Source organism: Scyliorhinus canicula, chromosome 16, assembly GCF_902713615.1.
Source record: "Scyliorhinus canicula chromosome 16, sScyCan1.1, whole genome shotgun sequence".
Lineage (NCBI taxonomy): Eukaryota > Metazoa > Chordata > Chondrichthyes > Carcharhiniformes > Scyliorhinidae > Scyliorhinus > Scyliorhinus canicula.
Genome location: NC_052161.1, coordinates 76,846,262 through 77,999,694, shown reverse-complemented (window position 1 = coordinate 77,999,694; position 1,153,433 = coordinate 76,846,262). Strand labels below are relative to the sequence as shown.

Genomic DNA, 1,153,433 nt, shown 5'->3' with positions numbered 1-1,153,433 from the left:
TGCGTATGTGTGTTTGTAGCGCCCTGTTGTAAAGTGTGCGAGTGATTCAATTTAAAAATATCCAGTGGCAAAGCTTCAGTCATGTTTGTTTATTACAGAACTACTGTACATTTCTTAAGTAAAAGTAATAAAGTTACTAACTAAATACATATAAATATTCAATGCAGATAAGGATAAAAGATACTTAGAACAATTTAAATTCAGTTTGGTCCTTAAGATATAATTGTAGGCCCATAAAGTGTTGGCAGACTGGAGTGAAGAGTTGAAGTTGAAAAGATGTGTACAGCAGCTTAAATGGATTCTGTAGTGCAATACTTGGTGGTTGCCTTTGTAAGTGGACACACTAGGTCAGCAGGTTTTTGGGAGAGAGAGAAGGTTTCTTGTTCCTCACTCACTCTGCAGTTACTAGACTTGCAGATTGCCTGGACTCTTTTGACAAAACAGCAGGTGATTCCAGAATATCTTCCTCTTAGCCCTCCCTTGGCCAAGAACTCTCTCAGATGGTCTCTCTGAATTCTCCCTGGGGTTCTTAACAAAATGGTGTCTTCAGCTAGACTTTGTACAGTTCAAGACTCAAAATGGTTGTTATACCCTGTAGTAATCCACGGGAGGCAGGAGTTCCGTCACCACACCAATATTTATTTACAATAACGATATTACAGGAGCAGCTACAAACAGTGCTGCTAGCAGTCCAGTCAACTTAAGACTGCTCACAAAGCCTACACAGGTGATTATATGGGCCCCCTCAATGAGCTATCATTGAGGGAGCTCATACTCCAATTGGCCAAACAATAAAGCCAATTGGAGTTCATTACACCCCTCCCCTCCAAGGTCCGAGGAATTCCTGCCAGCTGGCATTCCTCTGAGCTTCCTGCTCCTCATGTCCGGGTCTGTCACCTCTGTGTCATCTGCCGGGTCGTTCTCCGACGTGGGCGGGGTGTACCTTATAGGTGCCTGTCTTTTCCTTGACGACCTCCTTGGAAGTTGTTCTTCCTCCTCCTCGGGGAGAGGTGTCGCGGCGGCCTCGTCGAGTGTGTCCATCTCCGACTCTGATGGCTGGACGACGGGGTCTGGAGAAATTGCTCGGGGCTGGGGTGTGGGTATCCTTTCCATCAGGGCTTTCCCAGCTTGAGGCGGTTCTGCTTCGCCTGCCTCCAGGTGTGGTTCCGCTGCCCTTATTTGGTCCAGGTGTTTCTTCAGCACCTTACCTCCTATTGAAACCTCATAGGATATGGGTCCTGTTTGGGACTCTACCGTGCCTTTGACCCACGTTCGTCCATTCCCATAATTCTTGACCCAAACCGGTGCCCCCACCTGGAAATGTCTCTGCTGCCGACTATTATCATGCCCCCTGCGTTGGGCCTCCTGTTGTTTCTCCACTTTCCCAGTTAAATTTGGGAAAAGGAGACTCAGCCTCGTTTGCAGCCGCCTTCCCATTAAGAGTTCAGCTGCCGGTATGCCCGTTGTGGAATGCGGTGTGGTCCTGTAATCAAACAGCCAGCGGGAGAGCTTTGTGTCTATTGACGCTGCCGGCTGCTTCTTGAGTCCCGCTTTAAGTGTCTGGACCGCTCTCTCTGCCAGGCCGTTGGTCGCTGGATGGTAAGGGGCCGTTTTGATGTGACGGACTCCGTTTTCCTTCAGGAATTTTCCAAATTCCCCACTTGTGAATGCCGTTGTCCAACACCAATACCTCCGGAAGTCCATGTGTTGCAAACGAGGCCCTGAGCTTTTCAATTGTTGATGCTGTGCTTGCCGTGTTTACCCGGTGGATGTCCAACCATTTGGAGTGGGCGTCCACTATCACCAAAAACATTGTGCCCATGAAAGGGCCGGCGTGGTCAATATGCAGGCGGGTCCACGGTCTGCCTGGCCTTTCCCACGGGTGCAATGGCGCCGCTGGTGGCACTCTTTGCCCCTGTTGGCACTCCTGGCACCGACGTACCAAGGCTGCTATGTCTGTGTCCAAACCTGGCCACCAAACGTAGCTTCGAGCTAGCATCTTCATTTTAGACACCCCTGGGTGTCCGTGATGTAACTCAGTTAAGATTGCTTGACGGCCCTGAGCTGGGACGATTACCCGGGCTCTCCATAATAGGATACCGTCTTCTACGGTTATTTGGTCCCTTCTGCTCCAGTATGGGTGCATCTGGGGCTCCACTGGTCTTTCCAGTTCCCATGTTAGCAGTAAATGCTTCATCTCGGCTAAAACTGGGTCTTTTTGCATCCACAACCGAATATGTTGTGCGTCTACTGGTAGGGTGTCCAAAAAATTTAGAGTCATTACTGTCTCCTCTACTTTCGGTATTAGTGGCAGGGTGTCCGGGAGGGGAAGTCTGCTCAAAGCATCTGCATGTGATACTCGTGTTCCCGGTCTGTGCTCCAGAACGTACCTATATGCCGCCAGTAGTAACGGCCAGCGTTGGATTCTAGCTGATGCAATCGGGGGTATTGACTTGTCTTCTTTTAATAACCCTAATAACGGCTTATGATCCGTCACTATGGTGAATTTCCGCCCGTACAGATACTGGTGAAATTTTTTTACTGCGAATATCACCGCCAGTCCTTCCTTCTCGATTTGGGCGTACTTCCTCTCAGCCATCGCCAAGGTCCTCGAAGCATAGGCTATTGGCCGTTCTTCCCCATTCCTTCCTCTATGGCCTAAGACGTTTCCTATCCCATAGGGGGATGCATCACAAGTGACCACCAACTCCTTCCTTAGGTCATAATGCTCTAGGACATTTTCGGATGACAGCTGTTCCTTAATGTCCCTAAATGCTCGGTTTTGGCGGGTGGGCCATTTCTCATTCTTGCCCCTTTTTTAGTAGCTGGTGGAGGGGTTCTAGGATGGATGCCCTATTTTCAATAAATTTTCCATAATAGGTTACCAACCCTAGAAATGATCGTAACTCCTGGACTGTGGTGGGAGCTGGGGCTTCTTTTATTGCCCTTCCTCTGTCTTCTAATGGATGTAAGCCTGACTCGTCTACTTTATATCCCAGGTACGTCATTTGTGGGGCCAGAAAAACACATTTTTCCCTTTTTAGCCGTACGCCTGCCTTTGCGAAACGCCTGAGCACTTCCTCCAGGTTCCTTAAGTGTTCCCTGTTTGTCCTACCCGTGATTAGACATCGTCCAAATAAATCGCCACCTGCGGTAGTCCCTGCAGAATATTTTCCATCGTACGCTGGAATATAGCGCAGGTTGATGACACTCCAAAAGGTAGCCTAGTATCTTTGATTTTTCTAAATGCTGCCACTCCCATTACTGATACGGCTGCACCCATGTCTATTTCCATTATTGTCGGCCGCCCGTTCACCCGTGGGGTAATCCTAATGGGTTCTGCTTTCTTCGTTGTAATATTATATAATTGTTCCCCTTCGGAGGAGGGTGGGGCGTCTAGGTTGTGTACTTCCCTGCGTCCCCACCTGCTATTCCTCTTTTGCCACCTCCTTCTAGGGTTTCTGTCGTTGTTACCCCACTCTGTCTGGTGCCAGAAACGGTCCTTCTCTGTTGGGGGAGCCTCAGCCGGTACTTCCCCCTGTCTCCAGTTAGTCCTGGCAGACTTGGGGGCAGTTCTGGGGTTTTCCTTTTTCCCTCTATTCCTCAGGTTTTTCCTGAGAGCGGCTATTTGGTAGCAGGATCCGTTGTGGTAGTCCCTCTCACAGGTATCTACCTCCATTGGCGTGCCCTGTAGTTCCTACGCCCCACTTGCTGCCTTTTCTAGGGACAGTGCGAGCTGTAACGCCTGCCTGCAGTCTAGCTCCGTTTCTGCCAACAGGCGTTTGTGTATTGTGAGGTCGTTTATACCACACACTAACCGGTCCCGAAGCATTTCATTTAGCGTCGGGCCGAACTCACATTTTTCCGCCAGCCTTCTCAGGCGGGTCAAGAAATTCGTGACTGGCTCCCTGTCTTCCCGCTTCGCTGTGTAGAATCTGTACCTATGCAAAATGAGGGGTGGTTTTGGGTCGTAGTGCTCTTTCACCAATTCCGTTACTTCTTGGAAAGTTTTCGTGTCCGGCGCATCGGGATAAGTCAGACTACGTATAATGGCGAAAGCTGAGGGTCCGCACGCCGACAGCAGGATAAACCGTCTCCTTTCATCCGTCAGTATATCATTTGCCCGGAAGAAGTAACACATTCTCTCCACATACTGGGACCAGTCCTCAATAGCCGGGTCGAATGCCTGTAACCTCCCAGAAAACAGCGTTTTTAAAATGGCAAGGCTTACCCTCCGAGTGCGGCAGCCGGTCTCCGCAAAATTCGTAGTTTACCTCGTTACCACTGTAGTAATCCACGGGAGGCAGGAGTTCCGTCACCAGACCAATATTTAATTACAATAACGATACTGTATTACAGGAGCAGCTACAAACAGTGCTGCTAGCAGTCCAGTCAACTTAAGACTGCTCACAAAGCCTACACAGGTGATTATATGGGCCCCCTCAATGAGCTATCATTGAGGGAGCTCATACTCCAATTGGCCAACCAATAAAGCCAATTGGAGTTCATTACATACCCCAAACTGTCGAATCACACTGCCATATTAAGTTTAGGGTAAACTCAGATCCAGGCATAGTTTGTCTTTTAGCTGAGTTAACTCACGTTTTAAATGTTTTATCTACTAAATCTTCCAAATCTTCCACATTTGGTGATATATGAAAGAGCTATTCACATCTCCAGGGAGTTCATCATCAATGTTTCTGTTTACCCTTGTGCAAACTTGCATTAAATTTCAAATGTCTTTGCGTGTTTGGGTATGTCTATTTGCAATCTATTTGGGGCCTTTGAGAAGCTTGGCAAGCATTGCAGTTGCATAGGGACAGGTGATGTGACAGCCTGAAGGCTCCTTGTGACCTTTCAAAAGAAAGTTTAGCTTTTTTACGAAATCTGGAATACCACAACTACATATTTGTGTCAAATAACATGTAGCAGTATTTATATTTTAATTAAGAATAGCACGACGTTACATACTTCCAATATTTTATTTAATCCAGGTATACAAAGAAAGCATAAGAAATAAGGACAGGATATCAAGCCCCTTGAACCTGTGCGGAGTAAAATCACAGAATTTACAGTGCAGAAGGAGGCCATTCGGCCCAACGAGTCTGCACCGGCCCCTGGAAAGAGCACCCCACTTAAGTCCACATCTCCACCCTATCTCCGTAACCCAGTAACCCCACCCAACCATTTTGGACACTGTGACGCTAACAATTATAGTCAAAGACGAGAGACAAGTTCAATCGAGGCTTTATTGCTGTGTGATGCTATTCCTCCGGCTGCAACTAAAGACTAGAGTCTGAGTGATTCACACGCATATTTATACACAAGCTCCCTGTGGGCGGAACTAGCCGGCAGGGGCTTACCGGAGGAACCTGTATTACAGGTACAGCCATGCATCCCCTGACTGCAAGTATGCATATCTACAGTGGTTATCACCACATTCACCCCCTGTAAAAAATGAGTCCGGCGGGGGTGATGTTTAACTATGATACAAAGGATGAAATATTTACAACAGGGTCCAAACAAAGAAAACCAAAAGTCCATCCCGTCAGCAGGTTACAGGTTGAGCCGAACCGGTGGTCGAATGTTCCGCTGTGATCGGCGTAGCTGTGGTGGCGACGTCGGTGCTGGCTGCTGGCGGGATGACTCCGAGAGCGAGCCAAAATCTTCCGTGTCCTCCAGTGTAGGCAGGGGGACGAGGGATGGACCTGATGGGGACGAATAGGGGGGCGCCGGGGAAAAGTAGGGTGGCGTGGGGGGAAAAAGGGACGTGGGCATGGGATCGGCACCTGAGGGAGCCAGGTCCCGGAGCGAGACTGTGTCCTGGCGGCCGTCGGGGAACTCCACGTAGGCATACTGAGGGTTGGCGTGGAGAAGGCGTACTTTGTCCACCAGAGGTTCCGCCTTATGGTGCCGGACATGCCTACGGAGAAGGACTGGGCCCGGAGTCGTGAGCCACGTCGGGAGCGACTTCCTAGGGAAGGCAAAAACACGTTCATGGGTGTACTGTTAGTTGCGGTGCACGGTAGTGACCGAATGGAATGGAGCGCGTCAGGGAGGACCTGATGCCAGCGAGCGGCTGGGAGGTTCCTGGACCGTAGAGCCAGCTGGACGGCCCTCCGTACCGTCCCGTTCTCCCTCTCTACCTGCCCGTTTCCCCGGGGGTTGTAGCTGGTCGTCCTGCTGGAGGCGATACCCCTGCTGAGCAGGAAATGACGCAGCTCATCACTCATGAACGAGGATCCCCTGTCACTGAATGTAGTCGGTGAAATCAAACAGGGCGAAAGTGGAATCCAGGGCCTTGATGACGGTGGCAGACGTCATATCCAGGTATGGGATGGCGAAGGGGAACCTAGAAAATTCATCGACCACACTAAGGATGTAGGTGTTGCGGTCGGTGGAGGGGAGGGGCCCTTTGAAGTCCACGCTGAGGCATTCAAAGGGGCGGGACGCTTTCACCAGGCGCGCGCGATCTGACCGGTAGAAGTGCGGCTTGCACTCGGCACAGACCTGGCAGTCTCTGGTGACTGTCCGTACTTCCTCGACGGAGTAGGGCAGATTGCGGGCTTTGATTAGATGGTACAAGCGAGTGACCCCCGGATGGCAAAGGCTCTCGTGCAAGGCACGGAGCTGGTTCACTTGTGCGCTGGCACATGTACCTCGGGAGAGGGCATCTGGGGGCTCGTTGAGCTTGCCGGGGCGATACAAGATCTTGTAGTTAAAGGTGGAGAGCTCGATTCTCCATCCCAAGATTTTGTCATTCTGGATCTTGCCCCGCTGCGTGTTGTTGAACATGAAGGCTACCGACCGTTGGTCAGTGAGGAGAGTGAATCTCCTGCTGGCCAGGTAATGCCTCCAGTGACGCACTGCTTCAACGATTGCCTGGGCCTCCTTTTCAACAGAGGAATGTCGAATTTCGGAGGCATGGAGGGTGCGTGAAAAGAATGCCACGGGTCTGCCTGCCTGATTCAGCGTGGCGGCAAGTGCGACATCTGAAGCGTCGCTTTCAACTTGGAAAGGCAGTGTCTCGTCTCCTGCGTGCATCCCGGCCTTGGCTATGTCAGATCGAATGCGGGCGAAGGCCTGTTGTGCTTCGGCCGAGAGGGGAAAATGTGTGGACTGGTTAAGTGGGCGGGCCTTGTCCGCGTATTGTGGGACCCACTGGGCGTAATAAGAAAATAACCCAAGGCAGCGTTTGAGGGCCTTGGGGCAGTGGGGGAGTGGAAGCTCCATGAGGGGGCACATGCGGTTGGGGTCGGGCCCCAGTAGTCCGTTTTGGACTACGTAGCCGAGGATGGCTAAGCGGTCTGTTCGGAACACGCACTTCTCCTTGTTGTACGTGAGATTAAGGAGAGATGCGGTGTGGAGGAATTTAGAAAGGTTGGCGTCATGGTCCTGCTGGTCATGGCTGCAGATGGTGACATTGTCGAGGTACGGGAAGGTGGCCTGCAGTCCGTACCAGTCAACCATTCGGTCCATTTCTCGTTGAAATACCGAGACACCATTCGTGACGCCGAAGGAGACCCTAAGAAATTGGTACAGACGACCGTCTGCCTCGAAGGCAGTGTAGGGACGGTCCGATTTTACGGATGGGGAGCTGGTGGTAGGCGGATTTCAGGTCAATAGTAGAGAAGATCCGGTACTGTGCAATCTGATTGACCATATCAGAAATGCGGGGGAGGGTGTACGCGTTGAGCTGCGTGTACCGGTTGATGGTCTGGCTGTAGTCCACGACCATCCTGTGCTTCTCTCCGATCTTAACCACTACCACCTGGGCTCTCCAAGGGCTGTTGCTGGCCTCGATGATACCTTCCCGAAGCAGCGGCTGGACTTCGGACCTGATGAAGGCCTTGTCCTGGATGCTGTACCGTCTGCTCGTGGTGGCGATGGGGTTGCAATCTGCGGTCAGATTTGCAAAGAGTGAGGGAGGCTCAACCTTGAGGGTCGTGAGGCCGCAAACGGTGAGGGGAGGTATGGGTCCGCCGAATTTGAGGGTGAGGCTCCGGAGATTGCACTGGAAATCTATGCCTAGTGAGAGTGACGAGCAGAGGTTGGGGAGAATGTACAGACGGAAACGGTCGAATTCCACGCCCTGTACAGTACGTTTAACCAGGCAGAAACCCTGGATCGGGACAGAGTGGGAACCGGAGGCGAGAAAGATCTGCCGGTTGGCGGGATGGACCGCAAGGGAATAGCGCCCTACCATGTCCAGGTGGACGAAGCTCTCGGTGCTCCCGGAGTCGATGAGGCAGGAGATCACGTGGCCGTTGACCAGCACCGATGTGGAAGAGGGTGCCACGTTGCAAGGACGCGACTGGTCGAGCGTAACGGAGGCGAGTAGCAGGCGATCAGCAGTAGAGTCTGATGAGCCCGCGAGTAACGGTAGCGACCCGTGGCCCCGTCCCGGGGAGGACAAAATGGCGGCGTCTGGAGTACCTGTGTGGGAGAAGATGGCGGCGGACAAAATGGCGGCGCCCATGGAACGCACACGGCGATGGGGGATGAAGATGGCGGTATCCATGGAGCGCACGTGGCGGGGGTGGCAAAAGATGGCGGCACCCACCGATCGCACGTGGGGTCGGGGGAAGCGGACGGCAGGGCCCATTATGCGATCGGCTGAGGCGAGGGGAACAGGGGCGCGATAGCGGCAACCGTCCGGGACTGACATACCGCTGCAAAGTGGCCTTTCTTGCCACAAGCTTTGCAGGTCACGGTGCGGGCCGGGCAGCGTTGGCGGGGGTGCTTCTGCTGACCGCAGAAGTAACATCGGGGTCCCCCAGGGAGAGTGGTGCGGCGAGTAGCGCAGGCTTAGTGGGGGCGGCTGCTTGGGGGGCTGTTTGCCGGGTCCACGAGGGGTAGGACGGGTGAGCCTGGGGGCCGTTTGCGGGGTCCACAAGGGGTAGGACGGGTGGGCCGAGCGGCAAGCAGAATAAGTTTGTGCACTACGGGAGGCGGCTGTCATGGAAAGCGCCAGAGTCTTTGTGGCCACGAGGTCGAGGGCCACCCCTTCCAGCAGTCGTTGCCGGATGGGGTCCGATGCAATGCCTGTAACAAAGGCATCGTCCATGAGTAAGTCAGAGTGTTCCTTGGCTGTGAGGCCCGGCAATCGCAGTCTCGTACCAGAGGTATAAGGGCCCTCCAGAAGTCCTCAATCGACTCACCCGGCTGCTGGACGCAAGTACATAGAACATAGAATGATACAGCGCAGTACAGGCCCTTCGGCCCACGATGTTGCACCGACATGGGAAGTCAAAAACTAAAGGCCATCTAACCTACACTATGCCATTATCATCCATCTGCTTATCCAATAAACTTTTCAATGCCCTCAATGTTGGCGAGTTCACTACTGTTGCAGGTAGGGCATTCCACGGCCTCACCACTCTTTGCGTAAAAAACCTACCTCTGACGTCTGTCCTATATCTATTACCCCTCAATTTAAGGCTATGTCCCCTCATGCTAGCCACCTCCATCCGCGGGGGAAGGCTCTCACTATCCACCCTATCTAACCCTCTGATCATTTTGTATGCCTCTATTAAGTCACCTCTTAACCTTCTTCTCTCTAACGAAAACAACCTCAAGTCCATCAGCCTTTCCTCATAAGATTTTCCCTCCATACCAGGCAACATGCTGGTAAATCTCCTCTGCACCCGTTCCAAAGCTTCCACGTCCTTCCTATAATGAGGCGACCAGAACTGTACGCAACACTCCAAATGCGGCCGTAACAGAGTTTTGTACAGCTGCAACATGACCTCATGGCTCCGGAACTCAATCCCTCTACCAATAAAGGCCAACACACCATAGGCCTTCTTCACAACCCTATCAACCTGGGTGGCAACTTTCAGGGATCTATGTACATGGACACCGAGATCCCTCTGCTCATCCACACTGCTAAGAATTTTACCATTAGCCAAATATTCTGCATTCCTGTTATTCTTTCCAAAGTGAATCACCTCACACTTCTCTACATTAAGCTCCATTTGCCACCTCTCAGCCCAGCTCTGCAGCTTATCTATGTCCCTCTGTAACCTGCAACATCCTTCCACACTGTCTACAACTCCACCGACTTTAGTGTCATCTGCAAATTTACTCACCCAACCTTCTGTGCCCTCCTCTAGGTCATTTATAAAAATGACAAACAGCAACGGCCCCAGAACAGATCCTTGTGGTACGCCACTCGTAACTGAACTCCATTCTGAACATTTGCCATCAACCACCACCCTCTGACTTCTTTCAACTAGCCAATTTCTGATCCACATCTCTAAATCACCCTCAATCCCCAGCCTCCGTATTTTCTGCAATAGACGACCGTGGGGAACCTTATCAAACGCTTTACTGAAATCCATATACACCACATCAACTGCTCTACCCTCGTCTACCTGTTCAGTCACCTTCTCAAAGAACTCGATAAGGTTTGTGAGGCATGACCTACCCTTCACAAAACCTTCATAAATCGTATCTCTTATAATCCTCTCCAAGACTTTACCCACAACAGACGTGAGGCTCACCGGCCTATAGTTACCGGGGTTATCTCTACTCCCCTTCTTGAACAAAGGGACCACATTTGCGATCCTCCAGTCCTCTGGCACTATTCCTGTAGCCAATTATGACATAAAAATCAAAGCCAAAGGCTCAGCAATCTATTCCCTGGCTTCCCAGAGAATCCTAGGATAAATCCCATCAGGCCCCGGGGACTTATCTATTTTCACCTTGTCCAGAATTGCCAACACTTCTTCCCTACGCACCTCAATGCCATCTATTCTAATAGCCTGGGTCTCAGCATTCTCCTCCACAACATTATCTTTTTCCTGAGTGAATACTGACGAAAAGTATTCATTTAGTATCTCGCTTATCTCCTCAGCCTCCACACACAACTTCCCACCACTGTCCTTGACTGGCTCTACCCTTACCCTAGTCATTCTTTTATTCCTGACATACCTATAGAAAGCTTTTGGGTTTTCCTTGATCCTACCTGCCAAAGACTTCTCATGTCCCCTCTTTACTCGTCTTAGCTCTCTCTTTAGATCCTTCCTCGCTTCTTTGTAACTATCAAGCGCCCCAACTGAAACTTCATGCCTCATCTTCACATAGGCCTCCTTCTTCCTCTTAACAAGAGATTCCACTTCTTTGGTAAACCACGGTTCCCTCGCTCGACCCCTTCCTCCCTGCCTGACTGGTACGTACTTATCAAGAACATGCAATAGCTGTTCCTTGAACAAGCTCCACATATCCAGTGTGCCCAACCCTTGCAGCCTACTTCTCCAACCTACACATCCTAAGTCATGTCTAATGGCATCATAATTGCCCTTCCCTCAGCTATAACTCTTGCCCTGCGGGGTATACTTATCCCTTTCCATCACTAACGTAAAGGTCACCGAATTGTGGTCACTGTTTCCAAAGTGCTCACCTACCTCCAGATCTAACTCCTGGCCTGGTTCATTACCCAAAACCAAATCCAATGTGGCCTCGCCTCTTGTTGGCCTGTCAACATATTGTGTCAGGAAACCCTCCTGCACACATTGTACAAAGAACGACCCATCTAATGTACTCGAACTATATCTTTTCCAGTCAATATTTGGAAAGTTAAAGTCTCCCATAACAACTACCCTGTTACTTTCGCTCTTTTCCAGAATCATCTTCGCCATCCTTTCCTCTACATTGGGGGCAGCAGGGTAGCATGGTGGTTAGCATAAATGCTTCACAGCTCCAGGGTCCCAGGTTCGATTCCCGGCTGGGTCACTGTCTGTGTGGAGTCTGCACGTCCTCCCCCTGTGTGCGTGGGTTTCCTCCGGGTGCTCCGGTTTCCTCCCACAGTCCAAAGATGTGCGGGTTAGGTGGATTGGCCATGCTAAATTGCCCGTAGTGTCCTAAAAAAAAGTAAGGTTAATGGGGGGGGTTGTTGGGTTAAGGGTATAGGGTGGATACGTGGGTTTGAGTAGGGTGATCATGGCTCGGCACAACATTGAGGGCCGAAGGGCCTGTTCTGTGCTGTACTGTTCTATGTTCTATCCCTAGAACTATTAGGTGGCCTATAGAAAACTCCCAACAGGGTGACCTCTCCTTTCCTGTTTCTAACCTCAGCCCATACTACCTCGGAAGAAGAGTCCCCATCTAGCATCCTTTCCGCCACCGTAATACTGTCCTTGACTAGCAGCGCCACACCTCCCCCTCTTTTGCCCCCTTTTCTGAGCTTACTAAAACACCTAGACCCCGGAACAACCATTCCTGTCCCAAGTAGAGAGTTGATGCCTCGCAAACAGGGTGTTCGTTGACTGTGCATAGTTCTCCTTGAGCAGTTCCATAGCTCTGGTGTAGTCAGTTGCATCTCAAATTAGCAGAATGACACTGGAGCTAAGTCTAGAGTACAGGAGTTTTTCTGAGCCTCCGTCGGGGGAGGATCCGCTGAAGAGATGTAGGCCTCGAAAACAAGCCAGTGAACGAAGTCTTTCCTGTCGTGAGGCGACTGCGGATCCAGCTGCAGATGATCAGGCTTAATTCTGATGTCCATGGTGTACGGAAAATCACACAACAATAAATTGTGGCTCTAACAATTATAGTCAAAGACGAGAGACAAGTTCAATCGAGGCTTTATTGCTGTGTGATGCTATTCCTCCGGCTGCAACTGAAGACTAGAGTCTGAGTGACTCACACGCATATTTATACACAAGCTCCCCGTGGACGGAGCTAGCCGGCAGGGGCTTACCGGAGGAACCTGTATTACAGGCACAGCCATACATCCCCCTACTGCAAGTATGCATATCTACAGTGGTTATCACCACAGACACTAAGGGTAATTTATCATGGCCTGTCCACCTAACCTGTACGTCTTTGGACTGTGGAAGGAACCAGAGCACCCGGAGGAAACCCCCGCACACACGGGGAGAACATGCAGACTCTGCACAGACAGTGACCCAAGTCGGGAATAGAACCTGGGCCCCCTGGAGCTGTGAAGCAACTGTGCTAACTACTGTGCTACCGTGTTGTCCCACGTGTATGAACCTCAACCCCATTTCTCTCTCTAATCCCCATTTCCCTTGATCACATTAAAGTCCAAATGTCTACTGATTGCAACTTTGAATATACTCAATCACTGAGATATCTGGGGGTAGAACTTTCTAAACACTTTCAACCCTCAGAAATTCTTTGTGAATGCCTACCAGGGTCCCTTCCAATATCCAGCCTTCATTGATAGGTTCAGCACATCAGCCCAACCGCCCTATTTGACTTGATTTATTACTGTCACATGTATTAGTATACAGTGAAAAGTGTTGTTTCTTGCATGCGATACAGACAATGCATACCGTACATAGGGAAGGAAGGAGAGACTGCAGAATGTAATGTTACAGTCATAGCTAGGGTGTCGAGAAAAGATCAACTTAATCCGAGGTAGGTCCATTCAAAGATCTGGGGTGGGCTTCTCCGACCCCTAGCCGGGTCGGAGAATCGCCCGGGGCCGGCGTCAATCCTGCCCCCGCCGTGCCCCGACTTCTCTGCCCCCCGAGATTCGGCGGGGGCGGGAATCGCGCCGCACCGGTCGGTGGGCCCCCCGCGGCGCTCGGCGGGCTACCCATGGTGATTCTCCGGCCCGCGATGAGGGCTTGGCCCCTAAAGGTGCGGAGACATCCGCACTTTTGGGGCGGCTCGACGCCAGAGTGGTTCACGCCACTCCAACACGCCGGGACCCCCCGTCCCGCCAGGTAGGGGAGAATCTGGGCCCTGATGGCAGCAGGGAAGAAGCTGTTCTCGAGTCGGTTGGTCCGTGTCCTCAAACTTTTGTATCTTTTTCCTGACGGAAGAAAATAGAAGAGAGTATGTCCGGGGTGCATGGTGTCCTTAATTATGCTGGCTGCCTTTCTCGGGCAGTGGGAATTATAGATAGAGTCAATGGATGGGAGGCTGATTTGCGTGATGGATTGGGTGACATTCACGACCATTGGTAGTTTCCTGCGGTCTTGGGCAGAGTCGGATCCATATCATGCTGTGATACAACCAAAAAGAATACTTTCTATGATGCATCTGTAACCGTTGGTGAGAGTCGTAGCTGACATGACAAATTTCCTAGTCTTCTGAGAAAGTAGAGTCGTTGGTGGGCTTTCTTAACTATAGTGTCGGCATGGGGGACCAGGACATGTTGTTGGTGATTTGGATACCGTAAACTTGAAGCTCTCGACCCTTTCACTTAATTTCCATTGATGTAGACAGGGGCATGTTCCTCACTACGCTTCCTGAAATCAATGACAGTTTCCTTTGTTTTGCTGACATTGAGGAAAGATTATTGTCGTTGCACCAGTTCACCAGATTCTCTATCTCATTCCTATACTCTGTCTCGTCATTGTTTGAGATCCGACCCACGACGGTGGTGTCATCAGCAAATTTGAAAATCGAGTTGGAGGGGAATTTGGCTGCACAATCATCGGTGTATAAAAAGTATAGTAGGGGGCTGATGACACAGCCTTGTGAGGCACCTGTGTTGAGGATGATTGTGGAGGAGGTATTGTTGCCTATCCTTAATGATTGTGGCTTTTTGCGTTAGGAAGTTCAGGATCCAGTCGCAGAGGGAGCCGAGGTCCGGGTCACGGAGTTTGGACATGAGTTTTGTAGGAATAATGGTGTTGAAGGCTGAACTGTAGTCAATCAATAGGAGTCTGACATAGGTGTCTTTGTTATCTAGGTGTTCCAGGGTTGAGTGCACGGCCAAGGAGATGCCGTCTGCTGTGGACCTGTTGCAGCGGTAGGCGAATTGTAGTGGATCAAGGCAATCCGGGAGGCTGGAGTTGATTATTGTCATGACTAACCTTTCTAAGCACTTCATAATGATGGATGTCAGAGCCACTGGATGATAGTCATTAATGCTGCTTAGCTTTTCTTTGGTACAGGGATGATGGTCGCCTTCTTGAAGCAGATAGGGACCTCAGTTTTTGTAAAGAGAGATTGAAGATGTCTGCGAATACCCCCGCCAGCTGATCCGCTCAAGCTCTGGTTGGTTGGGCAGTATGAAAGTGGGATGCCAATGTTTATAATAATAATAATAATCTTTATTAGTATCACATGTAGGCTTACATAAACACTGCAATGAAGTTACTGTGAAAATCCCCTAGTCGCTACACTCTGGCGCTTGTTCAGGTACACTGAGGGAGAATTCAGAATGTCCAAATCACTTAACAAGCACGTCTTTCGACACTTGTGTGAGGAAACCCACGCAGACACGAGGGAGAACATGCAGACTCTGCACAGACAGTGACCTAAGCCGGGAATTGAACCTGTGACCCTGGCTCTGTGAAGCAACAGTGCTAACCACTGTGCTACCATGCCGCCCACAATGTCGTGTTTGAGTTGAACAGCCACGGCAAAGCCTTCTCAACCACCAATCGAGTTCCTGATTTGTGACTGATACTGCCATTTTGGCAGGGATTATGGATTGATAATTTCGCCCAGTGCGGTTCCTCCTTCACAATGGTGGCCTGGCTGCTGGGGCCATTTTTAATATTTGAAACTTTGAAAACTTGCAGAAGACACCTCGAGATGGAGACGCTTCTCTACTACTCTTAGCAATTGCGAGCTTCTTTTAATCTAATGCTATTGTTACATAAAGAGGGAGTTTAATTTAAACAGTCCTGATTTCTCCTCTTACCATCCATTGTAAACATCATTTGATTTGCTTCCCCCTTTATAACTGATGCCGTGTTTCTCAACCACTCGGTTTTGGTGTGATCCAATTCCTATTACTACCCCACAGCAAACGTGAGGTAGGATAAACACAAAAGGGGTTTATTTGCACACATTAAATGCGGGAGGAGCATCACAGTGTTGACTCCTCTTCACTCATGCAGGTGGCGCTGCCAGGGTGCCAGGCTGGCACTGCCAGGGTGCCCACATGGCACCAGCAGTGCCAGGGCACCACCCTGCCCAAAGGACATGCAGCTCGGGGTCTCCGACCCCGTTGGAGACCCCCACTAGTGCTCTTCCATCTGGTCCCCATTTGTGTGGACCAGTACGAAACAACACTTGCCCGAGGTCCCTGAGACAAAGGCACTTTGGGATATGCACATTAGAGTAAGACTTACTGCCTCACTCTAAGATGCAGATTTGCCAAAAACTGTGGGCAGGATTCCCCTTGCAACGTCTCGCGAGATTGCTTGGAATCTCACGAGGCGTTGCGAGCTCGGTAGATCCCGGGAACGGGGTCTCCCGGCTTTCACCAGCCATGCTGCACTGCATGAGAGCTGCTTTTCCAGCGTGGTATAGCCGGAAGATTGCCCCCTAAGTGTCATTTCAGGCAGGTTTGGCTAAGCGTTTCTTCCCAGCTCTATTGGCATGTTCCCCACTGCTATCTAACCACACTTAGTCACTTTTTCAGAACATGGGGAGTTTATCCCCAGGCCAACCCACTTAGGGCGCGATCCAACTGAATTTGTTCTAAGTGTGATGTGGAGATGCCGGCGTTGGACTGGGGTGAGCACAGTAAGAAGTCTTACAACACCAGGTTAAAGTCCAACAGGTTTGTTTCAAACACGAGCTTTCGGAGCACGGCTCCTTCTTCAGGTGAATGGAAAGGCTTGTTCCAGAAATGTTTATATAGACACAGTCAGGGATGCCCGGAATGCGAGCACCTGCAGGCAATCAAATCATCAAAGATGCAGAGAGAGAGGTAACTCCAGGTTAAAGAGGTGTGAATTGTCCCAAGCCAGTTCAGTCGGTAGGCCTCTGCAAGTCCAGGCTTGTTGGTGGGGGCCGAATGTAATGCGACATGAATCCCAGATCCCGGTTGAGTCCGCATTCATGCGTGCGGAACTTAGCTATAAGTTTTTGCTCAGCAATTTTGCGTTGTCGCGTCTCCTGAAGGCCTCCTTGTAGAATGCTGACCCGGAGATCAGAGGCTGAATGTCCTTGACTGCTGAAGTGTTCCCCAACTGGAAGGGAACAGTCCTGCCTGTTGATAGTCGCACGATGCCCGTTCATTCGTTGTCGCAGTGTCTGCATGGTCTCGCCAATGTACCACGCTTCGGGACATCCTTTCCTGCAGCGTATGAGGTAGACTACATTGGTCGAGTCGCACGAGTATGCGCCGCGTACCTGGTGGGTGGTGTTTCCACGTGTAATGGTGGTGTCCATGTCGATGATCTGGCATGTCTTGCAGAGATTACCCTGGCAGGGTTTTGTGGTGTTGTGGTTGCTGTTCTGAAGGCTGGGTAATTTGCTGCAAACAATGGTTTGTTTGAGGTTGCGCGGTTGTTTGAAGGCCAGTAGTGGGGGTGTGGGGATGACCTTGGCAAGATGTCCATCCTCGCTGATGATGTGTTGGAGGCTGCGAAGAAGATGTCGTAGTTTCTCCGCCCCAGGAAAGTACTGGACGACGAAGGGTACTCTGTCAGTGGTGTCCCGTGTTTGTCTTCTGAGGAGGTCGGTGCGGTTTTTTGCTGTGGCGCGGTGGAACTGTCGATCAATGAGTCGAGCGCCATATCCCGTTCGTACGAGGGCATCTTTCAGCATCTGTAGGTGTCTGTTGCGCTCCTCCTTGTCTGAGCAGATCCTGTGTATACGGAGGGCTTGTCCATAGGGGATGGCTTCTTTAATGTGTTTCGGGTGAAAGCTGGAGAAGTGGAGCATCGTGAGATTATCTGTGGGCTTGCGGTAAAGCGAGGTGCTGAGGTGACCGTCCTTGATGGAGACGAGTGTGTCCAAGAATGGAACTGAATTTGGAGAATAGTCCATGGTGAGTTTGATGGTGGGATGGAACTTATTGATGTCATCGTGTAGTCGTTTCAGTGATGTCTCGCCGTGGGTCCAAAGGAAAAAAATGTCATCGATGTATCTGGTGTATAGCATCGGTTGAAAGTCCTGTGTGGTGAGGAAGTCCTGTTCAAACTTGTGCATGAAGATGTTGGCATATTGAGGTGCAAATTTGGTCCCCATGGCTGTTCCGTGCGTCTGGATGAAGAATTTGTTGTCGAAGGTGAAGACGTTGTGGTCTAGAATGAAACGGATGAGTTGCAGAATTGCGTCTGGAGATTGGCAGTTGTCGGTGTTGAGGACTGAGGCTGTTGCAGCAATGCCATCGTCATGGGGGATGCTGGTGTAGAGTGCCGAGACATCCATTGTGACGAGGAATGTTCCTGGTTCAACTGGTCCATGGGTGCTGAGTTTCTGTAGGAAGTCCGTCGTGTCGCGACAGAAGCTGGGTGTACCTTGTACGATGGGTTTCAAGATGCCCTCGATGTGGCCAGAGAGGTTCTCACACAGGGTCCCATTGCCTGAAACGATAGGACGGCCTGGTGTGTTGGCCTTGTGTATTTTCGGGAGGCAGTAGAGATCTCCAATGCGGGGATTACGTGGGATGAGAGCACGTAGGGTGTTCTGAAGGTCTGGATCTAAGGTCTTGATCAGTCTGCTGAGTTGGCGGATGTGTTCCTTGGTTGGATCTGCGGGTAACTGCCTGTAGTGTTCCTGGTTGTCGAGTTGTCGGTATACTTCTTTGCAGTAGTCTGTTCTGTTCAGTATGACGGTGGCCCCTCCTTTGTCTGCTGGTTTGATGACGATGTTGCGGTTGGTCTTGAGAGTGCGGATGGCGTTGCGTTGTGCTTGGGTGACGTTTGAGGCTGCCTTGTGATTGCGAGTGATGAATCTGGCATTGACACGACTTCTGACGGCTTGAGCATACATGTCGAGTCTAGGGCAGCGGCCTTCCGGAGGGGTCCAATTTGACTCTTTCCTTTTCGGTTGCTGCACTGCAGATCTCGCGGTCTGCTGTTCCGGTTCATTGGTCGTGTCCCTGGGTTCGCTGTCGGCCTCTTGGGGTCTGTGGAAGAATTCCCGGAGCCTCATTCGCCTGATGAATTCCTCCGTATCTGCCGCGAGACTGATGGGGTCCATTTTGGTGGTGGTGCAGAAATTGAGCCCTCTGCTGAGGACTTCGATTTCGTCTGGTTGAAGGGTGTAGTCTGACAAGTTGACAATGGATTTCCCTGTATTGTTTTCGACTGTTGTACCGGGAGAAGCTTGATTGCTGCTGGTGGTGATGCCAAGTTTCTCAAGCTTCCTGTTCTTGGTGTGCATGTAGGTGGCATAGTATTGCTGTCTCATCTGTTTGGCGGTGTTCCGCAGCTGGTCTACTGTGTCCTGAGCGCAAGTTGAGAATATGGCCTCTCTCTTGGTTTCCAGGTTGCGTCGACTGCTGTAGAGTTGGTGTACGAGGTGTTTGAGGAGTGTGACAGAGGTGCGGTGGCAGAGTCTTTCAGCGTAGTCTGTGTTGTAAGTCGACTTGAGTGGGTTTTTGATCTGTAGTCCTTTCGGGATCTTGTCTGCTTTTTTGCATCTTTGTAGAAACTGAATGTCAGTGTTTATATGCGCGATCTTCCTGGAGATCCTCTCCACTTTGAGCCGGCAGTTTGCGGTGTCAATGGTAGCCATGATGTGGAGATGCCGGCGTTGGACTGGGGTGAGCACAGTAAGAAGTCTTACAACACCAGGTTAAAGTCCAACAGGTTTGTTTCAAACACGAGCTTTCGGAGCACGGCTCCTTCTTCAGGTGAATGGAAAGGCTTGTTCCAGAAATGTTTATATAGACACAGTCAGGGATGCCCGGAATGCGAGCACCTGCAGGCAATCAAATCATCAAAGATGCAGAGAGAGAGGTAACTCCAGGTTAAAGAGGTGTGAATTGTCCCAAGCCAGTTCAGTCGGTAGGCCTCTGCAAGTCCAGGCTTGTTGGTGGGGGCCGAATGTAATGCGACATGAATCCCAGATCCCGGTTGAGTCCGTATTCATGCGTGCGGAACTTAGCTATAAGTTTTTGCTCAGCAATTTTGCGTTGTCGCGTCTCCTGAAGGCCTCCTTGTAGAATGCTGACCCGGAGATCAGAGGCTGAATGTCCTTGACTGCTGAAGTGTTCCCCAACTGGAAGGGAACAGTCCTGCCTGTTGATAGTCGCACGATGCCCGTTCATTCGTTGTCGCAGTGTCTGCATGGTCTCGCCAATGTACCACGCTTCGGGACATCCTTTCCTGCAGCGTATGAGGTAGACTACATTGGTCGAGTCGCACGAGTATGCGCCGCGTACCTGGTGGGTGGTGTTTCCACGTGTAATGGTGGTGTCCATGTCGATGATCTGGCATGTCTTGCAGAGATTACCCTGGCAGGGTTTTGTGGTGTTGTGGTTGCTGTTCTGAAGGCTGGGTAATTTGCTGCAAACAATGGTTTGCAGCCAGGGTAATCTCTGCAAGACATGCCAGATCATCGACATGGACACCACCATTACACGTGGAAACACCACCCACCAGGTACGCGGCGCATACTCGTGCGACTCGACCAATGTAGTCTACCTCATACGCTGCAGGAAAGGATGTCCCGAAGCGTGGTACATTGGCGAGACCATGCAGACACTGCGACAACGAATGAACGGGCATCGTGCGACTATCAACAGGCAGGACTGTTCCCTTCCAGTTGGGGAACACTTCAGCAGTCAAGGACATTCAGCCTCTGATCTCCGGGTCAGCATTCTACAAGGAGGCCTTCAGGAGACGCGACAACGCAAAATTGCTGAGCAAAAACTTATAGCTAAGTTCCGCACGCATGAATGCGGACCCAACCGGGATCTGGGATTCATGTCGCATTACATTCGGCCCCCACCAACAAGCCTGGACTTGCAGAGGCCTACCGACTGAACTGGCTTGGGACAATTCACACCTCTTTAACCTGGAGTTACCTCTCTCTCTGCATCTTTGATGATTTGATTGCCTGCAGGTGCTCGCATTCCGGGCATCCCTGACTGTGTCTATATAAACATTTCTGGAACAAGCCTTTCCATTCACCTGAAGAAGGAGCCGTGCTCCGAAAGCTCGTGTTTGAAACAAACCTGTTGGACTTTAACCTGGTGTTGTAAGACTTCTTACTGTGTTCTAAGTGTGGTAGCGAACGGGATTCGCCGGATGTTTCCCGACTGCCAACCCGGTGAGGTTGTCACCGGTATCTAACTTTAATTAGGGCACAATGATGCCCACGAGCTTCAGGCTGCAAATAACTACCCTGTTGGCTACTTCGCCGAGACTGCGGCCGGCAGCTCCCCACTAACGAGGGGGTGCAGCATTTAAACCGATCCCACAGCGCAAACCCCAGACAGCACGCAGCCATGTCACCGTACAGACCAGCTTCACGATTCAGAGATGCTAATCTGGCCAGATTGATGGATGTCATCGAGTCCAGACGTCATACCCTGTTCCCCAAGGGTGTCGGAGGGCGAATTGGCATCGGCCCCCTGGCACCAGTCCCGCTTGCTATCCTCCCCGACGTCCCTGTGCCTGGCACCGCCCACCCAGCACAATACTGCAACATACCTCAGCATAGCCTTTCTCCCAGCACCACACCCCACTCATGCCCAGCAGTGCCGTACTTGCCAGTCCCCCGCCATGCTCCCCCCACCCCAATGGCTGAAGCGGGCGGTTCACAATGCCCCTGTCCTCGCACGAGAAGTCGCCCCACAACAGATGGACAAGGGTGCAGACAGGCACCGCGTGGCTGTCAGACCTCAGGGTCCTCAACCCCTACAAGGAACGGCCCCAGAGGACGCGGGTGTGGCCAAAGATGGAGCAGTCACCAACATCGAGATGAGGATGGGTGACCAGGTCCTCAAAGTGTGGGCGGGTCCCTGCGCATGGACTCCTGATATGGGTGTACACAATCCCCGGGGGAGGGAGCCTGTTGGACCCGCAGGCACTGAGCCTCTCGACCCCCAGCCCAGGGGCACTCCCATTCCCCCCACAGATGCTGCCCACCCTCTAGATCAGACCTTTCCCCATCCCCCCAAGCAGCTCCAGAGACCCTTGGCTGAATGCCCGATTTCGATGAAGGCCACCTGCGATCCCTTCAGCAGCCTTTGCGCTAGCTTTACGTTTTTAAATAGGTGTGCTCGATGGGAGCCAGTTAGATCACATGAGGTCGTTAGGGGGTCCATACAGTTATTGATATGGAGTGGCCTTAATTGGTGGTTCTCACCACGTCTAGGTGGGATCCAGAACCCACCAACTGGAGTGGGCCAGTTAGATCAGGAGAGCTTGGAGGGGGCATGAGAAGTCCTTGGCGGGTCAGATCAAGGAAAACTCCAAGGCTTTTTACTCTTATGTGAGAAATAAAAGAATGACCAGGGTGAGGTTAGGGCCGGTCAAGGACAGTAGTGGGAACTTGTGCATGGAGTCAGAAGAAATAGGAGAGGCTTTGAATGAATACTTTTCTTCAGTGTTCACCAAGTTTTTGAGGATGAGAGTGTGATACAGGCGGGTAGGCTGGAGGAGGTAGATGTTCTGAGGAAGGATGTATTCGCAATTTTGAAAAACCTTAGGGTTGACAAGTCCCCGGGGCCAGATGGGATATATCCTAGGATTCTTTGGAAAGCAAGGGATGAGATTGCCGAGCCTTTGGTTTTGATCTTTGGGTCCTCACTGTCCATGGGGATAGAGCCAGAGGACTGGAGAGTGGCGAATGTTGTTCTTCTATTCAAGAAAAGGAATAGGAATGACCCTGGTAATTATAGGCCGGTTAGTCTTACTTCGGTGGTCGGTAAGTTAAAGGAAAAGGTCCTGAAGGACAGGATTTAGACCATTTGGAAAGATGCAGCTTAATCCGGGATAGTCAACACGGATTCGTGAAGGGTAAGTCTTGCCTCACAAATTTGATTGAATTCTTTGAGGAGGTAACTAAGTGTGTAGATGAAAGTAGAGCAGTTGATGTCGGATACATGGATTTTAGTAAGGCGTTTGATAAGGCTCCCCATGGTCGGCTCATGAAGAAAGTAAGGAGGTGTGGGATAGAGGGAAATTGGCCAATTGGATAAGTAACTGGCTATCACATAGAAGACAGAGGGTGGTTGTGGATCGACAATTTTCAGACTGGAGACCAGTTACCAGCGGTATACCACAGGGATCAGTGCTGGATCCTCTGCTATTTGTGATTTTTATTAATGACTTGGTGGAGGGGGCTGAAGGGTGGGTCAGTAAATTTGCTGATGACACCAAGATTGGTGGAGTAGTGGATGAGGTGGAGGGCTGTTGTAGGCTGCAAAGATACATTGATAGGATGCAGAGCTGGGCCGGAAAATGGCAGATGGAGTTCAATCCTGATAAGTGCGAGGTGATTCATTTTGGGAGAAGAAATTTGAATGCGGATTACAGGGTCAACGGCAGGGTTCTGGGGAATCTGGAGGAACAGAGAGATCTTGGGGTTCATGTCCACAGATCTCTGAAGGTTGCCACTCAAGTGGATAGAGCCGTGAAGAGGCCTATAGTGTGTTCGCGTTTATTAACACGGGGCTTAAGTTGTTCCAAGAGCTGTTCGTGCCAGCAACCAATAAGCAAAGGGGAGGGGGGTTGAAGAGGAGAACAGAACAGACAACGGAAGAAAGAGGAAGAGAAGGGGGGATGGGTTAGGAAGGTGGGTGTGGAGGGGGGAAACAGAATGCGAAGGGAGAAACACAAGGAAGGGGAACTGGAAGGGAAAAAGGGCAATGAGCACAAGCAGGAGCAACCACAGCGGCGATACCAAACGGCACCAGGCCAGCATTGAACTAGCCCCCCGACTCCCCTCGCCCTCTCTGGCATGGTTTTGTGTCGGGGACAATGAGGACAGGGGGCAAAGCTAGGCAGTGGGGGGGGGGAAGCCAGTTATCGGGAGAATGCAAACAGGGGCCCCACACCTGCACACAGGTTCTATCATTGCACAGTTTTCCCCTCCCGACATTTATGAAGGAAAACACCATTGGACTTTGATTTGAAACTCTGGATACACGTGAAGTATTAGGGGCACGATTTACCTGCTGCGTCCTACCAAAACCGGAGAGTGGGGCGACTGGTAGATCCTGGGAGAGGCCTTCACCGTGATTCCCAATGGTCATTATGCCTCGCGATCAGGAGCCTGCCACAATGAGCGGGACCCAGTCTCGCACGGGTATGGGAGGTGGTGGCTTAGTGGTATTGTCACTGGACTAGTAAACCAGAGACCCAGAGTAATGCCCTGGGGTCCCAGGTTCAAATCCCGGCATTACAGATGGTGAAATTCGAATTCCATAAATATCTGGAATTAAAAGTCTGATTATAACCACGATTATCGTAAAAACCCATCTGGTTCACTAGTGTCCTTTAGGGAAGGAAATCTATCGTCCTTACCCAGCCTGGCCTACATGTGACTCCAGGCCCACAGCAATGTGGGCAATTAGAGATGGGCAATAAATGCTGGCACAGCCTGTGACGCCACATCCCATGAGCGAATAAAAAACAGAGTTTAAGAACCCACTTCTGTGCTGTGCTGACGCCGAATCTAACTGGCTCCCAGCATCTTTTGGCCTCTCCAAGGAGACCCCACATTAACTGGACCAGGCAGAATGGCATCTTGGAGGTCTCCCAGGCCATTGGAGGCCCCTGGGCGGTCAGGCAAAGAGTGGCACCCTGGCTATCCCCCTGGCACATGAGCACCTTAGTACTACCAGGCTGGGCATGGCACTGTCAAGGTGTTTGGGTGGCATTGCCAGGCTGGCAGGAGCACTGCTGGGGTGCCACAGCCAGTGTGCTCAGGTGACACTGCCAAGGGCCAGGACCTGAGGAAGATCATGCCCAAGAAATTAAGGATGAGGGGTGTGTGAAGGGCAGGGGTGGAAACGGGCTAGTATGAAGGGCCTCCAGAAGGTTAGGAGAGTAAAGGATGGGGTCTTGAAAGGGGAGGGGGCCTGAAAGGGTGCATGTGTGTGGGATGTGACATTGTCCATGGGTGGAGGATTTGAGGTACCCTCAATTAGAGGTTGTGATACTCTTTCAAACTGGTGACCCCATCACTGAGAAGCTGGTCTGGCCTGTCAGTTCAGCTCCCCAGTGATGGAAAAAGTTCTAAGGGTGAGATTTAGCAGCCACATCGTGCTAGTGTCATGGGAATGTCACTTTAACAAATATTTGTCTTCTGAAGTGGCTGCAGTGATGTCATGGTGTGGGTGGAGCTGGGCTCTGGCCCTGCTTTTTACTTTCGTTTTGAGCCGGAAGCTGTTTTTGGCTCTGAGTTTCGGTTTTCAGTTGGGGAGCTGCATCCAAACCAAGAAGGTGTATTTTGAGCTCTCTCTCTGCGTGCTAAAGAATGTCTCCAGATCACTTGATAATTTCAAAGTAATACCCGTTTCCGTAAGGAATGCAAACTTACTGTTTTTGTAGAAAAAAAGGGTGTTTGTCTTATGGATGTTGTTAGGAAAGATACTGAGGGTTACCTATAGAGTACTGTATCTTTGGGGAGGTATCTATGTTGGTAGTTGATAAGATGTTTACTGTGTGTTTACAAAATGTTAACTGGATTCATAGAATAAACATTGTTTTGTTTAAAAATACTTTAGATCTCTGTTGCTTCACACCTGGAAAGTGGGCCCATGTGCTCCTCATAACCAAAATTTATTAAACGTTGTGGGTCAGGTATACTCCATGATATACTTTGGTGTTTTCTAAACCCTGGCCCATAACACTAGGCACAAAAACGAATGGGCTGGTTAGATCGCTGGAGAAGCCAAAATCGTGAAACACACGAGGTCACATGGGTGCTTCCTATTCAGTACACCTATTTAAAACGTGAAGCTAGCGAAATGGCCGCAGTGTGGATCCGAGGAGGTGAGTAGCCATCTTCGGAATCAGGCATTCAGTCCAGAGCCACTGGAGTACTGCCAGTGCTCGGGGATGGGAGTGGGGGAGCATGCTTGGTTGCGGGATGGGCTGCCATCGTGGGGGTCTTGCCCCTGGTTGGTGGGCTAGGGGATGCAGCACCCATGGGTGTGCCATGCCACCCCCCGGATCATGTATACTCATAATGGGAGACTGCTCCAGCTGCTGCCTGCCTGTCGCACTGAATACCCCTGTGACAGAGCACCAACCGTGGTAATAGTATGGTGATGGTCACTTTAACTCCCACTGACCATGCGGCCGCTGGCGGCACAGCGAAAGGCTATTACTAATGGGGATTGGCAATTCTAGTAATGCGAGCACTTCACAGCTCCCAAGTGGGTGCACACACTGGAATGATACGAGTATTTTGCTGGAAGCAAACTGTTGAGGAGTTTAATAGACAGCAGACTGTTTATTGTCTACTGTGTATTTGTGTTTCTTTGCACAACTGCACTGTTGGAGCTTTGTGTTTATACCAATGGTTAAAACTGGTTAATGGTTACTGTGATGCAAGTGATTTGGCTTGATCCCTTTGTGTGCTATTGACTGTTTAATAAACAGTCTCCCCGAACAGGCACCGGAATGTGGCGACTAGGGGCTTTTCACAGTAACTTCATTGAAGCCTACTTGTGACAATAAGCGATTTTCATTTTCATTTCATTTCAAAATATTCCCAAGTGGGTGCACATGCCATGAAGCAGGGGGTTGGTTGTTACTGTCTAGCAGCCCAATCAGGCTGTGAGGCCTGGACATTTGACTGAACTGAAGAGGCATCAACACCACAGAGGCAGCAGCCAACATTAGAACACCCAAGAGCTGGCCTCAGCACTGGGGACACCCCCGTGGACCAAAGAGGCAGCCAACGCACGGTCCAGGTAACGTTTCCAGTTGGTGTCTGGCGTACAGGGTCTGTGGTATGGTGCCCAGGAGAGCGTGTGCAGGGCGTATGGATAGCACCCTGAGGTATGGCAGTGAATGTGAGGACGGGGAACGTTTGGGAGATCTGAGGGTACCGGGGAGCAAGCCATACCTGATTGTCAGTCTCACACCCTTTCCAATTCATAGAATCATTGAATTTACAGTGTAAAAGGAGACCATTCGACCCATTAAGTCTGCAAAATGGCCATTTGGCCCTTACAAAGAGCACCCTACTCAAACCCATCTATGTACCCTATCCCCGTAATCTAGTAACCCCCACTTAATCTTTTTTTTGGACACTAAGGGCAATTTAGCGTGGCCAATCCACCTAATCCGCACATCTTTGGACAATGGGAGGAAACAGGAGCACCCGAAGGAAACCCACGCAGACACAGGGAGAACGGGCAGACTATGCACTGACAGTGACCCAGCTGGGAATTGAACCTACGACCCTGGAGCTGTGAAGCAATTCTGCTAACCACTATGCTACCATGCTGCCCAATTCCTTACAGATATTACACTATGGATGATATAAAATCCCTGCAGTCCAGAATGAGGCTATTTGTCTCATCAAGTCTGCACTGACCTTCTGAAGGACCACCCTGCCTAGGCCCAATCCCCCACCCTATCCTATAACACTACCTAGGGGCAATTTAGCATAGCCAAGCCACCTAACCTGCACATCCTCATTTAGGAGGAAACCGGAGCATCCGGAACGAACCCATGCAGACACGGGTAGAATGAAAACTCCACGCAGATAGTCACCCGAAATCGGAATCGAAACCAGGTCTCTGGCGTTCTGAGGCAACAGTGGTAATCACGGTGTCACCATGCAACCCTTGTACCCTGCGGAAGCCGCCCCAGTGGTAATGTTGGCAAGCCAACCGCCAGGGAAGGTGGGGGTAGCAGCGTCGACAGAGGTTCGAGGCAGAGGGCCCATGTGTAGGGCCCGCCCCACACCCTGAGGACATTACCACCCATCAGGCCAGGGAGGGACCCAGAGTGGGAGGCCGGCGACAGCCCATGGTGTGCAGGCGTTGCTGGTCCTTCGAACAGATGAAGGACAGCATGTGACGCAGGAGGTGCCACCTCAACGAGTAGATGGTGCAGCACCACACTTGACACCATGCAGAAGAGGAGAATATGTCAAGGTCACTACAGCCCTGAACTTTTATGCCTCAGGATTATTCCAGGGTTTGAGTGGGGACTTGTGTGGCGTTTCCTAACCTACAGCCCAGAAATGCATCTGTGAAGTCAAGGATTCCCTGTTTTCCCACGCAGCTGACTATATAAATTTTGACCAGGACTAAGGCCATTAAGATACCCTGGCAGCAGAATTCTCCGCCATCACCGGGATCCCCAGGTCCAGGGGGCAGCACGGTAGTACACGGGGTAACACTGTTGCTTCACAGCTCCACGGTCCCAGGTTCGATTCCCGGCTTGGGTCACTGTCTATGTGGAATCTGCATGTTCTCCCCGTGTCTGCGTGGGTTTCCTCCGGGTGCTCCGATTTCATCCCACAAGTCCCTAAAGATGTGCTGTTAGGTAATTTGGACATTCTGAATTCTCCCTCTGTGTACCCGAACAGGTGCCGGAATGTGGCGACTCGGGAATTTTCCCAGTAATTTCATTGCAGTGTAAATGTAAGCCTACTTGTGACAATAAAGATTATTATATTTATGATAATAAATAGCACACGTGTGTGTGCATTACAGCCACATCCTGGGGCAATCGGAGATCCCTGGTGTCTTCGAGGAACACGCCAGGGTGACGGGTTGGCACGTGGGCAATAAGCGGTACCCGCTGAGGTCCTGGCTAATGACACCAGTACGGAGGCCAGAGACGGATGCGGAGCCCGATATAATAAGGCCCATGTGCATTCAACTGCTCAAAATGTGGCTCCGATGCCTCGACTGCTCTGGTAGTGCACACAGTACACTCCCTGGATGGTTACCCATTTTGTGGTCGCTTACTGGTCCTCCACAGCAGTGGAGTGATGTGCTGGCGGTGGAGGAGGCGGTACATTCGGCCCCGTCGGAGGAGGGCGAGGAGGGTCCGGACCATGATGGTTCCAGGAGGACCCGCTGGAGCAGACGGTGGAAGTGAGGGTCCGGCATGCCCGGAGAAGCAGAAAGGCCCTCATCCTCACCCGCTTCTCATAGGACGAGGCTTCGTCCGTCATCTCCCCCCTTCTCACCTACTCCCCCATGCACTCCTTTCCCCCCTCCCAAGCCGCAACCCCAACCTCCCGACTATTACACCACCCGCTCACCCATTCTACTCCTCTAGTTCTTCCCCCCCCCCCCCCCCCCTCCCCCCAATCACCCTGTTTCAACCCCCACAGGGCCTGAGTAACATCAGGGCGGTGGGCCTGTGTCGGCACTGTCAGCGCGTCAAAATACAAGGCAGGAGGGTGATGTTAACCCTCTGTGAGGTAAGCCCTGGTGCTCCTTAATCTATGCCATAGTCTGAATCCTGTCTTTCTGCTGACAGCGCTCTCACATCCATCACCTCCACCTGATATGCCAAGGGGGGCCCCAGCTCTTAGACCTCTTAGGAGGCTGGGGGCGGGGGAGAGTAGAGGGCACCAGGGATGGGGGTGCAGACCAGCCTGTGGTACGGAATAAGGTGTCAGAGGCTTCAGATGCCTTGGGTGTAACATGGCGACACGGTAGCATAGTGGTTAGCACTGTTGCTTCACAGCACCAGGGTTCCAGGTTTGATTCCAGGCTTGAGTCACTGATAGATTGATTTATTGTTACATGTACCAAAATCCAGTGAAAAGTATTTTTCTGCGGCCAACGGATCGTACACAGTACGTACCTAGTAGATAAAAAGATTAATCGACAGAGTACATTGACAAATAGTGATTGGTTACAGTGCGGAACAAGGGCCAAATAAGCAACACATGAGCAAGAGCAGCATAGGACATTGTGAATAGTGTTCTTATAGGGAACAGATCAGTCTGAGGGAGAGTCGTTGAGGCATCTAGTAGCTGTGGGGTGTGGCGCTAACAATTATACTCAAAGACGAGAGACAAGTACAATAGAGGCTTTATTGCTGTGTGATGCTATTCCTCCGGCTGCAACTGAAGACTAGAGTCTGAGTGACTCACACGCATATTTATACACAAGCTTCCTGTGGGCGGAACTAGCCAGCACGGGCTTACCGGAGGAACCTGTATTACAGGTACAGCCATACATCCTGCGACTGCAAGTATGCATATCTACAGTGGTTATCACCACATTCACCCCCTGTAAAAATGAGCCCGGCGGGGGTGATGTGTAACTATGATACAAGGTAGAAATATTTACAACATGGTCCATAGGGGCTGGTTTAGCTCACAAGGCTAAATCGCTGGCTATTAAAACAGACCAAGCAGGCCAGCAGCACGGTTCGATTCCCGTACCAGCCTCCCCGAACAGGCGCCGGAATGTGGCGACTAGGGGCTTTTCACAGTAACTTAATTGAAGCCTACTCGTGACAATAAGCGATTTTCAGTTTCATTCAAACAAAGAAAACCAAGAGTCCATCCGGTCAGCACGTCACAGGTTGAGCCGAACCGGCGGTCGAATGTTCCGCTGTGATTGGCGTAGCTGTGGTGGCGACGTCGGTGCAGGTGCTGGCGGTGTTGGTGCTGGCTGCTGCCGGGATGACTCCGAGAGAGAGCCAAAATCTTCCGAGACCGAGCCAAAATCTTCCATGTCCTGCAGTGTGGGCAGGGGGACGAGGGATGGGCCTGGTGGGGACGAATAGGGGGGCGCCGGGGAAAAGGAGGGTGGCGCGGGGGGAAAAAGGGGCGTGGGCATGGGATTGGCACCTGACGGAGCCAGGTCCCGGAGCGAGACTGTGTCCTGGCGGCCGTCGGGGAACTCCACGTAGGCATACTGAGGGTTGGCGTGGAGAAGGCATACTTTGTCCACCAGGGGTTCCGCCTTGTGGTGCCGGGCATGCCTACGGAGAAGGACTGGGCCCGGAGTCGTGAGCCACGTCGGGAGCGACACCCTGGATGTAGACTTCCTAGGGAAGGCAAAAACATGTTCATGGGGTGTACTGTTAGTTGCGGTGCACAGTAGTGACCGAATGGAATGGAGTGCGTCAGGGAGGACCTGCTGCCAGCGGGCAGCTGGGAGGTTCCTGGTCTGTAGGGCCAGCTGGACGGCCCTCCATACCGTCCCGTTCTCCCTCTCTACCTGCCCGTTTCCCCGGGGGTTGTAGCTGGTCGTCCTGCTGGAGACGATACCTCTGCTCAGCAGGAAATGACGCAGCTCATCGCTCATGAACGAGGATCCCCTGTCACTGTGGATGTAGTCGGGAAAACCGAACAGGGCGAAAATGGAATCCAGGGCCTTGATGACGGTGGCAGACATCATATCCGGGCATGGGATGGCGAAGGGGAACCTAGAAAATTCATCGACCACACTAAGGATGTAGGTGTTGCGGTCGGTGGAGGGGAGGGGCCCTTTGATGTCCACGCTGAGGCGTTCAAAGGGGCGGGACGCTTTCACCAGGTGCGTGCGGTCTGGCCGGTAGAAGTGCGGCTTGCACTCGGCACAGATCTGGCAGTCTCTGGTGACTGTCCGTACTTCCTCGACAGAGTAGGGCAGATTGCGGGCTTTGATTAGATGGTATAAGCGAGTGAACCCCAGATGGCAAAGGCTCTCGTGCAAGGCACGGAGCTGGTTCACTTGTGCGCTGGCACATGTACCTCGGGAGAGGGCATCTGGGGGCTCGTTGAGCTTGCCGGGGCGATACAAGATCTTGTAGTTAAAGGTGGAGAGCTCGATTCTCCACCCCAAGATTTTGTCTTTCTTGGTCTTGTCCCGCTGCGTGTTGTTGAACATGAAGGCTACCGACCGTTGGTCAGTGAGGAGAGTGAATCTCCTACCAGCCAGGTAATGCCTCCAGTGCTGCACCGCTTCAACGATTGCCTGGGCCTCCTTTTCAACAGAGGAATGCCTAATTTCGGAGGCGTGGAGGGTGCGTGAAAAGAATGCCACGGGTCTGCCTGCCTGATTCAGCGTGGCGGCAAGTGCGACATCAGAAGCGTCGCTTTCAACTTGGAAAGGCAGTGTCTCGTCTACTGCATGCATCCCGGCCCTGGCTATGTCAGATCGAATGCGGGCGAAGGCCTATTGTGCCTCGGCCGAGTGGAGAAAATGTGTGGACTGGATAAGTGGGCGGGCCTTGTGGGAACCACTGGGCGTAATAAGAAAAGAACCCAAGGCAGCGTTTGAGGCCCTTGGGGCAGTGGGGGAGTGGAAGCTCCATGAGGCTGCGCATGCGGTTGGGGTCGGGCCCCAGTAGTCCGTTTTGGACTACGTAGCCGAGGATGGCTAAGCGGTCTGTGCGGAACACGCACTTCTCTTGTACGTGAGATTAAGGAGAGATGCGGTGTGGAGGAATTTAGAAAGGTTGGCATCATGGTCCTGCTGGTCATGGCCGCAGATGCTGACATTGTCGAGGTACGGGAAGGTGGCCTGCAGTCCGTACCGGTCAACATTCGGTCCATTTCTCGTTGAAATACCAAGACTCCATTCGTGGCGCCGTAGGGAACCCTAAGAAATTGGTACAGACGACCATCTGCCTCGAAGGCAGTGTAGGGACGGTCCGATTTACGGATGGGGAGCTGGTGGTTGGCGGATTTCAGGTCAATAGTAGAGAAGACCCGGTACTGTGCAATCTGATTGACCATATCAGAAATGCGGGGGAGGGGGTACGTGTCGAGCTGCGTGTACCGGTTGATGGTCTGGCTGTAGTCCACGACCATCCTGTGCTTCTCCCCGGTCTTAACCACTACCACCTGGGCTCTCCAAGGGCTGTTGCTGGCCTCGATGATACCCTCCTGAAGCAGCCGCTGGACTGCGGACCTGATGAAGGCCTTGTCCTGGATGCTGTACCGTCTGCTCGTGGTGGCGATGGGGTTGCAATCTGCGGTCAGTTTGGCAAAGAGTGAGGGAGGCTCGACCTTGAGGGTCGCGAGCCGCAAACGGTGAGGGGAGGTAGGGGTCTGCCGTATTTGAGGGTGAGGATCTGGAGATTGCACTGGAAATCCTGGCCTAGTAAGAGTGACGCGCAGAGGTTGGGGAGAATGTACAGACGGAAACGGTCGAATTCCACGCCCTGTACAGTAAGTTTAACCAGGCAGAAACCCCGGATCGGGACAGAGTGGGATCCGGAGGCGAGAGAGATCTGCCGGTTGGCGGAATGGACCTCAATAGCGCCTTACCGTGTCCAGGTGGACGAAGCTCTCGGTGAACCCGGAGTCGATGAGGCAGGCGGTCACGTGGCCATTGACCAGCACCGATGTGGAAGAGGGTGCCAGGTTGCGAGGACGCTACTGGTCAAGCGTAACGGAGGCGAGTAGCGGGCGATCGGCGGTCGAGTCAGATGAGTCCGACGAGGAGCGGTAGCGACCCGTGTCCCGTGGCCCCGTAGGGGTAGGACAAAATGGCGGCGTCTGGAGTACCTGTGGATAAAATGGCGGCGCCCATAGAGTGCACGCTATGGGGTCGGGACAAAATGGCGGCGCCCATGGAACGCACATGGCGGTGGTGGATGAAGATGGCGGCGCCCATGGAGTGCACATGGCGGGGGCGGCGAAAGATGGCGGCGCCCACTGATCGCACGTGGGGCCGGGGGAAGCGGATAGCGGCAACCGTCCGGGACTGACACACCGCTGCAAAGTGGCCTTTCTTGCCACAAGCTTTGCAGGTCGCTGTGCGGGCCGGACAGCGCTGGCGGGGGTGCTTCTGCTGACCGCAGAAGTAACAGTGGGGACCCCCAGGGAGCGCGGTGCGGTGAGCAGCGCAGGCGTAGTGCGCGGGGGCGGCTGCTGGGGGGGCCGTTTGCGGGGTCCACGAGGGGTAGGACGGGTGGGCCTGGGGAGCTGTTTGCGGGGTCCACGAGGGGTAGGACGGGTGGGCTGAGCGGCTAGCAGAGTAAGATCGCGCACTACGGGAGGCTGCCGTCATGGATAGTGCCAGAGCCTTTGCGGCCGTGAGGTCGGGGGCGGCCCCTTCCAGCAGTCGTTGCCGGATGGTGTCCGATGCAATGCCTGTTACAAAGGCATCGCGCATGAGTAAGCCAGAGTGTTCCTTGGCTGTGAGAGCCCGTCAGGCACAATCTCGTACCAGAGGTATAAGGGCCCTCCAGAAGTCCTCAATCGACTCACCCGGCTGCTGGACGCGAGTAGAGAGTTGATGCCTCGCAAATAGGGTGTTCGCCGACTGTGCATAGTTCTCCTTGAGCAGTTCCATAGCTGTGGTGTAGTCAGTCACATCTCGAATGAGCGGAAAGACGCTGGAGCTAAGTCTGGAGTACAGGAGTTGCTTTTTCTGAGCCTCCGTCGGGGGAGGGTCCGCTGAAGAGATGTCCGCCTCGAAGACTGCAAGACAGTGAACAAAGTCTATTCTGGCGTGAGGCGACTGCGGATCCAGCTGCAGACAGTCAGGCTTGATTCTGATGTCCATGGTGAACGGAAAATCACACAGCAATAAATTGTGGCGCTAACAATTATAGTCAAAGATGAGAGACAAATACAATAGAGGCTTTATTGCTGTGTGATGCTATTCCTCCGGCTGCAACTGAAGACTAGAGTCTAAGTGACTCACACGCATATTTATACACAAGCTCCCTGTGGGCGGAGCTAGCCGGCAGGGGCTTACCGGAGGAACCTGTATTACAGGTACAGCCATACATCCCCCTACTGCAAGTATGCATATCTACAGTGGTTATCACCACATGGGGAAAATCCAATGTCTGGATGTGTGGGTGTTCAGACTTCTGTATCTTCTGCCTGATGGAAAGGTCTGGAAGAAGGCAAAGCCTGGGTGTGAGGGGTCTGTGACAATGCTGTCTGCCTTCCTGAGGCAGCGGGAGTTGTAGACAGAATCAATGTGAGGGTGGCAAGCTTATGTGATGCGTTGGCTGAATTCACCACACTCTGCAGTTTCTTGCAATCTTGGGCCGAGAAGGGCCGCTGTGAACCGGAGTCTGCACGTTCTCCCTGTGTCTGTCTGGGTTTCCTCCGGGTGCTCCGGTTTCCCAGTAACTTCATTGCAGTGTTAATTTAAGCCTACTTGTGACAATAAAGATTTTTATATTATTATTATAATGGTGTTCAATGAAAGCCCTAACTATTAATGGGGCCGTCCCCTCCCCTCACCCTCGGTACCCTTCAGCGATCCTCTATCTTCTTGGCCCTCCGTGCTCTGCCATCTAGGCATGTCCCCAGGATGCACATCAGAGCTGGAGGCAGCCTGCTGCTTTCTGTGCCATGTGGTCTTTGATGCTTTTAGCATGCAATCTCTGGAAGGTCTGGGGCAGGAAGGCCCCATCCAACTGATCTGTGGCACATGCCCTGCTGTGCCAACCTGTTCTGCCCGCTGACCTCGAGACTCTTTGGGATAAGGAGGGGGGACTTGGGAGAGCTGGAGCCTGCCGCTGCCTCCCTGTTGGAAGTCTCTGGGTCGACCTCTGCCATTCTTTCCTCCTGGACGGTGCCCTTGGTGTCCTGGGATCCATCATAGGGATGGAGGGGTAGATGAAGTGAGCTCCAGAGGTCCCTGCATCATCTCAGCGATGCTCCTCCATGACTGGGCCACACTCTGGAGTGCTCGGCAATGTGCATTTGCGTTGGAGTCAGGGTCCTCAGCGACTGCGACATGCTCTGGACTGCCTCAGCAATGCCTACCTGAGACTTGGACACATCCCCAGAGCCTGGCTTATGCTGTCGAGGCATTCAGCCATGGCCATCACAGACTGAGCCATGCCTTGGACACTACTATCCATGATGCTGACCTCATGCTGCAGGCTCTCCACTGCAGTCGCCACCCGAGCAGTGATGACCTTAGTGCCACGCATTGCCAGCAGCATCTCCCGCACCTGTAACCTTTCGGACTCCTGTAGTGTTGCCTGACATCCCCTCCTGAATCTCATGACTGCACCCTCGCATCAGTTCTGGGATAAATAAATTGGTCCAGAGGCTTGGCATCTGACTTGAACCCAGCTGGGATTTGGGTTTCAGCAGACCTCTGACTACTGTCCCCCCTGGACTTTGCTGCCTCCACCTGATATGCTACTGCAAACGTGTAGTGCTCACCGGAATGTGCCCCAGAAGCCTGTCTACTAATTTCACCCACTGAGGTGTGTGGATGATAGCTGTGATGCATCTATGGTGGACCCGCTGGCTCTCCTCCGAATTGTACCCTTGGTAGGCAGGACACACACGCCCCAGATGGGCCAGCATCATCAGTTGGGGATCCTGCGGGAGAATGGATATGTGGTTAGTGAGAGAGAAGGATCTCTTTCTGTCCACGGTCACCCCTGCGACCTTCAGGCCCCATTCCTCATACAGGATGAGGACTCTGATGTCCAGCATCCTGCCGCCAGCTGCCAACCGGCAGCTCATTGTCGGAGGGGGGAGGTCTGGAGGTGGCAGGTAGGACTGGTGTCAGGGCGCCGAGCAACCTCACTCATGCGGCCGTCGTTGAGTTTCCTACGGAACTGGATGGTGGTCCTCCTTGTAACACTCCCCAAGTTGATGGCCACTACGACTCCCTCCCAGGCGGCAGCTGCTGACCTGTTGCTGACTCTCCAATGCCCTTGGGGAAGAGGGATGGGGATTCTCCGAACCGGCTAAAAGAGCGCGGCCTGGAGAATCGCCAGAGGTGGCCCGACCTGCGATTCTTTGGGGCCCCTAGCGATACTGCAGTCCGGATGGGCTGAAGGGCCGGCGGCATGACTGGTCACGCCGGCGTTGTTCTAACATGCATTGAAAAGACGTCAACCAGCCGTGGTCGCTGACGCTACGGCCGGAAGAGGTAGGGGTCGGCGTGGGGGGAATCCCAGGACAGCGAAACGGCACATCTGTGGCTGCGGGGGGTATGGAGGGAGGCCCCCCAGGATCGGGGAGGGGGTGGGTTGTGCCGAGGGGTTGGGGCAGACAGCCGCGGCTGCGGGGCTGGTTGCTGGGCGACAGGAATTACCTGTTGCGGTCGTGGCTGATGATGCCTATATGGAGGCCACAGACCGACGTGGCGCACCGCTACAATGATGCCCATTGTGCGACCAGGGATGTGGTCAAGAGGTGCTTTGGGCTGCTGAAGATGCGCTTCAGGGGAGGGGAAGGGGGGGAATGGGAGGGGGAGAGGGGAATGGAAAGGGGATGGGGGAATAGGAGAGAGAGGGAAGAAGGAGGGGAGGGGTGAGAAGGGGGGAGAGAGGGGGGAAGGGGGAGAGATGGGGGGAGGGGGCAGAGGGGATGGTGAGGATGATGACGAAGGGCATTCCTCTCCAGATGAGGGGGATGGGGAGAGGAGAGGCAATGTACGGGACATGGGGGCTGGTCAGGGATGTGAGGCTGCCCAACGCCACCGGCTGGCCAGTGAGCACGGGAGGAGTTGATAGCCGCACGTTTCACCGACTAGGGGGTGGGGGGGGGGGGTTGCTGAGCATGGGCATGGACAACACAGTACGGCACCACCGACCACCCTCACCTCCCCCACCACCGACCATACTCACCTCCCCCACCACCGACCATACTCACCACACCCACCACTGCATCACCCACATGCACACTACCCCTCCATTACACATCCCCCTGTGGCACAACGGGCTGGGCTCACACGGTTGCATGGCATGGAGGATGATGACAGCCCGCTCTGCAATGAGCTCTGAGCTCCACATCGTTACACAATGTCTGCCACAGTAACACCCTCCACCTGGGTGGTCCCTGTATGCGGGCTGGACACTGCATCACATGGCCCTGTCGTCTCGCTGGGGGCCGGGTGGCATGGGCGACCTTGAGTGGGGGGGGGGGTCGCACGTCACACTCACTGGAGCTCAACGTTCCATCGCCCGTCACCCACGCTGGCACTCAGTTCCCGCCCACCTCGCACGCATCGGACAGCTCAGAGGCAGCTTTCATAGATGTAACAGTGTGTTTAATGAGAGAACATCTGTACATGTGCCCTAGCCCCAATAACTAATCTGTGCCCTGCACCCAGGCCAACTTACTGAGTGTCGACCTTTCTGGCCTTGCAGGCCTTATGACTACATCTAGGTGTTCCCCAGACGGTACAGCAGAAGTGGAGGCGGACTGCTGTGACTCCTGCCCTGTGACTAGGGTCCCCTTTGTCCGTCGTTTCCTGGGGCAACCCAGCCTGGATGGGCCAGTCTGCTCTCCTCGGGTGACTGGGATGGCATGCTACCTCCCTGTTTTGCACTGCCCACCAGAAAGAGCAGGGGTGGTGGTGGTGGTGGGGGGTCCGAGGTGCTGCGGTGTTCTGGGACCTCCCCTGCAGGAGGACCCAGAACGGGCCCCAGCACCTCCTCCTCCCCGGCCTTCTCCATGGGACGGGGTGCGATGGGATCCAGCACCCGAGGTACCCCCCGGCATCTGCCGCTTACAGTCCTGGAGACCCGCTCTGGTATCGACCAAGGTCTGCAAGTTTGCAGCCATAGAGCTCAGGGAGTTGGCCACCCCTGTCTTGGTCTGTGCGATGCTGGCGAGCACCTGGGCAATGGCACCGATGCTGTCATCGATGGCCTGCTGAGACTGGGCCACGTTGCTGAGCGCCGCTGCGATGTGCAGGTGGGTCTGGATCATGGCTGCCTGTGAGAGGGCAGCGTTGTCCTGGAAGCCACGTGCACAGAAAGCCCCAGGCCTTGCAAGCTACGACCCAATTGCCTCCACCGTGGACGCCACAAGTGCGGTGTCGGCCTGGGTGGCACTCATGACCGGTACCATGTCCTGCTCCTGCACGCGAATGCACTCCTCCACCTGCGTGTGCAAGTGCTGGAAACCGGCTGTCATCCCCATCTCTTGTCCCTGGGTCACTGACTGCATCGGATCACTGGGTGGCTGTGGAAATTCCAAGAACCCGGGACCCATCTGGGCAGCAGCTGGTTCCTGGGGCCAGTCTGCCCTCCCACCGTCCGGTCCCTCAGCTGCTCCTACCTCCACCTGTTGTACCAGAGCGGCTGTGTGCTGCTCAGCAGTGAGTGAGTATACCAGAAGCCTCATCGCTAAAGTGCCCAAACGAGGTGATAGTCTCTGTGATGGTGGAGGGTATAGGAGATAGCAATGACAGAAAGTCAGTGTCGTCATTGGACCCGAAGTCCAGGGTCCCCTGGGTTGCTGTATCATGTCTGTCTGTCCCCTGTGTGCTGGTCTCCTGTGTTGTGGTGTCATGTCTGTCTGTCACCTCAGTGTTGGTTTCCTGTGTTGTGGTGTCATGTCTGTCTGTCTCCTCAGTGTTGGTCCCTGGGTTGTGCCACGTCTGCCTGTCCCCTGTGTCTCTGTCCCCTGGGTCGTGGTGTTGTGGCTCGACAGGGCCGGAGGGCTGTTTTTGCAGCTGCCCTCCCCGTCGCTGCATGAGTCTCTGGGGTGTGGCTGCCCTGGCACTGGCTGGGGGCAGGGTCCGCCTGATGGGCCGGGTCGATCGCCGGGTGGTTCTGCCAAGACACAATACAGCAAACATAGTTAGACAGGCAGACAGAGGTGAGGGGGTGGGGTGAGGAGTGGGGCCAGACAGGGGGGGTCTCACTTGGTGGCGCGCCCCCGATCACGGCATGGGCAATCTCCTAGTCCTCGGGTCCGTCAGGTACATCCAGTGCCCTCTGTTCATGCACAGTGAAGGGGTACGATTCAGGTGCACCCCCTCCATTTTTCTCCTGCTCTCGGCGGTTATGGGACCATCGGGACCACCAACAGCATTGGTTCCACGTCACAGTTCACAAAGTGATGTGGGACTAACGGGCACAGCTGATTGATCAGTAAGATCTGGTGGGTATTTTTCAAACTATTATATTGTACATCATTGTTTTAGTTAAGGTAGGGATATAGTTGCTTTATATTTCTTTAAATATAAAAGCCTTTGAAATTTTTTAATTTAAAAGGTTTAGTCATGGCAAGAGTGTTCAAAGCCATGGTATGGGGGCTGATGAGGGCAGTGGTTCTTCCAGGGAGTGCAGATAGAGTAAAGCTCCTGGCATCATAAGCAGCCTGTCTGAGTGGAAAGAGAGGAAAAACAATAGTAATAGGGTTTCTATAGTCAGGAAAACAGATAGGTGCTACTGTGGCTATCAATGTGACTCCAGGATGGTGTGTTATCTCCCTGGTGCCAGGGCCTGGGATATCACTAAATGGCTGCAAGGCATCCTGAACGGGGATGGTGATAAGGCAGAGGCCATGGTACATGTTAGTACCAGTGACATAGGTAGAAAGAGGGATGAGATTTTGCATCAAGAATTCAGGTAGGCAGTAGACTAAAAAGCAGGACTTCTCGTGTTGTAATGGTTTACTCAACAGTGCCGCATGCTGGTGAGTACAAAATTAGGAGAATAGCACAGATTAATGCGTGGCTTCAGAGTTGGTTCAGGAGGGAGGGTTTTAGATTCCTGAATCACTGGGACTGTTTCTGGGGAAGGTGGAACCTGTACAAGCGGGACGGTCTCTGAACCAGAGCAGGACTAACACCCTTGCAGGCTGGTTTGCTAGTGCTATTGGTAGGAGTTTAAACTAATTCGACAAGCCATGATGTGGAGATGCCAGCGTTGGACTGGGGTGAGCACAATAAGAAGTCTTACAACACCAGATTAAAGTCCAACAGGTTTGTTTCAAACATGAGCTTTCAGAGCACTGCTCCTTCCTCAGGTGAATGGAGAGGTATGTGGTGAATGGAGATACCTCTCCATTCACCTGAAGAAGGAGCAGTGCTCCGAAAGCTCGTGTTTGAAACAAACCTGTTGGACTTTAACCTGGTGTTGTAAGACTTCTTACTGTAATTCGACAAGGAGAGGGGACTCAGACTATTAGCAGAATAGTGTCACAGCATAATACAGTAAAGTAATCAAGTCAGAGAGAATACAGTGGTAGTAAGTTTCAATGGAGTAAGGAAAGACTGGATGGCCTCTACTTTAATGCCAGCAGTATTGCATAAGTTAATGACGTAATTTGATAAGGGGGTTTCAAAATTGGCTTAACTGTAGGAGGTAGAGGGTGATATCAGAAGAGTGCTTTAGTGACTGAAACAGTAGCGTATCACACAGATCTGTGATGGGCCCCTATTATTTTTCATTTATATAAAGAACAAAGATGACGACGTGGGGAGGTGGGGGTGGGGGTGGGGGGGGGGGGGGGGGGCGGTAGGATCAGTTTGTGGATGATACAAGGATCGGGCGGGTGGTTAACAGTGAGGTTGAATGTCTTGGGTTACAGGAAGATATAGACGGGGCGGTCAAATGGGCAGATAAGTGGCAGATGGGATTTAACCCTGAAAAGTTTTGTAAGGAATATTTTGACATATTCATGCTCAGTGGGCAGCATGGTAGCATTGTGGTTAGCACTGTGGCTTCACAGTGCCAGGGTCCCAGGTTCGATTCCCTGTTGGGTCACTGTCTGTGCAGAGTCTGCACATTCTCCCCGTGTCTGCGTGGGTTTCCTCCGGGTGCTCCGGTTTCCTCCCACAGTCCAAAGACGTGCAGGTTAGGTGGATTGGATATGTGCAGGTTAGGTGTATTGGCCATGCTAAATTGGCCTTAGTGTCCAAAAAGATTAGGAGGGGTTATTGGGTTAAGGAGATAGGGTTGAAGTGAGGGCTTAAATGTGTCGGTGGAGACTCGATGGGCTGAATGGCCTCCTTCTGCACTGTATGTTCTATGTTCAATATTCAATGAGCAGCCTGACACTGGGGAGTACCAATGAACAAAGGAACTGTAATGACCTCCAATTAGCATTATTGGTTGGCCAATTGGAGTATGAGCTCCTCAATGATAGCTCATTGAGGGGGCCCGTATAAGCACCTGTGTAGGCTTTGTGACTTAAGTTGACTGGAATGCTCGCAGCACTGTTTGGAGCTGCTCTTGTATCTAGTTATTGGAAATAAATATTGGTGTGGTGACGGGACTCCTGCCTCCTGTGGATTATTACAGTGGCGACGAGGTAAACAACGAACTTTGTGGAGACCAGCTGCCGCACTCGGAGGGTAAGCCTTGCTATTTCAAAAATGCCGTTTTTTGGGAGGTTAGATGCATTCGACCTGACTAGTGAGGACTGGTCCCAGTATGTGGAGAGAATGTGTTACTTCTTCCGGGCCAATGATATAATTAGGGACGAAAGGAGACGGCTTATCCTGCTGTCGGCGTGCGGACCCTCAGCTTTTTCCATTATACGTAGTCTAACGTATCCCGATGTGCCGGACACGTATTCTTTCCAAGAATTAACGGAATTGGGGAAAGAGCACTACGACCCAAAACCACCCCTCATTTTGCGTAGGTACAGATTCTACACAGCGAAGCGGGAAGACAGGGAGTCAGTCACGAATTTCTTGACCCGCCTGAGAAGGCTAGCGGAAAAATGTGAGTTCGGCCCGACGCTAAATGAAATGCTTCGGGACCGGTTAGTGTGTGGCATAAACGACCTCACAATACAGAAGTGCCTGTTGGCGGAAACGCAGCTAGACTGCAGGCAGGCGTTACAGCTCGCACTGTCCCTAGAAAAGGCAGCAAGTGGGGCGCAGGAACTACAGGGCACGCCAATGGAGGTAGATACCTGTGAAAGGGACTACCACAACGGGTCCAGCTACCAGATAGCCACTCTCAGGAAAAGCCTGAGAAATAGAGGGCCAAAGGAAAACCCCAGAACCGCCCCCAAGTCTGCTAGGACAAACTGGAGACAGAGGGGAGTACCGGCTGAGGCTCCCCCAACAGAGAAGGACCGTTTTTGGCACCAGACAGAGTAGGGTAACAGCGACAGAAACCCTAGAAGGAGGTGGCAAAAGAGGAATAGCAGGTGGGGACACAGGGAAGTATACAACCTAGACACCCCATCCTCCTCCGAAGGGGAACAATTATATAATATTGCGATGAAGAAAGCAGAACCTATTAAGCACTGTTTGGAGCTGCTCTTGTATCTAGTTATTGGAAATAAATAACTATAAATAAAACTATAAATAAAAATAAATAAATAACGGGTGAACGGTCGGCCGACAATAATGGAAATAGACACGGGTGCGGCCGTATCAGTAATGGGAGTGGTAGCATTCAAAAAAATCAAAGATGGACTCCAGCCACTAACCCTAACAAAAACATCGACGATACTTAAAACCTACACGGGGGAACCCCTGGAGGTTCTAGGCACGACTTATGTACCCATGGAATATGAGAAACAATTGCTCAGATTACCATTGACGATAGTAGAGGGCTCCGGACCGAGCTTAATTGGACGGAACTGGCTGAAAGACCTAAAATTAGATTGGATGAAAATTTTCCAGAGTTGAAGCGGGCAGTTGAGTGGAGTACTCCAAAAATACCCGGAGGTCTTCCAAGAAGGTTTGGGGGAAATCCTAGGCGCCAAAGCAACTTTGCACATGGACCCAGAAGCCCTTCCGAAATTTTATAAGGCCAGGGCGGTACCTTTCACGTTAAGGAAGAAAGTAGAGGTCAAAATAGAAAGGTTACAGCGCGACGGCATTATCAGACCAGTACAGTTCTCGGAATGGGCAGCGCCGGTGGTCCCAATTTTGAAGCCAGACGGCTCTGCACGTTTCTGTGGAGATTTCAAACAGACGGTAAACAAATATACACTGCTGGACAAATACCCGATCCCGAAAATAGACAACCTATATGCCAAATTGGCAGGTGGGCTTTTGTTCACGAAACTGGACATGAGCCACGCCTACCTGCAGTTAAAACTGGACAAGGACTCCCAGAAGTTCGCTACGATCAACACCCTGAAGGGCCTTTTTCGTTATACTAGGCTACCTTTCGGAGTGTCATCAGCCTGCGCTATATTCAAGCATACGATGGAAAATATTCTGCAGGGACTACCGCATGTGGTGATTTATTTGGACGATATCTTAATCATGGGTAGGACGAACAGGGAACACTTAGGAACCTGGGGGAAGTGCTCAGGCGTTTCGCAAAGGCAGGCGTATGGCTTAAAAGAGTAAAATGTGTTTTTCTGGCCCCACAAGTGACGTACCTGGGATATAAAGTAGACAAGTCAGGCTTACACCCATTGGAAGACAGAGTAAGGGTAATAAAAGAAGCCCCAGCTCCCACCACGGTCCAGGAGCTACGATCATTTCTAGGGTTGGTAACCTATTGTGGCAAATTTATTGAAAATAGGGCGTCCATCCTAGAACCCCTCCACCAGGTACTAAAAAAGGGGCAAGAATGGAAATGGTCCACCCGCCAAAACTGAGCATTTAGGGACATTAAGGAACAGCTGTCATCCGAAAATGTCCTAGAGCATTATGACCTAAGGAAGGAGTTGGTGGTCACTTGTGACGCATTTCCTTACGGGGTAGGAGCCGTCTTAGCCCATAGAGGAAGGAATGGGGAAGAACGGCCAATAGCCTATGCTTCGAGGACCTTGGCGATGGCTGAGAGGAAGTACGCCCAAATCGAGAAGGAAGGACTGGCGGTGATATTTGCAGTAAAAAAATTTCACCAGTATCTGTACGGGCGGAAATTCACCATAGTGACGGACCATAAGCCGTTATTAGGGTTATTAAAAGAAGGCGAGTCAATACCCCCGATCGCATCAGCTAGAATCCAACGCTGGGCTTTGCTACTGGCGGCGTATAGACCGGGAACGCGAGTATCACATGCAGATGCTTTGAGCAGACTTCCCCTCCCGGACACCCTGCCACTAATACCGTAAGTAGAGGAGACAGTAATGACTCTAAATTTTTTGGACACCCTACCAGTGGACGCACAACATATTCGGTTGTGGACGCAAAAAGACCCAGTTTTAGCCAAGATGAAGCATTTACTGCTAACAGGGGAACTGGAAAGATCAGTGGAGCCCCAGATGCACCCATACTGGAGCAGAAGGGACCAAATAACCGTTGAAGACGGTATCCTATTATGGGGAGCCCGGGTAATAGTCCCAGCTCAGGGCCGTCAGGCAATCTTAACCGAGTTACATCACGGACACCCAGGGGTGTCTAAAATGAAGATGCTAGCTCGAAGCTACGCTTGGTGGCCAGGATTGAACACAGACATAGCAGCCTTGGTACGTCGGTGCCAGGAGTGCCAACAGGGGCAAAGAGTGCCACCAGCTGCGCCATTGCACCCGTGGGAATGGCCAGGCAGACCGTGGACCCGCCTGCATATTGACTACGCCGGCCCTTTCATGGTTGGAAGTCCACCGAGTAAACACGGCAAGCACAGCATCGACAATCGGAAAACTCAGGGCCTTGTTTGCAACACATGGACTGCCGGAGATATTGGTGTCGGACAACGGAACGGCATTCACAAGTGGGGAATTTGGAAAATTCCTAAAAGAAAACCGTCCGCCACATCAAGACGGCCCCTTACAATCCAGCGTCCAACGGCCTGGCAGAGAGAGCGGTCCAGACACTAAAAGCGGGACTCAAGAAGCAGCCGGCAGCATCAATGGACACAAAGCTCTCCTGTTGGCTGTTTGATTACAGGACCACACCGCATTCCACAACGGGCATACCGCCAGCTGAACTCTTAATGGGAAGGCGGCTGCAAATGAGGCTGAGTCTCCTTTTTCCAAATTTAACGGGGAAAGTGGAGAAACAACAGGAGGCCCAATGCAGGGAGCATGATAACAGTCGGCAGCAGAGACATTTCCAGGTGGGGGCACCGGTTTGGGTCAAGAATTATGGGAATGGACCAACGTGGGTCAAAAGCACGGTAGAGTCCCAAACAGGGCCCATATCCTTTGAAGTTTTGATAGGAGGTAAGGTGCTGAAGAAACACCTAGACCAAATAAGGGCAGCGGAACCACCCTTGGAGGCAGGCGAAGCAGGACCGCCTCAAGCTGGGATAGCCCAGACGGAAAAGATACCCAGCCCCGAGCAACTTCTCCAGACCCAGTCGTCAGAGTCGGAGATGGACACGTTCGACGAGGCCGCCGCGACACCTCTCCCCGAGGAGGAGGAAGAACAACTTCCAAGGAGGTCGTCAAGGAAAAGACGGGCACCTATAAGGTACACCCCGCCCACGTCGGAGAACGACCCGGCAGACGACACAGAGGTGACAGACCCGGACATGAGGAGCAGGAAGAAGCTCAGAGGAATGCCAGCTGGCAGGAATTCCTCGGAACCTTGGCGGGGGGGGGGTGTAATGACCTCCAATTAGCATTATTGGTTGGCCAATTGGAGTATGAGCTCCCTCAATGATAGCTCATTGAGGGGGCCCATATAAGCACCTGTGTAGGCTTTGTGAGCCAGTCTTAAGTTGACTGGAATGCTAGCAGCACTGTTTGGAGCTGCTCTTGTATCTAGTTATTGGAAATAAATATTGGTGTGGTGACGGGACTCCTGCCTCCTGTGGATTTTTACAGGAACCTTGCTGTGTTTGTCCACAAATCTCTGAAAGCTGGAGGGCAGGTTAATAGGCTGGTGAAAAAGGCATATGGGACACTTGTCTATATCAATCGAGGCATAGATTACAAAAGCAGGGAGGTCATGTTGAAGTTGTAGTAAACTTTGGTGAGACCACAGCTGGAATATTGTGTGTATTTCTGGCATTATAGGAAGGATGTGATTATGCTGGGGTGGGGTGGGTGGGTGGGTGGGGGGGGGGGGGGGGGGGGGGGGGGGGGTTGGGGGTGCTGCAGAGGAGATTCTACCAGGGTGCTGTCTGGGATGGAACATTTAATTTATGAAGAGAGGTTGGATAAGCTTGGGTTATTTTCATTGAAGCAGAAAATACTAAGGGGTGACCTGATTGAGGTGTACAAAATTATGAGGTGCATGGACAGAGTGTATAAGGAGCAGCTGCTTCCCCTTAGTTGAAGGGTCAGTCATGAGGGAAATGCAAGTTCACGGAGGGGCAAGAGGTTTAGTGGATGTGAAAAAAATATTTTTTACCCAGAGGGCGGAGACTGGAATGCACTGCCTGGGAGGGTGGTAGAGGTGGGTTGCCTCACATCATTTAAAAAGTACCTGGATGATCACTTGGCATGTTATAACATTCAAGGCTATGGGCCAAGTGCTGGAAAACGAGATTAGGTATGTAGGTCACATGTTTTTCATGTGTCGGTACTGATTCAACAGGCCGAAGGGCATCTTCTGCACTGTATCCTCTGTGATTCTGTGAATATTTTTCTCTCAGTGGGTCATTAATCTGTGAATATCCTTTCCCAGAGGCTAGGTCTTTGATTATATCCAAAACTGAATCAGATAATTTTTTGACTGACATGGGAGTTAAGGTTACAGGGAAAAGACAGGAAACCTGATCTTATTGAATAGCAGAGCAGACTTGAGGAATCCAAATTGGCTTTTCACAGTAACTTCATTGCAGTGTTAACGTAAGCCTACTTGTGACAGTAAATATTATTATTATTATTATGTCCTTTTCCTATTCCTAGTTCTTGTGTTCACCTCTCCAGTTAGTCACAGATTTTAGCTGCCTCTTTCCCTGGGGAGTTCTTACATTTACAAAAGAATTCAGTAACGCTCCTCCATGACCTTTAGGACTTTGCTGAAAATAGACTCCTCTCTCAAACTCAAGCAATTAAGAATCACAACCTACTCCTTAATCTAAATCCTCATTAAATAGCAACTGACCTTTACAGTGGATGTAAGTCAAGATGATGGCCTGTCACATAACAAAGGAAACTGATATAACCACTCCACTACGCATTTCACAGAAAATAAGATTCAGTTATACTTGTTAAACAGTGTGGACCCAATTTTCTTTATAGTATCATAACAGTAATGATTGTTATGGGCCAGGGTTTAGAGAACCCCATAGTGTATCATGGAGTTCACCTGACCCACAACTTTTAATAGAGTGCAGTATGGAGAGCACACGGCCCACTCTACAGGTGCGGTACAGCAGAAATGGAAAAGTATTTTTTAAAAGCAAAACAATGTTTATTCTATGAACTCAAGTTAACCTTTTAAAAACATACAGTGAACATCTTAGCAACCATTAATTCAGATACAAACCCCAAAGAATACAACACTAGGTAATCCTTTAAGCTTTCCTTTTAACATCCATAAGGCTTAAAACACCTTTTACCAGAAGCACATCAGGTTAAAGTCACTACTGGTATTAGTTTTAAATCACCAGGATCGATTTACAGTCTTTACATTACAGAGAGAGACTCATACACCTTCTGACTGTGACTGCAGCTATCCAGCTTTGAAAACGAATCTAAAACACACCCTACAGCAAACAGCCTAAACTGAAAGTAAAAAGCTGACAGACAGCCCAGCTCCACCCACTCTCTGACATCACTGCGGTAATAAACATCCATTTCTTAAAGGTACTCTCCCTATAGATATTTATATACACACCTATTTATAAACACCCATTTCTTAAAGGTACACTCACATGACATGATGCAGTGGATTTCTTTCAATTTCATTGATCAACAACTGGCTATTACCAAGGAAAGAAACCTTTGGTAATGTAATTGTCAAAATATTTTAATACAGCAGCCCCAATAATCTAACAAATCTTTAATACTATTAGCATTAATGGTGCAAATTAGCATTTACAATGCTGAGTTTCACATAATGGAAACACATAGTGGAAATTCCGGTCTTCACCCGACAAAAAAAATCAAACTTGCCAAATTTACAAAGCTCAGAAACTAAAATAATCTAAATTGTGATTTCTGCTGGAGTTATTCATTTGGGTAAATAAGTTAATAAAAAAATAATAAAGTTTAAGATTATATTTGTTAAATGAAGGTATGTTTAAGCAGCCTGGTGTTTTAGGTTGGCACAGAATTGATTCGTGGTGTGTCTGGTGGGGAAAGGAAAAGAACAAATATTGGCATGGAGCTCATAACGGATCCTCCCGTTTTGTTTCTGGACGAACCCACAACAGGTTTAGATTCCAGCACTGCAAAATCTGTTCTGATGATATTAAAAGGTATGAGTTTTACTATAATACACTCATCCTACCTTTGAATGAAAGACTTTTATAGCACAAGAAATCATTACCCCAAGTTTGTAGACTTCTGTTGAAATATTTAATTAGATAGGAAAATTGAATGTTGAAGTACACTGAACACTGTTCAAAAGTTGGTAGCACTGCAAATCAGGCATGCTATCTCTTGCACCCTGTTATGTGTCAAGTGTTTATGTGATCTTTACTGTGTGGTGCTGAAACTGCTACTTTCTTAGTATGAGTTGAACCTATAAATAACTGTGCTGATGTGGCTCTCCTAGCATCTACAATTTCTGCCGTCATTGTAAAAACATATAATTGCAAACATTATGGACGGCAATGTCCATTCTGTGCACTATGTGCTGTAGCAGGCGTGTTAAAAGATGGGTTCCCTTCCAGCTGCAATGGTGGGTTTTCATGCCACATTGTACACTTTCGAGCTAATTGAATATGCCTCAGGGGAAACACGGCGGATCGCTGGTGGAGGGCCTTGGATTTGCTTGCCTTGTCATGACCTCACCCAGGTGCCATTTTAAAGTGCACCTGCGCACACCTGTATCACTTCATGCAGCCCAGAACAACTGTTCAGCAACCTAACCACCTACTGGACCCACTTGAGATTTGCCACATTGTCCTCCATTCTAACCACAGATCCACCAACCCCGCCACTCTGGTCAAAAAGTAAGGAAACCAAAGTCAGGGTTCCATACTTACAAGAGAAATAGAGAACATGATAAATCAAAATAAGGGAGAAAATGACACATGTCAGTTAAATTTTTCAGGCAAGAACCAGGCCTAATACAATAAGTTGAGAGGAGAAATGAAATGAAAAGGAAAAGTAAAACTGCCAAGGAGAGAATTTGAGAATAGAATCTCATAAAAGGGAATCCAAAAATCTTCAACCCGCACATAAATAGTGTATAGGTAGTGTTATGATCTGCATGAAACCAAGAAACCCAAATAACCAAATTTATAGAATGAACCTACTAGAAAAACAATAGAAAAGATTTCATTTATTATAACTTGCTTCCAACAATCAAACCAATATCAACATAATTTAAACAGGCAAATTGCAGTCAATATAATCTACAATTTACATATTAACTAACAGATATACCAAAGATAGATCCTCAGCATATACGCCACTGATTTCAGCCAGAGTCCTTCAAAGCTCTGGACCTTCGCAGGTAGAATTCCAGCTTTCTCTTTGAGGATTTAGTTACCAATTCTCATCGATAGCAGTTCCCAATTAATCCAAATCCGGGGTACAGTCTTCATCATAATGGCATACTTTGCCATATCTTCCTCAGCTCTGATCATGACAAAATTATGGCATGGATTCACCACCTTCATCTGAACCCTCAAGAGTCTGGGCAATCTGTTAGGATACAGGAACAGCTGCAACAAGCCCTTGTTTGTCTATTGCCGGTATCTGAATCCAGTTTTTGTTAGCTTTAGCCTGCCTGCATTACATCACTGGTGTCTGAGCTCAGATGGTTCTCTGACATTTTCATCTGGTTTCAACCTGCTTAAATTTTCCAACCAACCTGAATTTTTTGCTTCAGTTTCATCGAACTATAGAATGTTTACCGCAAAGAAAGCAGCCATTCAGCTAATTATTTCTGTCAGCCAATAGAGAGAGAAAAAAATAAACTAGCTGCTTGTTTTAATCCTACTTTCCAACACCTGGTCTGTAGCCTTGCAGGCACAGATCCAGTTACCCCCCCCCCCCCCCCCCCCCGGTGAAAAGTTTTTTCTTTCTACCAATCACCTTAAATCCCCTTGTCCTCACTTTTCACCCTATCAGCCTCCGCATTCAAAGAATCATCCTCCGCCAGTTCTGCCAACTCCAGTATGATACCACCACCAAACACATTCCCTTCACTCGCCCTGTCAACCCTTAGCAGGGACCATTCCCTCTGGGATACCCTGGTCCTCTCCTACATCACTCCAACACCTCATCCTCTTCCTACACCACCTTCCCATGCAATCGCAGAAGGTGTAACACCTGCCCTTTTACCTCTTCCCTTCTCAACATCCCAGTGCCTAAACACTTCAAGTGAGGCAGGGCTTCACGTGCACCTCCTTCAATCTGGTCTATTGCATTTGCTGCTCTCAATAGAACATAGAACATAGAACAGTACAGCACAGAACAGGCCCTTCGGCCCTCAATGTTGTGCCGAGCCATGATCACCCTACTCAAACCCACGTATCCACCCTATACCAATAACCCAACAATCCCCCCCCTTAACCTTACTTTTATTAGGACACTACGGGCAATTTAGCATGGCCAATCCACCTAACCCGCACATCTTTGGACTGTGGGAGGAAACCGGAGCACCCGGAGGAAACCCACGCAAACAGGGGGAGGACGTGCAGACTCCACACAGACAGTGACCCAGCCGGGAATCGAACCTGGGACCCTGGAGCTGTGAAGCATTTATGCTAACCACCATGCTACCCTGCTGCCCAGGGTAGCTTACTCTACATTATGTGGTTTACTCTACATTAGAAAGACTAAAAGCAGACCGGGTGACCACTTCGTAGAATACTTTTGATCTGTCCGCAAGCAGGACCCAGGCCTTTCTGTTGCTCGCCATTTCAACTCAATGTCCAGCTCTCACATCCACATGTCCGTCCTTAGCCTTCTGCAATGTTCCAGTGAAGCCTGGCACAAAGTGGAGGAACAACACCTCATCTTCAGATTAGGCACATTACAGCCTTCCAGACTTAACATTGAGTTCAACAACTTCAGACTGCAAACTCTCTCCTTCACCTTCACCCCATTTTAATTTCTATCAATTTAGCTTCATTTCTTCCATCAAAATGTTTGTCCCCCCCCCGTTTCCAGTTGTCCTTTGACACTGTGGAGTCCACGCGTAATGTAATTGCAGTGTTAATGTAAGCCTACGTGTGACATTAATAAAGATTATAACTTAACCTGCACACCCCTGGACATGAAGGGGAAATTTAGCATGGCCAATCCACCTAACCCGCACATCTTTAGATTCTGGGAGGAAACCGGAGTACCCAGATGAAACCCACACAGACACGGGGAGAACGTATAAACTCTACACAGACAGTCACCCAATGCTGGAATTGAACCCGGGTCATTGGTGCTGTGAGGTAGCGGTGCTAACCACTGTGCCACCATGCGGCCCAGCTTTATTGTAATGGTAACACCTAGACCTACGATTCTCATCTTCATCCTCAATACTATCCTTCCTTGTCTGAGAAGGAGATATCAAAGAAGAACCAGGCAATGTGCCTCAATGACTACTACCAAAGAAGAACCAGGCAAAGTGCCTCAATGACTACCGCCCGGTGGCCCTGACGTCAGTTGTAATGAAGTGCTTCGAGAGGCTGATCATGAAGCGCATCACCTCCATACTCCCGGAACGCCTTGACCCACTTCAATTCGCATACCGTCGCAACCGGTCCACATCAGACGCCATTTCCCTGGCCCTACACTCATCCCTAGAGCATCTCGAAAACAAGGACTCCTACATCAGACTCCTATTTATTGACTACAGCTCCGCCTTCAACACCATAATCCCAGCCAAGCTCATATCAAAGCTCCAAAACCTAGGACTTGGCTCTCCACTCTGCAACTGGATCCTTGACTTTCTGAACAACAGACCACAGTCAGTAAGAATGAACACCAACACCTCCTCCACAATAGTCCTCAATACCGGTGCCCCGCAAGGCTGCGTACTTAGCCCCCTACTCTACTCCCTGTACACACACGACTGCATGGCAAAAACTTGGTTCCAACTCCATCTACAAGTTTGCTGACGATACGACCATAGTGGGCCGGATCTCGAATAACGACGAGTCCGAATACAGGAGGGAGATAGAGAACCTAGTGGAGTGGTGCAACGACAACAATCTCTCCCTTAATGCCAGCAAAACTAAAGAGCTGGTCATCGACTTCAGGAAGCAAAGTACTGTACACACCCCTGTCAGCATCAACGGAGCCGAGGTGGAGATGGTGAGCAGTTTCAAATTCCTAGGGGTGCACATCACCAAAAATCTATCCTGGTCCACTCATGTCGACGCTATCACCAAGAAAGCACAACAGCGCCTTTACTTCCTCAGGAAACTAAGGAAATTTGGCATGTCCACATTAACCCTTACCAACTTTTACAGATGCACTATAGAGAGCATCCTCTCGTGCTGCATCACAGCCTGGTATGGCAATTGCTCGGCCCAGGACCGCAAGGAACTTCAGAGAGTCGTGAATACCGCCCAGTCCATCACACGAACCTGCCTCCCATCCATTGATTCCATCTACACCTCCCACTGCCGGGGGAAAGCAGGCAGCATAATCAAGGATCCCTCCCACCCGGCTTACTCACTTTTCCAACTTCTTCCATCGGGCAGGAGATTCAGAAGTCTGAGAACACGCACGAACAGACTCAAAAACAGCTTCTTCCCCACTGTCACCAGACTCCTAAATGACCCTCTTATGGACTGTCCTCATTAACACTACACCCATGTCTGCTTCATCCGATGCCAATGCTTATGTAGTACATTGTATATATTGTGTTGCCCTATTATGTATTCTCATGTATTTTCTTGAATTCTGTTCAATTCCCTTTTCTTCCCATGTACTGAATGATCTGTTGAGCTGCTTGCAGAAAAATACTTTTCACTGTACCTCGGTACATCCAATATCAGAGTCTTCCCAGCTATCCATTCCTTACTTTTGCTACATGCCTTCCTTTCACACTCCCACTTCCTATCCTTTTCAAAATTATGGGGGTCTCGGAACAAAGGTTTAAATTTATCGATCAGCTCATAAACATTAGCCAATAGTGCTGCTTGTCTTGTGGTCATAGCCCTTTGTTCTTCCACATGTGTTCTTATCACAGAAGATGGTGAATCTTAAATTATTCTGAGAGAATGCCTTCTCTCAGAGCCTCGGACGTAATTTCAGCTCCAATGAAATGAAAATGAAAATCGCTTATTGTCACAAGTAGGCTTCAAACGAAGTTACTGTGAAAAGCCCCTAGTCGCCACATTCTGGCGCCTGTTCGGGGAGGCTGGTAGGGGAATAAAGTTACTGTGAAAAACCCCTAGTCGCCACATTCCGGCGCCTGTTCGGGGAGGCTGGTACGGGAATGCCCCTATCCACCAATTAAAATCGTTCTGCTTAACCCTTTAAAATTCAGCAGAAGTCAGTCCTGACTGTTTCCTTAAATTTCTGAACTTTTGCTATATGCCTTTGGGCCTAATTCATATTCATCTAGAAGAGCCTTTTTTTTTTTTACCTCATCGTAATCCTGAGACATTCTCTGACAGATAAGTGTAAACTTCCTGTGCCGGCCCTGTCAATTTAATTTGCATGGATGATATTCACTTTTCTTTCATTGCTATTTCCTCAAATGCCATGAAAAATGCATCTACTTATTTTCTCAAATTTTGGTATGGCCTATATATTTTTAAGCATTTCCCCACTGGGTTCTGTATCAAGGTTAAGCTCCCCTCTAGCTCCTGGCACCTCCCTTTTAATTTCCAGTGCTTCAAGCTGGAACACTCTCTCTTTTCTATTCCAACTTTCTCATTTCAGTTTCCATTTTAAAAACTATCACTTTCTTTTTGCTGTACTTCTAGTTGTTTCATTTGTAACTGGATCTTAGCTAGTTCCACTGATTTCTGCCATGGCTCAGGCTGTGTTTCTGGCATCTCTTTCAAATTTCAAATGCTGAACGATCGCTTCAATTATCTCTACCTTCCGAGCTTTAGCCGGAACCTCTATTTTTAATTAACTTGCCAATTCAATAAGCTTGCCTTTTTGAAGCCCTTATAAATAAACCAAAGGTATGTCCAACACCTGATGAAAAGCCTTAGCAGCTTCCAGAGCTATACTATTACAAACCTGGTGTCTCTTTTTAATAAATAATGTACCCCAAATTGCCACTGTCCACCGTTCCAAAGATCCCCAAATGATGCCCCCAAACTATGTCATGACACCCTGGGCTGGTACACGGTCAATCCCAGCCCCACTTGAACCGGAGTTTCAACACAGTTACAATTAAATCTTATTTTAAAATACCCAAGGTCTTCGGCTGACCAATAACTACAAACACCAAGGGCGCGATTCTCCGATATCCGGCGGGCGGGCCGTACCGGTGCCAAAGAGCGGCGTGAACCACTCCGGCATCGGGCCGCCCGGAAGTGACGGAATGATTGGCGCAGTGCCACCTGGCGCCGAAGGGCCTCCGCCGGCTGGCGCAAGTTGTCGCATGCGCGGGAACGGCAGCGTGTTCCCAGAACCGCTGCCGTGATTCCTGCGCATGCGCAGTGGGTTCTTCTCCACGCCGGCCATGGCGAAGCTTTACAGCGGCCGGCGCGGAGGGAAAAGGTGCCCACACGGCACAGGCCAGCCTGCAGATCGGTAGGCCCCGATCGCGGGCCAGGCCACCGTGCGCCCTGAGGACTTCGCAGGCCGCCTGCAGAGCCAGGTCCCGCCGGTACAAACCTTGTTCAATTTACGCCGGCGGGACAGCCTGAAAACGGGCGGCCTCTCGGCCCATCGCGTAGCAGAGAATCGCCGGAGGGGTGGCGCTGCCAACGTCCCCCGACCGGCGCGACGCGATTCCTTCCTCCGCCAAAAAAACGGCAGCGGAGAATTCAGCAGCCAGCGGCGTGGCAGGATTCACACCCCCCCCCCCCCCCCCCCCCCCCCCCCCCCCCCCCCCCCCCCCCGGCGATTCTCCGGCCCGGCGGGGGAGGTCGGAAAATCCCGCCATAGGTTTGTAAATTTAAACAATTAACTTTATTATTAACAGTAACTATAATTACAGAGGCAACAAATATAACTGGTTAACTATCTAATTTCTAAACTCCACCTTTAAACTCTCCCACAGACACACATACAGAGGGGAAGCAGCATTGTAAAATGACAATGAAAGTAAAAGAGTCTTTGTTTCAGATGGATGTCTTCCAGTTAGTTTCTTCTTCAGCCTCGGCTTTCAGGTGGATGTTATCTTTTCTTTCAGCTTGTAATGGTTTCAATGTAGACTCACAGAAATATCACGCAGCTAGCATTCAGGAGAGAGAGGGAGAGGCAGCTTATTTTTTCAGGGTCTGGAAGCGTCTGCATCAGACAGTAGGCAGAAGAGCAGAGAGATGGGCAGAGCTGGCATGCACACTACCAGAGTGCTAGAGTGCTCTTGCGATTGGGCAGGGCCATGACCTGTTCCCTGCTGTTGCTTCTGGCCAGAAGATTCCACACAGCTTAATGTATCTCAATTTAAAAGGTGGCAACAGCCACAATTCTCGATGTAAAAGACGGAGGTTGAGAGGGGACCTGATTGAGGTCTACAAAATTATGAGAGGTATGGACAGGGTGGATGTGGTGAATGTAACTCTGTAATTCACACTGTGATATATATATGAGACCGTACGATTGTAAGCGCAGTTGCGTTGCCCAACCACTAGGGGGAGTATCTCTGAGAATGCTTAGGAGTTTGTACAGGGTTCCACCCTTTGCTCCACCCACGGCTCCTCCCCCTGGACTGCTGTATAAATATCGATGCCCAGAGCCAGCCGACCAGTTAATCGAGAGTTCAACGTGTAACAGGCTGGCTCTGTAGTAAGTAGATTAAAACCACTGTTCATATCTCAAAGCACGTGTCTAGTGAATTGATGGCCTCATCAATTTAATCTACTTAAGAAACAGTCAGGATCAATCATGGAATCAGCCCTCAAGCCTGAACGACTGGAACTCGACCCACAGGATGCAGAGGCAAAATAAATTTTTTCTCATTGGCTCCAGTGTTTTAAAGCCTACCTGGCGGAAGCAAGCACAGCCGAAACAGCGAAGGAGCAGAAACTGAGCCTACTGCACGGGAGGGTGAGCCACAGAATCTCTACTCAACTAAACTGGCCGGTTCGTATACTGAAGCCCTAGCGCTACTCGACAAAATGTATGTGAGGCCTTTTAATGAAGTCTATGCACGACACATGTTCACTACTCGCCGCCAGCGGCCTACGGAATCGCTCGCAGAATTCCTGAGAGAACTTAAAACTTTATCTAGTGACTGTAATTACCAGGCGGTTACCGCGGCAGAACATAGAGAACTTGCTGTACGCGATGCCTTTGTTGCGGGCCTTAGGTCAAATTACGTGCACCAGCGAATGCTGGAAAAGGGGGCCCTAAATCTTGAAGCGACTGTTGAAGTTGCTACCACTATGGAGGTCTCCTTCCGCAGCCTCACCTCGTTCCCCGCAGACCCTGCGACCCCGTCATGGGCCCCCGACCAGCGACTCACCCAGGCCTGCGCCGCGCGGCCATCCAGCCACAATGCTGCCCCAGCCTGCCACTTTTGCGGCCAGAATCAGCACTCGTGGCAGAACTGCCCGGCCCGCAACGTGACCTGCAGCAGCTGCGGGCGAAAAGGACACTATGCCAGAGTGTGTCTGCCGAAGAAAGCCCCAGCCTCTAACCCTCCCATGGCTCAAAGCACTCGTTCCGCCCCAGCCACTAATCCTCCCACGGCTCAAAGCACTCGTTCCCTGAATTCACAGGCCTGCAGGCCCCGAAATGCTGCAGCCTGTATGTCGACTCCGCCCCCACCCGACATGTGCAACTCATGGGGGCGGCCATCTTGGCAATCCTCCTCCATGCGGCCGGCCATATGCGACTCATGGGGGCAGCCATCTTGACAATCCTCCATGTGGCCGGCCATGTGCGACTCATGGGGGTGGCCATCTTGGGATCCATCCCCTTCAAACTCTGAAACTCACCTCGACGACTACAAACTCAGAGGGCAGTCATCACGGGGCCACTCCAGCACAGCTGATCGAGCCGCCGACTACCCGCAACTCAGCACAGTCACTCTGGACCCATCGCGCCCGAAGCATCTGCGATACTCGATGGCGACGGTCCAAATTAATGGGTACAGCACGCCGGGCCTTTTCGACTCCGGGAGCACTGAGAGCTTCGTACACCCAGATCTGGTAAGACGCTGTTCGCTTCCCGTTTTCCCCGCGCGGCAAACTATCTCCCTCGCTTCGGGCTCCCACTCTGTCCAGATCCAAGGGCGCACCCCCGCGACGCTCACAATCCAAAACGCTAGCTATGCCAAATTCCAGCTCTACGTCTTGCCCGAACTCTGCGCACCACTCTTATTGGGCCTAGATTTTCAGTGTAACCTCAAGAGTCTCACCCTCAGTTTCAGCGGGCCCCTACTCCCACTCACTATCTGCAGCCTAGCCACGCTGCGAATCTCGCCCCCTCCTCTCTTTGCCAATCTCACCCAGGACTGTAAACCCGTAGCCACTCGCAGCAGGCGGTACAGCCTGCAGGATAGGGTGTTCATCAGATCAGAGGTCCGAAGGCAACAGCCCCTGGAGAGCTCAGGTGGTGGTCGTCAAGACCGGGGAAAAATTCCGCATGGTCGTAGACTATAGTCAGACCATTAATAGGTTTATGCTCCTCGACGCGTACCCACTCCCCAGGATTGCAGACATGGTAAATCAGATCGCCCAGTGTCGGCTCTTTTCCACGGTGGATCTGAAGTCTGCATACCACCAGCTCCCAATCCGCCCGGAGGACCGCCACTACACGGCATTCGAGGCCGATGGCCGCCTCTTCCATTTCCTCCGGGTTCCCTTCGGCGTCACTAATGGGGTTTCGGTGTTCCAATGAGCAATGGACCGAATGGTGGACCAGTACGGGCTGTGGGCCACGTTCCCGTACTTGGATAACGTTACCATCTGTGGCTATGACCAGCAGGACCACGACGCCAACCTCTACCGTTTTCTCCAGACGGCTCAGAAACTAAACCTCACCTATAACAAGGACAAATGCGTTTTCCGCACGACCAGACTAGCCATCCTCGGCTATGTCGTGGAAAACGGAGTCCTGGGTCCCGACCCGGACCGTATGCAGAACTCCCTCTCCCTCATTGTCCCAAGGCCCTCAAACAGTGCTTGGGATTTTTTTCTGCATCAAGGAGGACATCGCCAAAGCGGCCATGCGGGCGGTGGATGAATCCACCCCCTTTCAGGTTGAGAGCGACGCCTCAGGGGTAGGTCTTGCAGCCACTTTAAATCAGGCAGGGAGACCAGTCGCATTCTTCTCCCGTACCCTCTCCGCTTCGGAACTCCGACACTTGGCAGTCGAAAAAGAAGCACGAGCCATTGTGGAGGCTATTCGTCACTGGAGGCACTACCTCGCAGGTAGGAGGTTCACCCTCATCACAGACCAAAGATCGGTTGCCTTCATGTTTGACAACTCGCAAAGGGGCAAAATTAGAAACGATAAAATTCTGCGGTGGAGGATCAAACTCTCCACCTATAGCTACGATATTAAGTATCGACCGGGGAAGCTTAACGAGCCCCCAGATGCCCTATCCCGCGGGACGTGCGCCAGCGCGCAGAATGACCGCCTGAAAGTCATCCACAACGACCTCTGTCACCCGGCTCGCCCACTACATCAAAGCCCGAAATCTGCCTTTCTCCACTGAGGAGGTAAAAGCTGTCACCAGAGACTGCCCGATCTGCGCGAGTGCAAACCGCACTTCTATAGACCAGACAGGGCCCACCTGGTCAAGGCTTCTAGGCCCTTTGAACGCCTCGCGATCAATTTCAAAGGGACGCTCCCCTCATCTAACAGGAACGTTTACTTCCTAAACGTCATAGATGAGTTCTCCCGTTTCCCTTTTGCTATCCCGTGCCCCGATATGACCTCCCACACAGTCATTAGAATCTTCACCCTGTTTGGTTTCCCCAGCTACGTACACAGCGACCGGGGTTCGTCCTTCATGAGCGACGAGCTGCGTCAGTACCTGCTCGACAAAGGCATCGCCTCGAGCAGGCCTACCAGCTACAACCCCAGGGGGAACGGGCAGGTGGAGAGGGAGAATGCGACGGTCTGGAAGACCGTCCTACTGAGCCTCCGGTCCAGGAATCTCCCAATCTCCCATTGGCAGGATGTCCTCCCAGACGTGCTCCACGCTATTAGGTCACTCTTGTGCACCGCGACCAACCAGACCCCTCATGAGAGGCTCTTTATCTTTTCCAGGGGCACTACCACGGGGGTCTCAGTCCCAGCCTGGCTGAAGACACCGGGCCCTGTACTCCTGAGGAAGCACGTCAGGACGCACAAAACTGACCCCCTTGTAGAGAAGGTGCGCCTGCTTCACTCAAACCCTCAGTACGCCTTCGTAGAGTTCCCTGATGGCCGTCAGGACATCGTATCCCTCCGGGACCTAGCACCCGCTGGATCCAGTATCCCTACTATCACTGCAGAGGTACCCCTCACTCTACACCCCACCCAGCTGCCCCCTCGCGCTCCTGAGCCCACTAGCTCACTACATTTGTTTCGCGCACCCACACCGGTAACCCCCAGCGCCCCCAGTCGAACCAGACGGGTATGGAACTCGGACGGAATCACCCCCGGAGTCCGCCATCGTACCCCAACCCACAACACCCATCCAGCCACCACAAGAGGCTGCAACCCCGATGCTCCGCAGATCACGGCGGACGACTCGACCACTGGACAGACTCAATTTACGAACCACCACCCCCGCCGCACTTGATTTTTTTGTAGGGGGTAAATGTGGTGAATGTAACTTTGTAATTCACACTGTGATATATATATGAGACCGTACGATTGTAAGCGCAGTTGCGTTGCCCGACCACTAGGGGGAGTAGCTCTGGGAAAGCTTAGGAGTTTGTACAGGGCTCCACCCTTGGCTCCGCCCACGGCTCCTCCCCCAGACTGCTGTATAAATATCGATGCCCAGAGCCAGCCGACCAGTTCATCGAGAGTTCAACGTGTAACAGGCTGGCTCTGTAGTAAGTAGATTAAAACCACTGTTCATATCTCAAAGCACGTGTCTAGTGAATTGATGGTCTCATCAGTGGATAGCAACAAGCTTTTTCCAAGAGTGGGGTGTCAATTACAAGGGGTCACGATTTCAAGGTGAGAGTGGGAAAGTTTAAGGGAGATGTGCGTGGAAAGTTTTCACGCAGAGGTTGGTGGGTACCTGGAACGCTTTGCCAGCGGAGGTGGTAGAGGCGGGCACGATAGCATCATTTAAGATGCATCTTGACAGATATATGAACGGGCGGGGAACAGAGGGAAGTAGATCCTTGGAAAATAGGTGACAGGTTTAGATAAAGGATCTGGATCGGCCAGAGGGCTGGGAGGGCTGAAGGACCTGTTCCTGTGCTGTAATTTTCTTTGTTCTTTGTTGGTTGCAGCTGAATGCTTCTCCCATGATCGCGACCATTGTGTGAATGGCAGGACTGATCACTTTGCAGCCCTCCCAATACCCACCCACGACCATGGATTTGAAAAATCCTGCCCTAAAGTCTGAGTTCTTCTGCCCAAAATACAAAACTTTACAACACAGTGAACTATTTTGACACTTTGATTTCCTTACTCTCCTCGACTTAAAGGTATGTATCCATTAATAAACCATGGACCAAAAATGATAAAAGTCAAAATAAGAGAAATAGGAACAAAGAGAATAAACAGAAAGGCACTTACACACCTTGTCCACCTGTTCTGTTACCTCTAGTGACCTGTGGATATGCACTTCAAGGTCTCTCACTTCCTCTACTCCTCTGAAGATCCTCCTGTTCACTGTCTATTCACTAGCTTTGTCTGCTCCCCAAATACAGTACCTCACAGTTGGGTGTATTGCATTCCATTTGCCACCCTTTCGTCCGCTCAGTCGAACCATTGAGATCATTCTGGAAACAACAGCTATTCTCTTCACTGTCAACTGCATGACCAATTTTTGAGTCAACTGCAAATATCCCATTCATGCTCCCCACGTTTAAGTCCAAATCATTAATTTATACAACAAACAGCAAGGTACAAGCACAGCCTGCTAGAATGCCACTGGAAACTGATTTCTATTTGGAAAAACATCCATTCACATTTGCTTCCTATTGCTGGTCCCATTTTGGTCCAACTCACCACTGTCCCCTGTATTGTACAAGTTTCACTTTTCTGACCAGTTTGCCATATGGGACCTTTTCAAATGCTTTATTGAAATCCATGCAGGCAACATCCACTACACTACCCTCATCAATCCTCCTTATTACTTTCTCGAAAAATTATATTGGTAAGGCACGATATTCACCTAACAAAACCATGCTGAGTATCCCTGATCAGTTCATGCCTTTCTAAGTGACAGTTTATCCCGGCTTTCAGAATTGATTCCAATAGCATTACCATCACCGAAGTCAGACTGACCGGCCTGAAATTTTCTGGCCTATCCCTCTCACCTTTTTAAATAATGATACAATGTTCACAGACCTCCAATACTCTGATACCTCACCTGTATCAAGTGAGAATTGGAACATGATCTACAGAGCATCTGCTATTTCCTGTTTGGCTTCATTCCATTTGTCCATGGTGATTTATCCGCTTTCAAGGATGTCAGTCACTATGCTTATTGCATCTAATATTTCACACTCCTCCTAACTTGAATGTCTGATTATACCCGTCTTTGGTGAAGACAGAGACAAAGTACACATTGAGAACCCTGGCCAAATCTGCTGTGTCAGCGCATAAAAATGACCATGTACATCTTTGATAGGCACTACCGTTCCCTAAATTTTTTCTTGTTCTGATAAAACATCTTTGGTTTTTTTTGACTTTACCTGCCAATAATTTTTTGTCTTCTCTCTGCTTTCCTCTTTTCCATTTTTTCTTCCGTCCTGTACTTCCTATGCATTTCTAGACTTTCTACAGTATCAAGCTTGTTGTGATTGTCATAAGCTTTATCTTAACCTGTGAGATTCTGGATGACCAGGGACTCAAGATTTGGTAGTATCAGCCTTTTTCTTTGTGGCTGGCAGTGCCAAGGTGCCCGGGTGGCATTTTTCCCATGCTGGGGATTGAGCCTGGGGGTTTCCTGCCCTTATGAAGTGGGGTGCGGGGGGCTTGATGACCCCCTTGTAGGTGAGGTGAGACATTGGGTGGGATTCCGGAGGTGCGGTGCGGGGGTCTAGAAATCGGGGAACAATTTAAAAATTCCGCCCGATCTCTTCCTGCACTGGTGAGCAGAGCTCGTTAGTGCAAGAAATGGAACTAAGTGCAGCCTTGGCGGAACGTTCTTTACCGAGGCCCAAAATGAAGCAGTGTCCCATTTGACAGCGAGGTCATTTTCGGAAACACCTGGCTAAACGCGCTGAACACGGGATTCTGTTTCATTTTCATTAAATCGCGCCCAAGATCTTGCTCTTGCACCCTCTTCTAGCATAAACAGGACAGCATTGCTTCCACCACTCCAATTGTATAATGCTGTGCAGGAAGCTGTGCATCTCATGCTTCTATGATGGACGTATATCTGCATTAACACATTAGAAGCATAGTGGACACTTCAAATTCTGACCCTAAACGCCTCTTCTCTGTTTTCTATTTTTAGATTGAAAATGCACTCACTGGGATGTTAAATATGTTCATTTTAACCAAAGTACCTAATTTTCTTGTAAATATTCATATTGCTTGCAATGAATCATGTACCTGAACTCTGTTAGAAATAGATATATAAATAGAACAGTACAGCACAGAACAGGCCCTTCGGCCCTCGATGTTGTGCCGAGCAATGATCACCCTACTCAAACCCACGTATCCACACTATACCCTTAACCCAACAACACCCCCCTTAACCTTCCTTTTTAGGACACTACGGGCAATTTAGCATGGCCAATCCACCTAACCCGCACATCTTTGGACTGTGGGAGGAAACCGGAGCACCCGGAGGAAACCCACGCACACACGGGGAGGACGTGCAGACTCCACACAGATAGTGACCCAGCCGGGAATCGAACCTGGGACCCTGGAGGGTTTAACCTACTTGATGAAAGTGCTCCTACTGCCTGAGTGCCTGTGGGTGGGTTGGGGGACAAAACTGCCCTCACTTGCCACCACCCCAATGTCTTCCTTCCTGAGGATTTGAGTTGGCAGCCCAACTGGCTGAATCACTCTCCTGCAACTAGCGATCTGCGTCTGCGATTGGCATCTGTAGCACACCGGTACAAAAATGAGGGCAACAGTTCAGTAGCTGTGATCCTGCCATCTAACGTTATTAGAAACAAGATTCAATCATGCTCCAAATTCCATGTATTTATATATTCTGATAATTTAAAGCTCTGAACAATGGATTTTGTATGTCATGGCCATTTTTGATTTGTCAGATTTCTTTGAGTTGTGCCAGCTTTTTGAAGTTGTTGACCAACTTTTTCCAGATTTCCATGTCGGCCTGGATGCATTATAGTCAATGATTTCAGAACATCCATTCAGATGAAATTGACACACCACAGAGTCAAGATAGGGGATCTCATTTTCCTTACTACACAAGTACAAACAGAGAAAAGGGTCAGACAGTGTTACCCCCTGTTGCATTGCCTTGGGATTTCCTGGAATGTCCTAAGATGGTGAGAAGCATAATCTCCTACAGCAGATGAAAGTGTGTTTACTAAATGGGAGAAATGCATTTATGCCTCATAGTTCATTTCCCTTCTCAATGCTGGGTGAGCAGCCATGTGTCCAGAAAAAAATTACCTTACACAATTCATATTGGGAAATCTGAGAGGAGGGGTGGCAAGGCCATGAAGGCTGAAACAGGTAGCGAAGGGAAAACCATTTTCCCTTGGTCATGGAAAGATTTTCAGGGATGTTTTCGGACAGCTGCCTCAAAGGTCCCAGAGCTGGCAGGCATTAGCACTGGGGTCTCAGTCAGTTACCACTTCCATTTCTGGCACAGGCCCTGCCAAGCAAATGACCAAAGTAATGATCTGAACCAATAGCATGTTCAGATCATTTAAGTGGCACTACCTGATGTGCACTTAGGTGGGACGAGAAAAGCAAATAATTGGCTCTATGCTTAACCTTACCAATTGAAGAAAAAAATGGGTAGAATGTCTCCTCCACTTAATGCCCAGTCTATTGCTTCCTTGTTTTTTTCTAATGTTAATCCAGATGTTCCCAGTACACAGTGATAATGAGATAATGAGAATGAGTGATAATGAGAAACATTGCCCCGGAAACAGTATATATACCTGTGATCTTAACAATAGGTGCTGTCATGATATGCAAACATGCAGCTAATGAACACATAGAATAGGACACAACCAATGAGCAGTCAGGACACTCAGGAGTGATATCTCACTATAAAAGGGATGAGGCACTCACACCCCGCCTCTTTCCAACATCTGCAGAGTATATCCTCAGCATCACACACCAGCACATGGCTAAGAGCAAGGCTGGTTCAGTTAGACTGAGTTACTACATTTAGATTAGCAGAGAGTGGAACTCATTGAGAACTGTGCTAATAGTTTAATAAAACACATTGAACTCACTTCAAAGTCTGGAGCATCTTTTACTCAAAACTGCATCAAGTGGCAGCTTGTGTTATTCCAAATTACATAACACAATAGGTGCTGATGATGGGTGAAATTCCTTGTCACTTTTGAATATTAAGAAAGTATTTTCTGTGCCTGAGTGGATTCTATAACTCAAATTTACTTTGTGCTCGTAAAATGTTAACTGCCAGGAATTCCCTGTGAATTTCTCTTCAATAATTGCCTAAATTTGAGTTGAAAATTGGTGAGAACTATGGGCAGATGTGTAAATAGATTTTTTGGTTATCTTCAACTAAAGTTATAGTTGTCAATTAGGAGACCTTGCAGAAATCCCTGGCAAAGATCTGAAGTACATTCTCAATATACTTTATGAATTCTTGTTTTTCTCATCCTAGACTTTCAAGATCTGGTAGAACAATTATATTCTCAATACACCAGCCTCAATACTTCATATTTAAGCTTTTCGACAGCCTGACACTCCTGGTGAATGGAAGAATAGTTTATCATGGTCCAGCCAAAACTGCGTTACACTACTTTTCATCTATTGGTGAGAAACATTTTCGTAGATGTTTTAATTGTATAAATTGAGGTTAAATATATACAAGTGGGGCACAATCATTAGATGATTACTTGTCGATATAAAGGGATATTATAAAGGGACATTTGGTACTGGTGAAAGGTTGCAGAGTTAGGAGTTACACATTTGTAATGTCTCTTTTTGTGAACACATCTAAAGCAGTGTAAATATTGACTTCTGGGCTGGATTCTCTGATTCTGGGGCTCTGTCCCTCACTTAGAAAAGTGAGAGGTTGGTAGGTATTGAAGCACACAAAGGAGGAAGAAATACCAAATGGGATCAGGAAGTGGCATGATCTGTTTTGGTGTTGAGTATCACACTGACAACGGCAGCGGTTTGAGTGGTGCCTGCGATGAAAAGAAAGGTGTGGAAGCTTCAGAATTGGGTGCGATAGCTTCAACCACATTAATCATAGAATTTACAGTGCAGAAGGAGGCCATTCGGCCCATCGAGTCTGCACCGGCCCTTGGATAGGGCACCCTACCTAAGCCCACTCCTCCACCCTATCCCCGTAACCCAGTAACTCTATCTACCCTTTGTCGACACTAAGGGCAATTTATCATGACCAATCCACCAAACCTGCACATCTTTGGACTGTGGGAGGAAACCGGAGCATCCGGAGGAAACCCACGCAGACACTGGGAGAACGTGCAGACTCTGCATAGACAGCGACCCAAACCGGGAATCGAACCTGGACCCTGGAGCTGTGAAGCAATTGTGCTAACCACTATGGTACCGTGCCACCCTAAAGGAAAGAATCTGACAGGGTGTATAGCAGGTGACTGTTCCAGAACCATCAGTGTTAGATGACCATCAAAATGGAATATTCCACATAATATATCAATGTGTAATATTCACAATAAAGCAATGGATGACCGGGGTCTTGTCCATGAATGAATAGATATTCTACACGCGAATTTAGAGACAGGCAAGTAGCTGGGGCGGGATTCTCCCCTACCTGGCGGGGCGGGGGGTCCCGACGGGACGGAGTCGCATGAACCACTCAGGCGTCAGGCAGCCCCAAAGGTGCAGAATCCTCCACACCTTTAGGGGCCAAGCCCACACCTTCAAGGGCTAGGCCTGCGGCGGAGTGGTTGGCGCCCCGCCGGCCGGCGAGAAAGGTCTTTGGCGCCACGCCAGCCGGGGCCAAAGGGGCTCCGCCGGCCGGAAGAAGTCCGCGCATGCGCAGGAGCGTCAGCGACTGCTGATGTCATCCCTGCGCATGCGCGGGGGGGGGTCACCTCCGCGTCGGCCATCGCGGAGGCGTACACGGCCGGCGCGGAGGGGAAAGAGTGCCCCCACAGCACAGGCCCGCCCGCAAATCGGTGGGCCCCGATCTCGGGCCAGGACATCGTGGGGGGCACCCCCCGGGGCCAGATCGCCCTGCACCCCCCCCCCCGCCCCCCCCAGGACCCCGAAGCCCGCCCATGTCGCCAGGTCCCGCAGGTAAGGGAGGTGCATTAATTCACGGCGGCGGGACCGGCATTACAGCAGCAGGACTTCGGCCCATCGTGGGCCGGCTGACGGGCGCGGCGCGATTCCCGTCCCTGCCGAATCTCCAGTGCCGGAGAATTCGGCAGCCGGCGGGGGCGGGATTCACGCCGCCCCCCGACGATTCTCCGACCCGGCGGGGTTTCGGAGAATCTCGCACCTGTTATCTGTTTGGAAGATCCAAGGCAATGATAGATGAGGTGTACTGAACTGGTGGGAGATTAAGCAGCTTACACCACATCAGACGTGCTGGTCTATGGTCCTTGAGGGAGGATGAGTATTTGAAATGACTGCTCCTAAGTGGATATGTAGCAAGTTGTCTCCTTGGACCATTTAAATAATACCAAGAGAGGCATAAGGGGTAATAGAGGGTGCATTCAAAGAAGATTCAAGTTGGAGAAAATAGCAAGAGTATAAGAAGGCATAGAAATATTGATGATTGGGATTGGAGAGAGAAAAGGATACCCAGGAGGGTAGAAATACAATGTGGCAGGAAGAGTAGGAAACAGGAGATTAAAGTCTTGAGAGGAGTAATAGGTTCTCAAACGGGATGTGAATTTGTGGAATTTGCTACCCCAGAGTGCGGTGGATGCAGAGATAGTGAGTAAATTTAAGGAGGAGTTTGACAGATTTTTAATTGGCAATGGTTTGAAGGGTTATGGAGAACGGGCAGGACAATGGTGTTTAGGCTCGGGAGGCGAATTTGCCAACTCCTGCTCCCAAGTCATGTGTTCTAGGGAGGAGATGCTCTGGCTGATTTTGCAATCCAGCTTTTGGTCTGTAGCATTGTAGGTAACAGATGAGGAACATATCAGCCATGACAGAATGGCGGAGCAGACTTGATGGGTCAAATGGCCTAATTCTGCTCCTATACCTTATGAACTTGTGAAAAAGTAATGAATCTGGTTCAGATTCAAATGTACTTGACAATGTAATGAAAATCCAGACGATAAATATTGACATTTGTGCCCTTTGTTTTAGGCTATGAGTGTGAGATCTTCAACAACCCAGCAGATTTCTTTTTAGATGTGATTACTGGAGACTCGACTCCAGTTGTCAGTAATAATAAAGGAAATAAACAGCATGAAGTAGATTTGAACAATGAAATCTCAGGTATGTAAATATTTCAGACATGTAAATTAATTATTCCTCCTGAAACAAAGGTTTTTCAATGACAGAGAAGTACAAATTGTTAGTCTGTGACTTCTGAACTCTGGGCCACTCTCTGGGCGATGCACCAGAGATGCGCTGGGGAATCCATCTCGGCTGCACCCCGCCCCCTCTGCACATACACACACACAATTACAGAACCCCATCTAACATACCCCAAACCAACGGCATACACCCTGAGACTACTCAACCACCACCCTCTGAACACCTAGTTCTAGTCTCCCATACAACAGGAAACATCTTCCTGGTATCCACCCAATCAAGTTCCCTCAAGAATATATATGTTACAATAAGATTGCTTATCAGTCTTCTAAACTTCACTGGGCATAGGTCCAACCTGTTCAGTCTTCATTCATAAAATAAGTTGCTCTGCCTACATACTAACTTTATTTATTTTATTTTGTTTTATAAATATATAGTACCCAATTCATTTTTTCCAATTAAGGGGAAATTTAGCGTGTTCAATCCACCTACCTTGCACATCTTTGGGTTGTGGGGGTGAAACCCACGCAAACACGGCGTGAATGTGCAAACTCCACACGGACAGTGACCCAGAGCCGGGATCGAACCTGGGACCTCGGCGCCGTGAGACTGCAGTGCTACTATTGCGCCACCGTGCTGCTCCCTACAAACTAACTTTATGTGATTCATGTGCCTGGACATCCAGATCCCTCTATACCTCCAAGTTCTGCAATCTCTCTCCATTAAATAATGTAGTGCCTTTATATTCTTCCTGCGAAAGTGGATAAGTTCACATTTTCCCACACTATACTCCATTTCCCCTCACTTAACCTATCTTGATCCTTTTGCAGACTGTCTACCTCCTCTTGTCAACTTGCACTCAGTGCATAAATCATAAAAGACCAAGGCCGGGATTCTCCGCCTGTGTGATTCTCCGTTATACCGGCGCCTGGGGGTTTTCTGACGGCGTGGGGCTGCCCCACAATGGAAAACCCCATTGACCGGCTGGCGTAATAGAGAAGCAGGGGCAGACATGTGGCGCGATGAGGCAGAGAATCCCGCCCTATGGGTGAAATTTACTGGCTGTTCACACCGGCGGGATATTCTGGTCCCAACACACATGGGTTTCTAAAAGTAGAGATGTTGGGTTGGATTTCCTCTTTCAGAGACTAAGTGCTGACGCCGGACTGAATCGGTGGTGTTCTACAGCCACAAAAGCGGCAACGGTCCATGAGCAAATCAGGATCCGTGAATGGGCTAGCACCAGCGCCACGTGGAACTGGAGCAATTCCAATGAAAAATGATGCCCAATTCGCACTTGAGAGGCTGACAAGCTGCAGCCGCATATGAGTATTCAACTCCCCACATACATTGATTGATGCGAGCTCAAGATCCTGCTGTTCGCCATGGAGGAGAGGGGTGGGAAGGCAAATGCAATGTTGGCATTCATGTGAAGAAAGCTAGAATACAAGACCAGGGATGTACTTCTGAGGCTGTATAAGGCTCTGGTCAGACCCCATTTGGAATATTGTGAGCAGTTTTGGGCCCCATATCTAAGGGAAGATGTGCTGGCCTTAGAAAGGGTCCAGAGGAGGTTGACAAGAATGATCTCTGGAATGAAGAGCTTTTCGTATGAGGAACGGCTGAGGACTCTGGGTCCTCATTGGAGTTTAGAAGGATGAGGGGGAATCTTATTGAAACTTACAGGATACGGCGAGGCCTGGATAGACTGGACGTGGAGAGGATGTTTCCACTTGTAGGAAAAAATAACAGAGGATGCAATCTCAGACTAAAGGGACGATCCTTTAAAACAGAGATGAGGAGGAATTTATTCAGCCAGAGGTTGGTGAATCTGTGGAAGTCATTGCCGCAGAAGGCTGAGGAGGCCAAATCACTGAGTGTCTTTAAGACAGAGATAGATAGGTTCTTGATTAATAAGGGGACCAGGGGCTATGGGGAGAAGGCAGGAGAATGGGGATGAGAAAAATATCAGCCATGATTGAATGGTGGAGCAGACTCGATGAGCCTCGATAGGGCAGCACGGTAGCATAGTGGTTAGCACAGTTTCTTCACAGCTCCAGGGTGCCAGGTTCGATTCCCAGCTGGGTCACTGTCTGTGCAGAGTCTGCACGGTCTCCCCGTGTCTGCGTGGGTTTCCTCCGGGTACTCCGGTTTCCTCCCACAGTCCAAAGATGTGCGGGTTAGGTGGATTGGCCATGCTAAATTGCCCTTAGTGTCCAAAAATGTTAAGTGGGGGTTACGGGGACAGAGTAGATATGTGGGCTTGGGTAGGGTGCTCTTTGCAAGGGCCGGTGCAGACTCAATGGGCCGAATGGCCTCCTTCTGCACTATAAATTCTATGATTTCCTGAGCCGAGTGGCCGAATTCTGCTTCTATGTCTTATGGACATGCCTGCAAGGAGAGGGAACCGAATAGCGACACGAGCCCCCAAATGTGAGCCCACGACACCCAGGGATGACACCGGCTTTCCGTCACAGCTATCTCCAACACCCACTAGCAGCCCAGCAACTCAGTTGAGCACTTCAGTGCAGAGGCTTTTGGGGCGCTATCTGGTGCGCACCACACACCAGCGTGTCATCAGGTGTAAATAGGAACTCTCGAGGGGGCAGACGGTCGGAGAGCGGACCATCTCCAAGGGCTAGCTGCCATCCAAACTGGTCTCGGGCTTCTGGAGAAGCAGACGCAGAGTCGGGGACTGCATGAGGGGTTGTCAGCAACCATCCAGTGCCTATAGGTGTAGATGGAGGCATCCAACCGCCTGCAGGAGCAGGAGGTGGTGCTGGCCAAGCGTGCACCCAGGACAACACCGTACGGTTGGCATCTGTGGTCAATGTTTTGTGGACAAAGGTCAGGATGTCCAAGGTCTGGGGCACTGTGTGGGCTGTGGCTGAGGCACAGAACAAGGCTGCCCTGTCTTAGGCAATGTGCTAGATGCCCTCCACCCCACCCCACATCTCCAGCCCAGCCCACCCCCCATCTCCAGCCAGCCCACCCTAGCCCATCTTTGACACCCTTCTGACAGAGCACTGAGGCAGGTTGAAACATTTGTGAACATTTATTATGAACAGGTGAACATGTATCGAAAGATTTGTGCCCTAGAATCATAGAACTTATAGTTTATGTAACAGGATCACCTGGACATTGCGGCAGTGCTCCAGAGCTTGGCCCACTCATAAGAGATCATATCTACGGGCGTCGACAACATTGCCTGGGCACTGGCTGACCTGAACCAGTCACTGAGGGACCTGGCACAGTCACAAAGGGTGGTGGCCTAGTCACTGTGCTCCAGTCCCTAGGCTGCGAGCAGTGAAACCCTGGTCAAGATGAGAGTGGGCCTCCAGGACTGTTAGCACCATGTGGCGGGTAGCACCAGAGCTCGTTCTGGCCATACCCCCAACTCGAGGAGTATCCTGGGGGCCATCGAGCACTCAGAGGGAGGCGGATGTGATGGGGCCCGTGCCGGTGGCCCACGCAGGGGAGGTACCAGAACAGCACAGTACCTCAGGTTTCCCCCACAAACCCCCCCCCCCCCCCCCCCCCCCCCCTCCTTGTCCCTGGCACATCCGATGGAGAGTAGGCAGAGAAAGACAGCATCTTGCCACCTGGAACGCCCGAGAGACTGCCGTGCCTGTCCAGGCTGCTAAAGGGGACCCGGGTGAAAAGATGGGAATCGCAGCAGGCCGCCTCCACCCTGATGATCGCCTGGGGCTTCGCCTAGATCTTGCATGAGGCCAGAAGGTTGGACACCAGTTAAATTGGTATGGGTGTAGCACAGGATTGTGTGAGGCACTAGGGCACAAACCTTTCGATACATGTTCCCTGCTCATAATAAATGTTCACAAATGTTTCAACCTGCCTCGGTGCTCTGTCAGAAGGGTGTGAGAGATGCCCTAGGCTGGGCTGGGCTGGAGATGTGGGGGTGGGGTGGAGGGCATCTAGCACCCGGCGCTAGCCTTGATTTGCGGCTGACGCACAATTCTCTGTCCAATTGTGTTTCCCGATTGCTGCGTCGGCCGATGGATAATCCCCCCCTATATGCTTCAGTTGCACAGAGCATAAGAACATAAGAACTAGGAGCAGGAGTAGGCCATCTGGCCCCTCGAGCCTGTTTTGTGGACTCAGCTCCACTTTCCGGCCCGAACACCATAACCCTTAATCCCTTTATTCTTCAAAAAACTATCTATCTTTACCTTAAAAACATGCAATGAAGGAGCCTCAACTGCTTCACTGGGCAAGGAATTTCATAGATTCACAACCCTTTGGGTGAAGAAGTTCCTCCTAAACTCAGTCCTAAATCTACTTCCCCTTATTTTGAGGCTATGTCCCCTAGTTCTGCTGTCACCCGCCAGTGGAAACAACCTGCCTGCATCTATCCTATCTATTCCCTTCATAATTTTAAATGTTTCTATAAGATGCCCCCTCATCCTTCTAAATTCCAACGAGTACAGTCCCAGTCTACTCAACCTCTCCTCATAATCCAACCCCTTCAGATCTGGGATTAACCTAGTCTGGAGTATGTGGGATTGAGGCTACAATCAAATCAGCCATAATCTTATTGAATGACGGAACAGGCTCGAGGAGCTGAGTCATCTCCTCCTGCTCCTGATTTGTATGTTCGCATATATGTTCGTACTTTTGTACATTTTCCTACCTATCCACCATACATTTGGTTCCTTCATCCAAATCATTGATGTAGATTGCAAATGGTTGTGGCCCAGCACTAATTCCTGTGGCACTCTACTCGTTCCAGATTAACAACCTGAACAACACCCATATATCCATATCGTCTGCTTCCTGCTAACCAACTCATCCTTTATCTATGCTGGCATGTTACTTTCTACACCTAGTGCTCCTATCTTGTGTAATAACATTTGACATGGCATCTTATTAAATACCTATTGGAAATCAAGGTTTTCCACATCTCCAGGTTCTCCTTTATCCAATTTGCTGGTTACTTCCACAAAGAACTTGAATTGAATACGATTTGCTTCACAGCCCAGGGATCCGGGTTCAATTCCCAGCTTGGTCACTGTTTGTGTGGAGTCTACATTTTCTCCCGTGTCTGCATGGGTTTCCTCCGGTTTCATCCCACAGTTCAAAGATGTGCAGGTTAGGTGGATTGGCCACACTAAATTGCCCCATAGTGTCCAAATGTTAGGTGGGGCTGCTGGGTTACAGGGATGGGATGGAGGTGTGGGCTTGGGTGCTCTTTCAGGGGCTGGCGTAGACTTGATGGGCTGAATGGCCTTCTCCTGCACTGTAAATTCTATGATTCTATGATTTCCTGTTCATAAATCCCTGTTGACTCTGCCTGATCACAGAATGAATTTCTATTTATCCTGAAATAACCTCCTAAATAATAGAATGTAGCAAGTTCCCTATGGCAGATGTTAGGCTAACTGGCCTATATTTCCTGCTTTCTGTCTTATCCTTTCTTGAATAAAGGTGTTACATTTGTTATTTTCTAATCTGTTCCAGAATCTAAGGATTTTGGAAGATTATAACCATTGCCTCCAGTATCTTTGCAGCAACTTCTTTTAAGACCCTAATTTAATAAGGAGTCCTCACTAAGTAAAATTAAAAAATGTAGTTTTATTTACAACACGGTATACACATCTCCAATAGATCCCGACCGGGTTCCTGTTCTGGTCAGTTCCTTACTGGCCAACCTTTTATACAGTGGTTAATAGAAATCTGGGTGGGGGAGCTTGTACTCCACAAGGACCACAAGGAAGATAATCATTCCCACGTGGGTTATTACACCTAAGATGCAGGCCATCTGATCCTAGGGATTTGTCAATCTTTAGGTCACAGAGGTCTACAGCACAGACCCATTGTCTCTGTGCCAGTTAAAAATCACCACCTAAGTATTCTAATCCCATTTTCCAGCACTTGGCCCATAGCCTTAGAACATAGAACAGTACAGCACAGAACAGGCCCTTCGGCCCTCGATGTTGTGCCGAACAATGATCACCCCACTTAAACCCACGTAACCCGTATACCCGTAACCCAACAATCCCCCCATTAACCTTACACTACGGGCAATTTAGCATGGCCAATCCACCTAACCCGCACATCTTTGGACTGTGGGAGGAAACCGGAGCACCCGGAGGAAACCCACGCACACACGGGGAGGACGTGCAGACTCCACACAGACAGTGACCCAGCCGGGAATCGAACCTGGGACCCTGGAGCTGTGAAGCATTGATGCTAACCACCATGCTACCGTGAGGCCTTGTATCCTCCTTGTATGCCTTAGCTTTGCAAGTGCCCATTTAAATCTTACATGCTATCAGGATATCTGCCTCCATTACCCTTTCAGGCAGTGAGTTCCAGACTCCCACTACCTTCTGGGTGAAAATGTTTTTCCTCACATCTCCTCTAAACCTGCCCCTTACCTTAAACCTATGCCTCCATTCATTGATCCCTCCACCAAGGGGAAAAGTTTATTCCTGTCTACTCTATGCCCCTCATAATGTTATATATCAAAATTATGTCTCCTTAGTCTCCTCTACTCCAAGGCAAACAATCCCAGTCTATTTAATCTCTCTTCATAGTTATAACTCTCCAGCCCAAGCAGTCTCCTCTGCACCCTTTCCAGTGCTATCACATTCCTCCTATAATGTGGATTCCAGAACTGCACGCAATATTCTACCTGTGACCTAACCAATGTTATATAGTTCCTTGCTACCTTAAGGAACCACTGTACATGCACATCAATGTACACCCTCTGATCCTTGGTGCTTGCCAGTGTCCTGCTGTTTATCATGTATTCCCTTGCCCTGTTTGTCCTGCCCAGGTGCATCACCTCACATTTATCTGGATTGAATTCCATTTGCCACTGATCAGCCCGCCTATATCCTCCTGTAATCAAGGCTAACCACCTCACTATTTATCACACCACCAATTTTCATATCATCTGTGATCTTACTGATCAACCCTCCTACATTAATGTCTGAATCATTTATTTTCCAAATTTCCTTAGATCCCATGGGCTCTTCGCTGTCAATCTCCCATATGAGACTTTATCAAAAGCCTTGCTGAAGCCCAAGTAGATTGCTTCAAATGCATTGCCCTCATCTACACACCTGGTCACCTCTTCGAAAAATTCAATCCAGTTGGTCAGAAATTACCTTCCCTTAACAAAACCATGCTGACTGTTCTTGATTAATGCCTGCCTCTCCAAATGCAGATTAATTCTGTCTCTCAGAATTGCTTCCAATAGTTTCCCCACACTGAGGTTAGACTCAATTGTCTCTAGTTTCCTGATTTATCCCTTCCTCCTTTCTTGAATACTGATACCACATTGGTCATCCTCAAGTCCTCCGGCATTTCTCCTGTGGCCAGAGAGGGTTGAAAATTATTGCCAGTGCCCCTGCTATTTCCTCCCTTACAGCACTCAAGCGTGGGATACATTTCAACTGGCCATGTGATTTGTCTACTTTTAAGCACGACAGACCACTCAGAACCTCCTCTCTATCGATGTTGATTTCTTTAGTTTTATCACAGTCCTTCTCCCTGATTTCTATACCCACACTGGCCCATTCACTAGTGAACACCGACAGAAAATGTTTACAAATACACACAAATTACTACTGTCATAGAATTTACAGTGCTGAAGGAGGCCATTCGGCCCATCAAGTCTGCACCGACTCTTGGAAAGAGCACCCGACCCAAGCCCTAACCTCCACCCTATCCCAGTAACCCCACTTAACTTTTTTGGACACTAAGGGCAATTTAGCATAGCCAATCCACCTAAACTGCACGGGCGGTATTAGAACTTAGAACTTAGAACAGTACAGCACAGAACAGGCCCTTCGGCCCTCGATGTTGTGCCGAGCAATGATCACCCTACTCAAGCCAACGTTTCCACCCTATACCAGTAACCCAACAACCCCCCCATTAACCTTATTTTTTAGGACACTAAGGGCAATTTCGCATGGCCAATCCACCTAACCCGCACATCTTTGGACTGTGGGAGGAAACCGGAGCACCCGGAGGAAACCCACGCACACATGGGGAGGATGTGCAGACTCCGCACAGACAGTGACCCAGCCGGGAATCGAACCTGGGACCCTGGAGCTGTGAAGCATTTATGCTAACCACCATGCTACCGTGCTGCCCCGAATTCTCCGCTCCCGATTAAAATCGGGAGGGCCGTCGTGAAATCGGCCGATTTCACGACGGCCCGATACAGCCCCGCTCCCGTCAAATTACGCGAAAAGGCTGCGACACACAAATGACGCCACAATGACGCCGCTCCGCGTATTAAAAACGCGGCCAGAAGATCAGAGGAAGCGACGAGGATGGTCAAGCCACGGAGGTCAGCCCCGCGATTCGAGGAGGCAGACATGGAGACCCTCCTCGATGAGGTTGAACACAGGAGGAGCATCATCTGCCCCAGAAGAGGGCATCACCACCCTGACACTGTTGTGCGGCGGGCCTGGCGCGAGGTGGGCACGGCAGTGAGTGCTGTGGGCCACACCCCTCGGTCTGGGGAGCAATGCAGAAAAAAGCTGCACGACGTCATCAGGGCTGCCAGGGTAAGTGCCAAGAGAGTGCCCCCGGGTCACAACAATCCCCCCTGCCCAAGTCCCTCATCACCCACCTCCCCACCGGGCTCAAGGGGGAGGGGGGGGCGAGAGTGAGTGGAGGGTGGTTTACAAAGTTGGCACAGAACCACATGAGTGCTGCGACCCCCCTGGAGAGATGCAACGGTTTTGTTACAACTTTACCCCCCAACTTTTGGCAACATGTGAATGCCCTGATGATACCTGCCAAATTGATGATCTTTCTATGCCCCCCCCCCCCCCCCCCCCCCCCCCAAACAGGACAAGACTGCTCTTGGACCGGCGAGGGTTCGCCCATATACCACCCTCTACCACGTTTGAACAGAGGGCACTGGACCTTGCTGGGGGGTCTTCCACCCGGGAGGTCGCGCAATGTGAGGTTGGAGGTGCAGAACCAAGTGAGACAACCCTGCATGACAACCCCCCCATCCTCTGTCCCTTCACACTCTGCACACAACCGCCATCCTCTGTCCCTTCACACTCTGCACACTCCCCCCCCCCCATCATCATCTGTCCCTTTACACTCTGCACACTCCCCCCCTCCATCATCATCTGTCCCTTCACACTCTGCACACCCCCACCCCCATCCTATGTCCCTTCACACTCTGCACACTCCCCCAACTCCCCCCCCCCCTCCCAATCATCATCTGTCCCTTCACACTGCACACTGGACCGCCCTACGCCCGGCCGAGCGTTTCTAAATAACCCCGTTTCATTCTGTTCCCTAGGACGTGCAGCCGAACGACCAGCGCCGTCTACATCAAGGCAGAGACCAGCATCTGCCACCACCAGCACCACCGCACCCAGGGCCGCACGCCAGAGGGTGCCAGGAGGACACACAGGAGTTGGATCCTCCCAAACCGAATCTGTGGAACAGGAGGCGTAGAGGACGCTGACACAGGGAGAGGGAGACATGGCCCGACAACACCCTGTGGCCGCTCATCATTGGAGCGATGACCTCGTCAATATGTCTCCAGACGAGGACCTACAGCTTGCGTCACCGCTCTCTCCAACACAATCCACCATCCCAGAGACACTCACTTCGGTTGGCCAATGTAGTGATGAGGCTCCTGGGTCACGGTCTGGTGTGCACAACACAGCTGAGCAGATACAGCAGGTGGAGGTCGGAACAGCCGAGGGCCCGGACTATCGGAGGGCAGGCCAGGCCCAGCATTCAGCTGGATCCAAGACGTTTTCCGGGTTCCTGGATGTACTTGACCCACCCGAACAGCCGATGCATTTGCAAACCCAGGGACACAATGACGGGATGGGGGCTGTCTTTCAGCAGCTGCAGACGCAGTTAGAGGAGTCGAACCGCGTTCAGGAGCAGAGAGTGGTGCCGCTCATGGCAGCCACCCACGCCGACACCGGACAGGTGGCATCCGCGGTCGAGGCAGTGGGTTAAACGGTTTCGGCCATGGGTCAGGTTCTGCAAGACGTTGGGCTTAATGTGCACGGGTAATCCATGGCCCTGGACAGGGTTGCCCTCTCACAGGCAGCAATGCGCCAGAGCCAACATGATATTGCCGGCGCGCTGCGGGCCCTGGCCGAGTCTCACCGGGTCATGGCCCAGTCGTAGCAGTCCATCGCACAGTCCCAGCAGTCAGTCGCGGAGAGCATCGACCGCCTGACACACGTGCTGGATGACATCGCACACTCACAGGTTGAGGTCGCACAGTCCCTGGCGGGAATGTCTCACTCCCTGGACTCCGTCTCTGCGAACTTTCGGACCCTGGTGGAGACCGTTGCAGGCCTCCAGGACTGGCAGTGCCAGGTGTCGTTGGGGAGACGGGGCACCTCCCCACTCGCACCTCCGTCCCACAGTGAGGCCCAGGGGCCACCGGGCTCCCCGAGGGAGGAGGAGGTTCTGGGGGTCGTCCCATTAACTCCATCACGGGACGTCCCGGAACGCTCGGCCTCCCCCCGTCCCATCCCTGGTGCATCCGGTGGGCAGCGGGCAGAGCAGGGTGGCACCACGCAATCCGAGGCGCCCGCAGAGCAGCCTGGCCCATCAAGGCCGGGTCGCCCCAGGAAACGAGTGCCGACGGGGAGACATGTCGAAGGGGGCGATTCGCAGCAGTCCGCCTCCACTCCTGCTGTATCATCTGGGGAATCACTTAGGCGTAGTGGTAGGGTCCGTAAGGCAACAAAGAGGGACACATAGTAAGTTGTCACGGGTGAAGGGCACAGATTAGTTGTAGGGGCTAGGGCATCTGTAAATAATGTTAACCATTAAACTCACTGTTGCACCTAACTTGTAACACTGTGATTTTTCCGCAGCCACAGGGATCGTGATGGTGACTGAGTGTCGCTGGTTGACGAGCGGTGAAACTTCGGTGCCGGGTGTGTAGTCCCTTCCCCCCCCCACCCCCTCCCACAGCTACCCCACGCGGGCACGTGATGGAGTGTCCCTGACTAACTCAGCGACCAGCGAGATTGATGGTTCAGCTATTGCCATGAGTCAGACTTTGTCTGACGATTCTGAGCTCACAGCTCATCGCAGATCGGGCTGTCATCATTCAACATGGCACTGATCACACCCGCTGACACAGCCATCAATGTCGTGCCATACCGTCTGGCCCCAGTGGTAAGGGTGATGTAGAACTGGAGCAGTGTACGCGGGGGGGGGGGGTGGCAGTTGTGTGTTGACCCTCTGCGCGACTGGCGATGCAGGTGTTAGTGTTGGTCTTCAGCGGTGCCGTCGCGCGTGACGTGTGAATCATGCTGCCACCAACACGTCACGTGCCCTCCGTCCTCGCCGGGTCTGCCATGCAGCTTCCTGGGCATCACCAGCAGCCGGCTCCTGTCTGCGTGCTGCGCCCGCAACTCCACCGACCTCCTCACCCTCCTCCTCCACCTCCCCCTCCTCCTCCTCCTCCTCCTCCTCTGTGCTGGCACCACTGCCACTGGCTTCTCCCTCCGCCTCCTCCACCAGGGCATCTCCCCTCTGCATCGCGATGTTGTGCACCGCACAGCAGACCACGACAATGCGAGCCACCCTGTCGGCCTGGTACTGCAGGGCCCCGCCGGAGCGGTCCAGGCACCTGAATCTCATTTTCAGAAGACTAAAGCAGCGCTCCACCACACCCCTGGTTGCTGCATGGGCCTCATTGTATCGGGTTTCCGCGTTGGTCTGAGGCTTCCGTATAGGCGTCATCAGCCAAGACCTCAGTGGATAACCCCTGTCGCCCAGCAACCAGCCCCTCAGCTGGGGGGGCCGTCCCTCAAACAGAGCAGGTATGTACGACTGAGCCAGAATGTAGGCATCATGCACACTCCCAGGGAACCTTGCGCACATGTTCATGATCCTCATGTGGGGGTCGCATACCACCTGGACATTCATGGAGTATGTCCCCCTCCTGTTCGTGAAGACCTCCCTGTCCCCTGCAGGCGGATGCATGGCGATGTGAACACAATCGATTGCCCCCTGCACCATCGGTATCCCGGCCACGCTGGCAAATCCACGAGCTCGTGAATCTTGACTTGCTCGGTCCTCGGGAAAGGTGATGTAGCGCTCGGCGATGGCATACAGGGCGTCAGTCACATCCTGGATGCACCTGTGCACTGATGCCTGGGAAATCCCAGAGAAGTCCCCACTCGGAGACTGGAAGGAGCCGGTTGCATAAAAGTTCAGTGCAACCGTCACCTTAACAGCAACCGGGATCGCATGTCCTCCTCCCGTTCCATGTGGGGCAAGGTGGGCCACGAGGTGACAGATTAGGGGCCTCACGGTAGCATGGTGGTTAGCATCAATGCTTCACAGCTCCAGGGTCCCAGGTTCGATTCCCGGCTGGGTCACCTGTGTGGAGTCTGCACGTCCTCCCCGTGTGTGCGTGGGTTTCCTCCGGGTGCTCCGGTTTCCTCCCACAGTCCAAAGATGTGCGGGTTAGGTGGATTGGCCATGCTAAATTGCCCGTAGTGTAAGGTTAATGGGGGGATTGTTGGGTTATGGGTATACGGGTTACGTGGGTTTAAGTAGGGTGATCATTGCTCGGCACAACATCGAGGGCCGAACGGCCTGTTCTGTGCTGTACTGTTCTATGTTCTATGTTCTAGATGTGTGTCACCGTCTCCCTGCTCAACCGGAGTCTCCTCCTGCAGGTGATGTCCGGCATTGTGTGGAAAGAGATCCGGGCACGGTACACCCTAGGCCTCGGTCGTCGCCTCTGGTGCCCTGGCTGCACCCTCACTCTCTCCTCCTCCTCCTCTTCCACCTCATGCTGCTCGCCGACGGGCAACTCCGCGGCCATTCCCTCAGCTTCTGCAGCTGGCCCCACAGCCATTCCTTCAGCTCCTGCAGCTGGCCCCGCAGCCAGTCCCTCAGCTCCTGCAGCTGGCCCCGCGGCCACTGTGGGATGTGGCTGTGGACGCTGCTGCATCTCCAACTGCAGTGCAGCGGCCCCGACCACTGCGCTGAACATAGCCGTTCTGTTTGCATACATTTTGCTAACCTACAGAAGGGTGGTGGGGGGCAGAGAAACGGCATGTTAGACAGAGGCTATTCGACAGCTCGGCAGCCGCGTGCCAAGGAACAGCTACTGCGTGTCCTTGATAAGTATGTACCTGTCAGGCAGGGAGGAAGTTGTCGAGCAAGTGAACCGTAGTTTACTAAGGAAGTTGAAGCACTTGTCAAGAGGAAGAAGAAGGCTTATGTTAGGATGAGACATGAAGGCTCAGTTAGGGCACTTGAGAGTTACAAGTTAGCCAGGAAGGACCTAAAGGGAGAGTTAAGAAGAGCGAGGAGAGGACACGAAAAGTCGTTGGCGGATAGGATCAAGGAAAACCCTAAGGCTTTCTATAGGTATATCAGGAACAAAAGAATGACTCGAGTAAGATTAGGGCCAATCAAGGATAGTAGTGGAAAGTTGTGTGTGGAATCAGAGGAGATAGGGGAAGCGTTAAATGGATATTTTTCGTCAGTGTTTACACTGGAGAAAGACAATGTTGTCGAGGAGAACACTCAGGTTCAGTCGACCAGGCGAGATGGAATTGAGGTTCAAAAGGAGGAGGTGTTAGCAATTTTGGAAAATGTCAAAATAGATAAGTCCCCTGGGCCAGATGGGATTTATCCTAGGATTCTCTGGGAAGCCAGGGAGGAGATTGCAGAGCCTTTGTCCTTGATCTTTATGTCGTCTTTGTCGACAGGAATAGTGCCGGAAGACTGGAGGATAGCAAATGTTGTCCCCTTGTTCAAGAAGGGGAGTACAGACAACCCGGGTAATTATAGACCTGTGAGCCTTACTTCGGTTGTGGGTAAAATGTTGGAAAAGGTTATAAGAGATAGGGTTTATAATCATCTTGAAAAGAACAAGTTGATTAGCGATAGTCAACAGGGTTTTGTGAAGGCTAGGTCATGCCTCACAAACCTTATTGAGTTTTTTGAGAAGGTGACCAAACAGGTGGATCAGGGTAAAGCTGTTGATGTGGTGTATATGGATTTCAGTAAGGCGTTTGATAAGGTTCCCCACGGTAGGCTATTGCAGAAAATAAGGAAGTATGGAATTGAAGGTGATTTAGCGGTTTGGATCAGTAATTGGCTAGCTGAAAGAAGACAGAGAGTGGTGGTTGATGGCAAATGTTCATCCTGGAGTTCAGTTACTAGTGGTGTACCGCAAGGATCTGTTTTGGGGCCACTGCTGTTTGTCATTTTTATAAATGACCTGGAAGAGGGTGTAGAAGGTTGGGTTAGTAAATTTGCAGATGACACGAAGGTCGGTGGAGTTGTGGATAGTGCTGAAGGTTGTTATAGGATACAGAGGGACATAGATAAGCTGCAGAGCTGGGCTGAGAGGTGGCAGATGGAGTTTAATGCGGAAAAGTGTGAGGTGGTTCACTTTGGAAGGAGTAACAGGAATGCAGAGTACTGGGCTAATGGCATGATTCTTGGTAGTGTAGATGAACAGAGAGATCTCGGCATCCAGGTACATAAATCCCTGAAAGTTGCCACCCAGGTTAATAGGGCTGTTAAGAAGGCATATGGTGTGCTAGCCTTTATAAGCAGGGGGATTGAGTTTCAGAACCACAAGGTCATGCTGCAGCTGTACATAACTCTGGTGCGGCCGCACCTGGAGTACTGCGTGCAGTTCTGGTCACCACATTATAGGAAGGATGTGGAAGCTTTGGAAAGGGTTCAGAGGAGATTTACTAGGATGTTGCCTGGTATGGAGGGAAGGTCTTACGAGGAAAGGCTCAGGGAATTGAGGTTGTTTTCGTTAGAGAGGAGAAGGCTGAGAGGTGACTTAATAGAGACATATAAGATAGTCAGAGGGTTAGATAGGGTGGACAGTGAGAGTCTTTTTTCCTCGGATGGTGATGACCAACACGAGGGGACATAGCTTTAAATTGAGGGGTGGTAGATATAGGACAGATATCAGAGGCAGTTTCTTTACTCAGAGAGTAGTAGGAGTGTGGAACGCCCTGCCTGCAACAGTAGTAGACTCGCCAACTTTAAGGGCATTTAAGTGGTCACTGGATAGACATATGGATGAAAATGGAATAGTGTAGGTCAGATAGGCTTCAGATGGTTTCACAGGTCGGCGCAACATCGAGGGCCGAAGGGCCCGTACTATGCTGTAATGTTCTATGTTCTATGTTCTATGATACCTGTGTGTCCCGATGGCGTGGTCGCGCTGCTGACACGCGGCCAGCCTAAGCCCTGGTCAATTTCTGCATCCAACAGGCAGTTAACTACGTCCTCCTCACCGGTGCGTCAGTGTCCTGTGGCCGTAAGCCACAGGACAACCAGCGGCCGTGTCCTCGTGCCCGTCATGCCATGGAAGGGCGGCTGACATTTCGTAACCGAGGCTGGACGAGTCACTCCCTCCCTCCCTCTCTCCCTCCCTCTCCCTCCCTCCCTCTCTCCCTCCCTCCCTCTCTCCCTCCCTCCCTCTCTCCCCCTCTGAGGTGAATGTAATATATGAATGTATATATACTAATTCACACTGTTATTGTAAGCGCAGTAGAGCCATCCTACCACTAGGGGGAGTAGCACTGGGAGCACTTAGGAACTTGTACTGGGCTCCACCCTTGGTTCCGCCCACAACTCCTCCCCCTAGTGTAGCTGTATAACTATCCGTGTCCAGAGTCAGCCTGGTTCACTACGAGTTCTTCGACAGGTAATAGGCTGGCTCTGAAGTAAGTCGATTAAAGCCTAGATTCACATCGGAAACACGTGTCTGGTGAATTGATGGTTCCATCAATTTAATCAACTTAAGAGCAGTAAGATCGATTATGGAATCGGCACTCAAGCCTGGATGCTTGGAACTCAACCCGCAGGATGCAGAGGCTAAAGAAATCTTCTCCCATTGGATCCGGTGCTTCAAGGCCTACCTGGCCTAAGCAAGCACAGCCGAAACTACAGAGGATCAGAAGCTGAGTCTACTGCATGTGAGGGTGAGCCATAGAATCTCAACGCAACTGAACTCGGCCAGTTCATATACTGCGGCGCTAGCAGTTCTCGAAAAAATGTATGTAAGGCCAATTAATGAAGTTTACGCTCGCCATGTGTTTACGACTCGCCGTCAGCAGCCTACGGAATCACTCGCCGAATTCCGAAGAGAACTTAACAATTTGTCCAATGACTGTAATTACCAAGCGGTTATCGCAGCTGAACACAGGAAATTGGCGGTACGCGATGTTTTTGTAGCGGGCCTCAGGTCTAACTATGTGCGCCAAAGATTGCTGAAAAAAGGGGCCCAGGACTTAGAAACGACTGTGGAAGCTGCGACCACAATGGAGGTCTCCTTCCGCAGCCTTAACTCGGACCCCGCGACCTCATCATGGGCCCCTGACCAGCGACTCCCCCAGGCCTGTGCTACGCGGCCGCCCAGCCACTATGCTGCCCCAGCCAGCCACTATGCTGCTCCAGCCTGCCATTTCTGCGGCCAGAACCAGCACCCGCGGCAGCACTGCCCGGCCCGCAACGCGACCTGCAGCAGCTGCGGGCGAAAAGGGCATTACGCTAGAGTGTACCTCGCAAAAAGGGCCCCAGCTTCCAACTCCCCAGCGACTCGCAGTAACCGCTCCCCGCACTCTCACCCCGCGGGGCCCGAAACGCTGTGGCCTATGCCCCGACTCCGCCCCCTCCAGCCACGTGCGATTCATGGGGGCTGCCATCTTGGGAAACCTCCACCACGCGGCCGGCCATGTGCGACTCATGGGGGCCGCCATCTTGGACGCCATCTTCCTCGCCGCCCGCCACGTGCGATTCATGGGGGCCGCCATCTTGGACGCCATCTTCCTCGCCGCCCACCACGTGCGATCCACGGGCCCGACCGGCATCTCCGCGCTCGGACCACTCAGCGGAGGAATTCGAACAAGACTACGAACTCAGAGGCCAGTCATCACGGGGCCACTCCAGCACAGCTGATCGAGCCGCCAACTACCCGCAACTCAGCGCGGTCATCCTAGACCAATCCCGACCAAAGAATCTACGAAACTCGAATGCAAAGGTCCATATCAACGGGTACAAAACGCATGCCTCTTCGACTCCGGGAGCACAGAGAGCTTCATACACCCAGACCTGGTAAGACGCTGTTCGCTCCCCGTTTTCCCCGCGCACGCAGCAAACTATCGCGCTCGCTTCAGTCTCCCACTCGGTCCAGATCCAGCGGCGCACCGCCACGACAGTCACAATCTGAGGCACTAGTTACTCGACTTTTAAACTCTACGTTTTGCCCGAACTCTGCGCGCCACTCTTATTAGGCCTAGACTTCCAATGTAACCTCAAGAGCCTCACCCTCAGCTTCGGAGGGCCCCTGCCCCCACTCACGATCTGCAGCCTCGCTACGCTGTGAATCCCTCCCCTCCTCTCTTTGCCAATCTCACGAAGGACTGTAAACCCGTAGCCACTCGTAGCAGGCGGTATAGCCTGCAGGATAGGGTATTTATCAGAGCAAAGGTCCGAAGGCTCAGTGAGGGGGTTATAGAGGCCAGCAATAGTCCCTGGAGAGCTCAGGTAGTGGTCGTTAAGACCGGGGAACAATTCCGTATGGTGGTCGACTACAGTCAGACTATAAATAGATTTACGCTACTCGACGCGTATCCCCTCCCCAGGATTGCAGACATCGTAAACCAGATCGCCCAGTACCGGCTCTTTTCCACGGTGGATCTGAAGTCTGCATACCACCAGCTCCCAATCCGCCCGGAGGACCGCCACTACACGGCATTCGAGGCCGATGGCCGCCTCTTCCATTTCCTCCGGGTCCCTTTCGGCATCACTAATGGGGTCTCGGTGTTCCAACGAGCAATGGACCGAATGGTGGACCAGTACGGGCTGCGGGCCACGTTTCCGTACTTGGACAATGTCACCATCTGCGGCTATGACCAGCAGGACCACGACGCCAACCTCCAACGTTTTCTCCAGACGGCACAGAAACTGAACCTCACGTACAACAAGGAGAAATGCGTTTTCCGCACATCCAGACTAGCCATCCTCGGCTATGTCGTGGAAAATGGAGTCCTGGGCCCAGACCCGGACTCTTAGAACTCCCTCCCCCTCATTGTCCCAAGGCCCTCAAACGGTGCTTGGGATTTTTTTCTTACTACGCCCAGTGGGTCCCTCAATATGTGGACAAAGCCCACCCACTCTTTAGGACCACACAATTTCCCCTGTCAGCCGAGGCACGCCAGGACTTCGACGGCATCAAGGAGGACATCGCCAAAGCGGCCATGCGGGCGGTGGATGAATCCACCCAATTTCAGGTAGAGAGCGACGCCTCAGTGGTAGCTCTTGCAGCCACGTTAAATCAGGCAGGGAGACCCGTTGCATTTTTCTCCCGAATCCTCTCCGTTTCAGAACTCCGACACTCCTCAGTCGAGAAAGAAGCACAATCCATTGTGGAGGCTATCTGTCACTGGAGGCACTACCTCGCAGGTAGGAAGTTCACCCTCATCACCGACCAAAGATCGGTTGCCTTCATGTTCGACAACTCGCAAAGGGGCAAAATAAAAAACGATAAAATTCTGAGGTGGAGGATCGAACTCTCCACCTACAATTACGATATCAAATATCGACCCGGGAAGCTCAACGAGCCTCCGGATGCCCTATCCCGTGGGACATGCGCCGGCGCGCAGATTGACCGATTAAAAAGTATCCACAATGACCTCTGCCACCCGGGGGTCACCCGGCTCGCCCACTACATCAGGGCCCGAAACCTACCTTTCTCCAACGAGGAGGTAAAAGCGGTCACCAGGGACTGCCCGATCTGTGCGGAGTGCAAACCGCACTTCTATAGGCCAGACAGGGCCCACCTGGTCAAGGCTTCTAGGCCCTTTGAACGCCTCGCGATTGATTTCAAAGGGCCACTCCCCTCAACTAACAAGAATATCTACTTCTTGAACGTCGTAGACGAGTTATCCCGCTTTCCATTCGCTATCCCGTGCCCCGACATGACCTCCCACACAGTCATTAGGACCCTGCATAGCATCTTCACCCTGTTTGGTTTCCCCAGCTACGTACACAGCGACCGGGGTTTGTCCTTCATGAGCGACGAGCTGCGTCAGTACCTGCTCGAAAAGGGCATTGCCTCGAGCAGGACTACCAGCTACAACCCCAGGGGGAACGGGCAGGTGGAAAGGGAGAACGCGACGGTCTGGAAGACAGCCCTACTGACCCTCCGGTCTAGAAAGCTCCAAGTCCCCCAGTGGCAGGAAGTCCTCCCAGACGCACTCCACGCTTTTAGGTCCCTCTTGTGTACGGCGACCAACCTGACCCCTCACGAGAGGCTCTTCATATTTTCCAGGGGCACTACCACGGGGGTCTCACTTCCGGCGTGGCTGAGGACGCCGGGCCCCGTACTCCTGAGGAAACACGTCAGGGGGCACAAAACTGACCCCCTTGTTGAGAAGGTGCGCCTGCTCCACTCCAACCCCCAGTACACATTCGTCGAATTCCCTGATGTCAGGACACTGTATCCCTCCGGGATCTGGCACCCGCCCCAACAGAAGGATCTCTCACCCTACACCCCATGCTGCCGCCCCCTTGCGCTCCCGAGCCCACGAGCTCGCTCCACCAGTCCCGCGCCGGCCAGCCCCCAGCGCCCACAGTCCCCGGTCGAACCAGGAGAGTATGAAGCTCGAATACAACCCTCCCTGGAGTCCGCCATCATACCCCAACACACTACACCCGTCCAGCCACCGCAAGAGGCTGCAACCCCGGTGCTCCGCAGGTCTCAGCGGACAATCCGACCGCCGGACAGACCGACGTTATAGACTAGACCACCACCCCAGCCGAACTTGATTTTTTTGCAGGGTGTGAATGTGGTGAATGTAATATATGAATGTATATATACTAATTTCACACTGTTATTGTAAGCGCAGTAGCACCATCCTACCACTAGGGGGAGTAGCGCTGGGAGCACTTAGGAACTTGTACTGGGCTCCACCCTTGGTTCCGCCTACGACTCCTCCCCCTAGTGCAGCTGTATAAGTATCCGTGTCCAGTGTCAGCCTGGGTCACTACGAGTTCATCGACAGGTAATAGGCTGGCTCTGAAGTAAGTCGATTAAAGCCTAGATTCAGATCGGAAACACGTGTCTGGTGAATTGATGGTTCCATCACTCTCTCCCTCCCTCCGTCTCTCCCTCCCTCTCTTCCTCTCTCTCTCCCTCTCTCCCTCCCTCCCCCTCCCTCCCTCCCCTTCTCCTTCCCTCCCTCTCTCCCGCCCTCCCTCTCTCCCTCCCTCCCTCTCTCCCTCTCTCTCTCCCTCCCTCCCTCCCTCTCTCCCTTCCTCCCTCCCTCCCTCCCTCCCTCCCTCCCTCTCTCCCTCTCTCCCTTCGTCCCTCTCTCCCTCCCTCCCCCCCCAACCCTTCCTCCCTCCCTCCCTCTTTCCCTCCCTCCCCCCCCCAACCCTTCCCCCGCACCCCGCTCCACTGTTCGCTGCCTTCTCCAGGATGCCAGCCCCGTTGTGCTCACAGTCCGGCGGTTCGCTCACCTCCTCGTCAGCCAGCCCGACTGGCTGACTAATTTGAAAAGCAGGTGTGTCAGCCGCAGTACTCAACGTACGTGCCGACGTCGGGACTTCGGCCCATCCGGACCAGAGAATAGCGGGAGGCCGGTTTTGGCCGTTTCGGGCAAATAGACGGATTTTTTCGCGGGAAAGGAGGTCGCAAAATTTTGTGAGTTGGGGAGAATAGCGGGAGTGTGTCAGACCGGCGTCGCGGGAAAAAAACAGCACGTCCCGCTATTCTCCGCACCGGTGTGGGGGTCGGAGAATTCCGCCCCACATCTTTGGACTGTTGGAGAAAGCCGGAGCACCCGGACAAAATCCATGCAGACATGGGGAGAACATGCAGACTCCGCACAGACAGTGACCCAAGCCGGGTTTCGAACCTGGAATCCTGGAGCTGTGAAGCAACTGTGCTAACTACTTTGCTGCCATGCTGCCCTTCTGTGGTCCTTAATTGGCCCTATTTTATCCTAGTTACCCTATTATCTTTACGTCTAATACTTTTCCCCAGCGATGGTAATTGTTTTAATTTTCTCCCTCCTTTTCACCTCTTGATTTTGGGAAGTTTTCTCAGTGCAGATAGACACAAAGGCCAAAATTCCCCGCCAACCGCCAACGGCAGGTTTTCCCACGACATAGGTATAAGCTGTTGATCTTCTGGTCCCGCCAAAGTTAATGGAAATTTGCACGGCTCGCCAGCCCCGCTACTGGGCAACCCACATGGGGAGTAAACTTTGGAAGGAGCAGCAGATCCCACCAGTGGGAAGGGTTGGAAAATCCTATCCAAAATATCTGTTCCACGTCATCGCCATTTCCTTGCGCATCATTATCAATTCCCTAGACTCAATCTCTAGAGTAATAGTTTTAGTTACTCTTTTTCTATTTGAATATTTGTAGAAACTATTACCATCTGTTTATATGTTACTTGTGAACTTTCTCTCATAATCGATTTTCTCTCTCTTTATTGAGCCATAACTTCTGCGATCCCCATCTTCTGATTTGGGGTGCTATCCCAAAGATGGGCTTGGAATCCCTCTCGGAACTTCCCACGTTAGCATTTGTATGTAATTATCCAGAAGTGCTAACTTAACCTGCACAGTTGGGCTGTGCTGGAAACCATCGACAAAGTGATTTAAATCACTAACTTTGGATAATTTGCCAGGGTTACGCTACTAGTTGCTCAGGAAAATTTAGATAAAATAAAACTCTTCTAACTCCTGCATAACTATTTTAAAGACCCAGACCGATTTCCGCACAGGACTCCTCTGACCCACCAGGGATTCCCCTAATTGAACACTGCCGCCGCTCCAACAATATTCCCCTCCCCTTGAATCCCCACCTACATGGTGCTCTTCCCACCCCTCGATCTAACATCTCCGACACGGCTGGACCTGAACATCAAACCCCCTTGCTACTTCCCTTATGTCTGACCGAACTCTGCCGATGTCTGATCCACCCCTGATATCTGACCCCACCCCCTGATGCCTGCCACATCAATGTCTGACTTCTGACCTCCCACCTCGACCTCTGGCTTGCCAACTTCTAACCCCCTCACCCCTGACAACCGAAATCCCTTCCACGTAGGGCAGCACGGTAGCATAGTGGTAAGCACAATGGCTTCACAGCACCAGGGTCCCAAGTTCGATTCCGGCTTGGGTCACTCTCTGTGCAGAGTCTGCACGTTCTCCCCGTGTCTGCGTGGGTTTCCTCTGGGTGCTCCGGTTTCCTCCCAGAGTCCAAAGATGTGCAGGACTAGGTGGATTGGCTATGCTAAATTGCCCTTAGTGTCCAAAATAGATGGGGTTACAGGGATAGGGTGAAAGTGTGGGGTTAGGTGGGGTGCTCTTTCCAAGGGCCAGTGCAGACTTAATGGGCTGAATGGCCTTCTGCACTGTAAATGCTGTGATTCTGTACTTTTGATAATTGCCTTCTCCCTGGCATGTCAATTTCACTGGGCCTTTAAACCTGCCTGTTTTATGGCAGCAAGTGGAGTAAAAAGGAGGCTTGGCCTCCTTGAATCCAATACTGCTGGACTGCACCGTGACCTACAGGCATTATTTAGATGCAGCCCCCAAGCAGCTCTGACCATTGGAGGTTTCAGTGCAGTTTTCAAGAGCAGGTAAGTGAGCTTTAAAGTCTTGTAATTGCAGCGGGTTATCGCTTTCTAATGCTAGCAAGTTGTGGCCCATTATATTTTAGTCATTATTTGCTCGGTCTTAAAATCTAACTAATCTTCTGACCTACATCTAACCTGTGCATAATTGTGCTGCATTTATTTCATTTGATACTAACCTTAACTTTCTTATTTAGCCATGGATCATGCATCCATGGGAGACCCCAGCAGGGTGCCGTTTAGTGCTGGTCCCCACAAACAGAGACCAGGTGGAACGGCACTCGGGGGTTCACACAGGCAATCGGAGACCCGCGAGTGATAGGCCTCTGGGCATGGTGGCACCGTTGCACTGCTGTTGTCACCTGGGTAACTTGGCACTGCCAGCATTTTGCCCGCTCCAGGAATCGGGCCTGGGGTTGTCCTGCCTGTATGAGATGGGCTGCAAGAGGGCCCAAGCACCCCCTTATAGGTGAGTGGAGCGGGGCCCGGCAGTCATGTTGAGAGGTCTAGAGATTAGACACCTTTTAAAAATAATCGTTGGAGCTCTTCAGTGCAGGAAATTACACTAAATGCAGCCACCACAGGGCATTCCCACTGGGGCATGCAAACAAAACCAACAGAGTGGACTGTGTTTTATTTTGGTTAGATTGCACCAGAGCCTTTAACTCTTGCCATTTTACCATTTTTGCAATCTTTGGCCTTATCGGCTGGTGCGCTTTTAAATTTGTATGTCCTGTTCCTTCCAGCCACAATCTAAAATCTTGCTTTGGTACCTTGTTTCTGTTAAATTACCCACATCTCCTCACATGATTCCTCACCCCCACTATTTAAAACTCTCCTTATAACCCCAGTTATACCACTAACTAGAACATTGGTCCCAGCATGGTTCAGGTGAAGATTGTCCCAACATTGCTGCTCCCACTTTCCCCAGTATGGGTGTAATTTCCCATGAATTGAAAACCATTTCTCCCACACTAGTGTTTGGGTCACAAATTCACCTCTCTAATCTTATTTACCCTACACCTTATGGCTCAGGTAATAATCCAAAGAGTGTTGACTTTATGGTTCTGCTTTCTAAATTAGCCCAGCTACCCCTTTTTCCTAGTCCTATCTATGTTATCAGTACCTACATGGTCACATAACTGGATGCTTTGCCTCCCACTACAAATTCCTCTCCAGTCTCAGTAATGCAGACAATACCACTACCATCAATTGTCATCAGTTTCACTACCTGACCTGGCCGACATGTGACTCCAGACCCACAGCAATATAGTTGACTAGCCTTCCTAGAAATCTCCAAACCGTTGAAACCTGTTTTAATTCAATTTCACAGTCCAGTACTTTTGACTACCCTTTGATTGGCATCTTAATGGTTTTACACAGCAGGCAGCTTTGTTTATTTATCTTTCCCATCACGATTGAATACATCTGGGCAATATTTATAAACACCCAAACACTGTGATTAGAAAAAGAGGAACTGAAAGCACTTAACTGCTTTGAAGTTACCTGCAGCTCACAATCAGAACAAGGATGTTTATAAATATTGCAGTTTCGGAAAGCTCAGAAACTTGGGAAAAAATGCGGTGTTAAAAGGTAGGGGCCAAGTGAGCAGTTGTAGAGAAAGGGAAAGTACTTGAGGCTTCCTGACTTGTATCAACAATGAATTGTTTGATCTGCTCTGCAAATCGGGCTTCAAATCGACTACTGATATGTAAACATGGGTTTTGCGCTCTGGCCGGGAACTCTGTTATGGTCGGCGGGGTGGGCCCGGAGATTCCCAGTAGGTCTTAACTCGGTGCAAATTCTGATTTTGGCCCAGCACGCTCTTCTCCACTTGATCATGAATAACAGTTCTAGCGAGTGGAGCCAGAGAATCCTGGCCAAAGTGTCTAGGTAGCTACACCCCTCCATGATGGACCACAGTATCTATAGCTCGGCCTTCAGATAGTTAACTTGGAGCTGAAGCTCCTCAAGCTGCAGCCTCTTACTGCAATGTGGCAACCATAGATCACGTTAATATCCATCCATTCCCACATACTACATCCGCAACACGTCACCTGCCCTGCCATTTTTTTCTGATGCAACGGTTCATGTGACTGTATTGTTAGAATGGGGAGTTTGAAAGACGGTTATGGACCCAGGGGGACGGTAAGTGGGGCCCTCGATGCGGCACCGGTAGTAATAGTCAACGTGTATGTGCCCAACTGGGACGACACGAGTTTCATCAAAAAGACCATGGCAAAAATCCCCAACATAGCGACGCACCGACTAATAATGGCGGGGTGGGGGGTGGGTGCACTTCAACTGTGTACAGGATCCAGCGACTGACAGATCAAGCTCCAAAACGGGGAAAACCTCAAACATGGCAAAGGAAATCGGTCACTTTATGGAAAAGATGGGAGCGGTGGATCCCTGGAGGTTCACCCACCCAGGGGAGAAGGAGTTCTCCTTCTTCTCCCCAGTACACAACGTATACACCAGAATTGACTTCTTTGTGGTGGGGAAAACGGTGCTTCCGGGGATAGACAAAGTGGAATACTCCGCAATTGTGATATCTGACCACGCTCCACACTACATGGATGTGAGGCCGGAGACGGGCAGAGCCCAAAGCCCACATGGAGGTTGGACATTGCCCTACTCACTTACAAGGCCTGCAACGAAAAGATATTGCAGGCCATAGCAGAGTACACGGAGAACAACGAAAACGGGTAGGTCTCACCCTCCACATTCTGGGAAGCGCTAAAGACCATAGTAAGAGGGGAAATTATCGCTTTCAAAACGCGAAAAGATAGGGAGGAAAGGGCAGCTAGGCAGCAGATGGTCGACTCCATACTGAAGGTGGACCGTAAATACTCCGAGGCCCCGACCCCCCGAGCTCCTGGCAGAGAGGAAAGAGCTACAAAAGAACTTTGATCTGGTCTCCACCAGGAAAGCAGTGCACCAACTCCGCCATGCTAACATGGAGACAAAGCCAGCCGCCTGTTTGCACATCAGCTGAGAAAGCAGGCAGCCACCAGAGAAATTGCACAAATCAAGGATGCCAGAGGCACATTAGAAACAGAACCAGAAAAGATCAACAAAACCTTCAAGGCCTTCTACCAAGGGCTGTGCACCTCAGAGCCCCCAACGATGGTGTCCGGGATGAAACGGTTCCTTGATGGACTGAACTTACCAGTCGAGGGGGAGGGCAGAAAACGGGGCGTGGAAGCACCACTAGCACTGGGAGAGGTCATGGCACCACTAGCACTGGGAGAGATCATGGCATCACTAGCACTGGGAGAGATCATGGACAGCGTTAGCTCCATGCAGGCGGGGACGGCGCCGGGACCAGACGGGTTCCCGGCGGATTTCTACAAAAATTTGCAACAGCACTGGCCCCACATCTGTGGGAGAAGTTCACAGACTCGTTAGAACATAGAACGATACAGCGCAGTACAGGCCCTTCGGCCCTCGGTGTTGCACCGACATGGAAAAAAAACCTAAAGGCCATCTAACCTACACTATGCCCTTATCATCCATATGCTTGTCCAATAAATTTTTTAATGCCCTCAATGTTGGCGAGTTCACTACTGTTGCAGGTAGGGCATTCCACGGCCTCACCACTCTTTGCGTAAAAAACCCACCTCTGACCTCTGTCCTATATCTATTACCCCTCAATTTAAGGCTATGTCCCCTCGTGCTAGCCACCTCCATCCGCGGGAGAAGGCTCTCGCTGTCCACCCTATCTAACCCTCTGATCATTTTGTATGCCTCTATTAAGTCACCTCTTAACCTTCTTCTCTCTAACGAAAACAACCTCAAGTCCATCAGCCTTTCCTAATAAGATTTTCCCTCCATACCAGGCAACATCCTGGTAAATCTCCTCTGCACCCGTTCCAAAGCTTCCACGTCCTTCCTATAATGAGGCGACCAGAACTGTACGCAATACTCCAAATGCGGCCGTACTAGAGTTTTGTACAACTGCAACATGACCTCATGGCTCCGGAACTCAATCCCTCTACCAATAAAGGCCAACACACCATAGGCCTTCTTCACAACCCTATCAACCTGGGTGGCAACTTTCAGGGATCTATGTACATGGACACCGAGATCCCTCTGCTCATCCACACTACCAAGAATTTTACCATTAGCCAAATATTCCTCATTCCTGTTATTCTTTCCAAAGTGAATCACCTCACACTTCTCCACATTAAACTCCATTTGCCACCTCTCAGCCCAGGTCTGCAGCTTATCTATGTCCCTCTGTAACCTGCAACATCCTTCCGCACTGTCTACAACTCCACCGACTTTAGTGTCGTCTGCAAATTTACTCACCCATCCTTCTGCGCCCTCCTCTAGGTCATTTATAAAAATGACAAACAGCAACGGCCCCAGAACAGATCCTTGTGGTACGCCACTCGTAACTGAACTCCATTCTGAACATTTCCCATCAACTACCACTCTCTGTCTTCTTTCAACTAGCCAATTTCTGATCCACATCTCTAAATCACCCTCAATCCCCAGCCTCCGTATTTTCTGCAATAGCCGACCGTGGGGAACCTTATCAAACGCTTTACTGAAATCCATATACACCACATCAACTGCTCTATCCTCGTCTACCTGTTCAGTCACCTTCTCAAAGAACTCGATAAGGTTTGTGAGGCATGACCTACCCTTCACAAAACCATGCTGACTATCCCTAATCATATTATTCCTATCTAGATGATTATAAATCGTATCTTTTATAATCCTCTCCAAGACCTTACCCACCACAGATGTTAGGCTCACCGGCCTATAGTTACCGGGGTTATCTCTACTCCCCTTCTTGAACAAAGGGACCACATTTGCTATCCTCCAGTCCTCTGGCACTATTCCTGTAGCCAATGATGACATAAAAATCAAAGCCAAAGGCTCAGCAATCTCTTCCCTGGCTTCCCAGAGAATCGTAGGATAAATCCCATCCGGCCCCGGGGACTTATCTATTTTCACCTTGTCCAGAATTGCCAACACTTCTTCCCTACGCACCTCAATGCCATCTATTCTAATAGCCTGGGTCTCAGCATGCTCCTCCACAATATTATCTTTTTCTTGAGTGAATACTGACGAAAAGTATTCATTTAGTATCTCGCTTATCTCCTCAGCCTCCACACACAACTTCCCACCACTGTCCTTGACTGGCCCTACTCTTACCCTAGTCAGTCTTTTATTCCTGACATACCTATAGAAAGCTTTTGGGTTTTCCTTGATCCTACCTGCCAAAGACTTCTCATGTCCCCTCCTTGCTCGTCTCAGCTCTCTCTTTAGATCCTTCCTCGCTTCCTTGTAACTATCAAGCGCCCCAATTGAAACTTCATGCCTCATCTTCACATAGGCCTCCTTCTTCCTCTTAACAAGAGATTCCACTTCTTTGGTAAACCACGGTTCCCTCGCTCGACCCCTTCCTCCCTGCCTGACTGGTACGTACTTATCAAGAACATGCAATAGCTGTTCCTTGAACAAGCTCCACATATCCAGTGTGCCCAACCCTTGCAGCCTACTTCTCCAACCAACACATCCTAAGTCATGTCTAATGGCATCATAATTGCCCTTCCCCCAGCTATAACTCTTGCCCTGCGGGGTATACTTATCCCTTTCCATCACTAACGTAAAGGTCACTGTTTCCAAAGTGCTCACCTACCTAGGGGCCTCACGGTAGCATGGTGGTTAGCATCAATGCTTCACAGCTCCAGGGTCCCAGGTTCGATTCCCGGCTGGGTCACTGTCTGTGTGGAGTCTGCACGTCCTCCCTGTGTGTGCGTGGGTTTCCTCCGGGTGCTCCGGTTTCCTCCCACAGTCCAAAGATGTGCGGGTTAGGTGGATTGGCCATGCTAAATTGCCCGTAGTGTAAGGTTAATGGGGGGATTGTTGGTATACGGGTTACGTGGGTTTAAGTAGGGTGATCATTGCTCGGCACAACATCGAGGGCCGAAGGGCCTGTTCTGTGCTGTACTGTTCTATGTTCTATGTTCTATGTACCTCCAGATCTAACACCTGGCCTGGTTCATTACCCAAAACCAAATCCAATGTGGCCTCGCCTCTTGTTGGCCTGTCAACATATTGTGTCAGGAAACCCTCCTGCACACATTGTACAAAGAACGACCCATCTAATGTACTCGAACTATATCTTTTCCAGTCAATATTTGGAAAGTTAAAGTCTCCCATAACAACTACCCTGTTACTTTCGCTCTTTTCCAGAATCATCTTCGCCATCCTTTCCTCTACATCCCTAGAACTATTAGGTGGCCTATAGAAAACTCCCAACAGGGTGACCTCTCCTTTCCTGTTTCTAACCTCAGCCCATACTACCTCAGAAGAAGAGTCCCCATCTAGCATCCTTTCCGCCACCGTAATACTGTCCTTGACTAGCAGCGCCATACCTCCCCCTCTTTTGCCCCCTTCTCTGAGCTTACTAAAACACCTAAACCCCGGAACCTGCAACAACCATTCCTGTCCCTGCTCTATCCATGTCTCTGAAATGGCCACAACGTCGAAGTCCCAGGTACCAACCCATGCTGCCAGTTCCCCTACCTTATTTCGTATACTCCTGGCATTGAAGTAGACACACTTCAAACCACCTACCTGAACACTGGCACCCTCCTGCGAAGTCAAATCTGTGCTCCTGACCTCTATACTCTCAATCTCCCGTACCCCAAAACTACAATCCAGGTTCCCATGCCCCTGCTGAATTAGTTTAAACCCCCCCAAAGAGCACTAACAAATCTCCCCCCCAGGATATTGGTGCCCCTCAGGTTCAGATGTAGACCATCCTGTCTATAGAGGTCCCACCTTCCCCAGAAAGAGCCCCAGTTATCCAGAAATCTGAATCCCTCCCGCCTGCACCATCCCTGTAGCCACGTGTTTAATTGCTCTCTCTCCCTATTCCTCATCTCACTATCACGTGGCACGGGCAACAACCCAGAGATAACAACTCTGTTTGTTCTCGCTCTGAGCTTCCATCCTAGCTCCCTAAAGGCCTGCCTGACATCCTTGTCCCCTTTCCTACCTATGTCGTTAGTGCCAATGTGGACTACGACTTGGGGCTGCTCCCCCTCCCCCTTAAGGACCCGGAAAACACGATCCGAGACATCACTTACCCTTGCACCTGGGAGGCAACATACCAAACGTGAGTCTCTCTCGCTCCCACAAAATCTCCTATCTGTGCCCCTGACTATTGAGTCCCCAATTACTAATGTTCTACTCCTTTCCCCCCTTCCCTTCTGAGCAACAGGGACAGACTCCGTGCCAGAGGCACGTACCCCATGGCTTACCCCTGGTAAGTTGTCCCCCCCACAAGTATCCAAAACGGTATACTTGTTACTCAGGGGAACGACCGCAGGGGGTCCCTGTACTGACTGCTTCTTCCCAGTCCCTCTTACAGTTACCCATCTATCTCCAGTCTTTGGTGTAACTACTTCCCTGAAGCTCCTATCTATGACCCCCTCTGCCTCCCGAATGATCCGAAGTTCATCCAGCTCAAGCTCCAGGTCCCTAACACGGTTTTTGAGGAGCTGGAGTTGGGTGCACTTCCCACAGATGAAATCAGCAGGGACACTGACGGCGTCCCTCACCTCAAACATTCTGCAGGAGGAGCATTGTACTACCTTCCCTGACATCACCTCTAGATTAAAAAAAAAACAAGAAAAAGAAAAAGAAAGGAAGAGCTTACCTGATATTACCTCAAACCCTGCTCCCGCTGAAAGTTAAGCAAATTTAAAAGCACTCACTCACCTTCACGACAGGCCCCTGCTCCCGCTTCCCAACCACCGTGGGGTGGGGGGGTTGGTTAGAGGAGGAGGTAGGGTGGGAAACACTCACAAAGTGTTTCGGGTTTAACTGTCACTTGCCAACAGCCCCTCCACAAACCACCTTCAACTTAGGCTGACCACACTGCACGTATGCAAATTCCCCCAGAACAGCTGATCAGTAGCTCTGCTCTGCTGCCCTCTGCTGGAGGTTAGCTAGGGGCAGACTGCCACCTACGTTAGCACAGGCCTCAATCTTGCTGATAAAAGCTAACGGCCAAAGAACGGCCAAACGGAATGCGAGTCATACAGACCCATCTCACTGCTGAACGCAGATACCAAAATATTGGCCAAAATCCTAGCCAAAAGGCTAGAAGACTGCGTACCAGAGGTGGTCGCAGAGGACCAGACGGGCTTTGTCCAAGGTAGACAGCTAACCTCGAACATCAGACGTCTGCTGAACGTGATAATGACCCCTTCCGGGGAGAGAATACCGGAGGTGATTGTCTCCCTGCATGCAGAAAAGGCCTTTGACAGGGTTGAATGGAAGTACCTCATAGAGGTACTGGAGCGGTTCAGGCTTGGAACAGGGTTCAACTCCTGGGTAAGGCTCCCATACAACGTTCCCGTGGTGAGCGTACGGACCAACACAACCAACTCCCGATACTTCCAGCTGCACAAGGACACCAGACAAGGATACCCACTGTCCCCACTGCTGTTGGCTCTAGCGATCGGGCCATATGCAATTGCTCTCAAAGCAGCAAAATGCTGGAGGGGGTGGCAGAGAGCACAGAGTCTCACTCTTTGCAGATGACCTGCTCCTCTACATTTTGGACCCACAAAGCAGCAAGGAAGGAATCATCGCCTTGTAGCCTTCTTGGGCTACAAACTCAACATGAGCAAAAGTGAGATTTTCCCGGTACACCCACAAGTAGGGGGGCAGCACTAAAGGGACTGCCATTTAAACAAGCCCAACACAAATTCCGCTACCCGAGGATCCAAATAGCCCATGACTGGAAACGAATCCACAAATGGAACCTCACCAGTCTGACAGAGGAAGTAAAAAAGGACCTGCAAAGATGGAACACACTCCCACTCTCCCTTGTGGGGAGAGTCCAGAGGATCACAATAAACGTACTGCCCTGGTACCTCATCCTACTTAGATCTATCCCGATCTGCATTCCCAAAGGCCTTTTTCAAATCACTAGACAAACTAATCTTGGCGTTCGTATGCGGAGGGGGGAAGAACGCTAGGATCCCAAAGAAGGTCTTACAAGAAACAAAATCCAGGGGGGTGCTAGACCGCCCAAACCTACAATTCTAACACTGGGCGGCGATAGCCGAGCGAATAAGGGGATGGATCAAGGAGCCAGAAGCCGAGTGGGTACGCGCGGAGGAGGCCTCCTGCAAGAGGACCTCCCTCCAGGCCCTCACCACGGCAGCATTCCCAACCCCACCCAAAAAACACTCCAGTAGCCCGGTGGTGATAGCCACCCTCCAGTCCTGGAATCAACTACGGCAGCATTTTGGCTTGACCAAAATTTCGGACAAAGCTCCCATCTGCAAACACCAGCACTGACTGACACCACCTTCAAAAAGTGGGGATAGGTGGGCAGCACGGTAGCACAGTGGGTTAGCACAGCGCCGAGGTCCCAGGTTCGATCCCAGCTCTGGGTCACTGTCCGTGTGGAGTTTGCACATTCACCCCGTGTTTGTGTGGGTTTCGCCCCCACAACCCAAAGATGTGCAAGGATTGGCCACGCTAAATTGCCCCTTAATTGGAAAAAATGAATTGGGTACTCTAAATTTTTTTTAAAAGTGGGGACAGGACGGAAGGACACTGACAGTTAGGGACCTATATACGGACGGCAGGATTGCAATACTGACAGAGAAATTCCAGCTAGCCAGGGGAACGAGCTAAGGTACCTGCAACTCAAAAACTTCCTGCAAAAGGAGACAAGGATGTACTCACAACCACCATTACTGGAAGAGTTACTGGACGCAAGCATCCCAGATAAAGGGAACTGTAGCGACATGTATAAGTGACTGGTAGAAAGGGCCGACACTGTACTGGACGCAACAAGAAAGAAATGGGAGGAAGACCTGGGGATTGAATAGGGTGGGGACTCTGGAGCGAAGCACTGCAAAGGGTCAACTCCACCTCCACGTGTGCAAGGCTCAACCTGATGCAACTAAAAGTAGTACATAGCGCCCACTTAACAAGAACCCAAATGAGTAGATTCTTCCCGGAGGTGGAGGATAGGTGTGAATGGTGCCAAGGAGGCCTGGCCAACCACACCCACATGTTCTGGTCTTGCCCCAGACTTGCTGGGTACTGGACAGCCTTCTTTGAGACAATGTCCAAAGTGGTGGGAATGAGCCATGCCCGAAAGTGGCGGTCTTCGGGGTATCAGACCATCAGATCTATTCCTGGGGAGGAGGGCGGACGCCCTTGCCTTTGCCTCCCTGATCGCCCGTCGGAGAATCCTATTTGGCTGGCGGTCGGCAGCACACCCAAATCTGCAGACTGGCTGTCCGACCTCTCAGTATCTCTCCAAATGGAGAAAATCAAATTCGTCATCCGAGGGTCAGACGACGGCTTCCACAGAACGTGGGAGCCATTCACCCAACTGTTCCGAGATCTGTTTGTGGCCAACGACCAAGCAGAATAATAGCCAGGTAGCCAAGAATCAAGGTAAAGTAGCCAAGGTGTGAGAGGGAGGGATAGACCGAGGGTTGGGGGGGAGGGGGAGGGGGGGGGGGGACAGTTAAACCTAAAAGAAAAGAAAGGTGAACCACAGGAGAAGGGGAGGGGGGAAGGGTGGGGGGGGGGGGAAGAGGGAGGAGACAGGGAACAATAGAGGGAAACCAGAGAGGGGGGGAGACAAGGGCAATTTTCATAGCCGGAAGGAGAGCACGGGAAACGATAAAAAACTTGGCAAGCACAGGAACAGAGAGCACGGACAATACGGGTGAAAGACGGGACGCACGGCCAAAGCGGAGTTGAACGCGAGACGACAACGGCAGCGAAAATCGTCCGGAAGAAGCAAGTAACAACACCAGATCCATTCCCGTATTGCCCTCTCTGTATTGGAAATAACCAATGTAATTCTTTCTCCGGCACCCAAATGTATATATACCTCCTCAGTTCCCCCCCCCCCCCACCCCCCACCCCGACAAACAGGTGCTTACTTGCGTGTTAAAAATAATATTGTTAATTGTACAGAGTTGCTGTTGAGCTAGTACACAATATCGTACCAGTTTTTTTTCTTTCCTTCTATTTATATAAATTTTATTCTGTGTACATAAGTGTAAATATACTTTGTTCAAAAACCCGATAAAAAACATTTATTAAAAAAGAAGGATGGGGAGTTCAGCTGAACAGGCCACCATGCCCAATTTGATATTCACAACATTTCAATAGCATGTACGCTGATCCCTGTTCAAATTACCAGTGCACATTGTCGCTGCACAGAACTGCCAGGAGCACAAACTTGTAAAGTTTACCCTTATGATCTCAGTTGAATAAATAAAAATGGATACTCTCAAATAACATTATTTTTCCTAAAAAAAAAGGAATCTCAGAAATTTTCTTTCAGCATTATTTTATACCAACTTTTTAAAATGGACAATAGGAAAAAATATTCCAGAGGCATATGGAGCAGGGCAGTAAATGGGAACAGAGAGGTAGACTCATTTAAAAAAAATGTGGTTAGGCAAACACCTGATACCCTGAGAAAATGAATCCCTGCAGAGCTATATAAATAAATAATCTGAACCTCCCTTTTGAAACTGCCTTGACCTATCAATCAAAAAGCTTTCAGCAGGCAATGGGGTGTGAAATTGAACATAGACAATCCAGTTCAAAGCTGGAGTTCTGTGCTTGGAAGGGCACAGAAATTGACTGTGTAGAAACATTGTCAAATGTTTCCACCACTTTAAAGGGATTACTTTAACCTTCATCTCACAGTCCTTTAAACTTGGCATACCTTTTAAAGGATTTTATAACAATCTTTATTCGTGTCACAAGTAGGCTTACATTAACACTGCAATGAAGTTACTGTTAAAATCCCTAGTCGCCATACTCTGGCGCCTGTTCGGGTACACTGAAGGAGAATTCAGAATGTCCAATTCACCTAATAAAGAAACCAGAGCACCTGGAGGAAACCCACGCAGATACAAGGAGAACGTGCAGACTCTGCTCAGACAGTGACCCAAGCCGAGAATCAAACCTTGGACCCTGCCGCTGTGAAGCAACATCTTAAAACCAGTTAAGTTCCAGGTCTCTCCACAGATGCTTCCTGAGTATTTTCAGCATTTTCTATCATTACTACTAATCCATACTAGGCTTGTACTAATAAGAATACAGCCCTGGAATATGCTTATATGTTTGTGGAGATGCTCATTCTTTCAATTGCAGAAAGCCTAACCACAGAAGACATGGAAGTGAAACAAGATAAAACCTTGGCACAGAAGCTGGCTGAATCCTATGTGAAATCAAGCCAATATAAAGAGACAGTGGAAATGCTTAAGAAGATAAAAAGAAACGGGGGTGTTAGGGAAATGAAAGAAATAAAAATGCAGTCAGTTACATATACAACAGGCTTCTTTCATCAACTTTTCTGGGTTAGTAACCGGATATTTAAGAATTTTATCCGAAACCCCCAGTCATCTATTGCTGAGGTAAGAGGAATTGAAAAACTAATTAATCCTAATTTAAATATATATGTGATTTTTGTACAGATCTCTGCTGAAATTATTTTACATTCTTCCTGTCATCTCAATGCAGGTTTTTCTTAATAGTTTTCTGGGATTGTTTCTTGGTGCAATCTATTTTGGAGTAAAACTTAATTCAAGTGGAATACAAAACAGGTACATAGGTAAAGTCATTGTGAAAAGGAAATTATTAACTTCCTGCAGTTAATTCTTTTGTTTGTCTATTGAGAATGCCTAGGGTGGCAAAGATCTCAAGGCTATGGCAAAGGGAATTTCCAGTCCTGCCAGTAGCGGGCAAAGTTGCAGGTGGGACTGGAAAATTTGAAGGGCGTCCAAAAGACTTGACTTCTTTCCAACTTTTGCATTCCTGCCCACGATGATGCCGCTGCTGGTGAGGCTGGCAAATCCCACTTTATGATCCCAAGATTTGCAGGCTTAATTTGCACAGGACCAATGGATGTCTGTGCAACTATAAAATATGGCATCTGGCCACCGTTTGCATGGGTGGCCGCACAGGCCCCATTACTTGCACCCTTGCATCCAGAATTTTTCTTTTAATTATTAATCTTTATTAGCCTAGGCTTCTATCGCCTGGATTTCTGCAATGGAATTTGGTACATTCTCCCTCAGTATATCAGTTTTCTGTCATAATCTTGGTACTTACAGAGAGAGGGAACCAAAATATACTAGCACAGGGAATCCTTTTCACTGGGAACTGATGTCATGAGCTTTGTCTGAGCAGGATCTTACAATTGTAAAATCCAAGAATTGCCATGTACCCAGTGTAACCTGCTCCCTACTGCTTTTGAATGGATTTAGCCAACTTCCCGCTGGTGTTATGGCAGGAATTTAGTAGAATCTTCAGGAGGAAGAAGTAATATGGTTTCATTCATCCATGCATTCAATATCTCTATCCATTTATAATATATGAAAAATCTTTAATCTACATGCACTTCCCGCTGGCTGTGAGGATTATATATTCCAGTGTCCATATTTATAATGGAAACCAGCTTTGTAAACATTTCACAGCCTTCTGCTGATAACGGCTTTGCAACACTACCACAGATGGGCAAGTGTAATTGCAGTGTATCTTTTGTTTGGCAGTTTACAATGAAAATACAAATAGATTGATGGAACCATCAATTCAGCGACCACGTGTAGTTGGATCTGAACAGAGGCTTTAATACACTTACAACAGAGCCAGCCTATTCGTCGTTGAACTCCAGATAAACTGCAGGCTGGCTCTAAGGCCTATCTTTATACATCTTTATACATCGGTCCCAGGGGGAGGAGTCCAGGGAGGAGCCCAGTACAAACTCTCGCGTACTCCCAGAGCGACTCCCCCTGGTGGTCGGATAGTGCAACTGCACTTACAATGGTGGACAGTGAACATATATACACGGAGTTATATTGGCAACTATATACAGCATTGATCTTACAACGGGTAGATAACGAACATATATACATGGAGTGATATTGGCAACTATATATAGTGTGAATCACATTCACCACATAGATTATTTATAACTTGTCACCCTACTTCATCAGAATTTGAGTATTGCGATTTTGAAGGAATGCAGGGCTGGAGGCTGTTACAAAATAGGGAGGCATGAGGCTGCAGAGGGATTTGAAGACGAGGATGAGGTTTTGAATCAAGGTTTTGCTAGAACAGGAGTGAATGTAGGTAATTAAACAGAGGGTTGATCTGTAAAAAAGGATTGGTGAAAGTTAGGATATGGGCCGTAACAGTTTGGATGAGTCCAAATTTATGCAGGTGGGAGCTGGGAGGCCATCTCGGAGATAATTGAAATGGTCATGTCTGGAGGTAACGACGGCATGTTCAAGGGTTTCAGCAGCGGATCTATTGAGGTAAGGGTGCGTTGAATCTTGCGAGAGGCCTCTCGTGAGATCCGTGATGCTCATGACGCCTCGTGAAATATAACAGACGTCGCGATTTGGATTTCGTCCTCGCTGGATGGACGTCTAGATGTACATATTTAAATAGATCTGTGCAGTATTCTCCTGGGGCCTGGAAACTAACAATCTCGCCTGGGATACCTCGCCATAGCGCCATTTAATATTGGTCCATGCAAAAATGGATCAGGTGTAACGGCACTTGGGGGAGTCTCACATGCCATTGGAGACCCCTGGGCAATGGGACTCTGGGCTGGGTGGTACTCACATACTCCCACTGATACCTGGGCACTGCCAACCTGGCACCTTGACACTGCTATCTTGACACTGCCAAAGTGGCAGTGCCCAGGTGCCCATGGCAGGGATGTGGGCCCAGGGGTGCCTTGCTATTAAGAAGTGGGGTGAGGGTGGGCTCGAACACTCCGTAAGAAGGACGTTGAGTGTAGTGATGGAGTCCGGAGGCTGCGATCGGGTGGCTGAGGGGGATCGAAAGTTCAAGGTGGCATTTAAAAATAGCACCTCGATCCTCGAATACTCTTCCTGCATTGGCGAGCTGAAGCCCAATGTTGCCGAAGTAGAAACTTGGCCGATGAAATATAGTTTAGGACAATGTGAAGTTATGCACTTTGGTAGGAGGATTTGGATTTGATTTATTGTCATGTAAACTAAGGTACTGTGAAAAGTATTGTTCTCCATACAGTCCAGACAGATCATTACATACATGAACAAAAAACATAGGCCATACATAAATACACAATGTAAAAACACAATGTAAAGGCACAGGCGAGCATACGGAATGTAGTACTACTCAGTACAGAAGATGTGTGAAGAGATTAGTTCAGCCCATAAGAGGATAATTCAGGAGTCTGGTAACAGTGGGGATGAGGCTGTTTTTGAACCTGTTAATGCGTTTTCTCAGACTTTTGTATCTCCTGCCCGAAGGAAGAAGTTGGAAGAGTGAATAATCCGAATAGGAGGGGTCTTTGATTATGCTGCCTGCTTTCCCTGTAGTTTCTTATGGCCTTGGGCCGAGTAGTTGCCATACAGGCTGTGATGCAGCCAAATAGGATGCTTTCTAATAAGAACATAAGAACTAGGAGCAGGAGTAGGCCATCTGGCCCCTCGAGCCTGCTCCGCCATTCAATTAGATCATGGCTGATCTTTTGTGGACTCAGCTCCACTTTCCGGCCCGATGTGCACCTGTAAAATTGATAAGAGTCAATGTGGACATGCAGAATTTCCTTAGTTTACTGAAGAAGTATACACACTGTTGTGCTTTCTTTGTCGTAGCATTGACATGAGTGGACAGATTGTTGGTGATGTGCACACCTAGGAATGTGAGCCTGCTATTAACCCTTCATTCCCGCATCTGAAAGTTGAGGAGACATTTGTATCACCTTTTCTTATGTAATGTCCAGTTAACAGGAATGTTTCAAGATATTTGCTAAGACAAATGTAAATGTTATAAAGTGGAGTGGAGAATATTTCACAAAAAATATTCTCAGTAGAAAACATGCATTTGTAATATTTATTTAAAATGTTCAATGACGGTGACTGATTATTGTATTTCTTATATTGTAGGGTGGGTTCTTACCATTTCATTTCTTCCTATGTGTGCTTTAGCAGTGTGTCTGCTGTGGCATTGTTCATCCAAGACAGGAAAATCTTCATGTAAGTACGCAGCTCTTGTTCATTAAACATAAATAGCTATTTGGTATGACATTTTTAATTTCTGATGACAGAAATCGTAGAATAATCTTTATGTGTCAAGGTTTGTTTTCATATGCATTGGAAAATACACTTGAAACTTGTTAGTACTGTTTCAATTCACATTAAATCTTCTGGTACAGTAATTTCCAAAACCTTTTCAGGTTTTCAAACATCTTAAACACTGCTGGGCTTAGGCTGAGGTTTTAAAATATTTTTTGGGGGCCCACCACCATCTTAGCTCCTTTTGGATGATGGTACTGATAACTTTTTTAAAAAAAGTCATCAAAAGCTATATTGTTATCCTTTCTTCTATCTCTTGGATGAAATGTTAATCTGAGAATTCCTCTGTCTTTTCATGTTGACATCACAAAGTGCCAAGGAACCGAGAGGAAGGAAGGTCTCTCACTATCATGGCCAACATGTCTCCTTCAACCACCAGCACCAAATACAGAATAATTGGCCATTCATCTTACTTGCTGTGTGGAATCAGAACCTTATTCTGTGCAAGTCAGTTACCACATTTGCCAACATAAGCATACAGGGATAGTGACCACAGTTTAACGAAATGATTATGTTTAACATGATATATATTTTTAAAATTAGGGGATGTAAGCTTGCTAGCTGGACCAGCATTTATTGTCCATTCCTCACATCCCTTGAGAAGGTGGTGATTGGCTGCCTTCTTACCCGCTGCAGTCCCCATGGTGTAGATATACCCACAGTGCTGTTCGGGAGGACATTTCAGAATGTAGACCCTGAGCCAGTGAAAGGACAATATAGTTGAACGTCAGGATGCTGTGTAGCTTACAGGAGAATTTGTAGGTGGTAATGTGTTAAGTCATTGTTCATATATTGAATAGAGGATGATTCTGGTGCCAATCTTTCCCGTAACTCAGGTTTATTCACGAGAGCTCAGGCACCCTTTATACTCCTCTTTTCCTCCCCTACACTGTGTAAGGATCCTTTCTGTTTATTCCCTTACTTCCCCTTTCCTTTATTTTTGGCGTTATATTTTTGATCCATGGATGATTAATGGACATGTATCTTTAAGGCAAGCAGCCTGTATCCTTAATTCAAGCAGAAGTCTGTGCTGGTTTAAACTGGAGTTGCAGACTGGTCGGCACCAGTAAGAGATGGGTTGGGATTCGGTTTGATTGATTAGTTGGTGGTCAATGAATTGGTCCAAAAGCCTGTACTCTGCCTGGTAACAGGTACTGATTGGATCCTATCCCACTGGGAAGCTTTTCAGAGTTCCAAGGTTTCAGTTTTGGTTCTAGTAGCACAAGAGGCTGAGCCAACCAACTCACTCTCCAGAAAGGTAGAGGCCTGAATACAAACCACAAACTGAAAGCAAAGTTTGAACAGAAGTAAGGTGCCTGTCCAAGACCAAAGAACAATACAGCACAGGAACAGGCCCTTCGGCCCTCCAAGCCTGTACCGGTTATGATACCACTCTTGGCCAAAAACCCTCAGCACTTCCTAGTGCAGTTATGCCTCTATACCCATCCTATCCATGTATTCATCGAGATGCTTTTTGAATGCTGTTAATGTATCTGTTTCCACGTCCGACCCTAGCAGCGCTTTGCCCTACCTTGCCCCACTGACTTTAAACCTATGCCTCCTAGTGACTGATCCCTGCACCCTGGGAAACAGTGCCTGCCCATCCACTCTATCCATGCTCTCATAGTCTTGTAGATCTCTATCAGGTCACCCCTCAACCTCCATTATTTTAATGAAAACAGTCCTAGTCCATCCAGCCTCTCCACATAGCTAACAGCCTCCAGACCAGGTAACATCCTTCTTCTGCAACCTTTCCAAAGCCTCCATGTTATTCTGGTAGTGTGGCGACCAGAATTGTGGGGAAGATGCCATGTGCGGTCTTATCAAGTTTCTAAAACAGTAGCATGACTTGCCAGTTTCTATACACGATGCCCCGTCCAATAAAGGCAGGCATTCCATATGATTTCTTGACTTCCTTGTCCACTTGAGTTGCCACTTTCAAAGTTCTGTGCACCTGCACACCCAGATCTCTCTGACTTTCTATATTCCGAAGAGTTTTGCCATTCACAGTATATTCCCCCTCTATGTTAGACCTACCAAAATACATCACCTCACATTTGTCCAGACTAAACTCCATTTGCCATTTCTCTGCCCAAGTCTCCAACCTATCTATGTCCTGCTGTATCTTCTGACAATCCTCAACACTATCTGCCATTCCACCAACCTTGGTGTCATCCATAAACTTGCTAATCAGACCAGCTACAGTTTCCTCCAAATCATTTATGTTTACTACAAACAACAGATACCCAAGCACAGAGCCCTGTAGAACACCACTAGTCACAACCCTCCATTCAGAAAAACACCCTCTGCTACCCTCTACCTTCTCTGGGAGGTGCAGAAGGCAGTGTTAAAGAGGGAGTTTATCTTGATCCTGGCACACAGAGAGAGGGTGGAGTGGGCTGAGAGGTTGAGGTTGGTGCAGGCCATTGTGAGGGTGGACCGGTGGTACTCAGCAACACCTGAGGAGGCGCTGTTGAAGGAGCGGCAGAAGCTCCAGATGGAATTTGGACTTGTGTCCATGGGAAAGGTGGTGAGGAAATTGTGCAGGGCCAGGGGAGCATTTATGAATATGGGGAGAAAGCCAGCAGGATGCTTGCGCATCAGCTGAGGAGGCAAGCGGCAGTAAGGGATATTGGGTGACTTAGAGATGACAGGGGTGTGGTGGTGACCAATCCGGAGGAGGTGAATGGGGTGTTTGAGGCTTTTTACCGGATATTCTATAGGCCAGAGCCTCCATTGGGGAATGAGGCCATAAGGTGGTTCTTGGATGGGCTGGAGTTCCCGAGTCAAAGGTGCAGGAATTGAGGGCTCCGATTGGAATGAGGGAGGTAATGGATTGCGTGGGGTTGATGCAGATGGGAAAGGCCCCGGGTCCAGATGGGTTCCAAGCTGAGTTCTACATGATGTTTGGGTCATAGAATTTATAGAATTTACAGTGCAGAAGGAGGCCATTTGAGTCGAGTCTGCACCCGCCCTTACAAAGGACACCGTACTCAAGCCCACGTATCTACCCTATACCCGTAACCCAGTAACCCCCACTTACACTTTTTGGACACTAAGGGCAATTTAGCATGGCCAATCCACCTGACCCACACATCTTTGGACTGTGGGAGGAAACCGGAGCACCCGGAGGAAACCCACGCAGACATGGGGAGAACGTGCAAACTCCACACAGGTCGGAGCTGGCACCCCTGTCAGTCAAAATGTATAATAAGTTGATGGAGAGGGGGGAGCTCCTCCCACTCAGTCTCAGGCCTCCATATCGCTTATTTTAAAGAAAGACAAGGACCCGGAGCAACATGGTCGTACTGCCCGATTTCGCTGTTGAATGTAAGTGCAAAGCTGTTGGTAAGGTGTTGCCGATTGTGTGCTGGGGGTGATAGGTGAGGACCAGATGGGATTTGTGAAGGGACAGCAGTTGTCAACAAATGTCTGGAGGTTACTGAATGTAATTATGATCCCTTGTAGGACCATGAAGTGGAAGTGGCTGTGGTAATGGGCACAGAGAAAGCTTTCGATCGAGTGGAGTGGGCATATTTCTTCGAGGGGTTGGGTGGTTTTGTTTTGAGCAGGGGTTCGTGGACTAGATTTGGCTGTTGTATAGGTGCCTAAGGCATGTGTTCGGACTAATAGGGTCAGCTCAGAGTACTTTGGGTTGCACCAGGGGAATCTCCAGGTTTCTTTGTATGTGGATAATCCCCTGCTACATATTTCAGACCCGGTTGGGAATTTTGGCAGGATAATGGGGATTTTGGTCTCTTTTTGGTGAGATATGTCAAATTAATGCCCGGGGACAGGGGGGAGGGGGCGCTGCTGGCTGGTGGGGGCGAGTTGTCGTTACCCTGGGATACAAGAGGCACGGAGTTGGGCCCAGCTGCGTAAGTTGAATTTGGCATGGTGGTGGAGGGAATGAAGGCTGACCTTAAGAGGTGGGATGTGCTGCCATTGTAGTTGGCTGGTTAGGTCCAGATGACGGTGTTGCCAAAGTTCTTGTTTGTGTTTCACAACCTTCCAGCACTTTGTGCCCAAGTCCATTTTTAGGAAAGTTAATGGGATGATTTTGAGGGTCGTATGAGTGGGTAAGGCTCTACTGGCGGCAAGGTGGCACAGCGGTTAGTACTGCTGCCTCGCCCCGAAAACCCAAAGATGTGCAAGGTAGGTGTATTGGCCATGCTAAATTTGTCCCTTAATTCGAAAACAAATAATTGTGTACCTAACTTTAAAACAAGAAGGGTGTTCTTGGAGAGGGATCGGTGGGGGTTAGCTTTGCCAAACTTGCAAAACTATTATTGGCAGCAAACATTAAAATGGTTAGGAAATGGGCAGTGGGGGAGCGGTCAGTGTGGGGGCATATCGAGGCGGCCTCGTGTAAAGAGACCAGTTTGAGGGCACTATTGCTGATGCCCCTTCCGTCCTTGCCAACCTGGTACTCCATGAGCCCAGTGATGGCATCAACACTGATGGTGTGGAACCAGTGCCCAAGCATTTTAGACTGGAAGGCATGTCTCTGTTGGCGCCGAATTGCGACAATCATAGGTTTGCCTTGGCGGGGTCGGATGCAAGCTTCTGGGGTGGCAGCAGGTGGGGATAGAATACTTTAGGGATTTATTTGTTGGAGGGAAGTTTGCAGACCTGTAGGAACTGGAGTGGACATATCAGGTGCCAAATGGGAATGGGTTCAGGGACCTCATGATGAAAGAGGTGCCTTTGTTTCCGACGATGCCACCCCCAGTGTTGCAGGAAAAACTCCTGTCCGAGGAGGAGATACGAGACGGCAAGGTCTCAGATATATATCTGGGGCTGTTTAGCACAGGGCTAAATCACTGGCTTTGAAAGCAGACCAAGCAGGCCAGCAGCACGGTTCGATTCCTGTAACAGCCTCCCCGAACAGGTGCCGGAATGTGGCGACTAGGGGCTTTTCACAGTAACTTAATTGAAGCCTACTCGTGACAATAAGCGATTTTCATTTAATTTCATTCATATAGGGAGCTGTTGAAGAGAGAGAATGTCCCTATGGAGGAGTTTAGACATAAATGGGAGGAGGAGCTGTAGTATGGAGTGAGGCTTTGCGAGAGTAATGCGTCCTCGTCGTGTGCAAGGCTAAGCCTCATCCAGTTTAAAGTGGTATACAGGGCAAACCTGACTGTCCAGGATGAGTCTGTTCTCTCCAGGGGTGGAAGTTAGGTGTAGGCGCTTTGTGCCAGGGAGGCCTGCAAACGATGTTGATATGTTTTGGGCATGCCCGAGGCTGCGGAGATTTTGGACGGGATTTGCAGATAAATAATAGCTAAGATTTTGAGGGTAACGGTAGCTCTGAGTCTGAAGGTGGCAATAATTGGATGTCGGAGGATCTGGGACTGCAGGTGGGGAGAGGGGCCGATGTGTTGGCCTTTGCCTCCCTGATAGCCCGGAAACAGATTTTGTGGTGCTGGTGGGACTCGGAGCCGCCAAGTGTGAGGGTATGGTTGAGCAATTTAGTAGAGCTCCTGCACTTAGAGACAATCAAGTTCGTCATCAGGGGGTGCAAAGGAGGGGTTCACATTGAGGTGGAAGTTGTTAATTCTTTAAGGAGTGTCGAGTCGTCAGTGAGTGGGGGAAGTTCTTTTTTCTGTTTAAGCTGGGTTAAAAGTTAAAAACGATGGGCAGACACACAGATTGGTGAGGATTTCTGTGGTGTGTGTAAGGATGGTTTGGTTGATTGCTGTTGCCGTGGTTGTTTTTTGTGTTTCTCTTCTTTGTTTTGTATATATTTGAAAATGCCTACAATAAAATGTTTTTAAATGGACCAACAGAGCAGGTGGTTCAAACTTTTAAACTCGGTTTGAAGAAGCAGACCTCTAAACTAATTTGGCTGGGGAATGGGAACCGGATTGTTCAAACTAATTTGGCTGGGGAATAGGAACCAGATTTGTAGTCCAGCAACTAAAGGAAGCTGATATTCAGGACGCCAAAGCGTGTAGTGACGCAGTGGGGAAGGTAACACTGACAAAGGAGAGTACTTGCAGGCAAGGAGATGGGTTGAAGTGCAAGACAAGACTTGTCACTTATCACTATCACTTACTTCAACGCAAGAAGCATCAGAAATAAGGTGGGTGAACTTAAGGCATGGATCGGTACTTGGGACTACGATGTGGTGGCCATCACGGAAACTTGGATAGAAGAGGGGCAGAAATGGTTGTTGGAGGTCCCTGGTTATAGATGTTTCAACAAGATTAGGGAGGATGGTAAAAGAGGTGGGGGGGGGGGGGGGTGGCATTGTTAATTAGAGATAGTATAACAGCTGCAGAAAGACAGATCGAGGAGGATCTGCCTACAGAGCTAGTATGGGTTGAAGTCAGAAATAGGAAAGGAGCAGTCACCTTGTTGGGAGTTTTCTATAGGCCCCCCAATAGCAGCAGAGATGTGGAGGAACAGATTGGGAAACAGATTTTGGAAAGGTGCCGAAGTCACAGGGTAGTAGTCATGGATGACTTCAACGTTCCAAACATTGAGTGGAAACTCTTTAGATCAAATAGTTTGGATGGGGTGGTGTTTGTGCAGTGTGTCCAGGAAGCTTTTCTAACACAGTATGTAGATTGTCCGACCAGAGGGGAGGCCATATTGGATTTGGTACTTGGTAACGAACTAGGGGAGGTGATAGATTTGTTAGTGGGAGAGCATTTTGGAGGTAGTGACCACAATTCTGTGACTTTCACTTTCGTAATGGAGAGGGATAGGTGCGTACAACAGGGCAAGGTTTACAATTGGGGGAAGGGTAAATACAATGCTGTCAGACAGGAATTGAAGTGCATAAGTTGGGAACATAGGCTGTCAGGGAAGGACACAAGTGAAATGTGGAACTTGTTCAAGGAACAGGTACTGCGTGTCTTTGATATATATGGCCCTGTCAGGCAGGGAAGAGATGGTCAAGTGAGGGAACCATGGTTGACAAGAGAGGTTAAATGTTGTGTTAAGATGAAGAAGGAGACTTATGTAAGGCTGAGGAAACAAGGTTCAGACAGGGCGCTGGAGGGATACAAGATAGCCAGGAGGGAACTGAAGAAAGGGATTAGGAGAGCTAAGAGAGGGCATGAAAAATCTTTGGCAGGTAGGATCAAAGAAAACCCCAAGGCCTTTTACACATATGTGAGAAATATGAGAATGACTAGAGCGAGGGTAGGTCCGATCAAGGACAGTAGTGGGAGATTGTGTATTGAGTCTGAAGAGATAGGAGAGGTCTTGAACGAGTACTTTTTTTCAGTATTTACAAACGAGAGGGGCCATATTGTTGGAGAGGACAGTGTGAAACAAACTGGTAAGCTCGAGGAGATACTTATTAGGAAGGAAGATGTGTTGGGCGTTTTGAAAAACTTGAGGATAGACAAGTCCCCCGGACCTGACAGGATATATCCAAGGATTCTATGGGAAGCAAGAAATGAAATTGCAGAGCCGTTGACAATGATCTTTTGTCCTCCTTGTCAACAGGGGTGGTACCAGGGGATTGGAGAGTGGTGAATGTTGTGTTACTGTTCAAAAAAGGGAATAGGGATAACCCTGGGAATTACAGACCAGTAAGTCTTACCTCGGTGGTAGGCAAAGTAATGGAAAGGGTACTGAGGGATAGGATTTCTGAGCATCTGGAAAGACACCGCTTGATTAAGGACAGTCAGCACGGATTTGTGAGGGGTAGGTCTTGCCTTACAAGTCTTATTGACTTCTTTGAGGAGGTGACCAAGCATGTGGATGAAGGTAAAGCAGTGGATGTAGTGTACATGGATTTTAGTAAGGCATTTGATAAGGTTCCCCATGGTAGGCTTATGCAGAAAGTAAGGAGGCATGGGATAGTGGGAAATTTGGGCAGTTGGATAACGAACTGGCTATCCGATAGAAGTCAGAGAGTGGTGGTGGATTGCAAATATTCAGCCTGAAGCCCAGTTACCAGTGGCATACCACAGGGATCAGTTCTGGGTCCTCTGCTGTTTGTGATTTTCATTAATGACTTGGATGAGGGAGTTGAAGGGTGGGTCAGTAAATTTGCAGATGATACGAAGATTGGTGGAGTTCTGGATAGTGAGGAGGGCTGTTGTCGGCTGCACAGAGAGATAGATAGGATGCAGAGCTGGGCTGAGAAGTGGCAGATGGAGTTTAACCCTGACAAGTGTGAGGTTGTCCATTTTGGAAGGACAAATATGAATGCGGAATACAGGGTTAACGGTAGGGTTCTTGGCAATGTGGAGGAGCAGAGAGATCTTGGGGTCTATGTTCATAGATCTTTGAAAGTTGCCACTCAAGTGGATAGAGCTGTGAAGAAGGCCTATGGAATGTTAGCGTTCATTAGCAGAGGGATTGAATTTAAGAGCCGTGAGGTGATGATGCAGCTGTACAAAACCTTGGTAAGGCCAAATTTGGAGTACTGTGTGCAGTTCTGGTCATCTCATTTTAGGAAGGATATGGAAGCTTTGGAAAAGGTGCAAAGGAGATTTGCCAGGATGTTGCCTGGAATGAAGAGTAGGTCTTATGTTGAAAGGTTGAGGGTGCTAGGCCTTTTCTCATTAGAACGGAGAAGGATGAGGGGCGACTTGATAGAGGTTTATAAGATGATCAGGGGAATAGATAGAGTAGACACTAAAGAGACTTTTTCCCCGGGTGGAACAAACCATTACAAGGGGACATAAATTTAAGGTGAATGGTGGAAGATATAGGGGGGATGTCAGAGGTAGGTTCTTTACCCAGAGCGTAGTGGGGGCATGGAATGCACTGCATGTGGAAGTAGTTGAGTCGGAAACATTAGGGACTTTCAAGCGGCTATTGGATAGGTATATGGATTATGGTAGAATAATGGAGTGTAGATTAATTTGTTCTTAAGGGCAGCACGGTAGCATTGTGAATAGCACAATTGCTTCACAGCTCCAGTGTCCCAGGTTCAATTCCGGCTTGGGTCACTGTCTGTGTGGAGTCTGCACATCCTCCCCGTGTGTGCATGGGTTTCCTCCGAGTGCTCCGGTTTGCATGCTGGCGTTTGCCGTTACTCACATTCGTCCCTGGTGGCACGTCCTGAATTTCTGCAAAGGAACCGCATGGATCATGGCCGTCGTGTTATCACATACTAGACCTACTTCGTACAGGGTGCTGGCACAGGGCTGAGTCCAATCGGCGCATGGGCCATCTCTGCTGCTGCATTGCCAACGTGCTGGACCCAGTTCCAGAAGCCCCGATCCAGAACCCTCTACCGTCTTTATTGCCACCACTGTTGCCGCTTCCACTGCTGGCCCCGGTTGTGTTGGCCCTCGAGAAACCGAACACCGAGGTCAAGGACGCTGGGATGCCATATGAGGTCCCACCTGGCTCTGATTCAGAATCGGACATGGATATTTTGCCCCTGCCAGAGACAACGTACCAGGTCCCACAACCGAGCCTCCCCCGCTAGTGCTCCCCAGTCAGATATATGCCTCCAGGTACCACACGATGAAATCAAGACAATCTGATTCCCTGTGACCGCCACAGAATATCAACTTCCCCCGAACGGGTGTGGGACTTGCCCTTTACAAGCAGAGCCCTCACTAGTATAAAAACCATGACCTGGGTGCAGGTCGAGGAGGGAGACTCTTCGGGGAGTGGAGAGTTTGATTGTATTACCAATAATCCTTGTTCATCACTTTCTACCTGCTGTTTCATAGAACATAGAACATAGAACGATACAGCGCAGTACAGGCCCTTCGGCCCACGATGTTGCACCGACATGGGAAGTCAAAAACTAAAGGCCATCTAACCTACACTATGCCATTATCATCCATATGCTTATCCAATAAACTTTTAAATGCCCTCAATGTTGGCGAGTTCACTACTGTTGCAGGTAGGGCATTCCACGGCCTCACCACTCTTTGCGTAAAAAACCTACCTCTGACGTCTGTCCTATATCTATTACCCCTCAATTTAAGGCTATGTCCCCTCGTGCTAGCCACCTCCATCCGCGGGAGAAGGCTCTCACTGTCCACCCTATCTAACCCTCTGATCATTTTGTATGCCTCTATTAAGTCACCTCTTAACCTTCTCTCTAACGAGAACAACCTCAAGTCCATCAGCCTTTCCTCATAAGATTTTCCCTCCATACCAGGCAACATCCTGGTAAATCTCCTCTGCGCCCGTTCCAAAGCTTCCACGTCCTTCCTATAATGAAGCGACCAGAACTGTACGCAATACTCCAAATGTGGCCGTACCAGAGTTTTGTACAGCTGCAACATGCCCTCATGGCTCCGGAACTCAATCCCTCTACCAATAAAGGCCAACACACCATAGGCCTTCTTCACAACCCTATCAACCTGGGTGGCAACTTTCAGGGATCTATGTACATGTACACCGAGATCCCTCTGCTCATCCACACTGCCAAGAATGTTACCATTAGCCAAATATTCCGCATTCCTGTTTTTCTTTCCAAAGTGAATCATCTCACACTTCTCTACATTAAACTCCATTTGCCACCTCTCAGCCCAGCTCTGCAGCTTATCTATGTCCCTCTGTAACCTGCAACATCCTTCCACACTGTCTACAACTCCACCGACTTTAGTGTCGTCTGCAAATTTACTCACCCAACCTTCTGTGCCCTCCTCTAGGTCATTTATAAAAATGACAAACAGCAACGGCCTCAGAACAGATCCTTGTGGTATGCCACTCGTAACTGAACTCCATTCTGAACATTTGCCATCAACCACCACCCTCTGTCTTCTTTCAACTAGCCAATTTCTGATCCACATCTCTAAATCACCCTCAATCCCCAGCCTCCGTATTTTCTGCAATAGCCGACCGTGTGCTGTTTTGGAGGATTCAACAATAATCTTGATGCAGTGGTAAGAAGCTGTTTGGTTAATCTTGCGTGGGTCACCTGAGGGGCTGATTTAGCTCATTGGGTTAAACCGCTGGCTTTTAAAGCAGACCAAGCAGGCCAGCAGCACGGTTCGATTCCCGTACCAGCCTCCCCGGACAGGCGCCGGAATGTGGCGACTAGGGGCTTTTCACAGTAACTTCATTGAAGCCTACTCGTGACAATAAGCGATTTTCATTTCATTCATGTGCTTTGAAAGGATCCAGCTTCAAGAAATTTTAAGATGGTGATCACATAAACTGGCACAAATACTACTGTTCTTATTATCTTCAGTCAGCAGTTTACGTTTTTTTCCAATTGCTTCACGAGAAATCACATGTCAGGAAGAGGATACTGAATTTTAATATAAAGGAGTGTGGAGGATAATATTTAGACGCACCAGCAAAGATGTTATAATGTCTTGATGCTGGCTACAATATACTGAATTGGGGGCTGAATTTTCAGGTCTCAAAAATATTAACACTTGGCGGCATATCAGTTATAGAACGCTGATTCTGATGCTGACATTGTTGACCAGGGCAGGGAGGATGTTGGGATCAGGAAAACTGCTCTCTTCTTAAGTGAGGCCAGCTAAAGCCTGTTAAAAGCTCCTTCACAGCTTGAGAAGGCTGAATGTAGAAATTGCTGACAGGACACACAAGTTGCCTGCACATTCAGAAACAGAATAGCTAAATGTGCAGGTAAAGAGTGGGGAGCAAGTCATGGTTGCCCCAGGGCCTCAGCCCGGCCTGGTATGGTGCAACGGGCGACTTGGCACTTGATACTGAGCATGTGGCAGGCAGAGTGGGCATTCAGTGACTGGCTTTGAATGAGGTCAGTACCCTCCTGGTAATGCAGGGGGAGAAGAGCAATGCAGAGGGAGGCGAGCAGGAAGCAAGAATGCCAAGGACAATTGGGTGGTCACCTACTAAGAAGGAAAGTTGTAACTGGTAATGGGAGCATGACTGTCTGATGTTGCTCCATGGTGATGAGGGGTAATTCCCTCCTCAGGATGAGGGGAATGGCGAGCAGCAGGATGCAGGAGAGGAAAGTGGGCAGGAATACTCCATCTTCCAAACCAACAGAGGCACAGAATCTACCAATACAGACGAATTGCTGGGAGACTCTGACTCTCCAGGCAGACATCACAGACATCTATGAATTCATTGCTGTGGACCTCATACCTCACAGCGCTGGTTGACATGCCCTGCCAGTAGCTGTCAGTCATTTTGGCCTTAAAATTCTTTGCTTCTGGCTCATGGAATGCAACGACCTATCTGGGGAGGAGCTGGAGCAGGAGGTTAGAGAAGAGGTGAACATACAGGCGTAGGAGAATAATGCTGAACAGAGAGGTGCCCCTGCTGTACGACGATATGGCCTCTTTCTGCCACGCTCGCAAAAAGGGCCTCGCTCCTCTTCCTCACTGTCTCCACCATTAGATCCACATTGGAATTGATGAAGAGAGGGGCACCATGCCCAGAATGCCAGGCCTGTGGCTCTTTTGTGACTGAGCGGTTCCCTACAATGCTATGAAAAGCAGATTTCTCCTTTAGGGCAACAAGCAGCCTTAGTGATGACTGCTGTTAAAATAAGACATAGGAGCAGAATTAGGCCACTTGGCCCATCGAGTCTGCTCCGCCGTTCAATCATGGCTGAATGAGTCCCACAGTCCCATACTTCATCTGATGCACCTCCTGTGAAACTTGTCTCCTTTCCACTTAAGGCCCTACTCACATGAAAATCTTAAATTAATCAGTTTACTACTAGATAACGTTTCTGACCTGATAACAAACTCAGCTCCTATTTCCTATCTCATGGCAAAATTTCAGCCCCAGGTTTCATAGATTATCATAGGTTTAACTCCCGCTGCCTCGGGAAAGCGGGCAGCATAATCAAAGATCCCTCCCACCTGGCTCACTCACTGTTCCAACTTCTCCCATTGGGCAGGAGATACATAAGTCTGACAATTCACATGAATAGATTCAAAAACAGCTCTTTCCCCACTGTGACCAGACTCCTAAACAACCCTCTATTGTCTGATCTGACTAACACTACACTCCCGTATGCTTCACCTGATGCCTGTGTCTATGTATTTACACTGTGAACCTTGTGTTGTCTTATTACGTTGTTTTTTTTCACGTATTAAATGATCTGTTTGAGCTGCACGCAGAAAGATACTTTTTCACTGTACCTCAGTACACGTGACAATAAACAAATTCAATTCAATCCAATCCAAACTCTGGCGAGAGGAGGTAAATGCCTGTCCATCCCTGATCTGGCTGTTGAGGTGTACTTGACTGATAATGTACTTGAGCGTCTAAAGGAACAGAATATGTGACGCATCCTATGTCGAAGCAGCAGTTTGAGCAAAGCTCAGTAAAAGTGGCAACAAAATTCCTAACTCAACCCACAAAACTTTACGGCCTCAATTTGTCACCCCCAGGCATGGGCACGCAGCAGTCCAGAAGCGGATGTGAAATGCTTTCCGTCTGTAATCGGACCCAGAGCGCAATTTTATTCTGGCTGGCCAATCAATGGCCATCCAGCATGAAACGTGCAACGTGCTCTGTGCAAGGCTGAGCGCTGCCCGGGAGAGTGGGAAGAGAGCGGGCGCTGAGAGGAGGGAGCATGTGAGCTGTCGCTAACAATGTGCTCCCTCAGATGGTCAGCTCCTGCGGAGGAGTCTCATGAAGCTGCTGACCGGTGAAAAATAAATATTGATGTTAGAACTATGCCACAAGTGTCTAGGCAGCACAGTCATGCCCAGACCTCACCTCCCATATACATTTGTTAATTTAATTTGAGCTCCGACCTTCCACCCCATCCTAGATTGAGGTTGTAGCTTAAACGTAAAGGCGAAATTGCCAATCTGCCTGCCGCCAACCGTAAAGGCAGACAGGCAAAGTAAAATCCCAGTCATTGCTGTTTAATTAAGTTAACTTGGCCTCTTGATCGTTGGCTTGCATGTGTGTCTGCCAATCGAAATGTAAAGGCACCATGACATTGGTGGCATGCGTGGGTTTCCTCCGGGTGCTCCGGTTTCCTCCCACAGGTTAGGTGGATTGGCCATGATAAATTGCCCTTAGTGACCAAAAAAGGTTAGGATGGGTTATTGAGTTACGGGGATGGGGGGAGATGAGGGCTTAAGTGGGTCGGTGCAGACCCGATGGGCCGAATGGCCTCCTTCTGCACTGTATGTTCTATGTTATATGACATTGGAAGCATACCCGATGTCATCTTGCATGAATTTTCACACTTCCAGGTCAGGCTTTAAATAGATTGTGCGGGACACATCAACTTTCAGTATGCCTAGACGAAACAACCTGCTCCCCTGAAAGGATCACTGCAAGAGTTCTTCAGGGTTGTGTTCTCGGCCCAAACATCTTCAGCGGCTTCATCAATAACCTTCATTCCACAATAAGGTCAGAACTATCTCTGAATCCCCCCACCATCAAAATACTGGGAATTACCATTGACCAGAAACTGAACTGGACTGTTTCAATACTGTGGCTACAACATTAGGGCCGGGATTCTACCCTACCCGGCGGGGCGGGGGGTCCCGGCGTAGCGGAGTGGCGCCAACCACTCCGGCGTCGGGCCTCCCAAAGGTGCAGAATTCTCCGCACCTTTAGGGGCTAGGCCCGCGCCGGAGTGGTTGGCGCCACGCTGACTGGCGGCAAAACTGGCGCCAACGGCCTTTGATGCCCGGCGTCAGGGCTGGCCGAAAGGCCTTCGCTGGTTCGCGCATGCGCTGGTGCGTCAGCGGCCGCTGACGTCACTATCGGCGCATGCGCGGTAGTGGGGGTCTCTTCCACCTCCGCCATGATGGAGGTCGTGGCGGCGGCGGACAAAAATGAGTGCCCCCACGGCACAGGTCCGCCCGCCGATCGGTGGGTCCCGATCGCGGGCCAGGCCACCATGGGGGAACCCCCCGGGGTCCGATTGCCCCCCCCCAGGACCATCACCCCCCATTGGCTCATGCCGCCAATCCCGCCGCCACCAGAGGTGGTTGAAACCACATCGGCAGGAGAGGCCTGTCAGCGGCGGGTCTTTGGCCCGTCGCGGGCCGGAGAATCGCCGCAGGGGGCCCGCCGATCGGCGCGGCGCAATTCCCGCCCCCGCCAGTTCCCGGGTGGCGGAGAATTCCGGCCACAGCGGGGCTGGGATTTACGCCGGCCCCGGGCGATTCTCCGACCCTGCGGGGGGTCGGAAAATTTCGCACCAGGTCAGAGACTGGGGATTTTGTGGCAATTAACTGACCTCCTGACTTCCCAAATTCCCTCTACAAGCCGTAAGTCACAGGTTTGATGGAATACTTGCCATTTATCTGCTTCAGCGTAGCTCCAACAGCACTCGAGAAGCTTGACACCATCCAGGACAACATATCCTGCTTGATTGCACCCCATTGATCACCCTCAACATTCACTCCCTGCCATCCACCACCAAAACACAGTGGCAGCAATGTGTACAAGATGCACTGCAACAACTCACCTAAGCTTCTTCGAGAGCACCTTCCAAACCCATGACACCTACCACTTAGAGGACAAGGGCAGATACCTGGGAACACCATCTGCAAGATCCCCTCCAATTCGCTCACCATCCTGACTGGGAAATATATCGGCCGTTACTTCACCATCACTGGGTCAAAATCCTGGAACTCCCTCCCTAACAACACTGTGGGTGTAACTATACCACATGGACTGCAGTGTTTCAAGAAGTTGGTTCACCACCTTCTCAAGGGTAATTAGGGATGGGCAATAAATGTTAACCTAACCAGCTATGCCCACTTCCATTGAATGAATTAAAAAAAATATCCTGCCACCCTTCCAGTCTGTAAATGGGATGGGTTAATTCTTTCTTCAGCAGCAGGCCACAAATGATAAAGATATTCTTCCTGTTCCTGAATTTGGCTCTTTCTGTTCATGGCCAATATATGCAGTAAAGATTGAAACGGCATATTTCTGTAATTTATATAATGACTCCTTGTTTCTATAAATTGGTGCAAGTGTATTGAGAGCACCGATTCGGACAAGACATTGAACAGGTGCGGTCACTAAAGGTTATACGAAGATAACTTTCAATAGTGAACCAGATATGTTAACCATTTAGTTTTAGGACACATGATTAATAATTAATGGTAAAAGAAATGATAGACTTCACAATCTCATTAAATAATAGTTTTTTTATTTTACTAATAGAATTCTTTCATTTCCTAGTCATGAATACATCAGTGGATATTACAGGATTTCAGCATACTTCTTAGCAACAATAATAGGGGATCTATTACCCATACGAACTCTGCCTGCCATTGTATTTTCATGCATAACTTATTGGATGGTTGGTAAATATAAAATATACAAATGTCTTTTAAGTAGTTAACATGCAGGTAAAATTATCATCTGTGCAGTGATGTTTTTCCAAATCTGAATACAGGAGTATGTTCAGTGATGTTACACTCCTGGTAAAGGGCCTCGTATGAATTAAGTATCAATCAGAGAGTCACATAGAGGTCAGAACAATTTGATGCATCCACTTTTCTTTTTTTTTAATAATTCTTATTCAAATTTTTCAACAACAAATTTTCTCCCAACAATAAAGTAAACAAGATGTAGAAATAAACAGAAAGAGAAATCTCCCCCAATACAAAGCAATAAATTAATAACTTAATGACAATACAAAAAAGAAGAAAATAGCAAACCACCGTCGCAAAAACAAACCCCCTTAACAGACCCCAAACCCACTCCCCCTTACCCCCCCCCCCCCCCCCCTCTCCCCCCGGGTTGCTGCTGAGATTGACCACCCTCTAACCCTCCGCCAGAAAATCAAGAAAGGGCTGCCACCGCCGGTAGAACCCTTGTACCGACCCCCTCAGGGCAAACTTAACCTTCTCCAGCCTGATGAATCCGGCCATGTCATTGATCCAGGCCTCTGGGCTTGGGGGCTTCACGTCCCTCCACTGTAAGAGAATCCTACGCCTGGCTACTAGAGATGCAAAGGCCAGGATACCGGCCTCTTTCGCCTCCTGCACTCCCGGCTCCGATGCTACCCCAAAGATTGCGAGCCCCCAGCCCGGCTCCACCCTGGAACCGACCACCTTGGTCAAAGTCCCTGCCACCCCCTTCCAAAACCCCTCCAACGACGGACATGCCCAGAACATGTGGGTGTGGTTCGCCGGGCCTCCCGAACACCTCCCACACCTGTCCTCTCCCCCAAAGAACCGGCTCATCCTGGCCCCAGTCATGTGCGCCCTATGCAGCACCTTCAGCTGAATTAAGCTGAACCGTGCGCAAGAAGAGGACAAGTTCACCCTCCCCAAGGCGTCTGCCCACGTCCCATTGTCAATCTCTTCCCCTAGCTCCACCTCCCACTTCGTTTTCAGCTCTTCCACTGAGGCCTCCTCCTCTTCCTGCATCATATGATAAATTGCCGAAATCCTACTCTCACTGACCCACATCCCCGAGAGCACCCTATCCTGCACCCGCCTAGGCGGCAGTAGCGGGAACTCCGCCACCTGCCGCTTAACAAATGCCCTAATCTGCATATACCTGAAAGCATTCCCAGGGGGGAGGCCCCACTTCCCCTCCAACTCCTCTAAAGTCGCAAACTTCCCATCGAGGAAAAGGTCCCCCATCCGCCTGATGCCTGCCCTATGCCAAATCAAAAACCTACCATCTATTCTCCCTGCTGCAAACCGGTGATTGCCCCGTATCGGGGCCCACACTGAGGCTTTCACTTCCCCCCTATGCCGCCTCCACTGCCCCAAATACTGAGGGACGTCACCACTACCAGACTCATAGAGTACCTTGCCAGGGGGGAGTGGGAGCGGGGCCGTCACCAATGCCTCCAAACTCGTACCCACACAGGACGCCACCTCCAACCTCTTCCATGTGGCACCCTCCCCCTCCATCACCCACCTATGAATCATTGCCACGTTCGCAGCCCAGTCATACCCACACAAGTTGGGCAACGCCAAGCCGCCTACCTCCCTTCCTCGCTCCAGGAATACCCTCCTCACTCTCGGGGTCTTCCGCGCCCACACGAACCCCAGAATACTCTTATTAACCCTCTTAAAAAAAGCCTTCGGAATCAATATGGGGAGGCACTGGAAAAGAAACAAAAACCTCGGGAGCACCGTCATCTTAACTGACTCGACCCTACCCGGCAAAGAGAGTGGCAGCGCGTACCACCTCCTGAACTCCTCCTCCATCTGTTCCACCAGCCTCGAAAAGTTTAGCCTGTGCAGGGCCCCCCAGCTACTAGCTATCTGAACCCCAAGATATCTAAAGCTCCTCTCCGCCCTCTTCAACGGGAGATCTCCTATCTCCCTCTCCTGGTCCCCCAGGTGCAGCACAAACAGCTCACTCTTCCCCAGGTTGAGCTTATAGCCTGAAAAATCCCCAAACTCCCCAAATATCTTCAACACCTCTGGCATCCCCCCCACCGGATCCGCGATGTACAACAGTAAATCATCTGCGTACAGCGACAACCGGTGCTCCCCCCCCCCCGCACAATCCCCCTCCAGTTCTTTGATCCCTCAGCGCCATGGGCAAGGGCTCAATCGCTAACGCGAAGAGCAGGGGAGACAAGGGGCACCCCTGCCTCATCCCCCGGGAAAACCGAAAGTCCTCTGACCTCCTCCCATTCGTCACCACACTCGCTACCGGGGAGCTAGACAGCAACCTCACCCAGCTGATGAATCCCTCACCAAACCCAAACCTCCTCAGCACTTCCCACAGGTAACTCCACTTCACCCTGTCAAAAGCTTTCTCCGCATCCATCGATGCTACTATTTCCACCTCCCCAGCCGCCGACGCCATCATCATAACATTAAGAAGTCGCCGTTCATTGACATTCAGCTGCCTCCCCTTCACAAACCCCGTTTGGTCCTCATGGATAACCATCGGGACCAGATCTTCAACCCTCCTGGACAGTACCTGAGCCAACAACTTTGCATCCACGTTGAGCAGCGAAATCGGCCTGTGAGACCCACACTGGAGGGGGTCCTTATCCCGCTTCAGGATCAGTGAGATTATTGCTCTAGGCATCTTAGGGGGCAGAGCCCCCCCTCCCTCGCCTCATTCAGGGTCCTCACAAGCAGTGGGCCCAGCAGATCTGAAAACTTCTTATAGAACTCCACCGGGAACCCATCAGGTCCCGGTGCTTTCCCTGTCTGCATGCTTACCAGCGCCTCCATCAGCTCCTCCAACTCGATTGGGGCCCCCAGACCCTCCACCCGCTCATCCTCTACTCTTGGGAACTCCAGCTTATCCAGAAAGCGGTCCATCCAGCCCACCTCCCTAGGGGGCACCGCCCGGTACAGCCCCTCGTAAAAGAATCTGAACACCCCATTAATGTCCCTGCCACTCCGCACCAAGTTCCCTCCCGCATCTGCGACTCCCCCTATTTCTCTCGCTGTCTCCCGCTTCCAGAGCTGGTGGTCCAGCATCCGACATGCCTTCTCCCCATACTCATATACTGCCCCCCTCCACTGCGCCTCCGCCTTCTGGGTGGTCAGTATATCAAACTTCACTTGGAGACTGCGACACTTCCTCAAAAGCCCCTCCTCCGGGACATCCGCATACCTCCTGTCCACCCTTACCATTTCTTCCACCAGCCTCTCCCTCACAACCCTCTCCCCCCCTCTCCCTGTGCGCCCGAATGAATATCAGCTCCCCCCTAACTACTGCCTTCAGCGCTTCCCAAACCACCCCAACTTGCACCTCCCCGTTGTAGTTGGCTTCCAAATACCCCTCAATACCCCTACGGACCCGCCCACATACTTCCTCCTCTGCCAGAAGCCCCACATCTAACCTCCACAGCGGGCGCTGATCCTTCCCCTCCCCCAGCTCCAGGTCCACCGAATGCGGAGCATGGTCAGATATGGCTATCGCCGAACACTCCGCCCCACCACTCGGGATTAGCGCCCTGCTGAGAACAAAAAAGTCAATCCGGGAATAAGCCTTGTGGACATGGGAGGAAAAGGAGAACTCCCTACCCCCCCGGCTTCAAAACCTCCAAGGGTCTACCCCTCCCATCTGATCCATGAACCCCCTCAGCACCAAGGCCGCCGCCGGCCTCTTGCCCATCCTAGACTTCGAACGATCCAGAGCTGGATCCAACACAGTACTAAAGTCCCCTCCAAAGATCAAACCCCCCGTCTCCTGGTCCGGGATCCGGCTCAACATTCGCCGCATGAAGCCCGCATCGTCCCAGTTGGGGGCGTACACATTGACCAGAACCACCCACTCCCCTTGAAGTCTACCGCTCACCATTACGTATCTACCTGCACTGTCCGCCACCACACTTGACGCAACAAACGACAAGCTCTTGCCAACTCAGATCGCCGCCCCTCGATTCTTCGCATCTAGCCCCGAGTGAAACACCTGCCCCACCCAGCCTCTTCTCAGCCTCACCTAATCCGCCACCTTAAGGTGCGTCTCCTGGAACATAGCCATGTCTGCTCCCAGCCCTTTCAGGTGCGCCAAGACCCGGGACCGCTTCACCGGTCCATTCAGCCCCCTCACGTTCCATGTGACCAGCCGAATCGGGGGGGGTCTTCCCCCTCCCTCAGCACCGGTCAGCCATAGCTTCCCCTCGGCTCACCACGTGCCCGCAGAACCCCCCAGGCCCTTTCCCCATGGTGGCAGACTCCCCCTCACCAGCCGTTCCCCTACGGCCCCTGCATCAGCAACCCGGTTATCCCCCCCTACTCCCCCCCCCACCCCCCCAACTAGGGCCCCCCCTAGCTGCGTAACCCCTTCCATTGTATGTCCATAAGTCAGCCGACGCCTGCTGGCCCCGGCTGCTCCCGCCATCCCGACGACCCCCCCCCCCCCCCCCCCCCCCCCCCCCCCCCGATGCAACACAACCACCATTCCCCCTTCCCATTGCCGGCCCCGCCCACCACTTTTCTGGTCATTAATTGTAGAAACTGGGAATGGTATGTGCATCTGACTGTCAAATCTGTGTGTGCATCAAGTGAACTTTCAGGCTGTTTTTTAACTTTGTGGTGTGCTGGAAGCATGTAGAGGGATCTAGAAATGCGAGAAACTTGGAAGTAATTACAATATTTTTGTCAGTGGATTTTTAACTGCGTCAATATATTACTTTCAGGTTTACCAACCATGCACCTGGATTCATTACCGGAAGTGGTTTAATCTAATAGAATCCCTACAGTGCAGAAGGAAGCCATTCAGCCCATCGAGTCTGCACCGACCCTCCGAAAGAGCACCCCACCGAGCCCCACTCTCCTGCCCGCCCAGCCGTATCCTCCGTGACCTGACCTAACCGAACCTAACCCTCTCTGGCACCGCAACACCATGGCACTGCCAGGCTACCAGCATTGTCAGGGTGCCTGGGTGGCATTGTCAGACTGGCAGACTGGCAATGACAGGGTGACTAGATGTCAGGGATCGGACCCGAAGGGCCTTACCAGTTGGGGGGAGGAGAGAGGTTTCCCCAAGGTTGTGAGGGGGTGGCGGTGTCAAAAACTGTTGGGGGCGACGGGGGGGGGAACCTGAAAAGGAGTGGTCAAATCGGGACAGCCTTCAAACTCGCCAGGAGGAAATCACTCTTAAGTGCGACCTCGGCAGCGAGAATCTCCCCTGGGCCAATAAAAACGACAAAGTGCCGCAGCTGCTGCCGAGAAACACCCCGGTAAACACGCCATTACGGGGATATAGTCTGCTGAATCGTGCCCTCTGTCTGTAGCAGGGCATTGCAGAGTAACCTGAGTCAGCAAACAAGGCTTAAGCTGGGGGTAGCATGGTAGCATAGTGGTTAGCACAATTGCTTCACAGCTCCAGGGTCCCAGGTTCGATTCCCGGCTTGGGTCACTGTCTGTGTGGAGTCTGCACGTTCTACCCGTGTCTGCGTGGGTTTCCTCCGGGTGCTCCGGTTTCCTCCCATAGTTCAAAGATGTGCAGGTTAGGTGGGTTGGCCATGCTAAATTGCCCTTAGTGACCAAAATTGCCCTTAGTGTTGGTTGAGTGGGGTTACTGGATTATGGGGATAGGGTGGTGTGGACTTGGGTAGGGTGCTCTTTCCAAGAGCCGGTGCAGACTCGATGGGCCGAATGGCCTCCTTCTGCACTGTAAATTCAATGAAGGTGGGTTGGAGAAAAAAGGAGGCAGGAGGGACCCCACTTTGGTCTTATCCCTGAGTTCCTTGTCCTCAGTTCTGCTGAGAAAATATGTTTAAAACATACAAGGGGTTGACTTATCATGTGATCTCCATTCTCCAACCACGGGGGCATTTAAAAAAAAAACATTGTCCGTGTATCCCAAAAATGACCTGATATCTGGAAGTTATCCTGAGTCTCATTGCCCAAGAAATTAATCCATGAGTAATTATTAATTCTGGAGTTGATTATCAGGCTCCACAGCCTCACACACACTCCCCAATAGACTTCCAAAGCCCCTCATCCCACCAAACTCTCCCTGTCCTTCCATTCCCTCTTGGCCGCTGCCTACCCATCCAGTATCCACCATAAACAGAACTTGTAAACCCTACAATAACATTGCTATGTTGTTAAGAAGCTCATAAATTTGTTGAAATAAACACAAATTACCTAGTTATTCATTTAAAAACATATTCCTCTTAACAGTTCACATCTGTCAAAATAACCATGCTCACATTCTCCTTGGCAGCTGTGTCAATAACCCCTCCTGAGGAGAAGAATCCGGAGGTCAACCCAAAATTCTGATGAGATTCCACTGGACAACCATAACAACAACCCCTGCTGAGCTGAATCCATTATTGGGTTCAGAACTCAGCCAAGTATTCATAATTAGATATTCATTCAACATCTATGCCAACAAACACTACTGAGGTTTTTAATTCATTTACAGGATGTGGGCGTCACTGGCTAGACCATCATTTGCTAATTGCCCTTGAACTCAGTGGCTTGCTGGATCATTTCAGAGTGCATTTAAGAGTCAAGCACATTGCTGTGGGTCTGAAGTTGCAATTAACTTCAGATCAGATGAGGATAGCAGGTTTCCTTCTCCAAAGGGCATTAGTGAACCAGATGAGTTTTTACGACAATCGACAATAATTTTACTTAGACTTACATTAGACTTATTAATTCCAGATTTTTTATTGAATTCAAATGGCATCATCTTCTGTGGTGGGATTCAACGCCCAGAGCATTACCCAGGGCACATGTATTAATAGTCTGGTGACAATACTATAATGCCACTGCCTCCCTTCTGACTACATTCAAGCCTTTGGTGACAACCAAAAGCCCAGCTGTCTTCAAGACTTTGAAACATCCAAACATATGGCTGAGCTAAACTTCAAGGATAGTGAAAGCTCAGTCAACTTCCAAAGCTTTGAAACAAATAAAAAAATGGGTGAGCTGAACTCAAGGAAAACATGGAAACAATGTAGATGTTTCACACAATAAAATCCACATTTCACTATTGTTTAATGCAGAATAGCAACTTTTCCTGTGATGAATGTATGCCAATGCATCTGAAGACTTTCCCATTTTCACAATGCTGTTCAGAAGTGAAAATCTGGCAACCACATTACTGAATGGTCACTTACTCCATGGACTCCCTACCATCCAGAAGAAGGCCATTTGACCCATTGAGTCTGTACCAGCCCTCCGAAAGAGCACTCTACCTAGGCCCACTCCCCCATCCTATCCCCGTAACCCTGCGCATTGATCATGGCCAATTCACCTAACCTGCACTCTTTGGGCTGTGGGAAGAAACCTACGCATACTGGAGCAGAACATGCAAACTCCACACAGTCACCCAAGGTTGCAATCGAACCCGGATCACTGGTGCTGTGAGGAAGCAGTACTACGCACTGCAAAATAAAACCCTATCATCACCCACTTTGTTAAGAACATGTAATATATGATACAGTATTTCATTAGGAGATGTGAAGATTCAGTATCTTTTGAACTCACCTTTCATGTCGGTCCCAACGCCAAACCATGGTTTCCCCATGATTTACCATGGGCGCGATTCTCCAACCTCATTAGCTCTCGCTCAAGCGAAACGAGGCCGGTGAATAGCAGAAGAGGCCAAAAGCGAGAACCACGGCAGACGCCAAACAGCTTTCAATGCAACCGGCCCGCTTCCATAGGTGAAATCAGGATCTTGCCTTAACATGGTGAAAAATTATCACCACTTAAGCCCTATTTCCATGCAATTAACAGGAGCCACCCCATATCCATGACCTCCCGTCATTCAGCGGCCTCCCCAGCAACTAGTACTCCTTTTGAAAAACGTGAGGTAGCCACCACTAGCAGTATTATATGTATTACGGCAAGACACATATACTAGAGGTACATGGGTAAATCCCTGCCTGCTGGCTCCGCCCAGTAGGCGGTGTATAAATGTGTGTGCTCACCGGTGCTGCAGCCATTCTGGTAGCAGCTACAGGAGGCACAACATCTTTGCTCAATAAAGCCTTGATTATTCCACTATGCTCGTCATTGTGGTAATTGATAGTGCATCAACCTGGTGGAAGAGCTTCTATGGGAAGCCAAGGAGGTGAGTAGCCATCTTTAGTCACAGGCAAAAAGCCCGGGAGCGCTGGGCTTGCTGTCCCTGTGCTCGGTGGGGGGTGAGTGACCCTCGGCTGGTGGTGGGGGACCATCCGCAGGGGTGGGCTATCATGCTCGGGTGGGAGGAGGTGCTGGGGTGGTGGGGGAGGGGAGAACCACTCAGGGTACCACTACGCCAACCCTTGGAACGTGTGTAACCGTTCTGAGACAACTCTTGTCCCCGCCCGTCTGCCCCGCCAACCACCCATAACCCCTGCCGAGGCCTCTGGCCTTGCGGCTGAAGGCTATTGCTAATAGTGGGTGGGTGCCACGAGCAGGGGAGATGCCTGGAGGTCAGCCCGCATTGCGGAGGAAAGTGACAGGCATCCTAAAGGTGTTCAATGTTTATTACAATTCCCCACTCTCCCAATAGTGTTGCCCACCCTCGTAATCACCCCCCCCCCATACACCCCCGACCTAACCCGTTACCCCCTCCCCCTGGTGTCCTCAGTGATCCTTGATGTGCTTGGCCTTCCTAGCTCTACCATTATGTTTAGGTGTTTCCCCAGGATGCACGTCACAGGTGGAGGCAGCCAGCTGCTTACCTCGTCCCGTAGCCTTCGATGCCCCTGATGGGTGCCCTTTGGGAGCTCTTAGGCTGGAGGGCTCCAGTGCTACTGTTGGCGGCACGTGCAGAGATGTGCCGCCCTATCCCGTGTGTTGACTGTGAGACGTGTCCTCATCAGAGAGGTGGAACTAGGGGAGCATGTGGCCACCATTGCCACTCCATGAGGTCCAGGTTGGCATCCAGCACCCCATCCTCCTGGGGTTCACCATGGGACTGAGGGGCAGCTGGTTTGAGCCACAGCTGCCCCAGAATCATCTGGCTCTGCGATGCTCTTTAGTGACTGGGACATGCGCTGCAGTGCCTCGGCAATGCCCACCTGCGACTGGGACAAGCTTCTCAGCATCTCAGCCATTCCCATCTGAGAGCAGGACTTGTCCCATAGAACCTCATCAAGCACAGCCTGATACTGGGTGACACCCCCAGCGAGGTGGACATTCTGTCGAGACCCTCAGCCATGATCGTCATCGACTTTGCGATGCTTTGGACACCTTCACGAATGGTGCCAACGTCATGCACCAGTCTCTCCACTGCTTTGCCACCCTAGCAGTGTTGGCCTCGGTGTCACGCATTACCAGTGTCATCTCCTGCGCCCGTAGCCTCTGGGATGCCTCTAAGCGGCTATTGATCTGCTGGAGTGAAGCTGACATTTCCCTCTGAATGTCATAGCTGCTCCCTATCATCCTCAGCTCCAGGTGACCCTGTTCCACTGGCTCAGCATCAGGCTGGGACCCAGCTGCGTCCTGGGATCTAGCAGCACTCCGACTAGTGTTTTGCCTGGGGGTGCCTGCCTCCACCTGATGTACATAAGCAGCAGTGTGGTGCTCACTAGATGGTGCCTCCAAAGCCTGACCACAATCATTTCCCACCAAGGTGTGTGTATCTGCGCTGGTGGAGAGTGGGGATGACAGCTGTGCCACGGTGATTACAGTAGTATTCTCGGAGCTCTTTCCCAAGGTGGTTCTCCTGGGAGGCTGGAGAGGGTACCATCCTGAATGTGCTGGCGCCATTGGCTGGAGGACCTTTGGGGGAATGGACATGTTGTCAGTGGGATGGATGGGTCAGTTAGTAAAGCATTAACAACTCACGTTAGACAAGTCCCCCTAGTGGAGCCTGGTGGTTGTCACCTCTGCGACATCTGCCAGCTACCGCGTGGATGACCGCTCTGTCCTCGGTCATCTCCAGGGCACGCTCCTCGAAGGTGGTGAGGATTCTTAGATCTGGCACACCACCGCCAGTCTGGGCTCTCTCCCAACGATTATGGGAGAGCTTTTCCTGAGGAGACACAGAGAGGGCATTGTAAGCCACACGCGTGGTTCACAGTGGTGGGAGGGGGGCGTGTGAAGGGAGTATTTGAGGGGGGTGGTTGAGTGGGGAGGGTGCTGGAGGGAGGGTTGGGAGTCGTATGGGGAGGTGGGTGGATGCTCCTGTGGGGGGGGGGGGGGGGGGGGGGGGGGGTGACAGGTCCCGGGGTGTGTTGGTGTCTACTCACTTGTGCTGCCCGGTGTAGGTTGTTGACCTTTTTTCAGCACTGGAGGCCAGTCCTCCTGGTCACACTCCTGGCACTCACAGCCGCCATCACCTCATCCCAGGCAGCACTGGCGGCCCTATGGCCAACCCTCCGGGACCCTCAAGGGAACAGGACATTGCACCTGGCTCCATGGCGTCTAGGAGCCTCCCTAGGTCAGCGTCCTCGAATCGTGGTCTCCTCCATTGTTGCGAGCTGGCTGGGGTTGGCCAAGCAAGTGCAGTTTAAATGCTGCTCGACCTTGTTAGCGCGGTGCTGGCGAGCCTTTATGTGCAGCGAGAAGCTTGTGAGGCATCGTTAAGTGGACCAATTAACGTTGAATAGTGTTGGCGGCATCACTGAGCCGAGTGCCGGGAAACTCGCGGCAATTCCCACTCGCTAAAACACTTCGGAATTTTTCCAGAGAATCACGCCCTATACCTCAATGCAGGTGTGAATTGCCTTCCAAAACTGGCCCAACTCCATGAAAATTGTAGAAGGTCTGACATGTCCTCTTCTGCAAATATAACAGCAATGTCAGGACAGTTGATTGAGGACTTGAAAGCTGCGCCCTTTCCGGCACCAATTAAAATTGCTAGGGTTGGGTTACGGCAATGGGAATCCTGGATTTGGGTCACCCAATGCAATTCAACCTCAGGACAAGAAAATCTGGCCCTGTTCCTGCGCTGTTTTTGTGTTTGAAACCTTTAAGCCCACCTCAGTGGTCCATAAAAAGTGATATCAAAATCATTAAGTTTTAAAATCTCCTGTATAAATGTCATGCTATTAATATCTCCTATAATGAATAATTCCAAAAAGACCTGAATAATCAATTATTTTGTAACAATTGATGTCCATTATTCACTACTCTCAGATTAATTTCCCTAATTTTTATCCCTTTTACAGCTTGATGATGTTCTGCACTATGGACCTTAGTCTTTCACTTTGGTTTCTCAAAGACTCAAATTTCTTGGGCAGAATATACAAAAAAAAATGAAAACAAGAGAAGTGAGAAAAACGTGAGCTTAATTGCCTACCAACTCATTTTTTTCTTTCTTTAGGTTATCAAAGGATTCTTGCCAATTTCTTCTTCTTCATGCTTATTCTGTTACTGACATCATATTCCGCTACATCCCTGGCCATGGCCGTTGGTGCTGGATTAGATACAATGACGACTGCAAGCGTGATAATCAATGGCATTTTTGTTTTTGCAATGGTAAATACTGATGCTTTATGACTTGAAGGAATTACTTACTCATTGGTAGCGAATTTTCTTTGTGTATGTTGTCCCTCTCACTGTTGTGGCTAAGTCACTGTCTACACACAATTTCACAAATGCATAACCCTCTACTGTTGCCAATCGGCACTGGAGATGCCAATAATGTTGCTCTTTTTAATGAGTGGAATACTATCCCACCAGTCTCACCAATAATGTTGCCAAATTAACTAGATATGGCAGTTATTAATGCTAATATTGCTTTTCAGAGTCGCCAGGTATCAAATGATGCCACCACAAGGCTTTACCGGATATCGATCAAAGACCAAAGAACCAGTTAGTCAGTTCAAGTTCATAGATAGTTTATTCACACACAAGGATTACTTCGACATGCAACATAAAACACTACAAGTTAAACTACACCTAACAACTACAATAACCTATACTTAACTTCAGGACAACCGGCTCTTTGCAGATGAACAAACCTTTGTTCGGCTGGGTAGAAGAAGTGGCTTCGTTTCTGCTGGGCTGATCCATCAGGTAGCGATCGTTGGTCTTGAACTTGTCTTCTGGTCGTAATGCTAAACTTGGTTTTAGGCGTAAGCCGGGGCCAAGAGAGACCGATCACATGGCTGTGTCTCTTTTTATCTCCCTGGGATTTCACGCTCTTTGGAGCGATCCAATAATTCGACAGGCTTCGATCACTGCCTTCAATTTTGGCCAATAAAGGGGCGGATGCCTTGATGGCTGGGCATATCTTGATCGGTCATTGACCTTTACTTCTTGGGCTTTCTTAGCAAAGGGAGTGGTGCCGGTGAGTCTGCATCTGTATCGGTTCCCTGAGTACAGTCCTTTTGTGCTGGGGAAATGGGCCATTAGAATGCAAACGAGCGGGGGTTTCGATTGCGTGTAGCTATCTGGGTTGCAAATACACACACAAGTTCTGAGTGTGTCTGAGTCCTGGGTTGGCCATAATTTCCATGTCCTTTGCAGGTGGCCATCTGAGATGGCTACATTACATGCTATCTTTGTTACTACCAGAAATAGCTCTCTATATGCTTGAATTCACACTACCATTTAGGCGAGTGTGGAAACACATAAGCTTGCACATATTGTCACCAACCATGATAACTAACAATTAATGGTAGCCATTCTCCCTTGTTAGGCCTGTATGCCTCTTGGCTCAGCAATCTTGCCATAACTTCATCAGTAATTACATTGGGTGAGTTCTCCCAGTGAGCCAGAGAAGATACAGCCAGAGTGAGGCACAGCGAAGAGTGAGTTTTGGAAATTTTTTTTTTTATAAATTTAGATTAGCCAATTATTTTTTCTAATTAAGGGGCAATTTAGTGTGGCCAATCCACCTACTCTGCACATTTTTGGGTTGTGGGGGCGAAACCCACGCAGACACGGGGAGAATGTGCAAACTCCACACGGACAGTGACCCAGAGCCGGGATCGAACCTGGGACCTCAGCGCCGTGAGGCGGTTGTGCTAACCACTAGGCCACCGTGCTGCCCCGAGTTTGGGAATTTGAAGCTAGTTAGGAATTCGAAGCTGGGTTGGGAGGAGGTGTTTTTTTATCCTTGGTAAATGACTGGTAAGTAGTTTTTCTTTTCATTTGTCTATTTTATTTTTTTTTATTTTGTTTTTTGGAATTGTAGTTGTATAAGTTAACCTAAGGTTTAAGACATTAGCCAATTATTTTTTTTTTCCAATTATGGGGCAATTTAGCGTGGCCAATCCACCTACTCTGCACATTTTTGGGTTGTGGGGGCGAAACCCACGCAGACACGGGGAGAACGTGCAAACTCCACACGGACAGTGACCCAGAGCTGGGATCGAACCTGGGACCTCAGCGCCGTGAGGCGGTTGTGCTAACCACTAGGCCACCGTGCTGCCCTAAGGTTTAAGACATGGCAGGAGATCCCAGACCTGTGTCATGCTCCTCGTGTGCGATGTGGGAGCTCAGTGACACGTCCACTGTCCCTGGCTCCTTCACGTGCAAGAAGTGTGTCCACCTGCAGCTCCTGTTAGGCCGCTTCACGGCTCTGGCACTGCGGATGGACTCACTTTGGAGCATCCGCGATGCTGAGGACATCGTTAATAGCACATTTAGTGAGTTGGTCACACCGCAAGTGAACGTTACTGAGGGAGATAGAAAATAGGTGACCGAAAGACAGAGCAAGAGTAGGAAGGGAGTGCAAGTGTCCCCTGCGGTCATCTCCCTGAAAAACAGATATGCCGCTTTGGATACTGTTGAGGGAGATGGCTCACCAGGGAAAAGCAGTAGCAGCCAGGTTCATGGCACCGTGGCCGGCTCTGCTGCGTATGAGGGCAGGAAGAAGAAGGGCAGGGCTATAGTGATAGGGGACTCAAGCTGAAGGGGAATAGACAAGCGGTTCTGCAGACGCAATCGAGACTCCAGGATGGTATGTTGCCTCCCTAGTGCAAGGGTCAAGGATGTCTCGGAGCGGCTGCAGGACATTCTGGGAAGGGGGGGCAGAGGGTGAACAGCCAGCTGTCGTGGTGCACATAGGCACCAATGATACAGGTAAAAAAAACAGGATGAGGTCCTACAAGCTGAATTCAGGGAGTTACGAGTTAAACTAAAAAGTAGGACCTCAAAGGTACTAATCTCAGGATTGCTACCAGTGGCAAGAGCTAGTCAGAGTAGGAATGTCAGGATAGAACATTAGATAGGATGAATGCTTGGCTCGAGAGATGGTGCAAGAGGGAGGGATTCAAATTCCTGGGGCATTGGAACCAGTTATGGGGGAGGTGAGGACAGTACAAACCAGAAGATCTGCACCTGGGCAGGACTGGAACCGATGTCCTGGGGTGGGGGGGAGGGGGTGTTTGCTGGAGCTGTTGGGGAGGGTTTATACTAATGTGGCAGGGGAATGGGATCCGATGTAGGAAGCTGGGGGAAGTAAAACGGTGCCAGAAACAAAAAGTAGTAAGGGGGAAAGTGTAAGGCAGGTAAGCCACAGTCAAAAAGGGCCACAATACAGTGTATAGTGACTAAGAAGAGTGTGAAAAGGGAGGTGGCCAATGCAGGATTGAGGGTGTTGTACCTAAATGCGCACAGTATACGGAACAAGGTAAATGAGCTGTTGCGCACATTGAAATTGGCCGGTACGATGTTGTGGGCATCACAGAGACGTGGCTGCAAGGGGATCAGGGTTGGGATCTAAATATCCAAGGATATATGTCCTATCAAAAGGACAGGCACTTGGGCAAAGGGGGAGGGGTTGCATTGTTAGTTAAATCGATAGCAAGGAGCGATATAGGATCGGAATCTCTGTGGGTAGAGTTGAGGAATCGCAAAGGTAAAAAGACCCTGATGGGAGTTATGCACAGGCCCTCTAGCAGTAGTCAGGATGTGGGGCAGAAAATAAATCAGGAGATAGAAAAGGCATGTAAAAGAGGCAATATTACAATAATCATGAGGGACTTCAATATGCAGGTGGACTGGGAAAATCAGGTTGGTAGTGGATCCCAAGAAATTGAATTTGTGGAATGTCTAAGAGATGTTTTTTTGGAGCAGCTTATAACAGAGCCTCCTAGGCAACAGGCAATTCTGGATTTGATAATGTGTAATGAGGTAGACTGGATTAGGGAATTTACGGTGAAGGAACCCTGAGGGAGCAGTGACCATAATATGATAGAATTTACCCTGCAGTTTGAGAGGGAGAAGCTGCAATCAGATGTAACGGTATTACAATTAAATGCAGATAACTACAAAGACATGAGGGAGGAGCTGGCCAGAGTTGATTGGAGAAGGAGCCTAGCAGGGAAGACAGTGGAACAGCAATGGCAGGAGTTTTAGGGGGTTATTAGGGAGTCATAACAGAAATTCACCCCAAGAAGGAGGAAACATGCTCAGGGAAGGACAAGGCATCCATGGTTGACGAGAGATGTCAAGGACAGCATAAAGGCTAAAGAAAAAGCATACAAAGTGGTGAGGATTAGTGGGAAACCAGAGGATTGGGAAACCTTTAAAAGCGAGCAGAGGACAATTAAAAAAGCAATAAGGGGGGGGGAAGAAGATGATGTACGAGTGCAAGCTAGCTAATAATATAAAGGAAGATAGGAAGAGATTTTTTGAATAAATAAAAGGTAAAAGCGAGGGAAAAATAGACATTGGATCAATAGAAAATGTGGCTGGGCAAGTAATAATAGGAAACAAAGAAATGGCAGACAAACTGAATAGTTACTTTGCATCAGTCTTCACGGTGGAAGACACCAGTGGGATGCCAGAGCTCCATGAGAACCAGGGGGTAGAGGTGAGTGCAGTTACCATTACTTTTTTTAAAAAATAATTTTTATTCAGATTTTTCAACAACAAATTTTAAGGGCAGTACGGTAGCATTGTGGATAGCACAATTGCTTCACAGCTCCAGGGTCCCAAGTTCGATTTCGACTTGGGTCACTGCCTGTGTGGAGTCTGCACATCCTCCCCGTGTGTACGTAGGTTTCCTCCGGGTACTCCGGTTTCCTCCCACAGTCCAAAGATGTGCAGGTTGGGTGGATTGGTCATGATAAATTGCCCTTAGTGTCCAAAATTCTATGATTAACCGAGGACAAAAGTTCGGCACAATATCGTGGGCCGAAGGGCCTGTTCTGTGCTGTATTTCTCTATCTATCTAAATTTTGTCCCAACCAAGAAAACAAAAAGAAAAAACAGAAACCCCTCCCGCCGGGAACAGATCGAAGACGGGACATGGGCTGATGCCCTGGAGAGGGTAAATTCTTCCTCCTCGTGTGCGCGGCTTAGCCTCATCCAATTCAAGGTGCTGCATAGGGCCCACATCACTGGGACGAGGATGAGTAGGTTCTTTGGGTGTGAAGATAGGTGTGTCAGGTGCTCGGGGAGTCCAGCGAACCATGCCCATATGTTCTGGGCATGCCCGGCATTGGAGGAGTTCTGGAAGGGGGTGGCAAGGACGGTGTCAAGGGTGGTGGGATCCAGGGTCAAGCCAGGATGGGGACTCGCGATCTTTGGGGTTGGGGTAGAGCCGGGAGTGCAGGAGGCGAAAGAGGCCGGTGTGCTGGCCTTTGCGTCCCTAGTAGCCCGGCGAAGGATTTTGCTACAGTGGAAGGACGCGAGGCCCCCAAGCGTGGAGACCTGGATCAATGACATGGCGGGCTTCATTAAGCTTGAGAAGGTTAAATTTGCCCTGAGAGGATCGGTGCAAGGGTTCTTTAAACGGTGGCAACCTTTCCTCGACTTTCTGGCTCAACGATAGGGTACTGGGACAGTAGCAGCAGCAACCCGGGGCGGGTGGGGGGGGGGGGAGTTGATTATGTTTGCTTATTTTATTTAAATTTGATTTATTTAATTTTATTTATGGTTAAGTTCTCTTGTTGGGGGGGGGGGGGGGTGGGGGGAGTGTGATACATGTGATGTTACGGTACGGGGGAATTGTGGGTGTTATGGGGCTGTTAGTTGCATATTACTGCTTGTTGCTATACTTGTTATATTTTTATATTTTCTGTAAAAAATTCCAATAAAAATTATTTTAAAAAAAAGAAACACCTCCCGCCCCCAATACAAAGCAATAAATTAACAACAAAAAGAGTAATAAACATAGAGCCGTAAGAACAAACCCCCATAACCGAGCCAAAGTCCCGTCCCCCACCCACCCGGGTTTCTGCTGAAATTGACCACCCTCTAACACTCCGCCAGGAAATCAAGAAAGGGCTGCCACCGCCGAAAGATTAATACCCACACAGGTTGGGCAACGGCAGCCCACCCACCTCCCTGCCTCGCTCCAAGAATACCCTCCTCACTCTCGGGGCCTTCCGCCCTCACACAAACCCCAAAATGCTCCTATTAACCCTCCTAAAGAAAGCCTTCAGAATCATGATGGGTAGACACTGGAAAAGAAACAAAAACCTCGGGAGCACCGTCATCTTAATCGACTAGACCCTGCCCGCTAGGGAGAGTGGCAACACATCCCACCTCCTAAACTCCTCCTCCATCTGTTCCACCAGCTTCGTAAAGTTTAATCTATGCAGGGCTCACCAGCTCCTGGCTATCTGGACTCCCAAATACCTGAAGCTCCTCTCTGCCCTCTTCAACGGAAGATCTCCTATCTCTCTCTCCTGGTCCCCCATGTGCACCACAAACAATTCACTCTTCCCCACGTTGAGCTTATAGCCAGAGAAGTCACCAAACTCCCCCAGGATCCTCATCACCTCTGGCATCCCCCCCGCCGGATCTTCAATGTACAGCAGTAAATCGTCCGCGTACAACAACAGCCAGTGCTTTTCCAACAACCCCCCCCCCAGCACAATCCCCCTCCAGTTCCTCGATTCTCTCAGTGCAATGGCCAGAGGTTCAATCTCTAGCGCGAAAAGCAGGGGAGACAAGGGTAAGCTGGTCCCCCGGGACAGCCGAAAGTCCTCCGACCTCCTCCCATTCATCACCACGCTCACCACCGGAGCACTGTACAGTAGCCTCACCCAACTAATGAACCCCTCCCCAAACCCAAATCTCCTCAACACCTCCCACAGGTAACTCCACTCCACTCTATCAAAAGCTTTCTCCGCATCCATCGATGCCACTATTTCCGCCTCCCTGTCCGTCGCCTACATCATTATAACATTAAGAAGCCGCCACACATTGACATTTAGCTGCCTCCCCTTCACAAACCCCGTCTGGTCCTCATGGATAACCAGCGGGACCACATCTTCCACCTTCCTGGACAGTATCTTAGCCGACAACTTTGCGTCCATGTTGAGGAGCGAGATCGGCCTGTAAGACCCACACTGGAGGGGGTCCTTATCCCACTTCAGAATCAGTGAAATTATTGCCCTGGACATCGTCGGGGGCAAAGCCCTCGCCTTATTCAGGGTCCTCACTAACAACGGGCCGAGCAGGTCCGAGAACGGCTTGTAAAACTCCACCGGGAACCCATCAGGCCCCGGTGCCTTCCCTGACTGCATGCTCCCCAATGCCTCGATCAGCTCCTCCAACTCGATTGGGGCCCCCAGATCCTCCACCCGCTCCTTCCCCACTCTCAGGAACGCCAGCTTATCCAGAAAGCGCTCCATCTTGCCCTCCTCCCCAGGGGGCACCGACCGGTACAGCTCCTCATTAAAGGACCTGAACACCCCATTGATGTCCCTTGCACTTTGCACCAGATTCCCTCCTACATCTCTAACTCACCCTATCTCTCGCTGCCTCGCCCTTCCGGAGCTGGTGGGCCAGCATCCAACTTGGCTTCTCCCCGTACTCATATACCGTCCCCCGTGCCATCCTCCACTGCGCCTCCGCCTTCCGGGTGGTCAGTATATCAAACTCTACTTGGACACTATAACGCTTCCTCAAAAGCCTCTCTTCTGGGACATCCGCGTACCTCCTGTCTACCTTTACCATTTCTTCCACCAACCTCTCCCTCTCAACCTTCTCCCCCTCTCCCTGTGTGCCCTAATAGATATCGGTTCCCCTCTAACCACCGCCTTCAACGCCTCCCAGACCACCCCTACTTGCACCTCCCCATTGTCATTAGCTTCCAAATACCCCTCTACGGACCCGCCCACATACTTCCTCCTCCGACAGAAGCCCCACATCTAACCTCCATAGCGGGCGTTGATCCTTCCCCTCCCCCAGCTCCAGGTCCACCGAATGCGGAGGGTGGTCTGATATGACTATCGCCGAGTACTCCGCCCCTACCACCCTCGGGATTAGCGCCCTGCTGAGGTCAAAAGAATCGATCCGGGAATAAGCCTTGTGGACATGGGAGAAAAACGAGAACTCCCTACCTTCCGGCCTCAGAAACCTCCAAGGGTCGACCCCTCCCATCTGGTCCATGAACCCCCTGGGCACTGTGGACACCACCGGCCTCCTGCCCGTCTTGGACCTCGAACGATCCAGAGTCGGGTCCGGCACAGCATTAAAATCTCCTCCCAATATCAAGCCCCCTGTCTCCAGGTCTGTCTGCATCGTCCCAGTTGGTGGCGTACACATTGACCAGTACCACCCGCTCCCCTTGAGCCTACCACTCACCATTACGTATCTGCCACCACACTCGACGCCACAAACGACAAGCTCTTTCCAACCAAAATCGCCAACCCCCAGTTCCTCGCATCTAGCCCCGAATGGAACAATTGTCCAACCCACCCTCTTCTCAGCCTCACCTGATCCGCCACCTTAAGGTGCATCTCCTGGAGCATAGCCGCGTCCGCCCCCAGCCCCTTCAAGTGCGCCAACACCCGGGCCCGCTTCACCGGTCCATTCAGCCCCCTCACATTCAGTTACCATTACTAAGGAGAAGGTTCTGGGGAAACTGAAAGGTCTGAAGGTGGATAAGTCACCTGGACCGGATGGACTACACCCCAGAGTCCTAAAAGAGATAGCTGAGGAAATTGTGGAGGCATTAGTATTAATAGTAGTATTAATAGAACAGTACAGCACAGAAAAGGCTCTCCAGCCCTCGATGTTGTACTGAGCATTGTCCGTAAACAAGATCAAGCTATCCCACTCCCTGTCATTCTGGTGTACTCCATGTGCCTATCCAAAAACCACTTGAAAGTTCCTAAAGTGTCCGATCCCACTATCACAGCAGGCAGTCCATTCCACACCCTAATCACTCTCTTGAGTAAAGAAGCTACCTCGTACATCCCTCCTACATCTCCCATCCTGAATCTTATAGTTATGCCCCCTTGTAGCAGCTACATCCAACCGAGGAAATAGTCTCTGAACGTCCACTCTATCTATCCCCCTCATCATCTTATAAACCTCGATTAAGTCGCCTCTCATCCTCCTCCGCTCCAAAGAGAAAAGCCCTAGCTCCCTCAACCTTTCCTCATAAGACCTATCCTGCAAACCAGGCAGCATCCTGGTAAATCTCCTTTGCACCCTTTCGAATGCTTCCACATCCTTCCTACAATGAGGTGACCAGAACTGCACACAATACTCCAAATGTGGTCTCACCAGGGTCATGTATAGTTGCAGCATAACCCCGTGGCTCTTAAACTCAAGCCCCTGTTAATAAACGCTGACACACTATAAGCCTTCTTCACATCTCTATCCACTTGAGTGGCAACCTTCAGAGATCTGTGGACATGAACCCCAAGATCTCTCTGTTCCTCCACATTCCTCAGAACCCTGCCGTTGACCCTGTAATCTGCATTCAAATTTTTTCTACCAAAATGAATCACCTCGCACTAATCAGGGTTAAACTCCATCTGTCATTTTTCGGCCCAGCTCTGCATCCTATCAATGTCTCTTTCTGCCTACAACAGCCCTCCACCTCATCCACTACGCAACCAATCTTGGTGTCATCAGCAAATTTACTGACCCACCCTTCAGCCCCCTCCTCCAAGTCATTGATAAAAATCACAAGTAGCAGAGGACCCAGCACTGATCCCTGTGGTACATCGCTGGTAACTGGTCTCCAGTCTGAAAATTTTCCATCCACCACCACCTTCTGTCTTCTATGTGATAGCCAGTTACTTATCCAATTGGCCAAGTTTCCCTCTATCCCACAGCTCCTTACTTTCTTCATGAGCCGACCATGGGGAACCTTATCAAACGCCTTAATAAAATCCATGTATACGACATCAACTGCTCGACCTTCATCTACACACTTGGTTACCTCCTCAAAGAGTTCAATCAAATTTGTGAGGCAAGACTTACCCTTCACGAATCCGTGTTGACCTCCCGGATTAAGCTGCATCTTTCCAACTGGTCATAAATCTTATCCTTCAGGACCTTTTCCAATAACTTACTGACCACCAAAGTAAGATTAACTGGCCTATAATTACCAGGATCATTCCTATTCCCTTTCTTGAACAGAGGAACCACATTTGCCACTCTCCGGTCCTCTGCCACTATTCCCATGGACAGTGAGGACCCAAAGATCAAAGCCAAAGGCTCCACAATCTCATCCCTTGCCTCCCAAAGAATCCTTGGATATATCCCATCTGGCCCAGGGGACTTGTCGACCCTCAGGTTTTTCAAAACTGCTAATACGTCCTTCCTCAGAACATCTACCTCCTCTAGCCTACTCGCCTGTATCACACTCTCATCCTCAAAAACATGGCTCCTCTCCTTGGTGAACACTGAAGAAAAGTATTCATTCAACGCCTCGCCTATTTCTTCTTGCTCCATGCACAAGTTCCCACTACTGTCCTTGACCGGCCCTACCCTCACTCTGGTCATTCTTTTATTTCTCACATACGAGTAAAAAGCCTTGGGGTTTTCCTTGATCCGATCCGCCAAGGACTTCTCATGCCCCCTCCTAGCTCACCTAAGCCCTTTTTCTTAGCTCATTCCTTGCTACCAACTACTCAAGCGACCCAACTGAACCTTGTTTTCTCATCTTTACATACTCTTGACAAGACATTCAACCTCTTTTGTGAACCATGGTTCCCTCACACGGCCATTTCCTCCCTGCCTGACAGGGACATACCTATCAAGGACACGCAGTATTTGCTCCTTGAACAAGCTCCACTTTTCATTTGTGCCTTTCCCTGACAGTTTCTGTTCCCATCTTATGACCCCTAATTCTTGCCGAATCGCATCATAATTAGTATTTGCTCCTTGAACAAGCTCCACTTTTCATTTGTGCCTTTCCCTGACAGTTTCTGTTCCCATCTTATGACCCCTAATTCTTGCCGAATCGCATCATAATTACCCCTCCCCCAATTATAAACCTGTATGGCCCTAGCCCTCTCCATTGCAATAGTGAAAGACACCAAATTGCGGTCACTATCTCCAAACTGCTCTCCCACAAACAAATCTAACACTTGGCCCGGTTCATTACCCAGTACCAAATCCAATGTGGCCCCCACTCTTGTCGACCTATCCACATATTGTGTCAGGCAACCTTCCTGCACACACTGTGCAAAAACTGCCCCACCCAAACTGTTTGACCTATAGAGGTTTCAATCAATATTTGGTAAGTTAAAGTCACCCATGACAACTACCCTGAGACCTCCACACCTATCCATAATCTGTTTTGCAATTTCTTCCTCCACATCTCTATTACTATTTGGGGGCCTATAGAAAACTCCTAACAATGTGACCGCTCCTTTCCTATTTCTAACTTCGGCCCATATTACCACAGTAGGCAGATCCCCTTTCAACTGCCTTTCTGCAGCCGTTAAACTATCCTTGATTAACAATGCAACCCCTTCACCTCTTTTACCTCTATTACACCTTCCCTACTCTTACTGAAACATCTATACCCCGGAACTTCCAACAGCCATTCCTGTCCCTGTTCTAACTATGCCTCCGTATGGCCACAATATCGTAGTCCCAAGTACCAATCCACGCTCCAAGTTCACCTACCTTATTCCGGATGCTCCTTGCATTGAAGTAGACACACTTCAACCCACCTTTCTGTCTTCCGGTACACTCCTGCGACCTTGATACCCTCTTCAGTACCTCACTACTCTCAACACTGGCTTCTGGACTACAGCTCGTTTTCCCACCCCCTGACAAGTTAGTTTAAACCCCCCCCCCCCCCCCCCCCCCCCCCCCGAAGAGCCGTAGCAAATTTCCCTCCCAGGATATTGGTGCCCCTCTGGTTCAGGTGCAAACCGTCCTGTCTGTACAGGTCCCACCTACCCCAGAATGTGCTCCAATTATCCACGTACCTGTGATGATTTTTCCGGAATCTCTGGAGGCAGGAAGGGTCCCACAGGACTGGAAGGTGGCGAATGTAACACCACTGCTTAAAAAGTGAGGGAGGCAGAAGACGGGAAATTATAGGCCGGTTAGCCTGACTTCGGTCATTGGTAAGATTTTAGAGTCTGTTATTAAAGATGAGATCGCGAAGAACTTGGAAGTGCATGGTAAAATAGGACTGAGTCAGCACGGCTTTGTCAAAGGGAGGTCATGTCTGACAAATCTGTTAGAGTTCTTTGAGGAGGTAACAGGCAAGTTAGACAAAGGAGAACCAGTGGACGTGATTTATTTAGATTTCCAGAAGGCCTTTGACAAGGTGCCGTCTGGGAGACTGTTCAATAAGTTAAGAGCTCATGGTGTTCAAGATAAGATCCTGGCATGGTAGAGGATTGGCTGACTGGTAGAAGGCAAAGAGCGGGGATAAAGGGGTCTTTTTCAGGATGGCAGCCGGTGACTAATGGTGTGCCTCAGGGGTCTGTGCTGGGACCACAACTTTTTACAATATACATTAATGATCTGGAAGAAGGTACTGAAGGCACTGTTGCTAAGTTTTCAGATGATACAAAGATCTGTGGAGGGACAGGTAGTATTGAGGAAGCAAGGGGGCTGCAGAAGGACTTGGACGAAATTGGAGAGTGGGCAGTGAAGTGGCAAATGAAATACAATGTGGAAAAGTGAGGTTATGCACTTTGGAAGGAGGAACCTAGGCATAGACTATTTTTTAAATGGGGAAATGCTTCAGAAAGCAGAAGCACAAAGGGACTTGGGAGTCCTTGTTCACGATTCTCTTAAGGTTAATGTGCAGGTTCAGTTGGCAGTTAAGGCAAATGCAATGTTAGCATTCATGTCAAGAGGGCTAGAATACAAGACTAGGGATGTGCTTCTGAGGCTGTGTAAGGCTCTGGTCAGACCCCATTTGGAGTATTGTGAGCAGTTTTGGGCCCCGTATCTGAGGAAAGATGTGCTGGCTTTGGAAAGGGTCCAGAGGAGGTTCATAAGAATGATCCCTGGAATGAAGAACTTGTCGTATGAGGAACCTTTGAGGGCTCTGGGTCTGTGTTCATTGGATGAGAGGGGATCTTATTGAAACATACAAGGTACTGCGAGGTCCTGATAGAGTGGACATGGAGAGGATGTTTCCACTTGTGAGAAAAATTAGAACCAGAGGGCACCATCTCAGATTAAAGGGATGATCCTTTAAAACAGAGATGACGAGGAATTTCTTCAGCCAGAGGGTGGTGAATCTGTGGAACTCTTTGCCACAGAAGGCTGTGGAGGCCGATTCACTGAGTGTCTTTAAGACAGAGATAGATAGGTTCTTGATTAATAAGGAGATCAGGGGTTATGAGGAGAAGGCAAGAGAATGGGGATGAGAAAATATCAGCCATGATTGAATGACGGAGCAGATTCGATGGGCCAAGTGGCCTAATTCTGCTCCTAGTCTTATGGTCTCATGGGTGCATATCAAAGGAAAATAAATCTATGCCTGGTTTTGGCTGCAATTGCCGGGGTGTTTCTCAGCAGCTGCAGTGTCGAGAAACACCCCGCTGTTCAATGACACTCTGCCGATATTTTGGCCTTGGAGAGCTTCTCTCCGCCGAGACCACACTTTTTTTTCATAAATTTAGAGTACCCAATTTTTATTTCCAATTAAGGGGCAATCCACCTAACCTGTACATCTTTGGGTTGTGGGGGTGAAACCCATGCAGACACGGGGAGAATGTGCAAACTCCACACGGATGTGACCCAGAGCCGGGATTCGAACCCGGGTCCTCAGTGCCGTTGTCCCAGTGCTGACCATTTTGTCTGGCTGGCCCGATCCTCCCCCCCCCCCCCCCCCCCCCCCCCTCAGCTCCCGCCTGATTTTTGACCCCTATAACCCCCCCCCCCCTCCCGCACCAACCTCGGGAAGGCCCCCGGGAACACCCCCTCACCCCCCTCTAACTGGTAAGGCCCCCCTGGCCCGGTTCTTGGCAGTACCAACCTGGCACTCAGGAACCCTGACATTGAGAGCCTCGCACCCTAGCAGTGACCCTGCCAACCTAGCAGTGTCAACGTGCCCAGTTGTCAGACGAACCGCCAGGGTGCTTCCCTGCTGTGCCTCTGACCAACCTGGGGTCTCTAATGGCCTGACAGACCCCCCAGATGCTATTATGACTGGTCCACGTTTATGGAAGCTAGTACTAAACGGCATGTGGCAAGGTCTCCCAGGCGCAGCCATTAGTTCCTGGGCGCCGGAAGAACATAAGAACAAGGAGCAGGAGTAGGCCATCTGGCCCCTCGAGCCTGCTTCGCCATATTATTGCCTTATTATTGTTTGTAACCTGGACTCCTATTGGTCGCACACCCAACTAAACCGACCAATGAGACAGCCCCACTCATCCACCCCACTACGCGCGTTTTTATCGTTGACTCGGCTAGGCTGTGCTTCTGTCAGTGTTAAGGATCAGCGCAAGCAACTTGAAACCTGATTTCAACAAACTGGTAAATGACTGCAGTCAGATGCATCATTCTCATTGACATTGTTCTGTTACTTACTGAGTTACTTTGTTTATAAAATAAATGGGTTTTTTGTTCTTTAAAGACCTTTTATTTTGGCTATTTAAAATATTAATTATTTTACTTAATATACTATGCGGCCCTTTAAAATTGTGAATTTCTGAATGTGGCCCTTGCACGGAAATGTTTGCCCACCCCTGGTATAAACCTTTTCTGAGCACTGTGAAAAATCGTTTGGAAGGTTCTCCACTGTTCCTCAACTGTTACACCATAAAGTCTTTGCTGCCAGTCTACCTCAGCTAGCTCTTCTCTCATCCCATTGTAATCCCCTTTGTTTAAGCACAAAACACTAGTGTTTGATTTTACCTTCCCACCCTCCATCTGTGTTTTAAATTCCACCATATTGTGATCGCTCCTTCCGAGAGGATCCCTAACTATGAGATCATTAATCAATCCTGTCTCATTACACAGGACCAGATCTAGGGCCACTTGTTCCCTTGTAGGTTCCATTACATACTGTTCAAGGAAACTATCGCGGATACATTCTATAAACTCCTCCTCAAGGCTGCCTTGACCGACCTGGTTAAACCAATCGACATGTAGATTAAAATCCCCCATGATAACTGCCGTACCATTTCTACATGCAGCTGTTATTTCTTTGTTTATTGCCTGCCCCACCATAATGTTACTATTTGGTGGCCTATAGACTACTCCTATCAGTGACTTTTTCGCCTTACTATTCCTGATCTTCACCCAAATGGATTCAACCTGATCCTCTATAGCACCGCTGTCATCCCTTACTATTGCCTGGATGTCATCCTTAAATAACAGAGCTACACTACCTCCCTTACCATCCACTCTGTCCTTTCGAATCGTTTGATACCCTTGGATATTTAACTCCCAGTCATGACCATCCTTTAACATGTTTCCGTAATGGCCAGTAAATCATAGTCATTCACGATGATTTGCGGCATCAACTAATTTACCTTTTTCCGAATACTACAAGCATTCAGGTAAAGTACACTTATGATGACTTTTATACCTCTGTTTTGAATCTTAACACCTTGATCTGTAACCTCTCATAAGTTATTTTTCCTCTTAACCTTTCTCCTAAATTTCCTTGTCGTTGAACCCATATCTTCATATAACAGCCTGCCGCGTCGCTTTTGATTTTTGTATTTACTTCCCATTTTATTCCTTTTCGTATTGCTGGACCTATTCACTGAGCTCCCTTCAGTCACTGTACCTTGTACTGTTGCCCTTTTTGATTTTTAACTATGGCTTCTCTGCCTTACACTTTCCCCCTTCCTGCCTTTTGTTTCTGTCCCTGTTTTACTATCTTCCAACGTCCTGCATCGGTTCCCATCCCCCTGCCACATTAGTTTAAACACTCCCCAACTGCTCTAGCAAATATGCTAGGGCATAAGTTCCAGTCCTGCCCAAGTGTAACCCGTCCAGTTTGTACAGGTCCCACCTCCCCCAGAACTGGTCCCAATGCCCCAGGAATCTGAAACCCTCCCCCTGACACCATCCCTTCAGCGATGTATTCATCCTGTATACCCTGTCATTTCTACTCTCTCTAGCATGTGGCACCGGTAGTAATCCTGAGATCACTACCTTCGAGGACCAATTTCTTAACTTCCTTCCTAGTTCCCTGTGTTCTGCTTTTAGGCCTCATCCCTTTTTTTACCTATGTCGTTTGTGCTGATGTGTGCCGTGACCACTGGCTGTTCACCCTCCCCCTCCAGAAGAAACCAATGAATGCATATTTAATTGAGTCTCATGGTTCATTTAAATACACAGATCTGGATCACGCTCAGTGAGGGCAAGATCCAGATCGCAACGTCCCACAAGATTCAACGGCCTCATCTGACACTGGTGTGAGGAGGCCGCTGAATCGTGCCCATTCTCCCCAATTCAAATGATGTGTTGATGAAACCTCCACTTGTTTCTTTCTTCCTGTTGTTGGCATTGTTACCCACTCTAATGTATTTGGAATATCTTTGCCTCTGATTTCCACACATTCAGTTTCCTGGCTGCACAAGAATCAGATTCAGACTTGTACTCATGCACTCAGCCGTCCCAGATCCTAACACATTTTTCTGAATCAGGGTGGTTATTTTTGAAGGACAGGGTATAGGTAGTATTCCCACCAGAGAGAGCCTGCCAGGATCAAAGTAAAAAGATGGAGAAGGACACTCAAAGTGGTGGGATCCAGTTAAAGGGATAGAAGTGCCTTGAATAGATGAGGAAGAATTTTAGTCTAAGTCTCAGACTGAGCCAAAACCCAAACAAGGTATTATTTTGGTGCCAGAGGAGAGTGATGATGCCAGGCCTTCTACTCCTAAAGAGGCTTCACAAGGCTTTCTGTAACTACCCATGGATATCACCACTATCCTAGTAATATCTGGAGTTAATTTAGCAGTGGTGGGCAGAATGGAGATCAGCGAGGTTGCCTAAACATTGTCATTTATTTGTAGTTTTGGGGAGGATGGTCTACTTCCTTCTAGCAGAAAAAGCAGGAAGTTGAGTTTGACCATGATCGGGCACCCATCAAAAATTGTTGCTTTTTTAAACCACTATATCGCTGGGTGGTAGAATGGAGGAATTTTCTGCTCCTAATGTCTGATGTGACCAATGGGGCGATGTGATGTGTCCAGTGTGCGGGTGAAGAAAGTTAGAATGCTTCCTGCTTTTGTGTGTTAGTTTGCTTCTCAACTTCATCCTAAAATGCTGACTAGAAGCAATGTGAGAAACAGAGAAAAATGTAAGGCTCTCTTTGTCAAATACACAGCCCCTCCAGAGGCAAGCCCTCTTCTTGATTACACACAGAAACTTTGTCTCTCACAGCCATAAGCTAAGGCTTCAGAGGAACTTGGAGATGGTTTGGCCTCGAATCATGCAGTGTGCAGGGCTAGTGCCATGTGAACACACCGTGGCACTCATTAACCAAGCCCACGCTGTAGGAGAATAGATCCACTGCCTCGTAAATACCTAGGGAGAGCTGAAAGCCAAGGGAGCAAACTGGCCAAAAAAATCTGGAGTGGAGCTCAGAGGCAGAATGATGTCTAAATATGTCAACTTAAGAATAACTCTTGTAACCAAGCCGGTGCCAAACCTAGCGTTTTGCATTTCTTTGAACATAACTGGAGCAATTGAAAGGGGCAGCCTGACACTTGGACAGCCTCGGGTCCATATAATATTTGGCAAGGCCTGCGCCCTGAGAGGGCATTCTCGTTTTGTTGAAGAGTGTTAACACAACACAGAAGCCAACAGTCAAGAGTAATAAGCCCAAATTCATTGGCATAGTGAAAAAATGCTATGGGCTGTTTTGATGGTGGGAGGGACCACTGTGTCGCACTGGTCAGCAATCACCCACACCAGGTCGAGCAGCCGCCCACTAGTGAGATGATGACCAACTATGGTCCATCTGGAGGCTAGACCAGGTAAAGAAGGCAGATTTCCTTTCGTAAAATATATTAGTGAACCAGACGTTTTTCATGGTCATTATTAGTCTTTTATAGTCATCATTAGACTTTTATTGCCAGATTGTCATTGAATTCAAATTTCACTATCTGCCATGGTGGGTTTTGAACCAGAATCCCCAGAGCATTACACTGGATCTCTGAATTACTGGTCCAGTGGCAATACCACTATGCTACTGCCTCTCTCTTACTGAAGTCAGGGCCGGCTCAAGGTACCGGCAACTCGGGCAGTCGCCCGGGGCGCCATGTGCTAGGGGGCGCAATTTGAAATTTGCTGGCACCGCCTCTTCCGCGAGTGCATTCTAAAGTCAGAAATCCCTGCATGGAAAGCATTCTCAGCACACCCTCCCTCCAACCACGCTGCTCCCTGCCAACCCCAAGTATCAATCCGCCCCTCTCCTCTCTCTGTCTACTTCAACATTCTTACCTGGGTTTCTGTGAGACACAATCTGTTTGCGAGTTGATTTCTCTCGGCTCCCACCACGTAGTGATTTTTCTCAAAGGCTCGCTCTAATCGCAGGAGCTGGGACGGGGAGAAGGCCGTTCGAATCCGCTTGGGTTTTCTGGTGAAGGGGCCGTGGGGAAGCAAGCCCTCGGCTTGTAAGGGCGCCGAAGTTCAGCTTGCCCGGGGCGCCAGCAACCCTAGGGCCGTTCCTGACTGAAGTGCACCTAACTGAAGGCCACCTTCTGTGGGCTTGGGTCTTGCCAATTGTTGACCTTTCTGGGTGCCAAGAAATTAGGTTCTCCTCCTTCAGGCTGCAGACAATGAGAATTTAAATTTTACTTTGTTGAAGCTCTAGCCGGATGTTTTTGTGAGACACAATGTTACAGTAACTAACTTTCTGCTAGTGCAGCAAACTGAATCCATCCACCCCTCCCATGCCTGCTGGATGGTCTCCATACAGAGAGTACTCAAAGAACTGTGGTCTGCCATGATTGTCCAATTAGTTCCAGTTAGGTAGAATGGACTCTGCAGCATGAGCAGGTAGGTCTGAACCCAGATCTAGGGGTAGGGGGCAGGGTGAGAAAGGGTTCCAGTCCTCGATCTCTGAGTTTGGTATTTGGGGAACACTCCTCTTCCTCCTGGTCCATGAGGAGTGCTGTAAAGGCACTAAGCCTCTCCCAAAAGCTGACCCTACCTCCCTTCAGGTTTTCTGAGTTTCCCAAGGCCTGTAAAAACAACATTGAAATGTGCAAATCAACTTAAATCAGAGACTGTCAGCCTCATCAAAATATTTGAAATGCCGACCTACCTCCTAGGATCCTAGGAGTGGGTTAGCTTCCAGTCCCTTGTGCTTCCTCCAATAAGCCCAGAAGTGGGCAGGTTGGAACTTTTTTGAGATCAAGTTTGAAATCTATTCAAATGTTTAACACCTGATCCAACTCCAACCCACCCATATTTGGGGGTTAACATTCACCCAAATTACTTTGTTCAGAAGTTGAAGATTTGTGACAGTAGTTGACATATTTAGTTTTGCCTTGTATGGAGACTGCATGCCACCAAACCTCTCTTATAGATATTATTACTTTTATATTATTAATTAACAAGCAACATATGGCACTTCCCATTTCTAATTATGTAATTACTTTTTACGGGCAGACCTTTTCTGGCCTTCTTGTGAACTTGCCAAGTATTTCAAATGGGCTGAGTTGGCTTCAATACTTAAGTATCCCGAGGTACAGCTTTGCGGTAAGTTATTGATTATTTTCATGTTACGTTAATAAACTAGAACAGTTTGTGTTTTATTTTCACAATGCAAGTTTAAACAAAAAGACATTCCACAAGCCAACATCTTTTAATTTACATTGGGATAGTGGGAAAACTGTTTGTAGGGAGGTGGCAGAACATGGGTAGCATTTGTACACCTGTTAGACCTGCAGCTGAACATGTAGGCATAATTTTGTGTTGTGCTTTGTTAAACATGTGCTTGGGATAGAAAATTGAGCATTATAACCGTATATCTGACTCGTGTTCTTGTCCATCAATGCTCCAACTAGAAATTCAGCCTCCTAAAATGACTCATCACAAATACTGCTTTCCACCAAAGATCACTTCACTGTAACACTTTCAATTCATCAATAACAAATAGTATATGTCCTGCATATTTTAATAAGCAGCAAATAAAGCAAAAGTTGCAATATGCATTTGGAAATCACCATTAATGTAATAATGCAGTTCAAGATGCTTCACAGGAAAATAACCTTAAATTACATTGAGCCAAAGAAGGAGACCTTAATTAGGCTTGGCCTGAAAGATAGAATTTTGGAAGCATTTTCAAGGCGGTTGAGAGGTTTATTGGGGGAATTGGATCACTTGAAGCTGAGATGAAGGCACAGCTACCAATAGTGGAAAAACTAGAGAATGCACAAGAGTCTAGAGTTAGAGGAATGCAGAATGCTCAGAGGGGTTTAGGGAGAAGAAGCCATGGATAGATTTGAACACAACTTGAGAAGTTTAAAATTGAGTTATTGGTGGACCAGTGTAAGTCGGTGAGCACAGAGTGATGAGTGCATGACACAAGAGCTATAGATGAGATTAGTTTATGAATGGTGGAAGCTGGCCGAAAGACTATTTGAAGTAGGCGATCTTTGTGATGAAGAGTATGAGATTAGAAGTTCAGCTGAGGGTCATGCAGGGCACTGACACTGTTAAATATCTGGTTCAGTCTGAAACAGTCGCCAAGGAGGGATGGATAGGGAACTAAGAATTTAGTGGGGGACTGAAGACAAGGCTGTCTTTCCTGTGTCTAATGGTTAAAAATTGTAACACATGTCAGATAAGCAATCCAACAACATAGATTTAGGCTTCATCAGCATTTACATGGAATCAGACATGCCTCTTGATGATAAGTTTAAGTAACTCTTCATTTTTTTAAGGCACTGCAGGTGAATGAATTCAGAAATCTGTACTTCTGTGATGACAAACAAAGGAATGACACAACATTATCACAAATAGTAGCCAATTGCTCAGGGGGCATGTTACCAAGTAAAGGAATGTAAGTTTCATTAGTCATGTGTCTAAAATAGAATGTTTAAAATTATTATCAGTGCTAGAAATGGCTGATTATCTTTAAAAAAAAAGTTACAAGTGTCGCTTCAACATTCTTTGAGCTTTTGGTTTTCTTAAGATCCTATAAAACTTCATATATAAATGGGCATTTCAATAGGAAGATTGAAAAACATGCAATTTTCCCACATCTTAACCATAACATTTATGTATGGTATGGCTTCAGACACTGCTTTATCCAAACCTTTCAAAACAATTGTCGATTACACTAATATTAAGGCAATGATTCAACGGCCTTGTTGGTGTTGCAACGAGGTCATTGATTCTCGAGAGAGAGAAAAGGCGGCATGGTGGCGCAGTAGTTAGCACTTCTGCCTCACAACGTCGTTGATCTAGCCCCGGGTCACTGTCCGTGTGGAGTTTACACATTCTCACGGTGTCTGCGTGGGTCTCACCCCAACCACACAAAGATGTGCAGGATAGGTGGACCCTTAATTGGGAACATTTTTTTAACAAAGACACTGTCAGTGTCCCTGCTGATTTCACCTGTGGGCAGTGCACCCATCGCCAGCTTCTCAAAAACCGCGTTAGGGAACTGGAGCTGAATGATCTTCGGATCATTCGGGAGGTAGAGGTGGTCATAGATAGAAGCTTCAGGAATGTAATTACTCCGAAGAATGAAGATAGATGGGTGACGGTGAGAGGGGCTGGGAGGAAGCAGTCAGTACAGGGATCCCCTGTGGTCGCTCCTCTTAGTAACAAGTATACCACTTTGGATACTGGTGGGGGGAGGGGGGAACTTGCCGCGGTAAGCCATGAGGTACAGGTCTCTGCACAGAGTCTGTCCCTGTTGCTCAGAAGGGAAGGGGGGAGAGGAGTAGAGCATTAGTCATTGGAGACTCCATAGTTAGGGGGACAGATAGCAGATTCTGTGGGAATGATAGAGACTCGCGGTTGGTGTGTTGCCTCCCAGATGCCAGGGTCCGTGATGTCTCAGATCGTGTTTCGGGATTCTTAAAGAGGAGGGGGAGCAACCTCAAGTCGTGGTCCACACAAGCACCAGCGACATAAGTAGGAAAAGGGATGGGGATGTAAGGCAGGTATTCAGGGTGCTAGGGTGGAATCTAATAGCTAGAACAAACAGAGTTATTATCGCTGGGTTGTTACCCATGCCATGTGCTAGCGAGATGAGGAATAGGGAGAGAGAACAGTTGAACACATGGCTACAGGGATGGTGCAGGAGGGAGGAATTCAGATACCTGGATAATTGGGGCTCATTCTGGGGTAGGTGGGACCTCTACAAACGGGATGGTCAACACCTGAACCAGAGGGGTACCAATATCCTGGGGGGAAATTTGCTAATGCTCTTCGGGAGGGTTTAAACTAATTCAGCAGGGGGATGGGAACCTAAATTGTAGTCCCAGTGTACAGGAGGTTGAGAGTAGTGAGCTCATGAGTAAGGTTTCAAGGTCACAGGAGTGTACCGGCAGGCAGGAAGGTGGTTTGAAGTGTGTCTACTTCAACACCAGGAGCATCCGAATAAGGTGGGTGAACTTGCTGCATGGGTTCGTACCTGGGACTTCGATGTTATGACCGTTTCGGAGACATAGATAGAGCAGGGACAGGAATGGTTGTTACAGGTTCCAGTAAGCTCAGGGAAGGTCGTAAAAGAGGGGGAGGTGTGGCATTGTTAGCCAAGGACAGTATTACGGTGGCAGAAAGGACGTTTGATAAGGACTCGTCTACGGAGGTAGTATGGGCTGAGGTTAGAAACAGGAAAGGGAAGGTCACCCTGTTGGGAGTTTTCTATAGGCCTCCGAAAAGTTCCAGAGATATAGAGGAGAGGATTGCAAAGATTATTCTGGGTAGAAGCGAAAGTAACAGGGTAGTTGTTATGGGGGACTTTAACTTTCCAAATATTGACTGGAAACGCTACAGTTCGAGTACTTAAGATGCGTCAGTTTTTGTCCAATGTGTGCAGGAGTGTTTCCTGACACAGTATGTAGATAGGCCAACAAGAGTCGAGGCCACATTGGATTTGGTACTGGGTAATGAACCAGGCCAGGTGTTAGATTTGGAGGTAGGTGAGCACTTTGGTGATAGTGACCACATTTCGGTTACGTTTACTATAGCGATGGAAAGGGATAGGTATATACCGCGGGGCAAGAGTTATAGCTGGGGGAAAGGCAATTATGATGCGATTAGGCAAGACTTGGGATGCATAGGATGGGAAAGGAAACTGCAGGGATGGGCACAATTGAAATGTGGAGCTTGCTCAAGGAACAACTACTGCGTGTCCTTGATAAGTATGTACCTGTCAGGCAGGGAGGAAGTGGTCGAGCGAGGGAACCGTGGTTTACTAAAGTAGTTGAATCACTTGTCAAGAGGAAGGAGACTTATGTAAAGATGAGATGCAAAGGTTCAGTAAGGATGCTTGAGAGTTACAAGTTAGCCAGGAAGGACCTAAAGGGAGAGCTAAGAAGAGCTAGGTGGGGACATGAGAAGTCCTTGGCAGGTAGGATCAAGGAAAACCCTAAAGCTTTCTATAGGTATGTCAGGAATAAAAGAATGACTAGGGTAAGAGTAGGGCCAGTAAAGGACAGTAGTGGGAAGTTGTGAGTGGAGTCTGAGAAGATAGGAGAGGCGCTAAATGAATATTTTCCGTCAGTATTCACACAGGAAAAAGACAAAGTTGTCGAGGAGAATACTGAGATACAGGCTACTAGACTAGAAGGGCTTGAGGTTCATAAGGAGGAGGTGTTAGCAATTCTGGAAAGTGTGAAAATAGATAAGTCCCCTGGGCAGGGTGGGATTTAGCCTAGGATTCTCTGTGAAGCTAGGGAGGAGATTGCAGAGCCTTTGGCTTTGATCTTTATGTTGTCATTGTCTACAGGAATAGTGCCAGAAGACTGGATGATAGCTAATGTTGTCCCCTTGTTCAAGAAGGGGAGTAGAGACAGCCCTGGTAACTATAGACCAGTGAGCTTTACTTCTGTTGTGGGCAAAGTCTTGGAAAGGATTATAAGAGATAGGATTTATAATCATCTAGAAAGGAATAATTTGATTAGGGATAGTCAACACAGTTTTGTGAAGGGTAGGTCGTGCCTCACAAACCTTATTGAGTTCTTTGAGAAAGTGACCAAACAGGTGGATGAGGGTAAAGAAGTTGATGTGGTGTATATGGATTTCAGTAAAGCATTTGATAAGGTTCCCCACGGTAGGCTATTGCAGAAAATATGGAGGCATGGGATTGAGGGTGATTTAGTGGTTTGGATCAGAAAATTGGCTAGCTGTAAGAAGACAGAGGGTGGTGGTTGATGGGAAATGTTGAGCCTGGAGTTCAGTTACTAGTGGTGTACCACAAGGATCTGTTTTGGGGCCACTGCTGTTTGTTATTTTTATAAATGACGTGGAGAAGGGTGTAGAAGGACGGTTGAGTAAATTTGCGGATGACACTAAAGTCGGTGGAGTTGTGGACAGTGCGGAAGTTGCAGAGCTGGACTGAGAAGTGGAAAATGGAGTTTAGTGCAGAAAGGTGTGAGGTGATTCATTTTGGAAGGAGTAACAGGAATGCAGAGTACTGGGCTAATGGTAAGATTCTTGGTAGTGTGGATGAGCAGAGAGAACTCGGTGTCCATGTACATAGATCTCTGAAAGTTGCCACTCAGGTTGATATGGTTGTTAAGAAGGCGTGTTAGCTTTTATTGGTAGAGGGATTGGGTTTCGGAGCCATGAGGTCATGTTGCATGTGTACAAAACTCTGGTGCGGCCGCATTTGGAGTATTCTGTGCAGCCCTGGTCGCCGCATTGTAGGAAGAATGTGGAAGCATTGGAAAGAGTGCAGAGGAGATTTACCAGGATGTTGCCTGGTATGGAGGGAAGATCTGATCTGGAAAGGCGGCGGGACTTGAGGCTGTTTCGTTGGAGAGAAGAAGGTTAATAGGTGACTTAATAGAGGCATACAAGATGATCAGAGGATTAGATAGGGTGGACAGTGAGAGCCTTTTTCCTCGGATGGAGATGTCTAGCACGAGGGGCCATAGCTTTAAATTGAGGGGAGATAATATAGGACAGATGTCAGAGGTAAGTTCTTTACTCAGAGAATAGTTAGGGCGTGGAATGCCCTGCCTGCAACAGTAGTGGACTTGCCAACGTTAGGGGCATTTAAATGGTCATTGGAGAAACGTATGGATTATAATGGAATAGTGTAGATGGGCTTTAGATTGGTTTCACAGGTCGGCGCAGCATCAAGGGCCTGCACTGCGCTGTAACGATCTATTGTTCTATTCTATCGAGAGAGAGGCTTCTCACGAGATTCGCAATGCTCAAAACGTCACACGAGATTTAACGTAATCTCGTGAGACATCGCAATCTAGTTCTTGCTCTCACTGGACCTAAAGAATCATTTAAATATGCATTCGCCAGATTGAACTGGGACCTCGGATTCACCATTTGCTGCTGGGAGACCTCACCAGAGTACCATCTAGCACTGGTTGTAATGGCACCTCATGTCAGACGTTTAGCTGCTGTTGTATAAAGAGTCAAAGGTTCTGCTTCTTTTCACAAAGACCTTTATTTTACTTTAACAGACTCTGCACAAAACTCTGTCATCACATCACCTGACACAAAGGGCACCTGAAGCCCCTTTATATATCAGTGCCAATTATAGAATACTTAACATAAATGAGACAACCAATGGGAATGTCTCTTAACCCATTACTTAACAGTCTTCCCTTCCTTGGAGAAAAAAATAATTAGGTGAAAATAAAATTACAAGAAACCCAAAAACACACGCATTTTTCCCCCTTCTTTTTTTTCATTTTTGGAAAAAAAACAGTCACAGAAACAGGCGCCCTTCATTAATAATATCCAAAAGTTTCTGTGAACTAGCCCCTCTTTCTGTAAAACAGTCTGACAATTGATAACTGCTGTCAACCCATTTAATTTTTGCTATTTCCCCTCTGTACAACATCTGCTTCAAACTTGCGATGTCGATCCTGAACCGCTTTTCATTGACACATTTTGTAGAGTGCACATTTTCCCACAGGGATTTATTGTCAATGTGACATTCAATAGGTATATTACCTAAATCCCCTAATCCCAAAATTTCTGTCAATATCTGAGATATATAAAAGACCATGTCCACTGCCTATACAAGGCTTAACGTCTCAGCAGCCAAAGTGCTTTTGACCACTCTCCTTATTTTCTTTGGTTCCCACACAAGAGGGCAACATTTACCATTGTTCCCCAAAAGGAAAATTATAAAACCTCCTGTGCTTGAAACCCCAATCACATAGATTTGCATAGGACGCATCACTATAAACTATGATTTTCAAGTCCCTACGGTCACCTAAAACCGGGAACCTCAAAACACACTCCTGCATTTGTAGTTTGACCAGCACTTTATTTGCTCTTATTATGTCTTCCACTTTGGGATCATTCATTTTTGTACTCAACTCTAAGACATCAAAACTCACATCCGGTCTAGTCTGTTGACCTAACCAATTCAGTTGCCCAATTAAACTTCGCAGTTGCTCTTTTTCCATCTTTGAAACCATTGCATCTTTTTGTGAAAATCCGGCCACAACTAATTGCTATTGGACTGGTGCTTTCCAAATAAGATTGCTGACGTAAAGTTGCCCCTAACCTAGTCTGCCCGATTTCCAGTCCAATATATTTAAATGCACCGGAAGCCTGACTTCCAACCCTGAATTCTTTCCTCAAACCAGAGATTCCAATAGATTTGAAATAATTCGTCCCACCCCACAAAAAATCATCAACATGCATCATAAAGATGCCAGAAAGATTTTCTTTAAAACAGTAACACATTACCGGATCTGCTTTTAACTGGCTTCAGCCTAATTTTAACAAAACTGACCTTACCGAAAAATACCAGATCCTAGATGTATCATTCAATCCATATACACATTTGTTCAACTTCCACAGTACCCCTTCTCTGTTAGCTGCCTCTTTAGGAGGACAGAGAAAAATATCTCTCTGAAGCTGATGCCCCTGCAAAAAAGGAGCTTTTGTATCTATAGATTTGCATTCCCATGCCTTTGTGGCTAATAGAGCCAAGAAGATCTTTAAAATAACCTTTCCTGCCATAGGCGAATCTACCCTTAAATCATGATCTTCTAAGTTTTCTTCAAATCCCCTTGCCTCAAGCCTATCCTTTGCCTTATAAATTCCATCCGGGAGAACCTTTTCCATGCAAATTCATCTGTGGGATAGAGCTCTTTGTCCCCTATCCGGTACTTCCGTGTATACTCCAAATTCATTACAACAGGGCTGGTTTAGCACAGTGGGCTAAACTGCTGACTTGTAATGCAGAACAATGCCAGAAACGCGGGTTGAATCCCCGTATCGGCCTCCCTGAACAGGCGGTGGAATGTGGCGATTCGGGGCTTTTCACAGTAACTTAATTGAAGCCTACTTGTGACAATAAGCGATTATTATTATTATTATTATTAACTATGCAGTTCTTCCTGTTTGGCATCTTTGATAATTTTTTCATCTAATTTATTGGAAACCACCAAAATCTCATGTGCATGTGTGCTTCTATTCCCATTAGTATTCGTAGTCTTACTAATGTTCCGAGACCTTGATAAACTACGTCCCCTCTCCCATCTGGTATCTCGTTCTGTGCTGCTACTGCTTGATCTTTCCCTTCTGCTATGGGATGTCCTTTCAATAGTTCTCGACCTTTTCCTGCGGACCTGTTCACTATCTGATGTACTATCTGAACTGGCACTACGTTTCTGTGCCCTCCATTTTTGAACTACGTGTTCCCAATCCATTGTCTTCACTCCCTCCCCTGAATGCTGTGCATTCAACCAATGTTTATACTTTCCAGTGGCCTTGACTGCTCTACTAATAACAGTTGCATCCTTCCATTGACTAGACCCTTCAGGCAAGTATCTCACTTTTGTACCAACTTTTAGCAGTTGTCCTTTCGGAAAAATGGCCTGTTCTAATTCATCAGAAGTGTTGTGTTCCCCTACAGAAACCCTATCTGTATCAGTTAACTTGTCCTCACAGATCTGTAACACATGCATACCAGATGACCCTGGTTCTTCATCATGTCTGCTCTGTCTAAATTTGAAAATTTGTAATCTGTATCCATTATCCTTGATGAATGTACCCTAACAGTTTGATTTCCATGTTGCAAAATAATTGTTTTGCCATCTATGCCTATGATCTTCCCTGGGCCTTTCCATTCATTAAAATTGTCTCTCTTATAGTATACTACGCCTCCTTGCTGAAAAACGGTATTTGATGGCCGTACATTATGCCTTAAAGCTCTGCGAATTCTTTCAGAGACTTCTGCTTCCAAAAAAGCTTTTCTACTGCTATGTAATGCATTTAAATGCTGAGCAAATGCAAAGCTAATTGTAGTCTCTTCTCAAGCTGGAGGCAGATCATCCAAAATGGACGGAATTTTAGGATTTCTACCAAACACTAACTGATAGGGACTATAGCCCCGCACCATCTGCAATGAATTATTTGCATGTACCGCCCGTGCTAAAGCTGAATTTAGCTTGCAGTTTGGTCTATCTGCCAACATTTTCCCGAGCATGGTTTGTATCACTCACACCATTACTAAATGGGCTTTTTGCAGCCATATTCATAACTGTGATATTCACATTTTCACACAGATCCCTAAACTCATCATTTGCAAATTCTACCCCATTGTCTGTAAGGAATTTTGCCGGTAGGCCCATTCCTGTCCCTATCCATTTTCCACGATTTGATCCAGAATTACTCTCTTTTCTGAGGGGGAAATGCCCATGAAAATGGGGGAGTAGGAGGGTATGAAGCGGCCTCATAAAGGGTGATGAGGGGTGAAGGCGAGTGTTCTGAAAGGAGGGTCCAAAGAAACTCTCCCAGCATGTCAAAATGAAAGATCGGTGAAATTAAGATAAAAGTCTTTCCTTTAATGTGGTGGAAACATTTGAAGTATTTTTTTTCACAGTCAATTTTATTTCTGTTTAACTTATTCAAACCTCTCTGCAAATCTTGAAGATTAAAAGCTTTGAAGTGGAATTTAATCCTGAAAAGTGTGAGGTGTACGCATTGGAAGGAGAAATTTGACAAGAAGTATTCAGTGAAAGGCATGACACTGGGAAGCCCCAAGTAACAAAGGAACCTTGGCATGTTAATCCAAATATCTCTGAAGGCAGGAGGGCAGATTAATAGGATGGTGAAAAAGGCATTTGGGACACTTCCCTTTATCAATCGAGGCATAGATTACAAAAACAGGGAGGTCATGTTGGAGTTGTATAGAACTTTGGTAAGGCCACAACTGGAGTCTGCGTGCAATTCTGGTCGCCACACATGTGATTGCACTGAAGGGGGTGCTGAGGAGATTCACCAGGATATTGCCTGGGATGGAACATTTAAGTTATGAAGAGAGGTTGGATAGGCTTAGATTGTTTACGCTGGAGCAGAGAAGACTGAGGGACAACCTGATAGAGGTGTACAAAATTATGGTATACACATGGTGATAAGGAGCAGCTGTTCCCTTCGCTGAAGAGTCAGTTACGAGGAGACACAAGTTCAAGGTGAGGGGCAGGCGTTTTAGGGGGGATATGAGGAAAAGCTTTTTTACCCAAAGGATGGTGATAGTCTAGAATGCACTGCCTGGGAGGATGGTAGTGCTGAGTTGCCTCACATCTTTTAAAAAAACCTGGATGAGCATTTGGCACGTCATGATATTCAAGGCTATGAGCCAAATGCTGGCAATGGGATTAGGTAGGTAGGTCGGGTGTTTTTCATGTGTCGTTGCAAACTCGAAAATACAGTGCCTCTTCTGCTCTGTATTTTCTGTGATCACCCACCAACCCGGAGCATTTGTATTTGTTTCTTGAAAGGGTCAATTTTACAAGGCTGTCTTCAGAGGTGAATGCCTTACTCAATGGTCACATGGTTTAGAGAATCATCTGTGGAGTTGGGGGACACCTCATTTATGATTCATTTTGATTTTGCAGTAATTACATTTCAGCTTTGCAAAATTTACTGTTACTTGTTCACTGTTTAAGATATGATTTGTACTTTTACAGTGCATCTTAAACTGAATTTTGTTTTTCTTTTAGATGTTATGGTGAAGAATACTTGTGTGGGCAAGGAAGCGGATTTGGTTTGTGGGCTATCTGGGAGAATATTATTGTACTTGCTTGCATGACAATAACCTTTCTGACCATAGCATATGGCAGTCTTAGGTTTATGAGGAAATTTACATAATGCTTCCAAAAATGAGAATGACCATATGTTATGCTTGAGATCTACAAGAGCTATTCAATGCATATTATAATTGGGACAAGGTGTCAGGCTTGGTTCACGAGAGACATCCTCATTTGTGAGTCTGAAGAATAAAGACCCTCTCCAGAGACGTCAGCTCATTAACTAGGATGATAATTCAGAACTGAGGGAGTGCTTCACTGTCAGGAGGTGTTGCCTTTCAGATTAAATACTTGATCGATGTCCTAATTTCTCTCTTGAGTGGATGTGAAAGACCCCATGGCACTATTTGAAGAAGAACAAAGAGTTGGCCTAATCAACATTTATCTTTCGCCAATACAACTGAAAGAAATTATCTAGTCATTTATTTCATTGCTGTTTGTGGGTTCTTGTTGTGCACAATTTGGCTGCTGTGTTTTCCTATGTTACATCAGTGACAACATCTGAAAAGTACTTAACTGACTGTATAGCACTTTGTGATGTCATGAAGATGCTGTATTGATCCAAGTTTTATTTCTGATTTATCTTTCTGAAAGTGAAGAAAAATATCAAAGATTCTGGAGTTTTTGTCTATTAAATTTTTATAACTGTGATGGAAGGTTGTGTGCAAGATTGTATTAGAAATATTAAATTTAGAAGAAACAGTTGGAGGCTTTTTCCAGGGAAGAAATTACAATTACAAGGGGGCACAAGTTCAAGGTTCCGTGGAGATGTGCGGGGAATTTCCTTTTACACAGACGGTAGTGGTAGCCTGGAATACACTGCCAAGTGAGGTTGTTGAGGCAGATACGTTAGCGACCTTTAAGACTTATCTGAATAGACACATGAACAGATGGGGTATAGAAGGATACAGGCAGTTGGCCGAGACAAGACACGTGACCGGCGCAGGCTTGGAGGGCCGAAGGGCCTGTTCCTGTGTTGTACTGATCTTTGTTCTTTGTATTCTGTACCTTATAATGAATGCTGTGTTGCATGAGCACTTTAATGGTTAGCTTTGTTCATCAATTAAAAATGCAGAGCTTAAACAGATTTAAGAATGTTTTGGTATGCACTAGATATAATTTCTGAGGTATACTCCCAGGAATGACATTGTTTGTGTGGCGCACATTAAAAAAATGTATGTGGCTGCCAGCCATATTTTCCTGAGCAAGTCTCTCCTCTAGAATATAGAACATACAGTGCAGAAGGAGGCCATTCGGCCCATCAGGTCTGCACCGACCCACTTAACCCTCACTTCCACCCTATCCCCGTAACCCAGTAATCCCTCCTAACCTTTTTGGACACTAAGGACAATTTACCATGGCCAAGCCACCTAACCGGCACGTCTTTGGACTGTGGGAGGAAACAGGAGCACCCGGAAGAAACCCACGCAGACACGCGGAGAACGTGCTGGAACCGATGTCCTGGGGGGGGGGGTGTTTGCTTGAGCTGTTGGGGAGGGTTTAAACTAATGTGGCAGGGGGATGGGAACCAATGCAGAAAGTCGGAAGGTAGTAAAACAGGGACAGAAACAAAAGGCAGTAAGGGGGAAAGTGTAAGGCAGAGGAGCCATAGTCAAAAATCAAAAAGGGTGACAGTACTAGGTACAGTGACTGAGGGGAGCTCAGTGAATAGGCCCAGTAATACTAAAATAATAAAACAGGAAGTAAAAACATAAATGGTAAGCGAGGCGGCAGGTTGTTACATGAAGATATGGGTTCAATGACAAGGAAAATTAGGAGAAAAGTTAAGAGGAAATATAACTTAGAAGAGGTTACTGATCGAGGTGTTAAGATTCAAAACAGAGGTATAAAAGCCAACATAAATGTACTTTACCTGAATGCTCGTAGTATTCGGAATAAGGTAAATGAGTTGATGGCGCAAATCATTGTGAATGACTATGATTTACTGGCCATTACTGAAACATGGTTAAAGGATGGTCACGACTGGGAGTTAAATATCCAAGGGTATCAAACTACTCACAAGGACAGAGTGGATGGTAAGGGAAGTGATGTAGCTCTGTTATTTAAGGATGACATCCGGGCAATAGTAAGGGATGACATCGATGCTATGGAGGATAAGGTTGAATCCATTTGGGTGGAAATCAGGAATAGTAAGGCGAAAAAGTCACTGATAGGAGTAGTCTATAGGCCACCAAATAGTAACATTATGGTGCGGCAGGCAATAAAAAGAGAAATAACTGATGCGTGTAGAAATGGTACAGCAGTTATCATGGGGGATTTTAATCTACATGTCGATTGGTTTAACCAGGTCGGTCAAGGCAGCCTTGAGGAGGAGTTTATAGAATGTATCCGCGATAGTTTCCTAGAACAGTATGTAATGGAACCTACAAGGAAATAAGCGGTCATAGATCTGGTCCTGCGTAATGAGACAGGATTGATTAATGATCTCATAGTTTGGGATCCTCTCGGAAGGAGCAATCACAGTATGGTGGAATTTAAAATACAGATGGAGGGTGAGAAGGTAAAATCAAACACTAGTGTTTTGTGCTGAAACAAAGGAGATTACAATGGAATGAGAGAAGAGCAAGCTAAGGTAGACTGCGAGCAAAGACTTTATGGTGAAACAGTTGAACAGTGGAGAACCTTCCAAGCGATTTTTCACTGCTCAGCAAAGGTTTATACCAACAAAAATGAAGGACGGTAGAAAGAGAGAAAATCGACCGTGGATATCTAAGGAAATAAGGGAGAGTAACAAATTGAAGGAAAAAGTAGCAAATATTAGTGGGAGACTAGAGGACTGGGAAATCTTTAGGGGGCAACAGAAAGCTACTAAAAAAGCTATAAAGAAGAGTAAGATAGATTATGAGAGTAAACTTGCTCAGAATATAAAAACATAGTAAAAGTTTCTACAAATATATAAAACAAAAAGAGTGGGCTAAGGTAAATATTGGCCCTTTAGAGGATGAGGAGGGAGATTTAATAATGGGAGATGAGGAAATGGCTGAGGAACACAAATAACATGCCAGTGACTGATAGAAATGAGGCTATGACAGATGAGGACCCTGCGATTATTATCACCTAAGGAGGTAGTGATGGGCAAGCTAATGGGGCTAAAGGTAGACAAGTCTCCTGGAGCTGATGGAATGCATCCCAGAGTGCTAAAAGAGATGGCGAGGGAAATTGCAAATGCGCTAGTGATAATTGACCAAAATTCACTCAACTCTGGGGTGGTCCCGGCGGATTGGAAATGAGCAAACGTGACACCACTGTTTAAAAAAGGAGGTAGACAGAAAGCGGGTAATTATAGGCCAGTGAGCTTAATTTCGGTAGTAGGGAAGATGCTGGAATCTATCATCAAAGAAGAAATAGCGAGGCATCTGGATGGAAATTGTCCCATTGGGCAAACGCAGCATGGGTTCATAAAGGGCAGGTCGTGCCGAACTAATTTAGTGGAATTTCTTGAGGACATTATCAGAGCAGTAGATAACGGGGAGCCAATGGATGTGGTATATCTGTATTTCCAGAAAGCCTTTGACAATGGGCCACACAAAAGGTTGCTGCATAAGATAAAGATGCATGGCATTAAGGGTAAAGTAGTAGCATGGATAGAGGATTGGTTAATTAATAGAAAGCAAAGAGTGGGGATTAATGGGTGTTTCTCTGGTTGGCAATCAGTAGATAGTGGTGTCCCTCAGGGATCAGTGTTGGGCCCACAATTGTTCACAATTTACAGATGATTTGGAGTTGGGGACCAAGGGCAATGTGTCCAAGTTTGCAGATGACACTAAGATGAGTGGTAAAGCAAAAAGTGCAGAGGATACCGGAAGTCTGCAGAGGGATTTGGATAGGTTAAGTGAATGGGCTAGGGTCTGGCAGATGGAATACAATGTTGACAAATGTGAGGTTATCCGTTTTGGTAGGAATAACAGCAAAAGGGATTATTAATTAAATGATAAAATATTAAAACATGCTGCTGTGCAAAGAGACCTGGGTGTGCGAGTGCATGAATCGCAAAAAGTTGGTTTACAGGTGCAACAGGTGATTAAGAAAGCAAATGGAATTTTTTCCTTCATTGCCAGAGAGATGGAGTTCAAGACTAGGGAGGTTATGCTGCAATTGTATAAGATGTTAGTGAGGCCACACCTGGAGTATTGTGTTCAGTTTTGGTCTCCTTACCTGAGAAAGGAAGTACTGGCGCTGGAGGGTGTGCAGAGGAGATTCACTAGATTAATCCCGAGCTGAAGGGGTTGGATTACGAGGAGAGGTTGAGTAGACTGGGACTGTACTCGGAATTTAGAAGGATGAGGGGGGATCTTATAGAAACATATAAAATTATGAAGGGAATAGATAGGATAGACGCGGGCAGGTTGTTTCCACTGGCGGGTGAAAGCAGAACTAGGGGGCATAGCCTCACAATAAGGGGAAGTAGATTTAGGACTGAGTTTCGGAGGAACTTCTTCTCCCTAAAGGTTGTGAATCTATGGAATTCCTTGCCAAGTGAGGCTGCTTCATTGAATGTTTTTAAGATAAAGATCGATAGTTTTTTGAAGAATAAAGGAATTAAGGGTTATGGTGTTCGGGCCGGAAAGTGGAGCTGAGTCCACAAAATATCAGCCATGATCTCATTGAATGGCGGAGCAGGCTCGAGGGGCCATATGGCCTACTCCTGCTCCTAGTTCTTATGTTCTTATGTAGCACAAGTGGATAGATCTGTGAAGCCACAGTGCTATTCACTTGTGCTACCGTGCTGCCTCAAATGCACGTTTGTAAAATTGGTTTAATAGGAACATAGGGATTAAGGGCAGAAATCGGCAATTCAGCCCTTCAAGCCTGCTCTGCCATTCAATCAGATGATGGCTGATCTCTTTCTGGTCTCAAGTCCAACTCCATGCCTGTTCCCCATATCCCTTTAACCCATTTTTGAAATCAGAAATATATCTATCTCCTTCCTGAAACTATTTAATGATTCAGACTCCACCACACTTTGGGAAGTGAGTTCCAAAAATTCACCATCCTCTGGGAGAAGTAGTTCCTCCTTTCCTCAGTTTTAAATATACCTCCTCTCAACCTATATTTGTGACCTCTTGTTCTAGATTGCCCCACAAGGAGGAACATTTGGTCTACGTTTACTTTATCAATCCATCTTAGTAGTTTATATATCTCGATTAGATCCCCTCTCATTCTTCTAAACATGATGTGGAGATGCTGGCGTTGGACTGGGGTGAGCACAGTAAGAAGTCTTACAGCACCAGGTTAAAGTCCAACAGGTTTGTTTCGATTACTAGCTTTCGGAGCACTGACCCTTCCTCAGGTAAAATGACAGTAAGACTTCTTACTATTCTTCTAAAGTCCGGTGAGTATAAGCCCAAAATGCTCAATTATTCCTCATACATCAACCCTTTCATCCCCAAAATCAATCTGGTGAACCTCCTGCCAATTGCCTCCAATGCCACCACATTCTTCCTCAAATAAAGAGACCAAATCTGGACATAATACTCAGATGTCGTCTCACTAACACTATGCAATTGCAACAACACTTCTCTACTTTTATACTCCAGTCCTTTTGCAATAAACGCTAAAATTGCATTTGCCTGCCTCAAGGTGCTGAGGACCCGGGTTCGATCCCGGCCACGGGTCACTGTCTGTGTGGAGTTTGCACATTCTCTTTGTGTTTGTGTGGGTCTCACCCCCACAATCAAAGATGTGCAGGGTAGATGGATTGGCCATGCTAAAATTGCCCCTTAATTGGAAACAAAAAAAAAATTGGGTACTCTAAATATTTTTTAAAAATGTATTTGTCTTTTTTATTTCAAGTTGTACCTGCATACCACCTTTGTGCAATTCATGAACAAAGACACGCAGATCCTTCTGCCCAGACGCATTTTGAATCTGCTTTCCATTTAGATAATAATTTTCTTTTCTATTTTTTTGGCTAAAGTGGATAACCTCACACTTATCCATATTAAATTCCATCTGCCAAATCTTTGCCCATTCTCCTAGTCTATCTATATCCGCCTGTAAACTCTATCTCCTCTTCACTGACTGCTTTCCCTATATAGATTGTAAACAGTTGAGGTCCGAGGACTGAGCCCTGTGGCACCCCGCTAGTTACAGTTCGCCAGCCAGAGAAGGACCCATTTATCCCCACCCTCTGCTTTCTATCAATCAGCCAATTCTCAATGCAATCTAGTACACTACCCCAATATCATGCAATCCCACCTTCTGGATCAGCCTTTTTTCATGTGACACCTTGTCAAACGCCTTCTGGAAGTCTAGATATACCACATCCACAGGTTCCCCATTATCCAACTTGCTGTTTGTATCTTCAAAGAACTCTGATGTGTTATCTGTGTTGGTCTACCATCGACTGCAACTGGATGCAGTAAAACGAGAAACAGGCTTCTGACACAGGAGATGGTCCAACACTGTTTTGTTGAACCTGTTGATCGCTGTACATAATCTGCTGTGGGTTGACACTCTATTAACCAAACTGATAACCTCCTACTGGCTTGACAAGACTAGCTCTCTACCACATGGTGATGATGTTAATTGGCCTGTGCACTGCGACAATTTCCCTGGCCGTGTCCTGTGAGACAGGGAGAGTCTTAATGCCCTGTGGGCTTTATACTGGTGGTGTCCTGTCTGGTGATTAGTTGTTCTGTGTCATGTGTGTTCACTGGTTATCCTGTGTGTCAATCACTGCCTGTCTGCATCTCATGATATACATGAGTGGATATTATGACATCTCCCACTTTTAAAATAAATTTTGGATTGTGGCTGTATATGCATTCATAACGATGTTCAAGTAGGGAATTAATTAACATATGTACATTGGAAGGTGTCTATCGTGCAGATACAGAGCAAACTGAACAAAATTTACAAGATTTAAGTCTATAGATCCAGTCTTTGTGGTGGGCGCCGCATTCTCGTCGATCACGCAGAGGTGGAGGGGGGAACGCCGGCACCTGGACAGGTGGGATGGCTGCCATCTCGGCGGCCTTGTGGACAGGTGGGATCTCTGCCAGATTAGTGGCCTCGTGGTGCAAGACGTCCGGAGGAGGCATGATAACATGTCCCTTCATCCTGTAGAAGAGAGTGTGTAGTTCTGGATGGATGTCTGAGATGAGAGATAGTGTGCTGCAGTTCACACACTGACCCTAATGGAGGAGGCAATACTGGAGATCACAGGATTCCCATTACGTCAAGCCATAGATGATAGTGAAATGAGAAGTCATCAACTTTAGGGTCACTTTCCAGCTCAATCAACAGGTGAAAGGCATGGAGGTCACTCCTGACCAGTATGCTCTGTGGCTACACATGGGTTGATTTTGTTGAGGCACCTGCTGAGTAGCCCAAGTTCTCATCACCATCTTTGTATTTATCACAGGGCCAGTTACGTAGGAGGAGCAGAATGTACCGTACCAGCCGTCGTCAGCCTTCTTGGTGGGGAGAGATGTTCCAAACACTGCACCAACACATCATTCCTCCACACCTTCTACCAATGCAAAGACACTCATCTTGGTTGGGCCTCAATACAGCTTAGAACAAAGAACACTAGATGAACTGCACCTCATGAGGGCACAGAAGGAGGAGGAAGATGAGGCAGCTGTGCGAATTTACCCTCGCGGGATGGAGGACATGCACAACATGCTTAGCAGGGTGAACATGCGGTACCTCAGGTGTCACAAGGGATGAGAAGTTTCCTTCAGCATCAAAAGCAGATGAGTTTTTGAATGCTAGACTAGACATTCCTGAGGCATTGTGGATCCATAGGCAAATGGAGGTTTCCACAGACTAGATTTGTTCCATACGACCCTGGGGTTTTAAGCGCATAAGCTCCTCCATTGAAAGAACGGCCAACCTCTTTGAGAGCCGTATGCAGCACCACTCTTGAGTATGCACAGTAGCAGTGCACTGACTCGCACAGAAACAGAGTCCCTGTATCATTAACTGTTCAGTGTCACTAGTGGTACAGAAAGGAGTGGATGGCAGCTGCAAGGGAACAATGAAAGTACTGAGGCAGTGAATGTGGCTGATGAGGGGTCACTGACTGGCATCATCCCTCTCTTCATCATCCCTCAGCCCTCATTACTCAGGAAGCAATCATGCAGTGAGAGCCTATGAGACCTCTGCAGGTGCTGCAGCCTATAGAGGAGTCCCCACTGGCACATCCATGATGAGGATGGAAGCCACGGACATCGCAGTCGCATGCAGAAACAAGAGAGCAGGCTGCTTCCACCTCATCCACAGTCACAGGGTGTGCACCCACAGAGGTGAACAGGAGGGCAAAGTGCCCCATTATTAGATATATTATAGATCTTTTGGGTGATATTTTCTCAGTCGGTATAGTCATTAACTTATCCTATATTAATTATTGATTATGCTGAAAATCAGACTTGTGTGCTATCATTGCTTGATGTCAGGAGGGACCCAGAGTGAAGGGCTTGTGTTGAGGGAGGCTGTTTGCAGTGAAGAACACATTTTCAATATGATGGAACCATCAATTCATCAGACACGTGTTTCCGATATGAATCTAGGCTTTAATCGACTTACTACAGAGCTAGCCTGTTACCCGTTGATGAACTCTCAGTGAACTGCAGGCTGACTCTGTACAAGGGTATTTATACAGCAGCACTAGGGGGAGGAGTCGTGGGCGGAGTCAAGGGTGGAGCCCTGTACAAGCTCCTGAGCATTCCCAGAGCTACTCCCACTAGTGGTTGGATAACGCTATTGTGCTTACAAAGACATAGTGTGAATTATCATGTTACATTCACCACATTTACCCCCTGCAAAAAAATCAAGTCCAGCGGGGGTGGTGGTCTACAACGTCAGTCTGTCCAGTGGTCGAATTGTCTGCTGTGATCTGCGGAGCACCGGGGTTGCAGCCTCTTGCGGTGGCTGGATGGGTGTTGTGTGCTGGGGTATGATGGCGGACTCCAGGGTGGGTTGTATCCGAGCTTCATACTCTCCTGGTTCGACCAGGGACTGGGGGCTGGCCGGCGCGGATGCGCGGAACTGGTGGAGCGAGCTTGCGGGCTCGGGAGCGCGAGGGGGCGGCAGCATGGGGTGTAGGGTGAGAGGTCCTTCTGTGGGGGTAGAGCTGGATCCGGCGGGTGCCAGATCCCAGAGGGATACCGTGTCCTGACGGCCGTCAGGGAACTCGACGAATGTGTACTGGGGGTTGGAGTGGAGCAGGCGCACCTTTTCAACAAGGGGGTCGGTTTTGTGCGCCCTGACGTGTTTCCTCAGAAGTACGGGGCCCGGTGTCCTCAGCCATGCCGGAAGTGAGACCACCGTGGTAGTGCCCCTGGAAAAAATGAAGAGCCTCTCGTAAGGGGTCTGATTGGTCGCTGTGCACAAAAGGAACCTAATAGCGTGAAGCGCGTCTGGGAGGACTTCCTGCCACTGGGAGACTTGGAGCTTTCTAGACCGGAGGGTCAGTAGGATGGTCTTCTAGACCGTCGCGTTCTCCCTCTCCACCTGCCCGTTCTCCCTGGGGTTGTAGCTGGTAGCCCTGCTCGAGGCAATGCCCTTGTCGAGCAGGTACTGACGCAGCTCGTCGCTCATGAAGGACGAACCCCTGTCGCTGCGTACGTAGCTGGGGAAACCAAACAGGGTGAAGATGCTATGCAGGGCCCTAATGACGGTGTGGGAGGTCACGTCGGGGCATGGGATAGCAAATGGGAAACGGGAGAACTCGTCTACGACGTTTAAAAAGTAAACGTTCTTGTTAGTTGAGGGGAGTGGCCCTTCGAAATCAATCACGAGGCGTTCAAAGGGCCTAGAAGCCTTGACCAGGTGGGCCCTGTCTGGTCTTTAGAAGTGCGGTTTGCACTCCGCACAGATCGGGCAGTCCCTGGTGACCGCTTTTACTTCCTCGTTGGAGAAAGGCAGGTTTTGGGCCCTGATGTAGTGGGCGAGCCGGGTGACGCTCGGGTGGCAGAGGTCATTGTGGATGACTTTCAATCAGTTAATCTGCGCGCTGGCGCATGTCCCACGGGATAGGGCATACGGAGGCTCGTTGAGCTTCCCGGGTCGATACTTAATGTTGTAATTGTAGGTGGAGAGTTCGATCCTCCACCTCAGAACTTTGTCGTTTTTAATTTAGCCCCTTTGCGAGTTGTCGAACATGAAGGCAACTGATCTTTGGTCAGTGATGAGGGTGAACCTCCTACCTGCGAGGTAGTGCCTCCAGTAACGAATAGCCTCCACAGTGGCTTGTGCTTCTTTCTCGACTGAGGAGTGTCGGAGTTCTGACGCGGAGAGGGTTCGGGAGAAAAATGCGACTGGTCTCCCTGCCTGATTTAAAATGGCTGCAAGAGCTACCTCTGAGGCGTCGCTCTCTACCTGAAATGGAGTGGATTCATCCACCGCCCGCATGACCGCTTTGGCGATGTCCTCCTTGATGCCATTGAAGGCCTGGCGTGCCTCAGCTGACAGGGGAAATCGTGTGGCCCTAAAGAGTGGGTGGGCTTTGTCCGCATAGTGAGGGACCCACTGGGCGTAGTAGGAAAAGAAACCCAAGCACCGTTTGAGGGCCTTGGGGCAATAGGGGAGGGGGAGTTCTAAGAGGGGGCGCATACGGTCCGGGTCTGGGCCCAGGACTCCGTTTTCCACGACATAGCCGAGGATGGCCGGTCTGTTTGTGCGGAAAACGCATTTCTCCTTGTTATAAGTGAGATTCAGTTTCTGTGCCGTCTGGAGAAAACAGTGGAGGTTGGCGTTGTGGTCCTGCTGGTCATAGCCGCAGATGGTGACATTGTCCAAGTACGGAAACGTGGCCCGCAGCCCGTACTGGTCCACCATTCAGTCCATTGCTTGTTGGAACACCGAGACCCCATTAGTGACCCGGAGGAAATGGAAGAGGCGGCCATCGGCTTCGAATGCCGTGTAGTGGCGGTCCTCCGGGCGGATTGGGAGCTGGTAGTATGCAGACTTCAGATCCACCGTGGAAAAGAGCCGGTACTGGGCGATCTGGTTTACCATGTCTGCAATCCAGGGGAGGGGATACGCGTCGAGGAGCGTAAATCTATTGATGGTCTGACTATAGTCTACAACATAGAACATAGAACATAGAACAGTACAGCACAGAACAGGCCCTTCGGCCCTCAATGTTGTGCCGAACCATGATCACCCTACTCAAACCCACGTATCCACCCTATACCCGTAACCCAACAACCAGCCCCCTTAACCTTACTTTAATTAGGACACTACGGGCAATTTAGCATGGCCAATCCACCTAACCCGCACATCTTTGGACTGTGGGAGGAAACCGGAGCACCCGGAGGAAACCCACGCACACAGGGGGAGGACGTGCAGACTCCACACAGACAGTGACCCAGCCGGGAATCGAACCTGGGACCCTGGAGCTGTGAAGCATTTATGCTAACCACCATGCTACCCTGCTGCCCTTGCTACCCTGCTGCCCTGCTAACCATGCGGAATTTTCCCCCGGTCTAAACGACCACCACCTGAGCTCTCCAGGGACTAGGCCTCTATAACAACCTCACTGAGAAGCCTTCGGACCTCTGCTCTGATAAATACCCTATCCTGCAGGCTATACCGCCTGCTACGAGTGGCTACGGGTTTACAGTCCTTTGTGAGATTGGCGAAGAGAGGAGGGGGGGGGGGAATTCGCAGCGTACCGAGGCTGCAGATAGTGAGTGGGGGCAGGGGCCCGCCGAAGCTGAGGGTGAGGCTCTTGAGGTTACATAGAACATTACAGCACAGTACGGGCCCTTCGGCCCTTGATGTTGCGCCGACCTGTGAAACCATCTGAAGCCTATCTGACCTACACTATTCCATTTTCATCCATATGTCTATCCAGTGACCACTTAAATGCCCTTAAAGTTGGCGAGTCTACTACTGTTGCAGGCAGGGCGTTCCACACCCGTAGTACTCTCTTAGTAAAGAAACTGCCTCTGACATCTGTCCTATATCTATTACCCCTCAATTTAAAGCTATGTCCCCTCGTGTTGGTCATCACCATCCGAGGAAAGAGACTTTCACTGTCCACCCTATCTAACCCTCTGACTATCTTATATGTCTCTATTAAGTCACCTCTCAGCCTTCTCCTCTCTAACGAAAACAGCCTCAAGTCCCTGAGCCTTTCCTCGTAAGCCCTTCCTTCCATACCAGGCAACATCCTAGTAAATCTCCTCTGAACCCTTTCCAAATCTTCCATATCCTTCCTATAATGTGGTGACCAGAACTGCACGCAGCACTCCAGGAGCGGCCACACCAGAGTTATGTACAGCTGCAGCATGACCTTGTGGCTCCGAAACTCAATCCCCCTACTGATAAAGGCTAGCACACCATATGCCTTCTTAACAGCCCGATTAACCTGGGTGGCAACTTTCAGGGATTTATGTACCTGGATGCCGAGATCTCTCTGTTCATCTACACTACCAAGAATCTTGCCATTAGCCCAGTACTCTGCATTTCTGTTACTCCTTCCAAAGTGAACCACCTCACACTTTTCCGCATTAAACTCCATCTGCCACCTCTCCGCCCAGCTCTGCAGCTTATCTATGTCCCTCTGTATCCTATAACATCTTTCAGCACTATCCACAACGCCACCGACCTTAGTGTCATCTGCAAATTTACTAACCCATCCTTCTACACCCTCTTCCAGGTCATTTATAAAAATGACAAACAGCAGTGGCCCAAAAGCAGATCCTTGCGGTACACCACTAGTAACTGAACTCCAGGATGAACATTTGCCATCAACCATCACCCTCTGTCTTCTTTCAGCTAGCCAATTACTGATCCAAACCGCTAAATCACCTTCAATCACCTTCAACCAAATATTGGTCCTTTAGAGGATGAGAAGGGAGTTTTAATAATGGGAAATGAGGAAATGGCTGAGGAACTGAACAGGTTTTTTGGGTCGGTCTTCACAGTGGAAGACACAAATAACATGCCAGCGACTGATAGAAATGAGGCTATGACAGGTGAGGACCTTGAGAGGATTGTTATCACTAAGGAGGGAGTGATGGGCAAGCTAATGGGGCTAAAGGTAGACAAGTCTCCTGGCCCTGATGGAATGCATCCCAGAGTGCTAAAAGAGATGGCTAGGGAAATTGCAGATGCACTAGTGATAATTTACCGAAATTCACTAGACTCTGGGGTGGTCCCGGTGGATTGGAAATTAGCAAACGTGACGCCACTGTTTAAAAAAGGAGGTAGGCAGAAAGCAGGAAATTATAGGCCAGTGAGCTTAACTTCGGTAATAGGGAAGATGCTGGAATCTATCATCAAGGAAGAAATTGCGAGGCATCTGGATAGAAATTGTCCCATTGGGCAGACGAAGCATGGGTTCGTAAAAGGCAGGTCATGCCTAACTAATTTAGTGGAATTTTTTGAGGACATTACCAGTGCAGTAGATAACGGGGAGCCGATGGATGTGGTATATCTGGATTTCCAGAAAGCCTTTGACAATGGGCCACACAAAAGGTTGCTGCATAAGATAAAGATGCATGGCATTAAGGGTAAAGTAGTAGCATGGATAGAGGATTGGTTAATTAATAGAAAGCAAAGAGTTGGGATAAATGGGTGTTTCTCTGGTTGGCAATCAGTAGCTAGTGGTGTCCCTCATTGATCCGTGTTGGGCCCACAATTGTTCACAATTTACATAGATGATTTGGAGTTGGGGACCAAGGGCAATGTGTCCAAGTTTGCAGATGACACTAAGATGAGTGGTAAAGCGAAAAGTGCAGAGGATACTGGAAGTCTGCAGAGGGATTTGGATAGGTTAAGTGAATGGGCTCGGGTCTGGCAGATGGAATACAATGTTGACAAATGTGAGGTTATCCATTTTGGTAGGAATTACAGCAAACGGGATTATTATTTAAACAATAAAATATTAAAGCATGCCGCTGTTCAGAGAGACTTGGGTGTGCTAATGCATGAGTCACAGAAGGTTGGTTTACAAGTGCAACAGGTGATTAAGAAGGCAAATGGAATTTTGTCCTTCATTGCTAGAGGGATGGAGTTTAAGACTAGGGAGGTTATGTTGCAATTGTATAAGGTGTTAGTGCGGCTACACCTGGAGTATTGTGTTCAGTTTTGGTCTCCGTACTTGAGAAAGGACGTACTGGCGCTGGAGGGTGTGCAGAGGAGATTCACTAGGTTAATCCCAGAGCTGAAGGGGCTGGATTATGAGAAGAGGTTGAGTAGACTGGGACTGTACTCGTTGGAATTTAGAAGGATGAGTGGGGATCTTATAGAAACATTTAAAATTATGAAGGGAATAGATAGGATAGATGCGGGCAGGTTGTTTCCACTGGCGGGTGACAGCAGAACTAGGGGACATAGCCTCAAAATAAGGGGAAGTAGATTTAGGACTGAGTTTAGGAGGAACTTCTTCACCCAAAGGGTTGTGAATCTATGGAATTCCTTGCCCAGTGAAGCAGTTGAGGCTCCTTCATTACATGTTTTTAAGGTAAAGATAGATAGTTTTTTGAAGAATAAAGGGATTAAGGGTTATGGTGTTCGGGCCGGAAAGTGGAGCTGAGTCCACAAAAGATCAGCCATGATCTAATTGAATGGCGGAGCAGGCTCGAGGGGCCAGATGGCCTACTCCTGCTCCTAGTTCTTATGTTCTTATGTTCTTATGTTCTAATCGCATACTTCCTTATTTTCTGCAATAGCCTACTGTGGGGAACCTTATCAAACGCCTTACTGAAATCCATATACACCACATCAACCACTTTACCCTCATCCACCTGTTTGGTCACCTTCTCAAAAAACTCAATAAGGTTTGTGAGGCATGACCTACCCTTCACAAAACCGTGTTGACTATCGCTAATCAACTTGTTCTTTTCAAGATGATTATAAACCCTATCTCTTATAATCTTTTCCAACATTTTACCCACAACCGAAGTAAGGCTCACAGGTCTATAATTACCAGGGTTGTCTCTACTCCCCTTCTTGAACAAGGGGGCAACATTTGCTATCCTCCAGTCTTCCGGCACTATTCCTGTCGATAAAGACGACATAAAGATCAAGGACAAAGGCTCTGCAATCTCCACCCTGCCTTCCCAGAGAATCCTAGGATAAATCCCATCTGGCCCAGGGGACTTATCTATTTTTACGTTTTCCAAAATTGCTAACACCTCCTCCTTCTGAACCTCAATCCCATCTAGCCTGGTCGACTGTACCTGAGTATTCTTCTCGACAACATTGGGCGCGATTCTCCCAAAACGGGAGAAATCGTAAGGCTGGCGTCAAACCCGGGCGGGTTTGACGCCAGCGCGCCCCTTCCCGACAAGGAACCGATTCTGGTCCCCGGTCGGGGCTAGCAGCCCGACGCCGCAAGCTCCGGCATCACGGGCTTAACGAATTTCGTTAAGCCCGCTTGCCGGAGTTAGCGCCGGCTGACGCGTCATATGACGTCAGCCGCGCATGCGCAGATTGGAAGACTCCAACCCGCGCATGCGCGGATGACGTCATCGCGTATTTCCGTGAAACCCGCGCATGCGCGGGCCGGGATGCCCCTCAGTCGCCCCGCGAATGGATACTGCGGGGCAGCGGAAGGACAAATAGTGCGCGGGCATCGGGCCCGCTGCCCGCGATCGGTGCCCACCGATCGCGGGCCCATGGCACCCTTGGCACGGCCGTGGTACTGCCGTGCCAATCGGTGCCATGGGCATAAAAAGCGAGTTGTTCCCGCCGTTTTTACGAACGGCCAGACCAGGTCTGTTTGCCGTTCGTAAAAACAGCGTAAAGGGCTGGGACTTCGGCCCATCGAACAGCTGTGAATCGCTGCCGGTCGTAAAAAAACGGCGGCAGCGATTCGTGTCGGGATTTGGGCGGGGGGGGGGGGGGGGGGGGAGAATAGCGGGAGGGCGGGAAAAATGTCGGGAAGGCCGTCCCGCTATTCTCCGACCCGTCGTGGGGGTAGGAGAATTTCGCCCACTGTCTTTCTCCAGTGTAAACACTGACAAAAAATATCCATTTAACGCTTCCCCTATCTCCTCTGATTCCACACACAACCTTCCACTACTATCCTTGATTGGCCCTAATCTTACTCTAGTCATTCTTTTGTTCCTGATATACCTATAGAAAGCCTTAGGGTTTTCCTTGATCCTATCCGCCAATGACTTTTCGTGTCCTCTCCTCGCTCTTCTTAACTCTCCCTTTAGGTCCTTCCTGGCTAACTCTGAAGTGCCCTAACTGAGCCTTCATGTCTCATCCTAACATAAGCCTTCTTCTTCCTCTTGACAAGTGCTTCAACTTCCTCAGTAAACCATAGTTCCCTTGCTCGACAACTTCCTCCCTGCCTGACAGGTACATACTTATCAAGGACATGCAGTAGCTGTTCCTGGAAAAGCTCCACATTTCGATTGTACCCATCCCCTGCAGTTTTCTTCCCCATCCTATACATCCTAAATCTTGCCGAATAGCATCATAATTGCCTTTCCCCCAGCAATAATTCTTGCCTTGCAGTATATACCTATCCCTGCCCATTGCTAAAGTTAACATAACCGAATTGTGATCACTATCACCAAAGTGCTCACCTACATCTAAATCTAACACCTGGCCGGGTTCATTACCCAGTACCAAATCCAATGTGGCCTTGCCCCTTGTTGGCCTGTCTACATACTGTGTCAGAAAACCCTCCTGCACACACTGCACAAAAACTGACCCATCTATGTTTCTCGAACTATAGTATTTCCAGTCAATAGTTGGAAAGTTAAAGTCCCCCGTAACAACTACCCTGTTACTCTCGCTCCTGTCGAGAATCATCTTTGCAATCCTTTCCTCTACATCTCTGGAACTATTTGGAGGCCTATAGACAACTCCCAACAGGGTGACCTCTCCTCTCCTGTTCCTAACCTCGGCCCTTACTACCTCAGTAGATGAGTCCTCAAACGTCCTTTCTACCGCCGTAATACTTTCCTTGATTAACAATGCCACACCCCCCACACCCCCCCCCCCCCCCCCCCTTTTACCATCTTCTCTGTTCTTACAGAACCATCTAAATCCTGGAACCTACAACAACCATTCCTGTCCCTGCTCTACCCATGTCTCCGAAATCACCACAACATCGAGATCCCAGGTACCAACCCATGCTGCAAGCTCACCCACTTTATTCCGGATGCTCATGGCGATGAAGTAGACACAGTTCAAACCAGCGTCTTGCTTGCCGGTGCCCTCTTTCGAACTTTTAACCCTATCCCTGACCTCACTACTCTCAACATCCTGTACACTGGGACTACAATTTAGGTTCCCATCCCCCTGCTGAATTAGTTTAAACCCCCCCGAAGAGCACTAGCAAATCTTCCCCCCTGGATATTGGTACCCCTCTGGTTCAGGTGAAGACCATCCTGTTTGTAGAGGTCCCACCTACCCCAGAATGAGCCCCAATTATCAAGGAAACCAAAACCCTCCCTCCTGCACCATCCCTGTAGCCACGTGTTCAACTCCTCTCTCTCCTTATTTCTTACATTGAAAGTCTAGGCCTAGTAAGAGTTAGGGCAAAACGTAGAGTTTGAATTTTGAGTAGCTAGCGCTTCGGATTGTGAGTGTCGCGGCGGTGCGCCCCTGGATCTGGATGGAATGGGAGCCTGAAACGAGCGCGATAGTTTGCTGCACGGGGAAAACGGGGAGCGAACAGCGTCTTACCAGGTCTGGATGTATGAAACTCTCAGTGCTCCCGGAGTCGAAGAGGCATGGCGTTTTGTACCCGCTGATATGGACCTCTGCCATCGGATTTCGCAGATGCTTCGGGCGTGATTGGTCCAGAGTGACTGCGCTGAGTTGCGGGTAGTCGGCAGCTCAATCAGCTGTGCTGGAGTGGCCCCTCTGGACTGCAATCTGAGTTCATAGTCGTATTCGTCCGATGAGTTGTCCGAGCGCGGAGATGCAGTTCGAGCCCATGGATTGCACGTGGCGGGCCGCGAGGAAGATGGCATCCAAGATGGCGGCCCCCATGAGTTGCACGTGGCCGGCCGCGTGGCGGAGGTTTGCCAAGATGGCGGCCCCCATGGATCGCACGTGGCTGGAGGGGGCGGAGTCGGGGCACAGGCCGCAGCATTTCGGGCCCCGCGGGCCTGCGGGTGTGGGGAGCGATTACTTCGTGCCGCTGGGGAGTTGGAAGCTGGGGCTCTTTTTGCGAGAAACACTCTTGCGTAATGGCCTTCCCGCCCGCAGCTGCTGCAGGTCGCGTTGCGGGCCGGGCAGTGCTGCCGCGGGTGCTGGTTCTGGCCGCAGAAATGGTAGGCTGGAGCAGCATAGTGGCAGGCTGGGGCAGCACGGTGGCTGGGCGGCCGCGTAGCACAGGCCTGGGGGAGTCGCTGGTCGGGGGCTCATGATTGGGTCGCGGGGTCCGCGGGGAACGAGTTAAGGCTGCGGAAGGAGACCTCCATCGTGGTAGCAGCTTCCACAGTCGTTTCTAAGTCTTGGGCCCCCTTTTCCAGCAATCGTTGGCGCACATGATTAGTCCTGAGGCCCGCTACAAAAACATCGCGTACAGAAAGTTCTGTGTTCAGCCGCGGTAACCACTTGATAATTACAGTCATTGGACAAATTATTGAGTTCACTTAGAAATTCGGCGAGTGATTCTGTAGGCCACTGGCGGCGAGTCATGAACACATGGCATGCGTAAACTTCATTAATGGGCCTCACATATCACTTATCGAGTACTGCAGTATATGAACCGGCCGGGTTTAGTTGTGTTGAGATTCTGTGGCTCACCCTCGCGTGCAGTAGACTCAACTTCTGTTCCTCTGTCGTTTCGGCTGTGCTCGCTTCTGCCAGGTAGGCCTTGAAGCACCGCAGCCAGTAGGAGAAGATTTCTTTAGCCTCTGCATCCTGCGGGTCGAGTTCCAGGCGTCCAGGCTTGAGGGCTGATTCCATGATCGATCTTGACTGTTCTTAAGTCGATTAAATTGATGGAACCATCAATTCACCAGACACGTGTTTCCGATATGAATCTAGGCTTTAATTGACTTACTACAGAGCCAGCCTGTTACCAGCTAATGAACTCTCAGTGAACTGCAGGCTAACTCTGGACAAGGGTATTTATACAGCAGCACTAGGGGGAGGAGTCATGGGCGGAGCCAAGGGTGAAGCCCTGTACAAGCTCCTGAGCATCCCCAGAGCTACTCCGCCTAGTAGTCGGATAACGCTACTGCGCTTACAAAGACATAGTGTGAATTATCATATTACATTCACCACACAATATATTTTGGTGGCAATGGGATTATCTACATATAGAGAAATACAGCACAGAACAGGCCCTTCGGCCCACGATGTTGCGCCGAACTTTTGTCCTAGGTTAATCATAGAATTTTGGACAATTTTTCATGGCCAATCCACCCAACCTGCACATCTTTGGACTGTGGGAGGAAACCGGAGTACCCGGAGGAAACCCACGCAGTCACGGGGAGGATGTGCAGACTCCACACAGACAGTGACCCAAGTCGAAATCGAACTTGGGACCCTGGAGCTGTGAAGCAATTGTGCTATCCACAATGCTACCGTGCTGCCCATGTATATGATTCCTGGGTAATTTCTCTCCCTGATGGAACAACCTTTGCTAAGGCTAAAATGATATCTTATGAACAAACAGGATGAAGGAAAAGAGATCTGCAAATACGGGCAAATGTCTGCAGGACAGAGCAATTACAACCCAGCATTTGATTTCCTCTTTGATGGTAGCTGAACTTGAGACAGTGCAGCAATTCCTTATGTAACCGCACAGCATTATCCCATCATTCAGCACTGAGCCATGTCAGCAAAAAGGTGTAGCCAGGTTGCAGAGCAGGGTCCCTATGTGCAATTTCATACAGCATGGTAAATTAGAGTTCCTGTTTGTCTGCAGGCACCACCCTGCATGGTAACTATTCATATCCATGAGTAGAGTGCAAGCTAAGCATTTTCCCCTCCGCAGATAAACCAGGTAACCAGTCATTCCCAGGTGTGTGTGTGTGCCAGGTCCTGCAGAAATGGTTGGTGATGCCTTGGCAGACATGGTCAAATAATCTGCCATGCTATCTTTCAGACAATCCCATCAAATCCATAGAATGCATATAGTGCAGAAGGAGGCTATTTGGCCCATCAAATCTGCACGACCCTCCGAAAGAGCACCCTTCCTAGACGCACTCCCCTGGCCTATCCCCATAACCCTGCACATTAACCATGGCCAAACCACCTAACTTGCATATCTTTGGGACTGTGGGATGAAACGGGGGCACCCTGAAGAAACCACACAGAGACAGGGAGAACGTGCAAACTCCACACAGTCACACAAGGCCAGAATTGAACCCTGGTCCCTGACTCTGAGGCATGTTGTGATTGCAAGGCTTCTTAATAACCTTCCAGGTATTCACATCAACTGTGAAATCACCAAGAGCTCTGTTGGGGCCCAAAAACATGGTCTGCCAAAGTGAACTGTAGTGTTTCTCTCTGCAGACCTGGGTGTGAGATGGTTTGATCTGCTTACTCCTCATCGTTTTCTTTTCCTTCATACATCTCGGGAGCAAGGCCTCGCGAGATTTAACGTCACCTTGCCAGACGTTGCAATGTGAATCCCGCCCATTGTGGCAGGATCACCTTTTGACAAACCTACATATTAGAGTACCAGTAAGAAGTTTTACAACACCAGGTTAAAATCCAACAGGTTTTCTTCAAATCACTAGCTTTCGGAGCACTGCTCCTTCCTCGGGTGAAAACATCTCCACATATTAGAGTAAGACAGCTAGTCTCACTTCAATATGCAGTTTGCTGACACACCTGAGGCGTTGGGATCTATCCCCTTCACCTCAAAGACCTCGGGCAAGCACCTCTCAGTACTGGTCTCCACAAACAGGGGCCAGATGGAACAGCACTCGTGGGCTCTCCAGTGGATCAGAGGCTCCCATGTGGTTGCCCTCTGGGCAGGATGGTAGCCAGGTGGCACTGCAAGTTGCCGGGGCAGTGCCAGGGTAGCAGGTTGGCACTACCAAGATGCAAAGCTGGCATTTTTCACACGGCAGTGATGGGGCTGCTTGGGTGTTGTGCGGGATTGGGGGGAGGCCCGGGGACCCCTTCAGTGTGAGTTGGGGGTGGGCGGGTCAGGGGTTGGGTTGGGGGCTGCAAAGATTGGAATGCCATTTGTAAATGGTTGTCCGATCTCTCATTACACTGAGGAGTTCGGTGAGTAAGGCAACTGAGTGCAGTAAACGGGGCTATATCTGGCCTTGGCCGCACATTCCCCACTGAGGCCCTCTATCTAACATGCCCCATGTTAAACAGCACTGTGTTTCCTGATGCTGCGAGCGCCAGGAAACACACTGCTAAACGTACTCGCTATGGGACTTTGTTCCCATTTAGTTAAATCGCGCCCAGAAGTCCATGTGTTAAACCCTCAGACCAATAAAGACAGCTCAGGGTAAATTAAATAAACAATTACATATAAGACCGTTACAAATCTTTACAGATGGGGAGCTTGTGCAGAAAGACTTGGAAACTTTGGAGGCAGAAAATAATTTCCATCAACTAGATATAAAATAGTTCTACCGTTTTAAATTACTTACTGAGTTCATATTACTCATAAGTTCCCCGTCCACTATCTGTAACATTTGTAGAGTCATGTGTGCTTTGATGCAGTGGTACTATTATTAGATGCAGCAATGGATGGAAATTTACCAGTCATCTTTTCCTATATAAAACTGTCCAGTGTAATACTTCTCTAAAAATCTTAGTAGATGTTAAACAAGATTTGCAGATGAATTGGATATTCTAAATTCTCCCTCAGTGTACCCGAGCAGGCGTCGGAATGTGGCGACTAGGGGTTTTTCACAGTAACTTCATTGCAGTGTTAATGTAACCCTACTTGTGACAATAAATATTATTATTATAAGATACGCACAACAGAATAAAATGCATGTTTAAACAGTCTTCTATTCTTTAAAGTTACCTTTTCAACCATCTTCCTTTGTGCTAGGTATGAGAGAGTTCCCCCTGATTCCCATTGACTCCAGTTTAGCTCCTTGATGCCATACTCAGGCAAACGCTGCCTTGATGTCAAGGGAGTCACTCTCACCTCTGTAATTCAGCTGTTTTTTCCATGTTTGGACCAAGGCTGAAATAAGCTCAGGATCTGAGTGACCCTGGCAGAACCCAAACTGCACATCGTCGACCCCTGCCTGAAAAGGTTCAAGCTTACCAATAGATGGCATGTCAGCAGATGGATTTGTGGCCTCCCTAGGCCTAGACGAAGTGGCTCCAGTGCGTAGTATCTAGCGTCAGCTGCAGCTCCACTTTATTCTTGTCACCAGTGTAGAATCTGCTAAAGTAGCACGCATTGGCCAGGCAGGTAGAAAATAAAGTTTATGAGCTGGATTCTCCGGTTGCCGTCGCCAAAATCGCATTCGACGATCGGCCGGAGAATCAAAATTCCCGACCAAATCAGAGGTGGTGCCGCTTTTGCAATGACCAAAGGTGCTTATCGACGGCCTCAGGACATTGCCTGAGGCCCGCCCCCCGATGCTCCTGCCCCGATCAGCTGAGTTCCCAACGGCATGGGTCTCATGGTCTCATCCATCGGGAACTCGGCGTGGCAGCTGCGGACTCAGTCCAGCGCCACCACAGTTGGGGGAGGAACAATCTGTGGGCAAGGGGGACTTTACCAGGGGCTGGGAGCACTGTGTGGGGGGGGGGGGGGGGGGGGGGGTGGTCCAGGATGCGCGAGCCGGCCAAAGAGGGGTGCACTATTTTGCAGGCCGGGTCTGCGAGCGGCCGGCGCCATGTTGCATGACGCGGCAGCTGCAGGCCGTTGACGTGCGCATGCACAGCCACAGACCCAGCAATTCTCTGGGCTGTATTGGCAGCTAGAGCTGGGTGCTCTACACTGCATTCCTGCTAGCCCCCAGCCAAACGGAGGATCGATGGCCATTTCAGTCTTTTTGTCTGTCATAAAACACCACCATTCTCACGCCAGGGTGGGACATAGCCTCAAAATCGGTCATGTTGCAGCTGTACAAAACTCTGGTACGGCCGCATTTGGAGTATTGCGTACAGTTCTGGTCGCCTCATTATAGGAAGGACGTGGAAGCTTTGGAACGGGTGCAGAGGAGATTTACCAGGATGTTACCTGGTATGGAGGGAAAATCTTATGAGGAAAGACTGATGGACTTGAGGTTGTTTTCGTTCGAGAGAAGAAGGTTAAGAGGTGACTTAATAGAGGCATACAAAATGATCAGAGGGTTAGATAGGGTGGACAGTGAGAGCCTTCTCCCGCGGATGGAGGTGGCTGGCACGAGGGGACATAGCCTTAAATTGAGGGGGTAATAGATATAGGACAGAGGTCAGAGGTAGGTTTTTTACGCAAAGAGTGGTGAGGCCGTGGAATGCCTTACCTGCAACAGTAGTGCACTCGCCAACATTGAGGGCATTTAAAAGTTTATTGGATAAGCATATGGATGATAATGGCATAGTGTAGGTTAGATGGCCTTTAGTTTTTGACTTCCCATGTCGGTGCAACATCGTGGGCCGAAGGGCCTGTACTGCGCTGTATCGTTCTATGTTCTATATTTACTTACGATATTACACTCTCCACTTTCCTAAGGGGCTGTCTTCGCAACCTGCTCCCAGGTAGGATCTTTTATACTAGAGCTCTGATTTCCCCTAGATAAGAGGGAAACCTCTCTCCCTCGTTATTGGGGGAACTCATATTCAGAGGTTGTCACCTGGAATCTAACTGTCCTGATATCATTGAAATCAGCCTTTTCACTCTCAATATTTTAGCAATGGAGTGTGAAGTCCAGGAACTCAGAAGATCCCAGGATGGTGAGGATAAAAGCAAATTATTGCGATTGCTGGAATCTGAAACAAAAACAGAAAATACTGGACAAACTCAGCATCTGTGGAGAGAGAAGGGAGCTAACGTTTTGAGTCAAGGTGACTCTTTGTCAAAGCTGGAGTGAACTGGAATTGCGTTCAGATTTATACTATATTTTGGGGAGGGGTGGAGCGGTGGGGCTGGATAGTGAGCCAACGATTGTTGGAGATTGACAAAGATGTCAAGGACAGAAGATAAAAGGAATAAACAGAGGTCAGAGGTGGGTTTTTTACGCAAAGAGTGGTGAGGCCGTGGAATGCCCTACCTGCAACAGTAGTGAACTCGCCAACATTGAGGGCATTTAAAAATTTATTGGATAAGCATATGGATGATAAGGGCATAGTGTAGGTTAGATGGCCTTTAGTTTTTTTTCCATGTCGGTGCAACATCGAGGGCTGAAGGGCCTGTACTGCGCTGTATCGTTCTATGTTCTATGTTCTATGAATGTAAATGGTGGTGATTAAGGCTAAGAAGGGTGCTGATGGTGGCACATAAAGAGATTAGAATCGGGCAGCACGATGGCGCAGTGAGTAGCACTGCTGCCTCACGGCACTGAGGTCCCAGGTTCGATCCCGGCTCTGGGTCACTGTCCGTGTGGAGTTTGCACATTCTCTGTGTTTGCGTGGGTTTCACCCCCACAACCCAAAGATGTGCAGTGTAGGTGGATTGACCACGCTAAATTGCTCCTTAATTGGAAAAAATGAATTGGATAATCTAAATTTATTTTTAAAAAGAGATTAGAATCTGTGAATAGCAGAACAAAGGTGAGCGGTGTGTCAAAGGCAACTGGGAACAGAAACAGATGGCCCAAGTTGACTGGGGGGAGGGAGAACGATGGTTAGGGAAAACCAGATTAATGGATGAAATGAAAATAAATTGATTGAAATAAAATGTGATGATGGAGGAGAGAGTTCATAGTCTGAAGTTGTTGAAAGCTGCAACATGCCTATTCTGAAGATGAGGTGCTGTTCCTCCAGTTTGCGCTGAGCTTCACTACAACATTGCAGCAGGCCAAGGGCGGACATGTGGAGGTGAAGACATGATGGTGAGTTGAAATGGCGAGCAATAGAAAGGTCTGGATCCTGCTTGTGGACAGACTGAAGGTGTTCTGTGAAGCGGTCACACAGTCTGCATTCAGTCTCCAATATAGAGTAGACCACAATGGTAGCAGTGAATGCAATCAACCAGATTGAAGGAGGTGCACATGAAACACTGTCTCATGTGAAAAGAGTGTGTAGGGCCTGAGATGGTGAGCAGGGAGGAAGTAAAGAGGTAGGTGTTACTCCTGCGATTTCATGGCAAGGTGCTGGGGGAAGAGGGTATGATGTTGAGGGTTGTGGACCAGGGTATCCCAGATGGAGCGGTTCCTCTGAAATGCTGACAGGAGGAGTGAGGGGAAGATGGAGTTGGCGGAACTGGTGGAGGATGATTCTTTGAATGTGGAGGCTGGTGGGGTGAAAAGGGTGTAGTGATAGCATGGTTGTGCTGTAATTCACCGACTGACCACTAGGAGTCTCATTAGTATATAAGTGAATGTTAGAGTCAGGTGACCTCAGACTGATTAGGGAGCTGGGAGAGAGGTAGTGGTTTGTGCATATTCATACTGTTATTCATCTGTTTTGTATATATTTGACCCATAGTTAATGTTAATAAATTGTTTATAGCTTTAGCTACAAGTTTTCTTGTAATATAAATCAGGCCACCCAACAAGAACATTACAAAAGGGGACCCTGTACTGGTTTTGGAAGGGAGGGGAATGGGTGACAGCAGAGGTGTGGGAGATGGGGCGGACACGTTTGAGAGCACTGCCAACCACAGTGGGTGGGAAATCACGATTAAGGAAGAATGAAGACATGTCAGCAGCACCGTTTTGGAAAGTGGCATCATCAGAACAAATGCGATGGAGGTGAAGGAACTGGGAGAATGGGATGGAGTCCATACAGGATGTGGAGAGCTGTAGTCGAGGTAGCTGTGGGAGTCAGTGGGTTTGTAATGGATATTAGTGGACAGTCTGGCCCCAGATATTGAAATAGAAAGGTCAAGGAAGGGGAGTGAAGTGTCAGAGACGGACCATGTGAAGGTGATAGAGGGGTGGAAATTGGAAGTGTAATTAATACATTTTTATAGGTCCGGGTGGGAACATGAAGTGGTGCTGAAACAGTTGTCGATCTACCAATAAAAGAGTTGTGAGCCGGAGTAAGGCTGGAACAAGGAATAAACCACATACCCCATGAAGAGACAGACAAAACTGGGACCCATGCGGGTACCCATAGCCAAACGTTTGGTTTGGAAGAAATGAGACATGTTAAAGGAGAAATTGTTCAGCAAGTGGACAAGTTACGACAGACGGAGGAGAGTGGTTGTTGATGGGGATTGCTCAGGCCTCTGTCCGAGGAAGAAGCAGAGAGCCCTCAGACCATCCTGGTGTGGTATGGAGGGATTGGACATCCATGGTAAAGAGGAGGCGGTTTGGGCTGAAGACGTGGAAGCTGTTGATATGATGTCGGCCATCGAAGGAATCACGAATGTAGGTTGGAAGAAACTGGACTAGAGAAGAGAGTATGGAATAAAGATAGGAAGAAATGAGTTTAGTGGGGCAGGAACAGGCTGTCATTATGGCCCTACCAGAACAGTTTTGTTTGTGGATTTTGTGGAGGAGGTAGAAGAGGGCTGCCCAGGATCGGGAGATAATGAGGTGGGATACTGTGGAGGGAAGATCTCCAGAGGAGATGAGGTCAGTGACAGTCCTGGAAATAATGGCTTGATGCTTGGTGGTGGGGTCATGCTCCAGGGGCAGGTCGGAAGAAGTGTCTGACAGTTGGTGTTTAGCCTCTGCGAGGTAGAGGTCAGTACTCCAGACAAAAACAGCCCCACCCTTGTCGGTGAGTTTGATGACAAAGTCAGGGTTGGACCTGAGAGTTCAGAAGGCAACAGGTTAGAGTGGGTGAGAGGAGCAGAGAAATTCAGACAGTCAATGTCACATTGACAGTTCTGAATGAAAAGATCAAGAGCAGGTAAGCAGCCAGAGAAAGGGGTCCAGCTGGAGGGAGAACGCTGGAGGAGAATGCCAGGGAGGAGAGAGTTAAGTGGGTCACTCAGAATAACATTTATGGAGGATATGTTTCCGTTTCTGCATTTTCCACTTTGCAGCTGAATATTGTCGTGTAGCCTGGAGGCAGGAACTCATTGGAGAATGGAACAAAGAACAAAGAAAAGTACAGCACAGGAACAGGCCCTTCGGCCCTCCAAGCCTGTGCTGACCATGCTGCCCGTCTAAACTAAAATCTTCTGCACTTCCGGAGTCCATATCCCTCTATTCCCATCCTATTCATGTATTTGTCAAGATGCCCCTTAAACGTCACTATCGTCCCTGCTTCCACCACCTCCTCCAGCAGCGAGTTCCAGGCACCCACTACCGTCTGTGTAAAAAAACTTGCCTCGTACATCTCCTCTAAATCTTGCCCCTCGCACCTTAAACCTATGCCCACAAGTAATTGACCCCTCTACACTGGGAAAAAGCCTCTGACCATCCAGAACAGTTTCCTTAAGTCACTCAGCAACCAACAGGAAGTAATCTGAGGTCAGTGGGAATGGATCAGAATGAAGGAATACCACAGGTTGGATAACCAGAAGCTGACTCCTGAGTCATGGAAACATAGGGTGCGATCTTCCCAAAAGGAGACAAAGTCCCCAAGCGAGCGCATTTAGCCTCATGTTCCCTGGCACTCACAGTGCCGAGAATCATGTGGCTATTCAACGCGACTCGCTTTGAATAAAGGGCCTGAATGAGGAACGCACAGAGGCCGCACAGAGCCCCGTTTTTTATAATGGGGAGCTCCGCTCACAAGGAACCCCCGTTGTCGTGAAATATTGTGACGCCAGAAAGAATCCCCGACCCCCCCCAGCCCAAATACAATATGGGAGGGTCCGTGGGAATTGAACCTAATCAATTTCACATTTGTCGCTCGCATGTTCCATAACCCTGGTGTTTGTCAATTTCAGCTATTCAGACGAAAAGCACAAAATTATATGTGGCAGGTGCGAATATACATATAATTATGATGTGTAATGGGCATAAGTAAGGACAAGCTTTTTTCTACAAAGCACCGTGAATATTTCGCCAAACCTTGCAGTGTGACAGAAATCTTTATTAAATTCTACCTCTCAAACCAGAAATTTCTCATTGTATCTGATTTGTATTGGAGTGTCTGTCTCAGCCGACCAGTGGTAAAATGCAGTTTAGATGCATTTTTCCGTCCGTCTCTGGTTAAATACAATCGTTTTTATATTGGGCACTTTTTAAATAGAGTCAATTTACTGAAAAATATGTTAAAATGTCCTTTGTTTTCTATAGGTTTAAATTGTTTAAATAGATTCCATTCACTCCAGAGCGCTGTTAAGAAGTCTGTTGTCTGTACTGTTTTTATTGGGCTGGCGATGAGTTGGGCTGGTGATGAGTTGGCTGGCGAGTTGGCTGGCGATGAGTTGGGCTGGCGATGAGTCGGCGGCGATGAGTCGGCGGCGATGAGTCGGCGGCGATGAGTTGTCCTAGAACCCTGGACCCTTTCCAAGGTCAGCACATCCTTCCTTCGATACGGAGCCCACAACTGCTCACAATACTCCAAATGGGGTCTGACCAGAGCCTTATACAGCCTCAGAAGTACATTCCTGGTATACTAGCCCTCTTGACATGAATGCTAACATTGCATTTGCCTTCTTAACTGCTGACTGAACCTGCATGTTAACCTTAAGAGAATCGTGAACTAGGTCTCCCAAGTCCCTTTGTGCTTCTGATTTCCTAAGCATCTCCCCATTTAGAAAATAGTCTGTGCCTCCATTTCTCCTTCCAAAGTGCATAACCTCACACTTTTCCATATTGTATTCCATCTGCCACTTCTTTGCCCACTCGCCTAGCCTGTCCAAGTCCTTCTGCAGCCCACCTGCTTCCTCAATACTATCTGCCCCTGTATAGATCTTTGTATCATCTGCAAACTTAGCCACAGTGCCTTCAGTTCATTCTTCCAAATCATTAATGTATATTGTGAAAAGTTGTGGGGCGCGATTCTCCGCACCCGCGACGGCCTGACACGGCCCCGGTCCCGACGTGTTCACGTCCGGGAAATGGGCTAGGAACGGGGCCGCGTCAATCACGTGCACGATGACGCCGGAACGCGACGACGACACGAACACGCCCATGTGAGGCTCCCCGACGCCGTAAAAAGGTGCGGGCGAACACAGAAACTGTAGGCAACGTTGCTAAGTTGCTGAGTTGTAACTCGGAGCAAAGGAGAGCAGCCCCGCGATTCTTGGAGGCTGACGCCGAGACGCTGCTCGAATCAATCGAGCAGAGGAGGGGCATCATCTGCCCGCATAGAGGGCATTGCCACCCTGCCAGCGCGGTGCGCCAGGCCTGGCGTGAGGTGGCTGCTGCCATCAGTGCTGTGGGGCAGACCCCTCGCTCTGCAGAGCAATGTCGGAAGAAGATGCACAACCTCACCAGGGCTGCCAGGGTAAGTGCCAAGAGGGTGCCCCCGGGTCACAACCATCCCTCCCCCCTTTACTTAATCACCCACCTCCCCCCCCCCCCCCCCCCCCGGGCACGGGGGGTGGAGGGGGATTGGGGCAGAGTGAGTTGAGGGTGGTTCACAAAGTAGTCACAGACCCAGCGCTCTGGCCCCCGTGGAGAGATGCAATGGTCTTATTACAACTTGACCCCCAAACTGTACCAGTATCTGAACGGACTGCTGATACCTGCCGTATTGTAATAATCTACCTATGCCCCCTCCCCCAACAGGACAACACCGCTCACAACACTCGTGAGCGGAACAAGACTGGAGGGGGTTCGCCCATCCTCCACCCCCTCACCACGTTTGAGCAGAGGGCACTAGACCTTGTTGGAGGATCTGCCACCCGGGAGATCGCGCAATGCGAGGTTGGCGGAGCTGCAACAAGTGAGACAACCCTGCATGACAAACACCCCCCTCCCCCATCCTCTGTCCCTTCACACTCTGCCCACTGGAACACCTACCCCATCCTCTGTCCCTTCAACCCTGCCCACTTGGACACCTCCCCCATCCTCTGTCCCTTCACACACCCTGCCCACTTGGACACCTCCCCCATCCTCTGTCCCTTCACACACCCTGCCCACTGGGACCGTCCAGCGCCCGGCCGAGCGTCTCTAAATAACCCGTTTCATTCTCTTCCCTAGGACGTGATGCCGAACGACTAGGGCCGTCTGCCTCCAGGCGGACACAGGCATCTGCCCCCACCGCACCCAGGGCCGCATGACAGAGGGTGCCTGATCAGCGGGGAGTCCCATCCTCCCCAACCGAATCTGTGGAGCAGGACGCCCAAAGGGCAGCGAGAGAGGAAGAGAGAGAAATGGCCCGCGAACGCCCTGCGGCCTCTCAGCGGGCCGATGACATCGAGGAGGCGTCCACCCAAGACGACCTCGTGATTGCGGCACAGCTATCTCCCACACCATCCACCATCCCAGAGACACTCTGTTGGCCTATTTAGTGTCACATGTGCTGGATGGCATCGTGCACTCACAGGTTGAGTTCGCGCAGCCCTGGCGGGAATGTCTAACTCCCTGGACTCCGTCTCTGCAAACCTTCGGATCCTGGTGGATTCCGTTGCAGGCCTCCAGGACTGGCAGCGCCAGGTGACGGTGGCACGACGGGGCACCTACCCGCTCGCACCTCTGTCCCAAAGTGAGGCCCGGGGGCCACCGGGCTCCCCGAGGGAGGAGGAGGTTTCAGGGCCCGTCCCATTAACTCCATCACGGGACGTCCCGGAATTCTCGGCCTCCCCCCCCGTCCCATCCCTGGTGCATCGGGTGGGCAGCAGGCAGAGCAGGGTACACAACGTCACCCGAGACGCCCGCAGAGCAGCCTGGCCCATCAAGGCCAGGTCGCCCCAGGAAACGCTTGCCGAAGGAGAAACGAGTCGAAGGGGGCGATTCGCAGCAGTCCTCCTCCACTCCTGCTGTATCATCAGGGGAATCACTTAGACGGAGTGGTAGGGCCCTAAGGCAACAAAGAGAGACACTGAGTAAGTTGGCACGGGTGAAGGGCACAGTTTAGTTGTAGGGGCGAGGGCACCTGTAAATTATTGTTAACATTAAACGCACTGTTCCACCTTACTTGTAATACCGTGTGATTGTTCCACAGCCACAGGAATCGTGATGGTGACCGAGTGTCGCTGGGGTTGACGAGCGGTGAAATTTCGGTGCCGGGTATGCAGTCCCTGCCCCTCCCCCCACCCCCTCCCACAGCTAGCCCACGCGGGCACGTGATGGAGTGTCCGTGACGAACTCAGCGGCCACCAAGGTGGATGGTTCAGCTATTGCCATGGGTCAGACTCTCTCTAACGATTCTGAGCTCACAGCTCTTCGCAGAGCGGGCTGTCATCATTCCACATGGCACTGATCACACCCGCTGACACAGCCATCAATGTTGTGCCATACCGTCTGGTCCCAGTGGTAAGGGTGATGTCGAAGTGGAGCAGTGTACACTGAGAGGAGGTGGGGGGGGGGGGGGGGGGGGGGTTGTGGTGGTGGCAGTTGTGTGTTGACCCTCTGCACGACTAGCAATGCAGGTGGTGGTTTGGTGTTCAGCAGGGACGTCGCATGCGGCGCGTGAACCGTGCTGCCACCAAGGCGTCGTGTGCCCGCCGTCCTCGCCGGGTCCGTCGGTCCGCCTCCTGGACATCACCAGCACCTGGGTCGTGTCTGCGTGCTGCGCCCGCCACTCCACCAGCCTCCTCCTCCTCCTCCTCCTCCTCCTCCCCCCTCTCCTCCTCCCTCTCCTCCTCCTCCTCCCTCTCCTCCTCCTCCTCCTCCTCCTCCTCCTCCTCCCTCTCCTCCTCCCTCTCCTCCTCCTCCTCCTCCCTCTACTCCTCCTCCTCTGTGCTGGCACCACTGCCACTGGCTTCTCCCTCCGCCTCCTGCAGCAGGTCATCTCCCCTCTGCATCGCGATGTTGTGCAGCGCACAGCAGACCACTACAATGTGAGCGACCCTGTCGGGCTGGTATTGCAGGGCCCCTCCGGAGCGGTCCAGGCACCTGAATCTCATCTTCAGGAGGCCAAGGCAGCGCTCCACCACACCCCTGGTTGCTGCATGGGCCTCGTTGTATCGGGTTTCCTCATTGGTCTGAGGCCTCCGAGTAGGCGTCATCAACCAAGACTTCAGCGGATAACCCCTGTCGCCCAGCAACCAGCCCCTCAGCTGGGGGGGACGTCCCTCAAACATCGCAGGGATGTACGACTGCGCCAGCATGTAGGAGTCATGCACACTCCCTGGGAACCTTGCACAGACGTTCATGAACGTCATGTGGGGGTCGCATACCACCTGGATATTCATGGAGTATGTCCCCCTCCTGTTTGTGAACACCTCCCTGTCCCCTGCAGGCGGGCGCATGGGGACGTGAACACAATTGATTGCCCCCTGCACCATCGGTATCCCGGCCACGCTGGCAAATCCACGAGCTCATGAGTCTTGAGTTGCTCGGTCCTCGGGAAAGGTGATGTAGCGGTCCGCGATGGCATAGAGGGCGTCGGTCACATCCCGGATGCACCTGTGGTCCGATGACTGGGAGTTCCCGGAGAGGTCCCCGTTCAGAGACTGGAAGGAGCCGGTCGCATAGAAGTTAAGAGCGATCGTCACCTTGATGACAACCGGGATCGCGTGTCCTCCCCCCGTTCCACGTGGGGCGAGGTGTGCCACGAGGTGACAGATATGTATCACCGTCCGCCTACTCAGCCATCATTGTTAGGAAAGAGATCTGGACACGGTACACCCTCGGCCTTGGTCGTCGCCTCTGGTGCCGTGGCTGCACCCTCACTCTCTCCTCCTCCCCCTCCTCCTCCTCCCCCCCATGCTGCTCGACGACTGGCAACTCCTCGCCCCTTCCCTCTGCTGCTGCAGCTGGCCCTGCATCCACTTCGGGTTGTGGCTGTGGATGCTGCTCCATCTCCAAATGCAGTGCAGCGGCCCCAACCACTGCGTAGAACATAGCCGTTCTGTTCACAGACATTGTGCTAACCTACAGAAGGGTGGTGGGGGGCAGAGAAACGGGACATGTTAGACGGAGGTTAGTCTACACCTCGGCAGCCGCCTGCCACGGGATACCTGTGTGTCCCGGTGGCCTGGTCGCACTGCTGACACGCGGGCAGCCTAACCCCTGGTCACTTTCTGTATCCAACGGGCAGTTAACTACGTCCTCTTCACCGGTGCGTCAGTGGCCTGTTTCCGTAAGCCACAGGGCAACCTGCGGCCGTGTCCTCGTGACTGGCACGCCATGGCATGGTGGCAGACATTTTGTAACCGGGGTTGGACGAGTCACTCGCTCACTCTCTCCCTACCCCCCCCCACTCCCACTCCCCCCCATCTCCCCCACTCCCCCTCCGTCTCCCCCACACCCCCCTCAGTCTCCCCCACTCCCCCCTCAGTCTCCCCCACTCCCCCCTCAGTCTCCCCCACTCCTCCTCCATCTTCCCCACTCCCCCCTCAGTCTCCCCCACTCCCCTCTCCGTCTCCTCCCCCACTCCCCCCTCAGTCTCCCCCACTCCCCCCGTACCGTCTCCCCCACTCCCACTCCCTCCGTCTCCCCCACTCCCCCCTCAGTCTCCCCCACTCCCCCCTCCGTCTCCCCCACTCCCCCCTCAGTCTCCCCCACTCCCCCCTCAGTCTCTCCCACTTCCCCCTCCGTTTCCCCCACTCCCCCCCGCTCTGGACCCCCTCCCGTTCTCGGGGATGCCTTCCCCGTTGTGGCCAGACTCCAGCAGTGCGCTGAGCGGTGCGCTGAGTGGTGCGCTCACCTCCTCGAAGCTCTCGTCAGCCAGCACGACTGGTTGACGAACTTCAAAAGCAGGTGTGTTGGCCGGCGTGAAAACATGGCGTGATGATGTCGGGACTTCGGCCCATCCGGGCCGGAGAATAGCGGGGGGCCAATAAGTCGGGATTCTGGCCGTGTTGGGGGGTCTTTCGAGGCCTTTACCGGGAATGCCGACGTGTAGTTTGTGCGGGGTTCGGAGAATAGCGGGAGGGCGTCGGACCAGCGTCGCCGTGAAAATATGCGCGGCCCGCTATTCTCCGAACCGGCGTGAGAGCGGAGAATCGCGCCCGTGGTCCCAGCACCGACCCCTGAGGCACACCACTCGTCACCGGCTGCCATCCTGAAAAAGACCCCTTTATTTCCACTCTCTGCCTTCTGCCAGTCAGCCAATCCTCTATCAATGCCAGGATCTTACCCTTAACACCATGGGCTCTTAACTTATTTAACATTCTCCTATGCGGCACATTGTCAAATTCTGGAAATCTAAATAAATCACGTCCACTGGTTCTCCTTTGTCTAACTTCCTTGTTACTTTCTCAAAGAACTCTAACAGGTTTGTCAGACATGATCTCCCTTTGACAAAGCTGTGCTGACTCAGTCCTATTTTATCATGCACTTCCAAGTACTCCGTGATCTCATCTTTAATAATGGACTCTAAAATCTTACCAATGACCGAAGTCAGGCTAACTGGCCTATAATTTCCTGTCTTCTGCCTCCCAACCTTCTAAACAGCGGTGTTACATTAGCCACTTTCCAGTTCTCTGGGACCCTTCCTGCCTCCAGTGATTCCTGAAATATCACCACCAATGCCTCCACAATCTCCTCAGCTTTCTCTTTTAGACCCATGGGGTGTAGTCCATCCAGTCCAGGTGATTAATTCACCTTCAGACCTTTCTGTTTCCCCAGAACCTTCTCCTTTGTAATGGTCACTGCACTCACCTCTGCCCCCTGGTTTTCCTGGAGCTCTGGCTTCCCACTGGTGTCTTCCACCGTGAATGCAAAGTAATTATTCTGCCATTTCTTTGTTTCCTATTATTACTTCTCCAGGACTTTTCTAGTGGTCCAATGTCTATTTTTGCCCCTCTCTTACCTTTTATATCTTGAAAAAATCTCTTCCTATCTTCCTTAATATTATTAGATAGCTTGCACTCGTACTTCATCTTCTCCCCCCTTATTGCTTTTTTAGTTGTCCTCTGTTTGCTTTTAAAGGCTTCCCAATCCTCTGGCTTCCCACTAATCCTCACCACTTTGTATGCTTTTTCTTTAGCTTTCATACTGTCCTTGACTTCGCTCGTCAGCCATGGATGCCTTGTCCTCCCCTTAGCATGTTTCCTCCTCCTTGGGATGAATTTCTGTTGTGCCTCCCGAATAACCCTAAAAAACTCCTGGCATTGCTGCTCCACTGTCTTCCCTGCTCGGCTCCTTTTCCAGTCAACTCTGGCCAGCTCCTTCCTCATGTGTTTGTCGTTACCCTTATTTAATTGTAATACTGTTACATCTGATTGCAGCTTCTCCCTCAAACTGCAGGGTAAATTCCCTTAGGGTTCCTTCACCTTAAGTTCCCTAATCAAGTCTACCTCATTACATACACGTCACCAAATCCAGAATTGCCTGTTCCCTAAGTAGGCTCTGTCACAAGCTGCTCCGAAAAACTATCTCTTAGACACTCAATATGCAGGTGGACTGGAAAAAGGAATTTGTGAAGTCCCCCATGATTATTGTAATATTGCCTTTTTTACATGCCTTTTCTATCTCATGATTTATTTTCTGTCCCACTACTCCGAGGGGGCCTGTAGATAACTCCCATTAGGGTCTTTTACCTTTGCGATTCCCCAACTCTGCCCACAGAGATTCTATGCCTTCTGATCCTATATCGCTCCTTGCTATCGATTTAACTTCATTCCTTACTGACAATGCAACCCCACTCCCTTTGCCATTCTGCCTGTCCTTTCGAGAGGACACATATCGTTGGGTATTTAGATCCCAGCCCTGATCACCTTGCAGCCACGTCTCTGTGATGCCCACAACATCGTATCGGCCAATTTTAATGTGCGCAACAAGCTCATTTACCTTGATCTGTACACTACGCACATTTAGGTACAACACCTTCACCCTGCATTGGCCACCTCCCTTTTCACATTTGTCACCTTTTTTGCTCTGCCTGAGGGTGATGTTCTTTTATTTTGGTTCACTATTTCCCCTTCAGTTATTACACCTTCTAAGCTCACATTTTGGTTCCCATTCCCCTGCCATACTAATTTAAATCCTCCCGAGTGTATCTAGCAAATCTCCCAGCCAGGATATCGGTGCCCCTCCAGCCCACTGGATGAAGATCTAATTATCCTGATTGGACATTTTACACATTGGACCTACACATTTTATGCTGGCTCTCTGATTGGACTGGCAGATCTGTTAGACATGCCACCATCTTCAGTTGGACATCAGTCCTTGCAGCAGCCTTTTAATTGATTCACTTCAGGATTGTGGCAGCAGAGAACTTCCTCTCTGGTGGAAATTAAGCCTATTATCAATATAAATTCACCTAAACCAACATTAGAAAGTCACTGGATTTATCCCTCATTCCTTAAATATTTGCAACCCCCAGACTTTTGACATCTGTTTGATATCTTACAGAGCTACAGGTTAATAATCAAACTTCCTTTTACCTTAGAGCAACAGGCTTTGCAAGATAAACAGGATGGCTTCAGGAGAAAACATGTCCTGTTTATTGCTCCAAATATTGTTCAAGTATTATCTCCAAGACATACTTTTGCAGGAAAATAAATAATTGGACCAGCAGCAACTTTGAGTGATTAACATATAACCTCAGTGACTAGTGTAAAAAACATAAGCAGAAAGATCAATGACTTCTAGTATGAAATACATTTTTAGGTAGGATAAGATGTTAATAAAACTATTGCTCAACGGATTCAAAAAATATAACTCGGGAAGTCGTGTTTGAGGAAAATATCTTTGAAGTAAACAACTCCAACATTTGTGTAAATCAACAGTTTTCAGAGGATGAAGGCACATCATGGGGTCTTATCTCTGATGTGTGCCTTTGATGTAGAAAAACTGAGGTGTATGAAGGAGCAAGGTTTTCGTGTTATTTGGTGGGTTCAAAAGATAGAGAAACTGAAAGGCTACTCTCTGTTTACAGTTCGATTGATCACCCAAGCTGTATATCAATAACATCTATAAATGCCCCCATCAAATGTACTTGAAATATATCGTTGGGAAGCATTGAGGTGGGATGAAGACAAGTTCATGCTAACAAGACTACCTGGAGGCAGATGTAAAGTATTCAGTATCCTAATCACATCCTCTGACGCTATAAGGAGTACTCCCTTCTAGTCTTCAATCGGCCTCAACCCTGATGTAACCATAGTTTTACCCTTTATACATTTGCAAAAGATTTTAGTGTTGCCTGTTGTGATACCCAGTAATCTATTCTTATACACTCCTTGCCCCTTTTATTTCTATTTTCGGTGCTCCGCGCTTCCTCTATTCTGCTTGATTCTCTACTGTTGTGCTTCTGACATTTATCATAAGCCTCCTTTTCCAGTTCCATTTTAATCCTGATTTGTTTAGTCATCTGGGAGTTTCAGTTTTGGATGTCCTTCCGAGCCCACCCTTGGGAATGTGTCTAGTCTGTATTCAAACTATCCAATTCCTGAAGATCTCCCATTGCTCAGTTACTGTACCTCCCAACAATGTTTTCTTCCAATCCAATTACACTATATTCCCTTTCAACCCACTGAAACTAACCCATCTCCAATTGAATATTTTTCCATTTATTTTTTCCTTCTCCTTTTCCATAACTACTTTAAACATAACGATAAAAAAAGAAATGACTGGGAATACTTTGCAGGTCAGGCTGCATCTGTGGACAAAAACAGTTAACGTTTCACACCAATGGCCAAACTAATTGAATGGCAAAGCCATAGAGAGAACACCCAATATCTGGATACAACACTGAACATCCTGGCCGGGATTCTCAATCAGCCAACGGCGGAATTGGGAAACGAGATTGGGCAGAGAATCGGTTTCATAGAACATAGAACATAGAACAGTACAGCACAGAACAGGCCCTTCGGCCCTCGATGTTGTGCCGAGCAATGATCACCCTACTAAAACCCACATATCCACCCTATACCCGTAACCCAACAATCCCCCCATTAACCTTACACTACGGGCAATTTAGCATGGCCAATCCACCTAACCCGCACATCTTTGGACTGTGGGAGGAAACCGGAGCACCCGGAGGAAACCGACGCACACACGGGGAGGACGTGCAGACTCCACACAGACAGTGACCCAGCCGGGAATTGAACCTGGGACCCTGGAGCTGTGAAGCATTTATGCTAACCACCATGCTACCGTGCTGCCCATGTTTCGACATGGAAATCACGGTGGGTGCTCATTTCACACCAAATCGCAACGCTCCGTCGCCTCGACAGCGGGGTCAGTGTGTTCAAGAACGCACGTACAGTAAACACCATTGACATATTATTGCAGGCCCGACCCAGTATTCTCCGGGGTTCCGCGATTCTCTGCCTCTGATGGGCCGAATTCCTGACAGCAAGGTTAATTTGTGCTCTTAAAAATCGTGAAACAGGTGCCGTGGCTGCTGAGGGGGGAAGTGGGGGTACAGAAACTGTCCAACATTGCCAGAGTTCGCTGACTGTTGTGGCGCTGACCGGGGGGAGTAGCGGGGGGGTTGCCAGGTGGTGGGCTGTGGCGTTGAGGTGGATGGGCACGGAACACCATTGTCGCAGCCGGCAAGGCAGTCATGCAGCTGCTCACACGGCTGACTGCCCACTGTGAACTTAGGGCCATGGGTCATATGGGTGTCCCCAGGCCACCTTCCCCTAGGTTCCCTCTGGCCCCAGCTGACCCATCAGCCATATGGATGCGCTCCAGCGCAACCTGTACCATCTCGTTGTGTGGGGCCTAAAGGATGTATATGTAGCTGCAGCTTGTTGGCCTCTTGCGTGTCAATCGCAAATCCAGCAAATCCGGTACTGTTTCTCATTGGAATTGGTTGTGTTCCACGTGGCGCCGGTGCTAGCCCCTTACCAGTCGCTGAATTGGTCCAGGTGTGGCATCAGTTTTGATGGCATGGAAGTCCACAAATCCTGCCCCGGCGTCAACACTTAGTCTCAGGGACGGGGAATCCAGCTGCCCATCTCCAGAGATGAAATGAAATGAAAATCGCTTATTGTCACAAGTAGGCTTCAAATTAAGTTACTGTGAAAAGCCCCTAGTTGCCACATTCCGGCACCTTTTCGGGGAGGCTGGTACGGGAATTGAACCATGCTGCTGGCCTGCCTTGGTCTGCTTTAAATGCCAGCTATTTAGCCCTGTGCTAAACCAGCCCCAGATGGAAAGGAAGTGAGAGGTTGTTTCCACAAGGGTCCAGGGTCCTTCGATGCACACACTGCAACAAAACAGAAAAGGACGCAGAGAACTCTATTTGAGTAACACAATTTCCTAGCTGCAGTACAGTAAGAAATCCAATAATCTTACAGGGTTGGAGAAGCTCACTGAATGCATCTTTAAATTCAATATCCTGTCCACTGCATTGCCAAGCTCACACACTGCTCAACGCACAACAGTCCCATCACCTACCTATGAAGGCGAAGGCACTGTGAAGCCCTGTCTCCAGGGTGCGCATTAGGACTATTACTGTCATCTCCTCTGGAATTCTTACAGCATATGGTAGACCCGAGAAGGGAAATTAACAGGGCAGGATGGCAAGGGGCCCGGACTCTATTCCATGCTGACATTTGCATTAGGTCGATGTGAAGAAGTGGCCAGTGAGAGCCCTGGTATCGAGAGTGGAGGAAAATACAATTACGCCTTGCTACCCAAATTTAACATCACTCTGCTACCCACTGACTTTGATTGGGATCATGGAGGAGAATCCCCAGGGTCTTAATAAATGATTCTGCCCGGGGGTGGGACTGTGTCAGTCTGTGGGGCCTGTTCATCCCAGGAGGGGGACAGTCTCACTCCGCAGGATGGGCCTGTTCACCTCGGGGATGAGATTGTGTCACTCTGTGGGACAAGCTTGGTCACCAGGGGCAGGGCTATATCACTCCGCGTGGCAGGACTGTCCACCAGGGGTGGGATTGTATTACTCCATCGGGTGGAACTATACACCAGTGGGCGGATCCGTATCACTCCGCAAGATGCCTGGTCACCAGGGGGCAGGACTGTATCATTCCGTGTGGTGGGACTGTTCACCAGGGGTGGGACTGTATCATTTTGCGGGATGGGACTGTTCACCCTGGGGTTGAGAGAGTATCATTCTGCAGTGCGGGACTGTTCACCAGGGGGCGAGACTATATAATTCCACGGAGTTGCACTGTTCACCCCGGGGGTGGGACTGTGTCACTACAGGATGGAACTGCTCACCAGGGTATGGACTATTCACCAAGGGACAGGACTGTATCACTCCGTGGGCGGGACTGTTCACCAGGGGGCGGGTAGTATCGCTCCACAGGCAGGACTGTAACACTCCATGAGGTGAGACAGTTTGCCAGGGGGCGTGTGGCATCCATCCGCAGGGCAGGACTGTATCACTCCGCGGAGCGGGACTTTCCACTAGGGGTGACCTAGAACAGTATAGCACAGTCCAGGCCCTTCGGCCCCCGATGTTGTGCCAACCATTTATCCTAATCTCAGATCAACCTAACCTACACCCCTTCAATTTACTGCTGTCCATGTGCTTGTCCAAGAGTTGCTTAAATGCCCTTAATGACTCTGACCACCACATCCGCTGGTAGTGCATTCCACGTACCCACCACTCTCTGTGTAAAGAACCGACCTCTGACATCTCCCCTATACCTTCCTCCAATCATCTTAAAATGATGTCCCCTTGTGACAGCCATTTCCACCCTGGGGAAAAGTCTCTGGCTATCCACTCTATCCATGCCTCTCATCACCTTGTACACCTCTATCAAGTCACCTCTCTTCCTTCTTCCCTCCAGTGAAAAAAGCCATAGCTCCCTCAACCTTTCTTCATAAGACATGCCCTCCAGTCCAGGCAGCATCGTGGTAAGTCTCCGCTGTACCCTCTCCAAAGCATCCACATCCTTCCTATAATGAGGCGACCAGAATTGGGCACAATATTCCAAGTGTGGTCGAACCAAGGTTTAATAAAGCTGCAGCAAAACCTCATGGCTCTTAAGCTCAATTCCCACACCATACGCCTTCTTAACAACCCTATCAACCTGGGTGGCAACTTTGAGGGATCTATGTACATGGATCCCAAGATCACTCTGTTCCTCCACACTTCCAAGAATCCTGCCTTTAACCCTGTATTCAGCATTCAAACTCGGTCTTCCAAAAAAAATCACTTCACATTTATCAAGGTTGAACTCCATCTGCTACTTCTCAGCCCAGCACTGCATCCTGTCAATGTCCTGTTGTAACCTGCAACAGCCCTCAATAGTATCTACAATTCCACCAACTTTCGTGTCATCGGGAAACTACTAACCCACCCTGCCACTTCCTCATCCAAGTCATTTATAAAAACCACAAAGAGCAGAGGTCCCAGAACAGATCCCTATGGGACACCTCTGGTCACTGACCTCCAGGCGGAATACTTTCCATCCACTACCACTCGCTGTCTTCTTTCGGTCAGCCAATTCTGTATCCAGACAGCCAAATTTCCGTGTATCTCATGCCCCCGACTGAATGAGCCTACCATGGGGAACCTTATCAAATGCCTCACTGAAATCCATATACACCGCATCCACTGCACGACCTTCATTAATGTGTCTCATCACATCCTCAAAGAATTCAATGAGGCTTGTGAGGCATGACCTGCCCCTAACAAAACCATGCTATCTTTAATCAAACAGTTGGGCAGTATCACTCTGTGGGGCGAGACGTTTCATCAGGGAAAGGGAGCTATCACTCTGCAGGGCGGGACTTTTCACCAGGGGCGGACGGTATCACTCCGTGGGACAGGACTGTGTCACTCCACAGGGTGGGACTTTACACTTGGGGTTGGGCTTTATCACACCATCAGGCGGGACTGTATCACTCCGTGGGGCAGGACTGTTCGCCGGGGGGTGGGCATATCACTCTGCGAACAGGACAGTTTCACTCCATGGGGAGGACTATATCACTCGGCGGGGAGAGTCTGTTTACCTGGGGGTGGGTAGTATCGCTCCGCAAGGAGTGACTTGATCACTCTGTGGGGCAAGACTGTATCACTCCGCGGGGAGAGTCTGTTCACCTGGGGGTGGGACTGTATCACTCCAGGGGTAGGACTGTTCACCTGGGGGTGGGACTGTATTACTCCAGGGGTAGGACTGTTCACCAGAGGGTGGGCGGTACCACTCCGGCGGCAGGACTGTTCACCAGGGGGCGGGACTGTATCGCTCCACGGGGCAGGACTGTTCACCAGGGGGCGGGACTGTATCACTCCGCGGGGCAGGGCTGTTCACCAGGGGGCAGGACTGTATCACTCCACGGGGCAGGAATGTTCACGAGGGGGGGGGGTGGGACTGTATCACTCCGCGGGGCAGGGCTGTTCACCAGAGGGTGGGCGGTACCACCCCGGGGGCAGGACTGTTCACCGTGGGGCGGGGCTGTATCACTCCGCGGGGCAGGACTGTTCACCAGGGGGCAGGCGGTATCGCTCCGCTCTATATATATAAGCCGCAGTTTTCCGCGCTTGGCCGTGTCGGGCTCGGCTCCGCCGCTTGTAGTTTGTGATGTGTCGCTGCTGGTTAAGCTAATAAAATAAATCGCAACCTCCGGATGAGCTCGGGGCTTTCTGCAGATTAGAATAAAACTTCATCCCGGAGTCTCCGCTTAAATTGTAAGTGAGTGAAATATAGAAACAGTGAGAGGGTTGGCGAGGGGGAGGTTTGTGTCTCCATGGGGACGGGGCGGTCAGCGCTGTCGGAGTATGCCCGGGGGTGGTGGGGATCACACACAACTATCTGACTCGATTCTTGACTGGCCTGGTTATGAAAGATTTAATATTATTTTTAATGGAGCTTCAGTGGCATTGGGTTGCTGGAGTTTGGTTGTGTTTAACCTCAGCACGTCTATTTTTAAATGATGTGCTCCGTTACTGAGGAAACCTGGATGATAAATAATTATATTCGGAGGGCAATGTCATACATAGCGATAGTAAATCTTATACATGTCTGACTTCCTGTATGTGTTTCTGTCTTGGATCGCAATGATTCTTCATTTTAATCCACTGAAAGCGTAATTTGTGCTCCTGTTTGAGACCTCCTTGCTGTGCCTCCAAGGCACATTCTCCATGGTCCAGCAGCTTGGAAGATCAAATTGTAGTCTGATGCTACCTCTCTGATAACCTTGCAGCTGTTGGGATTTAACTGAGGCTCATTGATTCCTGTCAACACATAATGCTCAGAATGCTGAAGAAGTTGTATCTGGTTTCAAAAGAGCCATGGATATGAGGGGCAGGGGCCGGTGGGGAGGTTTCTTGGGACTGTGACTTTAGGTTGAATTGTGTTGGGGAGAATTTGTTGGGCAAGGGAAACCTGAATGGTTCAGAAAGAATACACCATTGAATTTACAGTGCAGAAGGAGGCCATTCGGCCCATTGAGTCTGCACCTGCTCTTGGAAAGAGCACCCTACCCAAGGTCAACACCTGATATGAAATGAAAATCGCTTATTGTCATGAGTAGACTTCAATGAAGTTACCGTGAAAAGCCCCTAGTCGCCACATTCCGGCGCCTGTCCGGGGAGGCTGGTCTGCTTTAAAAGCCAGCGATTTAGCCCAGTGAGCTAAACCACCTCCATCCTATCCCCGTAACCCCACCCAACACTAAGGGCAATTTTGGACACTAAGGGCAATTTATCATGGCCAATCCACCTAACCTGCACATCTTTGGACTGTAGGAAGAAACCGGAGCCCCCGGAGGAAACCCACGCACACACTGGGAGGATGTGCAGACTTCACACAGACAGTGACCCAAGCCATAATTGAACCTGGGACCCTGGAGCTGTGAAGCAGTTGTGCTATCCACAATGCTACCCTGCTGCCCACAAAACAACAGCACCCTGAGCCTCACAGATTTCCCTTCTTCTTCTCACCCTTTTGCCTCTCCCTCTAATCCTTCCCTCCTCCTCACTGGAGGTCGTGTCTCCATCTAATAATAATCACTTTTTGTCACAAGTAGGCTTCAAATGAAGTTACTGTGAAAAGCCTCTAACCGCCACATTCTGCCGCCTGTTCAGGGAGGCTGGTATGGGAATTGAACCCGCGCTGCTGGCATTGTTCTGCATTACATGCCAGCTGTTTAGCTCACTGGGCTAAACCTGCCCCTAAAGGGGCTGAAAAGGGTTCCCCAACTTTTGCATAATTGAAACCAAGTAAGTGTATTGTTTTAAAATGCAGATATTCCCAAGTCAATTATTTTTATATGAACAAGGTTCGATAGACATGGTGTGCCATGAACTGAAGTATGCAGGAGTTAGTACAGATCACTGTGATCCTGGACAGCCATACTGTGGGCACAATTTAACGGGGGGGGAAACAAAAGTCAATTTTTGGGCACTTGAGCACTGAGAATGACCCCACAATCAAATGGAGCTAAAACAAATTTTGGCAAGCAACTCCCTGCCAAGGCTGCACTTGCCTTCATTACTAAATTATTGCCTCCCTGATCTCTTGACCCCCACTGTGGCCTCTGGACCCCCCCTAACTTGCTTGATGTGGAGTCTTGGTGCCAGAAGGGCAGGGCACATCAGTGTCTAATCCTTGGCAGTGCCACCTGGGCACCTTGGCCTTTGCAGTGCCATCCAAGTTGCTGGGATAGCAGTGCAGGAGTACCAGGTGCCACTCTGCCCCTACCAGAGGGCCTCCGATGGCCTCAAGATCCCCCCCCCCCCCCCCTCCCCCCCCGCCAGATTTAACAGCCTCGTATCACCCGAGCCAGGTGTGCAGAGGTCATTCGATTGGGCCCTGCTGAGTGTTGCTTCACTGACCTTGATTCAGTTGTTGACTTGTGCTGTGCTGTGGGATGTGGTGTTAGGTGGACTGGGAGGGGGTTACCTTGGCACCATATTATAATTGAATCAGCAAAGCTACCTCCTAATATTCCAGTTATTACAGGCAATGCATTAATTCCACCACCTTTATTGGATAACAGAAAATTAGATTATTTAATTGGTTCCCTCTTTGCTACTTCCTGACTGTTTTTTTTTTGGTTTTTGTGCCCTTTTTTATAATATGAATGATAAAGAATTAATTGTGACTTGGTGATCTATGGCACAGATATTCTGTTTGTGGTACAGGTACAACTGTAAACTGTTTTGCTGATTGATCCCTGAGATATGATGGATATGGGTCCGTGTGTGGACATCTTGGCCATAAGAGAATAGTTAGAAGTTTGAATCAGAATTTCATGCTTTGGAAGCCTGCAGTGTATCCTTGCATGTCGCTGCTGATGTATTATTTTTGTTCTGTATGTTTAAGGTTCATGTACCATTGGACTGTGTATTTTTGGATTAAGTTACTCATAATCACATTCCAGGTAATCCATTTTAATCCTGATGTTGAATCCACAGTAATGAATCCTGATGTTGAATCCATAATTTATACTAAATGAGTAGTGCAGCAGCGTTCACTGTACAGGTCAGATTATGAAGTTCAAATGTAAATGAATTAACATTGCATCTTGTTTGTTTCTCTAGGTTTCTGTGAAGATTTCTGTCATTGTCCTTTGTTATGGCTACGCTTGCGGTCTCTCTTGTTTACCGACATGGCAGGCTTATGGCTGGTAAAAGAGCAAAGTTCACCTCGTGTCTCCAGCAGAAGCTTTGTCGCTCTTGTCAATTTTCCACCATTAGCACTAAAATGAACTGGGCAGCCATTGAAAGAAGTATGCCATTGTCAGCTTGGGAAAGCTTTGGGATTTGGCTAGACGACCCGGTAGTTTTGCCACCTAGAATATCGGCTCTTCAGTGTAAAGAGAAGATTGCCAATATCGGCTGTGTAAGTCAGATTGGAAAAAGAAGGGAGAATGAAGATCGTTTTAGTATAGCTGAGCTATCTGCTGGATTATTCTGCTTTGCTGTTTTTGATGGGCACGGAGGGACTGATGCTGCTGAGGTTTGCTCCCGATATATTGGACACTATATTCAGTAAGTGTTTGATTATTTCCTAACAATATTTAAATTCTCAAAGTTACCAGTTGCACTCTAATGGGTTTATTCCTATCTCTAGGCAAAACCTACAAAGGGAAACCGATTTGGAAAAAATTTTGTTAAATTCTTTTCTACAAATAGATCGTGACTTTATACAAAATGTTTATGGTTTGAAGGAAGGTAAGTTGCAATGGTCTCACTTAAAACCTGGAATGTGACATATGGTGCAATAGATATCATTTGTACTTTTGTGATATGCTCATTTAGAAGGTTGTTAAATTTCAAACACCATCATTTCTTTGGGGTTTTCCAAAGCGAACTTTTTAAAAAATTGGCTCCCAATTTGTGAATTTAATTCTTAACAGTGTTGGAGTGATGCTCAACAGGGCAGATCACTCACTGTCAAAAAGGAAACTCTCCAATATAACAGTCTAATTCCCTCTTGAATGCTTCCATTGAACTAGGAGTCTTAAATTGGGGCTTGAGGTGCTTTTGTAGTTACAATGGAGGAAGTGAAACTGCTTAGCTGCTTTGCTGTGGTGAGGAACTGTCAATCATAACAATGATATTATCACTTTTTATAAAGGGGGAAGTGGTACTTCAGATGCATTCAAGTAAGAAGGAAAAGATGAATAAAGAAACCTTCTGGCAGCTGCGTAGAAACCATTTACGCTGTCAATCAAAAGCTACTTAAAGGTGCTGATTGAAATTGAATGAATGCTCACTATTTCAAAGGATCTGGAGAGGGGAGATTTCAGGATTGAAGTGCTCTGGGCTTTCTAGTGTCTGTCACTTTACAAGCATTGGGCTGAGGGAGCAGATGTGAGGAAAGGGATGTCCTCTTGACTGGAATAGTCAATGAACTGTCTGATCTCCACCAAGCAGTTCAGAATGAGAAGGCCACTTCAGAGTTTACACCATTCAGACCAGGATGGAAGAATTTGAACAGAAGGCTGCCTGAGATCACCATGCCAAGAGTGCTCTTCAGGTTGCCAGGGCAAGAAGGGACAGTCCAGACACTGGACCCCCATCCTGGGACGAGGCTCCAGGGATCCACCAATTACAACCTGAGCCCATGCGAAACCCAAGGCCCTTGGGGGACCCTTCCTCTACAACCTTCCAGCAACAGAGGGCACATGAGAAGTGGGCTCATTCCTTGATTTTTGCTTCCCCCCCCCACAGCCTCTGGGCCCATTGCTGTGAGGGGTAGAGGTAAATGTGGGGTGGGGAGGAAGAGACATTTGGGTATCCTGACTATTAATATTGAAATTGATGCAAAGCAGTTTGCATGTTGCAGCCAGATTTAGGCGGGAAGTCTGCTATGGCTGGCAGGGCAGGTGTGGGGACTGGTCTGTTGCCTGGCACTGATCCCACTTTTTTGGCTGATGCAGGAATCCTGATGTCAGCAGGAGGGTAACTGAGAACCCCAGCTTTTATTTTTGTGCTGCTCTGTTTTAATAATCTTTTTATACTTCATTGGTTTTATGTCCAGTTAACGCTAACTGCTTTCTGACATGCATCAGCTTTTCCTGATCCTAAATCCAAACTGTCCTTTTTTGCTATTCTTTGGGACCAATTCCAGTCTCTTCTTGGATGTTGACAAGGCTGCAATGCATTTGCATTTTTGTGTTGCTGATAATGTAACCTCGGCTAATATGGGGAATTTTCAATACAACAACCCTAATTAAAAGGGCAAAATCATTGGTTTCACTATTTCTGAAAAGAAATGCGTCAATTTCCGCCATTCAAACAGTTGCGATGTTGGTATTTCCTTCTGACCACAATCTATTCTCAGATTTGTAAAAATAACTCTAGCAAATTCAATGCTCTGCACTTTTAAAATCGGGATTATTTTATGTTTATTAACTACTGATAACGCTTGGTTTGAAATGTGCCAACTACAAAATTGTTCCTACCTATATCCACTTTCAAAAGAAACAAACTGCTCTATAACAGAAACAGCATGGAACATCGAGCAGATGGATGGTTTGTTAAATTTGTTGCATTTTTAAAAAAAGTTGAGCTGTGCCTGGCTTTTGTTTGTTACTACTTTTATATTTTAACCTAGGTGAAGGAGTCTAGCCGTTCCTTGTCTGGGCTGCTGAAGACTGCGAATGTTTATAAACATTACAATGTAAACTCTTTGTGAGTTTATCCTTCTTTCTATGTTGAGCACTTTTTGTTATTGCCTTGTATTGACACTTGCATTTTACTAAATTTATTTCCATTGAATTCCAAACATTTACTGTTGGCTTACACACACATGAATGGGATAGTTGTTTGAAGCAGTTAATGGGGCACTAGAAAAAGATCTCTACAATTGAACTGCATACAGAACATAGCACAGTACAGGCCCTTCGGCCCACAATGTTGTGCCAACCATTTATCCTAATCCATGATCAACCTAACGTACACCCCTTCAATTTACTGCTGTCCATGAGTCGCTTAAATGTCCCGAATGACTTTGACTCCACCGCCTCTGCTGGCAGTGCATTCCACACACCCACCACTCTGTGTAAAGAACCTACCTCTGACATTTCCCCATAACTTCCTCCAATCACCTTAAAATTGTGTCCCCTTGTGATGGGGGAAAGTCTCTGGCTATCCACTCTATCCATGCATCACACCACCTTGTCCATCTCTATCAAGTCACTGCTCTTCCTTCTTCACTCCAGGGAGAAAAGCCCTAGCTCTCAATCTTTCTTCATAAGACATGCCCTCCAGTCCAGGAAACAGCCTGGTAAATCTCCTCTGTACCCTCTCCACATCCTTCCTATAATGAGACAACCAGAACTGGACACAATATTCCAAGTGTGGTCTAACTAGGGTTTTATAAAGCAAAACGTTGCGGCTCTTAAACTTCATCCCCCTGTTAATGAACGGCGACACACCACACGGCTTCTTAACAACCCTATCAATCTGGGTGGCAACTTTGAGGGATCTATGTACGTGGACGCCAAGATCCCTCTGTTTCTCCACACTTCCAAGACACTTCCTTTAACCCTGTATTCAGCACTCCAATTCTGCCTTCCAACATGAATCACTTCACATTTATCTAGGTTGAACTCCATGTGCCACTTCTCAGCCCAGCTCTGCATCCTGTCAATGTCCTGTTGTAGCCTGCAACAGCCCTCAACACTATCTACAACTCCACCAACCTTTGTGTCATCGGCAAACTTACTAACCCACCCTTCCACTTCCTCATCCAAGTCATTTATAAAAACCACAAAGAACAGAGATCCCAGAACAGATCCTTGCGGGACACCACTGGTCACCGACCTCCAGGTGGAATACTTTCCATCCACTACCACTCGCTGTCTTATTTCGGCCAGCCAATTCTGCATCCAGACAGCCAAATTTCCCTGTATCCCATGCCCCCTAACTTTCTGAATGAGCCTACCATGGAGAACCTTATCAAATGCCCTGAAATCCATATACACCGCATCCACTGCCCAACCTTCATCAATGTGTCTCATCACATCCTCAAGGTTTTCCAATATTTTGCTCACCTCACTGAGTCTGCAATTCCCAAGGATTTCCCTATTCCCTTTCTTGAACAGGGGAACAACATTCGCCTCCCTCCAATCATCTGGTACTACTCCAGTGGAGAGTGAGGATGCCAAGATCATCACCAATGGCGCAGCAATCTCCTCCCTCGCTTCCCGTAGTAATCCTGGTATATCCCGTCAGGCCCAGGGGACTTGTTTATTGTTGCCCATCAGCACGGGAGTAAGGTTGCCAATTTAACTAGATATGGTAATTATTAATGATATTGCTTGTCAGAGTCGCCAGGTATGAAATGATACCACCACAAGGTTCAACCGGATGTCGATCAAAGACCAAACAGCCAGTTAGTCAGTTCAAGTCCAAAGATAGTTTATTTACACACAAGGATTACTTAGACATGCAACATAAAACACTACAAGTTTTTAAACTACACCTAACAACTACAATAACATATACTTGGCTTCAGGGCAACCAGTTCTCTGCAGATGAACAAGGCCTTTGTTCGGATCTTCCGTAGCTGGGTAGAAGAAGTGGCTTTGTTTCTGCTGGGCTCATCCGTCTGGTAGCGATCCTTGGTCTTTAACTTGTCTTCTGGTCGTAATGCTACACTTGGTTTGAGGTGTAGGCCGGGGCCAAGAGAGACCGAACACATGGCTGTGTCTCTTTTTATCCCTCTGGGATTTTGCGCTCTTTGGGGCGGTCCTTGGCTTTGGACCCAATAATTCGACAGGCTTCGATCACTGCCTTCGATTTTGGCCAATAAAGGGGCGGATGCCTTGATGGCCGAGCATGTCCTGACAGTCATTGACCTTGGCTGTTTGGGCTTTCTTAGCAAAGGGAGTGGCGCCAGTGAGTCTGCATCTGTATTGGTTACCTGCGTGCAGTCCTTTTATGCTGGGGAAATGGGCCATTAGAATGCAAGCAAGCAGTAGTTTCGATCACTTCTAGCTATCTGGGTTGCAAATACACACAAGCTCTGAGTGTGTCTGAGTCCTGGGTTGGCCATAATTCCCATTATCCTTTGCAGGTGGCCATCTGAGATGGCTACGCTATCCTGATGCTTTTCAAAATTTCTAGCATATCAACCTGTTTGAATCAATTAACCTGGTTCACACTTTCTCATGAGGAACAAGGGGCGAAATTCTCCGACATCCAGCAGGGTCGGAGAATCGCCTGGGGCCGCCGGAAATCCGGCCCCTGCTGTGGCAGAGATTCTCTGCCACCCAGGAAGTGGCGGCGGCGGAATCCCGCCACTCCGATCGGCGAGGTCCCTGCGGTGATTCTCTGGCCCGGATGGGCCGAAGTCCCGCCGCTGGGAGGCCTCTCCCGCCACCGAGGTTTGAACCACCTCTAACGGCGGGATCAGCGGCGTGAGCGGGCCCCCGGTGTCCTGGCGGGGGCGATTGGACCCCGGGGGGTGCCCCCACGGTGGCCAGGCCCGCAATCGGGGCCCCCCGCTCAGACTCCGGGCCAGTGCCCTGGGTGCACTATTTCTCGTCCACGGCCTCCGCCATGGTGGAAGCGGAAGAGAAACCCACATCGCGCATGCGCCGGTGGTGGCGGCAGCTGGCCGCTGATGTCACCGCCGGCGCATGCGCTGACCGGCAAAAGCCTTTCGGCCAGCCCCGCTGCTGGGGGCGCCGGTTTTTTTGCGCCTGTCTTCTGGTGCCAACCGGTCCGGAGCGGGGCTGGCCCCCAAAGATGGGGAGAAATCCCCACCTTTGGGGAGGCCTGACCCCTGAGTGGTTGGCGCCACTCCCCTACGCCGGGACCCTCCGTCACGAGTAGGGGAGAATCCAGCCCAAGGTCCCTCTCTCTAGTGAATACTGAAGCAAAATATTCATTTTAGGGCCTCCCCCATCTCTTCAGACTCGATGCACAAGTTCCCTCCACTATCCCTGATCGGCCCTACTCTCACTCTCTGATAATCCTCTTATTTCTCAGGTGTAGAACACCTTGGGGGTTTTCCCTAATCCTTCCTGGCAGGGCTTTTTCATGCCTCCTTCTAGGTCTCCTCAGTCCATTTGAGTTCCTTCCAAGCTACCTTGTAACCCTCTAGAGCCGAGTCAGATCCTTGCTTCCTTCTTCTTGACTAGAAGCTCTACTTCTCTTGTCATCCAAGGCTCCTTCACATTACCATTCCTTCCTCGTCTCAGTGGGACAAACCAATCCAGCACTCGCAGCAAATGCTCCTTAAACAACCCCACATTACTGTTGTGCATTTCCCAAGAACAATTGTTCCCACTTTATGCACCTCAGCTCCTGTCTAATAGCAGTATAATTCCCCCCCACCCCAAAAAAAAGATAGTAAAAGTTTCTACAAAATATATGAAACAAAAAGAGTGGCTAAGTTAAATGTTGGTCCTCTAGAAGATGAGAAGGGAGATTTAAGAATGGGAGGTGAGGAAATGGCTGAAGAACTGAACAGGTTTTTTTGGGTCAGTCTTCACAGTGGAAGACACAAATAACATGCCAGTGACTGATAGAAATGAGGCTATGACAGGTGAGGACCTTGAGATGATTGTTATCACTAAGGAGGGAGTGATGGCCAAGCTAATGAGACTAAAGGTAGACCAATCTCCTGGCCCTGATGGAATGCATCCCAGAGTGCTAAAAGAGATGGCTAGAGAAATTGCAAATGCACGAGTGATAATTTACCAAAGTTCACTAGACTCTGGGGTGGTCCCGGTGGATTGGAAATTAGCAAAAGTGACACCACTGTTTAAAAAAGGAGGTAGGCAGAAAGTGGGTAATTATAGGCCAGTGAGCTTCACTTCGGTAGTAGGGAAGATGCTGGAATCTATCATCAAGGAAGAAATAGCGAGGCATCTGGATGGAAATTGTCCCATTGGGCAGACGCAGCATGGGTTCATAAAGGGCAGGTCATGCTGAACTAATTTAGTGGAATTTTTTGAGGACATTACCAGTGCGGTAGATAACGGTATGGATGTGGTATATCTGGATTTCCAAAAAGCCTTTGACAAGGTGCCACACAAAAGGTTGCTGCATAAGATAAAGATGCATGGCATTGAGGGTAAAGTAGTAGCATGGATAGAGGATTGGTTAATTAATAGAAAGCAAAGAGCGGGGATTAATGGGTGTTTCTCTGGTTGGCAAGTGGGGATTAATGGGTGTTTCTACGGTTGGCAATCAGTAGCTAGTGGTGTCTCTCTGGGATCAGTGTTGGTCCCACAATTGTTCACAATTTACATAGATGATTTGGAGTTGGGGACTGGGCAATATGTCCAAGTTTGCAGACTACACAAAGATGCATGGTAAAGCAAAAAGTGCCGAGGATACTGGAACTCTGCAGAGGGATTATGATGGGTTAAGTGAATGGGCCAGGGACTGTCAGATGGAATATAATGTTGCCAAATGTGAGGTTATCCATTTTGATGGGAATAACAGCAAAAGGGATTATTATTTAAATGATAAAATATTAAAACATGCTGCTGTGCAGAGAGACCTGGGTGTGCGAGTGCATGAATTGCAAAAAGTTGGTTTACAGGTGCAACAGGTGATTAAGAAAGCGAATGGAATTTTTTCCTTCGTTGCCAGAGGGATGGAGTTCAAGACTAGGGAGGTTATGCTGCAATTGTATAAGGTGTTAGTGAGGCCACACCTGGAGTATTGTGTTCAGTTTTGGTCTCCTTACCTGAGAAAGGACGTACTGGCGCTGGAGGGTGTGCAGAGGAGATTCACTAGGTTAATCCCAGAGTTGAGGGTGTTGAATTGCGAGGAAAGGTTGAGTAGACTGAGACTGTACACGTTGGAATTTAGAAGGATGCGGGGGGGGGGGGGGGGGGGGGGATCTTGTAGAAATAAAATTTGTGAAGGGAATAGATAGGATAGATGCAGGCAGGTTGTTTACACTGGCAGGTGAAAGCAGAACTAGGGGGCATACCCTCAAAATAAGGGGAAGTAGATTTAGGACTGAGTTTAGGAGGAACCTCTTCACCTAAAGGGTTGTGAATCCATGGAATTCCTTGCCCAGTGAAGCAGTTGAGGCTCCTTCATTAAATATATTTAAAGATAAAGATAGTTTTTTGAAGAATAAAGGGATTAAGAGTTATGGTGTTCGGGCTGGAAAGTGGAGCTGAGTCCACAAAAGATCAGCCATGATCTCATTGAATGGTGGAGCAGGCTCGAGGGGCCAGATCGCCTACTCCTCCTAGTTCTTGTATACTCTTGTATAAATACCTTTCCATACTGTGTTCCTGTCACTCCCCATGACTCTGGTAAAGGTCAAGGAGTTGAGATCACTGTCACTGAAATGCTCTCTCACCAAGACATGTGATGCCTGGGCTGGTTCGTTGCCGAGCACCAAGTCCAATATGGCCTCCCCCTAGTCGGTCTATCTACATATTGAGTCAGGAATCCTTCATTTGCACACCTGACAAAATCTGTTCCACCCAAACCATTTGCAGTAAGGAAGTTCCAGTCAGTATTAGGGAAGTTGAAGTTTCCCATGACAACAACTCTGTTACTTCTGCACTTTTCCAAGATCTACCACCCAATCTTTTCCTCTATCTCTCTGCTGCTATTGGGGGTTTATAGAAAACTCCCAATAAAATGACTGCTCCTTTCTTGTTTCCAACTTCCACCCCTACTGACTCAGTAGACAAACCCTCCTCAACTACCTCCTTTTCTGCAGCTGTGGTGCACTCCCTAATCTCCCTTATTCCTGACACTCCTTGCTTTGAAACAGACACACTTTAACCCATTCCACTGAGTGCAAATTTGCCCCATTAACTGTCTATCCTTCCTCACAGACTCACTGCATACTATTTCTGCCTGTTCAACAGCTACCTTATCCTCTGATCCATAGCTCTGGTTCCCACCCCCCTGCCAAACCCTTCCAAAGAGCTCGAGCAAACCTCCCACCCAGGATATTGGTGCCCCTCCTGTTTGGGTGTGATCCGTCCTTCATGTGCACCCACCTTCCCCAGAAGATATTCCAATGATCCACGTATCTGAAGCCTTCCCTCCGGCACCAGCCCTGTAGCCATGTGTTCAGCTGCACTCGCTATAATTATCATGGTAGCGCAGTGGTTAGCACTGCTGCCTCATGGCACCGAGGATCTGGATTCGATCCTGGGTCACTATCCATGTGGGGTTTACGCATTCTTTCAGTGTCTGTGTGGGTCTCGCTCCCACAACCCAAAGATGTGCAGAGTAAATGAATGGGCCAAGTGAAATTGCATTTTGATTGGGGAAAAACAAATTGGCGACTTTTATAATCATTTAAAAAAAACTCAACATTAGCACAGTTCTGGGAAGTAAAATGGAAATAAGGGCTAATCTCTGAGCAGTGAAACTAATTATACATGGTAATTGTACCTATAAATGTTGTGTACAATCTCCTACTACAAATGTTGGTTTCTCAAGTTGCATACCTTCCTGGCCTGAATGCAGTACAATTCTAACTGCGGCATGAAGCTAATAGAGATTAATTATTCATTATGAATATTGTAAGCTGCCTGTAATAGTTCCTTGAATGCAAGAGAACCCCTTCTGCAGTAAAGGTGATATAAAGCAGAGGGGTTTAGCATTAATGTTTACCAATAGAAATGTTTTTCTAAATTAGTTTTGTACTTGGTCGAGGTGGGAGTAATTAGTCTAAAAACAGAATATTTAATCAGCTTATTACTTCTCCAATCGTAGTTTTGAATTTTGATAGCTTCAATTTATTGTGCTCCTCTAAATCCATTCTAAATTTGATCCCCAAGTAATAGGAATTGCGTGAGGAGTTTTAATTGTGGTATTTAACATTGTTGGACAGCCGTTAACTCGTCTTTTAGTTCAGATCTTTGTTCTAAAACCCTTCCAGGTGCTTTGCTAACATCAGGGACAACTGCAACGGTGGCATTGCTGAATGAAACTCTGCTGATAGTCGCAAGTGTTGGTGATAGTCCAGCTATTCTTTGTCGTGAAGGAAAGGCAAAACAATTAACAGATGATCACACCCCAAGACGGAGAGATGAACAGAAAAGGTGATTATACCTGAACACGCCTTCAAAATACAAACCTAATCTCACTGAGTGACAGATTTATACAAAGACAACTGTGGTGTGAGTTGTAGATTTCACCAGCACAATACTAAGTTTTTTCGATAGTAGAAATGTATAAGATAGTCTACACTAGTTTTCGATGCTGGCATTTATTGCACATCCCCCAATTGGTCTTAAGAATTGCAATCACTGGGGAGTGTAATAAGACCATAAGACATAGGAGCGGAAGTAAGGCCATTCGGCCCATCGAGTCCACTCCACCATTCAATCATGGTTGATTTCAACTCCATTTACCCGCTCTCTCCCATTAGCCCTTAATTCCTCGAGAAATCAAGAATTTATCAATTTCTGTCTTAAAGACACTCAATGTCCCGGCCTCCACCGCCCTCTGTGGCAATGAATTCCACAGACCTACCACTCTCTGGCTGAAGAAATTTCTCCTCATCTCTGCTCTAAAGTGACTCCCTTTTATTCTAAGGCTGTGCCCCCGCGTCCTAGTCTCCCCTGCTAATGGAAACAACTTCCCTACGTCCATCCTATCCAAGCCATTCATTATCTTGTAAGTTTCTATTAGATCTCCCCTCAACCTCCTAAACTCCAATGAATATAATCCCACGATCCTCAGACGTTCATCGTATGTTAGGCCTACCGTTCCTGGGATCATCCGTGTGAATCTCCGCTGGACCCGCTCCAGTGCCAGTATGTCCTTCCTGAGGTGTGGGGCCCAAAATTGCTCACAGTATTCTAAATGGGGCCTAACTAGTGCTTTATAAAGCCTCAGAAGTACATCCCTGCTTTTATATTCCAAGCCTCTTGAGATAAATGACAACATTACATTTGCTTTCTTAATTACGGACTCAACCTGCAAGTTTACCTTTAGAGAATCCTGGACTAGGACTCCCAAGTCCCTTTGCACTTTAGCATTATGAATTTTGTCACCGTTTAGAAAATAGTCCATGCCTCTATTCTTTTTTCCAAAGTGCAAGACCTCGCACTTGCCCACGTTGAATTTCATCAGCCACTTCTTGGACCATTCTCCTAAACTGTCTAAATCTTTCTGCAGCCTCCCCACCTCCTCAATACTACCTGCCCCTCCACCTATCTTTGTATCATCGGCAAACTTGGCCAGAATGCCCCCAGTCCCGTCATCTAGATCGTTAATATATAAAGAGAACAGCTGTGGCCCCAACACTGAACCCTGCGGGACACCACTTGTCACCGGTTGCCATTCCGAAAAAGAACCTTTTATCCCAACTCTCTGCCTTCTGTCTGACAGCCAATCGTCAATCCATGTTAGTACCTTTCCTCGAATACCATGGGCCCTTATTTTACTCAGCAGTCTCCCGTGAGGCACCTTGTCAAAGGCCTTTTGGAAGTCAAGATAGATAACATCCATTGGCTCTCCTTGGTCTAACCTATTTGTTATCTCTTCAAAGAACTTTAACAGGTTTGTCAGGCACGACCTCCCCTTACTAAATCCATGCTGACTTGTCCTAATCCGACCCTGCACTTCCAAGAATTTAGAAATCTCATCCTTAACGATGGATTCTAGAATTTTGCCAACAACCGAGGTTAGGCTAATTTGCCTATAATTTTCCATCTTTTTTCTTGTTCCCTTCTTGAACAGGGGGCTTACAACAGCGATTTTCCAATCCTCTGGGACTTTCCCTGATTCCAGTGACTTTTGAAAGATCATAACTAACGCCTCCACTATTTCTTCAGCTATCTCCTTTAGAACTCTAGGATGTAGCCCATCTGGGCCCGGAGATTTATCAATTTTCAGACCTTTTAGTTTCTCTAGCACCTTCTCCTTTGTGATGGCAACCATATTCAACTCTGCCCCCTGACTTTCCTGAATTGTTGGGATATTACTCATGTCTTCTACTGTGAAGACTGACGCAAAGTACTTATTAAGTTCCTCAGCTATTTCCTTGTCTCCCATCACTAGATTACCAGTGTCATTTTGGAGCGGCCCAATGTCTACTTTTGCCTCCCGTTTGTTTTTAATGTATTTAAAGAAACTTTTACTATCATTCCTAATGTTACTGGCTAGCCTACCTTCATATTTGATCCTCTCCTTCCTTATTTCTCTCTTTGTTATCCTCTGTTTGTTTTTGTAGCCTTCCCAATCTTCTGACTTCCCACTACTCTTTGCCACATTATAGGTTCTCTCTTTTGCCTTGATGCATTCCCTGACTTCCTTTGTCAGCCATGGCTGCCTAATCCTCCCTCTGATAACCTTTCTTTTCTTTGGGATGAACCTCTGCACTGTGTCCTCAATTACTCCCAGAAACTCCTGCCATTGCTGTTCTACTGTCTTTCCCACTAGGCTCTGCTTCCAGTCGATTTTCGTCAGTTTCTCCCTCATGCGCCTGTAATTACCTTTATTTAACTGTAAAACCTTTACATCTGATTCTACCTTCCTTCTTTCAAATTGCAGACTGAATTCTACCATATTATGATCACTGCTTCCTAAGTGTTCCCTTACTTTAAGATCTTTTATCAATTCTGGCTCATTACATAACACTAAGTCCAGAATAGCCTGTTCCCTCGTGGGCTCCATCACAAGCTGTTCCAAAAAGCCATCCTGTAAACATTCAATGAATTCCCTTTCTTTGGGTCCACTGGCAACATTATTTACCCAGTCCACCTGCATATTGAAGTCCCCCATGATCACTGTGACCTTGCCTTTCTGACGTGCCCTTTCTATTTCGTGGTGCATTTTGTGCCCCTGGTCCTGACCACTGTCAGGAGGCCTGTACATAACTCCCATTATGGTTTTTTTGCCTTTGTGGTTCCTCAACTCTACCCACACAGACTCCACATCGTCTGACCCTATGTCGTTTAGTGCTATTGATTTAATTTCATTTCTAATTAACAAGGCAACCCCGCCCCCTCTACCCACCTCTCTGTCTTTTCAATAGGTTGTAAATCCCTGGATGTTTAACTGCCAATCCTGAACCCCCTGCAACCATGTCTCTGTGATGCCTACCACATCATACCTGCCAGTCACAATCTAGGCCACAAGCTCATCTACCTTGTTCCGTACACTGCGGGCATTTAAATATAGCACCTTTAATTCCCTATTGACTGTCCCTTTTTGTTTTCTTAGTGTGGTGGACCTTGGTTTACTGAGCCTTTCCATACACTGTCATATTTTGTGAGATGGGGACTATCGTAACCTCTCCTGAGCTCTGTCTTTTCGTGATTTTTTGTAATCCTAAGCAGCTACGCTTCGCACTGATTCCTTCACCTCTTGGTTCCCTGACTTTCCCTTCCCCCCCCCCCCCCCCCCCCCCCCAATCTCTAGTTTAAAGTCCTATTGACCACCCTATTTACTCTTTTCGCCAGAACACTGGTCCCAGCTCGGTTCAGGTGGAGACCATCCCAACGGTATAGGTCCCCCCTGTCCCAAAACTGATGCCAGTGTCCCATGAAAAGGAACCCCTCTTTCCCACACCACTCTTTCAGCCACGTGTTAACTTCCCTTATTCTTGCCTCCCTATGCCAATTTGCACGTGGCTCGGGCAGTAATCCGGAGATTATGACCCTTGAGGACCTGTTTTTTAATTTGAATCCTAACTCTTTATAATCTCTAAACAGGTCCTCTTTCCTAGACTTGCCTAAGTTGTTGGTACCGACATGGACCACAACAACTGGATCCTCCCCCTCCCTCTCCAATATCCTTTCAAGCCGGTCAGAGATGTCCCGCACCCTAGCACCGGGCAGGCAACATACCATGCGGGACCCTCTATCCTGCTCACAAAGGATACTATCTATCCCTCTGATAATAGAATCCCCTACAACTACAACTTGCCTATTTACTTCCTCCCCTTGAATGGCCTGCTGAACCATGGTGCCTTGGTCAGCTGACTCATCCTTCCTGCAGCCCTGTTCGCCATCCACACAGGGAGCAAGTGCCTCGTACCTGTTGGACAGGGTCAAGGGCTGAGGCTCCTGAGTTCCTGACTGCTGGTTCCCTTTACCTGCCTGACTTGCAGTCACACCCTGCTGTCCCTGGCCACTGGCAGGATTTAAACTATTTACTCTGACAGGTGTGACTGCCTCCTGAAACAAAGTGTCCAGGTAAGCCTCCCCCTCCCGGATGTGCCTCAGTGTGTGAAGCTCAGACTCCAGCTCATCAACTCTGAGCCGGAGTTCTACGAGCAGCCAACACTTACTGCAGATGTGGTCGCTGCAGCTCGCAATGGGATCTGCCAGCTCCCACATCAAGCAGCTTAAGCACGTCACCTGACCAGCCATCTCTAATTAATTAATTTGTTTAATTTAAGTTTACGAGTTTTAAATTTGGGGCAGATTGGTTATCAACCAATCAGATCACAGCTTCCCTCTGATGTCACTTTTGAAAAAAAAGTGGAAAACAGGAAGTTACCGTTAGGTCTGTATACTCACCCAGAGACTGCTCCTCCTCCTCTGAACGGCTCCCAAAACTAGGCCTCGATCCCCGGGTTAAAGTGAGTTTTTATACTCACCCAGAGACTGCTCCTCCTCCTCTGAACGGCTCCCGAAACTAGGCCTCGATCCCCGGGTTAAAGTGAGTTTTTATACTCACTCAGAGACTGCTCCTCCTCCTCTGAACGGCTCCCGAAACTAGGCCTCGATCCCCGGGTTAAAGTGAGTTTTTATACTCACCCAGAGACTGCTCCTCCTCCTCTGAACGGCTGAAACTAGGCCAACGGACAGAACTTTTTTTTTGGTTAGAGGAGGAGGATGGGTGGGAGACACTACGTCTCCCTGTAATGACAGTGAAGGAACGGCGATTATAGTTCCAAGTCAGAATGGTGGGTGGCTTGGAGGGGAACTTCCTAGTGGTGGTGTTCCCATGTATCTGATGCTCTTGTCCTTCAAGATGGTAGTTGTTGGGGTTTGGAACATGCTATCAAAGGAACTTTGGTGAGTTGCTTCAGTGCAACTTGTAGATGGTGCACACTTCCAGTTAATGTGTGTCAGTAGAGGGAGTAGATGGGGTGCCAATCAAATGTAAGGGTGGGCTGGGCTTGCTGCTTTACCATGGATTGTTGTTGGGAACTCCACTCATCCAGGCATGTGGGGAGTTATCCATCACCACGCACTTGTGCTGGTGGAGAGGCTTTAGGGAGTCTGGATGTAAGTTATTCTCTAAAGAACTCGTAAGCTCTCTCCTGCTCTTGTAACCCCAGTATTTATATGGCTAGTCCAATTGAGTTTCTGGTCAATGGTAACCCCCAGGATGTTGAGTGGGCATTCAACAATGGTTGAATGTCAAGGTGGCATATTTGGATTCTTATTCGAGATGGTCATTGCCTGGCAAATGTGTGGTGCAAATGTCACTTACTAGCTCATGCCTGAATGTTGTCCAGGTTGTTCTGCATATGGACTCAGACTGCTTTAGTACCCGAGGAGAAACAAATCCATGAGTAAATATCCCCACTTTTGGAGCTGTGTTGGAGGGATGGTCATTGATAAAGCAACTGAAGGTGGTTGGGTGTATACTACACTGAGGAACTCCTGTAGTCCAATTTGGGAATGAAATGATTGACCTCCAACAATCTTTTTTGTGCTATTTGTGACTCTAACCATGCGAGAGTTTCCCTCGGATTCTCATTTGACTCTGGTTTTGCTGGGACACCTTGATGCTATACTGTGTCAAATGCTGCCTTGATGTCCAGGGCAGTCACTCTCTCCTCCCACTTGAGTTCATTGCCCATGCTTGGGCAGGACAAAATAAGGTCTGGAGCTAAAGAGCCCTACCAGATCCCAAAATGAGTGCTGGTGAGCAGACTTTTTGCTAAGTTAGTATACATTTAATAGCACAGTTGCAAACACCTTCCATCACTTTGCCGGTAGATTAGTGGAGCAGTAATTGACTGGTTTGGATTTTTCCTTTTTTTTTTATTGTAAAGGATATACCAGGAGAATTTTCCAGATTGCTGACTAAATGCCATGTTGTAGCTGTACTGGACTTTGGCCATTTGCACAATATATCTTGAGCACAAGTCTTTAGTAATATTGTCAGTGCCCTAACCTTCGAGTATACAGTGCCTTCAGCTACATCTTGATATTGTGTAGAGTGAATTAAGTTGATTTAAAAAAAAAAAAATTTAGATTACCCAATTATTTTTCCAATTAAGGGTCAATTTAATGTGGCCAATCCACCTACTCTGCACTTTTTTGGGTTGTGGGGGCGAAACCCACACAGATGCGGGGAGAATGTGCAAACTCCAGGGCCGAAGGGCCTGTGCTGTACTGTTCTATGGTAAGAAGTCTTACAACACCAGGTTAAAGTCCAACAGGTTTGTTTCAAACACGAGCTTTCGGAGCACGGCTCCTTCTTCACCTGAAGAAGGAGCCGTGCTCCGAAAGCTCGTGTTTGAAACAAACCTGTTGGACTTTAACCTGGTGTTGTAAGACTTCTTACTGTGCTCACCCCAGTCCAACGCCGGCATCTCCACATCAAGTACTGTTCTATGTTATATGTTCCACACGGACCGTGACCCAGAGCTGGGATCGAACCTGGGACCTCGGTGCTGTGAGGCAGCTGTGCTAGCCACTAGGCCACCGTGCTGCCCTGTGAATTAAGTTGATTGAAGATTGACATCTGTATCGTGGGTCCTCCAGAGGAGGCAGAGATGGATCGTCACTTGACACTTCTGGCTGAAGATGGTTGTGAATGCTTTAGCCTTGTCTTTTTTCAAATTCATGTGCTGGGTCCCCATCATTGATGGGGATATTTGTGGATAGTTACTGCTCCTGAAGTGGTGTACTGCACTTTTCATTGAACCAGGGTTGATCCTCTGGCTTGGTGGTAATGGGAGATCTGGACCATGAGGTTGTAGTTGAGTACAATTCTGCTGCTGTTCCTGATGGCTCACAGCACCTCATGAATGCCAGATTTTGAGTTGCTCTACCAGTTTGAAATCTATCCTTTTAGCATGGTGGCAGTGCCATACCAAATGGAGGAAGATGGGCCTGTCTCCAAAGGTCGTTCAGTGCTCACACCTACCAATGCTGTCATGCACAGATGCACCCGACAGGTAGATTAGTGTGATAAAGATCAAGTTGAGTTTTTTTTTTTTCCCTTCCCACCTGCTGCAGCTGCCAGTTTGGTCTGAGGTGATGCTACTGAGCTTTGTGTACATTTCTGTGCCCATGCCACTCTTGGTGCTTCTCCTCAAATGGTGTTCAACATGGAGGAGTACTGATTCACCAGCTGAGAGGAAACATTGGGTTTTCTTGCCCATGTTTGACCTGATGCTATGAGACTTTGAAATTAAATTAAATGAAAATTGCTTATTGTCACAAGTCAGCTTCAAATGAAGTTACTGTGAAAAGCCTCTAGTCGCCACATTCCGGTGCCTGTTCAGGGAGGCTGGAATGGGAATTGAACCGTGCTGCTGGCCTGCTTTAAAAACCAGCTATTTAGCCCTGTGCTAAACCAGCCCCTTTAGGGACTGGAGTAGGTGTTCACGACTCCCAGGGTTAACCTGCCTGTATACTGCTGAGTCTATCCTGCCAGTGGGACAGGGTGATGATGATGCATGTCAGGTTGTTGCCTGGCTAGTCTGAGACTTTGCAGGATTGATGGGGCTGGGCCTCTGTTGCCTTCTCCAGTCGATGTTGGATGGTCTTTCCTGTTTCATTCCTTTTGAGGCTTTGTTGTTGTGGTTTGGTATAACTGAGGGGCTAACTCAACCACTTGAGGGCCAACTACATTACTGTGGATATGGACTCGCATGTAGGACAGCAAATTCCATTCTCGAAAGAGGATTGGTGAACCAGATGGGTTTTTGCCAACAATCATGGTCACTACTATTGAGATTTATTATTAATTGCATTTCAATTCCACTAGCTACTATGGTGAGATTTGAACCATGTCCCCAGAACATTAGTCTGGGTTTCTGGATTCCAAGTTCAATGACATTACCACTACGCCATCACCTTCAGTGGAGCAGAAAAAGCCAAGGAGATTTCAAAGATGTTTTTGGGAAAATGTTTTTTGATGTGCTGAGGCCGCTGAGTTTTATGATTGGTCAATTTAAAATATTGCTGACGGGAAGGACAGGTTGGGAGATGTTCTGCTGTTGGAGTGGGAACTATTCCAGTCCTTTATTGTTGTTGCATATTTGAAGCTGGAGGTGCTGCAGATCAATGGGGAATAAGCAGAACAATGGAGCTAGTCTTCATTGTGTCTGCACAGGCTGTTCAATTATAACATGGTGAGAAGTCTGACAACACCAGGTTAAAGTCCAACAGGTTTGTTTCAAACACGAGCTTTCGGAGCACTGCTCCTTCCTCTCCATTCACCTGAGGAAGGAGCAGTGCTCCGAAAGCTCGTGTTTGGAACAAACCTGTTGGACTTTAACCTGGTGTTGTAAGACTTCTTACTGTGCTTACCCCAGTCCAACGCCGGCATCTCCACATCACAATTATAACATGGGATAACTGACCCCTAATGTTATAAACCTCTAAGTGTTCAAAATCGGGCAATAGTTGTAAATGTCACTTGCAGGACAGCACGGTGTGCAGTGGTTAGCACAACTGCATCACTGCACTGAGGACCCAGGATCGATCCCAGCCCGGGCCATTGTCCGTCTGGAGTTTGCACATTGTGTCGGTGTGGGTCTCACCCCCACAATCCAAAGATGTGCAGGGTAGCTGGATTAGCAGTGCTAAAATTGCCCCTTAATTAGAAATAAATAAATGTCCCTTGCAGATGTAGAAGAATCATAGAATCCCTACAGTGCAGAAGGAGGCCATTGAGTCTGTGCTGACCCTTTGAAAGAGTACTCTACATAGACTCACAACCCACCCTATCCCCATAACCCCACCTTACCTTTGGAAACCAAGGGGCAAGTTAGCATCGCCAATCTACTTAACCTGCCCATCTTTGGACTACGGGAGGAAACCCATGCAGATGCTGGGAGAACGTACAAACTCCACCCAGCCCCCTGGTTCTGAGGCAGCAGTGCTAACCACTGTGCCCCCCAGGGGTGGGGGAAATTGCATGACCAACCTGTTCTTGAAGTTTGTTTTTACAAAATTGTCTCGTGTTCATAAAATTGAACTGTAAAAATTGCATAAACCTCTTTTTTGAATTAAGTTGGTTGGAAATTGTATAATTTGAATTTTGAGACGCTGCTTTGTTTTTGTATCATTTAAATTTTTAAGATTGAGATTTGCTTTTTTTCATACATTCAGGATTAAGGATTGTGGCGGTTTCATAGATTGGAACAGTGCTGGAGATCCATATGTGAACGGCCGATTGGCCATGACCCGTAGCATTGGGGATGTGGATCTCAAACCTTTTGGAGTAACTGCTCGACCAGAAGTTAACACCATGGAGGTAAAATATCTGAGCTTTACATATGGCCCCTTCATATTTCTTGTCCAAAGTATTTTGAGTCTGTGTTCTTAAATGTTTTTACTAGCTGGATCATGCAAAAGACTGTTTCCTGATCCTGACGACTGATGGAGTTAGTGGAATTATAGAAGCACAAGAGGTGTGTGATATTGTGAAAAAATGCCAGGATCCATCCGAAGCTGCTGCAGTTGTAAATGAACAGGTAAGAAAATACGATTGTAATCGTCTTTATTACCTTTCTTCCTGTTCTAGTACTGTCAACTTTTAACATTATAAAACCTTTTGTAAGCTTATCACAATTTGGAATTGGAAACTAGTTTTGCTGGTGCAGTACAGTTTAATATTCTGTACACTTCAGTGGACAATATTTTAAATGTTAATAAAATAATGTAACTTTTCAGGCATTGCAGTATGGAACACAAGACAATGTAACGACCATGGTCGTTCCATTTGGTGCGTGGGGAAAACACAGGACTTCACTTGCTCATACAAGTTTTGGACGAATGATGGTTGCAAGCTCTAGATGGAGCTGATATGATGTCTGATCTAGATATCAGCTGTCTAGTTGGATTTATTTATTGATTTACTTCTTTATAACTGTTGTGGTTTCAGATTTTGTAAACTTGTTGCTGTTAACTATAAGTTTACGATCCAATTGGAGCTATAATTCATCTGGACTGCTTTTCAATTTGTAAATGCCAGTAGTAATGATCAGCATTTGTCATTTTTCTTTTAGTTATATCGGAATCTCCTATTTTTCCCCCTCTGCCTTATTTAACTTAAAGGCACCTATGCAATTTGTTGCAACCAGTCCACATTCGTGCCATTGTCTGGGTAAAGAAGTTTCTTCTGAATTCTTTGATTTCTTGGTGACTATCTTGTATTGGTGACCTCTAGTTTACTAAGAGGAAACATTGATTCAGGGGACAAGAGAGTGAAAACCTAAGTCTCCTCAACTTTCTCTCTCCAGGCTCAGCTGGTTCATCCTCTGCTGACTGGTATACCTGAGCATTTCTGCTATAAATCTTTTTTGTGCCCTCTCCAATGGCTCTATAGTCTCCTTTTTTTAATGTGGCCTTAATTGTACACTGCTCCAGGTGGCCTAATCCAGGTTTATTAAAAAGTTGAGTCTAGCTACTTAATTTGTGTCTCTATTCTTTTTGGTGATTTATTTATTTTATATCCCTTTTCAATTCCGGTGGCGGGTGTTCGCTTGTATCATCAAGATTTTTTTTTAAAAATTCAATTTACCTCTTTAAATACATTATCTCATTCTTGATCATCTCATCAATGACCTGTTTCCCTTGTAGATACTGGAACGCAAAGTTTGCTTAATATGTCTGCTGCTACTCGAGTGTTTCCTCCTGGTATGATCGGTGTCCATCATTAGAGACTTTTTTTTTTAAACCATCACATTTGCTTGTATTTTGTGTTCCTTGATAATTTTAATTTCATAGTCCCTCTCTCCCCTCATTGTTTTTGCTTTAATAATCTCTGTCTCTCTCTCTCTCTCTCTCTCTCTCTCTCTATGTCTCTCTATGTTTCTCTGTCTCTCTCTCTGTCTCTGTCTCTCTCTCTCTATGCCCTCAATGTTTTCCTTGAGGGGGGGGGGGTCTGTGTTTGGCTTGTTCTTGTTTTTAGCAGAATATATTTTTGCTTCGACTCTGACCACCATTTTAAATGTTTCCCATGATTATTCTATATAATTGTTTCCCAATATTGTTGTCCGTTTCATTTTCCAATTTTTTGCCCCTGAAAAAAAAATCTTTTTTTTTCAATTAATTTTCCTAGTCGTCATAATTGCCTAGATGTTCCATTTACTTTTACTACTACTGTCCCCATGACTAGATCCAATAGTTAATCCTCCTTTCACTGGATGGCATTGGGGTAGATAATGGTATGATGGTAACTGGACTAGTAATCCAGAGGCCCAGGTTAATGCTATGGGGACATGAGTTAAAAATTCCATCAATAAATCTGGAATATAAAGCTAGTTTCCATTTCACGGCCACCACGATTACTGTCACCGACTGTTGTCTGGTTCACCTAATGGCCTTTGCTAGCACAAGGCTGAAGAGTTGGCTTTTAAAGCAGGCCAGCAGCACGGTTCAATTCCCGTACCAGCCTTCCTGAACAGGTGCCAGAATGTGGCAACTAGGGGCTTTTCACAGTAACTTCATTTGAAGCCTACTTGTGACAATAAGCAATTTTCTTTTCTTTTCATTTAATGCCATTCGCACTTGGTTTGGTCTACTGTAACTCCAGACCCACAGCAATGTGCTTGACTCTTAACTGCCCTCTGAAATGGCCCAGCAAACCAGTTTAAGGGATAATAAATGCTGGCCCAGCCAGTGACACCCACATCCCATTTACAAGTCCAGTACATTGTTGGAATTCCATTCCCTTCACATCTATCTACCTCCTTATGGCCAATTAATATTGGGTAATTGTATACCCCATGATTATCCTCTTTTTTTTTCCTTATTAAATCCATTTCCCTAATTTGTTGCATATTTCTTCCTCCACCTCCTACCTCCTTGAGTGATCTGGTGCTGGCATCAAAACGGACATGCAGCAAACAATCCAGTTACATTGGTGTGCTCTGCTGGCCCCACTTGACCTGGTGTCACAACACAATTGAATTAACCAATAATAAAATTGCCCAAAGCCCTTGGTTGCCCAATAATTACAGCCATCAGGTTTACAAATTGAAACGCCATTCCTTTTTTATTCATAACAAGAACTGTAATGAAATATCCACCGAGTGTGTGTCCATGAAACTTTGAGTTGCTTGGATCTCTGAAAATCATTCCACTCAAGCAGGCCGGATCCACCTGTTATTGGGCAACATTCATTGACCACCAGTTAATCAATTGAACAGAGTCTGACCCCAGCTATGGATGCTGAGAAGCCTGGGTTCTGCTAGCAGCACCATCTACTATGCTGCAATTTCTTGAATTCCTCATTTTCACTGTTTGACTTGAAGTTCACGTTACATGTCTGTTAAGCACCCATGGATCAAACATAAAGATGTTCTTATTTCTCCAACAGGATGGTGAACAATGCGCATTCTGCTTTACTGCAAAATAGTTTTGACTTAAAACTGTTATAGGCTGTAACCTATGCACTCGTGTATAAAAATATCTTGTGAACGGAAGCAGAATTTGTTTTACATTTTGTCCAGCATAATGATACACTTACTGTAAATACTAACCAGTCACCTCATCGGACTAAACCATATTTAAATTGTTCAGTCATTTCTTAAAATGAGCTTAAAACGTTCTTTAAATTTCACCTGGTGACATTTATTGGTAAAATTTGCACAATCTTATAGCAGTATTTTTGTATGTTTTAAAAGCCAATTCTTTTGGCTGCAGGCCTCAATTTTTGGAGCTTTTTAATCACTTGTTTTTTGTACTTTCAAGTTTTGTGGCAATTATTCACAAAGATAATTGCAGATGAGGAATGGGGTCTCTTCATTGCAATATCCAATTGATTCTTGAAGGATTCCATCCTTGTTCTACTCCACAGCCTATTCTGTGCACTGATCCCATAGGGGTAGCACAGTTGCTTCACAGGGTCCCAGGTTCGATTCCTAGCTTGGGTCACTGTCTCTATGGAGTCTGCACATTCTCCCAATGTATGGGTGGGTTTCTTCCGGATACTCCAGTTTCCTCCAACAGTGCAAAGATGTGCAGATTAGGTGGATTGGCCATGAGAAATTGTCCTTCGTGTCCAAAAATGTTAGGTGGGGTTACTCGGTTACGGGATAGTATGGAGGTGGAGGCTTGTGTGCTCTTTCCAAGAGCTTGTGAGACTCGATGGGCCGAATGGCCTCCTGCACTGTAAATTCTATGAGCAGTTCCACAATGTCATCTGAAATTTGTTTTCTACCCTCATTAAATGCTTTCCTTTGCTAAGTGGAGAATATACTCCAAATGTGGTTGATCTATAACATGCTATTGAAAACTGCAGGGAAAAACTACAAACCTAATGTTGAAAATCTAAACTGAGCAGGAAATGGAGGAAATATCAGTCAATTAGTATTTGTGGAGAATACAGATTAGTGAATGCTTTACATGTAGACCCTTCATTGGTGTTCCAGAGGGTAAAATTGGAAATTAAATGAAAATCACTCATTGTCACAATTAGGCTTCAAATGAAGTTACTGTGAAAAGCCCCTAGTCGCCACATTCCGGCGCCTGTTTGGGGAGGCTGTTATGGGAATGGAACACACCAGAACCTGCATAGTATTTGTCACTCATTTATGCACCTGAGCGATTTATTAATTTCTATTGAAATCAACAAATATAAGGAGTGTTATCTAACAGGCACCTGGTCCATATCCCATGTTACCCAGTAACGTTCAATCATGTCTTTTCTGGCTGCTATTCCCTTTTTGCTAGATTCCACATTCTATGCCTTTGTTAATATTCTCCATCGATTTGAGTTTGTATGGGTTATTTAGAGTGTTTTGTGCAGCACTTTGGTTCTGTATTAAAGTTCATCTGTCAATATTTTGTCTATTTATTTAGTGCACTTTATTATGAATTGAGTTACTTCCTTTAAACATTGGTATGATTTACATTGGCTTTGAGTCCAAGACGTGTGTATGACTGATCTGTATTGGTACTTATCCTCCCTCCTTCTCTCCCTTCATTTTTTTTTAAATACCGAAGGTACTAGGTGTGTGGGAACACCATCACCCTTCAAGTTCCCATCTAAATGGCACCAGATCCTGCTTTAGACGCATGTTTCTGTTCCTCTTGTCACTGGGGCAAAAGCATGGATCTCCACACTACGGCTGTAGGCTGTGCGGTGAAAGTAAATCTCTATATCTTCTAAATGGCAGTGGTGACCAAGGGGAAAGAGTTTTTTATATTTTAGGGACACAACATCAAACAATATTTGTGAATGACTGGCATAAATGACTGGCATTTTTTAATATGCTTTTTTAAAAATGTGGGTATTGCTAGCTAGGACAGCGTTTATTGTTCATCCCCAGTTTCCCTTGAGGAGGTGGTGGTGAGCTGCCTTCTTGAACCACTGCAGTCCCTGTCAGGTACACCCACTATGCTGTGAGGGAGGGAGTTCCTTTATTTTGACACAGTGAAGAAACAGCAATCTAAAGTCACGTTGGTGTACAAATTGGAGGGCAACCACCAGGTGGAAGTGTTCCCAGGTATCTGCTGCCCTTGGCCTTCTAGATCAGGGTTTTTCAAAGTGTCGTTGTTTTACCTCTTTCTTTCTCTCTCCTCTCTTTCACCCCCACCACAAGTGTTCAGTCATGATGTTCTGGTGTGGTCCTCATCAAGGGAGAAGTGCCCAACAGCCGTTACTGGCATTTGAAATGAAAATCGCTTATTGTCACAAGTAGGCTTCAAATGAAGTTACTGTGAAAAGCCCCTAGTCACCACATTCCGCCGCCTGTTTGGGGAGGCTGTTACGGGAATCGAACCGTGCTGCTGGCATGCTTTCAAAGCCAGCGATTTAGCCCTGTGCTAAACAGCCCCATTTAAATTGAGTGTGGTGACGGCTGCCACCTTTTAAACAAAATAAATGGAAATGAGAGTAGCTGGAGTCTCCAGACCCAAAATAGTAGCAAAGAGTTGGTCATGCACCAGCACTTACACTTGACCCCCCCCCCCCCCCCCCCCCATGCATGTACTTTTGGTGCTGAAACAGAGGAGAGCTGCTTCCATTTTTTTCGCTGCTGGAAAGAGGACTGTGAAGATGGATCATTTTTGTTAAAATTAGGAGACAGTCAGAGACTCTCATAGGCAGTGTACCTATTGGACAGGATCTTAGAACAGCATCTGCTGGAGACGCTGCACCAGAGAGTCTAGGGCAGAACAATCCTAGTGTTAACCCAGGGCCTCCTGGTTAATAGCTTACAAAGAAGACACTTGACTTGGGACCAAAGCAATATAAAGATGATTTTTGAGGTATGGTTTTGTCAATTGTGTCAATGTAAATAAATTGTAAAGCCTCTGGATGGGATTCTCAAGTCCGCCAGCTGCATTTGCCTGCACGGCGCATATCACCGGCAGCGGGATCCTTCGTTCCGGCAACCGGCCAATGGGATTTGCCATCCCCATGTCGTTGGAAATCCACGAGCATGGGTGCGATGCCGGCAGGGCATAGGATCCCACCGATGGAGAATTCCATCCATGTGTGTTTTACTGCCATCGATGGGAATCAGGGGAGGGGGGAATCTCCACTGTTTGGAATCATACTTGGCACAAAGAAAGATGGTTGTGGTGGTTGGAGGTCAGTCATCTCAGTCCCAGTGCTGCCTCAGGATAGTGTCCTAGGCCCAAACATCTTCAGCTGCTTCATCAATGATCTTCCTTACAACGTACTTCCTTACAATGTGTAGATGTTCACTGCAGAGATTGCATAAGTTCAGTGCCATTTGTGACTCCTCAGACACTGAAGCACTCTGTGTGAAAATGCAGCAAGACCTGGACAATATCCAGGCTGGGGCTGACAAATGAGAAGTAACATTTGCGCCACACAACAGCCAAGCAATGACCATCTCCAATATGAGATAATCAAACAATTGCCCCTGAACATTCAGGTGGCATTACAAGAGCAGGTCAGAGGCTAGAAATCCTGTGGCAAGTAAGTCACCTCCTGCCCCCTCCGAGCCTGTCCACCATCTACAAGGCATAAGTTGGGAATGTGATGGAATACTCCCCATTTGTCTGGATGAGTGCAGCTCTAATAACACTCAAAAAGCTCGATACCATCCAGGACAAAGCAGCCCGCTTAGTTGGCACCCCTTCAACAAGCATTCACTGCCTCCACTACTGACACACAGTAGCAGCCGTGTGTACCATCTACAAGATGTACTACAGGAATTCGCCAATGCTCCTTGGGCAGTGCCTCCCAAATTCATGACCACTACCATCTGGAAGGACAAGGGCAGCAGATACATGGGAACCACCACCTGGAAGTTCCTTGCCAAGTCATGCACACTCCTGACTTGGAAATATATCGCTGTTCCTTCTCTTGTCACTGAGTTCAAATCCTTGAACTCCCTCCCTAACAGCACATTAGGTGTACCTACATCACATGGACTGTCGCGGTTCCAAGAAGGCAGCTCGCCACCACCTTCTCAAGGGCAATTAGGGATGGACACCAAAAGCTGGCCTAGCCAGCGAAGCCCATGTTCTATTAAAAAAAAAAATTTGAAAAAAAGGTTTCAGATTGTGAAAGAGAAGTGGTTGGTGAAAAATCCCTTTTGAGGTTGAGACCCCAGAGTCAGTTATTAACTTAGAGCTGACTCCAAATTACAAGGATTTGGAAGGTGCTTCTGAGGAGCCTTGGTGAGTCCCTGCAGTGCATCTTGTAGGTGATACACGCTGCTGCCACTGTTCATCAGTGGTGGAGAGAGGGCTGGGATCATCATTGGCAGACGCTGGTAGCTGATTTCCCCCAACTAGCGAAGAATGGAGCTTCGGCCGAAAAACACGGCCGAGATTCATGATATTGTAATTGCCGATCAGGCGAAGAATCCCTTCCGACGCCCAAAGCAGCCTCGCGCCCAATGGACCGAGTTCCCAATTGCGCTGGGAAGCATGGCCTCAGCACTCGGGAACCCAGCGTGGCGGCTGTGCACGTGTTCAGTGCTGCCACAATCTGCCGGGAGCCATGCTGCTGGTCGGGGGGGGGGGGCTTCCGCAAGGGCTGGGGGGACTGGTAGGGGGGGGGCAGTATTTGGCAAATCGGGTCTGCGCAAGGCCGACGCCATGCGCGGCCACGAACCCGGCTATTCACTAGCCGTTTTTGTCATGGGAACTGGGAGTTTTACCCAGTGCACCTGCTAACCCCTCACCAGTCACAGGATTGGTGATGGTTTGGTGCCGATTTTGCATTGTAAAATGCCACAGTTTCCTCACTGGTGTTGGCACCTAGCCTTAAAATCGGGGAATAGAGCCCCAGGTTCAGCATCAATTACGTTCCGATGCTTCAATCCCCCGCCATGGCAGCAACGAGCTACACTCACTGCATCATGGAGGCATCATGCTAATCAGTGTTTTGCACCCATTTGGATCTGGTTAACAGGCTGGAAGCCCAATTTTCCAGCCCCACCCCCTATGATTCTCCAGCCCTCTCAGCCAGGGGTTACGTAGGTGTGAATTGGTACAAGTATTTACAAGCAAGGCCATGTCCATTGAGGAGGAGCAAGGAGGTAAGAACATAGAACATTACAGCGCAGTACGGGCCCTTCGGCCCTCGATGTTGCGCCGACCTGTGAAACCATCTGAAGCCTATCTGACCTACACTATTCCATTTTCATCCATGTGTCTATCCAGTGACCACTTAAATGCCCTTAAAGTTGGCGAGTCTACTACTGTTGCAGGCAGGGCGTTCCACACCCCTACTACTACTCTGAGTAAAGAAACTGCCTCTGACATCTGTCCTATATCTACCACCCCTCAATTTAAAGCTATGTCCCCTCGTGTTGGTCATCACCATCCGAGGAAAAAGACTCTCACTGTCCACCCTATCTAACCCTCTGACTATCTTATATGTCTCTATTAAGTCACCTCTCAGCCTTCTCCTCTCTAACGAAAACAACCTCAAGTCCCTGAGCCTTTCCTCGTAAGACCTTCCCTCCATACCAGGCAACATCCTAGTGCTCTTCGGGGGGGTTTAAACTAATTCAGCAGGGGGGGTGGGAACCTAAATTGTAGTCCCAGTGTACAGGATGTTGAGAGTAGTGAGGTCAGGGATAGGGTTAAAAGTTCGAAAGAGGGCACCGGCAAGCAGGACGCTGGTTTGAAGTGTGTCTACTTCAACGCCAGGAGCATCCTGAATAAGGTGGGTGAGCTTGCAGCATGGGTTGGCACCTGGGATCTCGATGTTGTGGCGATTTCGGAGACATGGGTAGAGCAGGGACAGGAGTGGTTGTTGCAGGTTCCAGGATTTAGATGTTTCTGTAAGAACAGAGAAGATGGTAAAAGAGGGGGGGTGTAATCAAGGAAAGTATTACGGCGGTAGAAAGGACGCTTGAGGACTCGTCTACTGAGGTAGTATGGGCCGAGGTTAGGAACAGCAGAGGAGAGGTCACCCTGTTGGGAGTTGTCTATAGACCTCCGAATAGTTACAGAGATGTAGAGGAAAGGATTGCAACGATGATTCTCGATAGGAGCGAGAGTAACATGGTAGTTGTTATGGGGGACTTTAACTTTCCAAATATTGACTGGAAATACTATAGTTCGAGTACTATAGATGGGTCAGTTTTTGTGCAGTGTGTGCAGGAGGGTTTTCTGACACAGTATGTAGACAGGCCAACAAGGGGCGAGGCCACATTGGATTTGGTACTGGGTAATGAACCCGGCCAGGTGTTAGATTTAGATGTAGGTGAGCACTTTGGTGATAGTGATCACAACTCGGTTATGTTTACTTTAGTAATGGGCAGGGATAGGTATATACCGCAAGGCAAGAATTATAGGTGGGGGAAAGGCAATTATGATGCTATTCGGCAAGATTTAGGATGTATAGGATGGGGAAGGAAACTGCAGGGGATGGGTACAATCGAAATGTGGAGCTTTTTCAAGGAACAGCTACTGCGTGTCCTTGATAAGTATGTACCTGCCAGGCAGGGAGGACGTTGTCGAGCAAGGGAACCGTGGTTTACTAAGGAAGTTGAAGCACTTGTCAAGAGGAAGAAGAAGGCTTATGTTAGGATGAGACATGAAGGCTCAGTTAGGGCACTTGAGAGTTACAAGTTAGCCAGGAAGGACCTAAAGGGAGAGTTAAGAAGAGCGAGGAGAGGACACGAAAAGTCATTGGCGGATAGGATCAAGGAAAACCCTAAGGCTTTCTATAGGTATATCAGGAACAAAAGAATGACTAGAGTAAGATTAGGGCCAATCAAGGATAGTAGTGGAAAGTTGTGTGTGGAATCAGAGGAGATAGGGGAAGCGTTAAATGGATATTTTTCGTCAGTGTTTACACTGGAGAAAGACAATGTTGTCGAGGAGAACACTCAGGTTCAGTCGACCAGGCTAGATGGAATTGAGGTTCAAAAGGAGGAGGTGTTAGCAATTTTGGAAAATGTCAAAATAGATAAGTCCCCTGGGCCAGATGGGATTTATCCTAGGATTCTCTGGGAAGCCAGGGAGGAGATTGCAGAGCCTTTGTCCTTGATCTTTATGTCGTCTTTGTCGACAGGAATAGTGCCGGAAGACTGGAGGATAGCAAATGTTGTCCCCTTGTTCAAGAAGGGGAGTAGAGACAACCCTGGTAATTATAGACCTGTGAGCCTTACTTCGGTTGTGGGTAAAATGTTGGAAAAGCTTATAAGAGATAGGGTTTCTAATCATCTTGAAAAGAACAAGTTGATTAGCGATAGTCAACACGGTTTTGTGAAGGGTAGGTCATGCCTCACAAACCTTATTGAGTTTTTTGAGAAGGTGACCAAACAGGTGGATCAGGGTAAAGCTGTTGATGTGGTGTATATGGATTTCAGTAAGGCGTTTGATAAGGTTCCCCACGGTAGGCTATTGCAGAAAATAAGGAAGTATGGAATTGAAGGTGATTTAGCGGTTTGGATCAGTAATTGGCTAGCTGAAAGAAGACAGAGGGTGGTGGTTGATGGCAAATGTTCATTCTGGAGTTCAGTTACTAGTGGTGTACCGCAAGGATCTGTTTTGGGGCCACTGCTGTTTGTCATTTTTATAAATGACCTGGAAGAAGGAACGCCCTGCCTGCAACAGTAGTAGACTCGCCAACTTTAAGGGCATTTAAGTGGTCACTGGATAGACATATGGATGAAAATAGAATAGTGTAGGTCAGATAGGCTTCAGAGGTCGGCGCAACATCGAGGGCCGAAGGGCCCGTACTGCGCTGTAGTGTTCTATGTTCTATGTTCTAAATCTCCTCTGAACCTTTTCCAAAGCTTCCACATCCTTCCTATAATGTGGTGACCAGAACTGCACGCAGTACTCCAGGAGCGGCCACACCAGAGTTATGTACAGCTGCAGCTCCTTGTGGCTCCGAAACTCAATCCCCCTACATATTTCAGACCTTTCAGGCTTACTGTGGGGTGTATGCCTGTATATCAGGGAGTAGTGGGGAACCACTTGGTGGCAAGTGAGTGAACATGGGGTGTTCCCCTCGGGATTGAAGTGCCCTGACTGATCCTCCCCATTGCTGCAAAAATTCATTTAAACCCACCCTTAACTGCAACTTACAGGCTCCTAGCTGTTTTGCTTGCAGTATCCTGTATATGCTCTGAGGGCTTCTGGTCATGTGGAAATCCACCCAGTCTGCCCATCTGGAAACCCTCATATCCCAGCAGTATGATCAAGGGGATGGGCATGGCCATGCTCAATAACTGGCCCACTAGGTGTAGGCACTCTTCAGAAGCACAATCCAATAGAGGAAGCAGGGTATTAGCAGAGCTCACCCTAAACAAAGGAACATGCATCCTGGCTGCATCCTGGCTGCTGGAACCCACACGTGCACACAGCCCCTCTCAGAGTAAAGTGTCACAGGTGAGGTTTATTAGTTAGAGCAGGGTTTTTCAAAATGACCCATGGGTGGGTCGCAGGAGGGTCACGGAGCGATCGGTCGTGGCATTCCCGATCACGGGAGAAGCGCCCAACACCCACGACCGGCCGCGACTAGTGGTCTTGAGAATGCCGGCCGTGACCAGTCTTAAAATGCGAATGATGCAGTCTTCCTACCAGAGGTAGTGGCGTAGATCAGGTGATGCACCCGGCATGTATACTGACATCACATCCTGTACGTCTGTGCTTTTGACGTGAAATCACGGAGGGGCGATTCCTCTATTTTCTAGCTGCGTGTAAGCAAGTGACAGGACTATGAAGAACTTTAGATGGATCATTTTGATACAAGGAAGAGAGGGCCAGAGACACAATCTCACGACTGAATCTGCCAGGATCTCACGACTGAATTTGCTGGAGAGAGCTGCCACAGGAGAGTCTACGGCAGGACAAAGCAGTGCTCTTGTGAGCTGATAAGGAGAGTCCACGACAGGACAAAGCAGTGCTGGTGTGAGCTGTATGCAGAACTCCCAGGCATCTGGTGAACAGCCTACTAGGAAACTGAACTTGGGATCAAAGCAATATAAAGATGATTTCTTGAGCTATGGCTTTGTTAATAGTGCCAATGCAAAGCCCATTTGTGTTATATGCAGGGAAGTAATGATAGATGAGGGTTGGATGTTAATATGCCTTGCCTTGCAGCCACCTTTTCAATCCTAAACGCATTGAACCTCAAAGTGAAAGGGAAAAATCCTTTTGAGTTTGAGACCCCCGAGTCAATTATTAACTTACAGCTGATTCCCATTGAAGAGACTCAACTTCTGCACCTCACCTGTGAAAGCACATTGCAAAAACGGCACAAGTCCAAGAGGCTGTCAACATTCCGGAGTAGGATCTCCCAGGAGTATCCAGTACTGAGTAAAACAAGCATTTTGTTGCTATCGCCCTTCATGACGACCTACATGTGAGGTGTATTATTTTCCATCCTCACAAATATGAAAACGGCACAAAGGAACCAGCTGAACTCTGCACCTGATATGCACATATCCCTCTCCTCCAATGAGCCTGATTGGAGTGAGTTCGTGAGGACCAAGCAGTCTAATCTGACACATTAAAGGTAAGTGAAAATGGTTTGTTGCAAAGGTTGGCCGGTGTGGGTCGCAAAGGTTGGCCGGCGTGGGTCCCAAAGGTTGGCCAGTTGGTATGAGTGGGTCCCGGGAAAAAAGGTTTGAATAACACTGGGTTCAATCACCCCTGAGGTTCACAAGATGTCTTGTGAACAGGGGCTGTTTAGCTCACAGGGCTAATCGCTGGCTTTGAAAGCAGACCAAGGCAAGCCAGCAGCACGGTTCGATTCCCGTAACAGCCTCCCCGAACAGGCGCCGGAATGTGGCGACTAGGGGCTTTTCACAGTAACTTCATTTGAAGCCTACTCGTGACAATAAGCGATTTTCATTTCAAGACCTGCCTATCCGTCATGCCCATGGCCAGGAAACCTGACCAGCTCCTTGTCACAATCTGTTACATCCAAGCTCCACATAACATAGAAAAGTTAATAAAGTACAGCACAGGAACAGGCCCTACGGCCCTCCAAGCAGCTAAGGTCCCAGCAAATACACACATCCCTCACTCACCATCACCTGTAGGACCTGCCCGCACACCAGGCTCTTGGCATGGAGATGAGTGGCTGCACAGTATGAATGTCTCCACCACGCAACCAGTTGCCACCCTGCTTGCGGATAGCACAAAGCTCACATAGTGAGGCAATCCATACTAGACCCCACTGGGCGAAACAGGACAGGGGGTCACAGAGCCTATTGCTAACACACTGGTAACCCTGTTGGCAGGGATGGGTGGTGAGGATAGAAGCTCATCACATCACAGACTGGGTTCCAGTCACTGATGAGGACAGGGGTGCAGTGTGGATGACATCATCTTGAAGGGGATGGGAGGGGGGTGGGGGGGGGGGGGTTATAAGTCATAAAAGCTTTTAACAAGTATGTAAAGAGGAGAGTTACAAAATTAAAATTTAAGACAGAGAAAGGAGAAATTACCATGGGAATGAGGAAATGGAAGAACTACCGATCGAAAAAAGTAGTTGTGTCTGTCATTGTGGTGGAAGATACAAATTACAAGCTATAAAAGAGGATAACCAAAGGACTAATGAGATTGGGGAACTTATGGCAATTAATATCGCAGGGACAAAAAATAAAGAAGAAACTCAAAAGGTCCAAAATCAGACAAACCCCCAGAATCCTGATAGCCCAGATCCTCGAGTTCCAAACGAGTTGCTGCAGAGATAATGGATTTTGCTGGGTATGATTTTCCATAATTCTCTAGATTTGAGAACAGTCCCAATAGATTAGAAGTTAGGAAATGAGGGCAGCACGGTGGCACAGTGGTTAGCACTGCTGACTCACGGCGCCGGCGTCCCAGGTTCGATCCCGGCTCTGGGTCACTGTCCATGTGGAGTTTGCACATTTTCCCCGTGTTTGTGTGGGTTTCACCCCCACAACCCAAAAAGATGTGCTGGGTAGGTGGATTGGCCACACTAAATTGCCCCTTAATTAGAAAAAGTGAATTGGGTACTCTAAATTTTTTTTTAAAGTTAGGATACGCTATTCCAGAACGGGAGGGGAAAAATGTTTCTACTATATTTTTGTCTCTGCAATATTAATTGCCTTAAGTTCCCTCATCTCATTAGCCCCTCAAGGTGTAACTAACTAGGAGGGGAGATTATTAAAAAATGGGTTTCCAAAAGGCATTTGATATGGTGTCATACAAAGGTTAATACATATGATAGGGGCTCTGGACTTGGGGGTAATATAGTTTGGATAGATGATTACTTAATATACAGGAAGCAAAGAATAGTGATAAATGCAGCAGAAGGCTGTTGTGGTCAAATCACTGAGTGTCTTTAAGACAGAGATAGATAGGTTTTTGATTAATAAGGGGATCAGGGGTTATGGGGAGAAGGCAGGAGAATGGGGATGAGAAAAATATCAGCCATGATTGAATGGAGGAGCAGACTTGATGGGCCGAGTGGCCTAATTCTGCTCCTATGTCTTATGGTCTTATGGAATGGCCGAACAGGCTCGAGGAGCTCCTATATCTTATGCTTCTATCTATGATTATTTTCCCATCAGTTCTCAGGATTCCACCCAACACCTTCAGTCCTGCCATCTACCTGTCACCAATCACTTAACTGTGGGTTTTGCTGCACCCTCAGCGGCCTCAACCTCCCTCAGTTACTTACTTAGTCTCCCTAATAAAAGAATGAACTCTGAGGCTCAATATGAAGTAGCTCACGACAAACTGAGTTTTGATGTGCAGAATTGAAATTCAAATCAATGTTAACTATCTTTGTTCATAGTCCAACCAAGAACATCAGTACATAAAGATTGCTGTTTGTATGATTATGATTAAAACAATGTTAATTGTGCTAATTTTCTAGTGCTAATCGTGCTAAACAATCGTGCAATGTTAATGCACGGTAGCATGGTGGTTAGCATAACATTCCTGGCTGGGTCACTGTCTGTGTGGAGTCTGCACGTCCTCCCCGTGTGTGCGTGGGTTTCCTCTGGGTGCTCCGGTTTCCTCCCACAGTCCAAAGATGTGCGGGTTAGGTGGATTGGCCGTGCAAAATTGCCCGTAGTGTCCTAAAAAGTAAGGTTAAGGGGGGGGTTGTTGGGTTACGGGTATAGGGTGGATACGTGGGTTTGAGTAGGGTGATCATTGCTCGGCACAACATCGAGGGCCGAAGGGCCTGTTCTGTGCTGTACTGTTCTATGTTCTATGTTCTAATGTGCAGTTTGTTAAAAAAAACAAATCAACAAAATATTGCTTGTGTACATTTATTAAAAGCATTTAAATATCAATACACTCAATAGAATTCACACCAAATCTATCACAAGCATAATAAAGGACATTGGGATTTTCCTCAGTATGCAAAATGCTTTCTACTTTATAGTCCCCACAAAGCACAATTCATTAGGAGTGTTACCAGGGCAGCTAATTAAGACAATGCATTTAAACATATGGACCACAGAGAAAGAAGAGCAGGATTGTGAGGAAACACCTTCAACCTAATGTACTTCCCACTCTTTATTAATTTGAATTACACACAGCTGGACCTCCCTTGTTCTGGTCTCCTGTTCTGCTCTGTCTGCACTTCAGAAAGAAAGTACACTGGATATACTTGCCAGGAATGTCAGACCGGAGAGAGAAATATCATTGCTCTTGCCTTATATTTTTGTCAAACATGCACAGAGGATCTATACCCAAATAAGTTAGTCTTTACTCCTTCCTGAATTTGCTGTGTTGTTGCAGCATTTTCTGTTTTTCTCTCAGCAAGTGATTATTTTTACTTTTTCTTTAACTGCTCGGAGTGTGAATTGGACTGGGCCGTAGGAATGCTGGGCCTTTGGAATTCATGGCGGCAGGAATGCCAGACAATGGAGGAAATGGAGCCGTGGCAATCCAGGGCCATTGAAATTAAGGACCTTTGGGATATCAGGCCACCCAGAAAGAACAGCAAATTACTACAGATATTGGAAATCCAAAATAAAAGCTGGGGAAACTCATCAAGTCCAGTAGAGAGAGAAAAAAACTTCATGTTTTGATTCCAATATGACTTTTCTTCGGAACCAGAAACAAGTGCCATCAGAATAGTAAGCAGCCTGAGTTCAGAGGAGAATCCAAGGCCACCAGCTGGATTCCCTCTAAACTGCGTGAGTGCACAGCCACACAGCAATCAAGAATGTGCTCCATGGATGTACAAACAGCAATGCAAACAGCAGTCTTTTTCAGATATACACCTGTGATGCCAATCTTAAATGAACTGCATGGAAATATTGCCTGCCAGTGTCCAGGGGAATCCAGCTCTACCAGAATTTGGAACAATGGAAAACTATGACCATGGAACACCTGGAATAAGCACAACCAGAACCAAAGGAATCCAGGGTCATCCAAATACAAGTGGATGAGATTCCAGGACTATTCCCTGCCAGGGTCATGGAGCGCCAAGACCGAACAAAAGAACTTGCATCAATATTGCAGTTTTCATAATCTCAGGATTCGCTAAACATTTCAGTCAGTGAAGCCCTCCTGAAGTGCAGTCACTCCTGTCATGTCGGACAAGGTTAAACACACCCATGGAGGCGATTAAACCTGCCTCAACAGAACAGATGAACTACCATGAGTCAACTGAGTGAGTCTTTTTCAGTATACTGGGAGTGGGAAGGAATACACTCCATCAAACATATTCCTCACACAATTGTTCTTCTTTATACACATATCACAATAGAAAATGAAAAACTAAATGACAAGAATTATATAAACAGCCACATTCCTCAGTCAACGTCCTGAAAGACATGCTTGTTAGGTGAATTCTCCCTCAGTGTACCCGAACAGGCGCCAGAGTGTGGCCACTGGGGCATTTTCACAGTAACTTCATTGCAGTGTTAATATAAGCCTACTTCTGACACTAAAAAATATTATTGTTAAAATTGATTTCAGCAATGCGACAGATTCAATTACAACAGAATTAGTGGATTACATGAACAAACCTACAGCACATAAGCAGTTCCAGGTGATGTATTGTTAATTCTGTTTCTAACTGTCACAACATCAACACAATGCATTCACATATACAGTACCAGAATATAACTGTACACCCGTTTGGTATAATTATCTTTAGATTTCATGTTTTTTCTATTTTAAATCTGAGTATTTTGCCATCAGTTAAGATCACAATCTACAAAAACATTACGAAGAGGATTATTAAGAAATGACCATTACGACATGATTTCAAAGGCAACATTCAGATAGATTTCTGTGTTAGAAACAGCACGTTTGGATTTAGTTGTCTTTTCGCAGAACCTTTCACATCCCCAGGATGTCCCAGTATGCTTCGCAGCCTATAAATTGTGTTTAAAGTGTAGTTATGTAGAAAAATAATGTTGCATATTAAGTCACGTAAACATCTAATGGTACAAGTCATCAGTTAATCTGTTGTGATGATACTAGCTGTTGCCCCAGGACATGGGAGAAGTCCCTGCTCTTTGAATGCTGTAATGCCCTAGGATCATTTAAGCCAATTGAACAGGAAACTGTACCTTGACTTAATGTTTTATTCAAACCACAGGACCACCAATGGTGCACCCCTTCTGCTAAAGTATCAGCCTAGATTTAGGTTTATGAAATATCGGACTGGAGTTTGAACTCACAGCTGGAATGAGATGTAAGATCAGAGGCTGACAGGCTGGGAGGGCACAGAATAGGCTGAAAATCTTACAGATTAAAGGGGGCACAGGTTAAGATAAGGAATCATTCCTGGAGCAAGCTGGAAATCTCCTGTTTTTACATATTGCCAGTGTCCCCTTGGATAAGAGTGTTATCAACTGTACGTACAGTGCTCTGAATGCAAATCTCTGCATGACAAAAATATATTAGGAATTTGGATGGAGAGAATAGCATTTGCAATCCCTGCAGGATTTTCCATCTATAATGGACCCCCACAGTTTACTCTCCAGCTGTACAAAACTCAGCATGGGCGGCTCTGACCCAAATGTACTTAATGTGTTCAGGAGCTGGAACCAAACTGCAGATTTAGCTAACTGTTAAAAATCATGGATGAATTATTACTATTTCACAGTAACTTCATTGCAGTGTTAATGTAAGCCTACTTGTGACACTAATAAAGATTATTATTATTATTATTATTATTGCCAGGTGGTGGGGTATCTATAACTTATTTTACAACTTACACAATACTCAGCTTTAAGCAAAGTGAGACTTGTACCATGTGTAAACCTGTTAATGTTCAACTTAAGTAGTGACACAAAAACAGAAAATGCTGGACCATTTCAACAAGCTTTTCCCAAGAGTGGAGGTGTCAGTTACAAGGGGTCACGATTTCAAAGTGAGAGGGGGAAAGTTTAAGGGAGATGTGCGTGGAAAGTTTTTTACGCAGAGGGTGGTGGGTGCCTGGAATGCTTTACCAGCGGAGGTGGTAGAGGCGGGCACGATAGCATCATTTAAGAAACATCTAGACAGGTATATGAACGGGCGGCAACAGAGGGAAGTAGACCTTGGAAAATAGGAGACAGGTTTAGATAAAGGATCTGGATCGGCGCAGGCTGGGAGGGCCAAAGGGCCTGTTCCTGTGCTGTAATTTTCTTTGTTCTTTTGTTCTATTTCAGCAGGTCTGACGGCATTTGTGGAGAGAGAAGGGAGCAAACGTTTTGCGTTTGGATGGCTCTTTCTCAAAGCTTTGACCAGATATTAAAGAAAGCAAATGGAAATGAAGATAAAGGAATTGAGTATTAAGGTAAGGAAGTGTTGTTGCAACTGTCCGAGGCATTGGTGAGTTTGGAAGGATGAGGAGTGATCAAATTCAGGTATACAGGATGATAAAAGGTATGGAAAAAGTAGACATGGAGCGGATGCTTCCTCTTATGGGGCATTCTAGAACAAAAGGATAAGAGGTAGCAAATTTAAAACAGATTTGGGGAGAAACTACTTCTCCCAAAGGATTGTGAATCTGTGGAATTTGCTGCCCCAGAGTGTCGTGAATGCTGGGATAGTGAGTAAATTTAAGGAGGAATTAGACAGACTTTTAATTGGTAATGGGATGAAGGGTTATAGAGAACAGGCAGGACAGTGGAGTTAAGGTTAGGATCAGATCAGCCATGATCGAAAGGCGGAGCAGACTCAATGGGCAAAATGACCTAATTCTGCTCCTATATCTTATGAACTTATAAATTTATAATGGAATGTTACTATGTTCCTTCATCAACAGATCAGGCTAGGTCACATAAAGCATTATTACGTCGTGCTCTCATTTTCTAAAGCTACTCACTATTTGAGTGTCACCCTAGTTTCTTTGCTGCAAACCATTCTCCTAATTCCCTCTCCCTCTACTTGTACCTCTAACAAAAGTGTGGATTCTTTGTCACTAAGGTTGAAAACCATCCAATAAGCTTCTTCTGTCACTTCCCTCCTTTCTCAAGTCTCACCAGGCCAAACTTGATCTCAGATTCCCGGCCCTGCAGTGATCTTGTTCTCTACTTCCTCTCCTATCTCAGCCCATGCACTCTCTGAGTCCCTCTTGTTAACGGGACCCTACCTTATGGTCCTTCAAAGCTATTCCTCAAAAACTGATGGGCACCTAAATTCCCTTCCTGGTCCCCAGCTTAGCTGATATTGCAAAGTGCCTTATGGAACATCACTGCAGGAGTTCCTCAGGGTAGTGTCCTAGATCCAACCATCTTCAGCTGCTTTATCAATGATCTTCCTTCCATCATAAGGTCAGATGTGGGTTTGTTTGATGATGACTGCACAATGTGCAGCACCATTTGCGACTCCTCAGACACTGAAGCAATCCATATACAAATGTTGCAAAACTTGGACAATACTCAGGCTAGGGCTGATAAGTGGCAAGTAACAGACGTGCCACACAAGTGGCAGGTAACGACCATCTCCAACAAGGGTGAATCTAACCATCTCCGCTTGACATTCAATGGTATTGCCATCACTGAATTCCCCACTGTCAATATCCTGGGAATAATCATTGACCAGAAACTGAACTGTACTAGTCTTTTGATACTGTGGATACAAGAACAGATGAAAGGCTGTGAATTGTGCTTCGGGAAACTCACCTCCTGACTCTCCAAAGCCTGTCCACAATTTACAAGGCACAAGTCAGGAATGTGATGGAATACTCTCCACTTGCCTGGATGAGTGCAGCTCCAACAGCACTCAAGAAACTCGACATCATTAAGGGCAAAGCAGCCCACTTGAATGGCACCCCAACCACCAGCTTCAGCATTCATGTCTTCCACAGTGACAACAATGTGTACCATCTACAAGATTCACTGCAGCACAGAATTTGCATAAGAGGGACATTTTCAGGATGGCAACCGTAAATATTGGAGTGCCACAGGGATCAGTGCTGGTGCCACAAGTACTTACGACATAGATTAATAATGAGGGAAGTGAATGCACTATTGCCAAGTTTGCAGATGACACAAAAATAGGTGAGAATGAACAGCCTGAGGATGACACAGAGTTTGCAGTGACGTGGAAAAAATGTGGTAAATGGAATATAATTTGAGAAAATGTGAAGTTATGCACTTTGGTAAGAAGAATAAAGGAGCTGAATATTATTTAAATAGAGAAAGACTGCAGAACTGCAGCACTGAGGGATTTGGGGGTCCTCATGCATAAACCACAAAAAGCCAGCATGCAAGTTCAGCAGGTAATAGGGAAGGCAAATGTTTGTTTGCCTTCATTTCAAAGGGAATGGAGTATAAAAACAGGGAAGTCTTGCTAAAACTATACAAGGCACTAATTAGACCAGACCCGGAATACTGTGAATAGTTTTGATCCCCTTATCTAATGAAAGATATATTAGCATTGGAGGCAGTCCAGAGAAGGTTTACTCATCTGATCCTGGGTATGCAGAAATATTCTTATGAGGGGAGGTTGGGTAGATTGGGTCAGTACTTAATGGAGTTTAGAGGAATGAGAGGCGACCTTATTGAGACATGCAGAATTCTTAGGAAGCTTGACAGGGTAGATGCTGAGAAGTTGTTTCCCTTATGAGAGAGTCTAGGACCAGAGGGCATAATCTCAGAGTAAGAGGTTAAGACAGAGATGAAGAGGAATTTATTTTCTCAGAGGATAGCGAATCCGCAGAGAGCTGTGGAAACTGGGTTGTTAAGTACGTTCAAGGCTGAGATAGACAGATTTTTAATCAGTGAGGGAATGAAGGGTTATGGGAATAAGCCGGGAAAGTGGAGTTGAGGATTATATCAGATCAGGCATAACCTGCATGGCGGTGCAGATTTGATGGGCCGAATGCTCTACTTCTGTACCTACATCTTATGGTCTGATAGAAGCAATTCCAATCCCCCTTCATCAGCACCCTCCAACCTCATGACATTACCATCCAGAAAGAAAAGGGAAACAGGAACCTGGGAGCATTGCTACTTGCAATTTCCCCTCCAAGCTACTGACCATCCTGACTTGGAAATATATTGCCGTTCCTTCACTGTCACTGGATTAAACTGCTGGAACCCCTTCCTCAACAGCGTTGTGGGTTTCCTACACCATAGGTACTGCAGCAGATCAAGAAGGCAGCTCACCACCACCTTCTCAAGGATGAATTAGGGATGTGCAACAGATGCTGCTTTTCCAACAAAACCCACACCATAAGGGTAAATAATAATGCTTGCATAGCATTTGCACTTTTTGAATTTGGGCTTTCTAAACATTCCTGATGTTTAAATAATTGCTTTATCATTGGTGGCCATCTCTTTAACCTTCAAGGTCCTAGACTCTGAGTTTCCTCCCTAAACCTCTTGGCCTTTCAATCGCTGCTTTCTCCTTAAAAGCCACCTCCTACACACTTTTCTTCAACTGTCTTAATATTTCTTTTTGTGTCTCGGTGTCAAGCATTGCTCTTGTGAAGCACCCACCTTGGAATATTTGATTGCATTAAATATGTTGTATAAATACAAGTTATTGTTGTTCTATGGATTAGTAGGGCAGGCGTCAGCCTCGTGGTATTATCACTGGGTTAATAATCCAGAGACCTAGTATAACACTCTGGGGTCCCAGGTTCAAATTCCAAAGCTGCAGATGGAATTTGAATTCTGTTTTTTAAAAATCTAGAATCAAATGTCCAATGATGACCATGAAACCACTGTTAATTTAGAAAATCTGCTGTCCTCAACTGGTCTGGCCTACACGTGGTTGACTCTTAACTGCTCTCTGGAATGGCTGAGTGAGGCACTCAGTTCAAGGGCAATTAGGAATGTGTAACAAATGTTGGCCCAACTGGTGAAGCCTACATCCCATCAAAGGGGAGATCCCAATGTCATTACAAAAAAGCCACTCATTGATAGGCTCTCTATTTATTCAGTTGTGTAGTGTTGGTATTTTTTGAGTTTGATATGAAATGGTTGTTTTCAAAGTTTATTCAATTTTGTAGCTTAGTCTGAATATGCTGAGTACAAAGGTTGATAAAAAAGCAGGTGACTTTACACTATTGGATTGTCTTGTAAATTAATTAAATCAAATACATATCAAATCAGTAATGCAAGAAATTGGCAATAGGTAAAGCTGCTTTTGGTTTCCGCTGTTATCAGTACAAGTGGCTGTGAGCACAAACATTACATTTGTGGAATAATGGATTGGACTGAACTGGAAGCAACGCTGAACAAGCTTTTCTCTCCTTTACTTGGGCATCAAGTTGGATTTACTTACTCCAGATTTAAACTGCACCCTGGAAAGGTGGCACGGTGGCACAGTGGTTAGCACTGCTGCCTCACATTGCTGAGAACCCGGGTTCGATCCCAGCCCCGAGTCACTATCCGTGTGGAGTTTGCACATTCTCCCCATATTTGCGTGGGTTTCACCCACGCTAAATGGCCCCTTAACTGGAAAAAAAAGAATCGAGTACTCTAAATTTACATAAAAAGATAAACTGCACCCTGGAGTAAACTTTACAATTTAAAATTGTGGGTACAGAATCTCGCTCAGCGGAAGCACATTTTGGCGATTCACCCCATCCATGACCTGCATAATTTCCTGTCCATTAAATAGAATTATCTCCTGACCCAACTTTCAACTCTGTCTTCAGCAACATGAAGCTCTGTGCTGAGGGCACTAACTCATAAGGATTACATAGGATTACATAGGCTAAATGGTGCAGTTAGCCCGGCCATACAGGCAGGATTAGGGTTACGCGAGAATGCTTTGCATGAACACCATTGTCATAATGCAATGATTTTCTAAGATAATTTTATCTATTGGGCGATGCTAACCTGACACGTGAGACAGGTAAGACGGAATACTGAAAGGAGCAAATGTGCAGATTGAGCAGGAGACCATCTGAAGCGAATATTGTAGTTAATTGTCTGGAGTTGGAACAGGTTTATGAAAAATGTAATAAATGTGAGTAATTTGTGGCAAAATTGATGTCTGGAAATATTTTATTATTTAGAACTTGTGTGCATCTTTGTGCACACTCATTGCAGTGTGAAACATTCAGAGACACCGGACTAGGTGTGGTGTCATGCACACAGTTTATTGGAAGGTTGCGGGTGCAGTGTCTGTCACTTTATACCCATGGAATTCAATCAACAGAAAATTGTATGCACTGCACCTGTGATTTTCCAATAAATCTTCTACAAATCCAGCCTTGCCTGCATTGCTCATTGTTTATGAATGGGAAATTATCCATATTCATAGAGGATTGTCCAAGGAAAGAGTGGATAATAATATCTAACTGATCTCCACCTAGGCATCTTCGCCAATATTCAGTGCTTGCCCTTGCGCCCACTGCAATATTATTCTAATCACACGGGAATGTGCTAATATCTTACAGTAATCAATAATAATTCATTTTTGCCTTTGCTTATTTTGATTGTTATAACTACACAAATAACAGGTTATGGAGATCAAACAACCACAGCCTGGCTTCGGTAATTTATGACGCCGATAGCCTGCACTTCAGATCGTTATAAGAACCCAACTGAATCATGAGGGAGGTTTCCATCTGCAAAGATGTTTGTTGGAAAGGGATCTGCTGCTTGTTATTCTTTGAGGTGAAGAATTCAGAGCAGGGCTTGGACGGATTAGGCTGGTGTCTGGGAAAGTCTTCTCAATGATTGAACCTTGATGTCAGCACTGATCCAACTTTACTGCTTTTCCTGAACATTACAGGTGCTCAGTCAGATCTCGTCTCTCGCCCTTGAAAAAACAATTGAAAGCAAAGTGTTACACTGAATTAGCAAAGCTGGTAAACTCAGGCAGGTTTAGGATAAGTATTTGAAAGAAAATGGCTCTGAAATCAGAATGTTCACATATTCCTGCAAAGAGCTGGAATCCATACCATAACTGTGACCTCCCAAGCAATCTGACGCCATCATGGAGCCACATTGATAGGAAAAGGGGCTGAGATGAGAGGAAGTACCTTCAGAGGTTTGAGAATCTTGTCAATTCTCTACCCCATATGCTCCGTTGTTAAATATATTTACGACTGGGATAAACAGGTCTTCCGTCCCTCGGGAAATCAGGAGATATGAGGAGCAGGCAGGAAAGTGGAGTCCAGGCAGAAAATTAGCCATGATCTTATTGAGTGAGGAAGCAGGTCCGAGGGGCAGATGGTCTACTCCTGCTCCTATCGCTTATGCTTTCCGGAACCTTCTTCATCCCATCACTACATTATTTTTCCTGAAGGAATTGATATCTGCTGCTTTTGGGGGTTTCCGTGTGGTTTCCCAGCCTTCTTATATGAGACATTTAAGTACCAAGAAGAACATTGTGGCCAAGCTGAATTCTATTGTCACCCAATCTCCATGTACACAGTCACATTTGAACAGAGATCACTGCATTTCAATAAAGAACAGGAAACCTCTCTGATTCTTCTTCTCTGCACCCAAATGTTTAAAGCTATGATCTTAAAACCTTTATAACCTGACATTGCGACCGGCAATCTGAGATTAAAAGCTAGTCTTAGTAACAGCGAACATGAAACTATCATCAATTGTCATAAAAACACATTAAAATACCCTTTAGGGAAGGAAATCTGCCATCCTTACCTGGTCTGACCTACATGTGACTTCAGATCCACACCAATGGGGTTGACTCTTCACTGCCTTCTGAAATGGCCTTTCAAACCACTCAGTTCAAGGGTAGTTCAGGATGGGCAACAAATCCTGGCCTTGCCAACAACACCCACATTCCACGAAAGAGATAAAATAACTGGGCCAACTGCTTTCGCAGGCTCTGGGTAGAAGCTGTTTGTTCCCTGAGGCAAAAGTCTATCATCGAGTTGATAAAATAGCACAACATAATTCAATCCTTCCATTAAAGTATGTTGAGAAAGTGCTAACCAGTAATTACTGCCCAATTTACAGCTTTTTTTCTGTATATGCTTGTTAGCAGCAAAAACCACAACCGAAAGGTTTAAGAATTGGATTGAATGAGGTACTTAATCCGATATTAAATTTCAGATGCAGGAATAAGAGGCTTTGTCACATTGAAACGTCTAGTCTCAATCTCCTTTTAACTTCTGGTGTTAACAGCTATTGGGAAGTGTGTTGCCTGTCGACCAGGAGAGATTTCAGATTGCACCACTTGCATCCAAATTGTCAGATGTTTCAGAAAATATCTCTTTTAAATTAGTTCACAGAATGTGGGTGTTGTTGGTAAGGCCAGCATTTATTACCAGTCTCTAATAACCCAAAACTGAATGTCTTGCTTGGCCATTTCAGAGGACAGTTAAAGATCAACAACATTCATTCTGCTGTCAGATGTAGGTTAGACCAGGTACGGTTTGCAGATTTCCTTTCTTAAAGTATGGGCTGCATTCTTCCAACCTGGCGCCGCAAGAATGCCAAGGACGATGGAGAAGTCCAGTGACCTCGGGTGGGATTCTCTGGTCGCCGGGCGAACGGGCCTGGAAAATCCCACCCTATGTTAGTGAACTAGACTATTTACAATGATTGGGCAGGTACATGATCTCTCTGACTGACTCTTTTTATTCCAGTTTGATTTATTAACTTAATCTAAAGCCTCCAAATGCAATCATTAGGTTTGAACTCATGTTTCTGAGTCATTACTCCAGGCAGAATGGAACCATGATGCTACCATTCCCTCTCAATATTATAACAAGGCAGAAGAAGTTTGGCCTCATACCATCCATGTGAGGGCTGCACAAAATGCCTAGAAGGTGATGTGCAATGGTTGTCCCCTGAGGGTCACCCAGGGCTGTTTGGTCCAAAACAGAAAAGCTTTAAGATCCTAATCAACATAGACTGTTTAACAGAAGAGTATGTTCAATGTTTCTATGCATCCAGTGAAGATCGCACTCAAGTCTGTGCGGGTAAAACCATCAGTGTAAGCTTCACTCACAGTCCTTTCCCATGTGGCCTTTCTTCTGGGGGCCCTGGATTTACCATTAGATGTACAAAGTATATTTGGTACGTTTGAATTTCCTCTCACAACTTTCCAGAACTTTGAATGATTACTATGCATGCATATTACGCATCGGGGACAATCAGAACTAACAATTAATACTATGAACACATGAAGCTCTCTTTCAGCTTTTTATAAGGGCAATGGAACATAAAAGTAGAGAAGTTTTACACAGCTGTACAGGGCCTTGGTGAGACCACATCTGGACTAGTGTGTACAGTGTTGGTCTGCTTATTTGAAAAAGGATATAATTACATTTGAAGTAGATGAGGAAAGGTTCAATTGACTTATTCCATTGGAATTTAGAAGAATGAGATGTGGTTTTATTGAAACATAATAAGAAGCTGAGGATACTCGATAGGGTGGATACTGGGAGAGTCTTTCTCTTGTAGGAGGAGACTAAAACTACACAGATCTCCCTTTTCAAACAATGATGAGGAGAATTTTGTTTCCTCTCAGAGGGTTGTTGGATGAGCAATTCTCAGAAAACAGTGCGTGGCTCACTGAATTTACACAAGACAAAATTAGAATATTTTTGACAAATTAGGGGGTTGTGGGCTATGGGGAAAGACAGGAAAATGGAGTTAAGACCACAATCTCATCAGCCATGATCTTATTAAATAGCATCGCAGGCTCAAAGGGCCAATTGGCCTACTCCTACTCGTATGCCTTTTAAGACTATCTAAAATGTCCAGTAAAAGAGAATCTCAGCAACTAAACTTTGTATAATTTTGCAAACTGTATAATTCTTTTCTGAAAACCGGACCGTCATCTGGGTGATTTAAATGACTGATTTGTCCTTGCAAAGGAATGATGTAATTATATCCTTTTTCAAATAAGCAGACCAAAACTGTACACACTAGTCCAGATGTGGTCTCACCAAGGCCCTGTACAGCTGTGTAAAACTTCTCTACTTTTATGTTCCATTGCCCTTATAAAAAGCTGAAAGAGAGCTTCAGGTGTTCATAGTATTAATTGTTAGTTCTGATTGTCCCGTGATGCATAATATGCATGCACAGTAATCATTCCTTTGCAAGGCCAAATCAATCATTTAAATCACCCAGATGACAGTCCGGTTTCTAAGTTAAACGAAGAGAGTAAAATGATAGAGACGTCAGTTTTACCTTTTGAAAAATGTTGAGCAACTTTTCCAGAGCGTCTTTATTTTTTTCCATTATCTCAAGTCTAACAGTGATTCCATCAATTTTGGATGCAATGTTGCTAATTGAACATTCCAGCTGTACAACGCGATGCCCCAACCTGAAATAAGATGATGAAAAAATAACACCAGTTCATAAAATATTGCCGTTAGAAGGAGCGAGTTTTCTACGAAAGTATTTCACTCACATTTTGCCGTAATATTTCTTTAAGGGATAGGAGCTTGAGCACACACATACACACAGCTCTGTCTTCAGGTTTTCCACATGATTCCATGTGCCTCTTCTAAATAAGTTAACAGACAACGTGTTTATCCAAATCCTAATGAGTGATTTTTCCTTTATAGCAGTATAACAGTGTGGGCGGCATGGTGGCACAGTGGTTAGCACTGCTGCCTCACAGTGCTAGGGACCCGGCTTCAATTCTGCTCTTGGGTGACTGTGTGGAATTTGCATGTTCTCTCCGTGGCAGCATGGGCACCTCCAGGTGCTCCGGTTTCCTCCCACAGTTCAAAAATGTGCAGGTTAGCCAGATTGGCCATGCTAAATTGTTGCTTAGTGTCCAAGGGGCTGTTTAGCACAGGGTTAAATTGCTGGCTTTCAAAGCAGGCCAAGCAGGTCAGCAGCACGGTTTGATTCTCGTAACAGCCTCCCCGAACAGGCGCCGGAATGTGGCGACTAGGGGCTTTTCACAGTAACTTCATTTGAAGCCTACTCGTGACAATAAGCGATTTTCACTTTTCACTTTCAAAGGTTAGGTGGGGTTACAGGGATAGGGTGGGGGATTGGACCTAGGTAGGGTGCTCTTTCAAAGGGTTGTTGCAAACTCGATGGGCCGAACTTTCTCCTTCCGCACTGTAGGGATTCTATGATACATTGATGTGGTGTATGTGGGCTTCCAAAAACATTTTGATAAATTGAAAATGAAAATCGCTTATTGTCAAGAGTAGGCTTCAACGAAGTTACTGTGAAAAGCCCCTAGTCGCCACATTCCGGCGCCTGTTCGGGGAGGCTGGTACGGGAATCGAACACGTGCTGCTGGCCTGCCTTGCTCTGCTTTAAAAGCCAATGATTTAGCCCAGTGTGCTAAACCAGCTCCCACATAACATTGCCACGTAACAAACTTGAAATGAAATGAAAATCGCTTATTGTCACGAGTAGGCTTCAATTAAGTTACTGTGAAAAGCCCCTAGTTGCCAAATTCCAGCGCCTGTTCGGGGAGCTGGTACAGGGGAATTGAACTGTGCTGCTGACCTGCCTTGGTCTGCTTTCAAAGCCAGATTTAGCCCTGTGCTAAACCAGCCCCTGAACCAACCAAACTTGTCAGCAAGGCTGAGGTGCATGTGTCATGGTCAGGTTCTATGCCCTTAAAACATAGCAGGAAGATGGATACTTTGGCCTAGATTTTCATCCGCGAGTAAGATGTTCAAAGTTAGGAGAATTCCCGGCTTTGCAAATCTGACTTTTAAAAATGGCTTTCCATCAGATTTTCAATCTGGACTCCTGGGTCTTATAACAATAAAAGTTTCATTTCACTCCACAATTCCTTATAACAACAATCATTGGATTTCATAGCCCCACCTCAAAAAGTTTATCACCACTTATAACTGTCAATGAAACTGTGAAATGGCAGGAATCCAATGTGACAATGTATGGTTGCGGAATCAGTTATGCAGCAGCCAATGGCAATCATTTTTTAAAAAACACACCAGACTATCTTTTTCAACAATTTAAATCTTTCAATGGCCAAATGAGGACTGATTAGCAATGCCTTTTTTATTAAACTTAAAGTAACCCGGTGCTTGCTGTGTTTTAAAACTCAGCTTTCCTCATGCGCGCATGTATTTGGTGTAAATGAGGTGTGTGTATTTGTTGCATTTCTATTTTGGGTGTTGTGAAAAATAATTGCTTATTCTTCCTTTTGATTTAGACTTCAAGGAAGCCTTGTTTCAAGAGGACATAGACAGGCTGGGGGACTGGCCTTGCTCCACATCACAACCCAGCTGTCCAGCCAACTGAGCTAACCGACTCACCAATGCAAAGTGATGTCAATAGCGCGGGTTCCATTCCCGTACCGGCTGAGGTTATTCATGAAGGCCCCGCCTTCTCAACCTTGCCTCGCGCCTGAGGTGTGGTGACTCTCAAGTTAAATCATTGCCAGTCAGCTCTCCCCTCACAGGGAAAAGCAGCCTATGGTCATCTGGGACAATGGCAACACTTACAAAGGAACATGGAGTGCAGAAACTTATGATGGAAAACCTGGTTTGGACTCAACTGGAGTATTGTGTCCAATTCTGGACCAACAGTGACATGAGGAGAAACCTTTGAGCACAGTGAATAGTTATGATCTGGAATGTGGGTGGATTCAATACCCTGAAGGGACTGGGACTGTCAAATTGTTCTTGCAAAGAGCAGATGGGCGGCACGCTAGCACTGTGGTTAGCACTGCTGCCTCACAGCACCAGGGACCCGGGTTCATTTCCGATCGTGCAGAGCATACACAAACTCAACGGACTGAATAACCTGCTTCTGTACTGTGATACTGTGATTCACTGGCAAGGTCAGCATTCATCACCCATCTCTAATTTCCCTTGAGAAGATAGTGGTGAGTCTGGCTCTTAATCATTTGTTGTAAGTGGCTTGCAAAGCCATTTCAGAGAGCAGTCAAACGTCAGCCACATAGCTGTGATAAAACAAAACCAAAATGCTGGAAATCGAAAATGAAAAAATATTGCATGTACTCAGCACGTCAGGCAGCATCTGTGGAGGGCAACAGAGATCAGTTTAGATAAAGTTTAGATCAGTTTAGATAATGGGGCAGCACGGTAGCATGGTGGTTAGCATAAATGCTTCACAGCTCCAGGGTCCCAGGTTCGGTTCCCGGCTGGGTCACTGTCTGTGCGAAGTCTGCACGTCCTCCCCGTGTGTGCGTGGGTTTCCTCCGGGTGCTCCGGTTTCCTCCCACAGTCCAAAGATGTGCGGGTTAGGTGGATTGGCCATGCTAAATTGCCCGTAGTGTCCTTAAAAGTAAGGTTAAGGGGGGGTTGTTGGGTTACGGGTATAGGGTGGATACGTGGGTTTGAGTAGGGTGATCTTTGCTCGGCACAACATCGAGGGCCGAAGGGCCTGTTCTGTGCTGTACTGTTCTATGTTCTAACGGTCATCTTGATCTGTTTCTTTCCACATTGCAGTGGGTCTGGGGCCACATGTAGGCCAGACCAGGTGACATTGGCGGATTTCCTTCCCTAAAGGACATTATTGAAGCAGATGGGTGTTAATGAGAATCTGTAAGTTACATGGTCACGATCACCGATATCAAACTTTCACTGATATTAATCACTGATTTTTATTCCAGGTATTTTTTTATTTTGTTAACTGACTTTAAGTTCCCAGGCCGCAATGGTAAAAGTTGAATTCATGTCTCTGAGAGAATAGTCCACACCTTTGGATTGTCAGTCTACTAACACAACCATTATTATTCACCTTCCATTCTAACAATTTAGCAGCCCCAAAACATGATACATACGTCTGGAATTCCTCATGCGTTACACTGTTGTTTAATGTTTTCTTGCTGTTGTTTTTCACACAATCAAAAGTCTGTGAGCTGTCTGGACACCTAAAATTCCTTCCCAAGTTCTCTATTTCCGCATTTAGAGCAATCTGTAAAACAAGGATAACTATTAAAGTGAGCCTTTGAAATTAAGATAATAGATTGATCTGATCGAAACAGAAATCTCACATTGCAGGTGGACAGAGCATAGAATAAGTCCAGGAAGTGTTGCAAAGTCCACGGCTGGATTCTCCGATTGTGAGGCTATGTCCTCAAGCCAGCCGGAGAATGGTGGCGTTTTATGCCCAACAATTCAGCGGAAAACGGCCACCAATCCTCCAAGTAGTGGTTGTCGGGAACTTGGCTGGTCGGGGCGGAGCCTCGGCGGCGGTCCTCAGGCAAAGTCCTGAGGCCGTCGATACATTGCTTTGGAGGGGGCGGAGCATTGTGAAAGCGACACCACTCCTGATTTGGTCGGGAACTTTGATTTTCCGGCCTATTGGCGAATGCGATTTCAGCATCGGTGACCGGAGAATCTAGCCCCACACATCCATCATTGCAGATCTTGGCCGGAGTTCTCCAGCTGTTGAGATTCTTTTTTCCCGCTGGCAGTGCAGCCCTGCCCTTGGGTTTCCCGGTGGTATGGGGTGATTAACAAGTGGCAGGAAGGGAGAATTCCACTGTCAGCGAACCGTGCGTCACTAAGAAACACACAGCTGGGGGACCAGGGAATCCCGCTCCTTACCTCTAAAATGCTGGCAACACAGTAGGCATCAAGTGACAGCCTCCAGACCCAGGTCAGCTATTCATTTCCACAAACTATCCTTCTACCAGTGAGAAAGCCAAGACTGCAGCAATTAGTTTTCAGATTAGTAAAGGGATTCTGCTGACCCACATCAGCTGTACCTGTGGTATTATCATAACTGTAAGAACAGCAAGGGTTAATGAAATGAAAGGGTTAATGAAATGTCTGGAGTAGCCACTAGAGGGAGCTACAGATACAAGTATGGAAGGCATTGATGCTCAGCCTTGTGGGGAGAAGTAGTGCAGGGGTTAGCTCGAGACAGACAGAAGTAAAGATAGTGTGAGTAAGAGCAGATCATAGTTTATAATGATTTAGAGATTAGTTGTAGATGAGTGTAGTTTATATGTTAATAATTAACTGTGCATTATTTAGGAGTATGTGTCGAATCCAAATAAGTAGTGTTAATAAATCTGTAGCTTTGTCCAAGTTCAAGCTATTTTGTGGCCTTTGTGAACACTACGCCAAACATCCTGAATTTAACAACACAAAGAACACACAGTACCTTGATATGAATTTGACAATCCAAATTGTCCATCAAGCATGATGATTTCAAGTTATACTTGAACTAGTCATTAGCCAAGTCAAACAACTTGTGCTCCCAAAACCCAAAACATAGGCCAAAATGTTCAAGCTATTTCCCCCACCGGCCAATGGCGGGCCATTGGAAAATACACCAAGGTGTGGGAGGTCCAGAAAATCCCACTATTGTGTCCAGCATTAGCTTTGATTGCACAATTGGACAGCACTTGCCAAACAACCCTGATTGTGCTAAGAATTACACTAAAAAACAATTTAAGATTATCAGTTGTGCTCACAGTATGGCTCACTTATGCGTGATAGCAGCTACATACATTCACCTAGGACCCTATTCTTGAAAAACAGGAAGAACACACCCACGCATTGTGCCTTTTTCAAAAAGCTTGGTGGACAGTCATTCCCTCGTTCATTCGCCATGTTAATGCCTTGACCAATCAGACTCAACCTGCCTGGTTTTCATTTGAAACAAAAACTTGGCAGTCAGCAGTTAATTGTTCTCTGCTGCACTCTCCATGGCAGCACCTCCACCAATCAGAGCTCACTTCCCAATCAATCAGCACTCTCTTCTCATACAATATAAATTGTTGTTCCTTTTACGATTGGCTTATCTTGTGAATTGCCCTGATGAGTGCAAGATGAAAAGCTTCAACAGCATGTCTCTTTTTTCAGAAATACTCAAGTTCTATACCAACAAACAACTATTTTCTTCATCTTTTATTTCCAAATACTGCCTCTTAATTTGATTATTTTTATCAAACACATAGGTCCACACATCCTCTTCTTCAATTTTAGTTATCCATGAAGTCTCTCCCTTTGTGGATTCTATATTGTTACTTTATAACATCCTTCTCATTGCTGACTCAAAAACCCAAATGCTAATTTCTCTTTCTAGTTTATCTCAGTTACTTCACATCTAGGCAGGATTCCCCATCGCGCTGCTGGATTCAGGAGACACGATTGGGTGGAGAATCGGTTCTGTCGGCGAAATCGCGGTGGCGCCGATTTCACGCCAAATCACAATTTCCCATCACCTCAAAAGCAGCGTCAATGCGTTCCAGAACACATACAGAAAATGCCGTGGGCATATCATTAGCGGGACCGACTTGGTATTCTCCGCCATCAATGGGCCAAATCCCCGACGGCGAGGTTAACCTGTACTTTTAAAATTTGTGAATACAGGGGGCACCATGGTGGTGCAGTGGTTAGCACTGCTGCCTCATGCTGCCGAGGTCTCAGGTTCGATCCCGGCTCTGGGTCACTGTCCGTGTGGAGTTTGCACATTCTCACTGTGTTTGCGTGGGTTTCGCCCCCACAACCCAAAGATGTGCAGGGTAGGTGGATTGGCCAGGCTAAATTGCACCTTAATTGGAAAAAATGAATTGGGTACTCTAAAATTTATTAAAAAAAGAAAAAAAAATTTGTGAAACCGACATCGTGGCTGGTGAGGGAGAGAGAGGAGGTAGGAGATGGAGAGGCGCGGTCATGGGCTGACGGCCCTAACACTGGCCGGGCTGGCTGGGGTGGATGGGTGGGGCCCTGCCAGGGCCGGGGAGGGCGGTGGTTATGGGGGGAAGGGCTGTGGGGCCTGGGTGAGCCCCCATGGGACTGAAGCTATGTCCAGGCAGCCATCTTGCAGCGCACCCCACTGGCCACCCACCTTGGCCTTGGTTCTGCAGAGTAGTACCAGCCAAATGGGTGCCCCTACCCCCGCACCCCACCCTCTGCCATATACCCCCTCTCCCCGGGGACCACCCTAAGGTAGGGCACCAGGCGGCCTACCCGAGGACAATGTCCATTGTAGCCCCTACGGGGGCGCCGGAATACTGCCCCCTGCAGAGATTGGATATTTGAATACAACCAGCAATGGTGGCCTTCCTCCTAGTCACTCTAGCCCTGGGGGATGCCCTGAGGCTGTACGAGTTGGAGCAGCTCGAGGAGGAGGACGCTGCAGCAGTGGAGGGTGCAGCAGAGGAACAGGAGACAGCTGGTGAGGATGGAGCTGGCCGCCCAACAGGCTGAGGAGGAGGAGGTAGTAAGGACGCGCTGCCTGTCGTTCGAGGACCTGCTGGACCGTGCATGCCATTGAAGATTCCAGCTGAGCATGGAGACAGTGTGACATATCTGCCAGATGGTGGCACACCTGGCACTGCACGGGTATGGGGTGAACACCCGCTCCTGGTGGCCATCAAGGTGGTGGTCACTCTGAACTTTTACGCTACAGAGTCTTTCCAGGCGCAGAGTGGGGATCTGCCCGGGATCTCACAGAAATCGGTGCACAGGTTCTTCCGTGCCGTCACGGAGGCCCTATATAGTCGGCACAATACATCCACTTTAATGTGGACCAAGCCCACCAGGATGCCCGCGCAATGGGGTTCACTGCCATCGATAGGATGCCAGGGGGTGATCGACGGGATGCATGTCCCCCTACGAGCGCCTGCAGATGACAGGCCGCTCTACCCAAACAGAAAGGCGTTCCACTCGATGAACGTGCTGCTGATATGTGACCATCAGCTGCCCATCATACACGTCAGCGCCCAATACCCGGGCAGTGTGCACGACTCTTTAAACCTGGCACACTCGACGATACCTGGTCGGAGGCACGGACGCTGCTGTGACTGGGCCATGCTGAGATGTGCCGCCGCCATCCGCCATGTCGAGGTGGCTCTGGCGCATGGCTGCCTGTGAGATGGCAACCCTGTCCTGGGCCTCGGCCAGTATCTGCACAGAATGCCCCAGGTCTTGGACATGCTGATCCATAGCCAAAAACATCACACCCAATGGTTCCACCGCGGACGCCGCCCGTCGGTGTTGGGCTGGGTGGCACACATGGTCGGCACCACCTCCTGCTGCTGCACGCGATTGGACTCCTCGAACTGAACCTGGAGGTGCTGGATGCTCGCCGACAACCCCTCATGTAGTCTCTGGGTATCTGACTGCATCTCCACAATCAATGGGACTGTCCATTCCAGAAGCCTGAAACCTGAATGAATATACACACTGGCCAGGGTTTTCGTCGAGTCAGGTAGCGCAATTTGAGAAATTTGCCCGCTCGCAACCGCCTCGGGTAAAGTTTCCCAAATGGTGGGATCTTCATTCCCCGGGGTTTGGAGATGGGATAGAGATGGGCCTGTCAATCCCAGATGCAGATGGGAAGCAGACAACTTCCATATGCCAAGGAGGACTGCTTTACATGTTGTCCTCAGTTTTCTGGGACTCTGTCCCGGTTGTTTTTTTCAAATATCAGACCTTTGTGAGGGGTAAATAAACAGTATAGGTAAAGATTTTAGTATAGTTTAAGAGTTAGGTTTGAGTATTAATAAAAAACAGAAAAGGGGATGCAGATTGTTACAATACTTCTGATTGACCTTTGTAAAACCTGCGCACAAGTCATCATAATTTTCAGCAAGGACAGCAAGCTTCAATAACAAGGAAAAGACAGTAACAACTGTATCAGTAACAGAGGGACAATAGACAAATACCAAGATAAGGTAGGTAAGCGTGCGTGTTTAGATGCAATACCAGACTTAAGTAATGACTGTGCATGTGTTAAAGGATACATCTTCACTTCTGGCTTTGAGGGAAGGAAATCTGTCGCCCATAGCTAGTCTGGCCTACATGTGACTCCAGATCCACAGCAATGTGGTTGACTCTTAAATGCCCTCAGAGATGGGCAATGAATGCTGGCCCAGCCAGCGATGCCCATATCCCGTGAACAAATAAAGAAAATAATTGACAATATGAATTGTGTTTGTTAAATTTACCAGGTGCATTTCAGTTTTGAGGCATCAATTTTACTTATAAATTCAGCTGCATGTTAGCATTAACATGGTTAAGTGAGGGCAGACTTGACTCTCACTTCACCATTAGCATGTCACCAGTACACTCAGGCCGTAGCTGACTTCAACATAGATACTACAGTATCTCAAATCCATTTACCTGAAATAGGATCTGTTTTTTTTAAAAAGCGCGCCTGCAAGAATTGTAAGCCCTGTTAAATGTGTGCTCCATTTCCTGGGTGTCATTGAAGGTGGCGGGACAGCTTGAGAGCGTGGTTAACAAAACATACGGTATCCTAGGCTTGAGTGGGGGCAGAAATGAGGAAAGCAAAGGGGCTGTGATAGTGGAGGCGGACACTTTCGGAACTTTCAAGCGGTTATTGGATAGGCACATGGAGCACACCAGAATGACAGGGAGTGGGATAGCTTGATCTTGGTTTCGGACAATGCTCGGCACAACATCGAGGACCGAAGGACCTGTTCTGTGCCTTACTGTTCTATGTTCTATATATATAAATATATATATATATATATACCACTCTGGGTTGATTCAGCGAGCTTGCATTTGAGCTATCTCTCTCTGCATATGCCTGAATAAATGATTGTGAACCTGCCCTGAGGCTCCTGTGAATCATTTGTTCATCAAAGTTAGCGATAACCAATTGAGAGGCGATAACACCTCTAACCCTCACCTTCCCCAACCCCACTGCACACATGCCAACTATGACAATCCTTGCTCCCCACCCACAGTCCCTTATAGCTCCTATAGCAACTAATTCCTGCCCCTCCCACCACTCTTTGCCCTTCCGCCCTACACGTCGACTCACCCAGTATCCACCATAGGCAGACTACAGGAGCCTGTCAAGAAACAGATATTGATACTGCCAGAACAGATTTTTTTCAACTCCCACAGGCAGACTGTTTTTCTTTTAACCTGGCTGGTGCGGCTAGTGAATACTGGCAGCTGGGAGGCTATGACCTGAAAGGGGCTGCATTTACGTAAACGAGCCTAATGACTCATTTCAATATGATTACCTGGATCATGCCCAGCAAGGGTGTGATCCAGATCATGTCAGGCGTAGTGGGTCAGGTGCATTGCATGCATGCGGCACCCAGTGAGCAACCCATTTATGGCCTCTCCTGCAATGCACCCGATGTAACGGGATCGGTGCCAGGCACAACGCAGTGGCAAACTAAGGCCCAATATCTTTCAGTTTTAAACTATTGATCAAATACTAACACCTTCTTCTGTTTTCCCTTTTTGTAAATAGGGAATGAATTTTGTACAATTCAGTCGAAGCTCCACAGCTGGTCAGTCCAAACAAATCCTTAAATGGTTATGACAATGATTGGTTAGATTGGTCATTTCTCACTCCTCGTCAATATGTATCCTTACAGCTAATTTCCTTACCTTCTTTTCCTCTAATTCATTCCTCATCCTCATCTGTTCTTCCTCATCCAATATCTTATCGTCATCAGAGTCAAATCTTGAGAAGGTATCTTTGATCTCTTGGTCAGAGTGACCCAAGCTGAAAAACAATTGATTCTTTTTCACAAAACCTTCAAATAACTGATAGCTGTAAAACCGGAAAAGCAGATTCTCTGACCAGACCGTCAGCGGACAGCATGTTTCAGCAAATCTCGTGTACAGACCTGATTGTCAGCGGACAGCATGTTTCAGCAAATCACGTGTACAGACCTGTCAGCGGACAGGATGTTTCAGCAAATCACGTGTACAGACCTGACTGTCAGCGGACAGCATGTTTCAGCAAATCACGTGTACAGACCTGTCAGCGGACAGGATGTTTCAGCAAATCACGTGTACAGACCTGATTGTCAGCGGATAGCATGTTTCAGCAAATCACGTGTACAGACCTGTCAGCGGACAGGATGTTTCAGCAAATCACGTGTACAGACCTGATTGTCAGCGGATAGCATGTTTCAGCAAATCTCGTGTACAGACCTGACTGTCAGCGGACAGCATATTTCAGCAAATCACGTTGTGGTGATATAACCACTGTAGATATGCATACTTGCAGTAGGGGGATGTATGGCTGTACCTGTAATACAGGTTCCTCCGGTAAGCCCCTGCCGGCTAGCTCCGCCCACAGGGAGCTTGCGTATAAATATGCGTGTGAGTCACTGAGATCCTATTCTACAGCTGCCGCCGGAGGAATAGCATCACACAGCAATAAAGCCTCGATTGTACATGTCTCGAGTCTGCGCGTCACTCTTACTAGGCCTGGATTTCCAATGTAATCTCCAGAGCCTCATCCTCAAATTCGGCGGACCCCTACCTCCCCTCACCGTTTGCGGCCTCACGACCCTCAAGGCCGAGCCTCCCTCCCTCTTTGCCAATCTGACTGCAGATTGCAAGCCAATCGCCACCAGGAGCAGACGGTACAGCACCCAGGACAAGGCCTTCATCAGGTCTGAAGTCCAGCGGCTGCTTCGGGAGGGTATTATCGAGGCCAGCAACAGTCCTTGGAGAGCCCAGGTGGTAGTGGTTAAGACCGGGGAGAAGCACAGGATGGTCGTGGACTACAGCCAGACCATCAACCGGTACACGCAGCTCGACGCGTACCCTCTCCCCCGCATATCTGATATGGTCAATCAGATTGCACAGTACCGGGTCTTCTCTACTATTGACCTGAAATCCGCCTACCACCAGCTCCCCATCCGTAAATCGGACCGTCCCTACACTGCCTTCGAGGCAGACGGTCGTCTGTACCAATTTCTTAGGGTTCCCTTCGGTGTCACGAATGGAGTCTCGGTATTTCAACGAGAAATGGACCGAATGGTTGACCGGTACGGATTGCAGGCCACCTTCCCGTACCTCGACAATGTCACCATCTGCGGCCAGGACCAGCAGGACCATGACGCCAACCTTTCTAAATTCCTCCACTCCGCATCTCTCCTTAATCTCACGTACAACAAGGAGAAGTGCGTGTTCCACACAGACCGCTTAGCCATCCTCGGCTATGTAGTCCAAAATGGACTACTGGGGCCCGACCCCAACCGCATGCGCCCCCTCATGGAGCTCCCCCACCCCCACTGCCCCAAGGCCCTCAAACTATGCCTGGGGTTCTTTTCTTATTATGCCCAGTGGGTCCCACAATACGCGGACAAGGCCTGCCCACTTATCCAGTCCACACATTTTCCCTCACGGCCGAGGCACAACAGGCCTTTGCCCGCATTTGATCTGACATAGCCAAGGCCGGGATGCACGCAAGAGACGAGACACTGCCTTTTCAAGTTGAAAGCGACGCTTCAGATGTCGCCATTGCCGCCACGCTGAATCAGGCAGGCAGACCCGTGGCATTCTTTTCGCGCACCCTCCACGCCTCTGAAATTCGACATTCCTCTGTTGAAAAGGAGACCCAGGCAATCGTTGAAGCGGTGCGGCACTGGAGGCATTACCTGGCCGGCAGGAGATTCACTTTCCTCACTGACCAACGGTCAGTAGCCTTCATGTTTAACAACACGCAGCGGGGCAAGGTCAAGAATGACAAAATCTTGCGGTGGAGAATTGAGCTCTCCACCTTTAACTACGAGATCTTGTATCGCCCGGCAAGCTCAACGAGCCCCGAGACGCCCTCTCCCGAGGTACATGTGCCAGCGCATAAGTGAACCAGCTCCGTGCCTTGCACGAGAGCCTTTGCCATCCGGGGGTCACTCGCTTGTACCATCTAATCGAAGCCCGCAATCTGCCCTACTCCGTCGAGGAAGTACGGACAGTCACCAGAGACTGTCAAGTCTGTGCCGAGTGCAAGCCGCACTTCTACCGGCCAGATCGCGCGCGCCTGGTGAAAGCATCCCGCCCCTTTGAACGCCTCAGCGTGGATTTCAAAGAGCCCCTCCCCTCCACCGACCGCAACACCTACATCCTTAGTGTGGTGAATGAATTTTCTAGGTTCCCCTTCGCCATCCCATACCTGGATATGACGTCTGCCACCGTCATCAAGGCCCTGGATTCCATTTTCGCTCTGTTCGGTTTCCCCGACTACATCCACAGTGACAGGGGATCCGCGTTCATGATTGATGAGCTGCATCAGTTCCTGCTCAGCAGAGGTATCGCCTCCAGCAGGACGACCAGCTACAACCCCCAGGGAAACGGGAAGGTAGAGAGGGAGAACGGGACGGTATGGAGGGCCGTCCAGCTGGCCCTACGGTCCAGGAACCGCTCGCGGTCCAGCCGCTCGCTGGCAGCAGGTCCTCCCTGACGCGCTCCATTCCATTCGGTCACTACTGTGCACCGCAACTAACAGTACACCCCATGAACGTGTTTTTGCCTTCCCTAGGAAGTCTACATCCGGGGTGTCGCTCCCGACTTGGCTCACGAGTCCGGGCCCAGTCCTTCTCCGTAGGCATGTCCGGCACCACAAGGCGGAACCCCTGGTGGACAAAGTACGCCCACTCCACGCCAACCCTCAGTATGCCTACGTGGAGTTCCCCGATGGCCGCCAGGACACAGTCTCGCTCTGGGACCTGGCTCCCTCAGGTGCCGATCCCATGCCCACGTCCCTTTCCCCCCCCGCGCCACCCTCCTTTTCCCCGGCACCCCCGTATTCGTCTCCACCAGGTCCATCCCTCATCCCCCTGCCCACCCTGGAGGACACGGAAGATTTCGGCTCGCTCTCGGAGTCATCCCGCCAGCAGCCAGCACCAACACCGCCAGCACCTGCACCATCGTTGCCATCACCGCCTGTGCCGACGTCGCCACCACAGCTACGCCGATCACAGCGGAACGTTCGACCGCCGATTCAGCTCAACCTGTAACCTGCTAACCAAATGGACTCTTGGTTTTCTTTGTTTGAACCCTTTTGTAAATAGATCATCCTTTGTATTATAGTTACACGTCACCCCCGCCGGACTCATTTTTTACAGGGGGTGAATGTGGTGATATAACGGGCAGCACGGTAGCATTGTGGATAGCACAAATGCTTCACAGCTCCAGGGTCCCAGGTTCGATTCCGGCTTGGGTCACTGTCTGTGCGGAGTCTGCACATCCTCCCCGCGTGTGCGTGGGTTCCTCTGGGTGCTCCGGTTTCCTCCCACAGTCCAAAGATGTGCAGGTTAGGTGGATTGGCCATGATAAATTGCCCTTAGTGTCCAAAATTGTCCTTAGTGTTGGGTGGGGTTACTGGGTTATGGGGATAGGGTGGAGGTGTTGACCTTGGGTAGGGTGCTCTTTCCAAGAGCTGGTGCAGACTCGATGGGCCGAATGGCCTCCTTCTGCACTGTAAATTGTGTGTGTGTGTGTATGAGCTTGACAAAGATTCAGCACTTCTCGCGTTAACCACTGTAGATATGTGTACTTGCAGTAGGGGGATGTATGGTTGTACCTGTAATACAGGTTCCTCCGGTAAGCCCCTGCCGGCTAGCTCCGCCCACTTGGAGCTTGTGTATAAATATGCGTGTGAGTCACTGAGATCCTATTCTACAGCTGCCGCCGGAGGAATAGCATTTCACAGCAATAAAGCCTCGATTGTACATGTCTCGAGTCTTTGTGTGCAATTGTTAGCGCCACACACGTGTACAGACCTGACTGTCAGCGGACAGCATGTTTCAGTAAATCACGTGTACAGACCTGTCTGTCAGCGGACAACATGTTTCAGCAAATCACGTGTACAGACCTGACTGTCAGAATCACACAAGACATTCAATGATCCTAAATAGAGAGATCGCAACAACTATTTTTTTCCAGGGAAATTATTTTGATCTATTGAGATAACTGCATGCTATTAGCACTCCCACCACTGAAACAGGACGAATATCATCAAGGAGTGAGTGTGTGGGAGAGGGATGGGAGGGTGGGGAAGGGGTGAGTGTGTGGGACAGGGATGGGAGTAATGGGAAGGGGTGAGTGTGTGGGACAGGGATGGGAGGAATGAGAAGGGGTGAGTTTGTGGGAGAGGGATGGGAGGGTGGGGAAGGGGTGAGTGTGTGGGACAGGGTTGGGAGGAATGTGAAGGGGTGAGTGTGTGGGAATGGGATGGGAGGAACGCCACTAGTCATAGCCCTCCAATCAGAAAATCACCCTTCCATTGCTGCTACTCTGCCTTCTATGACCTAGCCAATTCTGTATCCACCTTGCCAGCTCACCTCTGATCCCGTGTGACTTCACCTTTTGTACCAGTGCTGGGATCTTTGCTGTTCGTAGTATATATAAATGATTTGGAGGAAAATGTAACTGGTCTGATTAGTAAGTTTGCAGACGACACAAAGGTTGGTGGAATTGCGGATAGCGATGAGGACTGTCAGAGGATACAGAAGGATTTAGATTGTTTGGAGACTTGGGCGGAGAGGCGGCAGATAGAGTTTAATCCAGACAAATGTGAGGTAATGTAGAAGGTCTAATACAGGTAGAGAATATACTGTGAATGGTAGAACCCTCAAGAGTATTGACAGTCCGAGAGATCTAGGTTTACAGGTCCACAGTGATGTGTTGGGTAAGCTGGGTCTGCGAGCACTGCATTTACCATAGCAATGAGAGAGACAGGCTTCCAACACTTGAAGAAATGCAACTCAATTTTATTGAACTCTTAACTATCATACATACTTTAACTGTGGGTTGACACTATGCTGAGTTGACTGGAGACCTGAGGCTAACCTGACCAGACTATCTTACTACCACATGGTGTTTGTTCTAGTTGCTGCTCACGAGCTCTGACTGTTTCAGAGGCTGGATCCCAAGAGAGCAGGAAAACTAGTGCCCACTGGCTTTATAGTGGTTGTGTCCTGTCTGGTGATTGACTGCCGTGTTCTGTGTGTTCACTGGTCATCCTGTGTGTCAATCACTGCCTGTCTGTGCACCATCATATACCTGTGTGTATATCATGACACAGAGGTCACTGAAAGAGGCAACACAGGTGGAGAAGGCAGTCAAGAAGGCATACGGCATGCTAACCTTCATAGGTCGGGGCATTGAGTATAAAAATTGGCAAGTCATGTTGCAGCTGTATAGATCCTTAGTTATGCCACACTTATAGGCCACACGTATAGCGTTCAATTCTGGTCGCCACACTACCAGAAGGATGTGGAGGCTTTAGAGAGGGTGCAGAAGAGATTTACTAGGATATTGCCTGGTATGGAGGACATTAGCTATGAGGAGAGGTTGAATAAACTCAGTTTGTTCTCACTGGAACAAAGGAGGTTGAGGGGCGACCTTTTCATAGAATTTACAGTGCAGAAGGAGGCCATTCAGCCCATCGAGTCTGCACCGGCTCTTGGAAAGAGCACCCTACCCAAGGTCAACAACTCCACCCTATCCCCATAACCCAGTAACCCCACCCAACACTAAGGGCAATTTTGGACACTAAATTTAACATGGCCAATCCACCTAACCTGATAGAGGTCTACAAAATTATGAGGGGCAAAGTCAGAGTGGATAGTCAGAGACTTTTTCCCAGGGTAGAGGGGTCAATTACTGGGAGGCATAAGTTTAAGGTGTGAGGGGCAAGGTTTAAAGGAGAGGTACAAGGCAAGTTTTTTGCACAGAGGACAGTGGGTGCCAGGAACTCGCTGCCGGAGGAGGTGTTGGAAGCAGGGACGATAGTGACGTTTAAGGGGTATCTTGGTAAATACATGAATAGGATGGGAATAGAGGGACATGGACCCCAGAAGTGTAGAAGATTTTAGTTTAGACGGGCAGCATGGTCGGCGCAGGCCTGGAGGACCGAAGGGCCTGTTCCTGTGCTGTATTTTTCTTTGTTCTTTTGAATGGGAAGGGGTGAATGTGTGGGAGAAGGTTGGGAGGAATGGGAAAGGGTGAGTGTGAGGGACAGGGATGGGAGGGTGGAAGGGGCGAGTGTGAGGGACAGTGATGGGAGGAATGGGAAGGGGTGAGTGTGTGGGAATGGGATGGGTGGGAGGGGAAGCGGTGAGTGTGTGTGAGAAGGATGGGAGGGAGGGGAAAGGGTGAGTGTGTGGGACAGGGATGGGAGGAATGGGAAGGGGTGAGTGTGTGGGAGAGGGATGGGTGGGAGGGGAAGGGGTGAGTGTGTGGGAGAAGGATGGGAGGGAGGGGAAGGGGTGAGTGTATGGGAGAGGGATGGGAGGGAGGGGAAGGGGTGAGTGTGTGGGACAGGGATGGGAGGAATGGGAAGGGGTGAGTGTGTGGGACAGGGATGGGAGGAATGGGAAGGGGTGAGTGTGTGGGAGAAGGATGGAGGAATGGGAAGGGGTGAGTGTGTGGGAATGGGATGGGAGGGAGGGGAAGGGGTGAGTGTGTGAGAGAGGGATGGGTGGGAGGGGAAGGGGTGAGTGTGTGAGAGAGGGATGGGAGGGTGGGAAGGGGTGAGTGTGTGGGAATGGGATGGGAGGAATGGGAAGGGGTGAGTGTGTGGGAGAGGGATGGGAGGAATGGGAAGGGATGAGTGTGTGGGAATGGGATGGGAGGGAGGGGAAGGGGTGAGTGTGTGGAACAGGGATGGGAGGGTGGGAAGGGGTGAGTGTGTGGGAATGGGATGGGAGGAATGGGAAAGGGGTGAGTCTGTGAGAGAGGGATGGGTGGGAGAGGAAGGGGTGTGTGTGGGATAGAGATGGAGGAATGTGAAGGGGTGAGTGTGAGGGACAGGGATGGGAGGGTGGGAAGGGGTGAGTGTGTGAGAGAGGGATGGGTGGGAGAGGAAGGGGTGAGTGTGTGGGATAGAGATGGAGGAATGTGAAGGGGTGAGTGTGTGGGACAGGGATGGGAGGGAAGGGAAGGGGTGAGTGTGTGGGAATAGGATGGGAGGGAGGGGAAGGGGTGAGTTTGGGATAGAGATGGAGGTATGTGAAGGGGTGAGTGTGTGGGACAGGGATGGGAGGAATGGGAAGGGGTGAGTGTGTGGGAATGAGATGGGAGTAATGGGGTGGGATGAGTGTGTGGGAATGGGATGGGAGGAATGGGAAGGGGTGAGTGTGTGGGAGAAGGATGGGAGGGAGGGGAAGGGGTGAGTGTGTGGGAGAGGGATGGGAGTAATGGGGTGGGATGAGTATGTGTGAGAGGGATGGGAGGGAGGGGAAGGGGTGAGTGTGTGGGAATGGGATGGGAGGAATGGGAAGGGGTGAGTGTGTGGGAGAGGGATGGGAGGAATGGGAAGGGGTGAGTGTGTGGGACAGGGATGGGAGGGAGGGGAAGGGGTGAGTGTGTGGGAATGGGATGGGAGAGGGATGGAAGGGAGGGAAGGGGTGAGTGTGTGGGAATGAGATGGGAGGGATGTGAAATGGTGACCATGTTGAACAGGGATCAAACACTGTGGAGAGTCCTGTCAACTACACTGAGGGGGAAATCCCCGGCTGAGGAAAGGGGTCGGTCCCTTCTAGAATCTTCAACAAACACATTTTCCTGACTTTGTGGCTTTTATATACTTAAAGACCCTGCTGTATTTTAGGGATCAGTTTCTTTCTATTTCAGATTTCTCATGTCTGTAATTTTGTTTCTTGTTCTGAGCTAGTTTCATGAAATTCTCTCCCATTGGCTGTGCAGACGGGGAATGCAGCTATGATGTGTATATCCTCATCCAGCCAGACACTGGACTATTCTGACATAAACGCTTGTTCATGATATTTTAGCCACCCTATGTTAAAAGCTATATCACAATTAAATACATACTCCTTAAGATTGCTTCTGAAATCCTCAAAACCCAGCTTTCTGGATCCATTCTGGAGAGTTCTCTGCACGTCAGAAATTCGCTCCTTTTTCAGCTTCATTTTCATCAAAGCCTTATTATAACCCTATAAATACAAAAGGATGAGTGAATGGTAATGGGTTATGGAGACATATACACCGAACACTTAATGTTAAGGAATGCATCTCACATGTAATATTTCTGTCTTTTATTTACCCACCGTTATCTAAAGATATTAAAGCACTGAGAATTATTATCTATTGATAATAATAGTAATAATAATCGTTATTGTCACAAGTAGGCTTACATTGCAATGAAGCTACTGTGAAAAGCCCCTAGTCGCCACATTGCAGTGCCTGTTCGGGAGAGTTCAGAATGCACAAATTACCTAACAGGGCCTCACGGTAGCATGGTGGTTAGCATCAATGCTTCACAGCTCCAGGGTCCCAGGTTCGATTCCCGGCTGGGTCACTGTCTGTGTGGAGTCTGCACGTCCTCCCTGTGTGTGCGTGGGTTTCCTCCGGGTGCTCCGGTTTCCTCCCACAGTCCAAAGATGTGCGGGTTAGGTGGATTGGCCATGCTAAATTGCCCGTAGTGTAAGGTTAATGGGGGGATTGTTGGGTTACGGGTATACAGGTTACGTGGGTTTAAGTAGGGTGATCATTGCTCGGCACAACATCGAGGGCCGAAGGGCCTGTTCTGTGCTGTACTGTTCTATGTTCTAGGACGTCTTTCGGAACTAGTGGGTGGAAACCGGAGCACCCGGAGGAAACCCACGCAGACACGGGGAGTACGTGATATTAACCTTTGAAACACAAACACGAATTTCTATGCCCTTGTGACAATTCAGCATAAATACTCAAAAAGCTACCTGTAAAGAATATTGTTTCAGAATTTTCTTTTCATATAGCTGTAGCCGATAATTCGTAGCTAATCCACGCAGACACGGGGAGAATGTGCAGACTCTGCACAGACAGTGACCCAGCGGGGAATCAAACCTGGGACCCTGGCACTGTGAAGCCACAGTGCTATCCACTTGTGCTACCGTGCTGCCCAAGAATAGTTTGTACCTTACAAAGTAGCATATTCACAGAAACATAAGTATAAACCTACCTAGAGTTCTGGTTTATTTTGAAGAGATGCTGAACAAGAGGCAGATTTTAGTCAGAATTATATAGTGAATAGTTCGCTATGGTGAGAACTATAGCAACCTAGCAAAATGAGTCCTTTAGAGACTCTGCCGATAACCTCTGCTCTCCCTCTGCTGGGAGGCCCAGTGACTCATGACTCGCACATTAGATTTACACAGAAACCACAAATGGAGCTTGGGTTTTTTGTTTTATTTTTCCATGTCGGGGTGGCGAGTCTCTTGGAGGGGAACTCCAGTTGAATGAAACATGAATGAAAATCGCTTATTGTCACAAGTAGGCTTCAAGTGAAGTTAGTGTGAAAAGCCCCTAGTCGCCACATTCCTGTTCGTGGAGACTGATATGGGAATTGAACCTGCGCTGCTGGCCTTGTTCTGCTTTACAAGCCAGCTGTTTAGCCCATTGTGCTAAACCAGCCAAATTTTGGTGGGGTTCCCAGGTATCTACTTCCCTTGTCTTTCTAGATGGTAGCGGTAGTGGGTTTGGTAGGTGCTGCCTAAGGAACCTTGGTGAGTTCCTGCAGTGCATCCTGTAGTTGATGCACATGGCTACCACTGTTCATTGGTGGTGTAAGGATTGAATGTTTCTGGGTCGGATGCCAGTAAAGTGTGTTGCTTTGTCCTGGGCAGTGTTGAGCTTCTTGACTGCTGCTTGAGCAGCATTCTTCCAGGCCAAGGGAGATTAGTTTCCTGATTTGTGCCTTGTAGATGGTGGACAGGCTTTGGGGAGTCAAGAGGTGAATTATTCACCACGGAATTCCCGGCCTCTGACCTGCTCTCATAGCTACAGTATTTATATGGCTGGTTCAGTTCAGTTTCTGGTCAATCGTAACCCCAGGATGTTGATAGTGGGGTGTTGGATTCGGTGATGGTAATGCCCTTAACATGGTTAGATCCTCCCTTGTTGGAGATGGTCTTCAATCTGATGATGTCTGGTCTGAAGGCCCCCTCAGACTTGGTGCATCCTCCTTTCTTGGATCTTGCAGCTTTGGGCCTTTACCCTCAACGTTGAGTTTGCCCTCCTCCCAATCCCCCAGGCCATCCCTAGTCTTTCAGCCCTGGCACAATAGGGAATTACCTTTTCAAAGGTCTTGAACTTAGTTCCAAGCAGAGCACTGGAGCATTGTGCCTATCCGAGTTGGAGAGCTGTCAGCAAATCTGATTGGCCAACAGCTGTTATAGTCAAAGCTTCCTACTAAGGGAGGATGGATGACCCGTCCACAGCCAATAAATGCTGAAGTGAGTTTAATGGCAGTGGGAGTTTGAGAGTCGGTGTTGGTAACACAACACATTATGCACCGACTCTTGGGATGGCGGGCACCATGTTTAACATTCTACCCTTTTCCTTGTGGCACAGGCTTTACTAACAGGAAACTGTAGGAATTTTAAAAGGCACACCTGCTGTTAATCTCAGCAGGACATCATCTGGGAACTCTGACTGAAATCCTCTCCCAGCTCTCCTCATGAATAAACATTGGAGCCTTGATTTCTCCAGGATTTAATTGCAGTATATTAGACTTTACAAATACAGGACAAGGAACGGATCAAAATAAGTGAGTGAATATAAACTGGAATGTTATTATAATTTTATCGTTCTTTAGTCACGGTCATCTCCATCCTCTTAAATTATGGTATCTTTGGCCGAAATTCTTCGACCGTTGGGATTCCTTGTTCCTGCTGGCTCACTCCTTCCAGTGGGTCTTCCAGCAGTATGGGGTGGCTTCATTGGGAAATCCCATTGAGGAGCAGCGGGAGCAAAGAATCCTGCCGCCAGCTGACGGAGCGCCTCCGAGGAACACGCGGCTGGGGGACTGGAGAATCCAGCCCTGCTGAGTGTGGGGGCCTAGTGATAATTGCACCACAAGATGGTGGATGAGTAGGAGTTCAAATCCAACCACATCCATTATGAAATGTGTAATGTTCTTGTCGGATGGCCTGATTTATATTACAAGAAAACTTGTAGCTAAAGCTATAAACAATTTATTAACATTAACTATAAACAATTTATTAACATTAACTGTGGGTCAAATATATACAAAACAATAATGAATAACAGTATTAACATGCACAAGCAACCTCTGTCTTCTGGTACTTCAGTCAGTCTGAGTTCACCTGACTCTAACATTCACTTATATACTAATGAGACTCCGAGTGGTCAGTCGGTGATTTACAACGCAGCCATGATATCACTAAACAATGGACTCAATTTAATCTGATAAATTGTGGATTCATGACAAAAAGAAAAAAAGCCTTGGCAAGCTGCTGGATTGTTAGCAAGTCCCGACTGGTTCATTATTGTCCTTCAGGAAAGGGGCTGTAACTGGTCTGGGCTACATGCGACTGCAGTGATTGGATCTCAAGGCAATTATTATTGCCGAGATCATTGTCCATCCATCATAATACTGACCACTGCCTTATCAATATCACTCACATTCAATAACAAATAATCACTAAATTACTGCCTACTTGTCATAAAAAACAGCGAAACAGATTTGATATGTGAAATAGCCAACATAAATCCACCTGAAATGTGCTAATCTCTAACCAATAGACCTAATTTTATTTGTGTAATATTACATAGGATAATGGTATTGTCACACATAAATACACCTGTTTAATGAAGTCTGTAATCTGGAGTTCACTTTTCTGAACCGAGAGATCTGCTTTCACCTCCGAGTATGTATCATTTATAATCGCCAGGAACATATTCTGAAAGAGGAAATAGTTTTAAAAAACAGTTAGCATAAGTGAATGGCCATCAAACTAGATCTCAACTTTCTGGTTGTAAATAATGGATTGGATTGGATTTGTTTATTGCCACGTGTACCGAGGTACAGTGCAAAATATTTTTCTGCAAGCAGCTCAACAGATCTAAGTACATGGGAAGAAAAGGGAATAAAAGAAAATACACAATAGGGCAACACAAGATATACATATTAATGGGTTTATTTATAGAATTTACAACAGAATGAGTTTACTATAATAACTCATAAGGCAGCTGTTGGTAACGAAGATGAATTTATTTACATATTTACAATTACAGGCTTAGTACAGCTTCTCACTTCTCACTTACTGGGAGGATAGATCTGATCAGGAAATACTGGAAACAATCAGTGTTTATCTACTCTGTCCCATTCTTTCCTCATTTTAGACACACCATAATCTGTGTTGTTCTATTGGTACAGTTCAGTTTCTCAAATCTTTCTTTGCATTTGTATTTCCCAGTATATAGGAATATAGGACATATGAAGATAGGAGTTAGGAGCAGAAGTCAGCAATTCAGCCCTTCGAGCCTGCTCTGTCATTTAATCAGATCATGGCTGATCTCTTCCTGGTCTCAAATCCACCTCCCACCTGTTCCCCACTTTAACCTGTTTTTTAATATCAGGAATATATCTATCTCTTTCTTGAAACCACCGCACTATGGGGCAGTGAGTTCCACAAATTCACCACCCTCTGCGAGAAGTAGTTCCTCCTCGTCTCAGTTCTAAATCCTCTACCTCTCAACCTATATCTGTGACCTCTCATTCTACTGGACAATGGATCTGTGCAGTACCTTCTCTAATCCCAGTAGAGGGGGATGGTAGTGTAGTAGTAATGTCACTGAACTAATAACCCAGGCTATTGGTCTGGGGATAGGGGTTCAAATCCCACCACAGCAGCTGGTGGAATTTAAATCCACTGAATAAAATCTGGATAATAAAACTAGTCTCAGTAATGGTGACCACAAAACCATTGTTGATTGTCATGAAAAGCCATCCGGTTCGCTACAGAATTTACAGTGCAGAATAAGGCCATTCGGTCCATTGAATTTGCTCCGGCCCTTGGAAAGAGCCCACGTCTCCACCCTATCCCAATAACCCCACCTAACCTATGGACATGAAGGGGCAATTTAGCATGGCCAAACCACCTAACCATCACATCTTTGGACTGTGGGAGGAAACCAGAGCACCCGGAGGAAATTCAGGCAGACACTGGGAGAACGTGCAAACTCCATAGAGACAGTGATCCGAGGCTGGATGTGAACCTGAAGCCCTGGAGCTGTGAGGCAGCAGTGCTAACCACTGTGCCACCGTGCCGCCCAACAACGCCCTTTAGGAAAGAAAATCTGCCGTCCTTACCCGGTCTGGCCTACATGTGACTCCAGATCCACAGCAATGTGGTTGACTCTTAACTGTCCTATGAAGTGGCTGAGCAAGCCACTCAGTCTGGAGGGAATTATGGATGGACAAATGCTGGCCTAGTCAGCAATGCCATGGAAGAGTAAATATAGTTTAAATATCAGTGCTCTACGGAAGCTTTTATATGGGCTTTCCATTATCTTTTTGCTTTTATATACTATATCTCATATTAAAAAAAAAGAAAGGTGCTGCCTTTAACATCTTGATATCCAGTAAAATGTAAATGTTGCCATAGTCCCAGAGGACCATAGGCTGCTCTGCCCTTTGAGAGCTGACTTATGGTAATTTAATCTGAGGGTCGCCACACCCCAGGTGTGGGCAAGGTTGAGAAGGCTTCAATGATAACCTCAGCTGGCACGGGAATTGAACCCATGCTGTTGGTGCCGCTCGGAGGGCTCGGTTAGCTCAGTTGGATGGATGGCTGCTTCATGTGAACCTGTAGCCCAAGACTGATATTCCTTTATCTTAAAACACATCCCTTCACAACTAATGGATAGTGAATTTCAGCTGGCATTTTTTAGCCCAGACCCCTTTACTGCTGTGGCTTCATAATTCTGCCTGCGTCACTCAGAAATCCAATAGGGGGCGGGATTCTCCGAAATCCCGGCCAAGAGTTGATGCTGTCATCAAAACCGGCGCGAGTGACGCCGACATCAATGGGCCTCCAGGCCCAGGCATTCACCCCTTCCTGGGGGCTAGAATGCCGCCGGAGTGCTGTGTGCTGCTCCTGCGCCGAAAGCCAGCCCGCCATGACCGGCGTAGGTCCGCGCATGCGCGCGCTACGGCCGTCTCCATGCCGGCCCGCGGGCAACATGGCGGAGCCCTACATGGGCCTGGTGCGGAGGAACATAGCCCCCCCCCCAAATGAGCCCGCCCACCGATCATTTGCCCTCCCGATCGCGGGCCTGGCCACTGTGGAGGCCCCCTCACCCCACCCCGGAGTCGGCTCCCCCCGCCACCAACCAGGACAACTCCCGCAGCCAGAATGCAGAGGTCCTGCCTGGTAGGACCATGCGTAAACAATGCCGGCGGAACTCAGCGGGCACTCGGCCTGTCGAGCGCAGAGAATCGGCGGGAGGGGGAGGGGCTTTCAGCAGCCCCCGACCGGCGCCGCGGCGACCGCGCGGGCGCGATTGCCGCCGATTCACCAGCGGCGGACAATCGGTGGCCCAGCGTCGAAGTAGCGTGGCAGGATTCGCGCGCCCCCCCCCACCCCCGCCGATTCCGCGACCCGGTGCAGAATCAGAGAATCCTGGCTAGGGAATTTGGAAGAAACATCTTTAAGTAGAGAGTGGGGAAAACATGGAGCTGCTCCCAAAGGGAATCGTTGAGATGGGTAGCATAAATGTGTTTAAGGGGAAACTGAATGGACTGTTTTGTTCGGTATGCTCAATGTAATTCGGAGGAAAGAATTAACTATACTTTGTGATATCCACTGCAATGTCTGAGACAGCTGGGCCATATGGAGGGAGTGCACAAAACAGGACAGCATTCCCATTTCCAAGTATTTTAAAAATCTCCTCTTCACTTCCACTCGCTTCTTTCTCCCTTTTAATCAATGTGTCGTTCAATTTTCCATCTCCCTAATTCTTTACCTCTCAATCTCATTGAGTAACCTTATTTGTGGTACCTTGTCAAAGACCTTCCTAAAGTTCATAAATATGCATTATATTCACAGTATTTTCCCTATTGCCATGTCTGTTATTTCCTCACAGAATCCCAAGGTTCGCCAACCATGACTTACAAACCCGTGCCGACTACTTCCTGTGATTTTCTCTTTCGCTAGATATTTGTCAATTTCATTCTAAATTAAAGACTGGAAACATTCCCTACTGCAGATGTTAACTTGTCTGTAAGTACATTGATTTTAACAGGAATGCTGCACATGAGCTCCATAGTCAGAGGCCCAGCCATTAAAATGTGTCTCCTGCTTGCTGACTTCCTGATTTAAGCAGCAGGGATTGAGTAAAACTATACCAGTTGGAGGCTGCCTCTGGGAACCGGAGGCAACCGTCCCCAGGAGACAGCTGGTTTCAGAGATGATTACAACTGGGAGGGAGGAGGAGGGTGGTAGAGATGGGGGAGTGGGGGAGGGATGTTAATCCCAAGGATTCCTTGCAGACCTCAGAAGAACACTCCTAATCCTCTTGATCCTCAGGGAAACCCGTTAAAAATGCAAAACCTACAAATAACAAAGAACAGTTTAGCACAGGAACAGGCCCTTTGGTCCTCCAAGCCTGCACCGACCATGATGCCCATCTAAAATAAAATCTTCTGCACTTCCGGGGTCCGTATCCCCCTATTCATGTATTTGTCAAGATGCCTCTTAAATGTTGCTATCATATCTGCTTCCAACACCTCCCCCGGCAGCGCATTCCAGGCACTCACCACCTTCTGTGTAAAAAACTTCCCTCGCACATCTCCTCTAAACTTTGCCCCTCGAATCTTAAACCTATGTCCCCTAGTAATTGACTCTTCCACCCTGGGAAAAAGCATCTGACTATCTACTCTGTCCATGTGCCTCATTTTGTCGACTTTTATCAGGTCGCCCCTCAACCTTCGTCGTTCCAGCGAAAACAATCCAAATTTATCCAACCTCTCCTCATTGATACCTTCCTGAGTGAGTTATAGTCTTTTGTTCCTGACAGATTTTGCTTGGTGGGGAAGTGACCATCTCACCCTCTCTCAAGCCTCCCGGCAGATTCCATCGCCACCACTGATGCCCAGCCTGTGTAAAGGCGTTTGTAAGCGGGGGTGGGGGGGGGGTGGGGGGGGGGGGGGGGGGGGGGGGGGTGGGGGGGGGGGGGGTGGGGGGGGGGGTGGGGGGGGCAGGGGGATGGGTGCCATTGTCATCTACATTTTAGCACCTGCCTTTCAGTCAGGATGTGAAGTCCCTCTTTCTATTTTAACGCAGAATCATTCCCAGCCTGTGAGACCAAAGTCTCTGCAGTTTCCTTTCCCTCTCCTGGGTCCTAGAATATATCTCATAGACCTGGGTACCTGTCTTCCGTTCTAGAATATCTGGGAAAAATCATTTTTATTATCCAAATGTCACTCATCGCACTTTTTTCATAGCCATTTTTGGGATTCCCCCATTCTCTGCTATTCCTTTGTTTCGTAAAGTGTTGAGCCACTTTTTGACCATCATTGGAAATGGACAATGTTCTCCTCTCTGGGCCTCTGGTTCATTTATAATAAGTTCAATACACAATGCAACTTACAAGCAGAACGAAGAAGACGAAGAATACATAGGTGACAAAATAAATTGGACCCAAGATTCTGTTGGCATTGTCTATTTCATCGTAGTTGAAGTCACCAAGGATGATTCGAAACTGAGTGAAGCTGGAAAGAAATGAAAGCAGAGTTAGCTCTTAAAAAAGCGAATTAACTTTCTCTAAGTAGGCAATGTGTGGCATAACCGGTGGCATCATGCAGCTCACAACATTCCAAAGTCTGCCCCCAGTGAGTGCTGTGACATTATCGTAAATGTAAAGAACTGTAAGGGTTAATGTTATGTCCAAATCACCACTAGAGGGTGCTAGATGTAGAACTACATAAGGCATTGATGCTAAGCCATGTGGGTGAAAGGTTCAGGAGAAAGCTAGAAGACAGGCTGTGGAAAAGATAGTGTGAGTGAGAGCAGATCATAGTTAATGTATTAGTGCAGAGATTAGTAGTAGATGAGTGTAAATTGTATGTTTATTATCTCGGAGTAAGCGTGAATCATAGAATCATAGATTTTACAGTGCAGAAGGAGGCCATTTGGCGCATCGTGCCTCCACCGGCCCTTGGAAAGAGCACCCTACATCCTCATAACCCAGTAACCCCACCTATCCTTTTTGGACACTAAGGGCAATTTTAGCATGGCCAATCCACCTAACCTGCACATCTTTGGACTGTGGGAGGAAACCGGAGCACCTGGAGGAAACCCACGCAGACACAGGGAGAATGTGTAAACTCCACACAGACAGTGGCCCAAGCTGGGAATCAAACTTGGGACCCTGGAGCTGTGAAGCAACTGCACTAACCACTGTGCTACCATGCCCCCCCCCCCCCCCAATTAAGTAGTGTAAATAAATCTTTACCGTTGTTCAATTTAAAAGCTATTTGTGGTCTTTGTGAACACTAAACCAACCATCTAGGATTAGGACCACAAAGAACACCACAAGTGCAATCCCTGAACCAATATTTTGATGTAGACCTAAGGGCCGGCAGCATGGTGGCGCAGTGGTTAGCACTGCTCCCTCATGGCGCCGAGAATCCAGGTTCAATTCCATCCCGTGCCTGCTAGGGTTTCACCCCCACAACCCAAAGATGTGCAGGGTAGGTGGATTGGCCACACAAAATTGCCCCTTAATTGGAAAAAAAAGAACCAAGGGCCGAATTCTCCAGCCATTGAGATTCTCTGTACCCACTGACAGCGCACCCTCACCCATGGGATTCCTGGGGGCATGGGATGTTTTCCATGAGAAACCCCATTGACAAGCTGTGGGAGTAGAGAATCCCGCTGCCAACGAACGCGAGCATTTTCCCTCTGACTGATCTCAGACTAACAGGCCGGCAGTTCCCTGTTTTATTCCTCCCTCATTTCTTAAGCAGGTTACACTTGTCACCTTCCAAGGGAGAGGTGGCAGAAAGTGCAGCAAGAGCAGAACTAATAAATTGACTGAAGTGATTTCTAATTTATACAACTATCGTTGTGTAATTTTACACAAAAATGTACTCACATGCATTTGAGAAAAGTGCTAAAGTTTGCCACTTGGGTTCCAAACAGAAGATACCCCAGCTGAGCATAGGCAAAGAAAACAATGAAGAACATTACTGCAAACCCTAATATGTCTTTAGCACATCGTGCCAGGGTTGAGGATAACTGAGTCATCGTCTTATTGAAACTAATGTATTTGAAGATCTGAATAAAAAAAAGAGAAATATTACCAGAGTAAACATCATGAAAAGATGGACAAAGCCATAACAACGCAATTACAAACGTTATCTTGTAAAAAACCTGTAAACATTTGTGATCAGTGAATGCACACTGCTGGAAGAACTAAAACTTGGACTACACCAGCATGGAGAACATCCTAAGATTCCAACGTGGAGGTAAGACGGGGGAATGTGAGGAGGACCTATTTTACCCAGCAAGTAGCGATGAGTTGGAACCCGCCGGCCAGGAAGATGTTGGAAGGTGAAGCAATCGATCATTTAAACAAGGAATGGGATGGCCACTTGGATGGTATCAACTCTAGAGCAAGGGAGTGGGACTGACTGGATTGCTCCACAGAGAGCTGGCACGGATTCAATGGGCTGAAAGGCCTTGTGTTATAAATTACATCATGGCTCTCTGAATTATAAGTTGAACTTTAATTAGTGCTACCTTTTCATAAACTTTGAACTCAGAAGTGGCTTTGTACTACAAACAATATAAATGGTCGTTTGGTAGATCAGACCTTGAGTACTGCTGAAAAAAGACCCAGGTTGTTGAAACTTTTCACCTTGCAGGACAATTCGCAAGAATACCAAATATAAAGGGAACAAAAATATATATTTCATGAAAAGAGAGCGACAGCCAATCAGCACTCTTCTTATGTAGCAATGCTAGGCACAATGGGACTCTCATAAACAGAGAAGGAAATGAACAATATTCACAGCAGTCAGCTGGCTAATGATGTTACAGCAAAGGTTAGGGAGGCTGTTATTAGCACAGTGAATGGAATGCTCTACGTGGCCAATAAAATTACTGTAAAGATACAAGAGCAAATCTGGCATTTATTGGCTATGTCAGCTGTCAGGAATCAAGGATGATTTGCGGAACACAAAAAAACTTGCAGGAGGTTTCTGGTCAGAGGAAGAATATCATCTCAAGTGTCGAAGGTGGCTGCATGGTGGCACAGTGGTTGGCACTGCCACCTCACAGCGCCAGGGACATGGATTCAATCCCGGCTGTCCACACTGTCTCTGTGGGGTTTGCACTTCCTCCCCATGTCTGTGTGGGTTTCCTCTGGGTGCTCCGGTTTCATCCCACAGTCCAAAGATGTGCAGGTTAGGTGGATTGTTCATATGATTTGCCCCTTAGTGTTAAGGAGGGGGGAGTGGGGCTAGGAAGAGTGCTCTTTCAGGGAGTCGGTGCAGACTCCAAGGGCCTAATGGCCTCATTCTGTACTGTAGGGATTCTACGATTTAGCATGCAAGTGTTTCCCCTGAGGCTGAATGAGATGCGTCGGCTTTGGCCAATCCTTGGACTGGTGCTAGGATCTGTACATGAATTTCAAAATGCAAAGCAACCAATTTGCAGAGAAAACCAGACAGGATCTTTGTGCTAGTGATGGTGGTGTGGTTCTGAGAAGCAAACAGAAACAACCATACCACTAGAAGTGTGAAGCCACGTAAGACGAGCATAAATGATAAACACTTTATTAAAAAAATTGCTTAATCTCCATTGAAAAAGCTATAAAGGTGAGTAACATTTGCTGAAAAGAGACACGCTCTTGAAGCTTTTCATCCTGCACTCATCACACAGCTACACAAGATAAACTAACAGTTTATACCGCATGAGATGAGAGAGCTGCTTGGTTGGTTGACTTTGATCAGTAGAGGCGTTGCCATGGAGAACTCAACAGGAATCAATTAGCTGTTAACAGCCAAGCTTTCATTTCAAATTCAAATGAGGCAGGCTGATTCTGATTGGTCAAGGTGATGGGGAATGAATCAGGGAATGGTTACCATCAAGTTTCTGTTTAGTTGAAAGAGATGCACTGTATCAACATGCTCCTTCTGTATGCAGACAGGTGTAACATAAAGGTATTTCTAGGGGCTGGTTTAGCACAGTGGGCTGAGACAGCTGGCTTGTAATGCAGAACAAGACCAGCAGCGCGGGTTCAATTCCCATTCCAGCCTCCCAGAACAGGCGCTGGAATGTGGCGACTCGGGGCTTTCACAGTAACTTCATTGAAGCCTACTCGTGACAATAAGTGATTATTATTATTATTTGTGACAGCTTGATTACTGGTACATTGCAGCTTGACTGAGGCCAGGCCAAACATTTCCCTGGAGCATGTGGTTCAGTACATGATGAATTAAGACAGCTTTGAATTCCTCTAAACAATGATATTTTGTAAAGAATATTACAAGGCAATTCATCTTGTGTGCTGAGGGTCTGGAGGCTTATTGGCCATTATTTATAGTAATATAATGGTTAAAGAACTTAAGTGGACCATATAACCATGGTGATGGAAACACAGGAAGAGATTGATTAATGTGAGCATATTTTGGCTCCATATATCTGAAATCTTCTTTGTGTGTCTTTTAATGCAATTTAGGGCTAGCATTCATGGAATTTAGCAAGTGAACAATAATTGATATAACTGTTTTGAACTTTTTGCTGCGCCGCAGTTGGAATTGTAAAGCATGGTACCTGAGTGCTTATAGTGAATTTTAAACTCAATAATCGAGAGTAAATATTTATATGGAATTGCATTGTATGATTTGACTAAGTATTTATGGTAGATTATCTAGCATGAGCTTATTAAAGTCAAAGATCTGATTCAATGGTTGTTATAACTAATGCTTATGTTTAAAGTAAAACAAATAAATTTAGAACAGGGAAGGGTTTAATGATCAAAGGGCCCTGTAGATAAGAAGTTTATAGATGTGTGCCGGGATTCTCCGAAATCCCGGCCACGTGTTGACGCTGGTGTCAAAACCAGCACGAGTGGCGCTGGGGTCAACGGGCCTCCAGGCCCAGTCATTCTCCCCTTCCTCAGGGGCTAGCACGGCGCTGGGGTGCTGTGCGCTGCTCCGGCCCCAAAAGCTGGCCCCACAAGGCCGGCATGGGTCCGCGCATGCACGCCGCGGCCGGCGTGGGTCCGCGCATGTGTGCCAAGGCTATCTCCACCCCAGCCCGCCGGGCAACATGGCGGAGTACTACCGGAGCCCGGCACGGAGGAACAAAGGCCCCCCCGGAATGAGCGCATCCGCCGATCGGTTGCCCCCGATCGCGGCCCTGGCCACCGTGGAGGCCACCCCCCAGAGTCGGCTTCCTCGTCCCCCCCCGCACCAGGATGGACCTGCAGCCAGAACGCCGAGGATCCGCCGGGTAGGACCATACGCGAACAACGCCGGCGGCACTTGGCCTATTGAGTGAGGAGAATTGTTGCAGGGGCCGGCGTCGGAACGGCGTGGCGGGATTCGCGCCACCCACCCGGCGATCGGAGAATCCCACCCGTTTTTACTTTAAATGCTATTGAAACTGTAACTGTTATATTTCTCTGCAGATCCTATTTTAGTAAGTGGTATAAGTCCTGGAGAGCCTTCTGAGATAGTCTGATCGGTCAGTCACAAAGGGTGGGATGCTCCGTCCCGCAGCAGATTTCTGGTGCAGTGCGCCCTCGGGATTCTCCGTCTCGCCAGCCCACCATGGGGCTTCCCATTGTGGGCAGCCCCATGCCGTCAGGAAATTCCCAGGCTGCCAGCGAAATGGAGAACCTCAACAGCGGAGAATCCAGGCCAGTGTTCCAGATTATATTACCAGCCTTCCTAACTTACTTACTAACATAGAACATAGAACAGTACAGCACAGAACAGGCCCTTCGGCCCTCAATGTTGTGCCGAGCAATGATCACCCTACTCAAACCCACGTATCCACCCTATACCCGTAACCCAACAACTCCCCCCCCCCCCTTAACCTTACTTTTTAGGACACTACGGGCAATTTAGCATGGCCAATCCACCTAACCCGCACATCTTTGGACTGTGGGAGGAAACCGGAGCACCCGGAGGAAACCCACGCACACACGGGGAGGATGTGCAGACTCCACACAGACAGTGACCCAGCCGGGAATCGAACCTGGGACCCTGGAGCTGTGAAGCATTTATGCTAACCACCATGCTACCGTGCTGCCCTCCATGCTACCGTGTGCCCTAATGAATTAGTTATTATTTAACTGTCTGACATGTAGGGCTGTCTACGTAACTAATCTGGCTGCTTTCCAAAAATGCAGGTGTGTTTTTTTTGTCAATTTAGCACAAAATGCTCAAATAACATTTGAATCCAAACTACAAAATAATAGTCGCACGCTAATACAGAGAACTGTCCCTCCACCAATAGTCTGCTTTCCCTGTTTCCCAAATATTTAATTAAGACTGATGCTTATTGCTCCTGTCCTGGTGGCCGGGCCTACAAGAGGAACAAGACCAGCAAGGACAAGATTGAAGTGACGTGTTGCCAAGGTCTCCACGGCATTTCCAACAACAATCTACACAATTCGCTGCAACACAGTTAATGTACTGAACAATAATGTATCAGTCCACCAGCCACCTGAAGATCTGGTTGGCACCCTGCACCAGGAGGAGGTTGCAAAATTGGTAATTTCAACCCATTTGCATCTTATTAATGGGCCGGACACCAGATTCCCCATGCCTTGGTATACATTATTGTTCAGGTACAATTAGGTGGATTGGCCATGATAAATTGCCCTTAGTGACCAAAAAGGTTAGGAGGGGTTATTGGGTTTCAGGGATAGGGTGGAAGTGAGAGCTTAAGTGGGTCGGTGCAGACTCGATGGGCTGAATGGCCTCCTTCTGCACTGTATATTCTATGTTCTAGATTTGCACAGTGCTCAATTTTAACTCTGTAAGTGAATGGATTTTGAACAAGTTAAAATCTCACCCAGAGTATCAACTTTTATACAGAGATAAACTTGGAATAAATGTGACCGCTTTTGAATTTAATCAGATTTCTTCTTGACTCACATTTCACGAACAGTTAAGAAGGAGAACAGAACTTCTGCTGGAACATAATATTATTTTGCGCACTCGGAGGGAAACCAGTTTAGCGATTTCAATACAGGATAAATGAATCAATCCAAATCTCACAGACAGCACAGTGTTACAGCACCATTCTTTTGATTGTTTCTCAAAGTGAAGTTTGAACATAACCATCCAACTTCGAGACAAGAATGCTACCAACTCAAGCAAATCAACTGCTTTGCAAAACTGCACATTCGCTATTATTAAGTGTCTCGGTCAGAAGGTTGTGGGTTCAAGCCCACTTCAGGACCCGAGCCGTAATTTCAGGCTGACACTACTGACAGGGTGCTGCTTTGCTGAAGGCACTGTCTTTCAATTGAGATGTTAAATCAAGGTCTTACCAGCCTGATAAAATACTATGTGAAAGCTAACAAGGTACTATTTGAAGAAGAGCATTGAGTCCTCCTATGCTCCATTCTCCAACGAAAATGAAGGAATTAGAATTATAGAATTTACAATGCAGAAGGAGGCCATTCGGTCCATTGAATACGCACTGGCCATTGGAAAGAGCACTTTACTTAAGCCCACACCACCGTCCTATCCCCATAACCCCACCTAATGTTTTGGACATTAAGGAGAAATTTAGCATGGCCAATCCACCTAACCTGCTCGTCTTTGGACTGTGGGAAGAAACCAGAGCAGCTGGAGGAAACCCATGCAGACACGAGGAGAAAGTGCAGACTCCACCCAGACAGTCACCCGAGGCTGGAATTGAACCCAGATTCCTGGAGCTGTGAGGTAGCAGTGTTAACCACTGTGCCACCGTGTCGCTCTTAGCTATAGCTCTTGGGGCTAAAAGGATCAAGGGATATGGGGGAAGGCGAGATCAGGGTATTGAACTTGATGATCATCTGTGATCGCAATGAATGGCGGAGCAAGCTCTATGTTTTTATGAACCACACGGTTATTCATTGGATTGGATTTATTTATTGTCACGTGTACCGAGGTACAGTGAAAAGTATTTTTCTGCGTGCAGCTCAAACAGGTGACTTAGTACAAGAATAGAAAATACGTAGTTTTAGGAGATTGTATGGTTAAAGGGGAGGATCTGTGTGAGAGAGCTCGCAGACAGTCGCCACGCTCTGGCACCACCTTGCAGATGACTAGACTGCAAAAGAAATCCATTGAATGTAAAATCCTTTATGAATTCCAGATGAAAAATGAAAGATGCTACTATTCCTTATTAATTTCTTATTAATTGTGGCCAAGAGCTGTTTACCTTGATCCAAGCAAAAAACAAGTTGACAGCATTCATATTATTGTATTGCGTCTGCCAAAAAGCTAAGAACTCGAAGTCAGCGTAGGATTCAGGATCTGTCAGCAGTGCTCCCATCAAGATGTTCACTTTAATTGTGCGGAAAATGTGGAAGCCTATAGAAAGCAAGGAGAGCTGCAAAAGAAACCAGAAAATTGGCTTTAGAACCACGTAATCATAGAATCCCCACAGTGCAGAAGGAGGCCATTCAGCCCATCGAGTCCGCACCAACTCTCTGAAAGAGCACCCTACCTAGGCCCACACCCCCACTCTATCGCCATACTTCATAACCCCACCAAACCTGAACATTTCTGGATATTCTGGGCAATTATGGAAGCGGCGGCAGAATGGTATTGTCATTGGACTAGTAATCCAGAGACCCAAGGTGATGCTCAGGGGTCGTGGGTTCGAATCCCACCATGGCAGATGGTGAATTTTGAATTCAATAAAAAGCTGGAATTAAAAGTCTAACGATACCATGAAACCATTGTCGATTGTTGTAAAAACCCATGTGGCTCACTACTGCTCTTCAGGGAAGGAAATCTGCCATCCTTACCTGGTCTGGCCTACATGTGATTCCAGAACCACACAGCAATGCGGTTGACTCTTATCTTCATTCCCCCCCCATCAACCCCCAAAATGGCCCAGAAAGCTATTCAATTCAAGGGCATTAGGATGGGCAACAAATGCTGGCCCAGCCATCGACGCCCACATCCCAAGAATGAATAAAACAATTTAGCATGGCCAATCCACCCAACCTAATCTTTGGACTGTGGCAGGAAACCGAAGCACCCAGAGGAAGCCCACTCAGACACAGGGGGAATGTGCAAACTCCATACAGACAGTGACCAAGGGCAGAATTGAACCCGGGTCCCTGGCACTGTGATGCTCACCCCCTCAACAATGGCATACTCAAGGAGTACGCCACATGTCAGGATGTCCTCAAGCCAATTGGAAATGCAATGAAAACCACAAACTTACCAAAATTACTACAAGGTCCAAGCAATTCCAGATACATTTGATGTATTGTAGTTTATGAATTCTGAGTTCTAATATCTCTTCCACAATGTAGTAAAGGATAAAGACACAAAAGATTACTTCGCAACCTATGATAAAGTAATCCCAGTTGTTGACATAACGGATGAGTTTGACTGTGCGGAATTGGGAGGAAGGTATTGCACCACCAGTTGCAGGGAATTCGACCACAAGCCTTTAAAACAAATCAAATATTAAACCCTGGAAGACTATAGTTAGCTGTTAATCTTCAGCAGTCCCTCTGCAGGGTATATCAGAAAATACAGCAGACAAAACATCACATTGGTACACTGAAGGTGAACAGTTATCTCTGCACTGTGATTATATTGTTAAATATTTACACACTCCAAAACTAGTATGCGCTGACAACATGCAAGCATTTGCATTTTGACATATTTACACAAAAGCAATAATGATTCAGGCACAAAATGTACATTACTACATAGGTTAGAAATCTGAAATAAAAACTGAAAATGCTGGAAACACTCCACAGGTCTGACAGCATCTCTGGAGAGAAAAACAGAGATAATGCTTCAGGTTGATGACCTTTCATCCGAGCCATCTCATAGGCTGTTCTGTCAATGAAATCAATGATTCGCTGATAAGACCACAGTTAAATACCTCAAGTAACTACCTAATATGGGCAAGAATGTTGTGGTGCCTTATGCCTACTCGGCATTTAATAAAATCATGACTGATATTTACGCCAGCTCCATCTCCTCATATCCTTGATTGCGTATTCTTGGCTGAGAGTCCAGACAGCTATCAGGATATGAGAACATCTGGTCCTCTGAGGAAACATTGCTTGAATGACAGCTTAGCCTCTCTGATCTTTGTGATCAATTTCACAATGTTTGTTTGCACAAGTTAAGTGGTTTCAAGGGTTCATGTTTGTGGTTCTTGAAACTTCAAAGGGCCTCGATGATTGTCACTTTTATAAGCTTGTACTTCAGACTTCCTATAATAGCAGAAATGTCTTAATGAATGACATTTTTTCAATTTCTTGTGGAGGAATAGGATGTGCTTAATTCTGCAATGGAACCCTTTAGGTTGGAAAGTGCTGGATGTGAGCACTTGACCTAAACAAGCCCTTTAAATCTTGAAATCAATGAACTAACCATTTAAAGGTAGTTCAAATAAATATCTGGAAATAAAAGTCTAATGATGAACATGAAACCATTGTCGGTTGTTGTTCTTGACCCCTCCTCCCACAGCCAGAGGAAATAACATCCAGTCTGCCCAGCTGTCAGAATTTTACACATCCCAATGAGATCCCTTCTCATTCTTCCAAATTCCAGTGAATACAGGCCCAGTCAACCCAATCTCACTTCATAAAACAATCCTGCCACCCCAGCCAGGAATCAGTCTGGTCAACCTTTGCTGCACTCCCTCTATGCCAAATATATCCTTTCTTAGTTAAAGAGACCAAAACTACTCACTATGCACCAGGTGTATCTCACAAAGGCCCTGTACATCTGCAGTAAGATACCCTTGTTCCTGTACTCAATCCTCTTTGAATGAAGGTCAATGCACCATTTGCCTTCCTAACTGCTTGCTGTACCTATATACTTGTTTTCAGAGATTGGTGCACAAGGAAACCCTTAGTACGTCAACATTTCCCAATCTATCACCATTTAAATAATACTCTGCCATTCTGTTTTTCTATCTGAAGTGGATAACTTTATATTTATTCACGTTATGCTGCACTTGCCATATATTTGCCCACTCACTCAACTTCCCTAAATCACCTTGAAGCCTCTTAACATCCTCCTCTGCACTCACATTCCCGCCAATCTGTGTCATCACTCAGGTGGCAGAGCCGTTGTCTACCCCAGAGGGTTGTAGGCACTCAATTCCAAAATTTAAGTCCAAAATTGTTAGATTTTTGACCTCCCAGGGAATCAAGGAATATGGACAGTGGGCAGGAAAGTAGGGCAGAAGAGAAGCCATGATCTCATTGAATGGCGGATCCAGCTCGAGGGGGTGAATGTTCCGATTTCTTATGCTCTTACTTGTTGTTCGCTCATTTCACTGGTCTAAATTCTTTTACAGCATATTTATATCTTCTTCACAGCTTACTTTATCACCTTGCCTTATATGGCCGGCACAGTGGTTTAACACTGCTGCCTCACAGCGCCAGGGACCCGGGTTTGGTTCCATCCTTGGGGGACTGACTGCCTGTGTGGAGTTTGCATGCTCTCCCCGTGTCTCTGTGGGTTTCCTCCAGGTTCTGTGATTTCTTCCCATAGTCCAAATGTGTGAAGGTTAGGTGGGGTTGCGGGAATAGGGCTGTGGATTGGGCCTGGATATACGACTCTTTCGGAGGACTCGGTGGACCGAATGGCATCTTCTGCACTGTAGGGCTCCCATGTGTCCTATTCTGTTCTATTTCATTACCTCTACCCTTAACCAGGCAGGCAGGCCCGTAGCCTTTTTTTCCTGTCCCCACAATGCCTCCGAGATTGGACACTCCTTATTCGAAAAAGAAGCTCAAGCCATTGTGGAAGCTGTGCGGCATTGGAGGCACTACCTGGCTGGTCGGAGGTTCACCCTCGTCACCGACCAACGGTCAGTAGCCTTCATGTTCAACAATACACAGCGGGGCAAGATCACGAATGATAAAATCTTGAGGTGGAGGATCGAACTCTCCACATATAACTACGATATTATACATCGTCCAGGGAAGCTCACCAAGCCCCCAGATGCCCTGTCCCGCGGCACGTGCGCCAGCGCGCAAGATGACCGACTCCGGGCCATTCACAATGACCTCTGTCTCCCAGGGGTCACCTGGCTTCTCCACTTCATCAAGGCCTGCAACCTGCCCTACTCCACCGAGGATGTCAGAGCTATGACCAGGGACTGCCAAATCTGCACGGAGTGAAATTCACATTTCTTTCAACCAGATAAGGCCCACCTGGTGAAGGCATCCCGGCCCTTTGAGCGCCTCAGCATCAATTTCAAAGGGCACCTCCCCTCCACTGACCGCAACACGTATTTCCTTAACATTGTTGAAGAGTACTCCCGCTTCCCCTTTGCAATCCCCTGCCCCGACATGACCGCTGCCACTGTCATTAAGGCCCTGCATAGTATCTTCACCCTGTCCTGTTTCCCCTCCTACGTCCACAGTGACCGGGGCTCCTCGTTTATGAGCGACGAGCTGCGTCAGTACCTGCTCAGCAAAGGTATTGCTTAGAACATAGAACATAGAACATTACAGCGCAGTACAGGCCCTTCGGCCCACGATGTTCCGCCGTCCTGTGAAACCCCTCTAAATTCCCTCTACACTATTCCCTTATCGTCCATATGCCTATCCAATGACCATTTGAATGCGTTTAGTGTTGGCGAGTCCACTACTGTTGCAGGCAAGGCATTCCACGCCCTTACTACTCTCTGAGTAAAGAACCTACCTCTGACATCTGTCCTATATCTATCTCCCCTCAATTTAAAGCTATGTCCCCTCGTGCTGGACATCACCATCCAAGGAAAAAGGCTCTCACTGTCCACCCTATCTAATCCTCTGATCATCTTGTATGCCTCAATTAAGTCGCCTCTTAACCTTCTTCTCTCTAACAAAAACAGCCTCAAGTCCTTCAGCCTTTCCTCATATGATCTTCCCTCAATACCAGGCAACATTCTTGTAAATCTCCTCTGTACCCTTTCCAATGCTTCCACATCCTTCCTATAATGTGGCGACCAGAACTGCACACAATACTCCAAATGCGGCCGCACCAGAGTTTTGTACAACTGCAACATGACCTCATGGCTCCGAAACTCAATTCCTCTACCAATAAAAGCTAACACACCGTACGCCTTCTTAACTACCAGCTACAACCCCCGGGGAAACGGACAGGTGGCAAGAGAGAACGCGACGGTATGGAAGGCCGTCCTTATGGCCCTACAGTCTAGGAGTCTCCCAGTTTCCCGCTGGCAGGAGGTCCTCCCCGACGTGCTCCACTCCATCAGGTCCCTCCTTTGCACAGCCACGAATGAGACCCCTCATGACCGCCTATTTGTTTTCTCCAGGAAATCTACCTCCGGGGTCTCGCTTCCATCCTGGCTGATGACACCGGGGCCTATCCTCCTCCGAAAGCACGTGAGGAGCCATAAGTCTGACCCCCTGGTCGAGAGGGTCCAGCTCCTTCACACCAACTGCCAGTACGCCTACATGGCGCACCACAACGGCCGCCAAGATATGGTCTCCCTCCGGGACTTGGCACCTGCCGGTTCCCCTGCGACCATCAGCTACCCCCCCCCCAACCCTACACCGAACATCGCCCCCACCCCTACATGGCCTACACCCCCCTTCCCCCCATCGCCGACCTACAGGGGTGAAGCTCCAGAAGACACGCTCCCGGAATCAACACCCGTGCCTGCAGCGAAACCAGAGCTCAGGCGATCGCAGCGAACGATCAAGGCGCCGGACAGTCTGGATCTGTGAGCCTACTTCACCTCTGCTGGACTTCAATTTTTTTAACAGGGCGTGAATGTGGTGAATGTATTAATGGTACCATTCACCATTGTATTACATTATATTGTATCATGTTGATGCCCTTGTGGGCTCCGCCCCCTCAGGGGAGGTATATAGATCTGCAGCCTGTAGGCGGCACTCAGTACAGAGCAGTCGCAGGCAGGCACAATTCTAGCTGATTAAAACCACTGTTCACTTCAACACTCCGTCTCGTGTGAATTGATGGTCGCGTCAATGATCCAGTAACAAAACTCCTTTCTGGTTTTCCATTCTGCAGCCCCCTTTCAATCTGTCCTGCTCTTCCAATATCCAGATTTAATACACTTCAATGGAGGAAGACAAGGGAAAGGACGAGAAGACAAGGGAAAGAACGAGAAGACAAGTGAAAGGAAAAGAAGACAAGGGAAAGAACGAGAAGACAAGTGAAAGGAAAAGAAGACAAGGGAAAGGACGAGAAGACAAGGGAAAGAACGAGAAGACAAGTGAAAGGAAAAGAAGACAAGGGAAAGAACGAGAAGACAAGTGAAAGGAAAAGAAGACAAGGGAAAGGAAGAGAAGACAAGGGAAAGAATGAGAAGACAAGGGAAAGGAAGAGAAGACAAGGGAAAGAATGAGAAGACAAGGGAAAGAATGAGAAGACAAGGGAAAGGAAGAGAAGACAAGGGAAAGGAAGAGAAGACAAGGGAAAGAACGGGAAGACAAGGGAAAGAATGAGAAGACAAGGGAAAGGAAGAGAAGACAAGGGAAAGAACGAGAAGACAAGGGAAGAATGAGAAGACAAGGGAAAGGAAGAGAAGACAAGGGAAAGGAAGAGAAGACAAGGGAAAGAATGGGAAGACAAGGGAAAGAATGAGAAGACAAGGGAAAGGAAGAGAAGACAAGGGAAAGGAAGAGAAGACAAGGGAAAGAACGAGAAGACAAGGGAAAGAACGGGAAGACAAGGGAAAGAACGGGAAGACAAGGGAAAGAATGAGAAGACAAGGGAAAGAATGAGAAGACAAGGGAAAGGAAGAGAAGACAAGGGAAAGAATGAGAAGACAAGGGAAAGAACGGGAAGACAAGGGAAAGAACGAGAAGACAAGGGAAAGAACGAGAAGACAAGGGAAAGAACGGGAAGACAAGGGAAAGAACGAGAAGACAAGGGAAAGAACGGGAAGACAAGGGAAAGAACGAAAAGACAAGGGAAAGAACGAGAAGACAAGGGAAAGAACGGGAAGACAAGGGAAAGAACGGGAAGACAAGGGAAAGAATGAGAAGACAAGGGAAAGAATGAGAAGACAAGGGAAAGAATGAGAAGACAAGGGAAAGGAAGAGAAGACAAGGGAAAGAACGAGAAGACAAGGGAAAGAACGAGAAGACAAGGGAAAGAACGAGAAGACAAGGGAAAGAACGGGAAGACAAGGGAAAGAATGAGAAGACAAGGGAAAGGAAGAGAAGACAAGGGAAAGGAAGAGAAGACGAGGATGGGAAGGTTGGAAGGATGGGAAGGAGTGAAGGAAGGAAGGAAGGAAGGAAGGAAGGAAGGGAGGGAGGAAGGAAGGACTGTGTACTTGTGTGACAGCCACATGGAAATAATGTGAATATAAGTTATTGGCTTGCAAATCATGGTGTCTTGTCATCATTCACGTTTGACCTCGAAGGGACAGATGAATTGAAATAAACTTCACGCTGTTCAATATATTTAAATCCCAATTGAGACTGCAGTGTAAGATTTCCGTTCTCTGGGGGAATTTGTTTCGGTGTAACCTACCTTATAACACAGAAGAGATTAATGTTGGCATTGTACACTGAGAAATCAATGAAAACTGCACGAGTGCCTCTGTCCAGCCACAGACTGTCCTTCAGATCCTGTAGAATTACAGCACTTTCCTCCATTTTTGTCTTGAGATCTTGATAATAACCAGCTCCACTGTAGACAGTTAGTTTACCCCAGTGCGAGGAACCTCCAAGTTCTGACTCAGAATAATAAATCCACCTAGACAAAGATCACATTCAAGATGAACAACACCTGACTTGGGGGTTAGATAACGCATTAAACACAGAAATAGACAAATAGGAAAGTTATGTGAAATGAAACAATGACTACTTGAATCAGTCGACATTCAGACATGTCTTCAGGCGGGCCAAAAGTTGAAATGGGAGGAGATTAGGAAGGGATTTCGAAAGTGTAGGAACTATGCACAAACATAGAAGCTTCCAGCACAAAAGAAGGCCATTTAGCTAAACATGGCTGGACATAGTTTCTGTGCTAACAAACCAAACTGTTTCTCTTGCCTTCTCTCCCTGAGCTTCCCATCGGTCCTCCCCGCCAACTCTAGGGTCCTGTACGCTCTCTGTTTCAAAGAATTATCCAGCTCTTCCTCACAAAATACGATGGTTTTTGCCACAACCACTCCGCGTGACAAAATATTCTAATAGTACTTGTACAAATAAATGTTGCGTCTTTCCTCACTTGCATGTTGCCAATTTTAAATCAATGACCCCCTTATCATTACATTCCCAACTGAGGTAATAGTATTTCCCGAAGGTCTTTGTGATCAAAATCTTACATGATTTTTCAAAACATTGATTAAATCTCATCAGCCTTCTCTGCTCAAGTGTAAATAGTTTGAAAATCTCAAATCCCTCATTACAACAAGACCCTGGCATTGTCAAGCAAATCTATACTGCAGTGATCTAAATGTAGCTGCTGACCTTATAGATATTTACCCTTCTACGAAGGCTCTCTTGATAAAATCTAAATCATGATTAGCCTTTTGTGGATTATCTGCCTGCATTTTCGGAGAATTACATATTTGACTCTATGGGCGCGATTCTCCGCAAATGCGGCGAGTCGTAAAGGCTGCCGTGAAACTGGCCGTGTTTCACGGCAGCCTCCACGCCCCCTCCCGGGACCCGATTCTCCCCCCCGGGCGGGACTAGCAGCACGGCCCCGTGAAGCACGGCATCGCGGGCTTAGCGACTGTTGCTAAACCCGCGCGCCAAGCGTCACGGCGGCTGACGCGCACGATGACGTCAGCCGTGCATGCGCAGGTTGGACGGCTCCAACCCGTGCATGCGCGGATGACGCTATCACGCATATGCGTCAAACCCGCGCATGCGCGGGCCGTCATGCCCCTCAGCCGCCCCACGGACTGATCCTGCGGGGCGGCGGAGGAACAAATAGTGCTCGGGTATCGGACCCGCTGCCCGCGATCGGTGCCCACCGATCGCAGGCCCATGCCACCCTTGGCACGGCCGTGGTGCGGCCGTGCCAATCAGTGCCATGGTTGTCCGGGACGGCACTTTGCGGCCGTTTTCATGAATGGTGAGAGCAGGTGTGTTTGCGTTCTTGAAAACGGCCGTAAAGGCCTGGGAACTCGGCCCATCGGCCTGGGGAGACACGCTGTTCACCGTAAAAAACGGCGAGCAGCGATTCGTGTCGTGGAGCGGCCGTGGGGGGGGGGGGGGGGGGGGGGGGGAGAATAGCGGGAGGTCGGGAAAAATGTTGGGACGGCCCTCCCACTATTCTCCGACCCGTCATGGGCAGCGGAGAATCGCGCCCTACGTTTTTCTGTTCATCCACTGATTTCCATTGGACTGTGGGAGGAAACCGGAGCATACAGAAAAAACACACGCGGACAAGGGGAGAATGTACAAACTCGACACAGTCACCCAAGGCCGGAATCAAACCTGGGACCCTGGTGCTGTGAGACCGCTGTGCTAACCACTATGCCACAGTGATGCCTGGAAACATCTCGATTTGAACCCTGAACTGTTTTGACCAAGCTGATCTCACCTGGAATGACAGTACAAGCATTTCAACTTATCTTCGTGTCGTGGTTAAGAGAGGGAAAGACAAGCCAGAGTTCCAGCTTTGATCAAGATCCAGCAAGTTCAGGCGGCACGGTGGTGAAGTGGTTAACACTGCTGCCTCACAGCGCCGAGGACCCCGGTTCGATTCCGGCCCCAGGCCACTGTCCGTGTGGAGTTTGCACATTCTCCCCGCATATGCGTGGGTCTCACCCGGACAACCCAAAGAAGGTGCAGGATAGGTGGATTGGCCACGCTAAATTGCCCCTTAATTGGGAAAATTAAAAAAAAAGATCCAGCAATCTCTCCTGCAATTTTGTGTGAGTATATTTTGGTTGAACAAACACCCATGTGTTCTGCAGGCAAATACCCTGCCAAACTAAAACAGAAGTAATGACTATTTAACTGCAGAGGGTAAACCGTGGGTTTGCACACACCAGCAAGGAGCAAATGTCTTTGTAATGGGAGGGGATGGAAGAAAATATAACAATAGAAAGTGCAGCTATTAGCCATAAAAATGCAACCACAGCCCCCACACCCTTAAGGTCACTCACGCTGTTCCATTTTTGATTGGAGATTTCTTTTCATTGTCTGTGGTGTAAACAGAATAACATCCACTGATGTCTTTTCGGAAGTCCTTGTGAACCACACAGGAATTATTCATAACTTTGATTTGTCGAATGCGGGGAACACCCAGAAGCATATTCTCATAGTAGATAAATGAACGAGGACCATGTGCAAATGAATCGCCGTTGTACCATTTGGACCAGTACAGCCCATTCAGCAATGGGCCCTGTGCATACTGAACAGACAATAAAAGTGTAAAATCAAACAGGCTGCTGCAAAATAGAGCAACGCAACAACAAGAATTTTATTGCTTCAAAACATTGTTTACACCACAAAATCACAACTGTGTAATAATAATAACACACGCTGCAATGAAGTTACTGTGAAAAACCTCGAGTCGGCACATTCCGGCGCCTGTTCGGGTACACAGAGGGAGAATTCAGAATGTCCAAATTACCTAAGAGCACTTCTTTTAGGACTTTGTGGGAGGAAACCGGAGCCCCCGGAGGAAACCCTCGCAGACACGGGGAGAACATGCAGACTCCACACAGACAGTGACCCAAGCCAGAATCGAACCTGGGACCCTGGCGCTGTGAAGTCATAGTGCTAACTACTATACTACCACGTGGTAGCTGTTCCGTAACTGGAACACAGATTATTATAATATTCTCAGCTGAATGTGTGGATTATAACAAGAGTAATTTCAGGATGTCATGCAATAGATAAAATAGAAACCTAATGCATAAAGAACATTTTAAATTCCCACTTTCGGAGAGGAATGGGGCAGCTGTGTGCAACAATTGGGGGTGATGAACCTGCTGTTGTTTTTCTTCATTAGGGTTTAAACAGAGGCAGCCAGAGATCCCAGCTGAAATATCAGAGAGTGTGAAGAATTGCCCATTGGCAGTGCTAGGAAACTTCCTTCGTTGCCCATGACATTTCAGAGGGAATTTAAGAGCCAATCACATTTCTGTGGATCTAGTCACATGCAGGCTAAACTAGGTAAGGATGGCAGATTCCCTTCCCTGAAGGACATTACAACAATCTATAATTGTTTCACGGTATTCATTGAGCCTTTTAATTCCAATTTTTATTGAATTCAAATTTCACCATCTGCAACGTCCCCGGAGCATTGGGTGGGTCTCTGGATTACTGGTCCACTGTGCCATCATCTGGAGCTCAACAATTGCTGGATTGATCATTACCTTATCCATAGAATCGCTAGAGTGCAGAAGAAGGCCATTCAGCCCATCAAGTCTGCACCGATCGTTTGAATGAACACCCTGCCTGGGCCCACTCCCCTACCCATTCTCTATATCCCCAAGTAACCTCCAATCTACTGTCTTCATCTGCCTGATGCGCAAACAATGACTATAAATTGGGACATGGGAGTGTGCAGCGGGACCTGGGTCTCCTTGTGCACCAGTCGCTGAAGGTAAGCATGCAGGTGCAGCGGGCGGTAAAGAAGGTTAATAGTATGTTGGCCAGCAATGCAAGAGGTTTTGAGTGCAGGAGCAAGGATGTGTTGCTGCAATTGTACAGTGCCTTGGTGAGGCCACATTTGGAGTATTGTGTGCAGTTTTGGTCTCCTTTTCTGTGGAAGGATGTTCTTGCTCTTGAGGGAGGGCAGCGAAGGTTTACCAGACTTATTCCAGGGATGGGGGATTGACGTATGAGGAGAGATTCACTAGGTTGGGATTGTTTTCGCTGGAGTTCAGATGAATGAGGGGGGATCTCATAGAGACTAATAAAATTCTAACAGGACTAGACAGTGTAGATGCAGGGAAGATGTTCCCAATGATGGGCGTGTCCAGAACCAGGGGTCACAGTCTGAGGATTCAGGGTAAACCATGTCGGACAGGGATGCAGAGAAATTTCTTCACCCAGAGAGTGGTTAGCCTATGGAATTCATTACCACAGGAAGTAGTTGATGCTAAAACTTTGAATATACTCAAGAGGATGCTCGATACAGCACTTGGGGCAAATGGGATCAAGGGTTATTGGGAGAAAGCAGGATTAGACTATTGAGTTGGAAGATCAGCCATGATCGTGAGGAATGGCGGAGCAGGCTTGAAGGGCTGAATGGCCTCCTCCTGCTCCTATCGTCTATGTTTCTATGTTAAGCAATGATGTATGAAGGCCTCAAAGATTCTGTCAAGGTTGCCTTTCTCAATCAGCGCCTCACTGCCAGCCGCTCAGACATCAGCCAGCAGGAGCTACAGTGTGACCATAAACGCAGCTCGCCTAAAGTCCACCGATCAAGCAACTGTGAAGAGATCCTCGTTCTCATGCCTGGGAAACATTGTGGCTGGTTTGATGAAAATTACCAAGAGGTACTGATCATCATAAGCACGAAGCTTTCATAGACCAGGGACGGAATTCTCTGCCTTTCAACGTCAGAAATACGAATCAGAATTGTGTGGAGAATCGGGTGTCTGGCCAAATTTGAGGCCCGTACCCTGCGCCGATTCGGACTCCATGCTCAGGTCTTTCTCCAAGGCGAAAACGAGGTTAGCGTCCTGTGCCGGTGACGGCATGCAAAAGCAGTATTTGCATGCATTTAAATGTGATTAGCGAGTTAAACACTTCATGCTTCACCCTTCTGGGTGCTCCGGTTTCCTCCCACAGTCCAAAGATGTGCAGGTTAGGTGGATTGGACGTGTTAAATTCCCCTTAGTATCAAAAGGTTTTGTGAGGTTACGGGGATAGGGTGGAGGTGTGGACATAGGTAGGGTGCTCTTTCCAAGGGCTGGTGCAGACTCGATGGGCCAAATGGCCTCCTTCTGTCCTGTAAATTCTATGAGTCTATGATTCCGCGATGCTCCGCTCCTCTAAGGCAGAAATCTTGCGGATGTGAATTAGTACAAGTATTTACAAACGTGGACTGGGCACCAGGGCTGCGGAGGGAGAGCAGTAGGCTAACAAAACACTGGAAAACCATTGAAAATTGTTGGGCTCTCTGCGGGGAGGGGAGGAAGGGTGGGGAATGGCTGTACTGGGTAGTAACTTCGGGTGTCCCGTCGGGATCGGGGTGGCCTGGTTCAGATCGCCATTGCTGCTGTCTGTCTTTTCAACTCGCCTCTTTGGTTCTACTTACAGGCCCCTGGCAGCTCACACTCCTGCCTGTGCCCTTTAAATGCACAAAAGGCCTCTGGTCATCTGGGAGCCCACCCAGGCCGCCACTTTGGACATCCTCATACCCCAGCTGTATCATCAAGGGTCAAGCTCAATCAGGGGACCATCAGGTGTTGGCACTCCTCAAAAGCGCTGCCCCATTGCAGGAAGCAGAGGATTAGCAGAGCTCACCCTAACCAGTGGACACCTGCACCACAGCCTTTAGAACCCTCCCTGGTTCTATGTTCCTCTCAGGGCAGAGGGCTCACCAGTGTCCCCCACCCCTCAGGATCACCAGCTGTCTCCTCCTGGTGAGGCTGGCAGTGCTGACTGCCTCTGCCACCATGTCCCAGGCAGTGGTCAGTAGCAGGCTTGAGTCTGTGGCCCACCCTAGGGAAGAAGGTGTCCCTCCGCTCCCCAGTGGCATGGATCCATGAGTCCACCATGGACTTGGGGGTGGGGGGTGGGGGGGTGGGTGGGGGGGGGGGGGGAAGGGGGGGGGTTGGGGGGGGGGGAAGGGGGGTGCAGGTTTTCTCTGAGCCATTTTGCTTGGCTGCAGTGAGTGTGGTAAGTGAAGTGCTTAAAATCCGCTCCAGTTGCCAGGCTATCGGGGCTACCTCTGGACCCCAGCGATTAGTACGCCTGGAGGGCTGGGAATTGCTCAGAATTTGTGGTGGCCCATTAGCATGCCCTTGTACAGTAGTGATCTGTACATCTGTACATACATCTGCACATACACCTGGGACTACAGACAGATGTAACAGCCACAGTATTACTAGAGGGCAGCATCAGAGACGGGTCCAGCCCAAGGGAGGATCCGCCTCTTTCAGAAGCACAGGGTTAGTGAGCAGCAGCAGACAGAGACAGCTCAGCATAGGCAGCTTACCTTAGCTTCACTGGTCATACCTCCTGACTGTATTATATCTAGTTAAGCTCTGGAAACAGAACAAACCCATTGAATAAAGTATTTGTGTTAACTGGAAGTCTACAATCTTTATTCAGACTTAGAGAATAACATAGTCCTGACTCATTTACCGAATAGCACCCTAAACGAGAATGCAATATAGACACAATTCAGGCCGAGTGGTAACACTTAGGGCACAATTCAAGTAAATGGGAACAAGGTCCCACAACGAGCGTGTTTTGTTGTGTGTTTCCCAATGCTCGCAGCACCGAGAAACACATGGCTATAAAACGGCACTTGGATTAAATAAGGGGCCTCAATGGGGAATGTGTGTCCAAGGCTGCACAAAGCCCCATTTTCTACACTGAGGAGCTTCACTTGCTGGAACTCCTCAGTATAGCTAAAGATCTCGGCATCCTAATCTCTGAGGCACCTAACACGACCGCCCAAGCCCTAATGCACTATGGGACGGTCCCCGGCCACTCTGCACTCTCCCAACATTTGGGCACCGTGGCACTGCCAGTCTGGCACCATGGCAGTGCCACCTGAGTGCCAACCTGACACTGTCAAGTTGGCAGGGGCACTGCCAGGGTCCCAAGCTCACAGTGCCAAGGGGCCAGGCTGGCATTTTTCCCGCGACGGTGATCACCTAGGATGCCCTGCGCGGTCGCAGGGTGGGGCCTCAAGACCCCTTACAGGTGAGTTGGGGCTTTGAGAGGGTTCAGGGGTCGCAATCATCTTCTGCATTGAGGAAGTCCAGCGAGTAGAGCTCCTCAGTGTAGAAAGCGGGACTCAGTGCAGCCTGGGTGGGGAGTTTGTGTTGTAATGTGGGGTTAATTGGTGGAGCTGATAAAAAGTGGCAGGCGGATTTCAACATCAGGAAATGTAAGAAGGTGCATTATTGACTTAATGAGGGAAATTGGATTGTGTAGAATATCACAGGGACTTGATGGCTCAAATTTAAAACATTAGAAGTACCACCTCAAAGTGGATATGGCCATAAATGTACGCCAGCAACATGCAATGATAAACCTTTAGAAATCTTTCGGACCATAACTGGAGTTCTGTTCACACTTGAACCAAGAATATATTGAATAGCATTATGTAATGGTCACTGCTCTACCTATTAGCTCAGCTTTATTACCCCGAGCCAGATTAGGTTAGAGCAGCACCCTACCAATGGAGACAACAATCCTGAATATAATCCAATTTCACTCTCTCTTGCCAGAAAGATGCAGGTAGAATGAACGTGGGTCGTCACTCAGATTTCAGGCTTCCCCATGGAGCAGGGTGCCAATGACTAGCACACTGCCTTGTGATTTCCACATTAGTCCGATACTGCAACCAGAAAGGGATTCCACTCTCAACTTCAAATGGCTGAGTGACCCATAAGTAATGAATCATACAGCGGACATAGTGCCTTCATTCTGCAGCAGCCCACTGTAATCTAGCTGAGTTTGAGTCACAAAGACAAAGCAAAGGGTGGCTACTGGGCAACAACCTGCTGACAATGCTCTGGTTTCCTCTCACAGTCCAAAAATGTGCAGGTTAGGTGGATTGGCCATGATAAATTGCCCTTAGTGTCTAAAATTGCCCTTAGTGTTCTATGTTCTATAGTGTAGAGGGACTTTAGAGGGGTTTCACAGGACGGCGCAACATCATGGGCCGAAGGGCCTGTACTGCGCTGTAATGTTCTATGTTCTATGTTCTAGTGTTGGGTGGGGTTACTGGGTTATGGGGATAGGGTGGAGATGTGAGCCTGGGTAAGGTGCTCTTTCCAAGAGCCGGTGCAGACTCGATGGGCTGAATAGCCTCCTTCTGTACTGTAAATTCTATGATCTATGACAACATAACCCATGGCTCTGATATGATCTCCCATGCACAAAAGTTATGTTGCCATCTAAATGTGACAGAACAGACACTTGACATGCTTAAACAATATTTCCATTTGCCTGGACATCTCTAGAGGTGCGCTGAAGTATTTGTCAGGATTCATGCTGGCCTTCTAAAGGCTGAACAACCTCTCCACCATATGTAGTAAGTAGCCGAAGAACAGGAGGGTGAGGAGCAAGAGGAAGAGGATGAAGTGAGGCGACATTGATAACAGTCCCTGTCAGACCGACTGTCCATGAACAATTCACCTTTATGATACCAGCAATTCCCCATTCAGCAACAGTCCCACACCTTCCCTTCCCTCTGCCACTGAATATGTATGTGCAATATCACACAATGCAAAAGTAAAAGCCATCACAAAATTAACATTCCAATACAAATTGATGAACGAAATCATGCCAACAACATTCAACTGGTCATCCATGTGCACTCCCTTTGTATCATTATCATCGCTGCCTTCTTGCTGTTTCTCCACAATCCATTCACACTGGGCTTCTTGGAAAAAGGCACAGAGCTAATTTTGGGATGGGGTGGGGTGAGGTGGGTACGGGTTTGGGGGTGGGTGGGGTAGGGGGGGGGCATGGAAGTATGAAGTGCATCCTTACATCGTCTAAAGCTTATTGGTCAGGAGAGAGTGGTATCAACATAATCAAACTGCCCCAGAATAATCGAATAAGCAACTTAATACAGTTGTTGCTTAAAAAAGGAACATGTTGCTGAAACTTTTCATCTTGCACTCATCAGAACAGAATCATAAGGATACCAAATCTCAAAGGGAACAAAACTCTACGCTGCATGGGAACAAGGTGTTGAAAGGTTTGCAAATGGACTCTGATTGCCCAAGACATATAGAGAAAGCACCAGCAAACAGTTATTCCCCCAGTGTTTCAATTCAGATCAGGCAAATTTAAATAAAAGCATGGGGATAACTGTTCCTTGGTGTTTTCTCCATGACAACGCTCGACCAAGCTGGTGAATCTATGACTTTCTAAAGCACACGCGTAATCTGCTGGTGACACAGATCTTGTTATGGGAACCTCTTCCGTAGGTTTTTCTAATGGTTCACAGAGATCTGTGGGAATATCATTCTTGGATGTTGTCCCTGGTTGCATTTTGGATCTAATTCTAGATGTAATAGGGCAGTACGGTGGTTGAGGAGCTAAAATGGATCTGATTTGTCCTCAATTATGCCTCTTCATCATGACTTTGTGTATAATTACTTCATAAAACCTCAGATATGAGTTCTGATCATCTCAGTTGGTTGCCACAAACCTTCTGATGGTTCCTGCATGCGAACTTGTCCCAAATCTAAATTTGGCAATTTTGCATCTGCATTTTTATCATGCATGTTGGTCACAGCCTTTCTTGCAGTTACGTAAGTTGTTCTTTAGTTTCTGAGAGAGTAAAATGGGTAAGAGTAGATAAATTGGTGAACATTTGCCTGCTTACTTGAGCTCTGCCAGTGATGGAATAGTTGCACTTAAATGTGTCACTCTCAGATGTAACATTGCAATGTGTAGATCTTGCTTGGCCTATCTATGTTTGAGAGTTGGAAATTTCACCATATGAATCATTCATTTAGCTATGTCTTTACATCTAGGCTAATAATAAGAAATGGTAGTGTGATCAATATTCCACTTCTCACACATATTCTGAAATGGCTTACTAATAAATTGCAGACAGGTAATGCTTTCTTTATCAAATCAAAAAACTGAAAATAGCACTTAGAATATGTCTGTGACAGTTATGCTGATGTATTGTGCAATTGTCAAATAATAGAATAGAATATTTGGTAAAGTAGCCACCAATGACGATGTAATGGACGTAAAAGAGAGTGTGCACGAAAGCTACATCTTGGAGCAGTCAGACATCCCCGGCATCTTCAAGGGACACCCCAGGATGGTCGGTTGGCTCTTGGGGGATAAGGAACTGGCTAATGATGCCAGTATGGAGGCCGGTGACTGAAGCGGAGACCCAATACAACGAGTCCCATGTGGCAACCCGAGCTGTCATGGAACGGTTCATCGGATTGCCCAAAATGCGGCTCTGTGCCTCAAGCGCTCTGGTGGTGCACTGCAGTACCCCAGAGGGTAGCCCACTTTCTGGTGTCTGCTGTGCCCTCCACAACCTGGCACAACAGTGGGGTGACATGCTGGAGGTGGAGAAGGAGGAACATGGGGCCTGGTAAGAGGAGGTGGGGAGGATTGGGACCAGGACTAGCTGGATGAATAGCCCGGGGAGGACCCGTGGGAGCAGCCGGAGGATGGAGGACAGGCAGCGACAGCGAGGGCTGCATGCCCGGAGGGCCAGGGAGACTTTCATTCTCGCACGCTTCTCACAGGACATGGCTTTGTTTATCAGCTCACCCCCTCTACCCATCCCACCACCATCCCCCCATCCTCCCACCTGATTGGGCTCCCCCTCACTCCTCTCATTCCCAACCATTCTCCTCTGCTCCCCAATCGACATGTTCCACTCTCCCAGGCTCTGTGTTACATCACTCCAGGGTGATGGGCCAGTGTTGGCACTGTCAGCGGGTCACTATACAAGGCAGGAGGGTGATGATAACCCACTGTGGGCTGAGCTCTGGTGCTCCTGAAAAATGAAAATGAAAATCGCTTATTGTCACGAGTAGGCTTCAATGAAGTTACTGTGAAAAGCCCCTAGTCGCCACATTCCGGCGCCTGTCCGGGGAGGCTGGTACGGGAATTGAACCGTGCTGCTGGCCTGCTTTAAAAGCCAGCGATTTAGCCTGGTGAGCTAAACCAGCCCCTGGTGAGCTAAACCAGCTCCTCTGCCACAGTCTGACTCCTGCCTGTCTGTTGATGACATGCTCACATCCATCACCTCCACGTGGCATGCCCTGGGGGGTGCAAGATACAGGACCACCGTGCCCAGGGGGTAGGGGCAGGGAGAGGTCAACTGCGGGAGGGGGGGTGCAGGAGGGCCCCCAGTGTGGAATAATGTGATGGATGCTGCACATGCCTCAGGTATAATGTTTTTTAATGGTGTATAATTGTGACCCTAACTGTCCCTAGCTAACGTTGGTGGTGCCCCCTCACCACCGAAACCCCACCCCCCTCCGTGTCTTCTCTGTGATTTGCCTTCCGTGCTGTGCCACTATGTCAGGATGCAGTTGGAGGCAGCCTGCTGTTTGCCGCATCGTGTGGCCTTTGATGCCCCTGGCAGGCGTCACTTGAGGGCCTGGGCCGGAGAGTATGCCTCGTCGTGCCATCCTGTTCTGCCCACTGTCCCATGACGTGCCGTTATCAGGAGGGGGAGGCTCAGGAGAGCTGTGACTGCCGTTGTCATCCTGTAGAGAGGCCCCATGTCAGCATACAGCATTCCCTGCTCCCGGTCAGTGCCTAGAGGTCCTGGGGACACCGTGGGACTTGAGAGGCAGCTGGATTGAGCTCTACAGGCCCCTTCCGTTATTTGACTCTGCCAGATGTGACAGCAGTAGAGGGAGTAACATTGAGCAATGACAGCAGTGCACAGTATACAGCTTCTCAGAAAAGAAGTTCAGTATTGATGAAAGTGACTTTTTTTTGAAGATTTTCATTTGCACTCATCAGAACCTTCTCAAAAATACAATGTAAAGGGAATCAACAAATTTACACTGCATGAGAACAGAATGCTGATTGGCTGGGCAAGTGGACTCTGATTGGTAGAGGCATTGCCATGGAGAATGCACCAGTTGATAGTGACTGATAGTTAACTGTCAAGCATTGTTTGACATTTTAACCAGGCAGCTTGACTCTGATTGGTCAAGGCACTTAGCTGAAGAACGAACCAGCGAATGGTTGTTACTTATTTTGTTTAGCCGAAACAGGCGGATGTGTGTATATGATTTTTCTGTCTGTAAAGAATAGAGTCCTCTGTATTAATGTATGTAGCTTCCAGTACATGCAAATGCGCCACACTGCAAACCCGATTGACCATCTTAAATTGGTTGTCAGTGTAATTTTTAACATACTGAGTATAACTTAGCAAATGTTGCTCAATCGTGGAATGACATATTATGTTGGTGAGCGTGTTTTTAGTTTTACAAGCACGACCTGGTTGGGTGTGGTCTGTACCTTGCCCGTTGCAAAAAGCAGAAGGGACATTCTGTTTGATATAATCTGCCAGTCTTTGGGACGTACAATTAAGTGTATCTGAGTGTAGTACTGAGATAACTTTAAAAGGGAGCAGGTTGCTGATGTTTGTAGGTCATCAATGATAAACAGTATTTGAGCTAATCTAAGGGAGTAGGGAAGTTGTAACAATAAATTATTAAAGAACAGTTGTGAACCTTGATCATTTTGTCCACTGGTTCAAGAGTATAACAGTGGAGTTATATGTTCAACTATCTACAAGTCCTCTGAGTCATTGTTGCCAGTATGGGAATTGGCAACTTTATAGATTGGTCAAACATTGATTTGTTTCTTGTTCTGTTGCTCAGTTACTTTGCTCAAGTTTCAGGAGGCCTGAGTATGACCTATTCCTGTCAGAAAACCACCAAGATCAAGCTGTTGGTGGATTGGATGCCTGCAGTAGAAAACCAATAGAAACCTCAATGCCCTGTTGCCAATTCATCAGCATGATCTCTTTCCACCACTATAGATTCTTTCACCAGAGTTCCTCACCTCCCTCTTTCTATTTGTTGCTTTTTTCAATATTTTTACCATCTCCTCTTGCGTGTTTTTATAATGATATAAAGGTACCAGTCATGCTTCAGGGCTTGTGCAAACATACTTTGGGTCCATTTATTTAAACAAAGTTGATATGAACAGATATACATGGTTAGAGAGCTTGAAGACATCAGCAGCAGAACTCCTGTGTGCTGCTCACAGACTGTAGTGAACCTGGATCACACTTCCTCTCTAGTGATGTGATAAAAGCATATTACAACATCCCCCTTTCTTTTTAAAGAAACTCCCCTCCCCCTTCTACAGTAATGTAACTAATTACAATACATGTTCATTTTTCTCACCATTACACAAGTGTATCAGACGGATGAATCTATGTCTCTTTAAAGTATAACGGTAACCTGCTGGTATTCCCAGATCTTAAAATGCTAACCTTGTCCAGAAGGGTTATCCTTCTTGAATGTTGTTTGTGGCTGATTTGGGATTGTGTCCTCAATACAATAGCACTGCATAGTCATTAGGAACTGGAATGGATTGGATTTGTCCTCGAATACATCTCACCGTTGTGCCTTTGTTGTGTGGTGACTTCTGAAGGATCCTGGATGCGGACGTGTTGTCCCAGGTATAAACTTGGCAATTCTGTACCTGTATTATTATCGTGCACATTGGTAATTTTCTCTTGCAGTTTTAAAAGTTGTTTCTCAGGATAGAATGGGTAAGAGTGGGTAGATTGGTACACACTAGTTGGATGAACATGATCTCTGCTGGTGATGGAAGAGTTGCACTTAAAGGTGTCGCTTTCAGATGCAACATTGCATTGCGTAGATCTTGCTTTGTCTGTCCATATTTGAGAATTATGGATTTCACTATGCAAATCATTCATTCAGCTGTTACATCTAGGGTAATGAGAGGAAGAAGTAGTATGATATATATTCCACTTCTCACACATAACCTGAAAAGGTGATTGCAGAGACATATCCATAATTATTTCTCTAGGGAAACCAAACACTGAAAATAGCACTTTGAGCGTGCATGAAAGTTGTGCTTTGACGTATTTTATAATTATCGAATAATGGAGTACTTAGTAAAGTAGTCGACAATGACGACCAAGTCGGTGCCATGGACATGAAAGAGATCAGATGCAATTTTGGACTAAAATGGGTAATAACCTCATGTGGAATTGGTGGTGCTTTGTGCTGACATGGCATGCCTCACATTTTTCATACCTGACCAATACACGGTCTCTCTTGCGAGTCTTCTCATCCCATCTATGCCCATGCGTGAGTGATGAAGTAGTTGAAGAATATCAGGTTGCAAAGATTCCATTGTGATGACCTGCCTGCTTTTAAAAATGACTCCCCAGAGGATGCCTAAGCTTGTCCCAGTTAGGCCAAAATGGCCTCATGTGTTCATGGACATATTGAATTGAATCAGGCCATCCTTCGAATGTTTTTCATAATTCCTGTAGTGTGGAATGTTTTACCATTTCTTCTTGTGCTGCTGGCATTTCAGTTATGCAAAATATACTGGATTAGGGTTGGCACGCTGGCACAGTGGTTAGCACTGCTGACTCAGCACCAGAGACTTGGGTTCAATTCGGCCTTGGGTGACTGTGTGGAGTTTGCATGTTCTCCCCAAGCCTGGGTCTCCGGGTACTCAGGTTTCCTCCCACAGTGCAAAGGTGTGCAGGTTAGGTAGGTTTAAGGGGGTGGGGCTGGGGTTGATGGGCTTATGTAGGGTGTGCTTTCAGAGGTTCGGTGTAGACTCAATGGGCCATGTACGCTCCTTCTATGGAATTTGGAGAACATCTTCAAATGCGATGTCAATGAAGTCAATACATGGGTCCGAGGATATATCTTCACTGGATTAGGCAACTTGCTAAGTGTATCGCATGCAATCATCAAGGTGCCTGGCTGATACTTGATCTCACAATGTTGAACCTTCATCAAGTGGCTTTGCCATCTTGGCCGTGAACTGCTCCATGGTTTTCACCAAATCATCTCCAGTGGTGAAAGTCAGATTGCAACATCCTCTTTCTGTTTTCTTCACTGCTCCTTGTGGATTCCTTGCTGTGATTTCCTCAGCGTCCAGCATTCTTCTATTAACCAGCTTTGGCCTGGATTCTCCAATTCTGCGGCCAAGTTCTGACGGCGGCTTGAAAAGTGGCGTGAACCACGCCAGCGTCAACGGTCCTCATTTGTACGGTATGCTCCCCTTATTAGGGGGCTAGGTTGGTGCAGGAGTGGTTCCCAAAACTTCAGCTGGCGTGAGTTCGCACATGCGCGTTATGGCCGGCGCAGGTTTGTGCAATGCCACGGCCAGCGTGATTCCTCACATGCGCGTCGGTTCCCGTCTCCGTGCCAGCCCCTGGGCAATATGGCGGAGCCCTACAGGGGCCCGGCGCGGAGGAACACAGGCCCCCACGGAACTAGCCCACCCGCCAATAGGTAGGTCCCGATCGCACGCCAGGCCACCGTGGAGGCCCCCCACGGGGTCGGATTCCCCCTGCCCCCCCTCTGGAACGGCCCCCGCAGACACAGGGCCCGATTCTCCGCCCCCCACGACGGGTCGGAGAATAGCGGGAGGGCCTTCCCGAAATGTTTCCCGCCCTACCGCTATTCTCCCCCCCCCCCCTCCCCCCGCCCAACTCCCGACACAAATCGCTGCCGCCGTTTTTTTACGGCCGGCAGCGATTCACAGCTGTTCGATGGGCCGAAGTCCCAGCCCTTTACGCTGTTTTTACGAACGGCAAGCACACCTGGTCTGGCCGTTCGTAAAAACGGCGGGAACAACTCGCTTTTTATAACCATGGCACCAATTGGCACGGCAGTACCATGGCCGTGCCAAGGGTGCCATGGGCCCGCGATCGGTGGGCACCGATCGCGGGCAGCGGGCCCGATGCCCGCGCGCTATTTGTCCTTCCGCCGCCCCGCAGTATCCATTCGCGGGGCGGCTGAGGGGCATCCCGGCCCGCGCATGCGCGGGTTTCGCGCAAATACGCGATGACGTCATCCGCGCATGTGCGGGTTGGAGTCTTCCAATCCGCGCATGAGCGGCTGACGTCGTATGACGCGTCAGCCGGCGCTAACTCCGGCAAGCGGGCTTAACGATATTCATTAAGCCCGTGATGCCGGAGCTTGCGGCGTCGGGCTGCTAGCCCCGACCGGGGACCAGAATCGGTTCCCGGGCGGGTTTGACGGCAGCCTTACGATTTCTCCCGTTTTGGGAGAATCGCGCCCACAGCTTCCAGGTCCCGCCATGGGGACCTGAGTAACCCACGCCAGCGAAACTCGGCTGAACTCGGCGGGCAGCCGGCCAGTCGAGGCCCGGAGAATCACCAGGGGGCTGCTTCCAAAGACCCCCGACCGGCACGGCGGCGATCTCGTGGGCGCCTAAAAACCGGCGCCGGAGAATCGGCGAGCCGACATCGGGGCGGCGTGGCACGATTCTCGTGCCCCACCCAGGGATTCTCCGACTCTGCGCAGGGTCGGAGAATCCCGGCTATTACGTCTGAGATGACTTTGATGCAATGGGGGATCTGTGAAAATGCTGATCACACACTGGACCACGAGATCCCTGTTGTTTCTGTTCCCTGAATGGCTGAACCCAAGTGAAATATACAGCAGGGAAGGAAACAGGTTTACAACATTCCAAGACTAGTCCTACTGACAAAGGAAAAGGGCAGAACCATATTTCCTTTGATGAAATAGCAGTTCAGTCTGACAGAGTTAGCCTCCAAAATCTCAGACAGGTGTGTGTAACTGTTTTTTAAAAATGAAAATGCAGAAGTATTATCAAATCACATCCCAACCTCAGGTGACATCTCTCCTATTTTAATTGACATGCTAACCTGTTTTCCTTCAGATTCATCGAAGCTTATGGCATGTTCCAGCCTGCCAACTTCCCATTTTGTTACCTGTACACAAAGCATAGATTTCCAGGGAATGATAAAAGCAAATTACCATGGATGCTGGAATCTGAAGCAAAAACAGGAAATGCTGGTCTGACAACATCTGTGGAGAAGGGAGCTAATGTTTTGAATCTGGATGATTCAGAATCACCCAGACTCGAGACGTTGGCTCCCTTCTCTCCCCACAGATGCTGTCAGACCTGCTGCGATTGTGCAGTATTTTCTGTTTTAATTACCAGGCAATGAGATTGTCTGGCAGATTGAGGAATGTGTGAAGGTTTGCCACCAGTTGCCTGTGTGAATTTATTGAGATCGACATTGAAGTACAGCTGGAGCAGGTTGTGCGTGTTAATGTATTGATCATCGTCTCTTATCGTGTTACTTCAGTTTGTTGGCAATATCGTGTTTGCAATAGAAACCTCTTTGTTGTGGTAGATGCAGGTGCAGCAGGCATTTTTAAATAATAATTGCGTTTGTACAAACAGTCACGTGCTTTGAGAAAATTAATCCCAGCTCAAAACTGACAACACCTTCCTCACGATCTTGCTTCATCAGTGGTTAGAAGATGACTGTGCTGTGCTGGTGTACTATGCAGTAAAGTCTCAGGCAAGCGACCACTTGGAAGCAATGTCTGTAGAAAAGTTTTGATTTCCACTCCTTACTATTTACACCTCCTCCCACACCCAGGCCGGGGTATTGATGTCTCAGCAGTCCGAGGGAAAAGGGTAGCCTCTCCCCCTCAGCTGGGTAAATCGTACTCAGGTGAAGCCACAGGCACTCCGAGGTTGCAGATCCCTGGGTCTCCTGTTGGGTTATGACATATACAGTCAGCAGCCCAGTAAGAAAAAGCATAATACATGGGAAAACTTAACAAAATTATACAGAGTAGGCGCAGAGGCCAGCAGGAGTTGAGAGGATGAAAACAATATGTGGATATTGTAAAGCACATAATGTAAAGTTACTAGTCTAATCATTAGATGGTGCTATAGAGCAACCATATAAACATCACATGCCTCCTTGACTTCTGGGAGATAGCTGGAGAGAGTGGGAGAGAGCAAGACAGAGTAGTTGTGAGGTAGTTGAATTAATAGTATAGTTAATCGCGTAGATGTGTAGTGTAATCTTTACTTAACTAATTTCTTAGTAATATGTTCAAATCCAATTCCGTATAGTGTAATAAATTAGTTCTGTTTATTAAATACAGCTTGCTGTTCTTTGCTAGCACTTCAACCTTCACCATCCTGAAAGAACTAAAACAAAGAACACAACAAGGATGTTTCCCCTCATGGGGGTATCTAAGAACTCGGGGGCACAGCTTCAAAATAACGGGTGTCCCATTTAAAACGTGAGGTATGGATTGTCTCTCAGAGGGTGGTTAGTCTTTGGAATTCTCTTCCACAGAGAACAGTGCAGGCTGAGTCATTGACCATATTGAAGACTGAGATGCACAGATTTTTCATCTACAAGGAAGTCAAGATTTATAGATGTAGGCTGGAAAATGGAGTTAAAAGCACAATCATTCAGTCGCACCCACAATCTGAATAATGCTTGAGGGGCTGAATGGCCTCTTCCTTCTCCTATCTCTTTTGTTCTTATGTTGCTTCCTGCTGCCCCGGGGAAGCAGAGAAATTGACAATAGTTACTCCCGTCCTGTTAACCCACTGTCCCTGACAGAATTGGAACATAATTCTTCAAATCACAATTAAAGATAATTATTCTTCAGAAAAACAATTTATTCAGCAACTTCAGAAAAATAAATATTTAGAAGTAAGTGCAGTGTTGTTCGGAGGGTCAGAGGGTGTCAGGGTTGGCAAGACATCAGAGGCAGAGGTGTGGGTGTCTGTATGTTACAACAGTCACGGAGGTCATGGAATGTGGTTCCCCTTGACCTCAGAGGAGTATAAATGTTCCCGTTAACGGGATAGGGCCTCCCCTTAACAAGGAGGGCCTGTCTAGTATAAAAGCCCCAGCCTAAGCGAAGGTTGGCAGGGAGGGGGAGGAGGGGCAAACCCTTCGGAGAGTGGAGTAGAGTATTTGTGTGTTTCAATAAATCTTTTTTTATGCCTTCTGGAGTTTTGTCCTTCAAGGGTTTTGTCCAGAGGGTTGGAGTTTAAGACTAGGAAGGTTATGCTGCAACTGTATAAGGTGTTATTGAGGTCACACCTGGACTATTGTGTTCAGTTTTGGTCTCCTTACCTGAGAAAGGACATACTGGCGCTAGAGGGTGTGCAGAGAAGATTCACTAGGTTAATCCCAGAGCTGAAGGGGTTGGATTACGAGGAGAGGTTGAGTAGACTGGGACTGTATTCGTTGGAATTTAGGATGCGGGGGGGATCGTATAGAAACATACAAAATTATGAAAGGAATAGATAGGATAGATGCGGGCAGATTGTTTCCACTGGCGGGTGAAAGCAGAACTAGGGGGCATAGCCTCAAAATAAGGGGAAGTAGATTTAGGACTGAGCTCAGGAGGAACGTCTTCACTCAAAGGGTTGTGAATCTATGGAATTCCTTGCCCAGTGAAGCAGTTGAGGCTCCTTCATTAAATGTTTTCAAGATAAAGATAGATAGTTTTTTGAAGAATAAAGGAATAAAGGTGTTCAGGCAGGAAAGTGGAGCTGAGTCCACAAAAGATCAGCCATGATCTCATTGAATGGCGGAGCAGGCTCGAAGGGCCAGATGGCCTACTCCTGCTCCTAGTTCTTATGTTTCCTTGTGGTCACTCTGTTTGGATCCATCACTGTCGATCCAGGGACACCGAATGGTGGAAGAGCAGTGATTGCAGAGGCGGTGAAGGTGGAGGCCCATCACAGGGAGCCATAAACAGGATTTTTGGGGGGACTGAAGGGTGAAGGTGAGGGGTTAGTGAGGGGGGGTGGGGGGAGCAGCTGAGTAGTTCACCATTTCTGACTCCGCAGATACTGTCCGACCTGCTCAGTGTTTCCAGGAATATCCATTTTTATTTCAGATTCCAAGCTTCCACCATATTTTGCAACCAATTAAATTGGTGTTTGTGGGATCTTGCTGTGTGCATGTCGGCTGCTTCGTTTGTCAACACAACAGGCACAGGTTTCTCGGCTTTAGCAGTTTACAGATGGCTGATCAACTGTGACCTCAATCCTAATTGCTTCTGCCATGTGGTACCAGGAGCAATCATACAGAAGGAGTCTCATTAACATCCCACCGGTTCCAGACAGGAGAGGCCCAGTGAGAGGAGAGGGCCCACAGCACTGGATGACCAAAAGCCCAACGGGCAGAGGTGGATCCTGCACAGACAGATAGGAAACTGAGGGGGTGGGAGGGAGGGGCTTAGGATGCAGATCCTCCACATCTAGAGGAAGGTTTTGTTTTTTCTGAACAAGGATTGTTTTTTTTCAAAATAGATATCTGCCCTTATGAGTTCATTTGTTATTTAAAAGCACCTCTCAAACCTCAGTCTGCAGAAATTTTTAAAAACAAAGAAGGACCGGGGATGGACAGGCTATCAGTGTGGAGCTGAACGGCAGGATTGATCGTGGCTGCAGCTTTGGCCTTTTCATTTACGTGGCTCTGTGATTGGGGGACTGACAGGAGGCTCCGGCCTGTCATCCGAGTCCGCCTCCATTGCGGCTGAGGTGGATCTGGAACCTGACTCCTTGCCCTACCTGTGATGAGAGGTTTGTGGCTCAGTGGGTTGAACCTTTGTTGGACAGAGAACGGACAACGTTGGTGATTAGTAGACTATCTTCTGTTCTTTCAAATCACAGCTATGCATTTTTTAAAGCAAACTATAAATTGAGGAAGCTATTACTCCGAAGCTTAAAGCGGTATCATGCTGCAAAGGATTCCGTTCTTATGATGTGACTGCCATCTAGTGCTGAATGTTCAGCATGGCATGATTCGATTCTGCTTCTCTTTCTTTCACACAAACTGGGCTTTGCAACTGGGCTGTTAACAATCCTGAGTGACTGAAACTTTTTGTTGAAGGTTTGTGAATCTGAACCAACTCGCACCTTGCTACTTTCTGCAATGATAAACTCCCTTGGATTTTCTGGTCCAACAGGAATCCCAGTGCATCAGTGAGTGTGTGGGTTGAGCTGAGGCCCATTTCACTGCTCGCTCACCGTCAGTGGTCCTGGGTTAAGACAATTCTAATAATTCTGACAAGCTGTCAGCCGGTGTTTTTGCTCCTGCCAAGTAGCCCACCTCAGGTGAGGGGTGGAGGGGTAGGGTGCTGCTGGCAGAGTAGATTTTGTGCAGGACATTCCAACAGTTCCACAGAAACATACAGTTCCTATAGTGAGAAGGAAGCCATTAAGCCCATTGAGTCTGCACCGACCCTTTGAAAGAGCATTCTTACTAGCCCCACTCCTCCACCCTATCCCCGTAACTCCACCTAGCCTGCACATCTTTGGGACACTAAGAGGCAATTGGAAAGCATTTGGCAAGATGCCATATAAGAGGCTGATGTATAAAGTAAAAGCCAATGGAGTTGGAGGAAGTGTGTTTGCATGCATTGAAAACTGGCTGTCACAGAAAACAGAGAGTTAGAATAAATGGGTCTTTTTCAGAGTGGAAAAATGTAAGTAATGGAGTACCGCAGTGATCCGTTCTTGGCCCATAGTTGTTCACTACTAATGACTTGAAGGAAGGCACAAATGTAAGCTTTCCAAATTTGTCGATGATACAAAAATAGATGGAAGGGCAAGTTATGATGAGGATATTGTGATTCTGCAACGGGAGTTTAATGATGGGAACTGTGAGGTCATGCATTTCGGTGGGACAAACCAAAAGGCAGATTATTATCTATACGGAGATAGATTGCAGGTGAGGGATCTGGGTGTTCTAGTGCACGAATCACAAGTAGCTAGCAGGCAGGTCCAACAAGTAGTTAAGAAGACAAACGGCATTTTGCCGTTTATTGCAAAGGGGTAGGAGTTTTAACAGTAGGTTAAATTTGTTGCAATTGTACAATGTTGGTCAGGCCACATTCTGCAGCTATATTCATCTGTTAAAAACTTATCACAACTCATCAATTATCATTTATACACTAAATCTTTGTTGATGATTTTCTCTGCAAGCTTCATCAATGGTTGTTTATGGACTGAATCCTTATCGCCAGTTTTCTCTTCTGTTATATTTTTGTTGTTAGTGCAAAGAGAAAAAGAAGTAGAGGTGCCTCGCTAAGTTCGTAAAAACATAGTGCAGGGTTGATTAAGAGATGTTTCTTCTACAGGATAAGGTAGTGAACTCCTCAAAGCCCACGCAAACATTTCGCTGATGTCACTACACATCACGTGATGTTCCACCAGCAGGCAGCATTACTCGAAGACATAAAAGCCAGTGAATGTCATATTCTGCCAGCTGTACCATGAGCCTCAGAAACTGCTCAATTACCACAACCCCCATCACTCACCTACCAAAAATCTCTATAACTATGCCTCATTATTAACATTCATATGCTTCACTTCACCCTCTCACAATTGGTTCTGTCAGTAGCCTCACACACATACATCCCATAGCTTGCACACACTGCCAGCTTGTCAACCATGACAGCCACATCAGCCAAGCAGACTGAACCCACATTCACTGGCAGACTCCCTTCGGCCCTTTCCATTTCATAGGATCATAGAATCCTACAGTGTAGAAAGAGGCCACTCGGCTCTTCGTGTCTGCACGACCCTCCGGGTGAGCACCCTACCGAGGCCGACTCCCCCCGCACTATCCCCATAAACACATTTTGGACACTAAGGGGCAATTTTACATGGACAAGCCACCTAACCTGCACATCTTTGGACTGTGGGAGGAAACCAGAGCACCTGGAGGAAACCACAGGTAAACATGGAGAGAATTTGCAAACTCCACACAGTCACCCAAGGCCCGAATTGAACCCGGATCCTGTGCCGCGCTGCGAGGCAATAGTACTAACCACTGTGCCAACATGCCACCAATGTTTTCCACCGCTGCTTGCCAGAACAAGGTAGCACAGAACCAGATGCAACAACATATTGTTCCACTGCAGCCACAATACAGACAAGGTGGAAAAATGTGGATAATTGCCCGGGTATGTCCTGTCTATAAAAAGCAGACCAAATCCAGTCTGTTCAATTACTGCCCCATCAGTCGACTCTCTATCTTCAGTAAAGGTTTGGAAGTTGTCAGACAGTTCTACAGAACCGCACCTGCTTTGCAATAACCTAATAATAATATTCTTCATTAGTGTCACAAGTAGGCTGACATTAACACTGCAATGAAGTTACTGTGAAAATCCCCTAATCGCCACATTCCGGCGCCTGTTGTGGTACACCAAGGGTGAATTCAGAATGTCCAATTCACCTAACAGCACGTCTTCAGGACTTGTGGGAGGAAACCGGAGCACCCGGAGGAAACCCAGGCAGACACAGGGAAAACGGCAGACAGACAGTGACCCAAGCCGGGAATCAAATCCGGGTCCTGAGTTCACCAATGTTTTGTTTGGGTTCCACCAGGAGTATTTCTCTCCAGACCTCCCTTCAGTTTTGGCCCAAGCATGGACAAAAGAGCTGAATTCCAAAGGTGAGGCTGTCCTTGACAGTGAACTCACCAAGGCTCCTTATACAGCATCTCCTAAACCCATGACTTCTACTATCTAAAAAGACAGGGTCAGCAGATGCATGGGAACACCACCGCCTGCAAGTTCCATTCAAAGACACTCATTATTCCAACTTGGAAATGTATTGTTGTTCCTTCACTGTCACTGGGTCAAAATCCTGAAACTCCTTCCCTTAGAGCACTGTGGATATACCTACATTACATGCGGTGTACCTACAACACATGAATTGCAGCAGTTCAAGATAGCCCACTACCTTCTCAAGCGCAATTATAGATGAGTTAGAAATCCGGGCTTTGGCAAAGAATGCCATAATCCTATTGAAATCATTTAAAAAGGAGCTAACTGGGCTGGGGGCGAGTGGGGTGGTGGCATTGGTGGAGATGACCATGCCAGGGGGTTTAGAGGCCATAATACTCTGGGTGGTTGGGGAAAAAGGGCAGTGTCCTGGCATTGCCCCTGGAACCCTGGCACTTCCATGTTGGCACTGCCAGGGTGCCCATTTGGCACTGTCAAGGGGCAGAACTTGAGGTGGAAGGGCACGAAAGTGGCGGGGTATGAGGGGGGCCTGACAGGGGCAGGGCCCAAAGGGGGAATTAGGTAATCCCATTGTGGGGTGTTGCCCAACCCAGGAGGGAGGGTCGCCTGGTGCTGGTGATTGTGGGGGGAGCAAGGCTGATGCTGCCGATTGGGGAGGGGACTTTATGCCGGCAATTCTGGGGAGGGAGGGGGGGGGGGGGGGGGGGTGGGTGGAGTGGTAGCCTGATTTTTAGGATTTGGGGAAGGTCTTTGCCGGCGAGAAATGGGGGTGGTGGATGGGTGGGGGACAGAGAGGGTGGTGCAGGAGCATTACTCTGACATGGGGATGCCTTTCAAAAATTGCGCCCCGAGCTCTGAGGAGCTGGACCTGCTGATGTCTTCATGTCCCACACACCCCATTCGGGACATTGTTCACTCAACCTGCTAAATCATTTCTAAGTTTGGGTGGATTACGATCTGGACCGTGCCAAACCACCTGACCGGATTCATACCTTGTTTTCCGCTGTGGACGGCACTTAGAAATTCTTTTAGCAGAATTGCGACTCACATATCAAATACTGCGCACAGTTTGGATCTCCTTATTTAAGAAAGGATGAGCTGGAGGTGGTTCAGAGAAGGTTTACCTGATCGATACCTGGAATGAGGTTGTGTTGTGAGGAAAGGTTGGACAGACTGGGTTTGTTTCCACAGTAGTTTCGGAGAGTGAGGGGTGGCTTGATTAAAGTTTATAAGACCATGAACGGTATTGACAAGTTGGACGTTTCTTCTTGTGGGTGAGTCTAGAACTAATGAGCGTTGTTTTAAAATTAAATATTGTCCTTTTAGGACAGAGATGAGAAGAATATTTTTCTCTCAGTGGATAGTGCGAATTTGGAACTTTCTGCCTCGGAATGCAGTGGAGGCGGAGCCACTGAATAATTTTAAGGTGAAAGTGGATATATTCTTGTTAGGCAAAGGAGTCATAGGTTATCAATGTCGGTGGAAATGTGGAACTTGAAACACAAACCGATGAGCTCTGATCTTATTGAATGGCGGAGCCATCGAGGGGCCGAATGGCCTATTTCTGCTCCTATTTTCAATGTTTGTATTTTACCCCCTCCGCTCCCTGCAGAATTAGACTTGCATTTTTAAAAATTCAGATACCCAACATGTTTCTCCTGGCCAGACGGTGATAATGAAGACACAGCAGCCATCATTTGTGCATCTTAGGGACTGTTTTTTTCTTAGACAGGCTGTCTTTATTGCTGTAAGTAGTGGGGCATTGAGCAGGAGAGTGGACTGCAGCTTGGGCCATGAACAAGGATTGGGCAGGTACCATCGCACTGCAGTGCAAGGGCACATGTGGGTTCTCCTACAGAGGACTCACTGAGGGCCTCACTTGGCCATCCTATAGAAGTACACTGATGGATATGCATAGTGACATCCTTGGCTCATGCCGAAACCTGCCAGACAGCTTTGGTTAATGGCAATGAGATGTCCAGGACCAACACAGGGCATTTCTCAGAGCTTGGAGCCCATCAGCTCTACAAGGAAGTGCTGGTAAACTCCATTCGCACACTGCTGACTCAGTCTCCATTGCAGGAAATACCTAACATCTGATTGCTGTAATCTGAATTCTGTAATTCTGAATCCAATGACAGTTGTAAAAATAAATCGTCATGGAATATTACAAAGTGTTTGAAGAATTTCAATTGATGAGGAATACCAACAATTGATTGTTTCTCAGGTTTGTTAGCACAGTGGTTACCACTGCTGCCTCACAGTGCCAGGGACACGGGTTCAATTACAGCCTTGGGTGACTGGAGTTTGCACCTTCTACCTGTGTTGTGTGTTTCCTCCAGGTGCTCCGGCTTCCTCCCACAGTCCAATGATGTGCAGGTTAGGTGGATTGGCCATGCTAAATTGCTCCTTAGTGTCAAAAACGTGTAGGTTATGTAGGGTTATGGGGTTGCAGGGATAGGGCGGGGAGTAGGACTATGTAGGGTGCTCTTTCAGAGAGTCGGTGCAGACTCGCTGGGCTGAATGGCCTCTTTCTGCACTATAAGAATTCTATTGTTCTATGGTACATATAGTTTTGTTTTCAGAACAAAGAACTCCAAACAGTTACACACGTTAAAACAGTTCACTTAATCATTAATTCCTGGTAATATATTCATGAAAAGCCATGAAGCTCCTGATGAAAAACATTCTTAAAATTCACCAAATGTCTATTCTAAATATTTTGGTGCTGTGGACTTCATTAAGGAATATCGCTGAGCATAATACATGAGAGATTGCAGATTACAGTGTACGAACAGAAATGTATGGTGCTGGATTCATTGAGTTTTACTCACACTCCAGAAGTCATCCATGCTGTGGATAGTTTGAAAGGTGACCCCTGTATCTCCTGCAGTAGAGAGGAAGAGGTTTGACATGACCTTGGTGTAGTAATAGGCATTTGAACTGGTCATTCCATAGGTCACTGGAAAAAAGGAGAGTCCAGAAGATTACTAATATCAAACATAACAAACTATTGTTGACTTGTTACTGATGTTCTCTAGCTGACAGTAAATACTTTTAATTTACCGGGAATGAAATACGAACAGAGTGGTGTAATTGAATAAGTTTCCCTTTCTAGATATCTGCTTACATACATCAGTTAAGGTAACAACATAGAAACCTGATAGGATACAAATGTTGAGTAGATGTTTAGAAGTCTGGAAACGCTCAAAGTACAAAAAAATCACCTTGGGCAGAATTCCAGGCCGCCTGCTGGCAAGCCACTCACAATTTTACAAAGAGGTCCTTTTGTGGCCAATTAATGGTCACTTTCCGGCTGCGTCACACCCAGCCTCAATTTTGAGAAAGTGCAGTGGTGGGATTTGAACTCATGTTCCAGAGATTGGCCTAGGCCTCTGGGTAACTAATTCAGTGACATTCCCACTACATTACCATCTCCCCATGTATGTGTACAAATCTTTAAAAGTGGAGGCACCCAAAATGTACCTTTCATTATTTATTTTAGGACTTTAAAGTTAAAAGCATAATATAATAATTAGTGCTGACTTCATAGCAGCATTATTATTGTAATACTTTTGTTCGTTCACGGGATGTGGGCGTTGCTGGCTCGACCAGCATTTATTGCCCATCCTTTAGTTGCCTTTTGAGAAGGTGATGATGAGCTGTCTTCTTTAACCGCTGCAGCCCCTGTGGTGTAAGTACACCCACAGTGCTGTTAGGGAGGGAGTTCCAGGATTTTCACCCAGCCACAGTGAAGGAATGGCCGATATATTTCCCAGTCAGCACGGCACGGTGGTGCAGCGATAAGCACTGCTCCTCACGGCGTCAAAGTCCTGGGTTCAATCCTGGCACCGGGTCACTGTCCGTGAGAGTTTGAACATTCTCCCCGTATCTGCCTGGGTCTCACTATCACAACCCAAAGACGTGCAGGGTAGGTGGATTGATCACATTAAATTGCCCCTTAATTGGAAACATTAAAAAAAACACTATTTTCAAGTCAGGATGGTGAGTGACTTGGAGGGGAACCTCTAGGTAGTGCTGTTCAGAGGAATCTGCTGCCCTTGTCCTTCTAGATGGTCATGGCCATGGGTTCGAAAGTGCTGCTTGAGGAACCTTGGTGAGTTGTTGCAGTGCATCTTGCAAATAGTACACATGGCTCCTGCTGTGTGTATGTGGCGAAGGGAATTGTCAATGGTCACTCCCAGCATGTTGATATTGCGGAATTCAGCAATGGTAAACCATTGAATGTCAAGTGGAGATGGTTAAATTCCCTTATGTTGGAGATTATCATTGTCTGGCACCTGTGTGGCACAAATATTAATTTCACTCATCAAGCCAAGCCTGAATGTGGTTGGGAATGTACTGCTGTAATGAGATTGTAATGAGATGAGTTTAGACTTGTTTTAGTACTCAGATGGGAGTTCAAATCTATAGAATCCATGGAAGCCCGACAGTGCAGAAGGAGGCTATTTGGCCCATTAAGTCTGCTCTGACCCTCTGAAAGAGCACCACTCCTTCGCCCTTTCCCCGTAACCCCACCTAACCTTCACATTTTTGGACATTGAGGGGCAATAGAACATGGCCAATCCACCTAACCTGCATGTCTTTGGACTGTGGGAGGAAACCAAAGCATCCAGAGGACACGGGGAGAATGTGCCAGACGGTACAGATGGTCACCCAAGGCTGGAATTGAGTCCAAGTCCCTGGTGCTGTACGACATCAGTGCTAAGCACTATTAATCATCTATCTCACCCAAGCAGCCCTAAATTCCCACTGAATGTTGCCAGGCAAAGACCTAATGAATAATTCATAAACCTAGAAGTCTAAGCCTGTAGAGAGTTATTATTGAAGATCATGGCCGGGATTCTCCATTAGTCATAGAGTCATTGAGGTTTGCAGCAAGAAAACAGGCCATTCAGCCCAACTTATTCATACCGCCCAGTTTTTACCACCAAGCTCGTCCCAATTGCCTGCATTTGGTCCATACCTATACCTATTTTACCTCTATACCTATTTTATCCATATAACTGTCTTAATGCTTTTTAAAAGACAAAACGGTACCCGCCTCCACTACCGTTCCTGGCAGCTCATTCATTCCTCACCACCCTCTGTGTGAAACAATTGCCGCTCTGGACCCTTTTGTATCTCTACCCCCTCGCCTTAAACCTATGCCCTCTAGTTTTAGACTCCCCGACCTTTGGGAAAAGATGTTGACTATCTACCTTACCTGTGCTCCTCATTATTTTATAGACCTCTATAAGTTCACCCCTAAACCTCCTATGCTCCAGGGAAAAAAGTCCCAGCCTACCCAGCCTCTCCTTATAACTCAAACCATCAAGTCCCGATAGCATCCTAGTAAATCTTTTCTGCATTCTTTCTAGTTTAATAATATCCTTTCTATAATAGGGTAACCAGAACTGTACACAGTAATCCATCTGGGGCATAGGTTCTCCCTCCAGCTGAGAATAGCCCCTGGTCTCTGCTGGGGCTAGGAGTGGAGCTTGCTGTGCAAGTCTCTCCCCTTTATTATGCTAATATTATGCTAATATTGCGCGCTGAGGCCACTGACAGGAGATTCGAGCATCGCAACAGGTTTGGCGCGGTTTTCTCCCATCCTTCCATTTTGTGCCTGATCGGGAATCCCAATTGGATTGAATTGAATATAGAAGTGTTGAATATAGAATCCACCCCCACATTTGTAACCTTTTTAAATGGCAATGCCATATTTAAAAGTTCCTCTGTAACAGCACCAACACTGAATTGAATCTTTTAGGTTTTAATTATAATCTAGTTAGTGAGTTTAAACTGCCTTTCAAGAGGCAGGAGGCAGCAGTTTAGGGCGAGATCCTCCATCTCAGGATGCTCGGAATGTGTTCCCGATGCGATGGAGAAACTGGCGTTGGAGGAAAATTGGGGTTAGCACCAGGCACTGACCCAAATGCAATTTTCCAAACGCCCCCCCCTCCCCCCGCTGGCTGCGTAGGTGAGGTCCACCAGTGCTGCTGGGGAGCTGTAAATAAATGCAAATGGATCTTAATGATTGGCTGCTGTGATTCTCTGGTCCCAATGGCCAGGAGTCAGGTGGACAGGGGTCACTTGTGGTTTTTACCAGTGTGACCCTAATGTGGTGTGCTTAACACTGGGCTAAGGTAGCCCTCTTGGCCCACCGCGAGGTCTGCTGGGCCCAGCGCTACGCTGGTTTAGACATCTGAGTCAATCCGAAGGGCACCCCCCCAAAAAATGCACTGCCTGCCCATGCCTCCTTTAACAGACCCCTCCCCCCCCCCCCCCCCACACACACATCCCACCCACTGGGACCCCTGGAATAGGCAGACTTCCCACAGGTACCCCTGTAATATGAGGACACCCCTAGAGACCTCTATAATGGGGGACCCCCCGAAGGATCCCGATAACAGGAGAACGCTCCCCAGGTACATCTGTTATAGGAGGACCCCCACAGAGACTCCTGCAATAGGGGGACTGTTCTAGGATCCCTGTATTGGGGACCCCCCCACAGGGACCCCTGTAGTAGAGGGCCCCTCCACAGGGACTCCCTGCCTAAAAGAACTCCCTCCACAGACCCCCAATACACAGACACCATCCCCCATATCAAACAGAGACAATGAGATCACCCGCTTGAGTGATTAGAATGCACTTAGTGCTTGGAATGCACTTATATTTCTTTGCTGTAGCCAATGTTTACAACATTGAGGTTTCACCACTTGGGCCACTGAGGCATGAAGGGATACGAATGGATCAAAGTTGCAGATGGTGTGTATAAGCTGTCAATTAGAGACCACTACTGGAAATCTATGAATGGCCTGTAGATAATGAATCTGTGGAAACCAGACTCAGGGACAGCTGCTCTCCTTCGCGGAGTGGACATATGGAGCTACAAGGTCAGTCTATAATTCTTCCTACTGTCTGGAATGCTCTCTATCTTCCAGACATGTGTCCCTTTTCTGGAGGAGGGGGATCTGTGTAGGAGGTTCCCTTTAGGCAGGGGAACCTGTGTGGAGTTTCCTTATTACAGAGGACGTTGGGGAATCCCCCTATTTCAAGGGTCCCTGTGGAAGGTCCCCCTATTACAGGGGTCCCTGGGGGGGGTCCCCATTACAGGTGATCCTGAGGGGGTGCGGGTGGGTCAGGCCATCCTGGAATTTGGGGGTAGGGGGAATGCAGGAAACCCGGGGCTGAGGGGGCTGGGCTGTTGTGGTGCCAGGGGTGGGGAGGGTGGTCGGGGCCACAGGACCTCGCTATCGGGCCGCTATCGGGCCGTGCACTCAAGATGTCGGCCAGATAGCGGGATTCCCTAGGAATCCATCATATTCCATACCAAGCACAAATTTGAATGCCGTGGAACACTGAATGGCATCCAGCTTTACAACCCTAAGGGAATTATAAAACTGGTGCCATTCAGCTTTGATGTGAGAACATAGTCTCACAAATGGAGGAAAGTCTGTTTGTATCAGAAGAATATGAGTTTAAGGCCCGATCAGGACATGAGAATATAAACCGAGTGGCCAATTTACCGTATTGTGAGGGGCTGCTGCTGTATCAGCATTGCACAATGAATGGGATACTTAATCTGGTGCAGATTAATGTTAAAAGTCCCCCCCTGGTGTCATGAGAAATAGTTTTCCCTCATCCGACAACGCTAATAAAATCAGCTGACCACTCAACGGCACGTCGGTGTGGGATCTTGCTGTGCATAAATTGCCTCGAAAGCAGTGACCGTGTTTCAAAAGAAATTTGTGTGAAGCACCCTTGCATGTTTCTAAGATTTTTGATGAGGGGCTGGTTTATCACAGTGGGCTAAACAGCTGGCTTGTAATGCAGAACAAGACCAGCAGCGCGGGTTCAATTCCCGTACCGGCCTCCCCGAACAGGCGCCGGAATGTGGCGACTGGGGGCTTCTCACAGTAACTTCATTCAAGCCTACTTGTGACAATAAGCAATTATTATTATGAGGTGCTACATCAATGGAAGCTTTTCTAACTGGCAAACATAATGAGAATTCAGCTTTGTCAACTGCCATTCACAATTATTCTTACACCTTGTCCAATCACCAATTGTAAATTCCATTTTTTAGAAATTAAGACCACTGCTTCTGGTGCTGAATAGTCAGCAGATTCTGTTTTCAATTTACAGATCAAACTGCATTGAATACAAGCCTAACACCAGGGATTGGATGGGAAAGCAGTGGGGCTTCCCTAGGAGTCAAACAGGGGGTATGTTCTGGTGTATTTCTGTCAGGAAGTGAGGACACTCATATCTTTTCTAGCCACTCAGTGTTGTGATTTGATTTTAATAAAATATTCTCTGAATAACATGGATTAATTTTTCAGCTGAAGTTCCTCAGCTTCTGATTACAGTTTATTGTAAATCAGCATATAGTGTGTCTTCTATATGGAATCTAATGTTTATTTAGGATATGTGGCACAGAAGTAGGCCATCCTGTTCAACCAATCCATGCTGGTGTTTATGTTCCATTCGAGCCTACATTTGTCACAGTTTGAGAAAAGGCAATTTTTGAACACCGTAAATAATCATGTAATTGTCAATGTAAAATGGAGCTCAAAGGTAACCATAGAATCCCTAATATGCAGAAGGAGATCATTTGGCCCGTCGAGTCTGTACTGACCCTATCTAGGCCCACTCCCTGGTTCTTTCTCCACAACCCCGTAACTCCATCTAACCTGCATATCATTGGGCACTAAGGGGCAATTGAGCATGGTCAATCCACCTAACCTGCACATCTTTGGACTGTGGGAGCAGCTGGAGGAAACCCACGCAGACACGAGGAGAAAGTGCAAACTCCACACAGTCACCCGAGGTTGGAACAGAACCTGGGCCCCGGCGCTTTGAGGCAGCAGTACTAACCAGTGGACCTTAAATTTAAAACTACATTTATATCAGTAAATTCAATTTTCTGGTCGGTTTTATAATAGAACATAGAACATACAGTGCAGACGGAGGCTATTCGGCCCATTAAGTCTGTACCGACCCACTTAGGCCCTCACTTGCACTTTATCATTGTAACCCCTCTTAACCTTTTTGGACACTAAGGGCAATTTATCATGGGCAATCCACCAAGCCTGCACATCTTTGGACAGTGGGAGGAAACCGGAGCACCCGGAGGAAACCCACGCAGACACGGGGAGAACGTGAAGACTCCGCACGGACAGTGACCCAAGCCAGAAATCAAACTTGGGACCCTGGCGCTGTGAAGCCACTGTGCTAGCCATTTGTGCTACCGTGCTGCCCTAGCACAGTATGATGAAAAGATAGAATTAATCACAAATTAATTCTCATTAAACTTCTGACAGGGAAGGGGCATATGTTACTTCGCAATTTCAGGTGCAATACATCATTATCCACACTTGATGAAGCTATGTGATTTGGGGAATCCTATTTTTTATCAGTTTGATTTGGAAAGTTTATCGTGTCAAATAAGAGTCAAATTATTCAGTACTTTGTCTTTCTGACTTGCCTCCCGTTGTGATTATAAGGAAGATGTTTGTGTGATGTGGGCTACAGAAAATCCTGAAAATCTGACAATCCTGTGAATTGGTGGTGGGTTAAACATGGGTTAAATAGGAAACCTCTCAGGGCCAGATGGAGATTTTGAAAGCAACAAGCAAGATCAATCAACATTCAAGGCAGGCTGACAGCAGTCAATAACATCAGAGAGATCGCACTAAGTCACATTACAGTTCTACATTCATCTGCTCAGGAAACGTCAGCCTTAAAAATACTGCAATTCTTTTCAGAAAGAAAGATCTCTTTATCAGGCACACCTTCTGGCCTGACTTGTCAGATATCCGTCACTTGTTTTTGTTCAAATCTACTAAAGAACTTCAATGACACGGAGAACACAGTTCCCGAATATTTGTTACTGCATTTGATGCATGAATCACAGGTTTGGTCCCCTTTATTAAAATACAAATGTTTGGCATTAAATGTTGAATTATTACACGTGCCTGTCAGAGATAGCAACTTAATGGGTGCTGCAGGAAGACCAATGTACAAATGTATTCTTTATGGCATTTTACGATCAAACAGCAGGCCATCACCATCATCATTAATTTCACTGACACCAAAAGGATGTTTCAAAGCAGAAACGGAAAATGTGTATACATATCACCTTCTTGCAGAGAGACATTAATTCAACAGCAGATCACAATGGGTATTATTGCTTGGAAAGGCACACACACAATTCTGCTATTTCAATGTTAAGGTAATATAGAAATTCATGACCTCAATGCTCGTTGTGCATGAAGTCAAAAATGGCATCTGAAGCCAAGATTAATTATTGTGAACAGATCAAGTTTGGTTTAGCATATAGAACAATTCTAAAGAGATGAACAGATGGTGTGTACATGCAGAGGCTGAACAAATACGAACAACAATAAAACAATGCCGTGCTGACACAAACAGAGTGAGTATAAGGACGTTATAAACAAACAACCTTCCTGGAGCTGTGCGCTGCAACCTGGCCACACAGGTCAGCTGGTTGTAATTCTGAGGGTGAGGCACCGTTGTTTAGAGATATTTTTGCCGTTTTCTTTTTCTTGAGTTTTGCTGAGCTGAAGAGACATGCAGCCCATTCCCAATCTTCACCAATGGCATTCTGAGACTGCATTGGTATGGGGAGAGAGTTTAGGTAGAGGGTCAACGATGATCAGATTGAATGGTAGATAGAGCAGGCTCAAAGGTCAAATAGCCTGCTCCTATTTTCTATGTTTCCATTCTCTCAGCTCCAATTCCAGCGCCCTCCCTGACCATTGTTGCCGACTGGACCTGGCTGGTCACAACCTCAGCATCTTGTTTGACCTTGAGTTGAGCTTTCGACCCCATTACAAAGACCGTTGACTTTAGCTTCCTTAACATCACCCCTCTCTATGTTTGCTTCATCTCATCTTCCGCTGAATCCCTGGTTGCTAGTTTTGTTACCGCTACCCTATCCTGGCCAGCCTCCCACCTTGAGCTCCTCCAGTGCTCCACTGTCCAGATTCACCAGGTTCTGCTCACCCATCACCCCTTTGCTTCCTGCCCTGCATTGGCTCCAAGCCCATTAACACCTCAATTTTAAAGTTCCCAGCCTCATGTTTAATTCTCCCGTGGCCTTCCCTTTCCTACATGTGTAACTTCATCCTGCCTAGAACCATCTGAGTACTCCTTGTACCGTCAACTGCGACCTCTTAATACCTCCCTCGAACCCTGTTAGGTGAATTGGACATTCTGAATTCTCCCTCTGTGTACCCGAACAGGCGCCAGATGGGATTTAGTTTTGTGGTCACTATCAAACCAATTCCAGATTGCATTATTTAAATTTAAATTCCACCAGATCCTGGGGTGGGATTTGAACCCGTGCCCTCTGGATTACTTACCCAGCAACGTCGTCACTACACCACCATCTCCACTGATATCTCATTATTAAATAATCTTTTGTTCCATCTCCTCTATTTACCCTTTCACTCCCACTACCACTCTGAGAATTATACTTGTTTCATATCTCTTTTACTCTTCATTTCCCAGTATATTTCCTTTTCCCCCAGCCGTGTGTTTCCCAGCGGCACACCATTCTCTGGCGGCAGGATTTGCGACTCCCTTTGCGTGTCAATGGGATTTCCCATTGAAGCCACCTCATTGGGAAACCCGCGGGTCGGGTCCACTGCCGGCAGGAACAGGGAATCCCAACGGCCGGACAATCCGGCCTTTGTCACTACCCCTTGACTATTTTCCTTATTGTGAGTTTAGAAAATCCTTTCCTAGAGCTGCCAGCCTTTCTTCATATCCACTCTTGTCTTTTTAATCCTTTCTATTTATTTTCTATTTTTGGCTTGATTTTGATTTGTAGAATTGGCCCTGGCTTTTTCATAGAACATAGAACATAGAACGATACAGCGCAGTACAGGCCCTTCGGCCCTCGATGTTGCACCGACATGTAAAAAATCTAAAGGCCATCTAACCTACACTATGCCCTTATCATCCATATGCTTATCCAATAAATTTTTAAATGCCCTCAATGTTGGCATGTTCACTACTGTTGCAGGTAGGGCATTCCACGGCCTCACCACTCTTTGCGTAAAAAACCCACCTCTGACCTCTGTCCTATATCTATTACCCCTCAATTTAAGGCTATGTCCCCTCGTGCTAGCCACCTCCATCCGCGGGAGAAGGCTCTCGCTGTCCACCCTATCTAACCCTCTGATCATTTTGTATGCCTCTATTAAGTCACCTCTTAACCTTCTTCTCTCTAACGAAAACAACCTCAAGTCCATCAGCCTTTCCTCATAAGATTTTCCCTCCATACCAGGCAACATCCTGGTAAATCTCCTCTGCACCCGTTCCAAAGCTTCCACGTCCTTCCTATAATGAGGCGACCAGAACTGTACGCAATACTCCAAATGCGGCCGTACTAGAGTTTTGTACAACTGCAACATGACCTCATGGCTCCGGAACTCAATCCCTCTACCAATAAAGGCCAACACACCATAGGCCTTCTTCACAACCCTATCAACCTGGGTGGCAACTTTCAGGGATCTATGTATATGGACACCGAGATCCCTCTGCTCATCCACACTACCAAGAATTTTACCATTAGCCAAATATTCCGCATTTCTGTTATTCTTTCCAAAGTGAATCACCTCACACTTCTCCACATTAAACTCCATTTGCCACCTCTCAGCCCAGCTCTGCAGCCTATCTATGTCCCTCTGTAACCTGCAACATCCTTCCGCACTGTCTACAACTCCACCGACTTTAGTGTCGTCTGCAAATTTACTCACCCATCCTTCTGCGCCCTCCTCTAGGTCATTTATAAAAATGACAAACAGCAACGGCCCCAGAACAGATCCTTGTGGTACGCCACTCGTAACTGAACTCCATTCTGAACATTTCCCATCAACTACCACTCTCTGTCTTCTTTCAACTAGCCAATTTCTGATCCACATCTCTAAATCACCCTCAATCCCCAGCCTCCGTATTTTCTGCAATAGACGACCGTGGGGAACCTTATCAAACGCTTTACTGAAATCCATATACACCACATCAACTGCTCTACCCTCGTCTACCTGTTCAGTCACCTTCTCAAAGAACTCGATAAGGTTTGTGAGGCATGACCTACCCTTCACAAAACCATGCTGACTGTCCCTAATCATATTATTCCTATCTAGATGATTATAAATCGTATCTTTTATAATCCTCTCCAAGACTTTACCCACCACAGACGTTAGGCTCACCGGCCTATAGTTACCGGGGTTATCTCTACTCCCCTTCTTGAACAAAGGGACCACATTTGCTATCCTCCAGTCCTCTGGCACTATTCCTGTAGCCAATGATGACCTAAAAATCAAAGCCAAAGGCTCAGCAATCTCTTCCCTGGCTTCCCAGAGAATCCTAGGATAAATCCCATCCGGCCCCGGGGACTTATCTATTTTCAACTTGTCCAGAATTGCCAACACTTCTTCCCTACGCACCTCAATGCCATCTATTCTAATAGCCTGGGTCTCAGCATTCTCCTCCACAATATTATCTTTTTCTTGAGTGAATACTGACGAAAAGTATTCATTTAGTATCTCGCTTATCTCCTCAGCCTCCACACACAACTTCCCACCACTGTCCTTGACTGGCCCTACTCTTACCCTAGTCATTCTTTTATTCCTGACATACCTATAGAAAGCTTTTGGGTTTTCCTTGATCCTACCTGCCAAAGACTTCTCATGTCCCCTCCTTGCTCGTCTCAGCTCTCTCTTTAGATCCTTCCTCGCTTCCTTGTAAATATCAAGCGCCCCAACTGAAACTTCACGCCTCATCTTTACATAGGCCTCCTTCTTCCTCTTAACAAGAGATTCCACTTCTTTGGTAAACCATGTATTATTTTTTGAAGTCTCATTGTAATTTCTTTGCCTATTCAGGGAACTCTATAATCTTGCAACTCAGAGTTTTATTGCAGCACCTTTACTTAGAATTAATAGAATCCCTACAGTGCAGAAGGAGGCCATTCGGCCCATCGAGTCTGCATCATCCTGCTAAAAGAGCACCATACTTAGGCCCACTCTCCCATCACTCTGTAATTCCACCTAACTGTACATTTTTGAGCACGAAGGGGCAATTTAGCATGGCCATTCCACTTAACCTGCGCATCTTTGGACTTGGGAGGAAACCGGAGTACCCGGAGGAAACCCACGCAGATAGGGGAGACCGTGCAAACTGTCAGTCCCCGAGGCCGGAATTGAATCTGGGTCCTTGGTGCTGTGGGGCAGCAGGGCTAACCACTATGCCACCGTGCTGCCCTTAAAAAGTCTTTGGCTTTGCCTTCTTGAACCGCTGCAGTCCATGTGGTGTCGGAACACTCACAGTGCTGTTAGTAGGATGCTCCAAGATTTAGAATCCCTATAGTGTAGAAGGAGGCCATTTACATAGATATAGAATTTACAGCACAGAAGGAGGCCATTCGGCCCATCGAGTCTGCACCGGCTCCTGGAAAGAGCACCCCACCCAAGGTTAACACCTCCCCCCTATCCCCATAGCCCAGTAACCCCACCTAACACTAAGGGCAATTTTCATCACTAAGGGCAATTTATCATGGCCAATCCACCTAACCTGCACATTTTTGGGCTGTGGGAGGAAACCGGAGCACCCGGAGGAAACCCACGCACACACGGGGAGGATGTGCAGACTCCGCACAGACAGTGACCCAAGCCGGAATCGAACCTGGGACCCTGGAGCTGTGAAGCGATTGTGCTATCCACAATGCTACCGTGCTGCCCTAAGTCTGCCCTAAGTTGGCCCATCGAGTCTGCACTGACCCTTCGAATGAGCACTTTATGCATACCCACTGTCCCCTAACCCCATAACTCGAACATCCCTGGATACTAAGGAGCAATTTATCAAGGCCAATCCACCTAACCTGGGATGAAACCGGAGCACATGGAGAAAACCCACGCTGACACAGGGAGAACGTGCAGACTCCGCACAGTCACTCCAGGCCGGAATTGAATCTGGGTCCCTGGCTCATTGAGACAGCAATGCTAACCACTATGCCATCGTACCACCACAGAAAGATCCAGAAATGGTGAAGGAATAGTGATATATTTCCAAGTCAGGATTGTGAGTTACTTGGAAGGGAACTTGCTCCCATGTATCTGCTGCCCTGGTCCTTCTGGGCAGTTCAGGGTTTGGTCCAGGTTTAGTGAAACTACCATTACATGCCAACCAACATAAAACTCTTGAAAGTGTAAGCAAGAAAAGCTACCTGTCCATTATCTCGTTAAAGACACTTATTTGTGTAGTAATAAGCCACAGAGACCAGAAAGGTGCTCTATTCGATGCAAGATCAGTGCAAAATTCTTTGGTTAATATTAACCCAGCCAATTAGATGGTGTTACTGTTGACCTAAGTATCCCTTGGCTGTAGGAAAAGGGAATTTCATAAGGTTTACTGATGATAGGATTCAGCTCAGCTCTGACTATTATATATCGAACAAACTCTCTCTCACTGCTCCTGCACTCTGTCAAGTAAGTTTCAGATACTTGTGGTGTAAGATCACACAGGAAAAAGTGCTACTTATAAAAGGTATTGTAGGATTACTGACCCTATTTATTCAATGCAAGAAACTGTACGGATGGGTGTCATTCATCCTCAATATAGGGACATCCTGGTCTCCAATTTGAAAACCGAGATTATTGAAACAACATTTACATTGCAAAGACCACCATTGTTTAACTGGATTATCAAAAATTCAGGCGCTTAACAACAGAATATAGTTATCTGGAAGAGGTCTTTGCATTTCAAATAACTGCAGTAAACAAGCCACCACACCGCATGAAGATCCCACCTGACTCCGATATGCTCGGGACATTGTAAACACTTAAGGCTAGATTTTAACTCGCCTGGTATTTTAATTTTGATTCGTCTGGCAGCCAGAATAATCATTGTCTCCTTCCCTTTCTGCCATGGTCAAAAACTATTGGAGCAACGTGAAAAGAGTCTGATGTACATACAAAAAAGCCAACACCCAAAACAGACAGCAGTTTCCTGTTGGGATGCTAACAAGATGTTCATTCAATTACAGAATTACAAATACCAGCCAGTTTCCATCAGAGAACCAAGTTAGATTTTACGTAGGACAGCAGATTTGGATGGGCCAAATTTATCTGTGATCTTGAGAAACAGCAGAAAAAATTCCTTTGTTAACCTTTTTGAATAGAATTGTAATTTACTTTGAAAGAAGACATTTGTGATCTAGAAATAGTTGCCGGGGAGACAGTCCCTTGATAACTTTACAACTGACAGATCAGGGAAAGGCTCTGCCGTCTTGCCGCATTCTGTGTGAACAATTAAGAAATAAACAGGAGATGGAGGTTGCATTAACTTCCCTATTCCTTTATCAGAGCTCAGCACTGAATCACTACAGTGCAGAAGGAGGCCATTTGGTCATCGAGTCTGTACTGATCCTCCGAAAGACACCCTACCTCGGTCCACTCCCCTGCCCTACCATGTAACCCCCTAACACCACCTAGCTTGCATTCTTTAGACAATAAAGAGTGATTGATCATGGCCTATCCACCTACCTTGCACATATTTGGACTCTGTGAGGAAACTTGAGCATCCGGAGGAAACCCATGCAGACACGAGGAGAACGTACAAACTCTACACAGAGTCGCCCAAGACCAGAATTGAACCCGGGTCTTTGGTGCTGTGAGGCAACAGTGCTAACCACTGTGCCACCATGCTCCCCAACATGTGAGTACAAAGGACAGAGTTACATAGAACATAGAACATAGAACAGTACAGCACAGAACAGGCCCTTCGGCCCTCGATGTTATGCCGAGCAATAATCACCCTACTCAAACCCACGTATCCACCCTATACCCGTAACCCAACAACCTTGGGTTGTTAAAATACCCTTACTGTGGGACTGTGGGAGGAAACCGGAGCACCCGGAGGAAACCCATGCACACACGGGGAGGACGTGCAGACTCCGCACAGACAGTGACCCAGCCGGGAATCGAACCTGGGACCCTGGAGCTGTGAAGCATTTATGCTAACCACCATGCTACCGTGCTGCCCCAAATGAAATGAAAATCGCTTATTGTAACGAGTAGGCTTCAATGAAGTTACTGTGAAAAGCCCCTAGTCGCCACATTCCGACGCCTGTCCGGGGAGGCTGGTACGGGAATGACAGTTGACGGCTTTGACGAAATCTTCAATCAAAAGTGCCCAGTGGCAGATCGATCTCGGCCTCCACCTGAGCTCCAATGGTTCTAGACACCAGCCTTTAGACAATTCAAATCATTCCAAGTGACATGAAGACATGGCTGAGCAGACTGGATGCAACAAATAATGGCCTCAACAATATCCTGGATTTAGGGCTGGAGATGCTGGTTTCAGATGAGTTGCTTCCCTAGTGAAGCTTTTCCAATACAGCTACGCCACTGGTAAATTGAAAAAATTCTCAAGCATGTACTGTGTTTAGAAAAAAACAAGACAAATCCAGATCTAAGTACCACCCCATCAGTCTACTCCCAATCATCAGCAAAGTGATGGAGGGAGTTGACAACAATACTATTAAGCAGCACTTAGTCGACCATAACTTGTCTGTCGATGCTCAGTGAGGATTCTCCCAGATCTACTCAGCTCCAGATCTCATTACAGTCGTGGTGCAAACATAAACACAAGTTGAATTCCAAATGTGCAGTGGGAGTGACGGGGTTTGACATTTAAGGCAACTTTCATTTGAGGCACTAAGGGGCTATAATGCAACTAAGGTCAATGGAGATTGGAGAAAACTCACTAGAACTTGAAATCATACCTGACACAAAGGAAAAGTGTTATTGTTTTTCAAGGAAAATTACCTGAATCCCAGGATATTGCTACAGGGGTTCTAGGTCCAACTATAGAACATAGAACATAGAACACTACAGCGCAGTACGGGCCCTTCGGCCCTCGATGTTGCGCCGACCTGTGAAACCATCTGAAGCCTATCTGACCTACACTATTCCATTTTCATCCATATGTCTATCCAGTGACCACTTAAATGCCCTTAAAGTTGGCGAGTCTACTACTGTTGCAGGCAGGGCGTTCCACACCCCTACTACTCTCTGAGTAAAGAAACTGCCTATGACATCTGTCCTATATCTATCACCCCTCAATTTAAAGCTATGTCCCCTCGTGTTGGTCATCACCATCCGAGGAAAAAGACTCTCACTGTCCACCTTATCTAACCCTCTGACTATCTTATATGTCTCTATTAAGTCACCTCTCAGCCTTCTCCTCTCTAACGAAAACAACCTCAAGTCCCTGAGCCTTTCCTCGTAAGACCTTCCCTCCATACCAGGCAACATCCTAGTAAATCTCCTCTGAACCCTTTCCAAAGCTTCCACATCCTTCCTATAATGTGGTGACCAGAACTGCACGCAGTACTCCAGGTGCGGCTGCACCAGAGTTATGTACAGCTGCAGCATGACCTTGTGGCTCCGAAACTCAATCCCCCTGCTGATAAAGGCTAGCACACCATATGCCTTCTTAACAGCCCTATTAACCTGGGTGGCAACTTTCAGGGATTTATGTACCTGGATGCCGAGATCTCTCTGTTCATCTACACTACCAAGAATCTTGCCATTAGCCCAGTACTCTGCATTCCTGTTACTCCTTCCAAAGTGAACCACCTCACACTTTTCCGCATTAAACTCCATCTGCCACCTCTCAGCCCAGCTCTGCAGCTTATCTATGTCCCTCTATATCCTATAACATCCTTCAGCACTATCCACAACTCCACCGACCTTCGTGTCATCTGCAAATTTACTAACCCATCCTTCTACACCCTCTTCCAGGTCATTTATAAAAATGACAAACAGCAATGGCCCCAAAACAGATCCTTGCGGTACACCACTAGTAACTGAACTCCAGGATGAACATTTGCCATCAACCACCACCCTCTGTCTTCTTTCAGCTAGCCAATTACTGATCCAAACCGCTAAATCACCTTCAATCCCATACTTCCTTATTTTCTGCAATAGCCTACCATGCGGAACCTTATCAAATGCCTTACTGAAATCCATATACACCACATTAACCGCTTTACCCTGATCCACCTGTTTGGTCACCTTCTCAAAAAACTCAATAAGGTTTGTGAGGCATGACCTACCCTTCACAAAACCGTGTTGACTATCGCTAATCAACTTGTTCTTTTCAAGATGATTATAAACCCTATCTCTTATAACCTTTTCAAACATTTTACCCACAACCGAAGTAAGGCTCACAGGTCTATAATTACCAGGGTTGTCTCTACTCCCCTTCTTGAACAAGGGGACAACATTTGCTATCCTCCAGTCTTCCGGCACTATTCCTGTCGACAAAGACGACATAAAGATCAAGGACCATGGCTCTGCAATCTCCTCCCTGGCTTCCCAGAGAATCCTAGGATAAATCCCATCTGGCCCAGGGGACTTATCTATTTTGACATTTTCCAAAATTGCTAACACCTCCTCCTTTTGAACCTCAATTCCATCTAGCCTGGTCGACTGAACCTGAGTGTTCTCCTCGACAACATTGTCTTTCTCCAGTGTAAACACTGACGAAAAATATCCATTTAACGCTTCCCCTATCTCCTCTGATTCCACACACAACTTTCCACTACTATCCTTGATTGGCCCTAATCTTACTCTAGTCATTCTTTTGTTCCTGATATACCTATAGAAAGCCTTAGGGTTTTCCTTGTTCCTATCCACCAACGACTTTTCGTGTCCTCTCCTCGCTCTTCTTAACTCTCCCTTTAGGTCCTTCCTGGCTAACTTGTAACTCTCAAGCGCCCTAACTGAGCCTTCATGTCTCATCCTAACATAAGCCTTCTTCTTCCTCTTGACAAGTGCTTCAACTTCCTTAGTAAACCACGGTTCCCTTGCTCGACAACTTCCTCCCTGCCTGACAGGTACATACTTATCAAGGACACGCAGTAGCTGTTCCTTGAAAAAGCTCTACATTTTGATTGTACCCATCCCCTGCAGTTTCCTTCCCCATTCTATACATCCTAAATCTTGCCGAATAGCATCATTTTTTATTTTTTTTAATTTTTTTTTTAAATTTAGATTACCCAATTATTTTTTTCCAATTAAGGGGCAATTTAGCGTGGCCAATCCACCTACTCTGCACATTTTTTTTTTGGGTTGTGGGGGCGAAACCCACGCAGACACGGGGAGAATGTGCAAACTCCACACGGACAGTGACCCAGAGCCGGGATCGAACCTGGGACCTCAGCGCCGTGAGGCGGTTGTGCTAACCACTAGGCCACCGTGCTGCCCTGCCGAATAGCATCATAATTGACTTTCAAAAATTGAGGCACAGACTATTTTCTAAATGGGGAAAAGCTTTGGATGAAGCACAAAGGGACTTAGGAGTTCTGGTTCAGGATTTTCTGAAGGTTAATGTGCTGGTTCAATTTGCAGTTAGAAAGTCAAATGCAATGTTAGCATTCATTTTTGGAGGGCTAGAATACAAGAGCAGGGATGTACTTCTGAGGCTGTATGATACTCCTATTTGGAGTATTGTGAGCAGTTTTGGGCACTGTATCTAAGGAAGGATGTGCTGGCCTTAGAGGAGGAAGTTAACAAGAATGAAGGGCTTGCCAAAGGAGTAGCGTTTGAGGACTCTGGGTCTGTATTCGATGGTGTTTGGAAGTATGAGGGGGGATCGCATTGAAACTTACAGGATATAGGGTGGACGTGGAGAAGGTGTTTCCACTGGTGGGAGAGACTAGAACCTGACGGCATAGCCTCAGACTGAAGGGACTATCCTTTAAAACTGAGATGAGGAGGAATTTCTTCAGCTAGGGGGTGGTGAATCTGTGGAATCAAGGCCGCGGATGCCAAATAACTGAGTGTCTTTAAGACAGAGCTTGATAGGAACTTGATTAATAAGGGGATCAGGTGTTATGGGGAGAAGACAAGAATTCTCTTGGGATGAGAAACTTGTCCGCCATGATTGAATGGTGGAGCAGACCCGACGGGTTGAATGGCCTAATAATGCTCCTATATCTTACGGTCCTATAACATTCAAACCCCTCTCCCCATTCCTTCAAACCCCTCCCGTGTCCTTCAAACCCCTCCCGTGTCCTTCAAACCCCTCCCGTGTCCTTCAAACCCCTCCCGTGTCCTTCAAACCCCTCTCCCCATCTCCTTCAAATCCCTCCCGTGTCCTTCAAACCCCTCCCGTGTCCTTCAAACCCCTCTCCCCATCTCCTTCAAACCCCTCCCATGTCCTTCAAACCCCTCCCGTGTCCTTCAAACCCCTCCCGTGTCCTTCAAACCCCTCTCCCCATCTCCTTCAAATCCCTCCCGTGTCCTTCAAACCCCTTTCCCCATTTCCTTCAAACCCCTCCCGTGTCCTTCAAACCCCTCCTCGGTCTCCTTCAAACCTTTCTCCCCCATCTCCTTCAAACCCCTTTCCCTGTCTTCTTTACCTCCAACAACAAGTGCAAGGAGCTCATGAACGTCTTTATCATTACGATTGAGATAATCCAATCAGCTGCCTCTGCTACTTCTTTCATTTTGCCCAATCCACCATGTTAAACTTCATCTGAAGGATCTCCTTGTTTTTGCCCCAAACTTGCTTATTTATTTGCTTATTCTCCTGCCTTCTCTCATGCTCTCTCTCTGAGTCATATTGTCCATAAGATACATTTCCTGTTCCCTCAATCCTATTGCAGCTAAATCTCAACCTTTGAATCTGTTGTGGCCTCCCAAATTCACATCCATTTTTCCTACATTTCCATATTTCAATTCCTCCAATCAGGTTTCCACCTTGCCAAAGTATTGAAACAGCACTAATCAAGGTCACAAAAGACATCTTACATCACTGTGACAATGTAAACGTCCCCTCCTCATCCTTCTCAATCTTCTTTGACACGGTTGACCACACCACCCTCCTCCACTGTCATCCAAGAGGGTGGAACTGCTCTCTCCCTCCTTATCTATCTGATTGTCACCAATCACTTGAATGACTTCTCCTTCTGCCCCTGCACCATTACCTTTGGTGTCCCCCAAGGATCTTTCCTTGGCCCCTCCTATTTCCCATCTGCATGATCCACTTCGGTGACATCATCAAAAGACATGCTATTAGCTTTCCCTTGTATGCTTGTGGCATCCAACTCGATCTCTCCACCATCTCTCTCAATTCCTTTACTCTCTCTAAGCTGTCACAATGCTTCTCTGACATCCAGTATTGGATGAGCAAAAACTTCCTTCAACGAAATATTGGGAAAACTGAAGGCGGTGTCTTCTGTCACTGTGACAAAGTTCATCCCCTCACCACCAACTCCATCCCTCTTCCTGGCACCTGTCTGAGGCTGCACCGGATTGGTGGCAACCTTGCTGTCACATTTGACCCAAGGTGAGCTTTCACCCACAATGGCAAAGCAGAGAAAGACGTAGAAATAGTCAAAAAACTATTCAATAAAACAAGCGATAACAACAAAGACTTACCTTTGGCACTGTTGACATACAGAAGTGGAGATGGTTAGCAGTTTCAAATTCCTAGGGGTGCACATCACCAAAAATCTGTCCTGGTCCACACACGTCGATGCTATCACCAAGAAAGCACAACAGCGCCTATACTTCCTCAGGAAACTAAGGAAATTCGGCATGTCCACATTAACCCTTACCAACTTTTACAGATGCACTATAGAAAGCATCCTATCAGGCTGCATCACAGCCTGGTATGGCAACTGCTCGGCCCAGGACCGCAAGGAACTTCAGAGAGTCGTGAATACCGCCCATTCCATCACACGAACCTACCTCCCATCCATGGACTCCATCTACACCTCCCGCTGCCGGGGGAAAGCGGGCAGCATAATCAAGGATCCCTCCCACCCGGCTTACTCACTTTTCCAACTTCTTCCATCGGGCAGGAGATTCAGAAGTCTGAGAACACGCACGAACAGACTCAAAAACAGCTTCTTCCTCACTGTCACCAGACTCCTAAATGACCCTCTTATTGACTGACCTCATTAACACTACACCCATGTCTGCTTCATCCGATGCCAATGCTTATGTAGTTACATTGTATATCTTGTGTTGCCCTATTATGTATTCGCATGTATTTTCTTGTCTTTTCTTGAATTTTTTTAAATTTCCTTTTCTTCCATGTACTGAATGATCTGTTGAGCTGCTTGCAGAAAAATACTTTTCACTGTACCTCGGTACACGTGACAATAAACAAATCCAATCCAATACAGAGCAACCCCATTATCATCAGGCTTATTGCCAGCTCAGATAATGATGGGAAGAAAAATTCACACCACATTACCAAAGATCACTGTTCAAAACATGGATCATCAAGAAATACATAACCATCTAAGATTATGGAAACGGATACAAAAAGAATATTGCAGCAAGCACACAATATCTTCATCAAAATTAAAAGAAGGAGACTATGTTTGAATAGAAAATGCTGTAGATGGATGGCAACACATAGCTAAAGTTTTATGGCGAGTCACAACCAGATTGTACTTGCTTCAGACAGAACAAGTTCAGAAAAAATAGAAGAGCATTACTGAAAATAAAATATCATGTTCCATCTCTAACTCAGAACATTATTGCTCAGGTTGACACCTTCAAAGATATTGACTTTCCAAATCCATCATTATTAACAATGCATCAAGACAATTTGCATATGCTGATGAAACCACTGAGAAGGTCAACTAGAACCAGGAGACCAGTGAACAGATTAAATTTGTAATGACTGTAACAACTATTGATCTGTCATCACCAATGTGACTTAACAGTTATTTTTTGCAAATTAATGTAAAAAAAACAAGTTAATAATTCATGCTCGCGACTGTAATGTTCAAATAAAAAATGTTACAAACAAAGTTCATAACCTTTTTTCCCAAGGAAGGGGATGTGACATGATCATAAATGTAAGAATTGCAAGGGTTAATGTAATGTCTAAATCAAGCACTAGAGGGACCTAGATGTGCATGTATCTAAGACATTAACGCTAAGCCTTGTGCGTGAGAGGTTGAGAGCGTCAGAGAACAGACTGAAAGAAAAATCGTGTGAGTGAGAGCAGATCATAGTTAATGTAATAGTGTAGAGATTCATAGTAGATGAGTGTAGATTATATGTTTATTATCAACTATTAATTATATAGGAGTAAGTGTCGAATCCAAATAAGTAATGTTATTAAATTTATAGCTTTGTTCAATTTAACGTTATTTGTGATCTTTGTGAACACTATGCCAACCATCCTCTACAAGCTCTTTAGTCCATCTTTAAACCAAGGCTGCAACTAGGTCAGGAGCAGAGTAACCCTGGTGGAACCCAACCTGAGCGTCCATGAGCAGGTTGTTGCTGAGTAAGTGCTGCTTGGTCACACTGTTGATGACCCCTACCAATGCTTCACTGATGGTCGAGAGTAGGCTAACGGGATGGAAACTGGCTGGGTTAGATTAGTCCTGCTTTTTGTGAACGGGACATCCTTGGGCATTTTTCCACATTGCCAGGTAGAGGCCAGTGTTGTAGCTGTACTGGATAACCTTGTCCCTTGGCTGGGGACATGGAAAGTTCTGGAGTACAAGTCTTCAGTACTATTGCCAGAATATTGTCAGGGCCCATAGCCATTGCAGTATCCAGTGCCTTCAGTCATTTTTTGATATCACGTGGCGTGATCGTATTGACTGAAGACTGACACCTGCGATGCGGTGGACCAGCGGAGTAGGCCAGGATGGATCATCCACTCGGCACTTCTGGCTGAAGATTGTTGCTGATGCTTCAGCCTTACATTTTGCACTATGTGCTGGGCTCCCCCATCATTGAGTATGGGGATATTTGTTGAGCTTTTTTCACCAGTAAGTTGTTTAATTGACCACCGTCATTCATGGCTGGATGTGGAAGGGTTGCAGAGCTTAGACCTGATCCGTTGTCTGTGGTATCGCTTAGCTCTGTCTACTACTTGCTGTTTATGATGTTGTTTCTTCGCCAGGTTGACACCTCATTTTTAGCTATGCCTGCTGTTGCTCCTGGCATGACTCTTACACTCGTCGATGAATCAGGGTTGACCGCCTAGTTTGGTGGTAATGGTAGTTCTGGATATGCTGGACCATGAGGTTACAGATTGTGGTTGAGTACAATTCTGCTACTGCTGACGGCTCACAGCATCTCATGGATGTCTAGTCTCGCGTTGTTAGATCTGTTCGAAGTCCATCCCAATTAGCACGCTGGAAGTGCCACACAAAATGATGGAGGTTATCCTCAATGTTACGACGGGACTTTGTCTCAACAAGGTCTATGCAGTGGCCATTCCTACCGATACTGTCATGGACAGATGCATCTGTGGCAGGCAGGTTGGTGAGGATGAGGTCAAGTATGTTTTTCCCTCTTGTAGTTTCCCTCACAACGTGCCTCAGACTCAGTCCAGTAATCATGTCCTTTGGGACTTGGCCAGCTCAGTCTGTCGTGGTGAAACTGAGCTACGCTTGTACAGAGTACAGTCAGCCCCTTGTAATCCTCAGTGATTTCTCAAAGTGCTGTTCAACATGGAGGAATACTGATTTATCAGTTGAGGAGGACAGTATGTGGTAATCAGCAGGAGGCTTACTTGCCCATGTTTGCCCTGATGCCATGCGACTTAATGCGGTCCAGAGTTGATGTTGAGAACTCCCGCGGAAACTCTTTCCAGGCTGTGTACTGAGCTGCCACCTCCGCTGGGTCTGACCTGCTGGTGAGGCAGAAGATATCACGTTGCTGTGGATCTGGAGGCACATGTAGGCCAGACACGTAAGGATAGCAGATTTCCTTCCTTAACGGATATTTGTGAACCAGTTGAGTTTTTACGGCAATAGGCAATGGTCTCATGGTCATCTTTAGACTTTTCATTCCAGATTTTTGTTGAATTCAAAGTTCACTATATGCCATGGTGGTATTCGAACCCAGGTACCCAGAGCATTACCCTGGGTCTCTAGATTACTAGTTCAGTGACAAAGGAGTCAAGGATTATGAGATGAGGAATGTGATGCCACCACCATACCAACCATGACCTTAATGACTGGTGGAACGAACTCGAAGGGCCGAATGGCCTCCTCCTGATCCAAATTATTATATTTTAATCTCCATTCATCTAAGTGATTATTAGAGGTAATAAAGATCTGCGGCCAACCACCGATCCTTGTAGTACCCCACTCGATATAGCCTATCAACCGAAAAATTACCTATTTATTCATATTCTTTATTTGGGCCTCTTAACCAAAGCTCAATCCAAATTAGTATATTATCCCTACTTCCACGGGTCCAAATGTTATGTAATAACATGTAATTTAGCATTGAAAATGTAAATACACTCCAGCCACAGGTTCCCGCTTATGTCTCCTAATAATAACCTTCAGAACTTTTAACAGATTTCTCTTTCATTAATCCACGTTGATGCTGCCTAATGATAGTATGATATTCTAAGTATTCTCTCACCATCTCCAATTGGTAGAATTCATAGAGCCCCTACAGGGCAGAAGGAGGCCATTCAGCCCATCAAGTCTGCACTGGCACTCAGAAAGAGGACCCTACCTAGGCCCACTCCCCCACCTGTGAAAAAAAATGAAAATCGCTTATTGTCACGAGTAGGCTTCAATGAAGTTACTGTGAAAAGCCCCTAGTCGCCACATTCCGGCGCCTGTCCGGGAGGCTGGGACGGGAATCGAACTGTACTGCTGGCCTGCTTGGTCTGTTTTAAAAGCCAGTGATTTAGCCCAGTGAGCTAAACCAGCCCATAGCTAAACCAGCCCATAAATGAAAATTGCTTATTGTCACGAGTAGGCTTCAATGAAGTTACTGTGAAAAGCCCCTAGTCGCCACATTCCGGCGCCTGTTCAGGGAGGCTGGTACGGGAATCGAACTGTACTGCTGGCCTGCTTGGTCTGCTTTAAAAGCCAGCGATTTAGCCCAGTGAGCTAAACCAGCCCCATAACTGTCCCCATAACCCCAGTAAACCTTCACATCTTTAGACACTCAGGGGAAATTTATCATGGCCAATCAACCTAACCTTCACATCTTTGGACTGCGTGAGGAAACCGGAGCACTCGGAGGAAACTCATGCAGGCACAGGGAGAATGTGCAAACTCCACATGGGCAGTCACCCAAAGCCGGAATCGAACCTGGGACCCTGCCGCCGTGAAGCAGCAATGTTCTACCATGTCACCCCATAACCAATGCAGCATTTACAGATAATAATTCTCAATGCCATTTCTAGAGCAAAAACTACAATAAATTGGTAGCTTAATCCATTTATTTGTGTTTAATTGAGATTTATGTCAATCATCTATGTTAATTCAGAGAGCAGTTTTTATTTGTCCCATTCAATATATTTGAGAAAATGTGGAACCTGCTAATAACATATTCTGATATTCAAAATCACGATTTTAAACACACTAGTTTGTTGTATTTGCATTTAATGCAACCTACTGGTTTGAATTTATTTTAACAATTTCTAACTTGCCATTTCTGTGAGGAGCAAAATTCTTCCTCTTCGAAATTCAGTCAACTCGTGCTTGCTGACCTTCTTTGGTTTCCTGCACCCAATACATTCAGTTGAAAATCCTAGCCCTGATTCATAAATTCTTTAATTCTATCTTCCTGCTGCAAGCCTCTTTAGTTCAGGGCTACAAGGTGGCACAGTGGTCAGCACTGCCACCTCACAGTGCCAGGGACCCTGGTTCAATTCCGGCTTTGGGTGACTGTCTATGTGAAGACAGTCTGGAGCAGTGCTAACCACTGTGCACCTAGCTGCCCCCACCTTCAAATGTATTTGAATTGTTGTAAACTAAGTTATTGTATTTCCTGTCATCGGATGCATCTTTCTATTACGGTTAGTCTGACAGGTGCATGAATTACTCTTACGAGGATCGTTTACATGACTCAATGCTAACATTTCGCCTTGGATCACTGTGCAGAGTCTGCACGTTCTTCCCGTATCTGTGTGGGTTTCCTCCAGGTGCTCAGGTTTCCTCCCACAAGTCCCGAAAGACATGCTTGTTAGGTGAATTGGACATTCTGAATTCTCCCTCTGTGCACCCGAACAGGCGCCGGAGTGTGGGGACTAGGGGATTTTCACAGTAACTTCATTGCAGTGTTAATCTAAGCCTATTTGTGACAATAATAAAGAGTATTATTCTTATTATGGTCACAGTCAGTCAATTTATTTGAAGGTAAATAGAGAATTGGACAGTGCTATGTCTGGGAAAATGATTATTTTTCTCACCAGGAAAAAAATAAAAACTTTATAAGCAAAAATACATTTATTAATTTTAAAAAATCAATGAAGGTACTACTGAATTAAATATGTTTCTTGTGTTGTTAAAAGCAAATTACTTACACAAACAAATGTCCACTAGGAAAAATATGTAAACTAATAGTTCACGCAAAGTCCTCCTGATGTATAACTCTGGGTTATTGGACAAGTTCTCGGTCAATTTTGTGCCCCACAAGCCTGCAGACATAGAAAAGAACAAAAGCATAATGTCATTGCAGGATTTGAAAATCCAACAGCAACGCATCCCACAATCCCATTCAATAACTTTCAGAGATGTTTGCTTTTAAATACCCAGAAGAAAATAATACTATTGTTTGAAACAGCATGTTGTTCTTCAAGAAGTATTTTATATTTGTTTTTTTCTGTCGTCTGATGCATTATTGTGGTTAGTCCGATAGGTGCAAGAATTACTGTGTAGGCCAGACCAGGTAAGGACAGCAAAGGGAGGCACAGTGGTTAGCACTGCTGTCTCACAGCGCCAGGGACCTGGGTTCAATTCTGTTCTTGTTTGACGGCGTGGAGTTTGCACATTCTCCCCATGTCTGCAAGGGTTTCCTCCGGGTGCTCCAGTTTTCTCATAAAGTCCAAAGATGTGCAGGTTAGGTGGATTGGCCATGAAAAATTTCCCCTTTGTGTCCAGGGATAAGCGGGTTAGGTGGGGTTACGTGGATAGGACAGGCGTGTGGGACTGGGTAGGGGTGCTCTTTCAGAGGGTCGATGCAGACTCGATGGGCTGAATGGCATCCTTCTGCACTGTAGGAAATCTATGGTCCTATGATGTTAATGAACCAGATGCGGTTTTTAATGGCAATTGTTTAATCACTGAGGCTAGCTTTTAATTCCAAATCTTATTAATTGAATTTAAATTCCGACATCTGCCAAGGTGGAATTTGAACCCATGTCCATAGAGTTTTAGCCGAGGTTTCTGGATTGCAAGTCCAGTAACATGAGACCTCCCCCAGTCTCTGGATGGGGGAAGGGGTGTGTAGGTGGAATGTTGGTCAGCATGTCACATCTGACATACTTGAGGTTGAGTTTGGATCGAGAACACCATCAAGAACCAATCTGCAGATTTGGAATCCTATGATTTCTACGGCGATTCTCCCGAGCATTCGCCCAAACCTTGGTACAAACTCTGGATAAACAATGTGAGTGGCTGTTTGCAGTGTTTTTAATCAATATTAAACTGAGGAAACTTCCATGGAAGGTTTAACCTTGAATGGTTTGAGAGTTCATTCCAAAAACATGAAAACATTTCCCACATATCTGTAAAACAGCTGAGTTTCAAATATTGCCTGAAGTCACATTCCATATTTTTATGGAGCCATCAGCGCAGAAAAGGCCCTTTAGACCATCGAGTCTGCACCATCAGTAACTCCCACTAATCTTGTGCTAATCCCACTTACCAGCACTTGTCCCATATCCTTGAGTGGGATGGCATTTCATGTGCTCATCCAAGTGCCTTTTTAAGGTTGTGAGGTTTCCAGACTCTACCACCTTCCCAGGCAGTGCCCTCCAGATTCTCACCACCCTCTGAGTGAAAAGATGTTTTCTCATATTCCCTCAAACTCTCCTGCCCCTCACTCTAAAATTATGTGCCCTTGTAATTGACCCCTCAACCAAGGGGAACAGCTGTGTCCTATTTACCCTGTCAAAACCGGCGCGGTAGCACAGTGGTTAGTACTGTTGCTTCACAGCATCAGGGACCCGGGTTCGATTCCCAGCTTGGGTCACTGTCTGTGCGGAGTCTGCGCGTTCTCCCTGTGTCTGCATGGGTTTCCTCTGGTTTCCTCCCACAAGTCTCGAAAGATGTGCTGTTAGGTGAAGTGGACATTCTGAATTCTCTCTCCGTGTACCCGAACAAGCGCCGGAGTCTGGCGACTCGGGGCTTTTCACAGTAACTTCATTGCAGTGTTAATGTAAGCCTACTTGTGACACTAACAAAGATTATTATTATAATTTATACACCTCAACCATATCCTTCCATCAGCTTTCTCTGCTCTCAAGAAAGCAATCCAGGCCAATCCAATCTTCCCTGAAAGCTCAGATGCTCCATCCCTGGCAATATCCTGGTGGATCTCCTCTGTCACCCCTCCAATGCAATCACCTTCTTCCTATAGTGAGGTGACCAGAACTACCTGTGACCTGTATAGCTTCAATGTAACCTTCTTGCTCTTATATTCTATGCCATGACTGACAAAGGCAAGTGTTCCATATGCCTTATCTGCCCTATTCACCTGCTCTGCTGCCTTCAGGGATCTGTGACTAAGCATCCCACCATCCATCTGCTCCTCTGAGCTTTGTAGTGTCCTGCCATTCATTACATACTCCCTTGTCCTTTTCCTTCTTCAAAAGTGCATCACTTCACACTTAACAGGGTTAAATACCATCTTCCACTGCTCTGCCCATGTGACAAACCCATCTACACGTTCCTGTAACATTTCTGTTGTCCAACGAAGTTGGAGGAGGGAGATCGAACTGAGAGGTTTTGCTGTCAGCTTACAGTCAGAGTTTGAAAAGCGACCGTTTGTTCATTTGAAAAGTGTGAGAAAGATTTGAAATATGTATTTCCAATTGGATATGACTGTTCCAGCTCGGAGACCTCCAGGAAAAGCAGGACCTCTGATCCAGAGCCTCCTTCTTTCCGATTTCTAGTGTACAAAAAAACCTCACCCAAACTTATTCCTTTGGAATATTCTTCACAAAACCTCACCATTCTTGGAATTATTGGCTCTGTAGTTGATCCCGGATTGCGAGAGCATCTATATTTACCCACATTTCAACGCACAATGGCTAATATTTTACAGGAAAAAAAGATCAAATAGATTTAAATCTCTAATATTTTCAGGATAGGATTCAAACTAAAATAGTAAGTGATCGGAAATAACAATGTGGACTAATTCCTAAAGTTCACACGAACGGTGCCCACTTAGAGAATGACTGCATTTGATTTGTTGAAGAAATCACTTGTGTTCTTTATGGGAGCGGAGTTTCTTACCTCGAATTCCTTTAACGATGGCCATGCAGCACCCGGTGGGAGGTTTGTTCTTGACTGGATACAGCGGGGGCTCCTCACACCCGTAGGGATTGTTTGGGAAAGAGCTGGGATTGTAGATAGTCTGCACTTTGAAAGGAGTACTCGGTGGTGAGCCCTCATAAGCGGCGTTATCCCAAGCCTTCTTGTTGGATAGACTTTCCATTTCGTGCACCTCTTGGATGGGTAGCTTCAATTGGTTAGCCTGGGCTGAGCTCATTTTGACGGGAGCAGCTCTTTCGCAATCTCCTTGGGTCCTCAGCCGAGGGGGAGCTACTGTGGAGAAGCGAATCTGACGCGGTTCTTTCAGAGTGATAACTGCCCTGGGTCACACACACAAGAGTCACAAGTACTTTATTTCCGCCCCATCACCAGCTTTGTATTTCTGGGTGACGCCAGCAGGGGAGGGACCTGGGACAATGAGAACTCCCAAGAGGCAAACGTGGGCAATGGGACATTCAGGAGACAAGAATAGTCAGTTATTAATTCTCACCAGTTGAACAGTCCTTCCCCCAAGCCCGTGGTTAACTGGTACCAACTGGTCTCCACCTGCATATACACTGCGAAAATGCTGCAAATTCTCACAGGTTAGGTGGATTGGCCATGCTAAATTACCCCTTAGTATCCAAAGGCTAGGTGGGGTTACGGGGATGGGTGGGGGTGGAAATTGAGCCGAGGTGGGGTACTCCTTCGGAGGGTCAACACAGCAGACTCGATGGGCTGAACGGCCTCCTTTTGCACTGTAGAAATTCTATGCAATTCTATCTGTGGGGCGGGAAAGTAATTCTTCTCTTAGCAAATGCTGTCAGACCTGACCAGCCAAAGCTGTGTTAGATTTCCAGCATTTAATTCCTGCTCCCTGACTGACCAGAAGAGTACTGTGGTGCTGAAGGGACAGCTCCGGCATCAGCAAAGCGTTCAATGGGTTAGGAGCACAGAACATGAAACCAAAAATTGCTCAGTTGTGTTTTTTTTAGAATCCAGATGTTCTGACAGGATGCTGGAATTAAATCCGATGCAGAGTCCGCTCACAATCTGCCATAAGAAATTCGACTTGAGGGTTAATATATTGGCGTCCCTGGACACTGCATTTCACTCAATGTGTTTAAAGATATTTGTGTATTGACATCGATTATGCCTCGTTCAGTCAAAGGGAAGGTGAAAGGTGTTCAATCTGTCTAAATATTTATTCAAAGAAGCTATTTGCCGGTGAGTTTGACAAACAGAAATCCATATAAAACAACAAAAGTAAATGTTGGTGATCACTTATTGTGACTGTGTTTCAGGAAAGCTACAGGGTCAAGTTGAAAATGTTACGTTTTCTGACTATAAATTGTAAATTGGAGTACGAGTTGCGTCCTTTAAATTGCTACGATACAGTTAGGGAAAAGAGAAACACTATATATAAATGCTAATTTTAGGACAGCGTAGTTTTGAAGATGAAGTTACTGGTTACTTTGGAAAAAGAAGAAATATCCTTTGAACCTTCAAAATTTCAAAGTGAATGGGTGTCTGGAGGCTGAAACCAGGGGCTGGTTTAGCACAGTGGGGTAAACAGCTGGCTTGTAATGCATGGGTTCAATCCCAGTACGGTCTCCCGAACAGGCGCCGGAATGTGGTGACTAGGGGCTTTTCACAGTAACTTTATTGAAGCCTACCTGTGACAATAAGCGATTATTATTATTAATTGGCCTGAAATTACCACAATCAGAAATGGGAGAATATCTGCCAAATCACTTCCAACACAAGGAATGAAAGACCCCTTTGTTGTTTTAACTAGATCAATGCAAGCAAATAGTCAACAGCCATTAGAAATCTAACCTATGGAGGTATATTCACTCTTTACAGATTGAATCTACAAATATTGGTAACATTTTAAAATTGAAATTAATGAGTCTTGAACTGAGGTTTAATAGTTCTGAAATGATAGTAGTTGGGGTAAGTTAGGAACAAGAGGTGTATTGGTCTGAGTTTACTAAAATATGGTTTCTTTAAGAAAATTGGCTCCTGCTTTTTCCACATGTTCTCACAATGATATTGAATTTTCATTTAGAATACGTTGAAATTAATCCTTTCTGTTTCTTCTTATCGTGTTACCAACATTTAAAAAAGGTGATGTGTTGTCTAATTAAATGTTTGATATTATTTGTTAGCATTTATATTGTTCTTGCCTTTAAGCCCTGCCATTGACTCCATCCCTCTCACTGAAACAATCTCTTTACAAATTTGCCACCCATAATGACCCGAAGCTGAAATTCTGATCCCATCCTGTCCATCACTAAGACTGCCTTGTTTCACCTCGGTGGAAACCCTCAATTTTGGCCTCATCAGTGTAAAAAACATTGATTTTTTAACCTCCAGACTCAACTGTTTCAATGCTATCCCACTGTGCTTCCTTCATAGACGTGAGATTAACCAAAATTCTGGTGTTCATCCCAACTCGCACGAAATCCCATTCACCCATCAGCCTGAGCTTGCTTACCTCCATTGTCCCCGAGTGTGACAATGCCTCAGATTTAGAAGTACCACCCCTGCTTTCAAATCATTACATTTCCTCAAAACTCCTTATCTCTACAACCTCCACTGGGATTACAAGCTTCTGAGATTTCTGAACTCCTCCAATTCTGGCCCCATGTGATTTACAACCATTTCTAATTTCAATCATTCCACTATTAATAATTTCATAGAATCATAGAATTTACAGTGCAAAAGAAGTCCATTTTCCCCATCGAGTCTGCACCGGCCTTTAGAAAGAGCACCCTACCTATGCCCACACCTCCACCCTATCCGTACACCTCTACCCTATCCCAGTAAATCCACCTAACCTTTTTTTGGACACCATGGGCAATTTAGCATGGCCAATCCGCCTAACCTGCATGCCTTTGGGCTGTGAGAGAAAACCAGAGCACCCGTAGGAAACCCACTTAGACATGTGGAGAACATGCAAACTCTGCATAGACAGTGTCCCAGCAGGGGATTGAACCTGAGACCCTAGAGCGGTGAAGCAACTGTGCTAACCACTATGCGGCCTCTTTAGTTGTCTGGGATCTCAGATCTGGGCTTCACTCCCTCAATATCTCTGCCTCTCTGTCTTTTTAAACATTTTTTTTGACAGATGTGGGCCTCTCTGGGTAGGTCAGCATTTTTGTGCCCACTGTAATTACTCTTGAGAAGGTGGTGGTGAGTCACTTTCTTGAACTGCTGCAGTGCTTTTGTTGTAGATACACCTACCGTGCTGTTAGGGAGGGAGTTCCAGATCTTGACCCAATGACAATGAAGGAACGGTGGTATATTTCTAAGTCAGGATGTTGAGTCACTTGGAAGGAACTTGCAGGTGGTGGTGTTCCCATGTTGTCCTTTGATCTGATGGAGGTCACATGTTTGGAAGGTGCTATCAAAGGCACCTTGGTGTGTTGCTGCAGTGCATCTTGTGATCCTGTGGATGGTACACATGACTGTTATTGTGTGTCAGTGGTGGAGAGAATGAATATTTGTGGAAGGGATGTTAATCAAGCCGGTTGCTTTGTCCTCGAAGGTGCCAAGCTCCTTGAGTATTCTTGGAGCTGCACTCATCCAGGAAAGTTGAGATTATCCCATCTTACTCATCTTACACACTTGTGACTTGTATATGGTGTCTTTGGGGAATCAGGGGGTGAGTTACTCAGAGAATACCCAGCCTCTGAATCATTGTTGTAGCCACAGCATATGCATGGCTGGTTCAATTGTTTCTTAAAGATATTCCTTAAAATCAATTTCTTCAAATAAACATTTTAGTGCATGTCCTAATATCTCATGACTTGGACATTTTTGAAACAGTGTTCCAATTAGAATGATTTGAATGGGAGACTGGGAAAGGACAAGAGAAGAGAATATGAGTTGAAAGCTCAGCCCAGAATTCAACAGTCCATTTCGTCCTGAAACAGTGACTAGGATGGGAAATGGATTTAGCAGCAAGGTTTATTATCGGGACCAACACTTCTCAATGCTTGGTTGGAGAACATCAAAGTATTTCAAACTAAATGGAAAATAAACAGTCTGACTGCTCAAAGGCAGTGGAGGAGTTGACCTGGGTGTCTTTATTTTGCTCATAGAAAGTTATCCATGTGTATGCATAATGTCATGAAGGGGAAGTATGTCAATGTGGAAGAGCAGATGGGTGAAGATGGATTTTCAAAACTCCAGAGGCAATGGTGTAGGGGAAGAAGAGAAACTATTGCTCGTGATACTCTTTCTAAATGGCTGAAAGTACATGAAACTTAGGGAAGGCAGTCTCACTGGGATGCTCAATAGGAAAAGAGGCATTGCAGGAGTTGACTGTGTCAAAATAATTGAGCAGGATAATTCCCCCTGGTCATAGTCCCAGGCTTGTTCAGAGAGGATTTCATTTGTGACTTTGCTGAGAGCAGGGACATAAAACTGAATTCAGAGTCTCAGGTATGGAGCTGTTGCAAAGGGGTACACAAATCTGGCAAGCAGCCTTGGTGGCCCAATGGTTAGCATTGCTGCCTCATAGCCGTGGCCCAGGTTCAATTCCGGCCTTGTGTGGAGTTTGTACAGTCTCCCGGTGTCTACATGGGTTTCCTCCGGGTGTTCCGGTTTCCTCCCACAGTCCAAAGATGTGAAGGTTAGGTGGATTGGCCATGCTAAAAGTGCATGGATGGTTTGTGCAGGCTTGTGGGCTGAATGACCTCCTTCTGCATTATAGGTGTTCTAAGGGATTCCATGTTCAAGAGCATTGGAGAGGAAGTGAAGATGATGATGGGGTGTTGTTTGCAAGGGCAGAGGAATCCACTGTGTGTCTTTATAGAAATAGGGAAACAGGGCATGATGAGTGGGAGCAATTGTAATTATCAACCTTCTGAAAATTGGGTGGTCAGCAGTTTGGTGGGAATGTGTTCAAGAGAGCAGTAGATGGGTCTTGTGGACAGGTAAGTTCAGACAGATCATGAGAGGAGGTGACAGTGAAAACATCAAAGTGAAAATTTAGGGTTACCGGGGGGAACTTGGGCAATTTGACTTGACAGGCAAGGGGAAGGTGGGTGAAGAATGGGATGGTAGCAGCAGAAGCAGCTAATGTAGTATTGGTGGCATGAGCTCTTTTGACTTGTTGGAAGTGAAGGTGGGGGAACAGGAGAGAAGAGTTTAATGAGATGATTGATAGAGAATGATTAATGAGATGATTGATAAAGAAAATAATCCAGGTTGAACCCGGAGAATTGAGTGATTTTCGCAGAGTGCAATGACGACTGACAGCATATGAGGTAGTTTGAAGATGGTTATTAAGAGGTGGCCAAATAGGTTGGGCATTGGGTAGGCTCAGATCTGTCCTCCCTCTATTTGGGGAATGAAGATTATGGTTGTACTGGGGATGGGGAAAATTCATTCTGGTGATGTTGACAATGACATTAAAGGTAGAGGTGAGGGTGTTGTTGAGCAGAAATATTGTTGTGAATGGAGGGCTACAGGTCAGGAGGATGGCAGTCTATAATGGCAATTGTAAAATAGCTTGAAGAAGAGATATTCCAGAAGTGGGTGCAACAAGACAGGGGTTGGAAGTTGATATGAGTTTAAACATGTGACACTTGTTATGGAGTGGATACCTGGGTGTTTTGTGAGTGGGGGTGCTTAAAGTGTTAATTTTGTTCTTCAAAAATCTAGTCTAGCCTGTTATGAGCAATATGTGGAAAGTGCTGCGTAAGAAGAATAAATTTATTCCAGCCATAAGCAAGGTAAAAACTTTACTGAGAGTAGTTGAGCAGTTGACTAGCTAACTGGTCTAATCTGATTTCTGTAGCTGCAGTTCAGTAAATTATAAATACAAGGGTCTTTAGTGCAGCTTGCAACCAAATGCAGCCGGTTCATTGAGTGGGGGAGTTTGGTGAGTGGTGGAGTTTGGTGAATGGTGGAGTTCGGTGAGGAAGGAAAGGAGGTGACACTTTGCTTTTTTTAACATTGTTTTGGTCCTTACTCTACTGTAGGGGATGAACTGTTTTCTGAACATCTAGTAAGTGGTTAAGGCCTATCCTAGTCCTAAAGTTTAAAATAATGCAGGTGCTGGTGGTTATGTTAATGATATGGGGTGACACAGTGGTTAGCACTGATGCGTCATAGCTCTAGGGACCAGGGTTCAATTCCGGTCACGGGTGACTGTCTGTGTGGAGTTTGCACTTTCTCCCATGTCTGCATGGGTTTCCTCCGGGTGCTCCGGTTTCCTCCCACAGTCCAAAGAGGTGCAAGTTAGGTGGATTGGTCATGCCAAATTGCCCATTAGTGTCCAAAAGGTTAGGTGGCGTTACTGGGTTTCAGAGATAGGTTGAAGGAATGGGCTTAAGTAGGGTACTCTTTCAAAGGGCCGGTGCAGACTTGATGGGCTGAATAACCTCCTTCTATCATAGATGATCATAGAATTTACAGTGCAGAAGGAGGCCATTTGGCCCATCGAGTCTGCACCGGCTCTTGGAAAGAGCACGCTACCCAAGGTCAACACCTCCACCCTATCCCCATAACCCAGTAACCCTACCCAACACTAAGGGCAATTTTGGACACGAAGGGCAATTTATCATGGCCAATCCACCTAACCTGCACATCTTTGGATCGTGGGAGGAAACCGGAGCACCCTGAGGAAACCCACGCACACACTGGGAGGATGTGCAGACTCTTCACAGACAGCGACCCAAGCCGGAATCGAACCTGGGACCCTGGAGCTGTGAATCAATTTGCTATCCACAATGCTACCGTGCTGCCCTATGCACTGTAAATTCTATGTTTTTGTTCAAAAAAGAATATGAATGAATGAATAAATAATTAATTAATGTAAGGGTACTGGACAAGAGCCCCAAAAGATTTTTTTTTGTTTTTAAAACTTTGAGGAAAGGATACTTCACCATAGAAGTGATGACTCTGACAAATAGGCATCTTTTATTTTAAAACAAACTGTAATTTGTACACAAAATTAACCACATTAACATCAAATAAATAGCTTTACAATAATCAGTTAAACAGTTTTTAAATTAAAGGAAAAACTTGAACTTACTATCTACACCTGATACTAATTCCAATTAAGAACCCAATACAGTTCAAATGCCACTTATAAATAAAGTTAACAGAACAAGTTTACTTGTTTAGCTATGCAGAACTTTGGAGACAAATCCTTTCAAGATCAGATCCAGTACACTTCTGCTCAACCTAACCTCATTTGACAAAACGACTTTTCAACTTAAAATCTGATTACAGACTGCAAAACAACAGACAGACCTGGCTTCAACCATTGACTTTATCATCTGCATCCCATTAAGTTCCATGACCTGCTTAGCTAGTACTAAATACAAGCACTCAAAACTGATCTACACTCCAGGGAACCCTCCAAAATACAAACAATGTTCCATTAGTCCTTTATCTATAACAAAGTAATTTGTTGGTATGAATGAATACCGTTCCTTTAATTACAAATTTAGGAGACAGACTGCTGAATGTATTTTAAACCAGGGTCTTTAATAACATTACTGCAATAGAATATAACATATAATATGTAACAATTTCTACATTCATTACATTAGTTAATTAAAACATTGATGATGGCAGGACAGGTGATGGGTCATGACTGAAGCATGTGCGAGTTCCTGGGTGCCAGTGTGATCCAGGGCAAACATCTCTGTGGTAAGTGTTTGGGGCTACAGGAGCTTCAGTACAATCATTGTGCTGGAGGCTGAGCTGCAGATGCCGTGACGCATCAGGGAGGGGGCGCTTTACCTGGATGCTTTGTACCAGGCAGCAATCATATACCTCTGAGGATAGGGTCTGCTCAGTTGGTCAGTGGTCAGGGACAGGAGGATAGGGTTGTGAGTGAGCAAGGTTAAGGGACCCAGAGGGCCAGAGTACAGGAGCCTCTCTTGCAGTTTCCCACGGTGTTTGAGGATTTCTGAGCTTGTTTTAAAGACAGTACAGGCCGCAGGGTGAATAAGCTGAGTAACTACAGCCCAGAATTAAGAATTCATAAGCCATTCAAACACTGGGAGCAAAAAATAATGTTGTGGCAGTTGGGGACAGTATATTAAGGAGACAGATAAGAGCGAGAGTCCAGATGGCTGTGTTGTCTGCCCAATTCAGGGTTTGGGAGGAGAGGAACGTGCAGTGGGGCAGGGAAGACCCAATTATTGTGGTCAATATAGATACCAACGACATAGGCAGGAGAATACTGGGGAAAGTGGGACCTGTACCATTGAGACGGTCTACACCTGAACCATGCTGGGACCAGTGCGCTAACGAGCCACATAACCAGCGAAATAGAGAGGATTTTAAACTAAATAATGGGAGCAAGGGAACATATGGTAAATACAAGGCAATAGAGAAAGGTTTAACATGGACAATGATAACAGACTGTGACATAAAGGGATAGAGAGTACAAAATTAAGAGTAAATCAGCAGATATGGCTAAAGGTTTCAAAATAATTAAAAGACAAAACTAATGGTTTGGTATTTGAATGCACACAGCTTTTGAAACAAAACAGATGAACTAGTATTGCAAATATAAATAAATACGATAATCTGATGGTCATTACAGAGACATGGCTGCAGGATGCCATTGATTGGGACCTGAATATTGAAAGATATGTGACATTTAGGGAGGACGGGAAGTTAGGAAAAGGGGTAGGAATGACTGTTCATCAGTGATGTTTTTAGTTAAATAGAGAGACATGACCTAAGTTCAGGAAACCAGGACATAGAAACAATTTGGGTAGATGTTAGAAATGATAAATGCAAGAAGTTGCTTGTGGGAGTGGTGAACAATAAACACACAGTAGGGCAGAGTGCAAAGGAAGAAATAATAGGAGCTTGTCAGAAAAGTACGGCAATTATTTTTATAAATTTAGAGTACCCAATTCATTTTTTCCAATTTAGGGGCAATTTAGTGTGACCAATCCACCTAGCCTGCACATCTTTGGGTTGTGGGGGTGAAACCCACGCAAACACGGGGAGAATGTGCAAAATCCACACGGACAATGATCCAGAGCCGGGATCGAACCTGGGACTTTGGTGCCGTGAGGCAGCAGGGCTAACCCACTGTGCCACCTAAGTACGGCAATTATCATGGAGGATTTTAATCTACATATCAGCTGAAAAAGTCATTTGGGTGTAGGTAGCCTCAGTCAGGAGTTCATGGAATGTTTTTGGGATAGTTTCTCAGGACAGCACGTTCTGGAGCCAACAAGAGAGCAGGTTATACTAGACGTTGTGTTGTTCAATGAGAAGGGTAATTAATGTGATTGTGAAGGCGCCCTGAGGTAGTTAACTGCAATCATATTGCGCAGTAATTCTCTTGGAGTGTGGCAATTGCCGTTGTGTTGTCACTCTGTGTACAATTATTTCTGCAAAATTTCTTTCGTACCTGTCTCTCCCGATCTTATGACTCCAACTGGGTGAAATCCAGGCAGTGCAGAGGCCTAAAATCCAGCTCCATCAGATTGAAGAACAACATGTTACCTTTCTTATGGCTCTATCTGTGACAAACTGGGCTAAACGGCCCATTATGATTCACCATCCAGGGAGAAGGTAAGTCTCTGTGGTATGTGGATAGGATTTGGGGCAATATGAGGTCAGGTGGGGGAGAAATCAGAGGTTGGGGGGGGTTGGGATCTTGTCAGGTGGAGGTCGGACCTCGGGGACGGATGGGGAGGTCGGAGGTCAGTGTTGATTGGACTTTTGGGGGTGGAATGGTATTGGGACATCAGGCGGTTGGAGGTCAGGAGTGACAGAGGTTTGACCAAAATGAATCACTTTGCATTTTTCCACGTTGAACTTAATTTGCCACCTGTCCACCCATTCCATTAACTTGTCCATGTCTTTTTGAAGTTCTATACTGTCCTCTTCACAGTTCACAATGCTTCAAGATTTCCGGGAACTTTGAAATTGTCCCCTGCACACCAAGATTTAGATTGTTAACATGTATCAGGAAGATCCCAACACTCACACCTGGGGAACTCCACTATAAACCTTCCTCCAGCCTGAAAAACATCCATTAACCACGACTTGCTGTTTCTTGTAATTCAGCCAATTTCAATTACCATTGTTCCTTTTACTCCAAGAACTGTAACTTTGCTCACAAAGCTGTTGTGTGGCACTGTGTCCGCTCCACAATTTCATTGTCAATTTGTTCCTCTACATCCTTCCCGGTGATTAGCGATCTATAGACTACACTGAGCAATCTAACAGCACCCTATCTTGTTCTATAGCTCTAATCAAATAAATTATGTCCTTGAACCCTCCGGGACATCCTCTTTCTCCAGCACTGCAATGCTCTCCTTAACCTTCTTTTCCTATCTTCCCTGCACACCTTGTATTTAAAACCCAGTCCTGCCCTTCTTTGACCCAGGTCTCTGTAATCGCCACAATATCTCCTTTAACCTATTACTGTTCCTCCTAACTTGTGCATGGCGCTGGGAATCATCTGAAGATGACTACTTTTGGGGTCCTGATTGCTAATTTCATACCCAGCTCTTTACATTCTGATTACAGGCTCACATCTCTCGTTTTTTCTTTGTCGTTTGTACCATTGTGGACCATGACTGCTGACTGCTAACGCTCCCCCTGCCTTAGGTCACTCTGCAGCCGTTTAATGATGTCATAAAATCCCGACAGTGCAAAAAAAGGCCATTTGGTCCATCGAGTCTGCACTAACCCTCTGAAAGAAACCCTCTACGTAGGCCCATTACCCCGCCCTATCCCCATATTCCCATAACTCTACCTAACTTGCATACTAAGGGGCAATTATTTGACATGGCCAATCCACCTAACCTGCATATCTATGGACTATGGGAGGAAATTGGAACACCCGTAAGAACCCCATGAAGACACGGGGATAAAGTGCAAACCTTTTTTACACAGAGGGTGTTAAATATATGGAACGTGTTGCCTGGGGAGGTGGTGGGAGCAGGTACGGTAGGGGCATTTAAGGGGCATCGAGACAAATATATGAATAGGGTGGGAATGGTAGGATACGGACTCTGTAAGTGCATACGGTTTAGTTTAGGCAGATACCATGGTTGGTGCAGACTTGGAGAATTGAAGGACCTGCTCCTGTGCTTTGTTCTTTGTTTTTTGTTCCACACAGTCACCCAAGGCCGAGGCCCCTGGTACTGTAAGGCAGAAGTAAAACCACAGTGAAACCATGCTGGCGAAATCCAAATCCACATCCTTGACCGTGGCACCAGGGAGGTGACATATTTCCTGGATTCACATCTGGGGCTGTAGAAATATCAGTCTATTCCCCTAACTGTTCAATCACCTATCACTACTGCTCTTCCAGTCTTCCTTGTTCCCACCCCCCACTGTACAGCTGAAACACCTGTGGTGCCATGTACTTCACACTGGTTGCACTTCGCTGGTTGTAGAGTGAGAAACACTCAGGGGATACCTGCATTACCTGTCTGGTTCTTTTTAACTGTCTGGTGTTCACTCTTTCCCTTTTACACTGCAGGGTAACTGCATCTATAAACGTGCTGTCCACATAACGCACAACTTCATGGATGCATTGTAGTTATGCCAGGTGCTGCTCACGTTCTGAATCCCAAAGTTCAAGCTGCTGCAACTAAACATGAGTTATGCAAATGGTTATCCAGGTCATGGACAGCATTCCGGAGTTCCCACATGTCAGAGGATGTGCACCCTCAAGGTTGGAACAGCCCTACGATTTCTTAGTTTCCCATGTAATGACCTTGCTATTGATAATCAACCTTGCTACTTCTAACACAAGGAGGTCTTGTGATGCAGTTGGAAATGTACCAAATTTTTCAAACATGGTTTCCCTTTCATCAAAGCAAATTATGCGGATGCTGGAATCTGAAACCAAAGAGAAAATGCTGGAAAATCTCAGCAGGTACGGCAGCATTTGTAGGGAGAGAAAAGAGCTAAAGGTTCGGGTCCAGTATTGCATTTTCGAGTATTGCATTCACTGCTCCCAATGCGGTCTCCTCTATGTCGGAGAGACCAAATGCAGACTGGGAGATTGCTTTGCTGAGCACCTTTGGTCTGTGCGCATTCAGGACCCTGACCTTCCTGTTACTTGCTATTTCAACACAAGATCCTGTTCCCATGTCCATATGTCTATCCTTGGTCTGCTGCAATGTTCCAGTGAATCTCAACGCAAACTGGAGGAACAACATCTCATCTTCCGGTTAGGCACATAACATCCTTCCGGTCTCAATATCAAATTCAACAACTTCAGATCATTAGCTCTACCCCACCTCGACCCATTTGTTTTCATCCCGTTTCATTTCAACTGCCTTTTACCATTTCTTTCTCTCTTGTCTTTCTTTATATAAATTTAGCCCCCATCCCCCATCTTATCCATCGTTCCTTACCCTTTCTCCCCTTTGTTTCCCCCTTCCCCTCCTCCCACTCTACATCTGTCACAGCTTACCCTCTGATGTTAGTTTCTCTGCTGTTTGGCCTTTCACACCTTCTGTTCTCTCTGGAGACTGCCATTAGCACTCTTTCCCCGTGGTTTCTGTGGCCATTAGCACTCGGCTTCCCTGGGTTTCTGTGGCTATGACTCATCTTTCATTCTCATTCCACAGTATAAACATTTCCCACTTTCTCTGTCTTATAGTTTTGACAAAGGGTCAAAGGACTGCGCTTTGGTGTCTTGTGTTGCTTCTATCGTGGAGGCTGACCACGGGCTCGCTGTGGAGGCTTGTGTCACTGGAGTCACTTCTTGTTCATGCAAGGACTGCACTCTGGAGTCTTGCATTGCTTCTATCGTGGAGGCTTGTGACACTGGAGTCACTTTCTGTGTGGAGACGTGCAGTGGTCTCGCTGTGGAGTCTTTCATCACTTTCTGTGTGGAGGCTGGGACTCTTTGTGGTGCGTGGACCACTCGCTGTGTGGAGTTGGGGACCCTTCGTGGTGCGTGGACCACTCTCTGTGTGGCAGCAGGCCACTCTCTGTGGGCTTGTACCGCTCTCTGTCTCTTGGCGTCAGGCCGCAGCATAATCCTGCACTCACGAGTCAGGATGTCATATATGCTGGGCTGAAGATTCCCCAATCTGAAGAACTCGTCGTCGGGGTCGTCAATGTACAACACGTCTATTTGGGGTTCAGATTTGGTACTGGGGTAGCCACCTCCCAAGGTGAAATCTTCGTCTGAGTCGTTGTCTTCCAAGACCATATCATCACGTTTTGTGTCGGAGCTGGCATTGGGCTTGCGATGTCCAAAGAAGAATTCAAAGTCTGAGTCATAGTCTTCAAGGACTGTATCATCTCTTTGGGTGGTGCTAACTGCTTGTTTCAGGGTTCTGCGGAGGTTACTTTCAGCCACTGGTCGAATTTCAGGCATTGTGTTGTCGTTCCAGGTGAAAGAGTCGGGTTTTAAGGCTTAAATTTTTTTTTCATTTTTTCTGACATTTCCCCTTTAAGTGAGCGTGGTCCGGGGCCTCTGCCATCACAAGTGTGTGATGTAGTGCGTAGGAAGTGAGTGTGCATGAGCATATCGCTGTGCCTTCACTTGGGGCCTTTTCACAATTGCGCATGCGCGAGAACGGACCTTCCCGTTCTGTGTGCTCGTCGCTCAACATCGCAGGTGTGGCACATTTTCCAAGATGGCTGCCAATCAAAACTGCAGATTTCGTCAATGGAAAGCCTACCTTCGCCTCGTGGTGAGTTTTGGCACCTCTTTTACTGTATTTTCTTGTATGTTCCTCACAGAATTCTTGGAATTTGTCCAGGACTGCCTGGAAGTCGCTCTTGTTTTGCCCCTTTGAGTATTTGAAGTTCTGGAAGATTTCAACTGCTTCTGGACCCGCGGTGGTAAGTAGAAGCTTTATTTTCTCTGCATCTGCCACACCATCTAAGTCGGATGCTACCATTTAGATCTCGAATCTCTGCCTGAACGCACGCAGTTTTCACTGAGATTGCCATGGTACCTGAGCTGCTGTGGAACCGGAATCTTGAACATCATCTTGCCTGGGTGCCATTGCTGGTTGTCACTGTTTGCTGAGTTGTAACTATATGGATTTAAACAGGTCACTCCTGGGTACCATGTTTTGTTATGCTCTTGATGTAGCATAAGCTGCTTCCTTGATGTACACTCTGACAAAGGAAGGTTCAGACTTGGAGATAGCTTTAACACATTTATTAAACTGTTAACAATTCTCCTACTTGGATTCGACTCTCCTGTTAATCCTGCTATAGCTACTCAGACTGACGAACCAGTCTGCTACAATCCAGGTGGTGGGTGTGATGTGTTTCAAATCAACCCTGTGTGCACATTGAGTGTCTCCACTTGAAAGAGGTAGATCATGTGTGCTGTGTCCTTTTATATGGGTTGGTGTAATGCCCTCCTGTGGTAGTGTCCCCTGTGTGTGTGTCGTGAATGCCCATTGGTCGTGTCCTATCTTACTGGCCTACTGGTTGAATGTCTGTCTCATGATGTCTCTGGTGCTCCCTCTAGTGTCTATCTAGTCTACGTGTATTTACATGAACCCCTTCTGTATTTACAGTGATGCATTTCACCACAATGGCCACGGTGCTCTCCCCTCCCCCCCCCCCCCCCACCCCCTCCTCCCGACCACACATAATGGGAAACCCTCCATGTGGCTCCCCAGAGGGCTTTCCCCTGGCACTGCCCCCGGCACAGGTTGGCACTGCCAAGTCAGTATAGTGCCAATCTAACAGTGTCACCCTGTGTCAGAGGGCATGCCACTCTGCTCTTGTGCGCTATACTTAACTTTGCACGCCCGGAGGGATCCCCTCGATTGAATCTTGTTTTTAAAAAGCTGTTGTAAACCTCATTGACATTTCCCAATTCTCTCCGGATTTACCACCCACGTTGCAGTTTGCTTTGATGGTGAACACGTGCTGAAAATCACCCCCAGTATTTTCTGAAACAGTCCCAATACACTCTAAAAACACATCCTCTATGCTACCTTTGCCAAATTGCGCTCTTTCACTCCTTTAAGCCCCACTTTGCCAATTTAATTTGTCGAATCCATGTGAAGATTAAAGTCACACATGATTATTGTAATATCTTTATTGCATCGGCCCATTATTTCATGATATACATTCTGTCCTTCTGTGTAAGCATTGTCAGGGGACCTATGCTACCTGCACCAGTGACTTTCTTTCTTTGTTATTTCTTACCTCAACCCAAACTGATTCTGCAACTTGATGTTCTAATCCAAGATCATTTCGCACTTTGATGCTGATTTTAACAGAGCTATCCGCGCTCTTTATCCTTTCCTCCTGTCCTTCCGTATTGTTAAATGCTCTTAAATGTTCAGATCCAGCCCAGGTCATCTTGGGTCCAGATCTCTGTAAAGACTATCATATCATAGTTACTTATTTCTGTTTGTGCTATAAATTCATCCATCTTTAGGGCAGCACGGTATCATCGTGGATAACACAATTGCTTCACAGCTCCAGGGTCCCAGGTTCGATTCCGGCTTGGGTCACTGTCTGTGTGGAGTCTGCACATCCTCCTCGTGTGTGCGTGGGTTTCCTGTGGGTGCTCCGGTTTCCTCCCACAGTCCAAAGATGTGCAGGTTAGGTGGATTGGCCATGATAAATTGCCCTTAGCGTCCAAAATTGCCCTTAGTGTTGGGTGGGGTTACTGGGTTATAGGGGTAGGGTGGAGGTGTTGACCTTGAGTAGGGTGCTCTTTCCAAGAGCCAGTGCAGACTCGATGGGCCGAATGGCCTCCTTCTGCACTGTAAGTTCTATGATAATCTTGTAATCAATACTGTAAGCATTCTGATTTTATTCTGTCTTTGTATCATTTTTCCCACTCTGACCTAATCTGCTGGTGCACTATTTTATGTTTGTATGCTCTGTTCCTTGCTACCATACTCTGGTTACCAATACCCATATCACTACCCTGTCCTATAGCCTTGCTCATTCTCTTTACCTTTCCAAATCTCCCTTCGCTTGAACAATCCCCCTCATTATTTAGTTTAAAGCCCTCTTTCCAGCCCCAGTTATGCGAATCAACATTACTCCGGGCCAAGTACACTTCAGGTAGAGGCCATCCCAACAGCTCCCTCTTTCCCCAGTTCTGACGTCTCATAGCCCCCATGAATTAAAACCTATTTCTCCCACAGAAATCTTTGAATGACGCATCCAACTCCTTTATTGTGGCAGCTCCAGACATACACTGGAGGCTTTCAGCAGTTAATAAAGGGGGTTATTGACAAAAGGCAAAGGCAGTTAGGTAACAGACACATAAAATTATACACAGGTCTTTACACTTCAACTCCCTGGTCCACACTTCCCGGGGTCTTGCTCCCAGGGGCCCGTGCAAGTCCCCTATTGCTCCAGCATGATTGGTCCTAAGCGGGTCATGTGGCCCATGGAGCCACCCATTTAAAGGGGCTGCGCTGCCCCTCCCCCTTAAGTCTCTTAATAGACTACCCCAGAAACTATTTTCTAACAAGAGCAACCGAGGAATCATAGAATCCCTACAGTACAGAAGGAGGACATTCAGCCCATTGAGTCTTCATCGACCCTCTGAAAGAGCACTCTATATATGCCCAATTCTCCAAGTTATCTCCATAACCCCACCTAACCGTTGTGATAAGATCGGGAAAGTAATCGAGGAATATGTGGGGTTCAATTGTACGGAGGAGGTTTTGCAGGCGGTGGTTTGGGAGGCTTTAAAGGCGGTGGTGATCTTGAGGGGGGAGGTGATCTTGTTTAAGGCAAAGGTGGATAAGGAGGAGAGGGTGGAGCGAAAATGGATAATGAATGAGATGCTGGAGGTAGACAGGAGTTATGCAGAAGACGGGGATCCAGCGAAGTTGGAAAGGGGGCTGTTCACAAGGAAGGCGGTGCGCCAATTGAGGCGGGCAAGGGAAGCAGTTTACGAATATGGAGAGAAGGCCTATGGAGAGAAGGAATATGGAGAAGGGCGCATGTTGTCAGACCAGCTTCCGAGGGAGGCAGCGGCGAGGAAAATTGTTCAGGTGCGGGATAGGGCAGGGAAGCTGGTGGTACCTCCAGATCAGATTAACAGGGTGTTTGAGGAGTTTTACGAGAGATTGTATAGGTTGGAGTCACGTGGGGAGGACCAGGAGATGCGGGAATTCCTGGATGGTTTGGAACACCCCAGATTGGGAGAGGGGCATAGGGACATATTGAATGGGGCAATAGTGGAGCAGGAGATAAAAGATGCGATTCGGAGGATGCAGTCGGAGAAGGTAGCAGGGCCGGATGGGTTTCCGGTGGAGTATTACAAGAAATTTAAAGATAGGTTGGCGCTGCTAATGGTGGGGATGTTTGAGGAGGTGATAGGGAAGGGGGTGTTACCACAGACTTTGGGGCAGGCATCTATCTCCATGTTGCTCAAGAAGGGTAAGGATCCGACAGAATGTGGGCCGTATCGGCCCATATCACTGTTAAATGTGGACGCAAAGGTGTTGGTGAAGGTATTGGCGGGTAGGTTGGATGAATGCCTCCCGAAGGTGATAGGTGAAGATCAGACGGGGTTTGTGAGAGAGAGGCAGCTCTTTTCGAACATTAGGAGGGTATTGAACATGATTATAGCAGCGGCGGAGGGGAGGGAGACAGAGGTGGTTGTGGCATTGGACGCTGAGAATTTGATGGCGGTTCTAGAGCGGTTTGGGATCGGGCCATGATTTGAAAATTGGATAAGACTGTTGTATAGGGAGCCGAGGGCGAGTTTCCGCATGAATAACATGAATTTGGGATATTTTCTTCTGCACCGTGGGACCAGGCAGGAATGTCCTATGTCAGCCCCGTTGATCACGCTTGCGATTGGGCCGCTAGCCATCGCGTTGAGGAGTTCGGAGGTGTGGAAAGGGATAGTGTGAGGGGTGGGGGGTGGGGGAGGGGTGGGGGTGGTTGTGCATAGGGCATCTTTGTATGGGGACGACTCACTGTTGTGTGTATTGGAAACCGAGTGGGTCGATGGGGGGCATATTGGAGTTGCTTCTAGTATTCGGGTCTTTTCCGGGATATAAACTTAATTTAGAGAAAAGTGAATATTTTGTGGCTTCTCGGCCAGGGGTGGGGGGGCTGCCATATCGTAGGGCGGGGACTCACTTTAGATATCTGGGGGTGCAGGTGGCACGGAATTGGGGGGTCTCCATGGGTACACCATTACTAGTTTGGTGGGGAGAGTGAAAGTGGATCTGACAAGGTGGGATGGTCTCCCTCTGTCGCTGGCAGACAGGGTACAGGCGATTAAAATTAACGTGTTGCTGCAATTCTTGTTTATTTTTCAGTGCCTGCCGATCTTTCTGCCAAAGGCATTTTTCAAGGAGGTTGTAAAGTTGATTACTTTGTTTATATGGGAGGGGGGCTAGGATTAGGAAAGTGCTGTTGTAGAGAAGACGACAGTCGGAAGGGTTGGGTCTTCCAAATTTACCATATTATTACTGGGCGGCGAATGCTGAGAAGTTGCGGGGCTGGGTTAGAGGCAGGGAGTCCCACTGGGTCAGGATGGAAGAGCGTCTGTGCAGGGGGTTAGGGCTGAGGGCGTTGGCAACAGCGCCGCTCCCCATGGCCCCGGGGAAATACTCAGGTAATCTGGTAGTAGAAGCGATATTGAAAATCTGGAGGCACTTGCACCAGCACTTTAGGCTGGGAGCGGGGTCAAGGGAAATGCCGATGCGGGGGAAACACAGGTGTGAGCCAGGGAAGTTTTCGGAGATGGGAGGAGAAGGGAGTTAGGGCACGAAAGGATTTGTTTCTGGGGGCCGATTTATGGGGCGATTATGGGGCTGCTGGAGGGGATTAAGACAAAGTGGGAGGAGGAGTTGGGAGAGGGCATGGAGAGGGCTGAGCATGTGAGGTGCTCCGGAGGGTGAACACCTCCACCTGCGAGGTTGGAGCTGATACAACTGAAGGTGGTGTATAGGGCGCACCTCACAAAGACGAGGATGGACCGACTCTTTGAGGGGGTGGAGAATGTTTGTGAGGGTTGTGGGGGGGGGGAATGCAAATCACGTACATATGTTTTGGTCCTTTCCAAAGCTGGAGGGGTATTGGAGGGAGATGTTCAGGGTAATTTCGTAAGTGCTACATGTGAGGCTTGCCCCGCCGCGCCACATTTCTGCCCCAGCTCGCCGGCATAATTCTCCATTACGCGGCTCGTCAATGGGGTTTCCCATTATGGGGCAGCCTCACGCTGTCGGGAAACCCCCTGGCGCTGGCAAAATGGAGAAACCCACCGGCAGAGAATCCCGCCCCCTATTCGGGGTATCGGACCAGCCGGAGTTGGAAGCGGGTGTGGAGGCCTTTGCCTCGCTGATCACCCAAAGGCGGATCCTGTTGGGGTGGAGGTTAGTTTCTCCATGCTGTGCCCTGGCGTGGTGGGGGGATCTGTTGGAGTTTTTAACACTTGAGAAGGTGAAGTTTAAGTTGAGGGGAAGGATGGAAAGGTTCTACAATTCATGGGCTTTGTTCATTGTGCACTTTCAAGAATTGGATACATCGAACATTGGGGGCGGGGGGGTGGCTGGACTGTGTATGGGTGGATGGTGGATTCCTAATTCCTTTTTAAAAAATTTTGTATTCAAAATGTTGGGGGCTGTTTGGGGGTTGGTGGGAGGAGGGGATTGTTGACCTGGGGCTTGACATTGTATTTGTTACTGTTGATTGTTTGTTGGTAGGTTTAAATTTGGATGAAAATGTGAAAAAGGAGGAGAATAAATTTTTTTTCAAAAAAGTTAAGGTTTAGGATTTTTGAGTTTTTTTTCAGTATAATTTCCTTCAGTAATGTAATAAATGGAATAGTATCAATGGAAACCAAAATGGAGTTGTTTTCATCAATCTAAAATGGCAGTTTGGGCAGGGTTAGCGAACTGGGCAACACAACTTTATTTTAAATGAGTGCCAATAAATGTTACAGTAAAATAAGAACGTTGATCACAATATCTCAGGCAGGATTTGAACACCAAATAATCAAAGCATGTATCATTCCGAATAAAGCATTGAGTTCCTTTTACCTGGGTACAGAATCATTTATCAAAGGTTTTGTCCTTGAATATTATTCCAGTTTCTGTCAACTTAATCTCAAAACAAACCACAGCTATTTTTGGCAATTGCGATTAATTCTTAAGTACAGAGATGTAAAAACACATATCGATGTCTTGTTAATTCTGAATGAGAATATTTTACAGCAAAGACTGCCATCTTGTGCTTGCTTTTTGCTTTGCAGTTGACCCAAATCTGTCACTAGAGTAAGCATATTTATATATGAAGTCAAAGTATGAGCGTGTGCTCAACATGAACCATCTCATGACTGTGGAAGAGGGTCATGGGGAAGATTAAACCATCAGTGCATGTGAAATAAAATCTTAACGCTCTGCACATGTTACCCTTTTTATGGCAGTCCAGTACCCCACCATGGAAAAAAGCAAATTACTGCGCATGCTGGAATCTGAAAAGAAAGAGAAAATGCTGGGAAATCTCAGCAGGTCTGGCAGCATCTGTCGGGAGAGAAAAGAGCTAATGTTTCGAGTCCGATGTCAAAGTCAAAGCTAACAGACAGAGAAAGTGGGAAATATTTGTACTGTGGAATGAATATGAAAGATGAGTCAAAGCCACAGAAACCCAGGGAAACCGGGTGCTAATGGCTGTTGTGTTATGCTTCTTCATGTAGCATAAGCTGCTTCCTTGATGTATACTCTGACAAAGGAAGGTTCAGACTTGGAGATAGGTTTAACACATTTATTGAACAGTTAACAATTCTCCTGCTTGAGTTCGAACTCTCCTGCTGATCTTGCTATAGTAACTCAATCTAAATAACCAGTCTGCTCTAATCCATGCGGTGGGTGTGATGCTTCCTGATCTGCCCCTGTCTCTCACTAAGTGTTGCCTGTGGAAAAGAGAAAAGGGCATGTGTGCCCTGACCTTTTATATGGGTTGCCCCCTTGTGGTAGTGTCACCTCTGGATGTGTCTTGACTGCCCATTGGTCCTGTCCTATCTTACTGACCTATTGGTTGAATGCCTGTGTGTCATGATATCTCTGGTGCTCCCTCTAGTGTTTATTTAGTCTTAGTGTATTTACATTACTGTTGGAGAAGATACTGACGGATAGGATCTATTCACATTTGGAAGAAAATAGACTTATCAGTCTATTTTTGTGCAGGGTAGGTCATGTCTTACAAACCTAATAGAATTCTTTGAGGAAGTGACAAAGTTAATTGATGAGGGAAGGGCTGTAGATGTCATATACATGGACTCCAGTAAGGCATTTGATAAAGTTTCCCATGGCAGGTTGAAGGGTGTACTAGCTAGATGGATAAAGAACTGGCTGGGCAACAGGAGACAGAGAGTAGTGGTGGAAGGGAGTGTCTCAAAATGGAGAAGGGTGACTAGTGGTGTTCCACAGGGATCCGGGCTCGGACCACTGTTGTTTGCGATATACATAAATGATCTGGACGAAGGTATAGGTGGTCTGATTAGCAAGTTTGCAGATGATACTAAGATTGGTGGAGTTGCAGATAGCGAGGAGGACTGTCAGAGAATACAGTAAAATATAGATAGATTGGAGAGTTGGGCAGAGAAATGGCAGATGGAGTTCAATCCAGGCAAATGTGAGGTGATGCATTTTGGAAGATCTAATTCAAGAGCGGACTGTACGGTGAATGGAAGAGTCCTGGGGAAAATTGATGTGCAGAGAGATCTGGGAGATCAGGTCCATTGTACCCTGAATGTGGCAATGCAGGTTGATAGAGTGGTCAAGAAGGCATACAGCATGCTTGCCTTCATTGGACGGGGTATTGAGTACAAGGCAGGTCATGCTACAGTTGTATAGGACACATTTGTTAGGCCACATTTGGAATACTGCGTGCAGTTCTGGTCGCCACATTGCCAGAAGGATGTGGCTGCTTTAGAGAGGGTGAAGAGGAGGTTCACCAGGATGTTGCCTGGTATGGAGGGTGCTAGCTATGAAGAAAGATTGAGGAGATTAGGATTGTTTTCTTTGGAAAGACGGAGGTTGAGGGGGGAACTGATTGAGGTGGTTCAGTTACAAGGGGTCATGATTTCAAGGTGAGAGGGGGAAAGTTAAAGGGAGATGTGCGTGGAAAGTTTTTTACGCAGACGGTGGTGGGTGCCTGGAATGCTTTGCCAGCGGAGGTGGTAGAAGCGGGCACGATAGCATCATTTAAGATGCATCTGGATATATAAACGGGCGGGGAACAGAGGGAAGTAGATCCTTGGAAAATAGGAGACAGGTTTAGATAAAGCATCTGGATCGGCGCAGGCTGGGAGGGCCGAAGGGCCTGTTACTGTGCTGTAATTTTCTTTGTTCTTTGTTTTATTAACCCCTTGTGTATTTACAGTGATGCATATCACCGCATCCCCCTTTTTTCGTGTTGCATATTTTCTGTACAGTGTTAAAGAAAATTGAACAAAATAGGTAGATAAGTTATGACATTTACAAATCATGATGACAGTGATGATTACACAATACCAAATAAAATTTATGAGTCCAAAGTTCATGAATTAATATAGTCGAGTAGCATTCTTGTTCTGTTGATGAAATGTTGATGTTGATGGTGTCATGTCCTTGTGAACGCCGTCAGTGTCCCTGTGCTTAAAGAACCAAGAAGTAGTCGAATCACTTCATTGTCTGATTTGGACTCTTTTTTTCTCGATGCTTGTGGTAGCGATCCAGTATGTAATCTGTGTCGTCCGACCTGGACTATTTCTTGTGATTGCGATATTAATGCAGTATGTCATCTGCCTTGAAAGCTGTTCAGGCATTGTGCTGTCCAGGTGAAAGAATTGTGTTTTCCAGCTTTAAATTTTTTTTTCACTGTATTGGGACATTTTCCCTTTAAGTGGCCGTGGTCCTGGGCCTCTGACGTCATGACGCTTGTGACGTAGAGCGTAGGAATGGATCGCGCATGCGTAGATGGCTTTTCCTTTACTTTGCGCTCTTTGCGAAACTGGGTATGGGTGGCTTCTCGCGCATGCACAAAACACTGTTTTGCCGGTACACTTCTTTTGGGGAACTGCGCATGTGCGGCTGCTTTCCCAAGATGGCTGCCAATCAAAACTGCCGTTTTTTGCATTTGCAGGCCTACCTTCGTCTCGTGGTGAGTTTGGCACCTCTTTTACTGTTCTCTCTTGTGCTTTACTTGCAGTATGTTTGAAACTTTGCCAGGACTGCCTGGAAATTTCTCATGTCTTGCCCTTTGGAGTACTTGAAGGTCTTGAAGATTTCTGCTGCACGTGCACCCGCAATAGTGAGCAGAAGCTTTATTTTCTCTGCATCCGCCAAGCCATCTAGGTCGGACGCTTCCAAGTAGATCTCGAATCTCTGCCTGAACGCACGCCAGTTTGCACTGCGATTGCCGTGGTACCTGAACTGCTGCGGAACTGGAATCTCGAACAACTTGCCTGGGTTCTGTTGCTGGTAGTCACCGATTTGTTGAGTTGAACTATAAAGATTCAACAGGGCACTACTGGTATCATGTGTTATGCTTCTTCATGTAGCATAAGGTTCAGACTTGGAGATAGTTTTAACACATTTATTGAACCGTTAACAATTCTCCTACTTGAGTTCGACTCCCCTGCTGATCTTGCTATAGTAACTCAATCTAACTAACCAGTCTGCTCCAATCCATGCGGTGGGTGTGATGCTTTCTGATCTGCCCCTGTCTCTCACTAAGTGTTGCCTGTGGAAAAGAGAAAAGCGCATGTGTGCCCTGTCCTTTTATATGGGTGTTTTCATTTCATTTTAACTGTCTTTTACCATTACTTTCTTTCTTAATATGTATTTAAAACCCCCCCAATCTTATCCACCTTTCCTTCACTTTTCTCCTCTTTGCTTCCCCTTCCCCTCCCCCCACACCTACAGGTCATCCTCTGATGTTAGTTTCTCTGCTGTTTGACCTTTCACATCTTTTGTCCTCTCTGGGGACTGCCATTAGCACTCTTTCCCCTTGGTATCTGTAGCCATTAGCACCCGGTTTCCCTGGGTTTCTGCGGCTATGACTCATCTTTCATTCTCACTCCACAGTGTAAATATTTCCCACTTTCTCTGTCTGTTAGCTTTGACAATGAGTCATCGGACTCGAAACGTTAGCTCTTTTCTCTCCCTACAGTACTGCTAGACCTGCTGAGATTTTCCAGCATTTTCTCTTTTGCCCCACCATGGAAGGATGGCTATGTCCTCAACATATTTAAATCTGGCTCCTATAATAGGATTGAGAACCTAATTTGGAATTAATGGCTGCTGCCCAGGTTTCCCGAGGTCTGGACTTGACAGTTGAACGGGAGTGAGATTGAACAGCATTTTATCAGTGTGTTTATTGGTCGGGAAGTCAGATCCGAGTATATGTTCAGTGCTCACCGCTGTTTGCTCGGCTTCCTCAGTCCGGGAAAGGGTTTAGTGGATGTACTTTTACGGTGAGAGCACTTGACAAGGTCCCTCATGGCAGGCTGGTACAAAAGATCACATGGGGTCAGGGGTGAACTAGCTGGGTGGATCCAGAACTGGCTTGGCCATAGAAGAGAGTGGGTAACTGTGGAAGGGTGTTTTTCTGAATGGAGGTCTGTAACTAGTGGTGTTCCGCAGGGATCGGAACTGGGACCTCTGCCTTTGTAATATTTTGAAATGACTTGGAAGAAAACGTAGCTGGTCTGATTAGCAAGATTGTGGATGATACTAAGATTGCAGGAGTTGCGGATAGTGATGAAGACTGTCAGAGAATACAGCAGGATATAGATAAGATGCAAAATTGGGCAGTGTATTGGCAGATGGAATTTAACCCAGACAAATATGAGGTGATGCATTTTGGTAGATCCAATTCAGATGGGAGCTATAAAATAAATGGCAGGACCATTAGGAGCATAGACACACAGAGGTCTGGGCGTGCAGGTCCTTAAAAGTGGCAGCAGGTGGAAATTGTGGTAATTAAAGCATATGGCATGCTCACCTTCATCGGACGGAGTATTGAGTAAAAAAGCTTGCAAATTATGTCACAGTTATATAGAACGTCAGTTAGGCCACATTTGGAATGCTGAGGGAAATTCTCTCAGCGCAGGCCAGGCCGGAGAATCACCGGGACGGGCGCGAATCGCGCAATGCCGCCCCGCCGCCGGTCCGCCGATTCTCCAGAGAGCGGACAATAAGCGCCATTGGTGCTGTTCTGCGCAGCACCGGTCGGGGGCCAGTCTACGTGCCCCCCCCCCCCGATCGATGGGCCGGCCTCTCGGGCTGGGGGCCTCTTTTGTTCCGCGCCGGCCCCTGTAGCCCTACGCCATGTTGCGTCGGGGTCGGCGCGGAGAAGGGAGCCACTGCGCATGCGTGGATTGGCACTGGTCCCATTGGGCATGCGCAGACCCGCAGCGCCCATCTGATGCTGTGAATCGGCAGCTGGAGTGGCTGGCCCCCTGTAGGGGTCAGAATCGCTGCTCCTGAGGCCACGTTGACGCCGCCGAGAAACGCAACGGCATTTACGACAGTGTCAACACTTCGCCTCAGGATCAGAGAATCCCGCCCACTGTGTCCAATTCTGGTCACCACACTACCAGAAGGACGTGGAAGCTTTGGAGAGAGTACAGAAGAGGTTTACCAGGATGATGCCTGGTATGGAGGGCATTAGCTATGAGGAGAGATTGAATAAACTGGGATTGTTCTCCCTAGAGAGACGGAAGTTTAGGCGACCTGATAGAAGTTTATAAAATTATGAGGGGTATAGATAAGGTGAACAGTTGGAGGCTTTGTCCCAGGGCACAAGGGACACAACTTCAAGGTGAGGAGGAAAGGTTCAGTGGAGATGTGCGGGGGAAGTTTTTTGCACAGAGGGTGATGGTGGCCTGGAATGCACTGCCTGGTGAGGTGGTTGAGGCAGATATGTTAGCGACCTTGAAGACATATCTGGATGGACACATGAACAGACGGGGTATAGAAGGATGTAGGCGATTGGTCTAGATAGGACACGAGAGTCCAGAATTAAAAGTCGAATGATGTATTCCTTGAGAGGTTAGCAGGCTTACTGTTGCAGGCTGATCCATTGTCTAGAAATGAGGGGCCAGATTCTCTGATTCTGAGGCTAAGTGCGGAGGATCCATGGCTTTTTGCATGGAAAAAAAAATCACTGACGCCCCCGCACCGATGCTGCAACCCGTGAGAGGCCAGCAGCCGCACCAGGTAAAACTCCCGGTCTCCACAAAATAAACATCCGGAAAATTTGCCGGGTCCGTGGCTGCGCATGCGCAAGGCGAGCACCTGTAGCGGTCGCGCCATACAGCATGGCGCAAGCTATGCGCGGAACCAACCTGTCGGATAGTGCTCCCCTGAACACCCCCTGTCCACCCCACACCAGTCCCCCCAGTGCTTGTGGAAGCCCCCCAGCCAGCAGCACGGCTCCTTCCCGACTGAGGCGGCCCTGGACACAGTCCGTAGCCGTCCTGCATGCTGGGGCCACACGTCCCCCGCGCCGCCGTGAAGTCAGCCCATTGGGGGCGGAGCATCGGGGGAGGGCCTTCAGATGATGTCCTGAGGCCATCCCAATGGAGTGCGGTGTGTGCAGCGGTGACACCGTTTTGGAGGGAGCGAGTATGTGAAACCTGCGCAAAACAGGCGCGGCCCCCGATTTGGTCGTAAAAACGGATTGTCCTCCCGATTACGAAATCAGTGTTGGGAAATGAAGAATCTGACCCAAGGACGTTCGCGATGGGAGAAGTCGCATAGATAGAAATATGTCCTGAATGTACCCGTTCCAACGTTCCTGTAGGTTACAGTGTCGATGTGGCGGTAGACACAGGCTGTTTGCCTGGAATACTGTCTCTCATCGGAGGTGAAGCAGTGAATGCCTTTCCTGGGTCCAGGTCAGAACCCATAGAGGGTCACACGCTCTGCAGCTTCCCAGGGTGAAAATCAATTAATATTCACATTTCAGCCCCAACTGAATGTCTTCTACCCTCCCCCTCCCCCACCAGAGCTGGAGATCAGCACAGAAGTTGCAGCAGAATCTATAGCACTTCTGAAGCTGCAGAATCCTGAACAGCAATCTTATCCCTGAGTGAATTGTCCAGGAAATTTTACAGAAGGTAAGTCTCTGTATTCTCTGCAATTCTACCATTGCCCATAGCATCTTCCGACAGAGAGAATTGTGGCTCTTTTAGAAGCACCAACACAAAGTCGACAGTCCTCCCGGAACATCATCGGGAAATCACCTCTTCTCCTTTTCCTGACAATCTTACAGGAATTTGGTCATTTTTTTGTGATTTGTCTCAGTTCACTGAAATCTAAGGAGCGGGATTCTCCGAGCGTCTGCACCAAAATCGCAATCGGCGTGGGGGTGGAGAATGGGCGTTGACATTAAATCTGGCGCGACGCCGCTCCCGCAATTCTCTGGTCCCTGGAGAATCGCTGCGAATCGCGCGCACGCGGTCTACGCGGCGCGGGTAGGAGGCCATTGACAGAGGCCCCCGCAGAGATTCTCCAAGTGTAGCTGGCCGAGTTCCCGACGGCGTGGGTCTCTCATGGTCTCACCTGTCGGGAACTTGGTGCGGCGGCTGTGGACTCAGTCCACGGCCACCCTGGTGGGGGGCGGGGGATCCCGCACCGGGTGGGGCCTCATAGACGGCCAGGCCATTGGTCGGAGGCGCGGGTGTGCGCGATCCCGGGGGGGCCTATCTTTTTGGTGCCGGTCTGCGGTGTGGGTCCGCTATGTTGTGCGGGGGCAGCCGCATAGGCCGCCACCGTGCGCATGCGCGAACCCCCCGACCGGAAAGGCAGGGCCCCATATCGGCAGCCGGAGATGCAAAGCCTACTCCGGGGCCCTGCAAGCCCCCTTCAGGTCGGAGAATCGCTCTGGAGTTTCTTCTGAAAAGTCCAGGGTGAGTCGCCAGCATTTTTACGCTGGAATGGGGACATAGCTCCATTATTGGAGAGCTCTGCCCAAGATCTTCAATGGCTGAAAAGACCCTAAAAAACTCTTTGACATAGCGGTGGATGATGCAGCTTTGACAGTCTTCGCTGGAGTTGAACATCATTCCTCTTCTGAAACTCTTTCGCTTGGTGCTTTGAGGGAGCCATAACTTCCTCAGAATATCCCAAATCTTTTCTCCAAGTTCCAAATGGTCAAAGTGTTGATTCCCTTCTGATTTCCCCTTTGCATCAGTCTTTCATTGAAAAGTCTTTGTTGAGTTTGAAATTCAGTTATTCTGGGACCGACACTCAACTTCTCTATGTTGGCTGCAATGCTGATATTGCTTCCGATTCCACGGACAATGGGCGGAATTCTCTGACCCCACGCCGGTGCGGAGAATAGTGGGACGTGTGTTTTTCCCGCAACGCCGGTCAGACACGCTCCCGCTATTCTCCCCAACGCGCAAATTTTTCCGACCGCCTTTCCCGCGAATAACCCTGTCAAATTGCCCCAAACGGCCAAAACCGGCCTCCCGCTATTCTCTGGCCCGGATGGGCCGAAGTTCCGACGTCGGCCTGCAAGTTGAGTACGCCGGCTGACACACCTGCTTTTCAAATTCATCAGCCAGTCGAGCTGGCTGACGAGGAGGTGAGCGAACCGCCGGACTGTGAGAAAACCAGGCTGGTATCCTGGAGAACACAGCGAACAGTGGGGGGTGGGGGGGGGGGGGGGGGGGGGGGTTGGGGGGGAGGGGGTGTGGGGGAGAAGGGGGGGGGAAAGGAGAAGGGGGAGAAGGAGGAGGGGGGAGGGAGGGAGAGGGATAGAGAGGGGGGCCTCTCGCGCCTTTTTACGACGCGGAGCGGCGTCATTGTGGCGTCATTCGGGAGTCGCAACTTTTTCGCGTCATTTGACGCGTGACACCCACGGCCCCGCTCCTAGCCCATTTCCGGGGCGTGAATAGCTTGGGAGCGGGACCGTATCGGGACGTCGTGAAGCTCGGCCAATTTCACAACGGCCATCCCGATTTTTATCGGGAGCGGAGAATACCGTTCAATGACTCCCATCAGATGCAGAAGAAGCTCTCACGTCTTCAGACCATTTCCCTGAGTGCTGAGAATGCTGTGGCAGATTGATTGCCCAGGGCTGTGATCCGGAGATGGTAAGATTGAGAGTTGGATTTACAGGAATGCAATGGAAATAGTTGAAGCTACAATTGCCCCAACAGTGATGTAATGTAATTCCAACCATGCAACGTTGGGAACCTATTTTCCATTCAGTAATATCTCATTATCGGGAATCTCCACAGCAATCACCACCACCACCCCCCAAAGGTCTGCCCACAGTGGCATGATGTCATAATGGCCAGATTTATGACAGCATTAAGAGAATGTTTAAACTGCGGGAAGCCTGGGCACTATGCAGTCTTGTGCAGGTCTGCACCACCAGTCAGGGGCCAGCGCTCCCAATTCTGACGACAGCGTGTTCAGAGTCTGCAACAACGATTCCAGGATTCTGATCCTGGCAGCACAACAGCTCCAGAGGAAGACTGCCTGGATTCTGCCCACTGTGTGGGCATCATTACCAAATGTGAATATGCCACATCCAACTCATCGCAAACTCAATCCATCCTCACTGTGGATTCTGCGGACGAATGGCTTGCGGTGAAGCAGGTCAGTCACTGCTCCATCCACTTTAAGATGGACACAGCTGCTTCTGCCAACCTCCTCTCACAGGCAGATTTCAAACACATCAAGAAGCCCCCCAAGGTCCTTCCAGCAGCCTGCAGGTGCCTGGACTACAATGGAAATGCCATCACTGCACTGGGATCCTGCCATCTACTCGTCTCCAACTGGAGCATTCATACACCGTTATGTTTTGAAATTGTCAAGCCAGACAGGGCAACCCTACTTGGCGCGCATGCCTGCAAGCAGCTGAACCTCATGCAGAGGGTTTACACAACGACATCCTCGCTCACTATCGGGATGTGTTCGACGGTATAGGAATGCTGCCATATTGATACAAGATTCTGCTACGACCTAATGCCAAGCCAATGGTCCATGCACCATGCCGGGTCCTGGCTCCGCTGAGGGAGTGCCTGAAGGCACAGCTCAAGGACCTTTCAGCAACAGGGCATCATTTCCAAGGTAACTAAACTGACTGGGTCAGCTCGATGGTATGTGTTAGAAAGCCTTCGGGAGACCTGCGCATCTGAATTGATCCCAAGGATCTCAATAAGAATATAAAGCATGAACACTACCCCATTCCGAAGCGGGAGGAACTCACCAGTGAGATGGCACACGCAAGTTTTTTCACCAAGCTAGATGCGTCACATGGATTTTGGCAAATCCAGCTGGATGAGTCCAGCAGAAGGCTCTGCACCTTCAACACACAGTTTGGCAGATACTGCTATAATCCAATGCCATTTGGCATTGTCTTGACATTGGAGATCTTCCATCGCATCATGGCGCAGATGATGGAGGGCATTGAAGGGGTTCGTGTGTACGTGGACGACATCACCATATGGTCCATGATCCCTGAAGAGCACGTTTCCCGACTCCAGCAGGTATTCCGCCGAATACCTGCTGGAGTCGGGAAACGTGCTCTTCAAATGTTGCTTTGGCATGTCGACACTCAAGTTCCCAGGTGACCAGATCTCCCAGCAGGGCGTGCTAACCACTGTGCTACCATGCTGCCACTTGTAGATGCTTCTGCAGGAGCTGGCACCATAGGAACTTGGAGGGCATTAAAAGCCACAGTCACCCTCAATACTTATGTGTTTCATGGGTGACATTTGCAGCATCTCGCAAGCTCATCTGTCCCGTCACATGGCCTCCTTTTTGACCATCTTGACATCCTCCTCATCCAACATAACATGCGTTTCGTCCTCAGGAAGTTCCTCCCCCTGTTGAAGCACTAGGTTGTAACGGTTGCAACAGATGACCACGATGCATGACACCTCTGTGGATTGTACTGCAGGTCTTCACCAGACCGGTCCAGGCACTGGAACCTTATCTTCAGCATCTCTATGGCGTGTTCCATCAAAGTGTTAGCAGCAGCATGAGCCCTGTTATATCAGGTATTTTCTGCACTTTGTAGCCTCGGCACAGGAATTGTCAGTCACGTCCTCAGTAGATATTCCTGGTCCCTGAGAAGCCAATCCTGTAGCCACTATGGACCCTCAAAAATGGTGGGATCTGAGAGCGGCTCAGGATTTATGAGTCATGCATACTCCCCCGGAAGCTAACACACACCTGGAGGATTTGCTTTCTGTAGTCACAGACCAGTTGAATATTCATGAAGTGAAAGTCCTTGCAGTTGATGAACTGCACCTCTTGTTGCCCCGGCGATTTGTGAGCCACATGACTGCAACTGATGGCATCCTGTGTAAAGCTGGAAGTTTGGGTGAAACCCATGGCTCTCACGTCCTGGCTAGCCTGATCCTCGTCCAAATTGACATGGTTACATGGCCTTGTGAAGAGTGTGTCCATCACCTCCTGGATGCACTTATATGCGGGGGCTTGCGACAGAGCTGCCTGATTCATGGAGGATGATGATTCAAATCACTGAGCACATCCTTTCATCCTCACGTCCCTTCCATGAACATTGCTCTCCCATCTGACTGCTGGCAGCTCACACCCTTTCCAATAAGGCTTGTGACATGGGGAGGGAATGGTTTCCCATAGTCCCTACATTGCAGGAGGATGATGACGACTTACAGTGGGGACAGTGCATGGCTCCTCACAGAGCTTCTGTGAATGTATAACTCCTGTCTGGCTGGTGGCAGCTCGCTTGCTGTAAATGACCAGGGCCATATCATGGTAATGTTGTGCGGAGAGATCTTTGTCTCCTGTTCTAAGGTCATCTTTGGTGATCTGTATCCTTGAGGTTGTTAGGAAAGTAAAAGAAATTTTGAGGGATTTTTGTTTGTATTGGCAAATATTAAAAATAAGTTATAGTTTGAAGTGGGCTTAATTGAGTGTTTCTATGTAAGGAAGGTTAAACCTTTAGTTAGATTCCTGCTGGACATAATTGTTTGCATTTGTGGGGAATTTGGTGTCAATTCAAATTTTGCGTCTTTGCACTTAGAGAGGTTAGGGCATGAAGAGTAAATAGAAGCCTGCAGAAGCACGTGATCATTGCTTAACAACCAGGGACACTTTTAATGTAGAAAGGCTTTTTGTTTTTAGTTTTAGCTGAATTAATTTGGCAGTTGGCTTAGAAGGCTGGGGAGGGAACATCTCTTTCAGTTTTGTCAGAAAACATACCATGGAGTAATGGCTAAAACAAGTGCCTGGAGCTAAAGTCCAGCTAGTTAAGGAAACTAGTCTAATGAAGAGAAGTTTCCAGGATGCCTGAGGTTAAATGGACTGGAACAGAGAACTGTTCAGTAAAGACAGGCAGAGCTGAGAAGAAGGCTGAGACCTCAGAAATATATCTGAAGTGACTTTACTATAGTTTGGGATTCTCTTCTGAGAGAGTGGAGATGGCGATGTCAGCTGCATACTGACGTTTTTCGAAAGATATCAGTATTGTTTACTTCTTGGACTTTAACCAGTTGAGGTTGAAAGATTTTAACTCCATTCTGAAGACAATGTCCATTCTACTGGGAATCTTGTTCTTGACAAGGTCAAGGATGGTGGCGATGAAGCTGGAGAAAAGGGTGGAGGTGATGAAACACCCTGTTTGACTTCAGTTTTGACCTCGAAGGTGGTGAGGACTGTCGCTGACTGTCGCTGATGAATTTCTCTGTTTCAACAGGGTCTTCCATAACACTTCCTGTTGTCTGAGTCGAAAGCCTTGGTTAGATCGATGAAGGCTATGTGGAATGGTTGATGTTGCTCCTGACATTTCTCTTGAAGTTGCTGAGCAGTGAAAATCATGCCTGCTGTTCCAGTTTGGCTGGATGTCACACTTGCTTTCTGGAAGGTTTTATTCAGAGACTGGGAGAAAGCAGATGGCGAAGATTTGAGCGATGATCTTCCCAGCAATGGAGAGTAGGGAGAATCCTTGGTAGTTCATCGATGGTGATGACAGCAAGGATTTCCCACCAATTGTTCTCTGTTTTCTCTGTCCCTTCATTCTGAGACAGGGGGATTACATTTACGATCTTCAAATCTATGAGGATTGTTTTTAAAGTTAGAAAATTTGGGAAGATCAAAATCAAAACACCTACTGTAATCACATCTTTGAATACCTGAGGATGTAATCCATCAGGTCTATTGGCTTTTAGTCCAATTAGATTGGATTGCATTTTGTTTATTGTCACGTGTACCGAGGTACAGTGCAAAGTATTTTTCTGCGAGAAGCTCAACAGATCATTAAGTACCTGAAAAGAAAATAAAATAAAAGAAAATACACAATAAAGCAACACAAGGTGTACAATGTAACTACATAACACCGGCATTGGGGAAGCATACAGGGGTGTAGTGTTAATGAGGTCAGTCCATAAGTGGGTCATTTAGGAGTATGGTAACAGCAGGGAATAAGCTGTTAATTTCTCCTGTACTATTTCTTCCTAACAATTGTGTCCTTAAATCACAGATTATCACCAGATCCTTGGTTTCCCCATTACATTCATTCATAGAATTCTTAGAATCCCTACAGTGCCATTTGACGCATCGGGTCTGCACCAACCCTCTGAAAGGACACCTACCTAAGCACATAGTCCCCATATTATCCTCGCAACCCCACCTAACCTACACATCCCTGGACACTCAGGGGCAATTTTATCATGGCTCATCCACCTCTGCTGGACTGTGGAAGGAAATCGGAGTGACGGAGGAAACTCACGCATATATGGGGAGAGTGTGCAAACTCCACTCAGACAGCCACCCAAGGCTGGAGTCGAGCCCGATTCCCTGACTCTGTGAGCCAGCAGTGCTAACCCCTGTGTCACCGTGCTGCGCACCATCCAGAATGTTTCCTGACTATTTTACTGCAAAGACAGATACAAAATATTAATTTAATGTCTTTGTTATTTTCTTATTTCCATTATGTTGCAGATATGATGGGCCAAATTGGCTCGTTCTGCTCCACAACACTTCTGTGATTCTGCAGTTATAATTTCTATTGTCTCTGCCTCTAAGGTACTCTTATGTGTTTACTCTTGCTAAACCCTACCTTTTCATATTGTTATGGGCCAGGGTTTAGAGAACCCCAAAGTGTATCATGGAGTTCACCTGACCCACAACTTTTAATAGATTGTGGTATGGGGAGCACACGGCCCACTCTACAGGTGAGGTACAGCAGAAATGGAAAAGTATCTTTTAAAGCAAAACAATGTTTATTCTATGAACTCAAGTTAACCTTTTTAAACCATACAGCGAACATCTTAGCAACCATCAATTCAAATACAAACCGCAAAGACTATAACACTAAGTAATCCTTTAAGCTTTGCTTTTAACATCCATACGACTTAAAAACAAAACCTTTAAAAGAAGCACATCAGGTTAAAGTCACTACTGAAAACATTTATAATTCTGAATTCACCAAATGGTCAAGAGATAGTATTTTCATGGCAGAGAGATCAACAGTGCACCAGCTCTGTCTGGCTTCAGCTCCAACACTGAAAATTAAACTAAAACACACCTTGCAGCAAACAGCCTAAAATGAAAGTAAAAAGCTTACAGACAGTCCAGCTGCACCCACACTCTGACATCACTGCAGTACTATGAGCAGCCAAGCATTTCTTAAAGCGACATTCTCATGACAATATACCTATTGAGAATTTTTGTCTCTAGCTAGTTCATTCACACATCCTCGTTTTTCCTGTTTTTGCTGATCAGTTTCTTCCCTATGCTTTGTTGAATTTTACAAACCTCAGGACAATATTACTTTCATATATCATGGCAGCCGCCCAGGATTCTTAGAAAGTGTTTTTGTGGTTGTAACCAGCTGCATATGAATTGAGTAGAAATCCTTATGGTGTTGAAAATTCGAGGATAATCTGCATGTTCCCTAATTGCCGCATACGTGTTGATGATAACACATTGCACCTGTGGGAAGCCAACCAGGGGCCCAAAACTGTGCACCCGCTCACTCTGTATGGGCAATGTCACAGGCAAATTAGACAGAATTGGCATTGACTTCCTAAATTTCAAAGTTTAGGTGACGCGTTCAAAGTGTTGAAAGGTCCCCAAAGTGTGTAAAGTCACTGTGATCAAATCCATTAGCAGGTAATGTTGTAACGTGTCGTTAAAGGATAGGAGCATAACATCATTGGACAGTGCTCCGTATTCCGTGTTCAAATTTGCACCAATGTCAATCTTATGCAGCCTTATGTTAATTAGTGCAACTTGTCTTTAAGAGGGACAATCCAAGCAGGTCTGGCAGCATCGGTGGAGGGAGAAACAGAGTTCATGTATCAAGTCTGATATGACTCTTTTTAAAAAATAAATGTAGAGTGCCCAATTACATTTTTCCAATTAAGGGGCAATTCAGCGTGGCCAATCCACCTACCCCGCACATCTTTTGGGTTATGGGGGTGAAACCCACGCAAACACAGGGAGAATGTGCAAACGCCACACAGGCTGTGACCCAGAGCCGGGATTGAACCTGGGACCTCGGCGCCGTGAGGCCACAATGCTAACCACTGTGCCACTGTCCTGCCCTAATATCACTCTTCTTTGGAACTGGTCATATTGGACTCAAAACATTACCAAAACATGAGAATTTTCGGCACTTTCTGTTTTTAGTTCAGATTTACAACATCTGTAGTACTTTATATTCGTTAAAAAGGGGCAGTCAGCCTTCAAAGGGGACAGTCTGCTGTCAAGAGGGGCTGTCTGCCTTCGAGAGGGGCAGACAGCCTTCAAAGGGGACAGTCTGCTGTCAAGAGGGGCTGTCTGCCTTCGAGAGGGACAGTCCGCCTTCATGAAGGACAGTCTGCCGTCAAGAGGGACAGTCTGCCTTTGTGAGCTGGAGAGAAACTGGAGTACCTGCTCTTATGACTGCAGCATGTGGCCAGCCAGGAGCACAAGTTATCCTGGGCACCTCTATCAGTTCAATGGAGTGACAGAACGAAATGTGTGTTCTACCCCATGACAAAAGGCATCACCTCCGTGTCCTATGTGGCACAGACAAATTTCTAGTCTTATATGTGCCATGAAGGAAGGAACTCACCTGAAGAAGGAGCCGTGCTCCGAAAGCTCGTGTTTGAAACAAACCTGTTGGACTTTAACCTGGTGTTGTAAGACTTCTTACTGTGCTCACCCCAGTCCAACGCCGGCATCTCCACATCATGAAGGAAAGAAACTAATGTCATGAAACACTATTGGAAGATTGACTCCTTTCTGACATTGTACAGCCTCCCTTTGAAATCCATTTTCACCAGTACCATTGATGTGATGTTTGTTAGGATTGAGGCTATGCATGAGATGACTGGACACAGACTCACATTCTGGGAACCATATAGCTATTGGGTAACCATTTCTCCTTTTACAAGGAGAAGTTTCATTTTATTCACAAATTAATTGTGATCACACTGAGACATTGTGGTTTGGACACGCTGGAATTAACATTTGAACTTTGGACGCAGAGGGAGCGCATGGCACTCATAGTCAATGTTGTGAGTAATCAGCACGCACCTCAAATCACCTGCCCTTGCTTCATGTGCGGATCACTTCAGTCATACCGATCGGCAAAAAAACTCTGCAGCCGGAAATCAATGGAATTTGGTCATCATGTGCACGGGCATCGGTCAATAAAATGTCTTCTGGGCCACATGTTGCCGTGGGCCGCAGGTTGCCCACCACTGCTTTATCCAATGCAAGTATTAAAGAGACTAGCTAAAGATCCAAAATATTGAAGAAGTCCAAAAATAAATGTCTTGAAAATATCGGGTGCGCTGAGTGCAGGTGATACTCCCAAAAATTAGCCTGTCATACCATTATATCTGATTCAGGGAATTTCGAGAGCGTGGGGTGGGGGTGCCGGGGGAGGGGGGTGGGGGGAGGGGGGGGGGGGGTGGGGGGGGGGGGTGAGGGGAAGGAATGGTTATCTGTACAAAAACATCTGGATGAAGGCTGGAAAGAGACAAAAGGGAAAAAAGCCGTTACACGATTCCTTGCAAACCACCTATTATCCAGCTGTTAGTGACACACCAGGTTTGAATGATGTTGGAATTGTCAGAGATGTTTTCCTGGCTATGACACACGATTCTCGATGAAGTCCAGGCAGCAGAGGAGGTGTCGTCACAACAGAGAAATTTAATATTTGTTGATGTAGTATGGAGCCTTCTGCAAAAAGAGAGGAGTCCTTGGTAAGTTAAATAAAGGAGGGCATTTAGGAAAGATGGACACTATCTGACATGCACGAGAATGGCAACATGAAGGATAAGTGATCACATTCAATCACGTTGATCTGTAGCTTTCATATTAACAATAGGTCAAAAATACTTGAAGATAAGACCCTGTAGCTACATTATCTGCAGAGTTCAAAAATACAACGGGATATATATTTTTAAATTGTAAGATAAATAAATTCACTTTTACCATCAAACAGCTGAGGATTCAAAGGCGGACACTGGCTTCATGACATCAATTTATTAATGAGGCCAGACATTTCAGCCAAATAAAGTGTTACATGGCCTTAGCTATCTCCCGCTGCTTATCTGAAAGCAATGAGCAGCAGGGAGCATGGGGTAAGCTGAGCTCCGGACATTACGTCTCAGTGTCCCACTCCTGAAAAGTCACTAACACTGACCAGGAGACAAGAGAATTTCCAAGCAGCTTTTTATATTCACTAACCCCTAACTTCAATATCTCATTGCAGTGCTTCTCAGTATTGGATGAACATAACATTTCTCCAGTTAAATATTGGGAAGACCAAAAAACCATTGTCTTCCATGCCTGCTATAAACTCTGTTCTCTCACCATTGACTCTATCCCTCTCTGTAGGCCGAGGGTCAGTCCGAGGCTTCGTCAAAGCACACAACAGACTCATCCATTTTAAGATCAGAAATAGGTCTTATCACTTCATTAATCTAAGCATGGTGTTGATCTATAATAGTTAAACAAGCGATTACAGGCTATTTCTAAACGTGCATTATATCTGCTGTAAGATGCAAAATGTTAAATGTTTTCCCAACTCACTCTAATTTTCATTACCACTCGAAAAATCAGCAGTGCTCAGGTGGGGAAGTGTATTAATGTATTCTACTTTCAATGCTTACTTAATCAAACGTGATTTATTATTGATGAATTAATTATACCTGATTGTGCAGTTTTGGTTGCTAAATGGGGCTTTAAAAAAGGTTATTTTATTAATCATCGCTGCACTAATTGCAGACACTTACAGAAGGTTCTGATTAAATATGCAAACACACACAAAAGAAACTGCTACTGAGAAATGGATTTTTAAGGCTGTAAGTCACAGTTTCAAATAACATTTTGGGACATTTATTGAGCCACAAAGTCTCAATAGTGAAGCTACAATACATGGTGATCAACTAAACAGTGGCTAATTTTACATTGTTAACTGTTGTTTTACATTGTTAAATGCTGTAAAAGACTGGTTCGGTAGAATTATGAATAGCTCTGAACAATAGAATTATTCTGTATGTGGTCATTTCAATGGTCCCTGATCATCTTAGAAAACAGGAATCAATGAAGTCACAGATAGAAGATGCAGCATTGCACTAGCGTTGCCTTATCTTTGACATGTGCTCCTTTGAGGCACACTTCCACCTTCCCAAGGCCATTGAGAGTCTGAGTGCAGCACGGTAGCACAGTGGTTAGCATTGTTGCTTCACAGCGCCAGGGACCCGGGTTCGATTCCCAGCTTGGGTCACTGTTCGTGTGGAGTCTGCATGTTCTCCCTGTGTGTGCGTGGGTTTCCTCCGGGTGCGAGTTTCCTCCCTCAGTCCAAAGATGTGCAGGTTTGATAAATTGCCCTTAGTGTCCAAAACGCGGTTACGGGATAGCACGGAGGTATGGATTTGAAAGGGGTGCTCTTTCCAAGGGCCAGTGCAGACTTGATGGGCTTAATGGCCTTCTTCTGCACTGTAAATTCTATGATCCTATGATATATTACATTTAAAAAATAATTCAGTTGAGTAAAAGTAAAATTCTCCGGTTTCCTCCAACAAGTCCCGAACTTGTTCATTGCGAGAGATTTCGAGTATAGAAGCAGGATGTGTTGCTGCATTTGTACAGGGCCTTGGTGAGGCTACACTTGGAGGATTGTGTGCAGTTTTGGTCTCCTTCTCTAAGGAAGGATGTTCTTGCTCTCGAGGGACTGCAGCGAAGGTTTACCAGACTGATTCCAGGGATGGTGGGACTGTCATATGAGGAGAGATTGACTAGGTTGGGATTGTTCTCGCTGGAGTTCAGAAAAATGAGGGGGGATCTCATAGAGTTAGAAAATTCTAAATGGACTAGACAGGGTAGATGCAGGGAAGGTGTTACCAATGATGGATGTGTCCAGAATCAGGGGTCACAGTCTGAGGATTCAGGCTAAACTATTTTGGACAGAGATAAGGAGACATTTCTTCACACAAAGAGTGGTGAGCCTGTGGAATTCATTACCACAGGAAGTAGTTGATGCTAAAACTTTGAATATATTCAAGAGGCAGCTGGATATTGCACTTGGGGAGAATGGGATCAAAGGCTATGGGGAGAAAGCAGGATTAGGCTACTGAGTTCAATGATCAGCCATGATTGTGATGAGTGGCGGAACAGGCTCGAAGGGCCAAAAGGCCTCCTCCTGCTCCTATCTTCTATGTATCTATGTAAGACATGCTTGTGAGATGAATTGGACAATCTGAATTCTCCCTCAGTGTACTCGAACAGGCGCCAGAGTGTGGCGACTAGGAACTTTTCACAGTAACTTCATTACAGTGTTAATGTAAACCTACTTGGACACTAATAAATATTATTATTATTATTACAAAGTAACCATATTGAACTACAGAATTTAAATATATATTTAGAAGGTTTTACATTCTTGGAACGGGATCCAGTGAAACACCAACTCAAGTACAGGACTTGTGGGGTGAACAGTTATAGCAAATTCATGTTAGGATTTATAACAAAAGGCTAAAAGTGAAAGCATTTTTACTACTTCTGCCTCCGCGTCAATGTATTAGTTAAAATCAGTCAGAGAATGGGGGAATTCTGGCCTGCTCCGCCATTCAATAAGATCACGGTTGATCTGATTGTAACCTGTCCTGAAACACATATTCCTTCCAACCCCCAATAACCTTTCACCTCTTCAAGAATTGATCCAGCCCTGGCTTAAAAATATTCAAAGACTCTGCTGCCACTGCCTTTTGAGGAAGAGAGTTCCAGACACTCACAATCCTCTGACAGAAAAAGATTCACATCCCTGTCTTAAATAAGTGAACTTTTATTTTTGAACATTCACTCCCTGTTCTCGATTCTCCCACAAGAGGACACATACTCTCCACATCCACCCTGTCAACACCACTCAGGATCTTATATGTTTTGATTAAGTCGCCTCTTACTCTTCTAAACTCCAAAAGATATCAGTCTAGACTGTCCAATCTTTCCTCATAAGATACCCACCCATTCTTGGTATTAGTCTAGTAAAGTATGTAGATTGTTAACATAATATGTAGATTGTTAACACAGTATATAGATTGTCCGACCAGAGGGGAGGCCATATTGGATTTGGTACTTGGTAATGAACCAGGGCAAGTGATAGATTTGTTAGTGGGGGAGCATTTTGGAGATAGTGACCACAATTCTGTGACTTTCACTTTAGTAATGGAGAGGGATAGGTGCGTGCAACAGGGCAAGGATTACAATTGGGGGAAGGGTAAATACAATGCTGTCAGACAAGAATTGAAGTGCATAAGTTGGGAACATAGGCTGTCAGGGAAAGACACAAGTGAAATGTGGAACTTGTTCAAGGAACAGGTACTACGTGTCTTTGATATGTATGTCCCTGTCAGGCAGGGAAGAGATGGTCGAGTGAGGGAACCATGGTTGACAAGAGGTTGAATGTCTTGTTAAGAGGAAGAAGGAAACTTATGTAAGGCTGAGGAAACAAGGTTCAGGCAGGGCACTGGAGGGATACAAGATAGCCAGGAGGGAACTGAAGAAAGGGATTAGGAGAGCTAAGAGAGGGCATGAAAAATCTCAAGGAAAACCCCAAGGCCTTTTACACATATGTGAGAAATATGAGAATGACTAGAGCGAGAGTAGGTCCAATCAAGGACAGTAGCGGGAGATTGTGTATTGAGTCTGAAGAGATAGGAGAGGTCATGAACGAGTACTTTTCTTCAGTATTTACAAATGAGAGGGGCCATATAGTTGGAGAGGACAGTGTGAAACAGACTGGTAAGCTCGAGGAAATACTTGTTAGGAAGGAAGATATGTTGGGCATTTTGAAAAACTTGAGGATAGACAAGTCTCCCGGACTTGGCGGGATATATCCAAGGATTCTATGGGAAGCAAGAGGTGAAATTGCAGAGCCGTTGGCAATGATCTTTTCGTCCTCACTGTCAACAGGGGTGGTACCAGGGGATTGGAGAGTGGCGAATGTCGTGCCCCTGTTCAAAAAAGGGAACAGGGATAACCCTGGGAATTACAGGCCAGTTAGTCTTACTTCGGTGGCAGGCAAAGTAATGGAAAGGGTACTGAGGGATAGGATTTTTGAGCATCTAGAAAGACACTGCTTGATTAGGGATCGTCAGTACGGATTTGTGAGGGGTAGGTCTTGCCTTACAAGTCTTATTGAATTCTTTGAGGAGGTGACCAAGCATGTGGATGAAGGTAAAGCAGTGGATGTAGCGTACATGGATTTTAGTAAGGCATTTGATAAGGTTCCGCATGGTAGGCTTATGCAGAAAGTAAGGAAGCATGGGTTAGTGGGAAATTTGGCCAATTGGATAACGAACTGGCTAGCCAATAGACGTCAGAGAGTGGTGTTGGATGGTAAAGATTCAGCCTGGAGCCCAGTTACCAGTGGCGTACTGCAGGGATCAGTTATGGGTCCTCTGCTGTTTGTGATTTTCATTAATGACTTGGATGAGGGAGTTGAAGGGTGGGTCAGTAAATTTGCAGACGATGCGAAGATTGGTGTAGTTGTGGATAGTGAGGAGGGCTGCTGTTGGCTGCAAAGAGACATAGATAGGATGCAGAGCTGGGCTGAGAAGTGGCAGATGGAGTTTAACCCTAAAAAGTGTGAGGTTGTCCATTTTGGAAGGACAAATAAGAATGCGGAATACAGGGTTAACGGTAGGGTTCTTGGCAATGTGGAGGAGCAGAGAGATCTTGGAGTTTATGTTCATAAATCTTTGAAAGTTGCCACTCAAGTGGATAGAGCTGTGAAGAAGGCCTATGGTGTGCTCGCGTTCATTAGCAGAGGGATTGAATTTAAGAGCCATGAGGTGATGATGCAGCTGTACAAAACCTTGGTAAGGCCACATTTGGAGTACTGTGTGCAGTTCTGGTCGCCCCATTTTAGGAAGGATGTGGAAGCTTTGGAAAAGGTGCAAAGGAGATTTACCAGGATGTTGCCTGGAATGGAGAGTAGGTGTTATGAGGAAAGGTTGAGGGTGCTAGGCCTTTTCTCATTAGAATGGAGAAGGATGAGAGGTGACTTGATAGAGGTTTATAAGATGATCAGGGGAATAGATAGAGTAGACAGTCAAAAGACTTTTTACCCGGGTGGAGCAAACCATTACAAAGGGACATAAATTTAAGGTGAATGGTGGAAGATATAGGGGGGATGTCAGAGGTATGTTCTTTACCCAGAGAGTAGTGGGGGCATGGAATGCGCTGCCTGTGGAAGTGGTTGAGTCGGAAACATTAGGGACCTTCAAGCGGCTATTGGATAGTTACATGGATTACGGTAGGATAATGTAGTGTAGATTCATTTGTTCTTAAGGGCAGCATGGTAGCATTGTGGACAGTACAATTGCTTCACAGCTCCCGGGTCCCAGGTTCGATTCCGGCTTGGGTCACTGTCTGTGCGGAATCTGCACATCCTCCCCGTGTGTGTGGGTTTCCTTCGGGTCCTCCAGTTTCCTCCCACAGTCCAAAGAGGTGCAGGTTAGGTGGATTGGCCATGATAAATTGCCCTTAGTGTCCAAAATTGCCCTTAGTGTTGGGTGGGGTTACTGGGTTATGGGGATAGGGTGGAGGTGTTGACCTTGGGTAGGGTGCTCTTTCCAAGAGCCGGTGCAGACTCAATGGCAGAATGGCCTCCTTCTGCACTGTAAATTCTATGATAATCTATGATTAATCTAGGACAAAGGTTCGGCACAACATCGTGGGCCAAAGGGCATGTCCTGTGCTGTATTTTTCTATGTTCTATGTTCTAAACCTTCTCTGAACTGCTTCTAATCTATTTACATTGAATCTCAGAATTTGCAGTGCAGAAGGAGGCCATTCGGCCCATCGATTCTGCACTGGCCCTTGGAAAGAGCACCCTACTTAAGACCACACCACCACCCTATCCCTACCCAGTAACCCTACCCAACCCTTTTTTGGACACTAAGGGGCAATTTAAAATGGCCAATCCACCTAACAGCTTCAATCCACCTAACCAGCGCATCTTTGGACTGTGGGAGGAAACTGGAACATCCAGGGGAAACCCACGCAGTCACGGCGAGAAAGTGTAACCTCCACCCAGACAGTCACCCGAGGCAGGAATTGAATCCGGATCCCTGGAGCTGTGAAGCAGTAGTGCAACCATGCCTCCCCTAGCCAATCACAGCACACAAACCACTTTATTCCTTAATTTTTGTCCACCATTTAATTTATCAATGTCCTTTTGTAGCCTCCTTATGTCCTCTTCACAATTTACTTGCCCACCTATCTTTGTGTTGTCAGCAAATTTAGCAACCGCGGCCTGGATTCTCTGCCACCAGTAGGTCCCCGATGTGGCAGAGAATTGAAAATTTGGGATTGCGCCAGGCGTCGGCAGGCACCGATCCGAACGTGATGCTCCAATCCCCCCACTGGCAGCAGGATAAGGTTTCATGCCCCTGTTCCAGCAGGGGTATGTAAATAAATGCAAATGACTCTTAATGATCCATTGGCATCTATTTAGCGGGTCTGGCACTCTGTTCTCCGGCCCTCCGTCATTCTCTGGTCCCCTGGGCCAGGAATAACGCAGGCGGGGTTTACTACAGACCTCACCAAACGTGAGCCTGACGTAGTAGACCTCGTGGTGGGCCAAGCAGGTAAGGGAATTGTCCCTAAAGTCCATCCGAGGGCCATCCACCCTCTCCACCACAATACGCAATCTGCCTTCTACCAGACCCTCCCCCTACAGCCCCCTCAGAGACCCCAAAATGGGAGAACCCCCCTAGAGACTGACTTAATAGGGGGACCCCCTTAATAAGGAGATCCCCCCCAGTGATCCCCTGACTCAAGGGATCGCCCCCAACTAACCACTCCAGAAAAGAGACCCCTGTCTGGAAGTTAGGGAGTTGTCCTTCAGGTGCAGTGAAACAGCTGTAGCACTTACCTGGAAGCACCACATGTCCATTCCTGGGAGGAGAACAGCTGCAACCTCTGTTTGAACCCCTCAGATCACATAGCTGCAAGCCGTTCATTCATTTCTAGTAGTGGGCTGTGATTGACAGGTTCCACAAAACAGCTGCAGCCTTGATTCATTCATCTCCCTTCATGGATGAGTGACTCTAGGTGCTGATCTCCCAATGTTTACAAACATCAACCACATCAAAGAGCGGTAAGAGAATTCCTATTTGGATCTCTTCCAGGATTCACCCAGTGGCTGAATCATATCCGTGATGGGTTTTGTCTTTAACAATTGCAGTGGCAAGACATCCCATGCTCAAACAGACTTCTGTGCAAGGAATTGCTCCAAAATTCTCCTTACTCACTTTGTGGCCATTTTAAATTGTTGATGCTTTGTTATTGACTCACAACCCAGAGAAATTTGTTGTTCCCTCTTTGAATATGAGATTTCCTCTGTTTGAGTGTAAATCAGCCTCGCTTATCAACTCTCTTCCACTGACTATCATTCACATTTCCGCCACAATACTGGTCATGTGCTACACATTCTCTATGCCTTGAATGTCCTTTCTGTAATGAGGTGTCCAAACCTACGCATAGAACTCTGGTTGTGATTAAATCAGTGTTTTGTATAGATTTCTCATTACCTATTTGCTTTTGTGCTAGATGTACTTATTTATAAAACTCTAAATGCTCTTGTCCTTTGTTTGTACTTTTCCTTGTACTCATACGTCCAACAAATTCAGATAAGATATCTGATGAGTAGCTTCTAAATGCTGAAAGGGCACAATCTACAGGCCGTGTTGCGTCTGAATGGTGGTGCTATGTGCTGGTAGATGCCAAGAAATTCCTCTTCCGGGATCTACCCGGCTCACCATGCCTCGTGAGATCTAACAGCATCTCGCGAGATGTCGCAATCTGAATCCTGCCCATTGTGGACAGGATCACTATCTGGCAAACCTGAATATTATTGCAAGTCCTGCTCTAATATGCACTCACCTGATCTACTAAGGCCCTGGGATGTAACCCTTTCGCCTTCCAGACCTCAGGTGAGTGCCATTCAGTGCTGGTCTTTCACAAACTGGGACCAGACGGAAAGACACTTGGGGGTGTGGGGGTCTCCCAGGGGATCTGAGGCCCCGAGTTGGTTGCCCTCTGGGCAGCTTCGCACCACCAGCCTCGTACTGCCACCTTGGCACTGCTATCTGGGTGCCAGTCTGCCAAGGTGCGCAGGTAGCAGGCTCGAGGGTGCCCTGCCCATGTGAGGTGGGATGTGGGGAGGCCTGTGGACCCCATTATAGGTGATTTAGCTGGGTTTGGGTGTTGTGTTGGGGGGTCAAGAGATCAGGATGCAATTTAATAATTGCGCCCCGAACACTTCCTGCATTGAGGAGTTCCGGGAGCGAAGGAAAGATGACGATTTGCGGCCTCGGCGGAGCGTTCCCTGCTGAGTCCCCGGATTGCAACAAGGACCTGGTAGGTAGCGTGGTGCCTCTCAACGCTGCGAGCGCCAGGAAACACCCGATTAAATGCTCACATCACGGGACGTTGTTGCAATTTTGCTCGACCGCGTCCTGAATGTTGTTCTCTTGGCTGCATCACTGTACAAACATTTTTGTTTACTTACTGGTTTTAAAATTTGACATATTTCAGATGGATCACATTTTTTCAAAACTCAAACTATGAATGATGTGAAAATTGGAACATAAACTTAAATCAAACGGAAGAATTAACACCTGCTCTGCAAAAAGAATTTCCTGCAGGTAGTGACACAGGAGAGTTTCCAGATGGTTCTGTGCTCCCAAAGCTAACCTTGCCGGCAGTTCATCAATCTTGTGCTGATTGATTCTCTGCAGAACTCCCCTTCATCCATAACCACCATCACATTCGCAAACCTCCACACGCACAATTATACAGACCATAGCTATAGCTTGCAAAAACCTCAATAAGCATATGCGATCTCAAAATGCATTGCATCCATCAATATATTTGCCTGTTTCTGCTTTTGCATAGTCTCCTTTTAAATTAGATTGGAACTAAATGCATTCATTTAATTCTGAAGGGATATATATTTTCAGGCTGCCATCACAAGATTCATCATTGATTTTGCACATTTTATTCCATTTAATAAAGTAGAGAATCAAACATTTCTATCTGGGTAGATGAATGTGCTCCACATTTATCAGAAACTTGGATTTAATGCAAACATTTGCAAATCTACAAATGTTTGATCTGACCATGATAAATGGCCTTTACTGTCCAGGGGCTCCTTTCGTCACTTTGTAATGCATTTTATCGTGAATTAACAGAAAAGTATGGTGATTAGGCCTTTAAGGGCAACACAGCAGAGTAAGGGTCACCTGGCCTAGGTGACCAATCGGGAATCAGAGTGGAGAATCACCCCAGCGAGATGAGTTCTCCTAGTCAATGGTATTTTAGAATTAGCTGCAAACCTGCTGCTGCACTTGAAGGTCACTAAGTAAATCCCCTTTTTGTCACCAAGGAAGTTTCTGAAAATGCATCATTACAAACGGTATTACCACTCTCATTGGCATAAACCTACACATGCTGGTCTATTTAATGATTTCTGAAGTATACAAGTGAATAGTTGTGTCATTTAAATCATCCCCTCGTAAGGTGAAGAGGAACAGCCAGCATGGATTTATTAAGGGGAGGTCGTGTTTGTCTCACTTGATTGAATTATTTGAGGAGGTTGTATGGAGGCTTGATGAGGGCAATGCATTCGACGTGGTCTACGTTGATTTTTTAAAAAGTTTTTGACAAGATCTCACCTGGCAGACTGCTGACAAAAGTAAAAGCCCAAGGACAAGTGGCGAGTTAGTTGCAAAATCCAATCAGTGGCAGGGTGTACAAAGTAGACAAAGTATTTTCGTGACAGGAAGATTGTTTCCAGTGGAGTTCCGCAGGGCTCAGTATTTGATAGGTAAAGAGTAACGTTAGTGTTGATCCTCGAGAGAGATAGTGAGTCTGGGGAATTGATAATGGAAAACAAGGAAATGGCAGAGACTTTGGAAAGTTATTTTGTGTTTGCCTTCACCGTAGAAACCACCCCAAAATAGTATGAAAAAATAGAGGAAATTATAGATGTTATAGAAAATTTGCAACACAGGAGGCTGTGCTGTAGGTACACCCGCTGTGCTGTTCGGGAGGGAGTTCCAGATTGGTGCCCCAGCGACAGTGAAGGAACGACGATATATTTCCAAGTCAGGTTAGTCAGTGACTAAGAGGGGTAGATTCAGGTGGTGATGTTCCCAGGTATCTTCTGTCCTTGTCCTTCTAGATGGTAGTGGTCGTGGTTTTGGAAGGTGCTGTCGAAGAACCTTTGGTGAGTTCCTACAGTGTACACCACTGTATTCAGACACTGGCCACCTTTTCTAGAGTACCCAATTCATTTTTTTCCCAATTAAGGGAAAATTTAGCGTGTTCAATCCACCTTTCCTGCACATCTTTTGGGTTGTGGGGGCGAAATCCACGCAAACACAGGGAGAATGTGCAAACTCCACACGGACAGTGACCCAGAGCCGGGATCGAACCTGGGACCTCGGCGCCGTGAGGCAGCAATGCTAACCACTGCGTCACTGTGCTGCCTCGGCCACCTTTTCTCATCAGTTTCATCATCATGGCCATTTGACATATTTGTGTTTTGCTAGAATATGACTGACTTGCTCAGATCAATTGAGAATTTTAACCTCCTAAGATCTAATGATAATAACTCTACTCAAGTGTGACCAGACTGACCAACACTCTCAGTGAAACATGTTAGGAGTCATAATATATAGGTTAAGCAGAAAGGAAATTGAGCGTTGCATGTAGTTGAGGGAAGTCACTTGTAGCTCTATGCATTTCTCTAAATGCTAAAATGATGAAGTTACATAATGAAAAAAGAGAGAGGTAAAACCTGGCCCACATCTGTTCCCATGAAGTCAGGCAACACACCCAACTCTACATCTCCACATCAAAACACACAACAGAAGACCTAACAGTGGCGAGGTGAGTGCATGTTCCATCCAGCATTCAGCTTTAAACACAGTTTGTTAACCTTAACAGGAAGCTGCACTGAATCAAGGAAATCTGCTGCTGAATGTTGTTGTGTTATTGTTGTCTGGGATAACATAGGCTGCAACTGGATGCAGCTTTAACCAAAAGATACTCCAGACTTTGAATTAGTTCAATCTGATTTATTGTACCAGTAGCACAGTTAGCACAGTTCTCTATGAGTTCGACTCCCTGCTAACCTAAGTGTGGTTACTCTGTCTGACTGAACCAGACTAGCTCTTAGCCACATGCTGGAGGTGTGATACTGTACATACTCTGTAGATGTTCATCAGTGGAAAGAGGTGGAGTGTGAGTGCCGCGTGCCTTTTATAGTGAGATACCACCCCTGAATGCCCTGCCTGCTTATTGGTCATGTCCTGTTCTCTGTGTTCATTAGCTGACTGTCTGTATATCATTATCTGCATGTCTGCATATCATGACATCTCCCTTTTTTTATGGTTTGTTGGCATATGGGAACGTGCTTACATGTGGTGGCATTTATTAACATATTTACAAGCGGTGGCATATGTGAGCGTATTTACATGTGAAGACAGCTGTCTAATGTGAGAAAACAGAACATAGCAAACAAAACAAATGTTCATAAGTCCAGTCTCTGGGGCTGACATCTGATCCTTGTCGACCCCCCGGAGGTGGTGGTGGGGACAACGGCACCTTGACAGGCAGGATGGAAGCCTGACTGGTGGCCTCGTAGTTTGAGGTATCAGGAGTTGGCAAAACAATGGACGGAAACAGAGAAGAAAGCGGTTGCGGGCAGGCAACTTTGCGCAGTGCCCGTCTGTTTCGTCGTACAACAGAACCATCAGCCATACGTACACATACGAGCGGGGCGCAGCCTGTCGAACAACAACAGCTGGAGCAGACCAGCCACCATCCGGTATCTTGATCCTGACAGTGTCTGCCAGGGATAACACGGGCAAATCGGTGGCATGAGCATCATAGCCCTGCTTTTGCTGGTTTTGGAGCTGCTGCACCTTCTGCAGCACCGGGAGGTGATCCAGGTTGGGCAAGTGTACGGCTGGACGTGTCATCCGCAGGTCCCTGTTCATCAGGTGTTGAGCTGACATGCCAGTGGATAGTGGGGTTGCCCTGTACGCAGGCAGCATGAGGTAGATGTCAGAAGCAGAATCTGCAGCCTTGCAGATGAGCTGTTTCACAATGTGCACCCGTTTTTCAACCTTCCCATTGGACTGCGGACAGTGTGGGCTGGAAGTGACATGTTTGAAATGGTATGACTTGGCAAACATAGACCACCCGTGGCTGTTAAAGCACGGGCTATTGTCACTCATGACAAGTGAGTGGGATACCATGCCTGGGAATGCCTCCTTACAGGCCTTGACGACGGTCCGAGATTCGAGGTCTGAGAGCTTCACGACTTCAGGGTAATTGGAGAAATAGTCAATAATCAACACGTATTCACAACCATTCTCACGAAAGAGGTCGATGCCAACCTTGGACCACAGGGAGGTCTCGATTTCATGCTGCTGGAGCGTCTCCTTGCTCTGCGCTGGCTGGAAGCATTGACAGGTCGCACAGTTGAGGACCATGTTTGAGATGTCCTGGCTAATACCGGGCCAGTAGACAGCCTGCCTGGCTCTGCGTCTGCACTTCTCAATGCCCAGGTGTCCCTCATGGATTTGGCGGAGAACCAAGCTCTGGAGACTGAGTGGAATAATAATCCGGTCCAGCTTGAGGAGGATACCATCAATCACCATCAGGTTGTCCTTTACATTGTAAGATTGAGGGCACTGCCCTTTCTGCCAGCCATTGGCGAGGTGGTGCATGACACGCTGCAAGAGGGGGTCTTTGGCTGTCTCATCACGGATAAGAACCACCTTCTCATCAGATGCTGGGAGGCTGCTAGCACACAGCTGCACCTGTGATTCAATTTGACGGATGATTTCCAGCAGTTCACTAGGCAATGTGATGGAGCGGCGCAATGCATCAGCGATGATGAGCTCCTTGCCAGGCTTGTACACTAAATCAAAGTGGTACCTTCTGAGTTTGAGGAGGATGCGCTGCAACCGAGGCGTCATGTCGTTCAGGTCCTTGTGGATAATCTGGACCAGAGGCCTATGATCCGTCTCGACAGTGAATGTCGGCAGGCCGTGGACATAGTCGTGAAACTTGAGAATGCCAGTGAGAAGACCCAGGCATTCCTTCTCTATTTGCGCACACCTTGTTTCGGTGGGCGTCATGGCCCTCAATTGGTAGGCTACCGGTGCCCAGGATGAAGTGTCACCGCACCGATGCCACCCTGGCTCACGTCTGTTGAGATCTTCGTCACCCTGTCTGGGTCAAAAAATGCCAAGACGGGTGCAGTGTTGAGCTTGGCTTTCAGCTCCAACCACTCTGCCTGATGTGATGCCTTCTACTCAAAAGCAGTGGACTTTTTCACCAGGTTTCGTAGGGCCGTGGTGTGTGAGGCCAGGTTTCAGATGAACCTGTCCAGAAAATTGACTATGCCCAGGAAGCGCAACACCGCCTTCTTGTCTTCAGGGACCTTCATGGCTTTGATGGCCTTGACATTGTCTGTGTCCGGATGCGTGCCCTGCTGAGAAATCTGGTCACCTAGAAACTTGAGTGTTGACATGCCAAAGCAACATTTGGCCCTGTTCAGCTTCAGGCCATTGGCATGGACACGGCGGAATACCTGCTGGAGTCGGGAAACGTGCTATTCAGGGGTCGTGGACCATATGATGATGTCGTCCACGTACACACGAACCCCTTCAATGCCCTCCATCATCTGCTCCATGATGCGATGGAAGATCTCCGAAGCCGAGACAATGCCAAATGGCATGCGATTATAGCAGTATCTGCCAAACTGTGTTGAAGGTGCAGAGCCTTCTGCTGGACTCATCCAGCTGGATTTGACAAAATCCATGTGATGCATCTAACTTGGTGAAAAAATATGCGTGTGCCATCTCACTGGTGAGTTCTTCACGCTTCGGGATGGGGTTGTGTTCACGCTTTATATTCTTATTGAGATCCTTGGGATCAATTCAGATGCGCAGGTCTCCCGAAGGCTTTCTAACACATACCATCGAGCTGACCCAGTCAGTCAGTTTGGTTACCTTGGAAATGATGCCCTGTTGCTGAAGATCCTTGAGCTGTGCCTTCAGGTGCTTCCTAAGCGGAGCTGGGACCTGGCGTGGTGCGTGGACCACTGGCTTGGCATTAGGTCGTAGCAGAATCTTGTATCGAAATGGCAGCGTGCCCATCCCGACGAACACATCCGGATACTGAGCGAGGATGTCGTCAAGATCCACGTCAAGACGTGGCCTGAAGATCCACATTGGAGGATGTCGTTGTGTAAACTCGCTGCACGAAGTTCAGCTGTTTACTGGCATGCGCGCCAAGTAGGGTTGCCCTGTCTGGCTTGACAATTTCAAAACGTAACCATGCATGGGTGTTCCGGTTGGAGACGAGTAGATGGCAGGATCCCAGTGCCGTGATGGCATTTCCGTTGTAGTCCAGGAGCCTGCAGGAAGGACCTTGGGGGGCTTCTTGATGTGTTTGAAATCCACCTGTGAGAGGAGGTTGGCAGAAGCACCTGTGTCCAGCTTAAACTGGATGGAGCAGTGGTTGACCTGCATCACCGCACGCCTTTCTCCCGCAGAATCCACAGCGAGGATGGACTGAAGTTGTGATGAGTTGGATGTGGCATATTCACATTTGGTAATGATGCCCACACAGTGGGCAGAATCCAGGCATTCTTCCTCTGGAGCTGTTGTGCTGCCAGGATCAGAATCCTGGAATCGTTGTTGCAGACTCTGAACGCGCCGCCGTCGGAATTGGGAGCGCTGGCCCCTGACTGGTGGTACAGACCTGCACAAGGCTCCATCGTGTCCAGGCTTCCCGCAGTTTTAACATCGCCTGCCTCTTGCAGGGCAGTGTTTCTTTGAGTGGGCATTGCCGCAGTTCGAGCCCGCCATGACGTCGACGCCCTGATGCTCCGCGTGTTGTCGCACATGCGCAATGCGGGTGTTGGCCACTTTGTTATCCCATTCGCATCGTGCATGCGTGGGGCCCCAGGAAAAACACGCAAAATGGCCGCTTTCATCAATGCTGAGGCGCTGCATCCAGGAGATGGCCTGCACACTCTCTGCCTCGTGGGAGGCAAGTTTCTAATTTTCAACCGTTTTGTACTGGGCACAGCGATTTTTGGTGTGCTCATGCACTGTACATGTTTCAATTGCAACTGGCAGGGTCATATGCTTGATTTTCAGTAGCTGCTCTCTCAGAGGATCAGCGTGAACTCCAAAAACGATTTGGTCTCTGAGTCAGCAATATCACCAAAGTTGCAGGACAGCACTAGCAGGTGGAGGTTAGTTAAGAAGGATTTGAAAGATTCATCTTTACCTTGTAGACGCTGTTTGAATATGTAGCGCTCGAAGATTTCATTGGTGTCCACTTCACAGTGACTGTCAAACTTGTCCAGGATGGTCTGAAACTTTGTCTTGTCCTGGCCGTCGGTGAAGTGAAAAGAGTTGAAGCGTTTGATGGCTTGATCACCCGCGAGGAGAACAACGTTCTTCCTTGCATCAGACACACCCTTGAGGTCTGAAGCTTCGATGTAGAGCAGAAACTTTTGCTTGAATGTCCGCCAGTTGGCACTGAGATTGCCAGAGGTCCTGAGCTGGTGAGGAGCCTGAATCTTCTCCATGGTGCCGGGATACATTTGCTGGTCGTCATGGAACGGACTGAGGTAAACCACCTAGATTAAGCAGTCTCCTGGTAGCATGTTGTGTTTCTTTAACAATTATTTTTATACTCCGTTTTCACATTTTCCTTCAAAATTTACTCCCCCCCCCCCCCTCCCCTCCCCAACAAGCGGTAAATGGTAAGAAATGGTAACAAATACAAAGTCAATACCCTTAACATACCATCAACAACGATCCCAGCCTCCCACCACTCCAACCAACGGCCCACCTGTCAATATATGCATCCAATAAAATAAACCCTCCCATGGTGGAAAAAAAAGGAGAAAAAGAAAAAGGAGTCTCCGGAATCTCCTATGGTCACCATTAACCTATAGAGTCCCCCCCCCCACCCCCCCGAAATTCCATGCCATCCAGCCTCCGAAAGAGTACCGTAAATGACATCCTAGAGTTGTAAACCCCCCCCCCCCACCAACTCCTACCCTCCACTTCCTCTTGTAAAACTCCTCCTCCCAACCTCGGTTCCTTCCCCCCAACTTTCCACCCTGGCTAGACTCATCGGACCCTGTTCTGCCAGGCTCCGATGACCGTAGCTCCTCCCCCCACCTCACCCCCGTTCACTGGCCGGCTTAAACCGGCCAGCGTGGAGTTCCCCGGCCAGGTCTCTTTCCCCCTTGCCCGGCTCCAGGAAAACCCAGAAGTCCCCTTTAGCACACAAACCCCGCATACGCACCCACACCCCAAAGAACCCTCATTCCGACTGAAAGTCCCATTTCTTCCCTTGTCCAAATATACACAACGTTGGCTCCTGTAGCCCATACACCAGCACGCAGTGAAACAAAAAAGAAAAAATACAGTCATGAGGCTACATCGGTACATGACCATTTCTCAATTCTGCCACAGTCCTTCTGTCTTTGCAAACTCCTCCGCTGCTTCCGCCGTCCCAAGATAAAAGTCCTTGCACTTGTAGGTCACCCTCAGCTTCGCTGGATATACAATGCCGCACTGCACCTTGCTAATGTACAGTGCCCTCTTCACCCGGTTGAAGGCAGCCCGCCTCCTCGCCAGCTCCACCGTGAACTCCTGGTATATGCGTATACCAGCTCCAGCCAACTGCACCACCCGCTTCTGCTTGGCCCAGCACAGGACCTTCTCCTTTACACTGTACCTACACAGAGTCACTAATCTTGGTGGCTCACTCGCCTTTGGTACAGGCTTCCACAACCGATGAGCCCGATCTAGTTCATATCAGGAGGGATCCTCCCCCTCCCCCAATAGCTTTGCAAACATCATGGCAAAGTACTCAGTCAGCCTCGGGCCTTCTACTCCTTCGGGCAGCCCCACAATCTTCAAATTCTGTCACCTGGATCTGTTTTCCAGGTCTTCCATTTTGTCTCGCAGATCCTTGTGATCTCTATCACCTTCCGCATCTCCTTCCCCATCGAGGTGAGTTGATCACTGTGCTGCAATAATGTCTCTTCCACTTCCTTCAGCGCCTCACCTTGCTCCCGCACCTCCGCCACTGCGCTCGCCACCGCCGTCCTCACCGGGGTAATCTCCTCCTCCACCAGCACTTTCAAAACCGCCTCCATCTCCTTCCTCATTGCCTCCATGTGTTTTGTGAACTGCCTTTTCGAATTTCACGGCCATCACCTTAATTATTTCTTCAGCCGCAAGCAATGCGGCCTCACCTGGTGCTCCAGCCTCCAATTTCTTTACCGACCCCATGGTGACCTTTCCACTCCCCGACGGACTTTCAGCTGTTTTTTTCACGGCCATTTTTTTACTGATCCTTGACATTTCCCTTCCCTGTGCTTTCTCCCGACTTTTACTGCCTTCGCTGCCCCTAGGACCGGGCGTTAACCCCTGACAATGCAGTTCCAGAACAGGAGCCCTTCAACGCACGGCTGCCTCCCGCTTGCCGTCACCCTGGTAGCATGTTCTGTTATGTACTCTGGGATAACACAGGCTGAAGTGGATGCAGCTTTAACCAAAAGATACTCCAGACCTTGAAGTTAGTTCAATCTGATTTATTGAACCAGTAGCACAGTTTGCACGGTTCTCACTCCACCCTATAGACAAACAAGACAGGCAAACACAACAAGGCTTTAAAGGAAATAACACTGAAAGTTAAAGGATAGAAGTCTCTCTTTCAGATGGACATCTTCCAGTACATCTTTCTTTTTAGTCTTGGCCTTCAGTTGGGTGTTCTTGATTTCAGTCTCTGTAGATTCATCAGGATCTCAAGACTTCTCTGCAGTCTCAGAAACAGCAGACAGGAACCTTTGTTGGAGAAAAGGAGTGAGACAGAGAGAGAGTGAGAAAGAACAACTTTTAGCCTCTCCTCTCAGCATCCAGGACCTTCCTGTTTCCTCTAAACCCAGCCAACCAATTGAACCAAATCCCTCTGGTCTCTCGGGTGCCATAAAGTCTGAGTTCATCTGCTCAAAATCTAAATATTCCTCGCACGGTGTACTATTTTGCACCTTTTGAGTTCCTCTGCTCGACTTAAAGGTATATTTTCACTAAACATCCATGGATCAAAAATAATAATGACAAAGTAAAAGAAATGGGAAATAAGGGAATCAATGGAAAGAGTCCTTACACAGTTGTCAGGGAGATGCTTTGAGTTAGCAGCAGAAGAACAAAGTTTGTAGCAGGGACCAAGGACAATGGCTTCAGTCTTCCCAATAATTGTTGGAGAAAATCTTTGCTCATCCAATACTGCATGTTAGATAAGCAATCTGATAATTTAGCAACAGTGGAGGAGTCAAAAGAGGTAGTGGTGAAATAGAGCTAGGTGTCATTGCATGAAAACGAATGCCGTGCCTTTGAGGTTGTCACCTCGATGAGAAATAGGAGACACCCTGGATTGATTTTTGTTGCACATGGTTCAGGAATAGAAAGAGAGGCCATTGCGAATTATATTTTGTATATGATTAGATAGTTAAGAATGGAACCAGATAAATAGAATCCTTCAAACAGGATAACAGGGAAGAGGGGTTGTAGAAGGATGATCAACTACTGCATCAGTAGCACGGTAGCATTGTGGATAGCACAATGGCTTCACAGCTCCAGGGTCCCAGGTTCGATTTCGGCTTGGGTCACTGTCTGTGCGGAGTCTGCACATCCTCCCCGTGTGTGCTTGGGTTTCCTCCGGGTGCTCCGGTTTCCTCCCACAGTCCAAAGATGTGCAGGTTAGGTGGATTGGCCATGATAAATTGCCCTTAGTGTCCAAAATTGCCCTTAGTGTTGGGTGGGGTTACTGGGTTATGGGGATAGGGTGGAGGTGTTGACCTTGGGTAGGGTGCTCTTTCCAAGAGCCGGTGCAGACTCGATGGGTCGAATGGCCTCCTTCTGCACTGTAAATTCTATGATATCAATACCTGCAGACTTATCAAGAAGGACAAGGTAGGGTCGTTTGCCTTTGCCATTGTCACATGGGATGTCTTTTATAAGTTTGATAAGAACTGCTTCAGTACTGAGACAGAGGCACAAACCTGATTGGAGACATTGAAACATGGAATTCCGTGAAAGATGAGACCGATTTGGGAGGCAGCGACATATTCAAGAACTTCAAGAGGAAAGGGAGATTGGAGATGTGACCGTGGTTTCCAAAGGCGGTGGGATTAAGAATTAATTTTCAGAAAAGCGGGTGATAATGGCAGATTTGAAGGATTGAGGAACAATGCCTGGCACAAGAGGATCATTAACAATATTGGCCAACATGGGGAACAGAAAAGGAAGTTAGGTGGTCAGCGGTTTATTGGGAATAGGGTTAAGGTGACAGGAAGTTGGTCAATTTGAGCTCAGAGAAGGAATAAGAGGGGATAAGAGAGAAACTAGAGAAAGATGGTAGTTGGTGGTCAGGACCAGGGGTAGTTTTGAAAGAAATTTGGCCCCTTAGGCTAATTGATGGGAGGGAAGCTTATTGTATCGTCTTGGTCTTGTTTAATTAGCCCTATAAATATATTTGGCGGGATTCTCCGACCCTCCACGCTGAAATCGTGCTCGGTGCGGAGGATGGGGCATCAGATCCGCAAACGTTCCCCGGAGAATCGCCGCCAGTAGGGGGCCATTGAAAGAGGCCTCCGCGGCGATCCTCTGCTGACAACTGGCTAAGTTCCCACAGGCGTGACTTCCGGTTGCGGCTATGCGGAGCTAAGCCGCACGTTCGGCAGCTCCCGCCAGGAACGGACTTTTGGGCTCTTTTTAGGGCCCCCAGCGGTACTTATTCGACGATTTCCGACGTGGGAAGGGGTCAGCAGCAGTTCCCCATCGGTATATGGTCTGGACCAGGAGTGGGGCCAGCAAGATAGCGGTGGCAGCGCCAAAGAAAAGGCGAGGGAAGAAGCACAAGATGGCGGCTGGCGGTGACCTAGAGACATGGAGGCAGTGGGCGCAGGAGCAGCAGGAGACTCTCCAGCGCTGCTTTCGGGAGCTCAAAGCGGAGCTGCTAGAGCCGTTGAAGGCTTCAATCGACAAGCTGCTGGAGACGCAGACAGCCCAGGGGGTGGCAATCCGGGAGATCCAACAGCAGGCCTCTGAAAGAGAGGATGAGGCCTCAGCCCTCGCGGTAAAGGTGGAGATGCATGAGGCGCTCCATAAAAAGTGGCAGGAGCGGTTCTTGGAGATGGAGAACTGGTCGAGGCGGAAAAATGTGCGGATCCTGGGCCTCCTGGAGGGGTTGGAGGGGCTGGAGGGGTCAGACCTGGGAGCCTACGTGGCCATCCTGCTGAATTCGCTGATGGGAGCTGGGTCCTTCCAGGGGCCCCTGGAGCTGGAGGGGGCCCACAGAATACTGGCAAGGAGGCCCAAGCCGAATGAGCCGCCATGGCGGTGCTGGTGCGGTTCCACCGGTTCGTTGACCGGGAGTGTGTGCTCAGGTGGGCCAAGAAGGAGCGGAGTAGCAGGTGGGAGAACGTGGTGGTGCGGATCTACCAGGACTGGAGTGCGGAGGTGGCTAAGCGGAGGGCCGGGTACAACCAGACGAAGGCGGTGCTACACAGCAAAGGAATGAAGTTTGGCATGTTGCAGCTGACGCGTTTGTGGGTCACCTACAAGGACCGACACTTTTACTTCGAGTCCCCGGAGGAGGCGTGGGCCTTTGTGCAGGCCGAGAAGTTGGACTCAAACTGAGGGTTGGGTGCGGGGGTCTGTATGTAACTGTGTTATTTTCTGAGGGGGGGCTTTCTGTTTAATGCTGGTTCTGTGTTGTTTTCAGGGCGGGCGGGGCACTGTCTTTTTGCGTGGGTTCGGTGGATGGGCTCGAGGCTGGAGGTAGACTTGCAGTGTGGGAGCTGATGGTGGGAAGGGGGCTAGGGCCCTGCGAGGGGCTTGGGCCGACAATGGGAGCTGCCTTAGAGGAGGCGGGGTCGGGCAGGTGGAAAGCGCGGGCTTTTTCCCGCGCTGAGGGTTGATGGGGGCTGGGTCGGAGCGGAGAAGCGCGGGCTTTTTTTCCCGCGTGAGAGCAGGAGGAGGAGGAGAGCTTGCTGGTGGGCACTGGGGAAGAGGGGTAGCCCCACGCTGGGAGGGGTCGGAGGAGTGGCGGGAGTTGGCGGAGTCAGCTGGCTTATGGGAGTACTATGGAGGGAGTAACGCGGCTAGGAGGGGTCCTAGTTTGAGGGGGTGGGGGTGGGGACCGGGTTGCTGCTGGAATGGCAAGGGAGGAGCTGGAGTATGCAGGGGGGGGTCGAGATGGGTGTTTGCCACCGTGGGGAACGGGCCGAGCGGGGGGGGGCGCTGGCCAGTGGCGGGCAGGGGAAGGGTTATGGCTAGTCGGCGGGAGAGGGGGGCAGGGAGCCCCCTGATCCGGCTGATAACTTGGAATGTGAGGGGATTGAATGGGCCGGTCAAAAGGTCCCATGTGTTTACGCACCTGAAGGGGTTGAAGGCGGATGTGGCCATGCTTCAGGAGACGCACCTGAAGGTGGAGGACCAGGTTAGACTGAGGAAGGGATGGGTAGGCCAAGTGTTTCATTCAGGGCTGGATACAAAAAATCGGGGGGTGGCGATCCTGGTGGGGAAGAGGGTGTCGTTTGAGGCGTCAAATGTGGTGGCGGACAGCGGTGGGAGGTATGTAATGGTGAGCGGCAAGCTGCAGGGGGGCGGGTGGTGCTGGTGAACGTATACGCCCCCGAACTGGGACGATGCGGGTTTTATGCAGTGCACGTTGGGCCGCATTCCAGATTTGGAGACTGGGGTGGCGTCTGATAATGGGGGGGGGGACTTCAATACAGTGCTGGGTCCCCCATTGGATCGATCCAGGTCCAGGACGGGTAGGAGGCCAGCGGCGGCTAAGGTGTTGAGGGGGTTTATGGATCGGATGGGAGGGGTGGATCCTTGGAGGTTTGTGATGCCGAGGGCCAGGGAGTTTTCATTCTCCTCCCACGTGCATAAGGCCTCGATTTTTAAATTATGAGCAGGGGGCTGGTTTTGAGGGTGGAGGATGCCGGATATTCGGCGTTAGTCATTTCGGATCATGCCCCGCACTGGGTGGACCTCGAGCTGGGGGAGGAGAGAGACCAGCGCCCGCTCTGGCGCCTGGAGGTGGGGCTGCTGGCGGATGAGAAGGTGGGCGGGCGGGTTTGTGGTTGTATCAAGAGGTACCTGGAGGCCAATGATAATGGGGAGGTCCAAGTGGGGACGGTCTGGGAGGCATTGAAGGCGGTGATTAGAGGGGAGTTGATCTCCATTCGAGCCCATAGGGAGAGGAGGGAGCAGAGAGAGAGGGAGAGGCTGGTGGGGGAGTTGGTGAGGGTGGATAGGAGATACGCGGAGGCTCTGGAGGAGGGATTGCTGCAGGAGCGGCGTAGTCTTCAGGCCACGTTCGACTTACTGACCACCAGAAAGGCGGAAGCTCAGTGGAGGAAGGCACAGGCAGCAGTCTCTGAATATGGGGAGAAGGCGAGTAGGATGCAGGCGCATCAGCTCCGTAAGTGGGATGTGGCCAGGGAGATTGGTGGAGTTAAGGATAGGGGAGGGAATGTGGTGCGAAGGGAGGCGGACATCAATGGGGTCTTCAGGGACTTTTACGGGGAATTGTATCGGTCTGAACCCTCAGCGGAGGGGGGGGGGGGGGGGGGGGGGAATGGGGCACTTCTTGGACCGGCTGAGATTCCCGAAGGTGGAGGAGGGGCAGGTGGAGGGGCTGGGGGCGCCGATTGAGCTGGAGGAGCTGATCAAAGGGATAGGGAGCATGCAGTCGGGGAAGGCACTGGGGCTGGATGGGTTCCCGGTCAAATTCTATAAAATGTATGCAGACCTGCTGGGCCCCCTGTTGGTTAGGACCTTTAACGAGGCAAGGGAGGGGGGCGGGCTTTGCCCCCCGACTATGTCCCGGGCGCTGATTTCCTTCATCCTTAAGCGGGACAAGGACCCCCCTGCAGTGTGGGTCATACAGGCCGATCTCGCTGTTAAATGTAGACGCCAAGCTGTTGGCGAAGTTCTTGGCCACTAGGATAGAGGACTGTGTGCCGTGGGTCATCCACGAGGACCAGACGGGGTTCGTGAAGGGAAGGCAGCTGAATACCAACAGACGGAGGCTCTTGAATGTTATAATGATGCCGGCGGTAGCGGGGGAAGCGGAGATAGTGGTGGCGCTAGACGCGGAGAAGGCCTTTGATAGGGTTGAGTGGGGGTACTTGTAGGAGGTGCTGGAAAGGTTTGGGTTCGGGGAGGGGTTTGTCAGATGTGTGAGGTTGTCATATGAGGCCCCGATGGCGAGCGTGGCCACGAATAGGAGAAGATCAGAGTACTTTCGGTTATACCGAGGGACTAGACAGGGGTGTCCCTTGCCCCCCGTGCTCTTTGCGTTGGCAATCGAACCCCTGGCCATGGCGTTGAGGGAGTTGAGGAACTGGAGGGGGCTGGTGCGGGGGGGGGGGGGGGGGGGGGGGGAGCACCGAGTGTTGCTTTATGTGGATGACTTATTGCTTTATGTGGCGGACCCAGTGGGGGGAATGCCGGAGGTGATGAAGATTCTCAGGGAATTTGGGGACTTCTCAGGGTACAAGCTCAACCTGGGTAAGAGCGAGCTGTTCGTCGTGCACCCAGGGGATCAGGAGGAGGGGATTGGTAGGCTCCCATTTAAAAAGGGCGGAGAAGAGCTTTAGGTACCTGGGAGTCCAGGTGGCCAGGAGCTGGGGGGCCCTACACAAGAGCTTAACCTTACAAGGCTGGTGGAGCAAATGGAGGAGGAGTTTAAAAGATGGGACATGTTGCCGCTGTCGCTGGCGGGCAGGGTACAGTCAGTCAAGGTGACAGTGCTTCCGAGGTTTTTGTTCCTGTTCCAGTGCCTCCCCATCCTTATCCCAAAGGCCTTTTTTAGGAGGGTCAACAGGAGTATTACGGGGTTTGTGTGGGCGCATGGGTCTCTGAGGGTGAGGAGGGTGTTTTTGGAGTGGGGCAGGGATGGGGGGGCTGGCGCTGCCCAACCTCTGTGGGTACTATTGGGCTGCCAACGGTGTAAGTGGGTAATGGACGGGGAAGAGGCAGCATGGAAGAGGATGGAGATGGCGTCCTGTGTGGACACGAGCCTGGAGGCGCTGGTAACGGCGCCATTGCTGCTCCCTCCAACGAGGTATACCACGAGCCCGGTGGTGGCGGCTACCCTCAAAATTTGGGGCCAATGGAGATGGTACAGGGAGGAGGTGGGGGCCTTGAGAGGGTCCCCGATATGGGGAACCACCAGTTTGTTCAAGGGAGAATCGATGGCGGGTTCCTGAGTTCAGTGGCGTGCAGAGGGGGGGGCCGACGGTGCGTTGGCCCCGGGCATCCATTGGATGGGGGCATCAATCAGAGGCTATTGCTCTCCCCAATGTCACCCAGATGCCTAAATTTTTCCACCTGAATTTAACAAATTGTTTTGCTAAGGGGGTGGGGGGGGCGTCACAATCAAATCCAGTGACTACCGACATGTACCTTGTGTCAGGGTGAGGTGACTGCGCTCCCAGACTCCCCCGCGGTGGGGAAACCGCTCTATCTGCCGCGCGGGCGGGCGGCCCGGGACTGCGCATGTCCAAGGGAGGGGGAGCTCCTCACATGCAGGGAAAGGCCCCGCCCCCTGATCTGCGTGCTGAGATGTTGACCAATGAAAAAAGATTGAGGATCGGAGGGACTGTGGTTCTCCAGCCAATCAGAGCGCGGGCTTTGTGTGAGTGATAATTGAGCTTTCACACCGACGGATCTTCCTCCTGTCTCCAACATCTGTGAGTAAAACACTTTCTTTTCTCCTCCTTTCCATTTCTTTTTTCATTCTAACCATCAATTGGTCACTTGCAGCAACTGAAGGGAAAGGAAGTGAATCCAGGGAGGGTTCAGACTCTGGAAAGCTTGGCCCAGGTCTCTCTCTTAAAAATATTGACATCCTTTGCTCCCTCAGTTTGACACATGAAATGAAATGAAAATCGCTTATTGTCAGGGGCTGTTTAGCACAGGGCTACATTGCTGGCTTTGAAAGCAGACCAAGGCAAGCCAGCAGCACGATTCGATTCCTGTAACAGCCTCCCCAAACAGGCGCTGGAATGTGGCGAATGCAGAATGTGACAATAAGCGATTTTCATTTCATAAGTAGGCTTCAAATGAAGTTACTGTGAAAAGCCCCTAGTATTGACCAGGACACGGGGGTAACTCCCCTGCTCTTCTTCAAAATAGTGGCTGTGGGATCTTCAACATCCACCTAATAGGGACAGACAGAGCCTCAGTTTAACAACTTATTTGAAAGAAGGCTGTTCTGACAGTGCAGCACTCCCTCAGTTCTGAGTGTGATTAGGGATTCAGTCATTCACCCCAACTGCTGACACACCAGTGAGTTCACTCTGGGGAGAGGCTGTTCACCTGCTCTGTGTGTGGGAAGAGATTCTCTCAATTAACCAACCTGCTGACACACCAGAGAGTTCACTCCGGGAAGAGGCCGTTCACCTGCAGTGTGTGTGGGAGGGGATTCACTCAGCCATCCATCCTGCTGAGACATCAGTGAGTACATACAGGTGAGAAGCCATTGACCTGCCCTCTGTGTGGTAAGGGATTCAGTCATTCACCCCAACTGCTGAGACACCAGCGAGTTCACACTGGGGAGAGACCATTCACTGCTCTCTGCACACAGCGGTTCAGAACATCATCTACACTGAAATGTAAATCACTTATTGTCACAAGTAGGCTTCACTGAAGTTACTGTGAAAAGCCCCTAGTCGCCACATTCCGGCGCCTGTTCAGGAGGCTGGTACGGGAAGTTATATTCAAAATGTTTTCCTTTCTCATAATATTTCTCAGTATATTAGGCCTTATACTTGAGTCTTTGGGGCATACAATCAAGATTTGCCCCGGGCATCACCAGACCTCTGCACGCCACTGCCTGAGTTGGCACAGGGCAGGTGTTAAGAGGTTGACAGGAAATTTGCGAGCCTGGGTGAGATAGAGGGGAACTTCGGGCTCCCGCCGGGGAACATTTTTAGGTATATGCAGGTTAGGGCGTTTGCCAGGCGGCAGGTGGCGGGGTTCCCTCTGTTGCCCCCACGTGGGGTCCAGGACAGGGTGCTCTCGGGGGTGTGGGTTGGAGGAGGGAGAATTTTGGACACATACCGGGTAATGCAGGAGGTAGACAATGCCTCGGTGGAGGAGCTGAAGGGTAAATGGGAAGAGGAGCTGGGTGAGGAGATTGAGGAGGGGACGTGGGCGGATGCTCTGGAAAGAGTGAACTCCTCCTCTTCTTGTGCGAGGCTTAGCCTCATACAGTTCAAGGTGCTACATAGGGTCCACATGACCGGGACGAGGATGAGTAGGTTCTTTGGGGGCGAAGACAGGTGTACTAGGTGCTCGGGGAGCCCAGCGAACCATGCCCATATGTTCTGGGCATGCCCAGCGCTAGGGGAATTTTGGAAGGGTGGAGCAAGGACGGTGTCAAGGGTGGTAGGAGCCAGGGTCAAGCCAGGCTGGGGACTCGCAATTTTTGGGGTTGCGGTGGAACCGGGAGTGCAGGAGGCGAAAGAGGCCGGTGTTCTGGCCTTTGCGTCCCTAGTAGCCCGGCGGAGGATTCTTCTTCAGTGGAAGGATGTGAGGCCCCCAAGCGTGGATCAGTGATATGGCGGGGTTCATCAAATTGGAGAGGGTGAAATTTGCCCTGAGGGGATCAGTATAGGGGTTTTTCAGGAGGTGGCAGCCTTTCCTGGACTTCCTGGCAGAATGGTAGGGAAAAAGGCCGACAGCAACAGCAGCCCGGGGGTGAGTCATTTTGGTGGGTTGGTTTGAAGGGACGTGTACATGTGTTCCTTGTCTATGACAGGTCTTAATCTATTTCTTCTTTTTTGTACTTACGGGGGGGGGGGTTGCTCTTTCTTCTTTTTATTAGCTGCTAATATTTTTTTCTGATAATATTTTCTGTTATTGGTATTTTGTGAAAATCTGAATAAAAATTATTTTTAAAAAACAAGTTCCCACAGGCGTGATTCACTCATGGTTCCACCCGGCGGGAGCTCGGAGTGGCGGCTGTGGACCCAGTCCGCAGCTGCCCTGGTGTAGGGCAAGGGGATCTTGTCACTGGAGCTGCCTCCAGGATGGCCAGGCTCACAATCGGGGGTGACTGATCGGCGGGTGGGCGGGATCTGGGGGTAGCTTATATTGTGAGGGCCAGCCCGTGGTGTGGGTCCACCATGTTGCGCTGGGCAGCCACTGCGCGCATGCGCGGACCAGCGGCCGGAAGTGCAGGGCCCCGTATCGGCAGCCGAAGTTGCGTGGACTACTGCGGGGCGCTGCTAGCCCCTTTCAAAACGGATTTGTGCCCGATTTCTCACGGGCGTGGGGGACATAGCCCCATTATTGGAGAATCCCGCCCGTCAACTTTCAAAGACGTAGATAGAGATAGAGAAATACAGCACAGAACATCTCCTTCTGCCCACGATGTTGCACCGAACTTTTGTCCTAGGTTAATCAGAAGTTTGGACAATTTTTCATGGCCAATCCACCCAACCTGCACATCTTTGGACTGTGGGAGGAAACTGGAGTACCCGGAGGAAACCCACGCAGTCACGGGGAGGATGTGCAGACTCCACACAGACAGCGACCTTAATACCCCCTCTCTCATTGGCTAGAATTTTATAGTCCCACCTTTGGCATGACCCGTTGTGGGCACGATGGAAAATCTGGCAGATTGGCAAAAATATCCATCGCACTTGGTGGTCATTTCTGCTTCTGTCGAAATCCCAGCTGTTATGTTTTTTCCATCAATTATTCCAAAGTGTTCCTCCTGAACCTACAACCTCTGCACCGCCTCTCTCCATTACAACAAGAGATGCAAAATATTCATTAATAATAAACCCACATTTTCTGCCTTTCAAACACAAATTGCCCTCTTTGCTCTCTAATTGACCCTGCCGCATCCTGAGGTAGCCTCTTGTTCTTTATATAATTATAAAACTTGCTTATGTTTTCACATATATGTAGAACACACACTGTGTCAACCCTCTGAACATTTGAATCAATTCAGAATGAGTTTAAAAGTCTCGTGGAAGATTCCCTCGCCATGTTTAATATTGGTTTGAAACTAAATGAGAGTTCTGACCCATCTGGTGTCAAAGCCAAACAGCGTATTTCTCACAGCTCTGTAGTCTCATCAGGATTTTGTTCCAAAGTTATCCTACATCAGCATTGTTGACGAGCAGAAATTGCTTTTCGATTCCAGTATAAAGGCACTTAAAAAAAGCATAATTGAAATTTGATTTTCTTGTGCTTCATTTTTCAGTTAGTGCACCCAAATAAAGAAGTTTTGTATTCTGGCAGAATAATAACCCTCAATCTCGCTGGTGAATTGACGCATCTCTTTGCAGGTTCCATTCAACGTGAAGAGAAATAAAGTACATTCTGCAACTTTGAATTTTAAGGTTTTTTTAAAGAGAAACCTACCAAATGGTTAATAACAAGTGATGTCAACATCAGTATCCATCACTCGCTTTGCGGACAATTAAGGCATGTGGCCAAGCAGCCTCCAGATAGTCGCTGTCACATATGGAAAGGGTCAAACCGCAGCTTGTACTTTCATCATTACTTTTTAACCCCTGCCTATTCCATCACAAGCGGCTTAAATAGGGGTTAATGGAGCACCTCAGGGATTGCTTGTCTGCCTTTGGGGAGTCACTTAAATGGCTGAGACAAATCAAGAATTCCATCGGCACTTGTTCCACTCTGTCATTCGGGCTTGAAAGTACTTAATTAGTCTTAAGTCAAATGCCGTGGTACTAATTTCAGTTGGGCTGGCTTCACTTCTGACGCCTGACGCCACTCACTCTGCAAACAGTCTGGCCCGTTCTGAGCTGCAGCATATGGAGAATTCCCAAATCTCAGGAACAAAATGCAACAAGTGAATGGTCGTAAACCTTGCAATCAAGGAGGCACAATGATTGTGCGCGTAGTAGCCAGAATAAACGCTAACCTAGAGGTTGTGTGATTGACAGCTAGATGAAGGAAGGTCAGACCAAGCACTCAGACCAAGCAGCATCTGCCAACATGCACCAACCAAAAATCAATGAAACTCTGCTGATGAACATCACTTCATGCTTCCCTGCACCAGACAACAACTCTTTAAGTCAAACAGAGTGGACACCTTCATCCCTCCCCCACATTCTCTGTGGCTACCCAAATCAGGAACAAAGTTCATTTCAATCATTTGTTCTCAAATGTTTTATCTGCTGAACTACATTTTACCCCTGTAGCTATGTATCTGCAGGTATAAAAGCACGGTATAACATCAGGGCAAGTGAATTCTTTATCATCCAAATACTTAGTGCGTTCACGTGTGCACTCCCTTTGTAAATTCTGCTGTATCTAGTCCTTTTGTGCTTAAGTCTTAATCCTTGGCAACTTTTTAATCACTCCTGATACTGTCAAATAAACTCAAAATGAGAAAAGCTACAGAAGCATTTGCATACTATGTATATTATTAATAAAACACGCCTGCCGCCTGTTCAAATACAGCTGAATTCTGTGGCGAAACATGTTTCTTCCAATGGATGTATGTTTCCCTCCCCACCCAGCCACCCCCCCCCCCCCCCCACCTCACCACCAGCTCTTCAATGGAATCTCTGAATAATCCATTGTAAAGCTGCACATCAGTGAACACATTTTCCAACTATGTACTTTGGTGCTAGGTTGCGGAGAGTGTATCCGTGATTTTTCAATAAGTCTTCACGCCAGGTGTATTCTCATCAAGACTGATGCAAACAACTAAATCCAGACAAGAGTGAGTATTTTGTGCTGGCGTGGCCGGGGGTGGCAGCAGGGGTGGGGGGGGGGGGGGGGGGGAGTGCTGTCGTTTCGTAGGGCAGGGACTCACTTTAGGTACCTGGGGGTGTAGGTTGACCAGGGGTTGGGGGCAGGTACCTCCGCAGGTACAACATTTCTAGTTTTGTGGTGAGAGTGAAAGCTGATCTGGCGAGGTGGGATGGTTTCCCTCTGTCACTGGCGGGTCGGGTACAGGCAATTAAAATGAACGTGTTGCCACGATTTCTGTTTATTTTTCAATGCCTGCCAATTTTCCTGCCAAAGGCTTTTTTCAGAGAGATTGAGGGAAGGATTACCTCGTTCATATGGACAGGGAAGGTGGCCAGAGTGAGAAAGGAGCTGCTATAGAGGGGAAGGCAGACAGGGGGTTTGGGCCCTCCGAACCTGATGTATTACTACTGGGCGGTGAATGTGGAGAAGGTGCGGAGCTGGGTCAGAGGGGTTGATTCCCAGTGGGTCAGAACGGAGGAGAGTTTGTGTAGGGCGTCGGGATTGAAAGCACTAGCAACAGCGCCGCTCCCGATAGCCCCGGGGAAATACTCAGGGAGTCCGCTAATAATAGCTTCATTGAGAATTTGGAGACAGTTGCGCCAACACTTCGGGTTGGGGGCAGGGTCAAGGGAAATGCTGATTTGGGGGAAACCGCAGATTTGAGCCAGGGAAGCGGGATGGAAATTTTTGGAAATGGGAGGAGAAGGGGATTAAGACACTAAAAGATTTGTTTCTTAGGGGTCGGTTTGCAGGATTGAAGGAGCTGGAAGTGAAGTATGGGCTGGGGGAAATGTTTAGACACATGCAGGTGCGAGACTTTGCCAGAAAGCATCCCGGTGGAGTTAGCCTCCACATTGCTGGAGGAGGTGTTGACGACAGGGAGACTGGAGAAGGGGGTAGTGTCGGTTGTTTACGGAGCTATTTTGGAAGAGGAGAAGGCACCACTGGAAGGGATCAAAGCAAAGTGGGAGGAGGAGTTGGGAGAGGATATGGAGGAGGGGTTCTGGTGTGAGGTACTCTGGAAAGTGAATGCCTCCACCTCGTGCACGACTGATACAGCTGAAGGTGGTATGCGGAGCACACCTCACGAGGGCAAGGATGAGCCGATTCTTTGAAGGAGTAGAAGATGTGTGTGAACATTGCGAGGGGTGGGGGCGCTAATCATGCTCATATGTTTTGGTCTTGTCCAAAGCTAGGGGATTACTGGAAGGAGGGTTTTAGAGTAATTTCTAAAGTGGCGGGGTGTCGGACCAGCCAGGGTTGGAAACGGGTGCGGAGGCAGATGTTGTAGCCTTTGCCTCGTTGATCGCCCGAAGGCGGATCCTGATAGGTTGGAGAGCAGCCTCTCCACCCTGTGCCCTGGCGTGGCAGGGGGACCTGTTGGAATTCTTGACTCTTGAGAAGGTTAAGTTTGAAGTGAGGGGAAGGATGGAGGGGTTCTACAATTCATGGGCATTATTTATTATGCACTTTCAAGAACTGGATAACATTGAACATTAGTTGGGGAGGGTAGGTGAGAGGGTGGGGGGAGGGGGGCGGGGTGTGTTAATGGCGACTATGGATGATTCCTTATTTACTTTTGTCATTTGTTTGTGTGAACATGTGGGAGAATGTTTGGGGTTTGGTGGGAGGATGGGATTGTTGTTATTGATATGGGGATTGACATATTTGTTACTGACCATTGTTTATTGTTGGTGGGTGTAAATTTGGGAGAAAATGTGAAAAAGGAGGAGAATTTTAAAAATATTTAAATAAAAAAAATAAAAAAATAAAAAAAAGACTGATGCAAACTGTAAGTCATCAAACTAATAGACATTAACAAACAATACATATGAAATAAAAGTGAACGATACACATTACCAATGTCACATTATCATTGTTGCCAATTAATTTGCAGACCAGCCACGCTGCCCTATCGTTTCAGGCAATGGGACCCTGTGTGAGAACCTCTCTGGCTATATCGAGGGCATCTTGAAACCCATTGTACAAGGTACGCCCAGCTTCTGTCGCAACACGACGGACTTCCTACAGAAACTCAGCACCTATGGACCAGTTGAACCAGGAACATTCCTCGTCACAATGGATGTCTCGGCACAATGGATGTCTCGGCACTCTACACCAGCATCCCCCATGACGACGGCATTGCTGCAACAGCCTCAGTACTCAACACCGACAACTGCCAATCTCCAGACGCAATTCTGCAACTCATCCGCTTCATTCTAGATCACAACGTCCTCACCTTCGACAACAACTTCTTCATCCAGACGCACGGAACAGCCATGGGGACCAAATTCGCACCTCAATACGCCAACATCTTCATGCACAAGTTTGAACCAGACCTCCTCACCGCACAAGACCTTCAAGCGATGTTATACACCAGATACATCGATTACATTTCTTTCCTTTGGACCCACGGCGAAGAATCACTGAAACGACTACACGATGACATCAATAGGTTCCATCCCACCATCAGACTCACCATAGACTACTCTCCAAAATCAGTTGCATTCTTGGACACACTCGTTTCCATCAAGGACGGTCACCTCAGCACTTTGCTTTACCGCAACCCCACGGATAACCTCACGATGCTCCACTTCTCCAGCTTCCACCCTAAACACATTAAAGAAGCCATCCCCTATGGACAAGCCCTCTGTATACACAGGATCTGCTCAGATGAGGAGGAGAGTAACAGACATCTACAGACACTGAAGGATGCACTTGTACAAACGGGATATGGCGCTCGACTCATCGATCGACAGTTCCAACGCGCCACAGCAAAAAACCGCACCGACCTCCTCAGAAGACAAACACGGGACACAACCGACAGAGTACCCTTCGTCGTCCAGTACTTTCCCGGAGGTGAGAAACTACGACACCTTCTTCACAGCCTTCAACACATCATCGATGAAGATGAACATCTTGCCAAGGTCATCCCCACCTTCAAACAACCGCGCAACCTCAAACAAGGTTTGAAGGATGTTGCAGGTTACAGAGGGACATAGATAAGCTGCAGAGCTGGGCTGAGAGGTGGCAAATGGAGTTTAATGTGGAGAAGTGTGAGGTGATTCACTTTGGAAATAATAACAGGAATGCGGAATATTTGGCTAATGGTAAAATTCTTGGTAGTGTGGATGAGCAGAGGGATCTCGGTGTCCATGTACATAGATCCCTGAAAGTTGCCACCCAGGTTGATAGGGTTGTGAAGAAGGCGTATGGTGTGTTGGCCTTTATTGGTAGAGAGATTGAGTTCCGGAGCCATGAGGTCATGTTGCAGTTGTACAAAACTCTAGTACAGCCGCATTTGGAGTATTGCGTACAGTTCTGGTCGCCTCATTATAGGAAGGACGTGGAAGCTTTGGAACGGGTGCAGAGGAGATTTACCAGGATGTTGCCTGGTATGGAGGGAAAATCTTATGAGGAAAGGCTGATGGACTTGAGGTTGTTTTCGTTAGAGAGAAGAAGGTTAAGAGGTGACTTAATAGAGGCATACAAAATGATCAGAGGGTTAGATAGGGTGGACAGCGAGAGCCTTCTCCCGCGGATGGAGGTGGCTAGCACGAGGGGACATAGCCTTAAATTGAGGGGTAATAGATATAGGACAGAGGTCAGAGGTGGGTTTTTTACGCAAAGAGTGGTGAGGCCGTGGAATGCCCTACCTGCAACAGTAGTGAACTCGCCAACATTGAGGGCATTTAAAAGTTTATTGGATAAGCATATGGATGATAAGGGCATAGTGTAGGTTAGATGGCCTTTAGTTTTTTTCCATGTCGGTGCAACATCGAGGGCCGAAGGGCCTGTACTGCGCTGTATCGTCCTATGTTCTATGTTCAAACCATTGTTTGCAGCAAACTACCCAGCCTTCAGAACAGCGACCACGACATCACACAACCCTGCCATGGCAATCTCTGCAAGACATGCCAGATCATCAACATGGATACCACCACTACATGTGAGAACACCACCCACCAGGTACGCGGTACATACTCGTGCGACTCGTACGCTGCAGGAAAGGATGTCCCGAAGCGTGGTACATTGGCAAGACCATGCAGACACTGCGACAACGAATGAATGGACATCGCGCGACAATCACCAGGCAGGAATGTTCCCTTCCTGTCGGAGAACACTTCAGCAGTCAAGGGCATTCAGCCTCTGATCTCCGGGTAAGCGTTCTCCAAGGCAGCCTTCAGGACATGCGACAACGCAGAATCGTCGAGCAGAAACTTATAGCCAAGTTCCGCACACATGAGTACGGCCTCAACCGTGTCGCATTACATTCATCCCCCACCATCTGGCCTGGGCTTGCAAAATCCTACCAATTGTCCTGGCTTGAGACAATTCACACCTCTTTAACCTGGGGTTACCCCTATCTTTGGATCTGTAAAGATTACCCGCAAATGCTCGCATTCTAAGCATTGTCTGGCATCTTTGAATTTGTCTATATATATGTTTCTGGAACATACCTCTTCATTCACCTGAGGAAGGAGCCGTGCTCCGAAAGCTACTGTTTGAAACAAAAATGTTGGACTTTAACCTGGTGTTGTAAGACTTCTTACTATCCTGAAAATGACCATTGCTGTGTCACCAATGCCTTCCCCCATCCTATTTCTAGGCTGCTGTAGCAATATGTAGTAGATCCATTTGAAATCCAGTTCAGGTTCCTATGATATGTGTGGGGCTGGATTCTCCGCAGCTCCGTGCCGAAACTGCATTTGGTGTGGGGCAGAGAATCAAATTTCGATACAAAATCAGGCCTGGCACCGGTCCGGTGATTCTCCGTGCCCCGAATATCCGCATGTTAGCGAATTAATCTGCACGGCTGTGGGACCATTGCCAGAGGCCCACCCAGCGATCCTCCGCTGCCGACCGGCCAAGTTCCCGATGGCGTAGAAATAATATGTAGAACTAACAGTCGGGACTCTCACGTGGTGGCTGTGGACTCAGTCCGCAGCCGCCCTGGTGGGGCCGGGGAGATCGGGCACTTGGGGGGGACCTTATGGGCAGCTGGGGGGAGATCGGGCCGGACGGATCCTCGGGTGCAGGGCAATCGGGGGAACCTACATCTTCCAGATGCCTCCGCGGTCCCAGTCTGCCATGGTGCTCAACGCGGCTACTGGAGGCCGCCGCCGCCATGCGCATGCGTGGACTCAGAACCGGAAGTGCTGGGGCCCGTATTTGCAGCCACAGCTGCATGTGAAGCACTCTGCACCCCTGCTAGCCCCCTGAAGGTAAGGCTTGTATTTTTTGAAGGGAAACTTGGGAGTGCAACACCTACGTTTTTACGCCGGCGTGAGGACTTCCCCCCATTTTGGGAGAATCCAGCCCATGGTATCTTGAATGCTAATTTAGGACAGTTTGAAACATGTGCTCCATCTGTCATCCACCTGTGGTTGAGCCAAGAAGATTCCGCAATTAGTTCTGTGTTTACTTTAGTGGGGTAAGGAGAGCTCCTCCAGGCTCCTTAAAACCAGTCTGGGTCACAACCCCACACCAACCATTCCCTCCCCCAGATGTATTGCAAAATTCAGCCAAGCACCACTCATACTTTTTGAGTTATGGGTGCCACTTTGGGTCCAAGATGGAACCTGCCACATGCACATAGTTCTGGTGATGATCACACCGGTCGGCACTTTGGGTAGATCAGTGCAGTCGGGGCCCACGCTGCAAGTGCGTAGAGCAGTCAGATTGTGAGAAGAGTCAGAATTACACTGATTTGACTACAGTGGTGATATGTTTGACCCAATCTCTTCAGCCATTGCCCTCACTTCACCTTCAACTGCGGAACATGAGTTCAGTAGCAGGAAGGATCCCACACAATAATATAGAACTGATTTAGAAATTAATGTAGGACGACTTCCGGTGGCGGCTATGAGGAAGTAAGTCGCATACTTGGTGGCTCCCGCTCTGGCCGGGCTTTTGGACCTTTCCCCCCGACTTTTTCGTGGCTTTGATTTCTGATTTTGAAAGTGCGGGCATCTAAGCACCAGATCCACACAGTGGTGCATGGAATGGAGAACCCCAAGGGATCGTAAGAGAAGAAATAGAAAGATAAGCAAGGGCTGGATAGAAGTGGCTGCGGAAGTTAACGTGGCCGAGGTTCGGATCCCTGCTGCGACAGCCCAGCCAACGATGGAGGAGCTGATGCACGTCATTCAAGAGGGCTTCGCCAGACAGAAACGAGATTGTCTCAACCCAATAAAGGAGTCAATTGATCAGATGGAACAGAGGCTGGATGTCCAGGATCGGATGATCCAGAAGTTGGAGAAAGCGTTGGTGGACTAGGAGGAGCACCAAACCGTGGTGGAGCTGGAGGTGGGGATGCTGACGGATCAGTAGAAAAGGCTGTTGGAAAAGGTGGAAAAGCTAGTGAACAGTGCGCACCGGCAGAACCTAAGAATTGTCGGTCTCCCTGAAGGGGCTGAGAGGGCTGATGCTGGCGCTTTTGAGGTAAATATGTTCCAGAGGCTTCTGGGGGAGGGGACCTTTCCCCAACCGTTGGAGGTGGACAGGGCGTACAGGGTGATTGTGAGGAAGCCACGGCCGGGGGTGCCCCCCAAGGGCAATGGTGGTTCGGTTCCAAAAGTATGAGGGCCAAACATACCAGGAGTGGCAAGTGGGATAATAGTACACTGCGTGTCTATCAGGACCCGAGTGTGGAGGTGGCTAGAAGGAGGACAAGCTTCAAGCAAGTGAAGGAGATCCTGTTCAAGAAGAAAGTGAAGTTCGGGCTCCTCTACCCGACGCGCCTCTGGGTCACTCATGAGGACCAACACCACTACTTTTAGTCTCCCGAAAAGGCGATGGACTTTGCCAGAAGAAGGGTCTGGCGCAGAACTGAGAACTTTTTGGACTTAAGCGGCAGCGTCTTTCTCTTTTTTTGAACGATGTATATATGGCTTGATTGTTGGCCTTTTTTTGTCTTTAAAGTTTGGGTGAAGATGGGGGAGTAAAAGATATTTGGTTTTTGTTGGGTTTTTCGGTGTTTTGATGGGGATAGTTGGTGGGGGCTTTTTTTATTTTGTATTACTTTAAATTGTATTATTGAGGGGTTTAGAACATAGAACATAGAACAGTACAGCACAGAACAGGCCCTTCGGCCCTCAATGTTGTGCCGAGCCATGATCACCCTACTCAAACCCACGTATCCACCCTATACCCGTAACCCAACAACCCCCCCTTAACCTTACATTTATTAGGACACTACGGGCAATTTAGCATGGCCAATCCACCTAACCCGCACATCTTTGGACTGTGGGAGGAAACCGGAGCACCCGGAGGAAACCCACGCACACACGGGGAGGACGTGCAGACTCCACACAGACAGTGACCCAGCCGGGAACTGAACCTGGGACCCTGGAGCTGTGAAGCATTTATGCTAACCACCATGCTACCCTGCTGCCCTTAATTTGTCTATATATATGTTTCTTGTGGAGGTTTCTTGTGGAGGTCTCTGTCTCTCTTGGGCTGTCTCCTATGGTAATTAGGAGATTCTCCAGTTTTGGTTTGATGCAGGTCGCGGTTTTGATGAGCGGGGGTGGAAGGGGAGTAGGGAACAATAGGTGGGAGACTTGGTGGCACCGGAGGGAGGGTCACCAGGCTATCTGGGTGATCTAGTCCACGGAAGCACAGTGGGGGATGTGTATTGGTTCAATACGGGGCAGGGGTATAGCGTGATGTTGCTGGGTGGGGGGGGGGGGTGGAGAGGAGGTCGACGAGGGAGGGACCTGGGTTCGGGGACGGAGAGGAGGTCAGGGGTGAGGGCTACCTGGAGGCGGGCAGATGGTGGCGCGGCGCATGGGCGGGGGTGCGGGCCCAGAAAGGGGGATGGCTGATCGGCAGGGGGGGGCACGGTGCCCCCCAACCAGGCTGATCACATGGAACATTAGAATGGACCAGTTAACACGGCTCGTGTGTTCGCGCACCTGAGGGCTCTGAAGGCGGATGTGGTGATGCTGCAGGAGACACACCTTAGATTGGCAGATTAAGTTAGGCTGAGGAAGGGCTTGGTCAGTCAGGTCTTCCATTCAGGGCTGGAGGGGTGGCGATTTTAATTAATAAGCGGATGCAATTCCAGGGAGGCAGTATAGTTTCGGACGGGGTGGGCCATTATGTTATGGTGAGCGGTAAGCTGGAGGGGAGGAAGGTGGTATTGGCTAATGTCTATGCGCCAAACTGGGATGATGTTGAATTCAAGAGGGTGCTGGGGAAGATACCGGATCTGGACTCACACAAGTTGGTGATGAGAGGGGATTTTAATACGGTTATCAACCCCGGCCTGGACCGGTTGTGCTCAAAAATGGGGAGGGTACCAGCAATGGCAAAGGAGCTGATAGGGTTCATGGAGCAGATGGGGGGGATCGACCCATGGAGGTTCACGAAGCCGACGGCGAGGGAGTTTTCTTTCTACTCGCATGTACATAAAGTGCATTCCCGGATCAATTTTTTCATTTTGAGCAGGGATTTGCTGGCGGGAGTGGTGGACTCGGGGTATTTGGCCATCACTATCTCGGATCATGCCCACACTGGGTGGAACTGCAGGTTGGTGAGGAGAGCTTCCAACGCCCGCAGTGGTGACTGGACATGGGCTTTTTGGCGGACGAGGCAGTGTGCGAGAGGCTGAGGAAGTGCATGCAGAACTACCTGCAGGTCAACGACACAGGGGAAGTCTCAGCAGCGGTGGTCTGGGAGGCGCTGAAGGCAGTGGTGAGAGGGGAGTTGATTTCAATCAGAGCACATAGAGACAGGACGGACAGGGCAGAGACGGACCGACTGATCAAGGAGATCCTACGGGTAGACAGGAGGTATGTGGTGACCCCAGGGGCAGAACTGTTAAGGGAGCATCGGAGGCTGCAGGCTTAGTTTGGGTACTGTCCACGGGCAAGGCAGTGGAGCAGCTTAGAAAGGCGAGGGGGATGCTGTATGAATATGGGGAGAAGGCCAGCAGAATGCTGGCACAGCAGTTGAGGAAGAGGGAGGCGGCGAGGGGAATTGATAAGGTGGTCAACAGAAATGGGAACCTGGTAGGGGACTCGGCTGGGCTAAACAGGGCGTTGAGGGACTTCTATAGCGGACTCTATCGCCTGGAACCCCCCACGGGGCCCGAGGAGATGAAACGCTTTCTGGACGGGTTGACTTTCCCAAGGGTGGTTAGGGAGCTGGTGGGCGAGTTGAGGGCTCCGATTAGGGCCGAAGAAATATCTGAGGGCTTGAAGGCGATGCAGTCGGGCAAAGCTCTGGGGCCAGACGGGTTCCCGGTGGAAGTTTAGAAGAAATTTTCGGGGTTGCTGGTCAAGGTTTTTAATGAGGTGAGGGATAGAGGGGTGCTGCCTCCGACGATGTCACAGGCCACCATCTCGTTTTTTTGTTTTTGTTTTTTAATTTTTTTTTAAATTTAGTGTACCCAATTATTTTTTTTTTCCAATTAAGGGGCAATTTAGAGTGCCCAATCCACCTAACCAGCACATCTTTGGGTTGTGGGGGTGAAACCCACGCAAACACGGGGAGAATGTGCAAACTCCACACGGACAATGACCCAGAGCCGGGATCGAACCTGGGACCTCGGCGCCGTGAGGCAACAGGGCTAACCCACTGCGCCACCGTGCTGCCCGCCATCTCGTTAATATTGAAGCGGGACAAGAACCCGGAGCTATGTGGGTCTAACAGGCCGATCTCACTGCTGAATGTGGACGCCAAGTTACTGCCAAAGTTTTGGCCTCCAGGATTGAAGATTGTGTGCCGGATGTGATTATGGAGGACCAAACCGGATTTGACAAGGGCAGGCAGTTGGTAGCCAATATAAGAAGGCTGATTAATGTGATTATGATGCCCCCGGAGAGAAGGGAAGTTAAGGTAGTTGTGGCCATGGATGCGGAGAAGGCGTTCGACTGGGTAGAGTGGGACTATCTGTGGGAAGTGCTGGGACGGTTTGGGTTTGGTTGACTGGGTCAGGCTGTTGCTCCAGGCCCCGGAAGCCAGTGCATGGACGAAAAAGACGACCTCGGACTATTTTAGGCTGCACCGGGGGACAAGAAAGGGATGTCCCCTCTCCCCACTGTTGTTTGCGTTAGCCATAGAGCCGCTGGAAATTGCTCTGAGAGCATCTAGGGGCTGGAAAGGGCTGGTTAGGGCCGGGTTGAGCATTATGGTATCGCTGTATGCGGATGACTTACTCCTATATGTAGCAGATCCAGGGGCAGGGATGAGGGAGATTATGGCGACTCTGGGGGAATGTGGCCAGTTTTCAGGATACAAATTGAATATGACGAAGAGTGAGATGTTTGTAGTCCAGGCAAGAGGTCAGGAGGGCCAGCTGGGGGAGTTACTGTTCAGGTTAGTGGGAGACAATTTTAGATATCTGGGGATACAAGTGGCGCGAGACTGGGGCTGTTTACACAAGTTGAACTTGTCCCGACTGGTTGAGCAGATGAGGGGCGTGTTTCGGACATGGTTTGCGTTCCGCTGTCACTGGCGGGGAGGGTGTAGTCGGTTAAGGTGACAATATTGCCGAGATTTTTATTTGTGTTCCAATGCCTCCCGATTTTCATCCCGTGGTCCTTTATTAAGAGGATCAACAAATTATTTTGGTCTTTGTTTGGGCGGGTAAGTCCCCATGGATGAAAAAGGTGATGCTCGAGAGGAATCGGGGGGAGGGGGAGCTGGCCCTGCCAAATTTTAGTGATTAGTACTGGGCAGCCAATATTGTGATGATAAGGAAGTGGGCGGCTTGGGAGCGGATGGAGGCAGCCTCATGCAGGGGCACCAGCTTGGGGGCGATGATAACGGCACCGTTGCCGTTCCCGCCGGTGAGATATTCTACCAGCCCTCTGGTGGTACCGGCCCTGAGGATCGGGTCAGTGGAGGAGTGTGGTAGTATGACTAGGGGTATTATGGTACCTGGGAGTGTGAGCTGCCATTGGTGCAGAGGACTCGCTGCCCATTGACCCAGGTATGTCATGTGCCTCTCAGCCGATTGGCTGAGAGGAAGATAGCTTCGCCTATGAGGCGGGGTATAAGAACCCGTGTTCCCCGGCAGTCAGCCATTCTTCTGTACGTCTGCTGCCGGGTCCACGTCTTGCGTATTAAAGCCTACCGTTCGGACTTTATCTTCGTTTTGTGTCCATTGATTGTGCATCAATTTAATGAGCAAGATTTTAAAGGATGGAGCTTCGCATCAAGCCGGAGAGTCTTCGACTCAGCCCGCACGCAGCAAATGCAACAGCCGCATTTAAGCACTGGCTGGCTTGCTTCAATAGTTACCTGAGCACAACAGAAATTGCACACCTTCCACTCGAGCGTCGGCACCGCCGTGTGCACTCTCATAGAGGGCACAACAGACTACGACACGGCTATGGACTTACTCAAAGGACATTTCATACGGCCGGTGAACCAAGTCTACGCTCGGCACTTACTGGCCACGAGGCAGCAAATGCCTGGTGAGTCTCTGGACAAATTTTACCGCACCCGCCTTGTGCTGGGGAGGAACTGCGGCTGCAGGTGTCTGCTGCTGAGCATACCGAACTTCTGATCCGAGACGCCTTCATTGCAGGTATGCAGTCCTCGCAGATCCATCAAAGGCTGTTAGAGAGAAACTTTAAGCCTTATGGAGGCACGGGCCCTCGCCTCCTCCCTAGACGTTGCAAATCTGAACACCCACGTGTATTTTCATTTCATTTCATTTCATGCCCCCGACCGCGTGGCGGCCCCCTGGACAGCATAGAACACGACCTCCCTCACCCCCACGGTCTCAGACCCCCCCCAGGCCTGCGCCGCAGGGCGCTGGGCCCCGCTGCTATTTCTGCGGCCAGGCAAAGCACCCCCGTCAGCGCTGCCCGGCCCGCTCCGCAACCTGCAAGGGCTGCGGCAAGAAGGGCCACTTTGTGGCTGTTTGCCAATCCAAAGCGGTCGCTGCAGTCCCGAGCAGCGACCGCGGGTCCTCCCCCCCCGCTCTCCTCAGGGGCCCCGTGCGGCCCGCGGGCCTCGTTGCCCCCACATCCCACCGCCACGTGTGATCCCCGGGCACCGCCATTTTGGGCCCCCGACTCCACTTGCGGGAAACGGGCGCCGCCATTTTGTCTACCCCCACCATGTGCGGCCGACGGGTGCCGCCATCTTGGATCGGCGCCGAGGACCCCGCAGGTGAATCCTCTCTGCCTGATGACGACTCGGAGCTTCTGCCACGACTCGCCTCAGTCACATTGTACCAGTCGCGGCCTCGCACTCTATCCACAGCAACCACGAAGATCCTCCTTAACGGCCACGAGACAAGCTGCTTGCTGGACTCCGGGAGCACAGAGAGTTTCGTCCACGCCGCCACGGTAAGATCCTGCACTCTTCCTGTCTACCCAGTCAAACAAAAAATCGCTCTGGCCTCCGGTTCGCACTCGGTACAGATCACGGGGTGCTGCATAGCGGTCCAGGGGAGGGAGTTTAAAAATTACAAGTTATTCGTCCTTCCTCACCTCTGTGCGGCAGCACTCCTGGGGTTAGATTTCCAGTGCAACCTCCAGAGCTTAACATTCAAATCCGGCGGCCCTATGCCCCACCTTACTGTCTGCAGCCTCGCGTCCCTCAAGGTCGATCCCCCGTCCTTGTTTGCAAACCTCACCCCGGATTGCAAACCCGTCGCCACCAGGAGCAGACGGTACAGTGCCCAGGACCGGACATTCATCAGGTCCGAAGTCCAATGGCTTCTGAAGGAAGAGGTCATCGAGGCCAGCAACAGCCCCTGGCGAGCACAAGTGCTAGTGGTAAAGACCGGGGAGAAGAATAGGATGGTCATAGACTACAGTCAGACCATCAACAGGTTTAGCTGGACGCGTACCCTCCCCCACATATCTACAACCTGGTCAACAGGATCGCGCAGTACAAGGTCTTCTCCACGGTGGACCTCAAGTCCGCCTACCACCAGCTCCCCATCCGCGCGAGTGACCGAAAGTACACTGCGTTCGAAGCGGACGGGCGGCTCTACCACTTTTTAAGGGTTCCCTTTGGTGTCACAAATGGAATCTCGGTCTTCCAACGAGAGATGGACCGAATGGTCGACCAATACGGTTTACGGGCCACCTTCCCGTATCTCGATAATGTCACCATCTGTGGCCATGACCAGCAGGACCACGACACCAAACTTTGAAAATTCCTCCCAACCGCAAAACTCCTGAATCTGACCTACAACAAGGACAAATGCGTGTTTAGCACTGACCGTCTAACCATCCTCGGCTACGTGGTGCGAAATGGAGTAATGGGCCCCGACCCGGAACGCATGTGCCCCCTGATGGAGCTCCCCCTCCCCCACTCCTTCAAAGCCCTCAAGCGCTGTTTGGGCTTCTTTTCATATTACGCCCAGTGGGTCCACAATTACGCCGACAAAGCCCGTCCCCTCAACCAATCAGCCACGTTCCCCCTGTCAATGGAGGCCCGCTGAGGCCTTTAGCTGCATCAAAGCGGATATCGCAAATGCCACGATGCGAGCTATCGACGAGTCCCTCCCCTTCCAGGTCGAGAGCGACGTGTCCGATGTAGCTCTGGCAGCCACCCTCAACCAAGTGGGCAGACCCGTGGCCTTCTTCTCCCGTACCCTCCACGCTTCCGAAATCCGCCACTCCTCGGTCGAGAAGGAAGCACAGTCCATAGTAGAAGCTGTGCGGCACTGGAGGCACTATCTGGCTGCAGGAGGTTCACCCTCCTCACAGACCAACGGTCAGTGGCCTTCATGTTCGACAACGCACAGTGGGGCAAGATAAAGACCAACAAGATCTTGCGGTGGAGGATCGAATTGTCCACCTACAACTACGACATCTTGTATCATCCTGGGAAGCTAAACGAGCCTCCCGATGCCCTGTCCCGCGGCACCTGTGCCAACGCACAAGTGGACTGCCTCTGAACCCTCCACGCGGACCTCTGCCACCCGGGGGTCACCCGCTTCTTCCACTTTATAAAGACCCGCAACCTGCCCTACTCCATCGAGGAGGTCAGGACAGTGACTATGGAATGCCACATCTGCGCAGAATGCAAGATGCACCCCGAACAAGCGCATCTGATAAAGGCTTCCCGCCCCTTTGAACGTCTCAGCATGGACTTCAAAGGTCCCCTCCCCTCCAACAACCGCAACACGTACTTCCTCAATGTGATTGACGAGTACTCCCGCTTCCCGTTCACCATCCCCTGCCCCGACATGACTACAACCACCATCATTAAAGCCCTACACACCATTTTCTCCCTGTTCGGATTCCCCGCTTACATTAATAGCGATAGGGGGTCCTCCTTTATGAGTGACGAGCTGCGTCAATTCCTGCTCAGCAGGGGCATCGCCTCCAGCAGGACAACCAGTTACAACCCTAGGGGTAACGGACAGGTTGAGAGGGAGAACGGTATGGTCTGGAAGAACAGTACGGTCTGGAAGACCGACCTGCTGGCCCTGCAGTCCAGAAATCTCCCAGACTCCCACTGGCAAGAGGTCCTCCCAGACGGCCTCCATTCTATCCGGTCACTCCTCTGTACATCCACTAACCAAACGCCTCACGAATGCTTCTTGTTTTTCCGAGGAAGCCTCCCTCAGGGACCCCGCTCCCGACCTGGCTGGCTACCCCCGGGCCCATCCTGCTCCGGAAACACGTGAGGGTGCACAAGTTGGACCCATTGGTCGAAAGAGTCCAGCTACTCCACGCGAACCCGCAGTACACGTATGTGAAGTATCCCGACGGCCGACAGGACACGGTTCCCTCCGGGACCTGGCACTCACCGGATCCCGGCCGCCACCCCCGGCGCCAGCACCCCCCAACACCCCCCCCAACCCCGACTGCCCCCGGCAGCCCCCCCCCCCCCCCCCCCCGACACCTAAACACACGCTGCCTAGTGGACAGGACGCCCCTCCCCCGGCCTGGCCCCCACTAGCTCCGACTAAAGGTACGGACGCAAGAACAGGATCATCGCTCCCGGAGTCACGGACGACCACCAATCCAACGTCGCCGGCACAGCTCCACAGGTCGCACTGGACATCCAAGGCACCCGATCGGCTGATCGAATCCATGTGAACTGCTGATGGACTCATGTTTTTGCTTGTTCTCCATTTTTTTCTCTCCCCATTTCCCAAACTGTACATAGTTACAGTTCTGTATTTTGTAAATAGTTGCGGGCCAGTGGGCAGCCATCAATGAAATTGTACGATCTAACATCTCTAGTCATACTACCAGTCTCTCACATACTCATGGGACACGCACCTCCCCCCCCCCCCCCATGTCCGCGTTCCCCGTACACCCCCCTCAGTTCCTTTCTCAACAGGGAGTGAATGTGGTAGTATGACTAGGGGTATTACGGTACCTGGGAGTGTGAGCTACCATTGGTGCAGAGGATGCGCTGCCCATTGGCCCAGGTATGTCATGTGCCTCTCAGCCGATTGGCCAAGAGGAAGGTAGTTCCGCCTACGTGGCGGGGTATAAGAACCCGTGTTCCCCGGCAGTCAGCCATTCTTCTGTACGTCTGCTGCCGGGTCCATTTCTTGCGTATTAAAGCCTATCGTTCGGACTTTATCTACGTTTTGTGTCCATTGATTGTGCATCAAGGAGGTACGCTGGTGCAGTGGGTGCATCAGTTTGGTCCCCAATATGTGACAATCATCGGTTCACTCCTGGGAGCCTAGGTGAGGGATTTTGGGTATGGCAAAGGGCGGGAATTGAGAAGATGGGGGACCTGTTTCTGAAGGGAGCTTCCCCTAGCTTAAGGGCGCTGGAGGAGAAGTTTGGGTTGGCAGCAGGGAATGATTTTAGATATCTGCAGGGTATTGAAGACAAAGGTTGAAATGAGTCCAGGGGTAGCGATCTTTGGGGTGTTGGAAGACCCGGGTGTTCAGGAGGAGAGAGAGGCAGATGTTCTGGCCTTTTCCTCCTTGGTAGGCCGGCGACGGATACTACTGGCTTGGAGGGAGTCTAGGCCTCCAAAGTCAGAGGCCTGGTTAACCGACATGGGGAGCTTTCCCGACCTGGAAAAGATCAAGTTCACCTTGAGAGGGTCGGTGTCTGGGTTCGCCTGGATGTGGCAACCATTCATTGACTTCTTTGCAGAGAATGAATCATCAGCAGGGGATTTGGGGGGGGGGGGGGGGGGGGGGGGGGGGGGTGGTAGGGTAGTATAGAGTAGGGGGTTAAATAGGCGGGCCTTGGAGGGACGGATGTCGGCGGTTCCTTTTGGATTACTATACTTTGTACTCTATTGTTTTTGTACTGTGGTTGTTTGTTATGTCAAAAATGCCTCATTAAAAATTGTTTGCTAAAAAGAAAAATAAATTAATGTAGGAGGGTTGATCAGTAAGTTTGCGGTTGATACATGTAGCGATCTGTATATCTGTACATATATCTGCACATACACCTGGGACTACAGACAGATGTAACAGCCACAGCATCACTAGAGGGCAGCATCAGAGACGGGTCCAGCCCAAGGGAGGATCCGCCTCTTTCAGAAGCACAGGTCTAGTGAGCAGCAGCAGACAGAGACAGCTCAGCATAGGCAGTTTACCTTAGCTTCACTAGTCATACCTCTTGACTGTATTATATCTAGTTAAGCTCTGGAAACAGAACAAACCCACTGAATAAAATATTTGTGTTAACTGGAAGTCTACAATCTTTATTCAGACTTAGAGAATAACATATGATACCAGGAGTGATTTCAGAAAGCTAGCAGCAGCAAGAGAAGAAAAACTTAAGCCGGATATTCGACTGTGGAAGACTTCGCAGTAAATGGATCCTCGACGACTAACTGATTCGATGGAACTTGTTGGAATTCCTTGGCAGCTGGAAACAACCAGTAATTTAAGTTATAACTGGAAAATGTTTGAACAGCTGTTCTAAATATTTATCACAGCTAATGATTTAAGCACTGCCTCTGATGCAACAAAAATAGCCCTACTACTCTCAACAGGAAGGCATGAAGCTAGAGAAATCTATAATTGCTTTAATTACTTAGAAGGTGAGGACAATACCAAAGTAGAAGTTATACTCATAAAATTTGCTGACTACTGTAACTGTCAGTCCGGTGAGATGCTGGAAATGGAAGGCCCATCTCTGATTTTATTACAAATCTCAAGTTAATACCACAAGGCTGTGATTATGCTGATTTCAGACGCTGTGCTAATGCATCATTTAATTTCTGGACTATCTGATAAAAATTTTAAGGAAGAACTTTCACAAAATAAATAAATAATAAACAAAATAAATAAATAAATAATAACTCTAGAAATCGCTATACAAAAATGCCTTGCTTATGAACAAAAACAACATTAGTACATTGAGTCTCTACAAACACAGAATCATCATTTAGAAAACAAAATCGGTAAAAATTGCATGAACACTCACCACGAGGAGGAGGCAGGGTTGAATCGGAGAAAGACGGAGGTTCTGCGCGGCAGCCATCTTGAGAAAGGAGCCGCACATGCTCAGTTGTGAAAAGAGCACACAGTACAGGAAACACGGTGTGCGCATGGGCAATCGAGTCCTATGCATGACGTCACGAGCGTCATGATGTCAGAGGACCAGGACCACGCCCACTTAAAAGGGAAATGCACGAAAATGAACAAAAAGAAATTTAAAGCTGCAAAACCCAATTTTCTTGCCTCAAAAGACAGAACAATGCCCAAACTTACACCAGCAGTTAAAAATAACTTTCACAACACCCTGGAACAAGCAGTTAGCACCGCCCTAGAAGATGATATGGTCCTTAGACTACGACTCAGATGAAGATTTCATCTTGGGAGATGGATACCCCAGGATCAAATCCGAACCACAACTAGAGGTGTTGTACCGTGAAGACCCCGACGATGAGTTCTTCGGAATGGGGAATCTGCAGCCCAGCATATTTTACATCACGACTTGTGAGTGCAGGATTATGCTGCGGCCTGACACCAAGAAACAGAGAGTGGTCCACACACCACGAAGGGTCCCAGCCTCCACACAAGATGATTTGTTCATTGAACATGAAGAGAATGATCACAACTCTGAAACAGAAAGCGATGATTTGTCCAACGAACTATACACACAATACTGCTCAGACATTGCTGAGATATTTGGAGATCCTGATCACAGCATCAGCAACACGGTTGAAAAGCTCAATAAGACTCTTCTCATGGTATATGAATCCAATACCATGGTGCCATGGCAGATCGTCGGTACATTGGATGACAGCAATACCCAAGACAAAGACGACGCCACACAGAGAGCACAGAACGACTCAGTTGAGAGAGCACAGATCGACTCTACAGCGAGAACACTGCACGACTCCACGAAGAGAGTGATGACAGACTCCACAGAGAGAGCAATGACAGACTCCACAGAGAGAGCGATGAAGGACTTCACAAAGAGAGCGATGAAGGACTCCACAAAGAGAGCGACGCAAGCCTCCACAAAGAGAATGACGCAAGCCTCCACAGACGGCTCGGTGACAGACTCAAAAATGGAAGAAAGCAAATACTCCATAGCGAACGCCATGCATGTACAAGACCATGAAGATCTATCAAGCTTATTTGAGCCACCAGAAGAAGACACTGAATGTCTACCCACTTGAGACAAGTGAAGAAGAAATCACAATTCCCATACAGGATGTGCAGGATCACAGCGAGACTGACATATCTCAGCTAGTCTGCACAGAAGCACTCAATAATCAGAGGACGGCCACCCATGAGCCCAGAGAGACCACGTCAATTGAAATCTTGAAGATTTTCACTCCAGAAGAGGAGCACCAAGAGTCCAGAGAGACCACGTCAATAGAAATCTTGAAGATTTGGACTCCAGAAAAGGAGCACTACAACCCACAACAAAATGAAAATCGTGAAGATTTTGACTCCAGAAAAGGAGCACAAGGAGATCACAGATGATTCAAATTAACCTGAAATGACTCCAAAAGAGGAGCACCTAGAAATCAATGATGATTCAAGTGAACCAGAAATGACTCTAGAAGAGAATTACCAAGTAAGCAAAGAAGAGGAATTGAATCCACCACAAATGACTGATGTCACCAGTCACTAGATCATTCTCACAATTCTCAAGAAGATACGCTCAATGTAGCAGATACCACAAAGGACACTGACACCAATAACTGTGACAATGACTCAAATCATCCACATGGAATACTCATTGAGCGCAACAAGAACAACAAAAACCGCAAGAAACACAGCAGAAACAAGAACAACAGCAACAACAAAAACAACATGCAGCGCAACAAGAACGACAAAAGCAACAAGAAGCATCCCAGAAACAACAAGCATGACAAGAAAAAGAACAAGAATAAAAGTGAAAACAACAAAAACAGAATCAACAAGCGCGACAAAAAGAACAACAAGAACGCCAATGAAAACAACCAAGACAGAAACGGCAAAAACAACAAGAATGACAACGAAAACAACAAAGACAGAAACAACAGAAACAATAACAATGAAACAACGACCTGTACAACATGGTACAACTCTGCACGTGAAGGACAATGCCACAGCACACTGCGAAACAATGACAAGACTACAAACATGCAATGGCATGATAAAGAATCTGACAAATTCACATCTGCTCCAGAACAAACAAACAAAACAGCTTTCACAAACGATGACATACAGAATCAATACCACAAACACAGGAAAAAGCCGAGGTCAGACAACGGTGCGACACAGAATCGCTACCCGCAATCAAATGGAACAGGGGAAAAAGGTGTCCACATCATTAAATGACTCATCAGCAAAGCAGCCGAGTCACGTTCCGACATCAACCTAGCTCTATTATCGTATCGAGCAACCCCATTGAGCTCAGGACTGTCACCAGCGCAAATGCTCTTCGGCAGAGACATCGAGACAACCCTACCGGCAAAGCAATTCCGAGATCCTGGCACCGCACCGGTTCTCGACGACATGCGGGCACTATGCTCCAAACAAAAACTACACTACGATCAACATGCAATCCCATTCAAGCCACTGACAATAGGTAACACCATCAGAATCAGGGACCCAGAAGGCGGATGGTCTGAGTCAGCCACAGTGATCAGGCAGGAGGCACCGCGTCCTACATTGTCAAATCGTCTGCGGGAGTAATTTTTCCCCGTAACAGTCGGGATCTATTAGAGATTCGACCTACAACACCTGTATTTCCCACACTGCACTTGACCGAGTCCATTTGTCCACAGGACGTTCCTCGCCGCACAACGCCAGACAGTACTCTTGATGACATCAAACCATCATCCCTACTACCACCATTAAGATGCTCCAGCAGAAGCCGTAAGGCACCCGACCGGCTAGATTTGTAACGACACTTCAACACATGCACAAAATGAATATGAACATTTCACACGATGGACTCACAACACAGTTAATTGTTTCTGTATTACTTTTATCATTTTCACAGTATGCAGATTTGCATATTCTCACCACTTGTTATGTACAGTTTTCTTGAGGCCAGTCTAGAAAACATGTCCAATAAAAGGGGGGGGGGGAGGGATGTAGTGATCTGTACATCTGTACATATATCTGCACATACACCAGGGACTACAGACAGATGTAACAGCCACAGCATCACTAGAGGGCAGCATCAGAGATGGGTATAAAGGGTCCAGCCCAAGGGAGCACAGGGTTAGTGAGCAGCAGCAGACAGAGACAGCTCAGCATAGGCAGCTTACCTTAGCTTCACTGGTCATACCTCCTGACTGTATTATATCTAGTTAAGCTCTGGAAACAGAACAAACCCATTGAATAAAGTATTTGTGTTACCTGGAAGTCTACAATCTTTATTCAGACTAAGAGAATAACATAATACGGAAATTGGTGGAGTGGTAAATAGTGAGGACAGCCTTCGATTACAGGAGGCTACAGACGGACCGATCAGATGGACTGATCAGTGGTAAATGGAATTCAATCCGGTTCAGCATGAGGTGATGCACTTGGGCAGGAAAAACAAGGCAAGGGGATACATGATAAACAACAGGATCCTGGGAAGCACCGAGGATCAGAGGGACCTTGGTTTGCATATACACCTGCCCCTTAAGGTAGCAGAGCAGGTGGATATAGTGGTTAAGAAGGCATGTGGTATACTTGCCTTTATTAGCTGAGGCATAGAGTTTAAGAGCAGGGAGGTTATGCTGGAACTGTATAAGGCCACAGCTAGAGTATCCAATTCTTTTCTTTTTCCAATTAAGGGACAGTTTAGTGTGACCCATCCACCTACTCTACACGCCTTTGGGTTGTGGGGGTGAGAACCATGCAGACATGGGGAAAATGTGTAAACTCCACACGGACAATGACTTGGGGCCAGGATCTAATTCGGGTCCTTGGCGCTGTGAGGCAGCATTGCTAATCACTGCATCACCATGCTGTCCACACAGTTAGAGAGTTTTGTGCAGTTCTGAAATCCACATTATAGGAAGGATGTGATAGCACTGGAAATGGCGCAGAGGATGTTGCTTGGGCTAAAGAGTTTTAGCCGTGAAGAGAGATTGGATAGACTTGGATTTTTTTTTCACGGAGCTGAAGAGGCTGAGGGAGGACATGATTGAGATGCATAAAATTATGAGGGGCAAAACTAAAGTAGACAGGAAGACAGTTTTCCCCTTGGTGGAGGGGTCAATGACCAGGAGTCATAGATTTAATGTAAGGGTTAGAGGGGATTTTTGGTGGGAGTGTGGAACCCGCTGCCTGAAAGTGTGGTGGAGGCAAAGACTCTCATATCATTTAAGAAGCATTTCGATGTGTACTTGCGATCTCAGGGCATACATGGGGCGGAATGGTAGCACGTTGGTTAGCACTGTTCCTTCACAGCTCCAGGGTCCCAGGTTCGATTCCCGGCTTGGGTCACTGTGCAGAGTCTGCACGTTCTCCCTGTGTCTGCGCGTGTTTCCCCCAGGTGCTCCGGTTTCCTCCCACAGTCCAAAGATGTGCAGGGTGGGTGGATTGGCCATAATAAATTGCCCTTCGTGTCCAAAAAGGATAGGTGGGATTACGGGGATAGGGTGGAGGTGTGGGCTTAAGTAGGGTGCTCTTCCCAAGGGCCGGTGCAGACTCGATGGGCCATATGGCCTCCTTCTGCACTGTAAATTCTGTGAGTCAATGATTCTATGGGTCAAGTGTTGGGAACTGGAATTAGAATGGTTAGGGTGGTTGTTTTTGACCAGCGCAGACTTGGTGGGCCAAAGGGCCTTTTCTGTGCTGTATGACTCTATGACACAATAACCTCAATGTGCATTTGGTGTGCAACTGTAGTCAGGGTATGAAGCAAATCAATCGGACATTCTTGGTGACTTTATTCTGCACTACACGGCTCTACTGTCAGTGTTTGAGCTTCCATGAGCGATCAGAGGATTGGGCGACAAGGGATTTCCCCTGACGACTCAATACTCAGTTCACTATCCCAGTTTTTAAAAATTCGTTCATGAGATGTGGGCGTTGCCTGCTGGGCCAGCATTTATTGTCAATCCCTAATTCATCTTGAACTGAGTGGCTAGCTAAGCCATTTCAGAGGGCATTTAAGAGTCAACCTCCTTGCTATGGGTCTGAATTCACATATAGGCCAGACCAGGTAAGGACCGCAGATTTCCTTCCCTAAAGGACATTGAACAAAGGACAAAGAACAATACAGCACAGGAACAGGCCCTTCAGCCCTCCAGGTCTGTACCGGTCATGATACCAACCATTGCCAAAACCTGGACGTTCCCCTCCAAGTCACTCACCATCCCGACTTGAAAATATATCGCCGCTCCTTCACTGTCGCTGGGGCGACATCCTGGAACTCCCTCCCTAACAGCACAGTGGGTGCACCTACACCTCAAGGACTGCAGCAGTTCAAGAAGGCAGCTCACTACTGCCTTCTGAAGGGCAACTAGGGATGGGCAACAAATGTTGGCCTAGCCAGCGACGCCCACATCCCATAAATGAATTTATAAAAAATAATTGTTGCCACTAAGTGTATGGTGAGCAGCTGAGAAGCGAGAAGAGAAATATGAGGAATGGAGGAGCCAACAACATAACCCCTTTCCAGCCAGGTTATCCATGATCAGTACCATGATCAACTCTGGTACCCGTGAATCACAGAACCATAGAATTTACAGTGCAGAAGGAGGCCATTCAACCCATCAAACTGCACCGGCCCTTACAAAGAGCACTCTACTGAAGCCCATGTATCTACCCTATCCCCGTAACCCAGTAACCCCCACTTAACAGTGCACAATCCGCAGTTCCCATTTACTAACAGCCTCCATTCCCTGTCACACTCTCCTCTTCACTATGATGCTGAAAACAAAACAAACATTGCAAACAAACACTCACAAACAAACTAGTCAATCTGCAATCCAAAATCATCTAATCACCCCTGTGCCTCCCTTTGGTGTCTGCCTTACCTCTCCGTGTTCCAGTACTCCTAAGAAGCGTTACCCCAGTGGCTGACAGTCTGGAGGAGATTACAAGGTGGCCTTGCAGGAGTATGTCTGGGCCTGGAGGACTTGGCTTCAGACTGTGCCACCCAGCATGGGCCGCAGCAGACTGGGTAAGATGGCTAGCTGCAAATCCAGAAAATGGGCGGCACGGTTACACCATGGTTAGCACTGTTGCTTCACAGCGCCAGGGTCCCTGGTTCGATTCCCGGCTTGGGTCACTGTCTGTGCGGAGTCTGCACGTTCTCCCCGTGTCTGCGTGGCTTTCCTCCGGGTGCTCCGGTTTCCTCCCACAAGTCCCGAAAGACGTGCTTGTTAGATGAATTGGACATTCTGAATTACCCTCAGTGTACCCGAACAGGCGCCGAGTGTGGCGACTCTGGGCTTTTCACAGTAACTTCATTGCAGTGTTAATGTAACCCTACTTGTGACTCTAATGAAGATTATTATTTAAATCCTTCTTCCTAAGCGAGAACATCAGGTTTGTTTTGTATGGAGCCGCTGCTGCTGCCATTCCACCGGGCATGGCACCTCAGCAATCTTTGCAGTATGGTGGAGAAGAGATTGTGGGACTTTTGTGAGATCTTCAAAGCCCTTTTGGAAGTTGGTGTTCACAGCTGTGATGGCAGTAGTTTGAAGGTGCAGGGCAGCAAGTTGAGCTTGTAGCAGTGATGGGGCACCTGTTCGGGGAGGCTGTTACGGGAATCAAACTGTGCTGCTGGCCTGCTTGGTCTGCTTTCAAAGCCAGCAATTTAGCCCTGTGCTAAACAGCCCCTGATCATATATAATATGGTTCAATATTTAGCTGGAAAAGAATAAATATCAGTCAAAAATTAGGATCCCAGACTGGAAAAGAGCAAATTTTAAGAGTCTAAAAGTTGAACTGGAGCAGGATGATTGAAAATGCTTTTTGGTGGATAAAGCCGTGGATTAAAATTGGGAGACTTTCAAAGGAGAGATGAATAGGGTGCAAACTAGGTACATACCCATGAGAAATAAATACAAGATATCCAAAAATAGTATCCTGAATGACCAAGGATATTGATGATAAATTAAGGAAGAAAAAAGTCGTATGATGCAAGCCCGAATAATAATAGCAACAGACATCAGGAAGAGTATCTCAAAGAACAAAGAACAATACAGCACAGGAACAGGCTGTTCGGCCCTCCAAACCTGTACCGGTCCTGATACCACCCTTGGCCAAAACCTCAGCACTTCCTAGTGCCTTATCCCTCTGAACCCATCCTATCCATCTATTTGTCGACATGCCTTTTGAACGACATTAATGTATCTGCTTCTACAACCTTCCCTGGCAATGCGTTCCAGGCACTCACCTCCCTCTGTGTAAAAATCCTACCTCGCATGTCTCCTGTAAACTTTGCTCCATGGGCCATAAACCTATGCCCCTTGGTGCCTGACTGCTCTACCCTGGGAAAGCGTCTTGCCCATTTACTCTATCCATGTCCCTCATTGTATTGTAGACCTCTATCACGTTCAACCCTCAACCTCCGTCATTCCGATGAAAACAGTCCAAGTCTATTCAGTCTCTCCACATAACTAACACCCTCCAGACCAGGCATCATCCTGGTTAACCTCCTCTGCACCCTCTCCAAAGCCTCCGTATCCTTCTGGTGGTGTGGCGACCAGAATTGTGCGCAATATTCCAAGTGGGGCCTTACCAAGGTTCTATACAACTGTAGTATAAGTTGCCAGTTTTATATTCGATGCCCCGTCCAATGGAGGCAAGCATTCCGTATGCTTTCTTGACTACATTGTCCACTTGTGTTGCCACTTTCAAAGATTTGTGGGCCTGCACGCCCAGATCGCACTGACTTTCTCTATTTCAAAGAGTTTTGTCATTTACGGTATATTGGATAGGTTGAGGCTATTTTCCATGGAACAAAGAAGACTGAGGGGTGACTTTAATGGAGGTGCACAAAATTATGAGGGGAAGAAATAGGGTGGACAGGATAAAATTGCTTCCCTTAGTGAAGAATTCTAGAACCAGGGGACATAGAATCAAGATAAGTGGCAGAAGATGTCGAGGGGACATGAGGAAAAACTTTTTATGCAGAGGGCAGTGAGAGTCTGGAATTCGCTGCTCGAGTTGGTGGTGGAGACAGAGACCCTAAACTCTTTCAAAACGTACCTAGGATCTCTAAGCCACAGTGCTATGGACAGGTTGCAGGAAGGTGGAATTAGAAAGGGCGCCTGGGTGTCCTTGAACTGACATGGACAAGATGGGCCAAATAGCCATCTTCTGTGTGCTAATGTTTCTATGATTGTATGATTCTATATGCTTCACCTCTACAAATCATTGGCCAGACCACGTTTGGAGTGTTGTGTTCAGTTCTGGGCACCTTATTTAAGGAAGGATGGTAAAGCACTGGAGAGAGAGCAGAGGTGATTTACTAGAATGATACCAGGAATGAGTAATTTTAGATACAAGAAAAGATTGGAGAAACTGGGCTTGTTCTCCTTGGAGCAGAGACGATTAAGAGGTGACTTTATTGAGGGAAAGACAGATACTCTGTTTCCACTGGTATGTCATGACTAGGGGGTCACAATTTCATAATGGTGAGCAAGAGAGCAAGGAGTGAGATGACGAACTTCTATATTTAGTTGTTGGGATTTGGAATGTGCTGCCTGGGAAAGTGGTGGAGGTGGATTTCATAAGAGGTTCCAAAACAGAGCTGGATATATATTTGAAAGGGATTAATTTAGAGGGCTACGGAGATAGGGCTGGAGAATGGGACTAGCTAGGCAGCTCTTCTAGGAGCTGTGCAGACATGATGGGCAGAATAACATCCTTCTGTGCTGTAAATAACAAACCAACACACTGTCGGCTGGCTCAACAGGGTAGGAGTGGAGGAAATCCCACCCTCGAGAGCTGCTAGACAATCTGATTGACCAGCAGCTCTAACTGTCCCAGAAACATAAGAACTGATCAGTGGGTGCTGCTGGGACTGTAAGCACGCCCGTGAGGAAGGCATCCATGGTGCCTGGACTCAGGCAAGTCAGGGATCTCAGATGAGGAGGGATCAGGCAGTCCAGGGAGGGGGAGAAGGGGGTTGAGAGGGCACATTTCGGAGATCAGGTAGGGAATGGGAAAGAGGCAGATAAAGATACGAATTCCCTTATACTTTCCAGGATCTTGAAGGTGCTTTTACCTCACCTGAGACCAAGCCAAGGTGTGCCACAGCGCTCGGGAATTCACACTGACTCTCCTCCGTTTCCTCCTCAGACTTCCAGAGCTTGCTCTCTCTCTCTGCAAGAATTTCACTGCTGACCTCTTCCACTAGCTTTACCAAGCATTTTAATTTCTCATCAATTCGAACTTTTCACTCTGAACGTGTACCCCACTCACAATTCCTGCTTAGTGACTCTAACTCTGAAACATTCTTGTTCTTGGTTGGTAACGTCCTCTATGCTGCTTGTTGTGGCTGTTGGCAGATTACCAACTGCCTTCCCGCAGTCTTCCAAGCCGCCTATTTCAGTCAGAAAATGTTCAGAAAAACATAAAGCAAAAGAGTACCTCCACTGCACGTGATCCCCATGGCAACACGCCACCCACTGGGATGTTCCAGATAGAGATTCAAACCCATCATCGACTATTCCCAAACCAGTCCTTTGATCTGAAAAGCATATGGATACTTTAAGAACTTGCCTTGTTTATCAGTTGTTTTTCGACCTTTCTTTGATTCGGGGATTGACATGAATAATTCACATCTCTAATAAAGACAAGAAAATTCTGTCCAGGCTCAATATTTTCAGAACCAACTAAACATGCCCATCTGCTTTTTGATGGATCTCACGTTTCCAACTCTGTCCTTGTAGGTAAACATAGAAAGGCTTTTGATGTGTAAACTCCTCGAGTGATCTGGCAACTTTTGAATTCTTGAGACGACAATAATCTCTCCCTCAATGTCAACAAAACAAAGGAGATTGTCATCAACTTCAGGAAGCGTAGTGGAGAACATGCCCCTGTCTACATCAATGGGAACGAAGTAGAAAGTGTCGAGACCTTCATGTGTTTGGTGTCCAGATCACCAACAACCTGTCCTGGTTCCCCCCATGCCGACACTATAGTTAGGAAATCCCACCAACAACTCTATTTTCTCAGAAAACAAAGGAATTTGGCATGTCAGCTATGACTCTCACCAACTTTTACAGATGTACCATAGAAAGCATTCTTTCTGGTTGTATCACAGCTTGGTATGGATTCTGCACTGCCCAAGACTGCAGGAAACCACAAAAGGTTGTGAATGTAGCCCAATCCATCATGCAAACCAGCCTCCCATCCATTGACTATGTCTACAATTCCCACTGCCTCAGAAAGGCAGCCAGCATAATTAAGGACCCCACGCACCAACTGACCAACTTTTACAGATGCACCATAGGAACCACCCTATCGGGCTGCATCACAGCCTGGTATGGAAACTGCTCGGCCCAAGACCGCAAGAAACTTCAGAGAGTCGTGAACACAGCCCAGTCCATCACATGAACCTGCCTCCCATCCATTGACTCCATCTACACCTCCCGCTGCCTGGGGAAAGCGGGCAGCATAATCAAAGACCCCTCCCCGGCTTACTCACAGTTCCAACTTCTTCCATCGGGCAGGAGATAGAAAAGTCTGAGAACAGACATGAACAGACTCAAAAACAGCTTCTTCCCCGCTGTTACCAAACTCCTAAATGACCCTCTTATGGACTGACCTGATTAACACCCAATGCTTAACCTGTATGCTTCACCCGATACCGGAGTTATGTAGTTACATTGTGTACCTTGTGTTGCCCTATTATGTATTTTCTTTCCTTTTCTTTTCTTTTCGTGTACTTAATGATCTGTTGAGCTGCTCGCAGAAAAATACTTTTCACTGCACCTCGGTACACATGGCAATAAACAAAATCCAAATCCAAATCCCCGGACATACTCTCTTCCACTTTCTTCCGTCAGGAAAAAGATACAAAAGTTTGAGGTCGCATACCAACTGACTCAAGAACAACTTCTTCCCTGTTGCCATCAGACTTTTGAATGGACCTACCTCGTATTACCTTGATCTTTTCTCTACACCCTTGCTATGACTGTAACATTACATTCTGTAGTCTCTCCTTCCTTCCCTATGTACAGTATGCATTGTCTGTATAGCATGCAAGAAACAAGACTTTTCTCTGTATACTGTATACGTGACAATAATCAAATCAAATCTAAAAATCAATTACCTCATATTTACAAACTTAATTTTCCCCCAAGCTAAAAATTATGTTCCAACATTTAAATCATGAAATTAGACATTTTCAGAACACTTCCTATCTATTTCCTTCGTCATTGCTGCACCAGAGAAACAGCCCACTCTCGGACCTGTTGCACCATTCTTTTGTCTTTCACAATTGAAACCCGCTTCTAGAACTTCTAGAACGTCTTTGACTATCTGTTCCGGTCAAAATTCACATCACTTGTTAGAGGTGAAGACTTGTCGCAGGTAGTTTAGACGAGCGTGAATTCATCATGCACCTTATAAGCACCATCCATCAAGTCAGAAACAGACACCTCCATGGGGCCACACACACACACCCATGGGGCCACCAAGACAGATAGCATGGAGCGTGAAGGCTAACTCATCGGTTGCTGCAGTTTAGCTCCTCCCGTACCCTCAACATCAGTCTGTAACAGCGATAACAGCTTTCATCAGGGATGTTCACACTGAGATCATGGAACTTGCGGAATTCGACACCTCCCTGCCTCAGACAGATCGGAACACCAAATATCAAGATGCAAATTACATTTTATGAGTGCCCACTCCTGATACTCTTGATGTGTGGGCAGGGTCCAGAAAATTCACTCACAGCAAAATACAGCAATTTACTCTTGCATCTCTCTTCTGATTGTAAAGGATTGGACTCACAACTAGAATCAACTAACTGGGAATATGGAAAGAGCCATTAAAACACTCTGTAAAGTCTTCCTTCACATCAGGAGCACAATAAGAAAGGACACTTGTTGTTAAACAAAATGAACCAATCTCATGTGGAGCACTGAAGCATGGTCCAATGTTCCCTTCTGTATAATTTGACTAAAATAAGAATAGTTGGAGGAAGACAATTAATATTTGGTGCTATGATTGTAGGTGTAGTTACTAATTATCACCAATTAATAATAATAATAATCACTTATTGTCACAAGTAGGCTTCAATTAAGTTACTGTGAAAAGCCCCTAGTTGCCACATTCTGGTGCCTGTTCAGGGAGGCTGGTACTGGAATTGAACCCGCGCTGCTGGCATTGTTCTGCAATACAAGCCAGCTGCTTAGCCCAATGTCCTAAACCAGCCCCTATGACTAATTAACTAGTATTGAGAAATAAATAGTGAAATAATAATAAGAAGAATAAAATGAGCATGGTGGCACATCTGGAGGGAGAAAGAGAGACATATTTGTCTCTCTTCTCCAGCATTAACATTGATTTGCATTGTCCACTTGCAAATCCGGAAAGTATTATGTATATTTCCAGTCATTTTCATCATCATACTTCCCCTGTCACATTCTGTTGATTGCTTATTGCTGTTTATTATTAAAAACCTGCTTCCACCCTTGACCTTAACTAAGCAAATCTAAATTCAGGTATTTATGAATAGATTTATGTCACTTTGGGTTATCAGTTTAGCTGCAATCTCTGCATGTTGTTTATTGCTCTATGCAAGTGTCCTTTTAATTAATATAGAGGCTGTGCCTGCTGGTTGTTTCCATTTTTGCATTTGTTTCCTCTCAAAATGGCCCTAGACAATACATTTCCATGCATTCCTTTTTATTCTTCCTCAGCTTAAGCAATCACAAAATACCATCCAGTTTGGCGTTGCAGAAAGAATCAAACCATGTTGTGCAATGGAGAACAACCATTCACTAACAGCTGGTTATGCTGCAGATTAAATGGTTTCTAGTTTGTCTCCATGGGATTCCCTGTAGTAATTACTAGCCATATGAATTATTTATCTTTTACACAAATAGCCGCACTCGCAAGTATAGCTCAGCATGTATGACCCAGTTTGATACAAGAGCACTTTTTTTTTGTGCTCTTTCGCTTGTCAATGGCTTGCAGAGAAGCTTTGGAGCAATTTGTGGACATTCTGGGAGACGTTTTAAGCTAAAAGCATAATTATTGATTTACAAACCGCATTTGATCTATTTTTAATGAAAGAGTAGAAGGCTTTGAGAAGTGGGTCATTCCTCATCAGTCGAACAACTGATCTCAGCTCGAGCTTACGGGTGAAGGGGATGTCGAGAAATGTAAGTTAAAAAAGGCAGAGATGAAATAGAAGACTAAAGCCAGAATTTTCTTTGTGTCAGTACTGGCAAAAACTGAGCACCGTGTCTCATTTCTTACTCTGGCTGTTATACAAGAGGAGGGACGAAGAATTGATTTCTTAGTGGTCATTAGAAAAGTGAAATCATTATCTTGTGTGCAGGTGTTTTTATTAAACCCATGAGTCTAAAATCTTTAGATTCTACACATAGTATATTAATAATCATAGCAGAGAAGTTACCCTTTCAACCAAGCAGCACCTTTACAAATCTAATGGTAGTCCTCTGTAACTTCTTCTTCCAAATAAACTTTCATGCAACTCATAATGCTTATCTCAGTAGTTATTTGCGGAAAGAATTCCATTTTCTGATAACCCTCCGTCTGAAAACATTTCTTCTTTCTCTGACGTTTTTCCAGTGTTAATCAATAGTCTAAGCCTCCTTGATAATGGACCGGATGTGCTGCACACTCACTTCTTTCCATCAAAGCCTTCCTCCTGGTGATCTCCGCAGTTTACATTCCCGTTGGGAAAAGGCACTCAGAAGGAACCCAACCAGGAAATGGTGGACATGGAGACCATGATTTGCAGTGTCTGCTGGGATCATTGGATCATGGAAGGATCCCTCCTGAGTCTTCATGATATGTTTCTGTGGAAGTCAGAATGCCTAATGTAAGTAAAAGCACAATGCTGCCGAAGCTGGAGATCTTTTAAAAAAAATTTACAGTACCCAATTATTTATTTTTACAATTAAGGGGCAATTTTGCATGGCCAATCCACCTAACCAGCACATCTTTTGGGTTGTGGGGGTGAAACCCACGCAGACACGGGGAGAATGTGCAAACTCCACACGGACAGTGACCCAGGTCTGGGATTCGTACCCGGGTCCTCAACGGCGTAATCCCAGTGCTAACCACTGCGCCACCGTGCTGCCCGAAGTTGGAGATCTAATAGCAACAGACATCAGGAAGAGTATCTCAAAGAACAAAGGCCCTTCGGCCCTCCAAGCCTGTACCGGTCATGATACCACCTTTGCCAAAACCCTCAGCACATCCTTGTGCCGTATCCTACTATACCCATCCAATCCATGTGTTTGCCAAGATGCCTTTTGAACGCCGTTAATGTATCTGCTTCCACAACCTCCCCTGGAAAATGCTGGGAAAACTCAGCTGGTCTGTGGGGTGAGAAACAGGTTTAATGGGTGCGATTTCCAGGCCTCATTGCGCCCTCGCCCGAGCGAAACCGCACCGGTGAATTGCAGGTGATGACGAAAACGAGAACCGCACCAGGCGCCAGACAGTTCGTGATGCAACCGGCCCGATCCCGTAGGTGAAATCGTAGCGTGGTGACAAACCAATTATCACCACTTAAGCCCTATTTCCATGCAATCAACCAGTACAACCCCATATCCAATGGCCTCCCGTGATTCATCGGCCTCCTCAGCAAGTGTCACGCTGGCGCTGATTAGTATTCCTTTTTAAAAACGTGAACATGGCGGGAGGACTTCTGTGGGGAGCCGAGGAGGTGTGTAGCCATCTTTGTTCACCGGCAAAGAGCCTGGGGACACTGGGTTTCCAACACAGTGCTCGGGGGAGGGGGGGGGGGGTATGGAACCCTCGGCCTGGTCTGTCCCACCAACCATCCATAATCCCCACCAACTGCAGAGAAATTTGGCCTTGGGCTGTGAGTGCTACGGGGAGGGTCCAGCGCCCGGTCCAGGTGGCGTTATGTACCTGTATCAGGGGTACAGGTTCTGGGGTCCATTGAAGGGGGTGCCCACTGCAGCCGGGTGTGTGTGGGGAGAGTGTTCCGAGTGGTGGGAGAGAATCAATGGAGGAATAGATGTCCCGGAATGGGAACCACCGCTGTCTGTCAGTCTAACACCCTCTCCCAATGTCTTACAGATATTGAATGCTATGGCAGGGACTTTGGACCCAGAACTTGCCCTAGTGGTGCAGATGCTTAAGATGGTGGGACATGTGCCGGACCCCACCCTAGACCTGGGGGACTCGGCCGCCCATCAGGCCAGGGAGGGAACCAGAGGGGGAGTCCTGCAACGGCCCAGGATGTACAGGCGTCGATAGTCGTTTGAACAGGTGACAGACAACACGATGCTCCATCTCAACGAGGAGACGGTTCGGCATCTGTGCCAAATCCTCCACAGGTTGGAGGAGGTCACCAGTTCCCGGTGGCAGTCAAGGTCACCACAGTCCTAAACTTTTAAGCCTTGGGATCTTTCCAGGGCTCGAGCGGGAACCCGTGTGGCATCTCACAGGCCACAGCTCCCAGGTGCATCCGAGAGGTCACGGATGCCCTGTTTGTCTGGGCGGAAAGTACATAATCTTTGACATGGATCAAAAGTGAGGGATAACGCTGAACAGAGGCTATTAGAAGGGGAAGGTAACTAGCTGACTTCTGGTGACGGCGGGCGGGAGGCAGCCGCACATTGGAAGGCTCCCGTTCGGGAACGGCATTTTCGGGGTTTAATGCCCGGTCCCACGGGCAACAGAGGCGGCAAAAGCAGGGAGAAGGCACAGTGAAGGGAAATGTTGAAAATAAGTAAAAAAACGGCCGTGAAAACAGGCGTACGAGCAAGCATTTCGGTTCGCGACATCTAGGGAGGAGGCGAGGGCCCGTGCCTCTATAAGGCTTAAAGTTTCTCTCTCCAACAGTCTTTGGCGGATCTGCGAGGACTGCATGCCTGAAACAAAGGCGTCTTGGATCAGGAGTTCGGTATGCTCAGCAGCAGACACCTGTGGGTAGCCGCAGTTCCTCCCCAGCACGAGGAGGGCACGGTAAAAATCGTCCAGTGACTCACCAGGTATCTGCTGCCTTGTGGCTAGTAGGTGCCGAGAGTAGACTTGGTTCACCGGCCGTATGAAATGTCCTTTGAGCAAGGCCATAGCCGCGTCGTAGTCTGTCGTGTCCTCTATGAGCATGTACACGGCGGTGCCGACGCACGAGTGGAGGATGTGCAGTTTCTGCTCCCTCGTCGGGGCATTTTCCGCTGTGCTCAGGTAGCTATTGAAGCAAGCCAGCCAGTGCTTAAATGCGGCTGTTGCATTCACTGCGTGAGGGCTGAGTCGAAGACTCTCCGGCTTGATGTGGAGCTCCAATCTTTAAAATCTTGCTAATTAAATTGATGCACAATCAATAGACACGAAACGTAGGTGAAGTCCGAAACGAAAGGCTTTAATTAGCAAGAAGTGAGCCCGGCAGCAGACATACAGGAAATGGCCTGGTTGCAGGGGGACACGGGTTCTTATACCCCACCTCGTAGGCGGAGCTACCTTCCTCTTAGCCAATAGGTATATGGAGAGCACGATACTTGGGCCAATGGGCAGCGAGCCCTCTGCACTAATGGCAGCTCACACTCCCAGGTACCGTAATACCCCTAGTCACACTGCCCCACACTGCCCCACACTGCCCCACAATGTGTTCGGCAGGTTGGTTCTACGTTGACTGCAACTGGATGCAGTGAAGCTAAAAACAGACGTCTGACACAGGAGATGATCCCAACACTGTTTTATTTAACTAGTGGACTGCTGTACATAAGAACATAAGAACATAAGAACTAGGAGCAGGAGTAGGCCATCTGGCCCCTCGAGCCTGCTCCGCCATTCAATGAGATCATGGCTGATCTTTTGTGGACTCAGTTCCACTTTCCGGCCCGAACACCATAACCCTTAATCCCTTTATTCTTCAAAAAACTATCTATCTTTACCTTAAAAACAATTATTGAAGGTACTCAACTGCTTCACTGGGCAAGGAAATCCATAGATTCACAACCCTTTGGGTGAAGAAGTTCCTCCTAAACTCAGTCCTAAATCTACTTCCCCTTATTTTGAGGCTATGCCCCCTAGTTCTGCTTTCACCAGCCAGTGGAAACAACCTGCCGGCATCTATCCTATCTATTCCCTTCATCATTTTAAATGTTTATATAAGATCCCCCCTCATCCTTCTAAATTCCAACGATTACAGTCCCAGTCTACTCAACCTCTCCTCGTAATCCAACCCCTTCAGTTCTAGGATTAACCTAGTGAATCTCCTCTGCACACCCTCCAGCGCCGGTTTGTCCTTTCTCAAGTAAGGAGACCAAAACTGAACACAATACTCCAGGTGTGGCCTCACTAACACCTTATAAAATTGCAGCATAACCTCCCTAGTCTTAAACTCCATCCCTCTAGCAATAAAGGGCAAAATTCCATTCGCCTTCTTAATCACCTGTTGCACCTGTAAACCAACTTTCTGACTCATGCAATAGCACACCCAGGTCTCTCTGTACAGCAGCATGCTTTAATATTTTATCGTTTAAATAATAATCCCGTTTGCTGTTATTCCTACCAAAATGGATAACCTCACATTTGTCAACATTGTATTCCATCTGCCAGACCCTAGCCCATTCACTTAACCTATCCAAATCCCTCTGCAGACTTCCAGTATCCTCTGCACTTCTCGCTTTACCACTCATCTGAGTGTCATCTGCAAACTTGGACACATTGCCCTTGGTCCCCAACTCCAAATCATCTATGTAAATTGTGAACAATTGTGGGCCCAACACGGATCCCTGAGGGACACCACTAGCTACTGATTGCCAACCAGAGAAACACCCATTAATCCCCACTCTTTGCTTTCTATTAATTAACCAATCCTCTATACATGCTACTACTTTACCCTTAATGCCATGCATCTTTATCTTATGCAGCAACCTTTTGTGTGGCACCTTGTCAAAGGCTTTCTGGAAATCCAGATATACCACATCCATTGGCTCCCCGTTATCTACTGCACTGGTAATGTCCTCAAAAAATTTCACTAAATTTGTTAGGCACGACCTGCCCTTTATGAACCCATGCTGAGTCTGCCCAATGGGACAATCCAGATGGCTCGCTATTTCTTCCTTGATGATAGATTCCAGCATCTTCCCTACTACCGAAGTTAAGCTCACTGGCCTATAATTTCCTGCTCCCTGCCTACCTCCTTTTTTTAAACAGTGGTGTCACGTTTGTTGATTTCCAATCCACCGGGACCACCCCAGAGTCTAGTGAATTTTGGTAAATCATCATTAGTGCATCTGCATTTCCATAGCCATCTCTTTTAACACTCTGGGATGCATTCCATCAGGGCCAGGAGACTTGTCTACCCTTAGCCCCATTAGCTTGCCCATCACTACCTCCTTAGTGATAACAATCCTCTCAAGGTCCTCACCTGTCATAGCCTCATTTCTATCAGTCGCTGGCATGTTATTTGTGTCTTCCACTGTGAAGACCGACCCAAAATACCTGTTCAGTTCTTCAGCCATTTCCTCATCTCCCATTATTAAAACTCCCTTCTCATCCTCTAAAAGACCAATATTTACCTCAGCCACTCTTTTTTGTTTTATATATTTGTAAAAGCTTTTACTGTCTGTTTTTATATTCTGAGCAAGTTTACTCTCAAACTCTATCTTACTCTTCTTTATAGCTTTTTTAGTAGCTTTCTGTTGCCCCCTAAAGATTTCCCAGTCCTCTAGTCTCCCGCCAATCTTTGCTATTTTATATGCTTTTTCCTTCAATTTGATACTCTCCCTTATTTCGTTAGATATCCACGGTCGATTTTCCCTCTTTCTACCGTCCTTCCTTTTTGTTGGTATAAACCTTTGCTGAGCACTGTGAAAAATCGCTTGGAAGGTTTTCCACTGTTCCTCAACTGTTCCACCATAAAGTCTTTGCTCCCAGTCTACCTTAGCTAGTTCTTCTCTCATCCCATTGTAATCTCCTTTGTTTAAGCACAAAACACTAGTATTTGATTTTACTTTCTCACCCTCCATCTGTATTTTAAATTCCACCATATTGTGATCGCTCCTTCCGAGAGGATCCCTAACTATGAGATCATGAATCAATCCTGTCTCATTACACAGGACTAGATCTAGGAACGCTTGTTCCCTCGTAGGTTCCATTACATACTGTTCTAGGAAACTATCGCGGATACATTCTATAAACTTCTCCGCAAGGTTGCCTTGACCGACCTGGTTACACCAATCGACATGTAGATTAAAATCCCCCATGATAACTGCTGTACCATTTCTACATGCATCAGTTATTTCTTTGTTTATTGCCTGCCCCACCATAACGTTACTATTTGGTGGCCGATAGACTACTCCTATCAGTGACTTTTTCGCCTTACTATTCCACCCAAATGGATTCAACCTTATCCTCCATAGCATCGATGTCATCCCTCACTATTTCCCGGATGTCATCCTTAAATAACAGAGCAACACCACCTCCCTTACCATCCACTCTGTCCTTCCGAATAGTTTGATACCCTCGGATATTTAACTCCCAGTTGTGACCATCCTTTAACCATATTTCAGTAATGGCCACTAAATCATAGTCATTCACGATGATTTGTGCCATCAACTCATTTACTTTATTCCAAATACTACGAGCATTCAGGCAAAGTACACTCATGTTGGTTTTTTTACCTCTGTTTTGAATCTTAACATCTCCAGTTTTATTCCTTTTAGTATTACTGGGCCTATTCACTGAGCTCCCCTCAGTCACTGTACCTTGTACTGTCGCCCTTTTTGATTTTTGACTATGTCTTCTCTGCCTTGCACTTTTCCCCTTACTTCCTTTTGCTTCTGTCCTGTTTTACTACCTTCCAACTTCCTGCATTGGTTCCCATCCCCCTGCCACATGAGTTTAAACCCTCCCCAACAGCTCTAGCAAACAGCCTCCCTAGGACATCAGTTCCAGTCCTGCCTAGGTGCAGACTGTCTGGTTTGTACTGGTCCCACCTCCCCCAGAACCGGTCCCAATGCCCCAGGAATTTGAATCCCTCCCTCTTGCACCATCTCTCAAGCCACGCATTCATCCTATCTATCCTGACACTCCTACTCTGACTAGCTTGTGGCACTGGTAGCAATCCTGAGATTACTACCTTTGAGGTCCTACTTTTTAGTTTAACTCCTAACTCCCTGAATTCCACTTGTCGGACCTCATCCCGTTTTTTACCTATATCGTTGGTGCTATGTGCACTACGACAGCTGGCTGTTCACCCCCCTCCCCCAGAATGTCCTGCAGCTGCTCCGAGACATCCTTGACCCTTGCACCACGGAGGCAACATACCATACTCAAGTCTCGATTGCGTCCACAGAACCGCCTGTCTATTCCCCTACGATTGAGTCCCCTATCACTATAGCCCTGCCATTTTTCTTCCTGCCCTGCTGTGCAGCAGAGCCAGCCACGGTGCCATGAACCTTGCTGCTGCCTTCCCCTGGTGAGCCATCTCCCCCAACAGTATCCAAAGCGGTATATCTGTTTTGCAGGGAGATGACCGCAGGGGACACCTGCACTGCCTTCCTACTCTTGCTCTGTCTTTTGGTCACCCATTTGCTATCTCCCTCAGTAACTTTCATCTGCGGTGTGACTAACTCGCTAAACGTGCTATCCACGACCTCCTCAGCATCGCGGATGCTCCAAAGTGAGTCCATCCGCAGCTCCAGAGCCGTCACGCGGTCTAACAGGAGCTGCAACTGAACACACTTCTTGCACGTGAAAGAGCCAGGGACAGTGGACGTGTCCCTGAGCTCCCACATCGCACACGAGGAGCATGACACGGGTCTGGGATCTCCTGCCATGTCTTAAACCTTAGGCAAACTTATACAACTACAATTTCAAAATAAAAATAAATAAATTAGACAATGAAAAGAAAAACTACTTACCAGTCACTTACCAGGGTTAAAAAGCACCTCCGAAAGAGCACCTTCACTCACTCTGCAACAAATTACCTCACTGCACCAAATTACCATGTTGCAATTCCCACTCTGGATGTGCTCACTCCGGATGTGTCTCCTTGAAAAGCGCAAGCTTACTGAGTGTGCTTTCTGTCTGTCTTTTATGCAGACCTCAGCTAACCGATGACTCAAAAAATACCTAAACTTCAAAGAGAAGAATACAATGTGCCCTTTGTGCCTCTAAACAGGCCTCAGGTGACTGACAGATAACTGCCTCTCAGCAATTAGGGTGGGGGCAGCTTCAACCAATCAGACACTAAGCTACACACTGCACTTTTAACTGAAAAACAGCAGAATTAGATTTTCCACTTACCTTTCCTGATTACCTCACTGCACCAAATTACCAAGTTGCAATTACCACTCTGGATGTGCCTCACTCCGGATGTGTCTCCTTGAAAAGCGCAAGCTGTGGGTTAACAAATTCAGCTGTGGGTTAACACTCTACTAATCCTACTGATTACCTCTTATTGGCTTGACCAGACTTACTAGCTACCGCATGGTAATGGTGCTCACTAGCTTGTACACTCTGACTGCCTCCGTAGCTGGGTCCTGAGAGAGAGTCTTAATGCCCTGTGAGCTTTATAGTGGTGTGTCCTGTCTGGTGATTGGTTGTTCTGTGTTGTGTATTCATTGGTCATCCTGTGTGTCAATCACTGCCTGTCTGCATCTCATTATATACATTAGTGGATATCATGACATCTCCCCTTTTTTAAAATAAATTTTGGAACGTGGAGGTATATACATGCCTGACTATGTACAAGTGGTGAGTTAATGAACATATGCACATGGGAAGGTGTCTATCGTGCAGATACAGAGCAAACTGAACAAAATTTACAAGAGTTAAGTCTATAGATTCAGTCCTTGAGGCGGGCGACGAATTCTTGTCGATCGTCGCAGAGATGGAGCAGGAGACACCGGCACTTGGACACGCGGGATCGCTGACATTGCGGTGGTGTCATGGACAGGCGGGATCGCTGGCAGATCGGTGAACTTGTGGCAGGAGACGTCCGGAGGAGGCACGATAACCGGCGGAGCAATGTGATCAGGTGGTGGGCGGGGAACTCTTCGCAGCGCCCTCCTGTTGCGCCGGAGAATGGAGCCATCAGCCATGTGAACAATGAAAGAAAACGTTAACCTAGTGTTTGAAGACTAAGATGATATTTGCATAATTTAAACACATTCATCACCTTCCGCGGGCATGAGCGCAAAGTGAATTTCAGAATCAGATTTAAGTGATTTGCAAATATTTGTTTTGATTTATTGTCACGTGTACCCAAGTACAGTGAAAAGTATTAGTTCTGCGCACAGTCCAGACAGATGGTATGGCAACTACCCAGCCCAAGACTGCAAGAAACATCAGAGTCGTGAACACCGCCCAGTCCATCACACAAATTCATCTCCCATCCATTGACTCCATCTACACCTCCCGCTGCCTGGGGAAAGCGGGCAGCATAATCAAAGACACCTTCCAGCCGGCTTACTCACTTTTCCAACTTCTTCATCGGGCAGGAGATAGAGAAGTCTGAGAACACGCATGAACAGACTCAAAAACAACTTCTTCCCCACTGTTACCAGACTCCTAAACGACCGACAAATGGACTGACCTGATTGATACTACAATCCTGCATGCTTCACCCGATGCTGGTGTCTATGTATTTAGCATTAGGGCTGTTTAGCACACTGGGCTAAATAGCTGGTTTTGAAAGCCGACCCAGGCAGGCCAGCAGCATGGTTTGATTCCCGTACCAGCCTCCCCGGACAGGCGCTGGAATGTGGCGACTAGGGGCTTTTCACAGTAACTTCATTGAAGCCTACTCGTGACAATAAGCGATTTTCATTTCATTTCATTTACTTTGTGTAGCTTGTGTTGCCCTATTATGTATTTTCTTTTCCTTTCATGTACTTAATGATCTGTTTGAGCTGCTCGCAGAAAAATACTTTTCACTGTACCTCGGTACATGTGACAATAAACAAATCCAATCCAATCCATATATAAAAAATCATTGGACATATGATAAACATACAATGTAAATACATAGGCACAGTTATCGGGTGAAGCATACAGTGTGCAGTACTACTCAGTGGAGAAGATGTGTGAAGAGATCAGTTCAGTTCGTAAGAAGGTCATTCAGGAGTCTGGTAACAGTGGGGAAGAAGCTGTTTCTAAACTTGTTAGGGAGGTTCTCAGGCTATAAAAACTGATGAAATGTTGCTTTATGGAGTTAGAATAGGGAAATCGCATAATAAAACCAAATGGGGGGGAGGGAGGAGAGGATGTAAGGGATCTAGAGGTAGAACAAAGAACAAAGAAAATTACAGCACAGGAACAGGCCCTTCGGCCCTCTCAGCCTGCGCCGATCCAGATCTGTTATCTAAACCTGTCTCCTATTTTCCAAGGTCTACTTCCCCCTGTTCCCGCCCGTTCATATACCCGTCTACATAGAACATAGAACAGTACAGCACAGAACAGGCCCTTCGGCTCTCGATGTTGTGCCGAGCAATGATCACCCCACTCAAACCCACGTATCCACCCTATACCCGTAACCCAACAACCCCCCTTAACCTTACTTTTTAGGACGCTACGGGCAATTTAGCATGGCCAATCCACCTAACCCGCACATCTTTGGACTGTGGGAGGAAACCGGAGCACCCGGAGGAAACCCATGCACACACGGGGAGGACGTGCAGACTCCACACAGACAGTGACCCAGCCGGGAATCGAACCTGGGACCCTGGAGCGGTGAAGCATTTATGCTAACCACCATGCTACCATGCTGCCCAGTCTAGATGCAGTTTAAATGATGCTATCGTGCCCGCATCTACCACCTCCGCTGGTAAAGCGTTCCAGGCTCCCACCACCCTCTGCGTAAAAAACATTCCACGCACATCTCCCTTAAACTTTCCCCCACTCACTTTGAAATCGTGACCCCTTGTAACTGACACCCCCACTCTTGGGAAAAGCTTGTTGCTATCCACCCTGTCCATACCTCTCATAATTTTGTAGACCTCAATCAGGTCCCCCCTCAACCTCCGTCTTTCCAATGAAAACAATCCTAATCTACTCAACCTTTCTTCATAGCTAACCCTCTCCATACCAGGCAACATCCTGGTGAACCTCCTCTGCACCCTCTCCAGAGCATCCACATCCTTTTGGTGATATGGCAACCAGAACTGCACGCAGTATTCCTAATGTGGCTTAACCAAAGTCCTATACAACTGTAACATGACCTGCTGACTCTTGTACTTAATACCCCGTCTGATGAAGGCAAGCATGCTGTATGCCTTCTTGACCACTCTATCAACCTGCGTTGCCACCTTCAGGGTACAATGGACCTGAACTCCCAGATCTCTCTGTACATCAATTTTCTCCAGGACCCTTCCATTGACCATATAGTCTGCTCTTGAATTAGATCTTCCAAAATGCATCACCTCGCATTTGCCTGGATTGAACTCCATCTGCCATTTCTCTGCCCAACTCTCCAATCTATCTATATTTTGTTGTATTCTCTGACAGTCCTGCTCGCTATCTGCAACTTCACCAATCTTTGTATCATCTGCAAACTTGCTAATCAGACCACCTATACCTTCCTCCAGGTCATTTATGTAGATCACAGACAACAGTGGTCCGAGCACGGATCCCTGTGGAACACCACTAGTCACCCTTCTTCATTTTGAGACACTCCCTTCCACCACTACTCTCTGTCTCCTGTTACCCAGCCAGTTCTTTATCCATCTAGCTAGTACACCCTGAACCCCATACGACTTCACTTTTTCCATCAACCTGCCATGGGAAACCTTATGAAAATGAAAATCGCTTATTGTCACAAGTAAGCTTCAAATGAAGTTATTGTGAAAAGCCCCTAGTCGCCACATTCCGGCACCTGTTCAGGGAGGCTGATACGGGAATCGAACCATGCTGCTGGCCTGCCTTAGTCTGCTTTCAAAGCCAGCAATTTAGCTCTGTGCTAAACAGCCCCAGTAAATGGCTTATTGTCGCGAGTAGGCTTCAAATGAAGTTACTGTGAAAAGCCCCTAGTCGCCACATTCCGGCGCCTGTTCGGGGAGGCTGTTATGGGAATCGAACCGTGCTGCTGGCCTGCTTGGTCTGCTTTCAAAGCCAGCGATTTAGCCCTGTGCTAAACAGCCCCTTTTTTTTTCAAACGCCTTATTAAAGTTCATGTATATGACATCGACAGCCCTTCCCTCATCAATTAACTTTGTCACTTCCTCAAAGAATTCTATTAGGTTTGTAAGGCATGACCTTCCCTGCACAAAACCATGCTGCCTATCACTGATAAGTCTATTTTCTTCCATATGTGAATAGATCCTATCCCTAAGTATCTTCTCCAACAGTTTGCCTACCACTGACGTCAAGCTCACAGGTCTATAATTCCCTGGATTTTCCCTGCTACCTTTCTTAAACAAAGGGACAACATTAGCAATTCTCCAGTCCTCCGGGACCTCACCCGTGCTCAAGGATGCTGTAAAGATATCTGTTAAGGCCCCAGCTATTTCGACCCTCACTTCCCTCAGTAACCTGAGATAGATCCCATCCGGTCCTGGGCACTTGTCCACCTTAATGTCTTTTAGAATATCCAAAATTTCCCCCTTCCATATGACAACTTGACCTAGAGTATTTAAACATCCATCCCTAGCCTCAACATCCGTCTTGTCCCTCTCCTTTGTGAATACCGATGCAAAGTACTCATTAAGAATCTCACCCATTTCCTCTGAGTCCACGCATAAATTCCCTCTTTTGTCTTTGAGTGGGCCAATCCTTTCTCTAGTTACCCTCTTGCTCCTTACATACGAATAAAAAGCTTTGGGATTTTCCTTAACCCTGTTAGCCAAAGATATTTCATGACCCCTTTTAGCCCTCTTTATTGCGCGTTTGAGATTCGTCCTACTTTCCCGATATTCCTCCAAAGCTTCATCAGTTTTGCGTTGCCTCGATCTTATGAATGCTTCCTTTTTCATCTTAGCTAGTCTCACAATTTCACCCGTCATCCATGGTTCCCTAATCTTGCCATTTCTATCTCTAATTTTCGCAGGGACATGTCTGTCCTGCACTCTAATCAACCTTTCCTTAAAAGACTCCAACATTTCAAACAGCTGCTCCCAATCCACATTCCCTCGCTCCTGCCGAATTTTGTTATACTCTGCCTTTCCCCAATTTAGCACTCTTCCTTTCGGTCCACTCTTGTCCTTGTCCATGAGTATTCTAAAACTTACGGAATTGTGATCTCTATTCCCAAAGTAATCACCGACTGAAACATCAACCACCTGGCCGGGATCATTCCCCAATACCAGGTCCAGTATGGCCCCCTCCCGAGTTGGACTATTTACATACTGCTCTAAAAAACTCTCCTGGATGCTCCTTACAAACTCTGCTCCATCTACACCTTCAACACTACATGAATCCCATTTAATGTTGGGGAAGTTAAAATCTCCCATCACAACCACCCTATTGCTCTGACATTTTTCTATAATCTGTCTGCATATTTGTATCCCTTCTTCATGCTCGCTTTTGGGAGGCCTGTAGTAAAGTCCCAACAATGTTACTGCACCCTTCCTATTTCTTAGCTCCACCCATATTGCCTCAGTGTTCGAATCCTCCATCGTGCCCTCCTTAATTACAGCTGTGATATCATCTCTGACGAGTAATGCAACTCCTCCCCCCCCCTTCTACCTCCCTCTCTATCCCTCCTGAAGCATCTATACCCTGGGATATTCAGTTGCCAGTCCTGCCCTTCCCCCAACCAAGTCTCAGTAATACCAATAACATCATATTCCCAGGTACTGATCCAAGCCCTAAGTTAATCTGCCTTACCTGCTACACTTCTCGCATCAAAACAAATGCACCTCAGACCACCTGTCCCTTTGCGTTCATCAACTCTTACCTGTCTACTCTTCCCCCTAGTCATATTGAGTTTATTATCTCGCACCTTACTGGTGTTAGTTGCTGCTTCTTTACTGACCTCTAACTCCCTAATCTGGTTCCCACCCCTCTGCCACATTAGTTTAAAACCTCCCCAACAGTGTTAGCAAAAGCACCCCCTAGGACATTGGTTCCAGTCCTGCCCAGGTGTAGACCATCCGGTTTGTAATGGTCCCACCTCCCCCAGAACCGGTCCCAATGTCCCAAAAATCTGAACCCCTCCCTCCTGCACCATCTCTCAAGCCACGTATTCATTCTGACTATTCTTGAGTTTCTACTCTGACTGTCCCGTGGCACTGGTAGCAATCCTGAGATTACTACCTTTGAGGTACTTATCTCCTAACTCCCTAAATTCTGATTGTAGGACCTCATCCCTTTTTTTACCTATATCGTTGGTGCCTATATGCACCACGACAACTGGCTGTTCACCCTCCCCCTTCAGTATGTCCTGCAGCCGATCGGAGACATCCCTGACCCGAGCACCCGGGAGGCAACATACCATTCGGGAGTCTCGTTTTCGACCACTGAAATGCCTGTCTACTCCCCTTACAATTGAATCCCCTATCATTATAGCCCTGCCAGTATACCTGTTTTGGAGGGAGATGACCGCAGGGGACACCTGCACTGCCTTCCTGCTCTTTCTCTGCCTTTTGGTCACCCATTCCCTACCTCCCTCAGCAATCCTAACCTGCGGTGTGACCAACTCACTCAACGTGCTATCCACGGCCTCCTCAGCATCACGGATGCTCCAAAGTGAGTCCATCCGCAGCTCCAGAGCCGTCATGCAGTCTAACAGGAGCTGCAGCTGGACACACTTTGCGCACATGAAGACGTCAGGGGCATCGGCCGCGTCCCTGAACTCCCACATTGAGCACGAGGAGCATAACACGGGTCTGGGACCTCCTGCCATTTTTAGCCTTTACCTTAACTGACTACAAACTATACTATTAAATAATTAAGTGACAGGAAAAAAAAAGACTTTACTTACCAATCACAATATTCACCTACCCAGAGCGCAATTCGGCAGCTCCTGTTCAGCTCCTCCCACGCACTGAAACTGCAAGGGAAGTTTTTTTTTAAATGGAAACTTACCGCTCCCGTTCAACTCCTCCCACACACTGAAACTGCAAGGGAAGTTTTTAAAAAATAGGTAAACTTACCGCTCCCGTTCATCTCCTCCCACGCACTGAAACTGCAAACAGCCCCCTGGTTACTGCTCTTGCTGAAAAAAGAAAGCACACTCCGCGCTCCTGATGAAACAATCACAAAAGATAGCAACACAGATTAATACAACCATAAAAAAATGAAACCATTATGGAGCGATAGAATTGAAAAGCAGAGAGGTAAACATTAACCTTGTATTGAACTTTAATTAAACCACACGCAGATTAGTTAGTATGCCCAGTTTTTGGTTGCATATTCTGAAAATGATACAGAGGCAGTAGATTCATACTAATGATACCTGAACTCAGGAAGAAGAGCAGAGAGGGTACAGAAGAGGTTTACTAGGATGTTGCTTGGTCTGGAGAGCATTAGCTATGAGGCGAGGTTGGATAAACTTGGTCTGTTCTCACTGGAACCCCGGTGATTGAGGGGTGACCTGATGGAAGTCTACAAAATTATGACAGGCATGAACAGAGTGGATAGTCAGAAGCTTTTTCCCAAGGTGGAAGAGTCAATTACTAGGAAACATAGGTTTAAGGTGCGAGGGGGAAAGTTTAGAGGAGATGTGTGAGGCAAGTTTTTTACACAGACGGTAGTGGGTGCCTGGAACTCGCTGCCGGAGGAGGTGGTGGAAGCAAGTGCAATACTGAGTTTAAGGGGCATCTTGACAAATACATGAATAGAATGGGGCTGCCTGGGGAAAGCGGGCAGCATAATCAAAGACCCCTCCCACCCGGCTTACTCACTCTTCCAACTTCTTCCATCGGGCAGGAGATACAGAAGTCTGAGAACACCCATGAACCGACTCAAAAACAGCTTCCTCCCCACTGTCACCAGACTCCTAAATGACCCTCTTATTGACTGACCTCGTTAACACTGCACCCTGTATGCTTCATCCGATGCATTGTAGTTACATTGTATATCTTGTGTTGCCCTATTATGTATTTTCTTTTATTCCCTTTTCTTCCCATGTACTTAATGATCTGTTGAGCTGCTTGCAGAAAAATACCTTTCACTGTACCTCGGTACACGTGACAATAAACAAATCCAATCCAATCCATTCCAAATAGAGGGATACGGACCCCGGAAATGCTGAAGGTTTTAGGTTAGAAGGGCAGCATGGTCGGTGCAGGCTTGGAGGGCCGACGGGCCTGTTCCTGTGCTGTACCTTTATTTGTTCTTTATGACATAATAAGAGGTCTTTCAAACTGTGAATGGATTTGATGAGGTAGGGATAGAAATATTTCCACTTGGAAAACCAAACCTAAGGCCATAAATATAAAAAATCACCAAGAAATGTAATAAGTAATTCAGGGGCAACATCTTTAACCAGAGTGGTGAGAATGTGGAACTTGCTACCACCAGGAGCCATTGAGGTAAATACAACAGATGCTTTGAAAGGGAAGCTTGAAAAGCTCATGAGAGAGAAGCGATTGGAAGGATCTGCAGGAATGGAAGGAAGAGCTGTGGAGTGTAAACACTGACATCGATCGGTTAGCCAGATGGCCTGATCCAGTGCAGTCAGCTCTATGTACCAGCCTTCCCGTACCAGCCTCCCCGGACAGGCGCCGGAATGTGGCGACTAGGGGCTTTTCACAGTAACTTCATTGAAGCCTACTCGTGACAATAAGCGATTTTCATGTAACTATGTGACTCTGGGTGGCACAGTGGTCAGCACCGTTGCTTCACAGTTCCAGGGTCTCAGGTTCGATTCCCAGCTTGGGTCACTGTCTGTATGTTCTCCCCATGTTTGCATGGGTTTCCTCTGGGTGCTCCGGTTTCCTCCCACAGTCCAAAGATGTGCAGGTTAGGTGGATTGGCCATTCTAAATTGCCCTTAGTGTCCAAAAAGGTTAGGTGGGGTTACTGGGTTACGGGGATAGGGTGGAGATGTGGGCTTACGTGGGGTGCTCTTTCCACGGGCCGGTGTAGACTCGATGTGCCGAATGGCCTCCTTCTGCACTGTAAATTCTATGACTGAACTCTTTTCTAGAAGGAATCTGATCAATAGAATCGCTGAGCGTATGAGGGAGAGGGATGTGCCTAAATGTGAACATTCTTCGACTGGCAGACAGACGTTATTTTGAAAGATTCTCTGAATACAATTGCCCTCAAAACGTAACTGTGGTTATCGGGGGTTCAGGGCATCTCTGATTTTGAATTAAGGACACACTTGGGATCAATATGAATCCACTAGAGGTACAGAGTTAGGATTTGAAGTACTTATTTATGATCGAAAAGCGAACTTCATTTGGAGAGTGGGGTGAGAGAAGAATTTGCAGTTGAACTGTTAGACTCCACAAATTGTTGCACCTTTTGGGATAAACATTTCTTTAAATATTTAAACACATATATGGGTGGCACGGTGGCACAGTGGTTAGCACTGTTGTCTCACAGCGCCAGGGACCTGGGTTCAAATTCCAGCCTGGGGTGTGGAGTTTGCACTCTGTGTGGAGTTTGCACTTTCTCCCCAGGTTGAGGGGCTGGTTTAGCACAGTGGCCTAAACAGCTGGCTTGTAATGCAGAACAATTCCAGCAGCACAGGTTCAATTCCCATACCGGCCTCCCCGAACAGGCGCTGGAATGTGGCCACTAGGGGTTTTTCACAGTAACTTCATTGAACTGCATTGAAGCCTACTTGAGACAATAAGCGATTATTATTATTATGTCTGCGTGGGTTTCCTCCGTGTGCTCTGGTTTCCTCCCACAGTCGAAAGATGTGTAGGTTAGGTGGATTGGCCATGCACAGCGTGACAGAAATAGGGTGGGGCAGGAAGCCCAAGTAGAGTGTTCTTTTTGAGGGTCAGTACTGACTCGATGGACCGAATATCGTACTCCTGGTGGTGAAAGTCAGAACTTCAGTATTCAAAGTTCTTGTTGTCAGGAAGGCCGCCCCAATTTCTTTCATTGTTCAAATGGCTGACGGCTCCATTCTCCGGCGCAACAGGAGCGTGCTGCCAAGAGTTCCCCGCCCACCACCTGATCGCATTGCTCCACCAATTATCATGCCTCCTCCAGACGTCCCCTGCCATGTGGTCACCGATCTGCCAGCGATCCCGCCTGCCCACGAGACCACCGCAATGGCAGCAATCCTGCCTGTCCAAGTGCCGGCGTCTCCTGCTCCATCTCTGCGGCGATCAACATTTATTGAGCAGTAGCTGGTCTGTCACTCGCTACACTGATTGGAGACATAGCCCCTACTCTATGTCAGAGGATTTTCAAATCCCTAACTCTCAGATCCTCCACTTCTAGCGATATTTCTGGAGCAAGAAAACCTCTCAGACATCCCCCCCCCCCCCCCCCCCCCCCACCCTTTGATTCCTCTGTTACCAATGAAACAGTTAATTTCTCTCAACCTGATCATTTGCTGGTACTCACTACCATTCTCTTCAGTCCAAAGGTCACAGAGCTGTACGTCTTTTGTGGACAGATGGTTTACCCGAAAGTAATGGGATTCATCAGAATTGACAAAAGAGTCAAGCTACCCAGTTAAGCCCCAATAACAACTTTTTTCCCTCTTTCTTTTGATATTAAAGATGCAATTGGCTGTAAAACATGAATTTTGCATGTTATTACCATTGACTATACTCATAACCCAAGTGAAAATACCCCACTGGTTATTTACTTAGTTCATTAATCATTTAAAATAGGGGTCATGTGTTTAATGTTTCTATCTCTCTTCATATGTTTATATATATAAACATTTCACAATTTAAAGGGGGTGGGTGAATCATAGAATTTACAGTGCAGAAGGAGGCCATTTGGCCCATCGAGTCTGCATGAACCTTTGGAAAGCGCATCCCACTTTATCCCCTGCCTCCATCCTATCCCTGTAACCCAGTAACCCCACCTACATTTTGGACACTAAGGGGCAATTTAACGTGGCCAATCCACCTAACCTGCACATCTTTGGACTGTGGGAGAAAACTGGAGCACCCGGAGGAAACCCACGCATACACGAGGTGAAAGTGCAAACTCCACACAGACAGTCACCCAAGGCCGGAGACCTGGGACCCTGGAGATGTGTTGCAGCAGTGCTAACCACTATGCCACCCATTTTGTGCTCATCTTTGTACTCATACTGAGTTGGTCCTCGGCCACAGCTGCATCCCCTCCATTCTGTTTCCCTTTACAATACTTGAGCTTAGGTTCCTTAACCTAAAATCATCTTCATTTTTCTTTAAAGAGGGAGTTTAAATAAAATTCTCTGACATAGAATATCGGCCTTGTGACATGGTGGCACACTGGTTAGCACTGCTGCTTCACCACCAGGGACCTTGGTTCAATTCCGACCTCGGTGACTGTGTGGACTTTGCATGTTCTCCCCATGTGGGTTTTCCCCAGGCGTTCCGGTTCCCCTCCCCCACACAGTCCAATGATGTGCAGGTTAGGTGGGTTGGTCATGCTAAAATTGCACCTTAGTGTCCAAAGATGTGTGTGTAAGGTGGATTGGCCATGCTAAACTTGCCCCTTAGTGTCCAAAGATACAGATACAGAACAGTACAGCACAGAACAGGCCCTTCGGCCCTCGATGTTGTGCTGAGCAATGATCACCCTACTCAAACCCACGTATCCACCCTATACCCGTAACCCAACAACCCCCCCTTACCTTACTTTTTAGGACACTACGGGCAATTTAGCATGGCCAATCCACCTAACCCCGCACATCTTTGGACTGTGGGAGGAAACCGGAGCACCCGGAGGAAACCCACGCACACACGGGGAGGACGTGCAGACTCCGCACAGACAGTGACCCAGCCGGGAATCGAACCTGGGACCCTGGAGCTGTGAAGCATTTATGCTAACCACCATGCTACCGTGATGTAGAGGTTAGGTGGGGTTGCAGGGATAAGGAGAGGGGGGCTTAGGTAGGATGCTCTTTCAGAAGATTGGTGCTGACTTGATGGGCCGAATAGGCTCCTTCTGCACTGGAGAGATTGATTCCATGTCACTAATCACTGTAGAGAGTTACAGTCCAGTCACTGCTCAATAAATAGCACAGAACATTTTACCCAGTGTTTTAAATCTGCCTTTAAAGTGATCCTCAAGCAGTGTGGATTAAATGACTTTCACCAAGGTATCAATCCCAAACTGAACTGGCTCCTCATTCACTGAGATTTCTCAGACCGCAAAGCTTCAGCAAATCTTTCACCAAGAAGGCAGTCCTTCTGACACCAGCTGGTCAGGAGATTTCAGCATCTCCGCTGTCTCATTCATATTCTTCCAATCAGGAATGACGAGGGGCTGAGTTTTGTGAACATCACATTACACCCGAACAACTCAAACTGAGTTTGGGGAATGAAATATGAAATCACAACCAAACATATTGTTCCCAAGGATAAAGTATCAACATTAGATTGGTTAAACTGCCACTGAATTCAGCTTCTATCTGTCACTCCAGGACGCATTGTGCAGAGGCGGTGCTGCAAGTACTCTGTGATTCTCAATTTGAATACATCAAGAAGTCTTTGGGCACAGTAGCACAGTGGTTAGCGCTGTTGCTTCACAGCACCAGGGTCCCAGGTTCGATTCCCGACTTGGGTCACTGTCTATGCGGAGTCTGCCCGTGTCAGCGTGGGTTTCCTCTGGGTGCTCCGGTTTCCTCCCACAAGTCCTGAAAGACGTGCTGTTAGGTAATTTGGACATTCTGAATTCCCCTCTGTGTACCTGAACAGGCGCCGGAATGTGGCAACTGGGAACTTTTCACAGTAACTTCATTGCAGTGTTAATGTAAGCCTACTTGTGACAATTATTACACCAGATTAAAGTCAACCAGGTTTATTTGGAATCACGAGCTTTCGGAGCGTAACTTCTTTATCACCTGAGGAAGGAGCAGTTCTCCAAAAGCTAGTGATTCCAAACAAACCTGTTGGACTTTAACCTGGTGTTGCAAGACTTCTTACTGTGCTCACCCCAGTCCAACGCCGGCACCTCCACATCATGAATCCATATTGTATTTACTGTGAAAAGAATGATGCCCCCCTTTCTAAATGTTATTGCTTATTGCAACTTTTTTTTTAATTGCAAAAGGTGCTGTTTAAACTCCAGATAGAATAAGAAAGTGATTCAGTTCACTCGTCATTGTTCACTGAAGTTTTCTCCTGAGCTTGTACTGAATGAATGTTTGATGGAATTGTGGTTGAGCTGAAGTTTGGTCAGTGGAAAGCCGCGTGCTTAAAATCTTCCGGAGGGAGCAATGCAGTGAGACTGTGTTCACACATTGATGGACACTCTGTGTAACAGAGTTTAAAGCATTGAATTCTAACAATCTTCCGAAATCTTACAGAGTAAAGAGGGATGGGGGGGGGGGGGGGGCACAGGCTGCGAGTGAGAAGGGCAGGAAGATCCAAACACTGATAAAGCTCCTCATCAGTATTTCCACAATTGCAATGCAAGGTGAACTGAACCGTGGGCAGCTGTTTGTCCACAAACCCTTCACACTGAAGAACTTATTTAGGAAAAACCTTGTGTGAAATGTATACATTTTATCACTAACGTCCTGCCTTTGATACACACAATCCCCAAACTCCACGTCGGATTAAACAAAACCAGTCAAAATGCTGGCCAATCTCAGCCGTCCTGACAGTATGTGTGGAGTGAGAATGGAGCTCACATTAAAGTTAAAGCTGCCCTCCCTTTCTGCAAAGATGCTGCCAGGCCTGCTGACATTGCCCAGCATTTTACAGTTTTGGTTTCAGATTCCAGCATCCGCAGCGTTTAGCACCGTTGGATTAAACACACCGACCTCACAGTTGAGACAGTTTGATTTTCGAGTGTGTGTCAGGTTGTCAGAGTTAACTCCACAATCTGCAATGTCCCATCGGCTATTTTCTTTTGTGTGCAAACCGCCCAATTCCTTTTGAATCTGTGATCCTGGGAACTGGGCAAATCCACGTTGGGAATTTGTGCTAATCGCCCTTTTTTGTTGGACATTAATCAATGTTCGCCTATTTCCCACACGAGGTGCATTTAGACCAGATGCTAAGAGCCCCATGCTGCAAACGGAGTGTTGGCAGGGAGGAAGCAAGCGGATGAGGCTGTGGCTCCAGATATTCCCACAGAGGAACGGCGCTGGGACTGGGGCTGGGGACGCGCTCTCTCCACCTGTTGCCACCTGTTCAGGCGCAGCCCGGGGGCTACATATAAACCACAGCGGCTGCAGCGAGCCAGCAGCAACTAGCAGCATCTTCCTCACACTCATACCCCAACACTGCAGCATCCAGGGCGCCGGAGCTGCTGCTTCAACCCCTTCCCCAGGCTGTGTGTGGGGGGCACTATTGCTCCCTCCACCCCCCCTCCCCATGCTTGAGCATCGTCTGCAGCCTGGAGCTTCCCGGGGGCTGAGAAAGGTGGTGATTTGTCCGAGGATTTGCTGGATTCTGGCACAAGCTACAGGAGAGAGAGAGACTCAAACTTCTATCAGTAAAAGCTCATCATTCGCTCCTTGGGAAGTGCCCAAGACAGCGTTGGCTTTTTGCAGGTTTTTTTGCTGTTGTTTAAACAGAAAGTTTGGCGTGTGATTGAGACATGTGCTTCAGGAGTTGAAGCTCAAACTGAACAGGTGGAAAAGAGGGAGAGCCAGAGAGGAGGAAGGCGTCTTTCCCCCACCCCCCTTTCAAGAAAGTGTTCAGCTGCAGACTGAGAAGCCAAGGCTACAGGAGGAAAGCTGCCTCAGATCCTCGCAGCAATGAAATCCAGTCTGCCAGCCTCCACCTCGGGAGCTGCCCCAGGTTCTGAATCAAACGGGTGCCCTGTGGAGAGGGTGCAGAGCTGTGCCCGCAGGAGAATGGCAGCGAATGCCCGGGAGAGGAGGCGCATGCAGGGACTTAACACCGCCTTTGACCGCCTCCGCAAAGTGGTGCCACAGTGGGGGCAAGACAAAAAACTTTCCAAGTACGAGACTCTGCAGATGGCCCTGAGCTACATCATGGCCCTGACCCGGATCCTGACTGAGGCGGAGCGCTGCAACAGCGACACGCGCTGGATTCACATCCAGTATGGACACATCCAGGCCAGCGAGGACATCCCGGCATACCTGGGGCAGGCAGCCCAGAAGGAGCAATGTTACACAGACAGAATCTTCCCCTTCAACCAGGAGAGCTTCCAGATCATCAACTGAGCCCAGAGCTGACTGACTCTCAAAACAGGAACCTGTTAGATTTCAGATTGAACGTTCCAGGGGAATTTTAACTTAAACAGGTTTTGCTAAAATGTCATTTTCTGGAACTTTATAATAGTTAAGGGGTGTTAACAAGGTTGAAGTTAGGACACTAATGTTAAAACTGACAATTTGTGACACCTGCAATGCTGTTGTTCCAATGATATTTCGAATTCAAAAGCTGATAGCTTCTGCTGTAAAAAAAAACATCCTGGAAAATTAGAAACAAGTATATTGTTTGCATGTAGATAACGCACGTTTAGTGCACAAATGTTTCAAATATTCTATGTTTTTTAAAGTTCTCTATTTAAAAATGACCAGTGCGGAATGAATCTCGAGGTTCCACGTCAGAATTGAACAGAAATGTTGGATTTTGTTTTGATGTAATTAAATATTTTAACTGAAGTGTTCTGCTTCTGTTTCTTTGAGGTAGGGTATCCATGCACAGTGTGCTTTCCTACATCCTGCTTTGCCAGGAACAATCAAAAAGTTGGGAATAAAAACAGATTATGTTGGAATTATGCAGCAGTGTCAGTGAGAGTTAATATTTCACTCTGTGAACTGTCATCAAAAACGAGCTACAGGTCCTCCAAACTTTAATTTCTCAATCTTCCAACCCATTGTTATACAGAGTTTGGAGTCTAGTCTGTACCTCCGTACACCAACTAGTGAGAGGGTCTGGAGATTCGGTACCTCCCTATAGTATCTAGTTACTGAGACTGGAGTCAAGTCTGTACCTCCCTATACTAACTAGTTTCAGAGCCCAGAGTTTATTCATTACCTCCCTATACTAACTAGTTTCAGAGCCTGGAGTTTATTCGGTGCCTCCCTATACTAATTAGTTACAGAGCCTGGAGTTTAGTCAGTGCCTCCCTATACTAACTAGCTACAGAGCCTAGGGCTTAGTGGGTGCCTACTTATACTAATTAGTTACAGAGCCTGGGGTCTAGTCAATGCCTCCCTATACTACCTAGTTACAGAGCCTGGGGTTTAGTCGGTGCCTCCCTATACTAAAGAGTTACAGAGCCTGGAGTCTCGGCTGTACCTCCCTACACGAACTAGCTACAGAGCCTGGAGTCTTGTCTATACCTCCCTGTACTAACTAGTGAGAGAGTCTGGAGACTTGGTACTCCCTACACTAACTAGTTACAGAGACTAGAGTCTAGTTTGTACCTCCCCACAGTAACTAGTTACAGAGCCTGGCGTCTAGTTTGTACCTCCCTACACTAACTAAATACAGAGACTAGAGTCCAGTTTGTATCTCCCTACACTAACGAGATACAGACACGAGGGTCTAGTTTGTACCACCCTACACTACCTAGATAGAGAGACTACAGTCTAGTTTATACCTCAGTACACTAACTAGATACCGAGACTAGAGTTTAGTTTGTACCTCCCCACACTAACTCGATACAGAAACTAGAGTTTAGTTTGGACCTCCCTACACTAATGGGGGACATACGTTTAAGGTCCGTGGGCAAAGTTTAGAGGTCATGTGCGAGGCAGGATTTTTTACACAGAGGGTGGAGAGTGCCTGTAACACGCTGCAAAGAGAAGTTGTGGAAGCAGATACATTAACGGCATTCAAAGAGCATCTCAACGAATACATTGATAGGATGGATACAGAGGGATGCGGCACCAGGAAGCACTGAGGGCTTTGACCAAGGGGCATATCATGACCAGTACAAGATTGGAGGGCCGAAGGGCCTGTTCCTGTGCTGTATTGTTCTTTGTTCTACTAGTTATAGAGCCTGGAATCTAGTTAGTACCTCCCCACATGAACTAATTACAGAGCCTGGAATCTAATAATAATAATCATAATAAAACATTTTATTATTGTCACAAGTAGGCTTAACACTGCACTGAAGTTACTGTGAAAATCCTCTAGTCGCCACACTCCGGCGCCTGTTCAGATACACTGAGGTAGATTTCAGAATGTCCAATCCACATCTTTCAGGACTTGTGGGAGGAAACTGAAACAGCCAGAGGAAATCCACGCACACACGTGGAGAACGTGCAGACTCCGCACAGACAGTGACCCAAGCCGGAAATTGAACCCGGGTACCTGGCATTGTGAAGCAACCGTGATAACTATTGTGCTACCGTGCCCCCTACAGTCGGTACCTCCCTACACTAACTAGTTACACAGCATGGAATCAGGTCTGCACCTTCCCACACTAACTAGTTTCAGAGCCTGGTGTCTAGTTGGTAACTCCCCAGACCAACTAGTTGCAGTGTCTGGATTCTAGTCTGTACCTCCCTACACTAACTAGTTACAGAGCCTGGAGTGCAGTCTCTGTCTACTTTCACTAACCAGGTACTGAGTTTGGAGTTTATCTGTACCTCTCTACACCAACTAGATACAGAACCTGGAGTCTAGTTTGTACCTCCCTAAACTAACTAGATACAGAGCTTGGAGTCTAGGCGGTACGTCCCTACACCAACTAGTTACAGAGTCTGGAGTTTAGTCTGTACCTCCCAACACTAACTAGTTAGAGATCCTGGAGTCTCAACAGTACCTTCCTACACTAACTAGTTACAGAGCCTGGAGTCTCGACAGAACCTCCCTACACTAACTAGTTTCAGAGCTTGGGAGTCTAGTCGGTACCTCCCCACAATAATGAGTTACAGAGCCTGGAGTCTAGTTTGTACCTTCCCACACTAACTAGTTACAGAACCAGGAGTCTAGTCTCTACTTCACCACACTAACTAATTACAGAGCTTGGAGTCCAGTCTGTACCTCCCCACACTAACTAGTTACAGAGCCAGGTGTCTCGTTTGTACCCACAACACCAACTAGTTATAGCGTCTGGCGTTTAGTCTGTACCTCTCTACATTAACTAGTCACAGAGCCTGGAGTCTAACCGGTAGCTCCTTACATTAACTAGTTATGGAGTCTGGAGTTTAGTCTGTACCACCCCATGCCAACTAGTTACGGAGTCTGGAGGTTAGTCTGTACCTCCCCACACTCACTAACTAGTTACAGAACCTGTAGTCTGGTCTGTACCTCCCCACACCAACTAGTTATAGAGTCTGGAGTTTAGTCGGTAGCTCCCTACACTAACTATTTACAGAATCTGGAATCTAGTCTGTGCATCCCTGCACAAACTCATTGCAGAGCGCGGAATCTTGTCTGTACCTCTCTATGCCAACTAATTACAGAGTTTGGAATCTAGTCTGTGCCTCCCTGCACCAACTAGTGGGAGAATCTAGAGTTTGGTTGGTATCTTACCACATTAACTAGTTACAGAGCCTGAGTCTGGTCCGTACCTCCCTATACTAACTAGAGACAGAGCCTTTAGTCTAGTTTGTACCTCCCTGATAGAAACCAACCTTTTATTGTAGGTAAAAAGGTTTATAGGAAGAAATTATTTCAAGAAATCAGATTAACTGAAATTTAAAATCAATATATATTAATCATAACAGTAAGAAAAGGCTGACTGCTTGTGAATTGATCAGATAAGCAAACTGTTGGAGTTTGCAAGGCCAAACTGGCCGAAAGACTTTGGGCGGAATTCTCCGCTCCCCGGAAAAATCGGGAGGGCCGTCGTGAACTCGGCCGAGTTTCACTACGGCCTCGGAGGCCGCTCCTCGCCCCCTATTCTCCCCTCCCAGCGGGGCTAGGAGCGGTGCTCCGTAAATCTCGGCTGTGGGGGCGTCGCGCCGAGAATGACACGGCCGGCGCGCCTAATGACATCTGCCGCGCATGCGCAGGTTGGCCGGCTCCAACCCGCGCATGCGTGGCTGAAGTCACGACGCTGACGGCACGAACCCGCCCTTGCGCGGTGGCCGTCTTTCCCCTCAGCCGCCCTGCAAGGCATGGCGGCTTGATCTTGCGGGGCGGCAGAGGGGAAATAGTGCGTCCGATTTGGACGCCAGCCCGACGGTCGGTGGCCACCGATCGCGGGCCTGTCCCCTCCCGAGCATAGTCGTGGTGCTCTTTCCTTTCTCGGCCACTTACAAGCCCCAAACGGACTTCTCACTCCCGTTTCACGATGGCAGCAACCTGGTGTGTTTTCCGCCATCGTGAAACGGCCGTGAACGGCAGGCCGCTCGGCCCATCTGAGTCGTAGAATCACCGGTCGCCGTGAAAAACGGCGAGCGGCGATTCTTCCGAGCGGGCGGGGGGGAGGGGGGGGGGCAAGAATCGTGGGGAGCGCGACGGGGCGTGAATTTTGTCGGGGGCCCTCCCGCGATTCTCCCATGCCACATGGGGAGCTGAGAATTGCGCCCTTTGTGTTAGAGGGCTGGGCTGAGATCCCAGTTCCGTGTCCATGGTAACAACAAGTCATCTCACAGTGAGAATCTTTGGTGGGAAATGTGTTTCACTATGGAAAAATACAGAAATGTTTTATCTCTTAATTTGACAGACGGACATTTCGGCCGAATTCAATGAATTATATATTAGTTAAACCCAATCACAGCTGTAAAATGGATGAAACTTTAAAAATAGTAATCTCCTTAAAAGTTCAGGTGTAGGGATGGGAAAGCCATTCGAGAATCAATTCAACCTGTCCTCTGAAACCTATTCTATCTGCTTGCTTTTAAAACCGCTATTTTATTCTGTTTTAAACTGCACTGTCCTTCTGTACTATGAGTCTAGATTTGAAGAAATTACCACGAGCTGTTAATGTATTTTGAATTCAACAATCGGTATTTGCGAAAGACAATCATTCTGATTAGCTTGCTGCAGGGCAAGTCGGAACGTCCTAAATTTTGTACTTGAAAATTGAAGCTTACCAATAGACACTACTAGCTGACAAAATAAAAGTTGTAAATTGTTTTAACCCATGAAGCCATGCTTGAATTTCTGTTATTTGGTATATGGTACAGCATTACAGGTCTACGGCTAGAAACAGAGATTCTTCACTCCACACACTAACTAGTTATAGAGCCTGGAATCAAGTTTGTACCTCCACACACTAACTAGTTACAGAGCTTGGAGTCTAGTCTGTATCTCCCCACACTAACTAGTTACAGAGCCAGGTGTCTAGTTTGTACCTCACCACACTAACTAGATTCTGAGTCTGGAGTTTAATCTGTACACCTCTACATTAACTAGTCACAGAGTCTGGAGTTTAGTTGGTAGCTCCCTACACTAACTAGTTACAGAGCTTGGAGTCTAACCGGTAGCTCCCTACATTAAGAAGTTACAGAGTCTGGAGTTTAGTGTGTACCTCCCCACACAACTAGTTCCAGAGCCTGTAGTCTGGCCTGTACCTCCCCACACCAACTAGTTACAGATCTGGAGTTTAGTCGGTACCTCCCTACACTAACTATTTACAGAATCCGGAATGTAGTCTGTGCTTCCCTACACAAACTAGTTACAGAGCGCGGAATCTTGTCTGTACCTCTCCATGCCAACTAATTACAGAGTTTGGAATCTAGTCTGTGCCTCCCTGCACCAACTAGTGGGAGAATCTAGAGTTTGGTTGGTATCTTCCCACATTAACTAGTTACAGAGCCTGACTCTAGTCTGTACCTCCCTGTGATGTTCTCTGCTTTCTTGATAAGGATGGCTTTGATGTGTAGTGTTCAACAAAGAACAAAGAACTAAGCTAATTTATTAACTCCACTTCGAACGTCTTACTAAGGTGCAAAGCTTGTTATTGAAACTATGCTATAATACTATCTACAGATCTCCAACATACGACTATTGTCCCTCAAGCCTAAACACCTTCTCCCAGAATCATGGGTGTCATGTGATTTACGTGACTGCTCTCGATCACCATCTGATGGTTAGATGTATTTACATAAAATTGTTAACCCTTCGTTTGCTATACAATATCCATATTGTCACACTCCCCATACTGACTAGTTACAGGATCTGGAATCTCATCTCTTCCTCCCTACACCGACCAGATACAGAGCCTGCGGTCTACGATGTGCCTCCTTACAATAACTAGTTACAGTCTGGAATCTTGTCAGTGCCTTCATACACTAACTAGCTACAGAGCCTGGAGTCTAGTCGGTTGCTCCCTACACTAACTAGTTACAGATTCTGGAGTTTAGTTGGTACCTCCCTACGCAAACTAATTACAGATCCTGGAGTCCTGACGGTAGCTTCCTACACTAACTAGTTACAGAATCTAGAGTCTCGTTGATATCTCCCTACACTAACTAATTACAAAGTACTATATGAGTAGAAATTCATTCCCATCAACTCTTGGGACAATCAAATTGGTTTTCACACCTGCCTGAATCGCCATTCTCACGCAACAGATTCAATCTTCCTCTAGTCACTGGGTGATACTGAATCAGACTGTTTGTAACCTCAGCATCCTATTTATCCTTAGCTAAGCTTCCAGCTCATATCCTCCTCATCACCAAGGCCCTCAGGTTCACCTCCATGATATCACCCATCCGCATTACTGCCTCAACTCCTGCAGAAACACTCAGCTGCGCTTTTAGTTCCTCCAGATTTGATTTCTCAAAAACCTCCTTGACCAGCCTTTCTCCTTCCTCCTTTTAAGCTTGAGGTCTTCTAAAGCTATGTTGCTCACACCAAGTCCTCCATCAAGTAGAGATAAGCCAGGGAACTACAGTGACTACAGTGAGTCTCACGTCAGTGGTAGGAAACTATTGGAGAAAATTCTCAAGGAGAGAATCTATTTCCACTGAAGAGGCAAGGTTTGATCAGGAATAGTCAGCATGGTTTTGACTGATGAAGGAACAGCGCTCCAAAAACTTGTAATTTCAAATAAACCTGTTGGACTTTAACTTGGTGTTGTGAGACCTCTTACTGTGCCCACCCCAGTCCAGCGCCGGCATCTCCACATCTTGTCAGAGGGAGGTCATGCCTAACAAATTTGATTGAATATTTTGAGCGTGTGACCAGGTGTGTAGATGAGGGTAGTGTAGTTGATGTAGCTTACATGGATTTCAGCAATGCCTTTGACAAGGTCCCATGTGGGAGACTTATAACAAAGGCAAGTGCATTTTGGATACAGGGTAACTTGATAAGGTGGATTCAAAAGTGGTTTAGCTGTAGGAGACAGAGGGTGATGACAGATGGCTGCTTTAGTGACTAGAACCGCAGGGATCTCTGCTGGGACCTCTATTATTCATCATTTATATGGACAACATAGATAACTATGTGAGGGGAGGGGTAAGATCAGAAAGTTTGTGGATGACACAAAGATTGGCCGGGTGGTTAACAGCAAGGTTGAGTGTCTTGGGTCACATAGGCGGGTTGTCAAATGGGCAGAAAGGTGGCAGATGCAATTTAACCCTGAAAAGTGTGAGGTGATACACTTTGAAAGGAGTAATGTGACAAGGAAGAATTCAATGAATGGACTGACACTTGGAAGTTCCGAGGAACAAAAGGGACCTTGGCGTATTTGTCCACAGATCTCTGAAGGCAGAAGGGCAAGATAATAGTGTGGTGAAAAAGGCATATGGGACATTTGCCATTATCAATCGAGGCATAGATTACAAAAGCAGGGAGGTCATGTTGGAGTTGTATAGAACTTTGATGAGGCCACAGCTGGAGTACTGTGTGCAATTCTGATCGCCACATTACAGGAAGGATGTGATTACACTGGAGGGGGTGCAGAGGTGATTCACCAGGATGTTGTCTGGGGTGGAACATTTAAGTTATGAAGAGAGGTTGGATAGGCTTGGGTTGTTTTTGTTGGAGCAGAGAAGACTGAGGGGTGACCTCATTGAGGTGTACAAGATTATGAGGGCATGGGCAGGGTGGATAGGGAGCAGCTGTTCCCCTTAGTTGAAGGGTCAATTACGAGGGGACTCTAGTTCAAGGTGAGGGGCAGGAGGTTTAGGAGGGATTTCAGGAAAAATCTGTTTATCTAGAGAGTGGTGATGGTCTGGAATGCACTACCTGGGAGGGTGGTAGAGGCCGGTGGCCTCACACCCTTTAAAAAGTACTTGGATGAGCACTTGGCATGTTATAATATTCAAGGCTATGGACCAAGTGTTGGCCAATGGGATCGGGTAGAGAGGTCAGGTGTTTTTCATGCGTCGGTGCAGACTTGATGGGCTGAAGGGCCTCTTCTGCACTGGATTATTCTGTGATTCTGTGATTCTCTTCCTATGCCATCCCTGTACTCAATGGCCCATGTTGGCTTCCAGTTCAGCGATGTCTCAAATTTAAAATTCCCAACCGCATTTCCTAATCCCTCCACGGCCTTGTTCCTCATTGTAACCTCTCCAATCCTACTACCCTCCAAGAACTCTGTGTTCCTCTAGTTCTAACACCTTATGTATCACCGATTCCTGCTGCCCAAACATTGGTGGCTGTGGGCTGAATTCTTCACCGTCGAGATTCTCCATTTTTAGCCCGGGGGTTTCCCGATGGCGTACGGCTGCCCCACAATGGGAAACCCCATTGACCAGTCACGAAACAGATAATCCCAATGGCATGCCGCACAGAAATCTGGTGCGGTGGGACAGAGAAACTTGCCTGTGTTCTGGAATCCTTGCCCCAAAACTCCCCACTTCTCTCTGCTCTAAAATTCTCCTTAAAACTGACCACTTTGATCAAGCTATTGGTCACCTGTTCTCAAATCTCTTTTATGTGACTGGCTGGCTTCTCCGTTTCAGCAGCTAAGTGCCGGCTGTAACGGAGAATTCACAGGCGTTTTACGATGCCATAATTGGCGCCGAATGCTCACCGATTCCGGGACTGGTGAGGGCCTAGCAGCGGCGCTGGCTGAAAGTCCCGGTTCCCGTGCTGAAAATGGCCGGAGTCCCTGGTCATGCCTGCGCATGGTGATGACCTGCAGCGACCGCGCCATACTACATGGCGCCGGTCATACATGGACCCGACACAACATCTGCGACCCCACAGGACACCCCCTGCCCACCCCTTGGCTATCCCCCACCAGTATCCCCAGTCCTCGCAGAAGCCCCTCCCCGACCAGCAGCTCGGACCCCGGCCCATTGGGGGCGGAGCATCACGAGAGGGCCTGCTGATGCAATGTTAGTGACATTGCAATGGCATGCGGCACGCGACACTATGGTGCCATTTCGGTAGGGGTGGAGACTCGAAAACCATGTCAAACCATGCAGCCACCCATTTGCACATCGGGAAGGATTCTCCACCCGATCACCGATTACGATATCAGCGTCGGGCAACAGAGAATCTCGCCCCACATCTGCAAAGTGTCTTGTGATGGTTTATTATGTTAAACATGATTGGGCTGGATTCTCTGGTCCTCCAGCCGCGTGTGTTTCTTGGCAGCCCGCCTTTCACTGGCGGCGGGATTCACTACTCCTGCCGCTTGCAAATGGAATTCCCCATTGAAGCCACCCCACGCCTCCGGGAAACCCGCAAGTAGGGGTCCCTGCTGGCAAGAACAGGGAATACCAACAGCTGGAGAATTCCGGACGATATATAAATGCAAGTTTGTTATATGCTATGGTATGTGCATCCAATTAACATTAATGAATAAAAACTGCGGGGATTTAACCGTCACAAATTTGATTACATCATGAGAGTAATTTTTGTTATTAATGTTGCCGATGTCAGGGAGGATTCAGCCACTTCTCTGGAGGGAGTTGCGTTAAAATGTGGGCTGCTTAACTCTGGTGGAGCAAATCCCTACAGCCCAACAATATGTTGACAGAGAATATCAGCTGGCGGTTAATTTCCTCATCTGTAGGGCTGAATATGCTTAACTAGTGTTTTTCCTGAAGGAATGAGTTGTCCCAGTTCCTTGGAGTTTTAAGCATTACTAACAATGTCAACGCTTACTGCACATTTGCTGGGTTTGTAAATAGAAATAGATAGCACAAAATAAATTAATGATGACACCTCTTTCCAACATAGTATATCTCTCATTTCCCGAAGGACATGGTTAACTAAATATCTGCAGCATCTTCTCTAATTTTTACAGAGATTGATTAACCATAAATGGAAGAATATTAGCCGCAGAACGATATTTCTGGAGTGACTCTATTGTGAAGTAGATTAGAAAAGAGAGTTCTCCTTGCCCATCCACACAGGTATTTTAAAATACCTTTTTTATACAAATTAATTTTATAAAAATTAATGCCATATTAATGCCTACATTAAATCAGGGTTTAGGTTTCACAGTGAGTCTTTGAAACTCTCTTTGTGAAATAGAAGCACAATGTTTGAATATATTTAAGGCAGAGCAGGATAGATTATTGGTCAGCAAGGGTTGGTAAACTATCGGGGGGGGGGGGGGCAGGATGCAGATTAGAGGCGACTATCAGATCAAACGTGATCTCATTGAATGGCGGAACAGGCTTGAGGGGCTGAATGGCCGACTGCTGCTCCTTGTTCATATGTTCGTATGGATTTGGGTTCATGTGTACCGAGGTACAGTGAAAAGTATTGTCCTGCGCACAGTCCACATAGATTGTTCCATATGTGCAAAATATAAGACATATGATAGATTCACAATGTAAATACATAGACATAGACATCGGGTGAAGCATACGGAGTATAGTGCTACACAGAAGAGAAGATGCTTGGGGAGATCAGGTCAGTCAATAAGAGGGTCATTCAGGAATCTGTTTTTGAACCTGCTAGTGGCTATTCCAACATACCAGAAGACAATAATAAACTTGTAGAATCCTTGGATAGGTAGTAAAATAATTTCCATATAGATGTGTATGAGAGAGAATCATAGAATCCCTACAATGCAGAAGGGGGCCATTCGGCCCAACGGGTCTGCACCGACCCTCTGAAAGAGTGATCCTACCCAGGCCCACTCCCCCGCCCTATCCCCATAACCCCACCTAATCATCACATCCTTGGACACTAAGGGGTAATTTGAGCATGGACAATCCACCTAACTTGCACATTTTTGGACTGTGGGAGGAAACCGGAGCACCCGGAGGAAACCCACGCAGACACAGGGAGAACGTGCAGACTCCTCACAGACAGTAACCCAAGGCTGGAATTGAACCAGGGTTGTTGTTTTATGGTAGTACGAATAAGGAGAACACATAAAACACCCACATGGGCGGAGAGGAGATAAGCGATCTAGGGGTACAGATAATACATAGAACATAGAATTTACAGTGCATAAAGGAGGCCATTCGGCCAATCGAGTCTGCACCAGCCCTTGGAAAGAGCACCCCACTTAAGCCCCACACCTCCACCCTATCCCAGTAAATCCACCTAACCTTTTTGGAACTAAGCAATTTAGCATGGCCAATCCACCTAACCTGCACATCTTTGGACTGTGGGAGGAAACTGGAGGTGCCGGACAAAACCCATGCAGGCACGGGGAGAATGTGCGGACTCTGCACAGACAGTGACCCAGCCGGGAATCAAACCTGGGACACTGCTGTGAAACAACCATGCAAAACACTGTGTTACTGTTCTGCCCATAATTACTAAAGGTAGCAACACAGATTAATATCACCATAAAAAAATGAAACCATTAACAGGGATTAATTCATGGAGCGATAGAATTGAAAAGCAGAGAGATGAACATTAACCTTGTGTGAACCTTGATTAAACCACATGCAGATTAGTTAGTATGCCCAGTTTTGGGCTCCATATTCTAAAAAATATATGGAGGCACTAGATTCATACTGATGATACCAGAACACAGGAAGAAGAGTACAACAGGCTGGGATTCTTCCCTCTAACACCAGAAAACTCTGGATGACCTGATAAGAGATCTATCAAACTATTAATCGATTTGATGAGGTCGGGAAGAGATCTTTCCACTTGGAAGCACAAAATGAAGGCCGTAAATATAAGATAATTTCCAAGGAATGTAACAATGAATTCAGAGACAACATTCTTATCCAGAGCTCTTTGACAAAAAGTCATCCAGAAACAAAACATTAGCTCCATTCTCTCTGCACATATGCTGTCAGACCCGCTGAGATTCTCCAGTATTTTCTGTTCTTGTTTCAGATTCCAGCATCCGTGGTAATTTGCTTTTATCTGTCGAGTGGTGAGAATGTGGAACTTGCTACCATGAGGCGCCATTGAGGTAAATACAACAGGTGCTTTGAAGGGGAAACTCGATAGGCTCATGAGAGAGAAGCGATTGGAAGGATCTGCTGATGGGTTACAGGAAGAGCTCTGGAGTGTAAACACTGACATTGCTTGATTGGGCCAGGTGGCTTGATTCAGCGCTGTCAGCTCCAGGTAATTATGTGGCTGAAGACCTCTCTTGAAACAATCCGATCGATAGAGTCTCTCAGAGTAGGTAAATTCTTGATAAGCAAGACAGCGATAGGTTATCGGAGATAGGCGGGATGCAGATTCAAGCTAAATATCAGATCAGCCATTAAATGGCGGAGCATGATATAGCAGCTAAATGGCCTACTCCTGCTCCTTATTCATATGTTCGTAAATGAATATAGTGAGGAAAGTGTGATTTTATAAGAAAATAATAACAGCATTTTGTAAGGTCTCATACAGGTAGGGAATATACAGTGAATGGTAGAACCCTCAAGAGTATTGTCAGTCAAAGGAATCTAGGTGTACAGGCTACAGGTCACTGAAAGGGGCAACACAGGTGGAGAAGGTAGTCAAGAAGGCATACGGCATGCTGGCCTTCATTGGCTGGGGCATTGAGTATAAAAATTGGCAAGTCATGTTGCAGCTGTATAGAACCTTAGTTATGCCACATTTGGAGTATAGTGTTCAATTCTGGTCGCCACACTACCAGAAGGATGTGGAGGCTTTAGAAAGGGTGCAGAAGAGATTTACCAGGATGTTGCCTGGTATGGAGGTTGAATAAACTTAGTTTGTTCTCATTGGAATGAAGGAAGTTGAGGGGCGACCTGATAGAAGTCTATAAAATTATGAGGGGCATAGACAGAATGGAGACTTCTTCCTAGGATAGAGGAGTCAATTACTGGGGGGCATAGATTTAAGGTGCGAGGGGCAAGGTTTAAAGGAGATGTATGATGTGTTGGGCAGGCTGGGTCGATGTGGACTGCACTTGATGCAGTGTAGCGAGAGACAGACCTCCAACACTTGATAAGATGCAACACGATTTTATTTAACGTCTTAACTATTATACATGTTCAACTGTGGGTTGACACTATGCTGACTTGACTGGAGACCTGGTACTAGCCTGACCAGACTTACTAGCTACCGCATGGTGTTTGCACTGGCTAGCTCACGAACTCTGACTATCTCAGAGGCTGGGTCCCAAGAGAGCGGGAAACCTAGTGCCCTCTGGCTTTATAGTGGTAGTGTCCTGTCTGGTGATTGGCTGCTCTGTTCTGTGTGCTTATTGGTCATCCTCTGTGTCAATCACTGCCTGTCTGCAGTCCATTATATACATAGATGTATATTATGACAATGTATAAGGCAAGTTATACAGAGGCTAGTGGAGCTCGCTGCCGGAGGAGGTGGTGGAAGCAGGGACGATAGTGATGTTTAAGGGGCATCTTGTCGAATAATGAATAGGATGGGAATAGAGGGAAACGGACCCCGGTAGTGTAGAAGATTCTAGTTTAGAAGGGCAGCATTGTCGGCGCAGGCTTGGAGGGCCGAAGGGCCTGTTCCTGTGCTGTACCTTTCTTTGTTCTTTGATATAAGAACTAATGGCAGGAATGGGCAATCTGGCCCCTCGAGCCTGCTCCACCATTCAATAAGATCATGGCTGATCTTTTTATGGACTCAGCTCCAATTACCCGCCCGCTCACCATCACCCTTAATTCCTTTACTGTTCAAAAATTTATCTTTCCCTTAAAAATATTCAATGAGGTGGCCTCAACTGCTTCACTGTGCAGGGAGTTCCACTGATTTACAACCCTTTGGATGAAGAAGTTCCTCCTCAACTTAGTCCTAAATCTGCTCCCCCTTATCTTAACCCACCAGTGGAAATAACCTCCCTGCTTCTATTTCAACTATTTCCATCATAATTGTTTATGTTTCTGTAAGGTTCCCCCTCATTCTTCTAAATTCCAATGAGTATAGTCCCAGTCTACTCAGTCTCAACTCCAGATTAACCTAGTGAATCTCCTCTGCACCTCCTCCAGTGCCAGTACATCCTTTCTCAAGGAAGGAGACCAAAACTGTCTACAATACTCCAGATGTGACCTCAGCAAGCACCCTATGTAGCTGCAATATAACCTCCCTGCTTTTAAATTCCATCCCTCTAGCAATGAAGGAAAACATTCCATTTGCCGTCTTAATTACTTGCTGCACCTGCAAACCAACTTTGCACAGCAGCATTGTGCAATTTTGTACCATTTAACTAATTGTCCATTTTGCAGTTATGCCTACCAAAATGGATGGCCTCACATTATAAAACTGGTTAATCATATAGTAACATTTGCACCATATAAATGCTAGGTAATGATCAGCTCCACTAAAAGACAATAAACTATCTGCCCTTGACTATCACTAAATTCTTCACTATCAACATCCTGGGGGGGCGTAGGGGTGGGGTGGGGGGGGGGGTGTTATATTAGCCAAAAACATAACTGGATCAGCCATAAGAACACTATGGCAACAAGAACAGGTCATATGGTGGTAATTCTGCAGTCCCAGTTATAGTGTGATGGAATACTTTCCCCTGGATGAGTGCAGCTGCAATGAAATTTCAGTAAGACATTTGATAAAGTTCCCCATGGTAGGCTCATTCAGAAAGTTAAGTGCCATGGGATACAGGGATATTTAGCTGTCTGGATGCAGAATTGGCTGGCCTAAACAAGACAGCAAGTAATAGTGGATGGAAAGTATTCCGCCTGGAGGTCGGTGACTAGTGGTGTCCCGCAAGGATCTGTTCTGGGACCTCTGATCTTTGTGGTTTTTATAAATGACTTGGATAAGGAAGTGGAAGGGTGGGTTAGTAAGTTTGCCGATGACATAAAGGTTGGTGGAGTTGTAGATAGTGTTGAGAGTTGTTGCAGGTTGCAACAGGACATTGACAGGATGCAGAGCTGGGCTGGGAAGTGGCAGATGGAGTTCAACCTTGATAAATGTGAAGTGATTCATTTTGGAAGACCGAATTTGAATGCTGAATACAGGGTTAAAGGCAGGATTCTTAGAAGTGTGGAGGAACAGAGGGATCTTGGGACCCACATACATAGATCCCTCAAAGTTGCCACCCAGGTTGATAGGGTTAAGAAGGTGTATGGTGTGTTGGCTTTCATTAACAGGGGGATTGAATTTAAGAGCCGTGAGGTTTTGCTGCAGCTTTATAAAACCCTGGTTCGACCACACTTGGAATATTGTGTCCAGTTCTGGTCGCCTCATGATAGGAAGGATGTGGATGCTTTGGAGAGGGTACAGAGGAGATTTACCAGGATGCTGCCTGGACTGGAGGGCACGTCTTATGAAGAAAGGTTGAGGGAGCTAGGGATTCACTGGAGCGAAGAAGGGAGATAGGTGACTTGGTAAAGGTGTACAAGCTGCTGAGAGGCATGGATAGAGTGGATAGCCAGGGACTTTTCCCCAGGGTTGAAATGGATGTCACAAGGGGACATAATTTTAAGGTGATTGGAGGAAGGTACAGGGGAGATGTCAGAGGTAGGTTCTTTACACAGAGAGTGGTGGGTGCGTGGAATGCACTGCCAGCAGAGGTGGTGGAGTCAGAGTCATTAGGGACATTTAAGCGACTCTTAGACAGGCACATGCACAGCATTAAATTGAAAGAGTGGAGGTTAGCTTGATCTTAGATGCGGATAAATGGTTGGCACAACGTTGTGGGTCGAAGGGCTTGTACTTTGCTGTTCTATGTTCTATGAAACTCTAGAAGCTCATCACCATCTAGGAAAAAGCTGCCCACTTGGATGGCACCCCATCCACCACTTCAAACATTCACTCCCTTCACCAACGGCGTAGAGTGACAGCAGTGTGTAACAAGCACAAGGTGCATTGCAGGAACTCACCAAACCTCCTTCGATAGCACCTTCCAAACCTGTGATATATACCACCCATGAAGTGGAGGTGCCGACGTTGGATTGGGGTGAGCACAGTAAGAAGTCTTACAACACCAGGTTAAAGTCCAACAGGTTTGTTTCAAACACTAGCTTTTGGAGCACTGCTCCTTCCTCCTTCACCCTGAGGAAGGATAAGTGCTCTGAAAGCTAGTGAGTTGAAACAAACCTGTTGTACTTTAACCTAGTGTTGTAAGACTTCTTACTGGTCTACCACCCAGATAGGCAAGGACAGCAGATCCATGGGAACACCAGCACCTGGAGGTTTCCCTAAAAGCTACACACCATCGTGACTTGGAAATATATTGTTGTTCCTTCACTGCCGCTGGGTCAAAATACTGGAACTCCCTCCCTAACAGCACTGTGGGTGCACCGACTGCTCAAGGACTGCAACAGTTCAAAAGGGTCATTAGGAATGGGCAATTGTGCTTCTATCAAAAGGTTAATAGACATTCTCCAAAATCACGGCCAAGTATTGACGCCGGCATAAACACCAGTGTGGTGCATGCCGGCATCAACAGGCCTCCTGGCCAACGATTCAGCGGTCTTCAGGGGCCAACACGGCACTGGAGTGTCGCGAGCTGCTCCGGCACCGAAAGGCAACACTGTCCGGGCGGCGTCGGTGCACACAAGCATGCGACAGCCATTTCCGTGCCGGTGCATGCGTGTTGTTGCCGGTGCATGTGTGTGGTGGCCGACGCATGCGCATGGTGGCTGTCTCCGTGCTGACGCCAAGAAACATGGCGGAGACCTGCAGTGTCCCGCGTGGAGGGAGGTAGGCCCCCTCCAGATCGCGGCCGCCCACTGATCGGTAGCCCCCGATCGCGGGCCTGGACACCGTGGAGGCCCCCCCGCAGTCAGATTCTCCCCACCTTCCCACCAGGACGGTCACCATGGCTGTGGGTCCACGCTCCTGTCGGGTGGTACTAAGTTGGTACCACGCCGGCGGGACTTGCCGGAACTCGGCAGGAATTTGGCTGGTCGACCACGGAGAATTGCCGAGGGGGCCGCTGAAAGAGACCGGCGCCACGTCGACCGCCCAGGCGCGATTGGTGCCGATTCTCCTGTCCCGGCGTCGGAGCGGCATGGGAGGAATTTCCCGTGTCACCTGCGAATTTCCGACCTGGTGCGGGCTCGGAGAATCCCGGCCACGGCATTCTACTGAATTCAACTCCTTCTCTTCTTCCATTTGCTTATCTATTTAATATGCAGATTATTAGTCCCCAATTGGACGCAGCTTGTGAGATCCTTCACTTTTCGTTGGAAACAGGCTTCACTGCGACACATTGGGACCAGCAGTTTGGACCCACCGTTACACAGGTGAACATTAAACAAACACTAAATTAATTGCTCGAACTTTCTTCATTAAAAATACAAAATTAAAATAAATTTTGTTCCTTTTATTCTCCAAGGTACAGATGAATCTGGATTTTATTGCCTGTATTAAGCTAGTTAGTTAGTTATTTAGTTAGTTAGTTGCCGATAATGTAAGATTTCGCCAGATATTCATTCTGTATCAGTGTAATTTGTACTCGAGGGAGAGAAGAGCAAAGACAGATGGTGAGATGTTTCTGCTGTGTCTGCTGGATAGAGAGCTCACTGCTTGTTCAGTTCTGTTTTCTCTGCTTTATTCTTGTGCTTTGTGACCGTGTTTAGAATTAATGGAGAAAAGAGACTCCTGAACAACAGTGCAGTCCGTCAACAGTTTCGATTATAATGTTATTTTACACCATCTTAATAAATCATAGCTGGTATTATCCATCCAGTGATGCCGGAATTGCGAAACGCGATTGGGCGGAGAATTGCATGTGAGGCAAAAATCATGGCCGGCGCCAGGCGCCCGACGGAGTGCTATATCCGGTTCCTCGACAGCAGTTCTACTCTGTACATACAGTAAACGCCGTTGACATATCGTCAACGGGCCCGACCTGGTATTCTCCACGCTACTCTACCTCTGCCAAGATGATGTTCACTTGTGGTTTTAAAAATGGCCATCGGCAGGGGGGGGAGGGATTTCATGCTTTTTCTTTGTTTGGGAGGGTTGAGGAGACAAGGGGGAAAAATAAAGGGCGGGGTGAGTTGCAGGTATGTTATCACTTGTGTCAGCTTGTGTTTTTGTATTTGTGGGGTTTTTTTCATTTTCTGATATTTTTTATGTATATATACAAAATGCCTTTAATAAAATATATATTGATCAAAATTGGGAAACTGCTGAGGGAGTGAGAGAGAGAGAGAGAGGAGGTAGGACAGAGGCACGGCGGTGGGCTGCCAGACCTGCTGCTGGCAGGGCTTCTTGTGTTTGGTCCCTTGTACGTTCTGAAGTAACTCACCAAACACTTTGATATGTCCAAACCAGGGTCCTTTTATTGTGTCAGATGGCAAACTGATACAGAGCAGGTTATTATGGAATCTTGCTACTCCTCTGGAACTTACACCGAGCACTGACCAAATGACATGTATGTCTTCTAGGAAATTTGGACATTTTGAATTCCCCCTCTGTATACCCGAACAGGCGCCGGAGTGTGGCGACTAGGAGATTTTCACAGTAACTTCATTGCAGTGTTAATGTAGTCAATCTTCTGGAGATGGCTGGATGCCTTTCCCTTTATAGCCGGATCCCAGGTCACATGACCTTGCTCAGGAGACTGCATGGTGTGTCTGTACCGCCACCTTTTGGTTGGAGGTCGCAAACCATCCAACTGTGATATAGCCCATAGGCATATCAGCACAGAGCTGGCTGGGGGAACGTCTGCCAGGGCCGGGCGGTGGGAAGGGGGGTGCTGGGGGGAGTAGCGGGGGATGGGCGGGGTGTTACGGGGGGTGACCAATGGCCATGGGGTCGGAGTGCCCTCCCCCCGGGGTGTCCAGGCACGGACCGCCACTGCCATAGCCTGCAAGGCAGCCACCTTGCTGTGAACCCCACTGACCGCCCACCGTGGCCCGTGGTTGCTCAGAGTGACACCGGCCATATGGTGCACCGGCTGCAACACCCCCCCCTCCATCCCATCGAACCCCACCCACGGTCCCACAATTGGGTGCCATCCACCGGTGGATCGTCATGCTGCCCACAGTAACCCCTATCAGAGGGTGCTGGACAGAGTGGATCGCGGAGCATACCGGCAGCATGGGTAGGGCCAGCCACCGGTATCCCTGACAGCAGAGACGGGTGCCGGGCACCGATGGGCCAGAGGAGCGGTGCGGAGGGCAGAATGCTGGGGGAACAGCCTGAGGTATGGGGAGGAGGGAGGAGGAGAGGAGAACATGCAGAGTCAAGGACTGCAATGCAGCCTAGTGCCACTGTGTAGTCCATTGGGAACCGTGATATGTACCATGCTAATATGCCAGCCTTCCGCCCCCTGCAGACAATGGATGTCAGAATCCAACCAGGAACAGTGGCCTCCATCCTGGCCGCTGCAGCCCTGGGGGATGCACTGAGGTTCTACAAGTTGCTGCTTGGGAAGGACCCTGCAGTGGCGGACCCTGCCACAGAGAAACAGGAAGCAGCTGGTGAGAATGGAGAGTTCTCTGGCTGTGCAGGGGGACTGTGCAACACATCTGCCTGATCATGGTGCACCTGGAACCGTGGGGGTATGTGGGAAGAACACCCGTTCCCATTGGCAGTCAAGGAGACTGTCGCCCTGAGGCTTTATGCAGTGGGGTCCTTCCAAGCGCCAAGTGAGGACCTGTCCCAGATCTCACAGACCTCGGTGCACAGGTGCATCCCGTTGTCATGGAGACCCTATATACCGGTCATCAACCTGAATATGGACCAAGCCCATCTGGATGCCCGGGCAGCGGAGCTTAGTGCCATCGCTGGCATACCCAGGTCCAGAGGGTGATCGAAGGGCGCATGTTGCCCTACGAGAACCGGACCATGATAGGCCGATTTTCACAAACTGAAAAGGGTTCCACTCGATGAACGTGCAGCTGGTCTGTGACCATCAGCTGTGCATCATACACGTCTGCACCCGATACCTGGGCAGTGTGCATGATGCCTTCACCCTGGCACACTCGACAGCTCCCAGCACCTTCGGCGCTCCCCGGGTGAGCGGTCAGTTCCTGGGCGACAGAGGTTATTACTGTGGTTGTGGCTGATGATGCCACCGGGAGGCCACAGACCGACGCTGAGACCCACTACAACAACGCCCATGCAGTGACCAGGGCCATGATCCCCCTCCGACTGACCACTATCTCCCATGATCACCTGTCCTACTTCACCCCGCCGGTCACCCCCCCCCCCCCACAACCCCCACAACCCCCCTCCCCACACACGACCCCCTCGGCCCCCAGGGTTGGCAGTAACAGCGGGTCTGGTCCATGGGACGGAGGATGATGACAACCCACACTGTGATGAACTCTGGTGCTCCGCATCATCTGACAATGTCTGACTCCTGCCATTGGTAGCTCTTTTCACCGTCCACCTGGGTGATCCCTGCATGCGAGCTGGCCATTCCATCACATGGCCCCATCGAATACCTGGGGTGGCAGAGATGGGGAAAAAGTGCGGTGGGTGGGTTCTGGGTGAGAGGGAATGGAGGGGTGGGGTACCGTGGTGATGTGCGGGATCTGACCTGGGGGCCCTGCCCATAACCAGCTCCACTTTCATCCCATCTCCTCCCCCCACAGCACCCCCTCTGCAGCCAACTGTGCCCAGCCCAGCCCACCCCTCACACCCGATGACCCCGGGGCTGCTCCATGGGCCAGGTTGCAGCCGGAATGAACTCCTGGGGCTCCCCCACCACCTGGTGCTGTCAGTCCTGGAGGCCCACTCTCATCTCAAATAGGGTCTCCATGCTCGTGGCCGTGGGGCACAGGGGCTTTGACAGGGTGGTGACGGGCGTTGGGGTGGGTGCAACATATGCCATTAGAAACCGCAGCTCAGTGGGGTTTCACTTGGTTGACCAATGCTGACCTCTACTTCAGCGACTGCCCTCTCTCTGGGTGCACTGACCAGGTCCAGTGCCCGTTGCTCTGCGGTGGTGAGGGGCCACCGGTCCGGCAATCCCCCTCTGGCATTCTCTCTCTCTTTCTCTCTCTCTTTCACTCTCTCACTCTCTCTCTCCCCTGCGATGTACCGCCTTCTCTTGGGTGGGGGAGGGGTGACAGAAAGCACACAGTGTTAGACTGTGGCGGACATGGGAAGCACAGGGTGTGGGCAGCTGACGCGTTTGTGGCTGGGGCACCCAACCATGGCAGCTGTTATGGGTGCTGCATGTGGGGCAGATTGGGACCATGCACACTGCCAGCGGGTGAGGTTCGATCGCCCTCCGGGTTGGGGGGGGGTCAATGGTGGATACAGGTGTTTGGGACTGTGGTTGGTGCCAGGGACACAGAGCTGCCTTCTCACCTTGGCCAACCTGAGGAGGTCATGCAGCTTTTTCCAGCATTGCTGCCTGGTCCTGGTGGTGAGGACCACCGCGCCCATGGCCTCTGCCACCTGCGCCCAGGCCTGGTGTGGGGCAGTGCGTGGCCGCCTCCTTCCCACCCCAGGAAACTGGGTGATTCGCCACAGCATTCAGCGGGGTCTCCAGCTCTGTATCCACAAACTGGAGTGCCGCACTCCGTGCTGCCACCTTGTTGGTGGGGTTGAGTGTGTGTGGGGAGTGGTATATTAGTATGTGGCTGCAGCTTGTCAGCCTCTCGAGTGGCAATCTGGTGCTAGCCCATTAACAGATCATGAATTGCTCCGAGACCGTTGTTGTAGAAGCCCACCGATTCAGCCCCGCCATCAACACTTAGGGCTGGATTCTCCATTGGCGGGATCCTCCATTTCACCGCAGTGCACACACTCCCCTGATTTCCCAATGGCATGGGGTGCCCACATTGGGAAACCCCATTGGCTGGCTGCTGGGACATAGGATCTCGCAGATTGGAGAATGCCACTCTCATTGCTTTATGATAGTATTGCAATAGAGAAATTGTCAGTGGGATTCACATTCTAGGAAGGATGTGATTGCACTGGAGGGGCTTCAGCGTGTTGTCTGGGATGCAACATTTCAGTTATGAAGAGAGGTTGGATAGACTTGGGTTGTTTACGCTGGAACAGAGAAGATTGATGGGTGACCTGATTGAGGTGTACAAGATCATGAGGGGCATGGACAGGGTGGTTAGGGAGCAGCTGTTCCCCTTAGTTGAAAGGTCAGTTACAAGGGGGCACAATTTCAAGGTGAGGAGCGGGAGGTTCGAGGGTATTTGAAGAAAAACATTTTTACTCAGAGGCTGGTGACGGTCTGGAATGCATTGCCTGGGAGGGTGGTAAGAGGCAGGTTGCCTCAAATCCTTTAAAAAGTACCTGGATGAGCACTTGGCACTTATTAACATTCGAGGCTTTGAGCCAAGTGTTGGCAAATGGGATTAATGAGGGGCTGGTTTAGCCAACTGGGCTAAATCGCTGGCTTTTAAAGCAGACCAAGCAGGCCAGCAGCACGGTTTGAATCTCGTACCAGCCTCCCCAGACAGGCGCCGGAATGTGGCGACTTGGGGATTTTCCCAGTAACTTCATGGAAGCCTACTCGTGACAATAAGCGATTTTCATTTCATTCATTTCAAGATTAGGGGCAGCATGGTAGCATTGTGGATAGCACAACTGCTTCACAGCTCCATGGTCCCAGGTTCGATTCCGGCTTGGGTCACTGTCTGTGTGGAGTCTGCACATCCTCCCCGTGTGTGCGTGGGTTTCCTCCGGGTGCTCCGGTTTCCTCCTACAGTCCAAAGATGTGCAGGTTAGGTGGATTGGCCATGATAAATTGCCCTTAGTGTCCAAAATTGCCCTTAGTGTTGGGTGGGGTTACTGGGTTATGGGGATAGGGTGGCGGTGTTGACCTTGGGTAGGGTGCTCTTTCCAAGAGCCGGTGCAGATTCAATGGGCCGAATGGCCTCCTTCTGCACTGTAAATTCTATGAATTGGTAGATCAGGTTCCTTTCATGTGACGACAGATTTGATGGGCCGAAGGGCCTTTTCTGCACTCATCTGTGAAAATTACTTCAGGCTGTGTTATTTTAACACCACTCAGACCCATTTCTCCATTTTGGGGGTTATTACAGGGACCATGGCTTTTGTTGATTTAATTGACTTCCAAAAGGGGGATTGATGACCTTGGGATAGAATGGGGAATATCAGGTATTCTTAATCCTGGTCAGCATCTGGTGACACTTCTTAAAAGTGCACATGTGGGAAATAGGTGTGAGCACAATCATGGATGGCACGGTGGCACAGTGGGCTGCACTGCTGCCTCACAGCACCAGGACCCGGATTCAGTTTCCTCCTTGGGTCACTGTCTGTGCGGAGTCTGCATGTTCTCCCCTTGTCTGCGTGGGTTTCCTCTGGGTGCTCTGATTTCCTCCCACAGTCCATGGATGTGCAGGTTAGGTGGGGATTGGACCGGGGAGTATTTTTAATTTATTTACGGGAAGTGGGCGTTGCTGGATAGGCCAACATTTATTGCCCATCCCAGTTGCCCTTGAGAAGGTGGCAGTGAGTTGCCTTCTTGAAACGCTGCAGTCCCTGTGGTGTAGGTACTGTTGTGTTTGTGATCTTGTCCACCAATGAACCTACAGAACCAGGGTTTATTAATGTACATGTGGTAAGGTAACGAACAGATACAGACCAAGTTATCATCGAGTTACAATAAACTCTCCTGGAACTACCCTTATGCACAACTGTCCTCATGTACGCCTTGCAACCTTCTGGCCTTAGCCGGATGTCCCCTGACTTATATCTGATGCCACCTGCTGGTGGGAGGTCATACTGCTGCGTACATGGCCACCTGCTGGTGGGAGGTCACACTGCTGAGTACATGGCCACCTGCTGGTGGGAGGTCACACTGCTGAGTACATGGCCACCTGCTGGTGGGAGGTCACACTGCTGAGTACATGGCCACCTGCTGGTGGGAGGTCACACTGCTGAGTACATGGCCACCTGCTGGTGGGAGGTCACACTGCTGAGTACATGGCCACCTGCTGGTGGGAGGTCACACTGCTGAGTACATGGCCACCTGCTGGTGAGAGGTCACACTGCTGAGTACATGCAATATTATCTACAGGCATATCACCACAGGTACTATGCATTTTGGTCGATCAGGGCAAGACCTACTCAGTTAATGGTAGGGAGTTGGGGAGAGTTATAGAACAAAGAGATCTTGGAGTACAGGTTCATTGCTCCTTGAAGGTGGAGTAACAGGTGGACAGGGTGGTGAAGAAGGCATTCAGCATGCTAGGTTTTATTCATCAGAATATTGAATACAGGAGTTGGGGCGTCATGTTGAAGTTATACAAGACATTAGTTAGACCACACATGGAATACTGTGTTCAATTCTGGTCACTCTCTTATAAAAAGGATATTGTTAAACTAGAAAGAGTGCAGAAGAGATTTATGAGGATGCTACCAGGACTTGATGAGTTATAAGGAGAGGTTGGATAGGCTGGGACTTTTTTCCCTGGAGCGTAGGAAGCATAGGGGTGATCTTATAGAGGTTTATAAAATAATGAGGAGCAAAGATAAGGTAGATAGTCAACATCTTTTCCCAAAGGTAGAAAAGTTTCCAACTACAACTAGAGGTGATAGGGGAGAGATACAAAAGAGACCAGAGGGGAAATTTCTTCACACAGTGGCTGGTGAACATCTGGAATGGGTTGCCAGAGGCAGTGGTAGAGATGGGTACAATTTTTTCCTTTAAAAAACAGTTAGTTATATGGGCAGGGTGGGAATAAAGGGATATGGGCCAAATGCGGGCAAGTGGGACTAGCTTAGTGATAGAAACTGGGTGGCATGGACTAGCTGGGCCAAATGGCCTGTTTCTATGCTGTAAACATTTATGACCACAGGTACACCCACTGTGCTGTTAGGGAGGGAGTTCCAAGATTTTGCCCCAGCGACAGTGAAAGAACGACAATATATTTCCAAGTCGGGGTGGTAAATGACTTGGAGGGGAACCTCCAGGTGGTGGGGTTCCCAGGTATCTGCTGCTCTTGTCCTTCTAGATGGTAGTGGTTGTGGGTTTGGAAGATGCTGTCTCAGGAACCTTGGCGAGTTGCTGCAGTGCATCTTGTAGATGGTACATATGGCTGCCACTGTCCATCGATGGTGGAGGGTTTAAATGTTTTTGGAAGGGGGAGCAGTCAAGCGAGCTGCTTTGTCTTGGATGGTGTCGAACTTCTTGAATATTGTTGGAGCTGCACTCATCCAGGCAAGTGGAGAGTATTCCATTACACTCCTGACTTGTGCCTTGTAGATGGTGGACAGGCTTTGTGGGGTCAGGAGGTGAGTTACTCACCATAGGTTTCCGAGCCTTTGACCTGCCCTGGTAGGCACAGAATCCCTACCGTGCAGAAGGAGCCCAATTGGCCCATCAAGTCTGCACCGACCCTCCAAAAGAGCACCCAACCTATGTCTAATCCCTGCTCTATCCGTAACGCCCACTTATCCTTTTTGACATTAATGGGCAACATAGAATGGCCAATCCACCTAACCTGCACATCTTTGGACTGTGGGAGGAAACCGGATCACCCGGAGGAAACCCACACAGACACGGGGAGAAGGTGCAGACTCCGCACAGACAGTTGTTGAGGTTACTATTGAATCCGGGTCCCTGACGCTGTGACGCAACAGTGCTAACCACTGTGCCACCCCAAAATGGGCTGCTTCATTATCTGAGGAGTTTTTGGGCAGCAGAGGTGACCCGCCAGCTGGATTTCTGGTCCTGCTGTTGGCAACAGGATTTCCCGTTGACTGCACCCCTTGTCCCCGGAATACCTCAGGAGTCTCAGTAATAGTAATACTGGAATATCCCGCCGACGTGAACAGCCGGTAAATTCTGCCCATTGTTTCATGAGTATGAAATCTGAGCCAATCAAACAGCTCAGTGTGTAGTGGGCAGAAAGTGCATGTCAGCAAGCCGAGGTTTACAAGAATGGTTCCAGGGATGTGAAACGTCAGTGAGAAGGATACATTGGAGAGGTTGGGACTGTTCTCCTTGCAGAGCAGAAGGCTAAGAGGAGATTTGATAGAGATGTTCAAATTCATGAGGGAATTGGGCAGAGCCAATAAGGGGATACTGTTCCTGCTCGTAAATGGATCAAGCTCGAGAGGCATAGATTTAAAGTGATTTGCAAAGGAAGCAAATGTGATGTGAGCAAAAACGTGTTCACACAGTGAGTGGTTGGGGTCTGGAATGGAAGTGTGATGGAGGCAGGTTCAATTGAGGCATTTAAGAGGGCATTAAATGATTACATGAATAGAGACAATGTGAAGGGGTGTGGGGAAAAGGCAGCGGAATGGCACTCAGTCATGATGCTAATTTGGAGAGCCAGTACAGACACATGGGCCGAATGGCCTCCTTCTGCGCCATAATCATTCAGTGATTCTGAACACGCTCAAGTCCATTAACTAAAGCATCTCTGTTCCATTATTACCTCACTGGCAGACATCCCCAAGCAAGTTCACAGCTTGAACACGTATTGGAATAAATAAAACTTTATTCACGAGATAAACAATCCATTATTTCTTTACAAGTGCAAGTTTACATTAAAACACTTGGCTTAAGCTACCTGGCACTTATGTAATATTGCAGCCTGTATATACTGAATTAGGAAAGGTATTGTAAACTGCTAAACAACATGAAGCATTGCTCAGAAAAACTAAAAGACTATTTCACATGAATCTGTTGTCAAAAATATCCGTCAAATGAAAATAAATAGCTATCAGTTGTGGAGCAAATCCTATAATTTTCAGTCGGTATATAGTTAGATATGTGTGACATTTTAACAAGTAACTTATCAGTTAGCAGTACAGGTTAAAAAAAAAACCTTATGCAGTGAGCATTTATTGGCTGGTTTATTAAAAGCTTCCTTCTGTCTGGTTCCAAAAAAAGTAATTTATAATCCGGGTTGGAATTTGTCCTGTGTTGATTTTGAATTGAGAAGATGTGAAGTTCCAACTATCATTTACAGTATCCATGGAGGCAAAATATTACCAACCGGATGGAATTACTGACTCAGGTTTTGCAGTCAGTGACATAATGATGACGCTAGAGGGAGATGGTGGCGTAATTGTAATGCTGTTAGACTAGTATTCCAGAGGCCCAGGGTAATACTCTTGGCATGGGTTTAAATCCCACCATGGGGTTTTAAATTCAATGAATAAATCTGGAATCACAACATTAGCCTCAGTAATAGCGACCATGACATTGTTGATAAAAAACATCTGGTTTACTCATGTCCCTTGAGGGGCTATCCCTACCTGGCCTGGCCTACATGTGACTCCAGACCAACAGCAACGGAGTACCCAGCTCTTGAAATGGTCGAGCAGGATAATCAGGGATGGGCAAGCAACTATGTCCACATCCCATGAAAGATTGAAAATAAAAACTTGCTACTGACCACAAAGGAAGCTGTACACAAAAGGTCTGGCAATTGCAGGGCTGTAGGGTAGCATGGTGGTTAGCATAAATGCTTCACAGCTCCAGGGTCCCAGGTTCGATTCCCGGCTGGGTCACTGTCTGTGTGGAGTCTGCACGTCCTCCCCCTGTGTGCGTGGGTTTCCTCCGGGTGCTCCGGTTTCCTCCCACAGTCTAAAGATGTGCGGGTTAGGTGGATTGGCCATGCTAAATTGCCCGTAGTGTCCTAATAAAAGTAAGGTTAAGGGGGGGGTTGTTGGGTTACGGGTATAGGGTGGATACGTGGGTTTGAGTAGGGTGATCATGGCTCGGCACAACATTGAGGGCCGAAGGGCCTGTTCTGTGCTGTACTGTTCTATGTATGTTTCACCTTTCCCCTGAAGTTATTTTCATTCTGGCATCAACTTAAGGGGATCTCTGGCAGAAAGCAATATTGACGCCATCAAGCGAGCTAAGCAGCCAATCACATTGAAGATTTCTCACCAAGAGACAACCAGGAAGTAACTAGCAGGTTTTATCAGTCACCTTTTTAAAAAATTATTTTACAGGAAATAAAGTAAAGATTGTGACATACACATGGGATTGGTGTAGAAGATGAAACATCATAAAATTGTATAAATATTTTTGTTTTTAAAAACCTGCAGAATAGAGAAATTTGACATTACACAGATCCTGAATTTGTTCTGGGGGGTCAGAAAGGTTATTGACCAATGGTAGTTATGAACACCCTTAAAATCCAATGGCCCTTCATTTAACAAGATGTACATTTTTCAAGGGTTTTTACAGCAAGACTGAAGTGAAAATCTATTGATTTCTGATTGATTTCTATTTCCAAGGCTTTTAACAGGACACCTTGTGGAGGAGCAGGGAATTATTGGTAGCGCCTTCTGAATTTCCACATTTAACAGCACTTTTCAGGCCTTCAGAAGCTGTTTCAGTTTCACAAGGGTACGGCAGCAAACATTGACAGTTTTGCCAGTTTTACAGCTGCAAAGTCCTGGCTGATGTAAAGACTGAAGTAGAGTTAGGGAACCCCACGCAACCGCCTCATTGTGATTAGCTGCTTCATGTTTAACAGTGTAAATTGCTGACAAAACAGTTCTGAGGGAAAGAACATTAATCGCTTTAATAAACAATCATAAGATTCACTTGTATTTGTTATAAATAAGCACAGAAACGCTCGAATAACAATGTCCACTGCAGTCAATGGGTTTAACTGGTACAAACAACTCGTTGCATGAGACCAGTTAGGGTTATAGTAAAGAAACACAGGTTAATCAATATGCTATGGTTTTGCGGAGCGTGTCTGAGCTGTTGCAAGTTACATTTGAGTGGAAAACATCCTTTTGCAGACGTGACTCAAGCCCTTCACATTGTCCATTTAATACTCTGACCGTCTACCTTATCCCAATGCTTTTGAAAACCTCTACAAACAGACATTCAGATAAACAGCACATTCTTTGGTGATTTGCTATGATTATGAGACAGCTGTCATCTTATTTTAACTGGGGCATTGCTGGCATCTCTGTTCATTAACTTGAGTTTTCCAATCATTATTAACGAGGAGTTACAGAAATCATCATATTGTTTCTGCATAATATCTGCACTCTACTTAAAAATCACCATTTCAATTGTGTTGCTTGCAACATTCACAAAAGCACCAAGGTCTTATAAAAAAAAACAACTTCATGTGAACCTTGAATCGCTTGGCCTCTCTTATCTTCACAGTTCTAAGTTCTGCAAAAGCAAACATAATGAAATAACTTCACAGTTCATCGCTCTCCATCACTTCGTGTCTGGCTTGGAATTGTGAGTTGTCTACTGATGGGAAGGCAGATTTGAAGTCAAGTCCTTGGCTAGTGAGAGCTGCATATCGACTGGTTGAAGGCCGCACTTTCTTTATGGGCTGTGTGATCTGCTGGTGCCACTGCGCTGTAACAACAAAGAAAGTCAACCAGAGGCTCAATGTTGCAATGGAGAATGTTACCATGAGATGGCATTCTAAGTGGCGCACGTTGACAATGACTACAGCTGAAAACAATTTTCATTAGCAATCAGCACTGTTTAATGCAAAAATGAACAGATTTTATTTGTGTAGTAACTAGTACCATTCAATTAATTGTATTATACAGCAGTAATTATAATGGGACTTCAATTATATTATTCTCTAGTAGCTCTCAATCAATTATCACGTACACCTCATTTAGTCAATTAGTCTCATCTCAGCTCCAGGAACAGCATGATTTGATGCAATAGTATTTACTGGATAAGGGAAATCATGCCTTAATTTCCCCATATGTCTGGCTGACAGAAGTACCTTTCTTCAGCTGCTTACCAGCAACCATAAAATGGATGCAGTAAGTTACAGGTTATTCTATTGGCCATCGAGATACAAGGATATGGAAGGAATGTACACGGATGTTGAAGGGTTTGTGGGAAACATTGAAGGGAACAATTTTGATTAGGTCAAGTTTTCCAGCAGCAATTAAGTATAATAAACATGCATTAGATGCAACATGCCTTACATATTGCGAGGCAGATCTCCAACGACTAATCACAATGAGTTTATAATGATAGTGGCATTATGCCATCTTTTTCACATATTCTGAACTGGAAGTTTTCTTTAATACAGCTTTTCTCTCCAAGGACTCAAAAATGGAAAGGATTTCTTGAGGTCCATTGTAAATTTGTGATTAGCCGGTGCCCCTAGCTGTGGGTCATGAGAAATTTGCATCTGAATCTTTTAAATTGATTCCACATTTTGCATTGTTAATATCTAAAGTAGGGTAAACTCAAGTTTTATTTGTGTAGATCCTGATCGTGGATACCTCATGGGAATACTCAAGGTTAATAGTGTTGAAAATAATTAAATTGATAAATGCCGGTTCACACAACTCAATGCAGGCATATGAGGAATTGAGTACATTTGTTCGAGCTATAAGGATACACAAGTGTTGGTAGATCCGGGTAATAGTCAGCAGCCCAACTTTATGGTTTCCTCCATTTCTACTTCTATTGAAAATGTGAAATGGGTTCTCATTGCGCTTTCAATGGCCTGTAATATGCAGTCCACAGCGGAGTGATGGCAATCGCCATTGACCTCAAGGAAAGCTGCACCAAGAATGTCAAAGGTAGGGTTTCAAACCAAGGATCGCGATAGGTCAACCATTTGGGGTCACGAGCTCCGATGCTGCAATGGCAGCTGCCAAGCGTAGACTCAGGTCAGGACAGGAAGTCTTTGTTCAAACAGTTCGTCAATGGGACCAGCTTTATAGAACATAGAACATAGAACATTACAGCGCAGTACGGGCCCTTCGGCCCTCGATGTTGCGCCGACCCATGAAACCATCTGAAGCCTATCTGACCTACACTATTCCATTTTCATCCATATGTCTATCCAGTGACCACTTAAATGCCCTTAAATTTGGCAAGTCTACTACTGTTGCAGGCAGGGCGTTCCACACCCTTACTACTACTCTGAGTAAAGAAACTGCCTCTGACATCTGTCCTATATCTACCACCCCTCAATTTAAAGCTATGTCCCCTCGTGTTGGTCATCACCATCCGAGGAAAAAGACTCTCACTGTCCACCCTATCTAACCCTCTGACTATCTTATATGTCCCTATTAAGTCACCTCTCAGCCTTCTCCTCTCTAACGAAAACAACCTCAAGTCCCTGAGCCTTTCCTCGTAAGACCTTCCCTCCATACCAGGCAACATCCTAGTAAATCTCCTCTGAACCCTTTCCAAAGCTTCCACATCCTTCCTATAATGTGGTGACCAGAACTGCACGCAGTATTCCAGGTGCAGCTGCAGCAGAGTTTTGTACAGCTGCAGCATGACCTCGAGGCTCCAAAACTCAATCCCCCTACTGATAAAGGCTAGCACACCATATGCCTTCTTAACAGCCCTATTAACCTGGGTGGCAACTTTCAGGGATTTATGTACCTGGATGCCGAGATCTCTCTGTTCATCTACACTACCAAGAATCTTGCCATTAGCCCAGTGCTCTGCATTCCTGTTACTCCTTCCAAAGTGAACCACCTCACACTTTTCCGCATTAAACTCCATTTGCCACCTCTCAGCCCAGCTCTGCAGCTTATCTATGTCCCTCTGTAACCTATAACATCCTTCAGCACTATCCACAACTCCACCGACCTTCGTGTCATCTGCAAATTTACTAACCCATCCTTCTACACCCTCTGCTGCCCTGATTGGTTGTTCTTTCAGTGTCCCAATTGGCTCCTCAGTTTAGCACTCCCATTTGCACCAATTTTCAAACATAAAAATGTGGTCACAGTGGGAGAACGTTTGGGAAGCAATGGTCTAAGGTACTGCAAAAGTGAATTCCAACATTCAAATATTTTGGTACAGAAACTTAAGCACCCTTCCCTTCCCAATCCACCCCATCCCCCTATCCCACTTCACTACAATGAACACATGAATGGCGAGTGTCATAATATACACCAGTATATCATGGTGCAGACACACACTGATGGACACACACAGGGACCAATCAACATGTACAAACACCGCAGCCAATCACCAGTTAGAATACACACACTATAAAGGCAGAGGGCACCACGGTTCCCGCTCATTCTGGGTGCTGCCTCTAAGTGTAACATCCAGCCCAGCACAGACTCACACCACGTGCTGAGAGAATCAACTGGTTCGGACAAGGCTTAGGTCTCTAGTTTAAGTTAGCATCATTTAGACCCATAGTCATCGTGTGTTAGTTAGCTAGAAGTAGTTAATAAAATTGAGTTGAACCTTCATCAGTGTTGGAAGCGTCTGTTCATCTCTCAAGTCTACACTAGCCAACACTTCAGCGAGTGTGGATAAAAAGTGGTTGTTCAAGATCGTACAGAAAGTTTATGTTAGAAAGCAGAAAATTCAAACATCTGTCTCAGTGAGGTAATAGTTGGATTTTATTTTAAGCAGAGGATTTCTCGAAGCACTTATTGTACTGCAGTTTTTTTAGTTTAAGGTTTTCCACATTAAGGTTCAATACAACTGATCCTCCGCCCAGTGGGGGGCTAGCAGCCGTGTAAAGCGCTCTGCGGATATGGCCACAGAATGGCCAGGTCCATGACTGTGCATGTGCACGGCGGCGACCTGCGCCGGCCACGTTCGTACAACATGGCGCCGGCCGCGCGTGGACCTAGCCTGTCAAAAACTGCCCCCCTCTAAACCCCTCGCCACCCTCGGTTCACCCTCCATGAAAGCCCCCCCCCCCCTCCGCCAGCGGTACACGGTCTGCAGCCGCAACGTGAGGTCCCTGAACGTTGTGAGGACACACGCCCCACAATAGTGACGTTTAAGGGGCATCTTGACAAATCCATGAATAGGATGGGAATACAGGGATATGGAACCCGGAAGTGTCGAAGCTTTTAGTTTAGACAGGTAGCACGGTCGGCACAGGAGGGCCGAAAGGCCTGTTCCTGTGCTGTACCTTTTTTTTTTCTTTGTTCTTCTTTGTAAGCCATCGGGGACTCGCCCATCGAGGATGGAGCATCAGGGGAGAGCCTCAGGTGCCATCCTGAGGCCGTCCGTAATCCCCGAGTATGCCGTTTTTATGCGGGCGGAGCATCAGAAAAACAGTGTCACCCTGATTCCATCGTAAAACGCATTCTCCAGCTGATTGGAGAATCCAGCCCAGCATTCCAGGTGCAGGTTCACCAAGGCTAGTTATAACTTTAACATCACCGTCTTAGACTTATAAAACATATCCTTACTATGACCTTCTGAAACTGTGATTTCTTGGCTGCCTCAACACCACAGTTACTCAATGTCAGCATCAAGCACTCTCAGCTCTGCTGAAGCAAGAGATGGAACCAAACTTCAAATAGTCATGCTACTGCGAGGTTAACAAATGTGAATTCATCCACATACCATGTGCTGTGCTGTTGGCCTGTTTGGTAGGTTAGACAGCTTGTGTCAGATTTTAGTCATAGATATGATGATGTTCTCCAAGAACACCTTCAAGATGGTGAGCATTGAATGGAAATGTACATGCAGTGTGTTAATAGTTATTGAAAAGTGACCTACAAATTATGGTGATGTCATCTGTACTTCTATTATTCTCAGTGAATTGTTAAATCTGCCCGATATCAGTTTGAATGTAAAGACATTCTGCAAATAAAAAAAAGTCATTCAACCTCTTAACAGTAGCAAGTTCACCAGAGGACCACATTTTATCAAGAGATATTAAGGAATGTTCTAATTCAGGTCGATAATATGATTATTCAGCAAGAAAACACTTCTGAGCAAAATGATTGTGGAAACCCAAAACCTTAAAAAACGGAGGTGACTCGGGAGGTCAATTTTTAAACTTGAGATTAATTTTTATCAGCCAAGGACATTAAAGTTTACAAAGCCAATATTCCTATGTATATTAAAAATACCTACTGTCTGATTCTGGTAGTCCGAAGGTAGGTCCTTCTGAGGTTTGCATCAATGGATCAGGAGCGGGGTTGGTAAAGTTTGCCCGGCATTTTAGGGGCATTACTGCCCTGCATGCGCCTTGCAATGCCAATGAAAATCTATTCCAATAATTGGTAAGCAGCTAACATTCAAATATACACTAACCATATAAGTCGAGTCTGGCTGTACAAGACACTATCCCTGCTTCATTTTTGGCAGATACAGTATACCAACCAGCATCATTCTTCTTGGTTGGCTGAATCAGGAGACAGACATATCCTGTGGTATCTTGGTGCAAGCTGGGTAAGACAATAACATAGATTCCATTAAAAGCACACAATAAACTGCAAAGCTAACTGGTGATCCAAACTATTATCTTGGGGCATGTACTTCAGAATAAACAACGCAAGCCATCACAAGTAGGTAATTTTATTATTTTTTTCACTTGCATTGCAACTTTTGATTTATTGTTTTTTTAGAAAGAAAACATCAGTTAAGTTTATATTTAATACTACTTTGCAACTCGTTCTACCAAGATTGAATTAAAGGGCTGGATTCTCAGGCCGTGTCCGCCCAGTGACCAAAAATTCCCGCCCAAGATCAATGGACCTTTAATGGCCCGCATCCCGCCCGTGGCGATCTTACAGCGGGCAGGGCGGAAGAATCCAGCCCAGAATGTTTTGCGCAGAAATAAGGCAGTGTAATTCTGGGTGGCACGGAGGCACAGTGCTTAGCACTGATGCCTCACCGCTCCAGGGACCCGGGTTCAATTCCAGCCTAGGGTGACTGTCGGTGTGGAGTTTGCACATTCTCCCCGTGTCTGCGTGAGTTTTCTCTGGGTGCTCTGGTTTCCCCCCACAGTTCAAAGATGTGCAGGTTACATGGATTAGCGATGTCCAAAGGTTAGGCAGAGTTATGGGGTTGCGGGGGGAGTGGGCCTAGGTAGGGTGCTCTTTCACAGGGTCGGTGCAGACTCAAAGGGCCAAATGGCTTCTTTCTGCACTGTAGGGATTCTATGATTCTATTCCACAAACTGACTAATGCAACAATTGAAATAAAGTGATATCCAAAAACAAGACACTGCCTCGCGTATTCCAGTTAAAAAGACATTTTTCAGATATTACAAGAATATCCTGCTACAATTATAGTGCAATGTGAAGATCTGAATGATTTTCACAGAGTCTGCACTCTTCAAATGTATTTGCGCTGTAAGATTAGTATTGGAGTTCATATGGCTCTGAAGCAAAGAACAATGAAACTCCTGGGGAAGGAGGAAAGTCTGTCACTCCTTTGATTTGCCAATGCATTGAGCACACAGCCGTGAGGTCCATTGTTCTTGGTGCAAGCTGGGTAAGACAATAACATAGATTCCATTAAAAGCACACAACAATAAACTAGAAAGCTAACTGGTGATCCAAACTATTATCTTGGGGCATGTACTTCAAAATAAACAATACAAGTCATCACAAGTAGATAATTTAATTTTCTTTTCACTTGCATTGCAACCTTTGATTTATTGTTTTTTAGAAAGAATTTCCTGGAGAGTATTAAAATCCATCATACTGAAACTTAGATGTTTAAAGGCAGAGGCGCAGAAGGCAGATGCCCGGTGGCGCAGTGGTTAGCCCTGCTGCCTCACAGCGTCAGGGACCCGGGTTTGATTCCGACCTCGGGCGGCTGACTGTGTGGAGTTTGCACTTTCTCCCAGTGTCTGTATGGATTTCCTCCGGGTGCTCCAGTTTCCTCCCACAGTCCAAAGATGTGCAGGTTTGATGGATTCTTTATGCTAAAATTGTCCCAGGTGCGGTTCCCAGGATAGGGTGGGGAATTGGGCCTAGGTTAGGGTGCTCTTTCAGATGGTCAGTGTAGACTCGATGGGCCAAATGGCCTCCTTCTGCACTCTATGATTCTATGATTTTGTAAATTCTATGACTTGCACTCTCTAAACATTTAACTTTGTGTTTGGAGAATGCTCTGTCTGATCTTCCAACCAGATGTGAACCACACACTATAAGTAAGGTTCTGGATGCCTGAACCATGAACTGCAGCGACCCAGTTTCAGGTTGGCACCTGCAGTATACATGTACCTTAGCTAGGGGCAATTGGGATAAAGTTCTGAGTTCAGATAAACCTGATGGCAAATCTTGCCCACTGAAAGCTTATCTGGAATTCAGGTGCGACCAAAATGGTGATGAAATACTGTGCTACATATGGCCACCTTTGTAAAATGCAGTCCTGTCAAATATGGTTCCTCATGGGAACAGAAAGTCATACTTATTTACCAGGTAACTGTCACATTAACAGCTATAGTCAAACTGTACACCATAGCCTGTACATACCTTATCCTATCTCTGTTGGGAGAGATTGTCTCATTGTCTTTCTTCCAGAAGATTATGGGTGGTGGCATACCCACAACTCTGCACTCTATTCTGACTGGGTGGCCCTCTGGCACTCCTGTGTTCCGCAGCTTCTCAATAAATACAGGCGCCTTTGTAATTTCTTTTGCTACAAAACACAAAGGGAAACAGAATAACATTAGATTTGACCTTTCTGTAAGTTTTATGTTTCTGTGTTTGCTGTACAGATACTAATTTCTATTCCTGCAGTTCTTCCTCTCTTGAAGGAGAGCTGCAAATTGTCAGGTGCATTGAACTAACAGAGGGAATGCACAGGGACACAGGTAACAAGTGCTACCACCTCTCTTCTGAAATGGAAAGCCCACAACTTGTTAGAGCCAAAGATAGAATCATTGAATCTTTTAAGGGGCACGCTACATACCAGAAAATCCAACTGGGGGAAGGCAATGTGTGAATACACAAGGGAAAAGCTTCTCCATTTGCAGAATCTGACAGAATTAGGGGTTGACCTTCTATATTTCCTGAAGCGGCAAATGGATTTATTGCATTGCCTTGCAATGCAACATGCTAATCAACATATAATCATAGGAGCAGGTTTAGCTGAGTTGGTTGGACAGCTGGCTTGTGATGCAGAGTGAGGCCAGCAGCATAGGTTCTATTCCCATACCGGCTGAGGTTATTCATGAAAGCCCCTTCTCAACCTTGTCCCTCACCTGAGGTGTGGGGACCCTCAGGTTAAATTACCACCAGTCAGCTCCCCTCCACAAAGGGGAAAGTAGCCATTGGGCATCTGGGTCTATGGCAACTTTGTTCTAAACTCAAGAATTTTGTTGCACAATCTGACTTCGTGAAGTGAGGGATGTAACTAATACAAAGTAATATTGCATTATATCATATAATATATAAAACAAGCCTATAATTAATAGCCTTGCTTTCTTATAATATATCAATAAAACCAGAATCTATTAGGATTTCAGATTGCCCAACCAAAACAAAGCTTTCAAAGTTGCTGGGATATTAAACGTTCCATGAAAGTCTTCATTGGATAGGTGAAGAGCAGATCCGGGTTGGACTAAACCCCAGGGTTCACATTCAGTGGAAAACACCATCTAAACTTAAATATTACTAGAATTCTGAAAGGATGGGTGTTTAAATCGGATTTAGCACATTATGGGTAAATTACCCTTTTAAATACAGAGGGCAGATGTATTGGCACGAACCCCCATTATCCAATAGGAAATCACTGAGTTACACGACATTGAAATTATTCATTAACATGCCCACTGTACCAATCCACGGGAGAGATTAAAGAAAGCAATTTGCTTCTAAAACATGGTTGTTGCAATAATTTTATTGGCTTTGAAAAGGGGGTTTGTGAGGGCTGGGGGGGGGGGGGGGGGCTGTGGTGATGGTGGTTTTGACTACGGGTAGCACAAAGTTCTAAGCATGAAGATTAAAACCTACTTCTCTCACAATCGAGCAGTACTGCTGTACCGGTTGCGACAATGGGTTTCTCGCTGCTCGAGGCTGCCCCCTGCAGTCCCTTCAATTGGAAGCCAGCAGCTTGCCACCACCCATGTTGCAGTCGCTGGGAAAGTTTGATTTCCACCTGATCATCATTAAGTGATTGTTTGCAGGAACTTCTTTGGCAAATTCATCTGGTTTATACGAGGATTACAGGCAATTTATAAATGTGTGACTACACCTTTCGGTACAAACTATACTTTACCGACAACAGACAGCTCCAAACTAAAGGAACTTTGTCCTGCTTTGTTTGTTGCAATGCACGTGTAGGTTCCTGCGTCTCCTGCTGTAAGGTGATCAATCAAGAGGGAGTGAATTCCATTTTCACGCACGAGTATCTTGTGGGAAACATCTGGTAAGATAGGTTTTCCGTTCAGCAGCCAGAAAAGGTCAGGGTTTGGCAGCCCACTCACCTGAAAAAAAGGAAATATGTTTATTCCCGGGTGGAATCGCTTGAATGAGAAAGTATTGTGTCTGCCCGAAGTGCAAACTACAGCTTTTCAAATTGACATCCTCGATACATAGCTGAACCCTGGGGTGTACATGAGGAGCTCACCGTCGCCAAGTGGAATCGGCTAAAACACATTGCCATGCTTGAGAATGTCAAGCCCCTGAGAATCTATGTTCATCTATAGGGTTTGGCTTTTCTCAAATGGAGTGCACACTCACTTTGTAGAGACACAGGCCACTTACCCACAGAATAATACAGAACAGAAGAGGCCCTTTGGCCCATTGAGTCTGCACCTATGCATGAAAAGCACCTGTCGTGCCTACCTAATCCCATTTGTTAGCACTTGGCCCTTAGCACTTGGCTTGAATGTTATGGTGTGCCAAGCGCTCATCCAGGTACATAGAACATACTTCAAGGATGTGAGGCATCCCACCTCTACCACCCTCCCAGGCAGTGCATTTCAAACCATCACCACCCTCTGGGTGAAATCTCCCCTGAACCTCCTGCCCCTCACCTTGAACTTGTGTCCCCCTCATAACTGACCCTTCAACTAAGCGGAACAGCCGTTCCCTATCCACCCTGTCCATGCCCCTCATAGTCTTGTACCCCTCAATCAGGTCGCCCCCTCAGTCTTCTCTGCTCCAGCGAAAACAACCCAAGCTTATCCAACCCCTCTTCATAATGTCATAGGCGAGTACCTTTAAGAACTGGGTGTTTATAAATGGGTGTGTATATAAATATCTGTAGTGAGAGTACCTTTAAGAAATGAGTGTTTATTACTGCAGTGATGTCAGAGAGGGGGTGGAGCTGGGCTGTCTGTCAGCTTTTTACTTTTGTTTTATGCTGTTTGCTGCAGGGTGTGTTTTACATTCGTTTTCAGAGCGGGATAGCTGCAGTCACAGCCAGAAGGTGTATTAGAGTCTCTCTTTGTGATCTAAAGAATGTAAATTGATCCTTTGGTGATTTAAAACTAATAACTGCTCTCAGTAGTGACTTTAACCTGATGTGCTGCTGTTAAAAGTTTTTTTTTGTCTTCTGGATGTTAAAAGGAAAGCTTAAAGGATTATTTAGTGTTGTATTCTTTGGGGGTTGTATTTGAATTGATGGTTGCTAAGGCGTTCACTGTCTGTTTTAAAAAGGTTAACTTGAGTGAATAGAATAAACATTGTTTTGCTTCAAAAAATACTTTTCCATTACTGCTGTACTGGACCTGTAGAGTGGGCCGTGTACTCCCCATACCACAATCTATTAAAAGTTGTGGGTCAGTTGAACTCCATGATATATTTTGGGGTTCTCTAAACCTTGGCCCATAACAATAACTTAAATGTTCCATCCCAGGCAACATCCTGGTGAATTGCCTCTGCACCCACTCCAGTGCAATCACATCCTCAAATCATCCCCACTCTACCACCTGCCCTCTACCATCTGCTAAAACTGTTCATCATTCCAGGATCATCCTGGAATGCAAAGAGAACCTCGACTTCTTTTCACTACTGCAACCCAACTTCTCTCTCCTGTCTCCTCCATCCTCATCGCCAATAATAAATTCCAGGGCCTCATGGACTTCTTTGTGACTGAGATTGAGATCAGCCAATCATCTGCCCCTATTAATCCTCCCTTCCACTAGCCCAACCAGCCATGTTTCCTCCAAAGGTCACACATGACCTAGCATTATGTCTTGACCCCACCATCTTTGTAAATTATCAACCATCCCATTAGGGCAGCACGGTAGCCTTGTGGATAGCACAATTGCTTCACAGCTCCAGGGTCCCAGGTTCGATTCCGGCTTGGGTCACTGTCTGTGCGGAGTCTGCACATCCTCCCCGTGTGTGCGTGGGTTTCCTCCGGGTGCTCCGGTTTCCTCCCACAGTCCAAAGATGTGCAGGTTAGGTGGATTGGCCATGATAAATTAACCTTAGTGTCCAAAATTGCCTTTAGTGTTGGGTGGGGTTACTGGGTTATGGGGATAAGGGGGAGGTGTTGACCTTGGGTAGGGTGCTCTTTCCAAGAGCCGGTGCAGACTCGATGGGCCAAATGGCCTCCTTCTGCACTGTAAATTCTATGATAAATCCCCAATCTCGCTTTCCTTTCCTAAATCCTTGATTGAGTTGCTACCTCCCAAATTCATTCCCACTGGAGCGTAGAACACAGCCCTCCCAAGGATGACACCCACAGTGGACCTCACACATGTGCAAAGGACAGGGGCAGCAAAGTGTTTCATTGTATGGGTAGCGCCATCCACCGGTACCCCTGAATACAGGGACGGTTGGTGGGGTCAGAGGCTCACCGGTGCCAAGGGTGTGGTGTGGAAGGAAATGAGTCAGGAAGAACTGCTGATGGGTGGGAGGTGGGATCCGCGGGGGTATGAAGGAGGTTAGCCTCTCCCAGTGCCCATCAAGGTGGCGGTCACCCTTAACTTCTTCACCACGGCGTCCTTCCAGGCACCGAGTGGGGACCTGTCTGAGATATTGCAGATGTCTGTGCATAGGTGCATCTGCACCATCATGGATGCCCTATATGAACAGTCAGCGGACTATATAAATTTCAATGTGGACCGATCCCAACAGGTTGCCCGGGCAGCGGAATTCGCAACAATCACTGACCTGCCCCAGGCCTGGAGTGCACTGCTCATGAGGGGGTGCCTTTCATCAATAGGGAGGGCTTCCACTCCATGAATGTGCAGTTGGTGTATGACCACTGATGCACATTGAATTATTCCTTGTGTCTGAATAAAGCTTGTAGTCTTACATTTGAAGTAGATGCTTTGTTGTGTGAATTTGTTCTCTCTCCAGAATTTATACTATGTTACATCTGAGCTGCCTGTGTCCTGCTCACCAGCTGCCGTTCCTGTGAAGTGTCTGTTGTTGACTTCCTTTCTGTCTGTATTTATACACTTCCCATGCTCCCTCTTGTGATTGCTTAGTTGTAGTACATTTCCATTGACCTCTTGTGTGTATATATACACAGATATGCAGATCACTACACACATCATGCACATCTGCACCTGGTACCCCGGTAGCGTGCACAACGCATTTGTGCTGGTGCATTCGACAGTGTCTGACACCTTTGAAGTGCTCCGTTGGGTGAGGGGGCTGGCTCATGGGTGACAAGGGGTATCCTCTGTGGTCATGGTTAATGACACCTGGAGGCCTCAGACCAACTAGGAGAACCGTTACGATGCCCATTCAGCGACCAGCAGCATCATCGAGCATTGCATCAGCATTCTACAGATGCGGTTGCAATGCCTGGACCGCTTTGGTGGATCCCTTCAACATAGCTCTAGGAGGGCCTGCTGTGTCCTGCACAGGGGGGCAGGCTGGAGGAGGAAGATGGGAAAACACCAGGTCTCCACAGACAAAGGGGATGGAGAGGACTTTTTAAAATTTAATTTGTTTGTTTGTCTGTGCGGAGTCTGCACGTTCTCCCCGTGTCTGCGTGAGTTTCCTCCGGGTGCTCCGGTTTCCTCCCACAGTCCAAAGATGTGCAGGTTAGGTGGATTGGCCATGATAAATTGCCCTTAGTGACCAAAAAAAGGTTAGAAGGGGTTATTTGATTACAGGGATAGGGTGGAAGTAAGGGCTTAAGTGGGTCGGTGCAGACTCAATGGGCCGAATGGCCTCCTTCTGCTCTGTATGTTCTATGCTCTATGTTCTTGGGATGTGACCATCTCTGGCTGGGTCAGCATTATTCACCCATCCGTAATTGCTCTTGAACGGAGTGGCTTGTTTAGGCCATTTCAGTGGGGGGGCAGTTAAGAATCAATTGCATCACTGTGTGGGTCTGGAGTCACATGTAGGCGAGACCGGGTAAAGACAACAGATTTCCTTCCCTGAAGGACATTCCTGAATTAGATAGGTTTTGACGATAATCATAATGGTTTCCAGGTCATCGTTAGATTTTTAATTTCATATTTTATTGAATTCAAATTTCAACATCTGCCATGGTGGGAATTGAATTCAGGACCCCATACTGTGATCTCAATCTGACCAATCAGATACTGTGGCCTCAGTCTGACCAATCAAATGCTGTGGCCTCAATCTGACCAATCAGATACTGTGGCCTCAATCTAACCATTCAGGTACTGTGGCCTTCAGTATGAACATATAGATATTGCGACTCTCATCTGACCAATCAGATACTGTGACCTTCATGACCCATCAGAAATTGTGCCCTCAATCTGACCAATCATATATTGTGGCCCTCAATCTGACCAATCAGATACTGTGGCCTTCAATCTGACCAATCAGCTACTATGGCCTTCAGTCTGACCAATCAGATACTGTGTCCTCAATCTGACCAATCAGATACTGTGACTTCAATATGACCAATCTGAAATTGTGGCCACTATCTGACCAATCAGATATTGTGGCCCTCAATCTGACCAATCAGATACTGTGGTCTTCAATATGACCAATCAGATACTGTGGCCCTCAATCTGACCAATCAGAAATTGTGGCCTCAATCTGACCAATCAGATATTGTGGCCTCAATCTCAATCTGACCAACCAGATACTGTGGCCTCAGTCTGACCAATCAGATCCTGTGGCCCTCAATCTTACCAATCAAATATTGTGGCCGTCAATCTGACCAATCAGATACCGTGCCCCTCAATCTTATCCTCAATTCGGCATGTCCACATTAACAACTTCTACAGCTGCACTATAGTAAGCATCTTATCTGGCTGCATCACAGCCTGGTATAACAACTGCTTGGTCCAAGACCGCAAGAAACTTCAGAGAGTCGTGAACACAGCCCAGTCCATCACACAAACCTGCCTCCCATCTATTGACTCTATCTACACTTCCCGCTGCATGGGGAAAGCAGGCAGCATAATCAAAGACCCCTCCCACCCAGCCTGCTCACTCTTCCAATTTCTCCCATCGGGCAGCGGATGCAAAAGTCTAAGAACACACACGAGCAGACTCAAAAACAGATTCGTCCCCCTCCCCACTGTTACCAGACTCCGAAACGACACTCTTATGGACTGACCTCATTAACACTACATCCCAGTATGCTTCACCCGATGCTGGTGTTATGTAGTTAAATTGTGTACCTTGTAAAATACACTATTATGTATTTTCTTTTATTTCCTTTTCATTTGGTGTACTTAATAATCTATTGAGCTGCTCGCAGAAAAATACTTTTCACTGTACCTTGGTACACGTGACAATAAACAAATCCAATCCAATCTGACCAATCAGTTACAGTGGCCCTCAATCTGACCAATCGGATACTATCATAGAATTATTATAGAATTTACAGTGCAGAAGGAGGCCATTCGGCCCATCGAGTCTGCACCGGCTCGAGGAAAGAGCACCCTACCCCCTACACAAGGTCAACACCTCCACCCTATCCCCATAACTCAGTAACCCCACCCAACACTTACGGCAATTTTGGACACTAAGGGTAATTTATCATGGCCAATCCACCTAACCTGCACATCTTTGGACTGTGGGAGGAAACCGGAGCACCCGGAGGAAACCCACGCACACACGGGGAGGATGTGCAGACTCCGCACAGACAGTGACCCAAGCAGGAATTGAACCTGGGACCCTGGAGCTGTGAAGCGATTGTGCTATCCACAATGCTACCGTGCTCCTATACTGTAGCCCACAATCTGACCAATCAGATACTGTGGCCCACAATCTGACCAATCAGATACTATGGCCCACAATCTGACCAATCAGATACTGTGGCCCACAATCTGACCAATCAGATACTATGGCCCTCAATCTGACCAATCAGACACTGTGGCCTCAAACTGACCATTCAGGTACTGTGGCCCCCAATCTGACCAATCTGATACTGTGGCCCTCAATCTGACCAATCAGATACTGTGGCCCTCAATCTGACCAATCAGATACTGTGGCCTCAAATTGACCAATCAGGTACCGTGGCCCTCAATCTGACCAATCGGATACTGTGGCCCTCAATCTGACCAATCATACACTGTGGTTCTCAATCTGACCATTCAGGTAATCTGGGCCTCAATCTGACCAATCAGATACTCTGGCCCTCAATCTGACCAATCAGACACTGTGGTCCTCAATCTGACCAATCAGATACTCAGGCCCTCAATCTGACCAATCAGATACTGTGGTCCTCAATCTGACCAATCAGATACTGTGGCCCACAATCTGACCAATCAGATGCTATGGCACTCAATCTGGCCAATCAGATACTGCGGCCTTCAATCTGACCAATCAGATACTGTGGCCCTCAATCTGACCAATCAGATACTGTGGCCCTCAATCTGACCAATCAGATACTGTGGTCCTCAATCTGACCAATCAGATACTGTGGCCCACAATCTGACCAATCAGATACTATGGCCCTCAATCTGACCAATCATACACTGTGGTTCTCAATCTGACCATTCAGGTACTCTGGGCCTCAATCTGACCAATCAGATACTCTGGCCCTCAATCTGACCAATCAGATACTGTGGTCCTCAATCTGACCAATCAGATACTGTGGCCCTCAATCTGACCAATCTGTTACTGTGGCCTCAATCAGATCCATTTTTAATCTTCTCTTGCAGGACGTCGTTTCTCACTAGTGGAAGATGCAGATAATTGGATGGCGAAGAATCCATCCAGCTATTATTGAGGTAAAAAGTTAAAATATTCATGTCAAAAGCTAAAACCTTGACAAAATAATGGCAATACAATAATATTAATCACTTATTGTCACAAGTAGGCTTCAATGAAGCTACTGTGACAAGCGCCTGTTGTGTTATGCTTCCTCATGTAGCATAAGCTGCTTCCTTGATGTATGCTCTGACAAAGGAATGTTCAGACTTGGAGGTAGGTTTAACACATTTATTGAACAGTTAACAATTCTCCTACTTGAGTTCGGCTCTCCTGCGAATCTTGCTATAGTAACTCAGTCTAACTAACCAGTCTGCTCTAAGCCATGCGGTGGGTGTGATGCTTCTGATCTGCCCCTGTTCTTCTCTCTGAGTGTCGCCCGTGGAACGAGAAAGAACATGTGTGCCCTGTCCTTTTATATGGGTTGCCCCCTTGTGGTAGTGTCACCTCTGGGTGTCTTGACTGCCCATTGGTCGTGTCCTATTCTATGTGTTCATTAGCTGTATGTCTGCATGTCATGATGTCTCTGGGGCTCCCTCTAGTGTTTACTTAGTCTAAGTGTATTTACATTAACCCCTTGTGTATTTACAGTGATGCATATCACCACAGCCCCTAGTCACCACATTCCGGTGTCTGTTCGAGGAGGCCGGTACGGGAATTGAACCCGCGCCGGTAGCCTTGTTCTGTATTACAAGCCAGTTGTTTAGCCCACTGCCCCAATACTTAGTATTGATAAAGAGAACAGGGCCTGTAGCCGGATCATGAATTTGTCTTTTCATATTTTATATGGACCGACCTGCATTTGTGCTTAATTCAAGGACCTCACATTCTGAGAATTTGAGATGGTCTCCTTTCCAGAACTACCACTGTTTGTCAGCTATAAATTATTCCTGGCCTACAATTCTCAGTGAACTGCGGTTTATCAGTATTCACATCATTGTGAATCTCCCAGGGTGATTCTCTCAACAGTCAGGCACTCAAGCAAACTGCAGAACAACTCAAGGCATGTCTTTTCTTAGGTTATAACAGTAATTTTGAATTTGTATTCCCAAATAATTTCCAGAACAAGTTGGAGCATGAACTGCAGAAACTTTTACTGAGGTGTTGGAAATATGAGAAGAGAAATCTTTCATTCATGTTCTACCTACGGGCTCTTTGCCAGAGCTGATTTTCTCCTTTTAGCTGCTAATAATTGCCATGATTTTCTGTCATAATTCCAAATCTAACTTTAGGAATCTTTAAAAACTTTTTATTTCTCGAATAGCAGTGTATTGTTGCATATGGTGACACAATAGGATACATTTCCCCCTTCTGATACGCAACCTCACTATCAAAAAGCACATTATCTGTAAATCTTGCCCATAGAGCAGCCAATGAATTACGACCTCCTCAAATTGAACCTCACATGTTCACAGGCAAAGGACTGTTTAATACAGGGTAATGTCAGAAAACTGCTCAGCGGTTTCACAATAACTCAAGAAGCGATTTCTTCACAACATCAACGCAATTCTTCATAAAAGACTGGAATGTGTGCTCAATAATAAATGGTTAACTGTTCCAATTGTGAAATTGCAGCAATCCAGTTCCAAACTCAGATTAAAAGATAAACGTCAGATGGTTATCACTGATTACAGCTTTAGTGCCATCTGTTATACTGTCGACTTGTTACCCTGGGCACTTTTGTGCTGTTCTGGATCTGGGACCACTGTGAGCTCCAGAGAACATTTTTGCCTCTTTAATGTTTAGGTAATTAGCCATGAACCTTATTGCTATATTTTGGATTTCTACTTGAATCACACGATCGGTTTTCAAGGAACAACAAACTGCTCGAGTTGAAAGCGATGACTGTGGCACTAAAATGCGACGCATATATTGTGTTGATTTTGATGGAGCCAACACAATTGGGAGAGAATTCAGGAGAAAAGGTGTGGTGGGTGGGAGGGGATGGAGGGTGGGTGTTGGAATGTCTGATTCCTTCCCGTCACCTTGACATTCTGCTCGTGAGGAAGGAGGAAGATGCCCATTCCTTCGAAGGCCGAATGAGTCACTTAAGGGGCCAATTAGGACCTGTTCCAGCCACGACTGGCATTTATAATTGGATAAGACCTCAGGTGTGTGGGACTACTGCATGGTTATCCCTGCTGGCCTCACTCTGGGCTTGTGCGTAGCGGAGAGCCCTTCTAATCAGTCACTCTGTGGATGATAGAGGGCCCTCCCCCCAACCCCCCCCCTCCGGCAGCATTTGTGGTAATACCTTACCTGTCCTCAGCAACCCCATCCCCCATCTTAGCTGGGTCCTGGTGAGACCCAATCCCACTTTACCTTGCAGTGACAGCCAGCAGCTCTCATGGGCAGTTTCTTGTCTTTCAAAGTTACAGGATTCTTGGCAGCAGATCAATAGCTGCAAGATGGGCATAAAATCAGGCCAGAGTTCCTCAATCTGCTGAGGCTGGGTCCCTAATTGATCTCCCCGTGGGAGAATATGAGCTTCTGCACTAGTGGGTGGATGCCCACCCAGCTTATAATCTAGTCGAAAGGCCAGCTTAACAGGGCCCGGCATGTTGGTGGACCCAAATGGGACTAATATAGTGTGTGTATTTACCACCTGAGGGCAGTTTCCTTTGACCCTAAATAAACTAGCGTTCACCTGACTATTCGACCTCCTGGATCGTTACAACATCAATCTTTCGATCTCAGATGAGGTCCTGAATTTTACAAAATGACTGGGAAATAGTTATCAAAAAATAAGAAGCAAAACAAATGTCCATTAAACATGAAGAGAGCGCACACAAAACCCATAAGATGGTTGTATTGTGTGAAATCCTCTTTTCGCTGACGGCAATAAACACTAATCATTCATCTAAACCAATTTCTGAATTAACCAGGGTTTGTAACTCTTTATTAGCCAAGACAGAAAAAGAAACCAACACAATACATTGTGGATACAAATTCTCAATTTTGTCACACTGCTCTCCGTGATTTGAGCTGTAATTTGCAGTTCCTACCTTACAATCCAATCGGCAAATTTGTCCTTCATGAGCGATCATGTCTCCAGGAGCCTGAAGAAAATGAGGGCAGAAAAATCGCTCCTGCACAGGTTCTTCGCCTTCTGATACCCGAGACCTTGTCCTGTTATTTAATACATGGCAAATTGTATTACTGTGGGCAATTAGCCATTATTCCTTTGATTTCTGTTTCGGTAAAATGCAGGCAGTGAAATGTGCTGGCGAATTCAATAAGTGTACGGAGAACATTGGTCGATTGGCGGGACTCTCTGCTCTTGTCCGTGGCGGGACATGTTGTGACCGGGAATGGAATATTTGACATTCCACCCAGAAAAAAAATTCTGGCCATGGAAAATCCCAGCCATGAATCAGGACGGAAAAATGCAGCCTACATCGAAGAATTATAATCATCGTTATTTGTTGAATTACAAGGCCAATGTGAAATTTATTCAGTAATAAATTATAGCAAGAATGACCTATTTTTCAGATCCACCAATCTGAGTTCGTTTTTGGATTACATATCTCAAATTCTAATTCTAGGTAGCACTCCACTTTCGTTATCGGTACTGTGTTCGTCTTTTTCCCTTTTTGCTTCCCATCAAGGTAATTGCTTGTATTACAATGGCACAGTAGTTTCATTGGAACATAATTGTGGCAAGATCATTGAGGAAAATAGTCCAAAGTCGAATAACGGAATGGTGACAGCAGAAAAGGAGGCCATTCAGCCCATCATGTATATGCCTGTTCCCTGCAAGAACAATTCGCCTGCCTTCCCTGTAACCCTGATTTTTTTTCCTCTTCACATACCGATCCAATTATTTTTTGAAAGCTATGACTAATCTGCCTCCATCACACTCTTAAGTAGCACACTCCAGATCCTAACCACACTTTGTGTAAAAATGGTTTTCCACATGCTGTTGTTGCTTCTTCTGCCAATCACCTATGTCCTATGTCCTTTGGGTCTTTGTCTTTTGACCAATGGGAACAGAAAATAATTCATATTTGAGATGAATGACGGAAGATGAAGGAATTAAATTTTGACCGGAGGGGATGCAGAGGAGATTCTCCATATTGCCTGGGGTGGTAAGCTTCAGTTATAAGGAGGGACTGGATAGGTTGGGTTTGTTTTCCCTAGAGCATAGGAGGCTGAGGAGGGATCTAATGGAAGTATACAAAATAATGAGAGTCATAGATAAGTTAGATCGTAAGAATCGTTTCCTCATGGCAGAGATGTCTAAGACCAGAGGGCATAGGTTAAAGGTGAGGAGTAAGTGGTTTAGAGGGGACCTGAGGAAACGGTTTTTCACCCAGAACATGGTGGAAATATGGAACATGCTGCCTGAGAGGGTGGCGGGGGAAGGTACTCAGCAACATTTAAGAAGCATCTGGACCAGCACTTGAAATCACCAAAGCGTAGTCAGCTATGGACTAAGCGCTGGTAATTGGGATTAATATAGATTGGTATTTGATGGTTAGCATCGACATGGTGGGCCAAAGGGCCTGTTCTGTGCTGAATGATAGTGACCAAGTGAAAGAATGTTCAACTGATGTAAGACAGGGTCGATTGTTATATTATCTCCACTTGCGTGCAGTGGATTACACTCGAGGAAGTTTGGGAACAAAGTCAGGCGGTGCTATTTGTCTAACAATTGATAGGCATGATATAGGAGCAGATGCTTGCAATTATTTCAGAAGAATTTGTGAAACGAAGTAAACACAGTTATTTGGCCCATAATATTCACTCTTTGCCCTCATAATGATCAGAATGATCCAATAGCAAAAATCATCAAGACCATTATTATGACCCTTCATGCAAAAAGCTGAGAAGTTCACATATGACTGACTGTTTCAACCAAGGTAAGGTCTTTTAAGTATATAATATAAGAATAATCTTTATTGTCACAAGTAGGCTTACATTAACACTGCAATTAAGTTACTGTGAAAAACCCCCAGTTGCCACATTCCAGCGCCTGTTCGGGTACACAGAGGGAGAATTCAGAATGGGCAGCACGGTAGCATTGTGGATAGCACAATCGCTTCACAGCTCCAGGGTCCCAGGTTTGATTCCCGTCTTGGGTCACTGTCTGTGCGGAGTCTGCACATCCTCCCCGTGTGTGCGTGGGTTTCCTCCGGGTGCTCCGGTTTCCTCCCACAGTCCAAAGATGTGCAGGTTAGGTGAATTGGCCGTAATAAATTGCCCTTAGTGTCCAAAATTGCCCTTAGTGTTGGGTGGGGTTACTGGGTTATGGGTTTATGGGGATAGGGTGGAGGTGTTGACCGCGGTTAGGGTGTTCTTTCCAAGAGCCGGTGCAGACTCGATGGGCCGAGTGGCCTCCTTCTGCACTGTAAATTCTATGAAATGTCCAAATTATAACAGCATGTCTTTCGGGACTTGTGGGAGGTAACCGGAGCACCCGGAGCAAACCCAGGCAGACACAGGGAGAACGTGCAGACTCCGCACAGACTGTGACCCAAGCCGGGAATCAAACCTGAGACCCTGGAGCTGTGAAGCAACTTTGCTAACCACTGTTCTACTGTGCTGCCCCAAAGCAACAGACCTTTGTTCAGGCATATCCTTGCCAGATAATATTGACATTGTTGCATTCAGCAAGCACCATATGTGCTTATTTGCAACCATCTACACTCAGAAGTCATCATTTGGCATCCCGAGTAATTAAATAATGATCAACTGGCATCATTAGTTATTAATTGACATCAAATTAAATCACACAGGGGTCATAACATCATTTGTGATCATTTAGCATCATTTAATTGCCTTCAAAGTGCTCAGAATCATTCAACTGTCATCAAAAAATTCCAAGTTCTCGTGATCACTGTGAAATTTGGTGAAGTATCAACCATCTGTTGACATCAACCATATCGTTGCCATGAACATTTTCCAGTCCCAGGTGCTACTGTATGTTCTACATCCATTGTGTAGATTTCACTCATCCAGAGCCGATTGTGACACACTGCAACGTCTGGAGGGAGTGGGAGCTTTCGCACATTTGGGCAAGGTGACAAAATATAGAATAGGAAGAGCGAGGGGAGAAAGGAGGCATCAATGAATAAATGAAGGTTGAATGGCTGAGTGAATATGGCTGAGTGGGATATGGGAGGTAGGTCATGAGTGAGTGGGGCTGATTGTGGATGGCAGGGCAAAAGTGAATGAGTGGGGGCTGTGTGGGGAGGGAAGGTGTGAGTGAGTGGGCGCTGTGTGGGGAGGGAAGGTGTGAGTGAGTGGGGGCCATGTGCGGAGCGAAGATGTGAGTGAGTGAGGATTGAGGAAGGGTGTGATTGAGTGAATAGGGGTTGTGTGAAGATTGAGGGAGGATGTGAGTGCGTGGGGGCTGAATGTGAATTGGAAAGAGGGTGTGGGAGTGGGGCTCAGTGATGGAGGGAAGGCGTGAGTGAGTGAGTGAGTGTGTGAATAAGTAAGTGAGTGAGTGAGTGAATATGTGAGGGAGTGAGTGAGGTGAGGGGGGTGCAAGCCTAATGTTTGTTATTTATGTCAAATGATGATTCCAAATATTTTGAGTGTATTTGAACACAAATTATGTTGCTAATTTCTGTTCGGGATGGTTAGAATTCTCCACCTTCATTCCTGTATCTTCCAATCATTCCACTCCTATAACAGGTTGATGGCAGCCAGGATAACAAAAAAGTATTGTTTTTATTAGTTTGCTTAATAGTGTGGAATGTTCAAGGACTGGATTCTGTGTCCTGCGACATCCAATTGACGTTTCCTGATGGGTCAGAGAATCGGCATTGGGGGAAATCGGCGAACGCAATGCTTTGACCCGCGCAGGTGCTGGGATCGAGGTTCACAACCATCCAAGGCCATTCGCCCCACAGATTAGCTCCAAACCACCCCCCGCACATCACTAATGTGGCCCTGATGTGGTGGATTTTGGGGGAGTTACCACCAGTGTCCATCTGAGGGTCACCCCCAACCCCACAATGCACTACCTGCCCACCCCTCCCCTACCAGATCCCCCCCCCCCCCCCACACACACACACACTCACTCCCTCCCAGGGACCCACTTACAAGGGAGACCCCCTGTGATTCCATAAATAGGGGGGACCCCCTACCAGGGACCCATGAATAGACCCCTAACCGAAGGAGTAAGTGCAGTGAAATCACACGCTCGAGTGATTGGAATGCACTTAGTGCACTTTCATCTCTTTGCTGTGGTCAATGTTTACAAACATTGGGGTTTCACCACTTAGGCCACTGAAGTGTGAAGGGGTTTGAATGGATCAAAGCTGCAGATGTTTTTATGAGCTGTCAATCACAAACTACTGCTGGGAAACCATGAATGGATTGTAGATAATGCATCCCCTTCGAAGAATGGATACATGGAGCTGCAAGGTAAGTACTACATTCCAGAGGGTAGGAATGGATTGCTTTCTAGCTTCCAGACAGGGGTCCCATTTCAAGGGGGGATGGGCCTGCGTGTTTGTGTGAGGGGGGGGGATCTGTGGCGGGGGCCCCTTCAGGTGTGGGTCCCTGTGGGGGTCCCCCTATTACAGGGGTCGCGGGGAAGTCCCTTATTATAGGGCTCCCAGTGAGTCCCCTACAACAGGGGTCCAAGTGGGGGTCCTCATGTTACAGGGATCCCCCTGTGTCATGTCACTCTGTACTGATATCCATGCTCCCGCTGGCATGCAGCGGAACTCGTTCATGCCACGGGGTTGGAGCATGGTGTTCGAGCCAATCCCGATTTTGCCGCAATACCCGACTCTCCGTCCCAACGGAAGGCATACCGGGTGTCCCGGGGACATAGAATCCCACCTATAGTCTCCCAAACGGAAAGTTCAACCCAAACTCACCTTTAAAATCAAGAGGAACCTAACAGTAGCCTTGACAAGTTACTTTTTAAAAGTAAATTTAAAGTACCCAATTCTTTTGTTTTTCAATTAAGGAGCAATTTAGCGTGTCCAATCCACCTACCCTACATATCTTTGGGTTGTGGGGGTGAGACCCGCACAGGCACGGGGAGAATGCGCAAACTCCACATGGACGGTGACACGGGGCCAGGATCGAATCCAGGTCCTCGGCCTTGTGAGACAGCAGTGCCAATCACTGCGCCACCGTGCTGCCCTGACTTGACAAGTTACTAACGCGGTTCACAAAAGTTAAATTAGGAGGTTTCAAAGACCATCCTGCATTCCCTTGTACAGAAGATGAATGTGTGAACTAATTGAGGTGTTTAAGATAATTATGGATGTGATAGGGTTGACAGAGAGAAATTATTTTCACTGACTGGAGAAGTCCAGAACTATTACTTAAAATTATAACTAAGTCATTCGAGGAGGTGTCAGGAACACTTTTTTTACATAAAGTATTGGAAATCTGGAACACTCTGCCACAAAAGCTGTTGATATAGGAGCCGGGATTCTCAGTCGTGAGACTGCCCGCTTCTGCTGCAAGTAAGGACGGAGAATTCGGGGCTCAGCCAAATCGTCGAATCATAGAACTTATAGTGCAGAAGCAGGCCATTTGGCCCATCGAGTCTGCACCGGCTCTTGGAAAGAGCACCCTACCCAAGCCCACACCTCCACCCTATCCCCATAACCCAGTAACCCCACCCAACACTAAGGGCAATTGTGGACACTAAGGGCAATTTAGCATGGTCAAGCCTTCAACCTGCACATCTTTAGACCGTGGGAGGAAACTGGAGCACCCGGACATGGGGAGAACGTGCAGACTCCGCACAGACAATGACCCAGCGTGGAATTGAACCTGCGACCCTGGCGCTGTGAAGCCAAAATGTTAGCCACTATGGTACCGTGCTTCCCCATTCACTGCAGTGGGAATGGAGAATCCCGTCCAAGGTCAATCGAAGATTTCAAAACGAAGAGTTTTTGTATCATTTAAGCGTTACAATTATCGTAATTCAATGGCTTTTGAATATAAATTTCAGCTTTCGGAATTAAAGTTTTAATTGTAGAAAATAGGGGCACTAGGTTAAGACACTGATAAGCAGCCTTGCAGTAAATGCAATTTAAATAAGTTTGGAATTCATTACGCTCAAAATGTCATGGCCTTGTTGACTTAAGAAGTTAACAGCTAGAAAGGCAAGGTCATAAAATAGCATTTTGGTCTCTTTATTTGAAAATATATATAAATGTGTTACAAGGTTCAGAGAAGATTCACTCAACCCATTCCTGGGTTGAGGGGCTTTTGTAATGAAGAAAGGTTGGACAATTTGGGCTGATACCTGAAATTCTGCAAGTAATCAGCTTATTTATAGTTTTAAACCATTACAGCGGGCCATTAGAACATAGAACAGTACAGCACAGAACAGGCCCTTTGGCCCTCAATGTTGTGCCGAGCCATGATCACCCTACTCAAACCCACGTATCCACCCTATACCCATAACCCAACAACCCCCCCCCCCCCCCAACCTTACTTTTTAGGACACTACGGGCAATTTAGCATGGCCAATCCACCTAACCCGCACATCTTTGGACTGTGGGAGGAAACCGGAGCACCCGGAGGAAACCCACGCACACACTGGGAGGACATGCAGACTCCACACAGACAGTGACCCAGCCGGGAATCGAACCTGGGACCCTGGAGCTGTGAAGCATTTATGCTAACCACCATGCTACTCTGCTGCCCCGATTGTGAACCAAGGATGCCTTCCTGATGTTTTAACTAACTGCACAGGAGTCAGAGAGAGGCCGCTGCTGGAGCTTTGAAACCCAGAGCTGCGAGGTTGCTGAAGGACTTGGAGGGTAACCTCAGCAGAAGTGAATGGAAGGACCCCAATTAAATCATGCAGCTTGGTGAATAGCTGAAACACTGAAGGTAAATCAGAGTGAATTCCAGCGAGCTGTGGTATATTTTTGGTTTGTTCCAAGAGTAGGAAAGTTAATTAATGTTTACATTAAACAAAACAGCTCTTACTTTATGTGTCAGAAAATGTATACGTCAAAGAATCGGAAATAATACGCTATGCAACATGACTCTACGATAAACCTACCTATGGCTCTGAACTGATGGCACTATACGGCCACGTATTGGAATATTCTGTACCATGAGATGACCAGAGGAACTGTTTCTTCCCTATGTAAAACAGAGCATGTTAATACACTCAGAATAGGCTCAGGTCAAAGAATGATTTCAGTCAGAATGGGATGAAACAAATGTGCTATCCATATATAAGCATATATAATTCATCCATATATAATCTATAAATAAGCATTTAGTGCAGAAAATTACTTAAAGCAGAATAGCCTATAGTTAACTTTTAACCTGCAGCACATCCCCTTATATTAATTGTCCAACGGACTTACCACAGTATGACTGAATTACCGGAGCTCTCCCACTGTAACATTGATGGTAACCTTGAGGAAATAGCGCAGATGGTTGATCTGAGTCATTGCTATAGTGAGGTTCAACCAATCTCCCACTGGAGAATCCACCTGCAAACTTTAGGCACATATGTCATTTGCCATAGGTTGGTTTCTCACTCTTGGGTTTACTGGAACAGGAGTGGACCATTTAACCCCTCTAGCTTACAGATGTGGCAAGGTAATGCTATGCACGTCTCCAGGCGTTTGCCGCCTAAAATGATGTTCTCCACATTTCCAGATTGGCTCTTGGGCTTTTGCAAAGTCACATTTGTGAATGAAAGCAGCGGAGCAAGTCCTGGGCCACACGTGATGGGGGTTTCACCAAGTGACCCGGAAATGCTGGACCTCCAGCTGATCATGAGTTTATTTGAATACATTTCTTCGAACACTTAAAAAATGGGAGAGTATTTTAGAAAATAAATGCGCCCCCAGACATTTACACCCCATTGAAATATACTCCAGAAACCAAAGGGGAAAAGTTTAGGTGAGCCTGTGTGTCTGCTAGCATTGGTAGATGTCTAAATGATTGAGCCAAGCCCCTTAGTTCGTGAAAATGCTTTGAAGCCTTATGGAGAGAGGTTGTGCCTTAGCAACAAACTGTTGGCAAATGTTTGCTGTATTAAGAGGGGAGAGAGGGAAAATGAAATATTAACCCATGAAGTTAGGAGATACCAGGCAATATGGAGTTAGGCTGCAGATTAGCCATGATCTCAATAAATGCTGGAATCAAGCTTGGGAGACTAAATAGCCACAGAGTATAACTATATAATGGCCAGGATTCCTCAACCCGCCCCCCTCCCACCCTCCCAGAAAGTGTGACAGCTTGTCATTCGCCAGCAGGATCTTCCAGTTCCGCCAAAGTCAATGACATTTTGAATGGCTCACCCACCTTGTCACTGGGGTACCCGCCATTGGGGAGGCCTTCGGTGGGACCAGAAGTTTCCACCGGTGGGAAATCCCACCCAATGGGTGCATGATGACGAGGGACAAGAAAAATAAAACACCCTTCCCTCACATGGGCTTTATTTTTTGCGCAATCAAAAAAAAACATGATCATCTTCTAATTCTGTAATGCTACAGATTGCAATGTAAACAGTTGAGCTACAAAATCACACATTCCAGTTAAAGACTTTGGTGCTCACCTGGGGATTTACAGCCATAACTGTGTAGTTCCCGTCATCATCATTCGTGGATGATTCAATATACAACGAACATGCACCGTCACCATCTCGCTTCATCTTAAAATGTTCATTCTTCTTGGAAATCTGTTTACCATCTTTAAACCAGTATACCTTGGGTTTTAAAGTATGAGAGCCAGTTATGGTGAATTGATGCTGTTGACTGTTGCGCAGCAAGTATATATTTGGATAGAATAAATGACATATTTAGATAATAATGATTAACTATCGCAAACATTGGGGAAAGGGGTCATCCCACAAGAGTGTTGATAAGTTTTAACATCACAGACAGTCCAAAGCTTACTTTTGGCACTGGTATTCCCATAAGTTTGCAGCTCATTGTTACTGGTGATCCTTCAACGACTCGCAAATGTTTTAGTTTCTTGTCAAAGATTGGGGCGATGCACTTCCCTGTAGGAATATCCTCATGTTCTACCTCATCATCAGATTCTTCTACAGGAGTTCTCTCCAAGCGGAATTCAATTTCATTCAGGAGCCTTTGTTCAAAGTTGGACACCTTGTATTCCTAGGAGCAGAGATGACCTGTACACATTAACATCCTGAAGCACTTATATATATACATATATGACTGCAATTGAGGTAGAAGGCAGAATTTTGAAAAGAAGAACGGCAGTAAATTCCAGGCTGTTGGGAGGAAAGCAACGATATTTGTAGCTGAGGCACCCGAGCAACAAAGTTGCATGCAAAGTGCTGAGGAGACCAACACAGTAATAAACTAACCACAACTTCAAAGATTATAGCAATGGAACAATGAGCCATGGAGAGTCCAGAGTAGCTGGGAGAGGCAGAAATTATTTGCCAAAGCACAATTGCCTTTTGAAGACCACTCCAGATATATGCTACCCACGTGTAGCTGGTGTATTCCTGATTAAATAATTAATAATTTCTTGATAGATTTAAGGTAAGTGAACATGTATCTTGCAGTTTTGCCTGCTTTCTCAACCTTTCCCCTCGCCTGAGGTGTGGTGATCCTCAGGTTAGATCACTATCAGTCAACTCTCCTCCCTCAAACGGGAAATCAGCCGATGGCCATCTGGGACTATGGTGACTTTACCATTATGTAACAAGTGAAATAAAACATTGGCGTTAACTGGCAAACAGAAATTAGTTAAAATTTGTCAAAGACAGGGCGGCACTTGGTGCAGTGATTAGAACTGGAACTACGGCGCTGAGGACCTGGGTTCGAATCCCAGCCCTGGGTCACTGTCTGTATGGAGTTTGCAGATTCTCCCCATGTCTGCATGGGTGTCACCGCCACAACCCAAGGATGTGCTGGTTAGGTAAATTGGCCATGGCTAAATTGCCCATTAATTGGAAAAAATATATAATTGGGTACTTTAAATTTAAAAATGAAGACATTCTAGAAAAAAAAGACTTAAAAAAAAAAATTTGAAAAAAAGATTTGTCAAAAATCTTGGTTTGCTGCTTTTTGTTTTATACATAAAAGGACTGAAATTAAGAAGCTCAAGGCACTGATATTGGACAACAGATATTGAAACTTAAAGCCTGGTATGCATATTGTATCTGTCTAGATGTTTGAAAAACTATAAACTAATGACTGGAGCAGGTTGACTGTGCTATCTTTTGCCAAAATCATAAACCAGGAGATTTTAAGGTAATTTGTCTGAGTATAAAGAGGGTTCATACATGCTAGACACTTAGATGAAATGAGTTATAGGGGTAGAGTTTGACCAGTAACATTTTGAAACTAGCCATTATAAATAACGGTGTCACCGTGCCTTTTCTCTGTGTCGGAGGACTGTTTTTGGGTTATATCATTTCAGACATCTCATGAGACTACCTTAAGTTATAGTAAGCACAGTCATCGCAGTCCCAGATGGCCATAGGCTGCTTTCCCCTTTGACGGGGAGAGCCGACTTAACCTGATGGCGATTTAACCTGAGGATTTATCAGCACAGCTCAGATAAGGGGAGAGGTTGAGAAGGCGAGGCCTTCATGAATATCCTCAGCCGGTGCAAGAATTGAACCCTCGTTGTTGGCCTTGCTCTGCATCACGAATCAGCCATCCAGCCAACTGAGCTATATCGAACTAAACTGAGCTAAGTTAATATTAAACAGTTTAACATTTAAATAATTTTATACACCAACTTACATGGAAAATGCAAATGCAACGTTATTTTAAGTTTATAGCAGTTTACAATTAAAGATCTTTCCTCTGAAGTATTATTTTTCCTGCAGCACTTGCTGTAAATCAACATTCAGGATTTCTCTAAATATAACAGCTTACTTTCAAACACTTCAGGAGAATAAATTGGTGAAAATATTGTTCACGCCTTACCCATCCGACCACAACATCATAGAATCATGGAGAATCCTAACCACACGATAGGTTTGGGTGTAGCTGGAGGGTTTAAGTGGTTACGGGACTAGTAATTCTGAGGCCCAAGCTTGAATCAGACCACGGCAGAATTTGAATTCAATACAAACATGGAATTAACAATCTAATAATGATCATGAAACCATTGTCGAGAAAACCCATCTGATTCACTAATGTCCATTAGTGAAGGAAATCTGCCATCCTTTCCTGATTTGGCCCACATAAGAACTTGGAGCTGGGATTGGCCATCTAACCCCTCGAGCCTGCTCCGCGATTCAATAAGATCACGGCTAATCTTTTTGTGGACTCAGCTCTACTTACCCATCCGCTCACCATAACCAGTAATCTCTTTACTGTTCAAAAATCGATCTATCTTTGCCTTAAAAACATTTAACGAGGGGGCCTCAACTGCTTCACTGGGCAGGAAATTCCATAGATTCACGACCCCTTGGATGAAGAAGTTCCTCCTCAACTCAGTCCTAAATCTGCTCTCCCTCTTATTTTGAGGTTATGCCCCCTAGTTCTAGTTTCATGTAACTCCAAATCACGTGCCCTCAGTTCAAGGGCAATTAGGGATGGACAACAAATGCTCATCCCATAAATAAAATATTTAAAGGAGAGCAATTAATTTGCCTTTAGCTCAGGATTCTGCCTTGAACAGCCAGCATATGGGTTTCTACCTGTTTAGAACTCAGTAGAATTAACAATTGGTGTATGACCACAGCTGGAAACTGCCAAAATCCCTTCGTTCTATGGTAGTCAGACCTACTACAAGTTTTCACAAAGTAAGTGGGTGGCTCCTTGAAGGCTCCTCTGAGTACCTGACTGATGACTCCTGTGAGGAACCCGATCAATGATGCAGACGCTTAGTGACCACAAGGATGAAGCCATTTGGTTGCTCAAGATGTGATGCATGTCCCTTCAACAAATTTGGAGACAACCTTCATGGGTCTCCAGAACTGTCCTTTGTTCCTTGCGTAACACTGTTTTCCAGAGAGGTGCAGACCAATTGAGAAGGAGAGCGTTGGACTCGTTTTGCTGCAGGCCAGACACCATTTGCATGAGGTGCTGGATCGGGCGGCATGTAACAAGAAGAACGGCGCTACCGCAATGAATAGTATAACAGTTGTACATCCGCGGACTGTGGGACCGAGGACTCCCCCTCGGAGATGTCCTCTGTCTCCATCTCGGAGTCTGAGTCCAAAGCCTCCGTCATCTCGGCATCCCTATCTCCACGTGGTTCTGCAACGACCTGCAGAGGTTTTGAGTGTATCGCCAGAGTAAGATCGTGAGGATGAACCTCCGCTGTGTCTGGTCTCTGCGGCTGTAGAAGTGTGTTCCGGGGGCGGGGAATCTTTGGAAGAGGCGGCCTTCTGGACTGAACGTTGTCTAAATGCTTGCGCTGGAGACTACCCTGGGCTTGCACATGGAAAGAAATCGGGCCCGTTCGTCAAAAGATAATGCCAGGGGCCCACTGGGATAGCCCCAGTTTCTTTCGGAACAACAGTGCCTCTGGTGCCCCCAGGACCAGCGTCTGCGACGGGGTCGGCGCCCACAAGTCCGCCACTGACATGGTTCCTCATCCATCGGTTCTGCGGAAGGCTCCCTTTAGGGAGGAACATCCTGGGCCACTGGTGTTGATCTGGACGCCACCGACCCAAGGTATGGCAGCGGTGCAGGGAGATGCTTTTGGGCGGAAGGGGTTGCACCCTAAGTCGCGCACCTCCATTCCCTGTAGCTCCTGCAGTCCCAGTTCTGCGCTCTCTCGGGCTATTTGAATGGCCTGTTGAAAATTCAATGTCGGCTTGGCTAACAACTTCTTCTGGGTGGCTGCGTGTTAATACCCCAAACCAAATGGTCCCATAACATTTCTGACAAAGTGTCACCATAGTCACAGTGGCCTGGATAGAAACTCAGCAAGGAATTGTCCTGGGGTCCTCTTTGCGGTATTAAAATAGGTTGGGTTAAAATGTTGCTCACCAAGGTCACAAATTCATCAAATGTCTTGGTGTCTGGCGCAGCTGGGTACGTAAGGCTCTTAATCACCCCAGGCTGCAGGCGGTGAGCAAAATGACCACCTGGTGCTCGTTTTCAGTGATGTTATTCACCCGGAAATAGTAACACATCTGTTGTGCATACTGGTTCCAACTTTCCAGCGCAGCATCAAAGACATCCAAACGTCCATAAAGAGGCATGGTGTAACAGAAATAAAACTTCCAAACTGTGTATCCAACAAAAATCCAGGGAGGTGGCTTCAGCAGCGTAGACAGCTATCCACTTTAAGCCTCGTCGCCAGTTTTGTGAGGGCCATGAAGAATCCAGCATGAGTTTGTAGAATCGAAAGAAATAACTTTATTTACAATTACATATATACAACAGCAGCAGTACTCCACCACTGCTCTCTCCTCTCTAGCTGGTCCCACACTGGCCAGCTCTATTTATGCAAGTGACTCTGCTAATTATTTCTCCGCCCTCCTCACTGGGGGAGCTCATACTCACTAAGGATTGTGGGATAGGCAATAGTCTCCAGCCAGTAGTAATCAGGCAGGTTATAACACTAAGTGGGCAGCACGGTAGCATTGTGAATAGCCCAACTGCTTCACAGCTCCAGGGTCCCAGGTTCGATTCCAGCTTGGGTCACTGCCTGTGCGGAGTCTGCACATCCTCCCCGTGTGTGCGTGTGTGTGTGCGAGTCCAAAGATGTGCAGGTTATGTGGATTGGCCATGCTAAATTGCCCTTAGTGTCCATAATTGCCCATAGTGTTGGGTGGGGGTTACTGGGTTATGGGGATAGAGTGGAGGTGTGGACCTTGGGTGGGGTGCTCTTTCCAAGAGCCGGTGCAGACTCGATGGGCCGAATGCCCTCCTTCTGCACTGTAAATTCTATGTCTATGTCTAATGAAGTGGAATGAACCTCATTTTGTATTTTACATGATTTTACTTAATCCTGTATTATTTCTACTCTAACTTTCTTCCAGTCCTTAACCAGTCAACAATGCAGCACCCTTTAATTATTTGCTACTTTGTGTGTTTTATACACCACCAAGTAATGGGAAGAAGATAGAGTGACAGATCTTCAAGGGAATTACCGGGGCAAGCAAGCTATAGAGTAGTGATAATGAAAGACTTTGGCCCAGATATCTGCTGAGTCAGGCCGCCTCGAGGATCCTTTAAAAATGGTGGGACGGATCCAGCTCCAGGATTCCTGCCCCATTCCCATTTCAGGCAATTTTCACCAGTGCGGAATAGGGACACAGAGAGCAAGCTAGCAATACAGCACTCCTGCCTTGCTGGCTCCGTTGCGGGAGTGGGTATTTCAAACCCTCTCACAATTCTGGTGGTGGCTGGTCTCTTCCACAAACAGTTCGTGGTTCATGGTCTCTTAGATGAGCTGTGAACCACGGGGGAAACTCCAGTTTCAATTGAGGAGCCAACAAAAAAACAGTCACTTGGTATTAAAATTAAAATTCTTTAATTGACAGGCTTTGAAATACAAAAAAAAAATGTTCCTTCAGTTTCAACAGTTAATGCTGTATTGTAAATTAGATGTGTATTTACTCCAGTAATTCTTGCAGGATTCTGTCCTGAAAGGAGAAGTTGACTATTGCATTAATACCATTGAGTAAGTGTTCAGATGTATTAGAGTGCATTTTCCATTTAGAAAAGTGCTTTTATGCATTCAGACCTGAGGAGAACGCTGGTTGGGAACTGGTCTGAAGCTTTCCTTTCGAGAGAAAAAACAGACACTTGCTCCTGGACTACTTTAATTAACAGGTCATCTGGTGTAGCTTGGAAAAAGCATAGCCATCTGTTTTTGCAGTTTCCCAATAGCCTCAATTGTTCCCATTTGCAATGGTTTGTTTTGATAACCGGGGTCATTTTAAATATTTGGTTGAGTAAAGAACCACTTATTTCAGTCGGGCTGTGTAGATAGTTTGATTGACAGTTGTATGAGGTTATTGAATGATGAAATGAAAAAATGAAAATCGCTTATTGTCACGAGTAGGCTTCAATTAAGTTACTGTGAAAAGCCCCTAGTCGCCACATTCCGGCGCCTGTTCGGGGAGGCTGGTACGGGAATCGAACCGTGCTGCTAGCCTGCTTGGTCTGCTTTAAAAGCCAGCGATTTAGCTCAGTGAGCTAAACCAGCCCCATGATTATCTGTCTTTGATATAATAAGTGAATAAGTGTCTGTTTTTACAAAAATTGACCCCTTGGAGGGAGTTAACTTCCACTTGTAGCTTCTTTGATTGAGTACTTTTTAAAGTCTGAAGTGTGTTTGAGTGAGGGCTCCTTTTCCTCAACATGCTGGTGGGTTCTCGACCATATGTACTGGCAGCCTATATACACTGGCCAATATACACACAATGGAATTCTTACAATTTCATGCGCTATAAGATTGGCCTTATCACCAAACACATAAATAGATCCTGAGCCATTTTCTCAGCATGCAAGCTTGGCACCGAAGTAGGATGCATCAAAGCTCTCCTGAGGGATAATGACTACCCTGATCAGATCACTGCTCACTGTATATCATGGATACTCACTAATGGGTGCAAGCCTGCTACTTTCAGACCAGTCTTAGGGCAGCACGGTAGCTAGCATAGTGGTTAGCACAAATGCTTCACAGCTCCAGGGTCACAGGTTCGAATCCCGGCTTGGGTCACTGTCTGCACGTTCTCCCCGTGTATGCGTGGGTTTCCTCCGGGTGCTCCGGTTTCCTCCCACAGTCCAAAGATGTGCAGGTTAGACGAATTGGCCAGGCTAAATTGCCCTCAGGGTCCAAATTGCCCTTAGTGTTAGGTGGGGTTACTGGGTTATGGGGATAGGGTGGAGGTATGGGCTTGGGTAGGGTGCTCTTTCCAAGAATGGCCTCCTTCTGCATAATAAATTCTATGAAATGAGCCCAGTTTACCTCAAACGATCCTGGATGTTATCTGAACAATCCCGTGTGCGAATGACCCTAACAACGAATTTAAGAATATCAGTTGGGCTCAAAATGTGGCTCATTTATGCTTGCTAGAAGCTACATATATTCACTTTTAGGGAACTGTCCTTCGCAGTCAAAAGAAACATGTCCATGCAATGCACTTTTTGCATGAAATAAAAACATGAAGGCCAATGGTTGCCTGATGCATTCTCCGTGGCACGCCTCAAATAGTCGACAAGCAGCGTCCTTTAATTCTTCAGTATAGATTGTTGCTCCTTTTGAAATTTGGAATTCTTACATCTGTCCTGAGTGCAAGTCGAAAAGCTTTGACAGCATATCACAAAGTCCTCTGAGGCTCTCCTTGAAGGGTGGTGGCTTTAGCTTTAATGACTGGAAGGAGCTTGTTCCCAAATGTACAGAATTGCAACAACTTGTCGCTCAAGCTGCATCACACTTGGGATCCCAATGCCTTAATGATGAGGCAGAGAAGGCGAGAAAAGGAAGCCAATCCCACTCTTCGCATCCCACCTCATCGGATGTCCTGTCCCATGTACCCAAAGGTCTGCGGGTTGGCCTGCTCAGTCACATGAGTATTCATGGCAGAAACCCACAATCCCAGTAGATATCATCCTTGAAGCGAAGGACAGTCGACGAGGTATATTCCACAAGAGGCAAAGAGAGAAAAATCAAAGTCAGATCTGCAAGTGTGAGGGCGACACGGTGGCGCAGTGGTTAGCACACTGCCTCATGGCACCGAGGACCCAGGTTCGATCCCAGCCCCAGGTTAAAGCCCATGTGAAGGTCGCACATTCTCCAAGGTCTCACCCCCACAACCAAAAAAAGATGTGCAGGATAGGTGAATTGCCCATTAATTGTAAAAAATAATTGGGTACTGTAAATTTATTGTTTAAAAATTTTCTATGTGTGCCTAATAGTCATTGATATGATCACGTTGACTGATATAAATTCTAACACCGTAAGAAACAACATTTTCTGCTTCCGGCCCACGTGCTATCCACCATATCTTCTCACCCAATTAATCTCCTGATGGAAAGTTCTGTGCATTTATAAATAAGTAAAATTCCAGAAGATATTTTCCTTCCCACATTTTCACTATTCAATCCAAAAGAATCGTTGTCTCGGAAAGGAAGCAACACAAGAAAATTTATGTTCCTGGGAACCGAGCACCTCAAACTTTGATCCTTTCTCACATGTTTTTTTCCCTACCAGTATAACTGAAGTGATCTGCACGTAGCAGGGGTAAGAAAAGTGAGGTGGGAGCTGATTACTCACAACATTGACTGTGAGAGCGGTGCGCTCCCTCTGCGTCCAAAGTGTAATATTTATTTTGTTTTTACCATTTGAAGTTGATAACAGCTCTACTAATATATAAATGATTAAGCATTTTCTGTAACACATTGTGAAATATTGGGTGTATTTATTAAATGTATTTAATCTTATTCATGGGTTGATAGTGAACAAACCCGATTTCAATCTGCGGCCCACTGAGACAAAGGAAGGTTCTCATGTGACCTACCCACTAGTTTAGATTTCCCACCTCTGTTTTAAAGGGTAAAAAAGGATAAATAGACCTTAGGTGGGGAAAGAGGAAAACTGTGCAAGTGGTGGTTAGACAGCTTGGTTTTGAATGGTGATTAAAGTTGGGCAGAAAGGTAAAGGCCTCAACAACTGAATTGTATACGCCTCCTCCACCAGGTGTTGGGGTTGGGTTGGAGGAGGGTTGGGGGAGAGGGTGCAAGGAGGAGAAAGGCACAGTGGAGATGGCAAATGGAGGCTGGCAGAGCTTGAGAATGGGATGATAGGTAACTTCTGTTAGTGACCGGGTCACTACTCTTGAGAATGACGTTGTTAGGTTTAAACTTCCATGCTTCAGTTCAAACCTAAAGAGGTACTTTTCGGGAAAAAACAGTTCAGGAGATAGCCATCTTAAATTAGCAGGTGCAAAGAAGTTAACGAGCAAGACAGGCATGCAACATTTGCCTAACTGGCGATGAAGCAGTTCAGGCAAGCAACACTGCAATCTCAGGATTGAAGGCTTTCCAAAGGTTGCATGTCTTAAAGACAGATTCACTATGACGAGATGCTTTATAGAGCTGGAACATCTCATGCAGTTGGCTACAGAATGCCCTACTATCACATCTAATATTGTAAAACAGAAAAGAATGATGAGAAATGGCTCTGAAATAAAGAAGAAATAGTAAAACGTTGCTTTCGACTTAACCTGTTGTTGACCAAGACTGTTGCGAGTTGATTCTATCAGATATTTAAAGTCCTGCAGGCATAAAAAGAATTTAATAAACATTTGCTTCTAAATTTCGTCACCATATGTAGCCACGCTTGGATAATGGGGAACCTTCATTGGGAATCTGTAGATAAGAAAGAATGATGAATGGGAAAATTTAAGGGATGGATGGTATTTGGACAGATTGGATTGAAACGATGAATCAATAAATGGGCTAAGTGGAGAAATGGTTAAATGAATGCATTGGTGCATGGATAGCTGGATGGTTAGTCTGATAGACTAAAGAGAATTGGTGTATAAATAGATTACTGAATGAATTTGATTGACGCATGGATTGCACAGATGTATTAGATGGACAGATGGATTACATGGATGGACCGGGTGGATAGATGGACGGATGGACGAACCAGATGGATGGATGGACGGATGGATGGACAGATGGATGGATGGACAGATGGATGGATGGATTGGATGGATGGACGTTATGATGATGATTTTGAGTGAGTAGGTGAGTGATGGATGTAATTCATGGAGAGCGGGTATGGAAGGACAGATTAGCAGATGGACAGGGTGGACGGATAGGTGAATGATTAGATCGAGTGATGGATGGATGGCTTTTACAGTTAGGTGACTGGATTGATAAAGTGAATAGATGGCTTGGATGGATAATTGAACGCCTTGGATAAATAGATTGAACAGATAGATCAGAGGACAAATGGTGTATTAAACAGGTGGATTGATCAATGGATTTGAAGGATGGCTTGAATGGATGGATGAATGGTTTGAAAGAATTTATTGGATAAATGAATGAATGGATGGTTACCATTTCATAACATCCTTTCATTCTGTTATGTTTCAGATTAATGGCCAAAATAAAGCATCTGGGTATATAGAACATAGAACAGTACAGCACAGAACAGGCCCTTCGGCCCTCGATGTTGTGCCGAGCAATGATCACCCTACTCAAACCCACATATCCACCCTATACCCGTAACCCAACAACTCCCCCCTTAACCTTACTTTTATTAGGACACTACGGGCAATTTAGCATGGCCAATCCACCTAACCCGCACATCTTTGGACTGTGGGAGGAAACCGGAGCACCCGGAGGAAACCCACGCACACACGGGGAGGACGTGCAGACTCCGCACAGACAGTGACCCAGCCGGGAATCGAACCAGGGACCCTGGAGCTGTGAAGCATTTATGCTAACCACCATGCTACCGTGCTGCCCTAAATAGTGCACCAATCTGCCAGATTGACCTTATGCAATGTGATGGATGTGACAAATGGATATATTAGGGTACATAGTTTAAAAAACATATTCAGATGCAACCTTTGAATAGAAACACCAAATTCAATCTGTTTTACGGATAGACTCCAACATCACACACAAGGTTAGGAGCTGCTTTCTGTGGATTTGGTGATATATTAATGCCTAATGGTTTCATACAAACAGCAAGTGGCTGCATTTTGCAATCTCTGAGCACGCTACATGGTGAGTACAACGCATTAATGGCATTTAATTTCATATCGTGAAGATTAGATATGTATGCAATGAATAGATGTTAAATATTTTAATAAACTTATGCACAGATCATTAATTCAATGGTTTGCAGATGAATTGTTAAATGTTAATTGCAGAAACTGAGTCAAATAGGATTGATTCAAATGGTATTGATCAGCAAAGGGAATTGAAAAAATTGGTGTTGTACCTGTGGTGCTGCAAAATCCTTTACCTCATCAAAATTTAATTTTGAAGGAAAGTTTGGTCCAAGAAATCTTGGGGCCATTTTATCCTCATTAATTATTCGCTATTGAAGGGAAGCAGGTGATTAGTCAATAGTGCCATAGCAATAAGCAGATGGCAGAATACTTCAACAGAATAGATACAATGTGGGTGTTCCTGGCAAGGTAAGCATTTATTGCCCATTTCTAACTGGCCTTGAGAAGGTGGTGGTGAGCTGCCTTTCGAACTGCTGAAGCCTGTGTGATGTAGGTGCACACACTGCACTGTTGGGTAGGAATTTTCAGGACTTTGATTTCATCTTATGATGATTCCCGAAGGTGCCAACCACAAACAGGAGTAACAACAAAATCCTCTGCTGTAACCGTTACCTCTTGGCATTGAACTTGTAGTATTACTGTTGCAGCATTTAGTAATTTGTGGGGTAAATTCAGAGATGCTGAATTTCTCAGCTCTCATTTGCTGGGACTTCAGGATGGAGAATGGGCCGCGTAACGGCAAGCGGCTCACACTGCCATTGAGATTCAGTTCCAGCAATGTCCTATTCCTGAATTTATCCTTATGCTTCTTTTAAAATGGAAAAGACGCACTGTTATATTCATGTTTTAGGATATAAGCAGGGAGGCAATTTGTAAATATTCTTGGGTAACTTTGAATGTGGTCGTATTTTAAGGGAATTAAAACATTATTCTGTTGACGCAGGAGAACATTTGACAAAATATTGCTGAAGCTGGAATTTGAAATCTATTTTCAGTGTAAATGCAAAAAAAGAAATTTCTTGGATCGACTCTGTGTTGAAAGCTCTTACCTGCTGCCCAGTGTGGAAAACCTCCTCTTTAAAACGTAACTTTCTGTCTAGGTCATATATTACAGAATCCTTGTTCTCGCGTATTTCATCATCGGTGAATGTTTGAGGCGATTTGAACACTTTCTTCAAGGTACCTTGTGGAGGGCTGTATTATTAAATAAAGTGTGTCACTCTATAACATTTGTACACATCTAATAAATGATATTATTTAATTTGTAAAACACTTAAATCTAATATATTCCAAGATAAACGATTAATTTGGCACCAGTTGGCAGGAGGATGGGTTCAGTTGGCTATCATGTTGCCTTTGGATCAACTGTTAAAAACCACGTAAAATGGGTTTTGGTAACTTTAAGTGGTTCTCAGTGTGTTCTGTCACAATTCACGATCGGCAAAGATTAGCAATCTGACTCAGAAAGCCCATAGTGGTGGTTGGTTCTGGATGCAGAAAAGGCAACACTGGTCCAGTAGGCGCTACTTACTTTCAGTTGAGACATAGTCAGGTCTTCCAACCTCGGGATAATCGGAGACCAGATGCACCCGGGTGAGTTGAGCTCTTTTGTCCATGTTCAGACAAAGGCTGTAAAGAGATCAGGGGCTGAGCGGCCCTGCTGGAACCCAAACTGAGCGTCAGTGAGCAGATTTTGCTTTGTAAGTGCCGCTTGACAGCACAGTTGATGAAACCTTCAATCACTTTACTGATGATTGAGAGGAGGCTGATGGGGCAGTAATTGGCCATCTTGGACAGGACATACTTAAATAATTTTCCACATTGCTGGGCCGTTGCAATTGTTGTAGACTTTCTGGAACAGCTTGTCCAGGGGCATTGCAAGTTCTGGAGCACAGGTCTTCAGTACTATTACCAGGATGTTGTCAAGGTCCATAGCCTATGCAGTATCCAGTACCTTTAGCTGTTTCTCGATATTATGTGGAGTGAACTAAATTCACTGAAGATTGACATCTGAGGCGGAACGATGGTGCAGTGGTTAGCACTGCTGCCTCACAGTGCCGAGGACCCGGGTTCGGTCCCAGCTCTGGGTCACTGTCTGTGTGGAGTTTGCACATTCTCCCCTGCAATCCAAAGGTGTGCAGGGTAGGTGGATTGGCCACGCTAAATAGCCCCTTAATTGGGATTAAAAAATTGGACACTTTAAATTCATAAACAAAAAAGGAAAAAATAAGATTGGCATCTGCAATGCTGGGGACCTCAGGAGGAGGTCGGGATGGATGATCCATTTGGAATTTCTGACTGAAAATGTTTGCAAATATTTCAGTCTTGTCTTTGCACTGATGTTGAACTTCCTCCACCCATTGGATGTTTAATTGTCCACCACCATTCACAACTGAATTTGGGAGGACTGCAGAGCTTTAACTATAGGGCAGCACGGTAGCATAGTGGTTGGAACAGTTGCTTCACAGCTCCAGTGTCCCAGGTTCGATTCCCAGCTTGGGTCACTGTCTGTGCAGAGTCTACACGTTCTCCCTGTGTCTGCGTGGGTTTCTTCCGGGTGCTTCAGTTTCCTCCCACAGCCCAAAGATATGCAGGGTTAGGTGGATTGGCCATGTTAAATTGCCCTTGGGTAGGGCAGCACGGTGGCCTAGTGGTTAGCACAACCGCCTCACGGCGCTGAGGTCCCAGGTTCGATCCCGGCTCTGGGTCACTGTCCGTGTGGAGTTTGCACATTCTCCCCGTGTCTGCGTGGGTTTCGCCCCCACAACCCAAAAATGTGCAGGTTAGGTGGATTGGCCACGCTAAATTGCCCCTTAATTGGAAAAAATAATTGGGTAATCTAAATTTATTTTAAAAAAAAAAAATTGCCCTTAGGTTAAATGGGGTTACTGGGATACGGGGATAGGGTGGAGGTGTGGGCTTAAGTGGGGTGCTCTTTCCAAAAGCTGGTGCAGACTCGATGGGCCAAATGGTGTCCTTCTGCACTGTAATTCTATGATCGATGATCTATGATGTCTGGATCCATTGTGTGTGGAATTGCTTAGCTCTGTCTATCACATGCTGCTTTCTCTGTTTGGTTCCAAGTATTCCTGAGGTGTAGCTTCACCAAGTTGACACTTCATTTTCAGGTATGCTTGGCACTGTTCCTGGCATGACCTGCTGCACTTTTCATTGAACCAGTGCTAATCCCATGGCTTGATAGCAGTGTGGTAGATATGCTGGGCCATGGATTTAGAGATTGTGGCTAAACACAAACCTGCTGCTGCTGATGACCCACACCACCTCATGGTTGCTAAGTTTTAGATGCTAGATCTGTTCTCAATAGATTCCATTCAGAATGGTGGTGGTGCAACACAACACGATGGAGGGTATCCTCAGTGTTAAGACTAGATTTAATCTTTACAAGGACTGAGGAAACATCACTGCTACCAATATAGTCATGGACAGATGCCTCTGGAACAGCTAAATTAGTGAGGACAAGGTCAAGTATGTTTTGCCTCCTGTTACCTTGCCGGGTCCGGCAGGCCCGGTTTTACAGCAGCGTCCTTCAGGATCTGGCCAGCTGGGTCAGTAATGGATTTCTGAGCCACCCTAGATTATGGACATTGGAAATCCCCCCACACAGAGTACACCGTGTGCCCTTGCTACATTTGCAGCTTTTTCCATTTAGTGTGCAACATGGAGGAGTGCTGATTCATCAGCTAAGGGAGGGTAGAAGGTGGTAATCAGCAGGAGGTTTCTTTGTCCATATTTCATACCGTGAGACTTCATGATGTCCAGAGTTAATGTTTAGGCCTCTCATGACCATACCTACCCGACTGTATACCATTGTGCTACACTTCAGAGTAGTGTGTCATGTGGTGGGATAGGACATAGCCAGATATTGTGGTGGACAAACATTAGCTGCAAAGTACGAGTCTGTAAGTATGACTATGTCAGGTTGTTGCTTGACTGGTCTGTGGGTTAGCATTCCCAGTTGCGGCACAAGTTTCCAGATACTACTGAGGAAGACTTTGCAGGTTTTGTCATGTGCAATGTGTTCCTTTGTCATTTTCAGTTCCGAGTTCAATGCCAGTTGGTCCAATCAGTTTTCTTCTTGTTCGACTTTTCTGTAGCAGTTTGATAACAACCTAGTGGCTGACTTGATTCTGCTGGATTTTGCAATGGGTTCATCTTTGGTGGGACAGAATGTTTCTTTGACTCTGGCTCTTGACCCTGGGGTAATTTAATTACAGGAGATTACTGTTGAACCCGGCTAAGGAGTTGCACAAGATTCGGGTCAGAGACCTGTACCAGCCCATGAGGACAGAAGAAGGCAACATCCAAAGTGACCGGAAAAACATCTTGCTTGTTCAACATTTTTAGTTGCTGATGGGGCCTGTGCACAATTCCACTCTCAATGCGCTTTCATAGCACCTTCTTTATTTGCACCCCAAAGGCCCCCTCCAGCACCTGTGAACATTCACACTGGGCTCTTCAAGGTGTCAGATGCAGGTGGTGACATTTTAGGTTAGACAACACAACTCAGGAAGGATGTGAACGCTTTAGAGAGGGTACAGAAAAGATTTAGGAGAATGGTTCCATCAACAAGAGTCTTCAGTTACATAAACAGATTAGCAAAGCTGGGACAGTGATCGTTAGAGAATGTCAAGAGCAGGCTTGGTGGAGGTGCTGGACAGAGTAGATAGGGACAGATTACTGAAAAAATACATTTTGTCAAAGGGTTCTCGACCATGGTCTACTGCAAGCCTTCCTTCATCGATCAACACACGCGTTGGGATTAGTACAATTCCACACTATAAGATTGGATTTATTGGATAAATAGGGCCCGGGCCATTTGCTCTCCATGCATGCTTGATGCTGAAATAGGGTGCGTCTAAGACATCCTGCGGGATAATATCAACCCTGATCAGATAATTTTGCTCTGTATATTTCGCATACTCACAAATGATCGTAAGGTTTCAAGTTTGAGCCCTGAGAAGTGGCCAGTGTACTTCAGATTACCCTGGAAGGGCAAGGTATGTCAAACAATTGAGCAACAGGTGAAGCTAGCTGTTTCACACTGCCACTATGCAGTAGCAACACGAGTGGTATTCTCCACTAACAGGATGCTGCCATTAAGCCAAAAAGGCATTCATCTGATCACACAAATGAATAATATTACATATGAATTTCAGTGCCAGTGTGATGCTAGTTATGTAAGTTGTATTTCCCAAAGACAGGCGGATTGTATCAAACAGGTGTCCATTCCACTGTTCTCAAGGGACAAGGTACAGACCGTATCCAACCAGCCTGTGCTTGAGAAACTCAAGACAGGGTGTCCAACATTAGATGTGACTCAGTGATTGGACAACATTTTCTAAATAATCCTCAGTGTGCTAAGAATGACACACAACCAATTTAAGATTGTCAGTCAGGCTGCGGTGTGGCATATTTGCATGCACTGGAAACCACATATATTCACACATTATACATGTTTCACTAAACAAAATGAGTAGCAGCCATCCACTGGTTCATTCCACAGGACAATGCCTTGACCAATCAGGCTGATGCTGCCCATTTTAAATTTTAAACAATGCTTGGTCAACAATTGTCAGTCACTATCAACTGGTGTACTCTCCATGGCAACACCTTTAACAATGAGTCCATTTGCCAGCGAATCAGCACCCTCTTCTCATACAGAATAAAGTTGTTGGTTCCTCTGGTATTCTTGTGATTGTCCTGTTGAGTGCAAGACCAATGTCTTTTCTCAGTAATACTCAGGTTCTGTGCTACTGAACAACTATAGGGAGAAATTGTTCCCATAGGCAGGTGAAACAGAGGACACATTTAAGGTGGTTAGCAAAAGAACCAGAGGCAACATTATGAAAAACTTTTTTAGTGAGTGATTAAGTTCTGGAATGTACTCCTTGAGAGGGTGGCTTTCAAAGTGGAATTGGATAATTATCGGAAGAGAAATAAATTTGCAGGTCTAGGGGAAATGAAGGGAAGGAGGAGTGGTTAGTAGCTCGTAATAAGAGATGGCACAGACACGACAGACCAAACGGCCTCCTCCCGTGTTGTTACCATTCTATGGACTCACCTACTGAGAAAAGGTGATATGCAAGAAAAAAACGTAACACATTCTCCATCAAGTTAATGTCCACACCCATGCCTGGCCAAAATCCATAAAATAATCAGGGTGATAGATGGGGAATCTAGCCTCTCATCTGTAACCCATTATGTCATCAGTTCCCTTACATAATACTTGAGAGGATGAGCTTTAATGACCCATGCCCAAAACTCCCCATAGCTTATAGCACAGTAGTAATACGTCTTTTGTAACTGACACTTACATGGCTGGCGCACTCTTGGGAAGACCCATGGCATTGGTGGAGGGTGCAGAAGGCAATGATGGTAATACAGAGCTGAGGAAAGCTACTGGGTTTTGAACTGGACTCTGGCAGGTGTTAGCAGCATTAATGAAAGTTGGTGATACAATCCGAGATTGAGAGCTTGGCAGAGGAGGAACAGGGGAAGAAGTGGCTTGCCCGACTGCACTTGTGGTGGAGGGACTGCGTGGGAGTAGGGAGGGCAAACTCCTACTTGGATATATAAAAGGATCCTGAAAAGCTGGTGTGAGTGGAAATCCAAAGTAATTTCCGTCATCATACTGCTTCTCTGTCTTATCAGATCTTGCGTTCAGCGTGGGCAGAGGAGAAGGTGAGGGGGAGTAACTCCGGACAGCTGTCGGCATTACATTCGGAGTAGCAATGAACTGTTTGGGCCGGGCATAATTAAACGCCTGTGGCAGGGTGTTTGGTGTTGGGGACCTGCTGGATGAGGTTGGTTGTACAGATGGAGGAGTAGCAGAATTGAGAACATTCATGGTAGAATTAAACGCAGTTGGAAGTGAGGAGGACAAGGTTGAGGACTGAAATGGAGACTGTTGCTGGATCGCTTCTTGCTGCTGTTCAAGTAGGACCTGGTTGTGTAGTTGTTGCAACTGGACAGGATCACTGTACATAGAAATAGAGAAAAGACAATGAGTTAAATTCACGTTCAAACAGCTGTCATGGACCAACACAAATCTTTCAGCATTTTGATCAAACTGACTCACTGGATGTTACATGAATATTTATTTTTGTGTTTGATTCACACGTCAAACAATACAAAGACCCTTTTGAGAGGGTCATTACACCAGAAGAATAACTACACTTTGGAAATATTTCATTGGCTGTAGAGAACTTTGAGATGTCCCAAAGTCTTGAAACATGGGGCGTAATTCATCGACCCCATTGTGCCCTGCACAGATTGGGCACAGCGGGTGAAACACGCCTGAGCCCAAAATCGGGCACTGCGCCGGGCAGGTCACAAGTCACCTGACTCACTCCACCCGGTGGGACCTGGATCTTGGCCTCACTGAGCCTAACGGATCATTTGAATACATGGACACTGGATTAATCCGGTGCCCGGGATTCAACGGCCACAGCTGGGCTTCGTGTAGCACTGGTCCACACAAACGTGGACCAGGCGTAACGGCACTTTGGGGGGGGGGGGATTCCCAGGCCATTGTAGACTCCTAGGTGTCAGGGACAGGGAAGGGTGGCACCCTGGCATTCCCTCTGGCACCTGGGCACCTTGGCACTGCCAGCTTGGCACCCTGGAAGTGCCACCTGGGCACCCTGGCCATACCACCTGGGCACCATGGACCATACCACCCTAGCACTGCCATCTAGGTGCCAACCTGGCACTGTCAATGTTCCCAAGTGTCTGTGAATGCCACCTGGCATTGTGCCCATGCTGGGGATCGGCCTTGAACTGGCACTTGAACTGTACAAGACTGATCAATACATCACAAATCAGACTGAAGAGGTTCAGAAAAGGTGGTGAGCATGACTGGCATTGAGACATGAGAAGTGTTTTGGAGCAAGGGGTTAGATATTGGATTAGGAGAACACAGAGGGACCTAAAACAGGTCTTTTAAGAAGTGGGCAATAACAGAGGGCAGGAATTTCAACCCCTCACCTCCCTCCCTCCCTCCCCAACTCCCCTGTGCCGTGTTTTGCGGATACAGCCCACCATTGGCTGTAAACAAGATTTCCTGTCCTATGCATGGGGAGGTAGTGGCTTAGTGATGTTATCGCTGGACTAGTAATCCAGAGACCCAGGATAATGCTTTGCGGATCCGGGTTTGAATCCCACATGTGACAGCAGACCCAAATTGTTTGACTCTGAAATGGCCTAGCAAGCAAATCAGATGAAGAGCAATTAGGGAAGGGTAATAAATGTTGTCCATATCCCTGAATTAATAAAACAACAGGGGGCTAAATGGCCTACTTTTCTTCCTGAGTGGGTCCAACTCAAAGGAGGTAAATCTCTACAAGAGTCAAGCCTAGATCATGACAAAATTGAAAATATGATGGACATGATGTTCCTGCCCACCCTCCGCGATTTGTTTTTTGGCGGCAGAGGCAGTACGTCATTGGCCACCGGTGTGATCTGCCGGTCCCGCCAATGTCCACAGCGGGTTGTGTGGCTCGCCCGCCCTGCTGCCGGGGACCAGTCGCAGGGGGTCACCCTTGACGGGACCGGATGATCCCACCAGCGGGAAGGGCAGGAAAATCCCACCCGATGGGTGCAATTTTCCCTAAATACCTCGGATACTAAAGAGACTGTGAGGTGACCAAGATGGGGCTTTGAGCTGTGACACTAACTTAGCGTACCATTAGCGCAAGGCACCAACTAGCTGAATGATTTGAAATGCAGCCAGCCACTTTGAGGATTGTCAAGGCTCCAACTACCAATTAAATAAGCTGCTGGCACTTATTTAAAGAGGTTGCACACGTTTTGGTGGTTAGTCCTGAAAATAATGCACTCTCCCAACAGCGGCAGCTAACCAGGAATAAACAAGCCATTGCAGAGGATTTTGAGCGCTAATTAAAACCATGTTCAGCTTTCGTGTTCATGTGCTGTTAATGATTTACTGTTTTGAAGAGGACTTCTCTAACACACCAGGAGACTTTCTGGGATAGTCTCACACTCCATCGATATTCTTCCTGGAAGTTTTCTGAGGACCTCACTTAACAGGAGCAGCAGGAAAAAAAGTGTGCTTGGCATTGGGCACTTTGCTAGGAGTCTCCCTTGGTCCAGTGGAGAATTGGGGAAAGGAAGTTAGGCCAGGCAGAGCAATACTGGTTCCTGGAATGTAGATGGACAGAAGGGCAAATGGGACTCCTTCCCATTCCTGAGGTTACACATCTCTTGGCGCCTGAGCCATCCTAACATATTTCATTGTGTGTCAGTGTGTCATGGAGCTATTATTCCATGTCAATTGCTTCTAATCAGTGCTCAAGTGCTGATTGAGAACACATTTAAATTTATGGTAATCAATAGTTGCTTCAAAATGCAAGCAAAAGCTCAGTTTTTGTTATAGAAATGGGGGGGGGGGGATAATTAAAACAGCACTGTTTTCATCTTACCACCTGTCTGTAAATAGAAGGTGTTTTGAATTAATAGAAAATGTTGGAAAAACTCAGCTGGTTCTAGCAGCATCTGTGGAATGGGAAACAAAGTTAACGCTTTGAGTCCGTATGACTCTTCTATTGCCCTGAAGAAGAGTCATACAGTCGCAACACAGTAACTCTGGGTGGATTTGGGCGGCACGCTGACGCAGTGGTTAGCACTGCTGCCTCACGGTGCCGAGGACCCGGGTTCAATACCGACCCCGGGTCACTGTCCGTGTGGAGTTTGTACATTCGCCCCATGTCTGCGTGGGTCTCACCCTCAAAACCCAAAGACGAGCAGGATAGGTGGATTGGTCATGCTAAAATTGCACCTTAATTAGAAAAAAAAGGAATTGGGCCCTTAAACTATGGGTGGATTTTCCACTCCCATTTTTGGAGATAGGATTGGCAGCTGGGGCAGGAGGTTCAGCTGGAGTCTCAAAACGTGATTTATGCTGATGGGATTTCCGCTAGTCGTTGTCTCTACCCCCCTGCCAATGATGTAACGGGAATCCTGACATTCAACATCAGCATTCCCATTATAAGTTGAAATGTAATTATCAGGCCTTTAATTCCACTTGTTAGATTGTCTATTCACATCGGTGTGAAGGTACGCCAACGTGAATCATGACAGATCTCCTGCAGTGTGCATTTGGTGAGCAGCACCTGCCACCGGAGTTCAGGTGAGTGTATGGCTCCCAAGGGAGCTGCTGTTGTATAGAAGGGTTCCGTGGGGGGGTGTGGTTCCGTGAAAAGGCCGGGTGTGTCTGGGATTACAGTGTCCGGTGATGTGGATCTTTTTTTTAAAATTTAGATTAGCCAATTATTTTTTCCAATTAAGGGGCAATTTAGCGTGGCCAATCCACCTACTCTGCACATTTTTGGGTTGTGGGGGCGAAACCCACGCAGACACGGGGAGAATGTGCAAACTCCACACGGCAGTGACCCAGAGCCGGGATGGAACCTGGGTCCTCAGCGCCGTGAGGCGGTTGTGCTAACCACTAGGCCACCGTGCTGCCCCGGTGATGTGGATCTAAGTTTCATTACAATGTTTTAGATCTTTTAGAACCTAATTTGCTGGCAAGGTGGACTCAATCAGAACCCGGGCGGGATTCCCCCGCAGTTGATGGGATGGCCCGACGCCGGCGCCAATCCTCCGCACTTCCAGGAGCTAGGCTAGCGGCGGAGGGGTTGGCGCCAAGCAGTGCCGAAGGGCCGACACGCGTTGGCGCATGCGCAGAACCGCCGGCGTGGTTCCACGCATGCGCAAATCGGTTGGCGTGTTCCTGCCCATGCGCAGGGTGTTTCTTCTCAGCGCCATCCTTGGCGGAGCCCTACAGAGACCAGCGCGGAAGGAAGGAGTGGATCCCCCCGCACCCCACCCGAGGACTCCACTAAACGGCCTACCAGCCAGTCCTGCAACGTGGGACCATGTCCATTTCATGTCAGCGGGACTGGCCAGAAACTGATGGCCGCTTGGCCCATCGGGGCCCGGAGAATTGCTGGGGGGGGGGGGCGCTGCCAATGCCCCACGACCGGCATAGCGTAAACCCCGCCCCCGCTTGAAAACCAGCGCCGGAGAATAGAGGCGGTGCGGAATTCACGCTGCCCACCAGGGATTCTCCAACCTGACGGGGGAGCGGAGATACCTGCCCGTGATGTTGTGGGACCTGCTCCTTTGATTTTCTTATATTAAATCTGTAATGATACGAGGGAGGAAGTCGCCATTGGGGCCAGTGAGTTCAGCCCCTTTTTTCCAACCCGCTGTCACACTCAGCAAAAAGATGAGAACATTCAACCCTCTGTTTGTCTCTCCACATATGTTGCCTGACCCGCTGAGTCCATCCAGCATTTTATGTTTTTATTTTGTCTCAGTAGACCCACTGACTCCGCTCGCACATTTGGCTTATCAAAGGCAAATGGTCTTCCTGTGGCTCCCTTTGAACTTGCTCTGACAAGTCCCAGGTTGTCTGTTAGTAGCTCCTTAGGCGTAACGAGGCGTGACATTCCCGAAACTGGAGAAGGGAATGTTTTCATCTGGAGACTGCTGGGGATATCTCCCAAACAGAGTGTCAACCATCTTAATTGTGTTTGAAAAATCCCATTTAAAAATAAAAAACAGCATTATGATAAAGTTTTATAATCTATACAGTGTTGGTTCCCGTTCCATGTCAATGAAACCCACCATTTTCAAACAGGAGTGTCTTCATCTGTTTTCACCCACCAACTTCAACGGAGCAAATACTGATCAGATCAAATGAAAGAACAATTCCGGAATTTTCTCTTCTTGCAATTACAACAATGCAGCCTCAACGTGAAAGAGGTATTTTCAAATTGAATTCAGTTCAAATATCCTGGAGCACACAATTTACATTGATGGGGCGGGTACTTCTGGTGCCCCACACCCCCAGGCAAAGCGAGAGCCTCGGGTGCCGAGTGGCGACGAGGATACCGACATGGACAGGAGCCATACACCAAGACACAGGCCACCCCCGAGCTCGAGTCTGAGGATGACACTGACTTCCCATTACAGCTGTCTCCAACACCCTCCACCATCCTAGAGATACCCACCTTGGGACGCTACCTGGTGCTCACCACACAAACGCTCCAGTACAGCAGATAGAGGTAGGAACACCCGAGGGGGCAGATGACCATAGGGTGGGCCAATCCCAGGGACTAGTTGTTGTCCAGGCGGGATTCGGGCTTTTGGAACGGACAGTCCCATCGATTGTGGTGGTGCAGTCGCAGATTCAGGAACTACATGAGGGATTGTCGGCGAGGATCCAGCATCTGCAGGTGCAGGTGGAGGAGTCCAACTGCGTGCAGGAGCATGAGGTGGTGCCGACCAGGCCAACACCGCATGCGTGGCGACTGTGGTGCAGGCCTTGTGGGGGAAAGGGTTTTGGCTATGGATCAGCACGTCCAAGGCCAGCATGTCCAAAGCCGTATGTATAGTGCCGACTGGGCACATAGGATCTCCATGACGGCGTGGACGTAACTGTGCACCGAGGCCTGTGAGATCCCTGACAAGTCCCCACTCAGCGCCTGGAAGGACCCCATGCCGTAAAAGTTCAGGGCGACCGTCACCTTGACGACCACCGGGATTGGGTAAGCTCCCCCTTTCCCCTGCAGTGCCAGTTGCACCATGATCTGGCAGAAATGTCGGACTGTCCCCCTCCTCAGCCGGAGTCTTCGATGGCACGCTGATCTGGCAAGTCTTCAAATGACAGTCAGTGCAGGGACACGGAAGGCCTCATGCAACACCTCCTTTGCATCTCCTCCTTCTCCTATTGGGCGGCTGGCTCTCCATCCTCACCGGCTGCCTCCTTTTCCTCTGGAAAACGCTTTATTCTGCAGCCTCCTCCTCCTCGGGCAGCTCCAGCTTGTACTGCCAATAACAACCTGAGGGTTCGGATTAACCAGAAATGTCTTTTGACCGGCCGTATAAATGTTGTGGCTACAAAAGCAGGTCATAGGTTGGGTATTCTGTGACGAGTGATAAATCTCTTGATTCCCAAAGCCCTTTACACCACCTAGAAGGCACAAGTTAGGATGTGTGATGGAGTATTCTCCATTTATCTGGCTGAACTTGAGGAAGCAAGCGGAAGTAGAACAGAGATTTATTTAACTATACATAATATTCTGCTCATGGCAATAACTCACTCCCAGTACAGTCCTTGCTGGGAGAACTAACCACACCAGGACTTGCTTTGGGCCATCTTTAATGTATCTGGGTGGACTCCGCCGCCTATCTAGGAAGTTCGTACTCCATGAGTCCCGCGGGGAGATCAACAAGGATCTGTGGTTCTTGCAGAGATTACAACAAATGCAGTTCCAATACTACTTAAGAAACTAGACAGAAAATAGGACAAAGCAGTCTGCTTATCTTTGTGATAGGCTCATACTTCTCTACATTTCATGAAATACTTAATCGGGATGCTTTCAAACCATTATTCGTTTTAACTTGACCTGCCTGCTCTTAATACTGTAGTTCGCATCAAGATGCCTCATCAATATTTTGTTAAGAGATGTTACGTTTTGAGAATCCAGGACATTGTTGAGGTTTTCAACCAACCAACGATCAGCCATTTTGTTCAACACCACCAGACATGGAGACTGGAAAATCATTCAGATGAACGCCTTCAAAAGCCCCTTAGTGTTCAGAAGCAATGTAACTGAAAGCCAAGGGTAAGCAATGAGAAGGTGAAAAGTCATCAGCCCTTTATTCATTCTCATGAGGGTGCAGTACTCTATTTGAATCTTTTGTCAATTAACATTTGTAATTTATTTCCTAAGCGCAAATGATCAATTAAGCCTAGGGATCAATAAATGTACAAGAACTTCCATTGAAATCAAATGATAACTCTGCTTCTCTCTGCACAGATGCTGCCAGACCTGCTGTTTTTTTCCCCAACATTTTCAGTTTTTAACTTCAGATTTCCTGCATCCTCAGTATTTAGCGATTGCAGAACAAATTAGTATTGGAGTGGTCTGATAAATGAGAATGAGGAATAATTAGTACTGAAGGGATTAATAATAAGAGCTAAGAATGAATAATGGTGCCTGGTAAATGGGATCGAAGCATCCTGGAGATGGCTGATTGGCAGGTAGACGAGATTAATGATTCACAAATATCAGACTCCTTCTGTTAACAAGAATCAGCTTGATTTCCCCAAAACCTGGTGATTTCAGGTTTCAAAAGTAAAGATAAATCACTTAACCAACAACCTATTTTTAATAAGATTCATAAATTCACAGTGTAAATTTTGGAAATTTTTGATTCAAACTTGGGCAGTTTCGACAAGAGCATGTGTGAAGGAATCATGTGACAATTCGCGCAAACCTTTCGTCAATCTCAAATAGCATCATGAGACTATATCATAAACTGATCAGCTGTGCATGTCACAAATAAGACCATAAGACATAGAATCATAGAATCTACAGTGCAGAAGTAGGCCATTCAGCCCATCGAGTCTGCACCGGCCCTTGGAAAGAGCACCCTACTTAAGCCTACATTTCCACCCTATCCCCATAACCCAATAACCCCACCTAACCTTTTTTTTTTGACATAAACGGCAATTTAGCACAGCCAATTCACCTAACCTGCACATCTTTGGGCTGTGGGACGAAACCGGAGCACCCGGCGGAAACCAACGCAGACACGGGGAGAACTTGCAGACTCTGCACAGACAGTGACCCAAGCCAGGAATCGAACCTGGGACTCTGGAGCTGTGAATCAACAGTGCTAACTGTGCTACCGTGCCGCCCGTATGAGCGCAATTAGGCCGCTCGGCCCATCGAGTCTGCTCCGCCATTCAGTCATGGCTGATATGTTTCCCATCCCCATTTTCCTGCCTTCTCCCCATAACCTCTGATCCCCTTATTAATCAAGAACCTATCTATCTCTGTCTTAAAGACAATCCGTGATTTGGCCTCTACAGCCTTTTGCGGCAAAGAGTTCCACCACCCTCTGGCTGAAGAAATTCCTCCTCATTTCGGTTTTCAAGGATTGTCCTTTCAGTCTGAGGCTGTGTCCTCTGGTTCTAGTTTTTCCTAGTAGTGGAAACATCTTCTCCACATCCACTCTATGTAGGCCTCTCAGTATCCTGTAAGTTTCAATAAGATCCCCCCTCATCCTTCTAAACTCCAATGAGTACAGATATACTGCTCCTCATATGACAAGCTCAAATGCTTGTTTAAACATTTTAAATGAAGAAAGCAAAGAGCCAATTTTCTTATCATTCAGCTTCCCCGCCTCTCACATTTAAATAATTCAGCAAACAATGAGCTCAAAAAGCCAGCCGCTCATTATCCAAAGAGAAACAAAATAACATCTGTGTTTTCTGTTGCCTGTGGAAATACTGCCTCCGATTAAACCGTTTGCTCGAGATCAATAAAAGCAATGCTAATATTTACCTGCAGATAACAGTTTAATTTTGTGTTGATCAGTCTCCCAGACTGGAGTAGTTCTGCTTGGCTCTACACTTCAACTATTACTACCAACCTGCAGAACCCATCTTACCTGCAGCTCTGATGCAGGTTTCAATTTGCCGGCCAGCATTATAGTAATGGCAATTGAACTCAATTGTTGCTAGAATTAAAATAACCTTGGCACATATGGGTGTTGAGTCTGAACTGACATGGAGAGTGAGGGAGTGGAGAAATGTGACAGAACAGTACAGAACAGTCAGCATTTCAGGAAAATAGGGTGGCGCGGTGGGTTAGCCCTGCTGCCTCACGGCGCCGAGGTGCCAGGTTCGATCCCGGCTCTGGGTCACTGTCCGTGTGGAGTTTGCACATTCTCCCCGTGTTTGCGTGGGTTTCACCCCCACAACCCAAAGATGTGCAGGCTAGGTGGATTGGCCACTCTAAATTGGAAAAAATAAATTGGGTACTCTAAATTTGTTAAAAAAAAGTCATTTCAGGAAAATAAAATTTGCTGACAGAATTGTAAGTAGAAAGCTTACACTTAATTTTTCTTCAACAATTACAAAATTACAGTCTTCGCCTAAACATTTAATCCTTCTTTATTGAGCTTTACTTGGCTACTTCAGGTTAAGCAGGCTGTCAGGATTCCGGCAGCAAGTTACATTTTCCCACTAACGATTACCATAGAAAGTATTTGAAAACAAATGGACAAAGGGAAGTATATATTGAATTGCTCTTTAAAATGTCGATCAATATATTGGACAAAATGGTTTATAAATTTATATAATTGTTCTCTCTTAGACCTTCCCTCTTCTGAGTAAGAATCCCAATGGGGAACACTGCAATAACCAGGAACACCCTTGGTGGGAATGACTGGGTGGGTTTCCTCCGGGAGCTCCGATTTCCTCCCACAAGTCCCGAAAGACGTGGGGCGCGATTCTCCGCAAATCCGGCGTGCCGTGAAGGCTGGCGTGAAACTGGCCGTGTTTCACGCCGGCCTCGAAGCTCCGTCCCGGGACCCGATTCTCCCCCCCGGGCGGGGCTAGTATCGGGGCCCGGGGAATCATGCCAATATTCAGACAATTTTATTCACTTCACATAATATCAAGAAACGGTTGAGGGCACTAGATACAGCAAAGGCTATGGTCATTGATAGCACGCCAGCCATCATACTGAAGACTTGTGCCCCAGAGTTAACTGCACCCTTAACCATGTTAATCTAGTACAGTGACAAGACAGACATCTACCTGATCATGTGGAAAATTGTCTAGTTATGTCTGTTGACAAAACGCAGGACAAATTCAACCAGGTCGATCACTGCCCCATCAGTCTACTCTCAATCATCAGCCAAGTGAATGGATGAATAGAATGGGAATAGAGGGATGCGGACCCCGGAAGTTCAGAAGGTTTTAGTTGAGACAGGCATCATGATCGGCACAGACTTGGATGGTGGGAGGGCCTGTTCATGTGTTGTACTGTTCTTTGTTCTTCATGATGTTGTCATTGTGAGTGTGGTCATGCTGCACTTACACAGCAACAACCTGCACACTGAAACTCAACATGAGTTCCGCCAGGGCCACTCGGCTGCAGACCTCATTAAAACCTTGGTCAGAGCATGAGCAAAAGAGCTGAACTTCAGAAGTGATATGAGCGTGACTGCCCTTGGCATCAAGGCAGTATTTGACCACGTGTGGCATCAAAGAGCCCTAGCTAAACTGGAGTCAACAGGAATCAGGAGCAAAACCCTCCACTGATTGGAATCATACTTACCACAAAGTTGCAGCTGTTGAATATCAATCATCGCAGCCCTCAGATATCAGGCCAGAAATGGGATGATTGCACAGTGTTCAGTACCATTCACAGCTTCCAAACGCTGAAGCAGTCATGCCCATTTGCAGAAAGACGTGGACAACATTCAAGCTTGGGCTGATAAGTGATAAACAACATTCTTACCACACAATTGCCAGGCAATTACCATCTCCAACAAAAGAGAATCTAACAATCTCCTGTAACATACAACAGCACCAACATTGCTGATTCCTTAATCATCCAAATCCTGGGGGGGTTACCATTGAGCAGAAATTTAACTGGATTAGCCATATAAATACTGTGACTACAAGAGCAGGTCAACCGCTGGGAATGCTATGAGTAATTCACCTCTTGATTCCCCAAAGCTTCTACAAGGCACAAGTCAAGAGTGTGATGGAATATTCTCCACTTGCCTGGATGGGTGCAGCTCCAACAACGCACAAGAAACTCGACACCATTCAGGACAATGCAACCCATTTGATCGACACCCCATCCGAGGCTGTGGACATTCATTCTTGCCACCAATAATGCACAATAGCAGCAGTGTATACCATCTATAACATGCACTGCAGCAATTCGCCAAGGCACCTTTAACAACATCTTGACAACCACTACCAAAGAAGGACAAAGGCAGGGAGAAGAATGCAAACACTACAGCATGCAAGATTCCCTTTCCACGCCTCGCTCAAAGCACACTCTATCCTCCTGACTTGGAACTATATCACCATTCCTTTACTTACTGTCAGTGAGCAAAAGTCCTAGAGTTCTATTTCAAACAAAATTGATAGACCAGATGGACTACAGTTCATCACCACCTTTGCAAGGGCAATTGGGGATAGGGAACAAATACTGGACTTTCCAACAACGGCCACATCCGAAGAATGATCAAACAAAGATAAAAGTTGAAATCTATAATTGGGCAAAGCTTACTGAATCTCTGAAAACAGATTGTAAGCTCCCTATTGTTATAATCTGATGAAATTTGTATTCCCATTGATTTATTTCTAACTACCACAGGGTCTAGTTTGTCCAAAGCCTTCCAGACCACAATAAATTGTTGAAAAATCCTGGATCTTTTAAGATTAAAATAAATGCCGCTGTTTTGCAGCTGCCTCAGACCATTGGCTGCACTTTTAAATACAAACAAAAGTGTTCATTCTTTAAACAAACTGGCCGCAAACTGATACTGCAATTCCGTGAGCACAAGAATGAATGATAACACTATCACTCCAGACAACTTGGAATAAATTCAAATAAAAGCAGAAAATGCTGGACAAACTGATCAGGTCCCGGCAGCGTCTGTGGAGAAACAGAGGGCAGGATTCCCCCCCCCCCCCCCCCCCCCCCCCCCCCCCCCCCCCCCAACCATGTGCTTCTCTGTGGTGTGCCGTTCGATGACAGTGGAATTCTCTCATCCTGCCTCCTGTCAATGGGATTTCCCATGGAAGCCACCCCACTCACCCGGGAAACCTGCGGACAGGGATGTGCCGCCAGCAGGAAAAGAGAATTCCAATTGCCGGAGAATTCCAGCCAGAATTAACGTTTTGCGTCCATATCACTCTTCAGCAGAGATATTGGGCAATAAATTCAGTCCATTTTCACAAGGGGGCAATAGTTTCATGGTCAGGTGACCCATGAACTCCAGGATTATTACAGAAATATTGATATTTTCTTTTCATGAATATGGGACGGGATTTTCCAAAGTCTTGATGGCGGCGTAAACACTGGAGTGTTTTACGCCGGCGTCAACGGGCCCCCTGGCCAGCGATTCCAATTGGGGATAGGCAACAAATACTGGACTTTCCAACAACGGCCTATCCCCAATTGCAGCACGGTAGCACTGTGGTTAGCACAATCGCTTCACAGCTCCAGAGTCCCAGGTTCGATTCCGGCTTGGGTCACTGTCTGTGCGGAGTCTGCACATCCTCCCCGTGTGTGCGTGGGTTTCCTCCGGGTGCACCGGTTTCCTCCCACAGTCCAAAGATGTGCAGGTTTGGTGGATTGGCAATGCTAAATTGCCCTTAGTGTCCAAAATTGCTCTTAGTGTTGGGTGGGGTTACTGGGTTATGGGGATAGGGTGGAGTTGTTGACCTTGGGTAGCGTGCTCTTTCCAAGAGCCGGTGCAGACTCGATGGGCTGAATGGCCTCCTTCTGCACTGTAAATTCTATGAAATTCTATGATTCCATGGCCCACAGGGCGCCAGCAGGGTGCCGGAGTGCTCCGTGCAGCACCGGCTGCTGATACGGGGCCCTGCACCTCTGGCGGTGGCCCTGCGCAACATGGCGGAACTACACAGCGGACCGGCCCCCACAATATAGGCCATCTCCAGATTGCATGTGCCTACCGATCGGTGGCCTCCGATCGCGAGCCTGGCCATCCTGGGGACCCCCCTTCCCGGTGAGGGTACGAGGAGACTGAGTCCGCAGCGGCCACCCCAAGTGCCCGCCAGGCGGGACCATGTTAGAACCACACCGGCGGGAACACGGGCAGCTGCCGACTGAGAAAACCAGTCCTAGTCGCGAGGGAAAACTCAAATCGACGACAGACGATCCTGACAAATCAGCTACCTCTCAAACTCAGACTGTCCCAACCTTATTGGACGGCTATTAACTGTCTTTTTTTCAGACAAACAGTTCAAATATAGTGATAGGAATCCATGAATAAGGTGTAGCAAACCCTGCGGACCGTATGCCAGAAGTAGCTATCTAGTGTAGGTTTGAGTCTGTTTATTTATAGAGAGTTTGATAAATATTAGCCGGAATTCTCCTGCTGTTGTAATTCAATTTTCCCGCCGACAGCGCATCCGCGCCCATGGGTTTCCCAGTGGCGTACGGTGTTTACAATGGTAAATCCCATTGACAAACAGTGGGAGTATAAAATCCCGCTGCCAGTGAATGGCGCTGTCGACAAACACACAGCTGGCGAATTAGAGAATTCAGCCCATTGTTTTGTGCAATAAAGTGTTCAGTAAAGTTGTGTTGGTCCTTCAAATTAATCTTGTCTCCTTTGTCAGCACGGTAGCAAAAGTGGCTAGCACTGTGGCTTCACAGTGCCAGGGTCCCAGGTTCAATTCCCGCTGGGTCACTGTGCAGAGTCTGCACGTTCTCCCTGTGTCTGCGTGGGTTTCCTCCGGGTGCTCCGGTTTCCTCCCACAGTCCAAAGACGTGCAGGTTAGATGGATTGACCATGATAAATTGCTCTTAGTGACCAAAAGGATTAGGACGGGTTATTGGGTTACAGGGATAGGGTGGAAGTAAGGGCTTAAGTGGGTCAGTGCAGACTCGATGGGCCGAATAGCCCTCTTCTGCACTCTATGTTCTATGTCTATCTCACCGCGTAACACACCCGAGTTAAAAAGGGTTACTGCAAACTGGTCAGTCAGGGTACATTTACCCACCTTTCACTTTACAACATTTTCATAGAACATTACAGTGCAGTACAGGCCCTTCGGTCCTCGATGTTGCGCCGTCCTGTGAAACCCCTCTAAAGTTCCTCTACACTATTCCCTTATCGTCCATATGCCTATCCAATGACCATTTGAATGCGTTTAGTGTTGGCGAGTCTACTACTGTTGCAGGCAGAGCATTCCATGCCCTTACTACTCTCTGAGTCAAGAACCTACCTCTGACATCTGTCCTATATCTATCTCCCCTCAATTTAAAGCTATGTCCCCTCGTGCTGGACATCACCATCCAAGGAAAAAGGCTCTCAATGTCCACTCTATCTAATCCTCTGATCATCTTGTATGCCTCAATTAAGTCACCTCTTAACCTTCTTCTCTCTAACGAAAACAGCCTCAAGTCCTTCAGCCTTTCCTCATAAGATCTTCCCTCCATACCAGTCAACATCCTTGTAAATCTCCCCTGTACCATTTCCAATGCTTCCACAACCTTCCTCTAATGCGGCGACCAGAACTGCACGCAATACTCCAAATGCGGCCGCACCAGAGTTTTGTACAACTGCAACATGACCTCATGGCTCCGAAACTCAATTCCTCTACCAATAAAATACGCCTTCTTAACAACCCTCTCAACCTGGGTGGCAACTTTCAGGGATCTATGGACATGGACACCAAGATCTCTCTGCTCATCCACACTAGCTCACTGAGCTAAATCGCTGGCTTTTAAAGCAGACCAAGCAGGCCAGCAGCACGGTTCGATTCCCGTACCAGCCTCCCCGGGCAGGCGCCGGAATGTGGCGACTAGGGGCTTTTCACAGTAACTTCATTGAAGCCTACTCGTGACAATAAGCGATTTTCATTTTTCATTTCATTTCAAGTGCCCTAACTGAACCATCACGTCTCATCTTTACATAAGCCTCCTTCTTCCTCTTGACAAGTGTTTCAACTGCTTTAGTAACCCTTGGTTCCCTCGCTTGACCCCTTCCTCCCTGCATAACAGGTACATACTTATCAAGGACACGCGGTAGCTGTTCCTTGAACAAGCTCCACATTTCCATTGTGCCCATCCCTTGCAGTTTTCCTCTCCAGCCGATGCATCCTAAGTCTTGCCTCATCGCATCATAATTGCCTTTCCCCCAGCTTTAACTCTTGCCCTGCGGTGTATACCTATCCCTTTCCATCGCTAACGTAAACGTAATCGAATTGTGGTCACTATCACCAAAGTGCTCACCTACCTCCAAATCTAACACCTGCCCTGGTTCATTACCCAGTACCAAATTCAATACGGCCTCGCCTCTTGTTGGCCTATCTACATACTGCATCAGGAAACCCTCCTGCACACATTGGACAAAAACGGACCCATCTAAAGTACTCGAACTATAGTGTTTCCAGTCAATATTTGGAAAGTTAAAGTCCCCCATAACAACTACCCTGGTACTTTCGCTCCTATCCAGAATCATCTTTGCAATCCTTTCCTCTACATCTCTGGAACGTTTTGGAGGCCTATAGAAAAGCCCTAACAGGGTGACCTCTCCTTTCCTGTTTCTTAACTCAGCCCATACTACCTCAGTATTCGAGTCCTCATCAAATGTCCTCTCAGCCACCGTAATATTGTCCTTGACTAACAATGCCACCCCTCCCCCTCTCTTACCACCTTCCCTGAGTTTACTGAAATATCAAAACCCCGGCACCTGCAACAACCATTCCTCGCCCTGCTCTATCCATGTCTCCGAAATGGCCACAACATCGAAGTCCCAGGTACTAACCCATGCCGCAAGCTCACCCAGTTTATTCCGGATGCTCCTGGCATTGAAGTAGATGCACTTTAGACCACCTTCCTTCCTGCCGGTACACTCCTGCAACTTTGAAACCTTACTCATGACCTCACTACTCTCAGCTTCTTGTGTACTGGAGCTACAATTCAGGTTCCCAATCCCCTGCTGAACTAGTTTAAACCCTCCCGAAGAGCATTAGCAAACCTCCCCGCCAGGATATTAGTACCCCTCTGGTTCAGGTGTAGACCATCCGTTTGTAGAGGTCAAACTTACCCCAGAATGAGCCCCAATTGCCCAGGAATCTGAAACCCTCCCTCCTGCACCATCCCTGCAGCCACGTGTTCAACTGCTCTCTCTCCCTATTCCTCGACTCGCTAGCACGTGGCACGGGTAACAACCCAGAGATAATAACTCTGTTTGTCCTGGATCTACGTTTCCACCCTAGCTCCCTGAATTCCTGCCTTACATCCTTATCCCTTTTCCTACCTATGTCGTTGGTACCTATGTGGACCACGACTTGGGGCTACTTCTCCTCCCCCTTAAGGATCCCGAAAACACGATCCGAGACATCGTGGACCCTGGCACCTGGGAGGCAACACACCAACCGCGAGTCTCTCTCGTTCCCACAGAATCTCCTATCTATCCCCCTAACTATGGAGTCTCCAATGACTAATGTTCTTCTCTCCCCCCTTCCCTTCTGAGCAACAGGGACAGACTCTGTGCCAGAGACCTGTAGCCCATGGCTGACCCCTGGTAAGTCCCCTCCCCCCAACAGTATCCAAAGCGGTATACCTGTTATTAAGGGGAACGGCCACAGGGGATCCCTGTACTGACTGCTTCCCTTTTCAACCCTCAGTTACCTAGAATTTCTGCAGCAAGGCATCTAATGGCAAAGTTAAAATGTTATTCCCCTTTCAGCTAGTATATCTTTGTTCTAAAACGTAATAATTTTTACTTGGAACAATTTATCACCATTGGGAGCCCACAGTTTCTATTTTTCTCTTTATGGACGGAGAGATTGAATGGAACATCCTATGTTGTTAAGCACTAGCCCAGTCTTTCTGAATATAGGTTACGTTGTTTCAACAGTAATTTCCTGAAACTCACAGAGAGGTTGACACTCTCTATCTCACTCACACACACGTATACACACACATACTCACCCCTATCTCTCACACACACTCACCCCTCTGTCACGCACTAACACAGACTCACCCCTCTCTCTCACACACAAACTCTTCTCTCTCTGTCATGCACACACACACTCACCCATCTCTCACACACAAACTCTTCTCTCTCTGTCACGCACACACACACACTCACCCATCTCTCATGCACACACACACTCACCGCTCACACACACACACACTCACCCCCTCTCTCTTTCACACACTCACCCCTCTCTCTCTCACACACACACTCACTCCTCTCTCTCTCACACACTCACCCCTCTCTCTCTCTCACACACTCGCCCCTCTCTCTCACACACACACTCACCCCTCTCTCTCACACACACACTCACCCCTCTCTCTCTCTCACACACTCATCCCTCTCTCTCACACACACACTCACCCCTTACTCTCTTTCACACACACTCACCCCTCTCTCAAACACACTCACCCCTCTCTCTTTCACACACACTCACCCCTCTCTCAAACACACTCACCCCTCTCTCCCTCACACACACACTCACCTCTCTCTCACACACACACTCCCCTCTCTCTCTCACACACACACACATCCCTCTCTCTCTCTCACACACTCACTCCTCTCTCAAACACACTCACCCCCTCTCTCTTTCACACACACTCACTCCTATCTCTCTCTCACACACACTCACCCCTCTCTCTCTCACACACACTCACTCCTCTCTCAAACACACTCACCCCTCTCTCTCTTTCACACACACTCACTCCTATCTCTCTTTCACACACTCTCACCCCTCTCTCTCTTTCACACGCACTCACCCCTCTCTCTCTCACACACACACAATCACCCTCTCTCTCACACACACACACACACACACACACACAATCACCCCTCTCTCATGCACACACTCACCCCCTCTCTCTGGCACACACACTTACCCCTCTTCCACTCTCGCACACACATACACTCACCCCTCTCTCTCTCTCACACACACACACTCAGCCCTTTCTCACTTTCTAGCATACACACTCCCACCCTTTTCTCTCACACACACAAAGACACACTCGCCCTTCTCTCACGCATACACACACGCTCACCCCTCTCTCTTACACACACTCACACCCCCTCTCTCTGTCATGCATACACACACACTCACCCCTATCTCATGCACATACACACATCTCACCCATCTTTCTCTCTCATGCACACATACCGCTCTCACCCCTCTCTCACACAGATATACTCACCCCTCCCTCTCACAGAGACACACTTCGCCCTTTCTCACTCTCACACTCACGCACACGTACACCTCTCGCACACACTCACTCCTTTCAAACACACACTCATCCCTCTCACACACAGACTTACCCATCTCTCATGCACACACACACACTCCTCTCTCTCACGTCCACGCACTCACCCCTCTCTCTCTTTCACATACTCATGCCCCTCTCTCTCTCTCTCACACGCACACACAATCACCCCTCTCTCATGCACGCACACACACACTCACCCCTCTCTCTCTCTCTCACGCACACACACTCACCCCTCTCACACATGCACACACACTCACCCCTCATGCACGCACACACACACTCACCCCTCTCTCTCTCTCTCATGCACACACACTCACCCCTCTCGCACACACACTCACCCCTCTCACACACGCACGCACACTCACCCCTCTCTCATGCACGCACACACACACTCACCCCTCTCTCTCTCTCACGCACACACACTCACCCCTCTCACACACGCACACACACTCACCCCTCTCTCATGCACACACACGCACACTCATCCCTCTCCCTCTCTCTCACACACTGTGGTTCTTACGAGTTTAACAATGAAATGGTGTAAAATTTTAAACAGTTTATAGCTATTTGCAACACACAATACAGCCCTTCCTCACTGTAAATTACTGTGTGAGTTATCCATCAACAACACCGTGCACATAAAACTTATAATTATTTTCCCAACAATTCTGGGCCACGGACACCACATAAATATAACGGAACATCAACACTCCTGTTATTTTTACTCTGGGTATACAAAATGTTCTCCAATATATTTACATATATGAATTAAAATAAATTTCAAATCAACAGATTATCAGATATTTTACAAGAACAGTAGCATAACGAGTGAAGAATATGGAGGCAAGTCTATGTTAAAGATAGTTCGAGACAGAATCCTTTGAGGAGAGCTTTTCACCCATATTTTGCAAACAATTGTTTGAAGATGCTTCTGCACTATAGTGTGTTTTCAGTCAGTTGCACTCCTTCATAATTTGCATTAATATAGTTCCCTAAAGTAGACTCTTTATCCCCTGATGTCATTTTGTGGTGTGCTTACAGATATTTGTGTATGTTAAAGATTCTACTTGATTGAAAAATATTGCTATAGGAACACAGCTAACTGCAGACACACATGCTGTGTCCCATTGGATGCTTTATTGTGTAAACAGCCCCTAGCTTCAGGAACCAGTTGTGTATATTCATGAAAAGGGTGGTATATGGTTGTACAACCAGAATAAGGCAGAGAGTTTTCGCAATGTTAGTACAGGGGGCCAATCTGTTGAAGTTACTCTCTGTGAATCTCCATTTAAAACAGAGATCAGCGTGGCTATTGACACATGCTGCAGTCCAAATAGAAAATAGCACAGGTCACAACGCTGTACAATTGTAAAAGAACTGTAAGACCATAAAAGGTCTTAGTCATTGAACCCATCCTTCTCATGCACTTAACTTCTTCATTGCTGCCATTCTCTAACTCTCCGATTTGGCTTAACCCCTCCAGTACCCATATTTTCACATTAAGTTTTATTCCTCTCTTTTTAAAAAAAAATTTTCATAGTATTGCTGATCAGACCAGCTATTTGTTGCCCATCCCTAATTGCCCTTGAACTGGGTGGCTTGCTAGGCATTTCAGCGGGCAATTAAGAGTCAAGCACTTAGCTGTGGGTCTGGAGTGACACGTAGGCCAGACCGGGTAAGGACGGCAGATTTCCTTCCCTAAAGGACATAATGTGAACCAGATAGGTTTCTCAACACCATTACTGAGAATAACGTTCAATTCCAGTTTCTTATTCAGCTGCCATGGTGGGATTTAAACACATGTCCCCAAGGTATTATTGACAAGTGTCATGACCACTATGTTACTAACTCCCCTTTAGATCCTCTCATATGCAAGTTTCCCAATGATCCCCATTGCAAAAAAGATGTGCATTTATTTGAACCATTTAAACAGCATTTTATACAGCTCCATCATAACCTCCCTGCTTTTATATTGTGGAGATACCAGCGTTGGACTGGGGTGAGCAGAGTAAGAAGTCTTACAACACCAGATTAAAGTCCAACAGGTTTGTTTCAAATCACTAGCTTTCAGAGCAATGCTCCTTCCTCAGGTGAATCTGAGGAAGCCTGGTACAATGAAGAGTGCAGGAGAGAATGCCAGGAGCAACATCAGGCATACCAAAAAATGAGGTGTCAAACTGGTGAAGCTACAATAAAGGACTACTATTCCAAATAATATAAGCATGCACGCGATGGCCCACCTTGGCACGGGTGCTGCCCACATAACGGAGCCAAACAGCGGGCATGCGCAGAGGAAGATAGGTCGCTCCCGGATCATGATGGCCCACCGATCGGTGGCACCTGATTGCGGGCCTGCCAGTCGTCGAGGCCCCCCCCCCCCGTTGCCCGATCCCCACGCCTCTCCCTACCATAACGCCTCCATCAGCCGAGACTCCGAGTTCCCACCAGGTGGAACCACATTAGAACCACGCCGGTGGGATTCAGCAGGCACTCAGCCCGTCGAGCGTGGAGAATCGCCAGGGTGGGCCTTTTCCAATGGCCTCCGACTGGCGCCACATCGATTGCGCACGTGCAAATGGTGGTGATTCTCCAGTCACCGGAGAATCACGTGCCGGCGTGGGGGCCTATTTTGGATAATTCTCCACCCTTGCGCTGAGCGCAATTTCAGCTTGGAGGGTCGTAGAATACCGGCCTATATGCCTTTCTAGCTACTCTATCTACCTGCCCTGCTGCATTCAGGGATCTATAGACATGCACCCCAAGGTCCCTCTGGTCCTCTGTACTTTCTACCGTCCTACCTATTGGGTGGCACGGTAGCACAGTGGCTAGCACTGCTGCCTCACAGAGCCAGGGACCCGGATTTGATTGCGGCCTTGGGTCACTGTGTGGAGTCTGCACATTCTCCCCGTGTCTGCGTGGGTTTCCTTCGGGTGCTCCGGTTTCCTCCCACAGCCCAAAGATGTGCAGGTTAGGTGAATTGCCATGTTCAAATTCCTCTCGGTGTGAAAAGATTGGGTGGGGCTGTGGGATTAAGGTTGGAGAGCAGGCCTGGGTGCGGTGCGCTTTCGGAGGGTCGGTGCAGACCCGATGAGCTGCCTCCTTCTGCACTGTTGGGTTTCTATGATTACTATGATTACTATTTGTTGTGTATTCCTTGCTTTATTTTTCCTCAGGGATTAATTCCATTTGTCACTGTTCTGCTCATCTGACCAACCTAAGGCGTTCCTCCTGGCCATTTACTACACCACTAATTTTCATGTCATCCGTGAACTTACTGATCATACCCCTCACATTGACATCTGGATCATTAATGTACACTACAATCAGCAAAGGACCCAGCACTGATCTCTGCAGAACACCACTGGACACAGGCTTCCAGTCACAAAAACAACCTTTGACAATCTCCCTCTGACCCCCACCACTCAGCTAATATTGGATCCAAGCTGCCAAATTTCCCTGGATCCCCTGGGCTATTACCTTCTTGATCAATCTCCCATGTGGGACCTTGTCAAAAGCCTTATTGAAGTCCATGTAGACTACATCAACTGCACTACCCTCATCTACACACCGAGTCAGCACCCCCTTGAAAAATACAATCACATTTTTTGGACGTAATCTCCCCCTGACAAAGCCATACTGACTATCTTTAATTAATCCTTGGCTCTGCAAGTGGAGATTAATTATATCCCTCAGAATTTCTTCCAAAAAATTTCCTACCACGGAAGTTAGACTCACTGGCCTGTAACTACCTGGCTTTTCCCTATTTCTCAAATGTTTCCTAACAGTTCACCCTTGAGGTAATTTTGTTGAGCTTCCTCATTGCATACATGTCATTTTGTTGCATTATAGCTTAGTCAAGAATTAGTCTCAATTGCAGTGTTCCTCCAATCTAACTCTTCGGAATAGTTCGTCTTATTTTATTGTTGCCAATTTTTGACTAATTGGCTGCAGTTACCCCACTTTGATTTGTTAGTCTTTTAAAAAAATAGCAACTATGTCTTCTTGTTTCAAGTCCTGTAGAACCTTACTGAGTCACACATTGTACCGAGGTATCCCACTGCCAAAATATTACAGAATAATGTCACACAGCAGAGTACTGTTGCTGTATGAAACAGTCTACACACCTTATTAACATTTATAAATGCTTGCCTATAAATATTGCCCTCTTAAAATATTCCAAAATTTACTAATTATGCTCATTCCTGTGATGCATTAATTCGCTGACATGGTAACATGTGCGGTATGCAACTATAAAAATCCTAGACTGGCGTTTACTGTCTAGACACACAAAAACACTTTCTTACTTCCAATGGCCAATACTTGTCAATGACCCTCACTGTACTCACCTTCTGGAACTCATTAGCCAAGATTACATTGTGCCCTTCATCAATTCAAAGCCAAAAAGGTCATTTCTGGGTTTATTGGTCTGGGAATATAAAATGTTCACTTTTTGCATTAACATTATGGCCCGTTGACTACCTTACTAGAATAGCCGACGAGCTGACTGAAAATCAAATCAATATTAAAGGCAAGCACTTTTTGTTCTTGGAGGAGTCTTAATTCGAAAGTCGAGACCTCTCCTTCCACATCCCAAGCAAAGGAAAGTCACACGACGACAGACAATTCTCACACATAACGTTCCATAAAAATCCAGCAACTTACTAAAACAGCTGTTAACTACTCACCTTTCTTTTTGATAGCTCTGATAAAGAACCTTAGGCCACTCTGTGAAGTGATACCCAATTATTTCATACCTGATTCTCAGCAAAGGATGAAAACAGAAACACTAAGAGCTATTAAAGAAACGGCTGAACTGACAGACTCCAAACTGTTCCCCCACAGCTCCTGTACTGTTTCCCTATTTGTTCTTCACCAAGCTCAGGGGCTGAGCAGTGACTTCAAAATAAAAGTCCCAATTCGGGGCTCTTATTTTCCTTTGTTGCAATTTTTATTATCCACCATGAGCAAACATGATGCAAATCTGTCAGAATCCATCAGAAACAACTTTTACCAATAAAGGAAATGTACTTGTTTATTAAATCTGTAGGGTATTTGAATTACTCAAACAATAAATGGTCGCTTCTAAAGGAGTGTATTCTTTATGATCGGGTCCAATGTGCTAATACAACAAAATGCTTCAGCTCGAGTTCCTACATTTTCAATTTGAAAATATCTACTTGATATTTGAAGTCAAAAATCAAAGCAGAGAAAGAGACCAGTTGAGCTTGTGTCCTTGCTAGCTTTTCCTTTAATTCCATTTCCATAACTTTTCCTGATATCTTCTCAAATACTTATCTCATTTCCCTTCTAAGCCAGTTGTGATGTCTGCTTCGTACCAAGTTGTGACACTACAGGTGCTAATTTAGTAGCAAAATGGCAGCACAATATCCACCCAAACACAATGTGCAAATGCTGTGAGATTTGGGCGTTAAGTCTGGAGCAGTGCTAAGTGTCTGAGGATGAGGTGAGGCTACGAGTGTGAGGTTATGATCCTAATTGATAGGGATTATTGGTGGATGGGTGAAGGGGCTGTAGTGATTGTGAGGCTAGTGGGGCACAGATATATAATATACTGACCTTGGCCATTCATGTGGGGCAATTAAACTCCATCTGGCACTGCATCCAGATCCTTGGGCCTAGGCTGGTTACATAGACAGCATTGGCTACTTGCTGCCACTGCCTTTTCAGTACCTGTTTTGAGAGCCTCCTGGCCTCATAAAAGAGGAAGCTCTCTCTCTCTTCCTGTGCACCTTCTGCACTTAAATCTCCAATAGGGTATCCAAAATCCTGGCAACACGTTCTCTCCTGTTTTGTCATTGCTGACTGATCTTCAACTCAGCTGTACCCAGTTCCACTGGCGAAGAGCTGTCCGAATGCTGGAGTCCTTAGCTGCATGTACAGTGGGTAGTCCTGCTGTTTGAGAAATCATCCTTTGGTTTAAAGCGGTGGCTCAAATATGGTGGAAAGAGTTGCATGATAAAGTAGAAGCATCATGGGTGCTGTTAGGATAGTGGGAATTCACCAATATGATGGTTCAGGAGTGGCTGCAGACTGACTGCACATACAGGGGTTGTAGTACATCAGTACATCTCCACATTGAGATGTAGTACCCACAGTGCTACATGCCTGCAGGCCGTCGCTCTCGGCTTGGGAATCATGCAACATAGCAAAGCCACAATCTCACTCTTCCGGCTTCCCTCTGGTTCGAGACATTGCAATTAGGTTCTCCCTTTCCTGTACAATTCCTCTATGGTCTCTCTAATGCAACAATAAACGGTGAATGGAGAAATGTTAGAGATTGGGCTCCACTACGGTAGAATCCATTCGGGATAGAAATTGAGGGCTGCAGTGACCATGACAGTCACTGGCAGTGCCACAATTCCCTTGTTCTACAGTGACAGGTCCAGTTGGAAGGGGTGGAATTTTTCAGTGAACATTTCCTTGGTGAAGCCGCCCCCAAACCCTGCTTCAAGATGAGGTGAATGTGAGGAAAATGCCCTCTGAATAACCCAGCTAGGAATGTGAAGTGTCCTCCTCCTCTGTAAACAGCTTCCCCTCTCTGATATTATTCTGCATCCCAAGAGGAACTCCAGCTTCATCCTCCGTAATTCTCAGCAAGTTTATTGCTCAGAGACCTTTCAAATCCAGACTACTCCCTCCAAAGGTCCTGCATTATTCCCCTCTGATTGAAAACACTTCTGTCAACTCCCCCAACCAACACAAGACGCACAGAGTATTTCCACTGATGTTGCAGCAGGAAAATAAAATCAAAAGCACCTCACCTGAAAGTTGTGATGTCTTTATACAGCCTAGCTGGGGACTCTCTCATGCAGCTGAATACATATCCAGCTGTGTGTGTTTAACAGTAGCTACAAGGTCCAAAATGGCAGTTCATGAAAATGAAAAATGAAAATCGCTTATTGTCACGAGTAGGCTTCAATGAAGTTACTGTGAAAAGCTCCTAGTCACCACATTCCGGCGCCTGTCTGGGGAGGCTGGTACGGGAATCGAACTGTGCTGCTGGCCTGCTTGGTCTGCTTTAAAATCCAGCGATTTAGCTGAGTGAGCTAAACCAGCCCCATGTGAGCTAAACCAGCCCCATAGTGAGCTAAACCAGCCCCATGTGAGCTAAACCAGCCCCATAGTGAGCTAAACCAGCCCCATGCTCATGTTCATGTTCATGCACCAGTCCATGCACCATATCAGCATGAGACACTGGCTGAATGACCTGCCCAATCTGCATCCTTCTGACACACACACACAATGTCTGGGTAAAGAGCTAAACTCTGCGGTTTTAATATTTTCAGTGTCCTGCTTTATGTATATGTGTAAGTTTCTGCCTTTTCCACAGGCATTAACTCATAACAGCTAATTAATCCCATTAAAATAGCATAGACTTGAATTTATACAAATATGGGGATCTCACGGTCCAGTGGTGCCTACAGCAATTTTCTGTGTGTGTTGTAACTCGCTGGAGGCATTATCGTTGAATCCCAACAGTGCTGAAAGAGGCCATTTGCCCCTTCAAGTCTGCACCGACCCTCCGAAAGAGCACCCTACCTAGATCCATTCCCCAACCCTACATTCGTAACCATGTGCATTAACCATGGCCAATCTACCTAACCGGCACAACTTGCAACTATGGGAGGAAACCAGAGCACCCGGAGCAAACCCACACAGACACGCCAAGAACATACAAACTCCACACAGTCACACAAGGCCGGAATCAAACCCTGGTCCCTGGGCTGTGAGGAAGCAGCAGTGCTTACCACTGTTTACACAAATCACTCCTGTCGGATGTTTATAAAATCACTCCTATCTGAAGTTTAAATGTGTTGCTTCTCGTACTATCTGCATGTTTCATCTGAACAATATTTCACATCTCGAGGCTCCTGCTAACACTAGGAATTATTATTTCAAATCATTAATGGCACTTATCCCAATTGATTTTTCTGAACCATACTGTTAGATATTAAATTATAATTCTGCATAAAACATTTCTTTCAGCAGATTCTTACCAAATTTCTACTGAATTGTGTCTTTGTATTAGATCCCCCTCTCATAGCATCACATCTCAGAGTTGGTCAAATGACTCCTAATGGTTTATACATGTTTATGCCTCTGAAGGAATTTCCTTTTAAACTTCTATTGCCCATTTATATTTAGAGGACCCTGAGGACTTTTAAATTAGAACTGAGAGCCTTCAGAAGACTAATTTGCTAAACTGATGATTACCACATCTGTTCATGCTTTCTGCAAAATTACACAACCACTTGATATTTATGTTGAGACCAATACAGAACTTTATCATATTACATACCTGCTTGCTGAAACTGAATCATCATTGAGGCGGCATGGTGGCACAGTGGTTAGCACTGCTGCCTCAGAGCTCCAGGGAGCGGGGTTCAATTCCAGCCTCGGGTGACTGTCTGTGTGGAGTTTGCACTTTCTTCCCGTGTATGAGTGGGTATCCTCCGGGTGCTCCAGTTTCCTCCCACAGTTCAAAGATGTGCAGGTTAGGTGGATTAGCCCTTGTGTCCTGAAGGTTAGGTGGGGTTACGGGGATAGGGCGGGGGAGGTGGGCCTCGGTAGGATGCTCTTTCGGAGGGTCAGTGCAGACTCCATGGAGCAAATAGCCTCCTTCTGCACTGTCGGGATTCTATGATCAGAAAATGGTGGCGAGGCTCTATCTGCTTACAATTCATTTTGCAAAATTACACAGGTATAGATTAAAAGACCACATGGCACCTAGCAATGTGGCTAGATGCATTGGTCAATTCGATGCTGTTACCTAAACTAACCCAAATAGAGAAGGAGGAGCTATGCTCCTTTCAAAGTTAACAATTGAAAATAATGATATTAATTTAGCTCCTAGTAGTCACTAACTTTGTTTTAAAATATCAAGTCCACAACTCTCCATGAAAAACTCCACTAGATTGGGATTTTACAATTTGCGTTTGGAAGTGTCCATCCCCAATTTCCAGCCATTTGCCACATCAATTCCCCTTCCTTCAACTCTGACACCTCTACATTTGGCCTACCTACAGTTCAAATGAAAATCAACTCAGCCATTTACAACCCTTCGGTCTTCACCTCAAGTTTAACAACTTTAGATTTTAATCAGAGCTCCCAGTAGCTCTAGCAATGTGAGATGGATGTATCAGCCTTTCAGAGATATGGGGCAGAGGGGAGATGGTGAAGGATTATGTTGTGGCTTGGACTGGGCACCCTTTTACATAAATAATATCATAATATACACACAAGTATATGATGGTGCACAGACAGGCATTGATTGACACACAGGGTGACCAATGAACACACAGAACACAGCAGCCAATCACCAGACAGGACACGGCCACTATAAAGTCAGAGGGCACTAATTTTCCCGCTCTCTTGGGATGCAGCCTCTGAGACAGTCGGAGCCCGTGAGCAACAACTGCAACATCCACCATGTGGTAGTAAGATAGTCTGGTCAGGTTAGCCTCAGGTCTCCAGTCAACTCAGCAGAGTGTCAACCCCACAGTTAAAGTATGTACAATAGTTAAGAGTTGAATAAAATGGAGTTGCATTTCTTCAAGTGTTGGAAGCCTGTCTCTCTCACTGCTATGGTTAACGCAGTCCTCGCAGACCCAGCATAACCAACACATCAAATAACACTGTGATATGAGTTGTATTGCTAATTTCAACGTTCTTCAAGGTTACTTGTGTATCAGGAGATGTCCTCAAGTTTCCATTTCATCCGTAAATCGCCATCCTTTTCCCTATTCTCACGCTCTCGGTCTCTTTTATTTCTCTCATTTTAACTCCTGTTGTCGCATTTCACCCATTTCCAAAGCCAAGCACTTTGCGACTCATCTCTTTCCCTGATTCCTCGATCTGCTCCTTTTTGAATAATGTTCATTTGGACTCTCCTCCAGTTGTGAAAAACCGTTTCCACACTTAAAATGTGAACTTCCATTTTCTGCCCATTGAAACAATCCAGCATTTTAAGTGTTATTTTTTCTGATGAGAAGAAAAATGACCCTTCTGATTCACAGAATTTACAGAGCAGAAGGAGGCCATTCGGCCCATTGAGTCTGCACTGGCTCTTGGAAAGAGCACCCTACCCAAGGTCAACACCTCCACCCCATCCCCATAACCCAGTAATCCAACCCAACACTGAGGGCAATTTATCATGGCCAATCCACCTAACCTGCACATCTTTGGACTGTGGGAGGAAACCGGAGCACCCGGAGGAAACCCACGCACACACGGGGAGGATGTGCAGACTCCACACAGACAGTGACCCAAGCCGGAATCGAATATGGGACCCTGGAGCTGTGAAGCAATTGTGCTATCCACAATGCTACCGTACTGCCTGATAAAAAGAGAATTTCTGTTCTGTTTGGTTCCTACACCTCAGACGGATGACTGTTATTGATAACTGATGGTAAACCATAAAATGGTTTCATTCAGTGCTGTATGAAAAATTAAATTAACCGCTCAGAGATTTATATGAATCATAGAATCCCTACAGTGCGGAAGAAGGCCATTCGGCCTATCGTGTCTGCACCAGCCCTCTGAAAGAGCACCCTACCTAGGCCCAACTCCCCACCATATCCCCGTAACCCCACCTAACCTTTGGACATTAAGGGTATTTTAGCATGGACAATCCATCTAACTTGCACACCTTTGGAGGAAACCGGAGCACCCAGAGGAAACCCAGGCAGAAACAGGGAGAGCATGCAAACTCCACACAGACTTACACAAAATCAGAATGGAAATCAGATCCCTGGCGCTGTGAGGCAGCAGTGCTAACCACTGTGCCATTGTGCCGCCCTTTGGACCACATCATTGGACCAGAAACATTTCATGAATAACTGGACTATAGAGCAGCATGTGGCGCAGTGGATAGCACTGGGACTGCGGCGTTGATGACCCGGGTTTGAATCCCTGCCCTGGGTCACTATCTATGTGGAGTTTGCACATTCTCCCCATGTCTATGTGGGTTTCACTCCCACAACCCAAAGATGTGCAGGTTAGGTGAATTGGCCACGCTAAATTTCTCCTTAATTGGCAAAAAATTATTGGGTATTCTAAATTTATTTTTAAAAAATAAGTGGACTATGCTCACAAAAGTGTACCTGAGGGGGATCAACATTAGTAGAGAAATGGTGCTGGGAAAACTGATGGGATTGAATGTGGATAAATCCCCAGGGCCTGAGAGTCTGCATCCCAGAGTGCTTAAGGAGGTGGCTCTAGAAATAGTGGATGCATTGGTGGTCATCTTCCAGGATTCTATAGACTCTGGAACTGTCCCTGCAGATTAGAGGGTAGCTCACGTCATTCCGATATTCAAAAAGGGAGGTAGAGAGAACGCAGGGAATTATGGACCGGTAGGCCTAACATCGGTAGTGGGGAAAATGCTTGAACCCATTGGGTGGGATTCTCTCTGCCGGGGGCCAGGCTGGAGAATCCCCGCAGCCAGCGTGAATCGTGCCACGCTGCCCCGACGCTGGCAAGCGATTCTCCGCAGAATCGGCACCATTGGCACCGGCGTGGTTGGTGCGGCACCGGTTGGGACCCATTCTACGCGGCCGGCCCGCCGATGCTTGGCGCGGGATGGGCTGAGCGGCCTTCGTGAAAACGGCGAGTCCCGCCGGCGCCGTCTACACCTGCACTCAACCGGCGTGACCTCGGCATGGAAGGGTCGGGGGGCGGCTTGTCGGGGGGGGGGGGGGTGGGGGGGGTCCGACCATGGGGTGGGGGGGGCCTCCGATGTGGCCTGGCTCGTGATTGGGGCCCACCGATCGGAGGGCCGGCCTCTCTTGCTGGGGGCCTCGTTTCTTCCGCACCGGCCCCTGTAGTCCTGCGCCATGTTGCGTCGGGGCCAGCACATTGAAGGAAGGCACTGTGTAGGCGCGCGTTGGTGCCGGTGCCACTGCGCATGTGAGTATCCCACGGAGACCAGTCCACGCCAGGATTAGCAGCTGGAGCGGCGTGAACGGCTCCAGTGCCTTTTTGCAGGCCACAATTAGCCGTGGGGTCAGCCTGTTCACGCTGTCATAAAATGTGACGCCGTTTACGACGGCATGGACACTCTGCCACGGGATTAGAGAATCCTGCCCATTATCAAGGATTTTATAGCGGAACATTTAGAAAGCAGTGGCAGGATCAGTTGGAGTCAGCATGGATTTATGAAGGGAAAATCATGCTTGACAAATCTGTTAGAATTCTTTGAAGAGGTAACCAGTACAGTCGACAAGGTGGAGCCAGTCGATGTGGTATATTTGGACTTTCAGAAGGCATTTGACAAAGTCCCGCATAAGAGATCATTGTGCAAAATTAAAGCACATGGGATTGGGCGAAGTGTATTGAGGTGGATAGAAAACTGGTAGGCAGAGAGGAACAAAGTGTAGGAGTTAATGGGTCCTTTTCAAATTGGCAGGCCAGTGCGGTACCACAGGGATCGGTGCTGGGACCCCAGCTATTCACAATATATATGAATGATTTGGATGAGGGAACAAAATGTAACATCTCAAAGTTTGCAGATGATACCAAATTAGGTGGGAGGGTGAATTGTGATGAGGATGCAGGGATCCTACAGCAAGATCTGTACAGGGTGAGTGAGTAGGCAAACCAATGGCAGATGCAGTATAATTTGGATAAGTGTGAGGTTATTCATTTTGGAAGCAAAAACAGGAAGGCAGATTACTACCTGAATGGTTTTATATTGGGAGAAGGGAGTGTGTAGCGGGACCTGGGTGTCCTTGTGTACCAGTCGCTGAAGGTAAGCATGCGGGTGCAGCAGGCAATAAAGAAGGCTAATGGTATGTTGGCCTTCATTGCAAGAGGTTTCGAGTATAGAAGCAGGGATGTGTTGCTGCAATTATACAGGGCCTTGGTGAGGCCACACTTGGAGTTTTGGTGCAGTTTTGGTCTCCTTCTCTGAGGAAGGATGTTCTTGCTGTCGAGGGAGTGCAGAGAAGGTTTACCAGACTGATTCCATGGATGGCGGGTCTGTCATATAAGGAGAGATTGACTAGGTTGGGATTGTTCTCGTTGGAGTTCAGAAGAATGAGGGAGGGTCTCAGAGACTTATAAAATTCTAACAGGACTAGACAGGGTAGATGCAGGGAAGATGTTACCAATAATAGGTGTGTCCAGAACTGGGTCACAGTCTGAGGATTCAGGGTAAACCATTTCGGACAGAGATAAGGAGACACTTCTTCACAGTGGTGAGCCTGTGGAATTCATTACCACAGGAAGTACTTGATGCTAAAACTTTGAATATATTCAAGAGGCAGCTGGATATAGCACTTGGGGAAAATGGGATCGAAGGCTATGGGGAGAAAGCAAGATTAGGCTGTTGAGTTGGATGATCAGCCATGATCGTGATGAATGGCGGAGCATGTTCGAAGGGCCAAAAGGCCTCCTCCTGCTCCTCTCTTCTATGTATCTATGTATCATGCAACCACAAGTGAAATCAGAACCTAGTAGGGCTGAAGTGAGGAGACATTTCTTCACCCAGAGAGTGGTGAATCTGTGGAATTCGCTAGCACAGAAAGTAGTTGAAGCCAAAACTTTGTGTAATTTCAAGAAGGAATTAGATACAGCTCTTGGGGCTAAAGGAAACATGGGATATGGAAGGAAGCTGGGATCAGGGTGTTGAACCTGATCAGCCATGATCGTAATGAATGGCGGAAAAGGTTTGAAGGGCTGAATGGCCTCCTCCTGCTCCTATTTTCTGTATTTCTATGTGTCCCCTCTTCACCTGATCTTCACTCAGGAGGACGTCCTGGGAGGTGTTACTGAATCTGGGATTGGCAGGCTATCCCTTCTTGAATAGTGTGTAACTTAATGTCCAGCCCACCCCGACTGCAATAATTAATGAAGCCTGCATCATGCAATTCGGTGCGAACCTCCAGCAACCTCAGTGCTGGTAAAGTCTCCTCGTTTCCGCCTCTACCATGAGTCTTAATCCGGGAATGGAAAAATTCCACTCCATGCTTTCAAACTCTAAGCCTTTTATAGAAAGCCCAGAATCTCAGGTGCCTTATTAACCACTTTCTCAGCATGTCTCAGCCACTTTCAATGATTTGTGCACATGTAGCATGGTGGTTAGCATAAATGCTTCACAGCTCCAGGGTCCCAGGTTCGGTTCCCGGCTGGGTCACTGTCTGTGCGGAGTCTGCACGTCCTCCCCGTGTGTACGTGGGTTTCCTCCGGGTGCTCCGGTTTCCTCCCACAGTCCAAAGATGTGCGGGTTAGGTGGATTGGCCATGCTAAATTGCCCGTAGTATCCTAAAAAGTAAGGTGAGGGAGGGGGTGGATACGTGGGTTTGAGTAGGGTGATCATTTGCTCGGCACAACATCGAGGGCCGAAGGGCCTGTTCTATGTTCTATGTCTATGTCTATGTACCTGAGGTCTGCTGGTATTCCCTGCAGTTTAGAAGAATGAGAGGGTATCTCATTGAAACATATAGAATACTGACAGGGCTGGACAGACTGGATGCAGGGATGTTGTTTCCTCTGACTGGGAGAGTTGAACACAGAGTCACAGTCTCAGGATATGGGTTGGGCCATTTAGGAGGTGAGGAGAAACATCTTCACTCAGAGGGTGGTGTACCTGTGGAATTCTCTAACACAGAAGGCTCTGGAGGCCATATCACTGAATATATTTAAGAAGGAAATAGATAGATTTCTAGACTATAAAGTTGTCAAGTGGTTTGGAGGAAGAGCAGAAATATGGCATTAAGAGAGAGGGCCAGCCATAATCATATTGAATGGCGGAGCAAGCTCAAAGGGCTCCTGCTCTTATTTTCTTTGTTTCTATGTCCCTCTGTCCCTGTAACCCCCCCTCTAAAATCTAACTTTTTTATTTATATTGCCTCTCCACATTCTTCCACCCAAACGTATCAACTTACACGTCTCTGCATTGGATTTTATTGACCACATTCTTGTCCATTTGACCAGTCTGTCTCTGCCCTCTCAAAGTCTTTCATTATCTTCCTCACAGTTCACTATACTTCCAAGCTTTGTAACATTAACAACATTTTAAATGGCACCCTTTGGACCCAAGCTTGGGTCATCCATATGTCCCATGATATATCTTCCTCCAGTCCAAGAAACAATCATTCACGACTCTCTGTTTCCTGCCACTCAACCAACTTTGTATCCACATTGCCACTGTTCATTTTACTCCATGAACCCCACCTTTTCTGGCAAGTCTATTACATGGCAGATTATCAAGTACCTTTTGGAGATCCAGATACACCTCATCAACTCATTCGCCCATCAACCTTCTCTATCATCACAGCAAAACATACAAACAAATTGGTTAAAAATGTGTTGTCTTTAAAAATTCTGTGCTGCGCTTTCCCTAATTGATGACAATGTTGTCTCCCACATTATTGTTTCCATAAACTTTCCCAAAATTGAGGTTAAATTGACTGACTTGCAGTTGTTATCATAGATATCATAGAATTTACAGTGCAGAAGGAGGCCATTCGGCCCATCGGGTCTGCACCGGCTCCTGGAAAGAGCACCCTACCCAAGGTCAACACCTCCACCCTATCCCCATAACCCAGTAACCCCACCCAACACTAAGGGCAATTTTGGACACTAAGGACAATTTATCATGGCCAATCCACCTAACCTGCACATCTTTGGACTGTGGGAGTAAACCGGAGCACCCGGAGGAAACCCACACACACACGGGGAGGATGTGCAGACGCCACACAGACAGTGACCCAAGCCGGAATCGAACCTGTGAAGCAATTGTGCTATCCACAAGACTACCGTGCTGCCCTTAATAATAATAGCTTATTGTCACAAGTAAACTTCAATGTAGTTACTATGAAAAGCTCCTAGTCGCCATATTCCGGTGCCTGTTCGGGGAGGCTGGAATGGGAATTGAACCCGCGCTTGTTCTGCATTACAAGCCAGCTGTCTCAGCCCACTGTGCTAAACCAGCCCCTCATACCCTTTTCTGAATAAGGGAATAACATGTGCAATTCTCCTGTCTTCTGGCACCACCAATGGTCGGAGAATTACCTCCCAACCCCACCTCACCCCAAATTAACAGCCATGATTTAAAAGGGAAATGTTTTATATAAAATAGTACATTCAATATCACCCGGAACTGTGGCCATTTTGACTGAACTCACTTAATTGGCCTCTGCATTATTGACATGCGTTTTATCAAAACTAAGTTGGCGAAAGTTTTCATTTTGAAAACAGTTAATAACAGCATTCAGTAGATATATAGCTCAGTCATGCTGCCTTAACACAATAGTATTACAATTATGCAGCCCTTTTGTGAAGTTTTTCCCTGCCTGGTTGCTGCTCTGTGATTAGAAAGCTGATTTTTTTTTTAATTAAGAGCTTCCGTCTTCGAGATTTCAGGCCAATCCACATCCAACAATCTGCTCTGAAAACTCTGCTCACACATTGACAGCTGTGACAAATTCTACCGCATCAGCTGAGACAATCCACAACATTCCAAAATGATCAACAACATTCCAAATCAAATAACCGACAACATCCTCAATTCACCTTACCTTTCCAATATTAATTATAATAGTCTTTATTGGTATCACAAGTAGGCTTACATTAACACTGCAATGAAGTTACTGTGAAAATCCCCTGGTCGCCACACTCGGGCGCCTGTTCAGGTACACAGAACATAGAACAGTACAGCACAGAACAGGCCCTTCGGCCCTCGATGTTGTGCCGAGCCATGATCACCCTACTCAAACCCACGTATCCACCCTATACCCGTAACCCAACAACCCCCCCCCCCCCCCTTAACCTTACTTTTTAGGACACTACGGGCAATTTAGCATGGCCAATCCACCTAACCCGCACATCTTTGGACTGTGGGAGGAAACCGGAGCACCCGGAGGAAACCCAAGCACACACGGGGAGGACGTGCAGACTCCGCACAGACAGTGACCCAGCCGGGAATCGAACCTGGGACCCTGGAGCTGTGAAGCATTTATGCTAACCACCATGCTACCGTGCTGCACTGAGGAAGAATTCAGAATGTCCAATTCACCTAACAAGCACGTCTTTCAGGACTTGCGGGAGGAAACAGGAGCTCCTGGAGGAAACTCAGGCAGGCAGAGGGAGAACGTGCAGACTCTGCACAGACAGTGACCCAAGCAGGAATTGAACCTGGGACCCTGGCGCTGTGAGGCAACAGTGCTAACCACTGTGCCACCGTGCCGCCCCTGCTACCGAGGAATATTGACCACCTTTTTAAAAAGTTCCAGGATCCCAATCCATATCTGGATCTGCATCTTTGCCAACGAATTAATCAGCTCTTCCTTGGGCAGTACCCTATTGGTGTTCCAAGTTGCATTGAAATCTGTCTGTTCTGAGATTTTGTTTTGCAAACTGACAGTTAACAGTCAGGGGTGAAAACATAACCTCTGCCACTGAAGGTGCCAAGCACAAACATACCAAATATAGATTCATTTTAAACATCACTCCTCTGAACCTATTTTCATCATGTGTTGGCCAAGGAAATGAGCAGAATAACCTCTCCTCAGCCATAGTGTCTTTACAGCTCTGTAGATTTTAGAAAGTATGGGAGGGGTTAACTTGTATTCTCAGTGTCTGCTCAGTATCTCCACTGGATTTGACTGGGACCTCACCACATAAGCAATCATGATCACCAAGGGCGAGTACTTTAATCCCTGAAGGACACATACTGTCGGAAAACGTCCAAACAGATTCAGTAGGTAATACATTCACTGTCCGAATCGTTGCCTTTATTTGGCCACCTTTCATTGTGCCAGATAATTATCAAAACTATGGATCATTTTGTGAGGCCTTGTATGGCTTCATTCAAAGCATTCCACCTTTCTGTACTATACATGGTAACATCTGTAAAATAAACTATCTTGGAGATGGGACAAATCTTTCTAGGCTGAATTTTACTCGTGCTTCTGGAGGGTTGTGAGTTTATTTTGCTGCGCAAAAACACTATCAAGGCTAACACGGCAGGGCAATTCTGAGGGAATGCTGTACTGTTGGAAGTGCCATCTTGCAGATGAGACAATTCAATAAAAGCTCTCACAAACAGATGTTGAAGAGTCAATGACAGGCTTTGAAGAAAAGTTGAAGAATTCTCATATGAACAGGAGTCGACCAGTCGGCCCTTTAAGTTAGCTCGAACTATTTTGCTAACATAAGTAACCAAAATCAAATGAAGCGAGAGACAGTCCCTTAAAGGGAAACTGCTTTAAATAAAAAGCCAATCACAAAGGAAATTTAAGACTTCAAATCAAAATGTGATTAACGGGGTCAATAAGACACCCCAGCCCCTGCGGTGCCCGACCGGCTCAGAAGGCCTTGATGGTCCCATGGATACCGCATGTTCCCTCTCCAGGGATACCCAGACACAAATGTAGCCACGGAAGAGGGGCAAACAGTCGGGTCGGACAACCCCCTAGTTTGCCCGGAGCTGCCTGGAGCTGTTGATGGAAAGTTTAGCCAGGCCTAGCAGCAAGTTCACAAGGAGATCCTCTTCCTTCCCCACCCCTCTCCACACTGGGTGCCCATAGATCAGGAGCGTGGGGCTGAAGTGCAATCTAAACTTCAACAAAAGTTTTTTTAAATAACTGAAAAAGGAGTGCAGCATATAACAACCTATATAAACATGATCCACGGACTGCACAAGGCCACAAAAAGGGCAGGTATCTTGGGAGTCCGTGAACTACTGCATGCAACAACCTCCACCCTAGGTCCCCCCTGCTTCACCTTCAAAGAAACATGCTCTTAATTTCACTCTGAATAAAGTTAAAGTTGCCACAGTCCCAAATGACCATAGGCTACTTCCTCCTTCGAGGACTTTGAGAGCTGACTGGTGGTGATTTAACCTCAGGATCACCACACATCAGGCAAGGGACAAGGTTGAGGAGGTGGGACCTTCATGAACACCTCCTCACTCTAAATAGGAAACAGCTGGAACCTGTGCAATTAAAGGTATACAGAGCTTGTTGTGTAATGAGCTCTTTACAACAGTATACTTTATGTTGCAATTATTATTGAGATCCTGAATTGAATAAACTTTGGATAAATTTTGCTAAAGTCATTGCTCAGCTCCTCATCATTTATCAAGCATGCAAACTACTGCGCTGAAAGAGCTACCAGCTAGTTTATATATCTGGGGTGATTCTGATTCCTATTACAGTAGTGATGGCACTGCTGCTCTACATGTGCAATATGAGCAATGGGGACACTGAGCTATCCTTCCCCTAGTTATCTCGGTCTGGTCATTTCATTAGTTTTTTATTTGTTTCTGGGACGTTGGCATCGTCGGCTCGGCCAGCCTTTATTTCCCCTCCCTGAGGGCATTTGAGAGTCAACCACGTTGCAGAGAGTCTGGAATCACATGATGACAGATTTCCTTCCCCAAAGGACATTAGCGAACCAATTGGGTTTTTACTTACTTATAAATGTTTTTTTATTGGGTTTTTGAACAAGGTATAATTACCGTTATGTACACAGGATAAGAAACATATATATATACACACATATATAGAAGAGAAGGGCACACCCAAACATACCAAAGAGAAGAAAATAGTACAAAGTAAAAAAAAATACAATAAAAAATAAAATAGAATAACCGGTAGGGTATTGTGCACCAGCTTGACAGCGGCAGCTCTGTACACCTGGCAAAATTAACGAACAACAGTGGTTTCACGGTCATCATTAGACTTTTAATTCCAGATTTTTATTGAATTCACATTTCGTCATCTGCCATGGTGGGATTTGAACCCGGTCCCTGGCGCTTTACCCCAGGTCTTGAGATTACTAGTCCAGCGGCAATACTGCTGTACCACTCTTGCCCCATAATAGATTTACATAGAATTTACAGTGCAGAAGGAGGCCATTCGGCCCATCGAGTCTGCACCGGCTCCTGGAAAGAGCACCCTACCCAAGGTTAACACATCCACCCTATCCCCATAACCCAGTAACCCCACCCAACGCTAAGGGCAATTTTGGACACTAAGGGCAATTTAGCATGGCCAATCCACCTAACCAGCACATCTTTTGACTGTGGGAGGAAACCGGAGCACCAGGAGGAAACCCACGCACACACGGGGAGGATGTGCAGACTCCACACAGACAGTGACCCAAGCCGGAATCAAACCTGGGACCCTGGAGCTGTGAAGCAGTTGTGCTATCCACAATGTTACCGTGCTGCCCCGAATAATAATGGTTAGAAAGTGTTCCTCAAACTTATTCTTCGAAACGCTGGAGGTGTACTAAATTGTGAAGTTGGGGCACTAAAAGGGAATAAGCTTTGTAAAGGAGCACTGTCTTCTGGAAAGGTAAAAAATAACTTGTTAAATATTTGAAATTTGAACAGGAAATGCTGGAAAAATCTCAGTAGGTTTGGCAGAATCTGTGTAGAGAGAGAGAAAACGTTAACGTCGCAGGTTAGGGGTACTAAAATTGCCCCTCGTGTCCAAAGAATTTCAAGGTGGGTGGAGTTATGGGGTTACTGGGATAGGGCGGGGGATTGGGCCAAGGTTGGGGGCACTTTCTGAGGGGTCGGTGCAGACTCAAAGGGCCGAATGGCCTCCTCTGCACTGTAGAGATTCTGCGGTATTTTAGGTCTGTGATCGTTCATCAGACTTCATCAGACAGGAAACATTGAGACTTTTTCCAGCATTGTGTGTCCTTACCTTTGATTTCCAGCATCTGGACCAGACACCCTCAATTTATATTAGGAAACCGTCAGCCTCTTCTGAGATTCCTGACGGTCGTTACGGCTAGCGAGGTCTAACAAGATCTCGCAAGATGTTGTGATCTGGATCTGCCCATAATGGGCGGGAAACAGACTTGCAGAGTTTTAAAAAAAATAATTTAAGGTGCCCAATTCCTTTGTTTTCCAATTAAGGGCAATTTAGCATGGCCAATTCACCTACCCTGCACATCTTTTGGTTGTGAGGGTAGGCCCACGCAGACAAGGGCAGAATGTGCAAACTCCACAAGGAGAGTGACCCTGGGCCTGGATCAAACCCAGGGTCCTTGGTGCCGTGAGGCTGCAACGCTAACCACTGCATCACTGTGCCACCTAGACTTGCATAATTAAGTGAGCTTAAAAGTTCACTTAACTCTGCCGATGCCAGATCTAACCGGCACCCAGGATCTACCTGCCTCGCTGAGGAGACCCCAGCCATTTAGCACTGGTCCGCACAAATGGGGACCAAGCAGTTCAGCACTTAGGGGAAGGTCTCCAAGGCGATCAAAGACCCCTGGGTGGTTGGTATCTGGGCAGGGTGGTACCCTGGCACTGATGATGCCATCCAGGCATTGTGACACTGCCAACCTGGAACTCTGGCTGTGCCAGGTGGCACTCTCGTAGTGCCGCATGGTTGCACTGCAAGGGTGCCAGGCTGGCATTTTGCCCATGCCAGGGATCGGGCCCAGGGATGTCCTTCCCATATGATGAAGGGTGCGGGAGGGAGGCTCAAGGACCCCCGAAGAGGTGAGTTGGGATGTTGGGAGTCTGCAGTAGCATCGGGGATCGAGAAATCAGGGTGCCAACCGCTCCCTTCCTGCACTGGCAAGAAGAGCAACTCAGTGAAGGAAATGCAACTGAGTGAAGCCTAAGCAGGGCTGAGGCCTTAAGAAAAGAGTGCTATTAGATAGTGTGGTCATTCCCGGTGCTACAATGCCGGTAACAACCCCGCTATTCCTGCCCAGAATAGGCTCAGTTTTTTATTCATTAGATCGTGGCCAAAGAAAGGCTTTTGAGCTTACTTTCCCATCTGTTTCTTTAATTTCAGTAAAGCGAAATCCACACACACAGATCAAATGCCACTTATTAATACAGTTAACACTCAGTGGCTTACAGATTTATTCACAAAGTCCTTGGGAGAGAAGCTTTCAGAAGTCAGTCTGATAAATACACCTTCTTTCCTCAGAACCCAGAGCAGAACTCTCAGAATGAAACCAGAAACAATAGACACAGGACAGGGGTGAAAATGAAACTAAAAAACAGACGTAGCTCTCCTATATGTGACATCACAACCTGCCTAGCTGTTAATCACATATCATCTGCATACCTTAACCTAAGTTATTTTAATAACATTACTGCAACAGACATATAAGACAATATATATTTAAAAATTCTGCATTCATCGCACTTTTCATAGAGATACTAAATCCCTATCCATCTGTGCCCCCTCACCCTCCCTGCACGATGATATAACCACCCAATCTGCAAAAAATCTCAATATTATATTAGATGGTTTTAAGACCATAAGATGAGCCGAATTAGGCCATTTGGCCCATCAAGTGTGCTCTGACATTCAATCACGGCTGATATGTTTCTGACCCCCGTTCTCCTGCCTTTCCCCCATAACCCCTGATCCCCTTATTAATCAAGAGGTAAGGGGTAGTAAGAGGCTGACTATGTACCTGATAAATTAACTCCCTTCCATCCAACCTACACCAGCAAAAGGATGACCAGATGCACAGTGGCTTGGGGAGGGAGTTAAGTGGCAACATCAGGGCCAAACAGTACCAGATAACAGAACATGAATTTAGCTTTGGTGGAATTCTCGTACACTTTAGCCTTTGGCGTATGGGATAACTCTGAAGCCCCAACATTATAACCATCAAATTTCAAGTCATTTAAAAAAAAAATCCTTTGGATCTATAACATGATCCGAGGATCATGAGCATTCCTCATATCTAAATATTCTTCCCAATACAAAACTGAGAGTTTCTTAAATCTAATCTTGCATATCACACAAGAGAGAGAGATGTACCCATCCACGCACTGTCCACTTGGCCTGACCTTAAATGGAATGTTCTTGTGCTTTTGTTGATGTAGATTTTCAGAGATGGGATATATAGCGGCTCCTATATCCACTTCCATTTTAGTTTTGTTCCCATTCAGTTTCGGATAGACCCCAAATCTCTGCACATTGCCTTGCATCGATAATACACCGGGTTTTAGTTCTTTGATCTCCCTAGACGTCGCGTCTTCTTGTAATTTTCATTGTCTTTGATCATTCAATATACTTTTTTTGTGGGTATGGGTGCATCCTTCCGTTTACCCATCTTTAAAGTTTAAGTATTCTATCTGTTCCAGCACACCTTTGTCATGTGACCTTTCTTGCCACAGTTATGTTGTTTGTTTTCTCAACACCAGCATTCCTGTGACGACTGCCCCATCTAGGCATACCTATGGCGTGCTTGTTTGTTGAGAGATTTTCTTTTTTCAGTATTCATCTAGTTTATTTTGGTCCCCCACACTCCGACTGCATGACCCCCCCCCCCCCCACAACGCCGGCTGAGACTACCTGAGCCCCCCCCCCAAGACCTATCTAACTCAGCCTTGACATATCTAATAACCCAACCTGCACTGCTTCCAGAGGAACAAACACTATTAACCGCCTGGGAGAAGAAATTCCTTCTCGTTTCCATCTTAACCCTTTCCACCTTTGTGTCTCCAGAATTCATTTTGATTTTTCTAAGTTTTTTAAATTTCAAATTGTGACTTCTAAATCTTCAATGCAAAATTAATCCGACAAAGTTTGGAAAATAACATTTTTTAAATTTTGAAACTGTCCAACGGAACAGTCTTAAAATGCACCAAGCAGCTGCAATCGGCTACTGTACAGAATTCAGCAAAGCATATTCCTCAAGGGGCTTGGTTTGTCTTGAGGTGATTTGTGGTGAATGGTTTAATGTGTATATAGTCTCAATGCATTTGACTTCCTTTGCTGGCTGAGTGCCAAAATCTAATTTACGTTGGCTTCACTTTCCACTGCTTTGTCTTGTTATTTTCTCGGTAAGTGCTTATTTGATTTTTCTATATTTTTTTGTTTAGCTTACATTCTGGTCCTTAGATTTACCAAAGGATGTATTTGCACTGAGAGATTGCTCCTTCGATTTGTGAGCTTCTGAGCAGTGGCTCGCTTGGTGTGAGTGTGGGCTGAGTTGAGGCTGCGGCCTTCAAACACGGATACTCCAAGTCGTTTCCCCATTGGGTGAGGCTCCTACTGGGACAGTGATACCTCTTTTCCATGGCTTTTCACTGAATTCCCCAAATGATCGTACTTGCTGGCAAACTTCAGGCTCCATCCCTCATTCCCCATAAAAGGGGCTTTTCACAGTAACTTCATTTGAAGTCTACTTGTGACAATAAGCGATTTTCATTTCATTTCATTTCATCTCAACATGATGACGCTGCAGTCCAACTCCTAGAGGTTACACGTGAATAGCCATATGAAATTCAGTAATCTCAATCTTTATGGATTCATTAACTTCAGTGTTACAGCACAATTCACACCCCTCTCAGTGATACTAAAATTGATGTGCAATTGTATCAAAAGTGTTTCCAATGATCTGTACAAAGCTCGAAGAGAAGGGATGGCAATAAATGCAGGTCCAGCCAGCGATGCTCACATCCTATGAATGGGTAAAAAACTAAATTTGATTGCCTTCCTGTTAGCAGAGACACAGGGCGTGATTAAGAGATGAAACAGAGACCCATGTCGGGCTGGTTTAGCTCAGTGGGCTAGACAGCTGGTTTGTGATGTTGAATAAGGCCAGCAGTACGGGTTCACTTCCCATACCCAGCTGAGAATTCTGACTTCCCCTTCTCTGGACACGAACAGGCGCCAGAATGTGGCGACTCACGGTAGCATGGTGGTTAGCATCAATGCTTCACAGCTCCAGGGTCCCAGGTTCGATTCCCGGCTGGGTCACTGTCTGTGTGGAGTCTGCACGTCCTCCCTGTGTGTGCGTGGGTTTCCTCCGGGTGCTCCGGTTTCCTCCCACAGTCCAAAAATGTGCGGGTTAGGTGGATTGGCCATGCTAAATTGCCCGTAGTGTAAGGTTAATGGGGGGGATTGTTGGGTTACGTGGGTTTAAGTAGGGTGATCATTGCTCGGCACAACATCGAGGGCCGAAGGGCCTGTTCTGTGCTGTACTGTTCTATGTTCTATGTTCTATGACTCGGGGCTTTTCACGGTAACTTCAGTGCAGTGTTAATGTAAGCCTACTTGTGACTATAAAAGGTTATTTATTTATTCATGTTTAGCCAACAACGACAGGGACCGGCACGTTGATATCTGGGACTGGGACTGATACCGAGTGTATTTGCCGCCATAGCGGTTGTTATCTTTATAATAATAATCACTTATTGTCACAAGTAGGCTTCAGTGAAGTTACTGTGAAAAGCCCCTAGTCGCCACATTCTGGCGCCTGTTCCAAAAGGCCAGTACAGGATTTGAACCCGCACTGCTGGCATTGTTCAGTATTACAAGTCAGCTTTCAAGCCAACCCCCCGCCGGGTCGGAGAATCGGCGGGGGCCAGCGTCAATCCCGCCCCCGCCGTGTCCCGAATCCTCCGCCACCAGAGATTTGGCGGGGGCGGGTGGCACCCCCCCCCAGCGATTCTCCGGCTCGCGATGGGCCGAAGTCCAAGCCTCTTCCGCTGGCGGGAATCAAAACACCTACCTGACCGGCGGGACTAGCGGCGCGTGCGGGCTCCGGGTCCTGGGTGGGGGGGGGGGCGCGCGGGGCGATCTGGCCCCGAGGGGTACCCCCACGGTGGCCTGACCCGCGATCGGGGCCCACCGATTGCCGAGTGGGCCTGTGCCGTGGGGGGCATTCTTTTCCTTCCGCCTTCGCCATAGTCTTCACCATGGCAGAGGCAGAAGTGGCCCCCTCCCCTGAGCATGCGTGGGGACGACGTCAGCAGCCGCTGATGCTCTGGCGCATGCGCGGACTTACACCGGCCGGCGAAGTCCTTTCGGCCCCGGCTGGCGTGGCGCCAAAGGCCGTCCACGCCAGCCGGCAGAGTGCCAACCACTCAGGCGCGAGCCTAGCCCCTCAATGTGATGGCTTGGCCCCTAAAAGTGCGGAGACTCCCGCACCTTTGGGGTGGCCCGACGCCGGAGTGGTTCACGCCACTCCATCACGCTGGGACCCCCTGCCCCGCCAGGTAGGGGAGAATCCTGGCCCAGCATTCTCCCTACTGCTCATCTCTTGGGTCTTTATATTGGCGACGAGGTAAAAGCAGTGATTACAATTCTGGATGTCCCACCGATCCCATTGCATTGTGCAGCAATGTGTTTGACAGACGTTTGAAAAATTTTACTCTTTGGGATGTTAGGGGCTGGTTTAGCACAGGGGTAAAGAGCTGGCTTTTAAACCAGACCAAGGCAGGCCAGCAGCACATTTCAATTTCCGTACCAGCCTCCCCGAACAGGCATTGGAATGTGGCGACTAGGGGCTTTTCACAGTAACTTCATTTGAAGCCTACTTGTGACAATAAGCGATCTTCATTTCATTTTTTTCATTTCCTGTTGGAGGCCTTTGATGCAGGCCTGGATGATGAGGCTCAGTGCGCTGAGCGAATGAGGTACTTTTTCCAGGCGAATGGCATCAGTGGAGAGGACCGACAGAAGGTAATTCTTCTGATTACCTTCAGGGGCTCCTGCCTTCAACTGATTACTGCTGTGCAGACTCCGAGGAAGTCAGTTACAGACTTTCTAACTTGACTCCGAATGCTAGCTGAGCATTACGACTTTGGTCCATCCCTTTTGGAGACTTTAAGGGACCATTTGGTATGCGGTATTTAAAAATGTTTTTACTCTCCTTTTTCACATTATCTGGTATGCGGCATTAATGATGTGGCCACTCAGAGGAAGTTGTTGGAGGAACCAACACTGGACTTGAAAAGAGCCATCGGGCTAGCCCTGTCCCGCAAGACTGCTGAGAATGGAGTTCAGGAAGGTCTGTGGACTACAGCGTCCATAGAGTTGGTTGACCACCAGATAGGAATACAGCATCCTCTCAGGGCAGTGCCAGCATAACCAGATCGCTGCCAAAACAGCAACCAACTGTGCAACATTGTGTCCAGACTCAGGGCCACCACAGACCAGCGTGACACCTCCCCAGAGGACGATGGGGAGCACCAGCAGCATTGCACACCTATAATCACAGAACGCATGGCAGTTAAGGCCACCAGAATTGGCAAAGAACACGCCGCCCTGAGCAGATGATAAGATCACCCTGAGCCAGGGCCTTGCACATGGCCCAGCCTGAGGAGGATGACTTGATGCAACTGAATTGCATCATGGCCACTGAAGTGGCACCGATTCAGATCAAACTGCAGGTAAATGGACACCCCCTAGTAATGGAGATAGTCACTGGGACTGGCGTCTCCATCAGCAGACCTTCTGCTGGCTTTGCATGGAATCCTGCCATTGAACCTGCGCGAAAACAGATTGACGATATATATTGGGGAACGGCTGAACATTATTGGAATCACCGTGACCCCCGGTGTCCCACGGGCAGCAGACATTCCGACTGCTGCTAATAGTGGTACAGGGGCCGGGACCCAATCTGTTAGGCTGTGATTGGCTGCGAACACTTGACTTTGACTGGCACCTGATTTTTCTGATGGGCACCGGAAACCTGTACAAGGTCCTCGGGAAGCACCCGATGGTACTCCAAGAAGGCCTGGGTAAAATAAAGGGGTCCTCGGGAAGCACCCGATGGTACTCCAAGAATGCCTGGGTAAAATAAAGGGGGCCAAGGCGCAAATTTACATCGAGACTCCCTTCGGGGTCTCTTCCACTTATGCAATATTCCAGAAAGTGATGGAAGGCATTTTCCAGGGGCTACCCAAAGTGGCAGTTACACCTGGATGACATGCTCATTACAGGACTACAGAGAAGGAGCACTTAGACAATCTGGAAGAGGTCCTCAGACGATCCTCCCACGTGGGTGTTTGCTTGTCTTTCAGTCAAAGGCAGTTACATACTTGGGTTACGGTGTGGACCAAGATGGCTTGCACCCAGTACAGGAAAAGGTCAAGGTCATAAAGGGGACTCAGACACCAGAAAATACGACCGAATTGAGATCATTTTGGAGGTTTGCAAATTATTACAGAAAGTTTATCCCGAATTTGGCCACCTTGCTGGCACCTCTACACACAATATTAAAGAAGATCAAAAGTGGGATTGGGAAGCTCCACAAGAGGAGGCATTCGCCGGTGAAGAGGCAACTGTCATCCTCCCAGCTGCTGGCCCACTATGATTTTTGAGGAAGTAACAAGGAAGGTAGACAAAGGAGAACCAGTGGACGTGATTCATTTAGATTTCCAGAAGGCCTTTGACAAGGTGCTGCATAGGAGACTGTTCAATAAGTTAAGAGCCCATGGTGTTTAGCGTAAGATCCTGGCATGGATAGAGAATTAGCTGACTGGCAGAAGGCAGAGAGTGGGGATAAAGGGGTCTTTTTCAGGATTGTAGCCGGTGATTAGTGGTGTGCCTCAGGGGTCGGTGCTGGGACCACAACTTTTCACAATATACATTAATGATCTGGAAGAAGGAACTAAAGGCACTGCTGTTAAGTTTGCAAATGGTACAAAGATCTGTAGAGGTCGTATTGAGGAAGCAGGCAGGCTGCAGAAGGACTTGGACAGGCTAGGAGAGTGGGCAAAGAAGTGGCAGATGGAATACAATGTGGAGAACTGTGCGGTTATGCACTTTGGAGGGAGAAATGGAGGCACAAACGATTTTCTAAATGGGGAGATGCTTAGCAAATCAGAAGCACAAAGGAACTTGGGAGTCCTTGTTCACGATTCTCTTAAGGTTAACGTGCAGGTTCAGTCAGCAGCTAGGCAGTTAGGAAGGCAAGTGCAATGTTAGCATTCATGTCAAGAGGGTTAGAATACAAGATCAGGGATATACTGCTGAGGCTATATAAGGCTCTGGTCAGACCCCATCTGGAGTGTTGTGAGCAGTTTTGGATATTTAGATTTCCAGAAGGTCTTTGACAAGGTGCCACATAGGAGACTGTTCAATAAGACAAGAGCCTGCGGTGTTACGGGTAAGATCCAGGCATGGATATCTAAGGAAGGATGTGCTGGCCTTGGAAAGGGTCCAGAGGAGGTTCACAAGAATGACCCCTGGAATGAAGAGATTGTCATATGAGGAACGGTTGAGGACTCTGGGTCTGTACTCGTTAGAGTTTGGAAGGATGAGAGGGGATCTTATTCAAATTTACAGGATACTACGAGGTCTGGATAGAGTGGACGTGGAGAGGATATTTCCACTTAGAGTTATAGTATCATAGATGTTTACAGCATGGAAACAGGCTCTTTGGCCCAGATTGCCCATGCTGCCCAGTTTCTATCACTACGTTTGTCCCACTTGCCCACATTTGGCCCATATCCCTCTATACCCATGTTGACCTTGGTCATCAATTATTGTCGACTTATCATTTGTCAGATGAGAAGCGGGAGAACTCATAAATAATATTGAGGAAATATGTATTGCGGTTATTGGAGGGGATCCAACTGGCCAAATTTCTCACTATCCCATGCTTCCTTACTTTCTGCATAAGACTACCATGGGGAACGTTATCAAATGCCTTACTAAAATCCATGTACACTACATCCACTGCTTTACCTTCATCCACATGCTTAGTCACCTCCTCAAAGAAGTCAATAAGACTTGTAAGGCAAGACCTACCCCTCACAAATCCGTGCTGACTATCCCTAATCAAGCAATGCCTTTCCAGATGCTCAGAAATCCTATCCCTCAGTACCCTTTCCATTACTTTGCCTACCACCGAAGTAAGACTAACTGGCCTGTAATTCCCAGGGTTATCCCTATTCCCTTTTTTGAACAGGGGCACGACATTCGCCACTCTCCAATCCTCTGGTACCACCCCTGTTGACAGCGAGGACGAAAAGATCATTGCCAATGGCTCTGCAATTTCATTTCTTGCTTCCCATAGAATCATTGGATATATCCCGTCAGGCCCGGGGGACTTGTCTATCCTCAAATTTTTCAAAACGCCCAACACATCTTCCTTCCTAACAAGTATTTCCTCGAGCTTACCAGTCTGTTTCACACTGTCCTCTCCAATAATATGGCCCCTCTCGTTTGTAAATACTGAAGAAAAATACTTGTTCAAGATCTTTCCTATCTCTTCAGACTCAATACACAATCTCCCGCTACTGTCCTTGATCGGACCTACCCTCGCTCTAGTCATTCTCATTCTCATATTTCTCACATATACTGTATCGTAATTATAGGTGGAGAGTTGATCCTCCACCTCAAGATCTTATCGTTCTTGATTTTGCCCCGCTGTGTATTGTCGAACATGAAGGCGACCGATCGTTGGTCAGTGACGAGGGTAAACCTCCTACCAGCAAGGTAGTGCCTCCAGTGCTGTACGGCTTCCACGATGGCTTGGGCCTCCTTCTCGACTGAGGAGTGCTGAATTTAGGAGGTGGTGAGGGTGCGCGAAAAAAACGCTACCAGATGCCTTGCTTGATTGAGGGTAGCGGCGAGAGCAATCTCTGATGCATCGCTCTCTACCTGGAAGGGGACGGACTCGTCCACCGCGTGCATCGCGGCTTTGGCAATATCTGCCTTGATGCAGCTGAAGACCTGGCCGGCCTCAGTTGCCAGTGGGAAGATGGTGGCCTTGATCAGTGGCGGGCTTTGTCCGCATAGTTGGGGACCCACTGGGCATAATACGAAAAGAACCCGAGGCACCTCTTCAGGGCCTTGGGGCAGTGGGGGAGGGGAAGTTGCAGGAGGGGGCGCATACAGTCAGGGTCGGGTCCTAGAACCCCGTTTTCCAAGACATAGCCGAGGATGGCTAGTCTGGTTGTGCGGAAAACGCATTTCTCCTTGTTATACGTGAGGTTTAGGGTTTGGGCGGTTTGGAGAAATCTGTGGAGGTTGGCGTCGTGGTCCTGCTGGTCATGGCTGCAGATGGTGACATTGTCCAAGTGCGGAAATGTGGCCCGCAGCCCGTACAGGTCCACCATTCGGTCCATTGTTCTTTGGAACACCAAAACCCCGTTCGTGACACCAAAGGGGACCCGGAGGAAGTGGAAAAGGCGGCCGTCTGCCTCAAAAGCCGCGTAGTGGCGGTCCTCCGGGCGGATTGGGAGCTGGTGGTATGCAGACTTCAGAGCCACCGTGCAGAACACCTGGTAGTGTGTGATCTGGTTTATCATGTCTGCAATCCGGGGAAGGGGGTACGCATCGAGGTGCATGTACCGGTTTATGGTTTGGCTGTAATCTACAACCATCCAGTTCTTTTCCCTGATCCTGACGACCACCACCTGAGCTCTCCAGGGGCTATTACTGGCCTCGATGACTCCCTCCCGCAAGAGTCACTGGACCTCGGACCTGATAAAAGTCCTGTCCTGTATGCTATATCGCCTGCTTCTGGTAGCGACTGGTTTGCAGTCAGCGGTGAGGTTTGCGAAGAGTGGGGGAGGGTCGACTTTTAGGGTCACGAGGCTGCATATGGTGAGTGGGGATAGGGGCCCCCGAACTTCAGGGTTAGGCTCCTGAGGTTGCATTGGAAATCTAGTCCCAATAGGAGAGGAGCGCAGAGGTCTGGGAGCACATATAATTTAAAATTGCCGTATTCGGCGCCCTGTATTGCTAGGGTTGGCGTAGTGCACTCTCGGATTTGCACCGAGTGCAATTCAGAGGCAAGGGAGATGGTTTGGTGCGCCGGGGAAATTGTGAGCGAGCAGCGTCTTACCATGTCCGGGTGAATGAAGCTCTCTGTGCTCCCGGAGTCGAAAAGGCAAGGCGTCTCGTGCCCGTTCACCCGGACGGTCATCATAGAGCTCCGGAGGTGCTTGGATCGCAACTGGTCCAGGGTGACCGCGCTGAGTTGCGGAGGTGCTGGGGCGGCTCTGCGATGGTTGCCCTTGTTGATCGTACGCGTCGAGCGGCGTAGCAGTGACGAAGATGGCGTCCAAGATAGCGGCCCCCGTGAGTCGCACGTGCTGTGAGGGCTGGAAGATAGCTGCCCCACGGATAGCACGAGGCTGATGACGTGTCTGCAGGGAGCGGAGTCGTCAGACACGCCGCCACACTGCGGGGTCTGCGGGCCTGTGAGTCTGAGGATCGGGTCTGTGAGTTAGAGTTCTTGGACCTGGCCAGGCAAACGTTGGCGAAAAGTCCTTTTCTCCCACAGCTGCTGCAGTTCACGTTACGGGTCGGGCAGTGCTGTCGGGGGTATTGGGACTTTCCGCAGAAATAGCAGGGTAGCCCCCCCATGATGGACGGGCGACCACGCGGCACAGGCCTGGGGTAGTCTTTGGTCGGGGGTCCACGAGGGGGTCGCGTGGTCAGCTGGGAATGCATTAAGGCTCTGGAACGCTACTTCCAGAGAGGAGGCTAACTTTACTGTCTGATCCAGGTCCAGGGCCCCCTTTTCGAGTAGGCGCTGTCTCACGTAGTTGGACGGGACTCCCACCACGTAGACATCTCGGGCGGCGAGTTCCATATGTTGAGTGGCCGTAACGGTCTGGTAGTTGCAGCTGCGTGCGAGGACTTTGAGGTCGCGTAGGTAGTCTTCTAGTGATTCTCCGGGACGCTGGCGGCGAATGGTGAGGATGTGTCGCGCGTATACCTCATTCACGGGCCGTACATAGAGGCGTTCGAGCTGAACAGAGATTCGATGGTTCACCCGTGCATGTAGGAGGCTCAGCTTCTGTTCGTCAGTGACGGAAGGCGTGGAGAAGGCTGCGAGATAGACTTTGAAGCAGCGGAGCCAGTGAGAAAAAATTTATTCAGCCTCCGCAGCCTGCGGATCGAGTTCCAGTCTGTCAGGTTTGAGGGCCGATTCCATAGTTGCGTTTAAGTTGATTAAATTGATGCGACCATCAATTCACTCGAGACAAGAGTAGAAGTAAACCGTGGCTTTAATCAACTTAGAACAGTGCCTGCCTGCGATTGATCCAATACTGAGAACCGCCTCCAGGTCGACTGCTCTTTGTACCTCCCTTCAAGGGTAGGAGCCATGGGCGGAGCCCATACATGCCCCAACATGTTCCCCTATGGATAATGCCCATAGGAGAAGCCCACATGTGCAACAGTATAGCACAGATACAAATACAATGTATTGGCATAATACATTCACCACAGTGATTTAAAATTAACTTCAGATATCTGTGACTGAAGAAGGGTGGTAGAGATAAAGTAGGAAATTATAGGCCAGAGAGTCTCGCAAACTATTGAAAAAAGTTCTGAAAGAGAATTAGTCTCCACTTGGAGAGGCAAGGTTTGATCATGAATAGTCAGCATGGCTTTGTCAGAGGGAGGCCATGCCTAACAAATTTGACTAAGAATTTTGAGGAGATGATCAGGTGTGTAGATGAAGGTAGTGCAGTTGATGTAGTTTATATGGATTTCAGCAAAACTTTTGACAAGGTCCCACATGGGAGACTGATAAAGAAGCACATGGGATCCAGGGTAACGTGGCAAGTTGGGTCTAAAGCTGGCTTAGTGGTAGGGGAGAGAGGTAGAAGGCTGTTTGTGTGACTGGAGGCCGGTGTCAAGTGGTTCACCACAGGGATCAGTGCTAGGTTCCTTATTGCTTGTGATATGTATAGATGATATAGATGAGAATGGGGGTGGGGGGGGGGGGGGTGATCAGTAGGTTTGCGGATAACGCAAAGATTGTCAGAGTGGTTAATAGCAAGGAAGAGGTCTTAGGTTGTTGGAAGATATAGACCGGTTGGTCAGATGGGCAAATCAGTGGCAGTTAGATTTTAACCCTGGAAAGTGTGAGGTGATGCACTTTGGAAGGCTCATTAAAACAAGGGAGTTCTCAATGAATGGCAGGACATTAGGAAGCTCAAAGGAACAGAGGGATATTGGGGTGCTAGTCGACAGATACCTGAAGCGGCAGAACAGGTTACTAAAGTTCAGAAGGCATACAGGACACTTGCATTATCATTCCTCGCATAGATTATTAGAGCAAGGAGGTTATGTTGGAGCTGTACAAACCTTTGGTTACGTCACAGCTGGTGTAATGTGTGCAGTTCTGGTCGCCTCACTATAGGAAGGATGTGATTACACTGGAGAGGCTGCAGGGGAGATTCACCAGGATGCTGCCTGGGATGGAGCATTTTAGCTGCGAAGAGAGGCTGGATAAGCTTGGGTTGTTTTCTTTGGGGCCGAGAAGGCTGGGGGTATCTGATGAGATGTATAAGATTATGAGGGGTATACAGGGTGGGTAGAAAGCAGCTGTTCCCTTTAGTTCAAGGGTCAATAACGAGGCGGCATAATTTTAAGGTGAAAGGCTCCTGGTTTAGAGGGAATTTGAGAAAATATTTTTCAGCCAGAAGGTGATAGGACTCTGGAATGCACTGTCTGGGAGGCTAGTCGAGGCAGGAAACCTCACAACCGTTAAAAAGTACATGAAGAACGTTTACGATGTCATAACATTCAAGGCTAGGGGCCAAGTGCTGGAAAGTGGGATCAGTGTAGATTTAGTGTAGTTTTTTCACTGCAGACCCGATTGGCTGAAGAGTCTCTTTTGTACTGTACGGTCCAATGATCGGAACTTAATCAAAAACTGGTGTGATGAATGTCGAAATCAGTATATATTATATTTGTTATTTATATTTGTGGCAATAATGTTATGAAAGAACCTAGGTTAAGGTATCCAGACTGCGTCTGCTAAAGCTGTAACTAAGGAGTCATAAAAGGTGAGGCCATGATTGTTTCTAACCATTTACTTGTTATGTATAGAGGGCTAATGGAACATTGTTATGATTGCTGGAGATTCCCTGCAGAGTAGATAATTTATGGGGGAATGGTGCTTTGTCCTAGCTAAGAAGGTCATGGAACTTTGTGGGATGCAGATAATGTAATTAGTTGGTGAGCCAGGTCTGCCTGTAGTTTTGCAGTTTGCCTTAGGATTTGAGTCTGACAAGGAAGAAGGATCTTAAGTTGAGAAGCAGTTATATCAAATGCTGCCAGGTTGAGCAGAACCCAAATGCTGCCAGGTTGAGCAGAACCCAAATGCTGCCAGGTTGAGCAGAACCCAAATGCTGCCAGGTTGAGCAGAACCCAAATGCTGCCAGGTTGAGCAGAACCCAAATGCTGCCAGGTTGAGCAGAACCCAAATGCTGCCAGGTTGAGCAGTATTGAATTTGCTCCTGAAAGGGTCTCTCTCTCTCTAAAAGTCACGACAAAGAGAAGCAAATAATCTGCTTGATAACTGTAAGGGCTCTTCCTGCTGATTCCCTTATTTCCCATTTCTTTTGTTTGGCCTTTATCATTTTTGATAATGGATGTTTAATGGACATATACCTTAAGTCATGTAGAGGAAGTGAGGAACACAAAAATTGCAAAATAGTACATTGTGCTAGCTTTTGAACAGCAGGACTCAGACGTTGTGGCACCCTAGAGTTCGGAGGGATTTGGTTCAATTGGTTGGCTGGTGGCCAATGAATTGGCAAAAGGCTTTATTCTGCCGAACGACTGGTGGTGATTGGGTCCTACCCGAGTGGGATGGTTTTCAGAGAACCAAGGAAATGACAGTTGGATCCTGGACACTAAGGGAGGAAGCTGTGTTTGTCTCTCTTTCTCTTTTGTTCTCTCTCTTTCTCCCCAAAGTTGCGTAGCTGTTATATTTCTGAACTTACAGAAAATCTGGATGAATCTACAGTCAAAACTATTACAGGCTGAAAGCAGAAACCTCAAACTGAAAACTATTTACTGAAGGAAGATGTGCTGGAAGACAAGCATCTGAAACACTTATCCTTTGATGTCAGCCTTATTTTTACACCCCTCTTTTCCCCTCTGTGTTTGTTTGCCGTTTTGTGTGTGTGTATATATATATATATATATATAATGGGGATGGGGTGAGTTAAAGGTGGGGGGAGGGGTTAGGAATTAGATAATAGTTAACCAGTTGTCTTTGTTCCATATTTAATTATAGTCATTGTTATTAATAAAAATTAAATGTGTTTAAATTTACAAACCTGATGACTGTAGCTATTGAACAGCCAAAGACCAGAGACATTGGATATTTTCGAAGAATTAAGGGCGGGACCTCTAATAATGGGGCTATGTCCCCACATTGGCATGAAAACCGACGGCAACGACTCCGGCGTCAACGGCCCCCAAAAGTGAGGAATTCTCACGGGTGAGGTCCCGGAGAACTGGAGAATTGCTAATGTTGTCCCTTTGTTTAAGAAGGGTAGCAGGGATAATCCAGGGAATTATAGACCTGTGAGCTTGACGTCAGTGGTAGGCAAACTGTTGGAGAAGATACTGAGGGATAGGATCTATTCACATTTGGAAGAAAATAGACTTATCCGTGATAGGCAGCATGGTTTTGTGCAGGGAAGGTCATGTCTTACAAACCTAATAGAATTCTTTGAGGAAGTGACAAAGTTAGTTAATGAGGGAAGGGCTGTAGATGTCATATACATGGACTTTAGTAAGGCGTTTGATAAGGTTTCCCATGGCAGGTTGATGGAAAAAGTGAAGTCGTATGGGGTTCAGGGTGTACTAGCTAGATGGATAAAGAACTGGCTGGGCAACAGGAGACAGAGAGTAGTGGTGGAAGGGACTGTCTCAAAATGGAGAAAGGTGACTAGTGGTGTTCCACAGGGATCCGTGCTCGGACCACTGTTGTTTGTGATATACATAAATGATCTGGACGAAGGTATAGGTGGTCTGATTAGCAAGTTTGCAGATGATACTAAGATTGGTGGAGTTGCAGATAGCGAGGACTGTCAGAGAATACAGCAAAATATAGATAGATCGGAGAGTTGGGCAGAGAAATGGCAGATGGACTTCAATCTAGGCAAATACGAGGTGATGCATTTTGGAAGATCTAATTCAAGAGCGGATCCATTGTACCCTGAAGTTGACAACGCAGGTTGAAAGAGTGGTCAAGAAGGCATACAGCATGCTTGCCTTCATCGGACGGGGTATTGAGTATAAGAGTTGGCAGGTCATGTTACAGTTGTATAGGACTTTGGTTAGGCCACATTTGGAATACTACGTGCAGTTCTGGTCGCCACATTACCAGAAAGATGTGGATGCTTTAGAGAGAGGGTGCAGAGGAGGTTCACCAGGATGTTGCTTGGTCTAGAGGGTGCTAGCTATGAAGAAAGGTTTAGTAGATTAGGATTGTTTTCGTTGGAAAGACAGAGGTTGAGGGGGGACGTGATTGTGGTCTACAAAATTATGTGAGGTATGGACAGGGTGGATAGCAACAAGCTTTTTTCAAGATTGGGAGTGTCAATTACAAGGGGTCACGATTTCAAGGTGAGAGGGGGAAAGTTTAAGGGAGATGTGCGTGGAAAGTTTTTTGCGCAGAGGGTGGTGGGTGCCTGGAATGCTTTGCCAGTGGAGGTGGTAGAGGTGGGCACGATAGCTTCATTTAAGATGCATCTAAACAGATATATGAACAGGCGGGGAACAGAGGGAAGTAGATCCTTGGAAAATAGGCGACAGGTTTAGATAAAGGATCTGGATCGGCGCAGGCTGGGAGGGCCGAATGGCCTGTTCCTGTGCTGTAATTTTCTTTGTTCTCTTTGTTCTTTGTTTCTCACCTTTCTAGGGGGCTAGGTTGGCGCCAGAGAGGTCCCCACAGCTGCAGCTGACGCGGAACGGCCGCGCGAGTTAACGCCCCCTGGGGATTCTCCGGTCTGCCGCCAGGTCGGAGAATCCTGGCCCAAGCGTTAATTTTAATTGTGTCGCAATACCAGGTCAAGTGAGGCTAGAATTAACGGTGCACTAGCTTAGGGTGTCGTAACATAACTTTATTTATAAGTGACATTTGAACTGTATTGTGTTGTTTAATTGGAGTTCGTAGATAACAAATTTAAGTTTTACCTTGTGGTTATAGAACTGTTTAATTGATACTTGTAAAGCTATTTCTTTGATGTTAATGTGTTTAATTCAGTGTTTTAATTACATAGAAATATATAAATAGAAAATAAAAGCAGGAGGAGGCCATTCAGCGCTTCGAACCTGCTCCGCCATTCATTATGATCGTGGCTGATCATCAAGTTCAATACCCTGATCTTGCCTTCCCCCTTTGATCCCTTTAGTCCCTTCTTGAAATTACACATTTTGACATCAATTACTTTCTGTGGTGTGAATGCCACAGATTCACCATTCTCTGGGTGAAGAAATGTCTCCTCACCTCAGTCCTGAAAGTTTTAACCCTTATCCTCAAATAATGACCCCTAGTTCTGGACTCTCCCACCATTGGAAACATTCTTTCTGAATCTATTCTGTATAGTCCTGTTACAATTTAAAAGTTTGTTTATGCATAAACGTAGGGCGTAGAAGGATGGGTGAGTAAATTTGCAGATGACACTAATGTCGGTGGAGTTGTGGACAGTGCAGAAGGATGTTACAAGTTACAGAGGGACATAGATAAGCTGCAGAGCTGGGCTGACAGGTGACAAATGGAGTTTAATGCAGAAAAGTGTGAGGTGATTCATTTTGGAAGGAATAACAGGAAGGCAGAGTACTTGGCTAATGGTAAGATTCTTGGTAGTGTGGACGAGCAGAGAGATCTCGGTGTCCATGTCCATAGATCCCTGAAAGTTGCCACCCAGGTTGAGAGGGTTGTTAAGAAGGCGTACGGTGTGTTAGCTTTTATTGGTAGAGGAATTGAGTTTCGGAGCCATGAGGTCATGTTGCAGTTGTACAAAACTCTGGTGCGGCCGCATTTGGAGTATTGTGTGCAGTTCTGGTCGCCACATTATAGGAAGGATGTGGAAGCATTGGAAAGGGTACAGAGGAGATTTACAAGAATGTTGCCTGGTATGGAGGGAAGATCATATGAGGAAAGGCTGAAGGACTTGAGGCTGTTTTCGTTAGAGAGAAGAAGGCTAAGAGGGGACTTAATTGAGGCATACAAGATGATCAGAGGATTAGATAGGGTGGACATCGAGAGCCTTTTTCCTCGGATGGTGATGTCCAGCACGATGGGACATAGCTTTAAATTGAGGGGAGATAGATATAGGACAGATGTCAGAGGTAGGTTCTTTACTCAGAGAGTAGTAAGGGCGTGGAATGCCCTGCCTGCAACAGTAGTGGACTCGCCAACACTAAACGCATTCAAATGGTCATTGGATAGGCATATGGACGATAAGGGAATAGTGTAGAGGGACTTTAGAAGGGTTTCACAGGACGGTGCAACATCGTGGGCCGAAGGGCCTGTACTGCGCTGTAATGTTCTATGTTCTATTGGTCAGAGTCATTGGGCAGGATTCTCCCTTTGGGGGACTAAGACCCCACGCCCGGTGGAAAATGGGCGAGAATCACTCCGGACTGTTTCCTCGAAGGTCCGAGGTGATTTCCTGTTTCCCAGGGAGTGAGCTGGACTCCGCCGTGTGCCCCGCAACTCTGGCTGCCGGTGGGACCCTGCTGTACAGACCGCACGGCCGCGAGCGGCCGCAAGCGGGTCCGCGCATGCGCGCAGCGTCCCATCCCAGCTCAGGCGACGGCGCCATGGCGGAGCCACACAACGGGCCCCCGCGGAAAAGATAGGTAGCTTCTGGATCGCGATGGCCGCCGATCGGTGGCCCCCGATCGCCGTGCCCGATCCCCACGACCCCCCACCATAACGCCCACATCAGCCGCGACTCCGTGTTCCCACCGGGTGGAACCACATTAGAACCACGCCAGCGGGAACTCGGCCAGTCGATCGCAGAGGATTACGGGGGGGGGGCCTTTTCCAACGGTTCCCGACCGGCGCTGCATTGATCGCGCGCGTGAATGGCGGCGATTCTCCGGTTGCTGGAGAATTGTGTGCCGGAGTGGAGGCCTATTTTGGGTAATTCTCCGCGCTGAGCACGATTTTAGCACAGAGGGTACAATATTCCTGCCAATTATTTCTGGGGTGAAGTATCCTTTCCTCAATGTTTTACAAGTTTTAAACAATTGTTTGGGGTTTTTGTCCAATATCCGCATAAATGTTGGGGCCTGGTCCATGGTCTTAACAATGGTAAAGTGTCAGGATCTCACAGGAAACAGGTGTGGAACTCTCCAGTTCTACTCACCCGTTTTTATGGAATGTTGAGGCACTTTGAAAAATAAAGTGAGTGGTTTACGCCATCACTCTGACAGGACGGGGACTCTCAGAGCCAGTAAAGATGGTGCGGGATTCCTGGTGCTTGGCCCAGTGAGGCCGGCAACGCTTTTCGACATTAATTGGTCCATTTAACGAGGTCCCACAGGCTTCTCGCCACAAATGAAAGCTGGCCAGCTGATTTGACGGGACCCCGCTCGACAGCCCCCCGCTAACAAGGTCGAACAGCACTTAAACAACTCTTGCTCAGCCAATCCCAGCCAGCTCGAAATAATGGCACCCAGGAGACCTGCCCTACGATTCGGGGATGCAGATCTGGCCTGGCTCCAGTGGAAGCCAGGAATGATGTCCTGTTCCCCCAAGGCCCCGGAGCGTCAGTCACAGGACAGCCAGTGCTGCCTGGGATGAAGTGGCAGTGCCTGTGAGCGCCAGAAGTGTGAGCAGGAGATCTGGCCTCCAGTGCAGGAAAAAGGTCAATGACCAAACTGGGCAGCACGAGTGAGTAGAAACCAACCCCAACCCCCGAGACCTTTCTGCCTCCACGCGAGCATCCACCCCCCCACCCCCCACTTCGCCATGCAACCCCCAACTTTTCGTCCAACTCCTCTCCTTCAACCCCCCCAACCCTCCCTGTATCCCCTCTCCCTTCAAACCCCCGAAACCTTCATCACACCCCCCCCCCCCACTGTGAACCACACGTGTGCCAACGATGCCCTCTCTGTGAACCCTCAGGAAAAGCTCGCCCACTATTATAATTATCACAACCATCGGGAGAGGGCTTAAACTGGCAGTGGGGTGCCAGACATAAGAATCCTCACCTCCTTCAAGGAACGAACACTGGAGGTGACTGGGGTGGCCGAGGAACAGGGCGGTCACCAACGTGGAAGCTGGCTGGCAGACGTCGCAGAGGTGAGGAACCACCGGGCTCCACCAGGAGGACCTGTCAAATGTGAATTGTTATTGTCATACTGACTGACCCATCCCTCCCACTGACCACCTGTCCATTCTCCCGCAGGTCCTCCAGCCAACGGCGCCGGCCCATCCCAGGTGTCCACCTCTCCATCCTCCCATGAGAGCACCTCGGAGGAGAGCTCCGAGGAAGACATAATCGAGGCGTCACAGCTGTAATCCCCACCCTCCTGCAGCACAGATACACACACCTCGGTGGGCAATGTTAGTGGTCAGGCTTCGGAGGCACAATCTGGTGAGCACCACAGCACTGATGCACATCAGGTGGAAGCAAGAACCCCCAGGTAAGACAGCAGTCAGAGATCTTCTGGATCCCAGGACCTAGCTAGGTCCCAGCCAGATGTTGAGCCTCTGGATCAGGCTATCCCAGAACTGATGGAGACATTAGGGAATGACTAGGACATTGATAGGGAGATGTCAGCGACACTCCAGTAGATCCACAGCCGAGTAGTCCCAGAGGCGCAGGAAAAGGCGCCGGCAATGCGTGACACCAAGGCCAAAATTGCTAGGCTGGGGGCCGCAGTGGAAAGCCCGGTGCGTGACGTTGGCACCATTAGTGGAGATGTGCGCAGTTGGTGACGGCCATGGCTGAGGGTCTCGACAGATTGTCCGCCTAGCTGGGGGAGTGTAACCCAGTACCAGGCTGAACTTGATGAGGATCTGCGGGATATGTCCTGCTCACAGGTGGGCATGGCTGAGGTGCTGTGAATCTTGCCCAGTCGCAGACAAGCATCGCTGAGGGCATCGACAAGGTGGTGTAGACCATGGGGAGCCGCCAGGACTGGCAGAGCCAGATGATGCAGGTGTGGCTCAAACCAGCTGCCCCTCCGATCCATGGTGAACACCAGGGCCCTATGGACACCGAGCGGGAAGAGGGGCACTGAGTACTAACACAGACCTATCCCATAGAGTGGAGACAGCGGCCACCAGATCCCCCAAGTTCCAACCCTGTGATGAGGTGGCGTTTCGCAGCCAGCATACAGGACAGGGCTCTGCATGTGCCGCCGACAACTGAGCCGGAGCCCTCCGGCCCCAGAGGACGTCTGCCAGCGGCATCGAAGGCCACGGGACGAGGTAAGCAGCTGGCTGCCTTCACCTCGATGTGCATCTTGGGGACACACCTAGACGTAGCGGTAGAGCTAGGAAGACAAAGCACATCAAAGATCACTGAGGGTACCGGGGGAGGGAGGCAGCACCATCGGGAGATTTGGGAATTGTTACACAGAATAAACACCTTTGTGCACAACCAGTATGATGCCTCTGTCACTTTCTTCTGTGGGCCAAACCCTTGGCCCATCTCTCTTGGCATCATTCCTCCCCATGGCACATAGCTACCCTCCAGCTGTGGACATGTTCCATCCCCTGGGTGGTCGGATGTTTACTGCTACATGTGTTGTGTTGCCTCCCGCAGTGTTCAGGCACAGGCTCCAGGCATCACAGTCTGATTGCGATGCTAGGCAATGACTTCCGCATTATACAAGGCCCACCCATCCACGGGAATCCAGTGGGATGTGTGAACTGCTCACTTAACCATGATTACGAATTCTCTATTAGCGACAGCCTTCAGCCGCATGGCAAGAGGCCTCGGCAGTTGGTGGGGGTTATGGGTGGTTGGTGGGGCAGATGGCAGGGACAGGGGTTGCCCCTGGAATGTATACACATGATCTAGGGGTTGGCATGGTGGTGACGCATGCGAATGCCTCCCGGTTGCCCCACCCCATTGCCTCCCTCCCGTCCTCCCATGGCAGCCCACCTATGCACAGGGTCCCCCACCCCAGCCGAGGGTCCCCCACCACCCGCCAAACATTGGTGTAGCAAGCCCAATGCCTCTGGGCTCTTTGCCTGTGAGCAAAGATGGCTACTCACCTCCTAGGATCCCCACAGATGCCCTTGCACCAAGTCCAAGTTCATGTTTTTCAAAAGGAGTACTAATAGGTGCCAGTGTGACCACTTGCTGGGGAAGCCGATGAATCATGGGAGGCCTTTGGGTATGGAGTTGCTTCCGTTAATTGTATGGAAATAGGGTGATAATTGGTTTCTCGCCTCACTATGGTGAGATCCCAATTTCGCCTACGGGAGTAGACCGGTTACATAGCTACATAGATACATAGAAGTTAGGAGCAGGAGGAGGCCTTTTGGCCCTTCGAGCCTGCTCCGCCATTCATCACGGTCATGGCTGGTCATCCAACTCAATAGCTGAATCCTGCTTTCTCCCCATAGCCTTTGATCCCATTCTCCCCAAGTGCTATATCCAGCCGCCTCTTGAATATATTTAAATTTTTAGCATCAACTACTTCCTGTGGTAATTAATTCCACAGGCTCACCACTCTTTGTGTGAAGAAGTGTCTCCTTATGTCTGTTCAAAATGATTTACCCTGAATCCTCGGGTTGTGACCCCTGGTTCTGGACACACCCATCATTGGTAACATCTTCCCTGCATCTACCCTGTCTAGTCCTGTTAGAATTTTATAAATCTCTATGAGATCCTCCCTCATTCTTCTGAACTCCAGCAAGAACATTCCCAACCTCGTCAATCTCTCCTCATATGATAGTCCCGCCATCCCTGGAATCAGTCTGGTAAACCTTTGCTGCAGTCCCTCGAGAGCAAGAACATCCTTCCTCAGAGAAAGAGACCAAAACTGCACACAATACTCCAAGTGTAGCCTCACCAAGGCACTGTACAATTGCAGCAACACATCCCTGCTTCTATACTCAAAACCTCTTTACTTGAGCCCTCTTTACCTCTTGCTGCACATGCATACTTACCTTCAGCAAATGGTGCACAAGGACACCCCCTCTCCCAATTTACAACCATTCAGGTAGTAATCTGCCTTCCTGTTTTTGCTTCCAAAATGAATAACCTCACACTTATACAAATTATACTGCATCTGCCATTGGTTTGCCCACTTGCCCAACCTGTCCAGGTCTTGCAGGATAGCTGCATCCTCGTCGCAATTCACCCTCCCACCTAATTTGGTATCATCTGCAAACTGAGATGTTGCATTTTGTTCCCTCATCCAAATCATTCATATGTATTGTGAATATCTGGGGTCCCAGCACCGAGCCCTGTGGTACCCCACTGGTTACTGACTGCCAATTTGAAAATAACCCATTAATTCCTACTCTTTGTTTCCTCTCTGCCTACCAATTTTCTATCCACCTCAATATATTTCCCCCAATCCCATGTGCTTTAATTTTGCACAATAATCTCTTATGTGGCACTTTGTCAAATGCCTTCTGAAAGTCCAAATATACCACATCGACTGGCTCCCCCTTGTCGACTATACTGGTTACCTCTTCAAAGAATTCCAACAGATTTGTCAAGCATGATTTTCCCTTCATAAATCCATGCTGACTCTGACTGATCCTGTCACTGTTTTCTAAATGTTCCGCTATAAAGTCCTTGATAATGGATTCAAGCATTTTTCCCACTACCGATGTTAGGTTTACTGGTCTATAATTCCCTGCTTTCTCTCTACCTCCCTTTTTGAATATTTGAGTGATGTGAGCTACCCTCCAATCTGCAGGGACAGTTCCAGAGTCTATAGAATCCCAGAAGATGACCACCAATGCATCCACTATTTCCAGAGCCACCTCCTTAAGCACTCTGGGATGCAGACTCTCAGGCCCTGGGGATTTATTCACCTTCAATCCCATCAGTTTTCCCAGCACCATCTCTCTACTAATGTTGATCTCCCTTAGTTCTTCCCTCTCACTAAACCTTTCATTCTCCAACATTTCTGGGATCTGGGGCGAAATTCTCCGACCCCACGCAGGGTCGGAGAATAGGCGGGAAGCGGCGTTATTTCCGCTCCCGCAGGTTTTTGAATTCTCCCGCCGGTCATAAACCGGCGTTGTGCAAATCCCGCCGGCAGCCTGTGAAAACAGCTGGCGCCGGCGGGATTTCATTTTAAAAAAAACTTACCTCAAATCTCCGGCCCGGATGGGCCGAAGTCCCGCCGCTGGGAGGCCTTCTCCCGCCGCCGAGATTTAAACCACCTCTAAAACGATGGGCTCAGCGGCGCGAGCAGGCCCCCGGGGTCCTGGGGGGGCGGGGGGCGATCGGACCCGGGGGGGGTGCCCCCACGGAGGCCTGGCCCGCGATCGGGGCCCCCCGCTCACTCTGCGGGGCAGTGCCGTGGGGGCACTCTTTCTCCTTCCGCTCCGCCACGGCCTCCGCCATGGCGGACACGGAGGAGAACCCCGCATCGCGCATGCGCCGGCAGTGACGTCAGCGGCCAGCTGCCGCTGACGTCACTGCCGGCGCATGCGCCGACCGCCGAAAGCCTTTCGGCCAGCCCCGCTTCCGACGGCGCCGGGTGTTTGCGCCAGTCTTCTGGTGCAAACTGCTCCGGCGCGGGACTGGCCCCCAAAGGTGGGGAGAATTCCCCACCTTTGGGGAGGCGCGACCCCTGAGTGGTTGGCGCCACTCCCCTACGCCGGCACCCTCCGTCACGCCGGGTAGGGGAGAATCCAGCCCCTGATTTGTGTCCTCATTTGTGAAGACAGAACCAAAGTATGTATTTAATTGCTCAGCCATTTCTTTGTCCCTTATTCTGCATTCCCGTGTTTCTGTCTGTAGTGGGCCTGCATTTCTCTTTACCGATCTCTTTCTCTCACATATCTGTAGAAACTCTTAGTGTCAGTCTTTATGTTCACTGCAATATTCCTTTTGTACTGTACTTTCCCCTTCTTAATCAATCCCATCATCCTTCTTTGCTGAATTCTAAACTGCTCCCAATCCTCAGACCTATTATTTTTCTTCGCCAATCTGTATGCTTCTTCCTTGGATCGGATACTATTTCTAATTTCCTTTGTTAGCCATGGATTGGCCCTCTTGCCCCCTTTGCTTTTGTTCCAGACAGGAATGAACAGTTGCTGTAGTTCCTCCATGCGTTCCTGAATGTTTGCCATTGTCTATCCACTGTCATCCCTTTCAGTAATTCTCCCCAATCAGTCAAGGCCAACTCACGCCTCATATCCTCATAGTTCCCTTTATTAAGATTCAGCACCCTGGTCTCTGAATCAACTACTTCACTCTCCAACTTGATAAAAAATTCTATCATGTTATGGTCGCTAATCCCCAAGGGGTCTCGTACAGCCAGACTGGCAATAATTCTCTTCTCATTACACAGTACCCAGTCTAAGATGGCCTGCTCTCTAATTGGTTCCTCCACATATTGGTTGCATTGGAAACTGTTTGGTGCCTGGCGTGGTTCTCGTTTTCAGCTTCTCCCACTATTCACCGGCCTCGTTTCGCTAGAGTGAGGGCACAAGGCCAGAGAATCGCACCCATAGTTTCTGGATGGGGTCATTTCAACCTAGTTGATTGAGCAAGAAACCCACAGAATTTGGTGAAACACTGGTTTTTCACCCTTCCAAATACCTTCCATTGTCCTTACTGAAGAGTAATATTGGGCAGTGTGCAAAACTTAATCGTTGCTCCTGATATAATTATTTTGCCTCTGGACAGGTTAGTTTAAAACTGCCCGGTGTCGGATTTTCACTCACTGGTTTAAATCAGTTCCAAATGGTTCAGTATTTGGTCTAATTTTGTAAGAATGTGTTAATCGCATGAACAGACGAGTATGAGGGCCAAGTTTGATTGGGTAAATAGATTAAAAGGCATGGCGGTAAATACAATGGAAAACATTTCACAGAATGTTTGAAATGTTCAACAAAAATACATTCCATCGAAATGCATTTCAAAACCATCAAAACGCAACAGGAAATCCTGCTACTGCTTTTCCAAAATTCCCCAGATTCTGGAACAGTCCCAGCTGATTATAAGTTAGTAAATGTAGCACCACTATTGAAGAAAGGAAGGAGAGAGAAAAGAAGGAACAACTGGTCAGCTAGCCTGACATTAATCATTGGGAAAGTGCTGCAATCTATTATTAAGAAAGTCTTCACAATGCACTTAACAAATCATAGTATGATAAGAACGAGTAAATGTGATTTCATGAAAGGGAAATTGTGTTTGACATATTTATTAGAATTTTTTGAGGATGCAACATAGAACATAGACATAGAACAGTACAGCACAGTACAGGTGCTTCAGCCCACGATGTTGTGCGGACCATTTAACCTAATCTAAGATCAACCTAACCTACACCCCTTCAATTTACAGTTGTCCATGTGCCTGTCGAAGGGTCGCTTAAATGTCCCTATTGACTCTGACTGCACCACCTCTGCTGGCAGTGCATTCCACACACCCACCACTCTGTGTAAAGAACCGACCTCTGACATCTCCCCTATACCTTCCTCCAATCACCTTAAAATTATGTCCCCTCGTGACAGCCATTTCTACCCTGGGGAAAAATCACTGGCCTCTATCCATGCCTCACATCACCTTGTACACCTCTATCAGGTCACCTCTGCCTTCTTCGCTCCAGTAAGAAAAGCCTTCGCTCCCTCAACCTTTCTTCATAAGACATGCCCTCCAGTCCAGGCAGCATCCTGGTAAATCTCCTCTCTACCCTCTACAAAGCATCCACATCCTTCTCATAATGGGCAGCAGGGTAGCATGGGGGGCAGCAGGGTAGCATGGTGGTTAGCATAAATGCTTCACAGCTCCAGGGTCCCAGGTTCGATTCCCGGCTGGGTCACTGTCTGTGTGGAGTCTGCACGTCCTCCCCCTGTGTGCGTGGGTTTCCTCCGGGTGCTCCGGTTTCCTCCCACAGTCCAAAGATGTGCGGGTTAGGTGGATTGGCCATGCTAAATTGCCCGTAGTGTCCTAATAAAAGTAAGGTTAAGGAGGGGGATTGTTGGGTTACGGGTATAGGGTGGATACGTGGGTTTGAGTAGGGTGATCATGGCTCGGCACAACATTGAGGGCCGAAGGGCCTGTTCTGTGCTGTACTGTTCTATGTCTATGTATGTAATGAGGTGACCAGAACTGGACACAATATTCCAAGTGTGGTCTAACCAGGGTTTTATAAAGCTGCAGCAAAACCTCACGGCTCTTAAACTCAATCCCCCTGTTAATGAAAGCCAACACACCATACGTCTTCTTAACAACCCTATCAACCTGGGTGGCAACTTTGAGGGATCTATATACGTGGACCCCAAGATCCCTCTGTTCCTCCACACTTCCAAGAATCCTGCCTTTAACCCTGTATTCAGCATTTAAATTCGACCTTCCAAAATGAATCACTTCCCATTTATCAAGGTTGAACTCCATCTGTCACTTCTCAACCCAGCTCTGCATCCTGTAAATGTCCTGTTGTAATCTGCAACAACCCTCAACACTATCTACAACTCCACCAACCTTCGTGTCATCGGCAAACTTACTAACCCACTCTACCACTTCCTCATCCAAGTAATTTATAAAAACCACAAAGAGCAGAGGTCCCAGAACAGATCCTTGCGGGACACCACTGGTCACTGACCTCCAGGCGGAATACTTTCCATCCACTACCACTTGCTATCTTCTTTCGGCCAGCCAATTCTGTATCCAGTAAGCCAAATTCCACTGTATCCCATGCCCTCTAACCTTCTGAATGAGCCTACCATGGGGAACCTTATCAAATGCCTTACTGAAATCCATATACACTACATCCACTGCCCGACCTTCATCAATGTGTCTCGACACATCTTCAAAGAAATCAATGAGGCTTGTGAGGTGTGACCTGCCCCTCACAAAGCCATGCTATCTTTAATCAAACTATTTTTTTCTAAATAATCATAAATCAACACCATAGAATCCTTTCCAATATTTTGCTCACCACAGACTGATGGGTCTGTAATTCCCAGGGATTGCCCTATTCCTTTTTTGAACAGGGGAACAACATTTGCCTCCCTCCAATCATCCGGTACTACTCCAGTGGAGAGTGAGGGCGCAAAGGTCATCGCCAACGGCGCAGCAATCTCCTCCCTCACTTTCCATAGCAACCTTGGGTATATCCTGTCAGGCCCAGGAGATTAATCTATCCTGATGCTTTTCAATATTTCCAGCACATCCTCCTTCTTAATATCAACCTGTTTGAGTCTATTAACCTGGTTCACACTGTTCTCATGGGCAACAAGGTCCCTCTCTCTTGTGAATACTGAAGCAAAGTATTCATTTAGGGCCTCCCCCATCTCCTCAGACTCTAGGCACAAGTTCCCTCCACTATCCATGATCAGCCCTACTCTCACTCTGATCATCCTCTTATTTCTCACATTAGTGTAGAATGCTTTGGGGTTTTCCCTAATCCTTTCCGCCAGGGCTTTTTCATGCCCCCTGCTAGCTCTCCTCAGTCCATTTTTGAGTTCCTTCCTGGCTACCTTGTAACCCTCTAGAGCCGAGTCAGATCCTTGCTTCCTCAACGTTATGTAAGCTTCCTTCATCCTCTTGACTAGAAGCTCCACCTCTCTTGTTAGCAAAGGCTCCTTCACCTTACCAACCCTTCCTCGTCTTAGTGGGACAAAACCATTCAGCACTCACAGCAAGTGCTCCTTAAACAATCCCCACATTACTGTTGTGCATTTCCCCAAGAACAATTGTTCCCACTTTATGCTCCTCACCTCCTGTCTTACAGCAGTATAATTTCCCCTCCCCCAGTTAAATACCTTCCCATACTGTCTGTTCCTAACCCTCTCCATGACTCTGGGAAAGGTCAAGGAGTTGTGGTCACTGTCACCAAAATGCTCTCCCACCGAGACATCTGACACCTGGCCTGGTTCGTTGCTCAGCACCAAGTCCAATATGGCCTCCTCCCTAGTCAGCCTATCTACATACTGAGTCAGGAATCCTTCATTTACATACCTGTCAAAATCTGCTCCATTCAAACCATTTGCACTAAGGAGGTCCCAGTCAATATTAGGGAAGTTGAAGTTACCCATGACAACAACTCAGTTACTTCTGCACTTTTCCAAGATCTGCCGCCCAATCTGTTCCTCTATCTCTCCGCTACTATTAGGGGGGTCGATAGAAAATTCCCAATAAAGTGACTGCTCCTTTCTTGTTTCTGACTTCCACCCATACCGACTGAGTAGACAAACCCTCCTCAACTACATCCTTTTCTGCAGCTGTGGTGCATTCCCTAATTAACAGTGTCACTCCCCCTCCTCTTTTACCTCCCTCCCTATTCTTCTGAAAGTATCTAAACCCCAGAACATCTAAAAACCATTCCTGCCCCTGTGAAATCCATGTCTCTGTAATGGCCACATCATCGTAGTTCCAAGTACTGATCCATGCTCTAGGTTCATCTCCCTTATTCCTGACACTCCTTGCTTTGAAACAGACACACTTTAACCCATTTCATTGAGTGCAACTTTGCCCTATCAACTATCTATCCTTCCTCGCAGACTTGCTGCATACTATTTCTGCCTGTTCAGCAGCTACCCTATCCTCTGATCCATAACTCTGGTTCCCATCCCCCTGCCAAATTAGTTTAAACCCTCCCGAAGAGCTCTAGCAAACCTCCTACCCGGGATATTGGTGCCCCTCCAGTTTCGGTGCAACCCCTCCTTCATGTACAGGTCCCCCTTCCCAAGAAGATATCCCAATGATCCACATATCTGAAGCCTTCCCTCCTGCACCAACCCTGTAGCCACGTGTTCAGCTGCACTCGCTCTCTGTTCGTTGCCTCACTTGCACATGGCACCGGTAACAATCCTGAGATCACTACTCTGTTTGTCCTGCTCTTTAGCTTCCAACCTAACTCCCTAAAATCACTTTTTAAATCTTCATCCATTTTCTTAGCTATGTCGTTGGTGCCTATGTGCACCACGACTTCTGGTTGCTCCCCCTCCCCCTTAAGAATCCCGTAGACTCGATCCGAGACATCCCTGGCACCCAGGTGGCAACATACCTTCCGGGAGTCTCGATCATGACCACAGAATCTCCTATCCATTCCCCTAACCATTGAGTCTCCTATCACTATTGCTTTTCTATTCATGTAGGGTAGGATAGGGTAGATAAAGGGGAATCAGTAGATGTAGTAAAGCTGGATTTTCAAAAGGCAGTTTTCAAGGTGGAGCTCAAGATTAGGGCTCATGGGGTTGGGGTGAACCATTAGCATGGATATGGGATTGGTTAATGGACAGGAAGGAGAGGGTGTGGGTAACTAGGGCATTTTCAAGTTGGTAGGCTGTGATTAGTGGAGTGTCATAAAGGTCAGCTCTGCGGACCTCAGCTCTTTACAATCTATGTTAATAGTTTAGACTAAGAGAGAGGGAACTAAGTTTGCTGATGATATAAAGCTAGGTGGGAATGCAAGCTGGGAGGAGGACACAAAGAGGCTGCAAGAATATATGGGCAGGTGAGGTGGAGTGCCAGCAAGGTAGCAGATGGAGTATAACATAGAGAAGTGTGAGGCCTTTGGTCACAAGAATAGAAAAGCAGAATTGTTTTAAGAGGTCGTAAATGTGTAAAACGATGTTCAGAGAGAGCTAGGTTTGGCTTACAAGGAATGCGAAAAGCTATCATGCAGGTACAGAAGCATTAAGGAAAGCAAATGTTATGTTTGTTCATATTGCAAAGGGATTGGAGCATAGGAATAAAGAAATCTTGCTACAATTTGTGTGGGACTTTGATGTGATCACACCTTGAATGCTTTTTGGTCTCCATATCCAAGGAAAGATATACTTACATTGGAGGCAGCACAGTGAAAATTCACTGGATTGGTCCCTGGGATGAGAATATTGCCTAGGATGAGATGCTGTGTAAATAAAGGCCAGGATTAGCTGGCTGTTGGGAATCTCTGTTCCTGCTGGCAGCGCACCCCCACCCGCAGGATTTTCCTGGAGGCTTGGGATGGCTTCAATGGGAAAGCCCATTAACGACCGGCAGGAGTAGAGAATCCCACTGTCAATGAACACCACGATGTGGAGATGCCGGCGTTGGACTGGGGTGAGCACAGTAAGAAGTCTTACAACACCAGGTTAAAGTCCAACAGGTTTGTTTCAAACACGAGCTTTCGGAGCGCAGCTCCTTCCTCAGGTGAATGGAAAGGCTTGTTCCAGAAATGTTTATATAGACACAGTCAGAGATGCCCGGAATGCGAGCACCTGCAGGCAATCAAATCATCAAAGATGCAGAGACAGAGGTAACTCCAGGTTAAAGAGGTGTGAATTGTCCCAAGCCAGTTCAGTCGGTAGGCCTCTGCAAGTCCAGGCTTGTTGGTGGGGGCCGAATGTAATGCGACATGAATCCCAGATCCCGGTTGAGTCCGCATTCATGCGTGCGGAACTTAGCTATAAGTTTTTGCTCAGCAATTTGCTCAGCAATACAACGCAAAATTGCTGAACAGAAATGGCCATTGACTTTGGTGGGCCTGGAAGATAAGCCGCCTCCGCAGCCTGAAAATCCACTCCAGTGGGAGGAGGAAGGGGGATCAGAAAATCCTGGCCCTAACTTTTGTTTCTTATGTTCTTATTCAAACTTTGGTGCTTGGCAAATTAGCATAACTATTCACAGAGCCAGCTGCTGATCCACATCTTGGGGCTTACCATTGATCAGAAACTGAACTGGACTGTGGCTACCAGAGCAAGTCAAAGGCTTGGAATCCTATGGTGAATAACTCACCTCCTGACTCCCCAAACCTGTCCACCATCTACGAGGCATAAGTCAGGAGTGTAATGGAATACTCTCCACTTGCCTGGATGAGTGCAGCTCCAACAACATTCAAGAAGCTCAACACCATCCAGGACAAAGCAGCCCGCTTGATTGCTCCACTCTCCATAAACATTCAAACCCCCCACAACCGACGCACAGTGGCAGCCGTGTGTTCCAACTGCAAGATGCACTGCAGTAACTCACCAAGGGTCTTTAGGCAGCACTTTACAAACCCATGACCAGCCATCTAGATGGACAAGAGCAACAGATACCTGGGAACCCCACCACCTTGACATTTCCCACCAAGTCACTCACCACCCTGCGTGGAAATATTTTGCCATTCCTTCAGTTACTGGGACAAAATCCTGGAACTCTCTCCTCAACAGCCTGCCTAACCATTAACCCCTTAATCACAGTTTTAGCAGTGATATCACCTGGGTACCTTCACCCAAGTTATTTTAATAACATGACTGCAATAGACACATAATACAATATACGTAAAAATCCCTGCATTCACCATCAGTGTCAAAGCACTCCACTACTATGGCAAACTGAACATTGGTGTCAAATTTGTTTTATATCACTCCTGTAAAGGGTATTGGATGGTTTTCATGAATTACAGGTGATACATGTCTACATATTGCTGTTTTTATGGTATAAAAGCTATTCGTGTTCAGCTGCATTTTAGCTTTCGGCAAGCGTTGCATTGCATTTGTTTTTTCAAAGTGTTGATACTTCCAAAAACAACATTGACAGCTGCAGATTCCCCCCTTCGTTCTAGCAGTAAACAGGTTACCATAAAAGTTCAGGTCATGTCAAGCTCCTGTCGTACATTAAAGATAAATGAATGGAAAAAGTGCAGCCTAAATTATATATGGTACTGAATTGTCAGCGTGCTTCAGTGAACATAGAACATAGAACAGTACAGCACAGAACAGGCCCTTCGGCCCTCAATGTTGTGCCGAGCCATGATCACCCTACTCAAACCCACGTATCCACCCCATACCCGCAACCCAACAACCCCCCCCCCCCCCCTCTTAACCTTACTTTTTTTTATTTTATTAGGACACTACGGGCAATTTAGCATGGCCAATCCACCTAACCCGCACATCTTTGGACTGTGGGAGGAAACCGGAGCACCCGGAGGAAACCCACGCACACAGGGGGAGGACGTGCAGACTCCACACAGACAGTGACCCAGCCGGGAATCGAACCTGGGACCCTGGAGCTGTGAAGCATTTATGCTAACCACCATGCTACCCTGCTGCCCCATAAAGGACATGAAGTCCTTTGAAATTTCAAATGTGATCTGTACAAAATAAATCTCTGAACCTAATCCACTGACCAGTTCCAACAAGCAAAAGTGAGGAACTTTTGAACTATTGATGCTCAAATCTACAATCTATTCCCTGCACTTTTGAAGTAAAAGGCGTTAAGACGTATTACACATGCTTTTTATTTATAAACCAGTGAAAAAAATTTTGGCCAGGATTCTCTCACCTTGTCTGTTGCAAGCGAGAATGGAGAATTGGAGACGGGGCCAAAACTCCATTCACTTTCACTGGGACCAGAGAATCCCAGTGGCGAGCGAGGTCAGAGATTCACACCATCATCCCTGATATTCTTCTCCGCTGTGCCTGAGAATGCTCAGTTCAGAGGTCCAGAGGGAGAAAAATGTACCCGTTATCCCAATTCTCTGCCTCTTCTATACTGCCCTTTTCATGGCTTTTGGGACTTAAAGATTGCAGCAAATAGGAATAGGAGCAGACCATTCAGCCCATCAAATCTGCTCCGTCATTCAATATGATCATTGTTGATCTTGGGCTTCAACTCCATTTTCCCGCGAATGTCCCATATCCCTTGATTCTCTGAGAGACCAAACATCTGTTTAATCCCAGCCTTAAATATATTCAATGATGAATGCCACAACCCTCTGGAGTAGAGAACTGACAACCATTTGAGTGTTTTCTGATTATACCTAATTTTCACTCATTCTGATTCTACTTCATGGGGCGACATGGTTGCACAGTGGTTAGCATTGCTGCCTAACAGCACCAGGGAGCTGGGTTAAATCCCGGCCTTGGGTCTCTATGCGGAGTTTGTAATCCCCCCCCCCCCCCCCCCGTGTCTGCATGGGTTTCTTCCCGGTGCTCTGGTTTCCTCCCACAGTCCAAAGAAGTGCAGGTTAGGGGGAATGGCCATGCTAAATTGCCCCTTCGTGTCCAGGGATGTGGGGCTGCGGTTGCAGGGATAGGTAGCGTGTTCTTTAAGCTAGTTGGTACAGACTCAATGGGTCGAATGGCCTCCTTCTGTGTGAATTCTGTTCCAAATAGCCCCTTCCCATCCATTCAATCCAGGCCCCCTCACAATATTGTACATTTCAATTACAGCTCCTCTCAGCCTCCTCTGTTCCAAGGAGAACAACTCCAGCTGATCCAATCCATCCTCATTGCTATAATTTTCCAGTCTCGGAAACATTCTCATCAATCTCCTCTGTACTCTTTCTAATGCTGTAATGCGGTGAGCTCAGTTGGCTGGACGGCTGGTTTGTGATGCAGACTGAAGCCAGCAGCGTGGGTTCAATCCCCGTACTGAGGTTATTCCCGACTTCTCAACCGTGTACCCCGCCTGAGGTGTGGTGATCCTCAGTTTAATCCACCACCAGTCAGCTCCCCCCCCCCCCCCCCCCCCGCTCAAAGGGAAAAGCAGCCTGTGGTCATCTGGGACTTTGTCGACTTCACTTACTTTACTTAATGGGGCGACCAACACTGCACAATTTCAGTTATCTGAGGGCATTTAAAGCTTCTACTAATTCCCCTCAGAATAGGTGGGCTTTTATCACAGCAAGAGGGATCTGGAATGGACCAGGAACATTTCTTCCCATCTTATTTTCATACCAGCACCCACTGCAGGAACACAGTTAGGCCCACACTCAGGGGGAGAGAGAGAGAAAGAGAGAGAGAGAGAGAGCCGAGAATTCGGAGCCCATGGAACAGCTGGGTGGGAAGTGGGGTGATGCATTCTGACTGTGGACCATCCACGTTCTGAGAGGATGTCTCAAGGAAACAGATGAGTGATTTTCTCATTTAAATTTCAAAATTCATAATTAGTAATGGTGAGGTTAATTGGCAAGTAATTAAGTAAAGTTGCCATCGTCCCAAATGACGATAGGCTGCTTACCCCTTTCGGGGGGGGGGGGGGGGGAGGATGGAGCTGCCTGGTGGTGATTTAATCTGAGGATCACCATACCTCCTGCGAGATGCAAGGTTGAGAAGGTGGGCCCTTCGTGAATACCCTCAGCCGGTACAGGAATTTAACCCACGCTGCTGGCCTCGCCCTGCATCACAGTGAACTGAACTAAAGCCATCCCCTCCCCCCCCCACCCGTTTTGCTGGGTAGAAAAAACTACTATTGGTAGTAAGGTTTACTAGTAAAGGTTATTGGGAATTGCAGGTTTTATTAATTATTAACACATAATAATGATGACAAGGCAGGTGATGTGTTGCGACTGCAGAATGTGAGTCTCCTGGATGCCAGTGTGGCCCAGGACAAACATGTCTGCAGTAAATGTTTGTGGCTTGAGGAACTTCAGATCCATTGAATTAGGCCGGGCAGGGCACGTTTTTCAGCTGGAACGGACATGATGGATCAAGTGACTTCTTTCTGTGTTGTAAATGTTCTGCGATTAGTGGATTTGACGGAATAGTCAGTCAGACATGGGAGGCCAGAATACGTTTTTTAAAAATAATTCTCTTCCAGCCAATGGATGGATTTTCGGGTGTGGAGGCTTTCTGACTGCTGACCTCCAATATTAGTCAGAAGGTCCTGAGGCTGATGCCAGCTGTGCAGCTGCATGCCATGAATGCTTCACAGGGCTTCATGGTTGGGTCACTGTCTGCACATTCTCCCTGTGTCTGCGTGGGTTTCCTCCGGGTGCTCCAGTTCCCTCCCACAAGTCCTGAAAGGGGTGCTTCTTAGGTGAATTGGACATTCTGAATTCTCCCTCTGTGTACCCGAACAGGCACCGGAATGTGGTGACGAGGGGTTTTTCACAGTAATGTCATTGCAGTGATAATGTAAGCCTACTTGTGACACTACTAAAGATTATGAAATTATTATTAATTACACCCGTGTTCTTGCCTCTGTTTACTTGCATATGGTCCTGCCAGGGATTAAATCCATGTCGATGCTGCAATTGGACCAAGCTAAGGCCAGGTTCAATTTTAGACACATAAAGGGCGAGTTTTCCATCCCGCCAGACCCGATTTCTGGCGTGGTACACCCCTGCCAGCAGCGGAATCCTCTGTCCTGGCAGCCGGCCAATGGGGTTTCCCATTGCAGCCACCCCCAAGCCATTGGGAAATCCACGGCCGTAAGTGTACTGCCGGTGAAGCAGAGGATCCCGCTGATGGAGAATCCGGCTCAAAGACTTTGATTGGGAATTCCAGGGCACAGCAAAGGAAGATCAAAGCGGAATATCAGGGCTATCATGATTATAGCAAGTCCTTCTGTAAACTACATGGTGCTCCCTCTCCCCATAGTCTGCATCATTTCATTGCAGTAGATATAAATCGATTAAGGAGGCTATAATCATTCCTGCTGACGTTTGCCTTTATGATCTGAGTGCTGTGTTGAAACTTCGGAAAAAAAACTGAAAGAAAATATGTGCAGGGAAGGAGAACTCTGATTGGAATTGCTTGCCATAAACTTTGCTCACAAGCTTATCATTTCATGTATTTTTCAGCAAGGTTACAAATTAGGTCATCAATTCTGTGCAAACGTTCTGGAGGTGTACAGACAGCTGGGTTTTCACTAATGAGAAGATAGTCTTTTGAAACAGTTGGGATGGTCTGGCAATGACTGAATACCATTCTTTCAGCAACAAACAAATAAGAACCAATTGTCGCTTCATTGTTGTATGGAAGTACATAATTAATCCGGGATTTTGGCTTAGCAGATGTCAAAGGTTTTAATTCAGATACCGCAACAGGATCTGCAACATAAACCTATTCATTCTAAACAAAACAGGATAAATCCAAAGGAATAGAAACTACACAACAAAATAGCTTGTCACTTTACATCACTAATGAAAATAATATTGACAGACGGAGCTGGAAAGGAGTTTCCACTTCAGATAACAAGATGGTTTCTGGTTAACCGATTGGTGACAAGGGAGCTTAGGCTCAGCATTATTAACAGAGCAAAAAGGAATTGGAAGATTCCCCCCCCCTCCCCCCCCAATAATGTTGAGACCCCAAGATGCTTTACAACAATGAGTTTCAGTTGGGAGCAGAGATTGTAGGTTCATAATGCCACTCCAGAGAGGGGAGCATTAAAATCTAGGCTGCCAGTGCCATGTGTCAAAGTATTCACTCAAGTGCCTGAGGCCTCCAGACCACACCTGCAAGAAAATACAATTAACCCATTGGGATACCTTTGTACAAAACTGCCTACATATATTATTGTTCCCCCTCACAATCCTGACTTTCTGATTCACTATGTGTCCGCCAGAATTTTAGAAAGGAAATTGGGTTCCTTCATGGCACAGACCACTGGAGGCTTATATCAGTTACAACAGCCATATATCAGGACAATTCAGCTGTCCTATCTGTTGTGAAGAATCTCCCATGTTAGGTATAAACACAGGTGTACATATGCAATCTTCTTGTATAGTTTTATGATTTAAAACAACTGGTTCCTTTTCCTCCAAGTTATTTCAGTCGACTTGAGAAGTTTTAAACAATAGTTCACAAGAACATTTTCTTCTGCTTCAACTAGGCTAGCAGAATAAAACTTACAAATTGCTAATTTTCTCACATGTAATCAAATATTTATCCCCTTGCGGGGAACCAGACTAGATCTGCGTGTGGATTGCTGGATCACTCTTTGGGTTACAGAGAAAATTTATATCGTGCCTTTCATATTTCAGCAACACTTTGATAAGTTTAGTCGCTGTTATAATCCAGGAATTGGGGCACTAATTTGCAAACTGCAAAGGCAGCAATTTTGTAGCTTCGTTCAGCTTCAAACAGTCACCAAGGAAGGGAATGAAATCAGTAGCTGGGGTTGGCAGCTTGGCAGTCTCAGCATAGGCTGCGGGGAGAGGGACCAGGTCGGCAAATCAGTTTCTGGCGATCAAAGGGGTGTAACCATCGGCCCAGCCGATGGCAGCCATTGCTGATTGGAGTTATTAAGGAAGACCCCATTACTGGAACCTGCTGGGAGTCCACCACAGTTTACCTGGCAGTCTCCCCATGGGGCGGGGCCTGTCCCAACTCCAGAAGGTCTCCAGTGGGGTCATTAAGTGGCCAATTAATTGGTTTAATTGGTCACCCAGCTCTGGTTGGCAGGCAGATAAACCACTGACGTACTGCTGTTGAGGATATCCCGTGCCTGGAGGCAGATCCTTATACCTCCTGCCACCATTTTACCAGATCCTCTGTCTCCCAGGGTAGGCAGGTGATAAAGCCCAGTGCTAGGGATCTGAGTTTTATTCGTGGAACAAGACATTACCTGCTCCAAGCCGTCTTCAGATAGCAGCATGAATCTGCCAGGAGTTTTGTAACTTTAAAATATACAGCCTAATGTTTATGCATTTTCGAGTGCTACAAGTCTGTTTTGTTGGCTGAAAAATTTTAAATATTGTAATCTGAAAGAATCGTTAGTCAACAGGACTGCCAACAACAACCGTCCAAACTACAGCGTCGTTGTACCAATACTTCAATCAGGAGATATTCTGCCCTCAAACTCCCAGTGTTTCAGACTACATAAACGGCGTAATAATTCTGTAGGTCCATATTTGTTATTTACTACTCACAGTTTTGGTTTAACAGATACTGGCGGGGGTTCCTTTGTGGGTGAGATTAGGCCCGATGCCCAGGTATTTTGTCCATTCGTTGTGCCATGTTCCCTCTCAAATGAAGGCTCGTTTCCAGTGTCATCTTCAGGCAGTTTGAAATGCACCCGCAGCCTAGCTTTAGGTTTGTGCTCGTGATGGTTCACAAGAACACCCTCCAGTTTGGGTTTTAGGTGGGCAGTGGGGCGCAGCAGCGTCTTGTTTGGCTGGACTTTCGCCCCAGTGGCCTCCACTGCTACAGAGCTTGATGCATTCATACTAACAGCATTACTGTCTTCAGTTCCTGTGAAGAGGGTTAGCAAATAGGATTGAAGGATTGCGGTCAGTTTACTGCATAAAAAATATGAATGCAACAGGTTTTCTACAGTCAGGAGCCAATTTTAAGAAATTGCAGTCTGAGTTGTGAGCTTCATCCGCCAGGAGCGCAGCACAGAAAAATATGGATGTGCTTCCCACAATTTTCCAATCTCGAGGAGCTCACCAACAGGCGAGCTCACCACCATGAAGGTGATTTTGTAAAATCTGCCCTCAGGTATAGAAGTAAACAATTTAAGGAAGCACTACATTAAAAATAATCTGAGAGTAAAAAAACAATGACAGCCACTTTTTAGAGCACTCATTATGAGCCAAGAGAACCACGAATGTTACGCTGGCCCTCAAGCAAATCTTCAACCTCCTTTTTGGCAATCATGGCCTCTTCCTCACTTACAATGATTAACAACCCTGCCATTCACTCACAATTGAGCTCTGATCTCCGACTGTCCTGGGACTGTCCGAAGCTGCGGCCTCCTGCTGCTGACTTGCCTGCCCAGTATCCAGCCAGCTTGTTAATTGGGCCTACTGCCTGACAGGAAATGAAATTTTAAAATTATAATGGGTCCCTCTTATTATTATTGGGAGGACCTGAGCGCGCTGGCTTTGACCAGCATCCCTTCCTGTACCACTCTCCACCACACTGTCCCTATTTCCCATTACGTAGGCCGAAAGAACGCGTAGCAATGAATCCCCTAACAAATTGAATTGAATTGGCACTGGTAAGAAACCTACCTGCAACTTCTGAAAAAATATTTTAACGCCAAAATCAAAATTTAAAAATTAAAATTGCATGCAGCAGTTATCTAATCTCGTACATTGGGGTGTCATCTGTGATTGCTTCCCATTCCTGTGTGTTCATTTCATAAACTTATCAGTCCTCTGATTCACCTCACAGGGGCTCTGTTGCCTAATACCATGGGAGGGTTGTTTAATCATAGAAACATTGAGTCCTAATGGCACAGTTGATCCATACAGTTGGTTACTGCAGAGCAATCAAGTCAGAGGCATTCCCCACGGTCAACAAGTTTTCTTCCCTCACATACCTATCCAATTCCTTTTTGAAATGATTCATCATTTCTGCTTCCACCACTCTCATAGGCAGCATAATCCAGGTCGTTAGCACTCACGGCATAAAAATGTTCTGCCTGAAGTACCCCTGCATCTCTGGCCCAGAACCCCTCGTACCATCGGCTAATGGGAACAGCTTTTCTTTGTCTAGTTTATCGAAACCTCTCATAATCTCGTACACCTCTATCTCCCTTCAATCTCCTTTGCTCCAAGGGGAACATTCTAGTTTCTTCAACCGAACCTTGTGACTAAAGTCCTTCATCCCTGGAACCGTTCTGGTAAATCTCCTCTGAACCCTCTCAAGTACACACACGTCCTTCCTAAAGAGTTGTGACCAGAACTAGGTGCAAACCTCGAGTTGTGGTCTAACCATAGCTTTGGAGAGGTTAGGCATAACTTTCCTTTGTTAGTACTCAGAGGGTGGACATCTCTGTCCACGGTGGGCTTGGTGGCGGGCAGGAGCAAAAAAGGTCAGAAACTCGCCGGTGTAAAAGCCCATTACAGTTCTCCCATTGGTGGCTCAGTTTTCCATTGCCCAGTGAATGCCATTTTCCTTCATTTGCATCTCATGTACGCTTATTAAAACAGCTGGCCACCGGAATCTTGTCAGGCCTTCCAACCTTGCATCGCACTCGCAGGAAACCACGTCAGCCTCAAACCCATTTGAAAAAGAGTGGCGTGCACAAGGCAGATCACAGTTCACTCTGGACTTTGAGGTGAGTGTAACATACATAGCCTGCCTGCCATCGCACTGCACCGCTCCTATTGTGCTGAATGCCACTCTGCAGGGGCAGACTAATTCATGCCCTCCAGCTCCATGCCAAGCTAGTCTTCATGGACCACACGGTACTGTTGGACTCAAGCACCCTCCACTTTAACCAACTTGGATCAGTACAGTACCTATGGTAGGGAGTGCAGTGGCTGGCTGCTCCCAGTGTCTGACACCACTGTCTGTCTGGACAGCACTGTGCTGTGGGACTCATACTGCCCCAACTTAAGCAGACTGAAGTTCAACTAGGGGTGGTTTGTTTGGCGAGGGTGGGGCAGATGAAGACAAGGGGTCAATGAGGAAGGACGGTTGTTCAAAGTGGGGGGGAGAGCAAGGGGGCTCAATGCCAGGCCAAAGGGCAAGGGGTTAATGAGGACGATGAACAATGGAAGGCAGTGGGAATCATGAAGCCTGGGAATCTGGATCCCGACAAGGCTGCACAAAACACTGACAATGAGGGGCTCAAAGGGGTACCACATCATTTACTGGAATGTGATTGATAAAGACTCCAGGTTCTGGAGTGGGGCTTGTTTTAGTGGGTTGGTTCACACCAGCAGGCAGAATTGTTGGAGGGGGTGGGATGGTTTGAGGGTTGTCCTTACTCCTCATTGTAATGGGAAAAGATGTCAACATTCCTATTTTAGTTCAAGGGACTTGCAGACAGGAGTCAGAGAGTGCAGAGAGTCCTCCTAAATGGAAAGGAGTCACAGATGGCAGGCAGTTAGGAGACTATGTGGACCTCACAGTCAGACGTCAGAGAAAGGAGACAGTGCAGAAGTGCAGCAGGAGCAATCACTGGAACCATGGCGTACCCCAGCTGCAGGAAGGGGCAAGGGCTGTGCGCTCCAATGGAAAAAGCACAGTTTAGTGTATAGGACTGTCCTACAGTCGATATTCCTGGGCTGGCCGGGCTCTGTACTGGATGGCAGAGATAATAGTGATGGCCACCGGGGGCATCTGCAGCCTGCAGGTCGGAAAGACATGATATGGGGCGCGGGATTCTCTCAGCCCGGGTCCGAGCCTGAGAATCCCTGTAACCAGCACGAATCGCGCCACACCGTCCCAACACCGGCACGCGATTCTCCGCAGAGCGGAGATTCGGTGGCGCCAGCGTGCTTGGCGCCGGTCGGAGGCACCAGGATGGGCAGAGTGGCTGTCATAAAAAATCCAAGTCCCGCCAGCGATGTCCAGAAACGTCCAGCTGAAACGGGAACTTGGCGTGGAAGGGGGGTGGCCTGTGGGGGGAGGGGGGGGCCTCCGATGTGGCCTGGCCCGCGATCGGGCCCACCGATCGGCGGGCCGGCCTCTCTGGCTGGCGGCCTCCTTTTTTCCGCGCCGGCCCCTGTAGTCCTGTGCCATGTTGTGTCGGGGCCGGCGTATTGAAGGAAGCCACTGCACATTTTCAACAGTACAGCACAGAACAGGCCCTTCGGCCCTCAATGTTGTGCCGAGCCATGATCACCCTACTCAAACCCACGTATCCACCCTATACCCGTAACCCAACAACCCCCCCCTTAACCTTACTTTTATTAGGACACTACGGGCAATTTAGCATGGCCAATCCACCTAACCCGCACATCTTTGGACTGTGGGAGGAAACCGGAGCACCCGGAGGAAACCCACGCACACAGGGGGAGGACGTGCAGACTCCACACAGACAGTGACCCAGCCGGGAATCGAACTTGGGACCCTGGAGCTGTGAAGCATTTATGCTAACCACCATGCTACCCTGCTGCCACTGACGCCGGGATCAGCAGCTGGAGTGGCGTGAACCGCTCCAGTGCCCTGCTGGCCCCCGGTAGGGGCCAGAATTGCTGATCCTGAGGCCGTGTTGACGGCGTCAAGAAACGCGAAGGAGTTTCTGACGTCGTCAACACTTAGCCTCAGGATCACAGAATCCCGCCCGAGGAGTGGGGAGTATGTGAAGGTCTCATAGTGGGGTAGTGGGGCGAAGGTCTGGGTTCACCGCATTACTGTGCTCACATCCTCCAGGTGGGGGGGATACATGTCCACATGGGACATGGGCGGTTCACAGATGACGGGCTTGGGGTGGTGCATGCAATTGAAGGCAAACAATACAGTTCAAAGCTTTTAGCCTTCTTGGCATACACACAGACTTCAATACTTTTAAAAGGCAATTAAATTGATTGTGAGAAAACCACTTCAAATGTTTCCACCACATTCAGGGGATTATTTTTACCTTCATCTCACAGATTTCTGAACTTGGCATACTGCCAGAGTTTTTAAATGATTTAGGAGTCCAGATGGAAACACTTTCACTTTAGTATGAGAGAACTTTAATTTTTAGATACTGACTGTTAAAAGGGTTTGAATGCTGCAGTTGGGAAGAGGACCCACTTCAACACCCTGGAGGTAATTATAGGGAGAAATTCCACCTTCGGAGTGCAAGCTGCTAGGTCCCTATTTATCAGGCTTGCACGTGACTAACTCATGCCAACGGGACTCTCGGCTGGTGGGGCTGAAGCATCCCAGGAGACTGGCGAATTGGGTGTCCTGCCATAAAATCATATGCTAAGCAGCTCTAATGAGCTATTTGCATGTTTCCACCGGGTCAGGGCAGGAAGCTCGTCGGGAACATTGGAAAAACTGTTATTTCTGGTGAGGTGGGCTGGGAGACCCACAGTCAGTTTGGCGCAAGGCGCAAATTCCAATTTTGGTTGGCCCGACGCAGAATTCAGCAGGCCATTGTGAATCCCGCAGGCCATTGTGAATCCCGCAGGCAGCCCTGGGGAATCACGGCCAACATCTTCTTCATCAAACTTCTCCATATGGCATCAACAACTTTGATTGGATTAGTCAAGCATGATCGTCCTTTCACAAATCCGTGCTGGATCTCCTTAATTAACTCCAATTTCTTGGTTGATTCCTCTCTCCCCCCCCCCCCCCCCCCCTCCCATTATTGTTTCTAAAACCTTACCCACCACTGACATTCAACTGACCACTGTAGCCAGGAAGATTGGACAACTATTGGATGCCCTTCCGATATCTCCACCCCTTACCCCTGCAACCTGGGATGTAAACCCAAGAGCGACAGTGGTAGAAGATGCAAGTGAGGGGTACAGACAGTGTATCTGCGGCCACAGACATGACTCCAGGATTGTGCGTTGCCTCCCTGGTGCAAGGGTCAAGGGTGTCACTGAACGGCTGCAGGACATTCTGAAGGGGGAGGGGGATCAGGAAAAGGTTGTGGTTCATATTGGTACCAACGACATAGGTAGAAAGAGGGATGAGATTGTGCAGCAAGTTTTAGGGAGCTAGGTTTCAGATTGAAAAGCAGGTTCTAAAAAGTTGCAATCTCAGGATTACTCCCAGTGACATGTGATAGTGAGTATAGGAATAGGAGGATAGAGCAGATGAATGAGTGGCTGAAGCGATGGTGCAGAAAGGGAGGGCTTTAGTTTCCTGGATCACTGGGTCCAGTTCTGGGGAAAGTGGGACCTATTCAAGTCAGACAGGTTGCACCTGAACCGGATCAGGACCAAGATCCTTGCAGGGAGCTTTGCTGTTGCTGTTGTGGTGGGTTACAGAATGGAGGTGAAGTAGGGAGCGATGCACAGCCAAATATAGAAGAAAACAAAGAGTCCATTTGGAAGGTAGAGCAAAGAGACACGTGTTAAGGCACAGGGCTGGATGGCATTTATTTTAATGCAAGGAGTCTTCTGGGAAGGCCGATGAACTGAAGGCGTTGATTAACACATGGGACTATGATCTGATTCCGAGGGATATGTTTGAGGGAGGAGCAGGACTGGCAGCTGAATGTTCCGGGGGGCAATCATGTTGCTGGGACCCCCAAACAGCCAGGGAAAGTTAGAAGAACAGATATGTAAGAAAATCTCAGAAAAGTGTTAAGTGAAAACAATAGGATGATAATAAATAGGATTTCAACTTCCTCAATATTAATTGGGAGAGGCAAAGGGTGAGAGACGTAGAGAGAGCGGAACTCTTAAAGTGCAACCAAGAGAGCTTTCTGAGCTAGCACGTAGCAAGTCCTACAAGAGACTTGACCCAATTTTAGGGAATGAAGCCAGGCAGGTGGTAGAAGTGTCAATGGGGAACATTTTGATGATAGTGACCATAATGCAGTAGGATTTAAGGTAGTTATGGAAAAGGAGACTGCGAGCAGCTACTTGTAGGAAAATTACATCAGAGCATTGGGAGTCATTCAAAAAGGAAACAGGGAGCAAATAAAGAAAAAATATGTTTTTCCATATTTGTTACACAAGATATCCTTCTTCTGGAACCTCCAACAATTTCTTAGAGCAAGCATTCCTCTTTGTGAAGCAGCCTGATAATTGATGACTTGCACGATGCATTTTATTTCAGAGATCTCTTTTCATAGATTCATAGAATCCCTAGAGTGCAGAAGGAGGCCATTCGGCCCTTCAAATCGAAACCGAACCTCTGAAAGAGCACCCTACCTAGGCCCATTCCATTGTCCTTTCTCCATAACACTATGATGCCACATAACCTTGTGGACACTAAGGGACAATGTAGAATGGCCTTCCTACTTAACCTGCATGTCTTTGGACTGTGGGAGGAAACTGGAGCACCCGGAGGAAACCCACGCAGACACGGGGAGAATATGCAGACTCCATATCGGCAGTCACTCGAGATTGTAATCAAACCCGGGTCCTTGATGTTGTGAGGCAGGAGTACTAACCACTGTGCCACACCAATATTCTCGACAACATTTCCTTTATACCAGAAAGGTCAATTCTCAATCTTTTCAGTAACACAGTGGTTAGCACTGTTTATTCCCAGCGCCAGGTCCCAGGTTCGATTCCCGCTTGGATCTCTGTCTGTGTGGAGTCTGCACGTTCTCCCCACGTCTGCGTAGGTTTCCTCCGGGTGCTCCAGTTTCCTCCCACAAGTCCCGAAAGATGTGCTGTTAATTAATTTGAACATTCTGAATTCTCCCTCCGTGTATCCAAACAGACGCCGGAATGTGGCGGCTAGGGGATTTTCACAGTAACTCATTGCAGTGTTAATGTAAGTCTACTTGTGACACTAAAGATTATTATTATTCAAGAAGGGAAGTAGGGAAAAAAGAGGTAATTCGAGGCCAGTGAGTTTAACATCATTGGTCGGGAAATTATTGGAAAAATTTTTGAGAGACAGAAGTAAACACCATTTGGAGTGGCAAATTTGATTGAATTTTTTGATGGGGTGTATTGATGAAGGTAATGCGGTTGATGTAGTCTATATGGACTTCAGTGAGGTTTCTGACAAGGTCCCATATGGGAGACTGATCAAGATGGTAAGAGCCCAGGGAAATTTGGCAAATTGGATCTAAAACTGGCTTAATGGCAGGGGGCAGAGTGCGATGGTCGAAGGTTGTTTTTGTGACTAGAAGCCTGTGTCTAGTGGTGTTCCACGAGATCAGTGCTTGGGCCCTTGCAGCTTGTAGTGTTCAATAATTATCTCGATGGGAATGAGGGAGGTATAATCAGCAAGTTCACAGATGGCATGAACATTATTGGTGTGTTAAATGGCCAGGAGGAAATCCTTAGATTACAGGATGATATAGATGGGCTGGTCAGATGAGCAGAACAGTGGCAAATTAAATTTAACCCTGAAAAGTGTGAGGTGATGCATTTTGGGAAGATGAACAAGGCAAGGGAATATACAATAAATAATAGGACCCTGGCAAGTACAGAAGACAGAGGGACCATGTCCAAAGATGCTTGAAGACTGTAGAACAGGTAGATAAGGTGGTTAAGAAGGCGTACGGGATACTTGCCTTTATTAGCCAAGGAATAGAATATAAGAGCAGAGAAGTTATAATGAAGCCGTACAAAACTCCTCAGCTCTAGTACTGTGGGCAGTTTTGGTCTCCACTCTATAGGAAGGATGTGATTGCACTGGAGACGGTGCAGAGGAGATTCATCAGGATGTTGTCTGGGCTGAAGTGTTTCAGCTTGGATGAGAAGCTGGTTAGGCTGGCATTGCTTTCCTTAGAGCAGAGGTGTACAAAATGATGTGGGACGTGGATAGGGTAGATAGGAAGAAGCCTTCCCCCTCAGTAGAGGGGTCAATATCCAGGGAGCATAGATTTAAGATAAGGAGTGGGAGACTGAGAGGGGATTGGACGAAAAACTTTCTCATCCAGATGCTGGTGGGTATCTGGAACTCACCGCCTCACAACATTGAAGAAACATTTAGGCACTTGAAATGCCATAGCATACAAGGCAATGGACCAAGTTCTGGAAAATGGGATTAGAATAGATAGTGTATGATGGCCAGCACACACATGATGGGCCAAAGGGCCTCTTGCTGTGCTGGAAAACTCTATGACTCTATGCCACCTGGACCAGGCAATGTAATCTTGAAGCATAGCCAGCCTACTCAGTACATCCTTCCTATCAATCTTCAACCCTCTCGTTATCTTTACCACCTTTGCTTCCATTGATATTTTCTCAGCATCCTTTTCCTTTAGTAAATTGACAACAAATATTTGTTAAGTATTCTAGTCTAGCCCTGCATCCCTAAGCATATATCCTTTATCCCTAATAGACTACACCCTGTCTTTTATTTTCCACTTCCTATGTATGTCTGGGTCGAAGTTTTTTAAGTTCCTTTTGATGTTAGCAGCCATTCGTGTTCTCAGATTGTTACTTTGCCAGTCTTATTTCCTCTTCCTCTCCTCTCTGAATTTGGAGCATTTGGACTGGTTCTCCAGTGCCGAATTCTGATGACATGTACCATCATATTCTTCAATGGGACCCAGCTTTCGTTCCCCTGTCTTTTGTCCTTGTTGGAATATAACCCGTTCGTCTATACTGGAGAACATCTCCTGCTTAAAGATTATCCATTCTTCTGTTACCATTTTTGCTGCCAGTCCTTGGCACCATTTTATCCCGACTAGATACCTTCTCATCCCATTGAAGTTAGCCCACTTCCAATTTAGAAGCTGTTCCTGCTCTTCTCAATCCTGTGAGACTGTTGCTTAACCAGAGATTGCTGCCTCACCCAATGGGACTGCTGCCTAACGCTGTAAAACAGAGGTTTAACCCCATGGTGCTGCTACCTTATCAAGTGAAACTGCTGCCCAATCCCACGGGTCTTATTCCATAGAGTTAGAATAATACTATCCTGGAGAATTTCAAAAATGTATTTCCAATTTAAAGCTTTAAATGTAGTAAGGCAACGTGAAAGGAATAGTGACAACCTACCGTATACAGTGAGTTGAGAAGTGCTTGACATGGTGCCATACTTGTTGCTGGCTGTACAAGTAAACATCCCAGAGTCTTCAGAGAAAGCTTCAGCAATTACCAGGGTGCAGATCTCCTCTAGAAATATTAAAACATATTACTGATTTTCACACCATGAAATATGAACATCTAAACAGGCTCCAGTTAGTGCTACATGCCAGTTCAGTTCATGTCCGAGATAACTAACATTAATACTCTTATATCTGATGCAAATGGTGGATAAATTGGAGTACTTTCTAAAGAAATTAGAAAATATAAGCTGCGACTGCAAAAAATCTTGGGAGTCCAACTAATCATTGGAAGCTAGTGGAATTGTGCAAAGAAATCGAAAAGACTAATTAAATGTTGACATTAACCTATGGAGGATAAGGTTGAATCCATTTGGGTGGAAATCAGGAATAGTAAGGCGAAAAAGTCACTGATAGGAGTAGTCTATCGGCCACCAAATAGTAACGAGATGGTGAGGAAGGCAATAAACAAAGAAATAACTGATGCATGTAGACATGGTACAGCAGTTATCATGGGGGATTTTAATCTACATGTCGATTGGTATAACCAGGTTGGTCAAGGCAACCGTGAGGAGGAGTTTATAGAATGTATCCGCGATAGTTTCCTAGAACAGTATGTAATGGAACCTACGAGGGAACAAGCGGTCCTAGATCTTGTCCTGTGTAATGAGACAGGATTGATTCATGATCTCATAGTTAGGGATCCTCTCGGAAGGAGCGATCACAATATGGTGGAATTTAAAATACAGATGGAGGGTGAGAAAGTAAAATCAAATACTAGTGTTTTGTGTTTAAACAAAGGAGATTACAAGGGGATGAGAGAAGAACTAGCTAAGGTAGACTGGGAGCTAAGACTTTATGGTGGAACAGTTGAGGAACAGTGGAGAACCTTCCAAGCGATTTTTCACAGTGCTCAGCAAAGGTTTATACTAACAAAAAGGAAGGACGGAAGAAAGAGGGAAAATCGACCGTGGATATCTAAGGAAATAAGGGAGAGTATCAAATTGAAGGAAAAAGCATATAAAGTGGCAAAGATTGCTGGGAGATTAGAGGACTGGGAAATCTTTAGGGGGCAACAGAAAGCTACTAAAAAAGCTATAAAGAAGAGTAAGATAGAGTATGAGAGTAAACTTGCTCAGAATATAAAAACAGACAGTAAAAGTTTTTACAAATATATAAGACAAAAAAGAGTGGCTAAGGTAAATATTGGTCCTTTAGAGGATGAGAAGGGAGTTTTAATAATGGGAAATGAGGAAATGGCTGAGGAACTGAACAGGTTTTTTGGGTCGGTCTTCACAATGGAAGACACAAATAACATGCCAGCGACTGATAGAAATGAGGCTATGACAGGTGAGGACCTTGAGAGGATTGTTATCACTAAGGAGGGAGTGATGGGCAAGCTAATGGGGCTAAAGGTAGACAAGTCTCCTGGCCCTGATGGAATGCATCCCAGAGTGCTAAAAGAGATGGCTAGGGAAATTGCAGATGCACTAGTGATAATTTACCAAAATTCACTAGACTCTGGGGTGGTCCCGGTGGATTGGAAATTAGCAAACATGACGCCACTGTTTAAAAAAGGAGGTAGGCAGAAAGCAGGAAATTATAGGCCAGTGAGTTTAACTTCGGTAATAGGGAAGATGCTGGAATCTATCAGCAAGGAGGAAATTGCGAGGCATCTGGATAGAAATTGTCCCATTGGGCAGACGCAGCATGGGTTCGTTAAAGGCAGGTCATGCCTAACTAATTTAGTGGAATTTTTTGAGGACATTACCAGTGCAGTAGATAACGGGGAGCCGATGGATGTGGTATATCTGGATTTCCAGAAAGCCTTTGACAAGGTGCCACACAAAAGGTTGCTGCATAAGATAAAGATGCATGGCATTAAGGGTAAAGTAGTAGCATGGATAGAGGATTGGTTAATTAATAGAAAGCAAAGAGTTGGGATAAATGGGTGTTTCTCTGGTTGGCAATCAGTAGCTAGTGGTGTCCCTCAGGGATCCGTGTTGGGCCCACAATTGTTCACAATTTACATTGATGATTTGGAGTTGGGGACCAAGGGCAATGTGTCCAAGTTTGCAGATGACACTAAGATGAGTGGTAAAGCGAAAAGTGCAGAGGATACTGGAAGTCTGCAGAGGGATTTGGATAGGTTAAGTGAATGGGCTCGGGTCTGGCAGATGGAATACAATGTTGACAAATGTGAGGTTATCCATTTTGGTAGGAATAACAGCAAACGGGATTATTATTTAAACGATAAAATATTAAAGCATGCCGCTGTTCAGAAAGACTTGGGTGTGCTAGTGCATGAGTCACAGAAGGTTGGTTTACAGGTGCAACAGGTGATTAAGACCATAAGACCATAAGACATAGGAGTGGAAGTAAGGCCATTCGGCCCATCGAGTCCACTCCGCCATTCAATCATGGCTGATGGGCATTTCAACTCCACCTCCCAGCATTCTCCCCATAGCCCTTAATTCCTCGCGACATCAAGAATTTATCTATCTCTGCCTTGAAGCCATTTAGCGTCCCGGCCTCCACTGCACTCTGCGGCAATGAATTCCACAGGCCCACCACTCTCTGGCTGAAGAAATGTCTCCGCATTTCTGTTTTGAATTTACCCCCTCTAATTCTAAGGCTGTGCCCACGGGTCCTCGACTCCTCGCCTAACGGAAACAGTTTCTTTGCATCCATCCTTTCTAAGCCATGTATTATCTTGTAAGTTTCTATTAGATCTCCCCTTAACCTTCTGAACTCCAATGAATACAATCCCAGGAACGCCAGCCGTTCCTCATATGCTAGACCCGCCATTCCAGGGATCATCCGTGTGAATCTCCGCTGGACACGCTCCAGTGCCAGTATGTCCTTCCTGAGATGTGGGGCCCAAAACTGGACACAGTACTCCAAATGGGGCCTAACCAGAGCCTTATAAAGGCTCAGTAGCACATCGCTGCTTTTATATTCCAACCCTCTTGAGATAAATGACAACATAGCATTCGCTTTCTTAATCACGGATTCAACCTGCATGTTTACCTTTAGGGAATCCTCGACTAGCACTCCCAGATCCCTTTGTACTTTGGCATTATGAATTTTCTCACCGTTTAAGAAGGCAAATGGAATTTTGTCCTTCATTGCTAGAGGGATGGAGTTTAAGACTAGGGAGGTTATGTTGCAATTGTATAAGGTGTTAGTGCGGCCACACCTGGAGTATTGTGTTCAGTTTTGGTCTCCTTACTTGAGAAAGGACGTACTGGCGCTGGAGGGTGTGCAGAGGAGATTCACAAGGTTAATCCCAGAGCTGAAGGGGTTGGATTATGAGGAGAGGTTGAGTAGACTAGGACTGTACTCGTTGGAATTTAGAAGGATGAGGGGGGATCTTATAGAAACATTTAAAATTATGAAGGGAATAGATAGGATAGATGCGGGCAGGTTGTTTCCACTGGCGGGTGACAGCAGAACTAGGGGGCATAGCCTCAAAATAAGGGGAAGTAGATTTAGGACTGAGTTTAGGAGGAACTTCTTCACCCAAAGGGTTGTGAATCTATGGAATTCCTTGCCCAGTGAAGCAGTTGAGGCTCCTTCATTACATGTTTTTAAGGTAAAGATAGATAGTTTTTTGAAGAATAAAGGGATTAAGGGTTATGATGTTCGGGCCGGAAAGTGGAGCTGAGTCCACAAAAGATCAGCCATGATCTAATTGAATGGCGGAGCAGGCTCGAGGGGCCAGATGGCCTACTCCTGCTCCTAGTTCTTATGTTCTTATGTTCTTAACCTCGAGATGGTGGGAATACAAAAGAAAGGTAAATATGCTTTAAATCACGGCGCCGAGGACCCGGGTTCGATCCCAGCCCCAGTTCACTGTCCGTGTAGAGTTTGCACATTCTCCCCGTGTCTGTATGGGTCTCACCCACACAACCCAAAAGATGTCCCACGCTAAACTGACCCTGATTTTTTTTTTTTTAATTAAAAAAAAGATATGCTTTAAATTTTACAGTGCTGTTGTCAAATCCCATCTGGAGGACTGTATTTAATTCTGTGCAGCAAACTTCAGGGAAGATAAAAAAGCAAAATACTGTGAACGCTAGAAATCTGACACAAAAGACAGAAAATGCTGGACTATTGTAGAAACAGAGTTAATCTTTCAGGTGTGTGACCTTTCATCACAATTCAGGCAGTCATAAGATAATTTTATAAATTCTGAGGTCTGCATGGAAAATGATCACAAATGCGGCAGTCTGCCCTGCTTCATGTTTACAAACAATAGAGCTTCTCAGTGAGAAGTGTTTATTGAATGGACCTGAAATGACAGCTGCCTCATGGCAAAGCCACGTGACTACAACAACCAGATAGGACATGCCGTGCAGTTTTATTTCGAAACCTAAACATTTCCTTTTTCTAGCGAACATAGCACATATTTGCATGCACGATCATGTTTAGCGGTGAGTTACCCAAGTTGCCCATTATACACACTGTTCTCATATATTAACAACTGTTTGTTCCACTAATCAGTCTCTGCCCCTGCATTGCACAAATGGGGCTGGAGTCTCCATGCAGGTCTGTTATGGACCATATGTGTGTTGCATTGGCTGTTCATTAGGGTGTTGTTATTTGTCTGAAGAGTGCCTTTCCATGGCACTTGTGGTAACTGTTGTTATTCCATTGCAGTTATTGAGGACATGTGGACCTCTGGAATTGATAGTAGTTCTTGTTACGCCACCCTAGGCACATTTGGGGTGAATTCCAACCCCACACGCCCCAGAGTCACAATACAAGTGAAATAATCAATAATTCATATATAACCTCCCGAAATCTTTCGCGGCCCAATAATTACAGTCACCAGGTTTGTAAGTTTAAACACATTACTATTCATTTATAACAAGATGAATGGTTAAATATTAATAAGAACCTAATTCATACTGTAACTTGCCTCCCCCCGTCCTCTGCACACACACACATACACACACATACACAGGACAGACAAACACAGAAGGGGAAGGAGAAAATGTAAATGAAAGAGAAAAGAGTCTTTACTTCAGATAATGGTTCCTTGCAAGCTTTCTTCACAGTAGCTCAGGAATCACATTCTTTGTTTTACAGCCTGTACGCACAACATTCCTGTTTTGATAGAGTCCCTGCTTCATCAGGCTATGCTCGTAGTTTGTGGCCTGCTTTCAGGCCCTGCATTCAGGAATACAACATTCACAGGCTTATTGGGGAGAGAGAGTTAACTGGATCTTTTTTGAAGAAGCAGCCGCCTCCTGGAGAGGATTTTGCTGGATCTTTCATCTCTGCTGCAAGAACCAAAAGTAAAACTAAAATGGAACCTCGTGGCCCTGCAGAAACATCTCAGAGGGTTAATATCCAATCACCACATGTTACCGGGCAGAGCACAGCCTTTTGGGCCCAGTCATTGTTCACCAGGCATATCAATCAAACTGAATAATCACTAACACCGGTCAATGGCAATCACAAGTCTAAGTCAACACTGCCCCCTAAACCCTGCTGTTTGAATTAAAGGCACATGCCACCGCTTTCTCTATCGCTTGAATTAAAATGGCAGGCTGCCTTAAGAATACATGCCCATCGGTCATCCATGGATCAAAAGTGCACTGGTAAAAATAAAAGGAAGGGGGAACGAAGGAAATAGACTAGGAATAAACAAGTAACAGAAAGGACACTTATGGGCGGCATGGTAGCACAGTGGTTAGCACTGTTGCTTAACTGCGCCCGGGACACGGGTTCGATTCCCGGCTTGGGTCATTGTCTGTGCAGAGTTTGCATGTTCTCCCTGGGCGGAATTCTCCGCTGGTGGCCAAAATCATGGAGGCCGTCGTGAACTCGGCCGAGGTTCACGGCGGCCTCGGGGCCCGCTCCCCGCACCTAATTCACCCCCACCCGGGGGGCTAGGAGCGGGCCCCCATCGTTCCCGGCCGCGACCTTGGCCGCCGGAAATGACGCCCGAACGGCGCTTTGCGGATGTCATCTGCTCATGCGCAGGAACCCGGGCGGATGACATCAACACGCAGACGACGCAAACCCGCAGTCCCGTCTTTCTCCACTGCCGCACGACAAGACGTGGCGGCTTGATCTTGCCGGGCGGTGGAGGGGAAAGAGTGCGTCCGTTTTGGACGCAGGCCCGACGATTGGTGGGCACCGATCGCGGGCCTGTCCCCTCCTGAGCACAGTCGTGGTGCTCCCGTGCCAATCGGGCCCCTGGATGCCCCAAAGGGCATCCGGCGCCCGTTTCACGAATGCAGCGACCAGGTGTGGTTGCTGCCGTGGTGAAACAGGCATGAAGGGCCGGCCGCTCGGCCCATCGGGCTCGGAGAATCGCTGCCGGCCCTGGTTCGATCCTAGCCCTGGGTCACTCTCCATGTGGAGTTTGCACATTCTCCTCGTATTTGCGTCAGTTTCACCCCCACAACCCAAAGATGTGCAGTGTAGGTGAATTGGCCACGCTAAATCACCCCTTAATTGGAAAAATTAATTGGGTACTCTAAATTTAAAAATAAAATTATTATTACAATCTCTGCTCAGTACAGCTGGTGAGTTTGTTGCAGCGACAACAATCTATCCCACAATGCCAGCAAAACCAAAGAGCTGGTCATTGACTTCAGGAAGCAAAGTACTGTACACACACCTGTCAGCATCAACAGAGCCGAGGTGGAGATGGTGAGCAGTTTCAGATTCCTAGGGATGCACATCACCAAAAATCTGTCTTGGGCCACCCACGTCGACGCTACCACCAAGAAAGCACAACAGCGCCTATACTTCCTCAGGAAACTAAGGAAATTCGGGATGTCCACATTAACCCTTACCAACTTTTACAGATGCACTATAGAAAGCATCCTATCGGGCTGCATCACAGCCTGCTATGGCAACTGCTCATGCCAGGACCACAAGGAACTTCAGAGAGTCGTGAATACCGCCCAGTCCATCACATGAACCTGCCTCCCATCCATGGACTCCATCTACACCTCCCGCTGCCTGGGGAAAGTGGGCAGCATAATCAAAGTCACCTCCCACCCGGCTTACTTCTTCAGGAGATACAGAATTCTGAGAACACGCACAAACAGATTCAAAAAGAGCATCTTCCCCACTGTTACCCGACTCCTAAATCACCCTCTTATGGACTAACCTTATTAACACTACACCCCTGTATGCTTCATCCGTTGCCGGTGCTTATATAGTTACATTGAATACCTTGGGCGTGATTCTCCGCTCCCAACGCCGGGTGGGAGAATCGCGGGAGGGCCGCTCTGGCACCCCCCCGCGATTCTCCCACCCACGCTCGGAGAATCGACGCACGCGTTTTTCCAGGCGACCGGCGATTCACCGGCCCGGATGGGCCGAGCGGCCTGACGACCCCGACGGGTTCACGCCGGCGGCAACCACACCTGGTCGCTGCCGTCGTGAACATCGCGTGAAAGGTAAGTTTGGGGCCTGTGGGGGGTGGAGAGGGGATTGAGCACCACGGCCGTGCAAGGGAGGGGACTGGCCGCGATCGGTGCCCACCGATCGTCGGGCCGGCGTTTCCAGGAGACGCACTCTTTCCCCTCCGCCGCCCCGCAAGATCAAGCCGCCACGTCTTGCGGGGCAGCGGAGGGGAAGACGGCAACCGCGCATGCGCGGGTTGGAGCCGGCCAACCTGCGCATGTGCGGCTGACGTCACTTAGCCGCCACCGCCGCGTCATTCTCGGCGCGCCGCCTTGACGTCAGCGTCAAGGCCCGGCAGCCGGGTTTCACGAAACACCGTTCCTAGCCCCCCGGGCGGGGGGAGAATAGGGGGCGAGGAGCGGCCTCCGAAGCCGTCGTGAAACCCGTCGGCCGTTGCGGAGAATTCCGCCCCTTGTGTTGCCCTAATATGTATTTTCTTTTATTCCCTTTCTTTCCATGTACTTAATGATCTGTTGAGCTGCTCGCAGAAAAATATTTTTCTCTGTACCTCGGTACTCGTGAGGATAAACAAATACAATGCAATCCTATCTTCCTGATCAGTCAGTTGCTGTGAAGAAACAGCTTTGCTGTTTGTACATAAATGCCTGCAGTCCCACCGTATATTTGCTTGTTCACTTCTACCACAGAAGAACAAGGTGACAAATTCTCTATGCAAGTCCCAAGTTACCACATGGGCTCCTGCTGAGAGTTTGAAGATTTGTGCCCTGACTAGGTCTCCAATGCTCAGCTCTGCTGGCATGGCTCAATGGTCTGGCAGTCTTGTCAAGATTAAATTTGGCTTTCGCAGTTTCACCTTGATCTTTTCACTCATGTCTGTTGCTACTTATGGCTTCAGTTGTTTTTTTTTGCTATTGGAAGAGTAGGTTGAACGTGGCATCTCTAGACTGGACTACTTTCCATGCCTTCAGTTGGTGTGTTTTTCCACTTGAGTGTTGCCTTGTGTACATCGGTGTTGGATTTTCTCGATTTCTTGATGATTCCTTTGGCTATTTTCATTTTTATCGCAGCCTTTCCATGCAACTGGGAATAGTTTGGGCAAGAGATGTCATGTTGAATTTCCCAATCCTTTGTCAGAGGCTGAATTCTTCACTTGAGAACTGAGGGCTATAGTCACTCAACCCAAAGTCTGGAATGCTATAAAGAATGAAGGCATTCTACCATTTATCCTTCATTGTTGAGCTCAGCTGGTCTAAGTCCCAGTAGTCCACAGTGGCACGATAATTAGTTCCTGGTATAGTGAAGAAACCTACTTCCAGCTTCATCCATGGTCTATCTGGGATGCCATGCATCACCAACAGCTTTTTAGCTTGTTTAGCTTGGTACTCGTTATAAGCACCGCACTGGCTAATGTGGTCATTAATTTAATTGCTTATGTTTGGCTAGTAGAGCACATCTCTTGCCTTCCTCAGACTCAATTCAATTCCTTGATGGATGTGCTTCAGCATCTCTCCCCTCATCTCCGTCGGGATGATGACTCTGTTTATTTTGTACAAGGTGCCATCATGGGCTATGAATTAATCTGTGTATGCCCAATATGCTCTTGTGACCACGGGTGTGTCCTTGATGCTCTCAAGCCATCCTTTCATGAGGACTTCTTGTAGCGTTTGTTTAGTTGCATCCAGTTATATAGCATCTTTAAGTTGAGCAAGGCGCTTGTCTGTCAGATTCAATGGGCCGGATTTTCCGATTCTCAGGCTATGTCCTGATGCCGGAGTGGGAACGGTGGTGTTTTACAACTGAAAATTCAGCGCAAAACGGCCACCGATCCTCCGTTTGGCTGTGGGCTAGCAGGAAGGCAGTGTGGAGCACCAGCTGCCGGGTCTGTGGCCGCGCATACGCATGGCGGCGACCTGCAGCGACCGCCCCAGGCAACATGAGCCCCGGACCGCTTCCAAACAGTGCCCTCAGCCTCTGTCAAAGTCCCTCCTGCCCGCAGATCAGCCCTGCCCCGACTATGGCGGTGCTGAACTGAGTCTGCAGCCACCATGCCGAGTTCCCAACTGGTAAGACTGTCAGGAACTCGGCCAGTCGGGGACGGAGCATCGGGGAGTGGGCCTGAGGCCATCGATACGTACTCCTGGAATATGCCGCTTTGGAGGAAGCGGAGCATCGCGAAAGCGGCGCCACCCCCGATTTCGTCGGAAACGGGGATTCTCCGGCCAAGTGACCGGAGAATCCCGCCCAACGTCTCTGTTGTGTTGATGACTTCCAGGGCTGTTTAGCACAGGGCTAAATCGCTGGCTTTGAAAGCAGACCAAGCAGGCCAGCAGCACAGTTCGATTCCCATAACAGCCTCCCCGGACAGGCACAGGAATGTGGCGACTAGGGGCTTTTCACAGTAACTTCATTGAAGCCTACTCGTGACAATAAGCGATTTTCATTTTATTTTCATGTTGAGTTGCTACTTCACATTGAATCTAGAAGATTTCAAGTTCCATTGTCACATCCTCAACTTCTTCATGGAAAGCACTGCTTTCGACAGCAGGTCAACAATGTACATCTGGTTCTCTTCTTTGCATGTCATGTCCGGATGATATGAACTAAGTAACATTCTTTGCAGACATTTTAAATCATTAAGCAAATATTAGCGGTTCAAGAGAAATACTTTGAAGTGGCTGGTGGTCAGACTCCACTGTTCACTGTTCACAATAGTTCACAAACCCAACACTGGTTTCACATCTGTTAATGGCTGCATTGTTGGTTTAGCTTTCACTGTTCAGTGATGATCTTGCTCAAAACCGTGTGTTGAGCATGGTCTGCCATTTACAGCACTTGGTCCTGAGGGTTTGATGCATGGTTCTGGGATGCAGAGGGCACAGTCACATTCAGGGGAGGTATTTGGATCAGGTGCAGTGGCAATCCTCATGTCATCATAGAATTTACAGTGCTGAAGGAGGCCATTCGGCCCATCGAGTCTGCACCAGCCCTTGGAAAGAGCACCCTACCTGAGCCCACACCTCCATCCTAACCCCCCCCCCCCCCCCCCCCCCCCCCCCCCCCCCCCACCCCCGAACCCAGTAGTCCCACCTAACTTTTTTTGGACACTAAGGACAATGATGCAAATGTCATAATGTGTAACCAGTTGGTTTGCATCCCTGGACAGCTTCCCACATGTGCAAGGTGTCATTGCAAGGACTTCTACTCCAACAATGTATAGCTGGGATTCAATCACAAATAGATCTGTCTGGGAGGGCGGAGCATCCCGCCCATGTTTCAATCATTGCTCCTGTGTGCAGCTCTTTCTATTTGGCAGGATCAGTATCGGAAATTTTGCCTGCTTCTGAATTTCAATAGAAGTTGAAACACAAAATAAATCGTGAACTGCTGAACCTGTGTTACTGGAACATCTCCTGGGCAAGAGGAAATGTATGACTGCTACCTGTTTCACTAACATTAAAGAGAATTGCCAATTCTTCAAGAATGAAGGATCAATCTCTTGGGTTCTGGTGAGAAATACTTTGGGGCATTCAACAGAATGTGTTTTTACACGGGGTGGGATTTTCCAGCCTCCCAGCCGTGTGTTTCTCGGCAGCAGGAAGCGGTGCGCCATTCCCTGGTGGTAGGATTCTCAGCTCCCACTGCTGTTAATGGGAATTCCCATTAAAGTCACCTCAAACCGCTAGGAAAACCAAGGGTAGCCAACAGGACTAAAGAATCTCACCGCCAGTGAATGGGTGGAGAATTCCGGCCATTTTCTTTCAACACTTTCACTCATAGAATTATAAAATCTCTAGAGTGCAGAAGGAGGCCATTCGGCCCATCGAGTCTGCACTGACCCTCCAAAAGAGTACCCTACCTAGGCTCAATTCCCTGCCCCATCCCCATAACCCCACCTAACCATTTGAATACTAAGGGTCAATTTAGCCTGGCCAATCCACCGAGCCTGCACATCTTTGGACTGTGGGAGGAAACCCACGCACACACGGGAGAAAGTGCAAACTCCACACAGTCACCCAAGGCCAGAATTGAATCCAGGTCCCTGGTGCTGTGAGGCAGCAGTGCTGACCACTGTGCCACAGTGCCGCCCCTGGTACCTCATTCTAATATCTCAAAACACGTATCCATAAGGCACGGTGTGCCATCAGCAGCATCAGATTTGTACTGCACCATAAGCTGTAAATATGTGGCCTGGCATATCCCTCGCTCCAACATTACCATCAAGCCAGGTTTTAATGAACATGGCACAAACAGAACCAGGCATGACTAAGAAAGGGGTGCCAACCGGGAGAAAATACAACACAAGATCCCCATATGCATGTTTAATAGAGGACGCAAAATGTTATAGGTAAACTAAGCACTCTGACAAGCAACAGATCAAGCCTACAGTCCCGCAACACCTAGTCATAAACAATGGTGTCTGGCGGCTCAAACAACAACCCCAGTGCACTACTACAAGAGTTCCTTGTAGTATGTCCTTGGCCCAATCATCAGGGCAGCACGGTAGCAAAGTGATTAGCACAGTTGCCTCACAACTCCAGGGTCCCAGGTTTGATTCCCGGATTGGGTCACTGTCTGTGCGGAGTCTGCACGTTCTCGCCGTGGGTTTCCTCCGGGTGCTCCGGTTTCCTCCCACAGTCCAAAGACATGCAGGTTAGGTGGATTGACTATGCTAAATTCCCCTTAGAGTCCAAGAGCCCGTAGAGTTCCCTGAATGGGGGTGTTTGCGTGTGATTTCACAATGTTGACATCTTAACTGGCTCTTAACCAATCAGCATTCTTTTTTCCTGCAATATAAATGTTGTGGTCATTTCAAATTTGGCATTCTTGCATTTGCCCTCACAAAAACATTTGGCAACCTGTCTCTCTTTTTAGCAACATTCAGCAATATTCAAATTCTGTACAACCAAATAACAATGTTCAGCTCTATTTGCAATTCCCAGATAATAAAGCAGTCATTGCCCATATGCAACAAAATGGCTTTTTTATTCACTTATGGAATGTGGACGTCACTGTCTAGGCCAGCATTTATTGCCCATTCCTAATTGCCATTCAGAAGGTGGAGGCGAGCTGCCTTCTTGAGCCATTGCAGTCCCTGAGGTGTTGGTCATCCACAGTGCTGTTAGGAAGGGAGTTCCAGGATTTGGACCCTGCGATAGTGAAGGAACGGTGATATATTTCCAAGTCAGGATGGTGAGTGACTTGGAGGGGGACCTCAGGTGGTGGGGCTTCCAGGTATCTGCTGCTCTTGTCCTATATGGCAGCGGTTGTGGGTTTGGAAGGTGCTGCCTAAGGAAACTTGGTGAGTTACTGCAGTGCATCTTGTAGATGGCACACACTGCTGTCACTGTTCATTGGTGGCGGAGGGGGTAAATGTTTGTGGAAGGGGGAGCAATTAAGTGGACTGCTTTGTTCTGGCTGTTGTCAAACCTTTTCTTGTAGATGAACAGGGCCCACCAGGGAGACCTTAGTGTCCACATACACAAATCCTTAAAGGTAGCAGGGCAGGTTGGGAAGGTGGTGAAAAAAAGCAAATTGGGCTACCTTAGATTACAAATAGAGGACTAGAATATAAAAAGAGATCATGTTGGTACTTTATAAATCATTGGTTCAGTATCAACTGGACTGCTGTGGAGAATTTGAGGCATCCTGCTTCAGGAAGTATGTAAAAACCTTCGGACACAGACAAGGTTTCCCAGGATGTTAACCAGGGATAAGGGACTTCAGTTATGATGAGAGGTAAGAAAAGTTAGAACACTTCTCCATAGAGAGAATTTTAAGCGACGACCCAATAGAAGTTTTCAGATGATGAAACATTCTAATAGAATAGATAGAGAAAAACTATTCTCTTTGGCAAGAGGGTCAGTGCCCAAAGACTGTGAGGGCCACAAAGAATCCAGCATGAGTTTGGAGAATAGAAGAAATAACATTTATTTACATTTACGTATATACACAACAGCAGCAGCAGTACCCTCTTACTGCTCACTCCTCTCTAGCTGGTTCCATACTGGCCAGCTCTATTTATGCAGGGAGTCTGCTAATGATTTCTCCACCCATCTCATTGGGGAAGCTCATACTCCCTAAGGATTGTGGGATTGCCATTAGTCCCCAGCCAATGGTAAGCAGGCAGGTTATAACATCCCTCCACCACAAAGTCCAAGGAATCCACCGAAGACCCTGGCGAAGGAGGGCGTCGGACTCATTTTGCTGCAGGCCGGACACCATTTGCACGTGGCGCTGGATCGGGCGGCGTGTAACGAGACGGAGAACGGTGCTTCCGTGATGAAGAGCATAACGCTTGTACATCCACGGCCCGTTGGACCGAGGACTCCCCCTCTGAGGTGTCCTGTGTCTCCATCTCGGAGTCGGAGTCCACTGTCTGTCATCTTGGCGTCCCTATCTCCACGCAGTTCTGCAACCACCTGCGCAGGTTATGAGTGCGGAGCCAGAGGAAGATCATGAGGAATACTCTCCACTGTGTCTGGTCTCTGCGGCTGTAGACGTGAGCTCCGGGGGCAGGGAACCTTTGGAAGAAACCGTCTTCTGGACCGAACGTGCTCTACATGCTTGCGCTGGAGATTACCCTGGGCTTGCACCTTGTAAGAGATAGGGCCCGTTCAGTGAAAGATAACGCCAGGGATCCACTGGGCACCACCACCTGGTTCCATACTGGCCAGCTCTATTTATGCAGAGATTGTGCGAATGATTTCTCCGCCCCCTCATTGGGGAAGCTCATACTCCCTAAGGATTGTGGCATTGCCATTAGTCCCCAGCCAGTAGCAAGCAGGCAGATTATAGCAAAGACAAAATGGAAATGAGGAGAAATGTTCCCAAACTCGGAGAGTAGTAAAGATCTGGAACGGTCTGTCTGAAAATCTGGTGGAAACTGATTGCATAAGTAATTTTAACAGGGAGTTGGAGAGATATTTGAGGATAAGGAATGGACAGGGTTAGAGATAGAAAAGCAGGAATATGAGAATAAAAATAGCTGCACTTTAAAAGAGCCAGCACGGGCCGATGGGGCAAATGGCCTCCCTCTGTGCAGTACAGGTCTATGTGGTGGTCCTTGCACTGGTAGTGGAATAAAAAGCCCTCTGAAATCTGGAATCTAGGCCATTCATTCGGCTATTGTCATCCCTTGAGAAAATATTTTGCCTGTGTGCAGACGACTGAGGGAGCCCAACTCTGAAAGAAGCCAGAGGCAAAGACATTGGGGGCAGTGATTACCTTCACAGTGATGGGAAATGCATTGTTTGGTGTTAAAATTCATTCCTCCCAACATTCCTTCTGACAAGTGCACCGAAAAGTGAACAATAGTACTGGGCTAGATTCTACGGTCCGCCAGCCGCGTGTTTCTCGGTCGCGCACCGCTCGCTGACGGTGGGTTTCTGTCTTCCCACCGTTTGTCAATGGCTTTTCCCATTGTAACCCACTGGCGGGGGTGTGCTGGTGGCAGGAAAACTGAATCCCAATGATCGGAGAATTCTAGCCGATATTACCTTCAAGTCTAAACACCCTCTGCTGGTCATAGATATAATGACATGATTAAATTCAACAAAACAGGTCCTCGCACAAAGCATGTGCATAGAATCATAAAACCCCTCCAGTGCAGAAGGAGGCCATTTGGCTCATCGAGTCTGCGCAGAGCCCCCAAAAGAGTCCCTATCTAGGCCACTCCTCCGCCCTATACCCGTATCATGTCTTTGGATGGTAAGGGGGAATTTAGCATGGCCAATCCACCTAACCTGCACATCTTTGGACTGTGGGAGGAAACCGGAGTTCCTGGAGGAAACCCACGCAGACACGGGGAGAAGGTGCAAACTCTGCACACACATAGTCACCCAAGGCCAGCACATTGATGATAGGATTACAAATCTATTGCCCCAGAGCCCCTCCAATTCTTGTATCCATGCTCACTCAAGTGAGGCATTCTTTTCCCATTTCTCAGAGTACAAATTTACTCATAATGCAGAAAGCCTTGCTGTTAAATGTCAACTTGGACACCACAGTTGAATTGAGGCTGCATGTGCAATATAACTGCAGTTTGATAGTGCGCTGTACACCTTTCATTACCTCACAAAGTACTATGTTCTCTTGAAAACCGTCATGACTTGGCTGTCAGAGCATAGTTTTCCTGCATTTTTAGAAAATTCTTGGGGCTCACTCGGACGCCCTGCCCGTGATCTATCTTTTTCTCATTCCACCCTGTGACTGCGCAAGGAAGGACAGCACAGTGTACACTGGTATTTCCCCACCCTTCGGAAAGTTTGTGAACCATCCCATTTTTCTAAAGTGCCTACTCAATAAAAATGGCAAAGAACCTCCAAATAGGCACAGTCACTTACCTGAATCACTCATTGACCGTGGCTCTAGATAAATAGCAAGGAAACAGAGAAGAATGAATACGTAATTAGGAGTTTTCTCATTTGGACAACAGTTTTTCAAAAGAAGCTTTTAATAACAGTTAAGATTTACAAAATTAAAAATTAAATTTTGCAGCGTTAACTTCAGTTGAATCGGCCAAGGATTTTGGAAATTTTTCAAAGGTGCTATCAAAAAGCATATTCTCAAATCTGTAGTGTTTCGTTATGTTACAGGACTAGTAATCCAGAATCCTCAGCAAATCCTCTGGAGACATGAGTTGTAATCTCAATTCGAAATTTTAAATGCAATAAATAAGCACAAAATAAAAGGTTAGGGTGCATGATGATGATCATTAAATTAACTAATTGTTGTTTTAAAACACCATCTGGTTCAGTCATGCCCTTTAGGGAAGGAAATCTGACACCTTTACCAGATCTGGTCATCTGATTCTAGACCCATAGCAATGTGGTTGACTCTTAACTGGCCAATGAAATGACCTAGCAAACTTCCCAGTTGTACTGAAACAATACTGAAAAGTCTGAGAAGAATAAAACTGGACAGGCCCCATGGTATTAAGCTAGCTACCAAATATGACACATCCTCTTTAAGTCAACCTTGCAATGTCCTCCTTCCTAACATCTTGCAACTTGTGCCAAAATTGCGAGAGCAGACCAAGAGATGAGTCAAGTAATAAGCTGACATAGCCATTCCTGCTTATGTTCTACCCCACTGGCAGGACAGATCTATCAGAGGTGGCAGCTCAGTCAGGTGGTAGTGGCTTTGCGAATCGTCAACATTTATTCCGGAACTCTTGAAGCCATCAGATCAATCATACACATGAAAAACTTATCAAATTTCTTTTGGAAATCCAGGTATACAACATCTATTGGTTCCCCTTTAGCTACCATGCTTGTTACATCCTCAAAGAGGTTTGTCAAATATAATTTACCTTTTGTAGCTAATCATACTATAATTTTCTAAGTACATTGTTATTATGGGCCAGGGTTTAGAAACTCCAAAGTGTATTATGGAGTTCACCTGACCTATAATCGTTTGTTGAATTTGGCTAGGGTGAGCACAAGAGCCTTCACTTGAGGTGCGATTCAACAGTCTGCCTAGACACTTTAATCAAAATAAGCCTTATTCTAAGAACTTAGTTAACATTTACATACAAACAAATAGCAAGAATTCTCATCAATTACAAATATAATGATACCCCACAGCTACAGTAATCTACATATAACACTTAATAAATTCCCCCTTAACTGTTCCAATTCAAAAACAAAATCCCATAAACCAAAAACCCCTTTTCAAGAGTGTGGTCCACTCTGCACTCTGCATTTTCACTTGAATAAAACTGGCTTTCCCTGAGATTATTACTCCATCTCACCAGCAGGTGTAAACCCTTGCGGAAAGCAAACTATATCTTCTAAGTTACCAAAACAGCAGGTAGCTATAATCAATGTTTTTTTTTATTGGAACAGATATTTAAAATGAAACTAGAGAGAGACAGGTCAAAACACTTATTTCTCTTGTCTGAGTCCACAGCAGTCAAAACTGAAAGCGAAAGTAAAACTCACAACCATAGCTCAGCTCCACCAACAAAATGACATAACTGAAACCATGTGATAAGACAAAAACCTTTCTTAAAGGAATACTCCATGACAAATGTTAAGACTTCTTTAATACTAGATTCCAGCACTTTCCCGACAACTAATGTCAGGCTAATTGGCCTGTAGAAGACAGTTCCTTATTTTCCCTCTCCCTCCTTTCTTGAATAACAGTATCACATGTGCTAATTTTAAACCTGATGAGATCATTCTAGAATCTGAGGAATTTTGGAATATCATTACCACAGCATTCACCATCTCTGCAGCTATCAGGTCTGGGGTTTAGTCCGATTTTAGTACCTTCAGTTTCTCCAGTACTTTTTCTCTCCAGATATTAATTTCCTCACTTTTAGCAACTTGGTTACCCTCTAATTCTGGTATGTAACTGGTGTGTTTAACTGTGAAGACAGACACAAAATATATGTTCAATGTCTCTGCCATTTCCTCATTCCCCGGAATAACTTATCCCATCTCTACTTCTAAGGGACTAACGTTCACTTTTCCCACTCTGTTCCACTTACAAAAACTCTCACAATCTGTTTTTCATATTCCTGGCTAATTTGCTCTCATATTCCACTTTTTTCCCTTTTGATCTACATATTGGTGGCCCTCTCCTGGTTTCTAAAACACTCCCAATCCTGAGACTTGCAACCTTATAAGCCTCTTCTTTTAATCTAATGCGATTCTTAATTTTCCAAGTAAGCCACAGATGGATCTTTCTTGCTGAGATTTAGGTTTTCAACGGGATGTATTTTTGTTGAATATTTTGAATTATTTCCCACTGTTCATTTACCACCATGCCATTTAATCTATTTACCAAATCAATCTTCACCAGTTCTCCTCTCTTACCTATGTAATTTACTTTGTTTAACTTTAAGATTCTTCTTTGCGATTGGAGTACGTTATTTTCAAACTTAATATGGAATTCAAATGTATTTTGACCACTATTTCCCAGTGGTGCTTTTACAAATGAGATGATTAATTAACCCTGTCCCATTATACAGTACTGGATCTAAAATTGCTTTATCCCTTGTTGGTTCCACAAACAACAGGATTTTCATAGAATTTACAGTGCAGAAGGAGGCCATTCGGCCCATCGAGCCTGCACCGGCTCGTGGAAAGAGCACCCTACCCAAGGTCAACACTTCCACCCTATCCCCATAACCCAGTCACCCAACACTCAGGGCAATTTTGGACACTAAGGGCAATTTAGCATGGCCAATCCACCTAACCTGCACATCTTTGGACTGTGGGAGGAACCCAGAGCACCCGGAGGAAACCCACGCAAACACGGGGAGGAAGCCCCGTCCTTCCCGTCGGCAGGATCCTCTGGTGCTGCCAAAGGCAATTGACCGACATGGATTCCCCGGCAGTGAGATAGGCGAGTCACACAAAACACTGTAGACATTGGCGAGACTGGAAGATTCTGTTGAAGGCTGACGGCGGGCTTCCTGCACAGCTGGAAACCACACGGTGGGGGGCCAGAAAACCCTGCCCAAACCCTGCTCCAGGAAACTACCAACATTCTACAAACTCATTTTAATTTGGTTGGTCGCACATAATTACTACATTGCCTTTGATATATGCTCCAATAATTTCTCATTTAATGTTTTGAACCACAGTATAGCTATTGTTACGGGCCTGTAAACTGCTTCCACCAGTGTTTTCCAACTTTTGCTATTCCCTAATCTCCACTCACACTCGTTGTACTTCATGATCTATCGTACTTCATGACGTTCTGAGCCAAGATCCTTACTTACTAATGCCCTAATGTCAGGGTTATCTCTCCTCTTTTCAAAATATTGTACCCTGGAATATGTATTACCCAACCTCAGTCACCATGTAACCATATTTCTGTAATGACAAATACATCAAAACCATTTATCTCTTTTTGTGTCACTGGTTCATCTATCTTATTGCAAATGCTTCACACAATCAGATGAGGAACCTTTCGTTTATTTTTTTTGCTGCTGCACGCTGTATAGTCCTTACTTGCTGATGAACAATTACTGTTAAACTTTCCGACCCTTCCTGTTCCACTCTGCTTGTTTTTACCCACATCACTACACTGTTTTGTTGCCTCAACTTTACTCTTCAGAAAATTTGACCTCAACAAATGCGTGCTGTCTGTCATTTATTAGCCCATTTTTCCCAAGTGACAATTTATTTGGTTTTGGATCATTGCCTCTAAAGGTTACCCACAACTGACTTTAGATGGACTGGCCTGTTATCCCAGGTTTAACCCTCTCTCCTTTATTGAATAGCATTGTAGCATTTGCAGGCATGGGGAGGTGGTGGTGTAGTGGTATCGGCACTGGATCAGTAATCTGGCAGCTCAGGCTCTGGGAACCTGGGTTCAAATCCCACCATGGCAGATGCAAACCTGGAATTAAAAGTCTAATGATGCCCATGAAACCATTGTTGCAAAGATCCATCTGGTTCACTAATGCCCTTTAGGGAAGGAAATCCGTCGTCCTTACCCGGTCTGGCCTACATGTGACCCCAGATCCACAGCAATATTCACATAATCAAAGACCTTTCCCACCCAGCTTACTCACTCTTCCAACTTCTTCTATCGGGCAGAGATACAAAAGTTTGAGAACACGAATGAACAGACTCAAAAACAGCTTCTTCCCCATTGTTACCAGACTCCTAAACGATGCCGGTGTTATGTAGTTACATTGTGTACCTTGTGTTGCCCTATTATGTATTTTCTTTTCTCTTCATGCTCTTAATGATCTGTTGAGCTGCTCGCAGAAAAATACTTTTCACTGTACCTTGGTACATGTGACAATAAACAAATGTGGTATTGTGTGAAGCAAATAATGGCATGATAGGAAAACTAGTCAAGTCTTCTTGGTACAATTGAATTTAAACCTAAGGCACAGATACAAACAGCCGAGGTCAACCGAGAACTGGCTGACTCTAACACTCAGATAAGACGCGTTCGTCATGAGACCAGAGGAGTCTAACTATATACGATAAGCTAAAAAGCTGTCTCTGCCTGTATGTAAACAACTTCTTCCCTTTCTTAAAACAAAGACAAGATAATGATATGAAACTCAAGTCCCCTAAAGGTCAGAAGGTGACGCCATTGTAACGATTATTACTTATGTTTTACTTTCAATCAAATTCCTGACCAAGCTGTATTCATGTTATCTTGATCCTATAATGTATAAGAATCGCCTTCTTTTCTGTAATATCGCAGACTTGGGACGGACTCAGCAGTTTGTAATTGACTGCCTTCCGACTCCAAGTATCAGCCATTTTCTGCTAGCAGTCAGCTCTAATTCAGAAATAAAGTTCAGTTTTGCTTACCTAATGAATCATGTTTGTATTTCTCTATCACAGTCAAGACGCGGGGAAAATATAAAATACAACACAAATCCAATCCATATGGTTGACTCTTAAATGCCCTCAGTTCAGGGGCAATTAGGGATGGACAACAAATGAAAGAATAAAGAAAACTAAAGTCCCATAAAACCAGTCACTGAAGGGTTGAGAGATTGTCGTCAGAGCTTTGAATAGCTGCACCCCTTTTTCCCTCAGTAATCTAAGATGCTTTTAAATATCTGTTTTTATCCTATCCAATTTCCATACTATATCGTCCTTATATATTTTAAAAGACCATAAAATTAGATATAACCTTACATATGTTTTATTGCAGATGTTTCCGTTTGGTTCTGCTTAAAATTGACCGTTCCTAGCCAATTGTATCTATATGAACATGAAAAATTACTTGTGATTGAATAAAAACTAACCAACCAAACTTCCTGGCTTGTTATTCAGAATACATTACCAATTGGACTTACAAACTTGTGAAAACCTCTTTGTAAATGAATCCCTATGTAGCCGTCCAATTAATACAATACGATTCCCGAATGGACGGTTACATTATGTTTTACTGTGTCAATTAATCTCTACTTTAATACTTACTTTTCTGCAGGATTCGAAAATCAGGAGAATCTTCTATTAAAGTTTCCTCCCTGTACCATTCCATTTTCGGGAAAGGTATTCCTTTAATACGGCATTCCAACACGACCAGCTGTCCCTCTTTCACTGTCACATCTTGTAGTGGCTGAAAATTATGATCATGTTAATTTATCAGCCTGAAGTTTTTTCCCTTTGGCTAAGTATTTACATTCTTGTTTTACACAAGAGGATAAATGTCCCCAGGTATTTCTTTCGTATTTTAGCTCATAAAATATCTTTTTGAATGATTGTAACTATAAACAGCTGTTAATTGTCACAACACACTGATATATAGGAGAGATGATGACAGAAAAATAAATCCAATTTTTGTTTAAATAAACGTGTGGATTGGATGAATGAAAAGATAGATGGATGTTAGCAGGATAGGTAGATAATAAAGTACTGAGCAGTAGGTGATACACTGATAAATAGCTATATCCTTCTATTTGTTCAAGTTACAATCTGCTTTGGGTAGGAAATCAGGGGCGGAATTCTCTCAGGCCGGGGCCGGGCCAGAAAATCCCCACAACCGGTGTGAATCACGCCACGCCGCCCCGACGCCGGCACGTGATTCTCCCCAGAGTGTGCCGAGCAGCCGTCATAAAAAAGCTGAGTCCCGCCGGCGCCGTCCACACCCGTTCTCAACCGGCGGGAACTCGTCGTGGAAGGGTGAGGGGCGGCCTGTCGGGGGAAGGGGCCTCCGATGTGGCCTGGCCCGCGATCGGGGCCCACCAATTGGCGGGCCAGCCTCTCTGGCTGGAAGCCTCCTTTCTTTCACGCTGGCCCCTGTAGCCCTGCGCCGTGTTGCGTCGGGGCCAGCGCATTGAAGGGAGCCACTGCGCATGCGCTCGTTGGCGCCGGTGCCACTGCGCATGCACGGATCCCGTGGCACCCAGTTCATGCCAGGATCAGCAGCTGGAGGGGCGTGAACCGCTCCAGTGCCGTGCTGGCTTCCTGTAGAGGCCAGAACTGCTGATCCTGAGGCCGTGTTGACGCCGTCGAGTAACGTGACGGTGCTTCCGACGGTGTCAACACTTAACCTCAGGATCACAGAATCCCGCCCCAGTTTCCTGATGCCAAGAATGAACTTCCAGAATTCCAGCATTCATTCCTGACTCGATAGCAAGAAGCAATAGCTGCTGAAACAAAGGTGAAGTTTAGTTATTGAACTCCCAAAGGACCAGGAGAATTGTGATATCAAATCCATTTCAAGCATTGGGATGGGTGGTGTTTGCACATTTCAGCATTTACAAAAGGTTTTTTGTGTGTGTAATGCTGGATTGGTTTTCATTCATTGATTCAGAAGGTGCCTGAGATGAAAATGCAAAGTAGGTGTTGAGGAGGGAGCAGGACCTCAATCAAAGTAGTTGGGCTGGATTCTCCGTCCCACCGTGCCAGATTTCTGGTTCAGCATGCCAGCGGGATACTCCGTTTCGCCGGCTGGTCAATGACCATTGTGGGGCAGCCCCATGCCGTCGGGAAAATGCTGCGGCAAACCGGAGCATCCCGGCAGCGGAGAATCCAGCCCGTTGTACTTGAAAATGCAAATGGACCAATTCATGGAGACGGTGAGAGATTAATCTTTTGCCTCTCTCTCTCTCCCTCTTTCTTGAGTTGAAGGTGGGAAGGACGACCCCCTCCCTCCCCCCCCGCCCCGTGGCATGTATTCCAATGATGGATACGGCTCACTATTAGCTGGTAGCGGGGCTTTCCAGTCTGCCGATGTCAAAGGCGTTTTGTGTTGTCCGCCGGCCACAACGTGGGGGGAGGGGGGCTGTCACCATCAGCGGGAATGGGGGAAAATTCATCCCTGTGTATTAGCTTGAAACAGCAAAGAGAAGGTTCCACTTTCTCTGCAATCAGAGGGAAGCTGCAAAAGATTCTACATCAAGGCATGAATACAACAGGAAGTGTCACTGTTGATATGCTGACCAAGAATGTGAATTTGGTCCATTAACTGGAGAAGAGTGGCACAAGAGTGGAAATGAATATTACCAGAGCAAAACTGCAGTAGGTACTCACTTAAAGTTGTGGTTACATTCTGGATATCACAACTTTAAGTGAAACATAGGCTCCCATAGGAATTAATGTTAAAACCAGAGTTAGGTTCCTTTCGACACTCCTGGTCCCAACAAGACTTTCTACAAGCTAAAATAGTGTACTGTACATGTGAAGTACCGTGCATACCTAGCTGAAATAACGTACAAAATAAAGATATCACTAAATATAAAAGATATATTGTACAATATGTTATCCAATAAAACAAATGGACTCAACATACTTTTAATTTGATCAGGCTCCATCTTGTGGCAGAAGTTGGTTGGAGCAGTTATCTGCCAAAGTCCCAGAACTCTGTAATGACCATATTGCGCCTGAAAGGCGGCACATCGCGGCGCAACGTGGCCGATAGAAGCCAGGAGACCCCCTGCTGGGATTTACCCGGCTCGCAACAATTCGCGGAACCTATCGCGATCTTGCGCGATATCGCAATGCGAATCCTGCCCATTGTGGGTGGAATCACATAACCCTGCTTATTAGAGTGAGACAACAAGTCTATCTCCTTCGCCTCGGAGAACCCGGGAGAGCGTCCTTCAGTACTGGTCTCCACAAACGGGGACCAGATCAGAGGTCTCCCAGGGGATCAGAGGTCCAGGTGCATGTCATCTGGGCAGGGTGATACCCCGGCACTGCTGCTGCCAGCCTGGCACCCTGGCACTGCCGTCTGGGTGCCAGCAGGGTATCCTGTGTAGGTTCTGGGGAGGTGGGGGGCCTGGCTCCCCCACATAGTGAGTTGGGGCTTGTGTGTTGGGGGGGGGGGGGGGGGGGGGGGGGGAGGTCGGTGGTTGCGTCAGGGGCTCTAGAGATCAGGACTCCAATTTTACACAGAGGTGTTCCGACTAGCGGAGCTCCTGGGAGCAGTAAACAGGGCTATGTGCGGCTCCGGCCACACATTCCCTGCGAAGGCCCCCTATCAAACTGGGGGGGGGGGTAGGGAAATAGCAGGGCGTTTCTCGGCGGGAAAGACATGGCTAAACATGCTCGCTTTGTTCCCATTTAGTTAAAATGTACGATTAGAACAACTCCACGTGGTTTTATTGAAGGGAAATCCTGTTTGACAAATTTCTTAGAGTTTTTTGAGAATATAGATCGTGGGGCAGATAAAGGGGAACCAGATACCCGGGTTTCCAAATGGCAGTTGATAAAATTCTGCACAAAATTTTGGGGGTTATTTTTACACATAGATAGAAGACTGGTTAACGGAGAGGTAGCAATGGGGCAGCACAGTAGCGCAGTGGTTAGCACTGCTGCCTCGCAGGACCGGGGTTCGATCACGGTCCCGGGACACTGTCCGTGTGGAGTTAGCACATTCTCCCTGTGTCTGCGTGGCTCTCACTCCCACAACCCAAAGATGTGTGGGTGACATGGTTGCACAGTAGTTAGCACTTCTGCCTCACCGTGCTAAGGACCCGGGTTCAATCCTGGACCTGGGTCTCTGTCCATCTGGAGTTTGAACGTTCTCCCCGGGCCTGTGTTGGTCTGATCCCCACCACCCAAAAGATGTGCAGGGTAGGTGGATTGGCCACGTTAAATTTACTTTAATTAGAAAACAAATAATTTGGTACTCTAGATTTATTTTTTAAAACCCACAGATGTGCAGGGTGGGTGGATTGGCCATTCTAAATAGTCCCTTAATTGAAAAAAAAAGATAGGTAGCAAAGAGTAAGCATAAACAGGGATTTTTCAAGTTGGCAGGCAATGCAGTGCCACAAGATTCAGAGCTGGGGCCTCAGATATATTAATGACTTAGAAGTAGAAACAGAGCATAATGTATCTAAGTTCATTGATCACACCAAGCTAGGTGAAAAGGTAAGCTTTGGGGAGGAAACCAAGGCTTCAAAAAGATATAGATAGGTGTGGTGACATGTCCCCTTTAAGGGGCGTGTCCTCACAGTCCATATGACGGGCTTGGGGCCTATCGTGCTGAAGCACATGAACCGTAACCAATGGGGAAGAAGCACGGCACCAGGGTAGAGGGTTCCTAGTCAGAGTGCACACTGGAGCAGAGTGTGAAGACTGTATAGACACTCTCTGCCTGTATATAAGTTATCCTTGTTAGTTACCGATAAAACTTTCTTTTTTACTGAAGTCTACCTGGTTTGCCTCAAGCCACCACATTGTCGATGGGTAGAAACCGGATCGGTCGCAAGCCCGCAGTCATTGTATTCGAGGAGGAAGGAAGAAGCTTCCAAAAGGAACAGAGAAGTTGGAAAACATCGATGATATCATAAAACAATGATTGGAAAATGTCCATGATTGAGAAGTTAGACTCAGTTGTCCAGGGGAGGGGGCAAAGACTAGAGCCAGTAAATTGAGTGGCTCCGTTACTTCTTCATCTCAAATGTAACAGCGGGGTAGGATAAACAAAAGGTTATCCCATCAACAGTTCGTAGGTCAACAACCTACAACCTTATAAGAAATCTGACATCCCCGGAAGCTCCTGACACTAAGTAACTTGACCAGTTGGTGAAGCTGGCCAGAGAGCATTTCAGCCCCAGACTGTCGATCATACTACAGTAATACAAGTTCAACTCGGCTATCAGGGACCCAGGAAATACAATCTCCACCTTTGTTGCCAGACTTTGGTGAATCCACGGGACGGGGGCGGGTCCTTCAGTCCAAACTGGTTCATGCCAACTAAAAAGCCCATCTTAGTTAACCCATTTGCCTGCATTTGGCCCATATCCCTCTAAACCTTTCCTATCCATGTATCTGTCCAAATGCCTTTTAAATGTTGTCAATGTCCCACCCACTATGTAAGAAAAGTTGCTCCTCAACATTAACAACATAAGTTACAAAAGAAGCTACTAGCTGAAACTAGACTGGTGATCGAGTTGTTCAGGCAACTGAGTGCGTAGAGCGGTGAGCCATTTGTGGGAGGTATGGCTCCAAGGCGCACAGCCAGGTCGACCAGCACAGTGGGAGTTCCGCTACACTCCCAGGAACAGGATCATTGTCAGTGACCAGGGAAGGAAGTGGGCCCTCAGCCCAGAGGTCAAGATGACTGTTATGGATGCCAGGGAGAGCACCTCCAAGAATTGTGCCACAGCAGAGAATTGATTTGTTTTCAGTGCAATACAAAGTGCCATATCCAGGCATGTTGCCACGCTCGTCAGAACGCATTAATTCAAAAGAAAACACAAGTCATGGCTCTAAAGTGAATTGTAATGGCTGGAGAATTCCTCTCATTGTCCCAGATTTTGAAAATTGGAGAGGAATTCAGGTGACAATGAGCAAAATGAGCCCAGTTCCGATAATCCTCACTGTAAATGGAAGACCACTAAAGATGGAGGTCAACACTGGGGCGTCGGCCACGGTTGTGGGAGAACAAACATTGAAATATCTTTGAGGAGGTCTTTAGTCTTTGAACTTGAGTGACACAACAGCCAAGTTGGTGACACATACAATGGAAATGGGGAAAATTTTGGGAACAGCAGTGACTCCAGTGCCATATCAGCAACAAGATATCCATTTACCTTTTGATCATTGTCAAGGGGCATCAACAAAGTCTGATGGTTATGCCAAATCATGTTAAACTAGTTGGAAATTTTAAAAATCTCGGACAATGAGAGGAATTCTCCGGCCATTGCAATTCACTTTTATTGCTGTCAGCGCATACCCACCCATTGGTTGCTATGGGAAATCCGATTGACAAGCAGCGGAAAGATAGAATCCCACGGCCAGTGCATGGCGCGCGGCCAAGAAACACGTGGCTGGGAGAATCAAGCCCAGTGTCCAGAAAGTATTATGCAAATATAAAGACATGTTCCAGAACGAGTTGGATCAAAAGGAGTAAATCACAAGATTTATGTCAACACAAACTCAACGCCAAGTTTTTCAGAGTGAGACTGGTCCCTTCAGCTTTGCACCAAAAAGTGGAAGCTGAACCTAAATGCATGGAAGAGCTTGCAGTGATCAGACCCATGCAGTTTTCAGAAAAGACAGCGCCCATTGTCCCTGTATTAAAACCAGACCACTCAGTTAGGATATGTGGGGACTACCAAAGTACAATCAACCAGGCAGTCCAAGTAGTTAAATACCCAACTTCACAAATTGAAGACTTTGATATGAAGTTTGCAGGGGGCCTCATGTACATCAAACTCAGTCATGCCTACTTGCAGCTAGAACAGGCTGAAGATTCCTGATCGATACCACGCATAAAGGCCGGCTTCAATACACCAGATAACCAGATGATGTCCTAGTAACAGGGACATCACATGAGCAGTTTTGACAAAGGGTCATCTAGACTCGAAACGTTAGCTCTTTTCTCTCCCAACAGATGCTGCCAGACCTGCTGAGATTTTCCAGCATTTTCCCTTTGGTTTCACGTGAGCAGCACCTGGCAAGTTTAGAAGAGGTGCTGAGAAGATTCAGAGATGCGGGAATCAGGCTGAAATGCGGGAAGTGCATTTTCCAAGCCAGTGAGGTCACTTACCTTGGGTTCAAACTGGACTCTAAAGGCACCCACTCGAAGGTGAGGCGAGAGCCTTTAGAGAAGTCCCAGCACCTAAGAACGTGGCAGAATTAAAGTCGTTCTTAGGAATGGTAAACTACAATAGTTGTTTCATTCCCAACCTAGCAACGCCATTGGCACCACTGCACTTGCTCTTAAGAAAATTCCAGTGTTGGCACTGGAAGGAACCACAGGAGCAGGCCTTCTAATACATTAAACAGGTCTTGTTTTGGTCTCCTTACCTGAGAAAGGACGTACTGGTGCTGGAGGGTGTGCAGAGGAGATTCACTAGGTTAATCCCAGAGCTGAAAGGGTTGGATTACGAGGCGAGGTTGAGTAGACTGGGACTGTACTCGTTAGAATTCAGAAGGATGCGGGGGGATCTTATAGAAACATATAAAATTATGAAGGGAATAGATAGGATAGATGTGGGCAGGTTGTTTCCACTGGCAAGTGAAACAGAACTATGAAATGAAAATGAAATGAAAATCGCTTATTGTCACAAGTAGGCTTCAATGAAGTTACTGTGAAAAGCCCCAAGTCGCCATATTCTGGCGCCTGTCCGCGGAGGTTGGTACGGGAATTGAACCATGCTGCTGGCCTGCTTGGTCTGCGTTAAAAGCCAGCGATTTAGCCCAGTGAGCTAAACCAGAACTAGGGGACGTAGCCTCAAAATAAGGGGAAGTAGATTTAGGACTGAGTTTAGGAGGAACTTCTTCACCCAAAGGGTTGTGAATTTATGAAATTCTTTGCCCAGTGAAGCAGCAGAGGCTCCTTCATTAAATGTTTTTAAGATAAAGATAGATAGTTTTTTGAAGAAAAAAGGGATTAAGGGTTATGGTGTTCGGGCCGGAAAGTGGAGCTGAGTCCACAAAAGATCAGCCATAATCTCATTGAATGGCGGAGCAGGCTCGAGGGGCCAGATGGCCTACTCCTGCTCCTAGTTCTTATGTTCTTACAGTCATCGAGTCTATTGGTTCACTTTGTCCCGAGAAAATGCATCATTCTGACTTGCGAAACATCGCCGTGTGGGATAGGAGTCGTCATATGCCATAAAATGGGGCATGGCTCAGGGAGGCCAATTGCCTTCGCGTCTAGAAAGCTTTTTGAGGCTGAGCGTAAATACGCACAGATCGAGAAGAAAGGCTTTGTCATCATCTACGGTGTCAAGAAATTTCACCATTATGCTTATGAACGACGTTTCACAATAATAATGGACCACAAACTTCTATTGGGGGTCCTTCATGAAGATAAGCGGATATCACCAATCACCTCTGCCAGAGTACAACAGTGGGTTTTGATGCTGGAAGCCCATGGTTACATCTTTTAGCATCGGCCAGGCACACAAATTACAATCGCTGATGCGCTGAGCCGGCTCCTATTTCCCAAGATCTTGGCACCCCCTCAAGAAATCATCTTGGCATTGAACCTTTTGGGCACCCTGCCAATTTCATCCAAACATCAATTAAAATTCTCGCTCGTAACTACATTTGGTGGCCCGGTATAGATAAAAGTATTGAACACAAACGTGTTCCAGCATGACCCCTACCACACATAGCAGACGCTGCCACCTATGGCCAACCTCCACCATTGGGAGTGGCCTGGTCGTTCGTGGATATGGGTACATAGAACATAGAACATACAGTGCAGAAGGAGGCCAATCGGCCCATTGAGTCTGCACCGACCCACTTAAGCCCTCACTTCCACCCCATCCCCGTAACCCAATAACCCCTCCTATCTTTTATGGTCACGAAGGGCAATTTATCATGGCCAATCCACCTAACCTGCACGTCTTTGGACTATGGGAGGAAACCGGAGCACCTGGAGGAAACCCACACAGACACGGGGAGGATGTGCAGACTCCACACAGACAGGGTCCCAGTGGGGAATCTAACCCGGGACCCTGGCGCTGTGAAGCCACAGTGCTATCACTTGTGCTACCATACTGCCCCGTGGACATGTGGACTTTGCTGGTCCTTGGGCAAAATTGACAAATTCAATACCTCTGGGTTGGAGGAGCCAGTTGGGGGACTAAGGCAGTCTACAAGACCCAGAAAATCTCCCAACAGGATAACATTGTGATGGATTGTTATGGACTCTCTTCCTTTGTGTTCTTCAGCCCATAATGTATATAGTTACTGTATATAGCTTATCTATAAATATGTCATTGAAGGACTTAAGGGAGGTGGGATATGGCCTCTTTAGGGGATGTGGCCTCACGGTCCATGTGATTGGCTCGGGGCCTATTGTGCGGGAGTGCACAAAACATGACCAATGGGGAAAAAGCAAGGGGCCCGGGGAGTGGGGTCCTGGTCAGAGTTAATCCTGGAGCCAGAGTTAATCCTGGAGCCAGAGTTAGTGAAGACCTGCATAGAGACTGTGCCTGTGTATAATTTACCCTTGTTAGTTGCCAATAAAACCACCTTTCCTTCTTTTTGAAGTCTACCTGGTATTGCCTCGAGCCACCGCAAAAGGTGACTGGGCAACAAAATGGGAGGTGGAGTATAATGTAGGAGAGAGTGACAAAAATAAAAAAGCAGAATACTTTGTAAAAGGCGTAAAACTTTTTACGTGTTGATGCACAGCGAGTTAATGTGTAGGTGCAGCAAGCAATTAGGAAGGCCAATGGCATGTTGGCCTTTATTTCGAGAGGATTGGAATACAAGAATAAGTACGTTTTGCTGCAGTTGGTTTGGTGAGATCACATCTGAAATACTGGAATCATTTGCCCCTCAGGGTCTCTTCAGCGACGCCATATTCCAACGGCTCAGGGAGAACATACTCCAAGGGTTACTCAAAGTGACGGTGTACTTGAATGATATTCTGATCACAGGGAATTCAGAACAAGAGCACCAGGCAAATGTAGATGAGGTCTTGTGGCGATTTTTGAAACCAGGGGTAAATCTCAAAAGGGAGAAAAGCTATTTCTGGATTCTATGTTCCTGATCCCAGTAGATGCACACTCCAAATGGTTGGGGATTTCCACAACCTCCCATGCTACAATCAAAAAACTATGACAGAGTTTTTGCACACGTGACATGGATGGTTCCAGACAATGGCAGGGCCTTCACCAGTGGGTGTTCCAGGCCTTCATGAAATCAAATGGCATCAGCCATATTAGAAGAGGACCTTATCACCCAACGTCTAATGGACTGACAGAACGGGTAGTGCAGACCTTTATAATCGGCATGAAAAAGCAATTGGCAGCATCCATAGAGACCAAGTTTGTACGTTTATTATTTGATTATAGAACCTCACACTGCAACAGAAATCGCCCCAGCAAAACTGTTAATGAGATGGCAGCTTTGCATGAGATGAGCCCAACACTATTCCCAAACCTGGCAGTGAGGGTGGAGTCCCAACAAGTGAATATGAAAATAAATAATAATTATGTGAGATCCAAAAGTATATTCAAGACAGGTCTATGTGAGGAATTCGAAGATGGCTCCAGCTAGGTCACTCCGTGGGAGTACTGAGAGGGAACCAGACTTAAGGGGGGGGGGGGAATATTGTGGTGAACACGAAGGACACGGGGCATCATCAATAGATCTCCCTGTAAGCTTTGTGGAATACAAATTCCCCTATTGAGCGGGGGGGGGGGGGGGGGGGGGAGCTTGGCCAATGGGAGATTCATGATGGGAGCTCACAACTCGCTGTTCCCACCCAGACCGAAATCTCCATTGATCATCGGGCTTGGACAAAAGTGTTGTACACTGTAGCTGGGGCCCTTTTTGTTGCTTTAATAAAGGGAGTTATTGTGAGATGACAGGCCTTGGCAAAGCTATTAGAGTCTGGTAAGGGACCAAGGATTATGGTGCAAAGATGAGTTTACCATTAATTTCACCAGAATGCTGACCAATCTATCTCCTGAAAGACAGGAGAACTGAATGTGGTGGATGTAAAATCACAGCACATAAAATTTGAGTTTCTTTCACTTTCCAAACCTCGGTCGCATATTTACATAACTGGACATTAAATGCAAAGGCAACTCTCCAGAATATAATGGCATAAAACAAAATGATTTGCATTTATATAGTGCCTTTCGTAACCACTGGGTGTCTTAAAGTGCTTTTTTGCTTTTTAGAGTGTAGTTGCTGTTGTAATGTGGCAGCCAAATTACACTCAGCAAACTCTCACATCAGCAATAATGACCAGATAATCTGTTCTTTGCGATGTTGACTGAGGGTTAATTATTGACCAGGAAACTGGGGGGAAATTCTACTGCTATATTTTAGAAATATTTCCATGGGATCTTTTACATCCACTCAGGCAGGCAGACGGGGCTTTTAACATTGCTTCCAAAAGGCAGCTCAGGCCCTAGACCGGGACTTGAACCCAGAACCTCATACGTGAAAGGCACACATGCTCCCAACTATAGTCAATGCAAAGATTCAACTGGGAGAAATAACTCTTTTCCAGTAAAACAAGCTCGCCTTCAACATGCCCAAGAACTGAAGTACAATAATTTGGTCCTCGAATATTTTAGATGTCATCGCACCCTTCAAGAGCCTACTTTCCTTCCATTTAAATCATAGATTGCTAGGAATCTTGAAAGTGCATTATTAGGTTACCAACAAGAATACTGTTTCTTAAAATCTAACTTTATTATCAGTCCCTAAAATCTAACCTTATAGTTTACCGACACTTGACTTTACGAGATACTCTTATTGGTGGAATACTGAGTGGGAAAATTTACAAGTAGGGCACAGCTTGGAAAAGACGGCAAGGCAGACGGATTCTGGGAGTTTGTGTCAAGTTTCAAAAGAACTTATTTGCAGGAAAAGGACACGACCTCTGGGGAACACTGCTTGTGTCTCTCGCTACCAAATAAAGAACCATGGAGTGTAAAAGCAGTGAGACACAATGGTCAGTCCTTATAGAAATGTTCCTCCCTAACAGCACTGTGTACCTAAACCACATGGACTGCAGCGGTTTAAGAAGGCACCTCAACACCATCTTCTCAAGGGCAATTAGGATGGGCAATAAATGCTGGTCTAGCCAGTGACACCCATATCCCATGAATGAATTAAAAAAATGTAAGGGGACAGCCACAACCCAATTAGTCAATGAAAGTGTCCTCTCACACGTGGGCTGAAGATGACTGGGGTACGGGAGGGGCTAATTGAGTAATAGCCAGAATAATATAAACCCTCACTTTGTTTTTTGCACACTGAAGAGATAGAGTATCCAGAGACAAGAACAAACCACGACAAAGACAAGGAAAAGAGAAAGATGGAGATAGAGAGAGAAAGATGGATCAAGAGAGAGAAAGATGAAGGAAGAGATGCTCAAAGGTATGTGGCCACCTAAAATGATGTCCTGCAAGAAATGCTGGGAAAAGTGGTCAAGGGTATAGAAAAGCAGGCTGCAGGCAGATCAAATAAAACTACAGGAAAAGGCTTCGCTGACGTGAAACAATTTCACAGCTTGATGCGAATAACATAGGTAAAGGGCTATCGCCAGGCCACCAACAAGATCAATAGAGCTGTCTTGTTAATCACAGTTGTTTACCAGACACAGCGGCACCTAACTTCCTTATTTGGAAGAGCCTACATGTTTCCAATACCTTCAATTATGGCCACTGAATGCCCACCTCAAAATTGATGTGGCAGCCCCTGATTAGACTTTATCGATCAGGCTGATTGAGCCCTGATCAATTAATCGACAAATGACCCAGAGACCGCCCACCACAAGAGTCACGAAAGTCAAACAGCATAAGAATTACTGCACAGATTCATTCTTTCCATTGAGCAGCAGTAACTAACAACTGTGACTTCCACTGGCCGACGATGGAGACCATCCACACTACCAACAGAAGGAAGACCAGTGCCAGAAGAGAACCAGATTGATAACCAACTAACAAAGGACTACAAGACCGGAACTACAGATAACAGGCCTGGATGCTCGTCAGGCAATGCCAAGTTAAGTTAAGATCTTGGAACTATTGGGGTATAGTGTAGCCTATGATTGGGAGTGTGTGAATGAATAACCATAACCATTGTGTGCGCGTGAATAAATATTGTTCTGTTTTATAAAATGAGTCCCATAGTCATTTGTTCACCGTATACGAGTTAAGACACACATTGGTTTAGAAAGGGCAACAGGTCAAAAGACCAAAACTGTGAGAGAAATTATTTTGTGCACTCTGCTGTCCAGATCATGACATTGGAATATATTCCACGTTAAACTATAAATCACTGCTTAAATTTGTTAGGCATAATTTATCTGAGAACTTAATAAACTTGTCCAGACTTTCTCAATAAAGTCAATTCACAACAAAACTTTACTGTGAAGTCTGTTCCTGGTTTAAGGTATTCAAAGATCCCCAAAATCTTACAAAGGCAACTTCTACTCTTTGCATTTGTTGCAACTTATTGCAATAGCAAGCAGGAAATCTGGGTTAAAATAAATCTTACCATGAAGAAAGGGTGACTTCCAGAGCAACAAAAATTAATGGAGAGAGAAAAATACAAATGAATGCTAATTTTAAAAAAATAAAACGGAAATTTACAAGTGAGCAAGAAATAATGTGAAATAATTGACAAAACTAAGAAAAGTTCATTGCAGGTGTCCTGCATTTATTATTCAGTGATGCATCTTACTTCTCTAGCCATTTTATTGACTTCAGGCGATAACTGGCTATTATAATGTGAGTAGGCTGTATCAGAAAATCTAAATGATGCAAAATGCGATCAGCCGTGAAGATTTTAGCTAACGGAGATCTGGGGCGGGATTCTCCAACCCCCCGCCAGGTCGGAGAATCGGCAGGGGGCGGCGTGATTCCCACCTGCGCAGTCTGCCGAATTCTCTGGCACCGGAGATTCGGTGGGGGCGGGAATCGCGTGGCGCCAGTCGGCGAATCTCTGACCCGCGATGTCCCGCTGGTTCTTTGCCAGTCCCGCCAGCCTGGGTCAGACTAGGTCCCTTACCAGCAGGACCTGGCGGCGTGGGCGGGCTCCGGGGTCCTGGGAGGGCGGGGGGCAATCTGGCCCCGGGGGTTGCCCCCACGATGGCCTGGCCCGCGATCAGAGCCCACCGATCCGCGGGCGGGCCTGTGCCGTGGGGACACTCTTTTCCTACGCATCGGCCGTGTCACCCTCCGCGATGGCCGATGTGTGGGTGAACACCCCCCATGTATGCGCGGGGATGACGTCAGCAGCCGCTGACGCTCCCGCGCATGCGCGGACTCTCTCCAGCCAGCGGAGTCCCTTCGGCCCCGGCTGGCGAGGCGCCAAAGGCCTTCCACGCCAGCCGGCGGGGCGCAAACCACTCCGGCGCCAGCCGGACCGACGCCGGAGTGGTTCACGCCACTCCGTCCCGCCGGGACCCCCCGCCCCGCCGGGTACGAGAGAATCCCGCCCCTGAATTGTAAAATGTTGCATAATGAAATTCTAGTTAGTCGAAAGGCTAATGATGCAACAAACAGCACAGTTCAAAATAAAATGCCTGCCATCTACTGGCATTAATATTTTTCACATAAAAAGCATAGTTTACTGATTCCTGGGGACACAAATGATTAATACATAGGAAAACAATGCAACAGTAGATTTAGAAATGATATGGTCAGCATAATTTCTTAAAGCTCCTGCATCTCAGAAATTCCCGCTACGCGACTGGGTGTTCCCTACACCTACTGCCTTGGAGAGGCCGTGGGTTTGGAAGATGCTGTGTAAGGAAGCTCAGCGAGTGATGCAGTGTATCCTGTGGATAGTACACATAGCTGTCAATGAATGCAGGTAATGGAGGTAGCAAATGTTTAAGATGGTGAATTGGGGTGCCAATCAAGTGGGCTGCTTTGTCCTGGATCGCATCAAACCTCTTGTATATTGTTGGAGCAGCACTCATCCAGGCAAGTGGAGAGTATTCCATCACACTCTTGACTTTAAATGGTGGACAGGCTTTGGAGAGTTAGGAGGTGAGGTACTCAACACAGAATTTCAAGCCTCTGCCCTGCTCTGGTAGCCACAGTATTTACATGGCTGATCCAGTTTCGTTTCATGTCAATGATAACCTTCAGGATGTTGACAGTTGGGGATTTAGTGATGGTAATGTCACTGAATGTCAAGGGGAGATGGTTAGATTCTCATTTGCTACAGAGGGCCATTGCCTAGCACTTATCAGCCGAACCCTAAATATGGTCCATATCTCATTGCATTTGGAAACAGATGGTTTCAGTATTTGAAGAGTCACAAATGGTGCTGAACATTGTGTAATCATTTGCAAACATCCATCCCTCTGACCTTATAGTCCAAAGAAAGTTATTGACGATGCAGCTGGGGATGTTTGGACCTAGGACCTACCCTGAAGAACCTTTGCAGCAATTTCCTGACTCTGTAATGATTAGCTGCCAATACCACAACCATGGTGCTCAGAGGGACTCCAACCACCGGAGAGCTTTCCCCCTGATTTTCATTAACTTAATATTTCCGGGGATGCCTTTGGGTGAAATGCGGCCTTGGCATCATGGGTAATCACTCTAACGTCATGTCTTGAGCTCAACTCTTCTAGTCATGTTTAGACCAAGCTGTAATGAGGTCAGGAACCAAGTGGCTCTGGCGGAACCCAAACTGAGTATCAGTAAGCAGATTATTGCTGAGTAAGCGCTGCTTTATAGAATTGTCAATGACCCTTTCCATCACTTTGCTGATGATTGAGAATAGACTGATGGATAATTGACTGGGTTGGATTTATTCTTCATTTTGTGTGCAGGAGCAATGTTCCCTATTGCCAGGTAGATGTCAGTGTTGTAGTTATACGAGAACATCTTAGCTAGAGGTGCAGCTGGAGGACCAGTTTTCAGCACTTTAGCTGGGATGTTGTCAGGGCCCATAGCCTTTGCTGTCTCCAATGCCTTCAGCTGTTTCATATTAACATGTGGAGTGAATCGAATTGGCTGAAGACTGACATCTGTGATGCTGGGGCCTGAGAAGGAGGACAAGATGGATCCACTCGGTATTTCTGGCTGAAGGATTTGTTAAGGGAAAGTCGTGTTTGACAAATTTAATTGAATTTTCTGAGAAGATAACCAGGAGTGTTGATGAGGGTAATGCATTTGATGTCGTCTATATAAACATTAGCATGGTGTCTGATATGGTCCCTGATGGCAGATTGGCCAGGAAATTAAGAGCCCATGGGATCTGAGGGAAAGTGACACATTGGATCGAAAGTTGGCTGAGCGGCAGGAAGCAGAGAGTGATGGTAGAGGAATTTTCTGTGACTGGAAGACTGTTTCCAGTGTGGGATGCTGTAGGGCTCGGTGTTGGGGCCCTTGCTAATTGCAGTGTACATTAATCGTTTGGACTTAAATGTAAGTGGTATGATGAAGAAGTTCACGGATGGCATGAAAATTGGTAGGGTTGTAAGTAGTGAGGAGGATAGTCATAGACTGCAGAAGGATATTGATGGACTGGTCAGGTGGGCAGAGTAGTGGCAAATGGAATTCAACCCGGAAAGGTGTGAGGTAATACACTTGGGAAGAGCTAATATGGTAAAGGATTACACTATGAGTGGTAGAATCCTAGACAGTACTGAAGATAAGAGTGATCTTGGAATGTGTATCCACAGATACCTGAAGGTGCCGAGAGAGATAAATAAGGTGATTAAGAAGGCATATGGGATACTTGCCTTTATTAGACGAGGCTAAGACTACAAGAGCAAGGACTTCATATTGGAACTGTTTAAAACGCTGGTTTGGCCACAACTGGAGTACTGTGTGCAGTTCTGGTCACCACACTGGGAAGGGTGCGATTACACTGGAGAGGGTGCAGAGAAAATTTACCGAGAATGCCGTCTAGGCTGGAGAGTCTGAGCTATGAGGAGAGATTGGATAAGCTGGGGCTGTTTTCCTTAGAGCAGCAACAGTTGAGAGGCGACCTGATAGATGTGTATAAGATTATGAATGGCATAGATAGGGTGGATAGGAAGGCACTTTTTCCATTAGTAGAGGAGTCAGTAACTGGGGGTATAGATTTAAGGTAAGAAATAGAAGGCTAAGAGGGGAGTTGAGGGAAACATTTTCACCCAGAGGGTGGTGGGAGTTTGGAACTAACTGCCTGCAAGGGTGGTTTAGTCAGAAACTCTGGTAACATTTAAGAAGACTTTAGATATTCACTTGCACTGCCGTAACCTCCAGGGCTATGGGCCAAGTGCTGGAAAATGGGATTAGTGGAGTCAGATCTTTGTTGACTGACATGGACACGACGGGCTGAATGGTCCCCTTATGTGTTGTGAATATCTGTGAATCAATGAAGGTGGTTTTCTATACCTCAGCTTTGTCTTTTGCACTGGCCTCCCCATCATTGAGGATGGGGATGTTTGTCAAGCCTGCTCCTCCAGTTAGTTGTTTTATTGTCCACCACCATTCACAACTGGTACAAGGACAGCACAGCTTTAATCAAATCTATTAGTTGTGTGATTGCATGCTGCTTCTTCAGTTTGGCACATATAGACCTGTGTTAACACCTCATTTTTGGTGTGCCTTGTGCTGCTCCTGGCATGTTCTCCTGCACTCTTTAATGAACCAGGGTTGATCCCCTGCCTTGATGGTAATGGCAGAGTTGGGGTCATGCTGGGTAATCGGGTTACAGATTGTGGTTGAGAACTACTGATGCTGATGATCCATAGCAGTTCATGGATATTCAATTTTGAACTGTTCTGAATCTGTCACATTTAGCACAGCCGTAGTGCCACGTTTTGAGGGAGCGAGCTGGCAAAAAACATTGGCAATCTGGTGTAAGACAAATTAACAAAATTCTTGAGGCTATTGTGATGAATGTGTGAAATATTTATACAGATTATATTATATATCTGTTGCAGTAATATCATTACATAATCTAAGTTGAGGTATCCAGAGTCTGTGGCTGCAAAAAGGGAAATTAAGATGTCATAAAAGTGAGACCATCATTCATTCCAGCCATGCATCTTGTTTACCCATATAGAGCTAATGGAATTTTGTTCAGAAAAGGAAGTTTTAGATAATTATGGGGTTGTGGTTAGCCTTAGTAAGATGGTCATAACCCAGTTAGTGGGACAGAGAAGGTTTAATTAATGGGAGGAGCCAGGTCTGTAGCAGATAGTTTAGCTTTTAGTTTTGATAGGAGTATTAAGCTGAGTAGGAGCTTTTGCCAAAGGCTGTCAGGCTCAGCAGTAGTTTCCCAAAGACAACAAGACTTACAGCTGGTGTCTGAAAGGGTTTCTCTCTCTCTTCAACTAGTCTTTCCAAGAAATCTCTATGTCAGTGTACAGTAAGTAACTGTGTGTTTTATAACTTTATTTACAGGTGGCTTTTGACCTGTGATGGGCTTTGCTTGATTGGAGATGAAGAAGGTATCAGTTAGAAGTTAAAGTGTTTCTTTTTATTGTTAAGAATTGTTTAACTGTTAATTGAAAATCTATTTTCTGTGATGTCAATGTAGTTTAATCCTGTGTTAATAATAATGCCTATTTTAAGATAAAAGGTAACTATTAGTCAGTGAAATCACACCTGGAGCAAAGTTCCTCTCATCAGTTTTACAAATTTAAAGTAAGTGTTGGGGTTTTTGTCCGGTGTCCAAACAAATGTCAGGGTCTGTTCTGGGATCTTAACACTGTAGGTAAGCTAAGGCTGACTGTATCCTAGAATCCTTAAAAAAAACAGGCATTGCAAAATTTGGCACATGGCTTCCACATGGCATCAGCGGCACAGTGTTTAGCACTGCTGCCTCACAGCTACTGGGTCCCGGTTTCAATTCTAGCCTTGGGTGACTGTGTGGAGTTCAGACTTTCTCCTCGTGTCTACGTGAGTTTCCTCCGGGTGCTCCAATTTCCTCCCACAGTTCAAAGATGTGCAGCTTAGGTTTTCTTCTCAGCTTAGGTGGATTGGCCATGCTAAATTGCCAAAAGGTTAGGTGGGGTTACGGGGATTGGATGGAGGCGTGGGCTTAAATAGGGCGCACTTTACAAGGGCTGGTGCAGACACAATGGGCCGAATGCCTCCTGCACTGTAAACTCGATGATTCTATGAACACATCCAATGGCCCAACCCATTGGTAGACTCTCTCAGGGCTGATAGATCAGTTTATCAATTAAACAAATTATTTTTTTCAACTTACAATACCTTAGTAAAAACTGGAGCAGCCATGAGGGGCAGACCATCCAATCCCTGCAGCAAATTTGTGGGGCTTTGTATCTAGTGGAATAATAACACGGTTTTATCCAACATCAGAAAGGTCAAAACAAAAAAATTGTACATCCTGGAAAAGCAGAACAGATACAACGGCACCTGAGAAGAAAACAAGCAAGTTAATTTCTAAGTGTACCAATCCTATGCCCCCTGCCCCCCCAACACTCGAGGGGAGTCCATTAAAAAATGTGCCGTGATGTTGCAGTCCTATTTGTGACTCAGCTGTGCTGATTGTAGCTCCCCTCGAAGGTGTTGGCTCGGTTGACAGACCCTCTGGAATTCTGAAACATTAAGGTGCCCTTACTTTTTATAGATGCTGACACTTGTGCTTGTCACAGTTCCTGCTTTGTTTTTAAAAAGTTCATTTTGCAACTTGTCATCGTTAGTCTGACAGAAACAGGAAACAACCCATTCACCCAACATTAAATTCAGCTCAGTGGTCAGAAAGAAACATTGTAAACTTTTTAATCCCCATGGGGGAAAATGTATTGTCCCCCTACACCTGTCATAATGTAAGAAGTCTTACAACACCAGGTTAAAGTCAAACAGGTTTATTTGGAATCACAAGCTTTCGGAGCGTAGCTCCTTCATCACCTGATCGTTTGAGTGCACAGATACGTTAAATTTTTAAAATAAAGGGAAGAAGCTTCTGGACTTAGTCACTGCCAAAACAGTGGGACTGGCCATCTTCAGGTTAGCTACTCGATTTACTAATGGGCGGGATTAGCTATGGATCCTTAAGCCAGCCATGACATTAACGTGCCTCCTCCATGTTGCCCAAAGCATTAGGGAGATTGGGACTGAGGGTGAGGTGGGTGGGGCTCGGAATTGAACATCTTATCAGCCACTGGCAGTGCAAGTCCACCTGCTCCACTGGGATGAAGGTCTTGTTTCAGAAGACTGCAGATGACAGCAGTGACCTGCCGTGAAAGCCCACGCTTCCTGAGGGCTTGAATCCTGCCCCATAGAAACCTGGAAGATCCGAGGATACTGACCTGACCTCAATTTCAGGGGATTGACTGTGTATTCAAACAACCATTCCACCGACGCCTTGACCGGGAACATTTAACCCAAATTTTAAAAAAATAATTTGACAAGTATTTAAGAATGAGAACATGGGAAATAAGCAGGAACATTGCCATAAATACACAGTTTTAATTGAAGAGCCAGCTCTGTAATTCTAGATAGAAAAAACAAAGTTTGGACCAGTATTTTTATTCCCCCGTTTTACTGTTTTTTCCACCTGGGACAGATGCGATGGTCCAATTGGCCTTCAGTGTGCTATTCTCTGACTCTCGGTAAATTCTAAAAAGAACACAGAATGTTGAAGCAATAATACCTGATGAATTGGTCGCACTGGAGGTGAATCGACTGTGGAGTGTAACTGTTGAAACTCTGTATGAACAGTTGTAGGATTGGATGGGGATGGAGCTGTAGCAGTAATGTTAATCTTTTCCTGAACCCTACATATAAAACATATTGTTGGTTAGAGCCAATACCTGATAACCTTTTGGATTTCAATTATTTTCAATCTTACATAATCTAAACTTTAAAACATCATTCACTTCAAAATAAAATCCACAAATAATCGCATTCCCTGAACTTGGCCTATCGCTTGCTGCTTGCTCTGTATGGGCCGCAAGCAGTCCTTGTGTTGTAGCTTCACCAAGTTGACACCTCATTTTTAGGTATGTCTGGTGTTGCTCTGGGGATGCCCTCCTGCACTCTTCATTGAACCAGGGTTAATGCCCAGGCTTAAAGATAATGGGCGGGATTCTACGAGCCTCCGCGCCAAAATCGTGCTCGGCACGGACTGGAGAATCACCACCAGTCGGGGCCATTGAAAGAGGCGCCCGTGGCGATTCTCCACCGACAACTGGCCGAGTTCCCGCCGGCGTGGTTCACTCATGGTTCCACCCAGCGGGAGTTTGGAGTGGCAACCGTGGACCCAGTCTGAGGCCACCCTGATGGAGAGCGGGGGGGGGGATCCGTCACCGTAGGGGGGGGGGCCTCCAGGACGGCCAGGCTCATGATCGGGGGCCACTGATCGGTGGGCACGCGATATCTGGGGGGGGGAGGCTATATTTACGGAGCCGGCCCACCACAGGCGGCCGCCGCGCGCATGCGCGGACGCACGGCCGGATGTGCAGGGCCCCGTATCGGCAGCTGCGAGGACTACTCTGGGGCCCAGCTTGGCCCTTTCAAAACGGAGAATCACTCAGGACTTTCTAGAAAAAAGTCCAGAGCAAGTCGTGCCCATTTTCTCGCAGACGTGGGGACATAGCCCCATTTTTGGAGACTCCCGCCCCATGGTAGAGTGAGGGATATGTCAGACCATGAGGTTACAGATTGTGGTTGAATGCAATTCTGCTGCTGCCAATGCCCCAAAGTGACTCATAGATACCTCATTTCCAGTTGCTAGACCTGTTCAAGGTCTATCCCATTTACCAAGGTGGTCATGCCACACAACACGAGGGTATTGTCAATGTGAAGACAGGACTTTATCTTCACAAAGCTGTGCGGTGGTCACTCCTGCCGATACTGTCATGGACAGGTGCATCCTCGAAAGGTAGATTAGGGAGGACAAAGTCAAGTAGGTTTCTCCCTCATGTTGGTGCCATTTTAGGCCCAGCCTAGCAGCTGTGTCCTTCAGGATCCAGCCATCCTGCTCATGGCAGTACTGCCAAGGCACTCTTAGTATTGAATACAGACGCTTCCCCGCCTAGCATACACTCATAGAATTTACAGTGCAGAAGGAGGCCATTCGGCCCATCGAGTCTGCACCGGTCCTTGGAAAGAGCACCTACCCAGGCCCATACCTCCACCTATCCCCATACCTCCACCCTATCCCTGTAACCCCACATGGCCATTTTTGGTCACTAAGGGCAATTTAGCATGGCCAATCCACCTAACCTATACATCTTTGGACTGTGGGAGGAAACCAGAGCGCCCAGTGGAAAACAACGCAGACACAGGGAGAACGTGCAAACTCCACACAGACAGTGACCCAAGCCAGGAATCGAACCTGGGACCCTGAAGCTGTGAAGCAACTGTGCTAACCACTGTGCTACTGTGCTGCCCTTGTCACCTTCAATGCTTCTTTCAATTAATGGGCTTCTGATTCATCAGCTGACAGGGGTGTGGGGATAGGGTTGGGGTGGGAGGTGGTAATTAGCAGGATTTCAGGTGATCCGGAGTCAATACCCACATGGGGTTTCAGTTTGAGTTAGCAAACACCACTGGTTGAAACTGGTGTGTGGATGAAATCAACATCACATATTTCCAATGTAAATATAACAGGTTACATACGGAATACACACAGATTACAGAATGAAAATACCTTTACTTTGACCTAACGTTTTACTTGCCGCCCTCGATTGAGAGCACATTAAAGTTCCAACCATTTGGGTACTTCCAATTCTCCTAATGGTCAACAAAAAGTGTCAGATACAGCAGAGTGTGACAGGGCTTCATTGTACTTACTGAGTCATGTCTTCTTTTTCAGAGTCATGCTCAGATTCAGATGAAGAGAGTCCTGTGAAATATATAATGGAAAAAGGTTTAAAGGTGTGGTTTTAATTAACTGGCAAATATTTTCCAATAGCAGGTCTACATATTCCATAGAAACAGGATCGTTAAAAATGAAACAAATAAATAAGCTGTCAGTCACTGAGAGGTGTAAGCAGTAGAAGGTCATTAGCACCTCTAGTGAGTTAGATGCAGGGAATGATCGCCTTATTTCTATAGTAGGCCTGAGGCCTGGTCAATAGTGATTCTCGGTCCTCATTTTAAAAAGTCCGGTGAGCAGTACATTCCACCAGGTGTGCCTGGCAGCTTTGCCATCAATGTGGAGATGGGCGTCAGGCAGCTCCCATAGTTAGGTGCTGGTGAATGATAGAGAAAGAGAGGATGATGGTGCATGGACTAGGAGTGACCCTCAGCTAAACTGTGAAGCAGGGAGGAATCTCCAGTTTTCAGTCATGATGTAGTTCAATTTCAAGGGCAGCACGGTGGCGCAGTGGTAGCAATCTAGTCTCACGGCGCCGAGGTCCCAGGTTCGATCCCGGCTCTGGGACACTGTCCGTGTGGAGTTTGCACATTCTCCATGTGTTTGCGTGGGTTTCACCCCCACAACCCAAAGATGTGCAGGGTAGGTGGATTGGCCACGCTAAATTGCCCCTTAATTGGAAAGAAATAATTGGGTATTCTAAATTTATTTTTTAAAATTATGTAGTTGAATTTCTCCCCAACTTCCTTTACGTTTAAGTACAAATTCAATGCGGCTAGATGGCACACTCATTTTTTTTATTACTCATTAAAGGGATGTGGGCATCGCTGACTAGGCCGAGTATTTATTGCCCATTCCTAAAGGCACTTGAGAAGGTGGTGGTGAGCTGCCTTCTGGAACGCTGAAGTTCTGAGATATGGGTACACCCCCAATGCTGTTAGGGGAAGAATTCCAGGATTTTCACCCAGCAACAGTGAAGGAACGGCCAAATATATTCCCAAGTCAGGATGGCTAAGTGTCTTGGAGGAGAACTTGGTGGTGTTCCCACCATGTTTCCTTTCAGAGAGACGAACAAGTTGGATAATATGCAAGAATATATTTATGATGAAAAGAAAAAAAAACTGGAAATGCACAATGTGTCAGTCAACATCTGTGTATTGAACAAGGTTTTAGATATGGATACTTTGAATGTACCCCTTAAACACTACCTAAAAAGTCCGTGTTGTGGGTTTGGAAGGGGCTGTATGTCTAAAAAGGTTTGGTGAGTTGCTGCAGTACATTTGTAAATGGTACACACTGCTGCCACTGTATGTCAATATTTGAGGTGGTGAATGTTTAAGGCAGTGATGGGGTGCCAAACCTGGATGTTGTCGAGCTTCTTGAGTGTTGCGCTCATCCAAGCAAATGGAGAATATTCCATCACATTCCTGACTTCCGTAGAATTCCCACAGAGCAGAAGGAGACCATTAGGCCCATCAAGTCAGCCAGGTGCTCTGAGAGAGGACCCTACCTATTCCCCATCCCCCGCCCAATCCCCATAACCCCATCTAAACTACACATCTTTGGAAACTAAGGGGCAATTTAGCATGGCCCATCCACCTAACCTGCACATCTTTGGACTGTGGGAGCAAACTGGAGCACACAGAGGAAACCCACGCATACACGGGGAGAAACTGCAAACTCCACACAGGCACCCAAGGCCGGAATCGAACCCAGGTCCCTAGAGCTGTGAGGCAGCAGTGCTAACTACTCTGCCAACTTGTAGGTGGTGGACAGGGTTTGGGGAGTCAGGAGGTGAGTTACTCCTTGCAGGACTCCTAGCCTCTGAACTGTGAATGCAGCTGAACTCAGCTTTGACAAAGAGTCATCGGACTCGAAACTTTTTCTTTTTTCTCTCCCTACAGATGCTGCCAGACTTGCTGAGATTTTCCAGCATTTTCTCTTTCGTAACCTCTGAGCTGTTCATAGAATTTACAGTGCAGAAGGAGGCCATTCGGCCCATCGAGTCTGCACCGGCTCTTGGAAAGAGCACCCTACCCATGGTCAACACCTCCCTCTATCCCAATAACCCAGTAACCCCATCCAACACTAAGGGCAATTATTTGGACACTAAGGACAATTTAGCATGGCCAATCCACCTAACCTGCACATCTTTGGACTGTGGGAGGAAACCGGAGCACCCGGAGGAAACCCACGCACACACGGGGAGGATGTGCAGACTCCGCACAGACAGTGACCCAAGCCGGAATCGAACCTTGGACCCTGGAGCTGTGAAGCCATTGTGCTATCCACAATGCTACCATGCTGCCCTCAATCTGGTTCTGGTAGCCATAGAATTTATATGGCTGTTCCTGTTCAGTTTCTGGTCCCGAGTATGTTGATATTGGGTTTCATTTGTGACAAGGAAAGATTAAACATGACTATCCCAATTATCTAATCTTCACTTCCTGACAAGAATGCAGCATCTCTGAACCTACCACCAAAACATGACCTAAAAAGTATCCACATCTAAAACCTTGTTCAATATACAGATGTTGACTGACCCTTTCAGGGCCTTAAATGCCTGACCTCTGTGATAGCGGAGCGCCTTTAAGGGGCGGACTTTCGCAGGCCACGCGACCCACTTGGGGCCTATCGTGTTGGAGCGCACAAACCCCGACCAATGGGGGATAATTGCGGGGTCCTGGGAGCAGCAGCCTGGGCAGTGTGGACCCAGGAGTCAAGAAGTAAAGACCTGTATGAAATACCTCTGTGCCTGTATATAGTTAAACCTCATTGCTGTTTCCAATAAACCTCTTCGTGTACAAGAAACCTCCTCAGTGATACCTCGTGCTTTTACTTTTTTTAAATTTTATTTTTAAAATAAATTTAGAGTACCCAAATTTTTTTTTCCAATTAAGGGGCAATTTAGCATGGCCAATCCACCTAATCCGGCACATCTTTGGGTTGTAGGGGTGAAACCCATGCAGACATGGGGAGAATGTGAAAACTCCACACGGACAGTGACCCAGGGCCGGGATTCGAACCTGAGTCCTCAGCACCGCAGTCCCAGTGCTATCCACTGCGCCACATGCCTCCCTCCCTCATGCTATTACAACCTCCAAATTCCTTTACCCCTGATGCTGACCTCAACTAGAGTATCCTTAAGGAAATCAATGTTTCCAAGGATGTATAAACATCAAATTATTGATGAAGGCCATGAAGCTAGATGTGGGACGAATGTTCCCAATGTTGGGAACGTCCAGAACTAGGGGTCACAGCCGAAGAATAAGAGGTAAGCCATTCAGAACTGAGATGAGGAAGAACTTCTTCTCTCAGAGAGTTGTGAACTTGTGAAATTCTCTACCACAGAAAGCTGTTGGGGCCAGTTCATTGGATATATTTAAGAGGGAGCTGGACGTGGTCCTTGTAGCTAAAGGGATCAAGGGGTATGGAGAGAAAGCGGGAGTGGGATACTGAATTTGCATGATAATCCATGGTCATATTAGAACATAGAACATAGAACAGTACAGCACAGAACAGGCCCTTCAGCCCTCGATGTTGTGCCGAACAATGATCACCCTACTCAAACCCACGTATCCACCCTATACCCGTAACCCAAACAACCCCCCTTAACCTTACTTTTTAGGACACTAAGGGCAATTTATCATGGCCAATCCACCTAACCTGCACATCTTTGGACTGTGGGAGGAAACCGGAGCACCCGGAGGAAACCCACGCACACACGGGGAGGACGTGCAGACTCCACACAGACAGTGACCCAGCCGGGAACCGAACCTGGGACCCTGGAGCTGTGAAGCATTTATGCTAACCACCATGCTACCGTGCTGCCCATTGCTACCGTGCTGCCCATGCTTGAATGGTAGTGCAGGCTCGAAGGGCCAAATGGCCTACTCCTGCACCTATTTTTCTATGTTTCTAAGCCTCAATCTCAGAAAATACTTCCTTCCTTGCCCTTTCCTGACTCACTTTACCCAGGCTGGTCTGGTTCTGAATATTTGCCCCTCGATTTCACCTGTCAGGAATTGTTCTTGGATGATTTCAGAAGGAATTTCTCCCTTGCAGAGGGTGGGGGCCTGGAACGCTTTACCAGCGGAGGTGGTAGAGGCGGGCACGATAGCATCATTTAAGAGGCATCTAGACAGGTATATGAACGGGCAGGAACAGAGGGAAGTAGACCTTGGAAAATAGGAGACAGGTTTAGATAAAGGATCTGGATCGGCGCAGGCTGGGAGGGCCGAACGGCCTGTTCCTGTGCTGTAATTTTCTTTGTTCTCTTTGTTGTTCTTTACCACCAACAATATCTTTTGTAACAGAAATATTTGAATGTCAATCAGGCTGGTATTTGAATTTGGGCCTGTTAAAACATTTAGGCCACACCATACTTGCCAAATCTTAATGTATTACCATGTTCAATGCCATAGATGCCGCAGCTTCAGAATTACTCCAATACCTTTACCTTCTATATAAAGTTCTGCAGATGTTGTGTCTGATCCATATATATTTGAAGCCAAGCAAGTGTAGCGTCCTGTATCCTCCACAAAAGCCTCAGAAATGGTCAGTGAGTAATTATTACCATCACAGCCAATCTCAATATCATGTGAATTCTTGAGCTCCTTTCCTTCACAGTACCACCTGTAAAGAAATGTTAAATTCCACTATTGAAACAGATGCAAGACAGACCAGAGGAAAAACAGGTTGTTAAACATCCAAAACAACACCTTAGGCAAAGTGCATTCATAGAATCATAGAATTTACAGTGCAGAAGGAGGCCATTCGGCCCACCCAGTCTGCACCGGCTCTTGGAAAGAGCACCCCACTTAAGCCCACCCCATCCCCGTAACCCAATAACCCCACCTAAACTTTCTGGACACTAAGGACAATTTACCATGTACAATCCACCTAACCTGCACATCTTTGGACTGTGGGAGGAAACCGGAGCACCCGGAGGAAACCCACGCAGACTCGGGGAGAATGTGCAGACTCTGCGCAGACAGTGAACCAAGCTGGGAATCGAATCTGGGACCCTGGAGCTGTGAAGCAACTGTACTAACCACTGTGCTACCGTGCTGCCATTCAAGCCAAATAGAGACTAACTGCTACCACCTTTAGGACATAATTTGGCTTTATGACTACTGTTTAGTTATAATGGTCTCCATGATATTAAGGGCAGGGTATGTCTGCCCTGCTGTGTCTGGCACTAATCCAGACTTGTTGCCTGTTTTGCCAAAATGGCATTGCATGCATCTGAATCATGTTTTAGTCCAAGAGCTGCACTAAACCTAGGTGTACGATGGCCTCGAAAGAATGGATAAGGTGATATGTTACTTGACCAAATTCTAATGCAGCATCTATAAGATATGTTGACACGTTCAGCAAGATGCAATATTCTTGAGACAGGATGGACACTTCAGAGACACCCAGATCTTTATGTGGCAATTCGAGAGTTTAGTGTGAAGGGTAGATTTGTGTATATGTTACATGTAACAAGGTACATGATACCCCTTTCCTAATAGGTTCATGTAAATTACAGAGAAACCGAAGAACTAAGAGCAATGTGAGCAAGTTGTGTTCAAAGGTCATGTATTAAAATGTTGGCATATCATTGAACCAGGCTGTTTTTAGTGGGGGCGCACATAAAATCTGAGGGGTGGCAAGCATAAAATCTGAGGGGTGGCAAGCATAAAATCTGAGGGGCGGCAAGCATGTAAGAAACTACAGAGAGTCGTGAACACAGCCCAGTCCATCAAGCGAACCCACCTCCAATCCATTGATTCTGTCTACACCTCCCGCTGCCTTTGGAAAGCGGGCAGCATAATCAAAGACCACTCCCACTTGGGTTATTCTTTCTTCCAACCTCTTCCATCAGGAAGGAGATACAAAAGTCTGAGAACACGCACAACAGATTCAAACACAGTTTCTTTCCTGCTGTTACCAGACTTCTGAATGACCCTTTCATGGACTGAACTGATCTCTCCATGCATCTTCTCTACTGAGTAGTACCACACTCCGTATGCTTCACCCGATGTTGATGTCTATGTATTTACATTGTGTAAAAAACTGGTAAAATCAAATTACTGCGGATGCTGGAATCTGAAACGAAGGAGAAAATGCTGGAAAATCTCAGCAGGTCTGGCAGAAAGGAGCTAAAGGGTCATCTGGACTCGAAACGTTAGCTCCTTTCTCTCCCTACAGATGCTGCCAGACCTGCTGAGATTTTTCAGCATTTTCTCTTTGGTTATTTACATTGTAGGCGGGATTCTCCCTTATGGGGACAAAGTCCCCTCGCCGGCGGGAAAATCAGCGTCAACCACTCCGCCGTCAACATCACTTCCGGAGGCAAGGAGGACACCAGAGAGGTTGGCGCCGCGCTAGCCGGAGCCGAAGGGACTGCGCGAGTTAGCGCATGCGCCGAAGGGCCAGCGTGATCTCGCGCATGTGCAGACCGGCCGGCGTATTCTGCCGCATGTGCAGGGGGTTGTCTTCTCCGCGCCGGCCATGGCGGAGCCCTACAGGGGCCAGCGCAGAAGGAAAGAGTGCCCCCATGGCACAGGCCTGCTCGCAGATAGGTGGGCCCCGATCGCGGGCCAGGCCACCGTGGGGGCCCCTCCGGGGTCAGATCTCTCCACGCCCCCTTGAGGACCACCCCAGCTGACTTACCTGCCAGGTCCCGCCGTGTGAGACCATGTCTAATCCATGCCGGCGGGACTGGCCAGAAACGGACGGCTGCTCAGCCAATCAGGGCCCAGCGAATTGCCGGGGCTGGTACTGCCAAAGGCCCCCGATCGGCATTGTGTGAATGCCGCCTCCGCCCGAATACTGGCGCCGGAGAATACGGCAGCCGCCGTCGGGGCGGCGGTGCAGGATTCGCGCCGCCCCCCGGGGATTCTCCGACCCAGCGGGTGGTTGTAGAATCCCGCTTTGTGGATTTATCGGATGTCCTATGTTTTTCATGTATGGACCGATCTGCCTGGACTGAACAATACTTTTCACCGTACCTCGGTACACGACAATAAATCTAAATCTAAATATCACCCACCCCTAAGAATTCCCCCATAATACGGTGGGTGGGCACCAAAATCGTCAGCCAGTCCACCATTTTAAAATAATTAACAAGCAATTAAGCTTGTTACCAAGCTAATTAACCCAAATAATACACTGCCCACACCATAATACGGCAAGTATAGGCAGGCTGTGGGAGTGGGCAGGTGGTTGTTTTTTTAAAGAGATCTGTTTAAAAGTGGAAAGGAAGTGGGGATATATCCTTTGGGGGGTTGCCCTGTGCATGTCAGGGGCAGCATCCAATGCAATGCTGATATCCTCTGCTTTGTTCCTCACTGCCCGGCCTTCCCCACTCTCCTATCTCCTCCATCCTTCCCAAAGACTGTGCTTGCTTCATCTATGGGACTACTTGCAGTTCGAGCAGCGCCCGCTACTGGGACTGCTGTGTCTTCTAGAGCTTCCGGCCGATCAGATTGTCTGACTCTCTCGAGGCTGAGACTTGCTCCCATTGTGTCCTACACTCTGCTTGCTTAGGCCACCCACACTATATTATGACTGCAGGGCCGCCTCCTTTAACATGTACCAGCTGTCATCCAAAATTTCTTCCACGAACCAAACATTACGCTCCCTTCCCCCTCCCCCACCCACCCGTAAAACTCATCAAATAATCAGAGCCAAGTTCTTAAGCAGGCTCTTAATTTCGCAACATACACTGAAAGTACTGGTTGCTCTCACACTGCATAAAGAATTATTAAAGAGCACAAAGAGCTCATAAATGTGAAATCTGAGCAACTATAATATGTTCATCAATACAGTAAATATGCAAACATACAAAAACACAGACAGGAAAGACTGCTTGGACCACGCTTCTCCCAAAATGTTACAAGGTTCTAATTGACATCCTCATTAATCACAAGACTCATTGGACTCTCCTATATCACATTCTCCTCATACTCACCACTCTTACCAGCATCATTTTACATCGGCTTATATCTTACACACTGACTATTAGCTATTCCATCAAGACAGGTACATTCTGAAGACACTGCACAAGATTCTGAGGGTGGCACGGTCGCACAGTGGTTATCACTGTTGCTTCACAGCTCCAGAGTCCCAGGTTTGATTCCCGGCTTGGGTCTCTGTCTATGCGGAGTCTGCACGTTCTCCCCGTGTCTGTGTGGGTTTCCTCCGGGTGCTCCAGTTCCCTCCCACACATCCCGAAAGATGTGCCGTTAGGTGGTTTGGGCATTCTGAATTCTCCCTCAGTGTACCCGAACAGGCGCCGAAGTGTGGCGACTAGGGGATTTTCACAGTCATTCATTTGCAGTTTTGATGTAAGCCTGCTTGTGACACTAATAAATATTATGACACACCCTTTGCCCTCTTTCTTGGAAGAGCAGGTGCCACACAGCTGGATAGCACCAGTGTAAGTACAGCTAGTCCACATACCTTCTCCACCCGTGCTAGCTTTTATGAAGCAGAGTCAAGGCTATCCAAACTGGCAACAGCGGAGGAGATGTTGTGCAGGATAATTTCATACATGAGTATACTTGTGTCTTCTGGCTTCTGTCCCACCATACATACTCTGCAAGACGAGCTACAAATACATCAACCACCAACTTCTCTTTCTCTCTGCTTTTCCTTCACACCACAAACTAATTCCACTTTCTCTCTTGCTGTGAATGTGGGAAACCTTGTGCTCAGGGAGGAAGAGAAGCCCTGGCTTCCTGAAGATGTACCATCACTTGATATTGAGGTATAAAAGGGTTAATGTTGAACATGTAAATATATATTCTACAGTATAGGTGATGATAACAGAACTATCTCCCCATGTTATAAGTGGACCGTTATTTACAGACTACCTTGTAAATAGTTAGCACAACATTCACTAAAGGATAGAATTTTATAACAGTACCGCTTCCAGCCTTATCAGTACATCCAGGATTACAACAGCATATACTCAACCAAAACCAACAATAACAGATTGTGGAAATGGTTAGATGCCGAAAGGGGCAACCCGTGAAGAGCCCCATAACTGGAAGGAGCAGTGAGGGCAACAACAGCAGGACAAGGACAGTGCAGGAAAAGCTTCGACCATATTCCAAACAAAGCAACAGTACAAGGAAGAGATGGAAAACGTCCTCCATCTATTAGAATGCTTTGACCATTTGGAAGGCCTGGATCCAGCTGAGAAGTGGCAGAACTGGCGTCACATATGCACCAGATACAAAACAGCATCAGGAGCAGCAGAAAGAGCTACTAAGGAGACGGTCAGTACCTTACATTATACCGCATCGGTTGGGAGGACAGACACACTAACCTCAGTGTTCTTGAAGGAGACAAGAGCACCAGCATCGAGGTCATGATCACCCAAAGCCAACTCCGCTGGCCTGCCATGTGCTTAGGATGTCAGAGTCCCGACTTCCAAAGTAAATCTTCTCCACCCAGCTCAAGGTAGGCTTCCAAGCAAGAGGAGAACAAAAGAAGCACTTCAAAAACATCCGAAGGCTTACCTCAAGAAATGCAACATCAACGTTGGGAGACCCTTGCTCAGAACAGACCTACTTGGAGGAACCTCCTGACTGGAGGGACACAATTCTTTGAAGATCCCCAACGGAAAGAGGAGGCCCAGAAAAGGAACCTCAGAAAGGAATACCAGCAATCTAGAGTTCAAGGACCAATCCCACCTCCCAGGAATACCTTTGTGGTACTGAAGACAGGCTGAAAAGATACACATAGGCCAGAAACAGCAATTTCCACAAGGCCCTGGCTGAACTGCAAGAGCACTCAATTGAACACATAAACTTGTTATTGCTATATGGACTTTAAGATTACCCACTCACATTTACACAAAAGAATAAGAGCATGCTATGAATATGTAATGAATTTCCAGACACAGGTGATCAACTTGGTAGCAGGATGGACAGACAAAAGAAGCCATCAGACTCTATAATGAACAAAGAAAATTACAGCACAGGAACAGGCCCTTCGGCCCTCCCAGCCTGCGCCGATCCAGATCCTTTATCTAAACCTGTTGCCTATTTTCGAAGGATCTACTTCCCTCTGTTCCCGCCCGTTCATATATCTGCCCAGATGCATCTTAAATGATGCTTTCGTGCCTGCCTCTACCACCTCCACTGGCAAAGCATTCCAGGCACCCACCACCCTCTGCGTAAAAAACTTTCCACGCACATCTCCCTTAAACTTTCCCCCTCTCACCTTGAAATCGTGACCCCTTGTAATTGACACCCCCACTCTTGGAAAAAGCTTGTTGCTATCCACCCTGTCCATACCTCTCATAATTTTGTAGACCTCAATCAGGTCTCCCCTCAACCTCCGTCTTTCCAATGAAAACAATCCTAATCTACTCAACCTTTCTTCATAGCTAGCACCCTCCATACCAGGCAACATCCTGGTGAACCTCCTCTGCACCCTCTCTAAAGCATCCACATCCGTCTGGTAATGTGGCGACCAGAACTGCAAGCAGTATTCCAAATGTGGCCTAACCAAAGCCCGATACACTGTAACATAACCTGCCGACTTGCTGCTAGCTTGTCAGATGATGGTGTTTCAGAGGACAACGGGTCTTGATTGAATTACCCTGGATAAACAGTGTATCCTGTTTTTCCCATTAATGAGTTGGGGTCTAGTTGTGGGCATATACCTATGACTCAATGCTAGTAGACCGGTATAAAAGAAGAAACATCAGAACAGATCTTCAGCGATAACCTGGGAGGCCCCCAAGGCACAACCAGTTCAAGAAAATGAGAGCCTGGATTTTGACGCCCAGAGTAGGTATCCATATTGAGTGATCGTAGCCGGGCCAGCCTCCTTTGCTAAATGTGAGTAAAACCTGAAACACAGCTGTGAGTCTGAGTCATACTTTGTTGAGAGAGAGAATTGTGAATAAAATTGTGTAAAACTGTGAACCTGTTTTGTCCTTTGTTCATCTTGCAAATAAGGGCAACTGGGTAAAAGTTTCGATTAATACACTGGTCAAAGTATCAGCACCTTCCAAGTGTGTGGTCGAAGATGCGGCTGTAGGATCGGGCTCATCAGCCACGCAAGAACCCACAGAACCCATGAGAAGTAACATGGAGTTTCTTAGGTGGACAATGATACTCGTTAGCGAGTGATCACCATGAAGATATACCAAAGACAGCAATGCAGATGACATAATGGTCAGACAGGTCATAAATGAAGACATTGCACCATATGAAGAGAGCATAGATTCCTTTTTAATGAGGTATATTGGTTCACAGAAAATTGTGAATATGGAGCCTTGAAAGATTAACCAATTTGGGATTGCACTGTTGTAGGAGTCTTGGAAGAGATGGTAGTGATCTGCATATCTGTATGTATATAAAGCGTTAATAGACGTAACAGCTAGGTAACACGAGATGGCAGCACTAGAGGAGGGTATAAAAGACAAGCTCAAGCCAAGTTTTTTTTAAAATTTAGAGCACCAAATTATTTTTTCCCAATTAAGGGGCAATTTAGTGTGGCCAATCCACCTACCCTGCATATCTTTGGGGGCAAAACCCACACAAACACGGGGAGAATGTGCAAACTCCGCACAGACAATGACCCAGAGCTGGGATCTAACCTGGGACCTCGTTGCTGTGAGGCAGCAGGTCTAATCCACTTCTCCATCATTCTGCCCTTAGCTTAACTCGTGTTTGGAGTGACTAGTGAGAGAGATAGGTCAGAGTGCAGGTGTTGTTAATCATAGTTAATATATATTTAATCTTGTTAATTTAATCTCTAGTTTAGTTATTGAAGAGAGAACAAACACACAGTTTGATTGTTAACGTTATTCAATAAACACTGAGTGCTAATGAACATAAGAGTACAGGATCATCTTGGAAAGAAGCAAATGAGTAAGATATTACACAACGTAATATAACATGGTACCAGGCTATTGCTTTCAGAAAAATTTACTAGATTAGATTAAAATCAGCGAGAAAAAAGAAAACATTTGTACCGACTATTCAACTGGGGAGGCTTCGCAGCATTCGGATCCTTCGCAGAAAAATCACCTCGATGGACCACGTTCAAGCTTCACGTCAACTCTAGACAACCGGTAATCTTAATTCCAATTGGAAATCCCGAGATGGGGGGGAAGAGGCCGACCCACCGATCGGTGGGTGCCGATCGTGGGCCAGACCCCATCGGAGGCCCCACCCGGTGAAGGAGCGCTTTTCCCCGCCCCACAGGCCGCCCCCCCCCCCCCCCCCCCCCCCACCCCCCGACCCTTCGCGCAGAGTTCCCGCAGCAGCTACCAGGAATCAGTGCTGGGACCGCAGCTATTCACAATGCATATTAACGATTTACAGGCAGGAACTAAACATAATGTCTCCAAATTTGCAGAGAACACAAAGCTGGGTGGGAGGGTGAGCTGCGAAGAGGATGCAGAGATCTTTCAGTGTGATTTGGACAGGTTAAGTAAATGGGCAAATGCATGACAGATGCAGTATAATGTGCAAAAAACAAAGGAAGGCAGATTAATATCTGAATGGCTAGAGATTGGGAGAGGGGAATGTGGAACAAGACCTGGGTATTCTCCTAAAACAATCACTGAAAGTAAGCATGCAGGCATAGCAGGCGGTAAAGAAAGCAAATGGTCTTCATAGCGAGAAGATTCACATGCAGGAGCAGGGATGTCTTGCTGCAATTATACAGAGCTTTGGTGAGGCCACACCTGGAGTATGGTGTGCAGTTTTGGTCTCCTTAGGGCAGCACGGTAGCATGGTGGTTAGCATAAATGCTTCACAGCTCCAAGGTCCCAGGTTCGATTCCCAGCTGGGTCACTGTCTGTGTGGCGTCTGCATGTCCTCCCCGTGTGTGCGTGGGTTTCCTCCGGGTGCTCCGGTTTCCTCCCACAGATGTGCGGGTTAGGTGGATTGGCCATGCTAAATTGCCCGTAGTGTCCTAATAGTAAGGTTAAGGGGGGGAGTTGTTGGGTTACGGGTATAGGGTGGATACGTGGGTTTGAGTAGGGTGATCATTGCTCGGCACAACATCGAGGGCCGAAGGGCCTGTTCTGTGCTGTACTGTTCTATGTCCTTACCTGACAAAGGATGTTCTTGGTATGGAGGGAGTGCAGCGAACGTTTACTCGACTGATTCCTAGGCTGACGTTTCAATTATCCTAATATAAACTGGGTAGTAACAGTGTAAAGGGTGACAAGGGCAAATTCCTGAAATGTGTATAAGAGAACTAATTGTGATAAGCCAAGCATACTGTGCATGTATAAGAGGATCAACTTGGACAAAACAACATTAGCTAATGGTATTGGATTAGCAATTCATAAAGGAATTGAATAAATAGCTATTTTGACACCAAATGCAAGGGCAGTGGGTCAAGTGGCCTCCTTCTGTGTTCTTGAATTCCAAGAGAATTTCTCAAATAAATCATGTTGTGAAACCCTTTTCAATAGGCAGCACCTTAAAATGTGTAATTCCCTCGTTTCGTATTGAACATGTATTTGTTCAGAGGAATAATCAATGACTGTGTACTCATACTTAAATAGGGCATCAAGTTCAATTCATTCATGACTCTTCACTGAATGCTCCGGCTATTTTTGCTGTGCGTCACTAGATAAGTGCTATTTACAGTACTATTCATATACCAAATGTAATCCAGCTCATAGCAGTGTAATTTTCCAGAATACCATTCCTGCTTTCCTTTTAAGCTGAGGTGTACTGTACATTAATATAGCTGAAAACGTGAGAATTGATTCTGACCTTATCTCACCTATTACTTATCTTCAAGGCCAGCTGCTTTCAATCCTACATTTTGACCATAAAAATACAACCAAGCATCAAATAATTAATTGGAATATTTGTTAAATCAACAATAACGATAAATTAAGTTTAGGTAAGATCTTTAATATGGTATATGGTCCAAGGTACATCACAAAAACAGTATCATATAAATTCTGATTCAAGCCACACAATACAGAAAAAAGTCTAAGATGTGCAGGTTGGATGGTTTGGCCATGCTAAATTGCCTTTTATGTCCAAAAGGTTAGGTGGGGTTATGCGATTACAAGGGATAGGGTACGGGGTGCTCTTTCGGAGGTTTGGTGCAGACTCGATGGGCCAAATGGGCTCCTCCTACACTGTAGGGATTCCATGATTCTATATGGACAGGTGACAAAAAGCTTAAACAAAGGAATACCTTCAATGGGGGAAGGTCAAAGTGGGAATTCTAGAGTTAAGGGCTAAACAATTGAAATATCGGGCAAAATTTAGTTTCCTGCTCCCCATGGCAGGGTGGGTAATGGGGGGGCATTTAATAGGGTGGGAGGGTAGTGGATGGGGCATCCAGCAGCTTCCCACCTTCATCCTAATTAAATCGCTGGCAGGGAGATCCATTGTCAGCCTTCCTGCCACATTGCCAATTGAGGTCATTAAGTGGGCAATTAATGCCCAATTGCCTCATCCTGCCACTGGTAGCATTAACCCAATGGGCACTTAATGCCCACTTAAGGGCCTCACCCTGCCACTGCTGATCTTAATCCAAAGTGTGTCCTTTCCTCGCACTTTGCCCTGGGTATTTGATTTATGAGGACATTGTTTTCAGCGCTGTTCAACTGAAGCCCGTCGCAACGGAAGGTTCCCTCCTTTGCTGGTTCTGAAGCCATTTCCTCTGGGGCTGGTTTAGCACAGGGCTAAATCGCTGGCTTTTAAAGTAGACCCAGGCAGGCTAGCAGCATGGTTCAATTCCCGCACCAGCCTCCCCGAACAGGCGCCGGAATGTGGTGACTAGGGGCTTTTCACAGTAACTTCATTTGAAGCCTATTTGTGACAATAAGTGATTTTCATTTCATTTGCTAGCCCCCTGCAGGGCTAGTAATTTGTGTAACGTTTTTGCAGGAATTTCAGGAGTAAAACTCCACCATTTTTATGCCGGCTTGGGGACATAGTCTCAATAATGGAGAATCCAGCCTCTGGTTTCAAGGTGATCAAAGCTGGGACCCAGTGCGATAATTAGAAACTATCCTGGCTTCGAACATCAATGGGCGGCATAGCAGTACAGTGGTTAGCACTGTTGCTTCACAGCACCAGGGACCCGGGTTCGATTCCCGGCTTGGGTCATTGTCTGTTCTTCCCCATGTGTGTTTTCTCTGGGTGCTCCAGTTTCCTCCCACAGTGCAAATATGTGCTACATTGCCCATTGGTGTCCAAGGATTGGGTGGAGTTACTGGGTTACAGGAATGTGGTGGAGGTGTGGGCTTAAGTAGAGTGCTCTTTCAAGGGCCAGTGTCGACTCAGTGGGCTGAATGGCCTCCTTCTGCACTGTAAATTCAATGATCAAGATGTAAAATCATTTTGAGTGGATAGCTTATGATCTCATGAAAAAGGGGAAAGAAGTGGTGGGAGCAATTTGTAGGCCCCTTCATGGTAGGTGCATTATAAGATAAAATATAAATCAAGAAATAGAAGCAAAGGCAATATGAGGGAAAATGTTTCACAGGTTCAATAGAGGCATTTAAAGGAGAATTAGACTGTTATCTGAAAAGGAAGAATATTCAGGGATAGAACATAGAACAGTACAGCACAGAACAGGCCCTTCGGCCCTCAATGTTGTGCCGAACAATGATCACCCTACTTTAAACCCACGTAACCCGTATACCCATAACCCAACAATCCCCCCATTAACCTTACACTACGGGCAATTTAGCATGGCCAATCCACCTAACCCGCACATCTTTGGACTGTGGGAGGAAACCGGAGCACCCGGAGGAAACCCACGCACACACAGGGAGGACATGCAGACTCCACACAGACAGTGACCCAGCCGGGAATCGAACCTGGGATATGGGGAGAAGGTAGGGGAATGACATTAGGTGAATTGTTTATTCAGTAAGCCAGTATAGATGCAAAAATTCTGTAATTCTGTGAAATAATGGGGCTTGTAAGAAAGGTACAGAAATAATTTAAATCTTCATATAGACTGGCCAAATCAAATTGGGAAAGGTAGCCTTGAGGATAAGTTCATAGAGTGCATTCATGAGAATTTCTTGGAACAATGCTTTTTATGCCAATCTATCAGATGAATATTTGAACACAAATGTCTTATAAAGTGTTATCCTTGGCCTGGGAAGCCAAGAAAATAAAAAAGGTAGCTAAAAGTACCCTAGCTGCAGAAACACTAGTAGAAGCAACAGATAATTGTTGGGTTCCTATGACCTGAGAATAAATCCAGCATTGTATGTTCAATACTTTATCCTTATTGCTATTTTTTTAACAAACGTTTCTGCTGAACAAAGAAAATATGGCTGCTACAAGTCACCTGATGATAGGGCTGGCTCTTTGTCTGGGAGCTTTCTCCAGGAGTTGAAGAACAAAATAACTCCTTTCTCAGCAGTTGGAATTTCACACTTCATTGTACAGACCCTCTTGTAATCAACAAAAGCGTGTGTGGAGTGGGGATGGTGAACACTCTCTTCCTGAGTTTTGAATGTGGGAAATAAACTAATCTTCTGAGGTAATCCTAACTCAAGTTTGTTCTAGTTATTAGTAATACTGAATCAAAAAAAGCAGAGGGATTTGGGAAGACACGTCACTGCCTATTTGTTAAAACTAATGAAAAGCACTTTCTGCTTATGGACAGGTGATAAAGGGCTGGGGTTTGGGTTAGAGAAATCAGTGCCATTTTCTGGTCACACTCCTGTCCGAAACAGCATTCTGAGAAACGTTTGGCAATTAAATGCTCTGTGGATAACTGTTCTCTTTGGGATAATGTTCATTCGTCCATTTAATAGCAATAATAATAATAATCTTTATTAGTGTCACAAGTAGGCTTACATTAATGAAATGAAATGAAAATTGCTTATTGTCACAAGGAGGCTTCAAATGAAGTTACTGTGAAAAGCCCCTAGTCTCCACATTCCGGCACCTGTTCGGGTACACAGAGGGAGAATTCAGAATATCCAAACTACCTAATAGCACATCTTTCAGGACTTGTGGGAGGAAACTGGAGCACCCGGAGTAAACCCACACAGACACGGGGAGAACGAGCAGACTCCGCACAGACAGTGACCCAAGCCGAGAATCAAACCTGGGACCTTGGGTTTGGGAAGCAACAGTGCTAACGACTGTGCTACCAAAAAGGTTGAGGATTGACCTTTCTGATATAAAGGAAATGTAGAGAATGTTGGTGTGGTACAGTGGTTAGTACTCCTGCCTCACAGCGCCAGGGACCCCGGTTCGATTCCTTTTTTTTAAATGTACTTTATTACAAACATGTATCAAAGCAGGTTACAGCAAATAAACACCCAGGAGCACACTTCCCAACAATCAACAATACGGTCTGTACAGATTTTCCCCTTTTTCCCCTTTCCCCCCCACCACCCACTCTCCACCCCCTGCACGAACAGCTCCTCACACACGATCACAAACATCTCCCATCTTTTCTCAAACTCCCCTGCTGAGCCCCTTAACTCATACTTTATCTTCTCTAACTGCAGGAAGTCGTACAGGTCACCGAGTCATGCTGCTACCCCCAGTGGCGACGCTGACCACCACTCCAGCAAAATTCGAAGCCGTGCAGTCAGAGAGGCGAAGGCCATGACATCGGCCTTCCTCCTCTCCATGAGCTCCGGCTTCTCTGAAACCCCAAATATCGCCACCAAAGGGTTCGGGTTCACCTCTTCCTCCAATATCCTGGCTAAGACGCTCCCGCCCAGAATCTTCGTAACCCCAAAACATGTGCGTGTGATTCGCTGGACCCTGCCCACACCTCGCACACTCATCTGTGTAGGAGCCCTCGGGAGGCCTTATTCGGGGTGTCGGATCAACTGGGGTTTGAAACGGTGCGGAGGCAGATGTGATGTTGTAGCCTTCACCTCGTTGATCGCCTGAAGGTGGATCATGTTGGGGTGGAGATCAACCTCTCCACCCTGTGGCCTGGCATGACGGGGGGGACTTGCTGGAATTCTTGACTCTTGAGAAGGTCAAATTTTTACTGAGGGGGAGGGGGTCTGTATATGTTAATGGTGACTATGGGTGATTCCTGATTTCTTTTTGTCATTTGTTTATGTTAACATGCGGACTAATGTTTGGGGTTTGGTGGGAGGGTGGGATTGTTATTACTGATGTGGGGATTGATATTGCATTCGTTGTTTATTGTTGGGTGTAAATTTGGGAGAAAATATGAAAAAGGAGAATAAAAATATTTTTTTTTAAATCCCACATTCAGATGAACTGAATTTATGTGATTTCCCTCATGACATTGGATCCAACCACCTACTTGCCAAATGCTCCTAACATATCTCCAGGTTAATATTGGGATCACTGACTTTGTCTCCTCAGCACAAACTCATCTCTTTTTCCACTATCCAATCTGCCTCCATCAATCCGCTGTGATTTGGCCATTCTTTATCTATCAGATTGAAACCTGAAGTGACCTTTTTAGAAATTTTGCGACAAGATGCTGAACAATGTCTGTTTGACCTGTTTTTATTCCCTGGTGAATATTCATATTTATTTCCAAAGAAGTAAATAATGGCCGATGGGGTGGAAATTATACTGAAGTAAAAATCCTATTTGCACTTTTAACAAGGTTTAATCTCAGTAAACTGGTTCATAGGTTTGTTGAAATGGTCCAGATCGTCAATTCTCAAGCCTGAGCAGATTTATGTTCAGTGGAATTTCAATGCTGAAGGTTCCTCAGCATCCCACTAGACTTGGAGAATTGTTACTCCGAATTCATGCGAGGTTTCAAGAGAATCTTCCATTTGCACCTCACAGATTTGAGTGGTGCTACAAATCAATCAATCTGCTTCCACGTTAAGTGGATTACCAGATCGCATTTTGTCATGAGTGAGATGTTTATTCCCATTTATTAGAGTCGAGCTTAGATCCCTTTTTGAGGCCAGGCACAGAGAGGGTCACAGTACAGTAAAGCCAGCCCTGACTCTGTTCAGGCTCTTTGGAACCATTTCGTGAATAAGTAAACCATGCGCAATAATGTAGTCAGATCATTTGAACTCTAATCTGGTATTCTGGGTGCATCAGTCATCATGTGACACGAGTGCATGCAATGGAATTTCAGCTGCCAGCCATCAGTCAAGTGCTGCTGGCCACCCATTCAATGCTAATCGGACTTTTCAGTTTATGATATTGAGACAAAGGTGGGACGTGGCAGGAGTTTTGGGAAAGTATTGGGTAGAATCAGCAGATAAGCTGAGGGAGCATTGGAGACACTTGGTAGGATACTTTTTTTTAAAGGAATTGAAGTTCACCTTCAGCGATCATCCCAAAGTGGTATTGTGTGACTGGAGCACTTGCTGAAGAGATGGTTTGCTTGTTTTTGTCTTGAGATGCTTCGTTTCTTCTGTTCACCAAAATATTTATTTCTACCTAGTATTATTTCTTCACAGCACCAGAACCAGGGTTCGATGCTCTGGTCACTGTCTGTGCAGAGTCTGCACGTTCTCCCCATGTCTGCGTGGGTTTCCTCCAGGCGTTCCAGATGGGAAGTGGCTTTTTCACACTGAAAGTCGAGTGGGTCCTGCCAGAGGTCCATCTCTGACTATAATGTCCTCTGAAAGTACTGAGGATTCCATGTCTATATCAAATGCTGAGTCATCCGTATTCTGCTGGCCTGGGCACAGGTCTCTGGTGGGAAGTGCACCTTGTTCACAGACGGCAGACTGGGGAGGGCAAGGGTGGTTCATCTGGCGTTATTTGCTCTGGAGCAGATGACCTGCCTTTGAGGTGGCCCAGGTGCTTTCGCACAGTTTGATCTCCAGTCTTGACTGAGTAAGAGACTAGTCCTGTTCTCTTCAGCACGGTCCCTGGGATCCATTGGACACCATCGGCAAAATTTCAAATGTAGCCTGTGTCCCCAGGTTTAAATTCTCTGCCGCACATTCAACGATTGTGGTATTTCTTTTGAAGGCCCTGCTCCTTTTCCACCTTCCCGCCAAGGTTCGAAAACGCCAAACTTAGGCGGGTCTGATGGCGTCGGCTCATCAGTAATTCTGCCAGAGTTACCCCAGTTTTAGCATGTGGCATGGTCGGGTAAGTGACAGGAATCATGCCAGCTTTGTACCAACAGAGCCTGGAGTTTGTTTTTTTAATACCCTGTGAGGATTCATTCAATCTTACAGCACACAGAAAGTGGCCACTCTTTCCACCACACCCAGCTCTTTCAAAGCCTATTCAGTTCTGTTCTCCAGTCGTTTTGCCCCATAATCCCGCAAATAAGTTCTCTTCAAAAACATGTCCAATTGCCCTTTCAAAAGTTTCTATCGGACATGCTGTTAGGTAGTGCATCCCAAATCTTTGCAACCTCCTGTGTGAGGAAATTTGTTCTCATTCCTCTTTTAGTATTTTTTTGCAAATTATTTGGGCTAAACAGCTGGCTTGTAATGCAGAACAAGGCTAGCAGTGCAGGTGTGGCGACTAGGGGCTTTTCACAGTAACGTCATTGAAGCCTACTTGTGACAATAAGCGATTATTATTATTTAAAATCCATGCGCTCTGGTTAGTGACCACATGATGGAGGAAATAGTTTCACGCGACCTCGTCCATCAAAATCCCTCATCATTTTGAATTCCCATGAACCTGATGAGCCCTTGTCAGCTGCAAGTGATATGATGGGCAGGCCAGGGACACAACATCATGGATGAGCAGTGAGAGGATTATATCATATTGCCCTTTAACAACTGTTATTGATTTAAGACCCAATATCGTGGTACAGGACTCCAGCACTACTCGACCATTGACAGCTGTAAGTGTGTATTGAATAGGGGGTGATTTTGAGCCCACATTCTCCGTCCGGGAGAAAATCGGCATGTGCTCAAAATCCGGAGAGAATTGAAAAACACGATTCTCTCCGGCGTGATTGCCGGGTTCAATTCCCAGCTTGGGTCGCTGTCTGTGCAGAGTCTGCACTTTCTCCCCGTGTCTGCGTGGGTTTCCTCCAAGTGCTCTGGTTTCCTCCCACAAGTCCCGAAAGTTGTGCTGTCACGTAATTTGGACATTTTGAATTCTCCCTCTGTGTACCCAAACAGTCACCGGAATGTGGCGACTAGGGGCTTTTCCGGGGCGCCGGTATGACGTCACACCGGGGTAATGTACAACAGGCTTGTAAAAGTGAGAGCCTGGCGCCGCACCACCAAAGGTGATATCAGAGATAAATGCTCAGGAAGCCATGTTACTCCAGGGTCTTCACTGCTCAGGCTGCACTGGAGAGAGCACAGATACATTCAGCTCGGGGCCGCAGCTGGGGTTCAGTCACTCAATTCCCGGGGGAGGGGTCATCAGCAGGCCTTACCCTTCATTCACTTTGGGCGCCCCTTGCTCTAAAGTGATCTGGGATGAAGGCATCACTTCCTGTGTCCTCCTTGCTGGGCATGCAACCATATCACTACTGAGGGAGGGCCCGTCCTTAATGGGAGCTGGAAAGTGGGTAGAAGGAGGTGAATACTGAGGATCAGCCCTGGGGGCCACTGTGAGGTTCTAGGCTGGGGTCCCATGAGAGGCAAGACTGTAAGAGCAGAGTGAAATTCTCAGGAATGGGATGCATCCCTGCCTCATGTGGAATGAAGACCCGTTCACTTCGGGAAGCACAACTGAACTCAGGATCACGGCATTAAACTCTATTGAATTTTTATCCCACTTTTCATGGGAAATTTGTCTGTCAGGAATTAGTGCTCAGGGCTGTTAAATGGGAGAATGAGGTGCCTTTTAGATGTGTGCTTGTCATGCTGATCGCAGCCTTCACTCTAATCAGCTTTGCCCTCTTAAAGCCACTCAGTTCAGGGGCAATTAGGGATGGGCAACAAATGCTGGCCCAGCCAGTTCCACCAACACCCCATGAAATAATATTTTAAAAATATAATTCAAAATAAAAAAAAACAAACAATGTATTATTTCATTCAGTGACATTATACCATTCTGTGGTATTATTCCATTCTATTCACAATTTACGTTGTTTAGTCAAAAAGACGCTTGAGAGCCTCCAGATCCCAATGGTTAGGCTATCATCTGCGGACACTAACTTTGACTGACAGCTCAATGGGCAAGTTTTCCAATTCGCTGAGTCCTAAACCAGTCTTATTCTTAGTTGCAGACAGTCTGTGATCTTGGCAGCCAGCAGGATACAGTGTCTAAATTTCCAAGTTAGTACTAGCTTAGTTTTGAAGGGTCAAGTCAGAAAAGATTTTTGATTCCAAATTTCGTATCAAAAATAATTGAAGTGAACGACACTCATGGTTTCTTGTGTGCAAAAGGGGCAGCAAGCTTCGGTGAGTAAATGGGCAGTTAAACACAAAAATCCAGGCACTGCTGACTGGAAAGTGTTGCTCCCAGTCAAGAAACATTTCCTTTTTAATGGTGTAAAATACCTTCGGACTGTGTTGGGTTCCTCTGACGCAGAAAAGAAACCCAATACTCCGTATATTTCAAAATGTTATTCTTATTCCTTCTCCTTATTTCTAAACTGGAATTTTTCTCTGAAACAAAATAATTCTCAGTTTCTGGAAATGTCACAACACCTTGTTATGCCTTGGGAGCTCCTAACAGACAACTTGGGCCAGGTCAAACCGATTTGAAAGGGAGGTGCAGGAATGTGATTTGCATTTAATAAGCCAATCTGGTTAGCAGAATCCAGGGGTCTACTGAGAGAATGGCTTCGCCAAATACCAGACTCTCAGCACAAATGGCATCCCTTTCAACCCATACTGGCGGAGAGATTATCAGTCGTGAAAACAAAGCCAATTTCTAGATGCTGGAACAACATCCCTTTTGAAGTCAAAGTGGAGGAGGGAGGTCACATGATCCAACTCACTGACCTTTTGAACAGTTTAATAGCACATTTCTGGGCTGCACACTCAGTTTGCTGTTATACCATCTGACTGCAAAGCCACAAAGAAGCTGGCTCTGTCTAGACAGAGGCCGGGATTCTCCGGTATCCGGCGGGCTGGGCTATACTGGCGCCAAGGAGTGGCGTGAACCACTCCGGGGTCGGTCCGCCCAGAAGGTGCGGAATCCTCTAGGCCGGCGACGGAGTGGTTGGCACTGTGACAACCGGCGCCGAAAGGCCTCCGCTGGCCGGCACAAGTTGGCTCATGCGCAGGAGCGCCAGCGTGTTCTGGCGCATGCGCAGAACCGCTGCCGTGATCCCTGCGCACGCGCAGGGGGTTTCTTCTCCGCGGCGGCCATGACGGAGCTTTACACAGGCTGGCGCGGAGGGAAAGAGTACCCCCACGGCGCAGGTCCGCCCGCAGATCGGTGGGCCCCGATCGCGGGCCAGACCAACATGCCCCCCCCCCCCACGGCTGGATTCCCCCGCGCCCCCCCGAGGACTCCGCAGGCCACCCTCAGAGTCAGGTCCCACCAGTACGGACCTGGTCTAATCCACGTCGGTGGGACAGGTCGAAAACGGGCGGCCACTCGGCCCATCGGGGACCGGAGAATCGGCGTGGGGGCCACTGCCAACGGCCCCCGACAAAAAACCAGCACCGGAGAATTCGGCAGCCGGCGTCGGAGCGGCGGGGCGGGATTCATGCTGCCCCCCCTCCCCCCAGCATCCGGCGGGGGGTCGGAGAATCCCGCCCCTGGCCCATCGAATCTAACTCTGGTGGAAGATTTTGGACCATTGCCCACAGAACAGACTCAATCTCTGCTTGCCTCCTTCACCTTGGGACATCAACAACATCTGAAAAGTGAATCTTACAACAGCAGGCTCCATCCAGCAGAACTTGAAACACCCACATGAAAGAATTCCGCATTGGACTCTAACTTTGGGACTCTGGAACTCATGTGAACCAATATTGTGTATTCTGAAGAAATTGAAACAGAAGTAGCAGTATTGAACAACAAAAGACAGATGGCCTGGTGTCGAGGGGGGAGGGAGGGGGTGTTTTGCATTGAGGCAATACATAGAACATAGAACAGTACAGCACAGGCCCTTCAGCCCACGATGTTGTGCCGACCATTTATCCTAATCTAAGATCAACCTAACCTACACCCCTTCAATTTACTGCTGTCCATGCGCCTGTCCAAGAGTCGCTTAAATGTCCCTAATGACTCTGACTCCACCATCTCCGCTGGCAGTGCATTCCACACACCCACCACTCTCTGTGTGAAGAACCGACCTCTGACATCTCCCCTATACCTTCCTCCAATCACCTTAAAATTATGTCCCCTCGTGACAGCCATTTCCACCCTGGGGAAAAGTATCTGGCTAGCCACTCTATCTATGCCTCTCATCATCTTGTACACCTCTATCAAGGCATCTCTCTTCCTTCTTCGCTCCAGTGAGAAAAGCCCCAGCTCCCTCAACCTTTTTTCATAAGACATGTCCTCCAGTCCAGGCAGCATCCTGGTAAATCTCCTCCGTACCCTCTCCAAAGCATCCACATCCTTCCTATAATGAGGTGACCAGAACTGGACACAATACTCCAAGTGTGGTCGAACTGGAGTTTTATAAAGCTGCAGCAAAACCTTGCGGCTCTTAAACTCAATCTCCCTGTTAATGAAGATGTGGAGATGCCGGCGTTGGACTGTGGTGAGCACAGTGAGAAGTCTTACAACACCAGGTTAAAGTCCAACAGGTTTGTTTCAAACACTAGCTTTCGGAGCACTGCTCCTTCCTCGGGTGAATGAAGGAGCAGTGTTCCGAAAGCTAGTGTTTGAAACAAACCTTTTGGACTTTAACCTGGTGTTGTAAGACTTGACCCTGTTAAGAAAAGCCAACATACCATAAGCCTTCTTAATAACCCTATCAACCTGGATGGCAACTTTGAGGGATCTATGTAAATTGATCCCAAGATCCCTTTGTTCCTCCACACTTCCAAGAATCCTGCCTTTAACTCTGTATTCAGCATTCAAATTCGACCTTCCAAAATGAATTACTCCACCTGCCACTTCGCAGCCCAGCTCTGCATCCTGTAAATGTCCTGTTGTAATCTGCAACAACCCTCAACACTATCTACAACTCCACCAACCTTCGTGTCATCGGCAAACTTACTAACCCACCCTACCACTTCCTCATCCAAGTCATTTATAAAAACCACCAAGAGCAGAGGTCCCAGAACAGCTCCTTGCGGGACACCACTGGTCACCGACGGAATACTTTCCATCCACTACCACTCGCTGTCTTCTTTCGGCCAGCCAATTTTGTTCTAGACAGCCAAATTCCACTGTATCCCATGCCCCTAACTTTCTGAATGAGCCTACCATGGGGAACCTTATCAAATGCCTTACTGAAATCCATATACACCACATCCACTGCCCGACCTTCATCAATGTGTCTCGTCACATCTTCAAAGAATTCAATGTGGCTTGTGAGGTGTGACCTGCCCCTCACGAAGCCATGCTGATTATCTTTAATCAAACTATATTTTTCTAAATAATCATAAATCTTGTCTCTCAGAATCCTTTCCAATATTTTGCTCACCACAGATGTAAGACTGATGGGTCTGTAATGTCCAGGGATTTCCCTATTACCTTTCTTGAACTGGGGAACAACATTCGCCTCCCTCCAATCATCTGGTACTGCTCCAGTGGAAAGTGAGGATGCAAAGATCATCGCCATCAGCACAGCAATCTCCTCCCCGCTTCCTGTAGTAACCTTGGATATATCCTGTCAGGCCCAGGGGACTTATCTATCCTGATGCTTTTCAAAATTTCCAGCACATCCTCCTTCTTAATATTAACCTGCTTAAGTCTATTAACCTGGTTCACACTGTTCTCATGGGCAACAATGTCCCTCTCTCCAGTGAATAATGAAGCAAAATATTAATTTAGGGCCTCCCCCATCTCTTTACAATCGAGGCACAAATTCCCTCCTCTTTCCCTGATCTCTCACTCTGAGCATCCTCTTATTTCTCACATAAAAGTGTAGAACACCTTGGGGTTTTCCCTAATCCTACCCGCCAGGGCTTTTCATGCCTCCTTCTAGCTCTCCTCAGTCCATTTTTGAGTTCCTTCCTGGCTACCTTGTAACTCTCTAAAGCCGAGTCAGATCCTTGCTTCCTCAAACTTACGTAAGCTTCCTTCTTCCTCTTGACTAGAAGCTCCACTTCTCTTGTCATCCAAGGCTCCTTCACCTTACCATTCCTTCCTCATCTCAGTGGGACAAAATAATTCAGCACTTACAGCTCCTTAAACAATCCCCACATTACTGTTGTGCATTTCCCCAAGAACAATTGTTCTCACTTTATGCTCCTCAGCTCCTGTCTAATAGCAGTATAATTTTCCCTCCCCCAATTAAATACCTTCCCATACTGTGTATTCCTATCCCTCTCCATGAATATGGTAAAGGTCAAGGAGTTGTGGTCACTGTCACCGAAATGCTCTCCCAATGAGACATCTGATACCTGGCCTGGTTCTTGCCAAGCACCAAGTTCAGTATGGCCTCCCCACTAGTCGGCCTATCTACATATTGAGTCAGGAATCCTTCCTGTACACACCTGACAAAATTTGCTCCATCCAAACCATTTGCACTAAGGAGGTTCCAGTCAATATTAGGGAAGTTGAAGTCACCGTGACAACTCTGTTACTTCTGCATTTTTCCACGATCTCCCGCCCAATCTGTTCCTCTATCTCTCTGCTGCTATTGAGGGTCCAGAGAAAACTCCCAATAAAGTGACTGCTCCTTTCATGTTTCTGACTTCTGCCCATACTGACTCAGTAGACAAACCCTCCTAAACTACCTCCTTTTCTGCAGCTGTGGTGCATTCCCTAATTAACAGTGCCACCCCCCCCTCCTCTTTTGCCACCCTCCCTATTCTTCTGAAAACATCTAAACCCCGGAACATCTAACAACCATTCCTGCTCCTGTGAAATCTATTCTCCGTAATGGCAACAACATGGTAGTCCCAAGCTGATCCATGCACTCAGTTCATCTCCCTTATTCCTGACACTCTTTGCATTGAAACAGACACACTTTAACCCAATCCACTGAGTGCAACTTTGCCCTATCAACTATCTATCCTTCCTCACAGACTTGTGCATACTATTTCTGCCTGTTCAACAGCTACTCTATCCTCTGATATATAGCTCTGAATGGATTTTTTTTTTAAAAGAGAAAGGGTAGGTTAAGATGGAGGTGACAGGTCAAATCTAAAGTTGCCAAACTCAACCTCGAGAACTGAGGGCTGCAATATGCCCAAATGGAAGATGAGCTGTTGTTCCTCCAGGTTGCGCAGGGCTTCATCCGATCTTCATATTGGCTGCTGGCCAATATTCCATGCATGTATTGCCTCAATGCAAAATACCCCCTTCCACTCTCACACCTGCCATCTGTCTATTATTCTTAAAGGTACTACTTTTTGTTGCAGTTTCTACATTCTCCCCCCTTTCAATTCTGAAGGAGAGTCAAAGGAATCAATATATTCAGCAGGATTCTCTGATTCCCCCCGCCGGGTCGGAGTATCCCTGGGGGGGGGGGGCACACAAATCCCACCCCAACGCCGGCTGCCGTATTCTCCGGTATCGGTTTTCGGGCGGGAGCGTGGTTCACGCCATGCCAGTTGGGGACCGTTGGCAATTCTCCGGGCCCAATGGGCTGAGCGGCCGTCTGTTTTTAGCCAGTCCCACTGGCATGGGTTAGACATGGTCCCACGCGGCGAGACCTGGCAGGTAAGTTGGCGGGAGGGGGTCCTAGGGGGAGGCACGGGGGGTGGGGGGGGGGGGGGGTCCGGCCCCGGGGGGAACCCCTATGGTGGCCTAGCCCGCGATCGGGGCCCACTAATCTGCGAGCGGGCCTGTACCATGTGGGCACTCCTTCCTTCCGCGCCAGCCCCTGTAGGGCTCTGCTGTGGCCGGCGCTGAGAAGTGAACCTCCCGCGCATGCGCCAAAACATGCCGGCAGTTCCGCGTATGTGCGAGATCACGCCGGCTCTTTGCGCCTAAACACGCCGGTGCTTCTGCACATGTGCGAGATCACGCTGGGCCTTTGCTACATGCGCAAACTCGCGCTGTCCCTTCAGCGCCGGCTGGTGCAGCACCAATCCCTCCGGCGTCCACCTCGCTCCCGGAAGTGCAGAGAATTCCGGAGTGGTTTGAGCCGGTTTTCCTGCTGGCCTGGAGACTTAGTCCCCGGAAAGGAGAATCCCATCCATTAACTTTGTTTCTCCCCTTGGTGTGGCATGGTGGCGCAGTGCTTAGCACTGCTGCCTCATGGCGCCAAGGGCTCGGGTTCTATCCCAGCCCCAGGTCACTGTCCAGGTGGAGTTTGCACATTCTCCACATGTCTGCGTGGGTGTCACCCCACAACACAAAGATGTGCAGCATAGGTGGAATAACCACACTAAATTGGCACTTTTGGAAAAAAAACTTTGGGCGCGATTCTTGGAAATGGAGAGAAACAGCCGACGCCAGAGTGAAACCCAGAGTGTTTCACTCCGGTGTTGGAGGCCGCTCCTCGTCCCCTATTCTACCCCCTGGGGGGCTGGGAGCAGCATTGCGCGAATTTCGGGCGGCGGGCCTTGACGATTGTGTCAAAGCGGCGTGCCGAGAATGACGCAGCCGGTGACGCATAAGTGACGTCAGCCGCCCATGCGCAGGTTGGCCGGCTCCAAATTGCGCATGCGCGGTTGCCGTCTTCCCCTCCGCTGCCCCGCAAGACATGGCGGCTTGATCTGCGGGGCGGTGGAGGGAAAAGAGTGCGTCTCTTAGAGACGCTGGCCCGACGATCGGTGGGCACCGATCGCGGGCCAGTCACCTCATGAGCACGCCCGTGGTGCTTGATCCTTCCTCCGCCCCCCACAGGCCCCACACTTACCGGTCGCGCGATGTTCACGCCGGCAGCGACCAGGTGTGGTTGGCGACGGCGTGAACCAGTCGGGTTCGTCAGGCCGCTCGGCTCATCCGGGCTGGATAATTGCGGTCGTGAAAAACGGCCATTTTGGGGGGGGTGGGAGAATCGCGGGGGGTGCCAGGGCGGCATGTCGTGATTCGCCCGGCCCTACCGCGATTCTCCCACCCGGCGTGGGGAGTGGAGAATCGTGCCCTCTATTTCTCTCCTGATAGATGCTGGCAGAGCTGTTGAGTTTTTCAGGGTCCTCAGTTCTTGTTTCAGATTCCAGTATCTGCAGTATTTTGCTTATTTCAGTTTTCTGTGGTTCTTGTACAGTAAACCTTCTTTTCTCTATCCCTCCCTTTACCGTGGTAATGTGGAGAGGGGCATTGCGGACTCTCCTTTCACAGATTTTGAATGTTCAATGTAAACTAACCATCTGAGTTAATCCCAAATTTGGTTTCCCGCAGATCACACAAAAATAGAGGGTTGGAACAAATATACCACGGCTTATTTTTTTTGAAAACTAATTCAAAGCACCTTCTGTTTACGGACAGGTGTTAAGGAAAAAACAATGCAAGAATGCAGTTTGAACTGAAACCACCTGCCCCCCACTACCCGTCGGCTCCTGTCCATAACAATTGCCGAGCTATCTCTCTGATAGTGAAATAAATGTTTCCAAATGGGAGCCCCTTTTCCACAGCACTTAAAATCTGAAGGAACTATGATAGATAGATAGAGAAATACAGCACAGAACAGGCCCTCGGCCCACGATGTTGCACCAAACTTTTGTCCTAGGTTAATCATAGAATTTTGGACAATTTTTCACGGCCAATCCACCTAACCAGCACATCTTTGGACTGTGGGAGGAAACCGGAGCACCCGGAGGAAACCCACGCACACACGGGGAGGACATGCAGACTCCGCACAGACAGTGACCCAAGTCGAAATCGAACTTGGGACCCTGGAGCTGTGAAGCAATTGTGCTATCCACAATGCTACCGTGCTGCCCTTAAGAAGTTAACCTACACTCCATTATGCTACCCTAATCCATGTACCTATCCAATAGCCGCTTGAAGGTCCCTAACGTTTCCGACTCAACTACTTCCACAGGCAGTGCATTCCATGCCCCCACTACTCTCTAGGTAAAGAACCTACCTCTGAAATCCCCTCTATATCTTCCACCATTTATCTTAAATTTATGTCCCCTTGTAATGGTGTGTTCCACCCGGGGAAAAAGTCTCTGACTGTCTACTCTATCTATTCCCCTAATCATCTTATAAACCTCTATCAAGTCGCCCCTCATCCTTCTCCGTTCTAATGAGAAAAGGCCTAGCACCCTCAACCTTTCCTCGTATGACCTACATTCCAGGCAACATCCTGGTAAATCTCCTTTGCACCTTTTCCAAAGCTTCTACATCCTTCCTAAAATGAGGCGACCAGAACTGCACACAGTACTCCAAATGTGGCCTGACCAAGGTTTTGTACAGCTGCATCATCCCCTCACGGCTCTTAAATTCAATCCCTCTGCTAATGAACGCTAGCACACCATAGGCCTTCTTCACAGCTCTATCCACTTGAGTGGCAACTTTCAAAGATCTATGAACATAGACCCAAAGATCTCTCTGCTCCTCCACATTGCCAAGAACCCTACCATTAACCCTGTATTCTGCATTCATATTTGTCCTTCCAAAATGGACAACCTCACACTTGTCAGGGTTAAACTCCATCTGCCACTTCTCAGCCCAGCTCTGCATTCTATCTGTGTCTCTTTGAAGCCGACAACAGCCCTCCTCACTATCCACAACTCCACCAATCTTCGTATCATCTGCAAATTTACTGACCCACCCTTCAACTCCCTCATCCAAGTCATTAATGAAAATCACAAACAGCAGAGGACCCAGAACTGATCCCTGCGGTACGCCACTGATAACTGTGCTCCAGGCTGAATATTTGCCATCCACCACCACTCTCTGTCTTCTATCGGTTAGCCAGTTTGTTATCCAACTGGCCAAATTTCCCACTATCCCATGCCTCCTTACTTTCTGCACAAGCCTACAATGGGGAACCTTATCAAATGCCTTACTAAAATCCATGTACACTACATCCACTGCTTTACCTTCATCCACATGCTTGGTCGCCTCCTCAAAGAATTCAATAAGACTTGTAAGGCAAGACCTATCCCTCACAAATCTGTGCTGACTATCCCTAATCAAGCAGTGTAAAGCAAATGTAAACCTGTTTTACATTTGTTACACAACAACAGAAAATACTGGACAATCTCAGCAGGCCTGACAGCATCTGTGGAGAGGGAAGAGAGCTCACGTTTGAGTCTGGATGACTCTATGTCGTGGGAGGGCTGCACCATCAGCGGGATCGTCAGACCCCGCCAGTGTGAACAGCCAGAAAATCCCACTCAAAATCAACAGATGAGGCTACAGGTTACAAAAGTAATAAAAGGACAAAACTTAAGGCTTTGTATCTGAATGCATGTAGTGCTCAAAACTAATTAAACGAAGTGATGAGATAAGGAATCATAAAGGCCTCATCTCTACCTAAACCGCTTCCATATCCTGGTTTCCTGAACATAGGTCATCCCCTCTATTGTGCTAATTTCACCTTTAATTAACAGAACCACAGCTGCATCTTTTCCTAACTTCCTATCCTTCCTAAAAGTCATATAGTCTTAAATATTTAGGTCCCGATCTATGTCATCCTACAGTCAGGTCTCTGTATCACACGATAGAATGGGTATCAAAGAAGAACTAGTGGGAGCTTATCAGAAAGGTACAGTGAGGCAATACAAGCCTGGGGGCGCTAGTAACGGCACCATGGCCGCTCCCCCCCACAAGGTATACCACGAGTCCGGTAGTGGCGGCCACCCTGAAAATCTGGGGGCAGTGGAGGCGACACAGGGGGGAAGTGGGGGGTCTGATGGCGGCGCCACTGAGAGGGAACCACAGATTTGTCCCGGGGAACACTGGCGGGGGATTCCAGAGCTGGCACAGGGCGGGCATCAGGCAACTGAGGGACATGTTCATAGAGGGGAGGTTTGCGAGCCTGGGAGAGCTGGAGGAGAAATTTGAGCTCCCCCCGGGGAACACGTTTAGATACCTGCAGGTGAAGGCATTTGCCAGACGACAGGTGGAAGGATTTCCCTTGCTTCCCGATAGAGGGGTGAGTGATAGGGTGCTGTCAGGGGTCTGGGTCGGAGAAGGGAAGGTCTCGGACATCTACAAAATAATGCAGGAGGTGGAGGAGGTATCGATAGAGGAGCTGAAAGACAAGTGGGAAGCGGAGCTGGGAGAGCAGATAGAAGATGGGACATGGGCAGATGCCTTAGAGAGGGTCAATTCGTCGTCGTCGTGCGCAAGGTTGGGCCTCATCCAATTTAAGGTGCTGCACAGAGCCCATATGACGGGGACTAGGATGAGTCGGTTCTTCGGGGGTGAGGACAGGTGTGTTAGGTGTTCGGGAAGCCCTGCGAACCATGTACATATGTTCTGGATGTGCCCGGCACTGGAAGAGTTCTGGGAGGGGGTGGCGGGGACGGTATCGAGAGTGGTGGGAACCAGGGTCAAACCAGGGTGGGGGCTAGCGATTTTTGGGGTTGGGGTGGAGCCAGGAGTACAGGAGGCAGGGGAGGCCGGAATATTGGCCTTTGCGTCCTTGGTAGCTCGGAGAAGGATCTTGATTCAGTGGAGGGACACAAGGCCACCAAGTGTTAACACCTGGTTAAACGACATGGCTAGCTTCATCCAATTGGAAAGAATCAAATTCGCCCTGAGAGGGTCGGTACAGGGGTTCTTCCGGCGGTGGCAGCCCTTCCTTGACTTTCTGGATCAGAGATAGGAACTGGAGGCCGAAACAGCAGCAACCCGGGGAGAAAGGGGGGGGGGGGAAGGGAGGGGGGGGGGGGATAGCAACGAAGGGAGCACGTCAGCGGGGGGTCGCGGGCAACGACTGCCCGAGGCCATCGGCAGAAAGGGAAAAACGGTTTGGTTGCTAGACTGGTAGCGCGGGGGGGGGGGGGGGGGGGGGGGGGGGGGGGTGGGGGGGGGGGGGGGGGTGCGCGCGGGGGAGGGCGTGGGGAGGATTTTCCAGGGGGGATTTGTTGTGTTATAATTTAAAATGTAGTAGGGGTAAATGTTTGTATCGAAAAATTTCAATAAAAATTATTTGAAAAAAAAAAGAAAGGTACAGTGATTGTCATGGGGGATTTTAATCTGCATATAGACTGGAATAATCAGATAGGCAAAGATAACATACATACATTTATAGAATGTTTTCAGGATAATTTCTTAGATCAGCGTGCTCTGGAGCCAAGCAGGGAGCAGGCGAGACTAGACCTGTGTGGTGCAATGAGGTAGGATTAATTAATAACCTCTTTGTGAAGGCACCCCGAGGTAACAGTGATCATAATATGATTGATTTTTAAATTCAGTTTGAGGAAGAGAAGAGTGGGTCTCAGACTAGTCTTTTAAACTTGAATAAGAGCAATTTCTAGGGACAAAGCAGAGCCAACAAAATTGTACTGGTAATTTCGGTTCATGGGATAGGTCAATAAGAAGCCATACTTAAGGGGATATTTCAGAATCGACAGAATAGATGTATTCCAACAAGAAAAATCTGTGGTTAACTAAAAATGCGAAAAGATAGTTTCAAACTTAAAGGAAAAGCATATAATTGCACAAATTGGTGGCAGGTCAGAAGCTTGAACAGAATATAAAAAGCAACAATGAATGACTAAAAGATTAATAAGGAGTGGAAATTAGAGTATGAGAGAAAGATAGATAGAAATATAAATAAATATAAAGTATAAAGATACTAGGGGCTGGATTCTCTGCCTACTGATGCCAAAATCATGTCCAGCGAACCAGCGGAGAATCCATTTTTGGAGCACGAAATTGGGAGTGGCGCCAATTCTTCAACTCTCCACCCCCCGAAAATCGGTGTACCCGTGGAGTACGCCACGCTAAATATCCATCACCTCAAGCCATTGCCTGAGGCCCGCCCCGCAAGCTCCGTTCCTGACAATCCAAATTCCTGATGGCATGGACTTGTGTGGTCCCACCGTTGTGATCCTCGTGTGGTCGCTGCGGACTCAGTCCGGGGCTGCCACAGTTGGGGGAGGGCCAATTGGTGGGCAGGGGGAGGCTTCATTCGAGGCTGGAAGCAATGTGTGCGGGCGGTCCGGAGTGCGCGAGTGGCCAATGCGGGGCATTATTTTGCTGGTCCAGGTCCGCGGGCTGAGACCGCCATGGAGCACAGCACGGCCGCTGGAGGCCGCCGCCGTGCGCATGCACGGCCTCTGACACGAGGGCCGTATTGGCAGCTAGAGTTGCGAACTCTACGATGGCTGCTTGCTACCCCCAGAAAAACGGGGAATCTGTGATCTTTTGACGTCAGTTTTCCTGGCGTAAAAGACTAGTTTTCCTAATGGCGTGGGGACATAGTCCCAAAAACGGAGAATCCAGCCATAGTAGTTTCCACTGATATTTTAGAACAGAGTGTGTTGGCCTTATAGAAAGTGAGTCTGAGGTTAATCATAGAATGTAAGGAAAATGAAATGAAATGAAAATCGCTTATTGTCACAAGTAGGCTTCAAATGAAGTTACTGTGAAAAGCCCCTAGTCGCCACATTCTGGCGCCTGTTCGGGGAGGCTGATAAGGGAAGGAGATGGCAGATTAATTGTAGGTATTTATGCATCGGACTTCATAATAGAGGACGCAAGTTAGATCCCAGAAATCGCTGTAAATGAGGAACTGGAAGGGAGAAAGGAACTTGGGAAAATTACAATTACGTGGGAAGTGGTATTAAGCAAATTGTTGGAGCTGAGGGCTGAAAGATCCCTGAGCCTTGATGGACTTCATCCTGGAGTCTTAGAAGAAATGGTGAGTGAGATAGTTGATGCATTGGTTTTAATTTTCTAAAATTCACCAGATTCAATAAAGGTTTCATTAAATTGGAAAATAACAAATTTAACTCTTTATTTCACAACAGGAGGGAAACAGAAACCAGGAAACTATAGGCCGGTTGGCTTAACATCTGTCATAGGCCATTATTCCAAATGTTATGACACAGTACTTAGATAAATTCAGGGTAATCAGGCGAGTCAACGTTTGTTTTATGAATTTAACCAATTTATGAGTTTAACCAATTTATTGGAGTCCTTTGAAACAGTCACATGTTCTATGGATAAAGGGGAATCAGTGGATGTACTGTACATAGGATTCCAGAAAGCATTTGGTAAGTTGCCACATCAAAGGTTATTGTGGAAAATAAAAGCTCATAGTGGAAGAGATGATGTATTGGCATGGATAGAACATTGGCCAACTAACAGGAAAGAGAGAGTAGGCAGTTGTTGGTTTGCAGGATGCGCCGAGTGGTGACCCATAGGGATGAGTGCTGGAGCCTCAACTGTTTAAAATTTATATAAAGGCTTGGATGAAGGGACGAAAGGTATGGTTGCTAAATTTGCTGATGACACACAAAGACAGGTGGGATAACTTCTAAAGAGGACATCAGGAGGCCACAAAAGGATAGATAAAGTGAGTGCGCAAAGATCTGCCAAAATAGAGTATAATGTGGGCAAATGTGAAATTGTCTATTTTGGCAGGAAGAATAAAAAAGCATATTTTCTAAGTGGTGAGAGATTACAGAACTTTGAGATGCAGAGGGATCTGGGTGTCCTGGTGCATGAATGACAAAAGGCTATGCAGCGGGTAATTAGGAAAGTTAATAGAATATTATTCTTTATTGGGAGAGGGATTACATAAGAAGGAAGGATATGTTTCTCTTATACAGGGCATTAATGAGGCTACATCTGCAGTATTGGGTATTTAAGGAGAGATTAAGTGTATTGAAAGCAGTTCCGAGAAAGTTTACTAGACTGGAATGGTTGTCTTGTGAGGAAGGTTGGACAGTGTAGGCTTGCGTGCATTAGGGTTTAGACGAGTAAGAGGATTAATTGACTTGATTGAAAAATATAAGGTCCTGAGGGATATTGACAGGGTGGATCTGGAGAGGATATTTTCTCTTGTGGGAGAATCTAGAACTGAAGTCACTGGGCGGGATTCTCTCAGCCCACACAGGCCCAGAGAATCGCCTGGCGCGAATCGCGCAACGCCGCCCCGACCCCAGTCCGCCGATTCTCCAGAGAGCGGAGAATCAGCGCCATTGGCACCGGTGCGGTGCCGGTCGGGTGCTGCTCTACGCGGCCCCCTGGCGATTCTCAGCTCAGAATGGGCCGAGTGGCCGCAAAAGAAATCCCAAGTCCCGCCGGCGGCATCCATGTGTGGTCTTACAGAGCGGGACCTTGCCATGCATCCTTCTGGGGTCGGCCTGGTGGGCGGGGGTGTCTGACCCCGGGGGGGGTCTGACCCAGAGGAGGGCCTCTGCTGTGGTCTGACCCGCGATCGGGGCCTACCAATCGGCGGGCCAGCCTCTCGGACCGGGGCCTCTTTTGTTCTGCACCGGCCCCTGTAGCCCTACACCATGTTGCGTCAGGGCTGGCACGGAGAAGGAAGCCTGCGCGCAATCGCGCTGCTCGCACTGCGCATGCACGCATTCGCGGCGGTCGCAGCGCGCATGTGCAGACCTGCGGCGCCCACTTGACGCCGGTATCGGCAGCTGGAGCGGCGTGGGTCGCTCCAGTGCCATGCTGGCCTGCTGAAACTCGCTGCTTCTGGGGGCCTTTTGATGCCGTTGTGAAACGACGCCGTCAACACTTAGCCTCAGGGTCAGAGAACCCCGCCCCCTGCTCCAGGTCAAAGAATCGCTTGGGGGTCTGGCGCGAATCACGCGACGCCACTCCGACGCCCGTCCGCTGATTCTCCGGCGACCGGAGAATCGCGCCATTGGCACCGGCGCAGTGCCTGTCGGTGGGGCGCTCAACACGGACCCTCCAGTGATTCTGCCTGCGCGATGCGCCGAGTGCCCGCTGAGTTCAGCCAAGTCCTGCCGGCATCGTTCTCATGTGGTTGTACCCGGCCGGACCTCAGCGTTCATGCTGCGGGAGCGCGGTCTGGTGGGGGGGAGGGGGGATCCTACTCCGGGGATGTCTCCACCATGGCCTGGCCCGTGATCGGGGCTTACCGCAAGCGCAGACCCTTGGCACCGTCCTGCGCCCATGTAGGCAGCTGGAGCAGCGTGAGGCTCTCCAGTGCCATGCTGGCCTCCTGTGCGGCGCAAAATCGCTGATCCTAGGGGCCCGATTACGCCGTCGTAAAATGCTCCGCCATTTATCCAGCCCCAGGAGTCATCCATTTAAGTCAGATGAGGAAAATGATTTTATCTCAGAGGGTTGCGAGTCTTTGGAACTCTCTTCCTGAAAAGGTAGCTGAGGCAGTCTTCGAATATCTTTCAAATAGAAGTAGATTGATCCTTGATAAGTCACTCTGTAATCCAAATGGTCTCATTGGAACTCTGACTTTCATACAAGGGTTTCCAATTTCTGCTCTCGAAGAACATACCTTGGAATCTACTCCCAAGGGGATAGGCAGGAATGTGAAGTTGAGGTTAAAATTAGATAAGTGGTGATCTTACTGAATGGAAGAGCAGGTTTGCGGGGTCGAGTGGCCTACACCGGCCCTTACTTTGTGTGTTTGCAAGATAAGAAATAGAAATAGGAGAAGGCCATCTGGCCCTCTGAGCCTGCTTCACCATTCAATATGATCACTGCTGGTTTTTAGCTTCAGCTCCACTCTCCCGCTCACTCCCCATATCCCTGGCTTCCCTGAGAGACGAAGGATTTGCCTATCAGCCTTAGATATAATCAATGATGGTTGGTTCACACCCCTATGGTGTGAGGGGACATGCTCTGAAGCGCCTCGGCAATGCCCACCTGCGACTGGGACATTCACCGCAGCACCTCAGAAAGGTCTACCTGGGACAGGGATACGTCCCCTAGCGAATGGGACATGTCTCCCCAGCGAGTCGGACATACTGTCAAGGCACTCAGCAAGAGCCATGCCTTGGACGTCTCCATTCATGCTCTTCACTGCGGTTGCCACCCTAGCATTTTGGGCTTGGTGTCGCGCATTGCCAGCGCCATCTCCTGAGCCCGTAGCCTCTGGGACTCCTCCAATTGGCTATGGACCTGTTGGAGTGTCACTGACATCTCCCTCTGAATATCACGGCCACATCCTATCGACTGCATCAACTCCGGGTAAACCTGGACCAGAGGTTCAGCATCTGACTGGGACGCACCAAGTCCAGGGATTCAGCAGACCTCCAACTGGTGTCTCCCCTTGGCGTTCCTGCCTCCACCTGATGTGCATCAGCAAATGTGTAGCTCAGCAGAATGGGCCACAGAAGCCTGACCACTACTATCACCCACTGAGGTGTGTGTATCTCTGCACAGTGGAGGGTGAGGATGACATCTGTGCAGTGAATATGGTGGTTCCTTGGGGCTCTCCTCTGAGATGTCTCTTGGGAGGAGAGGAGGAACCACCCCAGATGGGCTGGCACCATCGGATGGAGATCCTGCAAGGGAATGGGCAAGTGATGAGTGGGAGGGATGGGTCATTCTGAATGTCATTAATATCTCACATGTGACAGGTCATCTGGGCAACCTCACCTCTGCGCTGTCCACCAACCTCTATGCCAGTGACCGATCTGTCCTCAGCCACCCCTGCGAACTCCGGGGCCCATTCCCCATGAGGGATGAGGACTCTGTAGTCTGACACCCCGCTGCCCATCTTGGACCTCTCTCATCTCTTGTGGGCCAAAACAGGCGACAGGGACACAGGCAGCATCGAGAGCCAGATGCTTCATTCATCGCTGAGTGGGAAGAAGGGGGGAATGTGGTGGGGGCTGGATGGGGCCTTGGTGAGACCATACATGGAGTATTGTGTGCAGTTTTGGTCTCCTTGTCTAAGAAAGAATATATTTGTCAGAGAGTGAGTGCAGCGAATGTTCTCCAGAATATTTCCCGGGAAGGCTGGATTGGCGTATGAGGAGAGATTGGGTTGACTGGGTCTGTGTTCACGCGAGTTTAGAAGAATGAGAGGGGATCTCATTGAAATGTATAAAATTCTGACAGGGCTGGACACGCTGGATGCAGGGATGTTGATTCCTCTGGCTAGGGGTCTAGACCACAGAGTCACAGTCTCCGGGCACATTTAAGAATGAGATGAGGAAAAACCTCTTCAATCAGAGGATGGTGAACCTGTGGAATTTTCAACCACAGAAGGCTGTGGAGGCCAAGCCACTGAATATGTTTAAGAAGGAAATAGACAGATGTCTAGACTCTAAAGGTGTCAAGGGGTATGGGGAGAGCACTGATGTATGGCATTGAGATAGATGATCAGCCATGATATATTGAATGGCGGTGCAGGCTCAAAGGGCTGAATGGCCTACTCCTGCTCCAATTTTCTTTCCTTCTATGTTTCTAAATTGCATTCCCACCTAGCTTTGTATCATCAGAAAACTTGGATCCATTACTCCCTGTCTCTTTTTCTAAGTCATTATTACAAATTATAAGGTGTTGAGGCCCCAGCACTGATCCATGTGACACTCCACCAGTCACAGCCTGTCAACCTGAAAATGCACCATTTATACCCCATCTCTGCTTCTGTTTACCAATCCTCTACCCATGCTAATATAGCACTGCCAACTCCAGAGCCTGTATCTTGTGTATTAACATTTTGTGTGGGACCTTATCAAAAGCTTTTTGTAATTTCAAGCATACTACATCTCTTGGTTCCATTTCATCTACTCTATGCTACGGGCAGGGGAGACATGGCAGGAGTTCTCCATTAGACCAGAAAATGCAAGAAATAGGAACATAGAATCATAGAATCCTTACAGTGCAGAATGTGGCCATTCAGCCCATCAAATCTGAACGACCCTCTGAAGGAGCACTCCACCCAAGCCTGCTTTCCTGCCCTATCCCAATAACCCCTTAATCTGACCTGCACATTTTTGGACACAAAGGGGCAATTTAGCATGGCCAATTCACCTAACGCGCACATCTTTTGGACTGCACGAGGAAACCAGAGACCCCGGACAAAACCCACACAGACATGGGGAGAAAGTGCAAACTCCATACACACAGTTACCCAGGCCGGAATTAAACCCAGGTCCCTGGCACGGCGAGGCAACAGTGCTAATCACTCTGTCACTGTGCCGCCCATTAGAGAGCATTCAGTTCTCTAATCTTATTTACCCTATGATAATTTTCATCTAGCTCAGATGGTAACCCACAGAATATTGCTATTGTGATTCCACTTTTCAATTTAGCCCCAAGCTGCAAAAAAGGTCCCGGGTCCAGACTATGGTAGACGATGCCTCTTAGGCCCATGAACCTCATGTTATGGAGAAGCTGCCCAAACTTCAAATTGCAAGGGGCCAAGAGATGCCAACCTCCGCAATGGAGCTGGCTAGGTCAAGAGTACAGGGTGTAGGCCCACACCCTTATCGCGTGCCTTCAAAAATTGTGGGCACCAGGAATGGGACAGGAATCCCGGAATCAGGTGCCACCCACCATTTTCAAATGGCTCCAGAATCGTTTTGACTCTACGGAAATCCAAGCCAGTGGGCAGGATTTTCCGTTCAACCCACTGTGAATGGTGATGGCCTGCCATTGGCCAGCCGCAGGATCGTCTGGTCCCGCCATTGTCAACCGGGCCATTGAGTCAGATACCGGATCTGCGATGTGCAGCAAGTGGCTCCCCTAATGTTGCCACATAAATAAACACAGCCTTTCTGAAGTATAGTCACTATTGTAACGTAGAAAACATGGCACCCAATTTTGCATGCAACAAACAGCGATGATAATACATTTTTTGTGATGTTGTTTGAGGGTAAAATATTGGCCAGGGCCCCAGGAATATATGCCCTACTAATCTTGTGGGATTTTGGACGTCTACCTGAGAGAGCGGGGGCTTCAGCCAAAAGACAGTGGATGGGATTTCCTGGCCTCCCAATGGCGTGTTTCTTGGTGGCGGGAGACAGCACGCAGTTGGCTGCCCATGGGATTCTCTGCTTCCTCTGCTGTCAATAGGATTTCCCATTGAGGCGACCCAAGCTGCCTGGTTCCGGTCAGAACCTTCCCAAGAATGCAGCACTGCCTCACTACAGCACGGGACCAATGACCTAGGTTTTTGTGCTCACTTCTCGAGCAGAGGACTTGAACCCACTCAGAAGGGAAGGTATCATCAACATTGAATATACAACATTGTATGGCTGACATTATATAATCAACATATGAATAATCTCACAAGATATAAAAGTTATAGGGTACAATTTCAGCTTTGGGTGAAATGTCCTGATTGCACACAAAATGCTCTCTAATTTGCACTAATTAAATTACTGTTTAAGTTTCCAAGTCTAAGTTTAAAGTATGCAAATAAAAATTATTTGCCTAATCGCAAACAATGATTTTTCATACAGCACCATTTGGCAACATAACTGAGCATAATTACGTGTTCATTTCCTATCCAGAAATTATTCCTTGATGAATTTAGGAGTGATAACTTGGTTCACTTTAATTAATACAGCTGAATATGGGATTATTGAAAAATATAAGAAGATTTAATAAGTAAATCCACCCATCCCCATTGATGTGGAGATGCCGGCGTTGGACTGGGGTGAGCACAGTAAGATGTCTTACACCACCAGGTTAAAGTCCAACAGGTTTGTTTCAAACACGAGCTTTCGGAGCACTGCTCCTTCCTCAGGTGAACGAATGAAGCACCTGAGGAAGGAGCAGTTTTCCGAAAGCTAGTGTTTGAAACAAACCTGTTGGACTTTAACCTGGTGTTGTAAGACTTCTTACTGAGCCCATCCCCATTGAGTAAGTTGATGTCAAATTACTGAAAATTACTTATAAATAATTGCTGAAAAAAATACATTTTTGTTGAAGCTTTTAATCTTCCACTCATCATCTTGCACTGGGATAGCACGGTGACTTCACAGCGCCAGGGTCCCAGGTTCAATTCCCCACTGGGTTACTGTCTGTGTGGAGTCTGCACGTTCTCCCCGTGTCTGCGTGGGTTTCCTCCAGGTACTCCAGTTTCCTCCCACAGTCTAAAGACTGCAGGTTAGGTGGATTGGCCATGCTAAATTGCCCTTTGTGTCCAAATAGGTTCGGAGGGGTTATTGGGTTATAGGGATAGGGTGGTAATGAGGGCTTAAGTGGGACGGTGCAGACTCGATGGGCTGAATCCTTCTGAACTATATGTTCTATGTATCTATGTATGTATCTGTCAGTCAATGGTGCATTCTCCGTGGCAACATCTCTATTAATCAGCGCCTACTTGCCAACCAACCAACACGCTCTTGTCATCCAGTATAAATTGTTGTTTCCCTTACTTTGATATTCTTGCAAAGTGTCCTGATGAGTGCAAGATGAAGAATTTTGACAAAAAAATCTTTTTTCAACAATACTCATCCGTGTACTCATCTGTTCTATCAAATGACTATCAGAAAATATGCTGAAATTATACTTCTATTGGTATAGACAAGAGAATTTCTTGGCGAATTAAATATTTTTGATACGGAGTAAAAGCCAACTAGTGCATGTGTGGCTAGAGCTGGAGTCATTCAGCTACACTGACAGTCTTGCAATGTATGTGTCTAAATAAGGGATAAAGATCCTGCTGAGCCTGCCTACATACAGAGACTGGGTATAAAGAGACGGCCACTAGCTACAACTAACTACACCAGAGCTAAATCATTCTTGTTGCAATACAGCTTTGAGATTCAGAAATGAGTATGTCACCAAGACCAAACTATTTCATTGTCTGCTCTAACATAAGCTTAAGTGCAAGGAAATGGTTTGACTCCAGATAGGTAAAAGCCTGTCAGTCTTTTACACATTCAGCTGTAGCACCAGCCCGGGTCCCTTACCAGGGCAAAGCTAGAGGAGAAAGAAGGAGCAAAATTGCTCAAATAAGTCACATATTCTCAGCTATGCATGAAGTAAAATCATCGACAATGCAAACGACGAAGGTTTCAGCTGACATTTCTGCCTATCCAATTTCCATTTCAGTCAAGCAGCAGGCTTACCAATTAAAGGGCTGCAGTTGTCCAACTCTTCAGAGTCTCATCAGTCACCGTCACATTTTTCAAACGCCAATAATTAATATTAAACAAGCAGTGCCCAAGAACTTAGAATGGAAGACTTACGCAGACAAGTTTTGTTTCCTGGGACATTTATGAAGCGGTTCAGACGATTGACATTTGAAGACTTGTTGCTGTCAGCCTCACCACAGCTTCAACTGATGTTGCTGTTAGAATCTCTCCTGAGACCTGGCCGAGGACTGTTAATGAGCTCATGCTGAAGGTCAGATTCCCCGGCGACTCCAACTTTATTTCAGCTTTACAGATTCATAACTCTCTGACACCCACTCATCAAAACCAAGCTAAAACAGGTATTTCAGCTGGTGTGGACTGGCGAGATAGAGTTAAGGGACTGCATAATCCCCTGAAAATATAATTCATTTTGTAGAATGATGATTTAATTTCATTTTATTCCTTTTCCTTACCACTTGCTGGCGCCTTTCTTGTTTGAGTGCGGTGCCATTCATTTCAGCTTCCCTCTAGTACTTGGCTGGAGTACGTTCTCGTGGGTTCACTCCACTACTTTCATAGAATCATAGAGATTAACAGCATAGAATGAGGCCATTCGGCCAATCAGGTCCGCTGAGAATTAAACACACGGGCAGGATTGTCCGTCCCGCCGCACCCATTTTCTGGTGTGGTGCACCTCCCCCTGCAGCAGGATCCTCCGTCCCGGCAGCCAGCCAATGGGGTTTCCGATTGTGGGCACCCCACGCTGTCAGGAAATCCACGGCGTGAGTACGTTGCCGGCGAAGCAAAGGATCCGGCCGACAGAGAATCCAGTCCAACAACTATGCAGAAATAAGTCAACTCTTTAGATAATATTGAATTCATTTCTGTCCAAACTTCATGAGTTGCAAATGAGGGAAGCAAATTTGCAGCTTAATACCAGGACATAAACAGGCTTTGTGGATCAGTCGCCCATTATAGGCACAGCTTGATTCATTTCGGGTGGTTTCTGTACATGAGATATAACCTAAAACCCCAGTTTTAAAGCTGAATAGTGAGCTGGGAATTTATTTCAGGATATCTGGAACATTTTTAAAGGAGACTCATAATAATTAACAGAAATCTCCTATCTATTTTTTTTATAAATTTAGAATATCCAATTATTTTCTTTCCAATTAAGGGGCAATTTAACATGGCCAATCCACCTCACCTCTACATCTTTGGGTTGTGGAAGTGAAACCCATGCAGGCACAGGGAAAATGTGCAAATTCCACACAGACAATGATGCAGGGCCAGGATTCGCAGGGTCTTCAGCGCCATATAATAATCTCCTATCTCAAGAGACCTTGACCATATCCAAAGCCACCTGCTCTCGAAAGGCTGCCCATTGTTCCATTCCAGTTTTGCCTATGTTATAACCCTAATGGAGGTCCCGGGATCGGGACCATAAGGTTTCCCGTGCCCCCTGGAACATGAACTTCCCCTTTGTTGGAACCAACAATTCTACGGTCACGTGCTTGTAGGATTAGAATAGCGGTTTTAATATACTCACAACAGAGCCAGTCGGTTAGCCATTGAACTTTCGGTGAACTGGCCGGCTGACCATGTGGCACTGAGCTTTTATACAGGAGCTTCCGGGGGAGGAGTCCTGGGCAGAGCCAAGGGAGTAGCCCCATACAACTCGAGCATTCCCAGAGCTACTCCCCCTGGAGGACAGGTAGTGCAACTGCACTTACAATACAGACACATGTATATACAGATTACAATCCGGTGTGAATCACATTCACCACATTCACCCCCTGTGAAAAACCGAGTCCAGCGGGGGTGGTGGCTCACAGATTTAGTCTGTCCGGTGGATGAATTGTTCTTTTCGATCTGCGGAGCACCGGGGTTGCAGCCTCTTGCAGTGGCTGTGTGGGTGTTGAGAGCTGGGGTACGATGGCAGACTCCGGGGCGGGTCCCATCCGAACTTTATACACCTCTGGCTCGACCGGGGACTGGGGGCGCTGGGGGTGGGCTGGTTCTGGCTCGTGGAACCGGTGGGGTGAGCTTGCGGAATCGGGGGCACGAGGGGGCGGCAGCATAGGGAATGGGGTAAGGGGTTCCTCAGCGGGGGTAGGGGGGGGCTGGATCCAGCGGGTGCCAGGTCCCGAAGGGATACTGTGTCCTGGCGACCGTCCGGGAACTCCACAAATGCGTACTGGGGGTTGGAATGGAGGAGGTGCACCTTTTCAACAAGAGGGTCAGTTTTGTGCCCCCTGACGTGCTTCCTCAGGAGGACCGGGCCTGGTGTCCTCAGCCACGCCGGAAGTGAGACTCCCGTGGTAGTGCCCCTAGAAAAAATGAAGAGTCGCTCGTGAGGGGTTTGATTTGTAGCTGTACAGAGGAGGGATCTGATTGCGTGGAGCGCGTCTGGGAGGACTTCTTGCCATTGGGAGACTTGGAGTTTTCTAGACCGGAGGGTCAGCAGGACGGTCCTCCAGACCGTCGTGTTCTCCCTCTCCACCTGTCCGTTCCCCCTGGGGTTGTAACTGTTAGTCCTGCTCGAGGTGATGCCCTTGTCGAGCAGGTACAGACGCAGCTCGTCGCTCATAAAGGACGAACCCCGGTCGCTGTGCACGTAGCTGGGGAAACCGAACAAGGTGAAGACACTATGCAGGGCCCTAATGACTGTGTGGGAGATCATATCAGGGCATGGAATGGTAAAAGGGAATCGGGAGAACTCGTCGATGATGTTGAGGAAATAAATGTTCTTGTTAGTGGAGGGGAGTGGCCCTTTGAAATCGATCGCAAGGCGTTCAAAGGGCCTAGAAGCCTCGACCAGGTGGGCCCTGTCTGGTCCATAGAAGTGCGGTTTGCACTTTGCACAGATCGGGCAGTCCCTGGTGACCGCTTTTACCTCCTCGTTGGAGAAAGGCAGGTTTCGGGCTCTGATGTAGTGGGCGAGCCGAGTGACCCCTTGATGGCAGAGATCAACGTGGATGGCTTTCAGATGGCTGATCTGCGCGCTGGCGCATGTCCCGCGGGATAGGGCATCCGAGGGCTCGTTGAGCTTCCCCGGTCGATATTTAATATCGTAACTATAGGTGGAGAGTTCGATCCTCCCATGAAGGATTTTATCATTTTTTATTTTGCCCCTTTGCAAGTTGTCAAACGTAAAGGCAGCCGATCGTTGGTCGGTGATGAGGGTGAACCTCCTACCTGCGAGGTAGTGCCTCCAGTGACGAACAGCCTCCACGATGGCTTGTGCTTCCTTCTCGACTGAGGAGTGTTGGAGTTCTGAAGCGGATAGGGTACGGGACAAAAATGCAACGGGCCTCCCTGCCTGATTTAAAATGGCTGCTAGAGCTACCTCTGAGGCGTCGCTCTCAACCTGAAAGGGAGTGGATTCATCCACCGCCCGCATGGCTGCTTTGGCGATGTCCTCCTTGATGCAGCTGAAGGCCTGGCGCGCCTCAGCTGACAGGGGAAATCGTGTGGCCTTAAAGAGTGGGCGGGCTTTGTCCGCATGTTGAGGGACCCACTGGGCGTAGTATGAGAAGAACCCCAAGCACCGTTTGAGGGCCTTGGGGCAATGAGGGAGGGGAGTTCTAAGAGGTGGGCGCATGCGGTCCGGGTCTGGGCCCAGGACTCCGTTCTCCACGACGTAGCCGAGGATGGCCAGTCTGGTTGTGCGGAAAACGCATTTCTCCTTGTTATAAGTGAGATTTAATTTCTGTGCCGTTTGGAGAAAAAGGTGGAGGTTGGCGTCGTGGTCCTGCTGGTCATAGCCGCAGATGGTAACATTGTCCAGATACGGAAACGTGGCCCACAGCCCGTACTGGTCTACCATTCGGTCCATTGCTCATTGGAACACCGAGACCCCATTAGTGACGCCGAAAGGGACCCGGAGGAAATGGAAGAGGCGGCCATCGGCCTCGAATGCCGTGTAGTGGCGGTCCTCCGGGCGGATTGGGAGCTGGTGGTATGCAGACTTCAGATCCACCGTGGAAAATAGCCGATATTGGGCGATCTGATTAACCATGTCTGCAATTCTGGGGAGGGGATACGCGTCTAGGAGCGTAAAGCGATTTATGGTCTGACTATAGTCGACGACCATACAAAATTTTTCCCCGGTCTTGACGACCACCACCTGAGCTCTCCAGGGACTATTACTGGCCTCTATGATCCCCTCACTGAGCAGCCGTCGGACCTCCGATCGTATAAAGACCCTATCCTGTAGGCTGTATCGCCTGCTGCGAATAGCTACTGGCTTGCAATCTGGAGTGAGATTGGCGAAGAGCGGAGAGGGGGAGATGCGCAGCGTGGTTAGGCTGCAGATAGTGAGTGGGGGCAGGGGCCCGCCGAAGCTGAGGGTGAGGCTCTTGAGGTTGCACTGGAAACCCAGGCCTAATAAGAGTGGCGCGCAGAGGTCGGGCAGGACATAAAGTTTAAATTTAGAATAACTAGCGCCTCGAATTGTGAGCGTAGCAACGGTGCGTCCTTTGATTTGGACTGAGTGGGAGCCCGAAGCGAGGGCGATAGTTTGGCTCACCGGAAAAATAGAAAGCGAACAGCGTCTTACCAGCTCTGGGTGTATAAAGCTCTCGGTGCTCCCGGAGTCAAAGAGGCATGGCGTGCTGTACCCGTTGATCTGGACCTCCGCCATCGAACTTCGTAGGTGCTTGGGGCGGGATTGATCCAGGGTGACTGCGCTGAGTTGCGGGTAGTCGGCGGCTCGATCAGCTGAGCTGGAGTGGCCCCGTGATGACTGCCCTCTGAGTTCATAGTCGTCGAGGTGAGTTTCAGAGTTTGAAGGGGATGGATCCCAAGATGGCCGCCCCATGAGTCGCACATGGCCGGCCGCATGGAGGAGGATTGCCAAGATGGCTGCCCCCATGAGTCGCACATGGCCGGCCGCATGGAGGAGGATTGCCAAGATGGCCACCCCCATGAGTCGCACATGTCAGGTGGGGGTGGAGTCGGCCTACAGGCTGCAGCATTTCGGGGCCTGCAGGCCTGTGAATTCAGGGAATGAGTGCTTTGAGCCGTGGGAGGGTTAGAGGCTGGGGCGGAACAAGTGCTTTGAGCCATGGGAGAGTTAGAGGCTGGGGCTTTCTTCGCCAGACACACTCTGGCATAGTGTCCTTTTCGCCCGCAGCTGCTGCAGGTCGCGTTACGGGCCGGGCAGTGCTGCCGTGGGTGTTGGCTTTGGCCACAGAAATGGCAGGCTGGAGCAGCCGAGTAGCTGGCTGGGGCAGCAGAGTAACTGGCTGGGGCAGCAGAGTAACTGGCTTTGGCAGCGCAGTAGCTGGGGGGCCGTGCGGCACAGGCTTGGGGGGACTGTTGGTCGGGGGTCCACGATGAGGTCGCTGGGTCCGCGGGAAACGAGGTGAGGCTGCGGAAGGAAACTTCCATAGTGGTAGCAGCCTCCACAGTAGTGTCTAAGTCCTGGGCCCCCTTTTCTAGCAGTCTTTGACGCACATTGTTAGACCTAAGGCCCGTCACGAAAACGTCCCGCACAGCAAGCTCCCTATGTTCAGCCGCGGTAACGGCTTGATAATTACAGTCATTGGATAGATTGTTCAATTCCCTTACAAACTTGGCTAGCGTTTCTGTAGGCCGCTGACGGCGGGTCATAAACACGTGGTGTGCATAAACCTCGTTAATGGGCCTAACGTACATTTTGTCCAATATTGCCAGCGCTGCGGTGTAAGAACCGGCCGGGTTTAGCTGTGTGGAGATTCTGTGGCTTACCCTCGCGTGCAGTAGGCTGAGTTTTTGTTCCTCTGTTGTTCCGGCGGTGCTGGCTTCTGCCAGGTAGGCTTTAAAACATCTCAGCCAGTGGGAAAAAATGTCCTTAGCCTCTGCATCCTCTGGGTCGAATTCTAGGCTTCCGGGCTTGAGGGCTGCTTCCATGATTTCTTCGACTGTTTCCTGAGTATATTAAATTGTTGGAACCAACAATTCTACGGACACGTGCTTGTAGGATTAGAATAGCGGTTTTAATATACTCACAACAGAGCCAGTCGGTTAGCCATTGAACTTTTGGCGAACTGGCCGGCTGGCCATGTGGCACTGAGCTTTTATACAGGAGCTTCCGGGGGAGGAGTCCTGGGCAGAGCCAAGGGAGTAGCCCCATACAACTCGAGCATTCCCAGAGCTACTCCCCCTGGAGGACAGGTAGTGCAACTGCACTTACAATACAGACACATGTATATACAGATTACAATCCGGTGTGAATCACATTCACCACACCCTTTAAGGGAGTGGGGCCTTCCCTTCTAGGGGCGGGGCCTCCCCTTAACAAGGAGAGCCCCACCTGCATAAATATCCTGGCTGGTTGTAGGTTGAGGAAGGAGTCAAAGAGTATTTAGAATTGTATTGTTCGGTAATTTCTACTTTTGTCCAAGTGTCCTGCTTACCGCGAATTCAACAACCTGTCAATCTCGGTTTCCAATTTCAAAAAGCAAATACTGTCTTTTGTTACACTTTCAGACTTTGTTTACACTACTGAACATAATATGCATTACTTAATCTAGTTGCTGATGAGGTTTTCTGTATCTTGATGAAAAAGACTTGAAGTCTTCCCGAAGTAATGAAAAGTTTATTGAGTAACTAAATTAACAATTGCATACGTTCTTTACTTTAATATCAATACTAGTAGCAAGCTTACAATATCTAAATACAGTAACTATGTGCTCCTGCTCTCCTTACAGTCCAAGCAAAAGAAAAGAGAGGAACAGCCTGCATCTGGCTTTTATACCCGTTAGTGCTGCCCTCTAGTGATCTTCTGATTACACATTAACTCCTTACGTACATGCACATACAAAGATCACTACATTCCCCCTTTTTTGTGCTACATATTTTGTGTAGGTTGTAAAGAAAATTGAGCCAACACAGTTGATGCTGTGTGTAAATGCATTACATAAAATCAATGAGTTAATCAGTCCAAAGATCACCAGTTCAAACGATTGGATTCCGTCTTCTTCTAATCGATCTACTGAGTGGATATGGAGTCACTGAAGTTTTAATGTCCTGTTCACCGACAGATGATTTAAAGTGTTGTTGAGGGAGTGAATCATGTAGATTCAACGTTGGAAAGATAGGTTTCAGAGGTTGCCGATTGCATCTGAGCAGCATACCCTCATCAGACTTTGTACTATATGAACGTGGCACTACTTATCGTCTTACTGTTGCAGTGTTTGTTGTCTGGCCTGGTCTTTTCTTGTGTTTGTGATATCAATTCTGTATGTCATCTGCCTTGAAAACCGGTTTGCTTGTTTGTTTTGAATATGAATTTGTGTAATTCGTTGTCATGCCATGGTATGTTTGTACTCTTGCCATTGTTTTGGACTGTGCTGTTACGTTGTCCTTCATTGTGCAGAGTTGTATCATGTTGTACAGGTTGTTATTTCATTGTTCTTGGTTTTGTTGTTTCTGTCGTTGTCTTTGTTGTTTTAATTGTTGTTTTTGTTGTTCATGTTGGTTTGGTTGTGCTTCCTGTTGTCTTTGGTGTTGTTCTTGTTGGTGTTCTTGTTGTGCTTACTCACTGTTCCATGGGGATGATTTGAGGCATTCTCAAAGTTAGTGTCCTTTGTGGTTTCTGATGTTTCATTGAGCTTTTTGAGGTGAGATTTGAGGTGAGACGCACGTCCTCCCCGTGTGTGCGTGGGTTTCCTCCGGGTGCTCCGGTTTCCTCCCACAGTCCAAAGATGTGCGGGTTAGGTGGATTGGCCATGCTAAACTGCCCGTAGTGTCCTAAAAAGTAAGGTGTGGGGGGTTGTTGTGTTACGGGTATAGGGTGGATACGTGGGTTTGAGTAGGGTGATCATTGCTCGGCATAACATCAAGGGCCTGTTCTGTGCTGTACTGTTCTATGTTCTATTTGTGTGAATTATCTAATGTTGCATTAACCTTGGTGATATTAGTCATTTCTGGTTGATTTGATTCCTCTTTGCTTCCTTGGTTCCCCTCTTCTGGAGTCATTTCTAGTTGATGTGCTTCATCTGTGCCCCTCTTCTGGAGTCAATGTCTTCAAGATTTAATTTTCTTGTGGGTAGTTTACAGTAAATGAGGTTTTAATTTACATGGTCTCACTGGACTCATGGGTAGTTTTACTTTGATTGTTGAGTGCTTCTGTACAGACGAGCTGAGATCTGTCAGTCTCGCTTTGGTCTTGCACATCGTGTATGTTGATTGTGATCACACACACACACAATTTACAGTGCAGAAGGAGGCCATTCGGCCCATCGAGTCTGCACCGGCTCTTGGAAAGAGCACCCTACCCAAGGTCAACACCTCCATCCTATCCCCATAACCCAGTAACGCCACCCAACACTGACGGCAATTTTGGACACTAAGGGCAATTTATCATGGCCAATCCACCTAACCTGCACATCTTTGGACTGTGGGAGGAAACCGGAGCACCCGGAGGAAACCCATGCCCACACAGGGAGGATGTGCAGACTCCGCACAGACAGTGACCCAAGCCGGAATCGAACCTGGGACACTGGAGCTGTGAAGCATTTGTGCTATCCACAATGCTACCGTGCTGCCCACGTTGTCACTTATCTCACATACAGTGGGTAGACATTCATTGTCTTATAGCCGTTGATTGAATGAGCTGGGTAGACTTTCATAGTCTGCTTCTAGTTGCTCAAATAAGATGGATAGACCTGCATAGTCTTCTTCATGCATGGTTGTCACTCTGGAGGCTTTAATTGCTTCCATTCTGGAGTCTGTCAATGAGCTCTCTATGGAGGCATGCATCACTCTCTCTCTGTGGAGTCTTTCATTGCTCTCTCTGTAGAGTCGTGCAATGTTCTCTCTGTGGAGACGATCAGCGCTCTCCCAACGGAATCGGTCAGTTCTCTCGGTGTAGCGTCGTTTTCTTCTTGGCTATTTGACAGGTTGCTGTCATCCAATGTATCAACGATCTGCCATTGCATCATGGTATTGGATCCATCTACCATGAGTAGTCATATTGAGCTTTTCAACCACGTTGCTGATGCTATGAGCAACATATCCAAATAACTCGGCCATGTCTCAGTAGTATTCTTCAATAAACAAATCACCTTCACCATTGAAAACAGCGCGAGAGGAGAGACAGCCGGGACATTGAAAACAGCGCAAGAGGTAAGACAGTCGGGACATTGAAAAGAGCGCGAGAGGCGAGACAGCCGGGACATTGAAAAGAGCGCAAGAGGAGAGACAGCCGGGACATTGAAAACAGCGCAAGAGGTAAGACAGTCGGGACATTGAAAAGAGCGCGAGAGGCGAGACAGCCGGGACATTGAAAAGAGCGCGAGAGGAGAGACAGCCGGGACATTGAAAACAGCGCAAGAGGTAAGACAGTCGGGACATTGAAAAGAGCGCGAGAGGCGAGACAGCCGGGACATTGAAAAGAGCGCGAGAGGTAAGACAGTCGGGACATTGAAAAGAGCGCGAGAGGCGAGACAGCCGGGACATTGAAAAGAAGGCGAGAGGCGAGACAGCCGGGACATTGAAAAGAGCGCGAGAGGTAAGACAGTCAGGACATTGAAAAGAGCGCGAGAGGAGAGACAGCCGGGACATTGAAAACAGCGCGAGTGGAGAGACAGCCGGGACATTGAAAACAGCGCGAGTGGAGAGACAGCCGGGACATTGAAAACAGCGCGAGAGGTAAGACAGCCGGGACATTGAAAACAGCGCGAGAGGTAAGACAGTCGGGACATTGAAAAGAGCGCGAGAGGTAAGACAGTCGGGACATTGAAAAGAGCGCGAGAGGCGAGACAGCCGGGACATTGAAAACAGCGCGAGTAGAGAGACAGCCGGGACATTGAAAACAGCGCGAGAGCTAAGACAGTCGGGACATTGAAAAGAGCGCGAGAGGAGAGACAGCTGGGACATTGAAAACAGCGCGAGAGGTAAGACAGTCGGGACATTGAAAAGAGCGCGAGAGGTAAGACAGTCGGGACATTGAAAAGAGCAGTGAAAGAGCGGGAGGGGACACATTGAGAGCGGCGAGGTGCCAGTGGGAGCAAAGATAATATAAGGCGGGAACCGGAAGTACGACCCGCGGACTTCTGGGAAGGATTTTCTCCTAGCCAATAAATTCTGGTGGAGAGGACACCCGAGACACTACACGTGTAGTGTCTCCCACCCGCCCTCCTCCTCTAACCTAATAATAAGACCCATTGGTGTGAGCAGGTAAGTGCTATATTATATTATTATTTTTTATTTGTTTTATATTTGTTTACCAGAACTTGGTTGAAATTAAGTGGGATGGCAGGGAAGGTAGTGCAATGTTCCTCCTGCAGGATGTTTGAGGTGAGGGATGCCGTTAGTGTCCCTGCTGATTTTACATGCAGGAAGTATAGCCAGCTCCAGCTCCTACAAGACCGAGTTATGGTACTGGAGCTGGAGTTGGATGAACTTCGGATCATTCGGGAGGCAGAGGTGGTCATAGATAGGAGCTTCAGGGAAGTAGTTACACCAAAGACTGGAGATAGATGGGTAACTGTAAGAGGGACTGGGAAGAAGCAGTCAGTGCAGGGACCCCCTGCGGTCGTTCCCCTGAGTAACAAGTATACCGTTTTGGATACTTGTGGGGGGGACGACTTACCAGGGGTAAGCCATGGGGTGCGGGACTCTAGCACGGAGTCTGTCCCTGTTGCTCAGAAGGGAAGGGGGGAGAGGAGCAGAGCATTAGTAATTGGGGACTCAATAGCCAGGGGCACAGATAGGAGATTTTGTGGGAGCGAGAGAGACTCACGTTTGGTATGTTGCCTCCCAGGTGCAAGGGTAAGTGATGTCTCGGATCGTGTTTTTCGGGTCCTTAAGGGGGAGGGGGAGCAGCCCCAAGTCGTAGTCCACATTGGCACTAACGACATAGGTAGGAAAGGGGACAAGGATGTCAGGCAGGCCTTTAGGGAGCTAGGATGGAAGCTCAGAGTGAGAACAAACAGAGTTGTTATCTCTGGGTTGTTGCCCGTGCCACGTGATAGTGAGACGAGGAATAGGGAGAGAGAGCAATTAAACACGTGGCTACAGGGTTGGTGCAGGCGGGAGGGATTCAGATTTCTGGATAACTGGGGCTCTTTCTGGGGAAGGTGGGACCTCTATAGACAGGATGGTCTACATCTGAACCTAAGGGGCACCAATATCCTGGGGGGGAGATTTGTTAGTACTCTTTGGGGGGGTTTAAACTAATTCAGCAGGGGCATGGGAACCTGGATTGTAGTTTTGGGGTGCGAGAGATTGAGAGTAGAGAGGTCAGGAGCACAGATTTGACTTCGCAGGAGGGCGGCAGTGTTCAGGTCGGTGGTTTGAAGTGTGTCTATTTCAATGCCAGGAGTATACAAAATAAGGTAAGGGAACTGGCAGCATGGGTTGGTACCTGGGACTTCGATGTTGTGGCCATTTCAGAGACATGGATAGAGCAGGGACAGGAATGGTTGTTGCAGGTTCCGGGGTTTAGGTGCTTTAGTAAGGTCAGAGAAGGGGGCAAAAGAGGGGGAGATGTGGCGCTGCTAGTCAAGGACAGTATTACGGTGGCAGAAAGGATGCAAGATGGGGACTCTTCTTCCGAGGTAGTATGGGCTGAGGTTAGAAACAGGAAAGGAGAGGTCACACTGCTGGGAGTTTTCTATAGGCCACCTAATAGTTCTAGAGATGTAGAGGAAAGGATGGCGAAGATGATTCTGGAAAAGAGCGAAAGTAACAGGGTAGTTGTTATGGGAGACTTTAACTTTCCTAATATTGACTGGAAAAGATATAGTTCGAGTACATTGGATGGGTCGTTCTTTGTACAATGTGTGCAGGAGGGTTTTCTGATACAATATGTTGACAGGCCAACAAGAGGTGAGGCCACTTTGGATTTGGTTTTGGGTAATGAACCAGGCCAGGTGTTAGATCTGGAGGTAGGTGAACACTTTGGAGACAGTGACCACAATTCGGTGACCTTTACATTAGTGATGGAAAGGGATAAGTATACCCCGCAGGGCAGGAGTTATAGCTGGGGGAAGGGCAATTATGATGCCATTAGACATGACTTAGGATGTGTAGGTTGGAGAAATAGGCTGCAAGGGTTGGGCACACTGGATATGTGGAGCTTGATCAAGGAACAGCTATTGCGTGTTCTTGATCAGTACGTACCAGTCAGACAGGGAGGAAAGGGTAGAGCGAGGGAACCGTGGTTTACCAAAGAAGTGGAATCTCTTGTTAAGAGGAAAAAGGAGGCCTAGGTGAAGATGAGGCGTGAAGTTTCAGTTGGGGCGCTTGATAGTTACAGGGAAGCGAGGAAGGATCTAAAGAGAGAGCTAAGACGAGCAAGGAGGGGACATGAGAAGTCTTTGGCAGGTAGGATCAAGGAAAACCCAAAAGCTTTCTATAGGTATGTCAGGAATAAAAGAATGACTAGGGTAAGAGTAGGGCCAGTCAAGGACAGTGGTGGGAAGTTGTGTGTGGAGGCTGAGGAGATAAGCGAGATACTAAATGAATACTTTTCGTCAGTATTCACTCAGGAAAAAGATAATATTGTGGAGGAGAATGCTGAGACCCAGTCTATTAGAATAGATGGCATTGAGGTGCGTAGGGAAGAAGTGTTGGCAATTCTGGACAAGGTGAAAATAGATAAGTCCCCGGGGCCTGATGGGATTTATCCTAGGATTCTCTGGGAAACCAGGGAAGAGATTGCTGAGCCTTTGGCTTTGATTTTTATGTCATCATTGGCTACAGGAATAGTGCCAGAGGACTGGAGGATAGCAAATGTGGTCCCTTTGTTCAAGAAGGGGAGTAGAGATAACCCCGGTAACTATAGGCCGGTGAGCCTCACGTCTGTTGTGGGTAAAGTCTTGGAGAGGATTATAAGAGATACGATTTATAATCATCTAGGTAGGAATAATATGATTAGGGATAGTCAGCATGGTTTTGTGAAGGGTAGGTCATGCCTCACAAACCTTATCGAGTTCTTTGAGAAGATGACTGAACAGGTGGACGAGGGTAAAGCAGTTGATGTGGTGTATATGGATTTCAGTAAAGCATTTGATAAGGTTCCCCACGGTAGGCTATTGCAGAAAATACGGAGGCTGAGGATTGAGGGTGATTTAGAGATGTGGATCAGAAATTGGCTAGTTGAAAGAAGACAGAGAGTGGTGGTTGATGGCAAATGTTCAGAATGGAGTTCAGTTACGAGTGGCGTACCACAAGGATCTGTTCTGGGGCCGTTGCTGTTTGTCATTTTTATAAATGACCTAGAGGAGGGCGCAGAAGGATGGGTAAGTAAATTTGCAGACGACACTAAAGTCGGTGGATTTGTAGACAGTGCGGAAGGATGTTGCAGGTTACAGAGGGACATAGATAAGCTGCAGAGCTGGGCTGAGAGGTGGCAAATGGAGTTTAATGTGGAGAAGTGTGAGGTGATTCACTTTGGAAAGAATAACAGGAATAAGGAATATTTGGCTAATGGTGAAATTCTTGGTAGTGTGGATGAGCAGAGGGATCTCGGTGTCCATGTACATAGACCCCTGAAAGTTGCCACCCAGGTTGATAGGGTTGTGAAGAAGGCCTATGGTGTGATGGCCTTTATTGGTAGAGGGATTGAGTTCCGGAGCCATGAGGTCATGTTGCAGTTGTACAAAACTCTAGTATGGCCGCATTTGGAGTATTGCATACAGTTCTGGTCGCCTCATTATAGGAAGGACGTGGAAGCTTTGGAATGGGTGCAGAGGAGATTTACCAGGATGTTGCCTGGTATGGAGGGAAAATCTTATGAGGAAAGGCTGATGGACTTGAGGTTGTTTTCGTTAGAGAGAAGAAGGTTAAGAGGTGACCTAATAGAGGCATACAAAATGATCAGAGGGTTAGATAGGGTGGACAGCGAGAGCCTTCTCCCGCGGATGGAGGTGGCTAGCACGAGGGGACATAGCCTTAAATTGAGGGGTAATAGATATAGGACAGAGGTCAGAGGTAGGTTTTTTACGCAAAGAGTGGTGAGGCCGTGGAATGCCCTACCTGCAACAGTAGTGAACTCGCCAACATTGAGGGCATTTAAAAGTTTATTGGATAAGCATATGGATGATAAGGGCATAGTGTAGGTTAGATGGCCTTTAGTTTTTTCCATGTCGGTGCAACATTGAGGGCCGAAGGGCCTGTACTGCGCTGTATCGTTCTATGTTCTATGTTCTTTGGTTTCGGATTTGTTATTATGGCTCTTCACTTTGAGTTAGCAAATCATCTAGTTTTGGATCTGTTAACTTGCTCTTCACTTTGGATGCTGCAAACTGCTTGTTCCTGGGTGCTGCAACAGTTAATTCCAACTGCTGGTTGAAGTTCAGGCAATGTTCTGCATTTTGAGGTAAAAACAATCTGGGTTTTGTATCTTTAAGACTGATATTTTTGATTTTTGGGCAGTGTACTTTTAAGTTGGCGTGGTCTGAGTCTTCTGACATCATGACGCTCATGACGTCATGCATACAAATCGATTGCGCATGCGCAAATCGATCATTGGACGCTGTGAGATTTTTTTTTTTCAACTGCAACCTGACAACTTAGTTCTACAAAATTATGAGGAGCATAGACAGAGTGGATAGTCAGAGGCTTTTTCCCAGAGCGGAGGGGTCAATTACTATGGGGCATAGGTTTAAGGTGTGAGAGGCAAGGTTTAGAGTAGATGTACGAGGCAAGTTTTTTACACAGAGGGTAGTGGGTGCCTGGAACCCACTGCCGGAGGAGGTGGTGGAAGCAGGGACCTTAGTGACATTTAAATGGCACCTTGACAAATACATGAATAGGAAAATGCTGGAAAATCTCAGCAAGTCTGGCAGCATCTGTAGGGAGAGAAAAGAGCTAATGTTTCGAGCCCAATGACTCTTTGTCGTGGAGAGCTCTTTTCTCTCCCTACAGATGCTGCCAGACTTCCTGAGATTTTCCAGCGTTTTCTCTTACGTTTCAGACTCCAGCATCCGCAGTAATTTGCTTTTATTAAATACATTAATAGGATGGGAATAGGGGGGATATGGATCCAGGAAGTGTAGAAGATTTTACTTTAGACGGGCAACATGGTCGGCACAGGCCTTGAGGGCTGAAGGGCCTGTTCCTGTGCTGTACTTTTCTTCTTTTGTTCTTTGCGCATGCGCGGCTTCTTGCACATGCACAAATCGATATTCCAACGATGTGCAATATGTTTTCAACTGCACATGCGCAGCAGCTTCTTGCGCATGCGCAGAACGGAATTTTGCCGATTCGTGTCTTTCCTGGATGTACGCATGTGCGTACTGGTTTGAACGGGAGCTGGTGCCGGAAGGAAACTGTGATGCTGAGACTCCATTTTAACTGCTTCAGCCTCGTGGATGATTTCTTTCACTTTCTCTGTAAAGACTCACAGTTTTTGTTCATGAACAAGGCATTTGTGTATAGTGATATCTGATGTTAAATCCCTTTCTTATAAAAGTGCTTGCCTTAATTTTCATCACCTAATCCATAAATTAATTGGTCCATTATCATTAAGTCTCTTAAAGCAACACAATTGCAGGTGTTACGGTGATCTTCAAATTTTTCGAGTATCACTTTCAATTTAGTTTTGTCTTCACCTTCCAAGTAATTATAGGTCTCTCGAGCTTGATGTCCTGCTATTGTTAGTAGCAGTGCTTTTTTTTTTTCTTCAGAGGTTGTGTTCAAATCATTAGCTACCATATATATTTGGAACATTTGTTTAAAACTTTTCCAGTTATCACTTAAGTTACCAGTTGTTTTCAGCTGCCGTGGAGGTCAAACATGTTCCATCGAATTGGTCGGTTGTCAAGGATCCATATGCTGCAAGGCCTTCTACAGTCGAACCGACAGTATTTAATTTTCTTTCTTTTTTTTCTAACCTAATCTATCTAGTTCTTTTAAAGCCAAATGTCCTGGCATCATCTTTTGTTACTCTTTCAGATTGTGTTTGCTTACACTACTGAACATAACTTGAGTTACTCAATCCAGTTGATGATGAGGTTTTCTGTATCTTAATGAAAAAGACTCGAAGTCATCCAGAAGTAATGAAAGGTTTATTGAGTAACTAAATTAACAATTACATGCGTTCTTTACTTTAGTATCAATACTAGTAGCAAGCTTACAAGATCTAAATACAGTATCTATGTGCTCCTGCTCTCGTTACAGTCCAAGCAAAAGACGAGAGAGGAACAGCCTGCGTCTGGCTTTTATACCCGTTAGTGCTGCCCTCTAGTGATCTTCTGATTACACATTAACCCCTTATGTACATGCACATACAAAGATCACTACATACTGAAAATCTGAAATAAAAACAAAAAAATGGAGCGTGAACTTGCTCCCACTCTGATCTTTCTGTCTGCTACAGTGTTTCAATGAAGCTTGAGGAACAGCAACTCGTCTTTTCCCTTGGCACTCTACAGCCTTCTGGATTCCATGTTGAGTTCAGAAACTTAAGATGTTAATCTCTGCCTCCATCTTGTTCTCTGTGTTTTACTTGTTTGTTTCTTTTGTTTTTTCCTTGCTGGCTTCTTTCTTTCTTCATCCCTTTACATTACATTCAGATAGCTGTTTTATAGCCAGTCCCACCTCACCTGGAAAGTCACCAGGAAACTCACCTGGACATCTCTTCACTATACCCATTACTACTCTTTTGTAACAAAAACAGAAAATGCTGGACCATCTCAATAGATCTGACAGCGTCTCTGGATGAGAAGGAAGCTAATGTTTCGAGTCTGGATGACTCTTTGTCAAAGCCTTTTGTTTTTGCACTATTAAATCTTTTGTTAGCTAATTTTTCCCGTCCTCCGCCCGACTTTCCCTTTTATTCTTCCGGCTCCCTCCCCGCTTCCACTGGCTTAAACACTCTCATGTTTATCTTTCTTCAATGAAAGGTAAGTGAAATGTTAACGCTATTTCCCTCCACAGTTGCTGTGTGTCATGCTGAGCTTTTGCAGCATTTATTTGTATGATGTTAACTTATCTGGGCCAGATTTGTTCTCAACCTCTAAAGTTGGCCTTCCCCCAAATAATTCTTTTTACTTTGGTTTGCTCCTTGCCCTTTTCCATAACCGAAAACTTATGATACTGTGACCATTATTCCTTAAACGCTTCCCTACTGGCAATTAATCCACCTGACCCACTTCATTGGCCAGAACCAGATCTAGTAACGTTTCCTTCCTCATTGGGCCAGAAACGTACAGGCCGGAATTTTTTGGCTGTTCCTGCCAGCGGGACCTTCCGGCCCTGCTGATGGCCAATCCCCAACATGGGTTTCCCGGTGGCTGGGGTGCACACTACAGGGAATCCTGTGACAGCGGCAGGATGAAAAAAGCCTGCCGGCAGCCAATGGCGGGCCCCCTTCGCCACCATAAAACCTGCCACAGGGGGTGGGGGGGGGGGGGGGGGGGGGGGATCATGGAAAATTTCACTCACTGATCGAGAAAATTCTCTTGAACCCACTTCATAAACTCTCGCTCACTCTGCACATTAATGATCCCAGTATAAACTGGGATTGTAATAAAGATCCCCCATTGTAACTCCTCCATAATTTGTGCACCTCTCTATAATTGTCTTGCAAACTTGAGCCTCGGTAAGTTTCCCATTCATTGGTGGTCTACGGAATACACCCTGCACTGTATTGTTTCTTAGCTGTAACCATATAGAATTGTCCTCCAGGGTATTCATCTCTCCAACACAGTACAGCTCTTAATCAATACTGCCACCCCCTCATCATTATTTTCTTCCATAGTTTTCCAGAACACCTTGTATCCAGGAACACTTAGTACCCAATCCTGCTCATTTTTATGACAGGTCTCCGTTATCGCTGCAACATCATCTTTCCATTTGACTATTTCTGTCTGTAGTTCACCACCCTTGTTTACCACACTCTGCATATTTCATACACAGTAAACCCATGTTAGATTTTATTACATTCCCTCTGACCCCTTTTAATACCTAACTATTCCTACTGTAGTGCTATCTATCTCTCCTAACTCACTGTGCACCTTGTTTTTCCTCTTTAATACTCCCTCCTGATTCCCACACTCCTGGCAAATTAATATAAATCCTGCCCAATAACAGTAGTAAATCGCCCCACAAGGACCCAGCCTTGCTCAGGTGCAACCCAGCCTGGCTGAGCAGGTCCCACCTTCCCCAAAACCAATCCCAGTGTCCTACATTTGTAAAGCGCGTCCTCCTACACCATCTCTCTAGCTACAGGATGTATAGGATGGGGAAGGAAACTGCAGGGGGTGGGTACATTCGAAATGTGGAGCTTTTTCAAGGAACAGCTACTGCGTGACCTTGATAAGTATGTACCTGTCAGGCAGGGAGGAAGTTGTCGAGCAAGGGAACCGTGGTTTACTAAGGAAGTTGAAGCACTTGTCAAGAGGAAGAAGAAGGCTTATGTTAGGATGAGACATGAAGGCTCAGTTAGGGCACTTGAGAGTTACAAGTTAGCCAGGAAGGAACTAAAGGGAGAGTTAAGAAGAGCGAGGAGGGGACACGAAAAGTCGTTGGCAGATAGGATCAAGGAAAACCCTAAGGCTTTCTATAGGTATATCAGGAACAAAAGAATGACTAGAGTAAGAGTAGGGCCAATCAAGGATAGTAGTGGAAAGTTGTGTGTGGAATCAGAGGAGATAGGGGAAGCGTTAAATGGATATTTTTCGTCAGTGTTTACACTGGAGAAAGACAATGTTTTCAAGGAGAATACTCAGGTACAGTCGACCAGGCTAGATGGGATTGAGGTTCACAAGGAGGAGGTGTTAGCAATTTTGAAAAGTGTAAAAATAGATAAGTCCCCTGGGCCAGATGGGATTTATCCTAGGAGTCTCTGGGAAACCAGGGAGGAGATTGCAGAGCCTTTGTCCTTGATCTTTATGTTGTCCTTGTCAACAGGAATAGTGCCGGAAGACTGGAGGATAGCAAATGTTGTCCCCTTGTTCAAGAAGGAGAGTAGAGACAACCCTGGTAATTATAGACCTGTGAGCCTTACTTCGGTTGTGGGTAAAATGTTGGAAAAGGTTATAAGAGATAGGGTTTATAATCATCTTGAAAAGAACAAGTTGATTAGCGATACTCAACACGGTTTTGTGAAGGGTAGGTCATGCCTCACAAACCTTATTGAGTTTTTTGAGAAGGTGACCAAACAGGTGGATGAGGGTAAAGCGGTTGATGTGGTGTATATGGATTTCAGTAAGGCGTTTGATAAGGTTCCCCACGGTAGGCTATTGCAGAAAATACGGAATTATGGGATTGAAGGTGATTTAGCGGTTTGGATCAGTAATCGGCTAGCTGAAAGAAGACTGAGGGTGGTGGTTGATGGCAAATGTTCATCCTGGAGTTCAGTTACTAGTGGTGTACCGCAAGGATCTTTTTTGGGGCCACTGCTGTTTGTCATTTTTATAAATGACCTGGAAGAGGGTGTAGAAGGATGGGTTAGTAAATTTGCAGATGACACGAAGGTCGGTGGAGTTGTGGATAGTGCTGAAGGATGTTATAGGTTACAGAGGGACATAGATAAGCTGCAGAGCTGGGCTGAGAGGTGGCAGATGGAGTTTAATGCGTAAAAGTCTGAGGTGGTTCACTTTGGAAGGAGTAACAGGAATGCAGAGTACTGGGCTAATGGCAAGATTCTTGGTAGTGTAGATGAACAGAGAGATCTCGGCATCCAGGTACATAAATCCCTGAAAGTTGCCACCCAGGTTAATAGGGCTGTTAAGAAGGCATATGGTGTGCTAGCCTTTATCAGTAGCGGGATTGAGTTTCGGAGCCACGAGGTCATGCTGCAGCTGTACAACACTCTGGTGCGGCCGCACCTGGAGTACTGCGTGCAGTTCTGGTCACCACATTATAGGAAGGATGTGGAAGCTTTGGAAAGGGTTCAGAGGAGATTTACTAGGATGTTGCCTGGTATGGAGGGAAGGTCTTACGAGGAAAGGCTCAGGGACTTGAGGTTGTTTTCGTTAGAGAGGAGAAGGCTGAGAGATGACTTAATAGAGACATATAAGATAGTCAGAGGGTTAGATAGGGTGGACAGTGAGAGTCTCTTTCCTCGGATGGTGATGACCAACACAAGGGGACATAGCTTTAAATTGAGGGGTAGTAGATATAGGACAGATGTCAGAGGCAGTTTCTTTACTCAGAGAGTAGTAAGGGTGTGAAACGCCCTGCCTGCAACAGTAGTAGACTCGCCAAATTTAAGGGCATTTAAGTGGTCACTGGATAGACATATGGATGAAAATGGAATTGTGTAGGTCAGATAGGCTTCAGATGGTTTCATGGGTCAGCGCAACATCGAGGGCCAAAGGGCCCGTACTGCGCTGTAATGTTCTATGTTCTATGCCCATCGATTCCATTTTCATGTTTAGCTCAGTTGGCTGGACAGCTGGTTAAGATGCAATGCTAGCAGCATGGGTTCAATTCCCATAGCGGCTGAGGTTATTCAGGCCCTGTCTTCTCAACCTTGCCCCTCACCTGAGGTGTGGTGACCCTCAGGTTAAATCGCCACCAGTCAGCTCTCTCCCTCAAAGGGGGGATCATCTGAGACTATGGTGACTTTACTTTAATTCATGCTTTTACGCTCACTAATATGTGGTACTGGGAATAATCAGATGTCCAACCTGTTTGTTTCTATCCTATTACCTAAAATCTGCCTGCAGGATTGCATTCCTCTTTCTACCCAAGTCGTTGGACACAGCCGTTGGCTATTCACCCTTCCCCCCTCAGAATGCTCTGCAGCCATTCAGTGACATCCTTGACCCTGGAACCAGGGAAGCAACACCATCAAACGCATACATGGGTTTACACTACATTGGTTCACATCCTTTGCCCAGAAATGCCTTTTTGTTTCTCTGACGATTGAATTCCTGATCACTATTACTTTCTCAATCCTCTTTCTACCCCTGCTGTTCAACTGAGCCTTAAAATTGGCTCTCGCTGCATTACCAGGAGGAAATATTACTCTCACCAGTAATCAGAACTGAATACTGGTTCGAGAGTTCAACGGACTTGGGGGTTTTCTGCACTACTTGGTGGTCCTTCTTAACTGAAAGGTGACACCAATTTCTTCTCTGCCTGAATACCCTTTAACTATGAGGTGACCATATCTATAAACATGCTATCCATGAACTAGTCATACATCTTATTTTATGCAAGGTATGACTTCAACAAGTCATAGGTTTTCTCCTGATTTATATTGACTCCAGTTTTTCAAAGGCTCCTTGATGCCATACTCGGTTAAATTCTGCCGTGATGTCAAGGTCAGTCACCCTTACCTCATCTTTGAGTTCAGTTCTTTTTTCCATCTTTGGACCAAGGTTGTGAAGAGGTTAGGAGTTGAGTGATCCTGGCGGAACACACACTGAGCCTTAATGCGCATCAAACATCTGTTTGACAGCATCGTGAACAACACCTTCCAGCACTTTGCTGATGATTGAGAATAGATTGATGGGATGGTAATTGACTGAGTTGGATTTGTTCTCCTTTTCGTGGACGGGGGAAACCTGGGCAATTTTCCTCAATGTCAAGTAGATGCCAAAGTTGTAGCTAGCGGCCCTCCTAGCTCTGGACTGGAATGTGGCAGGGCCCATAAACTTTGCTGTATTTAGTCTCTTCAGCCATTTATGTGGAATGAATCGAATTGGCTGAAGACTGGCATTCATGATGCTGGCAATCTCATGAAGAAGCCAAAGTGGATCATCCACTTAGCACTTCCGGATGAAAATGGAAATGCTTCACCTTTGTCCGTTACACTGGGTTTACTGAGAATTGAGATTCTTGTACAGCTTCCACCACCGGTCAGTTGTATAATTATCTGCTAGCATTCAGGATTTTATCTGATAGGATTGCAGAGCTTAGGTGTGATCTGTTGTGGGATTGGTGAGCTCTGTGCTTCCAGTGTTTGTTAGGTGTATAATCCTGTCCTATAACTCACCAGATTGGCTTCTCATTTTTCGGTACACTTTCCACCCACACTCCTTATTGCACCAAGTTTGATCCTCTGGTTTGATGGTAATGATAGATGTGGGAAATGCTGGGTCATGAGGTTACAAATTGTGATTGAATACAATTCTGCTGCTGCTGATGGCCAGCGGAACCTCATAGATTCCCAGTTTTGAGCTGCTAGATTTTGTTCTGAATCTGTCCCATTTAGCACGGCACTGGTGCCACACAACAGGATGGAGGGTATCCTCAGTGTGAAGACGGGACCGTCTCTACAAGGTCTGTGCTGTCATCATTCCTACCAATACTGTGATGGACAGATGCATCTATGACAGGTCGATTGAGGATGAGGTCAAGTAGATTTTTCTCCCTTGTTGACAGAGATTTCTGGGTCATTGAATTTTACAGGACTGATGGAAGAAATCAGCCCATCTCTGGGCAATATCTGTGACACCTGGGAAATAATTAACTATCTAGTACCTGTTCCCAAATCATTTTTTAAAAACCTTTAGACCTTTATATAAAAGCTATTACTGGTTCTAATACCACACCTTTTTCTGATAGGATAGCCACAGCCAATGGGTAGGTTCTTCATTAATAAGGGGACCAGGGGTTAAGGGGAGAAGGTAGGAGAATGGGGATGAGAAAAATATCAGCCATGATTGAATGGTGGAGCAAACTCGATGGGCCGAGTGGCCTAATTCTGCTTCTATGTCTTATCTCCTCTTAATCATCCCAATTACTAGTAAAAACTGTCCCCTTTTCTTTAGCCCTGTAATGGATCCATATGAAATAAAATAAATCCTAAACTTTATTGTTTTGCCATGTTTAACAGATGGACTTTCTGCTTAATCAAAAAAGATGGCTGCTCCAAGTCACATTACTAAGAATTGCAAGAACAAAAAAAATTGTCTCTCAGCCCATGGAATTGCACACCTCATGGTAGACCTATTATAATCAACAAAAGCAGGTGAACTAGCTCTGCAACCTGAACTATCACAAAACTCAATATACCTACAGAACTTTTAACAGACTAATCCAGTCTGAGTCTGCCATGGAGCACGGCGCGGCCGCTGGAGGCCGCCGCCATGCGTATGCGCGCCCTCCGACCCGGAAGTGGTGAGCCCGTATCTGCAGCAAAAGCTGCCAGTATTACCTGCTCGCCCTCTGCTGGGCAACGAATATGTGGCCCAGTTTTTACAACAGCGTGGGGACATAGTCCCAAAAACAGAGAATACAGCCCATTGAGACGAAACTCAGCCAGAACGGAATCAAGCCTCTGGACATTGACTTCTCAGAGATGGAAATCATGTGAGCTAATGTTCACTTCTGTGGTTCTTGTACTATCCATAGTTGCAAAATTCCTCCCCCACCCCTAACCCATTTTGGTGTGTGTTGGAGTGGAAAGTTGTGAACACTTAAAACCTCGTTTTTGCACGTGAAATAAACTAACCTTCTGAGTTAATCCTAATGTGAGTTTGCTGCAAGTTAATAGCAAATAGAGTCACACAAACTGAGGGTTTGAAAAAACATGCCACAACATGCTTTAAAAATAAACTCAGAACACCTTTACTTAGGGACAGTTGGTGAGAGAAAGTAACTAAAATTTGCCTGTCTCGCTCTCGTACATAACATCTGCCTCATAGCAAAAAGAAATGGGATTCTCTGGTCCCCCAGCCACATATTTCTCAGTGGCACGCCATTCGCTGGCAGCTGGATTCACTAGTCCCGTCGCTTGTCAATAAGATTTCCCATTGGAACGCTGCCAGCGGGAACAGCGAATCTCAACAGCCAGAGAATTCCATCCAAGATCTTTCATCCCTAATATTATGATAGAACCCCTGCAGTGCAGAAGGAGGTAATTGAGGGTGCACCAACCCTCTGCCTAGGCCCACTCCTCTGCCCTATCCCCGTAACCCCACCGAACCTGCACATCTTTGGATTCCAAGGTGCAACTTAGAATGGCAAATCCACCTAACCTGCATATCTTTGGACTGTGGGAGGAAACCAGAGCACCAGAGGAAATCCACGCAGACACGGGAGAACACAGTCAGTCACCGAAAGCCAGCATTGAAATTGGGTCACTGGAGCTGTGAGGCAGCAGTGCTAACCATTGTGCCACCACGCCGCCCTTATAATCCTAATCCATCTCTTCCACACTTTGCTTACAGCATGTGACATTCTCCCGAGAGGTGCACAGCCAAAATTGGACACAACACACAAATTATGGCCAAATCAATGATTTATTTTGCATCATAGAATCTTCTAATTTACAGTGCGGAAGGAGGTCATTCGGCCCATCAAATCTACACCGGCCCTTGGAAAGAGCACTCTACGTATGCCCACAACTCCACCCTATACCATAACCCAGTAAGGCTTTGCATTATCTTCTGTACTCAATGCATTCATGTACAAAGCCTGTGATTCTGAGTGATTTTTCTGTTTTATCAACTTGTATTACCAATATTGAAGATTGAAGTGCCAGAAGTGTGGACATCTTTCTTCATAGAATTGAATCTGTACAGTGCAGAAGGAGGCCATTCAGAGCATCACGTCTGCACAGACTCTTCGAAAGAGCATTCTACCCATATCCACTCAGCCATCCACCCAGCCCTATCTCCGTAACCCCATAACCTAACCTCCGCATCCCTGGACACTAAGGGGCAATTTAGCATAGCCAATCTACCTAACCTGCACATCTGTGGACTGCAAGAGGAAACCAAACCACCCGGAGGAAACCCACTCAGACACGGGGAAAACGTGCAGACTTCACACAGAAAGTGACCCAAGGCCGGAATTGAACCTGGGTCCCTGATGCTGTGAGGCAGCAGTGCAAACCGCTTGTGGGGGGGGGGGGGGGGGGGGAGTCTAATCCTATTAAAGGGGTCACCTCACATTCTGTTGCATTAAATGTGATCTAATACCGAGAGCATCCTAAAGAACTAATATTTATGTCTTTTTGATTCACTTGCAGTATTCAGTTACCTAATATGGAAGCAATTAAAATGCAACCCCTCTCTAACCTTCTCCTCTATTTGGTAAGTTAATACAATGTTGATGATCTTTTGTAAAAGTATTGATTTTGCCAGTCTGGGTAGCCTTTCACAGGTGCAAACCATAATATATATTTGGATTTGAGATCAGGGAAGAGATCAGCCATGGTCTGAATATAAAGAACAAAGAACAAAGAAAATTACAGCACAGGAACAGGCCCTTCAGCCCTCCCAGTCTGCGCCGATCCAGATCCTTTATCTAAATCTGTCACCTATTTTCCAAGGATCTACTTCCCTCTGTTCCCCGCCCATTCATATATCTGTCTAGATACATCTTAAATGATGCTATTGTGCCCGCCTCTACCACCTCCGCTGGCAAAACGTTCCAGGCACCCACCACCCTCTGCATAAAAAAACTTTCCACGCACATCTCCCTTAAACTTTCCCCCTCTCACCTTGAAATCGTGACCCCTTGTAATTGACACCCCCACTATTGGAAAAAGCTTGTTGCTATACACCCTGTCCATACCTCTCATAATTTTGTAGACCTCAATCAGGTCCCCCCTCAACCTCCGTCATTCCAACGAAAACAATCCTAATCTACTCAACCTTTCTTCATAGCTAGCACCCTCTAGACCAAGCAACATCCTGGTGAACCTCCTCTGCACCCTCTCTAAAGCATCCACATCCTTCTGGCAATGTGGCGACCAGAACTGCACGCAGTATTCCAAATATGGCCTAACCAAAGTCCTATACAACTGTAACATGACCTGCCAACTCTTGTACTCAATACCCCATCCGATGAAGGCAAGCATGCTGTATGCCTTCTTGATCACTCTATTAACCTGTGTGCCACCTTCAGAGTACAATGGACCTGAACTCCCAGATCACTCTGTACATCAATTTTTCCCAGGACTCTTCCATTGACCGCTCTTGAATTAGATCTTCCAAAAGGCACCACCTCGCATTTGCCTGGATTGAACTCCATCTGCCATTTCTCTGCCCAACTCTCCAATCTATCTATATTTTGCTGGCTCGAAAGACTGAATTGCCGACTTCTTCTCCTAATTCTTGAATGCCTCGATTGAACCTACCTCCACTACACTTCCAGGCAGTGCATTCCAGACCTCAACCATGTGTTGTGTGAATAGGTTTTTTTTTCTCACAGCACATTTGCATCATTCGCAAATCACTTCAAATCTGTGCCTTGTAGTTCTTGATCCTTTTGCGAGCAGAACAGTTTCTCCCTATCTAATCTGTCTGGCCCCCTCAGGATTTTAAACATCTCAATCAAATCTCCTCTCTGTGTTCTCTCCAAGGAGAATAGTCACAACCTTTCCAATCTATCCTCATAACTGAAGTTTCTCGGGCGCGATTCTCCACCCCCCACGCCGGGTGGGAGAATAGCGGGAGGGCCTCCCGACATTTTTCATGCCCTCCCGCTATTCTCCCCCCCCGCCACACGCCTGACCCACGCCATGAATCGCCGCTTGCCTTTTTTTACGGCGAGCGGCGATTCTCCGAGGCTGATGGGCCGAGCAGCCGGGCCTTCACGCCCGTTTGAACACGGCAGCAAACACACCTGCTCGCTGCCGCCGTGAAACGGGCGCCAGATGCCCGTTTGGGGCATCTGGGGGCCTGATTGGCATGGCAGTACCACGGCCGTACCAAGGGGGGCATAGGCCCGCGATCTGTGCCCACCGATCATGGGCCGTGCATCCGTAACAGACGCACTCCTTTCCCTCCGCTGCCCCGCAAGATCAAACCGCCACGTCTTGCGGGGCGGCTGAGGGAAAAGACGGCAACTGCGCATGCGCGGGTTGGCATTGTCCAACCTGCGCATGCGCGGCTGACGTCATCGGGCGCGTCAGCCGGTGTGATGCTTGACGTGCGGCCTTGAAGACCGTCGTCAAGGCCGCGCCGCCGTGATGCATGGGGCCGTGCTCCTAGCCCCACCCGGGGGGGTGAATCGGCCCCGGAAGTGGGCATGACCCACGGCAGCCTTTACGATTCTCCGCATTTGCGGAGAATCTCGCCCCTCATTCCTGGAACCACCCTTGTAAATCTCTTCTGCACTCTCTCCAATGTGTTCACATCCTTCCTATAGTGTGTTGCACAAAACTTTACACAATACTCCAGCTGAGGTCTAACTGGTGTCTTGTATAAATTCAGCATAACCTCCTTGATCTTGTTGGGATAAATATTCCGGTCCTGCTCACCACAGAAATCGGCGCGGGTGGGACGGAAAATTTGATGGACCATTTAAAGGTCCGTTGACATCAGGTGAGAATTTCTGGCCTCAGGACGGGAGTGACCGGAAAATCCCACTTGTACTCTATATCACTATTAATAGGGGTAGTTTTAATAGGGGTAATATTAATAGGGGCTGGTTAACACAGTGGGCTAAATCGCTGCCTTGTAAAGCAGAACACAGCCAGCAGCGCAGGTTCAATTCCCGCACCGGCCTTCCCGAACAGGTGCCCGAATGTGGCGACTAGGGACTTTTCACAGTAACTTAATTGAAGCCTACTTGTGACAATAAGCTATTATTATTAAAGCACAGGATATTATATACTTTTTTAACTGCTCTCTTTACCTGTCCTGCTGCCTTCAATGGTCTGTGCACATATACACCCAGGTCCCTCTGCTCCTGCACCCCTTTAAGAGTTGTACCCCTATTGCCAGATATAAAAACAGGCAAATAATCCTAACCTTGCACACCTTGGTCCACTTTAGATTTAGAACAGTACAGGCCCTTCGGCCCTCGATGTATTGCCGAGCAATGATCACCCTACTTAAACTCACATATCCACCCTATAACCCAACAACTCCCCCTTAATCTTACTTTTTAGGACACTACGGGCAATTTAGCATGGCCAATCCACCTAACCCGTGCATCTTTGGACTGTGGGAGGAAACCAGAGCACTCGGAGGAAACCCACGCACACACGGGGAGGACGTGCAGACTCCGCACAGACAGTGACCCAGCCGGGAACCGAACCTGGGACCCTGGAGCTGTGAAGCATTGATGCTAACCACTATGCTACCGTGCTGCCCCTTTGTCACACAGCAACATAGACCCACATGAGGACAGCTTTTGGTGGAACATCTCCTCAGTCATTTGAAGGACCCATGGCCTCACTTTCCAGGAAGCAGGTAACTACTCAGCTGCTGTCCTTCAAGAGGACAGCCACCCACTCGCAGGTGATGCTAGCCAATTGGATGTCTGGCAGCTTAGCAGCTTCAACAGTGCCACCAGGAGTGGTGGCCACAGCTGGGGCTGCACCCGGGAGAAAAGAAAGGCCATGGAAGCACACCATCCTTCCAATAGGTAAACAGGATATGTCGGGACCAGTCAGTTTGTCTCCAAGAGATGGAATGTGTTGTAAAGGACAGATGATGCCATTTCAATGGAGGCCCATTCGCCGAAGAGGGGTCCTATCAGCCAGCGGCGGCGGGAAGAAGCCCTTAATTGGCCACGTTTAAACACTTCAATTGGCCTCTGTGCATGAGGTCACCTTCCCACCTTTGACCGAATGGCAAAGGCGGGAAAACAACAGTCACTCCATACCCCATGACCCTCCTGCCATTGAGAGCAGTTTCTCTTCATTTGCTCGATCAAAATCCTTAATAATTATGAAATTTTTAGTAAGTTTCCCCTTAACCCTCTCTGTTGGAATCGAGATAATGCCCGCTGGTCATTCTGCATAACTAGTTCTTCAACCCTCGTACCATCCGACTAAACCTCTGCACCCTCTGAGCCCTTGACAACCTTGCTAATTGTGATGAATGTGCATACAGAATTACACAAAATATCGAGTCTAACCTGGGATTTGTTATTGGCTCAGTATAACTTCCTTGCTTTTGTGTTCTCTGCTTCCACTTGTAAAGCCTGGAATCCTGTAAGTTTATTTTAATAGCGGGCAGCTTGGTGGTGCAGTGGCTAGCATTGCTGCCTCACGGCGCCTCGGTCCCAGGTTCGATCCCGGCTCTTGGTCACTGTCTGTGTGGAGTTTGCACATTCTCCCTGTGTTTGCGTGGGTTTTGCCCCCAGAACCCAAAGATGTGCAGGGTAGCGTGGATTGGCCACTCTAAAATTGCCCCTTAATTGGAAAAAATGAATTGGGCATTCTAAATTTAATTTTTTTTTAAGTTTATTTTAATAGTTAGGTCAACTTATCCTGACACTTTCAAAAATATATGAATTTCCAAGTCTCTCAATATATACCTGCTATCTGTCTGTCCATTTCTTCACTCCGAGTCATTCTAGCCATATTTTGGCAGCACAGTAGCACAAGTGGATAGCACTGTGGCTTCACAGCGCCAGGGTCCCAGGTTCAATTCCCCGCTGGGTCACTGTCTGTGCGGAGTTTGCACGTTCTCCCCTTGTCTGCGTGGGTTTCCTCCGGGTGCTCCGGTTTCCTTCCACAGTCCAAAGACCTGCAGGTTAGGTGGATTGGCGATGCTAAATTGCCCTTAGTGTCCAAAAAGATTGGGAGTGTTTGTTGGGTTATGGGGATAGGGTGGAAATGAGGGTTTAAGTGGGTTTGGTGCAGACTTGATGGGCAGAATGGCCTCCTTCTGCACTGTATGTTCTATGGTCTGAGAGTATTGCATTATTATAATTAAACCAGTTGAACACTTGCAGGTCACAAACAGATTGCACTAAAATTCTGCGTCAACTCAGATTTCCTTTCTAGGATATGGAAACTTTCTTCCTCAAGGGGTGAAAGCGTCCTTCCTGTTTGTTCCCATTTTTTCCACGTATTTTCCCCTTTCTTTTATTTTTGCCGATACATTTTTGATCCATGGATGATTTATGGACATGTGTCTTTAAGGCAGCCTGTGCATTTAATTCAAACAGAAGGAAGCAGTGGCCTGTGCCTTTAATTCAAATGAAAGCGGTGCTGTATTAGACTAGTGATTGATGACTGGCCGGCATCAGGGATGACTTGGTTTGGATTGATTTGGCTGAAGGCCAATGAATTGGCCCAAAAGGTTGTGCTCTGCTCGGTAAAAGGTGATGATTGGATATTATCCCACTGGAATGCTTTTAAGAGCCAGGAGGTTCCATTTTACTTTCTCTTTTGACTTTGGAAGCACAGAGGTAAAGATCCATCTAACTTTCTCTCTCTCCACTGAGCCTGTGGGTGTTGGAGTCCTGACAACAGGACCTGAAGGCAGGCCACGAACTGAGGGCAAAGTCTGAGGAAACAATGACTCTGTCTCTCCAGGAAAATTATGAGTAACTGCTGCAAAACAAGGACTGTGATTTACAAGCCTACCATGGAGAAAGCCTGCAAGGAACCACCATCTGAAGCAAAGACTCTTTTCCCTTGCATTTACATTTTTTCCCTTCCCCACCTCTGTATTTGTCTGTATTGTGTGTGTAGAGGATGGGAAAGCAAGACACAATAGGAGTTAGGTAATTATGAATATTCAACCAACTATATCTGCTGCTTGTTGGTCCAATAATCTTGTTACAAATAAACAGTAATTGTGTTTTAACTTATGAACTTGGTGACTGTAATTATTGGGCAGACAACGGCCAAAGAATTGGGAATTTTTCAAATAATTATTTGTTAATTCACTTGTGTTGTGACTCTGGGTCATGTGGGGCTGGAATTGACTATGCACTTGCCCGGGGTAGCGTAACAGGGGAAATTAATAGTATTCTTAAGATCAATTAATTTACACCAATTGGTACAAAAGTGTCACAGTCTTCATATATTACCACACCAGATTATATGTATGGCGGTACGGCGGCACAGTGGTTAGCACTGCTGCCTCAAGGCGCCAAGGACCCGGGTTCGATCCCGGCCCCGGGTTACTGTCCGTGTAGAGTTGCACATTCTCCCCATGTCTGCGTGGGTCTCATCACCACAACCCAAAGATGTGCAGGGTAGGTGGATTGGCAACGCTAAATTGCCCCTTAATTGGAAAAAAATAATCGGGTACTCTAAATTTACTTTTAAAAAAATACCGGATTATATGTGTACCAGAAAGAAAGCAGTTCATTTCACTCAATCCTAAACAGAATGTGATAGATTAAAATTAACCAATCACATAGAGGAACTTATCAATGACTCAAGCAAAGAGGCGTAACATGTTTTAATCACTTAAGTTCAGAAACTGCCATACAACTCAGGGTCTTTTTGAGCTTAGGGAGAAAAACGCTGGATAGATTTTTGAACCTTGCTATTCAAAACACAGGGTGAAACATGATATCAACTAGAGCAACAGATGGAATCATGACCTTCAACTCAGCAATATTAACCATGATTATTTGCCAATAATGCCATACCCTGTTCTGGACTAAGAGGTTTGTGTGTCATCGATTCTTTCAGCAGATTAGAGCTAACCCTCATCTCACTGAAGCAATAAAATATGGATTAGATGTTCCACTTAACTCTACAGTTAGATACACAAAACTGACTCCAATGAAGGCGGGATGGAAATAGAGAGCAATGCTGTGACGAGTTATAAAAATCACCTTAGGTAAGAATGAAGGCTGGAGCTCAGAAGGGGGAAAAAAAGAGAAAAAAAAATAGCTTTGGTTGCAGAAAAATAAGACGATGGGGCAATTTCAATCTTGCCCATCCTTCAGGAAACTAACCGGATGATTTTATACCGCGCCAATATCACACTCCATTAAAATAAGCCCAGGATGCAAACCAGTGGGGTGTAAACTAGTATTGTACCCAAATTTCTTCAAATTCCTGACAAGTCCCCTGGAAAACTGAAAGCTGCAAAGAGGTGGTGCTTAAGGCGTTAGGTGTAGGACATCTTGTTAGGTGTAGAACTTCTTCCTTCAAAGAAGAGGGGCCTCACGGTAGCATGGTGGTTAGCATCAATGCTTCACAGCTCCAGGGTCCCAGGTTCGATTCCCGGCTGGGTCACTGTCTGACCCAGGTCAGACGGGTGCTCCGGTTTCCTCCCACAGTCCAAAGATGTGCGGGTTAGGTGGATTGGCCATGCTAAATTGCCCGTAGTGTAAGGTTAATGGGGGGGATTGTTGGGTTACGGGTATACGGGTTACGTGGGTTTAAGTGGGGTGATCATTGCTTGGCACAACATCGAGGGCCGAAGGGGCTGTACTGTTCTATGTTCTATAAAGGGTTGTGAATCTATGGAATTCCTTGCCCAGTGAAGCAGTTGAGGCTCCTTCATTAAATGTTTTTAAGGTAAAGATAGATAGTTTTTTGAAGAATAAAGGGATTAAGGGTTATGGTGTTTGGGCCGGAAAGTGGAGCTGAGTCCACAAAAGATCAGCCATGATCTCATTGAATGGTGGAGCAGGCTCGAGGGGCCAGATGGCCTACTCCTGACTATATTCTGTGTTCTGGAATTGGAGAAAACTAACTCCATTGCTCCGTGAAGTTCATCTGAGCAAGGTGCTACTAAGAATACCATGCCTGCCATTTCAGTCACTTATTTTAGGCATGTTGGCTTGAAGCCAATAAATAATACTCTCTGCAGGCACTGTCAATTAATCACAATATTAAGCTGCTTTTAATTATATGCATTTACAAACAACTTCTGTTGTCTTTGTGTGTTAGAAGGCTGAAACAAACACACATAAGTTCCAGCTTGAAGGCATTATCCACCTCTATGCACAATGGCTACTTATGGACAGAATCTCCTCATATAATGCATACAAGGGGCTGTTTAGCACATAGCTAAATCGCTGGCTTTGAAAGCAAACCAAGCAGGCCAGCAGCATGGTTCGATTCTCGTAACAGCCTCCCCGAACAGCCTTGTGACAATAAGTGATTTTAATTTTAATTTGAAGACAGTGAACAGCCACCTTTAATGATTGTTCCACTGGAGGCATACTTTGGGGGCCGGTTTAGCTCAATTGTCTAGACTGCTGGTTTGTGATGCAGAGCAAAGCCAGCAGCGTGGGTCCAATTCCTGTACCGGCTGAGGTTATTCATGAAGGCCCCACCTTCTCAACCTTGTCCCATGCCTGAGGTGTGGTGATCCTCAGGTTAAATTACCACCAGTCAGTTCTGCCCCTCAAAGGGGAAAGTAGCCAATGATCATCTGCGACTATGGCAGCCAATTAAAAATACTATTGTTAGGATTAACAAATTACATGGGAGGCTTGAAATCAGATAGAAAGTGCTGGAAAAACTCAGCCGGTCTGGAAGCATCTGTGGAGAGAGGTGTTGAGTCCAATGTTGTTCTCGAGTGCTTCATAGAAAGTGAAGGGGAAGCCCCTACAGCTGGTCTTTTCTCAAGAGCAAAAAGGCAAACTCATTTAAAAAATAGTTGTTAGGGAAATAGCTACTGTCTGACTTAATAGATCCCTGCAGACCTATAAAAATGAACATAAAATAAACAATCTGATTTATCGCTTTGAGCTGGCAGCGAGCTATCAATCACAATCCTTTTAGCAAGCATGGAGTGTGAATTTTAATGTAAACAATCCAGTTCAAAGCATTCAGCCTCCTAGCCATACACACTAACATCAATACTTCCAAAGGCAATGAAATTAACTGTGTGAAAACCACTTCAAAGATTTTGAGCACATTAAAGGCATAACTTTCACCTGCAACTCACAGACCTTTAAACATGCATGCTAACAGACATTTTAAAGGATTTAGGAGTATAGATTGGATCATTCGCACTCTATTATGAGAACATTTTATTTCTTGCACACTGACTTACTGTTTGAATGGTATAGGGATACAGATTAGCACATTTTCACATTATTATGGGGGAACTTTAACTTTTACATACTGAGTGACTGTTGAATGGGTTTTTAAGCTGCATTTGGGGAGAACAGTGAAAGGAGCTCCACCGCAAGGAAGACCACTGGCCTGAGGTCTCCACCCCACTACAAGCCCCCCTGACCCTCACCTCCCAGGAAGGACCCACCTTGGCACCCTGGGAGCAATTGTTGGAAGGGTACCTACCACTTTGTCACTCCTCAGACTGCAAGGTTGGCACCGATAAGGGCAGGGCCTGAAGGGCAAGAATGGAGGAGGGTGTCTGGGGTGGTGAGGGGGGGCGCTGAATTAGGTTTTGAGGGGGGCCTTGTCAGCACAAGGTGGGGGTTGCCCTGCCTGTGATCCTGGGTGGTTGGGGGTGTTGCTGCAGCAGCTAATAGAGATTGGAGCTCCCTTTAAAAAATGCCATGGAATGTCACTTCGGAGGTGCTTTCCACGCCTGCGGGGACCAGTCCAGATTCTCTGCTGGTGGGAGAACTTAGACACTGAAACAGAGAACTCCGGCTGAATACTGAAGAGACAGTCACAACAAATAAAGTCGCTGTACAAAACTGACATAGGAGAAAAAGAGCATCAACGTGCATCTAAACTTGTCGAGAAAGGTTTTTTAATCAAAGTAGCGCCAATCTAGTTCAAGGTTTTGCGTGAAAGCTTTGCTAAATTCAGTCTACTGCCCAATTTTGCAGAAGGAGATGACAGATGGATTTTTGCAATGCTTGACTTCTTCACAATCCACTAAGTAGAACAAAGACGTTTAGGCAGAACAACTTGTACTCTCATGCAGTAGTAAAACACTCTGTATTTTTAATGCCGGAATGTAATAAACATTGCACACTATCATATTGTAAAGTGTGCTATTCTTACTCTTCATCAGCCTACACTCAGTGGTAGCATTCTTGACTCTCAGTAAGAACGTTACGGATTCAAATTCCACTTCAGATGCTTGAGGGCATAATGTCGGCTGACACTTCAGCGCCGTACAGGCATCGCTGAATTCTTGGAGGCAACACCTCTGTGCTGACATGTGAATGTAAGGCCCGGCCAGAAGTCGACATAAAGCAACCCATGGCATTATTTGAGAAAGAAAATGGGAGTGCTTCTTGGTGTCCGAGCCAATGTTTGGCCCTCAATCAACATCGCTACAAACTATTTGGTTATTGTTACATTGTGTGGACCTTGTTATGTTTTCAGTGGCTTCCATGTTTCTTATGGTACCACAGTGGCCACACTTCAAAAATTACTGCAGTGGCTGTAAAGTGCTTTTGGAGCCCTGAAGTCAAGAAAGGCACATGCTGTTTTTGTTCCGGCTTAATGTCTGAAAAATACAAGCAGAGATTTAGTGAGCTATTGAAAACCCCACGTGGGATTTAGAGAATGAATTGTGCAGCTGCAGGATTACTGTCAATCGTAGTTGGGTGGGTAAAAGGAAACTGATGACAAGAGTAAACGCCAATTATTGCTACCCCCCTCCCCCCCCGCCCCACCGGCGGCAGGGTTCTCTGTTCCCGCAGCCAGCCAATGGAGTTTCCCATTGTTGCCACCCCACGCTGTTGTGGGTACGCTGCCAGCTGTCTGGAAGATCCTGCCAATGGAGAATCCCGCTGCAGATTTCTACCAGAACGCAGTCTGAGGTCTGAAAAATATCATCAGGAGCTCCGCAGTTATGTTTAAGTGAAGAATGAGTGCATTACACGTAGTGCTCTTCACAACGATATATAATTGACATCTGTGGGTGCCATATACTGAGCTACATACGGTAGATAAGAACATCCAGATGAACTAATCCTTATCTTCTTTTTGCACCTGTCGTTTTCAATAAATCCCATTTTCCTGAGCTTTTTGGAGGGACAGCATCTGACGGGATGTTAATCGGAACAAAGTGGCTACATGTCAGTACTTCACACCCGATTTAACAGCCAACAGACTGTATGCCACTCTTTCTGTGGCATCACACGACAGAAGAAAAGGAAAAATGTCACAACCATACCTGCTGATCCGAGCAGCCATTTAAGGCAGCAAGCATGGGAATTATCTTCATTGGCCACAACAGATTCAAGGGCATCTGCAAATTACATGCGCTTTAGAGCTGACACAGCCAATGACAACTGAGTCAAATCTACTTCCACTTCCTTTCAGGGATGGTATAATAGCGTCTATAGGAAAGGTTATTGGGAGACAAACGGGCAACCTTCCTCATAGCTCATACACCATCTTCATTTCAGCAACCATCTATTCGGTCAGGTGCTGATCTTTTCCATTGTTCATGTATAGACTCATGCCTCGATCTTTGCTTCCTTTTCACTCATTTGTTCACTTATACGACCTCTTTTCCTTCTGATTTGGAAAAGGCATCAGATGGATTACAATGTCCTTTGAGCCGAAGGCCACAATGATTGTTGTCCCCTATTCGACCACTTTGTTGTAAGTTTCACCCATATTCAAAGATTACCCACCAGGCCACCTGGTGGTGGTGGTGTTACGGTTTACTCAAGGAGTTAAAGTTGCTGTGGGAACACACACATTTACAGGCATGGGATAGTCTACAGCTTTGGATAGTGATGGTGAAGGCTCCAATTTCTCTCCATCACATGGCTGATCAGGAATCCTTCCCATTCTTACCTCCAGCCATTGACGTGCGTTTGGAAGGATTTACAGGTTGATACCTGTCTGGCCACGTTAAGACCGCACCTTCTTTGATCATCAAGTCCTGGAATGGGAGACAAACCTGGGACTTCAAACTCTGAGGCCGGGATACTACTAGTCACTACATCATAAGACTTCCATATTGGTCTATCTGCCTCCTTGCATATGTCCAAAGATGCACTTGGAGGAGCAAAGGAATTCTACAAATGACCTGTGTGATATGAATGTATCACCTACCATCAGAATCGTAGAATTTACAGTGCAGAAGGAGGCCATTCGGCCCCTCGAGTCTGCACCACCCCTTGGAAAGAGCACTCAACTAAGCCCACTCCTTCACTCTATCCCCGTAACACAGTATCCCCATCTAACCTTTCAGACACTAAGGGGCAATTTAGCATGGCCAACCACTTAACCGGCACATCTTGGACTGTGAGAGGAAACCGGAGAACCCGGAGGAAACCCATGCAGACACATGTCTGACGGGAATTGCGCCAGTTCTCAACCATTCCGAAGTAAATGGCACCAGTAAATGTAAACAAACCCTTTAGAGTCTTTTTGAAAGAAATGAGAGGTCTTGTCTAGTTTAATGCAATGGAAAACAGCAGAGGTCAAAAGCGAAGGAAATGTAGAGGAGACATCTTAGAGGTAAGCTTTCCTCGTGGCTATTTGACTGAGGTCACAAAGCTACTTACAGCTAAACTTTGAATTTTGCGACATAAAGCGCAGATAAAAAATCAACCCAAACGAATTACATGCACTAAAGGTTCAAAATGAGGCTTACTAATTAACAAAATTTAAAAGATGAAAATATGAAAAAAGTCTTCCCAATTTTAACATTACACAGTTGTGACACAGGAGAATCCGCCTCTGTCAGTTGTACATTAAGTCTTCACATATGTTCCTTAGCTGATGTTAAACTAAAATTTAAGCTGTATTCCAGATGTTTCATACACTCCATTGTTCTGTTCGTTACTCAGAGCTGTAGAGACACTTGGTGGGCAGAAGTGTTCAATGCACAGTGTGGAAGCTGCCGCAAGACGCTAACTTTATGCTCATGTACAGATGGAGAAGAAATCTACGAAACATTAAATCTTGACCACAAGCCAAGGATCTTACTGCTCTAAATTGGGTACGATACTAAAGAAAGTTAATGTTGCACCAAAAGAGAAAATGTTGGGCAGTCTCAGCCGGTCTGACAACATCTGTGGAGAGAGAGCGGATAAAATAAATACAACATGGTGCAACAGAGATTAATGCACCAGAAAAAAGTCTATGAGTGCTATACGTTAAGAAAATGACTGTAGTTAAGGGGAGAGTCAGTAGATTCCTTCATCATAACTTTAAAGTTGCGAGCCCAGTCCTGTAATTATTCCCCAGCCTCCGATTCTATGCTGCGTGATCAAGTTGTGTTTGGGATAAATGATAAACATTAGTGCGAGAAAATGCTAAGATGACCAGTTTTATTGATTAAAGATGCTATTAATATGTGTAATGCCAGCAAACAGGCATCGAACGAATATGCAGAATTTGTGGCAAAGGAAAAGAGCGCGAAATCACAAAACGTGGCTGATGCCATTGTTGCTGTGTTGCAGCAAAGTAAACTGCGTACAACATTTGTGAAAGTGATGTCATGAGCATGATAATGTGCACACGCTGTGGACACGCCCACAGTAAAAATTATTGCCTGGCGAAAGGCAAACAATGTTCCAATTGTGGCAAACTAAACCACTTAGCAGCACAGTGTCGTTCATCAGCAACTGTTCCAGTAACCAAATTTAAAAAGACCTATAGTGATTTCAGACGGATCCAAAGTATGCAGAGTGAAGAGAAAAAATCCAATACCGTAGCAGATAGGGAGGATTGCTCACCATATTCACTTTTGGATACCTTCATGATAGAAGCTATCACGAGGATTAATTTACTGTATCAAGGAGAAAGACCACTAAAAGAGCTCTCAAAGATAATTAAGGAATGGAATGCCTTATTAGAAATAAATGGAGAATTAATACCATTTAAAATTGACACAGGAGCGCACGCAAATATTGGGCGTGATTCTCAGCAAATGCGGCGAATAGTAAAGGCTGCCATGAAACTGGCCGTGTTTCACGGCAGCCTCCGCGTCCCCTCCCAGGACCCGATTCTACCCAGAACGGGCATGTTGCGGCCGTTTTTACGACGGCAGCAAACAGGTGTGTTTGCTGCCGTAAAAACGGCCGTAAAGGCCTGGGAACTCGGCCCATTGGCTTGCGGAGAATCGCTGTTCGCCGTAAAAAACGGCGAGCAGCGATTCGTGTTGTGGGGCGGCCGTGGGGGGGGGGGGGTGGGGGGTGAATAGCGGGAGGGCATGAAAAATGTCGGGGACGCCCTCCCGCTATTCTCCGACCCGTCGTGGGCAGCGCCCATTATCTTTAAAGCAAGCTATTGACAAACCACTAATAAAGCATTCCATTTGTAGGCTCGAAGATTACAATGGTAACAAGATAGTCACAGGAAGATCATGCTGCTTTGTTGTTAAGAATGGGAACATCAAGATATCATCGATTTTGAGGTGGTAGAGGATGAGAAATCATCATTAATTGGAGTGAATGCTTGTGGAAGATTGCAGCTAGTTGAAAGAATTCACTCAACCAGTATTTCAGCTGACCAAGGTGAAGAGTGAAGGGAAGAATTAGGTGTTTGGATGACCTCTCCAAAGCTACCACTGATGCTGACACATCAGAATCCAGAGCAACCACTGATGCTGAAACAGAGATAGTCCAAATAGTGGAATCTCAAGCTCGTTTAATTACCGAGATACTACCAGTGTCTGATGCAAGCTAAGTCCATAAAAGCCGAAACCGCAAAGGATTTGAGGTTCCAGAAGGTGAAACAATACCTAACAGGATGGCCTGCTGGATGTCGATCTACTTTTCGAGATATAAGAGATGATCTTTCAACAGTAGATGGTTTCCTGCTCAAGGGAGATAGGATAGTGATTCCTGCCAGTTTATATTCAAGGATTTTACAGCAGATTCACGAGGGTCATCAAGGCATCAAAAAGTGTCATAGGAGAGCCAGACAGTTGTTGTATTGGCCGGAAATAAACAGAGATATCAGCCAATATGGTCAAGCATGTCCAATTTATCAAATGAATTAGCCTGCACAGAGCAAAGAAACCATGCAAATGATGGAAATCGTTACCAGTCCATAGAACAAAGTGGGCATGAATATATTCTATTTCCAGGGTGATGACTATCTGATAGTCATAGACTATTACTCCAACATTCTATAGGTCGTAATGCTGAAAGATTCGACTGCCAGATCGGTGATAAAGGCAACAATATCAATTTTTGCACCCCATGATATACCTCTTAACATTGTCTCTGACAATAGTCCATATTTCTCGACTTGGGAGTGGACACAGTTTGCAAAGTAATATAATTTCAATCATATTACTTCGATCCCATGTTATCCCCAGTCTAAAGGAAAAGCAGAGAAAGGAGTAGGAGTAGGGCGGGAACAGAGGGAAGTAGACCTTGGAAAATAGGAGACAGGTTTAGATAAAGGATCTGGATTGGCGCAGGCTGGGAGGGCCGAAGGGCCTGTTCCTGTGCTGTAATTTTCTTTGTTCTTTGTTCTTTGTTATTCCGCAAAGCGAGTGAAGATGGTCAAGACATACCATTGCCGTTGTTAGCATGCAGAGCGACACCATTTTCTATCACCTGTTCAAATGTTAATGGGTAGACGACTAAGAACCACATTACCAGAGATCAATCCTGAAATGGATAATAAAAAGATATGTGAATATATCACGGAAAAAGAAAAAGAAGCAACAAGAGGTCTACAATAGACAAACCAAACCTCTGTCTGAACTTCGAGAAAGGGACTTTATGAGAATTCAGAATCCAGAAGGAGACTGCAAAATGTTGCAATAGTTCTGAAACAAGTAGCATCAAGGTCATACTTAGTAAAAACAGAACAGGGATTGCTGTTCAGGAGAAACAGATGATCATTGCGGCATGTCAAGCATAAAGTTTAACCTCAGCTTTCGAATGTTCATAGATCATAGAATTTACAGTGTAGAAGGAGGCCATTCGGCCCATCGAGTCTGCACCAGCTCCTGGAAAGAGCACCCTACCCAAGGTTAACACCTCCACCCCATCCCCATAACCCAGTAACCCCACCCAACACTAAGGGCAATTTATCATGGCCAATCCACCTAACCTGCACATGTTGTACCACTTGATAACATATTCAAGGACTTTGCCTTTCCAGACCCTTACTTAGCACAGACACAGCAAGTTGCTGTGGCAGAACAATCCAACACCTTGAATATTCCATTGAGATGATCTACGAGAAGAAGAAAACCGCCAGAGAGATTTAATTTTTGATGACTGTATAATGAAACCTTTGCTCATCTAAGTGATGTAACAGGTATTACGAATTAATGTACAGGATTATAGTGAGTTGATGACACCTACTAGGTAATAGTCAGAATTACACCTGTAAGGTCAGGATTAAATAAAATATCACAACCAATGTTATAATAATTTTCTTTTACAAAGAAAGGGGGAGGTGGTTTTATCATAACTATCAGCATTGCAAGGGCTAATGTAGTGTCAAGAGTAGCCACTAAAGGGAGCTACAGTTACAACTATATACCGCGGTGATGCTAGACCTTGGGGGAGGAGTCTATGTAGGAGTTAGCTAGTGAAGGTCAGATGAGCAGATAGTGCAAGTGAGGTTAGATCGTAGTTTAAACCAGTTGTGAGATTAGCTATAGATGAGTGTAGTTAAATGTTATTGATCAATTGTGTATTCTTAAGCAGTATGTATCGAATCTAAATTAGTAATGTAAATAAATGAATAGCTTTGTTTAAGTTAAAGCTATTTTGTGGTCTTTGTGAACACTACACCAACCATCCTGAAATAAGCAACACAAAGAATACTACAAAAATTGTTTGTGATATTAGTGGACTAACATTTGTAAGAGTTAGCGGGGATTGCAGAAGGATTTGGAGAGTGGGCAAAGAAGTGGCAGATGGAATGCAATGTGGAAAAGCGTAAGGTTATGCACTTTGATAGGAAGAATGGAGGCATAGATTATTTTCTAAATGAGGAAAGGCTTGGGAAATCAGAAGCGCAAAGAAACTTAGGAGTCCTAATTCAAGATTCTCTTAAGGTTAACGTGCAGGTGCAATCCGCAGTTAGGAAGGTAAAGCATTCATATCGAGAGGGCGAGAGTACAAGAGCAGGGATGTACTTCTAAGGCTGCATAAGACTCTGGTCAGACCCCATTTGGAGGATTGTGGGTGGTTTTGGACCCCGTATGTAAGGAAGGATGTGCTGGCTTTGGAAAAGGTCCAGAGGAGGGTCACAAGAATGATCCGTGGAATGAAGAGTTTGTCGTATGAGGAACAGTTGAGGACTCTGAGACTGTACTCGTTGCTTAGAAGGATGAGGGGGGATCTTATTGAAATTTAAAGGATACTGAGAGGCCTGGATAGAGTGGCCGTGGAGAGGATGTTTCCACTAGTAGGAGAAACTAGAACCCAAAGTCACAACCTCAGACTGAGATCCTTTAAAACTGAGATGAGGAGGAATTTTTCATCCGGAGGGTGGTGAATCTGTGGAACTCTTTGCCGCAGAAGGCTGTGGAGGTCAAGTCACTGAGGGTCTTTAAGACAGAGATTGATAGGTTCCTGATTTATAAGGGGATCAGGGCTTATGGGGAGAAGGCAGAAGAATGGTGATGAGAAAAATATCAGCCATGATTGAATAACAGAGCAGACTCGATGGGTCGAATGGCCAAATTCTGCTCCTATGTCTTATGGTCTTAAGGGGCGGAATCACCCGGGGCCGGCATCAATCCCGCCCCGGCCGTGTCCCGAATTCACCGCCCCCCAAGATTCGGCGGAGGCAGGAATTGCACCGCGACGGTCGGCGGGCCCCCTGCGGTGATTCTCCAGCCCGCGATGGACCGAAGTCCCGCCGCTGACAGGCCTTTCCCGCCGGCGTGGTTTAAACAACCTCTTGTACCGGCGGGATTGGCCGCGCGGGTGGGCCCCGGGTTCCTGGGGTGGGCGCGGGGTGATCTGACCCCAGGGGTGCCTCCACGGTGGCCTGGCCCACGATCGGGGCCCACCGATCGGCGGGCGGGTCTGTGCCATGCGGGCACTCTTTTTCTTCCGCCCCGCCATGGCCTTCAAAACATAAGACTACAAGACATAGGAACAGAAGCAGGCCATTCGGCCCATCTAGTCTGCTCTGCCATTCAATAAGATCACAACCGATCTGATCTGATATAATCCTCAACTCACCTTTCCTACCATATCCCCATAACCCGAGATTCCCTGACTGACTAAATATCTGTCTATCTCAGCCTTGAACATACTTAACTCCCCAGCCCCTACAGCTCTCTGCAGTGAAGAATTCCACAGATTCACCACTCTCTGAGAGTAGAAATTCCTCCTCATCTCTGTCTTAAATGGGAAATCCCTTTCTCCGAGATTATGCCCTCTGCTCCTAGACTCTCCTTGAAATGGAGAGTAGGCTCCCTGCAACTTTCTTCTAAATGCCATAGAGCGAATGTTTCCGGTTAGCTGGCTCATCATGCATTAATGAAACCCCGCGCGAGGACACAAGCGAGGACAAGGTATTCCCGTGCTCGCAGAACGTCGGGACACGTCTGGATCACAAACCTACTCCCCCGGCAGCTACACTACATCAACCAGCTCCCGGGACCATGCCAGACGCGACCCCGGAAACAGAACCAGCGCCCTGGTCCGCACCAGCATCCTGGGCCCCGCCAGACGCAAACACCTACCTTCCACAGGGTCAGACTTCTCCCATCGGATCCCGGGACTATCCAGCTGCAGCCGCCGACCGAGGAAGCGAGAGAAACATGGCAGTCTGAAGGTGAGACTGAAGCAACGCGATTATAAGACTCCTCTCCCCAACATACTCCTGGCAAACGGCCAAGCGATCGAAAACAAGCTGCATGAACTTAGTGCAAGACTTACCTCTCAGAGGGAAGTAAGAGACAGCTGTGTGCTCTGTTTCACAGAGACATGGCTCACCCCCGCCTCACCGGACTGTGCCATACAACCTGAAGGCTTCTCAATTCACCGGGCTGACCACATCGCGTCATCAGGCAAAGCAAAAGGTGGAGGGGTTTGCCTCTTCATCAACTCCTCCTGGTGCTTGGATGTGGCAACCCTGGCGACCTACTGCTCCCCGGACCTGGAATACCTGACCGTGAAGTGCCGTCCATACTATCTTCCACGTGAGTTCACTTCAGCCATTATCACAGCGGTCTACATCCCACCCCAGGCAGAAGTGAGGAAGGCGCTGGACAAACTGTACACATTTATAAACAACTACGAAACAGAACACCCGGAGGCCTTGTTCATCGTGGCCGGGAACTTCAACAAGACCTTCCTCAAGAGTGTACTGCCAAAATTCCACCAGCACATCTCCTGTCCCACCAGGGGCAACAACACTCTTGACCACTGCTACTCAAAAATCAAGGGTGCCAACGATTCCATCCCCCGACCGCACTTTGGGAAATCAGACCATAAGACGGTGCTCATTCTCCCGGCATTTCAAGCGGGAGAATCGAGCTACGAAGGTCGTGCAGTACTGGTCCGAGGAAACAGAAGAGCTCCTACGTGACTGCTTGGAGACAGTGGACTGGTTCATATTTAAGAACTCAGCGACCAACTTAAATGAGTATGCCACCACCGTCACAGACTTCATCAGCAAATGTGTGGACGACTGCATTCCAAAGAAAGCAGCCCATATGTTTCCCAACCGGAAGCCGTGGCTCAGTCGCAAGATTGACTCCCTACTGAAGGACAGGTCTGAGGCATTCAAGTCAGGCAACCCTGACCTACACAAGAAATCCAGGTACGACCTCCGCAAAGCCATCTGAGATGCCAAGAGAGAATATCAGATCAAGCTAGAGTCACAGACTAGCGTTACAGACTCTCGGCGGTTGTGGCAAGGCTTAAACAACATGATGGGCGACAAAGCGACGCCGAGCAGAATCTCCGGCAGCAGCGCATCCCTCTCTGCTGAACTCAATGCATTCTATGCTCGGTTCAAGCAGGAAACCAACGATCTGCTGTTGGCTTTCCTGAAAGTGAACCCTTGGAAGGCGACGGGTCCAGACGGAATCTCTGGTCGTGCACTAAGAGCCTGCGTGGACCAGCTGCAGATGTGTTCGTGGACATCTTTAACCTGTCCCTACTCCACTCTGAAGTCCCCACCTGCTTCAAGAAGACCGCCATCATACCGGTGCCAAAGGAAAACCAAGCAACGTGCCTCAATGACTGCCGTCCAGTGGACCTGACTTCAGCCGTAATGAAGTGCTTCGAGAGGTTGATCATGAAGTGCATCACCTCCATACTCCCAGAACGCCTTGATCCACTGCAATTTGCATACCGCCGCAACCAGTCCACAGCAGACGCCATCTCCCTGGCCCTACACTCATCCCTAGAGCATCTCGGCAACAAGGACTCCTACATCAGACTCTTATTTATTGACTACAGATCCGGCTTCAACACCATAATCCCAGCCAAGCTCATATCAAAGCTCCAAAACCTAGGACTTGGCTCCTCACTCTGCAACTGGATCCTTGACTTTCTAACCCACAGACCACAATCAGTAAGAATAAACAACAACACCTCCTCCACAAAAGTACTCAATATGAGGCCCCGCAAGGCTGTGTACTTAGCCCCCTACTATACTCCCTGTACACACACGACTGCGTGACAAAATTTGATTCCAACTCCATCTACAAGTTTGCTGATGATACGACCATAGTGGGTCGGGTCTCGAATAATGATGAGTTAGAATACAAGAGTGAGATAGAGAACCTAGTGGAGTGGTGCAGCGACAACAATCTATCCCTCAATGCCACCAAAACCAAAGAGCTGGTCATCGACTTCAGGAAGCAAAGTACGGTAGGTGGTGATATGCATCACAGAGGGAGCACCAGAGACATCATGACATGCAGACATATAGCTAATGAACACATAGAATAGGACACGACCAATGGGCAGTCAAGACACCCAGAGGTGACACTACCACAAGGGGGCATTACACAACCCATATACAAGGACAGGGCACACATGCTCTGTCTCTTTCCCCAGACAGACACTTAGAGAGTAGGACAGGGGCAGATCAGAAGCATCAAACCCATCACGTGGCTTAGAGCTGACTGGTTAGTTAGACTGAGTTACTAAAGCATGATTAGCAGGAGAGTTGAACTCATAGAGAACTGTACTAATGGTTCAATAAATCACATTGAATTTACTTCAAAGTCTGGAGTATCTTTTGGTCAAAGTTGCATCGAGTTACAGCCTGTGTTATCCCAGAGTACATAACACAACACTGTACACACCCCTGTCAGCATCAACGGGGCCGCGGTGGAGATGGTTAGCAGTTTCAAATTCCTAGGAGTACACATCTCCAAAAATCTGTCCTGGTCCACCCACATTGATGCTACCACCAAGAAAGCACAACAGCGCCTATACTTCCTCAGGAAACTAAGGAAATTCGGAATGTCCTCATTTACTCTGACCAAGTTTTACAGATGCACAATAGAAAGCACCCCATCTGGCTGCATCACAGTCTGGTATGGCAACTGTTCGGCCCAAGACCGCAATAAACTGCAGAGAGTTGTGAACACAGCCCAGTCCAATCCTTTGAATCCATCTACACTTCCCGCTGCCTGGGGAAAGCGGGCAGCATAATCAAAGACCCCTCCCACCCAGCTTACTCACCCTTCTAACATCTTCCAGCGGGCAGGAGATACAAAAGTCTGAGAACACGCACAAATAGATCAAAAACAGCTTCATCCCTACTGTTACCAAACTCCTAAACGACCCTCTTATGGACTGACCTGATTAACACTACACCCCTGTATACTTCACACGATGCCGGTATTATCTAGTTACATTGTGTACTCTGTGTTGCCCTATTATGTATTTTCTTTTATCTCCTTTTCTTTTCATGTACTTAATGATCTGTTGAGCTGCTTGCAGAAAAATACTTTTCACGGTACCTTGGTACATGTGACAATAAACAAATCCAATCCAATCCAATCCAATTTCTTGGGTGATGGCCCTTTAATTAGTGTGGGGTGGGCTTCCATATGTCTCTGTAAGGAGGCCCTACCTCACAGGGCTGCTGACTAATACAAAACTAGCAGCTCTGCACATCAGTAAGGCCAGAAGGTGTAGTGGTCACTGTTGATGCTGCAGGTGGGCCAAGTGGGTGGCACTCAGCAATGAACCCAGATATTGAGGCAAGTCCAAGGTCTCGCTGGGGCCAGGGCAACAGGTTCCAGTGGGAGGGATTGGCAGGAATGTTGGACAGAGCTTGGGGGTGGGGGGGGGGGGGGGTGGTTGGAGGGAGAGGGTGGACATGGGGAGGCAGAGCTATGGGGAGGAGCCTGCGATTGGCATCATGGGCCGGCCAAGTTGAGTTGCAGCCTGTGTTATCCCAGAGTACATAACACAACACTGTACACATCCCTGTCAGCATCAACGGGGCCAAGGTGGAGATGGTTAGCAGTTTCAAATTCCTAGGGGTACACATCTCCAAAAATTTGCCCTGGTCCACCCACATTGATGCTACCACCAAGAAAGCATAACAGCGCCTATACTTCCTCAGGAAACTAAGGAAATTCGCAATGTCCTCATTTACTCTTACCAGGTTTTTTCAGATGCACCATAGAAAGCACCCTATCTGTGATAGCCTGGTATGGCAACTGCTTGGCCCAGGACCGCAAGAAACATCAGAGTCGTGAACACAGCCCAGTCCATCACACAAACCTGCCTCCCATCCATTTACTCCATCTACACCTCCCACTGCCTGGGGAAAGCGGGCAGCATAATCAAAGACTCCTCCCACCCGGCTTACTCACTCTTCTAACATCTTCCATCGGGCAGGAGATACAAATGTCTGAGAACAGACACAAACAGATCAAAACAGCCCCCTTTACCTGGCCAGCAGCACGCAAGGTTAAACCTGCTGGGCTGCAGGTTGAGCGCAGGCCTTTCGTGCTGGCCATCAGAGCAGCAGCAGCATGAGGTCCCTGATTAGGCATTAGTTGCCCCTTTAAAGACCTCAATTAGGCCACGGTTGAATGACCCAAATGCATCTCCTCCACTGCTCATAAGATCATGGTCAGTCATAAGACCATAAGACATAGGAGCAGAATTAGGCCACTTGGCCCATCGAGTCTGCTCCGCCATTCAATCATGGCTGATATTTTCTCATCCCCATTCTCCTGCCCCATATCCCCTGATACCCTTATTAATCAAGAACGTATCTATCTCTGTCTTAAACTCAGTGAATTGGCATCTGTCATGATATGCAGACATGCACATAATGAGATACAGACATGCAGCTAATGAACACAGAGAACAGGACATAACCAATCAGCAGGCAGAACACTTGGGGGTGATTTCTCACTATAAAAGGCACGAGGCACTCACACTCCGCCTCTTTCCACTCAGGATATCTACAAAGTGAGTCGGGTGTATATATCACGTAACACATACAGCACGTGGCTAAGAGCTAGTCTGGTTCAGTCAGACAGAGTAATCACACTTAGGTTAGCAGAGAGTCGAACTTACAGAGAACTGGGCTAACTGTGTGACAGGTTCAATAAATCAAATTGAACTAACTTCAAGGTCTGGAGTCTATGTCAGTCATAGCTGCATCCAGTTGCAGCCCGTGTTATCTCAGTGTGCTTAACACAACAGCGTCCACAGCTTTCTGTGGCAAAGACTTCCACAGATTCACCACCCTCTGGTTGAAGAAATTCCTCCTCATCTCTGTTTTAAAGGATTGTCCCTTTAGTCTCAGAGGGTGTCCTCTGGTTCCAGTTTTACCTACAAGTGGAAACATCCTCTCCACGTCCACTTTATCCAGGCCTCGCAGTCTCTTGTAAGTTTCAGTAAGATCCCCTCTCATCCTTCTAAACTCCGAGTACAGACCCAGGGTCCTCAAACGTTCCTCATACGACAAGTTCTTCATTCCAGGGATCATTCTTGTGAACCTCCTCTGGACCCTTTCCAAGGCCAGCACATCCTTCCTTAGATACGGGGCCCAAAACTGCTCACAGTACTCCAAATGGGGTCTAACCAGAGCCTTATACAGCCTCAGAAGTACACCCCTGGTCTTGTAATCTAGCCGTCTGATGGCTCAGTGCTCTAAGTTACCACCCGCAGATACCCTGGGTAATTCAGCCAATTAGTTTTATTGCTTTCTCCACGTTGCTGCCAGACCTGCTGAGACTTTTCAGCAGTTTGAGTTTAAATTCACATTTTCAACATATGCAAGATTTTGCTTTTGCACAAGGGAATGCATTGACAGTGGCTACAACTGTGGGAAAGTCCCGTGCAATTCTTTGGCCAGCAGTTAATGTTTTTAAAGCGGTAATTAACTGCGGATCTGATCAATGATTCTGCCTTTAAAAGCCAGCGCATGGTTTCTCGAGCTGCCTGGCCCTCACCAAGGTCAAGAAGGTGAGTGAACATTTGTTCACAAACTCCAGCTGCAGCCCTGCCTGTATGAGAGGTTGGTGCTGACAGCACTTTGTCCGAGAGTGTGCTTCCACTCTTTGATGTTTCTTGAAAGTAATTTCACATCTCTGCACTCACTTTTATCTACACTTCCTTGCTGCCAGCCTTCCTTGTGGCATGGAACCACTTATGAGGCTCCACCTTGGGCCTCTAATGAGAAGTAAGAGGCACAGGATTAGTGGCAGCCGCAGATTTCTCTTTCTCTCTGATCCGGGTGAGCATGCTTGTTAAGTGGCTATCAAGATGGCATCACTCTCTCCTTGCTCTACTTCTCTGCCCCTCCCTCGAGTCTGCACTTTCTCCTCCTGGAGAGAAAATAGAGAGTTTCAAGTGCGATTTGATGGAGAGGAGGGAGGGACATTTGTGGAGGTTGACTGTGACTGTGAGGTCTAGGGCTGAAATGGCACAGAGATGAGGGTGAGTGTCAGCGTTGTCTTTTCGGATGGGAACATGAGGAGGTGCCTTGTGAGAGCGGACTGAATGGATCGGCAACGTGTGTTGGTCTAAGGAAAGTACTGGGAAAGCCAGAGTATGAGGCTGGTGTTATTCCACTCAACCTTCCCAAACCACCTGATGTCTTTGAACCTCGTGGAGCAGTGCCTCCAAATTAGAGGGACACCATTCCTGTTGCTCACTTTTCCAACTTCTTTCACCCTTGCCTGCTTTGTCAGAGAAGTTGGCCTCTTCCTCCTGCACTTGGGAAACTCCACCTCCCTCCAGTCCCTTGACCTCACAGCAGGACCTCCGGATAAGAGTCAGAGGTCTGAGGGACAACCTGCCCAGATCCATTTTCCATTGCTGCAATAGCTGAAATCTCATGAACAATCAGTTATTCTGACCCCTGCTAGGGTGCCTTTAACTCGAAACCCTTCCTTTGACAGATACAACCTGCCATGACACCCTCCCACTGCATTGGACAGGAACGCGAAAGCCAATATTGTGGCTAAATAAAACTATTATAGCAAATCTCCTTCAATTACAAATAGTTTCCTGACCCGTTATCATCTCCGCACCTCCAACCTGTTGCATACGTTAAATTCTGCCCTATTTTTGGACAATTTCTCCATGGGAAGCATCGAATCCCTGCAGTGCAGCAGGAGGCCATTCAGCCCATCGAGTCTGCACCAACCCGCCGAAAGAGCACCCCACCCAGGCCCAATCCCCATAACTCCAACAGAGAACAAAGAAACTCCATCTAACCTTTGGACACTGAGGGCAATTTATCATGGCCAATCCACCTAACCTGCACATCTTTGGACTGTTGGAGGAAACCGGAGCACCTGGACACACAAGAGAACATGTAAATTCCACACAGACAGCCACCCAAGGCCAGGATTGAACCCAGGTCCCTGGTGCTGTGAGGCCAGGAGTGCCAACACTGTGCCAACATGTCCTAGATAAGGAAAATGAGGATATTTTCTCAGGTGACTCCAGAGGCAATAGTGTAAAGAAGAAAAAGGAGCATGTGCATTTATATAGTGCCTTTCACTCAGGACATCCCATCCACTGTACTTCTAAAGCATAGCCACTGTTCTAATGTAGGCAACACGGCAGCCAATTTGCACACAGCAAGACCCCACACGCAGAAATGTGATAATGACCAGATAATCTGTTTTATGGGATGTTCATTGAGGGATAAATATTAGTGTGAACACAGGAGATAACTCCCCTGCTCATCTTTGAAATAGTGCCATAGAATCATTTATGTCCACCTGAGATGGTAGACAACTTATCTGAAAGACAGCACCTTCAACAGTGCAGCATTCTCTTAATGCTGTACTGGGATCCACAAATATCTGACTCAGTGGCAAAAATCCTTATCAACTTACAGTTAAGAAAGCAAAATGATTGTTAGAAATGCTGTGAGTAAGATTTGATAGATAATAGTGAAACCAAACAAGGACAATCACACTCTGCTGGATAATGGAGGAGAGACAATGGGAGAGATTGCCCCTAAATTCGGCAAACGCCAATAGTGAGCGGGAAAAGTGGTGTTGAAGCCACCGGCACCAATGGTGGCTTTCTCAACCATATCTTTCGGTACTGAGGCTCAGAAATCTCAAGGGGCAGGTCCCATGACATCTCGCTGATGGACGGGGCGAGGCTCTGATTGAGCCTAACCCACCAGCAACTTAGTTTCTCAAAGATTAGGGGGCCATTTTTAAAGGCTGTCACAGTGCACAATAGTTCACCAGGAACCACCCACCGAAGCCCCAATGCAACTCTGTCCCAACCCAGGCACTGTCCTAGCAGGGGGAAGTTCCCAGGCACTACCTGAGACATGACCCTCTGACCCCTGAGTGATGCACTCACCTGAGCTCTTCCAGGAAGTCTACTCGCCAGGTGCAGCCATAGGAGACCAGTTCACGCTGATCTGTCCTCACACCAACATGAATAGACTTCCTTACGGGGTGGGGGTGTCGATTGGTTCAAGTATAGAGGCCTGATGTGCTAATGTGTGGAGATGACATTCCTGATGTTGAACTGCAGGGGGACGGACTTTTACATTGGAATGAAACGCGATTTGGACATCTTGGGAGATGTTCCGGTCCCATCGCCAAAACCACCCACCAAAATCGAGAGTGGAAAATCACAGCTGTTGTTTATAACATATTTCTTATACATTATATCATGAGAAAAACTCTATATAAACGACTTGAGATCCTGGAAACAATAATAATTAATTCTTGAACAAATTAACACGCATCTGGTGAGCACAACTCACTTCAGATCAAATGTGAGTGCTCAATGGTTCACACTCACTTGTGAAGGAATGGATTGATTCTGAGGTGCCTCATGGCAGACTGGTACAAAAGGTGAAAAACACGGGATCAGAGGTGAGGTGGTAAGATGGATGCAGAACTGGCTCGGTCACAGAAGGCAAAGGGTAGCAGTAGAATGCCGTTTTTCTGAATGGAAGGTTGTGACCAGTGGTGTTCCACAGGAATCGGTAATGGCGCCTCTGTTGTTTGTGGTGTACATAAACGGTTTAGAGGAAAATGTAGCTGGTCTGATTAGTAAGTTCGCGAATGCCACCAAGGTTGGTGGAGTGGCAGATAGTGTTGAGGATTGTCAGAGGATACAGCAGGATATAGATAGGTTGGAGACTTGGGCAGAGAAATGCTTAGAAGAGTTTAATCCGGACAAATGTGAGGTAATGCATTTTGGGGGAACATACTATAAATGGCAAAACTCTTGGGAATATAGAAAGTCAGAGAGATCTGGGCGTGCAGGTCCACAGATTTTTGTAACTGGCAACACAAGTGGACAAGGTAGTCAAGAAAGTATACGGAATGCTTGCCTTCATTGGACGGGGCATCGAGTATAAAAACTGGCAAGTCATGGTACAGTTCAATAGAACCTTAGTAAGGCGCACTTGGAATATTGCGCACAATTCTGGTCGCCATACTACCAAAAGGATGTGGAGGCTTTGGAGAGGGTGCAGAAGAGGTTTACCAGAATGTTGCCTGGTCTGGAGGCTGTTAGCTATGCAGAGAGGCTGGGGTGGCACGGTGGCACAGTGGTTAGCACTGCTGCCTACGGCACTGAGGACCCGGGTTCAATCCCGGCCTGGGTCACTGTATGTGTGGAGTTTGCACTTTCTTCCCATGTCTGCGTGGGTTTCACCCCCACAACCCAAAGACATGCATATTAGGTGGATTAGCCAAGCCAAATTGCCCCTTAATTGGAAAAAAATTATTGGGTACTCTAAATTTTTAAAAAAGAAAGAAAAAATCTATGCGGAGAGGCCGAATAGACTCAGACTGTTTTCATTAGAACGACGGAGGTTGAGGGATGACCTGATAGTGCTCTACAAGATTATGAGAGGCGGTAGGGGGAAGACGTGCACGGGGCAGCTCCCGCCACAGAACTTGGTTTTAAGGGTGTGGTGGTATGACTAGGAGGTTTACGGTACCTCAGAGTAGTGTTGCCATTGGTGCAGAGGACCCGCTGCCCATTGGCTCAGGCAGGTCATGTGTCTCTCTGCCAATTGGCTGAGGTCAGTCATGTGACTGCTCGCCTATTGGCCGAGAGGCCAGTAGCCCCTCCTACGAGGCGGTGTATAAGAACACGTAGCAGCCGGCAGTCGGCCTTTCTCTGTAAGTCGACTGCCGGGCACACAACTAGTTCATTAAAGCCTGATATATGGAACTTCTGCACGACTCGAGTCCAATTGATGGTGCATCAATTTAATGAACAAGAATTTGGAAATGGAGCTTCGGATCAAACCAGACTGCCTCCGTGTCAGCCCGCATGCTACAAACGCGTCAGCAACTTTTAAACATTGGCTGGCGTGCTTCAATAGTTACCTCACCACTACAGACAATCAACCAACAAAGGAGCAGAAACTCCACATCCTCCACTCGTGCGTGGGCACTGCCATTTATTCGATGATAGAGGATGAACAGGACTATGACGCAGCCATGGATCTCCTGAAAGGACATTTTCTCAGGCCTGTAAACCAAGTCTACGCGCGGCACCCAATAGTGTAGAGGGACTTTAGAGGGGTTTCACAGGACAGCGCAACATTGAGGGCCGAAGGGCCTGTACTGCGCTGTAATGTTCTATGTTCTATGTTCTAACAGTTCCCCGGTGAGTTCCTTGATGAGTTTTATCGGGCCCTCATTGTCCTGGGGAGAAATTGCGCCTGCCCGCAAGTTACCGCGGCGGAGCACACTGAACTGCTAATCAGGGATGCCTTTGAGAGAGGCATGCAATCCTCTCAGATACACCAGCGACTCCTAGAGAAGGACACTTTGAGCCTCATTGAGGCACAGACCCTCGCATCCTCCCTGGAGGTTGCCAACTGAAACGCCTGCGCGTATGCCCCCGGCCGCACGGCGACACCTTGGGCAACTTGGCACGCACCTCCCCTCACCCCCGCCGATTCCGACCCCCCCCCCAGGCCTGCGCTGCAGGACACCCCGATTAGCCCATGGGGCCCCGCTGTTATTTCTGTGGCCAGGCCAAGCACCCCCGCCCGCGTGTCCGGCCCGCTCCGCAGTCTGCAAGAGCTGCAGTAAAAAAGGGCCACCACTCCATGGTCTGCCAGTCCAGGTCAGTTGCTGCTGTTCCGCGCAGCGACCACGGATTACCCCCCCCCCCCCCCCGCACCCCCCCCCCCCCCAAGGCCCCGGGCGGCCCACAGACCTCTCTGCCCCCGCTCCCAGCCACCATGAGTGACCCACGGGTGCCGCCATTTTGGGGCCCCGGCTCCATGTTCGAGCCTAGGGCGCCGCCATTTTGGGCCCCGACTCCATGTGCGGGCCCCGGGTGCCGCCATTTTTAAACACCGACTCCACGTGCAGCACTCCCTCTGACAGATTAAGGCACTGGACCGCCTGAATTTATAACTTTATCTGTACTTTTAAAACACAATTTCCTGTATATAGTTCTCCACCACCACCGCCGGACCCATTTTTAACAGGGGGTGAATGTGGCAGTCACCACTGATGTGTATATTGTATATAGAGGATGTTGTTATAGGTGCTTTATGGTAAGGCCCCTGTACTACAGGTACGGGGGTAGATCCCTGCCTGCTGGCTCCCCCCAGTAGGCGGAGTATAAATATGTGTGCTCCCCGTGCAGCAGCCATTTTATCAGCTGCTGTAGGAGGCCACACATCTCAGTGTAATAAAGCCTCAACTATATCCTATTCTCGTCTTTGCGTAATTGATAGTGCATCACCCAAGATGAGAAACTGGAAACCCAAGAGGCGAACATTAAGGAGCTGGAAAAAGCCGCAACTGACATAAGCAACCGGATCACGGCCCTGGAGAAAGAGATGGCGAGACCGGTCACAACACAGGGGAGCCTGAGGGGCAGGGTGGACGACCAGGAAAACCGCTCAAGAAGACAAAATGTCAGGATAGTGGGCCTACCAGAGGGGATCAAGGGTAGAAACCCCATGGCCTACGTGGCCGAGATGCTGGGCAACTTAGTGGGGAGGGAAACGCCCGAAACCTAGGGCGGGGACCACCCGAGGGCAGTTGTAGCTAAACTGCAACGGTACCAAGACAGGGAAACAATCCTGCACTGTTTAAGAAGGGTAGCAGGGATAATCCAGGTAATTATAAACTGGTGAGCCTGACGTCAGTGGTAGGGAAGCTGCTGGAGAAGATACTGAGGGACAGGATCTATTCCCATTTGGAAGAAAATGGGCTTATCGGTGATAGGCAACATGGTTTCATGCAGGGAAGGTCATGTCTTACCAACTTAATAGAATTCTTTGAGGAAGTGGCAAAGTTGATTGATGAGGGAAGGGCTGTAGATGTCACATACATGGACTTCAGTAAGGCATTTGATAAGGTTCCCCATAGTAGGCTGATGGAGTACTCTCATGGGGTCCAGGGTGTACTAGCTAGATGGATAAAGAGCTGGCTGGGCAACAGGAGACAGAGTAGTAGTCGAAGAGAGTTTCTCAAAATGGAGAACTGTGACCAGTGGTGTTCCACAGGGATCCGTGCTTGGGCCACTGTTGTTTGTGATATACATAAATGATCTGGAGGAAGGTATAGGTGGTCTGATTAGCAAGTTTGCAGATGACACTAAGATTACTGGAGTAGCAGATAGTGAAGGGGACTGTCAGAGAATACAGCAGAATATAGATAGATTGGAGAGTTGGGCAGAGAAATGGCAGATGGAGTTCAATCCGGGCAAATGCGAGGTGATGCATTTTGGAAGATCCAATTCAAGAGCGAACTGTAAGGTAAATGGAAAAGACCTGGGGAAAATTGATGTACAGAATGATCAGGGAGTTCAGGTCCATTGTACCCTGAAGGTGGCAACGCAGGTCGATAGAGTGGTCAAGAGGCATACAGCATGTTTTCCTTCATTGGAAGGGGTATTGAGTACAAAAGTTGGCAGTTCATGTTACAGTTGTATAAGACTTTGGTTTGGCCACATTTGGAATACTGCGTACAGTTCTGGTCGCCACATTACCAGAAGGATGTGGATGCTTTGGAGAAGGTGCAGAGGTGGTTCACCAGGATGTTGCCTGGTATGGAGGGTGCTAGCTATGAAGAAAGGTTGAGTAGATTAGGATTATTTTCATTAGAAAGACGGAGGTTGAGGGGGGACCTCATTGAGGTCTACAAAATCATGAGAAGTAAAGACAGGGTGGATAGCAGGAAGCTTTTTCCCAGAGTGGGGGACTCAATTACTCGGGGTCACGAGTTCAAGGTGAGAGGGGAAAAGTTTAAGGGAGATATGCGTGGAAAGTTCTTTACGCAGAGGGTGGTGGGTGCCTGGAACGCATTGCCAGCGGAGGTGGTAGAGGCGGGCACGATAGTGTCATTTAAGATGTATCTGGACAGATACATGAGTGGGCAGGGAGCAGAGGGATACAGAGCCTTAGAAAATAGGCAACAGTTTTAGATAGAGGGTCTGGATCGGCGCAGGCTTGGAGGGCCGGATGGCCTGTTCCTCTGCTGTAATTTTTCTTTGTTCTTTGTTCTTTGAAACACCAGAACAGCTCTTATCCCCACTCATCAGCCAGATCCCTAGCTACATATTCACAATTATTGACTTCCAGAACATTCCGCAGCTCATTTGAAAGCCATGCAATGTCCAGCAACAGAAAGAACAGAACAGGGATAGAGAGAGAGAGAAAACATTACAGCAAAGGTGAAAATATATGAGAATGATAACCCTTGCACTACAGGGACCTTACACTGCTATGATGAATGTAGGAATTTCAGACATATTGTGTTATATGTATTTGGTGCACTGAGAGTTAAAAGCCTGGGTTAGTGCGTGACTGCTGCAGTCATGTTTTTAAAAATCCTGGTTTGAAAGACAGTCAGGCTTTTTGGAGACAGAGGTGCAACTGAAGCACCGTAAAATTTGGGCTAATGGACTTTTGTTTATAGAAAGAAGGTTCCCTGGGGAGTGGATAATTAGAGACAATGGGCGGGATTCTCCGTTTAGGAGACAGTGTTCTCCCACCAGAGCTGAATTGCAGCAGTTTTACCATCCCCTTGGGGTCGTAAAGCAGGATGCAGTTCATTGTCACTCGCCATGCAAATTTATACATGCCATTAAATACAAGGGATTCCCTGGGAATCCCACTATCTGACCGGCATCTTGAGCAGGCAACCTAATAGCGAGGTCTGACGCACCCCCTCCCCAAACATCACAATCGGCCCCAATCGCCCCAGCCACCACACAGCAGCCCCCAGCCCTCGGATTGTCTGGTCGTCCCCCCTATCACCACGTGTGCACCCAGTCCACATAGGGACCCCTGTAATAGGGGTACCACCCCACAGAGCTCCTGTAACAGGGGATCCCCCTGAGGGACCCGTGTAATAGGGGGACACTGAGAGGGAACCCTGTAATAGGGCACACCCCCCCAGGGACCCCTGTAATAAGGTGACCCCCAAAGGGGTCCCTGTAATAGTGGGGCCCCTCTGGGGACCCAGTAATATGGGAACACCCCCGGGGACCCTACCAGGCTAGTTTAGCTCAGTGGGCTACACAACTGGTTTATGATGCAGAACAAGGCCAGCAGCATGGGTTCAATTCCCGTACCAGCTAAGAAATCTGAATTCTCCCTCAGTGTACCCGAACAGGCGGCTAAATGTGGCGACTCGAGGTTTTTCACAGTAACTTCGTTGCAGTGTTAATGTGAAAGTGAAAGTGAAAATCGCTTATTGTCACAAGTACGCTTCAATGAAATTACTGTGAAAAGCCCCTAGTCGCCACATTCCGGCGCCTGTTCGGGGAGGCTGTTACGGGAATGTAAGATTTCTTGTGACAATAAAAAAAAGATTATAATGTGAGGATCCCCACAGGGGTCCCCTGCCTAAAGGAACCCCCTCCACAGGCAGCCTCCACAAACACAGACGACCCCACCCCCAGAAAAGGGACCCCTGTCTGGAAACTAGACAGCAGTGGGAAGAATTCTAGCTGTAATATTTACTCATAGCTCCACATGTCCATTCCTTGAAGGAGAGTGGCTATCCCTGCATCTAGTTCCCACAGATCCACTGTCTGAAAGCACTTCATAACTTTCCAGTAGTGTTCTGTTATTGACAGCGTGTAATAACCATCAGAACCTTTTATGCATTAATATCCCTTCACGCTTCAGTGGCCTAAGTGGTGAAACCCCAATGTTTGTAAACGTTGACCACATCAAGGTGATGTTCGTGCATTCCAATCACTCAAGCAATTTTTCCCTACACCCAATCCTCCATCCTATGGGAAACTCATCCCAGGCATCCCAGGATGGAGAATCCAGTCCTTTGTGTTTGGTTTTAGTGATATGATGTAGTTAATGGGAGGAGCCAGGGGCTGAAGCAGTCGGATGTTGAGGTTGCAGTTTTTTAAAAGTTCCGTTTTGGATCACAATACAGTTCTGTTTAGATCTTTCTGTGAGTAGACTAGGAGATCAGGAGAAACAGTCAGTTAAAGAATTGAGTGGGGCCTGGCCAGACAAACAGCTGTTCTCCAGACAGTGAGTTAAAAATTTGACTGTGTACAGTCTGTCAGTTTAAATAGTGGTTTGAGACAGGCAAGAATCTGCAGCTGGCTCCTGAAGGACCTCTCTTTCTCAAGGTGGTTTATCCAGTACATCTCTTTACAGCAAGTTTGCTAACTGTATTTGACCTGAGATGGATGTTGTTTGAATGGAGAAAAAGGTAACAGTTCAGATTGTTTCATTGTATTGTTAAGCATTGTTTAACCGGTAATTGAAAGCTATATATGGTGTGATTGAACAGCCTTGGCTCACTTAAATATGTCGGCACCTAATGCTCCCGAGGCCCGGATCAAATGGCTATGCTAGGGAAACCCTGCCATGTCACCATTTAGTACTGGTCCACACAAACGTGGACTAGGCATAACGGCACCTCAGGGTGGGTCTCCCAGGCCACCAGAGGTTCCCAGGTGGTTGGGCTCTAAGCAGGGCGATACGCTGGCACTCCCGCTGCCAATCGGGCACCTTAGCATTGCCAGCCTGGCACCCAGGCACTGCTATGAGCTGGGTGCTGGGGCCAGGCTAGTAGTGCCAAGGGGCACAGGTGCACAGGTTGCTCATGACAGAGAATCGGGCCCAGGAGTGCCCTGCCCTTATGAGGTGGGATGAGGGAGGACTTGAGGTTCCCCTTACAGGTAAGGTGGGGGGTCTAGCGGCCGTGCCGAGGATGCCTAAAGGGATTGAGAGATCAGGGCGGCATTTAAAAAGGTGCCCTTATCTCTTTCTGCACTGACAGCAAATGCAGCTTCGGTGGGGCATTCCCAACCGAGGCCAAAAAAATACAGAGTTCCATTTGAAAGCAGGGTCGTTCTAGGCGCTGCAGGTTCCCAATTAAATCATGCCCATTGTCTTTATGATGTTAAAGTTAGTAATACTGTGATAGTTTGTGTTAATACACCATATCCATGTTTGTGTATGAAATCACTCCTGGAGTGAAGTATCATCTCCTCACAGTCTTAAAAATTAAATAAGATACTGAGAATTCTGCCTGGTATCCTAGCAACTGTCTGGGTCTGGTCCAGGATCTTAATACTGCAGAATGTAATTTGTAAGAGTTGGATTCTGTTTGTTTCAATTTTTTCTCACTCTGGTCAAAACCATAACGAAGAGTTTAAGAATGATATACCCTGAATGGCAAATGTTAATTAGGTATTATTCCACTGATGAAATAGTGAACTCCAGTAAATTCACCTTACGTTCTATTTTTGTCACTGGCAAATTTTAGTTGTCATTCCCCAATCAAATGCTTTTGGCAAGATGCAACACTCATTGGGGTAATTGGTCAGGAATCTGCAGGGCTAATGGGCTAATTTTCACCCAGTTAAAGTGCATTGTGGGCTGAGATCTTTAGTCCAGATAATAATAATATTTATTATTGTCAGAAGTAGGCTTACATTAACACTGCAATGAAGTTACTGTGAAAATCCCCCAATTGCCACACTCTGGCGCCTGTTCGGGTTCACTGAGGGAGAATTTAGAATACCCAATTCACCTTTCAAGACTTGTGGGAGGAAACCGGAGCGCCCAGAGGAAACTCACGCAGGCACGGAGAGAACGTGTAGGCTCCACACAGACAGTGACCCCAGTCAGAAATGGAACCCGGGTCCCTGGTGCTGTGAATCAATAGTGCTACTATTGTCTACAAGGTTCTGAGTGGCATGGACAGAGTGGATAATCAGAAGTTCTTTCCTGGGGTACGAGAGTCAAGTACATGGGGACATAGTGGAGAAAAGTTTAGAACAGACGTGCAAGGCAAGAGTTTTACGCAAAGGGTGGTAAATATATGGAATGCGTTGCCTGGGGAGGTGGTGGGAGCATGTACGATAGCTGCATTTAAGGGGCATCTTGGCAAATATATGAATAGGGTGGGAATGGAAGGAAACGGACTCCATAAGTGCATACGGTTTTAGTTTAGGCAGGTACCATCGTCGGTGCAGGCTTGGAGGGCCGGAGGGCCTGTTCCTGTGCTGTATTGTTCTTTGTTCTTTATTCTTTGCTAACTACTGTGCTACCGTGCTGCCCCTTGTGAACCTACCCCCAGTGTGATCTGTTCCAAGATCCTGAAAATTAACCCTAGTTTGTAATCAACATTGGCTTTGCAGCAAAGTAATTTCCAGGCCACTGCAAGACATTTTATGAGAAGTTTTCAATCCAGATTTTACTTTGACACACCCTTCAGATTTCTTTTCTTCACAGAAATTTACAAAATTCTAGTTTGACTGTGCAATTTAAAAAAATAGTGCATGCAAAAGCTCAAATTATTCCAATCCTAGAAGATGCCGCAATAAGTGAATTAATCCGTAGATAAATAAACTGGTTCACAATAAATCAATCCAGATTAAAGTTCTCTATTATTTTGCCCTGATTTGGTTTACAACAAGAAAGATTCCAACCTATTTAGAAGCAAAATACTGCGGATGCTGGAAATCTGAAATATACTCAGTAGGTCCGGATGCATCTGTGGAGAGAGAAACAGGGTTAATGTGTCAAGCCTGTTTGACTCTTCTATTTTTAAATTGTAGGAGGTGCAAGTAAAATGCTGCATCATCTGAAAGGAATGTTTGGGGATTTGGATAGTGAGGAGGGAGGAGGTAAAGGAGCAGGTGTTGCACGTTCTGTTATGCACAGGAAGATGCCAAGGGAAGGGAATGAAGAGTTGGGGACGAGGGAGGAGTGAACCAGGGTGTCAGGGAGGGAGTGATCCCTACAGAATGCTGACAGAGAGGGGTGAAGGGTAGATGTTTTTAGCGGTGGCATTCTGCTGGAGTTGGCAGAAATGGCAGAGGATGGTCCTATGAACGCAGAGGCTGGTGGGGTGAAAAGTGAGGATAACAGCGAGCTGTGTGTTCTTTGTGTTGCTTATACTCAGGATGAATTCATAGTGGACACAAAGACCACAAAAAGCTAAGTCAAATAAACAAAGCTAAATTTATTGCACTACTTATTATGCAGTTCCATTACTATTCTTAAAACAAGCAATATTATAACTAAACTACAATCTACACTATACTAACACCTGGCTCATGCATTCTATCTTAAATTGTTCTCTGCTCTGCTCCTATTCTCCCTAGCCTTCTCCCGCCTTCTCTACACTCTCTCCCAGAATCCTGAGAGGCATTCCTTTTTATAGGTCTGTTCCCCAGCTCCATCTGGTGGTCAGCTAGAGTATTACATTAACCCTTAATGTGCTAAACATTATACATAATGTCACAGGACTGTGTGATAGTTCTAAGAGTGTGGGACCTGGATCGGACACAGTTCAGTGTCCTGTCAATTACAGTGGTTGGGGGGGGGGGGGGGGGGGGGGGGGTCCTTGGTTGAGGAAAAAAGGTAGACATGTCCAAAGTGCTATTTTGAAAGATGGAATCCTTGGAACAGATACGGTGGTGGCCGAGCAACTGAGAGAATGGGTTGGAGTCCTTGCAGGGAGCAGGGTGTGAGGAGCTGTAGCCAGGGTAGCTGTGAGAGTTGGTGGGTTTGCAATGAATATTTGTGGTCAGTCTATTGCCAGAAATAGAGGCAGAGTTGTCAAGAAAGGGAAGTGTTGGAGATGGACCATGTAAGGGTGATAGGTGGAAATTGGAAGGAATATCAATGAATGTTTCCAGGTCCAGATGAAAACATGAAGCAGCATGGGTATAGACATCGATGTGATGGGAAAAGTGTTGTGGGAGCAACCCTGAGCAGGAGTGGAACAAGGAGTGTTCCACGTACTCCACTAAAAGACAGGCATAGAAGGGTCATGGGGACTTGAAACATTAACTCTGTTTCAATCTCCACAGACGCTGCCAGAACTGCTGAGTTTATCCAGCATTTTGTATACTTATTTCAGATTCCAATTCTAGATTTGATTTCACTGCAAACCCAGTGTGCAAGGAAGTTGTATTTCAATATATAAACAACACAGGTGTAATTCAACTCTGCATTGGCTCCAGAGTGAACTCCATCAGATTGTTTGTAAATATAATTTGCAAGTAAACAAGCCAGGAGCCAAACTGGAATAGAAGACCTTGCACAAATAGATTGTGAAATGCTGAAATGAATTAAATTTCCAAAGTTGATATTTTTTCACATATTTCAAGTTTTATCTGGACGAAATTCAGCTTGAATCATTTTTATTAGATATATGATAAGTAAAAGTCACCATAGTCCCAGATGACCATAAGCTACTTTCCCCTTTGATGGGGAGAGCTGACTAGTCACCATTTAACCCGAGGATCACTACACCTCAGGTGAGGGGCAAGGTTCAGAAGGCTTCATGAATAACCTGAGTCAGAACAGGAATTGAACCCTTGCTGCTAGCCTTGCTTTGAATCACAAACCAGCTGTCCAGCCAACTGAGCTAAACAGTTTCCAGGGGTGGCAGGACTGTCAGATGAGAAGAGATTGACTAGGTTGGGATTGTTCTCGCTGGAGTTCAGAAGAATGACGGGGGATCTCATAGAGACTTATAAAATTCTAACAGGACTAGACAGGGTAGATGCAGGATAATGTTATCAATGATAGGTGTGTCCAGAACCAGTGGTTACAGCCTGAGGATTCAGAGTAAACCATTTTGGACAGAGATAAGGAGACATTTCTTTACACAAAGAGTGGTGAGCCTGTGGAATTCATTTTTTTTTTAAATAATTTTTATTGGAATTTTTTACAGAAAATATAAAATCTAACAACAAACAATGAAATGCAACAAAATAACCCATAACAACCGTAACACCCCCCAGACCGTATCAACACATGTATCACATCCCCCCCACCTTCCCCCCCAACCCCAACAAGAGAACTTAAAAATAAATTAAAATTAAATAGACAAACATAGTCATTGTCCCCCCCCCCCCCCCCCCCCCCCCCCCCCCCCCCCCCCCCCCCCCTCCGGGTTGCTGCTGCTACTGTCCCAGTACCCTATCGTTGAGCCAGAAAGTCGAGGAAAGGTTGCCACCGCCTAAAGAACCCTTGTACCGATCCTCTCAGGGCGAATTTGACCTTCTCTAGCTTAATAAACCTGCCATGTCATTGATCCAGGTCTCCACGCTTGGGGGCCTCACATCCTTCCATTGTAGCAAAATCCTTCGCCGGGCTACTAGGGACGCAAAGGCCAGCACACCGGCCTCTCTCGCCTCCTGCACTCCTGGCTCCATCCCAACCCCAAAAATCGCGAGTCCCCATCCTGGTTTGACCCTGGATCCCACCACCCTTGACACCGTCCTCGCCACCCCCTTCCAGAACTCCTCCAGTGCCGGGCATGCCCAGAACATATGGGCGTGGTTCGCTGGACTCCCCGAGCACCTGACACACCTGTCTTCACCCCCAAAGCCTGTGGAATTCATGACCACAGGAAGTAGTTGATCTAAAACTTTGAATATATTCAAGAGGCGGCTGAATATAGCACTTGGGGAGAATGGAATCAAAGGCTATGGGGAGAAAGCAGGATTAGGCTATTGAGTTGGATGATCAGCCATGATCGTGATGAATGGTGGAACAGGCTCGAAGGACCAAAAAGCCTCCTTCTGCTCCTATTTCTATGTATCTATGTATGTTAACCAACTGGCCTGACATCCGCCTGAACCTGAGTGGAATGTCTCACTTGAAAGGCAGTATGTTCAACAATGTAGCACTCTCTCCATTCTGCACCAGCAGTCAGCCGAGGTTAGGGGATATGGTGGGGATTGGGCATAGGTAGGATACTCTTTCAGAAAAAATTGTGCATGCAGACTCAATGGGCTGAATGGCCTCTTTCTGCATTGCAGCGTTTCTATTCTATGAGGAACTGTGGACCTCATTCTTCTATTCAATGTAAAAGTCTCAATTATACAACAATTAATAAAACAATAATCTAGGTTCTTTATTTGAAGATAAGACTGTATAGAGACAATGTTAACTAATGTCTGACCTGGACCACTGCTGCTGTAGACAGGAAACATCAATGAGTTACACATCACCTCCAGTCTCAAGGTGACTAATAATTGACAGCAGATTAAGGTACACCTCATTGAAGGTACATTTACATCTTATCGCAACATCCTCCTTTTCTCTAAACTAGAGGTTTACCATTAAAGTAGCAAACTATTTGCATGAAAGTAAAATAATGTAGGATTGGGCACGATCTTCCCAAAAGGGAATAAAGTTCCCTCGCAAGCACGTTTAGCTGCGTTTCCCAGCACTCAAATATGGCTATTCCACGCTACTTGTGTTATATAAGGGGCATTTTCTACAACGGGGAGCTCTGTTCTGAGTGTTGTTGGAGCTGCACTCATCCAGGTCAGTGGAGAGTATTCCATCACACTCCTGACTTGTGCTTGTAGATGTTGGGCAGGCTTTGGGGGGTCAGGAGGTGAGTTACTCCCTTTGACCTGCCTGGTAGCCACAGTATTAATGTGGCTAGACCAGTTCAGTTTCCAATCAATGGTACCCCCAGGGCGTTGATTGTGGAGAATCAGCGATGGTAATGCCATTGAATGTCAAGGGGCTGCTCTCTCCACCTGTTCTTTTCATGACCTATGCACATACACATCGGGGCCCACCTGCTCCTACACCCCTTTTACAGTGTCACACTTTACATTGTTCCTACCAAAATATATCTCCTCATATTTCTCTGTATTGAACTTTATCTGCCACCTGGAGTTTAATGCAGAAAAGTGTGAGGTGATTCATTTTGGAAGGAATAACAGGAAGGCAGAGTACTGGGCTAATGGTAAGATTCTTGGTAGTGTGGACGAGCAGAGAGATCTCGGTGTCCATGTCCATAGATCCCTGAAAGTTGCCACCCAGGTTGAGAGGGTTGTTAAGAATGCGTACGGTGTGTTAGCTTTTATTGGTAGAGGAATTGAGTTTCGGAGCCATGAGGTCATGTTGCAGTTGTATAAAACTCTGGTGCGGCCGCATTTGGAGTATTGTGTGCAGTTCTGGTCGCCACATTATAGGAAGGATGTGGAAGCATTGGAAAGGGTACAGAGGAGATTTACAAGAATGTTGCCTGGTATGGAGGGAAGATCATATGAGGAAAGGCTGAAGGACTTGAGGCTGTTTTCGTTAGAGAGAAGAAGGCTAAGAGGGGACTTAATTGAGGCATACAAGATGATCAGAGGATTAGATAGGGTGGACATCGAGACCTTTTTCCTCGGATGGTGATGTCCAGCACGAGGGGACATAGCTTTAAATTGAGGGTAGATAGATATAGGACAGATGTCAGAGGTAGGTTCTTTACTCAGAGAGTAGTAAGGGCGTGGAATGCCCTGCCTGCAACAGTAGTGGACTCGCCAACACTAAACGCATTCAAATGGTCATTGGATAGGCATATGGACGATAAGGGAATAGTGTAGAGGGACTTTAGAAGGGTTTCACAGGACGGTGCAACATCGTGGGCCGAAGGGCCTGTACTGCGCTGTAATGTTCTATGTTCTATGTTCTATCTACCCACTCCACCTATATGTCAATGTCTTTTCAAAGTTCCACACTCTCCTCCTCACAGTTCACAATGCTTCCAAGTTTTGTATCGTCCACAAACTTTGATTTTTCTCCCTAAACAGCAAAGTCTACATCATTAATATATATCAGGAAAACCAAGGGTCCCAACCCTTCCCAAGGGACCAGCCTACTCATGGAAAACTCCACTACAAATCTTCCTGCAGCTTGTGAAACATCAATTAACTTTCACTCTCTGTTTCCTGTTGTTCAACCAATTTTGTATCCATGACGCTACTGTCCCTTTTACTTCATGGGCTATATCTTTTCTCACAAGACTATCATACAGCACTGTAACAAATGCCTGATGTAAGTTCATGTACACCATATCAACAGCATTGTCCCCATCAACCTTCTCTTCGAAAAAAATGAGCAAGATAGTTAAACATGCTTTTCTCGCAAGGAATCCATGCTGGCTTCCTTCAACCAACCCATATTTGTCCAAGTGACCATTAATGCCGTTCTCAACACAGCCTCCAGCCTCCAGGCCCATCCCTGCACCCTCCCCTGAGCAACAGCATAATATTTGCAACTCTCCAGTCTTCTGGCATCACCTCTGATTCGAAGCAAGACTTCCAAGTGGATGATCCATCTTAACCTCCTTCAGAGGTTCCCAGCATCACAGATCTAAATCTTCAGCCAATCCAATTCACTCCATGCGATATCAAGAAACAGATGGAGGCATTAAAAACAACAAGGCTATGGTCCATGACAACATTCCGGCAATAATATTGAAGACTTGTAATCCAGAACTAGCCATGCCCCTAGCCAAGCTGTTCCAGTGCATCTACAACACTGGCATCTATGCAACAATTGCCCAAGTATTTCCACAAAAAGCAAACAAATGCAATCCAGCCATTTGCCACACCGTCAATGTACTCTTGATCGTCAGCAAAGTGATGGAAGGTGTTGCTGACGATGCTATCAAGCAGCACTTTCACAACAATCACCTTGCTCACTGATGCCGAGTTTGTGTACTGCCAGGACCACTAGGCTCCTGACTTCATTCTCGCCTTGATCCAAAAATAGACAAAAGAGCTCAACTCAAGGAAGTGAGGTGAGAGTGACTGCCTAGGTGTGACATCAAGGGGCCTGAGTGTTATAACCCTAATGGAGGTCCCAGGATCAGGATCATACGATTTCCCATGACCTCCCTGGAATATGAACTGCCCCTTTAAGTGGGTGATGTTTCCCCTTAACAGGAAGAGCCCCAACTCACAAAAATCCCAGCCTGGGTGCAGGTCAGGAATGGAGACCTTAGGGGAGTGGAGGAGTGCGGATCTGTATCGTAATAAACCTTGTTCATTAATTTCTACCTATTGTCCAAATGTTCTGCTTACAACAGATTAAACACCTCACAAAATTGAATTCAACATGAATTAGGAGCAAGGCTGTGACAGGTTGGAGTCATTTCTAGCACAAAGGAAAATAGTTGTGTTTATTGGAAACAAATTATCTCAATCCCAGGTCATCACTGCAGGAGTTCCTCACAGTGGTGTTCTCAGTTTAACCATCTCTAGCTACTTCATCAATAACCTTCCTTCAATCACAACTTTAGAAGTGCATATGTTTGCTGATGATCGTACCGTGTTTATCATTCAAGACACCTCAGGTACTAAAGCACTCTTTGTCCATATGCAACGAGACCTGGGCAACATTCTGGCTAGGGCTGATAAGTAAAATTCTCCAAATACAAATGCCAGGCAATGAGCATCTCCAGCAAGAGATAATTATATAGTTTCCCCTTGACATTCAATGGCATTATCATCACTGAATCCCCCGTTATCAACATCCTGGGGGTTACCACTGACCAGGAACTGAATGGACCAGCCATATAAATACTGTGGCCACAACAGAAGGGCAAAGGCTGGGAATCCTGTGGTGTCATAAGAATGTCACTTTAAGAAATGTTTGTCTGCTCATGTCACTGCAATGATGTCAGAGTGTGGGTGAAGCTGAGCTCTAGCTCTGCTTTTTAGTTGCACTTTGAGAAAAGCTTGGGTGTGTCTGTGTTTTTTTGGTTTTGTTTCGTGTTGGAGCTGAAGCCAGACAAAACAGGTGTACTGTTGTTCTCTTTGTCATGAAAAAACTATCTCTTGATCATTTGGTGAATTCAGAATTATAAACGTTCTCAGTAGTGAATTTAAACCTGATGTGCTTCTGTTGAAAGGTGTTTCTTTTGTCTTCTGGATGTTGTTTGGGAATTTATTAAGGATTAATTAGTGGTGTATTCTTTGGGGGTTGTATTTGAATTAATGGTTGCTAAGATGTTCACTGTATGTTCTAAAAAGTTAACTTGAGTTCAGAATAAACATTGTTTTGCTTTAAAAAATACTTTTCGATTTCTGCTATACCACACCTGTAGAGTGTGCCGTGTGTTCCCCATACCACAATCTATTAAAGGTAGTGGGTCAGGTGACCTCCATGATACACTTTGGGGTTCTCTAAACCCTGGCCCATAAAAAATTTGGAGCTTGAGGGGAATAAAAGTCGATCTATTGGATTGGCTTAGTAAACTTAATGACAGTGAGGGGTGAGCAAATTGTGGTTGCTTATCAGGTGTGGTATTCCAGTTTCAGTAGGGAGTGTGTTGTGGACAATGGCTCTTTCAGAGGCTCTGAAATTTTTGGGGGTGGAGACGGTCACATGCAGTACCTTACAGACAGAGACCAAAAGCAGACTGTTAGATTTGGCAAAAACATTGCAGTTAACATTACCTGACAAAATGCGAAAAGATGAGGTAATTATGGCAGTGGCTAAGCATTTAAAGTTGCCTGAGATACAGTTTGACTCATTGGAAATGGCAAAAATTCAGTTACAACTGAAACAAATGGAACATGAGAAAGAATTAAAGCAGCTTGAATACAAAAGAGATAGAGAGATAAAAGAAAGAGAGAGAGAGAAGAAAGAAGAAAAGAAAGAAAAGCCCTAGCAGAACAAAAAGAAAGAGAAAGGGAGATACAGATCAGGGAAAAAGATAAAGAGAGAGAGTTTAAACTTCAGAAAATGGCCATGAATCATGACAGTCAGTTAAAATTGGCAGACGTGAAGGGGGACGGACAGTTGGATGATAGTGATGAGGATAGTGAGAAAGAGCGCCATAGCCGAAGGCTTTCAAAAGAAAAAAGAACAAAGAAAAGTACGGTACAGGAACAGGTCCTTCGGCCCTCCAAGCCCGTTCCAACCATGCAGCCCGTCTAAACTAAAATATTCTACAGTTCCTAGGTCCATATCCCTCTATTTCCTCCTATTCATGTATTTGTCAAGAAGCCCCTTAAATGTCACTATCGTCCCTGCTTCCACCACCTCCTCCGGCAGCGGGTTCCAGGCACCCACTACCCTCTGTGTAAAAAACTTGCCTCGTACATCTCCTCTAAACTTTGCCCCTCGCACTTTAAACCTATGCCCCCTAGTAATTTACCCCTCTATCCTGGGGAAAAGCCTCTGAGTATCCACTCTGTCTATGCCTCTCATAATTTTGTAGACCTCTATCAGGCCACCCCCTCAACTTCCTTCGTTCCAGTGAGAACAAGCCGAGTTTATTCAACCGCTCCTCATAGCTAATGCCCTCCATACCAGGCAACATCCTGGTAAATCTCTTTTGCACCCTCTCTAAAGTATCCGCATCCTTCTGGTAGTGTGGCGACCAGAATTGAACACTATACTCCAAGTGCGGCCTAACTAAGGTACTATACAGCTGCAACATGACTTGCCAATTCTTATTCTCAATGCCCCGGCCAATGAAGGCAAGCATGCCGTATGCCTTCTTGACTACCTTCTCCACCTGTGTTGCCCCTTTCAGTGACCTGTCGACCTGTACATCTAGATCTCTCTGACTTTCAATACTCGAGAGTTCTACCATTCACTGTATATTCCTACCTGCATTAGACCTTCCAAAATGCATTACCTCACATTTGTCCAGATTAAATTCCATCAGCCATTTCTCCGCCCAAGTCTCCAAATGATCTAAATCCTGCTGTATCCTCTGACAGTCCCCATCGCTATCCGCAATTCCACCTACCTTTGTGTCGCCAGCAAACTTACTAATCAGACCAGTTACATTTTCCTCCAAATCATTTATATGAACAGCAATAGTCCCAGCACAGATCCCTGCGGAACACCACTAGTTACAGCCCTCCAATTAGAAAAGCACCCTTCCATTGCTACTCTCTGCCTTCTATGACCTAGTCAGTTCTGTATCCACCTTGCCAGCTCACCCCTGATCCCATGTGACTTCACCTTTTGTACCAGTCTACCATGAGGGACCTTGTCAAAGGCCTCACTGAAGTCCATAAAGACAACATCCACTGCCCTACCTGCATCAATCATCTTTGTGACCTCTTCGAAAAACTCTATCAAGTTAGTGAGACACGACCTCCCCTTTGCAAAATCATGCTGCCTCTCACTAATACGTCCATTTGCTTCCTGTCTCGAAGAATTCTCTTCAGTAATTTCCCTACCACTGACATAAGGCTCACCTGCCTGTAGTTCCCTGGATTATCCTTGCTACCCTTCTTAAACAAAGGAACAACATTGGCTATTCTCCAGTCCTCCGGGACATCACCTGAAGACAGTGAGGATCCAAAGATCTCTGTCAAGGCCTCAGCAATTTCCTCTCTAACCTCCTTCAGTATTCTGCGGTAGATCCCATCAGGTCCTGGGGACTTATCGACCTTAATATTTTTCAAGATGCCCAACACCTCGTCTTTGTGGATCTCAATGTGACCCAGGCTATCTACACACCCTTCTCCAGACTCAACATCCACCAATTCCTTCTCTTTGGTGAATACTGATGCAGAGTATTCATTTAGTACCTCACCCATTTCCTCTAGCTCCACACATAGATTCCTTTGCCTATCCTTCAGTGGGCCAACCCTTTCTCTGGCTACCCTCTTGCTTTTTATGTACGTGTAAAAAGCCTAGAGATTTTCCTTAACCCTGTTTGACTTTTTGTGACCTCTTCTAGCCCTCCTGACTCCTTGCTTAAGTTCCTTCCTACTTTCCTTATATTCCACACAGGCTTCATCTGTTCCCAGCCTTCGTGCCCTGACAAATGCCTCCTTTTTCTTTTTGACAAGGCCTACAATATCTCTTGTTGTCCAAGGTTCCCGAAATTTGCCGTATTTATCCTTCTTCCGCACAGGAGCATGCCGGTTCTGAATTCCTTTCAACTTACATTTGAAAGCCTCCCACATGTCAGATGTTGATTTACCCTCAAACATCCTTACCAATCTAGATTCTTCAGTTCCCACCTAATGTTGTTATAATTAGCCTTCCCCCAATTTAGCACATTCACCCTAGGACCACTCTTATCCTTGTCCACCAGCACTTTAAAATTTACTGAATTGTGGTCACTGTTCCCGAAATGCTCCCCTACTGAAACGTCTACCACCTGGCCGGGCTCATTCCCCAATACCAGGTCCAGTACAGCCCCTTCCCTAGTGGACTGTCTACATATTGTTTTAAGAAGACCTCCTGGATGTTCCTTACAAACTCTGCCACGTCCAGGTCCCTAGCACTAAGTGAGTCCCAGTCAATGAGTCACTTGGGGAAGTTGAAGTCTCCCATCACAACAACTCTGCTGTTTTTACTCATTTCCAAAATCTGTCTCCCTATCTGCTCCTCTATCTCCCGCTGGCTGTTGGGAGGCCTGTAGTAAACCCCCAACATTGTGACTGCACCCTTCTTATTCCTAATCTCTACCCATATAGCCTCACTGCTCTCTGAGGTGTCCTCCCATAGTAGAGCTGTAATATTCTCCCTTACCAGTAGCGGAACTCCGCCACCCCTTTTACATCCCCCTCTATCCCGCCTGAAACATCTAAATCCTGGAACGTTTAGCTGCCAATCCTGTCCTTCTCTCAACCAGGTCTCTGTAATGGCAACAACATCATAGTTCCAAGTACTAATCTAAGCTCTAGGTTCATCTGCCCTACCCGTAATACCTCTTGCATTAAAACATGCACTTCAGGCCACCAGACCCGCTGTTTTCAGCAACATCTCCTTGTCTGCCCTTCCTCAAAGCCATACTGGCCCCATTCCCTAGTTCTCCCTCAATGCTTTCACCTTCTGACCTATTGCTCCGATACCCACCCCCCTGCCATACTAGTTTAAACCCTCCCGTGTGACACTAGCAAACCTCGCGGCCAGGATATTTATGCCTCTCCAGTTTAGATGCAACCCGTCCTTCTTATACAGGTCACATCTGCCCTGGAAGAGCTCCCAGTGGTCCAGATAATGGAAACCCTACCTCCTACACCAGCTGTTTAGCCACGTGTTTAGCTGCTCTATCTTCCTATTTCTAGCCTCACTGGCACGTGGCACAGGGGGTAATCCCGAGATTACAACCCTAGAGGTCCTGTCTTTTAACTTTCTGCCTAGCTCCCTGAACTCCTGCTGCAGGACCTCATGCCCCTTCCTGCCTATGTGAACATCAGAGCCAGTCGTGGTGCCACTGCTCTGGCTGCTGCTGTTTTCCCCTGGTAGGCTATCCCCCCGACAGTATTCAAAGGGGTATACCTGTTCGAGAGAGGGACAACCACAGGGGATTCCTGCACTGACTGCCTGCCCTTTCTGGTGGTCACCCATTTCTCTGCCTGCACCTTGGGTGTGAGCACATTTATATAACTGCTATCCATGACGCTTTCCGCCACCTGCATGCTCCTAAGTGCATCCAACTGCTGCTCCAGCCGAACGATGCGGTCTGTGAGGAGCTCCAGTTGGGTGCACTTTCTGCAGATGAAGCCATCCGGGACACAGGAAGCCTCCCGGACCTGCCAGATCTCACAGCTTGGTGGAGATCTATTTAAATATGTCCCAAGTATTGCCAAGGTTTGACGAGAAGAACCTGGAAACCTTTTTCATTTCATTTGACAAGGTAGCTAAACAAATGAACTGGCCACAGGACATGTGGGTATTACTGATTCAAACAAACTGGTAGGTAGGGATAGTGAAGTGTTTGCTTTACTACCAGAGGAGGTATCTGGAACGTATGAGGAGGTGAAAAAATCAATTTTAGGTGCATATGAACTAGTGCCTGAATCCTACAGTCAAAGGTTTAGAAATTTTAGGAAAGAATTTGGTCATACATGGAGTTTGAAAGGCTCCAACAGAATAATTTTGATAGGTGGATAAGGGCTTTGAAAATAGACCAAACGTATGAAGCTCTCAGAGAAATTATACTTTTAGAGGAGTTTAAAAATTCAATTCCTGATGTAGTGAGAACTCATGTGGAAGAGCAGAGGGTTAAAACTGTGAGATTAGCAGCAGAAATGGCAGATGATTTTGAATTAGTTCATAAATCAAAGCTTGGTTTCCGACATCGGTTGCAGCCTGTGAAGGATAGAAACTGGGGACATGAGAAATACTCAAGTGGTAAAGGTAAAGGTGATCTGATGGGAGATAATAAGGAGAGTGTATCTCAGATTAAAAAAGAAATCCAGGAGGGTGGAAAAGAAATGAAAAGTTTCAAATGTTTTCACTGTAATAAACTAAGCCATGTAAAATCACAGTGTTGGTGGTTGAAGAAAAGCACTGGGAAGGATGTGGTAAAACATGATAAGACAGTGGGGTTTGTTAAAGTGGTAAAGGAAAGCTCAAGTGAAGCAAAGGACGTGCAAAAGATTGAACAGCCTGATCAAGTGGTGATTGATAAGATGATCTCTTTAAAGAATTTACTTGTGTGGATAAACATTACTCATGTGTATCAGGAGGAACAGGTAAGAAGTCACAATTTTAAGAGATACGGGAGCTAGTCAATCTTTAATGGTAAGAGATTAGGAGTAATGTAGTTTAGGAAGAATGTTGCAAGAAAAGGTGGTAATATGTGGAATTCAGGGTGATAGGATTAGTGTTCCATTATATAAGGTAAGATTAGAAAGTCCAGTGAAGAGTGGTGAAGTGGTAGTAGGAGTAATAGAGAAACTATGTTGTCCAGGAATACAGTTTATCTTGGGTAATGATATAGCTGGATCGCAGGTGGGAGTGATGCCTACTGTGATTGATTAGCCAGTAGAAAATCAGACAACTGAAGTGGTGAAGGACGAATATCCTGGGATCTTTACGGATTGTGCAGTAACAAGGTCGCAAAGTCACAGGTTAAGACAAGTGGAAAAATCAAAGAGTGAAGATGAAGTGGAAGTACAATTATCAAAACGATTTTTGATCAGATGGTTGAAAAAGAACTAGAACAGGTGGAGGATGAGGCGGATATTTTTAGTTCAGGAAAATTGGGGGAGTTACAACAGAAAGATGTAGAAATAAAACGGATGTATCAGAAAGCATATACGGAAGAGGAATCTGAGTGTATACCAGAGTGCTATTACCGTAAATGTGATGTCTTGATGAGAAAATGGAGATCTTTACATATGCAGGCGGATGAAAAGTGGGCAGGAGTTCATCAAGTAGTATTACCGGTAGGGTATAGAAAGGAGGTGTTGCGAGTTGCACATGAGGTACCAGTGGGAGGTCATTTGGGAGTAAGGAAAACTCGAGCTGAAATCCAAAAACATTTTTATTGGCCTGGACTACATAAAGATGTAGTTAAATTTTGTCGATCATGTCACACATGTCAAGTGGTAGGGAAACCTTAATATTATTCCAGCATTTGAGGAACCTTTTACAAGGGTCCTAATTGATTGCGCAGGACCGCTTTATAAAACAAAAAGTGGGAATCAATAGCTTTTGACTATAATGGATGTGTCTACTAGGTTTCCAGAGGTCATTCCAGTACGTAATATTACAGCTAAAAAGATTGTGGAAGAGTTACTTAAATTCTTTACTAGATATGGACTACCCACAGAAATATAATCAGATCAAGGATCAAATTTTTCCTCATGGTTATTCACAGAAGTTATGGATAGCTTAGGAATAAAACTATTTAAGTCATCTGCGTACCATCCAGAATCGCAGGGAGTGTTAGAATGGTGGCATCAGAACATAGAACATAGAACAGAACAGGCCCTTCGGCCCTCGATGTTGTGCCGAGCTTTGGCCAAAACCAAGATCAAGCTATCCCACTCCCTGTCATTCTGGTGTGCTCCATGTGCCTATCCAATAACCGCTTGAAAGTTCCCAAAGTGTCCGACTCCACTAATACAGCAGGCAGTCCATGCCACACCCTAACCACTCACTGAGTAAAGAACCAACCTTGGACATCCCTCCTATATCTCCCACTCTGAACCTTATAGTTATGCCCCCTTGTAACAGCTGCATTCACCCGAGGAAATAGTCTCTGAACGTCCACTCTATCTATCCCCCTCATCATCTTATAAACCTCTATTAAGTCGCATCTCATTCTCCTCCACTCCAAAGAGAAAAGCCCTAGCTCCCTCAACCTTTCCTCATAAGACCTACCCTCCAAACTAGGCAGCATCCTGGTAAATCTCCTTTGCACCCTTTCCAATGCTTCCACATCCTTCCTATAGTGAGGTGACCAGAACTGCACACAATATTCCAAATGTGGTCTCACCAGGGTCATGTACAGTTCCAGCATAACCCCATGGCTCTTAAACTCAAGCCCCCTGTTAATAAACGCTAACACACTATAGGCCTTCTTTACGGCTCTATCCACTTGAGTGGCACTTGAGATCTGCGGACATGAACCCCAAGATCTCTCTGTTCCTCCACATTCCTCAGAACCCTGCCGTTGACCCTGTAATCCGCATTCAAATTTTTTCTACTAAAATGAATCACGTCGCACTTATCAGGGTTAAACTCCATCTGCCATTTTTCGGCCCAGCTCTGCATCCTATCAATGTCTCTTTGCAGCCTACGACAGCCCTCCACCTCATCCACTACTCCACCAATCTTGGTGTCATCAGCAAATTTACTGACCCACCCTTCAGCCCCTTCCTCCAAGTCATTGATAAAAATCACAAATAGCAGAGGATCCAGCACTGATCCCTATGGTACACCGCTACACCACATCAGACATTAAAGACAATGTTGAGGGCTTATTGTCAAGTTTATCCAGAGGATTGGGATAAAGGAATTCCATTCGTACTGTTTGCAATTAGGGATGCACCTAATGAGTCAACCAAATTCAGTCCTTTTGAACTAATTTTTGGTCATGAGGCAAGAGGACCACTTCAATTGATTAAGGAAAAATTGGTGAGTGAGATATCAGAACTTACATTATTACATTACGTGTCAAATTTTGGGGAACGATTAAATAGAGCAGGTGAATTGGCTCGACATCATTTAAAAGTTTCACAAAATGTGAAGAAACGGGTAGCAGACAAGATATCCAAAGTTCGTCGTTTTGCCAATGGAGATAGAGTTTTAGTGTTGTTACCAGTGGTAGGTGAACCTTTAAAAGCAAGATGTCGTGGACCTTATCAGATTGAAAGGAAATTAAGTGAGGTGAATTATGTGGTTAAAAACACCAGATAGAAGGAAGACTCACCGAATGTGTCATGTGAATATGCTTAAAAGGTACTTTGAAAGGGAAGGAGAGAAAAATGATTCTAACTCAAAGTGACGAACCAAATGCAGATGACAGAAATTGACATATCTCAAATTAAATTGGAAAATGAGGATGTTCTTGAAAATTGGGATAAATTGTTGAGTTACCTTCCAGAGGAAAAACGGACTGATCTGAAAGAGTTATTGATAGCACATGGGCAAGTTTGTGGAGATAAATTGGGAAGTACTAAAATGGCTATTCATGATGTAGGTGTGGGAAATGCTGCTCCAATCAAACAACATCCATATAGACTTAATCCTTTAAAATTAGCACAGGCTAACAAAGAGATTGAGGGTATGCTTAAAAATGGCATATTTGAAGTGGGTTGCAGCCAATGGAGCTCACCCATAGTGATGGTACCTAAACCAGACAGTACCCAATGGTTGTGTGTGGACTATAGAAAGGTTAATGCAGTTACAAGAACGGACTCTTACCCTATCCCACGTTTGGAGGATTGCATTGAGAAAGTGAGACAATCAGCTTTTATTTCCAAACTGGATTTATTTAAAGGTTACTGGCAGGTACCTTTATTCGAAAGGGCAAAGGAGATTTCAGCTTTTGTGACTCCAGATGGTATGTACCAATTCAAAGTTATGCCATTTGGCATGAAAAACGCCCCTGCCATATTTCAACGGTTAACTAACAAAGTCATTTCAGGATTACCCAATTGTGCGGGGTACATCGACGATCTGGTAATTTTCAGCCAGACATGGAAAGAACATTTAAAACATCTGATGGAGTTACTCGATCGACTTCAGAAGGCGGGTTTGGTAGTAAACCTAGCCTTAAGTGAATTTGGAAAAGCCCAAGTCACTTTCCTTGGCATACAATTGGACAGGGTCGAATGGTCCCACGGCATGTGAAGACAAAAGTTACTGGGGAGTTTCCAATACTCTCGACACAAAGGGAAATAATGCGATTTCTTGGCATGAGTGGATTTGATCGATCATTTGTGCCAAATATTTGTAGCGTGGTTGCTCCACTGATGGATTTGTTGAAGAAACGTCGAAAATTTCAGTGGACAGCAGAGTTTCAACAGGCATTTGACTGCCTGAAAGCTGTGATAACCAATGCTCCTGTGTTGGAAAATTACAAGGGACTCTGATGAAAAATGAAATGAAAATGAAAATCGCTTTATTGTCACGAGTAGGCTTCAATGAAGTTACTGTGAAAAGCCCCTAGTCGCCACATTCCGGCACCTGTCCGGGGAGGCTGGTACGGGAATCGAACCGTGCTGCTGGCCTGCTTGGTCTGCTTTAAAAGCCAGCGATTTAGCCCAGTGAGCTAAACCAGCCCCTAAACCAGATTGAACTAAAGTATCTGACTTTAAAGAGACATGCCGAGGCATAGAGAAATGGATGGATCGTGCAGTGACCTTGTTAAAAGACACTGTCAATCGAGATGGATTCCAGTTGGAGGAAGAAGAACAAAAATGGACTATATTATTATACAGGGAAAAGAAAAACTACTTACCAGTCACCAGCCAATCATTTACCTGCAGGCTGTGACGTCACGGTTCAACTTCTTTCTACTACTACCTGCCCTCGAGTCTCCCTCTTTATCTTTACTCGGCTGGGATCCTTACAGTGATTGGGTTTTTTTTGGTTACAGGAGGAGGTAGGGAGGGAAACACTGAAGAAGTGTTTGGGGTTTAACATCCTGTGAAATTTCTTGTGAAGTTGCAAAGTTTAGAGATTTACATTTTCTTCATGGGATGGAAAATTTAGGAGACACCCTCTGATGAAATGTTAGCACCACTATTGATGCTGCCAAGACCTATCATCACTCGATGAGGATGATATCTGTGTTATGGCTTCATATTGCTCCTCCAAATACTACAGTGCTAGTTCAAGCACAGCTATGGTGTGTATGGGGATATGTTCCACTGTTAGCATCATCCCTACCTGCAACTCCATCCATGTTTGACCTCCTTCACCAAATCACAATATCTGTATCTAAAAGAAACTGATGTTCTCACTGACACCCTTGCCTCAACATTAACATCTGCCTTTCCAACACTGCCCACAAGAAGCAGGTGATATCCCTGGGGCGGGGAAGTAGACAAGGTGGTTGAAAAGGCATTTGGGATACTTGCCTTTATTAGCTGAGGCATAGAATATAAGAGCGGAGAGGTTATGATGGAGCTGTATAAAATGTTTGTTCAGTCAGATCTAGAGTACTGTGTCCAGTTCTGGTTGCCACACTATATGAAGGTTGTGATTGCACTTGAAAGTGTGTAGAGGAGATTCACCAGGATGTTGCCATGGTTGGAGTGTTTCAGCAATGAAGAGAGGCTCGTTAGGCCGGGGTTGTTTTCCTTCGAACAGAGATGTCTGAAGGCAAACTGATTGAGGTGTATGAAATTATGACGGGTTTAGATTGGGTAAATAGGAAGAAAGGTTTCCCAGTAGTAGAAGGGTCAATAAACAGGGGCATAGATTTAAGGGAAGGGGCAGGAGATTTAGAGGGGATTTAAGGAAAAATCATTTCACCCAGAGGATGGTGGGAACCTGGAACTCGCTGAAAGGGTGGTAGAGGCGGGAACCCTCACAACATTTAGGAAGCATTTAGATAAGCACTTGAAACACCACAGTATACAAGGCTACGGACAAAGTACTGGAAAATGGGTATGATGGCTGGCACAGACATGATGGATTGGATTGGATTGGATTTGTTTATTTACCGTGTACCGAGGTACAGTGAAAAGTATTTTTCTGCGAGCAGCTCAACAGATCATTAAGTACATGAAATGAAAAAGAAAAAAAATACATGACAGGGCAACCGAAGGTGCACAATGTAACTACATAATCGGATGAAGCATACAGGGGTGTAGTGTTAATGACGTCAGTCCATAAGAGGGTTGTTTAGGAGTCTGGTGACAGTGGGGAGGAAGCTGTTTTTGAGTCTGTTCATGGGTGTTCTCAGACTTCTGTATCTCCTGCCCGATGGAAGAAATTGGAAGAGTGAGTAAGCCGGGTGGGAGGGGTTTTTGATTATGCTGCCTGCTTTCCCCAGGCAGCGGGAGGTATAGATGGAATCAATGGATGGGAGGCAGGTTTGTGTGATGGACAGGGCGGTATTCACGACTCTCTGAAGATTCCTGCGGTCCTGGGCCGAAGGGGCTATATCTGTGCTGTAAAATTCTATGACTCCATGCCTTCTCAAGCCGACTCCAACACATCAATCCTCACACCAACTAACCCACTGATCTCAGTTCCTGCACCTTTTCACATCACCATCTGTCAAGTCACCATTGGCAGTCACTCTCATCTTCATACAATGCTATTTCCAATGCATCACACCTGCGCAGTATATTCCAAAATCCAAAAAATTCAATACACCCCAAGCATTACAGATAAGGGATTTTCAATATGTATTGTGCATAATATCAGTTAAATGTTAAGGTATTTTTTGAGTCATCGGTTAGCTGAGGTCTGTATAAAAGACAGACAGACAGCGCACACAGTAAGCTAGCACTTTTCCAGGAGACACATCCGGAGTGAGACTCATCCAGAGTGGGGATTGAAACTTGGTAATTTGGTGCAGTGAGGTAAATCAGCAAAGGTAAGTGGAAAATCTAATTCTGCTGTTTTTCAGTTAAACGTGCAGTGTGGAGCTTAGTGTCTGATTCGTTGAAGCTGCCCCCACCCTAATTGCTGAGAGGCAGTTATCTGTCAATCACATGAGGCCTGTTTAGCGGCACACAGGGCACATTGTATTCTTCTCTTTGAAGTTTAGGTATTTTTTGAGTCATCGGTTAGCTGAGGTCTGTATAAAAGACAGACAGACAGCGCACACAGTAAGCTAGCACTTTTCCAGGAGACACATCCGGAGTGAAACTCATCCAGTGGGGATTGAAACTTGGTAATTTGGTGCAGTGAGGTAATTCGGTGCAGAGTGTGAGGAGGTGCTTTTAAACCCAGGTAAGTGACTGGTAAGTAGTCTCTCTTTTTCTTTTCATTGTCTAATTTATTTATTTTTATTTTGAAATTCTAGTTGTTTAAGTTTACCAAGGGTTTAAGACATGGCAGGAGATCCCAGACCCATGTCATGCTCCTCGTGTGCAATGTGGGAGCTCAGGGACACGTCCACTGTCCCTGGCTCCTTCACGTGCAAGAAGTGTGTTCAGTTGCAGCTCTTGTTAGACCGCTTGACGGCTCTGGAGCTGCGGATGGACTCACTTTGGAGCATCCGCGATGCTGAGGAGGTCGTGGATAGCACGTTTAGCGAGTTGGTCACACCGCAGGTGAAGGTTACTGAGGGAGATAGAAAATGGGTGACCAAAAGAAAGAGCAAGAGTAGGAAGGCAGTGCAGGTGTCCCCTGCGGTCATCTCCCTGCAAAACAGATATACCGCTTTGGATACTGTTGAGGGAGATGGCTCACCAGGGGAAGGCAGCAGCAGCCAGGTTAATGGCACCGTGGCTGGCTCTGCTGCACAGCAGGGCAGGAAGAAAAATGGCAGGGCTATAGTGATAGGGGACTCGATCGTAAGGGGAATAGACAGGCGGTTCTGTGGACGCAATCGAGACTCCAGGATGGTATGTTGCCTCCCTGGTGCAAGGGTCAAGGATGTCTCGGAGCGGCTGCAGGACATTCTGGGGGGGGGGGGGGGGGGGGGGGCGGAGGGTGAACAGCCAGCTGTCGTGGTGCACATAGGCACCAACGATATAGGTAAAAAACAGGATGAGGTCCTACAAGCGGAATTCAGGGAGTTAGGAGATAAACTAAAAAGTAGGACCTCAAAGGTAGTAATCTCAGGATTGCTACCAGTGCCACGAGCTAGTCAGAGTAGGAATGTCAGGATAGATAGGATGAATGCGTGGCTTTAGAGATGGTGCAAGAGGGAGGGATTCAAATTCCTGGGGCATTGGGACCGGTTCTGGGGGAGGTGGGACCAGTACAAACCGGACGGTCTGCACCTGGGCAGGACTGGAACCGATGTCCTGGGGGGTGTGTTTTCTAGAGCTGTTGGGGAGGGTTTAAACTAATGTGGCAGGGGATGGGAACCGATGCAGGAAGTTGGAAGGTAGTAAAACAGGGACAGAAGCAAAAGGAAGTAAGGGGAAAAGTGCAAGGCAGAGAAGACATAGTCAAAAATCTAAAAGGGCGACAGTACAAGGTACAGTGACTGAGTGAATAGGCCCAGTAATAACAAAAGGAATAAAACTGGAGATGTTAAGATTCAAAACAGAGGTAAAAAAACCAACATAAGTGTACTTTACCTGAATGCTCGTAGTATTCGGAATAAAGTAAATGAGTTGATGGCACAAATCATCATAAATGACTATGATTTAGTGGCCATTACTGAAACATGGTTAAAGGATGGTCACAACTGGGAGTTAAATATCCGAGGGTATCAAACTATTCGGAAAGACAGAGTGGATGGTAAGGGAGGTGGTGTTGCTCTGTTATTTAAGGATGACATCCGGGCAATAGTAAGGGATGACATCGGTGCTATGGAGGATAAGGTTGAATCCATTTGGGTGGAAATCAGGAATAGTAAGGTGAAAAAGTCACTGATAGGAGTAGTCTATCGGCCACCAAATAGTAATGATATGGTGAGGAAGGCAATAAACAAAGAAATAACTGATGCATGTAGAAATGGTACAGCAGTTATCATGGGGGATTTTAATCTACATGTCGATTGGTTTAACCAGGTCGGTCAAGGCAACCTTGAGGAGGAGTTTATAGAATGTATCCGCGATAGTTTCCGAGAACAGTATGTAATGGAACCTACGAGGGAACAAGCGGTCCTAGATTTTGTCCTGTGTAATGAGACAGGATTGATTCATGATCTCATAGTTAGGGATCCTCTCGGAAGGAGCGATCACAATATGGTGGAATTTAAAATACAGATGGAGGGTGAGAAAGTAAAATCAAATACTAGTGTTTTGTGTTTAAACAAAGGAGATTACAAGGGGATGAGAGAAGAACTAGCTAAGGTACACTGGGAGCTAAGACTTTATGGTGGAACAGTTGAGGAACAGTGGAGAACCTTCCAAGCGATTTTTCACAGTGCTCAGCAAAGGTTTATACCAACAAAAAGGAAGGACGGAAGAAAGAGGGAAAATCGACCGTGGATATCTAAGGAAATAAGGGAGAGTATCAAATTGAAGGAAAAAGCATATAAAGTGGCAAAGATTGCTGGGAGATTAGAGGACTGGGAAATCTTTAGGGGGCAACAGAAAGCTACTAAAAAAGCTGTAAAGAAGAGTAAGATAGAGTATGAGAGTAAACTTGCTCAGAATATAAAAACAGACAGTAAAAGTTTTTACAAATATATAAGACAAAAAAGAGTGGCTAAGGTAAATATTGGTCCTTTAGAGGATGAGAAGGGAGTTTTAATAATGGGAAATGAGGAAATGGCTGAGGAACTGAACAGGTTTTTGGGTCGGTCTTCACAGTGGAAGACACAAATAACATGCCAGCGACTGATAGAAATGAGGCTATGACAGGTGAGGACCTTGAGAGGATTGTTATCACTAAGGAGGGAGTGATGGGCAAGCTAATGGGGCTAAAGGTAGACAAGTCTCCTGGCCCTGATGGAATGCATCCCAGAGTGCTAAAAGAGATGGCTAGGGAAATTGCAGATGCACTAGTGATAATTTACCGAAATTCACTAGACTCTGGGGTGGTCCCGGTGGATTGGAAATTAGCAAACGTGACGCCACTGTTTAAAAAAGGAGGTAGGCAGAAAGCAGGAAATTATAGGCCAGTGAGCTTAACTTCGGTAGTAGGGAAGATGCTGGAATCTATCATCAAGGAAGAAATTGCGAGGCATCTGGATAGAAATTGTCCCATTGGGCAGACGCAGCATGGGTTCGTAAAGGGCAGGTCATGCCTAACTAATTTAGTGGAATTTTTTGAGGACATTACCAGTGCAGTAGATAATGGGGAGCCGATGGATGTGGTATATCTGGATTTCCAGAAAGCCTTTGACAAGGTGCCACACAAAAAGTTGCTGCATAAGATAAAGATGTATGGCATTAAGGGTAAAGTAGTAGCATGGATAGAGGATTGGTTAATTAATAGAAAGCAAAGAGTTGGGATAAATGGGTGTTTCTCTGGTTGGCAATCAGTAGCTAGTGGTGTCCCTCAGGGATCCGTGTTGGGCCCACAATTGTTCACAATTTACATTGATGATTTGGAGTTGGGGACCAAGGGCAATGTGTCCAAGTTTGCAGATGACACTAAGATGAGTGGTAAAGCGAAAAGTGCAGAGGATACTGGAAGTCTGCAGAGGGATTTGGATAGGTTAAGTGAATGGGCTAGGGTCTGGCAGATGGAATACAATGTTGACAAATGTGAGGTTATCCATTTTGGTAGGAATAACAGCAAACGGGATTATTATTTAAACGATAAAATATTAAAGCATGCCGCTGTTCAGAGAGACTTGGGTGTGCTAGTGCATGAGTCACAGAAGGTTGGTTTACAAGTGCAACAGGTGATTAAGAAGGCAAATGGAATTTTGTCCTTCATTGCTAGAGGGATGGAGTTTAAGACTAGGGAGGTTATATTGCAATTGTATAAGGTGTTAGTGCGGCCACACCTGGAGTATTGTGTTGAGTTTTGGTCTCCTTACTTGAGAAAGGACGTACTGGCGCTGGAGGGTGTGCAGAGGAGATTCACTAGGTTAATCCCAGAGGATTATGAGGAGAGGTTGAGTAGACCGGGACTGTACTCGTTGGAATTTAGAAGGATGAGGGGGGATCTTATAGAAACATTTAAAATTATGAAGGGAATAGATAGGATAGATGCGGGCAGGTTGTTTCCACTGGCGGGTGACAGCAGAACTAGGGGACATAGCCTCAAAATAAGGGGAAGTAGATTTAGGACTGAGTTTAGGAGGAACTTCTTCACCCAAAGGGTTGTGAATCTATGGAATTCCTTGCCCAGTGAAGCAGTTGAGGCTTCTTCATTACATGTTTTTAAGGTAAAGATAGATAGTTTTTTGAACGGGCCGGAAAGTGGAGCTGAGTCCACAAAAGATCAGCCATGATCTAATTGAATGGCGGAGCAGGTTCGAGGGGCCAGATGGCCTACTCCTGCTCCTAGTTCTTCACAAGGTGCCTTAACCTCCGTCACAAAATAGCATCTCAGACTTCTACCCTAACAGCACTGTGTACCAAAACCACATGGTCTGTAGCAGGATACTGGAGATTGTGGCATAGTGTTATTGTCACCAGACAAATAATCCAGCACCACGGTTGTTAATGATGACCAGGGGGGGGGGGGGGGGGGGGGGGGGTCCATACCAAGTAAAATAAGAAACAAAGCTTTATTTACACAAATGATATGTATACTACCTGGTAGATCCCTACCAGCTTCCTGCTCTGTTGGTGCTTTACTGGCCAATATTATGGACATGGGTTAATTGAGATACCCCACCCCTAGCGGAGGAGCCGGTACACTGAAAGAAGCATGGCGAAAACAAGCATTTCAAACCCATAGGTTCAATGCGGGATATCAGCAAAGCCTTTGACAATGTCTCACATGGGAGACTGATAAACTAGAAGGTAAAAGCACATGGAGTCCAGGGTAACGTGAATCCAAAATTGGCTTAGTGATAGGACACAGAGGATTGTGGTAGAAGGCTGTTTGTGTGACTGGAAGCTGGTGTCCAGTGGCATATCACAGGGATCGGTGCTGGGTTTCTTATTGTTTGTGATGTATATATAAATGATATAGAAGAAAATGTGTGTGGGGGGGAGGTGATAAGTAAGTTTGCAGATGATACGAAGATTGGTCAGATAGTTGACAGTGAAAAAGAAGGTCTTAGGTTACAGGAGGATATAGACGGATTGGTCAGCTGGGTAGATCAGTTGCAGATAGAATTTAACCCTGAATCATATGAGATGATGCTCTTTGGATGGAGTAACAGGACAAGGGAGTATTCAATGAATGGCAGGACGCAAGGAAGCTCAGAGGTACAGAAGGATGTTGGGGTGCTTATTCACAGATCACTGAAGGTGGCAGGACAGGTTCAGTGTAGTTCATCAGTTGCTGTTATCAGTTGTGGCATAGATTATAAAGCAGGGAGGTTATATTGGAGCTGTACAGGACTTTGATTACGTCACAGCTGGAGTACAATGTGCAGTTCAGGCCACCGCACCACGGACTGGATTCTCCGATCCCTGACGCCAAAATTGTGTTCGGCGAGGAGGCGGAGAATCCCTGCTTTCCTGATGCTCCGCCCCTGAAAAGTATGCCACACACTGTATCTACGGCCTCTGGCCATTGCCTGAGGCCCGCCCCGTGATGCTCCGTCCCCGACCGACTGAGTTCCCAATGGCGTGGGACACGTGTGGTCTCACCCGTTGTGAACTTAGTGTGGCAGCTGCGGACTCAGTCTGGTGTCGCCACAGAGAGCCGATCCGCAGGCGGGGGGGGCTTCATACGGGGCTGGGGGCACTGTGGTGGGGCGGTCCGGGGCGAGCTAGCAGCCGAAGGAGGGTACTAATTTTGCAGGCCGATGCCGTGCGCATGCATGGCCACAGACCCAGCAATGCTTCAGGCCATATGTATCGGCAGCTAGAACTGGAAGCTTGATGCACTATCAATTATGCAAAGACGAGAGTAGGATGTAATCGAGGCTTTATTACACTGAGATGTGGCTTCCTACAGCAGCTGACGAAATGGCTGCTGTAAGGGGAGCACACATATTTATACTCCGCCTACTGGGCGGAGCCAGCAGGCAGAGATCTACCCCCGTACCTGTAGTATAGGGGTCTTACCATAAAGCACCTATATCAACATCCTCTATATACATCAGTGGTGACTACCACAGAGCTCTACGCTGCTTCCCTGCTAGCGACCCCCCCCCCCCCCCCCCCCCCCCCCCCGCCCCCAAGCAGAGAATCAGTGGTTGTTTTGCGCCAGTTTTCCTGGCGTAAAACACTACCGTTTTCACGCCGGCGTGGGGACTTGGTCTCCCAAACGAGAATCCAGCCCCACAGGAAGGATGTGATTGTACTAGAGAGGCTGCAGAGGTGAGTCACCAGGATGCTGCTTGGGAAGGAATGTTTTAGCAATGAAGAGAGGCTGGATAAGCTTGGGTTGGTTTCTTTGGAGCAGAGAAGGCTGGGGGGGGGGGGGGGGGGGAACCTGTTTGAAGTGTATAAGATCATGAGGGGCATGACAGGGATGATAGAAGTTGAAGTGTCAATAATAAGAGGATATAATTTTATGGTAAACAGCAAGAGGTTAGAGGGGATTTGAGGAAAATAAATTTCACCCAGAGGATGATGGGAATCTGGAATGCACTGCCTGGGAGGCTAGCAGAGGCAGGAAACCTCACAATCTTTCAAAAATACTTGAAATGTCACAACATTCGAGACTATAGGCCGAGTGCTGGGACGTGGGATTAGTGTAACTTAGTGCGGCCCAACATCACCGCACCCCGTTTTGCGAAGGGTCAGGTCAACCACAAGCTCTCATGGTGATCGCAAATCTCTGGCCATGGCTTTTCACACAAATTAACTTTGGAATACAAATTGAATAATTGGTCCAGCCTGCATTTGTGTTTATCTGCTTGTCAGCAGGTAAATCAATAGAATAATCAGTTTTCAGATGCACATGATCCACTATCTGACCAGATGTGATCACACATTCCCATTTGTCCCATCCAGAAAACAGGAAGGAAATATATATATATATATATATATGCACATCTACATCAACCTGGCTACTTTATGAAATTATTATTTTGTTTAGAAAATGGACAAAGGCTTTATCTTGGTATCTGACTAACCATGACTCATACCAGATGAATCTCTGGCCTTTAGAAAATCAGCAGGGACCTCATTATCTTTAAAGAGGCCCTAATGTCCCCTGTGATTGCAGAAAATCAAATTCCAAATAATGCACAAACATCCTTTACATTACGTGGTGACGATCTGTCTGCAAGGACAAAAAGGACACTGACTCCTCTAATGAACCTCTCAGGATTCCCCGCCAGGTAAAATGCATCCTTTTTCCAAAACCCAGGATGATACACCATCAATAATACACGACAAGTGATAAATGTAACCGAGGCTTTGATACACTAAACAGCAAGCCTCCAGCCTCTGGACCCAAACTGGGTCCGGACGCGGAGACTTGCCACTTTTATACAGAAGCCCAAGGGAGGAGCCACAGGCGGAGCCAACCTGGACAAGCCCATGCATGTATGATGCAGAACAATGCATATAATACAATAATGTGGTTTACCCCATTCACCCCCTGTTTAAAAAAGAGTCCTGCAGGGGTGAAGTAGTCTTAAAGGTCAAGTCTGTCAGGGGCCGTGACCGTGTGCTGTGATCGCCTCAGTCCCGGCTGTGGTGTTGGCGCTGGCGTCGAGGCCTGCGCGTTGGGAGCATGTTGTCATCAGCTTCTTCACCCAGATGTTGAGTTGGCGAAGGAGTGGGCGGTGTAGGGGCGGAGGTGGTGGTATTTGTCGCCGGTGGGCCTGCGGGTGTCAGTTCATGAGGGAGATGGGCATGGGTGGTGGGAGACAGTGTAGAGTGGGGGGTGGTGGTGTAGGTGATGGTCTCCGGGGAGCCTGCAGTAGCCAAAGCCCGAAGGGAGACTGTGTCCTGCCGCCCGTCCTGGCGTGCCACGTAGGCGTATTGGGGGTTTGCATGGAGCAGCTGGACCTTCTCAATGAGGGGGTTAGTTTTATGGCTCCTCGCATGTTGCTGGAGAAGGACGGGCCCTGGGAATGTCAGCCAGGATGGAAGCGAGACCCCAGAGGTGGACTTCCTGGGGAAGGCAAACAGACGTTCATGAGGAGTCTCGTTGGTGGCTGTACATAGGAGCGACCGGATGGAGTGAAGTGCATCGGTGAGGACCTCCTGCCAGTGGGAGACTGGGAGACCATTCAACCATAGGGCCAGAAGGACGGCCTTCCAGACCGTCGCGTTCTCCCTCTCCATCTGTCCGTTTTCCCGGGGGTTGTAGCTGGTCGTCCTGCTGGAGGCGATACCTTTGCTGAGCAGGAACTGACGCAACTCGTCACTCATAAAAGGGGAGCCCCGATCACTATGGATGTAGGCAGGGAACCCGAACAGGGTGAAAAGGCTGTGCAGGGCCATTCAGAGCAGGGAATGGCGAAGGGGAATCTGGAGTACTCATCAACAATGTTGCGGAAGTACACGTTACGGTCAGTGGAGGGGAGGGGCTTTTTGAAGTCCATGCTGAGACGCTCAAAGGGTCGGGAGGCCTTTACCAGGCGTGCTCTGTCTGGCCGATAGAAGTGCGGTTTGCACTCCACGCAGACCTGGCAGTCCCTGGTCACGGACCTGACCTCCTCGATGGAGTAGGGAAGGTTGCGAGCCCTGATGAAGTGGAAAAAGCGGGTGACTCCCGGGTGACAGAGGTCGTTGTGGAGGGCTCGGAGTCGGTCTACTTGTGCGCTGGCACATGTACCGTGGGAGAGGCATCTGGGGGATCATAGCTTCCCAGGACGATACAAGATATCGTAGTTGTTGGTGGAGAGCTCGATCCTCCACCTCAAAATCCTGTCGTTCTTAATCTTGCCCCGCTGTGTGTTATTGAACATGAAGGCAACCGACCGTTGGTCAGTGAGAAGAGTGAATCGCCTGCCGGCCAGGTAATACCTCCAATGTCTCACAGCTTCTACGATGGCTTGGGCCTCCTTTTCGACGGAGGAATGTCGAATTTCAGAGGCATGGAGTGTATGGGAGAAGATGTGGGCAGCACGGTAGCATAGTGATTAGCACGATTGCTTCACAGCTCCAGGGTCCCAGGTTTGATTCCCGGCTTGAGTCACTGTCTGTGCGGAGTCTGCACGTTCTCCCCGTGTGTGCGTGGGTTTCCTCCGGGTGCTCCAGTTTCCTCCCACAGTCTAAAGATGTGCAAGTTAGGTGGATTGGCCATGCTAAATTGCCCTTAGTGTCCAAAATTGCACTTAGTGTTGGGTGGAGTTAATGGGTTATGGGGATAGGGTGGAGGTGGGCGGTTGGGTAGGGTGCTTTTCCAAGACTCGATGCAGACTCGATGGGCCGAATGGCCTCCTTCCGCACTGTAAATTCTATGAATCTATGAAAACCACAGGCCTGCCCGCCTGGTTGAGTGTAGCGGCCAGAGCAAAGTCCGACGCATCGCTCTCCACTTGGAATGGGATGGACTCGTCCACAGCATGCATCACGGCTTTGGCAATGTCTGCTTTGATGCGATTGAAGGCCAGTCGGGCCTCAGTCGTCAGGGGAAATGTGGTGGATTTGATCAGTGGACGGGCCTTGTCCGCATAGTTGGGGACCCACTGGGCATAGTAAGAGAAGAACCCCAGGCATCTCTTCAGGGCCTTGGGGCAGTAGGGGAGGGGAGTTCCAGGAGGGGGAGCATGCAGTCGGGGTCGGGCCCTAGGACTCCGTGTTCCACCACGTAGCCAAGGATGGCCAGGCATGCCGTGCGAAAGACGCATTTCTCTCTATTATAAGTTAGGTTCAGGAGTTTTGCGGTGTGGAGGAAGCGCCAGAGATTCTCGGCATGGATCTGCTGGTCACAGCCACAGATGGTGACGTTGTCGAGGTACGGGAACGTGGCCCGCAGCCCGTACTCGTCACCCATTCAGGTCCAGTTCCCTTTGGAAGACAGAGGGAACTCTGAGGAAGTGATAGCGGTGGCCATCTGCCTTGAAGGCAGTGTATTGGCGGACCTCCGTGCTGATGGGGAGCTGGTGGTACGCAGACTTCAAGTCGACTGTAGAGAAGACTCGATGCTGCGCAATCTGATTGACCATGTCAGATATAGGGGGGAGGGGGTAGGCATCGAGCTGCGTGTACCAGTTGATGGTCTGACTGTAATCGATGACCATCCGGTGCTTCCCCCCAGTTTTGATGACCACCACTTGAGCTCTCCGGGGGCTGTTACCAGCCTCAATGATCACCTCGCGCAGGAGTCGCTGGACCTCCGACCTGATGAAGGCCCTGTCCTGGGTACTGTAGTGTCTGTTTCTGGTAGCGATGTGCTTAGAGTCCGGTGTGAGGTTTGCGAAGAGGGAGAGTGGGGCGACCTTAAGGGCCGCAAGGCGACAGGCGGTGAGGGGCGGCAGGGGTCCGTTGAACTTTAGGGTAAGGCTCTGGAGATGGCACTGAAAGTCGAGCCCCAGAAATAGGGCAGCGCAGAGATGGGGGAGGATGTAGAGCCCAAAGTTGGTGTACTCTACGCCTTGTACAGTAAGGTCACGACACAGGACCCCCAGATTTCTACTGCATGGGATCCGGAGGCCAGGGAGAATTTCTGGGTCGGGGGTAGAATGGGGAGAGAGCAGCGCCTTACTGTATCTGGGTGTCTGAAGCTGTCTGTGCTCCCGGAGTCGAAAAGGCAGGCCGTCTCTTGCCTGATGATCCGGACGGTCATCGTGGACTTCGCGAGGTGGTGCGGCCGGGACTGGACGAGCGTGACAGAGACGAGTGTCGGAAGGCGGACGGTCGGAGGGTAGCGGCGGCCAGTGTACGGTCGTGTGAGCAGGGCTCCCGGGAGGCAGCGGAGCGGTCCCAAGATGGCGGCCCCCATGAGTTGCCCGTGGCGAGCGAGGTGCAAGATGGCGTCCAAGATGGAGGCCCCCGTGGGTCGAACGAGTCGGCCGAAATGAAAGATGGCAGCGCCCATGGGTCGCACATGGCGGGTGGCGTGGCAGCTGGGGGTGGCCCCGACAGGCAGCAGGCAGCGCTGCTGGGCCTAGAAGATTTAGGGGGGGGGGGGGGGGGGGGGGGTCAGGCCTGGCATGCTTTTGCGAAGTGGCCCTTCTTCCCACAGCCGTTACAAGTTGTGTTCCGTGCCGGGCAGCATTGTCGGGGGTGATTATTCTGGCCGCAGAAGTAGCACTTCGGTCCTCTGGCGTTGACATGCCGCTGCACGGCACAGGCTTGCATTGCACCCTGGTCGGTTGAAGGCTGCGCCCACGAGGCCCACGAGGGTGCCGTGCAGTCGGAGGTGCAGGCCCCCATGTTCTGGGAGGCCACCTCCAGTGAGTTGGAGAGTTGTACTGTCTCTGGGAGGCCGAGTGTCCCCCCTTCTAATAATCACTGGCAGATATAGTTCCAAGCGTTCTCAGGCTGAGTGAGTAGTTCATCTTGAGTGAAGAGTCCATCTTTAGAAGTTTAGTGTATTAAGATGATACAACATCAATAATACATGATGAGTGATAAATGTAACTGAGGCTTTAATACACTAGGCAGCAAGCCTCCAGCCTCTGGACCCGAACTGGGTCCGGACGCGGAGACTTGCCACTTTTATACAGAAGCCCCGAGGGGAGGAGCCACAGGCGGAGCCAACCTGGACAAGCCCAGGCATGTATGACACAGTACAATGCATACAATACAATAATGTGGTTTACCACACAGGAGAAGAAGCATGTCACATGACCTCTCCCTGTAATTTTGCCTGTGGATCTGAACTCAGGCAGTCTACCACTTTACCACCTGACAGGTAGCAGCAATTTAAGCCTGCTGACCTCTGTAGCAATACATCATTAAACCGCTGCATAGCTCTTGGGCGGGACTCTCCGACCCCCCGCCTGGTCGGAGAATCGCCGGGGAGGCGGCGTGAATCCCGCCCCCGCCGTCCGCCTCTGGATTCATGTGAAACCATGGGGCATGGTTCCGCCAAAGGGAGACAAAGTCCCGATGCCGGGGTGAAAACTGGAGCGTTGGAGCCCGCTCCCAGCCCCCTATTCTCCCGCCCCCGGGGGCTAGGAGCGGGGTCGCGTCTTTTTACGTGCGCTGGGCCTTGGTGCCGCGTAAAAAGCTGCGCCGCGTAGATGACGTGACCGGCGTCACGTAAATGACGTCACCTGCGCATGCAAGGTTGCCGTCCTCCCCGAGGCCACTCCGCAAGAAGATGGCGGATGGTTTTTGCGGGGCGGCGGAGGAAAGGAGGTCCTCCTTTCGAGAGGCCAGCCTGCCGATCAGTGGGCCCCGATCGCAGGCCAGACCCCATCGGAAGCCTCCCCCCCCCCCCCCCAGTGAACGAACATCCCCCCCACAGGCCGCCCCCCAGCGTTCCCGCACAGTTCCCACCAACAGCGACCAGGTGTGGACCGCGCCGGCGGGACTGTCAGGTTTTTCGCCGATTGCTTGGCCGGAGATTCACCGCAAAGGAGCGGCTATTCTCCAAGCTGCTCGGCGCGATTCTCGTGGCACTGGTTTGGGGGGGGGGGGGGGAATCGCATGTTGGTGCCGGGGTGGCGTGGCGCAACTTGCACGATGCCCCGCGATTCTCCCACCCGGCATGGGGGGGGGGGAGAATACCACCCCATAACTCTTGGGCGGGACTCTCCGACCCCCAGCCTGGTCGGAGAATCACTGGGGGGGGCGGCGTGAATCCCGCACCCGCCAAATTCTCCGGCACTGGAGATTCGGCGGGGGCGGGAATCACGCCGCGTCGGTCGGCGGCCACTCACAGCAGCCCCCCCCGGCGATTCTCTGGCCCGCGATGGGCCAAAGTCCCGCTGTTTCTTTGCCAGTCCCGCCGGCGTGGATCAGACTAGGTCCCTTACCGGAGGGACCTGGCGGCGTGGGGGTGCTCCGGGATCCTGGGGGGGCGGAGGGCGATCTGGTCCCAGGGCATGCCCCCACGGTGGCCTGGCCCGCGATCGGGGCCCACCGATCCGCGGGAGGGCTTGTGCTGTGGGGGCATTCTTTTCCTACGCGTCGGCCATGTCAGCCTGCGCAATGAATTTTTCACTTAGGAGAGATAAAGAGGGTGAATACTCTTTGTGTTTATGTAGAAGCTTTGAGAAAAGCTTTGAGAAAAAAAATGGTTACCCAAAGCTCTTACACTTGTTCCAGGTTCTTTCTACCAGTTTTCTTATTCATAGATTCACAGAATTATAGAATCCCTACAGTGCAGAAGGAGGTAATTTGGCCCATCGACTTGCACCGACCCTCCGAAAGAGCACTGCACCCAGGCATGTCCCGACCCTATCCCCACTTAATCTTTTGGACACCAAGGGGCAATTTAGCATGGCCAAGCCACCTAGTCTGCACATCTTTGGACTGTGAGAGGGAACCGGAGTAGCCGGGGGAAACCCATGCAGACACGGGAAGAATGTGCAAAATCCTGAAGTCAGAATCGAACCGGGTCCTTGGCGCTGTGAGGCGACAGTGCTAACCACTGTGCCACTGTGTCACCCCAATTTTACCAGGATTGACAGTCAGGGAGATCTAGGTGTACAGGTCCACAGGTCACTGAAAGGGCGAACACAGGTGGAGAAGGTAGTCAAGAAGGCATTCGGCATGCTTGCCTTCATTGGCTGGGGCATTGAGTATAAGAATTGGCACCTCATGTTGCAGCTGTATAGAACCTTAGTTAGGCCACACTTGGAATATAGTGTTCAATTCTGGTTGCCGCACTACCAGAAGAATGTGGAGGCTTTAGAGAGGGTGCAGACGAGATTTACCAGGATGTTGCCTGGTATGGAGGGCATTAGCTCTGAGGAGCGGTTGAATAAACTCGGTTTGTTCTCACTGGAACAAAAGAGGTTGAGGGGCGACCTGATAGAGGTCTACAAAATTATGAGGGGCATAGACAGAGTAGATGGTCAGAGACTTTTTCCCAGGGTAGAGGGGTCAATTACTCAGGGGCATAGGTTTAAGGTGCGAGGGGAAAGGTTTAGAGGAGATGTAGGAGGCAAGTTTTTTACACAGAAGATAGTGGGTGCCTGGAACTAGGAGGTGGTGGAAGCAGGGACGATAGTGACATTTAAGGGGCATTTTGAATAGGCTGGGAATAGAGGGATACGGACCCAGGAAGTGTAGAAGATTTTAGTTTAGACGGGCAGCATGGTCGGCACAAGCTTGGAGGGCCGAAGGGCCTGTTCCTGTACTGTACTTTTCTTTGTTCTTGAGTCTGGTAGCTGTGGGGAAAAAGCTGTTCCTAAGTCTGGGTGTACACGTCTTCAGACTTCTGTATCTTCTATCTGATAAAGGGTCTGGAAGAAGGTGAAGCCTGGGTGGAAGGAGTCTCTGATAATGTAAGGGTGGCAAGCTTGTGCGATGCATTGGGCTGAGTTCACCACACTAGTTTCTTGCGATCTTGGGCCGAGCAGTTGCCATACCAGGCTGTGATGCAGCCGGATGGGATGCTGTCTTTGGCACATCAGAAGAAGTTTGTGAGAGCCGATGCAGGAGTGCCGAATTTCTTTAGCTTCCATAGGAAGAAGAGACGTTGTTGGGCTTTCTTATCTGTTGTATCAACATGAGTGGACCAAGACAGACTGTTGGTAATGGTGACCACCAGAAACTTAAAGGTGAGTGCAGAAGACCGTTGTCTCAATACTGAATACAATTTATACTGAGCATCCATGTGTATGCACCTGTAATTAAGATGTTACATTTTTCACTGAGAGTTCTGTGAAGCCAATGACAAGTTAGCAAACTCCCTGGTGATGGTGGAATAATGAAATGCCTGATCAGACATTGTCAATCTAAATATGTATTCAGGTAATGCTTAAATTATATGTTATAGACAATTAGCGATTTTTCAATGTCATAAATCATGACACGTTTAACAAAACAAAGGGCAACTTGAATACTGTGCGAGCAAGGCTACCAAACAGTTTCAGGTCATCTTAAGCAACAACAAACAGCTGAAATGCAACAAGCTCACTTCAAGGCCCAATGATTTGCACAATGCTTGCAAAACTAGGTGGAAGTAAATCGCCAGCTTTCCTCAAATTTCACTGAATCCTTTTGGTTGCTTACACTTTGCAAACTCAGAATGAAGTTTTTTCCAGATCACACACATTGCAATCTATGTTTATCACTTAAAATCATTCAATTCTTGAAGCCAGAAGCTGAATAAATTAATGACAAGTTATTATAATAAAGCTAAATAGAAAATAACAGCTACTTAGCAGGATTTTACAAATCTATAGAAATACTTCACAGGTTATAAAGTTGAACTATTTTCCTTAAACACCATTGTATAACAAAAGTCTAATTTCCGACATACTTAAAAGATAAAAAGGACTAATTTTTCAACATTACTTTGTCGGTGCAGATCCTTCTGGCCAGGAGCTCAGATTCAAAATTCAGACACAACCATACACAGTTTTCAAAACATTTAAAACCATGGTCAGAAATCATCCATAGGGTGCACCTGAACGTTTCCCCATGCAATAACAGCCAACAAAATTGAATACTGACCAGTTGAGGCCTGGGAATTAACCCCCAAATCTGTTTAATTACCTCAAACCAATTTTGCAACTCGTAAACACAAACCTATGGTGGCACTTACCTTACGTCTGGTGTTGGTAATCCTGTCACAACACATTCGAGCTGGACCCTGCTTCCTTCTGCTGCTTCCCTGCTCTTTAATCGCTGGATAAAGCGTGGAGGATCCCCTTCACTCCCTTCAGTGTGCACTTCAGTTGACTGAACTTCCGTCGTTTTAGCTTCTGCTGTTAGTGTCTCGGTGCCTGCTGATAGAACCGGGGCCTGTGCTATTTCTTCAGATTCCTCCTTCGGTATAGTTTCTTCGTAGTCCTGAGCTGATAATGGCACGTGTGTCCTCTCCCTCTCGTCAACGGACCAAGATGAATATTGAGCCTGTGAGTGGGATTTTGTCTGCACCCTGCTTCGAGAGTTCTTACAGGTTCTAGGTTTAACCCGCTTTGTACTTGTTGTCTTAAAGAGTGAAGATAACTCCTCGATAAAATCCGCAGCTTTAGTTAAATAATCTTTTTTCGCATCTGTTTCAGTAGAGTAAGGGCTGTTCTTTGACTGCTTCCTGAATTCTCTATGTGTTTCTTTCAAGTTGCTGGGACTCCTGGTTAAGTTCTCACAGTGGTACGATTGATTGTTCAATTGCTCTGGGGAACCTGAGGAACGTGCAGGATCTAAAACGTTCCTATTCCCAGCGGGTTTCAAAGTGTTAGATAAATCTTTGGTGGGGCAACCTACATTGATCTGCTTTTCGTCTTTCTTGACTTCATGAGAACACTGGGCAATGGCTTGCTGAGCTAAATTTACGCTTTTGTCCAATTCTTCCTGACTCAAAAATGCAGACAAGTCAGGAGATTCATCCTGACCATCTAAATCTTGGGGAACCCCAGTTTTACTGACATAATATATATGCTGTGAAGTACCTTCTGACCTGCTTTTCTGACAGTGATCTTGATGTATTCTGACTTCAGCTAAATAGCTCTCCCTCAGAAGTTGAGATATGGACGTGGAAGCTTCAAAGTTGTCCTCTTGCATTCTGTCATGAATAAAAACAATTTCCAGGTTATAAGAACATAAGAACATAAGAACATAAGAACTAGGAGCAGGAGTAGGCCATCTGGCCCCTCGAGCCTGCTCCGCCATTCAATTAGATCATGGCTGATCTTTTGTGGACTCAGCTCCACTTTCCGGCCCGAACACCATAACCCTTAATCCCTTTATTCTTCAAAAAACTATCTATCTTTACCTTAAAAACATGTAATGAAGGAGCCTCAACTGCTTCACTGGGCAAGGAATTCCATAGATTCACAACCCTTTGGGTGAAGAAGTTCCTCCTAAACTCAGTCCTAAATCTACTTCCCCTTATTTTGAGGCTATGCCCCCTAGTTCTGCTGTCACCCGCCAGTGGAAACAACCTGCCCGCATCTATCCTATCTATTCCCTTCATAATTTTAAATGTTTCTATAAGATCCCCCCTCATCCTTCTAAATTCCAACGAGTACAGTCCCAGTCTACTCAACCTCTCCTCATAATCCAACCCCTTCAGCTCTGGGATTAACCTAGTGAATCTCCTCTGCACACCCTCCAGCGCCAGTACGTCCTTTCTCAAGTAAGGAGACCAAAACTGAACACAATACTCCAGGTGTGGCCGCACTAACACCTTATACAATTGCAACATAACCTCCCTAGTCTTAAACTCCATCCCTCTAGCAATGAAGGACAAAATTCCATTTGCCTTCTTAATCACCTGTTGCACTTGTAAACCAACCTTCTGTGACTCATGCACTAGCACACCCAAGTCTCTCTGAACAGCGGCATGCTTTAATATTTTATCGTTTAAATAATAATCCCGTTTGCTGTTATTCCTACCAAAATGGATAACCTCACATTTGTCAACATTGTATTCCATCTGCCAGACCCGAGCCCATTCACTTAACCTATCCAAATCCCTCTGCAGACTTCCCGTATCCTCTGCACTTTTCGCTTTACCACTCATCTTAGTGTCATCTGCAAACTTGGACACATTGCCCTTGGTCCCCAACTCCAAATCATCAATGTAAATTGTGAACAATTGTGGGCCCAACACGGATCCCTGAGGGACACCACTAGCTACTGATTGCCAACCAGAGAAACACCCATTTATCCCAACTCTTTGCTTTCTATTAATTAACCAATCCTCTATCCATGCTACTACTTTACCCTTAATGCCATGCATCTTTATCTTATGCAGCAACCTTTTGTGTGGCACCTTGTCAAAGGCTTTCTGGAAATCCAGATATACCACATCCATCGGCTCCCCGTTATCTACTGCACTGGTAATGTCCTCAAAAAATTCCACTAAATTAGTTAGGCACGACCTGCCTTTTACGAACCCATGCTGCGTCTGCCCAATGGGACAATTTCTATCCAGATGCCTCGCAATTTCTTCCTTGATGATAGATTCCAGCATCTTCCCTATTACCGAAGTTAAACTCACTGGCCTATAATTTCTTTCTTTCTGCCTACCTCCTTTTTTAAACAGTGGCGTCACGTTTGCTAATTTCCAATCCACCGGGACCACCCCAGAGTCTAGTGAATTTCGGTAAATTATCACTAGTGCATCTGCAATTTCCCTAGCCATCTCTTTTAGCACTCTGGGATGCATTCCATCAGGGCCAGGAGACTTGTCTACCTTTAGCCCCATTAGCTTGCCCATCACTCCCTCCTTAGTGATAACAATCCTCTCAAGGTCCTCACCTGTCATAGCCTCATTTCTATCAGTCGCTGGCATGTTATTTGTGTCTTCCACTGTGAAGACCGACCCAAAAAACCTGTTCAGTTCCTCAGCCATTTCCTCATTTCCCATTATTAAAACTCCATTCTCATCCTCTAAAGGACCAATATTTACCTTAGCCACTCTTTTTTGTCTTATATATTTGTAAAAACTTTTACTGTCAGTTTTTATATTCTGAGCAAGTTTACTCTCATACTCTATCTTACTCTTCTTTATAGCTTTTTTAGTAGCTTTCTGTTGCCCCCTAAAGATTTCCCAGTCCTCTAATCTCCCAGCAATCTTTGCCACTTTATATGCTTTTTCCTTCAATTTGATACTCTCCCTTATTTCCTTAGATATCCACGGTCGATTTTCCCTCTTTCTTCCGTCCTTCCTTTTTGTTGGTATAAACCTTTGCTGAGCACTGTGAAAAATCGCTTGGAAGGTTATCCACTGTTCCTCAACTGTTCCACCATAAAGTCTTAGCTCCCAGTCTACCTTAGCTAGTTCTTCTCTCATCCCCTTGTAATCTCCTTTGTTTAAACACAAAACACTAGTATTTGATTTTACTTTCTCACCCTCCATCTGTATTTTAAATTCCACCATATTGTGATCGCTCCTTCCGAGAGGATCCCTAACTATGACATCATGAATCAATCCTGTCTCATTACACAGGACAAGATCTAGGACAGCTTGTTCCCTCGTAGGTTCCATTACATACTGTTCTAGGAAACTATCGCGGATACATTCTATAAACTCCTCCTCACGGTTGCCTTGACCGACCTGGTTAAACCAATCGACATGTAGATTAAAATCCCCCATGATAACTGCTGTACCATTTCTACATGCATCAGTTATTTCTTTGTTTATTGCCTACCTCACCATCTCGTTACTATTTGGTGGCCGATAGACTACTCCCATCAGTGACTTTTTCGCCTTACTATTCCTGATTTCCACCCAAATAGATTCAACCTTATCCTCCATAGCACCGATGTCATCCCTTACTATTGCCCGGATGTCATCCTTAAATAACAGAGCAACACCACCTCCCTTACCATCCACTCTGTCCTTCCGAATAGTTTGATACCCTCGGATATTTAACTCCCAGTCGTGACCATCCTTTAACCATGTTTCAGTAATGGCCACTAAATCATAGTCATTTACGATGATTTGTGCCACCAACTCATTTACTTTATTCCGAATACTACGAGCATTCAGGTAAAGTACACTTATGTTGGTTTTTTTACCTCTGTTTTGAATCTTAACATCTCCAGTTTTATTCCTTTTGTTATTACTGGGCCTATTCACTGTGTGCTCCCCTCAGTCACTGTACCTTGTACTGTCGCCCTTATGGATTTCTGACTATGTCTTCTCTGCCTTGCACTTTTCCCCTTACTTCCTTTTGTTTCTGTCCCTGTTTTACTACCTTCCAACTTCCAGCATTGGTTCCCATCCCCCTGCCACATTAGTTTAAACCCTCCCCAACAGCTCTAGAAAACACCCCCCCTAGGACATCGGTTCCAGTCCTGCCCAAGTGCAGACCGTCCGGTTTGTACTGGTCCCACCTCCCCCAGAACCGGTCCCAATGCCCCAGGAATTTGAATCCCTCCCTCTTGCACCATCTCTCAAGCCACGCATTCATCCTATCTATCCTGACATTCCTACTCTGACTAGCTCGTGGCACTGGTAGCAATCCTGAGATTACTACCTTTGAGGTCCTACTTTTTAGTTTAACTCCTAACTCCCTGAATTCCGCTTGTAGGACCTCATCCCGTTTTTTACCTATATCGTTGGTGCCTATGTGCACCACGACAGCTGGCTGTTCACCCTCCCCCCCCAGAATGTCCTGCAGCCGCTCCGAGACATCCTTGACCCTTGCACCAGGGAGGCAACATACCATCCTGGAGTCTCGATTGCGTCCACAGAACCGCCTGTCTATTCCCCTTACGATCGAGTCCCCTATCACTATAGCCCTGCCATTTTTCTTCCTGCCCTGCTGTGCAGCAGAGCCAGCCACGGTGCCATTAACCTGGCTGCTGCTGCCTTCCCCTGGTGAGCCATCTTCCTCAACAGTATCCAAAGCGGTATATCTGTTTTGCAGGGAGATGACCGCAGGGGACACCTGCACTGCCTTCCTACTCTTGCTCTTTCTTTTGGTCACCCATTTTCTATCTCCCTCAGTAACCTTCACCTGCGGTGTGGCCAACTCGCTAAACGTGCTATCCACGACCTCCTCAGCATCGCGGATGCTCCAAAGTGAGTCCATCCGCAGCTCCAGAGCCGTCAAGCGGTCTAACTCAGTACAATGACATTAGCTGAAACAAAAATCCATCCATTCAGCTTGATGTTATACAGCGCTACCACCGTGCCAAATGGGATAGATTCAGAGAAGATCCAGCAACTTAAGACTGGGCAGCCATGAGGCGCAGTAAAGTAAAGCCAAATAGCCAATGTCCCAGATGACCATAGGCGTCTTCTTTGAGGGCGGGGGAGCTGATGAGTGGTGATTTAACCTGAGGATCACCACATCTCAGGCGGGGGGCAAGATTGAGAAGATGGGCTGTCATGAATACATTCCGCCGGTATGGGACTTGAATTCACATAGTTAGCCTCGCTTGGCATAAAAAAACCAGCTGTCCAGCCAACTAAGGTAAAGAGGCCCCTGAGGGGCAGTAGACCATCAGCAGCAGCAGAATTGCACTCACCCAGACTCTGTAACCTTATGGCCTGGCATATCCCCCACTCTGCCATTACCACCAAGCCAGTGGATCACCCTTGGTTCAATGAAGAGTGGAGGAGAGCATGCAAGGAGCAACACCAGGCAAACCAAAAAATGAGGTGTCAACCTGATGAACCTACAACACAGGATTACTTGTGTGCAAAACAGCATAAGCAAAACGTAATAGACAGAGCTAAGCGATTCCACAACCAGCTGATCAGATCTAAGCTCTGGAACCCTGCTACAACCAACTGTGAATGGTGCTGGCCAGTTAAACAACTCACTGGAGGAGGGTGATCATTGCTCGGCACACCATCGAGGGCCGAAGGGCCTGTTCTGTGCTGTACTGTTCTATGTAACTATGGAGGTCTCATTTCGTAGCCTCAGCTCGTTTCCTGCCGACTGCGCGATGCCGTCATGGGCCCCCGACCAGCGACTCCCCCAGGCCTGCGCCACGCGGCCACCCAGCCACCATGCTGCCCCAGCCTGCCACTTTTGTGGCCAGCCCCAGCACCCGCGGCAGCACTGCCCGGCCCGCAACATGACCTGCAGCAGCTGCGGGCGAAAAGGCCACTACGCCAGAGTGTGCCTGGCAAGGAAGGCCCCAGCCCCTAAACCTCCAGCAGCACAAAGTAATAACCCTCCGCACTCGCAAGCCCGCAGACCCCGGAACGCAGCAGCCTATGCCCCGACTCCGCCCCCACCCACCACGTGTGATCCATGGGGGCTGCCATCTTGGCAGACCCCCACCACGCGGTCCACCACAGGCGACTCATGGGGGCCGCCATCTTGGACGCCACCTTCCTCGCCGCCCGCCACGTGCGATCCACGGGCCGAATGGGCGAGCCACGTTTCCGTACTTGGATAACGTCACCATCTGCGGCTATGACCAGCAGGACCACGATGCCAACCTCAACCGATTTCTCCAGACGGCCCAGAAGCTTAACCTCACATACAACAAGGAGAAATGCATTTTCCGCACAGCCAGACTAGCCATCCTCGGCTATGTCGTGGTAAACGGAGTCCTGGGTCCCGACGCGGACCGTATGCGTACCCTCTTAGAACTCCCTTTCCCTCATTGTCCCAAGGCCCTCAAACGGTGCTTGGGATTCTTTTCGTATTATGCCCAGTGGGTCCCTCAATAGGCGGACAAAGCCCGCCCACTCTTTAAGGCCACACTTTTTCCCCTGTCAGCTGAGGCTCGCCAGGCCTTCAACTGCATCAAGGAGGATATCGCCAAGGCTGCCATGCGGGCGGTGGATGAATCCGTCCCTTTCCAGGTAGAGAGCGATGCCTCAGAGGTAGCTCTTGCAGCCACACTAAATCAGGCAGGGAGACCAGTCGCATTTTTCTCCCGAACCCTCTCCGCTTCAGAACTCCGACATTCCTCAGTTGAAAAGGAAACACAAGCCATTGTGGAGGCTATTCGTCACTGGAGGCACTACCTCGCAGGTAGAAGGTTCACCCTCATCAACGACCAAAGATTGGTTGCCTTCATGTTTGACAACTCGCAAAGGGGCAAAATTTAAAATGACAAAATTCTGAGGTGGAGGATCGAACTCTCCACCTACAAATACGATATTATGTATCGACCGGGGAAGCTCAACGAGCCCCCCAGATGCCCTGTCCCGCGGGACGTCTGCCAGCGCACAGAGCGACCGCTTAAAAGCCATCCACAATGACCTCTGCCACCCGGGGGTCACCCGGCTCGCCCACTACATTAAAGCCCGAAAACTGCCTTTCTCCACCGAGGAGGTAAAAGCCATCACCAGGGATTGCTCGATTTGCAAACCGCACTTCTACAGACCAGACAGGGCCCACCTGGTCAAGGCTTCGAGGCCCTTTGAACGCCTCGCTATCGATTTCAGAGGGCCACTCCCCTCGACTAACAGGAATGTGTACTTCCTGAACGTAATAGACGAGTTCTCCCGTTTTCCCTTTGCTATCCCGTGCCCCAATATGACCTCCCGCACAGTCATTAGGGCCCTGCATACTATCTTCATCCTGTTTGGTTTCCCCAGCTATGTACACTTCGTACTTTATGAGCGACGAGCTGCGTCAGTACCTGCTCGGCAAGGGCATCGCCTCGAGCAGGACTACCAGCTACAACCCCAGGGGGAACGGTCAGGTGGAGAGGGAGAATGCGACGGTCTGGAAGACCATCCTACTGACCCTCCGGTCCAGGAATCTCCCGATCTCCCATTGGCAAGAAGTCCTCCCCGACGCGCTCCGCGATCCCTCTTATGTACCGCTACCAACCAGACCCCTCACGAGCGGCTCTTTATTTTTTCCAGGGGCACTACCACAGGGGTTTCGCTCTCGGCATGGTTGATGACACCGGGCCCAGTACTCCTCCGGAAGCACGTCAGGACGCACAAAACTGACCCACTCATAGAGAAAGTGTTCCTACTGCATTCGAACCCCCAGTACGCCTTCGTAGAGTTTCCTGACGGCCGTCAGGGCACTGTATCCCTCCGGGTCCTAGCATCTTCAGGGTCCAACCCCCCCACTACCACCGCCGAGGTACCCCTCACACTACATCCCTCCCAATCCGCCCCCCACGCCCTCGCACCTACCAGTTCGCTAGATTTTTTTTGCGCGCCCCGCCAGCTAGCTCCCAGCGCCCCCAGTCCCCAGTCGAACCAGACGGGTACGAAGCTCGGGCGGAATCGCCCCCAGAGTCCGCCATCGTACCCCAACCGACGGTGCTCATCCAGCCACCAGAAGGGGCTGCAACCCCGGTGCTCCGCCGATCACAGCGGACAACTCGGCCACCGGACAGACTCAATCTGTAAGCCACCACCCCCGCCGGACTTGATTTTTTAACAGGGGGTGAATGTGGTGAATCACAGTAGCGTAATTCACACTGTATTATACATGTTGTACTATGTCTTTGTAAGCTCGGCAAACGAGCAGTTGCGCTGCTCTGCCACTAGGGGGAGATGCACTGGGAGTGTACGGGAGTTTGTACTGGGCTCCACCCTTGGCTCCACCCACGGCTCCTCCCCCTAACCGGAAGTATAAAGGTTGATGCTGAGAGCCTGCCTGCCAGTTCATCTGGAGTTCATCTTGTCACAGGCAGGCTCTGTTGTAAGACGATTAAAACCACTGTTCACTTCTAACCACGTGTCGCGTAAATTGATGGTCTCGTCAGTGCTATTGTCTCTGAACCAGTAATCCAAAGACTGAAGGGGTCTGGGGTCCAGGTTAAAATACCACAACTGCAGATGGTTAAATTTAAATTGCCGAATGTCGTAAAAAGCTCACCTGGTTCACGAATGTCCTTTTGGGAAGGAACTCAGCCATGCTTACCTGGTCTGGCCTACTTGCGACTCCAGACCAACAACAACATGGTTGACTCTTAAATGCCCTCTGAAAGGCCAACTGAGCCACTCGAGGGCAGTTAGGTATGGGCCACAAATGCTGGCACAGCCAGCGATGCCCACATTATCCATGAATGAAAAAATATATTTATCGACGTTCTTTTACTATCACTGGGTCAAAATTATAGAATTGTCTCCTGACAGCAAAGTGGGTGTACCTACACTTCATGGACTGCAGCGGTTCAAAAAGACACTTCACCACCACCTTCTGAAGGGCATCTAGGGATGGGCAATAAATGCCCACATCCCGTGAATGAATTTAAAAATTGTGACCTTTATAATTGAAGAATGGTATACTCTCATTGTATCGATCACCTCCTGACTTCAGGATCATTTCATAGAATTTACAGTGCAGAAGGAGGCCATTCGGCCCATCGAGTCTGCACCGGCTCTTGGAAAGAGCACCCTACCCAAGCCCACACCTCCACCCGATCCCCATAAACCAGTAACCCCACCCAACCCTAAGGGCAATTTTGGACACTAAGGGCAATTTATCATGGCCAATCCACCTAACCTGCACACCTCTGGACTGTGGGAGGAAACCGGAGCACCCGGAGGAAACCCACGCACACATGGGGAGAACGTGCAGACTCCGCACAGACAGTGACCCAAGCCGGGAATTGAACCTGAGACCCTGGAGCTTTGAAGCAATTGTGCTAACAACAATGCTACCGTGCTGATCATCAATCTAAGGGTATATTTACATACCAAGTCTAGTTTGCAGTGAAGTGAATCATTTTTAAAAATTCATTTGCAGGAGTTGCAATTCACTGGCTAGACCAACATTTGTTTCTCATCCCTAATTGTCCTTGTTCAGAGGGTATTTAAGAGTCAACCACATTGCTGTGGGTCTGGAGTCACACGTAGGCCAGACAAGGTAAGGACGGCAGATTTCCTTCCCTGAAGGACATTAGCGAACCAGATGGGTTTTTACGACAATCGTTAGACTTTTCAACACAAATTCCACAATATGCCAATGTGAAATTCAAACCGGGGTTTCCAGAGCATGACCCTGGGTCACCAGTCCAATGACAATACCTCCTCCTTTCTGCCATCCTTTAATTGAGGGATTTCAGGCCCCATGTTATGCATTGCTTTAGCTCTTAGTTACACAAATCATGATAATGGACATAGAGTGGGACAGTTAATAATAATAATAATTGCTTATTGTCACAAGTAGGTTTCATTGAAGTTACTGTGCAAAGCCCCTAGTCGCCACATTCCAGCACCTGTTCGAGTAGACGGTACAGGAATTGAACCCGCGCTGAAGGCATTGTTCTGCATTACAAGCCAGCTATTTAGCCCACTGCGCTAAACCAGCCCCTAATAGGATTGCAATTGACTTCAAGACCACAAAGTGAAGACAGAGTTTGAAAGAATTAGTGCAACAGGCCTCTTCAAACTGTTCCTGGAGCTATCTACTTGTAGAATATGGACACATGAGCAAAGCCAGTCAAAAGATGCGCAGGTTGGGTGGATTGGCCATGCTAAATTGCCCCTTAGTGTCCAGATGAGGGTTAAAGGGTTACGGGGATAGCGTGTGGGATTGGGCCTAGGTAGGGTGCTCTTTCAAAGAGTCAGTACAGACTCGATGGGCAGAATGGCCTCCTTCTGCACTGTAGGGATTCAGTGGAGTCTATGACTCTATGACTGGGAGTAATTCCACACTCTTATGACCCTGTAGTAAGCTATGTTCACTGGAAGCGGATGATGGAAGATTGGGGGGACCATGCTGTTCATCTAATTCCATAATTCCAACTCACACTCCCTTCAAACACAACTATCTCATTAGAAACACAAACTTGAAGGTTCGCTCTCACTGTTCCAAACACCTCTGCTGAATGTGTCCTCTCGATAGCCTCACTTTCGAAATCATTTCTGTTTTTCTATATATTTCAGTTTGGGTTTAATTTATAAAAAGGTGGTTCATTCACAAAGTACCATTTTAGTCTTAAAAGATACTGTGCAGTAACATATCACCCGGAATCAATTATTCGTCCTGGACCCCCCTCCTTATCAGCACTGTGGGTATACCTACACCACACAAACAGCAGCTCAGGAAGTCAGCACCCCATCACAACCTCAAAGACAAGGAGGGTTGGTGAATAAATATTGATCTTGCCAGCGACACCCACATCCTATGAATAAATGAAAAAAAATCTTTCAAGTCTGCTTTTTAAATGCTGATAGCTTCTGTCTGCTGACGTAGTGCAGTGTCTAACCTGTGCCTTTGAAGGAAATCTCCATGTAAGCTATCTCAGTGCAGGTCCTACCTCAATACCTGAGAGGTTGAAAGTTGGCGATATTAAATCTATGTTTATGCGACCAGTCAATATTACTGATGCATTGATTGCTCTCAGCTGACCACATGTTGCTGACACTCAGAACAGCAGAAATCAGCAGAGGAAACATTGCCCTTCCAGAACTCTTTCTGCAGCTGTTGTGTACATTAATTCTAGGAGCAAATCCTCTCGAAGCAATAATCTAATTATAGGCCGTGATATCATATTACTATACAAAAATCAAAGCAGACCCTGAGTCATCTGAAATTTGTTTCAAACTGAGAACCGACTTTGTAATGAAACTGAATTTGAGAAATGGACCCCAGAATGGATGGGAGATGAGATCATTTGATAAGAATCTGTGACGTCAGCTGAATAGCTAATTCATCTGTGGCAAGCGATCGCTTCAGTCGCTTAATAAGATAAAAATACACCATCCAACAAGTCCTGAACTCGAGCTCAAACGAAACCCAATGACGACATTTAAATCAAATTCTCAGCACTGGAGTTGAATAGAACCACAGAGGCTTTGCGAGTGTATGTGAGACAGCATGCTACTTTCAATTCTATATTTGTCTCTACAAGCTAGTTAATACATTAATACTACGTTAAACCAATAAAACAATACCTTTTGACTGGCCCAGTGGATGGTGTGATGTGAGAATCTAGCAGTGGCAGTTACCCAGTAGAAGCTGAGAGATGAGATGTGGGACACCTCTGCAATCTTGCAGACACTTGGGACTAGAGGAACCAACAGCCCGGGGGGTTGGTTGAAAGTTAACCTTGACGTTGGTGAGGTAGTGGTAATAAGCAATGGGCAACCTGTCACCACGACACAAGTAGCATTTGTCAGCATACTGGGTCCGAAGTTATTTTCGGCAGACGAGACCATGTGCCTAGGACATGCTCACCTCATTGGATGGGAGACTGTGAGCAATGTATAGCAGCACCTAAGACACAGTCTCAAAGCCTGGCCTATAACATTACTCCAATGGATATGCCAGAAATCTTCACTGATTGATCAGCACAAAACATAATGGGGAGTGGGGCTATTCCATAGAGCATTGCTTTTGTATTATTTCAGGACACATTACATCCCTGTAAAATCTAAAGATTAGAATTAAGGACTGTAATTTCAGAATAAAAGTGTGGATGAACGACATTGAAGCATTTTTCATTCTATTCCCCAGTGACCGTTCAACAGGTGGGTACTCCTAAAAATAGCTCCGACATGCCAATCGCCTTTGTTGCAAAGATCCATGTGCTGATTTACTGTTCAAAGAAACCCGTTTGTACTCGCTTATAACATTTGTAAAAAGAAAAGCTGTAAGGTATCATACATTCTGAATTTAAGAATGCAGAACAAACATTTAAGAAGTGATTTCCACTTATATTCCAAAATTGAGGAACTTTTTGATTCCATCAGCAGAACTTCTATGTCTCAGTCCGACTCCACTCAAACGGTTGACCACCCTACCTCTTGGGACCCATGTTAGCTGATATTATTAATGGCTCTCTCTCCTCAGGTTTACCAGCCCAATCCCTTCAAATCTATGATCACCCCTCCCCGCTTGATCCCACTGTCTCAGAAGATTGCTGTCCCATCTCCAACCTCACTTTCCTCTCCACAAATATTGGACATGTTGTCACTTCTCAAATCTGGGTCCATTTTCCCCCCACACTTCCATATTTGAATCCCTCCAATCAGGTGACTGGCCCTGCCACAGGACTGCAACTGCCTTTTTAATCGAAGTCACGAATTGCGTTGTTTGTGCCTGCGACTATCATAAACTATTCCTTCTCGACCTATCAGTAAACTTTGATGATGTTTACAACAACATCCTCTCCAATGCGGTGGGATTTTCTGGTCCCACAGTACGGTAGCATAGTGGTTAGCACTGTTGCTTCACAGGTTCCCAGGTTCGATTCCTGGCTTGGGTCACTGTCTGTGTGGAGTCTGCACGTTCTCCCCGTGTCTGCATAGGTTTCCTCCAGGTGCTCCGGTTTCCTCCTACATGTCCCGAAAGTGGTGCTGTTAGGTGGATTGGACATTCTGAATTTTCACTCTGTATACCCGAACAGGTGCCAAAGTGTGGCGACTAGAGGCTTTTCACAGTAACTTCATTGCAGTGTTAATGTAAGCCTACTTGTGACAAAAAAACATTATTATAATCAATGGCATTCCCATTGAATCCACCCTCCGTTGCTGGGAAACCCAGGGCGGGTCTGCACCATTAGTTCAGAGGGAAGATCCCGCCAGCGTGAACAGCCGAAAGATCTCGCCCATTGGCCAAACTCTCCAAAGTTTAGCCACACCATTCTCAACCTTGGTGCTGTGCTTGACCCTAAAATGAGTTTCAACAAAACATCTGCCCCATCACTAAGACTGCCTTCTTCCTATCCCATAACATTGCTCAAGCCCAGCATACCTCAGCTCAGGGGTGGGCAAACTACGGCCCGCGGGCCGCATGCGGCCCGCCAAAGGTATTTCTGCGGCCCACCAAGTCATTAAAAAAAAAAAAAAAAAATTTTTTTTTTAAATTTTTTTTTTTTTTTTTTTATTTTTTTTTAAGGTTAATGGGGGGGGCTGTTGGGTTACTTACTGGTATAGGGTGGATACGTTGACTTGAGTAGGGTGATCATTGCTCGGCACAACGTCGAGGGCCGAAGGGCCTGTTCTGTGCTGTACTGTTCTATGTTCTATATGAGGCGCCCAGAATCATAACCGGGTGAAGTAATTATTTTACTTAAGATACTATGCGGCCCTTTGTGAATTGTGAATTTCTGAATGTGGCCCTTGAACGGAAAAGTTTGCCCACCCCTGCCTCAGCTCTTCTGCTAATAAAACTCATTCCTTGTGTTTGACAATTCCAATATTCTCCTGGTCAGCCTCCTCTTTTCTATCTGAAAATACACAAGTCCATTAAAAAATAAATTGCAGAGCACTTGAAAGCACTGGCAGGATCGAACTGAGCCAGCCTGTACTTATGAAAGGGAAATCATGCTTGACAAATATACTGGAATTCTTCGAGGATGTAACTGGTAGAGTTCATGAAGGGGAGCCAGTAGATGTGGTTTATTTGGACTTTCAGAACACTTTCAACAAGGTCCCACCTGAGAGATTAGCATGTAAAATTAAAGTGCATGGGATTGAAGGTTGTGCATGAAGATGGATAGAAAACTGGTTGGCAGACAGGAAACAAAGAGTCGGATTAAATGAGTCTTTTTCCAAGTGGCAAGCAGTGACTAGTGGGGTACCACAAGGATCAGTGTTAAGACCTCAGCTATTCAGAATATATATTCATGATTTAGATGAGGGAGCTAAATGTAATATCTCTAAATTTGTAGATGATACAGTGCTGGGTGGGACGGTGAGATGTGAGGTTGGCTCAGCAATGCTTCAGAGTGATTTTGACAAGATGAGTGAGTGGGAAAATGCATGGTAAATACAGTATAATGTGAATAAATGTGAGGTTAGCCACTTTAGTAGCAAAAACAGGAAGGCAGATTATTATCTGAATGGCCACAGATTGAGAGATGAGAATTTGCAATGAGACCTGGGTGTCCTCATACACCAGTCACTGCAGATAAACATGAAGGTACAGCAGGCAATAAAGAAGACAAATGGTATGTTGGCCTTCATTGCGAGAGGTTTCGAGTACAGAAGCAGGGATGTCTTGCTGCAATTATAAAGGGCTTTGATGAGGCCACACCTGGAATATTGTGTGCCGTTTCCGTCTCCTTATCTGAGGAAGGATGTTCTTGCTCTCGAGGGAGTGCAGCGAAGGTTAACCAAACTTATCCCTGGGATGGCAGGACTGACAAATGACGAGAGATTGAGTCGGTTAGAATTATGTTTGCTGGAGTTCAGAAGAATGAGGGGGTGTCTCATAGAAATCTATAAAATTCTAAAAGGACTAGACAAGGTAGATGCAGGGAAGATGTTATCAATGATGGATGTGTCCAGAACCAGGGGTCACAGACTGAGGATACGGGGTAGACCATTTAGGACTGAAATGAGGAGAAATTTCTTCAGCCATAGAGTGGTGAGCCTGTGGAATTCGTTACCACAGAAAGCAGTTCAGGCCAAAGCACTATATATTTTAAAGAAGGAATTAGAAATCATTCTTGGAGCTAAACGGTTCAAAGGATACGAGTGAGAAGGCAGGAACAGGCTATTGAGTTTGATGATCAGCCATGATCATAATGAATGGTGGAGCAGGCTCGAAGGGCCGAATGGACTCCTCCTGCTCCTATTTTCTATGTTTCCAGCTAAAATATATTTGTGTTCATTCAAAGCACTTGTTGCCTGCACCTTAACGTTCCCCAAGTCTCATTCACCTCCTTCCTTCTGAATTGTAATGGCTCCTGGTCTGTTAAATTTAGTATCCCGAACCTTGCTTTCAACTCCTTCCATGGCTTCACCCCTCCTGGACTTGGAATAATATGCCCAGTCGCGGTGGGCAGGACTCACCACCCAGAAGTGAAAGGCATTCTGACTCCCACCCCTGTCATTCAAATATGCCATATAAAACGGCAATTATACCATTTCAGGCCTGAGGGTGGGTTTCCAGACTGAGTATACTTCCAAAGCCCACCCCATCAGTGTTGCGGGACAGGGTGTTCAACATCCAAAGTTGTTGGCACTGTCCCAGAAGGAGGTCAGGGTCACTCATTCAAAGGGTTACCTGGCACAGGGTCAGATGACCCAGCACGTGTGTGCTTTCTCCATACATCTATCGAATGTATTCAGCAAAGAACCAGGCTTGGCTGCACGTAAGTGTGAATACATAGAATTTACAATGCAGAAGGAGGCCATTCGGCCCATCGAGTCTGCACCGGCTCCTGGAAAGAGCACCCTACCCAAGGTTAACACATGGGGAGAACGTGCAGACTCCGCACAGACAGTGACCCAAGCTGGAATCGAACCTGGGACCCTGGAGCTGTTAAGCGATTGTGCTATCCACAGTGCTACCCTGCTGCCCACTTTCAACGTTCAACATTTTACTGAATAGTGCAAATTCTAAGTTGCTTCTTGCCACTGACCACAGTGATGGTCATACAATTTGACCCTGAACATGTTTCCAAGATCTTAACAGAAGAGAAGCTATTTAGTTCTAGCTTGTCTTCCTCCATAGATGTCCGCGGCAAATGAGTGAGGATGGACAGAGGAGAGAAGAGCAAGAATAGCCCCAAGGTTCAATGACAAATCCCTGTGCGTCCTCCTCCAGGCTGTGCCTACCAGATGTGACTACCTTCTGCCAGGAGCCTGGCAAGAGGTGCCAGCGGAGGTCAGCAGTGTAGGCATCATGCCTCACACATGGACGCAATGGCAAAAGAGGCTGAATGACCTCTTGAGGTTGGTCAAGGTGAGTAACTCTTCATTATGTCTATCCTTCTGCCAGTAAGCTGCAGGGAAGGCTTGAGAATGCTGAGGTCCAAGGCAGCATTATGCAGCAGTGTCATTGGTCTTTGCTCAGGTGCTTCTGTAGATTCGTCATGTTGGTTCCATGAGGGTGGCCTTGTATACATGAGGAAGGTTCGTAAGGGTCTTGCCAGCCAAGCATTGTGGTGATCATGCATTTCTGTCACATTGCAGGTGGGCTGACATCAACTAACCTAAGAGTGTGTGCTATTGCAATGTTACAGCTACTTTCAGGAGAAGCATGCCCACCATGCCAATGAGAGAGGTAGAACTGAAGGTTCTCCTCATCTCCTCAGTGGCTTCATCAAAGTCCATTGGCAAAGGCATGACTGAAGGAAGGATCTGGTGAGGTTGCAAGTGGCTGAAATTGGGACACCGGGAGAAGGCACATGGGAGGAGTAGTGGTGATTGGCATGCTTCCAAAAATGTAAAAATGATTGTCTTGGCATTCAAAGGCAGGGAGGCTCCCTGGTGGAAAACTTGTGATATTGTTGCAGGGTGTGCTGTGATGATGTGACGATTGCAATGGGTCATAGCTCATATTATACATGATTCTCATGGTGCTGAGCATTGTGAGCTTGCACACCCATGGAGTGGGCTTCAATGCCAACCAATATCCTTTTATCACCATGTCTTGCGCAGGTGAAGTCTATTCCGTGGAACACGACAGAGAGCCTGGACCATCAATTCCCTCCAAGGATAAGCAAGAACCCTCAGAGTTGCAGCGTCACATACTTTCACCGCGCCAAGCACCAGCGCAGATACTCGCACCTCGATTTAGCGGATCAGGCCAACGGTGGGCACACTCTGGTGAGGGAATTTCACAGTTGTATGTACAGCTGCCAGAGAGTGTGGTGGAGCACGCCTCGGGCAGACAGAGAAGTGTCCAATGTGATCCATGAACTGATTCCAAGCTGGATGATGAAGTTCTGGAGTTGTCCGTTAGATGAAAGATGTTGGAGATCCATTGTGAGCTGTGTGGAGATTTGGTGTGTATAACTAATTGGATTGTGTGCTCTGACCCAGATTGTGGAAGTGTCCACAGAGGCCATGTGCACTGTGATTACCCAGTCTTCGAAGCGCCAATTGTCCCCAATGACAGACTGGCTGGCAACTGACCTGGAGGGACAATCTGAACATCATGCTGACACAACTATGGGTATGCACATATGCACTCCAACCTGTACATCATTACTCTGCCTCTGAGCTCAGGGACCCAGAGCCTGGGCAACAGGGAGACTGGTTGCCCCTATTTTAATCATTCAACTATTGGCTGCTATAGTATCAGAGGTATAGTAGCTAGCCCCTCTGAGGAACGTTCTCTGAGGGAGCAGTCACTTGACCTGCTAGTCCAATGAGGGAGGGAAGTTGAGAATTCATTGGGACATGTTGAGACTTGTCCCCGCAGTTGGAACCTAGAGCTGAGAATGGAAAGACCGTTTCAAAGCACTCCATAAATAGTTGTTTATAGTTGAAAGAAAATGTTGTTTCTTATAAATGGCGCAATGGCTATCAGTGTTGCACAGTGGTTAATACTGCTGCCTCACAGTGCCAGGGACCCGGGTTCAATTCCGGCCTTGAGTGACTGTCTGTATGGAGTTGCAGGCTCTGCCCGTGTCTGTGGGAGTTTCCTCCGGGTGCTCCAGTTTGTTCCCACAGTCCAAAGATGTGCTGGTTAGGTGGGGTTACAGGGATAGGGCAGGGGAATGGGCCAAGCTAGGCTGCTTTTTCAGAGGGTTAGTGCAGATTCCAAGGGCCAAATAGCTTCCTTCTGCATTGTAGGAATTCTATGATTCTACGTTAACTGGTGGAGCCAGTTACGACAGAAAGTAGTGACTACCAATAGTCGTGAACATAGCACAGTCCAGCATGCGAATCTGCCTCCCATCCATTGACTCAGTCAACACCTCCGCTGCCTCGCGGAAGTGGGCAGCATAATCTTTAAATCTCCCACGTGGGTTATTCTCTTTTCCAACCTCTTGCATCAGACAGGAGATACAAAAGTCTGAGAAGATGCACCAAAAGATTCAAACACAGCTTCTTCCCCACTGTTACCAGACTCCTAAATGACCCTCTTTTGAACTGAACTGATCTCTCCACGCATCTTCTCTACTGTGGCGCAATACACTCTGTATGCTTCACCTGATGTCTATGTATATGTATTTACTTTGTGTATTTATCATATATCCTATGCTTTTCCATGGATGGAGTGATCTGCCTGGACTGTACGCAGAACAATACTTTTCATCGTACCTCGGTACAAGTGACAATAAATCTAAATTTAAATCTAAATCTGGAGCCAATTCTTGAAGTTATTACAAGATGCCTTGAGCGAAAGCTCTTTGATTCCCTCCCTACAAATGTGAGGTTATCCATTTTGGTAGGAATAACGGCAAACGGGATTATTATTTAAACAATAAAATATTAAAGCATGCTGCTGTGCAGAGAGACCTGGGTGTGCTAGTGCATGAGTCACAGAAGGTTGGTTTACAAGTGCAACAGGTGATTAAGAAGGCAAATGGAATTTTGTCCATTGCTAGAGGGATGGAGTTTAAGACTAGGAAGGTTATGCTGCAATTGTATAAGGTGTTAGTGAGGCCACACCTGGAGTATTGTGTTCAGTTTTGGTCTCCTTACTTGAGAAAGGACGTACTGGCACTGGATGGTGTGCAGAGGAGATTCACAAGGTTAATCCCAGAGCTGAAGGGGTTGGATTACGAGGAGAGGTTGAGTAGACTGGGACTGTACTCGTTGGAATTTAGAAGGATGAGGGGGGATCTTATAGAAACATTTAAAATTATGAAGCGAATAGATAGGATAGATGCGGGCAGGTTGTTTCCACTGGCGGGTGAAAGCAGAACATAGCCTCAAAATAAGGGGAAGTAGATTTAGGACTGAGTTTAGGAGGAACTTCTTCACCCAAAGGGTTGTGAATCTATGGAATTCCTTGCCCAGTGAAGCAGTTGAGGTTCCTTCATTAAATGTTTTTAAGGTAAAGATAGATAGTTTTTTGAAGAAAAAAGGGATTAAGGGTTATGGTGTTCGGGCCGGAAAGTGGAGCTGAGTCCACAAAAGATCAGCCATGATCTAATTGAATGGCGGAGCAGGCTCGAGGGGCCAGATGGCCTACTCCTGCTCCTAGTTCTTATGTTCTTATGTTCTTATAAACATTTCTGCCTCCTTTAAGATGTAGATTTCTGCTGATGTATCAAAAGGTTGTTAGTCGAGCAGCAAAAGAGCACTGAGGTGTATGATCTCCGTGAATCTTGTACAGAATTGACAGTGTGGCAATATGGCAGTGTGAAAAGCGCCAATCTTTGGATGGAATGCTAAACAGCGGTCAGACAGCAGTCACTTTCATGTAGTTTGCCAAGTAGAAAATTGGCTTCAGTAGTCAGTAAAATTGGACAGGTGTAAAACCAGCAGAGCACTGGCACTTGTCAATTTCCCAATAGGCAGGTTAAATTAAAATTGCTCCCTCAAAGACAATAATGGAACAATATGGAGCTGGTCTTCTGAGAGGTTGAGAATAAGTTAGCTGAGGCATCCCTTTCATCTGAATCCTTAATATAATTTTGTTACTGGAGTGAGATATTTGCAACATTATTTCCTGTTTGATTTACCAGTGAACTGGACAGATTCACACATTTCATGAGACGAGAACAAATCACTGGACAATTATAAATATATGGGCTTCACTTTGTGTCTCTCTGTTCAGCATAAACAGGACAGCAGAGCCATGACAATGGTGGCGTGAATTTGCCATCACAATGGCCAAACTCTAGGTGCCGCAGACCCCACCCCACCCCCATCCCTTTCCATCCCCTCCCCACCCCCAAGTTAGGCAATACACCAATGTCAAATGAAAATTGAGATTTCATCCAGGCTGCAAAACGTTGTTCACAATTCCAGGATAAGACATGATTCTCTCAGGCAGTGCTTCAACAACCCAGATTCTGTGTTGCCGTGGTAATCCCCTCATTCTGTCACATTACACCACTACACTCAGACCTTGCTGATACAGAAATCCAATCCACGCTTAATTAAATTGGAAACAGGGCTGGGCTGTTAAATGGGACAGAGAGATAGAATGGACAAGAAATACAGAGTTGGACTTGACTGAGATGCGTTAGAAGATGCACCAAAATTCGTGGGCAGCTGATTTGGGGTCAGGAGATCAGAACTTGGGAGTGGCGAGAATAAAAATCCACACATTGATAGAGGAGGGTGATATGGGGAGGTGGGGTAGAGGTGGGGATTTGGCAATGATGTGGGATGATGTGAGTGTGGTACCCACTATCTGCAACAAACTCAGATCTGTGACAAAATGGTAGTTGTGGCTAGTGCAGAGAGAGGCATAGCAACTAAAATTGGAGTGGATCCTAAGGACTTTAATATTGGCAAACAGTGAAATACTGTCTCTACTGGTGGGGAAAAAGGGAATGGTGGCAGAGGATTATCACTGAATATGTAGAATAGAACAAGGTTAAAACTGCCATCTCCAACCACCACAGCTGACAAACCAAAAGACGTAGGAGTAGAATAAGCCACTCGGCACATCGAGTCTGCTCCACCATTTAATGAGATCATTCTGACCATAAGATCAAAAGACATAAGAGTAGAATTAGGCCATTCGACCCATCGCGTCTGCTCTGCCATTCAATTATGGCTAATATGTTTTGCATATCAATTCTCCTGCCTTCTCCATATAACCCCTGATCCCCTTATTCAAGAACCTATCTATTGCTGTCTTAAAGACACTTAGTGATTTGGTCTCCACGGCCTCGGTGGCAAAGAGTTGCACAGGTTCCCCACCCTCTGGGTGAAGAAATTCCTCCTCATCTCTGTTTTAAAGGAGCGTACCTTCAGTCTGAGGCTGTGCCCTCGGGTTCTCGTTTCTTCAACTAGTGGAAACATCCTTTCCACGTCCACTTTATCCAGGCCTCGCAGTATCCTGTAAGTTTCAATAAGATCCCGTCCTCATCCTTCTAAACTCCAACGAGTACAGACCCAGAGTCCTCAACTGCTCCTCATTTGACAAGCTCATCATTCCAGGGATCATTTTAGTGGTTAGCACTATGGCCAGGGTCCCAGGTTCGATTCCCGACTGGGGTCACTGTGTGTGCGGAGTCTGTATGTTCTCTTGTGTGTCCGTGGGTTTCCTCCGGGTGCCCCGGTTTCCTCCCTCAAGTCCCGAAAGGCGTGCTATAAGAACCTAGGGAGGGCCGTCATTTTCACGATCTGTACCCTCCCCGCCAGTGACAGCGGGAGCATGTCCCATCTTTTAAAGTCCCCCTCCATTTGTCCCACCAGCCGGGTCAGATTAAGCTTATGCAACAAATCCCACTTCCAGGCCACCTGTATACCCAAATAATGAAAGCTCTTCTCTACCCTCCTCAGCGGCAGCTCTCTCAGTCTCTTCTCCTGTCCTTTAGCCTGAATCACAAACAACTCGCTCTTCCCCACGTTCAATCTATATCGAGAAATTGCCAAATTCCCTTATTATCCGCATGACCTCCCCCATCCCCTCCAATGTGTCCGAAATATACAGGTGGAGATCATCCGCATAGAGCGAGACCCGATACTCCACCCCCCTCCCCCCCAGACCAGCCCCTGCCAGTTCCTTGAAGCTCTCAACGTCATGGCTAGAGCAAATAATAGCATGGAGGGGGGCACCCTTGCCTCATCCCCTGGTGCAATTTGAAATACCCCGACCTAAGCCAGTTCGTACGTACGCTTGCCACAGGCGCCTGGTACAGCAATCGCACCCACCGGATAAAGTCCTTGTCGTGTTATTCACCCTGCGGTAACACGGACTGCAACTGGATGCAGTTGTACTTGAAAGTAGACTCTAAACTGTGATGTCGGTTCAATACGCTTTATTGAACCTGCTAAGCAGTGCACACAGTTCGCTGTGGGTTTGACACTCTACTAATCTAAGCGTGCTTATTATAACTAACTAGACCAGACTAGCTCTGAGCCACGTGTAGAAGGTGTTGACTGATATATTCACCCTGACTGTCACTACAGTTGTCACCAGTGGAAAGAGGCAGAGTGTTGATGCCTCGTGTGTTTTATAGTGCGAGACCACCTTCTAGTGTTCTGCCTGGTGATTGGTTGTGTTCTGTCCTCTGTGTTGATTGGCTGTACTAGGTGTCTGTCACTGCCTGTCTATATCTCATTATGTGCATGAGTGCAGATCATGACAGTCCTCACCAAATTCAAACCTACCCAGCGCCTTCCACAGGTACTCCCACTCCACCCGATCGAAAGCTTTCTCTGCATCCATCGCTGCCACAACCTCTGCTTCCCCTCTTTCCGAAGGCATCTTAATAACATTTAAAAGCCTCCGCACATTGGCATTAAGTTACCTGCCCTTATCAAATCCAGTCTGGTCTTCCCCGGCGGAAGGCGATGGGCCCAGACAGGATCCCTGGTCGTGCACTCAGAGCCTGCACGGACTAGCTGGCAGAGGTTTTCACAGACATCTTTAACCTATCCCTACTCCACTCCGAGGTCCCCACCTGCTTCAAGAAGACCACCATCATACCGGTACCAAAGAAGAACCAGGCAACGTGCCTCAATGACTACCGCCCGGTGGCCCTGACGTCAGTTGTAATGAAGTGCTTCGAGAGGCTGATCATGAAGCGCATCACCTCCATACTCCCGGAACGCCTTGATCCACTGCAATTCGCATACCGTCGCAACCGGTCCACATCAGACGCCATTTCCCTGGCCCGACACTCATCCCTAGAGCATCTCGAAAACAAGGACTCCTACATCAGACTCCTATTTATTGACTACAGCTCCGCCTTCAACACCATAATCCCAGCCAAGCTCATATCAAAGCTCCAAAACCTAGGACTTGGCTCTCCACTCTGCAACTGGATCCTTGACTTTCTGACCAACAGACCACAGTCAGTAAGAATGAACACCAACACCTCCTCCACAATAGTCCTCAATACCGGGGCCCCGCAAGGCTGCGTACTTAGCCCCCTACTCTACTCCCTGTACACACACGACTGCATGGCAAAACTTGGTTCCAACTCCATCTACAAGTTTGCTGACGATACGACCATAGTGGGCCGGATCTCGAATAACGACGAGTCCGAATACAGGAGGGAGATAGAGAACCTAGTGGAGTGGTGCAGCGACAACAATCTCTCCCTTAATGCCAGCAAAACTAAAGAGCTGGTCATCGACTTCAGGAAGCAAAGTACTGTACACACCCCTGTCAGCATCAACGGAGCCGAGGTAGAGATGGTGAGCAGTTTCAAATTCCTAGGGGTGCACATCACCAAAAATCTATCCTGGTCCACTCATGTCGACGCTATCACCAAGAAAGCACAACAGCGCCTTTACTTCCTCAGGAAACTAAGGAAATTCGGCATGTCCACATTAACCCTTACCAACTTTTACAGATGCACTATAGAGAGCATCCTCTCGGGCTGCATCACAGCCTGGTATGGCAACTGCTCGGCCCAGGACCGCAAGGAACTTCAGAGAGTCGTGAATACCGCCCAGTCCATCACACGAACCTGCCTCCCATCCATTGATTCCATCTACACCTCCCGCTGCCGGGGGAAAGCAGGCAGCATAATCAAGGATCCCTCCCACCCGGCTTACTCACTTTTCCAACTTCTTCCATCGGGCAGGAGATTCAGAAGTCTGAGAACACGGACGAACAGACTCAAAAACAGTTTCTTCCCCGCTGTCACCAGACTCCTAAATGACCCTCTTATTGACTGACCTCATTAACACTACACCCATGTCTGCTTCATCCGATGCCAATGCTTATGTAGTACATTGTACATATTGTGTTGCCCTATTATGTATTCTCATGTATTTTCTTGAATTCTGTTCAATTCCCTTTTCTTCCCATGTACTGAATGATCTGTTGAGCTGCTTGCAGAAAAATACTTTTCACTGTACCTCGGTACACGTGACAATAAACAAATCCAATCCAATCCAATCCCTATCACCCCCGGACACAATCCTCTATCCTTGTGGCCAAGATCTTAGCCAATAGCTTGGCATCCATATTTAGAAGCGAGATTGGCCTGTAAGACCCACACTGTTTAGGTCCTTCTCCCGTTTAATGAGTGAGATCGAGGCCTGCGACATTGTCGGGGGAGGATTCCCTTCTCTCTCGCCTCATTAAAAGTCCTCATTAGCAGTGGGCTCAACACCTCTGAAAATGTCTTTAAAAATTCCACTGGATAGCCATCTGGCCCTGGAACCTTGACCGACTGCATGCCCTCCAACCCCTTAATGATTTCTTCTATCTCGATCGGTGCCCCAGCCCCTCCACCAGCCCCTCCTCCACCCTCGGGAACTTCAACTGGCCCAGAAATTGCCTCATCCCTTCCGCACCCGCCGAGGGTTTCGACTCATATAATTTGCTGTAGAATTCCTTAAAACCTTCATTCAACCCCCCCCCAGGTCAAGACCAAGTTACCCTTCTTATTCTTTACCCCACCAATCTCCCTGGCTGCCTCTCTCTTCCTAAGCTGGTGCGCCAGCATCCTGCTCGCTTTCTCCCCATACTCATAGACCGCCCCCTTAGCCATTCTCAGCTGTTCTACCGCTTTCCCTATGGTTAACAATTCAAACTCCATCTGTAGCTTATAGTGCTCCCTCAGGAGCCCCACGTCCGGGGCCTCCGCATAACTCCTATCCACCCGAAGTATTTCCTCCTCTAATCTCTACCTCTCCGCCTTTCCCGCTTTTCTCCATGAGACCGGATCGATATGTTCCCCTCTAACAACTGCCTTGAGGGCTGCCGATACCTCTCCTATGTCGTTTGTTTCCAGGTAGTTCTCGATACTCTTATTTACTCGCCTGCAAACCACCTCGTCCGCTAACAACCCCACGTCCAGTCTCCACAGCGGACACTGCCTTCTTTCCTCCCCAAGCCGCAAAACCACCCAGTGCGGGGCATGATCCGAGACTGTAATTGCCGAGTATTTCGTCCCCGCCACCTTCGGGATCAACGCCATGCCCAGAACAAAAAAATCAAAACGGGAATAAACTTTGTGGACGTGGGAGAAGAAAGAAAACTCCTTTACCCTCGGCTGTGTGAACCTCCATGGGTCTACACCCCCCCATCTGCTCCATAAAGCCCTTCAATTCCTTTGCCGCTGCCGGCCTCCTCCCTGTTCTGGATTTTGAGCGCTCCAATTCAGGTTCAATAACCGTATTGAAGTCCCCCCCCCCCCCCCCCCCCCCCCCCCCACCATGATCAAGTTGTGTGACTCAAGATCCGGAATTTTGCCTAACACGCACCTCATAAAATCCATGCCGTCCCAGTTAGGGGCATAGATGTTCACAAGCACCACTTGGACACCCTCCAGCTTCCCACTCACCATGAAATACCCACCCCCTTTATCAGCCACTATTCTCCCAGCCTCAAACGCCACTTGCTTACTGATCAAAATTGCTACCCCCCCCCCCCCCCCCCCCCCCCCCCGGTCTTCAAGACCAGCCCTAAGTGGAACACCTGACTAACCCAACCCTTCCTTAATCTCATCTGATCCTAGATGTGCCTCCTGAAGCATTGCCACGTCTGCTTTTAGTCCCTTTAAATGCACGAACACGCATGCCCTCTTAAATGGCCCATTCAGACCTCTCACGTTCCACGTAATCAGCCTGGATAGGGGGCTACCACACCCCCCCCTGCCGACATCACTCTTTTTAGACCAGCCCCGAGCCCGCACCCCCCCCCCGTCTCCCCAAGCACCCACCTAAAGCCCCCGACCTCACATTTGTTCCCTGAAAATAATTTCTCCCTTGCCAGCAAATCAGCCCCAAAGCAGCCCCAACACCATAACACCAGAAACCTAATCTCCTAAATCAGACACCAACTCAACACTAGCTCACCCCCCACTATGCTTCTGAGAGTCAGCTGACCCATGCTGACCCCCGATAACCCCCTCCCCTGGCGCCGATCAGACTATCATCTTATTGTTCGGACCCCTCTCCCCACATAGAAAAAAACCTATTTGCAGGATCACATTCCCCAGTTAGTGAACAACAGCTCTCAAGAAGATATTAACATAACCATAAACCAGAACAGAAACACTCACTTAAAACAAAACCTCAGTCTCCCAAAGGATAATGCTAACTTCAGGGCCCCTCTCCCCCCACCAACCCCCCCCGCCCCCCCCCCCCCCCCCCCACCGTCCCCGTCCCCCCCCCGTATCAGCTCCTTGCGAAACAAAGAGCCCTGCAACCATCCCTCCAGCCCATTTTCTCGCCCAAGACTAAACACAATCTTGTTTAAAACAGAACACAATTACAAACCACCACCACATCCCAACTTCGAAGCTTAAGTGTCTTTTAACTCGAGTCCAACCTCAGCGTATATTGTCGACGTTACGCCGAATGGGAGCCGGTGTACCCGTATAAGCCTTTAGGAGTATTGATAGTATAAGATTTTCTCAAGGCCTTGTGGAGTTTGAGCTGTAAATAAGCATTGCTCATATCTAACTTGGTAAATGTAGAACCACCTACCAGGTGGTGGTGATTTAAGGTAGCCGGCATCAGCCCAAATGTGACGCCAGGTAGATGGTTAATTTGTAATTGTCGCAAAGGTGGATGGTCCAAATCGGTTCCATCACCAAAATACCGGTGACGCCTAGTCAGTGAAACAAACCGACCAAATTTTACTGAAGCTCTCTAATCTGTGCACATTGACCTCGACCTTACCGACAAAAGGGACCAGTGGAGCACGGGAAAAATGAGCGGGGCCTGCGGATCCAGTGGGATTTTCATCACGGCCCCCTTAAACTATTCACGAACAGGCCCGAAAACTTCCGCAGCACCATACATAAGCCCCCCTTTTCCACCTGTAGGATCTGTTGCCAGCCGAGCTGCATATAGTCCAATCCCGACCCAGCAGTTTGGGGCCGTCCCCCTGCATCTCAATGGAGGGAAGGTGCAAAGACTATGTCCATAGATCACTGGAGCAAACGTGAAGCCTACAAAAGCCAAATGTCCCAAGTATACGTGGTGAGGCGGGAGGCCAAATCAGCCAACGGTAATTCATAGAATCATAGAAGTTACAGTGCAGAAGGAGGCCATTTGGCCCATCGAGTCTGCACCTGCCCTTGCAAAGAGAACCCTCTTAAGCCCACATCTCCACCTTATCCCCATGACCCAGTAACCCCACCTAACCTTTTTGGACGCTAAGGAGCAATTTAGCATGGCCAATCCACCTAAACTGCACATCTTTGAACTGTGGGAGGAAATCGGAGCATCCGGAGGAAACCCATGCAGACACCAGGAGAACGTGCAGACTCTGCACAATGACCACCTTGCTACCGTGCCGCCCTTTGACTCACCCTGTGTCAGGTCCAGTCGAACACATGGCGTGGTACCACTGAGACTGCAGCACCTGCACCCAATTCCATGTGAATTACGTGTCCGTTAGCCTGCACAGGGACGCAAATAGGGGCCACTCATGGAGCTGCCACACAGTTCAGCTGCATTTCTGAATCATCTCCAGCTTCTTCAGGGTTGTCCAAATATAGGTCCTTAGAACAGGGCCGATGCCTACCTTGTCCCGGGCAGTCAAGGTACTGCCCCTCATGCTGCTGTCGGCTCAGCGACTCCAATGTCCACACTTCTAGCAAGGGGGTGGAGTCGGCCCCTCCCAAATCTGGAGAGGTGTGTGCCACGGTGCAGGACCTCGAGGCCTCGAGCATACTACTTCGCAGCGGTCCATTCTCGTCACTTACAAACAGCGAGGAACGTGGCACCAGACAACAATACCTCCGTTCCCAACAGTTCCTGCATGGCCCAAGTGGCACTCTACTTTGCAAGAGGAATGTGCAAACACCTGCTGAAATCCCAGAAGCTTTTTATGTACGGCGAGATTGTGAATATGCAAACCAAACCGTCACAAAGCACATCCGCCACCACAGCCTCACACTCGCAATATTCTGTGATATTTTGCAAACGGCAAATATACTCAGCAACTAACTCCCCTTCCAACCTGTCCACCATATTAAATCTGTATCGTTGCTCAACGATGGACAGAGTCGGATTGAAATGACTCCCCACCAGCGCGATGAGCTGGTCAAATGCTACCATATCCAGTGTCACCGGAAACATGGGGCCTCTAATTATGCTGTATGTGTGCATCCACAGGACGTCAATAAGATCACTTGTCTGGTACTCGTTTTTGATAATGTTGTTGGCATGGAAAGGTCTCGCAGGCTGTCCACATACTGATTCCAGGGTGAAAAGCATCCAGTCAACCAAACAAAGGAACAGTGAAGTACTTAACACTGTACCTTAGTCCCAGGAGAAGCAAAGTCACGGAGACTAGCGTCGCCAGTTTAATAAATGCAAGAGGAGTCAGGTAAGTAACACAAAGAAGACATTTATTCATAATATGGACTATTTACAATGGGGCCCGGTTGAAACTCACCGGGTCCGCTCTCTCTGTTGGTCCGTTTATATCTGACCAACCATTTATAGAACATGGTTATAAGCCCAGTGGTTAGCAGCGGAGTTCATCGTCCTCGAACCATGAAGGGGGGATGGGGCGAGTTGGATGGGTGGAGATCAGAGAACCCCTACAGTCCATAAGGAGGATATTCGACCCAGCGAGTCTGTGCCGATCATTTGAAAGACCACCCTAAACGGATCCAATCCCCGCCCTATCCCTGTAACTCCATCTAGCCTTTGGAAACTTAGGGGCAATTTATCATAGCCAATCCACCTAACCTGCACATCTTTGGACTATGGAAGGAAACAAGAGCACCCGGAAGAAACCCACGCAGACACAGGGGAAAATGTGCAAACTCCACACAGTCATCCGAGGCCAGAATTAAACCTGGGTCCCTGGAGCTGTGAGCCAGCAGTGCTACCCACTGTGCCACCATGCTGCCCCAAGATCTGAGGTCTTGCCAGTGCAAATCCCTCTATGGCCCTCTCACGAGATTTATTGGCCATAACAGGATTTCTGGCCACTGTGAACAGGCCCTCTGAAAACTGAAGAAAGCACCAGACAACAATCATTTGAACTTATTACTTAGCAAATGTGGGAACCCATTGGAAGTTGGGGCAACTGTGGGCTGTTTGTTCAGAAGGATTGTATTTCTGTGGAGCGTGTGATGGCGATAGAAATAAAAGGGGAACATTCCTCTATGCAGTTTAAACTATGAGTTCCCTACAAAAAGAAAATAGTAACAAAGAATGCTGGAAAGGCTCAACAGGTCTGGTAGCATATGTAAGGAGAAAAAGCAGAGTTAACATTTTGAGTCCTTTTGGAAGGTAGTCAGAACTGATTTGCTTATTAAAAGGAAAATAGTGTTCAGTCAATAGTGCTTTCAGTCTTTTATAATGGCAAAAGTAAAAAAAATTCTTTTGGCTCACAACTGGAAGTTTGAATCTCTTTCTAAAATGTTATCTATCTTGACAGAGATTGTAACAAAATTCAGAGTCTTGCAACATTTCGAATCCACAGACCGTGGTGAGTACAATGGGTTTGGCTACACAAAGAAGGGCTGGGATTCCGGGCCGTACCTGCGCCATAGGGTGGCGTGCACCACTCCGGTGTCGGGCCGCCCGGAAGGTGCGGAATCCTCCACACCACCAGGGGCTAGGCCGGCGCTGGAGTGGTTGGTGCCGCGCGCGAACCAGCGCTGAAGGGCCTCCACCAGTTGGCGCGAGTTGGCGCATGTGTAGGAGCGCTAGCGTGTTCTGGAGCATGCCCAGAACCACTGGCGTGATTCCTGCACATGCGCAGGGGGTTTCTTCTCCACGCCGGCCATCGTGGAGCCTTACACAGACCGGCGCGGAGAGAAAGAGTGGACACAGGTCCACCGGTAGATTAGTGGCCCACAATCGCAGGCCAGGCCACCGTGTCCCCCCCCCCCCCCCGGGGCCAGATACCGCCGCGCCCCTCCCCGAGGACTCTGCAAGCCACCCTCAAAGCAAGGTCCCAACGGAATGGACCTTGTCTAATCCACGCTGGCGGGACTGGCCGAAAACGGGTGGCCGCTTGGCCCCTCGGGGCCCGGAGAATCGCCGGGGGGGGGCCACTATCAACTGCCCCCGACAGGCGCGATCCCCACCCACGCCCAAAAATCGCGCCGGAGAATTCGGCAGCCAGCATCGGAGCGGGTGGGATTTCACGCCGCCCCCCGGCGATTCTCCAACCCGGCGGGGGTCGGATAATCCCGCCCAAGATTCCTGAGTGACTCTTGCACTATTTATTGCAAAGTCTAAAATTTTGATTGCTGAAGTTTTCATTGAAAGCCTTTGAGCACCTCCCAAGAGTTAAAGAAGGTCAATTTAAAATAGGTGGCAGAAAAGTTGGAAATAGAATTAAAAGTAGGTGCTACAAAAGTAGAACAAAGTAGAAATAGTTGAGGTTATGGCTCAACATTTCAACCTTGAAGAAGGAAAACATGGTCCAGATATATTGCAGTGTGAGTTACAAATGAAGCAAATTGATTTCTAGGAGTGGAAAAATTGAACTTAAAGGAAATAGAGAAAAGCAAAAATTTGAGTTCAAGAAAGAAAGGGGCTGGATTCTCCGTTTCAGCGGCTAAGTGTCGGCTGAAACGGAGAACTCCCATGCGTTTTACATCGACAAAATCGGCGCCGAATTCTTACCGACTCCAGGACGGTGAGGGGCTAGCAGCGGCATCGGGTAAAACGTCCAGCTCCCGCACCAGAAATGGCTAGAGAATGGCCGGGTCCTTGGCGACGCATGTGCACAGCGACAACTGCAGCGGTTGCGCCATACACCATGGCGCCGGCCTTGCGCGGACCTGACTTCCCGAGTACTGCCACACAGGCCAACCCCTGGCCACCCGCCACCAGTCCCGCCAGCCAGCGGCACCGCTCCTGGCCAATTATGACGGTACTGGATACAGTCCGCGGCCGCCACACCGGGTTCCCGTCCGCTCAGACCACACGTCAACCGCGCGGTCGGCAACTCGGCCTATCGGGAGCGGAGCATCAGGGAGGGTCGTCCGATGACGCGCCAATGCTGTTCTAACGCTGTGCGGCGTGCAACGCAATTATGCAATTTTGGAGGGGGCGGAGGCATCGAACTTGTGCCGCCCCCGATTGGGTGTCGGAAGGGGTTCTCCGCCCGATCACCGATTATGATATCGTCATCGGGCACGGGAATCCTGCCCAAAGAGTTGTAAAGAATTCGGAACGAGGACAAAAGGGAGGGTGGGGTTGTACAGACACGGCTCACCTTTGGCCAACAGCAGGATATTCCGGTCCTGCCAAGGTCTATGGCGTTTTGCGCTGTTCGCCAGCCATGCCACTGGGAATACCGTCAGGAAAGGTCACCTTCAGTGGAACCAGAAGCTCTCACTGGTGGGAAGGGCTGGAAAATCCCACTTGAAATGAAATGAAAATCGCTTACTGTCACAAGTCGGCTTCAAATTAAGTTACTGTGAAAAGCCCCTAGTCGCCACATTCCTGCGCCTGTTCGGGGAGGCTGGTATGGGAATTGAACCCGCGCTGCTGGCCTGCCTTGGTCTGCTTTAAAAGGCAGCCATCTAGCCCTGTGCTAAACCATCCCCATTACTTAGAGAGTTTCAAAGGGAAAGGGAAGCCAGGAAAGTTAATCTAAGGAGGGAAAGGTTTTGATTCTGTGAACTGATGATTGGGAGGAAGCTGAAGGAGCGAGAATTAGCCAGGATGTATTTGTCCTGCTTCTTGTGAAAAAGGGGTACCTGGGAAGCTACACTGGAGCAGGTCAGGGAAGGACACTTTGGGAGATCTTAGAATCTAAAGATAACAAATAAACCTGTTTCATTGATTTCAAAATTCTCTTCCTCTCTCCAAATATGCTAGCAGGCCTGCTGAGCGTTTCCAGCATTTTCTGCTTTTGTTCCCCCAGAATCCACAGTACTTTAGTTTTATTTATTTTATTGTCCAGCCAAGGTTTGAAAGGAAGTGGCCATGTACACTGCAGCTGAACACTCACCTAAACAGAATGGAAAGCTGTTAACCTCCGAGGAGCGGCAATCTCAATCGGGTCGCCACTGCGCTGTATCCTTCCGACCTTGGTTGGGAGCTACACCTTCCTCTCCCGACCTTCCAGTCGGGTTGGGTGAGAAAAGTACAATGTAGTGGGTGCCAGAGGCCTTCTGTGCAGTGCAGCAGAGTCAGGTGAAGCCATGTCCCCTTTATATGTTAGTTTCCCTGCTGTTTGACCTTTCACATCTTTTGTTCTCTCTGGGGACTGCCATTAGCACTCTTTCCCCTTGGTTTCTGTGTCCACTAGCACCCGGTTTCCCTGGGTTTCTGTGGCTATGACTCATCTTTCATTCTCACTCCACAGTGTAAATATTTCCCACTCTCTCTGTCTGTTAGCTTTGACAAAAGTAATCGGACTCGAAACGTTAGCTCTTTTCTCTCCCTACAGACCTGCTGAGATTTTCCAGCATTTCCAGCATTTTCTCTTTTGACCCCTTTATACAGCGAAGGGTAAGTGTTAGAAGGCAAGGAGGCTGGTAAAAGCAGTGGGAGGTGTTGAGAGGGGAGCCCGATGTCTTCCACCATTGTGACATGCTACCAGCAGCAGTCACCTCAATGGCATAGCTGACCACCAGGTGGTTAATTGTGCCAATTAAGTGTTCAACTCACTTCCGATGGCAGCATACAGGTAGAGGTCGCACGTTCGGTGGCTCCTGTTAGAGTCTCTGGTTTTTGGACTTTTATGCCCAGTTTCAGGGGTGGTTTGTGGATGAGTTGGTGTGGGAAGTCATAAAGAAGACGAGAAATATAGAAGCCCCAGAAGAAGGGTGCTGGAAAGAAGGGGGTGATCGAAAGTCTGCCAGCCAGTGAAGTTGTGAGTCTTGCAGGAAGAAAGATGGCGGGGGCTGGGACGTCAGATGGGGCCACTCCCCTCACGGTAGAACCTCTGACCGAGGTGATGCTGGTGGATTTTGATAGGCTGTTCACCAAGCATGTGGAGGTGCTTAGGAGGGAAGTGATGGCTTTGATGAAAGAGTGGATGGAGGAGACGATTGCTCCAATAAAGGGGGCAGTGATTAAGATATCGGTCAAGGTGCAGAAGCAAGGAGAGAGGTTGAAGAGGGTGGAAGAGGCATTGACACAACTCAGCGTCCAGTTCTCCTCGATGGGGAGGAGCTGCGGAGCATGGCAGAGGTCAACAAAGAGCTATGGTGGAGGAACTGGAGAATAGGTCGAGGAGGCAAAATGTGAAAATCGTGGGACTGCCCGAGGGGGTGGAGACCCCAAGGCTGACCAAGTACTTTGCGAAGATGTTTGCAGAGTTGATGGGGGAGGGGGAAGACAGGGCATAATGGTCACTCAGGCCGAAGCCTAAAGCAAATGAGCCGCCAAGAGCGGCTATAGTCTGCTTCCACAGCTACCACATAAAGTGAAGATATACCAATACACATATACCAAGATCTAACGGCGGAGCTGACGAGAAGGCAGGCGGCCTTCGGACAGGTGAAAGGGGCATTGTATAGCAGTAGAGTGAGATTTGGAGTGGTCTACCTTGCAAAGTTTAGATTGATTCCCAATTCGAGGAATTGTTTTTTTGAAATGGTGGAGGCCGCGGATGCGTTCGTTAAGGCTGAAGGAATGGAACTGAGATGAGAGTTGGGATTTGGACTTGGTTGGTGGGGCTGTGATCGATGGGGAGAGCGAACCCCTGGAGATTTTTACACCCAAGGGATTGGGAGCATTCGATTTATGCCCCGGTGCACAAGGTGTTTTCAGGAATTGACTTTTTTGTGGTGGGAAAGGCGCTGTTGGCCAGAGTTAAGAGGTCGGAGTATTCGGTAATTGTTATTTTGGATCACACTCTGCATTGGATGGCATGGTTTTGGAGAAGGAGGCAGCCCAGAGGCTGGGGTGGAAAATCGGGTTATTGGCAGATCAGAGCTTCTGTGACAAGATGGGGAAGGTGATTGAGGTGTATGTGGGGTTTAACTGCATGTGGGAGGCCTCACGGTCGGTCTGGGGGGCTCTGAAGGGGGTGGTGAGGGGTGAAGTGATCTTGTTTAAGGCTCAGGTGGATAGGGAGGAGAGGGAGGAATGCCAACAACTGATAGAAGAGATTTTGGAGGTGGATGTGAGGTACACGTCGAACCTGAACCTGGGTCTCCTGGCAAAGGGGAAGGAGTTGCAGGCGACATTTGACCTATTGTCCACGCGGAAAGTGGTGCATCAGTTGAGAAGGGCGAAGTGGGCTGTTTATGAGTACGGGCAGAAGGCAGTATGTTGGCCTGTCAGCTCCGTAGGGAGGTTGTGGCGAGGGAGATAGTTCGGGTGCGGGACAAGATGGGGGAATCGGTGGTGGCTCCAGAACAGATTAATAAGGTGTTTGCGTTCTATAGGAACCTGTATAGGTTGGAGCACTGGAGGAGGAGCGGGAGGTGAAGGAGTTTTTGGGTGAGCTAGAGTGCCAGAGGTTGGAGGAGGCTGAGAGGTTAGAGGAATGGGTGGGGGAGGAAGAGGGGAAGGTGCCAATTGGGAGGATGCAGACAAGGAAGACAGGAGGATCCGATGGGTTTCTGGTTCAATTTTATAAAATATTTAAGGATAGGCTGACATCGTTGATGGTGGGAATGTTTGAGGACAAAATGATCAGGAGTGTCTTGTTGCAAATGATGGGACAGGCCTCCATCTTATTGTTGCTAAAGAAGGAAAAAGATCTGGTGGAGTGTGGGTTGTATAATCCATATCTCTGTTGAATGTAGATGCCATGATATTGGCGTTAAGGTTGGAGTGGTGCCTTCCAAAGGTATTGGAGAAGACCAGGCAGATTTGTAAAGGGAAGACAGTTGTCCTCTAATGAGAGGAGGTTGTGAATGTGGTGCTTTCTCTGGTAGAGGGAAGGGAGATGGAGGTGGTGGTGGCATTGGATGCGGAGAAGGCGTTTGATCAAACGGAGCTAAGTTATTTGATGGTGGCATTGGAGACATTTGGGATTAGGCTGAAGTTTGTGGCGTGGGTGCAGCTGCTATATAAGAAGGCGATGGCAAGCGTGCTCATAAATAGCATGAACTCAGGGTATTTTGCATTGCACTGGGGTACGAGGCAGGGATGCCCCATGTCTCTCCTTCTGTTTGCATTGGCTACAGAGCCCTTGGCCATTGCACTAAGGAGCTCGGGGTTGTGGAACGGGATAGTGAGGGGGGGTGCTAGAACATAGGGGCAGGATTTTCCAGGTCACCGATGGTGAAATCACGTTCGGCGAGCAGCCGCAGAATACCCGTTTCCGAACAAATCGGGGGCGGCGCTGCTTTTGTGATGCTCCGCCTCCTCCAAAGCGGCGTACTCTGCGCGTACGACGGCCTTAGGACATTGCCTGAGGCCCACCCCACCATGCTCTGCCCCTAACTGGCCGAGTTCCCGACGGCACGGTCGCGTGTAGTATCATCCGTCGGGAACTCAGCGTGCCAGCTGGGGACTCAGTCCAGCGTCGCCACAGTCAGGAGGAGGGCCAACCCACGGGCAGGGGGAACTTTGTCAGGGGCTGGGGGCGCTGTTGGGGGGGTGATCCGGGGGTCGCGAGGCACCCAACGTGGGAGCACTATTTTGCAGGTGGGCCTATTCGCAGCCAGCGCAATGTCCCACGGCATGGCCACTGCAGGCCGCCGTGTGCGCATAGAATCATAGAGTCATCATAGAATTTACAGTGCCAGAGAATCGGCCGGGGGGGCGGCGTGAATCCCGCCCCCTCCGGCCGTCGAATACGCTGGCACCGGAGATTCAGCGGGGACGGGAATCATGCCGCGCCAGTCGGCAGCCGCTCACAGCGGCAACCCCGCCGATGCTCCGACCCGCGATGGGCCGAAGTCCCGCTGCTTCTTTGCCAGTCCTGCCGGTGTAAATTAGACTAGGTCCCTTACCAGCTGGACCCGGCGGCGCGGGCGTGCTCCGGGGTCCTGCGGGGGGCGTGGGGGGGGGGGGGGGGTGTGCCCCCACGGTGGTCTGGCCCGCGATCGGGGGCACTCTTTCCCTACGCGCTGGCCGTTTCAGCCTCCACGATGGCCGTCACGTAGGTGAACCCCCCCTGCATATGCGCAGGGATGACGTTTGTGCTCCGCCGGCCGGCGGCGTCCTTTCGGACTCGGCTGGCGCGGGGCCAGAGGCCTTCCACGCCGACTGGCGGGGCACAAACCACTCGGCCGCTGGCCTAGCCCCTGAAGGTGCGGAGGATTCTGTACCTTTGAGGCGGGCCGACGCCGGAGTGGTTCACGCCACTCAGTCTCGCCGGTACCCCCCGCCCCGCCGGGTACGGGCGAATCCCGCCCAAGATTCCGGGGGTGGGCAGGGAGGGGGTTAAGGAAATGAAGGACTGTTTCCAGGAGGGCAATTTGTGAGTTTAGAGGAGTTGGGCGAGAAGTTTGGGCTGGTGCAGGGCTGAAGCTTCAGGTATATGAAGGTGTGGGGCCAAAAGAGTCTGCCTCCTAGTTGCTGCAGGCTGTTAGTGGGAGAGGATTGGAGAGGAGGGTTGTCTCAGCGATTTCTGGGAGGATTTTGGAGGATGGGGTGTCCATGGAGGGGGTTAAGGCTAAGTGGGAGAAAGAGTTAGGGGTGGTGCTGGAGGAAGGTCTTTAGTGCGAGGTAAATGCCTTGACTTTGTGCGCGAGGCTGGGGCTCATACAGTTGAAGGTAGTGTACAGGGCAAACTTTACAAAATCTAGGATGAGCCGCTGTCCGAGGGGGTGAAGGATATCTGTGAGCAATGTGGCAGAGGCCTTGTGAATCATGCACATATGTTTTGGCCCTGCCCGAAGCTGGAAAGGTTTTGGAGGAGGTTGTTCAGCACCATCTCGGGGGTTCTGCATGGGGATATGGAGCTTGGTCCCCTAGCAGCCATATTCGGGGTATCAGACCGGCTGGAGCTGCATGCGGATGTTTTAACCTCGCCTCGCTGATTGTTCATCGGCGGGTCTTGTTGGGCTGGAGGGTCAGCTTCTCCACCCTGTGTGTCGGCATGGCGGGGGGACCTACTGGAGTTTATGACCTTGGAAAAGGTGAAATTTGCTCTAAGTGGGGGGGGGGGGGGATTTGGGTGGGTTGGGGGTTTTGTGAGGTTGTTGTAAAAGTGTTGAAAATTTGTTGAATAAAAATGCTTCCAAAAAAATTAAGTGTCCAACTTAGGGCCACCTCATGCCCTTGCCAGCACAACGCTGGCATCTAGATGGGCTATTGCCATATGAGGAGAAAGCCACGCAAACTCCGGCAGTCTCCAAGTGGGATTCCAGAGAGGGGACCCCCCCTTTATGACCACTCCATGACCCACAGAGGGTCCTCCCTCCACCACCCCTGCGGCTGCTGCACCGTCATGGAAGGTGCAACCCCATACCCAATGATCACGGGGGTCTGCCTGCTTGGCCCTGGCATTATAAGAAAAGAAGCATGGCTGGCCTTCGAAGGTGCTTCGAACAGCGGCACTGCTGAGCTGGCAGCCCTCTGCTATTGCACTAGCAGCTCTGGGAGGTGGGTGTGCCAATCCGGCAAAGCCTCTGAGTTGCTTGCAAAATGCTGCCAAGGATCTTGCCACCCACAGATGTGGGATCAAGTTCCGTTCTCGATCCCAGCAGGGGTGACTTTTTAATCTGCTGTGAAAATTCAGCCGGTTAACTGGATTTATCTCTCCATAGATGCTGCCTGATCTGCTGAGTGGTTCCAACATTACTAAAGATCACATGGCTGGGTTTATAATTCCGTGGTACCTGTTAAAAATAATCTGGTGTTAAAACCATGTTGTGAAAGCAACATCTAAATATCCATGAAAATCCTATCAACTCACATATTCAACAACAACAAATTATATTTGTCTACTGCCTTTAATGTAATATAATGGGCGGAACTTCCCCCAAAATAGGTAAGTGCCATTTTGGGTACGAATATCAGTGGAACGGACAGCACGATTCCCATTGAGATCTTCCCACACTTCACCATTTTTCTGGAGAGGGTCGTGATTTGCACCAGCATTGCAGGGGGGGGGGGGGGGGGGCACTAAACACACCGGCAAGCCTGGCTTCACAGAGATTGGGGTGCCCTTTATCTCAAAATGACAGTAAAGATCCTTCCCCCACCCCCCAACATTGTTGCCGTCGGGCTTCAGTGCGCCTTTCCCCATTCCCATTCTCTCCCCCACCCCACCTCACCCCGAAAAGATCACTGTCATTGGGAAATTGGGACCTTTCCAATGGTTCTCCCTTCAGGTCCTGCCCCCTTCATGCCGGCATCCGGGCCCGCCCAATCACAGGTAACTGCACACCCCCCCCCCCCCCCCCCCCCCCCCCCCACCCCCCCACCTGCCAGGTGAGCAACATACTGCTATGGGGTGGCCTGCATGTCCCCTAAGGCCCCACTCTTTGGCAGTTCAAACCTGCCACTGCCCCATGACACACTGGCAGTGCCATCTTGGCAGTACCAACCTGGAAGTGCCAACCTGATAGTATCAAGTTAGCACTGCCAGAGTGCCATGGTGGTCATCAAGCCTGGTCTCCGGTGGTGGAGACCAGTGAGTCAACCCTCCAGCGTGACGTGAAGCCAGCAGGTGGGTGAATCGCGGGACCCGGGAGAATTCAGCTTAAAGCCACTTTTTGATATGGTAATACTGTTGAATGCTGCATTTAATATGCCAATCTGGTTCACGCCCAGAAAATGCATGAAGCAGATCATAATAGCCGCCGTGGCCTGGGAGCATCACGCACTGTTCAGTGCGCGGCGCAGATCCCGTTTCGGGTCTTTCCTGTTCTCTCAACATAGTGGGGTTTGCGTCGGGAGCAAAGCAGTCAGAAAATCAGCCTCAATCTCCCATGTTAGAGTACATAAGAACATAAGAACTAGGAGCAGGAGTAGGCCATCTGGCCCCTCGAGCCTGCTCCTCCATTCAATGAGATCATGGCTGATCTTTTGTGGGCTCAGCTCCACTTTCCGGCCTGAACACCATAACCCTTAATCCCTTTATTCTTCAAAAAACTATCTATCTTTATCTTAAAAACATTTAATAAAGGAGCCTCTACTGCTCTACAGTAAAATTAAAAGTCTAATGCACCTACAGCGCCGTCAGTGAACTAGCTGAAATTTCAACTCCAAAACCTAAGCAGCCATTTTTAAATGGATTTTTATTATTCTAGTCACACCAACCAGCCAGTTACATCAGTGACAATTACTGATATGTTTCAATTACCAATACTGTACCCTGCATTCTCTCAATAAAGGTCAGCAGCGGGAATATTTCGTCGGCAGGATCCTCCGCTTTGCTGGCAGCGCACCCACGATCGCGGGTTTCCTGACGGTGTGGGGGTGGCAACAATGGGAAACCCCATTGGCCGGCTGCAGGAACGGAGAATCCCTCTGATAGCCGGGGTGCGCCCACCGCGCCAGATAATGGGGCTAGCAGGACGGAGAATCCCGCCCCAGAGCTCTGCAGCAGCTCATACACTTGAGTTAAATATCTTTTCAAAATGGCAAGTAATGAGCTGAATGACAAGAGACCCCTCATCCAAATAAAAGGCGATTGCTCTGCTTGTATAATTAAATTGGTTCCAGCACAGCCTGGTAAGATTTCATCATTAACTTGCCCAAGCAATACCAATTCAGCAAAGAAAAGTTCCCTGACTTTAGTGCCTCTGATGGAGATAAGGCATTAGACATTTTCATACTGAAATGACTGAGAGTGAATTAAATCAACTATTATGACACTCAACTGTCACATTGTGAAGCACCTCCTAGCTCCATTGCCACAATTACCTGTCCCGTTTCTATTCATTCCTGAAGAAGTGCTCGAAGTTCACATGGTACGGAGCTCACAAATTCTGAAGAACACAGCTTTATGTTTTGAAGGACAGTGTCAGCTGTCTTCCTCCCATAACTCTTATCTTCACTGAACAATACCAAAAAAACTACCGACCCCAGTGCATAAAGGTATGGGAGGTATGTCAGTGAGCAGAAGGCAAAGCTCTAAAAATAAAGATTAAATCACGGTATCCAAACGAAACAGGACCACAAACATATGTCATTCGTAGTTTTTAGATTTCTTCAAACAGGTTATCAGCATTTTTGCAATTAATTCATGATTCGTGTACAAGCATCACAGTCAAAATAATGTTCAAAGGGAATCCTATTTCAAGCAAAATCTAAATTTATAACATTATCTAAAGGTTAGCTCGAACTGATTCATCAAATCACTGCAGGAACGTCATACCATTCAGCCAAATTATTTGGTTCACAGTTTAATTCGAAATAAATTGATAAAAGACAGTTAACCTTTCGGAATCTGGCTACAAGCTGATGATTTCGCTTTACTATTCTCCAAATTCAAACCAATCCAAATGCAATGTGAATTCAAGAATGGTGTGACAGAGTGAACACCTCAGAAACAGACCAGAAATGTACACATTTAACCATAAAAAGACGACTCACGAAGAAGGGAGCATTGTGAAGCGACACCCAGAAGTTCCTGACTTGATTTAATTTCAATTTCATTGAACAAAGCTTTTCTTTAATGTGATAAGTAAACTGACGCCATCAATAAGGAAATCCTGGTAAATCAGGCGAAAGCTTACCATGAAGAAGGACAAATCGCTGGTTAAGGCGACGCACAGCTTTCAGACCCCTCGTTTCTTTTTCTATGGGCAGACCATTCAGATTGGGTCTTTTATTGCTATCATTGCAAACCAGCAAGAAAGCTAATTTTAGGCAGCGTCATCATCAGGCAGTGGAAGGCGAATGTCAGACCTTGTAATAGAGCACCACTCGGAGTTGCAATGTCCTGACAACTGTTGCTTATCATACACAAATGGATTGCAAACAAAGAGGCCAATGAGCAAGCAAGCATAAAGCAGGTGTGAAAATGTGTGAAGTCATGATTTAAAAGCATGAAATCACTCATTTGGACAAGTATGGATAGCAGCCTGGCTGCTTTGTCACTTACATTTATATTTTAAACATGTTCTAAGAAAACCAAAATAAAAGTTCAACTAAATATTTTCTTTAGGTTGGATTTTCCATTCCCATCTTTTGGGGCAGCACGGTAGCACAGTGTGTAGCACAGTTGCTTCACCGCTCCAGGGTCCCTGGTTCAATTCCCAGATTGGGTCACTGTCTGTGCGGAGTCTGCACGTTCTCCCTGTGTCTGCGTGGGTTTCCTCCGGGTGCTCCGGTTTCCTCCCACAGTCTAAAGATGTGCCGATTAGGTGGATTGGCCATGATAAATTGCCCTTAGTGTCCAGAAAAAGGGTAGGTGGGGTTACTGGGTTACGGGGATAGGTTGGAAGTGTGGGCTTAAGTGGAGTGCTCTTTCCAAGGGCCGGTGCAGACCCGATGGGCCGAATGGCCTCCTTCTGCACTGTAAATTCTATGATTCTATGATATGAGTGGGTGGGTTTGGAAACGGGAGCGGAAAATCATTGCGAGAGGTCCCAAACCATGTTTGACTCTGCCATAAGCATGGGACGTGATGGTTCCCCAACCCCACCCCCTCCCCCCAGCCCCCGCCATCAGTGACGGGGCATGTTTCCTGATGGTCAACGTCAGGAATGTCATTTGAATGCATGAGCATCTAATTATCAGGCCCCCATGCCTGAATCATCTCTTCCCCTCCCGCACCTCCCCCCATCAGAAAATCCCGTGAAATCAGAACGCTGTGAATCATGACTGGTCTCCCGCGGCGTGCACCTGGCCAGCAGACCTCCAAGGGGAGCTCAAGTAAGTGCAGTGCTCCGTTGGGGGAGGGGGGGGGCATCATGCTGGGGCAGCAGCAGGGAAGAGAATAGGGGAGGGTGCGGGGTGGGGGATGGGGGATGTGCTTCGAAATGACGTAATTTGCGCTGGGACAGCCTTTGAAAATAGCATCCCGATCATTGAGGAACTAAGTTGCTGGCAAGGTGGGCCAATAGAGGCTGCCCTACCCCCATCTCCAACAGCGTTACATCATGGGACGTGCCAATTTAAATCTGTTACTCTAAGGACGCGATTCTCCGGAAAGATTTTTGAAGTGTGGTAGTGAACGGGAACTGCCGTGAGCTTCCCGGTGATTGGCCCATCGAGGCCTTCAATGCTATTCAACATTAATTGGTCCAATTAACGAGGGCCCACGGGCTTTCGCCGCAAATGAAGGCTCACCAGCCAATTCTCCGGGACCGCGTTCGCCAGCAACAAGGTAGAGCAGCACTTAACCAGCTCTTGCACTGCCAATCCCAAAGAGCTCGCAGACATGCTGTTGAGAAGGCTGGCCCCAAGTTTCGCCGATGCGGACCTGGCAAGGCTCCTAGTTGCGGTCGATGCCACTGCCGCCTGGGATGAGCTGGCGTCGGCTGTAAGCTCAGGGAGCATGAACTGGTGGATTGGCCTCCAGTGCCGTAAAAAGGTCAATGGCCTACACCGGACAGCACAGGTGAGTTGATACCAACGCGACCCCCCCCCCACCTCCCCCGAAACCTTTTTCCACCCACATGTGAGCATCCACCACCCCCAACTCTCCATGTGGTCTCCAACTCCCTTTTCACCGCCCCTCTTCCTTCAGACCCTCAACCCTATATTCACATACCTCCTCTCACCACACATTTAGTTGATATTTGTATAAACACACACAGTAAGGATTTAATCAACTACAAACTTAAAGACCCACACAGCTACAGTAATCTATGTATAACTCTTAATGAATTACCCCTTAACTGTTCCAATTCAATAACAAAGCCCAAGTAAAACCAGAAACCTTTTTTAAAAATGCGTGGCCCAGCCCAAGGCATCCTCACTGTTATTAGACTTATTATTGATACTCTCTTCCCCATCTCAAACCGCAGGTTTGAATTCCTACCAGAAAGCAATTATCTCTTTAAACTTATCAAGCAGTCTGGAAACAGCTTTTAAACTAAAGACGGAGAGACACTTCTTTTCAACCTGTGCAGTTCAAAATCAGTCCAAACTCAAAGCAAAAGTAAAATTCAGAGTCACAGCCCAGCTCCACCCAAACAATGACATCACTGAAACCATGTGTTGAGACAAAAACATTTCTTAAAGGGACACTCGCATGACAATAGGTCCATAGACAGCAAGGAGGTTATGCTGAACTTATACAAGGCACTAGTTCTGGTTTAGCTGGTTTAGCTGGTTAGCTGGTTTAGCTCACCAGGCTAAATTGCTGGCTTTTAAAGCAGACCAAGCAGGCCAGCAGCACGGTTCGATTCCCGTACCAGCCTCCCCGGACAGGCGCCGGAATGTGGTGACTAGGGGCTTTTCACAGTAACTTCATTGAAGCCTACTCGTGACAATAAGCGATTTTCATTTCATTTTCATTTCATTTCATTTCAGTTAGAACTCAGGTGGAATATTGTGTACAGTTCTGGGCACCACACTATAGGAAGATGTGAACGCATTGGAAAGAGTGTAGAAGAAGTTTACAAGAATGGTTCCAGGGATGAGAAATATCAGTTATGAGGATAGATTAGAGAGGTTGTGGGCAGGATTTACTGACCACCTCACCGCGTGTCTTTCGGTGGGAGAGGTGGCCCTGCCAGCAGGATTTCCCGTTGACAGCGTCCCTCACCACCGGGAAACCTGTGTGCCGGTGAGGGATTGGAATTTCCCGCCGCCATGAACATCCGGTAAATCCCACACTCGGAGAGAAAAAGGCTGAGATTTGATTGAGATGTTCAAAATCAAGAGTGGGTTGGACAGAGTATGTGGTGATCTTTGTAAGGGATCGCCAGGATAGCAGATGTAGTGATCACAAAGATCCACAAAGGTCTTTTTAAAGAATTATACTGACTTTATTTTAACACTAAATGTGAGTTTGACACTTATTCCAAAAAGCAAACATACATATAAAAATTAAACTACACTCACTAACATTATCTCTATCTATTAACTATAACAATTGTCATGGGAGTATATTTTTAAGAAATGGGTGTTTATTAAATAGCTGCAGAGATGCCATTGTGAGGGTGGAGCTGGAATGTGATTCTGTCTTTTTACTTTCTATTTGAGCTGGAAACTGCAGTGTGATTTAGTTTTCTTTTCAGTTGGAGAGCTGCATTCAAAGCAAGAAGATGTTTGATCTCTCTCTCTGCAATCAAAAGAATGTCTCCAGACCACTTGATGATTTCAAAGTAATACCTGTTTTTGTAGAGAATTTAAACCTGCTGTCTTTATTTTAAAAGGGTTTAACTTATGGATGTTGTTTGGAAAGTTATTATGGGTTATCCATAGAGTACTGTATCTTTTGGGGGTTGTCAGGGTTGGTAGTCAGTAAACTGTTCACTGTATGTTTATAAAATGTTAACTGGATTCATAGAATAGACATTATTTTTGTTTTAAAATACTTTTAGTTCTCTGTTGCATCACACCTGTAAAGTAGGCCCTTGTGCTACCCATAACCAAAATCTATTAAAGGTTGTGGGTCAGGTATACTTTGGGTTCTCTAAACCCTGGCCCATAATACAATTATATTTTAACTAACTCTGCAATGCACTATGAATCTAATCTCCTCGAGCTCCAACATAATCTGACTCAAAAGCCCAAGAGCCTGTGTAATATATAGCACTGTCCCTTAGCTCTCTCTAGCAGCTAGGCTTAACACCACATTAACTCTAGATGGGGAGAACCTGTTCCGGCTTGTAAAAGGATCAAGATCGAAAGGCATAGATTTAAAGTGATTTGCAAAAGAAGCGAATGTGACAGTGGCTAGCACTGTTGCTTCACAGCTCCAGGGTCCCAGGTTCGATTCCCGGCTTGGGTCACTGTCTGTGCGGAGTCTGCATTTTCTCCCTGTGTCTGCGTGGGTTTCCTCCAGATGCTCCGGTTTCCTCCCTCAAGTCCTGAAAGACGTGTTGTTAGGTGAATGGGACATTCTGAATTCTCCCTCGGTGTACCCGAACAGGCGCCAGAGTGAGGCGACTAGGGACTTTTCACAGTAACTTAATTGCAGTGTTAATGTAAGCCTAATTATGAAATTACATTTTGACACAGTGATGGTTAAGGTCTGGAATGCACTGCCTGGAAGTATGGTGGAGGCAGGTTTAATCAGCGCATTCATGAGGGCATGAGATGATTATTTAAATAGACATCATGTGCAGGGGCATGGTAAAAATGCAGGGGAATGGCACAAAGTCGAAATGCTGGTGCAGACATTATGGGTCGAATGGCCTCCTTCCGCAACGCAACATTTCTGCGATTCTGGTATTAAGGTCGCGCATGCTCACTGATCAAAGGACGAAGAGCGGGCGCGCATGCTCAGAGCTCGGTGGAGGCAGCCCTGGTGCGGATCGGCCTGGATCCGCTCGGATTGTGGCGTCACTTCCGGCGGTTTGGTGCGGCGGGAGAAACTGCTTCCGAGGCTTTTCAGGAAAAGTTGTCGGATCAGGTGACAGGATCGGGTTCCCTCAATAAACCGGTACCCGGGCCCCCGTACCCTCATCACTCAGAGAGTTATGTAGGAGCAGCTTCAGGGCGGGTGCTTGTCAGGAAATGGCGCTGTTTGTATTTTCCGACCGGTGCTCGCTCCTCCTTGAAGGCACGCCCCATAACCCCCCTCCCCCCTCATATCCCCCCACATTCCCCCTCTACCACCCCCACGTTCCCCCTCTACCACCCCCACGTTCCCCCCTCTACCACCCCCACGTTCCCCCTCTACCACCCCCACGTTCCCCTCTGTCACCCCATGTTCCCCCTCTACCACCCCCATGTTCCCACTTTCCCCCTCTGTCACCCCATGTTCCCCCTCTACCACCCCCACGTTCCCCTCTGTCACCCCATGTTCCCCCTCTACCACCCCCATGTTCCCCTTCTGTCACCCCATGTTCCCCCTCTACCACCCCCATGTTCCCCCTCTACCACCCCCATGTTCCCCCTCTGCCACCCCATGTTCCCCCTCTGCCACCCCCATGTTCCCCCTCTGCCACCCCCATGTCCCCCATCTGCCACCTCCATGTCCCCCATCTGCCACCTCCATATTCCCCCTCTGCCACCTCCATGTCCCCCCTCTGCCACCTCCATGTCCCCCCTCTGCCACCTCCTTGTCCCCCCTCTGCCACCTCCATGTCCCCCCTCTGCCACCTCCATGTCCCCCCCTCTGCCACCTCTATGTCCCCCCTCTGCCACCTCCATGTCCCCCCTCTGCCACCCCCATGTCCCCCGTCTGCCACCCCCATGTCCCCTGTCTGCCATCTCCATGTTCCCCCTCTGCCACCCCCAGTCCCCCCTCCTGCCACCCCATATTTCCTGCATATCTCCGCCCACATGTCACACCTTGCATGTCTCCCATCCGAATGGCCTTGGCTACCTCAGAGCGCCCTCCCATATCTTCCTTGACCAACCTCCACCTCACCATATCACCCTCGGCCAATCTCCCCCCCCCCCCCCAGTTTCCCCTCGGCCAAACACCCCACCCCCAACTCCCTCTTGGCCAAACCCCCCCCCCTTCCCATATCCCCTCAGCCAACCCTTTCCACACCCCATATCCCACTCGGCCAGATCCCCCTCTGTCAAACCCCCTCATAGCCCCCTCCGCCAAACCCTCCCATATACCCTCCGCCAACCCCCCTCCATATCCCTCTCTGCTAACCCCCTCTCCCATCCACTCTCCTCCATTCCCCAACTGTGTCCCCCCCCAATCCAAACCTGCTTTGTCACCCATTTCGAGCTCAAACTCTGCTACAATCCCCATTCCTCACCTGCCATCTACCCACCCACCTCATTGCTGGTCCTGCCTTCCTCATTTTCCTGTTCTAAATGCTTCTATGTTCAGGCCTGTTACCAGCAGCGGGGTGGCCATAGAAGGGGTACCAGTAGAGGAGAGAGAGTCTTTGCAGGGCTGGGAGTTCAGAGCAGCTATTGTGTTGCATTCTCTCATTAACTATCCTATTTACTTTCAACTTGATACAGGGATCAGTTTGACCAAGACCGGTCGAATAAAGCTGCAGAGACCGAAGCTGTGCAGAATTAGCCATGTTGTGTTGGGGTAATACATCGTTTGGACAGCTCGGACTTGGCGGCATTGACGAGGAGGTTGTTTTAGAACCAAGGACCTGCCAGTTTTTCCAAAACAAAATGATTAATGATGTGGGTTGTGGCCGCAGACATACTGTTTTTGTTCTCGATGATGGGACTGTCTACACTTGTGGGTGCAATGACCTGGGTCAGCTGGGTCATGAAAAAGCAAGAAAGAGACCAGGTAAGCCTTCGGGTTGCAAGTATAGGATCATGGATAACATTTGGTTTATTGCCTGTTCTGTTCCTGTGAGCTTGTTTACAAAACTAATTGCTTGAAATGACAACAGAAAATGTTGAAATACTCAGCAGGTCTGGCAGCAACTATGATTTGTCAGCAAAAGGCTGACAACAGAATCTGGTCATTCAGTCTTACTGTTCTGGTGTTTCTACTCCATTATGACTCCTCCCGTTTCATGTATCTCATCTAAGACTTACCGCAAATCCTTTTTGTTTCCTTTTATTTCGCATAGTCATCTATTTCCTTGTGAAAGTGTAAGTGAGTTACTACAACCACTTCCTGCTGTACCAGACTAGAAATAGATTGGTTTTCTAGCTATCCTCCTTCAGTTCCATATAGTTCTGCTTAAATGTTAGTGATTGACAAGAGGTGGAAGAAAAAAAACTGAAAATATGCAGATGTACAGTGATGTCTGAACTGAGGAGAAAATGTTTTTGGATGCAAACTGTTAAGTGTTTCATCTGTATAACTGCTAATGGGTCAAAATGAATGGATGTCACCAAATGTATAGGAAGTAAACTCTTTCAGGTTATAGTAATATATAAAGCAAATGTTTGGTTTGAACACTTTTGTTAGCAACTCTGAGGTTGACTTTTATTTGTACATAGGCTGTGAACTGTTCTGCTTTTATTGTCCATCCTTAACTGCCCTTGAGAAGGTGGTGGTGAGCTGCCACCCTCAACCGCTGCAGTCCATGTGTAGGTCCGCCCATGATGCTGTTAGGGAGGGAGTTCTACGATTTGGACCCAGTGACATTGAAGGAACACCGATATATTTCCAAGTCAGGATGGTGAGTCACTTGGATGGGAATCTCCAGGTGGTTCCTGTGTGTCTGCTGATCTTGTCCTGGGTTCCAGGTGATAGGGATTGTATGTTTGACATGTGTTGTCAGTGAAGTATTGGTGAGCTGCTGCAGTGCATCTTATGGATTGTACACACTGATGCCATTGTTGATAGTGGAGGGAGTAAATATTGAAGGTGGTGGATGCCAAGGATCACATTTCTTTCAAGGGGTTTCCTTGAGATCTTATTGAGGGCTATATTTTGATTTCCATGGGGCTCCTTTTCCGTTCTCTAACACCTTTATCAATTGATGCAGTTATTGGTGTTTGATGAAGGTAAAATTGTAACATTATTCTGTATTTGTAATTTTTTTTGGATATCTTAATCTTTTAACTTAATGTAAAATATGTTTTAATATAAATACATTGCCCTTGGGAATGAATCTCATATTTGCAACTCCCTTTTAAAAAAAATAATTGCAAGCAGTTAGCACTCCAGCATCCATTAGTTTTGTTCTACAAATTTCGGGTTTCTTTTTCCCTCAATTTTTCTGTTTCAAGTGAGTGTGAAAAACACATTAGGATTCTGACTTATAGGGATGGCATTGTGGTGCAGTGGTTAGCACTGCTGCCTCATGGCACCGAGGACCCGGATTCGACCCTGGCCCCAGGCCACTGTCTGTGTGGATTTTGCACATTCTCCCCGTGTCTGCGTGCGAATGCACACATTAATTCTACAGCACCAAGCTGAGCATCAGATGGTTCTATTCACATATACTTCTCATTTCAGTGATTTTTTCCCCCTTTCATGTTAAAGTACCTCCTTGAATCATCAGTCCGTGCTTTAATGCAACATCGATTGGAACCCCTTAGCACAGGAGCACCCAGAAGCGCGAGGGAGGTTGTCGTTAATACATTGTATTAAAGCATGTGAGCTCACTCTATAATTAACTTTACGTGTGATAGAAGTTCTCAAGAAAGGAAATGAAAAAGTGCAGAGTTTGCAAAACTCACTCGACCAATCATCTTTTGTTCCTGCATAGAGCGGCACGGTGGCGCAGCGATACGCACTGCTGCCTCACGGTGCCGAGGGCCTGGGTTCGATCCCGGCTCTGGGGCACTGTCCGTGGGGAGTTTGCACATTCTCCCCATGACTGCGTGGGTCTCACCCCCACACCCAAAGATATGCAGGGTAGGCGGATTGGCCACACTAAATTGTCCCTTAATTGGTAAAAAAATAATTGGGTACTCTAAATTTAAATTTAAAAAAAAAATAAAAATCATTTGTTCTTGCATAAAAAGCAGAAAACTACTCGTACACCAATATGAGAAATAATACAGCTGCTAAACAATTATGAAAATTCCAACAGAACTTCATAGTCCAGATCACAAGTTGACGAAAAATATCAAGTCCATCCGGTTGCTACACCATTGTTTCATTTTCTTAAATTGCTTTACCTTCAAAAAATTGCTTTCACACAATCCTGACCTTCTAAAAATGTTAAAGTTTTGAACAAGTTGTTCTTATTCATGGATTGAAACATTCAAAACAAGAACTGAACTAACCATTGTCTATTGCAGACCTTATGGAATGGCGTCAGTATATTCTCTGCTTAACTTGAAAAATTTAAACTAGTTCATAACTTGATGTCACAGACACTGCATTTCAGTCTGCCACTTCAAAATATGGATGGATCAAGACAATATATGTGGAATATAATCATGGACTGTATTTTATGTTCGTAATCATAGAATCCCTACAGGGCAGAAGGAGGCCATTTGGCCCATCGAGTCTGCACCGACCCTTCGAATGAGCTATCCATTTATACCCTGCGCTTTCCCTGTAACCCCATAACCTAACCTGCACATCCTTGGACATTAAGGGGCAATTTAGCATGGCCAATCCACTTAACCTGCACATCTTTGGACTGTGGGGTGACAACGGAGCACCCGGAGGAAACCCACGCAGACACAGGGAGAACGTGCAAACTTCACACAGTCACCCAATGCGGGAATTGAACCTGGGTCTCTGGCGCTGTGAGGCATGCGAACCACTGTGCCACCGTGCTGCCTCTGTCGGTGAGTCTGAAGGCAGTGAGGCTTGTAAAATCCAGGAAGTGGCCTTCCCACCAGCTATTGCCCGCTCCCGACGTGTCTTCAATTATGGGGTGGAGGTATTAGGCAGTACTGTCAGTTGCGCCCCAGCAATAGCCCAGACCTAGCTGAAGTTCAATTTCCGTAACCGTTTCTTCAGGGACTGCCTATAAACCTGCCTCTGCTGGGATGACAAAGTTCCCAGCCAATCTGATACGCCAGCAGCTCAATTGGCATGCATTATTTTCCATATAGGAGCAGAGGCCTTACCTTGAACCAGTTAGCACTCCACCGAGTATTAAATGGTTACGTGGCAGCTGGCTTTTTAAGGCGTGCCTTTTTAGCTGGGGGAGGGAGTGCAGGGAACATGGCACCTTGTAAAATCAAGCCCTAAGTATTTTTCAAACCTCTGAACCATTCATTTTTGATTGTAGAACTGCAAAAATACTCCAGCTAAAAAAAAAGACACACAAAGTGGCGCAGCATTAACCCACTGTGATTTTGTGCATCTCAACCATTACCATCAGTCACTCATGAGCAACTTCAGGCCACTATTCTTGTATGTTGAAGGAGATTAACTGCTCTTTCAATCACACATTCCCTATCTTGCTGCCTCTTCAATCATCAATTCTGTTTCTGGAGGAGGAGTAGGAGTGGGAGAAAGTGGGAACCTGTGCTTGGAGGACCTGGACAGAATGAGAGAGACAATCAGTGATTGAAGGAGTAGCTGCTCACAGATTCTGCCTCTCCACACACAGGGGTGACTTTTCTTTCATTGGTCATTGATTTATTTTGGACTTGGGAGCTTTTGTGGGCGAATTTACCCACTGCTAATGTGTATTGTGTGTGTGTGTCTGTGTGTGTCTGTCTGTCTCCCGTGATATAGGTTATCCTGGCATTTTCCCCTGTATCATCGTCAGAAGTACTGATAATCACCACAGGTCTGCCGACTGGTTTATCCTCATTGATGCTGACTGTATAATGTGAGTTCTGGAATACTGGTTTGTGTGCTAACATCAGTGACATTAATGTGGACCTGAATTGTGTCCAATCGCGTTCCATCTGATGCAGTAGCCGTAAGAACATAATGCCTTTCTTGTTTGTTCTACTCTAGGGGCAAAGCTAAAGTGATCAGCCCACCACCACTTTGGCGGGTTATTGAAAATTATTGATTTCTTGTGTTGCCATTTGATACCTGATATGTTAACATCCCTGTCAATCGCGAGTATAAAAGTAGGGGAGTGCTGTTGCAACTGTGTGGGCATTGGTGAGGCCGCATCTGGAATACTGCACACAGTTTTTGTCTTGTTACTTGAAGGATGTAAATGCATTAGAGGCGGTTCAGAGAAGGTTCACTAGATTGATTCATGGATGAAGGACTCAATTTATGAAGAGAGATTGAGCAGTCTAGGCTTATACTCCCTGGATTTTAGAAGGATGAGAGGAGATCTAATTGAGGTATATAAGACGCTAAAGGGGATTGACAGGGTAGACTTAGAACGGATGTTTCTCCTTGTTGCACATTCTAGAACAAGAGGACACAGTTTTAAGCTAAGTGGTGGCAGATTTTAAATAGAAATGAGTAGAAATTACTTCACTCAAAGAGTCGTGAATCTAAGGAATTCTCTATCAAAGACTGTAGTGGACGCTGGAGCACTAAACAAATTTTAGGAGGCAATAGATCGATTTTTAATTAGTTGCAGGATGGAGATTTATGGGGCGTGCACAAGAAGGTGGTGATGTGACCGAGTTGGGGTCAATCATGATTTTATTGGATGGCGGAGCAAGCTTGAGGGGCTGAATTGTCTGCTTCTGCTCCTCGTTCTTATCTTCTTATTATGTCCACATCATGGGTTGGAATCAGGGTGATTGATACACAATGGGGGAATGATTGATAATCCACCAACATACCAGCTAGGATTAATTCACTGGAAGACTTTGTTTGACATTCCATCCTCATGGCACCGCATGTCTGGCAGTCATTGTTTGTTAAGATCTCTTCCACTGAGCTTCTAAGAATGGTAACTTTGCTCCTGAGAAACCCATTTCAGAACTTTCCAGAGGCATTCTCTGACATTAGTTAATCCTTTGTACAGAAATTGCAAAAGTCACTGGATTTCCGGACGCCATTTTAACAGCCTTGTTGATGTCCATTTTCATCATAAAAGATAATTCCACCCGGGGCATGACGTGCAAACCAGCCAGGTTGAACCACAGCACGACCAATATTGTGGCTGGGAGATTTGCTCAAACGGTTGGGGAAGGAGTTGGGAACCTGATTGGAGATTTAGAAGAAAGAGAAGCAAAGGCCAGAAATCAAAGGAATTGTTCAGTAATTGTGGTATATACTTCAATGTAAGGAATCCACTGGATGCAACAGAAGAGTTGAGGGCACAGATGCTGAGATCCCATAGCTATTACTGAAAATGACCGAGGAGGATAGGAATGGCAGCTTAACATGCTTCATCACTGATCTTTAGACAGGATTAGCGAGGGGATTTCTTTAAAGTGGGAGTAGCCACATTGGTTAAAGTAACCAATCTCAGTTATGAGGACGGCTGGAAGGAAAATCGAAGAAAGCCCAAAGCGGTTGAACTGAAGGACAAAAAAGTGGCAGGTTCTGCTAGGAATGTACCATAGATCCCTAAACAGTCAGAGAAAAGAACAGATATGGAGGCAAATTGCTGAGAAGTGCGGAAACCATAGGGCTGTGATAGTCATGATTTCAGTTCATGGTTTATTAACTGCGATAGAATCGGGGTAATAGGTAAAGGGTGCAGAATTTTAAAAATGCATTTGGGGAAGTATGTAGCAAGTTCAACAAAAGATGTGTAGTTCTGGACTTATTTTAGGAAAGGAAGCTTGGTCAAGTGAAAGAGCTATCAGTGATAGTGATCATAATTAAACCAGAATAGCATTGTTAAAAGCGAGCACTTTTCCAGGAGACACATCCGGAGTGAGACTCATACAGAGTGGGAGATTTAAACTTGGTAATTTGGTGCAGTGAGGTAATTTGGTGCAGAGTGTGAGGAGGTGCTTTTTAACCCTGGTAAGTGACTGGTAAGTAGTCTCTCTTTTTCTTTTCATTGTCTAATTTATTTATTTTTATTTTGAAATTCTAGTTGTTTAAGTTTACCAAGGGTTTAAGACATGGCAGGAGATCCCAGACCCGTGTCATGCTCCTCGTGTGCGATGTGGGAGCTCAGGGACACGTCCACTGTCCCTGGCTCCTTCACGTGCAAGAAGTGTGTTCAGTTGCAGCTCTTGTTAGACCGCTTGACGGCTCTGGAGCTGCGGATGGACTCACTTTGGAGCATCCGCGATGCTGAGGAGGTCGTGGATAGCACGTTTAGCGAGTTGGTCACACCGCAGGTGAAGGTTACTGAGGGAGATAGAAAATGGGTGACCAAAAGAAAGAGCAAGAGTAGGAAGGCAGTGCAGGTGTCCCCTGCGGTCATCTCCCTGCAAAACAGATATACCGCTTTGGATACTGTTGAGGGAGATGGCTCACCAGGGGAAGGCAGCAGCAGCCAGGTTCATGGCACCGTGGCTGGCTCTGCTGCACAGCAGGGCAGGAAGAAAAATGGCAGGGCTATAGTGATAGGGGACTCGATCGTAAGGGGAATAGACAGGCGGTTCTGTGGACGCAATCGAGACTCCAGGATGGTATGTTGCCTCCCTGGTGCAAGGGTCAAGGATGTCTCGGAGCGGCTGCAGGACATTCTGGGGGGGGAGGGTGAACAGCCAGCTGTCGTGGTGCACATAGGCACCAACGATATAGGTAAAAAATGGGATGAGGTCCTACAAGCGGAATTCAGGGAGTTAGGAGTTAAACTAAAAAGTAGGACCTCAAAGGTAGTAATCTCAGGATTGCTACCAGTGCCACGAGCTAGTCAGAGTAGGAATGTCAGGATAGATAGGATGAATGCGTGGCTCGAGAGATGGTGCAAGAGGGAGGGATTCAAATTCCTGGGGCATTGGGACCGGTTCTGGGGGAGGTGGGACCAGTACAAACCGGACGGTCTGCACTTGGGCAGGACTGGAACCGATGTCCTAGGGGGGGTGTTTTCTAGAGCTGTTGGGGAGGGTTTAAACTAATGTGGCAGGGGGATGGGAACCAATGCTGGAAGTTGGAAGGTAGTAAAACAGGGACAGAAACAAAAGGAAGTAAGGGGAAAAGTGCAAGGCAGAGAAGACATAGTCAGAAATCCATAAGGGCGACAGTACAAGGTACAGTGACTGAGGGGAGCACAGTGAATAGGCCCAGTAATAACAAAAGGAATAAAACTGGAGATGTTAAGATTCAAAACAGAGGTAAAAAAACCAACATAAGTGTACTTTACCTGAATGCTCGTAGTATTCGGAATAAAGTAAATGAGTTGGTGGCACAAATCATCGTAAATGACTATGATTTAGTGGCCATTACTGAAACATGGTTAAAGGATGGTCACGACTGGGAGTTAAATATCCGAGGGTATCAAACTATTCGGAAGGACAGAGTGGATGGTAAGGGAGGTGGTGTTGCTCTGTTATTTAAGGATGACATCCGGGCAATAGTAAGGGATGACATCGGTGCTATGGAGGATAAGGTTGAATCCATTTGGGTGGAAATCAGGAATAGTAAGGCGAAAAGGTCACTGATAGGAGTAGTCTATCGGCCACCAAATAGTAACGAGATGGTGGGGCAGGCAATAAACAAAGAAATAACTGATGCATGTAGAAATGGTACAGCAGTTATCATGGGGGATTTTAATCTACATGTCGATTGGTTTAACCAGGTCGGTCAAGGCAACCGTGAGGAGGAGTTTATAGAATGTATCCGCGATAGTTTCCTAGAACAGTATGTAATGGAACCTACGAGGGAACAAGCGGTCCTAGATCTTGTCCTGTGTAATGAGACAGGATTGATTCATGATGTCATAGTTAGGGATCCTCTCGGAAGGAGCGATCACAATATGGTGGAATTTAAAATACAGATGGAGGGTGAGAAAGTAAAATCAAATACTAGTGTTTTGTGTTTAAACAAAGGAGATTACAAGGGGATGAGAGAAGAACTAGCTAAGGTAGACTGGGAGCTAAGACTTTATGGTGGAACAGTTGAGGAACAGTGGAGAACCTTCCAAGCGATTCCAAGGAAGGACGGAAGAAAGAGGGAAAATCGACCGTGGATATCTAAGGAAATAAGGGAGAGTATCAAATTGAAGGAAAAAGCATATAAAGTGGCAAAGATTGCTGGGAGATTAGAGGACTGGGAAATCTTTAGGGGGCAACAGAAAGCTACTAAAAAAGCTATAAAGAAGAGTAAGATAGAGTATGAGAGTAAACTTGCTCAGAATATAAAATCAGACAGTAAAAGTTTTTACAAATATATAAGACAAAAAAGAGTGGCTAAGGTAAATATTGGTCCTTTAGAGGATGAGAAGGGAGTTTTAATAATGGGAAATGAGGAAATGGCTGAGGAACTGAACAGGTTTTTTTGGGTCGGTCTTCACAGTGGAAGACACAAATAACATGCCAGCGACTGATAGAAATGAGGCTATGAGAGGTGAGGACCTTGAGAGGATTGTTATCACTAAGGAGGGAGTGATGGGCAAGCTAATGGGGCTAAAGGTAGACAAGTCTCCTGGCCCTGATGGAATGCATCCCAGAGTGCTAAAAGAGATGGCTAGGGAAATTGCAGATGCACTAGTGATAATTTACCGAAATTCACTAGACTCTGGGGTGGTCCCAGTGGATTGGAAATTAGCAAACGTGACGCCACTGTTTAAAAAAGGAGGTAGGCAGAAAGCAGGAAATTATAGGCCAGTGAGTTTAACTTCGGTAATAGGGAAGATGCTGGAATCTATCATCAAGGAAGAAATTTCGAGGCATCTGGATAGAAATTGTCCCATTGGGCAGACGCAGCATGGGTTCGTTAAAGGCAGGTCATGCCTAACTAATTTAGTGGAATTTTTTGAGGACATTACCAGTGCAGTAGATAACGGGGAGCCGATGGATGTGGTATATCTGGATTTCCAGAAAGCCTTTGACAAGGTGCCACACAAAAGGTTGCTGCATAAGATAAAGATGCATGGCATTAAGGGTAAAGTAGTAGCATGGATAGAGGATTGGTTAATTAATAGAAAGCAAAGAGTTGGGATAAATGGGTGTTTCTCTGGTTGGCAATCAGTAGCTAGTGGTGTCCCTCAGGGATCCGTGTTGGGCCCACAATTGTTCACAATTTACATTGATGATTTGGAGTTGGGGACCAAGGGCAATGTGTCCAAGTTTGCAGATGACACTAAGATGAGTGGTAAAGCGAAATGTGCAGAGGATACTGGAAGTCTGCAGAGGGATTTGGATATGTTAAGTGAATGGGCTCATGTCTGGCAGATGGAATACAATGTTGACAAATGTGAGGTTATCCATTTTGGTAGGAATAACAGCAAACGGGATTATTATTTAAACGATAAAATATTAAAGCATGCCGCTGTTCAGAGAGACTTGGGTGTGCTAGTGCATGAGTCACAGAAGGTTGGTTTACAAGTGCAACAGGTGATTAAGAAGGCAAATGGAATTTTGTCCTTCATTGCTAGAGGGATGGAGTTTAAGACTAGGGAGGTTATGTTGCAATTGTATAAGGTGTTAGTGCGGCCACACCTGGAGTATTGTGTTCAGTTTTGGTCTCCTTACTTGAGAAAGGACGTACTGGCGCTGGAGGGTGTGCAGAGGAGATTCACTAGGTTAATCCCAGAGCTGAAGGGGTTGGATTATGAGGAGAGGTTGAGTAGACTGGGACTGTACTCGTTGGAATTTAGAAGGATGAGGGGGGATCTTATAGAAACATTTAAAATTATGAAGGGAATAGATAGGATAGATGCGGGCAGGTTGTTTCTACTGGCGGGTGACAGCAGAACTAGGGGGCATAGCCTTAAAATAAGGGGAAGTAGATTTAGGACTGAGTTTAGGAGGAACTTCTTCACCCAAAGGGTTGTGAATCTATGGAATTCCTTGCCCAGTGAAGCAGTTGAGGCTCCTTCATTACATGTTTTTAAGGTAAAGATAGATAGTTTTTTGAAGAATAAAGGGATTAAGGGTTATGGTGTTCGGGCCGGAAAGTGGAGCTGAGTCCACAAAAGATCAGCCATGATCTAATTGAATGGCGGAGCAGGCTCGAGGGGCCAGATGGCCTACTCCTGCTCCTAGTTCTTATGTTCTTATGTTATGGAAAAGGCCGCATGTAAAGGTTTTTAAGTTTGGAAAGGCCAATGTTACCGTGAACATCCTTGGACAAAAGTAGCTGGTTAGTGGGGGATATTCAAGGAGATCAAAAGAGTTCAGAACAAATATGTTTCCAAAGAGAGAGAAAAGTGAGAGTCCCAAATCTAGTGTAAAGTTTTTCAAGATTGGCAGGTAGCAAATGTCTCCCCGCTGTTTAACCAGGAAGGGAGAGAGAAAACCGGAAACTCCAAACCTGTTTGAGGGAAAATGCTGGAATTTATTATGAAGAATGTGATAAATGGACACTTGGACAATCACAATCTGGGCATAGTCAGCAAGGATTAATGAATGGGAAATCATGTTTGACAAACTTGTTGGAGTTATTTTGAGGGTGTTACAAGCAAAATTGACAGGGGCGTCAGTGGACAAAGTATATTTGGTGCAGCAAGCTATTAGGAGGGCTAATGGAATGTTAGCCTTTATCGCAAGAGGATTTGAGTACAGCAGTACTTCAATTGTATAGGAGCTTGGTTGGACATGGGTACTGAGTGCAGTTTTGTTCCCTTACTTCAGAAAGGATATTATTGCCATCGATGGAATGCGACAAAAGTTCACCCGACATGTTCCGGGAATGGCGGGCGAGACTGTCTTTATGAAGAGAAATTGGCAAACTGGGCCTGTGTTCCCTAGAATAGAGGGGTGATCTCATTGAAACTTACAAAATACTTAAAGGAATAGACAGGGTAGATGCAGGTGAGATGTTTCCCCTGGTTGGTGAGTCTAGAACCAGGGATCACAGTTTCAAAATAAGGGGGATGCCATTTATAATCTATATTTGTGTCACAGGTAGACTTACATTAACGCTGCAATGAAGTTATTGTGAAATTCCCCTAGTCACCACATTTCGGTGTCAGTTCGGGTAGAATTCAGAATGCTGAATTCACCTGACGAGCACGTTAGGAAAGCAAAGGAGGAAACTGGGGGACCCAGAGGAAACCCACGCAGACACTGGGAGAATGTGCAGACACCTCATAGACAGTGACTTCAGCTGGGAATCAAAACCATATCCTTAGCGCTGTGAAGCAACAGTGCTTAACCACTTTAGGTCCGCGATGAGGAGAAATTTCTTTAAACAGAGGGTTGTGAATCTTTGGAATTCCCTGCCCCAGAAAGTTGTGGAAACCCAGTCATTGAATATGTTTAAAACAGAGATTGATAGATTCCTGATTAACAATAACGTAAAGGGTTATGGGGATAGTGGGTATAAAAGGCATTGAAGTGTCCGCTCAGCCATAATCGTATTGAATGGTGGAGCACGATCAACAGGCAGAATGGTCTGTTCCTATTCCTATGTTGTAAGCTGTATTTCAGACCGTGATCCCTGACCCTTTTGCAGATGTCTTTTCGGCTATCTGTGAGTCTGAATCTTGTTTTTTTTTTAATGTTTTGGACAGAACTGTTCATTATTTTAGCATTGTGACACACTGGACAAATGTTTTGTCTCTTTGTAATAACCATTACCACTCCCTTTGCCTCTTGTTGCATTACATCTTTGTCACTTAATTTCTCCTGCCCTCTACCCTTTCCCTGAACTTCTCTATTGTTCTCCCTTCCCCTCCCCCTTTCAATGGCATAAAACTTCATCATATTTCTACCTTCCTTCAATTTTGAACATGAATCGTTGAAGCATTGACTCTTTTTCTCTCTTCACAGATGCTCTCCAGACTTCCTGAGTATTTCTAGCACTCCTTTTGTTTCAGTTTTCCAGCGTCCACAGTAATTTGTTCTTATCACAAGTCTAGAATCCTGGATGCCAAAGAGCTACAAAATGAAATAAGACAATAAAATGGAAACTTGCATACAATATTGAGTGTTCAATACTGCAGAAAGTGTGGAAGAGTATAAAAAGTGTAGCGGTGAAATTAAAAAGGAAATTAGGATCGCGAAGAGAGGGCATGAATAATTATTGGTGATTAAAATCTGGGAAAGCCCAAAGATCTTAATATAAATATATAAAGAGCAAAAGAATAAGGTTAAAGTAGGGCTGATGAGAGACCGGAAAGGTAATTTGTGCGTGGAAGCGGAAAATGTGGGTACAGTGCAATAATACTTTGTGCATGTCTTCACAAGAGAGGGGAACAATGCAGACATTGTAGTTGAGGAGCAGTGTGAAATGTTGGATGGTCGTGAGAGAGGAAATATGAATGGGGTCAGTGTCTTTGAAAGTGGATGAGTCAACTGTGATGAAATGTATCCCGGGTGGCTGAGTGAACCAAGTGAAGAAATAGAGGTTCTAACCATCATTTTCCAATCCTCTCTGGCTGTGGACTTGGTGCCAGTGGACTGGTAACCTTGTACTGTTGCTTAAAAAGGGATAGACCAGACTTCTGGTGACAGCCATGGAGGAGTAGGTCGCACATTTGTTAGCTCCTGCCTGTGATGTGACTTTTGGACCTTTTTCTCCTTTTTTCCCCTGGATTTTATTGGATTAATCGGTGGAAAGTGAGACAGTGAGGAGAAACTCCCCTCCAGTGTATGGAGAATTGGACCAGAAGTGGCTGTGTAAGAAGACAAAGTTCTGCAAGAAAGACGCGAGCAGAGCTGACAATGTGGGAAAGCATGGTGGAGAAGCAGGGCTGCGGGGAGACGGCACAGTGGTCGACGGAGCAGCTGGTGAGTTATTTTGAAGATTGCTTCGCCAAGCTCAAGGACACGCTGGACCCGATCAAGGCTTCGATTGATCAGGTGGTGCAGAATCAAGAAACCCATGGACGTGCGATCCAGGAGGTGGAGAAAAAGGTGTCCGAGCACGAGGAATGCCTAACCGTGCTGGAGACCAAGGTGGAGATGATGAATGACCGCCAGAAAAAAATGCAGGAGAAGCTGGGGGATCTGGAGAACAGGTCCAGGAGGCAGAACCTGAGAATCGTCGGCCTCCTGAGGGCAGTGGGGGATCGGATGTGAGGGCCTATGTGATGAACATGCTGGAGAAGTTGATGTGGGCTGAGGCATTCCCTCGGCTCTTGGAAGTGGATAGAGCGCACAGAGCCCTCGCGAAGTAGCCCTGAGCGAACGAGCCACCGAGGGGCGATGGTGGTACGTATGCATCGATTCTTGGACAAGGAACACGATCTGCGGTGGGCCAAGAAAGAACGGAGCAGTCGGTGGGAGAATTATGAGCTGCGCATTTATCAAAACCTGGGTGCAAATTTGGCCAAGAAGCGAGCCAGGTTTAATTGGGCAAAATCGGCCCTCTTTAAGAAGGGGGTGATGTTCGGGACATTGTCCCAAGCGCGTGTGTGGGTCAGATGAGGACCGGGAATTTTACTTCGAAACACAGGACGATGCCTTGACTTTCATCAGGGAAAAAAGACTGGATATGAACTAAAGACACTGAATCCTTGGGGAGTATTATAGTGGCGATTTGTTGACAATCACTTTTTTGTGCTGGTTTGAATAAGTAGTGTTATGTGCAATAAGGGGCTGTTTCGATGGCTAAAGTTAACTTTGTCTTACTGGGAGCTGGGCGGAGGGGGGAAGGTGGGTTCTTCCACTTTTTTCTGATGTTTATTTACTGGGGAATGTGATGCTTTGAATATGTATGCTCAAGTGAGGGGAGAGGTGAGAGAACAATGGGGAGACGGTCTGTTTGGTGCCATGGGTGGGAGCTATCAGGTCAGCTTGGTCAGCTGACTCTCGGAAGCACAGTGGGGGGCGAGCAGGTGATAAGCTTGAGCTTGATATGGGGGGTTGGGTTTCTGGTGCTGTTACCAGGTGGATAGGGAGCTGCTTTGGCATGGGAGGAACTATTGCCAGGGGACAAATGGGAGGTAGGGGGATGGAGGATGCCCGAAGGGGGTGCTCGAGGAGGCTGGGAACGAGAGCTGGAGGCTGGCCTAAAAATGGCGATGGCTAGTCACCAAGGAGGGGAGGGGGGAGGGGCGGGAGGGAGGGGGAGGGGGAGGGAGGGGGAGAGAGGGCGGGAGGGGGGGAGAGAGGGCGGGAGGGGAGGGGGGGGAGAGAGGGCGGGAGGGGAGGGGGGGAGAGAGGGCGGGAGGGGAGGGGGGGGGAGAGAGGGCGGGGGGAGAGAGGGCGGGAGGGGAGGGGGGGAGAGAGGGCGGGAGGGGAGGGGGGGAGAGAGGGCGGGAGGGGAGGGGGGGGAGAGAGGGCGGGAGGGGGGGGGGGGGAGAGAGGGCGGGAGGGGAGGGGGGGAGAGAGGGCGGGAGGGGAGGGGGGGGAGAGAGGGCGGGAGGGGAGGGGGGGAGAGAGGGCGGGAGGGGATGGGGGAGAGAGGGCGGGAGGGGAGGGGGGGAGGGCGGGAGGGGAGGGGGTGGAGAGAGGGCGGGAGGGGAGGGGGAGAGAGGGCGGGGGGGAAGAGAGGGCGGGAGGGGGGGGGAGAGAGGGCGGGAGGGGGGGGAGAGAGGGGGAGAGAGGGCGGGGAGGGGAGGGGGGGAGAGAGGGCGCGGGGGGGAGAGGGCGGGGAGGGGGGGAGAGAGGGCGCGGGGGGGGGAGAGAGGGCAGGGGGAGAGGGGGCGGGGAGGGGAGAGAGGGGGATGGGGGGGGAGAGAGGGGGATGGGGGGGAGAGAGGGGGATGGGGGGGAGAGAGGGGGATGGGGGGGGGGGGAGGGGGAGGTCCCGACATGGAACTTTATAGGGATGAATGGGCCGGCTCGCGTGTTCGCGCATTCGAGCGGGCTGAAGGTGGACATGGCAATGTTACAAGAGGCACACCTAAAGGTTGAGGCTAGACTACACCAGACTAGATTGAGGAATGGGTGGGTTGGCCAAGTATGCCACTCAGGGCTGGACTCAAAGACCAGGGGGATAGCGATTTTGATTAATAAACGTGTGGCATTCGAGGCAGGGAGAATTGTGTCAGATACGGGGGGGCAGGTATGTAATGGTGAGTGGGAAGTTGGAGTGGGTGCGGGTGGTACTCATGAACGTATATGCTCCGAATTGGGATGATGTGGAATTTATGAGGCGGGTGTTAGATAAGATCCCAGACTTAGAGTCATATAACTTGATCATGGGGGGAGATTTTAACACACTCATTGATCTGCAATTGGACTGGTCAAAATCCAGGACAGGGAGAATGCCAGGTGCGGCAAAGGAATTGAGGGGGTTTATGGAACAGATGGGGGGAGTGGACCCATGGAGGTTTGCATGGCCAAGGGCGAAGGAGTTTTTTTTCTCGGGTCCACAAGGTATACTCTCGCATCGACTTTTTTGTTCTGAGTAGGGCCCTAATATCGAGGGTGGCGGCTACTGAGTACTCTGCAATCGCAGCGTTGGATCATGCCCCACATTGGGTGGATCTATGGGTTAGTGTGGAGAGAGGGCAATGGCCGCTGTGGAGACTGGATGTGGGGTTGTAAGCAGACAAAGCGATCTGTGGGCGGGTGAACAAGTCCATCCAGAACTACCTGGAAACAAATGACACGGTGGTCTCTGCAGTAACGTTCTGGAAAACTTTGAAGGCAGTGGTCAGAGGGCAATTAATCTTGATACGGGCCCACAGAGAAAAGGTGGAACAGGCTGAGAGGGATAGGTCAGTTGAGATACTCCATGTGGACAGGCGATAAGCGGAGGCCCCGGACGCGGGGCTGGTGAGGGAGCGCGGAGGTTACCGTTGGAGTTTGGGCTGTTGACTACAGGGAAGGTGATGGAACAGCTGAGGAAGGCAAGAGGGACAGTCTATGAGTATGGGGAAAAGGCAGGCAGAATGTTAGCGCACCAGCTCATAAAAAGGGAGGCGGCCAGGGAGAGTAAAGAGAATAGGTGGGATCACAGTCCGTGACCCAGTGGGGGTGAATGAAGTTTAAGGACTTTTACAGCAAATTATGAGTTGGAACCCCAGTTGGGGTGGAGGGGGATGAGGCAGGTTTAGGGTCAGTTGAGGTTCCCGAGGGTGAATGAGGATCTGGTGGAAGGGCTGGGAGCCACAATTGAAATTGAGGAAATAGTGGAGGGCATGCAGTCGGGCAAGGTCCCGTGGCCGGACGGCTACCCGGTGGAATTCTATAAGAAGTTTTCGGAGATATTGAGCCCACTGCTGGAGTACATTTAATGAAGCAAGAGAGAAGGGAGTCCTCACCACAACAATGTTGTAGGCCTCGATTTCATTGATCCCGAAATGGGAGAAGGATCTGGTCATACAGGCCAATTTCTTCACTGAATGTGGACGCCAAACTGCTGGCTAAGATATTGGCCTGAAGGATAGAGGATTGTGTCCCGGGGATGATGGGGGAAGAGACAGGATTTGTAAATGACAGGCAACTCACGGCCAATGTTCGAAGGCTTTTAAATTTTATTATGATGTCCTCGGAAGGAGAGGAGATGGAAGTGGTGGTCGTGATGGATGTGGAGAAGGCTTTTGATCGGCTGGAGTGGGATTACCTGTGGGAGGTGCTCAGAAGGTTTGGGTTTGGTGAGGGCTTCATTGATTGGGTGCAGTTGCTCTATCAGGCACCAGTAGCTAGTGTGCGTACGAACCGGTTGAGGCTGGGGTATTTTAAACTACACCGAGTACAGACGAGACAAGGTTGTCCCCTCTCCCCGCTACTGTTTGCTCTGGCCATGGAGCAACTGGCCATGGCGTTAAGAGCATCTAGGAACTCAAAATGGCTGGTTCGGGTGGGGGGTGGAGCACCGTGTCTCGCTTTACGCAGATGACCCGCTCTTGTGCACTCCCCTGCCCTATCCCTGTAACCCTATAACCCCACCTAACCTGCACATATTTGGACTGTGGGAAGAAACTGGAGACATGTCAGATATCTGCATGCTGATCAATTTAATATATTTTAGCACATTTTCAAAGTTTCACTGAAGGCAGAATCAGGGAGAATGTGCAAACTCCACACAGTCACCCATGGTCAGATTTAAACTGATCTGATAGAGTAGATGTGAAGGATCTGTTTTCCTTCGCAGAGAGGTCAATAACTGACTGGTGATAATAATTGGTAGAAGGATTAGAGTTGAGAAATGTATTCCACCCAGAAGCTGGCGTGGAGCTGGAACTCATTTGCTGAATGTGTGATAGATATTTATGAGATGTGGGTGTCGCTAGCTAGGCCCAGCATTTATTGCCCATCCCTACTTTCTCTTGAGAAGGTGCTAGTGTGCTGCCTTCTTGAACTGCTGCAGTCCCTGAGGTGTAGGTACACCCAGTGCTGTTAGGGAAGGGATTTCAGGATTTTTCACCCAGCAACAATGAAGATTTTGCGATTATATTTCCAAGTCAGGGTGGTGAGTGGTTTGAAGGGGATGCTCCAGGAGGTGGTGTTCCCATGTGTCTACTGCCCTTGGCCTTGATGGTAGTGGTCATGGGTTTGGAAGGTTCTGCCAAAGGAGCCTTGGTGAGTTCCTGCAGTGCAGCTGAAGGTGGACAACAGCACATAGTAATCAGCAGGAGGTTTCCTTGTCTACGTTTGACCTGGGTCCAGAATAGATGTTGGGGCCTCCAGGGAAACACTTGATTATATAGCACTGTGCTGCCACCTCGCAGTGGGACAGGACATACCAAGGAATGTTTATGGTGGTATTATTTGGGTCTGGGATATTATCTAAAGGTATGATTTTTGAGTGTGACTATGTCATATAATCATAGAATGCAGAAAAAAGCCATTCGGCCCATCCAAGTCTGCACCGACCCTTGGAAAGAGCACCTTACCTCGGCCCATGCCTCCACCCTATCCCCATAACTCTGTAATCCCATCTAACCTTTTTGACACTAAGGGGCAATTTAGCACGTCCAATCCACCTAACCTGCACATCTTTGGACTGTGGGAGGAAACCAGAGCACCCGGAGGAAAGCCATGCAGATACGGGAAGAAAGTGCAAACTCCACACACAGTCACCCAAGGCTGGAATTGAACCCGAGTCCTTGGCTCTGTGAGGCAGCAGTGCTAACCACTGTGCCACCGTGCCGTCCTGTCTGAGACAGCTTTTGGCACAAGCCCCCAGGTGTGTTAGTTAGGAGGACTTTACAAGTTTGATGGGGCTGGGTTTGCTGTTGTTGTTTCCGGTGTCTAAGTTGTTGGTCTGTCCGATTTCGGTTCATTTCATTTTTGGATACAACGGAGTGGCTGACTAGGCCATTTCAGACGGCATTTAAGAGTCAACTACATTGCTCTGGGTCTGGATTCACGTGTAGGTCAGACTCCATGAAGTCTCACCAGGTCAAACAAAGGGCAAGGAAACTTCTTGCTGATTGCCATGGATTAGGTTTCCTTTCCTTTCCCTGAAGGACATCAGTGAACCCAATGGACTTTTACAGCAATTGAGTTTAAATTCCACCATCTGCTGTGGTGGGAGTTGAATCCGGGCCCCAGAGCATTACCCTGAGTTTCTGGATTGTTTGTCCAACAACAACAGTACAACTGTGCCATTTAATCCTGGTGGCATTTCAAAAGCTTGGATATGCCTTTAAAATTTCGGGTGAGGAACCATGAGCTGGAGCAAAGGATATTACTGGAGAACTCTTTTGTGGCCTGTTGCCATGATGGGTTGGGCCTGTGTTGTAAATGTTTTATATTTCTGTTGTAGCCATCTGAGATGGCTGCTTGCAAAGGACCATGGGAATTATGGCCAACCCAGGACTCAGACAGGTACAGAACTTCTGTGTATTTGAAACGCAGGTAGCTAGACCTGATTGAACCCCCCACTCATTTGCATTTTAATGGCCCGTTCCCCAGAACAATAGGACTTCAATCAAGAAACCAGTAAAGCCACAGACTGATTGGCGCCACTCCTTTTACTCAGAGAGCCCAATGCCAAGGTCAATAACCGCTAAGGACCTGCCCAACCACCAAGGCACCCGCCCCTTGGCCGAAATTGAAGACAGTGATCAGAGCCCTGTCGAAATATTGGGTCTAAAGTTAAGGACCGCCCCAAAGAGCGCAAAATCCCTGAGGGACAAAAGAGGACACAGCCATGTGTTCTGCCTCTTTTGGATCTGTCCTGTGCCAGCCTCCTTTGAATTCGGCCTGTGCCAGCCAACTGTAGCAAGAACAGCCAGCCGAGTTCAAGACCAACGATCACTACTTGACGGATGAGCGCAGCAGAGACAGAGCCACTTTTTCAAACCAGCCACGTGAGATCAAGATAAAGGCCGTATCCATCTGCACAGTGCCGGTCGCCCTAAAGTTAAGTATAGGTTATTAAAGCTGATAGGTGTAGTTCAACTCGTAGTAGATATTGTGTTCGCATGTCGAAGTAATCCTTGTGTGTGTAAATAAACCATCTTTTGAACTGACAAACTGGTTGCGTGGGCATTTGACCAATATAAGGAAAAGACTTATGGTTCACCGAGATAAATAGAAATACCCACAGTATTGGCGACTTTAAAGAGCAACAGTATTGGCGACGCTGTTGGGACAGAACATCATATTCTAAATAGAGCCTCATTATTAAATTGGCAACACTGCTTTCCTGTGCTCCTCATCAAAGTGGGATTGGCCCTTGGCTTGATGATTATTTCATAGAATTTACAGTGCAGAAGGAGGCCATTCGGTCCATCGAGTCTGCACCGGCTCCTGGAAAGAGCACACTACCCAAGATTAGCACCTCCACCCTATCCCCATAACCCAGTAACCTCACCTAACGCTAAGGGCAATTTATCATGCCCATTCCACCTAACCTGCACATCTTTGGACTGTGGGAGGAAATCGGAGCACCCGGAGGAAACACGCACACACGGGGAGGATGTGCAGACTCCGCACAGACAGTGAACCAAGCCGGAATCAAACCTGGTACCCTGGAACTGTGAAGCAAGTGTGCTATCTACAATGCTACCAGTAGATGTAAGGTGTTTGGGTAGTTCAGCAGGTCTCACTTCACTGACCCCGAGGTGTGTGTCATGTGTTTTATTACATCACTGTGGGTGGTACTGTACTCAGTCCCACATTAACTCTTTATGTGTTGGAGAATGAAAGGTTTAGTGAGAGGGAAGATCTGAGGGAGATCAACATTAGTAGAGAAATGGTGCTGGGAAAACTGATTAAAGGCGGATAAATCCCCGGGGCCTGAGAATCTGCATCCCAGAGTGCTTAAGGAAGTGGCTCTGGAAATAGTGGATGCATTGGTGGTCAGCTTCCGGGATTCTATAAACTCTGGAACTGTCCCTGCAGATTGGAGGGTAGCTCGCGTCACTCCGATATTCAAAAAGGGAGGTAGAGAGAAAGCAGGTAATTATAGACCAGTATAGACCCCACTAACATCGGTAGTGGGGAAAATGCTTGAATCCATTATCAAGGACTTTATAGCGGAACATTTGGAAAACAGTGGCAGGATCAGTCAGAGTCAGCATAGATTAATGAAGGGAAAATCATGCTTGACAAATCTGTTGGAAACCAGTACAGTCGACAAGGGGGAGCCAGTCGATGTGGTATATTTGGACTTTCAGAAGGGGTTTGACAAAGTCCCGCATAAGAGATTATTGTCTAAAATTAAAGCGCATGGGATTGGGAGAAATGTATTGAGGTAGATAGAAAACTGGTTGGATGGGAGGAAATTAAAGAATAGGGATTAATGGGTTATTTTCAAATTGGCAGGCAGTAACCAGTGGGCTACCACTGGGATCGGTGCTGGGAGCAGCTATTCACAATATATATTAATGATTTGGATGAGGGAACAAAATGTAACATCTCAAAGTTTGCAGATGATACCAAATTAGATGGGAGGGTGAATTGTGACGAGGATGCAGGGATCCTACAGCAAGACCTGGGCAGGTTGGGCGAGTGGGCAAGCCAATGGCAGATGCAGTATAATTTGGATAAGTGTGAGGTTATTCATTTTGGAAGCAAAAACAGGAAGGCAGATTACTACCTGAATTGTTGTAAATTGGGAGAGGGGAGTGCGCAGCGGGACCTGGGTGTCCTTGTGCACCATTCGCTGCAGGTAAGCATGCAGGTGCAGCAGACGGTAAAGAAGGCTAATGGTATGTTGGCCTTCATTGCGAGAGATTTCGAGTATAAAAGCAGAGATGTGTTGCTGTAATTATAAAGGGCCTTGGTGAGGCCACACTTGGGAGTATTGTGTGCAGTTTTGGTCTCCTTAGGTTAGGATTGTTCTCGCTGGAGTTCAGAAAAATGAGGGGGGATCTCATAGAGACTAATTCTAACAGGACTAGACAGGGTAGATGCAGGGAAGATGTTACCAGTGATGGGTGTGTCCAGAACCAGGGGTCACAGCCTGAGGATTCGGGGTAAACCATTTCAGACAGAGATAAGGAGACATTTCTTCACACACAGAGTGGAATTCATTACCACAGGAAGTAGTTGATGCTAAAACTTTGAATATATTCAAGAGGCAGCTGGATATATCACTTGGGGAGAATGGGATCAAAGGCTTTGGGGAGAAAGCAGGATTAGGCTATTGAGTTGGATGATCAGCCATGATCGTGATGAATGGCGGAGCAGGCTCGAAGGACCAAAAGGTCTCCTCCTACTCCTATCTTCTATGTAGCTATGTGACAGACTTATATACAGTAGACTGAGGAATATGCTGGTTCAAGAAGTTATGGATTGAGCTGAAATCTGTTTCTACTGCTGATAGCACACAGCAGCACATGGGGGCCTTGTTTCAACTGCTAGATCTGTTCTGAACCTGTGCCATTTGTCACAGGGATCATGCCACATGATGCAATGAAGGATGCTCTCAGTATGAAGTCACGGCTGAATCTCGTTGGCGGACTTTCGACAGTTATGTTGCTGAGGGTAAGCTTTCCCTCACGTTCGTTCTCTCAGTGCCTGTCACATTCCTAGTCTGGCAGTCAAGTACTTCAACACTGCCAGCTTGGTCAGTCTTGATGCTACTGAGCCACTCTATGATGGAGATTGAAGACTCCAAGGCACGTTTTGTGTCGTCTGCTTGTTCCAAGTTGTGTTCATCATGGAGGAGTACTGAATCATCAACTCAGACTTCAGTAATGACAATCAGAACAAAGTTTCCTTGCCTGATGCATTGAGACTTCATAGGGCCTGGACCCCATGTTGAGGACTCCCAGGACCACACACACACACAGTTGTATATCAGTGCGCTGGTGGCACCTCAGGACCTATACAGGGATGGTGATGGAGGAGTCTGGGACAGTCACTGATAGGTATGATTCTAGACTATGACCATGTTAGACTGTTGCTTAACTAGTCTAGATCTTTATTGAATGGTGGAGCAGGCTCAGAGGCTGAATGGCCTACTAAACCCTTTGTTCCTTCCTGATAGGACTTTGGGATCATAAATCCCTACAGTGCAGAAGGAGGCCATTCAGCCCATTGAGTCTGCACCCACTTTCTGAAAGAGTACTCCACCCAAGCCCACTTCCCTGCCCTGTTCCTCAAACTCTTTAACCTAACCTACACATCCCTGGACTGTGGGAGGAAACCAGAACACCCGGAGGACACCCACGCAGACACGGAGAAAGTGCAAGCTCACCCGAGGCCAAATTGACCGGGTCCCTGGTGCTGTAAGGCAGCAGTGCTAACCACTGTGCCACCATGTCACACCAAATCAACAGGACTATTTGTGTCTTTGCTGGTTGTATTTTTGTGTATTACTTGTATGGCCATTGTTAATGCCTGAGCCGTGATGGAAAGTTTGTTCCTGACCTATTCATACACTGGGCTAGCCTGATATTTCCACATATACTTACAGTAAACATGTATAAACATTGTAGTTAATTTATTATTTTCTCACCTGTTAACAAGTCCATTTGTTGATGTCCAAGGTAACTCAGTACAGAGTTTGTGAGTGACCTTTGATCTTACATCTCGCCTCAGTAAAAACACATGCTGTGCCATTGGGGAAACTGAAAATGTCAGTTACTGATTACTGTCAAAGGAGCAGTAAATGAAACTTAGCCCCAGAGTCCTCATCCCAGTAAATGTTTGATGCCAGAAATTTCTCTGATAAATGGGAAGTACGTAAAATTTTGTTCATAGAGCACTGCGAACAGGACAAAGTAATTGGAGTCTAACCAGTATCTATCTTATCTGTGTTATAGGCAAATATTGAAGAGGACAATTTAAAAATGTTGTAGGCGGTTTGGCATATTATAACCCCTCCTGTCATCGATACTTTTGAGGAAAAAAAGAGAAAAGTCTGCTAACTGAAAAAATAATTTTCAAAAGTCAGGGAAAATCATTAAAATTCATAAAGATATCCATTTTACTTGAGATCGCAAATTGATGATGTACTGCAAAATTGTGATGCATACCCATTGCTTTTCATGTTTCCAATGGTATCACATTGGCGTTGACATTGGTGGCAACAGGACTGCTATTAATAACACATTGCCACTGCCTTGGTAGAAACAAAGTACATCTTTCAGTATCACGTGGTAGATAATATGAACTGTTGCTATTGCTGAACAATTTTCTTTCTGACCAAGCAGGCCAACTCGCTGGCGAAGCTAGGTTTGGCTGACTATCAGGAACCAATTCAAACTGGCAGGAAATAACCCTGCTTGGAAGGGGGGGGGAGGGGGGGGGATGCCAGCATTACTAGTCTGAAAACAGGCTGAAAGCAGAGGGTAGAGTAAAATAGCATAGTCTTCCCAAGCTGAAATGGGCAACGTAAGTGATTATTGGCTTACACACCCCCCTGACCCTCTACCGATGCCACTGCCCACGAGCACTTGACTGCCATGACATTTTCACATTACCAGTCCAAATCTTTCCTTTGGTATTCTGTCAGAAAATGAAAGCTATGATTTGCTTCTTAATCAGCTAAGCATGCACTGATTGTAGTTGTTGGTTTGGCTTTTGAGCTCTGGAAACCATTGGCAGCCAGGCCTTCAACTGTTTAGGCATCAATCTCTGAAATTTCCCCCATAAACATTTCCACGTCATGACCTTTTTAAGATGTTAAAAAAATGTACTACTTTGATGTAACTTTTTGGGATCTGTCAGAATAGCTTATTTTGTTCTGTGCCAAATTTTCTTTGATAATATTCCTGGGAAACATCTTTAGTTTTATGATGTTGAAGATGCTATACAACGCAAGTTGCTGTCATTCAGCCTTTTATTAGAAATTCTGCATTCAAGTAAAAAATGTTCAGAATACGCATTTCTGTCCGTCAGCCTTCTGTTTGGACGTAGGAACAGGAGCAATCATTTAGCCCCTTGAGTCTGTTCCACAATTCAATGAGGTCATAGCTGATCTCCATAACAAAAAGCTTAATTTAAATTTTAAAACCAATTGTTAATCTAGCAGAGAGATCTGAAAAGAGTTTCAAACGTCTACCATCTCTTGTGTGGAGTGTTTCCTGATGCCACTCCTGAAAGAGTTGGCTCGAATTTTCAGACCGAGTTTCCCATCCTCAACTCTCCAAATTGCTGAAATAACTGCTTTCTATATACCCTAATCTATTCCCCTTCATATCTCACATCTTCATTCACATCACCTCTTAACCATCCAAATTCTAGGGAATACAGCCCTAATTTGTGTAATCTCATAGTTTATCCCTTGGACACCCAGTATCATTCCTAGTCATGTGTAACAGGACAATAAACAAAGTCCAATCCAATCATTCTGGTAAACATATGTAACACTTCATCTAAGGCATATATGTATATATGTATGGTTCATGAGACGTGGTGCCCAGAACTGCTCAAAATACTTCAGGTGTGACCTTATCAGGGCTTTAAGGTGAAACACAACTTCACTTTCTTGCATTCTAGTCCTCTCGATGTAAAAGCCAGCATTTTGTTCACTTTTTTGATTTGTCCCTGCCCATTCAAGACATTTTTATGAAATATATATTTGGATTCATGCCTTTTTTGGTCTCCACCATTTCTAGTTTTTCACCATTTAGACATTACTCTGTTCTGCCCTTTTTTAGGTCCCAAGTGATGAGTCTACACTCATTGAAATTGGAATCAATTTGCCACAGTTTTGCCCATTCACTTCACCTCTCAATATCTGTTTAGAATTTTATGCTTCCAGCTACATTGCATACAATGCTGCCTATTTTTATTTCATTGACTAATTTAGAAATGTGGCTTTCTATCCCACCACCTATTAATTAATACTGTGAATTCCCAACACTGGTGCTTGCAGGGCCAGGGATGAGAATTTTCAGAATTCCAATTATTGGATCATGGAATTCATAGAATCTCTACAGTGCAGAAGGAGGCCATTCGGCCCATCGAATCTGCACCGACTCTTTGAACGACCACATTGCAAAGGCCTATTCCCTCGGCCTCTTCCTGAGACCCCACCCTAAGAGGCAATTTAGCATGGCCAATCCACTTAACCTGCACATATTTTGACTGGGAGGAAACCGGAGCAGCTGGAGGAAACCCATGCAGACACAGGATGTGCAAACTCCACACAGACAGTGTCCTTTTAAATTTTTCCCCCCAACCTCGGAAATATATTGCATTTTAAAAAGTGACTGAGCATTCAAATGCAACAACAGAAAGGTTGTTTGCTGTTGGTTCTGGCAGAAGGGGCATGTGCTTGCAGTGAGTGTGTCCCTGGCTTACTGTTCAATGTGTTGACATGTGGCTTTGTTTGACCTGGTGCCAGATCACAAGTTGCTGAGTGAGGGAGGGGATTGTAACAAGTGTGTGTATATCTCAAAGCACAGGGATAGCTGCGAGATTGTACGTGGCCCAGAGCACAAGGCAAGTGGTCGTTCGGGGATTTGAGCAGTGAGGGAGAGGTTTTGGAGGTTTGAGCAGTAAGGGAGACAATAGCCAATTTTGCGGGTGTGACTATGTCAGGCTGTCCCTCGACTGGACTGTGGAACAGCTCTTCCCAATTTTGGCATAAGCCCCCAGATGTTATTGAGGAGGACTTTGCAGGTTCAAAAGGGCTGGGTTTTGCTGCTGTTGTTTCCGGTGCCTAGGATGCATCAGTGATCCGCCTGATTTCACACTTTCTTGTAGACTTTGTAACGGTTTGATTCTACTGAGTGGCTTGTTTTGCCACTTCAGAGGGTAGATAAGAATCAAGAAAGTGGCAGATTTCCATCCCTATTAGCGAATCTATAGACTACGCAACTTATGATGTGAACTGAGTTTCCAGTTTAGATCATTATCACTGTCAACTCCTAGGTCTAGCCTGCCCTGGGCAAATTTTCTTTCTCCCCAATAAGCTCAGACTCTCTGTAGGCAATGATCTCTCTCTCTCTCCTGCTCTCTCTCACACGCAGTCTCTCTCTCCCTCTCTCTCCCTTTCTCTCTCTCCCCCCTCCCCATGTCTCTCAAACTGTCTAGTTTTATTGACCAGCAAGCAAAGTTGAATGCTGCATAATTGAAGATGGTGTTCAATTTTATTTGAACAAACTTTGAAAAGTGAGACAAAAACATGAATTTTAGAAATTAGCTTAGTTTGGAGATTATGTTTGGAGAAATTAATTACAAAGATTCAAAGTTCTGACGTACATAACAGCAGTTCATATTTATATAGGGGCTTTGATGTAATAAAATGCCCTAAGGTGCTTCCTGATCATGTAGCTACACCTACCGGGAGATCTGTCATATCTAGGTGTTGCTTAACCAAGAATCAGTGTACGTCTGAGAGTATAGGGATGATAGATGCACAGGGCTTGGTGTGATTGAGTATGTGTCCAGCAGAGTTTGGGGCATGCTCAAATTTAGAGGCTAGAATGTGGGAGGTGGGCCATGAATCCATTAGAATAGTCAGATCTAGAGGTAACAAATGCTGATGCAACAGATTAACTAAGGCAGGGACGGAGACGTGTATTGTTACAGAGGTGAAGCTGAGCGGCACGCACATGACGTTGGAAACTCATTGTGGGGCCAGAACAGTCTGGTTCAACTTTAGAGAGGAATTAAATCGGTAACCAGAGAACAGTTTGTCATGGGGACCAGACAGTGGCGTCATTCTTCCCAATATTTAATTGGTAGAAATTTCTGCCTATCCAGTACTGGGTGTTGAAAAAGCAGGAACAGTGGAGGGATTGAGAGAGGTGGTGGTGAGGTAGAGCTGGGTGTTATCAATGTACATGTGGAAACTGACCTGTTTACAATACATTACAATTGTTGTGAAACCTCATCTAATCTTGTGAATTACAACATCCACCTTCAGAACTACAACAGTCCGAGCTGAGCTCCAATGTAAACCAAATTCCAGATCTTGGATCGTGGCCTAGAGTTTCCTCCAGAAATGGCTGCACTGTTGGCACCCATTTTGCCAATGCCAAGTCACTGCCAAGTATCTTAACAATCTAATTGGACTACACTAAAATTTAAAATTAACGGAAACCATGATTATTGTAATATTGCCTTTTTTACATGCCTTTTCTATCTCCTGATTTATTTTCTGCCCCACATCCTGACTACTGCTAAACCATCTGAGCCCAAGGAAAGCACAAACCCATACCATATATTTAGCAATGAGGATTTAAGTTTCAATTTCTTTAACTATCATCCATGCTCCAGATGGAAATAGTTCATGGATGCTAATATTTCCTTCATCCTTTGTACCAACTGCATGCAATGCTGAGGTCAATGATGATTTGATGGAAATGTTTTTTCATCCAGTCCTAACGGTAATGGACCGCAAACAAAGGAAAAATAATTCTTTGCCCACTTGAAGCCTAATAAGTCGATCCATTTGAAATGCCTGGAAGCATTTGCCTGCACTACAGATCCTAAAAAGTGCTTACAGCGACTCATCTCTATGGCTGGAGTGACTCAGCAGTTATGTCATTAAATGTCATGTGGGGGGAGGAGGGAGTTGGTTATGTGCTTGGCATTTTAGCCGCGTGAATTATTTATTAAAAATTAATTCCTGGTGTGTGGAGTCTCTGGCAAGGCCGGCATTATTGTCAATCTCATGTTACTGGAATGTTGCTTAACACCGTTATTCCAAATGTTATGAAGGCAGGGACAGAGTGTAACAGCAAAATTTGCACATGATACTAAAATAGGTGGGAAAACAGGCAGTGAAGAGGAGATAAAGATTTTACAGATGGATACAGATCAGCTCGGAGATTGAGCCAAAATTTAGCTCATGGAGTTTAATGAGGTTATCCATTTTGGCCGAAAAAATAGTCCGGCAAATTATTATCTAAATGGAAAGCAGATTCAAGATGCATCTGGGTGTCCTTGTTCATGAATCGCAGAAAGTCTGTATGAAGAGACAGTATGTAATTAGAAAGGTAAATGGAATGTTAGCGTTTATTGCAAAAGGACTGGAGCACAAAAGTAGAGAAATGTTGTTGCAATTGTATAGGGTGTTGTTGAGAATATTGTGGCCAATTTTGGTCTCCTTATTTGAGGAAGGATGTGGTGGCATTGGAGGCAGTTCAGAGGAGGTTCACCAGATTTATTCCAGGGATGAAGGGGGTAGAGTTGAAGAATCACAAAGGTAGAAAGACCCTGATGGGAGTTATTTACAAGCCTCCTAGCAGTAGTCAGGATGTGGGGCAGAAAATAATTCAGGAGATAGAAAAGGCATGTAAAAAAGGCAATATTACAATAAGCATGGGCTCCAATATGCAGGTGGACTGGAAATATCAGGTTGGTAGTGGATCCCAAGAAAAGGAATTTGTAGACTGTCTAAGAGATGTTTTTTGGAGCAGCTTGTGACAGAGCCTACTAGGGAACAGGTAATTCTGGATTTAGTGTGTAATGAAGCAGGCTTGATTAGGGAACTTAAGGCGAAGGAATCCTTGGGGAGCAGTGACGGCAATATGATAGAATTTACCCTGCAGTTTGAGAGGGAGAAGCTGCAATCAGATGTAATGGTATTACAATTAAATAAGGGTAACTACAAAGTCATGGGGGAGGAAGTGATTGCAGTTGATTGGAAAAGGAGCCTAGCAGGCAAGACAATGGAACAGCAATGTTAGCATTCATGTCGAGAGGGCTAGAATACAAGACCAGGGATGTACTTCTGAGGCTGGATAAGGCTCTGGTGAGCAGTTTTGGGCCCCGTATCTAAGGAAGGATGTACTGGCCTTGGAAAGGGTCCAGAGGAGGTTCACAAGAATGATCCCTGGAATGAAGAGCATGTTGTTTGAGGAACGGATGAGGACTGTCTGTACTCGTTGGAGTTTAGAAGGATGAGAGGGGGATCTTATTGAAACTTACAGGCTACTGCGTGGCCTAGATAGAGTGGATGTGGAGAGGATGTTTCCACTTGTAGGAAAAACAAGAAGCAGAGGACACAATCTCAGACTAAAGGGATGATCCTTTAAAACAGAGATGAGGAGGAATTTCTTGAGTCAGAGGGTGGTAAATCTTGGAACTCTGCCGCAGAAGGTGGTGGAGGCCAAATGACAGTGTGTTTAAGACAGAGATAGATAGGTTTTTGATCAATAAGGGAATCATAAGTTATGGGGAGAAGGCAGGAGAATGGGGATGACAAAAATATCAGCCATGATTGAATGGCGGAGCAGACTCGATGGGCTGAGTGGCCTAATTCTTATGGTCTTATGGAGAGAATAAACAGTTTGGATTTATACTCGCTGGAGTTTAGAAGGATGAGAGGGGAACTGATTCAGGTATATAAAATACTAAAAGGGACTGATAAAGTAAATGTGAACCAAATGTTCCCCCTTGTGCGGAAATCTAGAACAAGAGGTCAGAGGTATAGGTTGAGAGGCGGTAGATTTAAAACTGAGGTGGGGAGGAACTACTTCTCGCAGAGGGTGGTGAATTTGTGGAACTCGCTGCCCATATTGCGGTGGAGTCCGAATCATTAAATGTTTTCAAGAAGGATATAGATATACTTCTGATAAAAACAAGTTAAAGGGATATGGGGAACAGATAGGGAGGTGGATTTGAAACCAGGAAGAAATCAGCCATAATCTGATTGAATGGCAGAGCAGGCTCAAAAGGGCTGAATTGTTTACTTCTGCACAAGATTTTTTTGTTCCTATGTTAACTGAAGAATTGCAAATTGAGCTGAATACTCTAATCAGTAGCAACAGTTTTCTGATTTTGTGACAGTGGGCTGATGACTGATTAAATAATTGGAGTGGGATTCTACCCTGAGAAATTGATGTATTGAAGTCCTGGGACTAGGATAGTCTCCAATGGCCAAAAGTCCCTTGCAAGAAAAGACTCCAGTCAAGAGTTTATCCCTTAATGCCCACTGACTCAGTTTTATGAAAGCTTCTTGGTACTACATCAGGGAAATGCTGGTTTGATGTCAAGGGAAGCCAGTCTTCCCCCTACCTCTATTATCTATTGCATGAATATCTGAAACTAAGTAGTTTTGTAGCGGCATGGTGGCACAATGGTGAGCACTGCTGCCACACGGTGCCAGGGAACTGAGTTCGATTCCAACCTTTGGTGACTATTTGCCTTGGGATTGCACATTCTCCCTGTGTCTGTGTGGGTTTCCTCTGGGTGCTCCGGTTTCCTCCCACAGTTCAAGGATGTGCGGGTTAGGTGGATTGGCCATGGTCAATGCGTGTGGTCACGGGGGATAGGGTTAGAAGGTGGGCCTCGGCAGAGTGCTCTTTCGGAGAGCCAGTGCAGAATCGATGGGCCAAATGGCCTCATTCTGCACTGTAGGAGTTCTATGGAATCCAAACTGAGCATCAGGTTACTGATGAATATGGGCTATTTTATCAACCTGTAGACGACACTTCCCACTACTTGGGAGCAGGCTGAATTAATGGTAATTGGCAGAATTTGATTTATTCTATTTTCATGGATAAGATACAGCTGCATAATGTTTCACATTGTCATGTAGATGCTAGTGTAACTGCAATGAGAAAAGTTCAGCTCAGCACCCTACAGATTGTTGTGTATTCAGTTCTGTTACTGTTGTTGTCTGCGGCGTTGTGAGAATCTAGATCGGTAATGGGCAACCTGGACTAGTGAGTGGGCCACGAATGGCCCTCCTTCATCTCTGGGCTGCAAGATTGAAATCGGGTTTATTCACTAACCATGACACCATGAATAAGATTCGAGGCATGTAACACACGGCAAATATTTTATAAGGAGTTATCAAAAATGCTTAATTATTTATCTTTCAACAAATTCAGACGGTCAAAACAAAATAAATGTTTACACTTTTGGATGCAGAGGGTGCGCACGGCTCTCACAATCAATGTTGTGAGAAATCGGTATGCACCTCACTTGACTTGCCCTCGCTTTGTGTGTTTCACTTCAGCCACACCAGTAGGAAAAAAACCATGCGGATGATAATCAGTGGAATGTGGCAACCCTGTCTGTGGGCAAGAGTCAACGAAATGTCTAGTGGGTCACCTATAGAACCCAGATGGGCAGCATGTTGCTCCCAGGCCACTGGTTTCCCACCTCTGACCTAGATTTATCCCAGAGGTTAAAAAGCCAACTGCCCTGCTCACACCCCCCAGAATGTTTTCGACAAAAGTTTCTACAGCGCAAACTGTAAGCTGATTTTCCCCAGTTACCCACAATGTGTAAGTTTAAAAAAATAAATAAATTGCCTAACCCAGTAGTTCCTTTTCAATTAATCCATTTTGTGTAAACATATGCATTAGGAGCATGCCACTTCGAGCCTGCTCTGCCATTCAATAAGATGGCTGATCTGATTATAACTTCAACCCCACATTCCCGCCTACCCCTGATAACCTTTCAACCCTTGGTTATCAAGAATTTAGCTACCTCTGCCTTAAGATTATTCAAAAATGGGTGGCACGGTGGCACTGTGGTGAGCACTGCTGTCACATGGCTCTGAGGATCTGGGTTTGACCCCGGCCCCGGGTCACTGTTCGTGTGGAGTTTGTACATTCTTCCCTGTCTGCGTGGGTCTCATCCCCACAACCCAAAAAGATGTGCAGGGTAGGTGGATTGGCTACGCCAAATTGCCCCTTCATTGGAAAGAAAGAATTGGCTACTTTAAATTTATATTTAAAAAAATTCAAAGTCATTATTTCCAGCGCATTTTGAGGAAGTGAGTTCCAAAGAATCATGATGCTCTGAGAGAAAAAAGTTCTCATCTCTGTCCTAAATGGGCAACTCCTTATTTTTAAACAGTGACCCCTGAATTCTAGATTGTCCCACCAGAGGAAACATTCTCTCCACATCCACCCTGTCAATAACTCTCAGGATCATATATGCTTCAATCAAGTTACCTTTTAGTCTTCTAAACTCCAGCGGATACAAGTCGAGCCAGTCCAGCCCTTCCTCATAAGACAACAAGAGAATGTGGAACTCTCATCCATAGTGGGTGGTTGAACAGTACAGATAAACGAAGGGAAAGATAGATGAGCATATGAGAGAAAGGAATAGTGGATTATATTGACAAGTTAGAAAGGGAGAGACTGAGGGAGGCTCAAGTGCTGCATAAATGCCAGCAAGGGCAGCACGGTGGCACAGTGGGTTAGCCCTGTTGCCTCACGGTGCTGAGGTCCCAGGTTCGATTCTGGCTCTGGGTCACTGTCCGTGTGGAGTTTGCACATTCTCCCCGTGTTTGCGTGGGTTTCACCCCCACAACCCAAAGATATGTAGACTAGGTGGATTAGCCATCCTAAATTGCCCTTTAATTGGAAAAAATGAATTGGGTACTCTAAATTTAAAATACACAAATGCCAGCAATGAGGGTTTGTGTGGAATAGCCTGTGTCGGTGCTCTATATGCTATGTCATACCATGTAAAGGGATCAAGCTAACCCTACTTTTTATTTATTTTGGTGCATAGAGCAAGTTGGGGCTTTGGATGCTCAGAACATCAGTGCGGTTTCATGTGGAGAGATGCATACACTTGCACTAAATGATAATGGTCAAGTGTTTGCTTGGGGTCTTGCCAAAGATGGTCAGTTGGGTTTGGGTTCCACGGAAGAAAGTGTCCGAGTTCCCAGGTAAGCATTTTGATGTAGTTCCATTAATATAGTGGATGGTTTTATTTGAAACATAATATACAGTGTATTGTAAAGAAATGAAAGTTTGAGTTAATGTACTAACTGCATGGCTTTCCTAAGTGATTTGCATCCTATTTTCCAACCAATTTCCAACCTATGATACAAGGTTGCCTCCATATCTAATTTTTGATAATATCTTTTGTGGAAATTTGCCGAATGCCTTCTGGAAGCCCAAATAGACAATTTTCAGAAACACCACCTTGTCAACCATGTTAGCAGCCTTATTAACTTCAGCAATATTAGTTACATGTGACTGCACTTTCTCAAATCCTTGGTAAGTCTTTGATTAGTTGTTATTAGCTAACTTTTAGTGCTAACTTTGATGCCTCTCACACGTTTGTCATGCTCCTGGTTGTACGTCCCAACTATCTAGCCTTTGGCCATCCATTTACCTGTCTTCTGCTACCGAGCTGCTCAAGCACACCCTCACCTCACCTTGTGATCGCGTTTGGCCTCATCAAAACTATTATTGCCATTTCCCTGTCTTCATCTGCACTACCTTTAAGACCAAGGGATGCAGACTTGAACAGAGATGGCAGAAATCTGGTTTAGCCAGTCATCCGGCCGAGCCAAGTAAAACACTATCAGGACCAGCTCATGTCTGCCAAAAGTGTTCACTGTTCCAGAGTCAATCTGAAATGCAAATGTTACACTTGGCTACTTTTCTTCAGTGTTAATCCTCTCAAACCCCCTTCCCAGCCTCACCTCCAATGAATACAAGGAACCCATTGTCTTCTCTGTAACTAAGATTGAGACCACCTGATCAGCTGCCTCTATCTCAGACCACCAGATCAAACTCTCGAGGTTTCCCATGCCCTAGCATCTTTAATTTCTATCCTATTTCCTCTTATACTCACTCCGAGCTCATCTTGTCCTCTATATCCATCTACCTATTCACACCACATTGCTGACCATTGAACTTCTCTTCCTGGCTCCTTTGTAAGCTGACATTAACTGTTCTCTCTTCTCGGGTATTGTACCCTCGGACAAATCTACAGTCATTGCTCCCTGTTCAAAAAAAACCCACTGGGGATATCATCTCCCCCTTTTCTCGTTCAAATAGTATCATGGGATCTTTTGCATCCACCTGAACAGGCAGATGAATAAGAAATTATTTGATAGGTTTGTTTTTTGTGGATCTGATCACAGCGTCAGTAAGGGGAACCAGTGATGTATAATTTGAAATGATCAAAATGCATTCGGTAAGGTACCGCACAAAATTGTTGCACAAAATAAGGTAATATATTAGCATAGATAGAAGATAGAACAAAATAGATGAGGAACAAATGAATAATTTTAAGGTTGGCTGGCGTTAACTAGTGGGGAAATAGAAGAATTAGTGCAGGGGCCTCAGATATTTCCAATCTCTGAAGGATTCTGGTAAACGTCTTAAAGTAGGGAAGAGAGGCTAAGAAGTTTTGGAAGGGAATTCAAGAGCATGAGGCCGAGGCACAGCCACAATATGGTGGTGATGTTTAAGGTCAGAATTGGAGGAACTCCAATATCAGCAGTGTTGTTGGGTTGAAGGAGATTAGAGTTGGGGAGTTGGTAGGTCGTGGATGGTTTTGAAGGGCAGCACGGTGGTGCAGTGGGTTAGCTCTGTTGCCTCACGGCGCCGAGGTCCCAGGTTCGATTCTGGCGCTGGGTTGCTGTCCGTGTGGAGTTTGCACGTTCTCCGTGTTTGTGTGGGTTTCGCCCCCACAACCCAAAGGTGTGCAGGCTAGGTGGATTGGCCACGCTAAATTGCCCCTTAATTGGAAAAAATGAATTGGGTACTCTACATTTATTAGATTAAAAAATGGAAGGTTTTGAATGGCACAGTTTTGAAGAAGAGCAGAGGAATTCTCCCCAATGGCCTGGATGATATTTATCCCTCAATCAACATCACAAAACAGATTATCTGAGTTATCACATTGCCTTTTCTGAGTGTTTGCTGTATGCTAGGTTTCCTACATTGCAACAGTGACTATATGAGATGTCCGGTGATCTTGAAAGCACTATATAAATATGTCTCCTTTTGTGTGTTTTTTCTAAATGCCCTGTTTCTACTTCCTTAATAATGGAAGGCTAATAGTCTACTGTTTCCCCTTCTACCATCTAAAAGGACAAGGGCAGTAGACACATGGGAACACTACTACCTGGAGGTTTCCCTCCAAGTCACTCATCATCCTGACTTGGAACTATATCACCATTTCTTCATTATCACTGGGTCAAAATCCTGGAATTCCCTCCCTAACAGCATTGTGGACTGCAGCAGTTCAAGAAGGCAGCTCACCACCACCTTCTCTAGGGGCATTTAAAGACGTGGAATAAATTCTGGCCTCGCCAGTGACATCCACATCCTGTAAAATGAATGTTTAAAAAAACAGCCTGGGTCGAAGGGGAAATTAGGTTCTGCTGAGGGGGTTTGAGGAGCTGGAGATCAAATTAACGAGCAGAAACACAAAGGTAATAAATAACCTCTGGGTTACTGCGTGAGCCATGTGCAAATTGGAAGAGGATCAAACAAGCCCGAGAGTTGAATGTGTGGCTCAGTGATGTGTGGGATTAGGGGTTTTGATTCCTGTGGCATTTGTACCAATATTGCTGAAAGTGAAAACTGTTCTATTGGGACAGGCCCCATTTAAACTGAGCTGGTACCATTATCCTGACAAATCCTACAACTGGGGGTTATAGGTAGGACTTTAAACTAACAAATTGGGGAAAGAGGGTTCAAGTGAGAAGAAAATTATAAATCTAAAGAGAAAAATCATGGCCACAGAAGACTAGCTATTCGGTTTAGCAATAAGCACAGTGTGATGGGAAGGAACAAAATAATTCAAGGTAAAATGCGTTGGGGAAAAATAGAACATTAAAATGAAGATGCTTTACCTGAATGGATCTTGCAATTACAATTCAATTGGCAATTTAGTGGCATAAATAAAAATTTAAAAGAGATTTAAAAAGTTGATCTGATAACCATTTTAGATATGCGGTTAAGTTTTGGGAACTAAATATTCCAGGTAGTTGATGTCTAGAAAAGGGAGACAAAATGGAAAAAGAGGAAAGTTGAAAATAAGGGATGATACAGGCCAGTAGTGAGGAAAAATCTTGGGTCAGAAAAGCAGGAAACAGGAAGTATCAGTGTGGACTGAGGTGAGAATAAGCAACGGTCAGAAAATGCTGCTGTGAGTAATTTAAAGGGCCCTCAGAATAATAAACTTGTAACAAAAGCAATGCAGTAATCATGGGGAACTGCAATTTTCATATAGGCTATGTAAATTGTGTCAACAAAGTATTTTGGGAGCGAGTTCATGGAATGTGTGCAAGACAATTACATTGTGAAACCAACCAGTAAAGAAACTCGCTCCCCCTCAAATCTGTCCTGGTCTGCAGTTTCATTTCATCATTTATCTCATCTGACGATTTAATGAGAAATCCTTTTTTTCCTTCCTTTTCGGGATGAAGTGCTGCAATCTTAACAATAATAATAATCGCTTATTGTCACAAGTAGGCTTCAATGAAGTTACTGTGAAAAGCCCCTAGTCGCCACATTCCTGGGGAGGCCGGTACGGGAATTGAACCTGCGCTGCTGGCATTGTTCTGCATTGCAAACCAGCTATTTAGCCCACTGTGCTAAACCAGCCCCTCATGAGTGGCAAATCCCACCAGGTCTTTCTACCCCTTCATCTCCCCCTGACCCCCATCTCTTCTGATCTTCCTTCTTGCTGTGCATTCAGTATACCTCTGACTTTCCACCCTCTGACCCTGAACCATCTGTCCATATCTTCTCTTGATCTTTCATTGAGAACCACTGGCATGGTATCTCCTTTCTCAATTTCTCTGTCCCTTATTTAGTCTAACCTGCCTCTTTGACACACTTCCTCCTACCCCTTCTTGACTACAATCCCATCACTCAACATCAAACCATTGTCTCCAGCACTGTCACTGACTACATCTCTGAAGATATTTCCTCCACAATTTCCAACCACATAGTTCCCCAACTCTGATCCACTTCCACCTCCTTCCCAACATCCACCAACAATATATTGTGAATTCCGTACTGATAAACCTATTGTTTCAGCCTGTTCCTTCCCCAGTCAACTGATTTCTTCCTATCTTGGCTCATATTTGTTTTTGTCCAGTCTGTTCTTACCAACATCTGTGAATCTTCTGATGCCCTGCATAGTTTCAACTGTTTCCAAATTCCTGGCTCATCTTCACCATGGATACCTCTTTACACCCCATGCCCGACCAAGACCGTATCGGAGCTCTTCGCTTCTCCCTTGAACGAGGCCCAGTCAGTCACCCTCCAACACCATCCTCCTCTGCCTGACTGAACCTCTCCCATCGAACACCAACTCCTGTAACTCCACTCGCTTCTCCAATCGGTAGATATTGCTCCCTTTTCTCTCCCTGAACTGGAAAATTTCATCCACTTGGCTTCTAGTTTCCATCCTCCTCCCATCTGCACATCGCCCAATCTATGACTCCGCCCTTTCCTTCTTCACTTTCTCTGTGCTCGTTTCTGGAGGTAGGTATCAAACAATATTCACGGAGTTCACTGACTCCCACAGCCAACTTGACTACACATCCTTAAACTCTGCCTCCTATAAAGAATATATTTCATTCTCCCAGTTTCTCATTCTCCATCACATGTTCTGATGATGCAATGCCCATTCCATGCATCTGATTTGTCTTTCTTTTTCCTCAGCGGAAGATTTCCCTCCCACCCACCCACTTTTATTTACGCTCCCTTTGATCCTACACCAACAACTTATGAAATTAAAATTGCTTATTTTCACGAGTAGGCTTCAATGAAGTTACTGCGAAAAGCCCCTAGTCACCACATTCCGGCGCCTGTTCGGGGAGGCTGTTACGGGAATCGAACCATGCTGCTGGCCTGCTTGGTCTGCTTTCAAAACCAGCGATGTAGCCCAGTGCTAAACAGCCCCATATCAATTAGTCTCTCCTGTCTTCCAGTCTATCACTGACTTCACTTTTGTACTTCTTCCACCCTCTTTCCCACTCCACTTAAAACCTATTACATTTCTACTTTCTCAGTTCTGATCATGGGTCATCTAATGTAACACCAAAATGTACTTGTTTCTCTTCCACTGATGCTGCCTGACCCGCTGATTATTTCCAGCATTTTCTGTTTTTATTTCTGGGACGAGTCTACTTTAGATCTTGTTCAGTATAATGGGGCATGTTTATTAATTCTTAATCTTATAGTGAAAGATCTTATGGGAAAGAGTGATCATAATACAATGCTATTTCACTTTGAGTTTGACTTGTGCTGTACATAAAGCCAATTACCTGGGTATGAGGGGTGAATTGGGTACGGTATGAGGATAAATAACAATGTTGAATATTAAAAAGAAATATTTCATAATTGTCAACAAACCCATGGGAAAAATGATCAGTCAGCGTATTTAAATGGTGATAGATGGGAAATGTTAAAGTACAAATGGACCTGGGTGTCCTCGTACACCAGTCGCTGAAAGCAAGCTTGCAGGTACAGCAAGTAGTTAGGAAAGCAAATGGCCATTGTTGCAAGAGTGCAGGAGCATTGAAGTCTTACTGCAGCTGTACAGGGCCTTGGTGAGGCCACATCTGGAGTATTGTGTATAGTTTTGATCTCCTTACCTCAGAAAGGATATGCTTGCCATAGAGGGAGTGCCATAGAGATTCACCAGACTGATTACTGGGTAGCAGGATTTTCACATGAGGAGAGATTAGGCCGACTGGGCCTGTATTCACTGGAGCAAACTAATGGGCCAAATGACCGTCTCATCCTATTTTCTATGTCCCTAAGTATAAAGAGGTTAAGGATAGTAACAGTTAAAAGAAGCGTCTTATAATATTGTGAAGAAGAGTCTTAGTAAGTCTTTGGGGCAGCACGGTAGCATGGTGGTTAGCATAAATGCTTCACAGCTCCAGGGTCCCAGGTTCGATTCCCGGCTGGGTCACTGTCTGTGTGGAGTCTGCACGTCCTCCCCGTGTGTGCGTGGGTTTCCTCCGGGTGCTCCGGTTTCCTCCCACAGTCCAAAGATGTGCGGGTTAGGTGGATTGGCCATGCTAAATTGCCCGTAGTGTCCTAAAAAGTAAGGTTAAGGGGGGGGGGTTGTTGGGTTACGGGTATAGGGTGGATACGTGGGTTTGAGTAGGGTGATCATTGCTCGGCACAACATCGCGGGCCGAAGGGCCTGTTCTGTGCTGTACTGTTCTATGTTCTATGTCTGAGGTTTAGGAGAGTTTAGGATAACAGTAAAGGATGACCAAAAGATTAATAGAAGGGGAGCATAGAATGTGAGGGTAAACTAGCCAGAAATATAAAAACACCTTCTCAAAGCTTTTCCAGGAATGTGAAAAGCAAGAGAGGAGCAAAAGGTACCGTGGAGGCTGAGACCAGATAAATAATGAGGAATAAGGAAATGACAGTGATATTTAATTAATATTTGGAATCTGGCTTGAAGACAGCAAATACATACCAGAAATAGTAGGGAATCAAAGCTCTAATGACAATGAGGAACCTAAAATAATAATTATTATTAAAGAACAAGTGGAGCAATTAATGGAACTGAAAACTGATTAATCACTCAAACCTGACGACCTACATCATATTCTAATAAAGTGACTGCAGGGATAAGTTACCAAAATTCCTGAAATTATATACATATTAATAACTTCCTTGAATACTTGATTGTAAGTTTACTCATGAATAGCTCAGGCCCAGTTTATTAGGGTCAATTTATTTCTCATTCCTTCAAAGTTTTATTTTAAACCAGTATATTTTTGGTGCGGTTATGGACATGCCTTGTAAGATGTTCTTTTGCAGTCAGATCATTAACTTCTGGTTTGTTACTCAACACTAAATCTAATATGGTATCATCCTTTGTCAGTTCTAAACATTGTTTCAGATAAAGGTCCTGAATATATATTAGAAATTAATTTGCCGTTACTATTTGAGCGGTTCTGGTTCTCCCAGTCTGAGAAAATTAAGAGTTTCCATTCTAACTTTGTTCTTTTCTCCCTCTGCTCCCCCCTCCCCTGTTGTCACCAGATCTTTAGACAAGTCCCACAATCTTTTAGTTCTTTCCACTGCTTCAATTGTTCTTTTAGCAGTGCTGCTGCTACTACGTTCTCACTTTTATTGTCCATTCTAAAGGTCCTACAGCTTGGAATATTTCACAGAATCCCTATAGTTCAGAAGGAGGCCATTTGGCCCATCGAGTCTGCACCAACCCTTGAAAAATGCACCTGTACCTAGGCCCACAGCTCCACCCCACCCCCATAACCTAACCCCACCTTACATTTTGGACACTAAGGGGCAATTTAGCATGACCAATCTACCTAACCTGCACATCTTTGGACTGTGGGGTGACACACTGCTAGTGGTTAGCACTGCCAACGGCGCTGAGGACCCTGGTTCGATCCCGGTTCTGGGTCACTGAAGTTTGCACATTCTCCCCGCATTTGCATGGGTTTCACCCCCACAACCCAAAGATGTACAGGTTTGGTGGTTTGGCCACGCTAAATTGCCCCTTAATTGGAAACAAAAATAATTACGTAATCTAAATTTTTTTATTTTTAAAAAATCTTTGGACTGTGGGAGGAAACCGGGGCACCCGGAGGAAACCCACGCAGACACGAGGAGAACGTGCAAACTCCACAAAGTCACCTAAGGCCTGTATTGAAACCGGGTTGCTGGCGTCATGAGGCAGCAGTGCTAGCCACCGTGCCGCCCCCAACTACTCACATTTAACTCGCAGCTACACCCAGTTTGTAGCCAGATGTTTGTAATGGTTATTATATCAGAGCCTTTCAATTCAATTTGTGGTTTTGACTCATTGGTTGCATTGTGTGATTAGTGTACCTAGCTCTTAGTTGGATGACTGCTCCTCCCTGCTCATGTAATAATAAATCCTCTTAAAATGTAGATAAAAAATAAATTGACATGTCACTCTTATTTACACTTTTTCAGGAATATAAAATCTTTAGGAGAAGTAAAGATAACACAGGTGGTCTGTGGTTATCATCACTCTCTTGCTTTGACAAAAGGTAAGGAAATACTTTGGCAATGCTTTATCTTGAACACCTCAATGCTCTGTCAAAATGTCTTTTGTTGATTAGTACAAACTCTTTACTTTTCTCCCTATCTCCCTCTGAATACCGACTGTGGCCAAGAGGCTGGGTACCTATATATTTCTAGGATTGCACCAAAGCTGACCTGAATTTGCTAGGATCTACGCAAGATTGAATTCATGATCCAAATGTTAATTTATTGTCTCTTACCATACTGTCATCTGCATTTTCTTGTATTTTAAAACTTTGGGCATAGCTCTAAAAGAAAATGAGCAAAATACTGGAAAATAAAAGCAGACAATTCTGGAAATGCTCAACAGGCCAGGCAGCATTCATGGGGATTTCCTGAATATTAACAGGGTTGCTGCAATGCGCGGTGGTACGAGTTTCAGACAGGAAACTGGGAAGTTGAGGTTTCCTGCAAGCTATGAAGTTTTTGACTTTTGTAATGGACCAGGAATCAGCTTGATTGACGGGCTTGGCTTCCTCTTGATGGGGAGAACTTTGGAGGAATTACATCCAACAACTGATCCAGATGGGGACCTTGATCCTGGGGTTGGTGGAGGAACTTTGGGGAGCAAGGAGAACAAGCATCTGCTGCACAAGCACTGCCCTAGAGAAACTTACTTTCTTTGCAATGCTGTTCTCTCTTCTCATGCTTTTCCCCACAAGGCTGGCAATTGTGTCAGGGGCTGCTAACCTTATTAAAATATTTAATGAACAAATCTTCCTACTGGGTCAGAGATGGCTCCATGTTCCTTGTTCTGCTTCTCTTAAACCCGGAAGTGGGCAGGTTGAGATTGATTTTCAGATTTTGTTCAACTTTGCTATCCGTAAGAACCCATCCATTTTTGGATGTTAAAATCCAGCATTTCAGGTTAGTGTCCTTTCAGTAGAACCCGAAGATGTCAGAGATGTACAGAACCAGGAATAAAGTGGAGTGGGGTGGTAAAAAACAATGGAAAAGGGCTATGTTGGGGTTGAGGGCAGAATTCATTAAATGACAGAAGCGACGATGATAGAAGGCAAAAATGGGATAGTAACATGTAAACAAAGATCTTTTCAAAGGCTGTGTAATGGTTACAGTAAAATAGTAAAGGAGGGATAGCTAGGAAAATATGGCCGAGGAGAAGGCTGTTTCGGCCCAGGGTTTCTTGGAGAGTAAAAATAATTTTCTATTCTATAATATAATAATAATCTTTATTGTCACAAGTAGACTTGCATTAACACTGCAATAAAGTTACAGGCACCACATTCCGGCGCCTGTTCGGGTACACAGAGGGAGAATATAGAACGTCCAAATTACCTAACAACACGCCTTTAGGGACTTGTGGGAGGAAACCCACGCAGACATGGGGAGAACGTGCAGACTCCACACAGACAGTGACCCAAGCCAGGAATCGGACCTGGGACCCTGGAGCTGTGAAGCAACTGTGCTAACCACTGTGCTACCGTGCTGCCCACAATCTATTCCAGCATTTGTTAAATTTTCTTCACTTTTTAAAAAATATAAGTTTAGAGTACCCAATTATTTTTTTCCTAATTAAGGGGCATTTTAGTGTGGCCAATCCACCTAACCTGCACATCTTTGGATTGTGGGGGTGAAATCCACGCAGACACGGGAATAATGAAAACTCCACACAGATAGTGACCTGGGTCTTCAACGCCATGGGCAGCAGTGCTAATCACTGTGCTGCCCCTACAGTAGTTCTTGAAATTGCATATATCACGGTATAAAATGGTAATTTTTATAATTAATATTAATATTAGGGGCAGCACGATAGCATGGTGGTTAGCATAAATGCTTCACAGCTCCAGGGTCCCAGGTTCAATTCCCGGCTGGGTCACTGTCTGTGCGGAGTCTGCATGTCCTCCCCGTGTGTGCGTGGGTTTCCTCCGGGTGCTCTGGTTTCCTCCCACAGTCCAAAGATGTGCGGGTTAGGTGGATTGGCCATGCTAAATTGCCCGTAGTGTCCTAAAAAAAGTAAGGTTAAGAGGGGGGTTGTTTGGTTACGGGTATAGGGTGGGTACGTGGGTTTGAGTAGGGTGATCATTGTTCGGCACAACATCGAGGGCCAAAGGGCCTGTTCTGTGCTGTACTGTTCTATTCTATATTCAAATATTGGGATTTTAACTGTTAAGTTGTCAATAAAAATGTTGTTTCTTATTTATTATCCATTTAGTAAAATTGGTTGCTTGATCAATTTAATCATATAGCTGCTTTTCTAATCAAGAACATAGGCTCAGTCTCTGAGCTTGCTGTACCATTCAATACAATCATGGTTGATCATCGACCTCAATTCCACGTTCCTGCATATTCCCTATATTTTGAATACTAAATTTGTTTGTACTTGCATGAGGTGTCGGGGTTTACTGGCAGGTCCAGCATTTGTCGCTCGTCCTTGATTCATCATGAGAAGGTGAATATCAGATTCCTCATTAGACCATAAGACATAGGAGCAGAATTAGACCATTCGGCCCATCGAGTGTGCTCCTCCATTCAACCATGGCTGATATGTTTCTCATCACCATTCTCCTGCCTTCTCCCTGTAACCCCTGATCCTCTTATTAATCACAAACCTATCTATCTCTGTCTTAAAGACACTCAGTCATTTGGCCTCCACAGCCTTCTGCGGCAAAGAGTTCCACAGATTCACCACCGTCTGGCTGCAGAAATTCCTCCTCATCTGAATTTTAAAGGATCGCCCCGTCAGTCTGAGCTTGTGTCCTGGTGTTCTAGTTTCTCCTCCTATCCTCTCCACTTCCACTCTATATAGGCCTCTCAGTATCCTGTAAGTTCCAATAAGATCGCCCCTCATCTTTATAAACTCCCAACGAGTACAGACACAGTGTCCTCAACTGCTCCTCATATGACAAGCTCTTTGTTCCAGGGATCATTCTTGTGAACCTCCTCTGGATTCTTTCCAAGGTCACAGACCTGAAAGGGTTGTTTCTGTCTTCACAAGTAAATGGTGCCAGACCTGTTGAAAGTTAGCAGCATTTTCTGTTTCTACTTCCGATTTCCAGAATCCACAGTAATTTGTATTTGAATTTTTGCACCATCAGGTCACCAACAAGGATTCGAGCATGAGATGCTGGAGTTAGAAATCACTGAATAATGTTTGAGATTTTTAAAATGCACGGCAGTGTTGTAGCGTTGCTTAACTGAGTGTGTGCTTCAGGAGAAAAGTATTATTGTGTGTCATATTTTCTCAGTTCATTTGATTCCTGTCTTCATTTTTTTACATACTGTTTTTCAGGAAGCCAAGCTTACTCTTGGGGACAGAATAAGAGTGGGCAACTGGGATTAGGTCGAGATGTTGGAAACCAGCCATCACCGCAGCCTATTAGATCTTTAAATGGTGTTCCTTTTGTTCAGATTGCAGCAGGTGGAGCGCACAGCTTTGCACTCTCACTCTCAGGGGCTGTGTTTGGTTGGGGATGCAACAAATTTGGCCAACTTGGCTTGAATGATGAACAAGGTGAGTAGTCAGAAACCTGCAATACCTTGAAAAGAATAAAGCCATGAAAAGCCAGAAGGATATTTTAATGGAATATTTGTTGCAATTTGTTGAAATATGACTAGTAAAACTAGAATACTGATGAGCTGTCTGTTACATTTTTGTATTCCCTTCTACCCTTATTTTAGATTTTTTGGTTTTGCATTTTGATTGTTCTCATGGGCGAGTGCAAATTCACGATGGCGTTGTGGGTATCTTCACGAGGCCTAATATCAAGATGTGTTTTTATTGCATGTCTAGCATAACAAATAGAATCAGATTGGTTTCTTCTGCTGGAATTCATCTAAAGGAGCCTCAATGTCACAGCACAAGAATTTTATATTTTAATGGTCAATTAGAATTATTACTCAAAAGGTCAATGAGGAAAAATGTATATTTTTTGACAAAGTAAATGCTAGCCTAACTCCAGTTTTCAAAGTCTCTACTAAGCTGTATTTATACTCTATGTAATTTTTCTGTGTTTTACCAGCTACTTAAGTTAGCTGCCTTGTGCTAGTCTCTGAAAGTTTTGGGCTCATTCTGGTTTAAACAATCCAGGGTGATAATCACTGGGGATGTGCTGTGACAAACTGACTGTCAAGGTGTGGTGAACTGACAATCGGGCAAATGACCAACAAATAACAGTAGCACAGTGGGTAGCACAGTTGCTACACAGCTCCAGGGTCCCAGGTTCGATTCCCGCTTGGGTCATTGTGCGGAGTCTGCGCATTCTCCCTGTGTTTGCGTGGGTTTCCTCCGGGTGCTCCGGTTTCCTCCCACAATCCAAAAATGTTGCAGGTTAGGTGGATTGACCATGATAAATTTCCCTTTGGTGCCCTAAAAGGTTGGGTGAGGTTACTGGGTTATGGGGATAAGGTGGAGGTGTGGGCTTGTCAGGTGCTCTTTCCAAGGGCCGGTGCAGACTCGATGGGTCAAATGGCCTCCTGCATTGTAAATTTTATGATTCTATGAAATCACAGAACAATTTTGTGCTTGAATTATATGACTTGGACCTTTTCACATGCCAATACCTAAAGACATCCAAGTATTATACCTTGCGGCATTCGTATCGAGTTCGGCAGGACTATGATTTGATTGCACCTGTATTTAAGATAAAAATGAAGGCGCTCAAAAAATAAAGACCAGCTAACTTTCGCTTAAATGTCTGTGTAACTGATGTTCTGGCGTGTGTCAAGATTTTACAGTTTTTATGTGTAATCACATTTCTAATTTATTCTTTGAAATTATAATGGCCTACAACTGTATTTTTCTATTCTGTTCGAAGCTTCTTATTTAACATAAATTTTGATCCCAGACAGATATGTTCCTGCCCTGTTGAAATCTCTACGAACACAGAAGATTGTCTATGTGTGCTGTGGTGAAGATCATACTGCTGCCCTTACAAAGGTAGTGATCGGTTTATTTTTTACTCTCTGGTGCAATTGGAAGGGATTGCATATGTTTCAACAGATTTGTACTTTTTAAATGTAAGTTGCCTGCTTCAAAGCCCAGCTGCCAAACGTGTTATTGGATTTCCATAGGGATATGAAAATGTTTGACTAGATTTGCAATTTTTCAATGGTCTGGGCAACACTTATTGGAAAACCAATGAAAGTAATGGCATTTGTAGATCAAAATGTAGTTCACACTAATCAAGACTTTAATTTTATGTCGCCCGTCAGAGTTGAAGCATTGTTTCCAATATGTTTGTCTGCATTGATAGTCGCTTTTATTGATTGTATAAAAAAAAGTTTCCCTCTAGATTTCCAACTGGGTTACTTAAAAGACTTCCCTACCGTTTTTCAGTACGGCAGAATTAGTTCATTCAGTTAGTGCCAAAGCTACCACGTGCATATTTGTACAGTACACTATTGGCAGAGCTAAGCAATCCTACAATCAGTGGATCAGATCAGCTCTCTGCAGTCATACCACAGGACAAATAAACTACTGGGAGAGGAGACATCACAAATATCCCCAAACTCAACAATGGTAGAGTCCAGCGTGTGGATGCCAAAGATGAGGCTGATGTTGCCACCACTAACTTCAACTAAAGGTACCCAGTGAATAATCCGTCCTCTGCCTCCTTTCGAGGTTTCCATCATCACCACAAATGTCAGTCCTCAACCAGTTCTCATATCAAAAGCCCCACCTGCATTACAGCTATAGTGCTGAAGACTTGTGTCCCAGATTAGCCCCGAGCCAAGCTATTCCAGTATAGCTACAGCATTGGCATCTATCCAACAAACTGAAAGATTGCCAAGGTGTGAGCTGTTCATGAAAAGTAGGAGAAATTGAATCCAGCCAATTACATCAGTCTATGCTTAAAAAGTGACGAAAGGTGTAACTGACAGATATCAAGCTGCTCGCACTCCAGTATTTAGCTATGTGAAGGCCAGTTTGGGCACTGTTAGGATGAGTTGGTTCTAGACCTCATTACAGACTCGGTGCAAATGTGGATAAAGCAGCTGAGTTCCTCAAGTGTGAAGGACTACCCTTAACATCAAGACAGCATTAGACCTAGTGTAGCACTAAAGAGCAATCTACATTACAACAGTGTCTACATATCAAAAGTGCTTAACTGGCTGTAAAGTACTGTGGGGTGTCCTGAGGTCATGAAAGATGCTATATAAATATAAGTCTTTCAGTCATGTCAACCCAGTGTATTGCTGAACACATTCCTCGGGCAATGTCCTGGATTAACTACCTTGGGGTGATACATCAGAAGGTCAGGAGTAGCGATTTTCCCTGATGATTGCAGAGCATTCTGTTCCATTTGTAATTATTCCTCAGACCATGAAGTATGCTTTGCCTACGAGCAGCAAGATCTGGAAAATAGTCAGTCCTGGGCTAATTGATCATAGAATCCCTCTGGTGCAGAAAGGGAACCATTCTGCCCATCGAGTTTGCACTGACCCTTGGCAAGAGCACTCGACCTAGGCCCATGCCCCCACCCTATCCTGGTTAGCCTACCTGACGTTCGGACACTAAGGGACAATTTACCACGGCTAATCCACCTAACCAGCACACCTTTGGATTGTGGGAGGAAACTGGATCACCCAGAGGAAACCCACATAGACACGGGGAGAAAATGCAAACTCCACAGTCACATGAGGCCAGATTTGAATCTGGGTTCCTGGCGCTAAGAGGCAGCAATGCTAAACGCTATACCTTCCTACAATTGCTAGGCAGTGATCCACCTCCAACAATTGACAATATAACCATCTCCTTTAGAGATTTGATGACATTACCTTCATTCAATCCCCCACCATCAACATCCTGGGGATTGCCATTGGCCAGAAATGTAATTGGATGGGCCGTATAAATATTATGACTCCAAGAACAGGTAACGGTTGTGAATTCTGCATGAATAATTCACCTCCTGATTCCTCCAAAGCCTGTCTACCACCTAGAAGACTCAAGTGAGGAGTGTGATGGAATACTGTCCACTTGTCTGAATAAGTGCAGCTCCAACAGCACAGAAGCGGTTGCACACCACCCAGGACAAAGTAGTCCACTTGATAGTTGCCCATCCACCATCTTAACCATTCACTACCTCTTCACCAGTGTGTAATATCTACAAGATGCACTGCAGCACCACCCAAACCTTGTGACCTATATCTGGAACCCCCTCCCTAGCAGCACTGTGGGTGTCCTGACACTACATGGGCTGAAGTGATTCAAACCGGCACCTCACCACTACCATGTCAAGTGCCATTAGGGTTGGGTGATAAATGCTGGTGGCCAGTGAACTCCACATTCCATGAGTAAATAAAACATATTTTAATCAAATTAATAGTTTTAATAACATTCAAATTCAATGTCTAACTGTTGGGTGATAGGGATATTTCAAAATGTGCAAATTGGATAAAAGTACAAAGGCTTGATAGGGCCACTGCTGTCTCACGGCGGAGAGGACCTGGGTTCGATCACAGCGCGGGTCACTGTCCGTGTGGAGTTTAAACATTCTCCCCATGTCTGCGTGGGTCTCACCCCCACAATCCAAAGATGTGCAGGGTAGGTGGATTGGCCACGCTAAATTGCCCCTTAATTGGAAAAAAAAAAGAATTGGGTACTCTGAATTTTAAAAAAGAAAAAAAGTTTGATAGGGCACTAAAAACTCAACAGTGTTGGTGTGAGACTGGACTCCAATATATACTTAGTTGGCCTGTTTTTGTTTGTGACTGGCTACAGTGAGCTGTGAAAAAAATCTTTATTAAATTTATTCTTCGGCTACTGACCAAGGGCAATTTCAATAGAGTCTATTTTTTAAAAAACTATTTATTAATGGCAAAGGTGACATAAGATGACACCAAGATAAGTGGGAAAGTATGTTGCCAAGAGAAGTAGAGAATCTGCAACGGGATGTAGACAAGTTAAGTCAATGGACAAATATTTGGCAGATTGTGTACAATGTGGGAAAATCGGCCATTTTGGCAAGAAGAATAGAAAGGCAGTAAATGGAGAGAGGTTCGGTGGTACAGACGGATTTGGGTGTCCTAACACATGAATCACAAAGTTAGTATGCAGATAAGTGATTAGGAAGCCAATTAGAATGTTAGTAAGAGGAATAGAATATAAAAGGGAGGATTTCGCTGCAACTGTACAGGGCCTTGGTGAGACCACATTTGGGAATACTGTGTACGGTTTTCGTCTCCTTCTTTGAAAAAAAATTGCATTCGAAGCAGTTCAGAGAAGGGTCACTCAAACTTATTCCTGGCATGAGGGGATTATCCTGTGAAGAAAGGTTTGAACAGTTTGGGCCGATACCTCTTGGAGTTTAGCAGATTGAGGTGATCACAGATACACAACTTCTTGAAGGGACTGGATAGGGTGGATGTCTGAACTTGGGACATAGTTTAAAAACAGATGTCTCCCCTTTAAGACAGATCAAGAGAATCCTTTCCTTAGGAATCATCTTTGGAAGATGGAGGTTAGGTCTTTAAATTTATTCAAGGCAGAGTGAGACAGATTTTTGCTGGACAGGGTGGGGGGGGGTGTCATGATCTTATTGAATGGTGGAGCAGTCTCAAAGGGAAAATGGGCTAGTCCTGCTCAGAAGTCCAATGTGTCCAATGTTTCTATGTAAGTTTGCTGACAACACTTAAGATCGATGCATTATAAGCAGTGCAGATGAGATATGAATAGATTAAGTGAATTGACAAAACTATTGCAAATGGATTTCAATATCGCCATGTTTAAGGTTGTCTACTTTAGACTAAAAATAGAATCAGAGTGCTCATTAATTGGTGAAAAGCTAGACACTTCGGAGGGCTGAAGAAGATAGGTGATCCATGTACATAGATCATTAAAATGTCATGGACAAGTACATAAACTAATCAAGAGGCTGATGGAATGCTGGGCTTTACATCTACAATTAGAATACAAGGTGCCAAAGTCATGCTACAGCTACGCAAACCCCTGATTAGATCACTTTGGTTGAAGACGACAAAGAGGAAGGAGGGAGTTTAGCACAGCTTTAGCAAAATGATATTTGGACACAAAGGACATTAGGAAATGAGGTTACACAAACTAGATTTCTGTTCCCTTGAATTTAGATGGGGTGATTTGATCAAAGTTTTCAAGATATGAGGGGGAATTGCTCGGGTGGATAGGTAGAGAGGAACAGTTTCAGTTTCTGGTGGTTGGCCAGTGTAGGATATGGGGATTTAGTTTAAAAATTAGGACCAGGCCTCTCAGGGGTGGTTAGCAAAAAGCTACACAAAATGGTGGATAGAAATTTGGCGCTCTCTTTTGCCGATGGTAACTGATGTTGGGTCAGTTTTGAATCTGAGAGTCACAGTTTTTGTTCACCAAACATGTGACTGAGTTGGGGAAAAGGATGGGTATTGGGACTGTCACAGATCACCCATAATTCGATTGAATGGTGAAACAGGCTCAAGGGGCTAAATTTCTGTTTCTACATTCCAGTTCACTGACAGACTTCCCTCAAGAGTTGAGTTACTTGAATTCTCTGTGCGAGAATCTATGGGTTGTTAAGTAGATCCAAGATTGAAATCACTCGATTTTTGGAAACTGAGGGAATTGAGGTTGGGTAAGAAACTAGAATTGAAGTTGATCATCAGCATTGATCTGTTGTTTAGAGAGCCAGATCCGAATAGCCATTTAGCCTGTTTTTATTTCTTATGCTTGATTACCACTGCCTTTCATAGTAACTTCAGTGCAGTGGTAATGTAAGTCGACTTGTGACAATAATAAAGATTATTATTAAGTATAGTTGTAATTCAAATATTTATTTTCACTAGGAAGGTGGAGTGTTTACGTTTGGTGCTGGAGGCTATGGCCAGTTGGGGCATAACAGCACAAACCATGAAATAAATCCAAGAAAAGTCTTTGAATTAATGGGATATGTCATCACACAGATTGCTTGTGGAAGGTTTGTATCCTGTTATTGTTAAAAGGCAAATGGTACATAACTTTAATATGATTTGCTAGCATGTTTGCTAGATTTTTAATTGAGTTTATATGGTGCAGATGCTTACATTGTGTCAGTCTGCACAGTAATGTTGAACTGTTTTGCCTTTGTTCCTTCAAGTCCTTTTCTGGGTTAGGTTTTTTTCCTGCCTGGTCTCAACCTGTGGCTGAAAACATTCTTCGGCAATACTGCTGGTCAGCAGTTTCCAATGGAAAAATTGATGGAATTTTGCTGCACAGGGCTGCGGTTTGCCCTGCAATTTCATAATGTCTCATCAAAACAATGTTTTTGACTTATTTGTGCCTGCTTGTACCGCTCATAGTTATGAGAGACTTGTAAAATATTACATGCTTGGACGATTGAGCTGGTACTGGCTGTTTTAACTGGAGCCACCTGCTGCCTACATGGTGAAAGTTTTCTGAACCTAACTATTTTCAGTTTTGGCTATTCATTTATGAAATTATTCTGCCTACTTCCACATTTTGTTGCGCTTGGCTATTCAATTCTTAATTTGTACTTTGTGCAGATTATGAGGGGATTGAACTAACAGCTGCTTTGAAGGTTCCCTTCACTCCCACTGCCTGGGCAGTAATCTAGTCGCGGGATCGCCTGTCCATGGTTTAACCCACTTGATGCCCATTGTGGGAGGAAATTTCGACAGGTTGTACATAGGGTGGACAACCTGCTCTACCAGATTACAGCCCAGACAGTGAAGATGAAAAGTAACACCCCAATCTCCCATGGAATTTACATTGTTTTAGGAGTAATATGATACAGTGTGCTTTTGAAATGAACATTTGTTTATGTAGTATTGATAAAATTCAGATCGCTGGTTAAAAAATCCTGAAGTTCTCGGTCATAAAAGTTCTTGTAAACCAATGGCTCTGATAGGGATCTGTATTTTTACATATGGTCAAAATAAAAAAGAATTAACTTCAGTGTTGTTCATTTTAAAAAGGCAGCACACGTTAGCTTTTGTTACATCATCTGGAAAAGTGTATTCATTCGGTCTTGGAGGAAATGGTCAACTAGGAACTGGATCTACAAGTAACAGGAAAAGTCCCTGCACGGTGAAAGGAGCATGGGTTCCTCATAGTGGACAGTATCCACCAATTATCAGTAGGTGTCAGTATATATACACTTATATAAAAGCTTCTTGTAAATTCTTCCATGTGAATTTCAGCAAATCTTCCAGACTTATTTTTGAATCCTCCACCTCTATTCGTTCCAGATATTATAATTATGCCCAAATTTCTTGTATTTGCCAGTGATTCCAACATTATTGACTTTCAGTTGATGTCCACTTTCCTAATAGCTGCAGGAGACTAACTCAAAGCTAGATGTATTTGTAGAAGCATTTTAAACTTTCAAACTTATTGCGCAACTTATTTATTAATGTTTCTACTCCTGGAATGTGTTCATCATGTTCACCCTGCAAATATTTTAAATTCAATTGCGCTTGACACTTTGAGAATATATAGCTCTCTTCAAACATCTGTTAATCTAAAACAATGTTGTCATTTGTATTACTTCAAGGTTTGAGTAGAAAATCGTAATTCATTTCCAGTTATAATAAAACCTGCTCTGTGATTTGCTTTGCTCCTGAATATAGTACTTTAGTTTAGAGGGTGTAAGTATGTGCAGCTTAAACTGGATTTCATAACAAATGATACATTCTGATAATTGTTTTCCTTCTTGTAGATGCCAAGAACAATTATTGTATTAAAAGAATTTTCTCTGGTGGTGATCAAAGTTTTGCACATTATTACAACCTGCAGGTAAAGCCAACATTTTGTATTGGAAGCCCTTTGTAATGAGATTCTGCGATCGGAGTAGTCTACCTATCTTTTCTGAAGGGAGGCTGAATAAGCTTTTTTTTCTTTTAACATAATGGGGAGTGGGCAATGGCAACTGTGAGAAATACATCACATTTTAATCAGTAGCTATCCTTGCACTCCTGAAATCTACAAAAAATAATGGGCTGGGAATTGACATCCATGCAAAGAGTGTAGAACTGAATGGAGTGCAACAATGGATGAGTAATGGGTGGTGGACAGTACTAAAATTATACTTTATGAAATCAAAATATTTAATCAAATAAGAAAGTCCCAAAGGAGCATAGGCTGCTCTCCCCTTTTTAACAGAGAGGTGACTGGTGGAGATTTAACCTGAAGGTCACCACTCCTCAGGTGAGGGGCAAGGTTGAGAAGGTGGGGCCTTCATGAATAACTTCAGCCAGTAAGGGAATTGAACCCACAATGTTGGCATCACCAGCCGTCCAACCAACTGAGCTAACCAACCTCCTTAATAAGATAGGAATATCCCTCTCCACAACCCAAAGGTGTGCAAGGTAGGTGGATTGGTCATGCTAAAATTGTCCTTTAATTGGAAAGAAAGATGAGAATATATTCAGGACTGAGCTTAGGAGGAACTTCTTCACCCCAAAGGGTTGTGAATCTGTAGAAATCCCTGCCCAGTGAAACAGTTGAGGCTCCTTCATTAAATGTTTTCAATCTAAAGATAGAGAGTTTTTTTTTTGAGGAATAAAGGGTTATGATATTCGGGCGGGAAAGTGGAGCTGAGTCCACAAAAGATCAGCCATGATCTTATTGAATGGCGAAGCATGCTCAAAGGGCCAGGTGGCCTACTCCTGCTCCTAGTTCTTATGTTCATACGTTCTAATATCTAACTTAAATGAGGACTGAATTGGTTTTTATACACAACTGCTGTTTCAATTTTTCTCCCTCCCCTTTTACCCTATTTCATCTGAAGACTGTTCTTTACTTCTCATGTGCAGTGCTGCAGCCAATTAAATAATATATCAATGGTTGCCAATCTCTCAATAATGGTCAATTTCGATGAATATATTAAAATTGACCACAAAAAGCTCAGAAAAGTGGCAGATAAGAGGCATTTATATCAAACAAAATCTAAACGCCATGAAAAAGAGAACAGAATAATGGTATAGATGTGTTTTTGAGCCTGGCAAGCTCTGACACACAGTTCCAGAAGATGTCCGAGCACCTGCAAAAATGCGCTTTGACTACTCGGCACTTTCTGAACCCTAGTTTGTATCCAGGTTACCATAGCATAACATTGCGTATTGCCAACTGATTTGCTGTAAGCTTTCTATGGGCACTGTTTTGCAAAAAGAAAAACTACCATTTATTATTTACAATTATTTGTTTTGCTTTACGGTGTATTCCTTCAAGAGCGATATTTGCATCAGTGACTTTGGGTTTGCCTAATGTTTCTCCATGGTACCAATAAAATTGGAATCACATTCAGAACATCTGCAGCTTTGAGTTTATCACTATTGGAAGGAAAACCTGTAATACCAATTTACCAGGAATGAGCAATTTAAGTTCCAATAACAAATTGGGGTGAGGGGAGTGCTGCTGGCGAATGGTGGGGGGGGGGGGGGGGGGGGGGGGGGGGGAATTTGATGAAAAAGATATGGTAAGCACATTTCTTTCCATTGGTAATTAACTCCAAGTTTTGGCAACAAATCTGGGTAACATTAGAATGCAAAGTTGATGGGGGAAATACAGAAGCTTGCTCTGTATTATTGGAATGCGCAATGCTTTGTAACATTAATCACATTGAAACATTACTGCATGGTTATATAGGAATTTAAGAAAATAGGAATGCATAAAATCTCTTCTAAGTTAAATTTAGCACTGGTAAGAAGGTATACATCGATGCTAAAAATACCATTTGTTCAAATAGTAATTCCACCAGTTGCAGCTCATGTTTTATGCGCAGCAGCTTTGTCAGTTTTGTTCAGAACTATTTCTGTGGTACCTTATCCGCATATATTTTCGACAGAATACTTTGCTTTTCCTTTCAAGAATTCCATGCCACCAGATGACTTCAGATTACCCAATCCATCAAAACATATACTCACACTAAATGATGCAATTATCCAGAAGTGGATAAGTTATCCTCCTGGAAGGATTTCTTCAGAGATAACCAAGTAAGTAATGGGTTGCTCTGTTGACCTCCGCAGCCATTTCCCAAATTCTTGTCAAGCCAATGCACTTTGAGTTGCATGAGTGGGAAGACTTTGTCTGATGCTCTTTTGAGTTTGTGCACTGTGAACTTGAAGTGTTAATTTTCTTTGCAAGGATGAAAATACCACAATGGCACATCAACATCTTTGACTACATAGCACCTGGATGGAAATTGTCCCATTGGACAGACACAGCATGGGTTCATAAAGGGCAGGTCGTGCCTAACTATTTTATTGGAATTTTTTGAGGATATTACCAGTGCGGTAGATAACGGGGAGCCAATGGATGTGGTATATCTGGATTTCCAGAAAGCTTTTGACAAGGTGCCACACTAAAGGTTTCTGCATAAGGTAAAGAGCATGGCGTGAAGGTTAAAGTAGTAGCATGGATAGAGGATTGGTTAATTAATAGAAAGCAAAGAGTGGGGATTAATGGGTGTTTCTCTGGTTGGCAAGTGAGGATTACTGGGTGTTTCTCTAGTTGGCAATCAGTAGCTAGTGGTGTCCCTCAGAGATCAGTGTTCACTGATTTGGAGTTGGGGACAAAAATTGGTGGGGTACTGAATAATGAGGATAGCATTAGATTACAGGAGGATATGGACAGGCTGGTCAGATGGGCTGATCAGTAGCAAATGGATATTTGTCGTAACCGGGATAAGTGTGAGGTGATGCACTTTGGCAGGACGAACAAGGCAAGGGAATACATGATGAACGACATGACCTTGGGAAACACCGCGGATCAAAGGGACCTTGGTGTGCATATACACCGGTCCCTTAAGATAGTATGGCAGGTGGATACAGTGGCTAAGAAGGCATTTGATATACTTGCTTTTATTAGCTGAGGTATACAGTTTAAGAGCAGGGAGGTTATGATGGAACTGTACAAAACATTGGTTAGGCCACAGCTTGTGTATTTTGTGCAGTTCTGGAATCCACGTGTGTGGGGGGGGGGGATGTGATATCACTGAAAAGGGTGCAGAGGAGATTTACCATGATGTTGCCAGGGCTGGAGAGCTTTGACTAGGAAGAGAGAGACTGGGTTAGCTGAGGTTGAATTCCTTGGAGCAGAGGAGATCGAGGGGGGTCATGATTAAGATGTGTAAAATTGAGGGGCATAGATATAAACCTTTCCCCTTGGTGGAGGGGGCCAGGGGGCATAGATTTAAACTAAGGGGCAGGAGATTTCGAGGGGCTGAGGGGAAAATCCTTTTTACCGAGGGTGGTGGGAGTCAGGAACTCACTGCCTGAAAGGGCGGTGGAGGCAGAGACCCTCATAACATTTAAGGAGTATTTAGATGTACTCTTGCAAGGCCAAAGGGAGGCGGTAGCATAGTGGTATTGTCACAGGACTAGTAATCCAGAGACGCAGAATAATGATCTGGGGACCTGGCTTCGAATCGCAGCATGGCAGGTGATGTAATTTAAACTCAATAAAATATCTGGAATTAAAAGTCTAATGATGACTGTGAAACCATTGTCGATTGTTGTAAAAACCCATCTGGTACACTAATGTCCTTTAGGGAAGGAAATCTGCCGTCTTTGCATGATCTGGCCTGTATGTGACTCCAGACCCACAGCAATGTGGTTGACTGTTAACTACCCCCTCATAGTCAATTAGGGACGGCCAATAAATGTTGGCATAGCCTGCGACGCCAACGTCCCATGAACAAAAAAAAAAGCAAGGCTATGGGCCAAGTGCTGGAAAATGGGATTAGAGTAGTTAGGTTATTTTTGACTGGCGCAGACACAATTTGCCAAAGGGCCTTTTCTGTGCTGTAGACCTCTAATGACACCACGAAGCGTGTTGGTTTGCTGAGCCTCGCAACCTGCCTTGCCTCCAGCCTGAAGCTACTTGCTGTCTGTCTTGCCTGAATCACAGTATTGCCATTATAGGAAGCCATGAGTCATTAAAGCAGCAATTAATCCACAATTTAAGCATAAAGATTGAATTCTAGCAACACTATTGCAAATTGCTATTAAGGTTAACAATTAAAGCAGCTATCTGCAGCCCAACAAATTACTGTTGAGGTTAACTGCGAAACATGACACAAGAATACCAGGATACAAGCAGTAAGCAACATCCAAAACCAGCACAACTGCATCAAATTCAGCCCAAGACTTGTGTAACAAGTCAACTTCAGGTTCCAGACACAGTAAGTCAAGGTGCTTTGTCAGTCGGTTCTATTTCACTTCTCTGCAGTTAGCTGTCTGGAGTGTAGGCTTGCCCCGTTACCTGATTGAGCAGGTAGATTGTTAGGCGGAAAGACTAGCTAAAAAACAACTTTCAGAACCGTCTGAATTGCAGGTGAAACAGAAGTTGATTGGGAACTTGCAGCTCTTGTGACCAATTTGCTCAAGCTGACATGAATGAAGTCACCAGAAACCATACAGAAACGTACTTTGACCCAGAAACGTGAAACACTCGCCAGCCGGCTCAGCAGTGATGGAGGAACGGCTGTAATTTAATCAAAGGTTATTTTGGAATTTAAGCAAATAAATACAGATTGTTGATGTAGCAGCTTGAGTGAAGTTTTATAGTCAAATGCAGAAGTCTCGTCTTCCTGTCCAGAGAAGTCCTAAAATTTGAGAAAAGACCCAGTGCTCTCAAAAAGTGGCCATGGTCGGGGAACGGGCATTGGCAATAAACTAGCTGTTAACCTGTGTATCCCCACTATTCGAGCCAGATACAGAACTGGTGAGGTCATAGAAGGCAGAGAGTAGCAATGGAAGAACGCTTTTCTGATTGGAGGGCTGTGACTCGTGGTGTGCCGCAAGGTTCAGTGCTGGGACCTTTGCTGTTCGTAGTATATATAAATTATTTGGAGGAAAATGTAACTGGTCTGATTAGTAAGTTTGCGGATGCCACAAAGGTTGGTGGAATTGCAGGTAGCAATGAGGACTGTCAGAGGATACAGCAGGATTTAAATCATTTGGAGACTTTGGCAGAAAGGTGGCAAATGGAGTTTAATCCGGACAAATATGAGGTAATGCATTTTGGAAGGTCTAATACCGGTAGGGAATATACAATGAATGGTAGAACCCTCAAGAATATTGAAAGTCAGAGAGATCTAGGTGTACAGGTCCACAGGTCACTGAAAGGGGCAACACAGGTGGAGAAGGTAGTCAAGAAGGCATGCGGCATGCTTGCCTTCATTGGCCGGGGCATTGAGTACAAAGATTGACAAGTCATGCTGCAGCTGTATAGAACCTTAGTTAGGCCACACTTGGAGTATAGAGTTCAATTCTGGTCGCCACACTACCAGAAGGATGTGGAGGCTTTAGAGAGGGTGCAGAAGAGATTTACCAGGATGTTGCCTGGTATGGAGGACATTAGCTATGAGGAGAGGTTGAATAAACTCAGTTTGTTCTCACTGGAATGACTGAGGTTGAGGGTCGGCCTGATAGAGGTCTACAAAAGTATGAGGGGCATGTAGAGACTTTTTCCCAGGGTATAGGAGTCAATTACTAGGGGGCATAGGTTTAAGGTGCGAGGGGCAAAGTTTAGAGGAGATGTATGAGGCAAGTATTTTACACAGAGGGTAGTGGGTGCCTGGAACTCGCTGCCGGAGGAGGTGGTGGAAGCAGGGACATTAGTGGCGTTTAAGGGGCATCTTGACAAATACATGAATAGGATGGGAATGGAGGGATGCGGACCCCGGACGTGTAGAAAATTTTAGTTTAGACGGACAGCATAGTCGGCGCAGGCTTGGAGGGCCAAAGGGCCTGTTCCTGTGCTGCACTTTTCTTTGCTCTTTGTTCTTTGTTTAGGGGACTGAACTAGAAGACAGGTAATTGGGGGAAAAAAGAGCTAAGGGCAGCAGCAGGTGGCAAAGGATAGAGGTGCAGCGTGAAACCGGACTACATTCAGCCCAACAGGCCTATGCTATATTTATGCTGCACTCCAGCTTCCACTCACACCAGCTCATTTCGCCCTATCAGCATAACCGTTTCCTTTTTCCCTCGTTTATCTACTGTCTGTTTAAATTATTAATCCTCTCGGTTGTGCTTGTTTAATCTCTGCTACTGTTTGCTATTACTGTTTATCCTGCATGTTCAGCATAGTCTTCAAAGATATTTTTGGCCTTTCAGAGGTACAATTTCCCCTATAACTATTTGCTGAAACCCCTCCCCGCTTTCTTGATGTAAACTTCTAAAAGATTGTGCCATTGATTTCCAATTCTTAAACTCTGAATGCTGAGTTACATTAAAATTGACCAATTCTGTGCTTGCTAGCTCAAGTATGTCATGAAATCCATTTCTTGTATTATATTTGGGTTGCTTATCATTACCAAGTCAGGATTTACACCCCTCTTCTTCACTGGATCATAACATTTACCAACTGAAACACTAACAATTATTTTGTTTAATATTTTCTATTATTTTGGATTAATCAAAGTTCCTTATGAAAACAACCACAGTATTTCTCATTTTTATCTATTCACAAACTACTGTCTGTCTTTCTTATTTGGTTGATGACATTGAAAGCATACTCATTGGCTTCACCATTTTCACATTAAAGATGCCTAACCAAAGTAGTTTATCATTTAATTGTCTTTCTTTTATTAAATCAATACTTACCTACAAGTGTCAACGGGCTACCTTTTTTCCTATCTACTTTTTGAATACTCTGTGCCCCTGGACATTGACTCCAGAGCATGCTAATGGATGCAGTAGGCAAACAGTTAAGTCATTTTTGTATTCTCTAGTGACAGAATCAATTTTGACAAGTGGACGTAGTTCATTCAAAGACTGGTTGGTTTTTCCAAATAAAATGACAATCTAAATCATGGTCACTTTTCGGAACCGAGAATTCACCACTATTTTGTTTCAGGATTTTGAATTTGCCCATATTTGCTTTTTTTATCCCTTAGAAAGGATAGGTCATTACATTTTTTTAAAGTATTGATCCTTGATTTAGAAGGGGGGGTGGAGTATTGTACTGTAACCTGCCTTTGAAGTGTAGACGACATTTGAAGTGTAGCCACTATTAAACAATTAGGCAAGCAACAGCAGGTGAAAACTGTGCACGATGGATGTCAAAAGTTCTTTTTTTAAACAGATTGCTTGATCAGTCAATGGGTTTCTCCTGTTGTTAGGTCTTCTTTATAGTGAGTTATTTGCTTCGTTATGGGTTCTCTTGCTAGTTCTTTCAACATATCGCCTTATTCTGCTGGGGAAGTGGGTCAACACTTGTGATGTTTAAAATCCTGAAAGAAGTTTGGAAAGATTGTTCCTATTCTTTGGAATGCCCTTCCTGGGATCTTAATTTATTGTTTTCAGTAACCTGAGTCAAAGTTGTTAACCTTGCATGTTCTTGTGCCCTTCCAAGTATTTTTCTGGTCGAATAATTATTATCTTGGATGCATGACAAATAACAAGATACAGACACGATCAGAGTCTATCCTTCAATTCAATCTAAAATTAATTCTGAATTTCATTTAACTCTGATTAATCAGAGAAATTCTAAACTGTAGGAAATGTTCTGAGCATTGGGTATTTGTGTTTTACTTGAATGGAAGGTTTTGTTTGGTAGTTGGCGTGTTTTAGAAATCATTACTAGACAGGAATTATCTGACAAGAGAGTAATGTTTTTTCCCTAGTGCACTCTAGTTCAACATGAAAAAGTGAAGAGTAATTTTGCCCTTAGTGGTCAGTAGGAGCTATTTGGCAGTGATCCGGAGTAGAATTGTGCTTCAGATTTTTTGTAACTCACCTCTGTACATGTGGTGTGGCAAGACTGGAAAAAATAGCTTTAAAACAGCTGCTTAGGCCTTCTTCACTTTAGCATGTCCCTACTATGTAGAAGATGATGGAATGACTAATTCATCTACACTCCAGGTATGTTTAGTAATATTTGCTATAAAGCAATAATAAGCTATTGGCCTCTTTCATGCTAGCTCTTGAAGATCCTGGGCACCCTTTCTATTTTGGGAAACCTGTGAAAAGTCAGTGGCTGCAGGGCTGTATTTTTACAGCAAAGGAGAGTCAGTCATTTGTAAAAGGAAAAGACTGCTCGACATGTTTTGAAACGCTCTGTGCATAACGGGCAATATACCACATTTGTGTGAAAGCTAAAGTTCAGTTGAAGTGCAAACAAAAGCTCTCAGCAAAGATGGGCATGAGTAAATCAGAAGTTAATTTGGTTAATGTGGTATCTGTTTTTCCCATAGTGAAATTGATACAGTGTTCTCATCAGCGGGCTGCTTAAATGGAAGCTTTCTTGCCTTGAGGTATAGTATATAATTGCAACATTTTTGCGATTGCAATCTTCTAAATTGTATCTTTTCATATTCTAGAGCAATAAAAAGCATGAAAAAATGTTTACTGTTGACTGAGTTAGCGGCAAAGGTTTTACACCAGAGTCAATTTTCCCAAGGCATTAAGAGGCACTGCCTGGGTATATTATTTGTCTTTGTTGTATGAGTTTGCAAATGTGAAGTGGTATTTTTTAAAACACTAAGAAACCTATGAAGTATGGGTCACCTCCTTTTAATATGCCTGATCTATCTTAGTCCCTTCAAAATCAGGAATGGGTAGCATTTCCATTTCAGTAAGGTATCCTTTTGTGTCTCAACTATAGAAATTTCATTCCACTAGGACGCTCAGCAGTGCCAGTTTTTTTATTGTGTAAGATAGCAATTAATGGAACTCCAAAGAAGCTTGGATGCTCAAAGACCACTCAAAAGTAAATAAGTCAAAACAATTTTTAGTTTGTTCCTCTCCAGCAGACTCACCTCCAATTTATGTTTCAGTCGGCATGACCACTAACAAAAAAAAGTATGCACGTGATAACATTGTGTGATCTCACTACTTGATGTATTGAGAACTTGTAGTGTCTGAAAGTTTAGTTTGCCATTGGTGTTGATTTGAGCATGTCCCTTCTTTTAAATGAGTGGTTAATTTTAATCATGGCTATGTGGCCATGGGAATCCTTTCAGATTGTTTTCACTTGTACTTTTGACATTTGCATCAGTGAGTTAGCCACCAGTCACATGCCAGTATGTTTTTCTAATCTCTGCAAATATTTAGTACAAAAACACTAACCAGTAGATAGGTAGTCACCATAATAGCACTTCATTACTTTTTTTGAGTATTGAGTCCATATTTCTGAGTTATGTTATTGTAGGTTTCCAATGCTTTTTAAAAATTTGTATCCAGATATACACCCTCTCAGCTGTTCTATCATCATCTGTCAAGATAGTTTGCATTATAGATAAGCTGCAAATTATGTGTTCATATGATTTTGGAACTTGAAACAGTCGCTCTGGCAGATTCTTATAGTTTATATTGCTGGGGTGATAGAAAAGGAGCTCTTGTTGGATTCTTAGCTCCTTTTGGCTGTAGCTTTGCATTTGCTGCTCTGGTTTAATGTTCATGATATTGGTGGTGTTATGGTCAGTTGCTGACAACAGACAAGGAATTTTTCCTTTTTCGTCCTCGTAGTAATCGTATTTTCTACTGGATGCACCATAAGCAACAACCTATATTCCCTATCTCAGACATTGTGCTTTATTCAGGAGATTGCTGCATGTAAGTCATGTCGACTGCCAATAGAGAGATGAAATACTGACTGTGCCAATCAAGAAATGCCAATGTGTCACAGGAGATTTGCAGTATGTCATCGCCCAGGGAAATCTTAAAGGTGCGAATAGAGAAGGGGGAGGTAGATAGATAGATAGAGAAATAGAGCACAGAACAGGCCCTTCGGCCCACGATGTTGTGCCGAACTATTGTCCTAGGTTAATCATAGAATTTTGGACACTAAGGGCAATTTATCATGGCCAATCCACCCAACCTGCACATCTTTGGACTGTGGGAGGAAACCGGAGTACCCGGAGGAAACCCACGCACACACGGGGAGGACGTGCAGACTCCACACAGACAGTGACACAAGTCGAAATCGAACTTGGGACCCTGGAGCTGTGAAGCAGTTGTGCTATCCACAATGCTACCGTGCTGCCCTTAGTGTTAGGTAGTGTCAGAGCCGGAGAAGATAAATGAAGTGTTCAGGGGGTACTACGAGAAGTTGTACAGGGCGGAGCTGGGTGGAGAGGAAGGGGATATGGGACAGTTCCTGAGTTGTTTGGAGTTTCCAAGGTTGAAGGAAGAGAGGAGGCAGGCATTGGAGGAGCTGCTGCGTCTGAGGGAGGTGACTGATAGCATTAGGGGGATGAAGTCGGGGAAGGCCCCAAAGCTGGATGGCTTTCCGGCATTTGCAACAGAGTTGGCACCACATTTATTGGGGATGCTCAGTGAGGCGTAGGAGAAGGGGGAGCTGCCAGAGACACTGATTTAGGTGTTGATTATGTTAATCCCCAAGAAGGGGAAGGATCCGATGGAGTGTGGGTCATATAATCCAATTTCGTTGCTAAACACATGTGAAGGTGCTTGGTGGCAGGAAGGATGGAGGGATGTGTGCCAGGGGTGGTGGCTGAGGACCAAATGGGTTTCGTAAAGGGCAGGCAGCTCTCCAATAACATCAGGAGGCTGTTAAATGTACTTGTGACTCTGTCAGTGGAGTAGGTGTCGGAGGCCACTGTCTCTATGGATGCAGAGAAGGCTTTTGATTGGTTGGAGTGGAGGTATCTATTTGAGATCTTGGGTAGGTTTGGGTTTGGCCCGAAGTTTGTGGCATGGGTGCGCTTGTTATATGTAGCCCCAGTGGCAAGTGTATGTACAAATGGGACAAGTTCACGGAGTTTTGAGCTGCATCGAGGTACGAGACAGATGTCAGCTGTCGCTTTTACTTTTCATGCTGTCGTTTGAGCTCTTGGAGAAAGCCCCCCGGGGGTTGGGGGGGGGGGGGGGGGGGGGGGGTCGTCAGTGCAATGGCAGGGGATTGTGAGGGGGAGCAGGGAGCATTGTGTGTCGAATGCGGACGACTTGTTGTTCGTGTCGAACCGGCTGGAAAGTTTGGGGAGGATCATGGGAATAGTGGAGAGGTTTGGGGCCTTCTCTGGGTACAAGTTAAATGTCGGGAAGTGTGCGGTGTTTCCAGTGAATGTGACAGGCTGGGGGCCAATTTGAGGATTTTGCCATTTAAAGTAGTTGGGGAAAGTTTCAGGTATTTGAGCATTCAGGCGCCGAGGGAATGGGCTACGATGCACAAGTGAACTTGACAACATTGGTGGAGGAGATTAGGGGGCATTTTAAGAGATGGGATACACTACACCTGGCACTGGCAGGGAGAGTGCAGGTTGTAAAAATGAATGTGTTGCCAAGGGTCCTGCTCGTTTTTTCGACCCTCCCGATTTTTCTCCTGAAGCCTTTTTCAGGAAATTGGAGACAATGATTTCAGAGTTCATATGGGCGGTAAAGGTGCCGAGGATTAAAAGGGCTCTGCTACAGAGGCAGAAAGGGGAGTTGGCACTCCCGAACCTGCTGCACTAAAATTGGGCAGCGAATGTGGAGAAAGTGAGGCAATGGTGTGGTGGTGGCGGCAGTCGAAAGGAGTGGGATCGGGGACATATATGGGTCATTGGGGGCGCGCGGGGGGCACAAGTAGTGAAGATCAAGAGCAAATGGGAGGAGGAGTTGGGCAGGGGGACATGGGCTGGAGACTGAGGTATGAGGCGATGCATAGGGTGAATTCAATCTCCTCCTGTGCGAGGATGAGTTTGATTCAGTTCAAGGTGGTGCATAGGGTACATATAACCCGGGTGAGGATGAGTGGGTTCTTTCAAGGGGTGGCCAGTGAGTGTGGACAAGGGCCAGCGACTCACCCACGCACATGTTCTGGGCTGTGAGAAGCTGGCGAGTTGCTGGGAGGCGGTGTTTGAGTGGAGGTCAGATCGAAGCCAATGGTGGCGATCTTTGGGGTATCGGAAATGCCGGAGCTGATGGAGAGTAAGGGGTCCAATGTCGAGGCCTTCTCCTCTCTAATTGCCTGGCGAAGGATCCTGTTGAATTGGAGGTCGGAGACGCTGCCAGGCGTAGTGGCCTGGCTGGGGGACTTGTATGACTTTCTCCGATTGGAAAAGATCAAATTTGAGTTGAAGGGATCGGTAGAGGGCTTTGAGAAATGGTGGGGTTTGTTCATGACAATGTTTGAGGAACTGTTCATAGTGGGAGATGGGGAGGGTAGAGAGTAAAAAGGGGCAACATTTTACACACTGAAGCAGGTCAAAGGCTGGTAATTCTGTGGAGAGTAACTCACTTTCTTACTCCCCAAAGACTGTCCACCATCAAAAGGCTGAATGAAGTCAGGCATGCGATGGAATACTCTCCACATGGCTGGATGAGTGCAGCTCCAACAATGCTGAGTAGGCTCAGCACCATTCCAGGACAAAACAGCCCGCTTGATTGACACCCCACCCACACCTTCAACATTCATTCCCTCCACCACCGACACACAAGTGGCAGCAATGTGCATCATTGACAAGATGCACTGCAAGACTCCTTTGACAGCACCTTCCAAACATATGACCTCTATCACCTACAAGGACATTGACAGCAGATGCATGGGAACACCACCACCTGCAGGTTCCCCTCTAAGCCCCAACCCATACTTACTTGGAACTATAACACTGGTCCTTCACTGTTGCTGGGTCAAAATCCTGGAACTTCTTCCTAAAGCGTATGTAAGAGTACCACTTGTGTACCAGTTCAAGAAGGTAGCTCACTGCCACCCTCTCACAGGCAATTAGGGTTGGACAATAAAAATGCTGGCCCAGCCAGTGACACCCATGTCCTTTGAAATATTTTTTTTAAAAGTTGGGTTTTAACAGTAGTGTGATTAATCAAATTTGAAAAATAGAACTTGTCTTGAAAAAATAACTTTGCAATCATGGAATGCTGCTAAATTAGTATGCTTGTTAAGCTAATTTGTAAATCACTTTTCATATTTTAGCTTCCACCATCACCCCATGAGTATGTCCCAATCTTTGAACATATTAAGCAATTTTGTTTCCCGTTTGTGTGTCTGTGAAAATCCTTTAATGTGATTGGTAGTTTGGACACGAGCGACAGCAGTGCAACAATTTATCAGTGAATCACAGAATAATATAGTTCAGAAGAGGTCCTTCGGCCCATGAGGCTGCACCGACGCATGAAAGACACCTGACCTGCCTACTTAATCCCATTTGCTGGCTCTTGACGCATAGCCTTGAATGTTATGACGTGCCAAGTACCCATCCAGATACTTTTTAAAGAATGTGAGGTAACCTGCCTCTACTACCCTCCCCGGCAGTGCATTCCAGACTGTCACCACTCTATGGGTAAAAAGGGTTTTTCCTCAAATCGCTCCTAAACCTCCTGTCCCTCATCTTGAACTTGTGTCCCCTCCTGACTGATCCTTCAGCTAAGGGAACAGCCGCTCTCTATCCACCCCTCCATGCCCCTCAGATATATATTATGTAGTATACTATACTGGATTGTAGCTAGTTTATTTTGTTTGTGACAAGTGACTATTAAAGGAACCACTGCGGAACTAAAGCAAGGCAAAAGTGATTAATTTTCTGTTAAATCTCCAATATTGAGGGGACTGTTTTTCTCTTTCACGAAGGACGTCGCATACTGAAATTACTTCTATAAGGTCAAATATTTGGTTTAACATTAATTAGTTCAATCCCAATAATTTGAGAGTTTCATACATTAGGTTCATCATAGTAATGTATGCCATGCTATTTTGTGGTCAACAGTGGATTTGATATATAATATCAAAGCTTGCTTTTTAGGTATATGACATATCTAATCTAATAGATAGCATTTTTGTTTCAGCAATGATGATCACTATAAAACCAGTTCCAAATTCTCCGGGATTGATATGAATGCAGCTAGACTATTATTCCACAGACTCATACAGTCTGACCATCCTCTGATTTCACAACAGGTATTATCTGCTTCGGTGTCTGCATTTAATAGATTATAACCTCATATTCTGATAGCAGTTTAGTTGAGATCCTCCCCTGAGGACGTTACAGCATTCTTTTCCTCATCAGTCTTCATTTGACATTTAAAAGTGTTTTCATTTCATCACATTAGAACAAGTTGTGCTCCTCAGCAAAGATGCATTTACCATGAAGTGAGAGTGGAGCCACTGTTTTTATTGCTTTAATAAATGTACATCTTATATGGTTGAATGCAACATTTTGTAGTACTGTTGAGTCCTGTGGGTAACTCATCTGTTCTGGTTTAAAGAGGTTGTAGAAAGGGAGAGCTGCTTAAGCAGAAGTAAAGGACAATGCGCTTGGATTTTAATTTCATTTCACGTTTTCAATATATCAGTTTTATAATGCACATTTTCCCTTATAAGATGATAGTCCTAGCAAATGATTGGTTTGTTTCTCGTAATGACCGCTGTACTAATCTGTTTTATACCAATCTGAAGACTTTGCAAATGTACAAACCTGTTTGAGCTATTGAGACTAAATATTCTCAATTCTAGCTCCGTTTGAGTTGGCTTTTAACATTGCGGATGTTGTAGTATTTCCTTTTAATTAAGGTATTCCCAGGAGGAAGGTTTTTTGCCTAACTGGGCTCAGCATCTAAAGAAAGTGAGCAGGAGATTTCTGGGATTATTTTGTGTTTAACTTCATATCCCTATTGTCTTGTTAAGCAGCAACCTTTGCTTGGGCCTTTTCAGCAGTGCCCATGTTCTCAACTGAAGTGACAAGTGAATAAGTTGTAGGTTGAAATTTTGGAGATCTCTCCATTTTCAGTTCTGGAAACTAACTTCAAAATATCAAAGGATTTTTAATTCATTCATTCTTGGAATGTGAAAATAGATTAGTGGGTAACATAAAAATGTGTCCAAAAATCTAAAAACGAAAGGTTTGTCGAAGGAAAGGGTCTGATCGGCCTTTATATCTGTTTTCACTAGGGTGCTGCAACATCCATAGTAATAGAGGGAGGAGAAGAGGGATAAACCACAGGCCAAGAATAATTGATGCCAATGATGAGAAAACTGATACAATAATACAAGACAAAACGAATTGTGTGGAAAATTATGGGTCAATATGTAATATCCAGCACAGTTCAGAGCAAATCATATTTGACTGACTGGGTTGACTTTTGGAGTAACAAGGGGGAACTCATGAAGCAATTATTGTGTATATGGACTTTCAAGAGGTGTTTGACCAGTACCACATAATAGGCTTATTAGCAAAGTTGAAATGCATGTGATTAATGGACCACACACATGGATACAATACTGGCCAAGGGACAGAAGGCAGAGAATACTGAATGGTTAGTTATCTTTAAGAACTGGAGGAAAGTATGCATGGTGCCATTAGGGGTTGGTATTGATTTTGAGTATAAATGGCACCATTCAGAAATTTTGTAATAAATGATGAGAAGGTGACAGATTTCAAGCGGAAATATGCTGGTGAAATGGGCAGGCACTTGGTGGACGAAATGTGATGGAATTTCGGAATGAGTTTGATTGTGATGTGGTTAAGTCAGAAACTAGGTTCCTAAATTTAAACAAAGAAGGGCAAGTTAGTTGTGGTAGGCTGGGAAATTAGATTAAGAAGAAATGTTGACCGATAAACAAGTGCAAACATTTTTATTTTAAATCTCAATCCTCAACAAATGTGCATTCTTTTGAATACAAAGTCCACTATAAACGTGGTTCAAGTGTGCTAACTAGAGAAGTAAGTAATTGGATTAAAAGAGGCTTACAATTTTTTCCAAAAAGAGCAGTCCCTAGTTCTGACTTAACCACATAACTATCAAACTGTATCATATTTCTTCTGCTAAGTGTTTACCGTTTCACCCGTTTGTCTCCTTATATTTAAAAGCTTCTTGGTCTCTTTTACTAAATTTCTGAATTTTATATTATCTGCAACCTTAGGAATTATGCCATGTATACCCAAATCTGCAATTGTAAGCCGGTTAGATAAGAATTAGTAATGGGCAGAATACTGGCCATTGTTGTTGGGGACAAGGTATTTCAAAAATCATGAGGGTGACACTGCTTTATGAAAAGGAAATCGTTTTTGACAAAGTAAAATAGATCTTTGGTGAATGTATTCTATTTGGATTTTCAGTATTTTATATTGTGCTACACCGGGCTGAGGTCTGGGTATTGTGTTAGCATAGATTGAGGATGGAACAATGGACAGATCACAATAGGAATAAGCAGGTCCTTTTCAAGTTGACTATTTGGAACTAATGAAGTGCCGCAAGCATCAGTTTTTTAGACTTCAGCTATTTCTAATCTATTTCAACAAGTTGGATGAGGGGTCAGTGTTAATGTAAGAACATTGTCTTAAAACAAAGAGGCTGCAAAAGGATACAAGCCAATTGAGTGATTGTGCAAGGTGACAAATTGAGTGAAATGTGAAACTTTCGACTTTGATAGGAGTAATAGAAAAGCAGAATATATTTTAAAGGCAAGAGACCTGAAAAATAGTCGTGTTTAGAGAGTTTTAGGTTTCTTGTCACAAATTACGAAGCTAATATGCAGGTACAGCAAGGGCAAGGGAAATTGTCTGCTGGCCTTTATTCAGTGTGAGCCTGATTCGATCAGCAGCACTGCCATCCGATGGTTGTAATTCTAGTTCCATAACGCATTACGTTCATAAATATAAGCTGACTCTCCAGTGCAGTAGGAGGGAAAGATGCACTGTTGAGTGCTGTTAAGAGTGTTGTCTTTCAGATGAAATTTTAAGCCAAGGTTCTACCTGCCTGCTCGGGTGAATGTAAAAGATTGCATGGCACTGTCGAAGGAAGTTATCCCCAGTGTCCTGACCAATATTCATTCCCCAGCCAACATGACAAAAACAGGTTATCTGGTCATTATTGTATTGCTGTTTGTGGAATATCATTTCAAAAGTACTTAAATGGTTAATCGTGTGGAATAAGGGGCGGCACGGTAGCACAGTGGTTAGCACTGTTGCTTCACAGCACCAGGGTCCAAGGTTCCATTCTCGGCTTGGGTCACTGCCTATGTAGTTTACACATTCTCCCTGTGTCTGCGTGTGTCTCACCCCCCACAACCCAAAAAGATGTGCCGCATAGGTGGTTTGGGCATGCTAAATTGCCCCTTAATTGGAAAAATATAATTGGGTACTTTAAATTTTTTTTAAAAAGGAAGGCTAATGGAATGGCAGTCTTTATTGTAGAGTGTGCATCTTCTCCCCATGCCTGCGTGAGTTTCCTCTGGGTGCTCTGGTTTCCCCCCACAGGGCAGCACGGTAGCACAGTGGTTAGCCAAGTTGCTTCAAAGCTCCAGGGTCCCAGGTTCGATACCCAACTTGGGCAACTGTGCGGAGTCTGCACGTTCTCCCCGCGTCTGCATGGGTTTCCTCCGGATGCTCCGGTTTCCTCCCACAAGTCCCGAAAGACGTGCTGTTAGGTAATTTGAACATTCTGAATTCTCCCTCCATGTACCAAACGGGCGCCGGAATGTAGTGACTAGGGGATTTTCGCAGTCAATTAATTACAGTGTTAATGTAAGCCTACTTGTGACACTAATAAATATTATTATTATGATGATCAAATTAAACGGTGCAGCAGGCTCAATGCACCATGAGATGTACTGCTATTTCTTATGTCCTTGCAAGTCGGATATCCTGGGACATTTAGTTTGCAACCCTGGTTACTTTGCGGCCTCTCCTCTAATGGCTATTCCCCTACCGTGGCTGCAGACCCTATCTGGCTGTTCCGCTCTGACTGGGCTGCCGATGTTGGCTTGGCGTGTATCGCCCAGTATGCTGGTGTTATCCCTGTTTCTCCCTCTCGTCCTCGGGCCTGTCAACCATGGCTGTGCCACCTGTATCCTGTGGTCCCCTCTTTGGATGTTTTTGTCCGTCCGTCCTTCACTTCCCCTCTCGCTCCCTCCCCTCACCATTCCTTTATGTTTTGTGGCTGGCTTGTGCCTTCCTCCGCCTCTGCTCTATTGGTTGCTGACTACAAACAGGTATTTGAACAAGTTGGTGAACGGTTTCCCTGTCTTGTGGAAGCCCTCTTCTGACCCACGGAAGGTGAATTTAATTTTCTCCATTTGGAAGGATTCCAACAGGTCGGACAACCAGTATGCAACTTTGGGTGGGGCTGCCGATTGCCAGCTGAGCAGGATTCTTCGGCGGGCAGTTAGGCAAAGGCTAGGACAACGCCCTCCCCCCATGAAGAGTTCTGGCTGTTCTGAGACCCCAATGACCTTCACTTTTGGCATGTCTCCACCCACACACACACACACTCACACCCTCACACCCATAACCTTGGACATTGCCTGAAAAAAGGTTGTCCAGACCCCAACAAGTCTGGGGCAGGCCCAGAACATGTAGGTGTGGTTGGCCGGGCCTCCCTGGCAACCCCCCCACCCAACCCCCAGTACAGGTTCACGCAGTTGCGTTTCCTCAAGTCGCCAACATTCAATTGTTCCTCTACCAGTGAGTGTCTCCGCGTCCTTGGGTATGTCGTCATTTCCCTAAGGAGGCAGTTTTTGATTTGCATGAACCTTAATTCATTCCATTTGGACAGCTGGAACCTCTCCATCAGTTCCTCCAAAGTCACTAGTCTGTCATCTGTGTACATGTCACTAACTATCAGGTAGGTTCTTAAACTTATCCCAGGTTCCAGCGACCTTCATTTCCGGGAGAGGGAGCCGGAGTGCAGCTTGGGAATCAGGTAGGTGCTTAAGTGTTTTATTTTTACTTGTATTTAAATTGGGCAGTTGTTAAACCCGAGACACTACACTTGTAGTGTCCCCCACCCTTCCACCTCCTCTAACCTAAGGGGGTGAATGAATATCAGGTAAGCTCTTTCTTTCTTTTCTTTTATCCGCAAGTTATCTAGAGGGGATGGCAGGGAAGGCAGTGCAATGTTCCTCCTGCAGAATGTTTGAGGTGAGGGATGCCGTCCGTGTCCCTGCCGATTTGACCTGTGGGAAGTGCCCCCATCTCCAGCTCCTCAGAAACCGCGTTGGGGAACTAGAATTGGAGCTGGATGAACTTTGGATCATTCGGGAGGCAGAGGTGGTCATTGATAGTAGCTTCAGGGATGTAGTTACTCCGAAGTATGTAGATAGATGGGTGATGGTGAGAGGGGCTGGGAGGAAGCAGTCAGTACAGGTCGTGTACTGTGGTCGTTCCCCTCAGTAACAAGTATACCGCTTTGGATACTGTTGAGGGGAACCAGATCTCCAGCACTGAGTCCCTTTGGCTCAGAAGCAGGTGGGAGAGCAGGAGAGCAATAGTAATTGGGGACTCGATAGTTAGAGGGACAGATAGACGGTTCTGTGGCAACGAAAGAGACTCATGGATGGCATGTTGCCTCCCGGGTGCCAGGGCCTGTGACATCTCGGACCGTGTTTTCAGAATCCTTAAGGGGGAGGGGGAACAGTCACAAGTCGTGGTACACATCGGTACCAACGACATAGGTAAGAGAAGGGACGGGGATTTAAAACAGGAATTTAGGGAGCTAGGGTGGAAGCTGAGAGCCAGGACAAACCATGTTGACATCTCTGGTTTGTTGCCGGTGCCACATGCTAGCGAGTTGAGGAACAGGGAGAGTGCAGATAAACACCTGGCTGCAGGGATGGTGTAGGAGGGAGGGTTTCAGTTATGTGGATAATTGGAGCACAGTCTGGGGAAGGTGGGACCTGTACAGACAGGACGGGTTACACCTAAACCAGAGGGGCATCAATATCCTGAGAGGGAACTTTGCTACAGCTCTTCGGGGGTCAGGGAGATGGGAAAACGAGCTGTAGTCCAGAAGCCAGAGTTGTGAGTAATGAGGTACTGAGGAGGGTATCAAGGTCGCAGGAGTGTACTGGCAGACAGGAAGGTGGGTTGAAGTGTGTCTACTTCAATGCAAGGAGCATCCGGAATAAGGTAGGTGAACTTGGAGCGTGGATTGATACTTGGGACTACAGTGTTGTGGCCATTACGGAGACATGGTTAGAACAGGGACAGGAATGGTTGTTGGAAGTTCCGGGGTATAGATGTTTCAGTAAGAGTAGGGAAGATGGTAAAAGAGGTGGAGTAGTAGCATTATTAATTAAGGATAGTTTAACGGCTGTAGAAAGGCAGTTCGAAGGGGATCTGCCTACTGAGGTAATATGGGCTGAAGTTAGAAATAGGAAAGGAGCTGTCACATTGTTAGGAGTTTTCTATAGACCCCCAAATAGTAATAGAGATGTGGCGGAAGAAATAGCAAAGTAGATCTTGGATAGGTGTGGAGGTCTCAGGGTAGTTGTCATGGGTGACTTTAACTTTCCAAATATTGATTATGGGTCAAACAGTTCGGATGGGGCAGTTTTTGTACAGTGTGTGCAGGAGGGTTTCCTGACACAATATGTGGATAGGCCAACAAGAGGTGGGGCCACATTGGATTTGGTACTTGGTAAAAGCTCTGGCTTTTCTCTTTGGAGCGGAGGAGGATGAGAGGCGACTTAATAGAGGCTTATAAGATGATGGGGGGAGATAGATAGAGTGGACGTTCAGAGACTATTTCCTCGGGTGGGTGTAGCTGTTACAAGGGGGCATAACTATAAGGTTCAGGGTGGGGGATATAGGACGGATGTCCGAGGTAGGTTCTTTACTCAGAGAGTGGTTAGGGTATGGAATGGACTGCCTGCTGTGATAGTGGAGTCGGACACTTTAGGAACTTTCAAGCGGTTATTGGATAGGCACGTGGAGCACACCAGAATGGCAGGGAGTGGGATAGCTTGATCTTAGTTTTGGACAAAGCTCGGCACAACATCGAGGGCCGAAGGGCTTGTTCTGTGCTGTACTGTTCTATATTCTATGTCCTGGCTCTACCTTTTGAAGGTGGCGTCCATTGTGGCTGGTTGTTACAGATGGGGGCCATGGTGGACATTTCAGTTAGGCTGAAGTATAGCATCAGCTGGTACCATATTCGGAGTGTAGCTACTACCACTGGGCTTTGAGTGTTGGGGGTGGGAATACAGTTTCTATACAGAAACTCTCCATTGAGGTCTTTTCCAGCTCCCTTATAGTCGCCCCACAGATCTCCACTTGCCTCCCCACCTTTTCTAGGGCTGGCTGCTTGGTGATCAGCACCTCTGCCACCACCACCTTGACCATTGCCCTCCTATCGATTTTAATGGCCTCCTTGAGTACCCAGAGTTCCTTTGTAAGGAATTTCCTCCATCTGGTCATCAGGGAGGGGGGGGGCTCGATGCGCGGCCTGGTGATGCCTCTTGGTCGGGTGTGGCCGGGGCTTTGTCGCCTCGCATGTTTGCCGTCTTCTCGATTTGCTTCTCCAGGCTTTTGTTGCCTTTTACTTCATAGAATCATAGAAGAAGTGTAGAAGGAGGCCACTTGAGTCCTCACTGGTCCCTGGAAAGAGTACCCATTTAAACCGCCACCCCATCCCCTGCAAACCCAGCCAAATTGTTTGGACGCTAAGGGCAATTTAGCATGGCCAATCCACCTAACCTGCACATCTTTGGACTCTGGAAACTGGAGCACCCGGAGGAAACCCACGCAGACATGGAGAGAATGTGCAGACTCCGCACAGACAGTGACCCAAGCCGTGAATCGAACCTGGAACAATGGAGTTGCGAAGCAACAGTGCTAACCACTATGCTACCATGCCGCCCATAAAAATTAAACAAGAAGTTCCTTTCGTCCCCTGGAGCTGCTGCTGGTCGACATGACGAGTCTTGTTGGAGGAAGGTGAGGAGGTGCTCTCAAGAGGAGAGCCACCTTTCGTGCATCCGCTGAGCAGAACCCCGTCACCGGAAGTCTAAAAGATTTTTAACAATTGGGGAGCTAAAGTCATGAGGTTGTTTTTTTAAGCGGTTACTTGAGTGAATTGTTTCATCAAATTAATGGCAAAATTTATGGATAAAATAAAGGGGAAATGGGGAACTAGGAACATGCAATGGAAAAAATTTGGTACAAATGTTCCTTGTTACCAATGGTATCTGGTGCAGCTTTATTAATCTTTTACCTTAGGTTGACTGATTTCAGACAAATTGAACTGAAATAAAAAGCGTAACCTAATGGAAACTCAAGGCAAAGATACTGAATATTTCCGTTTCCATTAGCGTTTACTGTGGAGTCGAGGCATGGTGCACTCTTTAAGTGAAATGGATGGGGGAAATTAGTGGATTGGGAATGCAGATATAATTAGAACCATACAATTCCTATAATGCAGAAAGAGGCCCTTTGGCCCATCTATTCTGCATTGATCCTCAAAATGAGCACCCTACCTAAGCCCACACCCCCACCCTATCCCCATAACCTAACCTGTACATCCCTGGACACTCAGGGCAATTTAGCATGGCCAATCCACCTAACCTGCACATCTTTGGACTTTGGGAGGAAACTGGAGGAACCCCACGCAGACACAGGGAGAACGTTCTTTTTAAAATCCTGCCAATCAAGGTTGCAGCATTTTCACTGGGCTGGGGGTGGGAAGAGGGTATAATAACTTGCTGATGGGTCTCTCAGGCAGTTTTCATAATAAATGTTGAATTATGGAATAAGTTGCCCGGAAATATGCATGTAGTAAGGGTTTTAATACATTAGCATCACTCTTTGTGGTAGTATTGCACACTGGGTGTGAAGACCAAAAACCATGTGGAGGATGGGTGAGAAAGGGCAAGAAAAGTGTTTCAGCACCTCTGTGCAGAGGAACAGGACCAGGCCATTAAACTGACTCCATAGAGCAGTGTTCTTCAAACTTGTTTTCCGGGGACCCATTTTTACCAACTGGCTAACCTTCAGGACCCAACGCGGCCGACCTCCGCTACCCACGCTGGCCGACCTTTGCAACCTACGCCGGCCGACCCGCGCAACCCACGATTTTCTCTTACCTTGTTTGCTGCTGACAAAAATGGAGGAAATGGTTTTGGGTCCCTTTGGCCCTCGTACACGCTCCTCCAATGGAACTTGTTTGATGAAGGTGAAGCCTTCCGGTGTCGGAAAGTATGGAATCTATCTGTCCAAAGTTCTGAATTGTTTTCCTGTAAAGTTTTATCAAATAAACCCCCCCCCCCCCCCCCCCCCCCCCCCCCCCCCCCCCCCCGAACTTGTAAAAAAAAATAAAATGAGTAAAATAAATGAAAAAAATGAATAAAACACGCTCGAAATTGTAAGAAAAAAATAAAATAAATGAAAAAAATGAATAACCCCCCCCAAACTTGTAAATAAAAATAGTGAATAAAATAAATGAAAAAAAATTAAATGAATAAAATAAATGAATAAAAACCACTACAGAACTTGTAAAACAAAAAGCTGCAACCATTAAAAAAAAATAGCTTCCGCACTGCGCATGCGTGCCGATCATCGTGCGCACATGCGCAATGCAACCAAATTTTTTTTTTTTTACACGTTCGCGGCCGCTTGCAGCCGGCGTTATGACAAGCCGGCTGCTGTGAGGGGATTTGGCGATCGGGAGCGCCACGGACAACGGCTCCGCGACCCTCCGAACACCCACCCGCGGGTCGCGCCCCCGACTTTGAAATAACACTGCCATAGAGGAGACAGTGAGGGTTGGTGAGCCAAGAAGAGGATGGATGACACTGCAGAATAGCTATCTCTGAATGAGGGATGGAAAGGAAGCCGAATATCTGTGAGCCAGAGAGGGCTTAGAAACTTGGGTGTTTACAAGCAGTTACTGCCAATCGTTCATTTGCAATATTGTACGTGGAGGCTGATAGTCAATATTGTGGGAGTGGTAATATGTCCCTGACTACCCTAAGAATATTATGAGCAATGGGCATGGGGTCCAGTCCAGCATTGTCTGTTAACCCTAGAACTGCCCTTCGATATCAGACTCCGAATTAAACATCAATGGATATATACCTATAATCATGTGTCTATCTAAATCTCATTAGCATTTGCTGTCCAGGGTGTTAATATTCTGGCTTTTGATGTGAGATCATTTGAAGGGAAGTGGAACAGAGCAAGATTCTCGTGGAAAATTTAACGGGACAAATAAATTCCGCCATTATAAGGTGTTAAGTTAATGAAACAAAAGCATTTTGTTAAATAGTAATTGTCTTTGGTCACGATGAATATTTTCAGCATCTTGGCCTCTGTTCAGTTTTGGACTTAGCCTTTACTGAAGTATTCCTCTTGTTGATCTGACTGATTTCAGTGTACTTTTAAATGAAGAAAAATAAAAATTTAGAATCAGGTTTTTGTGTTCCAACAGGTGGAGATGGTTGCTGCTTCTGACTGTTAACAAATATCTCTTGGTTTATCTCCAGATAGCAGCTAGCATGGAGAAAAATCTGATCCCAAGACTTTCCAATTCCCCACCTGACGTAGAGGCCTTGAGGATCTATGTTACTCTTCCAGAGTGCCCACCCATGAATGATGTCAACAACTATGTAACATTAGCCATTCCAAATGGAATGGCTATTGTGAAACTTGAAAAAGTGCCACTGAAAGTACTCGGTAAATATATTTTGTAAGAGCATTGGTACTTAAAAAACATAAATACCTAGGACAAGAATTACATGAGCTATCGTGGACATATTTGATTCATCTTTAATTACAAGGTCTAGTTTTTGCTATTAGTCATGTAGAAATATGGGTGTGATTGCTACTCAGCAAATATTTGTACTAGTGTCTTTTATAAAAGTTACAATTTATTTAACTACAATAGTGAATAAATGGATGTATACCTAAACAGAAGTAATTGTGAATGCTGGTTTGAGAATTCTAAAACCCTTACCACACAAATGTGTTCTTTTGAAGCAACTGCACTCTATGATCCAGTGTGTGAACTCATAGTGTCCTATCCACTAGTTCTGTTCTCTTCATTCTTGCATATTTCTGACCTAAACTTTTGCATGCTATGCCTTAAGATAAAATAATAAAAAATGGTAGCAGACTATTATTCAAAATCCAGGTTAGGATTTTACCATTTCCCTTGTATTCTTTCAAAATTAATGTAATTGGAGTTTAAAAATTAGTACTTTTTGAAGCTTAAATAACTGGTACGAATACTTTGTATGGAAAATCATTTACAAATTCTGAATCATTAACCGTAGAAAATTGGTGGGCTGCGTTTGAACCTGCGTTCTTTCAGAAGGTTGTGGAACTTTATAAGGACGTTGTAGTGTTTCTTCTGAAACTAACCAAGGTTGGAATGGCTAACTCTGAGCGAAGGACATGGAATAATTTTCTGAAAACTGCCCTGGAAGTTTTAGCAATTCTGCATAGGGTGAGTTTGTGCCGAATTGCAATAAAAAATCTTGACATTTGATTCTGTACACATTGTAATGGCAGTCTAAACTCATTTTAAAGTCAATGTTGTTTGAATTTCCAATTCCGCATGGTTGCAATTTATTAATGCAGGTAAATGAAAAAGCTGGACAGATAATTCAGTATGACAAGTTCTACATCCATGAAGTACAAGAGCTCATAGACATCAGGACTGATTATGTAAACTGGATTCAACACCAAGTATATGGAGTTGTAAGTAAATGTTTCTCATGGCTAGATTTAGATTTATTGAACTCTGCAATTGACTGGGCTTTTTGTGATTTTCAACTTTGATTGTTTTTATTCATGTATTTGCTGGTGAAGTAATTCTGCAATCCTGCACCTCCAGTCATAAGCATCTTCCTCGGAAGCTCCGTTCAGAGATGGGGCTACCAAATAAATTACCACTTGTATTTTTCTGGGACCTCTGGTCAAAAAGCCTAATTGGAAGTGCAACATTACCAATGTGTAGCTGCTAACCCTACAACCCTCCATCACTTTTTTAACATGTGGACAGAGGTTTATGGTGCGAGGAGCAAAGTTTAGAGGAGATTTGTGATGCAAGTATTTTTACACAAGAGGGTGGTGAGTTCCTGGAACTTGCTGCCGGGGGAGGTGGTGGAAGCGGGTACGATAACGACGTTTAAGAGGCATCTTGACAAATACCTGAATAGGATGGGAATAGAGGGATAAGGACCCGGAAGTGTAGAATGTTTTAGTTTAGTCAAGCACCATGATTGGCGCAGGCTTGGAGGGCCGAAGGGCCTGTTCCTATGCAGTACTGTTCTTTGTTCAGTTTCAATAAATACCTCTTAATATGTTCATCCCCTATATGTGTACACATAACCTTAATTAATACAATTAACACAACAACTGTGATGTTTTGTGTATTTTTGAGCATTGCTCCTTGTCTGCCCAGTCTTCAATCTTTTGCCCCACCATAATGACAGAACTTTTAACTGCCTCAGTCCGACTCTTTTAGACTGGTTTTCCCCACATGACCTAGCATATGATTCCATTCATAATGGAGGGATTTTACTTTCTGATTTCTGATATGGTAAGCACAGGAGAATTGAAGAAATAACTTGCACGTTGTTAGTTTTTGATCACCTTGTTAGTTTTTAATTGTAACCAATAAAATGCTTTTGCTATATGGTCACTGGGCTAATGTAGGAAAATAGCAGTTAATTTGCACATAACATGTTCCACAAACTAAGATGAGTTATGTGACCAGATACTTGGATTTGGTAGTGATTAGTGGATGAATGCTGACCAGAGCACTTTTTAAGTAATACTACAAGATTTTTCAGATCCATCGTGTGAGTTTAATATCTCTTGACATAGAATATTTATTTTGCATTCATTTATTTTGCATGCATGTTCTTCTAAGAGTTTCTGTTTCCTCATGGCTGGATTGCTTTTTAATCTTTCCTACTTCTTGTTACATTTTTGCTTCATCATTCTTTCAAAGTAAAGTTGGATGGGAGTTTTTGTTTCACTGTTTCAGATTGTGTCAGTTGTACTGACAACTCGGTCTGGTAGTTCTATATCCTGGGTAGTTTTCAGTTCCATGTTAGAATTTTGTTTTATGGTTGGGGATTATCTGTACTTTTTTTAAAAGCTGTTTATATAAACCTTTTTTCCTTAGTTCCAACGGTTTGTTTTTAAGATGCCCTGTTGTATAATGTTTCACAGGCGCAACTGAATGAAACACTTTAAAATATTTAAGGGTGGTAGTTGAATGTAGAACCAAGAATTGTGGAAGAATAGTAATCAAAAGCCATCAGCTTGGGTGATGAGCTCTTTGGGGTAGAGTCAATTAAAAAAATTATAAATCTGGGACAGAGGTTAAAGGACAAATGTTTTGTTCTTACATGGCTGCTGACCCACTTTTTTGCCTATCCCTAATTGCTCTTGAACTGAGTGGCTGGTGGGTCTGTTTCAGAGGACAGATAAGAGTCAACCCTATTGCTGTGGGGCATCACATGTAAGCCGGACCAGATAAAGCTGTGCCACTCCCCCGAGTTACAGGGTCAACCACTGAGCAGTGATAGGGGAATTGGATCCACAATCAGATCACCTATGATTTATGACCCTACCCGGTGTCTAGGGTTACAGGGGGCAGACTGGAATTGGAGCCACACTCCTATCAGCCATGAATTTGTCGAATGGCGGGGCAGGCTTAAGGGGCTGAATGGGTCTACTTCTGTACCAAATTCTTGCCGAAGAACCTTCCAATTCCGATCTGGGTAGTGATACGGGATTTGTTTCTGTCTTTCTTTTGTGAACAGACAGGGAGGGGATCGGCCTAATGCTTCATTGACAGTCTGGACTTGCAACAATTCCCCACTCCGTTTATTTATGTGTGTACAATGGGGCTGGAATCTCTGATTTTATGACTGGAGCAAGAGAGCTACCACTGAGCCCAATTTCTTCTTCTTTCACTGTTCAGTGGTAAACCTATTGGTTTGAGTCATGATTCTGGGTTCAGGCCCTACTCTTAACACAATTTTTTTATTTATTCAAATTTTTTTATTTATCCTTTGATGGGATATGGGTGTCGCTGGCAATGTCAGCATTTGTTGCCCATCCCTAATTGCCCTTGAACTGAAGGATTTGCTAGGCCATTTCAAAAGGCCGTTAAGAGACAAATACATTGCTGTGGAGTCACTGTAGGTCGCACCAGGTAAGGGTGGCAGATTTATTTCCCTAAAGGACATGAACCACATGGTATTTTATGACAATTGATGGTATTTTCATGGCCACCATTACTGAAACTAGATTTCAATTCCAGATTTGTTAATTGAATTTAAATTCCACCAGCTGCTGTGGTGGGATATAAACTCATGTCCCTGAACATCAGCCTTTGCCTCTAAATTACTAGTCCAGTGATGTTACCACTGTACTCCGACTGAAGGAGCGCTGAAACATCAGAAATGATTTTGGATGAGATGTGTGTTCTGTGAGTGAACATTCAATCCCATGGCACAAAGAGAGCAGGGAAATTATTCTGGTAAATATTGACCTTCGACAAGCATAGATTGGGTCAGCCATCATTACCACATTTCCTGTTTGTGAAATATATGCAATCTGGCTGCTGTTTTCCCTACATCACAGCAATAACTATCCTTCCAAAAACAAACCTCAATTGGCTGTAAAACACTTAGAAAATTCTGAAATCCTGAAATGTGATATAAAAGCAAGTTCTTTTCATTATTTGGAGATGCAGATTTATGCAGGCAAACACTAATTCTACTTCTCCTTTATGAATTTGCTGCCTTTTTAATCAAAATGATGGAACAAATGATCCAAGCGTGGCACTTTCTGCTTGTTGTTCATGTTTTGTATTGTAGATTTATTCGCAGGAGTTGTTCTCAAGTCTATCTTTTAGACATCATTCCGACCTGTGCCCAATTATGACTTAAGAATGGAAATGGCTTCGCTCCATTTGATGCAAACTTTTTTTATTTATTTTTTATTTTTAGCTGGCAGATATGCCAATTACAATTTGTACTTATCCATTTGTATTTGATGCCCAAGCAAAAACAACATTACTCCAGACAGATGCCATCTTACAAATGCAGGTGAGAAAATGTTTTGTTGATTTGGCACAGTTCATCAAACCAATAGTACAGAAATGTTTTTAATTACTTTTTTGATCGCTTTTTTATTTATTCAAAACCAAACCACTGCAGAAACCTGAAACAAAAATTGTAAATCCTCTGCAGGTTCAGGCAGCGTCTGGAAAGAAGCAGTTAACTCTGTGTTGCCGACTTTTGATCAGATTTTTTGTGCTATTCAGCTTTCGTTATTCTTGGCAGCCAGCAGTGACTTGTTTTAAATAAAATGACAAGAACATTTTGCAAATATTGATTTTATACTATAAAACAAGTATGTTGCAAATTTAAAATATATTACTGTTTCACTGGTACCATCGGCTCTCTTAAACACCTGCAATCTACCAATCGGTGTCAATTTCTATTAAATGTTTGACTGAAGAAGTCATATTAGACTCAAACGTTAACTCTGTTTCTCTCACCACAGGTGCTGCCCGACCTGGGTTTTTCCAGCATTTTCTGGTTTTATTTCAGATTTCAACATCTGCAGAATTTTTTTAATTTTTTTTTTACAATATAATATTCTTGCTTCAGAATTCATTACAGGGCTTAATGCATTGGAAAGTTATTCTGGCTCCTATTCTTAGTGCAGGAGGCACTTACCAAATGGTTGGTTGCAGAAATACTTGCCTGATCCAAGGTCTGACACTGAATTGATCATAGTGACATTGACAAAAATAATTCCCGAAACATACTTTGCTTGAGTCAAATTCTTTGTTGGTCACATGTCTAGAGGACTTTGAAATTCCACTCACGGTGCCAAGATCGCAATCCAGGCATTCGATGTTCAGCCCAGTCACAGAATTTAAAAAACATTTTTAAGTACCCAATTCATTTTTTTTCCATTAAAGGGGCAATTTAGCATGGCCAGTCCACCTACCGTGCACATCTTTGGGTTATGAGAGTGAGATGGGGAGAATGTGCAAACTCCACATGGACAGTGACCCGGTGCTGGGATCGAACCTGCCCTTTGGCGCCCTGAGGCAGCAGTGCTGACCACGACACCACCTTGCTGCCCCCAGAATTAACCCTTCATTACAGCAACAGATCCAGTTGCCTCAATAACTTTTATATATAGAGTTGAAAATATTGTCACGCTAATAGAACATAGAACAGTACAACACAGAACAGGCCCTTCGGCCCTCGATGTTGTGCCGAGCAATGATCACCCTACTCAAACCCACGTATCCACCCTATACCCGTAACCCAAAACTCCCCCTTAACCTTTTTTTTTAGGACACTACGGGCAATTTAGCATGGCCAATCCACCTAACTTAGCATGGCCAATCCACCTAACCCACACATCTTTGGACTGTGGGAGGAAACCGGAGTACCCGGAGGAAACCCACGCACACACGGGGAGGACGTGCAGACTCCGCACAGTGACCCAGCCGGGAACCGAACCTGGGACCCTGGAGCTGTGAAGTATTTATGCTAACCACCATGCTACCGTGCTGCCGTAATTATTCATGATTATGAAATGAAAACATTTGCCTTGGGGACCTGTGGTATTCTGCACATGCATTGGCTTTATCCATTTTTGTTGAAGCATTTTTAAATGAGTGAATTTTCAGTGATCCTTTTTGTGCAATATAGTTAATTTATCTTGGCCGAGGTTAGTAGTGACGGATGTCTATCCACATGTGCCACGTGGATAACTTTAGTTCTATCTATCTTGCCTGAGGTTTTGGTTTCACATGTGAAATAAAACTGAAATTGAATTTTTTTTCAGACTTCAGACATTCATTGAAATGAAGTCTCAGATATTTGAAGGGTATAGATCTTTCAATTTTTTATGCAGCAAGGACGGAAAATTGTTTGTTTAGATATTTGTCTGTTTGGGCTCGAGACTTTCGCAAATATTAGTGAACTTGTCTGGTAGAGTTGTTGAGTGTATATGTTCTTGAACTGCTCACGGATGGGATTAAGCTGCTAGGAGCAGTTCCACATTTAGCTTAATGTTCAATGACATTACCATTGTTGAATCTCCCAACATCAACATCCTGCGGGTTATCATTGACCAGAAACTGAACTGGACGAGCCAAGCGCAGGTCAGAAACGGACAATTCTGTGATAAATAAGTCATCTCCTAACTCCCAAGCTTGTCCACTATATATGAGACAAAAATGAGTGTGATGGAATACTTGCCTTTCAACAGCAGTTGAGTAGTTTCACACCTTTCAGGACAGGAGCAGCTCACTTGATTGGCACCCGATCCACCATCTTAAAATTTCCGCCACCAACGTATAGTGGCAGTAGTGTGTACCATCTACAAGCTGTACTGCAGCAACTCACCAAGGATCCCTTAACAGCACCATGATCTCTACCCAGAATAAGAGGGCAGCAGACACATGGGAATGCCCACCATCTGCAATTTCCCCTCCAAGTTACTCGCCATCCTGTTCCTAGGTCAAAATCCTGGAACTCCTTCCCAGATGTGGCTTAACCTTCACGAAACAAATGGCAGAAGTTCAAGAACAGCCTCCGCCTGTGGCATTATGACTCTTAAGTCAGCTCACCAACAGCACCCGAGCACAACTGGGCATGGATACTAAATGCTGACCTTGCCAGTGACATTCGCATCTCATAGAATTTTACAGCAGAAAATTAAGCTCTTGGGGCCATCGTGACCGTGCCGGCCATCAAACGCCTACCCTAACCACATTTCCCAGTATTTTTTGTCCTTGTATGTCGTGGTGTTTCAAGTACTCCTCTAAATGCTTAAATGTTGTGAGGGTTCCCGCCTCTACCACCCTTTAAAGCAGTGAGTTCCAGATTCCTACCACCCTCTCGATGAAAAGGTTTTTCCTCAAACCACTTCTAAATTCCAACCACCCTATCTACGTCCCTCATAATTTTGTACACCTCAATGAGGTGTTCTCCCCCCCCCCCCCCCCCCCCCCCCCTCCCCAGACTTCTTTAAGGAAAACCGCACCAGCCTATCCAGCTTTTGTTCATAGCTGAAATGCTCCATCCCAGGCAGCATCCTGGTGAATCGCCTCTGCACCCTTTCTAGTACAACAATTTTCTTATATCCTGAAGAAGTAAAAAAAAAAAAAGAAATTTGAGGTAGTGCTTGGATTTTTTTTATTCATTCAGTGGATGTCGGCGTCGCTGGCATTTATGCCCATCCTTAATTGCCCTGACATGGTGTTGGTTGGTTGTCTTGAATAGAATGGAGTGGCTTGCTATGCCATTTTAGAGGTCAATTAAGGGTGGCACAGTGGTTAGCACTGCTGCCTCACAGCGCTGATACCCTGGGTCACTGTCCGTGTGGAGTTTGTACATTCTCCCGTGTTTGCGTGAGTCTCACCCCCACAACACACAGATGCACAGGGTAGGTAGGTGGATCGGCCACACTAAATTGCCCTTTAATTGGAAATAAAAAGAATTGGGTGCTTTAAATTAGAGGCAACACATTGTTTCCAGTGAGCACAATGCATTTTTTTATCCATTCATGGGATGTTGGCTTCGCTGTCTAGGCTGGCATTTATTGCCCTTGAGAAGGTGTGATGCAGGAACACCGACAATGGTTGTATGTACTTATACTTGGAATGAGAGGGGCTATCTGCCAACCCAAAAGTGGAATTTCTTGAAGGTAATCTGGTCTAGATGAGTTTGTTTTTGGAATGTTAAAAATATCCTATTTGTATAGAATGTGAATTTTACTCCAGACCATATCCAAAGGCAGGTAAGCTGTACAAAAATTCTTAAACTTTTAAAGGTTATTTAGCACTCGTTTAATTGAATGCTAATAATGCAATGTCCAGTGTTTGCAGTAGAAAATAAGAACTGGATTGTGAAATTCCCTCTTGTTTACTGCCAAAATAAGTATTTAAGTTTCTAGTGCTTTGTGAATTTATTTTACATTTTCAAAATGTATTATCTTTTTCATGGTTTTATTCTTTGATTTTTCTGGTAAACGTTCCACCTTTAACTTTTGCTAATGTTTTTATACTGACTGCTAGCTTTTCCTGTTTTCTAGTTGGCAGTGGACCAAGCACACAGACAAAACTTCTCATCCTTTTTCATGCCTGTGGTTGATACAGTTAACCCTTGTCTTGTGCTGATTGTACGAAGAGGGCACATTGTTGAAGACACTGTGGAAGTATTGAGGAAAAGTAAGAATGTAGACTTCAAGAAACCATTGAAGGTAGTTTTATCTGTAAATAATAACCTAAATGGACCTTGTAAGTAATCTTTTTAAATGTAATTTCCTGTATTTGAACATATTTTTTCCCTAATATTCCATATCCAAATTACTCATGCTTGTCCATAAGAATTTTGGCTCCAATGGATATATCATTGCCATTCTTCATTGGCCCATCAATAAAAGGTCAGGTGAGCAAAGGCATCTCACCCTGTTGGACAGTATAGCTCAGATTATCAAACCTACAGTCTCTCGGGAAATACAGTGTTCAAGCAGGGGAGGCAGTGGCGTAGTGGTACTGTCGCTGGACTATTCCAGAGACCCAGAGTCATGCTATGGGGACCCGGGTTCGAATGGCAGATGGTGAAATTTGAATTCAATAAAAAAATCTGGAATTAAAAGTTTAATGATGACCATGAAACCATTGTCAATTGTCGAAAAAACAATCTGATTCACTAGTGTCTTTTAGGGAAGGAAATCTGTCGTCCTTACCTGGTCTGGCCTGCATGTGATTCCAAATCTACAGCAATTTGGTTGGCTCTTAAATGCCTTCAGGGATGATCAATAAATGCTGGCCCAGCCAGCGATGCCCACACCACATGAACAAATAAAACAAAACAAGTCAGGATTTGGCATTTAAGTTCTTAATTGTTGAGCCATGCTGTCATCTGCAGCAAATGCAAATAGTCTGTTGTGCCAGTGTGGGACTCCAGCAGCAGCGCACCCCTCCCTGATGAACTTAATGCATTCTTTGCTCGGTTCGAGCAGGAAACCATCAAGCCACTGTCAACAGCACCAGCAGCCCTGGATACACCCATACCCACCATCACAGTTTCCGAAGTCAGATCGGCCTTCTTGAAAGTGAACCCTTGGAAGGTGACAGGTCCTAATGGGGCCCCTGGTCCTGTATGGACCAGCTGGCAGATGTGTTTGCGGACCTCCGTTCCAAGGTCCCCGCCTACTTCAAGACCACCATCATCATACGGGTGCCAAAGGAGAGCCATAAAAAAGTGCCTCAATGACTATCGTCCGGTGGCCTTGACATCGATCGTAATGAAGTGCTTTGAGAGGTTTGTCATGAGGCACATCAACTCCATACTCCCAGAATGCCTAGATCCATTGCAATTTGTATACTGCCACAACTGGCCCACACCGTGGCCCTACGCTCATCCCTGGAGCATCTCGACAACAGGGCCTCCTACAACAGACTCCTATTTATTGACAATAGCTTCGCCTTCAACACCATAATCCCAGTCAAGCTCATATCAAAGCTCCAAATCCTCAGACTTGATTCCTCACTCTGCAACTGGATCATAATCAGTAAGGATAAACAACACCACCTCCACAATAGTCCTCAACACTGGGGCCCCGCAAGGCTGCAAACTTAGCCCCCTACTATACTTCCTGTGCGCACACCACATGGCAAAATTTGGCTCCAACTCCATCTTCAAGTTTGATGACGACATGACTGTAGTGGGTGGAACCTCGAACAACGATAAGTCAGAATACCGGAGGGAGATGGAGAACCTAGTGGAGTGGAGTAACGACAACAATCTCTCCCTCAATGTAAGCAAAACTAAAGAGCTGGTCACTGACTTCAGGAAGCAAAGCATAGCACGCACCCTTGTCTGAATCAATGGGGCCGAGTTGGAGGTGGTTGACAGCTTCAAATTCCTGGGTGTGCACATCAACAACATGTCCTGGTCCACCCTCGTCGACGCTACGACCAAGAAAGCACAACAGCACCTATACTTTCTCAGGAAGCTAAGGAAATTGGGCATGACCAAATTGACTCTTGCCAATCTTTACAGATGCACCATAGACAGCATCCTATCTGGCTGCATCACAGCCTTGTATGGCAACTGCTCGGCCCAAGACAGTAAGAAACTACAGAGAGTTGTGAACACAGCCCAGTCCATCACACAAACTCACCTCCCATCCATTGACTCTATCTACACCTCCCACTGCCTAGGGAAAGCGGGCAGCATAATCAAAGACTCCTCCCACCCAGTTTATTCACTCTTCCAACTTCTTCCATCAGGCAGGAGATACAAAAGTCTTAGCACACGCACTAACAGATTCAAAAACAGCTTCCCTGCTGTTACCAGACTCTTAAACGACCCTTTTATGGACTGATCTGATATCTTCACACATCTTCTCTACTGAGTAGTACTACACTCTTGTATGCTTCACCCGATGCCTGTGTCTATGCATTTACATTGTGTATTTTATGTTTGCCCTATGAATTTTCTTGTACGGAATGACCCGTCTGAACTGTAATCAGAACAATACTTTTCACTGTACCCCGGTACACGTGACAATAAACCAATCCAATCCAAGAGTTGAGAAGTGAAGGAACCCCATTTAAGGTGGTTGGCAAAAGGACCGGAGTAACATAAAGAAAAATATTTCTGCGGAGTGAGTGGTTAGCAGCTGGAATGTAGTGCAATGGAGACCGAAACAAACAATCATGGCTTTCAGAAGGGAATTGGATGATCCGCAAAAAAAAAAAAAAGATTTAACATAAGAACATAACATAAGAACATAAGAACTAGGAGCAGGAGTAGGCCATCTGGCCCCTCGAGCCTGCTCCGCCATTCAATTAGATCATGGCTGATCTTTTGTGGACTCAGCTCCACTTTCCGGCCCGAACACCATAACCCTTAATCCCTTTATTCTTCAAAAAACTATCTATCTTTACCTTAAAAACATGTAATGAAGGAGCCTCAACTGCTTCACTGGGCAAGGAATTCCATAGATTCATAACCCTTTGGGTGAAGAAGTTCCTCCTAAACTCAGTCCTAAATCTACTTCCCCTTATTTTGAGGCTATGCCCCCTAGTTCTGCTGTCACCCGCCAGTGGAAACAACCTGCCCACATCTATCCTATCTATTCCCTTCATAATTTTAAATGTTTCTATAAGATCCCCCCTCATCCTTCTAAATTCCAACGAGTACAGTCCCAGTCTACTCAACCTCTCCTCATAATCCAACCCCTTCAGCTCTGGGATTAACCTAGTGAATCTCCTCTGCACACCCTCCAGTGCCAGTACGTCCTTTCTCAAGTAAGGAGACCAAAACTGAACACAATACTCCAGGTGTGGCCGCACTAACACCTTATACAGTTGCAACATAACCTCCCTAGTCTTAAACTCCATCCCTCTAGCAATGAAGGACAAAATTCCATTTGCCTTCTTAATCACCTGTTGCACTTGTAAACCAACCTTCTGTGACTCATGCACTAGCACACCCAAGTCTCTCTGAACAGCGGCATGCTTTAATATTTTATCGTTTAAATAATAATCCCGTTTGCTGTTATTCCTACCAAAATGGATAACCTTACATTTGTCAACATTGTATTCCATCTGCCAGACCCGAGCCCATTCACTTAACCTATCCAAATCCCTCTGCAGATTTCCAGTATCCTCTGCACTTTTTGCTTTACCACTCATCTTAGTGTCATCTGCAAACTTGGACACATTGCCCTTGGTCCCAAATTCCAAATCATCAATGTAAATTGTGAACAATTTGATAGGCTACAGAGAAAACGGGGAAGTTGGACTAGCTGAGCTGTTCTTGGAGAGCTGGCACAGACACAATGGCTGAATGGCCACCTAATTCTATGATTCTGCTTGTGTACCTCCTTTCATTTGTCTCTCGGTTGAATCATAAACCAAATTGCTAACACTTGACTCACCAATAATCACCACCTCTTGCCCGCTTCCTTAACCATGGCATGTGGCTCAACTTGTGGTTCCTTCTCAAACTTATAAAAATACCCAAAATATTATCTGAAATTGAAATTTGGTAGTGATACAGAGGCATTGGAGTTCTTCCATTATCTTCATATATGACTTACCACATGGGGCACTGTCGAACATGTTTCTACAATAGCAATAATTTAAAGAAAGTGAGGCATCAACCAGCAATCTTTGGTTAATGGTTAGTCTTCCTATGGATCATAAACACTTGCAAAAATTACCTCAGGAAAGTTTGTCCAGATTTTGCGATCAGTGGGAAAATAAGGGCTCACTGCTCATTTTCTTGGCAGCTGCTCAGTCTTTTCATGGCCTCCTCACCATCAGCTAATTTAGGAGAGATCCCTTTCAGTGCCGCACCCTCTGCAGAGCATCTTTGACATTCAAATAGTGTCCCTTCGGCCCATCCAATTGAAGAAGTCTGAGGCATGCCGAGTCTAAACCAGAAACTGTCAAAATGTTTAATTTGTTAAAACCTATCTAGAGAAAATGAAATAGAGGGGGAAAAGAAAAATGCAATTGAACATGAGATAAATGGAGCAGAGATATAGTTGAATAAAAATTGATTTTTTAAAAAAATTCTCCAACGATAACTATATTTGTAGGAATGCTGCTCCAGGTTATGAAATTAAATTTTCAGACCCAGAGAAACTACTTTGCAGTAGTTTGGACATATTGCACTGTTTAAAGATTCATTTCTACCTGAGTGCACCAGCCCAAACTTTTTCTGGTGCGTTTGGTGAATAATTTCATACCGCTTGTATAATTTAATAACAAATCTATTGGTGAGATACTTATGGACCTTTGTGGAGGGGCAGGTTAAATTGGATAGGATCTAGATTCCTATGTTTTATCACGTATGTGTGAATGCCAGAAGTTGCTGTCCAATTAACTTCATAATAACACTGAGCACTGATAATTTCAGGATTATTTTTGTCACAAAGACCAAGTTATTCACCCGAGGTAAGAATACCAATAGGTGGCATTTTGAGATATTCAAATTTGAAGAAAAAAGTTCAGTTTCTTAATCGGTTACAATACAAAAAGAGCTTGATTTTTTTACATTTAACGAATTAGTATTTTATTCGCTTACAGCAAATGGAGAACTAATTAAATGATTTGGTTTTCGATCATTATCATGACAAGTTCCATGTTTTTTCTCTCCTTGTTACTATTTTGTTTCCATGTTGTGCTGTCTCTTACTTTCCATTACATAATAGTAAAACAAAAAGACGCTGTTTAGGGCTGCAGATTTCATTTTTTTTTGATGGGCCGGAGAGAGGATAATGTACATCTTGTGGTCCCTAACTATTTTTTCTCCACCTACTTGTTTTCCCATTAGCCCTTCCTCTTTTTAGCAGTCCCTTAGTCTCGGTGCTTCTTCTGTTCTTTAATCTATTCGTTCAACCCATGTATCCTTGTCCATCTAGGGCAGCACGGTAGCACAAGTGGATAGCATAAGTGGATAGCACTGTGGCTTCACAGCTCCAGGGTCCCAGGTTCGATTCCCCGCTGGGTTATTGTGTGTGCGGAGTCTGCACGTTCTCCCCGTGTCTGCGTGGGTTTCCTCTGGGTGCTCTGGTTTCCTCCCACAGTCCAAAGATGTGCAGGTTAGGTGGATTGGCCATGATAAATTGCCCTTCGTGACCAAAAAGGTTAGGAGGGGTTATTGGGTTACGGGGATAGGGTGGAAGTGAGGGTTTCAGTGGGTCGGTGGTGACTCGATGGGCCGAATTGCCTCGTTCTGCACTGTATGCTCTATAAAATCTTTTCCTTCCCACGTATGGTACCTCACCATCCATCATTTAAAAGCATTCCCAATTACTTGCTTGCCATCCTCCCTGAAGTCTAACTCCCTTAGTTACCCATTCTCTTTACTAGATCCTAATTATCATATCGTTTGCCTGAGTAGCCAGTTTCACCATTTTCTGCCTCCATCGCCGGCCATTGATTTTTGTCATTCCAATCGCCCCACCCCATTGCTACCAATATGCGCACTTAGTCTCATGTGCACTTAGTGCACATTATATCTCTTGGCATCTCCAACTCTTAAACTGACCTATATCTATTACACATATTAAAGATACAAAAACTTGTGTACATTTTCTCTCCTTATTTTGTGTCATTTTATTTACTTCATGATTGTCCATCACAATATGTGTCCATAAGATATAGGAGCAGAATTAGGCCATTCGACCCATCGGGACTGCTCTGCCATTCAATCATGGCTGATATGTTCTTTATCCCCATTCTCCTGCCTACTCCCATAACCCCTGATCCCCTTATTAATCAAGAATACCAGATTTGTGCTTGAGATGCTGTTACCTATTCAGGCGGCAGACGAAGAGCTGGAAGGTGGAATTAGACAGAATAGTTCTTAGAACGTAAGAACTAGGAGCAGAAGTAGGTAATTTAGCGTCTCGAGCCTGATCCACCATTCAATACGATCATGGCTGATCTAATCATGGCCTCAACTCCACCGTCCTGCCCATTATACGTAACCCTTCAACCCATTACTAATTAAAATCTGTCCCAACTCCTGAAATTTCCTCACTATCCCAGTATTCACTGAATTCCACAAATTCACAACCCTTTGTGAGAAGTAGTTTCTCTTCCTCTCTGTTTTAAATTTGTTAGCCTGAGACTATGACCTCTCGTTCTAGAATTCCCCACAAGAGGAAGCATCCGCTCCACGTCTACGTTATCCATACTTTTTATCATCTTAAAAACTTTAATTTGATCTCTCCTCATTCTTCTAAACTCCAGAGAGTACAGCCCTAGTTATGCGATTCATCAGGACTCTGGTCCCAGCATGATTCAGGTGAAGAGCGTCTCTTCGGAACAGGTTCCTCCTTCCCCAATACTGGTACCAATGTCCCATATATTCAAAGCCATTTCTTCCAATCCAATCTTTAAGCCACGCATTGACCATTGACCTCCCTAATCTCATTGACCCTGTGCAATTAGCTCGTGGCTCAGGTAGTAATCCAGAGATCATTACCTTTTTGGTTCTGCTTTTTAATCTGGCCCCTATTTGGTCAGTTTGCTCATACTCCCCTGGGGTCCCCATTCCCATCCCACAGGAAGCAAGAATCTCAAACCTGTTGGACCTGGGTACGGCCTGAGGCGCCTGCAACCCTACCTCCTGAATCCCTCAATGTAAGTCAGTTTATGACCATCCCTTTTGCAACTTTCTTAAAATACTAACTGTTGGTTCATTCTACTGATTTACCTGTTCTCTCAGGCCCGGCAGCGTTTGTGGAGAGGGAACCTGTTAACGTCTCGGGTCAGTGATATTCATCAGAAAGATGGGATTAGTTCTGATGAACTAAGGATTTAGTTGGGAAGGGTTTAACAGTTGACAGGATTCCCACTCCACCTTCTGAAGAATCAGCGGGGAATGCTTCTGAGGAGTGTTAATTGACTGCAGGTGGGACTTCAGTCCCTTACTGGAGAGCTGCAAGTCAACTTTGTGGTGGCAGCAAAGGGTGGGGGGGGGGGGGGGGGGGGTGCCGCCAATGATGGAGTACCTCCCCCACTGAGGACCCAGCAGGGTAACCTGCCAGACTCTCCACCACCTCAGAATTGTGGCACGGTTGGGATAGGTGGACGGTGGACCTTTCACCCCCTGCAGACAATGGATTTTGGAGTGTTTGCGTGGCCAAATTGTTTTGCGTGGCCAAATTGTTTTGCGTGGCCAGATTGTTTTGCGTGGCCAAATTATTTTGCATCAAGTTATAACTTCTGAAGTATTTACAGAGAGTACAGGTCTTTTCTTTTCACACTTAGGTCATTTTTGTTGGAGAGGAAGCTGTGGATGCTGGAGGTGTTCGGAAGGAGTTTTTCCTCTTGATTATGAGAGACTTATTAGATCCTAAATATGGCATGTTTCGATACTATGAGGAGTCTAGACTCATCTGGTTTTCATTTCAGGTATGGTAATTAAAATCAATTTTGGTGTAAGACCTTTATCTCGCCCCAAAAATGGGTTCCCCGCACTTGCCACTTTGAGTCATGAATGTCGAAGGCTGATTTCCAGTAAATCCCATTATGTAAAATCTATCGACTAAGATTGCAACAATTTTGATAAGAGGTAAACCAAAAACCTAACGGGTGCCAGTTACTGAACACACTAAGTTCATATAGCTTCGCACGCACGTTTTAACAAAATACTGTTGGCAGCCAGTCTCCTGATTAGAATTGGAAAGTCTCAGGGCTATAAATACTGAAATAGTAAAAGCATTGTTGGCACATCACCCAAGTAAAAAATCATTAAAAACAAATCTGCATGGTTCTAGAAATGATTTTTTTCTTTTAGCCCATCTTGCTTCATTAAATATGAAAGACCAGGGTCAGGATTCTCAGACCCCCCCCCCCCCCCCCCCGTCGGTTTTTGGGCGGATGCAGGGATCACGCCACGCCAGTCGGGAGCCGTTGGCAGCCTAGCAATTCTCCGGGCCCTGATGGGCCGAGCGGCCGTCTGTTTCTGGCCAGTCCCGCTGTCGTGGATTGGACATGGTCCCACACGGCGGGTCCTGGTTGGTAGACCGGCTGGTGTGATCATCGGGGGGGGCACGGACGGGATCCGGCCCTGGGTTGGGGGGGTGGGGTCCCACGGTGGCCTGGCCCGCGATCGGGGCCCACTAATCCGCGGGCGGGCGTGTGTCGTGGGGGCACTCCTTCTGCGCAGACCTCTGTAGGGCTCCGGCATGGGCGGCGCGGAGAAGACACCCTCTTGCACATGCACCAGAATATGCCGGCCAGTCTGTGCATGTGCGGAACCACGGCAGAGGTTCTGTGCATGCGCTAACTCGCGGCGGCCCTTCACCGCCGGTTGGCGCAGCGCCAACGCCTTCGGCGCCGGCCTAGCCCCCGGAAAGGCGGAGGATTCAGCAACTTCAATAGGGCCGACGCCGGAGTGGTTCATGCCATATTTTTACGCCGCCGTCTGGCCATCAGGGGATTCGGGAGAATCCCGCCCCGATAGTTTCCCCCACCGCCCCCTCTTTCATCATTTCAAGAGTTTACCACCACCTCTCCATCCATTAGTCTGTGTATTGATCACTGTCTGTAGAATGATTTTCTAACATAAGTCCGAAATTGTTCATTTTCTACAATGAACAAATTTATTATCACGATTTTCCTCGTCGTGTGCTATCTTGTCTAACTCTAAGATCACTTATTGCTTCCTTTCAAGGCTAAAAAGCCCAAGTTCCTCCAGTCTTTATTTCTCACACTTCTGAATTGGATACAGTTACAGTCTGACGGGAACAGTGACAGTTTGAGGGTGATTTCCTCTGACTTGTATTCTGCTGTTTTGGCAATATAGTTCAACCTTCTCTTTGCTTTTTAATTGCTCTGAAGTAGTTGGGCAAGGTGAGTATTGAGTGCTAACGACCCCGAGATCTCTTTCATCATCATCCTGTCTCACGTTTGCCCCATCATTTTCTATAATACCTCACATTAACCTATTCTAAATGTAATGTACCGTTGTTCTTCCGAATTACATTACTTGCAGAGTATTAGCTGTGACTCAGTATTAACACACTCATCCTGTCAGAAATCATGGGCACAGAGCATATGTTTGCACTGTGCTGAATTTGGGTGCATTTGCATGCGATAGTGAGAGTTTGGTGACTGAGGGATATTAAGGGTTCATTTTTATCTAAAGTCTAGTCTTTTTTATATTTAGTTAATTAACTTAAAAGTTGCTGTTTGGTTTAGTAGAAGGTGAATTTTCAATCAGCTTTAAACAGAGGTTCTACTTGCAGCTACTTGCAGCTGGAGCTTGTTAATTAGTTAATTGAATTAGGCCAGTTTTCAGAGGCTAGAGTCACAGTATAAAGGTGAGCCAGTTTACAGTGCTGACTTTGTTTGCACTGAGTGCTGAATATGGGTGCATTTGAGTGTTACAGTGAGAGTTTGGTGGCTGAGGGAGTTGGGTGAGAAGGGAGCAAGGTGCTTCTTTCATTTCGTTTCCTACACTTCCTCAAAGAGCGAGAAGGGAGCCGGGAGTGCAGCTGACTGGGAGCAGAGTCGGAGGGCGGAGTTCCAGTTGGTCCACAGGGCAGCTACATTCTGTAAGGTAAGAGGGGATGGAGGATTGGGCAGTTGCATGCTCCTCCTGTAGGATGTGGGTGGTGAGGAATATCACCGGTGTCCCCGCTGACTACACCTGGGGATGGGCACCCAACTCCAGCTCCTCGGAGACCGTGTTAGGGAACTGGAGCTGGATGAACTTCGGATCATCCGGGAGGCAGAGGGAGTGATAGTGAAGAGTTACAGGGAGGTAGCCACAGCCAAGGTACAGGACAAAAGTAGCTGGGATACAGTCAGGGGAAGGAAAACGAACGGACAGACAGTGCAGGGATCCCTTGTGGCCATTCCCCTTCAAAACACGTGTACCATTTTGATTGCTGTTGGGGGGCTGGTGACTTACCGGGGGAAGGCCCTAGCAGCCGGTCTCTCTCACTGAGTCTAGCTCTGTGGCTCAGAAGGGAAGGGGTGAGAATAGAAAAGCAATAGTGATTAAATAGGAGACTAAATGGTTAGGGGAATGGATAGGAGATTCTGTGGTCGCGATCGAGACTCCCGGAAGGTATGTTGCCTCCCAGGTGCCAGGGCCAGGGATCTCTTGGATCGAGTCTACAGGATTCTAAAGGGCAACCAGAAGTCGTGGTGCACATAGGCATAGCTAAGAAAAGGGATGAGGATCTTAAAAGTGATTTTAGGGAGTTAGGTTGGAAGCTAAAGAGCAGGATGAGCAGAGTAGAACAAAGAACAAAGAAAACTACAGCAGAGGAACAGGCCCTACGGCCCTCCCAGCCTGCGCCGATCCAGATCCTTTATCTAAACCTGTTGCCTATTTTCCAAGGATCTACTTCTCTCTGTTCCCCACCCGTTCATATATCTGTCCAGATGCATCTTAAATGATGCTATCGTGCCCGCCTCTACCACCTCCGCTGGCAAAGCGTTCCAGGCACCCACCACCCTCTGCGTAAAAAACTTTCCACGCACATCTCCCTTTAGTAGTGATCTCAGGATTGCTACCGGTGCCACGTGCAAGTGAGGCAAGGAACAGAGTGCGCAGCTGAACACGTGGCTGCAGGGCTGGTGCAGGAGGGAAGGTTTCAGATATATGGATCATATAAGGGGCTGGTTTAGCACAGGGCTAAATCGCTGGCTTTTAAAGCAGACCAAGGCAGGCCAGCAGCATGGTTCTATTCCCGTACCAGCCTCCCCGAACAGGCACCGGAATGTGGCGACTAGGGGCTTTTCACAGTAACTTCATTTGAAGCCTACTTGTGACAATAAGCGGTTTTCATTTCATTTTTTCATTTTCATTGGGATATCTTCTGGGGAAGGTGGGACCTGTAAATGAAGGACGGATTGCACCTAAACTGGAGGGGCACCAATATTCTGGGTGGGGGGTTTGCTAGAGCTCTTCGGGAGGGTTTAAACTAGTTTGGCAGGGTGATGGGAACCAGAGCTATGAATCAGAGGATAGGGTAGCTGTTGAACAGGCAGAAATAGTATGCAGCAAGTCTGTGAGGAAGATAGACAGTTGATAGGGTAAAGTTGCACTCAGTGGGATGGGTTAACGTGTGTCTGTTTCAATGCAAGGAATGCCAGGAATAAGGGAGATGAACTTAGTACTTGGAACTACGATGTTATGGCCATTACAGAGAGATGGATTTCACAGGGGCAGGAATGGTTGCTCGATGTTCCGGGGTTTAGATGTTTTCAGAAGAAAAGGAAGGGAGGCAAAAAAGGAGGGGGAGTGGCACTGTTAATTAGGGAGTGCACCACAGCTGCAGAAAAGGAGGCAGGCGCTAGAATGTGGCGACTAGGGGCTTTCCACAGTAACTTCATTTGAAACCGACTTGTGACAATAAGCGATTTTCATTTCATTTCAGTTGAGGAGAGTTTGTCTACTGAGTCAGTATGCGTGGAAGTCAGAAACAAGAAAGGAGCGGTCACTTTATTGGGAGTTTTCTATCGACCCCCCAATAGCAGCAGAGAGATAGAGGAACAGATCGGGCGGCAGATCTTGGAAAAGTGCAGAAGTAACCGAGTTGTTGCCATGGGTGACTTCAACTTCCCTAATATTGACTGGAACCTCCTTAGTGCAAATGGTTTGGCTGAAGCAGATTTTGTCAGGTGTGTGCAGGAAGGGTTCCTGACTCAATATGTAGATAGGCTGACTAGGGGGAAGGCCATATTGGATTTGGTGCTTGGCAACGAACCAGGCCAGTGTCAGATGTCTCAGTGGGAGAGCATTTCGGTGACAGTGACCACAACTCCTTGACCTTTACCATAGTTATGGAGAGTGACAGGAACACACAGTATGGGAAGGTATTTAATTGGGATGGGGAAATTATACTGCTGTCAGACAGGAGCTGAGGAGCATAAAGTGGGAACAATTGTTCATGGGGACATGCACAACAGTAATGTGGGGGTTGTTTAAGGAGCACTTGCTGCGAGTGCTGAATAGTTTTGTCCCACCGAGACAAAGGAATGGTAAGGTGAAGGAGCCTTGGGTGACAAGAGAAGTGGAGCTTCTAGTCAAGAGAAAGAAGGAAGCTTGCACAAGTTTGAGGAAGCAAGCATCTGACTCGGCTCTAGAGGTTAATAGACTCGAACAGGTTGTTATTAAGAAGGAGGATGTGCTGGAAATTTTGAAAAGCATCAGGATAGATAAGTCCCCTGGGCCTGACGGGATATACCCAAAGTTACTACGGGAAGCGAGGGAGGAGATTGCTGCGCCATTGGCGATGATCTTTGCGTCCTCACTCTCCACTGGAGTAGTACCGGATGATTGGAGGGAGGCAAATGCCGTTCCCCTGTTCAAGAAAGGGAATAGGGAAATCCCTGGGAATTACAGATCCATCAGTCTTGCGACTGTGGTGTGCAAAATATTGGAAAGGATTCTGAGAGATAGGAGTTATGATTATTTAGAAAAACATAGTTTGATTAAAGATAGTCAGCATGGCTTTGCGAGGGGCAGGTCACGCCTCACAAGCCTCCTTGAATTCTTTGAGGATGTGACGCGACACATTGATGAAGGTCGGGCAGTGGATGTGGTGTATATGGATTTCAGTAAGGCATTTGATAAGGTTCCCCATGGTAGGCTCATTCAGAAAGTTAGGGGGCATGGGATACAGGGAAATCTGGCTGTCTGGATACAGAATTGGCTGGCCAAAAGAAGACAGTGAGTAGTAGTGAATGGAAAGTATTCCTCCTGGGGCTGGTTTAGCTCACTGGGCTAAATCGCTGGCTTTTAAAGCAGACCAAGCAGGCCAGCAGCACGGTTCGATTCCCGTACCAGCCTCCCCGGACAGGCGCCGGAATGTGGCGACTAGGGGCTTTTCACAGTAACTTCATTGAAGCCTACTCGTGACAATAAGCGATTTTCATTTCATTTCATGGAGGTCGGTGACCAGTAGTGCCCCGCAAGGATCTGTTCTGGCACCTCTGCTCTTTGTGGTTTTTATGAATGGCTTGGTTGAAGAAGTGGAAGGGTGGGTTAGTAAGTTTGCTGATGACACGAAGGTTGGGGGAGTTGTCGATAGTGTTGAGGGTTGTTGCAGGTTACAGCAGGACATTGACAGGATGCAGAGCTGGGCTGAGAAGTGGCAGATGGAGTTCAATCTTGATAAATATGAAGTGATTCATTTTGGAAGGTCGAATTTGAATGCTTGAATACAGGGTTAAAGGCAGGATTCTTGGAAGTGTGGAGGAACAGAGGGATCTTGGGATCCATGTACATAGATGCTTCAAAGTTGCCACCCAGGTTGATAGGGTTGTTAAGAAGGCGTAATGTATGTTGGCTTTCATTAACAGGGGGATTGAGTTTATAAAGCTATATTATAAATTATATTATAAAACTCTAGTTTGACCACACTTGGAATATTGTGTCCAGTTCTGGTCACCTCATTATAGGAAGGATGTGGATGCTTTGGAGAGGGTACAGAGGAGATTTACCAGGATGCCGCCTGGACTGGAGGACATGTCTTATGAAGAAAGGTTGAGGGACCTAGGGCGTTTCTCACTGGAGCGAAGAAGGCAGAGAGGTGACTTGATAGAAGAGTACAATGTGATGAGGCAAGGATAGAGTGGATAGCCAGAGTCTTTTCCCTATAATGAGGGGACATAATTTTAAGGTGATTGGACGACGGTATAGGGGAGATGTCAGAGGTAAGTTCTTTACACACAGAGTGGTGGGTGTGTGGAATGCACTGCCAGCAGAAGTAGTGGAGTCAGAGTCATTAGGGACATTAAGAGACTCTTAGGCACATGGACAGCAGTAAATTGAAGGGGTAATCGCCACAACATTGTGGGCTGAAGGGCCTGTACAGTGCTGTACTGTTCTATGTTCTATCTGCTCTCATCTGACCCCTGAGGAAGCGCTGCACTGTCAGGTGCAATCTTTTGGATGAGATATTAAACTGATCTCTAAAAGCTCTCTACTTTTCAGAGAAGGGGGAGTTATCACAGTGTCCTGGCTAACAATCATCCCTCCACCAACATCACTGAAATAGATTATTTGATCATTATCACATTGAGCGTGAAATCTGGCTGAGTGCAAATTGACTGATGTGTTTCCTTACGTTAGGAAACAACTATACTTCAAGAGAACTTTATTTGTTATAAAGTACTTTGGGAGAGTTCAAGATTGTGAGACCTGTTATATTAGTAAAGTGCTTTCTTAGATATCTTTTCCAATTGAGTTTTATTTTCAGAGCTTCCTTTTTTCTGTGCAAAGCCCCATTTCTGATGTTCCCTCTCTTCTACTTTAATGTCACTGGCGAGGGATGTCAATTCACTTTGCTGGAAATTCTGTGCGTTGTGAGTAGAGGTTAATGTAATTAAGATGATTCACCAATGAAACCCACTGCCAACTCTGCACATAATGAAATTGGACCAAAACTGTGTTTCTTGGCTTGGCTGCTTTCCAGTCTTGGTTACTTAATGGAGTATCTTCCTGGTCTTAAATACTATTCCATTCCTCTAAACTCTTGGAGGTCTTAATTGAAATAGATGTTAAACTAAAGTTCCAACCAATAATTGGAGAAAACACTTTTCTCTCCTGAATATTATCTCATTGATGAACTATGTTAGTTTTGCTGCATTCTACATGATTTATTTTATTTGTGAACTTCAAATGTTAAGAATTTCTGTGCATTGTGGCAATATGTGAAGAGATTAAGTAAAACAAGCATTACAATGAATGTTTCTGTTTATCTTGTTTAGACCTTTGAAGAAATTGATTTATTTCATTTGATTGGTGTCATCTGTGGTCTTGCTATCTACAACTTTACCATTGTTGACCTGCATTTTCCATTAGCTCTGTATAAGAAACTGCTAAAACAGAAACCTACCTTAGATGACCTGAAAGAATTGATGCCCATCGTTGGCAGGTTAGTTAATGTGACTGCTTTTTTAAAAGGTCTATATTCATTCAAATTTCCTTCACGCAGAATTTGTCTGAAACTAAATTGGTTCTGAGAAAATCAACAGGGTTAGGCGCACCTCTAAAACTTTCATTGTGAAATCTAATAGCTCCCAACATATAAACGCTTTGGTTCCAAGAATACCAACTGTTTCTACCTTCTTCTCCCCATAGTAATAATTCTGAGAAGATTGGATATCTCTGGTATTATATTTTCAAACTTTGAGCCAGGCTCAGTAAATTGTTGGTATTCTTGAAGTAGAATAAATATAAGCTTTAGTGCTTGTTTATATTTCAGTAGTATTTCGCTGTTTAATCGGTTATGGTTTGGGCTTTCCACTTCTTCCCTCAGTGGGGGGACCATCGCTATTTTACTTAATTTTGAGGAAGCCCCAAAGCAAATTCTACTGTCATCCCACTTTACTCAAAATACCAAATACAAATGTTCAGTCCTCTACCGACAAGCAGGTTTAGGAAGCACAGCCTTTCCTGGGGGCTATAAATGTCCCCCGGCTCCGGGGGGTGTCAGTGGATTGCTTTACTGGATCAAAATTAATTCCCAAATTTAATTCTTAAAAGAAAGTGTGCAAAAATATTTAAGACGGTAATGAATTGTTCCAACTCTTTTTGTCTCGATGCTGCCCTGTCCAGATGCTCCTGCATCAGGGAGATGGTGGTGCAGTGGTATTGTCATAGAATTTACAGGGCAGAAGGAGGCCATTCGGCCCATCGAGTCTGCACTGATCCTTGGAAAGAGCACCCTACCAAAGCCCACACATCCACCCATACCCCGTAACCCCACCTAACTCTTTTTTTGGACACCAAGGGCAATTTATCATGGCCAATCCACCTAACCTGCACATTTTGGACTGTGGGAGGAAACCGGAGCATCCAGAGGAAACCCACGCAGACACGGGGAGAACGTGCAGACTCCACACAGACAGTGACCCAAGCCAGGAATCGAACCTGGGACCCTGGAGCTGTGAAGAAACTGTGCTAACCACTGTGCTACCGTGCTGCCCACTGTACTAATGATCGAGAGACCCGGGCTAATGCTCTGGGGACATGGGTTCACCCCAGCAGCCGATGGAACTTCAATTCAATAAATCTGGAAACTATTCTCAGTAATGGTGATCGTGAAACTGATCATCAATTGTCATAACCCATGTGGTTCACTAATGTCCCTCAGGGAAGACAATCTGCTGACCTTCCTTGGTTTGGCCTACATGTGCCTCCACGCCCACATCAACCTGGTTAATTTAGCTGCCCTCTGGAATAGCCGCAAGCCACCCAGTTCAAAAGCAATTAGGGATGGGCAACAAACGCGACCTAGTCAGCGATGCCCACATCCCAAGAAAGAATAAATAAAACGGGCAGCACGGTGGCCTAGTGGTTAGCACAACCGTCTCACGGCGCTGAGGTCCCAGGTTCGATCCCGGCTCTAGGTCACTGTCCGTGTGGAGTTTGCACATTCTCCCCGTGTCTGCGTGGGTTTCGCCCCCACAAACCAAAAATGTGCAGAGTAGGTGGATTGGCCATGCTAAATTGCCCCTTAATAGAAAAAATAATTGGGTAATCTAAATTTATTAAAAAAAAAAGAATAAATAAAACATTCCATCTTGGACCTTCCTCCAGAGCAGCCCAGATTCGTTAAGTTGCCTTTTCTAGGACTTGTACATGTCTTATACACAAAATGTACAAGACAATTTCTAAAATACTTATGACCATATTGTTTTGGGGGTATGGTTTGATATTTTGAAATTCAAGATTTACCGTTGGGTTAGAACAAATGCATATGGGCAAACCCCACTTCAGAATTCCCTTGGATCAGGACTCAATGCCAAGTGCGGCAGTAACCCATATCTTCCTGACCTGGGGTATTCATTGCCATGAGTGCTACACGCTGGAGACAAAAATAAAGAAACTAAGTAGAAAAAAAACTTAGCCAGCCAGATTGCTGCCACCCATTACCCTGCTGCTATCTATCAGCCAAGTGGGGAGGAGAGCATGGGTCTGACAACAATATATCTTGAGGGCAGGATCCAGAAATAATTGGTTGTAATTTTCTAAGAAAGGTTTCACTACAAATATTTGATTTGAATGTTTGTGATTAATTCCTGAATGCATGTTTCTTTTTTGCCCTCTGCCTATCTCAGCTTTTAAGAAATGTTAAACATTCCAATTATCAACAAAACAAAATAACTAGAACTTCCTGATTGCTTTTGAAATTCAGCTTTTTTAATTTGGGAAAATAATTCAATTTAAGATGAAGGAAGTCAGTGTTTCCATCTCTTGACAATTATAAAATGTAGAATTTGACTATTTACACCAACAAAATAGTTTTAAGTAATTATTGGTTCCTGTTCCCACACCATTACCTCTGGTGTCTCTCAAAAATTGATCCTGGCCCCCTTCCTCTTTCTCAGCCACATGCTGCCCCTCAGCAACATCATCCATCATCTGAAAGTATAGCATTAGTTTTCACATATACTCTGACTACCCCCAGCTCTATCTCACCTTTCTCGACTACTGACACTGTTGATAAATTCTCAGATTGATTGTCCAACATCCAGTACCGGATAACAAAAATTTCCTCCAATTAAATATTGGGAACACCAAAGCTGTTGTCTTCAGCCTCGAATCCATACTCTCACAAAATTCTCACATGTTTTCAAATCTCTCCGTGGCCTGGCTGCTTCCTATCTCATCTCCTGCAGCCAACAACCCTCCCAAGATACTTGTGCCCTCGCCTGCCTCCCAGTTTTTATTTGAAAAGGATGGGCTTGCAGTCAAAATATTGGATCTTGTCATAGGAGTGCAAATTTTGCGGTTCTGTCTGTTCACGAACGTGTATACTCATATCATAATTTTTTACACCAGCAAATCCCGAAAAGGCGCCGGAATGTGGCGACTAGGGGCTTTTCACCGTAACTTCATTTGAAGCCTACTTGTGACAATAAGCGATTTTCATCTCATTTTCATTTCAAATCAGTTAGCTTTATATCTATCGGGACTTTTGTACAGGAGTATGCAGCAATTGTTGGATTACCCAGAGGAGGCTGTGGAAGAGATCTTCTCCCTCAACTTCACAGTAAGTCATTACTTAAATCTGTTTGTTTGAGCACGTTTAAACTTATTTCTTAATAAAAGCAAATTACTGCCGATGCTGGAATCTGAAACGAAAGGGACAATGCTAGAAAATCTCAGCAAGTCTGGCAGCACCTGCAGGGAGAGAAAAGAGCTAATGTTTCGAGTCAAAGCTAACAGACAGAGTGGGAAATATTTATACTGTGGAGTGAGAATGAAAGATGAGTCATAGCCACAGAAACCCAGGGAAACCGGGTGCTAATGGCCACAGAAACCTCTCTTGGGGACTGCCATTAGCACTCTTTCCCCTTGGTTTCTGTGGCCATTAGCACCCGGTTTCCCTGGGTTTCTGTGGCTATGACTCATAGAACATTACAGCGCAGTACAGGCCCTTCGGCCCTCGATGTTGCGCCGACCTGTGAAACCATCTGAAGCCTATCTGACCTACACTATTCCATTTTCATCCATATGTCTATACAGTGACCACTTAAATGCCCTTAAAGTTGGCGAGTCTACTACTGTTGCAGGCAGGGCGTTCCACACCCCTACTACTACTCTGAGTAAAGAAACTGCCTCTGACATCTGTCCTATATCTACTACCCCTCAATTTAAAGCTATGTCCCCTTGTGTTGGTCATCACCATCCGAGGAAAGAGACTCTCACTGTCCACCCTATCTAACCCTCTGACTATCTTATATGTCTCTATTAAGTCACCTCTCAGCCTTCTCCTCTCTAACGAAAACAACCTCAAGTCCCTGAGCCTTTCCTCGTAAGACCTTCCCTCCATACCAGGCAATATCCTAGTAAATCTCCTCTGAACCCTTTCCAAAGCTTCCACATCCTTCCTATAATGTGGTGACCAGAACTGCACGCAGTAATCCAGGAGCGGCTGCACCAGAGTTATGTACAGCTGCAGCATGACCTTGTGGTTCCGAAACTCAATCCCCCTGCTTATAAAGGCTAGCACACCATATGCCTTCTTAACAGCCCTATTAACCTGGGTGGCAACTTTCAGGGATTTATGTACCTGGATGCCGAGATCTCTCTGTTCATCTACACTACCAAGAATCTTGCATTCCTGTTACTCCTTCCAAAGTGAACCACCTCACACTTTTCCGCATTAAACTCCATCTGCCACCTCTCAGTCCAGCTCTGCAGCTTATCTATGTCCCTCTGTATCCTATAACATCCTTCAGCACTATCCACAACTCCACTGACCTTCGTGTCATCTGCAAATTTACTAACCCATCCTTCTACACCCTCTTCCAGGTCATTTATAAAAATGACAAACAGCAGTGGTCCCAAAACAGATCCTTGCGGTACACCACTAGTAACTGAACTCCAGGATGAACATTTGGCATCAACCACCACCCTCTGTCTTCTTTCAGCTAGCCAATTACTGATCCAAACCGCTAAATCACCTTCAATCCCATACTTCCTTATTTTCTGCAATAGCCTACCGTGTGGAACCTTATCAAACGCCTTACTGAAATCCATATACACCACATCAACCGCTTTACCCTCATCCACCTGTTTGGTCACCTTAAAAAAACTCGATAAGGTTTGTGAGGCATGACCTACCCTTCACAAAACCGTGTTGACTATCGCTAATCAACTTGTTCTTTTCAAGATGATTATAAACCCTATCTCTTATAACCTTTTCCAACATTTTACCCACAACCGAAGTAAGGCTCACAGGTCTATAATTACCAGGGTTGTCTCTACTCCCCTTCTTGAACAAGGGGACAACATTTGCTATCCTCCAGTCTTCCGGCACTATTCCTGTCGACAAAGACGACATAAAGATCAAGGACAAAGGCTCTGCAATCTCCTCCCTGGCTTCCCAGAAAATCCTAGGATAAATCCCATCTGGCCCAGGGGACTTATCTATTTTTACACTTTCCAAAACTGCTAACACCTCCTCCTTGTGAACCTCATTTCCATCTAGCCTGGTCGACTGAACCTGAGTATTCTCCTCGACAACATTGTCTTTCTCCAGTGTAAACACTGACGAAAAATATCCATTTAACGCTTCCCCTATCTCCTCTGATTCCACACACAACTTTCCACTACTATCCTTGATTGGCCCTAATCTTACTCTAGTCATTCTTTTGTTCCTGATATACCTATAGAAAGCTTTAGGGTTTTCCTTGATCCTATCCACCAACGACTTTTCGTGTCCTCTCCTCGCTCTTCTTAACTCTCCCTTTAGGTCCTTCCTGGCTAACTTGTAACTCTCAAGTGCCCTAACTGAGCCTTCATGTCTCATCCTAACATAAGTCTTCTTCTTCCTCTTGACAAGTGCTTCAACTTCCTTAGTAAACCACGGTTCCCTTGCTCGACAACTTCCTCATCTTTCATTCTCACTCCACAGTATAAATATTGCAAGAAAGAAGCAAGAAATGTCAACAATTCGCTGAAAAAATCAGGAAAAAAAGGAAAACGGGTCAGTGTTGCAAAAACAAATTGCAGTCAGGATTGCATGATATGTATCTGAATGTACAAGGTATTGGAAGCAATATTGGACAGTTAGAAACTATGGAGGGATGTGATATAATGGAAACATGGTTTGTTTTCAGACGGGGCTGAAATCTTAACATTCCTATTTCCAGGAATGATAACTGGGTGAGTGGATAAGGGATTCTGTAACAATGCAATCCCTGGGGCATCCTTCTGTTCAGCAATGAGAGATTGTGCAAGAATGGGACTTGGAAATAGGAGGGTAAATTGTAAAGTTTCTTGTTTGCATTCTTGACCACCAAATTGGGGATGCCAAAGAATGGGAGATCTTTGCAGTTCAAAGATATGCAAGTACAAGTAGGGTCATTTTACGTGATCTTAAATGTTGCAGGAAAGACTGGAATCAAGTTAATGAATATTGTCAAAATGAAGAATACACCCAAGACTGCTTTTTGCACCAGCATGCTCGTAGCATAGTCATGAAATAAGCATTGCTCGATTTTTTTTTAGGAGATAAAATGGGTCAACTAAGTGATGAGAATAGTAGAGCAGTTGGAAAATACTGGCCATAAAATAATTGGGTGTAATTTAAGAATAGAAAAGCACAATTAAGGGCACAGATATGGATTGTTAGGAAAAGGCAAGTTCAGTTTGATAAGAAATGTGACACAACTAAACCAAACCGTAAAGGTGGCCAGAGGGTCAATAAATCGGTTGTGGGAAATCTACAATTCGGGGAGCATTCGATAATTAAATTGCCCGAAAACCAAAGGGCAGCACCAAGACGGAGGTCTGTGTAAAAAAAAAAATAGGAAGTTTGAAGCGAAACGAACTTAGAAAGTGTATATAAATATTCAGAATTGGCAGGTAAGCGAAGAACAGCTGGTTCGCCAAGTTTGCCTGGAATTTTTAGTATGTACAACATCTGGTGGGAAAGAGATTTGAAAGGCAAAAGGGAATATGAAAAAAATAAGCAAAAGATAGGAAAATAAATACTTTTTATAAATATTAGAACGGTAAGCTAAAAGCACCCAGGAAAGTGAGCAAGCAAGACTGGTTGGAGAAAGAAGGCATGTGGAGGTATTAAACATTTTGCAGTAATGTTTAGAAATGTAGATGTAGATATACTAGAGAGGATATTGAAACGGCGTTGTGGAAAGGAACTGGGTGCGCAAAGAATAACAACTCATCACGAATGATAGAATTCTGATGGACTGCACCAAAGGCTATTGAAAGACGTCAGTAAGGTGATGACCGAGTCACTGGCAACAAGCTTTCAAACTTTTATGAATACGCATTTTGTGCCTTTTGGCTGGAGATTAGTCAGTGCCCCTTTGGCTCAAGAGTGCAAAGGATGAGGGGGGCGGGGCCTGAGCTCAGAGGGTAGCATGCACGTGGAGGCTCTACTACTATCAAAAATACCTTTTAAGTGCAACAATTGAAATATTTTGGAACGTTCAGAACTTGGCATAAGAAGGCACTTAACCAGAGTACTGGGGGGGGGGGGAGGAAGAGGACAATTGGGTGAGCAACTAAAGAACTGGAAGGGAAGACACAGTGGCAGGGGCGCATCCGGCCAACTTTGCGAGTGCAGGGTGGCTTGGAGTAACAGCATCGTGGGTGGCTCCCACACTGCTGCCGGCAGTTCGGGCTTATCAGCCCGATCGAAGGAGAACCCCGTTATTTTAGAGGTTTTTTAAAATCTTGTTTCCTCTCAAGGGTTTTTTTTTCCTCTCTCTCGTGGGGTCTTCCTTCCCTTGGTCTTTTTTTTCTCTCTTTTCGTTTTGTCTCGTGGGTCTCTCTCGGGATTTTCTTGTTTTTTTTTTCACTTTTCTCTCTCTCGGGGGTAGTGTGAGCAATGGCCGCATCGTGGGATCAGCCCGATCGAAGTAGAACTCTTTTTTTTTCTCCATGTTTTTTTTAAACACGTGAATTTATTTTTAGTGAGGGTTTTTGTTTCCTCGGTTCTCTTTTCCTTTTCGTTTTTTTTGGGGGGGTTAGAACATAGAACAGTACAGCACAGAACAGGCCCTTCGGCCCTCGATGTTGTGCCGAGTCATGATCACCCTACTCAAACCCACGTATCCACCCTATACCCGTAACCCAACAACCCCCCCTTAACCTTACTTTTTTTTTTAGGACACTACGGGCAATTTAGCATGGCCAATCCACCTAACCCGCACATCATTGGACTGTGGGAGGAAACCGGAGCACCCGGAGGAAACCCACGCACACACGGGGAGGACGTGCAGACTCCGCACAGACAGTGACCCAGCCGGGAATTGAACCTGGGACCCTGGAGCTGTGAAGCATTTATGCTAACCACCATGCTACCGTGCTGCCCTTTTTCTTTTTCTTTTCCCATTTTCTTTTTTTCTCACTCCTCCCACAGAACCGTGAATCGATCACCGCAAAAACTCGCCAAAACTCCCACAGTTCTGTTACCCGAACGTGAAGAACATGGGAGACGAAAGAAGGAGAAAGAAAATGACGGGAAAAGGCCAGGCCAGGGGCCGCACAGGGACCAGACATGGAAGGGACCTGGAGCGGAAGCAATCAGACGAGCGGATCAGCGCACAAGGCAGCAGAGCTCAATTCTCGCCGGAGCGAAAACGGCGGAACAGCCAAGTACAAAACCTTCCCTCACTGGGAGGGAACTGGACGGCGACATTCCTCTCAGAGGCACTGAAAGAGCACCATCAAGAAATTTAAACAGGCATACAGGCCGCGATAAAAGATGCAGTTGCTGAAACTCTGGTGCAAATACAGATTGTTCTGAGCAGGGCCGTAAAGAAACTGGAGGTCCAGGAAGCCACCATTAAACACCTTGAAAGAGCCGCAACCGACCAAAGTGACCGGATTGTGGTACTGGAAAAGGAGATGGAGAGACCGGTCGCAATGCAGGGTAACCTGAGCGGGAAGATCGAGGGCCATCAAAATCGGTCAAGGAGGCAGAACCTGTGGATCTTGGGCCTGCCAGAAGTAACCGAAGGCAGAGACCCCACTAACTACATGCCCAAATGCTGGGCAACCTGGTGAGAATGGCGACCTTCCCTAACCCTCCAAAAATAGACAGGGCCCACCATTCACTATGATGAAACCTAAGGCAGCAGAACAACCAAGGGCCATCATAGCCAAACTACACTGGTACCAGGACCGGGAAAGAATCCTGTGCTGGGCCAGGCACCCCCAAGAACCGCAGTTGGGAAGGACACAGACTCCGAATTAATCAGGATGCTGGTTCTAACTTGGCCGGAAATCGACAGGGTGAAAGCAGCGTACGCTTCAGAATGTTGTACCCAGCCAAGCTCTTGGTCACATACCAGGGCAAAGAACTTTATTTTACGGCCCCGGCTGAAACAGATAAGTTTGTCGCAGAGTGTGGGCTGGGGCAACGACAATAGGAGAGTCGGGAAGGGAGAAGACCTCCTCTTTTCCCCCCCTCCCCAACATAGCCCGACTGATGAACTGTCAGCTGCCACCCGAGAGATCGCCACAGTCACAAGAGCGTGGCCCTATACGTGCAGAAGGAACGCGGAGGAACAAGATGGCGAAAGAACAGACAGAAACCACAGTGTGGGCAGGAGGACAGCGGGGCAGTAACTCCCGGGAGGAGGGTCACCACACTGGCAGGAGAGTTAGCGCCAGGAGCATGCAGCAGATAGAGGCCAAGGCACTCCCCCAGCAGGGAGACAGCGCCTGGCGGGTGGGGGGGGGAGGGGGATGGAGAAGCAAAAGGGGGAAAGAGCTGGGGGAAGGGGGCCAGGGGGGGTCATGGGGAAAGGGACAGGAACAGACTGAAACGGATAATATGGCTATATAGGGCCACAATCAGGGGCCTGGAACAAAGAAGTACTGCAGACAACCACCCAGTACAGTCTCTGGGTGAAGGGAGATCCTGCAGTACAGGGTCCTACCTACATGGTGGACATACTGTGGCTGTGTTGGGTGCCCCCTGGACAAAGGGAAACCCCAAAGTGCAGGAGCATTTCACATGGCCGACGCACAGTTGGCGGCCTTGTTGGGAAGCCCCCTGGACAAAGGGAAACCCCGGAGTGCAGGGAGCCGACGCATGGGGAAAGCAGTGATAGTGGGCACCTTGGACAGCCCCCTAACAAAGGGAAACTCCAGAGTGCAGAGGCACGTCCACCAGGTAAGTATGGTAAGTATCTCACAGGAGCGGGGTGGCAAAAAAACCTCCACCAGGATACTCACCTGGAATGTCAGGGGACTTAACGGCCCAGTGAAAAGATCTAGAGTCTTCACCCACCTAAGAAACATGAGACCCGACATAGTCTTCCTCCAAGGGACACACCTGAGAGAGCAGGACCAACAGCGGGTAAGGAAGGGTCAGGCTTACTATTCCTGCTACAGGACAAGGGACATGTTGGATGCCCCCTGGACAAAGGGAAACCCCGGAACTCGGACCAGACCGCATGGGGAAAGCAGTGATAGCGGCCATCTTGGACGGCCCCCTAACAAAGGGAAACTCCTGAGTGCAGATAAACCAGGGAATGATAGACTCGAGAGTCTCACATCGGTAGTAGGAAAACTACTGAATAAAATTCTAAAGGACAGAATCAATCTTCACATGGTGAGGTTTGATCAGGGACAATCAGTGGGAGGTCATGCTGAACGAATTTAATTGAATTTTCTGAGGAGGTGACTAAGTGTGTAGGTGAGGGCTGTGAAGTTGATGTAGTTTATATGGATTTCAGCAAAACCTTTGGCAAGGTCCCACATGGGAGACTGATAAAGAAGGTAAGCACATGGGATCGAAGGTAACTTGGAAAATTGGATTCAAAGTTGGCTTAGTGATAGGAGACAGGGTGGTGGTAGAAGGCTGTTTGTGTGTCTGGAGCTAGTGTCCAATGACATACCATAAGGATCATTGCTGCGTCCCTTATTGTTTGTTACATATAGAAATGATATAGAAGAAAATGGGTGGGGGGGGGGACAAACAAGTTTGCAGATGGCACGAAGATTGGCCGGGTGGTTGCCAGTGAAGAAGGTGGTCATGGGTTACATGAGTATATAGATGAATTGGTCAGATGGACCGATCAGTTGCAGATGGAATTTAACCCTGAAAAGTGAGGGGTGATGCACGTTGGAAGGAGTAACATGACAAGTGAGTACTCCGTGAATTGCAGCACACCAGGAAGCTCAGAGCGGCCTTTGTGCTTGTTCACAGATCCCTGAAGGTGGAAGGACAGGTTAATAGGGTAGTTAAGAAGGCATATGGGACACTTGCTGTTATCAGTCGTGGTATAGATTATAAGAGCAGGGAGGTTATGTTGGAGCTGTAAGGACTTTGGTTAGGTCACAGCTGGAGTACTGTGTTCCATTCTGCTCACCGCACTATAGGAAGGATGTGATTGCACTATAAAGGCTGCAGAGGAGATTCACCAGGATGTTGTCTGGATTGGAGCATTTTAGGTGTGAGGATGGGCTGAATAAGCTTGGGTTGTTTTTTGGGGGCTGAGAGGGTACCTGATTGAAGTGTATAAGATTGAGGGGCATGGACAGAGTGTATAGAAAGCAACTGTTCTCCTTGGTTGAAGCATCAATGACAACGGAGCATAATTTTACAGTGAAATGCAGGAGGTTTGGAAGGGACTTGAGGAAATGATTTTTCACCCAGAGAGTGGTGGGAATTTGGAATGCCTGGGAGGGTAACATTGATCGGCAGGAAACCTCAACCTTTAAAACACACTTGGATGAACATTTGAAATGTCAGAACATTCAAGGTTATGGGCCAAGTGCTGGGAAGTGGGATTAGTGTAGATTAGAGTAGGTTTTTTTTATCGAAGCAGGCTTGATGGGCCAAAGGGCCTTTTCCGCACTGAGTCTTGAGGGTGTTATTTCGCGTGATCAGTGGTGAAGATGTGACTTCCTGTTTCTTAATATTTATAGTCAGGGAGAATACGTTACAGGCTTGGGCGAGGCAATCGGTGAGTCTTTGTAGCTAAATATCTGTTTAAGCTTCTGTGTGAGCAACAAGTGCAGCAACACCAGTGCAGGAGGGTTTTCTGATCAAGACATGCTGTGTATTCTCCATCGCTTTCAGTCTGGATCGGTTGTAGAACTTGCCATTTGACCTAATATGCAGGTGAACTCCATCCATGTATTCAGGGAAGGTAAAGATCAAGTGCGTGGAGAAGATAATACCTGACAAACTGGAGGCTAGAATACAGCCCTGTTTTACTCCATTCTTCACACTGAAACTATTGGACACTGAACAATGGAATGCATGTTATCGTGGAAGGAGCAGATGAGACTGAGGAGTTGGTGGACAGCCAATTTTCTCCAAAATCTGGTTGAACTCTGCCTTCCTGACAGAGTGGAATGTTTCAATGAGACCGTCAAAAGTATGGGATAGCATTAAACCGACTCTGAGCACTCATGCTGGTTTGTGAGGCCTCTGTTCTCGGCAGTCTGTGTGACGGTGAAGCAGGGATACCAAGAAAGTAAGTTCAGCAAATTTCCTCTTCCCTACTGGACATATCTCTGAAAGACAAAACTATAAGTGCGGCATGCCCCTCAATGGCAAAGCTCCCAAGCATGTTGACACTCATTGAGCAGAGATGACTTCGCTGGATGGGGCATATTTGGAAGATCGAAGGGTGGCATATGTAAGGATTTTCTGTAATACAAGACAGCTGGAGTCTGACAAGCAGTAGAACACACAAAGCTCCACTTTAAGGATGTTGGCCAGCATAACACTACAGCCTTAAACATTGGGAGATATTGGCCAACAAAGGAAAATGGCAACACCACCTGTAGACTTGACCTGCACCACCACAGCAGTCAGTGGTTACGGCGGCTCAGCAACAACTTTAAACTTAAAAAGCATGATATTGAAGGAAGTCACATGATAATCGTGCTGCTTTTTACTTGCATATTCCCATTGTAATTTAACTTGAGGTCCCTTTCTTGCGTTCGAGCACCACTGATTGGAACTCAGATTTTCAGTCTTTTTAAGGGAATCCACGTTTCCCCATGTAAAATGTTCAATTTTCCAAACGTTTATTCCTGAACTATTCAGCTGAACTGCATTTTTTGGGATTGGCATTCACTGAAAAGATACCTCCTGATGCATCTGAAATGTAAAATTGGTGAAATATTAAAAACTGAAAACAATGTTACACTCAAAATAAAAATTAAATGGGGTGGGGAGTTACTGGAAGTCAGAAATTAAAACAGAAGTATTCAAAAATGGAAACCAGGATAGAGAATAAACTTGGAAGGAACCTCATACAGGGTGGAGTTCTTATGTTCTCTCACAACATCTTTACACAATGGTTTGGTTTAAAGATTTGCAGTTGACAGTTCACTTTTTTCAATTTTCTGTATTTAAACAGATCACAGTAGAAAAGTTTGGTTTAACGGAAGTCAAAGAGTTGGTCCCAGATGGCACCAATGTTCCTGTCACTAAATATAACAGGTGAGACAACATGTTCAGATAACACTGCAGAAAACTGTTAGTTAAAGCCGCAACGTCTGTTTTTATAAAAACTTTATCCTGTTCACAAATGACTAATTAATTGCAATAATTATATTAAGTGGCAGTTGGAAGTCTATACAATCATTGAACAATGTGCTTATGTTCAATGTTATAATATTATGGAAGTAATTACCTGTACATGGAATGAAAGGTCAATGATAAATGTCCATTATTTGCATTCTCGCTTGTCGCTGAGTTCATGCAAGGGTTGGGAAACTAGTGAACTGCTTTGTGGGAGAACTGAGAGAGCGCGAAGTGCCCTCAATGCTGTTTAAGGGGAGTGCTGTAAAGAACACTTCTTCCCCTGAACACCGTGTCAGGGCACTGCTCACTACTTCTTCCCTTTTTTTTCTCTTAATCTTTCAAATTATGCAAAATATATTTGCTGCATTGTTTTTTTAAAATGTTTTAAGTAAAATAGTTTTTACTTAACAGAAGTAGATTCGAAGGACAGCCATTCACAAGGCCCAACTCCTCTTCTGAGTATCTGATTTTCTTGCAACTTCCGGTCCTCTTGAGTTCATTTCCTCCATTGATCTCTTCCCGCTGGCCCAGAAGTTACTGTCTGAGAACTGAAAGAATGCATTTTTACTTTGTTAAATGTTAAAAGCTCTGCATAGGTAGCAATAACTAGCCTCATTTTTAGAAAGAGTTGACTTATTGATTTTAGAAAGAATTGTCTTATTGATGTCAGTAATATTCATTTCCTGGGTATTGCAAATGATTACCCCAATATCTTTTCAGTTGGATCTCATCTTCAAAAATTAAAGTTTAAATATCAGGAAATTAAAAAGCAAGATACCGTTGTAAGTTAGCTGGAATCATTTCCCTTGTGTGCGCTAGATCATTCCAATCCATGTGGTGTAGGTCAGTTTTGAAAAAATTTTCAGGGGTCCAACCGTTGGCAAATGGCAGGCCTTTGCAACCCACGCCGATCTTCACGACCCATGCTGTGTTCGTTTACCTTTAATACGAAAGGGGAGCCTGCATGGTCCTCACAATCTCACTTGAATCAGTTTCAAAGAAGGAGGGGGAAACTGCACGTCAGGTGCAGACTTCAGCCAGTTCCTTCGTGCCATCTTCATCTTTATGAAAACGGAAAATCCAACCTCATACATGTAGGTTGGCATGAAGGGCAAAAGCACCAAAGTGCCTGTTTTACTCAGCACTGGATACTCCTGGAAGATGCAACCCCAGAAGGCTGACAGCTTCATGGTCTTTTGGAGTGTTTTTAATGTGGTATCACAGGTCAGCTACAGCAGCGTAGTCTTTTCATTTGGAGTCAGCTGTAAGTTAATAACGGACTCTCTGGTCTCAACCTCAAAAGCTTTTTTTCATGCATCACTTCTCTTTCAAAATTTGACACTCCTCTCATTTGCCAGTACTTCCCTATATATAACACACATGGGCTTTGCATCCTTATTTGCACTGGTACAATTGACCAAACCATACCTCAAGAAATCATCTTAATACTGCTTTGTTCCCAAGTTAAGTTTCTTCTTTGTAGGGTGTTAACCAGAGCCCTGGAGCTCTGAACAGAGCTACTACTAGCACTGTTCTGTTCTGACCTGGACTCTCCTGTGCAGCTCTCTCCAGATTCTGTTGTGAGAATCTGTCCAGTAGGTACGCTGCCTATTTGAGTCTCTGGCGTCTCCTTAAAGAAAATGGTCCATCTTCACAATCCTCTTTCCAGCAGCTGGAAAATGGAAGCAACTCTGCTCCATGATCTGGCACCAAAAGCACGTGCATGGAGGACGCATGATGTCAAGCATACGTGAAGGACGAGAAGGTCTCTGCAGCCGTTTCTTTCTGGAAGACTCTACACAGCTTAATTTGTTTCCAATAGGCGACAGCGGGCGCCGTTCTCAATGTAAAAGTCAGAAGTGGCCATTGGGTGCTTCTCCCACGATCGTGACCACCGTGGGAACGGTGCAACTGATTGCTCTGTGACCCTCCTGACACCCGCCCGCATCCCACCCGCAAGTCATGACCTGCACTTAGAAAAAACCTAGTGTAGGTGCACCCACAAAAGTGTTAGGAAGGACGTTCCAGGATTTTGACCCAGTGACAGTGAAGGAACAACGATATATTTTCAAATCAGGATGGTGTGGGACTTGGAGGGGATCTTGCAAGTGGGGATCATAGAATCATAGAAATTACAGGGCAGTAGGAGGCCATTTAGCCCTTCGAGTCTGCACCGGCCCTTGGAAAGAGCACCCCACTTAAGCCCACCCCATCCCCGTAACCCAATAACCCCACCTAACATTTTTGGATACTAAGGGTAATTTACCGTGCCCAATCCACCTAACATGCACATCTTTGGACTGTGGGAGGAAACCGGAGCACCCGGTGGAGACCCATGCACACACGGGGAGAACGTGCAGACTCCGCACTGACAGTGAACCAAGCCGGGAATCAAACCTGTGACCCTGGTACTATGAAGAAACTGTGCTAGCCACTGTGCTACCGTGCTGCCCCTCTTGGCAGTCGGATGTTCCCAAGTATCTGTTTCTTTTGTCCTTCTTAGTGGTAGAGGTTCCAGGTTTGAACGGTACTGTTGAAGGAGCCTTGGTGAGTAGTTATAGCGCATCTCGTAATTGGTACAAACTGCTGCCATTGTTCGTCAGTAGTAGAGGAAATGCATATTGAGGGTGGTGGATGGGGTGCCAATCAAACGAGCTGCTTTGTTGATGGCTTTGACTTCTCAAGTGTTGGAACTGCAATCATACAGGCAAATGGAGAGTATTCTATCACACTTCTAATTTTTGGATGGTGGACAGATCTGGGGAGTCAGCAGGTAATTTACTCGCTGCAGAATTCATAGCCTCTGATCTGCTCTTGTAGCCACAGTATTTATATGGCTAGTCCAGTTCAGCTTCTGGTCAGTGGTAAAACCCCCCCCCCCCCCTCCCCAGATATTGATATTGGGGATTCAGCAATGGTAATGCATTGAATGTCACGGGGAGGGAGTTTGATTCTTTCATTAGAGATGGTCATTGCCTGGCACTTGTGGTGCACATGTTACTTGCCAGCCCAAGCCTGGATATTCCTCAGGTCTTGATGTATTTGAACATGGACTGCTTCAGTATCATGAGTCACGAATGATACTGAACATTGTGCAACATCACCACTTCTGATCTACGATGGATCAAATGTCATTGATGAAGCAACTGAAGACGGTTGTGCCTAAAACGCTCCTCAGAGGACCCCTTGCAGTGATGTCCTGAGAATGCGATGATTGACCTCCAACTACTGTAGCTATCTTCCTTTGTGGTAGGTACGAATGATTCCAACCAGAGGAGAGTTCCTCCTGATTTCCATTGATTCCAGCTTTGTTAGGACTCCTTAATGGCACACTCAGTCAAATGCTGCCATGATGCCAAAGCCTGTCACTCTTAACTCACCTCTTGAGTTAATCACTTCCATCTATGTTTTAACCAAGGTTGTGAGGTCAAGAGTTGAGTGGCCCTGGCGGAACCCAAACTGAGCGTTAGTGAGCAGGTTGAGTAAGTTAGATAAAATTGTGAACAATTCCTTGCATCACTTTTCTGATGATCGAGTGTAGACTGATGATGTGGTAATTGTTCGGGCTGGATTTATCCTGCTTTTTGTTAACATTATAAGCAGTTATAGGAATGGGGTGATTTATTTAGTACCGATAAATGACCATTCTGAATGAATTATCTACAAATAGCAGGCAAACTTCACAATTTGATACATGGTCACTTCTATTGAAATAAATGCACCCCATCAATCCCTCCTTTTGTTTTTGATCACCCGTGTGGGAGTGATTTTGTTCATCTTAAATTGGATTTGAAATTGTTTGTCAAGCATCCTGCCATTAGCGTAGTGGGTAGCACTGCTGCCTCACGTTGCTGAGGTCCCAGGTTCGATCCTGGCTCTGGGTCACTGTCCCGTGTTGAGTTTGAATTGGGTACTCATTGATCAAAATGCTTCTATTGAAAGAATGAAGATGTTGCAAACTACTAATATATCATTTACGTTGTCAAGTGTACAGTGTGCTCCATGTGGCATTATACATGAGATATTAATGCAGCATATCCTTTCCCAACACAAACATGTAGTATATTTTGTTTCAGAATGACAATTGCCATTGTTGTCACGGACAACAAGCGGCACCGAGATTTTATATAAAATCAGTTTATTCTAAGTTCTATCGGGAAAGAGATGACCACATCATCTGCTATTTGTTGAAGGGGGGTGTCCTGATACGAGACTCCTTAAAACCGGATAGCTAGGATAGCACGGGGTAGCAAGGGGCAGCACGGTAGCACAGTGATTAGCACTGTGGCTTCACAGCGCCAGGGTCCCAGGTTTCATTTCTGGCTTGGGTCATTGTCTGTGCGGAGTCTGCACGTTCTCCCTGTGTCTGCGTGGGTTTCCTCCGGGAGCTCCGGTTTCCTCCCACAGTCCAAAGATGTGTAGGTTAGGTTACCTACACATGTGTAGGCTAAATTACCCTTGGTGTCTAAAAAGGTTAGGTGGGGTTACTTGGTTATGGGGATAGGGTGGAGGTGTGGGCTTAAGTAGGGTGCTCTTTCCAAGGGCCGGTGCAGACTAGATGGGCCGAATGGCATCCTTCTGCACTGTAAATTCTGTGATTCTCTGAACGCGGGAATAGTTCTAGATAAGTTAGTTTATTAAGGATTCAGACTAATCATAGAAAGTATAACCAGTAATCATCTTAACCATTAAACTGAGGGCAGCATGGTGGCGCAGTGGTTAGCTTCTTAAATTGGATTTGAAATTGTTTGTCAAGCACCCTGTCATTAGCGCAGTGGTTAGCACTGCTGCCTCACGACACCGGGGTCCCACGATCGATCCCAGCTTTGGGTCGCTGTCAGTGTGGCGTTTGCACATTTTGCCCATGTTTGCGTGGGTTTCGCCCCCACAACCCAAAAAAATGCAGGGTAGGTGGATTGGCCACGCTAAATTGCCCCTTAATCGGAAAAAATTAATTGGGTACATTAAACATGTATTTTTAGAACATAGCATTCAAACTCTTGCTAAAAGCAATGGCTCAATGCAGGATGAGATTTAGGTTAGCTAACTTGCCCATGTTTTTAAGACAAACAGGATTAGACAGAAATAGTGTGGTCAGCAATAACAGCTCAGTTCTTATCAATAGCCCCAACATCCTGTCTCAGACAATCTATGGTGTAAAGAAGAACCGACTTCAGCATCCTGTCCCTAGATGAACAATGAGGTGGGCAGGAACTGGCTGCGATAGGTAACATGGGAATGGCAGAAAAGCAACTTCATAAATGATGAAGTACCCTGGCAAACAACAGGTGGCAGGATGGGATTAAATCATGAGTTGATCATGTTGCTTAAAGTAACCTTCATTAAATTGACATCTCCAAGGATTGCATCAAGTCCAACGGGGGTGGGCTATTGATTTTTGGAATAATTGTATAATTGGGGCGTCTACAATAGTGTAAAGCAGAATGGTTTTGGCATTTATCCAAATCACTCCCTCGTACGTGGACTAGGCTTGGAAAAATAAAGCTGTTTTAACCAGAGTTGATGTGTCTGCAGATCTGTGTGTTCAGCTGAACTGTAACTAATGGGGAGGAACCCCATGTAAAAGGTAGCTCAATGCTCAGTTCTTGGAAATGCTTCTACATTTGTTACCAATTAATTTTGGCAGCTAGAAAATCGAGTTTGCAGTTACAAAGCTTTCACTTTCCCTGCTGCAGCCTGGCAATATAACTCTTGCCTAGTCTTGGAAAACGTTCCAGTCCAATACTGTGCTATACAATAACTGGGGTATGACAAATGTCCACTGAGCTCAAGGTTGTGATTTTAATGTTATTGTTTTTTTTTAAACTTTAGAAAAAGGAATGCTCTGTTTATGCAGTTACATACTTATTCCAGTGTTGCCATCTGTGCATATGTGACTTAAGAAATGTTGTTCATCTTTTTCCAGACATGAATTTGTGGCAGCATATGTGGACTATGTGTTCAACAAGTCAATTGCTTCTTTATTTGATGGTTTCTTTGAAGGCTTCCACAAAGTGTGTGGTGGAAAGGTGCTTCAGCTCTTCCAGCCCAATGAGTTACAGGCAATGGTGATTGGAAACGCAAATTATGACTGGAATGAATGGGAAAAGGTTAGTGTGACCACATCAGATGGAGTAGAATGTTGAGCAAATTTTGCTCATTTTCAAAATGAAGAATGCCTGTGAGGGATGTAACAGATTTTATTCGTTGTCATGCTAATAAGATTCTAATGTTTTTGAGCAGGTACAGTACTACCAACTAATCTTGCCGAAACTTTATATACTAAATGTAGAACACACAGGCATCATTAACATTCACAATATGTGTCTGAAATATGTCCATGTCGGGTTAAAAACATCTTGTTAAATTTAACAGGTGTTTCAACCTGTGCAAATGCAGAAACTATTGATTGATGCCTTGGTGCATCTGACTTACAACGTCTTGTATCTCTTTGCATTGACATTTCACTGGCCCCATCTGAGGTTTCATTATCTACTGAATGGCCTATGCCTGTTGCTAATTCTATTAATTTATATATATATATATATATATATATATATATATGCATGCATATATATGTGTATAGATATAAAGTGCCTTTAATATAGCGACATTTTGCAAGGCGTCAAAGCATTATAAATGAAATACATTTTATCACCCAGAGCTATCAGGGCACGTAACCAAAAATCTGGTTTTAAAAAAGCATTTGATACAACATTTTAAGGGAGTAATCTGGGGATTATTACCCGAGCCATAAACAAATTTGTAGAGGGTAAATAAGGTTAGAGTTAAATGCGTGGAATCAAAATTGGTATTGGAAAGGCTGGCATGGTGGCACTGTGGTTAACACTGCTGCCTCACAGCTCCGAGGACCCGTATTTGATCCTGGCGACGGGTCACTGTCTGTGTGAAGTTTGAACATTCTCCCCGTATCTGCGTGGGTCTCACCCCCACAACCCAAAAACGTGCAGGCTAGGTGGATTGGCCACACTAAATTGCCCCTTAATTTAGAGAAAAATAATTTAATTAATTAATATTTTAAAAATTGGTGTGGGAGAAATGAGTTCCAATTCAGGGGACACTGGCACCAATACTGGGGAAGTGGGAGCTATACCTTTGGCATGTTCTTCACCTGAACCATGTTGGACCAGTATTCTGGTGAGTTGTATAACCAGGGCGGTAAGGAGGGCTTTAAACTAAATAGTGGGGGCAAGGGTTCAGTTGTGGGAAGATGTGATTTAGAGAGAGAAGACTGGGCAAGAGAGCAAGGTGGGAATGAGAGGAATGATAAAGCAAGGCATGAAGGGGCAAAGCATACAAATCTGTGTGTGTCAACAGATAAGGCAAATAAAGGACATAGCTAAAGATTCTGTGAGATAAAAGTAAGACCTCAAAGGTAGTAATCTCAGGATTGCTACCAGTGCCACAGGACAGTCAGAGTAGAAATTCAAGAATAGTCCGAATGAATACGTGGCTTGAGAGATGGTGCAGGAGGGAGGGGTTCATATTTTTGTGACATTGGAACCGGTTCTGGGGGCGGTGGGACCATTACAAATCGGATGGTCTACACCTGGGCAGGACTGGAACCAATGTCCTAGGGGGTGTTTTTGCTAACACTGTTGGGGAGGTTTTAAACTAATGTGGCAGGAGGATGGGAACCAGATTAGGAAGTTAGAGGTCAGTAAAGAAGCAGCAACTAAAGCCAGTGAGGTACGAGACAATAAACTCAATGTGACTAAGGGGAAGAGTAGACAGGGAAGAGATGATGAACGCAAAGGTAGTCTGAGGTGCATTTGTTTTAATACGAGAAGTGTAGCAGGTAAGGCAGATGAACTTAGGGCTTGGATCAGTACCTGGGAATATGATGCTATTGGTATTACTGAGACTTGGTTGAGGGAAGGGCAGGACTGGCAACTGAATATCCCAGGGTATAGATGCTTCAGGAGGGATAGAGAGGAAGGTAGAAGGGGTGGAGGAGTTGCATTACTCGTCAGAGATGATATCACAGCTGTGATTAAGGAGGGCATGATGGAGGATTCGAGCACTGAGGCAATATGGGTGGAGCTGAGAAATAGGAAGGGTGCAGTAACATTGTTAGGACTTTACTATAGGCCTCCGAAAAGCGAGCATGAAGTAGAGGTACAAATATGAAGACAGATTATAGAAAAATGTAGGAGCAATAGGGTGGTTGTGATGGGAGATTTTAACTTCCCCAATATTGAATGGGATTTGTGTAGTGTTGGAGGCGTAGATGGAGCAGAGTTTGTAAGGAGCATCCAGGAGAGTTTTTTAGAGCAGTATGTAAATAGTCCAACTCGGGAAGGGGCCATACTGGACCTGGTATTAGGGAATGATCCCGGCCAGGTGGTTGATGTTTCAGTCGGTGATTACTTTGGGAATAGCGATCACAATTCTGTAAGTTTTAGAATACTCATGGATAAGGACAAGAGGGGTCCGAAAGGAAGAGTACTAAATTGGGGAAAGGCAGAGTATAACAAAATTCGGCAGGAGCTAGGGAATGTGGATTGGGAGCAGCTGTTTAAGGGTAAATCCACATTTGAAATGTGGAAGTCTTTTAAGGAAAGGTTGATTAGAGTGCAGGACAGACATGTTCCTGTGAAAATGAAAGATAGAAATGGCAAGATTAGGGAACCATGGATGACGGGTGAAATTGTGAGACTAGCTAAGATGAAAAAGGAAGCATACATAGGATTGAGGCAACTCAAAACTGATGAAGCTTTGGAGGAATATCGGGAAAGTAGGACGAATCTCAAACGCGCAATAACGAGGGCTAAAAGGGGTCATAGAACATAGAACAGTACAGCACAGAACAGGCCCTTCGGCCCTCAATGTTGTGCCGAGCAATGATCACCCTACTCAACCCACGTATCCACCCTATACCCGTAACTCCTGGGACCCTGGAGCTGTGAAGCATTTATGCTAACCACCATGCTACCGTGCTACCCATGAAATATCTTTGACTAACAGGGTTAAGGAAAATCCCAAAACATTTTATTCGTATGTAAGGAGCAAGAGGGTAACTAGAGAAAGGATTGGCCCACTTAAAGATAAAAGAGGGAATTTATGTGTGGACTCAGAAGAAATGGGTGAGATTCTTAATGATACTTTGCATCGGTATTCACAAAGGAGAGGGACAAGACGGATGTTGAGGCTAGGGATGGATGTTTAAATACTCTCGGTCAAATTGTCATACGGAAGGGGGAGTTTTTGGGTATTCTAAAAGACATTAAGGTGGACAAGTCCCCAGGACCGGATGGGATCTATCCCAGGTTACTGAGGGAAGCGAGGGTCGAAATAGCTGGGGCCTTAACACATATCTTTGCAGCATCCTTGAGCACGGGTGAGGTCCCGGAGGACTGGAGAATTGCTAATGTTGTCCCTTTGTTTAAGAAGGGTAGCAGGGATAATCCAGGGAATTATAGACCTGTGAGCTTGACGTCAGTGGTAGGCAAACTGTTGGAGAAGATACTGAGGGATAGGATCTATTCACACCTGGAAGAAAATAGACTTATCAGTGATAGGCAGCATGGTTTTGTGCAGGGAAGGTCATGTCTTACAAACCTAATAGAATTCTTTGAGGAAGTGACAAAGTTAATTGATGAGGGAAGGGCTGTAGATGTCGTATACATGGACTTTAGTAAGGCATTTGATAAGGTTTCCCATGGCAGGTTGATGGAAAAAGTGAAGTCGGATGGGGTTCAGGGTGTACTAGCTAGATGGATAAAGAACTGGCTGGGCAACAGGAGACAGAGAGTAGTGGTGGAAGGGAGTGTTTCAAAATGGAGAAGGGTGACTAGTGGTGTTCCACAGGGATCCGTGCTCGGACCACTGTTGTTTGTGACCTACATAAATGACCTGGAGGAAGGTATAGGTGGTCTGATTAGCAAGTTTTCAGATGATACTAAGATTGGTGGAGTTGCAGATAACGAGGAGGACTGTCAGAGAATACAACAAAATATAGATAGATTGGAGAGTTGGGCAGAGAAATAGCAGATTGAGTTCAATCCAGGCAAATGCGAGGTGATGCATTTTGGAAGATCAAATTCAAGAGCGGACTATATGGTCAATGGAAGGGCCTTGGGGAAAATTGATGTGCAGAGAGATCTGGGAGTTCAGGTCCATTGTACCCTGAAGGTGGCAGCGCAGGTTGATAGAGTGGTCAAGAAGGCATACAGCATGCTTGCCTTCATCGGACGGGGTATTGAGTACAAGAGTTGGCAGGTCATGTTACAGTTGTATAGGACTTTGGTTCGGCCACATTTGGAATACTGCGTGCAGTTCTGGTCGCCACATTACCAGAAGGATGTGGATGCTTTGGAGAGGGTGCAGAGGAGGTTCACCAGGATGTTGCCTGGTATGGAGGGTGCTAGCTATGAAGAAAGGTTGAGTAGATTAGGATTGTTTTCGTTGGAAAGACGGAGGTTGAGGGGGGACCTGATTGAGGTCTACAAAATTATGAGAGGTATGGACAGGGTGGACAGCAATAAGCTTTTCCCAAGAGTGGGGGTGTCAGTTACAAGGGGTCACGATTTCAAGGTGAGAGGGGGAAAGTTTAAGGGAGATGTGCGTGGAAAGTTTTTTACGCAGAGTGTGGTGGGTGCCTGGAACGCTTTACCAGCGGAGGTGGTAGAGGCGGGCATGATAGCATCATTTAAGAAGCATCTAGACAGGTGTATGAATGGGCGGTAACAGAGGGAAGTAGACCTTGGAAAATAGGAGACATGTTTAGATAAAGGATCTGGATCGGCGCAGGCTGGGAGGGCCGAAGGGCCTGTTCCTGTGCTGTAATTTTCTTTGTTCTTTTCTTTCTTTGTATCCAAATACATGCAGTATTCACAACAAAATGAATAGATTAAGAGCTCAAATATAAATAAACATGTATGACCTGACAACCATTATAGAATCATGGCTGCAAGGTGACAATAGCTGGTACCTGACTATTCAAGTACACATGACAGGAGGCGAAATTAAGTTGGAGAGGTAGCTCTGCTAATTAAGGATGACCATATATTTGAGCGGGATAGCCTTAGTTCGAAAGATCAAGATGTAAAATCAGCTTGAGTAGAGATAATGGGTAGGAAGACAGAGCTGGCTAAAGTGAAATTATGACTGGACCGAATGGGAAAAGGTCAGTGTGACCACATCAGATGGTGTAGAATGTTTAGCAAATTTTGCTAATTTTCAAAATGAAGAATGCCTGTGACAGATGTAACAAGAATTGGGTAAGGAACATGTCAGTAAAGATGCAGTGGCAGATATTTCAGGAGATACTTCATAGCAAACCATAGCGTTCCATTGAGAAACACAGAGATTCTAAAGGGAAGGATGCTGCATCGTGGCTAACTAAGGAAGTTAAAGAATGCATTGTAAGAAAAAGTATACAGTTCTTCGACGATGTGAAGATTAGTGCAGGTCTGAAGATGGGCAAAATATTTTTAAAAAGCAATGAATGACTAATGAAGGAAAGCTGTCTAGAAATATAAAACATGGTAAGAGTTTCTATAGATATTTTAAAAGGAAAAGACTAAGGTGAGCGTTGGTCATCTTGGGAGGATCCGGGGAATAGAAAATAAGGAAATGACAACAGATGTTTTGCTTCTGTCTTCACTGTAGAGGACCGCTACCCTGTGCCTAGAGTAGATTTATATACAAAACTGGCTGGAGGGTTTTCCTTTACAAAGCTTGATATGAGCCATGCTTATCTGCAGTTTGAACTGGACTCCACATCTCAAAAGTACGCAACTATAGACACCCACATAGAATTATTTTGAGTACACACTCCTCCGGTTGGGGGTCTCGTTATCTGCGATCTTCCTGAAGGCATACTACCGGAACTGCCAAAGGGAGCAGTGTATTTGGACAAGTGGGCCTGGGTGCCCCACAGGAAGAAGAGTTCACCAGGATGAAGAGGCGTTTGCCATCCTCTCAACTCCTCACCCACTATGTGATATTTGCAGTCAAGAAATTTCATCAGTATATCTATGGGAGACACCTATTCATCATTGGCCAACCGCTAGCCTCTGCTGGGCCTCTTTAAAGAGGACAAGGGGATTCTACCGCCAGAGCATCAGCTAGGATTTAGCGATGGGCACTCTTTTCAGCATTGCCCAAGGACCCAGATAGCCCATGCTTGACACCCTTAGTTGTCCCCCACTGCCTGTGAGACCCTGTCTCCACCGGTGGCAGATGAAGTTGTGGCGACTGAGAATTTTATGGACACATGGCCATTCAGATTCCAAATTGGTGAAGCTCTGCCACATGTTATATGATGGATTACAGGGGACCCCCCAGCAGCCTGACAAAAACTACAAGGTTTGAGTATGGAATATGGTATCCCACTGCCTGATCAGGAATTGATCCTGAAGGACCTACACAGTGGTCACCCAGGCGCCTCAAAAATGAAGATACTGGCTTGAAGTCTGGTAGACTGGAATCGATGGGGACATCGAACGATTCGTGTGCAATTGCCCAGCTTGTTAGGAACGCCAGAAACTTCCACCTGCAGCCTCCCTTCACCCTGGCAATGACCAGGAAGTCCCTGGGTAAGACACCATGCTGATTTTGCCTGGCCTTTAATGGGGCCCATGTATTTTATCGTCATGGATGGACTCTCCAAATGGCTCGCCATCTACAAGGTGGCCTCAGCTACATCAAGCACAATCATTGAGAAGTTGAGGTGCTCATTCAGCACTCACAGGATCCCTGGTGATCAACAATGGAATCGAACCTGCGACCCGGGTGCTGTGTAGCAACAGTTCTAACCACTGTGCTACTGTGCCACCCACCTTTTAATAATGTTCCCCAGCCCCAGTAAGATGCTGGAGAGTTCTCCCCTGGGTCCTGGTCAAAATGTATCCCTCAGCAATTACCCTGAAGAACAAGTGATCTGGTCGTTATTTTGTGCTTTTTTTGGACCTTACTGTGTACAACTTGGCCATTACATTTCCACATTACAACAGTGGCAACACTTCAACAAATATTTTCATTGGCTCAAAAGCACTTCAAGACACCTTGTGACCATGAAAGATGTCACATAAATGCAGGGCTGTCTACCTTCCTGTAATGTGGCTATATATACATCAGTATTCTTTTTCGTGTCCCTCATAGCAGACTGGTACAAAAGGTGAAGTCACACGGGATCAGGGGTGAGCTGGCAAGATTGATACAGAACTGGTTAGATCATAGAAGGCAAAGAGTAGCAATCGAAGGGTGCTTTTCTAATTGGAGGGCTGTGACTAATGGTGTTCCGCAGGGATCAGTGCTGGGACCTTTGATGTTCGTAGTATATATAAATGATTTGGAGGAAAATGTAACTGGTCTGTTAGTAAGTTTGCGGATGACACAAAGGTTGGTGGAGTTGCGGATAGCGACGAGGAAGGTCAGGATACAGCAGGATTTAGATCGTTTGGAGACTTGGGCGGAGAGATGGCAGATTAAGTTTAATCCAGACAAATGTGGTGTAATACATTTTGGAAGGTCCAATATTGGGAGGGAATGTACAGTGAATGGTAGAGCCCTCGCGAGTATTGACAATCCGAGTGATCTAGGTGTACAGGTCCATAGGCCACTGAAAGGGGCAACACAGGTGGAGAAGGTGGTCAAGAAGGCATACGGCATGCTTGCCTTCATTGGCCGGGGCATTGAGTATAAAAATTGGCAAGTCATGTTGCAGCTGTATAGAATCTTAGTTAGGCCACACTTGGACTATGGTGTTCAATTCTGGTTACCACACTACCAGAAGGATGTGGCAGCTTTAGAGAGGGTACAGAAGAGATTTACCAGGATGTTGCCTGGTATGGAGGGTATTAGCTATGTTGAGAGGTTGAATAAACTGTTTGTTCTCACTGGAACGACGGAGGCTGAGGGGCGACGTGATAGAGGTCTACAAAATTATGAGGGGCATAGACAGAATGGATAGTCAGAGACTTTTTCCCAGGGTAGAGGGGTCAGTTACTAGGGGGCATAGGTTTAAGGTGGGAGGCGCAAGGTTTTGAGGCGATGTACGAGGCAAGTATTTTTACACAGAGGGTAGTGGGTGCCTGGAACTCGCTGCCGGAGAGGGCGGTGGAAGCAGGGACGATAGTGACGTTTAAGGGGCATCTTGACAAATACATGAATAGGATGAGAATAGAGTGATACAGACCCCGGAAGTGTAGAAGATTTTAGTTTAGACGGGCAGCATGGTTGGCGCAGGCTTGGAGGGCCTGTTCCTGTGTTGTGCTGTACTTTTCTTTGTTATTTGTTCTTGATCACCCGTGGAACAACTAAACTGAAAAATTAAAACAATCTATCTACAAAGCCACTGATGCCTCTTGCTTTAATTTTCTATTTAATATGCACCTATATTGTCACCACTTTTTGTTTAATCTCAGGATGTGGCATTTACTGTCAAATTCTTATACCTGCGTTTCCGTTCATTGATCCAGTTTGTCTAGGTCCCTTTGCGTTGTTATACATTGCGAGCTTCATTGTCCACTACACCCAAATCATACACCCAAATCCTACAAACTTAAGACAGCTCGAAAAATGTCCCAGTAACAAAACTATGAACATCAGCCATCATGGGATTTCAGAGGCAATGGATTTCTGTTTGAATATATTTCAACATGAGGTTATCAAGCACATCATCTTCCAGCCACACAGTATTCAACCTAACACTGGCTCCAATATGTAACTCTTTCTAATCCATAAGTTCTTGATTTTGCCAATAAGCAGCAGTTGTTTTGTTTTTTTTGTGGACAGAATACTGATTATAAAGGAGAATACTGGGCAGATCATCCGACCATCAAATTATTCTGGGCGGTGTTCCATGAACTGCCTTTGGAAAAGAAAAAACGCTTTCTGTGTAAGTCTAATTGAACTACTATGACATTTTATTGTTTCATGATTTTGTCTCTTTTAAGTCTCGGTGCACTGGTAGGATCTGAGAACGATCATCTTTTTTGCCATTATTTTGTAGTGTTTCTAACTGGCAGCGACCGAATCCCAATTCTTGGAATGAAGAGCCTAAAATTTCTCATCCAGCCGACAGGAGGCGGCGATAATTATCTTCCAGTGGCGCACACCTGCTTTAATCTTCTGGACCTGCCAAAATACACCGATAAAGAAACCCTTAGGACCAAGCTGATTCAAGCCATAGATAATTATGAAGGCTTCAGTTTGGTGTAAATAGGCAAACTCTGAACTACACCACACACCCATTGCTTTTTGAGCTGGGTAAAAAGCTTGGAAATTACACATTTAGCAAGAAATGCTGTGTTATGAGAAATTGAACTGAGCAAATACAGTGCAGAGCTTACAATGTGTTAATTTTAGCAATTTGTATAAAATCATGTACACTGTTAATGTTACATATTAAAATTATATTTACAATTTATGGGTGAAAATGATCTGCATTGATTACATCAGAATAGCCTTATGGATACAAAGTCACCTAGATTGCAGGGAGACTAGAGTGCAGATGCATGAAACATTCACCTATAATTTTTTTTCATGTTGCAAGTGTAAATTAAGTTGTCTGTAAAATTACATAGTACTTTAATGACTAGTTGATATCCGTAAATAGTGTTAGGATTTTTTAATGAAATTACTTTTTGGTAAGTAGAAAAAGCATTGAGAAAATATGCACATGACAGCACTGGCATGCTGTACATTAGAGCTTGTGTTTACACTTGTACTTCTAAACCCCATGTTCACCCCTTTGTCAATACGATAAATGAATATATGCATAATTATTCAATTACGGACTTAAGTATGCTTCTCCGTTCATTTGCTGACAGAACCTTGGCAAAGGCTTTGATTCAGCCTAAGCTAAGGTGGAGGAATAAGTAACTGACATAGTGTAAAAGATGAGTACAATGCCAGAATCTTTCCAAAAAACAATTAATGGGATCAAAAACCAAGATCGCAGTTTAAAGGGACTCTCCAGTCTTACTCTCAAATTAATTTACATTGTAATTTTGAATCTTAAAACTATTTTTCTAAGACTCCATCTGAACAAAGGGGTAACTTTGGGAGAATGCGATAGTTCGGTGAGGAAAAGCTTAAAATTATTTTTGTAATAGATGCAAGCAAAGATTAAATGAAAACATTTTGAACTTAAACCTTCTAAGCCGGAGTTCCAACATCTTGGATTTCACCTGACCCTGTAGCTCCATGTTACGTGCACTGTTCTAATAGCCATTGCTATCTTGTAGATTTACAGGATAAAATATTTTTAACCATATAAAAATGCAACATATTTGCTGATCAGGTGTCTCGGTTTGATTTCGAACTGTCAATATTCTATAATTTATTTTCTAGTAAATTTTGGAGAGTTTTAATTTTATCTTGTTCCATGAAAGATGTTACAACTTTGAATTAAAGATTTCATTTTTGAGTAAAGATATTTAAACTGCCTTAATAATTAAACTTGCTTGTATTTCTCTGAAGATAATTATATAATCATTATATTTACTGCTGTAATGCTGTGATGTTAGTAAACAGAATGTGGCATCAAGAGCTAGATGTGGACCTTCACAAACAATGTATGTATTTATCATAAATGGCTGTGAACTTAAAGTAGTTGCATTTGAGAGAATTGTAGTAGAAGCATGTTTGAAAATGTTCTCCGATTTAAAATAATCTGATAAAATTGTGTTATGGTAAAGAAAATGCTGGAAGATGACACACAATATATAGTAATGTATCCTAGTTATGGACACTCCCAATTCGGGTGCTTCACTTTTGCCAAAATGTGCTTCACACTGTGTTACATATTGGAGAATATTGCATCTCTTCAGTCAAATATGAGGTATGGGAAATGCTGACTAATTTGGCTGAGAACTTATAGCTTAATATACATATTTGAGTCAATTCCCCAAGACTTGTAATTTATGAAAACCCCTTTCGTTTACGTATTTAGTACTTTTGCTATAATAATTACCAAAATAGAATATCAATTTTATTAGTTTATACCAGAATCCTTGGTACCTCTGACAAATTTGATGTTTGTTTACCATTCTATTTTGTAGCACTTGGGTATCAATAAAGGGGTTGCTGTGTTTTTATGGTGGTTATTTTTTTTAATCGAACCGTGCCAGTGAATCACAATGCTTTCTGTTTTAAGATCTGTCTCTGTACATCTCTCTTTTCAATATTGTGAACACAATTTCATGATCAGTAAGAATGCCAAGTCTCTAATGAGAGACTTGGAGATATGTCTTGGGTATATGAGAGCAGTCTAGATAAATCTAGCTTCCCATATTTACTCTCACTTTGAACCTTCTCCAATAGATGGGCCACTCACAACCAGAAACTCAGTACAAGGTGAGATAGAACATAGAACAGTACAGCACAGAACAGGCCCTTCGGCCCTCGATGTTGTGCCGAGCAATGATCACCCTACTCAAACCCACGTATCCACCCTATACCCGTAACCCAACAACCCCCCCTTAACCTTACTTTTTAGGACACTACGGGCAATTTAGCATGGCCAATCCACCTAACCCGCACATCTTTGGACTGTGGGAGGAAACCGGAGCACCCGGAGGAAACCCACGCACACACGGGGAGGACGTGCAGACTCCACACAGACAGTGACCCAGCCGGGAATCGAACCTGGGACCCTGGAGCTGCTAACCACCATGCTACTGTGCTGCCCCAAATGGCTTCAGCAAATTTCATTCATCTCATCTGCTCATTAATCCATCTCCTTTAATGGGGCTATTTTGAGTTGGAAGGCATGAAAAACAATTTCAACTGTGCATGGGTTTTCATACTGTTAAACATTACAGGTGCAGTACATTTTTCAAGAAGCTTACCTTGAACATTTTGTGAACAAAAAGCAATTTTTCATATCCCTGTTCCATATTTCTTTTTTTTTTTTAAATAATTTTTATTGAAAGAGTTTTTCCATACAGACATTTACCCCTACTAATTTTTAAATTATTTACAACACAATCCCTCTAGGCAAATGTCCCTCCCTCGCCCGCCCTCTCGCGCGCACCAGTCCTCCCCCCCCCCCCCCCCCCCCCCAGGCAACCTTAACAACCAAGGCAGCCTACAGTTTCAGACATGAGCAGCGAGCAGGCTTGCCCGCGTTACAGTCGTGCGTGTCCCCCCACGACCCTTGCTGCCCCCCCCCTCCCCTCCCCCCCCCCTCCCCCCCCTCCCCCCCTCCCCCCCCTCCCCCCCCTCCCCCCCCTCCCCCCCCCCCCCCCCCCCGGGTTGCTGCTGCCACGACCCCGAACGTCTATCTCTGATCTAAAAAGTCAAGGAAAGGTTGCCACCGCCTGGCGAATCCCTGTACCGACCCTCTCAGGGCAAATTTGATCCTTTCTAGCTGAATATAGCTAGCCATATCGTTAATCCAAGTTTCAACGCTTGGAGGCCTCGCGTCCTTCCATTGAATTAATATCCTTCGTCGAGCCACTAGGGACGCAAAGGCCAGTATTCCGGCCTCCCTAGCCTCCTGTACCCCCGGTTCTACCCCGACCCCAAAGATCGCAAGCCCCCATCCTGGTTTGACCCTGGACCCCACCACCTTCGACACCGTCCTTGCCACCCCCTTCCAGAACCCTTCCAGCACCGGACATGCCCAGAACATATGCACATGGTTCGCTGGGCTTCCCAGACATCTGACACACCTGTCCTCACCCCCAAAGAACCGGCTCATCCTTGTCCCCGTCATGTGAGCTCTATGCAGCACCTTAAATTGAATGAGGCTCAGTCTCGCACACGAGGAGGAAGAGTTGACCTTCTCCAGTGCATCCGCCCACGTCCCGTCTTCTATCTGCTCTCCCAGCTCCCCTTCCCACTTGGCTTTCAGCTCCTCCCCCGATGCTGCTTCCGCCTCCTGCATTATCTTGTAGATGCCTGATATCTTCCCCCCTCCGACCCAGACCCCCGAGAGCACCCTATCACTCGCCCCCTTACTGGGGAGCAGGGGAAACCCCTCCACCTGCCGCCTAGCAAATGCCTTCACTTGTAAATATCTGAACATGTTTCCCGGGGGGAGCTCAAACTTCTCCTCCAGCCCTCCCAGGCTCGCAAACCTCCCCTCTATAAACAGGTCCTTCAGCTGCCGTATGCCCACCCTGTACCAGCTCTGAAATCCCCCGTCGATGTTCCCCGGGATGAATCTATGGTTCCCTCTTATTGGCGCCGCCAACAGACCTCCCATTTCACCCCTATGTCGCCTCCACTGCCCCCATATCTTGAGGGTGGCCGCCACCACCGGGCTCGTGGTGTACCTCGTGGGGGGGAGCGGCCATGGTGCCGTTACTAGGGCCCCCAGGCTTGTGTTGCCACAGGACGCCCTCTCCATTCGTTTCCAAGCTGCCCCCTCCCCTTCCATCATCCACTTGCGCACCATTGACACATTTGCCGCCCAGTAGTACCCCGAGAGATTGGGCAGTGCCAGCCCTCCACTGTCCCTACTCCGCTCCAAAAAGACCCTCCTCACCCTTGGGGTGCCATGCGCCCACACGTAGCTCATGATGCTACTCGTCACCTTTTTGAAGAAGGCCCTAGGGAGGAAGATGGGCAAGCACTGAAATAAAAACAAGAACCTTGGGAGGACCGTCATTTTGATTGACTGCACCCTCCCCGCCAGCGACAACGGTACCATGTCCCACCTCTTAAACTCCTCCTCCATCTGTTCCACCAGCCTGGAAAAGTTCAACTTGTGGAGGGTCCCCCAGTTCCTTGCCACCTGCACCCCTAAGTACCTAAAGCTCTTTCCTGCTCGCTTGAAGGGGAGTCTCCCAATACCCTCTCCCTGGTCCCCCGGGTGTATCACAAAAACCTCGCTTTTGCCCAAATTTAATTTGTACCCCGAAAAGTCCCCAAACTCTGCTAATAGTTCCATTATCTCCGGCATTCCCCCTTCTGGGTCTGCCACGTACAGCAGTAGATCATCCGCATACAGCGATACTCGATGTTCCTCCCCTCCCCTAGTCAGTCCTCTCCACCCCCCTGAACCCCTCAGTGCCATCGCCAACGGTTCAATCGCCAGTGCGAAAAGTAGGGGGGATAGGGGACATCCCTGCCTGGTCCCTCGGTGGAGCCCGAAATACTCCGACCTCCTCCCGTTTGTCACTACACTCGCCGTCGGGGCCGAGTAGAGCAACTTCACCCACTTAATAAACCCTTCCCCAAACCCAAACCGTTTCAACGTCTCCCACAGGTACTCCCACTCCACCCTATCGAATGCCTTCTCCGCGTCCAGCGCTACCACTATCTCAGCCTCCCCCTCCACTGCCGGCATCATAATTACATTCAGCAATCTCCGCACGTTCATGTTGAGCTGCCGCCCCTTCACGAACCCCGTCTGGTCCTCATGGATTACCCCTGGCACACAATCCTCTATTCTAGCTGCCAGGATCTTTGCCAGCAACTTGGCATCCACGTTCAGAAGCGAGATAGGCCTGTAGGACCCGCACTGCACGGGGTCTTTATCCCGCTTCAATATCAGGGAGATCAGAGCCTGCGACATTGTCGGGGGCAGAACCCCCCCCTCTCGCGCCTCATTAAAGGCTCGTACCAGTACCGGTCCCACCAAGTCCACATTTTTCTTATAGAATTCCACCGGGAACCCATCTGGCCCCGGCGCCTTCCCCGCTTGCATCTGACCTATTCCCTTGACTAGCTCCTCTAGCCCTATTGGCGCCCCCAGCCCTTCTACCAGCCCCTCCTGGACCCTTGGGAACCTCAATTTGTTTAGGAAGTCCTCCATTCCCCCTCTCCTTGTCGGCGGCTCAGACCGATACAACTCCTTGTAAAAATCCCTGAAGACCCCGTTCACTTCTTGCCCCTTCTGCACTACCTTCCCGCCTCTCTCCTTCACTCCCCCAATCTCCCTAGCCGCATCTCGTTTGCGAAGCTGGTGTGCCAGCATCCTGCTCGCCTTTTCCCCATACTCATAGACCGCGCCCTGTGCCCTTCTCCACTGCGTCTCTGCCTTCCTGGTGGTCAGCAGGTCGAACTTGACCTGCAGGCTGCGCCGTTCTTCCAGCAGCCCCTCCTCTGGTGCCTCCGCATATCTCCTATCCACTTCCAATAGCTCCCCCACCAGCCTCTCCCTCTCCTGCCTCTCCTTTCTTTCTCTATGCGCCCTTATGGAGATCAGCTCTCCCCTGATCACTGCCTTCAGGGCCTCCCAGACCATCCCCACCTGCACCTCACCCGTGTCATTCAAGTCCAGATAGCTCTCAATGCTCTTCCGGACCCTTTTACACACCTCGTCGTCCGCTAACAGCCCCACATCCAGCCGCCACAGCGGGCGCTGGTCCCGCGCCTCCCCCATTTCCACATCCACCCAATGCGGTGCATGATCAGAGATCGCAATGGCCGAGTACTCAGCTTCCCGTACCCTCGGGATCAGCCCCCTGCTCAACACGAAGAAATCGATTCTGGAGTACACTCTATGGACGTGGGAGAAAAAGGAATACTCCCTCGCCCTCGGCCTACCAAACCTCCATGGGTCTACTCCTCCCATCTGCTCCATGTACCCCCTCAGCACTTCTGCCGCTGCCGGCCTCCTATTGGTCCTTGCGCTCGATCTGTCTAGCCCGGGGTCCAGCACTGTGTTAAAGTCCCCCCCCATGATCAAGCCCCCTGCCTCCAGTCCCGGAATGAGGCCCAATAGGCGCCTCATAAAACCCGCGTCATCCCAGTTCGGGGCATATACGTTGACCATCACCACTTTCTCCCCCTGCAGCTTACCCTTCACCATCACATACCTACCCTCCTTATCCGCCACCACCTCCTCCGCCACGAACGACACCCTCTTTCCCACCAGAATCGCCACCCCCCCGGTTCTTTGCGTCCAATCCAGAGTGGAACACCTGTCCCACCCACCCCCTTCTCAGGCGAACCTGGTCCACTACCTTCAAATGGGTCTCCTGTAACATTGCTACATCAGCCTTCAGTCCCTTCAGGTGTGAGAATACCCTTGATCTCTTGACCGGCCCATTCAACCCCCTCACGTTCCAAGTGATCAGCCGGGTCGCGGGACGACCCGCCCCCCTCCCCTGCCGATTAGCCATGTCCTGTTCCCTGCTCGCCCCGGGTCGACCCTCCCCTTCTGACCCGCTCCCCATGGCGATGTCCCCCTCCTCCCACCTCTCCAGTCCTCCACTTCCCGTTTCTGGTCTTTTCAGCAGCAACCCGGTGTCCCTCCCTAACCCCCCTCCCCCCCCCCCAGGCTAGGACCCCTCCTAGCCGCGATGTACCCTCCATCGTACTCCCGTAAGTCAGCTGGTTCACGCTGACCCGGCTGCTCCTGCCCCACTCCGACTCCCCCCGGCTCGGGGGGGGGCCTCCCCCCCCCCTTGCCACTCCTCCCTGGCCCCGCTCCAGCGCGGGAAAGGTCGCCATTGCTAGCCACGCCCCGCACTCCTCCCCTTCCCCCCTCCTCTGCCCCGCGCGCGGGAAAACAGAGGAAAGCCCGCGCTTTCGCCCTGCCACACCCCACCCCGCCATCTTCAGTTCCACCCCCGTCCCCGTCCATGCCTGTAAAAGAACCCCCCCCTAGGAGCCCATATCCCTGATCTGCTCTCCCCCCCGTCCCACCTCCCCAACTTAACATTATAAATAACAGATAAATAACAAATAACAATGTACTTAACAGTCGCCCTCTACCAAACAGCATAAATAACCATAAATAACCATGAATAACCACAATAACAATAACTAAGGGAAGTTGGCAAAGGGGGAAAAAACATCAGAAGAAAAACCACAGCAAGAGTTCAAAATCCAAACAAAGAATTCAGCTGAAAGTACCCGAGCGGCTACGGCCGCCAAGTATCCCCTGGGTCTAATTCGAGTCCAGTTTCTCTTCCTGTACAAAGGCCCACGCCTCCTCTGGGGACTCAAAATAGTGGTGTTGGTTCCTGTAGGTGACCCACAAGCGCGCTGGCTGCAGCATTCCGAACCTGATCCGTTTTGCATGTAGCACCGCCTTCGTCCGGTTGTACCGGGCCCGCCGCTTTGCCACCTCCGCACTCCAGTCCTGGTAGACCCTCACCGTCGAATTCTCCCACTTGCTGCTCCTTTCCCTCTTGGCCCACTCCAGCACTCTCTCACGGTCGCTGAGTCGCTGGAACCGCACCAGCACCGCCCTCGGGGGCTCATTTGCTCTTGGCCTCCTAGCCATGACCCTGTAGGCCTCTTCCAGCTCCAGGGGCGAAGGGACGGCCCCTGCCCCCATCAGGGAGCTCAGCATTTCTGCTACATATCCCGGGAGGTCTGACCCCTCCAGGCCTTCTGCCAGGCCCAAGATCCTCAGGTTCTTCCGCCTCATTCGGGTATCCAGCTCCTCAAAACGGCTCTGCCATTTCAGGTGGAGTGCCTCGTGCACCTCTACCTTTCCCACGAGGACCGTGGCCTCCTCCTCCCTCACAGTCATCTCCTGTTGCAGCTCCCGAATCGACGCCTCTTGGGTCGCCTGGGCTCCCATCAGCCTGGTGGTCGTCGCATTCATTGACTCCAAGAGCTCCATTTTCAGCTCCGTAAAGAAGCGCAGGAGAGCGGCCTGCTGCTCCTCCGCCCATTTCCTCCATTCCTCGGGTGCTCCACCGGCCGCCATTTTGGTCTTCTTCCCCCGCTTTTTTTTGGGAGCTGCTGTTGCTTTCTTTACCACCCCACTCCGGGTACCGACCATAAAGTTGGTCTGGTTCTCTTCAGGGAGCCTTCCCCCACCGGGATTTGTCCTTACAGCGCCGTTGGGGCCCTCCAATCGGCCCGAAAACACCTTTGTAGCAGGAGCAGCCAAACGTGCGACTTAGCTGGTCATAGCCGCAACCGGAAGTCCCCTGTTCCATATTTCAATGGTGGATTTCAGATTAGACCTATTGCTCTTGGATTTGTTTATAGAAGTAACCTCATTAGCATCATTTCTGGTTGAGGTAGTGAGCTCACTAACTGGACAAAATTTAAAGGGGTGGGGCCATGAGGAAGGATAGTGGCACAATAGCCAAAAATTCTGAAAGCCTTTGGACAGCCTCAAAAATAACATCCTACCTGTGAGGAGATTTTGTTGGGGATGAAGGATGACTGATGAGAAGGACAGAAACAAAGAGAGAGCAAGCATCATCTGCTGTAAAGGCAGGGGCTCCATGAATTTCTTGTGACGAGTGATGACTATGCTATGTTATGGGACCTTCCCGTTTGTCAATATCACCAGATGCTTTCAAAGAGATGAAAAAATATTTAAAGACACCACTGACCACTGCTAATTCAATATGACCAAGTTCCAGGGATTGTCCATTTGCAGTAGGTTTTCCACCTCCATTTATGCCCGTTTTGCCACTGGAATCTCAAGGTCAGAAACATTGAGTTTGAGAGACCTGGACTTCCTGGACCTCCCATGTTGTTGAGTGCTGCAAATCACAGGCTTTTCACTCTCAGTTCCCATTCTTTTTTTTTATAAATTTAGAATTTCCAATTAAGGGGCAATTTAACGTGGCCAATCCACCTAACCTGCACATCTTTGGGTTGTGGGGGTGAAACCCACGTGGACACGAGGAGAATGTGCAAACTCCTCACAGACAGTGACCTAGGGCCGGGATTCGAACCCGGGTCCTCGGCGCCATAGGCAGCAATGCTAACCACTGTGCCCCCCCCCCCAGTTCCCATTCTAACTAAACTTTATCTGAAGGTTTTTTAAATAGATCTTAACTTCTGAGGAATTAATTGAATTTTTGCCTGTTGATTTTGCACATAGGTTGAAATACTCTCAATATGTTTGCGTGGTTAAATTCAGCATTCTTTCCTCAACATGCCCATGGCCTGAAACCAAGTTTGCTGTTTTTGGGGAATTAATTAGTAAACAGAAGTGCAATTATTACATATGTAACAAACATTTTATTATGCAGGTTAGGTGGATTGGCCATGCTAAATTGCCCTTGGTGTCCAAAATTGCTCTTTGTGTTGGGTAGGTTTACTCGGTCATGGGGATAGGGTGGAGGTGTGGGCTTGCGTAGGGTGCTCTTTCCAAGAGCCGATGCAGACTTGATGGGCCGAATGGCCGCCTTCTGCACTGTAAATTCTTATGATTGTGAGATGATGGGAATCTAGGTTTCATGCCTTGGGAACTATGGGTTCCAGTCCCATCGCAGCAGCAGGTGAAATTTGAATTCAATTGATTTTTTAAAAAATCTGAATTGAAAAAGCAGCTTTTCCACTGATGTCCTGATGTGGGGAAGGAAATCATCCTTGCCTGTCAGACCTACATGTGACTCCAGATACACAGCAATGTGTTTGACTTTTAACTGATTAGACAAACAAATGCTGACCTTGCCAGAGATGGCAACAGTCCATTGCCGAATTTTTAAAAAACATCAGCCACCCTGTCACTTGGTGAAATGTCAGTGCCAGGCGCAAGCCAGCCAGCTACAGGGGGTAAATAGTTAGCAATGCCATTATGGGTTTGCAGAACTGCAAAGCTTAGGAAAATTGTTCTCTACTGCTTATTTACATTAAATTAACCAGATGTTGCCTTGTCTCAGTAGAGTACTTTTAAGTCTACTTCGGTCAGTGGCATAGAACAAGGATGTTCCATTCCAAATTCCAAGCTTTGCTATAATTTAACTGGATACTGAGAAATGAAAGATGCACGCTTGATCTTGGGAACTCTATCCCGGTGTGGCACAGTCTCACAGAGCCAGAGACCAGAGTTCAATTCTGGCCTTGAGTGACTCTGGAGTTTGCACTTTCTCCCCATGTCTGCAAGGGTTTCCTGCCACAATCCAAAGATGTGCAGGTTAGGTCGATTAGCCATTCTAAATTGCCCCTTAGAAGCTGGGGCTGCAGGGATAGGGTGGGTGCCTGGTTAGGTTGCTCTATCGGGCCGGTACACGATGGGCCAAATGGCCTCCTGCACTGTAGGGATTCTGATTCTCTATCTCCTTACAGGTGTTATGGTAATGCTGACCTTGAGTCATGTTAAGGCTGGATTTAATAACAAGTTTAAACAGTACTAAAAAAACTGCAGTGAGATTTCAGCAAAGGGTATGCATCAAATCAGATGCTTTGTGGAAAGCTCAGCCTAAACAAAACAGACAAGTGTGCAAACTCATAATAAAAGATACTGCAAAGACACACTGTCCCTTTGAAATAATAATATACACAAGTAGTCAAACTCCAATTTAACCATGATGTGGCGATGCTGGCATTGGACTGGGGTGAGCACAGTTAGAAGTCTTACAACACTAGGTTAAAGTCCAACAGTTTGTTTAAATCACTAGCTTTCAGAGCACTGCGAATTGCTGCCAACAAGGATACTGGAGGACAACCTTGCTCTTCAGTTACCTGATCACTAATGGAAAGTATATTTTATGATAATTATATATTTTCCTTTTTAAAATAAACCTATTTTAATTTACTAGACAAGAGTCTGTATTTGCCTTATGATGTCTTACAAATTAAAACTTTTAAAAATATTTTATTGGAGGCATTTTTAAATATATACATAATAAAAACTAACCGTGGCACCAGCAAACTACCTCAACCCCCTTGCATACCCCTGAGAAATATTTTCCCTGCTCTCTTGTACCACCAGCTACCCAGTGCCATTTTTAACACTTAACCCAGGCTCCCAGCCCAAACAGAAAATGACCCCCCCCCCAACTACTAACTACTCCATACTCCTTAAAGAACCCGATGAACAGCTTCCACCTGGAGGTGAACCTCTCTGTACCTCTAGCTTACTCCTGCACTCAGCGGCTCTGAATCCTGCCAGCAGGAAGGCCAATACAATGGTTTCTCTCCCCACCTGCAGTGATCCCTCCGACACACCAAATATTGCCACCTCCGGACTTAGAGCTACTGTTACTCCCAAAATCTTCAACTTTATATCTGCAATTCCTGTCCAACACCCCACCCCACCCCACAAACCTCAGACATATCCAAAATGTGGATATGGTTTGCCGGCCTCCTCGCACACCGCCGACATTCATCCTCCACTCCTGGAAGGAACCGAGTCATCCTGAACATTGTCAGGTATGCCCTGTGTACCACTTTGCACTGGACAAGACTTACGTAGGACGAGGACGCATTAACTCGCCGCAAAGCCTCAGTCCATTCTTCAGTGCCCCAATCAGCTCCTCCCACTTACGACTAACCTCCACCGGGGTGCGTTCTCTCTTCAACAGCTGCTCAGCTATATCTGAGACCTTGCCCTCTCTTATCTCCTCAGACAGGTGTTTGTTCTGCAGCATGTGTGGGGGGGGGGGGGGGGGGGTGACAGCGCCGAAAACAAAGGTACCTCCTCCATCATAAGTCCCAGAATCCATCAACCTATTCCTCTACTGCGACTGGTATGTCCCCTCCAACTCCTCAAATCAGACCATAAGACGTGAGAGCAGAATTAAGCCACTCGGCCCATCTAGTCTGCTCTGTCATTCAATCCAGCCTGATAGGTCTCATCCCCATTCTCCTGCCTTCTCCCCATAACCCATGATACCCTTATTAATCCAGAACCTAGCTCACTCAGTCATTTGGCCTCCACAGCCGTCTGCAGCAAAATGTTTCACAGATTCACCACCCTCTGGCTGAATTAATTCCTCTTCATCTCTGTTTGAAAGGATCATCCCTTTAGTCTGAGATTGTAATTCAACTAGAAGCAGAGGACACAAAGAAAAGTACAGCACAGGAACAGGCCCTCCAAGCCCGTGCCGACCATGCTGCCCGACTAAACTAAAATCTTCTACACTTCCTGGGTCCGTATCCCTCTATTCCCATCCTATTCATGTATTGTCAAGATGCCCCTTAAATGTCACTGCCATCTCAGCTTCACCACTTCCTCCGGCAGCGAGTTCCAGGCACCCACTACCCTCTGTGTAAAAAAACTTGCCTCGTACATCTACTCGAAACCTTGCCCCTCTCACCTTAAACCTAGTAATTGACCCCTCTACCCTGGGGGAAAAGCCTGACTATCCACTGACTATGCCCCTCATCATTTTGTAGATCTCTATCAGGTTGCCCCTCAACCTCCGTCGTCCCAGTGAGAACAAACAGAGTTTATTCAACCGCTCCTCAGAGCTAATGCCGTCCATACCAGGCAACATCCTGGTAAATCTCTTCTGCACCCTCTCTAAAGCCTCCACATCCTTCTGGTAGTGTGGCAACCAGAATTGAACACTATACTCCAAAGTGTGGCATAACTAAGGTTCTATACAGCTGCAACATGACTTGCCAATTCTTATACTCAATACCTCTGCCAATGAAGGCAAGCATGCCATATGCCTTCTTGACTACCTTCTCCACATCTGTGTTGCCCCTTTCAGTGACCTGTGGACCTGTACACCTAGATCTCTCTGACTTTCAATATTCTTGAGGGTTCTACCATTCACTGTATATTCCCTACCTGCATTAGACCTTCCAAAATGCATTACCTCACATTTGTCCGGATTAAACTCCATCTGCCATCTCTCCGCCCAAGTCTCCAAACAATCTAAATCCTGCTGTATCCTCTGACAGTCCTGATCGCTATCCACAATTCCACCAACCTTTGTGTCGTCTGCAAACTTACAAATCAGACCAGTTACATTTTCCTCCAAATCATTTATATATACTATGAACAGCAACGGTCCTAGCACTGATCCCTGTGGAACACCACTAGTCACAGCCCTCCAATTAGAAAAGCACCCTTCCATTGCTACTCTCTGCCTTCTATGACCTAGCCAGTTCTGTATCCACCTTGCCAGCTCACCCCTGATCCTGTGTGGCTTCACCTTTTGTTCCAGTCTACCATGAGGGACCTTGTCAAAGGCCTTACTGAAGTCCATACAGACAACATCCACTGCCCTACCTGCATCAATCATCTTTGTGACCTCTTCGAAAAACTATCAAGTTAGTGAGACACGACCTCCCCTTCACAAAACCATGCTGCCTCTCACTAATACATCCATTTGCTTCCAAATGGGAGTAGATCCTGTCTCGAAGAATTCTCTCCTGTAATTTCCCTATCACTGACGTAAGGCTCACCAGCTTGTAGTTCTCTGGATTATCCTTGCTACCCTTCTTAAACAAAGGAACAACATTGGCTATTCTCCAGTCCTCTGGGACATCACCTGAAGACAGTGAGGATCCAAAGATTTCTGTCAAGGCCTCAGCAATTTTCTCTCTCGCCTCCTTCAGTATTCTGGGGTAGATCCCATCAGGCCCTGGGGTCTTATCGACCTTAATATTTTTCAAGGTGCCCAACACTTCGTCTTTTTGGATCTCAATGTGACCCAGGCTATCTACACACCCTTCTCCAGACTCAACATCCACCAATTCCTTCTCTTTGGTGAATACTGATACCCTGCCCATTTCCTCTGGCTCCACACATAGATTCCCTTGCCTATCATTCAGTGGGCCAACCCTTTCCCTGGCTACCCTCTTGCTTTTTATGTATTTGTAAAAAGCCTTGGGATTTTCCTTAACCCTATTTGCCAATGACTTTTCGTGACCCCTTCTAGCCCTCCTGACTCCTTGCTTAAGTTCCTTCCTACTTTCCTTATATTCCACACAGGCTTAATCTGTTCCCAGCCTTCTCGCCCTGACAAATGCCTCCTTTTTCTTTTTGACGAGGCCCACAATATCTCTCGTTATCCAAGGTTCCCGAAATTTGCCGTATTTATCCTTCCTCCGCACAGGAACATGCCGGTCCTGAATTCCTTTCAACTGACATTTGAAAGCCTCTCACATGCCAGATGTTGATTTACCCTCAAACATCCACCCCCAACCTAGGTTCTTCAGTTCCCACCTAATATTGTTATAATTAGCCTTCCCCCAATTTAGCACATTCACCCTAGGACCACTTCTCTTTGAAGTTAAGGTATTTTTTTGAGTCATCGGTTAGCTGAGGTCTGTATAAAAGACAGAGAGACTGCGCACAAAGTAAGCAAGCACTTTCCAGGAGACTCATCCGGAGTGAGACTCGTACAGAGTGGAGGATTGAAATTTGGTGCAGTGAGGTAATTCGGTGCAGAGTGTGAGGAGGTGCTCTTTAACCCTGGTAAGTGACTGGTAAGTAGTCTCTCTTTTTCTTTTCATTGTCTAATTTACTAATTTTTATTTTGAAATTGTAGTTGTTTAAGTTTACCAAGGGTTTAAGACATGGCAGGAGATCCCAGACCCGTGTCATGCTCCTCGTGTGCGATGTGGGAGCTCAGGGACACGTCCACTGTCCCTGGCTCCTTCACGTGCAAGAAGTGTGTTCAGTTGCAGCTCCTGTTAGACCGCTTGACGGCTCTGGAGCTGCGGATGGACTCACTTTGGAGCATCCGCGATGCTGAGGAGGTCGTGGATAGCACGTTTAGCGAGTTGGTCACACCGCAGGTGAAGGTTACTGAGGGAGATAGAAAATGGGTGACCAAAAGAAAGAGCAAGAGTAGGAAGGCAGTGCAGGTGTCCCCTGCGGTCATCTCCCTGCAAAACAGATATACCGCTTTGGATACTGTTGAGGGAGATGGCTCACCAGAGGAAGGCAGCAGCAGCCAGGTTCATGGCACCGTGGCTGGCTCTGCTGCACAGCAGGGCAGGAAGAAAAATGGCAGGGCTATAGTGATAGGGGACTCTATCGTAAGGGGAATAGACAGGCGGTTCTGTGGACGCAATCGAGACTCCAGGATGGTATGTTGCCTCCCTGGTGCAAGGGTCAAGGATGTCTCAGAGCGGCTGCAGGACATTCTAGGGGGGGGGGGAGGGTGAACAGCCAGCTGTCGTGGTGCACATAGGCACCAACGATATAGGTAAAAAACGGGATGAGGTCCTACAAGCGGAATTCAGGGAGTTAGGAGTTAAACTAAAAAGTAGGACCTCAAAGGTAATAATCTCAGGATTGCTACCAGTGCCACGAGCTAGTCAGAGTAGGAATGTCAGGATAGATAGGATGAATGCGTGGCTCGAGAGATGGTGCAAGAGGGAGGGATTCAAATTCCTGGGGCATTGGGACCGGTTCTGGGGGAGGTGGGACCAGTACAAACCGGACGGTCTGCACTTGGGCAGGACTGGAACCGATGTCCGAGGGGGGGTGTTTGCTAGAGCTGTTGGGGAGGGTTTAAACTAATGTGGCAGGGGGATGGGAACCAATGCTGGAAGTTGGAAGGTAGTAAAACAGGGACAGAAACAAAAGGAAGTAAGGGGAAAAGTGCAAGGCAGAGAAGACAGTCAGAAATCCATAAGGGCGACAGTACAAGGTACAGTGACTGAGGGGAGCACAGTGAATAGGCCCAGTAATAACAAAAGGAATAAAACTGGAGATGTTAAGATTCAAAACAGAGGTCAAAAAAACCAACATAAGTGTACTTTACCTGAATGCTTGTAGTATTCGGAATAAAGTAAATGAGTTGGTGGCACAAATCATCGTAAATGACTATGATTTAGTGGCCATTACTGAAACATGGTTAAAGGATGGTCACGACTGGGAGTTAAATATCCGAGGGTATCAAACTATTCGGAAGGACAGAGTGGATGGTAAGGGAGGTGGTGTTGCTCTGTTATTTAAGGATGACATCCGGGCAATAGTAAGGGATGACATCGGTGCTATGGAGGATAAGGTTGAATCCATTTGGGTGGAAATCAGGAATAGTAAGGCGAAAAAGTCACTGATAGGAGTAGTCTATCGGCCACCAAATAGTAACGAGATGGTGGGGCAGGCAATAAACAAAGAAATAACTGATGCATGTAGAAATGGTACAGCAGTTATCATGGGGGATTTTAATCTACATGTCGATTGGTTTAACCAGGTCGGTCAAGGCAACCGTGAGGAGGAGTTTATAGAATGTATCCGCGATAGTTTCCTAGAACAGTATGTAATGGAACCTACGAGGGAACAAGCGGTCCTAGATCTTGTCCTGTGTAATGAGACAGGATTGATTCATGATCTCATAGTTAGGGATCCTCTCGGAAGGAGCGATCACAATATGGTGGCATTTAAAATACAGATGGAGGGTGAGAAAGTAAAATCAAATACTAGTGTTTTGTGTTTAAACAAAGGAGATTACAAGGGGATGAGAGAAGAACTAGCTAAGGTAGACTGGGAGCTAAGACTTTATGGTGGAACAGTTGAGGAACAGTGGAGAACCTTCCAAGCGATTTTTCACAGTGCTCAGCAAAGGTTTATACCAACAAAAAGGAAGGACGGAAGAAAGAGGGAAAATCGACCGTGGATATCTAAGGAAATAAGGGAGAGTATCAAATTGAAGGAAAAAGCATATAAAGTGGCAAAGATTGCTGGGAGATTAGAGGACTGGGAAATCTTTAGGGGGCAACAGAAAGCTACTAAAAAAGCTATAAAGAAGAGTAAGATAGAGTATGAGAGTAAACTTGCTCAGAATATAAAACAGACAGTAAAAGTTTTTACAAATATATAAGACAAAAAAGAGTGGCTAAGGTAAATATTGGTCCTTTAGAGGATGAGAAGGGAGTTTTAATAATGGGAAATGAGGAAATGGCTGAGGAACTGAACAGGTTTTTTGGGTCGGTCTTCACAGTGGAAGACACAAATAACATGCCAGTGACTGATAGAAATGAGGCTATGACAGGTGAGGACCTTGAGACGATTGTTATCACTAAGGAGGGAGTGATGGGCAAGCTAATGGGGCTAAAGGTAGACAAGTCTCCTGGCCCTGATGGAATGCATCCCAGAGTGCTAAAAGAGATGGCTAGGGAAATTGCAGATGCACTAGTGATAATTTACCGAAATTCACTAGACTCTGGGGTGGTCCCGGTGGATTGGAAATTAGCAAACGTGACGCCACTGTTTAAAAAAGGAGGTAGGCAGAAAGCAGGAAATTATAGGCCAGTGAGTTTAACTTCGGTAATAGGGAAGATGCTGGAATCTATCATCAAGGAAGAAATTGCGAGGCATCTGGATAGAAATTGTCCCATTGGGCAGACGCAGCATGGGTTCGTAAAAGGATGGTCGTGCCTAACTAATTTAGTGGAATTTTTTGAGGACATTACCAGTGCAGTAGATAACGGGGAGCCGATGGATGTGGAATATCTGGATTTCCAGAAAGCCTTTGACAAGGTGCCACACAAAAGGTTGCTGCATAAGATAAAGATGCATGGCATTAAGGGTAAAGTAGTAGCATGGATAGAGGATTGGTTAATTAATAGAAAGCAAAGAGTTGGGATAAATGGGTGTTTCTCTGGTTGGCAATCAGTAGCTAGTGGTGTCCCTCAGGGATCCGTGTTGGGCCCACAATTGTTCACAATTTACATTGATGATTTGGAGTTGGGGACCAAGGGCAATGTGTCCAAGTTTGCAGATGACACTAAGATGAGTGGTAAAGCGAAAAGTGCAGAGGATACTGGAAGTCTGCAGAGGGATTTGGATAGGTTAAGTGAATGGGCGCGGGTCTGGCAGATGGAATACAATGTTGACAAATGTGAGGTTATCCATTTTGGTAGGAATAACAGCAAACGGGATTATTATTTAAACGATAAAATATTAAAGCATGCCGCTGTTCAGAGAGACTTGGGTGTGCTAGTGCATGAGTCACAGAAGGTTGGTTTACAAGTGCAACAGGTGATTAAGAAGGCAAATGGAATTTTGTCCTTCATTGCTAGAGGGATGGAGTTTAAGACTAGGGAGGTTATGTTGCAATTGTATAAGGTGTTAGTGAGGCCACACCTGGAGTATTGTGTTCAGTTTTGGTCTCCTTACTTGAGAAAGGACGTACTGGCGCTGGAGGGTGTGCAGAGGAGATTCACTAGGTTAATCCCAGAGCTGAAGGGGTTGGATTATGAGGAGAGGTTGAGTAGACTGGGACTGTACTCGTTGGAATTTAGAAGGATGAGGGGGGATCTTATAGAAACATTTAAAATTATGAAGGGAATAGATAGGATAGATGCGGGCAGGTTGTTTCCACTGGCGGGTGACAGCAGAACTAGGGGGCATAGCCTCAAAATAAGGGGAAGTAGATTTAGAACTGAGTTTAGGAGGAACTTCTTCACCCAAAGGGTTGTGAATCTATGGAATTCCTTGCCCAGTGAAGCAGTTGAGGCTCCTTCATTACATGTTTTTAAGGTAAAGATAGATAGTTTTTTGAAGAATAAAGGGATTAAGGGTTATGGTGTTCGGGCCGGAAAGTGGAGCTGAGTCCACAAAAGATCAGCCATGATCTCATTGAATGGCGGAGCAGGCTCGAGGGGCCAGATGGCCTACTCCTGCTCCTAGTTCTTATGTTCTTATGTTCTTATCCTTGTTCACCAGCACTTTAAAACTTCTACCACCTGGCCAGGCTCATTCCCCAATACCAGGTCCAGTACAGACCCTTCCCTAGTTGGACTGTCTACATATTGGTTTAAGAAGCCCTCCTGGATGCTCCTTACAAACTCTGCCCCATCTAAACCCCTAGCACTAAATGAGTCCCAGTCAATATTAGGAAAGTTGAAGTCTCCCTTCACAACAACCCTGTTGTTTTTACTCGTTCGCAAAATCTGTCTACCTATCTGCTCCTCTATCTCCCGCTGGCTGTTGGGAGGCCTGTAGTAAACCCCCAACATTGTGACTGCACCCTTCTTCCTGATCTCTACCCATATAGCCTCGCTGCCCTCTGAGGTGTCCTCCCGTAGTACAGCTGTAATATTCTCCCTAACCAGTCGTGCAACTCCGCCACCCCTTTTACATCCCCCTCTATCCCGCCTGAAACATCTAAATCCTGGAACGTTTAGCTGCCAATCCTGTCCTTCCCTCAACCAGGTCTCTGTAATGGCAACAACATCATAGTTCCAAGTACTAATCCAAGCTCAAAGTTCATCCACCTTACCCGTAATAAAATGGCATTAAAATATATGCACTTCAGGCCACCAGACCCGCTGTGTTCAGCAACATCTCCCTGTTTGCTCTGCCTCAGAGCCATACTGGCCCTATTCCCTGGTTCTCCCTCAATGCTTTCACCTTCTGACCTATTGCTCCGGTGCCCACCCCCCTGCATTCTAGTTTAAACCCTCCCGTGTGACACTAACAAACCTCACGGCCAGGATACTTATGCCTTTCCAGTTTAGATGCAACCAGTCCTTCTTATACAGGTCACTCCTTCCCCGGAAGAGCTCCCAGAGGTCCAGATAATGGAAACCCTACCTCCTACACCAGCTGTTTAGCCACGTGTTTAGCTGCTCTATCTTCCTATTTCTAGCCTCACTGGCATGTGGCACAGGGAGTAATCCCAAGATTACACCCTCCAGGTCCTGTCTTTTAACTTTCTGCCTAGCTCCCTGAACTCCTGCTGCAGGACCTCATGCCCCTTCCTGTCTATGTCATTAGTACCAATATGTACAACGACCTCTGCCTGTTTGCCATCCCCCTTCAGGATGTCCGCTACCCATTCAGAGACATCCTGGACCCTGGCACCAGGGAGCAACATACAATCCTGGAGTCTCTTTCACATCCACAGAAGCACCTACCTGTGCCCCTGACTATAGAGTCCCCTATGACTATTGCTCTTCTGTGCTTTGACCCTCCCTTCTGAACACCAGAGCCAGCCATGGTGCCACTGCTCTGGCTGCTGCTGTTTTCCCCTGATAGGCTATCCACCACCACCACCCCCCCCCCCCCCCCCGACAGTATCCAAAGGGGTATACCTGTTCGAGACGGGGACAACACAGGGGATTCCTGCACTGACTGCCTGCCCTTTCTAGCGGTCACCCATTTCTCTGCCTGCACCTTGGGCATGACCACACTTATATAACTGCTATCTATGACGCTTTCCGCCACCTGAATGCTCCTAAATGCATCCAACTGCTGCTCCAACCGACCATGCGGCCTGTGAGGAGCTCCAGTTGGGTGCACTTTCTGCAGATGAAGCCATCCGGGACGTTGGAAGCATCCCGGACCTGCCACATCTCAGTCAGAGCACTGCACCCCTCTATATTGACATTGCGTCAATTAATTAGTACATTAAAAAAAAAATTTTTTTAAGTTACTGTTAACTATATGTTTCCGAGCACTAGACATCTACTATAAATGCGAAAGCTAAATACAGTACTCTCCGATCTCTGGCTTAGATACCCCTCTAAAATATAATTCAGTAATAAGTAATTATGTTTAATTATTTTAACAATGCTTAATTTTTTTAATTTAGTGTAGATTCCCAACCAGCCAATCAGGTCACAGCTTTACTGTGATGTCACTTCAGTTCTCCCCCCCCCCCACACACAATTTGAAAAGGTAATAAAAATCACTTATCTTCCCAGTTCTCAGATGCTCTCTGGTTCTCTCCCTGCAGATTAAAAGTTACAGGCCAGAAGAAAGAGAACAAAACAGTAGGGAAAAAGCACCTTCTCCCACTCTGCACCGAATTACCTCCCTGCACTAAATTACCAAGTTCCAAATTCCCACTCTGGATGTGTCTCACTCCAGCTGTGTCTCCTTGACTTGCCCAATACTCTCAATATGTTTGCGTGGTTAAATTCAGCATTCTTGTTACAAAGAACAAAGAAAATTATGGCACAGGAACAGGCCCGTCGGCCCTCCCAGCCTGCGCCGATCCAGATCCTTTATCTAAACCTCCTCAAATAACTCCACTTCACTTCAATGACCCTGCCTTCTGAGGCAAAGTGTTCCAAAGTTGCACAGTCCTCTGAGAAAAACCCTCACAGGGACATCACCATTGCACTACAAGGCCTACGTCATTATAGTTACTTCTGTAATTTAATTGTTGCCTGATCTTCAGTCCACCAAAAATCAATTTTCCTGTACTTTTTCTCTGGGTCAACATTTGCTGATGACCAGCTCCTCTGTAACATCTTCCAGTTCTAATGAAAGGTCTTCAACCTGAAATGTCAACTCTACGTTTGTCTCTCCATAGGTGGTGCCCAGGCAGCCACCAATGGTGCAACAAGTTGTCAGTGATCCTGAAGAGGGCAGAATTAGACAAAGGCAAAGATCTCAGAGGATTGTGCGGTGAGAAGAGATTACAGTTGTAGGGAGGGGCAAGGCAATGGAGAGATTTGAATAAAAGAATGAGAATTTTAAAATTGAGGTGTTGCTCAACCAGGTCAATGAGCAAAGGGGTGACGGGAACTGGTCTCGCACAAGTTTGGAGTAGGCAGCAGAGTTTTCTATAACCTCAAGTTTATGGAACAGAGAATTTGGAAGGGCAGCCAGGACTGTGTTGAAATAAAAATGTCTGGAGTAACAAAGGCATGATTGATAGATACAGCAGCAGATAAGCTGAGATAGGGGCAAAGTCAGGCAATGTTACAGAGGTGGAAACAGCAAGATTGAGAACGTATCTCGGTCAAATACAGCACTGTATTGGTGAACAGATTGGCTCAGACTCAAACTGTTGTCAGTGAAAGGAATAGAGTTGGTGGTGAGCGACCAAAGGCAATGAGGCCCAGTTCTGCATGGAACTGTTAGGCACTCTAATCCTCACCTGCAACCCCCTCACACCGATCCGCCTCCATTCCCCCTCCCTACCCCCTTGCTAACTCGCTCAGTACCCACTATGGAAATAATTCATATGCCCTATAACATTTAGAATTATTTGAGATACTATTAAAGATCAAAAGAAACAGCCATTCAAAAACCTGTTCAAAAACAACCTTGACCATCTTAGAAGCACATAAAACTATCAAACACACAGCTAATCAAATTCCACTTGAAAGAAAATCTTTTTACGTGCTCCTAAAACTTTCAAAATAAAGACTCAAAAATCTTTTTAAAAGATCATGATCCTGTAGCTGCTCATATTGTCAAGATTAATTAGCAGTCCTCTTCATGCAATATCAACAATCACTGAGCAGAATCCGATTGAATTGTAGCTCCAGTAGACAGGAGGTTGAGTAGTAAGGTTTCAAAGTTGCAGGAGTGTACCGGCAGGCAGGAAGGTGGTTTAAAGTGTATCTACTTCAATGCCAGGAGCATCCGGAATAAGGTGGGTGAACTTGCGGCATGGATTGGCACCTGGGACTTCGATGTTGTGGCCATTTCGGAGACATTGATAGAACAGGGACAGGAATGGTTGTTGCAGGTGCCAGGGTTTAGATATTTCAGTAAACTCAGGGAAGGTGGTAAAAGAGGGGGAGAGGTGACATTGCGTGCAATTCTGGTTGTGCGTTATAGGAAGGAAGTGGAAGCATTGGAAAGGGTGCAGAGGAGATTTACCAGGATGTTGCCTGGTATGGAGGGAAGATCTTATGAGGGAAGGCTGAGGGACTTTAGGCTGTTTTCGTTAGAGAGAAGATTAAGAGGTGACTTAATTGAAGCATACAAGATGATCAGAGGATTAGATAGGGTGGACAGTGAGAGCCTTTTTTCTCAGATGGTGGTCTAGCACAAGGGGACATAGCTTTAAATTGAGGAGAGATAGATATAGGACAGATGTCAGAGGTAGGTTCTTTACTCAGAGTAGTAAGGGTGCAGAATGCCCTGCCTGCAACAGCAGTGGACTCGCCAACACTAAGGGCATTCAAATTCAAATGGTCGTTGGATAAACATATGATAAGGGAATACTGTAGATGGGCTTTAGTGGTTTCACAGGTCGGCGCAACATCGAGGGCCTGTACTGCGCTGTAATGTTCTATGTTAGTGGGGGTTCAAGCTCAGCCAAACTTCCATAATTGGATTCCATTGCACAGTTGTGGCAACAAATCATCCAGTGCTGAATACATTAAAGCCTTTCAATGTAGTCTCAGCAGATGGCCATCTATTCCAATGCTTTAAAAAACTCAATCAACGGATGGACTGTGAATGCATGTAAAAAGTCAAACACAGATTTCAGTGACATATTCAAACCTGAATACTGTTCAAATCATAAAAGCACTTTATCCAGGGCACTCCTGCATTTGAACGTCCATAATGATGACCAATCTACTGGTCACGTACCTTTTAAAAACCAAACCCATCGGGCTCGATTTAACCACTGTGTTGCACCCGACACAAATCTGGGCACGCCAGCTAAATAGCGAGAAAGACCAGGATTGGGATTTGCGCAGTTTTCTATCTCACCAGCCCACTCCCGATGGAGAGTTCCACATCTTGCCCAAAGACGGTGAGAATATAATTAACCCTCATTTGCATTCATTCCAATCTCAGTAGCCCACCGTAGAACGTGTTTCAAAAATGACTTCAAAGTCTAAACTTCAGTATAAAGCCATAATTGATATTGAAAATAACTTTTTTTACTTATTAAGCTGAAACCATTAGTTGAGAAAGACCGAACAACAGCATTTCAGCTGCTTTAAATAGCAGCTTTTAAGATGGCTTAATATTTGCATAACTATTAATTAGAAAATTACAAAGCAATTGTGGTGGGGCCAGCCATCTAGAATAATTCATCAGAGACAAAGCCTCAGAGGAATTACCTATTTGCAAAGCATATAGCAACCTGTATATATAATCTTTATTGTCACAAGTAGGCTTACATTAACACTGCAATCAAGTTACTGTGAAAAGCCCCTAGTCGCCACACTCCGGCATCTGTTCGGGTACACAGAGGGAGAATTCAGAATGTCCAATTCACCTAACAGCACTTCTTTCGGGACTTGTGGGAGGAAACCGGAGCATCCGGAGGAAACCAAGGAACAGGGAGAACATGCAGACTCCGCACAGGGAGTGACAGAAGTTGGGGATTGAACCCGGGTCCCTGGCACTGTGAAGCAACAGTGCTACACTGCTGCCGCTTGACAGGTTCATAGATGTATATACACATTCAGACCCAGATGTTTAGTCTTGATTTTCATTTCTGAAAGTAGTCAGTTGCTGAAATCAACTGGAGTTTTTGGGTGCAACTAAAGTTATTCTCCACTTGCTTCCTGCATCGTCTGAGACAAGTTTGTATTAAATCCTCTTTGACACTGATAGCTCTGGAACATGTACAGAAATTATTCTATTCACTCTCCATATGGCAAAACTTACTTTCTGGTATTCGAACGTGCCAGTTTCTAAACACAAGGCAAGTTGGCACCTTCTCCCAGTAATTGTTTCTGTACCCAAGATGGATTTCATTTTGCACAGTGCGGAGGGAAGAGAATAGGTATCATTGGAGGGATTAATAACATTTCAGGACCGGATGGGATCTATCCCAGGTTACTGAGGGAAGCGAGAGTTGAAATAGCTGGGGCCTTAAGAGACATCTTTGCAGCATCCTTGAGCACGGGTGAGGTCCCGGAGGACTGGAGAATTGCTAATGTTGTCCCTTTGTTTAAGGGGGGTAGCAGGGATAATCCAGCGAATTATAGACCTGTGAGCTTGACGTCAGTGGTAGGCAAACTGTTGGAGAAGATACTGAGGGATAGGATCTATTCACATATGGAAGAAAATAGACTTATCAGTGATAGGCAGCATGGTTTTGTGCAGAAAGTCATGTCTTACAAACTTAATAGAATTCTTTGAGGAAGTGACAAAGTTAATTGATGAGGGAAGGGCTGCAGATATCATATACATGGACTTTAGTAAGGCGTTTGATAAGGTTTCCCATGGCAGGTTGATGGCAAAAGTGAGGTCGTATGGGGTTCAGGGTGTACTAGCTAGATGGATAAAGAACTGGCTGGGCAACAGGAGACAGAGAGCAGTGGTGGAAGGGAGTGTCTCAAAATGGAGGAGGGTGACTAGTGGTGTTCCACAGGGATCCGGGCTCGGACCACTGCTGTTTGTGATCTACATAAATGACCTGGAGGAAGGTATAGGTGATGATACTAAGATTGGTGGAGTTGCAGATAGCGAAGAGGACTGTCAGAGAATACAACAAAATATAGATAGATTGGAGAGTTGGGCAGAGTAATAGCAGATTGAGTTCAATCCAGGCAAATGCGAGGTGATGCATTTTGGAAGATCAAATTCAAGAGCGGACTATATGGTCAATGGAAGGGTCTTGGGGAAAATTGATGTGCAGAGAGATCTGGGAGTTCAGGTCTATTGTACCCTGAAGGTGGCAACGCAGGTTGATAGAGTGGTCAAGAAGGCATACAGCATGCTTGCCTTCATCGGACGGGGTATTGAGTACAAGAGTTGGCAGGTCATTTTACAGTTGTATAGGACTTTGGTTCGGCCACATTAGGAATACTGCGTGCAGTTCTGGTCGCCACATTACCAGAACGAAGTGGATGCTTTGGAGAGGATGCAGAGGAGGTTCACCAGGATGTTGCCTGGTATGGAGGGTGCTAGCTATGAAGAAAGGTTGAGTAGATTAGGATTGTTTTCGTTGGAAAGACAGAGGTTGAGGGGGGACCTGATTGAGGTCTACAAAACGATGAGAGGTATGGACAGGGTGGATAGCAACAAGCTTTTCCCAAGAGTGGGAGTGTCAGTTACAAGGGGTCACAATTTCAAGGTGAGAGGGGGAAAGTTTAAGGGAGATGTGCATGGAAAGTTTTTTTTACGCAGAGGGTGGTGGGTGCCTGGAATACTTTACCAGCGGAGGTGGTAGAGGCAGGCACGATAGCATCATTTAAGAGGCATCTAGACAGGTATATGAACGGGCGGGAACAGAGGGAAGTAGACCTTGGAAAATAGGAGACAGGTCTAGATAAAGGATCTGGATCGGCGCAGGCTGGGAGGGCCGAAGGGCCTGTTCCTGTGCTGTAATTTTCTTTGTTCTTTGTTCTCCCTCATTCAAGTAATGAGACTGAAATTCTACCTCCCCGGACATGAAAATCAGATTGTACAGCAAGATATAACTTCTTTTTTTTTTAAATTAAATGTTAAGACCACCATACTACTTCAATCTATAATACAAATTACTTCATGATAGGTAAGTATTTACTGTTTATTTTGTAAAGTGCACACCTTCATTTGAAACAAAAATAATAGATTGATATATTTAAATGATTTACAGTAAATTATGACTGAGGCACAGTGATTGTCACCAAGTTAATGAGGAAGTTCATGATGCTCAAGTTTATAGTGAGAGCCACAGGACGGACATCGCTGGGGATTTCCAGAATGCAGCCAGAACCAAACAATCGCAGTGTTATCTTCTTCACCTGCAGTTAGAACAAAGAGGAAATCATACTTCTACCAGTATTTAAGGCATTCAATTGCAAGCTGTCTAATTGAAGAAATTTTAAAACAGGTTTTTTAAAAATGCATTTTCGTTCTCATTCCCTCAACTGCTTCTCCCACGTCCCCCTGCCCAAACAGCCTGGGATTCAAGTAGATAGCTCCAGCTGAAAAGTTAGCAACTCAGCCATGGGATGAATGGCCACAAACTGTTGGTAGCTATTCTTGGGATGAAGGCAGCACTATTTACTGTCCTGTCCCAGGGGCAACGAGTAACAAGCAACTAGTTCAGGGTTGGAGTCACATGCAGGACAGGGCTGGTAGGGTTTTCCATTCGGGAACCAGCTTGATTTATTTCCCCTGATTGACATGGTAATTTTCCTGGTGCTAATTCACAAGTTACCACGTGTATTGGTGTCAATTCCATAAATTGCCACGGTGGGATTTGAACTTGGGTCACAAGTGACTGGAGCAGTGCAATAGGCTGCTGTGGAGTGAAAGGACATTTCATTAGCTATACTCTAACTTACAAATGCAGCCAACAAGCCTCTTGTCGGTGATTGAAGGAACAACATGAGGATCCTCCTTGGTACCTGCATACTCCTTTGGTTTGAAGATACTGTAGGGATCCTGTGGAAAAACACAATATGAAAAGATTTTTTTTTTTTTTTTAAAAACAGAAGGAGAAATAAAAATCCATTGAAGCAACAAAAAATGGTCTTGATTGCTATGAAGTTACATCATGGAAATCAAGAGATTGGAGTTGAAATCGCATGGTTCTGATCCAGGCACGTTTTTCATTCTATCACAAGGTAATTTCAAGAGTTCTAACTCGATCTGAACGAGTATTGCGGACTTGAAATTCAGGTAATCTTTCAGCTACTGCAGTTACTCTATGAGGCCTCATTGCAAACGCTGGGCCTCAGCGCAAACTCTGAAGACAGTCACAGCATCATTAGATCCCACTTTACTTGAAGGTCAATTTATCAATAAAGACAATTATATATTTACACTAGACAACTTTCCACCTTGAATTCAGGTGAAAACAAAACTAAATTTTGTGAATGAAGCTGAACCCTTGTAAATTCTCATCTTTGGGATTTCTTTCCCTCATGCAGGAGTGATCAAATGAAACTGGTGCAGGATGTGGATATCAAATTACTTCACATCAAAAGAGCGAGCTGAACTGACCACTCAAAAACAAATCCAAGTGGAAATGTTCAATTTGCAAAATTTTGTTGATGTTTTAATCGCCAAAAAGTCACAAATGGAGTTTTAAAAATAAGGTCATGCAGAGGTAGCATCATTCTGCATGTTTAATTTTTATGCAACTAAACATACCTTCCCTTTCTTTATAGCTTGCAATGCTTTCCTCTCAAGTCCAGTCGATTGTTCTTCATCTGTCGGAATGCCTGATGTAGAGAAACTAAAGTAATTTATTGTATATTTACAAAACTACTTCAAACCAGAACTGCAGTGAGACAAGGTGTTTTCCAACGCAGACAACCCTTTATTAATTAGCTTCCAAACCAAACATAGGCCACTTTTCAAATACTTAACTATCGTTATTCATTAAAATAATAATGCAGCTTTCTATTAATCAGGTTCTGCTTTATCCAGAGCAGCTGGCATGTGTCTTTTTTTAAATTTGCACTCATGCCAAAAGGCTCCACAGACAGCACGGTGGCACAGTGGTTAGCACTGCTACCTCACAGCACCAGAGACCTGGGTTCAATCCCTGCCTCAGGTGGCTGTGTGGAGTTTGCACTTTCTCCCCGTGTCTGCGTGGGTTTCCTCCGGGTGCTCCTGCTTCCTCCCACAGTCCAAAGATGTGCAGGTTAAGTGCATTGGTCATGAGAAATTGCCCCTTAAGGTGGGGCTGCAGGACTACGGTGAGGACTGGGCCTAGGTAGGGTGGACTTTTGAAGGGTTGGCAGACTTGATGGGCCAAATGGCCTTCTTATGCACTGTAGGGATTCTATACTATGACAGCCACACCTCCCACAAACTCAAACCTCCCTATCTAGGAAGTTACACAGAATAGTGTTTCCAAGTTTACAGTCTACTGTTGTGATAATGATTGAATTGGATTGGTTTATTGTCACATGCACTGAGGTACAGTGAAAAGTATTTTTCTGCGAGCAGCTCAACAGATCATTAAGTACATGGGAAGAAAAGGGAATAAAAGAAAATACATAATAGGGTAACACAAGGTAAAACACAATACCTTAGGGGCTGGTTTAGCTCACAAGGCTAAATCGCTGGCTTTTAAAGCAGGCCAGCAGCACGGTTCGATTCCCGTACCAGCCTCCCCGGACAGGCACCGGAATGTGGTGACTAGGGGCTTTTCACAGTAACTTCATTGAAGCCTACTCGTGACAATAAGCGATTTTCATTTCATTTCATACTGGGGCTGGTTTAGCACACTGGGCAAAATCGCTGGCTTTTAAAGCAGACCAAGGCAGTCCAGCAGCACGGTTCTATTCCCATACCAGCCTCCCGGACAGGCGCCGGAATGTGGCGACTAGGGGCTTTTCACAGTAGCTTCATCGAAGCCTACTCGTGACAATAAGCGATTTTCATTTTCATTCATTTCATAAAAGAGAGATTAGTAATAATGTTAGTCTTACAATTAAATTTTAAAAGATTAGAACGAGTACAAGTTAAGTAAAAAGTGGATCTGTTGGGGAGAGCTCGCAGAGAGGCGCCATCTTCTGGTTACAGCCAGAGAGGTTGCTGTGCCCCTGTTGCACATGCTGACCTATCCAGAGAAACACATTAGCTGATTATGGTTTTGTAGTTTACTTAAAAGTACATCTTTTTCAAATGCAAACTTTCAAAAAATTAATTTATGGGAAGTGGCTGTTGGTTGCTAGGTCAACATTTATTGCCCATCCTCAATTATCCTTCTTCAAAAGATATTTAAAAGTCAACCACATTGCTATGGGTCTGTGTGGGCCAGACCAGGAGAGGATGGCAGATTTCCTTCGAACCAGATGGACTTTTTACAACTCGCCAATGGATTCATGGTCATCATTAAGACTTTTAATTCAATTCAAATTCCACTATCTGCCATGATGGGACTCAAAACACATGTCCCCACAGCATTAGGAGCAGGAATAGGCCATTCAGTGCCTCGAGCTTGTCCCACCATTCAATGAGACCGTGGCTGATCTGTGACCTAACTCTGTGGCTTTTAGCCCATTTCCCTTTCCAATCCAGAGGGACAACTCGGAGTCTAGGGAACTCTGGAAGATTATAGTTAGGGCATCAACAATGTGTTCCCATACTTCATGTAACACCCTCCGATGGAAACCATCAGGTCCTGGGGTTTTAGAGCATAGAACACTACAGCGCAGTACGGGCCCTTCGGCCCTCGATGTTGCGCCGACCTGTGAAACCATCTGAAGCCTATCTGACCTACACTATTCCATTTTCATCCATATGTCTATCCAGTGACCACTTAAATGCCCTTAAAGTTGGCGAGTCTACTACTGTTGCAGGCAGGGCGTTCCACACCCCTACTACTCTCTGAGTAAAGAAACTGCCTCTGACATCTGTCCTATATCTATGTCACTTTTGTCACTCTTTAGTTCCATTAATTTTCTCATTATCGATGTTTTACTGATGCTAGTTTTATTTAGTCCCTGACCCTGATCCACCTTGGAACTCCCAGCACGTTATCCTCCTTTTCTACTGTAAATACTGAGGCAAAGTAATTAATCACCATATCTGCCATATGACTTGTGCCCATATGACCCCCATATTCATTGACAATACAATATCCCCACTTCCAGTCTTGAGTGGGTCAGTATGGCTCCTGACCGCTCACTTTCCCTTTATATAACTATAAAACTTCTTGATTTTGATGTCCCTTGCAAGTTTCCTTTCATAATCCCATTTGGCAACTTTTATAAACTGCTTTGTGGCACTTTGCAACTTTCCCTTTTTTTGCATTTTTGTAAGCTTTCTTTTAATTTTATGCCAACATTCTCTTTACTTCCCCGTAGCTGTTTTTTCTGTGGAGTTTTTCCCCCTCAGAGGGTTAAACTGTTCTTTAAACATCTTCCACTGTTCTTCAGTTGTTTTACCCATTAGCAGATTTTCCCAGTTTACTGTGGACATTCTCTGCCTCATCTCATTAAAGTCGGCCTTGCCTAAATCTAAGATTAGAGGAGGTGATTTGAGCTTTTCACTTTCAAACATTACACATTGAACTCGATCATGTTGTTATGATCACCATTTGATAAATGGTCAGGTACAAATAGGTTTCTAATTAAATTCGGCTCATCACTCTTACTAAATCCAAAATTTCTTGTCCCCTTGTTGCATCCAGGACATATTGATGTCGGAAACTATCCCTGACACACTCCAGAAATTCACTATCTTTCTGACAGGTGCTTGTCTGCCTCCCCCAATCTATGTTAAAGTTAAATTCCCCCATGAACACTACTTTGCTTTTGCGACACACTTGTCTAACGTCTGCATTTATACAATCTGACACTTCTGAGCTGTTATTAGGGTCTAAATGCAGCACCGACCAGAATTTTTAAATCCTTGACCGTTCCTCAGTTGCACCCACAAGGTCTCCATTGGAGCTTCCCCCTTATTATATCCCCTCTCACAAATGAATAGATCTGGTTTCTAGTCAGTAAGGCTATTACGCCTCCACCACGTTCCATATCTGTCCTGTACACCTTATAATCTGGTATATTAAGTTCCCCGTCCTGACCATTACCCTGGGTCTCTGGATGACCAGCCCAGTGACAATACCACCATACAACAATCCCCTAACCTTCTCAGACTGAAGTAAAATACAGAAGCTGTTGGAGAATGACAATGCTTCATTTTGGCGAACACCGCAAAAGTGCCAAATTTCTTTGTCATACATTTTGGTTCCTGAGCACTTCAGAGACCTTAAAACAACTCTTAATTATTTTCTCTGGGGTACATCAGACATGTATTAAGGTTAATTTCAGCGCAGTCACTGGTAAAGACAATTGAAACAAGTAAACTAAACCTGCTCCTCCTTTCTTTAGGAAGATTCTTACAGAAGAACCCTACCATGATCAAAATATGCAGTACCCTGAAAACATATCGGGCTAGGTTTACAATTTAAATTCAAAACAAGCTCGTTGAAACAGGCATGACCGTATTGAACACCTGGAGTATTGTGTTCAGTTTTGGTCTCCTTACTTGAGAAAGGACGTACTGGCGCTGGAGGGTGTGCAGAGGAGATTCACTAGGTTAATCCCAGAGCTGAAGGGGTTGGATTATGAGGAGAGGTTGAGTAGACTGGGACAGTACTCGTTGGAATTTAGAAGGATGAGGGGGGAATCTTATAGAAACATTTAAAATTATGAAGGGAATAGATAGGATAGATGCGGGCAGGTTGTTTCCACTGGCGGGTGAAAGCAGAACTAGGGGACATAGCCTCAAAATAAGGGGAAGTAGATTTAGGACTGAGTTTAGGAGGAACTTCTTCACCCAAAGGGTTGTGAATCTATGGAATTCCTTGCCCAGTGAAGCAGTTGAGGCTCCTTCATTACATGTTTTTAAGGTAAAGATAGATAGCTTTTTGAAGAATAAAGGGATTAAGGGTTATGGTGTTCGGGCCGGAAAGTGGAGCTGAGTCCACAAAAGATCAGCCATGATCTCATTGAATGGCGGAGCAGGCTCGAGGGGCCAGATGGCCTACTCCTGCTCCTAGTTCTTATGTTCTTATGAAGCCTCGTTTTCTGGCAAATTATTTCTTAGGAGATAAAGATTACATTACTTTCCCAACTGAATGGATTCAAGACTTGATTGGATGCAAATTTTGAACTAAGTGTTACTGCTAACATAAAATAGTTTTAAACAGTTAATGGGCAGCACAGTAGCTTCACAGCTCCAGGGTCCCAGGTTCGATTCCCAGCTGGGTCACTGTCTGTGCGGAGTATGCACATCGTCCCAATGTCTGCTTGGATATCATGAGTGCTCCAGTTTCCTCTGAAGATGTGCAAATTAGGTGGATTGGCCATGCCAAATTGCCCTTAGTGTCCAAAAAGGTTAGGTGGGGTTACTGGGATAGGGTGGAAATGTGGGGTTAAGTAGAGTGCTCTTTCCAAGGGCCGATACAGACCAGATGGGCCAAATGGCCTCCTTCTTCATTGTAAATTCTATGATAATGGTATTGGATTGGCTCAATGTTCAGATCATGGCAGCTGTCTCATCTCACCCACAGTGCAATAACCTGATGTCGCTCTCTCATGCTCCATTGCAGATGAATTAATTACTGTGGCTCAATCCAGACCACTAGGTCAGGAAACTACAGGCTAGTTAGTCTAACTTTGGTTATTAGAATCTATAGCACTGCTGCCTCACAGCTCCAGGGATTCAGTTTCCATTCCGGCCCCGGACAACCGTGTGTGGAGTCTGCATGTTCTCCCCGTATCTGCGTGGGTTTCCTCCGGGTGCTCCGGTTTCCGCCCACAGTCCAAAGAGGTGCAAGTTAGGTGGATTGACGATGTTAAATTGCCCCTTAGTGTCCAAAAGGGTAGGTGGGGTTACTCGGTTACGGGGATAGGGCGGAGGCGTGGGCTTAAAAGTGTGCTCTTTCCAAGGGCCGGTGCAGATTTGATGGGCCAAATGGCCTCCTGCTGCACTGTAAATTCTGATTATCAGAGGGAGAATAGCAGTGTATCTGGAAAGTCAAAAATCTGATAATGCAGATCAGCATGGTTTCAAGAAGAGGAAATCATATCCATCAGCCAGAGTAGATAGAGGACATCCAGTATATTTGGATTTTAAAAAGGCATTTGATAAGGTGCCACACAAAAGGTTACTACGCAAGATATGAGCTCATAGTGTTAGAGTTAATATTCTGGCATGGATAGAGAATGTGCTAACAGGAACAAACAAATAGTGATAAGGGGGTCCTTTCTCAGGTTGGAGAGCAGTAGCCAGTGGAGTGCCATTGGGATCAACACTGAGACCGCAGCTCTTCACATTACATATTAATGATTTGGCAGAAGGAGCTAGAGTGTACTGTGGCCAAATTTGCAGATGATACAAAGGTGGGAGGGAAGGCAGGTTGCAAGAATATAAATACGTTTCCAGAGAGGTAGTGATAGGTTCAGTGAGTGGGCAGAAAATTGGCAAATGGAATTCAACTTGGAAAAGTCGAGATGGTTCATTTTGGAGCACCCTGCCCATTGGGTGGTCCTGCCCATCCACGCAAAGTGGACCCATCCATAGGGTGGTCTTGCCCCACTCAGAGTGAACCTGCCCATTGGGAGGTCCTACCCCTCCCCACAGAATGGACTTGCCCCACCCTGTAGAGTGGACCTGCCCATTGGGTGGGGTTTCCCTTCCCTAAAGAGTGGACCTGTTCATTGGGTGGTCCTGTCTCTCCCCACAGAGTGGATATGGTTGCTTCACAGCTCCAGGGTCCCAGGTTCAATTCCCGGCTGTGATGTGCAGGTTAGGTGGATTGGCCATGATAAATTGCCCTTAGGTGTCCAAAGAATGTTAAGTGGGGGTTACTGGGATAGGGTAGCTATGTGGGCTCCAGTAGGGTGCTCTTTGTAAAGGACGGTGCAGACTCGATGGGCCAAATGGTTTCTTTCTGCACTGTAAATTCTATAATTTATGATTGGACAGGCCTGCCCCTCCTCGCAGAATGGACCCGTCCATTGGGTGGTCCTGCCCCTTCCCGCAGAGTAGGCCTGTCCATTGGGTGGGCCTGCCCATCAATCACCTGCTTCTCACTCTCCCATTGGTCGAGCCTCCGTCCTGCCCCACCAAGGTCACACAGGGGTGACGGTCAAAGCGGCCGCACTCAGGCCTCGGGGATGTAGCCGCTCGCCGCCCCTGCAGCCACCGCGGATTCTCCCCCTCCTCACTACCGTGACCTACCCTACCTGTGGAGGCCAAGGACCTGCTGGCTATGATCCTGCTGGTGGTGGGCACCCTCGGGGCCGCCAGGCGGCTCAGGCCGCGGGACAACACGCTACACCTTAACACCGCCGCCATCCCAGTGTCCTCTGAGCCTCCGGCCACCGCGCACGCGCTTTTGTAGGCAGGCGGAGCCTGTGCGGCTGATTGACAGGCCGGAGGGAGAGGCGGGCGATTGCGCAGGAGGTCCAACCACTGAAATAGGGGATATGAATGATTGACATACCGCCTCGACCAATCGATGAGGGGGGCGGGCGATCGCTAGGGCGATCCAGCCATTGAGGGCGAAATGGAGATGATTGACAGCGAGGAACTACCAATCAGGCGCAAACGGCTCCTCCTAGCTCCAAAATGCTACAGATGCTGAAAATCTGAGATGACATTGGATCTACTCAGCAGTTCTCACAAGTGAAAGGGCAAAAATTGAGAGTAAAAAAATTTAGGTCAATGGTTGCCAACCCTCTAAGATTGGCCTGGGATCTCCAATAATTGAAGACCAATCTCCAGGATTGTGTCCTGAAGGGATGACACTTTGTGTAGTTTTGACAAGGAGTGATCCAGACTCAAAATGTTAGCTCCCTTTTGAATTTGATTTGATTTATTGTCACATGTACCGAAGTACAGTGAAAAGTATTTTTCTGCAGCCAAGAGAACGTACACAGTACGTACATAGTAGACACAAGAATAATCGACAGAGTGCATTGACAAATGGTACATCGACAAACAGTGAGGTTACAGTGCAGAACAAGGGGCCAAGCTGGGGGGCTGGTTTAGTACAGGGCTAAAGAGCTGGCTTTTAAAGCAGACCAAGGCAAGCCAGCAGCATGGTTCAATTCCCGTACCAGCCTCCCCGAACAGGCGCTGGAATGTGGCTTCTAGGGGCTTTTCACAGTAACTTCATTTGAAGCCTACTTGTGACAATAAGCGATTTTCATTTCATTTATTTTTTCATTTCAACAGAGCGAATACATGAGCAAGAGCAGCATAGGGCATCGTAAATAGTGTTCTTACAGGGAACAGATCAGTCCGAGGGAGAGTCATTGAGTAGCTGTGAGGAAGAAGCTGTTCCTATGTCTGAATCGTAAGAAGTCTTACAACACCAGGTTAAAGTCCAACAGATTTGTTTCAAACACGAGCTTTCGGAGTGCTGCTCCTTCCTCAGGTGAATGCCTGAACATTATGCCTGAATGTGCAGGTCTTCTCACTTCTGTATCAAAGGAAAAAGAACAATACAGCACAGGAACAGGTCCTTTGGTCCTCCAAGCCTGCGTCGATCACATGTCCTATCTGGACCTAACGCCTGTATCCTTCGGAACCCTGCCTGTTCATGTGCTTATCCACATAAATCTTAAAGGTCGCTAATGTATCTGCCTCAACCACCTCACTTGGCAGTGCATTCCAGGCCACCATCACCCTCTGTGTAAAAAAACTTCCCCCGCACATCTCCACTGAATCCCCCCCCCCCCCCCCCTCATCTTAAACTTGTGCCCCTTGTTATTGTCATTTCCACCCTGGGAAAAAGCCTCCAACTGTTCAACCTGTCTATACCCCTAATAATTTAAAAAACTTCTATCAGGTCGCCTCTCAGCCTCCGTCTCTCTAGGGAGAACAATCCCAGTTTATTCAATCATCTTCTGCCTGGTGGAAGGGTCTGGAAGAAGGCAAAGCCTGGGTGGGAGGGGTCTCTGAAAATGCTGTCTGCCTTCCTGAGTGGGGGAAATTCTAGAATCCATTATCAAAGATTTTGTAGCAGAGCACTTAGAAAATAGTGGCAGCATCAGACAGAATCAACATGGATTTATGAAGAGGATATCAGGCTGGACAAATCAATTGGAATTCTTCGAGGATGTAAGTAGTACATCTACATTTGGGGCTTGTTTAGCACAGTGGGCTAAACAGCTGACTTATAATGCAGAACAATGCCAGCAGCGTGGGTTCAATTCCCGTACCGGCCGCCCCGAACAGGCGCCAGAATGTGGCGACTAGGAGCTTTTCACAGTAACTTAATTGAAGCCTACTTGTGACAATAAGTGATTATTATTAGTAGTAGAGTTGAAGAGGGGAAGCCAGTGGATGTGGATTATTTGGACTTTCAGAAGGCTTTTGACAAAGTTCGCTTAAAAGATTAGTGTATAAAATTAAAGCGCACAGGATTAGGGGTAATGTATTCAGATGGATAGAAAACTGGTTGACAGAAAGGAAACAGGAGAAATTAATGGGTCTTTTTGGTGACTAGTCAGGTACCGCAGGGATTAGTGCTCGGGCCTCAGCTGGTCACAACATAAATGATTTAGATGAGGGAACAAAATGTAATACCTCCAAATGTTCAGATGACACCATGTTGGGTGGGAGGGTGAACTGTGAGGTGGATGCAGAGATCCTTCAGTGTGATTTGGGCAAATTGAGTGAGTGGGCAAATGAATGACAAATGCAGTATAATTTGGAGAAATGTGAGGTTAGCCACTTTGGTAGCAAAAACGAGAAGGCAGATTAATATCTGAATGGCTGTAAATTAGCAGAGGGGAATGTGCAACGAGACCTGGGTGACCTCGTACACCAGTCACTGAAGGTAAGCATGCAGGTACAGCAGGCAGTAAAGAAGGCAAATGATATGCTGACCTTCATTGTGAGAGGATTCAAGTGCGGGAGCAGGGATGTCTAGGTGCAATTATACAGGGCTTGGAGAGTCCACACCTGGAATATTGTGTGCAGTTTTGGTCTCCTTATCTGAGGATGGATGTTCTTGCTCTAAAGGGAATGCAGCTAAGGTTTACCAGACTGATTCTTAGGATGGAAGGAGTGACGGATGAGGAGAGATTGAACAAAGAATAATAGAGCACAGCAACAGGTCCTTCGGCCCTCCAATCTTGTACCGGTCATGATACCACCCATGGCCAAAGCCAACAGCACTTCCTAGTGCCATATCCCTCTATACCCATCCTATCCATGTATTTGTCGAGAAGCCTTTGAATGCCGTTAATGTATCTGCTTTAACAACCTCCCCTTATAGCGCGTCCCAGGCATTCACCACCCTCTGCGTAAAAAACCCGCCTTGCACATCTCCTCTAAACTTTGCCCCATGGACCTTAAACCTATGCCCCCTGGTGACTGACCCCTCCACCCTGGGAAAGAGTGCCTGCCCATCCACTCTATCCATGCCCCTGAATGTTCTCTTATTTTTGTTCTCTATTTCCCCTTCAGTTGTTGCACCTTCTAAGCTAACGCTCTGGTTTCCACCCCCCGCCATACTAGTTTAAATGCTCCCGAGTGACTCTAGCAAACCTCCCAGCCAGGATATTGATGTCGCTCCAGTTCAGATGCGACCCATCCTTCTTGTACAGGTTCCACATGCCCTGCAAGAGATCCCAATGGTCCAGAAATCTGAAACCCTCCCTCCTACACCACCAGTTTAGCCACATATTTAGCTGTACTATCCTCCTATTTCTAGCCCTCACTGGCATGTGGCACAGGGAGTAATCCTGTGATTACAACCCTAGATGTCCTGCTTTTTAGCTTACTGCCTAACTACCTGAACTCCTTCTGCAGCAACTCATCGCTCTTCTGGCCTATGTCATTAGTACCTATGTGTGCTATGACATCTGGCTATTCACCCTCCACCTTCGGGATGTCCTGTATTTGTTCAGAGACATCCCTGACCTTGGTACCAGGGTGGGAACATTCCATTCTGGCGTCTCTTTCACATCCAAAGAAGCACATATCTGTGCCCCTTACTATAGATTCCCCTATAACTATCGCTCTCCTGCACTTTGCCCTCCCCTGCTGAGTAACAGAACCAGTTGTGGTGCCACTGTTCCGGCTGCTGTTGTTTTCCCCAGATAGACTATCTCCCCAATAATATCTAAAACGGTATACCTGTTAGAGAGGGAGGACAGCCACAGGGGATTCCTGCACTGACAGCCTGCCCTTTCTAGCAGTCACCCATATGTCTGCTTGCACCTAAGGTGTGACCACATCTATATAACTCCTATCTATGATGCTTTCTGCCATCTGCATGCTCCTAAGTGCAGACGACTGCTGCTCCAACTGAACCACATTGTCTGTGAATCGGTTAGGATTGTGGTCGCAGGGACTTCTGGTTGCAGCTATGCGGAGCTAAGCCACACGTTCGGCAGCTCCCGCCAGGAACGGACCTTTGGGCTCTTTTTAGGGCCCCCAGTGGCACTTTTCCGACGTGGGAAGGAGTCAGCAGCAGTTCCCCATCGGTGTATGGCCTGGACCAGGAGTGGGGCGAGCAAGGTAGCTGTGGCAGCGCCTAAGAAAAAGCGAGGGAAGAAGCACAAGATGGCGGCCGGCGGTGACCTAGAGACATGGAGGCAGTGGGCGCAGGAGCAGCAGGAGACTCTCCAGCGCTGCTTTCGGGAGCTCAAAGTGGAGCTGCTAGAGCCGTTGAAGGCTTCCATTGACAAGCTGCTGGAGACTCAGACAGCCTAGCGGGTGGCAATCCAGGAGATCCGACAGCAGGCCTCTGAAAGAGAGGATGAGGCCTCAGCCCTGGCGGTAAAGGTGGAGATGTATAAGGCGCTCCACAAAAAGTGGCAGGAGCGGTTCGAGGCAATGGAGAACCGGTCGAGGCAGAAACATTTGCGGATCCTGGGCCTCCCGGAGGGGCTGGAGGGGTTGGACTTGGGAGCCTACGTGGTCGTCCTGCTGAATTCGCTGATGGGAGCTGGGTCCTTCCAGGGGCCCCTGGAGCTGGAGGGGGCCCACAGAATACTGGCAAGGAGGCCCAAGCCGAATGAGCCACCACGGGCGGTGATGGTGCAGTTCCACCGGTTTGTTGACCGGGAGTGTGTGCTCAGGTGGGCCAAGAAGGAGCGGAGTAGCAGGTGGGAGAACACGGTGGTGCGGATCTACCAGGACTGGAGTGCGGAGGTGGCTAAGCGGAGGTCCGGGTACAACCGGACGAGGGCGGTGCTACACAGGAAAGGAGTGAAGTTTGGCATGTTGCAGCCGACGCGTTTGTGGGTCACCTACAAGGACCGACACTTTTACCTCGAGTCCCCGGAGGAGGCGTGGGCCTTTGTGCAGGCCGAGAAGTTGGACTCAAACTGAGGGTTGGGTGCGGGGGTCTGTATGTAACTGTGTTATTTTCTGAGGGGGGGCTTTCTGTTTAATGCTGGTTCTGTGTTGTTTTCAGGGCGGGCGGGGCACTGTCTTTATGCGTGGGTTCGGTGGATGGGCTCGAGGTGGGGGGTAGATTTGTAGTGTGGGGAGCTGATGGTGGGAAGGGGGCTGGGGCCCCGCGAGGGGCTTGGGCCGACAATGGGAGCTGCCTTAGAGGAGGCGGGGTCGGGCAGGTGGAAAGCGTGGGCTTTTTCCCGCGCTGAGGGTGGATGGGGGCGAGGTTGGAGCTGAGAAGCTCGGGCTTCTTTTTTCTTTTTTTTCCCGCGTGAGAGTGGGACGGGGAAGAGGAGAGCCTGCTGGTGGGCACTGGGGAGGAGGGGTAGCCCCGCGCTGGGAGGGGTCGGAGGAGTGGCGGGAGTTGCTGGGGTCAGCAGGAGTCAGCTGACTTACGGGAGTATTATGGAGGGAGTAACGCGGCTCGGAGGGGTCCTAGCTTGGGAGGTGGGGGGGGGGGGGGGGGGTGCTGCCGGGTTTCTGCTGGAATGGCCAGGAAGGAGCTGGAGTATGCAGGGGGGTCGTGATGGGGGTTTGCCGCCGTGGGGAACGGGCCGAGCGGGGGGCGCTGGCCAGTGGCGGGCAGGGGAAGGGTTATGGCTAGTCGGCGGGGGAGTGGGACAGGGAACCCCCTGATCCGGCTGATAACTTGGAATGTGAGGGGACTGAATGGGCCGGTAAAACGGTCCCGTGTGTTTACGCACCTGAAGGGGCTGAAGGCGGACGTGGCCATGCTCCAGGAGACGCACCTGAAGGTGGCGGACCAGGTTAGACTGAGGAAGGGATGGGTCGACCAAGTGTTTCATTCAGGGCTGGATGCAAAAAATCGGGGGGTGGCGATCCTGGTGGGGAAGAGGGTGTCATTTGAGGTGTCAAATGTGGTTGCGGACAGCGGCGGGAGGTATGTGATGGTGAGTGGCAAGCTGCAGGGGGGGCGGGTGGTGCTGGTGAACGTATACGCCCCCGAACTGGGTCGATGCGGGTTTTATGCGGCGCATGTTGGGCTGCATTCCAGATTTGGAGACGGGGGGCCTGATAATGGGGGGGGGGGGGACTTCAATACAGTGCTGGATCCCCCATTGGATCGATCCAGGTCCAGGACGGGTAGGAGGCCGGCGGCAGCTAAGGTGTTGAGGGGATTTATGGACCAGATGGGAGGGGTGGATCCTCGGAGGTTTGCGAGGCCGAGGGCCAGGGAGTTTTCATTCTTCTCCCACGTGCATAAGGCCTATTCTCGGATCGATTTTTTTATAATGAGCAGTGGGCTGGTTTCAAGGGTGGAGGATGCCGAATATTCGGCGATAGTCATTTCGGATCATGCCCCGCACTGGGTGGACCTCGGGCTGGGGGAGGAGAGAGACCAGCGCCCGCTCTGGCGCTTGGAGGTGGGGCTGCTGGCAGACGAGGAGGTGGGCGGGCGGGTTCGTGGTTGTATCGAGAGGTACCTGGAGGCCAATGATAATGGGGAGGTCCGAGTGGGGACGGTCTGGGAGGCATTGAAGGCGGTGATTAGAGGGGAGTTGATCTCCATCCGAGCCCATAGGGAGAGGAGAGAGCAGAGAGAGGGAGAGGCTGGTGGGGGAGTTGGTGAGGGTGGATAGGAGATACGCGGAGGCTCTGGAGGAGGGATTGCTGGGGGAGCGGCGTAGTCTTCAGGCCAAGTTCGACTTACTGACCACCAGAAAGGCGGAAGCTCAGCGGAGGGAGTGGTTTATGAATATGGGGAGATGGCGAGTAGGATGCATGCGCATCAGCTCCGTAAGCGGGATGCGGCCAGGGAAATTGGTGGAGTTAAGGATAGGGGAGGGAATGTGGTGCAAAGGGAGGTAGACATCAATGGGGTCTTCAGGGACTTTTACAGGTAATTGTATCAGTCTGAAGCCCCAGCAGACGGGGGGGGGGGGGGGGGGGGGGGGAGAGGGGGGGATGGGGTGCTTCTTGGACCGGCTGAGGCTCCCGAAGTTGGAGGACGGGCAGGTGGAGGGACTGGGGGGCGCCGATTGAGCTGGAGGAGCTGGTCAAAGGGATAGGCAGCATGCAGTCGGGGAAGGCGCCGGGGCCGGATGGGTTCCCGGTCGAATTCTATAAAATGTATGCAGACCTGCTGGGCCCCCTGTTGGTTAGGACCTTTAACAAGGCACGGGAATTTGCCCCCGACTATGTCCCGGGCGCTGATTTCCTTGATCCTTAAGCGGGACAAGGACCCCCTGCAGTGTGGATCCTTCAGGCCGATCTCACTGTTAAATTTAGACGAAGATCTTGGCCACAAGGATAGAGGACTGTATGCCGTGAGTCATCCACGAGGACCAGACGGGGTTCGTGAAGAGAAGGCAGCTGAACACCAACATACGGAGGCTCTTGAATGTCATTATGACGCCGGCGGTAGCGGGGGAAGCGGAGATAGTGGTGGCTCTAGACGCGGAGACGCAGTCAGTCAAGGTGACGGTGCTCCCGAGGTTTTTGTTCCTGGTCCAATGCCTCCCCATCCTTATCCCGAAGGCCTTTTTTAGGAGGGTCAACAGGAGTATTACGGGATTTGTATGGGCGCACGGGACTGTCCGTGTGGAGTTTGTACATTCTCCCTGTGTCTACATGGGTCTCACCCCCACAACCCAAAAAAAAAAGATGTGCAGGGTAGGAGGATTGGCCATATCTTTTTATTAAAACAGTAGCCATCACATTTGTACAAAGCCAAACGGTACAAACACTAATTTTGTGTTGGAGGAAGAGGATACCCTCCCCTCAGGACCAACGTATGGGGAGGGAGGATAGGATACTCCGATTATCAAAACAGTTCACAACACAATTGTACAAAAAACAAACGCTACAAGGACTAAACTTTGCGCTTGAGAGACCAGGCACCCTCGCCTCTGTACCAACAGAAGGGAAAGGAAGGGGGGGGGGTTGGGGTGAGGAGAGAGGAGAAAGGAGGGTGGTGGGGAGGGAGGGAGTCAGGGTGTTGGTGGAGAGGGTCCCAAGAGGGTGGGTGCTGCCTGAACTATCTATGGAGGCAGAATAACAAAAGAACCTTCACTGCCCCTTAATTGGAAAAATAAATAATTGGATACTCTAAATTATTTTTTTTTAAAATTCAGCAAAGGCAGACGAAGGGATTGAATCAGAAGGGGAAAATACAAATGACAATAAGCTAGCAGGGAACATGAAAACTGACTGTAAAAGTTTCTATAGGTATTTAAAGTGCTCAATTCTTTTTTTCCCATTTAAGAGGCAATTTAGTGTGGCCAATCCACCTACCCTGCACATCTTTAGGTTCTGGGGGTGAGACCCATGCAGACACAGGGAGAAAGTGCAAACTCCACATGGACAGTGACCCAGAGCAGGAATCGAACCTGTGTCCTCAGCAGTTTTTATGCAAAGAGGAAAAGATTGATAAAAACTAACATTGGAACATTGGAATGAAGAGCAAAAGTAGGCAATTCAGCCTTTCGAGCCCGCTCTGCCATTCAATTAGATCATGGCTGATTTCTTCCTGGTCTCAAATCACCTGTTGCCCATATCCTTTTAACCTGTTTTTCATCAGAAATATATATGGGTCGAGGGCCGGTGTTGGGGGGTCACGGAGCGATCAGCCGTCCCGTTCCCACGGTGGTCCCAATCGTGGGAGAAGGCCCCAACAGTTGCTACGGGCATTGAGATTGAGAATGGCAGCTGCTGCCACTTTTTAAATTGAAGGAAATTATTTTGTGTGGAGTCTTCCGGCTAGAAGCGATAGCATGAGCCGGTCACGTACCCAGCACGTACTCCGACGATACACGCCCAGTACGTACACTATATGCAGGCAAGTACTGGCAAATGAGAGAAGTTATAGATTTTGAAAGGGAAATGGTGGGTGCAAAATTCCTTTTGAGGTTGAGGCCCCAGAGTCAGTTATGAACTATAGCTGACTCCAAATTAAAAGACTACACTGCTGTACCTGACCTGCGACAGCACATTAAAAACACGCCTAAAGCCCATGAGGCTGTCAGCATCATGGAGTAGCGTCTCCCAGAGATAAAGTAAGCATTTTGCTGCTATTGCCCTTCATGACGACCTCCATGTGCAAAGTTGGATTTTCCGTTTTCGTAAGGATGAAGACGGCACAAAAGAACTGGCTGATATCTGAACCTGATATGCGCATTGCCCTCTCCTCCTGTGAATCTGATTCAAGTGAGATTGTGAGGACCAAGCAAGCTCCCCTTTGGCATTAAAGGTAAGCAAAGGTGGCTGATGGATCTGTACTTTGTTAATATATTTATGTATCGCCGCACGATATATTAATCTTACAGAACTCGAGACGGAGCTTCTTGGGTGAAGTCAAGTATAGCTTTATTTATGTCAATTTTAAAGTCTACTGATCAAGTCAAATTTTATGCGAATACGGAATTTAGAAAGTTGTTTGTCCAACGAAAATATAGATGGTTGAGTTGAATTCAAAATACAATTCAGTTTGTGGTAATTTCTTCAAATCAAAATGCACAATACAAAAATGAAACAAAAGAAAATAGCTAATTGCGAAGCAAAGTAAGAATAGGTTTCAAAGGTTAGGTTAAAGATGAATTCAGAAAGCGATAGAGAGAGAGCTTAAAGATGATTTCAGAGAGAGTTGTTCATTCTAACACCCGAACTTTTAAGGTGATTATTTATCTTCACGGTTCTGTCCCCTTTCTAGCTGTTAAATTGGGTTAAAATAATATAATTAATTCAATTTGAGCAAATGTCTGTCTGTCAATACTTAAGATATTGTTCCACGATGGCCTGACTTGTCTGTGTCTATGGAAACAGAACTGGAATCTTTGCCCAATAATGATAACAATACAACATGTCCTTGCTGTGTATAGCACTTTTCGAACTAGCTTCCTTATCTGATCTTTTCTCATGCTCTCAGCTTTTCCGCAATCATGGCTAATATATGATTTTTAATAGTATAATGTCACTAAATCATTTTTTCCTTTAAACTTCTTTTCCCAAAAGAAAAGTAGATTTCTATCAGTGGCGTATGTCATAGAAGTCAGCCGGCATGTATCACGAAGGTCAGGCCTTTGGCAAAAGTGGGTACGGGAAAAAAGTTTCAAAAACACTGCCTTAACATACCACATAGTAAATATTGTGTTTAAACTCCAGTGACAGATTTTCTCCATCCCCATTGTGGGGATGTGTTGTAATTCACCGACTGACCACTAGGTGTCTCATTAGTATATAAGTGAATGCCAAGAGTCAGGTGACCTCAGACTGACTGGAGAGCAGGGGAGAGGTTGCTTTTGCATGTTAATACTGTTATTCATCTGTTGTTTTGTATATATTTGAGCCACAATTAATGTTAATAAAACAGTTATAGCTTTAACTACAAGTGGTCTTGTAATATTAATCAGGCCATCCAACAAGAACATTACACTTACTTTGTTTAATCACCAAATCATTTAAGTGTGCTCTGCCCGAAGGCAGGTCTTAGGCTCATTGTCTGCAGATATTTCATCCTGAACCATTTGATTAGATAGTCCTCTCCCAGCGGCAGGGCAAGGAGGCAGGGCCAAGCCCAGCGTGACCAGAACAGAAATCAAATGCGTATTGTTGCCATCATTCTGAACCTCACACTAGCCATTTGAATTAGTCAGTCCCCCTAAATCAGCAGATACTGCCTTTAACTCAACTTTAATAATCTTTATTGTCATAAGTAGGCTTACATTAACACTGCAATGAAGTTACTGTGTTTCAGTGGCCTTCCATAGAAATAACACATCAACAGCAGACAGTATTATCAAAGAACATTGTGATCAAATATTCAGGACTTCTCATAGAATCTCTCTCTGAGCTGGATGATGATCCAGATGCATCTTTAGCTTCCTTGTTTACTTTGAAATTCTGATAAATCAAAGAAATGCAGGCATTTGTGGCCATTTGGGATGCGTTACTAAAAACCAGCTAATGCTGCATTTACTTTCTGTCAGTACCACTGGACCTTATTGTAGCTTTGATCGAGACATGGGGCTGGGCTAAATTCCAAAGTGACTGCCGCTAACATCTGGGAAATATTTGACCAGTGCAGCCCAAGGAGGCATGTAATACTAGCAGGGTGTGGCCGGGGGGACGGAGGCGGTGGTGGGGGGGGGGGGGGGGGGGGGGGGAACGGAGGTGGGGAGGGGGAACGGAGGTGGGGGGGGGGGGTGGTGGAGGGGGAGACAGGCACTCTCCAGTGACAAAGTTGTTCGATGCCATCATTTCAGCTGCAGAACATCACTACAAGAGTTCCTCGGCCATTGTCCGAGGCTCAACTAACTTAGCTGCTTTCGCAATGACTTTCTCACAATAAAGTCAGGATGGGTGGCTACTCATTGATGAGCAGCAGCCTTGTGGGGCACAGGACCGCTCTACAGGAGGAAGAGCAACAGCAGAGAGGTGCAACTCACAGGAGTTAGTACCTTTGAATCAGGCTTTGTGTCAGTTCTAAATTAGTTGCAAAGGTTACAGTATTTTGAGTTGGTATGACTTTGACCTGGGATTTATGCATCTACCGGTCAGTGTTATTGAGAAAACTCAAATTGATATATTGCTTTTCACTTCATGTCTCAAGGTGTTTTCCAGCTAATTAAAATAGCTTTTTGAAGTGCAGTCAATGTTCCAATGTAGGAAACAGGACACCCAATATATGCAGAGCAAAATCCCACAAAAAACACAATGTGATAACGACCAGATAATCTTTTGTGAATATCTGTCAGGGAACCAGGATAACTCTCCTGCTCTTTGAAATAATTCCGTGAGATTTTTACCATTCATTTGAGAGGGTGGATGGTGCTTCAGTTTAACATCTGACCATTCGGACAACATCTCAAAGTACAGCACTCCCTCAATACTGCACTGGAGCTCAGGTTAGATTCTCCTGCTCTAATCTGGATTTGAACCCACAATCTTTTAACTGAGGTGACTGTGCTAGCAACTGAACCATGACTGATATTCAAATAATAATATTTTAAAATCCATTTTTATGAGATGTGGGCTTTGCTGGCTAGGCCAGCATTTGTTGTCCATCCCTAATTGCCCTTGAGAAGGTGCTGAGCTGCTTTCTTGAACCGCTGCAGTCCATGTGGTGTAGGTAGCTATTGTGCTATTATGGAGGGAATTCCAGGATTTTGACCCAGCAACCGTGAAGGAATGGCCGATCTATTTCCAAGATAGGATGGTGAGTGATTGGAAGGGAAACGTGAAGGTGATAGCGTTCTCAGGTATCTGCTGCCCTTGTCATTCTAGATGGTAGTGGTCTTGGGTTTGGAAGGTAATGCCTTAGGAGCCTTGGTTAGTTCCTGCAGTTCACATTGTACACATTGCTGCTACTGTGCATTGGTGGTGGAGTGAATGCTTGTGGAAAGGGTGCCAATCAAGCGGGCTGCTTTGTCCCAGAAGGTGTTGAGCTGTTGGAATGTGTTGGAGCTGCACTCATCCAGGCAAGTGGAGAATATTGTGACAAAGAAAAGTACAGCACAGAACAGGCCCTTCGGCCTACAAGCCTGCGCTGACCACGCTGCCCATCTGACCTAAAACCTTCTATACTTTCAGGGTCCGTGTCCCTCTATTCCCATTCACGTATTTGCCAAGACGCCCCTTAAATATCACTATCATACCTGTTTCCACCACCTCTTCCGGCAGCAAGTTCTAGGCACCTGCTACCTTCTACTATCTCCCTGAGTAATTGACTCTTCCACCCTGGGAAAAAGCTTCTGACTATCTACTCTGTCCATGCCCCTCATCATTTTGTGCACTACTATCAGGCCGCCCCTCAATCTCCTTTGTTCCAGTGACTTGTGCTTTGTTGGTGGTGGACAAGCTACAGGGAGTCAAGAGGTAGCCAGCAGATGTTAATAGTGAGGGAATCAGTGATGGTAATGCCATTGAATGTCAAGAGATGATTGTTTTATTCTCTCTTATTGGAGATGGTCATTGCTTGGCATGTGTGGCATGAATGTTACTTGCCACTTGTCAGCCTGTTTGACGTGGGGCCTGGGGCAGAGGCACCTGCAATATAGGTTGCTGGTTTAGCTCACTGAGCTAAATCACTGGCTTTTAAAGCAGGTGTTGCTCGTTCTGGTGAGTGTGCTTAACACTCAATTGGCTCTGTTTTATTCCTTAGCTCTAGAGTCGCCAGGTATCTTTATGATAACGCCACAAGGTTCAAGTTCAAGTTCAGATCAATGACTCAATACACCAGTTAGTAAGGTTCAATCAAACACATTTATTATTACACAGTAAATCGATACTCATGCAACTAATACTAAAGGACTAAACTATTCCTACCACAATAAGCCAATACTTATCTTCGATAAGGGAACACACTGGATCAGGGAACAATGGCCTCTTGTTCTGTCCTGAGACTGCAGGCTTCCCAGTTGGTACGGGCTAAGGGGTCAGGAGTGTCTATTCTCGTGCGTTGGTTGGACACTTACTTGTCGGTGTAGCTGTTGGTCAGGCCTCTCCTTCTCACGTTCAAGTTCTTAGAGAGCTGCTGCAAAGGTGTTCTGCTGGGAGGGCCGGCCATGAGAGAGAACTAGACTTGGGATCTGTCCTTTATAGGTCACAGGGGCTTCGCGCCCATCTGGGCGGTCCCTATACCTGCTTGCAATCGATTGGACCTCATACCAATCGATTGGTTTGAATTCCCCAATACTGGGGCTGTTTCCTGATCGCTGGGCGGTTCTTGGGGCTGTTTGTAACTTATTGTCCGGGACTCCTGCTGGCGCCTAAGAGTCTGGCTTGACCTTTGTTATTCTCGATTGTGTCCATTGTGCCCGGGAATCACCGGGAATCGCTCAATTAGTATGCAAACTTGTTAGTTTCAGTGCTGTCGGGTTTCTCTGCAGACAGAATACACAGAGATTCTGCAGCCTGCTTGTCTTTCTGACATTGTCCAATTTTCCCTGCATGCATTTCAATTCTCCATTTTATGTCGGGAAGTGGCCAACTTCGGTGGCTACACAGGCCAGCAGCACAGTTCGATTCCCGTACCAGCCTCCCCGGACAGGCGCCGGAATGTGACGACTAGGGGCTTTTCACAGTTGAAGCCTACTCGTGACAATAAGTGATTTTCATTTTCATGTGTGTGTTAAATGCATCCATGCACAATCTATAGACACACACTAATTACAAATACACAGTGCTAATATACACACACTAATTACAGACACTTACTAACACACATACCATAATACACACTAACAATCCTAAACCCTGCTCCAAGGGAAACACAGCAGTTTGTGAGGCATCATGGGGTTTATGGCTGACTGATGTGGCCATTTGTGAAATCTTGTTAGCTCCCACAGACATACATGGGAATGGCTTTTGAAGCGGGACATCCCTTATCAGCAGCTGCCTCTAAGGAATGCTGTTTGTAGCACAGAACCACAGAATCGAAGAACAGTCGATAAGGGGGGGGGGCTCCACCTGTTGTTGAGCAGACCACATAGCCCCATGCTGCCTGGCAACTAATAATTGTTATTGAATTGTATTGAGCCGATATGGGCTGTGTAGCTGTTTCCCTAACTGTACAAAATGTTTATGATTTCATATGTCCAGCGGACAGACGCTTGGTATTCCTAGCGGACTGCTCCCCGCTAGGGTAATAAACCATTTGACATTGAAGAATACCCGAGTGTCGAGTGATTCTTCTAGGTTCATTCCCGCTAACCGTTTGGTGCTGCGAGCAGGATCTGACTGGTCGTTTGATGCCGCCATAGTGAGTATATTTACTCATAATTAGTGTTATTTGAAATGCGACCTGGGACCGGGTGGTGTACGACGGCCGGCGGATCGCAAACCTGTGAAGGGACAGCCAACAGGCAAACAGTGGTGGGTAATGCGTTAAGAAATGTAGGGGTTGTCGTGCATCCTTAGGAACCTCAGTACTCATGATTTTATCACTGGGTTTGTGCATAAAGTGACAAATGTCCGATCCCACCAGTCAGCCAAAAACGGTTTACTACAAGCAGCGCAAATTATGGCCAGTAATGAGATAGAGCTCAAATGAGGACAGGAGTGGTCCCTCATATACCATCCAGCAACCAGAACATAAACTTGTCAATAAGTTGATTAAATCTGATTTGAACTTTACTAAATGGTGAGGTTCCTTGGGGGACTCCCAGAATGCACACAATGTTTGGATCTTCAATCACCGTTTAAATAAAATAGACATGTTGAAAAAATAGAAAACACAAAATTCAAATGAAGCCAAATTCAAAAAGACAGACCTTGGGTGCATTGAGAAATGAGGGCGAGGTGCACTGTCCCTTTTCCTCGCCCAGAAGTGTTGCAGCCTAATTGATACAATGTAAAGAAAGAGAGTGAATTCCAACAGGCACTCTGCTATGTAAAACAAATAAGCTCCTTCAAGTTCCCCTTGCTACGGTACAGGGCGTTGTAGGGGGCCGACTGACTATTCCCAGACGGCTAAAAATAAAACTGATAAAGTAAAGGATTAATTAAGTTGTAATCTGAACATGGGCTTGTGTGAAACAATTCTTAAATTCAGTTCTGGGTCAAGGTCAGACAGCTTGCAATTTGGCAGCCTAGTAAGCTTTGTTTCAAACACTGACACATTGGAAATTGAAATCAGTTAGAGGACATGAAAGGATAGGAGAGAAATCCGAGCAAAATTAAAGGAACAGAACAGAATTATGGCAGGCCAAGTTTCTCCGCACACTCTCCGCCCCTTTAGGTTCTGTAGGAAAATTAACCATTTCAGCAGACAACTGATTGGTTTTAAATCGCACGGAATGTTGTGTCTCTATGATTATGAATTGATCCATCCTAGAGAACGACAAAACATTAGTAGGAACTATGCTGGACAAATGTCAGCAAGCCAGCAAAATTATAATTTGTCTACATCCAATATACCCCCTCCAATCAAGCCAAGTATGGATTTAAAACAAATGAGAATATAACTTGGACCCAAGCACTGGAATTCTCCTTTTCAGAGACTAAGTGTTGACGCTGGCGCAGGATTCATGGACTTCCATGATTGCAAAACTGGTACCACATCTGGACCGATTCCGCTACTGTCGCCACATGGAACACAGTCCATTCCAATGAAAAACAGCAGGATTCACGATTGACACTCAGGAGGCTGACAAGCTGCAGCCACATATACACACTGCACTCCCCACACACACCATCCTGGCCAACATGATGGCAGCAAGGAAAGCGGCCCCGAGATTCATGGACACCGAGCAGGAGAGGTGGGCCACCTTGTACCCAGGCCAGGGAAGGAGGCTGCCACTCGCTGTGCCTGGGCACAGAGGCAGTAAGCGCCATCTGGACCGGCCAGCAGTGCCGGAAGAAACTGCACAACCTCCTCAGGGCAGCTTGTGCGCGTAGGCAGCATTGTGCCCCTGGCACCAATCCCCGTCCCACGCACCCCCATCTGGAGGGCGGCCAAACCCCCACCTTGCATCGCATGCCGGCACCCCTACCAGCCATCATGGCTGGGTGTCCTGGCCACTGAGGCCAGCAGCTACCCACCTCCTGGGCTGCATGTGTCGGACGGTCTAACACTGCCGTTGTCTGTTCACCTCCCCCCCCCATCCCCGCCAAGAGGGCTGGGAACGGGAGTAGACTGGAGGGGGACTGCCGGACTGAGCAGCGGGCAGTCACCTGGATGGACATCGGCCTTGGGCGAGGAAGTGAAAACCCACTGAGTTGCGGTTCCCCGTCATCATCCCACCCAAGTACACCCTCAACCCCACACCACCCCCTCTCCCCTACTTCGTCTTGTGACTTGCAGGACCTGCTAGTGATGGGGCGGGTACTTCTGGTGTCCCCTGCCGCCAGCCAGAGCCCTGGTTGACGAGCAGCAACAAGGATACTGACTCGGACGGGAGCCACATGCCCAAAACACAGGCCACCCAGAGCTCGAGAACAGGGATGACACTGATTTTCCGTCACAGCTGTCTCCAACACTCTCCTCCAACCCAGAGATACTCACCTTGGTTGGGCACTTTAGTGAAGAAAATCAAATTCACCATCAGAGGATCAGACGACGGCTTCCACAGAACGTGGGAGCCATTCACCCAATTGTTCCTGGACCTGTTTGTGGCCAACGAACAAGGAGAAGAATAGCCAGGTAGCCAGGAATCAGGGGTAAGTAGCCAAGGCACGAGAGGGAGAGATAGACCGGGAGAGGAGGGGGACAGCTAAAACTAAGAGGAAAGAAAGGCAAACCATGGGGGGGGCGGGGAAGATGAGAAAGAGTGAAGAGACAGGGAACAATAGAGGAGAACCAGGGTGGTGGGGAGGGAGGCAGGGAAATGATAGCCGGAAGGAGGGGACGGGAAACAATAACAAACTTGGCATCTACAGGAACATAGAGCAAGGAGAATCCAGGCGAAAGACGGGACGAACGTCTGAAACGGAGGTGAGCGCGAGCCGACAACGGCAGCAAAACCGGTCTGGGGAAAGCAAATGACAACACCAACACCAGACCCATTCGCATATTGCCCTCTGTAACTGTTTCTCCAGCACCCAAATGTATATCTACTTCCCCCCCCCCCCACCCCCACAAACAGATGCCTACTTATGTGTTATAAATAATAGTGCCAATTGTACAGTTGCGGCTATTGAGCTGGTGCATAATACCTTACCAGTTACTTTGGTTTATTTTTTATTACTTTTTTTTGGGTATGTTTATGTGTGCCCTTCTCTTCTGTGTACATAACGGTAAATATACTTTGTTGAAAAACCCAATTAAAAACATTTATATAAAAAAACACAATTTTCTCTCCTTACAGATGCTGCCAGACCTGCTGAGATTTTCCAGCATTTTCTCTCACAGTCGCAGAGCCAGGGTTGTCAGCGAGCATCCAGCACCTGCAGACACAGCTGGGGGAGGAGATGGTGCTGACGACACGTGCCAGCCAGGTTAACACTTCACGGGTGGTGTCCGGGGTAGAGGCCTTGGGGGCGAGGGTTTTGGCAATGGATCAGCACGTCCAAGACCTGGGGCAATCTGCAGGCAGCAGCCAAGGCCCAGGACAAGATTGCCCTATCACAGGCAGCCATGTGCCAGAGCCACCTGGACATTGCAGCGGCACTCCGGAGCGTGGCCCAGTCACAGCGTGGCCATGGCTGGGAGTGTTGGCGACATTGCCCAGGCCCTGGCCGACTTGGTACAGATGCAGAGTGAAGTGGCTGAGTCCCAGAGGGCGATGATGCAGTCGTCTGCTGATATGGCACAGACCCAGAAGGTGGTGGCAGTCACAGCGTGATGTGGTGCAGTCCCAGACTGAGGTGGTCCACTCACTGTTCTCCATGGCCACAAAGATGCAGATCCTGGCCGAGACTGCAGGGGGCCTCCAGGGCTGGCAGTGCCAGGTGGCAGGAGAGCCTCAGGGGATAGCTTCGCTCACACCCCCATCTCAAGGAGTAGCCTGGGGCCATTGGACATTCCAAGGGAGGTGGTGGTGATGGGGGTGGGGAGAAAGACAGCCGCCAGATCTCGGCATCGGTCCACCCACTCAAAATAGCGATACCTTAATTCCGACAGAATCCCACGAGCTCCACTCTAGGCATAAATTTGCTTGGGAAAGGAGGGAATCGCTGCTGGATGCCGCTCCAAGCACCAGTAAAGACCACAAACGATTCCACTCTGGTGAGAGCACTGTCTCCAGAATGGAAAATCCAGTCTGCTGTCTCATAGAATTTACAGTGCAGAAGTAGACCATCAGGCCCATCGAGTCTGCACTGGCCCCTGGAAAGAGCACCATGTCTTAAGCCCACACCTCCACCTGCCCCGTAACCCAATAATTCCACCTAATTTTTTTGACACTTCAGGGCAATTTAGCTTGGCCAATCCACGTAACCTGCACATCGTTTCACTGTGGGAGGAAACCGGAGCACCCGGAGGAATCCCATGCAGACATGGTGAGAAAGTGTAAACTCCACAAACAGAGACCAGAATCGAAACGGGGCCTCTGGAGCTGTGAGGCAGCACTGTGCCAACATTCCGCAGTAGCAACACGAGTGGCATTTTCCACCAATAAGATGCTGATGTCAAGCCAAAGGATGTTCTGCCCACCACACAAATGAATAATGTGCTATTTGAATTTCTGGATCATAACAAACAGCATGTACCTTTTGGCTGATCACAACAGGCAAAGTGCTGACTGTACTCAACCAGCCCATGCTTGCAAAACCCAGGACACAGTGTCAAGCATCAGATGTAATTCTGGGACTGGATAGTACCTACTAAACAATTCTGATTGTGCTAATTACATTAACCAATTTAAGATTATCGTTGGGCTCAGTGCTTTTAAAAAAATTGTTCATGGGACGTGGGCATCGCTGGCTGGATTTATTGCCCATCACTAATGCCCTTGAGGAGACAGCTAAGAGTCAACCACATTGCTGTGGGTCTGGAGTCACATGTAGACTAGGCCAGGTAAGGATGGCAGATTTCCTTCCCTAAAAGATGTTAGGGTTTTTACGACAATCGACAATGATTTTGTGGTCATCATTAGACTTTTAATTTCAGATTTTTATTGAATTCAAATTCTACCATCTGCAGTGGCGGGATTTAAACCCGAGATGACAGAGGTCTGGATCTCTGGTTTACTAATCCACTGATAATACCAATATGGCACTGCCTCCCCGTGTGGCTCACATGTGCGCTAAAAATTACACATTCACAAACAGGGCCCTGTCCATTGCAAACAGAAATAGGATGTCCATGCATTGCGTCTTTTTCAACTAAACGAGAGGCTGGCAGACAGCCATTCCCTGGTTTATTCCTCCTCCTTGGTACACTCCCCATGGCAACACCGTGCCAATCAATAAGTATGCTATACTTATGTAGTATAAATTGTTGCTCCCTTTGTGATTTGGTATTCTTGTTATTCTGTCTCGATAAGTGCAAGAATAAAGCTTTGACATAAGCCTGTCTTTTTTTCAGGAATATTCGACTTCAACTTTCCATAGTGCCTAATTTGAAATGTTAAAATATATTTTTGAAAAAAACACTACTATAGTTCAGGCAACGAATCACCACCACTTTTTTAACCCTCGACTCCTTTGTTGATCAATTCCGCCTTGAATATATAGAATGATCCAGCTTCACTGGAGAAAAGCAAATTACTGTGGATGCTGAAATCTGAAACCAGAGAGAAAATGCTGGAAAATCTCAGCACAAGAAAAGAGCTAATATTTTGAGTCCAGATGACCAGCTTTGACAGAGCATCACCTGGACTCGAAACGTTAGCTCTTTTCTCTCCCTACAGATGTTGCCAGACCTGCTGAGACATTCCAACATTTTCTTTTTAGATCCAGCCTCACTGATCCCTGGGAAGATTAACAATCCTCTAATAAAAATCTTTATTGGTGTCACAAGTAGGCTTACATTAACACTGCAGTGAAGTTACTGTGAAAGTCTCCTAGTTGCCACACTACAGTGCCTGTTCGGGAAGAGAATTCAGGATGTCCAATTCACCTATCAAGCTCGTTTTTAGAGACTTGTGGGAGGAAACCGGAGCACCCGGAGGAAACCCACGCAGACACGGGGAGAACGTGCAGACTCCACACAGACAGTGACCCAAGAGAGAATTGAACCCAGGTCCCTGGTGCTGTGAAGCAACATTGCTAACCACTGTGCTACCGTGCTGCCCGTCAGACACAAAATTCCTCCTAATCTCCATCTTAAATGGGAGACATGTTAATTTGAAACTGTGCACCTCGTTCTGGATTCCCCTACGAGGGGAACATTCTCTCAGCATTTACCCTGTCAGAATCTTAAAGATAGTCTTCACAAAATCACCCTGAGTGCTGTCCCTCCTAAGACAGCCTCATCTGCTTTTGGCCATTATTTTCTCTGGGACATGTCCTCCAGCGCCATCTTTACCAGGGAACGCATGCAAGGCTTGTTTACTTCTCAGTTTGCAGTCACTGAACACGTCATAATGGAAAAATAGCTAGAACTGCGCATGGGTGTGATGTTTGCCCCTTCAGTTTACCTGGCAGTAGATGCAACCTTCAACAAAATCTGGAGCTTGCTCAATTATGGAAGAGTTCGACACATTTTGAACCAAAATGCAGAGAAAGTTAATGAAATCACCATTTTAGTGCAACAGCGTTTTTTGCATTCCATCATAGATTGGATTTCTAAAACACTTGGCAATCGAAACAAAACACGATTTGGGATAATTTAACCAACAATGTTCCACACATACCATTTCTGTTGTACCTTCACAAACATTTTGGATGAATACAGAGGATAGCAACAAATGGCTGACTGAATTACTAAATATTCTGCACATTTTAACATACACACATTCTGCAAGATTCTTTTGCACAATGAAACAAAATGGTAACCTAATAATGGCAGTGGAAATGGATGCACCTTAGAACCAAACAAATGTCTTTCAAGGTAGCCCTTCAAAGGAAATTTCAATTAATGAATCTAAAGCCAAATAATTTATGAAGGAGATTTATTGCAATATATTATCCTTTAAAATACATTGTAAAAGAGAAGCACAGAGAACAGAGACTGTGTTATATGGAACAAGAGAACAAGCTTTTGAAAGTTTAAATTAGCAGATCATTCTCATTAATCACAGTATTCCAACAGTCCTTTTTAATCTCAAATAGCATTCGCCTTGTAAAAGTTTGCAAATTCAAATTGTAGGATGTTAAATGCATAAAAAAATTGAAGACCTAACTTTTTAGTATGAAATTGTTTTTGTATCTGAAAACATACCTTCTAATAACCTCTCCTTATAAAAGTAGTTTGAATACATTAATCATTCAGTATGTACAAAGGACAGAGAAATAATTTGAACACCGTACTGCAAAATAAAGAGCAGATGTGGCCTAAGGTCAATGCTTCAAATTTTGTTGACCATAAATCAGATCATGCTACAAAACTTCTTCAATTATATCGATAAGGAATGCTGTGCAGGTAGTGATCAATGGATTGTCAGCCCCAGGAATCAACACAAGCTTGAAGCACTGCTGTGAGAATGAATTCTGCCTCTCCAGCCTATATTCTAGGGTAAACCAGACTGGATATAGGCAGCAGTGGCCTCTGTTGTTTCTCAGCTGAAGAACAAAAGGAACGTAACATATAGAGCTAAAACTGTCACAGTGTTGCATTACCTTGCGATAACTGAGGTTAGCCAAGTTTTTTCATATGCATGTGTCAAAGCCAAGGCCAGCACAATTGAAAGCATTTGTAGTCATGTTTTACCAAACTTGTTTAAAATAATTCGTGGAGGTTTTTAAACCATGCCTATCTCCCTTTCTCCCCCCCCCCCCCCCCCCCCCCAACCATAAAAACTAGGTAGTTTTACACACTTGAGGAACAGTGAACGTCATCTGTGGAAATCAGTGTACAAAATAAAATGACGATTTATGCCATATTAAAAAATATTGAGAAAAATAACTCCAGATACGACAAAATGGTAGTGCCCCACATGTGTACGGGGTGAGAGAAATTTGTCTCCAAGCCAAATTGAGAAGACATATTGAATGGTCATGTTTAATTCTTGTAGAGTGCAAAAGTAAGTCAAAACTTTTAGTTCCTTTGCTGAATGGGAACATGACAAAACAAAACCCGTTACAAATTTCTAACGTCCTCAGCTAGATTTTTATTCTGATAAATTCTTAGCAAAATGTAAAAGATCCATTTAAATGTCGAAACAAAGATATCTTCAATATGCCAGACCATACTTACACAGCTGAATCAGAGTCTCATTAATGCTAGACCAACACGTTATTAAGAGCCTCTTCAACAAAACATTTGTGTGACACAATAAAAATCAGCTCAATTCACATCTGGCAGGTTATTTAAGGTTTTACTAAACTGCTCTGCTTGTTCCTTGCAATTAAGAACTTGTCAAAAAAGTGAAAGGAAATAATTTAGCCTCCCAAAACAATGGGGAATCAGAATGTAGGCACTTCAGCTGGAACTAGCGTTCAGTGTTCCATCTTCAATTCTGCAATGGTGTCCAAATATTTCCGCTTTTGTTTTTAAATTACGCACTTTACATCTCAATTCCACAGGAAGAAAATGCAAGGAATGACATGAATCTGCTACATACCAAACCTGGAACCAGGTCTGTGCAGAACTGGCACCAGGGAGCAAACACTACAAATCTCTATAAGGCAGCATGTAACTACAAGAGCTACATATTGTAAAATTTGTTCTGAAATGCACTCAACTTGAATTTGTCTCAAAGGTACTTACCGGCTTCTAATATACAGCTTGAGCTCAATGAAAAATAGTAACCCTTGGTATATAAATTAGCTGCCAGCTCATCTCATAGAAAACATTATAACCATTGTTTCATAAGAGAAGATACAAACTGGAAAGAAAATACACAATATGCTTCAACAAACCTCCAACTGCGCTAAAATAAATTCTGCATCAGAACTTAAAAGTTCTGTTGCAGCTCTAGTCGTTGAGATTTCCTGCTGTTCTTTGGTCTTTTTACCTGTTCCCTTTTATCCTTTTCAGCAATTAAATGGTTTTTGAACAAGCGCACAAAAATATGTACAAGAACATTCATTTTAGCTTCCGGAGAATTGTATTAAATAGCTGTACACCTCAAAGCATTTAAATCAAAACAGGAGAGGGGGGAAACTAAAACAAAGTGAAACATTTTGGCAGGCAAGAGACACTTTGACCCCACCATAAAAATAATAGCTTACAATAAAGGTATTGCCAATGAACTCAGTGTTAAACGGTTGTCCAAATATGCAAGATTCGTATTTTGGTATATGTACCAAAGGTTGCCTAGTGTTTTCAGTGTATAATAGACTTATCAGGAAGTTCTGCATGATCATTACAGCCATTGCATGTCCAGGACAGCCCACTGGCTATAAAAAGTGTCCTAAAAGTGGCTTAATGCTGGTGGATAGCGTAACATAACAGTATCATGCAATCGTGTCTCTTACTCCAACAGATTAGTATCTTCGCGTTCACCTTGCATGGGGTTTTCGGCTGACTCACTCAACACATCGCCACCTCCAAAATGCTCATTCTCAGTCCCATAGTACATCCCGTCCGCTCCGTACGGAGTTCCACCTTCCTCCTCTATCCCATTATAAAATTCTTCAATATCACTTTCCTCTTCTCCGTCGCCAACACTTCTGCTGCTGCAGGATTCATTGTCGCTAACACTGTTGCCAGAAGATGAAGCCTCATCTCCCTCAGAATCTGAGTAAATTTCGGCACCGTGGAAAACATAGCGATTGGGCGCCAAGAAAAGATACTGGGAATCTGAAAATAGAGCAATTTACATGCTTTAAAGCCATTGCAGTAAATTAAAAATATACAATAGTCAGTTAATCTCCTCCCCAACACCTCTATCTGCAAGAAAAATCTGCAGTTTAGAACTGAGTGCATGGGCTCCAGAAGCATAGAACATAGAACGATACAGCGCAGTACAGGCCCTTCGGCCCTCGATGTTGCACCGACATGGAAAAAATCTAAAGGCCATCTAACCTACACTATGCCCTTATCATCCATATGCTTATCCAATAAATTTTTAAATGCCCTCAATGTTGGCGTGTTCACTACTGTTGCAGGTAGGGCATTCCACGGCCTCACCACTCTTTGCGTAAAAAACCCACCTCTGACCTCTGTCCTATATCTATTACCCCTCAATTTAAGGCTATGTCCCCTCGTGCTAGCCACCTCCATCCGCGGGAGAAGGCTCTCGCTGTCCACCCTATCTAACCCTCTGATCATTTTTATGCCTCTATTAAGTCACCTCTTAACCTTCTTCTCTCTAACGAAAACAACCTCAAGTCCATCAGCCTTTCCTCATAAGATTTTCCCTCCATACCAGGCAACATCCTGGTAAATCTCCTCTGCACCCGTTCCAAAGCTTCCACGTCCTTCCTATAATGAGGCCACCAGAACTGTACGCAATACTCCAAATGAGGCCGTACTAGAGTTTTGTACAACTGCAACCTGACCTCATGGCTCCGGAACTCAATCCCTCTACCAATAAAGGCCAACACACCATAGGCCTTCTTCACAACCCTATCAACCTGGGTGGCAACTTTCAGGGATCTATGTACATGGACACCGAGATCCCTCTGCTCATCCACACTGCCAAGAATTTTACCATTAGCCAAATATTCCGCATTTCTGTTATTCTTTCCAAAGTGAATCACCTCACACTTCTCCACATTAAACTCCATTTGCCACCTCTCAGCCCAGCTCTGCAGCTTATCTATGTCCCTCTGTAACCTGCAACATCCTTCCGCACTGTCTACAACTCCACCGACTTTAGTGTCGTCTGCCAATTTACTCACCCATCCTTCTGCGCCCTCCTCTAGGTCATTTATAAAAATGACAAACAGCAACGGCCCCAGAACAGATCCTTGTGGTACGCCACTCATAACTGAACTCCAGGATGAACATTTCCCATCAACTACCACTCTCTGTCTTCTTTCAACTAGCCAATTTCTGATCCACATCTCTAAATCACCCTCAATCCCCAGCCTCCGTATTTTCTGCAATAGCCGACCGTGGGGAACCTTATCAAACGCTTTACTGAAATCCATATACACCACATCAACTGCTCTACCCTCGTCTACCTGTTCAGTCACCTTCTCAAAGAACTCGATAAGGTTTGTGAGGCATGACCTACCCTTCACAAAACCATGCTGACTGTCCCTAATCATATTATTCCTATCTAGATGATTATAAATCGTATCTTTTATAATCCTCTCCAAGACTTTACCCACCACAGACGTTAGGCTCACCGGCCTATAGTTACCGGGGTTATCTCTGCTCCCCTTCTTGAACAAAGGGACCACATTTGCTATCCTCCAGTCCTCTGGCACTATTCCTGTAGCCAATGATGACCTAAAAATCAAAGCCAAAGGCTCAGCAATCTCTTCCCTGGCTTCCCAGAGAATCCTAGGATAAATCCCATCCGGCCCCGGGGACTTATCTATTTTCACCTTGTCCAGAATTGCCAACACTTCTTCCCTACGCACCTCAATGCCATCTATTCTAATAGCCTGGGTCATAACTGGGTTCTGTAGTTGAGAGGGAAGTATAACTACTGGGCAATAGTGCATAATGCTCTATCTTACTTAATTAAATGCCATTTCATGGACGAAACTGTAAGAATTAGATATGTACAAGTACATGCACAGAAATCCGCCCGTTTCCTGTTTCCAGAACATCAAATTTCCTCACTTTCAAACATAACTTAAAATTCTATTATATTGTGGTCAGTCACCCCTAAAGGTTATTTTTCATTGTAAGAGGGCTAATTAATAATCCAGTTGTAAAAGAACCTTTCGGGGTGAGACACCACAATATGATAGAACTTTACATGTTTGAAAGTGAGGAAGTTCAATCTGAAGCCAAAGTGTGAAAAAATTGAATAAAGGAAATGAAGAAGGCACGAGGGACAAATTGGCTGAGGTGGATTGGGAAAATGCATTAAAAGGTATGATTGTGCATCGGTAATGGATAGTGTTCAAAGAACTATTACAAAGCATACAGCATCCATACGTTCCTTCAGGGTGCAAACCCCCAACCCCAAAAAAGTCATCCATGGCTGAAAAAGTAAGTTAAGGATTGTATAAGATTAAAAGAAAAAGCTTATACAGTTGCCAGAAATCATTGTGAACCTGAGGATTGGGAGGTTTTTAAGAATACAGCAAAGGAAGGCCAAGGAAACTGAGAAAGAAAGGGAGAAAAAGGGAGAACAGAACATGAATGCAATCTAACATTCATAAAACATAAAAAACTGTAAAAGCTTCATAGTTATATAAAAAGGAAGCGTTTATCTAAGACAAATGTGGGTAGATTACAGGCAGAGTCAGGAGAATTCATTATGGGGAAATGGAAAAGCAGCTAAATGACTTTGTTATCACTAAGGAAAATGTAGGAAATCCCTCAGATGTAGAAATCCAAGGGACCAAGGAGAAAAGAAATTAGTATAAGAAAGAAGTTTGCATTATGAAATTAATGGGACTGAAAGTTGATAAGTTCCCAGAACCTGATATCATGCATCCCAGAGTGTTGAAAGATGTTGCTACAATGCAATGGATGCATTGATGATCATCTACCAATATTCTATAGATTCTGGAATGGTTCCTGGAACATTGGAAGGTAATAATAATCTTTATTGTTGTCACAAGTAGGCTTACATTAACACCGCAATGAGGTTATTGTGAAAATACCCTAGTCGTCACACTATGGCGCCTGTTCGGCTACACAGAGGGAGAATTCAGAATGTCCAATGCACGTCTTGGTCGGGACTTGTGGGAGGAAACCGGAGCACCTGGAGGAAATCCACACAGACATGGGGAGAGAGTGCAGACTCCACCCAGACAGTGTCCCAAGCCAGGAATCGAACCTGGAACCCTGGCGTTTTGAAGCAACTGTGCTACCGTGCTGCCTAGCTACAAACGTCATCTCACTATTTAAGGGAGGGAGAGAGAAAATAGGGAACTACAGCCCTGTTAGCCAAACATCAGTGGTAGGGAAAATGCTGGAATCTATTATAAAGAATGTGACAAATTGTCACTTGGGCAATTATGATCTGATTGGGCATAGTCAGAATGCATTTACAAATGGGAAATCATCTTTGTTGAAATTTTATGAAGATGTTACTAACATCATTGATAAAGGAAAGTCAATGGACGTTGCATATTTGGATTTTCAGAAGGCTTTTTATAAAGTCCTCACAGGAAGGGAGTTAGCAAAATAAAATTGGCTCAAAGGCTAGACATTGAAAATTGATGTTTCCATCACGAGAGGAGGTTAATCTTTGGCATGTTTACAAGGAACACTTGAGGTTGGTAAATGAATAGACACAGCAAAAGTGTGTGGACAAAGTAGGCTGGCACTTGAAAGGTTAAGTAGATCTGGAAGAGTAATAGAAGGCAGTGAGCCCAGACTCACTCAAACCAACTAATCCATATCGGTGATAATTGCAGTGTTCAGTATCATTCACGACTCTCAAGACACTGCAGCAGTCCGTGTCTCTATGGTGCATGACCTGGACAACATTCAGGCTTGGGTTGGTTAAGTGGCAAGTAACATCCGCACCACACAAGTGCCCTGGAATTGACCATCTCCAACAAGAGGATTGGCCAACATCTCCCCATGACATTCAACAGTATTACCATCGCTGAATCTTCAGCCAAAATCCTGGAACTCCCTTTCTAACAGCACTGCGGGTGTACCTACACCACACAGACTTCAGTGGTTCAATAAAGTGACTCACTGCCACCTTGTCAAAGGGCAACTAGGGAGAGTCAGGAGGTCAAAGTTCCCCCTACTATCCTTGATTGGCCCTACTCTCACTCTGATCATCTCTTATTTCTCACATAAGTGTAGAACGCCTTGGGGTTTTCCCTAATCCTTCCCGCCAGGTCTTTTTCATGCCCCCTTCTTGCTCTCCTAACTCCATTTTTGAGTTCCTTCCTGGCTACCTCCTTGTAACCCCCTAAAGCCGTGCCAGATCCTTGCTTCATTCTTCCTCTTGATTAGAAGCTCCACTTCTCTTGTCATCCAAGGCTCATTCACCTTACCATTCTTTCCTTGTCTCAGTGGGACAAAACGATCCAGCACTCGCAGCAAGTGCTCCTTAAACAGCCCCACATTACTGTTGTGCATTTCCCGGGGAACACCTGTTCCCAATTAACGCTTCTCAGCTCCTGTCTAATGGCAGTATAATTTCACCTCCCCCAATTAAATACCTTCCCATACTGTGTGTTCCTATCCCTCTCCATGGCTATGGTAAACGTCAAGGGGTTATGGGCCCCGTCACTGAAATGCTCTCCCACGGAGACATCTGACACTGGCTTGGTTTGTTGGCAAGCACCAAATCCAATATGGCCTCCCCCTAGTCGGCCTATCTACATATTGAGTCAGGAATCCTTCCTGTACACACCTGACAAAATCTGCTCCATCCAAATCATTTGCACTAAGGAGGTTCCAGTCAATATTAGGGAAGTTGAAGTCACCCATGACAACTCTGCTACTTCTGCACCTTTCCAAGATCTGCCGCCCAATCTGTTCCTCTATCTCTCTGCTGCTATTGGGGGGGGTTATAGAAAACTCCCAATAAAGTGACTGCCCCTTTCTTGTTTCTGACTTCCACCCATACTGACTCAGTAGACAAACCCTCCTAAACTACCTCCTTTCCTGCAGCTGTGATGCACTCTCTAATTAACCGTGCCACCCCCCCTTCCTTTTTTTACCTCCCTTCCTATTCTTTTTAAAAGATCTAAACCCTGGAACATCCAACAACCATTCCTGCCCCTGTGAAATCCATGTCTCAGTAATGGCCACAACATTGTAGTTTCAAGGACTGATCCATACTCGAAGTTCATCTCGGTCTTCACAGTGGAAGACACAAATAACATGCCAGTGACTGATGGAAATGAGGCTATGACAGGTGAGGACCTTGAGATGATTGTTATCACCAAGGAGGTAGTGATGGGCAAGCTAATGGGGCTAAAGTTAGACAGGTCCCCTCGCCCTGATGGAATGCATCCCAGAGTGCTAAAAGAGATTGCCCAGGGAAATTGCAAATGCACTTGTGATAATTTACCAAAATTCACTGGACTCTAGGGTGGTCCCGGCGGTTTGGAAATTAGCAAACTTGACACCACTGTTTAAAAAAGGAGGTAGGCAGAAAGCGGGTAATTATAGGCCAGTTAGCTTAACATCGGTAGTAGGGAAGATGCTGGAATCTGTCATCAAGGAAGAAAGAGTGAGGCATCTGGATGGAAATTGTCCCACTGGACAGACGCATCTTGGGTTCATAAATAGAAGGTCGTGCCCAACTAATTTAGTGGAATTTTTTTAGGACATTACAAGTGCGGTAGACAACAGGGAGCCAATGGATGTGGTATATCTGGATCTCCAGAAAGCTTTTGACAAGGTGCCACACAAGGGTGGGTTATTTTGGGATATTTTGGGCTGCATTGCAGGACAAGGCAGGAGTGCCCACTCCCCCGTTGCTTTTTGCCTTGGCTATAGAGCCATCAGCAATGGCACTTAATAGCGCTGACGGTTTGGAAAAGGATTATGCGATGGTGGGGGGAGTCGTTGAACACAGGGTTTTGCTGTACGCATACGACCTGTTGTTATATATTTAGGACACACTGTGTGGCATTGGGGATTTTGGCCGGTTCTCTGGATACAAGTTGAACATGGGAAAGAGCGAGGTGTTCCGGATTGAGACCAGAGGGTCTGAGAGGAGGTTACGGGAGTTGCCGTTTAAGGTAATGGGGACGAGTTTGGATACCCGGACATCCAGGTTAAGGATGGGATGTGCTGCCACTGCTGTTGGCATGTTGGGCGCAGACAGTGCAAATGACAGTGCGTATTTCAGAACCTTCTGAACTTTGTCCCAAACTCGTTCTTTAAGAAGGTTAACAAGCTGATCTCTGGTTTTGTGAGGGCGGGGAAGACCCCGTGGGTCAAAAGGGTTTTTTTGAGTGGGGGCGGGTGCTGGCGTTGCCGAATATAATTAACTACTACTGGGCGGCGAACATCGCCATGGTTAGGAAATGGGTACTTGGGAAGGGTGTCATCATCCGAATGGAGGCGGCTTCTTGTGGGGGAACGAGCTTAAGGGCATTGTTAACAGCACCTCGGCTGTTCTCGCAGCCAGGCACTCGGAATCCAGTGATAGTGTCGGCCTTGAGGGTATGGGGGTGGTGGAGGCAGCATTTGGGACTGGAGGGTGCCCTGGTGTGGGCACCGATCTGTGATAATCATAAGTTTGCAACGGGGGGGGGGGGGGGGGGGGGGGGGCTGGATGCGAGGTGTTGGGCGTGGTGGCAAGCAGGGATTGAGCAATTTGGTGAACTGTTTGCGGGGGGAAGTTTCGTGAAATTAGAGGACCTGAAGAGTATGAGCTGCCCAGGGAGAACGGCTTCAGGCTCCTGCAGGTTCGGGGTTTTGTAAAGAGAGGTGTCATCCTTTCCCGGCTTACCACCCTTGGGGTTGCAAGATAAAGTGCTGCCGATGTGGGAGATAGGGAAGTGGAAGGTGTCCGAGGTCTACAAGGATCTGATGGATTGGGACGGAGCCCAGTGAGGATATAAAGTATAAGTGGGAGGAGGAGCTGGGTGGGAAGGGGGCGAGAGTAGGGAGGGGGAAAAGAGTGGTTGTTGGTTATTTATAATGTTGTACAATTTTGCTCTGCTTCGGTTTGTTTTTTATGAATAAAATATATTTTTTAAACTAACCAGTGCTCTGTACCAGTAGATTGTGGAGTTTTAGCTGCTTTAACTTCAATATTAATCCTGATACGGTGCTAAATTCTTTCCAGCTACAGCTAATGGCTCTGACATTAATGAAGTGTGAGGTTCATTATGGCAGAACCCAGATTCTACATGTGTGGATTTCTCAAGTCATTTTGTATGGAGACTCAAAAATGGTGATGATATCCCACGAGCGCCAGACACCAGTTACCATAAAGCATGCAGCAAATGGAACCCAACCAGCTTTACAATAAACCTCATTCTCGACAATGGTGGCAAGCTTTCTTTCTCCCCATTAGCAGCAAGTTATTTTTTAACTCATAAGTCAGTTTGCAATCATCACCTACTGTTCATCCCATTTAGCAATTCCCATTTTGCTGTGAGAATTCTTTCACCAACTTCTTGGTGGCAGGTTAGAAAGGCTGGCGGGGTGGCACAGTGTTAGCACTTCAGCCTCACAGCGCTAGGAACCCGGGTTCGATTCTGGCCTTGGGGGTCACTGTATGTGTGGAGTTTGCACATTCTACCCGTGTCTGCGTGAGTTTCCTCCGGGTGCTCCGGTTTCCTCCCACAGACCAAAGATGTGCAGGTTAGGTGGATTGGCCAAATATGCAAGGTTACAGGGATAGGGCGGGGGAATGGGTCATGGTAGGGTACTCTTTTGGAGGGTTGGTGCAGACTAGATGGGCTGAATGGCCTCCTTCTGCCCTACAGGTATTCTATGGATTACTTGGCCACATCCACAAAGCAGCAGAGTTAAGACTGGCACCAGCTGGTTTAAGAGAGGGACAGCATGGGATAACTCTTCTAATTGCTATCTAGTGCTGGAAATGAGGGAGGACTGCTTGGTTGTCATGATCCCCGTGTTCAAATAGCCTACCAACAGTTAATATATACATAGACCTGGACATTATGAAAAACTTGGACAAGATACCAGAGGGTAAGTAAAAGCAAGGAGCAACACAAAGAGGGGAACATCGGCATTTTATGCATTGGTTCAACGATCTCTATTGGTGCGTTGATGTTCAACACAGCCTTGGTCATGAGCTATTGTTGGTCATTCCATAGAATATCAACACTCAAGATTTAAAAACAGGGTAACTCATCTACTGGCATCACTTACCAACCAATCGTTTGCTGATTTGCTCTTTTGGACATTTACTGTTCGAACCTTTTTTTAGGGTTTCCTTAGCATGTTTTATATCATTGGGAACATGATGTTCAGTGTTTGGACAACTATCCTCCACAGGTTGGGTGACATGTAAATCACTGGTACAATTTCCAGAACCTTCCGCCACAGAGGTCTTGTTCTCTGGTTCCTTCTCGCACAATCTTTCCATCGGAGATTCCTCTTGATTTTCTTTTTTACAACTTGTTGTGGATTCTGCAACGGGTTCATAATTTTCAACTGTAGACCCTTTGCTACTCATCAATTTGTGAGACTCCATTTCCTGCTCACATGAACTAGAATCCTCTGTTAAAACAGGAGGAGTAGGAGGGAGATCAAATGACCAACATTTCAATTCCTTTTGCAATCGTGGGGGTTTTTCTGTGATTTCTGTCAGTTTTACCGGATTGCTGCAAAGTTCTTCAAACTCTCCACCCAAACGATGAAACAGCTCATTAATGACAACATCACAATCGCCCAGCAGTTCCACATCAAAGTTAAGGTGATTCAAGGGCTCCCTGTTAATCAGCACCTGAGGCACATGATGTGGTATAGAGCCTGCACAAAAATCAATTGAGAAAGTTAGGATTATATTACAAGCAAAAGTACACAATTACACAATGGAAACATTTGCTGGTAACTCTCTGAACAGCAAGTTGACATTTCAAGGTGTGTAACTGGGTTCTGATGAAGGATCCACTCCAGAAATGTCAACTTGCCTCTTCTTTCCACCAATGCTGACTGACTCGCTAAATGTTTTCCATTCTTCTTTCAAAATCTCCTGCATCAGTAGTCTTTTTTGCTTTGCGCTTTCAAGGGTTTGGAAATACATTTGCAATATCAATACCCTTCATTATGAAGCAAAACTGCAGGCAGCACGGTGGCATAGTGGTTAGCACCGCTGCCTCACAGCGCCGAGGACCCGGGTTCGATCCCGGCCCCAGGTCACTGACCGTGTGGAGTTTGCACATTCTCCCGTGTATGCGTGGGTCTCGCCCCAAAATCCAAAAATGTGCAGGGTCGGTGAATTGGCCATGCTAAATTGCCCCGTAACTGGAAAATAAATAATTGGGTACTCTAATTTTTTTTCAAAAATAAACTGAAGCTGCAGCCATAAACAAGCTATATCACTGCTATGTGTTATTATGCTTTTTGTAAACTTTGTAAAAATTGTTCAAATTTCAATAAAAATATTAAAAAAAAAACGTAGTACTCCAACAGGGAGCTGTATATTTTGACAATTATAACAGATAGATAAATTAAACCCTCCACCCAACTCCAACTTGTGAAACATTCAATTCACACAAGAACAAAGAAATGCAAACATGAACAAGGAACCCCAAAAACTCCCCACAGTCACATGCCCACCCCCAACATCCAAAAAAGCCTAAGAAATCTCAACCAACCTGCAGCCAGCCCATACTTTATACAAAAGAATTCACCTCCACTGGAGCATTAAAAAATATAGCCTTTCCCCTTAAAGGTCACCCTTAGCTGCGCCGGTTACACCACCCCAAATTGGACTCCAATTTTATACAGGGTAGCTTTGGCCTTGTTGAACCCTGCCACTTCTTTGCCAGCTCCGCTCCCATGTCTTGATGAAGCCTGATGGTGTGGTCTTCCCAATAGTAGTCGCAGTGCTTCATTGGTCATGACCTGCTCCTTTTCATGAAAGCTGTGAAATTTCACAATATGGCTCACAGTGATTCATTAGGATGGGGCTCCTGGTGGAGTGTCCGAAGGGTTTGATTTAGGTCAGGGGGGGATGAGAGTCCACCCTGTCCCACCATATTCCCAAATATCTTCATAAAATACTCTATTTGAGAGTTGCACCTTCCATCCCGTCTGACAACCCCACAACAAGGATATTTTGCCTCCTTGACCAATTCTCCAAAATCATTCAATTTGGCTGTCAGCGCTTTATTTGCCTCAGCCATCAGAGAGGTAATTTGATCACTGTGCTCGAAAGGGACACCTCCATGCCTTGTATCGTATCGCAGCGTCATGCGCTTTTACTGATTTATTGGTCTTCTCCAACAGCAACCGAATGGGAGCCAGGATCTCTTCTATGGACTTGCGATGGTCCCTCTACACTGCTTCTCAAACTCCGTTGCCAAGGTTATGCGCCTCGGCTGTTAGTGGAATGGCCGGAGTCGCAGAGGCTGCCTCCTCCATTTTCTCCAGCAAGTCACCTGATGAAGGAGCTGTGCTCTGAAAACTAGTGATTCCAAATACACCTATTGGACTTTAACCTGGTGTTCCTGCAGATTGGCAGCTAGAAAATGTAACCCACCAATTAAAAAAAGAGGAAGAGAGAAAACAGGGAACAAGAGACTGGTTAGCCTGACAATAATAGTAGGGAAAATGTTAGAATTTATTATAAAGGATGTAATAACTGGACACTTAGAAAATATTGGTAGGATTGGGCATAATCAACATGATATTATGAAAGGGAAATTGTGTTTAACAAATCTGTTCAGAGTTTTTGATGATGTAACTAGTAGAACAGATTAGGGGAACCAGTGGATGTGGCGTATTTGAATTTTCAGGCTTTTGATAAGGTTCCATACAGGAGGTTTAGTAAAAAAAAATTTCTGGTGACACAAAATTTGCTGGTGGTGGTGGGAGGGGAAGAGTTGGAGAATGCGAGTTGTGAGGGGAATGCAAAGAGGCTTCAAGTAGATTTAGAAAATGCAAATGTGCAAGAAAATAACAGATGGATTATCATGTGGAATAATTATGAAGTTATCCACTTTGATAGGAAAAACAGAAATGCAAAGTATTTCTTAAATGGTGAGACATCGGAAATTGTGATGTCTAAAGGACATAGGTGCCCTTGTTTGTAAGTCACTGGAAGCTAGCATTCCGGTGCAGCAAGCAACTGGGAAAGCAAATGGCATGTTGACATTCACTGTAAGAAGATTTGAGTACAGGAGTAAAGATGTCTTGCTGAATTGTATAGAACCTTAGTGAGACCATACCTGGCATATTGTGGAGGAGGAGGACTTTCTTCACTCAAGAGGGTGGTGAATTTTTGTAATTCTCCAGTCCTGAGGGCTGTGGAGCCTCAGTCTTTGATTATGTTCAAGACAGAGATTTCTTGATATTAAAGATATCAAGGGATATGGGGATAGTGCAGGAAAATGGCATTAGGGTAGATCATCAGCCATGCTCTAGTTGAATGGCGGTGTAGGTGGCCGAATGGCCTACTCCTGTTCCAATTTTCGAATCCCAACTTCAAGTGCAAGTTTAAATAGGCACCCGAAGCTGAACATTTACAGGAAACGGTGGAGAGTTGGAAACATAGAGGGCTGGGTCCACGGCAAATCTAGACAGTCCATTATTTAATATGTTACAAGTTTTGAATATAGGCTCTCAACTTCAAGCATTTCAAATAGAAACAGAAAATAATGGAAACACTCAGCAGGCCAGGTAGTATCTGTGGAAAAAGGAAAGTAGAAGAAACGTTTCAGCTCAATCTGTACTTCCTTTTTCCACTTCCATTAAAATCTGTCTCTATGACTGACCTGAACAGTGCTCCCAGTGTAGACATTATTAAAGGTTTGGATGTCTTACTTGGTATGAGTGCCACTGGCCGCACTTTTAAGGAAGATCCAATCACAATTAGGAGGTCAACCTCGTCTTTGTCATATTTCATACTCCTGTGAAATTGCTCTGGTAGGTTTTCTCCAAAGAACACTATATCCGGCTTCATAATGGCAAGAGGAACATCAGGAGGACATTTTGGGCATTGGGGCACTACCTGTTAAGGAACAGAATATACAAATTAAATTCAAGTTATTCTGTTAATTTAGACACATTCTTCATCAAGCATATATTGTTCTACAATTAGTCCTGGAGCAAATAATTCAGACAATCCAGTGATACAGCATATTGGTGCACTGTGCCAGGGAAGGTAGGATGTGGATAGTGGCAGCTCTCAGGTCTCCACAATCAGTGGCCAAACAACTCCAACGGTAGAGGAAAAACTGGGTTGACTTATCAAAACACAGACATGTATGTCTCCCACTAGATAGCACAAGCGCTCAAGAGTGGCTTGAAAACCGGCAGCCTGCCCTGAGAAACGTGGTGCCAATGCACCACTTCCTCATCAACAGAGTGAAGGAAAGGCAGGCCTTATTACATAGCCAAGAATAGACTGCTGATTTCAACAATTGCACTTCAAAGACCAAATATAACAATTTTTTAACAAGGAAAAAATCAGATTCTTACCTGATTGAAAACATCTTTCCTAATTGCTTCACAATCAACTTTATACTTGCACATCAGACAAGAAGCCATCGCAAATGAGCCTAAAGAGAAATGACAGAAAACAAAGCAACAATTTATCTACAATTCAACAGCAAAACATTTTTACAAAAGTATATTAGTAGATAGAATAGGGTATGGACCCTTAGCCTGGAAACTAGCAAATCGAAAGCTAAAAATCGATCCAAGTTAATGGTTCCCCTAACATGGTGTTGGAATAAAGGTGTCCAACATTTCATATATATAATTTACGTTATTACCACAGCAATATACAACATCTTTCTCCAAGTAACAGTTCTCGATTTAAAGATCACAATAATCAATTGTCTCTTGGGGTTGACCTTTCCTGGGCTCTCCTCCAGTGAGCTATAAACACCATTGTGTGTATCTTGGTCGGATGAGGGACTGCCAGACAAGGTCAGCATTTCCTGTCCCACTCCCCAAAACCAAACAAAGAAGTTTGTCCCACACATGATCCTATCATCATGCCAAATGAGAAGTGACAGAATGTAGGTGGCATAATGCCCAAGTGATACGGAATGCAAAGCTTCAAATTCAAACCACAAAATGGAGCCATGTTACCTTTGTACTTGAAATGCAAGGTCACAGGGACGATGTGTTTAACAGGAGCGTGGCACATTCATCAATTTCTGAGCTGCTTTTATTCTATTTCATTTGTTTCTCAATCAGCAAATACTAATTAAAATGCTTCCTTCTCATGGAAGTGTGAAAAGGTAGGAGAGGAGGCAGGGGATGCTGGTGGAAGACTCATTCAGTAATTTTAGTACCTAGTTAAGAGATTATCCTCAACTAACCATGACACTCGACAATCCTGCGAATGCCAGCAACCTGTTCCAGGGTATCTATGTTCTGGGTGTAATTCCGCAGTAGCTTCTCTTGCTTATCCAGCAAGGCTATGAATTTGTGACAAAGAGATGGCTGGAACTGACCAGGATAAATCTCCTGTGCAATAAAAACACATGGGAATTAATCTCAACTTTAAGAAGTTCTGATATCAACATCTACCTTAAGCAATTTAAAAATACTGCATACACAATTTCATCAGCAGTAAATCTTAACCTTGAGGCTACTGAAAAGTCTGATCCTATTGGGTACGCTAACCTAAAACATGGAAGTGTTGAAGCAATTTGTTTCTGCCTCTAAATTGTCTTTTCACACATAATTTCTGCAGTAAATTTCCTGCCCATTTAACAAGGGCACTGGTTTAGGCAAAAAATATTTTAAAGAGCCTGCAAAACAGCAATGAAACTACCACAAGATCATGGCAAGCCTTTCTGGTTCCATATTATTAAAGGGGGTCAGTTTATTTCAGTGTGCTGGACAGCTGGTCGATGATGCAGAGAGAGGCCAACAGTATGAGTTTAATTACTGTACTGGCTCAGGTTATTCATGAAGTCCCACCTTCTCCAACTTGCCCCTCGCCTGAGGTGTGACGATCCTCAGGTTAAACCACCACCAGAAAGCAGCCTATGGTCATCTGGGACGATGGCAACTTTACTAAAGGGTAGCCCATGGAACGAGATGTAATGTAGACAAGGATCACCATTCTTCAATCAATCAAACAGTCAAAATGAGACAGCTTGTATTTCTGGAGCAGTCATTATAAACAAAGTATTGATGCAGAGTGCTTTATACATCAGTGGGCAGCAATTAGGGGTAAATGAAAATAGAAAGAGGGTCAGCTGATGGCTAAAGGATGTCTGAAGTGCAGGTTTTTGAAAGGTACAGACGTCAATGGAGTTCCGAAGTGCAAGAGGAAAGCAGCATCTCCAATGGTTGAATGAAAGAAGAAGGGCCAGTATCTGCAGCATATAGAACTGGAAAAGTTAACAGAATTAGGGAAGTGCAAGGAATGCAGGAATATGCATATGAGTCAACCAGGGGTATGAGTGGGTGAAGCCAAAAAGAGCCAATTTGTTTTTGACAAGGAAACATAGATGGTGCAAAGCAGCAGAGTCACTGTAGTGTGAGGGGCTGGAAAATTATAGCACTAATGATCAGTAGTGAAACGCAAATACTTCTAGGTCACTGCAAATGGATATAATTATAATAATTATTAGACTTAAAGTGGATCAAACCATTACTTTCTCCTTTGTTCATGTTCTATTACCGTTAAGACTGTAGACATTTGTATCGAATCACCCAAGTGACCTCAGGTGTTTCAGCATTCAAAGAAGGTAGTGTATACAATAAAGGATGAAGTCCATACTAACAACACATGACCTTGGCGGATTACGTGCATGCAAAGCGAAGCAAAGGACTAGGGAGAGGGGAGGTAGAGGTCGGATAAGCATTTCAAATAGTGCAATTTATCGAAAAGACTGGAATTTCTCATCCTTGACCAACTCTGGGAGACTGGATTCCAGTGGCAGTGGACCTTAATACAAATAGGAACTTGGGTCATGAGAGGTTACAAAGGCGAGCACTGTGGATAATGGTGTTGGATAGGATTTGGATGGCGAAGGGAAAGATTTGGAAGAGGCAGGCATTGTTGTGTAAGTAAAACAAAACAGACATGGGGGCAGATCAAATGCAAAAGTGAACGGAAAGCAGTGTTCAAATTTCATTGTTACACATACATCAGAGATTGAGTCGAAACTGGGGGTGTGTGGGTTTTGGTTGTGGTTATGCTTGCATAAAGCTGGAGGGAGTTTCAGTTCTTCAGGACAATCAGCAGTTGAAAATGGTGGCAAATGCTATAAGGTTTATTGAAATGACGAGGAAGAGCTGGTGCTGCCAACATACATGAAGCTGGCCACATGACCCTGGAGAATACCACTACAATTAATAAGCGAAGATGACTATGTTGCAGGAGATGCCACCTGCGGAGTTACAAAGCCAGTGTGAAATTAGGCGAAAACAGTGCCATAGAGAGAACTGGAGACCCACGTGAGGAGATGGAGCGGTCAAAACCATCAATAATAATAAAAAGATCAAGGGGGCACAAGCATCATGCTGTTCACGTTCCTGAATAATCTATGGGGTAAAATGCATAAGTTCACACTCAAATTGTAGTTGGGTAACAGTGTCACTGTGCATATCATTCCCAGTCTGCCTTGATCGCCGCTCCAACATTATTGCCTGGTCTCTCCTGCATGTCTATCTGACCCTCTCTCACTGCATCTCACCCTTTAGATTAATGGCAATATTTTTGCAGCAGGTTTAAAAAAAAAATTGTCGTGTGTGATACTTACCTTTGCAAACTTGAAAAATGGTCTGGGGTCTTTTCTAAAATATTCAATGTCAAACATCGCGTGAGGGTCTGGAAGGTCTGGAAAGTCTACTGCTAATCTAGCATAAATCCCATCTCTTGATCTGAAGTCTGGTATTCCACATGAAACAGAAACCTAGAAAAGAGCATCAAACCCAAAAATATATTGATCAGCTCAAAGGCAAAGTAAAAAGATGTTCAATGTATACTGCTTCACAATCATTCCAGCTTCAGAGATTCAATAATTCAACCCATTAAAACAGGTTTAATTAGATATTCGTCAATTTGTACATCAAGATTTTTGAAATAATAATCTCCAATACTAATATCCCAGCCAATATTTTAGGTAATGGAAATGTAACATGCCAGCTTTCCCACTACATGTTTAAATATGAATCTTACAGAGAGGAACTGGAATCCTACACTGCTGAGCAAAACTGGTGAACAATGCACTGGCATATCAAAGGATACTGCAAAACAAAATATAAACTTATTAACTTAAGTTTTGATCTGTCCCCATTCAGTTTTTCATTTCTTTCCACATGTGGTACTATTATCCCCATCAAGTTGGGATTGTATATATTTCTTCTTTGTTGTTCCCGTCATATAATTAAATGCCCCAGTTAAAAAGCACAATGCAGGGCAGAAAGGGCTCGATCCAAACTTTAGGGAACAACAAGTCATCGATCTGCACCCATTTTTCCCATTGCAATAGAAGCTCTCCTGAATGCAGAGTTGAATGGATCAACCACTAGAAATTAAGCTCCGACTGATCAGCATTGATCCATCTGCCTTGATTCAAATTCAGAATCCATAGAATCATCATAGAATTTACAGTGCAGAAGGAGGCCATTCGGCCCATCGAGTCTGCACCGACTCCTGGAAAGAGCACCCTATCCAAGGTTAACACCTCCATCCTATCACTATAACCCAGTAACCCCACCTACCACTAAGGGCAATTTTGGACACTAAGGGCAATTTATCATGGCCAATCCACCTAACCTGCACATCTTTGGACTGTGGGAGGAAACCGGAGCACCCGGAGGAAACCCACGCACACACGGGGAGGATGTGCAGACTCCACACAGACAGTGACCCAAGCCGGAATCGAACCTGGGACCCTGGAGCTGTGAAGCGATTGTGCTATCCACAATGCTACCGTGCTGCCACTGCATCCTCACAATCAGAAAGCAGGTCATAAACATTAGCTTCATAGAAGTTATTACGAGTCTATACTGGTTTTTTAAAAATGTCATCAAAAATGACCACAATCTAATCTGTGAAAAACAAGTTTGATTTGATAATACACCTAGAGCTGCTGTTCATTAGCATATACCACGGACAAGATCATTAAATTGTGATAGCTCAATAATTAATCAACACTTTCCTTAACACTTACCCCAGCTCCAGTGAGAACCATGATTTTCTTGCTCTCTTTTAAGATCCTCACCACATCCTCTAGGGTGTTAATATCTTTGCGCTTTTTCCGTTTTGGGGGCTCTGACAAAATGTTGAGGACAATCTGCCACAATGTCATGTCATCGAGGTCGGGTGGAGGACTATTCCCTCGCAACAGATCCTTCAGGATCGACCGCGGGTCTGTACCCAGCATAAGATGTTGCTGGACAAAACTGTAAGGACCTAGTTGGAAAGGGAAAAGTTAGGCATTTAAAAAGAAAAACACGTGAAAGATAGTTTCAAGATAGCAAAAGTATTCTCAGCTTAGTAGCTGACTACAAATTCTTACACTTGATCACTAACTCCAACTCCTGCTTGACATTTGTACCTGTGGACATCATGTAACATTCCCGTAACAGCCTCCCCGAACAGGCGCCGGAACGTGGTGACTAGGGTCTTTTCACAGTAACTGCATTTGAAGCCTACTTGTGACAATAAGCAATTTTCATTTCATTTCATGTGAAAATGGGGCTCATCTGCTAGGTAAAGTTGACAGGTGAATTGGCAATCTGGACAAAATGCTGAAAGTTCGCGAAATTAAAAATTGTGATTAGGGGATAATAGAAAAGCAAAAAATAGAGCACAACTGGGGAATGTTGGTGTTCAGACAAAGCTCATGTTCCTGCATACACATCACAGAAAGTTAACATGCGAACATAGCATGCAATTAGGAAACTGAGTGGTATGTGAGCCTTTATTACAAAAGGATCATGGAGTCAGAGTGGCTACAGGACGGAAAGAGCCCATTTTAGTCTGTCATATCCATGTTGGCTTTCTGCAAGAGCAACTCACCTCGTCCCAATCCCCTGCCTTTACCCTATAGTTCTATAGATTTTGTTTCCTTTACGTGGCCTATCCTATTCCCTTTTGAAAGCCATGATTGAATCTGCCCTCACCACACTTTTAGGTAGGGCATCCCAAATCCTAACCACTCATTGTGTTCCCTTGTGTTGCCATTGCTTCTTTTATCAATCACCTTAAATCAGACTCCTCTGGTTCTCATCCCCTCTGCCAATGGGCTCTCTAGATTCACTGTCCGGTCAGATTTTGAAAATCTCTATCAAATCTCCTCATAACTGACTCTTCTCCAAGTAGAACAGTCCTAACTTCCCCAATCTATCTACTTCACTGAAGTTCTTCAGCCCTGGAACTGTTCTCGTGATTGTTTTCTGCAGCCTAACAACTTCATCTTTCCTGAAGTGCAGTGCCCAGAACAATGCACAATACTCCAGTTGACTCCAAACTAGTATTTTACATAATTTCCTGGCTTTTATACCCTATGCCCTATTAAGCCCAGGGTTCCATATGCTTTATAAGCGCTTTCTCACTCTGCCCTACAATCTTTAATGTTTTATTAAATTTAGAGCACCCAATTCATTTTTTCCAATTAAGGGGCAATTTTAGTGTGGCCAATCCACCTACCCTGCACATCTTTGGGTTGTGGGGCCAAAACCCATGCAAACACGGGGAGAATGTGCGAACTCCACACGGACAGTGACCCAGAACCGGGATTGAACCTGGGACCTCGGCGCCGTGAGGCAGCAGGGCTAACCCACTGCACCACAGTGCTGCCCTCCTACAACCTTTAACAATTTGTTACACATACCCACAGGTCTGTCTGCTCCTGCACCCATTTTGGAATTGTTCCCTTTATTAATATTGACTCTTTTAATCACTTTGCGCATCAACAGTGAAGATTACAGTGATGAAGGTCTTACTAGAATTGTATAGCGCCTTGGGGAGATCACATCTACAGTTCTGTGTACCATTTTGGTCTCCTTACCCAAGGAAGTATCTTCTTGCCCGAGAGGGGATGTGACAAATGTTCACTGGACTTATTCTTAGGATGACAATTTGAATTGTGAGGAGAGATTCAGCAGATTAGACCAATATTGCTGAGAATCTAGGGACTGAAAGGTGAACTCACTGAAACATAAAGTTCTTAAGGGGCTTAACAGGGCAGATCCTTAGGAGGGGTTAACAATAGAGTTGGATTCAAGCAGTCTTGGTAGACATGAGGTTGGAAGCTCAATCAGGATCAAGTCAGGCATCACGGTTACGAACGGTCTTGTTCAGCCTCAGATAGTGACCAGTAAAGGGAATGGGGTTGGCAGCGGTAACAAAGGCAATAGGGCTGAACTCTCTTGGAGCAAAAATGGCATCTGATTGCCACTCAGCACCTAGCTTATCACCTGAAATCCTGTCTCCTGTGGGGACCACGCCGGGCATCGAGATTTATGGGGGGGGGGGGCATCAGAGTACAGGAGGGAGATAGAGAACCTTGTGGAGTGGTGGAACGACATGTTACACCAATTCTTTTTTCTTTTTTAAATAATTTTTATTCAAATTTTCACCTTTTCACAAAAAAGAAAACAATAACAGAAAATTCTAAGAACAAAAAAAAACAGACCCCCCCGCCGTAAATACAAAAGAGAAACAATAAATTAACGCCCGTCATTGGCAAAGAACAGATATTCAACCCAAAACAAAAACAAAGAGACAACCCCCCTCCCCCCGGTTGCTGCTGACCTTTTGTTTTTACCGTTCTGCCAGATCTAGGAATGGTTGCCATCTCCTGAAAAAACCCTGCACTGACCCCCTTAGGGAAAATTTCACCCTCTCCAAATTAATAAACCCCGCCATATCGTTGACCCAGGCCTCCACGCTTGGGGGCCTCGCATCCTGCCACTGAAGAAGAATCCTCCGCCGGGCTACTAGGGACGCAAAGGCCAGAACACTGGCCTCTTTCACCTCCTGCACTCCCGCTCCACTGCAACCCCAAATATTGTGAGTCCCCAGCCTGGATTGACCCTGGATCCTACCACCCTCGATACCATCCTTGCTACACCCTTCCAAAATTCCCCAGCGCTGGGCATGCCCAGAACATGTGGACATGGTTTGCTGGGCTCCCTGAGCACCTGTCCTCGGTCCCAAAAAACTGGCTCATCCTTGTCCCGGTCATGAGCCCTATGCAGTACCTTAAACTGTATGAGGCTAAGCCTCGCACACAAAGAGGAGGAGTTCACCCTTTCGAGGACATCCGCCCACATCCCCTCCTCAATCTCCTCACCCAGCTCCTCCTCCCATTTATCTTTCATCTCCTCCACCGAGGCCTCGTCTACCTCCTGCTTCACCTGGCACACTTCCGAGATCCTCCCCTCTCCAACCCATACCGCCGAGAGCACCCTGTCCTGGACTCCACGTGGCAGCAGCAGGGGGAACGCCGCCACCTGATAAACACCCTTACTTGCATGTACCTAAAGGTGTTCCCCGGGGGAGCCTGAACTTCCCTTCCAGTTCACCCAGGCTCGCAAACTTCCCGTCTATGAACAGGTGCCCCAGCCTCCTGACACCTGCCCTGTGCCAACTCAGGAACCCGCCATCAATTCTCCCCGGAACAAACCGGTGGTTCCCCCGTATCGGGGACCCCATCGATGCCCCTCCTCCCCACTGTGCCGCCTCCACTGCCCCCAAATCTTGAGGGTAGCTGCCACCACCAGGCTCATGCTATACCTCGTCGGAGGGAGCGGCAGCGGCACCGTTGCAAGCGCTTCCAGGCTCGTACCCACACAGGATGCCATCTCCAGCCTCTTCCATGCCGCCCCCTCCCCGTCCATTACCCACTTACACACCATCGCTGCGTTGGCAGCCCAATAATACCCACAGAGGTTGGGCAACGCCAGCCACCCCCCCCCCCCCCCCCCCCATCCCACTCCAAGAACACCCGTCTCACCCTTGGAGTCCCGTGTGCCCACACAAACCCTGTAATGCTCCTGTTAACCCGCCTGAAAAAGGCCTTCAGGATAAGGATGGGGAGGCACTGGAACAGGAACAAAAACCTCGGGAGCACCGTCATCTTGACTGACTGTACCCTACCCGCCAAAGACAGCGGCAACATGTCCCATCTCTTAAACTCCTCCTCCATTTGCTTCACCAGCCTTAGAACATAGAACGATACAGCGCAGTACAGGCCCTTCGGCCCTCGATGTTGCACCGACATGGAAAAAAAACTAAAGGCCATCTAACCTACACTATGCCCTTATCATCCATATGCTTATCCAACAAATTTTTAAATGCCCTCAATGTTGGCGAGTTCACTACTGTTGCAGGTAGGGCATTCCACGGCCTCACCACTCTTTGCGTAAAAAACCCACCTCTGACCTATATCTATTACCCCTCAATTTAAGGCTATGTCCCCTCGTGCTAGCCACCTCCATCCGCGGGAGAAGGCTCTCGCTGTCCACCCTATCTAACCCTCTGATCATTTTGTATGCCTCTATTAAGTCACCTCTTAACCTTCTTCTCTCTAACGAAAACAACCTCAAGTCCATCAGCCTTTCCTCATAAGATTTTCCCTCCATACCAGGCAACATCCTGGTAAATCTCCTCTGCACCCGTTCCAAAGCTTCCACGTCCTTCCTATAATGAGGCGACCAGAACTGTACGCAATAAGGTGAGGTTTAGCTTATGCAAGGCCCCCCCAGCTCCTGGCCACCTGAACCCCCAAGTACCTGAAGCTCCTCTCCGCCCTTTTCAGTGGGAGCCTCCCAATCCCCCCCTCCTGGTCCCCCGGGTGTACCACAAACAGCTCGCTTTTCCCAAAGTTAAGCTTATACCCTGAGAAATCCCCAAATTCCCAGAGAATCCCCATCACCACCGGCATTCCCCCCCACCGGGTCCGCCACATACAACAATAGGTCATCCGCATAGAGCGACACTCGGTGCTCCTCCCCACCCCGGACCAGCCCCCTCCAATCCCCCAACTCCCTCAGCGCCATAGCCAGGGGTTCAATTGCCATCGCAAAAAGTAGGGGGGACAGGGGACACCCCTGCCTCGTCCCTCGGTATAGTCGAAAATACTCCGACCTCCTCTTATTCGTGGCCACACTCGCCTTCGGGGCCTCATACAACAGCCTCACCCAATTGACAAACCCCTCCCCAAACCTGAACCTTTCCAGCACCTCCCACAAGTACCCCCACTCGACCCTATCAAAGGCCTTCTCCGCGTCTAGCGCCACCACTATCTCCGCCTCCCCTGCCACTGCCGGCATCATAATAACGTTCAAGAGCCTCCGTATATTAGTGTTCAGCTGCCTCCCCTTCACAAACCCCGCTTGATCCTCGTGGATAACCTGCGGCACACAATCTTCTATCCTCATGGCTAAGATCTTTGCCAACAACTTGGCGTCCACATTCTGGAGTGAGATCGGCCTGTATGACCCACACTGCAGGGGATCCTTGTCTCGCTTAAGGATCAAGGAGATCAGCGCCCTAGACATCGTCAGGGGCAAATCCCCCCCCTTGTTACACCATTCTTAGAGGCACCATAGAAAACATCTTATCTGGCTGCATCGCAGCCTGATATGGCAACTGCTCATCTCAAGACCGTAAGAAACTAGAGGGTCGTGAACACAGCCCAGTCTATCACGCAAAACCGCCTCCCATCCATTGACTCCATCTACACCACTTGCTGCCTTGCAAAAGTGGGCAACATAATCAAAGACCCCTTCCATCTGGGTTATTCTCTCTTCCAACCTCTTCCATGCACTAACAGATTCAAAAACAGCTTCTTCCCTCCTGTTACCGGACTTCTAAACAACACTCTTATGGACTGAACTAATCTCTTCACACATTTCTATTGAGAAGTACTCTATGCTTTATCCGCTACCTGTGTCTATATATTTACATCGTGTATTTATGTTTGTCCTATTTCTTTTCATGTATGAAATATGGACTGAATAAAGAACAATACTTTCCACTGTGTCTCGGTACGCGTGACAATAAATCAAATCAGTCAAAGATATACGATTACGAAGGAATATGTGTGCAGTCAGACATAATTCTGCAGTTGACTCCAGAGAAGTGTTTAAACACATGTTTCTTTTGCATAGCTTGAAACATGAAGGATCAAACAGCTTCATTACTCTAAGTAGCATGCTTTCAGCATGGAGCTTCAGATGAATTTTATAGTGGATGGCCATAGGTTATGCAGTGGAATCCATCAAAACTACCTACATTCACTCTGTTAAGGGAGAAATAAGAGGCTGGTTTAGCTCATTGGGCTAAATCGCTGGCTTTGAAAGCAGACCAAGCAGGCCAGCAGCACGGTTCGATTCCCGTACCAGCCTCCCCGGACAGGCGCCGGAATGTGGCGACTAGGGGCTTTTCACAGTAACTTCATTGAAGCCTACTCGTGACAATAAGCGATTTTCATTTTCAATAGAAGCATAACAGCATGGGGAAGAACTCCTAGTGTGTGTATAATTGAGTACCAGTGAAATTGTTCCAGTATAATGTGTAGAGAAAGAAGTCTGTGCAAGAATTGATACGATTTGAGCTTCCTCCCCCACTAAGTGAAATACTCCATCAATGATGTATTAACCTGTACCTATCCGGGTACGTGGAGTCCAGTCACTTGAGCTAGCGTGTGAGGTTTTGTCGTCTTCATCACTTTCACATGAACGAATCCCATTTGGAACAATTTCCTCAGAATCAGCGTTTATTGCATGTCCCACAGGTAAACTGTCTAAAATAAAAGAAATTACACTGTAACACAGTAATGCTGCGGTTAATGAAACTCAATATTTACATGAGAAAGTGCGCAACTGGACAATGCAATCTTATATAAAGGAAGGATTTTGTTAAATCATCAACAAGCTGGCTGATCGTAGCTTGGACTTACCGAGCTATACTACTCATTTCCGAGCAGGGAAACATTGTGGAAGCCATTCATCTGGTTCTCCACACTCACCAGCCGCTAATGGGATCTCCTACTGGAGCCCACATTTTGACAGGTGCATTCCTAACCATGGAAATACATAATTTAATATGAATACCATGGAAACATCGGGCATCAGGTATGTAGCCCTGTTAGTGTAGCTGAGTGGATGTTACAATGAGACCAGCTGGCTGGACGGCTGGTTCGTGATGTGGATTTTCACCAACAGCGTGGCTTCAATTCCTGTACCAGTTGAGAGTATTCATGAAAGCCCTGCCTTCTCAACCTTGCCTCTCGCCAGAGTGGTGACTCTCAGGTTAAATCATCAGTCAGCTCTCGTTCTCAAAAAGGGGGAGTGCAGCTCCAACAACACTCAAGAAGCTTAACACCATACAGGACAAAGCATCCCGCTTGTTTGCTCTCATCTTCCACAAGCATTCAAACCATCCACCACCAACAAACAGTGGCAGCACTACAGTAACTCACCAAAATTCCTTAGACAGCACCTTCCAAAACCATACCCACTACTATCTACAAGGACAAGAGCAGCAGATACCTGGGAACCCCACCACCTGGAGGTTCTCCTTCAAGTCACTTACCATTCCTTCACTGTCGCTGGGGCAAAATCTTGGAACTCTCTCCCTAACAACACTGTGGGAGTACCTACCCTCACAGACAAAGCGGTTGAAGATGGCAGCACACTATCTTCTGAAGGACAACTAGGGATAGGCAATGACTGCTGGGCTAACCAGCATGACACCATTCTGTAAATGAATAAAAGATAAAGACGGCCCTTCCTCCCAGCCAGCCCTCCGTGGCTTCCCTTCCTCATGAACCCCCCCCTCCTCACCAATGGGCCCCGTCCTCATAAGACCCATCCTAAGCACCCCTTCCTTACCCAGACCACCCTTCCTTCGCAAAGATACTCCCTTTGCCTCCTCACCCACAGCGTCCCTCCGCACGAAACCTGCCCCTGCTGCCAACCTCCTTATGAATCCCCCCTCCTCACCCACCCACTACCAAATGCACCCATTCCGCACTGCTCTCCTCCCCCACGACACCCATTCCTCAAACCCCCCCACTCAGGCTCCCCTTCCTCATGAGCCGCCCCCCACCAAGGCTCCCCATTCACACCACACTCGCAACAAGGCACCCTTCTTCAGAGCCCTTACCCCCATTTTTCATGGACCTCCCTCCCTCAAAGCTTCCATTCCCACCAGGCGCCCAATCTTCATCTCCCCCAGAAGGTACCGCGTCTTCACATCACTCCACCCCAATGGCACCCTTGCCCCACCCTTCCTCATGAACCTCCCCTGCCACCCCTTCCTCATGGATTCCCCCAAGGCACCCTTTCCTACCCCTGCAGCCCTGGCACCCCTTCCTCCCACCCTCTTGCACATAAAAGGTACCCACTTCACCTCCTACTTCATGTAGGTGCCCCTTCCACAGCACCCCCCCCCCCCCCCCCCCCCCCACCCATACAGACACCCACACCTGGAACCCTTTCCACACATATACTCAGGCCCCATTCCCAACCTTACACAAACACCATCCCTCGCCATTCTGGACATAGATCCTGCTCGCCAGCACCTCCTTCCACCCCCACCCACAGCAGTACTCATTCGTCCCATCACCTCCCTCCCTCCAGTGACACTCATTCCTCATGCAGTCCCTCTCCAGCGGCTCTCAATCCTGACCCCGCCTCTCTCCAGCGATACTCCTTCCTCACACCACCACTCCAGTGGCACTTATCCCTATAGAACATAGTGCAGGAGGAGGCCATTCGGCCCATCAAGTCTGCACCCACCCACTTAAGCCCTCACTTCCACCCTATCCCCGTAATCCAATAACTCCTAACCTTTTAGGACACGAAGGGCAATTTAGAATGGCCAATTCACCTAACCTGCCGTTGGACGATGGGAGGAAACCCGAGCACCCGGAGGAAACCCACGCAGACACAGGAAGTGTGTGCAGACTCTGCACAGACAGTGACCAGCAGGGAATCAAACCTGGGACCCTGGCTCTGGAAGCCACAGTGCGAGCCACTTGTGCTACTGTGCTGCCCAAAGAGCCACCCCCAACCAGGCACCCCTTCCTTGTCAGTCACCCACCCAGTTCCCCTTTTATCATTCCCGACCCCCCACCCAAGACACCCATTCCTCACATCTCCCCTACGGTTCTCCTCCCTCACATCCACCCCTCAGTCACTCCTTTTCCTCTCTCATCATCCCCACCCCTCTCTGCATTAATTCCTCCCCCCCCCCACCCACAGGCATTCATTCCTCACAACCACCCACACCAGCCCAGCACCTCCTTCCTCATACCCTGGTTCACCACTTCATGTCCATTCCTTAGACCCCCCCCTTCCTCACATTCTCTCCTCCCCACCCCAATCCCACACACTCCAGTGCCCATTCCAAAAACCTCCATGCCTACCTCACACACAGTAACCCTTCGCCATTCTTCACACAGAACCTGCCCACTGGTCCTCTTTATTCACCACCCCCCTACACCCAGACGACCCTTACTCACAATCCCCCACCCTTCAGCAGACCTTCATCATGAAACCCCCCTTCAGAACCTCCCCCCCGCTGGACTCTCGGCGGTTGTGGCAAGGCCTAAACAACATAACGGGCTACAAAGCGAAGCCAAGCAGTGCACCCCTCCGGGATGAACTCAATGCTCAGTTCGAGCAGGAAACCAACGATCCGCTGACGATTGCCCCAGCAGCTCATAACACACCCATACCCACCATCACAGTTTCCAAAGTCAGATCGGCTTTCCAGAAAGTGGACCCTCGAAAGGCGACAGTCCGGAGGGGAACCCTGGTCATGCATTCAGAACCTGCACGGAATGGCAGATGTGTTCGCAGACATCTTCAACCTGTCCCTACTCTGCTCCGAGGTCCCCACCTGCTTCAGACCACCAGCATACCGGTGCCAAAGAAGAACCAGGCAACGTACCTCAATGACTACCATCCTGTGGCCCTGACTTCAGTCGTAATGAAATGCTGTGATGCCACGTTTGCTGAAGAAATGACCGTAGTCGGCCGGATCTCGAATAACGAAGAGTCATAATATAAGAGGGAGATAGAGAACCTAGGAGTGGTGCAGCGTCAATCATTGGTCATTGACTTCAGAAAGCAAAGTACTGTACACACCCTGGTCAGCATCAATGGGGCAGAGGTAGAGATGGTTAGCAGTTTCAAATTCCTAGGGGTACACATCTCCAAAAATCTGTCCCGGTCCACCCACGTCGACGCTACCACCAAGAAAGCACAACATACTTCCTCGGGAAACTAAGGAAATTCGGCATGTCTACATGAACACTCACCAACTTTTACAGATGTACCATAGAAAGCATCCTATCTGGCTGCATCACAGCCTGGTATAGCAACTGCTCGGCCCAGGACCACAAGAAACTTCAGAGAGTCGTGAACACAGCCCAGTCCATCACACAAACCTGCCTCCCATCCATTGACTCCATCTACACCTCCCGCTGCCTGGGGAAAGCAGGCAGCATAATCAAAGACCCGGCTTACTCGCTCTTCCAACTTCTTCCATCGGGCAGGAGATACAAAAGTCTGAGAACACGCACGAACAGACTCAAAAACTTCTTCCCCGCTGTTACCAGACTCTTAAATGACCCTCTTATGGACTGACCTCATTAACACTACACCACTGTATGCTTCACATGATGCTGGTGTTATGTAGTTACATTGTGTACCTTGTGTTGCCCTATTATGTATTTTCTTTTATTTCCTTTTCATGTACTTAATGATCTGCTGAGCTGCTTGCAGAAAAATATGTTTCACTGTACCTTGGTACATGTAACAAGAAACAAAAACAAATCCAAAGTTCCTTACCTTCACACAAAACCGCTCCCCAATCCTTCCCCTACCCCAGTATGACAGCCTCTTCCACATTTGCCCCCTCTCCCCAGCACCCATTCCTCACACCCACCCTCCAGTACCCCCATTCCTCACACACTCCCTCCTCCCCCTTCCTCATAAACCCTCAACTCCGCCACCCCATTCTGATGAATCCTATGCCTGCCCAGCACTCATTCCTCACACCCGCCCTGACACCCATTCCTCACGGTCCTCCCCCCAGGTGGTGCCCTTTCCTTAGTCACAAACAGGCCCACCACCCCTTCCTCATGAATACCCCATTCCCTTACAGCCCCCACAAGGTGTCCCACCCCCTACAACACACCCATTCCTCAAGCCCCTTCACCACCATGGCGTCCCGTTCTCACTCACATCGCCCCGCCCCACACGTAACCAGCACCCCTTCCTCACACCCTAACCAGCTCGCATCGCACCGCCTCATGCCCATTCCTACCCCCCGCCCAGGCGCCCTTCCCCGGTACCTGTTCCCGGGGCCGCCCCGCTCTCCGGACTGTATCCGCCCTCGGCCGCTCTCCTCCTCCACGTTTCCTCTGCCGGCTCCTCGGCGCAGCTTTGGGTGTCGGTCCGGCCCGCTGCAGCCTCCAGCCGGGCCTTCTTACTCAGCTGCTCCCCGGCTCCGGCCTCCCCCGAATCCGCCATCTTGCAACACCGAAAACCGCGAGCCCCACGTGACCCCGGCGGGTTCAAAGGGCAGAAGCTACCCGCGCACGCGCAGACATTGCCAGGTACCAGGTCCATCAAGCAGGAGGTGGGAAGGCATTGGACTGGGGCAGGGAATTGGGTACACGACATTGGGTCAGGGGAATTGGATTGAATTGAATTAAATTTATTGTCACGTGTACCGAGGTACAGTGAAAAGCTTTGTTCTGTGTACAGTCCACACAGATCGCTCCATCATGAGAAACCTAGTGCATACATAAAGACACAATGTAAAGACAGACACAGCATCAGGCAAAGCAACGGAGCACAGTACTACTCAGTACAGAAGATGCATGGAGAGATCAGTTCAGTCCATAAGAGGGTTGTTTAGGAGTTTGGTAACAGCGGGGAAGAAGCTGTTTTTGAACCTGTTTGTGCGTGTTCTCCGACTTTGTATCTTCTGCCTGAAGGAAGAAGTTGGAAGAGAGAATAACCCGGGTTGGAGGAGTCTTTGATTATGCTGTCCACTTTTCCAAGGCAGCGGGAGGTGGTAGACAGTCAATGGATGGGAAGTGGTTTTGTGTGATAGACTGAGCTGTGTTCACGACTCTCAATAGTTTCTTACCAGTTACCATACCCCATACCAGGCTGTGATGCAGCCAGATAGGATACTTTCTGTGGTGCATCTGTAAAAGTTGGTAAGGGTTAATGTAGACATGCCAAATTTAACATACATAGAATTTACAGTGCAGAAGGAGGCCATTCGGCCCATTGAGTTGGCACTGGCCCTTGGAAAGAGCACGCCACCCAAGCCCCACATCTCCACCCTAGCCCCGCAACCCAGAAACCGCACCCAACCGTTTTGGACACTAAGGGCAATTTAGCATAGCCAATCCACCTAACCGGCACCTCTTTGGACTGTGAGAGGAAACTGGAGAACCCGGAGGAAACCCACGCAGACACAGGGAGAACATGCAGACTCTGCACAGTGACCCAATCCGGGAATCGAACCTGGGACCCTGGAGCGGTGAAGCAACCATGCTAACCTCTGTGCTACCGTGCTGGCCTTTCCAATTTACCACCTTACCATTTCCAATCATCTAGCACCTCCCCTGTATCTAAGGAAGATTGGCAGATTATAGCAAACCCCTCAGTGATATCCGAGGCATCTTCCTTTAGCAAACTGGATATTTGTCTTTATTAGGGTTAGAGGTTGAAGATATTGAGGTGATTTGAAGGGAAATGTTTACACCCAATGAACAGGTGTCTGACATAGGAGTTATTGTTGTCGAGATGCTCCAAGGATGAGTGTAGGGCCAGGGAGATGGCATCCGGTGTGGACCAGTTGTGGCGGTATGCGAATTGCAATAGATCCATGCATTCTGGGAGCTTGGAGTTGATGAGTCTCATGACCAACCTCTTGAAGCACCTCATAATGATCAATGTCAAGGCCATCAGACAGTATTTATTGAGGCAATTTTCATGGTTCTACTTTGGTACCGGTATGATGGTGGTCTTCTTGAAGCAGGTGGGGACTTCGGAACGGAGCAGGGAGAGGTTGAAGATGTCCGCAAACACACCCGCCAGTTGGTCCACGCGGGACCTTGGTGCTCAACCAAGGACTTGGTCAGGACCCGTCGCTTTCCGAGGCTTCACTTTCAAGAAGGCCGATTTGACTTCGGAAGCTGTGATGGTGGGTATGGGTATGTCTGAGGCTGCTGGGGCAGGTAACAACAGTTTGATGGTTTCCTGCACTTGGGGGCTAGGGCTGGGCAAAATGTAATCTAATCAGTGACATTTACAGCACAGAGGAGCTTATTCAACCCATCGTGTCAATGCAGCCAATTTCCCCTCCCCAACACTTGTCTTGTACGAGCTTCCATATCCAAGTACTTTTAAAATATTATGAGGGATTTCTGCCTCTGCCATTAACCCAAAAGGTTAAAAAAAGTTTGGACCAGTATTCTTTTCCCCTAGATTGTATTATTTTTTTCTTGGGTTTTCAGACAGTAAGTTCCAGATCTTCCTCCGTCCTCTGGGTGTAAACATTTCCCTTCAAATCCCCTCAATATCTTCAACCTCTAACCCTAATAAAGACAAATATCCTGTTTGCTAAAGTGATGCGCTAACAATTGCACACAAATACACAAATCGGTACAAGAGAGGCTTTATTACTGTGAGATGTTAGTCCCTCGACTGCAGCTGTAGAATGTCGCACCCTTATGTCGAAAAAAGTGCCGCTGCCCCCCGATTTTGGCAAAAACGGGGATTCTATGGCCGATCGCCGAACGTGATTTCAGAGACTGGAGAATCCTGCCCTCAGTATTGACGCTGGCGCAGGTTTCGTGGAGTTCTACGACAGCAAAACTGGCACCGCACCGCACCATTCAGCTCCTGTTAAGCGGCTAGCCGGAACCACGTTGGACACAATCTATTCCAGTGAGAAATTGTGCAGGATTCACTGGTTTTGCGATTGACACTCAGGAGGCTGACAAGCTGCAGATGCATATACGTACTTCCCTCCACACACACGCCATCCCAGCCAACAAGATGGCAGCGAGGAGAGTGGCTCCCAATTTCAGAGCAAGCTGGAGACCCTCCTGGAACACGGCCCAGAAAGAAGGCTGCCAGTCGCCGCCATTTACAGTGCCTGGGGCCAGGTGGCAGAGGCGGTCAGTGCCACCAGCAACACTGTCTGGACCGGTCAGCAGGGCAGCAGGGTAGCATGGTGGTTAGCATAAATGCTTCACTGCTCCAGGGTCCCAGGTTCGATTCCCGGCTGGGTCACTGTCTGTGTGGAGTCTGCACGTCCTCCCCCTGTGTGCGTGGGTTTCCTCCGGGTGCTCCGGTTTCCTCCCACAGTCCAAAGATGTGCGGGTTAGGTGGATTGGCCATGCTAAATTGCCCGTAGTGTCCTAATACAAGTAAGGTTGGGGGGGGGGGTTGTTGGGTTATGGGTATAGGGTGGATACGTGGGTTTGAGTAGGGTGATCATGGCTCGGCACAACATTGAGGGCCGAAGGGCCTGTTCTGTGCTGTACTGTTCTATGTTCTATGGAAAAAACTGCACGACCTCAGGGCGGCCAGGGTGAGTAGGCAGCACAGTGCCCCTGGCACTAACCCTCGGCCTACACACCTGTAAACCTACCCACCCCCCTCCCGGAGAACGGCCTAACCCTCACCCTGCACCACATGCGGTACCCATACTGACCCCCACGGCAGGTGCCCTGGCCTCTGAGGCCACCAGCAATCCACCCCCAAGGCTGGATGCTTTGAACTGTCCAACACTGTCGTTTTTCATTTGCACCCCCAACCCAAGGAGAAGGCAGTGCATAACTGCCGTGAGCGGGAGAAAACTGGGGAGGGACCATCAAATCTGCAGCCCCTAACCTTGTCAGAGCAGAGGGCCCTCGACGTGATCGGCGGCCCGTAGAAAAGGGTGGTCACTGGGGTGGAGTTCGGACACGGGCAAGGAGTGAGACCCTGCAGTGTTCGCCATGACGTGTGTCAACATGCCCCCCCCCCCAACACCACCCACACACCACCCTCACCAACACCACCCTGTCACCCCGCACCACCCTCACCACCGTCACCCTGCACCACCCTCACCTCCATCCTCACCCCGCACCATCCTCACCTCCATCCTCACCCCGCACCACCCTCACCTCCATCCTCACCCCGCACCATCCTCACCTCCATCCTCACCCCGCACCACCCTCACCTCCATCCTCACCCTGCACCACCCTCACCTCCATCCTCAACCCGCACCACCCTCACCTCCATCCTCACCCTGCACCACCCTCACCTCCATCCTCACCCTGCACCACCCTCACCTCCATCCTCACCCCGCACCACCCTCACCTCCATCCTCACCCTGCACCACCCTCACCTCCATCCTCAACCCGCACCACCCTCACCTCCATCCTCACCCTGCACCACCCTCACCTCCATCCTCACCCTGCACCACCCTCACCTCCATCCTCACCGTGCACCACCCTCACCTCCATCCTCACCCTGCACCACCCTCACCTCCATCCTCACCCTGCACCACCCTCACCTCCATCCTCAACCCGCACCACCCTCACCATCCTGTCACCCTGCACCAACCACCTTCACCTCCATCCTCACCCCGCACCACCCTCACCTCCATCCTCACCCTGCACCACCCTCACCTCCATCCTCAACCCGCACCACCCTCACCATCCTGTCACCCTGCACCAACCACCCTCACCTCCATCCTCACCCCGCACCACCCTCACCTCCATCCTCACCCTGCACCACCCTCACCTCCATCCTCAACCCGCACCACCCTCACCTCCATCCTCACCCTGCACCACCCTCACCTCCATCCTCACCGTGCACCACCCTCACCTCCATCCTCACCCTGCACCACCCTCACCTCCATCCTCACCCTGCACCACCCTCACCTCCATCCTCAACCCGCACCACCCTCACCATCCTGTCACCCTGCACCAACCACCTTCACCTCCATCCTCACCCCGCACCACCCTCACCTCCATCCTCACCCTGCACCACCCTCACCTCCATCCTCACCGTGCACCACCCTCACCTCCATCCTCACCCTGCACCACCCTCACCTCCATCCTCACCGTGCACCACCCTCACCCTCACCACCTGTCACCCCGCACCACCCTCACCTCCATCCTCACCCCGCACCACCCTCACCCTCACCACCCTGTCACCCCGCACAACCCTCACCTCCATCCTCACCCCGCATCACCCTCACCTCCATCCTCACCCCTCATCACCCTCACCTCCATCCTCACCCCGCACCACCCTCATCTTCATCCTCACCCCACACCACCCTCACCTCCATCCTCACCCCGCACCACCCTCACCTCCATCCTCACCCTGCACCACCCTCACCTCCATCCTCAACCCGCACCACCCTCACCTCCATCCTCACCCTGCACCACCCTCACCTCCATCCTCACCCCGCACCACCCTCACCACCCTGTCACCCCAGACCACCCTCACCTCCATCCTCACCCCGCACCACCCTCACCTCCATCCTCACCCCACACCACCCTCACCTCCATCCTCACCCCGCACCACCCTCACCTCCATCCTCACCCTGCACCACCCTCACCTCCATACTCACCCTGCACCACCCTCACCTCCATCCTCACCCCGCACCACCCTCACCTCCATCCTCACCCCGCACCACCCTCACCACCCTGTCACCCCACACCACCCTCACCTCCATCCTCACCCCGCACCACCCTCACCTCCATCCTCACCCTGCACCACCCTCACCTCCATCCTCACCCCGCACCACCCTCACCCTCACCACCCTGTCACCCCACACCACCCTCACCTCCATCCTCACCCCGCACCACCCTCACCACCCTGTCACCCCGCACCACCCTCACCCCCATCCTCACCCCGCACCACCCTCACCCTCACCACCCTGTCACCCCGCACCACCCTCACCATCCTCACCCCGCACCACCCTCACCTCCATCCTCACCCCACACCACCCTCACCTCCATCCTCACCCTGCACCACCCTCACCTCCATCCTCACCCCGCACCACCCTCACCCTCACCATCCAGTCACCCTGCACCACCCTCACCTCCATCCTCACCCCGCACCACCCTCACCTCCATCCTCACCCCGCACCACCCTCACCTCCATCCTCACCCCGCACCACCCTCACCCTCACCATCCAGTCACCCCGCACCACCCTCACCTCCATCCTCACCCCTCACCACCCTCACCCTCACCACCCTGTCACCCCGCACCACCCTCACCTCCATCCTCACCCCGCACCACCCTCACCCTGCACCACATGCGGTACCCATACTGACCCCCACGGCAGGTGCCCTGGCTACAGAGGCCACCAGCAATCCACCCCGAAGGCTGGATGCTTTGAACTGTCCAACACTGTCGTTTTTCATTTGCACCCCCAACCCAAGGAGAAGGCAGTGCATAACTGCCGTGAGCGGGAGAAAACTGGGGAGGGACCATCAGATCTGCAGCCCCTAACCTTGTCAGAGCAGAGGGCCCTCGACGTGATCGGCGGCCCGTAGAAAAGGGAGGTCACTGGGGTGGAGTTCGGACACGGGCAAGGAGTGAGACCATGCAGTGTTCGCCATGACGTGTGTCAACATGCCCCCCCCCCAACACCACCCGCACACCACCCTCACCAACACCACCCTGTCACCCCGCACCACCCTCACCATCCTGTCACCCTGTCTCCCACACCAGCCTCACCACCGTCACCCGCACACCACCCTCACCATCCTGTCACCCCGCACCACCCTCACCTCCATCCTCACCCCGCACCACCCTCACCTCCATCCTCACCCCGCACCACCCTCACCTCCATCCTCACCCCGCACCACCCTCACCTCCATCCTCACCCCGCACCACCCTCACCTCCATCCTCACCCCGCACCACCCTCACCTCCATCCTCACCCCGCACCACCCTCACCTCCATCCTCACCCCGCACCACCCTCACCTCCATCCTCACCCCGCACCACCCTCACCATCCTGTCACCCTGCACCACCCTCACCTCGCACCACCCTCACCTCCATCCTCACCCCGCACCACCCTCACCTCCATCCTCACCCCGCACCACCCTCACCTCCATCCTCACCCCGCACCACCCTCACCCTCACCACCTGTCACCCCGCACCACCCTCACCTCCATCCTCACCCCGCACCACCCTCACCACCCTGTCACCCCACACCACCCTCACCCTGACGACCCTGTCACCCCGCACCACCCTCACCTCCATCCTCACCCCACACCATCCTCACCTCCATCCTCACCCTGCTGCACCCTCACCTCCATCCTCACTCCACACCACCCTCACCTCGATCCAAGATGGCGCCGGAGCAAGGCAACATCTTGCAAGCTGTGCCAAGCATACCCTCTAATTCTATCTTTTACTCTCGTTCCATGCTTCTAAAACTTAATGCTAACTCTTTTCTACCTTGTATTAAGTTGATTTTTTTCTCTACATCCTAGTTATGACTGTAACATTACATTCTGTAGTCTCTCCTTCCATCCTGATGTACAGTATGTATTGTCTGTATCGCATGCAAGAAACAATACTTTTCACTGTATACTAATACATGTGACAGTAATAAATCAAATCAAAATCAAAACCTCACCCCCACCATTCTCGCTCACCCTCAGCCAACGCTCTAAAGATGCGTCTTGTCTTGTGTCTTGCAGGACCTGATGGGGCGGTTCCATCGCTGTCCCCCAACCCAAGCCACAGCCCCCCCTTTAGCCGTGCACTGATGACGAGAGCAGCTCGGATGGCAGCCCTCGACCCGAAACCCAGGACACCCCTGAGCTCGAGTCTGAGGATGACACAGATTTCCTGTCACAGCTGTGTCCAACTCCCTCCACCTCGGTCAGGCACGTTAGTGAAGAGGCTCCTGGGACATTCTCTGGTGCACGCAGCTGATCTGGTCCAGCAGGTGGAGGTAGTTACATCCCCAGGGGCGGACAATCGGAGGGCAGGCCGACGCCAGGAATTAGCTATCATCCAGACGGCTTTCGGGCTTCTGGAATGGGCAGTCTCATCGATAGTGGGGATGCAGTCGCAGAGCCAAGGGCTGCATGAGGGGTTGTCAGCGAGCATCCTGGACCTCAGGCGCAGGTGGAGGAGTCCAACTGCATGCAGCATCAGGAGGTGGTGCCGACAATACGTGCCACCCAGGCCAACATTGCATGGTTGGCGTCTGCGGCGGAGGCATTGGATACGACGGTTTTGGCTATGGATCAACATGTCCAAGGCATGGGGCAATCTGTGCAGGCACCGGCCGAGGCCCACAACAGTCTGTCCTGTCACAGGCAGCCATGTGCCAGAGCTACCTGGAAATTGCAGCAGCGCTCCTGAGCATGGCCCAGTGTGGTGAACCACTGTGTACACCTGTATTAGAGGATGTAAGGTAGAACCTGTATTACAGTTTTGCCGGTAGCCCCTGCCGGCTAGCTCCGCCCACTAGCAGCTGTATAAATATGCGTGTCCTCCACTGATCTGCCATTTCGCCAGCTGCAGCAGGAGGCCATGCATCTGACTGTAATTATGCCACAGTTGTACCCAATCTGAGTCTTTGTGCAATTGATCGTGCATCACCCAGAATCAACAGAATATGGCCAGGAACGTCGGTGTCATTGCCCAGATGCTGGCCGACATGGAACAGACGTTGAGGGAGGTGGCCAAGTCCCAAAGGGAGATGGCGCAGTCAGTGGCTGATGTGGCACAGACCCAGAAGGTGGTGGCACAGACACAGCGTGTGTGGCGCAGTCCCTAACGGAGATGATCCATTCTTTGTTGTCCATGGCTGCAAGCCTGCAGATCCTGGTCGAGAGCAGAGCGGGCGTCCGGGTCTGGCAGTGCCAGTGGTGGTGGGGGGGGGGGGGGGGGGGCGTCACAGGGGATAGCTCTGCTCGCACCCATGACCCAGAGAGGAACCCGGGGCCATTGGGCACCCTGTGGGAGGAGGAGGTGATGTTGCCCGTGCTGGTGACTCCTGCAGGGGAGGTGCTGGAACAAAGCAGTGTGGTGAATCACAGTAGCGTAATTCACACTGTATTACTGTGTCTCTGTAAGCTCGGCACATGAGCAGTTGCGCTGCTCTGCCACTAGGGGGAGATGCACTGGGAGTGTACGGGAGTTTGTACTGGGCTCCACCCTTGGCTCCACCCACGGCTGGACTCCCCGAACACCTGACGCACCTGTCTTCACCCCCAAAGAACCTACTCATCCTAGATCCGGACATGTGGGCCCGGTGCAGCACCTTGAACTGGATGAGACTAAGCCTCGCACATGAAGAGGAGAGAGTTCACCCTCTCCAGGGCGTCCGCCCATGTCCCCTCCTCAATCTGCTCCCCCAGCTCCACCTCCCACTTAGCATTCAGCTGCTCTACCGACGCCTGCTCCACCTCCTGCATTACCTGGTAGATGTCAGACACTTTCCCATCCCCAACCCACACCCCCGAAAGCACCCTATCCCTTACCCCCCGCGGGGGCAGCAAAGGGAACCCCTCCACCTGTCGCCTAGCATACGCCTTGACCTGAAGGTACCTGAACATATTCCCCGGGGGGAGCTCAAACTTCTCCTCCAGTTCACCAAGGCTCGCGAACCTCCCGTCAATAAACAGGTCTCCCAACTTCCTAATGCCCGCCCTGTGCCACCCCAGGAACCCGCCATCCATGTTCCCTGGGACAAACCGGTGGTTCCCCCTCAGCGGGGCCTCCACCGAGCCCCCCACTTCCCCCCTGTGTTGCCTCCACTGCCCCCAAATTTTGAGGGTGGCCGCCACCACCGGGCACGTGGTGTACCTCGTTGGAGGGAGCGGCAATGGAGCCGTTACCAGTGCTTTCAGGCTCATGCCTCCGCAGGACGCCATCTCCATCCTTTTCCATGCTGCCCCCTCCCCCTCCATTACCCACTTGTGTACCATCGAGACATTAGCCGCCCAATAGTACCCAGAGAGGTTGGGCAGCGCCAGCCCCCCTCTATCCCTGTCCCGCTCCAAAAAGACCCTCCTTAACCTCGGAGTCCCATGCGCCCAAACAAATCCCAGAATGCTGCTGTTCACCCTCCTAAAAAAGGCCCTCGGAACGAAAATGGGGAGGCACTGAAACAAAAACAAAAACCTCGGGAGCACCGTCATTTGAACGGACTGTACTCTACCCGCCAACGACAACGGCAGCATGTCCCACCGTTTAAATTCCTCCTCCATCTGCTCCACCAACCTAGTAAAATTGAGCTTGTGCAGAGTCCCCCAGCTCCTAGCCACCTGAACCCCCAGGTACCTAAAACTCCTCACTGCCCTCTTTAGCGGGAGCCTACCAATCCCCTCCTCCTGATTCCCCGGGTGTACGACAAACAGCTCACTCTTGCCCAGGTTCAATTTATAGCCCGAGAAACTCCCGAACTCAGCAAGAATCTCCATCACCTCCGGCATTCCCCCCACCGGGTCTGCTACATACAGCAGCAAGTCGTCCGCATACAGCGACACTCAGTGCTCCTCCCCACCTCGCACCAAACCCCTCCACCTCCTCGACTCCCTGAGAGCCATGGCAAGAGGCTCTATTGCCATCGCAAAAAGCAAGGGGGACAGGGGGCACCCCTGCCTCGTCCCACGGTGGAGCCTGAAGTACTCGGACCTCCTCCCATTTGTCGCTACACTCGCCATCGGGGCCTCGTACAGCAACCTCACCCATTTAATAAACCCCACCCCAAACCCGAACCTCTCCAACACCTCCCACAAGTACCCCCACTCAACCCTGTCAAAGGCCTTCTCCGCATCCAATGCCACCACAATCTCCGCCTCTCCTTCTGCTGCCGGCATCATTATCACATTTAGCAGCCTTCGCACGTTAGTGTTCAGCTGCCTCCCCTTCACAAAACCCATCTGATCTTCATGTATCACCCCCGGCACACAGTCCTCTATTCTAGTGGCCAAGATCTTCGCCAGCAACTTAGCGTCGACATTCAGCAGTGAAATCGGCCTGTATGAACCGCACTGCAAGGAGTCCTTATCACGCTTCAGGATCAGGAAGATTAGTGCCCGAGACATCGTTGTGGGCAGAACACCCCCCTCCCATGCCTCGTTAAAGGTCCTGACCAACAGGGGGCCCAGCAGGTCCGCATATTTCTTATAAAATTCAACCGGGAACCCATCCGGTCCCGGCGCCTTCCCCGACTGCATGTGGCCAATCCCACTGACCAGCTCCTCCAGCTCGATCGGCGCCCCCAGTCCCTCCACCTGCCCCTCCTGCATCCTTGGAAATCGGAGCCTGTCCAAAAAATTCTCCATTCCCCCTCCCACCGCCAGCGGCTCCGACCGGTACAGTTCCCTATAGAAGTCCCTAAAGACCTCATTGACCTCTGCCCCCTGCCGCACCACATTCACATCTCTATCCTTCACTCCACCAATCTCTCTAGCCGCGTGCCTTTTACGCAGCTGGTGCGCCAGCATCCTGCTCGCCGTCTCTCCATACTCATAGACCGCTCCCTGCGCCTTTCTCCACTGTGTCTCCGCCTTTCTGGTGGTCAATAAATCAAACTTGGCCTGCAAGCTACGCCGTTCCCCCAGCAATCCCTCCTCCGGGGCCTCCGCGTACCTCCTATCCACACTCAACAGCTCCTCCACCAGTCTCTTCCTCTCCCTCCTCTCCCCCCTCTCCCTATGGGCTCGGATGGAGATCAGCTCCCCGCTAATCACTGCCTTCAGAGCCTCCCACACCATCCCCACCTGGACCTCCCAGTATCATTGACCTCGAGGTACCTCTCGATACATCCCCGAACCCTCCTACACACCTCCTCATCAGCCAACAACCCCACGTCCAGACGCCAAAGTGGGTGCTGGTCCCACGCCTCCCCCATCTCCAGATCCACCCAATGCGGAGCATGGTCCGAGATCGCGATAGCCGAATATTCGGCCTCCTCCACCCTCGGGACCAGTCCCCTGCTCAAAACAAAGAAATCAATGCGGGACTAAACCCTGTGCACATGGGAGAAAAAGGAGTACTCCCGATCTCTCGGCCTCCTGAACCTCCAGGGATCCACTCCTCCCATCTGGTCCATAAAGCCCCTCAATACCTTGGCCGCCGCTGGCCTCCTCCTGTCCTTGAACTAGAACGATCCAGTAGGGGATCCAGCACCATATTGAAATCCCCCCCCATGATCAAGCCCCCCACCTCCAGGCCAGGAATGCGGCCCAACATACGCCTCATAAAACCAGCATCATCCCAATTTGGGGCGTACACATTAACCAACACCACCCTCTCCCCCTGCAGCTTACCGCTCACCATCACATATCTGCCGCCACTATCAGCCACAACCTCAGACGCCTCAAACGCCACCCTCTTCCCCACCAGGATCGCCACCCCCCGGTTCTTCGAGTCGAGCCCTGAGTGGAAAACGTGCCCCACCCACCCCTTCCTCAGACAGACCTGGTCCGCCACCTTCAGGTGGGTCTCCTGGAGCATGGCCACGTCCGCCTTCAGCCCCTTCAGATGCGAAAACACCCGCGCCCGCTTAACCGGCCCATTCAACCCCCTCACGTTCCAGGTAATCAGCCGGATCAGGGGGCACCCCCCCCCCCCCCCCAGTCGACTAGCCATAACCCATCGACTGCTCGCCCCTGGCCATCACACATTCGGCCCGTTTCCCACGGCGATAAAACCGAACCCCCGAACTCCTCCCTGGCCAATCCAGCAGCAACCCGGTATCCTCCCCCCCTCCCCCCCAGGCTAGGACCCCTCCTAGCCGCGACTCTCCCTCCACTGTACTCCCGTGTGCCAGCTGACTTCTGCTGACCCCGGCAGCTCCCGCTCTAACTCCGACCCCTCCTCCCCGAATCAGCTCCTGGGCACCGCTTCAGCGCAGGAAACCCGGTCTAATAACCACGCCCCTCGCCCCCAGCTTCACCCCCTCGTCCCCCAGCGCGGGAAACCAGAGAAAAGCCCGTGCTTTCACACTGCCCCACCCCACCAATGCAGCTCCCAAACCGCTGTCCCAACCCAACCACCAACTCCGTACAAACAAAGACACAGATCAACCCCAAACCCCAGTACCCACCTTAGAAAACAGAACCATAACCCACATCGTCTGAAAGCGAGAGAAAAAACAAAAATGTCCTATCTGCGTTGGCCCTGGTGCTCCCGTGCCTGCCTGGGCCCCATGCACTGCCCACGCTCGCCCTCTCCCCTATCCTCCTCGTCGAATGAGGCCTGGCATTCATTCTCCTCCTTCAGCACGTCGCCCCACTGCTGCGTGATGTTGTGTAGGACGCAGCAGGCCACCATGATGTGGGAGAACCTCCCAGCGCTATACTGAAGGCACCTGAACCGCATCTTCAGGATGCCGAAGCACCGCTTGATCACACCCTCATCGTGGCATGAGTGTCATAGGAGTTCTCCACATTGGTCTGTGAACTCTGATTGGTGCCATCAGCGGGTAACCCCTGTCGCCCAGGAGCCAACCGCTCAGCTGGGGGTGGGGGCCTATCAAACATGTCAGGAATCGGCAGGATGGAGGCTTCGTGCACACTGCCCGGGTATCAGGTGCAGACGTGCATGATGTGCAGATGATGGTTACATATCAGCGGCACGTTCATCGAGTGAAACCCCTTTTGGTTTGTGTAGAGTGGCCTGTCATCTGCAGGTGCTCGTCAGGGCACATACATCCCGTCGATCACCCCCTGGACCCGGCATGTCGGCGATGGCGGCGAGCCCCGCTGCCCGGGCATCCTGGTGGGTTCAGTCCACATTGAAATGGATGTATTGAGCTGCCTGGGCATATAGGGCCTCTGTGATGGCGCGGATGCACCTGTGAGATTGCAGACAGGTCCCCACCCAGTGCCTGGAGAGGTCCCTTCGTGTAATAGTTCAGGGCCACTATTGCCTGGATGGCCACCAGAAGCGGGTATCCTCCAGATCCCCGCAGTGTCAGGTGTATCATCATCTGTGAGGCAGCACGGTAGCACAGTAGTTAGCATTGTTGCTTCAAAGCTCCAGGGTCCCAGATACGATTCCTGGCTTGGGTCACTCTGCGGAGTCTGCACATTTTTCCTGTGTCTGCGTTGGTTTCCTCTGGGTGCTCCGGTTTCCTCCCACAATCCAAAGATGTGCAGATTAGGTGGATTGGCCATGATAAATTGCCCTTGTGGTGAATGTATTGTGACAGTCATTCACCACTGTATTGCATTGTACTATGTTGTTGCCCTTGTGGGCTCCACCTGTGGACCATTGAATTGTATTACACCACTTTGTATCAGGTTGGTGCCCTTGTGGGCTCCGCCCCTGGCTCCGCCCCCTTGAGGGGAGGTATATAGAGCTGCTACCCTGCAGGCGGCTCTCAGTGCAGAGCAGTCGCAGGCAGCCACTGTTCTAGTCGATTAAAGCACAGTTCACTTCAACTCTCCGTCTCGTGTGGATTGATCGACGCATCAGCCTTTAGTGTCCAAAAGGGTTGGGTGGGGTTACTGGGTTGCAAGGATGGGTTGGAGGTGTGGGCTTGGGTGGGGTGCTCTTTCCAAGGTGGGCTGTGTGGCCTGCTGCACTGTAAATTCTATGATCTATGATCTGGCAGACATGCCGCTCTGTCCCCCTGCTCAGTTGGAGTCTCAGACGACATGCCCCATCCGCAGGTCCTTACTGCAGCTTCCTCCTCCTCGAGCAGCACTAGCTTGTACAGCTGCAGGGCGTCCCCCAGGATAACGGCGACTCGGAGAAAGGCCACCATTGCTGGTTGAATTCCAATATCCATTGTCTGCAGGAGTGAAAGGCCGACATGTTAGCTTTGTGCATATCCTCGTGCCCAGCCAGGTCCAACGGGCTACATGGTGACCCCGGTTAGCACTGTGGGCTACGCCCCTGCATGTCTACCACCTTATCCCCGCATCCCTGGCCCTGGTCGGTGCCCAGGGGTACCAGCAGCTGGCACTGTCCTTACCTGCAGTATGCTCCATGGCCCCAGCCTGGCGCCCCCATAGGGGCTACTATGCGTTGCTCTGAGTGGGCTGCCAGATTCCCTGGTGGCGGGTGGCAGCTTGAGGGGGGGGTATGGAAGAGGGTGCAGTGTGGGGGTGGGGGCACCCATAAGGCTGGTGTCACTCTGCGGAACCAGGGGCCAAGGAGGGTGTTCAGTGGGGTGTGCAGCAATATGGCTGCCTTGTAGGCTGCAGCAATGGCAGTCTGTGCCTGGACACTGCCACAGTCCCGTGGGGGAGGGGGGGGGGGGCGCACCCTGGCCACCCTGGCCACTCAGCCTGATCCCCATCAACACCCCTGCCCTCCGGCCCTGGCAAGCTCCTGCCTGCTCACCCCAGTGTCTGGACAGGCAGCACACAGTCGCGCCTCTGTATGTCCTACCTCCCATCAGCCACGATGCCAGTTTCACGATTTGTAAAGGTGCAAGTGAACCACGCCATTGGGAACTTGGCCCAGTGGAGGCGGAGAATCACGGAGGCCCTGGAGAATACTGGTTTAGGCCCGCGAATGATATGCAAACGGTGTCTACAGTACGTGCGTTCTTGACTGCTGTCTAGGTGACGAAGAATTGTGAGTTGGCGTCAAATCGGCGGCTGCCATGATTTTGGGGTCGGAACCTATTCTCCGCCCAATCGCGTTTCCCGCTTTTAGCATTGGTCAATGGAGAATCCCACCTATAGACCGGATGATCAAATGGGCAGATAATAGACAAATGGATTTCAACCCTGAAAAGTGTGAGGTGATACACTTTGGAAGGAGTAATTTGACAAAGAAGTATTCAATGAACCGCATGATACTGGGAGTTCCGAGGAACAAAGGGACCTTGGAGTGTTTGTCCATAGATCTCTGAAGGCAGAGGGCAGGTTAATTGGGTGGTGAAAAAAGCATATGGGACACTTGTCTTTATCAATCGAGGCATAGATTACAAAAGCAGGGAGGTCATGTTGGAGCTGTATAGAACTTTGGTGAGGCTACAACAGTATTGTGTGCAATTCTGGTTGCCAAATTATAGGAAGGATGTGATTGCACTGGAGCGGGTGCAGAGGTGATTCAGCAGGATGTTGCTTGGAATGGAACATTTAAGTTATAAAGAGAGGTTGGATAGGTTTGGGTTGTTTTTGCTGTAGCAGAGAAGACCGAGGGGGCGATCTGATCGAGGTGTACAAGATTATGAGGATGATAGGAAGCAGCTGTTGAAGGGTCAGTTATGAGGGGACACAAGTTCAAGGTGAGGGGCAGGAGTATTAGGAGGATTTGAGGAAAAACCTTTTTACTCAGAGGGTGGTGACGGTCTGGAATGAACTGCCTGGGAGGGTGGTCGAGGTGGGTTGCCTCACATCCTTAAAAAGTACCTGGATGAGCACTGGGCATGTCTTAACATTCAAGGCTATGGGCCAAGTACTGGCAAATGGGATTATAAATATAATCTTTATTATTGTCACAAATAGGCTTACATTAACACTGCAATGTATCTACTGTGAAAATCCCCTAATTGCCACACTGCAGCGCGTGTTCGGGTACACAGAGGAAGAATTCAGAATGTCCAATTCACCTAACAAGCACGTCTTTCGGGACTTGTGGGAGGAAACCGGAGCACCCGGAGGAAACCCACGCAGACACGGTGAGAACGTGCAGACTCTGCACAGTTACCCAAGTGGGAATCGAACCTGGGACCTTGGCACTTCGAAGCAACACCGTGTTACCATGGGCAGGTCAAGTGCCTTTCATGCACCGGTGCAGACTCGATGGGCCGAAGGGCCTTTTCTGCACTGTATTATTCTGTGATTCTGCAAAAACAATTGTTGCAGTTCCCCCATGCACTCTTTGAATGTTTGCCATCGTCTATCCACTGTCATCCCTTTAAGTAAAGTTCCCTAATCGATCAAAGGCAACTCACGCTTCATATCATCATAGTTTCCTTTATTAAGTTTCAGGATCCAAGTCGCAGAATCAACAACTTAATTCTCCATTTTGCTGAAAAATTCTTTCATAGTATGCTCGCTCATATCCAAAGGGTCTCGCACAACTAAATTGCCAATTATTCCATTCTCAGTACACAATACCCAGGGTGGCCTGTTCTCTAGTTGGTTCCTCAACATATTGGTTGAGAAAACCATCCTGTAAACACTTCAGGAATTACTCCTCTATGGTATTGCGGCTAATTTGATTTGCCCAATCTATATGCAGGTTAAAATCAGCATAATTCTAGGTGTTCCTTTATCGCAAGCATCTCTAATTTCCTGTTTAATGTCATTCTCAACATCACCACTGGGGGTCTATATACGACACCCATTAATGTTTTTTTCTCATGGTGTTTCTTAGCTCTACCCAAACAGATTCCACGTTGTCAGAACTAATATCCTTCCTCACTGTTGTGTTAATTTCCTCTTTAACCAGCATTGCCACTCCACCATCTTTTCCTTTTTGTCTGTCCTTCCTAAATACTGAGAACCCTGGGACATTCAGTTCCCATCCTTGGTCACCCTTCAGCCATGTCTCCGTAACCCTGATTATATCATACCCATTTATGGGGTATAGTTCATTCCCTTTATTGCGAATGCTCCACGCGTTATGGTATAAGGCCTTTAACCTTGTCTTTTTAACACTACTTGATCCGCTCCCAATATTTTTCACTATGGCCTGTTGAAATCTGGCCCTTAGTTTCTCTACCTATCACTTTTCTTATTCCCCTTTCTGTCTTGTTTTTGTGCTTGTTTCCTCCTCCTCTGATTCCTTGCCAAGGCTCCCACCTCCCTGCCATTTTAGTTTAAACCCTCACCAACCACTCTAGTAAATACTCCCCCTAGGACATCAGACCTGGTCCCGCCCAGGTGTAAGCCGTTCATAGAACATAAGAACATAGAACATTACAGCGCAGTACGGGCCCTTCGGCCCTCGATGTTGCGCCGACCCGTAAAACCATCTGAAGCCTATCTGACCTATACTATTCCATTTTCATCCATATGTCTATCCAGTGACCACTTAAATGCCCTTAAATTTGGCGAGTCTACTACTGTTGCAGGCAGGGCGTTCCACACCCCTACTACTCTCTGAGTAAAGAAACTGCCTCTGACATCTGTCCTATATCACCCCTCAATTTAAAGCTATGTCCCCTCGTGTTGGTCATCACCATACAAGGAAAAAGACTCTCACTGTCCACCCTATCTAACCCTCTGACTATCTTATATGTCTCTATTAAGTCACCTCTCAGCCTTCTCCTAACAAAAACAACCTCAGGTCCCTGAGCCTTTCCTCGTAAGACCTTCCCTCCATACCAGGCAACATCCTAGTAAATCTCCTCTGAACCCTTTCCAAAGCTTCCACATCCTTCCTATAATGTGGTGACCAGAACTGCACGCAGTACTCCAGGTGCGGCCGCACCAGAGTTTTGTATAGCTGCAGCATGACCTCGTGGCTCCGAAACTCAATCCCCCTACTGATAAACGCTAGCACACCATATGCCTTCTTAACAGCCCTATTAACCTGGGTGGCAACTTTCAGAGATTTATGTACCTGGATGCCGAGATCTCTCTGTTGATCTACACTACCAAGAATCTTGCCATTAGCCCAGTACTCTGCATTCCTGTTACTCCTTCCAAAGTGAACCACCTCACACTTTTCCGCATTAAACGCCATCTGCCACCTCTCAGCCCAGCTCTGCAGCTTATCTATGTCCCTCGTAACCTATAACATCCTTCAGCGCTATCCACAACTCCACCGACCTTTGTGTCATCTGCAAATTTACTAACTCATCCTTCTACACCCTCTTCCAGGTCATTTATAAAAATGACAAACAGCAGTGGCCCCAAAACAGATCCTTGTGGCACACCACTAGTGACTGAACTGCAGGATGAACATTTGCCATCAACCACCACCCTCTGTCTTCTTTCAGCTAGCCAATTACTGATCCAAACCACTAAATCACCTTCAATCCCATACTTCCGTATTTTCTGCAATAGCCTACCGTGGGGAACCTTATCAAACGCCTTACTGAAATCCATATACACCACATCAACCACTTTATCCTCATCCACCTGTTTGGTCACCGTCTCAAAAAACTCAATAAGGTTTGTTTGTACTGGTCCCATCTCCCCCTGATTCGGTCACAATGCCCCAGGAATCTGAAACCCCCGCCCTCACAACATCTCTTCAGTAATGTATTCATCCGATATATCCTGCTCGTTCGACTCTGACTAGCACGTCGCTCTGGTAGTAATTGTGAGATCACTACCTTTGATGTACGACTTCTCAATTTTCTTTCTAACTTCCCATATTTTGCTTTTAGGACCTCATCCTTTTTTACACCTATTGTGTTGGTACCGATGTGTACCATGACTGCTGGTTGTTAACCATCCCCCTTCAGAATGTCCTTTAACTGCTCCGAAACATCCTTGACCCCAGCACTAGGGAGGCAACATACTATCCTAGAGTTTCATTTGGGGCACAAATACGCATGCCCATCTATTCCTCTTACAATTGAATCCCCTATAACTATTGCAGCCCCACACTTTGCTCCTCCCCTCTGCAGCAGAAATAACTGTGGTTCAACAAATTTGGCTGTTGCTGCTTTCCCCTAAGAGGTCATTCTCCTCAACGGTTTCCAAAGCGGTATATCCATTTTTCAGGGGAATAGCTGCAGGAGATTCCTGCACTGCCTGCCTAGCTCTCTTGCTCTGCCTGGTGGTCACCCATTCCCTTCCTGTCTCTGGAGTCTGAGCCTGCAATGTGACCACCTCTCTATATGTAGTATCCACGACACTCTCCATATCGTAGATGCTCCACAGTGTCTCCTGCCGCTGCTTCAGCTCCGAAACCCGGATTTCCAGGAGCTGTAGCTGGAGACATTCCTGCACACATGGTGGGCACTGGAAATGCTCCCGGCTTCCCACAGGGAGCAAGAGGAGCAAACCAAGACTTTGAGCTCTCCTGCTTTGACTTGCGCCTTTAAACAAAATCTTTGGAAGATGCTTGATATTAGATGAAATCCAATCATCTCTTCCTTGTGCTCATTACTACCAATTATAGCCTTTACAGTTTATAAACCACAAAACCTATTTTCACTATTGTATAAGTGATAAAAGTTGCAAGGACTTACCAACGTTACCCACTGCCTACTTTTTTTCTAATTAAGGGACAATTTAGCATGGCCAATCCACCTACCCTGCACATCATTTCGAGTTGTGGGGTGAGACCCATGCAAACTCCAGACGGACAGTGACCCGGGGCCCGGATCGAACCCGGGTCCTCGCCGCCATGAAACAGCAATGCTAACCATGAACCAGCAGCGGTGGTTCGCATCCTATACCCTCACATGGAGACTGTAGAGACGGACATAAGCAGTTGTTCATATCCCTCCATATGGCCTCACCGTTTATCTCTCTAATTCCCTACAGCCCTGCAACCCTCTTGAGACTTCTGAGCTCCTTCAATTCTTCCCTCTTGTACACAACATTCAACATCTCCAAGATGCTGCTTAAAAACTATTCGACTGAGGTCACCACCAGCCCTGATATCTCTGGACCCTGGCTCAGTGTCAAATGCTGTCAGAAGGACTCCTTCCAAGTGTCTGGGGACATTTCATTACTTTAAAGGCGTTAAATAACTGAGTATTTGGCGTTATTTTGTGATTTAGCTCTCTTGCCCGAGTCTCCGCGTTTGAAACTTGATTGACGCCTGAGTTCGAGCCGAATCCCTCAGGCGGAGCTGCTGGACATTGCTGGAGGTTTGAGCAGAATGTGCTGCCAGCAATGACTGAGGCTGCCCACTTGTGGCTCATCAGGATTATATAGGTGTCAGGAGACTGGCCGTGTGAGTCATTGACACACAGCACACGGCGAGTGGGCGATCCGAACCACTCGGTTCCGCTTTTAAGGAGCCAGTTCAGCGGCAGCTCACCGGACAGCGAGAGGCAGAAGCAGACTGCAGATGGACTCCATACTGAATCACACAGCCGAGGATTCAGATGATTACTACCGGCTGCTGGGTTGCGATGAGCTGTCCACGGTGAGAAAGATCCACGCTGACAGCTGTTCTCTCTCTGTCCTTACTGGGGTTACAGTATTTAAAGTGGGTAAAAGCTTATTGTATCACAGTGCTGGCCAGTTTGCATATCAGCACTGACCAGTTTGTACTTTAGCACTGACCCGTTTGTATTTTCATACTGATCAGTTTGCATTTTAGCACTGATCCATTTGCATTTTAGCACTGACCAATTTGCATTTTAGCACTGACCAATTTGCATTTTAGCACTGACTCATTTGCATTTTAGCACTGACTAGTTTGCATTTTAACTGATTGGTTTGCATTTCAGCGCTGGCCAGTTTGCATTTTAGCACTGGCCTCTACATTTCAGTGGTATCTGTGGTTCAGGCCCACTGCACTGGGTTCAAGCCCAACTCCACAGCCTGAATGGAACAATGTTGACAATCTGATGTGTTCCTGAGTCTGGCTGCAACACTGTATGTGTTTGTCTCTCCTTTACAGGTCAAGGGAAATTAATCCCGTAAATTATTTTGAAGACAAGAAAGGTTGTCATCCCTGGTGGCCAGCATCAACGTACCAAGAAATAATACCTCAGCCAGTTATTATCACATTGCGATCTGTGGGAGTTTGCTGTACGTGAATTGACTTTTACACCCTGAATGCACAGTTTCTCCTGTAATTTGGACTCCCCTGAGGTTGCTGTAGACACAGTAGAAATGCAAATACTTCTTTTTAGTTCTTGCGATTAGTTTGTACGCAGTGCTGATCAGGTTTAGTTTACATGCTAAAACTTCAGTTGCGTTTCTGAGTGAATCACACTGGAGTGATTAGGGATGTTTTTTCTGCATTAAGTAATCATAGAATGGTATGGTGCATGTGACAAACATCTTAACTTCTGTCCTTCCAACTTCCCTTTCTTCCCCAAAGTCTTTTCTTTTACCTTTTTAAAAAGATAATTTTATTGCTTTTTTCCAGTTTTTACAGAGTAACAGCTCAAGTGTACCTAGTATTCACAAATGAAGTTGTTTCTTATTTACAGAGATTTTATATGTGTTCTCCCCCCCCCCCCCAAGCTGTTGGTAGCTTAGTTTCCCTCTTAGTGCTGACTTCTACCCTGGGCATCACATACTGCGTTTCACTTCTTTCTGTTGCGATTTTTAGTAGTTTTTTTGTTGGTGGGGGAGGGTGGGGGGTTTAGATGGCCTCTCCCCTACTCACTTTTCCCCATGTTTCGTTCTATGATTCCCTTGGGTTCCCTTCTCTCTCCTTCCCCCTCCCTCTGCTTATTTCCCTTGTGTGTGTCCTCCTTTGCTTTTCCTCCCTCCCTCTTCCCCCCCCCCCCCCCCCCCCGTCTCTTCCTAGTCACCATTGGCTTCTAACAGGCTGACGAATCTCCTGACTAGGTGCTCCCTCCCTACCGGGAGGTGCGCCGCGGCGGCCCCCTTTGCTACCTGCCTTCCCAAGCTAGCTGTCCCTGCAAGTGTGGTGGCTCCCCTCCCGGGGCTGGTCTAGCCCCTTATGCCCGCTAACTGCCTGCTTTCTCTGACTAAACCCTCACCTGCCTTCTGTCCTCGTTTCTTTCTGTGACCTTGTCTTTCCTCTTTGATCAGAGCGAGGCAGCACAATCCTGTGCAGAAGTGCTCACTGTCCAATAAGTCGTTGATTCTTTCATAATCCTTGATCAGCCCTCATCGTTGCCTTGCCTGCCCTTGTCCAGGACATTGAGTCGTCGAATTCAACACTTCGGCCGGGATGTTGAGGTAATGTTCTTTATTCTGGTGCGTGACCAGAGCCTAGCTGGGAACAGTATATTTATAGAATCATAGAAGCATAGAATTTACAGTGCAAAAGAAGGCCATTTGGACCATCGAGTCTGCACCGGCCCTTGGAAAGAGCACCCGACCCAAGCCCACACATCCAACTATTCCAGTAATCCCACCCCATCTTTTGGACACTAAGGGCAATTTAGCATGGCCATTCCACCAAATTGCACACCTTTGGACTGTGGGAGGAAACCGGAGCACCCGGAGGAAACCCACGCAGTCACGGAGAGAACGTGCAGACTCTTCACAGGCAGTGACCCAAACCGGGAATCGAACCTGGGACATTGGAGCTGTGAAGCAACTGTGCTAACCACTATGCTACCCCTTGAATATTGAATCGCACCCCGTTCTTGTACAGGGTCGACTTCGCCTGGTTAAACTCAGCCCTGTGTTTTGCCAGATCTGCCCCAATGTCCTGATAAATTTGGATTCTGTCTCCTTCCCAGGTACTCACTTTCATCTGATGTGCCCTCACAGGATCCTCTCACGATCCTGATATTGGTGCAGCATTGCAATGATCGCCCTCGGCTGCTCCCCGGCTTTGGGTTATGTCCTGTGCGACCTGTGCACTCTTGTCAAGCTCTGGGGGGTTGGGGAAGCTGTCTTTCCGGACTAGCTTCAGGCAGTACCACGATCCGAATATTTTGTCGTCATGACCTGTATTCTTGGCCCTCAACTTTTCACTTTAAGTTCCCCTGGGCCGACACCAACCTTTCCACTTCTGCTTCCAGGCGACGATTCTGTCGCTCTGATCTTCACCATGTCGAGGATCATCTTCTGTGTCTCCACTTTCTACTCCAGCATGTCGATTGCCATTTGCATGGTGGCCATCGCGTCTACCACTGTCACCTTGACCACCACCTGGATTTCTCTTCTGATCATCTCTTTCATAGCGATCAGCTCCTTCATAAGGAAGGTCTTCCATCCATCTCCAGGTGGTGGGGGGGAGGCTGATGCTTGGATCGATGGTCTTCCTCTCTTCCAGGTGGCTGGCACTCCTTTGCCTCGTGCATCCACCGCCCCGTCCGCCTGCTGCTCATGGCCCTTTCCGCCACTTCTGCCGTCTCTTCGGCCCCTCGAGCTCCCATTTGCTGGCATTCTGTTGTGCTTATTCTCTTCTTGCCATTGAAGTAAATTTGTCTTTGTATTTTTGGGCAAAGTTTGACTGTAAGTGCCTTTTTGGTTCTGGTCTGGAGGAGAGCCGCCTGATGTGCATCCGCTCAGCACATCACTGTCACTGGAAGTCCCCTTCTTGAACATGTTGTTGATTTTCAAATCCAAGCCCATCTTTTACGCAATTTTATTTTTGGACTCCTCCAATCAAGTTTCCGTCCTTGCCACAGATCTGAAATGGTCCTTATCAAGGTTACAAATGACCTTCCTTGTGATTATCAGTAACACGCTCCAGACCTCCTGTGGTGAATGTAACTCTGTAATTCACACTGATATATATATATATGAGACCGTACGATTGTAAGCGTAGTTGCGTTGCCCGACCACTAGGGGGAGTAGCTTTGGGAATGCTTAGGAGTTTGTACAGGGCTCCACCCGTGGCTCCGCCCACGGCTCCTCCCCCTGGACTGCTGTATAAATATCGATGCCCAGAGCCAACCAACCAGTTCATCGAGAGTTCAACGTGTAACAGGCTGGCTCTGTAGTAAGTAGATTAAAACCACTGTTCATATCTCAAAGCACGTGTCTAGTGAATTGATGGTCTCATCACCTCCTTCTTCTCAATCTGTCTGCAGTCTTTCACAAACCTTCATCCATGGGCCGAATGGTCTTCTTCTGCACTGCAGGGAGCCTATGGAGTGTAACATCTCTCCACCATTGTCCAGGTGGGACTGCTCACACCTCCCTTCTTTCCTATCCATCCAGTTACAACTAGCTGTTCTCCAACAATCACTGCCACCTTCTCACTGTTTACCCAGGAATTTATGTTTGACTGCGCGTCTGTTTCTTATCTACATGTTGATCTGCAGTGACACCACCCAAAGGAGCAGAAAAAACTGAAGGGGGGTGGGGGGTGGCGCTGATCGAGGTGTACAAAATTATAAAGGACACAGATAGGGTAGATAGGAAGAAATATTTCCCCTTAGTTGAGTAGTCAATAACCAGGGGCATAGTTTTAAGGTTTTTTAAATAAATGTTTTGTATTGGGTTTTTGAATAAAGTATATTTGCCGTTATGTACACAATAGAGTGTGTGTGTATACATAGAAGAGAAGGGAACACACACAGAAAACAAAACAAGGAACAACAAACAAACAAAAACGTTAGAATAAAATACTGGTCGGGTATTATGTGCTGGCGCAACAACAGCAGATCTGTACAATTGGCAGTATTGTTTTAGCACATAAGTAGGCATCTGTTTTGGGGGGGGCACTGAAGGGGTACATATGATTAGTTTGTCTAGTGCTTTGAAAAGCATTGGGGATGTAGATCGGGATGGATCTAAGTAGGAAGAGGTACCTGGGCAGCACGTTCATTTTGATCGTCTGGACTCTCCCCGTGAGGGAGAGTGGGAGTGTGTTCCATCTTCGCAGGTCCTTTTTTACTTCCTCTGTCAGACTGTTGAGGTTCTATTTGTGGATCTCTTTCCAGTCATGGGCTATTTGGATCCCCAGGTAGCGGAATTTGTGTCGGGCTTGTTTAAACGGCAGTCCTGTTAGTGCTGCCCCCCCTACTTGTGGGTGTACCGGGAAGATCTCGCTTTTGCTCATGTTGAGTTTGTAGCCCGAGAAGGCGGAAAACTCTTTCAGGAGCGCGATGATTCCGTCCACACTGCTTTGTGGGTCCAAAAGGAGCAGGTCATCTGCATAGAATGAGACTCTGTGCTATTTGCCACCTCTTTGGATCCCCTCCAGCTTTTGGCTGCTCTGAGTGCGATTGCTAATGGCTCGAGCGCTAGAGCGAACAGCAGCGGGGACAGTGGGCATCCTTGTCTGGTGCAGCTGGAAGTGGCATAGATGTAAGTTGAGGGGCAGGAGATTTAGAGGGAATTTGAAGGAAAACCTTTTCACCCAGAGAGTTGTGGGAATCTGGAACTCGCTGCTTGAAAGGGTGGTAGAGACCAGAACCGTGATAACATTTAAGAAGCATTTAGATGAAGATTTCAAATACCATAGCATACAAGGCAATGGATCAAGTGCTGGAAAATGGGATTAGAGTGGATAGGTGAGGGTGGCATGGTGGCGCAGTGGTTAGCTCTGCTGCCTCATGATACTGAGGACCTTGGTTTGATCCTGGTCCCGAGTCACTGACCGTGTGGAGTTTGCACATTCTCCCCGTGTCTGCCTGAGTTTCACCCCCACAACCCAAAGATGTGCAGGCGAGGTGGTCACAGTAAATTGCCCCTAAGTTTAAAAAAAAAAGGGAATTGGGTATTCTAAATGTTTTTTTTATAAATTCATTTTTTCAAATTAAGGGGCAATTTAGTGTGGCCAATCCACCTGGCCTGCACATCTTTGGGTTGAGGGGGCAAAACCCACGCATACACGGAGAGAATTGTGCAAACTCCACACGGACAGTGACCCAGGGCAGGGATCGAACCTGGGACCTTGGCGCTGTGAGGCAGCAGTGCTAACCACTGTGCTGCCCCTTAAATTTATTTTATAAAGAGTAGATCGGTGCTTATAGCCAGCACAGACACGACGGGCCGAAGGGCCTCTTTCTGTACTGTAGAAGTCTATGACACTAAAAGTACATCAGTTTCCACATATACACTGATTGATATCTGGTTTTATTCAACCATTATGTAACTCAACTCTCTTTTGCCTCCATATTGCCTCACTCCTTGTCCAATGCCAATCCTGGAGGAGTCAACATTTCCACAATGAAACACTGGGGGGAAAAAAGGACTTTAAACTACAATTTGACATGCTGAAAGACAGTTTAATGATGTTCAAAGCTGCAGAAAAAAGCCCTGCTACACAACCCTGAACCTGCAAAAGACCCCCCCCCCCCCCCCAACACCTATTCCAAAGGCCCCCATGGGCAGACTGGAGGTAGATGTAGTGAGGGCACTCGCCCCCTTGCCCTCCCCGGATTCCACAGTACTTGGTTGGCACTGCCAAGGGCCGGGCCTGAAGTGGAGGAATGAGAGGGGCCTGAAGGGGAGGGGGTCTCTGATTGGGGAGGGGGGCATTTGGCTAGCTGATAATAGAGGGGGAGGCCTTGCCAACTATCTCGGGTAGGAGGGTTGGGATGGAGTGCCATGCCAGTGACTGGGGGGGAACTGCAGTGTTATTCTGAGATCCGATACATTTTAAAGAACACCCCCATCTCTTAGGAACTGTCAGTGAGTTAGGCCCTTGCCGTTGAATAGCACCTGATTGACATTGCCAGGGCAAACAGGAAACACAACAGTTTTCCCGCTGCCAGCAGCACTTGTTTCTTTCTTGGAAAATTGTCCCATATCTCTGTTCCTTCACTAACACTGGGTCAAAGTCCTAGATCTCCCTCCATAATAGCATTCTGGATGTACCTAAACCACATGGTCTGCACTGGTTCAAGGCAGCTCACCACCACGTTCTGAAGATTAAGTAGGAATGGCAATAAGTGGAAGCTTTGCCAGGGAGGCACACATTAGAAGATGTTTTTAAAAATGGAATGTTACAGGAGAATGTTCCTTATCTACTCCTATTAGTGTGAAAATATTGTAAGTAATTGGGAGATATCGCACAGCTAGCATATTGATGCAGTGGTTGGCACTGTTATCTCACGGCACCAGGGACCTGGGTTTGATTCCAGCGTTGGGTGACTGTGGAGTTTGTTAGTTTTTCTCTTTTTTTAGAAAAATTCATTTATACATTCGGGGGCCGGAGAAATAATTACAGTGGGCAATACTCAAATGGGTTTGGTGTTGGTGTTGTCGCTTGCTTCTCCTGGACGGTTCTTGCTGCCGTCTCGCGCTCACCTCCGCTTCTGCCGTTCCTCCTGTCTTTCGTCTTTATTCTCCTCGTTCCCTGCTCCTGGAGATGCCATGTTCGTTATTGTATCCCGTGCCTTCCTTCCGGCTCTCATTTCCCTGCCTCCCTCTCCTCTCCAACTCTCTGGTTCTCCTCTCTTGTTCCCTATCTCTTCCCTCTTTCCCCCCCTCTCCCTCCCGGTCTATCTCTCCCTTTCATGCTTTGGCTACTTTCCCCTGATTCTTGGCTACCTGGCTATTCGTCCTCTTGTTCGTTGGCCACAAACGGGTCCCGGAACAATCGCGTGAATGGCTCCCACGTTCTGTGGCAGCCGTCATCTGACCCTCGGATGGCGAATTTGATTTTCTCCATTTGGAGAGATTCCGAGAGGTCGGACAGCCAGTCTGCAGCTTTGGGTGGTGCTGCTGACCGCCAGCCAAACAGGATTCTACGGCGGGCGATCAGGGAGGCAAAGGCAAGGGCGCCCGCCCTCCCCAGGAATTGATCTGGCTGGTCCGAGACCCCGAAGACCGCCACTTTCGGGCATGGCTCCACCCTCACCCCCACCACTTTGGACATTGCCTCGAAGAAGGCTGTCCAGTACATCACAAGTCTGGGGCAAGACCAGAACATGTGGACGTGGTTGGCCGGGCCTTCTGGTCACTGTTCACATCTGTCCTCCACCTCCGGGAAGAACCTTCTCATACGGGTTCTTGTTAAGTGGGCTCTATGTACCACTTTTAGTTGCGTCAGGCTGAGCCTTGCGCACGTGGCGGTGGAGTTGACCCTATGCAGTGCTTCGCTCCAGAGTCCCCACCCTATCTCAATCCCCAGGTCCTCCTCCCATTTCCTTCTTGCTGCGTCCAGTATGGTGTCGGCCCTTTCTATCAGTCAGTCATGCATGTCACTACAGTTTCCTTTGTCCAGTATGCTTGCATCCAGCAATTCTTCCAGTAGTGTCTGTCGTGGCAGTTGTGGGTACGTCCTTGTCTCCTTTCATAGGATGTTTTTGAGCTGTAGATACCGTAGCTCGTTCCCCCTGGCTAGCTGGAATTTCTCTGTCAGTTCGTCCAGTGTTGCGATCCTGCCGTCCGTGTATTGGTCCCTGACTGTCAGTGTCCCTCCGTCCTGCCCCCACCTTTTGAAGGTGGCGTCAGTCAGCGCTGGTGTGAACCTATGGTTGTTGCTGATGGGAGCTTTGTCCGACATTTTGGTCAGGCCAAATTGCTGCCGTAGTTGGTTCCAGGATTGGAGGGTGGCTTTCACCACCGGGTTGCTGGAGTGTCTTTTGGGTTGGGTTGGGAATGCTGCCGTGGCGAGGGCCCGGAGGGAGGTCCCCACGCAGGAGGCCTCCTCCGCGCGTACCCACTCGGCTTCTGGCTCCTTGACCCATCCCCTTATTTGCTCGGCCGTCGCCGCCCAATGTATAATATATATATTTTTCTTTATCCTGTGTACATAACGGTAAATATACTTTGTTCAAAAACCCAATAAAAAACATTTATATATTAAAAAAAAATCATTTATGGCATGTGGGCATTGCTGGTTAGGTCAGCATTTATTGCCCATCCCTAGTTGCCCTTCAGAAGGTGGTGGTGAGCTGCCTTATTGAGCCGCTGCAGTCCTTGAGGTGTAGGTACACCCACAGTGCTGTTAGCAAGGGTGTTCCAGGATTTTGTCAGCCCAAGTCTGGATATTGTCCAGGTCTTGCTGCATTTGAACATGCACTGTTTCATTATCTGAGGAGTTGTGAATGGTGCTGAACATTGTGCAGTCATCCGTAAACATCCCCACTTCTAACCTTAGGATGGAAGGGAGGTCATTGGTGAAGCAGCTGAAGATGGTTGGGCCTAGAACACTACCCTGAGGAACTCCCGCAGTGATGTCCTGGAGCGGAGATCATTGACCTCCAACCACCTCAACCATCTTCCTTTATGCCAGTTATGACTCCAACCAGCATTGAGTTTTCCCCGATTCCCATTGCCTCCAGTTTAGCTAGGGCACCTTGATGCCATAGTCGGTAAAATGCTGCCTTGATGTCAAGGGCAATCAATCACACCTCACCTCTGGCATTCAGCTCTTTTGTCAATGTTTGAACCAAGGCTGTAATGAGTCAGGAGCTGAGTGACCCTTGCGGAACCCAAACTGAGCATCCGTGAGCAGATATTGCTGAGTAAGTGCCGCTTGATAGCACTGTTGATGGACTCCTTCCATCACTTTACTGAGAGTAGACTGGTAGGGCGGTAATTGGCTGGGTTGGATTGTCCTGTTTCTTGAGTACAGGATACACCTAAGCACTTATCCACATTGCTGGGTAGATGCCAGTGTTGTAGCTGTACTGGAACAGCTAGGCTAAGGTTGTAACCAGTTCTAGAGCACAAGTCTTCTGCCCTATTGCCAGGATATTGTCCTGGCCCATAGCCTTTGCAGTATCAACTGTCTTCAGCCGTTTCTTGATAGCATATGGAGTGAATTGTATTGGTTGAAGACTGACATCTGTGCTGTGGGGACCTCTGGAGGAGACCGAGGTGGATCATCCACCTCGGCACTTCTGGCTGAAGATTGTTGCGAATGCCTCAGCCTTGTCTTTTGCACATATGTGCTGGGTTTCTCCATCATTGAGGATGGGGATATTTGTGGAGCCACCAGTGAATTGTTTCATTCAGCACCATTCACGGCTCGATGTGGCAGGACTACAGAGCTTATATCTGATACATTTGTTGTGCAATTGCTTAGCTCTGTCTATTCTTGCTGCTTCTGCAGTTTGGCACATAAGTATTCCTGTGTTGTAGCTTCATCAGGTTGACACCTAATTTTTCAGTATGCCTGATGTTGCCCCTGGCATGCTCTCCTGCACTCTTCATTGTGTCAGGGTTGATCCTCTGGCTTGGTGGTAATGGTAGAGTGGGGGATATGCCGGGCTATGAGGTTGCAGATTGTGGTTGAATACAGTTCTGCTGGTGCTGATGGCCCACAGCGTCTCATGGATCCCCAGCCTTAAGTTGCCAGATCTGTTTTTTAAAATAAATTTAGAGGTGCCCAATTAATTTTTTCCAATTAAGGGGCAATTTAGCGTGGTCAATCCGCCTAACCTGCACATCTTTGGGTTGTGGGGGTGAAACCCACGCAAACACGGGGAGAATGTGCAAACTCCACACGGACAGTGACCCAGAGCCATGATTGAACCTGGGATCTCGGCACCGTGAGGCAGCGGGCTAACTACTGTGCCACCGTGCTGCCCTTGTTGCTCGATCTGTTTTAATTTTATCCCATTTAGCACGGTGTTAGTGACACACAACATGATGGAGGGTATCCTCAATGTGAAGACGGGACTTTGTCTCCACAAGGACTGTGCGGTGTCACTTCTACCACTGTCTCCATGGGTTTGGTAGGGTGGGAGAGTGGGCCTTGGTAGGGTGCTCTTTCAGAGGATCAGTGTCGGATCGATGGGCAGAATGGCCTAATTCTGTAGGAGTTCAATCATTCTAGGATAGTGCATGATCCCAGGTTGGGGCTGATGTTGCCAGATCGTGGGGCATATTGACAACGGCAAGCTGAAGAAGGGCAGTAATCTAAAGGTCCAGGAGGAGTAGTGTCTGCAGATTGTGGCTGAGTGTATTACCCTCAGTAAAGATGTGTTTTCACTTGATCAGGGCCCCGGTGCAATTGCAGGTAGTCCAAGACTATAACCCAGTATCCTTCAAACTTTTTTTTGTGCGGCCCAAGTTTGCAGAATGGCCGACTATCGCGACCCAAGCCATATTCACACAATATTCTCCATAATTACTGTTAAAATGTCACACTCCTTGTTGCCACTTCTGCATTATTGATTGTAAATTTGTAAATTAAGCTGCTGTCTCACCTTAAAAGACACCTCCACCCTGACACATTGCTCAAGGGTGTAACTCAGGATTATTTTATTTCTTCACACCCATTGTTAGCATTTGGAAAATTGCGTGCAAGCGCAGGAAAGATTAACAGGCTCAGTATTGCATAGTTTTAACAACGTTATGTTCACACATTCAAAACCTAACACGACCTCGGACAGGAAATTAAACTCAAAACTTCAACTTCAGAAACAGGAGCCCCAATGTTGAACGAAAAACATGGTTGGCTGGAATGTCACTGGATGCCGTCAGCCCCCTTTCCCAGGTAATTATGTAATAGAATGAAAGCATGCTAACAAAAAACAATGCTGGGCACAGCTCAGCTGATCAATATGCAAAACGTGCAGACACGTCCATTCCATATACCTGCAACATTTTATCGACTTCTGTATACATGAGTGTAGTTTATTCGCCAGCTAATCCCAATTTTGTCGAACAAGCCACGATAAAGGTAGATGCAAAAGTCCTTGCTGGAGAGGAATCGATTCAGCTGATGGGAGTCCATATAGCTACAAGGCAGTGACTGATGCTTGTGGATGGGTATCTGGGAAGAGGGGGTGGATAGTGGCGGGGGACGTGGTGAAAAAAGAAGCATCCTTGAAGGATAAGAGCCCTGGTGGGGAGAGACAACTTGGGAGTGGATATAGGGGCTTGTAGGGCTGGAGGAGGCTGTATGTCCAGCTAAATTGAGAGAATGATAAAAGACGCACACGGTTTGTAAGTGACGCACAGAACTCCAGAAATAATACCACACTGAACTCAAGAAATTATACAGATCCTGATGCTGAACACAGTAGTAGGATATGCCGCCCAGAGAGAATTTTACAGGTATCTGAGTGCAAACTGTCCAACTACACTCTGGCCCAAAGAGGCAAGGAAGTCCCCGGCACCAGCTTCTACATCAGCCTCGCACGGTCATACACTGTAACGCAGTGAGAATTTAGAACATAGAACAGTACAGCACAGAACAGGCCCTTCGGCCCTCGATGTGCCGAGCAATGATCACCCTACTCAAACCCACGTATCCACCCTATACCCGTAACCCAAACAACCCCCCACCCTTAACCTTACTTTTTAGGACACTACGGGCAATTTATCATGGCCAATCCACCTAACCCGCACATCTTTGGACTGTGGGAGGAAACCGGAGCACCCGGAGGAAACCCATGCACACACGGGGAGGACGTGCAGACTCCGCACAGACAGTGACCCAGCCGGGAACCGAACCGAAGCATTTATGCTAACCACCATGTTACCGTGCTGCCCCGAATTTACCTAGAAAGAAAACGAGAAACATGGTCAGGCGATATTTGGGGATCAATATGGTGACCATTTGACGACCCATTCTACACCATTCGGTGACCCACTTTGAAAAGCACTGCTCTAACCCCAGCTGCGCTGTACCTTGAAGTTTATGGGCTCTGTGTGATGTGTCACCATTTTTCAAACCACTGACCCCAATGATCTGATAGACAGGGAGACACCAGACAAGTTCAAATATCTTAAAGTCAGTTCCTCCTCTATATCAACTAAACCAATCGTTGCATTTAGTTCAACAGGTCAGCGTTGTCATATTGCAAATCAAAAATCTTCAAAGACCTGATACTGTGTTTAATGAGCAGTTCTGAAGAATCACTGCTGTATGTGTGGAAAGCCGAAGGGCAGTTGTTGCCATGGCGACCATATTACATCAATACATGCTACATGGCACTAACGTCCTGAATGCAAAACAGACTAAGAAAAAGAAGGAATAAATACACAAAAGGAAATGCCGATTCCTCACGTCAGATAGGTTTGCTAATTATTTTTCAGACAACATTGGTAACAAACGTTTATCCTTATTGTTATAATTCATAACGGGGATCAAAGAAATGACTCCAGTTCTAAATTCATACTTTGCTTCTGTCTTCACACAGGAACACATGAATAATGTACTGGAAATTCTGGGAAACACAAATTTTAGTGAGGAGCTGAAGGAGATTAGTATCAGTAAAAAATGGTTTTGGAGAAATTAATGGGATTGAAGGCGGATAAATCTCCAGGGCCCGATAATCTGCATCCCAGAATACTTAAGGAAGTGGCCCTAGAAATTGTAGATTCATTGATGATCATTTTCCAAAATTCTTTGTACTCTGGTATGGTTCCAACAGACTGGAGGGTAGTGAATGTAATCCCGCTTTCAAAAATGGAGGTAGAGAGAAAATAGGGTACTATAGACCAGTGAGCGTAACGTCGGTAGTAGGGAAGTTGCTGGAGTCCATTATCAAGGATTTCATAGCACAGGATTTGGAAAGGAGTGGTGTAATCAGACAAAGTCAGCATGGATTTACGAAAAGAAAATCGTACTCGACAAATCTGCTAGAATTCTTTTGAAGATTTAACGAGAGTTGACCAGGGAGAACGTGGATGTGGTTTATTTAGACTTTCAGAAGGCTCTCGACAAGGTCTCACGTAGCAGATTAATATGTAAAGTTGAAGCGCATGGGACTATGGGTAGTGTCTTGAGATGGATAGAAAGCTGGTTAGCAGACTGGAAACAAAACATTGGAATAAATGGGTCTTTTTCTGATTGGCAGCAGTGACTAGTGGGGACTGTAGACATCTGTGCTAGGACCCCAACTGTTCCATTATATATTAATGATTTTGTCGAGGGAATGATTTGGTCGAGGGAGCTAATTGTACTATCTACAAATTTGCAGATCATAGAATCATCGCATTTGCAGTCTTGAAGGAGGCCATTTGGCCCATCGCGTCTGTACCGGCCCTTGGAAAGAGCACCCCACATCCCCACATGGCCACCCTATCCCTGTAACCCCACCTCACTTCTTTTTTTTTGGACAGTAAGGCTAATCCACCTAACCTGCACATCTTTGGACTGTGGGAGGAAACCGGAGCACCCGGAGGAAACCCACGCAGACACGGGGAGAATGTGCAGACTCTGCTGTGCAGACTCTGCACAGACAGTGACCCAAGCCGGGAATCAAACCTGGGACCTTGGAGCTGTGAAGCAACTGTGCTAACCACTGTGCTACCATGCTGCTGTGATAGAAAGTTGAGTGGGAGATGATCTGTGAGGAGGATGCAGAGATGCTTCACTTGGATTTGGACAGGCTGAGTGAATGGGCACATGCATGTCAGATGCAGTATAATGTGGATAAATGTGAGGTTATCCACTTTGGTAGCAAAAATAGGAAGGCAGATTATTATTGGAATGGGTGTAAATTGGGAGTGGTGGAAACACGGCGAGACCTTGGTGTTCTCATGCATCAGTCGCTGAAAGTAAGCGTGTTGGTACAGCAGGCAGCGAAGAAGGCAAATGGTATGTTGGCCTTCATAGCGAGCGGATTTGAGTACTGGAATAGAGATGTTTTCCTCCAATTGTGTAGGGCATTGGTGAGGCCACACCTAGAGTAGTGATGAACCATCAATCTAACGCGAGACGAGTTGCTGTTCAAAAGTTAGGCTTTAATAAGCTAGAAGTTAGCCCTGCGATCGACTACAGTAAATGGACGACCGCTGGGCATTCTGGGTATTTATACCTCGCTCTGGAGGCGGGGTTAACTCAGCCTCTCAACCAATTGGGGAGCCGTCACATGACTGGTCTCAACCAATCAGTCGAGAGGCACATGACCGACCAGGGCCATGGTAAGCCAGTATTCTGCACCAATGGCAGACAGCTATGAAAATCATACCACCACAAGTAGTCTGTGCAGTTTTGGTGTCCTTATCTGAGGAAGGATGTTCTTATTATGGAGGGAATGCAGCAAAGGTTTACCAGGCTGATTCCTCGGATGGCGGGGCTGCCATATGAGGAGAGACTAAATCGGTTAGGATTACATTAATTGGAGTTCTGAACAGTGAGAGGGGATCTCATAGAAATTAAAATCTGACAGGATTAGACAGGGTAGTTTCAGCAAGAATGTTCCCGATGGTGGGGGAGCCCAGAATTGGGGGTCATAGTTTGAGGATAAGGGGTAAACCTTTTAAGACTGAGGTGAGGAGAAATTTCTTCACCCAGAGAGTGGTGAATCTGTGGAATTCGCTGCCATAGAAAGTAGTTGAGGCCAAAACGCTGCGTAATTTCAAGAAGGAATTAGATATGGCTCTTGGAGCTCAAGGGATCTAGGGATATGGTGGGAAGAGGGATCAGGGTATTGAACTTGATGATCAGCCATGATCATAATGCATGGCGGAGCAGGCTCAAAGGGTCTCCTTCTGCTTCTAGTTTCTATGTAACTCCCACAAGACGGACGGGGACAACCTGATTAATTTCCATGTGAGCTGAGGGGTGGAGGTCTGTCAGCGGGCTAGTTAACTCAGTGCCATAAAGCTGGCCCAGGTAGGAGCTGAGCTGCAGAGTAGGCCCAACTGGGAACGGGTTTGTCACTTGTAAATACTTTACTTTTGGTAATAAACCATTTGTTTTAACTCTCCTTTCCGGACTCCTCTGTGACTACTAAACTTATACTCCAAGTTATTTCATGATTTAACTTTTGTTTTGCCAGACTGAGCAGATCGTCGCAGAGTTTAAAGCCAAGGCACTGAGTTGCCATCCTGACAAACATCCGCACAATCCGAAAGCAGGTAGGTGTGAATTCTGAATGAAATGTGTCTTGTAAACAGCTGCAGTTCGCTCCTGCCTTGGTAATGCTGCGGCAAAATTGTTCCCCTGGCTGGCAATCCGCTAATTTTGATGTCACATTTCAGAACTGGGAACAGTCGAGGATCAGGTGTCCGGGGGAGAGGGGGTTGGCGTTCAGGGATGGGGAGGGTGCCCGGACCTTGGAGGTGAAATGGATATCAGAAAGTGGTGGCAGGGAATGGGGAAGGGAGAGAGGAATCCCTACTTTTACGTTGGGGGCCCGTTCACATGGGCTCTGCCGTTCTTTATTGGGGGGGGGGGGGGGGGGCGGGGGGGGTGGGAGATGGAGCAAGATGTGGGGTCACAGACTGGGGACGCTGTCATACTCGGCTGTATCACTCCGCAGCTCCTATGGTCATTTCTAGGTAATGGTGGATATCTGTGGGACGTCCATGGGTCTGGGACGTCCATGGGTCCAATACTCACTGAACCCATTCCCCACCACCAAATGTCACAGCTCATGACCCAACTCCAGCTCAACCTTCCCACCGTGGGACAACAATGGGAGGCAGATTGAGCTGCTGGTGGGAAAGTGTTTAATGGTGAGTTTTTACAGATTGTGTCCCCTTCCTCCGATGCCCATCAACTGCACCATGTCAGGCGGAGGGGAATCACCAGGTTCCACCGCCTCCTGTGTGAGTGGCGCTGTGATGGGCCCCATCACCTCCATCTCCCCCAGGATGCTCATTTTGCCCGTGGGCTGGCGGGCCAACTGCAGTGAGCTTCAGAGGTCTCGGGAGGTCCGTCCTCATTTGAACCAAAGTGTCGATGACCTCAGCCTTTCTTTCTTGATTCTCCAGCTTTGCATCTCCCTCTTCCCCACCCTCGATTCTTCCTTTTCCCCAGCCACGAATCTCCCTCTTCCTCAGCCACGAGTTTCCCCCTGTTTGCTAACTGTTTGCTGACTGTGCTCACAGGCACCATTCTCTGTAGGTTTACAGATAATCTTTTGAATAAGGCACATGTGATGATAAAAATATACTTGGGGGAAGATTTTAACCCTTGGAAATATGTAGGACGGCATGGTAGCATAGTGGTTAGCACTGTTGCTTCGCAGCTCTAGGGTCCCAGGTTCGATTCCCGGCTTGGGTCACTGTCTGTGCGGAGTCTGCACGTTCTCTCCGTGCCTGCGTGGGTTTCTTCCGGGTGCTCCGGTTTCCTCCCACAAGTTCCGAAAGACGTGCTATTAGGTAATTTGGACATCCTGAATTCTCCCTCTGTATGCCCGAACAGGCGCCGGAGTGTGGCGGCTAGGGGCTTTTCACAGTAACTTCATTGCAGTGTTAATGTAAGCCTACTTGTGACAATAAAGATTATTATCATTATTATAACTCCTGTAGCTCAGGTTCCATTGCCGAAATTTTCTAGGGACCTGCTTTGAGCTATACAGCAGGATTTGGTGGAAAAATGTAAAATGAAAGTCTCAAAGAGACACCGGCTCATTTTTAGAATCATAGTAAAGTTACAGCACAGAAGGAGGCCATTTGGCCCATCTTGTCCGTGCCAGCCCGAGGCCACGTCTATGCCTCGTGACAAAGGGCAAGCTCTTCAGACAATTACATAAAGAGGTATGACAGATTGTCGTGAGGTGCGTGTACGAAAACTAATCCATGTCATTGCTGCTTGAGTCATGGAGTCTTGAGTGTTTTGTTTTATTCTGGAACTTACCCAGTCTGCATTTTTATTAAGCATCGACACGATAGTTCTAATTTTTCATGAACGCAATTTTTTTTCTTGGTCTCATAATGAGCTTAAATAGGATGGAAAAATAGTTCAGCGAAACATCATCCCATCAGGACTAAACACTTTAGGGGCAGCTGATGCCCTGGAATGGTATGGTTAAATAAATATGTAGCCAGCTCAGTGATGGAAATAACTTTCCATTGCTATGGGTAACATGCAAATTTCTATTTCTCGCTGGCTTTGATGAAACAGTAGAACCCGGATGATTTTATTCCTGTCACAGAGATGTTTCCTTGTTCAGGTTCATCCTTTTAATACAAAACAAAATCGTCTGAATGATAAAATGTTGTTGGACCAAGTGAACCCAGTCGCAGATAATATAACAGCATTGTGAGTGGGAAACAAATAAAGAGCCGTCTTATTGCCTTAAGATACTGTTCAGTTAAATTTGTGTGAATCTTTTATGAACACAACAGAAATATTATTCACATTGCACACGGCTTGTTAAACAACATGTACAGCTGGAGTTGCCAAATATCCTGCTGAGTAAGCTGTGGTGATTTAACTTTTCAATTAGTGGCAGGAAAGTTCCCTCCTGATAGAATGGAGCAGCTGAATGTCACTAGGTTCACTGATTAATGTCAACTTGCTTTGGTGGCAGCAAACGTACCTCAGAGTCAAGAGATTGTGGTTTCCAGTTCCATTGAATCCGGAGAGAGAATCAGCGGGCCTTGGGGACTTTTCCCCGCGAGGCCACAATTTAATAGGTTTCTGGACCAGCTGCCCAGACATCAAGGAGCCATTTTGAATGGCTGCCGAATACAGCTACCCCCATTTTGGGCCCGTGCCCCGCCCCCCGCTTTCTGGATCCTTCCAAACCTTATTGAGTCTCCCCCCCCCCCCCCCCCCCCCCCCCCCCGCCCCTCCCTAATTGGCAAGACCCCCTAGGATCCAATCCTTTACAGTGCCAACCTGGCACCAGGGCATCTTGGCACAACCAGCCTGGCAGTGCCAAAGTACCCAGGTGCCGGGGGCTGCAAAGGTACTGTCCCTGACCACCTGGTGGTCTCTAATGGCCTGCAAGGTCCTCCGAGATGCCATCACGCCTAGTCCATGTTTGTGGAAACCAGTGTTAAACGGCACCCTGGAGAGGGCAAGATCCAGATCTGGCTGGGTGGTGCAAGTTGGGTGACTCACGGCCGGCCCGGCGTGATGCCCGATTTGGGGCTCTCGTAGTGTTCACCCGTCATGCCGAGACCTGGTCCGGGCACAGCGCAGTGGCTGAACATGCCCCGGAGTCCAGCTTATCCTTCCAATTATCTCCTTTGTTCTTAAGGGGATGAAGATGAGGCCCACACCAGGGGAATCAACCATTCAAAAAGTGATGAGATTTAGGTATCTCGTTAGTTCAGTGGTTGATAGACGATAGAACATAGAACATAGAACAGTACAGCACAGAACAGGCCCTTCAGCCCTCGATGTTGTGCCGAGCAATGATCACCCTACTTAAACCCACGTAACCCGTATACCCGTAACCCAACAATCCCCCCATTAACCTTACACTACGGGCAATTTAGCATGGCCAATCCACCTAACCCGCACATCTTTGGACTGTGGGAGGAAACCGGAGCACCCGGAGGAAACCCACGCACACACGGGGAGGACGTGCAGACTCCACACAGACAGTGACCCAGCCGGAAATCGAACCTGGGACCCTGGAGCTGTGAAGCATTGATGCTAACCACCATGCTACCGTGATGTAAAAAGAAATCACAGTCTTACAAATGGAGGAAGAATTAGGAGTTAAATCATAAAATAAGGGCCTTGGGGTTGCTCTGGTGTTTCCTTTTAACCGAGCTTGGTTTGATAACAGCGTTATATTTACATTCACAAAGTTAAGGAAATTTATCTGATTATTCCTTGATCCCTGGTAAACCAAGGGTTAAATGGTTTTAAAGCAATACTCACGTTGGTGAGGTATTTTTTAAATTAACTTTATGCAGATTGGCTTAATATAGGGCAAGTTGCATGGGCTAATTATGGTCCACATATCAAACACCAACTAATCGTTCCTGTAGCAAGTTTGTCCTTGTCATTTTTGGCATATATTGAGATCTGTTTTACAGTAATTGTGTCACACTGCTGTTTGTTTGACACGTGCGTCTAATGTTTCTGCTAAAATATTAGTTTAGCACTAATACCATTGAAATCGCACCATGAGCAAGATTTATAAATGCGTTTTTATTTAAAACAGCACTAGATTTGTCAGGCATCAAAAGGAAAACACTGGAAATCTGCTAGAAATGTTAGAAAATCGTCAGCAACTGAAGGAGAACGTTTTACACTTCATCCATTGCTCAAAATAATCTTCTGCCTGTTCAGATTCTTGTTTTGGTCTCTCAGAAGTTTTAAAATTGCTGTCAGGTCTGAAGGACAATTGCAGGAGGTTTCACTTTGGGCTGGATGCAAGCGTCATTGGCCAAGGGCTTGATTCTCCCAAAATAATTAAGTTAATCTGTGGCAGATTTTTCAGGAAGTTTCCTGCCGGCTATGCTGGTGAGTTCCCCACTGCCATGCAATGACACTTAGTCACTTTTTTGGGCCCTGGGGAGTTTTCACGAGTTTAGGCCACACTAAGAATTTTTATTAGCACTGGGGAGCTGAACTCAGAGATCGGGCCGCCATTTTGAAAGGGTGCCTGATCTCTAAGTGAGCTTGCGGGTCCCCCACACCGCTCACCATGGGCAGCGTCTCCCCCCCCCCCCCAAACACATGGACACTACCCCACATCCCCTAAGTGAGAACACCCTCTATGGGGTCCCTGAGGGGTCCTCTCTCTTTAGGCTCCCCCAAGCCCCCTTGCAGAACTCCCTTCCTTCTAGGACCCCCACCCATCACCCACCCAACCTCCCGGAGACCCTTAGTTACCTGCCCTGCAATTCCCCACCCGTCAAATCCACCCTAATTTTATGTTCAATTCTTCTTATAATTGATTGCATTCCATTAGCCTTCTTAATTGCCTGCTGTACCTGCAAAGGGGGAGGGGGGTAGATAGTTGTGTATAGTAAGAGGCAACTTGATTGAAGCATATAAGATCCTGAGGGGTCTGGACAGGGCGGATGTGGAGAAGATATTTTTATTTTATTCGTTCATGGGACATGGGCAAGCCTAGACTGTCCAATCTTTCCTCATAAGACAACTCACCCATTCCAGGCATTAGTCTGGTAAATCTTCTCTGAACTGCTTCCAATGCATTTACATCCTTTTTTATATAAGGAGACCAGTACTCCAGATGTGGTCTCACCAACACCCTGTACAACTGAAGATAGCCTCCCTACCTTTGTAATCAATTCCCCTCACACAAAATGATAACATTCTTTCAGCTTTCCTAATTACTTGCTGTATCTGTAGACTAACTTTTTGTGATTAATGCACTAGGGCACCCAGATCACTTGATTCTCAGACCTCCGCAATCTCTCTCCATTTAGATACGAACATACGAAATCAGAGCAGAAGTAGGCCATTTAGCCCCTCGCGCCTGCTCTGCCATTCGATTAGATCACAGCTGATCTGTTTGCATTTCAAGTTCCACGTTTCCACCTACCTCGATAACCTTTGACTCCCTTGCCTAACAAGAATCTATTTACCTCCACCTTAAAAATATTCCGCCTCCACCGCCTTCTGAGGCAGAAAGTTCCAAAGTCGCACAAACATCTGAGAGAAAAAGAATCTTGGGCTGGATTCTCCGTTTGGGAGACTAAGTCCCCACCCCGGCGTGAAAACGGTGGTGTTTTATGCCGGGAAAACTGCCGCAAAATGGCCACCGATTTCCCTGCTTCATGGTGGGGAGGGGGCTAGCAGCCAGGCAGCATAGAGCATTGCCGGGTCCGTGGCCATGCATGCGCACGGCGGCGGCCGAGCCATGCTTCATGACGGATGCAGCCTGCGGACCCGGCCCGCAAAAATATTCCCCCCGCGGCCGGCTCATGCGTCCTGGACCGCCCCGAGCCCCGAGTGCCCCGAGCCCTGAATTATGCCCCCTCTGCCCTCAGATCGGCCCTCCCCCCAACTGTGGCGGCACTGGACTGAGTCCACAGCCGCCACGCTGAGTTCCCGATGGATGAGACCGCATGTGTCGCATGCCATCGGGAACTCGGAGCATCGTGGGGTGGGCCTCAGGAAATGGTCTGAGGCCGCGGATCCGGCGCGCAGCGTACTCCTAGAGTACACCACTTTTCAGGGGGAGGAACATCGTGAAAGTGGCACCGTCCCGATTTTGGCGTCATTGGGGATTCTCCGCCCTGTCGCCAAACGCGATTTCGGAATCGGGGATCAGAGAATCCAGCCCCTTATCTCTATCCTAAAAGGGCAACCCCTAATTTTAAAACCCCCTAAATTTTTAATTTTAAGATGGGGGTCTCATTAATCCTGTATAACTGAGGCATAGCAGCCTTACTTTTATGTTTAATTCGTCTTATAAAGTGTTGCATTCCATTAGCCTTCTCAATTACTTGCTGTGCCTACAAGAGGAGGAGGGGGCGGTAGATAGTTGTGTAGTGGTATTGTTCCTGAATATGTGACTAGACTAGTAATCTAGAGGCCCAACCAAATGTTCTGGGGACATGAGTCCCAATCCCACCATGGTAGTTGGTGGGGCATTTAAATTCAATAAATTTGGAATTATAAAGCTAGTCTCAGTAATGGTGGCCCTGGAACTATCACCGATTGTGGTAAACACCAAACTGGTTCACTAATGTCCTTCAGAGAAAATAAATCTGCCATCCTTACCTGGTCTGGCCTATATTCGACTCCAGACCGGCAGAGGTTGGCGCTGCCAGGTTGCTACCTGTGTAAGGGGACAATGCTGGGGTGGACTCTCTGGGGAGCCCTACTGGGGGCGGGGTTTGCATTATGTATGTTGCCGGGGAAGGTGGTGGTGGGGAGATGGAAGACCCTGGTGCTGATGCCTATGGGGGGGGGGGGGGGGGGGCTGGGGAGAGATGGGTGATGGGTGGCTGGGGCGTTTTCCTCCAGGGTACCATGTTTAAAGGACACCCCGATCTCTGTGGAGTGGCCTTGCAGGATCCATCTGGCCCCATCCCGCCACAAAGCACGCCCACTGATTTTTGTTCTCAAGATCTGGACTCAATACTTGGCTGTCCTACACACAAGGTATCAGTCACAGCCTGACACTGAAAAATATTGGAAAATTTCACCCTCTTTTGTTTTTTTACTCTTCCTGCCAAAGTGACCAACTTCACATTTTCCCACTTTATTCACCAAATGTTTGCCCATTTATTCAACCCATCTGTATCTGTTTGCAAATTTTGCATGTCGCCTTCACAATATGCTTTCCTACCTATCTTTGTGTCATGAGCAAATTTCACTGCCATGCCTTCGCTCCCCTCAGCTGAGCCATTGATATGAATTGTTGAGACCCCTGTGGGACTCCACTTGTTGTTCTGCACATCAGTCAAAGACCTCTTTGTACATATTCTCTGTTTACTGCCAGTCAACCAATTTTCTATCCAGGTTAATATGTTACCCCCTTAAAACCTTATCAAATGCCCTCTGGAAAGCCAAGTCTACAGGCTCCCTTTCATTCACAGCACATGTTACTCCTTCAAAGAACGGCAATAAATTGGTTAAATATGATTTCCCTTTCGTAAAACCATGCTGACTCTTCCCGATTACTTTGCGTTTTTCTAAGTGCTCAGCTATAAGCTATATTTCTAAGTGCGACCTTCACAAAAGGAAACAAAGTCCCCTAGCGAGCGAGTTTAACCGTGAGTTTCCCATCAGACCCAGTGCAGAGAAACAGTTGGCTAATCCACGCTACTCGTGTTGAATAAGGGACCTAAACAGGGAACGCGTGGCCGAGGCCGCAGATATCCCTGTTTCTACACTTCGTACTCCACCCCCCCCCCGCGCCTGTGCACCGAGCTCTGAGATCCCGGACAGGTCCCTATTCGGCGCCTGGAACGACCCCGTGGCGTAGACGGTCAGGGCGATCGTCACCTTGACGGCTACCGGGAGCGGGTATCCTTCCCCTTTCTCCCCTGGTGCCTGGTGTGCCATGATCTGGCAGATGTGTTGCACTGCCTCCCTGCTCAGCCGGAGTCTTCGATGGCATGCCCTGTCTGGCAGGTCCTTGAACGACCGGCGCTACCGGTACAGGTGGGGCCTTGTGCAGCGCCTCCTCCTCCTCGGCCTGTTGGGCGGCTGGCTCTCCATCCTGGGTGGCTGCCTTCTGTTCTCAGGGGCACACTCCGCTGCTGCATTCTCCGCTGCTGCAGCTTCCTCCCCCTCGAGCAGCTCCAGCTCGTACAGCTGCAGTGCATCCCCCAGGGCTGCAGCAGGAAGGCTCGCATTGCTAATTGAATGCCAATATCCATTGTCTGCAAGGGGTGAAAGTCCGACATGTTAGCATGGTGCCCAACCAGGTCCAATGGGCTTCATGGTGCCCTGGGTTGGCACTGCGCACCCTGCTCCCACATGCGCACGGCCGACCCTGCACCCCTGGCCCAATCAGTGACGGGCACCGCGGGAGCCTATGGCCCTGGTGCCTGTTCTGCTGCCAGGGGTACTGTCGGCTTCTGCTGCCCTTGCCAGCGGTACGATCCGCGGCCCCCGTCCGGCACCCTTGTAGGGACTACTGTGGGCATTGCCTTTGGGTAGGCCACATGATGCCCTGCTTGAAGGTGAGGGCTGGTGTGGGGGCACCCATATGGCCGGTGTCACTCTGCAAAACCAGGGGCCAAGGTGGGTGGACAGTGCGGTGCGCAGCAAGATGGCTGCCTAGTGGGCCGCGGCAATGGCAGTCCGTGCCAGGACACCGCCCCAGTCCAATGGGGGGTGGGAGGGGCACCCCGGCCACAAGGCCCACCCCGGCCACAAGGCCCATTTCCCCAAGGCCCATTTCCCCGTCACCCTGTCACCCCCCCCCCCCACCCCAGTCAGCCTGGCCAGTGTCCGGCCTGGCAGCCCAAGGTCGTGTCTCTCTATGTCCTACCTCCTCTCTCTCCCTCATCAGTCACAATGCCAGTTTCACGATTTTTTAAAGCACAAGTGAATCTCGCCGTTGGAAATGGGCAACGCAGAATTGTGATATGGCATGAAATCGGCGCCCGCCACGATTTTGGCGCCGGAATCATTTCTCCGCCCAATCGCGATTCCGGCATCGGTTGACAGAGAATTCTTCCCGGGGTATCACATTTAAGATGGGGATAAGAAGGAACATCTACAATCAGACTGTCGTTACTCTGTACGGCTGGTTTGTGATGTGGAATGAGGCCAACAAAGTGGGTTCATTTCATGAAAGCCCTGCCTGCTCAACCTTGCTCCTCACATGAGATCGGTGATCCTCAGGTTAAACCACCACCAGTCAGCTCTCCCCGTCAATGGGGAAAGCAGTCTATGGCAGGGGTGGGCAAACTACGGCCCGCGGGCCGCATGCGGCCCGCCAAAGGTATTTCTGCGGCCCACCAAGTCATTAAAAAAAAAAAAAAAAAAATTTTTTTTAAAATTTTTTTTTTTTTTTTTTTAATTTTTTTTTAAAGGTTAATGGGTGGGGGGGCTGTTGGGTTACTTACTGGTATAGGGTGGATACGTTGACTTGAGTAGGGTGATCATTGCTTGGCACAACGTCGAGGGCCGAAGGGCCTGTTCTGTGCTGTACTGTTCTATGTTCTATATGAGGCGCCCAGAATCATAACCGGGTGAAGTAATTATTTTACTTAATATACTATGCGGCCCTTTGTGAATTGTGAATTTCTGAATGCGGCCCTTGCACGGAAAAGTTTGCCCACCCCTGGTCTATGGTCATCTGGGATTATGGCGACTGTAGTTTTTACTCTTTCACAGAGAGGAAGTTGGGTCATTGACTATATTAAAGGTTGAGGTGGATGGATTTTCTATTGACAAGGGTTGTGGGGACAGATAGGAAAGTGGAGTTAAGGCTACTATCAAATCAGCCATGATTTTATTGAATGGCGGAGCAAGCTCAATGGGCCGAATGGCCTACTCCTGCTCCTTTTTCTTAAGATCTTACGACTGTCAGTGCACTTCATGCCTTTTTTCCTTGAGTTACTCCCATAGACATGGCTGACTGACTCTCTGTCTCAAGCCATGTGTCACATTCTGAAGTAACAATTTCACGATTCACGCTCCCTGACATTTCCTGACCCATGATTGTGCCACCTTGCAGTAACCTCTGTTAAAATCCGCACTCTCAGGAATCCTGTTCGCAATGCTGTTTACTCCAGTTTGTTGACCTGAAATGATGATGAAATGGTCACGTTTCCTCTCCTGTTTGTTTTAGTATACATGGAAATTTCCGTCACTCGATAACCCTCAGTAAAATTAATCATCATTCTTTTATTTGAGGACAGCTTCTTTCATTCGTAGAACTTGACGTTTGCCATGAACAACAACGGACTGTTAGAATTTATGTATTCCTGATAACAGCTGGAATTCTGCGGAGGAGGTTTACCTTTATCTACATTCTTTAAATCAAATATTTGACTGCCTGTTAGGCCGAACTGATCTTTGCAACAATGTCCATTTTGAAACCGAGTGGGTGGGAGAGGAAAGGCAGAATTCCACATGTATGGAATTGAGTCAGTTCGATGCAAGCTAAGAGGCGTTGCTTTCTTAAGCTTATCAAAAAGATATATGGGCATTATAGGTAAAGTCTTGGTATCTGTTTACATTTTTGCCAAAATTCTGCGTCCGGATTTGTAATGGAAATTCTCTATGTAAACATGTCATGGTATAATTACACATTCCTACCAGTGAAAACACTGCATCACCTCAGTTTTGCACTTCCCAGCTCTCCAGCCTTAACTCCAACTCTAGTTCTTTGCTTCTCAAATGTCCTATGCTTGGCTGTTCAACGATAAAATCAAAGTAATAAGGACAGAATGCACAGTGCTAAAATGGAAGCTGAATTACTCCTGCTTATGCTGATCCAATGATCTCCAGCTGCAACTGCACTTCACCAGAAGACTGCACAGTCTCGAATGCCAAAATGTTGAAATTTAGCCAGGAATGGTTAGGGATTAAGGGGAAAAAAACACCGTCTTAAAGGTTTGTTCATTGATGAAATCTACCATGGTTAAGTGTAGTCTTGTATACACTTAACAAAGTAGAAATTTAAGCTACACATCTCGTGTGCGAAACAAAATATTTATTGTGTCCATTGATTATAATTGAGAGTTTGAAATCTTCTTGTCGTTACAAATCAAATTTTCCCCGTAAAACCCCTGCCTGCAGAAGACTTTGAGAGATATAATTAAACTTAGTAGCTAACAAACAAATTGAACTTTAAAAATACAGTAATGATTTCTTGCTCAAAGCAAACAGCTTGCGCGAACTTAAGAGTTAGAATAGAAATATGGAAATATGAAATATGGATAGCGAGTAGTTAGATAAATGATATAGAGTGATCCCAAAATGGAAAATGGCTGCCTGGACCTCCATATTTAAGGAAACTGTTATCAATCTGACTCCATCTGTTCCTACCCTTGTAATGTGCTGATTGACTTGGATGAGTCTCAAATGCATTTGATTGGGTGGTTAGTTGTCAATCATCAATGTGCAACATAGATATGACTATGTTGCATCTTTGGGTGTTTTCTGTGTGTTGGAAAGTAACTTACACTTATTATTAGGTCTGGTATTTGCTGACTGCTCTGCTATTCACATTTTGAACAATGGTAAATTCATGTTAACTATGGTGCTCATTTTGACCTTCAGTAGAACTGTTTCATTTGCTTCCAGTTCGACTGAAAATGTTTAAAATCCATGCTTTTATTATACCAAGCTATACGCTTTTGTAATCTGAGATTGTGTTTGCAGTCTTATGATGGGATCCATTTTAAAAATGAATTTTGAACTGGGCTTTAGTATTTACATCAGAATGGCTAAATCAATGATCCTTTTACCTATCAGAAATAGCTGGTTTTGTTCATTCATGGTTGGGAAGGCCTTGCATCAAGAATACTCCACCAAGCTGCCTGACTCCAACATAAAATGAATGTTGTTCCAGAAAACCTGGGTTGATGCCCAGTAGCAAACAAATTTATCTTTTAGAAGTGGTAACACAGGACGGTACAACTGTTTATTTCCTACTATAAGCATCACGAGGCGCGGTGCAGTGATTGGGCCAATGGGGGACATTGTGGAGAGAAACCCCCAAAGGGGAAAAGCACTGAAACAAAAACAGAAAATGCTGGGAAATCTAGGGGGCAGCAGGGTAGCATGGTGGTTAGCATAAATGCTTCACAGCTCCAGGGTCCCAGGTTCGATTCCCGGCTGGGTCACTGTCTGTGTGGAGTCTGCACGTCCTCCCCCTGTGTGCGTGGGTTCCTCCGGGTGCTCCGGTTTCCTCCCACAGTCCAAAGATGTGCGGGTTAGGTGGATTGGCCATGCTAAATTGCCCGTAGTGTCCTAATAAAAGTAAGGTTAAGGGGGGGTTGTTGGGTTATGGGTATAGGGTGGATACGTGGGTTTGAGTAGGGTGATCATGGCTCGGCACAACATCGAGGGCCGAAGGGCCTGTTCTGTGCTGTACTGTTCTATGTTCTATCTCAGCAGGTCTGGCAGCATCCGTGCAGAGAGAAAATCGAGTTAATGTTTCGAGTGTGTATGACCCTTCTTTGGAGCCGAGTACTGAGGTGGTAACAGGTCACATTTAGGGTGCGGTAAGACCTTCTAATGTGACGTTCCCTGGAGCTCACTGAGGAGCTCAAGTGTTCAGACAGAATGTGACGGCACCAAGGCAGGATATTTGTCCCATCAGATTTGCAGGGACAGTATGGATTCAGTGAGAAAGCTCCACCACCTCCTAAAGAGTGACCCACAGCCCAAATCAAGTCAACACAGCCATTGGAGGCAGAAATTTGTTGGGGGCTGCAGAATGTAATGCCTTTGCCCACGCCTGCACCTCCTCTGCAGTTCCCCAACTCCCTGAGAATCTCTGTTATTGCGGGTAATGTGTCCGGGGAACTCTTGCCAGTTCAGAGCTGCCACAAGGACCACCAGGACATGTTGAAGGGCCATAGCACCTCCGAGTGAAGGAGGAGATCATTGACCAGTTAGGGGCAGAATGCCATCCCCCCAAAGGCAAGACATGTTAGGACCTGAGAGCGCCTTTCGAGTTAGGGCATGTTCTCCTAAGGCAGTGAACACTGCGGTCAATAGGAATGTTCACAATTAAGATGGTTAAGTTTTTGTGAGTTAAGAGTATTGAGGGAAAGACCAGCCGTGAGTTTGGCGAACATTGGAGCAGGGTCAAAAGGCTGAATGTTTGTTTCTTTTTTAAAAATTCATTTGCGGAATGTGGGTGTTATTGGCTATCCCAGAATTTATTGCCCCATCCCTAATTGCCCTTGAGAAGGTGGTGAGCCGGGTTCTTGAACCGCTGGAGTCCATGTGACGTCGGGAAAGAGTTCCATGATTTTGAACCAGCAACAGTGAAGGAAAAACGATATAGTTCCAAGTCAGGACAGTGAGTAACTTAGAAGGGAACTTCAAGATAGTGGGGTTCCCATGTATCTGCTACCCATGTAGATCAATGTTTTTCAAACTTTTTTGCGCAGGACCCACTTTAGCCAGCCGGCCGACCTTCGTGACCCACGACGGCCGACCTTTGCAACTTGTGCTAGGCGACCTTCACGACACATGCCGCGCTTTCGCTTAAATTTAATGTGAAAGGAGAGCCTGCTTGGTCCTCACAATCTCACTCCAATCAGGTTCACAGGAGGAGATGGCAATGTTCATATCAGGTGCAGACTTCAGCCGGTTCCTTTGTCCCATCTTCATCTTTGTGAAAACGGAAAATCTATCCATATCGGTCTTTGTGAAGGGCAATAGCAACAAAATGCTTGTTTTACTCAGTACTGGATACTCCTGGGAGATGCCACTCCAGAATGCTGATAGCCTCATGGGTTTTTGGTGTGTTTTTATTGTGACATCACAGGTACAGATACAACAGTGTAGACTTTTAAATTGAAGTCAGCTGTACGTTAATACCTGACTTTGGTGTCTCAACCTCAAAAGGGATTCTTCACCCACCAACTCTCTTTCACAATCTGAAACTTCTCTCATTTTCCAGTATTTCCCTGTCCCTTGCATCCCCCTTTTTTTATTTTAGCTGTTACATTTTTGATTCATGGATCCATTGGTCATCCCATTTTAAGGCAAGAAGCCTGTACCTTTAATTGAAACAGAAAGATCCGGAAGGCTGTGCTGGTTTAAACTGGTGATTGCTGACTGGCCGAATTCAGTGATGATTTGGTTTGATTGATTGGCTGGTTGCCGAAATGGATGTGCTCTGCCCGGTAACAGGTGGTGATTGGATATTATTCCACTGGAAGGGTCTCGAGGTTCCAGTTTTCTTTCTGTTTTGGTTCTGCCAGCCCAATTAAGAGATCGTACTAATTCACGCCAAAAAAAACCCAGCTACTTTGTTCCAAAAGGTCACGGTGAGGGATTACTCTCCTTCCGCTAAGTCTGGGCGCTGTTCTCTTGAACTGCAGAGGCCTGAAGTCAAACCAGGAGCTGAAAACAAGGTTTGATGTAAAATCTCTCCAGAAAGATAGAGGCCTGAATCCAAACCTCAAGCTGAAGGCCCAGTTGTATGAGACATAAAATATCTCTCCAGAAAGCCTGCGGCCTGTGAGCACTGCATTTTCTAAACTACAAGGACCCTGAATGAATGACTCTACAAAGAAGACCATTACCGGCTGAAAACTGAGACTAGTCTGAAAGCTTGCTGTGAAGCAATTACGCTAAAGAACCATGTCTGAAGCAAAAACTTATCTTTTGACCTTTATTCTTATTATTTCTTACCCCTTTCCACCCCTCTGTGTTTGTCTGTCTTGTATGCATGGATAGATGATGGGACAGTTACAATGGGAAGTAGATGTTAGCTTGTCGCTAACATGTTATACTTACTGCATATTTCATGAAGGTCCTTTTTATAAATAAACAGTAATCGTGTTTACATTTACAAACCTGGTGACTGTTGGCCAAAGACTTTGCATATGAGTTTGGGTGGATGGGGTTCATTTTCTTCCTTTTAAGTTTGGCAGTGTCCACCTCCCATACCTCCCTCTCCCAAGCATGGGTCATCCTCCTGATTGCCCATGCCTCCTTGTGGACGTTACTGGCCGGGTCTAAATTCAAGCCTACATTCAGACTCCCTTTGATGGCCTGTGAGACCTTTTAGGACATTCACTGGAACAGCCTTATCGTATCCCACGCCAGTTAAAACTGCTGCCTTAATTTCATCTAGGGTTCCCCCAGCTATGGCTTGGGGTTCGGGCAAGGCCGAGCGTATTGCTGGACTTAACCACATTAAGATGAGCTTGACCTCCTCCACATCGTCTAGCCCGTTTAAGACCCTGTGTTGACTTGTATTTTCAAAGTGGGGTTTTGATCCCCTGTTGGTTGGAAAACCCCTATTGTATTGCCGATGTCTGCGAGCATATGGGGTTACATATGCAACGTGGCATTCTGTCCATCTCGCTGGCTGATGGTGAGTGGATTTATTGGGGTGGGGACATTTTATGGGGCTGCTGTTGGTTTGATTGCTTGGAATGGAGGAGGGGGTCCCCACTCATTATCAGGATCAGCATGTTCACAGGCTTCCTCTGCCCCTGAATTACCATCCCTGGATTCTGCTGTGAATATGCACATTATCCCTCTTTTTATGAATAGTTGCGATTTTAGATTTTCAATCTCACCCAGGCTTTAAAAATGATCTGTAGCCATGGGCTCTATTCTCTTTCCCTGCCTTGTGCAGGTCTTTCACTGCAGCTTGCAGGTGAAGTTCTCTTTTGAATTCTATCTTTTCTAGTGCTGCATCCTGATCCTGGATCGCGCACTTTTGATAACCCTTCTCACACTGAGCCTGAAACTGGCTCATAAGCTGGCTGGGTTCCTTTCCTCTCTCACTCCTACTTTGTTTTCCAGCTTCTCTATACGTACTGTATCGTCACCTAGTTCTTGTTTGATTTTTAAAATCTCCGTCTCCCGCAGAGCTGCTCTAAACAACTCACGATCGCAATCGCCTTACATATCATGGAAGCCTGTGTGCCCATGTCTTAATGGACATGGTTCCAACAAACTCGGCCTTCGGATCCCAGATCCCATATTGGAGTGTTACCCCCACTCCACCCATTTGGGCCACTTGAGGGTTTCCTCCCATTCAGCATGGCGGGCCAAGTTTAACTGTCTCACTAGGGTTCATCAAGGGCATGTGTGAATCAGCCGGGGTAGGGATCCGGCTTGCACTCAATTCCCTCCCACAGAGTGTCACCCTTGACTATCCTATGTCTAGCTACGTAGTTTGTTCATCTCGTGTTACAGGCACTTAGTTTGTGACCCAAATTACTGGTTAGATATCTGTATTCTCATCCGCCCACTTGAATTCTGTGTCACGTGGGTGCTTGAGATTACAAGGTTGGTGGGTTTCAATTCGGAGCAATTGGATAACTGCTTATCGAAGACCACACAGAGGGACACCAGTGTTGTCTCTAAACCCGCAGACACTTCAACCCGTGATTTACCCAGGTGCCCTTAGTTGCGAGATGAACAAAGGACTCCACAAATTTATTATTAAACACAGTAAAACAGTCACCCCGCCCTTAAATTAACCCAAACAATAGTAGTAATCCCAAGACTATTAATATTACCTGTGCTGATGAACTCTGTCGAGCTGCGGGTTCGATTCTCTGAATCTCGATTTCCTCAGGTCCTTCGTCCGTGAAGGTGGGTCTCGCACGCTGCTTCCTTCTGTCTCTGGTCGATCGTCCAATCTTCTCTGCTACCTCTGTGAGTCTTCAGTGGGCAGGGTCCTGGTGGTCGATCTTTGTACCCTTCTTATCGTCTTGCCAGAAATTACTCTGGCCCTCAGCCATTGAGGTCTCGGGGTGGGGGTTACAATACCCAATGGTGTTGCTAATAGTAATTCTTCAAGACACCAGGAACCTGATCCCAGGGGTCCATTCCTAAATGTATTGTTCGCATGTAACCTTACTCCATGCATGGTAACTGGGTGCCAGAAAGTCTAACTTTGTCTGAGCAAAACCATCGATCCATATCAATAGGACTGATTGTCTACTGATGGGTGATTGACAGGGCAGGTCCTGACATGTCCTGGCGGCTTGTCTGTGTTCAGTGTATTCGAACTTATCAGGCTTGCCTGTGGTTCTGTCTGCGATTTGATTCAAAATGTCCAATTCTTATTTTAAAGTGTCCGATTTTATTGGGCCTAAAATATAGGCCACTATCCATTTTACCACAGGTAATTGACACCTCAATTAATAGTACAGGTAAAATGGTTTAGTTGTTTTGTCAGTCAGCAGAGAATGCATGTTGTGTACAAATTTGTGTTACATACTCTGTTTCCTCTGCAGTAGAAGAATTTCAGAAGCTGCAGCAAGCTAAGGAGACCTTAACCAATGAAGAGCACCGTTTCCGCTATGATCACTGGCGCCGCAGTGGGATTGCGATTCCGTTTCAACAGTGGGAGGCTCTGGGCAACACTGTCAAAATGGTAAGTAGTTTCTGGGTACAAGCACTGATCTTTCATTTGGAATACATGTTGGTCGAAAAATTGAATTGCGTTGGGCCCATTTTACAGGTCCATTATGGGCAGCTAAGGAGCCAATAGGCCGTGTGTGGCTGTGCTCATCCCATGCTGGAAGTATACGGCCTGCTACAGTAATAAAAGTGTCCTTAGGCATCCAATAACTAGACCTTTAACTTTTATATTGAATAACTGATGAGAACTTCCCTTTATCCTCTTGTCTTTTATTCTTTATGGGATGTGGACGTCACTGGCAAGGCCAGCATTTGTTACCCATCCCTTTGAACCGAGTGGCTTGCTTGGCCATTTGACAGGGTAGTTAAGAGTCAACTACATTGCTGTGGGTCTGGAGTCACATGTTGGCCAGACTGGGTAAGGATGGAAGATTTCCTTCACTGAAGGACATTAGTGAACTAGTTTTGTTTTGACAACAATCGATGATAGCTTCACGGGCCAAGATTTAGCGGGATTTGTGTCGGAGGGATTTCAGCTTGGGATTTTCCCGGGTCCCCCTCCCTCCACTACTCGGATGCCTCGATTAGGGGTTTACCCAGGAACGTGTGAACCTCATTTGCATACATTATAATATACTTAGTGGGCTTGATGCCGCTATATCTTCCCACCCAGACGGCTTGACCTCACAATGGCACGAATCACTACTAGATTGCAAAAATGAAAATCTGTTGTGATGCCCTCGTACAAACGAGATATGGCGCTCGACTCGCAGATCGCCAGTTCCAACGCGCCACCGCACCGACCTCCTCAGAAGACAAACACGGGACACAACCGACAGAGTACCCTTCGTTGTCCAGTACTGCACTGGAGCGGAGAAACTACGACATCTTCGCAGCCTTCAACACATCATTGACGAAGATGAACATCTTGTCAAGGCAATCCCCACACCCCCACTACTAGCCTTCAAACAATCGCGCAACCTCAAACAAACCATTGTTTGCAGAAAACTACTCTGCCTTCAGGAGAGCAGTGACCACGACACCACACAACCCTGCCATGGCAATTTCTGCAAGATGTGCCAGATCATTGACATGGGTACCACCATTAAATGTGAGAACACCACCCACCAGGTACACGGTACATACTCATGCGACTCGGCCAACATTGTCTACCTCATACCCTATAGGAAAGGATGTCCTGAGGCGTGGTACATTGGCAAGACCATGCAGATGCTGCTACAATGGATGAATGGATATCGCGAGACAATCGCCAGGCAGGAATGTTCCTTTCCAGTCAGGGAACACTTCAGCAGCCAAGGGCATTCAGTCTCTGATCTTCTTTTTTTTTAAATCATTTTTATTGAATTTTTCAAAATACAAACATTTTAACCCCCCCTACATTTACATTTAAATTATAACAAAACAAAGTCAAACCCCCCTACTTAACAAGAAAAAGAAAAAGAATCCCCCCCCCCCTACCCACGCGTCCCCCCCCCCCCCCCCCCCCCCCCGCCGGCGAACCGACAGTCAGACCAACTTATCATTTCTAGCAGCGTCCTCGGGCAGGCCTTGCCCGTGCCACCGCCGCTACCGTACTTCCTTCGTCGTTTTCCCCCCCCCCCCCCCCCCCCCCCCCCCCCCCCCCTCCCCTCCCCTCCCGGGTTGCTGCTGTCATGGCCTCAGTTTCTATCTCTGATCCAAGAGGTCTAGGAAGGGTTGCCATCGCCTGGAAAACCCCTGCACCGACCCTCTCAGGGCGAATTTGATCCTTTCCAATTGGATGAAGTTTGCCATGTCGTTTAACCAGGTGTTAACACTCGGAGGCCTTTCGTCCCTCCACTGAATCAGGATCCTCCTCCGAGCCACCAAGGACGCAAAGGCTAATATTCCAGCCTCCCTCGCCTCCTGTACCCCCGGTTCCACCCCAACCCCGAAGATCGCAAGTCCCCATCCTGGCTTGACCCTGGACCCCACCACTCTCGACACCGTCCCTGCCACCCCCTTCCAGAACTCCTCCAGTGCCGGACATGCCCAAAACATATGTGCATGATTCGCAGGGCTTCCCGAACATCTAATACACCTGTCTTCACCCCCGAAAAACCGACTCATCCTTGTCCCCGTCATGTGGGCTCTATGCAGTACCTTAAATTGAATGAGACTTAGTCGCGCACATGACGACGACGAGTTAACCCTCTCCAGGGCGTCTGCCCATGTCCCGTCCTCTATCTGTTCCCCCAGCTCTAACTCCCACTTATCTTTCAGCTCCTCTACTGGTACCTCCTCCACCTCCTGCATAATCTTATAGATGTCCGAGATCTTCCCCTCCCCGACCCAGACCCCTGATAGCACCCTATCACTCACCCCCCTGTCGGGGAGCGCGGGGAACCCCGCTACCTGTCGTCTGGCAAATGCCTTCACTTGGAGGTACCTGAACGTGTTCCCCGGGGGGAGCCCAAATTTCTCCTCCAGCTCTCCCAGGCTCGCAAACCTCCCCTCTATAAACAAGTCCCTCAGTTGTCTAATACCCGCCCTCTGCCAGCTCTGGAATCCCCCTCCTGTGTTTCCCGGCGCAAATCTGTGGTTCCCTCTTAGTGGTGCCCCTATCAGACCTCCCACTTCCCCCCTGTGTCGCCTCCACTGCCCCCAGATCTTGAGGGTGGCCGCCACCACCGGGCTCGTGGTATACCTCGTGGGAGGGAGCGGCCATGGTGCCGTTACCAGTGCCCCTAAGCTTATGTTGCCGCAGGACGCCCTCTCCATGCGCTTCCAGGCTGCCCCCTCCCCTTCCATCATCCACTTTCGTACCATCGATGTATTTGCCGCCCAGTAATATCCGGAAAGGTTGGGTAACGCCAGCCCTCCACTATCCCTACTCCGCTCCAAAAAGACCCTTCTAACTCTCGGGGTGCCATGTGCCCACACATACCCCATGATACTACTCGTTACCTTCTTGAAAAAGGCCCTGGGGAGGAAGATGGGCAGACACTGGAACAAAAACAAGAACCTCGGGAGGACCGTCATTTTAACTGACTGCACCCTCCCTGCTAGCGACAGCGGCACCATGTCCCACCTCTTAAACTCCTCCTCCATCTGCTCCACCAGTCTGGAAAAGTTCAACTTGTGTAGGGTCCCCCAGTTCTTTGCCACCTGCACCCCCAAATACCTAAAACTTTTAACTGCTCTTTTGAAGGGGAGCCTCCCAATTCCCTCCCCTTGGTCTCCCGGGTGTATTACAAAGACCTCACTTTTCCCCAGATTTAATTTATATCCCGAAAAGTCCCCGAACTCCGCTAGTATCCCCATTACCTCCGGCATTCCCCCCTCCGGGTCTGCCACATACAACAACAAATCATCCGCATAGAGCGAGACCCGATGTTCCTCCCCTCCCCTTGTCAGTCCTCTCCACCCCCCTGAACCCCTCAGTGCCATCGCCAACGGCTCAATCGCTAATGCAAAGAGTAAGGGAGATAGGGGACATCCCTGCCTAGTACCTCGATGGAGCCCAAAATATTCTGACCTCCTCCCGTTTGTTACCACACTTGCCATCGGAGCTGAATAGAGCAGTTTTACCCACTTGATAAATCCCTCCCCAAACCCAAACCTTTCCAACGTCTCCCACAAGTATTCCCACTCCACCCTGTCAAATGCCTTCTCCGCGTCCAGCGCTACCACTATCTCCGCCTCCCCTTCCACTGCTGGCATCATAATCACATTTAACAATCTCCGAACATTTGTGTTAAGTTGGCGTCCCTTCACGAACCCCGTCTGGTCTTCATGGACTACCCCTGGCACACAGTCCTCTATCCTGGTTGCCAGGACCTTTGCTAACAGCTTGGCATCTACATTTAAGAGGGAGATAGGCCTGTAGGACCCGCACTGGACCGGGTCCTTGTCCCGCTTCAAAATCAAGGAGATCAGGGCCTGCGACATTGTTGGAGGCAGAACCCCCCCCTCGCGCGCCTCATTGAAGGCTCGCACCAGCACTGGACCCACCAAGTCCACAAATTTCCTGTAAAACTCCACCGGGAACCCATCCGGCCCCGGCGCCTTCCCCGCCTGCATCTGGCCTATCCCTTTAATTAGCTCCTGCAGCTCTATCGGCGCCCCCAACCCTTCCACCAGCTCCTCCTGTACCTTTGGGAACCCCAATTTGTCGAGAAAGTTCTTCATTCCCCCTCTCCTCTTCGGCGGTTCAGACCTATACAATTCCCTATAGAAGTCCCTAAAGACCCTATTCACCTCTTGCCCCTTCTGCACTACATCCCCACCCCTCTCTCTCACTCCCCCAATCTCTCTGGCTGCATCTCGCTTACGAAGCTGGTGTGCCAGCATCCTGCTCGCCTTTTCCCCGTACTCATACGCCGCACCCTGCGCCCTTCTCCACTGCATTTCCGCCTTCCTAGTGGTCAGTAGGTCGAACCTGGCCTGCAAGCTACGCCGCTCCCTTAATAGCCCCTCCTCTGGCGCCGCCGCATATTTCCTATCTACTTCTAGGAGCTCCCCCACCAGCCTCTCCCTTTCCTGCCTCTCCTTCCTCTCTCTGTGTGCCCTTATGGAGATCAGCTCTCCTCTAATCACTGCTTTCAAGGCCTCCCAGACCGTCCCCACCTGCACCTCACCTGTGTCATTCGTACCCAGATAGTTCTCAATGCCCGTTCTCACCCTTCTGCACACCTCTTCGTCCGCCAACAGCCCTACATCCAGGCGCCACAACGGGCGTTGGTCCCGCGCCTCCCCCATGTCCACGTCCACCCAATGTGGTGCATGGTCCGATATCGCAATGGCCGAGTACTCCGTGTCCTGCACTCTCGGTATCAGCCCCCTGTTCAATACGAAAAAATCGATCCTAGAGTACACTCTGTGGACGTGGGAGAAAAAAGAATACTCCCTCGCCCTAGGCCTACCAAATCTCCATGGGTCTACCCCTCCCATCTGCTCCATGAACCCCCTTAACACCTCTGCCGCTGCCGGCCTCCTATTCGTCCTGGAACTCGATCTATCCAGCCCAGGGTCTAACACCGTATTAAAGTCCCCTCCCATGATCAGGCCCCCTGCCTCCAGTCCCGGGATGAGGCCCAGCAGGCGCCTCATAAAACCCGCGTCGTCCCAGTTCGGGGCATACACATTTACCAGTACCACACTCTCTCCCTGCAGCCTACCCCTCACCATCACGTACCTGCCTCCTTGTCTGCCACCACCTCTGCCGCCACAAACGACACTCTCTTTCCCACCAAAATCGCCACCCCCCCGGTTCTTGATATCCAAGCCTGAGTGGAACACCTGTCCCACCCACCCCCTTCTCAGGCGGACCTGATCTGCTACCCTCAAATGAGTCTCCTGCAGCATTGCTACATCAGCCTTCAGTCCCTTCAGGTGTGAGAAGACCCTTGATCTTTTGACCGGCCCATTCAGCCCCCTTACGTTCCACGTGATCAATCGGGTCGCAGAGCGACCCGTCCCTACTCCCTGTCGATTAGCCATGTCTTGTCCCTTGCTCGCCCCGGGTCATCCCTTCTTTTCTGACCCGCTTCCCATAGCGATGGCCCCCCCCCCCCACCCCCCCCGGCTCTCCCCTTCTCGTCCCTGGTCTTTCTAGCAGCAACCCGGTGTCCCCCCCCAGTCCCCCCCCCCTTCCCCCCCCCCCCCCCCCCCTGGCTAGGACCCCTCCTAGCCGCGATGTACCCCACATCGTACTCCCGAGAGTCAGCTGGTCTCCGCTGACCCGGCTGCTCCTGCCACATTCCGACTCCTCCCGGTTCACCCCATCTGCGCCCGTGAAAGATCCCCTTAAAACCCCCGAGAAAGACCCGCATAATCAACCCGCTCCCCCCCGTCCCGTCTCCCCAACTTAACGATATAAATACAAATACCCAATGGCAACTAAATACATAAATACTTAACTACATACTTAAATAACAAAATAATTAACTAACTATCAACTAACCGCGTGCCCAACCATCACCCTCCATCAAACAGTATAAATAACCGCAGATAACCATAACCCGAAAAGAAAAAAAAAGAACCAAAAAAACCCCCCAAGCACCCAAAGAAAAAGGGTAAGAGGGGTAAATAACTAAGGGAAATTGGAAACGGGAAAAAAAACACCCCATAAGAAGCCAACGACCCACAATAGAGATTTCAACAGTACAAATATACAGAAACACCCAACAACTCGAAACCTTCAAAATATTCAGAAAAGTCAACCGTTCGAGAAAAAACACCCCAAACACTCCACGAAACTGTTACCCAGTTCCGACCTGGCCTGAAAAAGAAAAGGGCCACTTGCACAATCAAGAGTCCCCCGGCGGCTACGACCGCCGGTGCTCCCAGGTTTTAGTTCGTGTCCAACTTTTCCTCTTGTACAAAGGTCCAGGCCTCCTCTGGGGACTCGAAATAATGATGTTGGTCCTTGTAGGTGACCCACAAGCGCGCCGGTTGCAACATTCCAAATTTGATCTTTTTCGCGTGTAGCACCGCCTTTGTCCGGTTGTACCGGGCCCGCCGCTTTGCCACCTCCGCACTCCAGTCCTGGTACACCTTTACCGTCGAGTTCTGCCACTTGCTGCTTTTCTCCCTTTTAGCCCACCTCAGGACTTTCTCTCGATCACTTAGCCGCTGGAACCGCACCAGCACCGCCCTCGGGGGCTCGTTTGCCCTAGGCCTCCTGGCCATGACCCGGTATGCCTCTTCCAATTCCAGGGGCGCCGGACCGGCCCCTTCCCCCATCAGGGAGCTCAACATCTCCGCCACATATCCCGGGAGATCCGACCCCTCCAGGCCTTCTTCCAGGCCCAGGATCCTCAAATTTTTCCTCCTCATCCGAGTGTCCAGCTCCTCGAAGCGGCTCTGCCACTTCATGTGGAGTGCCTCGTGCACCTCCACCTTTGCCCCGATGACTGTGGCCTCCTCCTCCCTCGCGGCCATCTCCTGCTGCAGATCTTTAATCGACGCCTCTTGGATCGCCTGGGCTCCCACCAACCTGGTGGCCGTCGCGTTCATGGACTCTAAGAGTTCCACTTTCATCTCCGTGAAAAAACGGAGGAGAGCGGCCTGCTGCTCCTCCGCCCATTTCTTCCACTCCTCCGGTGCACCGCCGGCCGCCATTTTGATTTTCTTCCCCCGCTTTTTTTGGGGAGCTGCTGCCGTTTTTCTTGCCGCTCCACTCCGGGTACCGACCATAAAATCGGTCTAGTTCTCCTCAGGGGACCTTCCCCCACCGGGATTCGTTTTTTCAGCGCCGTTGGGGCCCTCCAATTGGCCCAAAAACACCTTTGTTGCAGGAGCTTCCAAATGTGCGGCTTAGCTAGTCATAGCCGCAACCGGAAGCCCAGTCTCTGATCTTCATGTAAGCGTTCGCCAAGGCAGCCTTCAGGACGCACAACAACGCAGAATTGCCAAGCAGAAACTGATAGCTAAGTTCCGCACACATAAGTACTGCCTCAACCGGGACCTTGGATTCATGTTGCATTACATTCATCCACCGCCATCTGGCCTGGGCTTGCAAATCCGACCAACTGTCCTGGCTTGAGATAATTCACACCTCTTTAACTTGTGATTATCCCTCTTTCTAGTCGCTCCATCTGACCTGTAAAGACTTCATTACCTTCAAAGACTCGCATTCAAGGTATCGTCTTGCATCATTGACTTTGCCTATATATGTGTTTCTGGAACCCAGCTCCTCATTCACCTGAAGAAGGAGCTGCGCTCCAAAAGCTAGTGATTCGAATCAAACCTGGTGTTGTAAAACGTCTTACTGTGCTCACCCCAGTCCAACGCCGGCATCTCCACATCATTATATAGTAGTATCTGCAGTTCCCTCTAGTGGCTATTCACGGTACTATATTAACCCAAGTATTGCTGACAGTTATGATAATACTGCATTTTCATTTCCATTTTTTCTCAGCAGAAAGCAATTAACTGCTTTTGGTATGGTCAGGAGATGTCAATCATCGCTAGATGTTTACAAACATTATGATTAGGTTCAAAGCAGGATACTTGAGAAGCATTCGTGCGTGAAGTGAAATTAGAATAAACAATCCAGGCAGTTGGCTGCCGGGAAGCTTTTTTTCTCTTTGAAAGTGAATAGAGTACACATTCTCTCCGTATTTGCTTGGGTTTCGCCCCCACAACTCAAATATGTGCAAGCTAGGTGGATTGGCCACGCTAAATTGCCCCTTAATTTGAAAAAATGAATTGCGTGCTCTAAATTTTAAAAAAAAGAAAGTGAATAGAAGCCTTGCAGAGGCAGATGAGTGAAGAGAAGAAGCAGTGTTTTTTTTTTTCCCGGTTTCTGCCGGGACTGCTGTTTAGCTTCCAGGCAGGGGTGACTGATGGATATTGGGGGGGGGGGGGGGGGTGTGTGTATGTGATATAGGAGTGGGGTCTCTTGGTGGGGGGGGAGGTGTGTGTATATGATATAGGAGTGGGGTCTCTTGGTGGGGGGGGGAGGTGTGTGTATATGATATATGAGTGGGGTCTCTTGGTGGGGGGGGGATCTCTCTGATATGAGTGCTCTCTGGTGTGGCTCGATAGTGGGCCTCTCTGGTGGAGATCTCTCATGGGATCTCTGATATGGGGGGGCGTCTCTGATGGGGGGTTATTGATATGGGGTGGTCTCTGATGGAAGGGTCGCTGTTATGGGGGCTCTGGTGGGAGTGTCTGATGCGGGAGTCTGCTGGTGAGGGGAATCTGATGAGGTCTCTGAAGTGGGCCTCTGATTGGAGTCTGGTTGGGGGTTGGGTGGGGCGGATCAGGTCACTCTCGTGCATGCGTGTCGTTGGGGCGGTGACCCAGCAATTCCTGTAGTGGGGGTGGGGGGGATGATGCCCCTGCATGTCAGTGGGGGCTGGGGTTGGGTGCAGGATTTCATTGTGGGGAGAGGGGGTTCAGCGGTCCGATCTCCGTATCGGGCCGCCTGCTCAAAATAGTGGCCCAATCAGCACGGTTAGCTCCGCTGCCTCACTGCGCCGAGGTCCCATGTTTGATCTCGGCTCTGGGTCACTGTTTGTGTGAAGTTTGCACATTCTCCCCATGTTTGCATGGGTTTTGCCCCCACAACCCAAAGATGTGCAGGGTAGGTGGATTGGCCACACTAAATTGCCCCTTAATTGGGAAAAATGAATTGAACACTGAATGTCTGAAAGAAAAATGGCGGCCCAACAGCGGGATTTGGAACGGGATGCCTAGCTCTCCCCGCCATGCATAAATCCTCTGTACTTTGTATTCAGTCGGTGCTCAGTCCAATGTGAAAGTACATGTCTATATGAGTATGCACTGTGGACAATGTGAATGTTTTGTTATGCTCTTGACGTAGCATAAGCTGCTTCCTTGATGTGCACTCTGACAAAGGAAGGTTCAGACTTGGAGATAGCTTTAACACATTTATTTAAACTGTTAACAATTCTGTCATCGAACCATGGAATCCCTTGAGTGCAAAAGGAGGCCATTTGGCCCACCGAGTCTGCACCGACCCTCCGAAACAGCACCCTCCCCAGGCCCACTCTTCCGCCCTATCCCCATGACCCCGTAACCTAACCTGCACATCCCTGGACACTAAGGGGCAATTCAGCATGGCCAATCCACCTAACCTACACATCTTTAGACTGGGAGGGATCCGGAGCATCCAGAGGAAACCCACGCTCACATGGGGAGAATGTGCAGACTCCACACAGAAAGTCACCCAAGCCCCCATGAGACTAACAGAGAACGGATTGAAATGCAAGGCGTTTTACTATTAAAGCTGATCAAGTATTTAGATTTAAAATATGCCTCACAAGGTATGTTTTGTCATTGTTGTGAAAAGTTGGATTTGATTAACGAATGGACGGTAGTACAGGCCAAGCCGGCCTTCACACCCAGATCTGTCAGTAGGATTTGTAGTAACTCCTCATCAGTTGTACAAATTCATGAGTTCACTTAACCCGGTTGGTTAAGTGGCACACTTGAAACATTGGGCTGGATTGTCTGCCAGCCGCTGCAGGTAGCGGAGTTCCCAATGCGGTGGGGAATTCAATGTCGGGCAAAAAAACAGCATCTACGCTGGACGCCGATCTCATTCTGATGCTCTGGCCCCCTGTTGGTGGCGGCATAGAGGTTCACGCCTCTGATTTTGACTGAGCCTTGCCAAATATCACAGTTAAGTTCCGCTAATCATACAAGGGATAGACTCTACATCAGTGGTGGCTGTGGCCCGGGGCCTATCTGGACCATCAGAATTCAGAGTGCGGCCCACGAGACATTTTGTTGTCTTCTGCACATGTGCAGAGTTGCCTCTCTGGTTTTTATCTGTGTAGGTTTTTTCCCCCGGCATGACTAAAGTGATACGGGCATGAAGTGAGGTGTGTGCTGATTGGACACAGCATTGACTGTGAGAGCCAAGGGTTCCCTTTGTGTCCAATCAAGTGTAAATATTTATTTTGTTTTTGCCACTTGAAGTTGATGCCAGTTCCATTAATATATAAATGATTAAGCATTTTCTGCAACTCGTTATGAAATATTTGGCGTGTATTAAATGTATTCAACCTTATTCAAGGATGATGGGTTGTGAACAAGCCCGATTTCAATCATGCGGCCCACTGAGATGAAGGAGGCCACTCATGCGGCCCACTTACTTCTCGAGGTTGCCCACCACTAATCTACGTAGTTGAGAAAGCCTCATGCCAGGAAAGAAAAGTGTAAAAAATGTGAAGTGAAATGTGAAAATACCGAAGAATTACAAGTTTGTCAATACTTGTGTTTCCTAGTCCATGCACTGGGCAGTGAGAAGTAAGAAAGAGCCAATGCTGGAGGCGCCCACCCTACATCCAGAAGGCTCCACAAAGACAAGGGGGCAAAGACCGCCAATAGAGGAGGAATTGAACAAAGTGTCTACCGGTGACATGGAACAGGTGGATTTACACAAAACCAGAGCCAAAGAGAAAATAATTGCTAATGATGACCAGAAATTTTCAGAAAGTCCCACCTCTCCACGTGAGTATGAAAAGCTGATTTTTAAAAAGATTCTTTCGCGGACCTCACTGGTAAGGCCACCATTTGCTGCCCATCCCTAATTGTCCTTGATCTGAATGAGTTGCTAGGTCATTTCGTAGGGCGGTTAATAGTCACCCACATTGTTCTGGAGTCGCATGTAGGCCGAGACTGGGTAAGGATGGCAGATTTCCCTCACAAAAGGACATTAGTGAACCAGATGGGTTTTTACAACATAGTTTCATGGTCACCATTGCTGAGACTAGCTTTAGATTCCAGATTTATTAGTCAAATTTAAATTCCGCCAGCTGCCGATTTGAACCCTGAGCATTAGCCTGGGCCTCTGGATTACGAGGTCAGTGACACTACCACAACCCCGTCATCTCCCCTTTTTGAAAGCGAAACAAGGGGGTGGGATTCTTCGGCTTCCCATCCGCGTTTCTGGGCAGCAGGAGGCAGCGCGCCGTTCGCTGGCAACGGGATTCTCTGCTCCCGCTGCTGCCAGTGGGAATTCCTATTGAAGTTGCCCCACACTCCTGGGAAACCCAGAGTCGGGAGTGTGCTGTCGACGGGACCAGAGAATCCAGCCGCCAGCGAATGGCTGGAGAATTCTGGATGAAAGCTGAAAACGCTATGGGGATGCAGGAAACAGCAACTAAACAGTAGCTGGAGATGTAAAAGTGAGGAGACCAATTGGTGTAAATATTACAAATGTTCAGCATATTCCTGAGCTGTATGAACACACTACAATTAGGAGGCATTCAGCTTCTACATACCAGGTCAATAGTTAGCAGTATGAACTGAAAGAAAAGTAATTAACTTCAGTTTGTCCGAAATCAATGGAGCTGTTGTAGCAGTCCGTGGAGAGGACTAAGCAACCAAGATAATTGCACATTAACAAAGGGTTAACAATCACATTAACAAGCTTAACACATTTTCTGAATTGGAAGGCCCGCCCAGAACATAGGTATTGAAAATGGTTATGGTTAATTGGCCTTGGGTGAGGGCGGCATAAGTTATAGGGCCCATCCTGTGTGTTCAGGGTGAGCTATGTGCTCCAATCTGGGTGCAAGAATTAACTTTGAGCAAAGTAATCTCGTGTTCGATAAGTTTTGAAGGTCCATTTTTTATTTTCTCCTCACTGAGGCCAGATATAATGAACTTGAGAAGATGAGCATAGATGTAAAGAGCTGAAGCCTTGCAGTTAATTTCCTGTCAGCATCTCAGATACCCTCTGAAACACTATGCCCACTCGCGCTTTGCAGACAACTCAATTATTACAGCCTCTGATAAACCACAAACAGCGCCATGGGACAGCCATTTTCTGATCTGATCGAATTCTGATTTTCCGCAGGAATTTCCAACGTGAACAACTGTCATTACCATTTTCGCTGGTCAGGAGACTCTCCTTCAGAACTGCTACGGAAATTCAGGAACTATGAGATCTGACTTCGGTTCAGATGTTGGGGAGCTGCTTAATTTCTCAATCTTTCCATGATAATGGGTGGGATTCTCTGTCCCGTCGCGCCCGTTTTCTTGTGCGGCATGCCCCTGCCAGCAGCGGGATCCTCCATCCCACCAGCCGGCCAATGGAGTTTCCCATTGTGGGCACCCCCATGCCGTTGGGAAATCCCTGGGTGTGAGTGCGCTGCCGGCAAAATGGGGGATCCCGCCCACGGAGAATTCAGCCCAGTCTCTTTCACCCAGATAAGTGTTTTCCTCATGCTCTGTGGGGTCGTCCTATTGTGATATTTTGTGCACGTCCATCGACTGTCTTGATAAAACACCTGCCATTATGGGAACTATGGCTAGAGATGAAAAGTGTTGTTACAATTTCCTTTTTTGTATGTTATTAAATATTAATTGTTAGACCTGTAACTGACCAGAGAGTTCTAGCCTTTATTCTGGGTGTCAATGGCACACAATAACTTGGATATTGTTCTAAATGTGTTATACCTTTGTTAAACCACTAAGCAATCGTACATAATTATTTAATTATAACCATGATAATGCCAGTTGCTTAGTGATCCCAAATCCATCTCAGTAACCAATGTGCTGACGAACCCTCCGTGCGTGACTTCTGGTCCACTGAGCAGGTTACCATGACAACTGCAGCAAATATATCTCTGAGTGCTCTTTCTTTATGCTGCTTTTGGCATGGGCCTTGTGCCATATAAGGTAATATCTGTTTTTAGTCCAATCACTTGGTTTTCAGTTATGTCATTGTCCAATTTCCACCCCTCCTCCAGATGCCTCCTCTTTAGGCCCCTTTCAGGAATCAAGGCCTTGACTTGAATGAACATGGCCATTTAGTTCCATTTATTTTCTCTTGTACTGTTATCAGGCTGGTAGAGGAAGCCAGGTTAATTAGTTCTAACAGGCAAAAAGCCACCACAGTCCATATCAAGCACTTCTACACAATTTTTCATTTGCTTTTAAGAATTTGCTGATGCTAACATGATTCTGTCTTGGCCAAATTACCACAATACACTTCTCCATACTACACAGTTCTGAAGATGATTTCGAGCACCAGCCTTTTTTTCACCTCGATGTTCCATGTAACCACCAGGAGACCAATTCCACACACAGGGCCTCTCCACAACCGCTTTACATTTGACGTACTAATAACCTTCCTTCCATCATAAGGTCAGAAGTGGGGATGTTCACTAATGATTTCACAATGTTCAGTGCCATTCTCGACTCCTCAGACACTGAAGCAGTCCATGTCCAAATGCAGAAAGACAATATCCAGGCTTGGGCTGACAAATGTAAGTAACATTCGTGCCACACAAATGACCATCTCCAAGAGAGAATCTGATCATCACCCTTTGATATTCAATGGCGTTAACATCGTTGAATTCTCCACTATCAGCATCCTGGGGGTTACCATTGGCCAGAAAGTGAACTGGACTGGCATAATAAATACTGTGGTCACAAAAGCAGGTCAGACGCTAGGAATCCTATGGCAAGCAACACACCTCCTGAATCTCCAAAACTACCTTCTACAAGGTACAAGTCAGGATTGTGATGGAATGCTCCCCACTTACCTGAATGAGTGCAGCTCCAACAACACTCGAGGAGCTCAACACTCCTTCCACAAACAATCAAATCCTCCACCACCGACGACCAGTGGCAACTGTGTACACTACCCACAAGATGCACTGCAGGAACTCACCAAGATTCCTTAGACAGCACATTTCAAATCTACGACTGCTACTGTCTAGACAGATAAGAGCAACAGATACCTGGGAACCGCACTTCCCCCTCCAAGGCACTCACCATCCTGATTTGGAAATATATCGTCATTCTTTCACTGTCGCTGAGTCAAAATCCTGGAACTGCCTCCCTAACAGCACTGAGTGTACCTACACCTCAGGGACTGCAGCGGATAAAGAAGGCAGCTCCGCACCACCTTCTCAAAGGCAATTAGGGAAGGGCTATAAATGCTGACTTAACCAGCGATACTCCCATCCGTTAAAGAATAATAGAAAACAAGAAATAAAGATATAGGTAGATGATTCAAAAGTGATTGATACATTAAAAAGTTAAATAATATATTGCCTTACAAAATTGACCCTAAGTATATAATTTTTCCTGAATAAATTATTACATTTGCAGACCAAGCTTTTAATTCACTAACTCCTTCCTGCTCTTCCTGTAACATTTTCATCATTAGTCTCATCCCTTTCTCTCTCTCTAAGTCGGCATCACGATTCATATATAGCTACAAGCTATAACACAACCAGAACATGCAAATTATCCTTTTCCAGGAACATCCCAACATCCCAGCAAGATGTTATCAGGATGAGGGGCAGTTCGCTCAGTTGGCTGGATGGCGGGTTCGTGATGCAGAGTGATGGCAACAGCGAGGGTTTAATTCCCGTACCGATTGAGGTTATTCATGCAGGCTGCCTCATCGGAGACGATCCGATCCTCCTGGATGCGTTTATCAACAATCTGGTGTGATTGTTCCACCACCCTTTAATAGTCATAATTTGGTCCTCTTTTAATTCGGTCCAAGTTAGTATTCCGTCTTGTCAAAATATCTCTCCTTTTTCCTTTGGGATTTTGCATTGCCACCTCCAGTCAGGCTAAATCCAAACTATTCCATAATGATGTAGCTGTATTAAATACCATGGCAGGATCATTGACTAGACTTCTCCCTTTGCTTGATTTAATCTCAGTCCCCACAGACTTGCTGCAGAGTTTCCAACCCACTATCCCTGTCTGTGCTGATGGCTTAGTCCAACACTTGTTCCAACAATCACTCATACAGAACCGTAGGTTGGGATTTCCCACGCAATGTGCCACATGGTTCATGGCAGCGGAGGTGGTCTGTCATTGGCTGATGGCGGGATCTTCTGGTCCCACCGTTTCCAGTAATTCTAGCCCCGTTAAGTTCAACATGCGGAGTCTGCACATTCTCCCCATGTGTGCGTGGGTTTTCTCCGGGTGCTCCCGTTTCCTCCCACAGTCCAAAGATGTGCAGGTTAGGTGGATTGTCAATTCTAAATTGGGTGGGGTTACTGGGTTGTGGTGATAGGGTGGAAGTGTGGGCTTGGGTAGAGCGCTTTTTCCAAGGGCCGGTGCAGACTCGATGGGCCAAATGGCCTCTTTCTGCACTGTAAATTCTATGATGACATCACTGTCAGCATCTCCATGATACAATATTTTACCAGTACTGACACTAAACCATTCTTTGAACTCTTCGGTTTTCACAGGGCAAGATCTTATTCCTTCATCCTTTGTCTCATCATTGTCTTTGACCATTTAGCCCTTGAGTGGGGTGATTCGCACAAAATATTCTCCAATTTTCTTTTAGATTTTGGTTTCCTCTTTCCATGGTGAAAAAGAATTTATGTGGAATTCCATTATCTTGGTATTGATCTCTGAATACGATCAACTTAGGTTTCTCCATGGAGTCTTTTGACTGTGATATGTTGTACTCTCCCATAAATTGTTTAGGTAAAAACAGCTGCAACCATTCCTGAGAGAGATGGCATCGATGATTAGAAGTGACAACAGTGTTGTTAGAATTTCCTCTTATGTATGTGTATAATTAGTAATGCTACTCCAATTGCAACTTGGTATTGTGAGTGTTATTGGAGATATAAATAGTGCAATATATGATCTGATCAGATATAATCTCAATCTTAAAGGTTTTGGGAGTATCATTTTAAACAGCAAATAAAAATATGAAGCTACACCTTCTTAATTTATCTAAAAGAAGTCATTATCCTGGGCACCACGGTAGCACAGGGGGTAGCACAGTTGCTTCACAGCGCCAGGGTCCCAGATTTGATTCCCGGCCTGAGTCACTGTCTCTGTGGAGTCTGCATGTTCGCCCCGTGTCTGCGGGGGTTTCCTCCGGGTGCGCCGGTTTCCTCCCACAAATCCCAAAAGACTTCTGTTTGGTAATTTGGACATTCTGAATTCTCCCTCTGTGTACCCAAACAGGTGCCGGAATGTGGTGACTAGGGGCTTTTCATAGAAACCTCATTGCAGTGTTAATGTAAGCCTACTTGTGACAATAAAGATTATTTTTTTAAAAATCATTCAGTGAGCTTATTAACTTGTGTTCTAATATTTCCCTCGCAATATTTATGAACATCATCTACACAGTTCTTGATAATAGGCAATATGTGGTTGATTAAGCATGTGAACATAAAATCATCAAAAAATACAGTACTGAGGGAGACCTTCCCTGCTCATCACCTCTGTACACCCAGCTCTTCATTTGGAGCTATTTATTTAGCTCCCATTTGCCCCCCTTTTACATAAATCCTATGTAACTCTTCAGTCCTAAGAGATGCAATTGTCTCTCTGCCTCCATGTGTGATAAAAGGTTTGAATTTCAGTCTGCAATTATCTAGTCCTTAGTTTATGTCTATTAATACTAATTCAGCAAGGCAGCACAGTGGTCAGCACTGCGGCCTCACGGGGCCGAGGCCCCAGGTTCGATCCTGGCTATGGGTCACCGTCCGTGTGGAGTTTGCATTTCTCCCCGTGTTCATGTGGGTCACACCCCACAACCCAAAATATGTACATGTTAGGTGAATTGGCCAGGTTATAAATACCCTTTAATTGGAAAAAAATTAATTGGGTATTCAAAATTTCTAAAAGAAAATAATTACTGATTCAGCAACTGATGGAAACACTTTTTACCCTGTCAAAATGTCAGGGAATTTTTCAAAAGACATCCGACCAGCAGGTGGCAGTAGAGAAGAACCACTGCTACCACAGGGAGTTGATAGAGGGTCTTTGTCATGTATAGTCATAGTTTGTAGTAGCTCATAGTTAATTTATTATATTAGTAGTTTCTGAAAATATTCTTATAGATGTCTTTACCACACAATTGTTAAATAATAAAACTTTAACTAGTCTAAGAACTAAAGAACTAGACGTTCTTTAGTGCATTTATTCCAATTTGCCAAGCACCAGAACGTAACAACACCCTCCCCCACCCCCCACCCCGCCCTCACACAGTCACAGCTCTCTGCTCTCATGTGTAAAGCCTCTTTGACACTAACATGGGGGGGGGGGGGATTCCGGCCATTCTCGCCAGTGGGATGTTCTAGTCCCGCCGATGGCAAACCCCCATTGCAGGTTTACTGGTGCGCCGGCGGGGTGGGGGGTGGGATTCAATGGGAAATCCCATTGACAGCGACGGGACCAGAAGATCCAGTCAACAGCAGGCCGCCTCCCACCGCCGAGAAACACGCCTCAGGGAGACGCGGATAATCCCCCCCACCATCAGAATGTGCACCCTCAATGTTGCAAAATGCTTCAAAATCCATCAACTAAATTCAAATATAGACATTGGATGGGATTCTCCGGTCCGCGAGCTGCGTTTCCCTGCGCGGCGGGTCCCCGCCGACAGCGGGAGTCTCCATCCCGCAGCCAGCCAATGGATTTTCCCATTGTGAGCCACCCGACGCCGTCGGGAAACGTGTGGGCGTGGGTGCACTGCCAGCGGACTGGACAATCCCACCAACGGAGAATTCCGGAGATTCTGTTCATGTTGGCAAATGTGACAGATAATTCACCCACTGCCAGGTTCTGTTGAGGTGGTGTTGGTTACAGAACATGACTGTTAAGGAAGTCTTTGTGGTCTTCTGTATGTTAATAGCAAGACTTTATTAACTATATACACAGTTAAGGGTATAGACAATAACAATAACATTTATTAGTCATGAAATGGTCATTCATCATATTTGCTGGTTGTGATTCCTGTAGCAGAAGGGTCTGGTATATACAGGGTTAATGTGCGACCGAGTACAATACCGCCCACATAATGATATAAGAAGGAACTTTAACCTCGGGTCACTGTGATATTGGCCAGAGATGTATTAAGACCTAGGATGGAGATAGCACCTTGGGTGGCACGGTAGCACAGTGGTTAACACTGTTGCTTCACAGTGCTAGGGTCCCAGGTTCGATTCCCGGGCAATGCCTGTGCGGAGCCTGCGTGTTCTCCCCGTGTCTGCATGGGTTTCCTCCGGGTGCTCCGGTTTCCTCCCACAAGCCCCGAAAGACATGCTGTTAGGTGAATTCGACATTCTAAATTCTTCCTCTGTGTACCCGAACAGGCACCGGAGTGTGGCAACTCGGGGATTTTCACAGCAACTTCACTGCAGTGTTAATGTAAGCCTACTTGTGACAATAAATATTATTATTATTAGCTCCTGCTTGTTATCCCAGCCAGAAGATCTGAGTTTCAGCATTGTTCAAATGTGTGTTCTTGCTGTGGCTTTTGTTATTTACAAACTGAGGCATCACACAGAGGAAGCTACTGAAGCTGACAAACCCAAATTGAATTTTAATATCTCACTTTCTCAGTGACGGGTGGCTGACTGAAGAAATAAGTAAAGTGCACATTTTGAAAACTGTAAAAGAACTCCTCTATCCCAGCAGGAACATTCCCAGCTCCCGTACTTCTGTTACTGAGGTCATCCAAAACAGCACGGTAGCATA

At 47.2% G+C, this 1,153,433-nt stretch overlaps 9 protein-coding genes and 1 long non-coding RNA gene across 24 annotated transcripts in view; 6 read left to right on the top strand and 4 right to left on the bottom strand.

Annotated features, from left to right (window-relative positions):
- Window positions 1–164,941, top strand: part of LOC119950880 (broad substrate specificity ATP-binding cassette transporter ABCG2-like) — a 274,650-nt gene extending 109,709 nt beyond the window's left edge. For 2 of the 4 annotated variants that reach the window (XM_038773765.1, XM_038773768.1), the window contains 11 exons: window positions 48,305–48,460; window positions 65,211–65,364; window positions 67,867–67,998; window positions 102,848–103,110; window positions 103,217–103,299; window positions 106,639–106,728; window positions 122,881–123,005; window positions 134,359–134,513; window positions 153,741–153,830; window positions 155,018–155,136; window positions 164,243–164,941. In XM_038773765.1, the coding sequence (XP_038629693.1) occupies window positions 48,305–48,460; window positions 65,211–65,364; window positions 67,867–67,998; window positions 102,848–103,110; window positions 103,217–103,299; window positions 106,639–106,728; window positions 122,881–123,005; window positions 134,359–134,513; window positions 153,741–153,830; window positions 155,018–155,136; window positions 164,243–164,390 (1,515 nt within the window). In that variant the 3' untranslated portion in view covers window positions 164,391–164,941. The remainder of the gene's footprint in view (window positions 1–48,304; window positions 48,461–65,210; window positions 65,365–67,866; window positions 67,999–102,847; window positions 103,111–103,216; window positions 103,300–106,638; window positions 106,729–122,880; window positions 123,006–134,358; window positions 134,514–153,740; window positions 153,831–155,017; window positions 155,137–164,242) is intronic. The other 2 variants (XM_038773769.1, XM_038773766.1) reach the window with 2 other exon arrangements.
- Window positions 164,942–206,668: 41,727 nt separating this feature from the next.
- LOC119950600 (protein phosphatase 1K, mitochondrial-like) lies at window positions 206,669–230,158 on the top strand. Its single transcript, XM_038773174.1, has 7 exons — window positions 206,669–206,833; window positions 209,690–210,139; window positions 210,222–210,322; window positions 219,480–219,642; window positions 228,859–229,003; window positions 229,089–229,223; window positions 229,423–230,158. Exons 2-7 carry the CDS (start codon window positions 209,724–209,726, stop codon window positions 229,552–229,554), a joined length of 1,092 nt encoding a protein of 363 aa, XP_038629102.1. The 5' UTR covers window positions 206,669–206,833; window positions 209,690–209,723; the 3' UTR covers window positions 229,555–230,158.
- Window positions 230,159–251,261: 21,103 nt separating this feature from the next.
- Window positions 251,262–354,066, bottom strand: pkd2l1 (polycystic kidney disease 2-like 1). The gene is made up of 15 exons (XM_038773762.1): window positions 353,579–354,066; window positions 350,644–350,757; window positions 325,113–325,240; window positions 301,207–301,454; window positions 298,611–298,835; window positions 292,339–292,567; window positions 291,322–291,492; window positions 285,026–285,207; window positions 283,520–283,640; window positions 278,728–278,826; window positions 274,955–275,076; window positions 266,768–266,885; window positions 260,215–260,348; window positions 256,656–256,791; window positions 251,262–253,302 (listed from the first exon to the last, which is right to left on the bottom strand). The coding sequence occupies exons 1-15, from the start codon at window positions 353,832–353,834 to the stop codon at window positions 253,270–253,272; spliced, it is 2,316 nt and encodes a 771-aa protein (XP_038629690.1). The 5' UTR covers window positions 353,835–354,066; the 3' UTR covers window positions 251,262–253,269.
- Window positions 354,067–473,470: 119,404 nt separating this feature from the next.
- LOC119979736 (protein atonal homolog 7-like) lies at window positions 473,471–475,017 on the top strand. The gene has a single exon (XM_038822323.1). The coding sequence runs from the start codon at window positions 474,142–474,144 to the stop codon at window positions 474,571–474,573; it is 432 nt and encodes a 143-aa protein (XP_038678251.1). The 5' UTR covers window positions 473,471–474,141; the 3' UTR covers window positions 474,574–475,017.
- A 27,203-nt stretch (window positions 475,018–502,220) lies between these two features.
- mypn (myopalladin) lies at window positions 502,221–858,255 on the bottom strand. Of its 7 annotated transcripts, XM_038822204.1 has the most exons (22): window positions 858,132–858,255; window positions 817,093–818,055; window positions 683,280–683,455; window positions 678,796–678,847; window positions 676,652–676,775; window positions 675,247–675,318; window positions 656,606–656,747; window positions 651,041–651,064; window positions 635,257–635,373; window positions 625,873–626,194; window positions 548,147–548,809; window positions 542,861–543,005; window positions 542,021–542,119; window positions 540,285–540,335; window positions 531,058–531,279; window positions 530,718–530,867; window positions 529,203–529,285; window positions 522,211–522,334; window positions 512,370–512,577; window positions 510,623–510,788; window positions 508,449–508,582; window positions 502,221–503,792 (listed from the first exon to the last, which is right to left on the bottom strand). In XM_038822204.1, exons 2-22 carry the CDS (start codon window positions 818,052–818,054, stop codon window positions 503,626–503,628), a joined length of 4,203 nt encoding a protein of 1,400 aa, XP_038678132.1. In that variant the 5' UTR covers window position 818,055; window positions 858,132–858,255; the 3' UTR covers window positions 502,221–503,625. The 7 variants fall into 7 exon arrangements, with proteins under 7 accessions (XP_038678132.1, XP_038678124.1, XP_038678128.1 ...); XM_038822196.1 differs by lacking the exon at window positions 542,021–542,119; XM_038822200.1 differs by lacking the exons at window positions 542,021–542,119; window positions 858,132–858,255 and adding an exon at window positions 857,317–857,371.
- Window positions 512,389–749,371, top strand: LOC119979670. The gene is made up of 4 exons (XR_005463765.1): window positions 512,389–512,519; window positions 519,157–519,225; window positions 746,476–746,539; window positions 749,347–749,371. It is a non-coding gene; the product is annotated as an uncharacterized LOC119979670 (long non-coding RNA).
- A 4,552-nt stretch (window positions 858,256–862,807) lies between the features above and the next one.
- On the top strand, window positions 862,808–995,962 carry herc4 (HECT and RLD domain containing E3 ubiquitin protein ligase 4). 4 transcript variants are annotated; one of them, XM_038821312.1, is made up of 24 exons: window positions 862,808–862,927; window positions 864,448–864,736; window positions 897,481–897,640; window positions 905,667–905,743; window positions 909,028–909,249; window positions 910,583–910,674; window positions 915,531–915,661; window positions 916,659–916,819; window positions 917,402–917,478; window positions 919,552–919,676; window positions 925,883–925,942; window positions 931,431–931,542; window positions 941,842–942,031; window positions 942,631–942,803; window positions 942,938–943,057; window positions 946,330–946,428; window positions 950,447–950,614; window positions 958,158–958,301; window positions 965,622–965,788; window positions 968,845–968,911; window positions 978,729–978,811; window positions 984,822–985,005; window positions 993,659–993,761; window positions 993,876–995,962. In XM_038821312.1, exons 2-24 carry the CDS (start codon window positions 864,511–864,513, stop codon window positions 994,082–994,084), a joined length of 3,150 nt encoding a protein of 1,049 aa, XP_038677240.1. In that variant the 5' UTR covers window positions 862,808–862,927; window positions 864,448–864,510; the 3' UTR covers window positions 994,085–995,962. The 4 variants fall into 4 exon arrangements, with proteins under 4 accessions (XP_038677240.1, XP_038677243.1, XP_038677241.1 ...); XM_038821313.1 differs by having other exon boundaries at window positions 862,875–862,957; XM_038821314.1 differs by lacking the exon at window positions 862,808–862,927 and adding an exon at window positions 863,057–863,077.
- Window positions 995,963–1,020,584: 24,622 nt separating this feature from the next.
- LOC119950584 (cytochrome c oxidase subunit 5B, mitochondrial) lies at window positions 1,020,585–1,028,908 on the bottom strand. Its single transcript, XM_038773139.1, has 4 exons — window positions 1,028,738–1,028,908; window positions 1,022,178–1,022,248; window positions 1,021,367–1,021,466; window positions 1,020,585–1,020,820 (listed from the first exon to the last, which is right to left on the bottom strand). Exons 1-4 carry the CDS (start codon window positions 1,028,847–1,028,849, stop codon window positions 1,020,708–1,020,710), a joined length of 396 nt encoding a protein of 131 aa, XP_038629067.1. The 5' UTR covers window positions 1,028,850–1,028,908; the 3' UTR covers window positions 1,020,585–1,020,707.
- Window positions 1,028,909–1,050,344: 21,436 nt separating this feature from the next.
- sirt1 (sirtuin 1) lies at window positions 1,050,345–1,081,565 on the bottom strand. 2 transcript variants are annotated; one of them, XM_038821818.1, is made up of 9 exons: window positions 1,081,347–1,081,565; window positions 1,076,646–1,076,783; window positions 1,070,199–1,070,440; window positions 1,068,783–1,068,935; window positions 1,066,383–1,066,530; window positions 1,065,532–1,065,611; window positions 1,064,875–1,065,061; window positions 1,061,254–1,061,856; window positions 1,050,345–1,053,153 (listed from the first exon to the last, which is right to left on the bottom strand). In XM_038821818.1, exons 1-9 carry the CDS (start codon window positions 1,081,522–1,081,524, stop codon window positions 1,052,825–1,052,827), a joined length of 2,058 nt encoding a protein of 685 aa, XP_038677746.1. In that variant the 5' UTR covers window positions 1,081,525–1,081,565; the 3' UTR covers window positions 1,050,345–1,052,824. The 2 variants fall into 2 exon arrangements, with proteins under 2 accessions (XP_038677746.1, XP_038677745.1); XM_038821817.1 differs by having other exon boundaries at window positions 1,076,640–1,076,783; window positions 1,081,347–1,081,564.
- Window positions 1,081,566–1,101,751: 20,186 nt separating this feature from the next.
- dnajc12 (DnaJ (Hsp40) homolog, subfamily C, member 12) lies at window positions 1,101,752–1,147,339 on the top strand. Of its 2 annotated transcripts, none has more exons than XM_038773227.1 (5): window positions 1,101,752–1,102,085; window positions 1,117,126–1,117,204; window positions 1,134,368–1,134,507; window positions 1,145,237–1,145,462; window positions 1,146,814–1,147,339. In XM_038773227.1, exons 1-5 carry the CDS (start codon window positions 1,101,945–1,101,947, stop codon window positions 1,146,906–1,146,908), a joined length of 681 nt encoding a protein of 226 aa, XP_038629155.1. In that variant the 5' UTR covers window positions 1,101,752–1,101,944; the 3' UTR covers window positions 1,146,909–1,147,339. The 2 variants fall into 2 exon arrangements, with proteins under 2 accessions (XP_038629155.1, XP_038629156.1); XM_038773228.1 differs by having other exon boundaries at window positions 1,101,759–1,102,022; window positions 1,146,814–1,147,034.
- Window positions 1,147,340–1,153,433: the final 6,094 nt, after the last annotated feature.

Bases quoted from the DNA above. Each gene is read 5' to 3' on its own strand.
- dnajc12 (XM_038773227.1), top strand. From the start codon at position 1,101,945: ATGGACTCCATACTGAATCACACAGCCGAGGATTCAGATGATTACTAC. The intron at 1,102,086-1,117,125 runs GTGGGTAAAAGC...TTGTTTTGCCAG, and splicing joins CTGGGGTTACAGTATTTAAA to ACTGAGCAGATCGTCGCAGA. The intron at 1,117,205-1,134,367 runs GTAGGTGTGAAT...TTTCCTCTGCAG, and splicing joins TCCGCACAATCCGAAAGCAG to TAGAAGAATTTCAGAAGCTG.
- LOC119950584 (XM_038773139.1), bottom strand. From the start codon at position 1,028,849: ATGGCGGCGGTGTTAAGGTGTAGCGTGTTGTCCCGCGGCCTGAGCCGC. The intron at 1,022,249-1,028,737 runs GTAGGGTAGGTC...TCTCTACATCAG, and splicing joins CAGGTCCTTGGCCTCCACAG to GCATTCCGACAGATGAAGAA. The intron at 1,021,467-1,022,177 runs GTATGTTTAGTT...GTTTTTCCACAG, and splicing joins AAGCTATAAAGAAAGGGAAG to GATCCCTACAGTATCTTCAA.
- LOC119979736 (XM_038822323.1), top strand. From the start codon at position 474,142: ATGAAATCCAGTCTGCCAGCCTCCACCTCGGGAGCTGCCCCAGGTTCT.
- pkd2l1 (XM_038773762.1), bottom strand. From the start codon at position 353,834: ATGAGCTCAGCCCAGGCTAACCAATTGAAGCTACCCATCCAAGAGGTG. The intron at 325,241-350,643 runs GTAAGTAATTTG...CCTTTTTTCCAG, and splicing joins CCTAGTGGACATTTGTTTGT to TGACCTATGGAATGACCAGT. The intron at 298,836-301,206 runs GTGAGTGACCTT...ATCTTTGTCTAG, and splicing joins CCAATCAAAAATGGAACAGC to GTGGATTTATTATTCTGAGT.
- mypn (XM_038822204.1), bottom strand. From the start codon at position 818,054: ATGCAAGAGGACAACTTTGAAGCTTCCACGTCCATATCTCAACTTCTG. The intron at 676,776-678,795 runs GTAAGTACAATG...TTTTATATGTAG, and splicing joins GAAAAAGAAGACATGACTCA to GGTTCAGGAAAAGATTAACA. The intron at 651,065-656,605 runs GTAAGTATTAAA...CTATTTATCTAG, and splicing joins TTTTCGAATCCTGCAGAAAA to AGCCACGGTCAATGAGTGAT.
- sirt1 (XM_038821817.1), bottom strand. From the start codon at position 1,081,524: ATGGCGGATTCGGGGGAGGCCGGAGCCGGGGAGCAGCTGAGTAAGAAG. The intron at 1,070,441-1,076,639 runs GTTAATACATCA...CTTTCCAACTAG, and splicing joins ACGTACCCGGATAGGTACAG to GTCCTTACAGTTTTGTCCAG. The intron at 1,068,936-1,070,198 runs GTAAGTGTTAAG...GCTCTTTTCTAG, and splicing joins TGGTTCTCACTGGAGCTGGG to GTTTCTGTTTCATGTGGAAT.
- herc4 (XM_038821312.1), top strand. From the start codon at position 864,511: ATGTTGTGTTGGGGTAATACATCGTTTGGACAGCTCGGACTTGGCGGC. The intron at 916,820-917,401 runs GTAGGTGTCAGT...TCCTTCTTGTAG, and splicing joins ACAGTATCCACCAATTATCA to ATGCCAAGAACAATTATTGT. The intron at 965,789-968,844 runs GTTAGTTAATGT...ACTTTTGTACAG, and splicing joins TTGATGCCCATCGTTGGCAG to GAGTATGCAGCAATTGTTGG.
- LOC119950600 (XM_038773174.1), top strand. From the start codon at position 209,724: ATGGCTACGCTTGCGGTCTCTCTTGTTTACCGACATGGCAGGCTTATG. The intron at 210,323-219,479 runs GTAAGTTGCAAT...AAACCCTTCCAG, and splicing joins TGTTTATGGTTTGAAGGAAG to GTGCTTTGCTAACATCAGGG. The intron at 229,224-229,422 runs GTAAGAAAATAC...GTAACTTTTCAG, and splicing joins CTGCAGTTGTAAATGAACAG to GCATTGCAGTATGGAACACA.